Genomic DNA, 1153433 nt, shown 5'->3' with positions numbered 1-1153433 from the left:
TCCTAGGTGCCCAGCACAGGGTTCCACAGCCAGCACCTGTTCAGCTAACATCTGTGGAATTTTATGAACTTGAGCTCATCTATCACAGAATCTGATTATAAAATCACAGAATCTGAAATGTTGGAAGAGGCCTCAGGGCTCACCCAGCCCAGCCACCTACCAAGGCTCTGCCGGCACCCAGCTGCTCTGGGTTTCTCCCACTCCAGGTCAGGTGCTCGGCTAAAGCTGGGGAGTTCACCACCTCATCCGTCACTTGGCAAATATCAATGCAGCACGTGTGCCAGGCACTCCAGCGGGGGCTGGGGTACATCAGCGAACCAAACAGGCCAGGATGCTTGCTCTGGGGGAGCCAACAATCCAGTTCAGGGAGAGACCCAATAAACAGTAAATAAAATCAGTACGTATTAACCACAAGAAGACACAAGACAAACCCAAATTGGAGGACAGTCTACAAAAAGAACTAAGCAGGGCTCTTCACAAATGTCAAAGTCACAAAAGATGAAGTCATGTCACAGATTGGAGGAGACTCAGGGAGAGGCAAAGTGGGATCCTGGATCAGACCCTGCAAAGGGAAAAGGGTGTGAGTGGACAAACTGGTGACATTCGAAGAAGGTCTGTAGTTCAGAGAGTAGCATTATACCAACGTTCAGTGCTTGGTTTCCAGCCTTGCTCCGTTCTGTGGTCTTTAAGATGTGAACATCAGGGGAAACTGGGTGAAGGGTAGACAGGAGCTCTCTGTATGAACTTGCAATTTTTCAGTACATTTTGGATGGTGAATCCAGTTCAGAAAGAGAGGTCAAAGCATGGGGGTGCAAGTCACATGCTGGAACAGCAGGGTTCCTGTAGGCCTCATCTAGAAGGTGACATGGGAGCAAGACCTGGAAGCAGTGAAGGGTTCAACTAAGGGGTGAATGAATAATGAATATGAGGCCAGACTCAGCTTTGCCAGAGCCTCTTCCCTCTGGTCCCTATTCTATCTAAAGCAAGCCTGACTGCCCTCTGAATACTTAAAGCATCCCTCCGTCTTCTCTCCAGAAGGGGCCTCCCCATCCTGCAGCTATGCCTCCTGCCAGCGCCCTGGTAGCTGGTGCCCCCCAGGGAGGGCAGACAGAGAGTCACGAGGAGTGTGGGGTCTGCTAAGGACCACAGTCAGGAGCAGGGGCACCTCTGCCTGCCTTGCTCTGGAATTGCCCTGGTCTCCTTTCCTTGCTGGCAAACCACTTCAGTTCCTATCCCTTCTCTCTCGGACCCTATGCCCAGCTCTCTCAGCATCTGAGCCTGTCCTCAGAGCACTGTCCAAATTCGCCCAGAACCTCAAGCAGTGGAGCTCCGAGTGGGGTCAGTGTGAGCAAGCAGACATGAGTCAGAGCAGCAACTCCACCTCATGACTAAGGATAAATATCCCACCCAAAGCTCCTGGTTTCTAGCCTCTTCAGAAAGTACAGGGTATCGTTAACCCAAAAAAAGCAAAACAGCCCACTCTGTAGCACTGAAAAGTCTGAGTCTCGGGCTCCAGGGACCTCAGACAAGTCCCTCCCCTCCACAGATGTTTCACCACATACAAAGTGATAAGGCTGGACTAGTTAATCCCCAAGATTCTTTCCAGTACTAACATTCCATGATCATTAAGTATCAAAAGAAATTGCACATGGTAATTGCAGCTTTGAAGTACAATGTGGGGCAGTAACGGTAAAAATGATGAGAGTTCTGACCCCAAATGAATCACCACGATTGCAAATGACAGTTGTTACTAATAATATAATACCTTATATTGCAGCGTGCTTTTCCATTTACAAAGCACTTTTATACGCATTATCTCATGTGATCCTCATAAGAACCAGTGAGAATGATGGGAAAGATGCTATTTCTTTTGCACAGAGGAGAAAACCAAGTTCGGTGGTTTTCTAGTCCCATTCAACTAGGCCTGACAGTGCCAAGCCCTGCACAGTGGCCTCCTGACCCCTCATCTTCTTTCTGTAGCTTGGTGCTGCCTTTGCTACCTCGATGATCCATGCCTCCACCTATGATTCTGTCCCTATAGGCTTTGACCAGGTCAGTTCAAGGTCCTTCACTCTACAAGGAAACCCAGGAGTCCACCCTGGAGAAGAAAGCATCCAAAGTGTGCTCAGTCCACCCAGTGGACCCTTGGAGGCACAGTCCTTACTCAAAGGGAAGGTGACGGCATCATCCCACATTTGCTTCCCTGCTGCTCAAAACAGAACAGATGAGATATCACAGCTCACATGCTGATCTCACTGCAGCATCAGAGGTTGCAAAATAATTACATAAAAGGAAATGGGAGTGTGAAGAGGAGAGCCCCAATTTCCAGGCTACTGTCCCAGGCAAATGATAAGAAAGGGACGGTGGACAACGTCAAGGTGAGGGGCAGCTCCCCTGCAGGTGCCAGGTTTACTGCGGTTCTGTCCTACGTGGGCCACCTTGGCCAAGCCTTCCTACCAGCAGCAGTGCTGTCACCCCTCGCCATTTGGCTGCTATGTCCAAAGGGTAAGAGACACCTTCCCCTCTCACCACACACCAGGGTAGAGGATACGCTTGGGCCAGCCTCCACTGTCCCCTTGACAAACGGCCCCGTTCTCCCACGCACAAATGTTGGCTCAGGCATGCCCACAGTAGGTGACTGCTTGGTGTCATGTCAGAAAGGGCCAGCCAGGTGAGAGCTTTGTTCCTGAGCCCACTCTCCCTGCACCTGTGTCCAGACTTAAATGCCCCACCTTGTGTAGGATACCAACCTCCCTGGGCTGTGGCCTCCTCGGCTCTGAATAAGGGTTAAAAACATCCATTTTACCTCTCCCTTACAGAACTGTCAAAGGATGGAGTGAGATCACACTTGAGAAGACACTTTGGAAACTTTCAAGTCCCACACGGCGCTCAGAGATCATGGCACACCAGGCACCTGGGGTCAGGACTGACCACCTGGGGCACACACCGGCCTCCACTGCCCAGCCTCCCTCTGGTTAATCAGGACACAAGACTGAGTTCTGGCCAGTGGCGCGTGGGCAGAGCATCTGACCCATGAAACCTTCCCACACACAATCCTCTTCTCTCTTTTCCCCTCTGGCAGCTGGGGACCCAGAGGCAGCCTCTGGGGACCTAGAAAGGGCAAAGCCATGGACAGAAGGAGTCTGGATCCTTGACCGGACACTTGGGGGGTTGCCCCATCAGGAACACTCACAAGGTGTTAATAATAAATATCATAGAGGTGGAAGATGCTCTTGATTGTGTTAAGTTATTGAAGTTGGGGTCGTTGGCGATAGCAGGTAAGCCACCTGGACTGGCATAGTGACCCAGTGAAGTCACTGCTTCAAAAACTCCAGCAAGGGAGTTACTTGTAAATTCAAGCAAGTGGAGAAAAAAGTCATAGTAACAAACAACCAAGTTTCCTCAGAGTTCCTCAAACCTGTGATAGGATAAAAATGAGACCACATGAAACACGTTCCCAGGCTGATGGACGCCAGGGTCAAAGAGTTCTCTGTTATGTCTGGGTTAAGCTATTTGAGGAACAGTCAGTACACACACTTGTCCAAAGGCGACCATGATTGAGTTTGTTGTTGAGACGTACCTCCTTTTCTCCAACACCTAGGTTTTCACTCCTGACGATAAAGGCGATGTGGATAGACCTCTAACTAGTCAGACAGATGAGGTTATCTAATCAGAAGGTTACATGTCCGCATAATGTGGACAGACCGTGCTGGAAGGGGCCAGATAAGGGACTAAGAATCCACCAGGAAAATAAGAAGGACAAAGGATCTGAAAGACGGTTCACAAACATAAAACAGAAATATCTCTTGACTGTCTGATGAAATGTTTGTCCTGACTCCTGAGAAATAGATACAAAATGAAACGGCAATGAGATACATCTCACACATCAGATTGGCAAAATCAAAACGTGTAACAAGACCCCACGTGGCCGACGGCACTCTCGGATGGGGACACCGGTCCCTCTCCAGAGGAAAGTCAATTTCGTAATATCTATCAACACATCAGCAGCAAATCCCTTTTGATTCAGCAGTTCTATTTCTAGAAATCTACCCAACAGATATCCTCATCCACGTGCCAAAAGACTCATGCACAAGATTATTCATTGTTTGAATTGCAACAGACAGGAAACGGCCTGAATGTCCAACAGTACAAATCATCCAAGTACATACAGCTATAAAGCAGATGAGAAGTCGGCTTCAACGTTTACGAGATCCCACTGGGAATGCTGGGGGGCATGGGGGCGGGGGGCAAGCACACGCCCACCGCCATTCTACCAGCATTCACAGGCGCACGAGATGGGACACTAGGAAGAAGCCTTACCCTTAAGATGCAACAGGAACAGGAGTCGGTATCCCATGACAAGGTGTGAATCTGTGGCCATGCTGTTCCTCACTGTTATGCTTATTTTCAGCAAGTGGAAAATTAGCCATAATGCAAACAACACAGCAACAGCTGTGTTTTCATCTTCTCGGCTATCCTGACGTCACAACCATCAAATACAAGCTCCCCAGAGGAGCAAATGATATTATTCCCAGCAGCACACTCCAATAGGCCACACACCTTCCCACCAGAGGAAGGATTCCAGGGCTGTCCTTTTTTTTCTAGGTGTGATTTCCCCTCTTTTCAGAGTAGCTATTTAGCAACTTGTGTACAAAGCGAGCCATCTGAGACTTAGGAACAGTTCTATCATAGAAAGCAGTTACAGCCTTTCTGGAGAGAAATCTAACACTATCTATTAAAATTAAATATACACGTGCCCCTGACCTAGAAATCCCACACTCCCAACATGTAGAATAAAAGCACCAGAATGGAAGGCAACATGTACGAAGATATTTATTACAGCACTGCCCTAGTGGGGAAAGAAACAACCTGAAAGCCCATTAAAAGAGAACGGCTGACAGTGGGGAGAGGGAAGAGGGGAGAGGCAAGACAGGGGTAGGGGATTAAGAGGTACAAAATACTATGGATAAAATAAATAAGCTACAAAGATACATTGTACAACGCAGGAAATATAGCCAATATTTTATAATAACTTTAAATGGAGTATAAGTTATAAAAGTTTTGAATCTATGTTGTACACCTAAATCTAATATAATATTGTAAATCAACTATACCTTAATAAAAAGATAAAATAAAAATTAGGGGCTTTCCTGGTGGCACAGTGGTTGAGAATCTGCCTGCCAATGCAGGGGACACGGGTTCGAGCCCTGGTCTGGGAAGATCCCACATGCCGCGGAGCAACTAGGCCCGTGAGCCACAACTACTGAGCCTGCGCATCTGGAGCCTGTGCTCCGCAACAAGAGAGGCCGCGATGGTGAGAGGCCCACGCACCGCGATGAAGAGTGGCCCCCGCTCGCCGCAACCAGAGAAAGCCCTCGCACAGAAACGAAGACCCAACACAGCCAAAAATAATTAATTAATTAATTGATTGATTAATTTAAAAAAATAAATAAAAATTAGTAAAAAAAAATTTTTAAGAGAATGGCTGAATCGATTATGGTACATGAATATTTGGCAATTGTTTCTAAAAATGAGATCTTTATCTGTGGACCTGGAGGGATGTCTGTGATGCATTATTAAATAAGAAAAGCAAGTTGTGAGGGAAAATAGCGTAATAAGATGCCCTTTTTGCCCACAAGGCCCTGCCCAGTCTTCCCTCCTCCAATTCCTACCCCCTCTCCCTGTGACTTCATTTCCTACCTCTTTTCCTGTCACACACTCTGCTCCAGTTGACAGAGTGTGTTACCAGGCACAAACCGGTCACAGGGCTTTTGCACTTACCCTCAGCCTCACTGTTCCTCCCCAGAGATCTTCATGTCTCCCACACGTCCTTTAGGTCTCTGTACAAAATTTGCCTTCTCAGTAAATTCTACCCTGACCTCTTCATTCAAAATTACAAGGTAGGGTGGGGGTTTTTTTTCAGCTTTATTCTTCTCCACAGAACTTACCATCGGCTGACACTTTAGACATTTCACTATTAGCTATTTCCACCTTCTAGACGGTAAACTCCATGAGGGCAGGGATTTTTGTCTCTTGCTCACTATAGTATCCCCAGCATCTAGCACAGCGCCTGCCAATTCCCACTGAAGGAATGGAAAACCTGTTTGCACCAGGAGAAATGACTGGGAGAATGTATATGAGGCTTTTACCACCCAGTGGGTGAAGCTGCAGCAGAGAGCTGTCAAAGAAGAAACAGGACTACCTTTTCTCCTGTTATTATTCCACCAGTTGCAGTGAACGTACGTTATTGTTATAATTGTTGAAGAGGCATTTAAGGAAATAAGAAAGCAAAGATGTAAATCGGACTAAGAGGAAACAGTGGAAAGCAGGCAAGTCAAAATGGAGACAGACGGAACCCAGAGAACACCCAACAACTGCTGGCCTCTCTCCTCCCTCCTCCCATCTCAGGCCAGGCACCCTCAAAGCCAACCCCACCCAGCATCTCACCCATAAGCACATTAGAAAGGACAAGCTGTTGCTCATAAAAGAAATCACAGAGTACATTCTAACCCGAGTATAAACGCTTCTGGGCCATCGCCCCCGCCCAGCTCTGCCTCTATTGGAGATGGACAACGGAGGACGAGACCAACTGGTAGAGAAGATGAGGTCTCAAGAGGGTGGTGGAGAGTCGCACAGGGGAAGGAGCGCTGATCTCCCTGCGAAGCCGGGTCCCAGCACTGCCTCCTGTGCACAGAGGGACCTTGGGCAAGGTCACTTGAACCTCTCAGGGCCACAGGTTCCTCCCCTGTGAAAATCAAAATAAAGGTATCTGTCTTTTATCGCACTGTACACAGACAAGTAAGGAGACAATCGCCACCATGGATGCCATGTGGACAGTGTCAAAACCCCTTACTACACAGAGCCCTGGCTTCCTCTACTCTGTTTTCCAGCTACTTGCCGTTGGTCTACGAGAAAGGCATGCGTTTTCATACTTGACCTTTGGCCACCTGGCTGAACTCTGTTGCTCCTAATAATTTATAGATTCAGAGTCTAGGATTTCCTCTAGCCAGATGATCAGATCACCAGCAAATAATAACACTTTTATCTCCTCCTGTCCATGGCTCGTGTCTCTCTTGTCTTTCTCTTGTCTTACTGCACTGGCTCGAACCTACAGTCCAACCTCAAACAGAGGTAATAGTGGGCGTTCCCGTCTTATTCTTAACTTGAAGGAAATTTGTCCCACGTTTATCTATTAAGAATAACAGTGGCTACAGATTCTAGTAGCTATCCATCACCAAATTAAGAAAGTTCTTTTCTGTGCCGAATTTGCGATGTTTTCTCATGAAGTGTCAACTGGATTATATTGGAATGCTTTTTCAGCAATTAAAGAGATCATCACATGGTTGTCTCCCCCTTAATGTGTTTTTTTGTTTTTTGCTTTAACTGATGTATAGTTGATTTACAATATCATGTTAGTTTCAGGTGTACAGCACAGTGATTCAGTTAGATAGATAGATAGATAGATAGATAGATAGGTAGGTGATAGATAGATATTCTTCTTCACATTCTCTTCCTATAAAGCTTATTACAAAATATTGAGTATAGTTCCCTGTGCTATACAATAGGTCCTTAATGTGTTTTAACAGAGGCCTGCACAGCACTGGACACCCCAACCCAATGCTGATTTTTCATGGTCAAGTGCAAGCCTGTGACCCTAGTCATAATGATGTCATCCTACCTCGGCTCCAGTGCTCTCCTGATGGCCGCCTTCTCTCTTCAACCCTACAACTCCTAAGCTAATCTCCTCCACCTCCACCCCGAACACTCACCAGTCCCTAAAATGCCCCGGGCCTTCACCTGTTATGAAGGAGACATCAAGTCAAGACAAACTGGACTGTCAACCCATCTCTACGTCATGAAAAATCATCCCACACTTGTGGGAAGGGGGCCAATCATATCATTTTCTCAAGATGAACAGCCCATTATTTTTTTTTTTTTTTAAATATTTCAGCTTACTTTTTTTTTTTTAAACTTTGGGTTTATTTATTTTATTTATTTATTTATTTATGGCTGTGTTGGGTCTTCGTTTCTGTGCTAGGGCTTTCTCTAGTTGCGGCAAGTGGGGGCCACTCTTCATCGCGGTGCGCGGGCCTCTCACTATCGCGGCCTCTCTTGTTGCGGAGCACAGGCTCCAGACGCGCAGGCTCAGTAATTGCGGCTCACGGGCCTAGTTGCTCCGCGGCATGTGGGATCTTCCCAGACCAGGGCTCGAACCCGTGTGCCCTGCATTGGCAGGCAGAGTCTCAACCACTGCGCCACCAGGGAAGCCCCAAACAGCCCATTATTTTAATGTAAACACTTCACCATCCACCTCGGCATAATCCAAGATTCACATGAAGCTGTTCCCAACTGGAACAGGATGCCGCGGTGGGTAGTAAGCTCCCCATTCCCGGGGGTATTTAAACAGAGGTGGGAATGCCCCCCCCCACGATATTGTTACACAAGATGAAGAGTGGCCCAGGGTCTCCCCACCTGTGAAATGAGGGTAACAGATGAATCAAAAGGAAGAGGAGGAGCCGGAAGCAGGATTTATTGAGCATTTCCAAGCACTTTATACACATTTCCTCAGTCCTCACAATAGCCCTTTTAGGTATTAGGATACATAGAGAAGTTGCTACCATACACACACACACACACACACACACACACACACACACACACCCGTGTTCAAGGTGACAGAGCCAGGTATGCACAAGGGCCTCTGCTCCAGCCCTTACGCCCCCTCCGTACCACCACTCTGCCTCCTGCTACAGGGCATGAAACTGCTTGTTAAGTTGCCTAACACAGCGATAGCCACCTAATGGGCACTTAATGATTCTCCCCAGACTGAGATGGTCAAAGGTCCCTCGCGCTGAGCAAAGGCAATTTCCTCCTCTGCCAAGCAAAGGAGAGACTTCATCCTGGCCCTTCATGCACAGGAGGTCTGCCCACGTGGCTTTACGGCCAGCCCTTTCCACCTTTCCAAAATATATTCAGAAACATGATCTCATCTGAGCTTCACAGCTCTTGACAGAGAGGCTCACTGAGGCTCACATATGAAGGGTCTGCCCAAGTTCCCATGGCTGCACCAACACATTCACGTCCCAGGACACCAGGGACCATCCTGATCTTCATCCCCACCAAGGCCTTGTGGGTATAAAGAAAGGACAATCGCAAACATTTCATCAAAAAGCAGCAACAATTAAACCTATGTTCAAAGCCAAGTGTGTGGCATGGATGAGTGGGTGACAGGCACTCTGTAACTATTTGGTGACATGGGTAAGGAAGCAGCCAGCCCATGGTTTGGCCAATCAAGCACAAATGATGCCATCACCTTACACTCGGACATTTAAACCCTTGGAGTGCACATTTGCACCTCTTATATAATCTAGGAACCAAAGTATCTATTGGTAGCTCATTCCCACCAGCCCCAGGATGAAGCAGCTCCTGCATTTGGAGGCCAGAGTCTAGTTCCAAAGGTATGTTTATTGTCAGAGGTCATCACCATGGTGCCTCCCCTCCCCACAGGCCCTGGTAAGCATCAAGGCCGCTTTATTGGCCAGTGCCTCAACCAGAAACCATGTGGACCTCAAGGCAATTCCTTGGCCTTCAAGGACATGGCCAAAGTCAAGCTGGTCAAGAGATGTAGCCAATTATTTGGACCAAGAGCCACAGCAGATGGCACACACCAGGCTAATGTTTACATCCAGGCAGCACTGAGTTCCGAGCAATGAATAGTAGATGCCCAGCCCTTGCTCCTTTGTTTGCAAGATGATCCATGCCACCTAAGGAACTAACCTTGCTTCTCACCAAAACTATACCACACTAAGGGGCACTGAGAATGGGACCATCCTTTATACGTTTCACCATTCCAGTTGGCTGATGGCCTTCTGAATTTATTCCAACTTGCGAGGCACGTGAAACTCACCAATGCATGACAGCAAAATCTGATGGCATCTCCCATCTCCACCAGGGCACTAAAGCCTGGGGTAGGAGAGAAAGATGTCCTTGTGATACTAACTTTTCAGGTTCTGATGACTCCCGTGTCTACTGTAGACAGAAGTGCTCAGAGAAAAGGACGTGAGGCTCACTCTTGCAGCATGACACGGAGATCAGAGAGGTCACACACTGTATGATCCCATTTATATGAAATGGCCAGAACTGGCAAATTATAGAGACCAAAAGCAGTCTAGCGGCTGCCAGGCTGGGGAAAGGGGGGGAATGGGGAATGACTGCCCAGGGATAAGGGGTTTCTTTTGGTGGGGGGATAAAAATGGTCTGGAATTAGATACTAGTGATGGATGCAGAGCTCTGTGAATAAACTAAAAACCATTTTAAATGGGTAAACTTTATGGTATATAAATGATGTCTCAATAAAGCTGTTTTTTTTTTTTTTTTTAATGTTGATGGTGGAGAGGGAAAAAATGAGTGTACTAAGTTAGGAAGTGCTTCCCTGCTTCACATCCTACCATTGCACTGGGTCCCCATCTCCTGAGCACTCCGAGCAGTCCTAAAGCTGTGGGACCAGCACCCCACATGCTGTCCTTCACTTGTCCAGCCCTCAGCAGGCCCCTCCTGCCAAACGACAGCCCTCATCCCTGCCACGGACTCAAGGGTTCTAAGCAACCAAGGCAGGCATGGGAAGATTCTCAGAGCAGTCCCAGGAAACACCTCTGGGAATATTCTTTCATCTGGTAGAAAAGTTGGCTGCTTTTGCTGGAGCCCAGGATGGGGAAGAGCATGAAATCAGAGAGACGGCCACCTTCCTCCTAGGAGAAGCGGGAGCTGGTAGGAAGGGAGACCTCAAGCCCGAAGGGTGACATCATCATTCGTGCTCCTCCAAGCTGTGTCGAAGGAAAAATACAGTGTGGGGCTGCAGGCAGGACAGACTTCAGAGCAAAACAAACCAGGCATAAAAACTGCTAGAGGTTCCATTAGCAAGACAGAGCAAAAAATAGGATTCCCCCATCCCCCTGTTACCCTCAGGGCCCCTCCAACTGCTAAAAATAAAGCAACAGGCCCTGGTATTTGTGATGCCGGAGTTCTCAGTAGTCCCTGCAGGGCCAGCCTCCCTCTGGGCTTCCTTCGATCATGCTTGCCTCCCTTTCTCCACCACTTCAGCATGGATTTCCACAGCACCAGGAGGGCAGCCAGGGGTCCAGGACTGAGAAACACGTTTCCACTGATCAGGAGGCTGGGACAGATGTCCCACTGCAAGGATGTGGTCCAGAGCTTGAGACTCAAACATGTAGATGCTCAACCGAGCATCTATATTAGTGGGGCTGGGGGTGGGGGGTGGGATGCAGATCCATTCAGTGATTGGACGTCCCACCCCTACCCTCTGGGGTCCTGGCCATTGCTTAGGGGAAGGAGTCAAAAGTGGGCGGGTGGAGAACAGCTGGGGCAATATGTAGGCCTGAGCTCACACCCACCGTGTCCCGTTACACAGCAGGAAGGGCCACCTCTTGCCCCTTCCCCAGACCCCCACTCCCAGGGCTACCCGATACTCATGCAGAACCGTAGTCTCTTGGAGAGAGAACAGCCTCAGAGCAATACAGCTTAGCGACAGGAGTGCAAACCTTGCGTCGGACTGCCTGGCTTCCAATCCCAGCTCTACCCCTTCCTAGCAGGGTGACCTTGGACGAGGTACTGAACCTCAGTTCTCCATCTCTAAAAGGAGGATAAAACGCTTCCTACTTCACAGGGTTAATCTGAAGCTCTTAGTAAAGTGCCCGACACATAAAAGTGTGCAACAAACGCCAGATGTTACTGGGGACCCGCTAACAGTGTCTCTCTAAGGAAGCTGCCAGCCCTGGGGGCTGGGCAATTCTTGTTTGTCCGGGGCTACCCAACACATGGCAGGACATTGACTCTTCCTGGCCCCTAGGAAGTAATTGCTCACAGCCAAGTAAATGCTCCTCTAGGCCGGGTGACAGTCAAAGCAGTTGTTGAGCGGGAAGGACAGGGTTCAAACCACAATTTGCCTGACCCTAAACCCATGCCTTTAACCCTCCACCAAACTGCCCCCTGTAAAACCACAGTGGACACACAAAAAAGCCTTTCTTGTCAAGGACAGTGAGGAACAGAGAAACAGGAATTGAAAAAAATAAAATAAAATAAGCCTCTTCAAAAAAACAATTGGCAGGCATGGCATTTATTAGTTTTTAAAAGTTATCAAATTCTCCCCTTCAGGGCCTTTGAGTTTACCTGATGTCAGAGCACACAAATCATGCCCTTCCTAAAGATTAGCAGATGGCTCTCATCAGAGGTGGGTGCCTGGAAATCCAACGCTTTTCTCTGAGGGCCTCACGGTGACTGGAAACCCTAGGTCCTGGCTTTATGGCCTTGGTCCTCCCCCAGCCCCTTCCTTTCACGGGCAGCTCGGGGTGGCCACCATATGCCACTGCGGCCCGTGCAGGCTCTGGGACACCCCAGAGGACTGGCCCCACCTGAGGTGTGGCTCTAAGAACACAGTGACCCATAAAACAGCCTGGAGGCTGAACACAAGGAAACAGCCATAAAAACGGGCAGTTCTAACTGCAGCCACCCCAGCATCTGCAGCAAGGAAGCCACAGAGGGATGTTCCCTCCCCAGGACCCCACCCAGCTGCTGCCAGGGACACGGGATTGCAAGGTCCTCTGAGGTCGCCTGGAAGAAGAGGCCCCTCACTGGGTGCTCACTGGCTGCCACGTGCTGCACGGGAGGCCCCCCTGCAAGGAGGGCAAGCAGGTAACGAGGAAAGAGCTGGCACCCTGCCTGCTGCCAGGAAGGACTCCGTGAATGGCACCCTCATCTTTCCTAAGCCTAAAAGCACCCCAGCAAGTTGGGCATGATTCCCACCTTACAGATGGGGAAACTGAGGCTCGGAGAAGTTACAGAACTAGGAAGGGACTGCACTGGGCTCCAAGCCAGATCCGTCTCCAAACATGGGCTTTGCCCACGTCCCTCTTTCTTGACGGCCCCTGGAGAGGCCAGGTGATGGGGCTTGGCAGTCTGTCAGCCCTCTGCTAAGTGCCCCCCACACACAGGGCATGTGGGCTTCTGGGGCAACGTCTGGCTTCTGCTGGGATAGTCCCCAGCAGTGTCTCAGGGGAGTGAGCCCAAGCAGCCTCTCCATACTCTGCCATGGCTGGGGGAGGGGGTGGGCACCATCTCCCACTCCCCTTTCTGGAGGCCAGAAAGGCCTGCAGGCCATGGGGCCACAGAAACATGACAACGTTAATAGAAGCAGCTCATACTTAGGGTGCTTCCTAAATGCCACCTGCTTCCCCGGTGTTAGCTCACTGCATGGGCGCACACTCTACGAGGGAGAGGCCCATCTTACAGAAAACCAACATGTACAGATACACAGCTTGTCCAAGGTCATGCAGCTGCCAAGTGGCAGGGCCAGGGCTGAATCCACGCTCCCCGCAACACCACCCCACCTCTGGGGACACAGCCACAGATGTGTCTACTTGTACCATTTTCCAGCCACAGAGCAACAGCTGTGGCCTGGGTCTCCTCCTCAGGTTCCACCCTCCACCCTTCCCCAGACCCCCTGGCCTCCCCTGCCCTCATCCCTTTGCAGCTAAAACTGCTAAAAGGCCAGACTGGCTCTAACTTTAGGGTCACCCTGCCCTGTGTCCCACCCCCACTGTCAGTAAAGAAAAGATGAGACAGTCAGGTACCAGCCCCTCCTCCAGAGAAACGCCCAGACCCCAAAGGTCCTTGACATGGCACCCCCTCCTTAGAGTCAAGAAAGACATGTCTGCTCTGGCAGTTCCCTTCTTTCTAAGTCTTTTCTGGAGCCCCAAGTCGAGAGGAAATGAGCAGACAGCACCACTCCATCACTGGGCCCCCTTGGTGACCTGAAGCACCTCCTTTTCTAAAGCAGGCAGAGCCATCCGTGATTTACCATGTTCAGCCAACAAACTCTTGCAAAGAGCCATCTTGGTGGTCCCGGTGCCACCTTGGGCACACTGACCAAGGGGAAGACCCTATGAGAACTTTGGGGATGCTGACCTTCCCAAGGACCCTCGCTCCCACCCGCAGCCGGCCATGGCAGTGGCCTTGCCCCATTCTCCCTCCCTGTGACTGTTTGTCTCCAATAAATCACCCTGGCCAGCTTGGAGTCGGACTCACCTGACTCGACAGGGCATGCGACACTGTACTTAGGACACCTCCAGGGCGAGATCTTTAGGCAACCTTTTGCAAATACTTACAGGGATTTATCAGATAGAAAGGGAAATGAGACAGGAAGAAGAACTGTGGAGTCGGGAAGGAGCTGAATGTCAGGACAGGGTGTGAGTGGGGTGCTTCTGAGACTGAAGAAGCAACCTGGTCTCACTCAGCAGTGAGAAGGGGGAGAGGCGGGGCAGCCCAGGAGGAGGAAGGCAGTGCTGCAGCCAAGGGGAGGACTGGTCTCCTCACCTCTGTCTTCAAGGTGCTGCTCGGTCCTCGGAGGACCTTGCAATCCCATGTCCCTGGGCTGTAGCTGGGTGGGGTCCTGGAGAGGGAATATCCCCCTGCTGCACGCGCTTCCTGGAGTCCCCTACCCTCTCCTTCCCTTAAAAACATCATTCCTTTACACGCTGTGGTCGGCATGCCCCGCCGCCGTGTCCACGTCCTAATCCCCAGAACGTGAGAAGGCTCCTTCCATGGCAAAGGGGGCTCTGCAGGTGTGATGAACTGGAGGCTGTTGAGATGGGGAGAGTAGCCTGGATGATCCCTAAATGTGCTCACAAGGGTCCTGACGAGAGGGAGGCAGAGGAAGGTTTGACTACAGAAGAGAACGTGGGAGATACGATGGGAAGAACAGAGACCGCAGTGATGCGCTTGGAAACTGGAGGAAGGAGCCACAGGGCAAGGAACACAGGAGGCTGATGGAAGCTGCAAACGGCAAAGAAAGGATGCTCCCCTCGGAGCCTCCAGGAGGAAGCAGCCCTGCAGATGCCTTGGCTTCAGCCAGTGAAACCGATTACAGACTTCTCATCTCCAGAACTGGAGGAGAATAATTCGTGGTGTCTAAAGCCACTAAGCATATGGTCATTTGTCATCACAGTGATAGGAAACTAATACACAAACTCAGTCCACCTGAGGAGGGAGGGCGCTTTCTCCAGGCTCAGCACCATACTAGCCACTGGAGGTAAAGCCGTGAGCAACAGAGACCCGTCCCTGCCCTCCTAGAGCTTCTGGTTTTTCTCACCCCTCCTCCATCTCCCCTCCTAGGGTCCCTGAGGCCTGGAATACGCTGTCATCTGCCTCGCTAAGTCCTCCCCATCCTTGCAGCTTCCAGCCCATGCACGCACATGTCTGTATAAGAGGGAGATTACCTGTTCCATCAGGCCCTGACAACGGGATTACTTGAGCCTGAAGCCAGGGATGTCTCGTCCACTCCTGAATCCACTACCACCCGTGGTAGGCACTTTCCTGATGCCCCCTGCCCGGAACTGCTTTATTTCCCATCTCTGCCAGAACAAGCCATCCCAGGACTGCTGGGGTATGGGCTCTATGCTGTGTGCCAGGTCCTTCCTCCCAACTATACAGACTCCCTAAAGGCAGGAAGTTCATCTTCCCCTCTGTCTCCACTCACCGACAGAGCGGACTCAAGACATTAGCCTAGAGAGCTCCCAGGGGCGCGTGACATCGGGTGTTCGTCTAGACTAGGCCGACAGTCCCTGGAATTTGGACAACAACACATTTAAAGAGAAAGAGCATGAAAGTCTTCGATCACATTTTTCTTTAAGACACAAATAAATAAATAAATAAACAGCTGATCGGCACCCTCGGGTCTGAGTCAGAAACAGGAGGAAGTCTGGGCTCGAGTCTCAGAACACATAGAGATAAAGTCCCAAACAGACGCCAAAGCCTTCAGGGAGGAATCTCACCATGACCTTCAGGCAGTGGTCAAACCCTTTCAGAACAGAAGATGCAGGTAAGAGAAGGCCCCAATGAGGGAGGCACCACTTGGGAAAAGCGGAAACAAGGTAGCAGCGTCACCGTCACCTCCACCAGGTCCCCACCCTCGGGGCCCACACCGGCCGCTCCTCGACCTGGAGCACGTGCCGCCCCCCAATTCTGCCCGGCCACCTCCATCCTCAAGCAGGTCTCAGCTCAATGACACCTCCTCAGAAAGGCCTTCCCTGGCCACCCACCAAGGTAGCCCCTCAAGCACCCTGATCCCATCCCCCAGTTTCCTCCGTTGTGCCACTGGAAATTATCTCACCCATTTATTGACGGATTGTTGATTATGTGACCCCTACCCCACCCCTGCTCCCACCCCCCCAGCCCTTTTCCTTACTGTTCTCCCAGGGCTTCAAACAGTGCCTGGCATATGGGGGTGCTCGAGAAAGCAGAATGATCCCTCACTGTGTACCTCTGGAAGATACTGGGGTACAGAGAGCCCCTCTCACAGAGCCCCAGCCTAGTGCCTCCCCAAAAATAAATAGAGAGCCCATCTGTGGAGCCTGTCTTCCTCTCTCTGTCTCTCTGTCTCTCTCTAGCACAGAATCTCTTTCTTCCCCAGCCCACCAGCAGCACAGTCCGTTTCACAATGGGTAAGATGGGAACGAAGAATCCTGAGGTCAGGCACAGCAGATTCCAGTCAAAAACAGCTTGCTGGCTAAGTGAAAGGAGGCAGACACAAAAGGCCACATATTATGTGACTCCATTTATATGAAAAGTCCAGGTTAGGCCCATCCACAGAGATAGAAAGTAGATTAGCCAGAGGCTGGGAGGAGGGGCAATGGGGAGTGACGGCCTAATGGGTACAGGGCTTCCTTTTGGAGTGATGAAACTGGAATTAGATGATGGTGATGGTTGCACAACTTTGCAAATACACTAAGAACTACTGAAATTGTGCACGTTAGAAGGCTGAATTTTATCTCGGTTAAAAAAAGAAAAGAAAAATGCCATGAAGCGGTCAGAATTGCAGGCTCAACTCCTGGCTCAAGCCACGAGCTGTGTGAACTCAGGCAAATTACTTGCCTCACTGTACCTCAGTTTCCCTATCTGTAAACGGGAGTAGTAACTGTGCCCACCTCGAGAGAGTGCTGTGAAGATTAAATTCGACCCTGATGTGTAGGGGACTTTGGTTGACTGCTTTCCAAATGTCCATCTTCCCCCATTCCTTGCAGACCCTATTTTCCATTCAGGGATCTTTAATGTTCTGAAGATTCTGACCATACCCCCTGGCCTCAGCCTATCTAATTAGAGTGACCCTCAGGACCTGCGCAAGGTATGCTGGAATAAAGGTGCTTTATTTCCTGCCATGCACGAACATAACAACACGTACCCTCCGGAGCTGTGGCAGCCATATTGGAACCCAGAGGCAAAGCAGCCTCAAGATGAGGCCACCTTTAAGGAAAGTAGATTGGAGAGACAGAAAGAAACTGGGTCCTTGGAGACATCATTGAACCTCTGGATCAAGCCTCACATGAAGTCACCCACCGTTTTAATTATATGAGCCAATGAAGTCCTTTAAATGTTTAAGCCAATTAAAGTCATCATTTCTGCTACTTGCAATCAAAAGCATCATAACTGATTCAGCTACATAAACTCCTTCTTCATTCTGGGCCTGGTACATAGCAATTTCTCAAAAGTGTGAGCTCTTGCGATTTTTTTTTCTAAATTTGTCCTATGTTCCTCACCAGGGTCAATGTTCACCCAGATGTCTAGGGCTGAATACTATTGGCTTGTAACTAGATATCGGCTTATCACCTTATAATCCAATTCCATGTCCCTGTGATGGCAAACCACAGACAACTTCACCAAAGACACTAAAATCAGTGCACACAACAAGCACTCATGGGGTGATTTACTGTGTGCTCAGACAGGACCAGGAGAGCAGGGGGAGGAATATGAGAGAAGAACAAGGCATGTGATCATAACCCAGCAGAGGAGATCAAGGTCTGCAAAACAGTCAAGCATATAGTTGCCTCCTTACATGATTTAAGTGATTCTACATTGAAAGCTAAAAGGGTTCAAGGAAGAAAGAGATGGGAGTCCTGGTGGCTTTCTGGTTTCTCCTGGTTGGTTCCCTCTGGTCCCACTCATGGGCCAGATCCAAACACACTCCTTCTGAGAACGTATGGAGGAAACAGCACATCAGGCTCAGTACCAGGTCTCGATCACACAAACCCCAAAGACAACGTACACATTCCATGTATGTGGCCAGACACCAGCACATCCTTAGACGTGTGCACAAAGCTGACTAAACTATTCAAGGAGTCCAGTCAATTTCTCTTCCCCTAATTTCTTTTCTTCTCCCCTTTTCCTCCCAATGCAGGAAGAATGTGATGCGTGAAACAATTATTCTTCAGAACCCAGGGGCAGGTGGGGAGCCTCAAATCCAGAGAAAGCAAAATGTAAATGATACAGAAAGAGATCAAGATCCATGAATATTCATCTTCCTTTCCCTTATGATGGAAACCAGATTTGTGGAGGATCATCGAGCTCCATTTCCTCTGAATTCCTCAGAGGAATTCACGGTCGGCATCTCATCATTCTGCCTGAACACATAACGCAATGCGGGGTTCTTGCCTCCAAGAACTGGAGGTTACACAGGTACATACATACCTGAAAATTCACTCACCTCAATACTTAAGATCTGTGCATGCCCTGTGTGAATTTAGACCTCAATTTTAAAAACGAAAGTCGAAAGACTGGCAGATTCCTTCTCATCCTTCAAGGCATGTTTCAAATGTGACATTCTAAGAAGGAGTTTTCCTCTCTCACCACTGAGAATGAGTCCCTACCTCCTCGCCTTGCCCCGCACACATCCCTGACACAGCTCCCGGTCCCAAACGAAACAATGGAAGTGAAGATTCCTCTAGAGGCTGTTTGATCCCAGGAAGACAAAGCTGGGGCTGATTCATTTCTGGATCCCCTGCACCAGGCAGAGGCATACAATAACTGTTTATTGTGGGAATAAACTACAAACGGTCTGGAACTCTTTCCCACACAATAGGGCTGGAAGTTCTCAAGGTCTCTCTTCCACCTCCTGGGACGTCTGTGTGACCCTGGAGTGATGACTTAACCTCTCTGAGTCTAAGCTCCTGAACAGCACCTGCCCTTCAGTGTTGCTGTGAAAATTTTACCAGCTAAGCTGCAAGGCTGCCAGCTGGGAAGACGACATATTTTAAGCTCTCAAGAAATGCCAACTCCCCTGCCCCAACCTTCCCCCAGTCACAGTACAGGGTTTAAAACTTCCCAGGAGCCCAATAAACCCTGGTTGACCGGAACTGAGTGGGGCCCCACCCAGGGTGCTCTGTGCCTCTCTTCAATACACACTGTGCCTCCTTAAAGAACTCAAAACCAATCAGGCCCAAAACAATGCTTTTGTCTAAAATCAGACCCGGGACTTCCCTGGTGGCGCAGTGGTTAAGAATCCGCCTGCCAATGCAGGGGACACGGGTTTGAGCCCTGGTCCGGGAAGATCCCACATGCTGCGGAGCAACTAAGCCCGTGCACCACAACTACTGAGCCCGTGCTCTAGAGCCCACGAGCCACAACTACTGAGCCCACGTGCCACAACTACTGAAGCCCGCGTGCCACAACTACTGAAGCCCACGTGCCTAGAGCCCGTGCTCCGCAACAAGAGAAGCCACCGCATTGAGAAGCCCGCGCACCGCAACAAAGTATAGCCCCCGCTCACCACAACTAGAGAAAGCCCGCGCACAGCTACAAAGACCCAACGCAGCCAAATAATTTTTTAAAAAAACTCTTACAATCAGACCCAATGGGGGTAACAGTAAATCAGGAAGCCCATGGAGGCATTTGGGCCGAGTTTGGGTTCCAAGGGACCTTCCTTAGGGGAGGTGGCTCAGGCTGCAGGCTGGCTTGGCTCACGCAGCATAAGTGCACACCTAGGGGTTAATCAGCATAAACAGATGCCTTGATTCTCCTCTGCGTGGTCATCCCCACCCCTGCAAAACAAAAATGATAATCGCTCTGTCCTCTGACAGGATGTTTGCATTCGAGCTAAAATTGCCTTCTCCGTCCCATTTGCGGTAATTCTGTTCAGCACAGCGTGATGAGGAACTCGGCTCCCCTCACCAGAGCTGGTGGCTGGCCTGACAGAGGCCCTTTCACGCGGGGAATGAAACAAGGAGGTGGTGGAGCAGGGGCAGAAAAGAACGAATTTGTCATTTTAGCAAACACAGGCAGAGGCTGTCTGTGCAAGGGAAGCTGCTGTCTGACACACACACAGAGCACACAAAATACCCTTTCTTCTGGGGAAGCCGGGCGTGAGACACTTCAGGACCCCGGGCCAAGCGACGGGCAAGTGGGGTGGGGAGAGGCTACCTTGGAAGGCTCACCCCAGGCGCCCACCCCCTGCCACCACCCGGGCCTGGACAAACGCCTGTCTCCTCTTGGTGGAGGTGTCCTGAAAGGTTCAACCTCAGCTTCAAGAGGGAATTAAATACCCTCAGTGCTCACGAAGCCACAGACAAGAAAGAGACTCAGTGCCCAAAATATAAAGGTAACCAGTGTGTACTATTGGTCAACTCATTAGGAGTTTGCTGAATGCCCATTTGTTCATTCATTCGCCAATTTCCACCAAGGGCCCGCCTTGTGTCAGGCTGCGTGCTTGCTTCTGGGGATACGGAGGTAAATGAAGCCCACAGGCCAGCGTGTGCCAAATCCCAAAGGATCCAGAGTTAGGACCTTAAAATCTAGCCAGAGGGCTGGGCAAGTGAAGCAGTGTGGCATTCTCTGGGGCTGGTCTCCATCCCCCACCTAACACAGTGCTTTGTATAAGGTGACTCATGGTGGCTTGAATACATTTGCTTCTGTTAAGTGACATCATTACACCTGGATCCATAATCAACGTGGCCACTATCTATTGACTAGTTCTCATGTGCTAGGTAGAACTTCCTCTGTGGTCTTCATCTTACAAGCAAAGGAAGCTGAGGCTTGGGGAAAGCAGACAACTTGCCCGAGACCACACAGCCCATCAGTGGGGAAGGCAAGAGCTGAGCCCAGGTTCTGGCGCCCAAATCCCACACCCTTCCCACCTCACTGCAGAGGCAGAAGAAAGATCACCCATTTCTGTCCCCCGCTCAGCCTCAAATCAACTGTGGGCTCCCCCAAGGAAGCACCACCATGAGTGATGTCCGGGGGATCCTCTTCAGAGCCCGCCCCAGTGTAGGACAAGTTGCCAAAAAACAAACTACTTGCTTAACTGAGTGACTGTGGCAGAATACTCTTGAGATAAGAGGGCATGGGAGGGGAAAGAAAGATGATCCGGAAGTCTTCCTGGAGGAGCTCGGTGTACAGAAAGATGTTTCTGGTGCCTCAGAACACATAATCCCCAATGGAGGAAAAAGTCTGAGGACAAATACTAGAGGTCAGGTAAACCTTAAATCAGGCACCTGGCCTGCCTCAGTGCAGCAGTAACACGTGTTCCTCAATGGGGGAAACTCAAATAACAAGTAACCCCGGCAGGAAGGCTGAGGCTGGAAAAGGGCCTTCTTCTTGGCCCTTAGAGCCCCAAAGGTTCCCTGGTCCATTCACAGCTCACTGGGCCCCTATGGGCATTCACAGGATGGAAAGGTTGCCCAGGAGAGAAGACAGATGAGCCCACCAGACTCAAAAGCCTCTTCGCAGACCCTCAGCCTTCTGGTAGAAACACCTTCCGGGCCCTCCAACACTTTCCATCCCTTTTATCCCTCTGCTATTATCTCCATCCGCTGAGGTTGAGGAAAGAGGTGGTGCAGGGCAGAACACGTAGAGGCAAAATCAAAATCCTTACAAAAACACCGGGCACCCTCGGAATTGCCTCATCCAACCCTCATTTGGTACTCACTGCTGGCCCCTGGCTACCATGCTCCCTCAAATGGTCTCTTCCTCCTCATCTCAGTGGCATCTTCATCCATGGCTACGGATCGCGGAGAGGGGTCAAAATAACATTCCATCTTATCATAATAGGAGCCATCTATTAAGCACCTAAGAGGCACTAAGTGCCCGAGGTGATCATCTCATTTAACCTGCACAAAAAACCCTACGTGGCAGGTATTTTCAATACTCACATTTTACTGATGAAGAGAGTGAGCTTGCCAAGGTTAATTGTCCACAGCTACCAAGCTAGTAGTGCAAGGTGGAGCTGGGATTCAAGCCCACCTTTGTCCAACTCCAAGGCTAGGCTATAAAGTTCACAAGCCTGAACTTAAAGAGGCCAAAGTTAACATTCAAAACGAGTGCTGCCCCTCTGCAGTGGGGAGGGGGGAGGGGCAATGACACATTTGCTCCAATGCTGCCAAACCTCAAAGCATTTCCAGAACTTTTCTTTGGAAATCACCTACAGAGGTAATTTACACACCACCCAGAACTTTCAGATTCTTATGTGCAATCATAATTACACATTTGAGAGACCGGAAATACCTTACCCACACTAGCTTCCTCTCTTGTTCATTATACTTGCCTGCAAACTCCCTTGGACAGTTTTCTAAAATCAAATTGACTTTCAAATGCTGAGAGATGTCACCCCAGCAACATTCAAAAGAACGCAACGATGCTATCACCAACCTGTTCCCAAGGAGAGACCTTCATTTTCCAAGTAAGGATGAAACCATTTGTTTGTTCAGTCCTACATTTATTCAAGAAGAATTTTGTGATGCTGGATACTGCTGTGGGTTGCTAATGAAACGGAGATAAACATAAAAAGGTCCCTGTCATCTTGGAGCCCTCAACATGCGGACAATACTTCAGGCAACTTTTGCATAGGACCTCCAATCCCAAGCACCACAGATGCAAAGATGGACAGCATAGAGTCCCAGACTTCAGGAAGGCTACATCCCAGCAGGGGGACAGACATGCCAGCCATCCCTCTGGAAAACAGAGTGACCACCTAGGAGGTGACTGTCACGGTCCATGTTAGGGAGAGTCAGTCTCCCAAAGGCGACCAAAGTGAAATAACAATAATAACTAACACTTATCTAGCACTTGTGAAGTACCAGATGCTACTCTAAGTAATTAACACACACTGTCCTCCCAACAACCCCATGAAGTGATTACTAATACTAGTCCCACTTTCCAGGTGAGTAAACTGAGGCTCTGAGAGTTTAGGCAATTCATAAAAGGTCTAAAAGTCAGCAACTAGCGAACTATGATTTAAGCCCACAAAGTCTGGCTCCAGAGGGCATGCTCTTGCTAACTACATCGAGCTAACTGGAATGAGAGATGCTGTCCATTTGGACACGTACATTCCGGTCCATTGGGTTTTTTTGTGTTTTTTTTTAACATCTTCATTGGAGTTTAATTGCTTTACAATGGTGTGTTACTTTCTGCTTTATAACAAAGTCAATCAGTTATACATATACATATATCCCCATATCTCTTCTCTCTTGGGTCTCCCTCCCTCCCACCCTCCCTATCCCACCCCTCTAGGTGGTCACAAAGCACCGAGCTGATCTCCCTGTGCTATGCGGCTGCTTCCCACTAGCTATCTATTTTACATTTGGTAGTGTATATATGTCCATGCCACTCTCTCACTTTGTCCCAGCTTACCCTTCCCCCTCCCCATATCCTCAAGTCTATTCTCTAGTAGGTCTGCATCTTTATTCCCGTCTTGCCCTTAGGTTCTTCATGACCTTTTTTTTTTTTTAAGATTCCACATATATGTGTTAGCATACGGTATTTGTTTTTCTCTTTCTGACTTACGTCACTCTGTATGACAGACTCTAGGTCCATCCACCTCACTACAAATAACTCAATTTCATTTCTTTTTATGGCTGAGTAATATTCCATTGTATATATGTGCCACATCTTTATCCATTCATCTCTCAATGGACACAGGTTGCTTCCATGTCCTGGCTATTGTAAATAGAGCTGCAATGAACATTGTGGTACATGACTCTTTTTGAATTATGGTTTTCTCAGGGTATATGCCCAGTAGTGGGATTGCTGGGTCGTATGGTAGTTCTATTTTTAGTTCTTTAAGGAACCTCCATACTGTTCTCCATAGTGGCTGTATCAATTTACATTCCCACCAACAGTGCAAGAGGGTTCCCTCCACTGGGTTTTAAAAGAGCTGCCACGTCACTCACGTTATTACTCACATTCGATATCCCCTGTTGTCTCAGCAGTGAACTCCTGAACTCACTCTGCTAAAACATGACATCTGAACTGGATGGAATGGGCTAAAGGGAAGTGACATGTCCAAGGGTGAAGCACTTCACCACGGTGGGTGAAGCACTTCACCACGGTGGGTGAAGGCAAGGGACCTGGGAACCAGCCTCTGCCGTTCATCCCCCTTCTGCTTTTGATGTTCCAGGCAAAGAGCCCCTCAAGGTAAGACTCAAAGCGGGAGACAGCTGAGGGGAGGACAATCCTTTCACATCACAGGGAGGATGTCAATTCACACCACCCCTTACCCTGGTGGAGAACAAGGGCCAATGCCACCTGGTGACAGCCAAGACGCCTTTCTCTTTGTTCTCCTTGGGATGTGGAGGGAGGAGGCATTTAAGCCCCTTGGTCCCTTTGTTTCTGAAGGTGTTTAGGAAGCAGAATAGCTTACAAGCTGAAGGCAGGGACAAGAATGGGGAGAGTTGAGGGAACCCCAGAGCAGCTAGGAAGTGGCTAAGAGTTAACACTCTGAAGCCAGAAAATTCTGAGTTTGAATGGAGTCCTGCCACTTACTAAGTGACATCCCTTGGACACATGCTATACCCACTGCAAGCCACAGCGTTTGCTCAGCTATAAAATGAGGATAATGGAAATAATATCTACGACACAGGCTTTTTGAGAGGATTACATGAGATAAAGCATGTAGAGTGCTCAAGAGCGTTGTGTGATGCCTTATAGCACCCCATGTTAATATTCGGTATTCTATCCTGAATATTCCATTTTAACACTGAATATTAATATTCAGTATTAACATCCAGAGTTACTACTGGGCCATGGTCATCTGGTCATCGTTCATTATGGCAGAGCCAGCTACGGACAGCAAAAGCCCTCACCCAGTGGCACTCTGGAGCCCCTTCTGCCGTCTGGGTGTTCTCTAAATCCATTTCCTACTCCTCCTGGGCGCACTACATTCCCCAGGATGCCTTGTAGTTAAGGTACCATGTGAGAGTTCTGACCACTGGACTGTGTGGGCAGAAGTGATGTGAATGACTTCCAGGACTACTTTCACAGAACCATACCTCATGATCCTTACTTGTCATTCCGCATCTGTCAGATGGATGCGGGGGATTCAGCAGAGACCTTCAGGGCCCCCTAGAAATGGCAGGTCCACAGGTATAAGGAGCCAACCCTGAATGACTGCTTGGAGCAAGTCCCTACCCCATCCTCCCAAACCTCCACATACTCTATCAATGGTACTTTCTAAGAGCAATACACAAACTTCTGTATTAAGTCCTTGACAGGTTGGGGTTGCTTATTACAGCAGCTGGCCTAGCCTAATACACATAATTAATCAAGCCTCAAAGTAGACTCATAGGCCCCTCTTAGCTCACTGCTTCCATGACTACTGCATGCACCAGAGAAGAATCTAGATACCATAATATGGTCCAAGAGAGCAATTAGCATCTGTGACTGGTTAGGTGTGGAAAGCACGAGGAAGAGCCAGCAGCAACTCAAGAGAAGCAATGGAAGGACCACTAGTCTAGAAGAAACGGGACAGCCCAGCAGTGGTGTCACCTGTGCTCATGGTGGGCTCCAGGCCCTTCATGAGAACAAAGGAGGAGAGTGGAAAGAGCATGGTCTTTGAGGCCAAGCAGACCAGAATCCGTACCTGCCCATGATTTACAGAAGAAAGTAAACCTCTGTGAGCTTCAGCCTCCACATCAACGTGGATAACATACCTGACTCCATGTTCTGTGCCATCATGCTGATATCTTGAAATCAGCCACGGTGAGAGTATTTACACCATGGGAACTGACGAATGCTACAAATTGGGGCTTCCCTCCTAGAGATTAAACACTTACCAGCACATCACTGGATAAACAGGAGTCAGCTAAGTGGTACAGGAGACAGAGGATAAGGAAAGAGAATTCCAGCTCGAGTGGACGGCATGTGTGAAGGCCCAGAGGTATAGAAACAAAACGTTTAATGAAGTGAAGAAAGTCCTATATGGCTGGGTGCAGGGAGCTTGGGAAGAAAGTCTAAGAGGAACCCAGAGAGAGGGCAAGAGCCAGATCTTGTGGAAGGACCACCCTTTAATAGTAGTTATTTGTTCTAATCATCTACTGCTGCATAACACATCACCTCAAAATGCAGTGGCTTAAAACAATCATTTTAGTTTGTTAATGCTTTTTAGGAATTCAGGGAGGGATGCGCTGGCTGGCTCAGCTCTGATTCATGTCAGCTGGGGTTGGACAATTCACTTTCAAGATGGACTCTTCCCACCACGTCCGGTGCCTTGGTGCTCCTTAGAGAGTGTCCCTCTCCCCCCACAAGGCAGCACATCCTCCAGGCCTCTCCAAGTGACCTGGACTTCTCACAACATGGTGCTCTCAGGGGAGTCAGACTTCTTTATATGGCGGCTGGCTTCTCCTAAGCCAGTGTTCCAAGAGGCCAAGAGGGAAGCTGCAAGGGTTCTTCTGACCTAGTCTTGGAAGTTGCAGGATCACTGCCGCCACATTCTACTGATTACGAGCAAGTCACGGAGCCAGCCCTGATTCAAAAGGCAGCACTACCCAAGAGCACGAATAGCAGGGCTCATGGGTCACTGGGGGCCTTCTCTGAAGACAAGAGAAGGCCACACTGTTACTGATCAGCCAACACCCACTGCCCACTCCCCAGGACTACCTGGAGGAGGCACCGGAGCTCAAAAAAGGAAAACCACCAGCTCTGTCCACAGAGAGCATTTGATGGACAATGCTCACACCTATGGAGAGGACAAGGTGGGCGTATCAGAGGAAAGGGTGAGCCCTGACTCAGGTGAGCAGAGAGGGCTTCCCGGGAAGCTAACCTTCGCAGCACATGAGCCAGCCTTGAAGGACGTGGGAGGCAGAGTGCAGAGTTGGGAGGGAAGGAGCGGGCCACCCGTGAGGTCGTTACCAGCCTTCTACCACATCTGGACCAGCCGCGGAACAGGCTAGACCATCTCCACATTTCCCAGTCCAGGCATGTCGCCCAGGCCTGGGCACCCTGCAACCATGGTCGGGCAGCTCCAGAGCAGAAGAAGCTCCCGCCCGTGCCAGCCCATCACCAGGCCCGTGAGTCTGTCCAACGCACCAGGGTTCGGGAAGGAGCGGTGAACTGTGGACCTGGTTACTCCGCCTCAGCCTCCTCACCCAGAACCAGCAGCAGCGACGGGCAGAAAGGCCAGCTGTGCAACCACCCCTGCAGCAGCCTGCCAGCCTCCGAGACCCAGCCCGGCCACTAGGCCTGGTAGCTGGACTGCTGCAGCCTAGCAGGCCGGCCCGGGCTCCCACTACCATTCTCTGGGCAGGCACAGGATGCTCTGCTGACAAACACCTGGGGACAGCAGGGGCCGTGGGAAGGAGCTAAAAATAGCACGGCTAGCAACAGAGGAATTCTCCAAATCCTCGGGGTCTTGTTATTCTTTGTCCACGGACCTTAGGAACACTCACGGGCTGGCACCTGAGCTTTCACCCTTCTCAAAGGCTCAGGCTAAGAACAAGCATAGGGGTCAGGGAGGCCTCCTATGTCACAGTGCTCAGAAGTCATGGAAACAGCCTGTCCTGGGGGCTGGGCCTAGGGATGGGCAGGCTGGGTCCACTTTCACACACCCCCCACCCGCATTGGGCTCTCTCTGGCCACCCCACTCGGACCAGTTCTCAGTGTTCTCCAACTTTCCTGAATCTCAGGTTCTTGATGTTTCTCTTACTTGTTTGGCCGTTAAGAATTACGGGCCTCGCACTGTATTTTTAATTTCTTGTGTGAGTGTATTATACCCCCCCAACCAGATGTCTAGAAAAGTCACATGTGTGGACATGCGAGCTGCACACTGCACAATTCCAGGGGCATCATTCATGGCTGTGATGTGAATGGTGCCCCTGGAATCATGCAATGTGGCTACTGGTGTTGCCAAGGAGGGAATGATCTCTTACACAACCCTGTGTGCGTGGACAAAGGACAGCCACGCAAATAAAGATTCGTGGACCGACCCATTCGTCTCTGCTACCAAATAGTCTGTGCAGGCGGTTTGGCAGGCACAAGGCCGCAATGCCCAATGGTCTAGAAAGAAATCCATAATGTGATACAATAATGTATTTTCAGGCCGTGGAGGTGGAGAGGGGCAAAGAATCGATCTTTCTAAGGGAAAGATTCATAACCACTGAATAAGCTACCACTACCTCCTTCTCAGTGTGCAGATTAAATTCTCTGTCCCACCGACATTCAAAATGCACTTTATTTATAGCAGACCAGGGAATTCAGAGATATTTATTTGCTTTTCATAGAATTTCCATTCTTTTAATAACACAGTTTTGGAGCTTGAGATATGAGCAAATAGCATGTGGGAATAATAAGGCATCATTCCACATTAGGATGCTTGGTTCAGAGTTTACTGATAAGCCTTTGCTGGCGGGTGTAAAACTATTTCACTACTCTGCGCTCTTCTGTGTATGAGTGTCCCCATAACCCCACAAACACCTCTCAAGGTTTTTAAAATACGCTTGAATTCTGCATCCTACTCTCCTAATATCTTCCATATATGTGTTAACATTAAAACTATGTTGGGCTTCCCTGGTGGCGCAGTCGTTGAAAATCTGCCTGCCAATGGAGGGGACACGGGTTCGGGCCCTGGTCTGGGAAGATCCCACATGCCGCGGAGCAACTAGGCCCGTGAGCCACAACTACTGAGCCTGCACGTCTGGAGCCTGTGCTCCGCAACAAGAGAGGCCGCGATAGTGAGAGGCCCGTGCACCACGATGAAGAGTGGCCCCCACTTGCCGCACCTAGAGAAAGCCCTCGCACAGAAACGAAGACCCAACACAGCCATAGATAAATAAATAATTAATTTTTTTTAAAAAAACTATGTTTTTATCCAAAACTTCTAGGAAGGCTGATACTCAGAAAAATACCCCAATATGTGTTCTGTGCCTCCACCTACCCCCCCACCCCAGCACAGGGATATAGTATATGTGCCCTGGTTCATAAAATGCAATCATGTATTATTTGATGTGAATCTCATAGCAGCCCTACAGTTGTGCAGTGAGCAACCTGCACAACTGCACACAGCACACCTGCCTACCAGGTAGAGAAAAGGTGAATTAACCTACTTTCCAGCAACGGAAACCAAGGCATAGAGAAAGTAAAAGGACTAGATAACCTTTAAGGTTTGTTTCTATCTGGATAGTATAGAACTCTCTGAACCTGTCCAAGGGATCTCACATCTCACCTAAGGATGGATGCCTGAGTCTCCACACAATGACTCCTCTCCTCAGTCCTATGTCTTCAGTTTCCTTCACTCCGTGGCAGGGATGAGCTGAGCACAGCCCACCTACCACTACAGGAGGTATGACGTATGATTGTAGGTGAACAGTGCAGTGGTTAGACACATGAGCTCCACTGCCCACGTGCCTGGATTTACACATGGCTCTGCCCTCACTAGTGTGTGACCCTAGGCAAGTCACTCAACTTCTCCACACCTCTGTCCTGTAAAGGGAGGATGATGATACCACCTATTTCACTGGGTTGTTGTGAGGATTATATAATATAAAGAGCTTAGGAACTACAAGACACACAGTAAACACTCAAAGTTTGTTATCCAAAAAAAAAAAAGTATTATGTATGCCTCAGTCTTCTAATCTGTAAACTGGGAATCATAAAGGTGTTCACGCCACAGGACTGTGTTGAGGTTTAAACACCATAATAAACATAAGGAGTTTTAAAAGAGTGCTTCATGCATAGTAACTACTTTCAAGAGTTTATTAATTTTTTTCCCTAAAAAGCCAGTTACTCCAGTTCACACATAGAAAGACTTAGCAAAACAAAAGTGCCAGTAAGTGTGGAGATCAAGGCAATGTCTGAAGAGGGAGAGAAAAGGCCAAGAGAGAATGTTTGAGAATCAGGTGCTGTTTTCTAAAACAGGTGGTAGGGACTTCCCTGGTGGTCCAGTGGCTAAGACTCTGTGCTCCCAATGCAGGGGCCCAGGTTCTATCCCTGGTCAGGGAACTAGATTCCGCATGCTGCAACTAAAGATCCCGCACGCAGCAAAGAAGATACTGCATCTTAGCCGCATCTAAGACCCAGCGCAGCCAAATAAATAAATACTTTTTAAAAATAAAATAAAACAGGTGGTAGACAGGCTGTACTAGCAATTACAGCTCTCTTTTTTATATAAATTTATTTATTTTACTTATTTTTGACTGCGTTGGGTCTTCGCTGCTGCACGCGGGCTTTCTCTAGTTGCGGCGAGTGGGGGCTACTCTTCGTTGCGGCGCGTGGGCTTCTCATTGCAGTGGCTTCTCTTGTTGTGGAACACGGGCTCTAGGGCGCGTGGGCTTCAGTAGTTGTGGTGCGTGGACTCAGTACTTGTGGTCTGTGGGCTCTAGAGCGTGGGCTTAGTTGCTCCGCAGCATGTGGGATCTTCCCGGACCAGGGCTCGAACCTGTGTCCCCTGCATTGACAGGCGGATTCTTAACCACTGCACCACCAGGGAAGCCCTACTGGTCTCTGTTTTAAGCGAATTCTTTCAGAGGTCAGGAAGCAAAGAGAAGCAGGGATGAAAAGTCACTGGTGGGGCAGGGAGGAAAGAACGGAAGCGCTCACTTGCTGGCTTCTCTTTTCACCATTAAAATTGCCGTCAAGCCTTGCCTAGCATTTAAACAGCATCATCCCTGGAGATAGCTGTTTCAGTTTCATTACAGTCTGTGTTCATAGAGTACAAATAGAAATCTTCGTGATTTTATTAGTTTCCATGCAACTCAGGAGAGATTTGCATGATGACATTTCAGCTCCTGACTTAAAGAAGGGACCAATTAAGAACAGAGTGCTTGCATTGCCTGTCGCTGGAAAATGAAAAGCTTCCCAGAGTTTTCAAAAATCTCTGTCCTATCTGGTTCATGGCCATAAATCAACTGTTCGGTCCTGCAGATACAAAAACTACGTTCTTAAATTTTTAGTTCATTTTGTAAGGAATACTTGCAGGATGTCTGCACCCTCCAATAAGAGTTAAACTACAATACAGAAAATCTAAGGAAGTATTTTTTGTCTGGGCCTCGTCAAGTCCGACCATCATCACCAATTTGCTCAGTAACACCCAAAAACTACCTGGCACTCTGTGGATCTGTGAAGTGTTAATGTAATGTAGCTGTGACAAGTTGAAATTTAATATATGGCCCCAGTAGCATAATCTGATTAATGTTATATAACCTAAGAGACTATTCAGCAGGTCTGATGTGCTAGCTGCTTACGACTTGCGGGAGAGATAGGTATTTCAGAAGTTACTGACCCCATCAGATACCCTCTCCTTTGCCACAGAAACTGTGGTCATCTTATTGCTGATTTTGGCAGCTGGAGTGCTTCGTGGAACAGGGCTGTGATGAACGTTCTCGCTCTGGGGTTGCCTTTTGGGGCGAGTTAAGGAAAAACACAAAAGTAAGTGGATTTGCATGACCTCCTCTTTAATCAGATGTTTCTTTTTATTCCCAACCTCAACAAAGCCAACCTATCATAGTGTACTGTTTATAGTCTAGTCTATAATCCAAGACCTTTTCAACCTTTCCCCCACACCAGAAATTAAAATTAAAACCTCAATAGTGGTGCGGCCATGTCATTAGAAGTAATAGCACAGGGACTTCCCTGGTGGCGCAGTGGTTAAGAATCCGCCTGCCAATGCAGGGGACACGGGTTCGAGCCCTGGTCCGGGAAGATCCCACATGCTGCGGAGCAACTAAGCCCGTGCGCCACAACTACTGAGCCTACTCTCTAGAGCCTGTGAGCCACAACTACGGAGCTCACGTACCACAACTACTGAGGCCCGCGTGCCTAGAGCCCACGCTCCATAACGAGAAGCTACCGCAATGAGAAGCCCGCACACCGCAACGAAGAGTAGCCCCCGCTCACTGCAACTACAGAAAGCCCGCGCACAGCAACGAAGACCAAACGCAGCCAAATAAATAAATAAATAAATAAATGTATTAAAAAAAAAAAAAGTAGTAGCACAGTCACAGAAAACTATTTGAGTTGTTTTTTTTTTAATGACAAGTTTGACTGTATCTCCAATGGGGTCCATGTCCCCAGACTGTAATTCTTAAATATGCCACCTCATTGAAGTCAATATGGAAGTTCTGGGGACATGTCAATCAAATTTCACTCTTGGGATTCACAGAGGCACCAGAACTACTCCCTGGGCCCACTGCCTTGAGTAAGTTAGTCTTGGGTTCTTTATCAGGTAAAAATGATAGCTTTGAAATCTGACTGAAGAAATGGCTGTATATTGAAATCACTGAATCAGAGAGCATGTTACATATGAGAAAACTGGAGCCCAGAGACAATCACTTGCCTAAGATACCGTAACTACTCATATGTCAAAATCAAAAATCCAGTGGTCCTTTAACTTCACACACCATCAAACCAGACTTGATGGGCAGAAACACTGTTCAGTCTGTTCTTCTTCTCTCACTGTGGGTACCATCTAAATCAAACAAGGCCAGCTGGGGGGCACTTCTCCTGGGACTGCCATTTACCAATCCTCAGAGGAAAGAAATCAGCTGCCCCACCAACAAACACAAGCACCATGGTGAAGAATGTGTCTGAAGATAATGATAGTCATCTCCAGGAAGTGGGTTTTAGAGGGATTTTTTTTCCTTTTTTAAAAAATTTTAATTGTGGTAAAATAGACATACCATAAAACTTACCATCTTAACCATTTTAAGTGTACAGTTCAGTAGTATTAAGTGTATTCATATTATTGTGCAGAACCTTCTCGTCTTGGAAAACTGAAATTCTATATCCATTAAACAACAACCCCCCGTCTCCCCCAGCCCCTGGTAACCACCATTCTACTTCTGTGTCTGTGCAACTAGGTGCCTCATATAAGTATTGTAGGATCACACAGTATTTGTCCTTTTGTGACTGGTTTATTTCACCTAGCAAAATGTCCTCGAGGTGCATCCGTGTTGTAGCACACATCGGAATTTCCTTCCTTTTTCCAAATGAATAATATTCCACTGCAGGTAAATACCACATTTGTTTATCCATTTATCCATCGATGGACATTTGGGTTGCTTCCACCTTTTGGCTATTACGAATAATGCTGCTATGAACAGGGATGTGCAAGTATCTTCTTTTGGATATGTACCCAGCCGTGGAATTGCTGGGTCATATGGTAGTTCTATTTTCAATTTTTTTGAGAAACCACCATACTGTTTCCCACAGTAGCTGCATCATGGTGCATTCCCACACACAGTGCACCAGGGTTCCAATTCCTCCACATCCTCATCAACACTTGCTGTTTTCTGGGTTTTGATGTAGTAGCCATCCTGGTGGGTGTGAGGTGTCCTTTTTTTCTTTAAACACCTCTCTGTCTTGCCTACATTTTCTACAGTGAATATATATACACTTAGGATTAAGGACAAAAGTGTAAAACGCAAATTGAAAAAGAAATCTTACGGGGAAAATAGGGTTGCACATGAACGTAAGAAATGGATTTCTTTTTTAAGACAGGCGAATTATTGACTTCTCTTATGGGTTCAGCTGGAGACACCATTCCTATACTCTTCAAGAGTCTTACCACCTGCTCAGCTGTGGCTGCCACAATCTATGAGGGAAACGGCCGTAAGTTATGGGTAGCTAAAGCAATTCCTCTAAGCACTAGGAGGAAAGTGCTCCCAGATGCACAAAGAAGAAAAACAATGTATTAAGCGGTGGCCAGCTAATGTTGGTCGTGAAAATCCCCAGCCCTCAGATAAACCCTCTCATCTTCCAGATCTTTCCTCCGAGCCTTAAGGGCCCTTGTCTCAGTTCTCCATTCGCTAATCATTGTGCATCTACTTTTTCCCCTTCCAGAGCCACAAAAAGTCTACTTTCCAAAGTCACGTAAAGGGAAAACAAACTCATGCAGCAATTTCTCCCAAAGAGAAGAATTCTGCTCCTGCATAAACAGGTATACGAAGAGGAAGAGCCCCCAGAAACCTTATAACCCCTGGTGTCTGGGCCACAGGGCCACACAGGCCCCACGCTAGCAGTTCATTAGAGGGAACTCACTTGAAAAGCTAAACTCTTCCAAAAGGGAAAGCACTCTTTCCACTGGTCTTTATATAATGCTGCACACCTTAAGCATGAGGTCACTTGTCATGATTTATTCATTAAGACAAAGGGGAAGGGACTAAAAACAAAATCCATCCAATTATGTATTTATCCAACCTCCAGCTCCCAGACGAGAAATTCTACTTTTCTTTGTGTGAACATCTCCCTCTCCCCGCTGCCCTCCCTCACCCTCCCCTCTTGTATTTTCTCTTTCTTTTCTGGTTTCTTTCTGCTCAGCAAAATAGGAGAAATGGCAGCAGTAGTGTATAGAAGCCCAGAGGAGAAGAGATAAGATGAGCAGTTGAAGAGGAATAATCTTCAACTCTCGGAGCAGCTGTATTTAAATGATCCAAAAAGAAGCTCAAGATCACTGTCTGTTTTCTCTCCTTTGGGAAGAGCCAACACCTAGAAAGCAGAGTCCAATGCGGGCTTCTTAACAAAGGATCTACACTCTACATCTGGATCCCTGGTATTGCCCCCAAATCACATCTGCTCTCAGCCAAGCCCAGCACTAAACTCTGAAAGAAGCTGAACTTTGGAATCACTGGGCACATTCCAGTGACAAAGAGGCGACCCAATGGCTCAGGGATGGCCAAATCCTCACCCACAGCTTCGGACAAGACCTGACACATTGCACAGGACAAACGACCAGAACCAACAGCCAGGATGGGCTGCTGTGTAAACCCTGGGGAAGAGGGCACGGGGAAACCTCACCGCCTCTGGAGAAGAAGGACATCGGGCAGTCACGAGAGAGAAAAAGAAGGTGGTTTGCACGGTAGCAACAAAAGTTAAGGGCATTCTACATCTCAAGAACATTGCTGACACTTAAACCCCACCCAGCTCTGGGCCTTCTTGGGCCGGATTTAGAATTTGAAATCTATCACCTACCAAGACATGTTCTGTGTGTCCTAGAAACAGCCGAGAAGCAAAGAGGGGCTAGTGCAAGGAGAAAGACCTTTCCATTCATGCTTAGGTGGGTTTGTGCCCCATGGAATGGTGGCCTCAGAAGACCATGAACAGCCCTGTCCCTTCTGGAGATGGGGCCGAGGGCTTCCAGCACTGGCGCTGGGGAGGAGGTAGGACCCCGACCCCAAAGCACCTTTCTGCCCCTATGACGTCACAATTCCACGTGCTTCTCATCTCGCGAGATCAAGCCTCTATTTGTTGTCCGCTAACCTGCAAACTTCAGTCCCTCTGCTCCTGGACTTGGCAGGAATCACCAGGAAAGAAAGGAAATCAAGGAAAGGATGAAGAACAGAAGGAAGGAACACAGGCGTTCCTGTTAATTACCTTCGAAATACCCAGCGTCAACTGGATCTGGCCCCCGGGAAAACCTGGTAGGGAGGCCAATGAAACAGCATAAAGAATACCAAGTAAATGAGATGTTTTAAATAATTTCGCTTTTGGCCATGTAAAGAAGCATTAGTCATACAGGTAATGAGATCTTATGGGGAGATGATTCGGAGGCTCGGCTTGACAACGTGAAGTATATCCCTTCCGGACCTGGAGTGCCAATTACATTTCCAAATTGGCAATTAGACATAATGCCCCAAATAATGCCAAAAACAAAGCAAATTCCATCTTCGAGCAGCCATTCTTTTGAAGCTATCCTTCTGCCCCCCCGCCTGACTCATCCACCTCATGAACAAGTGCTCATCGTGAACAAATTCTTGTTACCCACCGGTCAGGGGAGACTGGTGTGGTATGAATAATTAAAATCCAGAAATGACTCAAGCCCATCCCCTTCACCCAGAGTTTCTCCATAGCTTCTAACAAATTACCCAAAAGAGCAGCAAAATGTATTTGCACCTACAACATTCCCACGCAGCCTCCCACAGACCACTGTGAAAGGGCCCTCCCAACATATATCTGTGCTTGTATTTGTATGACTCAGTTACTGCCCTCAGGGGGTTTGAGGCAACTTGGAGACCAGACATGTGCATACCCCATGAGAAGATAACTGAATTTTTCCGTCCCTTCCATCAAACAAACTGGGTCTTATTTTTATCCCTAGCACCTAGCTTGGTTCCTGGAACAGAGGATGCACTCCCTATGTAATAAAAGCCAAAACAACAACACTAATAACCACAAGATTTATTGGGGACCTACTGTGTGCCAGGCATCATGCTAAGGCCTTCATTTAAGCTGACGATGCTCATGATAAATGTTTATTCCAGGTTCTCCCCTTTGACGATGGAACAACCCAAAAAGCACATCTCCAGGAAAAAGCCCCTGACAGTATGAGCTGTGAAAACCCTGACAGTATGTTGAGAAAAGGAGCTACTTCCAGTTTCATCTGCTGGAATTCTCGAGAAGTACCACTGGAGGGTGGCACAGCACAGTGCCGCACGTCTCTTCCCAGTCCGTGATCAGTTCTTGAGCCCAATCCTTTCACACTGCACCCTCCGTTTGGAAAAGCCCACCGAGGTCCCTATGGAAAATCAGGCTGGCAGTTTTACTGCCTGCTGACTTCAAACAGTCCGGAGGGAGCGGCCAACAGCTGGCTTCCCGGAGCATCGCCACAGTGCAGCCCTGGCTCCACCACGAGCCTCTAATTCTGCAAGAAGGTGGTTTGGCTGAGTTGCCATCCGGGACTGCGGAAAGTCCCCTTGCGGCGTGACCCATTGGCGCGAGGGAGAGCCCACAGGCTGATGGGCGACGTACAGACCACACCCCCATAGATCTGCAGGATGCTGCTCTGGTCACCACAACCCAAACCCAAACCAACAGCGCTGTGGGTTCCTAGGGAGCAGACACCCGCGCAATCAGCTTCAGCAGGGAGCACCCAGACTGAACTGCAGCAGCGCGGAGAGGCCTGAGCCGAGTTTTCTCCACCTGGCTGTCCTGGCACAGGGAACCTTCCTCTTCTCATCCCTCCCAACTGCTGAAGAGCTGAGAATTTCCATATTTAAAAATAGCCCTGTCTTCAGAGAGGGACGGCCTGTAGACCGAGGCAGGGACCAGATCCTTGCTTCTCAAAGCACGGTCGCTCAGCATCGGCATCACCTGTGTCTTGTCAGAAATGCAGAGTCTCAGGCCCCACCCTGGACCTTCTGAATCAGAATCTGCATTTTAATGGCTCTCCAGGTGATTCGTGTGCATGTAAAGGTGCGAGAGGCCCCAGGAGTAGACGGACTAGATGCTCTCTGGCCATGGGAGGGAGAGATGTAATACCCCAACTGAACATCCCTTGAGCCTTCTCCCCGGAGTGCTGGGACACCCCTGCCTCTCAGGCTGGAGCCCCCGAGCTTCCTTCTCCATGTGCCCAGGGCCAGGGTTCCACCCACTCAGAAGCATCTCAAAAAAGGGCACTCTCTTGATCTGCTCCCTGCTGTGCACAGAAAGGCTGTGTGATTTCAGAGGTCCTGCGGGACGCTGACCTTGCCTGACCCCCCAGCAGGTCTCATGGAGACCAGTGCTCCCCGCAGGGCTCCAGGAGCTGCGGCGTCACGGCACCAACACAGCCCTTCTCACCGGAACCACAGAGGCGTCCTTGCAGGGGCTCCACAGCTCTGAAGTCGCAGGAAGGTGGAGCTGGCTGCTGTGATTCGCAGGCTAGCACGGCCACGGTCACGGTGAGCTGGGACACCGCTGCTGCCCACATTGGGAAGGAGGCCCTGGCATTGGAGTCTAATGCCAACCTGACTGCCTCAGCACCAGGCTCCTCTTGCCCTGGTCAGAAAGAGATACCCAAAGCAAGCACTCTCTGTACCAGGCACACAGTGAATGTCCCCATCCAGGGAAGAAGATAATGGTGAGCCTTGCCCTTGGAATCCTTTCTCCCCCAGGCCAAACACAAGGGCAGCTCTTGCTTTCCTCCTGATGCATGTCTGGACAAGGCCCCTGGGCACCCGGAAACAGGGCCAGCGCATAGCTTGCGGTCACCAGTGTCCTCCTAGGAAATGCTATAAAGTGGGGTCCCTGAGAGTACCTACCCCAAAGGGCTGAGCTCTACTAGGACCCCCGTTTACAGATGAGGAGACTGAGGCACAAAGCGGTGAAGCCCTTGCCCAAGGTCCCAGGCTGACCTTTGGGTGCTACACGGCGAGCGTGACATCTAGGCCCTGCTGCTCAAAGTGAGCACGGCCAAGAGCAGTTTAACCAATTCCTCTCCCTTGGGGCTTCTCCCAGCGCATGAACTGCAAGGGCAAGTGCTCCACAGAACCCACTTGGGGAAATACTACTCTGGAGGCCGTCAGGGTAAAGCTGGTCTGAGTAGAGAGCACCCTGGCGGGGAAACTGTTACATCGTCCGGGGAACAGGTCTGTGGGCTCTGGACTGGGGAGAACAGGGGTGGAATTCATCCTTTCTCAAGGGACATTAGACAGCCACACCTGCCCACCGAACCTTCCACTTCTGCTAGGTCTGCAGCTCCTGCAGCCCCACGATGACAATGCTCACCCACTGACTTGCCCGCCATCAGAGCACTAGCCATCCTGCCAAGCCCTCGGCCATGGAGCCTTCCCAGGCTGCCCTTCCCCGACCTGCCAGCCTTGCAACAGCCAAGAGCTAGGAGCCCAAATCTCAATCTGACCCTAACTGGTTGTTTGACCCAAGGACAACTGACTCCAGGGTCTAGAGGTCCCTTTTGGTCCAAAAGTTCTATTTGTCGTAGTCTGTGCCCTTCCAGGGCCAGAAGTTCAAGGAATCAAGGAGAAAATTTAAAACCTGCCACTTTGTGGAGCTATGATAGCTCCCATTTACAGGCCTGCTAAGTGCCAGGCATTTCCTGGGTGCTGTATACCCAACATTGTCACTCCTTATAAGAATACTACAGGGGTGGGATAGGGAGGGTGGGAGGGAGGGAGACGCAAGAGAGAAGAGATATGGGGACATATGTATATGTATAACTGATTCACTTTGTTATAAAGCAGAAACTAACACACCATTGTAAAGCAATTATACTCCAATAAAGATGTTAAAAAAAAAAAAAGAATTCTACAAAGTAAGCATCATTACGCTCTTCTTACATGTGAAGAAACCATGCTTAACAGGGCTGCCAGCCACAGATGCCCAGCTAACAACTGTGGAATCCATGATTTGCACTTGGGTCTGTCTCACTGCAGCATCTCTACAAAAGTGTGCATTTCCACAGGGAGAGCCAGGAACAAGAAGCAAAAGTTCTCAGGACAAGGGAAGGTCACCTGGAACTCCCCTGTGCCTGGGACCTGAGCACTTCTCCAAGGCCCCCCTAAGTGATCCGAAGGAGCATCTGAAGGTCGTCCGATGCAGACTATCTCCAGGATGAGATGAGGCACCAGGGCCAATCTGGAATCAAGAATTCTGAGGCACTGAAGTTCCAGCCCTGATTGGATGATGTGTCAGGCCAGACCCTGGGTAATTACCAAGCCGTAATGGGATCTGATGTTTATATTAGTCACGAGTCTAACAGAGAAAACGTGTTGTTTTCTCAGACACAGCCATGGAGACAAACCTCCGTAATTCATTATATGCAGACCAACCTTAATCAAGCCCAAACTTCTACAGGGAGGACAGCTCCAGCTGAGACCAGGATGAGTCTATGACCCCCAGTAAACCACAGCTCCATAGGAAGCTGGCCTCAGTTTCCCCAGGCATTTAAAGAAAAGCAGACTGTGGGCTGGAGGAAGAGCAGAAGATGGGAATAAAGACACAGAAGCACTCCGAGGCTGGAGAGTTACAGAACATGTTCTGAGCTAGAAACTTTACCCACAGATCACCGACTCCTTCTACTGTCTTCCACTGAGTCCCAGAGCAGCAAGGGACATGAGCACTCACAGAATTCAATCCCACATTTTACACACCAGGAAAGAGACCAGAGAGGTTAAACTACTTCTTCAAGGTCACAACCTTATTCAGGCTGCCAGAGCTGCTCCTTGTTCACCACAGTCTACGACTGGCTTAGACCTTGAAATGTCACGGCCAAGTAAAGAGAGGGCTCTGATGAAACCCAACAGAGAAAGAAACAATGATGTGAAAAAGTACAGCAAAGAATACAGTACTGGAATGACTGTGCCCAAATTCTCAACTGGGGGAAAATGAGATTCTCTTTCTTCTTTATTTCCTAAAGAAATCCACATAACTATTCTTTTCAGAATAGTAAAGTCATTCACGATATGAGATTCGGAGGCCAGAGGAACTAAGGATGAGATGCCTCATGATGTACATCCAGTTTCAGGTTCCTTTGATCAAAAAGGATGGTGCAGTCCCAGAGGCCAAATGCTTGTGATTCTGGAGCTCCTGCTGAAACTTATACCCCTAGAATTTCAGATGCTAAAAAGACCAGCCTTCCTCTGGACCCTAGCTCCGGGTCAAACCATCTTGGGGCTGAACCAGGATCAGGGTGAACATATCTGAGGCCTGGTAGAATACTAAGGAAAAGCAGCCTTAGTTTGCTTGAGAAACCCAACGCTAAAATAATTATTCCAAACTGAAGCCAAATGAATTCTTCTGAACAGCGTCTTGATGACTACCAAATACTTGGAAAGCAAAAAGAATGAAGGACAAAAAAAAAAAAAAAAGAATGATTGCAGTAAAAATACAGACCTCAAGAGTAGAAAGAAAAGCTTGGGCTTCCCTGGTGGCGCAGTGGTTGAGAATCCGCCTGCTAATGCAGGGGACACGGGTTCGAGCCCTGGTCTGGGAAGATCCCACATGCCACGGAGCAGCTGGGCCCGTGAGCCACAACTACTGAGCCTGCGCGTCTGGAGCCTGTGCCCCGCGACGGGAGGGGCCGCGATAGTGAAAGGCCCGCGCACCGCGATGAAGAGCGGTCCCCGCACCGCGATGAAGAGTGGCCCCCACTTGCCTCAACTAGAGAAAGCCCTTGCATGAACCGAAGACCCAACACAGCCAAAAATAAAATAAAATAAATAAATAAAGTAGGAAAAAAAAAAAAAAAAAGTGCTCCAATAAATATCCTTGAGTATATATATATATATATATTTAAAAAAAAAAAAAAAAAAAAAGAAAAGCTTATAAAAGGCCTAAGTAACTACTACTGGGCAAAATGAGATGGCTACACACACTGTTTAACTGAGCAAATCAAGGGGCAAGTATTACGAGATTCTGGGCATGTTTTAAAGGGGACTCTAATGGTACCAAAAGTGACATGATCTCATTCTCTACTGGCCTCACATCTTCCCAACCAACCGCAAGCATCTCTTGTCCCAGATGATTCTTTGTAGAAAGTTCCAGTTTAGTCAACTCGGCATGTCTTGGAGCTACAAAATATAGCCTAATATATAGGCATTGTTTTTTTTCTAATGATCATTGCCAAAAATGTATTTTCTTGAGAAAACCTACAGAGGTTATGCTTGGTCATCATTTAAGAAAGAGACTCTTTATGTGAACGATCCAATCAGCATTTCATCAGAAGCACTGCAATAGCACTGATGTACCCCCTAGAGTAAAAAGACTTTAGAAGCTGTGTTTAAAACCCCAGGATCACAAAAGCACTGAAACTTATTTTGACTCACTGAAAAAAAAGTTTTCATTATGATCAAGCCTACCCAGTTCCTGAAGGATAAGGAGGTCGTTAAAAAGTTCCCCAAAATCACTCAGTCTAGAAAACGTTTGAGATGCATGCAACTACAAGTTCTCTTTCCTCTAAGGGTAGCACGGAATCTCAGTAAAGGAAAAACACTCGCAGACTAAAGACTGGTGGGGAGGCAGAGGAGAGGGAATGCGTGACTAAGAAGACTATATGAATAAGCACTGGTCAGGAGGGCTAGGCAAGGGGCTGGGTCTAGGGGGTCTCAGGGTTAGGATTTTGCTTAACCTAATGGCTTCTCTGGAATGTGGGTGGTTTTCCACCTTGACAAGTAAGGAGAAACTGCTAAGGCCAAGAAGGTAACTCCAGAGGAAACTGACTGACTAACATCTGGAGGTCTCCGGAGAAGTAGGAGGAGGAGGAAGCGAATGATGGCTTTTATTTTTCTCCCTTATTTCCAACACACCAGTATTTTCCAAAACACAAATGTGCTACCACAAAACACAGCTGAGCTCCAGCACCCAACACAATGTATAATTAATGATCAGGAGAAAGAGAGAAAGCTTCCCTTCACCCTTGTGTGTCACCCATAGCCCCCATCTTACCTCCTCCCTCCCCGTAGCAATTAAGGAGGCTGCTACAAGTTGCTGTGCCCCGTGGAAGTTTGAGGTGTCCTCGGATTAACTTTATTAGAAAAGGTGTGAGCATTCCCACCGAGATGTGCCACGGCCTTGCACTGTTCCCTATCCCCCTCTGAGCTCCCCTCCCTCTGAAAATGCTGGCGCTGGTTAGTCCCCTAGGTTAAAAATCAGTCAAACAGAAAACAGCTTGGTCACTCTTTTTTCCAGTCCTTTCTTTTTTATCCTGCAGTTTTCTATGAAAAACTGCCCGCCACCTCACACCTTCAGCCAGTGGGGTGAGGGGCAGGGGGTGGAAGAAGACATCTCTAGGGCCACGACGGCGACAGACCAGGCAGTCAGCCTAGCAACCAAACATAAGGTGTAGTGAGCCTCGGTGCTGGTGGGCGTCTCTGCGCCAGGAATAGCTTAAGCCGACATCCAGCCACCTCAAAAGCGTCGGGGACAAGGCTCGCGTGAAAACCTCGGCCTCGGCGGGCTCTCGGGCGGACCTCCCGCTCTAGCTCCACGCTGCCGGGGGCACTTCCGGGGACCTGAAGGCGGTGGCAGGGGGGTGAGAATACAGATGCCGAAGAACTTGCGGTGGGGGTGGGAATCTGTTCCAAGAGTCGGAGAAGGAGGGGACATCAGTTTTGCGACCTCGCCACATTCCTAAAGTGGCAGCATCCGCGGGTTGCCTCCAAAACTGGCATGCATCTCCCCAACTTTCTCTCGCCCCTCCAGGTCCCCCGCCCGTCCTCTGGTCATGTTCCTCCCCTGGGATTCCCTAGTCCAAAAGATGTCCTCCCTTTCCCAAAGGATTTTCCTGCCCTTCTGATTTTACGAACTCATCTCCCCAACAGGTTTCTAAAGTGCGGGCTGACGTGCTCCCCCTCGCCCACCACAAGGAGCCGAGCCCGGGCAGGTGAGCCCCGCGGAACGCGCACCGAGCGGCCCCTAGCTTGCTCGGTGCCCGCCGGGTCGGCTCTCCCTACCTCCCACCCCGGCCCCAGCCGCAGCCACAAACAACCCTACAATAAACAAGGGGACGGGATTGGGCGTCCGCGTCCCGGAGCGCACCGGTTGGGGGCAACTCCTCACCCCCGGCGCGCCGCCCGAAGCCCCAATAGGCGGGCGCCAGGAGAGCGGAGGGAAAGGGAAGGCGGCGAGGGGAAGGCAGGCAGGGATGGAGGGAGGCACGGCGCTGTGAGAAGCGAGGAGGTGGGCTGCAGGGGACGCCGAGAAGCGGCGGGGCTGGCGCAGGGGGGAGGCGCCGGGGCGCGCGTTACCTTCGTCTTGCCCCCGCAGTGGCAGCAAACGGTCCACAGGTACTTGAGCGTCCGCCAAAGCAAGATGATGAAGAGGCCCCCGAAGAAAGTCACCATGGAGGAGGCCAGGAAAGCCCACCACATGCGCTGGCCCCGGCTGTCGCACGGCACCTCCATGGTCACCGGGATGATGAGCGCATCCATCTTGGGCTCGTGGACCGAGGACGAGGAGGAAGAGGAGGAGGAGGAAGAAGAGGAGGAGGAAGAGGAGGAGGAGGAGGACGCGTCTAGGCTGAGATGGTTCGCGTGTATATTGCTACTCATTCTAAGAGCGCTGCCTCCGCCGCCACCGCCGCCGCCGCTGCTGCCGCCGCTGCCGCCACCATTTGCCATAGCTAGCAACGGGCAGCCGGCGCAGGGGCTCGGGGGAGCTCCTCCCGCCGCCAGCGCCACCCCGAACACCCATCAACAGCCATATTGCTGCTATTGCTGCCGCCGCCGCCGCCGCGGAGCACGGGGAGGGGGCGGGGAGGCGCCTGGGCTCGGGGAGCTGTGCGCGACCTGGCGGGGTGCGCGGAGATATATACAGCGGGCCGCCGCCGCCGCCCGCCCTCCCCCCGGCCGCCGGCCCGCCCGCCCAGGGGGGAGGGGGACGGAGCGCGCGGGCAGCTCCCCTCCCCGGCCCGAGCCCCGCTAGCCCCGGGCTGCGCGGGCCCAGAGCGCCGAGAACGAGGGGGCGCCGCGGGCCGCCCCCTGGCCCGCCCCGGCTCTGCGCGCCGGCTCGGTTGCCCTCCGCGCCGCGCCGCGCCGCCCGCCCGCGGTGCGCCACGCGTTTGCGCCGCGCGCTCCGGCCCGGGACCCCTCCCCGCACGCAGCCCGCGCCGCTACGCCGCCGCTCTGGGCTTATTAGGCGGCGACTCGTTAATAATGTCTCATCAGCCCCCTGCCGGGCGCCCCCGCGCCAGCCCTCCTCTCTCGGCTGCGCTCGGCTCCCGCTCGCCGCCCCGGTGTGCGCCGGGCCGCTGCAGGTTCACCGCGCCCGGCCCGGCCCGCCTACGCCGCCGCCGCCGCCACCGCCGCTAGCCCATGTTCCCGGGATCCCCGAGCCGCGCCGCCACGCCGTTGAGCCTCCTCGGCCTTCGCTCGATCTTCCTCCCCGCTTCCTCAGGCTCCTCCTCGTCCCCGTCCTCGCCGCCCGAGCCTCTCCTGCGCGCGCCCCGCGCTCCCCGCAGCCGCCAGCAACAGCAGCTGCAGCAACTGGAGCGGGCGCGGGCTCAGGCCGCCCGAACGGGAGGGGAGGAGGCTCGCCGCGCTGGCTCGCCTCGGCTCCGAGCTGGGCAGGGTGCCGGCAGACCCCTTGGCGACAGCCTGGCACGCACCCCTGAGCCGCAGTGCGAAAGGTAGAGAGCCCCAAATCCAGGCGCGGGACCCGACATCTCTCTCCAAGGTGCTGCGCCCCCAGCCGAGCGCCCTGGGGGACCCGAGGAGGATGGCCGGGCGACGTTGGCGGGCCATTTTTCCCACAGGAGCCCCCAGTGGGGAGGGGAGAAGTGACCAGCTGTTGATTGCACAGGCCGGACGCCCCAAGCTCCTCGGGCTTCGGGAGTGAGGAGGACCCTTCTCCAGGATACACACCCTCGTTCGACCCCTACCAACCCCTGTCGCTCTTCCCTGTCGCCTTCCTAGGTGCCCCAGTGCCCCCTGTGTTCTGGAAAGCAGGGCCATGCAGGGGCCTGGCAGGTGGTCTGTGGCCTTTGACAGCAGCAGGTGGTTTTTCTGCCTTTTCCTTATTAAGTGACAGAGGCTGCCTAAGACAGTAGGCAAAGATGGGCAGGGCAGACCTGACCTCAGGGACAGTGAAAACTCCTATAGACAACAGAGTTCCCTAATGTCACTCCCCTTTTATTCAGCCTCAGACTCCATCGTGTGAGAAGGGCAGCTCCAAGCTCCATTAAAGCCCACCTTTCCCCATTTAGGGTCTTCTGTCCTCCCCACTTAGAGGTGAAGAAGGTGTCTGGGTTTGTTCAGCAGCCTCTCCCTAACCACCAGGGGAAATCCCCCTTCTGATTCTCTCAACCTCTGCTCCCTCTGGACACTGCCCTTCCTTATGCTACCAGCTGGACCACAAGTTTTTCCAGCACTAATTAAAAGGAAGATGATCACATTCTCCCCTCATTGCCCACAGTGGTTTCCCCAAAGTTTCCAGCTCATTAGTTTAAGCCTAATTGGAATTCTCGGGTTGCTTTCAGGCCTTTCTGTGGTGAAGGCCAACTTAGCATCCTCACTGTATAGGCCTGTGCTGTTTCTGCCTGAGCCAGAGTTCAGCCCCTCCCCTTGCCCTTGGAGGCCGTAGGATGCAGGGGAGGATGGGGCAAGGGAGGCCAAGCTGGGCAGAGAAGCTCAAGGGGATGTCTGAAGCTTCCTTCTCCTGCTTGATTCAGAGTACATTCACTGGGCTCAGGACACACATCCATTAGTACAGTCAAGGACAAAGTCAAAGGGGAAATGGAATGAGGTAAGAGTGCTTAAGTGTTTGGTCCTCAAAAGCAGTATGTAAAAGGGAGCTCCAGACAATATTTTCCAGAAAGTGAAATTGTCTGTCACCCACATGGTACCTGCAGCCCGGTCCTCCACGTTCAGAAACCACTCTGGGCACATCCCTGCCTCATCAGCCCCATGCATGCAGAGGCCCTGGGTCCTTTCCAGCCCTGGGTTGGGAGGATCAGCCCCAGAAGTGCTCGGGGGATGTGCAAGAAGGTGGCTGAGGCCCTGTGGTCCCTTGATTTATTAGCCTTCTAGATGGCTGTACTTTGCTGCCTTTGGGCCTCAGCATATGCCAGGAAAGTTAAGGACTTTCCTTACATTTTAGATTTGAAATTTAAAAACAAAACACCCGTAACACGAAAAGAGCAGCAAAGGATAGGACTGTCTCCCCAGTGGGATATGAAACCCCCAGAATGGATTCCCTCCCCCCATATAACTGAGCTTCCACAAACCAATGAATGCCCTCCAGGCTTTCCTGGACTTTCCCCACAGCCTGGGCTCCCTTCAGACACCAGTCCGGGGGCTAGTAGCAAGAGGCCGCTGACTGCTGTGACTTCTATCGCCCCAACTGCCGAATCCCCAGCTGTGTTTCTCCTCCATCATCACCTTCATCATCTCATCATTCTTGCAGAGGTTCTGGGAGGCCCCTGAGACATCATCTCCTCTGCTCTCTTCATCACTCGTCCCTGTGCCGACTGAAGCTTGTAGCAACTTCCGTGTTACACAAAAATGAGGCTTAGTCAGGATTCTCAGAGACCCTCACCATCAAAGTCAAGAAACTACTACTCCTACAATCCCCAGTTCTCACCACCTCCTGACTGGTGGGCACCAAATGAGAGAGTGGCCACCATTCACCACCACGCACCAGAAGTAGACCTCATCAGGCCATGGCCCAGCTCTCCCGCTACCTCCTTACCAACCACAGACTTCAGAAAACCTGGCACCTGACCTCACCAATTTAGGCCTCAAACTTAAAGGGAACCTTAGGTAACCCTTCATTCATTGTGCTTCCTCATTTGTAAATTGGAATAAAAATAAGAACTGCCCTGCCTACCTCAAAGGATTGTTTCTAAGGTTGAAAAAGAAAACACACAGATCTTCTTTGTAATTACCGTGACCCAAAAACAAACAGCCAAACATAGATCAGAGCTTCTGACCACCCCCCCCCAAGCCAGTCCCTGTGTTTGTGTAGCGGGGGAGATGGGTACAGGCAAGATTGTCGCTCCCTGACCCACACTGCTGTCCTGCACCCCATGAGGCCCCTCAGTTGGGATGAGAACTGAAGCACAGTGCCTCTGCCTTCTGCTGCAGCCGTTACACAGCAGCCCACATGGACCCACAGACAGCTGGGTATGGACAGACTCCAGGGCGTTACACAGCCGCTCCAGGCTGGTGGGCCCTCAGAACCCTGACACGCACGCCCGCTCCCCACTTTCCCACTCTCTGGGATGGCCTTGGGAATGTGAAGGCTATAGAGAAGCACCTACAAATTGCCCCGGTGCATTTCACCTCTTGTAGGTGTGTCTGCAGGCTGGGAATTGAGAGCCATTGCACAAGAACTGAAAGTCTTTATGAAAGTAGAAATTCCAACCTCCCCCGTTCTGAAAACAATACAAGCCACTTATTTATTTCTAGTCACATTTATAAGCTTCTCAGCAAGGAGGGCAGCCTCTTTATCATGTCAACATGTGCCCGTGGCAGGCATCAGAGCAAACTGGGGTTTCACGTTTCTAAATTATTCTACTCTGAACAATCCCAACCGATTTAAAAGAAATAAATAAAAGTGCATAAACACACAAACTAAAAAGGCAGAGAGACTGAAGTAATAGCCAAGGAGAACAAAGAAGCTTATTTACTTAAATGTCAGCCCAACATCACAATTAACGTACATAGATTCCATTTTTTTCAGGCCTGGATCTACTTCCCATACTCTTGACATAAATCTGGGTGATTCCGCTCTAAAGAAGCCAGGTGAACTCTGTAAGTGATTTAGCGCCCTCTGGTGGTTCTTCTTGGCACATGACATTATTTTGTGAATGTTCAAAAAAGGAGCTTATTAAAACAGAAATTTGAGATATGAGAATTCCAAAGAGAAAACTCTGCTGTAAAGATCTACAACCACAATAATATTAATTATCCAGTTGTCAGTCCTACTAGCATATACACTGTTGTGATAAAGGCGCTAACGGGGTTCACGTTGTCACCATGATTTGATGTCAGATCTTCTAAGCTATAACTACTATTGGTAACCTAACACTACTTAAATTACCACTGTGTTATCTTCTGAACGGCTAATAGTACTCTCACTTTCCTTACCCTAGTCTTTATAATCTCTTTATAGTGTCAGAAAGGGCAGTAGCTATTCTCCCATTTACTGGCAAGGAAACTGAGGCTTAGATCTGTCGAGTTATCACGAGAGACTGTACCTTTGGAGAAATTTCTCTCTTTGTGATTTATAACAAAAGAAGAAGACCACTGCAGCACATCCCTTGAAACCATGCTCAAGGGCCTCTGAGTACCAGAAGGGAGCACTGGTCCCCAGGATGGAGAGAGGGACTCAGAGAGCAAGCTTTGAGGGGTTTGTTTACTATAAATACCTTTTTCTACTTATAAGAATAATTCAGACGCATAAAGTTTCATAAAAGAGTATAAAAATCACCTAGATATATACAAATATAATTGTCTTTTATATGTTGACCTTATACCCTTATCAACCCATCTTTAATTTGAAAAAAAAAAACCCTATATTTCTCAGTTTCCCTTGCAGTGGGTGTGGACCATGCGACTAAGTTTTAGCCAGTGGAATCTGAACAGACACTACATGCACTCTATAGGTTGTACGGTTAAAAAGAAGAGACATTCCCTCTATTTCCCATCTCTTCTCCCCACTGGCTGGAATATGGATGTGATCTTAGTTCATGAGGTTGAATAACTGCCTCTTTAGCACGCAACAAATAGAAGGAGTCTGGTCCCCCAAACACCAAAGAGCTAGGACATCAGCCCATGGTTGTTTAGCTCACCCTATTAAGTGAGAGGGGGAAAAACTCTCACTTTGTCCCTGTTATCTTGTGGTTTGGAACAGCAGCCAAAGTATATTTCTTAATAAAGGAACTTATTATTTTCAGTTGTTAAAAAAAAAAGTCACCTAGAATCTCACCATTAACAGATAACCATTATTAATATTTTTAAATAAATTTATTTATTTATTTATTTTTGGCTGCATTGGGTCTTCGTTGCTGCACATGGGCTTTCTCTAGTTGCGGCGAGCAAGGGCTACTCTTCGTTGCGGTGGGAGGGCTTGTCATTAGGGTGGCTTCTCCTGTTGTGGAGCACGGGCTCTAGAGCCCAGGCTCCGTAGTTGTGGCACACAGGCATGTGGGATCTTCCTGGACCAGGCATCGAACCTGTGTCCCCTGCATTGGCAGGTGGATTCTTAACCACTGAGCCACCAGGGAAGTCCCACCATTATTGATATTTTTATATATTTCTTTCATGTGTTTTCTTGAGTGTGTATTTTTGCAAAATTAGGGTTAGGTTGAACATCTAATTTTTATTCTATTGTCCCTTAACATTACACTGTAAGCATTTTCCTCCATGTCATTAAATATCATAGATACTTTTTTTTTAATAATTGAATAATATTCTATTAGATGGCATACTGCTGACACTTAGGTTATTCCAAAACTTAACATCTTTTAAAATAAGTCCCAAACCTGTGTCAGTGATTCATACTAGTCAAAAAGATGCCCTGAAGATTTCCACAGACATTCTTACTCCTAGCCCCAGCACCTGTCTTCTAGAGAGGGTGCATGTCCAAGCCAACCTGCCTGTGGGCTACTTCCCAGCCTTGCCCTATATCAGGGACCTCATATCAGCCAGTTCCAAGTGAAGAATTTGGGAGCCAGGACATGGCACCCAGAGAAAATTCTCCCCTTTTCTCACACATGAAAGCCAACGGTTCTGGGGAAAATAGTGTCTGTGGTCCCACCATATCTTTCTCAGTCATTGTTCCCAATACCAGCCAAGATACAAACTGAAAGAATGTAGCCTTCATTTCCCTAAACTATTGATACATCCATGGCTGGGTCAAAGTAGGCCCAACTCATGGACCATGCCCTGCTTAGAATTCGTCCTCCACTTCCATCCCATCAGACTTCTGGAAATTCCCGCCTCCCTTTCATCTCTGTGAGCAATGTCACCCCATCAGGACATCAGTACTGTGGAACTTGCCTCTGGGAGGTAGGCAGGGCAAAAATTCATCCACCCATTTTCACGGTGGGAAAAGAAGGCACCAAAGGAAAGAGGTTCTCCTCGGTACTCCTCACTTGTTCTTCTGACTCCCAGACCAATAGACTTTCTCATCCTTTTCTTAGAAGGTCCCTGATTTGATCTTTGCGAAAGCTCTGGTTCAAGATCTGGGCAGTCTAGAACTCAACTCCTCATCCCTCGTGCTCCAAGGTACTCGACTGACTACATTATAAAAGGGATGGAGGGACTTCCCTGGCGGTCCTGTAGTTAAGACTGTGCTTCCACTGGAGGGGACACGGGTTCGATCCCTGGTCGAGGAACTAGGATCCCGCGTGCTGTGCGGTGTAGCCAAAAGAAAAAAATAAGAAAAGAAAAAAAATATAAAAATAAACGGGATGGACTGTGCAGATGAATCAAGGGGTTTAATCCTGCCTCTGCCTAGAAGCTCTTGCCACTTGTGCAAAAAAGGACAATGCTGAGGCCATCCTTCCCACTTACAAACCCTCTTGAGAATAAGGAGAGATGAGTCAAAAGTCAGACGTCTCTGTGGGTTTCACTGACTTCTAATTTTGACTTACACTGTTGGTGTCTGCTTTTGGCGTAACATTATCCAGAGCAGGATCACTTTGTTTCACACTGACAATTGGCCCCCCTTGAAGTCACATCCCTTCTTTAACTCTAGTATCTATCCCACAGTTGCCAAGCTTCCTGCTTCCCAAAGATGAGATCATAATTTAATGGCTTAACAAATTATAAACCATGGTATTTTAATGAGAGTTAAGGCTACCTGTGTGAAACCAAGAAATTCTGCTTTTGCAATATTTTTGCAAAAACAAACAAAATAAGACAAAATCCCAATCCAGCAATATCCTGGGAGTCACAGAAGAATAAGCCATTAAGAAAACACAGCTCCAAAAACTGGTGGCTGAGTTCAAGAGGAAAATTCATTACAAGTCTTTATGGAAGGAGCTTGCCACGTTTCAAGCTGAGTCCTTGAGTCTGCCACCAAGGGGAATTCTGCACAGTTGTCCTACTAATCCAGAGAGAGTGCTGTGCCAGTGCCTACAAGTCCAAACACAGAGAGCAGTGACCTCTGGCTTCTCCGGGTGCTGAAGCTGTTTGGCGGCATCTGCTGAGTGCCCCACCAGCACTTCCGCCCTGGGGACCTCTGACATAGGCTTATATGAGCACCAACTTTGGATACTTTAGATACTTCTAGAAAGTATGCACTATGCAAAAAGTATGCATCCCTTGCACTATGCAGCTGGGACAGAGCAGACTGTTAGAGGCAGATACCCCCGGGGCACATGGCTGAGTCTTTGCATTCAGAAAGCCCCGGGGACCCCCGGGATGCTGTGCTAAATGCATTCCCTGCGAGTCGCTGTGCTGGATTGCAGGCTTACGGAAACATCCCTTTGCTTATCTGTAAATCTCATTTTGTTCTTCCCTCCTTGCAACAAAATTGAAAGCTGTGAGTTGAACAAAGTAACGCACAAGTTGTCCTAACCATTCTGGGAACTCCCTGGGTGATGGACAGTCGTGGACTTAACAGCTTTTGATTTCACTTGCTCCTGACTCTTCTGTCAAGATCTGTCTTGGTGACACTATACTGAGACATACTGGCTGATATGCATAAGTGGCATTTACTTCAGAGGGTAATACATGTTCTGGTTAAAGTACAATGGCTCAAATGGGAATTCCAACCCCTTTACCATTAGTGTAGAAATTCAATGGTTCATAATCTGGTGACCCATTGAAATGACTTCCCATTAAACTCAGTGGGAGAGACCATTTGAATCAGAACCAATCTAAAGACTGAACAGGATTTATCCCCACACTGCAACGCCCAGAAGGCTCACTCTGGGGAGATGGTGTCATCAGCACTACCTGGGAGCTGAGATGACAGGCAGAGAAATGGCATGTGGCAGTACATGCCCTTCCTTCAAGGGCAGGAATAGTCATAATTACCCACTAAAGAGGTCAGGGACCACAGGAAGCACTTGACATGTCCCCAGATTTAATGCAAACATTTCCCCCAATTCTTACATCGCCTTCACAACTTTTACCATATCATCATGCTGCCTGAACTATTACTTAATATTTGTCTCCAACTGATTGCTTTTACTTACTCAAATTTACATCAAAAGGATATTCTATAACACTGCCTTCGTGGAAAACCAGCATTGCTATGCACAGAAGGTAAATAAATAATAAGAAATAAAATTAAAATAAATAAGATAAAATACAAACATAGAAATAAATAATAAATAGAAGGAAAGTGTAAAAACAGACATAATAAATAAAAACGATGCTATCAAGTCAGAACTTGATGTTGTCAACAGCCAGGCCTTACCCTGAGGCCTGGACTCCCTTTGCTAAACGGAGAAACTGGCGAGTGATATCGATGTGTTGCAGTCACTCCAACTGTCTCCGTGACAACTGGGTTTGAGACAGGATTGAGCAGGGCCTGACTTTGTCATTGAGTGCCAGGATGGAGGATGAGCTAAAGTCAGCCTGTATACCACCTGGGGCCACACAGCTTATCCTTCGAGAAATGCTGTGTTTTCTTTCTTGGTTTAATAATTCTAACAGGATCCCATAAGTAGGTATTACCCTCACTATACAGATGTAGAAACTGAGGCTCAAATAGGTTATGTACTCGCCTCACCCAGAGTCACACACAGAGCTGGTATTTGTTCCAAAGCCTTCCTGGGGTCAGTGGACAACGTCAGCCTCATGGTCAACCAGCCCTCAGCCCCCTCCTGGGACCATCCTAACTCTAGAGCTGGAAGGACTCTAGAGATCATTTTCTCTGACTTTTTCTTTTGAAAGGGAGGAAAATGAGGCTTGGAAATATTATATAACCTGCCCAAATCTTCGCTCACCAGGGACTGAGCTGAAGTTGGAGTCCAACTCTCCCCCGTTCTTATCTGTGCCTTTCCTGCCCTCTCAAATGCCACCTGGGCAGCAGATGGGCCTGCTGGGGGCCTGGGGCCCTGGCCATCATCCCCTCTGTTCCCAGCAGGTCTCAGAAATCCCTTCTGGCTGACCTTTCTTTAAAATGCTGATCTGGGTCTCTGAGCCCCATGGGGCCCTTTGCTCCATTGGGAGCCCACTGCCAAGGGAGCCCCCGAGGTGGGTCAGCACAGAGGGCCTCGGAAGTCCCCCGGGCTGATAGCAGGCACCCAGGGAGTTCGTCCCCACAGTATCGGGGCCTCTGGGCACCCTGCAGGGGCCAGGCATCCAAGGTAGCCCAGGAAACGCTCCCCAGTGGGGGACTTTAAACTCAGCAGGTGCATCTGGCAGCCCAGCTCCTTGGCCTCTCCCTGGAGCCCAGATGCAGCCTGAAGCCGAGAAGGGAGCTTTGAAGGACCTCTGTGGTATGAGCCCTGGGGCTTCAGGCAAGCCAGGACCTTCTCAGGGCATGGTGGGGCGAGGAAGGAGGGAGGACTTGGTGCCATGCTGTGCCTTTGGAGAGAAAGAAGGTGTTGGGAGGTGGATGGAGCGATGGAAAAGTTCACAGAAAGCAAAGTGTGAGGCATGGGAGAGGGACTGGGAGAGCAGAGAAGGAGAGGGAGAGACAACAGGAAGAGTTAAAGGAAGGAGAGGGAGAGAGATGGGAACAGAGAGAGAGAAAGACACAAAGAGGGAGGGAGGGAGGGAGGGGGGAAGGAAGGAAGGACAATAAGGAGACCAGAGATACAAGGAAGACAAAGGGACACACAGTTGCCCAGTTGGTGGCCTCTTCTGGGTGCTCCGCTTCCCTGGCAAAGCAGACAGCTTGCAGCTGTAGTATAAGGGGGCTCCGAAGCTTCTGCAGTAAGAAACAAATCGTTTCCCTTCTAAAGGAAAGACACAGAATCCCGGTGGCAAATTCCTGGCAGTGCACCTTCCCACTATCCCCCACCCTCCTAACTCCCATCACTCTGGGTTTTCTCCTTTCCCAGGAGAATAAATACTTGAGATGCTGGGCCTACCTGCAAAGCACAGGTCTGGGGAGACCCTACAGCTTGGACATTCCAACCCGAAAGACTCGGGGTCTGCACTGGTTGGGGGTGACCCTGGGCTGTGTGTGAAGGAGATGGGGACAAGGGAGGAATCCCTTCATTATGTGGTCTCCTCTCGTCACCAAGATGGAGACTGATAATCATAGGACTCAGCACGATCGATATCTAGAAACTGTCACCCAGCCGAGAGAGTGTCCAAACGGCAAGGCAGCAGTTCCTCATCACCGTGTCAGCTGCAGTATGACATGCTTCTCAAAAATCCCATCCAGCCCAGCCTCCTCACCAGGAAAAATGACCAGGACACTGGTCTCTCCAGGTGACTGAAGAGGACTTTAAAGCCAAGGGAGGGGAGGGGGAAGGGTAAGATGTGACAAAGTGAGAGAGTGGCATGGACATATATACACTACCAAACGTAAAATAGATAGCTAGTGGGAAGCAGCCGCATAGCACAGGGAGATCAGCTCTGTGCTTTGTGACCACCTAGAGGGGTGGGAGGGAGGGAGACGCAAGACGGAAGAGACATGGGAACATATGTATATGTATAACTGATTCACTTTGTTATAAAGCAGAAACTAACACACCATTGTAAAGCAATTATACTCCAATAAAGATGTTAAAAAAAAAAAAAGAACGTAGATAGAAAAAATAATAATAATAATAAAGCCAAGGGAGGAGCCGGGGAGGAAAGTATCTCAACCTAACACATCCTATTCCACTGCTCCAGGACTCAGCCCCTCAGTTCTACAAAGGAAAAAACCTGGTTGTTTATTAGGCAAATATTTATTAAGCACCCACCACGTGCCATGTGCTTTGTGCTCTTGACAATTTCCATAAATGGGGTCTCCCCGCCCTCAGCAGCTCTCTCTACCACCGCGTGTGGGTTCCCTGGAGGAGCTACCACCTATATTAAAGTATTCTGAATCATAACCCAGTGCAAGTGCCAGCTCAGCCCTGAAGTGCCTACATGTTCCTGCTCTGGAGTTGGACAGAGCTGGGTTCAAATTTCAGCTCTGCTCCTCTCTCTGGCTGTGGGGTGTGGGTTACGCTTCTTAGCTTCTTGAATTTCAGTGTCCTCATCTGTGTATTAGGGAGAATAGAAGTGCCTCCTCAATGAGTTGTTATGAGGATCAAAGGAAAGAATCCAGATAACGCTCTTAGCACAGTCCCTGGCACATGGTTAACTCTTGGCTTTTCGCTGTGCTCTGCTATCATTAATAAAAGCAGAAACATGGGTATATACCTCTTCCCACTTTCTCCAAGTTCTTATCCTCCACACAGTGAGATACCTGCCCCCCTCTTTGGTCCCTTGCCATGTTACCCTTGTCTTTTTTTTTTTCTTAACGGCTTTACTGGAGTATAATTGCTTTACAATGTTGTGTTAGTTTCTGCTGTATAACAAAGTGAATCAGCTATATGTATACATACATCCCCATACCCCCTCTCTTTTGCATCTCTCTCCCACCTTCCCTATCCCACCCCTCTAGGTGGTCACAAAGCACGGAGCTGATCTCCCTGTGCTATGCGGCTGCTTCCCACTAGCTATCTATTTTACATTTGGTAGTGTATATATGTCAATGCTACTCTCTCACTTCGTCCCAGCTTCCCCTTTCCCCCGTGTCCTCAAGTCCATTCTCTACATCTGCGTCTTTATTCCTGTCCTGCCCCTAGGTTCATCAGAACCATTCTTTTTTAGATTCCATATATATGTGTTAGCATACTACCCTTGCCTTTGCTCCCCTCTCTCAACCCAGAGATGACGGTAGTCTTGTTTACTCCTCTTTGTTTCCTGCTCAATGTTTTCTCTCTTCCTGCGACTGAAGGATTGTTCCATCCTCTTTTCCCCCTTTCCAGAACTTTTGCTCATTTCTCTTCTCCTGAGGCCAGCCACATTCTCTTGTCCCACGAATGTATGTCTCAACAACAGTGAAAATCTCAGATTCATAAGCAAAAATGCTTAGAGAGAATGTGGAAGAGAAACCGGTCCGCTCCCAGTAAAAGGAGGGGGGCGGTAAGGAGATTTATTTATCTTTTTGTAAGTTGTCCATATCATCAACAAAGACAAGACTTTGTTGGGCATCTGGTATACACATTAAAGCTTACTAATTGACCAGAATTTTAAAAATTTGTAAAAGAAGATACACATCCTCAACTCACAATGAGAAGGATTCTCAAAGATAAGGCTTCATTGAATAGGAATTCACAATCCAAAATTTCAAAACCCATGAAAAAACAATCACATCAGGGGCAAATGTCAATAGATAAAAGGAAAGCAAGATCAGCTAGGGCTGTCAAGAACTTCTGGTAAATGAATAATAAGAGAGAACATAAAATTAGTTATTTTAAATTATTAAAGGTATAAATGGTACAGATGAACTTATGTGCAAAGCAGAAATAGAGACAAAGACGTAGAGAACAAATGTATGGATACCGAGGGAGGAAGTGGTGGTGGAATGAATTGGGAGATTGGGATTGACATATATACACTACTATGTATAAAATAGATAACTAATGAGAATCTACCGTATAGCACAGGGAAATCTACTCTATGCTCTGTGGTGACCTAAATGGGAAGGAAATCCAAAAACAAGCAGATATATGTATACATATAGCCGATTCAGTTTGCTGTACAGCAGAAACTAATACAACATTGAAAAGCAACAATACTCCAATAAAAATTAATTTTAAAAATTATTAAAGGTATAAAAGAAGGAAATAAACTGAAAAAATGCAATGGAACAAAAAACAAGCAGATTTGGAAAAGAACCAAAAAGAATTTATGGAAAAAGAATTTAAGAGCCACTGAAATTTTAAAACTCAGTGATTAGGATAAATAGCAAATTAGACTCGGTTGGACTATAAGAATTAGGCAAACAAAAATAGATCTGAGAAACACACCCAGAATGTAGTACACAAAAAGAAAAAGATAGAAATAAGAGCACTGACTTGGCGGGCAGAGCAGATAGAAGGAGAATGTCTATCATATGGTATCTAGTGAGAGTTCCAGAAAATGATCATGGAGAATAAGGAGAGATAATATTCAAAGAGATAATGGTGGAGAACTGATGAAAAACAAGACTTCATAAATTCAGGAAGCACAAGTTCTGGGCAGGATAAATAAAAAAACCAAACCCTATAGATGCTTTGTAGAGAAACCATAATTCACCAACGTCAAAGAGTAAAATATGAAAAGCAACAAGAGAGAAAAGAGAAATTACCTATGGAGGAATGACGATTAGCAGACTTCTCAACAGCAAAACTGAACCCAGGGACAGCAGAACAGTATCTTCAAAGGACTGAATGAAAATAACTGTCAACCTAGAACTCTATGCACAACTACGTTGTGACTCAACCGTGAGGCTGAAATAAAATGTTTTTAGACAAATGAAAACCGAAAGCATCTGTCACCAACAGACTCTCCCTGAAAGAATTTCTGAAGGATGAACTTCAGGGGGCAAGAAACGGAACACAGAAGGGAGGAATGAAGAAGAAACGCTGATGAGCAAAGATATTGACTACCACATGGGTAATAGTCTGCACGCACTAATTTCTAAAACAACCACAGCAATATTAATGACCAATTTGGGCAGGACCAAACAAGATGGAACCAAAATACCAGACCCAATAACATGTTAGAGAGTGTGCAACAGGGTTGACCATATCAAGATACTTAGATTTGTCTGTAAGAGGGTTAGAGGTATGAATCAAGTTGAGATTAAGTCAAGTGAACATGTTAAAATTTTAGGAGTAACCACTGAAAGAATAAAAATGGAATGGATCGCTCCCAAATCAAAGAGGGATGAAAGGCAAATAAAGAAAGCAGAAAAGGGAGCAGAGGGGAAGAGCAGCATAAAGTAGGATAAACAGAAATAATAAAAGAAAATGATAGAATGTATTCAAACAGATCTGAAATTTCAGTAAGTGTAAATAGATTCAACCCACCAATTAAAAGAAACAATCACCTGAGTGGGTTTAAATGATTTAGGAATGTGCTATTTCCCAGAAACACATCTATAATTTGAAGATCCAGAAAAGCTGAAAGTAAAGGACTGGGGAAAGACGCAACAGACAAATTCTAACCAAAAGAAAGCAGTTTGGCTGTTTTATTATCCGGCAAAATAGACTTTAAGATAAGAATAAGTAGAACTGACGTTAAGTGTCTTGGTGGGCGAAGAGGGGCTGCCATTGCAAGCAGAGAACACTGCGTGAGCAAAGACACAAAAGAAGGGTGTACCTAACACATTTCAGGAGCCCAAATTCAAACATGGGGTAAATAGAGATCCTTCTTAATTGTAACATTATTTTTTTAAATGTATATTTTTAGTATCTAGATGCTAGGCACCTTGTTAACTATTCTATATATATTATTTCTATTTCTTTGATAAACCTCACAATGTAGGTACTTTGTTACAGAAAACCACCTCAATTTAAATCAGTCTAAGTGGAAAGTAAGGACCGAGATGGAGCTCCCACTGGAAAAAAAACCCATGGAAGGGCTCTGCCTGGCTAAGTTTGAGTCACAGTCCCACTCCCAGCCCACGAGTGAGCTCAGGAGGACAGGCCACTGTGATGTGACAGCACCGGTCAAGTGTCTACCTAGCCTGGGATGTGGGGTATTACAATCAAGACCCTCAATTAAAACCTCATGACCGATGTAGGGAAGGGGCATATCTCTGATAGAAGGGGACTGACACAAGAATGGGTTCCACAAGACTAGATTTTATTATCATCATTTTACAAATGAAATTCTGAGACTCAGAGGCGAAGTATTTGTCCAAAGCCCCAAGCTCCCACATGGCAGAGCCAATGGGAAACCAAGCTTTTTTTCCTCTAAAAAAGCTGTACTTTTTCTCCAAGTAATAGACACAGAACTTTGTATACAGCAGGTTCTCCAGATATATATGAATTGATGTTAAAGAAGCGATCACAAATAATGATAATTAACCACTTTTCTTCCTAGTCACTAAAAGTTTTGGAACAAAGAACCTGAAAGCCAACAACCCTACAGCATATGGCCTTCCCAGTGTCTTCCACAGACACCATTGAACTTGGCATCATAATTGATCCTCCTGTCTAGAACCCCTTTGCACTGATAATCTGTACTGTGCAGTTCAGCCCTGAAATCATCTTTCATTGTTTCATAGCTAGTCTGAGTCTAGGGCGTCCCTGTGTCTCCCACAGCCCTCAGCTGAGCCAGTAGTAGGTATTTAGACTGTTAGCTCTAGGTTCTTTGGCTAAAGCAATTATTTGTAACAGGTTTTTTTGTGTAACAGTTTTTAACTCATGGATAAATCTGGAAGATTGATGAAAACTATGGGATCCCACCCTCAGGGGGGAAAAAAAATCAATGCCTGTTTGCACTTATACACAAAACTTTCAGTGGCTCTGCAGGCCCCCTGAAGTACATTCATGAACAATGCACTTCATGAATTAACGGGGTTAAGAACTGCCTCGGCAAGAGTAGAAGAGAACTTTATTACCCCCAAGAAATAGTACTGTATGCTATTTAATCAACTTCAAAAGCATGGGGCCAATTCATATGTGACCGTCTTAAGTGACCAGGATGTGCCAACCCTCAAGTTACACCCCATAGTCTGCGGTCGGCTACATGGCTCCTGCTCAGCTGAGTGCCTGCTATGTGCCAAGGACTCCGCTGGCCACGGGGGCTACAAACTAGACTAGGGACCCTGTCCTGGATCCCTAGGAGCTCAGACAGATGCGTAAGCAATCACCACTCTAACACGGTCAAAGCTACCATAGAAACGTGCAGAGGTCCTGTGTGAACGCTGGCAGGAGTGGGAGGTAAGGGAAGGATTCCTGGGAGAGAAAGTTTCAGTGGAAAGAGGATCAGGTGGCTTCTTCTCTGGGGAGGAGAGAAGCATCCCTGATGGTAGGAACATGAGCAAAGATCCAAACACAGGTGGAGTGACCTGTGCTGGGAACCCTGAGCAGGTATCACTAGAGCTGTGGTTCTCAACCAGGGTGATTTCTCCACCCCACTCCCAACCCCCCACCAGGGACATTTAGCAATGTCTGGAGACATTTGTGGTTGTCACACCTAGTGGGGAGGGGTGTTGTTACTGGTACCTCGTTGGTAGAACCCAGGACAGCTGCTAAACATACCTCAATGCACACAACAGCCTCCAACAACAAAGAATTATCTGGTCCACAATGCCAATAGTGTTGAGAAGCCTGCTTTGGAGGATGGAGTGTGAATAGGAGAGCGGCCACCTGTGGGAAACCAATATTCCTGTATCTGGGGAGCTGCTGCCATCAGACCTGCCTTCCCTAAAGCAGAGATACAAGACCTGCACCACATCAGCAGAAGAAACGAGTGGGAGAGGTCTATTCTGGAGAGTGAAAGTATAAATAAATTCTTGGATCCAGTTTGACGTCTGCACTCATACCGCAGTTGTGTTTGTTGAACAAGACTCTGCTGTACCAACAGAAAGTAACCTGGGGGCCATGATGGAGACGATTTGTACGCCCATCCCAGGGAGCAGCAGGTCACCCAGTTTATCCACGGGATTTGGTTCGCCTGGTTAGCCCACAGTGGGACACAAGAAGGAGAACTGGAGCTGTTCCCAAGGGCCATCTGGGATCAGACATGATCACCAAGGACTGCGGAATTCCCTCTGCAAACCCGGGAACATTTCCTTTGGGAGAAAGAAGATCCCGGTGTAACTGTCTCTACAGTGAGTTCCCAACTCTAGGAATATGGGAACACTTTCCTTAAAAGAGCTGTCAGGAAATGCAAATCAAAACCACAATGAGGTATCACCTCACACTGGTCAGAATGTCCACCATCAAAAAGTCTACAAATAATAAATGCTGGAGAGGGTGTGTACAAAAGGGAACCCTCGTTCACTGTTAGTGGGAATGTAAATTGGTGCAGCCACTATGGAAAACAGTATGGAGGTTCCTTAACAAACTAAAAGTAGAATTACCATATGATCCAGCGATCCCACTCCTGGGCATAGATCTGGAAAAAAAACCCCAAAAACTCTAATTCAAAAAGATACATGCACCCCAATGTTCATAGCAGCACTATTTACAAGAGCCAAGACACGGAAGCAACCTAAGTGCCCATCAACAGACAACTGGCTTAAGAAGATGTGGGGTGTGTATATATATATGGAATATTATCCATAAAAAAGAATGAAATACTGCCATTTGCAGCAACATGGATGGACCTGTAGAATATTATACTTAGTTAAGTCAGGCAGAGAAAGGCAAATACTATATCACTTATATGTAGAATCTACAAAATAGTACAAACGAATCTATATACAAAACAGAAACAGACTCACAGACATAGAAAATAAACTTATGGTCACCAAAGGGGAAAAGGAGGGGGGAAGGGGTAAATTAGGAGTATGGGATTAACAGATTCAAACTACTCTACGTAAAATAGATAAGCAACAAGGATTTACTGTATAGCACAGGGAATTGTATTCAATATCTTGTAATAACCTATAATGGAACATAATCTGAAAAAAAATAACTCAGTCACTATGCTGTAAACCTGGAACGAGCACAATATTGTAAATCAACTATACTTCAATTCAAGAAAAGAGCTGCCAGGAAGCAGGCTGGGAACTCTATGAAAGATCCACAAAATTGCAGAAGCAGCATCTCACTGAGGTGTTTACTGAAAGTTGCTACAGGAAAGAGAAACTCCTCCCAGCATAGGCCAATGGGAGCGACCACTACGAACTGTCACCAACCAGGGGAGACCTCCAGGCCTCACTAACAGCCCACAGCTGTGCCCGAGAGCGACACAGGAGCCAGTGCTTCCGAAGTTTCTGATGCAACCCCCCACCGAGATGGTCAGACAGAGTATCTACTTTCAGGGACTTGTTTATCAGAGTTCTCTCTCCCCATCCAAGCACGGGCCACCCTAGACATCTTTGTAGGAAGTATCATGGGCTTTCAACATACCCATCACTGAGAGGAAAAGTCAGGCCACCACCAACAAACTTTACCAGGAAGAGGTCTAGAAACGCTGGTTTAGCCAGGAAGACTTGAACTGTCACCCTGTGCTCGGATCCTGGGTGGACGAGATGGCCTGAGGGGAGATGATATTCTGAGATACCTTGGCTGACAGTTGTGGCCAAAAACAAAACAAAACAAAACACTACTTTTTCTTTTTCCTACCCCAATGCTACGCCCAAACCTGCTAGTCTGGCTGTGGGAAATCAGCTGAGACAAGAAAAAGAGAACACAATAAGGCCATTTATCCTGAAACAAACTGGTCCTTCAGTTTCCACAAGACATCACATAACTCACCCCTCCAGGGAAGCACTTGCACGTCAGTTGCCTCGCTCTCTGGGCACAGAGCACCTTAACTTAAAAAATGTATGAACTGTTGTGGCAGAGACAGGTCATCAAGCATGGTGCTGGGGAAAGGGTGGTTTGGGGTCCATTTATGGAAACACAGCAGGCATTCGCAGGCTGCAAACTTCCTCGATGGAATCTTTAGAAAAGGCTTCTCCTTCCCTCTGGCAATCCCACCAGCAGCAGACATGTGCCCTGGGAAATGTAGCCTGAAATTTCCATCTGCCAAACACCAGGGCTTTTGCATCTCAACTTGGGGTCCCTTCCGTGAAGTCATTTGAGGATGCAGCCTGCTGCTTTACCGCTGGACCCTATTTTTAAATGTCCTGTGATCTAATTATTTTTACAACCAAATTTTCATTTGACTGTTCGGCCTCCTCTGGGACTATGTAATTACTCAGCCCTATTTGCAGGTTTAAGTGCACGGCTCTGAGGTTGTCTGAACACAGGAAAAGGTTTTGTTGTGCGTATGTGTGCATAATGCCTTCATTGCTAAGTCATTCCTAAATCGTTAACCGCTTTAAAGACGTGTTCCATAAAAACCTTCTTCCGGGCTCCATCCTAGGCGGTGGAGCCAGCATGGTCCTGAATGGATATTTCAGGAAGGTGAGGAGCAACCGCGAAGAACTGTTGTGCCCAATCGTGTCCGGATACAGTAGGAAAATTGCAACCAAAAATACCTCCTGAAGACAGAATGACTACATGGCCTGGGGCCGACTGGCAGCGTCAAGGTGTTGGGTTTTTCCAAGAATGGCACATAGAAGAAGACTACTAAGGGTTGAGCTTTACTTGGAAAATGGCCCTGTCAATGCCAGGAGAAGCACTGGCAGTGTGGAAAATAAAGAAAGCTCTCGTGTAAGAAAATCTACCATGGGGCAATGGCATGATGGGAAGTATGGCACAGTCAAGAGCCATGTGTGGCAGCAGACAGATCTGGGTTCAAATCCCAGCTCTGCACCTTTCTAGAAGTGTGGCCTTGGACAATCTAACTCCTGTGATTGCCAGTTTCCCATCTATAAAAATGAAGATCATTGCGTAAGGAACAAAGAAGATCATAAAGTATTTAGCATAGCACCTAGAAATAGTAGCTGTTAAAGCATTATTATCATAACTATTTTCTCATATTAACTTCTTATATCTCTAGAGTGTTTTAGAGTTTGCAAAGGGCCTTCCTAATCATCCTTTCTTTTTTTAGAAAAACTAACTAGGTCATTTATTCATGCAATTAAAAATTCAAAACAATATACAAATACACAATGAGAGTCTAGTGCCCACCTGTGTCTGTACACCCACTCCCTTCCTCACCGCTGTTCCTTCAGGCAGCCACTTTCTTTAGCTTCTTATGTATCCTCCAGTGTTCCTTTTTTTGTTTTGTTTTGTTTTGTTTTGTCTTTTAAACCCGGGCCTTTGGCAGTGAAAGTGCAAGAGTCCTAACCACTGGACCGCTGGGGAATTCCCTCCAATGTATTCAGATAGTTTCCCTTCTCTTACACAAAGGTAGCATTCTATTTACACTATTCTATTCTTTGATGTTTTTACCTTACGATAAATCTTTACTATGGACAGATCCTACAACTAAATTGTATTCCATGGTGTGGCTCTATCCTAGTTTCTTTAACCAGCCCCTTCTGGGTGGACACATGGGCTGTTCCCAAGGCCAGCCTTCCATTACTCCTGACACTGCTACAGTGGAGACCCTTGTCCACTGTCATTTTGTACAAGAGCAGGCACGCTCTTAGAATAAATAGAATAAATAGCAGTGAGATCAAAGGGCACGAGCATCTGTGATTCTGATCAATGTTGCCAATTGCTCCCCATCAGGACTGTACCATTTTGCACCCCCTCCAGCAATGGACAAGATTTTGACAAAGAAACAATCCCTTTGAACGCTTCCACTGTTTTTTCTGCTAGCTACCCACCCCATGTCTCCAAATGTTATGACTAGCTGCTGTTTCTTTACTTTTACCATTTTAACCATTTTAAATGTACAATTCAGTGGCATTAAGTACATTCAAAATGTCGTGCAACCAACACTCCTATCCATCTCCATAATTCGTTCATCATCACACACTGAAGCGCTGTACCCATTAAACAATAACTCCCCATTCCTCCTTCTATCCATCCTTATCCTGTCCTGGCACTTATCCATGTAGCATGGTTTGAAGGGAACCAAGCCCCCTGCCAAGCCCCCTGAAATACTCCCATTTGCTCTCAGAACCGTAACATTCTTTCAGTAATAAGGGAACAGAGATTTTCATCGTATTAAGAGAAATCAGCTTGGTAGAAAAAAATTGCCCTGGAAGAGGAAACCATAATCTTAAAATTACACATAAACTGGTGCATAACTCATTTCTATGTGCAGCTTTCCATGCAGGTTGGGGTGGAGGATGCTGGAAAGGGGAGTGATGATGGTATATCTCATGGCATGTGCAGCTAAGAGGATCAAAAAGGGAAGGCTGGGGCTTCCCTGGTGGCGCAGTGGTTGAGAATCTGCCTGCTAATGCAGGGGACACGGGTTCGAGCCCTGGTCTGGGAAGATCCCACATGCCGCGGAGCAACTGGGCCCATGAGCCACAATTACTGAGCCTGCGCGTCTGGAGCCTGTGCTCCGTAACAAGAGAGGTCGCGATAGTGAGAGGCCCGCGCACCGCGATGAAGAGGGGCCCCCGCTTGCCACAACTAGAGAAAGCCCTCGCACAGAAACGAAGACCCAACACAGCCAAAAATAAATAAATTAATTAATTAATTTAAAAAAATCTCTCCGATTCATCTTGTTGTTTACACCCTATCGAACCCATCACAGCCGCTCCAAACCCTCTCCAAAAAAAAAAACGGGAAGCCTGAGCCAAAGGACACATTTATCTGCTCACTCCACTAAGGACAAGGCCTGGTTATCAGATACAGAAGGGTGAATCTATTTTTGCAACAGGCAAATACTTTGTTTCCTAAGCCCTACAGTTCTGTAAGCACCTCCCTACCAGGACCAATCTCTCCCCAGACTCTCCAGCCTTGTCCAGATTCCTTGTTCCAATCTCCAAACCTCTCCAAAACTACAAGCCAGAGGGGTCAGGGGATAGGGAGAGAAAAGGAGGTGACAGTACATAGAAGGGACGCTAACTGAGATCATGCAGGTGAAGTGCTTAGCAGAGGGTCTGGCGCCCAGTACGTGCTCAGTAAATGGTGATGATGATACAGATGATGAAGACGATGATAATGTAAATAATGGACAAGCTTCCTCCAGTATCAGCTGCTTGAACGATGGCTCAGCTCCTATCTATTGTAGCTGCTAACTTCCTTATTCTGACCTGCAACCTGTCCCCCTCCAGCTCCCACCCATGGATCTTAGTTCTACCTCTTGAGCCACCCAAAATCTGATTACCCTTCCAGGTATACACACCACCTACCAGTGGGTTGAAGAGAGTGATGATGGTTCTTTCTGGCATCTCCTCTTCTCCAGTTGGAACATGCCCTCATTCTTCACACATCCTTCATAAAACTTGGTTTCTAGAGCCTCATCAAGTGTTTTGACAGATTGGAACAACGGAGGCAAGGAGGGAGTGGTTCCTGTCCTGTGAAACATAGAGATGGAACACAGCTGAGGAGCAGGTAGAACTTGATGGACACAGAGGCTGAGGGAACAGGATGAAAAGTGAGGGACCCCCTGGCTCAGAGGCTTAAAGAAATGGTTCCTGACGTCTCACTCCAGAGTGGAGACCCGTGAGGGCACCAACACTGGACTCTTGGCTGGGTCAGCCCTGGACCAGGGCTTGATAGGGTTCCATGACCGAATCCCCGGAGATTCTGTTATTTAAGTGTGCTAATTCTGAGGTTCACCTCATCTGAGCCCATCTAAGTGGGATATTAGGGAGACACCCTCTCAAAGCCACCCTCTCTATCTTTAGGTAGAGAATTAAGCTGGGGTATGATAACTTTGAATTTCACGTTCCAGGGGCCAAGTCCCACTTTGACCAGAAGAGATCTCTCTCTCTTTCCTGTGATAACCTGTTAGCAGGACAGGTCAGAGTAGAGGAACAAAGTGCTGTAGAACAGGGAGGAGACACTGAGTACAGCTTTCCTCTCTTCCCCTGGAAATCCCTGCAGACTCCACTGCCTGTGGGCGAGTGACAGCATCAGCATCAAGATCTACTAATCAATAGTGGTTAATAGGTTGGCAGATTCCTGGTGCTGAACTCCAATTAGATTATATGTCTACACACATTTTTTTTTTTTGTCCCATGTGATTTTGCAGCTCAAATTATCCAAGTATGTGTTCACTACTGCAACTCAGCAGCTTAATTTCCTAAACCTTCATTCATTCCTTCCCATGGAGAAAATCTCCTCCATCCATTATCCTCCCTCCTCACATCACTCTTCTAAAAACCTCCCTAGAGCAAATGCCCACAAACACCCCCTTCTCTATTAAGCCCAGCAACAATTTCAAGAATGAAGGCACAAGTGGTCTTTGATACACAGAACACAGCACCAAGAAAGAAAGTTCATGGCCACTGGTGTCTCCTCTAAGGGTGTCACCAAACAACTGTGAGCAGAATAGCCATCATTGGCTCCCTGCTTCTCCCAGTTCACTAACCACAGGGTCGTGCAGCCAGTTGCAAGACACTTGGTCGGTGTGAACAGTCCCCATGACATCACCAGCTGGGTTACTTGTGCATGCCAGGACAGATCCAGGTGGCTCGGCATTGGGGCCTGGAGGATTCTCCTACACAGTGTATGGATGTGGAAGTCAAGTTCAGGTTCCCTGGCCCCAGGTGGAGGATAGGTGTTGCTGCACATAGCCAGCCTTGCCCTCCCCAGGCTGTGGCCGTAAGTTCTTCCCAGCAATGTACCATCTTTATTGATTCTGCCTAATTTTTCTCCCCATCCACCTTCTCTTTTCTTTTTTGGATGGTAGTGACTGCCTGAGTTAGCCCTTATGAGTCAATTCCACCTACTTTTGGTCAAACTCCACTCCTGGCTTGGTGATCTTCCAAGACAAATGTAGAAACCACAGGAGGCTGGAGAGGTGCCCTGGCAGAGAGTTGCCTAACAGAACTTCAATTAATTTCTCAAGTTGCCATCAGGATCTCCAACATGGGAGCAGAGCTCAGCGTCCAAGCCTGGCAGGTCACCTGGCTGGCATACTAGGTAGACATTTAGGATATCGGGGCCTCTTTACCTCTGCCTTTCAATACTAGAACCAATTCCTGATTCCAACACTCATACACACAAACAAGAGGGAGGAAGCTTTTGAATTCCACATACTTCCTAAGTCAAGAGGCAGAATGAAAGGAAGGCGAGAGAGGCAGTGAGGAAGGCAGACACAGAAGCAGAGAGAACATCACTTCAAGTTTGGCTCTGGTCTATCTCTCACACTTAGACCCTTAACTGTGCTCACTCCACACTTCAGACTTACAGCCCTCCTGTTCCCCAGCACCCACGGTGGCTCTAGAATTTTTATATAAGAAATTGAGAATCTGATTGGAAGAGGAACTAGGGGACTTGTTTTGAGGCCACAGTGGCTTATTAAGCACAGTATCTTGACGTTGAATAAATACTTCTTGGGGGTGACTGATAGGCATGATCAGGGTATTCCCACTGCCCAGCAATCGCCACTCCAGTTGGTTGAGTCATTCTCTTTCCTCTCAACTCATGATGTCCATGCGATGGACTTAGCTTTGCTCCTCTCCCTTCCTTCCCCTTACCCAGAAGAACACTGCACAGACCCTCCCATGCTCAGCTTCTCAATGAGACCCAATTAAACACATTCAGTGAATATTGCTTATTTACTTGGCAGCTGGGTATGGTACCTGGATGGATGTCAGGCACTGCCTAACAAGCCCTGAATCTATGCAAGACTTTACAGTTTGCAAAGCTTCCACATTCAGCATCTTCTTCAACTCTCACAACTATTTAGAAGAGAAACGGTCCTTATCCCACCTTAAAGATGAGGACAAAACCAAGCATGGCCACACAAATTTTAGACACAGAGACCTGAACTGAAATTTCACCTCTAATAGCTATTGCTCTGTGTGAGCGGGGACAGGTGTGAGTCTCAGTTTTCCCATCTATATAATGGGACTGTAACTACCCCCCTTGCAAGATTATTGTTAGATCTAGAGATAACATATTTAAGGTGCCTCACAAAGTATGTGGCATGGAGTATAAGCTCTTAAATGGTAACAACTTTGATGAAAAGGAAGATGATGGTGGTGGTGGTACTGGTGATGACGATGACTATACTAACCAAGATGTTGGTAGTGGTTTTGTTGTTTATCTATATTTTCTAATTTTTCTACAGACTACTATCATCTAAGAAAAAAAAAATGATTCAAGTCCTTTCACATCCTCCTGATGAGAGCCTGATTCTTCTACTCTAGGGCATCACGTTAATTCTGAGAAAACCCACTAGGAAGCCAGCAGCTTTGGGCAGGTGCCATCTTAATGCCTGGCCAAGGCCTCCTTCCCCTTGCTCGGTCTCACTCACCACATATTCAAGTCCAGGTAATTGTTCCCAGCAGCCACGGGCCCCGTGTAATTGTCCCTAAATTGCTCCAGGAGCCTTTCTAGGCGAGAGAGTTCTTCACAATTAGTCCTCACATCACGATGTTGAAAGACAAGTGATTATTTGGGGGAATTACTTGTCAGCAAGAAGACCCGGCTCTGATAGGACATAATAGAGGCCGTGTGTTAATTACAAGCTGCGAGATGCTATCACATCATTTCTTAATCCTCAGCTCATTAGGCATTCCAGCCTCAGCCCCCTGTCGTTACTGTGAGCTTGTTACACATGCAAAGAAAAGCATCTCAAATGAGGACAGTTTCAGGTCTGTGAGGATGCATCCATAGGCAGGTGGTCAGCAAGCATCTTCTTAATGAGCCTAATTTTGCCTTGGATCCAAAGTACCACATGCATATCTTTGAGGGCAAGCACGCCCACACGTACACAGAGGCAGGCATTCTTAGAACATCTTGTGAAAAATATCCAAACACTTCCTGATTACATTCCTTCTATTTTGCCTTCTCTGGGTTTTGTGTTTTTTTTTTTTTTAAGCAACTAGTTATGAGTTTTTGAGATAGGAAACCAAAATTCTCAATCAAGTATTCAGTATATCAAGTATTCTCAATCAAGTGTTCAAAATTCTCAATCAAGTGTTCAAAATTCTCAATCAAGTGCCAAGCCTGACGTAGGCACAGGGGGATAACAGAGAAGGAGAACACACGTCCTCGTGGAGTCTGTAACTGAGTTAGAGAGAAGTGCTCAGTGCCCACAGAACAAGGAGCAAAAGAGTGGCAGCAGCAGGAGAGCAGGAGGGTAAAATCATATTCCAAATGTTCCTGGCATTCTGAGAACAGAAGGGAGAGTGCATCGGGGGAGACCTAGGGGAGAAGTAGACATTGGGTTTAGCCTAGAGGAATGGGTCAGGCAGGGGGTAGAAGCAGGGAGGATGGTCTTCTGTGAGCAGAGGGAAAGAGAAGGGATGAGAGAGAGAGAGAGGACGCGTGTGTAAATCTTGATGAGAAACGCGACAGGTCTCCATGGCGCTAATCTGACGCCCTTGTTCTCCGGGGTAGATTAAAGAGTTGGGGGTAAAACAGACAGGGGTTAGGAAGCTAATGAGGCCCTTGCCCTCAGGAAAGTTTAAGGGGAACTGGCTCCTGCAATCTTGTTTTATAGCTTAGAACCCCATCTTCCAATTTGGCAGGACTCTTCTGTGTCAATTTCATCCTTGACTGGGCGTTCTTCATGCTTGCTGAGGGTGTCCGTATTTGGGGATCACTTGTTCCCTACAGTTTAAGGAGAGCCAAATTCCTAAGGACAGTGGCCTCAGATTTCAGCCCTCTTTGTCCATCCCATAAGTATGAGCCTCCACTTTCATTCTGCCCCACCTCCCAAGCCAAGTCATTTTAGGATCTAGCCGCAGGGGGCCAGTGCTGGGTCAGCTCTCAGCCATGGGCAGGAGGCTTACAGGGATTAAGGCGAGGCGGGGGACACCAGATTTGGTTTCAAAGCAATCTTCACCAGGATATTGGATGGCGTTTAAGGAGCCACTAATGGAGATGGGGGAGGGAGGTGGCCAGCCCTTTGGAAAATAATAACCCCTGAAGATTTTCCATCCTGATAGTGAAATCGAGTCGCCCAACGGCGGGCCACCGCTCGGGATCGCTGCTCCACTTTGCTTGGTTAGAGGGGAGTCAGTGACACCAGGAGGACTTGTACCAGGCCAGGGAAGGAAAAAGCCACCAGCAGTGCTGTCTCCAAGTCAGCACCGGGGCAGGACAAAGGCCTCCTGGGATCAGAAGCCAGTCTGGGCTCAGGAAGGGGATGAAAAAGTAGTTAATTACCATTTTGCCAAGGTCGGCATTCAGGGAACATGGCCTTCAGGATTGCTGACTCAGAAATCACCCTCTAACACAGAGCCTGGGCTTAATCCCTCTCAGCTCTCCTTCCTGCCAGACCAAACTGTTTACCCATCCTGCTCAGAGCCTGCTGCAGCCTCCTTTCTGCCTTTCCCCAGGGCCATGCATGTTCCTCCAGTTCGCCTTCTGGACAAACCTCCCTGATTCCGTCCCCTGGTGGGACCCAGCGCTGCCACCCTGGATTTCTCTGTCTGCATTAGCGAACTCAGCAAGGTGCAACGAAAGAGCACGGGCGCTGCAGACGCAGGGCTGGAATTCCAGCTCTGACACTCATGTGCGGGGGGAGCTTGTAACCCTCACTCTCTGAGACTCTGTTCATGGACATCCTTACAGCTCACTCTTTTTTTTTAAATTAATTAATTAATTTATTTTATGGCTGTGTTAGGTCTTCGTTTCTGTGTGAGGGCTTTCTCTAGTTGTGGCAAGCGGGGGCCACTCTTCATCGTGGTGCGCGGGCCTCTCACTATCGCGGCCTCTCTCGTTGCGGAGCACAGGCTCCAGACGCGCAGGCTCAGTAATTGTGGCTCACGGGCCTAGTTGCTCCGCGGCATGTGGGATCTTCCCAGACCAGGGCCCGAACCCGCGTCCCCTGCATTGGCAGGCAGATTCTCAACCACTGCGCCACCAGGGAAGCCCGACAGCTCACTCTTGATTTGTGGCGAGGACTAAGTGAAATGTGATGGAAGTGAGCTGGCCAGCCTCTGGCCGGGCACATAGTAGGCGCTACATTATTTCTCTCTCTTCAGAACATGGGCCCCTGAGAGTAAGGACTGGGTGCACTTCCTCTCTCCTTTGTGCCATCCCAACGGGGCTAGAACAGGACTGTGTGTGCAGGGTGGGCTGGTGGCCAGCACCCAGAGGTCTGCATTACCCTCCATAGAACCACCAAGCCAAGGGGCCAATGTAGCATCGCTGTCCAGGCTCCAAGACATGGCAGCTCACCTGGGTAATGAGTTGAGAACTGCCCAGGCTGCCACCCCTCTCACCCACCAGCCCCACCACCCCCAGCCCTACCCCACATTCCCAGACACCCACACAAACCTACCCTTTGCTGGCAGGGGCAAAATCAGCAGCAACTTCTGGGGGGGCACAACTTCCCTCATTCACTCCCTTCTTCCCCCTGTGCTGACAGCTTTTCTAAAAGTCACGTTTCATTATCAAGACGGAAGATCTCCAGAGCTGCTTCCCAAGGGACGGTCAACTAAGCAGCAGAACAGCTCAATGGAAAGAAACAGAAGGCTATGACAGGATCCTGCTCTGCCATTTATTAGCTGAGCAACCTTGAGCCAGTCGCTTAACTTCTCTGAGCCTCTTTTTCCATATCTGCAAAAAAGAGAATTAAGAAGGAAAAATTGGCAGGGTTTTCAGTGAGAGGATAAAGCAAGATAATGTATATGAAAGGGCTTTGATACCAGAAAGGGCTGTAAAAAATGGGAGGGGTGGTTGTTAGGAAGGACATTTTTTACAAGAGACAGCCTAAGGCTATCTGCTTATGAAACGTGTCGTTTCATTGACCACGTACAGATTATGTGCTTCCTATGTGACAGGCAGGGCACTAGGCTGGAGGAAAACAGAAGGACCTGTTTCTGCCCTGGAAGAGCTTCCATTCTCATGGAGGAGAGAGACAGTGAATATGTCCTATGCCATGGGAGCAGGGCTATGAGGGGTGGAGCAGGTGGGGGTTAGGAAGCTGAGGAGGCTGGGGTTACTGGTGTATAGGGCGTGGTCAGGGAGGGCCTTTCCAGCAGGACTGCCTGTCCGCAGAGGCCTCCCATTGCGAACTCCCTTCCCCTGAGAGAGTTTGATGGCAGCCAAGGGAGGACAAAAGACCCCCTCCTATTGGTTGGCAGATTCTTGCCACCAACATCATTGTTGAACATCGTCCCAGAAGTACAAGCCAGTGCACTTAGATAAGGAGAAAAATAAGAGGCACATATATGAGAAAGGAGAAAGCAGATGTAATATGATTTGCAGATGATATGATTATATATCCAATTAAACTGAAAAACTTTAAAAAGAAAAAGAGAATTGAGGGCATCCCTGGTGGCACAGTGGTTAAGAATCCGCCTGCCAATGCAGGGGACATGGGTTCGAGCCCTGATCCGGGAAGATCCCATATGCCGCGGAGCAACTAAACCTGTGCACCACAACTACTGAGCCTGTGCTCTAGAGCCCGTGAGCCACAACTACTGAAGCCCGTGCACCTAGAACCCGTGCTCCGCAACAAGAGAAGCCGCTACAGTGAGAAGCCCGCACACCGCAACGAAGAGTAGCCCCACTTGCCGCAACTAGAGAAAAGCCCACGTGGAGCAACGAAGACCCAACACAGCCAAAAATATAATTAAAAAAATTTTTTAAAAAAGAGAGAGAATTGACTTGGGTGGTTTCTTCTTATACAAACAACAGCCAGTTACAGAATATACTGGAAGAAAAGATACCATTTACAATCAGAAGAAAAATGATAAAACACCTAAGAATAAATTTCACAAGAACTGTGCAGGAGCTATATGAAAAAAACTTTAACCCTCCATGGAGGAATTTTAATAATATTTGAATAAATTAAAAGACATAAATTCTTGAATACAGAATCTTGGTATTATAAAAATTTCAGTTTTCCTCATTCAAAGCAATTCCAGTTAAAGTATCAACATAATTTCTTTTGATGAGACAAACTTAGTCTAAAGTTTACCTGCAAAAACAAATATAAGAGACTTGTCAGGAGAGTGATGGGGGAAAATGAAGATGGACTTCCTTACCAGATATTTAAAAGTACTCACTGTAAATCTACAATAACTAAAACACTTTGGGACAGTACATTAAAAGACAAATCACTGAACAGAAGAGAGTCCATATATAAACCCAAATGCATACTGGAATTTGGTATAAATAAAATGTAATTCAAATCAGAATTAAAAATTAGATTAGTCGATCAAATGGGATGGGAAAAACTGCCTAATCATTGGGGGGTAGGCGCAGAGAAACTAAGCTACTTAACACCTTACATTGAAATAAATTACAGGTGGAGCAAAATTTTAAAGAAAAATGTAAACCTTAAAAGTTCTAGAAAGATACATATTGACTTAAAAAATAATCTTGGGGTAGGGAGATTCTCTTCTCCTGGCATTACACAAAACCCAACAATCACTGGGAAAAAAAAAAAGACCATGTAAGAAAAACTCTAAATCTGTATGGTTAAAAAATAAATAGCATGGAAAAGGTCAAATAGCAAACACCACACATATTTATTACAATGTTAGAATAGGCTATTTGCTAGGTATTTTGTATACCAGTTAGCAGAGATTAACTACTATTTTTTTAAAAGATAGACCCTAAAATGCATAATGGTTTAAGCTCAGTGGTTTCAATGAACAGCACAGAACAAGGCAGCTTTCCTTCTCTAAATCATCCAGAGGCCAGGCTGACAGGGGCCTTGCCAGCTTTGACCCTTGGCATCATGGAGGAGGGTTGGTGGGAAATTCTAATGGGCTAGGCCCCCGCCGTAGTGTATGTCATCCCTGCTTGCAGCCTGTTGGCTAGAGGTCAGTCACATGGCCCCACCTACCCTAAAAGGGGCTAGAAAATAGAGCCTTAGCTGGCAACCTCTTCCCAGGAGAATTCCACACATCAGAAGAGAGAGCACACTTTTTTTTTTTTTTAATTAATTAGATAATTTATTTATTTTTGGTTGTGTTGGGTCTTCGTTTCTGTGTGCGGGCTTTCTCCAGTTGCGGCGAGCGGGGGCCACTCTTCACCGCGGTGCGCGGGCCTCTCACTGTCGCGGCCTCTCTTCTTGCGGAGCACAGGCTCCAGACGCGCAGGCTCAGTAGTTGTGGCTCACGGGCTTAGTTGCTACACGGCATGTGGGATCTTCCCAGACCAGGGCTCGAACCCGTGTCCCCTGCATTGGCAGGCAGGTTCTTAACCACTGCGCCACCAGGGAAGCCCGAGAGAGCACACTTTCCTTTGATGAATACTCAACTATCTTAGCCTCATTGTGAATTTATGTCACGCATAGAAAAGTAAAAGGCAAATATTGCTAACTTAGAGTTTTACAAATCTATTTAAAAAAGACAAGCAGAGCAAAGGATATGAACTCAGTGTTCATAGAAAAATAAGTGACAATACCCATTACAACGGAAAATGAATGATGAAATGATGAAAAATGCTGAAGCTCACTCAAAATTAAAAAAGTTAAAATAAAAACAATAATAAGATACCACTTTTTATTTATCAGACTGGTAAAGACAGAAAAGTGTGGCATGGGTTCTAGCCCTGGTCCGGGAAGATCCCACATGCCGCAGAGCAACTAAGCCCGTGCGCCACAACTACTGAGCCTGCGCGCCTAGAGCCCGTGCTCCACAACAAGAGAAGCCACTGCAATGAGAAGCCCGTGCACAGCAACTAGAGAAAGCCCGCGCCCAGCAACAAAGACCCAACGCAACCAAAAATAAAATAAATTTTAAAATAAATAAATAAATTTTTAAAATGCTGCTTCCTTGGGGTAAGAGGATGCAAGGCCATCATCTTTCTTGGAAGGAGACGTTGGTTTGCAGGTGGGAGAACAAAAGGGAACCAGCCGTTGCCAAGTCCCTACTATCTGCCATGCTGTGAACCTGAGATCCTTTTCATCACACATATTCCATCCTCTCTACAATGCTGGGAGGTAGGGATTCTTATCCACTGACTTTTAGATGTGAATGGGAACTAGTCAGTCACACGTGGTGGGACTAGAATCAGACCCCAAGACCTCGTAGATGCCTGGCTTTTGCTATGGGGCTGCAGGCGCCAGGACCGGGGGTAGTCCGCAATTCAGGCAGTGGGAGCTCTGCCAACCCCTCTGCTGGGCTGAGCACTTGTCTAGTGTACCTGGGTCCACCTATATTTTTTTTCCATTTCTATTTAGAAAGCTTCCATCATCTGCTTTCTTTTAAGCAACAACCAGGACCATGGGCAATAATACATTTTAGGAATGTTGAAGAAGTAAAACTGAAACATGTGAAGAGGCCTGTTCACAGTGCCTGGTCTTTAGTAGGTCTTTAATAAGTCATAGCTGTTAACATAATTGTCACTATTCTCTTTTTCCCCCACTCCTTCTCTCCTTCCCCTCCTCCCATGAAAGCATTTCAAACTGTAAAGGTTAAATAGCTCTTCCTGCCTCCCAACTATCCAATTTGGGCTGCTAATGAGCAGATGTCCTTGGAGATCAGAGGGAGTTGGGGGGAGGAGAGGCAGGGGCTGTGTGCACGGGCTTCCTCTGGGAGATGCACCCCGCAGGCTCCAGTCACCTGGGGCCGTGGAAAGAGCACCTCTTCTCAAGTGCGCAGCCAGAGGCCTGGCCTGCATCTCAGCTTCTCCCATTTGTTGGCTGTAAATGTTGGCTTAGCTGGGCCACATCCCTCTGCTGGGCGTTTCCTGCCCGTAAAATAAAAGGGTTGGACTAGATAGCATTTACTTTCCTTTTCAGCCCTTTCATTCAAGAGGTATTCCCTGAGTGCCTACTGGGTGCCGGCCCTGCCTAGGCAGTGGGGCACAGCCATGAACAAGACTCGGAAGGCACTACCCACCTGCTGCTTAGCAGAAAGCTCTCCCAGCCTGGGTTCTTGGAGTCTGAGGGTCCTGGGCATACTTCTCCATCCTCTGACTTCTGCTCAGAGGCACTTCTACTGTCTGTTCTGAAATGACAGAAGGAAAGGTATTGAGACCCGCCGTTGATGGGCCACCCACACTCTACAACGAGAAACCCGGAGGACATTCACAGTTCACCCCAGTCAGGGAGAAAATGTCACCAAACCCGTTAGTTGCCTGCTCCCTGCCCAGGGAGAGTTGGGGTTAAATCCCAGGTGTGCATTAGGGAAACACAAGTCAAAGCCACAAGGAATACAACAGCCCACTCACTAGGATGACTAAAACAAAAAGACAGACAATGACAAGTGTTGGCGAGGATATTGGGAAGCTGGAACTCTCATACATTGCTCACGGGAATGTAAAATGGTGCAGCTGCTGTGGAAAACAGTCTGTCCCTTCCTCCAAAAGTTAAATATAGAATTATCATATGACTCAGCAATTCTACTCCTAGGTATATACCCAAGGGAAATGAAAACATATGTCCACACAGAAACTTGTACACAAATGTCCATAGCAGCATTATTCACAATAGCCAAAACGTGGAAACAATCCAAATATTGATCCACTGATGAATGGATGAATAAAACTTGGTATACCCACACAATGGAATATTATTATTCAGCCATAAAAAGGAATGAAGTTCTGATACATGCTACAATATGGATGGACCTTGAAAACATTATGCTAAGTTAAAGAAATCAGACACAGAGGACCACATGGCATATGATTCCATTTTTGTGAAATGCCCAGAATAGGCAAATCCATAGACACAGAAAGGAGATAAGTGGTTTCCAGGAGGAAATCCATCCCTGAAATGCATCTGGTTGAAACCTGGTCTTCTTATTAAGTCCTTATCACACCCTGGGAAGAAACAGAACTGTATTTAAAAGTCACCAGGGATTAAAGGATTCCTTTTAGAAACCCTTCCTGAGTGAAGTGCATAATCACCTACTGATTTACCTCTCCTTCCTCTAGCCAAGTTTTCACATCGTGAGCTTGCTTCAAGCCAGGTGTTGCTGTATTTCCGCATAGGTGCTGTGCTAAGCAGGGCATCCCCCTGCTGACCGCGTGCTGGAGAAAATATTTCAAAGCACTTTTCCAGGTTATAAACAAGGCCCCAGATGAAATCTGTTTCTCTGACTGTCTCACTCTCCGTGATAAATTGGCTCCCTCCGCTACCACCCCTTCTTTTGAAAGTGCCCCTGGACCAAATCAAACAAGGACAGGCTCCATCTCAGAGGCCTGAGTAAGGAAGCAGACAATCATCTTTTAATGGAATCCTGTTTTTCAAACCAACATTTAGCTTACGTGAAGCTCCCGATGCAGCCAGACTTGGGAGTGGGGAGGCTGGGGCTGGGGTCTGGGGGCTGGGGGCTGGGGGTGGGGGGGAAGGAGAGGCTCTGGCGAGTTTGGAGATGGAAGCCCAGCGGCAGAGCAGGCTTCTCCTGCAGGGCCAGCAGGTACCTATGGTGGAGCCCATCTCCTCCCCTGGACAATGGCTGTTGAAAGCCCACCCTGAGAAACCATACAGGAGTTGAAGAATCCTGTACGAGTGAAGGTGGAAGGAATGTCAGAGCTGCAAGGGACCCTGGCAATGGTTGTCCAGCCAAGCACCTCCTTTTATAGATGGCGGGACAGGGGTGAGGGGCATCTTCCCCGGGCCATGTCAGGCTGCAGGGGAAGGAAACAACCAAGGGCAACTGGTCTGGATTGATGCCTGAGCAAGTGGGCATTGGATGGAACTGCTCAGGGAGCAGCCTGCTTGCTTTTCAATTCATCCCCAATCTTTCTAATGATCTTAAGGAAAAGCCTTTTGGGGAGCGGATCTCTCTTTAGCAATTAACTTGTTATCTCCATTTTGACCTAGACAACAAGGCAGGTGATAGTACACAGCTAGGATTTGATAACACTGTTTTAGTTTGTGGTGGTGGTGGTGATGGTGATTTTAACCGTTATCCTCTTTTTATACCACACGATTCTGGTTTTCTTTAAAGAAATATTTGTGTCCAAAAGAGTGAATTATTTAAAGAAAAAATTATATATAAATAATTAAATGGGTCCCAGATATGTCAAAAATCCAGAAGATGGTACATGGATGAGAAACATTAATCTAGTGCAAGCCTACAATAGTTGTGTGAATCGCATTCTTCCTCTGACACACACACACACACACACACACACACACACACGATCCCTGCCAGATGTTTATCCAGTCTCAGCCTGGATATGACCAGTGATGGAGCATTTACTAGCTTTCTAGTGAGATTCTACAGTCTACGGTTGAGAGCTCCTGCTCAAAATAAAGTGTTTATTTAATGCTTCTCAGCAGCAACCCCCCCCCCAAACACACTGGCCCTATTCCCGCCCCTTGTTGAATGGGTAGGATTTGGCCATCTGCCTGGCACGTCTAGAGCTGAGCTCCATGGGTCACTGGTGCCCAATACAGGGCAAACCTGAGTTTGGCGACAAGTGCTTGATAATAACTCTGAGGTCCCAGCTGGAGAGAAAGAGCTTTCTCTCTCTCTCTGAGTTTGCGTTTGGGCTGGGGGGAGGGGAAAGGCCAGGAGGGCCACGTGGCCTCCTGCCTAGGCTGGCCTTACAGGTGCAAGCTGGCTGCGTGCTGCGAGTTCCGGGGCCGCAGAGGGGCTGTGACTGCCCTGAACACAGACCTCTCGGACTTCCTCCGTTTTTGTGGACGCCTCTGATACAGAGGAACCTTGAAGCTCCTCGGTCAGCCCCCAAAGTTCTCACTGCCACACACACATGCACGCATACACACACACACACACACACACATACACACTCACTCAAGAGGCTCCGCAACAGGGAGCAAAAAAGGTCTCCCTTTCCACATCTGACTCATCATTTTCTAGCCTGGCCACCATGCCTTTCAGGGATACCTGCGGTCCTCCTGCGGCCAGGTGAGTCCTCCGACCCCTCCCCTCCTGGGCCCGCTTCCTTGCCATCAGCTTCAGGAATCTTCCGACTCCGGGAACTCCTCAGGGCAGCTCCCAGCTGCACCTTCCTGACTTCCTTCCTCCCTGGCCCCAGTGTCCTCGCTGCCCTCTCTTCCCCTCCTGTGAGTCAGGTCACGGAGGCTCTTTTCTTTCATCCTGGCCTAGCTGCCAATCAGTACACACCCAACAGAGCACGACCAACAGGACCAACAGACCGCAGGAGGTAATAGTTCCCAGGCTTTGCATAGAGGTCCTGCCCGCTGGGTGCTGGAGCCATCCCCCACTCCCTCTGATGGCCCAGGAAGGCTCCAACTCTGTGCTGTGACATTCATCCCTGCACCCTCCTCCCCCCTCCCCCGCTGTGGGCTGCTTCCCGTGCCCAGGAAAAGTCGATTGAGGTCAGTCATGTCATTCTGCGCTGCTCAGGAGTCCCTGGAATCACAGCTCCTATCCTCCCAGCTGGCTTTCAGCACATGGACGCCTTCTCTGGCCACCCCACCCCGGGGATGGCAGGCACCAGGAGAGGCTGGCCCGGGGACAGGCTCTGAACAGCTGGGAATTTTCCAAGCCTTGGGGGTAATATCCATGCAAAGAGTTGGATTTGGTTTTTCCTTCTTGAGCCTTTTTTCAATTGATCTGAAACAAAAAGGGAAAATGTGGTTCCTTACCCCTTACTCAGAATTTTAAGCCAAAAGTAATTTATAGCTCCTGCTTTCCAGCTCAAACTTGATTCACATCTCCTGTCCCCCCCCACTATAGGATCAGAGCCATCAGCGACCAACCAGCTGGTGTGACCTGGAGCAATGTCCTCTGGGTCAACTCCCTCTCTGACAGTCCTTAGAAGGTGAGAGCCGCTGACCTCCTTGCCTGTTCCCATCCACCTGGCAATCCTGCAAATGGTGCCAGAAAGCCTGCACTGGGGATGCCAATCAGATGCTCCTATAAAGGGACACAGCGGGAAATATGTCCAGCCCAGTCCCAGAGGCAGGCAGAATGGTATAGGCTCCCTGAAGGCAGGCCATTTTCAAATTCCCAAAGACCCGCTCGACTCTGTGTTGCTTGTCAGATGTAGGGAAGCTGAGAAGTGAGGAGGAGAGAAGATGGAAATCGTTAGTCCCAAGACTCTCTTGCTCTCCTGAGGGGAGTGAAGAATGGTGCAATCTTTCAGGGGACCCTTGGCAATGCCAATCGAAGTCTTTCACAAACAGGCAAGACTAATTTATGGTTAAAATAAGTGATCAAAACAGCAGTTACGGGACTTCCCTGGTGGTGCAGTGGTTAAGAATCCGCCTGCCAACGCAGGGGACACGGGTTCGAGCCCTGGTCTCGGAAGATCCCACATACCGCGGAGCAACTAAGCCTGTGCACCACAACTACTGAACCTGCACTCTAGAGCCCGCGAGCCACAACTACTGAATCCCACGAGCCGAGAGCCTGTGCTCCACAACAAGAAGCCACCACAACGAGAAGCCCGTGCACCGCAACAAAGAGTAGCCCCCCCTCGCCGCAACTAGAGAAAGCCCACGCACAGCAATGAAAACCCAACGCAGCCAAAAATAAAATTAATTAAAAAAAAAAAAAAAAAAAACAGCAGTTACCTCTGGGGTTGGGGGTGGAGTGACTGTGATGGGACATGAGGGAACGTTCTGGAGTGATAAGGTTCAATGTATGCAAATTTTAACTCAAAAGAAAAAAAAACTGTAAACAAATATTAAACTCGGAAGCAGCGCTGTCCAACAGAACATTCTCAGTGAAGGAAATTGTTCTGCGTCTGTGCTGTCGTCAGTCACTGCGGCTACAGGGCTCCTGACATCGGGTGACTGAATCAGGTTCTGTGACACACAGGCTCTCCCAGATCCTCCCAACCCTGTGGCCGGCGGGGCAGGGCGACCTTCACATCAGAGACAAAGGTGGTTTTGGACAGAATGGATAAGGAACTCACCCAAGGTCACACAGAGCAGCGAGACGACCAAGGGCAGAAAGTTCTGAATCTCCCCATTCTGAGGTGTAGGCTCACTTCCCTCACATCCCAGAGGGAGAGAAAAGCCTTAGAGCTGGGGGTAAGGACAGACCTGGAAGATGGAAAAGCTCCGGGAGTCTCCGCAAGATGCCAGAGATGCTGAAGGCTCAACTTAGAGAGGACAAACTTCTTTCTGAAGGGGACAAACTCTGGTCTAACAATGACAATATTCTAGTCCATTCTGACACTTGAAACATGTAAACGCAGTTTCACACAGAGAGTCTTTCATTCCATCCTCGCAACTCGCAGGCTCCTTAGTTGTGGCAGGCGAACTCTTAGTTGAGGCATGCGTGTGGGATCTAGTTCCCTGACCAGGGATCGAACCCGGGCCCCCTGCATTGAGAGCTCGGAGTCTTATCCACTGCGCCACCAGGGAAGTCCCTGTGACACAGCTCTGTAAATGACAAGGCTAGAAGCTGGAGTTTGGTTAGGGACAGAAGCCCAGAGGACAGCAGAGTCCTGACGAATCAGAGCTGAGCTACAGCTGTCCAGACCCCACAGGAGTGGGAGGATGGAGTCACGAGCAGGACCTTCTTTCTCACAGCAAGCACCTGAGCTGCATTCTGCATTTGCCTCTGAGGTGTCTGCCCTTAGAGAGGGATTACCTCTAGCTCATGAATCTCCCACGTTCCTGACATCACCCTACTGGGGTGATCAATCACTAGGATCATCACCACCATATTTAATGATCCATCTCCTTTCGCCCAGCAAGCAGCATGCCGACCCCTTCTTTCTGGAGGCTGCGGTCAAGAGGGAAGCTTTACAGGATCGAATTAACATAGTGAAAAGGGACTTCTGGGCTCTCCTATCTTCCCACCAGCCTGCCAGGATGGAAGATGGAAAATTCATTGCTAGTAAACCGTGTGCAAGAGAGACAGAGAGAGAGACAGAGAGAGAAACAGAGACAGAGAGAGACAGAGAGAAACAGAGAGAGACAGAGAGAGAGAGAGAGAGAAACAGAGAGAGACAGAGATAGAGAGACAGAGAGAGAGAAACAGAGACAGAGAGAGAAAGAGACAGAGAGACAGAGAAACAGAGAGAGAGAGAGACAGAGAGAGAGAGAGAAACAGAGAGAGAGAGAGACAGAGAGAAACAGAGAGAGAGAGAAAGAGAGAGACAGAGAGAGAAAGAGACAGAGAGAGAGAAACAGAGAGAGACAGAGAGAGAGAGAAACAGAGAGAGAGAGAGACAGAGAGAGAGACAGAAACAGAGAGAGACAGAGAGAGAGAGAGAGAGAAACAGAGAGAGAAACAGAGAGAGATAGAGACAGAGACAGAGACAGAGAGAGAGTCTTTACAAAACCTTAAAGGGGTGGGTATTTTTTATTCCTATTTTTTTGAGATGAGAACTGAGTCAGAAGGGACTAAATGACCTACCCATGTCAGCTGTATTAAGTCTTGCTGTGTGCTATTAGCATCCCATCAATTATGGGACATGCCTGGAAAGTTCCCTGAAAGCACCACTTGTAATCAGAACAGGGCATTGCTGAAGTCACAGCCAGGTGTCTGTCTGACAGGGTTCTCCTTGGCTTCATTTTCCTTGGCCCCAGACTCAGGCATTGCCATTGTGCCGGTCCTCTGGAACACCTCCCCCAGTTGATGGATGGCATACTCAGCTCTAGAGAGCAGGCATTATGGAGACCCCCACTGTGCTAAGCACTGGGCCTGGGGCAGGGTGGGAGGGGGTGGAGACTGGGGGATATAAAGATACACAAGAGGCAGGGGCTGGGTTCCAGAAGGTAATAGGCATCTAGGAGCTTAGACACCAGGGCTCCAGACTGAGCTATCAGTCATGTCCACAACCGGAGAGAACAATTTGTTGATACTTGGCCTGCAAAGATAATACCTTATAAGTTTAAGTGAGATTCTGTGTCTTAAATATGGTAATAGCTATCATTATGGAGCAGCTCCTGTTTGCCAGGCCCTGTGCTAACTGCATTATACAGCACAGCCTCAATTAAGCCTCGTCTGAATTGAAGAGCCTTGTGAAACAGACGTTGCTATCATCACCGTCTTACACATGAGGAGGTTGATGCCTGCCAGAAAGCCGCCCAGCTTGGCTCGTAGGTGGTGGAGCCAGGATTTGAACCCAGGCAGTGCGATTCCAGAGCCACACGCTGAACTGTCAGTGTAGGTCTCACCCTATAAAAGACTTTTTCCTGAGCCTGTGTGCATCTAACACACATATGGAAATTCAAGGAACATCTCATTTAAAACCTGTATGATTAGCTTTAGCCACGAAGGTGCAAAGTCCCTCTTCATTAGTTTACTAATCCCCTGCCCACACCCAAATGAATGCTTTGGCCACATTTTTGTCCACAAACAAGACAAATCCTTGTCTATCTGAGAATACAGGAGTCCCAGGCTGCCCTCTGGGTCCTGAACTTCATTGTCTCATTTTGTGGTCAGTTCAGAGGACCCCTAGGCTGGACATCACCTCATACCTGGAACATATTACCTAGTGTAGGAGGCACTGGGGCTTGAAGATAGGGCTCTGTCCTTTAGCAGCCTGTGTCCTGGGGTAACCTGTCAAATAAGCTCTAGAGCCCTGCCCCGCCCTCAGTACAGCAGAGATGACACTGCTGATAACAGTGATCTGATAACAGATAAGTCTATCACTGATTGATCACCTGCTAAGTGCCAGGCACTTCCTGCCTTATCTGATTTGGTCCACACAGCCACCCTGGAAGGGAGGTACTATAACAAACTGCATTTTACAGATGGGGAAGCTGAGGCCCAGAAGGATAAATGATTTGTGCAGAGTCAGATAACTAGTAAGTGGCATGCCCATGTTCATGCTATACAAGGCCTTGCTCTTGAACCACTGGCAGGTCTGTGGGCGCCCTGCAGAGCTCTGCAGAAGATAAGGGCCCAGCAGGTGAATGGAAACACATCCCACCTCCCAGCACCTGGTCTTACTGGGCAGCCTGGGCTCCTGCCTAATCCCGTCCTCTTGGTCTTAGGCTGACTCATTCAGAGGTATAGAAGAATCCATCTCTTCCTGCCTTTTTTTCAAATTTACTTTTTATTTTTGGTTGCGTTGGGTCTTCGTTGCTGCGCGCGGGCTTTCTCTAGTTGCGGCGAGCGGGGGCTACTCTTCGTTGCGGTGTGCGGGCTTTTCATTGCAGTGGCTTCTCTTGTTGTGGAGCACGGGCTCTAGGTGCGTGGGCTTCAGTAGTTGTGTCTCGTGCGCTCAGTAGTTGTAGCTCGCAGGCTCAGTAGTTGTGGCTCATGAGCTCAATAGTTGTGGCTCACAGCTCTAGAGCCCAGGCTTAGTAGCTGTGGCACACAGGCTTAGTTGCTCTGCGGCATGTGGGATCTTCCCGGACCAGGGATTGAACCCTGCATTGCCAGGCAGATTCTTAACCACTGTGCCACCAGGGAAGTCCCTCTTCCAGCTTTAAGAGACCACTTCTGCCTGATGGTACCCATCTCTGGAAACGATACATACTCCTTGATTCGGCAGCCAGCTTAGTGCAGCTCTCAACACAGGATAGGTATCTGATGAATGTTGATACAGACACCCATTAACGTTCCACTCCTCTGGAGGTGGAATCCTGCCTCTGGTGGTGCGTGGCAGCCTCATCAGACGCTGCTTCTTCAGGCGCCAGGGCAGACTGTTTCCGCGTTTCCCCAGCTGGCCCCTGCAAGTCTGTGCAACCACCTGAAACCAAGCCAAGTCCTGAAACACATCAGACAGATCAACTGTGGAGCTGCCACCGGTAGGAGCTCATTAAGGATTTGCTTCCTCTGGGACCCAGAGAGCCCTTAGTCCCCAGCCCTCAGCCCATTCTCAACCTCCTTTAACCATCCTCACCCCAAACATCCTTCTAAGTGCACAGATGTAGTGCCAGGCCCCGTTCTAAATGCTTGACATGTATTAACTCATTCATCCTCACAATCACCATTAGGCTAGGTTTGCTAGGAAAAGCCCTGGTTTATGTTATTGTATTATATTATCACATAGTATCACATCATATCCCATCATATTATTCAATTTCATGGTGAAAAATACAAAAGAGATAAAAGGATATGTCAGCCCATATCCAGGATGAGCTACCCTGCAACAGCTTTTAAATGGGGACCAGAATGGGCCCCTGCTTTCTCCCCGCAGCCCAGCCAGCTCCACACTGAGTCCTGGCTGTGACCCAGACCAGAGCCGGAGACTTGTAGCCCTTGGGACAGGATGGTGGAGCCTGGGCTAAGCTTATGTTTCCCAAACTTGGATCTTCCCAGGACTTCTGTCTCAATTTTTGCCCTATTCAACTAGTACCTCTACTTTTTAACTCTTTACTTAAGAATTAATACTTAAATTGGTTCACTTTAATTTGAAGAATTTTTAAAGGAAACAGCATCACTGTCCCACAGGAGATGGTATGGAGTAGCTGCTAAGAACAAGGGTTCTGGATTGAATTCAAGCTCAGCCCTTTCCTCCCTGTGACTGTCTGGGTATTTACTAAAATTCTCTGAACTGCAGTTTCTGTAACTGAAAAATGGGGGCCAAGAACCTCTCTCATAGGGTTGTTGGTGAGGATCAATTCACAACAATGCTTGTAACTTGGTGTTAGCTGCTACTTAGAAGATAACTGCAAAAACAAACACAAAGAAAAGCAAACAGTTTATTAAATATTAACCAGACACTGCCTGCCTGAAGCCCAGTTTTCTCTTTGTCAGAGACAGAGATGAACAAAGGTTAGAGCAGTTTTGAAAACTTATAAACACCAAACGAGACTTTCTTCTTACTGTGTTCAGAAGTATTGAGGAGAGTGGAAAGGGGAATAACTATCTCGCGCTGTGAGACGCTATTATCATAGCCATGCCTGTGTCCCATCTAGAACCGTCTTGTGTACTATCTGCGTCACTCAGTCCACACTCTGGGAAAGGCTGGGTCAAGCAGTGATTTCCTAGGGGTGGGGAGGGGTGGGGAGGGAGGCACCCGTCTCTAGCAGAGAGATCTGCTTATCCTTCCAGCCCGTCCTCCTCCCCCACCCCTGCTGGGCTGTGCCTGTCTTCCCCAGGTGAGAATTACTATGTCTCACGAGAGTTGTCATTTGTGGGGGAGTGTCACTCGTGGAAACGGTCTAGAGGCAAGAAAAGAGGCCGAGACCAGACCAGCGTGTGAAGGGGCACCTTAGCCAATTTAGGCAATTGGTATTAAGGTGGAGCCTTAGGGGTCGTTTGCACCCACTGCAGCCCTTTCTTACTGAGTTCACCAACCGAGTGAAAAGTTCAGGCAGATGATGATAAAACCAAGACAAAACACAATTAGCGGGGCTTCCCTGGTGGCGCAGTGGTTGAGAATCTGCCTGCCAATGCAGGGGACACAGGTTCGAGCCCTGGTCTGGGAAGATCCCACATGCCGCGGAGCAGCTAGGCCCATGAGCCACAATTACTGAGCCTGCGCGTCTGGAGCCTGTGCTCCGCAACAAGAGAGGCCGCGATAGTGAGAGGCCCGCGCACCGCGATGAAGAGTGGCCCCCGCTTGCCGCAACTAGAGAAAGCCCTCGCACAGAAACGAAGACCCAACACAGCCAAAAATAAATAAATAAATAAATAAAATTTAAAAAAAAAAAAAACAGTGTCTGGCAAATAACAGGGGCATAATATTTGTTAAAAAAAAAACAAAAAACAAACAAACAAACAAAAAACACAATTAGCTTACATTGGACAAGGTAGTAGATGACAATAAGGAACTAGTGTTAATATAGCTGGGTAGGATGATTTCACAGCTATGCTATTTTTAAAAGTCCATATCTATTAGAGAAATACAGTAATGTCTCTGTCATTTTTTCCCTTTTTGTCAATTTTTAATTTATTTATTTGAGGCTATGTTATTAAGTGCAAATAAATTTGAACTGCTTCAGTCTTCTGGTTCATTTGCCTTCTACGTAGAGTTTAACTAACCATTTAAAAAGAAATAACCCTGGGGAATTCCCTGGTGGTCCAGTGGTTAGGACTCCGCGCTTTCACCACCGAGGGCCCAGGTTCCATCCCTGGTCAGGGAACTAAGATCCCACAAGCTGCATGGCGTGGCCAATAAATAAATAAATAAACAACAACAACAAAATAAAATTTTTAAAAAAGAAAGAAATAACACTGATCTTTACAAATTTTTCCAGATATTAGAAAAAAAAGAAACACAATCCAACTCATATTATGAGGCCTATAAAATATTGATACCAAAACTGACCAAAAACCAGTATGAGAAAGGAAAACTACAGGCCAAATCTTGTTCTTGAGATTTAATATTATATTAATGCAAAATTCATTAATAAAATATTAGCAAGTTAATTTCAACAGTGTATAAAAAGGATAATATACCATGACCACATTGAGTTTATTCCAAGAATACGAAGATGATTTAATATTGTGCCATATACTACATTAAGAAAACAAAGGATAAAAATCATGTTATCATCTCAAAAGATTCATAAAAAGTATTTGAGAAAATTCAACATCGATTCACACATTAAAAAAAAAAAAACTCAGCCAAAAAGAAATAGAAGGAAACTCCCTTATCTGATAAAGGCAAACTACATAACAATGTACAGTAAACTTCAATTGCTCTGGACACCCAGCAGAAAGCAAACGGCACCCTCACATGGGGTGGCTTGAAGAGTTGGTTTTTTTTTTTTGTTTTGGCCACACCTCGAGGCATGCAGGATCTCAGTTCCCCGACCAGGGACTGAACCCGTGTCCCCTGCAGTGGAAGCACAGAATCTTAAACACTGGACCACCAGGGAAGTCCTGAAGAGAGTTTGATACAGTAACTGTTTACATAGGTGGCAAAGAATTTAAAGAAACTAACAATGGATAATGTATCATCCTGGGCTAGTAAATGGGTGAAAGGACCTGAGGAGGGAAGAGAAGAGAGCAATTACTATAAAATGGAAAAAGTGGCTGTAGGGAGAAGGCTACAGGACATAAGCTGTGGCCTTTGGTAGAAGGACACACCTAATCTACATGACTTGGAAGTGAGGTAGTATGGGGTATAAATACCACAATTCAGTTCTCCTCCCTCCCTACCGTATCTCACATCAGTGTCCTTAGATTGGCCACAACCAATCTAAAGCGAAAGGGCAATGGAGCCCCTTGATTCTCTGTAAGTTGCCTCCCAGGGCACAATGCAGAGGGAAAAGTGTGGAGAATGAATCTGGGGAAGTAAACAAAAAGTATACAACATAATGTAATTTACTAGTAAAATATGGAAAGTTGGCCTTTTGAGATTTGGAACAAGACAAATATTTCTATTTCTATTCAACACCGTACAGGAAGTAGCCAGTGCAATAAGGCAAGAAGAAGAAATAAAAGGCATAATGATTAAAAGAGAAGAAATAAAAAAACCAGGAACAGATTATTTGATTGTATACAGAGAAAATCCAAAATAATGTGCAAATAAATGGTCAGAATTAATAATGAGTTTTTAGCAAAGTTGCTCAATAAAAGATCAATATACAAGAATCAATTGCATTTGTATATACTAGCAACAAAGAGGGGAAAAATCAAACATCTAGGAATTAATCTAACAAACTAAAAGACCTTGCAGAACATGATGAAACACTATGAAGATAAATATAAGAAGATGCAAATAAACAAAGCTGTATACCAGGTTCATGAATTGGTAGACCTATATTTTAAAGATAATTCTTCCCAAACTGATCCGTGGATTTAATGTAATCTTGATCAAATCTTAATAGGGAAACTTATAGGACCTGTTTTCTAAACCTGTCTGGAGAAGTAGATCTGCCCACCACAAGGGTAGACTGTGTTAGCCATGACTGTATCTTAGAGACGTCCAACTATAGGGAGAGTAATTGACCAAAGGCCCCAGCTACTGTTTGGAGATTCATCACCAAGTTTGTGCTGAGGCCACACCACTCGTGGGCTGCTCCCAGCCAATCAGTGAATGCATTCAGGGATACCAAAGCAGACCTATTCTTGGGAGACACAGGACCCTTCTGATGCACAGCTTTGGCTCTAGGAATCCCCAATAATCTGGTCAAGACTTTCTTTGACTGCACAGTAGCCTAGAAAGATTCCTCCCAATCTTCTCTTCACTTTACTTGGAATCAGACTTGTGTTACAGCCTGACAGTTCTCCCAGCCTTAGCAAGCTCCCTCCCTATTTTCTCTCATATAAACATTTCCCTTAATAAAATTTATTTATTAATTTTTAATACCATCTTGGTGTCTGCTTCTTGGAGAACCTAAATTAACACAATAGCCAAGATGTTCAAGAAGAAGCTGGGGGAACACACTCTACATAACATCAAGATTTGTTATAAAAGCACAGTAATTAAAACAGTGTTTTGACACAGGTTTGGACAAATAGATCCAAAGAATAGAACAGAGAATCCATATACCTTGCAATGTGCACACACACACACATACACACAGAGACACACACACACAATTAAACAAATGTGGCTCTATGAAAGAGTGGGAAAGGGACAATATTTTGATAAATAAAACTGGAATATTGGCTATCTGTACAGGAGGGGGGTATTAAACAACACTTACTTCACACTTCATACAAAAATCAACTCCAGGTGTATTCTAAACCTGAATGTAAAAGAAAACAATAAAGCTTCTAGAAGATAATATGGGAGACTGTCTTCATGGATCCATTGTAGGAGAAAATTTCCTTATCGGGACACGAAAAGCAGTAACAAATAAGGAAAAGATCGCTATTCAGACCCCGTTAAATTAAGAACATTTTCACCAAAAACGACCATTTAAAAGTTGGAAAGGCAAACCACCGAGAGGGAGAAGATCTTTGCAACACATACGACTGATGATGGGATCATATCCAAAATACATAAAGAACTCCTACAAAACGGCAAGAAACAAACATTCCAGTAGAAAAATGGCAAGAGTCTTGAACAAGCAATTCACAGGAGGAGCTCAGCCCCATTCAATATCAGAGAAATGCAAATTAAAATCACTGTGCAATATCACTATATACCCACCAGAATGTACAAGAAGTACAGAAGTACGAAGAATGACAAATATACAAGAGATACAAAAATGTACGAATGTGTACCGTTTGAACTGATGAATCCAAGTGTGGGTGAGGATGTGAAGCAACAGGAACTCTCATAATGAGAGTAGGGGTATAATTTTGGTGTGACCACTTTGGAAAACAGGTTGGCACTACACACTATAATTGAAGATAGGCATACGCTAGAACTCAGCAATTCTACTTCTAGGTGGAACAAAATGCCTATTCATAGAAACATGATTCTCATAATCCCCAAATGGAAATTACTCAAATGTTCATTAATAGCAGAATGGATAAATATATTGTGGTAACTTCGTACAATGGACAACTATACCAAAATGAAAATGTAGCAGACTACCATTGCATATAAATATATGCATGAATTTCTCAAGCATAATGTTAAGACACACATTTTTTAAAAACATACAGTAAGGTTCTATTTATAAAAAATCAGAATTAAGCAATACTGTATTGTTCAAGGGTGAGTATGTACATGGAAAAATTATAAAAAAGAAAAGCATGATTACCATAAAGTCAGGATAGTGGAATCCTCTAGGACAAAGGGAGGGCAGTGTGAGTCGGAAGAAGCATGAGGTGGGCAAAAATTAAACACAAAGAAAAATTATTGAAAGCATCAAGGGAAAAATGACGAATAACATACAAGGGAACTCCCATAAGGTTAACAGCTGATTTCTCAGCAGAAACTCTACAAGCCAGAAGGGAGTGGCATGATATACTTAAAGTGATGAAAGGGAAGAACCTACAACCAAGATTACTCTACCTGGCAAGGATCTCATTTAGATTTGATGGAGAAATCAAAAGCTTTGCAGACAAGCAAAAGCTAAGAGAATTCAGCACCACCAAACCAGCTCTACAACAAATGCTAAAGGAACTTCTCTAAGTGGGAAACACAAGAGAAGGAAAGGACCTACAAACACAATCCCAAAACAATTAAGAAAATGGTCATAGGAACATACATATCGATAATTACCTTAAACGTGAATGCATTAAATGCTCCAACCAAAAGACACAAGCTTGCTGAATGGATACAAAAACAAGACCCATATACATGCTGTCTACAAGAGACCCACTTCAGACCTAGGGACACATACAGACTGAAAGTAAGGGGATGGAAAAAGATATTCCATGCAAATGGAAATCAAAAGAAAGCTGGAGTAGCTATATTCATATCAGATAAAATAGACTTTAAAATAAAGAATGTTACAAGAGACAAGGAAGGACACTACATAATGATCAAGGGATCAATCCAAGAAGAAGATATAACAATTATAAATATATATGCACCCAACATAGGAGCACCTCAATACATAAGGCAACTGCTAACAGCTATAAAAGAGGAAATCGACAGTAATACAATAATAGTGGGGGACTTTAACACCTCACTTACACCTATGGACAGATCATCCAAAATGAAAATAAATAAGGAGACAGAAGCTTTAAATGACACAATAGACCAGATAGATTTAATTGATATTTATAGGACAGTCCATCCAAAAACAGCAGATTACACTTTCTTCTCAAGTGCGCACGGAACATTCTCCAGGATAGATCACATCTTGGGTCACAAATCAACCCTCAGTAAATTTAAGAAAATTTAAATCATATCAAGCATCTTTTCTGACCACAACGCTATGAGATTAGAAATGAATTACAGGGGAAAAGATGTGAAAAGCACAAACACATGGAGGCTAAACAATACGTTACTAAATAACCAAGAGATCACTGAAGAAATCAAAGAGGAAATCAAAAAATACCTAGAGACAAATGACAATGAAAACACGACGATCTAAAACCTATGGGATGCAGCAAAAGCAGTTCTAAGAGGGACGTTTATAGCTATATAAGCTTACCTAAAGAAACAAGAAAAATCTCAAGTAAACAATCTAACCTTACACCTAAAGGAACTAGAGAAAGAAGAACAAACAAAACCCAAAGTTAGCAGAAGGAAAGAAATCATAAAGATCAGAGCAGAAATAAATGAAATAGAAACAAAGAAAACAATAGCAAAGATCAATAAAACTAAAAGCTGGTTCTTTGAGAAAATAAACAAAATTGATAAGCCATTAGCCAGACTCATCAAGAAAAAGAGGGAGAGGACTCAAATCAATAAACTTCAAAATGAAAAAGGAGAAGTTGCAACAGACACCGCAGAAATACAAAGCATCCTAAGAGACTACTACAAGCAACTCTATGCCAATAAAATGGACAACCTGGAAGAAATGGACAAATTCTTAGAGAGGTATAACCTTCCAAGACTGAACCAGGAAGAAACAGAAAATGTGAACAGACCAATCACAAACACTGAAATTGAAACTGTGATTAAAAATCTTCCAACAAACAAAAGTCCAGGACCAGGTGGCTTCACAGGTGAATTCTACCAAACATTTAGAAAAGAGCTAACACCCATCCTTCTCAAACTCTTCCAAAGAATTGCAGAGGAAGGAACACTCCCAAACTCATTCTATGAGGCCACCATCACCCTGATACCAAAACCAGACAAAGATACTACAAAAAAAGAAAATTACAGACCAATATCACTGATGAACATAGATGCAAAAATCCTCAACAAAATACTAGCAAACAGAATCCAACAACACATTAAAAGGATCATACACCAAGATCAAGTGGGATTTATCCCAGGGATGCAAGGATTCTTCAATATATGCAAATCAATCAATGTGATACACCATATTAACAAATTGAAGAATAAAAACCATATGATCATCTCAATAGATGCAGAAAAAGCTTTTGACAAAATTCAACACCCATTTCTGATAAAAACTCTCCAGAAAGTGGTCATAGAGGGAACCTACCTCAACATAATAAAGGCCATATATGACAAACCCACAGCAAACATCATTCTCAATGGTGAAGAAATGAAAGCATTTCCTCTAAGATCAGGAACAAGACAAGGATGTCCACTCTCGCCACTATTATTCAACATAGTTTTGGAAGTCCTAGCCATGGCACTCAGAGAAGAAGAAAAAGAAATAAAAGGAATACAAATTGGAAAAGAAGAAGTAAAACTGTCACTGTTTGCAGATGACATGATTCCATACATAGAGAATCCTAAAAATGCCTCCAGAAAACTACTAGAGCTAATCAATGAATTTGGTAAAGTTGCAGGATACAAAATTAATGCACAGAAATCTCTTGCATTTCTATACACTAATGATGAAAAATCTGAAAGAGAAATTATGGAAACACTCCCATTTACCATTGCAACAAAAAGAATAAAATACCTAGGAATAAACCTACCTAGGGAGACAAAAGACCTGTATGCAGAAAACTATAAGACACTGATGAAAGAAGTTAAAGATGATACCAACAGATGGAGAGATATACCATGTTCTTGGATTGGAAGAATCAATATTGTGAAAATGACTATACTACCCAAAGCAATCTACAGATTCAATGCAATCCCTATCAAATTACCAATGGCATTTTTTACAGAACTAGAACAAATCACCTTAAAATTTGTATGGAGACACAAAAGACCCCGAATAGCCAAAGCAGTCTTGAGGGGAAAAAACAGAGCCGGAGGAATCAGACTCCCTGACTTCAGACTATACTACAAAGCTACAGTAACCAAGGCCATATGGTACTGGCACAAAAACAGAAACATAGATCAATGGAACAAGATAGAAAGCCCAGAGATAAACCCACGCACCTATGGTCAACTAATCTATGACAAAGGAGGCAAAGATATACAATGGAGAAAAGACAGCCTCTTCAATAAGTGGTGCTGGGAAAACTGGACAGCTACATGTAAAAGAATGAAATTAGAATACTCCCTAACACCATACACAAAAATAAACTCAAAATGGATTAGAGATCTAAATGTAAGACCGGACACTATAAAACTCTTAGAGGAAAACATAGGAAGAACACTCTTTGACATAAATCACTGCAAGATCTTTTTTGATCCACCTCCTAGAGTAATGGAAATAAAAACAAAAATAAACAAATGGGACCTAATGAAACGTCAAAGCTTTTGCACAGCAAAGGAAACCATAAACAAGACAAAAAGACAACCCTCAGAATGGGAGAAAATATTTGCAAACGAATCAACGGACAAAGGATTAATCTCCAAAATATATAAACAGCTCATTCAGCTCAATATTAAAGAAACAAACAACCCAATCCAAAAATGGGCAGAAGACCTAAATAGACATTTCTCCAAAGAAGACATACAAATGGCCAAGAAGCACATGAAAAGCTGCTCAACATCACTAATTATTAGAGAAATGCAAATCAAAACTACAATGAGGTATCACCTCACACCAGTTAGAATGGGCATCATCAGAAAATCTACAAACAACAAATGCTGGAGAGGGTGTGGAGAAAAGGGAACCCTCTTGCACTGTTGGTGGGAATGTAAATTGATACAGCCTCTATGGAGAAGAGTATGGAGGTTCCTTAAAAAACTAAAAATAGAATTACCATATGATCCAGCAATCCCACTACTGGGCATATACCCAGAGAAAACAGTAATTCAAAAAGACACATGCACCCCAATGTTCATTGCAGCACTATTTACAATAGCCAGGTCATGGAAGCAACCTAAATGCCCATCAACAGACGAATGGATAAAGAAGTTGTGGTACATATATACAATGGAATATTACTCAGCCATAAAAAGGAACGAAATTGAGTCATTTGTTGAGACGTGGATGGATCTAGAGACTGTCATACAGAGTGAAGTAAGTCAGAAAGAGAAAAACAAATATCGTATATTAATGCATGTATGTGGAACCTAGAAAAATGGTACAGATGAACCAGTTTGCAGGGCAGAAGTTGAGACACAGATGTAGAGAACAAACGTATGGACACCAAGGGGGGAAAACCACGGTTGGGTGGGGATGGTGGTGTGCTGAATTGGGTGATTGGGATTGACATGTATACACTGATGTGTATAAAATTGATGACTAATTTAAAAAAAATAAAAAAATAAAATAAATAAAAAATAAAAAACTTGAGGACTTAGTCAAACTATTAGCTGATGTAATGTTAAAAATGTTTTTTGATGATATATCAAGTGATTTTAAGCATGTAGCTCATTCAAAGTTCAAAGAATTATATATATGACAACTTTATAATAAAATATGTCCATTCCTGTTTACTTGTTTATGTGAGCAAAGTTTCCTAGTGCTTACCTCTTTTTTTTTAAGATTTATTTATTATTTATTTATTTAATTTATTTACTTTTGGCTGCATCAGGTCTTACTTGCGGCACATGGGATCTTTGTTGAGGCATGCAGGATCTTTTTTGCAACACATGGGCTTCTCTCTAGTTGTGGCATGCGGGTTCTCTCTCTGGCTGTGGTGTGCAGTCTCCAGGGCGCATGGGCTCTGTAGTTTGTGGCACACAGGCTCTCTAGTTGGGGCACGCAAGCTCAGTAGTTGTGGCGCGCGGGCTTAGTTGCTCCGCAGCACGTGGGAGCTTCCCAGACCAGGGATCAAACTCGTGTCCCCTGCATTGGCAGGCGGATTCTTAACCACTGCGCCACCAGGGAAGTCCCACTAATATTGTTTTATTCAATTGTATAGTCATTAAAATTGTAATAACAACTACTGAAGCCCACGCGTCTAGAGCCCGTGCTCCGCAACAAGAGAAGCCACCGCAATGAGAAGCCCACGCACCACAACGATGAGTAGCCCCCCGCTCACTGCAGCTAGAGAAAGCCCGTACGCAGCAATGAAGACCCAACACAGCCATAAATTAATTAATTAATTTTAAAAATTATAATATGGCTCAATCCAGGACACATATTCAATCTTTGGAGATATATGATCACAAGAAATAAAAAAACATTTTAATTCGTGTGTGTGCTTAATTTTATTGCAGAGACACAAGATGTAATCTATAAAAGACTTTCAAGCATAAAAATATGTTAGAAAGAAATTCTGTAAGATACATAGAATAGACTGTTACAGATTTTGTTCATGTATTTTTAAATAGATGATGATATCAGATTACTATGAAATTTAATGTCTTTAAATACATTTTAAAGTGATGTGACCGTTTTAGAATGTTAACAGTTTCAATAAGTCAGAATTACATTCTTTGCAACTATTTAAACTTACCAAAAATTTTGGATGTCAACTTAAAAATGTGCACAGGGGTACGTAGTTTTTTAAGCCCAGTGGCTTAAATAGACTAATGGTTTATTCTTCTACATAAAAGAAGTCAGAGACAGACAGCCCAAGCTGTTGTGGCAGTTCCTTGAAATGATCAGCGGCTCAGGCTCCTTCAGTCCTTCTGTTCTGCCATCCTTGGAAGGTGGCTTCTACCCTCAAGGCCACAATATGCCTACTGGAGCTTCAGCCATGACCTGGGAATCCCAGGGAAGGGCACAGCAGCTTTCCGGAAGCAGGTCTGCTATGTTCTTACACTAGGTTATAGCCTCCAAGAATACAGGACTAAAGGTAGTATTTTACTCTTTTGGTTTTTTTGTTTGTTTGTTCTTTAATTTTTTTTTTAAGAAGGATATTTATTTATTTATTTATTTAGTTAGTTAGTTAGTTAGTTAGTTATGGCTGCATTGGGTCTTCATTGCTGCAAGCAGGCTTTCTCTAGTTACGTTGAGCGGGGGCTACTCTTCGTTGCGGTGCTTGGGCTTCTCATTGCAGTGGCTTCTCTTGTTACGGAGCAGGGCTCTAGGCGTGTGGGCTTCAGTAGTTGTGGCACATATGCTCAGTAGTTGTGGCTCACGGGCTCTAGAGCGCAGGTTCAGTAGTTGTGGCGCACGGGCTTAGATGCTCCGCAGCATGTGGGATCTTCCTGGACCAGGGCTCGAACCCGTGTCCCCTGCATTGGCAGGCGGATTCTTAACCACTGCGCCACCACGGAAGTCCCACTTTTTTGTTTTATATATCAAAATTTGAATGACTCAGATGGAGATAAGGAGTGCTACTTGCTGGGGGGCCTCCCCAGAGACCATTACAGACACATGACCCCATTCAGACCTGGGATCTACAAGGGCAGGTGGTGGATGACTTGGGGAAACTTTTCCCTCCTCAAGGATCTCTTTTTCTCTTTTTCTGTGGCTGTAGTGAGAACAAGGCTTCCTGCAGCCACCTCAGTCCAAGCCTCAGGATGAAGCCAGCACCAGGGGGAGGACAGAGCTGAGAGAAACACAGAGAAGCCATGGTGCCAACACCTGCCCAGTCTTTGGACTTTCCAATTATAGGAGCCAATATATCTCCTTTATTATGTAAGCCAGTTTGAATTTTGCTTTCTTTTACTTGGTCGGTGAAAGCATTCTAGCCAACATAAGCCCTATTCAGTTTGAAAGTACTTTTACTTTTATTATCTCATTTGATTCTCTCAAAGTGGGTCAAGAGGAGAAATTGAGAGCCCAAAATGTAAAACAACTTGCTCAAGATCACATGATAGAAAGATGGTGGACAGGGATGGGACTCAAGCCCAGGTTTCCTTACTCTGAGTTCAGTGCTCTTTCCACTGGAGCACACTGCCTGTGTGGATGGCTAAGCAGAAGGTGTTCTGATGACCTGGAGGTGTGGCCCGTACTACAGACAACATACTAGGGATGCAACCAAGGCTTTGGGGCTGACATCAGAAAGGGAAGTGGAGGGCTTCCCTGGTGGCGCAGTGGTTAAGAATCTGCCTGCCAATGCAGGGGACACGGGTTCGAGCCCTGGTCCGGGAAGATCCCACATACCGCGGAGCAACTAAGCCCGTGAGCCACAACTACTGAGCCTGCGCGTCTGGAGCTTGTGCTCCGCAACGGGAGAGGCCATGACAGTGAGAGGCCTGCGCACCGTGATGAAGAGTGGCCCCCACTCGCCGCAACTGGAGAAAGCCCTCGCACAGAAACGAAGACCCAACACAGCCAAAAATAAATTAATTAATTAAAAAAAAGAAAAAGAAAAAAAGAAAGGGCAGTGGTCGTGGTCTCCCCAAGTCACACCCCTCTGTCCCCATTGGGCCTGGGATCTCAGACTGGGTGGCCCCCAGAACCAAGCCCCCAACAATGGAGATTTGGATGGGGATCCTACTTGCTAATGGAGACGCCCGGGGAGGAGCCAGGGAGGGGTTTCCAGAGCACAGGGATACCAGAAGTCAGTGATCAAGGAGATTGGGAGAGTCTGGTGAGAATCCATTGAGTCTGGGCCTGAAGGTAGGCATTTGTAAATTAAACCTAAAAGCTAAATAAACATATTTTGAGAACATCGGCAGCATCCGCATTCAGCCTCAGAATAACCCTCCCCCAAGCCACTCACTGACACTTGATATTCCACCCATGGAGGCCATTCCCCTAACTTTAGAGTTGAAATGCAACTCCCACCTTGCCCCTCACCACCCCTGGGGAGCAGCGAGCTGTTAGGCATTGACTGCCATTTGTTCTGTATTGTGAATGGGTTATCACTCCTTTCCTAAAAGACAGGGAGAGTGAGTCTTGAGCAAGATAGGAAGGATCCCCAAAAGGAAGGTAACGACTCCTCCATGGCACCAGGAACACCTGCTCCCTGGGTGTCGCTGGGCCTCTCTCTTGTCTGACAGGCACAGGGCCATCATTATGGGCCTGGAGAAGACACAGACAAGCTCGCTGAGCTAGTCTGATGCTCGGAGGACCCGCTCCTTCCCCTCCTACCTTTCCTCCTCAGTCCTCCCCAACACCCAGGGAGCAATGCCAACAGGAAGAAACACGTCCATTTCCACCCACTGTCCTCAGTCTCCTTCATCCCAAAGTCTGAGTCCCGCTGTGCCTGGGAGGGGCTGGCCCTGAGCCAAAAGTGGAGGCCACAAGCATTTGACTTGCCTGTGGTTCTCTTGGGGACATTTGGGTTCCCCCAGCTTTATTAGGCAGAAGGGCAGGAGCAGGAGGAACAAAATGTGGACCGTCCAGTCTCCTGGGGAAGACATCACCACCAACCTTAAGTCAGAAGCAGAACACTGGCCATGTCAGATCAACACAAGGGACAGTAAGAGCCAAAAAAAATTCTCTCCAATAGAGTCTTACAGCCCTGGCTTTGCATCTGGGCTCTGCCACTCCTTAAGCGTGACCTCAGACCAGCTACTTAAACTTCCTGTGCCTCAGATTACTGTGATGATGATGACACAGCCTCACAGAGCCCTTCAATGAGACGATGCACACTTAACACGGTGACTGGCGCACAGTGGGTGCTTGTTAAATGAAGGCTCTTATTTTTACTTGCCTTGGGTCGGGGAGAAGGGCAGGAGATGGGAAATATTGCAAAGAGAAGGAAGATGAAATTGTGGGTGGGGAGGATTGCGGGGCATTTTGTGAATATTAATAACATTGCAAACAGTGAACAATGGTCACCAGACCTAGGTTTGGGCAGGCAAGGTGTTCAGTAAGGTTTTCGATTAGATTTAAGGGTCCTTCCAGGACTTTCACAGAGCCTGCGGCCAGAGTCCACCTTTACTGTTTGTGATACCTGCGGCCGACCCCCCAAGAAGAAGCATCCCCACCATCGAGTGGCGGAGAGTGTGCTTGTTTGCAAAAGGCCCTCAGTGATTTTGAGTCACTGCCACTAAGGACCACACTCTCCTTGGGGCTGAGAATCATTGCTGAAGAGGATCAGTGGGATTTGGGTCCCTTAGGGTGTCAGATTTTGGACCAGGTCCCCATCTTCCCCTGTCATCACTAACCTTGCTCTCCTCCTTTTTTTCTCTGCCCTCTGCATCTCTGCAGACTGTTTCGCTGGATGGACCCTTAGGAGTGGTCTGGCCCAGCCTCCTCACTGACAAACACTGAGGACCACAGAGGACATGAACTCAGTCCAGGTTTGCACAGGAGGCCTGAGGTTGCTTTGGGGCTCACCTAGGTCTGGGGAGCCCATGACAGCGTTCGTCCCCTCCCCTCAGTAGCCACGTGCTCTTCCATATGTAGATGGCTCTCAAAGGCTCACACATATAACCCACGTGCATGGTTCATGTATGGAAAGTCCTGAGTATGGAAGCTGGCATGGCGAGCATTGATAAGTGGTAGCTATCGTTATTACTGGTAGCTATTGTTATTACTGGCAGCTATTGTTATTACTGGTAGCTATTATTATCTCCTACCTTCATAGCGTCCCCAAGTCATGGTGAATATTAGCATTTTGTTATACAAGGGGAAACTAAGGTTCATACGGTGCTTGAAGGACTTTTTCCAAACCCAGCGGATAGTAGCAGCATAGCAAGGCCAGCACCACAGCCTTCTCACGCTGAGCCCTGAGACTTCTGCTCCGAGGTGCTGCCTCTCTCTGCCCTCTGGTCTGGGACACAGAGCCTCAGAGGATGAGATGCTGGCCTGGTGTGATGACCGTGAATCTCTGCTATTAAGACCCGTCGTCATCCTCAGCACTCTGCCAGGACTTGCTGCAGGGCCCTTGAACAAACAGCAGGACAAAAGAGAGCAAGCCCCAGCCCACAGTGGCCCGGAGATGTGAGCGCGGAACCTGTCCTGCTGAGTCCCCAGATGAAGAAGCAGGGAGGCGGCCCAGCCAGGCACAGCTCACCCAGTCATGCCAGCCCCGGTGGGGCCCATTGCATTTGGCAAATAGTGTTTCACCAGGCATCCTGTGGGCGCTTACTGGGGGCCAAGAAGGGGGCCTGTCTTCACCAAAAACATGTGAATCCCTGGGGAGGAGGCCCACCCAGCAGAGCCGTGCCAGGGCAGCAAGGAGAGAAGCCAGGCACCTCCACCCCCTCCCCACCCTGTCCATACAAGGGAGGCAGCAGAAAGGACCCTCGGTGTCAGAGTCACTGGAGCCGGTAGGCGGGCGGCTCAGAATGGGAGGCGCTTCCCAAAGTGGAGCGCGAGGCCCCACCTCTTCGGCCTCTATCCGCGGGTCCTCTCCAGGCTTTTCTGTGCGCTGAGGAACCCTGCAGTGTGCGCCGAGTTGGCGGTGGACTCATACGGATGTATTTTTCCTGTGGAGAGGGCTGACAGCTTTTATAAGATTCTTGACCCTTCCGCAGAAGACACTGCAGTGACATGGACAGATGGAAATAGACTTCCTGCCACCCCAGGTCATGGGTCCCTGCAATGAGAGTGGCCAAGAAGGGAGGAGAAAGAGGCAGGCCTTGCCCCAGCTAAACAAGGAGGCTCTGAAGTCCTGTGTCCAACTCCACCCCTCACTTCTCAAGCCTGGCTCATTTCCCCTCACCTTAGGTGCCTCTTCCTCCAGGAAGCTCTCCTTGATATTCCATGTGTACTTCCCCCATTGGAGCACTTCTCATACCGTGTGGCGATTGCCTTCTCAATTGTCTGTTTCCCCCACTAAACCTCAGATCCCACTGAAGCAGTATCTGTCGGGTTCAGCCCCTGACAGGGGGCCTGGCACATGGCAGTGACCAGTCAGTCCCGAATGAGTGAATGGATGAATAGTAGTTGTAACTTAGGTGACTCTCAGAAGCCCCACATCTCTGAGAAGGGTTCTGCATTTTATTTTTTAAGGAAATAGAGATACAGGGGACCTTGGAGTTACATAGTTCCCTCCTGCCATGTGAGGGAAGACCAATCGGGCAAGGGCCCAGGGCCTCAGGTTCGCCTGTGCAGAACGAAGGCGGGGCAGGGGACACTGAGCGCCCTGGGCTCTGAGAGGCGGGTGGAGGCCCAGGCCTCTTCCATTCTGAGGCCCCTGGCATGCACAAACATGAGGACATGTGATAACTGCCTTACAAAAATGATGGTCCATCGTAAGTGTTCATATTTAACAACTGGACTTGTTTTGGCCTGTCATGTACCCTGTCAGGGGAGCTCCCTCATCGTACACATGCTCTGATTTGGAGATTATGTCTCAAGCCTAATCTGTGGCCCTTTGTGACTGGGGGCCTGGGTCCAAGGGTCCTCTCCCCATCCCACCCCCTGCACATCCCCAGCCCCGGGCTGGGATATGCCTCGGTTACTACTTCTTACTATCCGCGTTCAGGGTGCAGGCTGTGCTCAGAGCGTCTCAGGCTTAGAAAAGTCCTGACGCCCAGGCCAGAGTGGCCCAGCTCCCCGAGTACTGCAGGCCTGGGGCTGCACAGCCATCCTGGCTGCCCCCAAGAAAGCAGGAGCCCTGAGCCGTCGCTGCACTTCAGGGCGGGGCTCACGAATGGTCGCACTCCATGCTACTGTCTTGCTGCTCCCCTGGGTCTCTCTCCTTGCCGCTCATCCCACAGATAATGCCAATAACTGGTGCTTCTCCAGATGGGGGCCCTGAGGAGGCTTGGGGCTGTGCTACCGGCTCCAAGCCAGGGACAGCGGCTCCGGGACCAGGCCTGGCCTGCAGACTGGCGCCATCGCCTGGAGGGGAGCGGGACCGACACGCTCCTTTTCATCTGCCTCCTCCACCCAAGTCTCCAGAGTCAGGGGGCTTTTTCAGAGCCCTTGCCATGTCCCCTGACCTCTGGGAGGGATGTGAGGGGGATGGAGATTGGAGGCACAACGTACGGCACGCAAAGTCTATCATCTAGTTGGGGAAAGCTGTCAGGCCAAAGGAGCGCAAAGGTGAACAAGACGAAACCCCAGCCAGCAGAGGATCAGCTTATGTGCAAACAAGGACTGAGACTCAGAGTAGATGGGAGGGCCTGGCTCAGCCTCCAGCACAAGGTGCCTCTAAGACAGGAGGTGAACATACGTGTGGACAAGGAGGTTTGAATCTCAGCTTCTCCATAAGCCAGACGTGTGACCTCTAGCAAGTTACTGTTCTTCTCTGAGGTGCACTTTCTGAATCTGTAAAAGCGGGTTAAGAACACTTGCCTTGCTGTGTTGTTGTGACAATTAAATTAAATAACGGATGTGGAGCACTTGACACAGCGCTCAGAATCCATCCTTAAAAGCAATCCATTAATAACAGGGAACCAAGGCTCAAGAATGATTACTTTTAAAATGTAAATTAGGAGAGATTCAAATTTATTCCTGTAAGAACATCTCAGTTCTTACTCATGTTCTTGAGTAGCAGAGAAAGGAGTAGAGTGGCAACCAGCGGAGCAGAGGATGGCTCACCAGTCACCGTCTATTCTCTACTTAAGCAGCAGCCATGGAGAGACCCTGCAAAAATGTCATCAAGAGCTAGGGAGGGAGGCAGCAAGGAACAGATGGCAGCACTGATGGCTTGGGAGATGCACTCATTACTCTACATTCTTTAGGTGCATGAACTCATTTAATCCTCAAACACCCCCATGAGTAAGTGCTATTATTGTCCCTATTTAGAGATGAGGAAACTAGGGCACCCAGAGGTTGAGGGACCAGCCCAAGGTCACACTGCTTCTAAGTAGGAAAACTAGGATTGGAGCAGGGCAGTCTGGCCCCAGAGCCTCTCTACTCCCAACTACTAGGCGATAACTGCCTCTGATCTGGGAACTGTGTTCATCCCCATTTCTCAGATGAGAAAACTGCTGTTCAGAGAGGCAAAGTAAATTTTGCAAGGTCACACAGTAGTCATTGGCAGAGCTAGGACAGTCATGATTTTAAGCTATGATTTTTAGTCAATTGAGTTTCCTATTTAATTCAACTTGGGATCCAGAAAGTAAAAGCCAGCCCCCCTCCAGCAGTGGAAACTACAAAAGATGAGCCAAGGGCCCTGTTGGCAGCCATATTTCCCATGCACAAGGTGGCAGAGGCTAGTCAGTGTTGAGAGACAGTGAAACCATCACACAGAGAAAAGCAAAGATGAGACTGCCAGCAGATTCAAGCCCTGGTTCCAGCCATTCCTGAAGTCTAGCTGCATATTCCCCTTTGGAAGATTTGGTTGTTCAAATTTAGGACTTGATTCCAAGAGCCAATAAAGCCTCTCTGTGTCCCCAAGTTGTTATGATTGGGTGGCAGTCATTTGCAACCAAAATGGGTTCTTGCAGAGAAGGCAGCATGCAGAAACAAGAAGCTGAAACCAGAAGACTGGGAGACCAGGAAGAATGACAGAGAGGCAAAGAGAAGGTGAGAGAGGCAGACAGAGCACCAAAGGGCACAAAGATAGGAGAGCTGTTAGCCCATCCTTCCAAACCCCAGTGCTGTCAGGTTCCTGACTTTGGTTGGTTCTCCAGCCCCCAGACGGCCCCCAAACAGCCATGAAAACATCGTGAACTGGCGCTTTTGAACACTTCCAGTTCCAAATGTATGTGAGTTTCACAACCCTTCTGAATTCCACGTGTAGACACTCCTTTATCCAATTTCTCCTTAGAAAAGTCTCACTTCCAATAAATTTTCACACCAGCTACAAGAACTCCCCATCCTTCAGAACCCCTGTGTGCTCCCCCTACATATCTATTCCTCCTGCCCACGCTAAACCGCACCACCCCAGCAGGGCGCTTCTGGGAAGGCAGATGGTACTAGCTCGGAGCTGACCCCAGCCCAGCCCTCGGGAAGGCAGGGCTGTTGATGAGTCAGTAGGGTCTGCGCTGAAGCATCTGGCCCCAGTTACCAAGATGGAGACTCTGCTCCGTCAAATCGCTCACAGCCCAACAGGCAGCAGCCACGTGGGCCTCCCCAAGGCTGCTCCTAGTCACTAAGGCATTTTAATTTAGCTACAGAAGAGGGATGAGCAAAGAGCACAGAATAATCCTCTCCTTCAGAGAGAGAAAAATGGGACCTAGGGAGGTTACACGACTTTCCTAAGGTCACCGGCCAGTCAGCAAAGCAGCTGTCGCTGGGGCAGGTTTCCCAGTGCTTGTTCGAAAATCCTGGTCTAGGCAAGACGCTTCTGATTCTGGCTGGAATCTGTACTGAGTCACACTCTTAATCTTCTTTTTTTTTTTTTCTCCCTGCCCTAATTTTACTTTCTCTTGGAGCTCAGACTAGAGGAGATCTGGTTCAATTCCATCAATCTGCCATTTATTGACTCATTCATTCAACATGTGCCAGTCTGGAAGGGACCCATGAGTCATCTGACCAAATCTTTCCCATCCAGTGTCAGTGGGGTCTTTGATTTTAAGAAACAGAAATTGACTCTAGCTAACTGAAGCAAATTTTTTTTTAAAAAGAAAGAAATTAAAGAACTTACTTGGAGGGGCTTCCCAGGTGGCGCAGTGGCTGAGAGTCTGCCTGCTAATGCAGGGGACACGGGTTCGAGCCCTGGTCTGGGAGGATCCCACATGCCGCGGAGCAACTAAGCCCGTGTGCCACAACTACTGAGCCTGCGCGTCTGGAGCCTCTGCTCCGCAGCGAGAGGCCACGATAGTGAGAGGCCCGCGCACCGCGATGAAGAGTGGCCCCCGCTTGCTGCAACTAGAGGAAGCCCTCGCACAGAAACGAAGACCCAGCACAGCCAAAAATAAATAAATAAATAAATAAATAAATAAATAAATAAATAAATAAATAAATAAATAAAAGAACTTACTTGGAGATGGGAAGCTCATAGAATTGAAGAAAATCTGAAGACTTGGGTCCCTGACAGGTCAGGTTCCAGAGATCTTAGGAGCAAAAACCCCTGGGCAGTGTCTGTTTTTAAATTTATCTTTTATACAGCAGGTTCTTATTAGTCATCCATTTCATCCACATCAGTGTATGTATGTCAATCCCAATCTCCCAGTTCATCCCACTACCACCACCCCCCACCGCTTTCCCCCCTTGGTGTCCATACGTTTGTCCTCCACATCTGGGTCTCTATCTCTGCCTTTGGGCAGTGTCTTGAGGGTCACACCCCCCGAGGCCCTACACCCCACTCCCCACCAGTGGAAAACGTGGTGCCAACTGATTTCAGTGTTTGGGTGGAATCAAGAGTCAACCCTCAGATAACGATAAGACCCACTTTAACATCAGAACGCCCTGCAGGGCTTGCTAAAACACAGATTGCTGGGCTCTGCACCCAAAGTGTCTGATTCTGAGGTAGGAATCCAGAATTTTGCATGTCTAATAAGCTCCTAAGCAGGGCTGGGGCTGCTGGTCCGGAATCCATGCTGTGAGAGCCACCGCTCTGCAAAAACCTAGCCCGAGTTGTGTGTCACTCTGAGACGGGGAGCCCAGGGCTCCTTGAGAAATGGTCCCACCAAGGTTGTACTCAACGGAATCAACAAGTCCCATAGGGTTCTCCTCAATGGGATTCCCAACATAAAGTCAGGATACTGTGACTAAAAGGGGGAATGGATGTTAGCTAGGCAGGAGAAAACACAGATGTGCATTATTCGGATATTTGGGGAAGATTCTCAGGGTTTGCTGTGTAGGTGGGTTAGATATCCACGAATTACCTTCTGCTGCTTTTCATGAGGTCAACAACCCTCCTTGCAATCTTGAAGGAGAACAAGATCTCCCTCTGTCCGGCAGGTAACAGATTTATTGCAGGCCTGGTATCTGACAGGTGCAATGTTCTTATTGGCAATACAGTAGCAAAAAAGCCAAGGACCAGCTCTCATGGAGCCTTAGTGGGTAATCAAAATGAAACTTAGTTCGACAGATAAGGTCTCTACAGCATGCAACAGTGAGGTTACCACCTCCCTCATTCTGCTAAACATGCTTCTATTAATGCGGCCTGAGATGACATTAGGTTTCTCAGCAGCCACAACCTACCACTGGCTTATTACCATTATTCAAAAATATTTAGTGAACATTTACAGTGCATCCAGCCCTGTGCTATACATCTGAGCAGCGCACGTCAAGCAAGAGGCCAGTCTCAGTCTCTTATGGGCTGCCATCAGTTGCCAGTTAAGCAACATTAGTCTTGCTGAAATGCTGCTTAACTGGCAACTGGACAAGATCCCCCAATCCCACACTGGACACCCAAGGAGTGATCATCACCTAACCCATTAGGAACCCTTGGATCCTCTGCATCAGCAGAACCCAGATTGGGAGGCAGGACCCACAGGCTGAGCATCTGGCATCACATCTCTATGGTGTGATGTGGAGCCTGGCGCTCTTGAGGCGCCCTCAGCCGCAGCAGATGGGGGCTCCCCCTGCCATTCTCTTTAAGGGGTTGATGAATGGTCAGCTCCGAGGCAGCAGTCGGGGGAAGAGCTGAAGCATCAAAGAATCCCAAGCTGGAAGGTCCTTAGCAATCACCTTAGTCCAACCATCTCGTTTAACAGAAGACCCTGAGCCCCAAGAGATGAAAGAACTGCTCAAGTTCACACAGTTGATAGACGACAATCAGGATCCAGGGCTCAGGTCCCCTCCTGTCTTAAAACCCAAAGCACTCTCAACTACACCACGAGAAGCAAAGGTGGTGAGGCAAGGGATAGACAGAGAAAAGGGGGCACATTTACCCATGAACTAGTCCACTCAGGGGACAGATCTGATCTCATGGTGCCCCGTTTTCAGAAAAACAGCTCTGAGCTTCCTGGGTTGGCAGTAATAAGAGCTAACATGTGTGTAGCGCTTACTACTTGCCAGACATTTTTCTGAGAACTTTGTAGATATTAACACCTCACAATAACACTATGAGGGGTGCTATTATTATCCCCATTTTATAGCTAAGTAAATTGTCACAGAGAGGCTGAGGACGTTGTCCAAAGTCACACAGCCAGTGCAACAAAGCTTGGATTGAAGCCAGGTAGTCTGGTTAGCAGAATTGCTGGGTTGCTGTGGGCACCCCAGCATGCCCAGAGAAATCCTCAGAGTACCCCAGGGCTCTGGCTTCTCACTGCCATCTGGGACCTGCCTAAGCTTTCCAACTTGAACTGTTGCTGATATCACCACAAAGTACCTCAATAAATTCTGGCAATGATAAATTTTTTGTTTGTTTTGCTTGTTGACTAGAGAGCTCTTATATAGACCAAACTGCAATGTTTTAGGTTTCTTAAAAGATATAGAATTGGCACATCAATATAGTATATAAGGGTCATTTATTTTCTTCCCATCCCTTTCATACTACTCATGATGCACTGAAGAGTTGCATTTGACCCTAAACTCAGGGAGTGGCCACCTCTGTATCCTAAATGAGCCCAAGGATGATGTGTCCCACTCATCAACACTTCCCAGCCTGGTGCCGTGGCAGCCACTGAGGGACACCAGCAGACCAGATATGATCTCTGCCATCAATGAATTCACAGGCTCCTGGAACCACTGAGTGCAAACAACAGTTAAAATATAACACAGTGAGTGGTACTGTAGAAGGCTCCAAATGCTTTGGTTGCAGAAAGAAAGAGAACCTGCTCTTGGGAGAGTAGCAGGAAAAGAAGCTGAGGAGACTGGGGTTTGATTGCACACAGTTCAACAGTCTGGACAGTCTCAGAGGAGGTGAGGAGACACTGGAAGCCTCGAGAGGGGGTACAGTTTAGAAAGACCACCCTTCTAGATGTGTGGAGGGGGAGAAGGACCAGGAGGAGGAAAACCAGTTAGGAGATGACTATAGAGTCCAGGTGAGAGATGAGGGTTACACTAAGGCAGAAGCACTGAAGATGGAAAAGAAACAATGGATCAAGGGAAAAAAATCAGAGGTGATATAAACGGGGCTTTTTTTATTCTGTGTGGTTCACTTCAGCTTCAGGTTCATTTGCCATTAAAATAGCTTTGGATGTGACTCCAATCATGCCTGAAGAATCACAGACCTGGCTTTTAGGTTAGTTAATTTCAAGCTTCCAGGAAATACAAGTCAGATCAGAGGACCAGAGTTCAAATCATGTCCATCAAATCATGCGACATGCTCTTGAGCAAGTCGCTTTCATTCTCTGAAAGTCAGCTGCATCATCTGCGAAGTGAGAATCAAGGCTTCTGCCTCTGAGCTTGTTATGGCGTCAGCTCACTTGGGCACTAGTATCGTCTCATCTCTTTTTATCTTTCCTAACAACAATATCATCAGCCTGCACAACTTCCTGAGCACTCACTATGTGCCAGGCACTATTCTAGCATGCATCAACTCATTTAACCCTCACAACAACCTCAGGAGATAGGTACTATTATTATCCTCATTCCACAGATAAAGAAACTGTGGCAGAAAGAGATGCAGTAACTTGCCAACTCCTCACAGAGGCAGAACTAGGATGTGAACCCAGTATACCACCTGCCATAACTGCCTAAGCACCCGCCTACCCTTCTCTACAGGAAGTCCAGGCTCTCCCTCTGGAGCCCTCCCTCCTCCCCTGCACTAAGAATCCTACTCCTTGGGTCCTGCTTCCTGGCACTAGGTGAACAAGGAAAAAGCTCAGCTCTCTGCTGCCATTGCTAGAGGGCGCCACAAGGTGTCGCTATTGAAAGTCAATCCTACAAGGTTGGTTCAGGCGGTCTGCTGGTGGCATGATGTTCTTACTGGCTCTGAGACTTCACTCCTGTAGTTCTCATCCACGCACTTAGCTATCATTCATCAAACCACTCTGGGGGTGGGGGCCTCTGAATCCAACAGGGCTTCCAGACTCCCCTTTCCTTTCTGGCTGGTCTCTTTTTGGATCCCTTGGGGTTCTTCCCTACCAGAATGCTGTGGGCAGGGCCGTGTCATTTGACCTCACCAGGTCCCCCTAACTTCAAGTTTCAGGGAGCCACTGAACTTAAGGTCTAAATACCCTACACACAGGAGCCCCACCACCCCCCCCCGCCTACCCCGGGGCAGCTTGTACAATTTGGTCCACCCCCTCCGCGATTTACTACTAGAGGGAGAAGGAGCATTTTCTAAACACACACACACACACACACACACACTCAAAAACAAAACAAAACAAACAACATGCCCTGTTGTACCCTTTTCCTGGGGTAATGGGCATCAGCTCCCCTTACCTACTCATAGCTAACGGGTTCTGGGGACTGCTGTCTGAACAAAAGCCTACTCTATAGCACATGTTCTGTTCACTGGCAGGCAGAAGTGCTAGAAGATTCCTTCTCTATGTCTAAAGAGGCGATTGCATACCTTATGGCCGTTAGGAACCCTCTCCTACACCAAGTAAAAGCTTCCCACAACAGACATTAGGACAAGCCAAGGGGCCACCAAGACCTCATGGAGTGTGTTGAAAGTTTCTTTGTGGACTGATTCCAGAAGGCTGGTGAATGTAGTTTTCTGTCCTGGGCAGACAGAATCTGAAGCTGAAACTTATTATAAACACAAACCTCTTCATAAAACAAAGAGTCCCAACACCAGTCCTCGGCAAGAGCAGCAGAATGCCACAGAAAATCAGGTTGTATCCTGAAGTATAACTATGATAAGCGCAGCCAGATTTAGCAAATAAAAACACAAAATATCCAGTTAAATTTGATTTTCAGATAAACAACCAATAATTTTTAGGCTAAGCATGTCACCTGCAATACATGGGACTTAACTTTCTCTAAAAAATTATTGGCTGTTTATCTGAAATTCAAATTGAACTGAGCATCTTGTATTTTATCCATCAACCTTAGTTTTGAAGTATAACCATGATCAGAAGTAAATCCAAGTCCTAAGAAAGCAAAGATCAAAGGTACTTAACAGGTCAACAGTTAAAATTCATTTGGCTACTAGACACTGACCAAACATTTTAAAATTTTAAAATAGTGGTCCTTTAAGCCTGGCTACACACTGGAATTAGCTGAGAATTTTTTAAAATATAGATATATAGATGCCCATGACTGTCCCTGAGGAGTCATATTAAACTGAATTCATATTAATTCACATTAAAACATTCATGTATTAAGAATTAATAATATTCCTATGAAATAGGCAATGCTAATGTGCAAAGGGAGCTGAGGACCATTGTCTTAAAGTGTTGTCTGTACCTGCCTACTCAGTTGAAGACTTTTCTGAAGTGGTAAAGGAAATAAGACTGATACACTTAATTTGCAATTATAAGCTTCCTTAAACTTATAACTCACAGTGAGTTCAGACTGACATTAGCCCTGACTGTACTAAGGAAAAACTGGCAAAGAGATAGATCAGCTTACTAGTAGTTCCTGTTGTTGTAAAATAACATTTCTAATCATATTCTTTGTCCTTAGTAATTCCACTTTAGAGTATAAATCCTAGGAAAATATTCAGCAGTCCAGACAAATAACTATATGCAAAGATGCTAATCATACTATAATAATGAGGAAAAATTGTGCTTCCTGTAAAAATCATTTCCCTTTAGCCTGAGAACTTCATGATTTCTTGTAATAAAAGTCTACTAGAGCCAAGCTCTCTCAGCTTTTTTAATGTGGGAAAATGTCTTTAATTTTTTTTTCATTTTTGAAGTATGCATTTTGAATGATTATTTTTCTTTCAGCATTTTAAAGAAGCCATTCCAATGTCTTCTGGATTCTACTGGGTTTTTTTTATTAGATGTCAGCCATCATTCTTATTATTGTATTCTTTTTTTTTTTTAATTTATTATTTTTGGCTGTGTTGGGTCTTCGTTGCTGCGTGCAGGCTTTCTCTAGTTGCGGCAGCGGGGGCCACTCTTCCTTGTGGTGCTCGGGCTTCTCATTGCGGTGGCCTCTCCTGTTCCGGAGCATGGGCTCTAGGCGCAAGGGCTTCATTAGTTGTGGCACGCGGGCTCAAGCTGCTCCGTGGCATGTGGGATCTTCCAGGTGCAGGGCTCGAACCCGTGTCCCCCGCACTGGCAGGCGGATTCTTAACCACCGCGCCACCAGGGAAGCCCCTTATTATTGTATTCTTAAATGTATGTGTCCTTTTTCTCTGACTGTGCTTAAGATATTCTCTTTAATTTTGGTTTTCAGCAGTTTGACTATGATGAGCCTTGGTGTGGTTTTCCTTATACTTATTATTTTTTTAAATTAATTAATTAATTAATTTTATTTTTGGCTGCATTGGGTCTTCGTTGCTGCACGTGGGCTTTCTCTAGTTGCGGCTGAGCGGGGGCTACTCTTCGTTGCCATGCACGGGTTTCTCCTTGCGGTGGCTTCTCTTGTTGTGGAGCACGGGTTCTAGGCGCGTGGGCTCAGTAGTTGTGGCGCGAGGGCTCAGTAGCTGTGGCTCGTGGGCTCTAGAGCGCAGGTTCAGTAGTTGTGGTGCACACGCTTAGTTGCTCCGCGGCATGTGGGATCTTCCTGGACCAGGGCTCGAACCCGTGTCCCCTGCATTGGCAGGCAGATTGTTAACCACTGAGCCACCGGGGAAGTCCCTCCTTATATTTATTCTACTTGGGTTTTCATGGGCTTCTAAGATCTGCAAATTAATATATTAGTATTTCTCATTAATTTTTAAAAATTCTCAAGCACAATCCCTTCAGATATTCCCTCTGCCCCATTTTCTCTCTTCTCTCTTTGAAGGACTCCAAATATGTATATACTATAGTGTTTTATGTTGTCCTACTGTTCTATGAAACTCTGCTATAACTTTTAAAATTTAATTTAAATTCAATTTACTTTTTCTCTCCTTATGCATTAGTTTGGATAAATTTTATTAACCTCTCTTCAAGTTTCTGATCTTTTCTTCTGCTGTATCTAGTCTGCTGGTAAGACCTTCAATTAAAATTTTCATTTCAGTTCTAGAATTTCCATTTCATTCTTTTATAGGGCTTCAGATTCTCTGTGGAAACTTCCCATTTTTTCATTCATTTTGCCCATCTTTTCCAGTAAATACTTCAACACAGTTATAATACTTAAAGATTTTGTCTGCTGATTCCAACATCTGGGTCATTCCTGGTTCTGTTGCAATTGGCTATTTTTTCCTCTTGATTATGGGTCACATCTTCCTGCTTTTTCACACGTCTTCTACCTTTGACTGTGTGCTCACTGGTAAAGAATTGGTGGGCATGTGTGCCTTGAGGGGTTCTCCCCCTATCTTCCTTCCTGTTCTTGCTGTTGTTTTGTACTCAGTGAAGACTTAGAAGGAAACAATAGGTGAGTGCTCCAAAAGAAATCTCTGTCCACCCTCATTTCCTGGCCTGCACCTTCACCAGGCCACGGTCATGCAGTTAGTGAAGCCCTACAGACAAGAATTGGCAGATAGATGCCATTTAGCATTTAAGTTTGGGGGTGGGATTTTAATACATCATGACAGCTCATGGAAATTTTAGCTTGTTCAGCTAGTTTCTCAATGCACATTCAAAAATCCCCTGTCTACGGTGGGTCTGCTCTTCTATCCGTCATACCGCTTTGATGAAAGCAGCCTCATGTCTCACTCTCCTAGCAATGGCTCTTTCCACTCTGGAATTTAGTTCATTTTAAATTCTGGTGGATTTTTAACAACTAAGATTTTGCAGTTCATCCAGATTACTTGCATTGTCACAAAGAGAGTAATGATCTCTTGCAAATTTCTATATCCTGGAAATGGAAGTCCAAACGTTTTTCAAAAAGACTTATAAACTGAAAATACAGAGAGAAAGGGTGAGAAGGAAGCCTCTGACATCTGTAGATTATAAGATTATCCATTTCCTCTCCATATTTAATTGCTAAATTGACTCAGGGGAAACATCCCCAGGTCACTTGGCGAGGTTTGTATCCCTTCTGAGAAAGTCCAGGAAGGCTAATGTATCAAATGCCCATTGCCACAAAAACATCTGTCTTTAAAAGGCCACCTGTTTTAAAATGGGATGTGGGGGAAATGGAGTAGAAACTAATTTGCCCTTATTTCACCAAATAGGATTTCTGATATCATTTAAAATGCCCTTTATCCTCATTTCAATACATTTCCACTTCTTAATCCTGCTGAATTGGAACCAAATCCAGAAGCCCATTTCTCTAACAAAACTGATGAGTATGAAGAGATAGTTTCCTTAATGCACACCAAAAAAACTTGGGTACAGCTAGAGTTTATGCTATTTCACATGAAGGAAACTAGAAGAGAAAAAGGAGGCTGACATGAGAGGCCCTGTTTAGCAACAACTTTTCTGACACAGGAGAGAGAAGACAAAATCTGAAACACAAAGCTTCTTCCTCCAGAACACTCAGCCAACTGCTCTAGGTCTTATTATGTAGAAGGATACAATTGGTAGATTCAGTAAGAAATTACCTAAAAATCCACACTTAATTGGTTTTAAATAGTCCAAAACTTTAAGGTCACAAAACCCTTTGTAACATCTGATGAAGAGACACAATGGAGGGGGGTACAGCTGCTCAGGTTTTGAAATTCCTCAGTGCCCTCCCAGGAACAGACACAAGTAGGACTGTAAAAGAAAAAGAAATTGTAGAATAGGTGAAGCAGTGTTTAGAAGGAAGAAGGTCTAAAAGCAACCATCTAAGCTTCCACAGTAAGAAAGTAGAAAGAAAAGAGCAGCTTAAGCCCAAAATAAATAAAGTAGAAAATGAAGGCAAGAATAATAATGAAATAGAAAATTCACAATCAGCAGCATGAACCAATTAAACCAAAAGCTGTCTTTAAAAAATGTGATAAAATTGATAAACCTCTAGACTTACCAAGGAAAAACCCAAAATCAGAAGTTAAAGAGGAGTCAAAACTACAGGTCCTACAAACATTAGCATGATAAAAAGGAATAATATAAACAAATTTATGCCCCCAAAATTCATCAACATAATGAAATTACCTATTCCTTCAAAGGGGCAAATTATAAAAACTGACTTAAGAGATATCATCTAGGGCTTCCCTGGTGGCGCAGTGGTTGAGAATCTGCCTGCTAATGCAGGGGACACATGTTCGTGCCCTGGTCTGGGAAGATCCCACATGCCGCGGAGCAACTGGGCCCGTGAGCCACAACTACTGAGCCTGCGCGTCTGGAGCCTGTGCTCCGCAACAAGAGAGGCCACGATAGTGAGAGGCCCGCGCACCGCGATGAAGAGTGGCCCCCGCTTGCCGCAGCTAGAGAAAACCCTAGCACAGAAACGAAGACCCAACATAGCAATCAATCAATCAATCAATCAATCTTTTAAAAAAAAAAAAAGAGATATTATCTAAATGATACTATGTCTACGAAAAAATTGAACTCTTTTGAAAAAGAAAAAGAAAAAATAGCCCAGATGGCTTCCCTGGTGAAATCTACCAAACATTTAAGGAAATAACACCAATCTTACACTATCACTTTCATAAAAGAGGTGAAGGGAACACTTCCCACATCCATTTTATGATGCCAACTTTATCCTGATAAGAAAAAAAGTTATTATAAGAAAAGTAAACTCCAGGCTAATATCTCTCATGACCATAAATCCTTAACAAAACGTTAGCAAATTGAATCCAGCAAAATATAACAAGGATACTACATGTGACTTAGTGGGGTTTATCCCAGGAATCCAGAGTTGGCTTAACATTTGAAAAAAATCAGTGTAATTCATGACATTAACAGAATAAAAGAGAAAAACAGAGACACAGAAAAAGCTTAACAAAATTAAACAACTGTTTATGATTTAAAAAAACACTCTCAGCAAAATACTGGAAGAGAAGGAAACTTTCTCAATCTATTAAAAAAAAAAAAAACAAACCCTATAGCTCCTGCATGTCAACAGAAAAATAAGCTGAGGGAGGAGAAAGAGTTGCCTAAAAAAGAATAGAACATTCCCCCCAAAAGTATTTCTATTCCCACAGGAGACAAAAAAAATTCATGATCACAAGCCACTTATGATACTAAATGCTCAAGTGAAGAGACAAAATCTGTAGATAAAAATCCTTATAAGGATCATGAGAAACACATCTTAGAAGCAAGGAACAAAAAAGAATCAAGTAGCAATACATTACATGATACATATTCTTAACCCACCAGACACAGATTGAAAATGTGCAGATTAATGGGCAAATTGGCAGGAATGCTATCCAGCCTAAACCCCAGCTAAGCCACTCCTCTTGACCTTCCTCCGACTTAACTAGAGAAACTGATGAAGCTGCTATTGAACCAGACTATAATGAAGGTGATAGCGAAAGTAACATATCTGTAAGAGAAGAGGAAACTTGTCTAAGGAACCGAACAATAAAGTGATGGAGGAAGCAAAAGAGCCTGGACACGGCGGCAGTCGGCCAGGAGCCAGAGTCAAAGCAGCCCCAGCATTAGTGCAAGTAGAAGTCATAGCCCTTCTGGAAGCCCAGCCCGAAGCCACAGTAGCATCACAAACCATACAATAATTAGGAATGAATTTAACAGAATGCATGCACAAGACCTGTATACCAAAAAACTGCAAAACATTGCTAAGAGAAAGTAAAGAAGACAAATAAATAGAGGGCTATGCCATGTGCATGGGTTGGAAGACTCAGTATTGTTAAGATGTCGGTTCGCTCAAAATTCACCTACAGATTCAACATAATCCCATTCAAATCCCAGCAGGGTTTTTTTGGTAGAAATTGACAAGCTTATTTTAAAAGTTATAAGAAAATGCAAAGAATCTAGAATAGCCAGAAAACTATTTAAGGGAAGAACAAAGTAGGAGGACTTACACTACCTGATTTTCAAGTCTTCCTATAAAGCTACGGTAATCGAGACGATGAGGTAGACCAGTGACTTCCATGAACGTGATCTCAATGCTGTACTTCATTGGCTGTAAAATGAGTTCCTCGGTCACAAGTAATGTAAGGTGGAATAACATCTTGGTGAATAAGGTATTTTGTCAGTGCATGGATACTAGTTTGGGAAAAAAAATATTGCAGGCAGGAAAAGCAAATCTATATCAAAAGTAGGTGTCTGCAGACCCACTAAAGAATGGACTTGAGGATATGGGGAGGGGGAGGGGTGAGATGTGACAGGGTGAGAGAGTGTCATGGACATATATACACTACCAAATGTAAAATAGATAGCTAGTGGGAAGCAGCCGCATAGCACAGGGAGATCAGCTCGGTGCTTTGTGACCGCCTGGGGGGGGTGGGATGGGGAGGGTGGGAGGGAGGGAGATGCGGGAGGGAGGAGATATGGGAACGTGTGTATATGTGTAGCTGATTCACTTTGTTATAAAGCAGAAACTAACACACACACACACACACACACACACACATACACACACACAAAGTAGGTGTCTGTGTCAGTGAGATTAAAATACCACCCCTTACATGGAGGAGGTGGCTCACTGACTCTCCCGAAGAATGGTGCTACGTTGGGGGCTCAGTGTTGGTCTTTGCTGTTGGCGGGTAGGCCTCTCAGCGGTGACTGTAGACAGAGACTTTAGGAGGTGGACAGTCCATGTTGTGAAGCCTGTGCACAGTCTCCATCATTGCTGCCTTGGCCACTTTGATCATGAGGCCTTTGTAAGGACAGAGGTTGCTGGGCAAAGAAACTAACTAACATCCAGAGAACCGATGATTTTATCCACCTGATTATCAAAATATTTCTCTTGTATAATTACTCTTAGGTGACTATTGGGACACAGATCTTCACATTCTGTGGTCATTCAAAGGTATCTGTTCACACACCTTTTCCCCAGAACCTCCCCACTGTGATCATTTAACTGTGTCCTTTCCAAGTCCCTGACCAGCCAGCCAAACCATTAGCCACTGCCCATGAATCAAAGTAGATCCATACCTCTGGTCACCTCTAATTTCAGGCAAATGAATAGCCAGTTGCACTGGGTGAAGTTCTGCTCAGTGGGAGTATTTTCCTCCACTGCCGTCCTGTATGACCGCATCAGAATGGCTTCTTATTCAGATCTCAGTACAAATAAACCAACTGCAAAAAGACATTCATGAGAGATTGTAAATGGAATGTGCATTGATACTAGATTTTATTGACAATATTATTAATTCACTAGATGTGATAATGAAGTGGTAGCATGTCCTGTTTTTAAAAAATCCTTTATCTGTTGGAAATATGTTCTGAAGTATTTGAAGGTAAAAAGATAAGAGGGATGGGAGATTTTACTTAAAATTTTTCATGGGAAAAAAGTAGAAGGAGAGCTCAATGGAAGAAGGATAATTGTCGAAGCCAGGTGATGAGTAAGTACATGGGGGTTCATTAAACTGTTTTCTCTGCTTTTATATGTGTTTAAAATGTCACATAATAAAAAGCCTAAAAAATATTCTAATGAAAAGTATAGACAACCTCCCCTTATAAATGTACCTAAGAATGTAATCTGAATGTCACCTAGCCTCACCAGCCTGTGCCCTCAAAATAAGGTTAAATTTCCACTTGGACCCAATTTATGATAACTGTAAGCCCACTCACCCATCCCTGTGCACCAGGAGCATATTCTCACCTTCTCCAGAAGAACTCCACTATTCCAAGGAGTCCTCAAAAGGGTTCCACATATTAGGCCACAAACTAGGCTGAAGCGGACAGCCACCCCTCAGGCTCTGCTATTCTAGCTCCCACTTGCCTACATCTAGACAATGTCTCAGCATTCCTGAGAAGCTGCTTAAAGAGGCTTAATCACTGCTGCTGTTGACAAAAAAGAATGCCATAGGAAGCATTCCAAATTAAAGGAAACTAAAATACACATTAAAGGAAATTAAATGCAACATATGCTCCTGAGTTGAGTCTTAGACTCGGGAAAAAATGGCTATTAAGTCATTATTGAGACAGCTGAAATTACCAAAATATGGACTGTGGATTGGATGATAGTATATTAATGCTAAATTTCCAGATTTTTATCATTGCATGGTGGTTACGTAAGAGAAGTTCTCACACTTAGCAAATACACACTGAAGGATTTAGGGTGTAAAAATAAAGCAGATGCATTGAAAATTCTCCCCCTCCACCCAGCCTCTCAGCCACACAATTTCCCCCTGCCCCAACAGGCAATAAATGTTTCTTCATTCTTGTATCCATCCACCCAGAGGTATTTCATGCTTTTGCAAGCTAACACATGTTCTAACATCTCCTTCACACCAAAAATGGGAGCATTCTCTATACTCTGTTCTGTGCTTGGCTCTTTCTGAATATATCTTGGAGATCATTCTGTATCAGAACATGAACCATCCCCTCACTATTTTCTACAAATATGTAGTATTCCACTGGGAGATGTACCATAATTTATTTAGGCTCCATAAAATTGGTTTCCAACCTTTTGCTGTCCTTTATTAAGATCTGCAGAATAGCAACCTTCAAGGGACCCAGGAAGATTTGGGAACACAAGCATATAACAAAAGTATGAAATTAATATGGTGATAATTTTGTCAGGGATTATATTTTAAATGGTTACTAATGAATGCAATGTTTCATGTTATTAACCAGGGAAATAGACTTCAGAATGAATGATTGGTGGGTACGAAAAAACAAGAATGTGTGTGGGGAAGTCAATGTTAACAGCCCTCCGTCTTAGCCATTAAACCTGTCTGAAAGAGCATTTTAACACAATGGAATTTTTTTTTCAGAACTCTAACAGACACTGAATGCAATAAGCGACGATCAAGAATAGTAGTAGAGCCACCCATGATGTTGTTGTTATTGTGTCATTAATGAAAGTACCGACAGAAAAAGAGTAGTACTTTGGGTTCATTAATAAAAGACCTGAAAAAATGTAATGGCTTAGAGTCACAACAGCAAATAAAGTTGCCTTTCACTTCACTCTGCCAAATGAGGCTGTCCGGAAGGGGAGGAAGTTAACAATGAACTTCGAGAGCAGGGTGAAGTGTGTACACCCATATCTATAGATACACTGAGTTTGGGGTTGTAGGGACTTTCTGTTGTTGTTAATAAATATAATTTCTGTGCCCATTTTTATCTTCAATATTTTCCCTTAGGTTCTTAAATTACAGAAATAGTGACTTAATTTGACACAGATTTAGACAATATCCCAGAAACCCAAGAGCACATACGTCACTCATCCTGACCTAAAAGCTTCTCTCTCTGCAGGAATCAGAGCCCAGCATCTCTCTTCTCTCACAGACTCACCGCCTCCTTTTCTGTTACAGTGGCCTTTTATGAGTTCTCACTCCTCCAGCTGGACAGTTAGTTAGCCCTTTGAGGGCAGGACTACCACATCATAATCATCTAGGCTGTGCAGACTCCACTACTTGAGCAGGTGGGGGGCAGCCCCCGCTCTCCAGACGCGGCCCAGCAGAGGCTCCATCCACAGGGTCCACTGGCTGATGTCACAGTGACGGTCATGTTAAGTCAGTGTATCTACGCTGGCAGCGGTAGCATTGATATCTCCACGGCAGCAGCTTTGGAATATGATTTAGGGCATTGTGTCTGAGGATGAAGGCACCAAGCCTACTTTTCTAGCTTTATTGGTCAGAATAGGCTAGGTCATTCCAGAAAACAAACCCCGACCTCTCAGCAGCTCACGCAGTGAGTTTATTTCCCAATCACACGCAGGTCCATGGAGGCTGGGCAGCTCACGGGACAGCACTCGTCCCAGCGGTGACTCAGGGCCCAGCTGCTTCTACAGCGTGTCTCCCCTGTCCCAGACTCCCTCTCACAGGAGAGTGAAAGCCAAGGATGTGGCGAGAACTTTTAGGGCCAGGCCTGGAAGTGCTGTACATTATTTCCCCCCATGTTCCACTGGCCTAACTGAAAGGTAGGCTGACAAGCATTGTCTTGACGAGTGCTTAGGGGCAGAAATGGGGTCAGGAGCATCCAGCCAGAATCCACCCTCCCAGAGATTTCACGAGCCCCACTTAGCCTTCAGAAATCCGTTTGATGATTATCCCAGCCAGGCTTGGTTTCTGTATCTGCACCTAATCTCCCTGACTGACATACAAATTGGAGGCACAGTAGAAGGTGGGGGTCAAGAGCACAGGCCTGAGCTAGACTCCAGGCTCCTGCCCTACTGTGTGCTTTGGTAGGCAGGCGGGGCTCCTCTGAAAATTCCAGATTAAGTGGAGTGTCTGTCTCAGGAAGTTGTCGTGAGGGTTGAGTTAATGCGAGGTAGGCACCTAGAACAGTGTCACCTGCACTCAGCACTCAATAGCGTCGTTTATTATTTATTTCCCCCCGAAGTCTCCAGCCCTCAGAGACTTCCTGGAGGAGGCAGTCAGGAAGACTCGAACGAGTGAAACAATGGATTGTAGAGGATTGAACAAAGGAAGGGACCTTAAAGGAAAATGAGTTTCTCCAGGCAGGACGCTGTGTTCTCTTTGAATTAATGTAACTGCTGAGCCCCAAAGAAAGGGCCCCCCGGGACCTGAGTCTGTCCGTCATGTGCTCCAGGGAGCCTCCTTGCCTGAGTCCAGACAAGCTTCTCCTTTTATTTTTTCTGGCCACGCCACGCAGCTTGTGGGATCTTAGTTCCCCAACCAGGGACTGAATCCAGGGCCATGGCAGTGAAAGTGCCGAGTCCTAACTACTGGACCATCAGGGAACTCCCCAAACTTCTCCTTTTAAAGTCCTACCTGTGGGAGCTGGACTTACGGCCAGCAGGGCCGGTTATCTTGCCCAGGATGTCCTCTGGCTCCGGGGTTGGGGTGGAGGTGGGCAAGCCTATGGGAGCCACGCCTGCATGGAAAGAGCAAGGCCGCTGGCCCCTTACCAGGCAGGTCCAGGCCTGGGCTTAGGGCGTCCAGAGGGAAAATGGTCATTCTGAAATCCCAGGCGCAGGCTGAAGACCTTCTTCTAAGTATAAGGCATCTGGGCTCACTGTGGGGACAGGTACAGGGTCTTTGCTGCACAGCAGAGGTGACCAGGCCTGCCTTCACTCCCGTGTTTGCCAAGTTGCTTGCTGACGCTGTGAAAACCCCATCCCTAGTTTTTCCACCAACATCTCCTCTGTTAGTGCAGAGACAACACTATGAAAGAGGCAGTTTCCTGTGCCAGAGCCCAACAGGCCCAGCCCCCCACCCTCAGTACGCTCCCATGGAGGACATGGTGACAGTGGGGAAGGTCTCTCCTCGGGGCAGCTGTAAGATATCCCTGCGGGATAAGGCTTCCCCTGGAATGTGGCCTTTTTCTAGCCAAGAACAGTTCCAGGTAATGAGCACGCTTCAGGCTGAATCCTCTTTCTCTGGAGAAAAATTTTCCAGATATGAAAGGATCGAGGTTCCTACTTTGAGAATCTCTTCCTAGAGGGTGACAGCCCAAATTCTCCCTAAAATAATAGTAGCACGCAGCAGAAAACAGAGCAGGGGAAGCGCGGAGGAAGTAGAGGTATGGATGTGGGGGACTCGATGACACCGCCAGGGAAATGAATAAAGACTCTCAGCATCAGGCGTTCATTCAACAGGCTGGGCCAAGGGCATTCGGGGTGCCCACCCACTGCTGGGTGCCAGGGTGCTGACGCAGCAAATGGCCAACTCTGGACTCTACAGCTGTCATTTACTAGTCATGAGCCTTGGACAATGTCAACTGTCTGAGCCTTAGTTTCTTCATTTGTCAACTAGAGATAAAATTCCTTGCCCAGACCGCTTCACAAGGTTCTCCTGATGAACTCAAAAGAAAAAGGCCACGAGAAAACTTTATAAACCAGAAAGGGTTGTCTTAAAACAAAGCACTGTTATCATTGCAGTTGTTAAGACAAATCTTAGCTCTCCAGGGACCTACAATCTAGTTGCAGAAATAAATTAAGATACCTGGAACAGTAAAGTGGTAAGTCATGGCAGTACGCACTCAGCACAAAATAGCGTTAGCAAAATTATATGCAGTAAGTTTTCTGAAAGAGAGTCAGGTGTAGAATGAATTAGACAGAACAAATTTCATGAAAGTCGTGGTAAGAATTGAAATGAGTCCTGGAAAAAGAGAAAGTTGTAGAGAAATTGGAAGAAGTAAGGCATTAACTGTGTGTGTGTGTGTGTGTGTGTGTGTGTGTGTGTGTGTGTGTGTGTATGTGTGTTGTAGTAGTAGTAGTAGTAGTAGTAGTAAAAAAGTGCAGCAAGGACATGTACCATTCTAGGCTATAGACATACTCAGGAAGTGAATGGTGGGAAACGGGTCTAAAGCAGAGGTTGGCAAACTATAGCTCCACAAGCCAGTTTTTGTATAGTGTGCAAGCTAAGAATGGTTTTACAGTTTTAAAACGTTATACACTTATTAGAATGGCCAAAATCAAGAACACTGACAACACCAAATATTGGTGAGGATGTGGAGCAACAGGAACTCTCATTCATTGCTGTTGGGAATGTAGAATGATGATACAGACACTTTGGCAGTTTCTAACAAAACTAATTATACTTTTACCATATGATCCAGCAATTATATTCCTACTTAAAGGAACTGAATACTTGTGTCCACACAAAAACCTGCACACAGATGTTTATAGAAACTTTATTCATAATTGCTAAAACCTGGAAGCAACCAAGTTACCCCTGAGTAACTGGACAAATAAACTGTATGGTATATCTGAAAACTGAATGTTACTCAGAGCCAAAAAGAAATGGACTATCAAGCTGTGAAAAGACAAAGACGTATCTTAAACATATATTACCAAATGAAAGAAGCCAATCTGAAAAGGCTACATACTATATGATTCTAACTATATGACATTCTGGAAGAAGCAATGCTATGGAGACAATAAAAATATTCATGGTTGCCAGGGTTGAGGGGAGGGAGCGAAGAGTAGGTAGAGCACAGAGGATTTTTAGGGCAGTGAAACTACTCTGTATCATACTATAATACATGTCATTATACATTTGTCCAAGCCCATAGAATATACAAAACCAAGACTGAAACCTCATGTAAACTATGAACTCTGGATGATAATGATGTGCCAGTGTAGGTCCACCAATTGTAGCAAATGTACCAGTCTGGTCAGGGATGTTGATAATGTGGGGGCAGGAAGTATATGGGAATCTCTGTATCCTTCTCTCAACTTTGCTGTGAGCCTAAAACTGCTCTAAAAAATAAGTTTTTTTTTTTAATGTTATAAGGAAAAAAAAAGACGAGTAGGAGTGACATAGATCATAGTCCCACAAACCCTAAGGTATTTACTATCTGTCCCTATACTGAGGTTTACTGACCCTTGGCCCAAAGGATGAACACTAGACTGAATGACAGTGGAAATACAATATAACCCAAATTTGTGTGATGCAGCTAAAGTAGTGCTGATAGGAAAATTTATAGCCCTAAATAAAATGTTTACATTTAGGAAAAGCCTCAAATCAATAGTTTAATGTCCCACAATAAGAAACTAAAAATATAAGAGCAAACTAAACCAAAAGCAAGCAGAAAGAAGAAAATAATAATAATAATAGCAGAAATAAATGAAATTGAAAACAGAAAAAACATAGAAAATCAATGACACAAAAACTGGCTCTTTGAAAAGCTCAATAAAATCAACAAACTTCTAGCAATACTGACAAAGAAAAAAAGAGAGAAGACATATATTATCCATATCAGGAATGAAACAGACGATATCACTACAGACCCAGCAGACATCAAAAAATAATAAGGAAATACTACAAACAACTCTACACACATGAATTTGACAACTTAGATGAAATGGACCAATTCCTTGAAAAGCACAAACTACCACAAGTCACCCAATACAGTATAGATAATTTGAATAGCCCTGTAACTATTAAGGAAATTGAACTCATAATTTTAAAACTCCCAAAAACAAATTTCCAGGCACAGATGGCTTCACCACTGAATTCCGCCAAACATTTAAGAATTAACACCAGTTCTACACAATCTCTTCCAGAAAAGATAAGATGAGGAAACTTGCCAATTCATTTTTTCCAGCTTTACTAAGGTATAATTGACAAATAAAAATTGTATATATTCGAAGTATACAACATGATAATTTGATACATGTATACATTGTGAAATGATTACCATAATCAATTTAATTAACACACCCATCACCTTACATAGTTACCTTTTGTGTGTGTGTGTGTGTGTGTGGTAAGAACACTTAAGATCTACTCTTTTACCATATTTCAAGTATACAATAGAGTATTGTTAACTATGGTCACCATGCTGTACATTAGATCCTCAGAACTTATTTCATCTCATAACTGAAAGTTTGTATCCTCTGACCAACATCTCCCCATTTCCTTCAGCCCCCAGTCCCTGGCAACTATCATTCTACGTTCTGCTTCTATTAGTTCTACCTTCTTAAAATCCACATATAAATGAGATCATGCAATATTTGTCTTTTTGTGTCTGGATGATTTCACTTAGCATAACATCCTCCAGGCTGATCCATGTTGTTGCAAATGGCAGGATTTCTTTCTTTTTTATAGCTGAATAATATTCCATTGTATATATAAATATAATTTTTTTATCCATTCACCCATCAATGGACATTTAGTTTGTTTCCATATCTTGGCTATTGTGAATAATATTACAATGAATAGTGAGGTGCATATAGCTCTTCAAGATCCAACTTCATTTTATCAAGCTAGTATTATTCTGATGCCAAAACAAAACAAACACTTTGCCAAAAAAAAGATCAATATCCTTCAAAAATCCTTAACAAAATATTAACAAAGGGAATTCAATAATATGTTAAAAAAAATTATACACCATGACCAAGTAGGGTTTATTCCAGGGATGCAAAGCTGGCTCAATATTTGAAAGTCAATGCAATCTACCATACTGACAGGCTAAAGAAGAAAAACTATATGATCAGAGCTACTGATACAGAAAAAGCATTTGACAAAATTCAATACTCATTCATGATAAAAACTCTCAGAATACTAAGAATAGAGGGGGACTTCTTTTTTTAAAAACTAGTAACAGCTAACATTTATTGAGCCCTTTCTTTTTTTTCTGGCCATGCCCCACGGCATGTAGGATCTTAGTTCCCCAACCAGGGATCGAACCCATGCCCGCTGCACGGGAGTCTTAACCACTGGAGCGCCAGGGAAGTCCAAGGGGGAACTTCTTAATAAAGAACTGGGGTGCTGCTTTTTTTTTGGAAATGATAAAATTGACAAATCTTTAGCTAGACTAAGAAAAAAGAGAGAAAAGATGCACATAAATAAAATCAGAAATGAAAGAGGAGACATTACAACTGATACCATGGAAATACTAATGATCCTAAGACTACTATGAACAATTATAGACCAATGAATTGGAAAACCTAGAAAGGTGGAATACTTTCCAGAAATTTGCAACCTTCTAAGGGTGAATAATGAAGAAACAGAATATATGAACAGACCAATAATGAGTTAGAAGATCTAATCAGTAATCACAAACCTCCCAACAAAGAAAAGCCCAGGACCAGATGGTTTCATTGGCAAATTCTACCAAACATTTGAAGACAAATTAATGCCAATCCTTCTCAAACTCTTCCAAGAAAACTGAATAGAAGGGAACACTCCCAAACTCATTTTATGAAGCCAGAATGAAATCTGATACCAAGCCATATAAGGATACTACAAGGAAAAAAAAAAAAAACTAGAGACCAACATCCCTGATAAATATAGGTACAAAAGTTCTCAACAAAATATTGACAAATCAAATTCAATAGCACATTAAAAGGATCATACGCCATGATCAAGCTGGATTTATCCCTGGGATGCAAGGATGGCTCAACACATGCAAATCAATACATGTGATACACCAACTAATAAAATGATATGTAAAAATCACATGATCATCTCAATAGATGCAGAAAAAGCATTTGACAATATTCAATATCCTTGCATTATAAAAACCCTCAACAAATTGGGTATGGAAGGAACATACCTGAACATAATAAAGGCCATATATCACAAGTCCACAGCTAACATCATACTCAATGGTGAAAAGTTGAAAGATTTTCCTCCAAGATCAGGAACAAGACAAGGATGCCTACTATCACCACTTCAACATAATACTGGAAGTCTTAGTCAGAACAATTAGGCAAGAAAAAGAAATAAAATGTATCCAAATCAGAAAGGAGGAGGTAAAATTGTCTCTGTTTGCAGATGATATGAACTTATTTGTAAAAAACCCTAAAGACCCCACCAAAAAAGTCATAGAACTAATTTACGAATCCAGTAAAGTTGCAGGATACAAAATCAACCTACAGAAATCAGCTTCATTTCTGTACACTAACAATGAAATATCTGAGAAGGAAATAAAGAAAGCAATCCCATTCATAGTCGTATCAAAAGCAATAAGATAGGAATAAATTCATCCAAGGAGGTAAAAGATCTGTACACTGAAAACAACAAGACATTGGTGAAAGAAATTGAAGACACAAACAAATGGAAAGATATCCCATGTCCATTAATCAGAAAAATTAATATTGTTAAAATGTCCCTACTACCTAAAGCCATCTATAGATTTATGTAACCCCTATCAAAATTTCAATGGCATTTTTCACAGAAATGGAAAAAAATCCAAAAATTTGTGTGGAATCACAAAAGACCACAAATAACCAAATTATCTTGAGGAAAAAGAACAACACACTTTCTAATTTCAAACTATATTACAAAGCTATAGTAATCAAAACAGTGTGGCACTGGCATCACAATAGATACAAAGACAAATGGAACAAAATCAAGAGCTCAGAAATAAACCCTCACATATATGGTCAACTAATATTTGACAAGGGAGCCAAGAATACTCAATGGGGAAAGGAGAAGCTCTTCAATAAATGACATTGGGAAAACTGGATAACCACATGCCGAAGAATAAAATTGGACCCCTATCTTACATCACTCACAAGAATTAATTCACAATGGATTAAAGATTTAAACATAATACTGAAACCACAAAACTAGAAGAAAACATAAGGACAAAGCTCCTTGACAATGGTCTTGGCAATGATATTTTGGATATCACACCAAAAGCATGAGCAATAAAAGCAAAAATAAACAAGTGGGACTACATCAAGCTAAAATGCTTCTTCACAGCAAAGGAAACCATCAACAAAATGAAAAGGCAACTTACTGAATGGGAGAAAATATGTGCAAATCATATATCTGATACGAGGCTAATATCTAAAATATATAAAGAACTCATACAATTCAGTCGTAAAAAACAAACAATCTGATTTTAAAATGGGCAGAAGATCTGAATAGACTTTCTTCCAAAAAAGACACAGATGGCCAACAAAAACATGAAAAGATGCTCAACAACATTAATCATGAGGGAAATCAAAACCACAGTGAGATATCACCTCACCCCTGTCAGAACGGTTATCATCAAAAAGACATGAAATAAGTGTTGGTGAGGATGTGGAGAAAAGGGAACCCTGAGCATTGTTGGTAGGAAGGTAAACTGCTGCAGCCACTATGAAAAACAGTACGGAGTTTCCTCAAAAAATTTAAAATAGAATTACTACCATATAATCCAGCAATTCCACTTCTGGGTATTTATCCAAAGAGAAAAAAACACTAACTTGAAAAGATGTACGTGCCCCATGTTCTTTGCAGCATTATTTACAATAGCCAAGACATACAAACAACCTAAGTGTCCATCGATGGATAAGTGAATAAAGAAATTGTGGTATAACATATACAATGGAAAATTACTCAGCCATAAAAAAGAATGAAATATTGCCATTTGCGGCAACATGGATGAACCTCAATGGCACTATGCCAAGTGAAATAAGTAAGACAGAGAAAGACAAATACCATGTGATTTCTCTTATATGTGAAAACTTTAAAAAAAAGTTTCACTCATATAAACATAGTAGAATAGTGGTTACCAGGGGCAGATGGCAAGATGCTGGTCAAAGGATACAAGCCTGCCATTATACGATGAATAAACTCTAGGGATCTGAGCATGGTACAGCATGGTGAATATAGTTAACAACACTACATTGTGTACTTAAAATCTGCTAAGAGAGTAAACTTTTAGCATTCTCACAACAGCGACAAAGGTAACTATATGAGGTAATGGTTGTGTTGACTTGATTGTGGTAACCATTTCACAAAGTATAAGTATGTCAAATCATCACATCATGTACTTTAAATATATACAATTTTAATTTGAGATTATACCCTAATAAAGCTGAAAAACAGAACATCTATTAAAAAACCCTATAGCTAACATCATACTTAATGGTGACAGATCAAACGTTTCCCCCCTAAGATCAGGAACAAGACAAGGATGTCTGCTCTGATCACTGCTAGTCAACATGGTGCTGAAAGTTCTAGCCAGTGCTTAAATAACATACGATAAGGAAATAAAAGGCATAAAGATCAGAAAGGAAAACATAAGATTGTGCCATCTGCAGATGACATAATAATCTACATAGAAAACCTAGGGAATATACCAAAACAAAACCAAGAAAAAACAACACCCATCTCCTAGAGCTAATAGTAAGATTGTAAGATACAAGTTCAACTTATAAAAATCAACTGTATTACTATATAGCTATGGAAGCTGAGATAAAAAAATGCCATACCATTTACAATTGCTTAAAAAATTTTTAAATACTTAAGTGTAAATATAACAAACATACAGGACTGAATATAAAACAGAAAATGCTGATGAAAAAAATTAAGAATGTTCTAAATAAATAGACATAGCATGTTCATGGATTAGCACACTCAACACAGTGTTGAGATAGATAGATAGATAGAAAGAAAGAAAGAAATTCCTATCCAGATCTCAGGAAGATTTTTTTCCAGATATAGACAAGTTATTCTAAAATGTATATGGAAAGGCCAAGGAATTAGAATGGCTAAAACAGTTTCGGAAATGATGAATAAAGTGGGAGAAATAACTCTGTCCAATTTCAAGACTGATTACATAGCTCAGTAATCAAGACTGTGTGATACTGGTGGAGTAACAGACACAAAGATCAATGGAACAGAATAGAGCCCCCAGAAATAACCCCATACAAGTACAGCCAAATGATTTTTTTCAATGTCAAAGCAATCCAATGCAGGAAGGATGGTCTTTTCAACAAACGGTGCTGCAGCAACTAAAAGACACCCATAGAAAAAAAAAATGAACCTTGACCTAAACCTCACAACTTATGCGAAAAGTAACTCAAAATGGGTCATAGATTCAAATGTAAGACTATAAGTCTTCTAGAAGAAAACAGAAGAAAATCTTCAGCACTTGGAGTTTGGTGAAGACTTCTTAGACATAACACCAAAAAAGAGTCCTTAGACATGACAATCCACAAAAGAAAAAAATTGATAAACAGGACTTATAAAAATGAAAAACTTTTGTTAAAGGGATGAAAAGACAAGCTATAGACCGGGAGAAATTTTTGTAAATCACATATCTGACAAAGGATGCATCTCTAAATATATAAAGAATGCTCAAAGTTCAACAATAAAAAATCCAAATAATCCCATTAGAAAATGGGCAAAAGACATGAAGAAATGTTGCAGCAAAGAACATATAAAGATGACAAATAAGCACATAAAAAGATGTTGAACATCATTAGCCATCAAAGAAATGCAAATTAAGACCATAATGAGCTTTTACTACATGGAGAGGCTGAAGCAGTTAGAATTTGCATGGCAGAGTCCTGGAGAGGAGAGAGCTTTGCAGAGAAAGAGCTCCAAAAACCTGCAGAGGAGTCTAAATCTTTGGCTGAATATAAATCTGAGCATGCATAGGGTAAAACTCAATGAGATTGGTAGAAAACAACTAACAAGGAAAGACAATTTTCCAGGGAGCTCTAAACCAAACAATTCTCAGAGCTCACACAAAGCTGGGAATCATTTGAGCTCCTACAACAGGTGGAGGAACTTTGTTGAATACATAGGGGATTTAGTAGAAATCACATAAGTGTCATGTCCTAATAGTGTGGCTAAAATAACCCTACAGTACAGGAAAATCTAGACCTGCCCTTTAAAACTTAAAGAATAAGCTTGAAAAGGATTGATATGAACCATGAGTATCTTAACTGCCTGCTACAACAAATCCAAACACTCTTTAAAGTAATGCAACAAAATAAAGCACTACTAAACACAAGATTTTAAATGTTATACACAATAAAAAATTAGGCATATGAAGAAGAAAGAAAGTGCTACCCATAACCGGGGGAAAATCAGTTAGTGAAAAAAAAAATCCAAATCACATATATGATGGGAGCATGTCAAGTTGTCAGGAGCCAAATTAAAGGAGCACCCAAAGGCCAGGTCAGGGATATTTTAAATAAGAAAATATAATAGTAGTAATGGATTATAACCCATAGAATGAAATAAATATCCATGAGTCCACACTGTTATAATGAATAAATGAAGGAGAAGGGATAGCTCTTCCTTTCAGTAAAATTCCAATTTATACATGTAGAAGAACTGAAAATAGAAAATCATTTGGGAAATACCATGGTAGTAATTATTGATGGCAAAACCTTTCAATGGATGCTAAAAGTATGATAAAAAGGAGATATTTCATTGGTCTCAAAATATGTCCCCATGGAAGCAACCCAAGTTTCCATCAACAGATGAATGGATAAGGAAGATGTGGCACATATATACAATGGAATATTACTCAGCCATAAAAAGAAACGAAATTGAGTTATTTGTAGTGAGGTGGACGGACCTACAGTCTGTCATACAGAGTGAAGTAAGTCAGAAAGAGAAAAACAAATACCGTATGCTAACACATATATATGGAATCTAAAAAAAAAAAAAAGGATATGAAGAACCTAGGGGCAGGACAGGAATAAAGACGCAGACGTAGAGAATGGTCTTGAGGACACGGGGAGGGGGAAGGGTAAGCTGGGACGAAGTGAGAGAGTGGCATGGACATTATATACACTACCAAATGTAAAATAGATAGCTAGTGGGAAGCAGCCACATAGCACAGGGAGATCAGCTCGGTGCTTTGTGACCACCTAGAGGGGTGGGATAGGGAGGGTGGGAGGGAGACACAAGAGGGAGGAGATGTGGGGATATATGTATATGTATAGCTGATTCCCTTTGTTATAAAGCAGAAACTAACACACCATTGTAAGCAATTATACTCCAATAAAGATGTTTAAAAAAATTAAATAAAATAAAAAATAAAAATTCCAAAAAAAAAAAATGTCCCCAGAAGATATTTATTAATTGTAAAAGGGAAATGGCAACTTTACAGTGGACAAACCAGGCAGACAACACTTTAAGCAAATGCTAAAAGTTAACAACACGAGTAATAACATATACTGACACCTTGTACCTCCTGATAAAATGCACTGAGAGGCACAACATGACTTCTGCAGTGTTCTTGCCAAAACTGAATAACCTCAACCTAGTCAGGAGAAAATATCAGACAAAACCAATTGAGGAACACCGAGCAAAATAACACTTTACAAAAGTACCAAGGTCATGAGCTGTCTCAAACTGGAGGAGACAAAGGAAACATGACAGTGAAATGCAAAGTGGGGTCCTGGATTGGATTTGGGCTAGAAAAACAACATTAGAGGGGCAATTGGTGAAATCTGAATAAGGTACATAGATTCACTAATGGTATTGAATCTATGTCAATTTCCTGGTTCAGATTATTGTACTGTGGTTATGTGAGATGTTACAAAAATCCCACAGCCACCATCACACAGGATGATGAAAGATAAAATGCTTTCTCCCCTAAGATCAGGAGAATGTCCTTACCAGTTTTATTCATTATTTTACTGAGGACCCTATCCATTACAATAAAGCAAGAAGAGAGAAATAAGAAGATATACAGATTGGAAAGGAAGAAGTAAAATTGTCCTTATTCATCGACATGATCGTAAATGTAGAAAATCCTTAAGAACATATCACAAAGCTACTGGAACTAATAAGGGTTTAGCAAGGTTGCAGGATACAAGGTCAATAAAGAAAAATCAATAGTATTTCCATATACTATATACCAGCAACAAACAACTGGAAAATGATATAAGAACAGCCAAAACTATACATGCAAGATCTGCACACTGAAAACCTACAAAGCAATCCTAAAATTTAAAAAGACTTGAATAAATAGATATACCATATTTATGGATTAAAAGACTTGGTATCACCAAATGTCAATTTTCCCCAAATTGATCTACAGATTCAATGTAATCCCTATCAACATCTCAGCAGCCTTTTTGTAGAAACTGATAAACTGACTCTAAAATTTACATGGGAATGCAAAGAACCTAAAATAGAATTTGAAGGACTCACAGTACCTGATTTTAAGTTTTATTATAAAGCTACAGTAATCAACAATGTGTGTGGGGGGGGGTGGACTTCCCTGGTGGTGCAGTGGTTAAGAATCCGCCTGCCAATGCAGGGGACACGGGTTCGATCCCTGGTCTGGGAAGATCCCACATGCCATGGAGCAACTGAGCCCACGTGCCACAACTACTGAGCCCACGCGCCTAGAGCCCGCACTCCGCAACAAGAGAAACCACCACCATGAGAAGCCCGCGCACCGCAACGAAGAGTAGCCCCCGCTCGCCGCAACTAGAGAAAGCCCACGCGCAGCAATCAAGACCCAACGCAGCCAAAAATAAATAAATTATTAAAAAAAAAAACAACAATGTGGGGGATTGGCTTAAGGGTAAGCCATGTGATTGACGGAACATAAAGTTCAGAAATGGACTCCATTCAAATACGGTCAATTGATTTTCAATGCGGGAAAGGAGAGTCTTTTCAATAAATGGTGCAGGAACAACTGTACACCTTTACTAGTTGAGGGGAAAAAAAGGGAAACTCAATCCTTTCCTCATACCATACACAAAAATTAACTTTGGATGGATTGCAGAATGGTTATAACAACTTTATTCATAATAGCCAATATTTGGAAACAACCCAAACCAAATCAAGTGAATGTATAAACAGAGTCTTGTATATCCAAACAATGGACTATCACTCAGCCATAAAAAGGAACAAACTATTGATAAATTCAACAACATGAATGAATCTCAAAAACATCATGCTAAGCAAAGAAGTCAGACACAAAAGAGGACACACTGCATAATTCTATTTATATGAAGCTCTAGAAAGGTAAAGCTAATTTGTTGGACCGGAAAGCAGATCAGTGGGTCTAGGGCTGGGGGTGAATGCTGGGGAATGACTGAATGAGGGAAAAGTCCTTTATCTGGATTGTGATGATGGTTACAAAAGTGTAAACATCTGTCAAAGCCCTTCAAACTGTACATTTTAAACAGTCATATTTTATTGTAGGTAAATTATACCTCAATAAAGTTGATCTTTAAAAATTAACTGTAAATATTATAATCTTCTACTCATCCCTGCATATCTATATATGCAGATATATCATCCCCCATATCTGTGGTCCCCAAAACAGCAGTCACTTGGGAGGCTTGTTTAAAAACTCATCTTCCCAGGCCCATCCCCAGGAGTAGGTAGGGGGCCTGGGACTTGACATTTGAAACAAGCATTCTAGATAATTCTGACTCGGGCATCCTCAAGTCCACACTTTGGAAGACTTGCCCTAAGTGGACTGTGGCATTAGATTTTTCTCCTGGATCAGAATAAGGCCCTGTTTGGCCATCTGGTAAGCGCATCTCTGAGATTTACTCAGGCCTGGCATTTCCAATTTACAGCAGGAGGTGATACTGGAGCTCTCATGGCAGACAGTGTGATACCCTCTCTTCATTTTAATCCCAGCTTGAATGACTCTGATCAAGCCACACCCCTCATCTGTGAAATGCAGTTAGAGTTGCTGCCCTGGCAACCTTTCTAACTGGTGCGGACCAACTGAAAGTTTTTGAATAACTCTCATCCATTGGTAGGCTTAGCCCACCCATGTTGCCAGGGCAACCAGGCCTGCTGAGACTGGCCCCGCCTCCCAGGCCCAAGTCACCAGTAGCGAGAGGAAGGCAAGGAAGAAGAGCTTACAAAGAAGCCCTCACGGTGCTGTTCTCCTCCCCAAGGCAGGAAAGAGGCTGGGAGATGGGGAGAAAGGGAAACAGGCAGTCCTTTCAAGGGTTTAGAGAGCCAGGGCCTAACATGGGTCCCACAAACGCAAAAGCCTCCTAAAGCTGTTTTTCAGAAGCTGGGTCGGAAGGAGGCCTCAGAGCTGCTGTGTCAGGCATGGAAGGAGCCACCGTGAGAAGCCACTGCTGAGGAGAAAACCCTTCTCAGTCCTGAAGGGAAGAAAGCTATGCCACCATGGGTCCCCAGCTGGGGGTGGGCCCAGGTTTCTCATAAAGGGAGTAGATGAAAAGGCATGGGGAATGGTGAAATGAGGATTCAGCAAAAGCTTCAAACTGACCTACATAAATCTATTGAAATATAACAGAACCAAAGCTTGTTAGCACAAAATGGGGGGCAGTGCGGGGGGAGCCAGGTGGTAGAGAGGGAGTAGAGAAATAAAATCCCAAAGAATTAGCCTCAGGAGACTGGAGTTAACTAACTGCGCACAAAATGCAGCTCTGAGCTTCTTGGCAGTGAAAGCAGAGAAAGGAGCAGATGGGTGACATTAGACTCTTCGACTTCCCTAGTAGAAGGCAGCATAAGTACCAATTTTTCAGGAAAGGAAATTGATTTCCTGACTCCCAAGCAAGACAGCAAGCCACAGCTTCTCCTTATATTTCTTTCCACTTGAAATGGGGATTCAGCATCTGTAGCAAAGGGAATTCTTCAAAGAGATGATAGTGAGGGGTTTCAAATCAAGGAAAATGAGGAACAGTTTAGCTCAAGAGGAAGAACGAGGTTGACTAGAGGCTATAGCCTTGAAGCTAATGAAGCTTAACTTCAAAACCCCACACACCTAGGGCCTCTCCCCAAGTTCTCTCCCCTTTTTCTGTCTGTCCAATGAAAACTGTAGAGATCTGGTGTTTTGCTTTCACTGATTTTACAAACTCAAATCGATTCATGGACACAGAACAGGATTTAGAAACAAAAGCAAAAGCAGTAAGTGCTTTCCTAAAAGCCCGGCACATTGGCAAGCTAGCCTGGGAAACACTTTGACCTTGGACCACGAGTTGCTGGGGAAGCCAGGAAGGAGCTGGCTGGCAAGGCCAGGGACACAGGGCCTCATGAGCTACTGTGGAGGGGTCCAGGGTTGGAGGGTGGTGGGTCCAGCACAGGAAGAAGCTCAGCCTCCCCCCACTACCTTACTGTCAGTCTGGAGGCCTGGCTGCTGATCTGCCCCCTCCCAACATATCCAGGATGCCCTGCTGGGATGTGGGGATACTGTGGGTACAACACCAGGCCCAGGAGCGCACTATGTGTAGTTCTCTTATGGTACTTACCTTCCCTCCTCCTTTCATAATCATGTGTACTTAATCTTCCCAACAATATGTCCCTTGTTGCCAAGGGCAAAATCGTCCATGTCTCTGCTCCATCCAGGAGCTCTTAAATTTTGCACAAAATACATGTCAAAACACTCTTGGGGCTTTGATCCAAACGGAAGTAAAAGAAATTGGAGACTGTGAGCTCTGAGCTTCCAGAAGTTCCAGTCCTATTGTAATAAGACACTTGTAAGCAAACTCAGCCCCACAGTTACTCATTTGCTGTGTAACTGTGTGATCAGTTACACAGCAAATGAGTTTCCAATGGCCAGGAGCAGAGATGGGTGTGGGTTTGGTGGAGGTTGGAAGTTTATAAAATTGGGAGATCTTCTCTAAGAAAAGTAACGTAAGATTACAAATATAAAATAAGGCCCAGAGCTTGGGAGTGTGGGGTCCTGAAGGTTAAGCTTCAAAAACTTCAAGGGTAAATAGCCTGTGGTCTTTGCAAGTGGCTGGCGCTAAAGGGGTTAAAGAGATGGGACCTGAACTTGCTGAGCCTTGACCGGGCAGCCTTTGAAAAGACCAAAATGGGCTGTGTGGCAGGATGAGATGTAAGAAAGAGATGTAAGAATGCCAGAGACCTGCTGGGGGAGCCAGTGAGCAAACCAGTCCAGCCAGACAGGAACTTTGCAAAGTACAGGTAGAGAGTGGGAGGCTAGGAACCAGCTAGTCAGACTGGGGAGGCCTGGAGTGCAGGCTAAGGCATCTGAATGGTATTTCGCTGGTTACGGGAGCCATCAATGTTTTTATTTTTTAAATGTGGTTGAGTGACTTGAATAAAGAAATGTTTTAGGAAGATTAGCCCAGCTGAATTGTACAAGGCAATGAAGCAGAAACCTTTTTACAAGAGTCCAGGCTTGGGTGATAAGAGCCTGAACCTAGGCTGTGGCTGTATGGAAGCAAAAGAAAATAGCCAACTCACGCTTTGGTGATTTAGGTACCAAGAGAGGAAGGATTCCAAAATTATTGAGGATTCTTCTGGGAAAGTCAGGAAGGAGGGCAGATTCGAAGGAGAAAAACAGTAAGAGGAGAATTTGAGACATCCCGGATTTGAGGTGATTGAAAAAAAAAACTATGGATGTTGAGATGGTCACCTAATGACGCCTGGGAATTGAGGAATAGAGGTCTTCGTTGGTACTCAGAGCTCTCATTCATTCATTAATTGATTCATTCATTCAACATGCATTTGTTGGTAACCTCTGGCACACCCAACCCTGTGTTAGGTATCAAAGGAATGTAAAAGGTGAAAGTGTTCCCTCCCTCCGAAGAATTAAATTTAGGATCTCAAGAGAGAAGAGACAGAGGTGAAACTAGTTGAGTAAGGCAGGGTCTGCTGTGTCTACAGATGAGCAACCTGGAGGTGCGGGTGGGAGGCTGGCTGTGACATTTGTCACTGTGTTGTTCTCTAGAAAGTATTCTGCTCGAGTGACTTGCTGTCATGTGGATATCCCCTTACTTCTCCTCCACTCCACTCATGTTCCTCCCCAAATGGCAGACTTGTCTGAAGACAACAGTGTTCCCAGAGGCCACAACTGTCCTCCGGTCAAGGGTCCCTTGAGTAAAATGAGTGGTGCAGACAATAAAAGCGATGCCCCTTCTCAGAACGGTGAAATCCCTATGAGAGGAGGCACAGCTGGGGCAACGCTCCTGGACCCTGGAGAAGGTGGGACTGGATCTGAGTCCTAAGTGATTGAGGGGCTGGCTTAAGGGGAATGGAAGGAGGGGGAGGGCAGACCTGGCCCTAAGAGATAACTGCCAACTGCCATCTGCTAGAAAGCAACCTGATATTTGGGAAATCCTCTTCAACCCCCAAACCTTAGCTACTAGGAGGAGGAAACAGCCTTCCCAACGGCAGCTGTGTTAAAATACAGAAGACGTCCCCTAGGAAGGTGACGGGAGACCACGGGGAAGCTCTCCTGACTTTCCACGTGCTGCTCCCTCTGTCTGGAAAGGCTTCACCAAGAAGAAAACATGGGAAACGAAGAAGGGGAAATGAGGACCAGAGGTGGGCAGCCAGGAGCAACAGGGTCCCGGGAGGAATGGGCAACAATTCCAGGATATTTAAGTGAATTGAAACTCCCAAATTCAACCTTGAAGATGTTTTCTTAGCAGCGAGCTCACCAGAGCTGTTTTTGCAGTAATTTAAAATGAAGAGAGATGATCTCCTCCATGGGTTTTTTTTTAACTTCTATCACTGAAGTTATGTGTTTCAATTTCCTTGGTTCATGATACCCTTTCCTGAACTTTTTATGTGAATGTGTATAACACATACATTTAAAAGTAGCCACTTTAATAGCTAGTGGGAAGCAGCCGCATAGCACAGGGAGATCAGCTCAGTGCTTTGTGACCACCTAGAGGTGTGGGATAGGGAGGGTGGGAGGGAGGGAGATGCAAGAGGGAAGAGATATGGGAACATATGTATATGTACAACTTATTCACTTTGTTATAAAGCAGAAACTAACACACCATTGTAAAGCAATTATAGTCCATTAAAAAATAAATAAATAAATAAAAGTAGCCACTTTAGAGGGCAATCTGTAATCGACAGGGCTTGATTTTCCTCTTAATTGCTAGTCAAGCAGTGTGTCCTCACACTTTTAAGAAAAAAACCGATTCACTGCAGAATTCACTGCAGACCTCCCAAACATACCTGAGAGATGGCAGTACTCCCGGAGATGCCACATCTAACTATTCTGACTCTGTGTCTCCTTGGATGCCTTTAGTCTCTTTAGGAGTTTTATTTACCTGCCCTGAATAAAGTGAAGACAGGAAGGATCAGAAGAAGGAAGGAAGTAGCAATCAAATTAATTTTGCCACTTAATCCCACCTGGCCACCAGGGTACAATCTGAGGCTGAGGCTGCGAGTAAGATGAGGGTTTGCAGACATCTCCCCAAATGGTCACACCCCATATTGATGGAGAGATGCCCCATCTGACAAGAAGAGCTGGTTACTTCTTGGACAGTTGAATGTATACCCGGTGATGCGTGCTGAATCAGCTCCTACTCCTTCAGCCAGAGATAAGGGGCTAAGGTCCCAAGGACTTCGCCTGTAACTTCTACTGCCCTGTATCCACAAAGCCAAGCTTCTTGTCCTGAGCCTTGAAACATTTCTCACACCAAAGAATCCTACCCTTCCTGCTGCAGGGGGAAACTTGCTCACAGACTTCAAGCTCTTCCTAACTGGAAACAGAAAAGGGCCTTTGATATGTAGTAGGATCCCTTTATTTATGGAGTAGAAAATATTTTAACAAACTGAAAAATACTGAGTATGAATGCCCACACACCCCTACCTAACTCTAGCAAACCCAACTATTTTACTCTTATGGTTCAGATCTTTTTTTTTTTTTTAAAGTAAGATGCCGGTGCCCATGAGGCTTCTATTCTGGCATGAGGGCAAACAGGATAACCAGAAGAGCTTTCTGTAACAAAACACCTAGAAAATGTTGGGTATGATTTAGAAAACTTAATTTTAATGCATAGCTGAGCTTGCAAGAAGGTAAGGGAAACACCCCCAGGGGCTGGAGCACCAAGGGAACAGAAGTCCAGGGCACTGACCATAAGCAGCTGCCGTACGTAGCTGCCTAAGGTGGGAGAATGTGGTAGGAAGGGCTATGTTTTAGGAAGCTTGACCTTCAGTGCCCATGCAGGGAGAGGAGACAGAGCCTCTGGCCTTGCCAGGGGGTGCTGGGACCAAGACCCTCCGCACACAGACACAGAAAATTGGGACTCTCTAAAAGCAATACTTACTCTCAGATAAAGGGGAAATTAGAAAAGTTCACATGGGAAGACAGTCCCCAGAGAATTCTTAACCAAGGTCTAGGACTCAGAGGCTTTGGAGTTGAAATACACACTCCCCTCATATCTGGGGAACTCAAAAAATTGACACTGAGTCGACGATGCCCCTAGGTTACCCGGCAGAAGCAAATGAAACATCTCTGTACAGGACACACCCACAAGCCAGGCCTCACAAGGATCCCACAGATAAAGCCCTGTTAAAGATGAGCTCAGAGGCCAGGCGGTAATACACTGAAAGAAACAATCTACCCCTTGGCTTATACCTTCCCCCACTTTTTTCAGCTACAAGATGCCCCTGCTGTGGGATACCAACTGCTCCTGTTATGCAGCAGAATTAGGCCCTAAGAACTGTGTGCCCCTCCCCTGGTCTCTTCCCTCCCTCCCTGAGAGTAACCACTGAATCCTTGCTAATTCCCATGCATCATTTTAAACAACACTGAGTGATTCCATAAATAGCATATACATTTGTTTGCAATCTCAAGCTTACAGAAGATGACAGTGATGCTCAGGAAAAGGCCTGTTTTCGCTGGGAGCTCGTCTCTAAATGAAGTGCACGTTCCGGTCTCGACAGAGGCTGAGCGTTCCCCATGACTCTCTGTGTGAGGGTGATGAACCCTCCTGGCATCGGGATCATCAGGGAGCTGTCAGCATCTCAAGGGCAGGGCCCATGTCTGATTCAATACCCTTGTATCTTGAGCTCTTAGAAAAGACCCTGGCACACTGTCAGCGCTCCATCAGAAAGCCAACTGGAGGATGCAAGACCTGGGCGACAACACAGCAGGGTCCGTCCAGAGGCAATGGAGCGACAGCCGCTCCCCCGGCCCAGCATAAACCTACAAATCCCCGACTCTGCAAGTCCACGTTCAAGGCAGGCATGTGGGAGGAGGAGAAGAGACAGCCCTGAGACGGGGCAGGCTCTGAACCCTCTACCCACAGCCACCAGGGCTGGCAGTCTAGGTGGAGACCCTGAAATGGGCATGGCACTGATGGCAGTGCCCCTTCTCAGGGCTCACAGGTCCCCACCCCTTGGCTTATGTTTTCTCCCCACACTTGTCAGCTACAAGTTTCCCTACGATACCAACTGCTCTTCTCGTGCAGCTTTTTCCCACCCTGATCCACTGTGGTTTCCATGAAGGTTTTTGCCGTGACTGAGCTGTTGCTGTGTGCTTGGAGAGCTGAGCACAGGGCCTCTAGAAGGTGACAGCCTGCAGGAGCTGAAATGCAGCTAGGCGGCACCCGCTTGGGTTCAAGGCCTCTTCCCACTCCAAATGCTAATGGCAGAGAGACTGCCCCGGCTGCCGCCCCAACCTTGAAGGGGCACCACGGCCCCCCGTCTCTTCTGTTATTATCATACCTTGTCTGCTGGGGAATCTCTCTGAAGTGATGTTCCTCCTGCCGCTGGACTTGGCCCCTTGAGCCCAAACAGCACGCTGTGCGTAGCCTTTCAAAACAATGTTTACAGATATGGAGGCCAGGAAGAGAAGGGAGAAAGCAGGGAGTTCCAGGACGGAGCACTTTTAGTACCGAAAGAGATGACCATCATAGCTAACCTCACATGAGCTTTTCTGAAACACAAATGTGATTGTATAAGTCCCCTCACTCATTGCTGTGAAATTCTTTAGACTCCGAGGGAAAACACCACATTTCTGTCTGTCACCATTAATTATCCCACTTTCTCCCTTCTACATGCTTTTGTCCCACCATCCTTAAAGCTGGGCTCTTTCCTGACCCCATCCACGTCCTGGCCCTCCTGGCCTTTCTACCTGCACTGCCCTCCCCTCACTACCCCTCCCGCCCAGCCTCACTGCTGGTGCAGCAAACCCTTCTCACTTGTCTCATTTGTCATCCAGGAGGTTTTAGCGTCCCTGTGAAAACCTCTAAAACTGGCTCAGACAGATGGAAGTAATTTTCTGTCATCATGGTCAGTGTCCCCTTTTGATGGTCCTTGTCCTTTGGGGTCCCAAAAGTGACTTTAAAAAAGAGAAGAAAAGACACAAACCAGTAAGGCTGGTGAGCCCTTGGGAGACAACTCCCCACCCCTGACTAGGGCATCACAGCAGAATGACCTGTCTCAAAGGGGTGTCTTTGACCAAAGTTCACCCAACTCACGGGAATCCCTTTCCCCAGACAAGCAATTCACCACCCTGCCCCATTTCTACCTTCTTTCAACTACCATGGCCCCCACCACCACAAATGATGCTGGCAAGGAGGGGCTCTCTCTGCAGAGATGGGCTACAACACTTGCCCACTGCCTATCTCCTGCTTGTCACTCATCTTGTGACAGAACCTCTGCCCAGAAGCACTCAGGGATCCTGCCTGTAGGAGCCATCGTGGCCCTAGGGCCTGCCCTTGCCCCATATCCAGCATAAACAGGACAGCTGGAAAATCCCTGAATTGGAACAATCCTCAACAGAGCTCTACCACGTTGCCCAGGCGTCCACGCATAGTTGCGTGGCAGGCCTGTCTCCCCACAAGGCTGTGAGCTCCTCAGGACAGGGACCATGTCTTATTCACCTTTGTTCCCCTGTGCCCAGCACATGCAGGTGTTCAATGAATAAGAGCAACGACTGGCACTTGGAAGGGCCAGTTAGGAACCAGGGAGGGTGGGACATGACAAGGAAGGGTTCTCTAATCCAAATCTGCACCATCAACCAGGACTGAGTGGGTCTCTGGATGAAAGAGGCAATGCGGATTTAGGCGATAAATAACAACCTGGTCCACCCAGCCCAGCGTGAAGACAGGCTGTCTAAGAGATGGAACAGTCTAAAGAGCTGGGCTTCTGATAGTCACCCCCAGAGACTTCTTCTCATTTCCTGTCATTTTACTAGACGATATGCACATAGGTCAAGGCCTATTTCAAACACACTTCTGCCTGGAAGGGTTTGGGATTTTTTAATGCAGTGTCATGAAGTTTAGTGCATGGGCTTTGTGGCATCTGTTTTCACTGCTTTTTTCCTTTTCCTTTTTTTGACTGTTTCAGACAACTGAGGTTGCTAGGTAAAAGAATCTTTATACAAATGAGGTGTTGCTAAATATTCTCAACTATGATATAAACTAGGGATCCTAAGCTTTTTTAAAAAAATTAAAGTAATGGTATAGAAAAGTTCAAACAGATTTGAACCGTCACTAGCCATCACAGAGATAAGGGGTGAGGTGCTCTGGAAACAGTGTGAAGGGACAGGTGTTCCAAGCAGGGTCCAGGCCATCAGAGAATGAGACCTGGAGGTTCTGCACTTAACCAGCAGGGCGTACAGAGGAGACATCAAGAGGGATGGTAAGAACATCACATAGCGCTTTAGGACATGGAATGGCAATGTCGCAAAAACCCCATTAAATGACAATTTCTCCTTTTTTCTATATCAGAGGCACATATAATTTTTATATCGGCGTTCTGATAAAAGCTTTTTTTTAATATACTAATTTGAAGGAAGATAAATATATTAAGTAAAAAAAAAATCAAGGAATTCAGTTTTTATCTATCAAAACTTTAAACTGTGTACCATTCAACCCAGAAATTCCACTCTGGGCATCTATTCTAGGGAAACATTCATGGTAGATAAAGTAGCTTGCACCATTTTTATAACATTTTATGGCAAAAATGTCTGTATCAGTACGGGAATAATGAACTAGATTAGGACACACCCAAACTATTAGACTACTAGGCAGCAATGAAAAAGCAAATCCTTCTGAACTCCAGATCCTAGGCTTATATCAAGCACACATCTGTTACCACCAGGAGAGCAGCAGGAAACTCTTTTCCGCCCATGACCAACTGCGGATACAAGGCAGAGTTTGGCTGCCTTGAGGAAGAGAAGCGGGAATGCTGAAAAAACCCCAGTCCCCAATCCACACACACAGAGCCTGTCTAAGACTAAGGATGACCAGGGAAACAGAAATCCCCCTACCACTCCCAACATGAACCTGGCACCAAGTAATAAGTAACATCAGTCTACCACTGAAGGAGAGGCAATGCATGGAGAAACCCCCTCTCTGTGTCATGGGTATGCAGGGACTTCTCAAACCTGATGGTACAGCAGGAACACTGAGAAAAACCTTCTGGCACCCCAGAAACCATTCTCAGCAGAAGGTAACAGCAGACCACTGCTAAAGGAATCTGAAGTCTGTGATACACCGGGGGAATGACATCACTAAAGAAATCAAAACCTAGCCCATCTCATGATTAGATTGACTCCACGCACCATACTAATAACCTGACAGAAGAGGCATGCCCATTTCTGGGCACAAATACTGTTTATCTAGTCTCTTCTAGTCTTCTAAAATGATGTTTAGCATTAAATTAAAAATGTCAAGACACATTTTAAAAGGAAGATAAAGTAACTTGTTATCAAAAGAGTAAAGTCATCATCAGATCTGTGCTCAGAGATTGCCCAGATCTTGCAACTATCAGAGAATTTAAAATAACTACAATTAATATGTTAAATGATCCAATGGAAAAGGTGGAAACCTGCAGGAGCAGATGGGGAACTTCAGCAGAGACACAAAACTATAAAATAGTCAAATGGAAATGCTAGATATAAGAAACTAATGTCAAAAATGAAGAATTGCTTTGACAGGCTCATAGCAGACTATACATAGCTGAGGAAAGCATCACTGCACTCAAAGAACAGGTCAATAGAAATGATCTAAGTTGAAACACAAAGAGAAAAGAGAATGGGAAAAAATAATACCCAGGAGAGAACATTCAAAAGTTGTGGAATAACATCAGTCTAGCATAATAGAAATTGAAAAGAAAAAGAACATATAAAATATCTGAACTAATGGTCAAAATTTTTCTAAAATTAATGGCAACAAATCATATACCCAATAAACCCAGACAACTCAGAACACAACAGAATGGCATCTTTAAAGCAGAAGGCGAAAAAATCCCGAAACTATCAACCTAGAATTTTATAACAATGAAAACATCTTTCAAAAATGAAGATGAGGGACTTTGCTGGTGGTCCAGTGGCTAAGACTCCAAGCTCCCAATGCAGGGGGCCTGGGTTCGATCCCTGTTCAGGGAACTAGATCCCACATGCTGCAACTAAGAGTTCGCACGCCGCAACCAAAGATCCCACGTGCCGCAACGAAGATCTCACACATGGCAACGAAGGTCCCACCAGCCACAACTAAGACACGATGCAGCCAAATAAATAAATATTATAAAAAAAAGGAAGATGATGCCTGCCAATGCAGGGGACGCGGGTTCGAGCCCTGGTCTGGGAAGATCCCACATGCCGCGGAGCAACTGGGCCCATGAGCCACAATTACTGAGCCTGCGCGTCTGGAGCGTGTGCTCCGCAACAAGAGAGGCCGCGACAGTGAGAGGCCCGCGCACCGCGATGAAGAGTGGCCCCCGCTCGCCGCAACTAGAGAAAGCCCTCGCACAGAAACGAAGACCCAACACAGCCAAAAAAAAAGGAAGATGAGAACGTACTCAACCATGAAGAGCCACATTCTCCCAGCATCAACAAAACAACTCCTTAAAAGATAACATTCCTTCTTGATCTTGTAAGGGGCCAAGATGACGCTTAAATCTGGGGTGTGTAAACTGTCAATAATACATTATTTAATGTACAGCCCTCTGTCTCAAAAAACTTATATGACTGTACCTTGACTTCTAACGGTGGAACAGTTCTCAGAGCTTTCTGAGATGCTGTTCCTGGGTTATAATCCTCAATTTGACTCAAATAAAATTTTGCATTTCTTTCTTTAAAAAAATAAAGGTTCATCAAAAAGTTAAACACAGAATTATCATATGACCAGAAACTTCACTCTTAGATATATACCCAGAAGAATGGAAAACAGGTATTCAAACAGATATCTGTAAAAGAATGTTCATGGCAGCACTATTCATAATAGCCAAAAAGTGGAAACAACCCAAATGTCCATCAATGGATGAATGGATAAATAAAATGTGGTATATCCATACAATAGAATATTATTCAGCCATAAAAGGAATAAAGTACGATAGATGCTACAATGTGGATGAACCTCAAAAACATTATGCTAAATGAAAGAAATCAGAAATGCTGTGTGTTGTATGATTCCATTTATATGAAATATCCAGAATAGGTAAATCCATAGAGATAGAAAGCAGATTAGTGGTTGCCAGGGGCTGGAGGGAGGGAGAACGGGGAGTGACTGCCTGCGGATGATGAAAATGTTTTGGAACTAGACAGAGGCGATGGTTGTACACACTGTGAATATAGTAAATGCCACTGAATTGTAACTCTAAAAATGGTAAGTTTTATGTTATGTGAATTTCACCTCAGTTTTTTAAAAGACAGAGAAAATCAGAGACAAAAAAATAATTCCTTGCTTTGAAATAACTAAGTACAGGTACTTAAGCTTTATAGTACGGAACACTGTGAAAAGACATATCTATGTCATTAATAGATAAATACCTTCAGAAGTAGCTTCACAAACACTGACTGGCTTTAAAATTACCACAAAGAAAACATTACAATAAAATTCACTTGAATTTTTTTTAAAGAAGATGAAAGACTTTTACATGCCACCAAAAATTAAGAGAAGTCATTGTCATCAGACCTATACTACAGAAATGTTAAAGGAAATTCTTCAGGCAGAAGGAGTATGATACCAGATGGAAACTTGGATCTACACAAAGAAACAAAAAGTGCCCGAAATGGTGAAAAGAAAGAAAAATTCGTACAAGTCAATTTATTCAAGTCAGTTGCAAACTAATTTACAATTTATTTATCAAGACTCATTTCAAGACTCTCTCCTCACTGTTACCAATCCTAAACTATTGTCCCATGAACTGGGCCAATCTGAGTTTCCAGTCTGTCTTAAACAACTTGAGCCTAGAGCCAAAACTTTACAATTACCCAACTTCTGACTTTCCCCTTCTGAGACACTGCTAAGATTGTCAAAGTGATGGTCTCTCTTACTGCAGTGAGTTCACATAAATTTCGTTTGCTTTATTTAAAAAAAAAGAGCAAGTAATACAGTAAAGTATGATCCCACATAAGTGTAAAAAGACCATACGCATGTAAAAGCACTGGGACAATCTGGGCAGGTACCCACCAAACTCTTATAGCAGTCACAGGAAAGGAGCATCCTGGAAGGTTCTGGAAACAAAGGGAGACTTTGCTTCTTCACACTGTACTCTTTTGTGTTATTTGAATGCTCCACAGTAAGCATATGTTATCTCTGTGATTTAAAAAAATCCAATTTCAAAAAGAATCAGAAATTGAAGCTCACTCAGGCCATATTGTTATAAGTTCAGAGGGGTATGTTTAACTCAAAATGTATCATGGATCAGGAATAATTTTTTGCCGGTCAGTATAACTTGAGCAGGGAAGTGCTTTTATCTTCACAAAATTGTGTCTTAAGTCGTGAAAAAGTGTAGGAATCATAATCAGATTCTCATTCAGCCCACTGGACCTTAGGAGGAAATTAGCCAGTGAAGTGGAAGACTCGACCCTACTGCAATAAGGCCTTGGGGAGGGAGAGAGTGGAGTGCCAGCTCTGCTCTAAGGCTCTGGAGCCAAGCACAGGGGATGCAGGAGGGAGGCCCAGCCCTAGTCAGAGTGCAGCTGCTACAGGCAGACCCTATTCTGAGACCCAGCTCAACCCTGAACGACTTTCCCCATGACCCCAACTCAAGCCATCCCAGTCCGGGCCAAGAGGCATCACTACCATCACACAGAGTGCCAGCCACCCTATCCGAAGGGCGAGCAGCCCCTGACCACGTGGGCAATCGGCATCAGTTTGGCGATGGGCTCCTCCCCAGACTCCACACCGTCAAGGACTCCTCACGAGGCTGACTGCTCACCTAGGGGGAGTCTTCCGTGTTCCCTTTCCCCAAACCCTATGTTTACAGATGGGAAAACCAAGACCCAAAGAACTGGGGTGACTTTATCAAGGTCACAGTGATTCAGAGGCAGAACCCTTTTTTAACACCAACTCCCTTGGCTTGAAAGAAAGAATAAGTTCTGGCATCTAGAAGGGATTTCTGTTTTCAGCAATATTTCAATGCTTCATACAAAAGAGAAAATTCAAATGGTTTACTCAATATACATACCTTAAGCCAGGTCAGAATTCCCACTAATTGCATACAAGTAGTTTAGTCAGGCTTATTAAGGAAGCCAGGACAGCAGGTGTCAGTCATTCTTTGAGTCTCTCGCTAGAAGGCAGCCTCAGGTGGAAACATACCAACAATCCTCTTCGCTGTTGTTTCTCTTACTTCCAAGGAATGTCATTAAGACTTTATTAAGAAGTCATTTTTAAGAAGTAGGCACTAATTGGTCATCCTAGGCTGTGTTCTCAGCCTCTCCCAACAGGGCTTATCTTCAGGGACCCAAACATGCATTCCCAAGAGTCAATGCAGGAGAGAATTTGAAGTCTGCCTCATCTTGCGTTCCCTTTGATGGAAGCAGTCCTGCCCTGGGGACTGGGGAGCCCAGAGAGCAGACAGAAGGGTCCCATGTCATCCTGGACATGGGGTCCTTCCACCTGAAAGGAGCCATGGAGGAACATCTGGGGAATGGGGTCTGGAGCTGTTGTGACTCCCCAGACTAGTTTTGTGTATAGGTTGGGAGTGGCAACCTGAAAACTCAGCCAGAAATGGGCCCAGGGTGAGGTGGGCAGTATCGGGAACACGTGGCCTAGCTCATTCACGGGCCAGCCATCACCTGGCCTGGGGTCTCAGCGCTGCGTTGCACCACGAAAACAGGTGCGGTGGCCGGGAAGCTCTTCCCCACACTGAGCAGAAATCTCCTCTCCCTCTGGGAACTTCTCTCCTTGGGCCTGGTTCTAATGGTCCTTCAGATGTTTGAAGCCCAGCATCATGCCTCCCTAAAAAGTCTTAGGATTCATCATCAGGGTTTGCTGTAGGGCTGAACTGTGCAAAGTCTTCAGAGGATAGCCCAGGGACTCGGGGAACCTGGCTGTCTATCTCCTACCTCTGTGTGAGCATTTGGCCTGCTCTATGAAATCAGGGTGGCAGTACATTTTATTGTAGCATTTTTATGTAGACCTACGCCTGACCTTCTGCTTTCCAGATTAGTAGGCCTGCCCAGGATCTCTTCCAACTATCACCCTAAAGTTGCCCAAGAATCCCGAGGTTGCTCAGCCTGTTTTCCCCAGCCTCCTGGGGGCGAGAATCAGGAATCAGCTGCCATTTTTAGCTTCCATGACTTCTGTTGCTTCTATACAATGTTGCCTCTGACCACTGACCCCGAACAGTAAGACACACTCTTGCCCACAAATAGGATGGTGTTCCTGACGGTTCAGATCCCCACCGAGGTCACAAGCAGATACCAAGATCCCATGTACCCTCAGCGGCTCTGTCGTGTCCTCAGCTTGTCCTTGGGGCCAGCCAGAGCCCTCACCATGACATCATCTCCCTGGAGAGCCTTTCTTCACAGCGGCTTTCTGCTGCAGAGGCTTAAGGCTAAGGGCAAATCCAAGTAACTTGCCTCCCCAGAGGAATGCACATTGAACCACCTGGTCCCTGGAAGCTTGGAAGTTTTGTTAGAGACCTTTTACACACACGGAGGCAAGGCTGCCACTGATCTCACATGGATACAGCTAAGAGGGGCTTCTTGGGAGGTTTTCCCCCAAGCAAAGATCCTGACTTGGGCTCCTACCTACACACAGCAGTAGCAGGACACCTGAAAATTGCGGCTTTGTTGATAAAACATTTGAAAAATACATATACTCCACTAGGCAACTGACGGGATATTTCTAGCAGTCCCTTCTAGTTAAATTCTAAAAAAAAAAATTTCTTGAAAATAATTCCTTAAAAGGATTTTTAAAGAGCCTACCTCTTTCACAGTCAATGGTGTCCACTCTGGAAGTGGATCACCTCTACTTCCTAATTGTCCATGGGGGGCGAGGGCCAGAGGAGTGGGAGGGAAGAGGCCATCAAACTTGGCAAGTTTCAAAAGCTGAGGGCCTCTCGTGAGATGACATTTTAAGTACTGGTGTCACTGTCCTAACTGAACAGATACTTCTGTCTGCAGATTGGGCCACAATGACCAGGGCATGGGGTCACAGCCTCTCTGGCCCTTCCCTAATGACCAATGCCGAGCCTGCTTCCATGTTGGAAGTGGACATTGGCAAGGCTGGCTATCTCAGGCCTCCAGCCATGGCATCAGCCAGCCAGCAGAGAACTGCCCCGAGGGATCACATGCCCCACAGCTAAGCATGACTTTGGAGCAGGACCAGCTGAGTTTGAGCATAGCCTCCTGCTTCTGCTTGGTTGCCCTTTCCTCCGGCTCCCACTTCCCTTGGCCAAGCTTTGTCCTTTGCTGGATTAGCACAACCACCTACTTCTCTGGACCTCCTCCCGGGCCTGGCCCAGGCACCCAGGTCTGGGTTGGGAAGGACCCCCTTCTCAACTGCCTGGCAGGTGTTCCAAAAGAGGAGTTAAGAACACAGACTCTGGCATTGCCACTGATTAGTGTATGACCTTAAGCAAGTTTCTCAGCTTCTCTGTGCCTCAGTTCCCTCGTCTGTAAATGGGGATAATAGTACCTACCAAATAGGGTTGGAAGTGAATACATATGAACTACTTAGGGAAGTACCTGGCACACAATAAGGCCCACATAACTGCCTTCATTGCTATTATTACTGCTTCCTCAGGACATCTTAGCTCTTCGTCCCTCTAGTTGCCCATGGCTGTGCCGTACAACTATGAGAGCTTCTGACTGGATACCTAGAGATCAGAGAGACTCACTTGCCCTTACCAAGGATCTCACCTCTCCTACACTTCTTTTTGTCTCGGGGTGGAAGCACTGACAAGGGATAGGGAGCCCGCACCTGGCCTCAAAAGGAGCACAGCCAACCCCACTAACCCTGCGGTCACACTGATGTCAGGAAGGCCAGGAGGCCACGTCTCCTAGGAAGCAGCAGAAGCCTTCGAGGGCTGAGACCTCGGGCAAGTCCACAAGTCTCTCCAGTCCAGAAGTCTTCTCCCTTACTCCTGATTTGTGAGGCTGGGACCAGATAATCTCCAGTTTCCTTTAAGTGCTGACATTTTAGGATCTGGTTTATTCTAAAGGGTCCCCGAGTTACCTCTGGATCTTTATAATCCACAGAACCTAAACTCAGGGACGGTGGGATCTGCCTGATAGAAGAAGAAACCCTCAGAAGACATGAGGGTTTGAAATCTGAGTTAATTAAAATCAGAATCACAAAATGAGGTCCTCCATACAAATGGTCCAGTTTTCCAGATGACTGACCCTCACTTGTCCAAAGCACCAAGACGTATAGCTCAAAGCTAAAGAACGGGAGAAAAGAAAACAGCTTTAGTGTTTTCAGAAACCTCCTCAATCTCTTTTAAGGCAAATTTTCAGAAAAACCAAATTACAAACTGAATTTTAAAAAGTGGTACATGGGGAAAGAGAGCAAACGCAGGTGGTAAAGCTATTAAGGAAGCACAGAAGCAACTGCTCTACCTCCCGGGGCCGTCCCTGTGTCCACGGCAGGGGACCGCTTGGGCTCCGGGGACGGGGCTGGCAGTGCTCTGCTCTCCACCCGACGCTGGTTACACGGATGCTTGCCAGGTGACTGTTGTCCACACACTTGTAATCTATGTACACTGTGCACACGCGTGGTATTTCCCAGCAATAAGGGGTTCAAAAGAGTAGCTAATGGGTTACTCAGGCAGTTGTAATAACCGTCGTTTGCTACGTGGTATTTCTTGTGTGCAAAGCACAGCTCAGAAGTCACCCTCATTTTATCAGCGTGTCGTGGTGGCCAGGGAGGTGTGCCTCTCACTCTCCTTCAAGAGAGCCTGCTATGGGCACACAGTCCCCCAGACTGACAGCTTCCAGCTGTAGCCCCGTGACCCTGAGGCCACGCTTCCCCTGGGCTGCCCCCAGGCAGTGACTGGGCGTGACATAGGTCGGTCGTAGTGCTGGCCCATTCCTGCCACACACGGGACTCTTCTGAAGAGCAGCTTTTGCTCAGGGCCTTTGGCCTGGCTGAGATTTTCTCTGAACTGCACTGCGGTTTGAGGCTTTTCCTACTCAGCCCTTCCTTCCTCTTTCCTTTCACGGGAGGCAGACTTGCCTCCAGTCTGAAGGCTTTTCTGCGTGCCCAACTCCCTCCCCCTCATCCTTCACATCCCCCTCTTGTATGTCTAATCCCATGTTGGCACCTGCTTCTCAGGGGACTCAAATAGACACAAGGCTTTTACCCTATGCATTCTTTTAAAAATTGAGACCATCCTCGACGTATGGTTTTGCACATCTTTCCGTAAAACATTTTGAGCATTTTCACATGCTGTTAAATGTTCTTCAAAATATGTTATAAAATGGCCACATGATATTGCATGTTATGAATGCACCATTATTTATTTAAAGACATTTAGATTCATCGTATAGATTTGTTATGTTTGAAGCTGCTCCACTTGTGAATATCTCTCCTCTATTTGGGAAAGTCCTCACATTAGTGGGTCCTGCCTCTCCAAGCCAGACATCCAAATTTGCTTTCTCAGGCTCCCTTGCAGCTAGAGGCAGGCAGATGCCTCTGCCAGACACACTTGCAAGAAACCTGAATCAGAATGAGAGCAGTGCACTGTGTGGGGCGAAGTCTCTACTGGTGGCAGTGGTCTCTGCTTGTTCTTCATCATTCAAAGATATCATCTTATTGGCTGTAAGGAAGTAGCAGCCCCATTCACAGAAAAGGAAACCAAAAATCAGAGATAATTGTTTAAAGTAACTCAACCATTGTTAGATACAAAACAGTAGTTGAGGTTTTTCGACTCTAGATCAAGTAAGTGCCCCAAAATTATACACCAGGCGACAGATCAGTCTCTCAGAGGCCAAAGATAAATCAGTCCCCAAAGGGGGTTGCCAGAGAAAGCCCTAGTTTTTTTTTTTTTGTTTTTTTTTTTTTTTTAAATTTTTATTTATTTGTTCATTTATTTATGGCTTGTGTTGGGTCTTCGTTTCTGTGCGAGGGCTTTCTCTAGTTGCGGCAAGCAGGGGCCACTCTTCATCGCGGTGCGCAGGCCTCTCACTGTCGTGGCCTCTCTTGTTGCGGAGCACAGGCTCCAGACGCGCAGGCTCAGTAATTGTGGCTCACAGGCCTAGCTGCTCCGTGGCACGTGGGATCTTCCCAGACCAGAGCTCGAACCCGTGTCCCCTGCATTGGCAGGCAGACTCTCAACCACTGCGCCACCAGGGAAGCCCAAGCCCTAGTTTTATAAGCCCCATTTCTAGAGCTCTGGAAACAACACGAACGTAGCTTCAGAGCCTGGTTCTCTCTTACTTGGTTGTGCATCTTTGGTCAAGCAACCAGCCTGTTTCCATTAACACCTCCTTCACAGTTTCTTTGACAGTAGAATAAGACAATGCTTTTAACAGGAAAACTACAAAAAAACTAAGTCTATGTTTTTAAATTAAATCTATGGTTTAAAAAAACAAGTTTACTCATCCAAATAAATACTGTGTGTAGTCATAAAAGAAAAACAGATTCACATATTCTGATATGGAAAAAACCCCATGGCATTGGGTGGGGGAAAACCCCAGGTAGTTAGGTTATGATTTTGTCTAGGTAAAAATATGAAACACAGATCTATTTTTCACTTGTGTAGGCATAAACTGTAATGGTGGTTGCATGAAGTAAATAGAACTAATAAGGCTAGATCAAAACAGACTCCAGGGCTTCTCCGGTGGCGCAGTGGTTGAGAGTCTGCCTGCTAGTGCAGGGGACACGGGTTTGAGCCCTGGTCTGGGAAGATCCCACATGCCGCGGAGCAACTGGGCCCGTGAGCCACAACTGCTGAGCCTGCGCGTTTGGAGCCTGTGCTCCGCAACGGGAGAGGCCGCGATACTGAGAGGCCCGCGCACCGTGATGAAGAGTGGCCCCCGCTTGCCGCAACTAGAGAAAGCCCTCGCACAGAAACGAAGACCCAACACAGCCAAAAATAAATTAAAAAAAAAAAAAAACAGACTCCATTCTAAGCATTACTGTAAGTTCAAACACAGACTAGTTTGCTTTTCTGCAATGAAAACCCATGAATTCACCATCTAGATCTAAAACTACAACATTTTGCCATGTTGCATCATCTACATTTTCCTGAACCATTTCAAGGGAAATCAGACACTGCACCTCCAAAGAGTTAAGCTTGCATCGCCACACATAACCCCTACACAATGCCACTGGCACCCTAACATCATAAACAATTCCCTAATGTCTTTTAACTCTGAATCCATATTCAAATCTCAATTGTTTCCCAAATGTCTCTTACAAATTTTTTTCTTGTATTTGACTATAAAAGTCTCTTAAGATTCTTTTAATCTAAAACAGGCCCTCCACCCATCTATCCCAACAAACACCTTTTCTTCATACGTTGCATCCAAGGGACTGGGTCATTGTCTCGAAGAATATTCCTGATGTTTCTTCATTCCCTAACTTCCTGTAAGCCAGCAGCTGGATTTAATGGCTAATTCCGGAAGCCAAACAACACTTCTAACACTTGGTCCCAAATGGCCACAACTTGATCAATATCTGCCAGCTTCCCTAATTTTTGCCCAGCTTCCAGCTTAGTAGGACCAACCAGAGAAAGCCAAATATGCACTCCTAACCAAACACATAGGATGCCCCATTGCTAGTCAACCCACCTAACGGCTTTCCCAGGCTAACAGACTCTGATCAGGGCATACCTGAAGACCTTCCTTTTCCACTATAAAGCTTTCTCACTCTGCCACCTGCCTTTGAGTGTCTGCCAAAGGCAAGTGATGGCGGCTGACTCCTTTGCTATAGCAAGCTGGGAATAAATAGCTTTTGCTTGTTCTAATTTGAGCGGTCTCTATTTCTTTCCACAATTACTACTGATGCTAAGTGCGATCACACTTAAGGTGGTTAATAGCCACCTTATAGTGGCTTATAACCTCTTATATTGTCAGAGAGAATGGAATCTGATTTTTCAATTCATGTCTTGCTATAACATTTGCCTGTTTTGCCATGTGTCTTCATTAATATTTGCAAGAAAAAGATGGTTTAATTTTGCACCTAGAATTTATTTTAATCTTAAGTAAATGCTTCCCAAGTATGCAATTTTTCGTCAACCTTTACACTTCTGGCTCAATGCATCGAAATAATGGTTTGTTGTTTTAAAATGACAGGGTTTGGCCCTCTTTTCATTAAACATGTAGTCAGTTAAACTGATCTCACAAAAATGAGTTTAATCTTAATCTAATTTGAATAAAAGAATGCTACAATCAAACACCAACCACCAAAAATAATAATAAAGAACTTTAACCCTGGGAAGATGTATAGTATAGAGCGTATGAAAGTCAGTTAGTATGATATACGGCACACAGAGGGTGCTCTGCAAATATCAGGGCCCATCCCCCACAGTGGGGCACCCGGCGCAGGACCACTGAAGGGCAGCCCTTTTCCTTTCAGGTTATGCTCAGTCATGACCCGCAGTGCATCCTTAGGGACAGCCCTGCCATCCCCACACAGAGCGGCACTGCCAGAGGACCAACAACCCCCCGTAGTGCTTCGAGGAAACAGCACCGCCGTTTTCATGTGTGGGTGGCCATTACACACTCTTCCACTCACGTCCCAAGACCCCTGAAGAAGGTCACTTGGTGTCCCTCTCTCCAAGCTCCTCCCTTCGTGCCTCAAGGTTTCAGCCAGTGCACCAGGCTCAGGAAGTTATGTGAGGATCAAGGACGTGAGGCAAGGTGGGCACGCTTACTTCTCGAATCCCAGCAGAAAATCTCCACTTCCTGTAACCCCAGGGTACGCACAGAAATGACTACCCACAAACCCCAAAGCAGGGCTTGCGCCCTACCCCACAGTGTGGGCACAAAGCAGGGCTTCCGCCCTACCCCACAGTGTGGGCACAAAGCAGGGCTTCCAGTCTGGCCCGACATAAAACATCTTTAAAACCTTTCTGTTTCCTTTTTTTTAAAAACTACATTCCCTGTTCTCAACTGCCTAAGAAAACCAGAAAATGATAGCAGCTCACAGAGCCCCAGGGATGCCCCCTGTACCCCCCAGCGAACACCTATCCCAATCTCCGACCTTGTCTGAGGGGCTGTGTAGAATTTTAGCAGCGCCTCCTGTCAGAGAAACAAGCTCCACATGATGGGACTGAATCTCTGTGCTCACCTGACGTGGGCTTGTATTTCCCTGCGTCTAGGCTATTCGCCTGCCTGGCGGTCCTTTGCATTTTTGGTCTCAACTATAATAGCTCCATTTGCCACCGCAGTAGTGGCTGCAATATAGGGCAAAAGGCTACACTAGCATCTCGGGTTACGTAAAGAAAACTAAGAAACAGAGCTCTGTGCTTATTCCTCCTGGGTGAGAAAGGGGAGAGTTTGATTTAGCTGGTATCTGCATCAAGAAGCAGTAGAGAGAAACACAAAAAATGTGTTATCTTTCTGGGACGAGGAGTGGAATTAGACATCTCAGTGTATACATTTTTATGTCTTTTCTGCTTTTGAAGCAAAAAGAGAAAAAAAAAAAAAAAAAAACAGAAAACTCCAAGCTCTGATCACCAAATCCTTCCAGAGGGAGGTCTTCTAAGCCAAGGAGGCACTTTCAGTCCCACCCACTGGAATTCTGAAACCCTTTATCCACCCATCCCCTAGCCCATCACTGATGTGTTTCACGCCATGTTCTTTAATGCCATAGGGAAGACAGGCCTCCACCTGGTCCTACAGGGTCATCTGAGGCCTGCAGGGGCAAAACCACAACAAAGAATCCAAGAATCCTTGGATGGAGGGTGCTCAGGACAGGGGGACATGCAACTCCCCCACTGTGGGCTTCTGGCTTCTTTTCATCCCTGCATTTTTTTCCCCCCCAAAGATTGGTTCAGCTGTTATATCCAACTATCTGAACCGGCCTGAGGGCACTGACTGCCTCCTGGGGGTGTCTTCACCCCTAATTAGAGCCCACGTGCTCAATCCTGCCAGCAGAGGCAGTGACAAGCCCGGGTGCTGTGGCTGTAGCTCCTGGTGTCCTTCCAGGGCTTTGAACCTAGCACGTGATGGTCAGTGCTTCTTGTCTCACCAGTTGGTTGCCGTAGGGAGATCAGGAAACCTTTTGGGTGAGAGTTTAATCCCTGTGGGGTAGCTGATAGTGCCTACTTATGGGCCTCAACCTCCTCTTCTGCGGCCAAGAGTGGCTGAATCTCTGCTGCGTGGGGGGCTGCAACCGTCCCATCCCTACAGTGGTCTTGGTACCCCCTACCTGCGTTAGCTGCTGTTGTCTGGGCGATGCAGCCACATCTTGACTTGCCCAGCTAGTAACTTCCCCGGGGACTGGAGTGACTTCACGATGGCGGCCACTACGAGGATGACTCAGGGCTGCAGGCTGACCCAATCGATATTTGGGGCAGAGCTGTAAGTGATCAGATTGCTGACTTGGTCAAGAGTCCTGCTTGTGGACAGACACCATAAAGGCCTTCACGCTCTTGGAAGGTGATCAGTACTGGCAATGATCTTCTCTGCAGATCCGACAACAATACCGAAGGATGTATCAGAAACACATGTACATATCAATGCAACTTCAACTGCCCGTCATCCTGAGCTCCCGTCCTGTGCGGGATGGCTGTCGCTCCGCCTCTTGCTGACTGGGTCATCGGATGGCAAGCAGTAATGCCTGACCTCTTGGGGATACCAGCAGCATCAAGAGCATCACAGAACCCATATAACCCACAGGAGGTCAAGCCTGCTCTTACAGGACTGAAGGATGAAGCACTGCTTTGGCTCGGAGGCCAATAGTCTCGAGTTCCCCAATCCCTGGGCCCTCAACCTTGGACTGTTGGGGAAACGAGTGTGCAGCCTGCGAGGGACCCAGAGAAGCTCTTCTGATGGGCTTCCATCCCACGTTCTTCTGCATTTTTAAGGGCCAATTACCTGGGCTGTGACCTGAAACAAGGACCTTCTTGTACAGACACACGCCTTTCAGATTCAACTCTGAGATTTTTGGTTTTAAACAAACAATTGTACTTCCCATAAATGAAGATGACCTCAAGCTGCAGCATCCTAGAGAATCACCCGCTTAGTCTTAGACCCTGCAACACACAGAAACGAGAGATGACACAGGAGGTCACAAAAGCTAACTTTAAAAAAATACGCTGGTTTTTAGGAACAAGCGAGTTGTTTAGAAATTATAAAATGTTATCAGAAGTATTTAACATATTTCAAACACAAAAGTGTAAAAACAACTTACTGTACTTCAAGGAAAATGTAAACTTGTAAAATGCACAAATTAAACATATACTATCTTCACTCTAATTATTAGCAGATAATCTTAATAAAGATAAGCTGTTAGTCAAAAATAGCCACTGTCATTTCTAGCAAAATGTCTTGCAAGTTTAGATTTATCATTTTTATTTCCATGGAGAACCAACACCAGCACACACCGTTGCTGGGCTCAAAGCAGGTTTTGTTTGATTCTGTTCATTATCATTGTGTGTCCTGAGATGCATGGCAGATGCCAGCCACACCCCATGATGTGCTCAGGGACAGCCTGGCCCCACAGAACCCTCCGGTGGGCATCTGGGCCGGCCAGCCCCTCTTCTTAGTCCCACAGCCGCTTGGTCCTCAGGGCATCTCTGTCCATCTTTGACGTAAGTAGGCATAAAGCAGCTTCTTAGATGGTTAACTTCCTCAGAGCAGGTAGCCTCTGTGAGAAGCTAAGATCACCTCCAAACTAAGCACAAGTCTGCTTTTATCCCAAAGGCAACGTGGCAAAAAGAAAGGGCTGAGGCAATTTCCTGTAAATGCCCAAAGCCTTCATGTCCTATCTGTAAGCCATAAACCCAACACAGAAGCTTCTATCAAGTTAAGTGAGTCTATATACAAACACAACAACAGTAAACTTAATCCGAATGCCCATTTGTTGGGAACTGGTTAGGTAAGTTATTGGTAAACCCACTGTGACAGTTCTTTCGATGTGTCAGTTTGACTAGGCCACAGTCCTGTTATTCAGTTAAACACTGAGCTGGGTGTTACTGTGAAAGCATTTTGCAGACGTGATTAAAGCCCTGATCAGTCAACATTAAGAGTAAGGGATGGGCTTCCCTGGTGGCGCAGTGATTAAGAATCCGCCTGGCAATGCAGGGGACACGGGTTCGAGCCCTGGTCCGGGAAGATCCCACATGCCGCAGAGCAACTAAGCCTGTGTGCCACAACTACTGAGCCTGCACTCTAGAGCTGGAGACCCACAACTACTGAGCTCACGTGCCACAACTACTGAGGCCCGTGCGCCTAGAGCCTGTGCTCTGCAACAAGAGAAGCCACCGCAATGAGAAGCCCGCGCACTGCAACAATGAGTAGCCCCCCCTCGCCACAACTAGAGAAAGCCCATGTGCACAGCAACGAAGACCCAACACAGCCAAAAATAAATAAATAAATAAAATAAAATAAAAAAGAGTAAGGGAGCACCCTGGATAATCTGGGCAGGCATGATTCAATCCAAGCTACAGGGCTACCGCATTGCCCTCAACGCTGAAGAAGCCGGGAGGTTTTTTTGCGTGGAGAATGTAAGAGAGGATTCCTGGACTAGGGACACCAGGCACAGATCAGAGAACTGGTACCATACTGAAGAGAAAAGGACTAAGGGACTGGATGCTGCCGTACTGAATCCTGAATGCAAAGAGTCCCCGCCTTCTCCCCCAGTGGGCTCAGAGATGCTGCCAGGCCGACCCATCCCATCAGGAGTGGAAGGACTCCTTTGGGGAATCTGAAGACAGACCTAAGGAGACCATCATTAAGATTCCCCAGTGAGCAGCCCAACCAGGCCACTCTACAGAGAAACTCAGACTACACACCTCCCCATTTGTTCTGGACCATTAAATTAAATGCCCATGATTAATCACTAGCTGACACAAAAGGATTACCTGATACCTGAGGTTAAAGCGCTAATATACAAGACAAGGTATCCTCAGTCCTGGTATCCCCCAGACCACAGAATAAATAAATAAATAAATAAATAAGCCACAAGCAAATAAAAAAACCTTAAACCTTGGAGGAATTAGAATTACGTGAGAAGAAAAAAAATCTATCTTCAGATGTGGGAAGATATTATATCCAAGAAACAAGCATAGAATGATATAAAAAAATGACATTCAGAAAGAGTTCTTGGAAATTAAAAACCGGATAGCAAAGCTGAAAAACTCAACAGAAGGGCTCGAAAGATAAAGCTGAGTGAATCCCCTCAAAAGAAGAGCAAAATGACAAAACGAGGCCGATAGGAGATCAGAAATTGAGGGACTCCGTCCAGGGTGTGCAACATATAAATAATGGAAGCTCCAAAAAGGAGGGAGGACGAGGAGGAAACCCGACAGCAAGTTATTTGTTATTTTATTTTGACCCTCAGGCCTCCCAACCCAGATGCACCAATCAGCAGACCATGGTGAATACAGACCTTGCCTTTTTCTTAATCCAGAACTTTTCTAGAAAACAATCCTAGGAGAAGGTAAATGGAGTCATCTTCCTCTGAAGAAAGAATTCGGATCAGGGGTTAATCCTTTCTCCTCACAAGCAGCACAAGAAACAGGAGATCCATCAAAAGAGAGGAACGTCAAAGAAAGAAATCAAGAAAACTCCCAGGAAATTCTCAGGAAAGTAGAGGAGGTACCAGGATGAGGGCTGGCACCAGATCAAGAAGACAATAAGTCTGGTCTGGAGCAGGGACTCAAGACAGAAATGTCCAGAGGTGTTAGCACCAAAGTCTCTGCTCGTTTCATAGGGCTCAGCTAAGAACAGAATGTTAAGGTGATGCCGGCCCCGGGTCTTATTTCTCCTAGGATTTTATCGACATGAGCTGGAGACCTTCCTGCTCTCCAGATCAGCAAGAGAAACCAGCATTTCCTCCCACAGACGTGCTCAGCTTTGGCTTACTGCTGAAATCCAGAGGACGGCTGTGGTGAGCCTGAAAACTGCAGTCAGCGGTCCACGCCCTCTGACCATATTTCTGCCAGACAATGAGGAGCCGGTCTGTGCACAGCACGGCCACACGCCCTGAGTGTGGCGGCCCCGGGATCCCCAGGACTCATTCAAGTCCCTGCTCACTGACTTCCCCAAGGGGAAAGGGCTCTTCAAAGTTCCCAGGGAAGCGGAGGCTCGCCCTTCCCCCGAGAGCCCATTACATTGTCTGGCCAAGGTCATCGAACAGTGGCAGCGCTGCCCCGTGCCCTCACAGCTCAGTGTGTGCTTGAGGCCCAGTGTTTTCAAAACCACACATGACATTGTTTCAAAACACCTCCACTGGGGGTGAAAATAGAAAAGCAAGGAAATCATTAAACCACAAGTCAGTACAGTGCTCACTCTGGGGTAAAAGGTGGAGAATTCAGCTACTGTTGGGTGTTAAGAGGGCTTCTACGGTAGTGGTAGTGTTCCTTAACAGTGGACGCACTGTCCATTTTATTATTCTTTAGACCGTATATTTATACTGTATATGCTCTTCCGTATGTATGACACATTTCACAGTTGAAAAAAAAAGATACAAACTCATAATAGCAAGGAGAACTGAAGGGGAAACCATCAAGAAGCCAGAGACTACATTCTGGAAGGTACGAGCACATGAAAGAAAGAGTATGCATGATTGAAATAAGGTCCAGGAAAGCCACAGGGAGAACAGCAGCAGGAGGGAGCCGGGGAGAAAGCCCGGCTGTCCAGGCTCGGGCCTCGGAGCCCCATCCCCCGCAAGAAGGTGATGGTCCCCATGCCAGCCACACTCCCAACTGTGAGACCATGCTTGCTCTGAACCACACCCGGCAATTCCTCGTATTTCTCTCCGTCCGTCCTTGGTATCCGTGACCTGGGTGGCCCTCTGCCTTGTCAACCCCGAGAGGGGCGGCAGCTCAGCTTCCCAGACCCAAACTCCAGTTGTTCAGCCACTTTGGTCAGCCTCAGAGCCTTGTTCCGGCCAGAGAGGCCCAGGACTTTGGGCCAGTGCTTGGCTCCTGGTCCAGACCCCTTCAGTTTCTGCTCCTGCGCATTAGGCGTCAAGGACTCCTCCAGTCTCAGAAAGTCACGTGTGCCAAGGCTCCCAGAGCTGGGGTTTTGCTCAGGCTCTGCAAGGCCAGGAGGGAAGTCCCACTCCCCACCCCCCCCATAACTCAGATGTCAGCATGGGAGGGGGCCTCAGAGGTCATCTCGTCTGCACTGTCTTTGGAGGCCCAGGCGAGATCTGTCCAAGGCCTCAAGGCTGGAGTTGAAAGTCAGCTCTGCCTTTCCAGAAGGATCTGAGCCTGCGTGAGACAGACACCAACTGGGGGCAAAGGCTGCGCACCTCCAGCCCCTGCCTGGGCTCTGCATGGTTTAGAGACAAACACAACTGCACACCCCCCGCCCCAACCCAGTGCCACTCAGCGGTGTCCCAGGGGCTGCCCTGTAAGGCCTCAGCGCATCCAGAAACAAGCAGTCTATGAGCTCAGCGACCTAACTGCCCTCCGTTTAAAGAGGCGTAGCGGTTTTAGCCTGCAATTGTAAAAGAAAACCAAGTTTCCTGTAGAAAACTTGGAAAGTACAGAAAAGTCTAAAGAAGAAAATAAAAATCACTCATAATGCAACAAGTGTGAGCTGCTATGGATGGCTTTGGCATCGTCATGGACCTCTTTTACAAGAAACCATTTCCTAAAACAAGCCATTTGTTGGCTGGGTCACAGGATCCAGGCCGCGGCGCACCCCCTCCCCCAAGGTCGGTGCTGAGTCTGTCAAGAAGATGTGTGTGACCCTGAGGCTGGCCTCACGCAGGCCGAGGAGCGGCGGGCTTGGGACCCGGCCAGCTGCACGGGCCCTCCCCTCCTCTCCACGGCCACAGTCCGACGCAGCTCGGCGATTCCTGTGGCTGCAGGCGAGGCCAGCGGGACCTGCAGGTGAGACTGCAGGGTCCACAGTGGAGCTGCCCCCGTGGGCCATGAGCAGGGAGGCACTGGCGCCGAGTGTGCCCCTGCTGGCCCAGCCTCTGGCGCAGTGTGAGGCTTTTCCACGAGAGTCTGCCCTCCAGCCCCTCCAAGCAAACAGAGCAGAGGAGGAGGACTCTGCTCTGACCTGGGCCTCGGGGCGCTAGTGAGGCAGCCCCGGCCTCCTGGCCACTTCTCCCAGCCTTCCTGCCACCCTGGAACAGACTTTCACGCCCAAAGTGGCTACCCAGGAGAGCCGCGGGTGGTCTCGCACTACAGCCCCTGGGCCAGGCTCGGCCTTCTTCACCCCGGGGGCCCGGTCTGGGCCTCACCCCCTGGCAGACAGGGACTCGACTGAGAACATGAGGGGATACTGGTGTCCTTCAAACCCCCTTTGCTTTTCTCGGCCCAGCCCAAACCTGCAGATCTCAACAGGAGCCCCCACGGCAGGATCTGAATCTTGCACGAATCAGCTGCCTGGCTGCAAGCACCACCCACAGCTCTGCTGGACAGAGGGACACGTGGGAGGGAAGGAGGGAGTCAGAGGGGCTGAGGCCACAGGTAAGAGGGGCTCCTGACCATCATGAGAGCTGGCGAGAACCTCACGCGGCGGCCAATTCCAGCCACCTGCCGCAGGGGAGGAAGACTGCCTCAAATTTAGGAACAAAGAGAGGGCAGGAAGCAGGGAAAGGTGGAAACTAAATGAATGCAGGTCTCTTCACCACAACAAGTTACAGAAATTGACCTTTATTTATTGTACTAAAGTCTGTTTAACTTTCGATACAAAGGAAGGTTTTAGTACAGAAAATCCCAGTCTGTCCGAACAGTACCTGTGCACACTGTACCATCACCGTCCCACCCCCGCCGCCCAGAGCAGCAGCCCCGCAGGGCGCCAGTGAGACCCCTCGACAGCCTGCAGGGGGTCCTAGTTGTCTGAGCCAGAACGCGTGTACCTGTGAAACGAAGGGCAGCACTGAGGACTGAAACGTGTCTCTTTTCGAACAACTGTGCAAGAAAATATATCCCTTTTTAAAGAAATGTCACTATGGCTAAACTATAATCTAGTGTCTAGAATTACAAAGAATAAAATGAAATCAGAGATTTCTTGCTAGTAAAATGAAATGTTAGGAACAGTATTAAAATAGAGGTCCTACCCCAGTGACACTTACCCGGAGCCCCGTACAGTACCTATTATTAAGAGGACGCACAGTTTAAGGAGGAACCAGATCAAACCTTCAGCCAGAAACATCCAGCGTCAGAAGCGTTAAAAAAAAAAACAAAAAAAACAAAAAAAACACACAAACCCCAAACAAAGCCACCCTCGTGGAGCACTGCTCATGCTGTAAGCGCTGGAGCCAAGACTAGATAGATCCCAGTTTCTCTTTTTTTGAGTTTTGACAGTGACTGCACTAATCCTTAAGCTTCCGTAAGAGTTCTCTGCTCAAAGTCTGAAACACGAATGTTTTTATATCAAGTAGAGCTGATGTGCCTGCCCCACTCTAGAGCGCTTAGGAATTACCCTGCAAAATCTGCACTGGTAAAGGCTGTCACTATTCACAGAACCTAAAGAGGACCCAGTGGCATGCATCAGCCCCAGCCTAACACCCTGCCTGGAACTGGCTGTGTCACAGTGAACCCATGAAGCTCCGAGGACCAGAGAGAACGCTGGAATAATGAACGCAGGTGGACGAGAAGAGGACGCAGAGGGCAGGAGACAAAGTCTGAGGGACGCGTCCGCGAGACGGCCCAAGTCACCCTCCTCTGTGCAGGAGGGGAATACACTGCCGCTGGAGAGTCTGCCCCACAAAGGCACTGGTTCCGCGCCCGCCGATGGTCGAAGCATCCGCAGTCGCAGGTCCTTCCAGGAGAGGTGCCACCAAGGAGCATGAAGTTTGTCAAAGCTCTGGTCCCACTGACAAGAACCTCCCAAAGCAAAGCGGCCCCCAGCGAGGTTCCAGAGTCGTCCCGCTGAAAACAGGCACAAAACCAACACCAAAGCGACAGTGAGGAAAGGGCAGGGGCTGGGCAGCGACAACATGGAGCCGTTCAAGTAAACATAAACAACCGAATACTTAGAAAAGGCTTGTAAACTTGTGATCTGAAAGGTTCTCTTTGCAGCATCTCTGACGAGCTGGCTACGAGAAAGGTTGGTGTCGAGCCCCTCTACAGAGTCTTCTGTCTTACAGCGCACGAGTGAGAGGAATAGAGTCTGCGGCCCTCTGTCTACAAAGGAGGTGCTTCTGGAGTCCTGCTTCATGGATCCTTCCCCTTCACGTTTATATACAGAGACGTCTATCTTTAGTCGCTAAAAGGAGCTGAGCCAGGCAGTCACGCCGGCGGCCAAGCTGCAGCTGTCCCCAGCACCGAGTTCTAGAGAGGGCTGGCTGGGATCCACAGGACTTTATTTTGCTCTTGATTGACCATTGCCAAGATCTGAGCGCAAATGCTTGACAGGGCTCCTCCCTGGACGACCCCTGCAAGAGAGCCCCCAAACACACACGTCATTGGCTCAGAGGAAGACCCCAGGGTGAAGGCAAATAAACACATCTTTTACTCTTCCTGGCGCTCCGCCTGTTTTGAGCTACTTGGCCCTCCTGCCCCACTCCCGCCTCACTCTCTTCCATCAGTGAGAAATTGGAAAAGAAAAAGTAAAGAGTTGAGTGCAAATCACTTCGGCTTTTTACCTATCCCTCTCGGCAACTGTTCCATAGGATGTTAACATTTTACGCTCAAATGAAGGCTGGTGTCCCATTTTGCCAGGCTGCCCTGGTCCCTGTAACAGGGGTGACAGGATCTGACCACACACATGAATCGCCAGGCCCCACTGCAATGATGCTCTGGGCTGCTTTGCCTAGTCATGCAATGGGGAGTCCCAGCACGCTGGAAGGCAGTCTGGGCTGTGTTGTGATGGTCCAATCGGCAGCAGGATTCTACAGGTGACAAGGTTGGGTCTCGGAAGCTGGGCATCCCATGGCCCAGAGAAGATTTCCAGCAAAGATGATGGAATGTCTCCAGCTCTGGCTCAGGCCTGCTCTGCAGGCTTTCAGCACCACAGCCCGGCAGACACTAGACCAGGGCTCTCTGCGTGCTCCACGGAACAGCGCCGAGCGCTGGATGCTTGCCACAGAAATGGACAGCGAGGGTTTAGAAACTGCTACGGAAATGTGACAGAGTAATTTTACATCTGTTGACTCTAACAGAAAGTCAAGGCTTGTATCTTGTTAAGTTTTGGAGTTTTTAATGTTCTTTTCTCTAGTAATTGTCAATGTATCTGACTGAAATACTGGTCTGTAATGGACTGGAAATTAAAACACAAACACACATAACACATACATAGACAGAAGCACCAAGGCTGGGTTTTGAGGCCAAATGTTGCATGAGAAGCGCCAAACTAGATCACAACACTCTCTACAAGTTCATTACAATCACTGTCTCCACCTCTCTGTGGCCACAGTGTTATTATGCCCCCTACAAATGACTGATTTTATGGAAGAAGTTGAAAGTCACAAAGTAAAATGGCAGTTGGTAAACTGGAACCCTGCTTCTTCTGGTTTGCTTTGTTTCAAAGACCAGAGATAGTAAAGGTGCAGCTTATCTTCAGACTTCACTGCAAAACTGGCCTGCCCTGGAAGGTGCTGGGGACAGATGGCCACAGCCACCACCGCCGTGCTACCCGCCCAGGGAACGCTGGAGCTGTGCTACATGGCGCCTGGGCAGCTGCCACACAAGGCCAGACTGTGACCCAAGGCCAGAACTAGTGAACTTTACCTTCGGACCTGCAACTTCCTGACGCTGCCCTGTGCCTGCCATCAGATCATCTGTGATGGAAGTGCTCACTGTGACGGCATCCACCAGGCACCCCGGAAGTGCGGGCCGTAACCACTTCTAAGAAGGATGTCCTTGGGAAGCCTGCATCCGTCCCCACCGCCTGCTCCTCCTCTCCAGGCCTGACGCACACCTACCTGTGAAGTACCTGCTGTACTCCTGTTCAATCTTCTGAGCCGTCTCAAACTGCTCTTTGGAATGCCTCTGAGTCACCTTGTCCTTCAGGTAGATGGGGTCTCTCTGCTCCCTGTTGGGACATCCAGGGAACCAGGCTGAGCTTCTCACCTCCCCCCAGGCCCTCCTCTTTGCTTCTTTGTCCAGAGTTAACAGGGGTCTCCACCACCACAGGGCCCCCATGTGCTCCCCTGGTAAAGCACAGCCTGCAGGCTCCATGGGGAGCTCCGGGCAGAGAGGGGGAAGGTGGGAACCCCAGTGTGTGCACACGGAGACCAGACACCTCAGCTGGCCCCCGAGGGCAGGTACCAGAAGCCTGGAAGCACAGAAAGGCAAAGTGGAGGAGGGCCTTGGCAAGCCGTTAGCCCAACCAGCGCAGAAACTCAAGCTCGGCGGGAGCACAGGCCCATCCACGTCACAAGCCAGCTCCTGGCAGAGCTGGACCCAGGCCAGGCCACCCAGCTCCTGTGTTGTTGTGGGTGCCCAGCTGAGAGGCAGGAGAAGGGGAAAGGGCCTGGGAGTCAGGAGGGGAGCTATGCAGACAAAGCTGGACATACTCAGGGAGCGGTGGCAGCATCCAAACAGCACGGAGAGGGGTGTGGAGGGAGGGCTGTGCTGGGTCCACATGCCTGGCTCAGTGTGAGCTGGGGGCTCGAGGCGGGAGGCCGCTCCTACATGGGGTGCCTATTTCAAGGCCAAGGGGCCCCCTGCCCCACGGCTTTGAGCCAGCAGCGCATCCCCAGCAAGGCCCCAAGCCAAGCCCCCGAGGAGCCTGTCACCTACTTGATGTGTTTGGCGCTCTTGTAGTGGATGAAGATGACGATGGGGTAGATGTGCATGTGGTGCAGCCGCTCAATGGCGTGGGGGGCGACGTCCAGGAGACAGTGCCGGTTCTGCGGGGAGGGAGAGAGTGAACACCTGGGCAGGTGCGGGGCCGGGGCCTCGGGGGCACTGGACACTCCAGTCTGTCTCTGCCACCGATGGGCCCCACCCCTCCCCTGACACTGCCCTGCCTTGCCCTGTAAGTGAACATACAAGGTTCTACCAACGAACAAGGCAGCAAAACCAGTGTTTCGTTAAGACTACACATGATACACGGAGGGGAAACCTCATCTGGGAAAATCTCTCCCCACAAGCCGTCAGCTGTGATGATGGTCCAGGCTGGGAACCAGGGCCAAGCAGGGTCTGGACAACCCCACACTCCAAACTCCCTTTCCTGCGTTTACCCAGATATAGGAACTTCCTAAAGCGCTACCCCACCTGGCCTCAGAAACCCTACTTCTGCCAGTCTGGGCAAAAGAAGATGTAGAGACTCGGCGGGGGGCTGAAGCAGGGGAGGGGAGAGTGTGGGTCTTTGCGTGGCTGTGATTGAAACGCATCCCATGGATCCCCTGAGCCTCCAGGCAGAGTATGAGCCAAAGGCAGGCCACGGGCACCCTGCCTGTGGTTCTCCCTGACCCCTGAAAGCTCCACTGAGGGGGTCCACCCTTTGGCACGGGGCACCCCTGACTGGAGCTCGTCCACTTCAACTGGGCAGTCTGCACTGACAGCTGTAAGAAGTCAACTCCCTCACGTAACAGGAGGGATCCAAAGCCTGGCGAGGTAAACTGACCACCCAGGAAGGATGGGGCCCAAAAAGCACCCACATCCTCAGACTTGTGAGGGATGCTTTTCCAAAAGATTGCCCCACTTCCCCTCATACTATCTGGCAAACAGACCCCAGCATGTTCACAAACCTAAAGGCACATGGCAACGGCTCTTATCCTTTCAGGGTCGTGGCCCTGATGGAAGCCGTGCCCCTGTCCCTAGAATAAGGCACATCAGCTCAGCACACAAGCTCAGCAGATGCATTCTGGGACCCTGTTGCAGAAACCCCCGTGAGGGGCCTTTCCTAGAGTTCAAAGCTCTCGTCAGAGCCCCTCAGAGAGGGAGAGGTGACACACGCACAGGGCGACTTTTGCCCAGGACTAGCTTCCTACTCACGAAAGCGGAAGCACAAGAAGCAACGGGGGCCAGCCCCCAGTAGGTTAACTCAGACTAACGGGACACAGGCGAGCTCACGAAGGCCCGAGAGACATGCAGGGCAGATGTGCAAAGGTACAGAGCCCGGACACACACACACTGGGGTCCAAACCCCGGACTCAGAGAGGCGCCCCCATCCCTTGGTCTGAAGCAACAGGTACCTTTTCTGTGATCTCCTTTATGGAAGCCACTGTGGTCACATCAAAGTGGCCACTCCTCCGCTTATAGTCTACAAACAGGCAGTCTTTGACGCCCCGCTCGATGGCCTGCTGGGAGGCCTTCATCACCTCTGCAAAGCACAGACACAGGAATCAGGATGCCCTGGCACCATGAGCCGTCACTGCACGTGCCAGGAAGAACGCCGCACAGAAGAGACTTTAGGAACCCAGCCCTGCTGTCCTCGCTCCCGGACAAAGAACCAGAGGCTGCACACTGATCTGAGCCAAGTCCAGAGGACTCTGAAACATCATGGGATCCATCCCCGGGCACAGGGGGCTGAACCCAAACACAGGGACAGACACAGCCCAGCAGGCCCGAGGGCATCCCTTACCAAGGGGGCATCTGCAGAACTTGCCGGGCACCTCGTTCACGAGCATTTCCTTCACCACATCCAGTAAAGGCCCCAGGATCAAGACGGGCCTCAGGGAGGTGCAGTCCACCTTCTGGACCCGCTGATAGGCAAGGCTCACCGAATCTGAGGGAGAGAGGGGAGCAGTGTCATGGACACCCACCTGGAGCAGAGGGAGGAAGGGGAGGGGCTGGGGACCCACTGCTCCCCTGACCTTGCTGACCCCAGGGAGGCCCAGCTCCTTCACTCCACACGTCCAGAGCCAGGTACCCAGCTCACCCTGGTTCGTCTGGGACTTGCCCAGTTGTAGCACTGAGAGTCCCATACCCCGGGCACACCAGGGCACGGCCGCTCCTGGAGTCCAGCACAGTGTCCTTGCTCCACGGACACCCAAGACACTGCAGCACTTCATCCTGCTCAAGTTCTTCCGTGCGTGTCCAGTGCGTGCTCCCCTCACCCCTAGTATATATTCTCTGCTCTCTAGAGAGGCAACCTCCCCTGAGGTGGGTGTGGTCATGTGACCCAGACCTGCCCCATGGGGTGAGCAAACTCTCCCCCTTCCCATGAGCTGAAAAGGACAGGACCGGGTGCAGTGAGCCAGCTCTGATCCTGCAGATGAGAACAACCCTCAGGAAATGACAGAGCCACAGGACAGAAGGGACCTGGCTCCCTTATGATCCCCAGAACAGAGCTGCCTCCCAGGGATCCCCCCACCAGCTCAGACTTTTATGTGGCAGGGGAATAAGCTTCTTATCATGCTTCAGCCATTGTTGTCTGGTCTCAGTTACAGCAGTCAAACCAATATCCTAGTTGATACATGTAGTAAAAACCTCCCCTTCCACCAAATGAATAAAAAATCCTTGTAGGAAGTGACCGCCTAAAAACCAGCATGCAAGTATCTTCTTGGCACCTCCCTTGTACCAATCACTGTGCTGGCATCTCGGAAACACTTTTTAAAAGAGTAGAAAGCACAGTCCCTGCCACTGCAGAGCTCATGCTCTAACCAGGCTCACAGACGGCAACAGGTAAGAAACAAGACCACCATACAAGAGTTGCCTGCCAGCTCCAGGCACCAGGACAAGAAGCCTCACCCTCGGGGGGTGGGAGTGGCGACGAGGAGAGGCAGAGCTGAGGTGAGGGTCGCCTGAGGTGGGCTTGTGAGGAAGGGTCAATGAGAGGTCCGGCCTGGAAGGCCCGTGACTAGGAGATGAAGAAAGAGGGACCAGAAGGCAGAGCGTTAGAGGTGAACACACAGGGCGGTGCTTGGTGCAGCCTCAGCTCCACAAACGCCGAGCTCACAGGCAGAACCGCGTGCGTTTTTTCGGTCTGATGATTATCCAGGTTCATCTATATGGCTTTCTATACAGCATTTCTCAACCTGGTGACCAGGTGATCTGTTATTAAGGCAGGGGGAGGGTTTGGTGGTCACATTCACTGCCCAAGACCCCCGCACACTTCTGACTGAAGGCTCTGTGGAGTCCCAGGGCAAAGAACTTCCTCCAGGAAGACGTAAAAACACCCCCTCTTTTAAAACTTTGAACATTACAGATCAAGCCAGGCATCCTCTCCAACACCTCTTCTCCAGTCCTGGTCCCCAACGGTTTCCTCACAACCACCGTCAGAGTTGGTTATGAGGATATAAAAGTACATCCTTCCAGATGTCATTCTTACATGTTGACTTTTACAGGCTCAAAATACCTAGAAAATATGTTATGTATGTCCATGTGCTCAACAAAAATGACAAGACACACTTCTGTATCATGATACATGCAAAAATACATGATACATGCGATGTTCCGCAACTCCCTCTTCTACTCAGTCTTATGTTTCTGAACCGCATCCCTGGCGATCCACATTGATCTCCGTAACTCCTTCTGAACATCCTACGGGATGGATGCTCTGCGCCTATTTATCCATCTCCCTGTGTATGGACACTAAGTCACTATGTCTTCAACTTAACTTGAACGGAATCATCTTCTCCCCTAATGATTATTAACATTCCACACTGAGGGGCACCCATTTAGAAGATTCCTTTTCCTCCCCGAATAATCCGCTTTGTCGGAAGTCCTCATAGTTACAGAATCATAGGGGGGCTACAGAGCATCTCGCAAGCACTGAATCCAACAAGAGTCAGAGGTCCAGAGAAAATAAAAAACTCCCTGGGAAGGGTAAATATACAGACAAATAGACAATCTGGAAGTAACCGAATGTAGTTATGTAAACTGCTTTTAAAACTGGTATAGATATTAAAACCAAAAGCATAAAGGTAATAATAAATCTACGCTAATGTTCACATAATATAAAAAGGATGTAATTGGTATCATCCATAACGTAAAGGGGGCGGGGGGGGGGGGGGGGTGGATCCCAGAGATGTAGAATTTTTATATAGGATTGAAATTAAGCTACCATCAGTTCAAAATGAACTGTTATAACCTTAAGATGTTTTATGTAACTGCAATGGTAACCAAAAAGAAAATATCTATAAAATATACACAAAGGGAAATGAGAAGGGAATCAAAACATGTCACTATAAAAAAAAAAAAAGAAAATCAATGAAATACAAAAGAAGGCAGCAAAGGAGGAAAAGATAGACAAAAAAGCAACAAGACATACAGAAAACAGCTAATAAAATGGCAATAGTAAGTCCTTCCATATCAGTAATTACTTTAAATGTAAATGGATTAAATGCCCCAATTAAATGACGTAGATTGGCTGAATGCATAAATAAAAAAAGATCCAACTATATGCTGTCTACAAGAGACTCACCTTAGCTCTAAGGTCACTCATAGGCTAAAAGTGAAAGGATAGGAAAAAAAATAATTCATGCAAACGGGCACCTAAAGAGAGCAGGGGTGACCACAGTTGTATCAGACAAAATAGATTTTAAGACAAAAACTGCCACAAGAGACAAAGAAGGACATTATAGCATGATAAAAGGGTCACTTCTCCAGACAGATAAAACAATCATAAACATATATGCACCCAACATTAGAATTCCCAAATAAGTGACGTGAACACTGATGAAACTGAAGGGAGAAACAGACACCAACACAGTATTAGTAGGGGACTTCAATACCCCACTTTCAGTTACGGATAGTACAACCAGACAGAAGATCAATAAGGAAACAGCACTTGAACAACACTATAGACCAATGGACCTAACAGATTCCCCCCTAGAGCCTCCAAGGGAGTGTGGACCTGCCAGCACCTTGATCTTGGCCCAATGGTACTGATTTTGGACTTCTGGCTTCCAGAACTGTGAGAGAATAAATGTATGCTGTGCTGACCACAAAGCTTGTGACATTTTTTATAGCAGCCCCAGGAAAGGAGTACACAATGAAAGCCAGAAGACAATGAATTATATCTTTAAAATGCATAAGTAAAATATCTACCAATCTAAAATTCTATATCCAGTGAAAAATCTCCAAAATGATGGGAAAATAGACCCAAAAAAAATAGAGAATTTAAATTACAAGAAACCTGCATTACAAGAAATGCTGAAGGTCACCATAACATCAAGGAAATGGTAATTATAAGAAGTAAAGGATGTGTTAACTAACCTTATTGTGGTAAACCGTTTGCAACACATACACCTATCAAATTATCATCCTGTACACCTTAAACTCACACAATATTATATGCCAGTTATATCTCAATTAAGATGGAAAAAAAGAAATGCTGAAGGGAGCGTTCAACTGAAAAAAAGATCAGAAGGAAAGAGAATTGCAGGAAGGAATGAAGAATAATGGAAAGGATAAATATAAGTGAATAACTGATGTGCAAATCAGTAACACTGTTGGATTTAAAATAAATGTAAAATGAAAATGATAATGCAAAAGGTGGGAGGGAGGTAAAGAAGTCACAGTGCTCCAATGTTTTAGAATTATTAGAGAAGTGATCAAAGTAATGATTCATGTTAGCAGTAAGTCAGAGACATATATCATGAGGGTTGCTGTAATCCACCCCTCACCACCAAAGAGTAAAACAAGATGATTAATTAAAAACTAACAGATGGGGGGACAGAATAATAAAAATGCTTGATTAATCCAAAAGGAAGAAAAGTGAAGTGAAGGGAACATAAAACAGGCAGGAGAACAGAAAACAAACTGCAAGATGGTAAATGTATCAGTCATGATTTAATCAGTAATTAAATACTCTGATTAAATGATAAAGATTGTCACAGGTGTGTTCAAATTGTGAAAACGCCTCAGGATGTACACTTTTCTGTAGATGTATGTGCACTTTTCTATACATATATTATATCTCAAAAAAATGAAAAAAGATGAAGTATCACAGTGGGTTGAAAAAACCCTACATGCTGCCCACAGAGCCACGTAAATATAAAGCTATAGAAAAGTATAAAAGGATGGAAAAAGACAAACTATGCAAACATTTAACCAAAAGAAAACTGGTGTGATAATAATACTTAAACAAAATAGACTTTAAGGCCAGAAACATTTCTAGACATAAAGAAGGACATAATGATAAAAGAGTCAATTCAACAATAAGATATAACAATTTAGAAATAACAATTTAAAGACCACTTCAAAGTACATAATGAAAGAAAGAAAAAAAAAACCCACTGAAGAACTGAAAGGAAGACTAGACATATGGCTGTTTTCCAAAGACATCCACTAGACATACACCAAATACACCAGAGGTGGTGTCTACAGAAGAAAAGGGAAGGGAGAATCAAGCAACTATTATTGCCAAAAGGTGAATAGTCTATTTTACATTTAAAAATGTAAAAACCCATTCTTAGCTCGAAGGTCATATAAAAACAGCCAGACTTGGCCCATTGGCTATGGCTTGCCAACCCCTGTCCTCACTGACAGTTACCTGTGGGCCATGAACAAAGGTGGGACTCACTCAACTCACTGTGATTAAGGCCCTAACTGAAACAATAAATAAGGAAGGAGAGGAGGAGGAGGAAACCAGCTGTCCCACCTTCTGATGCCCACTGCCACCTCCACACCCTGCTACCAGGGAGGGCACACCTTCTAGGACAGTGGACACACACGGGGGTCCTCGGAGCAGCCTTCACAGGAGGCTCCTGCTTCACAGGACAAATGCACCCTTCCACGGGGCACTCTGCCAAAGGATGTCTGATGCTGCCTAATACGCAACTCCAGGACTGGGTCGGCGCCTGGCCCTGGGAGGATCTTGGAAGAATGGACACAGGAGGGGACTTCCTTCGTGGCGCAGTGGTTAAGTATCCGCCTGCCAATGCAGGGGACGTGGGTTGGGTCCCTGGACCGGGAAGATCCCACATGCCGTGGAGCAACTAAGCCCGTGTGCCACAACTACTGAGCCTGTGCTCTAGAGCCCGTAAGCCACAACTACTGAGCCCACACGCCACAGCTACTGAAGCCCGCACACCTAGAGCCTGAGCTCTGCAACAAGAGAAGCCACTGCAATGAGAAGCCCGCGCGCAGCAATGAAGACCCAACACAACCAAAAAAAATTTAAAAAAAAAGAATGGACACACACAGGAGTAAGGCCAAAAATGGCCAAAGATCTGCACAGTGGCCCTTGGTCACCACCAAGCAGCCAGGAATAACCCAAAAACAAACTAGAAGCAATGCATTGGGCAGAGACTGCTTTTTGCCCACCCAATACCCATCTTTCCTTTATTCCTTACTAACAGAACCTGCATTACTGAAGCCAGCAGGTCACCAGTGAAAATCCTGCCTTCTCAGCCTCCCTCACAGACTGAGTGGCCAATGAGGAATAAGTGGGAGACCAAGGGTGGAGCTTCCAGGTAAGCTGTTTAAAGAGGCACACTTTTGCCGTGCCCCTTCCTCCTCCCTGCTGCCTGAACGTGGACGTGATGGCAGAAGCTGCAATGACCACGGGGAGACCTTGAGGATGGAAGCCACACCCTACAGGTGGTAGACTCTGAAGACAGTAGCACCACCATCCCAACCCAGACACACATCCCTAGATCAGTTATGTGCGAAAGCAAAGCAAACTTCTATGTCGTTTAAGTCACTGTGGTGAGGCTTCTGTGGTCAACAGCACACCTCATCCTGCGAGCCTGCTGGAGAAAGCCAGCCCAGCCACTTGCCTTCAAAGAGTGGAATGGAGTCGTTGGAAAAGGTGTCCAAGGCAAGGAGGTCTTTCCCATCTTTGGACCCGCTGCGTTTATGCTTATGTTTCCTTCGGAAGAAGGATCTGCGTGCAGCTGCCGAGAGCGTCTTTGCGGTGTTGTTGTCATCTTTGACTTCAGACATGCTGAGCCTCCGCGAGAATTCTTGGTCCATCCTGTGGACAAGAGTACAGCAGTGCTGCGAAGGGCCCAGGGAGCATCACCTCCCCGCATGCCCAGCCGCGAGGAGAGCCAGAGCTGGGACTCCAGGCTCCTCCCACATTCTCTACAGGTTTCCTGGCCGCTTCACCACCCACGCTACTGAGGACGCCATGGTGCCACTGCTGTGAGTGTGATACACACACACCAGTGCTGGGCAAGCTCTCAGCATACAGGGCCACCTCCCATAGTCAGACGAGGGTCAGAAGGAGCTGCTAAGACAGCCTTCACTCGTGACCACTACAAGTTATGCTTCCTGCCACCAAGAATAACAAAGCACAGATATACCCTATAACACAGAAGAACCCTGAAAAAAATCATGCCAAGTATAAGAAGCCAGTCACAAAAGACCACGTGCTATATGACTCCATTCACGCGAAAGTCCAGACAGGGAAGTCTATAGAGAGAGAAAGATCAGTGGTCGCTCAGGGTTGACGGGAGGGGGCAGGGCAGACAGAAAGACAAGGGGGGGTGTAGCTAAAGGGTATGGGGCTTCTTTCTGAGGTGACGAAAATGTTCTCAAATTGACTACGGTGATGGTTGCACATCTGTGAAAATACTAAAAGCCGGTGAACTGTACACTTTGGGTAAATTGTATGGTATGTGAATTATGTCTCAACAAATCTGTTAAAAACAAAAAAGTGCTGTCTCCTAAGTTGCCCCTGTGCTTCTGTATAGCACTGACTTAAGTACAGCACTGACCTACACTAGGACCAAAATTGCTTTTCGGACAAGCAATTGTGGCAAAATGTACAGACCAGAAGCTGATACGAGCATCAGAATAAACCCCCACGAGCTCCAGCCCACATCCCATGGGGCATCCCCACAGGTGCCGCCCGCCCCAGCCCCAGGCCCAGACTCGAGAACACTCACACGTATTTGCTGGGGATCTGCCCACGCTGGATCTTCTGGGCATTCTCGTCCAGCTGCCAGGCCATCCAGGACCCAAATGAGCCCTGGGGCAAGGTGTCATCCACGTAGAGGATGTCATCTTTCTTAAAGCTCAGCTCATGCTCCACCTCTGCCAGCCGCTCATAGAGGGCCCTGGACCGGGCGATGGAGAGGACAGGTCAGGCCGCTGGCTGCCCTTTGCAGCCATTCTCCTAGAGCCGCTCTCCTTCTCTGAACTTTCCCCAGACCCCAGAGGCTGATCAGGACCAGCCTCTCCCCAGCCTAGCAGTGGTTCTCAAAGAGGGGAGCCCGGGCTCTACATGACAGGACAGAGACTTCCCTTTCCTCCCCTGAGACCGGGCTCCCTGGAGACAAGGGCTGCCTCATGCCCATCACATAAAAGACTTTTTGCCAAGGACCAAGGCCATTATCTCCGTTTCAGATGGGCCTTTCCCATTTGCATCCCTCCCCCGAGTCAAGGCTGATGGTTCCTACAGACTAGAAACTTCCCAGAAGGGAAACATGCCATCCTCAACTGAGGAGAGGTTCCCTAGAGACAGGGACCCCCCACCTCACGGTACACGGTCGATCAGTGCTTTCCATTCTCGTGTGGCCTCACATCTTAGGGGACATGAAGAAAGCTGAGCACCTCCCGGAAAACGCCCGATGCCTGCCTCAGACACACATTGCATATAGTACTTCGGGGTACCGTGGATGCCTTGACATCCACACACACTGCAGAGGGATCTGCAGACCTGGGTCAGAGGAGACCCGGAGAGGAGCGTAGCCCACAGGAAAATGAGGCTCTGTGGTCTCAAACTTCCCCACCAGGCCCTAAACCCTAAAGAGGGAGCCCATCTGGCCCTGGGAGCTTTCGAGGGTTTTTCTAAGTCACAAGCATCTTGTCGTGAGCTTCCAATTTGGGGCCCACCCTTTTGGGGGCAAGAAACATGGGGACATTCACAGGGAACAGCCTCCACCGAAAGCCCCTCCCCTAGCCCCAAGTCCCCGGCAACCCTGGCCACTGGTACCTGATATAGAAGCTGTCGCCAGGCAGGCCCTTGACCTTGGTGAACTCCTCAGGGCGGTACTGCACCTTCAGGCGGACGCTGTCCTTGGGCTTCAGCATCTCCACGTAGACCTCCTCCACCGTCTTGTTGCGCACGTCCAGACCACCGTACTACCCAGAGACGGAGAACTGGGGTCAGAGGGCAGAAGCTGGGCATCTTGGGCACCCGTGAGAGGCCGGGTGTAGGGTTAGGGTGAGACTCAGCATCCCCTTCACTGGGCATCCATCTGCCCCACCTCCGCAGGTAAGGCTGAGTCCTCTGTTGAGTGTCTGCTCTACCCTCGACAGCTGCTCCCAGGAGAAACCCTGTTCTAGTCCCCCAGCAAGTAAGGCCTACTGGAAACACAGCACTTCACCTTGCTTATGCTCCTTGTATCTTTCAGTACCTACGACCCACCTCCCCCATCCAACAGGAGACCCAGTGAGTGGGAGATGGCCCTCGCCATCAGACCAGTCCTGAGGCCTGCCACTGACAACGGCAGAGCATCTCCCCTTCAGACACCAGTGCCCAAGCCAGGGCCCTGCCCGCTTCCCCATGATCTACCCAGAGGGGGTCTGGGCGGCATTCAACACCCACCCATAGCGGTCGCCAGCAGAGGCTGCGCTCCTCCACCTCCTGTGCCAACTGAGACGGCAGGAAGCCCGACGGGCGGGCGGAGAGCAGCCCAGCTGCTGCTCAGAGGGCTCAGAGCTCACCTCAAGGACGAGGTCCCCGGGCACGAGGCCGTCGGGGCCCTTGGCAGGACTGTCGTCCTCCACCTCGGCCACGAACACCCCATGCAGGTTCCCACCACATAAGTGCACGCCAAGCTCCAGCTGGGACTTCTTGATGAAGACAACTCGTGGTTCTGGGGTCTTCTTGGTGGCATCTCCCACCATCCTTAAGGGAAGGAAAATGAAGCTCTTCAATTGTGCACAGGGAGGGAGGAAGACATGAGAAAGATGAAACAGTGGTGACACCCTAACCGTTTTCTGCTGCCCCGCCACGGTCTCATGAGCTCTCAGAACCACAGGAGCCGGGAGGCGGGCCGACCCAGCCTCTAGTTCTAGTGACCCGGTTTACAGGCAGGATGCTGAGGTTTGGTAGAGGTGAACACGTGACCCTGGGTCACAAAGCCACTTGGGAACAGAGTGGAAATCAACGTCCCTGCTTTCCAGCCCAGCTGTCCATCACACACCATGGGCTATGTCTTGCCCACCTGGACTGCACTTGTTTTCCTAACTCTATTCTCCTAAGAAATGCAGAGCCAGGCTCACCATCCAGGGCACAACTCATCCAGCAAATGTTTACTGAGTAGTTTCTATGGCTCAGGTGGCACTAAACCAAGAAGCAGGGCCCGCCCCCTGCCATCAAGGAACTCACAGCACAGGGACACTGAAAGGCTGGCAAACAAACTGAGTGAAGGAGACGGGACAGCAACGGAACCCAATGAGCAGGACCTCAGCGGGGGAGCCAGCCAGTGACGAAAATTTTGCTGCAGGTAAGTGTAGCCATAATGGGCACAGTGAACGGTCACAAGCAGGAAAGCCCTGAAGATGTCCCAGCTTCCAGCCTCAAACTTCTGTGAACAGTCCATTAAAGTCGTACCCGAGAAAGGGCTCTGTCCAAGACTGCAGAGTGAGTGCCTCACGACCCAGCCTATGTGACCCTCTCCCCACCTCCCCGCCAGCTTCTGCCAAGAGCCCTGCCTGCTCCTGCCCACACTAATGCCGGTCCCTCCTCCAGACATCTCTTCACGCCCGCCCGTTGCACGGCTAACCCCTGCTCATCCTGAACACTGTGACTTAGCTGTCACTGCCCTGCCATGCTCCTCATGACTGTTCCATCGTGGCCCCTGGTGCCCCTCCCAGCACTTCGGCTGTGCTGCACATGCCTGGACACTGGTCTGCCACCCTCAAACCTAGAGCTCCCTGGGGGCAACACTGCTGTTGACGGCCAGAGCCCGGGGCCTGGCTGGGGGATGACTGTGGGGTTCTGTCTAAGGACAGAACCGGAAAACAAGTGAGTGAGAAAAGGAGGAGAGAAAGAAAAAAGGCAGAGCTAAGAATGAGTCAGTGAGAAAACTAGAGAAAAAAAGGGAGAGAGGGCAGGACGGAAGAAGGAAAAAAGGACTGGCGTGCTCCCCACCCCAAATCCTGACAAGCCGGTGTGCCGTCTGCAGCGCAGGGCGGCGCTGGGACCCACGTCCCTCAGAGGATGTGCTTGGGCCCCAACAATGACCGCCCCGGACCCACCCCACTCAGCCAAGGTGCACGGATGGAAGGCTCATGGCACGCATTTGCTGACCTGGAGCTGGGGGCGCTCTGCTTGGCCGGGGGGGTGCCAGGGCCCTCGTCCTGCTCCATCAGTGGGTCAATGACAGAGGGATGCTCCGGGGTGGTGGCACCGCTGCCCTGGAGAGTGGAGTGGGGACTGACAGGGTCCAGGTGGGAGCTGGGGACAGAGGATAGGAAGAGTAAGGAGTGGCATGCAGCCGGCCAGAGCCACCCCCTCTCTGTTGGTGACCAGGTCTGGGATGTGAAGAAGGACCAGGTCACGCAGCTCTGTGACCCAAACCCTGAGAAGAGCAGGTGCCTCAGGAGCTTGGACTCGGTCATCCGGCTGCAGGATCTGCCTGCCCTCAACTCGGGGATCCTCTGCAAAGGGGTCAGCCTGGGGACCCATGAATTCACTGTTCTCTTTTCCCCTGCATGTGCCTTTCAGCCCTTCCCTTCACAGGCGCTGCACTGCAGGGTTAAGTCTCACCCTTTCCTCACCTGTCCTGCCACCCACAGCACAGAGGCAGATGGGGGCAGGTGTCCAGTGTCTGCTCGTGGAATGGGGCCAGACCACTCTGTGTGAGCGTCCGCCCCGAGCCGCAGCTCCTGGCTACCACATACCCATGCCGGGGCTTCGGGCTACACAGGGGACCCAGCCACCTGTTTCCACACCCTATTTCAGGAGGGAAAACCATCCCTCCATATGTCCCTTCCCCAAAACCCAGGGCTGGTCAACTCTTCTCTCATGGCAGCAGAATCCCCAGAACTTGCAGCTGGCACGTAGGTCTCCCCACAGCGAGCCACACATCTGCCGCACCCATCTCTCTTCCTGCGGCCCACATGCCCCCTAGGAGGCCAGGCCCTCACCTGGACCGGGAGTGGCTGCTGAGCTGGTGCATGTGTGGGTTGTACTGGGCCAGGATGGTGATGGTGTCGCACTGCTGCCCGATGATGAGCCGGGCCTGCTGCTCCGTGGCGCTCCGCAGGTTTATGCCATTGAACTAGGAAACACCGAGAGCGGGCTCAGTGATGGGAGAGGAGGGCACGGAGGAGGTCCTGGGGACTTAGGAAGGGAGGAGAGGAGGGAGAAGACGGCAGCTCCCGCTCACCTCAAGTAACTGGTCCCCATACTCAAGGCCGGCCTGGTGAGCGATGCTCCCCCCGGTCACCTTGGATACGTAGACACCGCCCTTCTCCCCGCTCACGATGGAGATGCCCAGCGGCTCCGAGCCCTTCTGCAGCTTCACATGGCGTGGCTCCTCCACGTAGGGCCTTGGAAGAGAGACAACAGTTTTGGGGACTCAGACTCAAAGGAAAGGTCTGGGGAAGATCTGAGGTCAGGCGTGCAATCACTATGCAGAAAGGGCCAGGGAGCACAGATGCTCCTATGATGACACAGCTGGATGGGAACACGATGAAGTCCACCTTTGTACGATGGTGATACACAACCTCATGCAATCCAGACACGACCCCCCACCCACAGATGGACACAGAAGCACCCAGTCCCAGAGACACCAAGAAGGGTCTGTGTGAACTATAAACACTGATATACGCAGGGAAAAGGCACACAGGTTTCCCTAACAGGAGAGGAGTGGCCTCACAATGTGCAATGTACAAACCTCCAATGGGGTCTCAAGACGCCCTTGGGGAAAAAGGACTGCTTTCTGGGATGATATTCACCCAAGAAGGGACAACATAAAATATCAGTTTTTATATTTACCAGTACACAGGAGGATGCAAAATGATCATGAGATTAAGCTGCTGCAAACCCGAGGCATTAAAAAGGGAGCGGGGAGGCTGGGAGCAAGGCGGCACCATGCACCCACTGGCCCCGGGGAGCCGCCCACCGCACCGCGGGGGACAAGGGGCGCAGGGGGCTGGGGTGGGGACCTCCTGTCGGGCCAACCTCACGCTCCTCAGGGAGGAGGACCTGGGCCTGGCAGCCACAGGCAGTCTCAGGAGGGATCTGTGGTGGTGGAGGCATCTGGAAGGTGCAAAGGGTTAGAAAGCAGAGCGGGGTGATCGGAGGAGGAAGACAACCACAGACGCCTGGAACGTGACAGACAGACAGACAGTTAAGTGACCCCGAGCCGCCAGGACCGCGCTGCATGCTGCCCGAGCTCCTCCTCAGGACAAGACTGCAGCCAAAGGCCAGGGGAGGGGACAAGCAGAGCGCCACCCCCGAGGGCTCCCTCCTCCAGAGCACATGTCGGGGGGGTGGTCCACGTGCTGAAGGGAGGGCAGGCAGGCAGGCAGGCAGGCAGGGGGGGCCCTTTTGGAGGGAATCCTTACTTTTTAATCTCCTGAAGGATTTAAATTTTTTATAATATGCACAAGAGTTTTGTCAGAACAATAAGGCTGCTTTGTAAAAGAAGTTCATAAAGTATACTTAACATTACAAACAGCTTAAAACATAACATTAAGGAGGAAGTGTTTATGTATGTAAAATAATATAAATAAAGCATGTATTTAAACTGTATATATACATACACACACACCTCAGAAGGTGAAATAACAGCAACTGAATCTCGGGTTGACGAGATTATATGACTTTTTTTCTTTCTACTTTTCTAGTTTTCCCAATTTTCTATAATGATAGTTAACTTGAGACTGAGAAAAGAGGGACTATTTTTAGTAAGTAACCCATTCTTCAGTCAGGTCACACATGTTAAAGTTTATGTCACCTAAGCGCTGTGAAGGCAGGAATCACCGACACTGACACACACACTCGCTCACACACACCGGTTCTCTGTGCACCGCAGAGGAAGCTAAGGGGATGTCTGAACCGCATGTGATAAGGCCCCTTCTGCTTCTAAGGAGCCCCCTTCAGTGGGGGGAAGGTCTTGTTCTCTCAGTGACCTGAGCTGGGGGGTTCAGTAAAACCTCCCACCCCCCACCCCCCCAGGGCCGGTTTGTGCTCCTGTCTGCACGACGCAGGTGAGGCCGCCATGAACACGTCCACGTGAACTGCGCTGACTCCCCTGGGGGCCCAGGCGCCTTGGTGGTCATGGGTACACTCTGTTCTCCAGTTTACACGTGCTAGGTGTGCTGTCTTACTGGTTCAGATCGTAAATGAGATTTTCTTAATGATGGGCCCACCCAGCAGCATCTCTTCCATGGCTTGCAGCTACAAGGGGCCCTCAGCTTTCTGGATGTAAGTGGAGGAGAGTAGCTCTAGTTCCTCTAAGTGATTATATAAAGGTAAGTTCAAGTTTAATCCAATCTCCCACTAGGATCTAGACAGAACCCTTTAAATATAGATACGATCTGGTAGATCCCACTCTGAAGAACAACAGCGGTGGATGAGGAACGTGCAGAGCCTGTGCAGGGAGGGACCAGCCCTGAGAGGAGGCACGTCTGGACTGACAGCTGAGATCGGCCTGCATTTCAAAATGAACCAATAAATGGCTAAGCTGTACATGTATGCTTCACATACTCTTTTCCTATGTGTATTTTATCTCACAACAAAAAGCTTGGGGGGCGAGGGGAGGGAGCAAGCGATACAGCTGTGTTCTGGGGCCAAAAAGCAAAGGATAAGAATGAGTCCTGGGACTTCCCTGGTGGTCCAGTGGTTAAGACTCCGCTCTTCCACTGCAGGGGGCACGGGTTTGATTCCTGGTTGGGAAACTAAGATCCTGCATGCCGCGCGGCGCAGCCAAAAGTTAAAAAAAAAAAAAGAGTCCTGATTCTAATTAGGGTAGGCCAGTCACTAACCACGTGACCACAGACAGACCACTCCAACTTTCTGGCCTCAGTTTCCTCATCTTTAAAATGGGGCCGATGATGATGCCGCTGATCACGGGGTTATGCAAGGATTTCACGACTTATTACGTGGAACGTGCTTAAACAAGGGTCTGGGAAGCAGTGAATGGCATCACTCCGTCACGGTCACTGTCAGGTCGTCCCCAGCATCACGTGCTGGAGCCCCCCTCCTCCCGTGGGCACTCAGTGGAAGGAGCTCACCCTGCTCCTCCAACTGGCCATCCACGTGCGCCCCTCCTCCTGCATCACGTGTCCACAGGACTTCCTCGTGACGTCCTGGAGCAAGACACCAGGGGATGCTAGGCGGCCCAAACACCGGCGGCCTCGCCGGAGGTCAACTGTCGGTACTCCCCAAACCGCACCACACCCCGGGCCGAGGGCTGGCCCGCTGCAGCAGCGCGCCATCCTCCCCTGTGCCCGCTCACCTGTCCTTTCTGCGCTCCCCGAGGGCCGCGGGGTTGACGGCAATCCTCGGCAAAGTGGCGGCTGAGGTCTGGGATGGGCTACAGGAGGACAGGCCTTCGACATTCAGAGGAGACTGCGGGGGAGTGCTGCACTCCGAGTGGGATAGCGAGCCTGCCGAGAGGGGCGGGTGAGGGCCGGGCCTGCACCTCCGCTCCCGCGGCCCAGACGCACGGCCGTGCGTGCAGGCGCCTCGCACTCCCCTGCATCGCCCGCCAGGGCCCGGGGCCTGGCCCCGCCAGCATGACTGATGGCTGAGACAGTGAGCGAACTGTGAGCGGTGCCCAGACACCCCACCCTGAGGACGGAGGGGGTCAGCAGGGGGAGGGGAGCACCGAGAAGTTCTCACCTCTGTCAGAGCCCACGACAGACCGCGGATATCTTGGCGTTGATGGGATTTTAATGCGTTCTGCCTTAAACTGCAAGTTGCTCGAAGACCCTGTGGTTCCACAAGGGGACAAAACTTTAGGCCTGCGATTAAACAGCGCCCCTCACTCCCTCACCACCATCCTAGTAGTCAGGAAACATACACGGTTATGACAGAATGAAAGTAGGCCCTGCCATTTATCCCCGAGGGGGTCTCAACGTGGAACAGTCAGGGAAAGCAGATGCCTAGCCCCAGTATGTGCATAAACCGTGCAGGGCCAGGCCGCTCCCGAACAGCATCACACAAGTCTCGCTTTCAGCCCCGAACAGAGACAGTACCCCACGTGACGGGGGTGACTGCCGGCCTTGTGCCCACAACGCCGGAAGCAGCTCCACCAGAGTCTCTTTGAGATAACTGCTAGCCTCGACTCTGGGTTGCGTTTTCCGTAAGTGATCGGCAACACGACATCCCCCAGAATGACCTCAGGGTCAGGGAGCAAGGCTCCTGGGCCAGGGGTCACCAGAACAACTACACAGTCACTGTGGGAAGCTGCAGGAAGGCCACAGGAAAAGGCTCTGGGTGCAGCGTGGAGCCGGCCTCGGCCCCCAGATGGGAGAGGGGCTGTGTGTGGGGGGCGCCAGGAGGTCTGGGCACGAGGATGTGGGTGGAGATGAAGAAAGGCTGGTGCCTGCTCTGGCGAGAAGGCGCCAGTGGCTCAGTTACCGAGGCGGGCGCTGGAGGGCAGGGAGTTGCACCCGTGGGAGGCTCTCATCTCAGAGCAGTCGCTGCAGGCCCTGGGGCTCAGATCCAGGCTCAGGCGGCCCTGGTGCTGGACACTGTCGAAAAGCAGACAGGTGAGGGGCTCGGGAGGAGGACCAGGTCAGGATACAAGTGGCTGGCCTCCCTGAGGCCCTCTGCCAGCTCAGGGAGGCCCAGAAGCGGCTCCCAGTCAGCCGAGGACGGCGACTGCCCGCAGCCACGCTCAGAGGGCCCTGCAAGCGCCGGGCCAGGACCAGGCTCACTGGGACAGAGGGCTTTCTACAGGGACCAACAGAGGTTCTGCATCCTGGGCGGGCAGGGAGGGGCAGGACGGCACCGAGGACCTGGCAGAGTCCTGCGCCCCCCTCAGGAGAGCCCGTCCCAGGAAACGGGAGAGCTGAGGGCAGGGAGCCCGCGTTGCCCACGTCAGGCTGGCCTGCAGTCAGGCCCAATGATGACCTCTTCTAGCTGTGAGACTACATCTCTTGCCTGCTTAGAGCCTTCCAGTGGTCTTCACTGTACTCAAAATAAAACCCAAACTCTGGGTTTGTGCCCTATGACGTGGGCCTTCCTCCTGACTCACCGTCTCTTTGCCAAGCTCCCCTACTCTGTCCCTCGAGCCCACTGCACCATTCTCAGACGCCCGGGCTGTAGCATCTACAGCCCTCCTTCCTGGAGGCTCCTCCCCAAGTCGTGTACAACTGGCCTCTTCTCAGCCTTCGAGTCATGGCAGCATGCCCCTGCACGGGGCCCTCTCCACCGCCCAATACAACTTGCCACCCTCTTCCAAGTCACAGCCTAGCTTGTCAACATTTTAGGGTCTTTAGGGCCATTCAGCACCATCTGGTATCACTCTGTTCTTTTTTTTGTCCCCCCCCCCCCACCCCGGCCACTTGAACACAAATGCCACAGGAGAGGAAGTTTGTCTACTTAATTTTTCACTGTAGCCCTCTCGAACTATAGCAGTCCATGGCATGTAGTCTGTGCTCTATTAAAACTTGTCAAGTAATCGAATGAATGAGTGACCTTGAGCCAATCCATTCATTTTTTTAAGGCTCAGTTCCTCATCTATCAACCTGAGATAGTAAGGTTGCTCTGGTGACCAAGTGAGATGATGCTTATAAAGGTCTGAGTACAGTGCCTGGCATGTGAGCGCTCAGGTATCAGCTGCCATCTCTACCATCGTCCTATAAATACCTTTTCAAGCTCCACGTTGGTAAATAAAGAGAGCGACCTTAAAGTTTACTTTCCCTGGGGTCCCAGTGCTGCTCTACCTGGCCTCTTCCCAGCTAGGCAAGGGAACCCCTCTATACACAGTGGCTTTATGCCCAGGTGGGCTTGGATGGCTGGGGTACAGGGAAGCACAGGTGGCTGCACATACCTGGGATGCAAACCCTGGGGGCCAGCCTCTCTGGGGACAGGAGGAGAGCTGCAAGGGCCGACCCTGTGGCTGCGCACGGTGTAGATGGGGTTCCTTAGGACGGAGCTCACAGTGGTGCTCGGGGTCATACTGCGGGGAACAGTGCCTGCAAATGGGCAGGGTGAGACAGTGGCCCCAAAGCATCCAGCCAGCCCCAGATCTATGCTAGCTTCTGGCCCTGCTCCACTGGTAAGGCAGGAGAACCCTCTTTAATGCTTCCCATTTCCCAGGCTGCTATGGGGAGAAAGCACTCTGAAAAGCTAAAAAACGTCACTAGAAGAAGATAGAAGACTGAACACTCCAGATAGGTCAGCAATGGCTAGATCTTTGGACCACCGGGTTGAGGACACACAGCAGCCCCCTGAAATGACAGTCTCCACTCTCCCTGGGACGGGGCGGCCCTGTGAGCCCGCATTGACCCTCCTCCCCGGCCCGGCCCGGCCAGCTCACCCACAGACGCCCTGCTGGAGTAGATGGGGGGGTTGCTGTGCCGGCTGGAATGCCCTGGCGAGTAAGGGGACCACTCCTGGAGATCTGGGGAGAGTTCTCCACTGGCTGGGACGCTCTTCTGCTCCTGCAGAACCAAAGGCAAGAGGCAGTGGCTGGAAACAGGGAAACACACAGGCATTTGCAAGCGATTTCTGTCCCTTACGACCTAGCTTCTCCCACTCAGACACATGAAGTGACATTTGGGAGAGATCGTAACTCGTTTATTCATTCATGTTGCCTTACACATCTGGAGGAGAACAACTTCCTTCAAAAATACTTTGGAAGAAAACCACACAGAAAGAATCTGTTCTTTCAAATAAACAGCTTTTGTGTGTAGAGGGTGGAACACGTGGGTGCATCGGGCACATGTAGGTAGCAACTCCACACAACTTGCCCAGCTGTGTGAAGCTCCGTGTCTGCTGAGAGTAGCATGGATTTGTTCTCCCGCTCACAGCAATCTCTCCCTTCTGGAAATGACCACCGCACCCCCAAAAACAAGCTGGCCTGTCCTGCTGCCGGCTAACAGATTCACGTGTGCTGTCTTGACTCCCTAAACCCTTTGAGGTGGGTCCTTGCCACTTGGGTTTATTGCAATACAAGTTCAAAAGCTTCTTGCTGAATAAGCAAATCAAACCCCACGCCCAAGAAAGCGTTCCCCTCTTGGCGTCATATTACCGCTATCATGCACACCCATGCTACTTTCTAATCTCCTAAAGGGAGACTGCTTCCTGCTGGCATTCACCTGCCATCCCCTCCCCTTCCCCCGGGCAGGTGCTGAGAGCAGAGGCAAAGGAGCCAGGGCTAAGCCTGAGCTGGAGGATGCCAGTTGCGGGCGGGCGCAGGTCCCTGCGTGGCCCGCCCCACCTCCACCTCACCCTGACCCACTCCAGGGCTGAGCTCTACCTCCAGGAACTGAGCAGAGATCACTACTGGCGCGAGCTTGGGCCGAAAGCTGGGAGCAGACTTTGGCCGGCGGCGCTTCTGCCCCAGCTCGTCCATCTTCTGGGAGGTGAGGTCCTCGTCACAGGACTTCTTGGCCGGCAGGTAGGAGGAGTCCCCGTCCCCTTCAGGGTAGTAGCTAGAAGCAATGCGGACCCTGGCCTTGCGAGGGGGCGAGGCGTGCATGGGCTCCCCGGGGTCCATGTTGGGGGGCAGGGCGCTCGGGGGGCTGGTGGATGGGGAGCTGCCCACTAGAGTGGCCTCTGACTCAGAACTGGTTTCCAGTTTGTGCTGGAACTTAATGGAGTCACCCCTCCTGGGAGGTTTTGGGGGCGTCAGAGGTCCTACCCTCTTGGAGGGCAGGGGGGAGTAAGCAGACCCAGGGCCTGGGAGCAGGTAGTCTATTTTGGGGGGCGTCTGGGGGCGTTTGAAAGTGTTTGGGTCAAAGATAGACTTTCTTTGCTTTGGCTTCTTGTAAACGGAGAGCTTCTCGGGTCCTGCCGTGGAGCTGAGCACAGCCTTGGGCCAGGTCCCGCCGCTGTTGGCATTCTCGGGCTCTGCCTTGTCCAGGCGGGCCTCTGCCTCCCCACAGGGGCCCACCTCCGTCTCAAAGGGCAGCAGTGGCCGCCGGCTACGCACGTCCACCGGCCCAGAGCCACGCTCCCCCGAAGCGTCCGAGCGGAAGGAGCTCAGGCTACGCTCGGAGGCGCTGGGACAGGCCTGGGGGGAGACGGGGAAGGTTCCCCCGGGGAACGGCTTGTGCAGGAAGGAGCTGCTGCCTCCTGGGGGGCCCGACTCCTTCCTGTCCTCCAGCCTGTCGGCGTAGAAGATGTCCGTCTGCGTGGAGTTGTTGTGCTGCAGCAAATTCCGTTTATTCTGAGCCTGGACCTCCGGGCCATGGGCTCGGAAGCTCAGCATCTTATCAGAGTCCTTGATGTTTTCAAAGATGTTCTGGCCGCTCCACGAGGCGCTCTGAGGGAACACCTAAGCAGGGGTTGCACAGGAGTGAGGAAGAGAGGCGGTGAGACCGCACGACCTGGAGCTGCCACCGAAAAACATCCCTGGAGGTAGAGCGATGGTTGGGAATGGGCCACACACACCCCAGCGTTGGACAGATGGGCAGACAGACAGATGGACAGGCATGTACACCTCGCCAACAGGTGAGGCTTGCTCACAGCCAGGCCACTGGGAACCCACAGGAAAGACACAAAGTTCCCTTGACTTTGAGCACTTTCTGAAATCACCTGCACTGTGTCCTGCCTATTTTTTAAAATTATTAAATGTAAATATAAAAAATTCATTATTAAAGACATCTTACAGTACACCTAGACAGTGGAATATTATTTAGTGATAAAAAGAAACAACCTATCAAGCCATGAAAAGACATGCAGGAACCTTAAATGCATAGTACCAAGTGAAAGAAGTCAATCTGAAAATGCTACATACTATATGAGTTCAGCTATATGACATTCTGGAAAAGGCAAAACTACAGAGATAGTCAAAAGATCAGTGGTTGCCAGGGGTTGAGGGGGAGGAAGGGATGAACAGGTGAAGCCCAGAGGATCTTTAGGGCACTGAAATTACTCTGCAGGATACTGTAATGGTGGAAACATGTCATTATACATTTGTCTAAACCCGTAGAATGTACAACACCAAGAGTGAATCCTCACATTAACTACAGACTTTAGTTAATACTAATGTATTAGTATTGGCTCATCAATATTATAGAGCGGAAAATATGAGAACTCTCTGTACTAACTCAACTTTTCTGTAAACCTGAATCTGTTCCCCAAAAAGTCTATTAATTTTAAAATAATTTTTAAAAATATCTCTTAATGAAGTAGATGAGCCTTTTTCCAACCTTCTTAGAAAAGCTGATAAAAAGTACAATAAACGCCCTTAAACCCATTTAGATTCAACAATATTTTGCCCAATTGTCTATATCTATTTATACTGCAGAACATTCGAAAATAAGTTACAAATATTATGACATTTCACCCTAACAGCTTTAGCATGCATTTCTCCCAAATAAGGCCATTCTCCTATATAACCCCAATACCATCATTATACCCAGGAAAAGTAACAATTCCCTAAGATCATCTAATTATCCAGTCCAGATCCAAATGTACCCCCCATCTCCAAAATGTCCTTCATAGCTAGGTTTTTTTGTTTCTGGGTTTTTGGTTTTGGTTTTGGTTTTTAAACCAGGATCCAGTCAGGGTTCATGCATACCTTGCACTTATAAATCAAGACCTTTTTTCCAAGGATCCCAGTGATGTGGAGAAGTGGCTTGGGTACAAGGAGCTGGGGTTCTGCCTGCCCCAAAGAGGGCGAGAGCAGAGCCAGTGCAGGGCGGGGGCCCTTACCTTCAGGAGGGAGAGGGTCAGGGAGTCCTGGCAGCTCCGCAGCAGAGATTCACACTCATTCAGAGACTTGTTGTCCAGGGCAATGCCATTGATCTAGGGCCAAGAGAGAGCCCGTCAGGCCCACCACCAGGATAGGGGTTGTGCCTAGCTGCTGACCCACGCTGGACAGTGGGCCTTGTTCTGTAAGGTGCCCCCGTCTGGAGCTGGCAAAAGGAGAGAAATCCCCTCCCCAGTTAAGGCCCTCAAAGTCCAGTTATGGGGCTTCTGAGGCAAATGGACCACACAGCCTTAAAAGCACTCTGGGGAAGGGACTTGTCTGACTGGGACCAGGGCACCACGGGTCCCAGAGGGACATCCCGGAACTGCCGCTTCCTGCTGCGTGATGCTGGACCACGGCTCAGAATTCCTTCGAGAGCAAAAAGGAAAACAAACACAGACGCCCCCCCCAGGGGCGCGAGGAGACTGAAAACGAGATCATGATGTGGGAGGCTGGACCCACGTGACGTGAAGTATCATCGCAAAGACTCCTAGAGCCCCTCACGCCTGAGTCTCTGTCCGCACCCCTCTCAGACACGTTCCAGTCCTTTTTAAAAGTGTATGTGCAATAGGTGAACAGTGAGACTGGGGTGCATCCATACCATGGAGTCCTACCCGGCTTCGAGAAGGACCACCGCACCAGCACATCCAACCACGTGATGGAGCTCCCAGCACGAAGCCAAGTGGAAAAGGCCATCTCAAACGGGCAAGTACTATGGATTCTACTTATACAATATCCTCCAAATGACAGAATTACAGAGCTGGAGAACAAATTAGTTGCCAGGGCTTATGATGGCGGGGAGGGGGCATGCTTAGGACTGCGGGGGTTAATAGAAAGGGGTGACACGAGGGAGATCTTTGTGGTGGTGGACAGCTCTGTATCTTGATTTTTTTTTTATCCTAAAATGTGATAACAGGTTTCATAGTTACGTAAGATGTAACCGTTAGATGTTAACTGGATGATAAGTACGTAGGACCTTTCTGTACTATCTTTGCCACTTTATTTTTTAACATTGTTTAACATTATAACTGAATTATAATTATTTCTGTAATTATTTCAAAATTGAAAGTTAAAAATATATATATATTCAGAGTAATTATCTTGGGGTGGTAGATTAATTTGGTTGGTTTTGTTTTTCTTTATAACTTCCCCACATCTTAGAGTTTTTCGTAATGGCCATATTGCTTTCAAACTCTAGCTCGCCCCCAAATCTGAAAAACACTGGCAAAGATGTGAAGTAATGAGCCCCCCCCCCAAACACGGCAGGTGGGACTTCTTTGAAGCACAAGGAGGGAAATCACATCACATGTTAAATGCTTATGCCCTCTGATCCAGCAATTCCCCCACCCAGGACTCTATCCCGTGGCGGGACACAGCAGTGGCCATGAAGCACTATCACAAAGGCAAAAATGGACAGTCCTGACTGTCCATCAGGAGACCGGCTCAAAGGCCACTAAGGAACAAGCAGTTACTGAAATGACCCAGACAGATCTAAAGATGTGAATCTGGAAGAACCTCAAGGCACGCTGTTAAAAACAAAAAGCAAGGTTAGCAGCAGCACAGTATATTATGATCACATCTAAGTTTAAAAAAAAAAAAAAGTGGGAGATATAAGTTTTGAACGTTTGGGGGAGAAAACACAATGAATTGTTGAAAGTAGTTGCCGTCAGGATGGGAACTGGGAGGCGGGGAGTCTAGAACCAGAGGAAGGGTTCCCTGAGACTTACAGCCACAATCCTGTCTCCCACGGCGAGGGACCCCTCTTTGGCAGCCGGGCTTCCGGGCACCACGGCGGCAGCATACACTCCATTCTCCAGGCTGATGCCGCTGTCTGCAAACCAGAGGTCCCCGGTTAACCCCCGCCCGGGTTGCACGGCCCTCTGGTTGTCTCATCTTGTCTTTACGAGATAAACTTTTAAAAAGGATGTTGGCAGACTACGACCTGTCCATCCCAGCACCCCGCCCAGGTCACACCACCCAGGGACCCGGTCAAGTCTAGTCTGGTGAATCAAACAATCAGAGACAAGCAAGACCCAGGACCCAGACGGCCCCCTAGCGGGAAGCACATGGGCTGCACTGAAACCACATCAACGCCTAGTTCTGGGAATGAGGGGTGCCCGAAAACACATGCAATCTCTCTGTACGAGAAAAGGGTGCCCTGCCCACCTCCCCAGCCCCGACCTTTATGCCCGCTCAGGTTGATGTGCAGCGGTGTGACCACCTTCCCGCCCAGGGACTTCCTCCGACGCACAACCATGTTGATGGCCCCCTCCCCATTGAGGAGCGCCTTGATGGCCTGCTTCTTGTCCTTATTGATGAGGTCCACGTCGTTGATTCTCAGCAGCCAGTCATTGACCCTGAGGAGGGAGACAGCCAGGTCACTGCCAGCGGAGGCCTTGGGACCAGGGGGCCGGCCCCTGTTGCTCCCATTCGGGGAGCAGAACACCAGAAAGCACAAAGTACCCCACAAACACATTCAGAAAGGTTTCCTCGGGGTTTCCCTGGTGGCACGGTGGTTAAGAATCCGCCTGCCAATGCAGGGGACACGGGTTCGAGCCCCGGTCTGGGAAGATCCCACATGCCGCGGAGCAGCTAAGCCCGTGCGCCACAACTACTGAGCCCACGTGCCACAACTAATGAAGCCCGCGCGCCTAGAGCCCGTGCTCCGCAACAAGAGAAGCCACGACAATGACGAGCCCGTGCACTGCAACAAAGAGTAGCCCCCCCTCGCGGCAACTAGAGCAAGCCCGTGCACAGCAACAAAGACCCAGCACAGCCAAAAATAAAAACAAATAAATTTATTGACAAAAAAAAAAGAAAGAAAGAAAAAAAAGAGAAGGGTTTCCTCTTCTAGGAAGGTGGAGTGGTTAACCTGGCAAGGGTTGGAGCCTGGTTTCGAATCCTAGCTCTACCACTTACTAGCGGTATGATGTAGTCCCTCTGGGCCTCAGTGTCCTCATTTGTAAAATGGGGGCAATACAAGCACCTACCTCATGGGATTGTAAAGATTAATGAATTATATAAAGTACTTAAACTTAGCAAATACCAAGCACTATGTAGGTGCTAATTATTATCATCACTATTTCATGGGATGAGCAGGCAATGCACATTCCAGACTCTCACACACTTCACCTGAGCCCCTTACTACACAGAGAAGCAAAAGGCAGCACCTGGTGATGGGAGAAAGATCAGATTCAGAGGCAATTTGGAGTCCGAGCATCCTTTAAGAACAATGTTAGCGGTTAAGCCTGAAAGCCTCAACAGCCTCTGTGAGGCCCCCAGATCCCGGGATGCGTTCATTTAAATGCCACCTGGCTCTCCAGGTCCTCTGCATTAGGTCAGAGGGAAACTGCCACCTTCCCTCCAGAGCCTGGAGCCCTCTACACTTACCGTAAGCGGCCATCAGCAATGCTTCCTTTGTCCACTTTAGTGACAAATATGCCACAGTCCCCCGGCAAACAAGGCTCATTCACACCCTCTGCCATATCGAAACCAAGTGCCTTCAAGTCAATATCCTCCTGGCAAAAGAAGAGCGGCAACAGCTCACTTTACAGCAGTGATGAGAAACATTTGGCTCTTACACCCCCCAAGACACTCACTCCGATGCGGGTGCTGTCCCTTCACCCCGACGGGACACCTGGTCCCCAGGATAAAACCTCTGAGCGGCTGTGATCCCCTTTCCACCACTGGAAACACACACACACACACACACACAGCCCCCTGGCGCTCTGCTCTTGCCTCTGTTTTCCATGCACTGCCAGCATCCGCCGGGTAACACAGGAGAGCAAGCTGCTACTGCATCGGGCTTGGACAAGTGCAGGGAAAGGATGCATCCACACCCTGGGAGAAAAAGCTGACCTCCCAACTAGCAGCCATGAAACTGGGGGGCCCTGCAAGAGGGCCATCCTCTCCCTTCCCCATCCAAAGCCGTCACGTTGAGGAGAGCTGGGGAGAGAAGACGCAAGGGCGGTTTACCGTCTCCCTTTCAAACTCCACGACTTCTGTTTCCCACTCCATGGAGTCTGTGTCAATGGCCGAGTCGTGGGAGCTGTGGGCCATCAGCTGCCGGAACCGGGCCTCCTTTTCCAACTGGGATTCCATCTGTTCCCTGTGAACAAAGAGAGAGCCATGGCAACGGCCCTCTGGGAGGCAAAGCATCCCACCAAAGTCCACTCGGAAATGAGGTGGACCGTTCCCTTCCCCCTCATACTTCACACCAGCTGCCTCATAAACCCAAGGCTTCTTGGGTATCAGTGAGTTTTCATAGTTTTTTTTTTTCAGTCTCAGAAGATTGCCCCAAATTTATCTAGGGGTTTAATGCAATTCCTACAGAAATGCCAGCAAGACTTTCTGTAGATAGAGACAAGACTATTCTAAAATATACACAGAAAGGTAAAGGAATTAGAACAGCTAAACCCATTCTGAAAATGAAGAATAAAATGGGAGGAATCACTCTCCTTGATTTCAAGACTTATTATACGTCTACAGAAATCAGGACGGTGTGGAACTGCCAGGAAGACAGACAATGGATCTGTGGATCAGTGGAACAGAACAGAGGACCCAGAAATAGCCCCACAAAGTACAAAAGGTGCAGAAGTAGTTCAGTAGAGGAAGGACGGTCTTCAACGAATGATGTTGGAGCAAGCGGACATCCTGGCAACAGACTCTCAACCTAAACCCCATACCTTATATAAAAATTAACGCAAGACCTATCACAGATTTAAATATAAAACATAAAACTATAAAACTTCTAGAAGGCAAGTATAGGAGAAAAATCTTTGAGATCTAGGACTGGATTAAGGGTTCTTAGACATAACACAATCCATTAAAAGTAAAAAAATAAAAAGCAGCAAATCGGATTCGATCAAAATAAAAAGCTTTAGTTCTCAGAAAGACCCAGTGAAGAGGATGAAAAAAGAGTCAGAAACCTTGTAACATCCCCCAGTAACATCCTTCTTCCTAGAACCTGGGCCCAGATGACCTCTCCAATTCCTCAGCACCACCCAGTGGGTTCCTGGCACACCCTTAACTACTGTCCTTTCCTGCTCGACTGGACACGCCCCCACATCCACACCTTTGCCTGAACCGTGCTCAAGCATGTGAGGCCGGCTCTAGGAGGCCGCTCAGCCCACGGGTAGTCTTCTCCAAGCTTTCTTCCCCGACAGAGAAGCAGCTCTGCACTTCGTGCTCACTGCACGCAGCCCACCTCTCACCCACTAGGCACATACATCTGTTGCTTCTGCAGACGGGGGGCTTCCTGGGCAGCGGCAAGGACTCCCTCACCTGCATCCCACTGGTTACAGAACTTAGCTCAGAGAAGGTGCAAATACAAACGTGCTGAATGAGCAAACGGAACTTGACATTTCTTAGAAGTTCCAGGCAACTCCAGCTCAATTAACGCGCAAAATCTCCTCCAGTGCTCAAGCCCCCGAGGCTCCAGGCTTTGCCTTAATTTGATTCCACCACCTGCTAGACCCTAACTGGGTACCTGGAGAGAGTCTGTCCCTTTGCCGCTTAACCCCGGGATTTTCTTAAGAGTGCTCAAGCCCCAGGGCTTCTGGGTTTTCACTGAGGAAATGAAGCTGTTTGCCTTACGTTAGGAGGTTCTGTTGAACGGGGAAAAAGGGGACGCTGTCACCCACTTCCGGAAGGCGTCCCTCGAGTGTGCGAGGCTTGCACGCTCACCAGCTTCCAACCACCCTATGGGTTCAGGAAGCCTCACGAGCAGGCGGACAGCCACTGGTTCTCAACTACCCGGTCTGGCTCTGGACTGCACTGACGATTGGCATCTGCCGATTTCTCTTCTTCAACTTGGATCTCTGTGTTTTCAGTACACTGCTAGGGGCCACCAAGTCTGAAGTAACACCCCTGGGAGCAGCGCTGTAACTGAGGGGACGCTCTCTGACACCCCAAACAGCACAGGCAGAACAGACTGCTGAGCGGTAGTCACAACCGCCTTCAAAAATGCTGCATCAGAATCTTGTCATCATTCTGTTCGACTGCGTGCTGGTCTCTCGGATGGCCCTGCCTTTGGTCTGTCTCCGTGTACTGTGAGCCCCACAGGGCAGGGACCCGGCGGCTTGTGCCTCCCCCGGGGCCTGGCCCCCACGCAGCAGGCACCTGGCAAATCCTTGTTGAGTTGCCGAATGAATGAGGGAGGGAGGGAGGGAGGGAGGAAAGGAGGGAATGAATAGACAACACATGCCTGCCTGTCCCCCAGTGGACCGCCCGGGGCAGGGACCTTCCTTCCGATGAGCCTTGGCACACAGTGCCTGCCCACCCCGACTCGCTCACCAAAGGGCCGCTGCCACGCTCTGTGCTGCCCTAAGGATTTCTAATTAACTCTCAACAGAGAGGCAACACTCGGACACATTGTACGGACTGACCGAGTAAGGCAGAGTGAAGGGACAGACTGCCAGGCCTGCTCACGGGGCTGCCGTGACCTGACGGAAGCGGACACCGCGCCCCCCGGCGCCAGCTCACCCCAGCAGGCGCCCACCCCAGCGTACTTGAGCTCCTTCAGCTCCCGGCTGACATCGTTCTTCTGCTTGCGAGTGTCATCCAGGCTGCGCAGGGCCTCAGCCAGTTCGCTCACCGCCCGGTCCCGCTCCCGCCTCAGGTTGTCACAGAGCGTCCTGGCAGAGGGGGCAGAGGGCAAGGTCACTGTGAGGGGCAGGGGACGGAGGACTCACGGCTTGCAGTGAGGCCTGCAGCCCATGCTCCCGAACACCCCAGGTGCTTGCCTCACTCCCAGATGCATAGATGGAGTGCTTGAGAGTCTGGAGGCAAGACCACCCAGGCCAATCCCATACACGGACAGAGGGGACACTGAGGACCCGGCAGAGGAGACACCCCCATGGTTACCAGGCAACGAGCATCTGGTTCTGAACGTCCAGTGTCCGTCCCAGAGGTTCCGCCTCAGTGTGCCTGGGCTTAACGACCATGCTCCAACCCGCAGCCCACCTGGCAAGCCCCTGTGCTCCAGCACCAACCAGACACTGCACAACTACCCACGTGCAGGCTTTTCTAGAGATGCCCTCCACCCCACAACTAGACTGAGCCCCCCACTTGGACAGAAATCATGTCTTATGCATCTCTGCAGCCCGGAGCTCTGTGCAGGCGGCAAGTGCAGGCTTAACAGCTCTCTACTAACGGACGTGTGGTCTCTGGGCTCCCAGGATCAGCTCAGTCACTCAGAGAGGTGGTGGGGACAGGTGACCAGGCAGCAGGAGAGTCTGTGCTGTGCTCTGTGCCACCTCTAGAACGGCATCCTGCCACTCGATGGACCCTGAGGGCTGGTCCCCACTTCTCCATGGCCCCAAATCCCCTCCAATCCTGAACCTTCATCTCCTGACCAGCCCAGGTGGACATCAGTCTCTCCAAATGGCCACAAGGGATCTTGCAGAAACTCTCAATGACCAAGTCCTCACTTATCGCCGCCATCATCATCATCATCATCACCACCACCACCACCACCACCACCAGGGCCTCTCCTGGCTTTATTCCAGGCCAAGGGCCAAGTCTACACTCCTGGGCTTCCCTCCCAGGCCCTCACCACCTGCCCTCAGGAGCCCTGTCAGCCGCTTCTCCTGTGACTCACCAAGTGCGCACCCCACTCATGCCACAACCAGTCCCAGCTCTGCCCTGAGTTCACCATACACCTTTGTTCATGATGGTCCCTCAGGCTGCAACACCCATCCCCCCTTCTCCACCTGGAAAAATGCCACTCGAGCTTTAGTTCTAGCACGAACGCCATGTTTTCTGGGGAGATCTCCCTACCCGCCCCCACGAATTCACTGTTCACGCACCTCCCTCCCCCCGGCCACCCTGTCCCACGAAGCTGCCTGTAGCCCCCGCGGTGCCGGCCCCTCACGGGCATCACACGTGCCCAGGAGCCTCAAAGGCTGTTACTCTCCCAGGGTCTCCTTGCTCAAGGGACCTAAGATCCTGGCACACAGTAGGCGCCCAATGAATACTGGCTGAAAGAATGCATTTTTGAAATGTTAGTTGCAACAGAAACCCCCTAAGAAAAAAGCCTGGCCTTATACCACTTCACAGGGGTCCACGCTGTGGACAGAGCATGTGCTCGGACCTCTAGGGTGAAGGGAAATGGGAAGTCGAGACATGATGGAAAATTCTAAAATTCTCACTATGAGGGGAGTCCGGGGCATCACCTAGGGTGAGGAGGGACGACCCAGGTCACGCCCACCTTACCTGGAAGGAAGTGGTTACGACTCCGACCCTCCCACAGACCCAGTGCCCCATGGGGAGAGCCGAGCCCACACGGCCCCGGGGCGCCCCATACCGGATGCTGTCCCGCTCTGCCACGATCTTGTCCCGCTCCTGGAAGGCCCAGTCCCGCCGGCACTTGGCCACATCCGCCTCCTGGAGGGCTTCCTTCAGCTCCTGGCACAGAGCCTTGCACTGCTTTCGAAGGATTTCAGCCTCCTTATTGGCTCTCCCCGCGTCCATTGTCACCGTGTCTTTGATCTGGTGGGGGTGAGGGGCAAGCAGAGGGGGAGGTTACCAGGCCTTCTGGCCCAGAAGTGCCCTCCGACTGGGATAGGAGCTGGGGCTGGACTCTCGGGAGCTGGATGGAGGGAAACACCGGGATCTCAGCCAGAGCCCATTCCGACACCGCCCCCCCGCCCCCCATGACTACATGCTCCACAGCCACGTTCAGACCCCCAGTGATGCTATATTAGGGTCCACCCAAACCCTCACAGCGCCACACAGAGCCAGGACCGGAAGCCCAGCCCCTCTATGGCCCGGTCTCAGGGGCCCAGGTGGAATGGCCCCTGGAGGGCTCCTGCCAGACCCTGCCCTGCCACTTACGTGGTACGTTTTGCTGAGAGCCCACTGCATCTCCCTAAAGAGCTCTCGTGACAAACGTGACACGAGGCCCCGCTGCAGTGAAGGGTGCAGCACTGGTCATCATGTTCCCCACCCGCTGTGTCTACAATACAGTTTTTATACTCTAGCATATGGAGTTATTTCTAAATCTGAAAACACACCACTATGTTTGCTGGTGAAGTCCTATGTGTTTCAGTTCCTTTAAAAAGCTGAGCTCTAAAGGATTTGCATCTGGACCCCTCCTTAAAGCGTTACATGCTCCATTAAAATTTCAAATCAAACTCTTTGAAGCACTCATACAGAAAGCTCCCTCTGTGCCTCTATAATCCTCAGAAAAATGAAGAATGTGACAAATGACAAAGTGAGCATCTCTTGCAAGAGTAACTCCTAGTCCAGCTCCAAGGCTTTCTGAAGAAGCAAAATACACGCAACACAAGAATGCGCCTCTGCTCGTCCTCCACCTCCCCAAGTGCCTCCCCTCCTGCCCCTCTGCTCATCCTCCACCTCTCACGGCACTTCCTCCCTCATACAGTGCTCCCCCACTTTCTAGCAAATTCAATTCCCCAAGCAGGACTGGACACAGGAGATGCAGTGCATTCAGCGGCAGCAGAAAGCACCGCCAGCCCAAGTGACCAAGCTGGGCTTTCTAGGGGACAGCGGCTCTGCCAGAGGGCCTGTCTTGGGAAGCGACCTAGTATCTGGAAGGACCTCTGTGACATGCAGCAGCACCCCACAGCTTCCCCGTGGCAGGGACCAGCTGCCCCAGACGGTAACCACATCCTCCTGAAGCCGGCGAACCTTCGGTGGACTTGGCCTGCCCATGGTCAGAGTCTGGACACCCGCCCTTGTGAAGGAAGCCTCTAGATGTGCCCACTCGGAAAGGTGGGAAGCAGGGGAGAGAGGGGTCAGAGCTGACCTGGTGTCCAGAGTGAGGCAAAGACCCTGACAGGCCCCCCCGACTGCCCTCTCTTTGCACAACCCACTCTGGAGAAGACAGTAGAGAGAGGGAGGGCAGTGGCAGAGAAAAGAGAGTAAATAAAGAGTGAGGTACAGAGAGAAGGGAGGAGAGTGTAGGAAACCATCAGGTGTCAGAGGGAAAAAGAACCACTGCCCCGGCTGAGCGGAACGAGGACAGTTCTGAGACCAGGAAGCTAGCCTGGCTGAAGGCCCACCTCAGCCGAACCGCCCCCCCCAAGAAGTGGCTGCTGGAGAGGGGCAGGATCAATCCCCAGGGGTCTCGCAGGCCACAGGGAGATAAGACCCTCCTGCCCACACCTCAGAGCCAGGATGGCCCAGGTCACAGACCTGGTCTACTCTGGCCAGGCGGGGAGTGGTCGTGTCCCAGAAGCCAGACAAACTCAAGAAGGAGCCGAGGGTTTCAGTTCTGGAAGCTGCAGGGGTGGGAGGGCTGGGGCTGTCCTCTCCTGCCTGCTGACTGGGATGGGTGCCCAGAGAAGACTCCTGCCTCAGCTGACAGGCAGACTTCACACGCTGCCAGGGCCCCCCTGCCAAGGCCCGGGAACCGGGCTCCAGGCTGGAGGCACACATGAGCAATGGGAGGGGGGTGACACAGGCCACCAGACCTAGCACCACGGGGCAGTCGGGGGTCTTCCTCCTCCTCTGTGCTTCCACATTCCTACAAAGAGCACGACTGCTCTTTGCCCCCCTTGCTCCCTGGGGGGCATCCATCATCTCAGCCCCCTCCAGGGGGCTGCTGGCCTATCACAGGCTCACCTTCTACGGGTTTAACACACTGTCCTCGACTTTTTAGCTTACTGACTGACCTAGGCACTTTTAATGTTTTATTCTTCATCATTTTGTTTTCCTTATTTGGTATCAACATTTTTCGCAACAATTAAGATCTCAAACCAGAATGTGAAAGTGAGGTGACATTTTCTCCAGGGCAATTACCAAGTCCTAACGCATTATATTTGCTCATTAAGAATTTCTTCATTCCAGTCTTTTAAAAATTTCATCAAAGAAAATATTCCTTTTCACAATGGCTTTCACCTTGATGGTCTGGAGAAGCCTCACTCCCTTTGTATGAAACTGTCGCTATTTGGCCCATTCTTGCCTATGAAAACAATTTTATAGGATGCACCCTAATCCTAACAGGGTAGTAAGGTTCAGATGGGCATAAAAATAATCCTAATAGTAAAGACTCATATCATTCCTACTTTATGCCGATATTATCCTAAGTGTGTTTTCAATGTTAAACCATCTGATCATCATGACCACACTGTGAAGCAGATGCTGTCCTCATTTCCAGTGTGCAGGTAAGGAGACTGAGGCCCAGAGAGCTAGGAGAGCTAAGAGGTCACATGGCTGAGGAGGTCCACTCTCCAAACACAGTCCCCAGCACCGCCTGGGCATCAGGCAGCATCACAGTCTGCAGAGGGGCCCACGAGGCCCTGGCCGCCCCTCGGGCCTCAGCCCTGCCTCATGCTTGGCCCAGAGGGCCCTAGCTTCAACAACCCACACACACACCGTCCCCTATGAAGCTACCCGACCTTTAACACCTTGCTTTTCACTTCTCACAGGCCAGTTTTAAAGCCTTCACTCTAACTGACCTGCACAGAGTCAGAATGGAGAGGTATGAACAGAGAACTATTCCAATGGGAAGAAAGTCTGCTCTGATCAAGTTCAGCAGCCCTAAACAGAGCCACACACAAACTAACCGAATGGGAAGGCAGTCTCAAAGAGGGGGAGTCCACAGGCCTGTCCAAGCCCCAGCAGGGCACACCTGGTCTTGGGGGTAAGCAGTGTCAGCGACGAGGCCTGGGTGGTCAGGTAGGAAAGATGCAGAGAGTCCCCACTGACCACTCGGGAGTCGAGCTCAGTGCCTCAATTCCGATGCTGCTGAGCGCCACTCCCCTGACCCTGGAGGCGTGCCCCCCAGGGAGCGAGGCCTGAGAAGAGTATTGGGCTCAAGCTAGTAGAACAGCTTCCCAGAAGGAGCCCAGACCACCCCTCTAAAGAGAAGACTCCTCAGATGTTGGGGTGAAGGAACACTGAGGGCACCCTTCTGGTCTCACAAGGCCAAAGGTACCTATGGCTTTGGGAACGTGGCCCTGGGATCTTGCTTCTTAATGAGCAAGCCCCTTGAGCTGACTTCCAGCAAAAGACTGATCTACCACCACATCACGACAGGCGTGCGTGAGTGTCCGTGCGTGTCATCCAATCTTCTTCCTACGCTGTCAGCTCCGGACACCCAGGACCACAGCGGAACCTCACCTGTGTCCCCTGCAGCCCGAATAGAGCTGGGCACCGAGCGTGAGCTCAGCAGTTACCCAGGAGGCATCCAATAACCCAGGCGGCAGCAGGTTGAAGGCTGCTCCCTGCTACTCCGGACACCTGTGCATCACAGCCCATTTTCCCTCGCCACCTTCCTACCTGTCGCAGCGCCTCCATCTCCTCGCTGGCCGCCTTCTTCTCAGACGTGCTGCTCTTGAGCTTGGACTCGGCCAGCTCCACCTCGGTCTGCAGCTTGTCCAGCTCGGAGATGACCTGGTCGCGCTCGCTCATGATGAGCTTGTACTCGCTGTACACCGCATCCCGCTCCTCCTTGTACTTCTCTGACTCCTTGGCGGTCTTCGCCTGTGTGGTCCTCAACTCCGTCAGCTCCGACTGCAGCAGCTCCATCTCCCACTGCAGGTCCTTGTTCTGGGCCGTGGCCTTGTTCAGCTCGTGGTGGATGGCCTCGAACCTGGCGGAGAGAGGCAGCCAGGACGAGGGCGTGGGGACCTGCCCAGCCAGCTCTGCTGCGCCGGACAGTCAAGCATGAAGTTTCGAACGCGGCCATTCTCCACACCCCCAAGACAGAAAAGCCATGAAGGACCAGTGCCCCTGGACCAGGAATTTTTCTCCGCCTTTTACAAATACTGGAAGATGGACTGAGAACTTCATGCCCTCTGCTCTACTGGAAATAACAGTGTTATTTCTTCCACAGTCAAGCTACGTTATCTTTAAAAATAAGAACAAAACAATGCTAGAATCACAGCCTATGAAAGACAAAAGTGGCATGAACAATCGTTGAGTCTGAGCACCTCATTTTACAGATACAGGGGATAAGGCCTCGAGACACAGGTGACTGGCCCAAAGCCTCCAGGTTAGCGTGAGAGCACCGCTCGGTCCTTCCAGGCCAGGAAGCACCTTCCATGCAGGCGGCCCTGCAAGTTACAGCCTGCAGCTCTAGAGCAGCATTTCTTTTTTTTTTTTTTTTTTTTTTTCCAGTTTTATTGAGATACAGTTGGCAGACTGCATTAGTTTAAGGCGTACAGTGGTTTGATATATGCATATATTGTGAAATGATCACCACAATAAGTTAACATCCATAATCTCACATAGTTAGACTTTTTTTTCTTGCAATGAGAACTTTTAAGATCTACTCTTTTAGCAACTTTCAAATATGCAACATGGTTAAGTATAGTCAGTATGCCCGACGTTGCATCCCCAGGACCAATTTATCTTATAACTGGACGTTTGTCCCTTCTGACCATCTTCACATCCCTCACCCCCCACCTCTGGCAACCACCAATCTGCTCTCTGTATCTGAGTTTGTTTTTTTAAGATTCCACATGTAAGAGATATCATAACAGTATTTGTCTTTCTCTGACTCTCTCATTATTCACTTAACATAATGCCCTCAAGGTCCATCCATGTTGTCCCAAATGGCAGGATTTCCTTCTTTTATGGCTGAATAATATCCCATTGTATATAAATACTATATTTTCTTATCCATTCGTCGGAAAGGGGACACTTAGGTTGTCTTGGCTGTCGTGAATAATGCTGCAGTGAACATAGGGGTGCAGAAACCTCTTCAAGGTCAAGTGCCGTTTTGGCTTTTGTCCCTTTCCTGTCTTCTCCTACTTACAGATCTTTCCTAGGCTCACATCCCAAGCAAACTGTGTCTGGGGGAATCCAAACTAAGAACCCATTGACAGAGTTTAAACTCAGTATTGAAGACACTGGGGAGCCACTGAAGGACTTTTCCACGTCTGGAGGGACAGGGCCAGATTTGCAAGGTCACCGTGACAATGGCCCCCTGACCAGTCCTGAGGCTGAATTAGTGAGGACCAGATGGGAGGGCCACCTTACTCCCCAGGCCCTTGCTGCTGTTGCTAACTGCTGTTGAGCACCTTCTGTGATCCTCATGCTGGTCTGAACATTTGGTGTGAGGTTTCCCATTGAATCTAACAAAAGCTTTAGGATGTATAAGTTCCATTTTACATGTGAAAGAACTGAGGCACAGAGAGGGTGAGACACCTTTCCATGACCACACAGCACAGCTGGAAGTGATGGCCCGGGGATTCGAGCCCAGGTGTGACAGATCTGGAATGTGAGCCTTTGGGCTTGTAGAGCAGCATTTCTGAATGTGGGTTCCTTAGAAACCAACCCTGCACGGAGCTCCATTTAAAAAAAGTGTGCTCTCTGATGACTGATGTTTGGGAAAAACACTGCATTCTGTCCCCTCTTGGGAGATTCTAGCGCACAGTATCGGAGTAAAGGTTCTGAGAAGTCCTGCAGCGCAGACACTTGTTTGTGTGCAACCCGGCAATTCCCAAACCCTTTTAAAGCCAGAGAACACTTTTCATATAAACCTGATAAGCACCCCGGAGAACAGGTATTCTGCAGGAATGTACCTTAAGAAACACTGTTGGAGGGCAGGGGTCACATCCCTACAGATTATCTGCCTTAATAGAAAGGGCAATTTTAGAAGAACAATGCCTAGGACAATTAACTTTCCTATCTGCCAGGTGGGTGACTGACACAGAGGGGAGAGGCTTGTGTGGTGACCTCAGAAACAGGACGGTCAGAACACACCAGAGTCGTTCAGATGGAAGAAAGGAGCACAACTGCCAAGACAGCGTCAGGAAAATGTTTCCCGGACATAAGTAATTTTTGATTGAAAAAGTTCAATTGCTTATGTTTTTTTTTTTTTTAACCCCCAGAAAGTGGCGGAGAGCCTTGAAGATAACCACAAGCCCACAAAGGAGAGTGGCCCCTGGCAGAGAGGATGCTTTGGCCCTCTGGCCATTCTCTGAGTGCAAGAGACAGGCCAGCTCGCTCCCTTCCTTGACGGCCTAGGTTCCTACCTCCTCAGGGAGAGGGCACACTGGTGCTGCAGCTGGATGGCCGTGTCCCTCTGCTGCGTCAGCATCTCCGTCTGCTTCAGAAGGCGCTGGTTCTCCTCCTCCAGCTGCTCCAGGCGGCTCAGGTCCGAGTTGTGGATGGCGACTTTCTCGCTATACCTCTTCCGCAGGGCGTCATAGTCCTTCTTAACCACCTCCAGCTTGTCCATGGCCGTGTCGTACAGCTTGTTGAGAATTTCTGATGACCCGTTGTGCTTCAACACCTGGGGACCAGAGAGTCACGATTACCAAAGGTCTGAGGGCAGGAGGAAGGACAAACTCGCCTCCGTCTGTCTGGGGGAAGGATTGTTGACAAGGGAGGGGAGGTCACACCCTCTGGCCTTCAGGAGTCTTGAGGTCTGATTCCACAGGCCCTGAAGTCACACTGCGTTGATTCATTCGTTCACAAACATTCCTTAAGTAGTGTACAGGAAAGAGTCACCATAGCAGGCCTGAGACTTCCATCCTTAGAAAGGCCTGCTTGCAAGGTGACCCTTAGCTGGCGTCTGGGAACGTGAACAGTAAGCAGTTCCCTGCACTGATATAAACCTTTCCCGAGCGATAGGAAGGGCTCCCCACGCCTGGGCTGGATGAACAGTGTGTTTTAGGCTCAGCACCTGCTTTCTTCTGGGAGCCTGGAATTTCAGAGCATGCGAAGCAGGGGGTTCCTACGTGGCCGGCTCCCAGTAAAAACCCCGGGCAGAGAGTATCTCATGGGCTTCCCTGGCTACATGTCACACGTGTTGTCACGATTTGGTACTGGGGGAACTAAGTCTGTCCTGTGAGACTCCACAGCGGGAGGACTCTTGGAACCTAGCACCTGATTTCCTCTGGACTTCACACCATGCACCTCTTCCCTTTGCTGATTTTGCTTTGTGTCCTTTCGCTGAAATAAATTTTAGCTGTGAGTAGGATTATATGCTAAGTCCTGTGAGTCCTTCTAGCAAATCACCAAGCCTGCGGGTGACGCCGAGGAGCCCCGACACAAGTACCTAATATATCCTAGCCCTGTTCTAATGCTGGTGATGCTGGACAGACACAATGACTGTGGCCTGCGGACCTCTTATCCTGATGGGACGATACAAACACACAGAGACAGAGATCGGTAGATAGAGAAATAGACCAAATAAAATAACTTGGGAGCATAATAAGGGCTGTCAAGGAAATAAAAAATAAAACAGGATAACAAGCTGGAGAGAGACTTCTGGACAGCAGAGTAGCTTGTGAGAGAGTCCATAGCCTGAGGAGGCCTTTCTAAGAAGGTGACTTCTGAGCTTGGGTGCAAATGAAGACCAGCAGTCAACAGCACATCTGGCAGAGGAGTGAGCAAGTGCAAAGGCCTCGAGGCGGGAATCACCAGCCATGTTCTAGGCACAAACAGGAAGACAGGGAGGAGTGACTGGAACCCAGTGAACAAGGAGAAGTGGATTCAAAACAATGGCCAGAAAGCAGTGGTTAAGGCTCCGCGCTCCCAATGCAGGGGGCCCGGGTTCGATGGCTGGTCAGGGAATTAGATCCCACACGCATGCCGCAGCTAAGGAGCCCACGGCCGCAACTAAGGAGCCCGCCTGCCGCAACTAAGACCTGGCACAACCAAATTAATAAATAAATATATATATTTTTAAAAGTGTAAGGTTAAGAGTGCAGATTTAAAAAAAAAAAAAAAAAAAGGCCAGAGAAGTGGGCACAGTTTCAAGGCTCACAGCACAGACTGTATCCTGAGTGAGATGGGAACCATGGGAGGGTTTAAGCAAGAGAGCTTTCTACTCTGAATTACAGGTGGTACTAACGCTCACTCAGGGTGCTGCTCTACAGAACAAAATACAAGATGTGTTAAGAGGTAGTCAGGGCCTGCTGACTTCTGCTAAGCACCTCAGGGGATCTGAGCCCTTGGGCTGAGGGCTCACATCTCCTGCCGGCCCCCCCTCCGCCATGACACGACTGAGCCAGAAAGGCCTGCTTAACCGTTCCAGGTTCAACAGTCCAGGAATCACCTGGCTCATCCAACATGGACCCTGAGTTATCAGAAGATCTTTGCAGCCCAAAGAACCAGAACCTGGAACTACTGAATATTCCCTGTGGAGGGAGGGTGAGCTCTCAATAAATACGATTAACAGGAAAGAGCTAATTCAAATGTCAGAATCTTTTAGAGACAATGAAAGTGAGTTCGTTCCTCTAAGACATTAGCTCCTAGGACTATAGATTAATGGGGAAAAAGGGAATCTCAGAAATCAGCTCATTCAGGGCTTTTAGTCTTTTTCCTTTTCTTTTTCTTTTCTTTTTTTTTTTTTAAAGCAAAACTCTTTCCTTCAAAGGAAATCTTACGAGGACACCAAACTACAAAACTCACTTTAAAAAGTGGTACACAGGTTCCTCGGGCGGTTAAAATCTTCACCATTTTATAAAAATGCGTCACTGTTGCAGATCAGGACTGCATGCTGAGAAATAGTCAGAAAACCACTGACTTAGCCTCACTCGATCATTTAAAGTCTTCTTAAAGACACAATGCAGGGACTTCCCTGGTGGCGCAGTGGTTAAGAATCTGCCTGCCAATGCAGGGGACATGGGTTCGAGCCCTGGTCCGGGAAGATCCCACATGCCATGGAGCGACTAAGCCCGTGCGCCACAACTACTGAGCCCGCGTGCCTAGAGCCCGTGCTCTGCAACAAGAGAAGCCACCGCAATGAGAAGCCCGTGCACCGCAACGAAGAGTAGCCACCGCTCACTGCAACTAGAGAAAGCCCGCACTCAGCAACAAAGACCCAACGCAGCCAAAAATAAATTAAAAAAAAAAAAAAAAAAAAAAAAGACACAATGCAATATCTTCCAAACATACAGCAAAGCACAGCAAATAAGGTAACAGAATTTTAAGTACCCACCACTTAGCTCTCATCTTAAGGACTGGTTCCAGGACTCCCCATGGATACCAAAATCCATGAATGCTCACATCCCTCATATAATATGGTGTAGTATTTGCATACGAACTACGCACATCCTCCCTACACTTTAAATCATCTCTAGATTACTTATAATACCCAACACAACAAAAACGCTATGTAAATAGCTGTCAGCAAGGCAAATTCAAGGTTTGCTCTTTCAAACTTTCTGGAATTTTTTTTTTTCCCCAATCCCTGGTTGGTTGACTCCTCAGATGTAGAACCCACGGATATAGAGGGCCGACTCTACCTTGTCACATGTCTCAAATTGCTTTCCAAAGATATAAAATAGTATAGGTGCTTAGCCAAAGCCCCCAATACACCCTTCTCTTATCTAGTACCCCTCTCTTCCCCTCCAGAATTGCTCTCCTAAATTTGCTGTCAACCATCACCATGCACAATATTTTACTTATACTATTTATGTACTTATGAAAATTCCTAATGGTGGTACATGTGCTTCCTTCTACTCAATGCTGCTTTTGAGGTTTAGTCAGTGGTGCCGGTAGTGTTTCACTGTAGGAGTACATCACACATTTTTTTTGTTTAGATTTTTTTAAAAATTTTATTAAAATATATTTGATTTACAATGTTGTATTAGTTTCAGGTGTACAGCAAAGTGATTCAGTTTTATATATATATATATATATATATATATATATATATATTTTTTTTTTTTTTTTAAGATTCTTCCCCATTATAGGTTATTATAAGATATTGAGTATAGTTCCCTGTGCTATACAGTAGATCTTTGTTGGTTATCTATTTTGTACTGTGGATAGATTTTTTTAAATTGAAGTATAGCTGATTTACAACATTCTGTTAATTTCTGCTGTACAACAGAGTGATCCAGCTATACATATATATTTTTTTATATTATTTTCCTTTACGGTTTATCACAGGATATTGAATATAGTTCCCTGTGCTATACAGTAGGATCTTGTTGTTTATCCATTCTATATATAATAGTTTGCATCTGCTAGTCCCAAACTCCCAATCCACCCCTCCCACACCCCCCTCCCCCTTAGCAACCACAAGTCTGTTCTCTATGCCTGCATCACACATTCTCATTCTGGTGGATGGATGTTTATTTTACATCGTCTCCATTTTTTTGCTGTTACAAATGATACTCTTGTGAACCCTGTACACGTCTCCTCTCCCACACCAGTGAGATTCTCCTCTAGGGTGGACACCTTGAAGTAGAGCTAAGGGTCAGAATACGGACTTTTCCCCGCTGATTGGACGATAGCAAATTGCTCTCCAGGGTGGGTATCCCAATTTATATCTCATCACCTATGGGCAGGAGTTCTGAAAGTTACTGTCGTCAACACATCCTCACCAAGGTTTCATATGGTCAGGTTTTTCTTTTAGTTTTTACTTGTGATAAAATACACATAACACAAAACTGTCTTAGCCTTCTTTAACCTTTGAAGTATACATTTCTGTAGCGTTATGTATATTCACATTGTTGTGCAACCAACCTCTAGAACTTTTTCATCTTGCAAAACTGAAACTCTGTCTCCACTAAACAATTAGCTGTTCCCCCTCCCCCAGGCCCTGGCAGCCACCCTCCTACTTTGTTTTCTATGAATCCAACTACTCTAGAGGTATATACAGTATTTATAAATAGAATCATATAAATGGAATCTTACAGTATTTATCTTTTTGTGACTGACTGACTTCATTTAGCATAATTTCCTCAAGGTTCATCCAGGCTGCAGTATGTGACAGAATTTCCTTCCTTTTTAAAGATGAAAAATATTCCATTGTACATATGTACTGCATTTTGCTTATCCATTCATTCGTCAAAGGATACTTGGGATGTTTCCACCTCTTGGCTATCGTGAAACAATCAGATTTCTTTTTTAAGTACTGCCCATCTCATGGACAAAAAATAAGATCTTTTTTAAAAACTTGCTTTCCTGATTACTAGAAAGACAGAGCAACTCTCCTTATGTTTATTGACTATACACACTTTCTCTTCTATGAATTGCCTGTCCATATCCTTTATTTTCCTTTCCTCCTTCCTTCCCCACCTGCCCCTCCCTCCCTCCCCACCCCCTTCCTCTCCTTTCCTTTCTTTCTGCAGGACTTATTTTTAAATTCCAGGTACTGACCCTTTTCCAGTTATATTCATTACAAATATCTTTTCCCAATATGTGGCTTTTAAATTTTCTTGAGTGCCCTTTGTTACTAAAATTTCATGTTTTAATGTGGTAAAATCTATCAGTCATTTCCTTTATGGTCTGCAGTTTGGTTATTTTACTTAAGAAATTCTTTCCTTCCTACCTTGAGATCATGAGGATACTCTCTCTCATTAGTTTTTCTAAAAAGTGTTAGTTTTACTTTTCACATTTAAATCTTTAAACTATTTATTTAAACTACTGGAATATATTTTTGTATATGTTGCAAGATAGATATATAACATGATTCTTCTCCATAAATTACTAGACAAAGGAGAACTGGGTCCCCAAGTGCAAGACAAACTGAGGACCCCTGAATTTGTCCAGGTGCAGACAATGAGGGTTGGAGGACAGCAAGGACATCAGCTGACACAGTGCCCACCACTGAGAGATGAGAAGGGCATTCCACAAGGATGTGCCCACACATGCCCAGGACACACAGCGCCAGTGGAGAGCTCTCCTGCCTTCAGGGTCACATCTGGAAAAGAACCAGCTTCTAGACCAGACTACCCTGTCTTGTGGGCAGTACCTCAAACATTCCAATTAAAAATCACTCCAAATGTTTTATTCTCTAAACATCTCCAAGCCAGGTGAGAAGCCCAGGGCTCCAAAAGAGCCCCATGTGGTTTACTACAGAACAAAAGCACTGCTACCATTCCCAGAGTTTCCCACAAGGTGGCAGGCCTGAGTAGACAGCCAAATGCACTCCCACAGTTGTCCAGCCTTCCAAGCTTCATTCAAGAAACAAACTAGGGGCTTCCCTGGTGGTGCAGTGGTTGAGAATCCGCCTGCCCATTCGGGGGACACGGGTTCGATCCCTGGTCTGGGAGGATCCCACATGCCATGGAGCAACTAAGCCTGTGCTCTGGAGCCCGTGAGCCACAACTACTGAGTCTGCGTGCTGCAACTACTGAAGCCCGCATGCCTAGAGCCCGTGCTCCACAACAAGAGAAGCCACCGCAATGAGAGGCCTGCGCACCGCGACGAGGGGTGGCCCTTGCTCACCGCAACTAGAGAAAAGCCCGCGTGCAGCAGCGAAGACCCAACATGGCCAAAAATAAATAAGTAAAATAAATAAATTAAAAAAAAAAAAAAAAGAAACAAACTAGCTCTGGGACTTCCCTGGTGGTCCAAGGGTTAAGACTCCGTGCTCCCAGTTCAGGGGGGCCTGGGTTTGATCCCACATGCCGCAACTAAGACCCGGCCCAGCGCAGCCAAATAAATAAATAAATATTATAAAAAAGAAGAAGAAGAAGAAGAAAGAAAAGAAAGAAACAAACTAGCTCTCATCACAAGAAAAAAAAAGTGTAACTATATAAGTTGATGTATGTTAACTGGACTTACTGTGGTGATCATTTCTCAATGTATACAAATATCAAATCGTTATGTAGTACACCTGAAACTAATACAATGTTACATGTCAGTTATAATTCAATTTTTTTAAAAAATTTAATAAATAAAATTTAAATTAAATATCACCCGACATATTAATAAAATAAAACCTAATTTTAAAGGCTGCCTTGAAACGATGCAAAGAAAAACCCTGTTCTGGGCACTGGCCCCGCAGAGCCCACCTGCACTGGTCCACAACAGAATCTGGAGTCAACACTGTGGTTTGGCCTCTCTTCACTGGGAAATAGCCCCCAAATGCCCCAACCGTGAGGTGCTTGTATGGGGTCTGTATGACAATCCAGAGGCAACTGAGGGCAGAGTGAATCTGCTGCCAGGATGGGTCACAATTTTCCAGTGAGACAGGGTCAATCAGAGAAAATCCCAGAACAAACCCAGAAACAAAATCAGAAAGGTTGGGATCCTTTCTGATGCCCAACCCAGCCCTGTTAACGCAGTAGGATCCAGGATCAGAAGGGACGACCCTGGGGAGATCAGACTGATACCCTGTGCTGTCTCAGCTGCCCATTCCACAGGTGAAAGCTCTGCATGAGAAGGTCTTGCTTATTATGAGCTGAAATCCATCTTCCTCAACTCCTAACCTCTCGTCCTACCCCTGGAGTCACAAGAACAGTCTCTTTCCCACACTACAGCACCCGGATACTCAAAGGCTCATGGGGCCCCTAACACTTCTCAACTTTTCTCTACAAGCAGGGCTGAGAATCACGCCTGTGCTAATGTAATCAAAAGCCTCTGAAGAAATTTGGGAAAACCACAGTCACAGTTAACTCCAGAGGATTTGAAAAACTATCCTATCAGTCTAGAATTTTTCCTTTTTACTGTTACAAGATTATGTTCTTGGTAGACAGGCACACACACACTAACAGTCAAATGTTTAGCTTCCCAGCTAAGGCTAACAGTAGTCTGAGAGACAGAATATTTAAATCTGGCTCAGAATTCTAAAATGAAAAAGGTGATAAACTTCTCAGCTTATACAGGCAGCAGTCTTTAGAGATGACTCTCCTCCGGCCTGTGAGGAGGGGGTGAAAGTGACCCAGGGGAGGCACAAACCCAGGGTCTGGTCCCATCCACACACCAAGACAGCCACAGCCTGAGCTGCTCCCCTCAGGGAGGCCAAGAACAGAGCCGTCCTTATATCCTGCTCCACACAGGTCAGAAACACTCTGGACTTCTCTGAGAGCCATGCTCTTTGAAGACTAAGAAACCCCTTTCTTGGGTTATCTGAGAAAAGAAGTTAACTTTCATGAATCACCAAAGAAAAAAGTATATTTAAAGACAGGTGACAGGGCCAGAAGGAGGAGAGGGAACTTTCCTGGAGCCTTAAGTTTCCCAAATAAGTTGGCAGAACCTATTTAAAAAAAAAAAAAGAAAAGCACTGCTTTGAACCTGGCAATTGTACCTTTAAGAATCAAACTTCAGAAAAACATGCACAAAGGAACATAAGGACATATGTAAGGGTGCCCATCAAAAAATTATTTGTAACAGGAAAAAGTGCAGACTACCAAGATTCCCAACACACACAGAATGGGGTTAATAAATTACTGACAACTAAACTATGAAATATCTCGTTGTATGCTCCAAATTTACAGAAAATACAAGGAGACCCATGATATAGTGCACAGTTTAAAAAAAAAGAAAAAAAAAAGGCAGGTGGCAGAAAATAAAAACAAAACTTTGTGTGTTAAGTATGACATAGCAAATGTCCACAAGGAAATATCCCAAGTGGTTCAGAGAGGCCAGTCACCTCCAGGGAGTGACACCAGGGTGGAGGTGTGGGTGGGTGACTTCACTGTTGTTGAAGTTTTTTGTTTTTTAACCAAAAAATATGCATTATTGTAAAGACAGGAGATGCAAAACTACCCTCTACGTGGCTCCCCCACCAAGGCTTGGCCATCTCCGCCCCGGAACACTTGGGCATCCAGATGGTGCATTCTGACTGCGGTCCCCTGGAGATGGAACTGCCATACCGTGCTCCCCCCGGCCACACACACACACACACGCACGCACGCACACATGCTCGCACACATGCAAACACATGAGAAAAACCACCTGTCTGCGGCTCTCGAGAGGGAGAGGTCCCAGGCCCCAGGCCCACAGTGCCCTCCCACACGGCTGCCTCATTTCCTCTGAGATAAATCATGTAGAAGGCTGGGAGCCCACAAATCCCTCAAGCAAACATGCAAGTCAAACAGCACCATTTACCCCCGCAAGGGCCTCTTCAAGTTAACAAGGCGTGGGAGGAACCAGGCAACAAAACCGGCCTTGTCCAGCGAGGTCAACCTTTGGCCCCAGGGCCTGCAGGGAGGAGACCTGTGGCCACCGCCATGTGCCCTGCTTTCTTGGCTGTTGGCCTACCCAAGACCTGAGCTTTTCACAGCCCAGCACCCGTCCCAGACCTGGTGAAAATGCTAAGGCGCTGGCTGGGGAGAGCTGGTGGCCTGGTAGCTCAGACACACCCCTCACCCCTCACCCCCACCCGAGGCACTGGGCCCTCCCCTCCTGGGGGGGCCCTGAGGTGGCCCCAAGGCCACTTGCTAAGGGGCACTGGTCCAGCTGAAGAGAACCGCAGAAAGTCACTGACCAGTGTAATCAACTACCCACCCACCAAGGGTCAGCGCTACAGGAAAAGGAGAAGAGGAGTGAGATGGAAGCATCGGGGAGAAAGCCTTCCCTGGTCACTTGTGGGGGGGACAGGAAGAGGGGGACAGGAGGCGATCATCTTGGCCTGGATGTGCGTACAAGCTGTTTGGGTCCTGAGGGAAGTCAGAGAATGGGAGGCAATAAAACATCATGCCTCAAGAGGGCAGGTTTTTGGTTTTTTATGACAAAGTGGTAACTGGAGTCTTTTATTTTGAGATATAAATCACATACCATATAATTCACCCTTTAACGTGCACAATTCAATGGTTTTTGGAATATTCACAAGGTTGTGAATCCACAAAGCTGTGCAGCAACTGCCACTGTCTAACTGCAGAACATTTCCACCACCCCCAGAAGAAATGCGGGTCCAGCACTTTCTCCTTGGTGCTTCACTTCATCCTTCAAGCAATGCTCCCAGAGCACCGCCCTCGCCCTGCCCCCTCCAGGGCTGGAAGGTTAAAGGGCGGAGGAGAGGAAGGTGGAGAGTGTGAGTTGCTTCTCTGAGATGGTGCAGCAGGTAGGCTGCGGACGCCCCGGACGCCCCTGCTGTGCTGCGGGGCTTTCTGCCCCAGCGGGACTCCTGATGCCCTGGCCTGCACTCACCTCCCCTTCCAGGAACCTTCCCATTACCACCGCTGGGCCAGGCCTACCCACGCCCACCACCAGACTTCCCCCACACAACCAAGCCCCCTAATCAGAGGGATCGTGGATAAGACGCCAGGTATCCCCAAGTATATCCAGCTTAGCGGCCTGCACGGAGCCTGGACTGTGTACTCCACAGAAGGCTCCAACAAATATCAGAGAAACAAAATAAGGCGCAGACACAAATTTTTCAATAGAACATAGTTTATAATGGGAAAATACTGAAACTAGTCCAAGGGTCAGTCAGTAGGAGACTGGCTAAATCAATGATGATGCTCCTATGTAACTCAATACTCTGCAGCAGTTAGAAACAAGGAAGGAGAATCTGTACTGAAATAGAAAGATGCATGTGACATATTCCGCAAAAAAACAATGTTAGCAACAAAAGGAACGGTGCGATTCCATTTTCTCAAATACGTTAACAAGATATAAAGGGCTCTATGTGTACAGATATAAATCTCAAACCTTTCAAAGTAACATAGCTATGGTTAGTTATTTCTGTGGAGACTACACGAAGAATTCTTTTATTTTTTAAATTTCCGTATTGTTTGATTCTTTTATTGTTACAAAATGCATATTTTTTTTGAATTTTTGAATTTTATTTATTTTTTTATACAGCAGGTTCTTATTAGTCATCCATTTTATACACATCAGTGTATACATGTCAATCCCAATCTCCCAATTCATCACACCACCACTCCCACCTGCTGCCGCTTTCCCCCCTTGGTGTCCATACGTTTGTTCTCTACATCTGTGTCTCGATTTCTGCCAAACACTGTGATGAACAAGTTCATCTGTACCATGTTTCTAGTTTCCACATATATGCGTTAATATACGATATTTGTTTTTCTCTTTCTGACTTACTTCACTCTGTATGACAGTCTCTAGATCCATCCACGTCTCTACAAATGACCCAATTTCGTTCCTTTTTATGGCTGAGTAATAGTCCATTGTATATATGTGCCACATCTTCTTTATCCATTCGTCTGTCGATGGGCATTTAGGTTGCTTCCATGACCTGGCTATTGTAAATAGTGCTGCAATGAACATTGGGGTGCATGTGTCTTTTTGAATTATGCTTTTCTCTGGGTATATATCCAATAGTGGGATTACTGGATCATATGGTAATTCCATTTTTAGTTTTTTAAGGAACCTCCATACTGTTCTCCATAGGGGCTGTATCAATTTACATTCCCACCAACAGTGCAAGAGGGTTCCCTTTTCTCCACACCCTCTCCAGCATTTGTTGTTTGTAGATTTTTTGATGATGGCCATTCTGACCAGTGTGAGGTGGTACCTCATTGTAGTTTTGATTTGCATTTCTCTAATAATTAGTGATGTTGAGCAGCTTTTCATGTGCTTCTTGGCCATCTGTATGTCTTCTTTGGAGAAATGTCTATTTAGGTCTTCTGCCCATTTTTGGAATGGGTTGTTGGTTTTTTTAATATTGACCTGCATGAGCTGTTTATATATATTTTGGAGATTAATCCCTTGTCCATTGATTCATTTACAAATAGTTTCTCCCATTCTGAGGGGTGTCTTTTCGTCTTGTTTATGGTTTCCTTTGCTGTGCAAAAGCTTTGAAGTTTCATTTGGTCCCATTTGTTTATTTTTGTTATTATTTCCATTACTCTAGGAGGTGGATCAAAAAAGACATTGCTGTGATTTATGTCAAAGAGTGTTCTTCCTATGTTTTCCTCTAAGAGTTTTATAGTGTCCGGTCTTACATTTAGGTCTCTAATCCATTTTGAGTTTATTTTTGTGTATGGTGTTAGTGAGTGTTCTAATTCCATTCTTTTACATGTAGCTGTCCAGTTTTCCCAGCACCACTTATTGAAGAGACTGTCTTTTCTCCATTGTATATCCTTGCCTCCTCTGTCATAGATTAGTTGACCATAGGTGCGTGGGTTTACCTCTGGGCTTTCTATCCTGTTCCATTGATCTATATTTCTGTTTTTGTGCCAGTACCATATTGTCTTGATTACTGTAGCTTTGTAGTTTAGTCTGAAGTCAGGGAGTCTGATTCCTCCTGCTCCACTTTTTTCCCTCAAGACTGCTTTAGCTATTCGGGGTCTTTTGTGTCTCCATACAAATTTTAAGATTTTTTATTCTACTTCTGTTAAAATGCCACTGGTAATTTGATAGGGATTGCACTGAATCTGTAGATTGCTTTGGGTAGTATGGTCATTTTCACAATATTGATTCTTCCAATCCAAGAATGCAGTATATCTCTCCATCTGTTGGTATCATCTTTAATTTCTTTCATCAGTGTCTCACAGTTTTCTGCATAAAGGTTTTTTGCCTCCCTAAGTAGGTTTATTCCTAGGTATTTTATTCTTTTTGTTGCAATGGTAAATGGGAGTGTTTCTTTAATTTCTCTTTCAGATTTCTCATCATTAGTATATAGGAATGCAAGAGACTTCTGTGCATTAATTTTGTATCCTGCTACTTTACCAAATTCATTGATTAGCTCTAGTAGTTTTCTGGTGGCATCTTTAGGATTCTCTATGTATAGTATCATGTCATCTGCAAACAGTGACAGTTTTACTTCTTCTTTTCCCATTTGTATTCCTTTTATTTCTTTTTCTTCTTCTCTGAGTGCCGTGGCTAGGACTTCCAAAACTATGTTGAATAATAGTGGCGAGAGTGGACATCCTTGTTGTTCCTGATCTTGAGGAAATGGTTTCAGTTTTTCACCACTGAGGATGATGTTGGCTGTGGGTTTGTCATATATGGCCTTTATTATGTTGAGGTAGGTTCCCTCTATGCCCACTTTCTGGACAGCTTTTATCATAAAATGGGTGTTGAATTTTGTCAAAAGCTTTTTCTGCATCTAGTGAGATGATCATATGGTTCTTATCCTTCAATTTGTTAATATGGTGTATCACATTGATTGATTTGCATATACTGAAGAATCCTGCATCCCTGGGGTAAATCCCACTTGATCATGGTGTATGATCCTTTTAATGCGCTGTAGGATTCTGTTTGCTAGTAGTTTGTTGAGGATTTTTGCATCTATGTTCATCAGTGATATTGGTCTGTAATTTTCTTTTTTTGTAGTACCTTTGTCTGGTTTTGGTATCAGGGTGATGGTGGCCTCATAGAATGAGTTTGGGAGTGTTCCTTCCTCTGCAATTCTTTGGAAGAGTTTGAGAAGGATGGGTGTTAGCTCTTCTCTAAATGTTTGAGAGAATTCACCTATGAAGCCACCTGGTCCTGGACTTTTGTTTGTTGGAAGATTTTTAATCACAGTTTCAATTTCATTACTTGTGATTGGTCTGTTCATATTTTCTATTTCTTCTCGGTTCAGTCGTGGAAGGTTATACCTTTCTAAGAATTTGTCCATTTCTTCCAGGTTGTCCACTTTATTGGCATAGAGTTGCTCGTAGTAGTCTCTTAGGATGCTTTGTATTTCTGCGGTGTCTGTTGTAACTTCTCCTTTTTCATTTCTAATTTTATTGATTTGAGTCCTCTCTCTCTGTTTCTTGATGAGTCTGGCTAATGGTTTATCAATATTGTTTACCTTCTCAAAGAACCAGCTTTTAGTTTTATTGATCTTTGCTATTGTTTTCTTTGTTTCTGTTTCATTTATTTCTGCTCTGACCTTTATGATTTCTTGCCTTCTGCTAACTTTGGGTTTTGTTTGTTCTTCTTTCTCTAGTTCCTTTAGGTGTAATGTTAGATCATTTGAGATTTTTCTTGTTTCTTGAGGTAGGCTTGTATAGCTATAAACTTCCCTCTTAGAACTGTTTTTGCTGCATCCCATAGGTTCTGGATCGTCGTGTTTTCATTGTCATTTGTCTCTAGGTATTTTTGACTTCCTCTTTGATTTCTTCAGTGATCTCTTGGTTATTTAGTAACGTATTGTTTAGCCTCCATGTGTTTGTGTTTCTTTACAGTTTTTCCCCTGTAATTCATTTCTAATCTCATAGCATTGTGGTCAGAAAAGATGCTTGATATGATTTCAATTTTCCTAAATTTACTCAGGCTTGATTTGTGACCCAAGATGTGATGTACCCTGGAGAATGTACTGTGCACACTTGAGAAGAAAGTGTAATCTGCTGTTTTTGGATGGAATGTCCTATAAATATTAAATCTCTCTGGTCTATTGTGTCATTTAAAGCTTGTGTTTCCTTATTAATTTTCTGTTTGGATGATCTGTCCATTGGTGTAAGTGAGGTGTTAAAAGTCCCCCACTATTATTGTGTTACTGTCGATTTCCTCTTTTAGAGCTGTTAGCAGTTGCCTTATGTATTGAGGTGCTCCTATGTTGAGTGCATATATACTTATAATTGTTGTATCTTCTTCTTGGATTGATCCCTTGATCATTATTGTAGTGTCCTTCCTTGTCTCTTGTAACATCCTTTATTTTAAAGTCTATTTTATCTGATATGAGTATTGCTACTCCAGCTTTCTTCTGATTTCCATTTGCATGGAATATCTTTTTCCATCCCCTCACTTTCAGTCTGTATGTGTCCCTAGGTCTGAAGTGGGTCTCTTGTAGACAGCATATATATGGGTCTTGTTTTTGTATCCATTCAGCAAGCCTGTGTCTTTTGGTGGGAGCATTTAATCCATTGATGTTTAAGGTAATTATTGATATGTTATGTTCCTATGACCATTTTCTTAATTGTTTTGGGTTTGTTTTTGTAGGTCCTTTTCTTCTCTTGTGTTTCCCACTTAGAGAAGTTCCTTTAGCATTTGTTGTAGAGCTGGTCTGGTGGTGCTGAATTCTCTTAGCTTTTGCTTGTCTGTAAAGCTTTTGATTTCTCCATCAAATCTGAATGAGATCCTTGCTGGGTTTGAGTAATCTTGGTTGTAGGTTCTTCCCTTTCATCACTTTAAGTATATCATGCCACTCCCTTCTGGCTTGTAGAGTTTCTGCTGAGAAATCAGCTGTTAACCTTATAGGAGTTCCCTTGTATGTTATTTGTCGTTTCTGCCTTGCTGCTTTCAATAATTTTTCTTTGTCTTTAATTTTTGCCAATTTGATTACTATGTGTCTTGGCGTGTTTCTCCTTGGGTTTATCCTGTATGGGACTCTCTGCGCTTCCTGGCCTTGGGTGGCTATTTCCTTTCCCATGTTAGGGAAGTTTTCGACTATAATCTCTTCAAATATTTTCTCGGGTCCTTTCTCTCTCTCTTCTCCTGCTGGGATCCCTATAATGCGAATGTTGGTACGTTTAATGTTGTCCCAGAGGTCTCTTAGGCTGTCTTCATTTCTTTACATTCTTTTTTCTTTATTCTCTTCCACAGCAGTGAATTCCACCATTCTGTCTTCCAGGTCACTTATCCGTTCTTCTGCCTCAGTTATTCTGCTATTGATTCCTTCTAGTGTAGTTTTCATTTCAGTTATTGTATTGTTCATCTCTGTTTGTTTGTTCTTTAATTCTTCTAGGTCTTTGTTAAACATTTCTTGCATCTTCTCGATCTTTGCCTCCATTCTTTTTCTGAGGTCCTGGATCAACTTCACTATCATTATTCTGAATTCTTTTTCTGGAAGGATGCTTATCTCCATCCACTTCATTCAGTTGTTTTTCTGGAGTTTTATCGTGTTCCTTCATCTGGTACATAGCTCTCTGCCTTTTCAGCTTGTCTATCTCCCTGTGAATGTGGTTTTTGTTCCACAGGCTGCAGGATTGTAGCTCCTCTTGCTTCTGCTGTCTGCCCTCTGGTGGATGAGGCTATCTAAGAGGCTTGTACAAGTTTCCTGATGGGAGGGACTGGTGGTGGGCAGAGCTGGGTATGGCTCTGGTGGACAGAGCTCAGTAAAACTTTAATCCACTTGACTGCTGATGGGTGGGGCTGGGTTCCCTCCCTGTTGGTTGTTTGGCCTGAGGCGACCCAACACTGGCGCCTACCTGGGCTCTTTGGTGGGGCTAATGGCGGACTCTGGGAGGGCTCAGGCCAAGGAGAACGTCCCAGAAGTTCTGCTGCCAGTGTCCTTGTCCTCACAGTGAGACAGAGCCACTCCCCCTGCCTCTGCAGGAGACCCTCCAACACTAGCAGGTAGGTCTGGTTCAGTCTCCCCTGGGGTCACTGCTCCTTCCCCTGGGTCCCGATGCGCACACTACTTTGTGTGTGCCCTCTGAGAGTGGAGTCTCTGTTTCCCCCAGTCCTGTCAAACTCCTGCAATCAAATCCCGCAAGCCTTCAAAGTCTGATTCTCTAGGAATTCCTCCTCCCATTGCTGGACCCCCAGGTTCGGAAGCCTGACGTGGGGCTCAGAACCTTCACTCCAGTGGGTGGACTTCTGTGCTACAAGTGTTCTCCAGTTTGTGAGTCACCCACCCAGCAGTTACGGGATCTGATTTTATTGTGACTGGGCCCCTCCTACCGTCTCACTGTGGCTTCTCCTTTGTCTTTGGATGTGGGGTATCTTTTTTGGTGAGTTCCAGTGTCCTTCTGTCGATGACTGTTCAGCAGTTAGTTGTGATTCTGGTGTTCTCACAAGAGGGAGTGAGAGCACGTCCTTCTACTCCACCATCTTCACAAAATGCATATTAATTTTGCAATTTAAAAAATAGTATAAAAACATGAAGATAGCACTGCCCTTCCCCTTTTTGAACTATTTAACCTTACAGCCATCTGGTAAGGCAGAGTAGGGCAGGAGGCTCCATTGGGCAAGGGGTGCCCCAGAGTGGCCATCGGAGCCTGCGTGGGATGAGGAGGGGCCCTGCAGAGGCGCATGGGGGTCCCACAATGGGTCAGAAGGGGGGACGGCGGCGGCAGAGGGGAAGGCAGGCAGGTACTCCCGGGAGACCGACCAAGTAAAGAGATTAAGAATAATCAGAACCAGGTTTCTCACTACTAGGAAATGGAGTTACAAAAATGGAAAGGAAGAAAACAAGAATGAACCCTGTTATATTGTAGTACTGGACTGGAACTGGAAATGTCCAATATACATATTACATATTGAAGGTATAAATATATTAGGAAGAGGGAGAGAGACACATGGAAATAGGTATGAGTGAGTGTGTGTGGTGGCGGGGGGCTGGGGGGGGGTGCGGCGGTGTACTCAGATATTCCTTCTTCTGTCCACTGAGAGGGCCTGGAGCCATTACACCCCAGGAGCAATGAGTACATCAAGTACACCCAGCACTCAGATCATGCTTCTAAATACCATTTTCCACTAAAAGGAATGAGGACTCGTAGGAGGAATGTTTGATTTCCAGGACTAGGGCAGGGAAATTAGAAAATGAACCTGGAACATCTTCTTGTGCCAGAAATCAAGAAAGTGCTCAAAGAATGAGGGGACATGTCAAAAAGACAGACAAGCAAGCTTGAAGGGGGCTCCCCGTGGCCACAGTGGTATACAACCCACTGAGTAAAACAGGAAACCGTGAGAGTGTGTGTGTGTATGTATGGGGGTGTATAAAGGGAAAACAAGTATCACTACAGTGGAGAAGAAGCCTAGAGACACCACCTGAGTCAAATGATCAAAGTGAACAGCATTAGTAATAAGTCGTTTCCAGCCAAGTCTCAATCAACAGGATGCAATGAGAAAAAGGCAGCATCACTTCTGTGACATTCCTGCCTAAGATGCAAAAACTCACCCAACCATGGGGATCCAACAAATGCAGGTTGAGGGACAACCTAGAAAATAACTAGCTTGTGGGGGCTTCCCTGGTGGCGCAGTGGTTGAGAATCTGCCTGCCAATGCAGGGGACACGGGTTCGAGCCCTGGTCTGGGAAGATCCCACATGCCGCAGAGCAGCTGGGCCCGTGAGCCACAATTACTGAGCCTGCGCCTCTGGAGCCTGTGCTCCCCAACAGGAGAGGCCGCGATAGTGAGAGGCCCGCGCACCGCGATGAAGAGTGGCCCCCGCTTGCTGCAACTGGAGAAAGCCCTCGCACAGAAACGAAGACCCAACACAGCCATAAATAAATAAATAAATAAATAAATAAAAATTTAAAAAATTAAAATAATAAAAAATAACTAGCTTGTAATCTTCCAAAACATCAAGGTCATGAAGGTCAAAGCCTGAGGAACTGTTCCAGACTGAAGGAGACCAAAGAGACAGGACAACTAAATGCAGTGCGTTATTCTGAATGGGATCCTTTTCCTACTAAAGACATTATTGAGACCAACTGGCAAAACTTGACCGGGGTCTGACGATTAGACAGTAGTAAATATCAACGTTAATTCCTGATGTGTCACTGTTATACAGGAGAATATCCCTGTTTGCAAGAAGTACACATTTACATGTTCAGGGGTGACGGGGCATCAGGTTGGCAACTTATTCTTGAATGATACAGGAGAAAAATTCTTTGTACTGTATTTGCAACTCTTCTGTAAGTTTGCAATAATCTCACAATTAAAAAAATTTTAACTGTAAATGAAAACAAAAGCAACGAAGGCAACATCATGCTAAATTACCAGGTGAGTTCAGATTGTTATATACTGGCTTTGTGTCAGTCAAGCCCCAACGGTCCTGCTTTAACTGGGGAACCATAAATGTTTCTGATGGGGAAGGGGCTCTGCTTAACCGGACCTATGCTGCAATGCTAGGAGGACACCCTGCCTCTGCCTGGGACTGTCTTCCAACCCCAAACGTCCAACCATCTATGGACACAGAGCATCATCAGTCCCTGCCACGTCCCTGGGCAGCCCAGGAAGCTCCAGACCATAAGCTACGAGAGGAGAGGCACTGGCCTACATCTTTCACAGGAAGCGGCGTTCTGACCGGCCTGCTCCTCACGCACTGCTGTCAATGTGAAACAAGAGTTGAGCAAAGTGAAGCAACTAACTTCGAACGCAGAGAGCAGCAAGGGCAGCAGGACATACTCTCACCCCAAAATAACGATGGTAACTGTTACTAGCTTGTATTTGCACAGGATTTTAATATTTGCAAGTTTCTTTCCACCTGTAATCTCACACAATCCATACAAAGGAAAGAAGCTATAGATGCCCAAAGCTCCCAGACTACGTCGAATTCCTGTGACACAGCACACATACCGCACAGAACCTCCTCCTTGGTAGCCCTTGTGATATTCATAACGATACAGAATGTGTGTGGTTATCTGATCAACATTTGTATCCCCCCGTGGATTGTAGAGTCCAGGAAAACAAGGGTTGAGTGTTTGCTCACAGATGGCCCGATGCCTCACAGAAGGCTGACACCAAAAATACTTGCTAAGTAATCACGTGGACACACGGGTGGGTGGATAAGATGGGTGTGTGTAGGTCAGCAGGTAGACGGACCGTGGGTGGGGGAATGGATGGGTGGCAGATGAGTAGGTGGATAAGGGGACAGATGCATGAACGGATGGTGGGTGGTAGGTGGGTAGATGACTATGTGGATGGTGGGTGGTAGGCGGGTAGACGGTAGGTAGGTAGGTAGGTGGGTGGGTAGGTGGGTAGATGAGATGGTAGGTGTGTTGGGGGGAGCGGGCGGGGGGTTGGTAAATGGATGGTGAGTGGGTGAATGCCTGACCTGGGTCCGCCGCCCAGCCCGGTTCTACCTGCTGCTGCTGGGCCCGGAGGTCACCGATCTCCTTCTGGTCCTCCTCGTGGAGCCGCTTCATGTCCTCCCACGACTGCTGGAGCAGGTTACGTTCCCGGAGCAGCTGTCCGTTCTCCCGCCTCAGCATGTCCACATCATCCTTCAGCTGGGTCTGGTCGCTCAGGAGCCGGCTGTGGAGCGTGCTGAAATCCCACATGACACAGTGAGCCCACCCAGCCTCCAACTCCCACCCAAGGTGCCACCACCCCCTCCAGGTCCTAATACCCCCAACACACCAGACAGGTCAGCAGCATGCAGAGGCAGGCCAAAGCCTGGTGTCAGCCAGATGCCAGAAAGACCCAAACTATTTTTTTAAGAGCCTGACACCACAATGGCCACATGTGGCCAAGAAAGGGAGATAAGCCCCTACCTGGTATGGATCTGGCACCTCCAAGTGCTGAAGCCTGGGCAAATGTCAGCAGGTGGGCAGGCAAATGCCCTCAGAGGGGCACTAGGAGACCAAAGGGGAAGATGCCTCATCTGCCTCTCCTGTGGCAGCAGAGCCCCAGCAGGGACCCAGAGGTCCACAGTGATCTGCCTGGCCTACTGTCTCGCACATTCGACCACTTTCCTACCAACCGTGCTTCTGAAGCTGGCAATGGATGGTATGGAAAACTGAGGCCCAAAGCCACAAACCCACGTGCTTAAGGCCCACCGCTTGCTATGTGGCAGAGGCAGGATGGGACCAGAACCCCAGGCTCCAGGTCCAGAAATGAAGACTGGCAAGTGGCAGCGGTTCCTTGGACGCTGGGAACCCTGGCCAGGCAGGCCCCACTCACTGGTAGAAGTCGGTCTCCTTGGCCACCTCCTCGCACCTCTTCAGGGCGTTGGTGTGCTGGTTCTGCAGGCTCTGCAGGTCTGACATGGCCCGCACACACTGGATCTTCAGCCTCTCGTAGTCCGGATTCAGCCTGTGGTAGGGCCTGGCCCAGACGGCAAACAGCCCAGTGAACACCGGCCCCCGGATCACAATGACAAGAATGTCTTTCCCTGGGAAGCCACGTCCTAGGTCACTCCAGCCCAGCGGTTCCCGAACACTGGTCTCCTGCATACCACCACCACCGTCCGCCCCTTCCGCCCCCCCACCCCCGGTGCCTGCTAAGCCCAGGTGTCCTGGCCGTAGCCAGACCAACAGAATCCAAATCCCCAGGACAGAGGGCCTCGATTGCTGAACTCCCTGCGTGGGCCTGGAGAGCTGGGAAGGTGCTCCTGTTCTCTGGGAGCCCCCGGGAGGCCACACGCCAGGCCTGCACGCACAGTGGGCCCAACAGTCCCTGTGATGAAGCTCCTCCTCTCCTTAGAGCAGTGATTCTCAATCTTGGGTACATAATGAAGAGACCAAGGCCCAGACCAATTACATCAGCATCCCTGAGGGTAGGACTCAGACATGGGGATTTTTCAGCTCCCCAGGGGATTCCAATGTGCAGCCAAGATTGAGAAAAGTGGCCAGGAGCAGGAGTTCCCAGACCTGCAGCATTGTAATCACCTGGGAACTTGTTAGAAATGCAAATTCTCAGGCCAGCCCCAAACCTCCGAAATCAGACACGCAGGAGGGAGGGAGGAATGGCCAGCCATCTGTGCTTTAGCAAGCCCTGCAGGTGACCCTGGTGCGAGCTCAAGCCTGGGAACCCCTGCTCTAGAGCGGGCATCAGCAACCTTTTCCTGCAAAGGGCCAGTCTCTGTGCAGCCACTACTCTGCCTCGGTGGCATGAAAGCAGATGTGGACGGCACACACTCGCACACTGTCTTCACTTGCCCTGCCCTCGAGCTGTCTGTCCGAGAGACACATCCTCATAAAAGCGACCTCTAGGAGCGGGCTTTGAGCCCCGACATCACCCCAGAAAAATCCTCCTCAGGATGAGGCACACACCCCTGATGCTCTTGAAGGAAAGAGCTTAAACCAACCCTGCTCCTGCTCCCCTCAGGACCCCTGCCAGCATCTCCCCAACCCTTCCCTGGTATCTACCTTTCAGTCCCAACAAAAGAAGTGGTCAAAGGTTTTCTTCAAAATAACAAAAAAGCCAGGTGGGACCAACCCTTTTTAAAACACACACGTGGCAGGAAACAACTAACGTGTTTACAAACCACATAAAGATCCACTCAACAATTAAGTAGGCTGGGGTATCCAGGAGACAGCAGTGCCCTTGCCCACGGACAGACCAGTCAAAGGCTCGGCAACAGGGTGACTATCTCTATTAGGGCAGGGGCTGCACACAGCAGCAAACAGGGGACAGAGAGAGAAGCATATTGTCTCCAGGGCTGGAAGGCAGAGAGGCCTGGGAAAGGGCTGGTGACAAGGCCAAGGCCATCCAACCAACCAGGGAGGAGGCACCAAAGTGGGACCAGGAGCCTCCAGCTGCTGCCCAGACCACCCACCAAATGATCATCTGCAAGGCCAGTAGAAAGGCGGTGAGGCCGGTCCACACATGCACACGCACACGAAAGCAAGAGCACACCGCTGCCAGGAGCCAAGTATAGGATGGACACACCCACCCACACTTCTCAATCCCCAAGTTGTATGATTCAGGCCACAGACTCCGATTTTGATCTGGAGGAAGCATAACAAGCCTCCGCCCCGCGCCCCGCGCCCCCCATCCAGGCCTACACGGGCGGGTGGCGGGAAGGACACTCGGGCAAGCAGCAGGGCTCTCAGGAGCTAAGGGTACGCCTTGGGGCAGGGGGGTGCCATGGCATCAGGGTGGTGACCCTGTCCATCGGGCCGGCGGGGGAGGGGCACGGTCGCCACCTCTTGTCAAAGGTGGTCCCGTGGGTGGCGAAGGCCAGGCGCTTCCGCAGCTCATTCCTCTCCCGGGTCACCAGCCGCAGCTGAATGGAGAGGTTCTCCACCTTCTCATTCACTTGCCGGTCAGTGAGCAGCGGCGGTGGGGATGGCGCCTTCCCGGTGGTGCCTGCAGGAGGAAGGTGACAAAGAGAACTCGTGTTCACACGGCCCCCACCAGCAGCCAGGCACTGTTCTGGGCTCTCAGCTTGCATTCGCTCCTCACAACCACCCTACCAGGTGGGTCCTGTTACATCCCCCTTTCCCAGATGACACCACCAAGTCAGAGTGTAAGAGGCACAGCTGGGACCAAAGCCCAGGCAGTCTGGCTCCAGAATCCACTACCTTGGCCCTGGCTGAGGACCCTGAGGTCCCCCTCTCTCCCTCCAACCTAGCTTTGGCACCTCCAGGATGGAACTGTTTTGGCCCTGATCTTTGCATCCTTGCCTGCTCTGCTAACACCAGCTGTCACCCACCCCTGGGCATGGAGAGGCCAGCCTGAGCAAGGTGGAAGGCATGGCCTGAAGAGGAAGACACAGTTACAGCTTCCCAGAGAAGCTGGCAGAGGACAGAGGCAGCCAGCTCCAAAGCTGGGCCCAAGGGCCGTGTCCCGTCTTCCCCTGATCAGGGCTGGACACTCCACACAGTTCCCTCTTCCAAGCTGCCCAACTGCCTAAAGGACCTGCTCAACCAGCCCAGGTGTGCAGCTTGGAGGAGCTACAGGGAGAGCCGCCCACGGCCAAGGTAAGTGTGATGGGGTGCAGCTAAGTCCCAGGACCTCTGACTGCCCAGCCCACACCAGGCCCTCATCACTTGTCCCTAGGACTAGACATGTCCTGAAGGGAATCCCATGCCTTATGCTATTACTAAGGAACAGTGGCCACCACCAGCACCTCTGGGGAGATCCCAGTCTGCTTCTAGGAAGTATGCACCTCACTCAAATGTTCCAGAAAAAGAGACAAATCCATGGTGCTTTTATATTTAACTCTGTCCATGTGTTCCCCTGAGCCCTCTAACCCTCAGAGAGCCTCAGTGGGGCCAGAGTAACCCACAGAAGTCATCCCAGTTTATGGATGTGATCCAGAGGCTGACTCACCCCAGGGACACAGTATCTGTCCTCCCAGTAGCCCTGTAATGTGTAAAAGGCAAGACGAATGTCTTCTGACTCTGTGTCATCCTGACCGCTGCCCCCCGGTGGACCATTGTTGGTTGATTTGCCTGTGCAAATCAAGTGTCCCCCAAGACAGGCACTCAGGTGTGGCCTCGCATCTTCCAGGAGTGGCAGGGAGGATGGAGAATTCGACACTGTGAGTGACAAGCTAGACCATGGTCTGAGGCAGGAGACTTGAGCTCCCAGCTCACTGTTATCCAATGTTGGTACGCCAACCACTGAATCTAGTACCCCTCAAAATGCATGTTATCTTAAAGCCAGCACCTCCGTAACAACCGGGATTCCTGTGCTCAGGCCACATCTCTGCGGCCAAAATGTTCTTTAAGGTGGGGCCCAGGATCACCATTTCCCACAAGCATCTCCCTCCCTCCATGGGTTCTAGTCCACAGCCTGAGAAGCCTTCCCTCGCCTTTCCCCGAAGACCCTGGATCCTCACCCCTGCCCCCAGGAGTTTTGGAAAACAGGCTGGTTACAGCTCTGTGCGGCTGTGTAACGTCTTCCTCTTTGGCAAATGAAGGCACTTCTATGAGCTCTAGTTCTACGACGGCCATCTGATTTGCACTAACTTACCCGGCTGTCTGACATGTGGGGCTTCCTCTGGACACGTGCCTGACACCCCCTTCTGGAGAGGCCTACAACTAACTCGGCATCTAACCAGCCCCCGGGGGGCGGGGGAACATGATCTGTGGAGGACTGACAAACCCAAGACAGTGGGATGAACAGACCCAACAAGCACCCGGAAAAGAAGGATTTCAATGTAAACAGTCACAACCAACCACACAACAGCACACAACACAGAAGCCCCAGGCATTAATTTAACCTTCCCAACAATCCCAGAGGTGGTAAGAATATAATCATCTCCATTTTACAGGTGAGAAAACTGAGGCCCAGCAAGGTTAAGGAATCAACTTAAACTTCCACAGACAGCAAGCGGTGCCCTGGATGAGAGCCCAGGCACCTGGATTCGGAGCACGTGCTCTCTGCTGCTGTGCCTTGCGGCCTCCCAAAGACAACCGTGAGTAGCACTCACTCCATGCCTGGCAGTTTATGAGATGCTTTTCATACATTATCCCATTCCATCCCCTTAAGGAAGATACTGCTGTTATTCCCATTTTACAGATCAGGAAACAAAACCTGATCAAGCTTAAATAATGGGTCCAGGTCACCAAGCCAGTAAATGACAGCATGGCATATGGAGTGCCCTCCGCCTGACCCCAGTGCCCGAGGCCTCAACCTAAAAGTTCTCAAATGGTTTGATTTTAGGGTCTCTTGACCCTCTTAAAAATGAGGGAGGACTCCGAAGAGCTTTTGCTTACAGGGGTTATATATCTAACAGTATCTACCAGATTAGAAGTTAAAACTAAAAAGGTATTTTAAAATATTTCCTAATTTTAAAACAACCAAACCCGTTACATATTCACATTAAGATTTTTCGTGAAAAATTAACTACACTTTCTACCACGAAACAAAAAACACGGTGAAAAGAATGGCATGGCTTTGCATCTGCGTAATGCTGTTTGACATCTGGCTTAATAAAGACAGCCAGAGTCTCACATCTGTGCAACATCACACACCGTGGATGGAACCTGTAGAAAACTCCACTCTACAGTAGAGTCTGTGTGAGGACGAGAACGCAAAAAGCAAGTGACATCTCAGTATCATCATGAAAACAGTTCTGACCTCACTTGGTCCATGAAAGGACCTCAGGGACACCAGACCATGCTTTGAGAATGACCTGACCTGCGGTCAAGTTCAGTAAGTATCAGAGAAACATCAGATCTCAATTTCAGAACTGAAAAGCACCACCAGGCCCAGCAACCTGCCTCCAGGGAGATAAAGAATTTCCACCCCATTTTAAAAATGAAGCAACAGAAAGATGTAGCCCTTGGCTTTTGCGGAGGCTGGAGAGAGAAGCAGCAGCAGGACAGAAGAAGGGGTCATCAGACCTGTCACCACACACAGCCACCGCCTCCTGTCTGTCTCCAGCAGGATGAGGCCACTGGCTCTGCAGCTGGTAGGACCTGGGGGCAGCCGATCACACACACAGGGACGTGAGCGCTGTCATTTGCTGAGCACAGCCTACGCGCTGGGCTCTGTGCTAAACGCACCTGGGTCCTCACTTCATTAATACCCACAGTACCCCCCCAGATACGTGCTGTGAACACCGAGTGAGAAACTGACGTCTAGCAAAACTGCACAGCTGGGAAACCGGCGGATACCCACGCAAATCCGGCTTCACCTCCAGACCCAGGGCCTCTTCCACTATCCTGCGTGGCCTCCCGAAGGGAGTGGCCTCCTGTTTCCCTTCCCCTGCCCCAAAGGCTTGAGCATACATGAAACACACAAAAAGTGAGGCCATCCGGGCCTGTGAATCCATCAAATAGCAGGTTGACTTAGGGAAATTGCTGCCTGGATACCCCTGTCCTTTCACAATAAGGAGGGCAGAGGGCAGAGGAGGGCCACAGGGAGCCTCAAGAAAAATCCCAAGATGTGCTAAGCCAGGAAGTTCCAAAATAACAGCAAGTGTTGCAGAAAACCCTTTCCATATCCATTCAATTAAAAATAAAGTTTTTCTCTTTTACTTGCATCTCAGGGTTGAAAAACATTTTGAAGATGATGCAGTCCTTTCAAGAAAATGGTTGCCAGAATCCCCTAAATAGCTACCAAGATTGTTGGAACTCCTGCACAGTGAGGGAGCTCACTACTTAACAGCAAAGCCTATCTAATCTCTCCCCAGATAATTATTCTATGCACTGAGTTAAAATCTGTATTTCTCCCTCTGACCCTAGATCTAGCTACCCCCTCCCAAGGCCAAGAGGTAGGGACTTCCCTGTTGGTGCAGTGGTTATGAATCCGCCTGCCGAGGCAGAGGACACAGGTTCAATCCCTGGTCCCAGAACCTCCCACAGTCTGCAGAGCACCTAAGCCCGTGCACCACAAGTACTGAGCCTGCAAGCCACAACTACTGAGCCCGCGGGCTGCAACTAGTGAAGCCCACGTGCCTAGAGCCCATGCTCCACAATGAGAAGCCACCGCAATGAGAAGCCCACACACTGCAATGAGAAGTAGCCCCCGCTCGCTGCAACTAGAGAAAGCCCGAGCGCAGCAACGAAGACCCAACGCAGCCAAAAAAAAAAAAAACCCAAAGGCCAAGAGGTACAACTGTAATTCTTCTTCTAAACAACAGACATGCAAATATTTGAAGACAACTGCCAAGTCCCTTTATCACTACCAGAAGAGCTAAAATAAAAAAAAGTGACAACACCAAATGCTGGCGAGGATGCAGAGAAACTGGAATTCTCAAACACTGCTGGTGGGAATATGAGATCATACAGCCACGGCAGAAAACACTTTGACAGTCTTTTATAAAGTTAAACATGCACTTACCATACTATCCAGTAATCCCACTCCTGGGTATTTACACAAAAGAAATGAAAATTTATGTTCACACAAAAGCTAGCGCACAACTGTTTTTAGCAGCTGTTGAATGGATAAACGACAGTGTTATATATTCATACAACGGAATACTTCTCAGCAACAAAAAGGCACTATCATCCAATCTACCGGTACACACGAGGGCAAGGGGAACAGGGACTCGCGAATGCACTATGTTGAATGGAAGAAACCAGACTCAAAAGGCCACACGCCATATGATTCCATTTACACGACATTTGGGAAAAGGCAAAACTACAGAGGCAGAAGAGAGATCCGTGGTTGCCAGGGGCTAGGGGTGGAGGGAAGAAAGGTTGACTACAAAGTCACAGAAGGGAATTCTTCAGGGTGGAGGATTTGTTCTGTATCTTAATTGCAGAAGTGGTTAAATAACCCATGTGTTCGTCAAAACTCATCAAACTATACACCAAAAAGGATAAAGTTTACTGTACGTAATTCATACCTCAAGGAACATGACTTTTAAAAAAATTGGAAGTTAAAAAAAAAAAAACACCACCACTGTGGTGCCCTAAACTGAAGTGACCATCCCAGGAGAGGTGTGACCGATGAAGAGGTGTGGCTTGTCACCCGCGACCAGTCACTGTGTTTATAGTAAACCTTTTCAAGAACAAGCAAAATCAAAACTAACGTCAAGTGAGTTGTCCACAGAAGCCTCAAATTCTATCTTTGTGCAGTTGTTCTTTGGGACTCAAATGCAAAACTGTCCACTCTCCTCCCACTTCACTCCTTCCTCTTCCCAAATCTGGAACCCACTTGAAAAGAAGGCAGGGGAGTTCCCTGGTGGTCTAGTGGTTAGGATTCGGCACTTTCACTGCTGTGGCCTGGGTTCAATCCCTAGTCCGGGAACTGAAATCCCGCAAGCCATGCAGCACAGCCATAAATAAATAAATAAACTAATTAATTAATTAATAATAATAAAAAGAAAAACTTAAGAAAAGAAAAGAAAGATTTTTTTTCATTTTTATGTTCAGGATGGGATTCCGGGGTTAAGAGATTTGGACTGGACTAAAATGGCCCCAAAACGAGTGCTGGAAGATGCCAGGAGAGCCGGCACAGGCCCTGGAGTTTGGACAAAGAGCTCTCACTCCTCTGGGCCTTGGTGTGAGAGGAAATGCAGTCAAGGGGAGCAGAGCCCCTTCGCCATCACGAGTCCTGGTTCCTCCTCCCGGTCACCCTGGCCAATGCAAGTGCAGCCTCCTCTGTAGACCACTGAGCCTCAGCCAGAGCCTGGCAGCTGGGTAGGCTTCTTGGCTATAAGGCCCTTTGTCCATAGCCCCCTTGTCACACCACACTCCAGCTGACCCTGAAGGCCACTCCCCCACCTAGTCTTATTTACAGCTAGAGAGGTCACAGCTCTGCTTCAGAGCCCTGTGGGCCTGTGGTACCAGAGGCCCAGGAGAAAATGGGCACTGGCCCAAAGTGGTCAGGTGGAGCAGGGATGCCCAGGTAAACTTCCCGGCCTCCTCCAGGCCCTGGCTGTCAGGAGAGAAGCAAAGCAGCAGAACATGGTCATCACAGGCCGCAGCAAGCAACACCAAGCCATCCTCGCCTCCAGCCCTGGAGAGCCAGAGCCGTCGGAGGGAGACACAGTCCCACGTCCTGAACCAGTGCTTCCAAAAGCACCTCAGCTTCACTGGAGAACTTGTTAGAAATGCACAGGTCAGGCCCCACCCAGATCTACCGAATCAGGAGCCCTGGGGGAGAAGCCAGCACTCCCCTCCAGGTGAGTCTGATGCCTGATAAAGTTTGAGAACCTCTGGTCTGGACCAAAGTTGCACTGTCTGGCCAGAGTGGCTTATCAATCCCTTGTTTTTTCGGCTGTCCAACAGCCACTACATTTAAAAGCATCGCCCACTGATGCCCACGGGATGCCCTCCTTGGTCAGCACAGGACTGCAGCTGGGCTCCTCCTGGACTTGGACTGGAAGGAGGTTAGGCTCCAGCGCAGCAGCTGCAGCCTTGCCCAGCTCCCAGATCTCCCTCCGGGTGAGCTACTTGCTCTCGAATCCTTGACTCAGGGTCAGTTTGCCGAAACCCAAACCAAGACAGGTGACGATGGCCTGTTGCTTCCAGGCTGCTCCTACATCTGGAGCGCCATTCCTGGAAGACCCCACTCGAGGGCCAGCTCCTCCCTGAAGCTTCCTGTGACACCCCTCATTAGAAAGAGCTGCCCCTTCCCCTCTGTCTCCTTGTTTTACACAAGGCAAAATGGCCAGTCGCTTCTCTCCCTGGTGCTCTGGTCTGAATGTTGGTGTACCCCACCAAATTCCTATGTTGAGGTCCTACCCCCACCACCCCGTGTGGTATTAGGAGGTGGGGCCTCTGGGAGGTGATCAGGTCATGAAGGTGGAGCCCATGTGAATGGGATCAGTGGCCTTATAACAGGGACCCTAGAGAGCTTTTCCCTCTCCTGCCATGTGAGGTTACAATGGGAAGGCACCATCTATGAACCAGGAAGTGGGTCCCCCAAGACACCGACTCTGCCTTGATCTTGGACTTCCAAGCTTCCAGAACTGTGAGAAATAAATGTGTGTTGTTTCTGAGCTGCCAAGTCTGTGGTGTTCTGTGACAGCAGCCTGGACAGACTAAGACACCTGGCTAGCCTGTAAGGCCTGGAGCCAGGCCCCCCTGTGATCCCTATGAGTGCCAAGCACGGGCTCCAAGAGGACAAGGTGCTCCCGTCCATCTGATGCACTGAGAGAAAACAGGCCCCGGATCCAAAAGGATCAGAGAAGGAAGGGTCAGAGGGCAAGGGGTCAGGGTGCAGCCTTGCCTGCATGCTCATTCACCCCACCATCCTCTATCAACTAGAAGCTGCACTTTCAAGGAATCTTTGCTGGGATAGGAAAGAAGCCCTCCAGATCCTTCTCCTGCCAACAAAACCAGATCTCTCTCCTTAATAAGAAAGCTCTCCTGTTACTTCAATCTGCATGAAATTTAAGGTTCATTTTATAAATGCTGCCCAAGAATGTCTCCTCTTCTTAAAACTTTCCCAGTTATCCAAGTTGAGAAAAAAAAAAAGGTACCTGAGAAATTAGATCAGGATGAATGGGGAGGAAAAAAACATCGATTGCCTGAAATGAGTGTGCATCCCCTGGGCAGATCCATGGGGCCTACCCACAGGCAGGTGACTTAAGTAACAGGCCACACGGGGTCGGGGGAAGCCTCAAAGAAGCCACGCGTGCTTGGCTGATGAAAATTGCCTGGAAAGACACAGCAAGCTTTAAGGCTGTTGGTCTGTTGTTAGGAGGGTCAGGCTGAAGAGGTGAAATGGGCGGGCCACCTGAGGACCTAATGCCGGCCGGGAAGAGGGCAGGGGCAGCCAGGTACCAGCTGTCGCAGAGAAAATAGCATACCCAAGGCTCCACCTACCAATTTTCTCTTATGCTAAATACAACTTGCTGTTCTTTGCCCAAACGTTCTTGGTTAGGGAGATGTAAGTGGGAAAGTGGAGGTGATGTTTTTATCGTAAGACCTTGCCTTTCCTTAGGTTCATGGAGAAAGACCTAACAAACACAAACAGCCAGTCTCCATCTGACTCACCAGCCCCTCGGTCGGGGGTGTGCCTGAGATGGCCAGGAAAGGAAGTGCTCTGCCCGTCATTAGGTGAGGCTGAGCCAGGAGGGATTCCTCCAGGAGGTGCTGCAGTGGGCCACGGATGACCCTCCGTTCATTCCACTCCAAGGGGCTGGTCCAAGCCAGCCACAGACATTCCAGTGCTTTTGCCAGGGGCTAGGTTAGATCAACTCATCTCCAACCAGGAGGGCTGTTAAAATGGATGCTGAGCCCCATCCTCAGAGCTTCTGGAGCCTGGAAACCTACATTTCTATCAAGTACCTGGGTGCTGCTGGTCCAGGGACCGCACTGCATGAGCCATGGTTTGGGCACAGACTAGTGACAGGGGACTGGGGACTGTGCTGAGGACCTTCTGGGGAAGGCTTCTTTGCTCGTCAGGAGACACGAGAGGAGATGGCCTCCTTCATCCTCTGGACCATTTGTGATGATGGAGATGTTCTTTTATCTGATCTGTCCAATACGGTAGCCACTAGCCACAGGTGCTACAGAACCGTGGTCCCCAACCTTTTTGGCACCAGGGACCGGTTTCGTGGAGGACAATTTTTCCACGGACCGGTGGCGGCAGGGGGCGGGAGATGGTTTCGGGGATGATTCAAGCGCATTACATTTATTGTGCACTTTATTTCTATTATTATTACACTGTAATATATAATGAAATAATTATATAACTCACCATAATGCAGAATCAGTGGGAGCCCTGAGCCTGTTTTCACTCGCCACTCACTGAGAGGGTTTTTTTGTTTTGTTTTGTTTTGTTTGTTTATTTTTGGCTGCGTTGGGTCTTTGTTGCTGTGCGCGGGCTTTCTCTAGTTGCGGCGAGCAGGGGCTACTCTTCGTTGTGGTGCGCGGGCTTCTCACTGCAGTGGCTTCTCTTGTTGCGGAGCACGGGTTCTAGGCGTGCGGGCTTCAGTAGTTGTGGCGCACAGACTAGGTAGTTGTGGCACACGGGCTTAGTTGCTCCGTGGCATGTGGGATCTTCCCGGACCAGGGCTCGAACCCCTGTCCCCTGCACTGGCAGGTGGATTCTTAACCATTGCGCCACCAGGGAAGACCCACTGATAGGGTTTTGATATGAGTCTGCAAGCAACTGATTTATTATGGTCTCTGTGAGGTCAAACCTCTCTGCTGATGATAATCTGTATTTGCAGCCACTCCCCAGTGCTAGCAGCACCGCCTCAGCTCCATCTCAGACCATCAGGCATTAGATTCTCACAAGGAGCGCACAACCTAGATCCCGCACCGGCGCAGTTCACAGTAGGGTTCGCGCTCCTATGAGAATCTAATGCCGCCGCTGATCTGACAGAAGGCGGAGCTCAGGCGGTAATGCAAGCGATGGGGAGTAGCTGTAAATACAGATGAAACTTCACTTGCCTTGCCCACCGCTCACCTCCTGCTGTGCGGCCCGGTTCCTAACAGGCCGCGGACTGGTATCGGTCCGTGGCCTGGGCGTTGGGGACCCCTGCTATAGAACACTTGAAATGTGGCTAGTGTAACTACTGAAACTAGTGATTTAAATTTTATTTCACGTTAATTCACTGGAATTTAAATAGCCACGTGTGGCTAGAGGCTCCCACCATGAACACTGTAGCCCTGGACACTGTCAGGTCTAGATGTGATGGCTGACCCCTGCCATCAGCCCAAGGGAAGACACCACACAGAGGCCCGCAAAGCCACACCCGATGTACTCAGCCCACCCTCAGCACAGTTACCACGTGAGATCACACATTTCTCTGCTGTCTAAGGCAGTATGAGTAGGTATTCCCTACTGCTGCAGCCAAAGGCCTTCTGGCCAATACAGCCACGGGGACATTCAAGTCAGCCTGCAGAAAAATGGGGTTACTCACCCCAAGGTCAACGTCAACTCTACACAGAAAAGCAAGAGAAGGAAAACTTGGCTACCAGTGAACTGGAGAGGTTTTGACCTGAAGGGATGCAACCAGGTCTTTGAGCATCCAAGATAGGGGCCCAGACAGTGAAGTACAGTAGAGCTCTGCTCGCAGCCTGCCTGCCAACAAGTATCCGGGGACACTGGTGACCCCTCCATCCCAAGGGCCAAAGGGTGGGTCACTGACACAATGCTCTTCCAAAGTATACGAAGGTCCAGCTGCACAAAAAAATACCTTCTTACTCAGGCCTGAAATTCCACCATTAACAATACCTGCTGTGGTTTAAACAATATCTTTCTCTAGAATCTCCTTTTAAAATGCAAATGCTCCTAGGAAAGGTAACACTTTAAGCCTTGAAGGGTCAATGTGAATGAGTTTGTCAGATATCAGATCATTGTACCTTGCTCCCAAGCGGAATATGGAGCCGGAAAAGGGTGAGGCCAAGAGAGGTGCCCTCAGAGCTCAACCAGCTCAGTTTTACAAAACCCCACATTACCGTTCCACACATCTTGACTGCCTGCCTGGCCCATGCACTTCCTGAAAGCCAGCCCCGTGTTCAAAATCCCAGCAGCCCCATCGTTCAATCCCTGTGTCTCACCAACCCAAAGCAGGCAGGACAAAGTGAACTGTGGTCCCAGCAGAGTCCTCCCTGAACCCTAGACAGGACGAGGCGACATGTGAGGGGCTGAATTGTGCCCCACAAACAGATGATGAAGTCCTAATCCCCGGTAAATGTGAATGTGACCTTATTTGGAAATTCGGTCTTTAGAGATGATCAAGTTAAGATGAGGTCATACTGGAGTAGGGCGGGCCCCTAAACCAATGTGAATGGTGTCCTGTTTAAAAAAGGAAATTTGGAGACACACATAGAGAGAACACCATGTGAAAATGAAGGCAGAGACTGGGGTGATGCATCTACAAGCCAAGGAACATCAGAGATTGCCGGCACACAACCAGAAGGAGAAGAGGCCTGGAAAAGACCCGTTCCTGGTGCCTTCAGAGCACACCGATCTTAGACTCTGGCCTCCAGAATTGTGAGAGAATAAATCGCTATTGCGTAAGTCACTCAGTTTATGGCACTTTGCTAGGGCAGCCCTAGAAAACAAATACAGTGCCCCCTACTGGTACCCCTCTCATCACTCTGACCTCACTTACTGTATCTACTCATCTGACTGTCTCCCCAGTAGACCCTAAGATCCATGAGCACAGGGACCAGGTCTGCCTATTCACCACTATATCGCAAGCCCACTTCTGGCCTCCTGGAGGTGTTCTGTATGAGTCAAATTAACACATAAGAGGCCTGCCCCTGGCAGGTTCTAGAATCTCAGGCACGAGACTTACCGTCTCGGAGTGTCCATTTCCCCATCTGTCTATTGGAGGAAACGGAAAGAATTGGACCAGATGACCTCTGTGAGCCCTTCAAACTCAAAAACTCCAGGACTCACCACTGAAGGTGTACCCATCCATCAAGGTCAAACCAGGACACAGAGCTACACTAGGGCATTAAATAGAGGGCATGTGACACAGAAGATAGGCCACAGAGGCACAGGAAGACTGGGAGACTATGACAACCTTCCTCTGGGATGTCTTCAGTGAAGTGACAGCAGGGCCGGCCTCCCTCCATGGGCTCCTGGGACCCATGTCCAGAGATACACCGAATTCGGCATGGACTGGCGACTCCTGCCCCAAGACAACACTCCCAGTGGGCCATTCCTGCTCACAAACGACAGTCCCCAAAGGGGCCAGTCTCTTGGATAGTGGTCACTGTGTACTACAAGGCCTGGGGGTGGGAGGCAATGGGCTCTCTGAGAAGTGCTATGCCCTGACAAAGTGAAGAAATGGTGACACAGGTGCCTATGTGTCATGCACCTGTGCATGCACCTCCCTCCTAACACCAGGAACAGCGTTCTGCCCTCCTCCATTAAGAGGACGTGCTGATGAGAGAAAATGTGAATGGAACCAACGGAAGATGACTCCATGAATGATCTGACAGGTGCGGGCCAACTTTCCCACCCCATGCACCCAGCGCCGCCCCAGCTCATACCCAGACCCCCGACCGGCCGGTGTCCTCCAGGAAGGAGGGGTGCCCAGGAAGGTGGTACTCACCCACACTGCTGAGGGAGCTGCTGCTCTCTGAGTCTGAGGGCATGATGGACAAGACACTGTAGGTGGAGCCTGGAGACAGAAAGAGAGGCCATTTGTTACTAACCCCAAAGGGATTTCTCATCTTATACCCCAAACCACTGTCAGACCAAATGACTTCAGTCAGCACCAGGCTGAGAACCAGCACCACATGGGGTACCAGACATCAGAACCACAGGCTGGGCAGGGGAGGTGCGGTCAGCAGGACCTAGCCTTTGGTGCTTCTGCCTCACTTTCGGCCACCCTCCGACTGATCTATGCACGGGCAGAGGGGAGCTTGGAGTCAGCCAGCTGGCTTCTTATTGGGACATGTGGAGAAGGGCTCAGCAAGGGAGCAACATGCCCCAGGGCAACAAGGGGTCTGGGGATTTCCTACAGATTTGTTTCAGTGTGATTCTGGCTTCCGTACAGAGGGTAACAGAGCCTAAGGTAAACATCTCTGAATTCTCTGTTCTTTGTACCTGGCTGTTCTGCTCTTAGGTTCTAACTGTATTTAAGCTCAGTCCTTGATAATTTAGTCAGTGGCTGCCCCCCCTTATTAAAAGTTACTGATAAAATTATAAGCAATCACACTGTCACCAAAGCTAGGGAGTAACATGCTTTGTTTTTGTTTTTCGTTTTTAATATTTATTTATTTATTTATTTTTGGCTGCATTGGGTCTTCGTTGCTGCGCGTGGGCTTTTCTCTAGCTGCGATGAGCGGGGGCTACTCTTCGTTGCGGTGCGCGGGCTTCTCATTGCGGTGGCTTCTCTTGCTGCAGAGCACGGGCTCTAGGCGCACAGGCTCCAGTAGTTGTGGCATGCGGGCTCAGTAGTTGCGGCACACGGGCTCTGTTGCTCCGTGGCATGTGGGATCTTCCCGGACCAGGGATCGAATCCGTGTTCCCTGCATTGGCAGGAGGATTCTTAACCACTGCGCCACCAGGGAAGCCCCATGTTTTGTTTTGTTTTGTTTTGGGGGGGCGGCAGGTGTTGACACTTGTTATTAACTCCTGGTGGCAGCCACACAACCACCACGGTTTGGTTTGCATTCAAATATCTTCAAAGCCAGGATGTTACCTGCCCGGCATCAGGAAAAACCTCTGGGTCAAGAAACCCAGCTCTGAGTGCAGTTCTCGTCCACGTGCAAGTAGCTGGCCAGTGGCCTCAGTTTTCTGGATCTGTGTTTCTCAGTCTGTAACATGAAGGGGTTCAACCACATGGCTCACAAGGTCCTTTCCCCTGTCCCATTTCAGAGATTACATTTTCCATGATTAATGGAAACAAAGGTGTGCTTTGCTTATCAAGACTACAGATGACACAAAAGTTAAGAGGGCAGGCGAACCCCAACCCAGAGGCTGAATGGGAGTTGAAAAAAGCACAACATGCAGAGATGGTGGGTCAAATAAAACAAGACAATGGGAAGAATGCAATGTTTTGCTCTTAGAACCGAAAGAACTGTACAATGAAGGTGTGTGTGTACTGGGCAGAGTGAGTGAGCCAGAGATGAGATTTTTGCAATAAAGCCTTTGAATGAGGCTTAGGGCTTTGGTGTCAGAAAGAAGCCGAGAACTAATGAGACCTTGGGCTCCAGGACCAGAAATGTGGGGTCAAATTTAAGGGGTTCTCTCTGATCTCAACTCTTGACTAGCTACCCTACACCTGCACACCCTCAGAAAGAAGGAAAGAAAGAAAAGAGATAAAGAGATGGGGTAAGCAGGGGAGAGGGAGAGGAGGAGGGAAACTCATGGACGGGGGGAGGGAGCAGTGCACCAGGGGACAGGGGAGACCCCGAAGGGAAGGGGAAGATGTGGGGGGAAAGATGAAGACCACATAGAGGGCAGGGGAACAGACAGCCCTGGCATAAGAGTCAGCATGCAGGGGAGCTAGCTGGTGTACCCACCAGAGAGGCAGAGAGATGAAAGGAGAGAGGAAAAAAAAAGAAAACCAGAAAAAGGGACTTTGGTAATGGCAAGAAGTGGGACAGTGGCCAGGAATGGCCAGTGGCCTCATTATCACATTTTCCAAGAACCTCTTAAGAACCTCTGGGTATCTGGCGTGGATGGAAGAGGAAGGCTCGGGGAGTGGGCAGGACTGTCCAAAGGGATGCAACTTGTTCGACTGGCCTACGGCAGCAGCCCTGACACAGCTGGTGGGCGCAGGTCAGGAAGGGGGCCTAAGGGTCAGTGCTGCCTCAGTCTGAGAAGACCTGGATGGTGGGGGGCTCCCACAACACATGCATTCACTCCACGCACACCTGGCAGAGACATCAGAGGTGGCACCTGCACATCATCTGAAGGGAGACGGAACCAGAAAACCCCGTACAGCCCTGAAAGTCCTTGATCCTACTAAAAAATAAGTAAGCAGTGTTCAGTGAGATATCGCCTGTATTTAAGTTCAATCAACGCTACTCATCTTGCTGCCCCTTCCCCATCTCTGCGTTTTTGTCTCAACAATGAGCATCACGAACTTCTCAAAGCATCTCTCTTCCCGTATCATAAACATTAAGCATTGCATAAAGATCCATGAAATAAAGTCAGGTGCAATTCAGCCAATCCATCGGTATCTCCAAAAAACAAGAATGTTAACACGAAGCCTATGTTCTAAACTCAACTGCCATTTTCTTAATAATTTTTCGTTGTTGTTATGTGAGGGCAAGGAAGGCTAGCCAGCTGGTGTGTTGGTGGATTGTTTTTGAAAGACGCCTGCTCAGAAAAGCGGGCACGAATACACTGTCCCACTCACACCTCTGAGATGTGAGCTCAGCCCAGCCCCGCTTGCGACACCACAGCCAGCACTCTGGCGGATGCTCCCTGCACAACGCCTCGCCTCTTTCTCACTATTGGCATCAGCAGCGCCCCATCTTCCAGTAAACCGCCCCTCCCCTTCAAATCATCTCTCTCCTCCCCCGTGGCAAATTTCCACTGCTAATTAAACTTGGCAGACACCCTTCTCTCTCTCCTCCCACCTCCCCCCTGGCGGGGAGGAGTCAACTGGCCAACCAACACACTCTGTTCCTCTTCCCTGTCCCCTACATCCTGACAGGGCTCTGGGGCCTGACCCGGGGGCAGTGTGACATCTTTATCGGCATCTCTAGGCATCACCTCCCCCGAGTCGGCTGGCAGGGCTCCTGGGAGCTGGGGTGGGGGGGGGTGGTGACAGGGAACGGTTAAAATTGGACAAGGCCCAGTTTCTACGATGTTCCCAGGGCCTTAGACGTCATTCAGGGGAAAAAAAGGCCCGAAGACGACGCTGTCTTGGTTATGCTTTGTCTCTGCAGCTACTGTCTTAAAAAGCCTGTGTGGTCAGGACTGTCGGGAAAAGGCAAAAGGAGTCGCTTTCCTCCGAAGTCACGCAGTATCCTTTCAAAGCGATGGCTTCTGAGAGGTGGGACGGTCGTCATCTACCCCTAGGATTTCACAATCCAATCTGGAGCCTGACAGAGGTCCCATCTCAATGCGCACACTCTCCTGCCCCGCACAGCCCCTCACCCTTGACCATGTGGGAGCTCCCCTGAAGGCACCTGCACCCCGACCCGGGCCCTAAGGCACACCCTGCACATCACACACACAGAGGCCTGGATGAACGAGGGCCGGCCTCCTCTGCCCCCACTGCCTCCCCCCGAGCCCCACAGGGCAGCAGGACCGTCACCACAAACTCAGACAAGCCTATGCAGAGGTCCAGAGAGGACCCAGAGAAAGTCATGTGATTGGGAAACGTTTCCAGAAAAGGAGAGCAGAGGGACTTCCCTGGTGGTCCAGTGGTTAAGACTCCACACTCCTGATGCAGGGAGCCCGGGTTCGATCCCTGGTCAGGGAACTAGGTGCCGCATGCCTCAACAAAAAGATCCCACATGCTGCAACTAAGACCCAGCGCAGCCAAATAAATAAATATAAAAAAAAAAAAAAAGAAAAGAAAAAGAAAAAGAGAGCAGAGCAGGAGCCCAGGTTTTCATGGTCATGTGAAGCAGAGTGATAATACAGGGGGTTCTCTACCATAGCAATAACCTGCGGCCCCGGTCAAGGTGCAGGTTCTGACTGGGCAGATTAGGGTGGGGCCTGAGACTCTGCATTTCCAACAAGCCCACAGTGGGTACTGAAAGCAAGGTACCAAGGCTGACCCAAGCCAGCAGGCGGCATGTACATGGAAGCCATGGCAGAAGCCCTGGGAGAGAGCTGGCAGACTCCCTGGGACTGGCCTGGGCCACAAGCATTGTCTGCGTTGTTCCCAAAAGGCCGCCCCCTGCTAATTGTGTTTACTCGGTGACTCAGCCCCACTGGGTCATGGAGACCACTTCAAAGAACTTCCAGTAAAATCACCCAAGCGATAACAGAACGCCCAGCCCTCCAAGGCCCCATCCCGTGGCTGCGGGGCCCCTAACACACCCCTCCATTCACCTGGGGCTTGTAAAGGCCCCAGTGACTCACACTTCCTCCCCATGAAACCGCCACGCTGAAGGGGCTTGTTCCAGCCTCAAGCCAGCACGCAGAGTCCTCTCTGTGCTCCAGCCTGTGGCGCTGCCCTGAGACAGCTCTGGGCGCTGGGAGGACATGCACTTCCCGCGAGCACCGGGGAAGGAGGGAGAAGCAAGCCGCTCTTCCCCAGGGGCTGTGCGACAGGGCGGGGAGGTGCTGCCTGGGCGGGGGCGGGGGCGGGGGGGGGGGGGGGGGCGGCAGTCACCACCAGGCCACCTGTCCCACCCCGGAACCATCCTCCAGCTCAGAACTGACCCCCCTCGGACGGCTGAGGGTGCCCAGTCACTCTAGTACCCACACGTGTCCATTGGGGTCCTGGCACGTGGCTGAGCCCTGCGAGCTCAGGAGGCTACTCACCTGCTGTGAGACTCTGTGCAAGTCCCTTCCCCTCTCTGAGCCTGTGGCCCTCGTCTGCAAATCGAGGCAGCAGTGACTAGAATACTGACAGGTTGCCAGCCTGCTTGGGTTCAACCCTCAACTCTGCCACTTAGCAGCTGTGTACCCTCGGGTAAGTCACTCAGCCTCTCCCCGCCTCCATGTGCTTATCTGCAAAATGGGATAACAGGAGTACTAACCCCACAGAGGATCAACTGAGTTAATACGAAAAGGGCTTGACACAGCACCAGGCACGGCCAGTGCTCGAAGTGTTAGCTGCTGCTCCTACGGTCAAACCAGACCTTCCGACCCTGCCGTCCTCAATCCTTTGGTTACCCAAATGGAAAGCTGTCTTTCAGAAAGCTGTCCACCGGAGTGACGAGGCTGCACAGTCCACGATGACAAACCGCTGGACCGTATGGCACTAACAACAATAATACCAGAAATAATAATAGCAGCAGCTAATAGGCACTAAGCCCTACTGAGTGCCAGGACGTACTAGACTCTGCATGTGTTGTCTCAGTTAATTCCCACACCAACACTGAGGTTGTCATTACGCCGGTTGTGCAGAGGAGGAAACTAAGGGTTAGAAAAATTAAGTAACTTGCTTAAGGTCATGGTAGAGCCACTAAGGGGGCGAATAGGATACAAACCCAGGCAGTCTAGCCCAAAGCCTGTGCTCCTGATCCCTATACACAACACTGCTGCCCAGCTCTAAAGGTCTAGCAGTCCAGGGGGACTTCACGGAGGAAGGGGCCTGGAGCTGGCCCTGGAGGACGGTGGACTTGGACAAGCACCAAGAAGCCAGATCAGCCTGGAGGAGATGTAGGCAGAACCCATCCACCTGTGCAAGTGAGAAGTATTAGAGCAGGGCCACTCCTGCCCAGAGCCTCCCAACCTGGAGCCCCCAGCATAGGCTTGTCCCCTCCCTGTTCTCCTCCCCACACCGAGACACTCAACAGACACTGTGAGCTGAGTGGGGCTTGGGGACTAAAAGTGGGAAGAAAGAAAGAGGGGTGAGCCATGGCTTTATGGCCCTGACACATGCTGCTACTTCCTGCCCACCCCAACACCCATGACCATGCTGGGTACAGAGGCACTCGACTCCGTGAGCCACAGACATGAGAAGGAGGCAAGAGGGTGAAAACTGCTATGTGCTGAGCTCACCTCCCCGGCTTCTACGGGATCTCGGGAGGTGCTGGGAGGGTGGCTCCTTTGGCTATGGGAAGCCCTCTTGCAGAATCACGGTTCAGCGCAGCCATGCCCCTCCCTAGGGCCTCAGCTTCCTCCCCTTTAACAACATGGCCCCAGACGGTGGACACTGAGACCCACAGTTGGAGGTTGACAGGCCCCGATACTTCAGGAGGCAGGGGGTGAAATTCCGTGGCCCTGGAATGGAGCAGCCACGAAGCCTGCCGCATCAATCAAGAGAGTCCTGCTTCAAGCAGCTGACACGCCCACCTCAGGGTGGGAAAGCATCCTCCCCCAGACATGCACAGGGAGGCTGATGCCTCCTGGCCAGGCTGGAGGACAGTTGTCACCTGACCTAGAAGGCCCAGGAGGTGGCCCAAAGCAGGGTCTGTAGGGCTCCACGGGAGGGAGGCTGGGCGGCCGTCATTTATGCCCTAGAGGGTGGGGAGGAGACTGGGGCAGACTTCAAGGGTCTCCTACTAAAATGCAATGATGTAGGGGGGCATGTTCATCATCAATGAACACGGCCACACCTGACAGGCACCCCCAAAACAGATGACAGTGCAGGAGGGACCGGCCACAGTGTCACTGCCCTGCTACCCTCACGAGAGCTCATGACGCTAGCATAGCAGCAAATAGGACACACAGAGATGGGACAGGAAACAGGGCAGCACAGGCAGCCAAGCTTCCATTAATCCTGCAGCCAGACATCCCCCGGTGGGCGCATGTGCCCTGGAATAAACTTCTGACCAGCACCAGGAGTCACGACAGACTGGCTCCCTCCTGCTCTCCATCTGGACTCCCTCTCCACGACTCAGTAAAGGGAGTAAAGGCTACCTCCTCCTGCACGGACTGTGACCAAGCAGCATGTGCTGCCCTCCACCATCACAGGTGTTGGTACAAGTGCAGGCTCTGGGCCACACCACCTGGGCTCAGGCCTGCCACCAACAGCTGCGTGACCTTGAGCAAGTTGCTTCCACTTTCTGCGCCTCACTTCCTGGTTTATGAAATAGGAAGAATGATGGGCTATGAGGACCGAATGAGGACCGAGCCAGGCACACAGACAAGCGCTCCATAAACGTTAGCTCTTGTTCTTGTTATCTGACCCTCAATCATGAGTGTCCCTGCCCAATATCTGAATCCAGCCCTGCTTTGCCTTTGTTTTCTTCCCCTCAGGATAAGGAGGGCTCCCCTCCCCACCTTCCACCATTCTGCCTGGCCACGGCCAATTCCAAGCCAGCCCACTTCTCTTCCGGGTCTCTTGTTCTCTGATTCAAACAGAACAAGCCAGAGTGCTCACTGTGTGCTGGGATAACACCAGGCCACGCCCCGACCTTCTCATGACCCTCACCGCAACCTGCAAATAACATGGGCATGGGTCAGCCCTTCAAGAAAGATGAAGTTGACGGCGCTCTGCACAAGACACCACCCCTTGGTAGGCATGTCTGCCCTGGGAACACAAAGCCCATTCCTCCACCAAATGCTTAGTGAACAAACTAGGGATGCAGCAGAGAACAAGACAGAGTCCCTGCCCTCATGGAGCTCACAGGAGTGCGGGTGGGAGAGAAATAAACCAATACACAAATGCAAAATGCATCAGGTAGTAAGTGCTGTGAAGAAGAATACAGCAGAGTAAAATGGAGGGTGAGTGGGGCGGGGTGGAGAGGTGGCTACTGTGCTACAAGGGTCAGGGGAGGTCTCTCTGGTGGGCCACATCTGAACAGAGACCTGAAGGAGTCTGGAGGAAGCAAAGTGCTGGAGGAAGACTGTTCCAGGTAGAAAAACAGCAAGTGCAAAGGCCCCAGGGTCAGACCGGAAAGTAGGCAAGGACGTGACACCCCAGGCTGGGCAGGTCGGGGACATTCAGTCCACAAAGGCCAAAGAGGGCCACTGCAAAGGAAAGGTCTTGTCTTCATCAGCAATGAGCTGCTGTTCTGCCCCCTCTTCCCTCAACAGCAGCAGCACCGCTACCTTACATGGTCTGTGTGGTGTCTTGACTATTACTCACCACCAAGGCAACTCAGTCTGTGTCCCCAGGACTCTGAGGTCACAGAGAACCGCTTACCTCCCCCGCCCCAATATCCGTGCTGAGTTTAAACCTACTAAGACCCCTGCCAAGGGGTGGGAGGTACAAAGTGGCTGTACAGTGAAAGGGCATGGGATCAGAAACTGGATGGGCCCGGGCTCTCCCTCATCTGGCCACATACTAAGGAACTCCAAATAGCCAAAACAATCTTGGAAAAGAAGAATAAAGCTGGAGGACTCATACTTCCTGATTGGTGACAAAGCTGCAGTAATCAAAATAGTGTGGTACTGGCTTAAAGGCAGACATACAGACCAATGGAACAGAACAGAGAGCCCAGAAACAAACCTTTGCATAATGGCCAAATAATTTTTGACAAGTGCTAAGACTATCCAATGAGGAAAGAACAGTCTTTTCAAGAAATTATGCTGGGAAAACCAGATATCCACATGCAAAAGGATGAATCTGGACACTTATCTAACACCACATACAAACATTAACTCAAAAGGAATCAAAGTCTTAAAGATAAAAGCTAAAACAACAGAACTGGACTTTCCTGGTGGCGCAGTGGTTAAGAATCCGCCTGCCAACGCAGGGGACACGGGTTGGATCCCTGGTCCGGGAAGATCCCACATGCTGCGGAGCAACTAAGCCCGTGCGCCACAGCTACTGAGCCTGCGCTCTAGAGCCCGCAAGCCACAACTACTGAAGCCCGCGCGCCTAGAGCCCGTGCTCTGCAACAAGAGAAGCCACCGCAATGAGAAGCCCGCGCACCGCAACAAAGAGTAGCCCCTGCGCGCCGCAACTAGAGAAAGCCCGGGCACAGCAACGAAGACCCAACGCAGCCCAAAATGAATGAATGAATTAATTTAAAAAATAAAACTATAGAACTCTTAGAAGAAAATACAGGGCAAAGCTTCAAGACATTGAATTTGGCAATGATTTCTTGGATACGACACCAGAGACACAGCAACCAAAGAAAAAACAGACATACAGGACTTCATGAAAACTGTTAAATTTGTGAATGGAAAGACACTGTCAACAGAGTAAAAAAAGGCAACCCACAGAATCAGAGAAAATATTTGCAAATCGCATATCTGATAAGAAATTAACATCAGTATAGAGAACTCCTAAAACTCAACAACGAAAAAAAACTGATTCACAAATAGGCATGACTTGAGAGACTTCTCCAAAGAAGATATACAAAGAGCCAATAAGCACCTGAAAAGATGCTCAGTATCACTAGTCATTAGGGAAATACAAATCAAAACCACAATAAGATGCTACCTCATACTACTCAGGATGGCTACTGTCAAAAAGCCAGAAAATAGTTAAGTGTTGGTGAGGATGTAGAAAAACTGGAACCCTTGGGCACTACTGGTGGGAATGTAAAATGGTACAGCCACTGTGGAAACTAGTATGGCAGTTTCTCAAAAAATCAAAAACAGTATTACTATACGATCCAATACATCCACTTCTGGGCATATACCCCAAGAAACTGAAAGGAGGGTCTCAAAGAGATAATCCTATACCCATGTTCTTAGCAGCATCATTCACAATATCTAAAATGTATAAGTGGGCTTCCCTGGTGGCGCAGTGGTTGAGAATCTGCCTGCCAATGCAGGGGACACGGGTTCGAGCCCTGGTCTGGGAAGATCCCACATGCCGGGGAGCAACTGGGCCCGTGAGCCGCAACTACTGAGCCTGCACGTCTGGAGCCTGTGCCCCGCAACGGGAGGGGCCGCGATAGTGAGAGGCCCTCGCACCGCGATGAAGAGTGGCCCCTGCTTGCCGCAACTAGAGGAAGACCTCGCACAGAAACGAAGACCCAACACAGCCAAAAATAAATAAATAAATAAATAATAATTAAAGGTGCTAATAATTTTTTAAAAAGACTTTAAAATGTATAAGTAACAGCTGTCCATTGATAGATGAAAAGATAAGCAAAATGTGATATATACATACAATAAAATATTATTCAGCCTTAAAAAGGTAGGAAATTTGGATATGCATCTATAATGTGGATGAATTTTGAAGACATTATGTTAAGTGAAATAAGCCAGTCACAGAGACACAAAAACTGTTTGATTCCATTTACATGAAGTACTTAGAGCACACAAAATCCTAGAGACAGAAAGCAGAAGAGTGGTTGCCAGAAGCTGGGGTGGGGAGGGGGACATGGGGAGTTACCATTTAATGGGTATAGTTTCAGTTTTGCAAGATGAAGAGTTCTGGAGATAGATGGTGGTGATGGTAGCACACTATGAATGTTTTTAAAACCACTGAACTGTATACTCAAAATGGTTAAGATGGGAACTTCCCTGGCAGTCCAGCGGTTAGGACTCAGCTCTTTCACTGCCAGGTCCCGGGTTCGATCCCTGGTCGGGGAACTAAGATCCCACAAGCCATGTGGCAGGACCAAAAAAAAAAAAAGGTTAACATGGTAAATTTTATGTTTATTTTACCACAAAAAAAAATTGGGAGGAAAAAAAAAACCCAACACGGGGTGGGGGGGGCGGGGGGAGAGGCAAGGCCTTTATCTCCCTCCCTCTCGCCATTAAAGTAATCCAAAATCTTTGGGCCTTCAGAGTGATCCAAACCTCACCAAGCTTCACACAATCCTACAACGACTTTGAGCAAGTAAAGCCCCAGCTCCTCAGCCCTGGGACTCAAAAATGCCTGGGATTTTTGAGCACAGGAGTAAGAGAGCAGCCATGAGCTTCAGGAAACTGTCTCCAGCATGTGAACAGGAAAGGTGGAAAGAGGGAAGACCTGGAAGTAAAGAAAACAGTTGGGATGCTCCCACAAGGGCTCCCCTGAACCAGTGGTCAGGGGTGCAAGCTGAGCGGTGACACAAGAGACTGCAGGGGTGGGGAGGATGGGAGGAGGATGCTGGGTTGGGGTGTGCGGGAAGGCACTGCAGTTAACGGAGGCGCAAAACTGAAGAAGGCTGGTGAAGAGAAATGAGGAGACACTGCTGAGGCTCAGGCTGAAGGTGCTAAAGGAAATCTCTGGGCAGGTGGCCTGCTGACGGTCGGAAACTGGAGTCTGGAGCTAGGGAGCAAGGTTCAGGCTAACCCAGTCCACTTGGGAGTCACCCCACAGAGCCTGGAGGATGTGAGTGACAAGCCCAGAGCGGCTCACTGGCAATGTGAAGCCCTTGGGTAAGAAAAAGGTGAGGGGAAGGGGAGGGCCAGATCTAGGACTTCCTGAACAGCACCCACGCAGTAAGTACTGCTCTAAGCATATACAGGACAAAATCCTAGGACGTGCGACCTGTGAGGACAGGAGAAGGAATACGAATTTCAGGAAGAGACACACAAAGTCCACTCAGGGAGACAGGAGGAATAAGAGAAGTCTTCTAGAAGGCAATGGGGTAGAAAGTGGTCAGAGGGGCTGTTCTGCCACACCAAATGCTGCAATAGGACACAGAAGGCAAAGACACATTTGATTTGCACACCAAATGCTGCAACAGGACACAGAAGGCAAAGACACATTTGATTTGCACACCAAATGCTGCAACAGGACACAGAAGGCAAAGACACATTTGATTTGCACACCAAATGCTGCAACAGGACACAGAAGGCAAAGACACATTTGATTTGCACACCAAATGCTGCAACAGGACACAGAAGGCAAAGACACATTTGATTTGCACACCAAATGCTGCAACAGGACACAGAAGGCAAACACACATTTGATTTGCACACCAAATGCTGCAACAGGACACAGAAGGCAAAGACACATTTGATTTGCACACCAAATGCTGCAACAGGACACAGAAGGCAAAGACACATTTGATTTGCACACCAAATGCTGCAACAGGACACAGAAGGCAAAGACACATTTGATTTGCACACCAAATGCTGCAATAGGACACAGAAGGCAAAGGTCAGTGATGCTCTGCTAATTAAGTAAGGCCATTGATTAGGCCATTGATAAGGCTGTGGTTTCTCCACCAGAATTGCAGGGCTTGGATTAGACCAGGAAAGGAAAGAGGTTCAACATGAATGGACTGCTATGTCTAGTGACAACGGCCTGCTGTGTTTAAGGAGTGTGAGGCCACACCTGTGCTCACTAGGAAGGGAGCCCAGGATGGAGTAGTGATGTGTGCCGAGGGCAAGACGAGGAGGCATGCATCACTCCTGGTCTGGGTGGCTCCTGAGGGCCAGCCCACCGACAGAAGCACTATTTCACGGCGCCCAGCCCTTGGCAAGCTTCCTGTAACTGATTACTGATCAGAACTAACTCTAAAACCCAACCGGTTTCTCTAACATTCTTTAAACAGGCAGGACCGGAAGTGCCCTCATGAAAAATAAAAGGACAGTGATCTCTTCCCATCTATTCTTTTTCTGAGGCCCTGAGAAAGAGAGTGTAAAGAAGAGTTTGGCCCTTCAGGGAGGCTCGCAGAGGCCCAGCCCCAAGCAGATGATTTTCCCATCCAAGAAGAGCCCTGGGACACTTTTATGCACCCTTCCTCTTGGATAAGGTGACATCACCAGAAGGGTTCAACCTTATTTACACAATGCTTTTGTGGATTTTTGAAAAGGTGACCTTCAGAAGCCGGTGAAAAAGAGTCCATTCCTGAGACCACAGGCACCTTTTACAGTGTTTTACAGAAAGGACAGCTGCACGCACTCACCTGCAGAAATCCACTCAGGTATCAAATGCTGTCACACCCAGAGCAGGGGGGAGGGCCTTGGGCAACAGACCCACTGCACCAACACACTCAAGCAGTGAGTGTTCCTTTTGCCAGCCACCCTACCCCACCAAATAAAGATGAAACACCGCCAGCATCCTTCTCACTAAACCCCCCACAACAAAGCCATCCACCATGTTCCAGTTTCACACCTATTCTTTCAGCAAATCCAGTGCTCACACTTACCTTAAGCTTGAGTGCATAACCAGTCGTCTACTCCACCGCTCAGAAAACGGGCCCATGGCCACTCTTTCCTCAAATGCAGAAAGAAGAGCCCCCCCTCACACCCCATCTCAGGCAAAATCTGGTCACACACTGTCTTCAAATTGTCCCCAGTCAGCCCCGGGAAATGCGGGAGACGATCAGAGAAGTTATTTCAAATGCACAAATGTGGGTTATCTTTCACACACAGGCATTCCTCAGGAGAGAAAGTTGATCTTGATAACAAGAGAAGATATTTCACTATTTTGTGCAAGGAGAAAAAAAAATAAAATCCACATCCCTAACCACAGAGCGTAGCAAACGAAAGCAAAGCGCACCGGCTCCTGGAGCGCTGGCCATCTGCAGGTGGCCCTGACAGCGCACACGCCCAGTGTCCTCCCGTCGACAGGAAACCCCGGCGCCGGCATCACTGTACCTGTCGTGCACAAGGCCCATGCTTAGTTAAAGCTTGAAGAGTAAGTACTGGATTCCCATTTTCAGTTACACTCCAGACTCCTCAGAGCTTACGGGGCCCCTATACCGCCCAGCCTTGATGTTCTGCAGATGTCCAGAGGAGACATGCCGAGCCAGGTCACATGGCAAGCTGAAGACGGTGCCAAGGCCAGCTTCAGGGCCCCTCATCACTACAGAACCGTGCATAATAGAGATAATTGCTGTGAAGGGCTGAACTGTCCTCTCCAAAATTCACATGTCAAAGTCCTAACCCCCCAGAGTCTCAGCATGTGACTGTATTTGGAGAAAGGGTCTTCAAAGAGGTAATTAATAAATTAATACGAGGTCAGTAGGGTGGGCCCTAATCCTTCTAAGAAGAGCAAATTTGGACACAGACAGGCACACACACACACAGAGACCCTGTGAGGACACAGAGAGAAGACAGCCATCTACAAACCAAGGAGAGAGACAGGTCTCAGGAGAAACCAACCCTGCCGACACCTTGATCAGGGACTTCTAGCCTCCAGGACTGTGAGACAATAGATGGCTGTCATTTGAGCCCCCACAGTCTGTGGTACTTTGTTACGGCAGCCCTAGCACACTAATCCAGTTGCTACCGTGCCAGGCTCTGTACAGCCCTTTCCAATACAGACATCATCCACAGTGAGAGCCGTGGAAAACCGTCAAATGCATATGCTATCCCACTTAAAATTCACAGCACTCCAGGAAAGAGGTACTGCTATCAGTCTCAATTTACAGACAAGGACCCTGAAGCTCAGAAAGACGAAGGAACTAGCCCTAGATTATTCAGCTAGACTTGGAACCAGATCTACTGACCTCTGAGCCCTGCACCTTTAACTACCCCTGAGCTGCCTCTTAAGCCAAACCCTGTTCCCTCTGCCTGTCCCCCACCCACTCAGCAGCCCCAGTATGATCCGAGTGGCCCTGCCCCTCTGGAGGACCACTGTATGAGACCACTGCCTTCCTCCCCACCCTCAGGCCTCCAGCATATACTTAAGGGAACTCCACGTTCTACCATGAATAGTTTTGGAATCTTTTCTTTCTTTTTCTTTTTTAAATGAGTATTGCTTTGATATTCAGAAAAAAAATTCTTAAAAAGTTAATGAATTCTATAGAATTTTCAGCCTGTGTGCAAATAAATAGATGATCAAAAGGGGTATCTTTGGAAACACAATTAAGAATAAAAAGGAAAAAAAAAAAAATGCAAGCAGCCCTTGCCAGCGTCCCATCAGCCAAGATGAGATAAGGGACTCATGGGGCAGAAATAAGACCGCCACGGCCAATAATCCCAGTCAGGCCATCTCAAGAAAATATCTATTTTTAAAAGCATGTTCCATTTCATCACATTTCAGAAAAACAAAGAGGAGACCTTGAGGGGCAGACAAGCAGGCTCCGAAGCGACACGCAGCACGCACGCTTACAGCAGCAGCGAGGTCGCCTGTGGCCAGCCAGCGATTTTCATCTGAAAAATGCGAATCTCCAGTGACAGATGGAGCTCAGATACAGAGCTACCATCAGCATGCAGCCCAACAAAGTGCCAATTTTCATATTTCCAAGGGCCTGCTGGGCCCCCAACTTCTTAGTTTAAATGGAAACTGTCAGACAGGATTTTGTGCAAACATGCGCTTTCCTTGGGGGCAAACATTCTGAGTCTACAACCTGTTCTTTCATTTTCCAAGCTTTTTGTCCATGGCAACAACATCAAAGATGAGAGAGGCGGGTGGGGAGGGCTGTCGGGAGCACCAGAGAACAGAGCAAATACAAAGTGCAGGAAGAGCCAACTGAATTACCAGGAGGTGAAATGCAGCAGGAGCCTCTTTGCTCTGCCCCTGGCTGTCCATCACAGACAAATGACAGGGCTGGGTCCACGTGGGAAGAGAACTCTCCCCCCTTCTGCAGCTCCTGTGTGGGTGTCCCAGTCTGTGTTAGCAGTTTCCCTCCAGATGATCTACAAGGTCGTGGAGAGGGCAATGACACGACAGAATATGCAAAAGAAAAAAAAAAAATTTGCAGTGGAGGGCCCCTATGCCAACAGTGAAAGCACAATTCCCATATTCCCATATGAATAGGATCAGATGAGTGGGTTAAAAGTATTACTAATACTCACGGGCAAAGCTGTTGGACACAGTTTTAGTTAACAATACCGATTCTTCTGGAACGACTTTAAAGAGCCAGTAGCTTTTTCATTCTAAGATCATTCACTGGAGCCTCTTTAAATACTCTCAAATGACAGGCTTGTGCCCAAATCCACCTTTACACCATCGGTGTGCTTCAAGCAGATGAAATTCTGAGGCAAGGACATCTGTAAGGACCATTCCAGCCCCTGTTACTAAGTCATCTTCCTCTCAAGTTTGATGCACTAAACCCCATTAAACCGAGTCACCTAATACTGATCAAGTTCCTTTGAGATGTGTGTTTGGGGTTTGTGTTTGGTGGGGAGTGATGGAGAGATTCCCTCAAGATAACTGAGGAAGAACTGCCAAAACTGAAGTATTTCAATCTTCCAAAGTCTCGTTTCCCCTCTGTGTTTGCATCTCAAGGAGACATGATGAAAACCTAGCCAAGAAGAAGGATCACAACCCCTCAAGGATCATAACCTCCTGGGCCTGGGCCAGGCGGAAGAATCAGTGAAGTCTCTTGATACAGGCACGATAACAACACCAGGAAACACTGCCTTTAACAGCAACCAAAAAGGGAGAGAAGCAGTCCCTGCAACTCCGTCCCCTGCACCATCAAGAAAACTGGAGCCTGTTGCAGGCCTCCCAGCTCAGGGCCCCGCCCCAGGGCCCCAGCCAGCCTGGTAGCCTGCGTGTGCAGCCACCTCACCCACGCTGATGGCCACTCTGTCCACTAGCTCACCACAAAGGCCACTTGTTTCCCATGAGTGCCCAGAACAGTGGCTCAACCAGTTGGCCCAGTCGGGGACTGTGGTTCTGGTGGATGGGTGATGACAAGGGCTGCTCTGACCTCAGCAGACAATTAGCAAGGTAGTGTTGAGTTACTAAGTTCTGGCAGGTCACCTACCAGGCTGGGAGACTGTGTAGGATTTGGCTTGCAGACCCAGGAAGGGGTCAGGCAAGGTCAGCTGCAGGCTAATTCATCTCCGTTTCTGTCCCTCTAGAAAAATGGAGGGACAGAAACTAAGCATTATTTCCTCTGACCCTGGGGGGGGGGGGGGCAGGAGAAGAAAGGTGGGTCACAAGGAATTTAGCACTTGTCACATGAGACCTTGTCACATGAGGTCTTAGAGCACAGGATATAGGAGGACAGCCCTCCAAGGAGGTGTTTGTAAATCTGGGAACATGGCTCAGTGGACATACGACGGGGAGGGGCACTACTGACCGCCAGTGGGTGGGGGCCAAAGATAATGAACATCTTAAAAGTGCAGAAAAATCCAAAACCCAATAGCATCCACTAGACACGCTGAAAGTTGGTTCCATCTATCTTGGCTGTTCTAACCATACCTGAACCACGGTATTTGGCAGAAAACCACAACAAATGTGGGAGGTGGGAAAGAACCAAGAGTTGCAAGAAGGAAACTGTACAAGGTCTGGAGGAACAGACTACCATCTTTACATGGCCAAATGGTGATGATGAGAAAAAGGGAAAACTCAGAGACAGTTTAGGGCCAAAACACCAAAAGGTAAAAAGTGGCTGGATTTACCCATAGAAAAGGCAAGCAGCTTCTTAGAGTGGGGTGCTCCCATCACTGCTGACACTGAGCTGCAGCAGGATGGCCACCCACCAGGACTACAGATGTCTTTGGCTGGTGGACACTCTTGACTATGAGACCCACTGAGGTGTCCACGTCCACCTGACCTACCTCCACAACCCCTCACCAGTCACTTCTTGCTACTGCCACCATCCTGGGGACACCTCTCCCAGCTCAACTGCTTCTTCCACCTCCCAACTCACCTCGAGTCTCCAGGGTCCCAGCTCTGCCACCTGCCACTATGGAGGAGATACATAATACCTCTCTGTACCTCGCTTCCTCACCCACCATGGTTCGGGAGGATTGAGTGACAAATGTCAAGTGTCTTAACATCAGAGTCATTCCGAGCTACTGGAAAACCAGCGAGCACCACCTCCCAAGAACGTTTCCCAGGGCCCAGCTCTGCACCATCTCCAAGCTCCCAGGAATCCCTGGCTACAGAAGAAAGCCTGCCTTGAGGCTGGCAATTCAAGGATCTTCCTCAAGGGCTAGGCCCAGCCTGTCTGCAGCCCCCTCCCATTGCTCTCCCCACCACGCAGGCCTCCGGCCAGGCTAACTGGCCATGTGCTCATCACTCCCTGCCTATGCCCCAATGTTCCCACCTCCACCATCACCACCACCTCTACCAAGGTCCTAGCCATCCCTCCAGGCCCAGCTTTAAGTGGGACCTCTCCAAGGAGCCTTCCCAGATCCCTCCATCTGGAAATTACCTGTTCTGCTATCAGCCTGCTTATACCTCCTTATGGTTCTAACCAACATCTAGCAGGCCTGGCTGTACCTGTGAGACTGGGGCCCAGGGCCGGCCATCACAGGTGCATGGCTTGCGCAGTCACGAGGCCCTGAGCGTGGCTTCATGCTCTGCTGTTGTCGTCTTAAAACTGTTAATGATTTACGAGCCAGGGGTCCTGCATTTTCACTTTGCACTGGGCTGCACATTAAGTATCCAGTCCTGCTGAGAACTCCCCAAGGAAGAGGCTTTTATTTATCTCTGCATTCCCTGCAGCAGTGTGCAGTGGGGCCTGTTACACAGCAGGGACTCACAGGAGGAGGAAAGGAAGTGAGAGTCTAGGGGTGTCTGCCACCTCGGGCGATTCGTCCGTATGTGAGGGGCTCGCCTTTCTCCCTTCCTTCCTTCCCCACCACTACACTCACACACAGGACAGAGCACGGAGCCGCAATTCACCTCAGATCATGCCCGACACCCACACTCCCCTCCCGTCCCCACTACACAGCACTCCACAGGACACCATGAAAAAAGTCCTTAAAATGCAGCATCTTAATGACACACTGGTTTGCTGAACAGCTCACTCCCTGCAGAGCTTTAAGATGCAGGACACTGATTCACGAGTCACCCCGGCTCTGCCACTTACTGACTGTACAACCTTGCCCATGAGGCCCGGAAAGGGGGACTCGTGGACAGGCCCTCTCCAGCCTTCCCCACCCCCTCCCCGCCCCTCCTTCAGACCTGGTTCCCGCCCTACCCCTTTCTGCAGCCTGGCTGGGTGGCTAGGGCCCACCGTGACCACCTCACCCCACTCTCACAGTCCATATTTGTGCTGCCCACAAGCACCAGACTCAGGAAGACAGACACACCCGCAGGCCAGACGTGGCCTTAGGAAACAGGGATGGCGGCCACTTCCCCAGGGAAGGGACACCCCCCCCCCCACCTCCGCCAAGCTAATGGATTCACACTCAATACTGGCTCAGATCTGCAGGAGCACATCTGACACGTGCCCTCAATTCCCCCCCCCCACCCCGTGACCCATAAGAAGCCTGCTGGCACTGGCACACAGCCATAAGCCAAGCCAACTTGTGAGAAAAGCACTCCCAGGCCATACAAATGTATTTGACACATCAGAGAATGAATAATCATTTGTGAAAAGACAGATATAGAACACAATAGACTCCTCCCTCTCCGTCTGACCTGGGACCACTTTAAACATAATATTTCGGTTGACACTAGGTGTGTTTTAGCCTTCAAGATAATATTGTTTTCATGAAGAATCACAGACTGTAAAAGACAGAAGGCAGATAAACAATAAGGTGCTACTATATAACACAGGGAACTATATTCAGTATCTTGTATTAACCTATAATGAAAAAGAACACGAAAAATATATACATGTATAATCAAATCACTGCTGTACACCAGAAACTAACAACACTGTAAATCAACTATACTTCAATTTAAAAAAAAAAAGACAGAAGGGAAGCCCAAAGATCAAGTAATCCAACGCACCCATTTGACAGATGAGGAAACTGAGGCTCCAGCAGGGTCAGGACTGTCTACCTCCGAGCTCGTAGAGGCCCACCATGCTCCACTTGGACACTGCACCTGTGCACTGTATTAGCACTAGCTGTTTACAAGCCACCTCCCACACCCCACGGTGAGTTCCCTGAGACCACGGTGTTACCTCTTTCACCTCTGTAATTCCAGCATCTCTCACAGGGCCTGGCAACCGTAGGTACTCAATAAACAACTGTTGAACAAACAAACGACCCACAGAGACATCCTGAAGCCACACAGTCAGGGCAAACAAAGCTGAATCTGGAGCCCTAGCTTCCTGTGTCACCACCTTCCTGCTCTTTTCTCAGAGTGAATGCAGTTGGTGCTGCATAACTGGGTGAAGGAACACGAGAATGGCAAGACCCGTATGCTGTATACTGCCGGGTTAGGATAGTGGCCTGGGGGTCAGACCTGTTTTCAGCCCTGCCTCTGACACAGGCGTGCAGGCCACGTGACCACATAAGCTGCCCTCTCTGAACCTCGGTTTCTGCCCTTATCAGCTGGAGAATAAAGAAACCTCACCTTGCCTACCTGCCAGTATCTGAGCAAGGAGAGATTGAATACAACACACGAGTGGAACAGAGATCCCCAATAACCCACATCTCCCTCATCCACCAGCCCACTTATTCTCCCCTAACCCTAACACTTATTCTCCCCAGCGAGAACAGACACCATCAGCCCCACTGTACAGATGGGAAAACAAGGTCCCGAGAGGCCGTGCCAGCTCTTGCAGTGCCCCCTGAAAACCCAGGTGCTTGCTAGGGCTCTGATAACTGCCCCAGCCAGGGCGGGGGCAAGAAAGGGTTCCAGGAGTGCCTGCCCCTCAGACAGCAACACCCGCCGATCCCATATCTAGCTGGGCAGCAACTCCTGGCTGTGACCTGCTAAGTCCACAGCCAGTCCCTGAATGCCACAGGGAAGCATCAGCTGTAGACTGTTTCATGCCTTGGACAGAAGTCCAAGGCAGCTCAGATGACCAAGTAAAAAATAACCAAAAAAATACCCATACCCTATGGCCTAGAAGTCACTACAGACACCATTACCTAGTTTTCCAATTCTCCCTGGAGGAAACATTGTTAATGGCAGATGGAGGGAGTGGGAGGGCAGTTTCAGGCCCCACCTGCCCCCCTGGATCTGAGCTGGGACATCCCCTTCTCCACTCCCCACTGTCTCCTCTTCCCAACATGGCTATCTTGGGTCCCTCCCACAGATGGGCTGACCTCTCTATCCCTCAGGTAACCAGAGCAAGTAGACAAAACCTGTTTCTAAACCCCAGGCCACTGACTACGGCTTTCATACAGGGAGCTGTGGGGAAGAAGATGTGCAGGACCGCTATGGCTATCCGTACCAACTGCACGGCGGCTGGGGTCTCTACCACCCACTCAGAGGCTGAATCCTAGCCTCTGTGTGTATACAGACGCGTCAGGTATCTGCAAGGGCGATCGGTATCCCAGAGGCATTACCCGTATGAGCTGTGTAGCCCGCCTGCCTGCTGGGAATCCGAGCTCATGCACATTCTGTGTGATTCAGGGCACCTTCCTTAACCTCTCTGTGTCTCACTTGCCTCACCCATAAAAGAACGATAAAAAAAGTACCCACCTCCCAGGTTTTTTGTGAGGATGAAATGAGATAACATTTGGCACAATACTTGGCATACAATAAAAGCTCCATCTTCCCCCAGCACAATGTTAATAGGGTTGCCTCTGGGATTTTTTGTGTGCTTTTCTTTTTTTCTTCTTCATTAACTGAATTTTCTACATGAATGTACATGCTTTACTATCAGCAAAGAATAAAGTTTTTGTTTTTGTTTTTTTGAGATAGGGTAGGCAGAACAACTCAGTATCCTAAGTCACGCTTTCCTCCAAACACGCAGAACTGAAGCAGCCCTCTCACCGCCGGTCTGTTACGGGAGATCCCCTTTGGGGCAGGGAGCCCTACTGCCCAGAGCGGCCCCAGACTCTTCTGCTCCCTGACCCGTGCTATACCTGTTCTCCACCCTGCCCATCCAGTAGGACTCAAGCCTGACCTCATCCAAGAAGCCCTCCCTGTGGGCCCACATTGTAACCTTCCTCCTTGGCAACATCCCCTTTCCTTTCACCCTCCCCATCCGGAGCTTGCCCACCCCAGAGCAAGCCTGCCCCGTGCCAATCTGACAGTCCCAGTGGTGAGAAGCCTGCCAACCCCCCAGACGGACGACCTTGAGGGCTGGGCCACCTGCTTCCTCTACAATTTCAAAGCACTCGCCAGACTTTTCTTGGTTCCTCACTCCAACCCCGCGAGTGGGCGAGGGGTTCAGGGACGGGAAGAGATGAGCCAGGCCTGCAGCTGGATGAAAGCCAGTCTGACCAGCTCCATTCCAGGGCTCATTCCCAATATGGTACTGCTTCCCACGGGAGGTACAGGCAGGCCCTCAGCCAACAGACCCCAGGGCCAACTGAGCGGCCCGGCTCCACGGGGCAGAACTGCACTGGCCACGGCGGCACCTCCCCCTGCCCTTCGCCTCCCACTGCTCACATCTCTCCTCCTTCCTCTCCGCTGGCTGGGCTTTGGTCCTCAGCAGCCCCACTGCAGCAGTCAGCCCTTCTGAGGGTGTCCAGAGCTAAGGACGCCAGCGACCCCACGGGGGGTTTTGAGCTCTGTACAAGATGCCTCTGGTTTTTCTGTTTTATGTCAAATTACCTACAACACCCCAGGCAACGGTACATTTGAGCCCTGGGTACTTAGAAGAATTTAGCAGGACAGTTTAAAATGTCCAGACTTGGAGGTGTCAGATTTCACAAACCAAAAAACTTCAGAACACATATGCAGACCTCCACATTGGGACACTGGAAAGGTCTCTCAGACTGTACAGACCACAGATTCTGTAAAGAGAAAAGAGCAGATCTCCCAAGCCCCTCCCAAGATAAAAGAACTCTAAGATTGCCTAACGGATATCAATCAGTAGTGTGCGTACACACGTCTATATTATAACTATGTAACAAAGGTTTGTCAGTCGCTGATAATCAAGCTTATAAACCAAGTTTTTTTAAAATAGCATTAGTATAACAACCAAACACAACATGTTTATTAGAATTTAAAAATCTATAAAAAGTATATGTAGGACAATCAGGGAGATTGAAATGCACTGCCTCCTAGATAATGTTACTGTATCAGCGCTGAATTCTTGGGTGCGATAATGGTGGTGAGTTATGTAGGGGCATGTTCTGGTTCACAGGTGATGCACGCTTCAGTGTTGAGGGGTGAAGTATTCCAATATCCACCACTTTTTCCAAATGAATCAGGAAAAAAATTTTGTGAATAAATATGGAGTGACAATGAAAAAGAAACAAATATGCCAGGCTGTTACTCAGTGGTGAAACTAGGTGAAGACTACACAAATGTTTACTGTACTAATCTTTCAACTTCTTTGTGTACCTGAACATTTACAAAACAGAGTATCAGAAAAAAAAAAAAAAAAAGGTACCATTTGAAATTTGTTTAAAACAGAAAAACTTGAAGAAAAATAAAATGGCTCATAATCCCACTGCCTAAATAATTTTTCTAAATTATTGCTATTTAGCTGACTTAAAAATAGGTGAGTAATGCTGTATGTGTGCATATATAATGCTGTAATTCTACCCAAGGGGGAAAATACTCTAAAAGGATTATTTTTCCCTTAATAAACTAATAGTTCAGGCAAATAAAGAATAATAAAGAAGAAAGTCTACTGTACCATTTCTTAATAGTAGAAGGAACTTTTTTTTTTTTTTTTTTAAAGTATGTGATTCCCAAAACGAGGGCCTGTCCAAAGATAAGGAGACATGGGGACGAAGTCTGAGAAATATTCTACCAAAATATTCTGAATCCCTTGCCTCTGGGTCAGCTGATGGTGGCAGAACTTCCAGGCAGGTCTCTCCCCCCATCTCCACTACCCACAGATAGTACAGCCCTCTGGGGCTCCCCAGAGGTCCTCGAGAGTCCTGTGATTGCCTACGCAGGTCCAGGAGTGTGGGACCGCCCCCCCCCGCCCCCCAAAACACCCATGACCCCGCCAGCTTCAAAGCAGCACCTTCTTCCCGGGACTCGTGTCTCCTCGAGGCACCAGAACGGCCCCTCCATCAGTTCTAAAAGACACACGGCTCACAGCCAGCCCCCACGCTTCGGCCAAGATGGCCCTGCACTCCCCACATCCACCTGACCTCCCCAAAAGCCTGGGCTCGGTCTCCTGATCTCCCCCTGCCCCACCACACTTCCATGCCGGGGACTGACCTGTTGTCAGAGACGGGGAAGAAAAGGCAAAGCAAACCCTGCTGAATTGTTCGTTAAGATCCTGAAACCTGTCCACAGAGGGGAGGCTGGCGACAAAGTGAGGGAGACAGAGGTGCAGGCGCATGTGAGGAGGGCTGTCCCGGCAGGGGGAGAAAGAGGACCGGAGGGGAGCAAGAGGAGAGGCAGAGGCACCCAGGAGCGGGGGCTAGGAGACCTGCACAGAGCCCACCACCGGCCTGCTTACTAAAGCCAGGAAAGGGCCGCTCTTCCTGCCAACAGAGTTACCTTTTAATCCAACCCCCGGATGACACCATCTGGCACCAGCACAGGAGCAGCTTCTGAGGGCACACGAGTCATGAGGCTGGCCCCGGTCTGTCCCTTCAGGCTGGGACTTGCCCTGTGATCCCCAGGAAGCGCGGGCCCCTGCCCCGCCGAGGCCTGGCTCCCGACAGGCCAGTGCACGCCTAGGAGGGCGAGGCAGCAGCTGAGGAAGTGGAGAAAGCTGCCGTGCCAGGCAGAATCACCAAATGCAAAGACCCGAGAAGGGAAGTCACTGGCCCCAAGTCACCAGGCAGGCTGGCACTATGCCAGGAAGAGGCAGCAACCCTAGGCTCTTCCTTCTACCCAGATGTGGCAAAGAGATTTGCAGCTCAGGAACAGCTCAACTGGCTGTGGCAGGCTGCCTGGAATTCTGGGCGAGAGGAATTCTGTGGCCCTGGGCAAGCACCGCAGGCAAGAGCATGCTGACAGATGAGCGGGGCAAGTGAGCGAGTGAGCGCCGGCCTGCTCCACTCCACGCGCCCTGACGACGCGTGGACCAGCCTGCAGTTATGTGCCCACCTCCAGGGCTGATTTCCGAGGCCCCTGCAGTCACCCAGGATACAGAAGCAACATTCTCTAAGACGCAATGGCCTTGTCCCCGCCTCCATGCCAGGGGCTGTCTCGGCAACTGCCTCTGCGAACATCCAAATCCCACCCACACCTCCAGCCCCAGTTCAAAACCCCAGCTCCCGGGGGTGTGAAGGAAGAAGATGTGGGGAGCTGGGCATCAACCAAGAAGTCTCGAGGCTGGCAGGGACGGGTGGCACGTAGCGCATCTCCTCCAGCTCTGGCAGCACCTGACAGGTAGCCCTGCAGGCCCTCCCAGCCTCGGGCGCACCACCTCCTAAGGCAGCCGTCCCATCGCTGACCGCCTCTCCGTGCGCAGTGCTCTTCCTTGTGGACAACTGAAATCTGCCACCAGGAACTGGCAGCCAAAACGCCAAACAAATCTAGCGGCCCCGAGGGCTGCTCCCATTTCCCGCCACAGCTCAAGTGGGTGTGCCCTCTGGATCCCAACCATCAGAAGTGAAATCCTGACTCATCAGCTGGGACTCTGGGCAAGTAGCTTGCCCTCTCTGTGCCTCAGTCCCCTCATCTGTAAAATGGGGAAAATAAAAACCCCTCACCTTCGGGTTGCTGGGACGACCCATGAGACATCCATGTAAGCTCCCTGGCACACACTGCAAGTGGCCAATAAACATCTACAATCCCTACCATCTACCACACCGCTGTATCAGGCCTGTTTCCACAAGCTCTGTCCTGGTCCAGCCTCTGTCCCTCTCCTGACAGTCATCCCACTTTCTCAAGACCAGACTTGCGCTTGGCAAATGTCCAGTTCTACAGCCTCCCTTAGGGGTAGCTGTCTCTGGGGACACATTTCAAACCCTAGCCCCTCCCCCAAAATCTCTGCCCAGAGCTCAGGCAGGCCATCCTAGCAGCCCAGTGGAGCTAGCACACAAGAAATGCAGCAGGAAACAGACCATGACAGGGAGGATTCTTCTCACCCCTCCTGGTCTTGGCTCAAGTCTCTAGCCTCACCACCACAGACCCCCAAAAGTATCCCCACCAGATCACCAAAGTTGCCTTAAAAACACACAAACACCTGAGCAAACAGATATAATCTTGTCAATTCCATGCTCTACAACCTTCCATGGCTCCCTTTGGCCTATTAGGATAAAGTCAAAAAGCCTCACCCCAGCATTGAAAAGAAGGCAATCAGGCACTCAACGCTTGTTGAGTACCCGATTCCGGGCCGAGTTCTCGGCTACATCCTTTATATGTATTACTCCTCTTAAAAACTCCCTCTAAGGCTGGTCTTATTACTGCATCTCACGGGGGAGGGAGGCGAGGTTCCAAAACATTAAGCCTCGCCTAAGCCACATGGCTCAGAAGCATCAAAAGCAGACCTGGAAAAAAAAAAAAAAAAAAAAAAGCAGACCTGGAGGCCAGGTCCATGGCCCAGCTCCTGCTCTGCTCTCCAGCTCGTCTGCTCCAGTCCCTCCCTGACCAGACCACCATCCAGCCACCACAGGGCCCACAGTCACCCAGCACGCTTGGCTCCTGCCTCGCTGCTCTTCCTCAGGCTTCTCTCCCCCTGCCTGGAACTTACCTACCCATCACCTGACGACTTCTACTCAATCCTCAAAGCCCTCAAGTTTCCTCCTCTGTGAGACCAACCCTCAGCCCAACTCCCCCTTCCATGAGACAAAACCAATCCCTTCCTTGGACGTGCTCCCCAGGCACTTTGTCTCCACCCACATTAGAGCATGACTTACCAGTCCCCAGGCCAGCAGCGCTGCTGTCTGCTCGCTAACGTACATCACTCATCTTGATACCACCACGGCTCAGTGTGTTTGCTTGAATACGTGAATGAATGATCTCCCTTCTAGACTTACAGACCAGGAAACAGAGGACAGTCAGAGCCTTGACCTTTGCAGGGACCACTGGTAAACAGCCCATCTAGAGTAGCCTCCTGGAGGTTACACCTGGCAAAGAGCTCGTCTTCGGGTGGGTACACCTGAGCAAGCTCGTCAGGACCACCAACTCCACCGTTAGGAAGCAGCGCATCCAAACGTGAAGCTCTGGCAAAAGGCAGCATCGGTGACTCCCGGGAGCCACAGTGCTAAGGAGGGACATCTGGGCCTTCTCCATGCCCCCGCACTGGCAGGGAGCCCCACACGGGGCTCACTCCTACACACAGGAAGCAGCAATCCGGGGGCAGAAGCAGCTCCTCTTGCTGCCCTGGACAGAAAGACGCCTGGGCCTGGAGGGGGACTCGGCCAACAGCACCCTGCTCCAACAGTTTATCAGCCCTGGGTCGCCGTGGGGAAGAGACAGAAAGATGAGCTCTCCGTCCTGACCCACTTTTCCCAGAGCTCCCTTCCCAGACCCGGCCAGGCCCTTCGAGTTCCTTCTCACCTTGTGACGTCAGTGAGAGAAACACTCACATACGTAGTCATAGACAGAAGACTTTCAGCTCATCAAAACCACTGAGACGGGACTTCCCTGGTGGTGCAATGGTTAAGAATCCGCCTGCCAATGCAGGGGACATGGGTTCGAGCCCTGGTCTGGGAAGATCCTACACGCCGCGGAGCAACTAAGCCCATGCGCCACAACTACTGAGGCTGCGCTCTGAAGCCCGCGAGCCACAACTACTGAAGCCCACGTGCTGCAACTACTGAAGCCTGCATGACTAGAAGCCCGTGCTCCACAACGGGAGAAGCCACCGCAATGGGGGGTCCGCACACCACAACGAAGAGTAGCCCCCGCTCGCCACAACTAGAGAAAGCCCGCACGCAGCATCGAAGACCCAACACAGCCAAAAGATAAATTAAAAAAAAAAAAAAAACCACTGAGACTCCCACTTCACAGACAAGGAAAACGGCACCTAGAGGTAGGTCCCTAAACAGCGCTCTCCCCACTCTGCTGCGCCCCCCCGACCCGCAAGTACGTCACAGCTCTCCCTCAAGTGAGACAGAACAGACAAGCTCCTCTGCTTCCCTTCCCTGGGCAGGCTCGGACCCTGAGGAAGCACCAGGCACCGAGTAGAAGGCTCTTCCGGCTGCTGGTAAAACTGCAGATGAGACCAGCCCACACCCAGGTTCTGTTCCAGGAGACCTAGGGAGGGGCTGGGGAGTCTTCACTTTTCAGAAGCTTCCCAGGGGATTCTGAAGACAAGGATCCAAAAACTGCACCTGGAGAGACCTAGGAGTGACTCAGAATCAAAGCCATCTGCCTGCCAATTTGTAACACCAGCCTTAAAATCGTTCATACCCTTTGACCCAGTAGCCCCACTTCCAGGTATTTATCCCGAGGAAATGAACAAGTACACAGATCCTCACAGCGACATGACTTATACTGAAAAGTGGGACATTTCTAAATCTCCAATCAAGGGGAACTGGTGACATACATCTTGATATGGCAATACTGTACACACATAGAAAGTGATTCCTTTGTTCACTCTTTAACAAAAAGCTTTATAGTAGTTACTGCCCGTTAGTAAAAGCACCTGCAACTTATTCTTTTGATTGCCTGCATTTTTTAAATTCTCTACCATAAGCATGGCGAATTACGTATTTTAAAACCAAGCAATTATTTTGTTTTAATTACTAGCATCAGACCTAAAGCATGAAGCCCAGTTCAACTGGAGGAGGAAGGACTGCAGATGGCATCTAGTTCAACCATGAACGTGACAGAAGGAACACCTTCCCTGCCACGCCCGAGGTTCTGCTTGAATACTTCCAGCAGTCAGGAGCTCATTTCCTTTCCTAGAGCAGTGGTTGCTGGCAATTAAAAAGTTGCTCCTTAGTCTGAGCAGGGCTCTACCTTCCTGAAGCTAAAATCCCCATCTCTCTTGCAGCACATGACATCAAAAGTTCAATAAATACACAGAACAGAGCTATTTTTCTAATCAACTGACTTAAAGGGTGACTACCCATATCTTCCCACTACAGCCAAGATGTAAATGTGGGTTTTTGCAAGCACTGCTGACGCATATTCCCAATGCCGTGTTTAAACAGGGTGCTGGTCACCCCCCCCACAATCACCTAGATGAGTATTATAAACATCCATGTCCCTACTGAGTCAGTTGTTCCACGCACTACAGCTGGCCCTCCCCCGCTGGTGACTGCGACAGCCCCGCCATGGCATGGGCAACTCTTCACCAAGACCATTTTTGGCAGGTGAGCAATCCGCCTGAGGTTGCTAGCTCAGCCAAGACACACAGACGCCACACCACCAGAAGCCGGGCCATCAGGAGCAGGCAAAAGCCCCTTCCCTCAAGGACAGCAGCCCACAGAAGAGTGATGCTTCTTTCCTCCCTCTCTTATTTATTTCCTTTTATTCCCATTTCCCTTCCCATTCTACTCCCCCAGGCACTTAGGCGACCATTGTTTTGTCTATCTTTTTTTGTGTGTTCTTGAAAAATGGGCATTGTTTTGTATTGTTAATTTACATAATAGCACTGCAGTATCCATCTCACTCTACTTCTCACTTTTTCAAGGAGCACTATGCTTTAAGCTCCATCCCATTGCCATGTGTGTGTCTCATCAGTCACTTGGAACCACTGCACTGTCAGCTCTCCCAGGGATGGATGCCACCCACGGAGCACTGCAGCGAACCTTCACCTCTGGGAACTTGTGAGGGAGCCTGGGGCATTCACACTCAGGAGAGGGGCTGCAGGGTCAGGGCTTGGCGGCTGCCCAGCCAGAGGCTCCAGGACGGCTGCACCAGCAGGGGTGAGTTCCCACATCCCCACACCCCGCTGTCCACTGACATCATCTAGCTTTCTAGTTTCTGCCAGCCTAGGAGGTGGGGAAGGAGAGGGTTCACTGTGGATTCTTACCAAACCTGCCAGAACCATGCCTCCCAGGAGAGCAGCAAGAAAGGCATTTGCCACGGTAAGCGTCAGTGGCGCTGATGGAAACAATTGCTCATTAATAAAAATCTCCACCGGGAAACCTCACTCTCTGGAGTTGTCACAGACTGCTAGAGCACAAACACCATGCACCGCCTTGCAAAATGCCCTGGATCCCGCCTGCTGAGGTCAGTGGAGGAGCCTCCCAAGGAAGCCGACCGTTCAGGAATGGGCAGCGATGGGCTCTCAGCCTACTTCACTTCTTTATTTGCAATCACACGGTACCACCACCGAGGACTATTATGCACAGCTCATACCACATGTGACACCCCATGTGATCTGACAGCACCTGAAGCAGTCTTTACCTGTTCAATGCGTCCCAGCAAGGTCAAATTGCTCTAAAGATTGCTAAACGCTGATTCCAATCTCTGTGCTAACTTCATCACGGATCAGGAGCCAAGAGTTTGCAGACCAGCACTGGTTTGTAGACCACATCCTGAGTGTGGGACAGAGGGGGGAACAAACCAACCAACCTGCCCTGGAAGTCACAGTGTAAGGTGGCACTTAAAAGCCCTGGGGGCTTCCCTGGTGGCGCAGTGGTTGAGAATCTGCCTGCCAATGCAGGGGACACGGGTTCGAACCCTGGTCTGGGAAGATCCCACATGCCGTGGAGCAACTAGGCCCCTGAGCCACAATTACTGAGCCTGCGCATCTGGAGCCTGTGCTCCGCAACAAGAGAGGCCGTGATAATGAGAGGCCCCGTGCACCGCGATGAAGAGTGGCCCCCACTTGCCACAACTAGAGAAAGCCCTCGCACAGAAACGAAGACCCAACACAGCCATAAATAAATAAAATAAATAAAATAGTGTTTAAAAGCCCTGGGACTGGGGCACCAATAACAATACAAATAACAGCTGATGCTCACACAGTGCTCACTGGGTGCCAGGGACTGCTCTCAACACTTCAAAAATAGTAACTCCTTTAATCCTTACAAGACAAGGTCCTCTTATTATTCTCATTTCACAGATGAAGAAACCAAGGCACAGAGAGGGAGAGTGACTTGCCCAAGGTCACAGTAAGTAGCAGATCCAAGATTTGAACCCAACTCTTGACTCAGACACAGGCTCTTAACCACTCGACTAAGCTGATTCCTGAGTGACCTGACCCCTCCCACCTGTTCCCTCACTGTAAGGTGGAGTAAGGACCCCCAAAGGGTTGCTGAGGTCAAATGAGGAAATACAAAAATAATAGACAAAGTATCCTGTGCAATAAAAACACCTACCATCTGCACAGTGCACAACGACCTATGTACATGGGACCATCTCCCTGCACCATCCACCTACTTTCACACCAGCTCGGAAGGCAGTGGCGTCACAGGTCCCATCAGAGAGAGAAGGATAAGGCTTGGTGAGGCTATGTGAGGTGGTCATGGGGACACAGCTAGAGGGCAATGGTCACTTATTTCTCCTCAGCCACCTCACTCCTCAACCGCTCCCTTCTCCTCCCCAAAGAGAAGGCCAGCAGATGGGAACGGGTTTCAAGTTCCCTGGAGGACTCAGGGACTCTGCTTTCTAAACACCCCAGCTGTAATTCTCAGACTTGAAACTTAGGAGGAAAAAGAAGGCCTTCCAATCCATCTAACGGCTCACAGAAAGCCAACGAGGCACCTCTGGGGATTCCGAGAAGGCTAGTCGGTCTACACCCACTTACCCCACCCTCCTCTGGCCACAGTGCCCTCTCCCACATTCTACCGACCACCCTCTAGCCCATGCCAACCCCGCCTATTCCTCTAGGCAGGCTCGGGCTCAGGCAGCCTCACAGAGAACGAATGCAGGGAGAAGGACTGGACGCAACAGGCAGGCCTGCCCTGTGCCTTCCGGGGGCTGGCTAGCCTGACCCTATTTTCCCAGGGCCTGCTGCGTACATGCCCTAAACAGAAGCCCAAAATTCCTGTGAAGACCCACTATTCACAGAATGGATTTTCTCCCAAGCCTCCTGCCCCTGCTCTGCACGCTGTCTCATCAGGCCAGCCTTCCTCCTTGTCCCTCTCCAGCGCCCACCCAGCTGCCAGCCACCCACCCTCACCCAGCTCATAGTACACTGATCTTTAGGCGGCCTCCTCTGTGCTGCATGACCTGTTCTGCTGGATACCTGCTCCCTCGGGCTTGGGCTTTCCAATGAGACAATAAACTCCTGGTGGGCAGGAACCATCTCCTTTGTCACCCTTTTGAGAATCTTACAGATTTTTGCAAATACACTTGTCATCTGCTATAAGCCACAAAATGGAAGGTGAGGGGCTTCCCTGGTGGCGCAGTAGTTGAGAGTCTGCCTGCCAATGCGGGGGACACAGGTTCGAGCCCTGGTCTGGGAAGATCCCATATGCCGCGGAGCGACTAGGCCCGTGAGCCACAATTGCTGAGCCTGCGCGTCTGGAGCCTGTGCTCCGCAACAAGAGAGGCCGCGACAGTGAGAGGCCCGCGCACCACGATGAAGAGTGGCCCCCGCTTGCCGCAACTAGAGAAAGCCCTAGCACAGAAACGAAGACCCAACACAGCCATAAATAAATAAATAAATAAATAAATAAATAAATAATATCCTTTTAAAAAAAATGGAAGGTGAGGAGTAGGAAGTCAATAAGCTAAGCTGATTACTTTCCAGCATTTCTAAAAGCTCCAGAATAGACAGTGCAACCAAAAGTGAAAACCTTTGAGGAAGAATAGGATATACCTTCCATCTAAAAGAGCAAATCCAAGTCGGGGCGTCCAGTATGGGACTGTGGCGTCGTTCATGAGCGAGGCTAATGTCTTTCTCACCTCTGCAGGCTCAGCACTCAGCAGCACCTGGCCAGAGCACTGACCAGGTACACACTGGATGGATGATGGGTGGGCAGACGGACAGGCAGTTGGACAGATAAAACCTGGATCCGACTCAGCCTGGTCTCCACCCTAAAGGCTGAGTGATCTCATGCAAGAAGACAGTGACCACCTCTGCTGAATTTTCACATGGGAAGTCTTAATGTTGGATTGGCCAAAAAGCTCGTTCGGGTTTTTCCCTAACATCTTACGGAAGAGACAGTCATATGTAATAAACTCTCACACACGGGCCCGAAATTCTAAGCTGCTTCAGGTTCAGCTATATTTTTTTCCAGGAGAAGGACCCAGAGCCAGCACATTCTTGTATTGTTATTTTCTTGCTTTTTCCTGGATCCAGTTCCCACTGAGGCTGGCCATGGGGGTGGCCGGCTCAGTGTCCACAGGGCCTTTACCCTCTTATCTTTATTAAAGGTTTTTTCCTCTGGGGCAAGAGGCTCAGTGGCGTCATTTTGCTTTTTGAACTCTGTCCTGTGACTAAGCAATAAGAAACCACATCAGTCAGCCCTAGAAGTTTTTGCTGTGTCATAAAAAGAATGAGACAAGGAGGTACCTCCTGCCAACATCAGACCCATTCTCTGACTCAGCACTAAATTTAGATGTCACGTCCTATGTTTGCATTCAAATAGTACCCCCTGTGTGACAGGTGCTCAGAACATGTCTGCTGAATGAATGAACCCTGTCACGGAGAAGAGGAGGGGTGTCCAAGGCTCAGGACACAGAAATATCACTGGGGACCTTTCACAGGATGGCCCAGAATACAGAACAAATGCAGATTCTATAAAGAAACTGACAAAGACTCCAAAGCCTGCCCAGCCTCTCAGCAGCTGGAGGCCCTGAGCAAGCTGACAAACCTCTCTTGGCCTAGTCTGCCCATTTGCGGAACATAAACACCAACTGCATGGTCTGATAAAAGATTTTTCTCAATGGTCAGGAAGGAGAGCTGCAGCACAACTCCATGAACTGCGATGCCCTGTTACATGCTGGAAAGGCTGGTGCCTGCAAAGCCAGGCCTGCATCAGGAAAAACCAGTCAACAGTCAAGGCTCCTGAGACTCCCTGCCCAGCCTGTGGCTGGCGGAGATGCCTTGGAAGGAGCCCCGGCCTGGGAAGAAACCTGGATCCTGTGTCCAGCTGCACCGAGGCATGCTATGAGAGCCTGGTGGCGTCCCTTTGTGTCTTTGGACTGCTACTTCTCATTTGTAAAATCAGCAGTTTGGGCAAACTGGTCTCTAAGATCCCTTCCAGCCACGATACTCGACAATCTTAAGCTGCTTAAGAAACATAAAACAGTAAATGAAAATTCTGGCCAGATGAGAAGAAAAAGAGGTTACCCTGAGCAAGACGAATAGAGGTTATCGTGAGCATTGAAAAGGTCATTATACTTCTTTAAAGTATGACTTCTTACATCAAAATATAAAAATACAATTAAGTTTCTTCCCATGTGTTTGTTATCCCATCACTCACTATTGGCTGGACAGATTTTTCACCACATTTGGACAGCAGATTTACAGTGGTCAAAATGATATACAAGAATATTCGTTTGGGGGTCCCAGGCCATCTTAAGGAGTCTGGCAGTTACCATCCAGACAAGTAACCTGAAGTTGACTCAGAAAGAGGCCTGAGAGCCACCTGGGAGAGACAGGCCATACCTAGAAAAACACTGTGGGTAGAGAAAACACGCCCTGGCTTGAGATGGCCACCAAGGCTGCAGCTCAGAGTCACAAGCGATTATCTCTGCTGGCTTCCACACAGGCAGCTCCACAAATCCCACCTGCAGGCTGCATATCGGAAGGGGCTTATTTATGCATCAACAACTAACAATTCTCTTATGCAATGTAGGGGTAGGGCCAGTCAGGGATAGTATCAAAAAAAAAAAAAAAGGAAGTTTTCAAAAAAGGTAACCACTTCCCACCTGACCCCATCTGATGGGATTTCACTCTGCTCCTTCCCAATCACTGCAGAGAGTGTTTTTTTTAAATTAGCTGCACTGTGGTCACTTGTCATTTTTGACAGCATGGTTCATCCTGAAAGGAAACCTACAAAGGTAAACAGAGGAAGCAGACAAAGACAAGAATATCTGGTGGAAGCACAGCTGCCACTGGCAGCAGCCTCTGGGTCCAGCTGTGACTCACCAACCCAGCTCAGCTCAGGCAAAGGAAGGTGAGGCTTTGGGTAGCTCTTCACCTCCCTCTTCATGGAGAGCATCTTGAAACAAAAGCATCCATGCACACTGGTTTTCAAACCCTGTTCCACAGAACTCTGGAGAACCCGAGGGAACCGTGCGGAGGCACCTCAGGGAGTCCACGGGGAAAAGGGGCAAGCCCCAGGCCTCCATACCTGTTCACCACAGCACCTGTCTATCTTATATATCTGGCTTTCATGTAAGAGTCCAGTTAATGAAAAGAATCCCACAGCTTTAAAATAAAAAAAATAAAAAAAATAAAAAAAATAAGGCAAAAGTAAAAAAATTTAACTCATAAAGAACAGTTACATTTCACATATATTATTTCATTTAATTGTTCCCAACAGCCCTGTGAGAAAACTGAGGCTAAAGGGGTTTACGATCAGACGCCACAACCCATTCTCTAACGTAACCATCCCATGCTCACCCACCATCTATGTGGACTCTCGGGGAAGGGACGTCACCACCTACAACAGTCCACTCCATAGCTGGATGGCACAGACCATTAAAACAAGTTCTACCTTAAACAAAAGGCCCAGGGCAGGGGGGCTGCTGGGGATTCTAAAAGAGACTCAGAAAGCAGCATCAACTAAAGGCAACGTGTGGACCTCATGAAAATCCTGATTTGAACAAACCATCTATAAAGAGGCATTTCTGCAACAAGGAAAACTGAGTATCAACTGGATATGAGATGATATTAAGAAATTATTAATATTGTTGGTTGTTGGGATAGGGAGGGTGGGAGAGAGAGGCAAGAGGGAGGGAATATGGGGATATATATATATGTATAGCTGATTCACTTTGTTATACACCAGACACTAACACAACACTGCAAAGTAATTATACTCCAATAAAGATGTTAAAAAAAAAAAAAAAAGATTGTTGGGTGTAAAAATGGTCTTCTGGCTATACTTTTTTTCTAAAGGCCTTATCAGAGATACCTCCTCAAGTATTTATGGAGGAAGTGATATGCTGTCTGGGATTTGTTTTAAAATATTACAGCAAATGGGACTTCCCTGGGGGTGCAGTGGTTAAGAATCTGCCTGCTAACGCAGGGGACACGGGTTCGAGCTGTGGTCTGGGAAGATCCCACATGCCACGGAGCAACTAAACCTGTGTGCCACAACTACTGAGCCTGCACTCTAGAGCCTGCGAGCCATAAGTACTGAGCCTGCGTGCCACAACTACTGAAGCCCGTGTGCCTAGAGCCCGTGCTCCGCAACAAGAGAAGCCACCGCAATGAGAAGCCCCTGCACCACAACAAAGACTAGGCCCCGCTCGCCGCAACTAGAGAAAGCTCGCGCAGCAACGAAGACCCAACGCAGCCAAAAATAAACAAATAAATAAATTTTTAAAAAAAATTACAGAAAACAGAAGTTATTAGGAGAGCTGGGTATTCATTATATTATCCTCTCCATCTCTGCATATGTTTGAAGTTTTTATAATATATAGTATAAAATTAAGGCAGGAAGGGAGAAAGGTTCTTCCTTACCTTTTTTTTTTTAAATAAAATTTATTTATTATTTATTTTTGGCTGCGTAGGGTCTTTGTTGCTGCGCGCGGCTTTCTCCAGTTGCAGCGAGCAGGAGCTACTCTTTGTTGCAGTGCGTGGGCTCCTCATTGCGGTGGCCTCTCCTGTTGCGGAGCACGGGCTCTAGGCGCGCGGGCTTCGGTAGTTGTGGCACGCGGGCTCTAGAGCGCAGGCTCAGTAGTGGTGGTGCACGGGCTTAGTTGCTCCGTGGCATGTGGGAACTTCCCGGACCAGGGCTCGAACCCATGTCCCCTGCAGTGGCAGGCGGATTCTTAACCACTGTGCCACCAGGGAAGCCCTCTTCCTTATCCTGAGATCAATTCTACCTCCCAGTATCTTCTACCAGTCATCTCCCTGGGGTCAGAAAGAATCGGGTCTCATCACCCACCCATGTCCATCTGAAAACAAGCATCCAAGCCCCTCTAAGTCTCCTTTCCTTTAAAATAACTCTTCCCAAGGTCCTTTTGCAGCTGAACTCCTCATAGCTCATGGCAGTGCCCTCCTTAATGGCAGGCTCCAGGACCAGAACACTGTGAAAGTGTGTTCTGAGCAGCCCCACGAATGTGGGCTTCCGGGTCCACGCACACTCTCAACTCTCCCTTGAGCATCTCTCTGTACCCAGTGACACCTCTTGATTCCAAGGACAAGAAGGGGATTGGCTCTCCGCTCAAGGGCAGGCTACCCCCAAGAGCAGAAGCAGCAGCAACAGCCTGCCCTCGCCTCACATAAACCACCTCGATCCTCACCAAAGCCCTAGGAGGAGAATATCAGCCCTCTTATAGATAACGAAAAAGAAAACCCAGAGAGCTTAAGTGCCTTGTTAAAGTCACACAGACTAAGATGAAAGAGCCAAGATTTAAACTTGTGGGGGTCCCCAAGTCTGGGTTCATGACACTCAGCTCTCTCTCTGTGTCCTTACTCCTGGGCTCCAAACACACCAATGATGCTCAGGCCACCTGGGTCATTCATCTGTATCACCTATCTTCCCAGAAATAACTTACCACTCTCCAGGCCATCTTCCAGCTCTCCAGCCCAACAACTCCCCAGGGCTCAGAAAAGATCTGCCCAAGAGCTAACCTGTCCTGGACCCACAGTCACCAAACCCCTGAACAGGTCTCTACAGATCCTTCCAAGGTGCCCCTGGAAACTCCAACTATGGACCAAAGCCCAGCTCTAGAGAAGATCGCAAGAGGTTTAACCATCTCAAAGAATAACCATCACGAACAAGACTTCATTCTTGTTAAGCCACACTGAGGAAACTGAGGCCCAGAGAGGTCAGACATCTTGTGCAAGATCACACACCGAAAAAATCTACTGGTCCCAGAATCCACTACACATCTGAATTGTCAACATATCCAAAAAAATCTACTAGCCCCAGAATCACATATGCCCATTTCAGCTGGTATCAGAATTCAAAAGAATGGGAACGTTTAACGTTTTGGTTCCTTGAATGAAAGAGCTGGGGGAAAATTCGAGAAACGATGGTATAACATTGATGTTCCAGTTCCCTGCACTAATGCTGAAGTTTCCCAAGAACGCACCTCTCAGAACACTGATGTTGCAAGATGCTCAGTGAAAAAGGGTTTTGTGGTCAAATCAGTTTGGGAAACGCTACGTAGTGAACCCACTCCAGTGAAGTCCCAAAGCACACTGGCTTACTGGTGCTTGGGCGGCTCCCAGTAAAGGAGCCTGCATGACCTGCTCAAGCCAACACTGCTCAAATGTACTTGACCAGAGAACCCTTTTACAAATAATACCATTGACATCCCACCAAACTACTGTTTAGAAGATATTTCCTTGGGAAATGCTGATCTAGGTTTTTCTAAAGAAAATCTTGATAGCCAGTTACCCTGGATTCAAGTCTATGTAACCAAACCAAACCAGCCCTGAATGGGGTAAGGAGCAAGTGTCTACAAAGCAGAAATAACTAACATACTTCGAGTCCTTTGGGGATGGAGATATTAGTACTACTGCAAACACGAAGAAAATGTGTGAACATCCCCCTGGCTGCCAGATATGAATGCTGCTGGGATTCTATGGTCAACAACTTCTGCCCTCAAAAGAGTCACAGATGACTACTGAAACTAAAATCTTTATTTCTGGTCCAAAGGAATTGTCCTAAGGCTTTCCAAAATGAGTCTGGGGGGAAAAATACACAATTTTTAGAAGAAAACAATAAAATGTTGAACTAGGACTTCAGCCAGGCCACTCATCTCTGAGTCAAGGTGCTGTGGACAGTTGGGATTTCCTTAATTAAAACTCAAAGCAAACAATACGGAAATTCCTCAAAAAATAAACACAGAATTACCACATGATCCATAATTCTACTCCTGGATATATAATCAAAAGAACTGAAAGTAGGGCCTCAAAGAGATATTTCTGCACCAATGTTCATAGCAGTTTTATTCACAATAGCCAAGAGATGAAAGGAACCCAAGAGTACACTGGTGGATGAGTGGATAAACAAAATGTGGTACATACATACAATGGAATATTATTCAGCCTTAAAAAGGAAAGAAATCCTGTCACATGCTACAACATGGATAAACCTTGAGGACATTACCCTAAGTGAAATAAGCCAGTCACAAAAAGACAACTACTGTGTGATTCCACTTTTACGGGATATCTAAAGTAAACAAATTCATAGAAACAGAAAGTAGAATGGTGGTTCCCAGAGGTGGGGGAGGGAGGAATGAGGAGTTATTGTTTAATGGATACAGAGTTTTGGTTTTGCAAGATGAAAAAGTTCTGGAGATCTCTTACACAACAATGTGAATATTCTTAGCACTACTGAACTGTACACTTAAAATGGTTAAGATGGTGAGTTTTATATTTTGTGTTCTTTACTACAATTAAAAATTTTTAAATAAAGGAAGGAAGTTTTGACACATGCTGTAACATGGATGAACCATAAAGACCTTATGCCGAGTGAAGACAAGCCAGTCACAAAATGACAAATACTATATGACTCCATTTTTATATGCGATACCTAGAGCAGTCAAATTCACAGAGACAGAAAGTAGAATGGTGGTTGCTAGGGGCTGGGGGGAGGGGAGAAGGGAGAGTTATTGTTTAATTGGTAGAGTTTCAGGTTTGAAAGATGAAAAAGTTCTAGAGGGACTTCCCTGGTGGTCCAGTGGTTAAGAATCCGCCTGCCAATGCAGGGGACACGGGTTCGATCCCTGGTCCGGGAATATCCCACATGCCACAGAACAACTAAGCCCATGTGCGCCACAACTACTGAGCCTGCGCTCTAGAGACTGCGAGCCACAACTACTGAAGCCCGTGCGCTCTGGGGCCTGTGCTCCCCAACAATAGAGGCCACCGCAATGAGAAGCCCGCACGCCGCAACGAAGAGTAGCCCCTGCTCACTGCAACTAGAGAAAGCCTGAGTGCAGCAACAAAGACCCAGCGTAGCCAAAAAAAAGAAAAGAAAAGAAAAGAAAAAGTTCTAGAAATGGATGGATAGTAGGGATGGTTGCACAACAATGTGAATGTACTTAATACCACTGAACTGTACACTTAAAAATGAATAAAACAGTAATTTTAATGTTATGTATATTTTACCACAATTACAAAAATAGAAAAAAATGGTTCAAATGGTAAATGTTACGCTATATATATTTTACCACAGTATTTAAAACAAAAAAAACGTACAAAGCAAACGGGTTATGACCCTTAGTGTGAAACGAACATCAAGGTCAATAGTCACCTCACAATTACCCACCAAGGGTTTTGAATTGGATGGCCAACATGGAACACTTCAAACATCTGTTTAATTTTAAATATTTCTGTAGCACTTTCGTGGAACTCTGTCTCAAAAAGATCAATAGACACACACAATTCAGAGATATGCAATCTGCCCCAGGGAAAAGGTAAAAAAAAATGCAATATGTCCCCAACTCAATCCCATTTAAAATTCTTCTCTACTGAACATGTTCGGCATGCCTACTGCACAGACTGATAGGGAGTTCAGCCCTCTTGCTCTATGCCCACTATTTCTGTGGCTCACATCTTCCCAAGGTTACAGGAAATTAATAAAGAACCCCCTCAAGATGGCCTGCAGAATGTATAGGTGGTTGGAATGAGGTGGAACAAAAAAATTAAGACAAAATAACTCTCCTACATTGCTTACTTTTTCAGGAAATAGAAAGCCAGAGTACAAAAATCACTCAACACTAACACTAAATCAAAAAATAGTAATCAGGACTTCCCCGGTGGCGCAGTGGTTAAGAATCCGCCTGCCGACGCAGGGGACACGGGTTCGAGCCCTGCTCTGGGAAGATCCCACATGCCGCAGAGCAACTAAACCCGTGCGCCACAACTACTGAGCCTGCACTCTAGAGCCCACGAGCCACAACTACTGAGCCCGCGCGCCTAGAGCCCGTGCTCCGCAACAAGAGAAGCCACCACAATGAGAAGCCCACGCACCGCAACGAAGAGTAGCCCCCACTCGCCGCAGCTAGAGAAAGCCCACACGTAGCAACGAAGACCCAACGCAGCCCAAAATAAATAAATTAATTAGTTAATTAATTTAAAAAAATAGTAATCATGGTAGAGACCTGGAAGAAAGGTCTTAGAAATCTACTCCAACCCCATCACCAAGCTTCCTTGGACCTAAGGCCACCCTGCAAGTACTGAGAACCCTACAGGACTGAGGAAGTCCTCAGTCAACACTGAACTTCTTCCAGCCTTCTACTTGGAAGAAAACAAGCCCCACGTAGTTAAGAGGCTCATCCAAGGTCAAGATGTTGTACAGTTAGGAGCAGATCCCCATCCAAAACTCTTTCGAGGACACCAAGCTGACTTTCAAATTCTAAGTGCAAAACGTGAAGGGCTCTCCAATCCTGCACAGGCAGTGTGGTCACTCCGCATGGCTCCTGGCAGCCAGTCCCACAGTGCTGATACCTGAGGGGTGACCTTGGAGACTTCAGACACCAGTGTCACACCACCTGCTTCCATCACAGACACACTGTGGGTGGGGACATCCGTGTGTGCCTGTGGAACTCACCCTAGCCTTCCTGCACTCCCACAGCCTTCTGTCACTGTGAAGTCACCACTTAAGAATCTGCACTTATTTCTGAAGAGAATCTGCACTTATGCAGGGACACACCACTCATTCGCCACACAGCTGACTAGTCATCCATCCAACAGAAATTTACTGAACGCCCATCTTGGGCCAGGCTCTATTCTAGGCATCGGGAATACAACAGTGAATTTGGCTCATGGAGATTACATTCTACTCTTGATGACCCACAGCCACAGTAAAAGCAACCCTGACATCTGTTCAGCACAGTTTACCAGGAGCTCTCACATAACCCTCAGATATATCAGGAGAATCCCAGGCTTCTGGTCCTAAGGTTGGTTCCAGGCTGCATTACTCACCACACTAATAAATGCTCCTTTTTTCCTACCATGCATTGTCAAATAGCAGAGTGAAGTAGTTATTGTTTTAATTATTTTGTAGAGAGGGAGATAAGTTCAGAAAGGTTAACTGCCTTGCTCAAGGTCTAAAACCTAGTGAAATCTGACAACCTCCAACCACCCCATTCCAGCAATGACCTCATCTGCTAATTGCATCATCACACAAAGATGAGACCACATCTTGGACATTCACCTGCTGCTTTACCTGCACAACATCCTTTCTGCTCTTCTTTTTTTGGAGAACTGTTTCTCCCCATTCTAAAGAACCACATGGTACTGGTACGAGATGCCAATCACCCTACCCTATTTGTTGGGTCCACTGCTGGGCCAATCTTAGTCCTCTAGCGCCAGCCACAGTGACTGGGGCTCACATGGACATGTGACCCTAGTCAGGCCAATCAGAATCCTTCCATGAGATTTTTCTGCCTGGTTTACTGGATACAGCTCCCTTTATTCTCTGGTCAGGGGCTGTGAAGATGAAGCCAAGAGGGGCCTGAGGTCATGTTCCAGGCCCACGGGAAAAGCCCGTGGCATTCAGGATCAATCATCCAAAGGCCAGTTACTCCAATTCATCCCAAGGTTTTGGAATATTATACAATAAATTTCTCTTTTCTGCCTAATACAGTTTGAGCTAAGTTTCTGTCACCTGCAATAAGGGTGCCTGAACTAATACACAGAGGGATAAATAAAATCTGCCTTTCTCTTAGAAACCTCTTTTCAACCATCACTTTCAAGTTCCTCCACTACTTCCTCTCAACACAATTAACAGAACCAAAAGAAAAACCACAATGGTTGGAGCTTTTACTTATGACCATCCAGGACAGAGTGGATGAAGAAAAGGTGGCTGGTACCTGAAGAGAGTAGGGAAAGAACAAAAGGCCCAGGTAACCTCTAATGAATAATAGATAATCCACACCTGACAATCAGCAGCCAACTGCACTCGTCCCACTGGAAACGCCTGGGGTTATTCTTTTTTAAAAATTCCTCCAGCTTCAACTTCTGACAAGTGTACAATGCCTAAATTCCACGTGGTGTACAAACGCCTTGCTCCGCCTAGCCATCATGGTCCTTCAGATTACCTCTGCATCCCCACCCTCCCAGAGCCAGTGCCCTGCTCACTCAGGCTGGTCTAATTTCTGCAACCTGGAAACACACTGCTCCTCTCACAGCTAGGAGTTTGTTCTATGCATCTCCCACCCAGACATCCTCCTTTTCCTCTGCACATTCAGAGTACCCCTTCAACACCCAGCTCAAGCCCCAGTCCCTCCTCGAAGCCTTCCCTGGCTTCTCCAGCAAACACTACTGTCTCCATCCTCTTAACTGTAGCGAAGCCAAGTCAGCCAGCTCTCCGGGAAACTAAAGAGGAGGCACGGAGGGGACGAGGAGGAGAAATTCAGCTCTGAGCACACAGTAGAGAGTGCCACCGGCAGTCACCATGTTCTGCCACTTCTGCTCCACGAGACAGGCCTGTTGTGAAAATGGTTTGGGGAGCCCTCCACACTTAGATGGTAATTAGAGCCACTAGGGGTGGATGAGAGTATTTGGGGAAAGCATGTAGTAGACTTTTAAAAGGAGGAAAAAGCCTGTTTGTATTTGTATCACTCAATTGATCTGGCTCATAATGTCACTCTCCTGAGTGTCCCATTCCCCCAACGAGGCAGCAAGCTGCAGGCTGGAATTACATCCTCTGCACCCCGGCCCCACCTGCACCAAGAACAGGAGGACCAGGCACCTCAGTCCTCCCCAATCTCATTTTGCCTCCCAGTGGCTGAGACAGGCCACGCAGCACCCCCAGCCCCATCTCACAGATGAGGACACTGAGGCTCGGCGCCAGGAAGGGGCCCCTCACTCCAGGGGCAGGCGGTTGAGGAGCTTCAAGTGAGAAAACCCAGATGTTAGCAACTGAATCAAAGAGAAAAAACAAAGGACCTCGTGGGTTCTGAGTGAACAAACAAGATCCTGGTACTACTATGGAAAAAACTCGAGAGACCTGAGCCAGTCAGAGGAGAACAGTTCTCCCCTCTCTCTACCACGAGCGGGGACAAAGGGGCTCACTCCTTCCTTACAGATGCATGTATTGGGACAAGGAAAGGCTACAAAATTCCAGAGTTCCCCAATGCAGGAAACGGTCTAAAACTGTAATGGGAGGGCCTAACCAGGTAACAGGAAAAACCACCCCCAACATGGAATCAGGAGCACTGCACTTAGCCTGACTCCAGCTCCTTTCTGCCCTGCAACTCCTGGCCTGTCCTCAGACCTCACAGATGGGGGGCATGGAACCCAGTGTCACGCAGAAAAGGCACTAGATGCCACAGAACTAAGTGAGATATTAAAGTATGCAATAAGATTGAAAATGCTCAATAGCAATGTACTATCAATTCTGGTAGAGAAGTCCCCCTGCCCCCAAAATAAAACAACTCTGTGTCTTCTTACTCACCTGCATACCCCAGGCCTGAGCATGGTGGGTTATAAATGTCTGGGGCTCTAACTGAGCATGAGCAGAACAGATGAGTTTGGTTTGCTTACCTGCCCCGTACCACCTAGAACAGTTTCCTCCCAGTTCCAGGCCCCATGTGGGGAGCAGCCAGACATCATCTGCCTGCAGCACAACAAACTCCCACAGCACACAAGTGCCAGCCATGGGACGGGCATTCTAGACCAGGGGCCCACATGGGATGTGGAATACACCAAAGGAGCCCCTAACTGGGTGATGGCAGCACCTCCGATGTATAAACAGTGACAAAGGGGCCTCCCCTTGAGACTATGGATCTTTAGGAAGCCAACTGGTTCCTCTCTGGGGCTCCCACAAGATGCTTGCACTAAGGCTGACTTACAGGCAGAGGTGTGCACCTGTGTGCAGAGTGGAACCTGCTGGGAGAGCAAAGACCAGGACACAGGGCTGAGTTTCCCTGACTTCGGCTCCTCAGGGATGAAACGGGTGCTTCCATTCCTTCAACCTGAGCAGTCCTTTTAGTCACTGAGCTTTGTGCCATAAGAGGGGCTCCCTGGCTAACCGAAAAAAAGCTGGCAACCACTGCACAGTAATTCATCCTTTAAAAGATCCCAACGCTCTGTGGTTTCCTTGCACACCGTGTCACCCCTCATCCCCAGAAGCTCTACATGGCATCTTGCCAGACCAAATGCTATCCTAATTTTTTTCTGAAGTATCAACTAAAATGAACTTAACTTCCCTTGAAAAGCTACACAGCTCTGCATTGTGGTAAAACTAGGGTTTGAAATCCTGTCCTTGAGGATAAAATCCAAACCCTATTTCATCCTTTCCTTAGATGTCAGGACCAGCTTCCAGAACTTCAGCCCTGTGAGGCCCCACCTTCTCTACCAGGCATGGAAAAGGGAGGGACCTAATTAATGGCAATTCATCTGTCTATTCCAGAGATTAAAGCTAGCGCTGATTCAAACACATCCCAATGAGGACTTAAGTCTGCACTCCAACTTCTGCGCTTCCTTGATCAACCTCCTCCTTCAAACACAGACAGCTAGGTAGACAAAAAGGCAACTAAAAAGAAAACAAAGTTACCCCGAAGAGATTTCCCTCTGACCTTATCCTCAAGGCCACATCTGACAGCTCTTCTTAGCATCATCCCAGGAGAGGACTGGGTTGCCCAGCAACTCAGACACGATCATAACTGGGGGACAGCGTAGGTTTGAGGAACAGAGATGCTGAAGAGTCAGAAACCCAAAGTGGAGACAGAAGGGCCATCAATGAAATGATACGCTGTGTGGCCAGCAGTTTAGTCTCTCTGTATGCCAGTTGTCTTCACTACCAAAAAAAAGGTGGCCAATATCCAATGGAGCTGTTACCAGGAACAGCTTATAAAATCATCTCCTTAATAAGTGAGGCTTTTAACAGCCAAATAAACACGTTTCATCAGCCTGTGGCCTACAAGTTGTTAAAGGCAGTTCATCAGCCCTCTCTGTTCACTTTTAAAACACGGACAAGACACAGAAAAGCAGCACTTGTTGCTTCCTGGTTCCAAATGGGTTAAATAAAACAATGGGTCATAATTGAAAACTCCTGGTGCCCAATACTTTGAGCAATTTAACCACTCCAAGCTGGAGTTTTCTCTCTGGCAAAGTAGGAATAATAGCTCAGAGAGTGGTAAACGAACGTGATACAACAGAGTGCCTGCCACAACAGTAGGTGCCCAATAAATGTTGGCTCTTCCTTCCTCAGTGCTATGCCTTCTTCCTCAGCTTCCTTGTCTAAAAGCCTGGCTTTCCACACTCCCCAACTAGGCCACACCAAGCCTACCACTTGCCACAAACTCCCAGCAGTACCCCCCACCCCCCCCCCCAACACACGAATACTCACAAATCCGTCACCACCACCCAAGGGAACCAGTCACCAGCCTTCCCTCCTCAAGGCAGCTCGGCACCCTTAGGGAGGGAACTGAGCCCCAGCAGCTACAACCAGGATTTTCCCATGGTGCAATGCAACTTCCCCAACTTTTCCCGGCCCACAGTTTCCAAAGAAACCTAGCAGGCATTGTGCATAATCAACCACAAGCCTGGGCGAACAAACAGACTGAGCTCTGGGCAGAGAGAGCTGAGAAAATCAAAAAGTGAAAAGGCACCAGTGGTCCTGAAACGGGGTGCCAGGGACCAAAATTCAGAAGTACCGGCCCTGGCCCAGGTTCTATTCTTCTAGACCTCATCATTGATTGAAGGCTAGCAGAGGCTCTAAAAGGACTGTTGGATGGTGAACAATCTTAGAAAAGGGACTGACGGACATCCCTCCGAGATCGCCCCGCGGCTGGACCTGGTGGTCTCGGGAGGACCCCGCTGCCGCGGCACCTGGAGGATCACGGCCTGCAGTGCGGGGCATTGTTCGCAGCAAGGGTGGGATTGGGGGAGGAGGTGTGAAGTGGGGGTCCACGCATCGGGCCCTCCCCAGGCAGGCTGAAGGAGGGAAGGTTCTCCCCGCGGCAGGCGCCAGGTAGATGAATGGCCCTCACGACTTCCCCCTCGGAGAACCGGAGAGAGAAGTCGTGGAAGGCGGGTCCGAGAGGCCGGGCGGGGGTCTCACACTCACCGGCGCCCTCGGCGGGCTGCGGCGGCCCGACGACGCCGTTCAGGTAGAGAATGGGCAGCAGGTGAGGCTGCGTCTTCTCCAGCGCCGCCCGCAGGTCCTGGAAGTGGTCCCGCTCCTTGGCCAGGAGCAGCTTGAGCAGCAGCTCCGCCTTGGCGCCTCCCGCCTCCTCGTCCAGCTGCCGCCGCTCGCCGGGGCTCAGCGCTCCTGCGGCCTCGAGCAGCCCGAGCACCGCCTCCACCTCCGTCATGGCCTGGGCCAGGCTCTGCTGACACTGGGCGAGCAGCTCCCGGCGCTGGGGCTCCATGGTGGCGGCCGCCCCGCCCCGCCGGACGGCTACCGGACTCCCGGAGGCCGGCGGGCGCGCGGGCGGGCGGGCAAGCAGGCTGGTGGCGACGGGCCCCGGGCGCCTCGGGGCGGCGAGCGGTGGCGGCAGCCCTAGAGCACCGGGGGCCGCCAGGCCGCGGGGGCCATGGGCCGGGGCCTGGGCGGGCTGGGGGCCCGGGCGGCGAGCGGCGCTCAGCAGCGGCCGCCTCCCGGGCTCAGGAGCGCAGCCATGTTGGCTGCGGCGGCGGCGGGACTGGAAGAGGAGGAGGAGGAGGAGACGGAGGAGGAGAAGGAGGAGGCGGAGGTGGGGACGGCGGCCGGGGCGCGCCCCGAGGCCCGGCTCCAGCCGGGCATGCTCCCCCTCCCCTCCCCCTCGGCGCGCGCCGCTCCCCCGCCCGCCCCGCGAGAAAACTCTCCCCGGAACGCCGGCCCCGGCGCCACCCCCCGAACACGATCACAACTCGGAAAGGAAAGTGGCCCGGCCGTCTTCGCCAGGCCCCCCGACGGCTCGGGAGCCGCCTCCCCCCGGCCCGGTCCGTGCGCCCCGGCCCGGCTCACTGGGGCCCCGCGGCCGCTGCCCGCTCCGCCTTGCCCGCGCCCCGGCGTCGCCGCCGCCGGTCTGTCCCTCCGCCCTCCTCTCCTCTCCTCTCCTCTCTATCCCCTCCCCTCCCTTCCCCCGGCCGGCCTTTCAAGCGCCCGGGCGGCCAGCCCCGAGGGGATGGGCGAAGGGGAGGGGTCCCCACCTCCCCGCCCCGGGCCCGCCTCGGAGGCGGGGACATCGCGCGCGCTGGCTCTCCGGGTCTCCGAGGCCCAGGCGCAACCGGCGGTGGGGGACGCGGAGTCAGGGGCCCCGCGGGAAGCAGCCCGCACCCCCAGCCCCCTCGGCCAGGCACACGGCCAGACCCCAAGCTATTGGAGACCCTCTCAAACAAAACCCTGCCCCGCCCCCATCCAGGGTCTTCTAATCTGAGAACTCCAAAATCAGGCCTGGAGACAATAGAGACGACGTCCCCTAAACTTGGCCATCTCCAAATTTAGACCTCCCCCAAATCTGTGAGATTTCCCCGCTCCGAGGAGCTCTTATATAGAAAATGTCCCAGTATAATCCCGAGACTCGATTAATCAGGATCTTTCCCCTCACCCCCATTTTAGATGGGTTGGTCCCCAGTGTCTAAAGAGGCTTGGATGTTGGGGAGGGGATGTGTAACTGGAGGAGGAAGAGAGCGGCGGGGTCTGTAGTGGAGCCAGTTCATCTTTTTGGCAAGAGAAGTGCTCTCCTCCCTAGATGTCATCCCAGATTCTAGTCTCAGGAGAAGGTAAATCAATGGGCTGCAGAAACCTTGCTCCCCTGATACCCTCAATGAGGATCTACAGTTGGGCTCCAAGTCCAAGAATGCCTCCTGCCTTCCATTGTAGCCCTTTGTGGACACATAACCACTTACCTCCTGACTGCAGGAGGAGGTCCTTAAAAGCTGGAATCCCAGCTGATGACTCCCAATAACCCCACCTCGCCAGTGTGGAGTGGAAATCCCAAGGCCATTGCAAATGTCTGTGTTCCATTGAATGATGCTCATTTACGAACACTGGGGACCACAGGTGCTTTTTCTGCTGTCACTCCCACCCCACAACTTCAGTCCTCCCCCCAAAAGCAGTTTTCTTCGAGTCTGCTTCTGTAAGGGGAGGAGTCTTTTTTATTTAGTGGAAACAAACTCTATATATAGTGGTTAGAACAAAAGTAGCAGTTTGCACTTCAGTTTGGATTTCCCTTTAAATAGCTACATGATGTGGGAGCAAATCAATTACCCGGGCTGTTCTCAGTTTTCTCCTCAGGAAAACGGGGTGGGGAGAGTGTATTCCATCAGGGGTTATGAATAAGCTCGAGGGTGTCAGTGAAGCTTTTGAAATTATCTGCACTTTTTTGTAGACATGTATGTATTTTTCTGGGATGGAAGTCCATAGCTTTCATCAAATTCTTTAAGGCCTCCATGACCCAAAATGGACTCCAAAATGGTGGAACTCAACTCTTTTCAGAGATCTCCCTGCTTAGGTAGTCTGGGCTTCTATGGCTGAGCGAGGTTCTAGGGAAGGGGAAGGCTGGCTATTGCACAGTGCCAGGAATCTAGATAGGCTCCCTAGCTGTCCCTCCCACTCCTGCCCCTGAGAGATGGTTCCCCCTTCTGGCCACCTGTTCCCCTACATCCTAAATCATCTGCAAAGGCATCCACTCTTCAGTGCGCACTTGGACCTCTGTTCTTAACTGGATTAACTAGAAATCTAGGGGTGGGAGGAAGGTGCAACGGAAGAGAAGTTGGAGACTAATTTGGTTTGTAGTTAGAACAAATTGTGACTAACTCCTAGGTCCAAATGGTGCCTGAGATAGGAGAGGGCAGGAGGAACGCGTCATCTCCCAGTAACCCCTAAAAGAGTGGTGGGGAGCATGGATGTTTTGCCCAGGGAAGCCTTCCTGGGAAGCAGTGAGGAAGTCCATTTGCTAAGAGTGCTTTCTCTCAGCGGCTGCAGATTGACAGATGACTACTTTCAGCAAACCCTTTATTGGAAACTCTGGGGTTTTATGGAAAACATAAATTCTGGAGGAAATTGTTTACTTTATAAACATATTCGACCTTAAGTGCCCTTTAGCCAGTGACCTTGATATGACCTTGTATTTCTGTACCATTTTATATCCTTCAGGGCACCTTTTCTCATACTATCTCCTTTGTGCCCTGTTCTACGTTGAATTGTGTCCCCGCCAAAAGATATGTTCAAGCCCCAACTCCCAGCACCTGTGAACGTGACCTGATTTGGAAATAAGTTCTTTGCAGATGCAATCAAATTAAAACGAGGTCATATTGGATTAGGTGGGCGCTAATCCAACATCTGGTGTTCTTACAGAAGGGGGGAATTTGGACACAGACACACACACAGGGGAGACTACCATGTGAAGACAGGCACAGAAGTTGGAATGATGCATCTACAAGCCAAGAAACGCCAAGGATTGCCAGCAACCTCCAGAAGCTGGGGAAAGAGGCCTGGAACAGACTCTCCCTCAGAGCCTCCCAGAAGGAACCAATTCTGCCAACACCCTAATTTCTGACCTCCAGCCTCCAGAACTGTGAGCTAGTAGGTTTCTGTCATTTTAAGCTGCCCAGTTTGTGGTAATTTGTTATGGCAGCCCCAGGAAACTAATAAGAGTCTCATCACAGTGGACAAAGACGGGTGTCCCCATTTTACGAATCACCCTGTCACCTCACTCTTCTACTGCCTAAGAATTTCTCTGTAGATTTACGTACCTTTCCTCCTTCTGATCTTAGAGAAAGAGCACCTCTCCACCTTCGGAACAGCCCTCCGTCCTATGGATAGAATCTTTGCACCCCCTCCATGCACACAGCCACACACACACACACACACACACACACACACACACACACACGGTCTCCCTCTGTGCTATGGCTCAGGCCTCCCTCCCCTTTGCCAAAAAACAGGCCTGCATCTCCCCATTCTCAAAGGCCCCCTTCCCCTCTCTCACGTCCTCAGCGAAGAACCAGTGCCTGGCCACCAGAACCTCCAGATGCTCGTGGACCTCATATCCCGTGGTTGGTGCTTTGCAATCTGACTTCTGAAAACAACTCCCCCTAGAAAACTGCTTTCCCCTCCCTTAAACCTCCTGTTGCCACCCCAAGGCCTTTCCTTCACACCTCCTCCAGCGTCCTCCACCCTGCTCTGCTTCACCCCACCCTGAGAACATCTCCTCTCTCCCCCACTGGCTCCTTCCTCTCCACATTGGCTCTTCATCCCTCTTCTCCGCCCACACTCCCTCCCTTTCAAAGGGTAATCACTTCGGAGCAGGGCAGACATGAGCTCAGATCCCAATGCTGACACTCACTCCCTAGGTATCCCTGGGCTAGTTACTTAACTTTTCTGAGCCTCCATTTCTGCATCTCAACACTGGGAATAAACATCACCCTTTGGTGGGGTTACTAGGAGAATTCAGTGATAGGATTTATACAAAGCCCTCGCTCAATGCCCAGTATGTGGCAGGCATATAAACCCCATAATGTAGTGCTTGAGCAGGCAACTGCTGCAGTCAGAATGCCTGATTTAAATAACAGCTTTAGGGCTTCCCTGGTGGCGCAGTGGTTAAGAATCTGCCTGCCAATGCAGGGGACACGGGTTCGAGCCCTGGTCTGGGAAGATCCCACATGCCGCGGAACAGCTGGGCCTGTGAGCCACAATTACTGAGCCTGCGCGTCTGGAGCCTGTGCTCCACAACAAGAGAGGCCGCGATAGTGAGAGGCCCGCGCACCGCGATGAAGAGTGGCCCCTGCTTGCCACAACTAGAGAAAGCCCTTGCACAGAAACAAAGACCCAACACAGCCATAAATTAATTAATTAATTAATTAATTTAAAAAAAACCAACTAGCTGTTTATCCTCAAGCAACCACTTTAAAAAAAAAAAAAAAACCCACAGCATGTTATACTAGATATATCATTCACATTATAAACACATCTTTAAAAAAAAAAAAAAAAAAAAAGAATCTGCCTGCCAATGCAGGGGACACGGGTTCGAGCCCTGGTCCGGGAAGATCCCACATGCCGCGGAGCAACTAAGCCCGTGCGCCACAACTACTGAGCCTGCGCTCTAGAGCCTGTGAGCCACAACTACTGAGCCTGCGTGCCACAACTACTGAAGCCCGCATGCCTAGAGCCCGTGCTCCGCAACAAGAGAAGCCACCGCAATGAGAAGCCCACACACCGCAACGAAGAGTAGCCCCTGCTTGCCGCAACTAGAGAAAGTCCGTGCGCAGCAACGAAAACCCAATGCAGCCAAAAATATAAAATAAAATAAATAAATAAATAAATTTTAAATAAATAAATAACAGCTTTGCCCCTTATTAGCTGGGTAATGTTGGGTAAACCTTTCTGTGTCTGTTTCCTTGTCTGTAAAATAGAGGTATTATCATCAAGAATAATATCAAAGGAGATAGTGCTCTATCAATGGCAGGTGTCACTGTTCTTTTGGCTTCCACTGTCTCATCCATCTGAGAGGAAAGACTCCCCGTAGCATGTAGCAACTGGTTTTCAACAGATGTTTCTAGGCTCCTGAAAGAATGGTGCGGGCTCCAGCTGAAAGACTTCTATTTCACTTGTATTCAGACGACAGGTAAGGGCAGGGGCCCCTTCTATGTTGTTCTCTGTATTCCCCTCCCACAATGCCTGGCATGTGGTAGGCGCGCAACAGAAACTTTTTAATTAATAAGCGAACATAATGAATGAATGAACAAAAGAGTTTTGCACTGAAGCCCTGCTTCACAAAAATAATATCTGCTAAAAATGGAAAGATGGGGAAGGAGAGCATCTGAAAAAGGAACAGCATCAGAAGCAACATGAGAGAGGTTCACACCTGCACATGGGGGACAGGCTGGGAGCTCCAGGCAAAGCCTCTATCCCTGGGGGGCTAAGCAGCAGGACCCCCACCCTTTCCTGCCTTGCCCTGCCCTGCTACAAGCTTGGCCCACCAGACCCTACTAAGATGCCTCTGCTCAGAAATACATTCCCCAGCTTAGTGTAGTCTTGAGGGAGGTCATGGCCCCCTCCCAGTTTCTGCAAGCACAGTCCTGCCGGGAGCCTTAACCCTTTGATTCAGAGCCCATTCTTCACATTTCAACTTAAAATGTTACCTGCTTTAGGAAGCCAGACATGCCTTCCTGACCTCCTCTCAAAAGGGCTAGATATCTCTGCTCCTAGCTATCACTGCAAAGTTTTACCTCCCCTTTATTAACATTTATCAACATGTATTCTTAAAATTGCCAGTTTACTTCTCTCTATCCCCTTGGTACACAGAATGCACCCTCGCAAAGATGTCCATGCCCTAGTCCCCAGAAGCTCTGAATATGAAATGTGTTATGTTACACGGCTAAAGGGACTGTGCAGATGTGATTAGAGTTACAGACTTTGAAATGGGGATCGCAGCCTGGATTATCCAGGTGGGCCCAATCTAATCACACAAACCGTTCAAAGCAGGGAATTTTCTCAATCTGCAGGCAACAGAAGGGTAAGTCGGAGAGATTCCAAGCACAGGAAGGATTTGACATGCCGTTGTCAGCTGAGATGTAGGAGTCCACATGCAAAGGGGGCAGAGAGAAGGTCTAAGGAGCAAAAGGCAGTCCCCAGCCAACAGCTAGCAAAGTAAAAGGGACCGCAGTCCTGCAACAGCAAGGAACTGGATTCTGCCAACAATCTGAACGAGCCTGGATTCTTCCCACAGCCTCCCAATTAGAGCCCAGATGGTCGACACCTTGATTTTACCCTGGCAAGACCCTGAGTGGGGAAAACCAGTCCAGCCATCTGGACCTCGGACATACAGAGCTGTTAGATCTTAAATGCAGGTTGTTTTAAAGCTCTAAGTTTGTGGAAATGTTATTATGGCAGCAGTAGAAGACTAACGATCCCCAAAGACTATGAGCTCTTCAGGGACAGAAACAATATCAACTGTTCATTGTTGAACCCCCAGTTCCTGCCAGAGTGCCTGCCCCGTGATAGGCACCCAAAAAACCCTGTTGTGTGAACCGATGGAAACCTACTCGTCCGCCAGGACTTGCTTTGGGAGTAATTATTTATGGTATCTTTGGAAAACAGAACCCAGTTCTCCACCAGCAATTGGAGGGAAAGCTTTCAAAGGAAAATACCTAGAAACTGGGCCTCCTCTGCAGGCTGAGTGAGCTGGAGCCCCAGGGGCCTCTTGACCCTGGGCTTTATGTCCCATTGAATAAGCAGCAGCTGCTCCCTGGAGAAGAAACAGATCCTGGTGTCTGCTTCCCTTGTGTGGCTCCTTTGGCGGCAAACAAGGCTGCCTTCAAGAGTGAGTGCGTGCACGTGAGAGCTTGCGTGTGCGCACATGCACAAGGGTGAGGGCGTTGTGGGCAGGAGTAGGGCTGTTTCAGCATGAGTGTGGGTGTCTGTGAGGACAAACTGCACTAGTACCAACACTTGGATGTGTGTGAGTGGAGAAGCAAGCCTTCCTAGGATCCTTTCGCTGTTGCACCCTGGAAATTGCAGGTGGCCCAACATCCAAGATGTGACATTTGAAAGGATTTCCTTAGAGAGTTCCTTAAAAGAATGAACTCCCCCAGGATGCTGAAAATGGAATTGTTTATGAAAACGCCACTTTTCACACAACTCTTTAGGACGCTATGACAATGAAATGATCTACACCTGTTTAGAAAAAAATCGGCTTAAGCTTGGCTCTTGGTAGCTTCTCGAATAATGAAGACATTTTTCATCCAGACTGTTTTTGTTCTTAGTTCAGGAATAGCTCAGAGGCAAGTGCCCTAAGATTTTTTTTTTAAATAAATTTATTTATTTATTTTTATTTTTGGCTGTGTTGGGTCTTCGTTGCTGCATGCAGGCTTTCTCTAGTTGCCGTGAGCAGGGGCTACTCTTCGTTGCGGTGCGTGGGATTTTCATTGCGGTGGCTTCTCTTGTTGCGGAGCACAGACTCCAGGCGTGCGGGCTTCAGTAGTCGTGGCACGTGGGCTCAGTAGTTGTGGCACACGGGCTCAGTAGTTGTGGCACATGGGCTCAGTAATTGTGGCTTGCGGGCTCTAGAGCACAGGCTCAGTAGTTGTGGTGCACGGGCTTACTTGCTCCGCGGCATGTGGGATCTTCCTGGACCAGGGCTCGAACCCATGTCCCCTGCATTGGCAGGCGGATTCTTAACCACTGCGCCACCAGGGAAGTCCCATGCCCTAAGATTTTAAAACAAGAAATCTGAGAGAGGCTCATACTTAGTGATAAAGCTTGCCCAGAGTACCAGGAGAGGGCAAAATTCTGAGTGAGATCAGAGATTCAGAGCATTTAAGAACCTTAGAAAGGAGCCCACCTGCTCCTGGTGCCCATCGGCACACTCAGGAACTCCCTAACGGAGCACCTCCATCTTTCTGGTCTAGACCAGAGACTCTAGTCAGAGAGGCCCAGTGTCTCTGGGGTTACTACAACCCCAGTCAAAGAGAAAACTATGACTGATCCCCTTTCCTGAGTGCTAAGTACACACCAGGAACTGTACTGAAGGCTTCTCCTGCAGTCCCCAATTCCTCTCCACTACGCCTATGGGCAGTGAGTACTACGATCAGCTCTGTGTTACAGATGAGGGACCTAAGGCCCCTCCTAGCCCTCCTAGCTGTGTTTGTCTTCCATCTTGCAGGAGAGAGAATCCCTAGGGTCAGAGAGTGGCTGAGAAGCCTCAGAAGAGCTTTTGACAGTGCATCAAAACCACCCCTGCCAGAATGTAAATTGGTATAGCCACTATGAAAAACAGTATAGAGGGTCCTCAAAAAACTGAAAATAGAGTTGCCATATGATCCTGCAATCCCACTCCTGGGCATATACCCAGACAAAAGTATAATTCAAAAAGATACATGCACCCCTATGTTCATAGCAGCACTATTTACAATAGCCAAGACATGGAAACAACCTAAATGTCCATTGACAGATGAATGGATAAAGAAGACGTAGTACATATATACAATGGAATATTACTCAGCCATAAAAAAGAATGAAATGATGCCATTCGCAGCAACATGGGTAGACCTAGAGATTATCATACTAAGTGAAGTAAGTCAGAAAGAGAAAGACAAATACCATCACTTATATGTGGAACCTAAAATACAATACAGATGAACATATCTATGAAACAGAAACAGACTCACAGACAGAGAGAACAGACTTGTGGTTGCCAAGGGGAGGGAAGGATTGGGAGTTTGGGATTAGCAGATGCAAACTATTATATATAGGATGGACAAACAACAAGGTCCTACTGTATAGAACAGGGAAGTATATTCAATATCCTGTGATAGGGACTTCCCTGGTAGCGCAGTGGTTAAGAATCCACCTGCCAATGCAGGGGACACGGGTTCGAACCCTGCTCCAGGAAGATTCCACATGCCGCAGAGCAACTAAGCCCGTGCGCCACAAATACTGAGCCTGCGCTCTAGAGCCCGCGAGCCACAACTACTGAAGCCAGTGCACCCAGAGCCCATGCTCTGCAACAAGAGAAGCCACCGCAATGAGAGGCCCACTCACTGCAACGAAGAGTAGCCCCCTCTCACCGCAACTAGAGAAAGCCGGCGCGCAGCAACAAAGACCCAACGCAGCCAAAAATAATTTGTTAAAAAACAAAGAAAACAAAATCCTGTGATAAACCATAATGGAGAAGAACATGAAAAAGAATATATGTAACTGAATCACTTTGCTGTACAGAGGAAATTAAACACAACATAATCAACTATACTTCAATAAAATTATTTTAAAAAAAACTACCCTGCCTTCAGAGGAATGAAATCCAGCTGCTGCAGAATAAGCTAGAAATCAACAGCTGTCCTGTCTGCAGACACATGTAAATAAGATGCAAATGGATCCATGGCCCGGTAAGACTCGAGGTGGTGAGAATGAACCCATGCCAGAAACAGCATGTTAGAAGGCATGGAACACTGGCCTTCAGTTTCCAGCTGGGAACCACCAGCTCTGTGCAGTTTTACTGGAGTTGTTCCTTGGTGGGAAAGCCCTCCGTAGGGGGCCTTGTTTAGGCAGGCATAGTCACACAAGGTGTTCCTGCACTGGTGGCAACAGGTCACGGCACAGGTAGCTGCCTAAGTGCAAGGCCATGGAGACCTCTGAGAGACTGAGTATACAAATGGACAATGGCCAAACCATATATAAAAATAGAACTCTGACCCACAATCTGAAGCAACCAGTTTAGAAAACCAGCCAATCTGTCTGCAGAAACTAAACAACCCCTGTAGCAATGAGCCTCAAACAGCCAGGACTTAATAACTGACAGCTTCCCTAATTCTGCATCTAGTTACAACTTAGGACCAACTGGAGCAAGCCAAATATGCCCCCCTAACCAATCACGTAGGATGTCTACTTCTAGTTAATCCACCCCATGCCAACAGCCTCCAATCAGAGCATACCTGAAGTCTTCCCCCTTTTTCCACTATAAAATTTTACCCCTTCTCTACACACCAAAAGCAAGCAATGGTGGCCGACTCACTTGTTACATCAAACTCAGAGTAGATAGCATTTGCTTATTCTCATTTGAGTTATCTTCATGTGTTTCCACAACTCCTAATTATTGAATTGCTTTGTGACTCAGTTTTCTTACTTGTAAAAATAGGATACTAATTTGGGGCATGAATCTTTTGGGAGGAAACTGCCTTGGATAGTGGGGGAGCCTACTGATAGGGCCCCCACTCCCTGGGTCACCTCTCATCTCAATTCAGCAGCCGCATAACCCACTCCCCTCTTGTTCTGTGCCTGTGTGTGCGCATCGACACGTCCAGTTCCTTCATTGTTCTTAAGGGAAGAACCCGAAGCCCAGGTGGGAAAAGTGCCTACTCACCCAAAGTCCTCTCCTCTGGAGGTCTCTGAGAAACCAGTCTCGGTCTTCAGTTTCTCCCCTCTGACTTCCAGACTCCAACAGCAAGCACGTGAGCCCGTTCAGGAACCCCACAGGTGTCAGCTTATACCTATGGTGAAACTGAAGCTGGCTAAAGAGGGCAAAAAGCCACCCAGCAGTGAGTTACCAGGAGCCAGAAGCTTCCCAACTAGGGAAGACCAGTCGTGACCTGTACACAGAGCTCTGCCCTCTGCAGGGAGTTTTTCCTCCTAGGTTTCAGGGTGCCCCACCCAGCCTCTCAGAGCCTGTTTTATTCCGGGAGGCCAGCTGGCTCCAGATGAATTCCTTCTTTCCTGAGGTTGGCTCCACCCAAGAGGCTAGCCCCACCTTCTCACCGCAAGACAAAAGCCAGAAAAACACAATAGTAATAGTTACCATTCTTTTTGGCACGGTGCCATGTATGGACTGTATTAATCCTCAGAACAACCCTCTGAAGTGTGTACCACAAATGGGGAAACTGAGTCATGGGGCAGTCAAATGATGTGCCCAAGGTCTCACAAGTAGCAAGTAGGAGAACAGCAATGAGGGCCCAGGTCTGGAGGTAAACTCTGCACCACCTTGCTGTACTGCCTCTGAATGTTTTCAGATGGACACAGATGCCAGCAGAAGAATCTTTGGGGTGTTCCAAAGTTGGGAGCAAGATTCACTTACATTTCAGAGAAATGCTGGCTTCTCTCTTGTTTATTAATTTTGGCTTCATAAACATTTGTTAACCCAAGAGAAATACCAGGAGGACAGAAATGAAGACCCTGTCCACCTCAGGTCTAGCACTTTTCTGGGAATGGGAAAGCTGCCCTGCTAATCACCCCACCAATCACTTCAGGGCCTCCCAAATGGGGAAACACATCTTACATTCAAAAGAGAGAAGAATGTACATTTCACTAGCCAATACCAGAGAAGTGAGTTTGACATCCAGTTTCCTGGGACCCCACCCAGAACCTGCAAGACCAGGCCCTCCAGGGCAGAGGTGCTGAATTTTTAACCCCACCCCAGCTGAATCTCGTCTGTAGTCTGGTAAACAGTGAACCCAGACCCGGGACTCTCTGAAGTCCCTTCCTAGGGGTAGTCGACGCCACTTGTGTTACCCGCTGACTAGCATGCCGGCCCCAGCCGACACCCCCTGAGCACCTCGCTGCTGTGCTGGGCGGGCAGAGAGCCTGCAGAGCTGCAGGCAGGCCCCTCTGGCCCTCGGATAGTCACCCCCCTCAGCTCCAGTGCTGCCACTTCTATCAGAACCCAGACCCCGAAGGCACAGGACCAAATGAGGCCACGCTGTTGGAGATTTGTCTGTATCCCTGAAAAGTCTCCAAGTTGCGGGGAGGAAAGAAGCCGGGTTTGCTCATCTTTATTGGTTAACTCCCTCCTGTCACCCCTCCCTCCTGCTGACACTTTGGAGACTTTAGTAATTGTCAACTGAATGAATAAATTAATGACAGAGGGAGACAGACGTGTTAACAGCTAACAGTAATTCAAGCAGAATGGAGTAAGTGCTAAATGGTGGTGGAATGAGTCATTATTGCTGACGGGGAAGGAAGAGGGGGAAAGGCATTCATCCTCTCTCCCCTGCACTGTCAAAACAGAGTCTTAACTCTTCCTCCCTTCCTGTCTCTCCCGCATTCAGAAGACAGCAGAACACGCATTGTGTACAGTTTTAATAATTCCAAAGCAAACACCCGCATCGTCACCCCCTCTCCAGCTCCCCAGGGTAATTATGAAATAGAACTTTGCCAGAAGCCCAGGAGCCTCCTGTGTTCCCCGCCATCACCCCCCCACCGCACCGCGTCTTCCCCTCCTCCAACCTCTGTCCCGAATCTGGTGTGAACCAGTTTCTTGCTTTTCTTTATAGTTGAGCCACGAATGCATATACCACTGGACAACACATTGTCTAGAGTTACCTGGTTTTGAGTTTTCTACACCTGCACATTTTCTTCTGTGGCGTGCTCCTTTTGTGCAACATGATTTTTTGGAGTTTTGCCTATGCTGATGCTTGCGGTGGTAGTTCATTCCTTCTCACTGCTCTGTGGTCCATTCTAGTGCATAAACAACCTCCCTCCCCATTTACTTGGCTATTCTCGTGTTGATGGTCAGTAGGATTGTGTCCAGTCTTTGGTGACATTAACAACGCTGCTGTATGTAACTCCTACAGTATTATGGCATGCGTGCGCAAATCTCTTTAATATATTTAAGAGGAATTGCTGAGTCATAGGGTATGTGATTTTTAACGTTACCAGGTGATGCCTGTTTTCTGAAATGGTTGCACCTAAGTCTAGGCATTCCCATCTGGAGCTCATTCCACTCAGTGGGCCAGGGTAGTCTCTTTAAAACAGATCTGTGACGCCAACTGAACTTCCCTGGCTTCATCAGGCTGAGAGTTTGGGGGAAGCTGAAGGCAAAAAATGGTTCAGAGGCCACCGAAGGGAATAAACCCAAGGTTTATTGGCTACTATGACACTTACGATTATGCTTTGCTGTGAGTGACGGAAACCCCAAAATAACAGTGGATTAAACAGGATAGAAGTACATTCCTCTCCCACATAAATGAAGACCCCTAGTCAGCTACCCAGGCTGGTGTAGTGCTCCACGGTGTAGGTTCCTGCCATTGTGTTTCACTCTCCTCTGCACAGGGCTTGAGCTGCTTAAACTCCCAGACGGCTGCTTGAGTTCCAGCCATTACATCTAGATTCTAGCCAACAAAAAGGAGGAAAGAAAAAGAAAGTTTCACCCCTTTGCTTTGAATACACTTTCAGAAATTCACACAGTCCACTTCCTCTTATTTCCCAGTGGCCAGACTTAATCTCATACACACAATTAACTGCAAGTGATACTAGGAAATATAGTCTTTATTCTTGGTGCCCATATGCCCAGCTGAAAGCTGTGGGTTCCATCATTAAGGAAGAAGAGAGAATGGATTTGTAGGACCATGAACAATCTCTGCCATAGATTGGCCTTGCTCAGAAGAGCACTTCTAAGCAGATCTGCCTAATTCCCTCGCCACACAAACATACACACATGGACATAACCCCCGACACAAAATATTGGAGAGTAAAATACATATTTAACAAGGCCACTTTCTTAAATACTGCAAGTTATACTGTCTGTTCACTTAGGAAACTGTAATGCCCACATGGTCAGTTTCAAAGTAAGTTTTTTTCTCTAGTTATAATTTTGCCATTCTCCTCTCTGGGTCCTCTCCTCCTGATTTTTTTAAGGCCAGAGCTTTTCTCCCAGATGTCTCCTAATTAACTGGTACTTAAAGCCCCTTGATACGTAAACAGTGCGTTGAAACCCAGATGGGATGGCCTAGAAGCCCACACATCCAGCCTAGGTAAATAAGGTAAATATATAAACTTAACTGCAAGCAAATCCATTTTTAACATCCCAAAAATTCTCTGCCTCGAAAGTCTTCCAAGGCTTCTAATGGATAGAAAAATATGACCAAACTTTTGGCTCTTCCCAGACCCTTCATAATCTGACCCTGACCTACCTTTTTAGCATTAGCTTACAACCATTGTCCAACATGGGCCAAAATATAATAATGGCAATAATGATGATAATAACAATAAAAACAGTGATACTGGAGGTTACCATTAAATGAGTGTGCATTATGTGCCAGTTACCGTTAGTCTATTGACATACATTCTCTCATTTAATCCTCACTGCACCCTTACCGTGTTGGTATTTTTGCCTTTTTACACATGAGGAAACTGAGGCTCAAAGGGAATTTCCCCAGTCCTAAAACTGATGTGATAACCAGAATTCTCTGGTCTGGTCAAACCCAGTATTTGAGAATGCAGCTCAAATGTCCTTTCCTCCATAACCCACCCCTCTCCACCCCAAGCAAAATGAAATGCTGCTTCCTGTGAGCTTCCCTATAATAAGTTCATTCTTGTTTACAGCACTTTCTACCAAGTATTCAACAAATTGTCTCTGGGCGCCTGTTACGTGCCAGGTGTTATATTGTGTGGCTGTGCTCCTGTCCCTCTACCCAGCTAGATCTGGGTATGTTAGTGGAGGAATTGTGTCTCTTTTCTAAAATAAAAAATTAAAATTATTATTATTTTAATTGTGCTTAAAACATTCATAACAAAAATTATCATCTTAATCATTTTTACATATACAGTTCCGTAGTGTTAAGTATATTCACATTGGTGTGCAGTCAATCTCCAGAACTCTTTTCATCTTGCAAAACTGAAACTGCACCCATTAAAGAACAGCTTCCCAATCCCCTCTTCCCTCAGCCTCCCGCAACCACCATTCTACGTTCTGTCTCTGTGAATTTGACTACTCCACGTACACTACATCATATAGGTGGAATCATACAATATTTGTCCCTTTGTAATTGGCTTATTTCACTTAGTGTAATGTCCTCATGGTTCATCCATGGTGTAGCATGTGACAGGATTGCCTTCCTTTATACAGCTGGATAATATTCTGCTGTATGTATTTACCACATTTTGTTTATCCTGTCGTCTGTCGATGGACACTTGGGTTGTTTCCACCTCTTGGTTATTGTGAATAATGTTGCTTTGAACATGGGGGTACAAATATCTCTTTGAGATCCTGCTTTCAATTCTTTTGGGCGTATACCCAGAAGCAGAATTGCTGGATCATAGGGTAATTCTCTGTGTAATATTTTGAGGAACCCTGATACTGTTTTCCACAGTGGCTGCATCATTTTGCATTCCCACCAACAGTGAACGAGGGTTCCCACATTTCCACATCCTTGCCAACACGTGCTATTTTCTGGGTTTTTCTTTTTATAATTTTTAATTGAAGTAGAATGACTCTTGAACAACACAGGCTTAATCCTTGTGTAATTTATAGTCAGCCCTCCATACCCCAGGTTCCTCTGCATCCTCGGATTCAACCAACCATGGACCGTGTAGTAACTGTAGTATTTACGATTGAAAATTTTTGCATATAAGTGGACCTGCGCCGTTCAAACCCACATTGTTCAAGGGTCAATTGTACAGTTGACATTTTTTTAAACAGGAGCCATTCTAATGGGTGTGATATGGTTTCTTTTTTAAATTCTTGCTAAATGAGCACAGACTCTGGCATATCAGAGTGTTTGTGGAGTGAATGAATGAGTGACTTCACCACAAACTAATGGGGTCGTCTTGGCTACCAAGGTTTGTTTGATGAAGAAATAGTCTCCAGTATACTGGTGTCTTGATGAAGGTCAAGAACCTGAATTTGAATTGACTTCGAGACACGTGAACTCTCTACAGAACACTCCCTGGGGCTTTCCTCTGAGCCCCAAGGAGATGGTTCCTGCCTACCAAGCCCCAAAGGCCCACCCTTGGTCCCCTTGGTGGGCAGCTCCTTGAGGGTGGGGGAGATGCAGCCCCTCCGTAGGGTCACCTCTACAACCTGGCTCCATTCTGCATAAAGCAAACAAATCCAGGAGAAAGAAGCTCGCAGGCATGCAGCATGCAAAATCCAAGGACCCCCAAGCCCATCCCCATCCCACCCCTTCCCCTGCTCTGGGGGTGGAGGAAGGGAGCAGGAGCCCAGCCAACTTTCCCCTCCCACCCTCAGTGCTCAGTGGGGCAGGGAGAGTCACATTTCAGCAACACTCCCAGGCCGACTGCAAGGCTGAAGCAAGCGGCCACACTGCCTTGTGAGAGCTCTCCGGATGCCTGCAGGCTTATGCTGGGCTGAGTCACTTCCTCACCTTAATTCTCCCCTAATACCTTCCCTTTCTCTGCAGGTTCACTCCCGGCACCACCGTCTGGGTGAGGAATGTCTGGGGAAGCTGCACAGGTGGGTCAGCTGAGCTGTCTGCCTAGATACTGCAAACATGACCATGACTGGGGACAGAGGATGGTGGGGGGCGGGAGTGGGGCACAAAAGCAAAGCCAGGTTTGTCTGCTGGCTCTGAGGAGCACCCTAATCCCTTCAGCCAGTTTGATCTCTGCAAGTCTGAGCACAAAGTTGTCACCTCCAGGCAGGATTCCTGAGGGGCCTGAGCAGGGGCCGGTGGAGGAAGGAGGAGAGGATGAAGAGGAGCAGAGGAAAGGGTGGGGACATGGCTGCTTTGCGTTCCAGGGACCTCCATCCCGTGCTACCTGCCCTGGAGAACACGGCTGCCTCCTGGAAGGTCAAGTTCAAAGGTCATCTTCTGTGTGCCAGTTTCCTGGATGAGTCTACAGAGGTCACAATATTAGCCAGAGCCTGCCTGTTTCTGGAAGTACAGCTGTTCCTTTTACCTGTATGTACTCTTTCCTTCCCTGTCTACAACTAAAGTTTTCTTTTAGGATCCCGGATTCTTCGTCTGTATCTCTTTACCGTTGCTTCCTGTGTCTGCCTGCCTCAGCTTGTACATCCTAAGATAGAAATCAGGGCACAGTTTTAATTTTTATTAAAGTTATTCATTCACATAGCTCAGAGAGTCAAATAGTGGTGTAAAATTTATGAAAAAGCTCTCTCCCTCATCAGAGCTCTCCCCCTTCAATTTTTATGGCTCATTCTTTTGGCATCTGCCATAATTTCCTAAATAATATTGTTTTATTACTACTTCACGATTTTTCAGTTTCAGGGAGTATTTATTATCGTCTTCCCCACTCCAACAATCCACTCACCCTCCTGGCCCCCATCCTCCCAATATAACCATATAATAATTTGGTTAGAGCAACAGTCGGTGTTTACATTATCACCACCAGGTAAACACTATTCCCATGTGTTTACACTATAAGCTATGGGATGTACTATGATTTCTTTTCATGCATAAATTTTAATTTTCCCTGGAGTTAATAATCATCCTCCCTCACCCCAATTCACTTAGTATTCTTTGTACTCAATGCCAAACTCTTCCAGTTGTTGAAATCTCCCCTCAATACCTTTAGATGATGTTCTACCAATTTCATTTTCTTGAAGCAATCTTTCCTGGAGCTTCCTGACCTAACTGGATTTAGGCTGGGTGCCCTCTAGGCCTGTTGTGTTTAATCTAGCAATCTCTCCTCACCAACATCCTGGGGCATTCTCTACAACTCTCTCCTGAGTCAGATTCCTCTTTCCTGTTGTCAGCCTTTTGCTTGGTTTACAAACTTATTTTGGTGAAACACATCCTCCAGTAGCCTGTAAAGTACATGAAAAAAATTTTTTGATCAAAGATCATTTAAGTGACAGAAACTTTTTTTTTTTTTTAACTTTCAAACTTGATTGATAGTTTGGTTGGATATAAAATTTTAAGTTGTGGGTAATTTTCTTTTTCTTTTTTTTTCTTTTGGCCTTGCCACTCAGCATGTGGGATCCTAGTTCCCCGACCAGGGATCAAACCTGTGCCCCCTGCAGTAGAAGCGCAGAGTTTCAACCAATGGATCGCCAGGGAAGTCCCAAGTTGTGGGTAATATTCCTGCAGAATTTTGAAAGCATTGCTTAAGTGTCCTCTCACTTCCTCTGCTTCTGTTGAGACATTCAAGCCATTTTAATTCCTGACCTAATCCCTCTCCCTTTGGTGAGATCTCTTTGTCTTCCGTGTTCTGAATTATAATGATTTGTCTTGATATGGGTCGTTTATTTTCATCCATTATGTCAGGTGCTCAATGGGCCCTTTTAATTTGGAAGTGCGTGTCCCTCAGTTTTGGAAAAGTTTCTTCAAGTATTTATTTGATCATTTCCTCCACTCCATTTTCTCTGTTTTCTGTTTTTGTTTTTTCCTAGAACTTGGTTTTTTCATTTATGAAACAGCGAGAGTGATACCAACCTCAGACGACCATTGTAAGAGTTAACAGACATAGCATTTAACAGGTTCAGCAGGGTGCTCCCTACATGGCAAAGCCCAAGAAAATGGTGACCACTGACCATTATTTTTATGGACATGAAGATGCTTTGTATCCTGTTAAGTACTTGGTGGGCATCACCTTTTGGACAGCCCAGCATCTAAATCCCCCCTTCCTCCACTGAGTGAAGGCCTCTCCTTGCTATCCCTGTCCCCTGGTCCCTGGTGGCTGTCATGACCAACTGCATGCTCCTGCATGCCCTCCTTATTTTGGCAGCAGGGACTAAGGCAGCACCAGACCCACTGGCACAGTGCCTCGGCTCCTAATCAGACCCAACTGGCTCTCTGCTGCCATTCGCCCTTGGGCTTTGCCCATTTTCTCATTGTGGGTTTCCAGCCTTCCTGATGATTCTGTGAGCTGCCTGATATGTTTCCAAAAACAAAACAAAACAAAACTTTTCCATGTCATTAGCAGGATTTGGTTTCTATTTCTTGTTACCAGGAACTCTGCTGAATAAACCTGATGCCAAAGGCAAAGCAAGTTATCAAAACAAGGGTAATGAAGTTTGAAACACCAATGGGACTAGGAAACAAAGTGGTCCCACCTGCTCTCCTGGTTAATCTCATGTGTTAAGAACAGGCAACTTGTGAAAAGTGAAAACAAACGGTCAACAAAAAGTTGAGCCTCAGGAGAAGACAAAGAACTCCGAATTAAAATAGGTATCATTTTCTCCTGTCCTACTAGCAAATGCACCTACATACAGGGGTGTGTGTGTGTGTGTGTGTGTGTGTGTGTGTGTGTGTGTGTGTGTAATTAAAGTGTAATAGGGACTTCCCTGGTGGTGCAGTGGATAAGAATCCGCCTGCCAATGCAGAAGACACGGGTTCAATCCCTGGTCCGGGAAGATCCCACATGCCGCGGAGAAACTAAGCCCGTGCACCACAACTACTGAAGCCCGCGCACCTACAGCCCATGCTCTGAGACAAGAGAAGCCACCACAATGAGAAGCCCGTGCACTGCAATGTGGAGTAGCCCCTGCTTGCTGCAACTAGAGAAAGCCCACGCGCAGCAACGAAGACCCAATGCAGCCAAAAATAAACAAAATTAAATCTTTAAAAAAAACCCCAAAAACAAAACAAAAATAAAAGTGTAATAGCGGCTGTGGGCAGGGGAGCAAAGTGTCCCACCCACGTCACAGACAGTGCTAGCCCGCCAGTCCCAAGGGAGTCTAAACAAGGGTCGTGACCTCACCAGTGGAGAAACACTTTAAAGATCACTTCCCACTGCCTTGAACAGTTTTGCTATAGGACAAGATGGGGAACAGTAATCACTACCATGTGCATGGATTTGTTGGGAAGTACGACTTGGCTATGCCTTTAAAAATATTGTGATAAAATATACATAACATAAATTTACCATTTTAACCATCTTTAAGGGTACGGTTCAGTGGCATTCCGTACATTGACGTTGTTGTGCAGCCGATCTCCAGAACCCTTTCAATCTTGCAAAACTGAAACTCTGCATCCATTAGACAATAATTCCTCATTTTCCCCTCCCCTCAAGCCCTGACTACCATAATTGTACTTTCTGTCTCTATGAATTTGACTGCTCTAGGTACATCCTATAAGCAGAAATCATACAGTATTTGTCTTATTGCGACTGGCTTATTTCACTTAGCATAATGTTCTCAGTGTTCATCCCCGTTGAGGCATATGTCAGAATTTCCTTTCTCTTTTTTTTTCTCCAGTTTTATTGATTTAATGGACACACAGCACTGTATAAGATTAAGGTGTACAGAATAATGATTTGACTTACATACATGATGAAATGATTTCCTCTATAAGTTTAGTAAACGTCCATCATCTCATATAGACACAAAATTAAAGAAATAGAAATTATTTTCCTTGTGATGAGAACTCAGGATTTACTCTTAACAACTTCCATATATAACATACAGCAGTGTTAATTATCTTTATCATGTTGTACATGACATCCCTAGTACTTAGTTATCTTATAACTGGAAGTTTGTAACTTTTGACCACCTTTATCCAATTCTCTTTCCCCCCACCCTCTGCCTCTGATAACCACAAGTCTGATCTCTTTCTCTATGAGTTTGTTTGTTTGTTCTTGAAGCATAATTGACCTACAACACTATGTTAGTTCTTGGTATACAATATAGTGATTCCATATTTCGATGCATTTCAAAATAATCACCATGATGTCTAGTTGTCCTGTGTCACTATACAAAGTTATAACATTGTTATCGACTATATTCCCTACATTGTACACTTCATACCCATGACTCATTTATTTTGTAACTGGAAATTTGTACCTCTTCATTTCCCTCACCTTTTTCTCTCCTCCCCCAACCCCCCTCTCCTCTGACAACCACCTATTTGTTTTCTGTATCTATGACTCCATTTCTGTTTTGTTACATTTGTTCATTTGTTTCTGTTTTTATTTTTTTAATATTTATTTATTTATTTAGCTGCACCTGGTCTTAGTTGCAGCACGCGGGACCTTCGTTGCAGCTTGCCGGATCTTTAGTTGCGGCATTCGGGAACTAGTTCCCTGACCGGGGATCAAACTCGGGTCCCCTGCATTGGGAGCACCGAGTCTTAACCACTGGACCACCAAGGAAGTCCCTGTTTTTAGTTTCCACATATAAGTGAAATCATACAGTATCTGTCTTTCTTTGACTTATTTCACTTAGCATAATACCCTCTGGGTCCATCTATGTTGTTGCAAATGGCAAGATTTCGTTCTTTTTATGGATGAGCAGTATTCCATTGTATCTGATACACCACATCTTTATCCATTCATCCATCAGTGGGCACTTGGGTTCCTTCCACCTTTTGGCTATTGTGAATAAAGCTGCTATGAATGTGATCATACAAATATCTGTTAATTCATAGCCTGGGTGTCAACTCAGGTCATCTTCCTTTGAGACTTCAATAAAATCAACTTGAGGTACGCCTACAGCCCTTCACCCCTAAAAGAAAAAAGAATGGACGCCTTCCTTGATGTTGTCACGGTACCTAGGAGCCCCCTCCTGCCTTCCAGAGACCACAATGACGCTATTTTTGGAGTGCGAGGTGCTGTACTAGGTGCTAGGTGCTTCACAGCTCTTACCTCTTTTTAGTACTGACGGCAGCCCCACGAGGTGGACGAGGACCACTTCTGACCCATTTGGGCCTTTTTACAAATTAGGTCTAGATGCTCATTCTTCCTGGCAGATCCATAGCTCAGCAAGCAGAGCAGGATCTAGATGGAAGCGTCCACTTGGGTCTTCGGCATGGCCCCCTTGTGCCAACCACAGCCAATTATATATACAACACAACTATATATGAGGGCCCTGAGGCAGGTACAGTGGGTAACTGGGTAACCTGGGTTTATGGATGAGGAAAGTGAAGCATGGAGGTGAAGGAGTTTGCCTGAGGTCATAGGGAGCCAAGGCAAGCTTAGAGCAGAGTGAGGCCTGCTTTAAAATGTAGACTTTATTTAGGTATGATGAGGCCAGCAGATCAGGAGACGATTGTCATTGAAAAGATAGTATATGTACAGCATGGTGACTATTCTTCATAACAGTGCATTGCATACTTAAAAGTTGCTAAGAGGGAATTCCCTGGTGGTCCAGTGGTTAGGACTCCACGATTCCATTGCTGGGGGTTCAGGTTTGATCCCTGGTCAGGGAATTAAGATCTCACAAGCTGCGTGGCGTGGCCAAAAAGAAAAAAAGTTGCTAAGGGAGTAGACCTTAAGAGTCCTCATCACGAGAAAAAAAATTTTTTTGGTAACTATGTATGGTGACAGATGTTAACCAGACTTATTGTGGTGATCATTTTGCATACACAGTCATCCCTCGATATTTCCTGGGGATTGGTTCCAGGACCCCTGAGGATACCTAAATCCACGGATGCTCAAGTCCCTTATATAAAATGGCGTAGCATTTGCATATAACCTACACATATCCTCCCGTATACTTTATTTTTTATTTATTTATTTATTTATTTATTTGGGCTGCGTTGCGTCTTCGTTGCTGTGCACGGGCTTTCTCTAGTTGTGGTGAGAGGGGGCTACTCTTCGTTGCCGTGCACAGACTTCTCATTGCGGTGGCTTCTCTTGTTGCGGAGCGTGGGCTCTAGGCGGGCAGGCTTCAGTAGTTGTGGCATGTAGCTCAGTAGTTGTGGCTCGCGGGCTCTAGAGCGCAGGCTCAGGAGTTGTGGTGCATGGGCTTAGTTGCTCCTCGGCATGTGGGATCTTCCGGGACCGGGGCTCGAATCTGTGTCCCCTGCATTGGCAGGCGGATTCTTAACCACTGGGCCATCAGGGAAGCCCCTACCGTATACTTTAAATCATCTGTAGATTACTTATAATACCTAATACAATGTAAATGTCATGTAAATAGTCGTAAATACAATGTAAATGCAATGTAAATAATTGCTGGTGCAGCAAATTCAAGTTCTGCTCTTTGGACCTTTCTGGAATTGTTTTGTGTGTGAATATTTTTGATCCACGGTTGGTTGAATCCATGGTTGCTGAACCCTTGGATACAGAGGGCAGACTGCATACAAGTATTGAATCATTATGTTGTACACCTGAAACTAATATAATGTTACACGTCAGTTAAACCTCAATTAAAAAAAAAAAGAAAGAAAAGATAGTATATTACTCACAGTTCCCAAGAGGAGGGGGCACACCATGCAGGGTCACGCCAGGAAGCACCAGGGTCAGTCAGTCAGGAGGCAGGAGGGGAGAGGGAACATGGGCAAGAGCCTTTATTGTGGTTTCTGCAGGAAACAGGTGAGACAAGTATGCAGCCATAGGACTGACTAGTTTGAATAATTTCAGTGGGCTCTGGGGCATAGGGCTGCCCCTAGTTGTCTGATACCTGGTTCTGGGATGACTAGGACAGGGAAATAGTCACCCAGAGTGTGAGAGTTTGTAAGGTCTTGATAAAGAGGATGGTTGGTGTATGGGCTCTGTCTGAATTGACTAGTTTGCATATAGAAGGTGTACTCACTGGAGAGCCCTTTACTATCTTTCGGAATTGGCTACTCCTGAGAAGCACAGTCTCTTCAGGGTCAGCATAGGCCCCAAGATGTCAAAGCATCAGAATAAGAAGAGATGCTTCCTACAAGGCTGATGCCCAGGTTCTTAATCACTTTGCCTTCCCTCCTTAATACCTTCTCTCATCGATGACTTTGAAATTTTACCTTTTTTTCCTTTTGGCTGTGGAACTCTTTCTCCAAATGAAATCTTGAGGCTGTCCAGTTTATTAAAGACTGCTACTCTGATGCTGACAGATGGTAATTAGACTTATTGTGATCATTTCATAATGTATAAAAATATCGAATCATTAGGTTGTACACCTGAAACAAATACATTGTAAGTCAATTATATTTCAATAAAAAAAAAAAGAATGCTGCTGTGGCTGGTGGGCAGGGGTAGGAGGGCACAATATGAAGCCCCCGGTAGTTTGCACCTGCTCATTTCGGAGGCAGCTTTAGAGGCCCTGCTGGCCCCTCTTATACAGAGCAGAAGGGGTGAGAGGAGGCTGGCCAGGAGGCAGGTCCTAGGGTGGCCACTAAGGCTGTGTGACCTTGGGGTAGTAATTTCCCTCTCACTCTCTTTTATTTATTTATTTATTTATTTATTAATTATTTAGCTGTGCCACACAGCTTGCCGGATCTTAGTTCCCCGACCAGGGATTGAACCCGGGGCCATGGCAGTGAAAGCGCCGAGTCCTAACCACTGGACTGCCAGGGAAGTCCATCTCACTCTCTTTTTTAAAACAGCTTTATTGAGATATCATTCACACACCTTACAATTTACCCATTTAAAGTATACAATTAAGTGGCTTTTAGAATATTTAAGAGTTGTGCATCTATCACCACAATCGATTTTAGAACATTTTCACCACCCCATAAAGAAACCTCATACCCATTAGCAGTCACCATCCAACCTTCCTATCCCCCCAGCCCTAGGCAACCACTGATTTACTTTCTGTCTTTATAGACTTCCCTATTCTGGACATTTCATATAAATAGAATCACTTAATATGCAGTCGTGTGTGATCCTTTGTGAGAGGCTTCTTTCACGTAGTGTAATGTGTTTGAGGATCATCCACATTGTACCATGTGTCAGTACTTCATTCCTTTTTGTGGCAGAATAATCCTCCACTATGAGTATGGCACATTTTGTTTATCTGTTCATCCACTGATGGACATCTGGGTTCTTCCCACTTTTTGTCTATTACAGATAATGCTGCCATGAACGTTCATGTACAAGTTTTTGTGTTAAAATGTTTTTGAATTCTCTTGGGGATATACCTAGGCATGGAATTGCTGGGTCATGTGGTAAACCTATGTTTAACCTTTTGAGCAACTACCAGACTTGTTTTCCAAAGTGGCTTATTATGGACTGAATGTTTGCCTGCCCCCCACAATTCATATGTCGAAGCCTTAACATATTAGAAGGTGGAGCCTTTGGGACACAATTAGGTTTAGATGAGGTCCTGAGGGTGGTGCCCCCATGATGGGATTAGTGTCCTTTTAAGAAGAGGAATAGATACCAGAGCTTCCTCTCTCTACCATGTGAGGACTCAGCAAGAAGGTGGTTGTCTGCAAATCAGCATGACGACCCTTATGAGGAACTGAATATGCTAGCACCTTGATCTAGGACTTCCCAGTGTCCAGAACTGTGAGAAACGAATGTCTGTTGCCTAAGCCATACAGCCTGTGGGTTTTTGTTGTAGCAGCTCAAGCTAAGACACAGCTGAACCATTTTACAGCTGTGTATGAAGTTTCCAATTTCCCCACCAGCAGTGTATGAAGGTTCCAATTTCTCAGCTTCACAAACACTTGTTACCCTTCGTCTTTTTGACTGTAGTCATCTTAATGGGTGTGCGGAGGGATCTCACAGTTTGGGTTTGCATTTCCCTGGTGGCTCGCCTTCCGTCTCATGAGCCACACCCTCCTCCTTTGCTAAGACAGGATCTAGAGGTTCTTCAAAAGTCCTTCTGGGGACTTCCCTGGCGGTCCAGTGGTTAAGACACTGTGCTTCCACGGTAGGGGGTGTGGGTTCAATCCCTGGTCGGGGAACTAAGATCCCCTATGCTGTGCAGCACGGCCAAAAAAAGGTAAATAAATTTTAAAAAATTAAAAAAAACCCAAGTCCTTCTGGCTTGACATTCTGAGTTCTTTATGTGTTTCCTTTAGAACCCTGAAGATCCACTGCTGTGGGTGGGATTAGAGAGTGGGGTGAGGGAGAGAAAAGGAAGAGACAGGCTGGGATAAGAGCGCTTAGAAATCCTTCTAAAGAGCCATGGTCACAGGATGCCAGAGGTAGCAGCACGTTTGCCTTCATCCAGTCCAAAGTGCCAAGCTATTTTATAGGTGAAGAAAGTGAGGTCCAGAGGGGTGACAGTTACCTAAAGGTGCTCAGCATGTCAGTGGCAGATCAGAGAATCCAGACTTGCTTAGGGGTGCTGGAGAGCCCTGGGTTTGATTCCCACTGATCTGCGTGACTGTGGGCCACTTTCTGAACCACAGTTTCCCCATCTGTGTAATGGGGATAATACCTACTTTATGGAGTTGTTTTGAGGATATAATATATTTAACATAGTAAATGCTCTGTAAATAACTTATTTAATTTTGGAATTTTTTTTTTTTTAAAGTAAGTTTCGTTAACATCCATCACCTTACATCATTACAATTTTTTTCTTGTGATGAGAACTTTTATTTTTTTTTGAGATTAACTTTATTATACAACATTACCAAACTGTTATTATTTTTTGTTAATTAATAAATTTGTTTTTGGCTGCGTTGGGTCTTTGTTGCTGCGCGCAGGCTTTCTCTCTAGTTGCGGCGAGCGGGGGCTACTCTTCGTTGCGGAGCATGGGCTTCTCACTGCAGTGGCTTCTTTTTGTTGTGGAGCATGGGCTCTAGGCGCACGGGCTCAGTAATTGTGGCTCATGGGCTCTAGAGTGCAGGCTCAGTAGTTGTGGTGCACGGGCTTAATTGCTCTGCGGCATGTGGGATCTTCCAGGACGAGGGCTTGAACCCCTGTCCCCTGAATTGGCAGGCAGATTCTTAACCAGTGCGCCACCAGGGAAGTCCCTAATTTTGGAATATTTAATATCTACATACCTATAATAAAAGAAATTCAAACAGTATACAAAAGAACATACAGTGAAAAATCTCTCTCCTTCACCCCCTCCTTGGGAGCCACCACTTTTACTAGTTTCCTGTCTTTTCTTTCAGATATATTCTGTGCATACAATAGAAGTTATTTACCACACGGGTCCCTTAGAGTCGGTGGAGATCATTAACTTGCTGCCTTTTTAAGCTGGTCTTTCCCATCCTGGCCCTTCACCCCCACCCCCTTCTCCTGCCAGCACGCAGAACTGTGGGGCTCCCTTATTTGTCCAGCTCCCCTTTCCCAAGCCCCATCCACCTGGTAATGATTTCCTAGAGAGTCTCCCAGGGGTCTCCATGGGGACGTTTCCTGCTCCAATCTCCATGGCAACTCTTCAGGTTGCCATGGTGACACTTAAGTGATTATTTGGAGACCCTTAAATAAATCACCCACGGTGGTATATGCTAGAAGCATTTGGCTCCGGCTCTTATGTTTGGGGCCAGGCTTGGGGCCCAGGCCTGCAGGCAGAAATGGGAGGAGGGGAGGAGGCGGTGGTCCGGGCCCCTCGTCCTTGGTTCTAGCACTACGAGGGGGCCTCCCTCGGCAAAGGTGGACTTGAGCCTTTGGGAAGTGGTGCAAGGACAAGCAGCAGTCAGGCTCCTGCAGTCCCTGAATAGATCCTGCAGCAAGCAGGAGATGCTTAACGGGACTGGGGGCTCAGGATGAGGGGCAGCTGCGAGGAAGCTGGAAAGTGACGGAGCAGGGATTCAAGTCCACGCCTGCTGGGCTCCAAGGCCCTCACTCCCTGACTCTACTGAGAGGGAATTTCAGATTGAATCCACCCCACTTATTCAAAGAATATTTTTAGGGAATTCCCTGGTGGTCCAGTGGTTAGGACTCTGTACTTCCACTACTGGGGGCACAGGTTCTATCCCTGGTTGGGGAACTAAGATCCCACATGCTGAGCGGCACGGCCAAACAACAACAACAACAACAACAAACCACAATATTTTTAAAGCACCTACTACATGCCAGGTACTGTGCTAAGCATTGAGGTTACAGCAGCGAATAAAACAAACAAAAATACCTGTCCTTCTGGAGCTTACATTCTACTGGGGGAGATATAATTAGCTAAATTAGTTAAATAATTAACTCTGTAGACTAAACGGTGGTTTAAGCGCAGGGTTAGGAAAGGGGGCTAGAGAGTGCCAGGATAAGCGGTGGCATGCACCTCCACAAGGGCTGGGGCTCCTGGGGCCCAGCTCTTGGGACAGCGGTCTTGGGACAATTCCCCCAAGCGACTAAGAGTGAGGTGTGAGAAGAACTGGTGAAGACTGGAGGATCCATTAGTTGTGACCGGCTCCTTCCATGTGTTCTGGCAGCACAGCTAACAGTTTAGTCTTCCAGTTTCCTGGATGCCTCAGAAGATGCATTAAAGCAGACAGGCATGGCTGAGGGTTTAATGTCCATTTTACAGACTGGGACACTGAGACCAAAAGGAGGAAGCAGTGTGCCTAAGGCAGTGCTGCTAATGGCAGGCAGAGTGAGGACTACAGCTTGAGTCTTGGATAGCCCAGGAGTATTTCTGCTGGACCAATGGATGTATCGGCAAACCTGCAAATTCGTACCTACCCTGAGTACTGTTTTACAGAAAACTGAAAAAACCGCGTGTCTTGAGCGCCTGGGAGACTGGTGGAGTCTATCTGGGGAGTCCGGTTTATTTTATTTCTAATGTCAACCTCAAGTGGTATGTGATGGCCCGTTCTTCAGCGGTGGTGCAGACGGAAGGGCGCAGTGGCGTGATTCTTCTCACTCCTGGCTTCCCCTCCTCAAGGAAATGGAGAAGTTTGGAAGCACAGGTCCAAGGCACACAGTGTACAGAGTGCATACCAAGTGTTACTCTGTGCCAACAAGCTTCCTAAGGAGGCGGTGAGACGAGTCCTTCTGCACTAGCCTCTCTCTGACTTCTCTGAGTGTAGATTATCCACCTTTAAATAGGCCTTGGGAACAATTCCCTGGCGGTCCAGTCGTTAGGACTCTGTGCTTTCAATGCTGAGGGCACGGGTTCAATGCCTGGTCGGGGAACTAAGATCCCATAAGCTGTGTGGTGCGGCAAAAAAAAAAAAAAAAAAAAAAAAAAAAAAGGTCTTGGGTTTGGGGCCAGGTTCAGAGGCAACAGAAAATGATTTCAGGCCAGTTTAAGCCTCAAGAGGTATTCACTGCAAGTTCCTCGGGCAGTGAGTAGAGGAGCCGAGTGGGCAGCTTCAGGAGGGACAGGAGGCCGTGGGCACTCTCTGGGGCCTGGCCTCAGCTCAGACCCCAGGTCAGAGCTCCTGGAGATGATGTGGCTGGTCTCCCACTGGCGGCCCTTGGAGGGCCAGGCTCCCTCCTTCCACAGGCCTTCCTGCGCACTGGCCCCTCTGCCTGGGAACGCTCATACCCTTGCTCTGCTCATCCTTCAGGAATCAGCTTTGTCACTGCTCGCAGAGGCCTCCTCTTCCTTCTCCATCACTGCAGCTGTCTCCTTGATTCTTAGCGCGGTTTGTAATTGTCCATTTGTTTACTGTCTTGTCCAGACTGCTTTTCAATCTGAATACAGTATCCCCTAACCTCATGTGGGCTCTGAGAACTTGAAACTTGAGATGTGCTGTTAAGAGTAAAACATACACTGGATTTTGAAAACTTAGTATGAAGAGTGTAAAATACCTCATTCATAATTTTTATATCGATTGCATGTTGAAATATTGTGGATATGTTGAATTATGTAGATTATTAAAATTAAGTTCACAATTTAAAAAATGTGGATACTAGAAAATTTTAACTTACATATGTGGCTTCTAGTATATTTCTGTTGGATAGTGATGTGACTACATTAATTCCGTAAGCAAAGGAGCCATGGAAGTGTCCACCACTTAATACCCTGCACCTGGTACTGGGGCCAGGACATAGTAGGCGAGCAATAAACAGTGTTATTTATTGAATGAACGCTTGACCGTTACATTTTCCATCTGTCTAGAGACATCTTGAACAGTCTACTAAGGAATGTGATCTAATTTAAATGTCAGATTTTTTAAAAAAAATATTTATTTATTTGGTTGCCTTGGTTCTTAGTTGCAGCACACGGGATCTTTGTTGCCGCGTGCAGGATCTTTAGTTGCGGCATGTGAACTCTTAGTTGCGGCATGTGGGACTAGTTCCCTGACCAAGGATCTGAACCTAGGCCCCCTGCTACTGGACCACCAGGGAAGTCCCTTAAATGTCAGATTATTAAACAACAACAAAAACTCAGGCATAAAATTTGCAAGAAAGGGAAAAGAAAGGGGAGAGTGAAGGGCCGGCGGGGGGGTGGGGGGGGCTGTCTCAGTCCCTTTTGAAGAGGAAGAGGTTCCATGGTTGCACCCCCCAGCAACATTCCAGTTCTGAGGGGTTTAGGGAAATTTCCCAACTTTTGTCAAGCAAAAAAAAAAAAAAAAAACAAAAAGTCCTGATACTCCACAGGCAGACACAATTGTTGCCCACTTCTGCTCCTCTCCATGCTTTTTGCTAACAGAAGCCCCTACATGGCCACCCAAAACCCAAAGACCATCTTCCAGCCTCCTTGGGAACTCGGTTTGGCTAGTTCCAGCTGAGGGGATGTAAACAGAAATGCCAAGTTAACTTCTGGGAACTTTCCTTCAAGGGAAGTGCTACGCTTCTTCCCCCTTTTCTTCTGGCTCTAACGCCTGGTGCTCAAGCAGCCACCTTGGACCATGAGGAATGAGGGCTGGGCCGTATCCTAGGGCTGGTGGAAGGGGAGGTTGGGAGGGGCCTGGGTCCCCCACAGCTTTGTGAAACTGCTATATCAATCCTGGAATGCCCTCTGTGGTCTTTTTATGTCAGAAAAGAAAATCCTAGGTATTTAAGGCAGTGTTAACTTTTTTTTTTTGGCCGCGCCGTGCGGCATGTGGGATCTCAGTTCCCTGACCAAGGATGGAACCCGCACCCCCTGCAGTGGAAATGCAGAGTCTTAACCACCGGACTGCCAGGGAAGTCCCAAGGCTGTGTTAACTTAGATTTCTTGTCAACTTATCCTGATAACGATGTCCTCCTCCCTGAATATCTGGTGCCTACTTGATTTATGTTTATATAACTGGAAGGGATCACTCAGCTATTTTCAGGACAGGACACTCATCACTTTCCAGAACAAAGTCTGCTCCGAGATGACTTGATTCCTTTACCATCAGATATTGATTTAAAAAGAAAAAAAAGGGCAATACCTAAGTACTTAAGTACCTAAGTACAACATTAGAAAGGAGTGGAAAGTAAGTCACCTCATGCCTCTACCCTTCAGTCTTCCAGTTTCTATCCCCAGAGGTGGCCATTATTACCAATTTCTTAATATATTCTTTGCTGATGATTTTTCAATGGCAACCTCTCTTTTAAAGAGAGGGACACCCTGTTATACAATACACCTATGTAAATAAATATGTCAATATCCACATCTCTGTATAAAAAGTCTGAGTTATTTTGGACTTACTACCCACAACCCTTCAAATGAGATCACATTTACTTCATGGCCTAAATGAAAATGTTCAAGCCCTCAGCCACATGACTGCTAAATGTCTGTTCCCTTCCCTAGCCTTCTTTGTCCCTCGTGTGAAATACTTCCCAGGAACTGACTGAGCAGAGAGTGAGTCAGGAGTTAGGTCTAGGGAGACCCTATTTCCAAGGCCGCAAAAGACAGCTCCATCTGAGTGAATTAAAAAGGGTCAGAGGACTGGGTTTTACTTGTGAATTCGCAAATCATATTTTTCAGTAAAAATAGTGGTAGTCACCATAATTGCAAACATACTTAATGAGCATGTACTCTGTGCCAGGCACTGTACTAAGACCTTATATGCATAATCATGTTGAAACTCACAATGACCCTATAAGTTAGGTACCAATAAACGGCATTCCTATCTTATAAATGAGTGAGGCAAAGAGGTTAAGTCATTAGCTCAAGGCCACCAGATAAAAAGGGGAAATTTTGATTTGAATTCCGACAGTCTGAACCCAGGCTCTTAACCACAAGACGACCCGGACGACCTGATCAGATGGTAAACCCCATGCATGCAGGGACTTTCTCTGAGGGCTCAGGACACCACCTGGCACAGAACGAAAGCGTAATATCCACTTATTAACTTTATGTTGGTGGTGGGATAAGGATAGCTGCATCCTTTCCCAGTTAACTACAGGCTCACGTCCTCTGCTCAGGGAACACCCTCCAGAATCCAGGCCCAAGGGAAGGCCAAATGGGGCATGGAGGGCCTATATAAAAGGGTTGGAACCTGGGGGCTGTGCTGGCTCAGAGGGACCATTCTCTGCCCTGGTGAGGCCTGAGGTACTGAGCCTGCCCAAAGGAGCCAGGCCCTCAATTCTGCATTTTTTTTTTTTTAAATTGGAGTATAGTTGCTTTACACTGTTGTGTCAGCTTCTGCTGTACAGCAAAGTGAATCAGCCATATATATATATCTCCTCTTTTTTGTATTTCCTTCCCATTTAGGTCACCACAGAGCACCGAGTAGAGTTGCCTGTGTTATACAGTAGATTCTCATTAGTTATCTATTTTAGAGTTCCCTGTGTTATACAGTAGATTCTCATTAGTTATCTATTTTATATGTAGTTAGCAATAGTGTATATAGTTATCAATAGTGTATATATGTCAATCCCAATCTCCCAATTCATCCCACACCCCCTTCTCTACATCTGTTTCTGCTTTGCAAATAAGATCTTAACCATTTTTCTAGATTCCACATATATGCATTAATATACGATAATTTTCTCTTACTTCACTCTGTATGACAGTCTCTAGGTCCATCCACGTCTCTGCAAATTGCACAATTTCATTCATTTTTATGGCTGAGTAATATTCCGTTGTGTATAGGCACCCCATTTTCTTTATCCATTCATCTGTTGATGGACATTTAGGTTGTTTCCATGTCCTGGCTATTGTAAATACTGCTGCAATGGACATTGGGGAGCATATATCATTTTGAACTATGGTTTTCTCTAGATATATGTCCACTAGTGGGGTTGCTAGGTCATACGGAATTTTGCAGCTTTAACCCTACCCTGTGCTGGACACATTTTTATCAAGTTTGCTCCACCCCCTTCTGCTGAAGAATTCTTTTTAGATGCATTAGTATCAGATTTACCTGTTTTGTCTACTGCTGTACTTTTAGTACCTATGACAAGACTCTGGACATAGCAGGCCTTTACTAGTCGAATGAATGAAAGAACAGTTAAGCTAGACACCTGATCCTGGCCAGGTGGCATCTCCAGGGCACGGGTGTGGGGGTCACTTTGCTGCATCCCACTGGGTTTGAATTAGCTACACTGGGGCGGGGGGAGCGCTGGGTGCTCACTGCTTACCTCTAGAGGTGGGCTTGTGGCGGGAATATTATCTTGGGAGTTACAGCTCACATGTATCCCAATCACCCTGTTTCACAACCCACAGGGATGAACTGCTACACTTTTTTGTATAACAAGTTTTCTTCTTTTGAGTTTTGGTAGAAAAAGAGAGTTCTGCCAAGAGACAACAAAAATTCAAGAAAAATCATCATTCCACATAGTGTCAGATTCAATCAGACATGAATCAATGTGAATACAAATGGATAAACCCTGAAATAGAAACACAGCACTGTAATTTATTTAACTCTGACACAGACTCTGAAAGACTCCAGCATGTCTCTTCCGCCCCCAAAGTCCTGAACAAAGTGGGGAGAATTGGGGGGGTAGAGGGTGGGGACCGTAACTGAGTCAGTCGCTCTTTTGAGCCCCTGGTACGAAGGATGGAAAAAGGGTCAAGAACTGGACAGATCACCAGTCAGAAACATGTGTCTGCTAATGGATGAGACGGAATTTAAATGTGTTTTTCTTATTTCTTCCAAACAGGCCACAATAAAATCCTAACCTTCTATTGAGCTCACTCTTGAGAATACACTGCTATCTGGTGTTTGAGTTCGGTGCTTGCACAAAACCCGAGGCCAGGGCAGGGCGGATGATCACATTAGGGAGAATTTTAACTCCCACCCCTGGGACGCACAGTGGGGAACCTGGAGTAGGGTTTACTGGCCAGCGCCGCCTATGGGCCCAGCAGGGCTGGCAGCACCAGGAGGAGGGTATCTCACTCCTCACTGGGGGTGTGCCCCTTACCGGAACCGCGTGCTGCTCTGAACCCGAGCCCGGGCCTGCAGCCACTGCAATTACAGGTCTCACGCAGGGAGTCAGGGAGTGCTCGCCGAGGCAGGAGGAGGCTCCTGGCAGTGCTGCCTTTATTTTTTTATTTAAAAACATTTTTTTGGCCACCCACAACGGGTGGCATGCGGGATCTTAGTTCCCCGACCAGGGATGGAACCCGTGCCCCCTGCAATGGAAAGCACAGAGTCCTAACTACTGGACTGCCAGGGAAGTCCCAGTGCCGCCTTTATTACTCACAGCAGCACATGGATGCCACGGTCCCTCCCCCCCACTTCACGTATGTGTCACACAGAGCAAGGTGGGCGCTGGTGTTCCCTCCCGCCACCCAATTCCACCCTCCCTGGCCCTTGCGTGGATTCCAGCAGTCCTGGATCTGATCAGCTGTGGCTTACTTCCCAGGAAGCCAGCCGTGTGGCTCTGTGGCTCTTGGCAGGTTGGGTGAGAGAAGCAGAATCCGTGGTGAGGCTTCATGGGGCAACCCTGAGTAAGCGTGTTAATGCACTCAACACTTTGTCTTCAACCAGGCCACCTTAGTTCAGAGATGTGGGGGGGCCTGAATGTGAAAAATGGCCTTTTTTTCACATCACTGGCACCCTAAATCTGTCGGTTAACCTCATGGGCGTGGGGATCAAACAAATTTTAACAGAATTTAAGCCTGAGCATTGACGAAAAGTCACTCAGGTCAGGAATTCCTAACTCAAAATCACGTCAGTATGGGAGGGAAAGCACTCATCCCAAACACAGACCCAAGAACCAAGGGTTAACGCTAAATGCCTTAGTGGCACTAACTCAGAACCTGGGGAGTCAACTAGGGAATGACCAAAGAAGGTAAGTACATTCTACTGCTTGAATTCTCTGACTCTCCCCTACTTTTTCTTTTACCACATCCATCTCTTTAATCATCCAGACCATCTTCTTGCTCAACAGATGCCCATCTCTTTGGTTTGTGTTGTTTCTTCCAGTGGCTTGATACACTGAGATGAACAGGCTGTCATTTCAGAAGTAGACCTTCCTTCTCAAGTGCACGGAGCCAGAAAGCAGGGTCAAAGCCCCACTTTTCACTGTTGTCTCACTTCCAACCAAGCAGCCTTGGTTTTCCAAGGCCTCATGGGAGGGAAGGAAGAGCCAGAGCGATAAACTTGGCTCTGGGCAGGGAAGGAAGGAGGACAGGATCCATGGAGCGTTCTCCAGAGGGAGTAGATCTGCAGCTGCCACAGTTCCTTCTCCGTGGCCCTGGGCCAATCCCCAGGAGCAAATTCAGCACGAAGAACCACCGTCTCCAGAAGCAAACCCCTGTGCTCTCTGGAAGACAAGCTACACACATTTCTTTCCTGTGTCGCACAAAACCCCCTCATAAGCCTTGAAAAACCCACCAGTCATGGTGCAGTCACTGGCAGAAGCCCAAGCAGGCAGTTAAACACAGGTTTTCCTGGGATGCCCTGTTGGTTCTCTCCTCATAGCCCGACGTGTGCTTTCTATTGTCACAGATCTCCTCTTTGAGGAGCCTGCTGTGCCAGCTGGGGCACGTCCCCAACCCTAGCTGGCACCCACCCCTGTGCAGGCCTTCGCCCTTCCTGTCTGGGTGACCGCTTCAGCCCCGAGAGCTGGTGTCTGCTTGCACCCTCCGGGAGGACCCTCTCCCGCCACTCCCCTGGGACACCTTCTAGGCCCCCGGCTCTGCAACTGCCCCGCGTGCTCTTCGGCCGCAGGTGGCAGGGCACACAAGCAGATTCCGCAGGAGGGTGTGGGTGCCGCCCAGGCGCTGTGGGGGCCTGGACCAGCCTCACTCCTCCTCTCTGCGTACACGACAGTCCCCACCTCAGCAGGCCCCGCACTCCAGCGAGGCGTCTCCAGGCCACGAAGGATGGGTGTGCCTCTTGTCACGAGGTTCAGCCCCGACTATGGGGGTCGGAAGCAGACAAAAAGAGGGTAGCTGGGAGGTCTGCAAAAGATGTTTCAGAGCAGCGCGGCCTCACGACAGTTTCAGCTCAGTTACAAATCCTACACAGTCCCATTTGCTTAACCAGTTTTTCCAGTGACGCTTCAAAGCTGGCTTTCTTGATTTCTATAGCTTCTTGGTTTCAAAAGGAAAACCAAAATAACAATAAAAACTCCAAATTCTTCAAAGTGGACAAATAAATAATAGTAACAATATTTACATTAGTATGTCACACTTGGAGATGGCAGCATGACTGGGGAACGGAAGAACTGAGGATGTGCCCTGGCCCTGGGGCTTAGACCTGGCTCCCGATCAGGGTGGGACACCTCTCTGAGTGGATGGAGGGACAGGTGAGGTGGGAACGAGCAAAGATGCTGGGCTGGGGGCTCCTCGCAAGTCCAGGGAGGTGGAGTGGGCAGGAGGTGCTGAGCTGTCCCTAGATTAATTAGGTTTCAAACAAACAGACAAATCCCGGTTCTCCCCAGCAAGCACTGTGCTGTGGTCTGGGTCACTGGGTGAGTGGCTCCTACGATGCCGGGGGCCTTCTCTGACTGCCAGCATGGTGGGGACGGCAGGGCCTCGGTCCTGGGGAGCACAAAGCTCACGAGTCAGCTGCTGGCCTCCAGCCCCTTTCCAGACGACAAGGAGCCGAGGTCAGGAACGGTCCCCTCTTCCCTGGACTATGTGACAAGGGGGATGTGGAATTCGCTGGTGTCGAAGATCAGGGGCCTCCTGGGAGGGCTTGGGTCCCTGTCAGCCTTGTGGAGCAGCTTGAAGAGCCCGGTTCCAATGTTCATGGGGATCCCCATGATGATGCATTCAGACACCCCTGAAACCAACCAGAAAGGAGGTTAGAGAGCTTCTCGACACACGGGTAGGTTTTCAGGACAGAGAGACTACTGACTTGGGAGTAGTTAACTGGGCTCGGAGTCCCAGCCCCACTACACATCGACGGACTGAATCCGGGCTGCTCGCTTCACGCCTCATCTATAGATGCTGAAGGCGTGGCATGGCGCTCCTGGACGGGTTGGGGGAATTCCAGCGAAGGGCAGTGCCCGCCCACAGCCCCGCTGCTGGCTCAGAGGTTTCTCCATCTGAGCCAAAGGCACCGTGTGGGCCTCACCTTCATGAGCACTACACTCAGACAGCAGGGATATACTGAATGACATTCAGGAAACCCCAAGTTTGCCACCCAGCGCTTCCTTAACTTAGGGCCCAGGAGACAAGCAAATGGGATCATAGTAAGCAGATGCCAATCCCCCTGGAGACAGCAGCAGAGACTTGTTCCCTGGGCCCAGGGGTCAGCGCGGCTTAACAGAACCCCAACCTCGGAGTCCACAGCCTGAATCAGAAACACTCAGAAGGCAGGGCCCTCGTAGAGTGACAGGAGTAAGGTGACAGTGCAGATTCTCCAAGCTCCTTTTCAGATTTTTAATACCTAAATGTTGGGCTCTGCGTCAGGCTTCTGGTTTTACAACAAGCAAGTGTGTACCTGCTATGTTCTGGGCTTTGTGCTATCAGGGCACCAGAGAGGCAAACAACCAAACTAAAAACCAGCACGTAGTAAGGGCTGACACTGAGTTACAACATTTAAAGGACCAGGAGATTTCAAAGTTGGGGTAGGGTGACCACACTAGATGCCCAGAGGGGTCAGTGGTAGAGAAGGGGTGGTGGGCGGGGCCACAGCAGGGCAGCAGCAAAGACCAGGCCCAGCGTGCTGGTGGTAGAGCTGGGGAGCTGGGTCTTAGCCCTGCTGTCAAGCAGACTCGCTCTTACTTTTGCCTTGGCCTTGCCCTTCTCCTGCCCCAATCTCTGCTCCCTTTTCTTTCCTTTTACCTTTCATTATCTTAAAGAATCATGTAATTTCTCTTTCCCTCTATTTGCAACCTGTGACCCTTGGGAAAGAAAGAGTTTATCTCAGGAGCAAAAAATAGGCATATACCGACTGGGGCCCCACCTGACCGTCATCTTGGGTGGCCAATCCACACAAGGAGGTGAGAGGGGAAATGGCCACTAGGAAGCAGAGCTCTGGCGGCGGGGGTGAAGGCCAGGCCTGGAGTCGCTGTTGGAGCCCCAGGCCCTCACAAACTCCCACCTCAGGCCACAGGGTCTTGCTGCGGCATGAGAAAGTCTAGAGCAAAGTGGGCACTCCGGGTGGGTGGGGATCTGCTGTGACAGCCGCCCCTCGTACTCCCTCTCCCCCAGGCCCGTCAGAGAGGCACTGTGTGGTGGGAGAGGAGGCTAGGGCAGGGCAAGACGCTAACAACAAGCGAGTCAGTTCCCTCGGTCTTCTCACCGAGAAAGGGTTCGATACCTGCGCCTCACTGATGTGCCGAGACGCCATACAAGGTGCCTGGCGCAGGCATGCTGGCTGCCTTGCTCAGGAAGTCAGGACAGCGGGTGCCTGGTGCAGGGTCAGAGTGGCCGACTGTAATTCTGAGGACTAGAAAATTCCTACATGCCCAGCGGCGATCTTTTCTCTGTACTGACAGAGAAGCCTTCTACAAATGTGAGGGATGCAGGGTGCCACAGTCAGGCTTTGGAGATAAAAGATAGGTCAGTTCCAATTCCATGATCTGTGACTTTATTCTTAAGTAAAAGCTCTGCCTGCTCAGTTTCTCCACCTCCTGAGAAGCCCCGGCCACGATCTAAGCTGCATCAACAAAGGCCTCTGGGGAGGCTGCTACGAACACCAAACTTACCACACACGGAGTCCTTCTGCCCGAAGTAGGCGGCGTCAAAGAGGTGGTCGGCTGTCTTCTCGAAGGAGGCCAGCATCAGCACGCTCTCCTTCATCTTGGCCAGGCCAAACCTAGTAATGCCCAGGACTTCACCCTGCGCCACGGGAGAGAGAGCCAGAGTGGTACTCATGCCACGTACAAAACGCATGCCCCGCCTTCCCTCAACAGAAGCAGCAAAAATCAGCAGAGCCGCAAGTCACAACCTCAGGTTTAAACAGGATCCTAACAGCTATCTGTCCCACCTGTGTCCCTCTGAGGCCATCAGCCACTGACAACACAGATCCTTACACTCACAGCCAGGTGCCATTGGAACAAAGACTCAAGAACTGAGAAGTAAAGAGTGGAAATATGTATATGTATAACTGACTCACTTTGCTGTACAGCAGAAACTAACAAAACATTGTAAATCAACTATACTCCAATAAAAATTAATTAAAAAAAGAACTGAAAAGTAGGGAATTCCCTGGCGGTCCAGTGGTTAGGACTCTGCGCTTTCACTGCTGAGGGTCTGGGTTCAATCCCTGGTTGGAGAACTAAGATCCTGCAAGCTGCACAGCACAGTCAAAAAAAAAAATCCCTGAAAAGTAGAATTAAGAATCTAACTTTTAAAAAGGCAGTACTTCTGAAGATGTTTCTTATGGTTCAAAGAACTCAAAACTCAAATAATTTAAAAGCCTCAAAGTAGAAAAAGAGTTATGTAAATTTAGGTGCTTTCATTTAAAGGTATGTTGTGCCATCATTAAAAAAGTTTATTTATAAAACTATGTAACAACATGGAAAACATTTATAATGTTAGAAAAAAGCCAGAATAAAAATGACATGCTTGGGACCTCCCTGGTGGTGCAGTGGTTAAGAATCTGCCTGCCAATGCAGGGGACACAGGTTCAAGCCCTGGTCCGGGAAGATCCCACATGCCGCGGAGCAACTAAGCCCGTGCGCCACAACTACTGAGCCTGTGCTCTAGAGCCCGTGAGCCACAATTACTGAGCCCACGTGCCACAACTACTGAAGGCCGCATGCCTAGAGCCCGTGCTCCCCAACGAGAGAAGCCACCGCAATGAGAAGCGCGCACACCACAATGAAGAGTAGCCCACACTCGCCGCAACTAGAGAAAGCCGCGCGCAGCAACGAAGACCCAGCACGGCCAAAAATACCAACCTCAGTTCCCCCCTCAGATTATGTTAACTTGTTCTTTAACCTGGAAATGGCTACAGAAGAAGAGTGATGAATGGGTTTAACAGGGAATAAACCTCAGTTTGCCATGGAATCCTTGGGCTTTTGGCAATGGCTAGTTTTCTTTTAGGATAAAATTTCTAAAAAGGACAAAAACCATGCTCTGCCTCCTGCCATGAGGTTGTAATTTTCACGCTGGAATTTCACCAGTACACCCAAACCTGACCACTATACTTTGGTCTTGGGGTAACGGTGGTCATCACAGTTGGGCACGCTATGTGTCCTACAAGCTTCGTGCTCCCGAGACTGGGTTTGCGACGCCTGGCTGCCAGGCCCCCACGAACCTTGTAGGTCATGAGGTCGGAGAGCAGCATCACGTGCCGCCGGTCGATGCTCATGCCGTGGTTGACCATCGTGTACTGGATTTCGTTGATGATAGTCGTCCGGGCAGCTTCGATGCCCAGGGTTTTCTCCACCTGCGGAGGGCTAGGGTGAGCAGAGGCAGCCGCGTCCTCCTCTACCCTGCAGCTCCCGGCACCCCGTGCGCTTCCCCAGAGATGGGAGTGCAGACCGAGAGCAAACGGCAGGGTCGGAGGAGCATGCCAGGAGGGAGACGGGACGACGGCAAGGTGCCCCTGGCCGGAAGCAGTACCTCATATGTGTTGTTAGAGGTGGTTCGGGTGCCCTTCACACCGTGGGTGGCCATGACTGCCCGCAGGTTATCACCCTCCACCAGGAGCTTGTACTTCTCCTTTCCGCTCTGCTCGTCGATGTGGATGACAGCTCGGGACACCTCCGGGATGCCCTGCACCACCACCTGGACTCACAGACAGATAAGTCTCCAGACCCCACAGTGCCTGCGGCCCCCACCCACCCGGGAGCCTGGGAAACCACAGCGGCTGTGAGAACTGGGAACGTCAGGGCCTGGGTCTGTGACTTTGATCACCCCATTTTCAGTGGTGATTGTCAGCAACATGCCAAACTTGGGAGTGCCTGTGTGCTGTTCTAGTGGTTGGGGGGAAGCAGAAGCTCAGGGGACCATGCCCCCTTCCACCACCAGTTTTATGAAAGAACAAAGAGAAAACGAACAGGCAGAGTTGGTGTGGCAGTTCTAAGAAGGAAACCGGAACCTGCCTGACTCCTTAGGGGTGCAGCAAAGAAAAGAAGAAACAGGGCGCCACCTTCAGTCTCAGCAGTGACAACGCCCTTGTGGCTTCCTGACACCTGGCTCTTCAAGTCAGAGGTGAGCGTGGTCCCTCCCTTTATGCCTCTCCAGGTATTAGGCTAGACGCGGTCCTGGAGAGGTGACCTGTGTCTCACCTTGGGGAGATCCTCTTTCAGAAACTGCAGCACGTAGTACATGGAGCTTTTGCTGTTCTCTCGGGGGGTGACACACACCACAGCCTCACCATGCACGGCCACGTCGCCAGGCTTCACGCGGAGCTTGGACATGCAGATGGAATACCTCACCGTCTCAGCGTTCACCTGTGAGGGATTGCACGCCCAGGACATTACTAGCAGGGTGTGGAGGCTGCGGTTCCAGTGTTTCTTGGTCTTTTTGCATCGTTGCCCCTCTATGAAGCCTTTTCTGTCATTTTCCCCCGATCTCTCTCCACATCACAATATTTTAATACCAGAGATATACTGTGCATTTATGTACTGTAATGTATACCTCTGTCTTATTCATTAAAGAGTAGATCCCCACCCTAACCCTTTTTTGCCATTGCTACCTGTACATAAACACCCATGATAATTAAGCCAGGTCAATCCACGCATCCAAAAACATCTCCTGAGCCAGCCAGGTACTGTGCTGGGGGCCCACAGGTGAGTAAGACACAGCTGGCACAACGGTCCTTCCAGATGCTGTAATGCTGTTATCACAGCAAATGGGTATTATGGCCTGCACAAAACCTCCACTGATTTCCTGTGTGCCCCTGGGTGGCAATGTCTGTGCTGGGGTCAGGTGTAGAGAGAAAATGTGAAGGTACAACAGACTCACAGAACAGACACTGAGTGAAAGCCTCTGCAGGGTTTCCTGTGCCTTGCGTAGCTCTTGCCCTAGTTTATCAGCGCCTATCTTGGGTCTAAAAGAGGATGACTTCCTCCACGCATTTAATTACGTGACTCACTTCCAGCCTCAGAAGTCTGATCCGTTCCAGGGAGAGCTTGACGAGAATAAAGCAATCGTCAGGAAGAAACACTTCTTCAATATACTCTGAAATCTGTGGTGTCAAAAGATCAGAATGTTCATCAGTCACTTTCCCTTCCCTCAGAGCATACAAGGCTCACTCTGTTTTTTTAAGGATACAGAGCAGTGTGGACACACTGACTAGCAAATGCACTACAAGTGGTTCTTACGCTTACTGGCAACACTGCTGGTTTGGTTTTCTTATTATTAAGAGGGATTTCTTCTTACCTCTCCCAAGAGGGTCTTCTCAATTCTCCCTTTCACGAGGCGAGCGTAATCTGCATCGTCGTCCTTGTCCAGCTGTGCTGTGATGATTGGAGTGCTGTGGGAAGGAAGGGCAAATGATGACAGCACAAGGAATGAGGCTGTTTGAAGACCACCGCTTTGTTAAGCCCGGGTACCACTTGCAGTCGTCATGTTAACAGCAACTGCAATTTACTGAGCGCTTACTGGAGTCAGGCATGCCACTGAGGGCTTCACATACACGTGCTCATGAGGCAGCCCACTCGATCAGTCACTGAGTGACTTTCACAACATTCTTCCTGGCCAAGCGAACCTACCTTTTCCTCTTTGGTCCTAATGAGTAGCTATTTCAGTTCTGTTCCCTGAGTAAACTGACCCTTCGTGTACTGCAGCTTCCTCCACTTCCACTGCCACCCCTACCATCTCCTCTTCAGGACACCTCCAGCTCCTCCAGCCACCAGCTAGGAGCTTCCATCCTCGCTGTCCTGGACGGCATCCCCCGAATGCACATTCCTGGGAGATCTGACCAACCTAGAGGAGGTAGGCAGAACTCCTGCCACCCTGGACGTCTACAGGTGCTGTCCTAGAACCAAGTACAGCTTTCTTTCATTTAATGTTATACTGTCATTTCGTTAGACTCGGATCAGAGGTGAAACGTGATTTTGTCACTGAATGCGCTATAAGGTATTTCTATCCTTCCTAGTCTCACATCACCCACAAATCCTATCATGAAATCACCGGGGTGGGGGTGTGGGTGGACAGGGAGTGTGTCACAGCATATGACCATAGCTCAAGTGGTAGACACGTCAGTCAGGCCTAGTGAGGCTGGGAATAATGATATCAAAAGGATGAAATCTACACTGACACATGCTTCCAATTTTTCCAGGCATTATTTTTAGGTTTCTCTCTTTCATGTGACTTGTGGCCATAAAGAACCATTGCATCAGTTTTGACTCTATCCAGTTTGGACTTATTTTTTTCCAGTTTGGGTTTTTTAAAAGGCAAGATATGATTAACACAAGCACGCATCACTCCAGAGTTTGAGAAACTGCCTGCTAGCATCTCTCTCTCTCTCTCTCTCACACACACACACACACACACACCCCACCAAGAGAAACACTGTTTCTCAAGGATCATGACAGGTGAGTGTGAGAACAAGAGGGACACGGATGCGGGTACCTGATGGCTTTGGAAGCGTTGATGATCTCTTTGATGCGGGGCACACCCAGGGTGATGTTCATGGAGGCCACGCCCGCGAAGTGGAAAGTCTTCAGGGTCATCTGGGTGCCTGGCTCGCCAATGCTCTGGGCACAGAGTGCGCCCACCGCAGAACCTGGCTCCATCTGTGCCCTGAAAGGACAAGGTAGGGATGAAAAGTCCAGTAAAACTGCTAAGGAGACGGGGATGAAATGTACAGCATGGGAAATACAGACAATAATGATATAATATCTTTGTATGGTGGCAGATGGTAAAGTAAGCTTATCATGGTGATCCTTTTGCAATATATAGAAATATCGAATCGCTATGTTGTGCACCTGGAACTTGCACAGTGTTGTAGATCAACTATACTTCAATTAAAAAGACAAAACCAGGAATTCCCTGGCAGTCCAGTGGTTAGGACTCCGAACTTTCACTGCCAGGGCCCGAGTGGGCCCAGGTTCAATCCGCGGTTGGGGAACTGGAAGTAAGATCCTGCAAGCCTCACGATGTGAGGGGGAAAAAGAAAAAGGGGCCAAAAAAGACAAAACCAAAAACTGCTGGGGAGGCTACTGATTATCTCCTTTCAACAGAAAAAATACAGATGCCATCAGGGCCAGGAAGGAATTGGCAAGGACCCAGGCTAGGCTTGTGATCGGGGAAGCACCCGGCACAAATCAGTTACAGGTGCAGATGCGGGGACGTGATGCTCAGAGGGGTCCGATGACGACAGTGAATACCGCGTGGCTACCGGTGGTCAGCGTGGGATGACTGGAGAGGATCTAAGAGCTCTGCTAACAAATGGTACTGAAGGTGGACAGGGCAGCTGGCAATTGCCAAATATATCGGTAGTTTCTCTGCGGGGAGAGGGCAGTAGGAAATTTCTTTGCAATTATTTCTTGGAGCACCCAGCCTGTCTAGCCACTGGAGTCCCTAGGGAAGAGGTGACAGAACCTGCTCAATGCTGGCAGTCAGTAAGCGGAGTGGGCGCAGGATTTTGTTTCCTGGGGAAACAGGAAGCATACAAGAGACCCACGTGACTGCCGGGCAGTCTAAGACAGTTAGCATCCTTACCTCATGTACTTGTCCCTACACGTCTCCAGAAACTTTTCTATTTGGGTGGGGGTGATCCGGTCCAACTGGTACAGCACCCGGGGCTGGAAGGAAAAAAGCCAAGTATGAGTCAGGGCTGGCAGCAATGGAAAATACCTCCATGTCCTGACACATCTGGGAGGGCCGTTACCTCTGTTGTGCCGTTATCGTTGATGCCATATTTATCTCGGGTTTTCTTGATCTTCTCAGAAACCTCCTTAATAAATTTTTTTATCTCCTAAAAGATTACACAACAAACATCAGATACATATTTCTCAGCAATCTGGATGACATGATTCGTTCTGTAAACTTCAGTAACGTGACGGGTCCATCCTATTTTAGTGGCAGCTAAATATGACACTGTAAAGGGTACGAAATGGATACAGGTTCTATTACAAAATGTTTTTCCAAGGAACACGACACACCATCCACACCCCGGACACATCATTCATTGGTTTAGTGTTTCTAAGGCCTTTTTACTCTGATGATGCTTCATATGTATAGAGTGACGGCAGGACAGCCCTTCCCACTTGCCGCCTTCTCTTCTCTCCCCTGGCACACCCTGCTGCCCACATTCACGCAGCCCAGAGTAAGTACAATTGAACCACTTGTACTTTTAGTCTCTAGACTGATAACTTTTTGAGGTTTCTTCTGCAGTTGTGCTGGTCAATTTAAATACTACGAAGTATGGTTTTGTAGACACTATGTACATTTCAAACACTTGCCTTCATTTCAAAGGAAACACTCCCAAGTCCCAGCTTTGTCTCTGACCCTCAGCTCTGCACTGGTCCCCCATCATGCTCCCTTCCCCCACACAGTCAGAACTTTGTAAGGTCTCCAGGAAACCACTCTCCAAGCTGGAAATGAAACATTGGCGTATCTGCTGTTCCCACTGTACTTAAGAACAGCACTCTACGCCCCGGGACGATGACAAAATGGAGCAAGAAAAAGGGGGAAAAGCACACCATGTGGAGGATCCATAGGGCACGGCTAGAGACGACAGGCCTAAGTTTTCTGGAAACTGCTCTGAGGGGAAAACCCATCTGCTTTACAATTTATAGTGTGTGGGTGAAATAAACCCAGCCTCAAGGTCACTCCTAGAACCAGGATCAGCTAGCATCTCCTCTCGGGGAGTTCTCACGGAGGGTATGGTACGCTTTCACGAAGCACACCCATCCACGTCCTGCTGCCAGGGGGCCAGCAGCGTGGGACTGACTGTTTTTTAAATTTTTTTTTAGACGTTACTTTTTTTTTTTTAATATTTATTTATTTATTTACTTATTTATTTTTGGTTGTGTTGGGTCTTCGTTTCTGTGTGAGGGCTTTCTCTAGTTGCGGCAAGCGGGGGCCACTCTTCATCGCGGTGCGCGGGCCTCTCACTATCGCGGCCTCTGTTGTTGCAGAGCACAGGCTCCAGACGCGCAGGCTCAGTAGTTGTGGCTCACGGGCCTAGTTGCTCCGCGGCATGTGGGATCTTCCCAGACCAGGGCTCGAACCCGTGTCCCCTGCATTGGCAGGCAGATTCTCAACCACTGCGCCATCAGGGAAGCCCTGGGACTGACTCTTAGAGCACTTCTCCGGTGAGCTGAGGGCACACCCGGTGCAGTAGCAGTGTCCTTCACAGGCTGCTCATCGGCCGCTCTGGTTTGATCCAGGGGCGTTGTTGAGAGTATGGGAAAGGGTGGAGAGACTGCACTTCCCCTCAGCAGCCCTCAGGGGAATATAATTCCCCTCAGTGGTTTCGGACAAATTGTGCGGGCACTCTGGCCAACTACAGGCGCCCAGCTGCTCCGCGCGGCAGTCTGAGGGCGGATCCACACACCCGGACGGACCAGTGGGCGGGCCCGAGGACTGGATGCATGCTGTAGTGGCTGCAAAGCCTCATGAGGTCTTGATTCTTGATTCCGAGGCCGGCTGAGGGGCCCCAGGAAGACCAGCATGCCTGCCCAGAGTCTGCTCAATCTATATCACATAGTTGAAAACATCACAAGTTTTGTCTGAAACAAATGTTTCAAAAAGCAGACTGAACAGAAGCCCACTTTTGCAAAAACAAAATCCTCTAACGCAGGGGTCCCCGACCCTTGGGCCACGGACCGCTACCAGTGCGCGGCCTGTTAGGAACCGGGCCGCCCAGCAGGAGGTGAGCGGCGGGCGGGTGGGCGAGCAAGCGATGCTTCATCTGCTGCCCCCCGTCGCTCGCATTACTGCCTGAACCTCCCCACCCCCGTCCATGGAAAAACTGTCTTCCACGAAACTGCTCCCTGGTGCTGAAGAAGTTGGGGACTGCTTGCTGCCATAAGGCACCTACAGAGAGCCTAACACTTAACTAGCCAGGTTTTATCCTAACACTGCAAAAATAAATCTCTTTAGCCTCCCATAGACTAACGAGCAATTTCTAGTTACTATCTTTGCTGAAAGCAAACCACTAAAACTTCTGAGGTCCACATGGTCCATGTTCACAAGCTCTTCTTCGTCAGCTGCTGCCCAGCCTGGCAAGCTCTCCCTGTTGGGCGGCAGGGCACTGGCCCCATCGCTCTAGAGCAGAGGCCACTCGGGCTGACTAAGGTCAGGGGCTTGGCCAAGACAAGAGGCCCCTCTACAAAGTCAAATGCCTTCTCCACAGTCTGCTCTCAGGGCAGGGGTTTTCTGCAATGTCATCTTTGCCCACTGGGCATTTCAGTCTGTCTCCTAGGAGCCCAGGTGATCAGGGGGCTACGTGGGTGGAATCCACCACATCTTGGCTGCCCCTTGCTCATGAACACAGGTTTCCCATGACTGTCCTTTTTGGTCAACTCTCCTCATTGACAAAGCGTGGAAATACGTGGAGGGTTACCATGCCGCTCAGCCATCATTCTATGCAGAAAAGACTTTTATTTAAGAAAGGACTTTTACTAATTTACAAGAACTTGAAAATTCTCAAGAGACTCTTTAAAGAGAAACTCTCCAGGCTTACTTATTAATTACAGGTTTGAGGCCACGTTTTCAGATACAGTTAGTTATTACAAACCACAGGTGGAAATTAGAGCTGGAGAGGGCAGTGGGACAATCTCTCCTGGTGTGGCTCTGCCTAAAACTGTGAATCTTCAAAAGCGATAATACCCACTTCCACTTAATTTTTCCCCTGTATTATTCAGTATTAAGAGCCTCCTTTACATGGGTGACGTCCTCCCTGAGCCTACTTGTCTAGCTGTGGTTGTGTCCTTTAGGGCGAACTTCTGAAAGCCCTCTTGAACCAGATGTTGCCATTCGATTGCCAGGTGTTCAAGGCACAGGCTAACCAGATGTTGCCGTTCGATTGCCAGAGCCCAAGGCCAAGCAGACCAGGGGGTTTTCATCTGTGAGAAATTCCGCACACATGAGCAGTCAAGAACACACACCTCAAACCATTCCCCAGCTCAGGTGCTGGAAAGGACAGTTTTCAGCTGCCACCCACGTGGACATGCTTCTGGTGGCTTTGCTGAAAGGAATGACTTCCCTTACACAAGAGTTAGGGCAGATATTCTGGAAGTTAGGTTAAAAGGAAAAAAGCTCACTTTTTGGAAATGAAAACTGAAATAAGCTACTAAGAATTCAGCTGGACCAACCCATGCATACTACAGGAACTCAGAACACGGCAGCTGGCAGGCAGTTAATCACACAACTGACCAGCAGCTAACTCTCACACTCAGTCCACAGTGCGTCTGTGAGCACAGCTGTCGGCCTCTGGCAGGGCCAGGGCTCAGCACCACCCAGGAGCTGCTTCTGTCTCCTCAGCTCTGACACGGGCCATGGCCGGACAACATTTCAGCAGCTCAGAAAAATCTGCTCTGGCCAGTGGATTTCGGACCCTCTTGGCAAATCAATCTGAGCCCAGATTGTGAGCCACTGGAGGGCGAGGACATGTTCAATCACCTCTGTGTCCCTGTGATCTGTGGGGCGTACAGTACGAGGGGACGGCTGAACAAGTGCTCACTGAACCCACAAGTGCTGCTGGTCAGGGGTTACCGTCAAACCGCGTCTAAGACAAGAAAGGACCAGTCCAAGGTGATGAACAGGGAAGTCCTGTTTGCCAGAACCGGGACAGAAATCTGTGGTCCCCGGGCCTGGCAGACAGCTGGGGTGCAGCAGAACTACTCCTCCACGCTCGGCGGCCACAGCACGTTAAGCACATTACCTCGTTATATTTCTCATAGCCTGTCTCAGTTAAGGTCTTCAAGGAGAAACAGAAACATAAATAAGTAAATATAATCGTGAAGAAAAATGAAATCACACTTCTCATTTGTTACTTAAGAAAAAAAAAAAAAAGAAAAAAAAAGCTATGAAAAAACCAAACCAAAACCAAAACAAAGGCACTCAGCCTAGTCAGACTCTTAATTTTAAATATATTAAGGTCTGGAAGAGTCTCTTTTTCACCTTTCACATCTTGTCACGTGAAAGAACGGAGTGAAGCGCTTGTAACTAAAACATTCTTATTTACATTTTTTACTATTTTTATTTTTTATATACTTCAAGGGATACATTTGTGCTTTATTTGAATCAGCAATCAGTACACAAAGGGAACCAGGTACTGATTCCTGTATCCTTTTGCTTTTTGTTTTGGCCACGCTGCTTTTGATCATAACCATGATTATAAACAGGAAGGAGCAGGTCAGTGAAATAAAAATGAACCAAAAAAACCTAAAGAGGATGTCAAGGTAACAGGTCCCTGGAAGAAAATGGAAGGCTGACTCTGTGCATTTCTAACCCATGTTACAGTAAGAAAAAAAACAATTTAAAATGATAATGGTATTAAGTAAATGCTATGACATCATTTACTGTACAAGACACAATAAATGGCATTAAAACAATGCTACTACTATTACAAATGATTGGGATTCAGAACAACCGAGGAAGGAGATGGCCCACAGGGTGAAAAAGTGGGTTGTAGGGTGTTGACAGGGACAGGGTTAAAAAAAAATCAGTTCTCTAACTAAAGCATTTTTCTTCTACCAGGGAAACACTTGTGCAAAAGACAAACTAAGAAAGACATGAGATAAATTCTTTATGTTGACTGCTGAGATTCTGCCTGGGCCAGTCTTAAATTTTTTAACAAGAAACACTCTTACATAAACACCCACCCAGCTTATAAACTGCACTGCTGGCACTTGGTGAACAATTCCTTGGTGACAGCAGAGCCGGGTGCATGGCCCCCGCGGAGCTCACCTGCAGGAAGCTGTCCTGGCAGCAGAGAAACTCATTCTTCTTCGTGATGGACTCAGCAGTCAGGAGCAGCTCATTCTTACTGAGAGCAGGCTCGCTCTGGCACGGGAAGACGGCCTCGGGTATCAAAAGGAAACAGAGTGATGTGGGGGGCAGTATTGGAGGAAGGAATTTACAAGAGACAAAACAACCTCACTCAGAGTGAGCTTTTAGCAACCTGTGATGTTTTTTTTTTCTTTCAAAACAAATTGTAGACTCTACCTTTAATATGAAGGTGAAAACGGGATAAACTGATACTCCATCTTAATACAAAGGCTTGTGGGCCATTCAGTGGGTATCATGCCATTTCTCCCCAACCTTCACCCCACCCCAGATTTGCACTAAAATCACAAATTGTTGTTTTTTAAAAAGAGCCCAAAATTTCGAGAGTGAAAATATTCCCCCACCTCCAAGCTCATGGGGTTTCCCCTAAAGTTTTAATGGTTGCACATCACCCTAATGGACGGACCAGTCTGTATTTGACCTGTCCTCCACTGATGGTCTGTGTCTGCTATAAACAATTCTGGAAGAACATTCTTGGCACATTTAGATCATTTTTGTAGGGCAAATTCCTGTAAGTGGAACTTAAATATTGGTCAAAGGCACCCACATTTAAATTCAGATCAGTGTTGTCCAGCTACCTCTCAAAAAGATTGTTCTAAATTATACCCCCAGTTAAAGCGTGTGAAATGTACCTGCTTCTCCACACCCATGGCTTTAACACCGTCTCTATTACACTTTACTAGATACAGACAAGAAGACAAAGCCCTCTTCTATTGGCATTTGATTACTACCAATAACTAGACTTTGAAATTGAGAAACTATTTTTCCTTTAATACTTGGGGGAAATTATGCAAAGGAACACAAAAAAGAAAAATACTAACTCAGTGGTTGGGTAGATATGACAGCATTAACTGTGTGCTATGCCAAAGGGCACCTCCATTCTAAAGAACTGGCCTTGAAAACACTGACAGATATAATGCTAAATCTTACTTTGATGTTGTCCAGAACTCTTTTAAACTCCAAGGGTTCATCTTTTCCCTCCATGGCTGCAGGATCTAAGCCATCTCCCCCGTAAATGAACTGGATGATATCGCCTGTAGAGCTTCGGACTGTCAAATCATACTGTGAGCAAAGATCTTCAAGGGACTTTACGAGCCTCCTCTAAAGTAAAAGGAGGAGAGGAGACAAAAGCTCAGCTGCTTTGAGAAGACTACTCACGCATAAAGAGGTTGAGATTTGCAACTCTGAGTTTCAAGGTTACCAGCGTTTTAATCACATAAAAACAATTTATTAGAAATCCCTTAAAAAGAGTCCCCTGACTGCAAGAACAGGCCCACAAGGGCCTCACTAGCCTGTGCGGTGGGATTTAGAATATGCTCCAGCCTCCAGTGTATTAGAATACATGCAATTTAAACCCCAACACCCCCGAAGGACTCTGCAAACACTGTTTTCCTAGGCTGCTTCGCCTTCCCTCTCTGTCTCCCTAAGGTATAAATTAATGCAATTGCTTTGCATTTCTAAACACAACTTAATCCAGGACCCCTGTAGACTTCAATATGAATTACAGAGGATCAGGTGCAGGCCACCTTCTGGGACAGAGTGGGAAGAAGAGAGAACAGGAATGGCATTGCGTTTGAACCAGCAGGCAGCAGCGATTTCTCAAGTCTGCTTAGGGAGAACCTCCCACCAGCAGAACACTCCAGCCAGCAATGTGATGGGGGCTCAGGGAGTTAAAAAGAAAGAAATCTTCCTCCAGGCAACTTCAAAACAAAAATCACTCATGCCACAACTAATTTGTTCTAGGCTAACACACTGCTCTGGGAAAGCCATACTCTCCACTTCAAAAAAGGTGAAGACAAAAAATAAAGTCAACAGACATTTGGGCAAGAGTGGTAAAAGCAGTTCACAGGCTGTTAGGTTTCTGACAAAAGCAGCACACTCCAAAGCTAAAGGGCAATTTCCCATGAAAAGATGATTAAAAGGGAAGCAGTTATCAGTAATGCTACAGGAGGTCCAGACGAGGTTATGGAAATAGGTGTGTACTGACTCGGGTCCATTTCGCCCTCATCATTGTGTGCTCTGGCTCACTCATTCGCATCTCTGGTTTATCAGTCCTGGTTTCCCAGTAATGCAAAGGGCCGTGTTTCTCAATCCACGGTGGGGAGAAAAGGGACACAAAGCCACAGCAGTTCATGGCCTAGCAACTTGGATTGTTAACTTCATCATGTGTTGTAAGTAGATAAATACATCAAAAAATTAAAAACAAACAAACAGAGATTATGGAGTACAGAGTAGAAATGAGAATTAGACACTGGTGAGAAATCCTTTCCTTGTGGTCTTATGGAAGAACAAGGTAGGATGTGTTTTCACCCCTCTGCCATCAGGGGTACTTCTGCGGCAGTCTGAGAAGCACAGGCATAGAGGAGTGTCTAGCTCAGCCCTGTCCCCGGAGACTACTATCTTACACCTGTACATACAATGGAGAAAAAGCCAGCCCTCCAAGTGTGTCCAAGCCCTCCTGCGGGCACTGGAATAGGTTCTTGGAGTCTCTTAGAGTGGTATTAATAATGGGTTATATAAATAGTTGCACAGTGAGAAGCAGAGTCCTCTCAATTTGTAATCACGAGGTAGGTACTGTCACCCCACCTCCGTGTATTAGGAATCAGAGGCTCAGTGAGGTTCGATGACGTGCTCTGGGATGCATTTGGGTCCATGCTCTCCTCCAGCAATGCTTTGGTACATGTGGTTCCGGCCTGGTCTTCATCATTCGAAGGACATTGTGTGATTTGGAACATACTACCTTTGTATGTTGTTTATTTCTAGGGTACCCTACATCTCTCAATTTTTCCTTTTAAATACCAAGACTGGATAAATTAGAGCTCAGGTACAAAATAAGCAAACACTCAGCAGTCAAGATCTGCAGACCCTATCCTGCTTCATTGCTAATGGCCTACATTTCTTCAGGTTACCTGCATGTATCCTGTTTCAGCTGTCTTCACGGCTGTGTCAACCAGACCTTCCCGGCCAGCCATCGTGTGGAAGAAAAACTCGGTTGGTGTCAAACCTGAATAAAAGCTGTTAGCCACAAAGCCTTTGGCAGCTGGGAGCTAAAGAGAGGTAGGAAAAAAAGAAAAATCTAACAAAAAAGTTCAAGGTCCACAATTCCAAAGCCCATTCAAATCAGAAAATGCCTCAACTTCAGACTATAAATACCCAGCCAATGCACTCTCATGTTTTATGCCCTTTCCTAAAGGAGAAACAATTTAGCCCAGACCATCCTTACCAGAGACAAGGAGGGTGAGGCCCCAGCCAGGGTTGGTGCTGGTGCCACTGGCAGCCAGGTGGCTCGTGACAGAGAAACCAAAGCTTGGGCTGCTACCCCTAGACCAGGGAGGCAGTTACCAACCTCGGTTCAGAGGGCACCCTGCTGACTGTGACAGCTTGCCCCTGCCCTGGGAAACGACTCCTCCCAAGACACCCTTCCTGTGGGCCAGACCTGTCCAACTCCAAAACATAACCGTGTGCTGCTAATGTTTATGGGGATTCATTTTTGGGCTGTTGAAAATATTCTAAAATTAGACTGTGATGATGATCATACAACTCTGTGAACATACTAAGCTGCTGAACTCTACACTTTAAATGGGTGAATATTATGATAAATGAAATGTATCTCAAAAAAAAAAAACCTGTAAAAAGAAACAAACATATATAAAACACCATATGAAATGCCAAATGGCCTTTGATCTGGATAGGTCTGTGTTCCTTGGAGGACAACTCAGATGAACAGGCTAACCTCCTGCTTCCCTGTTTCATTTAAGGGGCAGCTGGCATTTCTAGGCAGGCACCATCTACTCCGAAGTCTAGCACTGGATATCCCTGGCATCTCTTCTAAATTGGTCAGGCTTTGACTCTGAGCCAGATAAGCATAGTCAGGTACCTCTCCAGTGACCAGCTGGCTGCCTGACCTCTAGTGATTTCTGATCTTGGGCAGAGAACCTGAGTTGTTCCTGAGGCCGCCTGATACAGAGAATATCTGTCCATTCTCAGTACAGTAGTCCTATCTCCCCAGGAGGGGCTGGACAGAAATCCTACAGTTCCACCGGGCAGGAGCAGCTGGGGCATCTCTGCTTCAGTGCGAATAGCAGCTGACTCCATCCAGAATTTACTAAGTGACCAAATCTGCTCTAAGTTGTGCTCTGCTGACACTAGTGTCTAGACCACGAGGGCCAATGGAACCCAGGAGTCATTTACAAGCAGAGTTTAAGAATTCCAGAGAGGAAAACTTGGAATTTCCCGGTCGTTTTACATGTTCACAGTTTAAAAATCCTTATACTTTTATGTAAGTGCCCCCCAAGTAAGCATACAGATTGAATGCACATGTTATGATAACTACACATTTTGAACACTTAAGGTAAGTTGGATGGGAATCTGAAATCCTCCCTCTTGGTCCAAACTCAAGTTATACAGCTCTGAGTTTAACAAGGCTCCTTCTACAGGACTCAGGTTTGGGTTGCAGAGGGAATAACCCTGAGCGGCCGCCACCCTTATACACCAGCTCCAGGAGCCCCTTGGTTGGCAGCCCCAGAGCTTCCGTGACTCTCTTCTGCACTGCTGAAGGTTGTCCTTCAAAGTTCTGCCTCATCCGCTACTGCTTACCTTTGAGTGTTTTTCAAAGTGAGGCAAGGACCTGTTTTCAAAGCCATCTGGCACTCGAGAGCCACTGATGGCTTGCTGTCCCACACAGGCAATCATCTGTGATATGTTAATGAAGGAACCTGGGGAAGCAGGTCAGGAATGTAACATTCATTTACCAAAATGACATTAAATGAAGTGCAAGCAGATCTGTGGGATAAAACAGGAATACATGGCACAGCCCCCTATCCTCAACAAGTTCATAGTCTAGGGACAGTAAAAGTCAGAACTAGAGTAACACAGGGTAGAGCTGTCAGTAACACAAGAAAGGCCGAGCAGGGCTAGAGCTGCTCAGGGGTGAACGAGCACTTTGCGGCTGGAGGAAAGACTTCCAGGGGAGTCTTCCAGAAGGCAGCGGCAACCAGCTGGACATCTGGAGGACATTATGACTTAGACATAGAAGACGTGGGGGAGGAATTCCAAAGTGGGTGGGAGAGTGGGAAGCAAAGACATAGGATAGGAGTGTGGGGTACGTACCAGGAGCAGGGAGTAGGAGAATATGGGGTGAAAGGCAGCAAGATTAAAGAGACTGGACTTTATTCTGGCAAAAATTTACAGAAACAGGAAAAGCAGGAGGTTCGGAATTTGAGTGCAGTATCATGAAACCTAATGCTTTTAGGTTCTGGCTAACTATGACATTTAAGTGTTCTTAATTATCATCAAACACATTATTTTAAAAATCCGCAGGTTTTCTTTCTTTTCTTTAAAAAATAACGTCAAGTTTACTCAAAGCACCCTCAAACTCAGAAACCCACACACATGACCAGTAAGTTTCTCCAAAGGGGTGAGACTTCTAAAAATGCAAATAATTAAGTCTCTTTCTCTATGTATTATTCAAAAAACTTCAGGCCTGGGCTTCCCTGGTGGCGCAGTGGTTGAGAATCCGCCTGCCAATGCGGGGGACACGGGTTTGAGCCCTGGTCTGGGAAGATCCCACATGCCGCGGAGCGACTAGGCCCGTGAGCCACAATTGCTGAGCCTGTGCGTCTGGAGCCTGTGCTCCACAACAAGAGAGGCCGCGATAGCGAGAGGCCTGCGCACCGTGATGAAGAGCGGCCGCCACTTGCCGCAACTAGAGAAAGCCCTCGCACAGAAACGAAGACCCAACACAGCCATAAATAAATAAAATTAAAAAAAAAAGAACAAAAAAACAAAACAAAAAACCCAAAACTTAAAAAAAAAAACAAACAAAAAACTTCAGGCCCTTATAAACAAAAAGCCTGAAGTTCTTTTTTTTTTTGAAGCGCAGCTTGTGGGATTTTAGTTCCCTGACCAGGGATTGAACCTGGGCCCTGGCAGTGAAAGCCTAGAGTCCTAACCACTGGACCACCAGGGAATTGCCAGGCCTGAAGCTCTGACTCGCATTTTCTAGAACACAACCAGCCAGCCCACATGCAGCGCAGTGACAGCAGCGGCCGGAGGGGGGCACTCACCTTTAGAGCCGCACAGAGCCATGGTGAGGGGGCTGTTGCTCTTATCCAGCTCCCGGAGGCAGGCGCTGCCCGCGTGGTCGCGGATCACGGACAGCTCCTTCAGGATCAAAGCCTGGCAGGAGAAAGGGAGATGCGTGGTGGCTCTGTGATTACCAAAGTTCAATGAGACGTTTAAGGAAATGTGAAGAATTTCAGCAAGATGTCAGATTTCAGCAAGACGTCAGCAGATAAAAGGTTTCAGAGCCTTAGAAGACCAAGATAGCCTGTCTCTACAGACTGACATCTTCCACAGGCTGCCATAATCGGTGTGTAAGGAAAAAATGATCAGTAACAAAACCTTGGGAAATTCTTTAAACGGCCAATAAATGTGCTTGCTTGGCTTTGTGTACGGTACCCTACACGGCAATATATCCGTATATATGTGACTGTACATACTCATGCATGTGTATACTGTGTGTAAACAAATATAATATCTTATACTTTATAACAAATTATGTAATATGTAGTAAAAGAGAGTTGCTTGTGCTATTGTAAAATTTGTCTCTCTGCTAAGAACACATTTGAATTACCACCAGTTAAGCATGTTATGGGGTGACTCTATAGGAATATTCTAGTCCATGAGCTCATCCAGATTGTGATCTCTCAACTCACAACTTACAATGCTGAAGCAGTTAGGAGTCATGCTTCCCTTAAAAATGAGTGCAGCTGAGGCCTCAAGTAATTTTCTATGTGAGAAACACCCATTTCTCTCTCTCTCTGTTTTTCTTTAAGAGTTAGTGAGATTAAGAATGAGCTAAATGCCATCCACCAGAGGGCAGACAGCAGAAACAAGAAGAACTACAATCCTGCAGCCTGTGGAACAAAAACCACATTCACAGAAAGAGAGACAAAACGAAAAGGCAAAGGACTATGTACCAGATGAAGAACAAGATAAAACCCCAGAAAAACAACTAAATGAAGTGGAGATAGGCAACCTACCAGAAAAAGAATTCAGAATAATGATAGTGAAGATGATCCAGGACCTCGGAAAAAGAATGGAGGCAAAGATCGAGAAGATGCAAGAAATGTTTAACAAAGACCTAGAAGAATTAAAGAACAAACACCTGGAAAAATTAAAGAACAAACAAACAGAGATGAACAATACAATAACTGAAATGAGAAATACACTAGAAGGAATCAATAGCAGAATAACTGAGACAGAAGAACGAATAAATGAACTGAAAGACAAAATTGTGGAAATAATTGCCGAGGAGCAGAATAAAGAATGAAAAGAAATGAAGACAGCCTAAGAGACCTCTGGGACAACATTAAATGCACCAACATTCGCATTATAGGGGTCCCAGAAGGAGAAGAGAGAAAGAAAGGACCCGAGAAAATATTTGAAGAGATTACAGTTGAAAAATTCCCTAACACGGGAAAGGAAATAGCCACCCAAGTCCAGGAAGCGCAGAGAGTCCCAGGCAGGATAAACCCAAGGAGAAACACGCCGAGACACATAGGAATCAAACTGACAAAAATTAAAGACAAAGAAAAATTACTGAAAGCAACAAGGGAAAAATGACAAATATACAAGGGAACTCCTATAAGGTTAACAGCTGATTTCTCAGCAGAAACTCTACAAGCCAGAAGGGACTGGCACAATATATGTAAAGTGATGAAAGGGAAGACCCTACAACCAAGACTACTCTAGCCGGCAAGGATCTCATTCAGATTCAACTGAGAAATCAAAAGTTTTACAGACAAGCAAAAGCTAAGAGAATTCAGCACCACCAACCAGCTCTACAACAAATGCTAAAGGAACTTCTCTAAGTGGGAAACACAAGAGAAGAAAAGGACCTACAAAAACAAACCCAAAACAATTAAGAAAACGGTAATAGGAACATACATATTGATAATTACCTTAAATGTGAATGGATTAAATGCTCCCACCAAAAGACATAGGCTCGCTGAATGGACACAAAAACTCGCTGAAAGTAAGGGGATGGAAAAAGAGATTCCATGGAAATGGAAATCAAAAGAAAGCTGGAGTAGCAATACTCATATCAGATAAAATAGACTTTAAAATGAAGAATGTTACAAGAGACAAGGAAGGACACTACATAATGATCAAGGGATCAATCCAAAAAGAAGATATAACAATTATAAATATATATGCACCCAACAGAGGAGCACCTCAATACATAAGGCAAATGCTAACAGCTATCAAAGAGGAAATTGACAGTAACACAATAATTCAGGGGGACTTTTAACAGCTCACTTGCACCAATGGACAGAAAATTAATAAGGAAACACAAGCTTTAAATGATACAAGAGACCAGACAGATTTAACTGATATTTATAGGAAATTCCATCTGAAAACAGCAGATTACACTTTCTTCTCAAGTGCACACAGAACGTTCTCCAGGATAGATCACATCTTGGGTCACAAATCAAGCCTTGGCAATTTTAAGAAAATTGAAATCATATCAAGCATCTTTTCCGACCGCAACGCTATGAGATTAGAAATAAATTACAGGGAAAAACACAAACACATGGAGGCTAAACAATACGTTACTAAATGACCAAGAGATCACTGACAAAATCATAGAGGAATTCAAAAAACACCTAGAGACAAATGACAAGGAAAACATGACGACCCAAAACCTATGGGATGCAGCAAAAGCAGTTCTAAGAGGGAAGTTTATAGCAATACAATCCTACCTCAAGAAACAAGAATCTCAAACAAACAATCTAACCTTACACCTAAAGGAACTAGAGAAAGAAGAACAAACAAAATCCAAAGTTAGTAGAAGGAAAGAAATCATAAAGATCGGAGCAGAAATAAATGAAATAGAAACAAAGAAAACAAGAGCAAAGATCAGTAAAACTAAAAGCTGGTTCTTTGAGAAGATAAACAAAATTGATAAACCTTTAGCCAGCCTCATGAAAAAAAAGAGGGAGAGGACTCAAATCAATAAAATTAGAAATGAAAAAGGAGACGTTACAGCAGACACCGCAGAAATACAAAGCATCCTAAGAGACTACTACAAGCAACTCTATGCCAATAAAATGGACAACCTGGAAGAAATGGACAAATTCTTAGAAAGGTATAACCTTCCAAGACTGAGCCAGCAAGAAATAGAAAATATGAACAGACCAATCACAAGTAATGAAATTGAAACTGTGATTAAAAATCTTCCAACAAACAGAAGTCCAGGACCAGATGGCTTCACAGGTGAATTCTATCAAACATTTAGAGAAGAGCTAACACCCATCCTTCTCAAACTCTTCCAAAAAAGTGCAGAGGAAGGAACACTCCCAAACTCATTCTATGAGGCCACCATCACCCTGATACCAAAACCAGACAAAGATACTACAAAAAAAGAAAATTACAGACCAATATCACTGATGAATATAGATGCAAAAATCCTCAACAAAATACTAGCAAACAGAATCCAACAACACATTAAAAGGATCATACACCATGATCAAGTGGGATTTACTCCAGGGATGCAAGGATTCTTCAATATATGCAAATCAATCAATGTGATACACCATATTAACAAACTGAAGGATAAAAACCATATGATCATCTCAATAGATGCAGACAAAGCTTTTGACAAAAATTCAACACCCATTTATGATAAAAACTCTCCAGGGCACAGAGGGAACCTACCTTAACATAATAAAGGCCATGTGTGACAAACCCACAGCAGACATCATTCTCAATGGCGAAAAACTGAAACCATTTCCTCTAAGATCAGGAACAAGACAAGGATGTCCACTCTTGCCACTATCAGTCAACATAGTTTTGGAAGTCCTAGCCATGGCAATCGGAGTAGAAAAAGAAATAAAAGGAATACAAATTGGAAAAGAAGAAATAAAACTGTCACTGTTTGCAGATGACATGATACTATACATAGAGAATCCTAAAGATGCCACGGGAAAACGGCTAGAGCTAATCAGTGAATTTGGTAAAGTTGCAGGATACAAAATTAATGCACAGAAATCTCTTGCATTCCTATACACTAAGAACAAAAGATCAGAAAGAGAAATTAAGGAAACAATCCCATTCACCGTTGCAACAAAAAGAATAAAATACCTAGGAATAAACCTACCTAAGGAGGAAAAAGACCTGTACTCAGAAAACTATAAGACACTGATGAAAGAAATCAAAGATGACACAAACAGATGGAGAGATATACCATGTTCTTGGATTGGAAGAATCAATATTGTGAAAATTACTATACTACCCAAAGCAATCTATAGATTCAATGCAATCCCTATCAAATTACCAATGGCACTTTTTACAGAACTAGAACAAAAAATCTTAAAATTTGCATGGAGATACAAAAGATCCTGAAGAGCCAAAGCAATCTTGAGGGAAAAAAACGGAGCTGGAGGAATCCGACTCTCTGACCTCAGACTATACTACAAAGTTACAGTAATCAAGACGATATGGTACTGGCACAAAAACAGAAATATAGATCAATGGAACAGAATAGAAAACCTAGAGATAAACCCACTCACCTATGGTCAACTAATCTATGACAAAGGAGGCAAGGATATACAATGGAGAAAAGACAGTCTCTTCAATAAGTGGTGCTGGGAAAACTGGACAGCTACATGTAAAAGAATGACATCAGAACACTCCCTAGGACTTCTCTGGTGGTGCAGTGGTTAAGAATTTGCCTGCCAATGCAGTGGACACCGGGTTAATCTCTGGTCTGGGAAGATCCCACATGCCGCGGAGCAACTAAGCCTGCGCGCCACAACTACTGAGCCTGCGCTCTAGAGCCCGCGAGCCACAACTGAGCCCGTGTGCCACAACTACTGAGCCTGTGCTGTAGAGCCTGAAAGCCACAACTACTTTGCCACAACTACTGAAGCCCGTGTGCCTAGAGTCTGTGCTCCGCACAAGAGAAGCCACTGCAATGAGAAGCCCATGCACCGCAACAAAGAGTAGCCACTACTTGATGCAACTCAAGAAAGTGTGCGTGCAGCAACAAAGACCCAATGCAGCCAAAAATAAATAAATAAAATAAATAAATTTAAAAAAAAAAGAACACTCCCTAACAGCATACACAAAAATAAACTCAGAATGGATTAAAGACCTAAATGTAGGACCGAACACTATAAAACTCTGAGAGGAACATATAGGAAGAACACTCTATGACATAAATCACAGCAAGATCTTTTTTGACCCACCCCCTAGAGTGATGGAAATAAAAACAAAAACAAACAAATGGGACCTAATGAAACTTAAAAGCTTCTGCACAGCAAAGGAAACTATAAACAAGACGAAAAGACAACCCTCAGAATGGGAGAAAACATTTGCAAACAAAGCAGCTGACAAAGGATTAATCTCCAAAATATATAAGCAGCTCATGCAGCTCAATATTAAAAAAACAAACAACCCAATCAAAAAATGGGCAGAAGACCTAAATAGACATTTCTCCAAAGAAGACATACAGATGGTCAAGAGGCACATGAAAAGCTGCTCAACATCACTAATTATTAGAGAAATGCAAATCAAAACTACAATGAGGTATCACCTCACACTGGTCAGAATGGCCATCATCAAAAAATCTACAAACAGCAAATGCTGGAGAGGGTGTGGAGAAAAGGCAACCCTCTCGCACTGTTGGTGGGAATGTAAATTGATACAGCCCCTATGAAGAACAGTATGGAGGTTCCTTAAAAAACTAAAAATAGAATTTCCATATGACCCAGCAATCCCACTACTGGGCATATACCCAGAGAAAACCATAATTCAAAAAGACACATGCACCCCAATGTTCCTTGCAGCACTACTTAGCCAGGTCATGGAAGCAACCTAAATGTCCACTGAGAGACGAATGGATAAAGAAGATATGGTACATATATACAATGGAATATTACTCATCCATAAAAAGGAAAGAAATTGGGTCATTTGTAGAGACGTGGATGGACCTAGAGACTGTCATACAGAGTGAAGTAAGTCAGAAAGAGAAAAACACATATCGTATGCTAACACATATATATGGAATCTAAAAAAAAGAAAAAAAAGGTCATGAAGGACCTAGGGGCAGGACAGGAATAAAGATGCAGACCTACTCGAGAATGGACTTGAGGACACAGGGAGGGGGAAGGGTAAGCTGGGACAAAGTGAGAGAGTGGCATGTATATATATACACACTACCAAATGTAAAACCGATAGCTAGTGGAAAGCAGCTGCATAGCACAGGGAGGTCAGCTTGGGGCTTTGTGACCACCTACAGGGGTGGGATAGGGAGGGTGGGAGAGAGATGCAAGAGGGAGGAGATATGGGGATATATGTATACATATAGCTGATTCACTTTGTTATAAAGCAGAAACTAACACACCATTGTAAAGCAATAATACTCTAATAAAGATGTTAAAAAAAAAAGATGTGGTACATATATACAATGGAATATTACTCAGCCATAAAAAAGGAACAAAATTGGGTCATTTGCAGAGACATGGATGGACCCAGAGACTGTAATACAGTGTGAAGTAAGTCAGAAAGAGAAAAATATCATATGTTAACGCATATATGTGGAATCTAGAAAAATGGTACAGATGAATCAGTTTGCAAGACAGAAATAGAGACACAGATGTAGAGAACAAACGTATGGACACCAAGGGAGGAAAGCAGTGTGGGGAGCGGTGGAGGTGGGATGAATTGTGAGATTGGGATTGACATGTATACACTAATTTGTATAAAACAGATAACTAATAAAATGAATTTAAAAGAAAAAAAAAGAATAAGCTAAATGTATGTATAAAATAGATAACTAATAGGGATCTACTGTATAGCACAGGGAACTACTCAATACTCTGTAGTGGCCTATATGAGAGAATAATCTAAAGAAAAGTGGAGATATATATATACACACATATATATATATATAACTGATTCACTTTGCTGTACACTTGAAACTGACACAACATTGTAAATCAACTATACTCTAATAAAAATTTTTTAAAAAACTAAAAAGAATGAGTTAACTGTGAACACCTGACACAACGCTGCTTTCTGTCTGCTTTAAAAAGTTCATTTCATCAGAAAATTTCTTACTGTTCAAAAAACCTTTCTTCTCTGCTTAGGTGAGTTAAAGCTCTGAGCCCCAGGCTACTGGGGAGGCAGAAGGGAGCCAGGCAAAACCCTGGTGCAGGCGGACTGCTGAGCCAGGCTGCTTCAGGGAATATGCAGGACTCTCAGGCAACTCTGACTCTGCCATGTGCTGGCCCAGTTCGCAGCTGACCTAGCTCCACATGTGAGAGGGCAGCAGACTGGTATGTGACTCTCAGATAGGAATTAGCCATGTCTCTTTCAAAGACCATCCATTCAGAGAGCTGTGGTGTCAGTCTCTAGTCACAGGATGCTGGAAGTAGGAAGGGCAGAAGCGCTGAAGTACCAGGTACGGAGGGGGCCCAAGCGTGATGCTGGAAGAAGAGCAGCCCCATGTGGTCAAATGAACAGATGGCCGTGTTTTCACCACCTAGAACAGGAAAGCTGGAAGAGATGTAACAGATCTAACGGGAGGCCCTCCCCGCTTTAGAACACACACAAGCTGCACAGCACGGAGATGGGCTAAAGCCACTGCCTTTCCTTCCCACTCACCTCTGCTCCTTCTCTTCAGGGCCTACAGCGCCACCCAGTGATGAACTGGCTAAACTGACCCGAAGAGCCAGACTCACCTCCAGGGTCTCCTCAGCAGTGCAGCCTGGCTGCTGCTGCAGCTTGCCTGTGTTCAGGGCTTCAATGTACTCATCACATTTTTTGTAGCCAGCATTCAGCAACTCATACTTGGCCTTCAGCAGTCCTTGGCCAGGCGTGACGTCACCAATCCCAATTGAGAATCCACGGTTAGCTGCAGAATAGTTGCCCGGGAGAGCAGGAAGAGAGAGCCACGGATGTTAGTCAACCTGCTGCACAGAAAGAAGTTTATACCTTCAGAGAACTTGTTACAACCCAATTAAACAAAATGTTCCTGTATCAGTCTGTAGGTAGTTATGCAAAAATGACTAAGACTCACTAACTCCTCTGAGACCTCACAACCCACAGTGATGTCCCAACTAACTACACTATAAAGCAGACAGCCACTAAATAGTAAGGAGCGCCTGAGAAAGCCAGCTATGGAAAGTGGGCCACCTGACTGCTGGTTCTCAGCGTCGCAGAGACCTCTCTGCCCCGATTCTCTTTTTCAGAAATTATTATTCCGAAATACAGAGACTAAGAAACAAATGTAAACTGCACCGTTGATGGAACTATACAGTAATCCTAACCCTAATATCTGCCTACGAGAGGCTACTGGCTTAGTAGGGTGGGGAAGGGGATGCCTAAAAGTGGCTGCAGAAAGGAGGGCCACGAGTCTGGAAAGTCTCAGAAACAAAATCCTCAGGTTCTGTGGGAGGTAATGTAGGTGCTGGAAACGGGGAAACCCGGTGGAAAGTTTGGACAGGCATACCTTGTTTTATTGTGCTTCACAGATATAGTGGTTTTTAAAAAATTGAAGGTTTGTGGCAACCTTGTGTTGAACAAGTCTAAAAGCACAATTTTTCCAACAGCATCTGCTTACTTTGTGTCTCTGTGTCAAATTTCGGTAATGTTCATAATATTTCAAACGTTTTCATTATTATTATATTTTTTATGGTGATCTGTACTGTGACTACTATGACTCACTGAAGGCTCAAATGATTAGCATTTTTTAGCAATAAAGTATTTTTAATTAAGGTATGTACATTGTTTTTTAAGACACAAGGCTATTGCATACTTAACAGACTACAGTATAGTGTAAACAACTTTTGTAACCACTGGGAAACCAAACAGTTCATGTGACTTGCTTGATCGTGGTATTTGCTTTATCGTGGTGGTCTGGAACTGAACCTGCAATGTCTCTGAGGTCTCCCTACAAGAAACAGGCCCCAGATCCTTACCCCTGTGGGAGACAGAGTGCTAGAGAAGATGAATTTGGGGATCAAGAATAGGAAGCCTTAAAAAAAAAAAAAAAAATTAAAAGAAGGAAAGGAAAAGAAAGAACTACCAGCAAGGGACTTCCCTGGTGGCGCAGTGGTTAAGAATCCACCTGCCAATGCAGGGGACACAGGTTCAAGCCCTGGTCCGGGAAGATCCCACATGCTGCGGAGCAACTAAGCCTGTGCACCACAACTACTGAGCCTGTGCTCTACAGCCTGTGAGCCACAACTACTGAGCCCCCGTGCTACAACTACTGAAGCCCATGAGCCTAGAGCCCGTGCTCCACTACAAGAGAAGCCACTGCAATGAGAAGCCCGTGCACTGCAACGAAGAGTAGCCCCTGCTCGCCACAACTAGAGAAAGTCCATGTGCAGCAATGAAGACCCAATGTAGCCAAAAAAAAAAAAAAAAAAAAGAACTACTGGCAAAAAAGAACAATGGTTGGAAATTAAATATATGATAGTGAAAAAACTTTTAAAAATCAATGAAGTTGTTAAAAGAAAACTGAATCCAGAAACAAAGAAATGGACAACAGGGAAAATCAGAGAATCAATCCAAAAACTCTACTAGACAATGAACAGAAATTCAAAAAAGAAAGAACAGAGAAAGTAAAAGGGAGAAAATGATCAGAAAAAGTGCAAGAAAATAACCAGAACTGAAGGACACATGTTGCAGATTAAGAGAGCTTATACAGTGCTCAGCGCAATGAGTGACAACAGACCCATCGCAAGGTTGTGTCACTGTGAACTTTCAGAATGCCAGAAACAAAGAGGAGTCTCAAAGCTTCCAGAATAAAAAGACAATTCAGGATAAACAACAAGGTCCTAATGTGTCTAGCACAGGGAACTATATTTAATATCCTGTGATAAATCATAATGAAAAAGAATGTTAAAAAAATAGATGTATGTGTAGAACTGAGTCACTGTGCTGCACAGCAGAGACTGGCGCAATGTTGTAAATCCACTATTGCTTCAATTAAAAAAAAAAAGACAATTCAAATACAAAAATTTGGGAATAAGAACGGAAATACACTTTACAGCAACCGTTAAAGCTAGAACAGAGTAGAGCAATCCCTTCAAAATTCTCAGGGAAAATAATCTTCAGTCTAGAATTCTACACCCAGCCAAAGAGTCAAGTATAAGAGTAGACTAAAGATGTTTTTGGGCATGCAAAAAATCTACTGGCCTGTGGTACGTTCAAAGCATGAGCAAGCAAAGGTAACAGAATAGTGCAAGGATGGTAGAGAAATACTGAGTAACACGGTAGGGCTGAACCGTGGAAGACCCAGAGGGTGACAGTCTTGCACAGGTACCTTGGAAGCAGCCCATGAAGGACCCTTTATGTAACAACCCTACCTGATGGGCATTAGGGAGCTACTGTAGCTTTTGAGAAGAGAACTGAAAAGCAAATTCAAATCTGCAGCCAAACTAGTCAGTATCAAGTTAATTTCATTAAGAAGAGCATAAATAGTTTAGCCTGGAATAAGTATCCTTTTCTTTGTGTGTGTGTATGTGTGTGGGGCAGGGGGATGAAACAGTAAAAGAAACCCCTGAAACACCAATAACTAGCAATAAAACAAGGATGCTGAGATACTCACACAGGTAGACGGGGGCCAGTCTGGCGAGCCGTGACATCGCATCGGCAGCTTCGTTCTGCCCCCAGTCTCGCAGCAAAATGTAAAAAATATTGTTCTTGGATCCTGATCCCAGCGTTCCTTTGTCCATGCTGCCAGTCATCAGCTCGCTGTTCTGGATAGTGACGTCTGGAAGGAAACAATGATTATGGACTTACACAATTATTTATTACTTTGCCTCATTCCAAAATGAATTTGAGGCAGTTGAGAAAATTTCTTCTCGTATTAAAAGTTAAAGCAGAACAAACAGATATGCTCTTAAAAAAAATTTTTTTTTGAGGGGGAAAAAAAGAGAAATCTAGGAACTTTTGAAGAGCATGAAAGGTCTAGTTAGTTACCCTATAGCCCTAACTCTGAAAGGTACTAGTTGACACTCATTGTCCTTATCTGTGAACTGTGGATGACAGTATCAAGCTCTTGCCATCTTGATGTCATGGGGATGTTTTGAGCATCAATTCAATCATGTACAACGAAGTGTTGTTTATAAAGCACTTTGTTATTTACCTAAGACACTGAAGACTAACAGTGGCACCATCATGAAAAGCCTAAACAACAAAATGAAATTTGTATCTAGAAACAAACAAAACACAATCTAAAACAAGAAGCCAAAATACGTTAAAGACCAGAGAGTATATTTTCAAAAGAATGGTTATAAATCTGGGGAAGAAAAATCAGTGCTCTTCAAAACATTTATTCTTCATCATGAGACAGCAGAAAACCCTTGACCTTCAGAGAGACTCTGCGGTTCAGTTCTTTAGTACAGAGCCCGCAGATCCACTTCTTGTCACTAGGCCTTGTTAGCAAAGCCCATTCTAAATCAGTGCTACTCAAACCAGCCTGCTGGGGAACTGCCTGTTAGCAGCCTGGGACCCAGAAAGTAAATGCTGCCTGAACGGCATTGGTGTGTGGACCACACTTTGGGCTGAATTAGTCTAGGGTACTCAGATGGCTCGCATTTAAATCCTCTCACTGTGAGAGTAGCATTGACATATATACACTACCAAATGTAAAATGGATAGCTAGTGGGAAGATGTTGCACAGCACAGGGAGATCAGCTCGGTGCTTTGTGAGGACCTAGAGAGGTGGGATAGGGAATGTGGGAGGGAGGCTCAAGAGGGAGGAGCTATGGGGATATATGTATACATTCAGCTGATTCACTTTGTTGTACAGTAGAAACTAACACACTGTAAAGCAATTATACTCCAATAAAGATATTAAAAAATAAACAAGTAAATAAATAAATAAATCCTCACTGTTACACCTGATCTTCATGTTATCAAAACATCCATTGACCAGGTGAGGCAGCTTAAAACAATTAGCCTCTTCAGTTATACTTTTTAGTCACACTTTTAGACAATGAACATGTTTTTGGACATAAAATAGTAAATTAAATGCCTTAAATAACGAGACCTTTGTACGGCCAAAAAAAACAACAAAAAAAGGAAGAAAAAAGAATTTGCATTAATTGGTAGAAACGAGTCTCATCTGAGACAAAACACGAGCAGAACATTCTAATCATTGGGTTGGTCATGTGTCTACACAATCTCTACCTTTTAGAGAAACACCACCTGCATCTCCCTGAAGAACAAACTTCCTGCCTAAGGCTACAGAGAAAATTGGGATTTGCTGGCTAAGCGAAGGTAACTGTTGGTCGCTTGCTTTCCTGACCCCCGGCCCCACCCCACTGCTTTAACTCACAGGAGTCATTGACACAGAGGTCTTCTCCTTTGCCACAGTACTGCTTGCCCTTGGTTCGGAGGTTGGCCCTCACTGGGTTGTCATCGCTGGGTCTGAGGATGACGCTGAAGATCTGCTTTCCCGTCCACAGGGTGACAGGCTGAAGGAGGAAAGAAGCCAGAGCATCGGAGGGCTGAGCCTGGTCTCAACCACCCTTCATGCAAGTGAGGCAAGATGGTACAGTGGTCACACACCAACCGGGCAGCAGCGTGCGTACACTAAGGCCACTGGTGTGTCCATACAGTCACACACACACACACACACACACACACCTGTGTGCGTACACACACAGCTCCTGCACAAACCTTTAATATTGTAGGGGGTGGGAGGCGAACTTTAATTTTCTCATCCTTGCCCACCAATATGGAAGCAATGATCTGGCAAGCCTTGGCTCGGTCAAAGAAAGTGTCCTTAAGAGTGAGGAGATAGGCACCTGAGGAAAGAAAAGGAATGAAATTGTGAGAAAAATCACAAGGTTTCAATTTTAAATAAACGTGGACTATTACTAAAAGAGTGAGGTAAAAGTAAAACACAGCTGCTTCTTGGCTTTCTCCTCCAACTAGAATCCAGCCTCCACAGGGAAAGCGACTTTGTTTTACTCGCCGCCATAGCCCCAGCACTTAGAAAATAAAAATGTCTTGTGTATGGCAGGAGATCACTAAATAACCAACCAATGCAAAATATCTCAAGTAGGTTCACAATCACACTTAGTAAATAAACAACAGAATTAAACACAGGCAATTAAACAGCTTTTCAAGCGGACACATGAACACGGTGAATGAGAATCCTCGTGTTCCAAAGTCTCCTTTCAAGTGAATTCCACAAACCCACCTGTCAGAAAATCCTGAATAGCAGCAATTAGTGGTTCTCCATTCCTTGGGGTTACAAGATTTGCTTTAGTCTGAAGGAAAAAGGAACACAGTAAGTTAGCCATCCTTGGATGCATGATGCAGCCCCAAAGACCTACACCACAAAGACTCTGAATTGTTATGAATAAATGAAGAGTAGCAGGAAGATGAGGCTGAGAACTGGAAGCTAGGGTCCTTAACTGCAGCTTTGTCACCAACTTCCATCCCTTAATCTGTCAAGGGGAGAGAAAAATTACCAGCGAGACTGACCTCAGAGGTTCCTGCACTCAAATACTGCATGAAGTAGTTTTGAGTTTCTATGAAGAACACTTCGGGTATAAGATGTTATTGTAATTAACAAATGCTCCCCTCCAAAGAAAATTTACTTCTGTGAATGAATGATGAGTAGCACTGTGTTATCTCTGAAGTCAATCAATTCCACACTCTCTACAACGATGGCAGAATTGTCGAATTTCTCTTGCGTCAGACATTAAGTTTGAACAACAGGATTTTAATTAAAATGTAATGAGTGCCTACAGCGGCAAAAATGGGTGCTACTTGTTCAGTGCATTATTAACCAATTTAAAGAAGGTTCTGTGCATCAAAGTGCATTTGCTCAAATCTTTTAACTGAGGTGTAATTGACCATGATAGCCAACAGTCAAGTTTCTGCTATACCCTTGTCTTACCCTTTCATAACTGGCGCTCAAGTATATCTACTCTCCTAGGAACCCACATTACAGGTCAGAAGACACCCACTCCGCTCAACTCCCCACCTATCAGAGAAACTAACTCCCTTACATACTGCAGGGTGTTTGCAAACAGGACAGGCTCCCCTTTCCCTCCTTTAAAGGCGCTTTTCCTCAGAAGCTGGGCTGCACCACCCTACATACCCCCATGAGAACAAGGGCTTCTGCTTTAGCTTCTTCTGTTTGAGGAAGATGAAGGTTCATTTCATCACCATCAAAATCTGCGTTGTAGGGTGTACAGACACACTCATTAAATCTGAAGGTGCGGTGGGGTTTGACCCTGGCCTGTGGAATACAAAACAAAACAAACCAGGAGAAGGACTTAAGTCATTTATCTAAAACCTTCTTGGTGCCCATATGTTTGTTCTCTACATCTGTGTCTCTATTTCTGCCCTGCAAACCGGTTCATCTGTACCATTTTTCTAGGTTCCACATATATGTGTTAATATATGGTATTTGTTTTTCTCTTTCTGACTTATGGACACTGTATGGACACCAAGGGGGGAAAGCGGCAGGGGTGGGTGGGTGGTGTGATGAACTGGGAGATTGGGATTGACATGTATACACTAATATGTATAAAATGGATAACTAATAAGAACCTGCTGTATAAAACAATAAATAAAATAAAATTAAATAAAATAAAAAATAAAAATAAAAGCTTCCTAGTTTCAACATAAAAAAAATGGCTTCCTGGAGAACTGGACACTTTACATTAAGGAAGTAAATTTCTAGTATGTTCTGGCAAGTAACATGTCACTTGTGGTCTCATTCAAGTAGCTTTATTAGATCAAAACAACACAATGAATTTGCTTTAATACTATGAGGCAAACATCAACACAGAAGCCATGAGAAAGGGGTTCCCACTGGCCAATGATGTCACAATTTGCTATTAAAAGGTTAATGGCAGAAATTGAACAAAACACACTGACTAAATAAAAACTCGTGATGACACTGAAAAAAGGGAAAGCCAAAACAAACAAAAACCCCAAACCAACCTACTTGGGAGAAACTGAGCACCAAAGTTTTATGCCCTAAACTGACAAAAAAGGAAAAAGAATTAGACGCTTATTCTTCCTTTCCTTTATGAATTCTATTTTTTGGGTAAGTAAATAGCCATAATTAACAAGGGAAAATTATTAATTACAAGAGTGGTAGGTATTAAATGTGAAAAGAATGTTAAATTAGAAAATCACCATTTTGTGACCCCAATGAAATAATGTAGGCAATGATCATAAATGGAAGAGATCATTAGAGAAAAGGCTAATAAGGCACCAGGCTGAAGCATCTGAATCCCTAACCTTCTCAGCATAACTAAAGTGGGCCAGCCAGACAACGTGTGCCTCCTGAAATATGGCAAGAGGAAGTAGCCAGCACCACCTATGAGTTATTTTGGCCAAAAAGTTGAACCTGAATCTGATCATCCTTTGAGAGCTAATTTCCAGTTTACAGGAATAAAATGAAGCATGAAGGAACCCTTACACCACACACAAGCAGACAAACAGAGAACATGCGACATTCTTCAGGACAAATGACCTGGTTTTTTTCAACAATGACACTGAAATTAAAAGAAGGAGGTGGGACATTACCAGATCATTAAAGGCTTCAGACATGTGTCAACTAAACGTAATGTGTAGACTTTGCATCTTGATTTGAACAAACTAGTTGCAAAAAGATTTTGAGACACTTGGGGAAATCTGACTATGGACAGGGTACTAGACAATACCAAGGAATGACTTCATTTTGTGAGGTGTGACACTGGCACTGTAATTACGTGTGTCTTGCAGAAGTAAACTGAATACACATGGAAAAAAGACATGGCATCTGGGTTCACAAAGAAAAAAGAGAGAGAAAACTAGTGTGGTGAAATCTTGAAAATTACTGACTATAGAGGATGAGACTGTGAGTTCATCATAGTACTCTTTCTATTTTTGTATATATTTGAAAATTTTCAAACAAAAATATTTCTATGTTAAAATGCCCCAAAGCCAAGCAAAAGTGTCCAGAAAGGGAAGGCTTCTGTTTGCCTCCTAGATCTCCATAATCATAATTCCATAATCATAAACTGCATCTTTGGTATTTCCACCACTGAGCAAAAAGAATGATGTAATGTTTTCACAAACTACTAAAAAAAGGAATCTAGAAAAACACTACCTTAGGAGCCTGTTTAAACACTGTTTGCAAATGTTCAGGGATTTAATGGCTTTGCAGACGGGAGAATTTATGAATATTTAACAAATTAAAGTTGCATCTTGTTTCCATTTTAAATCTCCAAAAAAGGAACTGCTGCTGTTGCAAAAAGTAAACCATCCCATAAAATATGGTTCAAGGTCTTAGTTGGAGGACTATTGCAAAGAGAAATCCTGCAAACATTTTAGTTCCTTAGTTAATATGTTATTTTAAATCAGGTCAATTTTCTGCCATATCTATTTTACATAACTTTGTGTACACACATGTATGTATATATGTTGTTTGCAAGTGAAATCACGGTAGTCACTTTCACACTAATTTTCAATTAGTTCCTGTTTTACTGTTGTATGAATAGTATGTTACAAATATTAAAAACATTGAAGGGAAGTTTGAAATTTAAGAGTTTCACTCAAACTAAAAAATGAGAGAAGAGGAAAGCCGAAAGTTATGAAAATTTGAGATTACTGGCAATTTAAATTTTAGAAGTCTGGAATTTAGCATGGCACACACAGCAAAGTTCCACCCAACAGAAATAAAAACCAGTCTCGTGCTCACCAGATGTGACATAATGCTCAATTTGTGCAGCGAAGGCTGCCGATTGAACAGAACCACGTCTCCATCTATGAGGTGTCTCTCCACAATGTCCCCATACTTGAGCTCCTGAGCCATCTTCTCTCTGTTCCCGTATTTCAAAAACCTTAACATACAATAATAGACATAATCTGTGAGAACAAAGTTTGCCCCTCTTCATATCAGGATTCAGTCTCTAAAATGATCACATTTCATTATATTTAAGGTGCCTCCATACGCCATTAATTAAACTACAACAACAACAAAATTTTATTTTATTTTATTTTTTGGCTGAGCCGCATGGCTTGTGGGATCTTAGTTCCCCGACCAGGGATCAAACCCTGGCTCCCAGTAGGGAAAGCGCCAAGCCCTAACCACTGGACGCCCAGGGAATTCCCTAAACTACAACAAACTGCTTGTAAGATCTATCTTAATTTTAGAAATGTCAAGATATGATAAAAGCATGTCTTGGAATCACAGAAATAGAGTAATAAACCAGCTTCTCCCACACGGCCCTGGTGATATGTTTGAATCTCGTGAGATAAAAAGGCACTGGTGATCAGCTCATCTCGCTGTGAAAAGCCAGAACTGGCAAAATGCATGTCTCCTGGGTCATGAGCACACTGAGGTAACCCCAGAGCGCCCAGGTGACATAGAAAATGATCCGCTTTCATATCCCAATGCCTTCTGTCTTTCTAGATCCAATAACATTAAATGCTATGGAATAAATGAACACTGTACGTACATTCAACAAGCCAAGCAGAGCAAATGAGCAATGTACCTAGGCTCACTGCAATTTAAATAGATATGTTCCACGTGCTACAATATCACAACAATTGTACTTTGGAGTGCATTCTGTGCTAAGTATGGTGACAGTAAACTTGGTCATGAGAAGATAGTTACATCCAACCAGATTGGGAAAGCATTACCTTTTCATCTGCGTGTGTCTCTGCTGAATGAAATTGGCTCCTGGGTGAACTTCAGGGCCATTTCGAACCAGTTTCCTCAAAAAGTTGATGTTTGCCTTGTTCACCTGGAGGACCACAATATAAAGCAGAATGAGATACTGTTAAGGTTTCTATAAGCTAGTACACTATACTGAACTGGATCTCAGTCTTTACTTTCCTTATGTTGTCGTAGGAGAAAGAGAGGCACTTGCAGGCACCCTGCTGCCAGGGTCTTGAGTGTAAGGACAACAACGGGATGGCACCAGGTTCAAGTCTGAACTTGGTCACTCACTTGCTGGGTGACAGGGCCAAGGCCTTTACTGGCCTTTGGTTTCCCTAGTGGTACAACGAGTGGACTGGAATGATCTATAGGGACCTTCCAGCATTCTGTAATCCTAAAAACAGGTGGCAACTTCATCTGCAATGATTTTCCATGGGCTTCTAAGGTTTAAAAGTTGTGACACCAGCACCATAGGCCCTGGTCTGTACCGCCACGTCCTGTAGCCTCTTGGACAACAGTCTCATGGGGCACCACTTCAGAGAAGGAAACTCTGGATCATTAGTAACTCAACCGAGGACACTTTCTACACAAGCTTAACCAGAAGCCTCTGTGGTTTGGGCTAATTATGACTCTCAAGGGCAAAGCCAAGGCCAATCAATATCCTCCTGTTATCAGGCCTTTCGATTATCTACACCTCAGTTAAAAAAAAAATACTGTAGATACCAATTTACACTCATGATGAATATGAATTGAGTGTAAAGCAGTACAGCCTTTCTGGCTATGCATCAATAGCCTTAAAATATTCAAAGTCTTTGATACACTGATTCTAATGTTTTAAAAATAATAACTTATCCCAAGAAAATTAACTGGGTGTTGTGTTTATCATAAGTTACTTTAACATGTGAGGTATGAACTAACACAGACAGATGTCAAAGATGATATTATTTGGAAAAAAAAAGTTGCAGACTTGTCTGTTCAATGTATATCTGAGTATATATACATAAAGGCAGACACAGCTGTGGCTGTACGTGTTGTAGATATTACACATGGTGACATACGTATGAAGCAAACTGGAAAGATAAACACACATGCCAAACTGGGGGTTGGGAGGGTTACCGGGGATTTTCCACTGTCTGTTGTTTGGAATCTCAGAACATGACACAAAAGACTGGATTCGGACAAAATATTGAGCAGCTCAAGGTACTTACCTTCTCAGGAAAAGTTAGAATTTTGGCCACGTGAACTGGCACAGCTACCTCATCAATTCGGAGGTTGGGGTCAGGTGAGATGACTGTTCTGCCGGAAAAATCCACTCTCTTTCCTGAGAGATTGCCTCTAAATCGACCTAAACAAATAACAATATATCACAGGCCTCCAAGCTACAACGTGTGCTGTTGGGGGCAATGTGACCAGAAGGCCCAAGGAGAGTCCGTGACCTCCAACCAGATAAGCTGGACATAGGTTCCCCAAAATGAAACAAAGGCAGTAGACGGTCTCCTGCACACATCTTTGGACACGTACCCTGTTTTCCCTTCAGGCGCTGGACGAACCCTCTGGTCCATTTCTTGGGCGCCATGTTGAGGGGAATGCCTGAGAGCTCGCTGTTAATGTAGAGGGCACACTGCAGCTGCAGGAAATCCCAGTCTTCCATGATCATCTGGGTCTTAGCTCCTGATATCCGATGCTAAGAATAAGCAGAGGATAAACAGAAACAAGCCTGGTCTGTTTGACTTTCTCCATCAGACACTTCTGTTTTCATAAATATATTCCAGAAGTTGGGGCTTGGAAATGCTAATGGGAAGCACTCACCTTTTTAATGACATCATTTAGGAAAATGATTTCTGTCAATTTCATCGTCAGATCATCTTCATTGGTGCCAGACTTCAAATCGCTCACGACAGAGGGTCTAATACACAGAGGGGGCACTAAAAGTCGTGTGAGAATCAAATCGGAGGGCTTTCCAGCTTCTGGATTCATCAGAAGTAGAGGGACATCTTCAGCTGGGATTCGTTTAAATAAATTCAGAACTACTAAGGGATTCAAGTTTTCCTATGGAAAGGAGGGAAGGAAGGAGTGGAGATACACGTTAGTTTTCCACAGCTTAGGCAAAGGTTTACTTCTGCATGTTCTCTAACCTATCTGCCACTTAACTGATAATACGCACAAGTGATGACAGAGACTTCTGATAACATGCTACGTTGCAAGGGCCCTAAAAATGTTCATGCCTTTTATTCCAATAATTTAAGCCAACAATTCCACTCCTCGTAATTATTCCAAAGGGTATGATTTTAGAAATTAACACAAAGATTCAGCTACAAGGATGTTCACTAAAGCTGTTCTTAATGGTGAAAAGCTGGAAACAGCCTGACAGGTGACTGAGTCAATAAAATCATGGTACATCCATACATGGAAAACTATGAAGCTATTAAAAACAAACAAAAAAGAAGCTACGGAAATGTGGTTACTGCCACGAAAGGTGTTCACAAAATATTGGTAAATGAGATAAGTATGTTTATGATGTGATCTAATTTTGGGGAAAATGTACATCTATACAGAAAAGAGGAAATGGAAGAGTTTACCAAGGTGTGAACAGGGCTGTCCTTAGATGAGTGGAATTATCATCTTTTTGCTTCTTTTTTTACATTTAAACTTTCTGTAGTGAACTTATATTGTCTTTGTATTAACTTCACTTAATAGAAGTGCTAGGCTCTAACAACTTACTCATAAGAACTATGTAAATTATCATAGATATTCAAACATCACAGCTAAGAATGGTCAGATTGTGTCGTTGCTGGTTATTAAATTTTCTTGGGATCAAAGATTGTGACTGAGACTATATGCTATAAGCAGCATTTGCTATGCAATAACTTAATGAGAAGGGGAACAAAGTTAAGAAAGAAACGTTTGAACAGCCAGCTACTGCTCTTAGAACACTGCCAATGAAAAGTTTCTGTGGTCCCGCCCTGGAGGAGATGGCAGTGCAGCTGGGTTCTTCTAGGAATCCCTCTAGAGGTTTTCCGGTCTGGGTCCCTGTCCAGAGAATGCCCCTCCTCAGCACCCCTGTCTCCCAGCGATGGGCACCTCGCGGCCACCAGAAGCAGTCAGGGAGGAGGTCTAAAACTAATAGAATTCTACAATGGCATGAAGGCCAGATGTCACCTGCAGTACCACAGTCAGTCCTAGATGAGAACATCATGGAGCTGAAGGCCGTCCAGGAGGGCAAGGAAGGCAGGAGGACTGGCAAGAGCCTGGAAACCAGTTCTCAGCAAGAGCAGTTACTCAAGACTGATAGAACAACTGCATCCCAAGAGGCACGTGGAAGAGGCTGCTGACTTATTGTTACGTGCCAGGAAACATCAGTCAGGGACTGAGGGACAGTAGAGCAGGGCTCAGCTTTGTACATGGCGGAATACCCTAACAGCTTGAGTTCTCTAGCAACGCAGCGTGGCTGCCTCGGGTGGTGGTGAGACGACACGGCTAGAAGGACGTCAGCCAGGGCAGCCTAACACTCAGTCTGCAGGGATGATGCCATCTATGGAGAGACTCTTATCTGCAGGTCCACCACCCCCTGGATTTGTATTAAAATTGGGAATGGATATATGTTAGTCTTCTGGGGATAGAGTCCAGAGTTTTTGTCAAGTCCAGGTTGGGTCACGTGTCTAAGGTCACAGAATAAATAAGCGGCAGAGCTGGGCTCTAATCTCAGGTCTGTCTGGCCCCAAAGCCAAAGCTCTTAACCACCACCCTAAACCACGTCTAGGGTGTCGCCTGGGTCAGGTGGGCTGGGGTGGACAAGGAGATGGTGGCAGTGGGGGACACCCTGAGAGGCGAGCTAGACGCACTAGACAAGTGACTCCTAAGTGGGAGGGGGTCACCGCCTGGGCCCAGTCATTTAGGCCTAGTCACTTGGAGACTTTTCCAAACAAGATGCCTCCCAGGTCCCAGAGGAGAATTCTATTGCAGAGAGTGTGTGGAGCAGAGAAGCGGTCCTCAGCAAGTAAGGACAGTGGCCACAGGGGTCCAGGCAGAGAGCTGGCAGGGGAAAGTGGTAGTGGATGTCAGGCAGGTTGATCTCGGAGCAGCAGGGGAGGCTGCAAGTAAGGCCACACCCAAGAGAGCTGGGGTACCCCTCAGGCTCACTGACAAGGCTGCCAGCCAGGCTTCTGACTGCTTTCTACACAGCCATCAGCCTGGAGGGTAGAATTCTTCTACACTCATGGCAGTAAAAGGACAAGATCAACTTTCTCAGCCTGCACCTTCACTTCCTCTGCAGGAGCTTAGTTCTAACTGCCTTGAAGACATCTCCACTGGAACGCACTGCTGATGCCCTCCCCTATTTCCAGGAGAACTACCATGCTTCCAGATGCTTGCGCACGGGCACCCGCTCGCCTCTGACCGCCCTCTCACACCCAGCGCTACAGTGGCTGGTCATCAATTCCTGTCCATTCTGACTGCATACGATGACTCTGCCCCTGGCTCCACTATCACTACCCAGGTTCAGGATCCGTTTTCTTTTTGCATCCCCATCCCCCAAATCAAGGCATAATTTAAATATAGAAAATTGCACAAATCTTAAAGAGACTGATAAATTTTTACATGTATACACTGGTACACATATACCACCATTCAAATCAAATAAAGAATATGTCCCTCTCTCCAGAAAATACCCTGATACCCCCTTTCCCAGTCAGTACTAAGCCCTCACCCCAGATCAGTCTTGCCTGTTCTTGGACTTGATCTAAATGGAATCATACGCTTCGTACTCTCTTGTATAAAGCTGCCTCCTCTCAGCAGGATCCTGAGATCCAGCCAGGCTGTGTGTGTCGGCTCCTTTCTTTCATTTCGGGATACTATCCCATTGTGTAGATCTGTGACAAATTCTACATTCTCTTGTTGACAGGCATCGGGGCTGTTTCTAATTCTGGCTTTTATTAATAAAGCTGCAATGAACATACCTGTACAAATATTTCTGTGGACATATGCACTCATCTCTCTTGGGTATACACCTAAGAGTAAAGCACCTGGATCACAGGGTGAGTGTGGGTCTTATTTTATAAGGAACTGCCAAACTGTTGTTTGGAGTGGTGGAAATGTTTCACACGGCCACCATCAATGCAGGAGGGCCAGCTGCTTCAGATCCTTGCCAGCACTCGGTTTTCAGTTGTTTTACATTTTAATTTTTCTGAGAGGGTATGTGTGTGTGTAGTTTTAATTAGTATTTCCCTGATGACTGATAACATTGAGCAACTTTTCATCCATTGATTGGCCATTTGAATATAACCTTTTGTGAAGCGCCAATTCAAGTCTTGCTTCTGCTTTCAAAAATCGGGGTTTTCTGGGACTTCCCTGGCGGTCCAGTGGTTAAGACTCCGCCCTTCCACTGCAGGGAGAACGGGTTTGATCCCTGGTCGGGGAACTAAGATCCTGTATGTCGCGTGGTGCAGCCAAAAATAAATAAAATTAAATAAAAAAAAAAAATTCCGGTTTCCCCCCTTACTGATTTATAAGAACTGTGTCCTATATTCTGGACATGAGAGTCCTTTATCAGACAAATGAAGTGTGACTATTTGCTCCCACTCTGTGACCTGCTTTTTCATTTTTGTAATGGTGTCTTCTTTTTTTTTTTTTTTTTTTTTAATTTTATTTATTTATTTATTTATGGCTGTCTTGGGTCTTCGTTTCTGTGCGAGGGCTTTCTCCATTTGTGGCAAGTGGGGGCCACTCTTCATCGCAGTGCGCAGGCCTCTCACCATCGCGGCCTCTCTTGTCGCGGAGCACAGGCTCCAGACGCGCAGGCTCAGTGACTGTGGCTCACGGGCCCAGCCGCTCCGCGGCATGTGGGATCCTCCCAGACCAGGGCTCGAACCGGTGTCCCCTGCACTGGCAGGCGGACTCCCAACCACTGCGCCACCAGGGAAGCCCTGTAATGGTGTCTTCTGATGAGCAGTCAGGCTCTTCTAAAATTTCGTTATTTATTCATGTCCCTTCCCTGCTCAAAACCTCAATGGCTCCACATTCCCCAGAGTGGGATGCCCTCTGGAAAGCAGACTCAGCTGTTCGTCCCTCCTACAGCACAGGCTATGCTCCGAGGGCCTTGGCTAGGACTCTCCCTCCACTGCTCACTGTTATCTTGGGCGACGCTGCTGCACGGTTGCTGTGAGGATTAAATACAAGGCAATCCACAGAAAGAACTTGGAACGGTGTTGGAAGGCAAAAGCAGTCACTACCTGCAAGGTGCTTTTATTAGCGCCGTCAGAACTTTGCAACAGAACCTCAGCTTCAGAACGAGCCTGAACACTGCCACCTGGACGTGCTGAGCTCGTTGCCCTTGACTCTCTAAACCCTACTCAAGTTTAAGGACCAGAACAAACCACACCTTTCTTCACAGTCCTCCCCAGCCAAGTCCAAAGTGACATATTCCTCCTGATTTCCCACTGAACTCACTGTCCTTGCCATTCCTGTGACATTCACTGTGCCCCATGGTATTGGCTATGTTTTCACAGATTAGTGACCTACGACACATCTAAACCATGGGATCCCTGAGCACAGACCCACTGCCTTGCAGTTCCTGACGCTCCCCCGCAGGTCTGACAGTTTGGTACTCAGCAGCCACTCAACTAATTTCTTAGTTTGGTATACTATCAATTCCAGAAGGTACCAAGTGACTTAAGTGCTAATCAAATTCAGAACAAGACACTTCAAAAAATTCTACTAATTAAGTTTGTGCCAGGTAAAGTACCTACAAATTCTTCTATGTCATTATGCATGTGAGAAACAGGATCGTTCAGTGTATGCCCTACAGAGCTATAATTTAACAATCTTCTACAATGAAAATGTAACGCGTGTTACCTGTACAATTAAAAACGTGCTAATTATGAGGCTGGTGCACATTGAACTCAGTGCCGGATGAACGTCTGTCATGTGGAGTACTCCCGGAGATCCAGCTCCAGGGGACCTCTCATTCTGGAGGAAGCTGTGTACCCAGAAGGGGAGGGAGAGGACATTCAATGCACAGAGAGGCAGGCTTGCGTTCCAGGCTCACCTGTGCCCTCCCCAGCAGAGGCTCTACTTCTTTGTTATGCTCGATGGCAGTTTCGAAGGACTGAAGGAAATTTGACACGATAGGATCCACCACTTTCTTGTTGGTCTTGTATTTCTCATGGATTATCTTCAGTAACCCACATTTCTTTACAGTACCTGTAAGAGTTAACTTATTTTACCACGGTTGGAAAAATCAGGTTCTTGGTTAGGCTGGCCTGAGGTTGCGGCCTAGGAAATGCAGTTACAGAAACTGCCACCACGATGAAAGGTGAGAGGTGCATTCCACTCACCATTAAAGGCGCCACAATGATGGCACGTGTTCTTCTTCCGGCATTTATCAGAGATTTTCTTCTTCAGCCCTCGCTTCTGGAGGTAAGTCAGGCCGGGCCTCTTTAGATAATCCAGAAACTGCTTCTTCTCCTCCTGGGACAGCATGATGTGGCAGCAGGTTTTACAGATCATCTTTTAAAAATTAAACAAAACAGGTAAAAGGATAAGAGAGGATGACAAAGTCTTTTCTTTTTCTTATTTTTTTTTTATAATTAAGCATTTATCTTAGAAAATTTTAACACTTTCAGAAATGGATTCTCTCACAATAAGGCTTTTATAAGGTCTCCTCTCCCCATCCAACAACAATCCCCACGATGACTCCAAGTCTTATAAGGAACTATTATCTTAGACTAAGCTGCTCAGAATAGTATTCTTATTTCCTTTCCACTATACTCCACAGTTCAATGCAAAATGGAGAATTTGCTGTCCAAACCGAAATAATATGGCATTCAAGCAGCTCAAGCTTTAAGAATCAGGCCAGAACGTTCGAAGCCTGATGAAAAAAGACACAAGATGGAGGCATAACTACTATACAAACACAAAACTTTGGCCATTAATGGATCAAAAGTAATGGCCGATGCTCCTACTTTAAGCTCATCAATGTCACACTAAAAAAAAAAAAAGATATTTGGCAAAAATCTTCTAAATTATTTATCCCAAATTCTCAAATGGAAAGTTATTTTTAATGCATCTCTCTTAAATTTTACACTTCAATCACTCATGTTTTCCTTTTAAGACTATTCAGAAGAAATAGTTTTATTTAAACCTAACCTAATAAGTTTTTCCTCTCACACATTTTTACATAAAAGCTTACTAAAATCACAATTCTGAGGAATTTCTTTTTAATCATACAAACAGTATATGCTTAAAATTCAGGAAAGAAATTAAATCCTTTCTTATTCTATCTAGAATGATCTGTTACCAAATTTGTAAGAACTCTTTTCCCATAGCATTTACTTATAACAATCATAACTTATGAAAATTGTATCTCAACTCCATGGTGAACTAGCATCCGTGCTTATTGCACATAGGTACTGCCAGTGGTCCCTGCGGGTCCTTTCAACAATGACAAACTCATCAGGGTTGCCAAATGCTTCACAGAAAGCTAATAAATCTTGTAGTGCACGCTCCTCAGTCTGAACGAAAGCCACGAGTTTTTTTCGACTTCTGATAAGAGCTGCTTCCTGCTGTAGTTCTTCTTCTACAATAGATGCAAAAGTGACTGGGGCCACCACGGAAGGAGCAGGCAATGAAGAACATAGCCAGGGATTGGGACTATCTAGAAGCGGTACATCTGAAATATGGTTGCCTTCTGGTCCTGGGGAACCATGAGTAGAACATCTTAGAACTTGTGGAACCTGGGAACTTTCAATTCCTTTAAAACAAACTTTTCTGATATGATCTCTTGAGCTTTGGCCAGTAATAGATTTTTTTCTAAGTCTCTTCTTTTTTAAAAAAAGCTACCATCACCCCTTGCCCAGGACACTTAACTACAATGTACAGATCTACATGAAGACACGCAAAGGCAGCTCATGTTCACCAGAATGCTGGCCATAGTCATAGTCAGCTGGTGGCGTTTTTGTTAACTTTTTTTTCTTTTTTGTGCTGTTCTGTACTGCTTGAATTACTAATATCTTTTACAATGCACATCTACCACCTACTCAAGGAAAACCAAAGAAAAAGAATCTTTAAGCAATTTAACTTATTGCAAGATGAAATATTATGTGTTTAGTATAAAAATGTTCCCTACATGTATCTCCCACCACTCATCATTCCCAAGCTCACTCCAATATCCCTAGATCAATAACTCCCAGGTTTATACCTTGGAGATGAACACATACATGCTTACCTGTAAGATGCCTATGACTGCTCGGAAGTACCCCACATGAAAACATGGCAATTCCAAGTCAATGTACCCGTAGTGGCCCAGACAGTCAGCCAAGTTCTTCCCACAGGTTTCACAAGGACGGTCCTTCTCACTCGTACCCTGTGGATAAAAGCACACCATGATCAATGGAGACCAGTGGACAGGAAAGTGGGACCAGTCCTCACAGGTGACCAGGGGACTCAGAGTCAGAATCACCTGGGAAACTGCAGGGTATTCACATCCGCCTGACCAAAGGAGGCTGGAGTCCCTGAGAGGCGCAGGGGAATGGGGGAGGTGGAAGGAAGCCCTTGCTTCTTCCTCTTTGGTAAGTCACCAGTTTCATCAGCAAGTCAAAACACATGGAACCGAGGGCTTCCCTGGTGGCGCAGTGGTTGAGAATCTGCCTGCCGGTGCGGGGGACGCGGGTTCGGGCCCTGGTCTGGGAAGATCCCACATGCCAGGGAGCAACTGGGCCCGTGAGCCATAACTGCTGAGCCTGCACGTCTGGAGCCTGTGCTCCGCAACAAGAGAGGCCGCGATGGTGAGCGGCCCGCGCACCGCAATGAAGAGTGGCCCCCGCTCCCCACAACTGGAGAAAGCCCTCGCACAGAAATGAAGACCCAACACAGCTAAAATAAATAAATAAATAAATTTATAAAAAAAAAAAACAAAAAAAAAAAACACATGGAACCGGGAAGGGCAGGGGTCTTACCATCCTGTGGTCCAGCACCCCGTACAGCAGCGGGGCATGGTTGTTGTCCTGGCTATACAGGTTCTTGCTCACAACCTGGATGTGAGCCTGCTGGCGCATCTCCTCAGCTGACTTCATTCCAAAACAGATGTGGCTTCTGCAATGGAAAGAGACAGGGGAACAGTTACATCAGAACCACTTACCAAAAATAGCATGTATGCATATGACCCACCAGAAGCAACCTTACCCTTCCAACTCCCTCATACAGGCTCTGCTCTCTCATTATTAAATGTCACTTCATCCTGCCGACTCGTTCCCTCTTCAGTTTCTTTTGTGGTCTCTTCTACCGCCTTCTCTTAAATATCGGCATCTCCCCCTACCTAGGGTTACAACCCTCAAACTTTTATCATTCTACACATTCTTTCTGAGTGGTGTCTGTCTAATCTCTATCTGCAGGCCAGCTACCTCTGCTCAGCTGGAGACCATACAGATACTTCTTCTGGACAGTTAACAGGCACCTCAAACTCAGCACATCTAAAACAAAACCCAGAACTTTCTCTCCCAAATCTGTTCCTTGTTCATTTTCCAAAAAAACTGGGGGTTTACGTATGATGTGCCAGGCACCATCCTGAGGGGTTGAGGATACAGATTAGATAAGACAGGGAATTCCCTGCCAACATGGGGCTCAATTTCAGGGAGGGTAAGACAGAGAATAAACAAATAGATACACAAAAGTGAATAGACGCAGGGAAGGAAAATGATGTGAAGCGGTAGAGGAGAGTCTGAGGAGACTATGTCGTGTGGTCAGAAAGTCTGGAAAGTTGACATTCCTGCTAAAATCTGAATAAAAGGGAGCCAGCTGTAAGATTGCCCAAGCAAGAAATTCTGTGTGTCAATCTCATTTCTCCCTACCCATCCCTACCAATCCTGTCAATTTCACACCCCTCAAACTGAGAGAATGGCCATCATCAAAAAGTCTACAAATAATAAATGCCGGAGAGGGTATGGAGAAAAAGGAACCCTCCTACACCGTTGGTGGGAATGTAAATTGGTACAGCCACTATAGAGAACAGTATGGAGGTTCCTTAAAAAACTAAAAATAGAGCTACATATGATCCTGCCATCCCACTCCTGGGCATATATCCGGAGAAAACTATAATTTGAAAAGCTACATGCACCCCGATGTTCACTGCAGCACTACTTACAATAGCCAAGACATAGAAGCAACCTAAATGTCCATCAACAGATGAATGGATAAAGATGTGCTGCAGATATATATAGATATATGCATACATATATCTATATTTATATCTATATCTGTATCTATATATATATATATATACACACACACATACACACCCACCCACCCACACACACAGTGAAATATTAGCCATAAAAAAGAAAGAAATAATGCCATTTGCAGCAACACGGATGGATCTAGAGATTATCCTAACTGAAGTAAGCCAGAGAGAGAAAGACAAATATCACATGATATTGCTTATATGTGGGGAAAAAAAAAGATACAAATAAACTTATTTACCAAATAGAAATAGGACTTCCCTGGTGGTGCATTGGTTAAGAATCCGCCTGCCAAGGCAGGGGACACGGGTTCAAGCCCTGGTCTCAGAAGATCCCACATGCCGCAGAGCAACTAAGCCCGTGCGCCACAACTACTGAGCCTGTGCTCTAGAGCCCGCGAGCCACAACTACTGAAGCCTGCGCGCCTAGAGCCCCTGAGCCACAGCAACTGAGCCTGCGCTCTAGAGCCCATGAGCCACAACTACTGAGCCCACGTGCTGCAACCACTGAAGCTTGTGCGCCTCGAGCCCGTGCTCCGCAACAAGAGAAGCCACAGCAATGAGAAGCCCACACACCACAACGAAGAGAAGCCCCTGCTGAACGTAACTAGAGAAAGCCCGTGTGCAGCAACAAAGACCCAATGCAGCCAAAAATAAATAAATAAATAAATAAATAAATAAATAAATTTATTAAAAAACAAAACAGAAATAGACCCACAGACATGGAAAACAAACTTATGGTTCCCAAAGGGAAAGGTGGGGGGAGGAGGGATAAATTAGGAGTTTGAGATTAAAGTATACACATACTATATATAAAATAGATAACCAACAAGAATCTACTGTATAGCACAGGGAACTATACTCAACATTTTGTAATAGCCAATAAGAGAAAAGAATCTAAAAAAGAATATATATATATATATATATATATATATATATATATATAAAAAATTGAATCACTGTGCTGTACACCTGAAACTAACACAACATTGTAAATCAACTATACCTCAATTAAAGAAAAAAAAAAGATTCCTCACTGCCTGCAAGATGGCTCTGGAACAAAGCTTCAAATCTGCTTCCTTCTCATCACTGTACTTTCTCCCTCCTGTAAGCTCCTGGAAGAAGGCTGTTCTGCCTGAACCCCTTGCCCACCTGTGCTGTCAGAACCCCCTATGCCTACCCTTGTCCTCGCACTTGTCCTATCCAACGTTTACTTGTCTACCTTCTCCAGCTAGACTAGGCAGTAAGGTCTTACTCATGTCATATTTTCACGTCTATCATCGGGCTCAGCACACAGTACCTTCCTCACTAAGCATCTACTGCAAGAATGATTGATTTGTTTCTCTACTGGAAGGTCTAAGGAGAGGCTGTGGCCTACTAAATTAGCTCTGAAGAAGGTCCAGAATAACAGCCTCATTTCTGAGACTGCTATCCATCTGCCTGTGATACAGCTTTCTAGCTGGCAACTCCATTCTTTTGGTCAGCAAATACTACCTCCGTGTCATGTGCTGTGCAGCAAAATGAGTCCCCGCCCCAGGATGCTCCCATTCACTGCAATGACCAAAGATTCGCTGAAAGGGGTCATCGTCTCACCTCAGTAGAACTCGAGCTTCGGCCCATGGTGCACGGATCGCCAAAGTTTCCACCACATCCCCCAGGTTCCCACCACATTCCCGCTTCTCCGCCCAAGGAACCACCCCTGGCCTGGGTTCCCCAGGTCCTGAAAGCCCTCTGCCCGATCAATATCCATTAATCTAACCTGATACTCCTGAACTGTGCCAACACCTCCCACTGATTCCTGGCCCTTCCCTTCCAACCGACCTCACCTCTGACCCTTCCCTAACCTCGGACGCCTCTGCCCCTAACTTCTCTGCCCTTTGGGGAGTTTTGCTCCATCTTACATTTTCTTGGCCACATCCGTCTCCCGAAACTGCTCCTTCACCATGGTGACGGCTGCCGGGGCTCCCTCCTCGAGACTCGCGGAGCTAGATTAGAAATACGACGCTCTCCGCACCCCGCCCCGGGACTAATTTTTGACTGGTTGCTAACACATCCCCAGCATTTTTTCGGCCACCGTAGCTCGCCCCACGTGCCCGCCTCCACTTCCGCTACTCGCCGGCGCCGAAGTTAAGAGAGGCTTCGAACACGCCGCTTTTCGCCTTCTTTCTACACTGCCATCTGGCGGCACCTCCTTGAAACTGTACCGAAACCTGCATGGTATTTTCAAAGTCCCGTTTCCGGTCCATTTCTTCTTGTCACCTAACACCTGCAAAGAAACTACAAGCCCCTGCCTCAAAACTTTTAGAAAACCAGAGAGCCAAAAATTGCATACAATGGAAAATCGTCTTACCAACATCAATACCATCTTAATTAAGAGCCTCTAATTATTTAAGGAAAGGTGGAGGTTAAATGAACCTGCCCAAGGAACAGAGGACTTCATCTAGATTATCAACAAAGGAAGTAAACAGGGCAGAAAACACAGCCATGCATGCACCTCCAGTTCACAAAGTTATTTTGAAAAAGAAGAAGAATCAAACTTATATTATTGATTACAAAAACAGAAGATGAAAATCTGTGAGTTTACTGTGAAAAGTGAGCCATGCTGAGCTAGGGAAACAAGATGAAGGGAGAATAGGAAGTGATTATTCATGTACTGAGGAAATAAATTTCTTGTCTCACACCTCACACCCTGTGGGAGGTGATCCTAGTGTGACATCTTAGCGCATGATACTAGAAAGAAAACCATTCCACCATAGGACTCAGTGCTACAGAACCTGAAACTTACTTCTTTACTATTTGTGAGAAACTCTAAACAGAACCCAATAAAGTGGTTCAACACCTTTGAATTTTAAGGGATGCTGTCTTCAGACTTTATGGATCCCCACTAGTAAAACACATATGTCACAGACAGAAAGCAAAGCAAACCAGATTTTCCTAACCTATTTCAGCAGTTAATCAATATGTCTTTGAAGATTTGGTGAGTGACTTTCATTATCTAGAAGTTAAAAACAAAGGTTCTGGAACCACAGTATCCATGGGTGTTTAGACACTATTGCTTAAAAGTTGAGCGACCTTGGGAAAGTTCCTTAACCTCGTGCTGTCATAGTTTCCCCATCTATAAAAGGGATAAGTAATATGTACCCTAATTCTTAGAGTTGGTGGGAAGGTTAAATGGCAAAATAAAGGTAAAAGTAATCAGAAAGTAACAGACACATAGCAGCCATTCAATGAATATTAACTATTCTTATTATTCTGAAGAATATAGCAAAGCTGCTCTCAAAAGCCTGCAACCTGATTTGTCGGTCTCTGAACCTGCATGCTTATGTTCTTTATTGTTACACGTATGTCTCACTGTAAACTAACAAATTTCTGTATCAAGCAGATACTTATTAAAAGCTCACTTTTGTAGGGATTAAGATTTTTCAGAAAAAGACAAATTAAAGAATTTTTTATTTTTAATTAGAAAATCATTCTCTAAGCTCAGAAAAAATAATAGCAATAAATTAAAACGGTCAGTTTTGCGTACTTGAAATAAAAGTTTGAGTCCGCGTTTCTACAGTTTCCCTAGCAGTAAAATGAGGAGACTGGTCGAGAGGACCTCCAAGGATGCCTTCGAGCTTTACCAACCTCTAACGCGGGTGGGGAGGATTTAACTTTAATCCGGTTTACCGGAATTTTAAGTAGAGACAGTTCAAGATAATGAATTGAAGTGGAACACGTGCTTGCGTAAACCTGGTCGGCCCAAACTGTTCCCCCTCCGGATTGGCCGTTCACGTTCCGGGGGTGTGGCGAAAGAGCAAAGAAACCAGGTCTTAGACACTTTCAATCAGGCATTGGCGCGGTCGGCCTCGCGGTCTGGCCACGCCCCCACGCTGGCGTCTCCCGGGGTCCTTCCGTGAGCGTTGATATGATTGGCCGGCGGAAGATAGTTCTCTTTTCCTTCCTGGCTGCTTGAAGATCAGCCGCCATTATGGTGAGTCTCCGCGGATCCAAGGATCATCCGACGCATATCTGGGCCATCCTCCGTCACCTGGTCCCGCCGTTAGCACTACGGCCGCCCGAAGCCCGATTGCTCTTCCCTGGCCGTGTCTGACGGAGGCCGGTTGCTGAGAGCCGGGGAGCCGCCGGCGGGGAGTCCGGGCTGCGCTGTCGACCCAGACATGCCGGGCTTCGGAGTCCAGGGAATGGGGACTGCGGGAGCGGCTGCTGCGTTTTTCGGCTTCGTGGAGTCTAGTGGGTGGGGTGGGGTGGGGTAGGGTGAGGAGAGACACATCGCACTTGAACGCTTAATTTGGGGTAGGCGGTTCGCCGGTGAAGGCAGCCTAGGAGGAGAAGAGGGTGTCGGCAGCGCCCGGGCGAGTTGCGACGACTGAAACCGTTCCCACGTGTAAGCTAGAATATTGTCAGCCGAATGGATCCTCTTGTTTCACAGGGAGGAAACTGAGGCCCCGGGAAGAGGAGCCACTTTAAGGCTTGCCCTGTCATGATTAGTTCATTAGAAGGTTCACCTGTTTTTAACCCCATTCTATTTGCGAGCTGTTTTTCTCTTGACCCTTACTTTCAAGAATTGAATATTGTTGAAGTGAACTTAGTGTGGTGTGGTTTTTCAGACTGCAGTCGAAAACTAGCAACCAATCTACTATGAGAGCTCCTCTTCTCCTTTTTGGTGAATTTTTTTAGTCAGTGTAAGCACGCTGAATGCCCACATTCCTTGGTAGTCACTCATAGTGTAAAAGAGCAACGGAGCCATTGAGAAGGGGGTACAGTTTTTTTTGTGGGGTGTAGCGTTGGTCATTCAAGAAGGGTAGTTTACAAGTAGGTGGTGCAGTGCTTGTCACATCTGTGCAGGATGCAATAAACAGGATGCCGTGACAATAACATTTATAGAATCACAGCTTTACTCCAGAGAAGTGGGATTTAACTGGGGGTGATTTTTGCCTCTGAGGGGACAGTTGGCAAAATCTGGAGACATTCTTGGTCACAACTGGGAAGCGCGGGTGCTACCGGCATCAAGTGGTTAGAGGTCAAAGATGCTACTAAACAGTCTACAATGCACAGGACAGTCCCACAGCACAGAAGTAGCTGGACCAAAATATCGGAGGTTTGAGAAATCTTGCTGCAGAGTGATTTCTGTAATGAAGTGAAGTAAGACGTTTCCAGATTTAAAATCTTGACAGCTTCGGAATGTGGCTGTTGAGCGTGCTTTCTTGATGCAGTTTTTGTGATGGGGTGACCTGTGAGTTAGGCACTGTGCTAAGTGGGTTAGGAGGAGATGGGAATTCGTGCTTTTTTTTTTTTTTTTTCTTTTATTGAAGCTTTCTTGCCACTAACCCATGTGGCTCCTGAATATTTGAAATGTGGTTCCTGCAGGTGAGGAATTGCGTTTTAAATTTTGTTTATTTTTAATTAATTATCCACAGATGGATAGCCACAGGGTCTACTGATTTGGACATTGCAGTTCTAGCTCTTGGAAAATCACAGCGGGTCAAGAAAAGGTTGAATAGTTTTATTAACGAGTGTTGTTATGTTTTCAGAACGACACGGTAACTATCCGGACAAGGAAGTTCATGACCAACCGACTACTTCAGCGGAAACAAATGGTAAGGAAGGGTACGTCAAAGGTTGGTTGTTATTCAGTTTTGAAGATGTATTTCATTATAATAAACACTAAACTTGACAATCTTTTTAGGTCATTGATGTCCTTCATCCTGGGAAGGCAACAGTACCTAAGACAGAAATTCGGGAAAAACTAGCCAAAATGTACAAGACCACACCAGATGTCATCTTTGTGTTCGGATTCCGAACCCATTTTGGTGGTGGCAAGACAACTGGCTTTGGCATGATTTACGATTCCTTGGATTATGCAAAGAAGAATGAGCCCAAACACAGGCTTGCAAGAGTAGGTGTCCTCTCTCTTCAACAGCTGCAGAAGACATTTTTTCAGTAACATTGTGTTGTGGGTACAGTGGAATGAGCAAAAGCAAGCAGTCTGCGGGGGAACAACATACTAAAAAACTCTTAAGGGGTTGAGAGAAAAGGTTCTTTGATAAATGCACAGATAGAGTACAGGAGTTCAGAATGGGGTCTGCAGGATTTGAGGAGGTGACATTTGAGCTGGGTCTAGAAGAGCAGGTAAAGCAGTGCTCCTGGAGGTAGGAACTGGAAGTAGGTAGGGGGATGAGTTTAGAAAGGTAGGTTGGCACCAAATTAAGTGAAATCTTTATTCCCAAACGTCTGAGTTTGGGCTTAACTTCATAGGTTGCCAGGAGCCATGAAAGCTTTTGAATCACTTCCTGAGTACCAAGCACTACACAATGACCTACAGTTGACTGTTGAACAACACGGGTTAGAATTATGAAGGTCCACTTAACGCGCAGATTTTTTTCAGTAGTAAAATCTGTAGTACAGCGATCCGAGGTTGGTTGACTACACAGATGCGAAGGGAAGTGTGGATGTGGAGGGCCAGCTGTAAGGTATACTCAGATATTCAACTGTGTTGAGGGTTGGCACCCATATTCGCGCAGTTGTTCAGGGCCAACTGTACAGCAGTAGACCGGGCAAACTCCCTAGCTTACATACTAAATTGTGAAAGAGCAAATGGATTGTTACTTTGAAATAGTTCTTGTTTCTGCCCCCTTTTAACTTTTTTTCTCCTTGCTATTAGATACAATCTTTCCATTGAATAGATATGTGGTAGGTAGATGCTGCACTCTTAATTGGGTGGTCTGGGAGACCTGGCTGAGGTGAAGTGAAGCCGAGATCCTTGTAAAGATTGGGGAGCATTCCTGTAGGCAGCAGGAAGAGCAAATGCAGAAGTGGGCGGAGTGAAGATGAGTAGCTGGATGTGGTCTCCGTGGGGGGTGTAGAGTTCTTGGGAAAGATTCCTCTGTCAGCTATGAGTAGTAAACAGGGAGTTGAAATGGAAGAGACCCTGAAAATGTGGAGACCTAGCGAACTGTAGGCTCAGAACCATAACAGCATGCACGGAGCGTTGAGTGCACACTTTTCCTGTGCTGTTTTCTGTTCGTGCTATCTCTCAATTTGATGACCGTTTCTGTTCTAGCACAAACAAGTATTGTTAAATGTACTTGAAGAGTTTTGACTTCTGAAGCTGTATTTCTTGAGCTCCAGCCTGGTCACTTTCCCTACCAAATTAGTATGTAACGATAAGTTGATGTTTGCAAGTCACCTACATATATATATATATATATATATTCCTTTCTTTTTCAGCATGGCCTGTATGAGAAGAAAAAGACCTCGAGAAAACAGCGAAAGGAACGCAAGAACAGAATGAAGAAAGTCAGGGGAACTGCAAAGGCCAATGTTGGTGCTGGCAAAAAGGTATAGTTTATCAAGGGAAATACAGAAATGTCAATTCCAGGTTTTTAGTTTGTAGTAAGGTGGGGTTTTGTTTTCTTAATAACCTTTCTTAATGTTTCTTCTTTTCTCACTTCTTCTGGATTACAGAAGGTAACCTGTTTTGAGAAGCCACGTAACGTAGTATCTTAACACCTCAGTAGAGTAGCTTTGCCCACCCCTTGTCAGCTCACAGATTAGCACAACATGGGGCCACATCGGTTCAGTGATCGGTAGAGTGATCCTGGTGGGTGCCTTGCAAGTCCTATCAGGAAAGTTTTCATTTTACTGCTAATTACAAAGATTGTTAAAGGGGGAGCCGATCTAGTTTCCCAAGACTTATTTTCTTAAAATTGACAGCTGATTGAAGAAGCAGGTGAATCAATGTGGCCCGTGTTTTCCTGGCATGCTGGAGAGGTAGCACAGTCCTCCATTGCTTTCCTCTCCAGTTAGTCAGGACTTAAGTGATTTTAATGATCAGCTTTTTACCAGCTTTGCTAGCTAATTGTAAATAGTTGAACGGAATTAAGGTGTTGGGTTGTTAAATTAACAAATAATCAAGTGTTCTGTGAACTTTTTTTTTTTTTTTTTGCCTTTTCCCTCTACTTTCTTGGAATTCTTGTTCATCAGAAATGAAGTGCCTAGCAGGTACTGAGATTGTGAGCACGGTGTGGGGATGCATCACCTTCACTAAGTTTGCTTTGATGCTTTGCATGTTGGCTTTTGGAAGAGAGTTTTGTAGTGTAGTCTATTATAACACCACTGCTATGGTTTAAAATAGTATATTGTGGGCAAAGGAGAAAAACTTTAAATGACGTTTATTTTGGAAACTCAAAAATGCATGTTAAGTTGTGAAGTGCCCCCGTGGAGGAAGGTAGCCGCTTTTAACTGGCACTTGGGAAATGCTGTGTTCCAGAGCGCCACATACCCAGGAAATGGCTTTACTTAACACAGGGCTTGGGAAGGGTTCTCTCATCCAGTCATGAGCAGTTTTTCCCTTGGGGACTCTGGAGATTGGTTGATTCTCTGGCAGCTTTGGTGATAAACTGGTCCAGAAAATCTGGCAAAGCCTCTGTCCGGGAGCACATACCCAACGCTGCCTTTTACTGTCTCCTTTACTGTCCCATTGCTTTTTATTAGTTGATCTCCAGCTTTCCACCTGATGCCCTTTTTTTTTTAATTGGAAAATTTCCAAGATAATTGAATATTCACATTAAAGCCTTTGATAAGTACGCTTTTCCCACAGGTACTTAAATAATTTTGCACATCTGAGCAGCCTAAACCAGTAACATGTAAAGTGGGCTGAGAGTGGGTTGGGGCTGGTAAGGTTTTGAAACAGTGGTGGTCTCCACTCCACGTGCTTCCTCTCACCGTGACTCCCCGCCAGACCAGGCAGTAAACCTGGTGTGCCTGCTCCGGGCTGTAATCGCATTGACTTCCAGGTGCCACGGAGTTGTGGTAATGGATTGCCTGAGGAACTGCTTGCTGCTTAGTTAGAAGAACCGCTCCCTGTTTGCGAGGCTTAGAATACCTGTTGACAGAAGTTCCAGAAGTTGAAAAACAGTCAATATTTGTGTTCTGATCTAGATCTGAAGAACTTTTTTACACATTGTTTTCTTCATTCGGCCTTTGAGTCCCGTGTGTTAGTGCTCAGCGGTGACGTGCAGAGTTTAGCCCTGTGGGGACCTGAGCTATCACTATTCCTGCTTCAGGTTGCACTAGTGCATTTCGCTAGCACTGCTCTGAAAAGCGGCTGGAAAAGGAATGCATAAATGAGCACGTGTATTCTTTGGCTCAAATAAAAAAAGGCATAGTAATGTCGTTTGAACTTAGATGTTGGAATTCAGACGTTGGAGTTGCACCTTTCGGGTATAATAGAGTTGTTTTAAATTAAGGAATAGTCTCATGTTTGAAGAGCAATTGAATTTTTTTTACATCAGCTGAGTTCTGCCTTTTTAAATACTAATTCACACTACTTGTGTTGATTGTGAATGGTGGCTTTTAAAGTACTGAACTGAGACAGGTTTTAAAAGACTTGCTTGATCATTTAGAGCTCTCCCCTTGTGGTTAAATTAGACTTCAGTCTGCGATGATTCTCAGGTCTGTTGATGGTGCTAGCGTGCCCAGCACGGTGTTGCTGAGCAAAGCAGAGGCGCCTTCATTTGTAAGTAGGCAGTGGCAGCCTACGAACCATAGTGATCAGGCAGGCTGTTCTCAAAATTGGGTGGAATAAAATCAGTGAGTGTGTCTAGGGAGTGCTCTATATACAATTGCAAAGAACAAAGTAGTCATTAAGGTATCTGATTGCATGCAGATTATTTAGGAGTTTGAAAAGGGACTATTAATGAAATATTTCTCTTCCCTCTTCCCTCCTTTCCCCCTTCCCTGCCACTGATTCAGTGAGCTGGAGATTGGACAACAGGTATAATTCAAGCTTTTCGTTTAGATTGCTAGACTCCTTGGTTGACAGTCATTAAAAATAGAGCATGTGAAATGATTTAGAAGTATATTTACAAATGCTCTCAAGAGTTGTGCCTCTTAAAAACTAGCAGTGACATGGTTTTGTTGTCAAAACTTTTGTCTCATCCCTAACTTGAATGTTTGTGAGTTTTATATCTTGATGCTTACATTGTATTAAGATCACACAAACTTAATATGGTCTAGGTTACTAATGTTCGTTCTGCATGAGTGTCATTAATTTTGGGGTTTGTTGAAGACTTTGAACTTTAATTTTAAAGGCAGTTGCTAACTAAATTTTTCTTTTTCTTTAATTCACAGAAGGAATAAAGACTCTGCAGTGACTGTGTCTGTGGTGATTGTGCAGATTTTTCATGAGAGAGTTAATAAACTAAGACTTTTTACATATCTGGTTGTTTGGAATGTATTTGAAGTTTACTGGGAGTGCTGTAAAATTTGTTTGCTGTTCAACAGATTTAGAGTGCTGCCCAAGTTCACATGTTCCATTAAGCATTCAGTGAAAACTTGCTATGTTGGGGTGGTGTTTGTCCTTCCCTTTAAGGGCACAAAGATGTCAGGGTGTAGAGTATTGGCAGCGTGGGAGCATGTAGGGCCAGTCTGGTGTGCTCATGTTAATACTTGGTATTATAGTTGGTCAGTCTCTGAAAGAGACTCTTGAAACCTGAATTCCTTTTTGGTCTTACTAGAACCCCACTTAGTCTTTGTTACGGAAAAAAAATTTGCTGGCCTTGATAGAAATTAAGTTACTAGATTGCATTCTCATCATTTATCCTGAAGTAAACAGGATCTGTCAAAATGGTTATTTGTCTATTGCGGGCTTGTGCTTATGTGATAAATGAGTGGTTTATTGTGGGTGGGGAATTTGAAAAAGGCTCTAGAGTGGTGAATATTTGTGTGTAATGTGTAATTGCTTGGTAAATCTGATTGTGCATGGGTTTTATGAAGCATTGAGGGTTATCTAGTGCTACTTTTTCTTTGCCAGATGCTTATTCTCACACTGGCTTTTTTAGGCGTCAAGGTTGAGAACCTGAAATGTGGGTTATTGGTCAGTTGTGTGGGGTTGGGGGATTTGAGGAGGGGGTTGTTTGAAGGTTGCTGGGGGGGTTGGGGTGCCCTTTGAGAGGATAGGAAACATGAGTAGGAGAGCTTGGGTGTTTGGGAGGGGACAGAAGAGGCATTAATGGTTTATGGGTTTTGGGTGTCATTCTTCCCTGAGGTTGGTGTGTTATTGGTTTCTCCCTTAAGTGGGTCCATGTAGGAGTCAAGCTTATGAATGCTATTAAGAACTATGTCAGTGGATGAAAAGCTTCAGAGAAAACTCAGGAAGCAGTAGAGGACTGCTTGGCTGGTTGGGTTGAAAGGGGAACCAGGAAAAAGCAAGAATCATGGTAGCAGAAGGCATGTGAGTGTTGCAGGAAGGAATGGTTGAATATTTTGGAGAGAGCCTGGTGAGAGGCCTTGACTTGAAGAAGGAGCTATAGCCTGGGAGGGCAGGGATGTGACCAGGTAAGTGAGGAGCCTGAACCTGCTGGCCCAGGGTGCAGAGGGCGGGGTGGGTGTAGTTCCATGTGTGGCTCTGCTGAGGTTGCATACTTGGGTTTGTGGAAAGCATGGCCTTGTGGGTTCCATTGCTAGGGAATCTGCTTTGTGCTCCCTTAATAGGACCAGGAAATAAGATCAGATGGTCCACTTGTATAGGAAGAGTTTGGAGGAGTGGGGGATTTAGGTCTGCACACTTCCGTTTTCACCAAAATGGCTAATGGGTGGTGTGGAATCCCTAAGGGATTTGAGGTGAGTGGCATTTTTAAATGGGCAGTGCATGGAGGCCAGAGATCATCCATGCCTGGTGGAGATGCAGTTCCCCAGGACTGATCTAGGGTGTAGGAGCAGAGATGGGCTGGTGAGCAGCATGTAGGGGCAAGAAGCAGAAGATGCTGGGAGAGGTTATATTTGGGATGGCTCAGGACAGGGCAGGAGATGAAGCCGAGCAGTGGTGGGCGGGGGTGGGGGGTGACCCCAGGGCCCTGTGGTCACAAAGTTCAGGAGCAGGGCTAGAAGAAGCAATGGAGCAAGAACCGAAGGGTAGGAGGTGGTTTTCAGAGTGAGGTACTAGGGGTTGGTGTGAAGACAGGGCACAGCTGCAGGGAGCCTGATGAGGTGGAGTTTGGCAACCAAGTCACAAGATGTGTAGGCTTTTCCATTGGGATATGCCCGGGGAGGGCGAAGTTTGCAGTCGTTCAGCCAGTAGTCTCTTTGAAGGGAATCGTGATTAACTCTGGTTGAGCCTGTTTTTCTAGGGGAACTGCCTGGGCTAGGATATTACAAACGTCACGAACTGGCAGTCTTGTCAGTAAGCTTTATGGACAGGCAAAGCATTTCAAAATAGGACAAACCGTACATGAAGATCCAGGTTCCTAGCCTCTTGAGTTATCAGAAGAATCAACAGCAGGCCCACCTTCCTGCATGGTGACAGTGGGCAAGGTTAGAGGGTGGGCTGTGCCTCAGGGTAGGTGTTTGTTCTGTCGTCCCCTGTGGCCTCTGCTCCTGCAAGCTAGCCTGCGCCCTTGTCCACCTGCCCGCTGGTCTTTTGTCCCCTCTGCATGCCGCTTAACTTCCATCTAGTCCAGCTGGGTGTCTGAGCAAGTTGCTTGGTCCCCTGATTGGGTTAACTTCTCTTTAAATTGGGGCCCCCAAGGGTACCTTCTCTGCCGACCTGACTCACAGGGCTATTTTGAGCCTCAGATGATAAAGCACCTGTGAGAATAGTTTGGAAACTGAAGTGCTGAGCAACTGTGTGACAGGAAGCAAGGACTAGCATTCAGTTGTGCACAGTTGTGCTGTGGAACTCTAGGATTGGAGATTCAGCACTTTGTTGGCCCTGACATTAACCAGACCATACAGCTGTCAACAGGCTTTGAAAGAGCCTCCGTGAAAATGCAAAGTTGACTTTACTCATCAACAGTCAGGGAGGGCACATCCCTTCCCTCAACTTGGCACTTGTGAGAGGCTGTTGCTTCATGAGGATAGCAAGGAAGAGTCTGGCAAGAAGTTTAGAACTGTACCCCTTTGTTCCACTTGTAGCTGCATGTGCCCAGGTAGTCAGCCAGCATTTAATTGCTCTGCTCTCTTCCCTCCAAAGAAGAGGTTAAATGGCAAGTTGGTTATTCTGGGCTCTCCTTAAAGGTAGCATCTTGACAAATACACCATACTCTTGTAGCTGAGGCAGTTACTGTATAAACAATTATTTCCTTTAATCTGTACAATAATCCTAAGAGGCAGGTCTCATTGGACCCATGTTGGAGAGGGTTTAGAGCACTTAAGCAACTTAACTAAGTAGTGGGGTGGGATTAGAATGCAGTTGTCTGACTGCAATCTTTGTTGTCATGCATTTACCCATTGTGAAACAAATGTTAATTGAGCAGCTTTCCTCCACAGGGTGTATAATGGTGTGCAAGACTATACCTACTACGTACTGTATTTGTCTAACTAGTAGTTAGGGTGCCTGTTGCCAGTAGTGTTACTGAACAAGTCATAGATGACCATCTGAATTCCCCATTTACTGAACGGCTGTGCGCACTAGTCCCTGTTCTGGTAGCTGGGGAGATGGGTGAAGAAGCTGTCCCTGCCCCCAATGCTCAGAGGGGCTTAAGCACCTTGTCTGGGGTCTCATGGCCTGGTTTCTGCTCCTTAGCATGAAGCAGCAGACTGTAATTATGTTAAGTTAGGTGGTGGGATTCCAGAGGCGAGAAAGTCTTCCAAGAGTAACACTAACTGGGATAAGATGTGATCTGATCAGGGCACACGGGAGCAGGTGTCTCACTGGGGCTATGAAAGTAGAGAAAGGTCACACGGAGATGCACCAGTCATCCTGCAGGGGAAGAGTGGGGATGAGGTGGGAGCGTGCGGGAGCAGAGTGCAGGTAGGCTTTGTCATCCTCAGTGAGGTGCAAGGCGCTGTGGTGACTGGTGGCTTCCAGCAGAGTTTTGCCCAATACATTACTGGTAAGAGAAATCCTATTTCAAAAATAGACTTCAGGTTGGCTGCAAGAGCACAGAGGTGTAACGATTGATTGATTTTTTTAACATCTTTATTGGAGTATAATTGCTTTACACTCGTGTGTTAGTTTCTGCTGTGTAACAAAGTGAATCAGCTATACATATACATATATCCCCATATCTCCTCCCTCTTGCGTCTCCCTCCCACCCTCCCTATCCCACCCCTCTAGGTGGTCACAAAGCCCTGAGCTGATCTCTCTGTGCTATGCGGCTGCTTCCCACTAGCTATTTTATATTTGGTAGTGTATATGTGTCCATGCCACTCTCTCACTTCGTTCCAGCTTACCCTTCCCCCTCCCTGTGTCCTCAGGTCCATTCTCTATGTCTGCGTCTTTATTCCTTTCCTGCCCCTAGGTTCTTCAGAACCATTTTTTCTTTTCTTTAAGATTCCATATATATGTGTTAGTATACGGTATTTGTTTTTCTCTTTCTGACTTACTTCACTTTGTATGACAGACTCTTGGTTTATCCACCTCAGTACAAATAACTCAATTTCGTTTCTTTTTATGGCTGAGTAATATTCCATTGTATATATGTGCCACATCTTCTTTATCCATTCATCTCTTGATGGACACTTAGGTTGCTTCCATGTCCTGGCTATTGTAAATAGTGCTGCATTGAACATTGTGGTACATGACTCTGAATTACGGTTTTCTCAGGGTGTATGCCCAGTAGTGGGATTGCTGGGTGTATGGTAGTTCTATTTTTAGTTTTTTAAGGAACCTCCGTACTGTTCTCCATAGTGGCTATATCAATTTACCTTCCCACCAACAGTGCAAGAGGGTTCCCTTTTCTCCACACCCTCTCCAGCATTTATTGTTTGTAGATTTTTTTTTTTGAAATAATATTATTGGGATCTCAGAATTCTTACTGAAATATAGAACTGTACTTCTTTTTAACAGGACACAGAAAGAATGAGGGATTATCTCTAATGCTGAGGACTGAATTGTTTCAGATTTTCCTAAAGATTATAAGAAAAAGTATTAATCATATCATTGGTTCCAACCGGTGTGAGGTGATCCTCATTGTAGTTTTTTTTTTTTTTTTAATAAATTTACTTATTTTTGGCTGCATTGGTTCTTTGTTGCTGCATGTGGGCTTTCTCTAGTTACAGTGAGTGGGGGCTACTCTGTTGCGCTGCACGGTCTTCTCATTGTGGTGGCTTCTCTTGTTATGGAGCACGGGCTCTAGGTGTGTGGGCTTCGGTAGTTGTGGCACATGGGCTCAGTAGTTGTGGCACATGGGCTCAGTAGTTGTGGCTTGCGGGCTCTAGAGCACAGGCTCAGTAGTTGTAGCGCACAGGCTTAGCTGCTCCATGGCATGTGGGATCTTCCCGGACCAGGGCTTGAACCCGTGTCGCCTGCATTGGCAGATGGATTCTTAACCACTGCGCCACCAGGGAAACCCCTCATTGTAGGTTTGATTTGCATTTCTCTAATGATTAGTGATGTTGAGCATCTTTTCATGTGTTTGTTGGCAATCTGTGTATCTTCTTTGGAGAAATGTCTGTCTAGGTCTTTTGCCCATTTTTGGATTTGGTTGGTGGTTTTGATATTGAGCTGCATGAGTGCTTGTATAATTTGGAGATTAATCCTTTGTTTGTTGCTTTGTTTGCAAATATTTTCTCCCATTCTGAGGGTTGTCTTTTCGTCTTGTTTATGGTTTCCTTTGCTGTGCCAACGCTTTTAAGTTTCATTAGGTCCCATTTGTTTATTTTTATTTCCATTTCTCTAGGAGCTGGGTCAAAAAGGATCTTGCTGTGATTTATGTCATAGAGTGTTCTGCCTGTGTTTTCCTCTAAGAGTTTTATAGTGTCTGGCCTTACATTTAGGTCTTTAATCCATTTTGAGTTTATTTTTGTGTATGGTGTTAGGGAGTGTTCCTAATTTCATTCTTTTACATGTAGCTGTCCAGTTTTCCCAGCACCACTTATTGAAGAGGCTGCCTTTTCTCCATTGTATATTCTTGCCTCCTTTATCAAAGATAAGCTGACCATATGTACGTGGGTTTATCTCTGGGCTTTCTATCCTGTTCCATTGATCTGTATTTCTGTTTTTGTGCCTGTACCATACTGCCTTGATTACTGTAGCTTTGTAGTATAGTCTGAAGTCAGGGAGTCTGATTCCTCCAGGTCCGTCTTTTTTTCTCAAGATTGCTTTGGCTGTTCAGGGTCTTTTGTGTTTCTATATAAATTGTGAAGTTTTTTGTTCTAGTTCTGTGAAAAATGACATTGGTAGTTTGATAAGGATTGCTTTGGGTAGTATAGTGATTTTCACAATGTTGATTCTTCCAATCCAAGAACATGGTATATCTCTCCATCTGTTTGTATCATCTTTAATTTCTTTCATCAGTGACACTTGATTTATTTATGCTGGCAAAGCAGAGGCTTTCCTGAGTTCTGGAGCCCTATAGTGTGAGCCTAGGGAGTAAAGACACCTCACTTTCATTTGTCCTTCCCCTTCCACTCACCCTTGAACCTCCTTTCCTGTATGCTAGACATTGTGGAAGTGAGACCCCCCAGAACAACAGTGTCCACGGTCTGGTTGGGAGTTAGGGACAAGTGAGGTTCTGGTGGGAAATGAGGCTGGAGGGGTCAGCAGGGAACAGGTCAGGGAGGAACCTTGTATGCTGGGCTAAGGATGTATCTTGTTCAGTATTTTGGTTGAATAAAAGAAAACTTTAGAGATAAGATGTTCAGCAGTGGATTGACTGTCTTTGTCATGGTGAATTCCTTTGCATGGAGGGTACTTAAGCCCTTGGACTGCTCATGTATGTTGGAGAGGGGATTTGTGCAGGAGGTTAGGGGTTGTTGAGATGGCATCCAAGCAGTCTAGCTTAGTGGGAAAAGGACTAGACTGGGAATCGGGAGACCTGGTTTCTGATCCCTAGTCAGCTGACAGCTGGCTGGGGCCCTGGATGGGCAAGGGGCTTCCCTTTCCTGGGCCTCCATTTCCCTGTGTTTAGGTGAGGTACAAGGGCCGGATGCGTGGGTCCCAAGCGTGGTACCTGGGGGCTTGTTAAAAATGCAAATGCCCATGTCTCTTGTCCCAGTTTCCAGAGTTACTAGTTCTGGGTGGCACCGAAGCATCTGACGTTTTAACAGCTTCCAGGTGATGCTACTGACGAGCTAGGTTAGGGAAACTGGACTAAAAAGTCTCTAATGTCCCTTTTGCCTCTGAGAATTCTGTGTCTCTGAGGGAGATGTGGTCTCTGTCCTTAAGAAGCTGGCAAGTAAACAGTAATACTACTGTTACTACTGCTAATAAAAGTAATACAGAATAGCTAACATTTATTGAGTGCTTTCTATGTGCCAGGTATTGAACTCATTTCTCTCATTTACCTTTTATAACCACTATCAGGGAGGTATTCTTATCCCTGTTTTACAGATGAAGAGATTGAGGCTCAAAGAGATTAGTGCATTTGGTCAAAGTTATGCAGGTTTGACTGCCTGTGGTACAGCTGGGGACATTTGTGGAACTTCCCAGTAAGGAGCTAGAATTTGCACTGAGTCTTGATGGGTGCAGAGAGATTAGCTAAGGCAGTAGTTCTCCAAATGTAGTCCGACACTGGCAGCATCTGCATCCCCCTGGAACTTGTTAGAAATGCAAATTCTCAGGCCCTACCCCAGACCCACCGATTCGGAAACTGGGGGACCAGCAAGCTGTGTTTTAACATGTCCCCTAGGAGGTACTGATGCAGGTTGAAGTTTGAGAACCACTGAGTTGGGGGGAGAGAAGGACATTACAGGAGGCACAGTCGTGGAGACCAGGAAGGGCAGTGTTGCAGACTGGCCCATCACTGGCCTTCCCTTTGGTGGAATCAAGAGGTCACGTGAGCCACGCAGACTCCCACGAGGGGGCACTGTGGGCACAGGCTTGGATGCTGCCTGTTACGCTGTCATGGCCGCTACCCTGGTGGAAGCGTGAAAAAAGCCTGGTGCCACATCAACTGGAGAGGTCATTCTTTCTTCTCAGAAAAGGTCTAATGGGGGTGGTAATCTTGTTTATAGGATTGGTCCCTTGTAGGGAAGCTGAACCTACAGGGCCTTCTGCTGTTCACACATGCATGGGAATGTCTACCCGTCCGTGCTGCAGTGTCTCTGCAGATCCTGTGCAAATAGCATTCCTCTTGTAGCTCCCCAGCCAAGGCGCTTGCAGTTTCTTTGGAAGAAAGAATGCTTGAACCCCAGCGGCCCGATTCTAGTTCATTGTGCTCCCTATAGGCGACACCTCTGTCTGGTTCTTTCACAGTTTGGGAGTAGGGTGGAGTGCTGGGTCACAAGACCTGTCTTCAAGCCTTAGCTCTGCCCCAGCCATGCTTTGTGATCTCAGGCAAGTCCCCTTTCTTTGGGCCTCATTTTTCTTTTGTGTTAGATAAGGGAGTGGTATGGAGAAGGTGGCTTTCAGCATCTTTCTCTCCACATATAAAATGCTTCCCTGGGGGGTTGAGGAGGAGATAGGCTTGTCCTACTCGAGGAGCTGGCATTGCAGGGCAGCTGTAAGCCCTGCTGCATGACATCCATCTCCTGTATCCATTTAAGTAAGCCTTGTCGGGTACTTGGTACAAGGCAGAAGGTGGAACCTATCAAGTTGGATTTTTTAAAAAAAGTCCAGATCTTTAGGCAAGGATCTGCCTCTATAGATTTCTGTTCTGCATATGCTTGGAAGAATGAGAGATTTACACCTTATTGTCCTCTCAGCTGCAGCGTGTATTTCTTCTGAAAGTACATTGCCTCTGAAGGAGGGGCTGTGACAGTGTTGGGGGCTCTGGCATTCACCTCATTAATCAAGGGATTGGCGTCCAACACCTCATGGTGACTGCTCACCCAGCTGAGCTACTCTGCCTGGGCACTTAGTTTCTGGAATTGTGTTTTCAGAGAGCTGTAGATGTGCTCATCTCAGAGCCAGAGGGGATTAAAGAGAGGGTCTGGTTCAGCTCTCTTGCTGGCTCCCCCTTTATATGATGATGTTCAGAGAGCTTGGTTAGAAATTGCCCAGCCCAATAGGCAAACGCTGTCAAGCTGCAGCTCTCCTTGGTGGAGGAAGCTCGTTAAACAAGATGCCTCTTTCCATCAGGCCCCCTTGGAGAAGGAAAGAAAGCTCTTCAGTTGATCTGGCATCTCTGTTTTGCATGCACATAATGCTCCATTTTCTTCTGTTTTTGGATGAGGCCACTGAGGCATAGGTCAGGTGGCTTTTCCCAAGTCCCGTAGCTCATCAGTGTGGGGGAGGACTGAGCTTCAGGCCTCTTCACCTTGAGCTGGCTCCCCTCCTGACTGCAGGTGAGCCATTTGCTACTCAGGTACCATGTTCTCCTCCTCTTTTTTTAAGAAAATATTCCACCCTTAGGTGTTTGGGTTTTTTTCCATTTTATTGAGATGTAGTTGACATATAGCATAGTATTAGTGTCAGGTATACAGCATAATGGTTTGATATGTCTATATATTGTGAAATGATCACCACAATAAGTCTATTTAACGTCCATCATCTCACATAGTTAACAAATTTTTTTTCTTGTGATGAGAACTTTTAAGATTTACTCTCTTAGCAACTTTTTTTTTCAATATATGTATATATATATATATATTTTTTTTTTTAAGAGCTCCTGACTTATTTATTTATTTTATTTTTTTGGCTGTGTTGGGTCTTCGTTTCTATGCGAGGGCTTTCTCTACTTGTGGCAAGCGGGGGCCACTCTTCATCGCCGTGCGCGGGCTTTTCACTGTCGTGGCCTCTCTTGTTGGGGGGCACAGGCTCCAGACGCGCAGGCTCAGTAGTTGTGGCTCACGGGCCTAGTTGCTCCGCGGCATGTGGGATCTTCCCAGACCAGGGCTCGAACCCGTGTCCCCTGCATTGGCAGGCAGATTCTCAACCACTGTGCCACCAGGGAAGCCCAGCAACTTTCAAATATATAATACAGTATCGTTAGCTATAGTCACCATGCTGTACATTACATCCCCAGAACTTACAGCTGGAAGTTTGTACCTTTTGACCACCTTCACCCATTTTCACCCACCCCCTGCTTCTGGCAACCACCAACCTGTTCTGTTTCTGTGAGTTTGGTTTGTTTTAGATGCCACATATAAGTGAGATCATACAGTGTTTGTCTTTCTGTCTGGCCTATTTTACTTAGCATATTACCCCCAAGTCCATCTGTATTGTCACAAATGGCAGGATTTCCGTTTTTATGGCTGAATAATATTCCGTTTGTGTGTGTCACATTTTTAATCATTCATCCAGTCGTGGACACTTAAGTTGTTTCTATGTCTTGACTATCGTAAATAATGCCGCAGTGAACATGGGAGGGCAGATACCTCTTTGAGATAGCGATTTCATTTCCTTTGGATATATACCCATGTTTGGAATTGCTGGATCATATGGTAGTTATATTTTTAATTTTTTGAGGAACGTCCATACTATTTTCTGTAGCGGTTGCACCAATTTACAGTCCCACCAACAATGCACAAGGGTTCCCGTTTCTCCGCATTTTTGCCAACACGTGTTATCTCCTGTCGTTTTGATGACAGCCATTCTAACAGGTGTGAGGTGATACCTCATTGTGGTTTTTGATTTGCATTTTCCTGATGACTAGTGATGCTGAGCGCCTTTTCATGTACCTTTGGTTATTCGTGTGTCGTCTTTCAGAAAAATGTTCAGTTCCTCTGCCCATTTTTTAATTGGATTGCCTTTTTTTTTTTTTTGGCTATTTAGTTATATGAGTTTTTTATATACTTTGGATATTAACCCCTTATCTAATATTTGGTTTGCAAATATTTTCTCCTTTTCGGTAGGTTGCCTTTTCATTTTGTTGATGGTTTCCTTTGCTGTGGAGAAGCTTTTTTATTTGATATAGTCCCACTTGTTCATTTTTGCTTTTGTTGCCTTTGCTTTTGGTGTCAAATCCAAAAAAATCATTGCCAAGACTGATGTCAAGGAGCTTACAGCCTGTATTTTCTTCTAGGAGATTTATGGTTTTAGGTCTTCTGTTCAAGTGTTTAATCCATTTTGAGTTGATTTTTGGGTAGGGTGTAAGATAGAGGTCCACATTCTTTTGCATGTGGCTGTCCAGTTTTCCCAGTACCATTTTCCTTCTGTTTTTAAGGTTACAGAGCACTGTAGTATTGTCTGGGTGCTTCTCCACGCTGTCCAGCTCATTGCCCTTTGCTGTCTCACAGAGAGTCGCTGGTACAGAAGTGTTCCCTCAGAGGCCGAGAATTTAAGTTTTTTAAATTTATTTATTTATTTTTGGCTGCATTGGATCTTCATTGCTGTGCGCGTGCTTTCTCTAGTTGCGGCGAGCTGGGGCTACTCTTTGTTGCGGTGCGCGGGCTTCTCTTTGCAATGGCTTCTCGTGTTGCGGAGCACGGGCTTTGGGTGTGCGGGCTTCAGGAGTTGTGGCTCGCGTGCTCTAGAGCGCAGGCTCAGTAGTTGAGGCGCACGGGCTTAGTTGCTCCGCGGCACGTGGGATCTTCCCGGACCATGGGTCGAACCCGTGTCCCCTGCATTGGCAGGCAGATTCTTAACCACTGCGCCACCAGGGAAATCCCGAGGCCGAGAATTTAAATGTCTCCTCCTGGTGCTCCCTGAGCCAGCTTTGTCTTTGGTTTAGATGGTATACTAGGTAGGTGGCCTTCAGCTGCAGGTAACTGAGAACTCAGACTGCCGTGAACAGTTACGACATTTATTTGCTTACATAAGAAGCCATCTAGATGCAGCGGGGCCTTCAAGGTTGCAGGCCCCTTTGCATCTAGATGGCTTCTTATGTAGATGCAGCAGTTCAACAGTGTCATCAGGACCTAAACATTTCTCTCTGCTTTGCTACTCACTGTGTTGGCTCCATTCTGCAAGGTGGTTGCCAAGTACCACTGGGGCTAACAGGGCTGGGACTAGGGTGGCGTGGTGAGACACTTGGGACGTGAAACTTAAGGAGGTGTTCACTCGGGGTGGGCACAGTGCAGGGTTAACGCTTTTATGACTCCAGGAGTACTTCACCCTGGTTCTGGCCCTTGGGGCTAACCCTGCCCTCCTTCATGTTCCTGGGAGAGAGACTGCCACTGCCCGCCGCCAACCCCTGCCGCCTCATTTCACTTAGAGTAGGCTAAACTGCTGCAACAAATAGGCCCCCAAAATGTGATTGGCATAAACACAATACAGACGTATTCCTAATTCTAGAAGTCCAAGGCAGGGTATTCCTGGTCAGCAGGAAGCTTTCCTTTGCGTGTGGTAATTCAAGAACACAGCTTCCTTCTGTCCTGTGCCTTTGCCATCTTTAGGACCTCACGGTCACCTGCATCCGCCTGGCAGAGTGGGAAAAAGAGGTAGAGGAGAGACACCCATTCTCCACAAAGGCCTGACTAGAAGTCACCCACATCATTCTATTCCTACTCTGTTGGCTGGGACTTAGTCTCCTGACACACCTAACTGCAAGGGGGCTGGGGAATGTAGCCTAGCTCTAGCCCAGGCAGAGGCGAGGAGAGTGGTTTGGGGGGACATCTACTAGTCTTTGCCGTGGCAGGAAGAAGAAAATGGATGCTTTATGGGGACCCTTTGAGCAGAAGCCTCTCAAGGAAATGGGGGAATTTATTGGAAAGCTGGAGGTGTCTTAACAACCAGAATGTAGGCGGTGCTGGTGGCCCCCATGGGAGTGGGACTGGAAAGTGTTCCAGTACAAATCAGCTCTTCCCCCCTTCCCCCTCTATGAGTCTACTCCACTCCTTTGCAGGCCTGCTTCTTTTGCTCTCCTTTCTTTCCCATGGCTACCATTCCAGCTTCCCATTCCCTCCCATTCCAAGCATCCAACAACATTAATTTGACCCTGCATCCCACTTGTCACTTCCCAAGAATCAGACGCTGACTGGCCTGGCCTGGGAGAAGGGTCCCTTCCTGGTCCTGCTAGCTCATGGAGCCCACTTTCCACTTAACCAGGGCCGAGGGAGCACTTGCTGAGAAGGAATGAAGACAGAGGGGGCTGCTGATGTGTCCACAGCAGCCGCCCCTCGTGTTGCTAAGACTTGCTTTCCTTGTCACTCCCAGACCACCATGTTACCATTAAAAAAAAAAAAAAAAACCAAACCTTTATTTTTAAAAACTTTATTTAAAAAAATAGCTTTATTGAGATATAATTCATATACCAAAATATCCTTTTTTTTTTTTTTTAATTTTATTTTTGGCTGCATCGGGTCTTTGTTGCTTCACGTGGGCTTTCTCTAGTTGCGGTGAGAAACTGCTCTTCGTTGTGGTGCGCGGGCTTCTCATTGTGGTGGCTTCTCTTGTTGTGGAGCACGGGCTCTAGGTGTGCGGGCTTCAGTAGTTGTGGCTCGCGGGCTCTAGAGCTCAGGCTCGGTAGTTGTGGCGCATGGGCTTAGTTGCTCCGCGGCATGTGGGATCTTCCCGGACCAGGGCAAACCTGTGTCCCCTGCGTTGGCAGGGGGATTCTTAACCACTGTGCCACCAGGGAAGCCCTATTTATCCTTTTAAAGTGTACAATTCAGTGGGCTTCAAGATTTTTGCAGAGGTGTGCAACTATCATCACCACCTAACTTTTAAACATTCTCATCATGCTAGAGAGAAACCCTGTGCCTATTAGCAGTCACTCCCCATTTACTCCAGCCTCTACCCCTAACCCTGGGCAACCACTAAGCTATTTCCTGTCTCTATAGATTTACTGATTTGGGACATACTCATTTCATATAAATGGAATTATACAGAATGTGGTCTTCTTGTGATTGTATTCTTTCACTTAATGTTTTTAAGCTTCATCCATATTTTAGCATGTATCATTACGTCATTCCTTTAAAAAAATATAGCTTTATTGAGTTATAATTCATAGACCATGAAATTCACCATTTAAAGTATGCAACTCAGTTGTGTTTTGTTTATTCACAGAGTTGTGCAACACTCACCACTATCTAATTTTAGAACATTTTCATCACTTCAGAAAAGAAACCTCTTAACCATTAGCAGTCTCTCCTATTCCTCCCTTCCTGGCCCCTGAAAACCACTAATCTGCTTTAAAGTCTCTGTGGATTAGCCTATTCTGGACATTTTATGTAAATGAAATCATACCATGTATATGATTGTGTCTGGCTTCTTTCACTTAGTATAATGTTTTTAAGGTTCATCCATGTAGTGACAGACAGCAGTACAGTTAATACCTTTTAATTGTCAAATAATATTCAGTTGTATGGATATACCATATATTGTTTATCCATTCATCAGTTGATGGACATTTGAATTGTTTCTATTTTTCTGCTTTATGAATAATTCTGCTATGACCATTCATGTGCAAGTTTCTGTGTGGACATATCTTTTTCTTTCTCTTGGATTATATATAATACCTAGGAGTAGAATCCTAGGTCATATGGCAACTCTGTGTTTTAACATTTCGAGGTGCTGCCAAACCATCTTCCACAGAGGCAGCACCATTTTATGTTCCCACCAGCAGTGTATGAGGATCCTCATTTCTTCACATCCTTGTCAGCACTTGTTATTATCTGTACTTTCGACTTTAGCCATCAAGTGGGTATGAAGTAGTTTCTCATTATGGTTTTGATTTGCATCTGGTAATAATCAGTGGTGGGACTTCCTTTTCGGTCCATTGGTTGAGACTTCACCTTCCAATGCAGGGGGTGAGGGTTCGATCCCTGGTCAGGGAGCTGAGATCCCATGTGCATCTGGTCAGAAAGCCAAGACATAGAACAGAAGCAACATTGTAACAAATTGAATAAACACTTTAAAAGTGGTCCGCATTAAAAAAAAAAAAAAAAAAAAAAATCAGTGGCACTGAGCATCTTTTCATGTGCTTGTTGGCTGTTTGTATGTCTTATTTAGAAAAGTGTTTAGTCTTGCTCATTTTAGAATTAGGTTATTTGTCCTTTTTTTTAAAATTGAAATATAATCGATTTACAGTACTGTGTTAGGTGTACAGCAGAGTGATTCGGTTATATATATATATATCTTTCAGGCTATTTTCCATTATAGGTTATTATAAAATATTGAATATAGTCCCTGTGCTGTACAGTGAATCCTTGTTACTTATCTGTTTTATGCGTAGTTTATTATATCTGTTAATCCCATAGTCCTAATTTGTCACTGCACACCCCCCCCCCCCCAGCTTTGGTAGCCGTAGTTTTTTTTCTGTCTCTTTGAGTCTGTTTTGTATATGGATTCATTTGAATTATGTTTTAGATTACATATGTAAGTCATGCTGTATAATATTTGTCTTTCTCTGTCTAACTTTACGTAGTATGATATTCTCTAGATCCATCCATTTTGCTGCAATTTGTTGAGTTATAAGTATTCTTCATATATTCTAGATATAAGTCTCTTATTAGGTATATGGTTTGCAGGTATTCCATTCTTTGGGTTGTCTTTTCACTTTCTTGATTGTGTTCTTTAAAAGGCAAAAGTTTTACATTTTGATGAATTCGAAACTTTTTTTTCTTCTTTTACTTGTGTTTTTGATGTTATAGCTAAGAAACCATTGCCTAACCCAAAGTCACAAAGATGGATATGTTTTCTTTTATAAGTTTTATAGTTTTAGCTCTAACATTTAGGTTTATGATCCATTTTGAGTTAATTTTTGTAGCTGGTGTTAGGATGGGTCTGACTTCATTCTTTTGGCATGTGGCTTCTCAGTTGTCCTAGCACCACTTGTTGAAAAGACTGTGCTTTCCCACTGAACTGTATTGACACCTTTGTGGAAAATCAGTGTTCTTTGTAGCCACTTCCTGGATTTTCTGTCCTTTGAAACTGCTGTCAGGGTTCCCATGAGACTTTGAATATAAACAATGATGTCTTTCTTGTATTGAACACCTACTATTTACAGTGCTAGGCACATTATATATATTCTCTCTTGTCCTCACGATAATTCTTCAAGGTGAGTAGTATTATCCTTATCTCAGAGATAAGCAAATTGGAATTTAGGATTTCAGCCATTTGCTGAGGGTCCTTTAGTAATGTGGTGGAGCTGGGCCTTGAACTTAGATCAGTGTGGCTCCAAGGGCTGAGCCCAGCCATGTGCTGTGGTTATCTGTTCCCAGGAGGTCCCACCCAGCTTGGGTGTCATTTCTGGAGTTCTTTGGGGCCATGACTAGCCAGATATATGTATGGCAAGGATGATGGCCTGAAACCTGAATAAGATTATATGATTTCACAGTGTGCTTTGGATGTTAAAAAAAAAAAACAAAAAAAACCAATTGTTGCCTCCAGCTGCCTCTGTAAGAAGTGGGCACCTAGACTGAAGGAATGGTGGGTGAGTCCTGTTCTGCCCTGTCCTGTTGGACCACTCCTGGAGTTATGTTATTTTTGGAAGCCATGAAGTAGAGCCCCTTGAAAAAAGAGTATCAGGATGGTGGCCTGCCTTCAAATAATGGCCTGTGAGGCCCAATTGAAAGGTCTGGTGGTATTTAAGTTGGAAATGAGCCGAGAGTGGTGCTGTTGGTGAAGGGCTATCACGCAGAGAAAGGGTGAGATTTGTGCCAGAGTGTGGAAAATGTGGCAAAATGGTTTGGCTGGTCAGGAGGAAGTTTTTAAAACTCAGAGCTAATGGGAGGTGACAGGGGTTGCCTTGGGGAGTCGTGAGCTTCTTGTCACTGGTTTTATACAAACAGAGTCTAGCTCCATACTTTGTGGATTGTCCTAGAGGCTCTTTGGGTGAAGGCCTATGGGATTTTTTTAAGATTTCCTTTGACCCCCAAAGCTTATATGTCATGGCTTCTGGTTTTACAGGACTTCCTATCCTTGCAGCTGGGATTGCTCCCAGCTCAGATCTGTCATGCCTCACTCATCCCGAGGGCTAAATTTGGAGTTTAATAACAACACTTTGGCCTGTTTCCTTGGAGGCACTTCATCTGTTATCCCATTAATCCTCATAACATCCCTGGGCAGAAAGGGAGGGAGGGCCAGAGAGGGGAAGGAATCTGTCTCTGACTTCTTCACATCCTGAAGGTGAGAGGAGACGGCTGGTTTAGGAGCTAGCCCGGGGCTGGGGGCGTGGCCTGGATCACAGACCCTCAGGCTCCCCACCCCCCCCCCACTCCCACATACAGCCAGGTTGCACACTGGGTAAAGGGTGTGTCTCCCCAGCAGGAAGCTCAGGTCTTGGGAATAGTATATTGGTGATCTGATTACGCACCCATGGTGCATATGGCTCCAGGTCAACTCAGTCAGGAGTGGGAATGGGTGGGCATGGAGGTGAGCAGATGAAGTTTGAGCCCCAAGGTGAGAGGGGGGAAGACCAATGTGTCCACCACTAACTTCTAGCAGAGGGGAGGGGCCAGAGGCAGCAGGAGGGCTTCCTCAGGGAGGGGATTTGAGCAAAGTTTGGAGAGTCTTGGCGAGGACTCTGGATTTACATTCTGGAGCTCAGAGTTTGAGTGGTTTTCCTACCAACTAGCCATGCGACGTGGGTCAAGTTCTTGCCCCCCACCCCCGGCTCACTCTCCCCAGGAGAGGGCTTGCCTAGGGTGCTCTTTGAGATTCTGAGCCTGTGAGCTGAGTGCTGTTGCATGGATGGCTAAAGAGCCTGGGCATGCAGAGGAGAGACTGTGGACTAGCTCAGGGAAGAGGTTTGCTGGAACCGCTGTGAAGGATGAGCAGGGATGAAGGGAAGAGGACCCCAGGTGAAGGGCTCTGCTTGGGCAAAGGCATATTGGCTTTGGGGTTCTTGTCTACTCCAGACCATGCTGTTTGTCACTCCTACCTCTGTTCAGAGTCTCACAGGCATCTGTCTGGCTTCTCCATCCCTCCCAAGCTCTTTCCCTTTAAGCCTTGGCATTTTTGTTTCAGGCTGGCCCTCGGCGAGTGGCCCAGTGTGCAGTGGGGACACTCTTGTCTGGACTCTGAGTGCTGCTAGTCTTCCCTGGCACCAGGCAAGGAGGGCACAGAAACCCAAGGCTACAGACTGGAGACCACTGCAGCTGGAAGGTCCCTTGAAAATCATCTGATACTATACTCCCTGTCACCTTTTTGCAGATGAGGGAATTGGGGCTTGGAGTCACAAGCCTGGTGAGAGAAGAGCAGGTGCTAAGACCTAGAGGCAAGAGAAAGCAGATGGGTTTGTGAAAGGTAGAAGAGCCGGGACTGGGGAGTGTATGGAAATGAGGCCGGAGGGGTGGGCAGGACCGGGTAGTGACGGAGCTCTAGTAAGCCACAGGAAGATGTTAAGCAGAGGAATGGTTCCTTTTACAAAGGACACTGGCTAGAAACCGAGCCCCCGGTTTTCCCAGCGTCCCCTGTGCCTTGCTGGCCTTCCCCACCTGTGGATGGCACCTTCGTCTTCTGCTTGCTATGGCTGAAAACCTGGTAAAAGGCCTCGACTCGTTCTCTCACCCTCCACATCTCCAGTCCCTCCACAAGGCTTTTGGCTCTTCCTTCAGAATATATCCAGGATCTGACTGCTTTTCACCACCTCCACGGCTCCTCTGGTTCAAGCTCCCACATTTCTTACCTTTTTACTGCCTTGATCCACTTATTGCACTCTGATTACACCTTGGTCCCTTCAGTTTATTCTCCATGCAGCAGCTGGAGTACAGGGTGAAATTCAGAGTCAGATGAGGTCACCCTTCTGTTCAGAGAACCCTCTAGGGGCTGCACATGTCATTCAGGGAGATGCCAAAAGGCTCTCCATGATCCACATGGCCCAAAACCTGGTCTCCCATTCCCCTCCCAGCTGCTGGTTCTGCTCTTCCAGCTTGTCAGCCTTGCTCCTGTGCCGGGGCCTTTGCATGTGTTCCCTCTGCCTGGCCCACTCTTCCCCCAGCAAACTTCATAGGTCATGCTCTCCCTTCCTTTTGGTCTTTGCTCAAGACTACTCTGACCTCCTTATCAAAGATTGTAACCTTCCTCAAATTTCCTTCCTGGCTTTAATATTTTCTTCTCAGCATTTACTTTTTTTTTTTTTATAGATTTATTTTTATTTATTTTTGGCTGCGTTGGGTCTTAGTTGCTGCCTGCAGGCTTTCTTTAGTTATGGCGAGCGGGGGATATTCTTCGTTGCAGTTTGTAGGCTTCTCATTGCGATGGCTTCTCTTGTTGCGGAGCAAGGGCTCTAGGCACGCGAGCTTCAGTAGTTGTGGCTCACGGGCTCTAGAGTGCAGGCTCAGTAGTTGTGGTGCATGGGCTTAGTTGCTCCATGGCATGTGGGATCTTCCCGGACCAGGGCTTGAACCCGTGTCCCCTGCATTGACAGGCGGATTCTTTTTTTTTTTAAATTAATTAATTAATTAATTTATGGCTGCGTGGGGTCTTCTCATTGCGGTGGCCTCTCTTGTTGTGGAGCACGGGTTCTAGGTGCGCGGGCTTCAGTAACTGTGGCTCGAAGGCTCTAGAGCGCAGGCTCAGTAGTTGTGGCGCACGGGCTTAGTTGCTCGGCGGCATGTGGGATCTTCCCAGACCAGGGCTTGAACCCGTGTCCCCTGCATTGGCAGGCGGATTCTTAACCACTGCGCCACCAGGGAAGCCCTCAGAATTTACTTCTAATTTGTTTTTTTGTTTATTGATTGCCTACTAGAAAGGAAGCTTCATGAAGGCAGGGATCTTTTTTTAAATATGTGTGTCTAATTTGTTCATTGCTGCTTTATCCTGGCACCTAGAGCAGTACCTGGAGCTCAGCAGGATAAATAAATACTTTCAGAATGATTGACTGACCTCATGGTGGCTGTGTGGGAGTGCATTGGGCTGGGGAGCAGGACTGGGGTGGAGTGGGGAGACCAGCTGGGAGGCTGTGGCAGAATCTCAGACAGGAGATGGTCAGGGTTCTTGGGTCTACCAAATGGCAAGGTTTAGCAGCTCTCCCCTTGCTGTGATGCATGAACTGTCAACTGAGAAGAACTTTAGGTTTAAGTTTGTCTAATCCCCTCTTTGATCATTTGGGGAAATTGCCGCCCACGAAAGAATTCCCCGCTAAGTTAGGGGCAGAATGCAGCCTTCCTGTTCCCCAACGGCATCTTATTAAAGAACTTTGGTCTCTGGGGGGGAGAGGAGAAGCCTCAGGGGCTGTGTGGCAGTGACTTGAGAGCAGCTGCTTTTGTACTCGATGGCAGGTTGAGGGCCTGCCATGGTGACTGAGTTCGTGTACGAAACGCTTTTCTTAGTGGTCACCTTGGGGTTGATGAGTAGAAGGACATAAGATGGCTCCTGCCCCAGGCACTGCCAGTTAGGTTGAAAGTTGAGATGCCTGCTTAGCAGTTCATGAAAAGACAGATCTTGGAGGGTCTTCCAGTTGCCTCTCCAGGCATCCATTCTATCCCCCTACCACTCTCCCCACTTGTTTTTCTTGGTTGCAGGGGGTATGGGGTCTTGACTGGCTTAAGCCAATAAAAGTATGGCATCCATTTCTGCCATAGTGATAGCTTGGCGATGGGCAGTGACCCAGATCTAAGCCAATCAGTGTATGGAATCACCCCCAAAGTGACTGATTGAGGTTGGGCCACTCGGAGTTGGCTGGAAAGCTTCTGTTTGATGGCTGGAAGGAGATCTCTCCTGCTCCACGTGGTGTGATATGCAAATATGAGGCTTGGAACTGCTGCAGACATTTTGCTGTCCTGACGGAAGCCAGCCTGAGGACAGAGTTGAGATTTATAGCAGGGCGAGCCAAGAGCCTAGCAGGGAAACAGCCAGAGCCCTGCTCAGACCTACGTGGAGCACCTGTTGTCCCAGTTATGGGGGCTAGCACACGCTGTCTACAGTGTAGGGTAGTTTGAGTTGACTTTTGTCCTCGTCGTTGAAGAAAGCCTAACTGTTAATTGGTTGCTAGACAGTGATGAGGAGGCATGAGTGAACATGATGAGAGCCAGGTGTGGCTTTTGCTGGAAGCATGCTCCACAGCCCTGCCTGAGTCCCTCTGAGAAGCTTTCTATCCCACCAGGCCTTGAGGATAAGTACCCAGGAGACACTCTGAGCTCTTTTCTCCTGAAAGTGGGCCAGCTGGGGCTGTCTGTATGGTTTCTAGCAGTATTGGGACCATGGAGAGATATCTATCTTTTTAGAGTCACTGGCTTTTTAACCCCCTTCCCCTGTGGATACGGGCCCTCTTGGTGGGGGTGTGTTGCTCAGAGGGGAAGGCCCCAGTCCTGCCTCTGCTAGTGGGCCATGCACACATCCATGTGGGTTGCTGGGAGTGCTTGCTTGCTGGACCACAGGTGACTCCATGCCATCCCCGCATTCGGGGCCTTTACCTTTTCTTTGCTCCTGGGTAGGCTGGTGACCAATGGCTCCTTCCTGGAATATTTATAAATGCATAAAAAACATGAACTTACAAAGAAAACCAATTCTGTTCAAATACACATAGCAAAATATTAAAAAATTGTGATGAAGTGCCATAAATGCTTCTTTTTTAAAAAATTTATTTGGCTGCGCCACGCAGTATGTGGAATCTTAGTTCCCTGACCAGGGATCGAATCCGCACCCCTTGCAGTGGAAGTGCAGAGTCTTAACCACTGGACTACCAGGGAAGTCCCATATATGCTTCTTTGTTAATGTAATAATAAGAGTATCTTGTGGTAGGTCCAATAACTACTATATAATTCAGAGTTGTCATGGTGAGCATAAAGGACATAACAAGATACCTGTAATAGCTGTGATGTTCTATGAAAATATTTGTGCTTTCTGTTGGCAGCAAAGTCACTGGATCTGATCAGACTACTGGGGGGTGTTGTCTACATTCATAATTTAAAAAAGAGATAGTGAAATAAAGATGTAATTTTTTCTCATCCAAGTTTACGGTCCCCTGCGTTCTATCCATGGACCCTATGGGGGATGTCTGTGGGCCCCAAGTTAAGAACCCTTGAGTAAAACAAAACACACACACACACACACACACACACACACACACACACACACACACACACACACACACACACACACACACATATACACACATTATGAGGATGTGTGCATGTGGGTGCATACGAAGATGTAGACACCTGGGATCCTCATACCTGCACAAAGAGCTATGGAGGACACCTCCTACCTCCCAGGTGAACCTGTTGTGCGTGCACACACATACCCAGCTGCCGACACACCCAGAGAGACACTGTATATATGTGCGCATGGACACTTGCAGGTCAGACACTTGGGACCATGTGTACACATCCCCCCACAGAAGTGCACACACATGCTCACACTTACACATGCTCACATGCACAAGTGTGTGGACACACACATCCAGCTTTGTACCCAGAGCCTTCTGTATAAACGTGCACAATCCTTAGCCTCAGGGCCTAGCATGGCCACTGCAAGGGCAGAAGAGGCCAGGTTCATGCCATCTGGATACTGCTACCCAGCCCCCAGGAGGCCCAGTCCAGGAGGACCAGAATTCTGTCTAACCCACTTTCCCAAGGCGTAAACCGAGGGGCCAGGAGGCCTCCAGAACCTTCCTTTGCTTGATGAAGTTCTGATCTGTCCCCTGATGGGTTGGGTGATGGGTATTTGGTTGATGTTGCTGTACCACCACTAGTGGGCTGCCAGGGAGCGCTCAGCTTTGGCTCTCTGAGCCCACGGGGGCAGCAGGGCGTGGGGCCAGCACAGTGCAGGGACGTCCCCAAAGGAAAGAATTCTTCACTGGTGATGCACATTGTGTCTGCAGAAGCTAATAGCCCAACCTCCTATTCAGTTTATGTAAAATAAAACAGGCCATATGCTGCTGCTTTCAGAGTTTGGGTGTTTAAATTAAATGTTGTTTAATGAATATTCAAACCCATTTGTTCTAAAGTTGTGCTCAGTGTGGTGGCGGCTTTCATCCCCCCTCCTTCCTTGCAGCCCCCTCCGTGCTCCCGTACCCAGGGTATTAAACCATTAGAACGGGGTGTGAACATCTAGGCAGCTGTCTTCCAACGGAAATTTGGATATTAAAATGCCGGAGCAGATGACAGTGTAAATAAAGACATACAGTGAGAGGCTTGTCTGGTTATTTTTTGTTTGGTAATTAAGACGGAGGAGGTTTTGACTTAAGTTCTGTCTTACTGAGAAACAGAGGTGGGGGCCGAGAACTCTCCACGTCTTCCCTCTTTCCTTTGCCCGTCAGCTCAGAGAGGGGCTTTTCACGCTGGCCTCCGTGTAACTGGTATATTGACAAGTGTCAACTTGGTGGCATAGAGAAGTGAAATGAGTTTATTTTTCTCCAGACACTGCTTTCTGCTGAACTCTGTCAAATTACCCTTAACATCAGCTCGAGTGGAGTCCATAGCTTTATGGTCATTTATGGTCCAGGCTGGTTCAAAACTACTGCCTCATCTCTGAATTGAACCCCTCCCCTTGGCCTGCAGTAGGCCAGACACTTCTCAGATGATTGAAGTGGGGAGGGGGTGGTGGTGGCTCTCTCATTTCCCCTCCAGCTCCAGAGCCTTGGGTCTCACTCCTTCAAATTCACAGGCAGGGACCATGGGCTGTGGAGGCAGGGTGTCCTAGGGAAGCAGTCCCCAGGGTTGTGGGAGGCATCTCTATTTTGGCTTGCTGCCATGGCTGACCTGGTGGTCTGTGTGTAGATGGGGGGCTGACATCCTTGGGGCAGAGTCCATCTCATGCCAGCACCATCCATCACTGAAGATGCCCCCAGAGAGAGGCAGCAGGCCTCCTTTCAGCCCCATGAATGGTGCATGCCCCATCTCCTTTCTGGGTGGGGCACTGCTTCTTGGGATGTCCTTGGGCTCCAGCTCATCTCTCCTTTGCATCTCCACGTGGCTTCACAGGAGCAGCTGAGGCCCTGACATCCTGTTGCACACATTTAGAGTGAGGGTTTATGTGTGACTGGAACCATTTTAGGAACATCATGAGGGTTCCCATCCTTCTCTCTTACCCTGTAAGACACCTCCCAACCCAAAGAGCTCAAATGCTTCAATGCCTCTGATTATCACCTCCATGTGGGAGACCTCCAAGCCTCTGTCAGCAGCCCTGAGCTCTCTGTGACTCTGTCTCCACTTGGACATCCCCTCAGATTTCATTATGCTTGTATCTAACTTCCTCATCTCTCCTTCCTTTCTCACCTCCACAATCCAAACCAGCGTTTTCTCTGTCATGAGAACTTGCTCAACAAGCACTTAATCAAGCAGCTACTATACACCAAGTCCTGTGATAAGTACTGAGGATCCAAGGATGACTAAAAATGGTGCCTGCCCAATGGTGCCTGCCCTCAAGGAGCTCTTGGTCCAGTGGGGGCCATAGACCTAAGGGAGAGAGTCTCGGTATGAAAAGGTAAGATCTAAGGGATGTGGGTGGAGAGGTCTTAGAGGTTACTTCACTAACCTCTAAGCACTTGGGCACTCAGGAAAGGCTTCCTGGAGGGAATGATCTTTGAGCTCAGTCTTGAATTGTAATAACTAGCAGGGTAAGAAATGTAAGAAGGGCATCCTGGGGAAAGGGAATAGCAAGAACAAAGGCATGGAGGCATGGAATAGCATGGAATATGCTGAGAACTTGTAACAGTTCTGTGTTCCTGGGGTCTAATATGCAGGGTAGGCAGTGGTAAGAGACGGGTTGGTTCCTGTCTCTGTCCTGGCCTCTTCCTCCTCCCGGTCCTCCTCCAAAGAGTTGTGGCTGACACCTCTTCAAATGCCTTCACCCACTGCCATCCATCCCACCATAGGATGAATGATGGAGTGGGGTGGCTGATCACACGGTATCTTCCTACTTTGACATTATGCCACCAATAGGTAAGTATGGTTATGTCTTCTCCTGGGGGAGGTGGCCTGGAGGAACCATTTGAGGATGGGAAGCTATTTGGGATAAGGCAGCCATCCCAAGGCCCTCACCCTGACCTTCTTTTCAGCTCAGTTCTTGGTCTGAATTCCGAATCTCCTTGATTCGTGACTTCCCTTTGCTTTCTTTTTGGCTTCTGAGTTTGTTTCAGAATCTGGTTTCCAGATTCCATCTGATTCCTTGAATAGGCAGCCTAGGTAGATCCATCTCTGCTGGCATTGACATTTTGCACATGGTCGGACACACCCTCAGAGAAGAGGACCCACCTATGGGCCCCAAGTTACCCTTATAGATCCGTGCCTGACCCAACTCCCACAACCCCTGGCCTCTACCCAACTGTCCAGGAGGATTGGGATCTTCTAGGTGAGGTCAGCTTGGAAACTTTCTTCCCTGGCCTGATTGTGTATGCGTGTGCATATGAATGAGTGTTTGTGTCTGTCTGTGTTGAGAGAGATTGGCAGGAAGCCAGTGTCCCAGCTGAGAATCTGTTCCTGGGGCTCAGAGGAAGCTGGGCGTCCCTGCCCACTTGCCCTGGCTCCAGTCTTCTACATGTGCGTTATCTACGAAGGGAGTATTACATTTTGTTTGGATAGAAGTCCTAGTCCCAAGCCCACGCATAGGCCCCTGACTTTCCCAGGTGACAGGTGTGGACTCACAGAATGCATTTTCATGAAAACCAGAGACAAACAATTTGAGAGCTGAAGGTGCTATAAGGAACCCATTCATTTGTTTCTTCTTTCTTACAATTTGTATCAGAGCTTGTGCTGGGAATTGGGGGATAGCAGGACAAATAAGATACAGCTCCTGCTCCCAAGGGGTTCATAGTCTGGTGCAGGCTGGGAGAGTGGGTTATGTGATGCGCATGTTTAATGGCACTTGGTGTCACAGATAGCCACCTCTATAGGATGAGGGGGGGCCGATGTTTGTCGGGCCCTTACCATGCACCTGCCTCAGGGCTAAACTCTCTTGAATAATCCTCACAACTGCCTCATCAGATCAGTACTATTCCAGTGGAGGAAATATGCTTAGGGAGGATAAGCAAAGTGTCTAAGGTCACACAGGGGCAGGCTTTGAATTTGGACAGCCAATTTCTAGAGATGCCACTCTTTTTTAAAACATTTTTTTATTTCTACTTTTTTTTTTTAACAGCTTTATTGGAGTATAACTGCTTTACAATGGTCTGTTATTTTCTGCTTTATTACAGAGTGAATCAGCTATACATATACATACATCCCCATATCTCCTCCTCCTTGTGTCTCCCTCCCACCCTCCCTATCCCACCCCTCTAGGTGGTCACAAAGCACCAAGCTGATCTCCCTGTGCTATGCGGCTGCTTCCCACTAGCTAGCTATTTTACATTTGGTAGTGTATATATGTCCAGGCCACTCTCTCACTTCGTCCCAGCTTACCCTTCCCCCTCCCCGTGTCCTCAAGTCCATTCTCTACGTCTGTGTGTTTTTTTTCCTTTCCTGCCCCTAGGTTCTTCAGAACCATTTTTTCTTTTTAGATTCCATATATATGTGTTAGCATATGGTATTTGTTTTTCTCTTTCTGACTTACTTCACTCTGTATGACAGACTCTTGGTCCATCCACCTCAGTACAAATAACTCAATTTCGTTTCTTTTTATGGCTGAGTAATATTCCATTGCATATATGTGCCACATCTTCTTTATCCATTCATCTCTCGATGGACACTTAGGTTGCTTCCATGTCCTGGCTATTGTAAATAGAGCTGCGATGAACATTGTGGTACATGTCTCTTTGAATTATGGTTTTCTCAGGGTGTATGCCCAGTAGTGGGATTGCTGGGTCGTATGGTAGTTCTATTTTTAGTTTTTTAAGGAACCTTCATACTGTTCTCCATAGTGGCTGTATCAGTTTACATTCCCACCAACAGTGCAGGAGGGTTCCCTTTTCTCCACACCCTCTCCAGCATTTATTGTTTGTAGATTTTTTGTAGAGATCCCACTCTTAATTCCTGGTGGCTTCCAATCTACTTGTGGGGAAAGGTGCTGAACTGCGTCCACCTAAGCGTGGTTCTGTAGTTGGCAGAAGTGATCTGTTGTTCCATTGGGCAGAGGCTTCCCAGCCTGGCTTTTGGAGATCCACAGAGCCAGGGGTCCCTCTGAATGCCCAGGGACAAAAGGAAGCAGCTCCACGGAACTCCCTGGCGGTACAGTGGTTAGGACTCCGCGCTTCTACTGCATGGGGCACGGGTTCTATCCCTGGCCAGGGAACTAAGATCCCACAAGGCATGGCATGGCCAAAAAAAACCAAAAACAATAAAACAGCTCCCCAGTCCTCTCGGACATCCCTGTAGTCTTGAATCTGGAAAAGAGACAGTGCTCAAGACAGGGACAGCTGGTCTCCCTGAGTCTACTCACGGTTCCCTCTGGGCACAAAGCAGAATTGGGTCACCCTGGTGAGGGATGGAAAAGGCAGTGCGGAAGTCAGATGCTTTCTGTGAGTTGAGGATAGTAGTTCTGCCTCCCTTTGTATCCCAGAGTGGTTGTGAGACGGTATTTTAAAAGATCAACTCCTACAAAAATGTAAAACGTTATTCACACTTCTACCTGAGTTTCTACCGTTTCAGCGGGTTTTTCTGTGTCATTAATGGGTTTATTAAAACCAGTCAACCAAGCAGCTGCCCCTGTCCAGACAATACCTACATGTTGCCAGTCACTTACAAAGAAAGGCAGACAGATAGACAACCTCTTACAATATTTTTAATTAGATACCTTATTTTGCTGAATCCTCTCCGAACCATACCAGTCAGATACTATCTCCCAGGAGATGAGAAATTTGAGCGACAGAGAGGTTAAGTTATTTGCTCCAAGTCACAGAGTTAGTAAGTAGCGGAGCCAGAATTTGAATCCAAGTTTTTGACTCCAAGTGGCTTGCTCGGCTAATGATGCAGTGGCCTTGAAGGGTTATATTTTTATTTGGTGGAGGAGACTCTTTCAGTTCCAGGAGACCAAAACAAACAATCCATCATGTTGTGGCTGCACTGAAGCTTTCTCAGCGAAGGGCAGTAACTCCAGGAATTTTTTTGTAGATATCTCCTCTTATCTCTAAACACAGCTCAGCTGTAACACCCTGAATTCTGTGGCTGCCTAATCTGCATACTGCCCAGGAACTTGGGAATGTCTTTACAGGCATGTGAGACTTGGGCCCATGGGAAGGGTGGAGAGAAGGACATTCAGACAGCCATGGAGTCTGATCCCTTACACCAGGGCCAAGAGGCTCCTGAAAGATGCACCCCTTCTCCTTGGCGGATGCCCTTTGGCATCATTGTTGTAGGTGGGGATCATTGGGTTGCATGGAACGCAATCCTTGTGAGCCAGCTCACACACTGGGAGTAGTAGGGCAGGGCATGGTTATTGGAGCAGTACGGAGTTCTTAGGTGGAAAGTGAGGCCAGCCAGCCCATGGGAATCAGATCTGGGACGCCCCCCGAGAGTGAGGCAGCTTGTCTCTGTCTCAAGTTTTCCATCTCTCTTGGGCTTTGCTCTTTGCCTCTCTCTTGTTTTCCTCTCTGCAGGCAGGATTCCTCTGCTTACTCATGGTTTCTCTGCTTGGCACACCCCTCTCCTCCAGCCTTCTTGCTTGGTTTTGCTGTAGGGCCAACATGACTCTACACAACCCCAAATGCCCATCACTGTCTAACGTGGTCCAAATTCTTGAGAGAAAAAAATCTGATTGGTCACTGATTAGCCAGTGAACTTAGATGTCCTTAGGTATCTATCTCTCGTCCATTCAGAACAGAACATGTGGTGCAAACATGGCCACTTGGGGCTGCCTCTTCAGCTGGGGATGTGGGCAGGGCAGGTATGCCTGAACCCATCTGCTATGGAGGGCCAAGCTGAAGCCATTTGTCTCACTCAGACCATGGGCAGGAGAGCAGAACCAGGTTCAGTTTTTTTGTGGTCTTGATTTCTCCACGTGGGCAGTTGCCTTCTGTAGGCTCTGAGCAGGGGAGGCCCACAAGACTACAGTTCACTGGTGGGTTTCTCTCTGAGTTCACATCATTTTGAGCCCATGAGGGAGGGAGGGCACGGTGAGAGACACGTATCCGCATTAGTCAAGAATCTCATAATACTATTTCCCGAACAGCTCCCATATACTTGGCACTGTGCTCAACACTTTACCCATGGAATCTCATTTAATTCCCATAACTCGGCTGGAAAAATGGGCCTGATTACTACCATCACACAAGTAAAGAAGAAACACGCATTTGTTCATCAAGTATTTATTGAGTGCTTAACAGTGCTAGGGCTGTGCTGGGTACCATTCCTGAAAGCTAACTGTAGACCAGAGACCATGTGAAGGGGGTGGTATATATTTTATCCCTTTCAATCCTCAGAACAATCCTATGAGAGAATTTCTGTTTTTAATCCATTTTACAGATAAGGAAATTGAAGTCCAGAGAGGTTGAGGTTAAGTTCCTTGTAGAAGGTCACACAGCCAGTAAGTGGCACAATCTGAATTTGAACCCAGGCTTAATGCCCTCTTATGTAATTTGGAAATTCTGAAAAACAGATTTCGCTGTTCAAGGGGTGCCTGGGAATTAATGTTCTCGTGACCTTTGCTTCAGCTGCTTACTTCAGTTCCTGAAGGAGGGGTGGGGAGTGGGGTTCCTGGATATGCCCCTTCCACCTTCCTCTTTCATACCCAGGGCTTCATTTCTGCTTCCTGGCCCCCTTCCTGCTCCTCCCTGCGTGGTGTTCCCCATTCTAGGTCACAAAGACTCTTGGCCCATTTGTAGGCTGCGTTGTTGTACCGTGTGCAACAGTCTGAAGGTGTGTGTCTGCCAACAACCCCCCTCCCCCCACCCACCCATTCATATGTTGAAATCCCCAAGGTGATGCTTTTAGAAGGTGCTCGGCCTTTGGGTAGTGTCTAGGTCATGAGGGCGGAGCCCTTATGGACGGGATTAACATCCTTATAGAAGAGAAGGAGAGAGCTCCCTCACCCCTTCTGTCATGTGAGGACAGAATGAGAAGCCTGCAGCCGGGAAAACGGCCCTCATTCAACTGCCAGTGCCATGATCTTGGACTTCCAGCCTCCAGAACTTCGAGGAAAAATTTCTGTGGTTTATAAGCCACCCAGTCTGTGGTATTTTGTCATAGTAGCTCGAATGGACTAGGACCCTGTGTTCATGTCTGGGAGCTCTGGTGGCCCAGCTGGCTGTGCAGGGCCATGTTTGTCTGTGGCTGCCCCTGCCGACCTTTTCTCCCATGCTCCTGTGGACCTCTCCTGTGTCAGGGTCATGTCTTCGCTGGAGAAACAAGCCCTGTGTGTGCGTGTGTGTGTGTGTGTGTGTGTGTGTGTGTGTGTGAGAGAGAGAGAGAGAGAGAGAGAGAGAGAGAGAGAGTTAGACATCAAAGAAGGCCTTAGTATCAGGGCATTTAATGGGCACAGTGACAAGGTGACTGTCCTTAATTGGCTATCACAACAGCCAGCCAGGTCCTACTGCATCTATACAGGACTCCTGCTTCCTTGAAGGAGGTGAGCCAGAATCGGGCGGGGCTGGGGAGCAAGGGACAGCTTTCCCTCTGGCCCTGGGAATCCAGGAGACTTAAACCCAAGAGGGACTAACAGGCTCGGCCAGCTTTCTGGAAAGGGTCGAGGGCCTTCTCCCTCTGCCTGATTGCCTTCATCACTACATAGAGAAGGAGCTTCTGGCTGGGAGTTTTTAACTCCTAGGCTGTTATAACTAACTCCTTTATGTTATAACGAGCCCAGAAGCCATCAGGGAGAGCACTGATGAAAGAATGGTCCTATTTTGGATGAGTTGGGAGAATGAAAGCAGACCTGTGGTCTCTGTTGGCTGAGGAGAGAAGACGTGGCGGTGTCAGAGAGCTGACCTGGCAGAAGGACGTGCTTTGATGTCATGGAAAGAGCATGAATATAGGGGTTAGGAGGCTTGGAGCCAAGTTCTAAAAAGACAGTAGCTGATAATAACATAGCGCTTATTGTGGGCTGGGTACTTTTCTAAGCATCCTACGTGTTTTAAATTCATTTGAGGTTCACAACAACCCTATGGAATAGGTACATCCTTGTCTCTGTTTTATAGTTGATAAAATCGAGGCACAGAGAGGGTAAGTGACTTGCGCAAGGTCACATTGCCTATTAGTGGCTTATCAGACAGTCATGAGATGTGCAAGTCTGCTGCTTGACCTGGGGCAGGGCTTTGGCCTCTTTCTGTGTTGTATGTGTTGCAGTGCCCTGCCTGTTGTTGGCTGTTGTGTTTGGCCCTGGGACTCTCTGCAAGGGTGTGAGATGGTGAGGGGTGGAGCTTCTCTTTCTAGGGACAGAGGAGCTGTCCAGATGACGTCATCAACAAGCTGTGAGAGCCAGCTTGCACAGCTTTCCTGGTTGATCACACTAGTCATTAATCCCCATGTAAAACACAGCTTGGGACCAGGCTCCAGACCCCGTAGTCACAGCCATGTTTTCACATGCCTGATAGATGATTCTGCTGGAAGAGGCTTGAAGCGTATCTGTGGAGAGTGGTTCTCAGCAAGATTCTTTAAGACGTTTTTACACATTCCCATCCATTCTGAGGCTGCCCTGGGACCGAGAAATGAGAATGCAGTGTTGGGAAGCTGCTCTCCAAAGGCCTTTGGTCTGGAGTCAGAGGATGTCTGTACAGTCTTCTCCCAGGAAATCAGGGAAGAAGGGCCTTGGAGAGCCACGTAGTCTGTCTTTTTCACTGCACTTGGGGGAGACTTGGGTCCAGACAGGAGAACGCAGTGGCTCAAGGTTGACCAGCATTAGTCCTTGTGCTGAGACTCTTAGGACAACGCTTGGCCTTTCTCCTTGCCCAGCTAACATATATGGAGCACTAGTGCTTTGCATGCATTATCTCTGTTTAATCACACCAACCGCAGGAGAGGAGTGCTATTAAGCCAGTTTTACAGATGAGGAAATTGAGGTCAAAGTGGCAGAACCAGGATTCGGCCCCAGATGCTTCCTTAGTATTCCTTGTGCTTCCTTTCAGTATATTAGGCTCTCTTTATATTTTCCAGAGCACGTTCTCTTCCATGCACAGGCTATCTGGTGACCATAATTTCTGAACCAACAATCTGGATGGCCAGTCCGACTTCAGACAGCCCAGGTTCAAATCCCAGCTCCACCATTTACTGACTGTGGCCTTGACCAAGTCAAACAGTTGTTGAAGCCTCAGTTTCTGTTGTAAATTGAGGATAATAATGTCTAAACCGGGCTTCCCTGGTGGCACAGTGGTTAAGAATCCACGTGCCAATGCAGGGGACATGGGTTCAAGCCCTTGTCTGGGAAGATCCCACATGCCGCAGAGCAACTAAGCCCGTGCACCTCAACTACTGAGCTTGTGCTCTAGAGCCCGTGAGCCACAACTACTGAGCCCACGTGCCACAAGTACTGAAGGCTGTGCACCTAGAGCCTGTGCTCTGCAACGAGAGAAGCCACCGCAGTGAGAAGCCTGTGCACCACAATAAAGAGTAGCACCCGCTCACTGCAACTAGCGAAAGCTGCGCGCAGCAACGAAGACCCAATGCAGCCATAAATAAATAAATAAATAAATAAAATTAAATTAAATAATGTCTAAATCACAGGGCATTTTTTAGGGTGAAATGAGACAATTCTTGGAAGTCACTTATAATACCAAATAATGAAAGTGGTAGCCACTAAATTATTATTATTGATTAGGAATGCCAATATTTGATATTGAGTCTCGTCCTGGAAATCTGGAATTAAGTTTGTTGTAACCATATGCTAAAGCTTTTGGCTAATTTCTAAAGAAGGAATGGCTCTTATGATTTCTTTTATTAAAGTCTATGGTAGGCTGAATAAAGAACCTCCCAAAATGTCCACATCCTAAATCCAGACTCTGTGAATATGTTACCTTATGTGGGAAGAGAGACTTTGTAGAAGTGGGTAAATTAAGGATCTTGAGGTGGGGATGTTATCTAATAGATTATCTGGGTGGGCCCAATGTCAGTACAGGGTCTTTATAAGAAGGAAGCAAGAGGGACAGAGTTAGAGAAGCAGATATGATGATGGAAGCAAAATTCAGAGAGACAGAAAGAGATTTGAAGATGATTTGCTGCTAGCTCTGAAGATGGAGAGAGGAGCCATGAGCCAAGGAATGTGGGCAGCCTCTAGAAGCTGGAGAAGGCCAGGAAACAAGATTCTCCTCTAGGGCCTCCACAAGGTATTACATGCAGCCCTGCCAACACATTCTGGACTTGTGACCCATAGAACTGTAAGGTAATAAATTGGTATTGTTTAAGCCACTAAGTTTGTGGTAATTTGTTACAGCAGCAGTAGGAAATCAGTAAAAGATCCTTATTTAATATTTTCTACTCAAATTTCACAGGCAATGATAAGCACCTCCTCCAGGCCAGGCACTGTGCTAGGTACTTCCACCTAAATGGATTTCTGTAAGCAGTGTGATGAGTGCGTGTGGAGAGTGTGGGCTTTGATGTAGAAGATGCGAGCAAGGATACCAGTTTTACTGCTCATTAGCAGTGTGATCTTGGGCCAGTCACCTGACCTCTCTGAGCCTCAGTTTCCATATCTATAGAGTAGGGTTCAACACATGAGAAATACTTGACATGGGCCCAGCACTCAGTAGATTCTAACCCAATTACTGTTGCTGCCTACTTCTGCCTGACTTGGATGCACCATATCCTTCTTCCCCAGGAGAACCCTCTTGTCTGGTGGGGGTCGTGTTCAGTGCCTCATGTTTTTTTGGTTCTCCTGAGGAGAGGTGGCCTGTCCCATGGACAGAGTTAGGGCCAGGCAGTGGGGAAGAATTCACTTTTAGCCAGGACTTTCCAGAGGTAGAACCAGCTCCTTGCTACCTTCCTTGTTTGTGGGAGGACCCAGGTGTTTTGACTGCCTTCCCCCAGGCCCTGTCCCACAGGGGCCTGGGAGAGACATTGGCTCAGGCCAAATTGTGAAGGGCTTAAGATGTGGACTTTGGATGTCATTACCCCATAGGGTCACGTATACAGTCGCAGAGCCCACTGGTGGGACTGAAGGAAAAAAACAAAAAGATGTGCATCTTGTAGTCTTGAACTTGTGTCTCTGTTCTGGCCTTCACTACTTGTCGTTCTCTGTACTTCTCAAGTATACCGGCTTCGTCGTGGTATTGGCACAAAAACATATATAGATCAGTGGAACAAAATAGCCCAGAAATGAACTCACACGCTTATGGTCAGTTAATATATGACAAAGGAAGCAAGAGTGTATTGGGTTGGCCAAAAAGTCATTCGGGTTTTTCTGTAACATCTTATGTATAATGGAGAAAAGACAGTTTCTTCAGCAAGTGGTGTTGGGAAAGCTGGACAGCTCCATGTAAGTCAGTGAAAGCAGAACACTCTTTCACACCATATACAAAAATAAACTCAAGATGGCTCAAAGACCTAAATGTAAGACATGATACCATAAAACTCGAAAACATAGGCAAAACGTTCTCAGACATAAATCATAGTAGTATTTTCTTAGATCAGTTTCCCAAGGCAAAAGAAATAAAAGCAAAAATAAACAAATGTGACCTAATCAGACTTAAAAGCTTTTGCACAGCAAAGGAAACCATTAACAAAACAAAAAGACAACCTATGGGAGAAAATATTTGCTTATGATGTGACTGACAAGGGGTTAATAGCCAAAATACACAAACAGCTCAGACAACTCAATATTAAAAAACTGAACAACCGAATCAAAAAATGGGCAGAAGACCTAAATAGACATTTCAACAAAGAAGACATACAGATGGCCAAACAGGCAAATGAAAAGATGCTCAGCATCGCTAATTATTAGAGAAATGTAAACCCAAACCACAGTGAGGCATCGCCTCACACTGGTCAGAATGGTCATCATCAAAAAGTCCACAAATAATAGATGCTGGAAAGGATATGGAGAAAATGGAACCCTCCTACACTGTTGGTGGGAATGTAAATTGGTGCACCCACTATGGAAAACAGTATGGAGGTTCCTTACAAAACTAAAAATAGAGCTACATATGATCCAGCAATCCCACTCTTGGGCATATATCCAGAAAAGATGAAAACTCTAATTCGAAAAAATCCATGCACCCCAGTGTTCATCCCACTATTTACAACAGCCAAGACATGGAAGCAACCTAAATGTTCATCAACAGATGAATGGATAAAGAAGATGTGAGATATATATATATATACATACATACACACACACACACACACACACAAACACACACACACATATATATATATATATACACACACACACAATGTTGTACTACTCAGCCATGAAAAAGAATGAAATATTGCCATTTGTAGCAACATGGATGGACCTAGAGAATATCATACTAAGTGAAGTAAGTCAGACGAAGACAAATATATATCATTTATATGTGGAATCTAAAAAATAATGCAAATGAATTTATATACAAAACAGAAACAGACTCACAGACATAGAAAACAAGCTTATGGTTACCAAAGGGGTGGGGGGGGAGGGATAAACTATAAGTATGGGATTAACAAACTCCTATACATAAAACATAAGCAGCAAGGATATACTGTATAATGCAGGGAACTATATTCAATATCTTGTAGTAACCTATAATGGAAAATCTGAAAAATATATATATAACGGAATCACTTTGCTGTACACCTGAAACTAGCACAGTATTGTAAATCAGCTATACTTCAATTAAAAAAATTCATTTTATGACTTCAAAAAGGCTTCATTTTATGACTAGCAAAATCACATTGCATTGCATTTTGTTTTGGATTGGTGGGTGAAAACAATATTTTGGTAAATGTACATGTTAAAAATTCCCTAATTTTTTTTTTTTTTTTTAATTCTGGCTTTGGCAATTCTTCATTTTTTACTCAGAGCTTCAAAAAATGGAAGTAGCCTAAGTTGATCTTAACTTCTCGAAGGCTTTGTCTCCGGCCAGTGTCTGAAAAAGAAGGAAAAAATATAAAAGTATTCGAATCTCCAGTATTTGAATAGAGTCTTCCTCCTTTGAAGCCCTGTCCCATTCATTATCTCCTGTAATGCTTTCAACAGCCTTCTGAGAGAGGTATTCTTATTCTGCTGCTCTGATGTTCAACCAGGGTGAACAGGTGAGGGTACGGGGCATGCAGACCATACCACTGTGCTCACAGTCCTGATCCTTTGCTGCCAGCATCCATTCTGATTGGTAATGTCTCGTGCTGCACTGATGTTTACCTGTTTGAATAGTACCCCTGGTTATCCCCACTTTACAGAGGAAAACTCAGGTGAAGGATGTATGCCAGGCTGCACAGCTGAACCCAGGGCCCCTGACTCTGAGAACCTGTGAGCTTTTCCTGCTTCCCAAGCTGCCCCTCTTTATGGCAGGTTAAATCATGCTGGCTTTAAAGACCCCATTGTAATACCTTGGTTTCTTTTCTTTTTACCACCTTGGAAGCAGCAGTAAAAATATTAAAACCAATTGCTGTCACCTTTCAGACCGCTGCGTTGATGAGACATAGATTTCAAGTGAATGAAAATAATCAGAAACTCCCTCCCCGTTCCATTCTATGGGGACATTTCAGATTTATACAATATTTCTGAAAGCTCTTATAATAGGGCATATGCACTTTAGGGCATTAATGAAGTCGGCTCAGTGCTGGCTGGTCTCATTTCATGGAGCTAATTGTTAAGTGTTTTGCATACTTACAATTGAACTAAATTATTCCAAGCTAGCTGGTTTCAGGAAGTGTTAATTATATTTCAGTAAAGGAAAATCAAGGCTAAAAAATCATCCACTTAGAGCTTATCTATTTATGAACATCTCATTCTGGAGATCTCAAACATATATTTTAACACCATGTGAATATTGAGATTAATATTTCTTCACCAAAGAAACCTTTATTCCTTTTTCGAATAGGCCCCCTCTTCCCCCATCCCACCCTTCCAGCTTTATTCAGCAGCCTAGTCTGGAAGTTGAAAGAGGCCTTCCTTTGTATTTCTGGCCTTGAATCTTTAAGTTTGGTGCCAAGAACAGCATTAGCTCCGTTCATCTTGAGACCAACTGGCCTTCTGTAAATGATATTAAGTAAGTAATTTATGGGTCCTGCACAGGTCATTTAGGACCAAGTGCTCCCTTGCTTCTGGGGTTCTTTTTTGAGGAAGTTGTTTGGACAGGAGTTTTCACCTGGGAACATGGGTTGGAGAGGCTGAGTGGCCAAGCCTTGCCACTCAGATGTCAGTACAACAGGGATGGGAATGAAGAGATAGAAGGTCTGAGGGGGAGTCTGCAACACCTGCATTGTCCTTTCACACTTATCTTTCTACTCACTGGATCAGAAGTTCTGAATGGATACCTAACAAGTTCTCTTAGTTTCTTTTGCATTTGTTGCTCAATTTCTTTTCTATTTGTTTTTAACTTTCTGTTCATTATCTTATACATGCATTCATTTGTTCATTCAGTGCACACATATCGAGCTATGGAAGGCCCATCACTCTAGAGCACTGGACCAAGGGCTGGGCTTGGAGAACTGAGGATGGCAGAGCTCCTACCTTCAGGAGCTCTCCTAATACATAAATAGACCAGAACCACCTGGAAGGCTTGTTAAAACACAAGGTGCTGGGCCCCACCCCAGAGTTTCTGACTGAGCAGGTCTAAGGAGGGCTGATAATTTGCATATCTAACAAGTTCCCAGATGATGCTGATGCTCTGGTCCAGGGATTACCCTCTGAGAACCACTGCAGGAGACTCATGGGATTTAGGAGGTTAAGTCCCGAGACCATCTTGATTTGTATCTAAATATATATATATACCACTATCGTAGAGCTTTTTTTGGCTGGCAGATGAGAGGGGCATTTTTCTTCATGAATAAGGGGTTTTTTCCATTAAAAAAATCACTTTGCCTTATAAATAATAGAGTATAACCAGTATGCGTTGAGAAATGAATGTCAACTGGCTAGTTGGGCTCATGAAATTCCCCCTGCACACTAGCCTTCCAGAATGAGATTCAAACACACTTGTGCAAAATGACAAACACTCCTTTGCAGAGGCCTCCAGGGATGCTCGCATGTATATGGGACCTTGAGAGGAATTGATATTTAAATAGCAATGCTATGGATATCATCTCAGTGTTAAATCTACACAGGTCCAGGTCTACCCAAAGCTTATGTAGGCCTGGGCTTGGGATCTGGGCACTGAAGAGGGCATGGTTAGGCTGGAGAGAGGAGAAGAGGGTCAGGGCAGGTCACAGGGGAGCTGCTGAGGGGACAGTGCACCTGGGGCTTGAAGGGTCAGTAGGAGTTGCTAGCACTGTAGTGAGTGCAGGGTAGAGAATCGCTTTGGGCAGAGGGAACAAAGAGTCTTTGCAAGGCACAGAGGTGAGAAAGGCAAGGATTGTTCAAGAGCATAGTGCAGACATTGCTGTGTGACTGTGTGCAATGAGTGGGAAGGAAGAGGGAGAGATGAAGCAGGATTAAAAAAACTGTTAGGCTGAAAAGCTAGACTTTGTTCTGAAATACAGATGATAGAGGTCACTTGGTATTTTATAGTCGAGGGAGTGACTCGAGACTGCTGTTGAGTGGAGAGTGATTAGAAAAGAAGCCAGGCAGGGCTGGGAGACTAGTTGGGAGGTAAAATTAATTAAAATAAAACAAGCTTCAGTTCCTTAGCTGTAGTAGCCATGTTTCCAGGGCTTCTTTGCCACATGTAGCTCGTGGCTACCATTGGCCAGCGCCTATGTAACATTCCTGTGGAATGTTCTGTTGGACAGTGCTAGTCCGGAAGGGAACCCCAATGTCTGGGTAGGCACATCTCCTTGGATCCATGGACTCCTCACCACAGGGAGAGAGGGGTGTGGCAGAGGAGGGCCAGAGTGGAGCCCTCTCGAAGTGCTAGATGCCAATTTCAAGGGTAGAACATAGGTGGAGTGGAATCCATGCCCAGATGCCACTAGCAGAGTGTAGAAACAATGGGAGTGGCTGGAGAGGGATAGTCAGGAGTCAGAGGAAAGATGGCTCAAGCTCAGTCCTAGAAGCCAAGAAGGACAGTTTCAAGAAGTAGAAGCCATTGGTGAGCCTAGCAAGAACAGAGGTGGTCAGGAGACTTAACCTGGGCGAGTTGGTTCCTTTCTCCTGGATATTTGAGTTGAGACACAGTGACTGAGCCCATTAACTGCAGGAGCTGAGTTGGAAGGTCATTAGCTTAGGGGATGGAGCTGAGGCTGCCATGTTTGGGATGCTACAAGGAAGACTGCGTGCCGGAAGATGAGAAGCCAGTCTATGGTGAGAGAGGAGCATAGCAGGTGTGTAGAGAGGAAGGGAGAGGCCCACTCCCCTGAAAGTAACAGAGCCTGAGAGAGTATGAGTCTGATCCCCCGTCACTTCCCACAAGGCCCTCTCCCCGCCCTGTGACACCTGGGCGTCTTCACAACCAAGGGAGTTTCAGTGGGTTTCCCTTTCTTACAACCCAGTGATCTCTAAGCACATAGACTCCCCATCACCCAGCCCAGGAAGTGGCACATACCAGGTGCTCAGTCAAAGCTTGTTGAGGTGTTGAATGAGCATGGGATTTGAACCACGGACAAGATGAGGGAAGCAGAGGCAAAGAGGAGGCCACGGGTTTCCTCTTCATCTTTCCTCCCGCCCCCTTGAATGCAGATGGAAATGTTGCGGGCAACTGAAAGACATTCCCTCCTTCCCTCACCCCTTTGGCACCTGAAATGTTGTGCCTCCTCCTTCCTTCTTCCAGAAGCTACACGTGTAGTTGGCACTGTTTCTGATTTTTTTTTTTTAAACTAACTATTATTTATTTATTTATTTTTGGCTGCATTGGTTCTTTGTTGCTGCACGCGGGCTTTCTCTAGTTGCAGCGAGCGGGGTCTACTCTTCGTTGCGGTGCGTGGGCTTCCCATTGCGATGGCTTCTCTTGTTGCGGAGCACGGGCTCTAGGCGTGTGGGCTTCAGTAGTTGTGGCGCACGGGCTCAGTAGTTGTGGCTCGTGGGCTCTAGAGCACAGGCTCAGTAGTTGTGGCGCACGAGCTTAGTTGCTTCGCGGCATGTGGGATCTTCCCGGACCAGAGCTTGAACCCGTGTCCCCTGCCTTGGCAGGCGGATTCTTAACCACTGCGCCACCAGGGAAGCCCCTGTTGTCTTTTCTTGCGTCACCACACTCTAGCATCAATTCAGGTGGTGGTTTAGAGCCAATTAAAATTTATAAGCCATAGGTAGTGAGGGAAATCCCAAGGATTAATTTGCTCAGTGGAGTATTAATCTGTGTAATGACATAGGTGCTCCTTCAGCAAACTTGGCAAGATGGAGACGGAGGTACATCCCCTCCCTTGTTTTACTGTAAATGCTCTAGTTGGCCTCACTGGGCTGAGGGTGGGGTGTGGCTCCACTTACTCTGAGCACCATGAAAGGCCGAGGCAGCTATTTGGGCCCCCAACTGAGCTGCCTGGAACCCAGGCCCCCTCCTCTGTACCAAGCAGTGCCTGCCACCCCGTCCCTCAGCTGGCAGAGATGTGCCCTCTCCGGCCAGCAGTCCCATGCTCTGTGCCACCTTTCCACACTGCCCCCGGGGCAAGGCAAGGCAAGGCGGGGCAAGGCAAGGCAAGGCAAGGCAAGGGAAGGAGCTTAATGGGCCCATCCCACCAGCCACCAGGACTTGCCACTTTCCAAGCTTTGTAATTAGAATCCTTCTCAATTAGGAGGCCGAATGAATCAGCATCCAAGTTAATATGGCCGCACCCATCTGTCCAGCTAGCTACCTTGCCTTTAAGACAGCCCAAAGAGCAGGAGAGAGGATTTACTAATGCTGAGGCTGCAAAATCAGGGCTGTATGGTTGGCTGGATATGAACCTGTCCAGTAAGCTTAGGTGCTGGGTTTCAGGACATCTGGCTTCTAATTAAATTCCTTCCCCCACCAGAGCTTGGCTCATGAGAACCTTGTCTCAAGAACACTCAGTTTCCTCCTGGAGAATCTAAACTTCATTGTTGCAGTTACCATAGCTGGTGACCCTGGAGTCCAGAGGGGCTTAGATGGCTTGTCCAGGGACAGTGGCAGGACAGTGGGAAGCCATTCAATATAATGACTGAGAATTCTGGCTTTGGAGCTCGACAGATCTGGATTCAAGTCCAAGTTCTGTAGTTAGCAGCTGGATGCCCTTAGGCAGATTACCTAACCTCGCTGAGCTTATTTTCTTATCCCCAGAATGCGTAGCACAATATCTAACTTACAGGGTTGCATGACGTATATGAAGTGTTTAGCACAGTGCTTGCACATAGCCAGCTCTTCAGAACGGCAGTTTTTATTATTATCGTTAATAGTAGTGCTAATAGAATAGAATGTCCTCATGTGCCCTAAGTCCCAGTCTCTCTGCTTTCCTATCCTTTGTCCTCCTTCAACCTCACCTGCCAATAACAAAGACCTGCCATGTCTACCTCAACCCGTGCATCGTGATAGTGAGGCAGGATAGTGGACGGCACAGCTTTGAAGAGGATATAATTGGTGCTTAAGCATAGGGATTATTGTTGCCAATAAGCTAAGTAGACGCCCCAGAATCCTCCAGGGATGGCTAGCTTGTTCTGATGACATGGAAGTTCAGGACAGATGTTCCTCTTGGCTTCAGAGGATTCTGACATTGGGGTGAGCATTAGTCCAAGTTCACTGTTGCCAGCAACAGAAATGGACTCTGGCTGGTTTAAGTAGGAAAGGAATTTTCTTGGAAAGAGAATATGGTATCTCAGAGAAAGCTGGGGAACCAGGGTAAGGGTGGCTGGCACCAGGACCACAGTCAGAACTGTGCTGCAGGGAAGGCTTGGTGTGGAGCTGCGCGACCTCTGACCTCACTGGGTATGTGCCTGGGGCCACACACTGACACCTTGGGGACACAGGAGCTGCCTCTGCTTCTGGCAGGTGTTCTCTCCTGACCCTGCCTCTCCGTGCCTCTACACGTCCTGGGTATCAGATCCACTCTTCCTTGGTGATATACTGGACTTCAGCTGCACAAATGAGTAGGGAAATATTAAACGACTGTCAGGCCTTCATTGTTTTCTGAACTGGGAGGAGGGCTCTGCCTCCTGAAGACTCACACAGCTGGATATTATATAGTAAGAAGACTTGGTTTTGGGGCAGCCATAAAGTGGTGTATGTCAACGGCAAATGCTAGAGGTCTTCAAAATCTCCATGCAGTGGACCATGGTGATGCTGAAACCTTACCTGGCACATTTCTGGTGTATTTCTGCGTTGACTGCTGCTTTTGTCCTCCTGTTTTGTTGAGAAAGGGGAAGTCCTGGAAGTCCAGGCCCAGATCTTCAGATGACGGGCTGCTTGGGAGCTTGGGGTGGGTGAGGGAGCAGGGAATCGGTGATGGCTGGATCTATCCCTGCCTTTAAGGCAGCTGGTCAACAAGTTCAGGCCATGGGCAGAGTCCAGCTGTCTAGGGGGACAGTGAGTCAGAGCCAAGGTTGCAGGGCAGCGGGAGAGCCGGCAATGCAACCATGGTGGGAGCTGCCATGCTGCGTTTGTGGGGAGACACTTGGGTGTGACACCCGTCCTCACCGGGCCCTACTCTGTATGATGTAGGGTGTCCACTAGGGAGGAGACTGGCTGAAAATGTTCTTTTCCTGCTCTGACAGCATCGCTTATGTCCTGGGGCTTCACCCCCGACCCCCAACCCCATCCCACGCAGTGGGTGACCACCATGCTCCAGGGAAATGACAGGTAACTTCCCGTCACCAAATGATAAGGCCTCTCCATGATATATTCTGGTTGTTTCCACAGAACAGCGTTTAAGCAGTCAAACACCAATTAAAAAAAGGAAGCGAGTCTTATCCACACCACAAAAAAGTAGCATTCGGAAACTCCCTGGCGGTCCAGTGGTTAGGACTCTGCGTTTTTACTGCTGAGGGCGCAGGTTCAATCCCTGGTTGGGGAACTAAGATCCCACAAGCCACGTGGCACAGCCAAAAAAAAAAAAAAAAAGAAGTAACGTTGGTCTGTTCAAATCCGGGGTAGGTGGATGCTTGGGTGGGGGGCTGGAACATAGCCTTCCCTGCATCACCTGAAACAACACCATGAACCCTTAGGAAAGTGGTCCTTAAGGTGTTGCCTCTGTGTCAACAGCTTCAGCATCACCTGGAAACATGTTAAAAACACAGATTCTCAAACCCCACGCCAAAGTCGCTGAATCAGAAACTCTGGGGGTGGGGCCCAGCACCGTTGTAGCAAACCCTCCAGGGGATGCTGATGCTTGAGCTTGAGAACCACTGCCTTAGGATTTTGAGGAGATGTTCTCCTTCCCGAAGGGCCTCAGTTTCCCCATCAGTAAAGTGGAGAATTTGGATGATTTTTTAAACTGCAAAATCAAATAATTCCTGGAGTGGAAAAACCTGGGTTCCTCACTCTGTTATCAGCTGAGCATCATTGGGTAAGTCACAGAATCTCTCTGGGCACAATTTACTTATCCATCAAAGGAAAGGTATTCGATGGCTCCATGGAGGAGGTGGTACCTGGGGCATGGACTGGATAGATGACTTCTGTTGGCCGACTGTGGACCTGGTGTGTGCCATGATGTGTTTGGCTCTGACTCCCTGCCTCCCTAGACAGCTGGACTCTGCCCATGGCCTGAACTTGTTGACCAGCTGCCTTAAAGGCAGGGATTGATCCAGCCATCACCGATTCCCTGCTCCGTCACCCACCCCAAGCTCCCAAGCAGCCTGTCATCTAAAGATCTAGGCCTGGACTTCCAGGAGTCCAAGCCCCTTTCTCAACACAACAGGAGGACAAAAGCAGCAGTCAACGCAGAAATACACCAGAAATGTGCCAGGTAAGGTTTCAGCATCACCATGGTCCACTGCATGGAGATTTTGAAGACCTCTAGCATTTGCCGTTGACATACACCACTTTATGGCTGCCCCACAACCAAGTCTTCTTACTATGTAATATCCACCTGTGTGAGCCAATCTCTCAGATACAGTAAGTGAAAAAAACAAGGTAGAGAACTGTATATATATAATATGCTAAAATTTGTGTGAAGAAGATATAAATATGTTTGAATATATGTAAGATATCTCTGGCTATAGGAGATGCCTCTTGGAAAGGGCATTTTAGGGACTGGTGTTGAAGGTGGATGGGAGTGAGACTTACTGGTCACTGTATCCCCTTTGGTACCATTTGAGCTTTTAAAGCATATGTATGTACTACTCAAAAAATGAAAACACAACAAAAAGGAGCAACAACAGAGGACCACAGGCCTGTCTAGCCCTCTGGTGTTTTGGTCCTTGGAGTACTGGCAGCCAAGGCTGCAAGTCAAAGACGAGCAAGGCTTGTGTGGTGCCCAGAGAGAGAGAGGAGGAGGGGGAATGTGGCAGCAGGTGTTGGCGGAGCTCACCGTTACATGCTCACAAATGGCCTAGCTCTCCAGGCCTCCGTCTGCACCTTGCAAAGGAGAGGGAGACGTGGAGGCCCAGAGGGCCGCTGCTCGTAGGCTGTGGAGTGAACTGAGCAGGGAAGCTCTGGAGGACAGAGCGGTGCTTGCCAGGCCGTCAGGGCACTGGCCTCACCGTGGACTCCAGCCAGGCCCTTCCATGCCAGAGCCCAGGACCCCAGAGGTGCCAGGGGCGTGAGGCTATGCTGGAGCACAGGGCTCTGGGTTCACCGTGCCCTCCTTGCTGCGTGATCTTCATGCCTGTGATGGGGGAGTATTGCTAACCCCTATCTGCACATGAAGAATTGGGGGCTTGTTTGTTCCAAGGCCCTGCCCAAGATCGCATCACAGGTAAATGGCTGAGCTGGGATTGGAACTCAGTTTACTGGCTCCATATCCCATGTAGTGAATGGTGGAAAGAGGTTGCCGCTTACTTGGGCAGGGAATGAGTGTCACCCTCTTCTGGCCCAGGCTGATAGACCTCAGGGTCCCAGATTCAAGAAGCAGATTTGGTAAAGCAGACAATTCACAGGCAGCTGCTGACCTTGAGGAACTTCCTCATGCTGGGACCATCGCTGCTGCTTCATAGAGAGGAGGAAGATACCTTTGGGACCCTGCGAGAGGTTCTGCCACGGCCTGTTCCCATTTCCCTCTTCTCATTGCCAAGTGCCAATCAGGACAGATAAATGAATAAAATGAAAATTCTCTGCCTATTGAAATCCTACTATTTCTCCAAGGTCCAGCCCAAATGCTGATCCTCCACGAAGATTCTCTGATCACCCCCCGTACACTAGATCTCTTTATTCTTACAGAGCAGGAACCCCAGGCAGAGTGAGACAGTCAATTCCCTCCTCAGAGTAGGGGGGCAGGATTGGGTTCCTTGAGAGCACCCACCCTATGGCAAACTAGGTGCACAGTAAGGTTTTGTGAAGGCGGAAAGGTCTCCTGACCTCATGTCTTCTCTCTGCAGACAGAAGTCATTTATGATGACGAACCTCATATGGCTAGAACAGAGGGTGTATGGCAGTGAGTGACTCAGAGTTGAGGCTGGTTTTGAAGGCTGTGGGAGACTTTATCCTGGAGCCAGTAGAGGTGAATTAACCTGAATTAACCTGTGGTCTCAGGCAGCGGTAAGGTGGGAAACCCGGGGGTACAGGGAGAGCCTGGACGTGGACAACCAGGCCACTCAGCAGGTCTGGGATGCTGGCTAGGTCTGAATTAGGCAGTGGGGGAGGCATCGTGGGAGAGGGGCAGCCAGAGCTGGAATCAGCAGTTAGGGCAGAGGAGGATGAGGAGGAGGAGGAGGAGGAGGAGAAGAAAGGAAGGGCAGGAGAGGACCTATATTGTCTGGTAGCTTCTGATGGGCCAGGCAGTGGGTAATACATAATTTCAAATGAAAAGAGGGATCAAAGGAAGTCTCAAAAACTGAGGGGCACACCCTTTTAAAACGAAGGGGTGATGGCCAACTTCACAGGCTTCAGAGGAGGTCAGTCTGTGCAGGGCTGGGGGGAGGTGGCTGGAGCGGACAGTTTAGAGGCCACTGCAGCCTGGTGTGATGGCTTTCTGGGCATGATGGTGGCAAAGCTGGACAGCAGTGGAAGGCAGGCAGCCGAGGCATTGCTTGTGGGCTGGGAGTGGGCGCCCAGCACAGGCTTGCTGCTTGATTGATTCTGTTGCTTGAACAACACAAATAGCTGGAAATGTAAACACTGCCCGATCCTGGCACAGCTCTTGGCATTGCTAATTAGCCCTGAGATTATTCCTTGCAAGGGAGCAACTACATCACACCTCAGTTACGGCTGAACTACCTGAGAGGGAGGCAGGTCTGGTCAGCGGCTGCCCATTGACACCTTTCCCCCAGTTCTCCTTAAGAAATGCCCAAAACAATCGTCCAACCCCTGCCTCCTGGTCCTACCTTTCCAAGGTGCCATTGGTTAGGTATTATTAGTTAGGAGAGGGACTAATTTGTGTAATTATTGGTTAGGAGAGAGAGAATGTGGTGTAAATGTTAATTGTTTTTTTAACTTCACATTATGTGATCCATTAACACTAATATTTAATTTAATGCAGTCAAAAGATTAATGCTTGTGTTTATTTCTAAAAAAAGGCAAGGATGCTTCAGGCTGCTTTTCAGCTTGGTTGAGCTTTGGGGAAAAAAAAAAAACCCACCCAGAACAGAAGAAATGTATTCATGCTGTAATAATACAAATACCCTCTCCCCCACCCCCTCTCCCTCCTCAACTCCTAAAAATAAGCCACGGGGTTCTAATGGGGACACTGATTAAATATTCGGCTCTGTAATTTATGCCCAAGTGAATCCCAACAGGAACCAGGGGCTCTGGAAATCTGTTGTGAAATAATTATCCTGAATGACATTGTGGAGATGGTCTGCAAGGGTGCTGTCAATAATGCATTAGCCCAAATCTGTTTGAAATACAGCAAGGAAATTACACGATATTCATGGGAACCTGAAAGAATTATCAGTAAACAAATTTAATCAACTTGATGTTATGCATACCACTCAACCTCTTATTATCTGATCATCTAGGTTTAGAACACGCAGGGGAATTGAATGACGTGGGATGCGAGGCTGAGTGTGTGTGTGTGTGTATGTGTGTGTGTACTTGGTGGAACCAGCCTCAGGTTTCTACATTTCTCCTCCTTGACTGCATTTCATTTGCATTTTTCTCTAGGCCTGATTGTTGGCTGCCAGCTCTCGTCCCAGCCTGGCCCTTGAACTTTCATTTTTTTTCCTCAGTGTCAGAGCCCTGCTTAGAAAAGTCAGCTGACTGCCCACCTGTCCTCCAGATGCCACTTACTCCCCTTCTGCCTTCCAAAGAAGGGATGCCTGCCCCTGCTTTTGAGCTCAGAAGTAAAGAGGAAGTGAGTGCTGTAATCTGGGGGATACTTCCTGGCATATCAGAAAGAGCCCTAAGTGAGGATCTGCCACTAATTTGCTGGGTAATCTTACATCAGTCCCTTCCCATCTCTGGGCCTTAGTTTTCCCATTTGAAAAGTGGGTCTTGGGCTGAGCTTGGTAGAAGCTCAGCAGCATCTCATTTGCTTGGATTCTTCTCCTTGTCCTCTTGAACCTGATGGGGACCCCAGAGGGAAGGGGCTTTCTCAAGATTACATGGGGAGTCAGAGGCAGAGTCAAGATGAGAACTTTCAGACCCACTTCTCATGACCCCTCTGCCTCCTAAGCCAGAATTTTTTATTTTTGTCTGCACTAAAATTCATGGGGAGCGTCTCTTTTTCCCTCCCTCCCTCTCTCCATCTCTCTCTTTCTTTCTTTCTTCCTTCCTTCCTTCCTTTCTTTCTTTTCTTTATTTTGGCCACACTGCATGACATGTGGAACTTCCCTGAGCAGGGATCGAACCCTCGCCCCCTGCAGTGGAAGCATGGAGTCTTAACCACTGGACCACCAGGGAAGTCCCATGGGGAGCATTTCTGAGTCTTTATTTCCGATCTGAGCCCTAGGTTCTGGGTCAGGGGACTTGGGTTGCCTCCCTGGATGTGCAAGTGCCTTTCTATTTCCAAGTCTCACCTTTCCAACCTATACAACAGAGCAGTTGGGTGAGGTGACGTTTCAGATGCCACTTATTTTAGCTTTGACAGTCCTCACTGTCATCTACTTTCTAAGTTCCTCACTTGGCTATGGCTTCATACCTTGAGGAAGATGGTCTAACTTCCATATCCAGATTGTAACACTGCCTTCTAACTTCTCTGTGAAGTGAAAGTGCATTCTTGTTGAGCACCCTCTGTGGTCAGTGCCCTGTGTACACGTGAGGCGGGTAATGCTCAGTGAGTCCTACTTTGTGATTGGCCCTGAGCCTGGTATTGGTATAACTTGGTGGATGTTGGAAAGGGGACTATGTAAAAGCCAATTCATTCATCAGCTTCTTTTTTGGGCACCTACTGTGTATCTGTCCTTACACTTGGCATTACATAGGATAATAGTAACATATATGAATATAGACTATGTACTAAGCACTGAACTAAACACTTCACATGTTTAAGAGCATGGTGAATTGCGTGGGAATGGGCCATGATGAAGTAAAGGTAGGGGTGAGAGGCAGAAAACACCTGTATTATAAAGAACACCAAAAGCAGAGAGGTACAGACCCCCCCCTCCAGAAGCTACTAAGTGGACTCTTCTATCTCCATCCATCACTGTAGCCTGGCCCCTGGCCCCACTTTGTCCCAAACTATACAAACGAAAGTCTAGATCTGGCGCTGTTCAATATGGTAGCCGCTAGCCCCAGGTGGCAATTATTCAGCATTTAAAATGTGGCCAGTCCAGATTGAGAAGTGCTGTAAGTGTATACTACACACTGGATTGCAAAGATTTAATACAATAGGAGGATGTAAAGTATCTCATTAATAATTTTTATATGATTTGATGTTGAAATAATATTTTGGATATATTGAGTTAAATGAAATATTATATTACAATTAATTTCACCTGTTTCTTTTTTCTTATTTTAATGTGACTAGTAGGAAATCTAAAAAATATATGTCTCACATTTTATTTCTATTGGAAATAGAAATATTTAGATATGCAAATAATTTATCTCATGGGAGTAGGGAGTACTAGGAGGGTGGTGACGTGGCTCTCCCCTCCCATTTCTTATGGGGGAGGCTAGAAGGGAGTTTGTAAGAGGTTCTAAGAGCATCGCTAAGAGAGATGAAGGGGTGCTGGATGAAGGAAGATTGGAATCTTATTTCTTGGCTTAACTTCTCCTTAGCAGGAGAATTGCTAACCTGCTCCCTCTGCTGATTTGAACAGGGGGAAAAGATAATTGGAGAGTGTGGTAGACAGAAAAGTCCACCCCCCACAAAGATGTCTATGTCCTAATTCCAGCAACCTGTGAAAATGTTACCTTACATGGCCAAAGGGACTTTGCAGATTTGATTAAGATTAAAGACCTTGAGATAGCGAGATTATCCTGGATTATCCATCTGGGCCTAATCTAATCATAAGAATCCTTGAAAGTGGAGAACCTTTCCCTGTCCTCAGAGAGAGAGAGGATGACTGGGATGATGGAAAAAGAGGCAAGAAAATTAGAGGTATGAAAGGGACTTGACTTGCCATTGCTAGCTTTAAAGTTGGAGAAAGAGGACCATGATCCAAGCAATGAAGATGGCTTTTAGAAGCTGGGAATGAAAGGAAACATTCTCCCCTAGAGCCTCCAGAAAGGAACACAGCCCTGCTGACACCTGCATTTTAGCACAGTGAAATCTGTGCTGGACTTCTGACCTACAGAACTGTGAGGTTTTTGTGTTGTTTTAAGTCACTGTTTGTGTAATTTGTTATGACAGCAATAGGAAATGAATACAGAGAGAGACATGGGGTTGGAGAGAGGGTACAGCATTTTGGCACAGTAAAATTGCATGAGTTGTTCGTGAGTTGAGTGGACATCTTGGAATACAGCCAGGCTTGAGCCATTCTGCCAAGACACATCCAAGAGACTAGATGCAGGGGAAAGGAGCTTAGCAGCAAGAGGCTTTGGGGTAGACCACCAAGGGTGACAGTTGAGAAAGATCAGATGAGATCAGGTTGGAGCAGCTCTTGGGGATGTGTAGCGGAGAGCCCTCCTTCCTGTAGGGTTTCCTGAAGAGCTCATGCATGCATTCCAAGATCAGTTTAGGACCTGCCACATATAGATTATTACCAGAACAGTGAAGATTGGACCGTGAAAGAGCCACTAGCCACTTGTATCAGTTAGATAGGCTAGGTTATGCTAAGTAACAAACAGCCCAAATCTTAGCACTTTATGACAATGTAGTATATTCCCTGTCCATTCTCCATGTCCATCTCTACTCATCCTAGGGGGATCCATGCTCACATGTCGTTTGCTAAAGGGAGCCACGTGGGGACAGGAAAGTGTAATCCTACCATGTGCCTGGGGTTAGAACTGGGGATATTTATCCACCAGCACAAATGTCCATCAATCCCCCTTTTCCTTTCTATCCTTTCGTGGCCCAGAAGCTCCGGAGGAGAAAGGGCACCAGGACAGGAAGGGGAGATGGGTGAAAGAGCAGAGCATGTGCCCTCCCTCATGGCATGACTCTCAGGTTGATGCCTGGCAGTATGGGAGGAAGGAGAGGGCGTGAGAGCTAAATTAGATTTGCAACTGAGAATATAAATCACACTGGACTTTCCATTTAGATTTTGAAAATGAAAGGAGATGGGGAGGGGTTCTTCCTGAGATGTCATTACAAAATAGGAAATTTAGATTCATCAGGGCATGGATGAAGGCAGTACTTAGAAAATAAAGTGATTTTTTTATGTGACCCACTAATTCAGACTCTACTAAACCGACTACCCATGCATTTAATCCTCAAAATGATCCTTTGAAGTAGTAACTCTTATTTACCTTCATTTTACATATCACCAAACTGAGGCTCAGAGAGGTTAAGTAACATGTCTGGTGGCACACAGCTCAAGTGGCTAGCCAAAACTCAAACTGAGATTTGTCTGATTCCAAGTATACTTTTAAAAGCCACTCTTGCTTCCTTGTGCCATAGTATTCTGATGTAAGTGACCCTTCTAAAGTAGGCAAGGAGAGACGCACTTACACTGTGAGTTATCCCTTTGTGGGTAGGAGGGTAAAATTAAAAGGAGCTTCAGGATGTAGCAAAAGGGACCTGCCGTTTCTGGGACACCTGCCGTGTGCCACATACTGGGCAAGCATTATCTTATTTAACTCACTGGGCAACTCTATAAGGTAAGCAATTCCATTCCAATTTTGCAGGTGAGCCAAATGGAGGTATCAAGACATAATGTGACTTGCCCAACGTCAAGCAACTAACAGGCAAGATTTGAATCTAGTTCTGTCAGTTTTGCAGAACTCTCTCCACCCAGCAGCAGTTCTCCATGAATGGGTTTTGGGGGAGTTAGAGGAGGGTGGGGGGCAGTCTCAGGTGCAACAGTTGAGGAGAGCCTGCGGGAGGAGAGGGTGTAATGGAGCAAGGAGCGTGGCAAGTGAAGGTGCAGAGATGTGAGAGCTTGGGGACCAAGAGTAGGCAGGTCTGGTTGTCACCCAGAGTGTGTAAGAACAGTGAGGGTGAGAGGAAAGGCAGCGCGGATCCAGAAGGGGCCTAGTTTGGGATGTCAGGCTGAGGAGTTTGGCTTTGTTCCTGCAGACCCTGGGAGACCGTTTGCAGTGAGGTCTGGCGTGCTGCTGGGGAGGACTAGGAAGCCTGGAGGCTGCGGTTTCTGGGGCTGCCCCCGAGCCTTAGTGCAGGGGCTTTGTGCCCATAGAGCCACGGTCCTCTAGACAGGTGGAAAACAGGAAGGGGCTACTTTAGGCAGGAACATCCCTTAGGACAAAGGCATGGCTGGGGTTGGGGGAGATGATGGGGGGGAAGATTCCAGACACAGCAGGACAGACTGGAAGGCACCAAAGCAGGGAGGGTGCATAAAGCAGCAGAAAGAATGTGTCTTTGGCACATGACAGACCTCTTTCAGGTCTCAGCTGTGTCTTTTACTATCTATGTGACACTGGGCACATAATTTTGCTTTTATGATGCTGAAATTCAATGAGGTCTGTGTGGTAGAACCTGCAGCTTTTCTTACTTTACTTTGGCATGCTCCAAAAGGTAGCCGCTTTCATTTACCTGACCTTCTTGCCGAGCTCCTTTCCTGCAGGGGAAAAGGAAAACCCAACATGCAGGTGACAGTCTCCCCCAGTCTGTTCAGTCTCCTCTCAGTGCAGATGTCCCCACTCTTCATTTTATTTTGCTCTCAGAGCTGATTTAATAGTCCCTGTGGGTTTCTGAATAGCTCTTCAAGTCAATGCTTGGTTTTTCCGTTTCATTCCTTCCCTTCTCTCCAGGATGACACCCGGGTATTTGAGGGCTTTAGTGCACTCCCGTGGCAGTGGGGAGAGGTGTCCTCCATATCCAAGAGCTGGTCTGCTCTTCCCCTGGACTGCTAGCCACTAGGATATGACTGGTCACTTCTAGCCTTCTGGGTGATGTACTGGTGGAGTCTACGGTTTTGGCCATTTGTCCTCGAGTCACAGAGTTCCTGTCCATGGTGCCCTCTTTTTCTTGATCCTGTGCCTCTGCCCTCTCAGTACTTTTGTGTGCCCTCTTTGGCTCCCCTCCTGGATGGAGAGTCAGGGGTGCTGCCTCAGGCTCATTCCTCTGGCCATTTCTTGCAGACCCTGCTGTGCTACCACCCTCTGCCATGCCGGAATGCTCTTATGAGGGGCTTTTCCTAGAGGTTTACAGACTCCTGCCAGTAGACGTGGGAAGTGGGTCTTCACTTCTTTGGACGGTCTTGGCTTTCCCTTCAACCTATCTAATTTATCTGTTCAAGGTGAGACTGCAGTTAGAAGGGAAAGGTAGAACGCAATGGCCTGAATGCCAGCTTCCCCTCAATTCCTCTCTCCCTTCCTCCATCCATCTTTTATTTCTCACCACCTCTTGAATGTGAAGGGATGAACACCCTGACTTTTACTCGGGAAATACAACACCCCAGGCCATGTGGTTCGGGGTGCTGGCTCCATGCCTAAACTCCAGGGTTGGACAGGTTACTCAGGCCTGGATGACCAGGTTAGTCCCTTCCCCTGGCTGGGGACTAGTTCAGGGATGGACATGTGACCACATTTGTGCACTGAGACGCAGCTCTGGGAACTTACTAGAACTTAGAATAGAGAAGCTCTCTCTTAAATTTTTTAACATTGAGATATAATTTATACAGAGTGAACTGCACAGATCTTCAGTGTTTGGTTTGAAGAATTTTGACAAATGTACAGTTGACCCTTGAACAACATGTTGACCCTTGAACAACATGGGTTTGAACTACACAGGTCCACTTAATACAAGGATTTTTTTCAGTAAATATGTACCACAGTACTACACCATCTGCGGTTTGTTGAATCTGTGGATGTGGAACTGTGGATACAGAGGGCTGTAAAGTTATCGAGGATTTTTTACTGTGTGGGGTGTCCCTAACCCCTGCATTGTTCAAGGGTCAACTGTATACACATTTGTGTAACTAACACCCAAATAAAGGTATAGATCATTTCCGTCACCCTAAGAGGGTCCCTCAGGCTCTTTTCCAGTCAATCCCAGAAAGTGTCCTCTTGTCCCTTTCTAGTCAATACCACTCGCTCCCCAGTGCTCACAGCAGAGGTGATCACTAGTCTGACTTTTATCACAATAGGTTACTTTTCCTGTTCTAGAACTTTTCATTTTGGACTTTTCATTCTGTTCCACTTATCTGTCTATTCTTTATTTGATATCACACTGCCTTGACATACTGCCTTGAAGTTAGGCAGTATGAGTTTTCTAATTTTGTTCTTTTGCAATATATATATATATATATATATATATATTGCTATTTAGGTCCTTTGAATTTTCATGTGAATTTTAGAATAACACTTCCAATTCTTCAAAAAACAACATGCTGGGATTTTGATTGGGACCTAATTAAATCTATAGATCCATTTGGAAAAAGTTGACATCTTATCCATATTGAATCTTCCAATCCAAGAATATGATATCTCTCTCCATGTTTTTAGTTCTTCTTTCATTTCTCTCAACAATGTTGTATTATTCTCAGTGTAGAGCTCTTTCATTATGTTCATCCCCAAGTATTTTATATTTTGTGATGCTACTGTAAAAGGTTTTTAAATTTTTCATTTTCCACTTGTTTGTTGCTCCTATAAAATTTCTCTTTTTAGTGTTTGCTAAGCTGGTGGGAGGTAAAGCATGCAAAGGTTACCATGGGGAGACGGTCTCCCTGAGGGTAAATTCAAAAGAGGGGAGTAGAGATGAGAGCTAAAGAGAGATGGGGAAAGGGAGAGGGGGAGAGACAGAGAGCGAGAGTGAGTGAGAGAGAGGAGATATCCTGGACTTCACTGAAGACAATAAATTTATTTGTTTTTGATGAAGCCATTTTGAGCTGGATTCCTGTCGCTTGCAATTGAAAGAGTCCTGACTAATCCAATGTCTGACTTGGCGCAAACTTGCAGACTAGTGTGTATGCCTATGAAGACTAGTTCCATGCCTATGAAGAAAAGAAAAAACATGGCTCACCACTTCTTATTCCATCTTCCCATGAGTGAGAGCTGTGAGACTGCTGGTTTCCTCACTAGATGACCTATTAAGTGAGCCTTTTGCTAAATTCTTTTCTCCCCCTCCCTCTCTTCCCCTCCCCTCCCTTACTATTAAGTTAGTAGAATAGAACTACAGCCTATAATGGCTTCACAGGAAAATGCCAGTGAATATTATTGGGTAGTGTTTGAATAATCTAACATTGGGATGTCCTAGCAAGGCTGACAGCACTAAGGAAGTACTTGAGTTCCAAAACTTGTTATTTCTTGGAACACCCCTCATAGGATTTATTAAAGTACACTATGCATAAAAACTTTTTTATTTTATTTGCAAGAATAACTCACCATCATTAGCAAAACGGGCCTCAAACAAACACTGATAACACGACAACAGCTATGAGCAAGACCGACTCATGTGAACCCTGACCTTCAACTCTATATATCAGCATTTCCTGCTCTTGGTTCTGACTTGACATTGGTGGATTCCTTTGAACAAGTAAAGTCTCTATATTGATACACTTTAATTTTCACAGGAGAATTATGCTGTTTTTTTTCTTGTTTTCTTGCTTGATTTTTCTTGGAGTTGAGATTTGAAAAAGCATTTAAATTCCCTGAGAAGTAACAGGAAGGAATTTCTGAATGGATATGCTAGTCTCGAGGGAGGTGCAGATATAAGCTAGAGGATTTGGGGGAGATAAATACGATGGGCAGCCATAGAACTCACAGTAGACTACCTACAGGAGCCGCCATGTGAGCTGGGCTGTGAAGGGTGCCCAGGATTTAGAGATTGGAGGTGGGGTAGGAGTAGGAAGGAAGGCATTCCAGGTGGAAGGCACAGCTTTTGCAAAGAAAAACTGAGAAGTTGAAGTTTGGGGATGCACCAGGAAGCTAGATTCACCCTGAGCAGAGAGCTTATGAAGGGTGTGGTTGACAGTAAGGTTAGAAGGGTAGAGAGGGACTAACTCCTGGAGCAAAGTGGGGCTTGTATACCATTTGCATCTCCAGTGTTGTTTCCATGTTATGATGAGGAAACTGAGGCACATGAATTAAGGGATTTGCTTACAGTCACACAGGTAATAAATGGTAGAAGTTGGGGAACATGAGCCCCCCCAGAGCCCAAAGTCTAATGTCTTGCCCATCACAGAAAAACTTTGGAAGTTTGTGGAGTGAAAGAGTCACTGGGGCTTTCTTAAATGTCTGTTGAGTTGAATTGATAGGTAGAAATTAGAGAGAAATCAGATTTTGGTTCAGGATGAGCAAACACTTTGAGGAAAAACAGGCTTCTATAACAAGTTCTTTTAACAACCAATTTTTGAGGTCTCTCTCTCTCACTGATGTAAATTTGTAACTGATAATGGTTCCCTCTTCCTTTTGGCCACAAAGAAGCTTAATGTCAAATTTGTGGCTCTCTAGAATGGCTGGTCTGCCTTCTGTAGAATGGCTGGTCTGCCTTTCTGCATGTTAATCTTACCCCTTGCTTTATTTTTTTCCTGCCCTTTTGTCCCTTTGCTGTTTATTTTAACCCTTTGCATTGGACATATTCATTCAAGCTGCCTCAAATTTGCATGTAATTATCTAATTAATGGGGGCACAGGTTGAGAAATTCTAACAGATGTGCTGCCTTGTGAGGTCATGAGCTCACCACCATCAGAGGTATGTAAGAAGAGACTGAAGGACCTTTTGGCTCTAAGATCCATTCAGTTCCAAGATACTTTGATTATAAGAGTTGGAAGTAGGTCATTGTTTCTTTCACAGCACACACAGCCATCCCCGCAACAAGCGGCACCCCAGCGCCCATAATAAAGTCCTCTTCCTCTCACAGGCCTGAGGTCCTCTGGCTACAAAGGCTAATGAGACTCTGGGGGTTGGGGATGCAGGCTGCCTGATACTGGGGCAACAGTGCAGATGACATTAATAGCATGTGACTAGCCATGGATTGATTGAATAAGCAGAAGTTAAGGTTTGGGCTGATAATGATTCATTACTATTTGGGAAAAACCTGATAGGGATGCTCTCACTCTAAGAATTAATTAGATTATGCTTCATCAGTTGTATTGAGCAGAGTGTAAATGGCCCTCTGGGTACAGAACTCTCCAGTTAGAGGAATTAGCATTCCTTCCACCCAGCAAGACATGGGAACAGGGAGCTTCCTTCTATTGAAGAGCAGGCAAGACGGGGAGGGGAGGAACAGGGAGACAGAGGCATGCAAACTTGATGTTTGCCTTCCCAGCATCCATCTCCCTTCCTCCTCTGCTTTATCATTTGCAGATGCTCCCCTTTGTCATTCTCAATCCAAGCAAGGGTGGGGCTCCTCTCCAGCTCAAGTTGGGAGGGAGAGCATGTAGCCAAAGCTGGACCAATCACTGTCCTGCATTGCCTGGGCCACAGTGATAGGTTCAGGGATGTACATTTGTGACCCAGTCAGATTCCATGAGACTTGATGAGACATTTGCTGGGAATCTAGGGAAAGCCATTCTCTTACTTTTCCCAAAGGATGTGAGGTAGGAGCTGCGGCAGCCATTTTGTGATTCCAGCCCCCAAGCTACCGGGTCACTTCCAGCATTTGAGTCTCCCCAGCTGATGCCACATGGAGCAGAGACTACTGTCCCCACTGAGACCTGTCCAAATTACAGATTTGCCAGCAAATATTGTTATTGTTTTAAGCCACTGAGTTTGGGGCTATTTGTTACACAGCCATTGATATCTAGAATAGTTCATCTCCCATATTTTGGACTCTAGGCTAGTCTTTCCTTACTGCAAACCTGATCATCTTGCCGTTCTGCTTAAGAAGTCCTCAAAAGTCTGCAGGTTAAAGACCAAACTTCCCTGTGTGGTATTTAAGGCTTTTCAGGTTCTACCTCTGAGATCTCATCTCCCTGCCTTTCCTCTTGGATATTCTATCCTCTGTCACACAGAACTGCTTGCAGCTCCATAAACAGCTCATACTCTCAGACCTCTGTGTTTTGTGTGTACTGTTCCCTGTGCCTGGGATGCCTGTTGGGTCCCTATCAGAAGACTCCTCTGTGGAGAAGTCCTTCTCTCGTTTTTCTTTCTCCAACTCCTATTGGCCAAATATTGGACCTCTTAGATTAATCACTGTATTCTCTCCTTCTCCTGTCTTTTTTTTTTTTTTTAATTAATTAATTAATTAATTAATTTTTGGCTGCATTGGGTCTTCGTTGCTGCCCGCGGGTTTTCTCTAGTTGCGGTGAGTGGGGGCTACTCTTTGTTGTGGTGCGCAGGCTTCTCACTGTGGTGGCTTCTCTTGCTGCGGAGCACAGGCTCTAGTTGCGCGGGCTTCTCATTGCAATGGCTTCTCTTATTGCGGAGCACGGGTTCTAGGCACGCAGGCTTTAGTAGTCGTGTCAGGCGGGCTTCAGTAGTTGTGGCATGTGAGCTCAGTAGTTGTGGCTTGAAGGCTCTAGAGTGCAGGCTCAGTAGTTGTGGCACACGGGCTTAATTGCTCCGCGGCATGTGGGATCTTCCCGGACCAGGGCTCGAACCCGTGTCCCCTGCATTGGCAGGCGAATTCTTAACCACTGCGCCACCAGGGAAGTCCCTCTCGTTCTCCTGTTTTTGTACATAGTCTCTGTTTTTCTATATGGAGAATTTCCTTGACTTTACCTTTCCACCCTTCCTATGGAAAATTCTGCTTTGGTAATCTCATTTTAAATTTCCAGCAGCCCTTTCTCATTCTGATTTTCACTGTATCTTGTACTTGTTTCATGTTTTATGTTTCTTGCTTCATGAATGAAGTAGCTTCTTGAATCTCTCTGCTCTTCTCTATGCTGAATTATCATAGCTTCCTTGTGGGTCTGTTTTTCTGTATTTCTTAGTTTCTTGCTTTCATGTTGGCAGCTTGCCTCAAATGTCTGGCAATTCTGAGTTGTCCATTCATGTTTAAGAAGGAGCAGCTCGGGAGCTCTGAGGACGTAGGGCTTGCAGGGTTCCCCTGTGGTGGGTGAACAGGAAGCTATTACGCTGGAAGAGCCCGAGTGCCATAGGTGTAGGCTGCAGCACCCCCATGAGCTGTCTTTGGTGGTCCCAGATAGTTCATTCCAGCCCCCGAGAGTGCGTTCTTCCTTGTCACTGGGTGATGCACGCTTTGATGTAGGGCCCCACTGCACATGGAGTGGTATAGGAGGGGTGATGAGCCTTATAAAGACTTCGGATTCACCCCCTCTATTCATTCCCTGATCTACCTTCTCACCCTCCTTCTTACTTGGTAACTTTGAATCTTGAACCTCTCTGTGGTTGGACACCGGCAGGACAGCCTCCTCATTGTCTGTAACCACATTCTCATGTGTTCCGGACTGCTGCTTCCTCTGTCCGACTCCATCCGTTTCCAGCCAGTTTCTGTATTCTAGAAGTACATGAAGTTCCTTTTCCATTGATGTCCCACCCCTGTTCTCTTTGTCGTATTGGGTTTATGCCTTTTAAATTCTCTCACTGTCATTTTACAGGGATCTCATCAGGCAGGGGAGATGAGGGCTGGTCTACCATTAAGAACAGTAAGTTCAGACTATGTGCTTCTGCCTTCCTGCCCTGGGAAGGACTTGAGAGAACACTGACTCAGTTTGAAATGAGGAAACCAAAATTAGAATAGGTATAGCAGCTGGCCAAGGATGAATGGCCTAGTAGGGAAGTGGTAGAGTATATTAGTTTAGAGCATAGACTCTGAGACCAGTTGGCCTGGGTTTGAACCCTGGCTCCATCACTTACTAGCCATGGGACCTTGAGAAAGATATTTAACTTCACTGTGTCTCTGTTTTCTCATCTATAATATGGGGATAAAAATACTGACCTTGTAGAGTTGTGAGAATTAAGTGAGTTACTATATATGAGGTGCTTAGAATAGGGCCCATCACGATGAGTTGTCTATTAGTGGAGAAACTTAAACAGTGAGTTTCAGATCTTAGCCAACTCAGGCCCTGCACCAGTATGTCTTATGAGCTTCTATCACATGAAGTTTCTAAACAAATAGAAACACAGCCATTGCTAAATTAAGTGCAAAGTCATCATCCTGGTAGCTCAAACCCCCCGCAGTGTCTTTCACCTAGCCTTTTCTCCTGTTACCGCAGACTCCTCCCCCTCTTGCCCTATCCAAGCCATGCCTTCTAGGCTGATCCCCTTGGTCCTGCTTCTTCATGGCTGATTGGAATAGCTTTTAAATGCAGTCCCTAGGGCCCAACATTGATAACTGTGTTATAGCTAATGGCACCGTCAACTGCCTGGAGAATCCCTCTCTTGTCTCTTTTGCTGCTGCCTTTGCTGAGCTTTAAATCTGTTTAACAGAAAAGACTTTTGTCCTATTTGCCTCTTGGCTCCCATCAAAATTTCCTGGAAGGTAAGGACTGTGGCATAGTCATCTTGGTTTCCTCCAGAAGGCTGATGAATTACTTCACATCTGCTAATAAGCAGAATGGAACAACTCAGAGATGGGTAGACCTAATGGGGGTCTCAACTACACCAACTGTGCATCCTTGGGTAACTAAATTAACTTCTGTTGTCCACCACTACCTCATGTACATTTTAAGACTCAAATAAGGTGCCAAACCTTGTACAAACCTGAGGAACTGTGAGAGGAGGATTTTGAGAACATGCTGATAATGAGACAAGCTGAGCAGTGGTGACAAGGATTCCCTGCAAGTAGGGGGGGTTAAGAGAGATGAAACCCCAAGGATCTATTGGAGAGGACTTGGCAGAGGCAGGTAGTGTTGGCCAAGGGGAACTGTCACCTATGGGAGGTAGTAGGCAGGTGACCAAGAGGACAGGAGTCTTGGATGTCTCCTGTGTTGAGCTGATGGTTGGTACCCTAGGAAAGGATGAGATGCCTGAGAGAATGTGGAGACAGATCAGAGTGCTGAGGACAGGATTTTAGGGAAGAGCAACAACTTTTGAAGTTTTAGGCTAGAATTGTAGCCCATGGAAAGAGGAGAGCACTCTGTGATATAGCAGGAGACCAGGAGAGCACTGTCTAGGAGCCTGTGAGGTGAGAATTTCAAGAATGAATGCTGATTACTGATTGGGTATTTGTTGATATTAAGAGATTATGTGACCTTTTTTTTAGATGTGATGATATTGTGTCTGGTTTTGTTTTTTAAAGTCCTAATCCTTTAGAGATACATAGTGAAGGATTTACAGATGAAATGATATGGTGTTTGGTATTTGCTTTAAGACTTTTTTTTGATGTGGGCCATTTTTAAAGTCTTTATTGAATTTTTTACAATATTGCTTGTGTGTTATGTTTTGGTTTTTTGTCCGTGAGGCATGTGGGATCTTAGCTCCCGGACCAGAAATCGAACCCGCACTCCCTGCATTGGAAGGCAAAGTCTTAACCACTGGACCACCAGAGAAGTCCCGGTATTTACTTTAAAATAAACTTGTGGGATATCTAAAAGGGACACACTTAAGATTCAAAGATACAAATAGGTTGAAAGTTAAGGATGGAAAATATATACCATGCAAACAATAAACAAAAGAGAGCTGGTGTGGCTATACTATTATCAGACAAAATAGACTTTAAGACAACTTGTTATTAGAGACAAAGAAGGACATTTTATAATGATTAAAAAGGTCAATCCATCAGGAAGACATAACAATTATAAAAATATATGCATCTAACAACAGAACTTTGAAAACATGAAGGAAAAAAAAAAAACCCCTGGCAGAATTGGAGTGAGAAATAGATAATTCAACAATAATAGTTGGGGGTCTTCAGTACTCCACTTTCAATAATGGATAATATGAGGCAGAAGATCAACAAAATTAAGTTTGAACAATACTCTAAACCAACTTGGCCTAACAGATATCTATAGAACACTCCATCCAACAAAAACAAGATACGTGTTCTTTTCAAGTACACATGGAACATCTTCCAGTTCAGACTATATGCTGGACCATGAAACAAGTCTTAGTAAACTTAATATAGAGAATAGAAAAACAATAAAGTCAATGAAACTGAAAGTTGGTTCTTTGAAAAGATCAACAAAATTGACAAACCTTTGACTAGACTGACCAAGAAAGAAAGAGAGAAGAATCAGGTGACTAAAATCAGGAATGGAAAAGAGAACATCAATATGGATCTTACAGAAATAAACTGGATTGTCAGGGAATACTATGAACAACTGTATACCAACAAATTAGATAATCTAGATGAAGTGGACAAATTCCTAGAAAGACACAAACTACCAAAACTGACTCAAGAGAAATAGAAAATCTGAATAGACCTATAACAAGTGGAAATTGAATTGGTGATTAAATTTCTGACAAAGAAAATACCAGGACCAGATGGCGTCACTGGTGACTTCTACCAAATCTTTAAAGAGAAACTAATACCAGTCACAAACTCCTCCAAAGAGCAGAAGGGAGGGAACACTTCTCAACACAGTCCATGACGCCAGATACCTTATTACCTAGGTACCAAAACCAGAAAAAGACAACACAAGAAAATAAAACTACAGATCAGTATCCTTTGTGAATATAGATGCAAACAAGATACTGGTAAATCAAATCCAGCAGCCTATAAAAAGGATTATACACCATGATCAAGTGGGATTTATCCCAGATTGCAAGATTGGTTGACATCTGAAAATCAATCAGTGTAATATATCAATACATAGAATAAAAGACAAAAACCATGTGATCATCTCTGTAGACACAGAAAAAGCACTTGACAAAATCCAGCACTTTTTCATACTAGGAATTTGAAACACAATTTCAGATTAGGAATAGAAGATGTAGTGGTTGACTGGTCCTCCCACCCCACAAATGTCCAGATCCCAGAGTCTGTGAATGTCACCTGATTTGGAAAAAGTGTCTTTGCAGATGTAATTAAGTTGAGGATCTAGAGATGAGATGATTCTGGATTACCCAAGTGGACCCTAAATCCGATGATGAGTATCTTTCTAAGAGACAGAAAAGACACAGAGGCACAGGGAAGAAGTCCCTCTGAAGTTGGAGGCAGAAATTGGAGTGATGCAGACACAAGCCTAGGAATGCCTGCAGTCATCAAACGCTTGAAGAGGCAACAAAGGATTCTCCTCTAGAGCCTTTGGAAGAAGCATGGCCCTGTGACACTTTCATTTCAGACTTCTGGCCTCCAGAACTGTGAGAGAATACATTTTTTTCTTTTTAAAAAAAAATTTATTTATTTATTTATTTATTTGGTTCCGCCAGGTCTTAGTTGCGGCAGGCAGCCTCCTTAGTTGTGGCATGTGAACTCTTAGTTGTGGCCTGTATGTGGGATCTAGTTCCCTGACCAGGGGTCAAACCCGGACCCCCTGCACTGGGAGCGCGGAGTCTTAACCACTGGACCACCAGGGAAGTCCCCCATTTCTTTTGTTTTAAGCCACCAAGTTTGTGGGAATTTGTTTTGGCAGCTATATTCAGAAGGGGACTCTCTCAACCTAATAAACCGCATTCGTGAAAAACCCACCGCTAGCATCATACCTAATGGTGAAAGACTGAACACTTTCCCTCTAAGATCAGGAACAACATAAGGATGTCTGCTCTCATCACTTGTATTTCAGCCAGGACAGTTAGGCAAGAAAAAGAAATAAAAGGAAATATAGCTTGTAAAGGAAGAAGTAAAACTATGTCTATTTGCAGATCACATGATTTTATATATAGAAAAATTTAAAGAATTAAAAAAAACTATTAGAACTAATAAACCAGTTTATCAAGATTACAGGATACGAGATCAAAATACTAGCAATGAACAATCTGAAAATGAAATTAAGAAAACAATTCTATTTATAATAGCATCAGAACAAACAAAATATTTATATGGTTACCATATTGTACAGTAGGGGTGATTGCAGAAAGTTCTTTTGGCAGCACTGCTGCTGTAGAATGGCAGCTCTAGAGAGCCAGGGCAGGCATTACAAACATGCTCTCCTGGACATCCACTTGCAATGACTGCAAGTAACATATTCGTGCAGTGGTTACTTCTTGTGATGAAGCTGTTGAAAATATCCAGTTCTTTATTGCACCTTGTAGGATGCAGTACTTGACTGGTTCAGAATTTGCATGTAAGCAGGATAAAATGTACGTGGAAAAGAGATGAAACAAATATACTAAAACATCAAGTATGATTATTTTGAGTAATGGGAATATGAGCCATCATTTTGCTTCTGGCTCTTTGTAGTGGACTGTGCAGCCAGAGTTCTTGTTTTTCCCCACTTTTCCCACCCCAAACCCTGAAACATATGACTCAGGTGACATTATTTGAATTCCTAAAAACAGCCATGCCTGAAACTATTGCACTCTGGATTTACTCATTCCATAAACTAGTTAAGTTGATTTGAGCTGGGTTTTTATTATTTACAACCAAAAGAATACTTACTGGGATAGTGAAGCAGGCTCTGAGAGGCCAAGCTCTGTGCCCAGGGGTCACCCAGCAGGAGATTCCGCAGGGAATCCTGCTTTTGACCGTCATGCTACTCAGGGCCCTCCACTGGGCACAGTGGTTGCAGGTATCCTGGGCTAAAAAAAATAAATAAAGAATTCTTATCTAATTGTGCTACTTTTCTGAATTTCTATGTTTTCCACAATGTGCATCTATTCCTCATCAAATTGGAAAAAAATTTTTTCAGAAAACTTGAGAAAATGTGATGTATGTAATGTAACGTAAAAAAAAAAAACAGGTGGGAGAAGTGAGTGGGATATAGATGAAACAAGACTGGCCGAGAGTTGATAATGGTCAACGCTGGGGGATGGATTCATGGGAGTTCATTATACTATTATCACCACTTAAAAATTTTCCATTAAAACAGTGAATGGTGATCAACAGTATTATCTGATGCAGAGGATCAGAAATGTGCCAGTTGACTTGGCAATGTTCCAGAGGGGCTCTTTAGAAGAATGTTGTGGAGAAAAGTCCGAAAACAAAAGGGGAGGAGTGATGGGGTTATGGGTGAGGAAAGTGGAGGCGGTCAGTATAGAGGTCTTTAAAAAAATATTTGGAGGTTAGACAACAGAAAGGATGGTTATTAAAAATAGTTTTAATTAAGTAGTCAATTTTCTATAGTCTCACGTGATTTTCTGTATTTTTAAAAAATATTTTTTCACTTAAAAGTCATACTTACAAGTTGAAAACTAGAAAAATAAAAAGGAGTAGAAAAACACAAACAAATGATCACCCATTGTCCTACTGGGAAAGGACACGTGCCAGTCTTTTCATGCATTTCCTGCCAGTCGTTATCATTTACCTGTTGATCTCTCTGTATTCACATATCAGATTCTGCTTCACACACAACTTTGTATTCCACTTTTTACACTGAATACTAGTATTTCCTTTTGCTGCTATAACACCTTGATAGCATCATGTAAATTAGTTACAGAGTATCTCATCATGCTGTGGTACTCTAATATACCAAGTCATTTTTCCATTTTGGGACAATTAAACTGAAGGAGTCAGCTCCCAGGGAATGGGGCAGTAGAGGGTCAAGGACACCTGTCCATGGTTAGCCCTGGAACCGAGGAGTGCCTGGCCTTACTCTAAGAGTTGTGTTGGAGGAGTGAATACCTGAAAAGAAATTTTGAGTTGAGAAGGATGCTGTTGAAGAAAATCACATCAAAGGGAATCTAAAGTAAGAGAGAAACTTCAGAAGAGCTGAGGTGGGGCATTTGATTGGGAGTTGACGAGTTGGGAATTTGGTTGGGACTTGAAAGGGTTTTCTGATCCTGGGATTACTTGAGGCCAATTTTTCCTTAATTAATCAGCCACTGAAATTCTTCCTGATTAAGGGTAGGATAGGGCACAGTGTTTGGGCTAGGAGACTGCTGCATTGTTTAGAGTTCTTAATTATACTTATAGAATTGGATAGCTTTGTGCTTAAGAAGATGGGTTTGGGGCAATGGTCTGGATCCAAATCCTGGGTCTGCCATTTACTGGTTCTGAGGACTGTAGCAAATTACTTAACCTCTTTGCGCCTTGATTTTTTTCAACTATAGAATAAACAATGATATTAATATTGATATCTTAATATTTATTAGGATTACATTTAAAAATCTATGTTAAGCATATACAACAGTGCATGGAACCTAATAAACATTAAAAAATATTAGCTATTATTATGACTGACTTGGTTACAGATAACAGAAATTCAACACAACTAGATTAGGGAAAAGGGAGGGATTTAGTGACTCTTGTAACTGAAAAGTATAAGAAACCAAGCATTTCTAGATCCATTTTATTATCAGGAATATCTTGAGGCTTTGCTTTCTTCTGTGTTGGTTTACTTCTCAGGCAGGTTTTCCAAAAGATGGCCAACAGCTTCTCTGTGTTTACATCCTACTTTCTGAGCAATGCCAGCAGAAGTCAGAGCTCCTTTTTCTTGAAGCTTCAGCAAAGACTTTGGAGTTGGGTCTTACTGACCTGGCTGGTATTCCCAGCCCATGAGTTATCTGATTACTTTGGCCAGGGGAATTCAATGCTGTTGGCTAGGCCCAAGTCCCACTTAACCTTTAGAGCTGAACCACATGGTCTGAGGGTGGGGGGGGAGGGATAGTCCCAGAAGAAAATGAGTTGTTTTTTAAAAAAAATTAATTAATTAACTTTTTTGGCTGCGTTGGGTCTTCGTTGCTGCGCACGGGCTTTCTCTAGTTGCGGCGAGCAGGGGCTACTCTTCATTGCGGTGCACGGGCTCCTCATTGTGGTGGCTTCTCTTGTTGTGGAGCACGGGCTCTAGGCGCACAGGCTTAGTTGCTCCGCGGCATGTGGGATCTTCCTGGACCAGATATCGGACCCACGTCCCCTGCAATGGCAGGTGGATTCTCAACCACTGCGCCACCAGGGAAGTCCAAGGTATTTTTATCAGAAGAAGAATAAAGGATATTGAGCAAGTAGAAAGTCATTTCTACTACACCTGAAGAAGCGGCAAAGTGGGGAAGGGCTGTGGAGGAAGGGAGGCAAGCAGAAGGAGAATCTGTGCCAGGTGGTGAGGCTACTAGGAGAGTGAGAGAGTGTCACATAGGCTGGTAGAATATTTCCCAAAGTGTGTTCCACTGAGTTCCAATTCAAGCAAATGTTAATAGGCGTTCTTGTGACAAAGGTTCTGTGGAGGAGGAAGTTTGGGAAATGCCAGGTATCTTTACTACGAAATTCTAGTTTTTAACACACCTCTGTATCTGGTGAATCTGCAGGATGGAGGTATAGGATTTGTGATTCCCAAACATATGGGACTATGGAACCTCTAGTCAGTGAAGCATTTTGTAGGATTAGTATCTGTGGAACACAATTTGGGAAACATGGTAGATGGTAATGAGGTTGGGGAATGCCAGGAGCAAGAGACTTTCCTGAAAGTTTGTAGGGGGACAGCGGTCTGCAGGTGGCTGTGGGCACTGAGGGGTAGACCTCTCCTTCTCAAGCATGGAGTCAGAGGATTCTCTCTTAGTCCAAAGGAGAAACCAAGATCAGATCCTTTTTCCTCTAACCAAGTTGGCCCTCACCCAGAGAACATACCCTCCCCAGATGTCAGTAAAGCAAACACAGAGGACTGCTGCAGATTCTAGCCCCTTTAGATGTAGCCGAGGAAGATGGGGAGGAGCCCCATCCCCGGGGAGAGCAAAGAATTACTAGGCCTACTCCTCCAGGCAGGGTGTGTCACACAATGATGGTGGGGCCTGATCTTGGAAGGTCTCTGCAGAGAAAGTTCTGTGTCCACCATGTGTGCTCAGGGGCAGGAGGGAAGTTCCATCACTGGGTGTAATAGCAGGATCTCAGACAGCACTGTGTGCCCTGGAGAGGTGTCGCTTTTATGGGGCTGCCTGGGAGTAGCCATGCTCTTATGGAGATAACCAAGTCTTCACAAGCTTGAGTACCTAGGAGTCAACCCCCTAGAATCCTTTTGAATTATGTCACTGTAATCCTAATGTGCTCTTATAATCCCATGGTAGCTTTTGCATGGGAATTAATCCCACTGTACTCTAACAGAGTTGTGTGTTCTTCTGTATGACTTGAGACTAGAGGCTTCACCCTATACAGGGGATAGGCTGGTGACCAAAAGGGAAACATCTCATTGAAGGTGGCATTTGTCTGGAGGGCCAGTCCCCACAGAAAGGGACCCTACCACTACACTACCCTGAAGTGCAGTGCTGTTGTGAAGGTCAATAGCTACTGTTAATCAGTACGGTTTTAGGGACATCTATGTGCTAGGCACCAAGTTTTCAGTGTGCTTTTGTCGTTTCTGTGGATTCATGACGATTTATTTACAGTTGAGGAAATGGAGGTTCAGAGGTTAGAAAACTTTCCCGAGGTCACACAGATGGTAAGAGCTAGGGTTCAAATGCAGGTCTGTCTGATGCCAGAGACTATGCGCTTACATTAGGCAGGTAACAGAGGTGCTCAGAAAGCATGAAATGATGATACTCTTATGATTTACACAACAGGCTGGATTGGGCTTGATACTCATCCTGGGGAGGAGCCGTCACTGCTGCTCTTCTAAAAGAGGCGGCGTACGTCCTGGGGCATGGGTCCTGGGAGCCTCTTCATATCCTCTCTGTAGATGCCCTCTGGGAACCAGGGGCCATGGGTTTGAAGCTGCTTCTGCCAGTTCAGCTGTTCCTCGCAAGTGGGCATCAGCTGTAAAATGGCAGAATGTCCTGTCTTTGGCTCTGAGCAGCAAATGAGATAATTGTGTCTTGCAAAGCTGGCCACCCTGTCATCTCGTTTCCATGTTTGATGGGGTTCCTAAAAATTGGTACCATTTGTTGAATACTCCCTTGTGCTCCTTTTCAAGGAGTTTTGCTCTAAACGGAAGGAGAGAAATTAGGTAGTACCTGGAGGGAAAAGTGAGGTTAGGAGAGGCTGTTTTTTTTTTTTTTTTTTTTAATAAATAAACCAATGAATGAATGAATAAACAAATAAATAATAAGAGCATGTTTGTATGCTGAAAGGAATGATCAGTATTGAGGAGGCATATGATGAATGGGAGAGAGGGGAAAGATGGCTAAAGCTATGTCCTCAAGTAGGTGAGAGGGGAATAGATTTAAAGCACAGATTGAAGGAATGGCTGTAATCAGACATTTGGCTGAAATCTGGATATCCCATACTTACAGAACCCTCCAGGCCCTACCCCATAGGAGGGACATTGTGGGTCTTGGGGAAGAGCCTTGGACTTAGCCAGGGGGACTGGATCTCCAATGGCCCTGTGCTTCCTCTGGAGGGGCCTGGAACAGGCTGGATAACTTCTATGAGCTTTGGTTTTGGTCTTCTTGTAGAATGAAGATGATTTTACCTATTCCACAGAGTTGCAGCAAGTATTAAACAAGATAATGTAAGCAGAACACTTGGCATGGAAAATAAAAGTGATTTCAATTCCATCATCGAGAGATAACCATGTTTACCATTTTGATATATTTTTGCACCAGTCTTTTTCCAACTTAATATAAATACATACTTAAAAACACTATCGTTCTTTACATACTGTTCTGTAACATGCTTTTAGCACTTAAATATATTGAGGACAATTTTCCATGTCGTTAAATATTTTTCTATAACATCATTTTTTAAATGTATGCAGATCATTACAGTAGGTGGACTTACCATACTCTCTTTTAACCAATTCCTGTTGTAGACATCGTAGAAGTTGTTCCTTACTATCTTCTATTATAAATAGCATTGTTACAAACTTCCTTTTGGCTGTATTTTCTCATACATCCATGGTTATTTCCCTATGGAAGTTTTTGGGAAATGGAATTTCAGCTGAACTGTGGACAAGCTCTTTACCTTGTTACAGATAGAGGAAGAAGAGGATTTGGGGGATAGCACAGACGGTAGAGTGAAGTGTGGTACCCAAAGGGTGTTGATGAATGGGTTGCTGTTGTTCTGGAAGCAGGGCTCTGGGGGTCTGAGATAAATCTCTAGATGTGGCCTTTCTCCTTTAACAATTTAATTGCTGCTCTGGTTTAAGACATGAAGACAAACTTACCAAATATGAGGGAGCTGTGAAGCTGACAAGGATATGTTGAATAATGGAATCAAGATGCAAGGGAGACCCTTAGTGGCAGGAAGAATGGACTGAAGCAAACAGGAGAGACTGAATAGGGAAAACTGTACTGTCTTAACAATGATAAATCTAGACTATACATGTTGGGGCTAGAGGAGAGCTGGATGAATGTCAGGTCATGCCAAAAAGACACAGGGGTTGATGTGATGTGGTTGCCCCCCAAACTCATGCAAAACAACCCAATAAACCTCAGGTGGTATCAGTTTGAGTACAGTGTCTAGACCACGTATCAGTGGAATGTTGGTAAGATGGAGCTCAGCCAAGAAAAAAGTGGTCAGGCTGGCGAATGATTTAGACCATGGCTGTGCAACAGAAATACAATGCAAGCCATGTCTATCTGTCTGTCTATCTATATATCTATCTGTCTAAAATTAAAAATTTTCTAGTAGCCAGTATTATATTTTAGATAACCCAATCTATCCAAAACGTTATCATTTCAGCATGTAATCAATATAAACAAATTATTAATGAGATATTATTCTTTTTTTCCCCTTAAGTGCTAAGTCTTTGAAATCCAGTGTGTATCTTACACTTCCAGCACATCTCAGTTCAGACTCTAAATTTTCAGTGGTCAAAGTGAAACCAAAACAAAAGTGTGTATTTAGTGGGAAAGTATTTCATACTGCTTTTGTTTTTAAATTTAAAATTTAAATAATTAAAATTAAGTGTAATAAAAATTGAGATCCTCAGTTGCACTAGCAACACTTCAAGTGCTCAGTAGCCCCATGTGGCCAGTGGCTGTCAATATTGGACAGTGCAGGTCTATGCCCTGTGGATGCTACTCAAAGTGCAGTCCATGGGCCAACAGCATCTGCATCCCCTGGGAGGTGGTTAGAGATGCGGATGTTCAGGCCCCACCCAGAACTCCTGAGTCAGAATTTGCACTTCAGCAAATTCTCTAGATGCTTCCTGTGCTCACTATCATTTGAGAAGTAGTGATCTAGATGTCAGGTGATGATTTGGGGAATTTCTGAAGAAACTGAGTGTGTTTTGCATGGGAAAAGGAAGCCTCAGGAGACTGTGATAACAATCTTCAAATATTTAAAGGCCTGTATGTGGGAGGTGGGAAAGATGTGGTCTCAGGTGGAAGAACTAAGACCACAGGTGGAGGTAGGGCTGGGGTGGGAGAAAGGGAACTGAACTTTTTAGAGCTTCCGTAGTTAGTCTCACTTAATCCTTGTTACAAAATAACTGGACTTGGAGTTAGGTCAGACAATCTGAGTTTGAATCTCACCACTGCTAATCACTGTGTATCTTGAAGGAAGAATTGCTTAGCCACTCTGAGCCTCAGTTTACTGTCTGTAAAATGGGGAAAATAATAATCCACCTGCCAGGGCTAATGTAAAGACTGTGTAGGCAAGGACCATATTCACTGTATTTACCACACCCTTTCTGAGCTCGGCACAGACCTGGCATAGATTCAGCCCGCAATAACGATTTCTTTGTAAACCAGGCAAAGCTCTGATGTGTGAAGGATGGCTATTACTGCTATTAGCAGCAGGCTTGTGGTTTGGGTGACAGGTTGCGTTTTTCAGTAGACACAAATGAACCCTGCCCCTGCGTGCCTTCATCCCACTGAAAGCCCATTTTTTATTTACAGCCCCAATTGATCTGGATCGATCTATCCTCAAACCTTTTCATCAGGAGGGTGAAAATAGAAAAGCAGGGAGGGGAGATTGGGGCTCCTCCACCTTCCCTTGCTCAGCAGGTGGTGCTGGGTCTCTGGCCACTTTCCCACAGTTGGGGTAAAATATCTCCAAAGCATGGTACTGGGTCATTCCAAAAGGGGGAGGAACCTGGCCCATCAGAGCATTTCTCTGCTAAAGATCTCATTGCAGACTCGCCAAGCCACATCTGTGCTCTGTCAAGTAAACAAAGAATATCTACAGCTCTCAGGCAGGCACTAACATTAGCCAAGTGAGGGCTCTTTGGGGACCAGGGAAAGGAGGCTCACATTTGAAAATGAACTACTGTACGTGGATTTATTGCACTGCTTTTCCGATGGAGAGGGGGAAATATTTTTCTCTGGGAGATTAGAATTTACTAGTGGATTCAAGTGTAACTTTGGAGAGTGGCGGAGGTATTAGATGTGGCAGTATCACAGTATTATTCTATTGGCAATTAGATTTCAAACTGGCATGTGTGTATGAAAATAAGTCTCAATTATGGACCTGCGAATTTTCTCCACCATCTGTCAGCAGTTTGCTCCTTATGCCACAACATGTGTACCTTTGGAGGGAAAATGATTTAATAGCCCAAGTCAAGAGGTACAGCTCACCATATTATACTGGAGTTTATAGCCAAGGACTGCATTTGTGATTTATGATGCAGAGAAAGCAAATAGAAACTTCCGTGCATGTGTGCATGCATGCACGCACACGCGCGCACACACACACACACACACACACACACTTCAGGGTCTCACAGACGTCAGAGATGGAGGATACCTTCAAAAGGAGTGAGCTTAACTTCTTCACTTTACAATTGGGAAAAATCAAGTCCCAGAGAGGGCCAGGGACTTGTCCCAATGACACTGTGACAGGGGGCAGAGCTGGAACTATAACCAATAGGAAACTTAGGGTTGGGGCAGTGGTGTGTTAGTAAATGTGTAACAACCTCTGGGAAAATGAAAGCCCTGATGTGTAGTGCTTGTCTATTCCTATGATGTAAATACTTTCCTGGTGGTGATTTCACACCAATGCGATGCCACTGAATATGGAGTTTGGAAGGGATGTACAGTTGTCTCTCACAAGCCAATTTCTGTGGTTCCGGTGTACCATTGTTAAGGGGAATGAAATTGCTTAGGGAAATTTGTGGTTTGCCTATACAGCATCTGTTTCCCCTTCTAGAAAGAGTGCCCTAAGTTTTCCTGAGGGCATCCACCCCTACCATGTTCTTGACCTACATAATTTGGGTAGGGTGATCCCATCCAGGTCCAGGAGTGGCACGTGACCCAGGCCTGGGCCAATAAATGTATTTTAATCTCCCTGGACATTGATTGGTTCAGGGATGGGCTTGTGGCCCAATTTGGCTCTGGGAGTCAGGCCCAGGACCTTTGTTTGAATTGGTGGTCTTAGAGCTATGAAGGGGTGCCCTGGATCTAGTGGTGGCCAGTTTGCCACCACGAGAGAAGAGGCTGTCTGAGAGTGAAGACAAACACAGAGGAAAACAGAGCTGAGAGACAGAGAGAATAGAAAGAATGGGCCCTGAGTATATTATTTGCTTCTGGATCTATCCCAGCTTCAAGTGTAATTTCTGGACTTTCTGAGAATCAGTGAACATGTTTCTTTATCAAGCATGTCGCTTCTGGTGGAAAGAGTCCTAACTAATGAGTTTGTCCCTGAGAGTTATACTAGGAAATCTCTAGAGCCTTTGGGACCTGATGCTTATTGGTAGAGTTTGAACTCCATGAGGCCACGAACGTTGTCTCTCTCGGGCATCATTGCTTTCACAGAACCCAGCACGTGCCTGACATATGGGAAATGCTCAGTAAATATTAGTGGAACATCTTGTATCAGTCAGGTTTTGCTGTATTATGATGCAGTAACAAACAGCCCCCAAACTCAATGGCTTATAACAACAAAGTTTTATTTCTGACTCAAAATCTTTTGTCATTTATGTTGGTTGCAGCTCTGCTCCATGCATCTTCATCTTAGGATCCAGAATGATGGAAGAGTTCCCATCTGGGACATGAGAATCTCATGGCAGAGGGAAAAAGAGCAAAGGCGGAACCTTGTGATGGCTCTTAGAGTTCCTGCTTAGATAAGGTACTTGGCACTTCTTCTCATGTTCCATTAGTCAATGCAAGTCAGTTGGCAGGGAGGTGTCCTCTATAGCAAGACACTGCATGCCACAGATATGAGGAGAGATTTATAATCAATCCCCTTATGGGTTGGGGAGTGAGTAACGGGAAATAATAATACAGGTAACCACACACTTAAAGGGAGAATGTGGGAACGCAATTAGACCTTATCTTGTGAAACTGAACATTTGAATACACACTGACCCAGCAATGCCCAGAGAGCTTCTTGCATGTGGGCACCATGAGATGCATGCGGGAATGTTTCTAGGAGCATGTTTGGTACAGCATAAAACCCCCAATAACTCAAACATCTTAAATGTCTGTAGACTGGTGAATGGTTATATAAATTAGAAGACATTTACACAAAGGAATATAAGGCAGCAATGAAAACGAACAAACCTCAGCTATTTGGAAAAACATGAATACATCTTAGAAACATATTAAGTGAAGTAAGCAAGTCTCCAGAAGACTACACAGAGTTTGATTCCAATTTTATAAATCATTCTCATGTGAAAAAAATTATGCAAAACATAAATGAATGATAAACACAAAAATCGAGATTTGGCTGCTTTGGGTGGGGGAGAGTATGGGGATGGGATAGGTGGTTACACCTTACTGGTGATGGTCTAGCTTCTAAGTTGGGTGGTGAGGTGGGGGGGTCATTTTCATACTATACATTTTAACACATTTGTTAGATTCTTTCATCTCTATCAAATATTATGTTCAAAATGGAATTAGAAAGAGTGCAAAAATAACAACTAGGAAAATAAATAATTATAAAAAATGTTAAGAGTGATTATGGAAAAGAGCTGTCTTAAAAAGTGGGCTTTCTAGAAGCAAATTTGGCAAATACACTTTGGGGCAGAGTTCAGGGGCCTGGAACAGAAGGTGAGGCATTGAGGGTTCTGGCCTCTCAGCACAGACCCTGTGCAGGGGGCAGTTCACACCGTCAGGCCTCCCCACGCCTGGGGGAGGATCAGCGTTCTCACTGGCCCCAACATCATGCTCATTAGGCCACTTCGGGGACTGAGATGCCTGGAGGCACCCTGCATATGGGCCTGGACATTTCAGGTCTACAAAGGAAGGTCCACCACCGTGGATGAACACACCTGGCCACTGGGTTTGTCCAACAGGTGTCTTGATTTAACTGCCCCTGAGTTTGGTCCTCTCTGGGTGTATAGAGAAGGCTCCATTCTGGCCCTGTGAAGTTGAAGACATCCCACCCAGATGGCTGGTAAAGTTGGCCGCTGCTCTTGGTCACCCCCATGCAACGCTGACCACCCCAGTGAGGCTGCATTCTGCTGGAAGAGTCTCTGACCTGCTTTCCAAACTCAGGGCAGGAGAAGGAAGCTTCAGATTGCATATTATGGATCCCTAGTAAAATAACCCAAGAGCACCTGCCCGCAGATGTTTCACCACCTTCCTGGGCACAGCAAGTTATATTACTGAGGGAGGGCTGCCTGCTGTGGTCACTCCGGGGGCCCAAGTGGTGTCTGAGTCTACTCCCTCAGAGAGAGCGAGAGAGAAGGGCGCTGTGGGGAGCCTGGAACCAGAGCATAGGTGAGACCTCCCGAACCTCCGAGTGAGGGGAAGCCTACCCACACCAGCGCTCGCTGAGCTTCCTTGCCCACCTGTGGAGCACGTGCCACATCTGCCGTCTGCCTCCTGCTGGGGGGCATGCTTGGAGATCTCTACACATTCAGGCTCATTCAGCTCATTCATTTTAGTTTGGTTGCTTCTGGTTACAAGTAATGGAAACCCATAAAAAATGGAATTTTTGTCCATTTGCATTTATATAGGAGTAGGTATAGCTTTAGGTGAAACTTGGTCCAGGAGTCAAAAAAATATCACAGAGCCCTCCCCTCTCTCGTCTCTTCTTGGCTCAGCTTCCCAGTGTTAGCTTTATTTCAGAGAGACTTCTCACCACTCCCAGTACCCAGGGTTCTCCCAGAGCTTCTGAGGCTCCATTAAAGTCCAGCAGGAAAGAAGAAACTTCTCAGTTCCTGTTCCTATTAGAAGCCCTGAGGTTCATCCTGTTGGGGCTGGCTTGGTCACATGCCCCTTCCAAGCCAATCACAGTGGCTGGGGAATGGGATGCGTTGATTGGTGTAGCCAGGTCACAAGATCTCCTCAGGGCTGGGGATGGAGTCAGCATACCCAGAACCTGTGGATTTTCAATAGAAATCCAGGACTGTGAGGAAGAAGGAAGGGGGATTGGATGCTCAGAGGGTGATCCACAAACAATCACCTCCTGTCTGCTGATGCTTATGTTAGTCATTTTGGAAGAGCACTTCACACCTTAAAGATGTTTATATGCCATACGGGTGGTAAAGGTATTTTTCCCTATGGTTGTTTGCCTTTTAAATTTATGTTTTTAAAAAACTTTTCTTTTTAACTATGGTCATTTTCAAGCATACACAAAAGCAGAGTGAAAAGAATAATGAACACCTCCCTGTACACATCATCCAGCTGCAGCCATTGTCTTATGTTGATTTTTGTCTTTCAGAAGTTTCAGATTTGTACATAGTTCAATCTTGTTCTTTTCTAGTGTGGCTCCTCCCAATATTTGTAGTTGTGTTTAGAGAGAAGTTAGATAAATATTCAGTTATATTTCTTTCTAGGTTTGCTTTTTTGAATATATGCTGTGAAGTGAGACTCTTAACAGGATTTTCCTCCAGGTATCCAGTTTCCCCAGGTCTGTTTATTGAATCATCCATCCTGTTCTCACTGGTTTGTGAAGCATCCTTGATTTGATATTAAGTTCTCGCATGTACCAATATCTGTTTCCGGCTACATATACTGTTTTATTGACCTGTGTGTTCTTGCACTAATACCGACGTTTTAAATTTTATAGATGTATAAATAAGTTTTCATATCCAGTATGCCTAGTTCTATCACTGTTTCTTTTTTCAATATTTTCTTGCCCAACTTTATTCATTCTTCCATATGAAGCTTAGACTCATTTTTCTGAGTTCAAAAAAAATTCCCTTAGGATTTTGATTAGAGTTGGTTAAAGTTCTGTGTAAAGTTGGAAAAATGAACATTTTCTTCATAGTCAGTCTTCAAATTTAGAAATACGGCATATCTTCCCATTTATTCAGGTCTTGTAAGTCCTTCTGTAAAAATGTATAGTGTTATTTCCTGCGAGGGCCATTCCTGGGTTGTTTATGTATTTTGCTTTGTTTATGGATGAGAAATTTAAAACTTCTCATTTTATTTTCTTTATCCATTCTCTATGACTTTTTATTTTCATCAAGTTTGAGTCACTCTGAGGGGTTTAGACCATGCTTGCTAGGAACCCACCACCCAATCTGCCAGAGATTATATTTGCTCTAAAAGTGAAGTTGCTTGAGCACTTATGTACAGAGGAAAGAGCATGAAATTTGACACCAAGACAAGCCTGAGCTCAAGTCCCTGCTCTGCCCTTTATCCAGCTGTGTGTCCTTGGGCAAATTTTCATTTTGCTTCTCCGAGTGTCATTTTCCTTATGTGCAAATGGATGTGGGTTGTTTTCTTCATTTTTCATCTATTTCCTTTTATTGTATTTGCTTCCAAACTTCTCTTTCTTCTCTAGGGGAAGCTAAGCTTTCTGGGAACAGAGGCTATTCCTCCTCCAGGGCTGCATGTGGGGAACATAATCAGGTAACAGTGGATGTTCAATACCGTCAGGCAGTACTGATTGAAGAGTCTAGCCCATGGACACCATTTTGGTTCATTCAAAATAGAAGATACTTTGAAATAACCTGGAGCCCTCACCTGGATTACGGTTCTTTAATAAAGCTTTGAAACATGGACAATAGTTAATGAGAGTAAAATAGTCAAGGTTTATTGAGTTCTTAGCGTGTGCCAGGCGCCAGGTGGTCGCAGTCCAGGTGTGATCTCGTGAGACTGCGCAGCACCCTGGTGAGGAAGATGTGACCCCCATCTTAGCTCAGAGATCCTAAGAAGCCAAGATCATGCAGCCAGGGTGTGGTACAGCCAAGACTCAAACCAGCTCAGTGCCCTGAGCCTGCGTACCCTATCATCTTCCGTACGACAGTCAAGTAGTGTGTTAACAGTGCCTCAGGCCCTGGAGGTAGCTGGAAATACTGATCTTGTCCCCTCCTTCCCTCTTTGATTGTTAGTTGCCTTCTCTTTCTCCCTCCATTTTAAGCATTCCCAGAACAAGACTGTGATCAATACTTCTCGCCATGGTGTTAAACTCTTACCCATCAAGTCTTTGCCACCCCTTGCTTTCTTGACAAGAGTGGCAGTCTGGCGTGGCCTTGAAGGACTGCTGGGTGGTTGAAAGGGGTATGGAGTGTGAAGGGGGCACAGAGAATGGAGGCAGAGGACTCAAAGCCTGGCAGCTTGACAATGGGGAAAGAGCTCTGGATGTATTTGTGCACGGGTGTGTGGGTGCATGTGAGAGAGAATGTAGGCATGTGGGAGTATGTGATTATGTGAAGTCTGTGCATGCATGTTTGACTACATATGGGTGTTAGTTTAAGCACATGTGTGCATATGGTTATGTTTATCTCTGTGCCTGGGTGTATGCACGGGTATGAGTATATGACTACATATAGGTGGGTATGCATGTTTGTGTATGTGTGTGCAGTTGCCATTTGTGCACATTTATGTGTGCATATGTGGGAGAGGATGTGTGTGAGTGTATCTTTGTGTGTGTAGGATTCTGTGGGTATGTGTGCGTGGGTGGATGTCTATATGTGTGTGCGTATAGTTGTGTATGTATGTGTGTGTGGGTATGTACATGTGTGAGTGTATGTATAGTAGGGCCCTGGCCTGCAGAGCTGGCTGCCTTTCCTTCACTCAGGACAGATGGTCCAGCAAATGAGGCCCTCTCTGCCACCTGCCTGCATGCACCCCTCAGGGCCTTGCTTCCTCCCTCCAGTCCTACTGCTGCCCTGTGGCTTCTTCTTCCCTCCCTGGCCCCCTCCCTGACATTTGTACCTTTTTGGCTTGTGTGTGGGGAAGGTGGGGTTAGGACAGAGCTGACAGGCAAGGCTGGCCTGGCCTGAGCCCACTGTGGCAGGGCCAGGAGGCAGGCAGGGCTGGGAGTGTGTGTGTGTGTGTGTGTGTGTGTGTGTGTGTGTGTGTGTGCGTGTGTGTGCGGTTACCATGGCAGGGAGGCAAAGCCCAGGCAGCCCTCGCCAGCGCCTGGCCTCATCCACAGGGTGGGCAGGCAGCCCAGGGTACAAGAGCCTGTGCTTTGCAGACAAAAATGCCAGATGGTGGGGGATGTGGGGGGGCCCTCCATGGCCTGGCTGCCAAGGGCAGGGAGGTTTTCTGGGGCTCTGGAGAATGAGCTGGGGAGTTGCTTGTGTGCTGCTGTGAGTTTTGTGTGTGTGTGTGTGTGTGTGTGTGTGTGCGCGTGTGTGTGTGTGTGTAGGCTTGTTTTCGCATGTTTCAGAATATATTTCCCTTTTGGATTTCTATCAGTTTGCTAAAGAATTTAATCATTAAGCTTTAGTTTTTTTGGTGTAAGGAGAGTACACGTTCCTGCAAGGAAGTCAAAACATCTTTTTCAAACAGAAAATATTTATTGACAAGCTATAAACGCGGCTCCAAATAAGACAGACATCTAGACTGGGTGTTTCAGTTGTGAGTGAGCCATAGGCGCGTGGCGAGTGGCTGGGTTCTGTTGATGTTATGAATGGGTTTTGCCTCCTGCTGGTTGGTTTTCTAACTCTGTCTTTAGTGCAAGGAGTTTTCCTGAGTGGATCCACTCATTCCCGACGATGTGCTCTACCTTGTCCTGTTGGGAAATGCAGAGCTTGCCCAGGTGTGGGTTCAGACAGGTGTAGGGACGGCTCTGCCCCTCTACCCTGCACTAACACGGCATCTACGTGGAGACCACCCCAGCTCACTGGTCTCACTAGGATGGCCACACGTGAGTGACACAACCGTGGGTAGAGACAAGAGGCTTTTGTTTCTTATTGGAAAAGGGAAACAATGAGGAGAAGGATGATTTTTTATGAGTGAAGTGTTTCCTGGCCCTCACACAGCCCAAACGCTAATGTCTGCGCCGGAGGGCGGTGCCCTGGGAACAATGGGTGGACTATGGAGCTTACCTTGGAAACAGGTCTTCCCAGCCTCAAAGAAATGGCCAGCTCCCTGACTCTGACCTCCGTTCCCTTCTCACCAAGCTTAGAAACCCTCCATGGATTCATGCTGAATAAAGTCCAGATTCCTTAACAGGGCACTGCAGGCAGTAAGCATAGCCACCTCCCCAGGGCACCCCCTTTTTGTGGTTCATCTCTCGCTACAACTTTTGTATCTTGCTCCAGGCTCTAAATGCCATTTGCTTTTTATTTTTTAATTTTATTTATTTATTTATTTATTTATTTATGGCTGTGTTGGGTCTTCGTTTCTGTGCGAGGGCTTTCTCCAGTTGCGGCAAGTGGGGGCCACTCTTCATCGCGGTGTGCAGGCCTCTCACTATTGCAGCCTCTCTTGTTGCAGAGCACAGGCTCCAGATGCGCAGGCTCAGCAATTGTGGCTCACGGGCCCAGTCGCTCCACGGCATGTGGGATCCTCCCAGACCAGGGCTCGAACCCATGTCCCCTGCATTGGCAGGCAGATTCTCAACCACTGTGCCACCAGGGAAGCCCCTGCTTTTTATTTTTAAGCATAAAAATATTTATTAACAAGTTATAAAAGCAGTACCAAATACAAGGAAAAACAGGCGATCACTCGTGATCCTGCTCTGCCCAAGACTCCCTTCCTGCTTCCTTTCCTGCCCAGATCCCACCCTCCTTCCAGGTTCAGCTAGTTGACAATTCCTCCTTTCCTTCTCTGTGCTCCTATGACATGTCTCAAACGAGAAAAATCTCATGTGACTCCTGTATGAAGTCACTGCTCTCTTTCCTTGATGTTAAGGGACTGTATTTCATCCTGGCACCTAGCACAGCTGCTGGCACCTAGGAGGTGCTCTGTTGGCTGAATGAATAAACAAAAATGCAAGTACTGGCTTCCTTTTGAAACTTGTACCACTAAGCTCAAATATTACGATTCTGACCTTGGAAACAAACGCTGATCTACTCATATCATCATCCTCATTATTGTTATCGGTTTGTGTGTGTGTCTGTGGGTGTGTGTAACTGCATGTGTGATGACACTGGTCCATTCAGTGGACATGAGGTCTACATGGAAACAGAGCATTTACAAGTTTCACTCAGGAAATAAGAGAGAATGAACCAGAAATTGTTAGCCAACCACCCAACAGCCACAGTTTCATCTTCTGGAACTTTCTATCTTGAGCATAGCCTTCATCAGCATCATCTTACTTATGGACTCTCCCTCACCATGATTATTATCAGCCTCTCTTTCACCTTCCAGCACTGTCCTACTTGAATACATTTATATCCTAGTGGGAAAGACAGGCCAGTGATTCTGGGCCGGGCATGTACTGGGTGCTGAGGATACAGGGATGAAAGAAACAGGACCCCTCCAACAAGGAACTCACATCCTAAAGGGAAAGATGTGTATAGATAGTGCCAAAGCTTTGCTAATACTTCAGTAGAAATAGGAACAGATTTGCTTCTGAAGCATAGGGGAGAGAGCCCTTCACACCAGAAAACTCCTACTCATCCTTTAAGGTCAGGCTCATATGCCCCCTACTCTAGAAAGCCTTCCTGTCCAGAAATGTAGGAGATCAGATGTAGAATTCAGCCTCTTCCCCTATACCCCTCCCACGCCTGCTACATCACACACAGACACACAGACACACAGACAGACACACCATTCTCTCAAGGTATTTGTGTGGGCAGAAGCCTTCATTGAAGGGTTATGAAGCAGTGATTTATATTGCAAAAACACAGACAACTTAAGATTTAAGATTAGGTGTTTCTTTCTCTTATTTACTGTCCCTTGACTGTTTTCATGACTTGGCTTCTAGCCTTCCATTGTGTTACCTGATCCTCTTTCCTCTTTGTTCACTCTTTCTCTCTCTCTGGATCAACACCCCAACCTTCTTCATTTCTTGGGAAGAATGAATGCTCTGTCCACAGCTGATAGCCCCTGGGGTGTGCCTGGCTGGCCTTATGGTGGTTCATGGTGGGCGTCTGCCCTGATTGGTCAGTGCTCGTGCCATACTTTGTTGTTAGCTGTTTTGAATGTTGCCCTGGCTTAGCTCCAGACTCAGCTCTGGGACCTCCACTACACATCAAGGACTTGGCTCGGAAAAACCTGCCTGTTGGGGCCCCTCCTCTGTCTGCCCGTTGAGGGAGGTGGGTCTCTTGTGTTTTGTTAGGTGCGGGTGTATTGAGTTTGAGAAGCCCCTAGAACCTACATCGACCTACTTCCCCTCACCCAACTACTCCCAGGAGTAATCTGCCCACAGTGCTGAGAGGTGACACCCTCCCTCTGGAACCACACTCACAGCTGCTGAACGAAGTAGCTGGGAGCAAGTGTAGGGGTAGCTCAGACAGTGTAGGGGTAGGGGGAGCACCACAAATCTTCCCATGGAAAATAAAAAGGTCAAACAGTATTAATTCATCTGTACAACTCACTGGGCTTAAAAAGCACAGCCTGAAATGTCTTTCTGATTGAGAGACGATGCTTCATTAATCTTGGCTCTCTTATTTAAGAGTGTGGAGAATGGAGACTAATGGCTGACATTTCAGTCTCATGGGTGGGATGCAGACCTACAGATACTGGGCTGTAATTGCAGAGAAATCACGAGAAGAGGAGTGAGCGGGCCAGAGGGAGACTCAATGTCCTGATGGATGGTGGTGGTCGGGGGTGGGTGTGTGGGTGGAGTCCCTTGTTGGATATATTACCTATTAGTTCAGTATCCTAGATCATTCCGGAGACAGTCCTCCAGGTCCTCAGTGCGAGAGCTGTAGCCTGGGAGTCAAGAGTCCTGGGTATGAGTCTGGATCCTCCACTTCCTGACTGGGTGACTGAAACAGGTTGGTGCCCCTCGCTGTAAAATGCAGGGAGAGATGATTTCTCAGTTCCCACTCAGTGTTAGGATGCTTGACTCTTTACTGAGTGCCTGTGACAGATACCACTTGGGCTAGGCATTGTAGCCTAGGGTTTAAGGCAATGCCTCTGCCTGTGTGGGGTAGCCATATCTGCTCATGAGATCAAATGCGCAAAGAGACTTACACAAAGAAGGTGTCAGGAGGTTAATATACCAAAGGAGTGTCACACTGAGGTAGTACTCTAGGGAAGGAGGCAGACCTCTTGCAGCTGGGTGTGGGAAGGATCGTAAAAGGCTTCCTGGAAGAAGAGGGCCTTATGGCACAGGCCAAGCTCTGGCAGGCAGAGAGGACAGAGGTGAAAAGATTCTACTTCCAAATATCAGGCATTTATCTTGGGGCCCAAGGAGAACCATGTATTTTCTGTAGATTTCTGGGATGAGGGAAGAGAAAGGACTGGCCATGGCCTGATCATCTAGAAGTCACCCCCAGTGGCCTTTGAGCCACACCACACCTTGCTTCACACTGCCCAGGATTCCACCATCAGGCAACCATTCCTGGAGACATAAAAGATTTTTCTTGGTTGCTTACCCATGTAGTGACTTTGGACCAGCAGCATGGCTATTCTGAACCTTGTTTCCACATCGGTAAAATGAGGATAATAGCATAGGTAGGTATGTAGGTAGATAGTTGGGATTATATGATTTAATACATATAAAGTGTTTAGCACAGTGTCTGGCATGGGATAAGAGCTCAGAAACATTAGCTGCTATCATATGGCTGTCTTAATGACATCATTCCTGAGTACTTACTGTCCCCAGGCACCGTGCATTACATTCTAGTAATAACTAACACATTGTAATAATAATTCTATGTGGGAAGTATTGTTATCATTCCTTTTAGAGAAACCTGAGGCACAGAGACATTAAGTAACTTCCTCAAGGCCACACAAGTATTAAGTAGTAGAGGTACAATTTGACTCCGGGCACCTATGCTCTTAACCACCCTGCTACCACCTCTCTTGGAATAAGTATTGTTATTTGGTTTTCAAAAATCAGGCTGGAGGTCCAGCCGGCCAGTGGGAGGAGAGGGGTGAGTAGAGGGGGCACTCTAAAATAGTTTCCCTGTTTCCAGCCAACCTAAGGAACCCAGGAGGAGATGGTGACTCCTGGGGGTAGGGATATGATAAGCCTGCATATAGTAGCAGGAGCTTACTATATGGGTGTGTGGTCAGGCGGGGATGGTCCAGACTAGGACCCAGGTCAGGGGGCAGGGTCTCAGAAATTGGGTTGAATGTTCTGAAGGATGAACTGGGAGCAGATCAGAGGCAAACTTGTCTCATGTCTGTGAGGATTCATCTGTCCAGCTTTTGGGAGGTGGTGAGCAAATATGACTCTTTGGTCATTATAAGGTTATTGCCTCAGACTTGTAGAGCGGCCCACCCCTTGGAGAGCTCCTAGCTTGATATTTCCATGGACGCTTCCACAGAACACGAGTCTTGGGAACTGTTCTCCTCAGAGTTTTGTGACTGAACCAGCCTTGGGAACTGCAGCTCTCTCCCCCATAGTAGCTGCTGTCAGGGCCCCAAAAGTCTCTCCCAGGTTCTGCCAAGCCAGGGCACTGGGCTGGACTTCCAGCTGCCAGCATCTGCAGCCCTGTCTAAGGTCTTTCTTCTTGTGCCTGGGAAACAAGAGGAAGTACTGGACATTTAACGGCAATTAATGACACCCCTCCCCAGCCCAGCAGGAGCAGCCCTGAACCAATGACTGGCCACAGTTGATGTGTAAATACCCCAGCTCCCTTGCTCTTGGTGGGATAACTCTGAGGCATTTGTCCCACACCATCTCCCAGAGATCCCCAGTGGGATGAAGCCCCTGTTGCCCATGGAGGTAACTTGCTTGGTAACTCCTCCTTCATGGCTGCCTTCCTTTCTCTGTCTGTCTTTATTTCCCTGCCAGGGTTCCCTGGGATCACCTCCCAAACAAACTGCTTGCACTCAAATCCTGGTATATTCAGCTTGCTTCTGGGGGAACCCAAGCCAAGATAGCTGCTCTGGGAGATTGCTACAGCATATTAAAGCATTCAAGGGTCTGAGAAATCTTGCAGTGAGACCTATCCAACTTAAACACAGTGTTTCCCAAACTTGTTTGACCAGAGAATTCTTTTTTTACCCAGCACCCAGTAACCTCCCATGGAACACTGCTCTGCAGCACACACTATGGGAAATCATGATCTAACCCTACCTGGCAGCTTATAGCTGAGTTATCTGAGGCCCAAAGAGGGAAGTGAGTAGCTGAGCCTGTTGTTGGCAGAGCTGGGGTTCGGACTCATGCCCCCTCCTCTCTTGGTGCAGGTGCATTTTCTAACTGCCATACTTCCCTCCTCATCTGTGATATGCAGAAAATAGTATTTCCTCCATAAGAGCTAGCGTAACATGTGTGAAAATCCTGAGTGAGCTGAAGAGGATTATACAAATCTGCGGAATGATTATTCTGAGGGTGGAAGTGGGGTGGGGGTGCCTAGATATAAGAACCAGGTTAGTTCAGCGTCTTGGGGCATCTGAGTCGTTCCTGGAGGAGACAAGGTGACTGGAATTCTTTCACACCCACCAAGTTTCCCACAAGGGCACTCCCCCACACTCCAGCCCATCAAACCCAGAGCTGATCTGAAACATTAGCTTAGAGAAAAGTCAGAAAATGGCTTGGAGAGGGCCAGCATCCATCTTGGAATGCACTTATCTCATTTTCACAGTCACCGGAGACAGCCAGGGAGGAGAACCAGATGTTCAAGCATCTCTTTCTTGCTCTCGCTCACTTGCTCGCTCGCTCTATCTTTTCTGTAAATTGAATTTAAAGGGCCTGTTTCTTAGCAACAGCAGCAGTCAGTGATTACAGAGTCCTCCTCGGCCATTTCAACGCCCAAGGTTTTCAGGAGGCAAATGAACCTGTCAGTACAGGCTGGGGATTGGGGACAGATAGCAGGGCCACAGTGGAAGCCAGCACATCCAGTGCTGTGTTTAGAGGGGTTCCCAGAGGACCCAAGGTGAGGGCAGGAGGGCCTGCAGAACCCTCTGTGGCTCCCAAGTACACGTGGCATATGATGCTGGCTGGTCGTCCCTGGGCTGGAGGGCTGAATGTGGCTGCTCCAGCTCTGTTCATGGTGTGCCTTTGTAAAAAGAGCTCTAGATGAAATCTCAGGAAACTCAGGCAACATTGTTGAGTTACCTTGGGCAAGCCATTGAATTTTTCTGAGCCTTGGCTTCTGCACCTGTCAGATAGGTAGTAACACCCACCTTGCCAAGCTGAGGGATAAAAGAGATCAGAGCACGCAGATGTCCAGAAGGCATGAGGAATGATGACAATGTCAGGGGTTAGGAATCTTTCCTTCTTTGGCCTCTAATGCCCTTCCGCCTGTCCCTGGAGAAAGCAAACTAGATTCGGGAAGCTGTGAGAAAACCTCCCCTCCTCCCCAAAGCCTTGAGGATGTCTCCAGGCTTGTGGACATGAAAATTGTGGGGTAGGAGGAGGTCCTGTCTGGGGCAGGGGAGGAGAAGGCCTCTTGGTACAGTCCTGATGATCAGAGCAATGAAGGACCTTTGGGGCCCCTTTGCTTATTTCGTACCTTCCTAGTCCTTGTAGGCACTTGCATTTGAGATCTTTGTTTTACTGGCAACCCGCTGAACATCTGTAAGATGGGGATGTTAATCTATCTAAAAGAATTATTATTATTTTTCTTTTAATCAACTTTAGTGATGGATAATTTACATATAATAAAATAGACCTATTTTAAGTGTACAGATTGATGAGATTTGACAAATGTAACCCATGTGACCACCACCCACATAACCACCAGCATAATCAAAGTCTAGAACATTTTCATCACCCCAGAGTTTCCTTGTGCCCCCTTTGCAGTCAATCCCCTCCTCCCACCCCCAGCCCCAGGCAAGCACTGATTTGCTTTGCCATTATAAGTCAATTTTTTAGGAAAGAATTATTATTAAGATGAAATAATGCAATGCATGTAAAGTGCCCAGCACATGGCAGGGGTTCAAAAATATTGGTTTTTGTCCCCCTAAAGCTTTCAAAACTTGGAGTCATTTGTATCAGTGGGTCAGTCATAGGAACCGAGAATGGTTTTTTTCTAGAGGGCATTTGTTTAAGCATGAATTCCTTCTGCCATTCATTCATTCAGGTACTACTGTGCCAGAGTTCGGCCTCAAAAAATCAAGATGAAGTTCAGGTTCAAATCAGGTTCAAGGCTTGGCTGCTTATGATGTGGGTGACATTGGCCAAGCATTTGACTTCTGAGCTGCCCCAGTTCCATTCATTCATGCATGCATTTATTTTTTGCTAGGCATAATGATACTGGGTGATGAGGCTTCAATGATGCATAAGACACAGACAAAAGAAAGTCTTGGTCTTGTTTCCTAGAAGCAGAGCCTGAAACAGTGGTTCAGGTCCATGTGATTTATAAGGGAGTGTTCTTAGGAAATACTTTAATGGAGGGAGTGAAAAAGTTGAGGTCAAATCTTCTCTAGGTCTGATCCACAAGGTGGTGATGGGGCCCTGAAGTGTAAACCATACTGCAAAGTGTCCCCGCTTCAGGCAAGAGGAGCAACCTTTTATACTCCTGATCCAATCAGGCTTTGGCTATGGACTGCATTCTGGGGTTGTGTAATCTCTGGGCAAAGCAGCTCCCACCAGCCAACGACAATTCTATGGAGAAGGGGGGCAGCTGTGACTGTTAGTAGCTAACATTCACAGCAGTTGGGAGATGGGTATCCTGGCCAGGTAAAGGGCATCTGTGCTGGGCACTGACAATGTCTACCACAGCCCACCACTTGCACCACTTAGATCCTCTTGATTCTCACATTCAGTACAGTCCACCTGGTCCCAGCTTCTCTAGAATTCTATGGTCACAATTCCTGGGGAAACTTATAAGAGGAGGGTTAGTGGGACAAGCTACAGTCCCTATTGCTGTAGCTGGTCTCAAGGCCACAATTGATCATCATTATCTTCCTCCTCTTCTATCTACTTTAGCTTTTTCTTATCTTGGGTAGCACTTTTGCTTGTCTGGGTGGCTTGCCAGGTGGGGTGACCCAGTCACTCTTCTCTAAGGGGTCTGAGCACCTGGTTACCATGCCTTCCTCAGGCTGTGGTTGGTATACCTGCTACTTATAGATAACAGTAGGCATGGAAATGCCAAGAGACAATCCAGTGGATCACGTGAGTTCCAAGCACATTTCTCCATGCTCCCATTATATGGAAGCAAGCCACACTTCCTTATGATGATCAGGGCCAGCGACCCCAGACAGTATAGAAACTCTTCCTGTGCCTGCTGATCTAGTAACCCAGGAAACAGTGATAGTAGCTAGATCAACCTGGGTGAGAAGAAGCCTATGCTGTTGCATTCATACATAACTCAGTCTGTGCCACCATGGTTACTTTGTTTACGAGCACGTTGTACAAACTGGTGGTGGTCAAGAACCGAGGCTAGCTAACATTGCCTGGCTAAGTCATCCTGTCTCGTCCTTCACAGGGGCTGATCCCTGGTGTGTGTTAACATATGACACAAGGATCTTCACACCTTGTGTCCACTCCGATAAGCCCATTCACTTGCCTCTACCTCAGACTTCCTTGTCCCTGAACTTCAATCTTGTTCCTTCCAGACTCCTGACTAACAAGCCATGCTGTTCACCATTTCCCATCAGTCTACATAGGTCCTTACCTCAGACCACTTCTTTGTCCACACAAAGTGGATGACCAGATGCCCTGCCTGAAGCTTTGTGCATTGGGAGGATCTCTCCTCACTATTGTCTGTTAGGGTCCCCTGAGTGGGTCTGTAGTGCAACAGTGTCCATTTTCTGCTTGTACCAACATCTATGAACCAAACTTGGGCTCCTTATTCCTCCATCACCTGGCCTTTGGGAACCTCTCATAGGACCATAGGTGTGAGCTGAGGGAGAGACATTGGTGCAAATATGTTTGGTGACATGGAGTATGGGCCTCCTGTTTGTTCAGTTACTTCTGTCCTTGGACCTGTTTGAACCTGATCCTGGATGTACCACTTCCAACTTCTGATGGATTGCTGACATTCCCAGATCACAATGTGTAGTTCTGGACTCCTGGCCCCTTGGTGTCCCATGATCGAAAACTCTTGTGTCTACCAGGACCAATTAGTATGCTAGGAGTTGTTCTGGAATGGTATATAGTTCTCTGCTGCAGATTGCAAGCTTTTGCTGCAAAATCCCGTAAGTCTGCCTGTGACTATCCTGTTAGGACTTGCCAGAGATTCCTCAAGATGTCCTTCCCACCACACATACCTCTGGTTGCTTGAGGTATGCTATATCATATGGCCCAAGTAGAAGTGCTGTTTGTATCACAGCCTGAACCTACTGCAGGGGACTTTCGTATTCTGGGCTTTACTCAAAACTAGTAGCCTCCTGTATCACGTGACAAATGGGTTGGAGCATTATTCCCAAGTGTGAAATATGTTGCCTCCAAAGCATTGTGCTTCTTTCTGGGTGGTAGAAGGTGCAAGGTACAATAACTCGCTCTTTATATCGGAATGGGTGTCCCAGCATCCCCAAGACCATGAAATTCCAGAAACAACGACTGGAAGGTTTCTGATTCTTTGTAGGGTTTATTTTGCACCCACCTCGGGCACTTGTATCTGACTTGTTATCATACTTGTTACTGCTTACTCATAAAGGTTTGATTTACATGATGTCATAAATATAGTGGACCAATGATGTTCTGTGGAATATCTAGATGTTTCAGGCCCCCTTGGATATATTATAACAGAATGAAGGAGAATGAGCAGAGTCCTGTGAGAGGATGAACAGAGAACTGTGGATGGATACTGCTATTCATCCCATGTGAATGTGAACTGTTTTGGGTCCTCCTTTCTGCTGGGTATGGGAAAGAAAGCATTTGTCAGATCAAAAGCTGCCTACCACTTACCTGCAGCTATGCTAATTTGCTCTAGTTCAGATACCACATCCAGCTTAGAAGCTGCAAATGGGGCTACTATTTGGTTAAGCTTGGAGTAGTTCACTGTTATCTGCCACGACAGAGGCCAGACTAGTGTATTAAATGGGAGCTATGATAGGGACCATCTCTTCTGCATTTTTAAGTCTTTGAGGATGACATTAATCTCTGCCATTCCCCTGGGAAGTGATAATGTTTTTGATTTGCCATCTTGGTCCAGGGATGTGGGCAGCATTAGATGCTTCCACTTGGCCTTTTGTACTAAAAGAGCTTTTACTCTACTTGTCAAGGAATCATTGCTATGTAGATATGTTCCAATTATATGTTTGGGAACTGAGAAATGACCGGTGATCCTGGGCCATGACTCCATTTTTTACCTGACCCCCAAATGCTTCTACTAAAATGAAGGAACCATAATGGGACTTTGGGTCTCAAGATACCCATGGTAGCTTAGATCCTGTATCTAACATCCCCCAAATGGTATGGATATTCCATTTCCCCATTGTAATTCTCCTTTCTCTTGAGTAAATGATCATAGTTCCAGTGGGGAATGACTACCATATATATTTACTATAATGTTTCAAGATCTGTCTTATGGGGACCAGTTAATGAGTTCTGGGTCTGAGAACTGGCTCAAGTGTGGAAACTGGGCAAGGGAATGTAGATCTCCACTGGAGTATCTAATCTTGGCTTTGGGCTCATCCATTCTTCATCTAGTTCGATTCTACATATTAAACAATAACCTTGTTAGCTCTTGGGAACATTCTGTTATAATTATTAGCCAACCCCATGCATTAGAGGTCAGCAATTTTTTTCTATAAAGGCCAGAGAGTAAATGGTTTAGGTTTTAAGGGCCATATGTCCTCCATTGCTGGTCGAATAGTAGTCCCATTTGAGTCTTTGGACCCCTTCCCCTACAGTGTGTGACAGCAGCTTCCAAGAGCCATACCAGCAGCACGTCAGAACCACCCTCTAGGGCTCTTTGCCAGGGTGTTAAATCCTGTGATATAGGAGTACCTCCATGGCAATAATAAACTTTTAAATCCAGCTTTACATTCAGCTTTCCTCCTTCAGCATCCTACTTCCAGATATACTCTTCAGGTTTCTGCTGGTTCTTGTTAGCTGGGTCTTATAGCTCCTTTGGTGTATAATCTCTCTCTCTCTCTCAGCAGGCTGAGCACTTGCCCAGTGAGCCATGCTGCAGTTTGGTCCTAGTTATGGCTCTGGTGGCCAGGGAAGGAGGTGGGGGCACATCCTGAGGAGCGCTAGCATTGTCTCCTAAGCCACCTGCCTCATCTGAGGCTTCTGTACAGACTTAAAGCAGAGGGGAGTAGGCCTTTTCAGCAGACCCAGGGTTCAGGGGAAATGGGGAGTCAGGGTGTTCAAGTGAATCTACTTAAATGTCTCCATCCCAAATTTCAGGGTCCCACTTCTTCCTCTCAGGGCCTTGACTTGGTGTATGAGAATTGCTTGGCCTGAGAAAGCAACTTTCTCCAAAGTTCTGCTACTCTTACAGTTGTGTCTTGGGTCTAGTCTTAGCTCTGTTGTCCAACTGCAGGAGGTGAGGGTCTCTCTAACTCTTTAAATGCCATTGAAGAAGGTGTCTGCCTCTCATAATTGCTTTAAATTAATGATTGATTGTCCCAAGCTTGTCACTTTCTCTCTTCAAAGCATTGAGTGTTCGGCAGCAGCCACTTGGATGGCCCATATACTTACCCTTTCTTCTGTATCACTGAAACTCCACAGGTGTTTCATGAGCCTGTGCTTCCTCCTCCACCTGTGTCCCATCCCAGTCGCCACAGGCGAAAGTCAGCAAGTGCATGGCTATCCCATGCTCTGGACTCCCAGCTCTTACCTGCCACCTGGCTGTGAGTGATCCACCCCAGAATTCCATCCTTAGATCTGCTTCCTAGGTCCACCCCTGGCACCACCTGTCTTTGGCTGGGTTCCCAGAGCCTGAGAAGGGATTCAGGTTTCTGTGCTTTATTCAGGGAGTGCTTTTCAGTACAACCTGTGGTGGGGTGGGGAGTAAATTAGGATAGGAAAGAAGAAGCTGAGCAAGGCTGTGGTTGCAGATAGTCTAGCTTTGGCCTGACGCGTGGTGGTGGGGCTCTGCAGCAGGAATCATCTGCTCTTGGAGCAAGGGGGCTAGACTTTTGTATCCCTATATTAAGTAGTCATTGGCTGTCGGTGTCCCTGGGTTGGAGCTGTAACCTCCCTGGCAAGGTGACGTGGCTCAGCCAAGAGCAAGTCTCTGGAAGAGGGGCAGCTGTGAATTGTCATCAGCCAATCAGCAGAGTAGCCAGTGGTGGGTTGGTGGATCTGTGAGCAGGAACCACAGCATCTGCCACAGAGAGGATAGAATATTCTGGTACAGGAGAAATTTCAGCAGGGCTGGGGCGTACAGAGTGAGGCATCCAGGTGGCTGTAGCCTTTGGATCAGAGTGGCTAGCAGTGGAGGTGGCGAGAAATGGTTGGATTTTGGATATTAAAAAAACAAAACAGAACTGAAAACCCTAAAAAAAAACAGCTTTATTGAGATATATTTGACATACAATAAACTGCATGTATAGGGTACAGTTTGATGTCTTAACATATGTATATATTCATGAAGCCATCACAGTAATCAAGATAATGGATGAATTTATAATTAAAAAACTTTCATTGTGCCCTTTGTATCCCCCCACCCCCTGCTCATTCTCACCGTATCTTGCCCACCACCAGTCAAGTCCCAGACAACTACTGAACTTTCTGTCACTATCGGTTAGTTTGCATTTTCTAGAATTTTGTGTCTATGAAATCATACAAAAGGTGTATACTCTTTTTTTTGTTCTACTTCTTTTACTCAGCATTATTATTATTATTCTTTTATTGAAGTATAGTTGATTTACAGTATTGTGTTAGTTTCAGGTGTACAGCAAAGTTATTCAGTTATACAGATACATACACACACACATACACACATACCTAGATTCTTTTTCATTATAGGTTATTACAAGATATTGAATATATCAATAGTTCCCTGTGCTATACAGTAGGACCTTGTTGTTTATCTATTTTGTATATAGTAGTGTGTATCTGTTAATCCCATACTCCTAATTTATCCCTCCCCTTTCCCCTTTGGTAACCGTAAGTTTGTTTTCTATGTCTGTGAGTCTGTTTCCATTTTGTAAATAAGTGCATTTGTATTATTTTTTTAGATTCCACGTATAAGTGATATCATGTGGTATTTGTCTTTGTCTGACTTATTTCACTTAGTATGATAATCTCTAGGTCCATCCATGTTGCTGCAAATGGCAATATTTCATTTGTTTTTATGGCTGAGTAATATTCCACTGTGATATATATATCACATCTTCTTTGTCCATTTGATTTGCATTTCTCTAATAATTAGTGGTGTTGTTAGCATTATTATTTCGAGTTGCAACCATGTTGTTGCATGCATCATTCCTTCTGTTGTTGTTACATGTTCATTCCTTTTTATTCCTGAGTAGCATTCCGTTGTATGGATACACCACAGTTTGTTTACCCATTCTCCTGCCGATGAACATTTGGGTGGTTTTCAGTTTTTGGCTATCACAAATAAAGCTGCTATGAACATTTGTGTACAAGTCTTTGTGTGGACCTGTGCTTTCTTTTCTCTTGGGTAAATAGCTGTGGACTGACTGGATCATACGGTAAGTATATGTTTAACTTTGTAAGAAACTGCCAGACCGTTTTCCAAAGTGATTGTACTGTTTTACCTTCCCACTAGCACCATATGAGAGTTTCAATTCCCCATATCCCCACCAACACTTGGTGTGGTCAGTCTTTTTAATTCAGCCACTCTAATAAATGTTCTGGATGTTTTTTGGAGGTCGAGCCTATGGGAATTTTAATGGATTGGATCTGATATGAGAGAAAGAAGAGTTATTTATTCAGCAAATATTGAATGCCTTCTCTATTCTGGCATTATTCTAGAGGCTGAGGGGATAGTAGAGAATAAAATAGATGTGATCTCTTCCCTCATGGAGCTTACAGCCTACATCTCTTCTATGCCTGTTTGGGGAAGGCTGGGGTGGTGTGGGGCTCTAGTAGGAGTGGGATGAGAAGGTGAAGGGGTGGCAGGTGCAATTGATGGAGGCAGTGAAGAGAGAGGAGGCAGAGGGTGAAGACAGGCTGTGGGGTGTAAAAATCAGCGGGTCTGGCCAAGGAAGATGCAATGATGTTCCAACTCTATACTCTTTTTTTTTTTTTTTTAAACTAACATTTTATTTATTTATTTATTTATGGCTGTGTTGGGTCTTCGTTTCTGTGCGAGGGCTTTCTCTAGTTGCGGCAAGTGGGGGCCACTCTTCATCGCGGTGTGCGGGCCAATCATTATCACGGCCTCTCTTGTTGCGGAGCACAGGCTCCAGACGTGCAGGCTCAGTAATTGTGGCTCACGGGCCTAGTTGTTCCGCGGCATGTGGGATCTTCCCAGACCAGGGCTCGAACCCGTGTCCCCTGCATTGGCAGGCAGATTCTCAACCACTGCGCCACCAGGGAAGCCCCCAACTCTACTCTTTACTGTTAGTGTGACTTGGCCAAGTCATGTCTCCCCTCTGAGCAGCCTCAGTTTCTTCATCTGTAAAATGGGAATAATGAATCCAGATGCTTAGTGAACTTAGTGAAGTCACTGACATTGATTCATTCACCTGTTTAGCTCTTTAGACAGGTGTCCTTTAGACAGGTTCCAGGTGTCCTCAGGAGGGTCCCAGGGACCACGAAGTCTGCCCATGGTCCACTGCCTCATTTCCACTCTCTCTGCCAACCCCTCAGGTGCAGATGCCAACTTGTGGGCCCTGAGCAGCCCAGGGGAGTGCTAGGCCTGTTTGCAGCTTTATTTTTAGAGCCACCCCTGGAAGGTGGCTCTGGCTCCCACTCTGTGGGAGCTGAAGTCAGGCTATATTTAGGAGGCACAGCTGCGTCTTACTGTCCCTCCCACGTCTCTGGGTTTTAACCATCATGGTGTTCGAGGGCACACATCACTCTGCCTAAGCTGTGTTTGTTGTCTGCGGGCCCCCCGGGAGTGGCAGGCCCTCCTGACTCACCCTCTGGCTCCAGCTCTCTGAGCTGGGGGTGGCAGCAGGGGACAGTCTGCCTCCCTCTGAGCCCTAGTGGTTTCTGCTGGGACGTGGCTCCCCTCGGTGCCCTGTGGGTAGCCATGGCAACTGTGATGATCCATTTTGGTTCAGTGTTTCTGTTTACCCAGTGTGTCTACAGCTGTCACCTGTGGTGTCTTCCAGGTGGGTGTGGGATGAGGCATCACTGTCACCATCCTTTCTGCTGGATCGCGAGCTCCTTTAGGGCAGGGATCATGACCCATCATTTCCATGTTCTCCATTTCCGCATTCACCTAGTGTAGACTGCATGAGCACACAGTAGGAGCCCAAGAAGTTCTGACTGAATTTAATCCCAGTCAAATTCTGTAACTGGGCATTCCCCAAAGATCACCTAGATCCTTGAGCTCATAGCCTGGCTCTGCCATTTGCTAGCTAGATGACCTCGGCTGTTCTCATAACAAACCCTAGAGCTCAGTTTGCTCAACCTGTAATGTAGGAATAATCATAGGAATAATATCTCATAGGAATTATAATCAGAGGAATAATCAGAATGTAGGAATCGTATACCTCATGAGGTTGTTGTGAGGCTCAAGAGCGCTAATGCAAATAAAGACCATGTGTGTTACACAGCCTGGTGCATAATGAATGCTGAAAAATATTTATCGCAGGAGATTCTTGTTCTTTTCTCAGAAATCTTGTCCAATTCTGTTGGCAGGACCAAGGATCTGCTGACATGTTACATCAGCCAGCACTACGAAAAATAAATGAATGGATATTCATTAAGCACCTATCATGTAACATTCTTTCATTCATTGTCTCGTTCTCTTACCCATTCAGAGTTGATATGACTCACTTGGGGGCATTGGAAAAAGGTGGGAGCTACCCCATGTCTTCTCTGTCTCATGGTCAAATCTGTCTTCTGGCCATAGAAGGGGGGACTTCTCTGCTTTGTTGATAGAGAGGTCAGTCATTTCCCTTCAGCCTCTTTTTATTGTGAACTTGATGAATGTGGCCTCCTGATGGACCAGGAAGTAAGAGGAATAAGAACATACTATATGAAAAAAATCCCCCGAAGGACTGATGGGCTGTGAATGGGCCCCTCTCTCCTGCTGTTCCCTATCCCACCAGGACTGTGCGCTGAGGACCGGGGACTAAACAAGAGGGAGGGCTTTGGTAGCCTGGGAGGAGGATCTGCCATGGGAGGCTGCCATCTGAGGCAGGGGGATGGCCAGTGTGTGCTGGGAGGCACAGGGCCTCCCAGTGGGCAGAGACTGGCAACTGGCAGGGATAGTAGGAGCTAGAGGCAGGGGTCTGGCTGGGACAGCCCTTTGTAGTGGTGGGTGTAGTCATTGGGTGACTTGGTTGGCCCAGAGGTAGAGAAGACCCAGGTGGTATGCAGCTGGGGACCAGTCCTGTTGGCCCCATGGCAGTGGGGGTTGGGTTGCTCTGAAGTCTGGGGATGGCTGGGTTGACTTAGTTTGGAAGTGGCACCAACCAGGCACGTTTTGCCATCGAAGAGGGTTTTGTTGAACTAATGGCAAGCGCTGGTGACATTAGCCCTGTGGTTGGGGACACTGATACCCCGTTGGCTTTCTTATGGAGAACAATCTTATGGAGGACAGTCTGGCTTTACTCTAAGGAGACGGAGGAGTGACTTAGTTGACTCTGTAGATGGGGGGCACAGGAGTGGGGAGCGTCCTTGGATGTGGCAGAGACTGAGGTGATCACATCACTGATAGTCCATCTGCTTCTCTAGAACCATGTGACTACTCTGGCCATGGGCTATGAACAGAAGTGAGGGGGATCCCTTCTGGGATGAAGCATGGAAGATCTTACAGCTGTCTCTCCCTCTGCTGCAGTGGTGGAGGAGGCTAAGACATTGAGGTAGTGCAGCTCTAACATGGAGGAGACTGTCAGCCACGGTTCCTGAGTGACTCTGTGGAGCAGAGCTCTCCTGAGACTTAAGTTGGCTCTAGGAGCAGCAATAAACCTTTGTTTCATTGAGCCACAGAGATTTTGGAGTTGTTTCCACAGCAAAGTGAGCGCTCGGGATGACTGATCGTTGGTGGCCATAATGTGCAAGGATACTGATGTTTCATAGACTCAGCCAAATATTTTTGGTCAAGTACCATTTATACTGTGTTCTAGGGATAAATTCCTACCCTAGACCTCAGCTGCCTTACCAACCCTCTTGATCTCACTCAACAGATGGGGAAGTTGAGGCCCAGAGAGGTGAAGTCCTAAGCATAAGTTTACATGACCGATTTAGCGGCATAGTCCTCCTTTACAACCTCTGCTTTAACAAGCTGTGTGTAAACGATGTGCTTTTGCAAAGAGAATTTCATTTTCCTGTTGGCCTTACTCAATCCTCTCAGAGGTGATTCATCATCATTTTGATTATGCTCAAGTGAAGTTTAAAGAACCACAGCCAATGGAAGCTTCCTTACCCTTGTAGTCAAGCAGTTAATGTTAATGAACAAACTCTCAGATGTGGTGGGAGAGCCCACTCTGAAGGGGACACCAGAATGACTCCTTAAGTGAAACGAGAACTCTTTAAGAAGGTGAATAGTGGCTTTCTCGCTGATATGTTTTGCAAACAAGAATTTTTGTATGTTGGAGATTAAAAAAAATAGTGATGCCCCATCTACTTGTGTGTATGTATGTATGTACGTGTATTCTGAATACCTTGTGTGTGCCGACTCCAAGGGAAGAGAATGAATGTGCAGAGGATATGTTCTTGATCAATACATACCCGATGAATTGAGCTTTTTAATAAGGTTTAATCATTTTATGAGAATGAAGAAAATAATGAAAAGCAGGAATTTGTTTTTGAAAACTAAAAAATTTTTAGTATTATGGAGGTCTTAAATTTTGATTGATCCCAGGCTCCTAAACTTTCAGATTACAGTGAAAATGAATGTTCATTTTTGTAAAAAATTGAACTATATTCAATAGAGTTCAATACAAATTGAATATTGTACATCAGCTATATCTATAGTTGATGTACAATATTATATTAGTTTCAGGTGTGCAGAAAAAAAAAGAATGAATGTTCATTTAATGAAAAGTTATTGTGCACCTACTGTATCCCAAACCCTGTGTCGCTAGCATTGGGGCTTCCAAGGCAAGGCCCTGACAGTGACCTACAGGAGCCTGGAGCTTCCTAGGGGAGAGAAGATAAGAATGTGGTAAGTGCTTTATAAGAGGAGTCTTTGAGGGGTAGGAAAAATCAGGAGGGAAAGTTTCCCCACCTAAGGCTAGGAATTTAAGAAAGCCTTATGGAGGAGACAGCTTTCAAATTGACTCAGGGCAGGAAGGACAGGTAGGATTTTGATAGAGGATGGAGGGGTAGGGGAGGCCATTCTCAACAAAGATGCTGGCTGGAGCTCAGGCATGAGGGTAGGGGTGAAATTAGACTAATGTACTTCCACGAGGAGAGTGAAATAAAGAAGCGATAGCAGGTTTACCTCTAATTAACTGGAAAATGCCAATAACTGGAACCACTTATGGAAGGTTGTTCCATTAATTAAGATTTTCCTGTGTGTGTGCGTAGCAGGTGTGAGACTACACAGTTACAGATACATGCACCCACCTGTTCCGTCCCCAACTCCCCTGAGGATCTTCCTTCCGCATCCTGAGGGTGCTGGTCTCCACGGCAGGGAGGGGTGCTGCCTATCAGCTGGGAAGACACATTCTCGGCTCGGCACGCCACGCTGCGGCCCCACGAAGGCCCCATTCCGAGAGGATTGGAAATGTAATCACAACAGTTTTTATTAGCAAAAGAACAGCAGGAGCCCTTCTGCTGTCCATATGGACAGATCCCGATGGGTATTCATGAAACAGTTTACTGCGGGAATAGCCGTGCTTAAAACCCCTCGTCCAGTTACCTTTGGACTTGCCTTTCTTGCTGCAGTGGCTGTTATTGCTGCATGTGAAACATCTCACATACTCAGTTCTTTATGGGAGGGAGGGGTCTGCCTTACCCCTTTTGGGGTTCCTTTGCCCCGGAGGCTGGGCAGTGGTGGGCCAGGGAAGACCTAGGAGTTTGGGGCCTGGTCCCTTATCCTGGCTGTCCTGGAGATTCACTCGGTCTCATCTGTCCTGTGTAAAATTGTCCAGTTAATTGGAGGCAACAGTAGCTTTTGGAGAAGCCCCTTGGACCTTTTGGGACCTGGGATAAGGCATGATTCTGCAGGGGCACCTGGCGAGGGATAAAGAGCTGCCAACCCAAGCATTGCTTCCTGGCTTCCTGCACATGCTACTCGGTAGAGGACAGTGGGTACAGTGACCATTCAGTTTAGGTGTTGGGGACATTTCTAGTTCCAAATGCCCTCCTCATTGTCCCTAATGGTGCATATCACAATACAGGCCCAGATTCTGGGAGAGAACATACAATTTCTGTGTACGGAGGGCAGGAGTGTATAAATCTGAAATAGGATCACTGTTAAAGTAGAAAGAAGCCCATGCCTTCTGAAAGTTGTAGGTGCCAAACCTTGGGCTTCATTGGCTGGAAGAGGACAAGGAAGGAGGATCCAGCAGCTGGATGCAGACACATGTTTTTGTGAAGATCAATACCAGAAGGAGAGCCCAGCAAAGCAAACACAATGTTATCGGTTGATGCCTTGTGGGCTGGGCGGGACTGCTGTGGATGTCTGAGTCGGGGGGGAAGTCAGAGTGCACATCTGTTGTTCTGCCTGCAGAGCTGACCATATTCTGGCATGGTACCTCTGCTTTCCTTCAGGGATTTTCCACTCTCCTGCTCTCTGGCAGGGCAGTCTGACTGAGCTGGCTCCCATCCTCTGACTCAGGACTGTCATGGAACTCAGAACTGGTTCAGTAGTGTCTCATGGATGGGTTCTAAATGAGTCTACTTGAGTCAGTAAGAGTCTGACTTGGAATTTTTGCTGGAACTCTTTAAGAGAGGTTTCTGAGCAGGGGAAATGAACCCTAGAGGTGTGGGTGGCCACACGGCTGCCACCTGGAAAGAACCGGCTGAGAATGATTCCCACTGTGTCCAAAGCTACAGCACCTCTGCTTGCCTGATACCATGAATCCTCTTTTGTGCTTAAGTCAGTTTGAGAAGCCTCCAGGGGTGAAGATTCTGCCAGATGACCCTCTTCCCAAAGAGACTGGTACCCCCAGGTCTTTCCTTTCTGTTTTCAAATCCGTCACTGAAGGCCTTCCCTCTCTGGTCAGGGTGTGACTTCCCAAGTTGGCTAGAGGAGAGTCAGTCATCTTCCCTGTGTGCTGTGTCACATATGGTCATGTCAGATGGTCCTGAGTACAACCCTGGCTCATAGTAGCAGCTCATTAAATCATGCTAATCTGACTGCACACATTTATGAGGCTTTTCCATTCCTCATCCCTAAAGGCAGAATCATCCTGGGGTTCAGTCTAGAGTGTGGGCTTTGGAATCAGACAGACCTGGATTCTTGTTCTGGTTCTGTTACTTGCAAGCAATGACTTAGGCAAGTTATTCAACCTCTGCATGTCTTGATTCATCTGGAAAATAGATGTAATTATACTCCTCTCTCACTGGATGCTTTTGAGGACTGAATGAGAAAACTATGGAGAGCAAAGCTTAGCACAGAGCATAGCATATTCTATGTAGTAGCTATTATTATTTCTAGAAAACTCCCCAAACAGCCTTTATAGCTACTAAAGCAATGCCCAGCAATTGTTATTCCTTTGGATTTCCCAGCGTACATACCCATTTCCTTTTCTTACTGTCTTTCCCCCTTGACGTCCACTGAGGGCTCATTTTTTTTCTGTTCTGGACTCTGTGGTTACCCAGATGTAGAAGCATACAGCCTGGGAGCTCCTCAGGGCCAGAAGCTACACCAAACAACCAGGAAAGACCAGAGCAGAAGAGAGAGTGTTCCAGTGGAGGAATAAGAGGCAATGCCCTGTGCCCAGAGGGAGGGGCCAGGCTGTGGAGGGCTCACGCGTCCATCACCTTTGACCATGGGATGCTTTGTTTGAAGCACAAAACCACCCTTGTTCTGTCTTGGTGACGGGGAGAGCATTCCTTCCATTCAGTTCAGTCTTCCTGAGTCCTCGCTTTGTTCAGAGTTTCGGCACCAACCCCCAGCTCAGATTTTCCCTATTTGTTTTCTTGTCAAATGGTCCAAGTACAAAGAGGGGGTGGGCAGCAGCATGGAAATTGTAAAAATTGGCAAGCTGATTCTACAATTCATATGGAAATGAAAAGGACTTAGAATAACCAAAACAATTTTGAAAATGAACAAAGTTGGAGGACTAACACTGCCTGATTTTAAGGCGTATTATTAAGCTATAGTAATCAAGACAGCGTGCTATTGGCATCAAGACCGACAAATAGATCAGTGGAACGGAATTGGGAGTGCAGAAGTGGTTCCACATATGTATGGACAACTGATTGGTGACAAAGGTGCAAAGACAATTCAGTGGAGAAAGAATAGTCTTTTTTTTTTTTTTTTAAACAAATGGTGCTGGTACAATTGGATATCCACATGCAAAAAAATGAACTTTGACCCATAACTTGCACCATACACAAAAATTAGCTCAAAATGGATGATAAATGTAAAACCTAAAACTATAGAACTTCTAGAAGAAAGCAGAAGAAAATCTTTGTGACCTTTGTTTAGGCAGACGTCTTAAACATGACACTGAAAGCACAATCCATGAAAGAAAAACAATAATAAATAGGACTTCATCAAAAATAAAAACTTCTGTTCTTTGAGTGATACTGTTAAGAAAATTAAAAAGGCAAGCCCCAGACAGAGAAAATAAATACAAATCATATATCTGATGAAGGACTTGTGTCCATAACATATAAAGAGCTTTCAATTATAATAAGACAGACAAACCAATTAAAAACAGACAAAAGATTTAAGTAGACATTTCACTGAAGAAGATAATGCAAATGGCTAAGAAGCACATGAAAAGATGCTCAACCTCATTAGTCATTAGGAATGGCAAATTAAAACCACAGTGAGGTCCTACTACACATCCTATTAGAGGGGCTAAAATTAAAAAGACTGATCACACCAGGTGTTGGTGATGTGAAGGACCTGGAACTCTCATATGCTGCTGGTGGGAAATAAAATGCTGCAACATTTTGGAAAACAGTTTGACGGTTTCTTATAAAGTTAGATGGACACTTACTATGTGATCCAGTCAGTCCAAAGCTAGCTATTTACCCAAGAGAAAAGAAAGCACATGTCCACACAAAGACTTGTACACAAATGTTCATAGCAGCTTTGTTTGTAATGGCCCCAAACTGGAAACAACCCAAATATCCTTCAGCAGATGAATGGATATCCATTCATGAGTGGTGTATCCATACAATGGAATACTACTCAGTAATAAAAAGGAATGAACTATTGATACATGCTATATAACATGGATGAATTTCAAAATAGTTATGCTGAGTGAAAGAAGCCAGGAAAAAAGTGTAATACTATATGATTCCATTTAAATAAAATCCTAAAAATGCAAATGAATTGATAGTGACGGGAAGCAGATCAGTAGTTGCTGGGGGATGAGGGCAGGGGGCTGGCAGGGAGAGGCAGGAGGAAATTTCTGGAGGGGATGGATACGCTCATTATCTTGATTGCAGTGATGGTTTCCTGGGTGTCTATACATGTCAAAACTTATTAAAGTGTGTACTTTAATTACATGCAGTGTACATTGTATGTCGGTTGTATCTTAACCATGCTGTTTTAAAAAGAAAGGGAGGGTGTATCTCTACCGGCAACCCCTGGACCAGGTAAGGCAACCCGAGAAAGCTGTTCTGTCCAGGGGAAGGGGACGAGATGGAATGGACTACTGGCTCTGACGTCTCCCTATTTTGCATTTGCCCATCTGTCTTCCACTGCCCCCTCTGTCAGGTCATGCCTTCCCAATCCGCCTCACCTATTTAGAATCTACTTGTCCTTCTAGATCTAGGGGAGAAATTGTCTGCTCCATGAACCCTTCTAGGACCACAGCAGACTAGTGTTTTTTCATCTTATATGCTCATGTAACATCTATTTTGTATGTTACTACTCAGGTCTTTGACTGTGCGTCTTGTGATTAGGAAACAAATAAGAAGTGTTCAGTCCAGCATCAGTACCAACTCTCTCGGGCTCTCCTGATGCTTCACAAGGCTTCCACCACTCTTGTCCTGGCAGTTTTTCCACCTCCCCTCACATGTACTAGTATGTGTACATACCAGCATCTCTTTAGTCAGCAGCAACTCCACCTACCCAAGGGCAGTGCCCATGAAAGCATCCCTCTCTCCCCCATACCTAGTCAATCACAACATACTCTTGGCTCTCTCCAAATCTTGAGTCAAGCTTTTCCTCTGTGGTCATGACCCTAGTCTCAGGCACCACCATTGCTCACCTGGGTCACTGCAATAGCCTTGTCACTGGTTTCCCTGTATCAACCTTTCCCACCACCCCCAATGGGTCTGTTCTCAATCCAGTGCCCAGAGGGTACATCTAAGACCTACATCAGCATACGTCACTTTTCTGCATAAAACTTTTATCTAAGTTCTCCCAGTTGCACTCAGATTAAAATCAAAACCCCTTGCCATGGCTTATTCAGCTCTGCCTGATCTGGCTTCTGCCGACCTCTCTGATCTGGTTCCGTGCTACGTACGCTTCCTTCCCACACTCTGCTCTCCCTGGACTAACCTTCTTTCAGTACTGTGTGCACACCAGACTCCACCACAAGGCATCCCCTCGCCTTTCCCTCTCCCTGGAGCACCCTTCCTCCACCCTCCCTGATGACCTGTTTCAGTGGGTCCTTCCTGTTTAACTTCTCTCACAGCATCCAGCACTTTCTTAGAGTGTATTTCTATTTATAAGTGCAATAAAAATTTTTTTAAAAATAATTAATTTATTTTTATTATTTATTTACTTATTCATTTTTGGCTGAGTTGGGTCTTTGTTGCTGCACGCGGGTTTTCTCTAGTTGCAGCAAGCGGGGGCTACTCTCCGTAGTGGTGTGCGGACTTCTCATTGCGATGCCTTCTCTTGTTGTGGAGCACGGGCTCTAGGCGCACGGGCTTCAGTAGTTGTGGCTCGCGGGCTCTAGAGCGCAGGCTTAGTAGTTGTGGCACATGGGCTTAGTTGCTCCACGGCATGTGGGATCTTCCCAGACCAGGGCTCGAACCCGTGTCCCCTGCATTGGCCCGCGGATCCTTAACCACTGCGCCACCAGGGAAGTCCCTATAAGTGCGTTTTTATGTGCTTGTTTTACTATGTGATGACTGTCTCCTCCACTTGGCTGGGAGGTCTTGCAGGGAGCAAGTCTGCATTTACTGCTCTGTGTGGTGTCCCCAGCACTGGGCTCTCCATAAATATTTGTCAAATGGCTGAATGACTGAACCTCAAGGGGAGCTTTGAGGGGGACTGACTCTTTGCTGTATGTATCCTTTATCCTAGTGACCTTGGAGCATGAGAATATATTTTTCTATCTTACAATGTTGCATTTCCAAAATCAGGGTGGCTCTTATAATTGTCACATATGTTTAATGCAGCAGTATTTTTCCTTCAGAAAACTGCTAACTTGGTGATTCAGTCATACAATGGTACACATTATGTCTGAGAGTTGAAGTAATAGAAAAATCTTTGTGTTGTCCAATAGATGACATGTCTAACAGATGAGGGCATCTGGCCCTCGGTTTCTGGAAGCTTTCCTGTTGTCTCTCAGCCGTAACATGGGTTTTGTGACCTCGCCTGTGCTGTGTTCATCAAATATTTAGTATTTATATTGCTCATATATATGAGCGGCTTCTCCTTAGCTCAGAGTGTAAGCTTCCTGAAGGCAGTCATGGCATTTTATACTTCACTGTTCAAGGACTCAGATTGGGTGCAGAAGGGAAGGGGAGGAAGGGAAAGGAGAGCGGAGGGGAGGGAAGAGAAGGGGAGCAGAGGGAGGAGTGTCTAGTGGCTCGGCTGTGAGGCCTCTTGAACCACCCTGGCCTCACAGGCAAGTCTTGTCATGAGACCTCAGGAGTTCTAGGCTGGATCGCTGTGCTCTCACCCCAAGAACACCCTCGCTAGTGGGCCCTCTCTGGTGCGCCATGTGATTCTAATAATTAGGGTTTGCCTTGTTCATGAGACAAGCCCCACTGTTTTACTCACTTGGTCCCTCTGAGTCCAGGGCCCTATGCAGCTAACCTGGACAGAGGCCTCACCTTGCCCTATTTGTCTCCCAGGGCTTAGAGCCCAGCCTGGGCTACCAGCCTCCAGACCTCCATGCAGAAATGGCATGGTCTTGTGGTTGGGAACTCTGACTGGGCTCAGGCAAACTTAGGCTTCATCTCAGCTCTGCTTTGTGCTAGCCGTGTGATTCTGGGTGAGTTGGGTTTTTTTCCTCAGGGCCTCAGTTTCCTCATCTATAGAATGGGGATGATAATAATACCTAACTTATAGGTTAGTTATAAACAAAGGTTATGGTAAAAATACTGCCAACTTGTAGTGCATGAACACTGGCCATCAGCCAGTGCTAGAGCAGGCTCAGGCACTAACCTTTAGTGGCATTGGGGTAGGGGCTGATGGCTAGGATGGAAGGAAGACACACAGGGGCCTTGGGACAGCAGCTATTTACCAGCCAAAATGAAGTTTATTTGATATGGTAACAACTCATGTGCCATATAGGTGTGTGCTGCCCAGGTTGTCATGTAACAAACGTGAGGTGTCTAGCATGGTGCCAGGTAGGAAGGAAGTGCTTGATTTAGGGTTGGAAATACCAGCAGTGTGCTGGTAAATGCTAGCGCGCACAGGCTTTTCAGGAAAAGAAAAAGAGCCCACACTTTTATTATTTGCCAAATTCCATGGTGTAAGTACCACCAACATGGTTCATTTCAAGAGAAGCACAGCAGCCACTGTGATAGAGAATTTCCATCATACAGATACAATAAATATAAATAAATGCAACAGTAGAGATAATAGTAAGATGTAGTAAAATAATTAGGAAGTAATAAGTTTTGAGTACTTTTTACCTTTGTTCTTAATATAATTTATTTAATTATACTTTATATAATTTGATTTTTACTAATGACTGTGTTTAGCAACTACTGGTAGACTTCCTGAAAATTTAACAGCTGCCTTTTGACAACAGGATAAGCCATATCAGCACCCCTTTGAAAGAGAATGGCTATTATGCCTACCTGTCTATCTGCCAGAGCTCTTCCTATTTCCCTACCTGAGACTTCTGGTCACCCTCTTGCCCATTACCTGTAGCTGGCCCTATCTGCTGCTCAGTGCTGGCCATCCTTACCTACTGCCACACTGGTAGCCCGGCTAAGTATGTGCCCCACCCTAGGGGACATGCCTGGTCCCTGGTACCTTCCTCTTTCCCTCTGGCCACCCCACCACTTCCTTGATGCCCAGCTTCCCTCCTGGGCCGGACCCTGATGGGACAGTGTTAACTGGGGGACAAGAAGACAGTGTGTTCTGGGGTGGAAAGCAGAGAAATGCTGTATTTCTTCTCAGGGTTAGAGTGAACCAGCTATGAAAGAGGGTTTGGCTCACGGTTGCCAGTTTGCCTGCTCCCCTCAACATCTGACGGCTATCCTTGGTGCTTGGCAAATGAATCTCCCAAATGCACAGAAATCTTTCCTGCCAAATTCAATCCTCCAGCCGGCGATAAGTGCTCACCACTGGTTTGTGCAAGCAAAAGCAGAGCACAAACCCAGCAGCACGAGCTGTGGTATCAGGATGGGGAATTTACAGCTCCTTGAAACCCTGCAGGTCTGCACTTCACAACATTATCAAATGAATTAAAGGAGAAATAGATGCTGCCGAGGAAGTGTGCCCTGCTTGGTTCCAGACTTTGTCAATAGGCAGATCTGTCATCAGTCCTTTATCTCAGGGAAAGCTGCTTGAAAGAGTCAGTTGTCTGAGAGGCTGGTTCAGGGAGAAGGAACATTGTCAGCAGACAGGCCTGTCCCTTGTTTTATGTCTCCAGGATGGGGAGGAAGAGGGTGAGAAGAGGAAAGCTAGACTTGGAAGACAGTGGAAAGAACCAAGACTTTGGCGGCAAACTGACTTTGTTCAAATTTAGGCTCCGTCAGTTTCTAATTGTGTGACCTTGACCAAGTAGGTCCCATTTCTGAGCCTCAGTTTCCTCATCTATTAAAATAGGAATAGTGGTATTGTAACGGATGCTGCTGGTGTTTTGTTCGTATCTCTTGGCAGTGACCACCCCTCTGCACTCTGACCTGGCTGCATCTGATGCAAGCATCTGGGAGTATATGTCTAAGGAGTTGATTTGAGTGTACACCTGGCACAGGCCAGATGTAGTGGGAGTTAATTTGCTGGTTGCAGCCCTCACCCATGGCTGGTGGGAGTTGAGGATAAATCCCCTAGCTCCCTGGCCCCTCAGTGGGACGACTGTGGTGTGCTCTGTCGAATGCAGCCTCGCTTGCCCACAGGAATGGTGTGCCTCACAGCATGCCCTCTGTTGACTTCTGTCCCTTCTTTGTTTCTCTTTCCCTCTCCCAAACTGGTGCTTCCTGAGATCACATCCCAAAGAAACTGCTTGGACTTGAATCCTTGTCTCAGGGACTCCTGAGGGGAGTCCAACCTGACAGATATCTCTATCACAGGATCATTTTGAGTGTTGAATGAGCAGACACTAAATATGCTGGGTGAAAAATAAAGTGCACAGTGAGAGTACCTAGTAGGGGCTGAGCTGAATAGATGCCGGTCTCCTGTCCCTCTCTTCATCTTCCTGTCTCTTCCCCAGGAAGCATCTGACCCAGTGAATACCTCTTTTCTCAGGCTCTCTTGCTGTTTGCCTGGCAGCCGTTTGAGTCACCAGCAAGCGAGGGGCGGGCGAGTGGCTATCTGCAAGGTTGTCTCCCCGACGCTGGGTATCCTGAGCCTTGGAGGGTGTGAAGCTCCCCATCCATGGGGTACAAGTGGAGCCTCTGGGATTTCTTTTGGGGCTAAACAGACTCAAGGATTAATTAGCTAATGCCTGTGGAGTGCCTCGGAAATGTCAAGTGCTGAGTGTGAAGTGGCATCACTTGAGACGGTTTCCCCTCCTGAGCCCTCCATGAAAGATGTCGATTACCACACGTGGAAGAGCTGTTGCTGGGTCTCCAGTTGGGGCTCTTAACCAGGCGAGTACTGACTGTCTCCATCAGGCACTCAGGGCCTTGCAGGTCCCCAGAGACTGGAGCTCACGTCCTGGCTCCAGGCCCAGTGGACAGGGGTACGGGGAGTGTTGGTGGGATGATGGCTCCCCCATGGTGCCCCCTTGGGAGTTCCGCTGCCCAGTATCCCCCAGCTCCAGACCCCTTCTTCTGGGACCCTCCAACTGACACAGCCAAGCCCTGAGATTGCTCATTGGTCTTTGACTAATCCTCTGTCCAGAGCATGCGTCTGAAACCATCCTCTTCTCCCCCAAACCTGTTCTTCCTCCTCTTTCTGAGGGTGGCACCATCATCCTCCCGGATACTGCAGGCATCTTTGATCATTATTCCCAAGGTCCAACCACTACCAAGCTGTTTGGATTCTTTCTTTACAGCATTTATGACATCTGTCTCCTCTTCTCCATCCCATCATCCATGTCCTGGCTCAGGCTGTCATCCTCTTCCCTGGCCTGTTGTTTTCATCTTCTGGCCACTCTCCTAGACCCCAGTCTGCTCTCCATGTAGCTAGTGGAGACTCGTTCTGAAACCCAGTTCTGATGGAATCTTTCCTTTGATGAACAATCACTGGCTCCCGATTGCTTACAGAATAAAATGCAAACCCTTCTGTTTGCCTAGGGTACATCCTGATTGGGCCCTAATCGACCTCTCTCACTTATTTTTTGAACTCTCCTTCCGGGTTCTCACTGCTCCAGCCAGCCTGAGCGACCCTGGGGTTGGAGACCACTCACCCAATGGACTGTCCAAGCCCTTCCACTTTCTGCATACCACCCCCCATCTTGGCTCCCCCTGGTGCCTTTCTTTTTTTTTTTTGGTGTGGAGGGGCACTCTTCCTCTACCTCCACATGTCTGTTTAGAGAACAGATCAAATATCACCCCCTTCTCCTCTCACCTCCCATGGCAGTCAGATCCTTGTCCTACAGAGGCTTTTTGATTTTGTATTTCAGTGGTGAGTAGGGAGTCGGCCTCATGCCTCATATTAATGCTGTGTCTGGTGAAGACGTTACTGACGGCATGTCTGGTGCTGTAATATAGTGTTCCCACTATCAACAGAGAGGATGGTTGCTTTTAGCCCCAGATTGCCTGCTCCCTGGTTTCTATCTAACTGAACATGTGTATGAGTCTGTCTTTTCTCCTGACCCTCAAGGAGCACCTTGTACCTAATATTTTTCCTCACTGCCAGCAAATATTAGTTGTTCAATACTTGTTGAAATAATATGAACCTGTGGCTTCAGAGACCACCAGGTATGTTATTAAGATGTGGCATCTCTACCTCAGGATGTATTTTTATATGCTGAGTTGATGGGATATCACAGCCAGTTTGGGATTCCCTGAGCAGAGGTCTGCTTGAAATTCTCCTACAGTCCCTTCCAGGTCCTGGGGTCCTCATGTGGCGTTGCTTGGAGGTGCCCCCTGTTGGGAGGGGGGCTTGCATCAGGAAGGCGGGATTCAGAGACTAAGGCCCTGAAGTGCAGGGGCCCAGTGTCTGGATGGGCAGGAAGGAGTGCAGGTGGTGGAATCATTTCCTTGGCTACACAGAGGTGTGGGTGCTGGGAATCTAGGTGCATCGTCTGGTCCTACTGGGGTGGGTGGCAGGGGCAATGACGTGGTGAGATCTAGCAGGCTCCATAGGAGTATTTCTCTCACTTCTGGGAAGGGGCCAGTCTGGAGTTAGCTTGGATGTTAGATGGCAGGAGATCTGAAGGTATTGGGCCCATTTGGGTTTCTCTTCTCCACTCTTCTCTTTTTTCTTAAAACATAAAGGGGTATCCTTGCCCAGTATAATTCGTCCAGTCCCAGGAATACCGCATTTCACAACTCCAGGGTTCTATATGATGCTGGCCCTGGAGTTCAGATACCCAGTAGCCCTGTCAGGTCCTGACTTTACAATGTGAAAGCCTGTCAAGCAGATAAGTCCCTGATGGGGACTTTGTTTGAGCTTCTAGTGTTTGCAAGAAGTGGAGCTAACATTGAAAAATTGTGAGACTTTGCATAAAAGTTTACATTTCTGGTTTCTTTTAAAAAAATTGGAAGACCTCATAAGACTGGGCTTTTTTCCCTATAAGGCAGCTTCAAGCTAAAGCCAAGCAGTGACTGCTGCTCTAGACAGGGCAGGTGGGCACCCGTGTGCCATGGGTGTCACCTGACTTGCTTCACTCATTGACTGCCCTGGCCTGTGGCCTGGCCTTAAGGTCACAGTGCAGGAGAATATCATTGATAAAGTGGAAGACCCTTTGTTATCAATAAATGAGGGCAGAACGAAGCCATCTAGCTGTGTGAATCTGAATCATAGAATGTCGGAGGTGGAAAAGCCCTTCTGGAGCTTTGTTCCCATTTCTCTTATTTGCAGACACAGACCTGGAACTCAGAGCTGGGAAGGGACTTGCCAAGACCACCCAGTGAGTTGATGGCAAAACTGAGACCAAATTCCAGATCTCCTTACCCACAACCAGGAGTCTTTCCCAGTTCGAGAGTGCTCTTGTCTCCCCTTTTCTTTGTGCCCCTCATTTCATGGCTATCAGCTCCATTGCAGACCTGTGTAGGAACCAAGGGAAGCTTGTGATGGGGAGGGCTGGGGAATAAAGGGTAGGGAGGCCCCAGGCTGCTGGGGATAAAGGCTGAATGCAGGGGTGTTCAAAAGCCACTGGGCACTGAGCGAGTTAAGCCATGCCTGTCTCCGTTGCCCGGGTACTCTTTATGTATCGCATAATGCCACTGTTCAGCCAGAGCCAAGGGCCAGAATGAGCACTGTCTTTGCAGGTAGGCAGCCAGTGCCGGCTTGGCAGAAAGAGAGGGAGCAGGAGAGGCTGGAATATTCCAGCTTGAAAACAGCAGCTGTGTAATAAAGCCAGGCTGGTTCATCTCTGCGCCCTGCTGTCCCTTCTCCCCGCCTCAGAGTAGCAGCATGAATCAGTTCACTGCGGCAATGGTCCAGGCGATGTGACTTGCATCCCCATAAGCTACCTGATTGCGGTCCCTGGATGCACGAGGCGCCGGATGTGCCTGGAATACCAAACTGCCTGGCTCAGCGCCACAGCTGCCAGTAACGAAGATCACCGGCCCCGCCTGGCCCCATGGACAGAGCCAGGAATCCTTCAAGGCCACTACTGGCCTTTTATCTTGCCCAAGGCTCTGGGACAGTCACTGAGATGCTGGGGCTGCTTTTGACGGGGGGCCACCAGCCTGTCTCAAAGATGCCCTGACAAGCCCCTTCGGCCCCGGGCAGACAAAGGCTTGAAAGGAGAAGAATTGCACGTGGTCCAGACGCTGCTGTTTCTAATACGTTATTTTGACACACAATTAACTGCAAATTTGCTCTAAGCAAGAGCTCGGGCCCTCGCAGGGTCTGCACTGCACAGTTCAGGCAGAATTTGGTCTAGTGCAAACCTTGCCCTTCCCTACGGGCCAGGGGTCGCCTGCTACCCACGATGATGCCACCCCTCTCAGGGCTGGGTGTGGGCACCCCGTCAGAAAGCATGCGCCAGCTTCCCCAGGCCCTCACACGGGGCAGGGAAACCACAGCACAGGGGAGGTGGGGGAGAGCCTGCATGAACCCTTCCAGCAGAGCAGCTGAACAACAACCCTTCCTAAAACGGTGGCGCTTATCGTCCGCTGACAAAAGGCTGATTTGAGCTTTCCCCGGATGTGGGATGAAGCCAATGCATTGCCTTTTATCTCTCTGTCGCTTTGAGAGGGGAGACAACCGGCACCCAGCGTGGTGGGAAGCCCCAGAGAAGGCGCTCTCGAATGAAAGGCATAATCTCTGGCTCCCTAAACCAGGAGGCTTTTATCCACCCCCACCCGGCTCCCCCCACTCCAATCCTGGAGGCATCTGAATGGGAGCGGGAGCTCGAAGGAGAGGCTCCTGCCACTGTACGATGCCACACAATATTACTTCTCCCCAGGAGCCCAGAGGAGGCCACGGGCATACGGCATCTTACTTTGAAACCAATCCTCCAATCAGCTATTTAAATAAGAAATATAATCTCATTGAACACCGCGAGCTGTCGGCCTTAGACGCTTCCATTTACAAAGCACTTGAAAAAAGTCCCCAAGCCCCCAGTTTATCAGGACAGTCAGCTTAGGACTATTTACTGGGGGAAAGAGAGGTGCCAGAGAGGGAAATAGGAGAATTGAAGTTGGCTGTTAGAAATCAGCTGCTCAAGGGGTGGACCCACACCCCCGCACAGGGGGCCTCCATGGAGCGGGTGGGAGAGTCTTTGGGTTCTCAGAAGACCACCTTAGGGCCAGGGCGATGCTCGGTTAGGTTGTTGTGGGTGGAGGAGAAGGGAGTGTGCAGTGGTGACCACCGTGCCATGGGGGGCTTCCTGGCAGCCCGAAGCCTTGCCCGTAGCTCTTTTGGAAACATCTTTTCGAGCCCTGCTAAGTTCGTTGCTCCAGCAGTATTCGTTAGAGGCGGAGTGGTTGTTAAGACCCAGTGGAAAAAATTTCCCTCATAAAAACGGGCCCAAGCAAGGAGGGCGGGCATGGTTTGACCAAGCCCTGTGCTTAAGCTCACCCTTCTGCCTCCAGGACCAGCTGTGTTTCTGAGCTTCCCGCCTTGGCTCCTCATGGATTCTGGGGGGGAGGCTGGAGAGCCTGTGACTGTGGTTAGCCGTGTGGGCCCCGGACTTGATGGCCTCAGTGGGAACCCTGGTTCTGCCACTTACTAACTTTCTAATCCACATGCGACTTACTACCCCAGAGCCTCAGGTTTCTTCCTCTGCCCATTAACCCATCCACGTGGGTTGTAAGGGCTGGCTGAGATAGTGCCTGGTGGGGCAACTGTGCCCCACGCAGGACGGCTATTACTATATTGTAATGGATTGCCCCATCTCCACGCACGGCTTGTCAGACACTACCCACTGCTCTAGTTCTGGTGTGTCACTTCTGGTCGGTAGGTCCAGCCCACCTTGCCTCACTCTGTTCTGCCCTGTCCTGCCCCACTTCATCTGTCCTGGGAGGGGCCAGGAAGGGGAGTGTCAGTTTGAGCTAGAAGACTGCCTGGAGGAGGTGTGGGTTGAACTGGGCCTGAAGGGTGGGAAGGACTTGGGGATGAGAGGAACAAGGAGCATAGAGAAAAGGCTTGGGGGTCAGAATGAGTGAGAGGGAGGGTCAGGAAGCCAGCCTTCGGGGAGGGTAGGGGGACGTGCTGGGAAAAGGGGGAGAGAAGGGTCAGAGGTGATGGAAGGCAGCCCCTCCTTTCTTCGTTGCTTTTCACCATGTGGGCATCATTGCTCATCAAAGGATGAGTTCGCCTTAGAGGGGACCAGAATTGAGAGAGTTCTCTGGGTGGGCCACACTGAGCCCAGGTGCGTGAGTCCCTGTCGGTCATTGGCAGGCATGGCCCTGACTGTGTGCAGAGAGGAGCCTTAAAGCCCTGGAGGGACCCTGGGGGGGCCAACACCCCCAGTCTAGAGTGAGGAAACCCAGGCCCAGAGAGGGCAAGGCACTTATTCAGGGTCACACAGCAAGTCAACAATAGGGCAGGATAGAGGCCTAGCGTGCCTCATACCTGTTTCTTTCCCATTGCTTTTTATAAATTTATAAATTTATTTATTTATTTTTGGCTGCGTTGGGTCTTCGTTGCTGCATGCGGGCTTTCTCTAGTTGCGGCGAGCGGGGGCTACTCTTCATTGCGGTGCATGGGCTTCTCATTGCTGTGGCTTCCCTTGTTGCGGAGCACAGGCTCTAGGGACGGGGGTTTCAGTAGTTGCAGCACGTGGGCTCAGTAGTTGTAGCTCGCAGGCTCTAGAGCGCAGGCTCAGTAGTTGTGGTGCACTGGCTTAGTTGCTCTGCGGCATGTGGGATCTTCCCAGACCAGGGATCGAACCCGTGTTCCCTGCATTGGCAGGCGGATTCTCAACCACTGTGCCACCAGGGAAGTCCTCTTTCCCGTTACTGAAGCTAGCTTTGATTGAGCACCTACCGTGTGTCAGGTACTGTTCTAGTTCTTTGTGTGTATTTCCACATTTAACCCTACCACAGCCTTATCAAGTAGGGATTATTATTATTATCATCCCTATTTTAGAGATGAAGAAGCCGAGGTCACCTAGCCAGGAAGAGGGGCCCAGGTGTCTGGCATCGGAGCTCCTTTCTGCCTTCTTGCCTTTGAGGGCACCTGGCCCAGCTCCCTTCTCCTTTACTGAAGGAAAGCGTCCTTGTTGGAGCCAGAGCAGAGGAAAGGAGGTCTCAGCTTCATTTGGTATTCCCTCCCTCCTCAGCAAAGCAGCTAAGTGCCTTCTGCGCTCCCGGAACATCAGGGAACATCAGCGAGGAAGGCGAGGAAGCCCCCAGACCCGCATCCCACCCTGCGGGAAGGGCTGGCTCACTCCGCTGACTTCCATTAAACATTTGACACATCGCCGAGCTGCTGAAAGCCATCCATCACAGCCATCCCCCTCTGCCTGCCTTCCCCACCTGCTCCCAGAGAGGGGCCTCAGCCTGTACCGCCGGCGTGTGGGAAGTGGAGCGAGGGAGAGGGGACACGGCCATGGCCAGGTGCCCGTGGCCACCCCTCCCCCTGTACAGGGGCCCGAGGAGGAGCTTCAGGGTTGGCTGAGCCGTGATAATAACAAGAGCACCATTTGTTGAATGCTCAATGTGCCGGGCAGACCTGAGCGCCTTACGTAGTTTATCTCCCTGAACTCCCCCATCACCAACAGGTACAGTTATTATTGCCCTTTGATAGATGCGGAGCCTGACATTGGAAGGTTTGGTCACTGTGAGGGTGCTGGAGCCACACTCGGTCCAGGTGTGCGCGCCCGGGACCTCCCCTCCCCCGTTCTCTACTTGGGGATGGGCTGGGAGGACAGGTGCTCAGCAGGGAGGTGGAGGATGAGCGTGAGGCTCGGAGTGCACGTGGTGGTCAGTGCCCAGCAGAGGACCAGCCACGGCAGGTCTGAGGACACCGGCATGGGATGATCCCGTCCCTCCCTCCACCCAGTTACCCCAGTCAGAACCGGGCTCGCCCTCGGTCCCCAGTGCAGTCAGTCCCCAGTCTCTCAGCTCCCCCTGCTAACTGTTCTTAAATCCATAACCCAGCCCCCTTTCCCAAGTCACCGCTGCTCATGGGGACTGCTCCAGCTCCTGCTTTTCCCTGGCCTCGTCTTGCCAGGTTCTGTTTCTTCTCCCCACTGTAGCCAGGGGGACTGTTCTGGACCCCACGTCTGCTCACTCACTCCTCGGCTTAAAAACCCAAACCCGCCTTGGGGTAGAGCCCACACGTCTTACTTGGCCTGACTTGCAGGGCTGCTCAGCTCTCTAGGCCCCTCCTGCCCCTCGCCCCTGCCTGTACCTCCGGCTCATGCTGAGGTCTCTGCTCTTGCTTTGCTTTCAGTCGGTGCACCATCTCATGCCTCACTGCATGGCTAATTCCTACTTATCATTCAGACCCCAGCTTAGATGGAATTTCTTCCAGGGAGCCTTCCCTGATATGCCAGACTGGGCTAAAGAGGCCCTTTTATGTTCTTCCCTCCATCATGGCACAAACCACACTATCCCCAATTGCTTCCCTGCTTGTTTGTCACCCTCTATTGACCGTCACATACAGGGAGGTAGTGAGTGTGCCCCACCACCGGTGTTCCCCTGGGGTTTAGCACTGGGCCTGCTCTGCAACAGGCACTGCGTGAATGAACGACTGATGTGATGAATGTATGAATGAAGGATGACTGATAAGGCTAAGATGGGGCCCTGAAGGTGTGGCAAGGGTCAGGGGCTCAGACCCAGGGGGCATCCCAGCAGGAGGAAGCAGTGTGGTGTTTTGGAGTTTGAATACTGAGATTTAAAACCAGACCCCACTGCTTACAAGCTGTGTGTCCTTGGGCTTAGCCTCTCCAAGCCTCAGTTTGTTCACGTGCAACACAGAAATAATAATAACTCCTTTGCTGGGAACTTGTCGGGAGAGACCCTGGACACAATGCCTGTGCAGCGCTGAACTCCGTGCTGGGCCTGGCAGAGGATAAAAGATGGGTCCCTCTGGGTCTGAGCAGGGAACCCAGGCATCCCCCGTGGGCACGAGACCAGGGCCAAGCTGGAAGCTTCTCTGAGACCTGGAGGTGGGGCTGGCGGGTCTAGGCTATGCAATCAGGAGGGCGTTGAGGCCTGGACTGAGAGGGAGCGTGAAAGAGGGGGCAGCACAAGGCCTGGCAGTTTCCCACACTGCCCGCAGGCTGCCTCGCTGCTCATCCCTCCTTTGGATTTAGCCAGAGTTAGAACTGGCAGACTGAGGTTTTACGATGTGGTGAAGCGGAGGCCCAGGGAGTGAGGGGTCTCACTCAGAGAGGGTTTGGAACGTTGCCATGTGGAGATGAGGGAGGTGGGACGTGGGGAGGGGAGCAGACCACCGTTTGCTAGTTATCACTATTGTATGCAGGCACTTTTAATTTTACTTTACTCTTCAATGATTAAGAGCACTGGCTTTAACGTCAGGAAGGCACCTCCAGTTCTGGGTGTGTGACTGTGCACACGCTGTATAGAATGGGAATAAAATAGCACCCCCTTGGTCATTGCGGTGAGCTTTGGTGACAGTGCAGAGGAGATACCCAGCGCCCCTAAATGTGAGCCCACGATGGAATCTTTGCAAAGGCATGCTGGTAGATATTATTGTCATCTCCGGACGAGGACGTTAGGCGCAGGAAGGTGAAGTGAGGAGCCCACTAGGGGCCAGAGGAACAAGTGACCTGGCCTGAGCCCCATGCAGAGGAATTTGGCCTCTGGAGCCACAGGGGGGCTGCATATGGCGGGTTGTATTTTTCTCATTGCCTTCACGTTGCATTTCTTAATTTAAAGTGGGAAATTCCATAGTCGGCGCCTCATCAATCATTTTTGTGAGCTCAGCTCCGTGGAAAGCACGGAAAACATTTATATTTGCAGCTCAAACTGTCGAAAATGTAAAACAATTTAAATAATATTAACATTTTAACAGCCTCCACTCATGGCTCTGTGAAATTAACCATTACCTCTTGGAGTGTTTGTCAAAATTCAGCCGTTGCTAAGTGGTGAGGCCCTAGGTTCGGCCTGGGTTTGAGAGGCTGGATGGGGAGGCGGCCCATGTGACCTCTCCAGGGGCCAGTCCTGCCCACACCCTTGCCTAGGGGGCAGCCCCCTGCAGTGGAAACTGTGGATCCTGGGGTCTTGGCATGAAGACCTCCCAGCTGGGCTGGGTGCTGGAGGCAGAGAGATGAACATGACACAGACTCTGCCCTCATGGGCCTCCAGTGGTGGGGCAGATGACTGGAAAAATGTACACTAAGATGGGATATGTGCTACATATGAGAAGGGAGTACTGCTGTCCTAGGAGCACTGAAGAGGCAATCAGGAGCACTTCCTGGAGGAGGAGGCGTCTGTGCTGATCTTTGTACCAGTTTGTCACTGAATGAGGGAACAGATAGATCATCTCTGAGGCCTGGCCTTGCTTTAACCTTCAAGAGCCAAAGAGTGTCTGCAGTTTATCCCTGGCAGTGAGGAAGAAGGGGCTCCAGAGGGGTGGTGCTTCTGTCTGGTTCTGTCCAGGCCTTGTGCACTTCTCTGGGAGGGGGATGTAGGTCAGAGGATGGTCGGAGTAGACAATTGCTGGGCAGTTGGATAGCCTAAGGGTGATAAGCCTAGAAGAGCCAAGACTTAGGGGCAGAATGATGTTATTTTCAAATAATGGGAATGAGGAATGGACTTTTTTGATGATTTCAATAGGAAAAACTGGGCTTTGTGGGCACGTGTTATCTTTTTTAAGCTGTTATCTCCTTATCTATTCTTTCCTGTGCTTTACCGCAGAGTCATGATAGAGTTGGCAAGAATGAAATGGTGAGCTTCCCATCCGGGGAGTGTCAAGCAGATGCTGGGTGACGTGTCAGGCACTTGTAAACAGGGACTCCTGCATGGGACATGTGTCCAGCCCTCATGTGGGTCAGGCCCTGGCTAGACACTGTCTCCTTGAAAGAGAGCCAGACCTGGTTGTTATAAAGTGAATTAAGTCGCCCCTCTCACCCCCAATCCATATGTTGAAGCTTTAACCCCCAGTGTGACAATATCTGGAGATGGGGCCTTTAAGATGGTAGTTAAGGTTAACTGAGGTTATAAGAGTGGGGCCCTAATCCCATAAGACTGGTGTTTTTATAGGAAGAGGAAGACACACCAGAGATCTCCCTCCCCAAGAGCACACAGAGAAGAGGCCCTGTGAGAAGCGAGAAATGGCAGCTATAAGCCAGGAAGAGAGCTCTCACCAGAAACCAACCCCGACTGCACCTTGATCTTGGACTTCCAGCCTCCAGAATTATGAGAAAATAAGTTTCTATTGTTTAGGCCACCCAGTCTGTGGTACTTTGTAATGTCAGCCTGAGCGAACTAATGCAGGGGGGCTCACAGTTTGGTAAGAGAGACTGAGGTCGCTGATGATGATACAGCACTCTACAGGTGTGCGCAGGGAGGCGGCACCTGGGTCAGCCAGGTGGGCATCAGGGCAAGCTCCCTGGAGGAGACTGTGGTGCGGGGGCTAGGTGCAGAAAGATGAGGAGGAGCTGGTCATAAGGACAGGGAAGAGGAAGCAGGGAGGGTGTGCCCAGTGGAGGGAACAAAATGTGTAAAGACACAGAAGTATTAAAAGGATGACAGGTTTGGAGGCACTGAAAGGAATTCTGTGTAACTTGAGAGCAGGGTAGGGAGGGAATGTGAGGGAGAGAGGAGGTGTGGGTGGGACAGATGGGGCCCACCGGCCAGCAAAGGCCCTCTTGAGTCTTCCAGGGAAGACCATGTAGAATTCAGTGCTGTCCAGGCTCCCTGCCTGCGAGGACTCCGTGATTAGCGACTAACTTGCCGTGTGACCTTAGGCAAGTCACTTAACCTCTCTGCACAGCAATTTTCTCATTTGTAAACTGGCAGAAGGATCCCTGCCCTGCCCGCCTCCCTCATGCTTTGTGGGCTCAGTAAGCTAATGCCTGTGAAAGCACTCTGGCGAAAGCCCCACAATAGCGCCATAGACATGGAAGGTGTTATTGTTATGTAACCACACTGATTCCCATCAGAGAGAAGCATGGAGTCAATTGGAGTCTAGAGGGATGTCAGGGAATTGGCTGCTCTCTGAAGCTTGTCACAGAGACCCGTCTTTTCATTGTACTGCTTTCATATCACTGTTGGCTCGATGAAAGAAGGGGAAAGAATCTTTGATATGTCTAAATATTCCGCTCCCACCAAGACGGGAGGAATTCCGAGGAAGAGCTATTATTAGAGGCTGAGCTGGAAGCGGGTGCCTTTGCAGATCAGAGCTGTCAGTTCACATAAGCAGCCTCCTGCGCTGCAGAGCCAGCCGGGCGGCTGGGGCCCTGGCATAGAGCAGGCGTGCCAGCGCTGCTGGTTGAATTGTGGTGGCGCTGATCTGGGAGGCAGGAGGACCCACTTCGGGTCCTGATTCTGCGTCTACTCTGCTGGGCAACCCAGGGCAAGTTGCTTACCCTTTCTGAGCCAAGTAATGACACTATATATAACCCTTACTAAGGGAAAGGGCTTTTATGTGCAGAGAAAATAAGACGCTGCACAGTGCAGAGGTCTGGGCAGGCTGAGAGGTGCCCAAGCACAGGCTGCCAACACCCTGGGTGTGTTGAAGCCAGAAAATTTCCTCTTGGAGAAGGGTGCGTGGAGATCTTGTATCAGAACCCTCTGAGGGTTTGAAAAATCAGATTCCCAGGCACCATTCCAGGCCAATAGGATCAGAATCTCTTTGTAAGCTCCCAGGTGGTATGGATGCAAGAGGCCTGGCCTAGCATCTGGTGCTCCATGCTCCTGCATTTACAAACCCCCAGACTGGGTCATCTGTCGGGCTCTGAGACACAGTGATTCCATGAGAACAGGGGCAGGGCACCACTCAGTGAATCCAGCCCTTCCTCCTTTGGCCTCCAGCCTACACTTAGCCCTCCAGGAGCCTGTGGGTCCTGGGACCCTTAGTCCATGAACTGGGCAGATGGTGGCGTCATGCTGGCCCCTGGCTAGGGACATTGTCTCCCATACCAGTCTCATTTAGATTGTCGCCTGCTGGCAAGCCGTGGAGAGACCAAATGGGGAGGACTTCTGGAAGCTGAAGAATGGGCCACATAGGACTCATTTTTAGTGACTAGTCACTTACAGAGAGCCTCAGAGGGACAGGCCCAGAAAAGACTGAGATGGCACCTAAATCTAGCCCCTGTTTCAAAGGTGAGGATGTGGGCTCAGCAGAGCCAAGACGGTTACTTTAACTAGAACAGCTGATCCGTTGGGTTAACTCTGGTTCATCTGGGACCTGGTTTAACTGAGAGAAAGCAGAGCCCTGTGGCCGTCCACAGTCTGAGAATGTGTAATGTTCTGATGTAGGCTGACATCCTGGGGGTGAATTAGAGCCTGTCCCTGCCCTGGCTCTAAGGGGTACATTTGAGCAGCCCTGTTGTGGAGACAGTTGACTTTGAGACCGTTGGGTCTCTCTCAGTGGGTCCTGTGGAACTTCCTGGGAGTGGCTGTAAAATGCCACGAGTCCTTCCGCTTCCCCTCGAGAGAACATATCAGAATGGGAGTGAGAGTGACATTTGTGAAAGAGGTGAATTGTTACAAATGTTGACATTTATTATAAAAGGACTCGTGACACACCTCCCACCTGAGTGGGACACCTGGTATGATGTGACATCAGGGCTTGTAGCATAAGACATTGCCATACATCGTGTTTGGTTCGACCTCTCACTGGTGTTTTGGGGGAAGTTGAAGCTCAGTGCGGGCTCCACCCCAACCATCTAGGGGAAGGTAGACCTAGCCTACGAGGTGAAGCTTCCACAGACGGGACTTAGCTGCCTGTGCTTTCACAGCACCCTCGTGCCCTGAAAACACTTGACGCCTTTACTGGAAGGAGATTTCTCAGGTTGAGGCTGTCTATTTTTTTTTAGTCCCAGTTATATATATTTTTCACTCTCCCCAAATCAGGCAGTAGCACCTGGCTTTCTGCCCTTACGGGTAGCTGTGGCCAGAAGGAAAGTGTTGTCTGGAAGATAATTCCATCCCTGGCTTTTCTTTCTAAAGCTATCTTGAGGCAATGATGCTGGGAGGTGGAGGATGGGAGAGCCCTGAGGGAAACAGGAGAAGAGAGAAAAGAAGCTGTCCCCCTCCCCTAAACCCCGAAGTCTCCAGACCAGAGCAAAGAGTGCCTGCCAGCAGTAGGAATGTGCCTCTCTCTGCAGAGGCCCCAGGGGGAATGGCTGGGTGGTTTTCAGCCTCTCTGAAGGTTTCTAACCCCCGTGTGGGACAGAAGCAGAGTGTGGGACACCTGAAGGGACTGAGATTGGGGACAGTGCTTGTGTCTGCAGCATGCAGAACTGCTGAGGCCTGGAGGTGTTCCCCAAGCCTACACCTTGTTTAAGACCAAGGGACCTTTGCATAATTTTTGCCTGGGAGGAAGGCCTCCTGGCCATGAGTGACTGGGGTTACATTTCTAGACCAGGATCAGGCCTCCAGAATTCAAAATTAAAATGATTTATAGAAAAGGCTAAATGTGATTCTTCCTGTAAGCTTGAGTTTGGGGACTGAGATTCTGGTCCTCAGAATAGACAGTAAAGCAGGTCAGTGCCAGAATCACATCTCAGGTGGTCACAGATGGCTAATGTTTATCACCTAGAGAGCCAACTCAGATTAATTGGGAGAGGCTATCTAGGGCTCTGTGTTGAGAAGGATTCCGAGGTGGAGTCTTTGATCAAGGAGAAAGCAGGCTTTCATTGATTAGTGAGCTGTAGCATATAGGCAATTTTAAATCCTGTTTGACTCTTTCATTTTATAAGCAAGGACACTGAGGCCCAGAGGGTTAAGCCTTTGTCAAAGGTTGGGGCGGAGCTAGAGCCAAGGACTTGTGATGCCAAGTGCTCTTTAACTGACAATGATTCACCAGGAATTTTTTGTTTCCTTACTTATTCCAGGTTCTGTGTTAGGTGATAGGGCAGTTAGAAAGAGTAGCAGTGATACCAAAAACTTACTATTAACTGCCTGCCTAACCATAATCTTTCTAATCCTCATGAGAATACTATGTGACTCGTATTTCTATTAGTGGGGGTATGGTAACTGTGTTTGTGAGCAACCTCAACCTTTCCTGTACTAGTATAATGCAATGTTCCACACGTGGGGCCTCCTTGCAGTCACTCAGGGGCTCTTGTAGCTCTGCCACCTGCCAGGGCCTCACCATTCTCTGCTGGCAGATGGGGACACAAGCGCCAGTGTGGAGGACTGTGTGAAGCAGGTCAGCTGGGGCCTATCACTTCCACCCACTGTCCACTGGCCGGGACTCAGCCACCTGGCCACACCTACCAGCAAGGGACGCTGGGAATGTTGGTTGGATGTATGAAGATGGGAAAAGAGAAAGGGGTTTGCGGTAGTTTTGCTGTTCCCATTTTAAAGAGAAAGAGACTGAGACTCAGGGACTTACGTAGATTGCCTTAAGGTCAACCAGTCAGTAAGAGGCAGAGTCAGAATTTGTATTAGTTTGCTAGGGCTGCCATAGCCAAGTACCACAAACTGGGTGGCTTAAACCACAGAAATTTATTATCTCACATGTCCAAAATCAAGGCCAGACTCCAGAATGGTGAGACATACCTTTTTTTTTTTTGTCACAGGGTTGGCTCCTTCTGAGGGCCGTGGGAGAAAATCTGATCCATGCTTCTCCCCTAGCTCCTGGTAGCCTCAGGTGCTCCTTGGCTTGTGGATAACATTCTTTTTGGATCTTCACATCATCTTCCCTCTGTGCATGTCTGTCTCTGTGTCCAAATTTCCTCTTTTTGTAAGGACACCAGTCATATGGGGTTAGAACCCACTCCAATGACCTCATCTTTAATTACATATATATTTTTTGGCATGATACATATATATATATAATTTTAATTGAAAAATAGTTGATTTACAATATTGTGTTAGTTTCAGGTGTACAGCACAGTAATTCAGTTATATGAATATTATGTATATATATCTTTTTTTAGATTCTTTCCCATCACAGGTTATTACATGATGTTGAGTATAGTTCCCTGTGCTGTACAGTAGGTCCTTGCTGGTTATCTATTTTATATATAATAGTGTGTATATTTTGCCAATGATCTCATCTTCACTTGATCATCTGCAAAGATCCTGTTTCCAAATAAGGTCACATCCGCAGGTACTGGGGGCTAGGACTCCAACATTTTTTGAGGGGTTGTAATTCAACGCATAACAGAGTTCAAACCCAGGTGTGTCTGGAAGTCATGAGAAGGGCATGATGAGTCTGCCTAGAGGATTCAGGGGGGCTTCTGGAGAGGGTAATGTTCAAACTGGGCATTGAGGACAGATCAGGAATTCTCCAGGTGGAGGAGCGGGAAGGGAATTCTAGACAGAGGCCTGATGTACAGGAATAACCTGCATTTTTTTTTTTAGACATCCTGGAATTCAGCTGTGGCATTCAGACAGCCTTCCCCCTTTGAATCTAAATTACCAAGGCATGACTGCCCAGTTAGAGGCAAACAACAAATACATACTGAGAACCGCTTTGTGATAAGCTATCTGCTATCCCCTAGGGACTCAGAGACTAGTAAAACAGAGCCCCTGCTCCCTAGGAGCTCATAGCTCAGGTAAGCACACGATCAACCTCCATGTAAAGATAACTAATGAAAGCAGAATAAGAAACTTATAAGTGTGAAGTGGGTGGGAGAGATAGGAACCTTACAGCCATTTATAGGAGAGAGCTGGCTTGGGTTGGGTCGGGGGGCTGCAGCAATCATGGAAAGCTTCTTGGTGGAGGAGGACTCTGGGGTGGGATTTGCCAGAGGGCTTGGATATATATAGAGAAGGGAAGGGAATGGGATTTTAGACAATGGGAACAGAGTAGCCAGGATTGCTGGAAGCCAGCCTGGGGTTGGAGAATGATAGAGCCTTGAGTGCCAGTCTGGAGGTTGGAGTTTGTGCCGTCTGAGGGCCTGGCTGCTGACATTCTCCCGCCAGTGGGCAGATTGCATGTGAGTCCCTACAGCTGGAGGTGCACAGGGTTTGGCCAGTATTGCGACATGTCCTAATGATGCATACTCTGGGGACTGCAGGGACCAGCAGGGGTTGGTGCAAATGCATCCCCCCCATCCTCCGAACTCCAAGACAGATGCCGTGAGATGACTGTTAGGACCTCGGCTTGATGACTAGATAAGAGCAGACAGCACAAGCAGGCAATTGTTGTTCTTGCCACAAAGGGCATTCTGGGGCGGGGGCGGCCCTGCTAAGATCTCAGCCCAGCGGTCTCCCTGCGGGGGCCCAGGCACAATGGCAGCGCTAGCTGCAGTCCCAAATTCACAGTTATTAAGTGAAATGACTGCCTCCACAGAGTGCGGCATGGCACCGACTCTCCGTCAACTCTCAGAGCTCACTGGGAGCCCGGCTTTTATCCCCTGGCGCCACCTCGCCTTCCTCCCTGGCCTTCAGAAAGTGTAAAGGATGCCCTCCCCCATCTGCTGGAGGGGGGGAGAAGACACACCTGTTGGTGGGGGGGAGTCGAGAGGTTGTTTAAGGTTGTTTAAGGTGCGTGCTCACAACAAGGGTAACCCCCCTCCCCCCCCGGGGCCCAGGAGTGAGCCCTGGAGGTGGTGGGTGGAATCCTGGCCTGGGCCGCGGGAGCCCCAATTCTGCTCCTGGCTCAGCCCTGATTCACAGAGGGTCCTTGGGTCCAGCATTTCTCTCTGGGCCTCAGTATCCTCTCTAACAAACGGAGAAAATGACTTCTACTGGGGCGACCAAATGTTTTCATATTGCATAAGAAAGAGCTTTCAAGACACATGTTCTGTCTTTTGAATGTTTTGGAAAATTTAGAGGCAGTATAATTTTAGTCTTAACAAACGTAGTAAGGAGGGGATGATTGAGGCCAGCAGCCTTCCTTCCCACATCAAGGAGTCCCTGAAATGGACCCTGTGATCCCACCCCATTTGTGTGCTGGTTCACAGGTCTTTAATTACATGACCAAGAACTGGGAACAACAACAGCCTTTGCCAATTAAAGAAGTCGTCATAAATCAGGATTTAGGACCTGTAGGCTGACGTAGATGCCAGCAGGAATGCTAATCCCCGTGACCTTTCCCAGGAATACACTTACTAAGCGAATGTTTCCCCTCGGCCAAGAGGGTGGTTCCTGTAAGGCCCAGCTTCTCTAGGAAGGCCCCCGATTTCTCCATCTGCCATGCTTCTGCTTAAACCTCTGCACAGGAGGTTTATTCTGGCTTGTCTGTGTCCTTCCCAGGCTGTGGGTGCCTCTGGCATGGGGAACACATCATTGCTGTCCACAGAACATGGAACAGGGCCTGGCAGGAACAGATGCAGATGCTCAGTGAACAAGCAGTTAAGTGGAAATCCTTGCTGAGCCCCTAGTGTGTGCCCAGCAGTGTCAGGCACTGTGTGGGATGCTGAGGACTGGTCTGCTCATTGCCCCAAACGTGTGCCCAGGAGGAGAATTGGTTGGCTGACAGGGTTGAGCAGTGTGGACAGAGGGTGAAGGGCGGTGGGGGGGGTTCTTGGGGAGGGGCACTTGGCCTGTGCCTTGGGGATGGACAGGGGTTAGGCAGGCAGCAGGGAAGAATGGGGACATTCCAGGGGAATGACCAACATTCCCCAGTGCCTGGGGAGTACAGGATCTCTAGGAAGCATGTCCCATTCTATCCTCCCAACAGAGTTTGTAGACGTTATTATCCCCGTTTTACAGACGAGGGAACTCGGGCTTCGCCAGGTTAGCTGATTTTCCAGGCTCATTCACAGAGCTGCGTTTGAGCTCAGGTGTGTCTAAGGCCTAGGGTTGTGCTCCTCTGCAGGCCAGGGGGACCACAGGTCCTGGGTGGAGGTCCTGGGTAGGCATGGTCAGCAGGCAGCTGGGAGGCAGGGAAGGAACGGGCCAGGGACATCCCGGGGCCTTGCCCTTCCAGAGGTCGTTTCCCAGTCCCTGCTCAGCCCTGGGGCTTCCTGGCCCGTGGGCCGGATCTTGCTTCCCATTGGGCTGATGAGAAGATTGAGACTCAGAAAGAGAGAGTGCTTTGCTCCCCTCCTGGAAATCGCTTAGGCTAGGCACTGACAGAATGGGGGTGTCAGCTCAGAGAGGGTAGAGATGGGCCAGCTTGCTCTCCACCATACCTCTGAGGCCAGAACGATGCCTGGCTCACAGCAAGTGCTCAGTAATGTTTGCAGAATGAATGAATGGACAAATGAATGAATGTGGGAGTCGTCCAAGCATTATGTATGTGTATGTGTGTGTGAAGTTGGCAGTGCTGACTTTAGATTAAGATGTAGATGGCCTTAGGAATTCTAGGACGGGTATTTCCTTCACCCACAACAAAGAGAGCTACTCGGAGGGAATTTGTAAGGCCTTGCTCTGTCTTAGGACCCGTGCAAGACTCTGGGATAAACATTCACTTATCCGACGAATGTTGGTGGGATTGGGGCGGCAGCATCCTAAGTCTTTGGGGATACAGATGGGGATACAGCAGCGAATGAAACAGTCAAGGTTCCTGTCCTCAGTAGCTTACTAGGTGGGTAGCACAGAGAATAAATCAGAAAGCAGAAAAGCCCCCTGAAACCAGAGGTGTGAGATGATTTTAGTGATAATTGCTATGAAGACAATAAAGGAGGGTAAGATTGATCGGTCTGGAAGATGTTCTAGACAGGGGGGTTAAGGGAAGATCTCTCCTGACAGATGCCACTTGAACTAATCCTGCTTGGTGCAAATGGGCCAGATGGGGAAGATCTGGAGGAAGAGCATTTCAGGTGGAGCAGACTGCATGTGCAGAGGCCCTGAGGCAGGCAGGGGCTTGCATTCTGGAGGAACAGGAGGAGGCTGCTATGGCTGGACAGTGAGTGATCAGGGAGGCAGTGGGAGGAAAGGATACAGGCAGGTGGGACCTATCATGCAGGGCTGTGTGAGGACAAGGTGGTGTGAGTTTCTGTAACTGCTATAGTAGGGTTTTGGGCAGGCCCGTCAACATTCTCCTATTCAAGTATTGGAAAGCTAAGCAAATCCACTAACGAATGACTTAAGTGTGATGAATGTTATGAAGGAGAAGTAAACGATGTCTGGTGGTGATTGTGGGGGACTTGACTGTATCAGAAGAGGTGACATTGAGGTGAGATCTCAAGGCATCCAGGTAGGGACACTGGGGTGCAGCATTCCTACTGGGCAGTGGCACATTGCGGCCAAAACTGACCCAGTAAAGGATGCGCCCTGTGAGTATGGTTGGCAGGATGGTCAGAAGGCAGACCTGGCAGGCCCTCTTGGCTGTGATAAGGAGAGTTATTGGCCCTGGGGAGACTTGGAGGGCCAAGAGGAGGAGTGACAGGGTCAGGTGGGCTCTTTAGAGGGGCTGCTCCGGCAGATGGTGGGGAACCCACTCTAGGGGTAGACATGGCAGCAGGGAACCAGCGAGGAGGCCAGCTGGAGTCCTGAGCCAGGGGATGGCAGTGAGAGGGCACAGATGTGGACAGATCAGAGAGCTTCCTAGGATCTGATAGGATCTGCGGGTCTGGTTGGTCCCACGACCTTCCTAAGAACAGAGGGAGTACTCTGGGAGACGGAAGGAGAACTGCAGTGGGTTGAATGGTGTCCCCACCACAAAAGATGTGTCTGCCTGGAACCACAGGATGTGATCTTATTTGGAATAAGGGTCTTTGCAGATGTAGTTAAGGTAAGGATCTCAAGCTGAGATCATTCTGAATTGGACTGGGCCCTAAATCCAAAGACAAGTGTCCTCATAAGAGACAGAAGAAATCCAGAAACACAAGGAAGAAGGTGATGTGAAGACGGAGGCAGAGATGGGAGTGATGCAGCCACAAGTCAAGGAACTCCAGGAGCCACCAGAAACTGGAAGACGCCAAGGGAGTTTCCCTTTAGAGCAGTCGGAGGGAGTGTGGCCCTGACACCTTGGCTCCAAACTTCTGGCCTCCGGAACTGTGGGACAATGCATTTCTGTTGTTTTAAGCCATCAAGTTTGTGGCCATTAGCTGCAGCAGCCCTAGGAAACTAATACAGTGCCCAGTGAGGGACTCCTCCTGATGCTGCTCCGATGGTTACAACCCTCAGCTTGGGTCCCTTTGAAGAGTTCTGCTCTGTTCCTATTTTGCTGTGCTCCCCCTGTCCACCCCCCCCCCCCCCCCCCGCCCCAGCTATATTAGAATAAGATTGAATTTTCTAGCTTGGGTTACTAAGCTTTCAGATCTGGAAACTGTGGCCATTAATCAGCTGTCACGGGATGTCGTAAACAAGGGGCTTTAAAAACCATGTTTGCTTTTTAGGCTGATAATACTTGGAGGTGAAGCCGGGAGAGTTATACATAATGCATGCATTTTAATGGGCCACGCACTGCAGCCGTCTTTAGTCGGAATGATTCGTTTTAATGTCCAAAATAAATATCAGAGACAATTTGCCAACAAAGCTGATTTTCTCTGCCCACCATTAACTTAATCTTTATACCTCAGCCTAACGACAGAGGGGCTGGGGGCAGGGGGTGGTGCTTTGTATTGCAAGTAACGGGGAGAAGCAGTCAGTGTGGTCCTGAGCCATGGGTGACCGCTTGCCCCAGTTTGCTCAGAACAGCCCTGCTTTATGCCCAGTGTCCTGGAGTAATTATTCTGAGATTGGATCCTGTGGGGTTGCCAATATCCAACTGTTTTTGATCTATAAGATAGCAATTTTGTATGGTTTAATCAAAACATAGAGAAGTTGCCTGGTTTGTATGATATCTCTTGCTAAATATGCCCTTGGGGAAACTGAGGCCCAGGGAACTGAGAAGCATTGCCTGGGGCCACTGAGCTTCACAGAGGCTGAGTTCCAGGTTCCCTGGGTGCCCCATGCTCCTGTTCCCGAGCCAGGTGTTTTTCTCTTGGAGGACATCCAAACCATACCTGCCTCCTCTGTGCCTTCAGCCCTGAGGGCTTCTTGCTGTCCCTTTGAAAGGCAAACCTCAGAGCCACACCTAGTTTCTGTCCCTGCTTTCCTGAGCTGATACTTTCTGGGGTGCTACCCTGGCCATAGCACCACCGTCCACCGCCTATCAGTCCTGATCACCCAAAACACGTAAGCATGGGAATGAGGACCACATACTGACCATTCATTTGTCTTGACAACTGATACGTAATTGGAGTAAGATAGGATCACTGCCTTCTTGACAGGAGAGATAGGATGAATGTCCCTCAAGTTGTAGAGGCTGATTCTTTTAATTCCCTTATTTATGTCCTTGTGCAGTTGCTGGTGGGTGGGGAAGGAATTCAGAAGGGGAGGAGGTCAGGGTGTGGGATTTGCTGAACAAGGCTGATTTTAAACCCAAAGTGACCTTGCCAAACAGGGAAGTGTCTTCTTCCCCTGCAGCCCCCAGGAAAACACATACCTACTTGATGGTGGGTATGTGTGTGTTGGGGTGAGGGGGGAATGGCTTCCGGAGAGCCCTGTGCTGGGAGCTGCTGCTGCTGGGGACACAGATGGCAGGAAGCTTAGGCCTTGCCCTGCCCACCTGTAAAGAGTAAGTACAGGGCTTTGCATCTCTTACTGGAGAGGTGGGTCCCTCTACCAGACTGAGCTGCAGAGGGAAGAACATGGGCTTCAGGGTCATTCATTCTTTCCTTTATTCATTAAATAAATATGGAGTCCTCAAGTGCCAGCTGTTCTGCTGTGTATCAGGATAAATTCACCTAAAAATCCAGGTTTCTGGCTTTCTGTAAAAATCGTAGATCTGGCCCACGACCCAGCATTCCTGCCAGGTGTCCGGCGCTGGTGCTGAGCTGTGGCTGCTCGCCCTAGCATCACCTTCATCTAGCGCATGTCACTCCTCTACGCAGCCTGCCTGGCCCCTGCAGGCACTTGATTTTGAGAACCCGGGTTTAATCAGTCTCTGCTTCCTGTACCAAAGGAAGGTGCCAAAGAAATTCTTGCTGTTTGTTACATGAAACTGACGGTTCCCTAAAGAGGTCCTGGACTTCTTTCAAACCTTTCCACAGCTCGGTCCAAGTGCTCTGGGGTTCCAGAGGAGAACAAGTCCCTCCCCCCGGGGAGCTCAGATCAGGAAGGGACCCTGACGGACCAACCCTCCCCTTCGTATCCTAGGAGAAGTGGGTACACAGCACTATGGGTACAACAGCCTTGGTGAGAATGCAAACTTGCCCAAGCACTTGAAGGGCGGTTTGGCCACATCTCTCAAAATTTGAAAAGCCCATGACATTTGGCCCAGCTGTTCCAGGGCCACATTCCACAGATGTGTTTGGAAAAGTTCACTGAGATATAGATGCAAGCCTGAGTGTTAATAAATGTTTGTAACAGCAACTAGAAGCCACCAAAATGTCCATCAGGGGTCTGAGTATATAAGATGTGATGCTTCCGTGCCAAGTGGCTGCAGGAGAGACTGTAGCTGTTTTTGTGCTGACATGGAGAGATTCAGAGTTGCATTTTCAGCAAAATAAAGCCAGAAGCAGAGCAGTGTATATATGAACACATTTGTGTTATAAAAAAGGACTGTTGAAAGCGTGGCCTTTGACACAGCCTACCGGGGTGTGAGTTCCTGCTCTGCCGCTTACCAGCTGTGTGACTTTGGGAAAGTCACTTAACCTCTCTAGGTTTAATCACCTTGGCTGTGCAACAGAGCTAATAATAGCCTCTAATCATAGGGCTGTTGTGAGGGTTCAGTGTGTTTCATACACATAAAGCATGACCTGGGCGGGGACCAGAGTAAGTCCTCATCAGCTATTTTTGTTACTGTATATACTTATATAATTTCTTTTTTCCCTGAAAGTAACACAAAACGTTAGCAGGGGCTAGTTTGGGTATTGAAGGCAGGGGATCCATGTGTTAAGGTGAGACTTCCTTTTTACTTTATACCTTTAGAAAAAAGTTCAAAATTTTTATCAAAGGCATTTTTAACTTTTATTTCAAAATCAGTTAAATACACACACATGCATGCACACACACATATATTGCAGAGGAGGAAGCTATTTCTGTCTGGAGTGAAGTGGGAGCTGGGAAGGTTAACTGAAGTGGTTATAGTGGAGCTGGACCTTAAAGAATCACCCAGGCAAAGAAATGGGCCAGGGGATGGTTTACTGGGTGGAAGAACCAGCATGTGCAAATGTCCTGAGTCAGGAAAGATCATGGGGAACAGTGCGGGGTCAGGTTTCAGAGTCACAGAGGAGGAGCTAGGGATGAGGCTGGAGGGGTGAGGGTTCTCAAATGTGCTTGTGGATGGGGCCCAGGCCTCATGTACTCAAACTCATACATGTTCTCAGGGGATGGAGAATAGATGATATATTTTTTAGTGCATATGAGAACACAGTGTCCCCATTTCTCAGATTAAAAATCCAAGGCACAGAGAAGTGAAGTGACTTGCCCAAGATCACACATCAAGTTTGGGGTACAGAGTTCCTCTTGACTTCTGGTGCCATCTTGTTCTGCTATGTAGTACAAGCTTGATCAGTCCCACCCGATAGTATCTCAGTATAAGGTTTGGGAAATTAAAGTTTGGAGGGCAGATTACTTGTTAATTTCTTTATAGTCTCTCTCCCCACTCCCATGAGCTCTAGTAAGGCAGAAACTGCGACTGTTCTGTGGGCTAATGCATGCCCCAGGGCCTAGGACATTGTCAGGTACATGGTTAGGCACGCAGTAAATGTTTGTTGAATGCATGAATAAATGAGGTCACCTGGGAAGTCAGGGACAACCAGAACAGGAACCCAGGGCTCTGCCCCCTTCCCCCACCCAGGCTGGGCTCTATCCATTGCACCAGGGCACCTAGACTCCAGGGAGGGAGGCTGAGCATTGTTGTTTGTTGAATTGTTTTCCCCCACCCCTTCCCAAAAAGATATGTTGAAGTCCTAATGCCAGTACCTGACGATGTAGAAATAGGGTCTTTACAGATTTAATCAAGTTCGGATGAGTTCCTAGTGGATTAGAGTGAGGCCATATGGAATAGGATGGACCCTAAGTCCAGTGCCTGGTGCTTTATAAAGAGAGAGAGGTTTGAAGACACAGAGGAGACACAGGGAAGAATTCCATATGAAGACGGAGGCAGAGATTGGAGTTATGCTGCCGCAAGCCAAGGAATGCCAAGGATTGTTGGCAACTACCAGAAGCTGGAAGAGGCAAAGAAGGATTCTACCTTAGAGCCTTTGAGGGGAGCAGAGCTCTGCTGACGCTTTGATTTCAGACTTCTGGCCTTCAGAACTGTGAGAGAATAAATTTCTTTAGTTTTAAACCACTCAGTTTGTAATACTTTGTCATGGCAGCCCTAGAAAACTAAAACAGGCATCTGAGAGCAGGGTCTGGGTCTTGTGGTCTGTATTGCCCTTGGGGAATGTATGAATGGGTGGATGCATACGTTAATGAGATAATCTGGCCCAGTCCTTTCATGAATACCAGAGAGGGCAAGGGCTTAGACTAGGCTGCATAGCTGGTGGGCCCAGCCCAGCAAAGAGCAGAGCCTCAGGAAATGTCAGCTGGACGAACAATATAGTCACCCTGCCTGACATGGGACTCTGGGCCAGCCTACCTCTGTGGGACCCCCTTCCCTCCCTACCAGACCAAGTGGTGCTGGCTGGAGTGGGGCGGGGGGCTGAGGGTGTGGCAGACTCTCACATTTGCAGGAATGAGATCATCTTTCCAAGCCACTGCCTGGCTTGGTTCCATCACTCACCGTGGCCCCCATGTACGGTACTAACGGTGTTCTTAGCTGTTGCAGCCAGCCTGCTCCGCACACCTTCACCGAACCCTCAAACAGGCATGTGGGCCGCAACAGGGCCTCTAGGACCCCCTCTGCCTTCTTCCCGAGGTGAGAGGCCCTGAGAGAAGGGAACTCAAGGGAGACGAGGGTGTGAGTCCCAGTGCTACACACGTTGGCTGTGTGCCCTTGCGCCGGTCCCTTCCCTTTTCTGTGCCCCGGTTTCTGCCTCTTTAACCTCTGTGCCTGAATGCTGCTTTTGGAGTGGGAGGTGGGACAGTGGGACGGTACAGAGAGCCCTTGACCAGCGGCGTGAGCTGGGGCAGCCTGCTCACCTCTGTGAACCTCGGGCTCCTCGCCTGTCAGGTGGGGCAGGTAATCTCATCTTCTTCTCATCTACCGTGAGGACTACATGATGTCAGGTACCCGGCACAGTGCCTAGTGTATAAATGTTCTGGAAGTGTGGCCATTGCTTTTATTACCTTTCTAGCATCATTGCTCCCATCCTGGCACCAGGAGCTCCAAAGAGTAAAGCGTTTTGTGCAGCTGGACCATCCCGTCTCCAAGCCTTTGCACGTGCTGTTCCTTTTGCCCCGCAATGTCCCCCTGCAGCCCCTGTGCATCAGAGTCCCACCTGCTCACGCTTCGAGGCTCAGCCCTGCTGGTTTGCCTTGCTTCTCAGAATCCCTCCGGACTGGATACTTTTTCCTCTGGGTGCCCCCTGAGGGCCTCATGCCCTATGTTGCAGGCCCTCTCTGCTGGCTCCCGTGTGCTCTCTCCCACCAGTCCAGGGGCCTTGCCCTCTCTCTTTGTGCCCCCTGCGTGTCTCTCCCCCGCTTCACTTCCCCTGAGGCCAGTGAGTGCCTAGACCAGGCCCCTTGCCTCTCCAGCCCCAGGAGGTGACCGGCCCCATTCTTCAGGGACAGAGAACTGAGGCCAAGAGAGGGTTCAATTCCCAGCTCTGCCACTCCCCACCTCTGTGGCCTGGGGCAAGAAACCTTGTGTCTCTGAGCCTCAGTGTCCTCATCTGTGCAATGGGGATGCTAATGGCACCTGCCTGGCACGTTGTCATAGAGGTCATGGGAGCTGCTGTCAGAAGGCGGCTTCTCCTAAGGGCTAAGAGTGAGCTGCTGTTATTATTATTGTTGTCGCTGTGGTTATCAAGTCTCCCAAGGCCACGTAGCAAATAGGGAAGTGGGGTATCCTGGCTAGACTGGGTCACCTGGTGCCCAAGTCCAGCCAGTTTGCCCCCACCTATCTCCCTCCCACCTATGAGGCTGGCTCAGCAGCCAGATTTTAAGAATAGAGCATGTGCTGGGATTTCTCCAGGGGAGTTGGCAATGCCCTTCTCTCCTCCGGGGGGTGGCTCTGGAGAAGGGGGCAGGTGAGTGGCCAGTTATGTTGAAACAACAGTCTCCTGTTTGCTGTGAGGGACCTTAATGTTGTGACTTGCTTGTGTGCTGCCTCCCTGTGTCTTACTCATCAGATATGCTCCCTGGGGACAGAGCAGGACTCTTGGCTCCCTTGAGTTCCCTTCTCTCAGGGGAGCTCCTGGGAGTGGCACCTCTGCTCCCTCCAGAGGCCTTCTCTCTACTTTCTGCATGGTAATGCCTGGCTGGGGAAAGCACAGCTCAAGTCACAGATATCGATGGCAGAGAGGAGCTGGCCTGGGAATCTGGGGAGCCTCTGACCCTCCGTCCCACCCCCAGCTTGCTGTGTGACCTTGGGTGCAGCACCTTACCTCTCTGAGCTCCAGTTTCCTTACCTGGGGAATAAAAAGCTTGAACTCTCTCTCCAAGAAACTATGAAAATTCTTTCTCTTAGGAAAAGAAAACTGACTTTTTTATTCAAAGTTGTTGCTGTTGTTATTGTGTGTATGTGTTTGCCTGGAATGCCACTCTCCCTCCTTTGCTCAGGAAGGGCTCACTTCAGGCATACCTTCTTCCTCTGGGACGCCTTCCCTGACCACCCTCCCTGGCTGGGTTAGGGCCCCTCCTCTGGCTACCCATAACCTTGGGCTTCCTTCTACAAGGCACCCGTCTCTCTGTGGGGCAACTTGTTCTGCCCTTGGATTGGGAGCATCCTGAGGGCAGGTGTGGGGTGTCCTGCATCTTGGAATTTCCATCCTTAGCAGAGAGGCTGATCCGAGAGGACCTCACTCAGTATTAGTGAAGTGCCATAACATCAGACAATGGGAGGAGATTCTGGACTTTCTGATCAGGGCAGTTTCCTGGGGGCCAGGGGGAATGGAAGGCCCTGCTTTCAGAGTCTGTGAGGCCCCTTCCTGAAGCATCTTTGAATGACAGAGGTGGGTGGGTGTCCGGGAGGAGAGAGGTGAGGCCCTCCCCCTCTGAGGGTAGTGAGATTTTAACTTGCGTTTCCCAGGCCTGATTTTGTTCGTGGGCTTTGCCGGAGCCCTTGGTTTTCCCAAATGAACCCTGCTGTGTCCCTCGGGGGGGCCCACAGAGAGCGGCTCAGCCAGGCTGGGGCAGCTGGCACGTACTCTCTGATCCTCCCTTTCATTTTGGGCCTCTCTGAACATCCAGCCCTACGCCCTTGGTCCTCCGCGCTCAAAGCTTCACAGAAGCAGCTCAGCGGGAAGTGAGAGTCGCTCTGACCCCTCTAGTCTCTTAAAACTCTTGTAAAGGAGTAATACCCTGACGAGAGAGTCTCCTGTCAGATTTACATTTTTTTAATGCCAACTACCGCTCCACGGGTTTCAAAATGGGAAAGCTGGGCTCCATGGTGAGGATCAAGGCACAGGGAGAGATCCAGGGGCGACTTCTTTCCTCACTCCCTGCTCTGGGCCGAGGGCCGTTGCCTGCCCGGCTGCCCAGGGAGAGTAGCCACCAGGCCAGCCACGGGCCAGGCTCCCCGTCCCCTGTCCCCACCCGCTCTGGCTCCTCTGTGGTCCTCCTCACCTCGCACCAAGCACGTTCCTGCCTCTGGATTCCTGGGTGCCCTGCCTCCCACTGAGAATCCCCCTCCTCTCCGAGCTCCCGAGCTGAGTTTGTGTCCCTGGAGGAGCCTTCCCCGGAACAGCAGGGATATTATCCTTCTGCTTCACCCTTTAAGTCCACCTTTGGAGCCCAGCATCAGGAAAGACAAAGGCTTGGAGTGTGAGAGATCTGGGTGTAAAGCTTTGCTCTCTAGCCATTAGCTTTTGGAATCTGGTGACTCACTAACCATCCCTGGGCCTCAGCTTCCCCCTCTGGAAAGTAGGTATGAAAGCACCCGTCTCTGAGAGTGGCCTGGAGGACAGGCGGTTAACGTGTGTGACTTGCCCAGTGCTGAGCCTGAGGGCAGCTCTGCTCCAAGCCTGGCCCTGGGACCAGCACCATCTCCACACTGTTTATTACAGAAACTGAGAGTAAGAATTAGACACTGGTACAGCAACTTGGCATTACCATGATAACTTATTTTACGGAAGTATCTTTAACAGATTGGAGAATGAATTGATTGCAAATGAAATGTGGTCCTTTCACACTGAGAATTTGAGGAGACTTACCTTAGCTTGGAAGTCTCAAGAAACTATTTTCACTCGTTCATCTATCTATCCATCCATCCATCCATCCATCTATTCATCATGAGTTAAGCCCTTACTACGATGCTCAGAGGAGCTAAATTGACTTCTGGCTGTGACTCCTCATTTATTGAGTCTCTTGGGGCAGGGAGGAAAGTAGGCATGTCTCCCCATTTCCTCCAGGGGGTGGGCAGAGGCAAACTTGCTTAACAAAGCTCAGGTAATTAGACACACATTACATTATCTTTGGGGGTGGGGTGGGGTGGACCAGGAGAATCCCCGTCCCCAATTCCCATCACTTGTTCTGGCTTGGCACTTGTCTTCCTTTTTTTTTTTTTTAATTTATGGCCGTGTTGGGTCTTCGTTTCTGTGCGAGGGCTTTCTCCAGTTGTGGCAAGCGGGAGCCACTCTTCATCGTGGTGCGCGGCCTCTCTTCTTGCGGAGCACTGGCTCCAGACGCGCAGGCTCAGTAATTGTGGCTCACAGGCCCAGTTGCTCCGCGGCATGTGGGATCTTCCCAGACCAGGGCTCGAACCCGTGTCCCCTGCATTGGCAGGCAGATTCTCAACCACTGCGCCACCAGGGAAGCCCTTGTCTTCCTTTTTGATGGGAAAACTCTGGGCAGAATTTACTTTATGTCTGTCCTTCATCTTCCCCAAAGTCAAAGGCAGAGTTTGCCACTCCCTGCATTTCCTTTTATTATGGAAACTGGGAAAATGACAAGTAATTGTTTGAAGATGTTAGAAAGATTGCATTTTGTTTTGCAACTATCAGCTTAAAAATAATGTTTAAGAGATTATGAATGGGTGATTAACTATTTCTTCCATTACTTCCTTCTCAGAATAGAAACTGCAATGATTGTGATACGCACAGTAAAACGGAGGCCCCGCTATCTAAAACCAGGAGAGAAAACAAGTAGCCAGTGTCCCTTTTGGGGTGAAATTCTACCTCTCAGACCTTGGAGAAGGCTGGGCTAGGCAAGGTGGTGAATGCTGCTAAAACAAACATGGTCTCCATGTGCTAATTTCTCTCCATCGCCCCGTCCCTCCCCACTCCTTGTATCAACAGCTGTTATGGGACTGCAGTCAAATTCAGTATTCACTGCCTTTCCTGAGTCAGTTTTGGGTGAAAACTGTTTTTGATGCGGCTCTATTGCGCCATTTCAGTGGGTGTTTATCATTTAAAAGGAACAATTTTAATACCTACATTTGCCTTACAGTATGAGCCATAAATGTGATTTAGGCTTCCCTTTCTAATAGACTCTTACAAGCGATTTCCTAGGCTCCAGAAGAACCATTCCTCCAAGCGGTGGCCATGAAAATGAACAGGCTTTTGCTTCTTTTACAAAAGTTTTCCGTTTTAAATACCTTTTGAAATTACTGAACGAAACTGAGTAAACGGGCTGATTTGTGTGCCTTCCTTGCTGGGAATCTGGAGCTCCTGGAAATGTCTTGGGGTAGGACTGTTCTCCCACAGTAGGAGGTGAGGCCCAGGAGGTGTGGTGCTGATGTGTTGATGTCCAGGGGCTGTTTGCCCTCCCTCTTGCATCTTCTCTGGCCTCCAGCTTCCGCATCTGTAACAGGGCGGAGGCGGTGGCAGTACTACAAATCCCCTGGATCAGTGCTACTCAGGGTGAGGTTTTCGGGCAGGCAGCATCAGCATCACCTGGAAGCTTGCTAGAAATGCAGTTTCTCTGGCTGTGCCCAGACTTGCTGTATTGGAATCTGGGGGCGGGGCCCAGTGATCAGCGATCAGTTTTATCAGCCCTCCAGGTGATTCTGATGCATGCTAAAATATGCTCTGACTTCTTGGGAGCAGAGCTGGGAGCCTGTGAAACATCAGGGCGAGCCACTGAAAGAGTTCACAAGTTCCTTTAGCGAAAAGGTTTCCCAATCCTGGGAAGGTGTAGGCCCCCCTGTGTGCTTAGGACCCAAGTTGGCTTATGACAAAAATAGTGGGTTCAGGGTTGGACACCACAAGTCAAGGTTGGATATTTGAAAGACTGGAGTGTGTGTCTTGAGATGACAAGGGGGATGGTGAAAAATCTGGAAGATGAGACTTTGTCCTGTTTGTTCAGAATTACCCAATAGATACCCACTGGCCCCCAAGGTGCTCCCACACACCACATTGCTGTGGGCATGGGCACGGGTATGTTTAACCTGGAGAATAAAAGAAGCCACGCAGGAGAGGCAGAGACCTGGAGACTGTCTTCCATATACTGGAGGTCTGGACCATGGATAATGGAGTTGACATCTCCGCAGCTTCAGAGATGCCCCAGGGAGAAAAGAGGTAAATAAGAGAGCGTGTTCTCCATCACTGGAGGTGTGTAGGCAGAAGCGGCTGACCGTGGTGCTGCTTACCATCAAGGGCGCTCCTACTTTTTGTTCCAGCCCACAGCTGACCTTCTTGTGGCCTCTCTTCTCCAGGGTGGGAAGGCCATTAACCTCATGAATGAGGAAAGCCCTCCTGCCTGGATATGCCACTTCCTGCTGAGAAATGCCTCCATTCGGGGGAAAAATGGGATTAATTTTTAGCGGAAGCAGCAGTGGCTGAACGTGCAGTTTTCAAATTGTTGACTATGATATTAAGTAACAAGCAGACTCCTGTCCAATGGATGTTATTAAAATTAACTGTTTTAGCACTACATTTAGAATCAAAACCAATCTGTCACTCCTAAATTGGTTTCTTTCAACTGCTCTTTGCCGGTAAAATGAACAGTTTTAACAATTACATCTCCAGTGCAAATCATAAACTTGATTTACAGGAAAACACTTAATTTACTGCCTTTGACTATGCACCAGAGCTGCCAATTATCTGACTGTAAATTTCCCCCCTTGGTTATTTGCTTCTTAAACAGCAGCCTTGGTCCTGTTACCTCACTTGCGTTTGGGCCCAAGGCCCTACCTGGGATTGTAGACTCTGATTTGTGGTTTTGTCTGTGAAGACTTGGGTGCTCAAAAGTAGATGGGGATCTATACAGAGCTGGATCCCTGAGGGCCCTCTGTTCTGTGCTGTTTCATGTTGTAAAATATTGAGTGGAGTAGCACCGCTATTTAACGAATCTGGGTGAGCCATTATGGGGGGAAAATCAGTGTGTTTGAGCAGGAAGGCCCTTGGAGAAAACTAATAAATGATTCATTTGTTCATCAAACAGTTGATTAAACAGCCGTTTTTCCCAAGCGAGGAACTGTAGGCTATGCTGTGATGGATGCATGCCCCACGGTCCCTGCCCTCAACGAGTTCACAGTCTAATAGGAAAGACGTGCTAAATACCATCACTTTGTGATACAGTCAATCACTCCTTTAATGGTTGGCTGTTAATGAGCTGAAGTGCTGGGGCCCACTGAGAGGCAATAGTTCTGCTCAGCGGTGCTGGGTGGGGGAAAATGATAGGCAGAAGCTTTGTACAAGTTCCGTTTGAACTGGGCCTTGAAGGGTCAGTAGGAATTTTTCAGGTAGAGGAGGAGAGGAGAGGGCATTCCAGGCAGAGAGAGCCAACTCTTGCACAGAGGAGCAGGGCATTTTCAGTGAGGGGTGCTGTTGTCAGGCCTGGCAGGAGGGGTGGGCGGCATGACTGCTTGGAGGTAGGGTGGAGCCAGGATGCCTTTTTTAAGGAATTTAGGTTCTGCCTGGTTTACGGTTGAACTCCTTTTCTAGCTAAGCAAATGCAAGTCCACAGCTCTGAAATGGCCCTCGTCAGTCAGGAGGGACTGTGAACGCCAAGAAGTTATAGGATGGAGGAGGGTTTCCTGGTATTTTGAGAAGTCAGGACGCATATGCAAACCACATGCAAATGAGATGCAAGCCAGCACCTGCTCTGTATTGTGTTGTCAGCTGGCTTTCTGCAGCAGGGAGGGTCCTGTGCATTTCAACAAAGGTGAACAAAAGTAGCTGAGCTACAGGACACTTCATGAGGCTGCATAAGAAATAGAATTGCCCCAAGACTTTCCCTGCCACGGGTCCTTCTGTAGAGGGGAGTGTCTCACTGGGAGAGTGAAGGACCAGAGTTTAGGCCCCAGAGGGGCAGGATGAAGTCCCCACAGTTGCCACTGGGAGGGAGCCCAGGACTCAGGATTTCTGGGATGTGGTTTCCTTCTGGGAGGCCCATGGGCTGGGAGGCTGGCGTGGGAGCCCGGGGTTCTCATCCCCACGGCACCCCCCACTCCTCTGCTCTCAGTGTCCCCCTCAGGAAGGGCGAAGGAGGATCTGCGGTGAGTGAGTCGGGGGTCTGTGGTTTTCTGCTGATTGTCCAGCGCTGACTGCCCCCTGAGCCCCAGTGGGGTGATCACTGAGACGGTGATGGTATTGCAGGCTGTTTCTCCTCACAGGGCACTTGAGGGTAACCCCCTGCCCTCGTATGCCTGTGAGCTGTGCTGGAGAGCCGTTGTGGGCTGGGGTCCCCAAGACCACTGAGGGAAAACTGGGAGCAACTCAGAGGAGGTTTCGATCCCAAGCTCCCTCTTTCTGCAGGGATTCGATCAAGAAACAAGAGGGCAAGGACCCCTGCAGCCCCCCGGCCTCCTATGACAAGGGGGTGGGGTAGCACCCAGGCCCTGGAAGCTTACAAGGCCGACTTTTCTTACTCTGCTGTGTGGCCTTGGGCGAGTCCCCCTGCAGTATTTTTGTGCCTCTCAGAAGCCAGGCCAGATACTTCACATAAGAAATTTTCCCTGTTGAGAGTCACCCCATCCTGACCTGAGACCCTTTGGGGCAGGGGCTGCTGCACAAACATTTTGGAGAGCCGGGGGTGGCATGGGTGTCCAGGCCTCCAGGACAGACGGCGGCCTCAGGTCCCTGCCACCCCATGGAGGGAGGCTCGCTGCATCTGTGGGTCCTGGGGGTGGCTCGCAGCCTGCCCTGCACATCCTGATGCCCTGCCCCTCTATCTTCTTCCGTCTCCTTTTTCTCTCTCCCTGTCTCTCCTGCCTGCCCCCTGTCTACTTTCCCTGCGTGCCTGACTTGTCCTCCGGGTGTGGCTCTTTCTGTGCTCTCTCTCACGTTCTCGGGGTCTGGCTCTCCTCCTACCTGCTCTACCTGCCTCTGTCTCTCTTGGGACCCCTCCCTCCATCTCCCTCTTCTTGCCTGGCTTCTGAAGCCCAGTTCCCTCTCCCCTCCTCCATGTTCTCCCGTCTCCGCACCTCCTGTCTTCTCCCATCTGCATCCACCCCACCTTCCCCCACCCAGCTCCCAAGTCATGAGCACTTTGGGGGAAACTGAGGAAGGATCTCTGATGAGGGTGGGAGGGACAAGAAGGGAGAGGACGAGAACTGCTGGCCTTCAGCAGGTGGCACTGTTGGGCGACTTTTGCTTGTGAAACCTTTCAGAACTGAAAAACATACTGGAATCTAATTGGTATTTGAGAGCCCTTTTTTTAAAAAAAAAATAAAAATAATGACTCTCATTTCCCGGGCATCATTAAACAAGGTGCAGTGTTTGTGTGTGTGTGTGTGTGTGTGTGCGTGCGTGTGTGTATGTGTGAATGCAGATGTCTGCATATGAGCCTATGGGGCTGGAAGTGTAGCGGGTGTGTGAGCACATGCCATGTGTGCCTGAGTCCATGTGTACATGTGTAGTAGAGATGTGTGTGTAGGAGTGTTTGTGTGCAGCTATGTGAATGTGGGTTTTCATGGCTCAGTGTGTACCAGTGTGAGGGGCGTCTCTACATGCGCAGCTGTCAGTGTTGGGCCCACAGGTCTGTGCCTATGCGTATGTGTAGTTGCGAGTGTGTGAGCATGTAGGTGCACCAGTGGGGTTGTGTGGGGAGCACAGATGAGGTATTTGTGTCTTCACACATGCCCGCTGGTGGCGGTTTAGCGTAGTGGATAAGAGGGAGAGCCGTGGACTCAGGCCTCCAGGTTTAAATTCTGGCTTCACATTTATAGCTGTGTGATTTTGACCTAGTCCCCTAACATCTCTGAGCCTCAGATTCTTCATCTGAAAAATGAGATAATAGTAATATCTATCTCTCTGGCTGATGTGAGGATGAAATAGAATCATCTGTGTCAAGGGCCTGGCAGGGCACCGTCAAAGGCTCAGAGCCACAGTGCGTCAGTGTGCGAGTCAGTAGGGCACAGCCTCCTGCTGTCCAGCTCCACTGGCTGGCTGGGCTGGACTTGCTGGGCCCAGAGGCTTGAAGTGCTACTCTCTCCAGGGGCTTAGAGGCCCAGGGTGGCTGGGGGTACATCCCAAGGGCCTCTGGGTCTGCAGGACAGAACCAGGGCTGGAATGACCCCCATGGTGGAGATCCAAAATGCAAGAGCTGGAGGGGACCTCAGGGGTCATGATTTCCGCTCCTCATGTAAGGAGGGGAGAAGGCAGCCTAGAGGGGCCAGGACCAAGTCAGGACCAGGCCAGTGTCTGAGGGCACTAAGCCAGGCCGACTCCCGGCCTGGGGCCTGAGGGCAGAGCAGCTCCTTGTAACCCTGACTCCCTCCCCTTGTCTCTCTTCCTCCTCTTCCTCATCTCTGTGGTGACCTTCTCTCTTACAGCTGAAAGCGGTGGGGGGGAGACATCTGTTCTGGTTATCTACTGGGGTGTAACCTCTTCCCCAAACTTAGTGTCTGGGAACAATTGGTTGTTATTGTGCCCAATTCCATGGGTTGACTGGGCTAAGCTGGGGTCTCATGTAGTGGCCAGGCTGGAGGTCACCTGAGGAATGGCCACTTGCCTCCTATGCCCGGCTCCTCAGGGTCCCTGGCCTCTCTGTCTGGGCAGTGTCCCCTCCTCCAGGACCCTCCACATGACTTGCGCCACTCCCAGTAGGGTGGGCTCAGGGTAGTTGCACTTTTAACATGGAGGCTGGCTCCAGGGTACAGAAAGTGGAGGCAGCTGGGCTAGTCAAGGGCTGTGTCTTGAACTGGCCATGCCATTTTCCGTATTCTACTGGACAAAGCAGTCGTGGCCCACCCAGGTTCAAGAGGGTAGAGAAATAGAACCCTCTTCTTCATGGAGGAGAGCAAGGTGGTATTGCCAGTGAGCCTGGCGGGGCTGGTGATGGTGGCATGGGCATCTTTGAAAATGCAACATCCTAGTGATGCCACAGCATCCTAGTGACGTTGTAAGGGGACGACAGTGCCGGTCTCCAGAGCGTTCCTCTCTGTCACCGCATCCAGGTCTTGGAGCTGCCTTCCGCGGCAGGGCTCTCCCCACCTCCTCACTCACCGTGTGACCTCGGGCAGCTCCCTTCGCTCCCCAGCATCTCAGTTTGCACATCTGTAAAATAGGAGGATAATACTAGAGCCCGCCCCATCCAGCATGCAGAACACGGCCTGGCACACAGCAAGGCCTCGGAGGTGTCCTTGTCACTGTCGTCATCCTTGTCTGCCCTTCAGCTGAGAAAACGGAGGCTCAGAGAAGTTAAGGGATTGCCCAGGGCTGCACAGATTGGAGATGCCAGAGCCGGGCCTGGAACGCCAGCGTTCCCCCTCTAAACGCCACACTGTTCCCTCGGAGGCTTTGTGTTGTCAGGAGAAGGATCAGAGGGGCTGGGGAGCAGGAAACAATAGGAAGATGAGGAGTCGAGGGAAACATTGTCCCATCTCAAGTTCTAGGTTGTGTCTCCCGGGACGTCCAGACTCATGTACTGTCTCCTGATTCATCACTGGTCCTTCCGTCCCAAGCCCCCACTTTGATTACAGCCCCTATTCCTGGAGTGGTGTTGGGACCAGCTCCAGACTTCTCTGGGCCGGGAGTCATTTCACAGCTTCCCATACTGTCCCAGCCACCCAGGCCCCCGTGTCCTCCCAGCCACCCAGGGAGGGGCTGCTTCCCCTTCCACAGGAGAGGAAACTGAGGCTGGGAGAAGTCACGCGGCTCCTCCAGGTCCCCCAGGGCTGGCCTCACTGCAGCTCTGACTCCTCTAGGCATGGCCTGCTGCCCCCCACTCTCTTCCCTCCCTCCAGCAGGCCTGCACATGCTTCCAGACCCGCACCCCAAAATGACGGTCCCCTTACACTCCTGGCTTTCCAAGCCCTGCCGCGTTTCCCAACTACTTACTGGAGCTCTAGTCCCACGAGAAGCTCGGTGATGAAAGGGTTCTGTGGTCAAATGATCTGGGAAACATGGCTTCCTTCACCCCTCCCTTCTCAGGACCCATGCTGTGTGTCATAAATGGAAGGCCCTGAGGATCCTTGGTAAACAGATGGGTTCACTCGGGTTTAAGCCAAAGTTTGCCAAATTTAATCATAGCATCCCACCCTGCAACACACACACACACACACACACACACACACACACAGCACACACCTTCTTTTGTTTCACAAAATCACTTTTTAACACCTGTTTTTGGAATATTCTTTAAGAAATGTGGCCTAAGCGGTAAAGTCCAAATCTCTACCCTTGGTATTCAAAGGAAGGGCTGCATAGCTGGGATGCAACCCTGTTTTCAGTTTTCTCTCTCTCGGATCCCAAAGAATCCTTCTCCTCGGCATTCCCTGGTCTACACAGGACCCGTGGCCTCTCCCATCCCAGTTTTTACTCAGACGTCTCCACTCACTCCTCCAGGGACACCCCCAGCCAGGGCTCACCTCCCTGGGTGGGCTGTGACGGCCGTGCCTCCCTCTGTGATGGGTTACATACCGTGTTAGTCGCTTTTTCATGCGTTAGTCTTGCGCCCTGAACTAAACCTGAGCTCTTTGCAGACACAGGCGCCTGTCAGGCCGCAGTGTCTCCTGATGCCCTCCCAGGCCCAGCACGGATGAATGCACTGTTCATCCTCGTGGCTGGGTTGGTGGGCAGCGGGCACTGGGAAAGCTGAGGAGGGAAAGGCATTTTGATACCTCGTAACTGGCTGACATGGCTGGAGTTTCACGCTGAGGTGCAGAGGGACTGGTGACTCACTCTTGGCCTTGGTGTCGGAGTCCCAGGCACTTGGGACAGTACACATCCCCGGTCCATACACCTGTCCCAGTTTCAGTTTGAGCTGAACTTGGAAACAGCACTTCCCTCCTTATGTATCCCTAGGAGAGATAGGAACAAGAGGAAGTGGCTTCAGCTGAGCAGCAGAGACCCCAGATGGACTCGGGAATAGCTTTCCAGCTCGTGGAGACTGAGGGCCATTTGACAGATTAGAGTTCAGGGACAAGTCTTAGGCTTAGGGGACCTTCTGTGTCATCCTTAGGGACTTTAGGGGTGGCTGCACCCCTCCTGGTGGGGAAACAGATGACCTCTTTGGGGGTTTTCATCCCTGTGATTTCCCGGCTGCCAGCTCCCAGGGTCCCTGGCGTCATAGGGGAGGAAGGAGTTGTGGGTCTGGGGAGTGAGGGTGGGTCTGGGGAGTGAGGGTGGGAGAGGAGAGGGTCGTGGGGAGGGGTCTGTGCAGCGGGGGGCCTGCCCAGATGAAGGGAGCTGTCATGCTAAGCCAGCCCCAATGGCTCGTGGAGCCACTCTGGGGCCGCCCCCCACCCCTTCATGTGCTGCAGTTATTTTTAGCGCTGGGATGTGCAGAACATGCTACAGAGAAATAGAGTGGAAAATCTGACACTCATAGCCCCACTTTGAGGGAGACACAGTTCCTCCACCCGGGCATCGCTCACGTGTCTGATTTGCATCCTTCACATTTCTCCAGGCAGCCTGACTTCGAATTCTGTGGACTCCCCGAAACTGGCCCACAGTCTCCTCGGCAGGGTCCAGGGTCCTGGGACTTGGCGGTCATGGCTCCGGTCAGGTCATTCTTCCTTCTGCCAACCATTGGAATGGTGACCTGCATACAAAGACAGGGTTCTAAACGAGAAGAGCCCAGCTCTCATCTTCTGGGCTGCAGTGTGGAGAAGGCAGGGTGGGTCTTAGGACTCCTGTTAGGTAGGGGATGAAACAGAGGCTCAGAGAGGGCGTCGTGGGACCCAAGGTTGCACAGAGAGGGAAGAACAGAGCTGGCCCTTAGGAGAACCTGCACCTCAGTCCTTTGGGTGTCAGCACAGAATGTAATGTCTAGGAACCCTGGAATCGAAGTCCAAAATGGCTTGGGAGGGGTGCAAGCAAAGAAGAAGACACAAAACTTGCTCAGAGGCGGGGACAGCTCTCCCCTCCGGAGGCTGGTGTAGTAGGTATTTAATTAAACATTACTTCAGGTTTTTTTCCTCTTATTACAAAAGCATGCATGTTCTTTGTAGAAAATTTAAAAATACAGATAAGCAAACAGAAGAAAATTAAAAACACCCCTAATCCTAGCGCTCAGAGATAAACCCTGTAAATATTTTGGTATTTTGGTGGATATACTGCCAGGCTTTCCCTTTTTCTTCTTTAAAACGTTTTCATTTATTTTTAATTACACATAAAATATAGGAATGCATTCTTGTTAGAAATGTTCACACAATACAGGCCAAACTAGCCATCTCCCTTCCCTTCCCGCAGAGGTAACCACAGTTATAATTTTGATGTGTATCGTTCCTGATCTTTCTCTAAGTATACACACGCATTTATATCTGTACATATAGAGATACATGGTTTTATTTTTAGTGTGTTCAGATGTTTTTTCTTCAACAGAAATGGTATCATGCTGTATGTATTGTTCTGCACTTTGATTTTGTCACCTAACTATTAGTCTTGGAGTTTTCTCCATGTCAGTACTTATAGCTCTAACTCGTTCGTTCTAACTGCTGGGTAGAATTCCTTAGCACAGATACATCAGAGTTTATTTAGCCATCCCCCTGGTGATGGGCTTTTAGACTGCTTCCAGTTTTTTTTTTTTTTTTGCTATTGCAATGCTGCCTTCCATGCTCTTGAACATGCCTCCTTAGGTGAGAATACTTTTCTAGGATCAAAGCTGAGAAGAGAAATTGCTGGTCACTCTCTTTTCACACCCATTAAGAAAATGGGAGCATCTTGGACCAACTGCCATAGGAACTTGCCTTCTTCACTTCTCCATGTTAATAAAAAGGCAGCTGTGACAGCATTTCCCAAAGTCTGCTCTAGACAGCACTAAAGTCCAGTGAGACATTAATAGGTGTGTCTGGGGAGGAAAAAAATCAGGGCAGGTGTATAGTTGAGCTCTTGGAAATTCACTAATGCACATTAGTATGTCAAGAGATGTCCTGAAGTAAAGAAACAAGTTTGTCTTCATTTGGCATGGCTTCTCTCAATTTGAGGGCTGCGGTGTAAGGAACACAGATTGTAGCCGACAGTGGCAGTGCCCTCCCCACATCCCCTTGGCCCTGCCACTTCAGTGCACGGCTGGCCCTCCTTCCACCTGCTGGCACCTGCATTTTGTGGCCTGAGGACTTCCTCTTGCTGCAGGGGCCTGCTCAGCTGCCCTGTGGTGGGCAGGAATCCATGCTTTAGTCTCCAACAGCCCTCGATCAATGACTGCAGGGAGTCGGTATATCAATACTCCAGCTCCCTCACCCTTTGGGTAGGACAACTCTGAGGTCAGTGTTTTAAGTTGGTCCCAGAGTTTACCCAGAGGAATTAGACTCCCACCACCCACCGTGGTGGCTGGTTTGGAAACACACCCCTCATTACTGCCCTCCATGTCTCACCTCCCCACTTCTCTACCTTCGCCTCCCACTCATTCAGGTGTACCTGCATTCGAGTCCTGGATCTGCTCCAGGGAGACCCCTAACTAAGACTCTGATAATTGATTACTTCTTAATGGCATCATGTGAATGGCCCGAGTATTTTTCTCAACCCAACCCATCCTGCACTGTTGGACGTTAAAGGTTGTTTCCATCTTTTTCTTTTTTGCTATTGTAAACAATCCTGTGGTGGACATCCTTGAAGCTCAATTCTTAATTATTTCTTTAGGGACTATTCCTTGACATAAAGACACTGGTTCAAAGGCGTGCAGTTTTCTAAGGCTTTGGGAAGTATTTGTGGCATCTGCATTGTCGCCTTCTTGTCTTGCTCTATTACCACCTTGCAGCCCACAAAGGGCCCAGAGGGGCCAGCAATGGGTGTGCTCAGGGGATCTGGAGGTCGATGAGGATCTCTTGTAGGGACTGGGAAAGGCAGATTAGAGGAGGTGCCTGGCAGGATCCAGGGAGACAGACAAATATTGACCTGGGAGTTCACAGTAAGGGGTTTGGAGCTTGGTGGTTAGGGTGCCTCTTCCCAGGTTCTTGTTCCAAACCGTTCTCATCCTACAAGGCCTATCTGAAACTCCACGTCCTCCAGGAAGCCTTTCTTGTCTTTTCTAGCCCTTGTGAGCCTCCCCTGGAGGCTGCACACGATTCAGTACTAATCCTGTATGGTCCAAGCCACATCCTGTGGGTAGAGGTTCTGTCTGTGAGAGTCAGTGTTATGCACAGGACAGATTTACGTGCTTGGGGTTTAATAAATGCTTGCGGTAAGAGCTCTGGCTTGGGAACCATGGAGCCTGGATTCAAATCCCACCTTTGCCTGTTGACCCCTGGGGGTGGGCCCGTGGGCCTCAGGGCAGAGGCCCTGAGATGGGCTTGAATGGGAATGAGCACAACGTGGGCCCGCTCTCTCCCTCCCCAGCCTCTGGTTTCACTCCCTTTCCAGGGAGTCTGTATGCTATGAGCCCCAGAGGCTGGGCTGTCTGCATTCTGCATGGGCTGCGAATATCAGTGTGCCTTTCTTTTTATCCTTCCAGGTGCACGTTTCCGGAGACAAATATACCCTCCATTCCCAGCCCCTCGATCTGTCTAAACACAATTTGACATGCGTTGCTATTAGCTTAGCACCTTATCAAATAATGCGGCTTGATCGAGATAAAAGGTTTTACAACCCTTGCTGCCTTTGTTTCTGCCTGCATTCACCCGCCGAGACAGCTAATAATTACTACCAAAGACAAAGAGAAATCTATACGCTCAGTGTTGAGGTTCCCGTGTGCATGTTAAGCAGCAGCTTGAGGAGAAAGAGCAGGGAGGAGACGGCCCCAAGTGCAGCCTGTGCACCCAGATGGGGCCTTGCTCTCTGCTGGGTTCCAGGGCTGCAGGTGGAGAGAGAGGTGGCAGTGGGCCCCAGTGCCCTGCCTTGAACATGTCAAGGCCTGGTTAGGGAGGATGGGAACGAAGTGAAGGGTGAGGCAGGGGGCACTGACGTAGAGGGCATGGCCCCACTCAGGGATGCTGGGGACCTAGGACCCTGGCTCTGCTACTGGGTCATGCCGTGAACTTGGGTATATCTCTTGCCCTTTGTGGGCCTCAGTCTCTGCTTCTGTAAATGGGACTCCTCAGGCAGTGTGGTGGGGAGTCTGGAAACCTTGGTTCTTGAGTTTGCTTGGATGTCAACAGGCAGTACATGCTGTTCTGGGTCTCAGTTTCTCTATTTGGAAAATGAGAGTCTAATTGGGATGAGGGCTATGGGCATTTCAGGCCTTGGTCTTAGGCAGGGGATGACGCAGCTGGTGTCTCCCTGGGCGTCTGTTCCATGGCCAGACCAACATGGGGCATTGACTGTGGGTGCTGAAGGAGGAGGAGACATAGGCTTTGAACCCAGAAGCTTTTCCAGAGAGGTAGTTTTCATCCCAGAACTAACAAACACAGAAAGTGAAATGAGAGCTTGCAGTGGGGGGTTCACTGCAAACTAAAGTAGTCTGAGAAGGCTTCCTGGAAGAGGAGAGCCTGGATGCTCTCAAGGGAGATGGGGTGGACCCTTGAATGGGGGTGTGTGCAGCAAGAGCAGTGCTATGGACTGAATGTTTGTGGGGCCTTTGGGAGTTGACTAGGTCATGGGACCAGACCCCTTATGAACGGGATTAATACCTTATAACAGAGACCCCAGAGAGCTCTCTCACCCATTCCACCATGCAAGGACACAGGGAGAAGACCGCTGTCTGTGAACCTGAAAGCAGGCGCTCACCAGACACTGAATGTGCTGGTGCCTTGATCTTGGACTTCCCACGCCTCCCAACTGTGAGAAATAAATGTTATTTATAAGCCACTAAGCCTGCGGTATTCTGTTATAGCAGCTCCAGTGGACTGAGACAAGCAGTAACAAGGATCATGAATAAGGTGGCTTGTGGGGCTTGTGAGTCTCTGATAGAATGGTCTGGACTTTAGCACTTGGAGGTACCAGTCACTCGCCAGTGGAAAAGGGTTATCCGCGGCTCTCAGGACTGAAGGGACTGCCTGGATTTTCTTTTCCCCACAGCTGCCCAGGGCTGTGGGGAGGGATAGAGCCAGTGGTGTGCTAATAAATGTTTAGCAACAAGTCCTCTGGGGGTAAAAACACTTTGATTTGTATAATTTGCCAATTTCCACGGTGTAAATACTCCCATCCTGGCTGATTTCATGTTAGCAATGTGATGTCACTGAATGTGGAGTTGGGAAGAGATACACAATTGGCCCTTATGATTGGGTATGAGCTAGCTCCGGCACATCACAGGTTGGAGCCCCGTTTAAGCCCAGTTTAAGTCAGATCAGAGACTCGCGGTATGTCAAGGCTTAAGAGGCAAGGGATGGAAAGTAGCACACATGCCGCCTCCACTCCTATCTGTGCTTACGGCAGACATCACTAATCAATCATGCCTCTGCTTAAACCCCAGATCCTTCTCATCAGAGTGCTCCAGGCAGCCACTACCAGTTGATTAGGGTTGGTATGTAAAATGACAGCTCCTTGCCATTGCTGATCTAGACTAACATCCTTAATGTACAGACGAAGAAACTGAGGCCCAGATAGGGGAGGCCACCTAAACAGTTTAGAAAAGCTGAGGCTGGAAGCCCAGTGGTCTGCCTCCCAAGCCTGCACTCTCCTGTTCTCCCACACTCTCATCTCTCCCTTTAAGAGAAGCAACAAGGGCAAAACGAACCTTGTTGCTGAGAGAGGTGGCTTTGGGCCTGGACTGGGCAGGTCTCTTCCCTGAAGCTCCTACCTTGAAGACAGGGATGAATCCCCTTCTGTTCATGACTTCTTATTACAGAGACCCATTGGCAGCGAATTGCCATTTTGCTCTGTGCTCTTTTTTGGAGAACATGTGTGTGCGTGTGTGTGCGTGAAGACTTACGTATCTCTGCACACACAAACGGACATGTTTGCATTTCCTATTAGCTGGTGACAAAGTTGGGGTCCTCCCCAGAGAGCAGCAGCCCTCCAGAGTGCGCCTGTCTCCCAGATTTATAGTAGGAGCCAGGCACTGAGTCATGATTTATCCCGAGACTGGCTCTAGGCCAGCCTGCTCACGGCTTGGCTGCGATGCGTCTGGCTTGCTCTCTCTTTTTCCTTCCCCCTTCTTCTTGGCCTTTTCACATAGCCACCCTCAGACATCATTCTTCTGGGAAGCCCTTCCTCGTCCCAGGCACCTGCTGTCTCCTGTGCCTCCTGCTTACCTCCGGCTTCCCGCTCATCACCCTAAATTGGGATTCTTTGCTTTCATGCCTGTTTCCCTCCTGGACTGGGTTCCAGGGCTGCAGGTGGAGAGAGAGGTGGGAGTGGACCCCAGTGCCCTGCCTTGAACATGTCAAGGCCTGGTTAGGTAGGATGGGAGCGAAGTGAAGGGTGAGGCAGAGGGCACTGGCGTAGAGGGCATGGCCCCACTCAGGGATGCTGGGGACCTAGGACCCTGGCTCTGCTACTAGGTCACGCCATGAACTTGTGTATATCTCTTGCCCTGTGTGGGCTGTGTTTCTTTCAATAGAGCAGGTCCTGCATCACTGTTGAATGAACCCCAGCACCCCGTTTCACTGTGCCTTCTCCGTGCCTCTCTCCATAGTTGTCCTCATTTTCCTGTGATTTGGAATGCAGGATTTGTCAGGAAGAGGTCTGGGGGCCTTGCAGTCATTCTTGCTCATTGTTAGGTGGTGCACACTCTTCTGGCCAAGTGTGTGTTTTTTTGGGCATTGCTCAGAAGAGTGGGCTGTGCTGTGTCACTGTCACAGCACTGCCCTTCCTAACTGCTGATGCAGCTCTGCCTTGGACCCTCCTTTGTCCTTTACCTGGCCTGAGAACGTGCTGCATCCCAGTCGGCTCCCCCACTGCAGGAGTCCTGCCTCTGGGGGCAGGGATGTCACCTCCGTCCTGGCCAGCATCAAAGCAGGCCCTGCAGCTGCCCATAGGCCAGCTGCCCTTCTCCATGGGGAGAAGGGGGGAGCTGTGCCCTTGCCTGTGGGCAGAAAATGGGCACTTACTGAGTACCAGCTGTGTGCTTTGTATACTGTGTCAGATCCTTTAATGCCTTATTTCATTTCATCCTCCCAATAGTGGGATAATGGGATATTATATTCCCATTTCAAAGATGAGAAACCAAAGTTACCTTTGTTTTACATAGACTTGCCCAGGATTATACAGCCAGGAAGGGTTGGGGCCAGGGACCTTAATCTGGGTCCTTCTGTGTCTGTGCTGCCTTCCTAAGAGAGAGAGTGATGAAGTTGAAGAGTGAACCTGACCACCTTAAAACTTATCTTCCTGGGTGAGTCTTGGAGACCATTTGTGAGTACAAAGGATTGACAAAGCCCAGGGGGACCCCACGATTTTCCACTCCCCGGAGTGTGCTCTTAGAAGCCAGGGAAGTACTCACCCTCTCCCAAGGTCTGGGACCATATGGCTACCCTGTGTAGACCTCTGGCATCCTTCACTGCAGAACCGGAAATGACCTTAGGAACTTCTTGTTTACACCCCCATTTTACAGAGGAGAAGACTGAGGCTGGAATAGAGAATTGCCTCAGATTCCTCCTGAGGAGTAGCCAAGGTGAAGATGACTGCTCTCTACCCCTGAGCAGCCCTCACAAGCCTGAAGACCAGACAGGGTTGGGAGGGCTTGCTAGCCAGTAGATGGATTTCTCTGGAAACCCTGCAGGCTGGTGTTTAAATGGTAAGCCCCTTGAGGTTCGAGCTTATTCTTGTACTTTGTTGTACCAGCAGAAAGCCACGCCTGGCACTCTGCCCAGATGGGTACTCAGTAAGGCAACATGAAGAGGTCTGGAAACCCTGAGCCAGGGAGTGTCAGAGTGGCAAATCCCAGATTGCTGGACTCCTGGTCAAGTGCTCCTTCTGTGGCCTTCCTCTAGAATAAGCAGGAAACACACAGGCTGCAAGGTCTCTATGACTTTGGAGAGAGTTTGGACATGGGACATGGACAGAATTCTAGAATGCTAAAATCCCTGTCTCTTGGAGACCCTCCTACTCCTGGCACAAATCCTTACCCAGCCTTCATTTGAATACTTCTGGCAATGGGGAGCTCACCCCTCCCCATTATTGGCCATACCAGTTAATACCAAGTTCTTTTTCCTTCCTCCTTGTAACTGATGGCCATCACTCTGGACTCAGGGCCACTTGGGCCCCTGCTGGCTGAGCTCCCTGACCATTTCTCGGCTGGTGGTGGCTGGTTCTCTGGCCATGACTTTCCTCCCTGTTGCAGACCCCCAGCCTGCCTAGCTGAGAGTGAGGGAGATCAAGTATGACTTGTAGCTTTCCGTCTCATCTTGTGACCTTGGACATGATACTTAGCTTCTCTGAGCCTTTGATTTCCTCCTTTGTAAAATGATGATAGTTTTATTGGATTGTTGAGAAGATTAAGTGAGAAAAGGTCTGGAAAGTGCCTACCCTGGTGGTTGGCACAGAGTAAGAACTCAATACATGCTAGGTAGTATTATTATGACCTCCTAATTTGTGGGCTTGGGGTGGTAGCACCTGCCTTGCCGAGTCATCTTGAGGATTAAATGAGATGAACTACATAAGTACTGAGCCCAGATTTTGACTCATAGCAAAACTGCCCTCATAGTGACAATAGTACTTTGTCACTCATGTTACCATCACAAAGGGAGGGTCCTGCCAGTGAAGTGCATGAGACACAAACTCCCAGGTACCACTTTCTTGATAAACATATCAGAGACTTATCCTGGCCCCTTTAATTTAAAATTTTGGGATTCTCTCTTTCTTTTTTTCTCCTCATCCCAATGAGGTGTAGCAATTAGGATACTTTCAGCTGCATTTAACAGGAGAACCAAGTAAGATGGCTTAAAGGATAGAGAGATTTATTTTTGTACATTACAAGAATAGTAGAGTGGTAGCAGCATCTACTGTAACCAGAAAGAGTTCAGAGCCCAAGGCCAGACTGCATAAGGAGGAATAATTGCTAGCTTTATGACCTTGAACTAGTTACTTAATCTTTCTGGGCCTCAGTTTTCACTTCTGTAAATGACGCTACCAGTAGTCCCTTCCTCAGTGGGCTGTTGTGAGGATTAAATGGATTAATAAATGCAAAGTGATTAGAACAGCTCCTGGCTCGTGATAAGTGGTACATAAGCATTGATTGTTATTTATGGCAGAGCTAGGATGGTTCTGAGGCTCATCAATATGGGGACTCAGTGACATGAGCAGGCATCGAATTTTTCCATTATCTGCTCTGCCATTGTCATTCGGTCATTTTTCCCATTGTCCCTCTGCCTCTGACTTTGTCCTCAGGTTTGTACCCTCATGGTGCGAGATGGCTGCAGCTGCATCAAGCATCACTCCTCATACAACACTATCCAGAGCCAGAAGAGAGACTATCTTTTTTTTTTTTTAGAGAAAAGAAAGTTTTCCCAAATGACTTTATTGGTATCTCATTGGCTAGAAATGGATCAAATATGTAAACTAACCACTTGGGGGAGAGGAGAATGGAATTACTGTGATTGGCTGAGCCTAACCCAGGTTCTGCTTTCTGAACCACTCATTCTTGGGCCAACTGGGGGTGTATAGGGATAAAGGAGGGAGTGGAATGATGAATTAGCCAACAGTGTCTGACTTAGGGTAACAGACGTGGGGACCCAGCAGTGTGGCAAAGGATCTGCCATCATGCCAGGTTCGGCTTTGCAGGCCCTGAGATAGGTCTTTGGCTAGTCCTGAAAGCCTCTCTGAGTTGGTGCTGGCTGCCACCTAGGCTGCCAAGGGCAGTTCAGATGGAGGCCTGGAGAAAGCACGCCAGGACCGAGCAAAAGCCTTGTCCGCAGTCGCTCACGATAATAGCAACTTGTGTTTATTCAGTAGTAACTTCCATTTATCCAACCTCACCTTTTCTCCCCCATAATCTAAGTGGTAAGTACTATTTTGATTTTCACTGGCAGATGAGAAAGCTGAGGCAGAGAGAGGACAAGTAACTTGTTTTAGCAGATACTCTTGAGGCCTGTCCACAGCCCTTTGGTCCTTCCTGGAGGTTGCCTGCCGCCTTGGTGGACAGTGGCTGTACACGCCAGTAGCTTCCTGCGTCAGGTTACCTATGTGCAGGGCAGCCTGGGAGTGCCTGGAAGTTAATGTGCCTGGTGACAACCCTCAAGAGTTGGTGGATAAACACCCCAGCTTCCTTGGCCCTCAGGGGACAATTCTGAGGTGTCTTCTATCGTCTCTCAAGGTGTGCATGACAGTAGGAACAAATGCACACGCATATGGCTTTTCCCTCTTTGCTGTCACACTTTCCCACTCCCTCACCTGGACTTCCTGGGATGACCTCGCCCAAATCCTGAGCTCAGGGGCTGCTTCGCATAACCTGAACTAGGACCCTTGTCTCAAGTTGCAGAGTGAGTCAGTGATGAGCTGGGAGACACACCAGGCTACCAGCCTAAGTCTGAGCTCACGACCACTAACCATCTTGCCTGTCAGCAGAAGAATCAAAAGAGAAACAGGAGACCTCAGCCTCAAACCCCAAACCCAAACCCCACCGGTCTTCAGCCTGGCCTGTGCTTGTGGTGGAGCGATCGGCTGGTGCAGTAGCTGAGCACAGTCCTTCCGGCGGGTGCAGGCCTGCTGGGCTCCGACAGCTGGCCTCGGGGGCGCATAAATTGCCTGATGGGAGGGGACCAGTGACCTGTGAACTGAATCCCAGGAACAGTTCAGCCTTCCACAGCCGGCTTCAAAGAAGCGATTACGGACCATCCAGGAAATAATACCTTTCGTGGAAAAGACCGTAATTATGGAGCATTGAGTAAATAATACGTGCGCTTAAAAAGTCTGCAATTATGTATTTATCCTATCTGTAATTAGGGAATTTTTAACGGGTGCATTATAGGTAATTTAAAAATAAAATAATGACACCACTCAAAACAAACAGCCCCAAACAAAGACAATTCAGGCTACCCCAAACTCAGCTGACTGATGGTTTCAGGGAGAGCCACTGTCCTTGGCTTCACGGAAACCAGATGGCCCATGTTCGGCTTGGGTGTGTGAGGTGAGCTTGACCCCAGCCTTGGTTTGACGTCTAGAACTTCACTGATGCTCACATTCTCTCCTTGACTGGGCTTTTCCTTGACAGCCTCAATTCTCAGAGATTTCTTCTTTTTGTGACACAGCCAACAAGTGACTAGTGGGCACCAGCAGCTTTTCTTGCCTTGATTCTTCTGGAAACTTCAAAACCTCGATGTTCAATATGGTAGCCACTAGCCATTAAATAGCGTGGCTATTTACATTTAAATGAATTAAAACTTAAAAAACGTAAACCTCAGTTCCTCAGGTGTACTAGCCACATTTCAAGTGCTCTAGAGCTGCACACAGCTAGTGGCTACCATGCTAGGCTGCACCGATACAGAACATCTTCACTGCATAAACAGTGGACAGTGTTGCTTCTCTGGTGCAGACCTGGTCTGGACAATCACAGTGAAAGGAAGCGCGTTTCCTTTGTCTGGAAGTTTCCTCCCCACTGTTCTGCCTGGTGAATGCACCTCTATTCGTCCTTCCTTCAGGAAGATCCCCCTGACATCCCCAGTGGTCACCATTCCCTTGCTCTTCTCTTGTACTTATGACACTCTTTTGCCTGTATCGTTTTCACTCCAGTCTCCCCTAGCCCTGGGGAGCCCCGTTTCATTCATCTCACGACCCCCAATCACAGGCCAGGATCTAGAACGTTGGTGGAGAAGTCCCAGCTCAAAACTTCTGTGAAAGCCTTTCTCCCTTCTCATCTGCCTTGTTCCCCAGCTCAACGTCTGTCTTATCACACTTGGGCACGTCAAAGACAGACTCAAGGGAGTTGCCTGGAGGTTCAGTGGTTAGGACTCGACGCTTTCACTGTCGTGGGCCCGGGTTCAATCTCTGGTGGGGAACAGAGGTCCCGCAAGCCATGTGGCACGGCCAAAAAAAAATTACAGACTCAAAGGCATTGTGTCCCCAGAGGGAGTGACCCCTGCCCTGCCCATACTGCCCACACGTAACTCCTGTTAGTTAGCACTTGTCACCGCCTGGCATTAGGGGGTGGGTGGGTGTGGGCCTATGAGGGAAAGGCACAGCCAGGCAGGACCCCAGACCCTGATCGGTGCGTTTTTCCTGGAGATGAGGCTCAGAAGCCTGACCTGGGAGCAGGGAGTCAGGGCAGTTCCTGGCGGGTGGGCTGGCGAGGACGCCAGGTGGCAGTCAGGACATGGCCAAGGTGGACAGGCCAGCAGGCATGCGGATGGGATACCTGGAAACAAGTTCCCAGTAGCAGAACCTCTCTCTCCTGGTCTCGGTGCCCTTCATGCCCTCAGTGGAGCTTTTTGGGGAGTTACGTTGGTCTCGCCGGCGCTAAGCGAGGCCGAGGTGTCTCCTGGGGAGGCAGTGGGAGCCGAGGTCAGACCTCCCCCCAGAAGCTGGGTCTCAAGGTGACGGTGTCTCTGTGCCCTGGCCCAGCCTCCCTTCCTACCGAGGGCCCTTCTGGCCAAACCTTGCAGGCTCTGAGGTTTAGCTCTTTTTCCTTTGCGCTTTTTTAGGGGAGCAAATTACTTTACCATGGCCTCCCACCTGATGTCCTGTGGGGAGGGATGACGTCTTCCTTACTGAGAGCTACTCTGTGCCTGGCCCCCCTGGGCACTGCACTAAGACCAGGTGCTTGTGGAATGAGGGGCTGGATGGGCTCTCTAGGCCCTGGCTCCCCTGCTGACCAGCTGCGTGACCCACAGTCCAACCTGTCTGAGCTTCAGGCTCCTTTGCTGTGAATGCCCCCATCACGGTCCTGTTGTGGACGTTACATGAAAGGATGCTTAACCTTTTTAGTTAAAAACTCTATTTAAAAGTTTGTGTAGCTGGTATATTTGTGTATTCGAAAATAAAAAAATAAAACGAAAGGGTGGTAGAGTAAAACCTCCTCCGGCCCCCCTGCCCCCATCTGTGCATCCCTTCTTCCCAGCTAGACACCACTGCCAATTTCTCATGTCCCAGAGGGTTTCTTTCTAATGTGTTTACATTAAAGCAGACACAAACGTATATTCATTCATACTGTACACCGACAGTAGCATAGTGAGCATGTGGCTGTGAGCGTTGTTTTCTGAGCTGTGCTTCAAGCTACAGGATGCTGTGCGCATGGGAGATTCTCACTCTTTTGAAAGACAGTCGCCCTGGATGAACCCACAAGGTCTCTGAGAGCAGGGGCTGTGCCTCCTTCTTCTGCGGCTCCCCTCAGGGCATGGCCCAGGGCTGAACACAGCGTGACACAGCACAGACCTTTGGAATCAGTGGAGTTGTCTTCTTGGTGAATTTGGTGGCCTCTGTTTCTACATCGTAAAATGGGCTCAGTAAGAATCCCTTTCTGAGAGGGTTGCTGTTGTCATGACGCAACAGAGTGCCGAGTGTACAGTGCCCGGCACACAGTAGGTGCTCAATAAATGGCAGAAATAAGAGCGGTGAGTCGTATCAGTGTGGCCATGACAGAGTTGGGCTGGGAGGGCGGCTCGGAGGACCTGGCGTCTCCCCTTTAGCTGGTGGGGCGGGCAGGTCTGGGGGTGTAGCTCACTCCAGTCCTTGTTTACAGCAGAGCTGGGAGCTCTCGCCTCCTCATCTGTGTCCTGTCCGAGGCCAGACTATGGGTAAATCCTGCCGGAGTAGCGGTGTGACAGTTGGAAGGAGCCTGTCAGGCCCCATCTGGATCCGGAGACAGGTTGTCACAGCAGAGGCTTGTGAAGGCAGCGTGTGTCGCTCCCCAGCATGCCTGCCCCCACTCCTACCTCCAGGGCTTCTAGGAAGGCTAAGGACCCCCTTGGCACAGCGTCATTTGGGTGCACTTACACGTGTCCACTAGAGCCCCTCAGAGCCCACCAAAGCTGTTCTCAGTGCTGGTGAAGAGGCAGGGGGAGGACCTTAAGGCCTGAACGTTTTCTTGCCCTCCTCCGGCATGACAAGAGTGGAGGCCCAGACAGGATGCGCCCAGATGGACCCCACCTCCAGGCCACCACCTCTGGCCTCTGCCACCGTAGCAGGCCCTCACTGCTCCTTCTGTCCTCTCTGACCTGTCTTCCTCGCTGTCCCTGGAATCACTGACTCACAGATCAGCGCCAACTGCCTTTCTCCTGGGCTTACTGGAGTGCATGTCTGGCCTGATTCCTCTCTGCTAGCTCCAGACAGGCTGGGTCGCTTCATCTGCCCCGAAGTTGCTGGTTTGGGCAGCTCTCAGAGCCAGGTAGAAACGACCTCCAGCCCCTCTTACAATTTAGGTAGATGCTTCCTGTCTTTTACTCCCCAGCACTAGTCTCACCTCCTTCAGCTCCACTCCTGACCACCTCTCCTTCCTCCAAGCTCCTCTATGCTGTTGGACACCAAGCATCAGGCAGTCTGCCCTGGACTGTTTCCCCAGTGTCACTTTCTTCAAAGGCAACAGGATACTATAGTACAGAATATGGCCTTCAGAGTCATAGCGTCTAGGTTCAAATCCCTTACTAGCTGTGTGTCCTTTGGCAAGGCGCTTCACTTCTCTGAGCCTCAGTTTCCTTGTCTGTAAATAGGAGTAACTGTACCCACCTTACGGGTGCTGATTGAATGAGCAGATGCATGTAAATTACACGTGGTAGCTGGCACAGAGTGAACAGTTGATAGGTGTTAGCTGGCATTATGATACCATTGATGTCTGATTACTACCACAGGAAGAAATACTCTGACCATCATCCCACCCACCCCCATAGGAGAGAGGCTGGCCTGGTGGGGGACAGAGGAGAGAATAGTGGCAGTTTATTTTGGGAATATAGGAGAGATCTCATCTATTTCATTGTACTCCCCCCCAGGCCTCCCTACTCCCCCTCTGGACCAAATCGCCTAATTCCTTTCCCCCAAAGGGATTCCCAGGCTCCCAGAACCCTGATCCATAAACCTGGGGCCCTGCAGGCAGGTGTCGGCCACAGGAGTAGTGGGTTTACAAGGTAAGAGCGTATAAGATGTGACAGGCCGGAATTAGCAATGCAATTCCTCTGTCATTTTTATCATTGGCCCCTGCAGGGAGGAGCTGATTAAATGGATATTCAACTCTTTGCATTAATGTGCATCCAACTTCAATTTGCATTTCATTAGCTGCACAAAAAGCATAATTTTATTATTTGCCGTTGGAAAGCAGATCTCTGCTAACAAGCAGCTACACGCTGTTACTGAAATATGATGTGACTGACTTGCTGTGCTGTCTTGCTGGTTCTGTCATCCTCTGCCCCTCCGCAGACTTCTGGCTCTGTTGAGGGGGACAGTCTTAGCCTCATCATGGCAGGCTGTGTTCTCCTTCTAGCCCTGATCCCTTAGAAGGCTTCCCTGCCTTCCTGTGGCCACCAGATGGGGACCCACTGGCGCCGTTTTCTAATGCAGCCAGGGAGGCAAGGGTTGACTGTTATCTTTTTGGACAGTCGAGGCATCACTAATAACAACAGTGCCATCACTGCCCAAACAGTATATCCACCATCATAACACCACTGCCATTATTGCCATTATTATTACCACCACCACCTCCACTACCACCATCATCACTTCTGTCACCACCACTCTCATCACCTCTGCTACCTCCACCATGTTGGTACTACCATGGCCACAACCATGATTATCATCACCTCCATCATCACCCCTACCACTATGCCACCACCATTACTAACCACTGCACTAACACCAACACCATCCCATTGCTCTCACCACCTCTACTGCCCCACCCCAATACCTCTACTCCCACAGCCAGTATTATCACCATCAGAATTATCACTATTTTCATCATTACCACTGCCATCATCTCTGCCATCAACACTGCTATCTCCATTTCTTCCCTTTCCATGAGTACCTTGACCCTTGGTGATGTTGATGGAATAAGCAAACTGAATGCAGCCCTGAAGGAGAGCAGGGCCAAGGTGACCAATGCCATGAGGGATCTGGAGGATGAAGCAAAGGGAAAGGAGAGTAAAATCAATACAGTGAGAGCCTGACTTTGGAGGTAGATAGAGATGACCTCCTGAGTGAGTTACTTTTCTGAGTCTTAGTGTCCTCATCTGTTAAGTGGGGTAATAATATCCTCCTCATTGAGTTGAGTGTTTATTAAAGGAGAACATGTATACTGAGGATCTGTACAGTGGACACTATCAGTTCTCTGCTTTGGATCCCCTTGGATCTCCGTTATGAGTTCTGTGTGTCCATCCTGGCTTCTGTTGGCTTCTCTCCTAACATCTCGACGTTGCAAGCTTCTTGAGAGGACCACTTTTAGGCTATTGCAGTAACTTCACCCAAGAGGTGCTGAGAGCAGGAAGTGTCCTCAGAGTGGCCTATAAGCAATGATCAACAGAGGCAGGAGTATGGAAACCTAACTCCTTTGATTCAAGGTCGAGCAAACTTGGCAGTATAACCTACCCTCTAGAGCTCCCTGCAGGATCAGGCCATGCTGAGACTTCACCTGTAATTGTATCAGTGTGTGGCTTCTTCCCCTTCCCTGTCTTGCTTCCCCCACTCCCTTAGTGGGTTCTCCCAGGAGAAATTTTGTAACACATCACTTGCACAGGAATCTTCATCTCAGGATCTGCTTGTGACGTGGTACATAGCAGGATTTCAGTGTGCACTGGTTCCCTTTGCGCCCCGCTCCATTTGTCAAGTGTATTAGTTAATAGCGGGCTTTCACATAGGTTGTTCATTGGAAGTGTATGCTAACCCTGGCAGGTTTTTTAGAGTGGGAATTATTATCCCCATTTTACAGATGGAAAACAGAGGCTAAAGTCATAGATCTTGTAAGTGGAAAATGTGGGACATGAACCGTATCTTCTGAGATTCAAGTCTTCCTGCTTTACCAGCCTGCAGAATTTTGAAACTAAGGGTGAGCTCAAGCCTGGGCCAGCATCTATGAATAGTGATTATAGGTCAGTTGCCAGCTAGAGAGTTCTAACTCCAATCTTTTTCTCCCTCACCTTGAGCTCCTCCTTCTTAATCCCTCACCTTGAGCACCAATAGCAACACAATGGGACCACTGTGGAAGAAGGGATGACCTTGCTGGTTTAAAAGGAAAATCATGCAGTGAAAGGGACCCTGCTCCCCTGCTCTTGTGCAGTGTGACCTTGGGCAAATTGCTTAATCGCTCTGAGCCCTAGTTTCCCATTTAGTCCTCCCAACCACTCGTTGAGGCAGGGGCTATAATCATTCCAATTTTTCAGATGACTGAAAGTGGTAATAGATGTTCTGAGAAGGGGAAGATAGATCAGAACAGAGAACAAGTCACTCTCGCCCCCTTCTCCCAGCTCGAGAATCTTCTGAGCTACATTCCTGACAAAGTATGCCTGGCTTTAGCTCAAAGATTTCTCCACTCCAGGGACCTTGCACTCTTGCAAAGCGACCCCTCCCAGCTCAGCTCTTTTCCCACACAGCCAGCTGGCCTTCCTGTGATTTCTGCCCACTGGGTCAGGTTGAATTTTGGCGGTTGCTTAGAATGACCATGCCCATCAGGGATTTGAAGACAAATTCCTACACCCTCGAGTCTACTCTTTCTCAGGTCAGTCCCAGCAAGGAAAGGGTAGGGCAGCCCCTTACTCATCACTGTCACCCCCAGGTCATTCTCTGGACCTGTGCTCACCAGCCCTCTAATAAGGAGAACCCTGTATCATGTTGGAAATGTTTATGTGCCTGACTCCCCCATGAGATGTGCTTTTTGAGGGTGGGGACCTCATCTTAATTCTCTTTGAATCTCTAGGACCCAGCCCTGGGTCTGGCCCAGAGGATGTCCTCGAGAGTAGCATAATAAAGTGGCCCTTGGAGTCAGACAGACTTGCATTCAAATCCCAACTCTACTGCCTCTTAGCTGTGGGGTCTTAGGCAAAGCACTGTGCTCCTTTGAACCTCAGTTTCTTCATCTGTGAAATGGGTCTAATAGTATCACCTACTACACAGGGCTGCTATTAGGATCAAATGGCATCATGAATGGAGAATGCCAAGTCCTATACCCGGTCTGCAGTGAGAAGCATGTGGAACTGAGAAGTGACCAGCATGTGTTCCCTGCTGCACCTGGGTGGCTGGAGCTGGACATGATCCTCGGGGAGTATCTGAGCAGCCTGAGAATTCTGAGCCTTTCACCTGCCTAGTCTTGGCACCATTCTCACTCTGCCTGGTGCCCCGCAGATGGCTGTCTCCCAGTGGAGTCGCTGGGTTGGAGAGGTCTGTAGGCAGCAGATGCAGACAGAATGGAGCAGACTTGAGCCCCGGCACTGATCACTGTGGTTTGACTGCATACACATCTCTAGACTTCAAGGCAAGCATCTCTGGCCAAACCCACTGTGGAGATCCTAAATTGGCACCCTGTGGAGTGAGCTGTCTGATTATACAAAGGCAGTATTTCTGGTTTTCAAAAGAACTGCATAATTTAAAATGCATAAGACAAAAAGTGGGATTAAGGTGATCTGATAGGCTCTCCAGGCTGGGGTATCAATTATGCACACTCAACTCGTAAAGCCTTATTTGTGAGATTCAGAATTTATTATCTGTCTGAAGCGCTAATTACCAGGTTTCTCCTTTTTAGTCTTACAGGTCTCTTTTCAAATTTATTTTCTTGTTTTTTTTCCCCCAACTGGGGCCAAATAACTCCTGTTCCTGAAAGGGAAACTGCCTACTTGGGAATGAACAGAGGGTGGTATTTGAGTTTGGCTTGGCCCATTCTGGGCACTTTGGGGAAGCAGGAAGGAGGGGAAGAGGATTCGGATGTGTACATTTGAATAAGTGGGCTGTTTCCATTTTTAAATTTTGTCAAATTCATGTATGTTTATTGTTTAAGGAGGCAACTACTTCTGTGTAGTATACTTTACTTTTCTTTTTGTTTTCCCCAGAGCTAATAACTATCTTGTTCTTTTGCTTGCTTGCCTATATATGTGATGATCACTAATTCACCTCCAAAGTCTTTGCTGCCTGTGCCTTCTCCCAGGCTTTCACATGCATCAGACACTCTATCAATTTCATTGTCCTGAAATAGTGTCACCCAGACTCTCTGACCTGAGCCTTCAGAACTGGCAGTGCCCTATGCCTGGCCATTGCCTCATCTTGCGGTCTTCCTTTACTACCATCCTAGGGATGCCCTTCCTATCTCTCCTTTGTCAGAGTTTCCTATATCTTCAGTATCCCTCTATTTTAGTTTACAACTTTGCTTTGTCAGAGCACATCCTCCAATAGCTTTTAAGAAAAAATCCACGAGAGGCAAAATTTTTGCCTTTTGGAAAATCACACTTGTTAGGTATTGAGAGTTGGCTCCTTTTTTAAAATGTGAAAATTTTCGCTATTATCTTTTGGTTTCCAGTGATGTGAAGAAGTCAATGTCATTCTGCTTCACAATTCTGAGTATATTACCTGCTTTTTTTTTCCTTGTGAAAGCTTGAGAAAGCTTGTGGGCCCTTCTTGTCGCCAGAAGTCTAAAAGTTGACCTTCAGACTGTGCTGAAGTTCTATTTTTATCCATTGTGTTGAGCACTTAATGGAACTTTTAGTTTACAAACTCATGCCCTCTATTTCTGGGAAATTTTCCCAAATTATTTCTTGGATGACTTCCTTCCCTCTGTTTCTTTGGTTCTATCTTTCTGGGAACTCTTATAATTATATATATTAGACTTCCTGGATTGGTCCTCTAGCTTTATCATTTTTTCTTCCTTTTCCCTTTGTATTTTTGACCTCTTTTTTGAAATCTTTCTTCAGCTTTCAATCATTTTATTGAGTTTTACCACTCTTATACATTTAATTTTTAAAAAAATTTTATTGAAGTATAATTGATTTACAGTGTTGTGTTAATTTCTGCTGTCCAGCAAAGTGATTCAGTTATGCACATATATATTCCTTTTCATATTATTTTCCATTATGGTTTATCACAGGATATTGCATATAGTTCTCTGTGCTATACAGTAGGACCTTGTTGTTTATTTATACACTTAATTTTCAAATTATTCTGCATATTGCCCCTGAATGATTGTGCTAAAACATAGATTCATCGTATTGAAGCCTTCCATGGGTCTATATTGCCTCAAGAAGTCCCTTATTTTTGGTGACCTACAGGCCCAGCCTGTTTCTCAAGTCTTATCACATTAAGCCTCTCTGGGTAGCCAAAGCTGCAGCTGTTCCAGCCAACTCATCACACTGCACACACGAAGCAACCTCTGGCCTCTGTGCCTTTGCTCTGCTTCTGCCTAGGATTTTCTCGCTTTGGCTGCTACCACCGTTGACCTTGGCTTGCCTTTCCCACTGGATTGTGAGGCCCCTGAGGTCAGGGGTTAAGGCATAGTCACATCTATTTGCCCAGCACCTACCAAGCCCCTGACCCGTGGTAGGTGTGTGTTCAATCAATACTTGAAGATTCTTGATAAACACATGTGCCTGTTGAGTGTGCTCATGTGTAAACCTCTGGACTAGTCTCATGGAAATCCAGGGATGATTCCAACACAATCCCTGCACTAAGGTGGTTACATAAGGTGGGGTGAGGACCCACCAGGGTGCTCATGTGCGCTCCTGGGTGGGCATGTGCTCACACAAACACACACACACACACACATCGTGTCTGTGCATGCAGACTGTGGTCAGTGTACTAGGATAGAGACACAGTGTGCAAGGAGAATTTCTGAGAAAAAAACCTTCCATCAAATCTAGTTAAATGAAACACCAAAGCCTTCGTAAGAGGTGTTGGAGTATTGCCTCTTTGGACAAGCATGTGGGCTTGGATGTTTCTGCCTGAGCCTCTGCCTCCCTAGGTGGGCCTCACCGTTTCGTCCTTGCTGCTGCCTCTCCAGGCTGCTCTGTCGTCCTCTCAAGGACAGGCTGAAACCATTTTCCATTTGCTTCAATACTGAGCAGCAGGCTGGAGTTTCAAAAAGTCCTTCTCTGTAACAAATTGGGAAGAGCTGAATTCTCCCAGCTCAGGTTAACCTTGCCATGGTGGGGTCCATGCTGTCCAAACGGAGCCATATTTTAATAGTATTTATTTATTTATTTACTTATTGAACGTGTTCTCTGTGCCAGGCACTGTGCTAAGTGCTCCAAGTATGTGATCTCATATGTGAGATCATGCCCTCGCAACAGAGCTATGGGCTAGGTATTGTTGTCATAATTTTGTGCATGAGGAAACTGAAGTTCAGAGAAGTTAAGTGATCGGGTCAAGGTCACACAGGCTGAAAAGTCAGCCAGGACTCAGATGCAGGTCTGATGACTCCATTCTTTAACACAATAGGAAGAAAACAAGAGAGAAGGTGGGCACAAAGGTTCTCTTTTGGGACTCCTATCTAGGGGCTCCTGGCAGTAGGCACCTCAGGGAACCGGGGTAGAGTGATGGGGCTATGGGGGTCCCTGCAGCTTTCATCCCTGAGCCAAGGCAAGACAGAGGTGTGACCCTGGGAAATCACCATCTCTTCCTACTGCACAACTTGCAGGATGTATTGGGGTGAGGGCATTGGTGAGGAATGCGGTTGCCCCCAGCGGTTGCCTCATTTATGGCTGATGTTGTCAGGCAGGTGCAAAGGCAGCAGGAAGATTTAGTCATGCAGCTTGAAGGTGGAAGGGGCCTCAGAGGCTGTCCAGCCCGATCCCCTTGCCTCACTCCCCAGGAAGAAGTGACCTGCCCAGGACCACCTGGTGAGTGGGGGCAGGGACTGGCCCACCCCAGGGCTCCTGTCAGGGCACTTCAGAGATGCTTATCTGGCTCTGGAGGGCGAAGGACTCCACCAAGAACATGGCTCAGATTGCCCAGAGAGGACCAAGAACAACTGAAGATGGGTTGGGAGAGCAGGACGTGATCGCCACTTGTGTTTTTAAGAAAGAGGTGCCATTTGATCACTTTTTGTTCCTAAGAGCAACTCCAGCAGCCAAAGAAGATGTGCCTGAGGAGGGCTTCATGGTGGAGACAGTCCTCATTTCTGAACCTTCTAAATAGACCCCAGTCTTGTCACTTAAATACTGCTGGGGGGTGGGGGGAGAGTGAATTGGCCCATCATTATGGGAAACAACTAGACATCATCCATAAAAGTCAGAGATGCTCACACCCTGTGTCCCACAAGTCTGTTCCTCGGAGTAGAACCTAGAAAATCTTGTGGCCATGTGTTCCGCGAGATGTGGATGAGAATGTCAACACAACATTACCAGTGATAGTAAAATAGAAAGACGTGACCCAGATGCCCATCACAGTAGAATGGATTAGTAACTCACCTGTGTTCATACCACGGAGAATGAGTGAATCACAGCTTCAAACAACCTGTCTATATCTCAGGAACAGAATGTTGAGTGAAAAGAGCAAGTCTCAGAGGAATACACAGTGTGTGATTTTATTTATGGGAAATTAAATCAAATGCAAAATTACTGTTTAGGGGTACAAACATATACTATAGTAAAATTACAAAGAAGAGCAAAGGAATGAGAAGAGCCAAGTTTTGGGTGGTGCTGTGTGGTTACTGCTGTGAGGAGGGAAGGGACAGGGATCATGAGGGATACAGGGGCCTGAAAGTGTGGTCGGTTCAGTGCATTCAGCTGGTGGTGGGTACGTGGGTGAGTCTATGAGTGAGTCATAGGGTGATGGGTATATGCTTGGGTTATGGGTGTTCTTGTTTTAAACTTACACATATTTTATAATTGTTATTCTGTATTCCAATAAATAACAGATTTAAAGGGACAGTTTTATGAAATCTAGGTAAACAAACGAAAATTATAAATCACTCATTCTTTTCACCCCAAGGCAATGAACACAGGTAACCTTTTGCTGTAGGTAACATTCTGGGCTTTTATTTACTTATCTTTGTTTGTTCATGCATTTGTCTCTACTTGTACCTGTGTCCATCCTGAGACAGAGCTGGGACCAGCCTGTTTCTTCTAGGGGGTAGACCTGCTGATTCCCCTTCCCCACCCCCAGAAATTGTTTATGCAGAAGGGAATTTACTTCTTTGTAGTTGAATGGAGGAGATTTTGGAGATTTTTTTTCGGAGGGGTGGCACGTGGGTGGGACAAGAAGGGAGACCCCTGTCTGGCCTGAAGAATTGGGTTTTGGCCCAGATGGGAGAGGGGATGGGGCAGAAGCTGACTGAGAGGCATTAATAAAAGTCGTGGTGAGACTCAGAGCTCAAGGAGGCCCGCTTCGGGGTCAGGTCCAACACAGTGTCAGTGTGGTGCTAGAACTGAGTGGCAGTGTGGGATGGCGCCAGGGAGCAGTTCCCGAGGTGGGCAGTCTCTGCAGGAGAGCGGGTCAGGTTTGCTCCTGAGGACAGGTGAGGCACCTGCAGTGTCTCCCAGAAACACCTGGGGGAGGTTTGCGGAGGGAGGTGATAACACTTTGAAGTTATGCAGGTGGTAGCTCAGAGCCACCAGGATTTGAATATTAATGCTAATACAACTACATTTATATGCACAGGGGTCGTTAAATAATATTTGATTGAATAATTTTTAATGGTTGCCATAGTATTCTATTGTTTGGATGTATTGTGGCAAATTTATCTGTTCCCTTAATTGTTTCTCTTTACAAGCAACCCTGCAATAAATATTTGTGAACATTTGTGATTATTTCCTAAGGAGACATTCCTGGAAATAGACTTACTGGGGCAATGGCTTTGCAAAATTTTAAGGCTTTTGATACAAATTGCTAAACTGTCCTCCACGATTGTGTGAATTTACACTCCCACCAGCCGTAAATCAAAGTACCTGTTTTCTTACACTCTTGCCAATATGAGATATTATTATATAAAAATAGATTTTGCAAATTGAAGGGCCAAAAATCATAGTGTCTCATTTTCATTTGCATTTCTTTGGTTTCCAGAGAAGGTAAACTTTTTCATGTTTGTTGGACATTTATTTTTTTGGGCATTATTTGTTCATCTTTTGTCATTTTTCTTCCGTCTGAGCATTCATATTTTTTCTAATGCAATTTGAAGGATTGTTTTTATGTTGAGGATATGTCTTTTTCTACCATATGATTTGCATTTTTCCAGTTTGTCTTTTACATTTTTATATTTTTTTTGTTTTTTACTTTTATTTTGAAATACTCTCAGGCTTGTCGAAAAGTTGCAAGTACAGTACAAAGAACTTTTTTTTCCCAGACCCTTTTGAGGGTAAGTTGTTGACCTGATGCCCATCATCCCTGGGTACTTTAGTGCGTACTTCCTACCAACAAGGACATTCTTCTACATGACCATAATACAACCATCAAAATCAGTAAGCTGACCTTGTACATGGGTACAAGCTATTCTTCAGACATCATTCAACCTTTGCTGATTGTCCCAGTGTCGTTTGTAGCAGAAAGATCCAGTTCAGAATCATGTATTGCACTTAGTTGTCATGTCTCTTTATTCTTCTCAGTCTGCAACAGTTCCTTAGGCTTTCATGACCTTCACACTGTAGAAAAACACAGGCCGGTTGTTTTGTTGAATATCCATCGAAGTGCGTTTTCTCATGTTTCCTCTTGTTTGCTCTGGCTTATCCATATTGGGCAGGACATCAGAAGTGATGCGGAGTTCTCACTGCATCTCATCGGCTCACATATGATTTGGATTGGTCTCATTACAGAGTGAAGCTTTGATCACTTGATTAAGGTGGTGTCTGCCAGGTTTCCCCATTGTAAAATTACCTTTCCCCTTTGTAATTAGTACATATTTTGTGGGGAGATATTTTGAGACTATGTAAATATCTTGTTCTTCAAACTTTCAATTTATTCATTTGTATATTTTTATTTTTATTTATTTATTTATTTTTTAAAAATTTATGTATTTATTTTTGGCTGTGTTGGGTCTTCGTTTCTGTGCGAGGGCTTTCTCCAGTTGCAGCGAGCGGGGGCCACTCTTCATCGCGGTGCGTGGGCCTCTCACTGTCGCGGCCTCTCCCGTCGCGGAGCACAGGCTCCAGACGCGCAGGCTCAGTAGTTGTGGCTCACGGGCCTAGTTGCTCCGCGGCATGTGGGATCCTCCCAGACCAGGGCTTGAACCCGCGTCCCCTGCATTGGCAGGCAGACTCTCAACCACTGCGCCACCAGGGAAGCCCTCATTTGTATATTTTTATCATGTAAACTCATGGACTTCTGTTTTATGCAGTGGTCTGTAATCCATTCATGTCATTGTTTATTCTGATGCTCCAGTTGTCCTCGACTTGGCCAGTAGGTGCCCCTTCAAGTGGGTTCTGTGTCTTTTTGATTTTGTCCCCATCATTCTTTGAGTACTTCCTTGTTTTCTGGCAAGCCAAGGTGTTCCTCCTCAGCCCTGGAATCAGCCATTTCTTGAAGGAACCCTGGCACCTTTTAGTGGAGAATCGTATTTAGAAGCCAAAACCTGGGTCCTAGGTGTGCTCATTACCATTGGGGTGTCACTTCTCCCAGTTTTCTTTCATGGACATAAACATGTAAGCATACATTCACACCTTTACATCTACATTTATTATGTCTATATTTATATCTATATATCTACATATGTTAAAAACATATATATGTTCCTAAAACCATGAGTTTAAGGTCTCAGATTCCAACCATACACCATGGGGTACGTTCTAGCTTTCTCTCTTTCCATTGTTGTAACTGTCTTCTATGACGTGAGAAACCTGGCTCCCATCCCATCATCTACAATATGTTTTGTTGTTTTATCAATACGTTGTATGTAATCAATTTCCCATCACTGTCACTGCCTAGCACCCCCCCCTCCCTCTCAGTGCGGATGCCCTTCTCATCCTGTTGAGGCTCCAGCACCACATGCTGGCCCACCCCTCTGCATGGCTATCTCCTCACTCTCCTCAGACTGTGATAACCCATTCTGGCCTGTCCCCCACTCCTCAGATGCTCTCCTCACCCCACGTGGGCTCTGACATCCCACATAGGCCACCTGCCCTCACATATGCCCCCTTCACTGCATGTGAGCTCTGACACCCCCACTGGTCCACATCCCACTCTCAGGTGTGCCCCCTTTGCCCTGTTCAGACTTTGAGACCCCTTGTTGCCCCCTGACACCCCATCATTGCCCACCTTGTATGGATGCCTACCTTGCTTGACCCCACTAATGGTTTTGGCCTATGTTGTTCTGGAAGAGAAGGGAAGCATGTACATGGTATATTTTGACGTACAAAAGTTAAACGTTTTAAAGAAAGTGAATCTCTGGACATGTTTCTTTATGTTTTCTCCATTTAGTGCTGTGCTTAGGCCTTACCCAGTCATCTTGGCCTGGGTCGCCCAAAAGCAGAACTTGTGACAGGGTTCACATGCAGTTTATTTTGATAAATGATCCCAGGGAAGAGGAGTGGGAGGCTGGAAAGAGTGAAACAGGGAAGGAGGGGAAGCCAAAACAAGGGAAGTGGAGGTTCAGTCCTGCTGGTTCACTATAGGAACTGAGTGCAACGTGCCCCAAAATTGTCTCCCTGAGGCTTTTATCTCCCAAAGCCAAGTGTTGCCCTAGGGGGTGTTAAATCCCTTGCACTTCCAGGTTTGTGCAACACCAGAATGGCTGAGTGGGCTAATGCCAGTGCCCCCCAGGGCTGTGTCAGAGAAGCTGAGGAGAGAAAGAGAGAGCGAGAGCAAGAGAGTGAGAGAGCAAGAGAGTGAGAGAGAGAGATGGTGTAGCTGAGGCGAGGGGTTGGCAGACCGCACCTAGTATAGTGGCTGCTACAGCTATAGCCAGAGCAAAAGTGGGCTGAGAGGATGTGAGAAGGGGCATAAAAGATGTCTGGCACACAATCCAAAGATAATATAAGCATTAATCTGCATTTTCTCTTAATATGGTTGATTTTTTATTTTAATGTTTAACCTATCTGGAATTTATTGTGAAGTATGGTGTGAGGTAGGGATAGAATTTAAATTTGTTCCCTGATGGGTTGATCAATATCCCAAACCATAATTCACTGGATATTCCATATTTTTCCACAACCATATGGAATTCTGTCTTAAAAGTATATTAAAATTTCAAATCTGCTGAGTCTGTTTCATTGCTCTGTCTGCCAGTTTCTTTGCTGGTACCACACTGTTTTAATTATTGTAGGTTTAGCATTCATTTTAATATCTATGGTGCAAATATCCCTTTAATGATGTTCTTTTTCAGAAATTTATAAATGACTGGCTTAGAGGAACTTTTAAATTATTGCATTTTCAATTCCTTTTCACCTTCCCCTGGGGGAAAAGCCCCCTACTTGTACATTCTTCAGCTAAGTAGCAAACCCTTGTTTCACAGATGGCCAGAAGACATAAAAGCAGGAGAAATGAAGACACAGATGGTGTATTTGCACTCACGATGCTGCCTGCCTGTTAAATATACCTTCACAGCAGTCCTGTGACTTTAGGAATAGGTGGTCATTACATAGACCACAAGTACAGGCTTACAAAGGTTTTGCCCAAGGTCACACAGTAAGTATCAGAACAGTACAACAATGCAGTTTTGTATTCAGAAGGGTCTCTAGAAAGAGCATCAATCTAGGAATCAGGACTGAAGTCTGTGCTTCTAATGGGAAATCTTTGGTCCTGATATGTATGTTTAAATTGAAGCACGATTTTAACTGAGGCTCCAGAAAGGCCTTCATAGGAATAAGGGGTGTGAGATATTAGAACAAAAAATAGTGGGGCATCTTCTGTGAGGGTCTTCAAATAGAGAATCTGGTTCTAAAGACCGTGTCCCTGGGACTTCCCTGGTGGTCCAGTGGTAAAGAATCTGCCTTCCAATGCAGGGGATGCGGGTTTGATCCCTGGTTGGGGAACTAAGATCCCACGTGCGGCGGGGCAACTAAGCCCACGCGCCACAACTACTGAGCTTGTGCACCTCAACGAGAGAGCCTGTGTGCCGCAAACTACAGAGCCCATGCACTCTGGAACCTGCATGCCACAACTACAGAGACCAGGCGCCCTGGAGCCCGTGCGCCACAACTAGAGAGGAGCCCATGCTCCGCAACGAAAGATCCCACATGCCGCAACTAAGACCCAATGCAGCCAAAAAAAAAAATAAAAAAAAAAAATAAATATAAAAAATAAAATAAAATAAAGACCATGTCCCAGACACAAAGAGCCAGTCCCCCTCCCCATTCTTTTAGCCCCCCACCTCCGGCCCTGCTGATGGCTGATGCTTTGGTTGGCAGCCACCGCTGGCATCCACAGTGCTGTCCACCACTGGCCTGCCTGGACCTCAGTGCTTACAGTCTCTTTGGCCCATTTACATCCTCTCAGGCTTGTAGCTCCTTCTCCAGTACGGCCTGAGTTGGTCCTTCTGTCCTGCCTATCCAGATCCTTCCCAGCCTGGGCCATCTCATCTCTGCAAAAGCACCCTGGGAACAAAGATATACAAATAGAAAAGAGATGGTTTCCTTTGGTGAAGTTGTTCCTGCTCCCTGAGACACTGCTCTGGTTTTTTGTAAATTTCACTGTCCTAAAGAAACAGGATGCTACTTGTTTCTTGGTGGTGAGAAGAAAACATGACTGAATTCCTCCTCTGTGCCAGGCATTTGATGGGTCACCACATATAATCTTCCCAGCAATTCTATCTCCACTTTACAGATGAGCAGACTGAGGCCTCAGGGCTTATGGAACTTGTACTAAGTCATGTGGAACATTAACGGTGAAGCCAGGGCAAAAACCCAGGTCTATCTGACTCCAAGTCCACAAATGTGGGTGTTGGCATCCTACTGTGTGCCAGGCACTGTGCTTTCAGTCCATAGCTGCCTCTTTTTTGCCAAAGATATGAGCGGATCAGCTGAGGACATTTTTTGGTAGTTCTCCATTGTTCTTTGAGCCATTCTCGTTTGAAGCACATTGTGTGTAGACTTTCAGAGTCTGATCTCTTGAGCTGGGCATGTTTGGAAAGTTGCAGAACAGTGGATATACAAAGGCCATGTGTGATGGAGTCCTATCTGTTGGGCCAGTCGAACCTCCTGTATTTGCTGCTTTCATTTTCCTTTGGCTCCGGAAAGGATGGTTTGGTTTTGCAAACCAAGACTGAGGACTTTTGCCAGCTTGCTAACTGCCTTGCCCTCATCAAATGTGTCAGACTCACAGAACATGGCTCCCCAGCTGTGGGCCCATGGTTGTGAGAGTGCCTGAATAGAAAACCACTCATTTCCTTTCGCAAGAGAGGCGCCCAAAGCAGGTATTTCACTATATTCCAGTTTAGCCAAGGGAAGCCAGAACATGGATGCTGTTGCCAAGGAAACCACCTCCTTCCTCCCCGTATGCTGTGCATACGTGTATCACTTCATCTCTCCCCTCTCCAAGGTAATATCATAGCCCCATGCTTGGGGAAGGGTTTTTAAAAAGGCATATAAAACCTCTTAGCATCGAGAAGATTCATTAAATGATCTCACTCCAGAGGAGCTTAAATTATTCTTTTTAGACCCTTTCATGCCGAGGATGGGGAAATGGCTGAGTCAATGCTATCTCTCGTAGCCCAGCTTGGTGTCTTGGTGGAAACAGTTTTCAGAAATAAACAAATCAGGGTGCAGAAGCTTAGACAGGGAGAGTGTGTGTGTAATAATAACGAGGCTGTCATGTAGCTGTAATGTCACTGGCTAATCCCTCCGAGTAGATCTGCCGAGACCGCCTTGATCCGCAGGCCTCCTGGGCGCGAGGCTGCATTTCATGGGGCAGGCTTCAAAGTGCAGACAAGAGAGGGTCTCTGTTGCAAGGCCACCTGTCAAAGGTCCCTGTGTTGGGAACTGCGTAGGGATTTCTTGTGCCCAGTCTGTTCTCGGGCCCAAGCTGGGGACTGTTTCTGTCCTCACTCCAGTGTCTGGTCTCCGTCCTCCTCCTCCTGATCACCCTCCTCATCCCCACCTGCCCCAATTCTGTATGCTCAAATCGGTGCAAGTCACCCCCGTGCCTCACAAATGAAAAGGCCAACTGGGCTCTGTTCTTGCTAATCATCTGGGAGTTCCATGTGTTGCCATGATTTCACGCCACCTTCTCTCAGCTCTTTCTGGCTCCTGGTACTCAGATCCCCTCCTGCCCATTGGATGAGTAGATTCAGTTTGGCTTCCTTTGTTCAATTAATGGCACTAGCCAAGGATATTGGCTTATATTAGTGGTTCCCAATATGGGGCAACCTTTTCCTCCATGAGACATCGGCAATGTGTGAAGGCATTTTTAGTTGTTACGTCTGGGAGCAGATACCACTGGCGTGTAGTGGTTTGAGGCCAGGGATACTGCTAAACATCCTACAATGCACAGGACAGCCCCCTACAACAAGAATTATCCAGCCTCAAATATCAGTAGTGCTGAGGTTGAGAAACACCGACTTATACTTATTCTCTTTGCTCATTCATTTAATAAATATATATTCATTGAATACCTACTGTGCACCAGGCTCTAAGCCAAGGACCTGGGGACATGAGTTAAACAAGATGGACGTACATCTGTTTACTTTCTCACTTAGAGCCAGCTGGGTGAAGTTAAACAAATAATTATACAACCAAATTATTTAAGTGCAGCTGGGATGCTGACAGCAGAACAGGCTTGGATCGCCTGCCCCAGTTCTGAGCCCGGCCTGGTGCCCCAGCCCATCCTGCCCTGGCTCCTGTGCGGTATGGAAGTCCGTTTCATCCCCCAACGGCCACCCCACCAGCTGGCCCCACGGCTTCTTTCCTGGACAAGCCACGGGCTTTTGTAGTTTAACTGCATTGTTGCTGATCACTGCAGAACAGTTAGGGGACAAGGGAGAGAACAACTCTGAGATGTCACAAAAGTTCCAGGACTTGGTCATCTTCTGAAACCCCAGTCCCTGACCTGCCTCTCCTGAGTGACGTCTAGGACGGCAAACAGAAGCCTCCTCCAACTTCACCCTCTGCTTTCTTTCTAGGTGGGGCTTATCGACGCCTACCTCTCAGGCTTCCTCTCACCAGCCCCCTTCGCTGATAGGCTTATTTAGTACCATGCAGTCCTTTGGGGTTAGGAGCATGGACTTTGGAACTAGATGACCTGGGTTTGAATCCCACCTCCACCACTTACTAGCTGTGTGACCTTGGACAAGTTGCTTAACCTCTCTGTGCCTCAGTTTATTTTTCTGTAAAATGGAGATAATAGTAATATATATCTTGTAAGGTTTTCAGGAGGGTTAAATGAGATAGTATATGTGGAGTACTTGATTAACAGTAAGTGCCATTTATGTTTTGCTGTCATTATTACTATTTCCCCAGCATGTTGGCCTGATGATGCAAACAAAGGCAGATGTTTCTTTTTTCTTTTTTTAAAAAAATTTATTTATTTTATTATTTATTTATTTTTGGCAGTGTTGGGTTTTCGTTGCTGCGTGCGGGCTTTCTCTAGTTATGGCAAGCGAGGGCTACTCTTCGTTGCAATGCACAGGCTTCTCATTGCGGTGGCTTCTCTCATTGTGAAGCACGGGCTCTAGGTGCGTGGGCTTCAGTAGTTGTAGCGCATGGGCTCAGTAGTTGTGGCTCGCGGGCTCTAGAGCGCAGGCTCAGTAGTTGTGGCACACGGGCTTAGTTGCTCCGCGGCATGTGGGATCTTCCCGGACCAGGGCTCGAACCCGTGTCCCCTGCATTGGCAGGCGGATTCTTAACCACTGCACCACCAGGGAAGTCCCCAGGCAGATGTTTCTGACTGGGCTGAGAGGCTTATGTGTGTCGTCCCATTGAACCCTCCAATAATGCTGAAGAAGTTGGAGCGTATCAAGTCACCTGCTCAGAGTCCCACACCGGGAGGTGACAGCGCCAGGGCTGGTAGCCGTGCTCTGTCTGCCTTTAAAGTGCACGCCATGTCTCCCTTTGTATAGTTGCTCCTGGCCTGTTGGGGAAACTCCACAGTATAGTATCCAAGAAATGCCAACACATGCTCCCACCTGGGTGACCAGTGCCAGCAGAGGGGCTTTGCCGGCTGGGAGGAACCTACACTGCCTCTGTCTGGGTGGGCTGGGGTGGGCCTGGGTCATCTGCTACAGGGTGGTGGGGCTCCAGGTACCCTGGGGGCTGCCAGCTGCCCCCGTGCCCATGAGGCACCTCCTGGGAGGCTGGTGATGGTGTGGGGGCCACAGTCCTGCACAGACAGTTCTTTCTGCTCTGCCTTTTCCTCCCCTACCCACCTGCTAATCTCGTTTCGACACACAAGCCTCCCCCTGCACTCCCCGCTCCCCTCCTCAATCCCTTCTCGGCGTTTGTACTTTATGATGCGGGACTTTGGTGAGGAAACTCGTTAGAGTCATTATTCTGTGTGTAGAAATGTGTCTTTCATCCCATTCATATTTCATGTTCCTCCCACTTGATCTTTTGACGCTCTTTGATTCCTGATATTACACGACACACACACACAGCTCTTGTTGGGGTTCGTTCTTTCTGTGGAGTTGTCATTATTGCTCTCTGTGTGAGGAGTGCTCCTTGTTATGTATTTATTAATTTCTTAAAAAGATTTTGGGATTGACACTGTCTGATGCTCTTGACTTTGATTGCAAGGGTAGGTAGCATTGTGATAGGAGGAGATGTGAGGACAGAGGACAAAGGCCTAGAGTCTTGTCCCCATGTTCCCTTTCCTTTCTAGAGGCCAGGCGTCCATCTGTGAAATGGGCAGATCCATACCCCATCGCCTAGTCCAACCCCCGCATGTGGCATCAAGTGGGCTTTTTTGGGTATTAGCATATGGCTTAAACGCCGTCTAACTTCTGGTAAAAGGAATATTTGGGAGGAGTCAGGGCCACCCACAGAACCACAGAAAAGGCTGAAGAATCAGCCCTGATGGGGCAGAGCAGGGCAGCTCTGGGGACCTGGGAGCAGGGTCCCAGCCTGTCTCTTTGGGCTCCATGGGTGGGTGGAAGGAGATCTAAAGGCTGTCAGTGGTCCTCCTCTCAGCTCAAGGTTCAAATTGCAGGGAGAGAGCATGGGTTCGGCTCAGCTTGGGTCACATGCCCAAGGAGAAGGTAGGGTGTTTTGACTGACGGTTGTATTAATATTTCATCCAGTCAGGGCAAGGGGTTCCCCAAAGTAAGAGGTTGTTTCCAGAAGGAGGTAATGGATTCTGAGTATGTAGAACAACAGAAGCCCACTGCACAGTCCAAACAGTGGAGGTGGCATGACCACTAGACAAAGAGAGGAAGAAGCAGGCCTTTCTGTCTCTAAATCTGTGACCAAGAGACATATTTCTGGAGCTCAGAGATTGCCTTCTAATTCAGGGGCTGGCAGACTTTCCCCAGAAAGGGCTAGACAGTGACTATTTTTGGCTTTCTGGGCCATATGGTTTCTGCCACAAGGACTCAACTCTGCCAAGACCTGAAAGCAGCCATAGGCAAGATGTGAATGAATGGTTCTGGCCATGTTTCAATAAAGTTTTATTTACAAGAACACGCAGCATGTCCTGGACTGGGCCTTCAGATCAAAGTTGTTCTAGTAGGTTGCTCTCATTTCTTGGAGGAGAAACTCCCTCTCAGCTTTAGCAACCCTTGTATTTCTGACTGTGGTTCTCCAACTCAGCTCTGCTTCAGGATTCCCCAAGGAGCCTGTTGAGAACACAGATGCCTGGGACCCCCTCAGACTTCCAAATCAGAATCTTCGAGATAGACCTGGAGTCTGCATTTTTTAACATGTGCCCTAGGTGATTCTGACCTATGTATGCAGTGTTGTGAACTGGTATAAGATGCAGTCGAGGAGACAAGATCATCTTCCATGAACCACAGGAGCAGTAGATGAGATAGGGTGGGCTTAGGAGCTGAGAGGAGGGAGGCTCCCGAGAGCTGGGGGAGAGTGTGTGTGCAGGGCAGGCTTCGTGGAGGAGGGCCCTTGCTGGCCCCGAGGGAAGTCTGAGCTGTCACAGCACTAACCTGGCTTTTTCTAGCTGTCAGTCTCTTTCCCCATCCTGTACTCTGCTATTAATTAGCCAGGAAGGAAGTTTATTAAAAGTCAGGGGCTAAACCCGAGACATGTGGTTCCCTCCTCTGCAGCAGTGAGGTCTATGAACAGTTTTCTGTTTTCATCATTCTGAAAGGGCCACAGCCGTAGCCCAGCCTCACTTCTCTGTCTTCCTCCAAGGTTCCTCTTTCCCTTCCATTTGTGTCCTGCTCCCTACAGACCTGCTTTCTCACAACCCCCTTTCTCCTTTGCCCCAGAACACCCACCTGTGGCTCTTTCTGATTGTGACCACGTCTGGCAAACTCAGCTCCTTCTTGCTATAACTGTTAATAGGACTAAGAGCCCTGGGAGTGGCTCTCTCCCATCTTTCTCCTCTTTCCATGTTTTCTTCTCCCCAAAACAGCAACCCCTAAAACCTTTGGGGGTCTCTTCTGTTGGCGGGGAGAGTGCACCCTGCAGGTGCTAGCAAAGCAGCTTCAGCCATAAGAAGGAGAATGGGCTATTGCTCCTGGGGTGTGGCCTGGACCCAGAAGGCCTCTGGTCCTCACTGCCTCCCCTTGGTCCAGACAGGGAGCTCTGCTCATTACAATAGTAGGCATCTGTTGTCTGCCCAGTATTCATCTCCTTCTGGCAATAGAACACTCTTTTCCTTGGAAATCTACTCCATCCCCACTCTGAGTCCATGTGGATGGATGTGATAACTCCAGAGTGTGCATGTGACCCAGGCCTGGCAAATCAGTGCATCAGGTTCTCCCTGGCACTGTAATTGGTCCAGGGCAAAGTTAGTCCAATGCTGGCACTCCTGTGGAGTTGTGGAGAGGAGAGCTCTCTCTTTCTGGATTTGGGGCTGTGATGCTGTCAACCTGGAGCTTTTGGAATCCCGCATGTAGAGAGAGTGTGCCTGAGAGTGAACACAGCTCAGAGGAAAACCAAGCCTAGAGACAGACCAGAGAGAGAACCAAAGAGCGAGAGAGCAGAGGTCCAGAGGGTGTGGCTTGAGCTTCTGGATCCAGCTGGATCTGAAGCCAGAACACTGTTTGTAGACTTTTCTGCTATCTGAGTCTCACATTCTCTTTTTGGATTAAGCTGATTTATGCTGAAACTCAGAGTCTTGATTGATAGTTTACTTGATACTGGCAGGGTGGGTCCCTCAACAGGGATGTCTGAGCTGCAGGCAGACTACCTAGTCAGCTGTGAGCTCCTTATGGTCCTAGAAGAACAGCCCAGATGAATGCTCACCAGAACAGGTACAAAACAGGTAATTATAACAGGGTTAATCATAAGCCTGTTATAGTCTGAAAGCTTTGTCAGAACGGGCACACGTCCATTCCTGTCCCCATCCACGCCCCTCTTGCAGCACCTAGCAAGGTCCTCGGGAAATGTGTTGATTGTCCAGCTGACCCAGGGGCAGCACAGCCCTCCTCACTACCACCCAGTCACCTGAACACCCTCCTACCATCCGTCTCCTTAGTATCACTCCACCCGCCTGGTCTCCAAGCTAGAAGCCTGGCCTCCTTGCTCTCCTCAGTATGGCTCCAGCCTCTCCCCACTTGGCTGTCTCCACTACCACCAAGCTCAACCTTTCCCAGGAGGAAGCCATGTGGCCTCGATGTGGCTGGCTGGATTTGACACCTACCTCGGGTGGCCTCAGTTCCCTTACCTGTGAAGGGGGATGAGGCAGTACCCTAAAAATGTGAAGTGTTCCCAAGAATTTGAATGTGGGGGGATACAATGGCCCTCTGACCACTCAACCAAGACATTAACCCATAAAATGGAGCAAAGCAAAGACACAGATTCCCTTTCAAGAGGCAGTGGGCCAAGAAAGCTTGGAAATTACTGACTGCATGTGTGTGAAGGTGGTGCTTCCAGAAAGGAGCCTTATCAACCCACAGGAACAGAGGAAATAGGGTGTCCCCGGGGCACATGTTGGAGGGCCCAGGATGGCTGCACCGGACCTCTGTCATGAAGAAGGACTTAGCAGAGCCTGGTGCCACTGGCTCCCCTCTGTTGCCGGTCCTTGGGGAGAGAATGTGCTGGTCAGACAGCAGAGCCATCTGCAAATGAATACACTGGCGCTTGGGTTTTGGTCATCATCCTTGGGAGCTGTGAGTCAGCATCCTGGAGTCTGTCGAGCCTGGGTGCTGATGACTCTGCGTTTCCGGTTTGCAGGTCTGGGTCAGGCCCTGGCCCAGGGTTCTCAAGGTTGGGAGGTTATCAGTGTAACCGATGGGCTCCACACCAGCGATTCTGATAGATGAGTTTGGGGTGGGGCAGGCCTTTCCATTAAACAGCTCCTTAGGAGGCTCTGAGCATAAGGAAGGGGAGACCGGCTGCCAGACTCAGTGACCACACTGCTCCAGGCCGCATGGAACCCACTGGAACCTCCAGCCTCCATGGAACCCCTACACTGGTGCTGCTGATCGGCTAATGGGTTCACTTGAGTGATTTCCACAGAGCCATTTTAATTCGCCTAAGGTCCTGTGCAGGCTTTGCTGAAATTAACCATGCAGCCCCGGGCACTCTAGAAGGAAAAAGTGAGCTCTCTATTTGGAAGTTGTGAACAGAGTGGGAAAGGATGTGCCAGAAGTTGCTTCTCCTCCGAATCTTCCACCTCTGGACCCGTAGTTGGGTGTTGTACCATCTGGGCTTTTCTCCCCACAACGGGCGTGACTTACCGTAGATGCCATTGCCATGATCCTCTGCGCATCAGGATTTGGCTGGGATGATCCCCGTTTGCAGTGACTTGGCTTTCTGGAACTGCGGAGGTTGTGAGTTGTCTCTCTGAAGCATTTCTGAGTGACTAGGGCTGAGCACAGAAGCAGCACCCCTACTCCTATGCTCCGGAGCGGCGAGTCCTCCTCTGGCCGCTCTCTTAAGACTGCTGGATCAGGGGTGGTGTCACTCATCCGGCCCCTCCTAGGAGCTAACCGGAGAAGCAAAAGTCTATTCACTGTGGGCTCTATTACTTTATGTGACTTAGAAGCTCACAAGTATGGTGATTGTAGAAGGTAGAACATTTCCCTGGCTAGGCTCTATTGATCTGGACAAAATCATCTCAACTGCATAATACATTTTAAGCCGAAGTATACTCACTATCAGAACCGTGGACATCATTAGTATTGCCTCGCTTCTATTGCTTTTTTCTCTCCACAAATCTCTGCTATCACCTCCACCTCACTCTCTCTTTGCAGTTAATCCCATGTCCTGCTTTGCAGAGAAAATAGAAGATGTCAGTTGGCAGTGCCAATTAAATTTTCAGACACTGTCCACCATCCTGTCTTTGTTCTCCAGACCTTTTTCAACCAAGGCTAATGCCACCACTTGCTGCTGTCTTAAGGGCCCCTCATTGCTCTGTCTTCATGCTCTCCCTTTACTGAACTATTCCATCACTGTTTAGGTATGTTTGTGTCTTCTCCATATTCACAATGGGGTTCTTCTGCTTCATCCACCCCTCCCCACTCTCAGCTCTGTCTTCTCCTCCTGGTCTCTATTCACAGCCAAACTTAATGAGAGAATAGCCTACACTCCACACATTTTGATTTTGTACTTTTCATGCAGGCTCAGGAATCTGCATTTTGCAAACCCTCCTGGCCATCTGATGCATGTGGTGTTTGGACTACATTTTGCAATCATTGGTGGTCCTTGGCTTGAGCCTGTTCACTCTTCACCATTTGCATTTCTTTTGAAATCTCATCTGGCTCAAGGCATCGGCTACCACCTGGGGTCCACCTTCTGTCTCCAGCCCAGTCATTGCTCTTGAGTTTCAGAACCACATTATCCAACTACCTCTGTGAGGATTTTCCAAAGGTACTTGAAACGTTCAAAGCAGGACCTCTCATCTTCTCCAAGCCTGTCTGTCCCCATGCTCCCCATCTCTGTCCCTGGCACCATTAGCCACCCAGTTACCCAAGTGAGAAACCTCAGCTCCCCTTTCCTCATGGCCCCTTGCCAAAGACCCAATCGATTTCCAAGTCCCGTACACGAATTCCTAAATAGGTCTTAAATTCACCAGTTGCTCTTCATTCCCATTGCCACTGACCTGTCCAAGGCCCTGTGATTTTTCTCCTGGCTGAGCCCCTTATCTGGGCTCTCTGCCCCCAAGCTTGCTTCCTCCCATGCGGTGTCTGCAGTGACCGAGGGGCCTTTCCAGAGTTTGAGTCTGACCTTGTCATTCCCCTACATTCAGGCCTTCAGTAGTGTCTTGCTGCCTCTGTTTGGACAAAATGCCACTTTAGCCTGGCATAGAAAGCCTTTCATGGCTTCTCTCCCGTCCCCAGGTGCTCATTCCTTGGCAAGATCAAATAGTCACTTCTCAAGCCTGGCTCAGTCCTGGGGCTGGGCAGAAAATTCAAAAGATCATGGCCAAGTTTAGCAAGTTTCTGTCCTTGAGACAAAATACAATGGGTCAGACTGAAAAATCAGCTTCCTAAGAACCAGAGTTCTTACCCAGTATTAAGCTCTACTAATAATTGCAAGGATACAAATAATTGTGAGGCACAGGTAAAGCATGAGGTCTAGAACCACCAGTACTGCTCCCCAGGACCTTTTTTTTTTTTGCCACATTCGGAAGTGCCCTGGCTCGGATTTATCAAAAGGGGTCTATCTGTGATACATGTGAGGTATCCCTTACTAAAAAGGGAGATATCTTGGTCACGCAGTATCTCCATTTTATTCTCTGATAGTTACATAGTTCGCACATTTCCCAGGAGCCATACCCCATAAATCCATAAGGTCCAGGTTTGTTTACCATAAGCAGTGCTAGACAGATAGGGTACATCTTGCTAAAAGCATTCCATAGATAAGAACTCTTCTGCTAGCCAATATCATTAGTGTGTTTGCCAGGGGCTCTGTCATTAGTGATTATGAGGGCATATGACCGGGTCATCTTTTTTTCTTCCCCAGTCAAGGTTGAGAATGGCCTGCTGCTAACTCTTTCCTCCCCAGTCCTGCTCTGCCTACCTCACACATGTCTGTGTTCCCAGGGCTCTGTCCTTGACTTCCTTCCGTGACACATGGGCCATGGAAGACCTCCTCCATTCCTGTGGCTTTGTTTCTCTAAACAGAGGCTCCCAAATCCATATCTCACACCCTTGACCTTCAGACCCACACATTCCACTGCCCGCCAGACACCAGCACCTTGATGTCCTCCAGGTCCTCAAACTACATGCCATCGCTGACCCCTTGTTGCCTCTCCAGATCCATTCCTCCTCCTCTGGTGCCCCTCTCAGGGCAAAAGCACCCACATCCACCTGGTTGCCCCCAAACCTTGAATCATCCTGGTCCTCCTACTTGCTAGCTCTTTGACTTAGGGTAAGTCAGAGAGGATAATCTCCCCAAGCCTCAGTTTCCACAGGTGTAAAATGGGGATAATAGCAGTATCTGCTTCACAGAGCTGTTGTAGGATGAGATGAGATGGTAATGATTAGGTGATGAGGGCTTATCACAGTGGCTGGCACAGTACGTGCTCAGAAACTATCAGCAAGCGTCTCTGACTCCTCTTTTCTGCCATTCTTCTCTTTTCTGCCAATCAAGACCACATGCTATAGGTTCTACCTTCTCAGGGCCCCTTCTCTGTGTTCACCATCCTCTCCTCCGTGCTCCCATCTCTGCCTCCACCTGTGACAACACCTTAGACCTGATCTGGCCCCCTCTGTGTGGCCCTGCTAATCTCTGCTCTCCTCCACCACCAGAGAAGTGCCCCTCAATTACACATCTGATTCTGCCTTTGCCTTGGAAGACTCTACGCTGCTCTTGGGATAAATTCCAAACTCCTTAGAGTGGCTTAGGAGGCTGGATATCTTAGCTGGCTGCCACCTGTTCCCCGTGACTCCCACCTCCAATGCTAACCACCGGGCACACCAAACTTTCAGCTCCTCTGACCATCAGGATCTGGCCGATGCCCTCCCCTCTGCCTGGAAGACTCTTCTCCCTTCTCCCACCTCCACCTGAGGCACCCTCCTTCTGTCTCCTGCACACTTGCAGTGCTCTGCCTTTCCCTCATCAGAGCACTTTACCGCTGTGTGGTCACTGCCAGGTCCCATATTGGGAACCCTCGTGGGACTGGGAGCATCAGGGGGCAGGGGCCATTCTGGCTTGGGTAGTATATCCAACACTGAGAACAGCGCCCAGCCGAGTAGGTTCCCGATATTAAATGAGTGGACGTGTTAAATGGGGGGTGGGTGAGGGGTGAGCAGGAGGGAGGAGCCCCTGAGTCAGGGGTTTCTGGTTTGGATGGAGTTGAGATGGGCGATATTAAGGGAGGTCAGCTTACATTGGAATTTTTGTATTAATGCGCTATTGGGACCAGGAGGGCCCAGATGAGTTTGGCAGCGGGCACTGGAGATCAGGGCCCTGGAAACAGACCTAAGCCTCCCTGCCCCTCCTCTGCTGCCCTCCACAGTCTGTGCAGGGTTGGGGCACAGCGCTGGCTCTGCCTCTGGGGGTGGCGGTGGAGTGGTACGTTTTCACAAGGTTTCTTCCCTCCAACGTTGCCTTGACCTAGATCTGCTAATTCTGCAGCAGACTAGTGCTGGAACCCATGAGGTCGGTCCATGTCGCTCCTGTTTCATGTGGCTCGTCTCTAAGGGCCTCTGGAGGGGGTGGAGTTTGGGCTAGGGGTGGGGGTGTTATTCCTAGTTGTCTGCAGGAAGCGCTCACCATCACCCAGTATCTCCCACCGAGGTGGCTTCAGTCCCCATGAGGGAGAGGTGGCAGCGAAAAGTCACCCCTTCCTGCCCCGAATCCAACCTCTGCCACCATGCCCAAATAAAGTACGACTTCTGACGGGGATGACAGTTTGATGGGCTCTGGACTGAAGGGTGTCGGGAAGAAGGGTGTAGGAGAGGGTGGAGCAGTGTTCCCTTGATCTGCACATGGCATGTGGATGCTCCCAAGTCTTTGTGGGGGGGCAGTCCCCTGTCACTCCTCCCTCCTCTCCTCCTACCCCTGCATTTTGCTGTCTCTTCCATCCCCCGACCGTGGTGGCTTTCTCTCTGCCCATTTTTTGCTGGCTCTGCAGAGGGAGGGCTGAGCCCTGCTCTGAGGAGGGGTAAGGGGAAGAGGAGCGTGGGAAGGAGCGGGGAGGCTCTCACCCCAGGCTGGGGCTGGTTTCCTCTGAACCAGCAGCAATCAAACACGCCTCACCACTGTGAGAATTAATTCTCTTCTCAAGCTCCCCTTCAGATAGGTGAGAAATGTGTGTGCCTCCTATTAACATGAGCGTGACCCCGTATCTTGTGAAACGACAGCCCTGGTCTGATTATGCTCAGGGAGCATCCCCACCTGCCTGCCCTGGGCTGCGTGACAAAAGCTCCCTCGTATTAACTGGCAAATGAACATTGCGCATCCATACCTTCCGTGTGATCCACAGACAACGCCCGCTTCCTCCCAGCCATAGGACAGGGTCAGGAAGACAGTCTAGTTTCCCTCACCGTGTACCCAGCAGCTCTGGGGGTGAGAGGGGGAAGCTGTTCACAGGCGTGGCTGGAGGAGTGCGAGGCTGGGAGCAGGGTGGCCCGGTCACGTCTGTCTGCTGGCTGTGTATTTGGGATTGAGTCCCCTCCCTTCATGAGAGCAAATGGCTGGCCCATTAGACCTGGAAGGGCTTTTGAGTCTGATACTTGCTGATTCCAGGCTCTCACTGAGTATAGCCTTATAACCTCATAAAAACAAGGCTCCCGTTTTCAATGTTGGAGGAAGAGTCTAGAAAGTTCTCTAGGAGACAGAGTTAAGAAGCCAGGTCGGCGGTTGGTAAAAGGCCCTCCCTCAAGATACGATGCTGCTCAAGGCACCAGAAGAGCTTCTCTTCCTGGAGACTCAAAGCCCAGCGTGGCCTGTGTGTCTAGGGGGAGGCAGAGGAGGGTATTGGGACTGGGGAGGGGACAGGGCAGATGTTCCTTTGTTCAGACACTCGCTCACCCATCAGATATTTGTTGAGTGCTTCCTGGGATCAGGGAGCATGGGAGAGTGGAAGAAGGTCCGCAGTCAGTCGGAGCTCCGTTTGCCCTTAGCTCAGCCTCTTACTCAAGTGTGACATGGACAGATGGCTGCCGGCCGCTGCGCCGTGGCCGTGTACTTGCCTGTCCTGTGCTGCCGGCGTGAGGGTGAGCTGAGACGGTGTTCCTGGTGGGGTGTGGGCCTCCCTGCACGCTGTCCCCTTCTCCCTCCTCTGCATGCACTGTCCTAAGCGTGTGTGGACCCGGGGCGGGGGAGCCGGGTGCGTGTTCACAAATAGCTTTGCTACAGAGGAGGGACCAGTGCACCGTAGTCTGGGGACTCAGAGGAGCGAGAGGCGTGACCAGAGCAGTTTCATGGGATGGCGCTGAGTTGAGCCTGGAGTGGGCCGGCATTTGGAGAAGGGAGGAAGGTCAGTGCAGGGCAGGGAACAGCTTGAGTAAAGGCACAGATGCACAGAGCTTGGGAGGGATGAGGAGGAGGAGAAAGAAGCCTGTATGGAGGGTGCATGAGGGCGAGCATGCCGGGCAGGATGGTGCTTCTGTGCACGCTCTGGGGGAGGCCTGTTCGGACCACTATGTTGTGAGAGCTGGAGGTGCCCTATCCTGGGGTCTCCATGTACAGAACAGCAGTCTTGGGGTGATATTTCCTTCTCCCTTACTCTCCAGGACTGGACACTGTTAACACAGGTCTCTGGTCCTTATTATTTTACTTTTTCTCAACTCTTAAGTATGGGGGAAACTGCCATTTGCTTGTTCTTGGAATAATCTGCCCTTTCTTCTTGCAAAATAAGAAAGCCTTCCTGTTGCCTTCTCTGCCTTTTTGTTCTCCAGAGCACATCTCTCTGTCTTCCCCACGTTGACTAGTACTTTGTTTTTGGCTCCCCACACTACAGTCCTAGCTCTGTGAGGGCACGGACCAGCTGTTTGTTTTGCTCCTGTACCCCCAGCCCTTTAAGGACTGCTGTAACTGTTAGACTTTCAATGCATATTTGAAGAATCATTGAATGAGTGGCAGTTGGGTTGATGATTCTTGAATCACTTGACATGGGGCACGTTGAAGTGGCAAGATGTTGAGTGAATCAGCCAAGCCCAAATTCATCTGAGATCTTGTGATGCTCATGGTTGAGTGGTGAATATTATAGGATGCTCAAAGCTTCCAAGGAGACGATAGATCCTGAAGTTATGCTAAGGGCTACACTGGCAGGCTGACTCCTCTCATCTCCCCCGGTGACCCTGGCTTGTCATGGGGTGCTGACTGTTATGGTGATGGCATGGCTGAACTGAATGGCACAAAGGGAGAAGGGGTTTTTGACTAATCCACAGGCTTGGTTCAAATGAAATCCTTCGAAATAGCGTTGAAAAGGGGTATATCGTTTTCCCACAGTGTTGGTAGGTATCATGACGTCAGTAACATTTCCTAATCTTCAGTGAGCAGCCAGACTGGTTTCTGTCTTCTCTCTGTTACTCGGGTCCCCATGAGACCAGGGATAGTAAAGGAAGGAAGGTCCTGATAGAACATGTAGTGGAACATCAGTGGTTATGAATGGACATCCACTGCCCTAGCCCAGTTCCTGCTCCTGCCATGCCTGTGGGCACTCTCAGGGGATTGCCTTGCCCATCTTTCCCCAAATGCCAGACCTGGAGGTGGTGCAGCTGATATGGACGGGACCAGGTACAGACCACGTGGAGAAGCAGGACAGGGGCAGCAGGAGGGGCTGGCATCGGGGTGGGGACAGCACAGGGGAATCTTCAGATCTGAGGTGACTCCTGAAGGTGATTCCAAAGACTCAAGATTTGGAATAGGATTTTAAAGATTCCTAATTTGGTGAGCTTCCTCCCAGGGTGGGGGAAGGAGAGAATTCCAGGCACAGAGAGCAGCAAGTGTAAATAGGTCGTGTGTGTGTGTGTGTGTGTGTGTGTGTGTGTGTGTGTGTGTGTGAGAGAGAGGGAGAGAGAGAGAGAGAGAGAACCTGCAGGTGGTTTCCTGGAGGGTCATCTGAGGGAGAAGGGAAGGAGGGGGGAGGGGAGGGGCGAGGGAGCCAGGCTGTGAAGGCCTTGAATCCCCTGGACGTGGCGGGAAGTGATGCGTTTAGGTAAGGGAGTGACATGACCAGCTCTATTTCGGAAAAGACAGTCCTGGCAGCATGTAAAGAATAGATTAGGGGTGAGGCTGGAGGCAGGGACCCTAGTTAGGAGGCCGATGGAGGAAGCCAGCGGAGGGAATGGCAGGAGACTGATCAAGGCTGTGGCACTGAGGACAGGATCGAGGACAGGTAGACTGGCCAGGGCCTGGAGACTGACCAGTGTGCAAGGAGGAGCCCTAGGGAGAGAAGTGAGGCTCGGAGCCCCGCCCCCCCCGACCCCGCCCGTCTCCGTGCCACCCCCAGGGGTGTAGTTGGCTAGCTGCTGGAGGTGCTAGCGCGTGGTGTCGTTCACCAGGATAGGGGTCCCTGGAGTAAGGCATCATCCCCAGGCCGGGGAGGGGGATGCTTGCACCGCTGGGTGGATGTGAGGGCAAGTTACGTATTGTAGAGTACATGTCCCCCTCCGGCCCTGACCCAGGCTCACTGGGAAAGGCTGGTTCCTGGCTCCTGCCCCTCCCTTTCCTTCTTCCTCCCTGCCATATTCTTTCAATCTCCTCCTTTCCCCGTTCTCAGACATCTTAGGATGAGCAGCTGGGGAAGAGGAGCCATGGAATAACATCCAGTCAGGGAAAGGTTATTAACCCAGGATTATAATCATGGTGGCTTCCCATGTCTCTTATAGGGGAAGAAGGCGGACTCGATGGCTTAGCTGAAAGCAAGCTCGGGACTCCCCTCAAGCAGCCTGTGGATCACAGGTTCCTGCCAGGCCCTCCGGAGCATGTACCCCACGCCCTGGCCCAAGGTCTCTTCCCAAAGAGGAGTGATCTCTCTGCCCTCAACGCTTTCTCCGAAAAGGTAAGACCCATGTTGCCTGAGCCTGTGATTGGCAGCAAAGTGCACTCAACACTGAGTCTCTGGTTTCAGGGGCTGACAGTCAGCTGTTGAGTGGCTGCATTTTATTTGCCTGCCTCACCTACACTATGACCTCTTCTGGGGAGCCCTGGGCTGTGGCTGTGCTCTCACCTCTGGTGTGGAGAGAGGAGCCCTGGCCCAGGTGACTTTCTCTGAGCACCTGTTCTGTGCAAGGCTCTGGGCTCAGTGCTTGGGACATGCCATGGATCAGACAGAGGCTAAGGGATCTCAGCCATTTCATTGGCACATAGATCACTGTAGCTTGGAGGAGGGTGCCACTGACCTTGACTGCGTGTGGCTGTGTGAGTGGAGTGGGGAAGGTGAGAAAAGGCTTCTTGCTGATTTCTAGGCTGCTTCAACAGCCCCTGTTTGGCATTTCAGCTCTTCCATCACCTGTGGAATATTAAATTCCCTCTGTTTGAAATACCAAGAATGGTCTTGTCTTTCTGACTGGATGCTGACTGATACAGGTGTTTGAGGAGGGTAGAACACGGGTGGCACTAGGGGAAAGAGTAGACGGTGAGATGGTATGGTATACAGACTAATATACCCCCAAAAATGTCCACGTCCTAATCTCTGGAACCTATGACTATGTTACCTCACATAGCAAAAGGGACTCTATTATCCAGGATTATTCAGGAAATTATCTTGGATTATTTCAGTGGGCCTCATGTAAACACAGGGTCTTTATAAGAGAGGGGCAGAAGAAGAGAGTCGGAGAGGGAGATGTGGTGACGGAAGCAGAGGTTGGAGTGACTGGATTGTTGGCTTCGACTGGGAGGAAGAAGCCATTAACCAAGGAATGCAAGCAGCCTCTAGATGCTGAAAAAGGCAAGAGTACAGATTCTCCCGTAAGAGCCTCCAGAAGGAATGTAGTCTCACCAACACTTTGACTTTAACACAGTGAAAATCATTACAGACTTCTGACCTCCAGGACTGCAAGATAGTAGATTTATGTTGTGTTAAGCCAGTAGGTATGTGGTACTTTGTTATAGCAGCAATAGGAAACTAATACAGAGGGCCAGAGTTCAAGATGCTGTAAATCATGCAAAGGAGTTTGGATCTTGTTCTATAGGGTTGAGGGCTTCTTGCTGCTCAGGAGCCCACGTGTGCTAAGTGTATGAGCTCTGAAGTCAGGCTGCCTGGGGTTGAACACCCGCTTTGCCAATGACCAGCCTTGTTAGGGAGTGCTCTAACTTCTCAAAGCTGCAGTACTTACATCTCCAAAGCAGCGGTATAGTCGTTCTTCTATCAGACATGTAAGGATCAAATGAGATGATGCGTGTAGGGTGTTTGGCACAGCATAGGTCACAAAAGCGATTGTTACTCTCACTTGCTTTGCCACTTCGGACAAGATGGTGTCTCACTTGGAGTGAGCCTTGATCCCTACATCTGCCAAGAGGAGGTAATAGTAGGCCCCCTAGCCTCCACACCCCGCAGGAATAAGTGGATTTTGTGATATGATGAATTGGAGAGGGAGGTTACCTCTGTACACCCCTGCTGGCCTGGCTGGAGCTCTCTACCTGCCCATGGAGGGAGCAGGTGCCAGCTCGCCCTGTCCACCCAGTCCCTTCTGCCCCCAACTCTGCAGGCTTTCCTGGATCCCTGTGCCCCTTAAGGGCTGTCCTGGTTTCTGCTCCCCTGCACTGTGCTCTAGGCGTAAGCTATTTTAGTTACAAATTCCTTGAAATGCTACACCTTCCCTGCCCACCTGGACCGACCTCCCCAGGCCCAGCTGCCAGGTATTGATTTCTCCTTTAAATATTACTGCAGCCCAGGAGCATGTATGGATTAATTGACGAGGCTAGGCTTGTACCTGCACACTTCATTAACAGCTGCTACTAATTAGCAGAGTAGTCATTAAGAGACCTGCTGGGGTTTTGAGGATAATAGTATTATTTTTTTCCCATGACTCTTAGGCACACAATAAATTTTGGAGTGAAAGTCCATGATCCCAGGTTGGGATGGAAGTCATGGGGTGGTGTGTGCTCAGGGCTTGCCCCTAAGAACACAACAGAAATTAGAAAATCACCATGGTGGGACCAGAGTCAGGACGGCCTTAGAGTCATCTGGTCTACCACATATGACTACTGTGCCTGGGAGAGGGGCCTCACTATCAAGGTCACACAGAGACAGGGAGGCAGAGCTGGGACAGGCAACCAAGGCTGCTGACTTTGCTCCAGGCCAGGGCTCTGTTTACTAACTGGGGACTCTGCTGCATGCATTTGGATAGCTTGATGGGGGAGGTTGGACCATGCACATAGCCATGTCCCCTACTCCCCCTGCCCCAAACCCGATGCGCTTTCCCCAAGATGGTACTGCATTTCCTTTCCCAGTTCTGGGCCTCCTCGCATTTTGTCCACATCACTCTACCTTCCATCTCCTTGCTCCTGGAACCCCTTTCTCTGTCTTTAGCAGGCTTATCTCCAAATGGGCAGGACTCAGCAGTTGGCCTGCAGTGGACCCTTTGGGGTATCCATGCTGATGGAAATACATAGTGAGTGGAATTAAGCCTGAAGTGTGTGCATTTGGACAACTTATTGACCCTCTTGGAATGTCATCCAGCAAGTGGGCTAATGTGTGTAGAGGGCCGAGCACAGGATGGGCATAGAGTGAGTGAGTCAGTCCTCAGTAGACGGCAGCCATGTACCCTGGGCTCCTTAGGAAGGTGCACCTGTGGCCCAGTCATTGTGCTTTTCTCAAGCTGACTTGAATCATTCACTGAGCAAACATTGAGATGTTTTACAGCAAAGGAATAGAGCCTTGACTTACTATTTCCTTCTTGTTTTAGAGATAATGTTAATAATAATTCCAATCACTCACCTTCCCTGTAAGCTCACTGTGTGTCAGGAGGTACTGTTCTAAGTGCTTTACATGGATTAATTTATTTTATCCTCTTGACAACCCTATGAGGCAGGTGATTTAGTTATGTTTCCTATTTCGTAGAAGCGAAAATGAATGTGCTAAACTTGCTCATGGTCGCCTAAGAAGGAGGTGGAGCTGAACCCGGCGTCCTAGCCCCAGGTCCAAGCCCTTAGTCATGGAACTCCTCAGCCCCTTAGAGGGGTCGATTTCCTGGCTAAGGGAACCCTCTGTCCCCCAGTGCATGCTGCGTGGGTAGCAGCTGTGTTTATGTCACGTGTCTGTATCCTCCAGACCTCAGCTGGTTGATCCAAGGTTGGCACTTGAAGCAAAGGCTTCCCCACACTATATGCTTTTGGGTTTTATGGCTCAAAAGCCTAAGATGGGCCCATTTGACTCCTAACTGGCGGAGGTGTCAGAAAGAGGCTGAGCCTGGGAAGGGGAAGGGCTGATGAGCTACAGTTAGGACGGGGGACCAATCATGGTCACCAGCTGTGAGTGGCTGGAGGGAGCTGGCCAGCCAAGAAGGAGGGCAGAGAGTTGCGTGGATGCGATGAGAGAGACCCCTGGTCTTGGAGGGGTGACTCACAATGCTGGTTCCCATGGAGCTTGGTTGCTCCTGGCCTTCTGTTTTGGGATCCTGCTGAGGACCTGCTTTATACTGAACTAGTCTCTCTCCTTGAGTCTCTCTTATTGAGCTAGTGCCCCTCTTTTCCTTGTAAGCAGGAGAACTCTAAGATGAACAATTCTCTTATCAGGTTTACAGGGTACTGATGATTCGAGGAGGGGCGCAACCCCATCTATGGTGTGCATCTCCTCCTGCACAAGGACAATATCCTAAAATGACATGACTGGGACTTTTAAGTAAAGGTCTCTGGAGACAGTGCTCAGCTGGAGATAAACATCCGTACTGGTCAGGGTGAGGATGGGCTGCTCTATCATGATAATGCAGCGGCATAAAGAGGATTGAAGTTCCTTCCTTTCTCACCTTACAGTGTAAGGTGAACGGCCCAGGTTGGCAGGGCAGCTCTGACCCAGTCATTCAGGGACGGGGGTGCTCCGACCCACTGGCCCACCATCCCTGAGAGCCTTCTTGTGGTCTCGGTGGCAGGGGCTGCCATGCCTGGCTCTAGCCAGAGGTGGAAGAGAGCATGGAGGGGGCACCCCGATATCTTACATCACTTCCATTCCACTTCCACTGGTGACAGCTTAGCACATGGGCCCACCCAGCTGCAAGGGAGGCTGGGAAATGGAATCCTGATCTGGGGTCAGCAAATGTTTTCTGTAAAGGGCCAGATAGGAAATGTTTTCAGCTTTGAGAGCCGTATTCTCTGTGTTGCAAGTACCCGACTCTGCCCTTGTATCTTGAAAGCAGCCATAGGCAATATGCAAGTGGATGGGCATGGCTATATCCCAATAAAACTTTATTCATGGACACTAAAATTTGAATTTCATGTAATTTTCATGTGTCATGAATATTTTTTCTTTTTTCAACCATTTAGAAATGTAAAAACCATTTTTAGATCATGGGCCATTCAAAAATAGGCAGTGGTCTGATCTGGCCCGTGGGGCATAGTGTGCAGACACACCTGGTCTGGATGGTGACCTGGCTGTTTTTCTGTCAGGGGAGATTGAATTTTGGTGGCGAGTGAGTGGTCCCCATTACAGTATCCACTCCAGGCTTTGCTAAGAGAGGGGCATTTCAGAAGGAGCAGAAGCAGCCATGCCCTGGGAGGTTCCTGATGTCAGAGGTTGTGGAGAGGGTTACAGCGTCACATAAGGAGCTGGCAGCGGGTCTCCCCCAGTGCTGGAGGCCAGCTGGGGTGAGGACACCAGTGGCCAGAGTTACACAGGATACTGCAGGTAGTATCCAGTTCCCCACCAAGGGGCAGCCAGTCACTCACAAGCAGGGCACTCCCATTCTTGCTGCTGGGGCTCGTGGAAGCTATGCAGGAGGTGGCTTTGAACTGGACAATGATACTCTTTAATCATTAGAAAGTGACTGCTACAAATATTAAATGGGACCAGGAAAATCATCAGCAAGGATGAAGATACTATTATTTGACAAGTTTGTTTGACGTCAACTGCCAATTATTCTTTCTGTGCTGCAGAATAATCAGAACCAAAGACAGAAACATTCACCCAAGGGTGTTAGATGTGGACTCAGACCAGCCCGGGTTTGAGTCCTGGTTCTGTCAGATCCCATGTGACCTCCACTAGCCCTGTAACCCCTCTGGGCCTCAGCCCCCTCATCTGTTAAATGGTGGAGAATAACACCTGTTGGAAGAAACCCATTTCTAATGCAAAGGGTGCATTTGTTCAAATGAAAAGGATGATTTTTTCTTCTCTCTCTGGGCCTCAGGTTCCTCATTTATAAAATGCATGGGTGGACCGTGGTCCATTCTTGTCCTGACAATCAGTAATTATGTTGCCAGTGGACTTATGAGAAGGAGAAAGCTGTCCTTCAGAGGTGCTTCCTCCTGGTGAGAGGTTTTGAAGCTGAAGGAAGCAGTGGCTTGATCAGGAACCTCCTGCTCTCAGACCCTCCCTATCCTTCCTGGCACAGCTCAAGCCTGCCTCCTCCAGGAAGCCCTCCTGGATTCCTCCAGGCACAGACCATCTCACCCTTTCTGAAGGACCCAAGTATTTGACCTTGACCTCCACCCCAGTCTTTTTCCCCTACTTGCTGATTTGATGGTCGCAGACTCCCTATAACCACTTCTGTAACCCTGACCCTAACCCTAACCCTAACCCTGAAACCCTAACCCTACCGCTGAGCTCTGTGAATGGGTCCAGTGTGGAATTGTGAGCTGGAGGTGCTCTGTTGTGGGGCCAGCCTGGCAGGACTCAGCTAGCTCACATTCCTACCAGGCAAAGGGGAGCTAAAGCACCCAAATCCCCCAGCCAGGAGCCCCTGTTGGTAGCCATGTCCTCTTGGGGCCTGGGGCAATATGGAGAGGACAGAAACCAGCTGGCTCACAGACCATGCAGACAGTCTATAGGCCTCATGACCCCCACTGGCTTCATGGAAGCAGGCGATGCAGCATCTCAGGTGGAGGTCCACCCCCTCCTTCCATCACACTACCAATACCCATCCTGGGAGAGTGACCTTATCTGGGGACATGTGAGGATGCAAACTGGCCAGTGAGATGTATGTTGAAGATGCTGTTCCTTGTTGGTCTCATTGAACATCTAAACTTCTAGTAAGGATATAGCACACTGTGTTCTGTGACATCATTCGATTCATCTATTAATTCATTCAGCAATATGGTCGGTCCACCAGGTGCTGGGAAAACAGGGGCCAACAAGGCAGAAATAGTTCCTGGGATTGTGGAGTATCTACACAATTCAGCAAACAATTGCAGAAGTATTTGATGAGATCACAGTCTGGGCTGTGGAGTTGAAGGTGGCCAGACCATGGTAAGGTGGGGTGATGCAGGGCAGAGCATCTGGAATGTTCCAGGCTGAGGGACCACGGGTGTGAAAGAAGACGGATGAGAGGAGCAACATTAGTCTGGGAGCTGAAGGGAGACCCCTGTGTCTGGAGAGCAAAGCATGGAGGGAGCAGGGGACAACGTGGTGCTACGGGGTAGGGAGACACTAGACTCCAGGAGCCCTTGATGAGCATCGTAACAGGGTTTGGACTTTAGTCTGAGGGCATGGGAAGCTCTGGAAGCATTTTGGACAGCGGTACATGTGATGGGCTTTCATTTTAGAAGGATTCCTCTGGCTGTTGGGTGCAGGGTGCACTGATAAGAGGAGGATCGGGGAGAGGGGGACAGTTGTAGTCACCTAGGTAAGGCGTGTGGGTGGCTAGGATAGGTAGAATGGAGTGCAATGGAAAAAGGAAGAAGATGTGCTCAAGAGTTATAAGGAGGAAGAGCCAACAGGACTCGGATATGGGGGAGAGGGAGTATCAAGACGATTCCTAGGTCTCTGTTTTGAGCAATTGGATGGATGGTGGCGTCTTTAACTGAGACGGGGGCACAGAGGGAAAAGCTGACTTTAGGAGGGTGGATGTGTTATGAGATATCTGAGAGACACCCAAGTGGATCTGGGGTTTAGGAGTGAGTTCTGGGGCATCCATAAAAACAGGGAGTCATTGGCATGGAGACGGCCACTGACTCCCCTGGAGCGGTCAGATCCCTCCACAGGAGAGTGTAAAGGCCTGGAATGAGGCCTGGGAAACAGTTATCAACGCTCCATGGCCTCTGTCTATAGAGGAGACCAGTCCTCATTTATATACCAATTTCACAGCCCCTTTGGTCAACCAGAGGGAAAGCAAAGACAGAACCGAGAGAGCGGTAGCAGCTGTAGACGGGGCGAGGGCGGTCCTGGCGCCTCCTCCTCCTCCCCCTCGGCCTCAGGGCCTTTGCAACTGCTGAACTGATCCCTGGACCACCTTTGCCCCACCTTTGGCCTGGCTGGCTCCTGATTCTTCAGGTCTACTTCAGATGACACCTCCTCAGAGAGGCCTTCCCCCACCGCCCCACCCCAAACTCTGCTCCCCCAGGAGTCCCACCACGGCACCGGGCTCCATTTTCCTCACCTGCTGGCACTCTCTGAAATCCTTTCTGCATCCCTGTGTGCATCCTTTTCCCGTTTCTCCTGACCAGAACCTAAGACCCCTGCGGGCAGGGACCTAGCCCTTGTTCTGTGGATGGCTGCTTCCCCAGCATTCTCCTCCGCTCCCCTGTCCCCTCTCTCCTGCAGGATCCCCAGGAGCAAATCCTGTGGGCTCCAGCTTTGAGGTCTCCCTGGGGATAGGTCTGTTTCCTACCTCAGCCACCTCCCTCTCAACTCAATGCATCAGCATGTCTTGCTTGGGTGATCTTTTTTTCCGGAAAATAGTTATTTTTCATGAAAATGTAATTTATGAGGTAATAGTTTTTCGTGATACGTTGGTGTGTTCTCCTCTTTTTACTGAAGTATAGTTGATGTACTATATTATGTAAGTTACAGGTGTACAATATAGTATGATTCACAATTTTTAAAGGTTATACTCCATTTATAGTTATTATAAAATATTGGCTATATTCCTTGTGCTGTACAATATATCCTTGTAGCTTACTTTATACATAGTAGTCTGTACCTCTTACTCCCCTGCCCCTATATTGCCCCTCCCTGCTTCCCTCTCCCCACTGGTAACTACTAGTTGTTCTCTATATCTGCGAGTCTGCTGCTTTTTTGTTATATTCCCTGGTTTGTTGCATTTTTTAGATTTCACATGTAAGTGATATCATACAGTATGTGTCTTTCTCTGTCTGACTTACTTTGGGTGACTTCTTTTTCTTCCCTCCACCCTTCCAGTGCAGTAGCCACTTGCATCTACCTAAAATGGAAATCTGAGCCTGTGTCTCTTATACTTGAAACCCTTCAAACGGCATCTGAAAATAACTCCAAATGCGGTTGATATTTTCCAGAGGCCTCTATAGTCTAGTCCCTGCCTACCTTTCCAGTCTTCTCGACTGCTTTGCCCTGGACTCTTTGGTCCAGACCTATGGGGCTCTCAGCATCTCCAAGGAACCACTCACTCTCTCTCACCTTGGTGCCTTTGCCTGGGCTCATCGCTCTGCCTGGAACACGTAGTAGGAGCTCTATAAATACTTACTGAACGAATGAATGATAAATCCAGGAGAACAAAGGGAGAAAGAATACTCAGGAGGAGTATTTCTCTCCCCTTAAGGGGAAGCCTGGCAGCATCTTTCATTTTCCTTGTGTCTCTCTCTCTTAAGCCTCAGACACTTCCCCTCTTCCTAGCTTTTGATGCCTGAACCTCAACCCAGTACCTCCAGTTGCCTCCAAGGCCGCAGCTACCCCAGGCAGCCTTAATTAATTGTAAAATTGATTAAGCAGCCTCCTTTGTTAGGCTGGACTGGTGTTTATTTGTATTTTCATATTATTATCCTTTTATACTTCTCTGGGCCCCCTCAGCTCTCTACTGACACCTTTTATTGGGGAAATGTTAATTTAAAAATCATCTATAATGCAGGTGTCACAAATCAAAGCTGTTCGGTAATGAGTTGCTCTTATGTCGTATAAAAACAATTAATTAAAACCCTTTCTGAGAGAGCCGTGCCAGCAGATTTATGTTTCCCAGTGTCTCCCCTCGACCTTCCTTTTTAAGGACCCTCATGCAGTTGGCTGGCTTCTCTAGCAGGATGGTTTCCTCCCGTCTCTGCTCAGGAAATCGAGTCCCGGCCTGGTGGAGTGGGGAAGGCTCCAGGAGGGTGTCTGGTCCTTCCTCCTTGCATTTAGAGTGCCGAGAGCGATTTTGCTGTGGTCATACAGCAGTTGAGTGGCAGCGCCAGGCTCAGAACAGCCTCTGCCGCCCGGGTCCTGTCCTGGTCATCCCTGCTGGCATTTCTCCTGCCGTCCTCCTGACAAGGCTCACTGACCAGGGGACCACGAGCAGCTACGCTGCTGTTTTGCCAGCGCTGGTCCAGTAAATGCCACTCGTTTCCCCACTGACAGACACGGTTACTTCGCAAATGCTTTCCGCTCTTTGCTAATCAATTCAGCGCGTAGGAAATATAATCCAGTGTGTCTCAGTTCTGGTCTTGCCTCTGTTCTTGTTCCGTCGTGTAACCATGGGTAAATCACTTCTCCTTGGTTGGGCCTCAGTTTCTCTCTCTGCACAATGGGAACATTGATTTAGAACAGGAGTTGCACAGTGAAGTACCTCCAGATGCCATGAACAAATAAGGCAGGGCTGATGGAATTTGTGAAAGACTGGAGAAGAGGATGCTCCTTCTGAAGGGGACAGCCTCTGTCCCCCCCAGATGTTTGCTGCATCTGGGAACTTGGGAACACAGACCCGATGTTGCTCTTTTTCACGAGACGCTGGAAATCCAGCTCAAGATTTAAAAATGTTGGCAAGGGTGCCAGCCATTGGTTAATTTGCCCTCAGGTCCCCTCCTCGCCATTCTCCTGTTCTGCTCTGTATCCTGGGGGACTGGCCCCTTCAGGCTCCTGGGTGGGTTGCGTGGAGTCAGTGAGAGGCTCTGGTTGGAGATGGGCAGGTGAGAGGGTGGGAGGTAGGAGAAGCCAGGGTGTCTCCCCCATCTCTCTGCCTCAGGCACCATCTCTGGCAATGCTCATGTCTCTGTGACCTACCGGGGTTCCAGGTCGGCCAGGTCATCGTGGCCTCTGGGCCCTGGTTACCCTACCTCCTGCCTTCCTTCCTTCCTCCAGAGCTGCTGCTAATCTCTGGGTTGTCTTATTCATCTTTCATCTCCTGTGTAACCGGTCCTTGAGTTAAGTTCCCTCTGCTTTAAATACCTAGAGTGGTTGATTGGTTCTTGGCTGGACCCTGACTGAAACAGTTAAAAATTATTATTATTATTATCATTATCATGATTTAACACAGTGAAGGCTCGTCTGTGGGCTGGAGGGAGTATGGGGAGCCCCAGTTTGGATAAACTGAATTTCCAGGTCATTACTTGGTTCAGGATTGACCCGAGAAATCAGACAATACTGGTCCCTGCACTTTAGAAGCTTCCAGTCTTAAGAGTGAGCAAAGTCTCCGGGGCATCTGGCTTCTGGCCCTTCCGCCTCCACTAAAAAGCCGGCCTCTCCCTCTCCATGCTGGGGCCTCCTCTGGCTCTGCCCTGCCCAGCCTCTCCCTGGTTGGCGCCCCCTCCTGGCAACAGGTGGCACTGCTCTAGGTTGGCCTGCGAGGGCCTCTGGTGGGCTTGGAGCAGGCAGATGACTTTCTCACACACTTGCCTCTCCTGCCTTCTCCAAAATCCAGGCCAAAGGGAGGGAGTGTGAGTCAGGACTAGAACCCGGGGCTCCTTCCAGCAGGAGGTGCACATCCCATGCCTACCATGTGCCACCCTCAGTGCCAGGGCTGGAGACAGCCTCACTGAGAAGACTCAGCCCTGCCTTCGAGGAGCTGGGCACCCAGGATGGCAGGTGAGAAGTATCCTGCCAGGCAGGTGGGGTGGGCTACCCCGGGGAGCCCCGGGAGGGAGAGCTACCAGGCTCAGGAGCTTAGCCCCTGACTTCTGGATTGCTGCACCTTGGTGTGGAATATGCTTCCTTCCCACCTAACATTGTGTGACTTGGGGACTGTCCAACTCAAAATGAAAAGAAGCCAACCACGTGGCGAGCTGTCCCCTCCCCCTGCTGGGGGCGCCCCTCCTGCTGGCCCTCCCGCCCTCCCGTGATCTCCCCCTCCCCTCCGAGTGGGGCTGTGAAGTGTCTAATCCAGGCTTTTATCTGGCATCCACAATTATAATGTCAAGATTGAATAATCTGCCTTTATCTCCCGGGTGACAGCCATGTAGAAACTTCAAAAGAAACAGTTTTGCTGGCATTTAACGGCTTTTGTTAATTACTATATCCCAAAGAAAATGAAATAAAGGAGGAAGAAAAATGATATTTCTCTGTGACAACTTTGTAAAAATAGCAGTGATGAAGCGGCACAGTTTAAGGGCTTTAACTATTCATGCAGCCGAGATGGGCCTCTAGCCGTCCGTGAGGGCTCCCAAGGGTGTCTGAGGATGCCCTGTGCACAGACCCCTTCACACGCCACCCGCACTGTCCATGCCACTCTCATGACCCGCCTCACAAAGCCCCCCCCCCACACAAGCACCCCATCCCCTCTACCCTCATACACACTCACACGCAGCACACACTCCACACGTCGCCCCATAGCATCATCACGTATGTTCACACTCAGTGCCCATGACGCACCCCTCAAACTCAGCCCCATTCGTAGCCTCACATTCGCATTCTTTCACAGGCTCCCACCCACGCACACCCTCTTGTATACCTGTCTCTCACATGCGCACACAGACACACACACAGACACACACACACAGGTGAGTATTCCTTCTTTCATTTGATTGTTCAGAAGCCTTCCATACCCCACCTTGCTCCAGGCTCTGTGCCGGGTGCTGGGAAACAGGCATGCAAGAGGTTCTGCGCTGGGTAGCAGGGAAGACAGGTGGGGTGGACCATAGCCCGTCTTCTGCTTGTGCTCATGTCGCACTGCACTGATGTCCCATGTGATGTGGGTGTGTGGGGACAGTGTGCTGGAGGGCGTAAGAGCTCAGGCTCTGGGGCCAGACTGGCTGGTTTGAATCCTGGCACTCTTGTGTTATAGCTGTGTGATCTCGGGCAAGTCATTCAACCTCTATGTGCTGCAGTGTCCTTACCTGTAAACTGGGGATGAGAATAGGACATCTTGTTCAGGGCCCTGTGAGGACGGAATGCAGTAATACAGGTAAAGTGTTGCCCAAATGCTAGCTGTCATTTAGGGTCAGGCAGAGCGGTTGACTCTACCTGCAGGGAAGTGGCCTGGCATTTAGGGGAGGCTTCATGGAGGAGGTGATATTTGAGGTTAGGGCCTTGAAGGTTGGACGAAAAGAGGGAGAACGCATCCCAGGCAGAGAAGACAGCATGGGAACAGGTTTAGAGGCACGGTGGGCATGCGCATCCCATGAATGCTGCATGTTTGGTGTGATTGGATACTGCATGTTTAGTGTGAGGCTTGGGTGGGAGAAGATTCTGGAAAGGTAGGCAGGTCCTGATGGTGACAGACCCTGTGTGTTTCATTCTCAGGGGTGGGTTTCCCTGTAGAAGCTGAGGCTGCAGCTGAGTCATGTCATCAGAAGAGAGGAAGGCCAGGGACAAGCAGGGTGCAGGGTGGGCCGGCCTGCGTGGGCCTGAGGGCAGGGGAACCAGAGAGGAGGCTGGTCTCCCACCACACACGCGCTCCCACACACGACACACTCACACTCACTCATACACAGTCACGCGTGAACACACCTGCACACATACTTAGTTACACACACACACACACACACACACACACACACACACACTTTCTTTTACTCTTGTCTCCCAAACCGAATATGTAAATGGATATTTTTAAGTCCAGTTTCATTTCTCTGCAGTGGCTCTTTTTTTTTTTTAATTTTAATTTTTTTTTGCAGTGGCTCTTTACTCCTTAATTACCTGGCAGTGGGTTGGCAGAGATGTGACTAATGGCAGAAACTGCCAAAATAAACCTCCAAGGGCTTTGCTCTGTGATGTGTGCTCCTGTGTGATCCTGAGGGGGCGCCTTGGAGGCAGAGGGCTGGGCTGGTCATGGCCCTAGGCAGGTAGGGTCGGGAGACCTGGCATCTGGTTCTGGCCTTAGTCTCTCCAGCTGTAAAATGGGAGAGCTGAACATATTCTCCAAGGGTCTGTCTAGTGATATTATTCTAGGATCTTCTCGAGGGTAAACCAACACTTCGTGCACTAGAGAGATGCCCACAGACTCATTTCAAGGCAAAAAGAGGAAATGTTTTCGGAGGAAAGTCTACTGAGTGCCAAACCCAGTGCCAGGAGCCTCAGGGTATTTAAACCTGAGTCAGAAGACAGACCAGGAAGTCGGCATCCTGCTCGCTCCTGACCTTGGCCCTCCAAGGAGAGTAGGGGGCCCTGGAGTGCAGAGATTGTCTCAGAAGAGATGCTGGGGTCTCCAAGCACCAGGCAAGGCGGAGGTGGCATTCTGTATGGGAAGGGGGCAGTGTGTGAGGACTGGCTGGGCCTTTGGGGGCAGGGACGGTAGGTGTTCCAGGCAGGGGGCACAGCCAGAGCCCAAGAGGAGGCTTAGGGTGGGCTGGGGATGGGTGTCACTGTCACAGAGAAATGGGGGACCTGGAGCAGATATTTGGAGGCCTCCATCTTGGTTTTCTTTAGCTTCAAGGAACAGAGACACATCCCAAGTGGCCTCATTGGAGGCAGGGAGGTCCAGGAAGGCTCCATGGGTTGTCTTCGGGGCCCCAGGGAGGGAGGGGCAGTGGGCCGTCTTGCGGCACTGGCCAGTCTTGCGCTAAGGCTCACCTCTGGATTGCTCTGGACGAGTCCCACCTGTCACCTCTGGTTTGCTCTCCTTCCTTCCTGATGCTGGAAGTGGCACCCACCTCAGCTTGCCGCCACCTGGACCAAGCGCCCAGAGCTCTCTGGCCCCAGCCCTGGGTTCTCTGGGGAGAGAGCCTGATGGGGCCTGCCTGGTCTAATCGGGTCTGACTAAGCGGTGGGGTCCCAGCCCTCACAGGACTGTGGTGCCGAGCAGGGCTCAGAGGAGGGGGCATGGCTGGCAGCCGCCTCTCCGTTGCTCGGGCCTTGAGGGCTGGGGAAGGCAGTACTCCTGTTGGAAGGCCACGGGGAGGGGGCCCAGGGCAGGTGGAATCCGCGGTGTTTTAGGAAGGCCGCCCTGCTCTAGAATCGTAAGCAGGCTGGCCAGGAGTGGGAATGCAAGGAGGACTTCCCAGACTTGTGAGATGGAAAACAGAACCTGTTCCCTTAGGCCTGATGCAGTCCCTGGGGGAGGTCCTCTCCAGTGAGGAGAAGCAGGCGGTGTTTCCTGGCACTCGTGGGTCAGGTTTTGGCTCACAGAGGCAGGTGGACGGACAAAGACGGTGACTTTCCACGCCCGGAGGGTGGGAGCCTGGGACAGGAAGGTTGATAGTTAGACTAGGAGGTGACCCTGTTGGCATGGGGAGGGGCTGGGCAGGCACATGGAAACCCACCATGTCTGTCTACCTGCCTGCCCAGGAACTGGGCTTTGCCCCGCTGGGGATGTTTTGGAAGCGTGGAACCTAGAATCGAAGGAGCCAGAGGGGAGAGGCGCCTGTCTAATGAGAGAGGTGACTTGAATTCTGCTGGTTTTCAAACATTCCTAAGCAGCAGGAGCCTTCAGTCAAATGAGCCCTGCGTGGAGCTTCGACATATAAAGCAGAAAGCAGAAAGCCCTGGCGTTGCTTGGGGTGGGGTCCTGGAGGCCTATTCAGGACCATAGCAGAGGCTAGGAAGGGTGCCCTCTGGAGTTGTGCAGGGCACAATCTGCACTGTCACACATGCTGGCCCGAGTGCCACTCCTGGTCCCTCCTTTGTCCCCAGGCCACCTCCTAACAGCTTACTGAAACTGCTCTTCAGGAGGAGGCAAAGAGAAGGACACCAGCTTGGCCACGGGAATCCCAAGATGTTGGTGGGCAAATCGGGATCCACCCAAGACAGAGCTAGATTGAAGTGACTGACTTTGAAGTCTGGACAGAGGCACAGGCTTTGGATTACGTTGCACTGACGTATAGAGGAGGTGTGGTGTGACACTGATGGGTCTGGGACACAGCATCACAGCGAGGGGCTCCCCCTGCCCTCTCTGTACCCCTGGACATTTCCAGTGTGGACAGCCCCCTCTCCAGGTTGCTGATCCCAGGGTTTGGGAGTCCTCAAAGCCCTGAGTCTCCTGGACGTTCTAGCCATCATCTTCCTCCTGCCCTAGCCAAGCCCCCTCCTCCCCAGGGCCCTGTGCAAGGTGGGGGGGGGGGAGCTGGGGCTGTTCACTCCCCGCAGTGAACACTGCCAGGCCTGAGGGGGAGCACTGGCCCTGGATCTAATCTCAGCCAGGTCTGGGCGCCCCCCTCCGCCGCCCCTCCCACCCACTAGTCATTAGTCTCCCCTGCTGCAGGTAGAGTGACAGGCCAGAATGGAGCTCCTGAAAAGGCCTTTGTTTTATCGCCTTCAGTTCAGATGCTTCAGAGCACTAGCAGGCCATATTTTAATCTCAGGTCTTTGCAAACAAAATCGTTAAAAGCAGATGGCTGTGAAGACTGCCATGAATATTAATAGATATTGAAAAAAAAGGCCCCTTAATCTTTCCATAAATCTTCTCCGAGGAGGTGGGGGAGGATTCAGACGAGATGAGGGCTGCAGCATAGCTGTAGGTACCCCAGCCCTTCCTATCCCGGCTTGATCCTAATGGCTGGGCAATTAGCATGAGGGTTAGTGTGTCTAGCCCAGCGCTGGGCACAGAGATGGCCCTGGAGCAGCAGCCCTGGGCTCGTCATCTCCTATCTTCCCTTCCCCTTCCCCTGTGGAGCTGGGGGGTGAGGACCAGCTCCACCCAGCACCCTGATTCCTGTGGAGGCCAACTGGGATGGGTCCCATTCCTCTGACCCTCCATGTAAGGCTGCCAATCTTTGCTGACCTCCCACTATGTGCCAATTTCTATGCATGCCAGTCTCACATCACCCTTTTGAGGTGGGATTATCATCCCCATTTCACAGATTAGGAAAGAGACTCAGAAAATGGAAACTGCTGGTTCCAGATCACTGGGTTAGTGAATGGAATGTAAGAGATTGGAACCCAGATCTGTTTGACCCTGAAAGCCTGTGTGTTGAGAATCTTCTGGGACCACCTCGTCCCTCCGGCCCCAGTGTCAGTCTTTCCTGTACACATGCTTTTGTACAGGACATTTTACTATTCACAGTTCATTCATTTGGATTATACATTTTCCTCTCTTTTTAGTTCTCTTTTAAAATGCAAACACCCTTGGGAAAGGTAACTTATTAAACTGCTGAGAACCATTAAAAGCTGCTCAGCCACATAATCCAGGACCTGAGTTGAAGTCTTCTTAGTTCAGCCATTTCCTGGCTCTGTGACCTTGAGCCAGCATTTAATTCCATGGAGACCATTCTCTCTGGAAAAAATGGGAATAATGAAACAGCCTGTGAGATAGACTGGACTGGCAAGAATTTGAGGAGATCAAAGATAGGGAGACACTTTGAAAACCACATACCATGGTACACCTGCAGAAGAGTATTGTTTTCATTGCTGTCCAAACACCTTATTCCTTTCTGGGACCACTTTCATGACAGGAGGGAATAAATAATCGTGGGTAGCAGGGCTGATGAGACCTGGGGAGGGGGCCTGTGCCCTGCTGGGGAGTGGCGGAGGGTGGCAGGAAGGGAAACAGCTGCTCCACAGAGCCCGTGACATTGATCTCAACATTTCTTTTTTTGGCCAGTGGCTTGCTTTGCTTTATGCTTCTAATCTAATTCAGTCAGCCTTTCTTCTTCCTTTCCCCTCGTTCACTCCTTCCCCCCACTTCCTTCCTCTTCCCTCTTCTGCTCTCTTCTTCCTTCCCTTCCTCTCTCTCTCCCTCTGCCAAGAAATATTTTCTATCTACAAACAATAAATGCTGGAGAGGGTGTGGAGAAAAGGGAACCCTCTTGCACTGTTGGTGGGCATGTAAATTGATACAGCCACTATGGAGAACAGTATGGAGTTTCCTTAAAAAACTAAAAATAGAACTACCATATGACCCAGCAATCCCACTCCTGGGCATATACCCTGAGAAAACCATAATTCAAAAAGAGTCATGGACCACAGTGTTCATTGCAGCTCTATTTACAAGAGCCAGGACACGGAAGCAACCTAAGTGTCCATTGATAGACGAATGGATAAAGAAGATGTGGCACATATATACAATGGAATATTACTCAGCCATTAAAAAGGAACAAAATTGAGTTATTTGTAGTGAGGTGGATGGACCTAGAGTCTGTCATACAGAATGAAGTAAGTCAGAAAGAGAAAAACAAATATGATATTCTAACACATATATATGGAATCTAAAAAAAAAAAAAGGTTCTGATAAACCTAGGGACAGGACAGGAATAAAGACGCAGACATAGAGAATGGACTTGAGGACACGGGGAAGGGGAAGGATAAGCTGGGACGAAGTGAGAGAGTGGCATGGACATATATACACCACCAAACGTAAAATAGCTAGCTAGTGGGAAGCAGCCACATAGCACAGGGAGATCAGCTCGGTGCTTTGTGACCACCTAGAGGAGTGGGATAGGGAGGGTGGGAGAGAGATGCAAGACGGAGGAGATATGGGGATATATGTATACATATAGCTGATTCACTTTGTTACACAGCAGAAACTAACACACCATTGTAAAGCAGTTATACTCCAATAAAGATGTTAAAAAAAATTTTTTTTTCTGACCACTTGTTAATGTTCTAGGGGTGGGGATTCAATAGTGAACACAGTGGTATGGTCCCTGCCCTAAAGAAATAAACAGCTAAATGAAATACTTATAAACTGGATCAGCACTCTGTGGAAACAGACACAGGACTAAGCTAGGAAATTATCAAGGATACCCATTTTAAATAGGACGAGGCCTCTCTGTTCTCCTAAACTGGCTTCAACAAAGCTTGAGGAAGTATGTTGGCCTGGCAGCCCTTTTGACCAACGCTGGAAAGTCAGCTCTCACCTGTGCTCCTTCCCCAACCAAGTAATAGCCAAGACTCCACCCACCAGACCACTCCCCTCTCCTGGCCACGCCCCTCTCCTGGCCCCTCCCCAGGCCTGGCACCGCCCCTAGCTGGGTCCTGCCCACAGATGCCCTCTTTTTACGGGATAGTCTGGCTGAGTCTCTGCTCCGAGGGGCGGTTTTAATCAAATCCTGCGGGCTGAGGCGAGGAGAGTGGTGTTGCGGGGGTATGAGGGACTCACTGCGCGCTCTGGCTCCAAGTTTTCATGCACAGGATTTTTTTAGGGCGGAAGCCCAGCGTCTAGTTTTGAGAGAAACCTCAGATATGGAAGAAGAAATCCATCACTCCAGTTCCGTTAAACTGTTGCCATTCCAAATGCAAGGAGTCCTTGGAGCCTGAGTACAAAGAGGCAGAAGCTTGTCATGTTTCAACAAACATACTTTATTATACTGTATAATTTAAGGTATCATTTTATTCAAGTGACATTCAAACGTGTGAAAAAACGGTTGCATATGCCATAGCCATTAATGAAATCATTACGTACGAATGGTTACACTTTACCAAGTCATTCATTAAAAGTAAATTAATGAGGGGGACAGCATTAAAATTTTTTGCAATCTTTACCAAGTCCAGCCTAACCCACTTTTATAAATATTCATCAACAAAAACGTGCCTCAAGAACTCACCCAGTAAATTAAATTCTCATCTTGAAGTGTTTTGCTTCTATTAATGGCATTGGCCCGTGGTACTTTCTTTGATTTGTTTTCCGGAACTTTGGGATATATTGTACGGAAATAATGACAAACTCTGAGTAATCGCTGATAATTAGGCCAAATCTATTATTCCCATGGTATTTACATTTTGATTACTATTTTCCCCCCAAAGGCAACATCTTGAATCTATTCTAATACAAAGACAAAATAGTATCTGAGATTTTCAGGGCTGGAAGAAAACTCAGAGATTAACTAGTCCAGCTCTTACCTGATGTTTGAATCTCCTGTCAACATCTCTGCCAGATGGCCCTTGGCTTCTGCTTAAATACCTCCAGTGCTGGGGAACTCATTACCACTTCAGTGTCCCATTCCATTCTTGGTAGATCAGAAATCCATTCCTTGGATTTCTGGCTCATGGCCGCCTTCCTCCAACTTCAGAGCTAGCAAAATTGGGCTGATTCCTCCCAGATTAGATTTACAATGTTATCCCCTAAAGCGGTCAGACTAGTGGCCTCAAAGCAATCTCAAAGGGAAATGATCATCCAAAATTTCTTCTGCCCCCTTACCAGCCCACAGTGCTTGTAGTGCACTACGAAATCACATTATTTTTCCAGGTAATGTAACTATCTGGGAAAGAGTCTAATTTTTATTGCATCGTACTTCGAGGACTAAAAGCATTAATTTGTGAGATGTAAACAGTTAAAACCATCCACAGTTTTGGTAACCCTGTTTTGACTATTTAAGACATTGTATTAGGAGAACCAAAACGTGAGGATAGCAAGGTCCTCCCTTTATCCCCAAGAAGTCCTGACAGGTGCCTGCACCCCACCCTGTGAATTTACTGGCTCAGTTTTCTGCTGTACCTTCTAGTCTGTATTTACTCCACAGTAGGTGAGAGCACAGACTCCGGAACCAGACTGCCTGGGTTCAAGTCTAGCTGGGTGACTGGGTGGCTCTGGGCCAGTTTCTTACCCTTGCTGTGCCTCCTCTTCTCCATCTGTAAAACGGGGGCTAATACAAACACTCACGTCATTAGAGGTTGTGAGCACTAACGAAGCATCCTAGGTCAAGTGCCTGGTATCAGGCTGTGCTCTAAAGCTTTCCCTGTCATGGGTGGGGGCAGGGACCTTGTCTGTCTTTGGCTTCAGTGCAGCCCCTGGTCCAGAGCATGGTGTCCGCAAATGCCTGCTACAGCTCTGCTGACCAAGTAGCCCAGGCCCCCTCGTCCAGAAAGCCTGCCCACGCAGACTACGTGCATCCCCCTCCACGGCCTCTCCTGGATGCTGGGGGCATCTGTGGGGATGTCTGTAAACAAGTAGAGGCCTATTACCAGCTGGCATTTTCCTCCCTCTGCAGACACAAACCATCAGATAAGGCTGCTCCCATTTTGCTCCTGCCCTTGGAAAGGCATGGCATCAGGGTGATCAAATAAGATTTTCCCACTGTCAGTGTGCTATCTGTGGCTCTATTTAGTTTTATTTTTCACAGAGCAACAGCTTCTTAAGGAAGAAGTCTTTCTCTCTTGTTTAGCAAAGAGCTGAAAGACAGCCAGGCTCTTCTCCAGGTAAAGTGGTTGATCCCACTCCTGATACAGAGAGCGCTATTACTGCCCCAGTGCAGAGATTCCTCTTGGGGAGGGGAGAGGAGATCACACACTGGCAAATTTAGGTTTTCGTCCTTTAATGAAGAGGCCTTCCAAGGGTAATTAGTGCTAATTATCCTCTACATGAGGAGTCAGTTGAGAAGGCAGCATGATGCTGTGTGGAGAACCTCTGTGGGGGGTGGGGGGGGCGTGGCACAGAGAGGTTAAGTAACTTGCTCAAGGTCACACAGCTGAGGTGTGTGGGAGCAGCATCTGAGGCTGGTTGAGAGCAGTAGAATTAGCACGTTGACTGTGAGGAGTGTGGAGGGGGGTGACTTGCCGTGCAGAGTCAGTGTCTCCCAGGCGTTTTGCTGGTACAAAGCTTAGGGAAGCAGGTGTGTGTTGGTGGGGCTGGAGGGCCAGATGGGCAGGCAGGGAAGTGACTTTTACAGTCTGACTGGCTCATTCCAAAGACAGCCCTTCACTCAAATGCAGGTGCTTTGAGACCTGGAGAGAGGCACCTCCCACTCCCCCGCCCCAGGTAGGTGACAGAGAGACTCACTCAGCCACACAAAGAAAGAGATAAACACAGAGACAAGAAAGCACAAAAAGGAAAGCGGAGGGCAATCCAAAATGCACAGAGAGCCACCAGGGACAACCGAGAGGGTCGTTCCCAGACATCCACTGAGATGCAAGCCAGAGACAAACACCCCGAGACAGACAGAGCCCGAGAGATCTGCCCGGACTTAGAGAGACAGGCCAGAGAGGTACATTCAGAGACCCAAGGAGGCAGAGACACAGAGGGGACATTAACACATGGCTATGGAGGAGTGAAGACCAGGGATTGGGAGAGAGACAGAGCCAGCTGCACACACCTGAGAGTCTCTCCCCTAGTCCCAGGCATCGGGCCAAAGAGCAGAGGAAGTCAGATGCAGACCTGGCAGGCTCTCAGCTAGAGTCGCCTGATGCTCAGTGGCCACACGGCTCGCTCAGGGCCAGTGAGTCTTGGCTGCCGAGAGGGTGCTGTGGTGAAGATGTACCTTTTCTCTGCATGCCCGGCAGGTGCTCAGAGCCCAGCCCAAGGTGGGCAGTGCAGACCTGTATCTGCCTGCCCAGGGCCATTTAATGGAGCCCCAGAAGTATAAGGGGAGGTGGTGATGCTCGCCATCAGGGAGTTCCCAGCCACCCCCCGTCTGCTCGCTTGAGTTTGGCTTGCAGGGAACAGACAGCCTAGCCGGTTGTGCCAGCTTCTGGCTGCACAGCCTGCTGTTGCTCTGGCCTGTCCCTAAATCTGCCCCAAGGAAGCCTCTGAGGGAGAGGGAATGAGTGGGGAGCTGTATATTTAAGAGATACCACACAGGTGTACCAGATATACCAGGGAGGGCACAATTCCCTGCAGAAGTGAACTGGGCTCAGGTAATAGGCTCCAGGTAACTGTTCATCTGAAGGTATAACCTGTTTAAAAATGAACCTTAGCTGGCCTGGACCTCAGTTTGCTCACCTGTAAACGGGAGAGCTTGACCAGGTGAGCTTGGCAGCTCAGTCAGAGATTCAAAATCAGTTTCAACCCTGATAAATCTGTTATGGCTCTGGAAATTCCTCTTGGACCAGGAGTTCCCACAGGGCAGGTGCTGTGTGATTTTATTCCCCACCATATCCCCCATGCCTAGCACTGAACAGGGACTGAATGCATATCGATGAGTGAGTAAGTTCTAGCTTTTTTTTTTTTTTTCCTTCATATTTATAACTGACTTATCGAGTTCTTGCTACAGGTCAGGCATTTGGCTGAGGAGATGCACCGTTGAATCCAAACCTGGCAGTGGCTCTAGCAGGTAGGGACTCTTATGATCCATTTTACAGTTAGCAAACTGAGACCCACTGGGGCAAAGTATTCCCCCAAGATGGTATAACTGGGAAGTGATGCAGCTGCTGTTTGTACCCAGGTTGCCTGGATCTAGATTTGGAGATTTTGCTGTTTCATCGTGCAACTTTTCATAAAACATTTTATAAAATGGCTCAAAAATTTTTCATACTTATTACCTTATTTGCTTTGGAAAACTGTCAAATCCAAGCCGCCGCCATCTCTCTCCTGGCTATTAGCAGCCTCCTCTCTGGTCTCCCTGCCTCTGCTCCTGCCCCCTCCAATGGACTCCCATGAAGCACCCAGGGAGACCTTTCCAAAATGGAAGTCTCATTGGGTTGCCCCGCAGAAGAGAACTGGGGCTTCCCATTGCTTGTGGGGTAAAGATACAGCTCCTGAACGCAGCACCCAAGGCCCCGCAAAGCACAGTGTCTCTTAACCTAAAGCCGTGGCCCATTAGGGGGCTGGGAAATCAATGTAGTGGTTGGTGACCTGCGATTTCTTAAGTCAAAGAAGTAGAACAGGAGAATAGAAATAGAAACTCTCAGAGTGGATCACATTTAATGTGGCAAAAGAAACTTTGTTGTACCAATTTTTAAAAATTGATATATGCAGGTAATATATGTGTGCACCCGTGTGTGTTCTGTGGTCTGGGTCACCACGCAAAATGTTTTCCTTATGGCAATGTCAACGACTCGGGAAGCCAAGCTTGGGTTAGGAGCTCCTGGTCTAGCCTCATCTTGCCCACACCCCTAGCTCTCCGCCCCTAGCCACAGCGGTCAGCTGTAAGTGTGTTCAGCTTTCAGTCAAAGACACAGGGCTTTTTCCTGGAATGTTCCTCCTGCCTCTTCATTGAGCTCACTCTACCTCATCCTTTGCATTTCAACTCAAGCGTGGCTTCCTCAGGGAGCCCCCCAGTTATCTGCCTCCATGGCACCATGGACCTCCTCTTCCAGCTTTTATCCTCCCTGTTGCAATTTGACATTGGTTCATGTGCTATTGAATCAATGTCAGTCGCCCCCACCATTAGTCTATGTGCTCCATGGGGGGAGTCACCCAGGGGAGGACAGCCTGTCTAGAGCACCCCATGAGGGCCGGAACAGGTTCGTTTTGGCTTGCCATTGTTCCTTACACCCAGCACGTGCCTGAGATATGGAGGCGTTCCATAAGCACTTGCCGAATGAATAAATCATGAAGGGCAGAGTATTGCTGTGATCTGTACAGATGAGGAAACTGAGGCCCAGAGGGGCCCTAGAGTGGTTTTCCTGAGGTTCCAGCCAATGACTCACTAGGACCCCTTCTGCTCGGCACTCCCACCATGGCCACCGTGGGCGCGGCGTGGTTGGTCCACGAGGTCTGGCTCGGGATGTCAGTCCTGACCCTCCCCACGACACCGCCCTTCTCACCTTCCTGTGCTCCAGCTCCCTCCCTCGGCTGTGTACTCTCCCTCTCCAGCTGGCTGAGCACAGCGCATGGGGTGGCTGGAGGAGGCACAGCTCAGAAAATGACAGTGACAATATTAGGAGTGAAAAAGATCAATTAAGTCCATCGAGCTGATTTGTGAAGCTGATTAAATTAGGAGCCTCCCCGGAGGCAGATTCTCGCTCAGGCTGACAGGCCAGCTGCCAGCGGACACTGTGTGGGTACTTGCTAGCCCCCAGGGTGGGGTGGGCCCACTTTGAAGGCTCTGTGCGTGGAGAGGGGGACAAGGGGAAGAGACACTTAGAAAGCACAGCCCCTAGTCTCTTTTTTCCTATGCTTTCTCTTGGAATCACCCCAACAAGCCTGGGTCACTGGGTGGGTTGGCCTGACTTTAGAATAAGACACTGGGCCTCAGAGAGGTTAGGTGACCTGTGCAGGGTCACCAAGTTGGCAGGTAGAGGTAGGTGGTGGAGCTGGGATTGGAACCCAGGACCATTTGTTCCTTCTGCGTTCTCTTCTGTCCTCTTGTTTTTCGGCTCCCACTTCTGGCTTCAGCATCCTGGTTTGTCTTTTTATCCATTTTTCTAGGCTCAAGGATCTCCCCCACCCCCATTCCCCTCCTCCCTTGACTAGATATAATCAGATTATCTCTCCAGTAACCTGACCCCTCTGCCTTGGCCTCAGGACTCTCTTTCACAGCCTGTCCCCAGGGCAGCTCTGGCCAGAATATCCTTTATTTCAGAATTCACCTTCCCCCCCCCCCCCCCCCCCCCCCCCCCCGTCTCCTGGCCCCTGGGTGTGGGCTGGGGGGAGCACAGTTTGGACAAAGGCTCTTGTGTGTGCAGGGAAAATGCAGCCTGGAGAGGTTACCAAAATGAGGTCAGCATTCCAGAGTGCAGGGGTAGGGAAGGTCTTGAATGCCAGGCTGAAGACCTTGGTCTTCCTCAAACACCACTTTTAGTGGCAACAGGGAAGGGAGAACCCCCAAGGACCAAGTAGCCACGGTCTGCATTTCTGGGTGGAAAAGGGGGCCACGCAGGTGGGAACACCTGAAGCCACAGAGGCCCAGGAAGGAGCACCGATGCACAGGCAAAAGGAGTGGGAATAGGAGGGCTTCTCAGCAGGACGTGGCCTTGGTGCTGGGTCAGGAAAACGAGAGAAGCCTGGAGGGGAGAGCGTTTCAAGGAGTCCTGAGCATCCCTTAGCCCCAGGCTGGAGATGGGGCTGCAGAGGAGGGGAGAGGAACTGACCCTCAGACAGGGCCTGGTATCTTGTACCCAGGCCTGCTTTCTTCCTTAGAGCAAATCTGTGCCAAATCTATAACCAATTTAAAAACATACCCAAGCGAAAACAGGCTCAGTCACGCAGCCACCAGCGGTAGAGTTCGGATTCACACCCAAGTCTGTGGGATGTCAGAGTCTGGGATCCTTTTATGGGCTAACTGCCAAAACCCCCTCAGCTCTGGAAGTCTGGGGCAGAGTTAAGGAGACTAACGAGCCTTGAAAGGCAGGATGGTATGATGGTTAGGGGCACAGGTTTGAAAGTCAGACTGGGTTCACTATCCTGGCTCTGCAACAGGCTTGCTCTGTGGCCTTGGCCAAGTCGGTTGGCCTCTTTGTGCCTCGCTTTCTTCCTCTGTAAAATGGGAATAACAGTAGTACCTACCTCTTAGGGTTGTCGTGAGGATTAAATGAGTGGACACAGATAGAAAATTTAGAACAGTGCCCATCACTCAATAAGTGTCAGCCTTTGCTACTTGGAGTGGAGGCGGATACAGGAACGAGGCCAGACTGGGGAAGGCCGCGGCGAGGCGTAGATCTCTAAGCCAGTGCTCTCGGCTCTCTCCTCACCTCCTCACGATCCAGCTCTGTGGGCCTGAGCTGGTGGGCCCAGACTGTCTGGCTGCAAAAAGCATCTCACACGGAGGAGAAATGACTGTCCAGCTCCAGAGTTGAGTCCTGCAGCCTCTTTCCATTTAACAGACTTGGAAACTGAGGCTCAGACAGGTTGTGGCAAAGCTGCCCTGTGACTTGGGGCAAGTCAATCCTAGAGCCTTACTCTAGACCCAGATTCCTGAATCCTGGTCCAGGGTCTCCACTTGGCCCCTAAAATGAGTTTAATTTTTTCCAGGCAGACACCATCCTCATGGCAGAAACATTTTCCCCGTAATCTTATTTGCAATTGCTAGTGAGAAGCAGGGCTAAACCTTGTCTTCATCTCTAATTTGTTTCACCAGAGGCTGGGGCTGAGGTTTCTGCCATCTCTGTGAAATATTAGCAATTATTCTCAATTACTTCCCAACTGGAAAGCAATTCTTGGGGATGGGGCTCTGGAAGCTGGAAGAAGCCCCATCCCCAAGAATTCCTTATGGAAGAAGCCATAAGTATGACTTTTTTGATCTGGCGTGAACCTTGAAAGGCACATATGCCCCATCCTCCCCAATCCAACCTGAGGGCTACTGTGGATGGCATAATGACTCTGTCCTCTTCTCCTTCCACACATGGCCTCCAGCCCAACTCGGCTTCCAAGCACAGGGGCTGCTTCAGCTCTCAGATACCACAGAGGAGTGGGGAGGGCGGGCAGGAGAAGAACCTTCGTTGGAATTGCAGTAAATGGTAACTCCATCCCTATAGCTCAGATCACAGGCCTTAGGGTCACCCTTGGCTCTTTCTCTCACACCACAAATCTGACCCATTAACAAATCCTTTTGGCTCTGCCTTCAGAACACACCCAGAATCTTGACATTTCTCACCACCTCCAGTGCTTCCATCCTTGTCCAAGCCAACATTATCACTTTCCTGGATTATGTCAATGACTTCCTAACTGGTCTCCCTGATCTCACCCTTCTCCCCTGCAGTCCACCCAGGAGTCAGAGTGACTGTTTCAAAATTCCATTTTAATATGATTATTTGACTTTTTAGCTATAGTGCTTTGCATTTTTATTTTTAATTTAATTTATTTTTAGATTTAATGGAATATCATTTATTTTCACTATTGCCAACCTTCTTTTTTTTTTTTCAATTGAAGTATAGTTGATTTACAAGGTTGTGTTAGTTTCTGGTACACAGCAAAGTGATTCAGTTTTATATATATATTTTTTATATGTATAGTATATATATACTATGTATATATATTATATATATATATCCTTTTTCAGATTCTTTTCCATTATAGGTTATTACAAGGCATCGAATATAGTTAGTTCCCTGTGCTATACAGTAGGACCTTGTTGGTTATCTATTTTATATATAGTAGTGTGTATCTGTTAATCCCAAACTCCTAATTTATCCCTCCCCTCTTTCCTCTTTGGTAACCATAAGTTTGTTTTCTATGTTTGTGAGTCTGTTTCTGTTTTGTAAATAAGTTCACTGGTGTCATTTTTTTAGATTCCACATATAAGTGATATCATGTGATATTTGTCTTTGACTTACTTCACTTAGTGTGATAATCTCTAGGTCCATCCATGTTGCTGTAAATGGCATTATTTTACTTTTTTATGGTTGAGTAATATTCCATTGTGATATATATATATATATATATATATATATATATATATATATATATATATACACACCGCATCTTCTTTATCCATTCATCTGTCGATGGACATTCAGGTTGCTTCCATGTCTTTGCTATTGTAAATAGTGCTGCTCTGAACATTGGGGTGCATGTCTTTTCGAATTAGAGTTTTTGTCTTTTCTGGATATATGCCCAGGAGTGGGATTGCTGGATCATATGGTAACTCTATTTTTAGTTTTTTAAGGAACCTCTGTACTGTTCTCCATAGTGGCTGCACCAATTTACAGTCCTATTAACAGGGTAGGAGTGTTCCCTTTTCTCCACACCCTCTCCAGCATTTATCATTTGCAGACTTTTTGATGATGGCCATTCTGACCGATATGAGGTGCTACTTCATTACAATTTTGCTTTGCATTTCTCTAATAATTAGCACTGTTGAGCATCTTTTTATGTGCCTCTTGGCCATCTGTATGTCTTCTTTGGAAAAATGTCTGTTTAGGTCTTCTTCCCATTTCTTGACCTAAGAGGAGCTTTGGTGCAAGGTTCTAATGATGGTGTCTCTTTATGGTGTGACTGGGTGTTACTTGTTTTCTTCTTTTGGCTTATCTATATCTTCTGCAATGGACAAGAATTACTTTTATAATGAAGAAAAAAGAAAGAAACCAAACCAAAACTACTCTACTAGTTGTCTGGCTTTTTAACTCACAGAGTTCAGCTAGTCTGATCCCAACTGATCAGAAATGGAGGCCTCTTCCCTATCACTGTTTCTGGGGTTTCTTGTTCCCAAGGGAAAGAAATGGCTCCACAAATCAACCATCCTTCCCATCCAGTCACTGCTCCTTTGACTGAGGGAGACCAGGTGACTCTAAGACAAGGGCTGAGGTAGTGCTGGCACCTCCTCCAGGCAGCCTCTCCTGACTCGTTTGTCATTGCCCCTCACCTGCCCTGTTCATGGGGCTGAGGATCCCATACCTCTTCTCAAGCAGGCTGCTTTCCCATCAGGGAACACCACAGTAGCCACAATGACACTGCTGCACTTGTCCAGCTTAACCTATGTCAGGTACTCTGTTGAGTGCCTTTACTGGTAACTTCAGCGAGTCACCATGACAATGCCAGGAACTTGGTACTGATATTATCTTGGTTTTAAATGGGGAAACTGTGGCTCAGAAAGGTTCACTATTTTGCTGGAGGTCACACAGCCAGGATTCCCCAGTCTGTCTGGCTCGAATGACATCCTCACCTTATGGCAATATCTCCAGAGATCATGGGTCAGCCTCTTCTTGCTAGAGGGCCGTGTGTGTGTGTGTGTGTGTGTGTGTGCACGTGTACACTCACACACACATGTACTGGGTGAGTGCAGAAGGGGAGGGGGAGGGCAGCAGTTGGCGGGTGCCCACGTGCCAGGCACCATGCTAGAACCCATGCTCTCCTTCTAGCAAACCTGCATGGTCGGTTCTAATGACATTCCCATTTACCCCTGAGGCTTGGCCAGTGAAGGGATTCACTCAAGGAGTAAAAACTGGGATTCCAGTTTGGGTTGGTTTGGCCCTGATCCTGACCCAAGCATTCTGCCATGCTACCACGCTTCCCTGGCAACTGATATTCTGCAGGGCTAGGACAGCTGCGGCAAACTATCGCAAAACTAGGGCCAACTCCAGCCTGCAGCCTGTTTTGGTAGGACCTCAGAACTCAGAATGCAGCCTGTTTTGGTAGGGCTTCGGAGCTCAGAATGATTTTTACATAAGGAAAAATAAGTGACAGAGAAAGAGTGGCTGGCAAAGTCTTAACGTAATTACCTTCTGGCCCTTTACGGAAGAAGTTTGAGCACCTCTGGCCTAGGATCCTGAGGTCCAAGGAGGATTCTCTGGGCCTGCATCCTCATCCTCCACGCTTGGCTACCCCAATGTCAGCAGTGAGCAGAGGCTGTGTACCAAAAGCCGTGACTGTGGCAGTGGTGGGCATTTAAAAATGATCCCCCAAAATTCTGCCACCGCTTAGGCCCCTGCTGCAAAGGAGGTAGCCTCACGCCACCACTTTAATTTCGAGGGGTATCTGTGCCCAGGGAAAAGCTCAGTGATTCCCTGGTTGGATTTCTGGGGTGAAGGGTCTAGTGCACCAATGCGTGGATGGCAGTGATCTTCAACATCTTGCATGATTCCCCTGCAAATTAGAAGGCACCAAATGTCACTCTAGGCACTCAGCCCTGAGTGCCAGGCGCTGTGCCAGACACAGGGGAAGAAAGGATAGTCTGTGCTGACCTCACAGAGCCAGTCTGGGAGCACAGGGCTGGCCCCAAGACTGGTATCTAAGTTGGGGCGGGGGTGAGAGAGGGCTGTGAGAACTAGAGAGGGGCAGTCCAGGAAATGCTTCCTGGAGGAGGTGACACCTGTCCTGCCATCGTGAAAAATGAGGCGTAAAGCAGACAACGGGAGGGGACGTGGAGAAGGTGGTTGGTGGTAAGGCAAAGAGCCAAGGGGTTCGGCAGCGGCAGCCCGGCGTCGCAGAGCGCAGAGGGGCAGGCCGAGGGTGGTCACGGGGCTGTAGGTGTCAGCAGAGCCGCGGCTTTGGGGTCGGTCGGGGGCCGGCTCGGCCCGCCCCTCGTCCCGCGAGGCCATTGTCTGCGCCCGGCGCCGCCTTGGCAGCAGAAGGTGACATCTGGTGACTAATGGCCGCGGCTGCGCGCTGCGCTCCTCCCTCCCGCAGCGCCTGGGGCGCAGCTGTCATGCCGCCCCTTCCCTCCTCCCAGCCGGCCGGCGCGGGACACCCAAGCGGGGTAGGAGGGAGGCTCTGCTTTCCGCAAGGCCAAGGCCGCCGCCCCCGCCGCGGGAGCGCGCACGTGCGTCCCCGAGCGCGCTCCTGTGGCCACCCGTGTGCTCGCAGCTCCCCTCTGGGGTAGTGGCTCTTTCACGTGTGCAAACACGGGCCCACTCTGGAGTGCACGTGCAAGTGCATTAACACACATGTGCGCACTCACACGAACACACGAGCTCATGGTCACACGTGCTGTCACACATTTTAAGCCTGTGCTTGTTCATGCGGTTCACAGATGCGCACGTGAGAACCGAGCACACGTGCTCACTCACGGGCTTACCTATAACACATCTCTGCGTGTGATGACAGACACACGCATCACTGTGGACTCTGTGGCCATGCCCTGCTCACATGCTCATATGTAGGAACACACATGGCCGTGTCCGTGCACACTCAGAGGCACGGCCAGGTGCCATCCTTGTCCTTGCCAAAGGCTGAGGTGACGTAATACCTAATTCAAATCCTAGACATGATCTAGACTAGACTAGCCACCCCAATGTTTACACTATTTATAAATTAGTTGTCTACATTTAAAAACCTGGTGATTCACATAAAGATTTGAATTTCTGCATTTCCTTGCAAAACCAGAAGCTCTGGAAATTTGAGGCCTGTTTCAGGCGGCTGTAATGGGCTGGGGCTGAACCGCAGGGGCCCCTTCAGGCTGTGCTCTCCCCCCTCAGCTGTCCCGCCCCCCTCAATGAATATTTGAGGCTGCCAGCCCAGGTGAGAGGCAGGGGCTCCCTGGGGAGCCCTTGTCAGCTAGCCAGGAGTCCCAGCCTGGACGCCCAGCCACTGGGGCCTGAGCTGGGAGTGCGAGGGCCTTGGTTCTCCTGGCTAGCTTTGGCCCTGATACCCACAGTGAAGAGACCTTCCTCACTGCGGGGTGTTGGGGGTACTGCCAGCGATGTGGAAACTCCCTGCAATCTGTCTAGTACCTTCTTTGTGGAGGGACCATTTGGTCCTACTGAGAGGAGGGTGTCACAGCCTTTGTCTTACAGTTGAGAAGATGGTGGTCTGGAGGTGGTATTACTACCTAGTCAGAAAGTACAGAAAGGGTTTGCTGTCAGCACAGCTGGGGTGGGGTGGGTGGGGGCAGAGTGCCACTATAGTGGAATCCCTGCGGTGGGAGGTGGGAGGTGGGAGGTGAAGGGCCTGTGAAGTATTATGTCCGCTTTCTGACCCCTGAAGCCCGTCTCCTGCTTGGCTCTGGCTCGTCTGTCTCCCTTCTTTGATAAGGATCTCCTGCTCTCCCTAGTCTCTGCCCTGGGTCCCAGAAGGAGAGGCTGGTTCCTAAGTTTCCTGGGTTATCTGCCTAATGCTGGGCTCTGGCTAAGCCAGCAAATGGCTGCACAAGGGGCACTGAGAAGCCTTGTGGTTGTGGAGCCCCACCCACTGTCACCAACCCTAGCACGCCCGCATCCACTTCCTGCATCGTCCTGTCCATCCACTCAAGGGCTCTGGCAACCTTTATGGGTTGACACCCTACCGGATGGCCCACCTGAGCTGCTGTCCCTCTCATCCTTCTCCCGCTGCAAGTCTGCAGGCCCTTAGCTCCCAGCACGTCAGCAGCCAGTCCACAAAGTAGGGTGACAAAGTGGTCATGGCCCCATCTCAGATCCCAGCTCCGCTACTTCTTGCTGTGTGATTCTGGACAAATAATTTAACTTCTCTGTGTCTGTTTCCTCCTCAGTAAACTGAGGACAGTAATAGTCCCTGCTGTGGGGAAATCCATGCAAAGTACTGATTTTCGTGCTCAACACTGGACCAGTAAATACCGGCACTTATTAACTTCGCTCCCATGCTGGTTCTTTCTCCTATTGCCCCTGCCTTGGTTGGTTTTTACTTTCATGAACACAAACCTGTGTCATGAGAATTATACCTGCTCCTTTCTTTGCATCATTCCCACATCCATCCCTACCACTTGATCTCTCAAATCTTTCTGGAATCTGTTTTCTCCTCTCCACCCAAATTGCCTCTGCCTGAGTTTGGTTTGGTGTCACCCCTGGCCTGCACAGCTGTGATCCCTAATCAGGTTCCCCGTTGAAGACACCTCACACTCAAATCCAGCAAATTGTGCCTTTGAAATGCAAACTGTTTTATTTGGCAGGGATTTAATAGTGCATGCCTAAGCTCCTTGGCCTGGCAGTTGAGGAAGTGGTACCTCCCCGCCCCCAGCCGTGGGTAGTTGAAGGGATGGGCCATGAGTTTAGGGTGGAGTGTTAGGAAGTGAAGCTGGAGTGTGCTTTTTCTCTCAGGAGTCTGTGTTAGGACCTTGCACTTAGCACCCAATGGTTCCTGCATTCCCAATCCAGCATACACACTTCCCTCCCTCCATGCCTTTGCACAAGCTGTGTCCTCTGCCTGGAAGACCCCTCTCGCCAACTCCAACTTGCTTTTCCGTCCTGAGCTCACCTCTCCAGCCCCTCCCTCTCTCCCTCCCTCCCTCCATGTTCAGTGAGTTTTCTCTCCCGATGTTCTCGGAACACCCTCTGCATTGCTCTAAGGTTACACTTACCTCGTTTATTGTGTTTATTGTATTTCTCTGTTTACATGTCACCTGGATCAGTGCTTCTCAACTTTATTTTGCACCTGAATCACTTGGGGATCTTGTCCAAATGCAGATTGCCTTCAGCAGGTCTAGGATGGGGCCTGAGTCTCTGGTTTCTAACTTCTAACGAGCTCCCTGGTATGCTGATTCCAGACCATATTCTGAATGACAATAACTGAGATAGTGAATTCCGAGATGGCAGTGACGTGTTCTCAATTCATCTTGGTATCTGTGGTACCGAGCTGGCAAGTGGGGAACCAAATAAATGCCTGCTGAAATGAGGAAATAAATGAATGAGTGAAAGCATCTCATGCAGATGAGGGTGTCAGGAAGTCTGGAGGAGCTGATGTCTGAATTGAAACCTTAGGGAGAGGTAGGAGGTAGTCGGGTAAAGAGGGTCATGGTGGGTTAGGATATTCCAGGTGAAGGCTGGGGCTAAGGCACAGGGATGTGCAAATGCATGGGTGCAGGATAGCGTGGGAATGGAAGACTTGAAGTTCAAGAAGGTGGGAGGGGCCAGGTCGCTAATGGCCAGGGGATGCCAAGCTGGCAGGAAGGGATGGTGGTCTCTATATTATCCTGGAACCTCTGGCAGATGGCGTGATCGAAACTGTGGGCCACTCCTGCAGCAGGATAGGAATGGATACCAGAGAGGAGACGCAAGACCAAGTGGTCACTTAGTGGGCTCCCCAGTCATTTGCGAGGAGCTCAGGTCATGGCAGTGAGGATGGAGGTAAGGGCACAGGCTGAAGAGGAATTGAGGAGGAAGAATAGACAGGACTTGGCGACTGATTGGAAAAGAGGGTGAAGGAAAGCCTCCCCTTTCTGCTGGGAGACAACTGGGGGAATGCTGGTACCATTGACTGAGGCTAGAGTAAAAGAGGAGGAACTGGTTTGGGGAGAAGGATGAGAAGTTTACTTTCACCATTGGCTGGGTGTGAAGTACTCAGGGTGCATCCACAGCATATGTGTCAGGAGCTCCTGAGAGTGACCAGGGCTGGAGATGACAGAACGAGAGGCATCGGCTGCCAGATGCTCACTGAAGTTTTGGGAGAGAATGAGACCATCCAGGGAAGTCTTTTAGTAAGAAGAGAAGAAGTTCGAGAAGGGACCCTGGAGGAAAACCATTCATTTAAAGAGCAGGAATTAATGACAACCCGTTAGAGACAAGATGGGAATTGAAAACATTGACAATAGCAACAAAAAAAGAAGATTTAAAAATCCTAGGAATAAACATAACAAGAATGTGCAAAATCTAAGTGGAGAAAGCATTAAAATGCTTCCAAGGGACAAAAAAGCATTTGAATGTTTTTGGATAGGAAAAACTCACATCATAAAATTGTCCTTTCTCCCTCAGATAATTTTAGAATTCAATAGGATTCTCCATAAAAACGAAGCCTTTGTTGTTTTTAGACAAACTGATCCTCAAGTTCATATGGAAAAATAAACAAGTGTTGAAAAGACAATTCTCCATGGGCTTCTCATGTTTCTGGGTGAGCAGAAGCAGTGACTACCTCTGTTCCAGACTGTCTCTTCAGGGATGTTTGTGTACTGAACACACTTGGAAAGTAGAGATAGTGTCTCCCTCTGGAGAACTGGGCAAATTTGCTTGCTGGCCAGTAGAATAAAGATAAGGTCTCCCTCTGGAGCAAAACCCAGGCAGGCTTACTGCCCATTATAGAAGATTTGGGTTCCCTAAACTCAAGTTTCTTCTCCTATAACACAACCCGCTGCATGTGCAGGCATCACCCAGACTTTGTTATGACACCCTGTGAGAACTGGGGCTCGTGGGACTGTCACAAACGCTGATACTCTGGCTGTTGCTATTGTCGTGAGTAATAAAGTCCTCTGTCTCTGACCCAGAAGTCTCATGTCTTCTGCCAGCATCCAGGAAACAGGGCAGGCTAACTTGTTGGCTTGCAAGCAGAGTAAAAGCTCCCTCAGACTCTCCATGTTCCTTGACAGCAATAATGGCCACAAAATTTCTGGAAAAGAATAGTAAAGAGGGATAACTAGCCCTATCAGAAATTAAATTGTATTATAAAGCTATATTGAGTAAACCATAGTACTGGACAACTCAGTGGAACAAAATATAATTCCAGAAATTATACAGGAGAATATTGTCTAAGGTAAATATGACATTTCAAATTGAGTGGGAAAATGCGTTATTCAATAAATGGGGTTGGGGCAACTGGAGTACCATCTGGAAAAAAAGTTGGATCCATACCTCATACTTTATAGTAGAATAAATTCCATATGAAACAAAGATGTAAATGTAACAAAATGAAACCTTAAATGTACCAGAAACATGAGAGAGTTTTAAAGCTTTCTAAACACAACACACAACTCAGAAGCCATAAAACTAAAGACTGATAATTTTAACTATTAAAACAAAACTTCCGTACAGCAAAACCCAACATACACAAAGTCAAAAGACAAACTTGGGAAGTATTTACAACTCCACTGACAGAATTTATTTCCCTGTTATATAAAGAATTTCCACAAATCAATATAAAACAGATCAACAACACAGAAGAAAGATGGACAAGGTGTACAGAGTTACTGACACCTAAGAAAAGATGCCCCATTATTCATAATAGGAGAAATATAATTAAAGTTTCACTAAGACATCATTTCATCTCTCAGTTTGGCCAAGATCAAAACGTTTGATAGCACACTGTATGGGGAAGCAGATGCTCATGCATTGGTGATGCGAGTGGAAATGGTACAGCTCAATGGAGGGAAATTTGGCAATATCTTCTGACATTGCAAATGCTTTTGACCTAACCACTTCTAAGAATTTATCCTATGGAAAGATTCTCACACGTGAAAAATGATGCATATGAGATTAGTTATTACAACATTGCTTGAAATAGCAAAAGATGGAGGGGCTTCCTTGGTGGCGCAGTGGTTGAGAATCTGCCTTTCAATGCAGGGGACACGGGTTTGAGCCCTGGTCTGGGAAGATCCCACATGCCGCGGAGCAACTAGGCCCGTGAGCCACAACTACTGAGCCTGCGCGTCTGGAGCCTGCGCTCCGCAACAAGAGAGGCCACGATAGTGGGAGGCCCGCGCACTGCAATGAAGAGTGTCCCCCGCCTTGCCGCAACTAGAAAGAAAAGACCTCGCACAGAAACGAAGACCCAACACAGCCAAAAATAAATAAATAAATAATTAATTAAAAAAAAAAAAAGCTCAAAGTTAAAAAAAATGGAAAGCACCCCAAACAGGCACAAAAAGAGGGATGATGAGATAAATCAGGTACATGCATAGAAAAGTATACTATGTAGGTATAATAGACAGGATGAAGACATTTGTGACGTACTGATATGGAAAGACCTCTAAGATATATTGTTGTGAAGAAAGCAAGGTGTATTTTATTGTATATAGAATGCTGCCAGTCTTGTGGGGAAAAAAGGTGTGTGTGTGTAGTGGGGGGAGAATTTGTAGATATATGCATGTTTATACCTAATATGTCTGTGGACAAATATTTGAAAAAGATTGCCTCCAGGGAGAAGAATCTTGTGGTTGAGAGATAGGAGTGAGAAAGAAAACTTTTCACTGTACACACTTTTACATCTTTTGAATGTTCAAAACATATTACTTCTATATGCTCCCCCACAAAAATAACAAAGAGAGTGGCAGACGATAAGGAGGCCATGATGGAGACTAAGAACAAGCAGTCAGATTCTTAGAAAGCTAGAAGAGAATGGCACTGGAGGAGCCAGGCAAGGAGAACATTTCAAGAAAGGGGGAGTGGCTCACGGCATGGAATACTACAGAGAGATTAAGGATTTAGATAAAGGCTTGGAGACTTGGCAGCAGAAGATGGCTGGGGCTGTGTGGGACCTCAGTCCTCTATGTGTAAGATGGCTTCTTTACTCACATGTCTGACCTCTTGGCTGGGGTGGCTGGAACAGCCAGGAATCTGGCCAGCATCACTCATTCTCCATGTGGCCTCTTCACGTAGCTAACTTGGGCTTCCTAACAGCGTGGTGGTCTCAGAGTAGTAGAATTCTTACATGGTGGCTCAGGGTTCCCAAGATCAAGTGTCCCAAGAGCTCAGGGCAAAAGTCACAAGGTTCTTATGACCTAGCCTTGGAAGTCATGTAGAGTTACTTTCATTGCATTCTTTTAGTTATATGTGGCCAGGACAAATTTAGTGTGGCAGGGGCTACATAAGGGTCTGAATACCAGAGGAATAGTTCATTGGTGGTGGAACGTGTCTTTGAAGTCTGGCTACTACAAGGGATCATCAAGAAAGTGGGTTTTTTTTGGTGAAGGCCAACAAGGTTGGAATCCAGAACATAGGGGTGGGAATAGTTTTGGGCAGGAATGAGCACCTCTCTTATTGGAAGAGGGAGGAAAAAGGCAAGGGTGGGTTCAGGTGGGAATGAATGGGGCCTGAAAGGAAATGTCTGATGCTTCTGATTTTCAAGGAAATATGGTCTTCTGCTTACACAAGAGGGCTCATGGTGGAGTTTATAGAGAGTTGCAGGGAGAGGGAGAAATAAATGACTAGAACCAGGATAATGAGGCTCACTCAAAGTTAGAGCCCCAAAATTTACAATGACACTCACAGTCATGGTTGTATATGATTTTTTTCTGGTTATGCTCTGTGTCCCCAAGTGTTGAAGTGAAAAATATCAGAGAATGAAATATATATGGGGTTGGGGTTTTATTAGGAATGAGAAGAGTCAAAAAGTAAACAATATTGACAAGAGAATGGATAAAATAATGAACCTTGGGGCCTTCAATGGAGAGAGAAAAGTATAAGGCCAAAAGGGGGATAGTTTGGGAGAATGTAGATGGATCAAGAGAAAATAGGCTTCTATGAGGTTAAAAATTTTCCTAGAGCATTTGTGAGGGAGAGATGCAGAAGAATTGGAGATGCTCATTAAAGAATGTGCTGGTATCCTTATGAACACTGCAGCAAAAATCCTTGATAAAATACTAAGAAACTAAATTCAGCAGAATATTAAAAGGATTATAGACCATGACCAAGTGGGATTTATTCCTGGAATGCAAGGATGGTTCTATATATGTAAACGGATCAATGTAATACACCACACAGAATGAAGGGTAAAAAACCCTACATGATCATCTCGATTGACGCAGAAAAAACATTTGATAAAATTCAACACCCTTTTATGATAAAAACACTCAACAAACCAGAATAGAGGAAAACTACCTCAACATTCTAAAAGCCTTATATGAAAAACCCACAGTGAGCATATACTCAATAGTGTAAAACTGAAAGCATTTCCTCTAAGATTAGCAACAAGGTAAGGAGGCTCACTTTTACCATTTTTCTTCAACACAGTACTAGAAGTTCTAGTCACTGCAATTAGGCAAGAAAAATAAAGACAACCAAATCAGCAAGGAAGAAGTAAAATCATCTCTTTTCACAGATGATATGAATTATATGTAGAAAACACTAAATATCCCACAAAAATTTGTTAGAACTAGTACACAAATTCAATAAAGTCAACACACAAAAATCAGTTGTAGTTCTATACACTAACAATGAACAATTAGAAAAGGAAATTAAAAAAAAATTTTATTTATAATAGCATAAAAATACTTAAGAATGAAAACTCTTACATGGAAAGACATATCATGTTCATGGATTGGAAAGCTTAATATTGTTAAGATGTTCACAGTACCAAAATGATCCACAGATTCAAGTCAATCCGTATCAAAATTCCAATGAATGTTTTTTGCAGAAATGGAATAATCCATCCTAAAATTCATATGGAATTTCAAGGGACCCCAAATAGACAAAACAATCTTGAAAAAGGAGAACAAAGCTGGAGCACTCACTAACTCTTTCTTCTAAGAGTTTTCATCTAAAACTCTTAGAAGAAAACATAGGGCAAGAGCTTCATCATGTTGGGTTTGTCAGTAATTTCTTGGACATGACACCAGAGGCACCCACAACACAACAATAAACATGTTGGACTTCATGAAAATTAAAAAACTGTGCATCAAAAGATACTAGTGATAGAATAAAAAGGCAACACACAGAATGTGAGAAAATATTTGCAAATCATATATCTGGTAAGGGATTAGTATCCAGAGCATATAGAGAACTCCTAAAACTCAACAACAACAAAAACCCATACAGTCTTATTCAAAAATGGGCAAAGGACTTGAATAGGCATTTCTTCAAAGGAGATATGCAAATGGCTAATAAACACATGAAATGATGCGCAATATTATTAACCATTAGGGAAATGCAAATCAAAACCATAATAAGATACTACCCTACACCCATATGATGACTGTTATCTTAAAAAAAAAAAGAACCAGAAAAACCCCAGAAAATAACAAGTGTTACAGAGGATGGTTGTATAACAATATGAATATATATATAATACCACTGAACTGTACACTTAAAAATCATTAAGATGGTAAATTTTATGTTATGTGTATTTTATCATAACAAAAAATTGCAAAACAGAAAGAATGGGCTGGGCTGAATTTATGATTTCAGAGTAGTAGAAGTAGGCCAGTTTGAGGTGATGACAAAGCCCAGCGTATGGCCAAATATGTGGTGGCTGGCTGGAGTGGAGAGAGGGAGAAGGTCATCATGGATGAGATTAAGGAACTGAGCATCCGAGGTATTGGATGGGACATTCATGTGGGAACTGAAGTCACCAGGGTAAGGTCTGGGTGGAGATGGGGGCTGCATCCCAGTGCCAAAGCCTTCAGTGATCTTGGTGACGGACTGGAAGGATGGTGGATGACTCACATAGGATGTGTGCAGTGTGGTACTGTCGCCAGGTGGCACAAGCCTCAAGGAGCAGGAGGCTTTCACATGTGGTGGTGAGTCATGGTGTGGAGTGAGAGACAGGATGGACCTGTTCCCAGCCTGCGATTTGGGGAGCATGGGAATGAGTGGTCTTTGCTGCCCAGGGCTCTGGGGAACAGCATCTCCTCCCATATGGAGTGACCACGTCTGGCTGTATCTCCAAGTCACCCCCTTTTCTCTTAGCGTGGCCATGCAGCATGGCTCAGGTAGTGAGGACAGTTTGCAGGTGGAGAGTTGGAGAAACCTAGTACAATTCTGTCCACCCTTGATGCCATTTTGGTGGCAACCAGCCCATCTCCATTCACATTCTAAATGGGCTCTGTCAGCTAAGAAAACACAGCTTCAGCTCACCTGGGGTGGGGGCATGGTGAGGAGAAGGGGGGATATTCTGCAAGCCAGGGCTTCTGATTCTCCTAGAAACCAATATGGAGCATTCACTGGTCAAGGATGGGCACTGTCTCTACCCATAAACCCTTCCTCAGCCCAGAGAGTGGACTTGGGAGAAATTAAGTAGAAGTAGGTTGCTTGTGTGTGTATGTATCAGAGTTGGGGTGAGTGGAGATTGGAAGGGACCTGTGACTCCCTACCTCAACATCCTGGAAGAAGGGCAACTTTGCAACAGCCAGAAACATGATAGAAAGATCAAAAGTACATGAAGTCAGCCACAGGAATCCAAAAACATAAGTCACAGTTCTCTTTATTTAAAAATGGCAAATTTCTAATCAGGAAGGAAATTGAAAACAAAAAAAATGTTAGGAGCCCTTTAGCATGCTTTTCTGAGGATGACCTGTCAGTGGTGGGTGTCAGTTGCAGTCTGCCATGACCACATCTGACTGGTTGGGCCTCCCCAAATCCTCCTCTCATGTTCCACCTCTGAGTGTAAATCCCAGCAGTCGCCAAAGGTATGGCCTTTCTGAGGTCAAGTGAGGGCATGTCTCAGTCAAGGTCTATTGTTGCAAGTTATGTAAACTGACCTGGGTTAACTTCAGCAGGGAAGAAAATTCATTGGAAAGAATCTGGTTTATCTCATGAAGACAAGTGCAGCCAGGCCTCTGGAGGGATAGGAACCCGGAATCAGTGTCTGCTAAAATGTGTTCCATGGGTCCCTAGTCCTGGCAGATGCCTGAGGAAATGAAGAGCACTGTGGTCCAATGAGTTTAGGAAATGCTACATATCTTTTGTTTAAGGTGCACTGGCATATTAAAGCCTCTGGTAAGTCCTGCAGCAAGAAAGATTTTTTAATTAGCTAAGCACTTCCCCCAGATATTTGTAGAGTAGGGTATACAGTTGGCCCTCCATATCCACGGGCTCCGCAGTCTGTTATTCGATCTGCCGTTGGTTGAATCAGCAGATGTGAAGCCCATGGATATGGAAGCTGACTGTACTTGTTAACAATGTGACCAAAGAAGACGGGATTCCATGTCACCCCGGCCCTCACCCTGTCATGATGGAGATGACTTTACTGTGAAGGGGATACACTATAGAGGCCGTATGTCTAGTGGTCGAGGGTGTGGACCGCCTGACTTGGAGTGAGCACTGGGCTAGCCTGGTGAGGGAGGGTGTGGGGAGATCCCACTGCACAGCATTGAGCCAACACATCCAGGTCCTCTGTCCCTTCCTTTTATTCTTAAGCCTGGAGAAGTACAGGCATACAGGTGAAATCTTCTTATCTCCACAGGGATCACCCAGGGTTGGAGCCCACGGATGGGTTTAAATGAGGATTAAATGAGCTAATAATGCCTGTGTGATCCCAAATGGAGAACTAGTGTCTGATTTCACCACATGCTAGCTGAATGATTTGGGCAAGTTATTTAACCTCTTTAAATCTCAGTTTTTTTATCTACAAATCAGGATAATAACAGTAATATCTCTTGAGGTTGCGAGGAGGATTAAATGCGCTAATAAGGCCTGTAAACTCTCCGGTCCAAAGTAAGTGCTAAAGATATTTATCTATTACTATTGTTATTATGTTATGATGGATTGAACACACTCTCTGCCGTGCACTTTACAGCCTCTGGCGGAGCTCATGGATCTGTTTAACAATCATTTACAGGTGTCCTCTCCCAATGGGGACTGAGATATAAAGATGAATCTGGCGGTATGGCCTCAGCCTTCATGGAGTTTCCAATCTTGTGGGGTAGATACAGTTAATAGGTAATTACAAAGAGGGATGTTAAGAGCATGGTACTGTGACAGCCCACAGGAAGAGCACCGAGCCTGGACAGAGGGGCATGGAGGTAGAGTGTTGCAGACTAAAGGCATGAAGGTGCTTGACAGCTTTGGGTCTCCCAGACAGTTAAGTGTGGCTGGGGGATAACGTGAGATTGATAGTGTTGAAGATGTTGGCAGGGATCAGCACAGGGAAGGCCTTGAATGCCAGACCAAGAAGTTGGGATATTATTCTATAGGTCACAGGTTGCTAATAAAGTGTTTCAATCTAGAAAGTGTCATGGCAGATGTGTGATTGGGAAGCTCCCTCTGGCAGCTGTGGGACTCTTTGGTTGAGGAGACACAAGACTGGAGACCAAGAGACCAGGCAGGGAGCTGGTTATGGAAATCAAACTAGGAGATGGGGAAATTCTTGGTTTGGGTGACTTGGTGATGCCACCAACTGAATTGGTGGTGATTGGTGCTGGGTTAGAGAGAAGGACCTCCACAGGGTGGAGGACCCTGTGGGCAGTCCAAGTAGCAGTAGTCAACAGGCGGTTGGATGTATGGGCTTGGAGACTGAGATCAGGGAGCCATCAGTATTTCAATGGAAATTGAATCCATAGGAGTGAATGGGATTGTTCAAAGAGGGTCAAGACCAAGGCAACCTGGGGAGCTTGACCCCTGAGGGGAGGCAGGAAAGAGAATCCTCCTGCTAGAGCAGAGATTCTGCAGGCACTTCAAATTTCAAATTCTCATAAATTCAAATTCTCAGAGGAACTGGTTTCCGTGGAGGAAACCCTCAACTCCTTCCTCTCTGTCTGTTTCAAACATGGGCTGTTATAATTAGGCCCCAGCATAACTTAATGACTTAGAGGTAGAGAGAGAAAACCCAGGGTCCCAAGCTCTTTACTCTTACCTTGTCATCGCTGTGCTTTGTCAATGCTCCTGGACCAGTTTTCCCATCTCTACAATAGGGAGAAGTGGATTTTGTCACCTTCATCCATCCCAAAGTTGCTGATGTAGACACAAGAAGAATGGAGTCATCAGAGTGGTAGTTGGGGAAGTTGAGGATTGTCTTCATTACAGAAGGGACTTATCCTTCTGTAATTTCAGGTACCTGAACATTCAGCCATTCCTTCATTGCAGACCTTAAATGAGGATGAAATGAGCCAATAATGCCTGTGTGATGCCAAAGGTAGAACCAGTGCCAATGGGGAGCAGTGGAAAAAGAAGTCCTTCCTGATATTAAGTATCTTCAGAAGCAATGTCTTAGGCAGAGTAGACCCCTGTGCTTTTGGCAAGCTAGTTTCACTTTTCTGCTTCCATACTCTCTTTTCTATACTAGGGGATGGAAGCCTGAGAACTACATTTCTGAGAACATTTACCAAACAGTTTCCAGGTTCTTGCAATGAGAGGTAATTGAGATTCAGAAGGAAAGAAGCAGAAGCCATATCATTGTCCTCTAACTGTGGTGGGTAGATTGGTGGTCTTTGGCAGATGTGAGGTTTTAAAACAACCTCAGAATTTTCCTATGAGTCAACAATGTTGGGAGCATCTGTGAGCACTGTAGTACTTCCAGCAGATCCTGCAACTTCATTACTTCTGAAAGCTCTCACAGAAACTTCACTCTTTAAGTATCCAATAACCTTCATTTTTTAGCTGTTCCAGAAGTTTTGTAAGTATTGTATCAGTTGGCTTTTGCTGAATAACAAGTATCCCCCAAAGTTAGTCATTTAAAGCAACAATGATATATTTAGCTCACAAAGTTGTGGATCAGGATTTGAGCTAGCTCAGCTGGGCGGTTCTTCTGGTCTTGGTTGGGCTCTGTCATGCATCTGAAGTCAGGTGCAAGGTGGTCTACAGGCTGGTTGGTCCAGAGTGACCTTAACTGGGATGACTAGTCTGTACTCCACGTGGTCTCTCATTCTTGTATGCATGGTGACTGTGCAGGGTTCTAAGAAAGCAGGTACAAGAATGCAAGATTTCTTGAAGGTTAGGCTTGAAAGTGGAGCAACATCACTTCTGCCATATTCTGTTGACCAAACTAAGCTACAAGACCAGCCCAAATTCAAAGCCACATCATTTGGATACAGGGAGGAGAATAATCATGGCCAGTGTTGCAAACAGTCTTCCATGGCATCTATTTCTTGAACTAAATCCCTTTCTGCTTGAAAGATCTGGAGAGTTTCTGTTTCCCGGAGTAAACTGTGACAGTTATAGCATCATTCTGCACTTCAGAAGGCGATTAGAAAGCAGAGGCCGGTATTAAGATTTGGATTAATGTGGATGTGGAGTTAAGGATTTGGCTTTAAGTCTTGGACTGCACCATTTACTGTAGTCAACCTTGGGCCACTTTCTTCACCTTTCAGAGCCTTGAACCCTTTTCTCTTAAATGGAGATGGATAAACTTATGTGCAGTGATCAAATAAAATGCTGGTTGTAAGAGAAGTTTGAATAAGTTAATGGTCATCATTTGCATTTGAATAACACTATAGTATAAAACCTTCCACTCTAGGGGCTGGTGGAGCAGGGGCACTCCTGATGAGACAGAAGTCAGAAGGATGTTGGGTTGCTGCTTCTCTACCCTCTCAAGTACGCTGGTACATTTTGGGACTTAGGAGTCAAGAATGACTGCAAGCCAGATCTTCCATCTGGGACCTCTGTGTTGGAATTAAGCCAGAGTTTGGAAAAGCCCTACAATTGCTGGAGCCAGAACAAACCCCAGGGCTGGCACAAGCCATCTTCCATCCCCTGCTTCCATCTGCCCTCTTGGCTCTTGGCACAGTGAGGCCCTACTTGTCCTGGCCCATCCCCTCCCCAGGCTGCATGGGCACAGCTGTTTGAAGGACCACCCCTTAGCTCCTTGTTAAGCCCCGACTCAAACTGGACATGATTCACAGGGATAATGAGCTTGTAAATAAATTCCTGCTGCATCAGCTCATGGAGCTGAAGGTTAGGCTGGGGATGTAGACAAGGGCAGGCAGAGGCAGTCAGGCCCAGAGGTTCAAATGTTCCCTGTGCTCTCTCTAGGGGCCATGTGAGGAGCATGATGAGAACATAACAGATTGTGTGAACCCACTCCTGGCATGCCCTGCTCTCCTGCTGGGCTGATCATACTCTCAGTGCAGAGATCCTGGATCCATAAGCCCATACTCTTATCTCCGCTTTCAGAATCCAGTTCTTCTACAAACTTCGGGAGGCCAGTGTCCAGGGGCTGTGTGTTCAGCAGAGCATGACCAGGGCAGCAAGCTCTGAGGGGACCTCTGAGGAATGGGAAGTGTGTTCACACTTGTTGGGGTTTACCAGGAGAGAGAGGCTACAGGAAAATGAAAAAGGTCAGGGAAGTCCCAGAATAAAATGAGCATCCTAGAAGGAAGTGCATTTCCTGTCAATGAAAATATGCAAGAAGAGGCCAGGTATCTCCTTAAGAGCATCAAAGTGGGGGAGTGTGTGACAGTGGCTGAGGGTTGATTAGATGTCTTTTGAGACGCCTTCACCAACCTCAAGCTCCTCATTCCTACAAGCTGTGGGAAAGGCAGTCTGCCCCAGCGTTTGGCTATGTCAGTTTCTGTTTAAAGCCCTCCAGTGCATTTTCATCACACTTAGAATAAAATCATGAAAAACTTCTCATATTATTAATAACTTCAATGTTATTTCAGACCATTCTCCCCACCTATTCTCCTCTTTCCAGTATTCATTATGCTTCATGCCACCTGCCTTTTTTAATCTGATCTTCAAACTTGCTGTAATAGTTAGGATAGACTGGGCTGTGCTTCAGTAACAAATAAACCCCGAAATCTCAGTGGCTCAGCTCCTATGCACTTGTTTCTTCTTTATGCAATATCTGACGTGGGCTAGCAGGGCTTTTCTTCATCTGGTGACCCAGGGATCCAGGCTCCCTCCATTTCATCATGCTGCTGTCTCAACTGGTAGCTTCCAAAGTGGCCATGGTGGTAAATATATTAGACCCCGAAATGACACTTGTCACCGGTGCTCACAGTCTGTTGGCTAGAACTAATCACATGGTCCCAACATAAACAGAAGGGAGGCTGGGCAATGGAAGGGAGCACATGGATATTCAGTGGGCACTACTGTCTCTGCCATACTTGCCTGTATCAGTCACGGCTCTGAGTAGCAAGCAACAGAAAGTGACTTCCAGTGTTGTAAGCAGAAAAGAAATTTAATAAAACAATATTATGGAGTGCAGTGAATTTCCTGGAGGGCCAGAAAACTAAGATCAGAGGGTATGCAACTAGAAATCACGCCCCAAATCATGCTGCAGGGCACCTCTGAGAGGCTGCTTCCGGGCACAGGCCCCACGGCCATCCCAACCAACAGTGCTGGCACTGGATGTGGATTCTGCCACTGGAGCCATAACCACAGCTACCCTCCTAGAGACAGGCTGACCACTGTACTGGGGACACCCTTGCCAGCCTGCATTCTGCCCAGCCCCCATTTCTGTGTGTCACTCACTTCTGACTGAAAGTCTGGGGTCAGTATATCTGACTGAGGAGCCTACAGGAGCCATGTGCTGGCTGCAAGGGAGGCTGATGAGCAAATATCTGACACTTTACGTCCTCTGGAAGGAAGTGGGCCCTGGGACCCCAGATAGAGTATTGAGTATTCACCATGTTGTCTCAGGGCCTTTGCACTTGCTGCGCCCTCTGTCTGCAGATGTCCTCAAAGCTGGCTCCTTCTCTGCTCAAACGTCATCTCTGATGATCAAATCTAACGTACTCTCTGCCGCACAACCACGTCCACATGTCTTGTTTCCTTCACAGAACTCATCCCTACCTGAAACTGCCTTGTCCATTCAGGAGTTTATTTATTTGATTTCTGTCTGCTCTGTAGGTGGCTGAAAGCACAGGACTTTGTTTGGGGTGCTGCCAGTGCTTCGAGTGGTTTCATGCACCAGCCCCCTTCCAGCTCTGGGCCAGTGTGTTTTGTGGAGTAGAGGTCTGTTTCTTTACTTGATGAGATTATAAAATAAGCCCCCTCCAGGTCATTCCTGATGTAATGGGTTGGGATGCCGTTACTTTCTTTCCCTTTCTTTCTTTCTTTCTTCCTTCCTTCCTTCCTTCCTTCCTTCCTTCCTTCCTCCCTTCCTCCCTTCCTCCCTTCCTCCCTTCCTCCCTTCCTCCCTTCCTCTCCTTTCTTTCTTTCCTTTTTTTTTTTTTAATTGGAGTATAGTTCCTTTACACTTCTGTGTCAGTTTCTGCTGTACAGCAAAGTGAATCAGCTATACGTATACATATAGCCCCTTTTTTTGGGTTTCCTTCCCATTTAGGTCGTCACAGAGCACCGAGTAGAGTTCCCTGTTGGGATGCCCTTTCTCACCTCTTTGTCTCTCTGGCTGCAGTTTTATCCCAGAGAGAATGGGTGTGGCACATGGGACTAAGGCAGCGTGAGATCTCAGGTGACAGGAAGGTGGTTGAGTTGTCAGGTATGGGCAGACCTTAAGATTTAAGGTGCCAAAGGAAGGGCAAAGGGCCTGCAGCAGGAGGGCAGGCGTCTGGGTTCCAGGAATACAATTTGGAGCAAGATAGTACCCCCCGCTGCCTCCTTGTCCCCTGGCTGTGGTGCCACATGGCAGAGGACTCAGGTCCCCAGGTCCACAGAGGAAGCCTGAGGGCTGTGCAGAAGTGGCCACCTAGGAGTTAGGAGGAGCTGTGTGTTCTTTGATGATGTAGGTCTTGTTAACTTTTCTTGATTCCATAAAGCTTCAACGTGAAGGCTTTAATGGGGTAAAAACAGGAGAGCAGGAGACTGGCCCATGGGAGCGGAAGTTGTGGTGCCAGAATGGCAGCTGCACCCAGGGAGCTTCTCAGGGAGCCCATGAGCCAAAGCGACCGATGCTCAGCATGACCCAGGGCTCGGCTTTGGGACTGGGCTGCATTTCCTGGGGCCCTGGCAGCCCAGCACGAGGGCAGCCAGGCCTCTCGAAGAAGGAGTGTGGAGACCTGCGAGTCTCTGGGCAGGATTGGGAAGAGGGATCGCTAAGCAAACTTGGCTCCCTGGGAGAGGACTGTGGTTCTCAAGTTCCAGGGCCTGTCTGTGCACATGCACCCTCAACCCTGGGGCTCGCTGCTTAGTTTCTGTGGGCCACCTTTGGTCCTCTGGGGTGAGCTGGTGCTTTGGGAGGAGGTGGAGTTGGATGAATCATATAACACCAGACTAGAGCAGGGCCAGCAAACTTTTTCTATAAAGAAAATGATTTTGGCTTTGTGAGCCATACGATTTCTCTTGCAAGTCTTCAGTTCTGCTGTGGCAGCGAGACAGGCAGCCACAGACGATAGGTAAATGAATGAGCATGGCACTGGAATTTGAATTTCATACAATTTTCATGTGTCATGAAACATTCCTTTTTTCCCTCAACCATTTAAAAATGTGAAAACCATATTTAGCTTCCAGTCTGTACAAAACAGATGGAAGGCTAGATTTGGCCAGAGGACTGTATTTTGCTGACCCTTGAATTAGATCATCTCTAAAGACTGTTCCAACCCTAATTCTTCACCTTGTTAGGTGGGTTTTCCGCAGGTCAGCAAACATGTCCGGAAGAAAGTAGGGACAGGCTTAATTCATTTCTGACCTCTTATGCGGAGAACTTAGAACCTGGTACAGAGCAGGTGCTCAGAGAACCTTTGTTGAATGAGTAAATGAATGAATGCACGAATGAATGAATGAGTGAATGATGACTGTAGGACTTGTATGACCAGAAGATGGCGGGGATTATGTACTTTGGTTCCTTGTTGGGGCATCAGAAAACCTGTCAGAAGAGCAGAGTCAGACCGTGAGGGGAGACAGAAGAAACTCAGGCACCCTGGGCTGTTCATTGTGGAGCAAACAGCAATTACTTGCTCCACAAGGACATTCTTGTCTTCATGAGAGAAACAGGAAAGGATGATAATGTGGTGACTTGGTCATCAGAAGGAGATGCAAGGATGCTGAGTGTATCACATTGTAAGACGTGTTACCCATGTCCTGTGTGCCGAAGCTTACTTCTCAAATCACAGTTTTTATTTTAAAAAGTGGGCATCTTTAATGTTGTGTGGGCAATTCACACCCCTGTGGGCATTGTTCTCACAACCGAGGGTAACTCCAAGAAGTATCAAGACTGATGGAGGTGGCATCTGACTTCCTCCTGGTGAGGTTTCCAGGCAGGACAAGAATGGCTGCTCCCGGTGTCTTGTACCCATCAGGTGCTCAATCAAAGTCTGACAAATGAAAGGTTTCCTCCCTATACCTAGTATAGCATCCTGAATGATAGCAGAGTATTTCAGGAACATGTGACTGTATGTATCCATTCGCCTCCTGGTTGCTGTGAAATTTATTTGGCAGGCTTACAGTTAATGGTGAGAGAGAAAACTTCAAGAGTGGGTCCAGGTCCATGGCTGGGCTCCACACAGTGTGTGTGTGACTCTATTGTGCTGTGGTTTTCAGAAATGAGCTGGGGAGACAGAGCAGGGGTGGGCAGCAGAGGGGAACAGTGCTGTGTCCCAAGAAGTGACTGGGGGCTGGAAAGCAAGTTTTACTGCTTCACAGTTTCTCACACAGGAGATCTCAGGGGTATCTTATTTGCTCCTTCTCTTGCCCCAAAAGGGCCAGTGGCAGAGTCAACCTGATGTTCTAACCAACCTGGACTGGCCATGACTGATGCAGCCAGAAACTGAGGGCAGAAGTAGGTCATTGTGGCAGAGCAAGACCGTTCTCATGGTGGTCATTGGTGGACTCTTGAGTAAAGACATAGCCCCTCTACCAGCCTGAAAAGGCAGCCTGCATGCAGTTCCCATTGACATGGAGGGCTCCTTACTTCCTGCAGGCTGCATGGACCCTGAACTGTGTGCAGACCTCCTGAGAAATAGGTGGCACTGGGGGGGCGGTGGCCATGTCTACCCCCTGCAGTGTCTTGTAGTGTCCAGCCCTGGCAATGCTTGTCCTTTGGCTCCATGGTTCCCAAAGGAGTGCTTCCCTGAGCCCCGTCTGAAGCATGGTGCTCACCAGCCTTTCAGCCAACCCTTGGGGAACTGGCCCAGTTCAAACTCATTTCTGGAAAATCCAGAATCAGCTCTTGGCAGCCATGTTTTTGAAAGAGCAGCTTTCCACGAAAAAGGTGACAATGATTATTTTGTTAACACTTTAAAAGATGTATGAAGGTCCATGACTTTCTGAAGTATATGTTGGGTTTAATCCAACATATTTCTGACGCTGCAGAAATGCAAAGGATTATAAGAGACTACTACAAACAACTGGATGCCAATAAATGGACAACCACGAAGAAATGGACAAATTCTTGGAAAGATACAATTTTCCAAGACTGAACCAGGAAGAATTAGAAAACATAAACAGACCTACCACAAGTAATGAAATTGAAACCATAATTAAAAATCTTCCAACAAACAAAAGTCCAGGACCAGATGGCTTCACAGGTGAATTCTATCAAACATTTAGAGAAGACCTAACACCGATCCTCCTCAAACTCTTCCAAAAAATTGCAGAGGGAGAAACACTCCCAAATTCATTCTATGAAGCCACCATCACCCTGATACCAAAACCAGAAAAAGATATCACAAAAAAAGAAAATTATAGACCAATATCACTGATAAACATAGATGCAAAAATCCTGAACAAAATACTAGCAAACAGAATCCAACAACACATTAAAAGGATCATACACCATGATCAAGTGAGATTTATCCCAGGGATGCAAGCATTCTTCAATACACGCAAATCAATCAATGTGATACGCGACATTAACAAATTAAGAAATAAAAACCATATGATCATCTCAATAGATGTAGAAAAAGCTTTTGACAACATTCAAAACCCATTTATGATAAATCTCTCCAGAAAATGGGCCTAGAGGGAACCTACCTCAACATAATAAAGGCCATATATGACAAACCCACAGCAAACATCATACTCAATGGTGAAAAACAGAAAGCATTTCCACTAAGATCAGGAACAAGACAAGGATGTCCACTCTCACCACTCTTATTCAACATAGTTTTGGAAGTCCTAGCCACGGCAATCAGAGAAGAAAAAGAAATAAAAGGAAAACAAATTGGAAAAGAAGAAGTAAAACTGTCACTGTTTGCAGATGACATGCATGATACTATACATAGAGAATCCTAAAGATGCCACCAGAAAACTACTAGAACTAATCAATGAATTTGATAAGGTTGCAGGATACAAAATTAATGCACAGAAATCTCTGGCATTCCTATACACCAACAATAGAAAAATCAGAAAGAGAAATTAACGAAACACTCCCATTTACCATTGCAACAAAAAGAATAAAATACCTAGGAATAAACCTGCCTAAGGAGGTGAAAGACTTGTACTCAGAAAACTATAAAATACTGATGGAAGAAATCAAAGGTAACATAAACAGATGGAGAAATATACTATGTTCTTGGATTGGAAGAATCAATATTGTGAAAATGACTGTACTACCCAAAGCAATCTACAAATTCGATGTAATCCCTATCAAACTACCAATGGCATTCTTCACAAAATTAGAACAGAAAAATCCTGCAATTTGTATGGAAACACAAAAGACCCCAAATAGCCAAAGCAATCTTGAGAAAGAAAAATGGAGTTGGAGGAATCAGGTTCCCTGACTTCAAACTATACCACAAAGCTACAGTAATCAAGACAGTATAGTACTGGCACAAAAACAGAAATATAGATCAATGGTACAGGATAGAATGCCCAGAGATAAACCCACGCACATATGGTCACCTTATCTTTGATAAAGGAGGAAAGAATATACAATGGAGAAAAGACGGCCTCTTCAATAAGTGGTGCTGGGAAAACTGGACAGCTACATGTAAAAGAATGAAATTAGAACAATCCCTAACACCATACACAAAAATAAACTCCAAATGGATTAAAGACCTAAATGTAAGACCAGACACCATAAAACTCTTAGAGGAAAACATAGGAAAAACACTCTTTGACATAAACCACAGCAAGATCTTTTTTGACCCACCTCCTAGAGTAACGGAAATAAAAACAAAAATAAACAAATGGGACTTAATTAAACTTAAAAGCATTTGCACAACAAAGGAAACCATAAACAAGACAAAAAGACAACCCTCAGAATGGAAGAAAATATTTGCAAATGAAACAACAGACAAAGGATTAATCTCCAAAATATACAAACAGCTCATGGAGCTCAATATCAAAAAAACAAACAATCCAATTAAAAAATGGGTGGAAGATCTAAATAAACATTTCACCAAGAAAGACATACAGATGGCCAAGAGGCACATGAAAAGCTGCTCAACATCACTAATTATTAGAGAAATGCAAACCAAAACTACAATGAGGTATCACCTCACGCAGGTCAGAATGGCCATTATCAAAAAATCTAGAAACAATAAATGCTGGAAAGGGTGTGGTGAAAAGGGAACCCTCCTGCACTGTTGGTGGGAATGTAAATTGATACAACCACTATGGAAAACTGTATGGAGTTTCCTTAAAAAACTAAAAATAGAACTACCGTATGACCCAGCAATCCCACTACTGGGCATATACCCTGAGAAAACCATAATTCAAAAAGAGACATGTACCACAATGTTCATTGCAGCACTATTTACAATAGCCAGGACATGGAAGCAACTTAAATGTCCATCGACAGATGAATGGATAAAGAAGATGTGGCACATATATACAATGGAATATTACTCAGCCATAAAAAGGAACAAAATTAAGTTATTTGTAGTGAGGTGGATGGACCTAGAGTCTGTCATACAGAGTGAAGTAAGTCAGAAAGAGGAAAACAAATACTGTATGCTAACGCATATATATGGAATCTAAAAAAAAAAAAAGGTACTGATGAACCTAGTTGCAGGGCAGGAATAAAGAGGTAGACATAGAGAATGGACTTGAGGACATGGGGTGTGAGGGGGAAGCTGGAGCAAAGCGAGAGTAGCATCGACGTATATACACTACCGAATGTAAAATATCTGGCTGGTGGGAAGCAGCAGCATAGCACAGGGAGATCAGCTCGGTGCTTTGTGATGACCTAGAGGGGTGGGATAGGGAGGATGAGAGGGAGTCTCAAGAGGGAGGGGATATGGGGACATGTGTATGCTTATGGCTGATTCACTTTGGTGTACAACAGAAACTAACACAGTATTGTGAAGCAATTATACTCCAATAAAGATCTATTAAAAAAACAAACAAAAACAAAACAAAACAAAAACAAAAAAAGATGTATGACGATCCATGACTTTCTGAAGTATATGTTGGGTTTAATCCCAGCTCTGCCCCAACTAGTTGTGTGACCTTGGGTCACGTCATACCTCAATATCAGAGCAGTTAGTGCTGGAAGCATGGGCTATGGAGGGAACAGACCCGAATTTGAATTCTGCCCTTCCGTCTCCTAGATACGGTGCCTTGAGCAGGTTTTTGGGTTTTGTTGTTGGTGTGTGTGTGTGTGTGTTAAATTCTTCAATCCTCTTAATTTCCTTAAGTGTGACATGGGGGTGGTGATAGTGCTTATAGTAACAACAGCAAACATTTATTGCATATTTACTGTGTCCTCAGCTGTATTTTGCTTGTGCTGCTTCTTTTGATCCTGAAAAGAGGCTGGTACTGTCATTTCCCCCATTTTACAGATAAAAAACCTAAAGGAAAGTGTGGGAGAGGGAAGTAGCTTTCCCAAAGCCACGAGGCACTCCTGAGCAGTGGATTTGGGACTAGGGGTGAAGGCCGCCCTGCAGAGGGCCGTGTCCTGAGGAATTCTCAGTAGCAGCTTCCTCCTGTGGGGAAGGAAGGGGTTGGGAGTGATGAGCACGGAAAGGTGTAGATCTTCATAGCCTTCCATCCTCTTTCTCACACACACACACACACACACACACACACACACACACCCACACACACACACACACTGTGTGTGTTCTCTGCAGGCCAGTCCTGTGATGAACATAGAAAACGGTGAAGAACTAGCCTGCCTTGTTCCAAAATGCTTTAAAATATATAACCAACCAATCTTTAAAATACATGTTTTATTGTTTTTTTTATTATATAGTTATACACATTGACTATTGAAAATACAAGTAAGAAGAAGAAATAAAAATTACTTATAATCCCACTACCCAAGTGAAAAAAAACCGTGATCAGCATTTTGTGGTAGAACCTTTCAGATTCTTTTCCTGTGCAAGCGTATATCGGAAACAAAAATGGGCACTCCGTGTGCATCTGGTTTTGCAACCCTTTTCCCCCAAGATTAATGTATAATCATTATCTTTTCATATCAGTCTTTCTTCCCACCACTTATTTTTAGTGGTTACTTAGTCATCTATTATGTGGATATTCTGTAATTTACTTAAACAGTCCCCCATTGTTGGTTACTTAGGTTTATTCTAAGAGGTTACAATGTTGTTGAGAAGACGATTAGGCCTATAAAAAATAGTTAGATGAAAGTGCAGTTTGGAACGTGCCTGTGGCAGAGTGACAGAGATGAAACAGAATTTCTGGAGGGACGGAGTTGCCCTTGAAAGAGCCAGTGGAGGGAGGCTTTCAGGAGGAGGGGGGGTGGGAACTAGGCCTGAGCAGGGAGGGGCTGGATTAACCTGTTAAGAGAGTATATTCACAGGAGGAAGACTGGCCATAGCAAAAGTGCAGAGCCTGGAGGTGGGGCTAGGTGTTTAGTTCAGGGAAGAAGAGCTCTGGGGAGGGCTGTAGAGGACGAAGAGGCCAGACTCTAGAGAAGGCCTTAAGTGCAAGTCCAGTGAGAGTGAATTTTATCTTTTAGGGCAATGGGGAGCCATGGAAGGTTCTTGAGCATGGTGGTGACCTGAGTAGGTCTGGTTTCAGACAGTCACCGTGCAAGCAGCTGGGGAGGGGACAGACCTGCTCTCAGAGGCAGGGAGACCTGTTAGAAAGTGGGAACAAGTCAAGAGAGGTGATGAGGCCGGATCTGGGCAGTGGCAGGAGGTGAGGGGGATGGGGTGGATGTGTGTGGCTGCAGAGGGAGGAGCCTCTGAAGGTGCCAGGCTCCAGGCTCATGAAGAGAGGTGCCTGCTGCCTGATACCCGGGGTCCAGGGGAGAGTTCATGGGTACATGTGGGTGAGCTAATTGGGCCTCTAGCAAGGCTGACTCATGCAGGCATCGGAGCCAGTTATTACTCATAGTGGAGGAGAGAGAGAAAGAAAAAAACAGCACTGGAGCAGTGGGAATTCTCTCTGAGAAGTTCCAGGGCTGGCCTCCCATTTCAGACAGGCAACATTGGGGAAAAGGGACCTGCCGTGTGGGGGTGAGCAGGAGGGGCACAGCTGGCGGAAGGGACATTTCCATGACGCCTGCTCTGACTTGTCCACATCTGCCCCACGGGGTGCAGCTGGGGAGGGCTGGCTCTTTTCCAAAACAGCCCAGGTTTTCCAGTGCCAGCCACGGCACACTCAGGGCAAGAGAGCTGGGCTTGAGATGCCGTCACCAGGGAAGAGGGAAACAGTGCAGGCCAAGATGCAAGGTCTGGTTCTGTTTATTTAAGCACGGGCCAAAGTCTGGATCTCTTTGTTGTTTCCTTGGATTTTTAGATTCTTAACATGCGGTGGTCACCTTCATTTGCTGGAAGAGAGGAGCACCGGGGGCAGCCTTCAGAGCACGGGGAAGTGGGCTTGTCGGGTTAGAGGAGGTGGGGACCCTTTCCAGGGAGGCAGCACAGGTGTGACCAAGGTGCTACCTGTTCCTCTGCTTGTCCTGCCTCCTCCTTGGTGTGGGATCCCGGTGCCTTTTCCTGCAGGAGCAGGGGGCCAATTAGCCCAGGGCTCGCCAGACCTGGTTCTCAGCCTGCCTTGCTGGGAAGCTTGGCCAAGATGATTCCCCAGTTGAGGTGTCAGGAGTCTCAGGAGTATCCCTCGCTTACCTGCAGGCAGGTAGCTGCGTCTAATGTTGCTACCTGTGTTTTCCAGCTCGTGGTTTCTAGCAGGCATTTTCCTTTCATGCCTTGAGTTTGGGTGATCACACCCCTAGGTTCTTCCTAGTCATCAGAGTGCAGGCCTTTCCCCCAGGAATGTAGAACTCGGCCCAGGCCAGGCCCTGCTGGTCTAACCTGGATCATAAAAGACAGAGTCTGTCCTCAGGGATAGGCGCTTCTTTGCCTTCTCTCCTTAGGGTTCTAGCTGGCGGTTCCCATGAGCTCTTGTGTTGTGCGGCGGCCAAATCAGCGACATCAATCGAGTGTAATGCTGGGTGCAGGGGAGGCGAGGCTGTCCTGTGCTGCGTGCGGGCGGGTCACACTGTAACGTGGCCCCCACGCCTTGGCTGCGTGGGCCTCGGGCACCTCCCACTCATCTTCATGTTGAGGGCCAACCCTACGGCTAACTTCATGATTCGGATCCAGGGCTTCTAACCACGAATCCTATACATCAGCAATGGGAGGCCAGCCTGAGATAAGTGCCAGGCCAGCCAGGGGTGGTGGCTCAGGTTGAGGCATCCCGCATCCTTGACAGCCTGGAATGCCTCCCCTTGCGGTCTTAGACCTGGAGGTAGAACCTGAGGAGGGGCTTGGATGAGATGGAGCAGTGGAGAGGGGGCTGAGGCCTCGACCCTGATGCATGGGGCCACCTTGCTGGGGAAAGAGGAGACCCACGTGGAGGACCGTGAGAGCCAGTATCACCTGAGGGAAAGGAGGAGATGGGCAGAGGCATGCGGGCTCCGTGTGATGCGGAGGTCAAGCTTAGAGCCGTGTGGAGGCCACAGGGAGGTGGAGCTTTATAACAAGGGAGTGTTAATGGCCTCCAGATGGAGGATCTATTTTGTCAGGAGGAGAAGCTCCTCTCTCTTTGATCTGAACTCTCTCCTTGCACAATTAGATGGTTCTGAAGAGGTAACCTCATTATTGATTTAGTCAACATGTATTTATTGAGCACCTGCTAGGTGCAGACCTTGTGCTGAGTCCTGGGGATACAAAGGCAGATGAAACACATCTTGTCAGTGCCCACGCGGGGCTTGCAGTGGGGAGCAAGTCAGGACACAAGTAATCAGACGATGAAATAAATATATACTGTTCTCAGTGCTTTGGAGGGGAAGAGCAGGGCGCTGCAAGAGAGACTAGCACGAGGGGTCAGGAAGGCTTCAGGATGGGGGGCTGATGGTGAAAATGAGACCCAAGTGTGATTGGAATTACCCAGGCAAAGGGTCCCAGAGACAGAGAGCATGAATGAGGGCGCAGAGGCAGACAGCCTTAGTGCATTCCGGCACCCGAGGAGGGTCACTGACTGAGGAAGGTCGGGGATGGGTGGCAGGGAACAAAGGGCGGGCTGGGGTGAGCCCAGCCAGGGTGGCAGGGCCAGAGAGCAGGATTTTGTTCTGCGTGCAGCAGGAAGCAGGCGGCAGGTGGACATCCTTCAGGATGGGTTTCCTTCTCCAAAGTGCCAGCGCTCAGTGCTTGCTTTCTGAGCAACTAGGAGCCAGGATGGTTGGTGTAGGGCAAATGGTATCAGGGAGAATCTTCTTTCCTTTCCTAGGAGTTGGCTTCTTCAGCCTCAGGTGAGCAGCAGGAGAAGCAGCTGCTTCCTGGACCTGCCCTGGGCAGCCACGCCCAGCCCTGCGCAGCAGACAGCAGCTCGAGTGTCCTGAGCTGAACTATGTCCCTGCCGCTCCCACTCACAGCCACCCAAAACCTGCAGATGTGACCTTATTTGCACATATGGTCTTCGCAGATGTGGTCAGGTTAAGATGAGGTCACACTGGAGTAGGGTGGACCCTAATCCAATGACTAGCATCTTTAAAGAAAAGGGGAATTTGAATACAGACACACACACAGAGGGGAAGGCCACGTGAAGAGGGACACAGAGACTGAAATTATGCTGCCACAAGCCAAGGAATGCCAAGGATTGCCAACAACCGCCAGAGGCTAAGAGAGAGGCTTGTAATAAATCTTTCTCTAGAGCCTTCGGTGAGAGCATGACCCTGCCAGTACCTTGATTTTGGACTTCTAGCTTCCAAATTGTAAAAGAATGAATTTCTCTTGTTTTAAGGCACCCAGTTTGTGGTACTTTGTTGTGGCACCCTTAGGAAATGAATATGTTGGGCCTAGGTAGGGGAACCCAGCGTTCTGAGCCCATCCCATTTCCTGGCCACCAACAGTCATTATCTCATTTAGATGACAAGTCACTGAAGTTCCAATTACAATCTCCATTTTACAGAAGAGTTGGATGGTCATAGAGGTCCACAGAGACACAGTAACAAGGCTGGGATTTGAGCCCAGGTCTGATTTGGCCCCTGCCCTGTCTACCCTGCCTTTCAAGAAAGAGCCCAGCCTTTTGAATTGTTCATTGTCCTTTACGAAGTGTAATCAAGGTGGTCAAGTGATGATGAGGAATAAGGGCTCTGCAGATGTTCACTCAGCTATTTACTGATGAAATCCCATGCCTGGCATTTGTTTTAAAATTCTCCAGAAGAAAAAAAACAAGTTGTGGGGTTAGGGATAGGTGAACCAGAAACAGCAGGATGTTGATAATTGTTGAAACTGGGTGATGGGCAATGGGGCTCCATTGTATTACTCTTTTTACTTTTGTGTATATTTGAAAATTTCCATACTTAAAAATTAAAAAGGAAAGCCACAGAGATCCAAAATTTAAAAAATAATAATAAATGAAAAAATAAAGCATGAGAGCTCTAGGATCAGAGATTCCAGGGTTCGAATCTCAGCTTTATTCTTTTTAGCTATGTAACCTTGGATGAGTTACTTAACCACACTGAGCCTTGGTTTCCCCTGTCCAATGGAGGTATCACTACATGAAACCTCATAGGATGGCAGAGGAATGACATGGTAGAATCAAAGTGCTTAGCCCAGGGCTGGGCACACAGGAGGCTTTCCGGAAATGTTTGCATTATTTTGTTTATTGCATGTGCACCTTACACCAGCTTCAGAGTCAGGACTTCCTTCCTTAGCAGTGACATGGGGATGAGGACAAGGCTCGGAAGTGGAGGGACTTGCTCTGGATCCCAAGGCTGATAGTGACAGAGACCCGCCTGACCCAGAAATCTCTTCCCGAAGTAACTGTTTCCTTTACTCCAAGAGTTGCTCAGATACCTGCTTTCCTGGAAGTGTTTCGGGCCTTTCTCACAAGGAGACCAGCTTTCTGTTGCCTTGGTTTAGGGATCAGCCGTGGAGGGAGAGGAAGACAAAGCCACCCCTGGCTGACCCTGGCCAGTTCTGGTCACTCCGTGTTTGCTCAGCTGCAGGGTGCAGGTGGCCAGGGCAGATGCTGCCGGCCTGGCGATGTTTTCAAAGGTGACAGCCCTGTGGTAATTGATGGTCACTGGGGGCCATTGCTCCATGAGCGCTGTTGGTTTAAGGGTGACAAGGATCTGACACACTTGCCACAGCAGAAACCGGAGTGAAACAAAGGAAGCCCAAACTGGAGAAGGGCTGGGCGCCCCGGCCCTGGGCTGTCTTGGCTCTGAGGGTTCCCATAAATCTGCATCCACAGGTCCTTCTCAGCCTGCCACCGCCGGGCCGGGATCCTGGCACCCCGGAGCACCAAGGTCAGCCAGAGTGGAGGAAGCGCCCCACGGCACCTTGCCAGTCTGGGCGTGGGCCAGGAAGGGAGCCAGGAGGAGCAACTCAGCGGGGGTTCACGGAGCAGAGGCTGTGCCCCGGGCTGCTGCTGGGCCTCCTCCTTCCGCATTTGACATGCCTGGGGAGCGGGGTGGAGGTGAGGGGCCTCCAGACTGCCATGTGCAGAAGAGGGGGTGCAGGGAGGTGTCGGTGACAAGGGGAGGCATAGGGGCTCTGAGAGGTGTGGTGGGGTCATAGGAGAGTCAGGGCCTGGCGTTAGAGGCCTGGGTGTGAATTCATGGCTCTGTCAGGAAACAGATTTCACCCCAGGTGGTTCCAGTGAAGAGAGAACTGCGCTGTCAGCAGCGTTAGGGGAACACACGAGAGATCATGATGCTCTCAGCGACCAGTGCCAGCGGACGTCATGACCGTCCCCGAGGCTGAAGGGACCGGGGGTTGGGAGACGGTGCCGGCAGAGGGCTGTGAGGGCTGGACTCAAAGAGGAGGGCTGCCTGGAGTGACGGCCGGGAGGCGGCCTGAGCGAGAAGGGAGTGGGGGAGAGACACCCACCCTCTCTCCTCTCCCTCCAGACTCCTGCCAGCTGGCACAGGGCGGCTGGTGCACTCAGTAGGGCCCGCCTCCCAGGCCAGAGCAGGGCAGTGGAGGATGGCGAATGGATGGGGCAGGCGGGGCAAACAATCACTAGTGCACTCCTCTTTCCCTGCAGTGGGACCACCACACGCTCGGAAGGAGGGTTATTGATAAGGAGTGTGGAAGTCCCAGCACAGGCGCTGGAATGTGACAGCCTGACAGTCGGTAGCTCCAACTCTGAGTCTCTCTCTGTCTCTGTCTGTCTCTCTGTCTCTGTCTCTGTCTCTCTCTCACACACACACACACACACACACACACACACACACACACACACGCACCCCACATTTCTCAATTCTCTGAATGGCTGTCAGAAGGAAGACAGAGCAAGCATGTTCTGGGAGGGCTGAGGGGAAGCCTGAGGACACACTGTGTAGCTGGCAGAATTCCACAGATCCTGGAGTTGGCTTGCTCCAGAGGCACTGAGTTCTGTCCTGGGAGGCGCTGAGCTCTTCTAATGCGCACCTACCGTGCATGAGGGCCTGCTACATGCATCTGTGTGCTCCCCCTCCTCTCATCCTCACCAGCGTCCCAGGGAGGTTGGTGGTTACTGCCCAGTTTTGCAGGTGAGGATGCTGGCCTCAGAGCGGGGAGGCCACTTGTCCAGGGTTGCCTGGAGCCAAGCTGTAGCGATCAGGATAGGCTAGGTTTTGCCGCTGTAACACCCCGCTGTGGCTCCAGACAACAAAGGTTTAGTTCATGCTTATGTTACAAAGCCATCTGGGGTCGGCTGGAACTCTGCTTTGTTGTCACCCTCGCTCTGGGACCTAGACTATCAAAGCAGCCATCATCTGATGCATTACTGGTTCCCACGGCAGAGGGAAGAGAGACCTTCCATGGGGGCTCACACTGGAGAGGAAGTGCTTGGCCTGGAAGTTGCACATCTTATTTCTGCTCACAACTCATTGACTCAGTTGGTTACATGACCCTAGCCACGCTGAGGGGCCAGGGTGGGCGATCTTAGTGTGTGTCCGGAAGGTGGAGAGCTGGAAGTGTTTGATGAACAACATCGTTGGCTACAATACATGAGCCATGGGTTTATTTCAGGCCAAGGAAACTCCAGGTTGAGAGGTCTTCCCACTGCTCCGGGGGTGCCCTATTCCAGCAGAGGCTGAAGAAGCATCAGGATAGAATGGGAGAAGCCTGGAACAGCAGCTGTCTCAGATTTCCTGAAGGTCTTGTTCTGAGACCACCTAAGTAGGATGCCAGGGAAGCCAGCTGTTCTCGAGAAAGACGCCCCTGGGTGGTATGAGCCAATTTAGAAGATGAGGCAGAGAGTGCTGAGGGCAGGAGAGGGGTCTGGTGCCCCACTGGCCTTCAGGACCCTGGCTTTCTGTCCTTCACTTTCCCCAACCCACTTTCCCACACATGGAAAACCCTTCACTGTTTTGTAGGAGGGATCCTTTTCCGATGCTGTCTTCCCAGCTGCGAGTGCTCTTGGAAGGCTGGGAAGCGTGTCCTGAAGGGCCAGATGAAGTCACTTACTCAGGCTGCTGGAAAACTGGCAGCGCAGCCCCTTTTCCTTCCATGACCCCCGATTGCATCCCGATGGAATTGCTGCCCTATGATCCCGATTCAGTGGCACAATTTCAGGAAACAGAGGAGTGTGCTTTTACGTAGGAACTCAGCAGAGGGAGAAAGCCAGTCCCTTTTCCTGGGGCCCAGCTCTGTGCCTGGCCCTGGGAGGCACACAGCCCTTGCTGGTTGCTTGCACGTGCATTATCTCCTGTTACTCACACCTGCCCAACCACCCCATCTCACACACTTCCGATCTTGAGAGAGTTTCTTCCCTTCCCCACCGACGCCACTTCCTCCCCTAAGCCACCAGTGGCTTCATCTTACGTGACCTTGCAGAAGCATTGGACACCGTTTCCTCTTCCTGGAATGATCTTCCCCTGGGGCTTCTTTGCTGCCACACTCTCCTCTGGCCTCTCTGAATCCTCCTTTTCAGCCTCCTTCATCTTCGTCCTCTTTCTCCAGCTGGTCCCTCTGTGCTTGTGGTTTCCGGGCTCTGGGCACAGCTCACTTTTCTCTCCTCTTAGGCCATGTCATCCCTCATATTTACTGTAACCAATCTTTTGATGAATTCCAAAGCTAGACCTTTTTTGAATTCCAGCTGCTTTCATCCATTTGCCTAGTTGACACATCCACTTGGATGTTTCATAAACTCCTACAACTTAACGTGGGATTTTTCCCCAAATTTGCATTTTCTCCAGTTATTCCTGTCCTGGTGAATGGCGTACCCATCCACTAACCATCAAAGCCAGAAGCCTGGGAGTCGTCTTAGCTTCTTTCCTCTGCCTCCCCGACACAGTGGGTCCTGAAGTCTGACGCCTCCATCACCACCGTTTCTAACCTGGACTATTACAACAGGCTCTTTTGTGCCTGTTCCCTCCAATCCATCTTGCTGCTGCCACGGGGATTTCTAAATATCTGGCCATATGAATTCCTTCATTCTTAAAACCTTTAAGGCTCCCTTCACCCCAGTTTAAAATCCAAACTCGTAAGCAGGGAACAGAGCACCTTTTTGATCAGCCCCTGCCTCTTCTCCCCCACCTCAGCACCCCACCCTCACCTCTACCTTTGTACGCACTCTTTCTTTTACCTGGAAGGCCTTTCTCTGTCTCCTTATCTGAATGGCTAATTCCTACTCATCTTTTATGACTCAGCTCAAGTATCATTTCTTTTGGGAAATCTTCTCTGACTAGTCCTAAAAGCAGGTGCCCCTCCTCTGTGCTTCTATAGAATCCTGTGTATAAACACAGCGTGGTAAGGTACAGGCGAGTGATGCTTACTTATACCTGTCTGCCTCCCACCTGGGTGTTCATAGAAAACAGTGTCAGGTCCACAGCCCAGCCCAAGGCTTGGCATCCATCTAGCAGTCCATCATTCTTGTGAAGAAATAGAGAGGTGAGCTGCCATGTCCCCAAAGTCCCTTGACTGTGGTCTCAAATTGTAGAGGGACCTTGGAAATGATGCAGCTCAACCATTCATTACATAGATAAGGACTGTAACGTTCAGGGAGTGAAAGCCCTCATTGGTCCACACAGAATCATCAACAGAGTGAAGATGGGGATATAGGTGGGGGAACTTCTAAAGGCCAGTGTTCTTTACATCATACCGTGTCATACGGAGTTTATTGCTTTTATTGATTTTATATAGAAGCCCTGAACGTTCAGTTGAAATCATTCACAAAATATAGACAAGCAAACAGAAACAGATGGAATTCACTAGCAATTACACCACCCACCCAGAGATGACCATTGCTGATTGCATGGTCTATCACCTTCCCACCTTTTCCCTGGGCAGATTAAATGTATGTCCATTTTAAAAAACAATATTATGATTATACTAAAATATATTTCATCCGTGCTTTTTAAATTTGTTTTTGAATGCCTATTCATATTTGTCAAAGACTGCATATTTGTAATGCAATGTTCTTAGGTGCACCATAATATAATTCAGTAATCACATATGAGTGTTGGACCTTAAGGTTGGTTCCTTTTTTTTTTTTAGCAACAACATTGCTATTATAAACAGTACTATGAAGAACATGATTATAGTTGAAGTTTTGGCCAATTTTTTTTTAAAAAATTGATGTATAGTTTATTTACAGTGTTGTGTTAGTTTCTGGTATAAGCAAAGTGATTCAGTTATACATATATGCGTGTATATATATATATATGTATTTCTTTTTCGTATTCTTTTCCATTGTAGTTTATTACAAGATATTGAATGTAGTTCCCTGTGCTATACAGTAGTAGTACCTTGTTGTTTGGCAATTCTTAATTATTTCTTTAGGATGAATTCTTAGAAGTAGAACTGGTAGGTTGAAGGATTTACTCTTTCTTCACATCTTGCCAAATTGCCCTCTCCAAAGCCTGACTAATCAGATTTTATATTCACTAGTTCACCATCTAGGCAAGGTGAGAGCAAAGTGTTTCCACTGAAGCTAAAGGACCTGGATTTGGTGGCAACTTTCCCTCAAGCTACATGTCTCAGTCTGGAGGTGGCAATCTGGCAGCCCCCAGATCATCTTCTTTTGAATCCATGATGTTTAAAATTATTTGAATTAGGAACCAACTTGATAAATCAGTAAGTTTCACATAAAAATCTGAACTTCTGGCTCCTATTTCTGATGGGCAACTGTGGTTCTTCCTCTAGATGGGACTTGGGCTCTCACAGTTTGCTGCAGTCCCCACCTCTCCCTATTGCCACCCAGCCGGCCTCATTCATCTACTTGCCAGACCCCTGTAGGCATTACTATTTGCAACCCCTATCTCAGTTCCTTTTCCCCATTAAAGTAGGCCCACCAACAAAGAACTCCATGCTTTTCATTCTGATTAACTACAGAATTAATTTTTTAAAAAACAAATCCTATTTGTCATAATAATATTCAGGTTAATCATTTAGGAAGCTGCTTTAGAGAAACCTTGAACATCTTTAACCAATATAAAATACGATGAATCACTTTGGACTCCACAGTGCATTATGTATTTAAAAACAGAAAATTAGACACAGGAGGATTCATCTTAACTTCATTATATATGAAATATTAATTCTCTTCTGGCTTTCATATTATTTACATATTTAATAACATGTTAGCTACAGTCTTTGAGAGCAATTAGAGGCCAGGGGCTATCTCCTGTCTTAATCTAAAAGATGCCAAAATGTTTTGATGATGTGGGAGAAGGGATTGCTAAGGAGAGTTGGATACTGTTGTTTCCATTCCCTTTTTCACATGTCATAATTTGTCAACCATATTTCCCTCTTAAACAGGATATTGATGACTTTGACTGCCCCAGTGAGAATTCCGTTCTTCCATTCCCACCCCTTTCCCTACTCTAGTGGAGAAGAGGAGATTGTGACCATTTTGTTTTTCCAAAAAACAGAGGCAAATATTGATCTAAACCACTATCCCCTTTGGTCTCTGTTAGGTCTTCTTAGGATCTCAGTCTTCTCAATAAGTAAAATGGGAGTCACGGAACAGATGCTGTTGTGAGGGTGAAGGGGGCTCACATAGATGATCATACAGACCCGTGTCTCACACCGGGAAGCTGCCTGATGGGAGTTTGGTGCCCCTTTCTCTTCCTTGCCACAGTGACGGGCAGCACCTCGGGCCTCAGTGCCATCTTTGTGCATGCCCCAGCACGTGGTCCCTGCCGTCACATTGCTGGCAGTCCACACAAGTGCTATCAGAAGGCTTCAGTGATGAATCAGCCCCTGGAGGCCACATCTGCAGGGGCACAGCTGTGTGGAACAGGAAAGGGAAAGGCTACTCTGGCCATGGGAGGTCAATAGGACAAGGTCAGCCTTGACCAGGGACTGGGAGGGTGGGAGGGTTTGGAGAGAGATGGTAGAGAGAAGGGGTGTGGACAACGTGTGCAAAAACAGAGTTGGTGGCAAGCTTGGCGCAGAGGGTCATGGTGAAAAAGTCAGCCTGTGGCAGGGGAGTGAGGGAGGGAGTGAGGCAGGAGGTGGGGGGAGGCTCGTGGGATAGATTGTTTTTAACACCATAGAGCACCAATGTTTTAAGGGACCTTGGGAAATGTCTAGAGTGGGGGTCACCAACTGGTTGGTGGTCCTGGGCCAGATAATGTACATTGCAGATATTTTGTTTGGTCCATTGAGTGTTAATTATTATTATTTTGTTAATTTTCAAAATCTTTTAGATACAGCCTGCATTTCCCAGTTTCCCCAGTCCCCTCTACTCTACTCGTTACGTTGCTTACCTGGTCCGTGCTCTCAATCAAGCGTCTATTTCAGTTTTCAGAATGAGGGAATTGGGGTCCCGAGAGTGGAAATAATTTGCTCCAACTACACACAGGGTTAGAGGTGCAGCATGATTCCATTCCAGGTGGGTGTTGCCTGGTCCGGGGCTCCTGGAGGAGCTTGGACAGGGCCGTGTGGATAATGGGGAGCCCCTGCAAACCCCAGAGCAGGGCAGTGAGGCCTTGGGGGCCTGGGCGTCATACAGGCAGGATGCTGTGGGTCCTGCAGCCCACACTGTGGCTTAAGTACAGGCTGGTGTCTGGTCACCAGAGCGCTGCAGCTCCCCAGTATGCACAGGCTTCCCAGACTGTGGCCGGCTCACTGCAGCCAGCGTTGGCTTCCCACCCACACCTAGGGGTCCTAAGCCTCTCTCCTCCACTCTGTCCCTAGTGGGACACTGAGACACTAGCATCTTTCCAATCACATCCCCAGCCCCTGACGAAGAATTCTGGGAGGCTCTTAGAAAAGGGTGTCCCAGCTAGTCCAGAATGAAACTCAACAGCCTGAGATGTTCAGGGGAACTGGGCATGCGTAGTGCTCTCACCTCATACCCCAAATGAGTCCATCAGGATTAATGTCACACTAATGAACGCTAGCGGAATTAAGCATGATTTGTCGCTGGTTGCAAAGTGCTTCCAGTCATCACCAATCCATCACAGCCATTCTCCAGAAGCAGTAACCCAGAGAGTCTGTGAGATGCTGATGGAAAGACCCAGGCTCTGGGCTTTCATCCTGGGGCTTAGCAGAGCCAGGACAGAGGCCCAGGCTAATGGGGGCCATCAGACTCACCAGAGATAAGAATGACATCTCCAAACATGCTACAGGGAGCAGTGTTCCTCCTCCCCTGGAATTCCTGAACCATTATGCACATCCTCTCCTCTTATGCACTAGGGCCGGGGTTTGGGGAATAAGGGATGAGGGGGAGCTCCCAGGCTGAGAATGAAAAAACTGAGTCAGAGGCTTAGTGCAGCCTCCAATCTGTGGCAGTTGGAGCACAGCTCTAGTTCTGGCCCTCTCACTTACGTGCTCTGTGACGGTTAACACCCCTTTCTGGGCCAGAGTGTCTACATTTGTAAAATGAGAGAGTTACAGTGGAGGATGTCTTTTATTTTTTTCTTCCCTCCCTCCCTCCCTCCCTCCCTTTCTTTTTTTTCCTGCATTGGGTCTTCATTGCCGCGCACGGGCTTTCTCTAGTTGCGGCGAGCGTGGGCTACTCTTCATTGCTGTGCGTGGGCTTTTCATTGCCGTGGCTCCTCTTGTTGTGGAGCACGGGCTCGAGGCGTGTGGGCTTCAGTAGTTGTGGCACGTGGGCCCAGTCGTTGTGGCTCACGGGCTCTAGAGTGCAGGCTCAGTAATTGTGGCGCACGGGCTTAGTTGCTCCGCGGCATGTGGGGTCTTCCTGGACCAGGGATTGAACCCGTGTCCTCTGCATTGGCAGGCGGAGTCTTAACCCCTGCACCACCAGGGAAGTCCCTCTTTCTTTGTTTTTGTTTATTTTATTTTATTTTATTTTTTATTTTCAATTGCACTATAGTTGATTTACAATGTCATGTTAGTTTCAGGTGTACAGCAAAGTGACTCAGTTATACATATACATATATCTATTCTTTTTCAAATTCTTTTCCCATTTAGGTTATTACAGATTATTGAGCAGAGTTCCCTGTGCTATACAGTAGGTCCCTGTTGGTTATCTATTTGAAATATAGTAGTGTGTATACGTCAATCCCAAACTCCCAATTTATCCCTCCCCCCCACCTTTTCCCTTTTGTAATCATAAGTTTGTTTTCTATGTCTGTAAGTCTGTTTCTGTTTTGTAAATAAGTTCATTTTTATCATTTTTTTTAAAGATTCTGCATATAAGTACTATCATATGATATTTGTCTCTCTCTGTCTGACTTACTTCACTTAGTATGATAATCTACAGGTCCTGGATGATGGCTTTTCTAAAATTCTAACCAATTCAATGTTTTAGAGGACATATAGGGTTTTTTTTAAGATTTAAAAAAAAACCCACTTTGAGACTTCAATGGTTTTGGTATACTCACAAATATGTGCAACCATCACCATAGTCAATTTTAGAAAATCTTCATCACCTCAAAAAGAAACCCCATACTTTTTAGCTATCACACCCCTGGCCTTCACCCCCAGCCCTAATAAACCACTAATCTACTTTCTCTCTGTACAGATTTGCCTATTCTGGACTTGCATGTGAATGAAATCCTATAGAATGTGGTCTTTTGTGACTATCTTCTTTCACTTAGCATAATGATTTCAAGGTTCAACCATGTTGTACCTTGTGTCAATACTTCTTTATTCCATTTTATGGCTGAATAGCATTCTACTGTATGTATATATCACATTTTGTTTAGCTGTTTAGCTGTTGATGGACATTTGAGTTGTTTCCACCTTTTGGCTTTTATGAATAATGATGTTATAAACATTTCTGTACATGTTTCTGTGTGGATATAGGTTTTCATTTCTCTTGGGTATATACCTAGAAGTGGAACTTCTGGGACATATAGTAACTCTATGTTTAAGCTTTTGAGGAACTGCCAGACCGTTTCTCAAAGTGGCTGTACCATTTTATAGTCCCACCAGCAGTGTATGAAGCCTTCAATTATGCCACATCCTTGTCAACACTTGTTGTTATCTGACTTTGATTTTAGCCATCCTAGTGGGTATGAAGTTGTATCTCACTGTGGTTTGGATTTGCATTTCCTTGATGACTAATGATACTCTGCATCTTTTCATGTGCCAGTAGGCCAATAGGCCATTTGTATTATCTCTTTGGAGAAATGTCTATTCAGATCCTTCACTCATTTTTCAACTGAGCTATTTGTTTTTTAAAAAATTATTATTATTATTGAGTGGTAAGACTTCTTTGTATGTTCTAGATAAAAACCCTTATCATATATATGATTTTCAAATATTCCCTCCCATTGTATGGGCTGTCCTTTCACTTTCTTAATGGTGTCCTTTGAAGCACAAAAATTTTTAATTTTGATAAAGTCTAATTCTACTATATTTCTTCTGTTGATGTGCTTTGGGTGTCATATCTAAGAATTCTTTGCTAAATCCAAGGTTATGAAGATTTACCCCTATGTTTTCTTCTAAGAGTTTTCTAGTTTTTTCTCTTACATAGGTATTTGATCAATTTTGAGTTAATTTTTGTATATGGTATGATGTAGGGGTACAACTACATTCTTTTGCGTATAGTTAACCACTTGTTCACACATAATTTGTGGAAAAGACTGTCTTTTCCCCATTAAATGGTCTTGGCACCCTTGTTTAAAATCAGTGACCGTAGACATATGAGTTTCTTTCTGGCTTCTCCATTTCATTGATCTATACCTCTGTCCTTGTGCCAATACCACACTGTCTTGATTACTGTTGTTTTGTAGTAAGATTTGAAATTGAGAAATATGAGTCCTCCAACTTTTTCTTTTTCAAGATTGTTCTAGCTATTCTGAGTCTCATGCAATTCTATATGAGTTTTAGAATCAGCTTGTCAAGCTCTACAAAGAAGTCAGCTGGGATTCTGATCAGGATTATGCTGTATCTGTAGATCAGTTTGAAGGAAATTGCCATCTTAACAAAATTAAGAACATGAGATTTTTTTCCCCTGTTTATCTTCTCTCAACAGTATTTTATAGTTTCAGAGTATAAATTTTGTACTTCTTTTGTTAAATTTATTTCTAAGTATTTTATGCTTTTTGATACTATTGTGAGTGGAGTTTTCTTAATTTCATTTTTGGATTGTCCATTGTGAGTATAGAAAGAATTGACTTTTGTATATTGACCTTGTATCCTACAACCTTGCTGAACTTGTTTATTAGTTTTAACAGCTTTTTAGTGAATTCATTAGGATTTTTTAAGATACAAGGTTATTTCATCTGCAAATAGAAATAGTTTTACTCTTTCCTTTCCAATCCAGATGGTGAGTTTGGAGATCTTTGTCTTGTTCCTGATCTTATGGGGAAGATAAGTCTTTCACTGTTAGGTATGATGTTAGCTTTTGTATTTTTCATAGGTGCCCTATATCAGGTTGAGGAAGTTTTCTTCTATTTCTCGTTTGTTGACTGGAAAAGCTGCTGGATTTTATCAAATGCTTTTTCTGCATCTACTGAGATAATCATGTGATTTTCATCTTTATTCTATTGATATGATGATCAATTGACTTTTGAATGTTAAACCAACCTTGCCTCTCTGGGATAAGTCTCACTTGATCATGGTGTATAATTCTTTTTATATGTTGCAGGATATATGTTTTATATCTTTCTGGATTCAGTTTGCTAGTATTTTGTTGAGGATTATTGTGCCCATATTCGTAAGAGATATTAACCTGTAATTTTCTTTTCTTGTAATGTCTTTGTCTGGTTTTGGTATCAGGGTAATACCAGTTTTATAAAATGAGTTGAGAAGTATTCTCACCTCTTTTAGTTTTTGGAAGAATTTATGAAGAATTAGTATTAATTCTTAGAATATAGCAGTGAAGGTATCAGGGACTGAGGTTTTCTTTGTAAAATAGTTTCAAAATTACTGATTCAAACTCTTCATTTGTTATAGGTCTATTCAGATTGTCCATAGAGGGAATATAGTTTTGGGTGTGGGCCCTTCCACAGCCAAAGGCATCTCAGGGACCCAAGTCTCCATGGGTGATTGCGGTCACTGGTGAGTCCCTGGTGCCACAGCAGGGAACTTCTGGTTGGGTATCCACATGGGTTAGGCTGAGGGCAAGCTGTGATGTGGGCAGATTAGTCCACCAGAGGCTGGAGAAGACTCTGCAGGTGGGTGTGCATGGTGAGCACAGCAGGCAGGGTTGGGAGAAGTGCTGGGACAGCAGTGTGCAGCCTGGGCTTTTAGGGAGCTTAAGTGAGAGGGATGAGCATGTACACCAATTCTGTGCAAAAGGACTGTTACTCAGTAGCTAGGCTGGTACCCCCTTGGCCCTTCTTCCATCCACCCTCTCTCCCAAATGGTGGCTGTGCCGCCTAGGGCTCTGGGTCTTGTTTAGCTCCATGAGGGAAAGAAATCCCTCTGTCTTGTTATCATTTACCCCCAGTGCCCTTTAGAGCAAGGATGTGTATGGCCAGGGTTGAGGTGGCCTGGGAGTTCTCAGGATTATTTGTTGAATGAAAGAATGGTCAGAACTGCCTCTTGGTTTTTGTCTCCCAGCAACCAGCAGGCAGACCTGGTCTGAAGTGAGAGAACTAAAGGGAGCAAACTGTTTTATTTGAAAGTCCACTTTTCTAAGTCAATGTGCATCGGTTATCTTAACCATCAGCCACAAATGCACAATAGTTATTGCACTCTGCACCATATGCAAGGCATTGTGGAGGATAATGGAACATAAGGCCCTTGGTCCCTGCCCTTGAAACACTTAACAAGGTAGTCAGTGGAAAAAACCCAGCAGATTCAGTTGAGCGAGTCCTCAAATGTCCTCTCTGTCTCAGCCCCATAATGATGACTATCGTTGTTCTTATATTCTTGGTCCAGTAAGAGTGTCCAGCATGCTGATGCCAGTTGGTGCAGGGACTATGTATGAAAGCCCCTTAGCCCTCTAGACTTCTCTTGTTCTCCACTTTTCTTGGTGGGTGGTCCAATTTCCAAAATGCTCCAGCTTCATTCTACCTTGTATATCTGCAGTTGTCTGTCTTGGCCAAGTCATAACTGTTTCCCTGCACGCATCTCCCATCAAGACCTATGGGACATTGTCCTGGTTGCCTTCACCAGCCTCTGGTCTCAATCTTCTAATCCCCTGGGGAAGGTAGATGGGACACACACACACACACACACAATCACAATTCTCCCACCAGTGAAAAACCTCCAGGTCACGTCCTTGTTACCCACTGTGGCGTAGGGATTGGAGAATTTGATAGCCTCTTCATGAGACTACATTTCCACGCTGGTCTCAGACGGATGCCGTTGTGGAAAAAGGCCAAGAGATTTGGCCTGGTTTAACTGAGCTCACGCAGGAACTGGGTGTTGCCTTCGGCACTGTTGGATAAGTAGGCTCCACGGAGAGGTTGTGAGGGATGGTTTATTCTCTATTCAAGAGCTGGAATCCAGTTCCTGTTAGGTACATGGGTGCTGAGCACTTGGGGCAGGAAGTGACATCCTTAACATCCCAGGCCCAGGATGGGAGGATGTTAAAGACGGCTTCTGCCTGCAGGGGGAAAGCAGTGAGCCCAGAGTCCACAGCCTATCCTGTTGCAGTGCTGCCCACTGATCCTGCAGGTGGGGGACTGAAGTCCTGCCCTCACACTCTTCTGGCATTTCACCCCTGACCCAAGAGTCAATGCACCTGGGCTGACAGTCATCCTGGGCAAGCCAGAGGTAGCTGCAAGGCTGAGGAAGGCCAGCTAGTTAGTCATCAATACTAGTTAGTGCTGACCCTGTGCCAAGCATCCTCTATGGTTCTCAACCGGGGGCTCCTTTGCCCTCCAGGGGACATTTGGCAATGTTGGAGACATTTTTGATTGTCACAACTGGGAGGCGGGGCCTGCTATTGGCATCAAGTGTGTAGAGGCTGGAGATGCTGCTAAATATTCTGCAGGGTACAAAATGGCCCCCATGGCAAAGAATTATCTGCCCCAAGTGGCAGTAGTGCTGAGGCTGAGAAACCTTGCTCAGGACTCTGGGCTCCCAGTGGTGTGCAATCCAGACCAAGTCCCTACCCTCCAGGAGGCTAGATCCTAGTGGGGGAGGTGGACAATCAGCGAGGCAGGTCCCGTCCTCCAAGTTGTGTCCCAGAGACAGCTCATTTGTTAGTTCATTCATTCAATGGATTCATTCACTCATTCAGCGTTCACGTGTTGAGATTTTACTGTGTACATACAGGCATGCATAAATACATGTACACACAAACATACAATAACATACCCACAAACACACAACACACACAAACACATGCATATGTAGACACATACACACATGTAGAAACACACACACACACACACACACACACACACACACACACACACACTCCTGGTACCAAGCCATAAGGGCTGAGATAGAGGGATTATATGGGATTGTGGAGAGAAGGTGTTTATAGCTTAGTCTTGAGGGAGCTCAAGGGGGCTTCCTGGGGGAGGTGAGCTGAGTCTTAAAGGACAGAGAGACTTAGAAGAGGGAAAAGCTAGTCCCCTAAGAAGGAACTCTCTCTAGAAACCAGCAGAGTGTTCATATTCCCACAGGCCCCCTGGGGAGCCCCACGCTTGGCTGGGGAAGCCTGCCACCAGCCCTCAACAGCTCTCCACACGAATCTCTCCCTCCTCCTGCAACCATGATGTCTCCTCTCCTCTCTGCCCCCCACCACCCCCCATATCGCGTCTTCAACTCCTCTGTGAAATTGCATTTCTAACCTTGGCTGCCTCCAGCCCCTCCATCACTGCCAGGAGAGGCCATCAGTTCCCTGACCCAGCCTCAGCCCCTCAGCTGGGAGTCAGATGGCAGCCTCAGTTATTTTCCTAACAATCAGAGGGGTTTGGTGGAGAGGCAGAGAGGGGAGAGAAGGGCACTGTGGCCCCCAGGGCTTTAAATTTGACTGGGTGCCCTTTTATACCTTCTGACTGCCCATGTGTCTTATCTCTCTCTCATATGTAAACAGCTTTAAAAATAATGAAAGGTCAGGCCCTGGAAGGTCTTGCCGTAGAGTCCACTGGGGAGAGAATCAAAAGATGTTCACAGCTGGCTGCCCTGAGAAGGGTGCAGTGGAAGATGCCAGGGGTCTGGGGTCAGCAAAAATGGATCCTTGTTATGGCTATTTCATTATCTTGCTGGGTGACATCAGGTAAATTGCTTCACCTTTCTGAGCCTCATCTGTGAAATTCGGAGAGAGCCCCATCCCCAGGATATCTCATCGTGTAATAATAACATCTGGTGACACCATTGGCCTTTAACTGATAGGAGCAAAGCAGGAAATTAGAAAGAAAATATGTCTGTGTTTCCTCCCTGTCCCCTACCACCCACGTGCCCCAGAGGTATTAGTGGCCACGGCTGATAGCTGATGAGACCAGCTAAGGTCAGTAGGAAAAGAAACATCAGCATCCTCCAAATGAGCTAGATGCATTCATGGTCCTGTGCCCTTACCTTATGCCATTCCCACCTTCTCCCCACCCTTCCTACAAGCGGACATTCCATCAAGGTCCATCTCCGCGGCATCCCCTCCGGGAAGCCACCTTGACTCCCCTGTCTGATATCTCTTCTGGCTACCAATAAACTCTGCTTGCCCCTCTGTTCCATCTTCAATGTTGTTTGCCTTTGCATCCCTGGCCTGTAACAAAAATTCAATAGCACAGCGTATGTCCACCATGATGCAGCAACTAGCATCTCACCATCAGGGGAGTTTGACTCGAGTTAGTTGTAACTGTCGAGAAAACACTGCAGCGAATGACTTTAGGAGTGGATCTGGACACAGGCCCCAGAGGAGAGGGCTGTCCATTGGAGGGTTGATGCTCATGTGCATCTGGGAGGAAGAAAGGATGAAAACTGTGCGTTGACAAGGGCTGGTAGGGGAGATGGTCACCGACGCCTTCAGTTGGGTCCATTTAATTGCCAAGAATAGAGGCCTGCTCAAGCAGTTCTTAAAAAGGGCTTATTGAAGGATACAGGCTTTCATGGAGCTCCAGAAACAGGACTTGTACCCCGGTGGGGCCTCATGGGAATTGAGCCCAAAGAGTGATTATATTTAATATGGAGCTGCAGGGAGCAGCCTCTTTCTATGGTGTTCCTGCTTCTCCCCACACGTTGGCTCTGCCTTCCTCTTTCTTTCCTCATACTCCCTGTCACTCCACACCCTCACCTCTTCCTCTTGTTAAATCTTAGGTACTAAAATGATGTAATCAAAACATATGTTTCCCCTTGAATTTTTACTTATGGTCATGAAATATCTAAGATATGACTTCCAGATGTGGCTGTGTGACTTTTCTTATCTCCTTTGGAGCTAGGCACACATTCCAGCTCGGTCTAGCCTGGTGTAGGAAGAGGCTGCTACTGGGGTATATGTATGAGCAACGGACTGGAGTCTGAATACCTACCTGGTTCTACCCTGACTGACCAGCACCCTGAGTCCTGGGCTTCACCTCTTCTGGCCTCTGTTTGCCCTGACATAGGATGGAGATGGTCATTGTGTCTTGCTGACCCCACTGGATAGGCCCGGTGCTTGAATCATTCCACCTAGCCTCAAAAATAATCTAATCCCTAATCTGTTAATTCTAAGCTCTTTTCTTCTTTGGCCTCTGGGGCCCTTGGTTCCCTCCTCTGTAAAACAGAAGTTTTTTTCCGCTAACTGGGTCTGTGGGCAGTGGGAACTGCGGCTGGGTGTGGATTGCCCGGGCTCTTCTTCCAATGACCGCCTTTAGAAAGCAGTTATCCCAGCCCCTCGTTGGCACTATCTTGGCCTGACTCCCAAACCGCTGGATACGAAACCTCTAGCTTCTTATCCAGATGTGCCATTCTGGTGCCAAACAGCTGGATGTTTGGGAACATCTGCGTGAGCGCTTTCCCAAACTGGGGTCACCATCACCCCACCCTCCAACCAGAGGTTTATGCTCACTGACCAAGATGTAATGAAATTGTCACCCTATGACTAATTCATTGGCAGCCAGGGTCAGCTTAAGGTTTTTCAGAGGAACATTTGGGAGTAATTTGGACACATTTGCTCCTTTCTCTTTGCTTTGCAAGTGGTAAAACCAGAGGGGAGAAGCCCGAGAACCATCCCTCCCACACAGCTATGAAGGTAAAGCGGACACCATCGCCTCTGGCCTCTTCCTGGCAGAATTTACAGTCTGCTGCTTGCAAATGACTGGAGGGAATATAGAAATGTGGGTCATGATAGGGGAGAACATTTCCTGCACTGTCGTGGGTTTCCCTGCACCAGAGAACCAGAGATTGGGTAGTTGAAGCTCATGCTCTGAATGGTTATAGCAAAGGTAATTTCCATGACGGTGTTTGAAATATCCCCACTGCACTGGGAAGACTGCAGGGCTGGGGAAGCCAGACTTGGATGAGGGACAGAACCAGGGAGCCCTTGGCTTGGACTCATACAAGGCCCTTGGGTCTCAAGGAACTCAGAACTAAGGCAGGGCTTGCCCCCATTGGGCCCTTTCCCACACAATGGAGTCCTGGCTGGGTGGGTAGAAGTTGGGTGCAAGCTAGTCTGAAAACTCCTTGAGAGTAGGGACTGTGTCTTTTCACCACCATACCCTTAGCTCCAAGCATGGGCCTTCATGCTTAGGAGTTCCTTAAAATTTCTTGTTCAATGAATGAATGCACACATGCATGAATGAGTGATGAGTGACTACATGAATGGTTCTGGAATAAGTGATGTGACAGCTCCACTATATTGCACCCATGTTCATCTCATGGCTTGTGCCTTGGTTTGCCCAAAAGATAGCTACCAGAATTGTGAGGTCATATACAACTATGTTGTATAGGAAACAGTAGAAAGAACGAGGGGGTCTCTATCTGTGAGCATAAAGTACCCCCGACTTCAGGTTTCTGAAGGCAGGATGGGGAGCAGGCTGTTATCCCTGGCACTGGAGGGTTAGAACCAGAGTGATATCTTAAGATCCTTAATTTCATTACATCTGGGAAGACCTTTAGTCCAAATAAGGTCACATTCACACGTTCTGGGTAGACATACCATTTGGGGGGTATTATGGACTGAATATTTGTGTCTCCCCCAAATCCCTATGTTAAAAGTCCTAACCCCTAAAGTGATGGTATTTGGAAATGGGACCTTTGGAGCGGAAATAGGGCTAAATGAGGTCATGAGAGTGGGGCCCTCATGAGGGGATTTGTGCCCTTATAAGAAGACACACCGGAGCTCGCTGTCTCTCTCACTCTCTCTCTCGCTGTCTCTCTCACTCTCTCTCTCTCTGCCCACACAAAGAAGAGGTCATGTGTGCACACAGTGAGATGGTGGGTGCCTATAAGCCGTAAGAAGAGGTCTCAGAATGAAACCTACCTTGCTGGCACCTTGATCTTCGACTTCCCAGCCTCCTAACTGGGAGGGATCAATTTCTGTTGTTTAAGCTACCCTGTCAGTGGTATGCAGCCTATGAGAGCCTTTGAAAGGCTTTGTCACTATTAGCATGGAAGGTACTTCGCTAGGAGGTAGTGAGTTCTTACCGTAGGGATTCAACTGGCTCTGTTGATCTCGGAAAATGTCCTTTGAGTCCTGGGATTTCCTCATGGTGCCTGGAGCATGCTCTTTGCCTTCTGTCCACTGGCAGTGATCTCAGAAGTACCAGGCAAAGTCACCTGGTGAATGGCATTTAAGATGTTTGTCCAATATTTACAGAGGACAGTACTGTCAACAGGAGCCTGACTCATGCCCTCTGGGGGTGGGCGGGTATTTCCACTGGAAGAAAGGGCTGGTTTGCCATGCTGCCTGGTTATCACTCTTCCAGGATTAGAGGGTCAAGACAGAGGTGCTTATAAATCATCCACTGGCTGACTCACACCCCAGGATGGGCTGCTGGGGAGTCACAGGGACCTTCCAGATATATCTCTCTGGCCCTTTTGCAAGACTGAGCCCTGGGGAAGACCTGTTTCATGCTGGGGGTGGGTGGGGGAGGTTTCTTAGAACCACAGGCCTGGCCCAAAGTGAAATCAGCAGCCCCCTTCCACCTTCCCTGCGTGCAGCCTGCGCCTCCCCCAGCCTCCCCCAACATCTGTAATTCCGTTTGTTGTGCTCGCAAACACCGTGTTGGAAGATTTCATGCTAATGAAAGGGTTTCTTGATTAGGTTACGCTGTTACTGTAAATGTTCCCTCATTATCTATGTTATGGTAGGAATTTGAAAAAGTATAAATTGAGTGTCTTGCATAATTTATAAAACCTGAATGTTTCCTAATTAGTTCGGTTAGGTTAATGATGGTGCAGTGTCCCTTCTTCCTGGTCTCTGCTAATGACCTTTCCCCTCTTGATTTTGAACACTTTCTGTAATTTCCAAAAACCTCCATCAAATCCAACCAGCTTCCAGAGGGGCCCCATCTAGCCCCAGACGGGAGGATGAAGTGCTTTGCAAAATGTGAATAGCTCCTTTTTTCTAAACGTGTCCCCCACTCTCCTTTGAGGCCAAGAAGCAGTCTGCTTAAGGTTGGCCAGCACGAAATTTGGCTCTGGCCGATCCCCTGAAGAATGCCGGTGAAGTGCATTCCTTCGGCGTTTGCACAGAGACTGGTCCTGACCTCCATTAGCAGCCAGAGAAGTGAAAATTCTGGAAGAGGTGGGGGAGGGAAAAAAACCCTCTCAAAAGGATTCTAAAATAACATTTTGCATCCTCAAGTAATTCCCAGTTCTCCCTGGCAACCATTCATTTCTTCCGAACAGCAGAAATTTGCAATATGAAAGTGGATTGGCTTCTCCCTCCCTCGGGGCCCCTGTATCTCTTCATCCAGCGCCTTGGGTAAAAAGCAATGCATACGTTTACAATATAAATGTGATTTAATCGACCTCCCTGTCAGGGAGAAATGGCAAGCATATCAAACAAGACCAAGATGTTAGAAAGAAAAATCATAAATTATTCCAGTGACGAGTTTCTGAGCCGCCTCCTGGACTACTAGATGATGCTATATAAGGCTGTTCCTTGAAACAATAATTAAGATAATTCTGTATGACAAGGAGAAAAATGTCCAGCTTTGTATGAAATGTGCTTCATGTTAGCAAGCTGAATGCTTGGTATTGATTACACTCCCCCCACAATCCCCCCCCCATCCCTACCCAGCCACTGTGATTCAAGGCTGAAATTAATTGAATGATGCAACATTTCTTTTCTTGAATCCTTATTTACCATACAAGCCTCCTAGAAGCCATGCAAAGTGAGCTGGCCTCTAATTCTCTAAATTGATCTCTTCCTTTGAGATGTCTGGGAGAACGCTCACATGTACACACACACACCCGCAGCTGGGTGTCCATTGTTCTCTGCTCTGGAAGGCACAATGTCTCCCCTCAGGGGCAGATTTGATGGACATATCAGCACAGCAGAGCCCTAACTTTTCCATCATGAGGCCACTATGGGGCTCCCCTACAGAAATATGACCAATGTCATGGGGAAAATACGGTCCCCACTCAGATGGGACTGCCCCCCTCCCGCAATAGAACAGCACCTGGCCTCTGTCTAGCAGAACATCCTTTTTCCCCTCCTGGCTTGGCTTCCAACCTCCCAGGGTGCAACGTGGACCTAGAAGTGACCCCCTCACCCTCCCCTCTTCCATCCTAGCTGCCATATCTGGAGACCGTTGTCCCCCCCTTCCCGTGAGAGGCACTGGGCCATTCCTGGCAGAGAGAGATGGTTTATGGCCGAGGCTCTGCTGGTTTTTCTGCAGCTCTATTTCATCCTGACTGCAGTTGCCGCAGTGGCGGCTGGTAGAGAGCGAGGCACGACCTCAGGTAGTTAATCCACCGCGAGGTCCCCGGGCGCCTGCAGCAGGGCTGATGTGTTCCCCCGCCTGGAGGGGCCGGGAGCAGCAGCAGAGGCAGCCACTGCAGGCAGAGTGACCAGGGCCCTGGACCTGGAGCCAGGGGGGCTGGGTTCCAGAGTGCCCTAACTTGCTGGGTGCCCTGAACGAGTCCCTTCCCTTCTCTGAGCCCAGCTTCCTCCCTGTAGGGGGTGGTGGTGGGGGTTTGAGGCAGAAGCAAGGGTTGGCATGTTGCACACAATCGATGATTAAAAAAAAAAACCAAAACAACAGAGGCACTTAGGAGATTATGGGATGAATAAATGGCTCTCAGTTTGACAATCCTGTTTGTGACAACCCAGAGCCTTGCTCCCAGGGGGCCATTCTTTCCAGAATGATGACAAAGGAGGGTTCTTCTCTTCTGTGCTGAATGCCAAGGAGAGGTTGTTATTCCACTGAGCCCCTCAGAACTGTCCTTTGGGGACCAGCATCACAGGCGCCCACGGACCTCCTGCCTTAGTTGTCCCCAGGAGATGTGGGAACATCACTCGGCCGTAGCTACAGCTCATGGAGCCCGAGGAGGACAACCAAAATCGTGTGCGAGGGGCCTGGTAGGAGAAAAGGCAGCGCTGGTACCCAGAGCAGAGTGCTGTGGGAGGAGAGCCCCGTAGATGGGCTCAGAGGGCGGGACAGGCCGGAACCCATTCACAGGGAGATGTCAGAGAGAGCAGACAGCTAGCAGGAGCTGGACCCACGACGCCATCATCACCCATTAACACCTACCCTTAAATCCGCCTATCACTGGGGCAGGGCGGGAATGAGAGTCAGGACAAGTTATCTGGCCACAACTAGAGGATAAACTCTACCTGGTCAAGGAGCACGTACATTGTGTCTACTCTCCCTCTGTAGAGCATGTGCCCACCACACAGTAAGTTCTCAGAATCCCTGTTGAGGGGAGTAGTGCCCAAGCATCAGTCTGGAGCACTCCCAGGCCATGCTGTCTTGTGACCAGGTTGTGGAAAGGCAGCTTAGGGAGGCCATTTGCAGCCCGGGTGTCTCCCCCTGCCTTCCCTCTCCAGCTAGTGGAGCTCCTGGATGACTTGGCTCTCCCTTTTGTTGGAGGCCTAACATCTGGCGTGAGGCCCAGCCCAGGCAGCTGTCCTCTTCTGACCCTGGATGATCCATCAAATCCTCAGACATCTGTGAATCCCTTGCACAGCCTGGTACCCCGTAGGAGCTCAACAAGGACTTGCTGAGTGGTTGGCTGTTTGACGAAGAAGCAGCCCTTCTCCGCTGATGAAAGAGCAATTAAGACTTTTGGAGTCTGCAGTCTAGACAGGGAGCTGTTAAGTCTCACATAAGTGGGTCTGGGAGCTGGTAATAGGAGATTAGGGGGCTCCTAGAGAGGAGGAGGGCTTTAGACAGGGCAGGAAGGAGCTGGGGGCGGTCCAGGTGGGGAGGGCTGGGCCTGTTTATTGCCTGGGGGAGAGAGCCTGTGGAAAGCACCGACCCTTCAGCCAGCCTGCTCTCTATGACTTACAGGCTTGTTTTTACCCTGTTTTCTTTAATGACTTTTCACCACAGTGAAAACAACTCTCTTGTCAACTTATTACCTTAAAATTGGCTGAAAAGATGACATCTGGGGAGAAAGCGCTTAGAAAGAACAGCTACTTTTCCTGCCTGTTCCTCTGGCTCTGTGTCTGGGAAGAGCCTTGTGTTTGCAGGCCTGGGTTTCAATCAGTTTATTGTGTGACCTTGGCCGAGTCACTGCACCTCTCTGAGCCCCAGATTCCTAATGTGTAAAATAGAGTTAAGGCTCACTTGTCATGGGAACAGATCATTCCTGCCGTGTAGCTCCACACCTGTGTGCTCAGCCCATCTCCTCACACAGGAGCCTGGGAGGGCTTCCTGGAGGAGGAGGTACAGAAGGGGGTTGCTGGATAAAAGATGAAGCTGGGAGTTCAACCACTGCAGGCTGAGCTTCTGTGTGTCTCTCAGCAGCAGCAAGCTGCGACGAAGGAGGGGGGTGGGGTAGGGGAAGGTTGCGGGGTATGGGTGAGTCCATTCCCAGCCTTGGTTCCCTGGGTTCTCTCATTGTCCCCTTCTCACCATCCAGGATGCACCCCTCCCTGTACACTTCCCTCTGCTCTGCATCTTGGCTCCTCAGCACAGAACCGCTGCCACCTGCGCACTCCTCCTGCAGTCCATCTAGCTGGGGGAGGGGCACAGCCTTGGTTTCTGGAATTTGGGAGACTTTTAATTGTTCTCTTTTGTCCGTGGGCGATTAGAGTGACTCAAGCTTGGAGACAATTAGTAAATTATTATTATTAGTTTCCATTTGTGTGGTGCTGTCCTTTGAGGAGCCCAGCTGATTTAATCAGGACTGGTTAATGGGAGCACAAGCAGCTCCCCTCACTCCCCACATGCCTGGGAAACCAAGAGTGAGTAAATAGATGGTGCTCTGGGGAGCTCAGCATTTTGTGCTGTAGTGAGCCCCTCTGGGGTGCATGGCGCCTAGTGCCCATGTGTCTCCTGGGAGCTGAAGAGCTGGGGAGGAGGGACGTGGCCTGGATGGGATGTCAGGGTCCTGGCTGCTGGCTGCAGAGGCCCTTACCGCTCCCACCCCCATGTTCTCTTTACCTCTCAGTCCGTCTACCACCTCCTCCTCCCTCACCCTCTCTTCAGATATATTCTAGTCCAGTGGGTCTCAACATTGACCGGGCTTAGACTCACCTGGAGTGCTTGTCAACACATCACTGGGCCCCATTTCCAGGGTGTCTGATTCCATGGGTAAGGGGTAGGGCCTGAAAATCTGCATTCCTACCAATTCCCAGGTGCTGCCGCTGCTGCTGGTCCAAAGACCACCTTTTGAGAACTTCCTTGTCCACTGGTTCCCATCCCTGGCTGCACATGAGAATCACCTGGGGAGCTTTAAAAACCGTCAGTTTCCAGCCTATTCCCCAAGCGAGGGTCCCCTGGTCTGGAGAAGGTTATGTGGTGGATATTTAGAAAAGACTCTGCTGGTGATTTGGACATGCAGCTGGGGGTGAGAACACCAGCCAGGCCCTTTCCTGGCACGCAAGGACCCACTTTCTAGGGATCAGAGGAGCCCTTGTCCAGTCTCTGAGAAGCTCAGCTTGAATAGGAGTAAGAAGGCCGGCGGGATGGGGACGCCTCGGTACCAGCTTCCTGGTCTTGGCTTCTGATGCCAAGTCTGCCTGTCCTTCTTCTCTCCTTTTCCTTTCCTGGGACTCCCCTCTCCCCTCCCTCCCTCCCTTTCTGTCTCCTGCAACTAGTTCAGTGAAGGACCCCGGCTGTGTGGACTGGAGTCATTCCACGGCTTTCTTTTTCTCCTACCCCTCTCCTCTGCTGCATCTCACTCTTTGTCACTTACAATGTCATGGGCAGTCTGATGACCTCTGGCCACTTTCAGTTGTTAGAACCTCCTCTGGCCTGGTCGGAAACATCAGTCTCGCAGCTGTGTCAAAGCTCTCTCCTTGAGCGGGAGGGAGGAATGACCTTCTCATCTGCAACATTTCGTCCTCCTCCTGTGTCTCCCGGAAGGGAGGTGTGAGACGTCCCTGCTTCATTCATCTCCTGTCAGTGAGATGGACTGGCTTTACTTTGGCTCCGTAAACTCCGCCTCCCTGCTGTGTGTCGGCACCTCCCAGTGGCGGCCTCCTCCCTAGAGGTGGTCTCAGGGTAGAAGGTGAATCAGAATGCCTCAGGGGCAGTGTCCAGATTACCCTGGCCCCCTCCATCCCTGAGATGCTCCCAAGGAAGGGCCGGGGAGCCTCCTTTCCAGCCACCAGGGGTCCACACTCTGTCTCCCTGGCTGGGCAGGTGTGGCCACATCTGGGTGGCAGCCACCCGGGGAAGCCCATGACCCTGCCCTGTCCTTGAACCTCTGTGCTCACGTGTGTGGAGCCCTGAGGTCCTCTTCTGTGCTCTTTAGGACTTGGGAAAGCCTGGATGGGGTCAGTGGTCCCCCATCTTTCTCCCAACCCTCTAAGCCCTGGCCCCTTTTCCCTTGGCAAGTACAGGGCTCTGCGGCCACCCCCAGACAAGTAAGATACCACTTCCTGTATTCACGCTTCCCTTGAATTCCAAGGGACATATTTTAAGCCCTCCAAGGACTGCCCTCATCCCTGGCTGCATTCAGCCAGCATCCAGCTGGGGGGAAATGCTAGTCTCCTCTTCTTGCAGGCATCCCTGTCTCTCGGAATGATTCTCCTGGGGACTTTTCTTCCCCTTGGCTTGGCAGAGGAGAGGATTCTGCTCTTCCACAGGCCAAGGGTCTCAGCAGTCCCCACCCCCCTCCCTGAGGCTCCTAGATGGAAGACAGGGTGAGAAGAAGGGGAGGATGATTGGTGGCAGTCCTGTGGGGACCTGGCTAGCTTGTCAGCAGCTTTCTCTGTGTGTTGTCGTTGGTCCTCCTGTATCACCTCCATGGATGAGCCCGAGCGGCCACCCCAGACCCATGGGCAAGTCCCAACCAGCATCCTGTTATTAACTCACCCCTTATCCTTCTCTGCTTTCTGTCGTCTCTTCCTTCCTACCCTGGACATTCAGTGAGCCTGACTGTCTCCCAGGCCCACTTCTAGATACTGGGAGGTATAGACCTGTCTTTAAGGAATTGGGGCTGGACAGCTCCCCCTATCCCCCTGGACTCACTGAGAGATGGCAGAACTATCCTACTGTCACCAACACCATCCTCTGCCCTCCAGGTGCTCCTGGTCTGACAAGTGACCAGGCTGTGACAATGACATGGTCAGCCTGTAGTGGAGGCAAGCCTAGGGGTGAGGGAACACAGGACAAGTCCACCTTACCAACTTTGCGGGCTTATGGAAGGCTTTCTGGCTTGGAAGAGGTGGTATCTGAGTGGGATCTTAAAGGATGAATAGAAAAACCCTTTATATTGAGGGAATAAACAGAAAAGGGAAGCTGATTGTTTGGGGACCTGTGTGGATGTTTGGTGTGACTGGAGCATCGAGGAGATGGCAGGAAGGAGTGAGGGACAGGCAGGGACCAGGTCATGAAGGGCCTTGTATGTTGACCATGCTAGGGGCCAGGACCACTTCTCAGAAGCACCTTCAGGGGATCTGGTTAAACACCCCTCCCTCCACCCCAAGGCTTCTGTTCTGAAGGGTCTGGTTGCCCACTTTCTTCACACAGTGGCAGCTCTAAAGCCCCACTCCTGAGCTTGGGCCACCTTGAGTGGCCACCGTTCCTGAGAGGAGTCTTCCATCTTGATTGCAGCAGGGCTGAGGGATGGTGGACGGCGGAGACCGGGCAGGGCCCAGGAAGAAACAGCTCCCTTTCCATCCTAATTCAGATGGGCTCGCACGGGAGGAGGCCCAAGCATCTGGACAATCACCGGCTCAGTTTGGGGAGTCTTTGGCTGAAATCTGAGCGGCAGAAAACTTGGCTGGGAGGTGAGGAATTCATAAGACTCAAATGATTTACCTAAAAGAAAAAGCAGAAAAGCAATTATTTTTGCAGAGGTGGGACTTAAGTGTGACATTTTGAAAACGAGTTTCCCTTTCTCATGTGTTCTATGAGCATACGCTGCTTTTCAACGGGGAAAAAGCCCACATTCATTCCACAGCTATTTATTCAGTGCCAGGTCTTTCAAAACCCCGTGGATCCCGTGGTACATGTGACAAGTTGGCCCTTACATCCCAAAGGGTGATACCGTCTCCCAGTTAGTGGGCATGGCTGTGGTCTGGCCGCACTTTGTACACAGTCTCATTAGTCTTGACAATGACTCTTGGAGACGCGCATTATTAACACCAACTTATGGATGAAGAACCGGAGGCTCAGAGCAGTTAAATCACTCAGCTAAGGTCACACAGTTAAGGAAGCAGCTATACTGGGATTCAAGCCCAGATGTGTTTGGCTCCAAAAGCTGGGCCCTCCGATGCTGATTCTTTTGGTCTATTGGGCAGCTCTGCAGACGATGTGCCGGGCCTGACCCCTTCCTCGCTGGGTGACCCTGGCGAAGTCACACTGCTTGTCTGAGCCGCAGTATCCTCCCCCTGTAAAAAGAGGGTAATTACACGTCCTTTGCAGGTTTGTAGTGAGGAGTGGGGAGGATGAACCTAAATTACTCAGGCCTGGCACTAGTGGGTGCTTGGCCAGTAAGAGCTTCTAATCGTAGTAAGTGGTGATGTGAGTTGGTGCTAGGTTTCTGCTTCCTATTCTTACAAAGAATCCATTTCTCTTACCGGCTTCCAATTCCCAGCTTTAGAAAATACAGGTCGTGGCTTATGCTTCTGTACTCAGACCCAGGGAATGGAATCCATATGGGAAATGCAGCACCAACCCAGTCCTTGCTCCCCTGCCCCTGTCCCCCAGCTCCCCGTGGCTGTTCCCTCTCCGGCTCAGGCTCAGCTTAGCCTAGACATGGGCTGCCAGCAGAGAAGCAGCCTCCACCTGATTCACGGTGGTCTTAGGATTAGTCACAAGGCCCAAGTCCAGGGCGGGCCACGGGCAGCCAGGCTTGTAAATACTTCTTCTGCTGTTAATAATGTTTGCTGTTTTGGACCCCCATTATGTGCCAGGTGCTTTATACAGGTAGTTCATACTCTCTGCTTGGTGATGTCAGAAGGTACGGCTCCACCCTTCATTGGCACACAGGATATTTGCCCTGTTGGCTCTTCTCAGAGAGGACGATTGTGAGCCCTTTGCAGTCTGGAGAAGATACTGTTTCTGGAGAGTTGTAGAAGGTTGTGCTTCCATTTGTCCCCCAGAGGCATCTGTGCTCCACCTTCATTGCAGACCATTCCCTGTCCCACTGCCTGTGTCATTTCCAATAGAACTGCCTTGTTGAGCTCCACACTGGTGTTTGGCTGTTGGCTTGTGCTGAAGGCAGAGTGTTAGGAGAACCAGCCCTAAGAAGCTAGTTATTGTGCTTCTCTAGGAGGGGTCCTGCCAAGGAAGTTGTTGGGAGGCATTTCTCTTGCTCTTAGAACCTGGAAAAGGAGGGTGGATCACGGGGAGTTTCTTATTGTCTAGTGGAATGAGTCTGGACTTGATTGTTTCTTCGTCCTTGCTTTGTCTTCAGGGAAGCACAGAGCGGTGCAGCCCTCTCTAGGAGGTGCCCAGAACTATAGCATCAACACTTCTGTGTGCCGACCTCACCCTTGCCTAGGGCTTGAAGGGAGCGTGCTGGTCCCTTTGGGTGACACTTTGGGCAGTCCTTTGGGGGTCTGCCTGCTCATGTGACCTCGTTCTCCCCATCCCTGCCAAGCAAGCTTGGGAGCAGGTCTTCCTTGGGTCCTGGCTGCCTCTCCTCCCCGCAGACCTCTGCCTTCCCAGCATCCCAACAGACGTGGCTGACATTTCATGTTTCCATGGGAACAGAGTCCAGCTGTAGCCAGAGAACTAACTATAGAGGCTGAGGAGTGAATGTGAGTGTGTGAGTATGTGTGTGTGAGTGTGTAATGCTCAGGAGCCCAGGGTTCCCGTGCAGGTTCCCTCTGTCTCGCACCAGTGGCGGCAGTCTCTTCTTGGTGGTAATTGTGCCCTGACTGCAGCTCCTACATCTCCATTGCTGACATAATATTGCACTGGGGTCCATCTATCTGCATAATCATCTTAACCTGCTCCCACAAGAGAGTAAAGGTCTGGGCTGTTGGAAAATGACCATAAAGGCTGCACGCAGATACCTTTAGCAGCAATGCCAACGTCTATCACAGGGTAATTACAAGCAGGGAGTGAGGACACCGGCCCGAGTCTGGGAACTGTTTGGGGCTGCTCCTGGGGTCCATCAGCCTCCTGGGCTGATGGGGGAGCCCAGCTGCAGATTCTCTGCTGTTGACCTCTTGCTCTTGGCCACTTGAAGGCTCCTGGCCATTTGTCTCTCTCTGATCCCACTGCCATCTCCCTGTATTCCTCTGGGGTGGGGGCCCCAGGCCCTCATGATGACAAGACTCACCATCTCCTCCACCTAAATTGCAGGGCATTTCAGATTCCGGGGCTCCCTTAATTCCCAGCTTTGGAATCTTTGAAACTTCCCTCGAGCCCCCTGCTTGGCTGGATTTCTGTCCCTGGTCTCTGCTGCACTCTCCTGTTCTCCTTGGCAGCAGCTCCCGGCAAGCCCTGCGGCTGCGCAGCTGTTTCTGACCAGGCCAAAGGCTCTGGATGTGGCAAAGAAGGAGTGACAGTACCTCTCTTCCCAGGACACACTGCCACCTCTCATAAAGAGCTCCTTAGAGCTCACGTGTCACCTGTAACGAGCGCCTGTTGTCCTAGGTTCTTCTCAAAACTGCCTTGGGTCAGTGGATGGTTCGGAAGCTGAGGGCGCCCCTGGTGAGAGGCTGTTGGGGAACCCTTTGCCCATGTGAAGTTCCTCCCACGGAGCCACAGTGTAGCCTCTTAAAGAGTCTGCCTCCTTGGGGACGAGAGGTGGGACGTGTGTTGGGACAGGGGAGTGTCACGCATTTATTTAGTAGTGGAATCCCTTTTCTAAGGACTCTAAGCAGAGGCCCCAGATGTAAGACGTTTGAAAGCAGAGCTGCTTTGGGTGAAAGCAGCGGGGTGGGATTCTGGGTTCCTTTCTTATGATGCACTCCCTTTCCCCCCAACACACACACACACACACACACACACACATTCCCTTCCCACTTGAGAAAACCAGGCTTCTAAGGTCCTGGAGGCCCAGAAAGGGAAAGAGCCAGAGGTGGTGCTGGAACCCAGGTCTCTGATTCTCCGTGCAGTTCTCATCAGCCCAGCTAAGCTGCGTGCCCTTGGCAGTTGTTATATTGGCTGGTTGTGGCTGTGGAGGTCAAAGTCACGTGGAGGCACAAGCACTCTCCTGTGAGGTACTGAGGGTGCTAGAAGGAGTCACTTCCTGGGCAGCCAGAGCCTGGGCTTGCGGTGTCAGATCTGCTAAGCCACTGTGTGATGACGAGTGAGAAGCTTGCCCTCTCCTCTCAACCACAGTGCTGTAGTTGTGCAGCGAGTGGTCTGACTCTGGGATCTCTCAAGGTCTCTTCAGGGACCCCTGCTCTAGGTAATGTCAGGCTCTTTCCCGAGGGACAAGGGAGAAGCTTCCGGTAGAGAGTGTGAGGACATGGAGGAATTCCTCCCTGCCTCCCTGTCTTGGGGGCCCTGGAGGGAGCATGGCATGTGGGTCTGCCCATTGCCCCCAGCTGGCTCAGTGAGCAACATCTTGCCCTGTGTCTTTGTCCCACTGTTCTTCCTGGGAATCTGCCGGTGACACCTACTCATGGGCTCTTCTTGATGGGAAGTGGGCATGAACCATCTCCCAAAGTGCAAGGGAGCCGGCACTTTGGATGAGGCAGAGTCCCACTGTTCTTGTTGGGCACCAGGCTGCACAGGTATGACGTGACAGGGAGGAAGGAACTCGGCTCCTGCCCCCAGAGATGCCTAGTTTGGTGGGGGAGCTGGCAGTACTGTCACCGTGGTTATGAGTCTTCATCCACACTTAGCCGGCTTAGGCAAATCACCTGTCCCTGTTCCCTAGAGCTCATGGCTTCCTCTTCCGCTCATCCTGTGGGCCTAGCAGAAACGCTTCACCTCAGCTCTTCTGGGTTTCTCCTGCCTCCCAGGTGAGGGCACCATCCAGTGTGCCCAGACATCAGAGGGAGGGCCCTCTGGTCATCACCCCCAGGCACCTAGGACCTGCCCCTTGCCCTGCCTGCATGGTCACTTCAGGGCACAACCTGCTCTCTGCCACCTTCTAGTAGAAGTCGTGTCTAGGTCAAGGGCTTCTTTTTGGGGCTGCCATGGTCCTGACCCCCATGGAGCCGCTGCCCTGGGCTCTTTCTTGCTCCCTGGGGGCAGCACCAGGAAGCAGCGTGCAGGTCCCCTCCCCTGGAGGAACAACTTTCATTGCCCTCCTCCCTCCAGCTTGGAGAAATCTCCATGGATTTGGGGAGAAACCCTTCCCCTTTCATGATTCTTCCAAGATCTCTTGCTGAGAATGTGATTCTCCCTCTTTTTTTCTCTGCAAACCCTCCACATTCTTCTAATGGATTTATGCTTTGGGAAGCAAAAGTCTGGACGTCCGGAGGCAGCTTCTGCTTTCTGCTGTACAGCAATCCTCTTGTGAAGTAAGGATGTACAGAGACCAGGGGCAGGGAAAGGAAAGCAGAAAATTCAGGAAGGAAAAGATTCCATGAGTTGGTGTTTTAAAATAGCAGCCAGGCACACCATTTGGTGGAAACATATGGGAACATGAGTGCCTGTGACTGGGCTCATGACTAAGGTCCCCGTGAAACAAGAGGAGCTCAGACATGGGCTGGATTCTGCTGTTCTGGCCCAGGCCCTGGAGTGGACACAGGGCAGCACAGGTCCTTGGCTGCATAACTGGGAGCTGTCCATTAAGGCACAACATCATGAAGCCACACTCAGACCAAGCGGGATGTCCACCAGAAGCCGCAGTCTCAAGGTGCCCTGCAGAGAGGGGGCAGCCAGGTCCTGGGCAGCAGCCTGAGATTCAGGAGAGAAGGGAAGAGGTGGGGCTTGGGGAGTGGCCCCATGATGGGGCATGGTTTTGCAGTTCAGGTTGAGGAGTTCACACCTGGTCCTTAGGTCATAGGGAGCCATGGAAGGTTTTTGAGCAGAGGAGTGGGTGCTGAGAGAACTGGAAATATCCTGGTCTGCTTGAAGAATAGAGAGGAATAGATAAACACTGAGATGGAGGGTGTCTGGAAGGCTTCTTGAAGGACTCATTCATTCATTCATTCATTCACTCAACAAATACTTATCTCAAACCTTCCAAGAGCCAGACACAATTGCACAGCGATGAAGAAAATAAAGTGTCTGTCTTTACAGGTGGCTGGGGGAGAGGACAGAAATTAACCAACATATAAACATATCTACCAGGTGGTGAAACAGGCTCAGAAGAAAAATTCAGTAGAGTAAGGAGACTGAGAATGGGAGGGATGCTCTTTTTGCTTGGGGGTCCAGTGTTAAAGAAAAATTTATTCATGACACTTGTTAAAGAAGGTAAGGCAGACTTTATTCGGGGATGTGGCTACCACAAAGGGGTTTTGTAGTAGGGGACAGAGATCGGGCTTAATGCCAAATACAACAAGGAAAAGTGGGGATTTATGGGCAAGGAGCAGGGTGGGGGTCAATGGATGGAAAATTACTGAGAGGAAACATCAGGGACGAGGGGATCTGACTAAACTAACCTACAGCAGGATTCTTTTTTTTTTTTTTTTTTTTAAATGTGTAGTGATAGCAAGTTTTTTAAATTTATTTTATTTATTTATTTATTTATTTATTTGGCTGTGTTGGGTCTTCATTTCTGTGCGAGGGTTCTCTCCAGTTGCGGCGAGCGGGGGCCACTCTTCACCACGGCGCGCGGGCCCCTCACCACCGCGGCCCCTCCCGCTGCGGAGCACAGGCTCCAGACACGCAGGCTCAGCAGCCGTGGCCCACGGGCCCAGTCGCTCCGCGGCATGCGGGATCCTCCCAGACCAGGGCTCGAACCCGTGCCCCCCGCATTGGCAGGCAGACTCCCAACCACTGCGCCACCAGGGAAGCCCCTACAGCAGGATTCTTGTTGTAGGCAGGCCAGGGTGGTCAGACATCACCGGGGCGGGGGGGGGAATGATGGAGGATGAGGAACCTGATCAGATATGCAGGGTGATCAGATATCAAGGATGGGGGATTCTTTTTTTTTTTTTTTTTAATTTATTTAATTTATTTATTTTTGGCTGTGTTGGGTCTTCGTTGCTGCGCGCAGGCTTTCTCTCGTTGTGGCGAGTGGGGGCTACTCTTCGTTGCGTTGCACAGGCTTCTTATTGTGGTGGCTTCTCTTGTTGCGGAGCTCGGGCTCTGGGTGCGCGGGCTTCAGTAGTTGTGGCTTGCGGGCTCTAGAGCGCAGGCTCAGTAGTTGTGGCCCACGGGCTTAGCTGCTCCATGGCATGTGGGATCTTCCCGGACCAGGGCTCGAACCCGTGTACCCTGCATTGGCAGGCGGATTCTTAACCACTGTGCCACCAGGGAAGCCCAAGGATGGGGGATTCTGGTTAAACTGACTTAGCAGGATTCTTGCTAAAATTGGACGATGCAGAGATGAACACGAAAGCCCAAAAGCTGAGGTCTAGTTGGGAAGAAGATTCAGAAGAGCCTGACTAGAATCTGGCCAAGGAGAGAATCTTGGTCTGTGCCCTCTCTTGCTCAAGTACCGGTGGCACCGGAGTAAAGAATGAAGAGAATGTGGGGTTGCGTTATCCTGAAGAAAGCATCGACTTCAGACAGCTGAAATGGATGAGGGGCGCATTCCAGGCGAGAGGAACGGTGTGAGCCAAGCCTCTGGGGGGAGTTGACAGGAGCTGCAACCCGCCAGCCTGGCTGGCACGGAGGGTCTATAGGGTGAGCTTTGAGTACTGAGGTTGGGAGGGAGGTGGTGTCATTTGGGATGAGAGTTAAAGGCCAGGCTGAGGACCTCAGTTTTGCATTCTGAGCCACAGAAGGTTACTGAGCAGGAGGGAAGGGATGGAATGAAAGGTCCTTGGGTCCCTGCAGAATGCTACCTTCCAAAAATATGGTGGGGGTGGTCTGGGCGGGAGCCTGGAGCTGACTGAACACGCTCAGAGGGCCCCCTCCTCTGCAATTACAAGCCCGGTCTCAGGGCAGGGCCAGATCAGATGAGGATCTTCTCCATATCAAAGGGGAGATTAGCTCAGAGCCCCTAACAATGTTACACGTGCAGTCCTCACTCAGTGGCGACGCCTCTGAGACTGTCAGCTTTATATCTGCTTCTTTTTATCAATATGGGCAAATAATTCTCTAGACATTTATCATTTTAAACTGTCACAGTCCAGTGCCTTTCCGGAGGACCGAAATCAATACTGATCTTGGTTTGAATACTTTTCTGACAAGGTTCCTATTTGTAGATTCACAGGTAGAACTAATGTGTGTTAAAGCTATTCAGTTTGGCATTTTGCAGCTCCATTGACACATTAAATATAGGCGTTCACCACAACGATTAACCTTACAACTATTAAGTAATAAAAATCCTGCATACATATTTATTAGCTGAACATCCTACTCTGTGTGATGCCTTCCCCAATGAGAGGGAAACCGGAGCTGGAAGTCGCTGCCGAGAGTTGAGCTTTCTCTTTGGGGAGGCTCTCAGGAGGGACTCAGGGATCTCCAGGCCCTCATGGAAGAAGGGGAGCTGCTTTGGGGATGAAGGCCCGGATGGATCTGGAGTGGACAAGGAGCTGGGATTGGTAGGAGCAGAGTTGAGGTGCCCTACTGAGTTGGGATGGTGGACCCAGTGGCAGCCCTGGCATGAGAACCCAGAAGAGAGATTCTCTCCTTGGCCAGATTCTAGCCAGGCTCTTCTGAATCTTCCTCCCAGCTAGACCTCAGCTTTTGGGCTTTCATGTTCATCTCTGCATTGTCCAATTTTAGCAAGAATCCTGCCAAGTCAGTTTAACCAGAATCCTCATTCTTGGTGCCTCTGAGGAAGTGCCATTTCTCTTCTTGGGCCTTAGTTTTCTCATCTGTGTATTAGGATTGGACTAGAATTAGTGCCTCCTGACCTTTTGGTAATTAATGTCATGGTACACATAGAGAAGAATAAACTTTGTGCAGTATATAGGGTCAACAGGCAAGGCTGTTTACAGCTAGGAGAGGCCAGCTTGGGGGCTGTGGATGCCCCAGGAACGCTCTGGCCCTCAAGAGGGTAAGGAGATCGACGTTCTCAGAACGGTAGTAACTCGCTCACCCTTGGCACAGCAGCAGGGAGTGTCAAGTAGATGAGCCAGACATGCCTGTTAGAGTGATGCCTGGTGACTCTAAGTGTCTCCCGGCTCATTGAGGGGAATGCCTGCTTCCTGGATGCTGTCTTTACTGAGCCAGCATTAAGAAAGGTCCCGAGTACCTGTTTATGTCCTGGCACATGAGTGCATGGACCCCAGCCTCCTGGATTTGGGCTCAGGCAGAGGCAGGGCAAATGCCTACCGATGTCTAGTGCCATTCTGGCTGGCTGGTACCTATGCTCTTCCTGTTACTAATCATTTGCATATCTCCCTGAGCAGGGGGATTCACACTGGGGCAGCTGAGGGGTTCTGGAATCAACACTTCCAAATTCAAATTCTCTTGCTAGCCCCTGGGCCATTTATCCGTTCTCAGCAATATTCACAAGTTCTGGCATAGTCTCCGGCCCAGGGGGAAGGGGCAGAGATCTGAGAAGCCTGCCTGGAGGAAGGGACCTCTACTGCAAGACTCACTGGACAAGCTGAGATTGGTCAGGCCATGAGGAGACGAGAGTATTGCAGGCAGAGGGGGACAGTGCATGGGAAGAGGGCTGTGAGAGTGGCAAGGAGAAGCCTTGCACACCTCCCATTGCGGGGGCAGAACCACCCTGGGCCCCGGGGTCTGCGCTCTGACCTCCATGGCTGTGTCTGCGGCTGAGCACGGCAGTGGCGCCCAGGAGGCAACCTTCTTCCGCCTGCGTGGTGCCCTCCTTCTCTCCTTTGCTCATGGTCAGACCTGCGCTGTGATCTGAGGGCTCGCCCAGCTTTCCTGTCTCCCTCTGCATTTTTTCTCATGAGGAGGAGGGTTCCCTAATAAATCCCTGGCACGTTGAATCCCATGTGGTGTTTGCGTTCGCAAGCCCGCGATTATCACAAGCAGGAAGTGCTTCGGGAACTGAGGGTTCATTTCAGTTTCGTGGGAAAGCGTGAGAGTGGAACTGTCATCTTGTAGAGTTCTAGATGTAAAACGCTTTTCCAATTGCCGCATGGTGTTCAGAGACGGGGCCGTGTCGACTGCTGTTGCAGGGGTTAGGGATTAGGCCAAGCCCTTGCTGGGAACCGGAGTACGCATTTGCTACCTCCCGAAACCCACCCAGTGGATCCGGAAGGTACTGCGCTCTTGTCTTCGCGAACATTCGAGGAAATTGGGCTGGGAGATGTCAAGTGCTTTGGCCAAGGGCACACCGACTCTAGGTCTGGGATTCGAACCCAGGTCTGTCCGACTGTAAAGCGCATCTCAGCGTTTGCTCTGAGGTGTTTCTTCACTGTCCGTGTGCTGACGCACAGCCAACATCTGTCACCTCCTGCAGGCTCTGAGAGGAGGATGCTTCCACCCAAACCCTGGTTACAACCCCAGGAATGCTGCTGGTCAGCCTGGGATGTGAAGGTTTTTAGAGAAAAGAGGATTCCAAAGCCCCACACTAGGAGGCCAAGGGACCTGCCAGTGGTGACTGTCATAGCACCATGGGTTCCACCAAGACCCTGCCTCACCCTCCTCCGCACTCCCAGGGGCCCACTGGCTTTCTCATGACCCCAAAAGGGAAAAGCAAGGAGGCCTGAGTTCATGGCTGGCTTTTCCACTGCAGGCAGCCAGGCTGACATGTGACCCAGTTACTGTCTGGGATTCTCCGAACCTGAGAGGCCTGTCATTGGAGGACGGCTACTAGCTGGAGGTGGGGCGACAGGGAGGAGCTGTCAGGGCCGCGGGGAGGAACCAGTTCTACTTACTCAGAAGGAGGGGAACAGGGGACGGAAGGCAGTGTGGCTTTTCCCTGGGGTTAGGGCTGGGGAGCTTGGATCACTTGTTTCTGTGCCTGGGGATCTCTGGTCATGACGGCAGGTTGCACTTGCCACTGTCAGCTGGTGTATGCTAAAGTGTTCCTGGTTTTTCTCTGTTTCTATTTTCTATCTTGACAGAAAAATTGTGATTTTCACACTGTCATGAAACCAATAGGTCCCTGACATATGTTTTTGTAATCTGTGTAGCTGATTTCCCTGTACTTCTGACAGTTCTATTGCATCTCTGACAGTTTTATAAAATTTTTCCTCTGGGAAGTTGAGAAGGGGGCGTGTGCCTTCCCCCTGCCCGTCCCCCCCATTAGTCCCCGGTTTCCCATGCTAACTTGTATTTGGATAGGAAAGAACAATAAGGTTGCTTTTCTTGTCCTCCCCCCATGTTAGCTGCCAGCCACACCCTGGGAGGGAGGAGGGTGAAGTACACAACCTACAGATACGTGAAGGAGCCCTGAACATTGGAGAGTGGAGAGGACCACCGGGCCAAGGCCTGTACACTCAGGAATCCGTAGGGGTCAAGATGCTTCATCCATGGGCTCCAAATTGGTCTGATTCCCTCTGAGCATCCCATCTCTTCCCTTTGTGAACCTCAAAGCACTGTGCTCAGGGAGGGACAAGGGGTACACTGCTTTATGCTGACGCCTTGTGAAGTATGGGCATGACACTAATGGGCAGGGGCAGCAGCGTGTGTGTGTTTGTGGAGTTCAAGGTGTCACATCCATGCATGTCCACCCCTTGTAAGACACTGTGCCAGGTCCTGGGGTGATGGAGCTGTGGCCCCTGAGCTTAAGGTCTCCCCAGGGTGTATTTGGGTACATATGACCTGTGCTGTGGCCCGTCCCTGTGCTCGGAGAGCTCACACTGGGAGCACGTGTGTCCATGGGCATGCATGAGTGAGATGCTGGGGGCATGTTTTCATCGAACTCAGCTGGTGCCAAGGGGCAATGACTGTCTTCAGGGCAACAGAGGAAAGTTCTGCTGAGCCAGTGGTCGAAGGGGACACTGGTGGGAGGGAGGGTGGAGGCTAGTGTCCCCTCGCTGTGAGCATTGCCTGCCTGAGGAGGCAGGGGCCTGGTCATCCTGGCCCTGTCACCACCTTGCCTGGTGGCCTTAGGCAACCTCTTCTATAATCTCCAAGCCCCCAACAAAAGAGGAGGAGGCGCTCAGCATTATCCTGGGGATTCTCCATGAAGCATATATAAGGTGGCCGTGAGACCGCCAAATAGCACCCCAGACGCCATGAAAGCCTGCACCACATCTCAGCCTGCTCTCAAGGCATTATTTGGGGCCTCTCAATCGACTTAGCCACTCTGATTTTCCTGTCTATGGGAAACGAGGCGTTGCCATGGCAACTGCCACATTACATGGTTCTGTACTGGCGATGCCTCTGAGATACAGAGCAGCTTCTCAAAGAGATACACTTTTCAACATGTCATGTAGAATTCTGTACTTGTTAGGGAAAATCGCATTTCCAGCAAAATGACATGCTTCTCCCGGGCTTGCCGACGTGTGGCTCATGCCTTTCTTAAACAAAGAATTTCATTCACTGCCTCTCTCCTGCCTCTCTGGCCTGCCACTGGCTACTCACCCCTCCCAAGTCCCAGTCTCCTTTACATAAAACATGAAGCTGGAGACCAGGAGCTGCGGGGAGGGCAGGGCTCAACTGGCCAGGGTGGAAGTGTGCAGAGCTGGCTTTCCCCTACAGCAGAGGGACTAGGAGGCCAGGTCAGGGGTGGGTGCCTTGGCCTCTGACTGAGAAGTCAGCCAGCAGGGAGGGTGGCTGGTCTGTCCTCTGATGTTCCTTGGCTTGCTTCCCAGTCACTGACCTGGTTTCTCAGGGTAGCGTTTAGAAGTCAAGATCATGGACATTCCAGCCCTCCTCCTTGGTCAGTGCTACCAAAGGGCCTCAGCGAGGGGTTGGTGTCCCCTTTGGATCACCCCATGTGTTCAGCACAACTGTGTGGGCTTCTTCCCTGTGTAGCACTGTTCTGGGCATTGAGGGGGAGCCAGTGCATGAAGATGCGAAGTTTGTTGGGGACAATACCTGGCCTCAGACGTGCCATCCTTGGAGTCACCTTGGGTTCTACTTGTCACCTTGTGCTACTTCCCCTTCTTGGCCTCAGATATGCCATCTGTCCAATGAGCAGGTCAGGCTGGATGCTCTTGGAAGATCCTGCTCTGAGAATCTGTCCCTTACACTCTGGTGGGGTTCCATACCCCACCTCTCCTTGGAGTCCTGCTTAGAGGTTCCAGAGCCCCTCTCCCAGGTACCTTGACTGATACATTGGCGGCCAGGATATTGCAGGGAAGTCTGTGCTGACATGAGGATGAATCTCTACACGAGGACCTGGTTGCCTTTAGTCTAGGCTCGTGGGTTGGCATTGAACACTGGAGCAATTAAGAATTAGTATGGTTTGTGTGTGACACAGAGAAACCAGTCTTTTCCCTGGTCGAGGAGGGCAGCCTTACATGAAGAATTCAGGGTCCTCTCGCCTGAAACCAGTGATGTTCGAAGTGTGGTCTGGTTGCAGAGATCAGTGCTGGTCTGCAAAGTGTTAATGGTTCACAAAGAAGGAAGGAGCTTGCACCAGAGTGTAAAGCAAATACAGCACAAAGCACACGTATATCAAATATTTGTGAAATATTTGAAGTAAGACTTTCTCAATGAAGGAAGCAGTGTGTTGACTTATGTTCTAGTGCAAGGTGGGAATCTCACTGCAGACAAGCCCTCTGAGCAGCACTCTTGACACCATCCCTCATCTGCCTCCCAGTGTGAGACAGGACCTGCCCCAGTGCTGTTTCAAGCCAATATCACCTGCATATTGGCCTCCAGGAGCCTCCCAGTGGGTCTCCTGCCTCTAGATTTACCCTCCTCCACCCGCATGCATCCTCCACCCTGAAGCTAGAATGAGTTTTCCAAAGTGCAAAGCCTTGGTCACGTCACTTTCCTGCCAAATACTTTCCAGTGGGTCTCTGTTACCCTTAGGGTCAAGCCCAAGTTCCCCCATGTAGGAAAAGGCTCCTGCACAACTTGGTCCCCTGCTTCCTCTCCCTCCTTGCCTCTCACCCACCTTGATTTTATCATCGAGTGATGGGATTTCTTTCAGTTCTCCAAATGTACTAAGTTTTCTCTCACTTCTTGGCCTCTGCCCCAACTGTTGCTCCCATCTGGAACCCTCTTCTCCCTACCTTTGGCCTGGCTAACTCCCAAGTCCTCTTCCTTCCTCATCAGAGAAGGATCTCTGAGCCCTTCCTCACCCAAGTGTCAGCCAACCACCTGGATTAATTAGTTGGCGTTGGCTGGATGGCAGGGACTGTTTACTGCTCCCAAATATCCTTCCTTTGTTGCTCACCAGTGGAATCTCTCATTTTGGTTAAGCTGATGGTTACCTAGAATAAACATGGTCCCCAACCTCAGATGTAGCCGTGTCACTAAATTCTAGCCAATGGGATATAAACAGAAGAGCTCTGGGAAGTGTTTTTTAAAGGATGGGTGCACCCCCTTCTTCCACCTCTCCTCTTCCTTCCTGCTAGCTGGAATGCAAATGTGATGCCTGGAGCTTGGGCAGCTATCTTTGATCCACGTGAGTTGTAGTCACAGGCTAAGAATGTCAGGGGAACAAGAGAAAAGTTGCTTGACTCTCGGATAACTTTAATGCTTGTCTATCACTCTGGACTGCTTATCTTCAGATTTCTTTTACATGAAAGAGAAAAGCTTCTATCAGAGCTCATTCTAATTGATGCAGGTGCAAGTAACTGAATACCTGAAAGTGAGGAAGCCTTTTTAGTTATCTCCTTTAACAAGAAATCTGGAGGGAGGAGCTTCCATGGTTGCTTCTGCAGCCTGGATCACTGTCTCTGCGATTCTCTTGGTCACAGGATGGCTTCAGCAGCTCCAAACCTGGTGTCCTCACACAGCAGCAACGTCCCAGGCAGAAGTATGAGGTTGGGTTAAAAGGTGATAGGAGTGCTCCTCATACACCTGTCCCGTTACCTTGGAGGAAAACCCTTCCCAGAAGCACCCAAGCTGACTTCCCATGGTATCTCATTGGCCAGAACCCTAGATGCAAGGGAAGCTGGGACAGGGAGTCTGGAGTTTCAGCCTCTATAGTGGGAGGCAGGTGGAAATGGCTGACGGCTGGACAACCCACAGTGCCACATTACCCCTCTGGGCACTGCTTTTCTGACACTGGGATCAACTGTCTGTTGGCTTCTCTCCAAAGCCGGAGCTCTGTGAAGACAGCGAGTGATACCAGGAGATATTACAGCAGAGCTGTTAGGATGGCAGCGCCTGGAACCCAACTACTGGGTTCAAATTCTGGCTCTTCTCCTCTGCCATGGCTGAATTAGTATCTCTGTGCTCCGTCGTTAAACAGGGGATGGTAATTCTTACCTGCCTCAGAAGGTTGTTTGAGGATTGAATGAGTTCCTGTGTGTGGAATGCTTAGAACGCTGGTTCTCAAATTTGGCTGTGCACTGGAGTCACGTGGTCAGTTTTAAAAATTACTGATGCCTGGGCCCACCTGCAGAGACTCAAATCTAACTGGTCTGGGGTGTGGCTCGGGTATTGGGATTTTTAAAAGCCCTCTAGTTGATTTTAATGTATAGCAGAGGACAGTGCCTGGCACAGAGTAACTTCTAATAAATGTCATTACCTCTGATTACTTTGTTTATCATTGTGACTCTAGTCCCTAGCGTGAGGCGCAGCACACAGTGGGCCCTCACTAATTGTTTGTTGAGTGAATGAATGAAAGTTTGGGGGAAGAGGAGGTGGTTGAGGTCATTTGGCCCAACCCACTGGCAGTGGGGTGGCTACTCTGTTCATTCGGTACGGCCTCACTTGTAACGTCTCCCGAGGGCTCCAGGACGTCCCCTTTCCTCCTTCTCTAGCTCAGGCCCCCAAGCCTCCTCTCTCCTTCACAGTCCACAAAGGAAGACTTGCGGACACACAGCAGCTTTGTGCCTGGGCTGCCTGGCCCTCCCACCCCTCATCTGGCCACCACCTTTGGTCACAGCTGCGGTGCCCCTGGGCATGCGCCGTGGGTCTTAACGGGGGCGCTGCCCTTTTCTGGGGTGCCATCCTGGCTGGGTGGTATGGATTTCTGCCGTAAACATGGCCCATCTGGGAGAAGCCCAGGTGCCACGTTTTGAACAGCTCTGTAACTTAAAGCTCAGAAGGCTTTGAAATGCAAATATTTTGAAGGAAACATAAGGTAAACATGAGTGCTTATTTCCCCCTGATGAAAACAATATGCTGTTTGCTCTGAAATGTAAATAGGGCCTAGATCGCTTTTAAAGAAAGCCATGTCTCATATTTTTAGGTCCAGGGTAATATCATTCCTAAAAACACATGCATCCGGCAGCCTTCCCACCCCGCCTGAATCCGCACTCCCTTTTTGGTCCTGGATGCCCCTCATTCCAGGCATTGCTATCTTCTCCCATAACTCTTCTAAATCACCTCCCCTCCTCCCCATCTGGAATGCCACACTCCCCCTCCTCAGCCCTCATCGAATTTTTCCAGTACTCTCTGAGTGCTTGGGAGTTTCTTTTGGATAGAATTGGGGGAAAAAAAATCTGTAGCCAAAGGCATTTCACTGACTTGAAAGAGATTTTATGGTGCATTGAGTTCTAATCAACTTTAATAAGTATTTAATGCAGGAAGAAGACTTTGCCCCTAGCCCTGAGGCAGCCGTGCGTGCTCACAGCCCCCTGTTGGCCACGGGAGAAAGGACCTTTGCTGGGGCCTCATGGTTTGGGTGGGTGCGGCCAGTGACAGCTGCAGAGAAACGAATAATTAGCAATTTCAGTCCCTGATAATGAGTAGCTCCATGATCCTTCTTGGAGCCATTAGGAGCATCTATCTTATTAATGATCCCTCCAGACAGCCGCGGGCCCAGGCGCCCAGCTCCACTCCAATGGGGCTCTCGCATCTCATCTGTTTACTGATGAGCAGAGACGGAAGATGGCCATTTCTCATCCCTCTTAGTAGGTGGACTGGGGCTTTCTGGGCCGGCAGCACCCCTGGGGCTGATCTGGAGAACCCCCACCCATGCCCCTGTTCCATTAATACTGAGCAACCCTGCTCCACCCAGTAAAGGAAAACAGGGAGCACACCCTTCGTTGGGTACCCTCCCTGTACCACATGTGCCAGGAGGTGCCTTTACCTACCGTGTTCTCTGTTCTTCCCTCCCTACCACTTGCCTTGGTTGCTATTATCATCACATTTGCGCAGAAACCTGCTAAAGTTCCAGGACCTTATCCAAGTTCACACAGCCATAAGGGCCAGTGCCAGGACTGTAATTTCTGTCTTTTTGGTGTGTCTTCTTGCTGCCCCATAATGTCAGGAATGAACTCAAGGAAATAGCAACTCTTCCTGGCTGGCTTTTCTCAAAGACAATGCCCAAGCCAAGAGTTGCAGTCTTACTGTCCACTGGCCTTATGTGGTTCACAGCTATGAATCTGTTTGGCCCACACATGTCTTAATAACTATAAAATATCCACATAAAATTTCACATTTACTGAAAATTTGAAGAACCTGGACACACTAAATTTGTTGCCCCACACGGCTAGATCTCAGGGCCACTTGCTTTTTTTAGATAGTTTGCCACAAGCCTCACTGCTCTCTATTGTCCCACGCTTTGCCTAATTTGCTAATTTATATTATCTGTCTGTCCCCATAAGTGTTTGAGTTTGTCATTTAGATTTGTGATTTTCAAATCTTATTTTATCAGCAGATCCTTTTTCTCAAACTATAAAGCAGGTGATAGGGAATCTCATGGTTAAGGTTGGTGTGGACTTGGGATTCCCCTCACTTGGACTCTACCTTCCATCCCAGTAGTCCTTTGAAATTTGTGGAAAGCCCACAGAACATGGTTTACAAATGGTTTTCACGGAGAACAAATAAGTGGCAACATCCTATGGACCCCAGAAATTCAACAGAAGATGCCTTGCCTGGAACCAACACCTTGGAGGTCAAGACCAGCAAAGTTTGAGAAGCCCTTAGAGACTCCAGGGGAAGCCTAGAGAGGACAACTGACTTGCTCATGCTCACATAGAAAATGAGTATCTGAGTCAGTGCTTAAGCCTGTGGTTTGCATCTTCTCATCCCTTCTACATTTTTTCCTAGAAGAACCCAAAGTGTGAAGCTTCTGATGTGTGTCCAGGCAACACCCTGAGCCTCAGCCTCACTCAGCCCTCTATCTCCCATCTTGGAATCACAAACTTTTTGGAAATTGAAGACTGACTCCCACTCACCAAGCAAACAGAGCTTGTTGCTGTGGATGGTGCCTCCTAAACTGTGGTTTGACCCAAATTTGGAGCATCTTTAAAATGTGGAGCATCTTCCTGGCATGTTTATATACCTGGTGGTAATTAAAAAATTACTTTCATGTGAAATGTGTACACATAGACATATAAAACAGAAAGAATGCAACATTAACCCGAGTCTTCACCATAAAACATGAGACTTGAAAGGGATTTGGGGGTTATAATGTTGGCTTGGATAACATCTCCTGGTGTTCTGGGTCAGGGGTCATCAAACTTTTTCTATAAAGGAAGAGGTAGCTATTTCAGGCTCAGCAGGCTGTCTAGTCTCTGTTGCAACTGCTCAACACTGCTTTTGTAACTTGAAAGCAGCCATAGACACCATGGAAAGGAATGGGTATGGCTGTGTTCCAATAAAACTTTTTTTTACAAAAATAGGAGGTGGGCTGGACTTGGTTCAGGGGCCAGAGTTGCTGAGCCCTGCTCTCAGTCTGTGTGGGCACTCTGCTTTGTCTTAGAGGTTCCTTAGTAAACAAGTCTGAGAGCAGTGTGTGGGGGGTGAAGGTGGAACTTTCCAACACCAACTCTCTGACGCCAACTGGGTATATCATAATTCAATTTTGATACAAACTATCTAGAGTTAGCACAGACTGCAGAAGTTAAAGGCTTACAGTCTCACAAGACTGCCCCCCCCCCACCCCGTTCAAGTTTGCTAGAATGATTCAGAGAACTCAGGAGAGCCCTATACTTATAATTTTATTATAAAGGATATAAATGAACAGCGAGATAAAGAGTCACAGGAGCAAGGTCTTCGGTGGGGGGTTTGCAGGCTTTTATACCCTCTCTTCCAGGAATCCCAGTGTACCACCCTCCCAGCACATCGATGTGTTCACCAATCTGGAAGCTCCCTGAGCCTTGTTGTTTTTGTTTTTTTATTTTTATTTTATTTTTAAATTAATTAATTTATTTATATTTTGCCTGCGTTGGCTCTTCATAGTTGCGTGCGGGCTTTCTCTAGTTGTGGTGAGCGGGGACTACTCTTCGTTGTGGTGCACAGGCTTCTCATTGCGGTGGCTTCTCTTGTTATGGAGCACGGGCTCTAGGTGCGTGGGCTTCAGTAGTTGCGGCACGTGGGCTCAGTAGCTGTGGCTCGCGGGCTTAGTTGCTCCGTGGCATGTGGGATCTTCCGGGACCAGGGATTGAACCCGTGTCCCCTGCATTGGCAGGAGGATTCTTAACCACTGCGCCACCAGGGAAGTGCCTGTTTTTGTTTCTTTAAATTTTCATTTCCATAAACGTTTGTTTGTTTATTTATTTAATTTATTTAAAAAATATTTATTGAAGTATAGTTGATTTACAATGTTGTGTTAGTTTCAGGTGTACAGCAGAGTGAATCAGTTATACATATACATATATCCACTCTTTTTTAGATTCTTTTCCCATATAGGCCATTACAGAGTATTGAGTAGAGTTCCCTGTGCTATACAGTAGGTCCTTATTAGTTACCTATTTTATGTATAGTAGTGTGTATATGTCAATCCCAATCTCCCAATTTATCCCTCCTGCTGCTTATCCCCTGGTAACTATAAGTTTGTTTTCTATGTCTGTTGAGTCTGTTTTGTAAATAAGTTCATTTGCCATATCATATGATATTTGTCTTTCTCTGTCTGACTTACTTCACTCAGTATGACAATCTAGGTCTATCCATGTTGCTGCAAATGGCATTATTTCATTCTTTTTTTTATGGCTGAGTAATATTCCATTGTATATATGTACCACATCTTCTTTATCCATTCTACTGTCAGTGGAGATTTAGGTTGCTTCCATGTCCTGACTATTGTAAATAGTGCTGCAATGAACGTTGGGGTGCACGTATCTTTTCGAATTACGGTTTTCTCCAAGTATATGCCCAGGAATGGGGTTGCTGGATCATATGGTAACTCTATTTTTAGTTTTTTAAGAAACCTCCATATTGTTCTCCATAGTGGCTATACCAATTTACATTCCCACCAACAGTGTAGGAGGGTTCCCTTTTCTCCACACCCTCTCTAGTATTTACTGTTTGTAGATTTTTTTGATGATGGCCATTCTGACTGGTGTGAGGTGATACCTCACTGTAGTTTTGACTTGCATTTATCTAACAGTTAGTGATGTTGAGCATCTTTTCATGTGCTTTTTGGCCATCTGTATGTCTTCTGTTGTTTTTGTTTTTATCTGGGGTTTTATTAGGTCACCATGATTGATTCCATCATTGGCTAGGTGATTGAACACAATGTCCAGCCCCCCCCTCTCCCCTCCCTGGAGGTTGGGCTGTAGGGCTGAAAGTTCCATCCCTGTAGTTACATGCTTGGTATTTCTGGTGTGGCCAGTCCCTCCTTGGAAATGATCTAGGAGCCCACAAGGAGTCATCTCATTCACATAAACTCAGGTATCACCAAAAGGTGCTCATCGTGAGTAACAAAAGATACTCCTCTCATTCAGAAAATCTAAGAGCTTTTGAAGCTCTGAGTCAAGAATGGGGGACAAAGACCAAATATATATATATATATATATATATATATATTTTTTTTTTTTTTTTTTTTTTTTTAATTATACAACAATTGGCAAATGAGTTTCAATTCATTTCCCAAATCCCATTGATTGGTCATACCTACTCTGAGAGTAATGTTATAGATACTGAGGCTGGGTCCGAGTTCACTGGAAAAGACATCCATTGGTGATGTCTGCTGCAGGTGATATAGGAGGCCTCAGTAGCATGTGTGCTACGTACTGGCGATTCCTAAGGAAGGGAGATCTCTTTATCTGGCATCTGTTTTCCAATTAGGATCTTCTTATCTTTTTGAATTTTGCCCTCTAACCTGTGATCAAGGTACATAACTTCTCCAAGGGTCTATGCTAAGATCAGCTTACACTAACTGCTGGAGGAGAAGGTGGAAGAAAAGGATCCAGTAAGAAGAAACTTATTTTCCTGGCCAGATTTTAAGTTTCAGGAGAGTAGGTATTCTAGTCACTGTGTGTAAGAACTCAGAGGTGAGGACTCTCAGGAGCATGGCCCAGTCTAGCCTTTAATTACGTGCAGAGTTCAGGAGGAAAGAAGGTGGGGCATCAGAAGGCAGCGAGAGCGTGCAGTGAGCAGCTTCCTGAGGTGGGGAGGGCCCATCAGGTGCCTGGGGGATAGGCAGGATGGGGCGGGTGGAGGGCAGAGGGGAGGGCATATCAGGAAGCAGAGTGTCGAGTGGGGCATAAGCGTGTGATTGAGGAGAGTGAGGACGTGGAGCTGAGTGCCGAGTCTGGTACCTGACCCTGGAGGGCCTGGGAATCTGGGTAGAGCCGGTAGCAGTGGGAGCCATTGTTGTCCCCGAGCAGGAGAATGACATGGGAAAATCTGTATTTTAGTCAGCCAAGTTGAGCAGGACAAAGGAGGCAGTGTTGCTATCTGTGGCAGCCTGGTAACTGCAAGAAAGGGGACCCTCTCCAGGTGCACACCCTGGCCCAGTGGGTAGGGGAAGCTGATCACTTACCTTCCTACTCCCACTTACCAAGCAGTCATTCAAGTCCAGAGCAATGGAGTCCCTGAAAAACCTGGAAGCATCTGCAGGAGTCTAGTGGTGGGAGCAAGGAGAACAAAGACTTCTGGGAGCTGGAGGACGCTTAGGAGAAGGGGGATGGATGTCCCAGATGCAGTGAGCAGAGGGTTCCCAGGTTTCCTTGTTGGGGCTGATACGTGTAGCTCCGTGGAGCTAAACTGAACTAGGAGCCTTGGAGTCCATGTGGCTGACCCGGAACTGAGGTTCTGATTGGGGTCTTTCACCACCATTGATGAGGGAAGCAGCTGCTGATAACATTCTTGCACATGACCCACATGAACCTGTACTTGTTTAACGGATGAGGACATCAAGGTGGAGAGAAGTTAAGTGACCTGCCCTAGCTAGTAAGTGGCAGAGTTCTGTTTTAAGCTTAGTTCTTTGGCTCTAGGTTCAATGAACTTTTTAACGTAACCAGCTAATTCTGTTATTAGATACTGGAGACCGGGAGACTGCAAGGGAGGTGAATGGCTGTGCAAGTGACTCCCTAGAAATCTTTTCTCTGATTCAGCTTCTGGACTACAGTGGACAACTACTGCGTCATCCACCAGTGTCTGCTCCCTTTATTTGGGACACCTCCCTTCTTGTAAGCATTCTCCAACTTCTGGAAGTTTCTATTCTCTTTGCTCCTGCCACTAGACTCCTGTAGATGCTGCTGTGTTTTTAGAGGACTCAGTTTCTCTGGCGTGGGCATTGCACCCACACTGGGCCTATCAGAGTCTCTGCCTGGGATTTTTCAGGATGGAAATGGAAAGAAGTCTCCAGTGAAGTCTCTTGGATGGTAAAAGCCAGGAGCACTCAGCCTTGGGGTTTTGAGCCATGTTGAGGAGAACGAATGAAGCCTTGTGCAGAGAGAGGTAGAGGTGAGAGATGGAGAGAGAAGGTTCTGGTCCAGTTTGGGTTCCCGTTGTTCTGAGGTCCGGCTGGGTCCTGCCTTTTCTCAATTTTGTCATCAGTCTTCTTTTGGATTCCGTGAGAGAGTTAATTCCCCTTCTGGCTTCAGCTGGTTCAGGTTGGGTTTCTGTCACTGGCAGCACGAGTCCTGACTGACATGTGGTTCATGAGGGAGCATTTGCCATCATACAGGAATGAAATATTTACAGGGCTTGCTCTGTGTTCCTGGCATTCCTCACAGCTGCAAGGGCATGGGGCAGGGGGGCAGGGAGGCTCTGTTCAGAGATTTGGGGTGCAGACAGGAGCCATCTGGAGACGATAGGTTTGTACGAGCTTATCATAGACTCTCAGAGATGTGAAGGGACCCCCAGATGTCACCTAGCTCTGTGTCTGGGGTTGGACCCCAAAAGCTGATTCTGATTCCAACATCTCTGTCTTTACCTTGGAGGGTGAGCAGGAGTATCTCCAGATCTCAGGGAAGGGAGTTTCTGACCCCCTCAGCCAGAGCAGGGTCAACTGACTCCATGTTCATGGATTAGTCCCAAGTACTGAGTACAGTGCCTGGCACACAGGAGACACTATAATGTGAGCTGAATGCGTGAATGCTTGAATCCTCTGAGCTCACTCTTGGCTCAAAGCTGTGGGGAAGGATGCCGCCTCTCACAGGCGTCCTAGCGATCTTGGCTTCGGTGCTGTGTTTCTTCCCAAAGCTTTCTCAACCCCCTCTCCCCCAACCCCCCCACCTACACACACACACACACACACACACACACACACACTCAGGAGGAGACACATAGGAGGAGGGTCAAGACCCCAAGTCCCAAGGGTGACTCCTCCCTACCACTGAGCCAAGTCCATGGTTCAAGTGAAGTTTCTGCTGGTATCTTAATCCTGCCCTTTAGTCTGTTTGTCTGTCTGTTTCCCTCTCTCCAGCAGTGAATGTACTCCATCCTCCCACCCCCAAAGTATATGCAAAACCAATACTGTCTTCCAGGCTCTCAGCAAATGTTTGCTGAGTGAATGTGGAGTGAATGAGATTAAATGGATACGCTTATCTTGCTCTAGTTTCAGTGAGATGATTCACTTTTAAAGAGCTCAGCAACTCATAGGGGAGACGACAGCTCAGGGACTGGAATGAAGGATGTATCAAAGCGCTGGAATAGATGGAGGCTCAGGGTGCCGTGGGCACTCCAGGGAGGGACTCCACTCAGAGGCTGGAAGAGACTTTCCAGAAGGAGAAGTACCTTTGTACTGGGCTTGGAGGGGGTGAATAAGAGGACATCTGGTCAAGAAGCAGGTATATCTGTCAGGATGCTTTTAGGTTTACAAGCGACAGAAAAGAAATTTGTTATCTTAAACAGAGGCAGTTCAGGCTTCAGGGCTGGTTGATTCAGCATCTCTGTCGTGTCACCTGGGACTCAGGTTATTTCTCTCTCTCCACACTGTCATCCACTGTGTTGGTTTCAGTCCATAGTCAAAAGATGGCTGTGAGCAACTTTGGAGGCTGTGTGTGTTCTTGTTCTGGTCTAGTGGGAGAGGGAGAAATAACTCCCCCAAGCGTGGGCTGTAACTCAATTGGGGCAACTTCAGAGATGAACCTGCCCTGGACCAGTGAGTCACCATGGCGATCCCCTGTGTTAACTGGCTTAGACTACTAGGAACCATGCCTGGGGAGAATGAGCTCCACGTCCCTTGAGCCACTGGACTTTGTGAAAAGGACAGGATACCAGCACCAAATTGAGGCTAGGAGGAATGGGAGATGGGCAGGCAATGAAGAGAGCCCACACAGGGGTGGGGGGTTGGGAGGGTAAGATGCATGGGCAGGCCTTTTTGGCTGGGGAAACCATCGATGCCAAGTTGTGGTGTTGGGAATGGGCATCGTGTGTTTGGGGGTGGCAGGAGCCAGGTGGGTGGGGGGCTGAGCGGCAGCCGCCCAATGGTGGCAGAGTCTGAACGCCCTGGCCCTGTGGGGAGTGGGCTCTCCCCGGGACGGTGGGTTTCTGTTACCAGGAGAAGGGGAAACGGGAAGCGTGCGGGGCAGGCCCACACCACCCCACCTCCATTAACTCCATAATGCTATTCCTGGAATCGCCATCTGTGCTGGGTTGGGTTCTGCCGGCTTGGCCAAGGAGGGGACCTGCATTTCCCAGAATCCCCTTCTCTGTGGGGTTCTGAGTTAGGATTGGCCAAAAGTAGAATTGTGTGAGATTTGGAAGGTGGAAGCGAAGAAGAATTCATCCTTCTCAGCAGGTTGTGGTGATCAGATATGATGACAGACAGACCCAGATACGTCAAATTCCAGTTCATTTGTCTGACACCCTTCCTTGCCAGTGGGATCATTGGCGGCCCCAAGCCCCCCACCAAGTGCTGGACAGAAGATCCCCCAGAGGCGGCAGCCTCTCTGTGAGCTCCCCGTTCAGTAGCCAGATGCTCTGTGGTTTCCCGCCAGCACCCACTTGTGCCAGTGCTTTGGGCTGCGGAAGCCTCCCTCAGGTCCTCTCCCAGATTTTCACGTGTCCAGCTGCACCCACGACTGGGTAAGCCCCTCTATGAATGGGGCTAAAAATAGGACTTGGCCCTGAGTGTTGGAGGAGCTCATGGGTTAACAAGGCAGCTCACTTAGGACCCTGCCCAGCATAGAGTGGGAGCCACGAAGTGTGAGTGGTTGCTGTGAGCACCTCCTTTTCTGGTCCAGGCACTGGCCAGGTGTACGCACAGGTGTTAATTCATTTCATCCCTCCATCAATCCTATGAGAGTGGTACTGCAATTAACCCCACTTACAGAGTCACAGAGAGGCTATTAGGTTGGAAAACATGAAATTGCTACTTTTGTAGGCCAAACATTGTTCTGTATCAGCAAATGTATGTGGCTCCCAGCTAGTACGACTGTGGGTCTCACAGCTGGGCAACCTGCCTGAGCTGTGCAGCCTACACATTTACTGAGCGCCTACTGTGTGCTGGAGAGACTGCACCTCCGTTACAGCACTTACAGCATCACAGCGGGGCTGTTCATACTATAGGTGCTGTGTGCACGTGGAAGAGGGAGCCACGGGCTATTTTAAATACCTTTCCCCCAAACCTTAGCTCACTCCTTCAGTATCTAGTTTAGATACCCCTCCTCCATGAAGCCTTCCTTGACTTCCCCAACAGAGGCATCCACCCGTGTAAGGGCGCAGAGGCAGGAAAGGGCCCTGCTCATTGGGAGACAGTAGGAGGTTTGTGTGGCCAGGGTGTCGAATGCACTATGGGGAGAGGCTGGAAAGGGAGCTGAGTGGTGGGGGATAGGCCTCAGAGGCTCGGCAAGTTTGGCTCCATCGTTGTGGTGAGAACGAGGTGCCAGGGCCAGCCCTGCTTACCCCTGCAATGGCCCCGAATCTGCTCCCTTTATCTTTGTCTGCTCATGGTCCTGCGGGGAGGCTGCTCTTTGTGGAGGGCACGTCACAGGCACCTGAAATGGCGCAGGAGATGGGAGAGTTTCTGAACCTGGTTGGCATCATGGCAGGACCCTCCTGTTCATGACCACAGGCCCCAGAAAAGTGACTGAGGCCCTTGGCCTCTGCTCTGGGAGTCTCAGGCAGCCCCAACTCCCACTCCCTGCTTTCCTGAATGCGCACCCACGGCTTCATTCCAGCAAGTGACATCTCAGCCCAGGCCTGATGCTGCTTGACTCAGCTTCCTTTTTTCCTCTGGTCCTCAAGACACCCTCGCTGCCCTTGGCGTGTCCTGCCCATCCCTGTGTCTGTCCTGCGCTCCTTGTCTGGGGTGGGGGAGTCAGACAGCCTGGATCAGAAGCAGGCTCTCCCTGGGCCTTGCCTGGGACTATCTGGGATGCCCCTTCCCCTTCCGTGTGCTTCAGAGCTCAGACTCTGAGCCTAGGCTGCCTGGTAGGAGTCCTGCTCTGCCCCCACCCCCAACCAGTTTCTCGTCTGTAAAGTGGGCTTACAGATAGCACCTACCTCGGAGGCACTGTGTGCCGGTAAACACTTAACAGCCGACTCTCCAGGTGTAGTTCCAGCCCGAAAGTTGGTTGGCACTTTTGTTTACAGTAATGGGTAAGGTGAAAGTGAAACAGTGAAAGGTATATACAAACTTCACTCATCCTTCAAAGACCTGAGGGACCTCTTTGATGAATCGGATGATCGTTTTTGAATATAGAAAAATATTTCTCTTTTTTTGGGTGCTAGTCACAAAGCAACAGCTGCAGAGTCAGGTACACCTTTAAGTTTCATTTGCATGATTAATATTTTCTCTATCACTTTCTTAAGTCTAGGAAATCAACAAAGAAAATAATCAAGTCCTGATTTGCAGCCCTTAACGATTTCCGTGTGACATCACCTAAAGCAGAATTGGGAAGAGAGACTTGATAGCCACCATTATATAGTACTTCCACCCCACAGATGTAATACAATAACCTCGAAAAGCATAGATAACAATAAAATGTAGTAAGATAATTGGGAAATGATGGGTTTTGAATTTGTGTAATTTAATTTTTAAATAATAGCTGTATTTAATACACATCCTGTAGAATTCCTGGAAATGTAACAACTGGCTCTTAGGAGCTGATATGAGTTGGCTCTAGTATACCACCCCAGGGTTATTGTGGGGAAGAAATAATCTAGTATTTTGAAAATGCTCAGAATACCCTGGGATACTCCTGTCCTTAGACCTGGACAAGCTTGGCTCCTGCCCAGGCCCCATGCTCTGCAGTGTCTTCCTTGAAGTTTTCAGGAAATGTACAGTGACCCTGGTCCCAATTTCTCCACTTGGGACTCTCCCCACGTCAGGTAGGTTAGATAGGCTGCAGGACTCAGGCCTATGAGGCTGACCAGAGCCTAATTCTGGGAGGGCCATCTGTCGAGTGGATTACTTACATTGGCCAGTATGGTATTTCTTTTCTATTTTAATTTTTTAATAGCAGTATTATTAAGATATAGTTCACATACCATATAGTCACCCATTTAAAGTGTGTAATTCAATGGTTTTTAGTATTAATTCAGAGTTGTGCAACCATCACCAGAATAAATTTTAGGACGTTTCCATCGCCCCAAATGAAATCCTGTACCATTTAGCTGTTATCCTCCAATTTCTCCTATCTCCCCCAGCCCTAAGCAAACACTAATCTATGTTCTGTCTGTAGAGTTGCCTGTTCTGGACATTTCATATGAATGGAATCATATAACATGGGGTCTTTTGTGACTTACTTGTCACTTAGCATAATATTTTCAAGGTTCATCCGTGTGGTAGTATGTATCAGTACTCCATTCTTTTTTATGGCTAAATAATATTCCATTGTGGGGAAATGTCACATTTTGTTTACCCATTCCTCCATAGATGGACCTTTGTGTTGTTTTCACCTTTTGGCTATTATGAACAATATTTCTATGAACACTTGTGTGCATATGTCTATGGACATATATTTTTATTTCTCTTGTGTATATACCTAGGAATGGAATTGTTGGGTCATATGGTAACTCTATGTTTAATTGTTTGAGGAACTGTCAGACTCTTTTCCGAAGTGGCCATTTGGAAAATGTCCCATTTTCCTTTCTTGCCAGTAGTGTGTTAGGGTTCTAATTTTCTACATACTCACCAACACTTGTTATTATCTGACTTTTTGATTCTAGCCATCCTAGTGGGTGTGAAGATCTCTTTCATTGTGGTTTTGATCTACATTTCCCTAATGGCTAATGATATTGAGTATCTCTTCATATGTTTCTTGGCCATTTTATGCCTTCTTTGGAGGAATGTCTATTCAGATCCTTTGCTCATTTTTAATTATTTTTCATTTTATTATTGAATTATAAGAGTTCTTTATGTATTCTACATACAAGTCCATTATCAGATATATGATTTGCAAATACTTCCTCCTATTGGGTGGGTTGTCTTTTCGGTTTCTTGATGGTATCATTTAAAGCAGAAAAGTTTTCAACTTTGATGAAGTCCAATTTTTAATTTTTTCTATTGTCATTTGTGCTTTTAGGGTCACATCTAAGAAACCATTGTCCAATCCAAGATCACAAAAATTTATCCATATGTTTTCTTCTAAGAGTTTTATAGTATTAGCTCTTACATTTGGGATTTTGGTCCACTTTTAGTTAATTTTTGTTTATGGTGTGAGGTAGGGATCCAATTCCATTCTTCTGCATGTTGTCCCAGCACCATTTTGTTGAAAAGACTGTTCTTTCTCCTTTGAGTTATTTTGGCATGCTTGTTAAAAATGAGTTAACTATAAATGTGAGGGTTTATTTCTGGATTCTCAATTCTAATCCACTAATTTATATAATTATCCTATAGCAGTACCATACTATCTTGATTATTGTAATTTTGAAGTAAGTTTTGAAATTGGGAAGAATGATTCCTCCAACTTTCTTCTTCTTTTTCAAGATTGTTTTCGCTATGCTGGGTCCCTTGAATTTCCAAATTTTCTTGAATTTGAGAATCAGCTTATCCATTTCTGCAAAGGAGCCAGTTTGAATTTCGATAGGAATCTCCTTGAATCTGTAGATCAATTTGAGGAATGTTTCCACGTTAACAATATTAAGTGTTCTGATCTATGAACATGTGATGTCTTTCCATTTATTTAGAGCTTTAATTTCCTTCAACAATGTTTTGTAGTTTGGGGAGTATAAGTTTTGTATTTCTTTTGTTAAATGTATTCCTAAGTATTCCTTTTGACACTATTGCAGAATAGTGTCACATGGAATTGTTTTCTTAGTTTCATCTTCAGATTCGTCATTACACGGTATTTCTTTTGTGGGATTACATGATGATTGGGTCATCAGAATGGTGCTGACACACTGATTTTGAATGACTCAAATTATTTATATAGACAAGGACTTCCTGAAAAAGATTTACCTTGAACACACGAGAGGCATCCTAGCTCTTTCTAATTCTGAGTTGTTATTTTATTACAACAGTTCATTTATTCATTCACTGATTTATTAGTTAAGGGCCCCCATGGGCAAGACACTGTATTAAGAGCGAGGGGTATATCAGTGGACAAAGCATCTGTTTGCCCTTATGGAGCTTGTATTCTAATGGGGAAGGCAGATAATAAACCAAGTAGCTAAGTATTTAATATAATCTCAGGCGATCACAAGTGCTTTGAAAGAAAATGAATTAGCCTTAGGTTAGGGAGTTGAAGGGCACGAAGGCAGATGAAATGGGGTGCTGGGGAAGGCCTCTCTAATGAGGTGGCTTGGGGACAGAGTGAAGTGTGGGATGGGCTGAGTGGAGAGCCAGAGGAGGACGACAACAGGTGCAAGGCCATGGGTGGGAAGAGTCTCCAGGGTTTGGGGAACTGCAGGCAGGCCAGTGTGGCTGGAACAGGAGATGGACGCAGAGAGGGGTGGGAAAGCTGCAGAGTTGGAAAGAGCCCAGGCCATGGGGTTCAGTGGCCACAGGAAGAACCATGGCTTTTATCCTGAGTGTGATGCAAGTCGCTGGAGGGCTTAGAGAGTGGAAATAAAAAGGTTATTGAGAGCTGGAGGAGACACAGAAGGTGTCTTGAGAGTCCAGGAATTGAGTGGAATCCTGCAGGGAGAATCTGCATAAACTGAGACCGTAGAGGGAAGCAAGCCGCGTGGGAGCAGCAGCCGGAAAAAGGCACCAGCGTCGGGGCTGGCTCTACAGAGCAAATGGGTGTGTTGTGGAGCAAGACAGAAGAGAGGGAGCCGATTCCAGGGATGGGCTGGTTTGCTCTCTGGTTATATCACAGTCCATCTAAAAGGCATCTTGGGTTTTAGCCCAGAATGGAAATCAAGGCTTGAGAACCCTAAGATTGAGCCTGGCTCTGACATCAATGTGCTATGTGATCTTGGTCATGTCACTTTCCTTGAGGCTCAATGCTGTAGTTGTACAATGGATAACTTAGAGCAAAAACAGCTCCAAGTATGTAGGCCCTTTGATGGTATCCTTGGGGATTGCTTAATGTACCAAACCCTGGGAGAGAACCCTTGATGGGAGAGAGGTACCCTCTTCTGGTGACCAACCTGCTCTACAGCTGCCCTAAGTCGAGATGCTTCCTGCCCAGAGGTTTGGTATGGATGAACTAGAGCGTTGCTATATCCCTCCCTTTCCCCACTGCCTTGGTAATGTCCTTGCCTGTGGCTCGTCTGTCAGTGGCCCAACTTGTAAGGGGCTAATTGGCTGGAATTAAGTGTGGCTGAGTTGACATGTGGGGATGAAGTGAGATGGAGAGGGGTTAAAAGTGGCAATGCCAGGCCCAGCTATGCCACGTTCTTCCAGAAAGAGCCGGAAGGGCCTCTAACACTGAATGGTTCAACTCCATTGGTTTGCAGAGGAAGTAGGTACGGCCCAGAGAGGGTGTGACTCCTGTCTTAGGATACATAGTAAATTGGAGGCTCCTGGATCCTCTACCCGTAGTCTTTCCACTATACCCCACTGCCTCTGATGAATTGGGACCAATGAGGACCAGGAGAAAGAATTAACATGAAGCAGAGAGAAGAATTTGTGTGAATGTTGGGTGGATGGTAGGAGAAGCAAGAAGTGAGCATGCTAGTGGCAATCACATTTCTATCTGATAAGGACCCATCAGCACAGAGGCACAGACCCGTGGCGGGGCTGGGATCCGGCTCTGCTTGCCTGGGGCCAGCAGCAGAGAATGCTGAAAAATCCTGGGGAGCTAGCCTGAGAGTACTTGCTGTGTCCTGCCTCTGCACCTGCCATTCCCTCTGCCTGCATGATCCCCAGAGTGTCCTTGTTGGCCAGAAATCTTTCTTTTGCTCATTTGCAGGGCTGAGGGCAGCCTCTCCCCTGGGCTGCTCTGTTCAGATCCTGGGGGGACCTTATAGATGCTGAAATTGAGAAAATGAGTTACCCTCATATTGGTCACCACTTTGGGAATATAATATTGGGGACACTTGAGAGAGGAGGTGAATTGCACCCTCTAACGGACTGGCCCAGCGCTTAAAAGACAGTAGACTCCTCCAGGCCAAGTGTGGCACCTGCTGGCACAGCCTGCTGGCATCTGAGCAGCATTTGCCACTTTTCAGAGTATTTCCTCCTTCCTTACCCTCTTTAGCCTCCTTTGCCGATTGGGGTACGGTGGCTACTGCCTTTGCCCTGGCCCCTAACCTTGCCTTCTCCTGGTCACTGCCCGTCTACTCCTCCTGGGCTCTGTGGTGGCTGTGTGCTACAAGCCAGGCCAATCAGAGCCCTTCCCCAGGATTTTTGCTACTCGAGCTGGCCTAGAAGAATGTTTAATCCTTTTTTGATACCAGTTTGCTTAGATATAAGCCAGAGATGCCTGTGGCCAGTATTTCATCCTCCTGAAAACCTGAAAATGGGAGAATAAAGTGAATACTCAGAGAAGCACAGAGGATGGAGATGGAGAAAGGAGAGAGAGTATCCTGGGGCATTTGAGTGCCTGGATCCCACTGTTCCTGTGGCCAGCCAGATCTCTCCTCTTTTTGAAAAAGTAGGTTCTCTTGAGTTTTTATAGCAGCTGAAGGGGCTCTGACTAAGCGATGGGGCTGATAATCCTTGCTTGGCCTCCTTCTGGGTTGTGAGAATCCAGTGACCTGCTGTGGTCCACAGTCAGCCAGGGCTAGACCTTCGAGAAGGCTCCCCCCAACTCTGACTCCTGTCTGGAAGCCTTTCCACCCACCATGTGGAAAAATAGGTAACCCAGAAAGGACAGGAAGCTTAGGAACACATAACTGGTGGAGCCTGACAGGCACAGTAACTCTGTTTTATGATAAAACAAAGAAATAAAACTCTATTTTACAGATTAGAACATCAAGGCCATGTTAACTTGGCTCCTTAAGGCTCTGGGGGGGGGGGGGCAGCGTATAAGCCCGAATGGCCAGCTGGATGAGATGAGTCCCATCCCTGGCTGGCACCTGGACCAGCCTCCAGCACTTGAACTCCTTTCTTGGTCAGGCCCAGAAATGCCCCACCCTGATCTCTGGGCCAAACTGATGCCCTGGGGTCCAGCTCACAGTCTCTTTTCTGGACATCTCTCTGGAGATTTAGGGTTGACCAGGGCTATGTGATAAGAATCATTGAATGTTAGTGTCTAGAGGAATCTTTGAGACCTAGAGTGGAGATGAGTGTATGAGATGAAGACACTTGGCCATGATCTCACAGCCATGTAGCTGCTGTGTCCTGGCCATGGTAACACTCAGGAAATCCAGGCTCAGGAGCTCCCACAGCTGCTCCTAGCAGTCACACTGCTTCCTGCTGGTTCATCAGTGTCCTCGGCAAGTGACCTTGGACAGCGTCCCAGGAGCTAAATGGTGTCCCAGGGTCAGACCTATATGACAGGGGGGATCCATAGGTCTGATGGATATTCCTCTGTGGCATCTTATCCAAGTGTATTTAAAAATATAAAAGGGTTAGATTTGGTGACATGCATCTTTGGAGGAGATTCTGGAACTTGCTTCTTGCATTTTTGAATACTTATACTCTGCTTCACGAGCTCAGCTATAAAATCCAGGTCTGTCTTCTCTCCTAGACCTCCTTTGTTGTAGATACAGAACTCGCTTCAAAGAAAAAAATATATGAATGGTCCATGCAGTAAATTCCCCCCAGGGCCAAAGGAATAAACTAGAGGCTTTTTAATAGACCCTCTGCTGGGCCACGCTTTGTGAGGTTCTGATCACTCTTGCAGGTAGCTGGTCAAGGATGAAAAAGTCCTCCCCTTCCCTCCCTCCATCACTCCTCCATTCTGCTGACCTCAGAATGGAAGGACGCTCTGACCCGCCCAGGCATTCTCTGCTCACCAACCCCAGGCACTGTGCCTGTACCTTCCCCTTTTGAGCCTTTCTCTGCAGTACATCCTCCTCCATTCCCGCATGCCCATGGCCTGGCCCTCTGTGAGAGCTTCAGCCAGAAGCGGTGTCTTTCTAGAGGTGTATAATAAGACATGGTTCATGTGAAGGTCCCACACCACGAGAAAGAAAGGGGCGAGGGGGACAGGGCACTGCACTTGGAGTCAGAAGACGGGTTGGAAATCCTGATTTGGCCATGTATTCACTGAGCCAGGTTGCTTCACCTCCTTGGCTTCTCTGACCTGTTGCATGGAGCCAATTATACCTCTCTCACCCTGGCTTGTTGGGAAGCTAGATGTAAGGTGCAAGGCAGTGTGCAAAGGCTCCGGGCACAGAGCAGGTGATGAGGCCTGATGGTCTGGGGCCCACTGGCACTTCTTGCAAGAAGGAGGACAGAAGAGCCGGAGCCAGAGAGCTGAGCGGTTGCTGGAGCCCTGATGGGGCGGGACAGCCACTGAGGATTTCATGAGACGACCAGTCAGGTGCCTCCAATTCCCGGTGCCAGTGAGAGCCCGTCTCTGTACCCAGACAGTGCTAAGTATTTGTGAAGTGCAATTTGTCCCCACTGAGCATCTGTTTTGCTTCCCTCAGCACCAGCCCCTCAGGAAATTCCCAGCAGACCCTCTGTGTGTGCCGCAGAGTGAAGCCTCCCCGGCGCGGCTGCAAACAGCCTTCCAGCAGGGGACTCTTTCTAAGCCTAAAATGGGCTTCATTTCAGTGCTTTTGTTAGCATTCTCCACAGGGGACGGGAGGGGACAGAGGTGGGTGGGGGGGATGGAGGAGGGGGCCAGGGCTCCCTGTGGAGGAGGTGCCGCTTGGTTCTGGGGTCCCTGGATGCTGCAGCAGACAGTGCAAAACGAGCCCACATCTGTCTGCCCGGGTCTCCGAGGGGCCTTGCCTGTCAGTCTGCAGGCCGGCTCAGCATCCTATTTCTCAATCAGCATCTCCGGTGCCCAGTGGACTGGGCTGGTGGTGGGTGTGATGGTCATGTTGCCTCATGAACGGAAGGCTGGTAATCCTTGCGATATGGAGATTCAGAATGGGCTGTGGGGTTCCTTCCTTTCACTTATTCTGTGTCCATGTAGTCATCGAGCACCTATTCCCTGCCAGGCTCTGGGCCAGCCCCGGGGGCTCAGTGGTAGGCAGGAAACACCTGCCCTGCCCCTTCCATCCCCTTTGCTGAGGCCCTGCTGTGTTTCTCACCTGGATTATGGGAAAGCAGAGCAAGCCCGTGTTGAAACAGACCCCGGGGCAGACCCCGGAGCCAGACACCTGGGTTAGCTCTCAGCTCTGCCGCTTCCCTGCCTGGTGACTTTGGGCAGGAAACTTTCCCTCTCTGTGCCTCAGTGTTCTCATCTGTAAGATGGGGATTATCGTATTACCTAGATTATGCAGTTGTCATGAAGTTTGTTAGACTAGTGAGTATAAAGAGCTTGGAGCAGGGCCTGGAACCTGGTAATTAAATAATCGAATAGTAAGTAACATCATCGTGCTACTTTTTGTGTCACTCTCTTCTAATCCATTCTATGCAACATATCCTTTTGAACTTTCTAGAAGATAGGTCTCATTATGATAAAGTCATTCATGGATTTCCCCTTGGTTTAAAGTCTAAACTTTTGCATGACCATCAGACCCCTGCTTTTCTATCCCCACCCCCATCACATTTCCCAACTGCATCCCCACACCCACTCCTCTCCCCTCCCTGCGTTACAGCCATCCAGGTGGCCTGCCACTTGCTAAACCTGCTATACTTTCTCATACCCTGCTCCATCTGGGGACCTTTCCTCTTCCCTCCTTACCTCCTGGGAGACCTGCATGGGTCTGTCACGAAGAGGTTCAGGTCTGTGTTTGAAGGTAGGAGCCCTCCCCGATTTCTCCTTCCCCAACCAAAGCCAGCCTTTCTCTTGCCTGCACCCCATCAACTCTGTCCACCCTGGCTCTGCTGCGTTGAGCAGTGTTTTGTAGTTGTCTGAGCAAGCGCGTGTCTTCCATCGAACCCTGGCCATGCTGGCTTCCTTTCTGGGCTGGTACAAGTCGACCCTCAGCAAATGGTTGTTGAATGAATGAATAAACAAGGCACTTGATGAACACCTGTTAGACTAGAACGAAGAAGCAGGAGATCTCATTTCATCTTTACAACCACCCCTAACCCAGATGGGGAAACACTCGAAGCTAGCTGGGACAGACCTGCTGCCTTGGCAGTGTGAGTGACAGCTGGCTGGCCTCTGGGGGGACTGCAAGTAAGGCCCAGCTCCCTCTGACCCCTGGGACAGTGCTGATTCTCCTCCCCCATTAGCACAAGTTCCTTTGCTGGGGCGCAACAACTGTATTTTCCAGAGATGGCCATCACACTATCTCCATGCCACATGCTCTTCTGCTGTGTGACCTTGCCCATCCCCCATCAGGAGGTGGACTCCTATCCTGCTTGCTTTGAATCTGGGCTGGGCTTGGCCTGCTTGACCAATAGGATGTGACGAAAGTGATGTACCAAGACTTCCAAGAATAGGCAACAAGAAGCCTTGCAGCTTCTGCCTGGCTTCCTCGGATGTGATGCACCCTCTGGGAAGCCAGTTGCCATGCTATGAGATGGCCAAGCCACATGGAGAGGCCACGTGCGGGTGCTTTGGCAGACAGCCTCAGCTGAGCTCCCAGATGACAGCCCGGCCATGTGAGGGAGCCTTCTGGGACGTCCAAGCAGTCAAACCTTCAGATGACTTCAGCCCCAGAGGACATCTGACTGCAGTCCCATCTGGGACCTGGGGTGGGAACTGCCCAGCTGAGCCCAGTCAATCCACAGGAACATGAGAGGTGATGATACATGCTTGTTTTCAGTCACCGAGCTTTGGGGTGGCGGTTAGATTAACGGAACGTTGGACTCGGTGCTGACTGGAGGAGGACGAGGACATGACTGCTGAGCCCTGTCTCTGGGGACGACTCCAGAGGGCCTCTGGCCTTTGAGTTTTCAGGATGTGGAAGAAGGGACTAGGGGTGGGACACCTTTGATCTCCAAGGCCCCCTTAGCCTCTGCAGACTGCCCTGGGGCAGAAGGTAGAGGGAGGGTTGGGATTACCTTAGGCTGTAGGAAATAACCACGATTCAAGTGCACAGATACAATGCTTTTGCCCACATCCTGCCCCAGCCTGTTCTCTGTCCACTGCTCCAGGAAAATGGCCTAGATGCTTGAAACGTGGCAGGAGGAAGGAGAATGGTGATGGAGTGCCCACTCTGTGCCAGGGGGCTGACCTCATTATTTTCTTGCCCTTCACAACAATTTGATAAAAGTGGGAGCGTTACCCCCATTGTACAGATGAGGAAACTGGGTCAGAAATGTTCAGTGATGGGTCCACACAGCAAGCAAATAGTAAAGCTGACAAAGCCCAGGCCTGCGTCTGTCCTGCTGATAATGTTGGAATGGTCTCGCGCGTGCTGGGAGGGTTCCCAGGTCCTCTCTTCAGTCCCGATCTGTTGGCCAGAGCCTGAAATCCCCTCACTGTTGCTTTGCTGCTTTGGGTTAAATCCTGGATCCTGCCAATGCTAATCCCTCTGGAAGGAAGATGCATTAAGATGTTATTAACCGCTCACCCTGGTTGCAGTGAGGTCCAGTTTCTCCCCTGGGAGTCTGTTTTGATAGGAGGAAGTGTGGGGCGAGGCACTGCCTGCAGGTGCGAAGAGAAGAGGTGGGACCAGAAGAGGGCTGTAGCCTGGGTCCCTCTCCATTCTTTCCAGATGGAGCCAATGGTGGGGTTGGAAAACAGTGAAGACAGATCCTTAGCCCTGGCATGGGACAAGCCCCAACCCCTGCCTGAGGTCGAGCTTCCCCACACCCAGGGGCAGCTCTAGAGAACATCTAAATCCCCAGCCGATGGCGTCCGCCCCTGGCACGGATGTGGGTGCGTTCATTCTCCTCATCAGCTTCCCCACGTTTGTCCAGCTTCCCTCCGGGGCTCCTGGGAGAGCTGTGTTTAGTTCTGGACTCCAAACTCAAGCAGTGGCGTTAACCAACTGGCGCGAGGCCAGAGCGGGCATCCAGGGTGTGTGGGGAGGGGCGCTGACCATGGCAAAGCAGAGGCCCGGGTCTGTGGGGCGAGGAGGCCAGGGGGCTGGAGAGCCGGCCTCTACCGTGAGAGTGCCGGTCAGCTTGAGCGCGTCACTGCCCTTTGCCCAGTGATCTTAATAACCCTCAGCATGGGCCGTCCTGATGGGTAGTGAGCACGCTGCCACTGGAGGTGTCTGAGCAGAAGACCTGACTGCCCATGTGGCTCTGTGGAGTGGCCTGTCACAGAAGGAGAAGGGACCAGGAAACTGCAGGGGCCCCTTATAATGCTTGGTTCACAGGCTCTGAGAAGGAACAAGCCCAGCCTGGCCCAGCACAGTTTGCCACCTGGGTTAAAATGAGGGGATTAAGATATTCTGGCTGACCTGGTGCTCATGCCAACCTCCCAGCTTTCCTCTACTCTGCCCCTTCGGTGTCTGACTTCTCTTGGGCAAGAGGCCTTGCTGCTCTTCCCTCCCTCCCTTTCCTTCTTTCTTCCATTCAGTCAACAAATGTTTATTGAGTACCTACTATGCTGGGCAATGTGCTAAGTCTTGGAGGACCCGGGGGTGAGCAAAATAAATGCAGTGGGGAGCCCCCGCAGGGTGGAAGAGGGGAGGGATGGATGGATTGTAGGGGGTGGGAGGAAACGCTGGGAAGTCAGGGCAGTGTCCAGGTTGGAGATGATGGGGGGGTGGGCAAGGAAGGTGGCAATGGGGCCAGGAAAAGTAGACGGATCCAAAGAGCAGGTAGTAGGAAATGTCGGCAAGCTTGGCTGTGGCAAGTAGGCGAGGGAGAGGAAGGTGACAAAGGTGGACCCCTAGGTGGCTGGTTCGAGCACTGGGTGAGGGTGCCAGTCCTGGAGCACCTCACAGCAGGGCTGGCAAAGCTGCCCCCATACTTGAGTGAAGCCTTCTGCACCCGTGTGTCTTCCCGGGCAGGCCTAGGACCTGGGTCCAGCTGCTCTTCTGCTCCTCCCAACAGCTCCCAGAAGCCTTTTTCCTGCAAAGCTTCCCAGGTGCCTGCCCTCCTTCCTGTGGCTCCTCTTCACCTCCTTGCAGAGCAGTGATGATCGACACACCCGCAGGCCAATGAGCTGCTTAGCTCCGCCTGCCACCCTAGGTTTTCTGCATCCCTACCCAGCTCTCTACTGCTCCCCTCCCCCATGGCCTCTCAGAGTGTCACAATATAAGAACCAACTAGGGGCAATAGCGGGCCTGATTTCTACCTAGAGAGGGCCTGGGCCCAGCTGGGTCTTCTCACCGCATCCCGCCGCCCTGGGTCCACCCCACCTGGCCGCCGGATGCCTTGAGGAGGCAGGGGAGTTTCAGGCTTCTGGGCCAGGGCCTTTGGCCTGTAAACATTCCGGCCCCATTTAGGGGATTGCCAGATGGGCTTGAGCCACAGGGGGTGGGGGGAGGGGCTTTGGCTGGGCCTGCCTGTGCCACGTGGGGGATTGGGTGGTTCTCTGTCTCCAACTTAGCTCATTGTGAAGCTGCTCTGAAAAGCTCCTCTCCCCTGCAACCAGTCTACCTGAAGCCAGTGCACCCCTGGATCCCCCTCCCTGTCTGCACAGGGCCAGTGCACCCCTGGGTCCCCTCCCCTGTGTGCACGGGGCCAGTGCACCCCTGGGTCCCCTTCCCTGTGTGCATGGGGCCAGTGTGACCCTGGGTCCCCTTCCCTGTGTGCATGGGGCCAGTGTACCCCAGGTCTCCCTGTCTTGTATGAAGTCGGTGCACTCCTCTCACCTGAGACAAGGGAATCCTAGTCTCCGGGCTTGCTTAGTCATCCCCCAGAGTTTGGGCCTCAATCTTCAATTTTGGAGACTGAGGAAGCTGAAGATGATCGGGTTCATCTACCTGCCTCACAGGGTGGGAATTGGGTGGCCTTGGCCTAGGACAACCTTTTAAATATTAAACTCAGTGTCACAAGATGTTTGTTATATTCACAGCCTCAAGAAGTCAAATGGGGCTACTGAGCTATCTCAAATGGGATAATATTGATGCTAATAGCTCCCCTTCTTGAGGCTGTTTTATACGTGCTCTTTAATCATAAGTGACCTTCTGAGTGTTATTGTCTCCATTTACAAAACTGATGTCCAGAAAGGTGAGTGGCTGGGCTCATCATCTCCTGCTGAGGCAGTGGAGAGCTTGCCTGTGTTTTTATGGCTTAGGCCCCAGCTGGCTCTGGCTGGGAGGTCCTGCCTCTCTTTAGGATCACGGAACATGAAAGAGTGATTTTGGCCAAGACTGTTCTATGCCTGGGCTCCTTCACTCTCCACCACAGCCTCGTCTGTGTGGCCGGTCCCAAGTATCGTTCTCCTATGATAGATGACGAGACGGATCAGAGAGGTAAATAAACTTTCCCGGGGCCACACAGCAGCTGGGTGGTAGAACCAGGATTGGAAGCCAGGTTCTCTGAGTCCATTTCAGGTGCTCATTCCACTCTGTGCCACTTCTAGCTAATCGCATAAAGGTTTCCATGTGGCCTTAACACCTGGTCCAGAGAACTAGTGTGGATGGACCGCGGGAGAAGAGGGCAGTGAGGGGTGAGGCAGGAGGCTGAGCTTCGTGGCCCGTCCTGTTACTGTGAACTTGGGCAATTCACCTCCACCCTCTGAGCCTCTACTTCCTTAGGTGTCAGTTGGGGACAGGAATCTGTGACCAGCTCTCCTTGAGGACAAAGATGTAGTGTGGGACCAGCTCTGCAGATGGGCAGGGGCAGATTTTCTTTCCTGCTATGAAGCCCCTGTGCGGAGGTCAGCCTCGGCCAGTGCCCCAGGGCCAAAGCCCTGCGTGGCCTGCAAGCTGCTAGGACTTGGGGACGGGCAGGGAGCCGGGCTTGTGCCAGGTGGCAGGAGCGCTGTTCCCCTGGGGGGCTCTGGCACAGCCACTCTCAGGCCTGGATGTGCCACTCACAGCACCCTGTCTCCCAGGCCTGCAGCTCGGGAAAGCAGTCTGGCCCTCGCAGAAGACCCCAGTCTCCAGTTTCTGGGAATCGGCTGCTATCTGCAGCTTTCTTTCCCAGGAGCTGGTGCCAAGCAGGCTCCGCCTCAGCCTCTGGAGGGCCTCCAGGCGCTCTGTGTTGAGCACTTCTCAGCAGCAGCCGGAAGACCGACTTCATGGGGGCTGGAAGAGACCCAGCAACCGGCCTCTGTCTGCTTTGCCCCAGCTGTGAAACGGGGTGCGTGGTTGGTGCTTCCAGATCCGCACACAGGACTGGCTGCTCCACGTCCTGTGGGACAGGCCAGAACTCCTCTCCACCGATGCCCAGCTAGCTGCCCCCAGGGCGGGAACCTGCACAGAGCTTTTAACTTTTAGGAGGCACTCCTGTGTGTTCGCTCGGTTCATGCTATGCGGACACAGGAGGGGATGCCCAGGAACCAAGGTCACCTGCCTGCCTGGTACTGTGCAAGGCCTTGAGGAGGAACCCTTGAGTGACCACGGGATTCCCGCTGCTGCGGCAGACCTGCGGCTGGAGCGCTGTCTGACCTGCCTTGCTCACATCACATCACAGCATGGAGGCCAGGGCGAGCCCTGGGCGGCTCCCAGGCGGGAGCGCTGGTTCCCACGAGGCCCTCCCTAGGTTATCCCTCAACTGGGCCCATTTAGGGAAGCATGCCCTTCTCCTTTGCCCTGGATCATGGGGTGGTGACATTTTAAAATACTGTTAATAGCTGACATTTATCCAGTGGCACATGCAGGCAGTGCAGTGCACACTTAGGCAAATTATCTAATCTTGTCTGCACACCAGCCCTTTGAGAGAGGCACGGCGGTCACCCTCCCTGTCTTACGGGGGAAACCTCATTTGTCTCCACGTCTGGCTCCCTCACTGGGGGCTTGGAGCTGCCTGGGCAGGCAGGGACCATGCCTGGTTCCACTCTGTACTGTGGCCCCTGGTGGGTGCTCTATGCTGGTCGACCGAACAAAGGGAGGATGAGGGAGTCTCTGGGACTCTGACACTTCGCATCGGCCTAATTTGAGGACACTTGCTCTACTGTTATAATCTTAAATGAGAAAGTAGAACCTAAAGTGTGTGTGTGTGTGTGTGTGTGTGTGTGTGTGCACGTGTGTCTGTGCAGGGGAGTCATGGACACAGTGACATGTTGGTCATGAGTGTGAGCTCTGGGTCCTGCTATTTTGGGGGGAATCCTAGTTCTGCATCTTTCCAGCTGTGTGATTTGGGGTGAGATGCCTAAATTCTCGAGGGCTAAGTTTCCTTTCCTGTAACAGAGGGATAATAACAATATCTGTTTGACAGGGTGGTTGTGGGGATGAAATGAGTTAGTACACATAAAGTACGTAGTACAGCACCTGCCCTAGTGAGCACTAGATAAGTGTTTGCTGTTGTAATTAGTAAACAGAGATGGAGGGAGCTGGATAGATGGATAGGTATGTCGTTAAGGGTACGTGACGAATTGGCCTTGTAAAGCAAGGAGCAGTGCATTGTCTTCTTTCTGTGCACCTCGGCTCCATGGCCTCTCCCACAGCCCAGTGGGACACCCAAGGGCCGCTGAATTTTCCTGTTCCTTCGAGCAAGGTGTGTAGTGTGTATTCGTTGAGAGGTGACACGAGGAGAAGGAGGCAGCAGCCATGAAGGGGACTTGTGACTGAGCTGAGGGACCAAGTGGCCCGGGTCAGAGGGGACGTGTGGATGGCCTCATGGATGTCCACAGCCGAGCACCAGTGCAGGACAGCTGACCAGGTGCCTTCTCTGGACCCCTGTCCAAAGCCCCCATCCTAGCCTCATGGGTACCTTAGACCAGCCTTTTAGGAATGGTGAGACGGAGGGAGAAAAGTTCTGAGCTGACTGCATTGAAATCTGCATTTACTGAGGAGAAAACCTGAAGTGACTGAATTCACCCAGGACTGACTGGGTTATCACTTCTGCTGTCATGGAAAATGGGACTCAAGGAAGAAATGAACTGCACATGTAGAAAAATATCATGAAAATGATATTTTTTGCATGCATGCCTATGTGCTTATGAAATTCTTACCACGGCATGCATCTACATGTTTTCCTTCCTGTCTATAATTTCAAAATATGTGTACTTATGCGTTTATATATATAAAAATTGAAAGAAAAAATAGATCAGTTTATTGGTTATCTCTGGGTGAAGGGGCTATGAGCTATTTAAAAAATTTTCCTTAATATACTCTACTGTATCTTTCTAATTTTCTCAAGTGAAGATGATCAAAAAGATAAAATAATTATATATCTGTATTCTTTCTTAGCTATGAACTATGTTCTTCATGTCAGGGAAATTGGGCCAGTAGGTGATGTGTGCTGGGTAACAGCAAGGCTTTAGGCCAGGGTCTGTGTGGCCAGAGAGTCCCCTCCATTCTCTGAGCATGCTTGATTGGGGTCATCTCATTGCCATATGTGTCCACGTGCCGCCAGAACCCCATGAACCGTTTGTGTCAAATGTGAGAATCGCCCCAGGGAAGCAGAGAGCCCTCACACCCCGCCCACAATGCCAGCTGTGCAGGATCCTTGTCTCCACTTTACAGGTTAGAACCGGAGACTTGGGGAGCCTGGGCATCTCTGCAGGGCCACACGGTCAGGAGCAGCAGAACCTGGGCTCAAGCCCAGGTCCTCGGACCTCCAGCCCCAGCGTGCCTCATGCCATGCCGCCTCTGGAGGTCAGCAGAAGGTGCTCTGGGACGCACACCCGCGGGACCTGGTGGGGATTTACGGCTCAGAGGGAATAAGAGTTTAGAGGGTTTTGTGATTCGCTCAAGGTCACACAGCAAGGAGCAGAGCTGGAAGTAGAACGGTGGTGCTTCACACCAGAATATAGAAAGATGCTCAGAGTAGAGCTGGGATATGGGAGAAAGGGCAAAAGAAAGCAAAGCAATGCGAAGAAAGGAAAGAGACTACCAGTGCTTCCCAAAACAAAGAACATAGTCCAGTGAGAGAGAGTGTGAGTGTGTGTGTGTGTGTGTGAGTGTGTGAGAGTGTGTGTGTGAGTGTGTGTTGTGTTAGGGGTGAATGGGAATGGCGTTGCTGGGCCTGCGGGGCCAGGAGGTGAGAATGAGAGTTAGGGAGTGGGGCAGAGGGAAGGAAAAAAAGAAACAGATGGGAAATAGTCCATGAAAGCCAAAAACCTCAAGTCAGACAAATGTTTATTTTATATAGTGTTGATAACAGGGGAAAAAATGCTGACGGAAACTCACAACTAGCACAGGCTAGCGCCAGCTCTTCAGACCCCAGTGGAAAGAGCTAGAAAGTGCCTCCCCCCAGCAGGCCAGGCCCAAACTTGGGTGCTTGAGGCCTGCCAGGATAGCCTACCTGAGGAGCCTGCTGAAAGTGCCCTGAAATTAGAGCCCAGGGCTAGAGTCCATAGCAAGTTAGAGCTGGCAGGCTGGTCCGCTTCTCAGAGCCCCGGGGTCCCGGTCTGTGAAATGGACATGGTCCTTCCTGCTCTGTCCACCTGTCGAAGCTGTTGGGAGGACTTCATTTCTGGCCCACATGGAATAACAGGCACTGGATCTAGCCTCCTGTCTGAAGAAAGAATAGAACATAAGAACCACGGTTTTCAAGACGGTGGGCATCAGGAAGCAAAGTGCTGTGATCTACGAGAGATGGGAGACAAGTGAGGTGAGCCCTATGACTGTCCCCGGTTACCTGCCTGGAGTGAATCCCAGCCTGCAGCACAGGGAGGGGGGCCCAAGGAGCCTGGTGGACTCCCTGATTGGAGGGGATGGAGCCGAGGGTGCAGGGAGACTGCAGTTGATAGAGCTGCACCAGGTCCCCCTCCAGTACTGGCAGAGTTCTCATCAGCATATGCATGTGAGGCAATTACCTGGGGGGGTGAGAGGGAACACCCAGAGGATTATCGGGAATAGAGCATGGAGCTTGCACAGGGATGACTATAGTTTCTGTTCCCACCAGCCAGCCTGGAAAACTCACAGCTCAGAAGGCACTGAGTTTACTACTCTAATGTCCCATCCGTATTCAAATATTTCTGCTAAGTCCAGAAAATATGTCCTTGTTTTCAGTCAGTTTGTCTGACTCCTGTCCAAACTCAACCCTCTCTTTGTATTTGGTTTTCATGGCTCTAAACAGAGCAGCTTCTCTGCCCCCTTCTCCCACCCCCTTATTTCTCCTGCTTTTGGCTTGATGAAGAATAGAATGTCCCACATTTAGGATTTGGTTGCCTTCTTTCTTGTGGTGGCAGAACTGGTTCCTCTCTCCTTGGTATCTGTTACACTAGAGGCTAGATCTAAAGGCTTCTCCAGATTCAGGTTCATTTCTTTTGCCAAGAACGCTTCACGAGTGGTGCTTCCTTTCTTATTTTCAAGGTAGTAACGGTCTGTAGTGATTTCCCAACCGGCTCATATCAGGATCGGCTGCTCACTTCAGCTGCTGATAAAGCAGCGCTTTGGCACGCTAACTACCCAGAGTTTTGCTTCTTTTCATCCCATACAAGAAAGCATGTTAGGATGCGTGTAGGTTAGAATGGTGTTCGTCTATGAACAACCTTGAATCCACTCATTAAAAAAAAATCTTTGCAAACTTTGATCCTTTTTTCAACCTTAGCATGCATAACAAATGATGGTGACGCATGGCACGTCACAACCTTGAACCACTGAATTACCCGGTCCTAAAGGATTAAATGTGAGTTTCAAGGCTGTCACCTATGGGGCCTACAAAGTAGGGTGATCAGTTGTCTCAGTTTGCCTGGGACTAAGGGTTTTCAGTACTAAAGTTGGGAATGTTCTGGGCAAACTGAGTCAAACTAACCACCCTATGACAATGTGCAGACTTGTCAGGTAACCGGGATTGTGAATAAGCCCCTTAGTACGTCAGAATTGCCAGGGCATTAGCTTCGCTCCTGTCTGACCCCTTTTTATACCAGCTGAGAAACTGGTGGTTGTCTGGGCTTTCCAGTGATAGAGACCACAGTCTTTTCCTTGAGGTGGCACATTTCATTGGTAAGTTTGACTGTTAGAAAATTGGGCCTCCCTGTAAATCCCATGAACCACTTGTCAGTTGGAATTTTACCCTGCGGAGCCAAGCATATGATATTGATCAGCTAATCAGACCACTGAAGCCTGACCACGTACCCTCAAAGCAACCTCCCAGGTCGTCGCTGGTCATGACTTCACGTCCTCTCACCCTCCTTTCCCACCTGTGACCTCAGGACATAGTCCAGGTGCTGGTAGAGGAGGGTCATTGGCTCCAGAACAGAAGCTTAACTTGAGGTATGAGAGACTCCTGTGCAGAGGAGATGGGCCTGCTCCCTCTTGCCTTCCAGAATCCAGGTCCTCAAGCATTTCCCCTCCCTGCCTACAAGCCCTAGTGCAATGTGACCCCCATGCAGGGGAGAAATGTGCTATCAAAAGGGAGACCTTGTGTGTCTTCACACCCTCTTGAGTGGCTGGTAGGGGAAGGGAGTGCCTAGCTCCATCCATTAAGGATGAGCCAGCTATTCTAACCCACTTGAGAGGGTTTAAAAGTAGAGCCAAGAGTTTAACTTCAAGATGTGCTTTACCACCCGAAATCAAATCATCTCATTTTCAGCACAGTTGTTGAACAGACATTCTCGTGGGGTTAATGCTGCAGCTTTTCCAGAAGCTCCTTGTGTGGGATGGAGGTCAGGATTTTATAGGCTCAGAGGCATTTCCATCACCAGCTGGGTGATTGTCCTGATCCCTGCTCAATGCCATCCTCTCTGTCTTCATTTCCCCTCTCCAGGATTCCCAGAAGAGCCCTTTAAATGTCCCTTGCTTCTAATCCTTCCCTAGGAAGCCTCTCCTTCCCTTGATGCCTATTTCATACTAATTGCCCACCCCCTCCCAATCCAGTTCCCCAGGCTGTTCCTCAAGGGCCTCTCTTTGGCCCCAAAGGTTTGACCAAACTCCCTCTCTCCAGGGCCTCCACCTTCCTTCTTCTGAGACTAGTGAAACATTCTATCTGTTCCCACCTTGGTGTTGAATAAATACTTCTTTCTAGGTCAACCTCCTGCAGGAAGCCTTCCTTGATTATCTTTATCCTCTTCATGGACTTCTCTCTTCTCTGGCCTCCAGTGTCACACAAACCCATGGACCAGTTTCTCTTCCCCAGAAGACGTTTCTTTTCTCCCTGGCCAATTTGTAAGCCCCTGGAGGAGTGAGGCCAAAATGTCTGTGTCAGAGACAGTGAGTGTTCATCAAAGATCCCATGTCATCCCTTACATTTCCAGCCTCCCTGGCTGGAAAGTGGGGCCATGTGACTAGTTCTAGACTGTGAGCAGAAGTGACATGTGTCACTTCCTGGCGGAGGCAGTTAAGAGCTGGCAGGAGTCCTCCATCCCTTTCTTCCCCTTCTGCAGCAACCACAGATGCTGTGTGATCCAGGTGGCACAGCTACATGATGACAGATCCTCTGGCAGCCTGGTTCCCTGCATGACTGCATGGATCAGAGCTTCCTACTGCCCTGCATTAGACATGTAATATGATCAAGAAACAGACTTTATCCTGTTAAGTCTCTGAGATTTGGGGATTTTTCTGATGCAGCAGCTAACATTGTTTAACATTAACACTACATCTCCTTTGTTGTTCCGCTTCCCAACCATCTTCACGTCCCTCTTCCTGGAAGCTCTGAGCACACACGTCACCTAGCATAGATTCAGTCAGTGAGGGTTTTTAGTCTAAATGATGAATTTCATGGGATGGTAACTGAGACATGGAACTCATAAATGGAACAACTTAAGAGGATGCTCTCAGCAGCACCATGCCCAGTAAAAACCACCCTTGAACTTAGCCTCCTGGAAAGGCCACCATCCACTGACCTCACTGACCAAAGCCTGGAACCCTGTAGCATGCTGACCTAGATGTAAAACCAGAGGTGGGATCCCCGTAGCTGTATGACTTTGGAATAATCACATGTCCTCTCAAAGCCTTGAGTTAATCACCCACAAAATGACCAAATTATGTCTGCTCCAGGGACCTGGAACTCCCCAGTTCTGCCCTTCTAGGAAGACCAGCATGTTCCCCAGAAGACGGGGGCTTCTGGGGCCAAACGCTACTGTGGCTGTGTGGGTGTGATACCCAGCTTCCCCCAGCTCCTGGATATTAGATGTAAAGAAGGTAACATTGTGATGTAGCAGGGAGAGGCCCTTCTTGGCGCCATGAAGCTTCAGACTGTGGCCTGCCATATGTCTAGTCACTGTCTTTTCTGGGATTGGAGGACATGCTGGAAAGGTGGGGCAGGACCCCCGAAGGGAGAGTATACCAGCAATCCCTACCCTCACAATGATATTGGTTAGAAATTTCCATTTGACTGTAAGCCCTTTGGGGGCATGGCTGTAACTTTTTCACAATCTCATCCCAGTGTCCTATTCAGAGCCTGACCCAGAGGAAGTATTGGAAGGGTACTCGGCTTCCCCTGGGGGTGGTGAGTGTTCTGTTGGTGGTTGTGTAAGCTGAGGGTGGTTGGTCACTAGGCAGGGATGCAGGAGAGGGTGTTCTGAACTCTGAGAAGGGCAGATGAGATAACCAAGAAGATTTGTCCCAGGCTGAGATTCCCCTGGGGGCTCCTGGGTGAGGCTGCACGGGGCACCGGGGAAACCAGATTTCCAGGCTGCGGGCTCAGGGATGGCCCTGATGAGGTGTGGATCCCTCTTGCTTCCACGTTGAGGTGGGATGCCTGCAGCACATATTCTTAACATATGTTAACCCTGGCACTCTGCTCCTGCCAAGAAGCTGTCACAGAGGTATTTAGCAGAGGAAACAGTGTAGGAAGCGTTCCCGTTGTACTTTGGGGCACTGTGCAACTAATGGGGCATGTACAATGAGGGGCTGCTGGGCGGGGTTGACCCTGCCAAAGCCTGTTTGGTCCAGCACAAGAGGAGCGGGCATTAATGATGCCTGGCAGCCAAAGCGCAGGCCCCTTAGCTGTCAGAATGAAGTACAGGTGACGTGGGCTGAGCACCTACTATGTGCCAGGTGCTGGCCTTGGGCCTCACACATCTGCTACCCCACTTCACCCTCACAACACCCCCACCAGGCAGGCACCATCCATCCAGTTTGCAGATGAAGAAGCTGCCTCTGGATCAGCCTGACTGTAAGGAAATCTACCTCTAATAAAACTCTAAGGAGACCGCATTATGATTTCCTTGGTACCCTGAATCTAATGAACCCATCCAGGAAGTGGGAGCCTGCATGTGACATTAGCTGATGCTACTTGTCTGATCTTTGGGGTCATGTGGGAATCGTAAGTTAGCCTAAATGAGGATGATTTTATTTGACAGAGGTCTTGGGAAAAGCCATCGACACTTGTCATTGGGATCAGGCTATGTGGTTTTCATCTCTGGAAGCATGTGCGTTTTATGGCCTTTTATTCTCCTCAATCCAAAATACAACATATTTGTGTAACACAGCACACACACGCATACACCTACGTGGGTACACATATTCGTACTTGTACATCTGAAATACACAGTCACAATGCTGCTCACACAATGACACGCCCACATGCACCCGCTGGTGTACTCACACGCACACACGTGTACCCATGTGACTTGATTTCATGCACACAACCCACATCAAATTGCCTTCACACACACACATTCCCTCTCGTGGACACGCTCACCCGCATACACATCAAGCATAGATGGAAAACTCACATTTGCACATGCTTTTTCTCTGAGCAAAGAAATCTTATCTTTTAAAGGAGGGGATGAGGAAAGTGAGCCAACAGTTCTCAGCTGCTTTCTGCCCTCCCCACAACTCTCAGAGACAATGAGTAGTTTTATGCAGGGAAACAAAAGAAAAAGGGCAGGTGGGAGGGGCCTGAGGGCCTGGTTGGACCTCTCCAGGGATGAATTGGTCCTCGCCTTTACCTCCCTGGATTTCAGTTTCCACATCACTCAAGTGGGGATGAAGCACTTCCAACCCCTTTATTCGGCCCCTCTAAGTGCAGGCATGTGGCGGCCATTTAGAAAGGCCCAGTTCTTCCTGATGGGCCACAAAGCTTTTCCCCTGCTGGCCCAGGTGATGGAATGCAGCAGTCACACCCTCAAGGGGCAGTAAGTAGAGGTCAGATTTTCCTGGCTGCACAGGCCCCTAGCTATTTAGATTCCCCCTTATTTCACAGGTGGGGGAACTGAGGCTGGGAAGGGAAGGGCTGGGCGCTTAGCACCATGACTGGCACTTCCTAGTTGCTCAGTGGACACTTGGTGAAGGACTGTCAGATGCTGCTGTTTTACCACTTTCGAATCAGCTCTTGAGGCATCTGAGAACTTGGAATGTGAAGGCCTGGATGAGGCAATATTACATTTTGTGCAAGTGATTGTGGGAAATTTGGATGCTGACCTGCTCCTCTGATCCCAGGTGAGGACAGTCGCTCTTCCTCCCTTGTACAGACGCCTCAGTCAGGAGGTGAGAGTTCCTCTTCACCCAGCTCGTCCGGACTCTCCATGTGCATGTTTGTGCACCCACCCCAGGTACACACACATGCACACATACTCCCGCATACTCTCTTGCACACGCATTCACACTCACACAGGAAACACTCTCCAGTTGATGAGACCTGCAGGGAAAAGAGGATACAGGGAGGGGCAGTAAGAGTTTTCCAGGCTGAGTGCTGCTGGGGTCCCAAATAGCATGTCCAGGTTGATCAGTGTTAAAATGAACTTTGATCCCATGATTCCAGCCAAGCACTAGATTCCACCAATGTGAGCCTGAGCATGGTCTGGTCCTTCCCCTTGCAGAGCTAAAGTCCACTGGAGGGTTGCCACGGGGTCACCGACACTGAGGGCCACATCTGGGAGGAGGGTGAGGACAGTCCCGTGGGTGCTCTGAGGAGGGAATGATAGACTCCCAAGGGGCTCTGGTGAAGAGAAGGGAATAGGGAAGGACATGTAGAATTTTGCCACATAAAGGAGCGGTGGGCTGGAGCTGTGTGTGTGCGCTGGCCTGAGGGGCAAAGTGTGCAGCATATTCTGGTGGGCAAGTGGTCCCGTGCCACCAGAGCCAGGGATAGGAGGGGCCAGAGAGGCAGCGTGGGGACAGATGGGAAGGGGCTTCAATGTTTGCTGGGGTTGGTGCTATTTCGTGGGTGGAGGAGTGGGTCCCGTAATTGGTTTATAGATAGAAGGGATGAGAAAGGTGACCTTGGTGGCCATGAGGAGCCCGACTAAGGCGGGAAAGTGGCATCTAACTAAAGGCACCAGAGACTGAAGTAAGAGATCAGGGGTCCCTGCCCTCTGGATCTTGCAGGCCAGACAGGAGTTTGATGCAGTAGCTGCGGCAGGTGTGTTAGGATGAGGTCACACCAGCAGAGGCTGTGAGAAGTGAGAGGAGGACGGACTGGCAAAGGGTTTCTGAGTCAGACCCTAGAAGGGGTCACTAAGCGCGAGGTGTCAAGGACAAAGGCGAAGGTTTGGCTGGGGAGGGAGGTGGGCTTGCCATCCCTGAGGTGGGCTGGACAGCGATGTAACATCCCTCCCCAGGCCACCTCGGGAGGGAACCGGCCATTGTTTGTCAGCCTGTGCTGTTGTGGGAGCAGCAGCCCAGAATATTAAAATCGTTCTCAGGTTTATCTCCTCCCCCTCTTTGCTTGTTTGAAATCCTCGCAATTCAGGGGAGAAAGTTACTTTAATCCTCTGGTTCCTATCAGCCTAATTATAGTTTCAATAGACGACGGGCAGGGCTCTAAATGAGATCGGAGGACATGGGAACACATTATGTTGGCGCTAATAATGATCTGTCTTTGTTTTATCATTTCATGTTGTTGCTTCTCGTTTTGGCTGCCTGAATTCTTAATGCCTTTGAGTGTCTCAGGGAGATTGCTTCTTCTTGCTGCCAGGCCGGGACACAGTTGCAGACTTGCATATGAAGATACCCAGCCTGGTGCCTGCAGCTAACAAGCCAGCCGCCATTTAAATTTCAATCAGCCCTTCTGTTTGTGTGTGAGTTCCTTGGATGGATGGAATTAGCAATTTTGAAAAATTGATTAAAATTGCTGGTTTCACGAAGCCTCAAAACATCAAAAAAAAATCAATCCTTTTTTTTTTTTTTTCGATACACCAAAATTTTTGTTAGACTCACCATGTCTGCAGTATGAGAAACTGCCAAGCCTGCTGGTGGGGTGGTGAGGAACCGGGAGCTGGGTGGGCTGGGGCTTGTCTTGGCTCTAGACCAACTTCTGTGTGACCTTCTTAAGTGTTTGAACCTCTCTGTTTTTTTTCTCCATCTGTGGCATAAATGGGTTTGACTAGATGGGGGATCTCTAGATGGCTCTTCCAGTCCTGACACTATATAATTATGTGCTCAGAGTCAGGTGAAAAATGAATGGATCTTTGAAGGTAGAATCTGCATTTAGATGAGGTGAGAATACTAACAACAGATAGCATATGGAAAAATACAGTTATCCCCATTTTCAGTTGTAGAAATGGAGGCTTATGCCCTTCCATGGTGCCATAATTCCCAGTCCACAGACTTTCCCTCCTTTCCGGGTGAATAACTCCAGGTAAGGCTGCCCTGACCTGCCCAGCCCAGGGTTCTCCCAGGGCCCTCACTGGTTCTGGAAGAGTCACACGCTACCACATGGCTCCCTGGCCCGACCAGGGGACCAGGGTGTGGAAGTTGGCAGCAGACATTTAAGGCATTCCTGGGCTTTCTTTTCTCTGAGCTTTGAGCTGATGTCTTGAAGGCTCTGTTCATCAGCTTTGCAGCAGAGGTGACTTGGAGAGTGAAATAGTAATAAAAAATGCAAATGTCTTATTTTCCTGAATAGTGTGAGCCGCTCAACAGTCCCATACCCATGGTCCTGGCTGGAGTCTCAGTACAGATAAAAACCCTCTAAAACCCTCAGGGTTGGAGGAGAAAAAAACCACTCTGTTCGCTGTCACGGGCAGGAGTAAAATTCCTTGATTTCTGGTCCCGCCCTCACTTGCCCCCAGTTGCACTCACCTTGGTCGGTAACTAGGCACTGCTACTCCCTCCACTTCAATCTGAGTAAGAGGAGTGTCACAGCCACTTTCTGTCTGTCCTTTCTGTCTGTCATAGCTCCCCATGGCACAGCTGTCAACAGTGCTTAATCACAAGAACCACCTAGGACTCTCGTTAAAAAAGTAGGGATGCTCAGTACCTGCTCCAGACTTACTGAAAAGAAGCCCAGACAGTTCGGGAAGCCCTGTTTCTCTAAACACGCTCTCTGTATGTGGACAACATCTGTGTGGTCTCATCTCCCAATTCACTGGCCAGAGGGTCAGTGTGCAGACAATTGAAATTCTGTTCACAGCCCTATACGTGCTTATTGAACCCCTACTAAAGTTAGTGGGAAAAGATAGAGGACTTACGGGAAAAGCATGTTTTCTAGACCTAGAAATGAATACCAGCTCCATCACAAATGCTTCGTGACCTTGGGAAGTCACTTACCTCTCTGGCCCTGCGTTCCCTCAATTGTCCCATGAGGACAGTGGTCCCTCTCTCCAGACTGTCTTGAGGAGACATACATGGTGTGTACGTGGAACACTTGGTACAATGCCTGGCACAGAAGTAGGTGCTCAACCAGCAGTAGCCTGTTCCTGCCAGAGGAAACCCACAGCAGCCCTACGGGGACAGTTCCTGGGCTTCTGTGAGTCCCCAAGCAGCTGGCCATTCCCAGAGCGTGTAATTTCCCCTTCAGGAGACGTGGATGTAAGCGGTAGGCTAGGCTCACTCCCCAGGGAAGTGACTTGCTCCTTTCACCAGCTATTATTGTATTTAAAACAAATTGGGCTTCAGCATAGTATAAACTAGTATCTGTTATGGGCCTTCAGGGAATTCACAAATTATTGAAATTATAATACCTTCCAGCATCAAGGTTTTGCTTTCCTGTAAAGCACAGTGGTGGGCACACACAGGCCATTCTCGTAGGCAGTGCAGACAACAGGCTGGAAGGAGGCAAGGGACAATGATGGAGAGAATTTGACCTGGCTTTTTTGCGGGTCCTTGTCCATTCAAAACAGTCTTCTTTACCACCTTGGTGAACACCTGGTGCATGACACAGGCGCAGCCACTGAGCTCGGGAATCAGGGGTTCCCAGCGAATGGAGAACTCTTTGATTGTGTAGCAGTCAGCACTCGCTTTTTGTCGGGGAGGGAGAGAAATCCAGCTCAGCCTGGCTTAAGCAGAAGGGGAGGTGATTGACTCACAGGCCAGGAGTCAGGCATGACTGGGCCCAGGTTTTGTATGGAATTGTCAGCTCCATCTCTCAGCCTTTGTTCCTCTGTGTCGACTTCATCCTCAGGCTAGCTGTCCCCACAGGGTGGCACAAATGGCCCCAGCAGCTCCAGGCTCACATCCTGCCTGATAGGCAGTAAACCTCTCTTCCCCAGTGGCAACCAAAGCCTAGTACTGACTCTCCTTGGTTCACCAGGGTCGTTGCTCCTCCCTGAACAAATGCCTGTGGTCTGGGGAGTGGGGAACCCCGACTGTCCAGGCCTGGCTCACTTGCCCACCCCAGGGCCAGGAGTAGAGAGTCAGGGAGAGGTGGTTTCTGTAGGAAGGGGGCTCAGAAGCTGAGTGGGCAAAACCAAGACATGTCCAGACCCACTGGTCAAGGAGCCCAGACCCAGTGACAGAACTTAGGGTGGCTTCTTATCTTCCCTGACCGCACCCCTGCCCCCTCCAAACCCCACATTGCTTAGGCTCTTGGTTTTGACCTATTGAAAACACAGGATGATTAAGACGATTGGAAAACTTGAACATTGTCTTAGTTTGGGGTCCCTAAAAGTGGATGCTGAGGCTAGGATCAGGGTGTGAGATGTTTACCTGGGAAGTTACCCCACGAAGCACAGTAAGGGCTGCAGAGTGACACAGGGAAGCTCCGGAGGAAAACTAGTGCAGGCTGAGCTAGTGGGTGGGTTCCTGCTGTGGGCCATGGGAATTCAGTTGCTTTGGGACCCCCTTAGTGACTGCACACTCAGAAGGGTTCCTCCAAGGGGCAAGGAAGCTTGGCTATCTAATGACCAAGTCCTGTCCCTCCTGGGGTTTAACTGCCTAGCACTCTGAGCCTGCCGCGTTATGGTGAAAAGTCGTGCAGCGCTAGCTTGCCCTCAGATGGACATGCAGGTGCTTGAGCTGGAAGTGTCAGTGTGTAAGGGTGCACCCCACTGCAGCAGCAGCTGCCTTCCAGAGAGGAAGGCCGGGAGAGGTGGGATGGACACCAGCAGGATCTGCTACAAATTGGGACTGGGTATTATTAAGGAATTTAAAACAATTTTGCTAGGCACCTTAATGACATTGTAATTAACATAGGAATATGCTCTTATTTTTTAAAGAAATGGGTTATGAAGAATTTAAGCGTGAAAGGTAGTGATATTTGTAATGTAAAATATTTTAGCAAAAAAAAAAAAAAGGATGAAGCAAATAGTACAAAATGTTAGCAGTTGTTCAATCTAGATGACAGATATATATCTGTGGGTGTTAATTATGTTATTTCTAGCTTTTGGTAAGTTTGAAAATGTTCATAATCAAAAAGAAGACCCAGGGTGATGCTGGGATCTGTTTGTGTTTGGTGACTGGGTGGTGGCTACTTCTCTCTGTCCCTGGCTGGAGCTTTGGCCTTGCCTCCAAATTGTGTGTGACTTTGCAAAACTGTCAGGGCCTCAGTTTCTCTGCTTGTAAATGAAAGACAGCCTTGTTTCAGATTTCTGAGATCTGCCACACTCAGAGGCTCTGGGTCAGTGAACAGTTTCTGAAGTGCACTGGAAATTCTAGAATATCAATAGAAAGAGCTTTGGAACTCCCAGTCTGCTCTTCCCACCCCGGAGCCTTAGGTTAGGGCCTGTTGGGCCACTTCTGAGCTGTTCTAAGACTCAGCCTCTGACTCGGAAAATGATCCCAGTTAAGCGTTCAACTGCCCTTTTTTCCCCCCCAGGGCTGACATTGGACTGCTGGGCCTCAGCATGACTGAAACCTGGGGAGAAGGGCCAGTTCAGCGAGGAAAGCAAGGTCCTGGGCCTCATGCAAAGACAAGTGTCCTGCAAGTGAATGCATATATTCCTGCTATATGGTGAGTTTTTACCATAAATGATGTTGAATTGTGTCAAATGAGTTTAAAAAATTTTATTTTGAGATAATCATATGATTTCACAGATATTGGAATATTAAACTAACTTTTTGTTCCTAGGATAAATCCCTGTGAGTCATGGTATATTATCCTTTTTATATATCATTGAATGCAGTTTGCTCATATTTTAAAAGTATTTTTGTCCCATGAAGAGTATTGGTCTGTAGTTTTCTATTTTAATAATTTTTTTTTTCTGGTTTTGGCATCAAGATAAGTTGGCTTCATAAAATGAATTGTAAAGGGTTTTCTCTTTCTCTGTTTTCTGAAAGCGTTTGACAGAGTTGGTATTTTTTTTCCAATTTAAAAATTTCTAATTTTTAAAAATAGAATCTACCAGTGAAGCTATTGGAACTGATACTTTCTTTGAAGGAAAATTATAACTATAAATTCAGTTTACTTTGTAGATATAGGATTATTCAGTCCTTCTGTTTCTTCTTGAGTGAATTTTGGTAGTTTGTACCCTTCAAGGAATTTGTGTATTTTTCTCTAAGCTCTTGAATTTATGGTGTAAAATTGTTTATACTGTTTATCTTCACCATACCCCTTATCATTATGTAATGTTCCTTTTTACCCCTTTTTATGAAGTCTATTTTACTTGATATCAATATAGTCAATAGAACTTCCTTTATAAAAATTAAAACAATTATTTTGTTATTTTATTAAGCTATATTGACAATAGAACTTTTTTTTTGCTGCTACTTTAAACAAATTTAAGTATAATTTACCTATGTCAGTTCCAGGTGTACAACACAGTGATTTGGTATTTATGTACATTACAAAATGGTCATCATGATAAGCCTAGTTACCACCTGTCACCATACAGAGTTATTACAGTATTATTGACTATATACCCCATGCTGAATAGAACTTTCTTATAATTAGTGTTTGGGTGGTATATTTTATTCCATCCTTTATTTTTAATCTATCTGTGTCTGTGTATTTAAAGTGTATATCTTGTAGACAGCATGTATTTTGGTCTTGAATTTTATCTAGTCTATCAATCTTGGACCTTTGAATTGGAATGGTCATTGGTAGATTGGGTTCAAATATATCATCTTGCTATTTATTTTCTATTTTTTCCATCTGTTCCTTGTTTCACTTTTTCCCTGCCTTATTGTGTATGAGTTCAGTACTTTTTAGAATTCCATTCTATCTTCTCTGTAAGTTTAGTAGCTGTACCTCTTCGTTTTATGTTTTCAGTGATTGCTCTAGTGTTTGTAATATACATTTAACTTACCAAGTCTACTTTCCATTAATATTATACAAATTTATGTTTGATGTGAGAATCTTACGACAGTATAATTCCTCTTCCCTTCCTGTCCTTTGTGCCAGTGTTGTTATATATTTTACTTATACATACATTATAAACCCCACAGTATACTGTTATTTTTATATTTAGTCAGCTACCTTTAAAAAAATGAGAAATGAGAAAACATGTACATTTTTATCTACCCACATATTTAGAATTTCCAAGACTCTTCATTTGCTTGTGTAGACCTGATTTCCATCTGATATTTTCCTTTAGCCAGAAGAGCTTTAGTTAATAATTCTTATAATGCAGGTCTGCTAGTGGTAATGAATTCTCTCAGTGTGTTTTTTAATCTGAAAATTCTTTATTTTGCCTTTACTTTTTTATTTTAAATTTATTTACTTATTTATTTATTTTTTGGCTGTGTTGTGTCTTCGTTTCTGTGCGAGGGCTTTCTCTACTTGCGACAAGCGGGGGCCACTCTTCATTGCGGTGCGCGGGCCTCTCACTATCGCAGCCTCTCTTGTTGTGGAGCACAGGCTCCAGACGCGCAGGCTCAGTAATTGTGGCTCACGGGCCTAGTTGCTGTGCGGCATGTGGGATCTTCCCAGACCAGGGCTCGAACCTGTGTCCCCTGCACTGGCAGGCAGACTCTCAACCACTGCGCCACCAGGGAAGCCCCTTGCCTTTACTTTTGAAGGATTCTGTCACTTGATATAGAATTCTAGGTTGATAGTCATTTTTCCTTCCTCTTTATACATTTTTAAAAATATTTATTTATTTATTTATGGCTGCATTGGGTCTTCGTTGCTGTGCGTGGGCTTTCTCTAGTTGAGGTGAGTGGGGTCTACTCTTTGATGCAGTGCACAGGCTTCTCATTGAGGTGGCTTCTCTTGTTGCGGAGCACGGACTCTAGGCACACGGGCTTCAGTAGTTGTGGCACGTGGGCTCAGTAGTTGTGGCTCATGGGCTCTAGAGCACAGGCTCAGTGGTGGCGCACGGGCTTAGTTGCTCTGCGGCATGTGGGATCTTCCTGGACCAGGGCTTGAAACCATGTGCCCTGCATTGGCAGGCGGATTCTCAACCACTGAACCACCAGGGAAGTCCCTTTGCTCTTTATACATTAGAAATGTCATTCCATTGTCTTCTGGCTTGCATAGTTTCATTTGAGTAGTCTTTGTAATTTTTAGTTATGTTTCCCTGTAAACAATGAGTATTTTTTCTCTGAAGATTTTCTCTTTAACATTGGTGTTCTTAAATTTGATTATGATACGCCTTGATGTGATTTTCTTTGTACTTATCCTACCTTGGGGTTTGTTGAAGTTTTTGGATATGTCAATTTATATTTTTAATGAAATTTAGAAAACTTTCAGCTATTACTTCTTCAAATAATTTTTGTGTGCTTTTTCTTTGGGGACTCCAAATTACACATTTGGTAGAAAACTTAATACTGGAGTGTGACCCACTCCAAATATTCTGACTTAATTGGTCAGAGTAGGAGCATTAGTATTTAAAAAATTTTCCCAGTTAGTTCTAATGTGCACACAGGGTTGAAAGCCACTGACCTCATCCAACCTTCCCAAGTTAGAGCTGAGGCCACTGAAGCAAAGAATGGTTAGAAGCAAATGTAGATGAGATCACAGTCTGTTGCAAAGCCCACCTAAAACGGAGTACAGGATATGTATAATACCTTATATCCTCCCAGGAGACTGTCTCTTGACATCCAGGTATTTGCAATTGTGTCAGGAGGTCTGCAGTGCATTTGAATTCAAGATGTACATCCTCCAAACATAGTAGCTAAGGCCAACCCATTAGCTATACAAAACTATGGATTTCTGCAGTCCCCAAATCATTTAAATCAGCCTATTACCACTACAGTGCCCACATATAGACCTGGTATGAGTCATTGATTGGTTTTGATCAAGTTGATGAGAATTCTGCTATTTAACAGACTTCAGCACTCTGGAGAACCCCAGGGCATATTCTGCCAGTGTTCCTATCAATTCCTTCTCCAGGTTTACATCAGCAAAGATGTTCTCAGCTTGGTTTCAGTCATTCTATGCATTAAAAAAATAGTGCTTTCACTGAACCAGCAGGAGGCAAATATTATCTAGATTTTGATACTGAGTAGCATTCTGAGATTTATTGATTCATGTTCAAAATTTCAGGGATTCTATATAGGATTCTTTGGTGAGATCCTTAGGTGAGAATTTTTTCTTTCCCTTTTTCCCTCCTTCTTCCCCTCCTCTCCCCTACTTTCCCCCATTTTTCTCTTTCTCTCTCCGCTTCCCTCTCTTTCTTCTTTCTCTTTTTAAAGTTAACCCTAGGTTGGTCACACCTGGAGTGGTGAGACGCCTCTGCCTGGGGACCACATGCAAGTTAGTAGGGAACTGGATTATTCCAGTGCTCCTTTCCTGCCTTGACATTTTTTCTAATTCCATAATGCCCCTAGATGATTCTTGGCTGATACCCAGTTTCAGATTTTAGGCTGATAATAGCAGCCAGATGACTCCCCTCTCTGCTCCTCTCTCCACAGCACACTCTTAGCTTTTGCTTGGGCTTTGACTCACTGTTTGGCTTAGACAAACCCACTCATCAAGCTGGCATTTTACAGGTGGCTGAAGACAGATGCAGAGAGTGAAAACAAAAAGTGATGGTTAACACTTATGAAGTGTGTATAACTGTTTTAAATGCTTGACCCTCAGAGCCAGGCTATAGACAGGCACTAAACATTACCCTCATTTTATACAGGAGGAGACTCAGGCACAGAGGGATTAAGTAACTTTTGAAAGAACATGACAGATAAGTAGCAGACCTGGGATTTGTACCGAAACAGTTCTTAACTAAAGCTTAGAGACTTGATCTAAACCACTACCTGACTGTCAGAGGACAGCCCTGTGTTTGGATTAAGTAGGTGGCATCTGAATGCCATGTTTCGAAGGACCAAAAGGCATTGTCCCTGATGCCCTGTCATATGTCTACAACCTCCTCTATGAGCTCCTGCGTTTGAATAAGGCATCACTTATAGTTTCTGCATTCAGATGGACTCTGAATGCAGAAGTCCTCTACTTTCTAATTTGTGGCCTTGGACCTCAGCTTCCTTATCTGTAAAATGGGGCTGCTAATACCTCCTTCAGAGGATCATCGTAAGGATTCAGTGAAATTGTGTATGTAAAACACCTGGCACAGAGGACCCACCATTTATTAAGGGATGGAACCACGGGAGGAAACACTGTGATCTGCTGATTGGCATCAGTGAAGAGCCCCAGAGAATGGAATATGGGCAGATGTTTTATTTTTAACTTTTTATTTGAAATACAAATTTGCAAATATAGTACAGAAAGTTTCTGTGTACCCTCCTAGCTTTTCCCAATGTTAGCATCTTACATAATTTATAATTACTAAAACCAATAAATTAGTATTGGGAAACACTAATACTAAACTATAGATTTCTTTCAGATATCACTGTTTTTTTTCATTCATGTCCTTTCCCTATTCCAGGATTCAGTCCAAGACCCCATGTTGTATTTAGTTGTCATGTCTCCTTAGTTCCTTCCAATCTGTGACAGTGCCTCAGTGTGCCCTTGCTGTTCATGACCTTGACCTTTTAGAAGGGTACTGAGCAGTTATTTTATAGGATGCCCCTCAATTTGCATTTGTCTGATTTTCCCCTCATGATTAGATTGAGGTTATATTTTTTTGGCAAGAATACCACATATGCGATGCACCTTTCTTAGTGCATCATATCAGGGGCCAGGTGGTGTCTATATGTCCCATTACTGGTGATGTTAACCTTGATCATCATGGTAAAAGTGGGGTCAGCTGGGTTTCTCCACTGCAGATTACTGTATGTGTTTTGGCCTTTGTATTGATAAATATCTTGGAGGAGATACTTTGAGATAATTCAAATATTCTATTTCTCCTTAAATTTTCACCCATTAATTTTAGCACCTTGTCTGTAATAATTATTACTGTGGTGTTGCAATGGTGAATACTTAACTTTCCCTCATCCATTCTACATTTATTAATTGGAATTCTTCCATAAGAAAGAGCTGCCCCCATTTACTTATCAATTCAGTTATTTATTTATAACCATATGGACTTGTGGGTATTTAGTTGATGAATGAGTTGTAATTTGGTATTCTCATTATTTATTTTATTGCTCACATTGTCCCAGCCTTGGCCTTTCAGGTTGTTTTCTCTGTCCTTTGGACCTGTGGCCAGGGTTTATGAAATCCCAGAGTTCACCTCGGGGCAGCAAGGGCCAGGCTGTGAGAGGGGGCAACTTGAAGGGGAGTGGAAGTGAGAGGGGAGATGGTGGCACCCGAGACCCCTTCCCCATATAGAATCTGCTTCTCTAAGACCCATTCAATTCTGGAATTTCACTGGACAGCCCTATTTCCCTGCTCCATTCTACAGCTGAGCAAATCAAGGCCTCAGGAAGGGAAGGGGCTGTTGGGGGCCACTGAGCAAAAAGCTGGGTGGGTGGTGAGGTGGGAGGGGTGACCTGAGCCGGAACCCTGTCCCTGCCATCCTAGCCTGGCCCTGGGCCCCCACGCGGTACCTGTTTGCAGGGCAGCCTGTTTCAGGAGCCGGGCAGCTAAGGTCTGAGGGAAGTGAGCTCCATCAGCAGAAACTCAGGAAACAGGAGGCTTCTGGTGCAGTCTCTTCAGGAAGCCCTGGGGCTATTGGCGCTGCTTCCCTCTCCTTTCTGCCCAGCTGAAAGGGAGGGGTTTTCGTTGCCAAATCCCCAGCTCCGGCTCAGTGGGGGCCTCTAATCCCCTCCTGGCTCAGGAACGTGGTTCAGCCCAGGCCTACTGGAGGTGCCCCCAGAGAGGATTTGTGCAGGCCTGGGAACAGAGCTCCATGCGGCCCCAGGCCCACCCAAGCCAGAGCTGGAATGCTAGCAGCAGAGCATGGGAAACAGGCATAGGGTTGGAGCTGACAATAAGTTCTGTGAGAGTCAGGGGCTACATTAATAGAGGTACAGTGGGCAGAAGGAGGGATAGGCTGGTGTGACACACGAGACCAGCCTATAGCAACTTCAGTATCTGAGCTCTTCTGGCCCTGACTGTTTGTACAAGCACTAGGCCCTGGGCTGAGTGGAGACATACCACACCCAATGAAAATAGAAAAGCCTCCTTTCAGTCCTGGAAGCACACGCAGAAAGCAGAGATTGTGAGTTCTGCTGGTCCTTTCTAGTCTACAAGGAGTTTCCTTTCTACAGAGGAGGGGAGAATAGGGGTTGGGGGGAGGTCTCCATTTTACAGATGCTGCAGCTGAGGCCTGAAAGAGAAAGGGGTTATGGCCTTCTCTGGGGAGTGCAAATGATTCCAGAAAGAATCAGGCTTTCCCACTCCTGAGTTCTGGGCTGTTCCATGACACCATCCTGTCTTTGGGGCCTGTCCTCCCATATCTGACTCATCTCCAGCCATGGTGAACAGTGCCTAAGACTCAGTAGGTATTCTGGAAAGCCCTCGCGCATTCCCCATGCTCCTGCAGGGTGGACCATGATCTTGGGTGGGTTGGGCAGAGGAGGGGCCCTCCCCCAGACCCATCAGTGTCGAACAGCTAGATGACCGAGTGGCGTGTGTGCACGCGTGTGTGTGCACGTCTGCAGGGCGAGGAAGTGGCATGTGCTTGGAGGAGCCTGCAGAGAGGCACTTGGCTGGATCCCCACCCTCGTCTGGCTCTGGTTTCATACTTCCTTCCCCTGCAGGCCTGGGGAGGCCAAGCTGCACAGATGGCCATCTGGCTGGCACTTTAGGACACGGCCCAGTGCTCACTCCCAACCTTCTCTTCCCCTCCTTCTCTGCTTCACTGGCTCTATGGACTCTGAAAGGAGTGCTGGGCCAGGATGGAGAAGCATTAGGGGTGACAGGCAGGGGCCTCAGGCACAGGACTGGGCCATGGTAGAGCTTTGCCCCCTCACCACGATCAGACTCATTGAAGAGAACTCATGTCTGTGCTGCCCAGGTCCTAAGGCCTGGGAGGCAGGAGGGTCACAGGATGGGGGAGGCTGATGCTGTGCCTAGTGAGAAGATTCCACTGATGTGAGCATCCTCCTTGGCTCTATAAACTCCATTCCCAAGAGCCAGTCAGAGGTACTGCAACTCAGCCCCTCCCTCTGTCCATACATCCCCCTCATTCATTCCATAAACCTCTCTTGATGCTTATAGCATCCTAGAACCTGTTCTAGGCCCTGGCAGGGCCCCATCATTTATTCAAGATGAATAAAGAGCCATTGGATTTGTTCAGAACCCAATTCTGGCTCCAGAGTTTTAAGAATTGACTGCTGGGGAGGATGGGGACGATTCCTCCCAAGCATCATTATAGTGACCTGCTCCCTGCAGAGCTTTGGGGGCAGAGGCTATAAGAAGAGAGGGGGTGGGAGGTGCTGGGGAAAGAGGTAGGAGCTGGGGGTGGGGCCTGAGTTCTGGCCCCAGGTCTGGTGCCTACACACTCTATGTCCCGGTAGGTTGCCAGATTTGGCAAAAACAGAACAAAAACGGGACTCCCAAGTAAATTTATGTGTCAGATAAACAGTGAAAATTATTGAGAATAAGTTTGTCCCTTGCAATATTTGGGACATACTTATACTAAAAAATTATTTGTTCTGTATCTGAAATTAAGACTTAACTGGGCACCCCGTGTTTTGTCTGGCAATCCTATGGTCTGAGCAAGTGTATGGCAGACCCTCTCTGGGAGTCTGTTGCTTCATCAGCACCACTAAGGTGAGGAGGGGGGCCAGTGAGAGCCAAGGACCCTCCACCTCCATGGAGGGCAGACTGCCTGTTTCATACTAGCCCCTGGCTCAGTACCACCTGATGGGCAGGATTGATGCCTTCAAAGTGTATGGAGAAAAGTCTGGGTGTTCGATGAGTCAGACCTGCTCTTGTGAGACCCCCATTTTTGTCTCTCCCCGATGGAACAGGTCAGCCTGAGTGAGCCACTGGCTGTTATTACATGAGAGAGCCTGCACAGGGATAGTCCTAGGTCACCAGAGGTCCCCCTACAAAGAAATCCTGGGCTGTCTGTCCCTCTCAATGTTTTCCCTGCTTCTAGTTCAGCCTTGCCCTTGACTGCCGCAGAAGGAGGCCAGAGAGGGAAAGAGTATTGCCATGGTCACACAGCATGCAGTGGGGAGCCAGAAGCAGCCCTCCAGCCACCCAGTGCCCTGCCGTGTGCCCCCTGGGAAAACACGCTCCCGGCCCTGCACAGTCTTCTCTGAGGGTTCTGTTTGTGGCTATGGGGGTTCCTGCCCAAGAAGGCCTAACAGGGTCTGAGGGCCTCTGCCCAAAGGTGAGTGACACATTGGTCTGAAGCCATTCTGGCCTGGGGTGTTGAGAACCGCTTTGAGCATGAACAATCCCATATGTCCAACGGCTGATTAGCCGCACAGAGATGGGGAGGGGGAAAGATCATGAATAAAGAATCTGTATTAACCAAAGAGCCAGCGACAGAGGCCCAGCTGAAAGAAATTAAAAAGATGGTGTTTTCAAACACTGCCCTCCGACTAGGGAATTTTTCTAGCTGCGAGCGAGTGTGTTACAAATTTCAGACGCTAACATATTGACAAAAACAAACAAATAAACAAAAGTTGAAATGCAGGAGGCCTCCTGGGTCTGATGGAAATCTCAGTGATGTCCCCCCCCCACCCCCTGCTTCGTCCTGTTGTAAAAAAAAATGCAGCTAACAATAATATCTGACAGCAAATTCTTCCCCGGTCTGGATGCTTTTCACCCCTTGTTCCTTTGGAAAAAAGTTGTCTCTTTAAGCGTCTGCATGTTGGTGATCATTAGGAGGAAAGAACTAAGCAGAGTTTCCTTTATTTATTTACGTCCCTTTTTCTGAATTCTGATGAAGCACAGGCAGGCAGGCAGGCAGAGGAGCATCTGGCTTCTCAGAAAGATGGCTGCGTGGAGAATTGGGGCCCTGGCTCCAGACTCAGGGAGCACGTGCAGGCTCTCAGAGCAGACGGAGGGTCCCTCTTCCCAGCAGCTGGGGCTGCAGTGGAGCCCCCCAGCTTCTCCCCGGTCCTGCTCAGGGCACCCCTGCCCTCTCCTCGGCCCTGGGCAGGCTGTGCGTGGAGCAGGGCGTCACGGATGAGAGCCTCATGCACACTGGGGGCGCAGGGTGGAGGGGGTATGTGATGTGAAGTCCAAAAGAAGGTGCTCAGGCTGGTGCAGGTCCTAAAAACCACATGTTCAGAAGGTGGATGGTAGGATCCAGGGGCGCTTAGCCTGAGGCAGTGCGTGGGGGAGTACTGACACAGGGGGAGCCAAGCCCTGCCTCATCTTGGCACATTTGCAGGGTCGTCGTGGAGCAGGGGGGAAAGAGTGTCCTTAAGGAGTGTATGTTGTACCAAAGATGGAAAAGAGAGGCCTCTTTCTATGCTCAGTTGACGTCACTATCCATCAGAATCAGGCGAAAAGTTGGAAGGGTGGCCCTGTAAATGGAACGAGTTCCCCGTCATTGGACAGGTGGCAGGGAGTGTGCGAGTGTGTGTTTATGGTGCACCCGCCGAATGTGTTCTGGGTTCTGGGCCTGTCCTTGGCATGGCTGGACCCTCCTGTAAGCCTCCAGTTCATCCACATGGGTTTTCGCGTGTTTGTATTCTAGACGGGAGGCTGAGGTAGAGGTCAGGCTGGGTAAACCTTGAACGACTGGCAGAGCCAGAATGCAAATCATCGCTCTTTGTGGGACAAGCTGCTGCCTGGGCAGAGCCTGCTCCGTGGAGATGATGTGGGGGATTTGAGCACTCTGTAGGAGATGGGGCAGGGGTGCACTTCCCGGTCCTAGAGGTGTGACGCAGAGGACCCCTGTAGAGAAAGCCTGGGGGTTTCCTGTCCCCAGGTGATGGGCGAGGCATATGCCCACCTGCCCCCTCTTCCCTCCCCATCCAGCCCACAGCCGATGGGGCTTTGTCTCTGACACGAGGCAGCCTGGCCATTGGAAGGCTTTGGAGTCTGACAGCCTAGGGCTCGGGGGCTGGTTACTCTACTTCTCAGCTGGGGGACATGGAGTGAGGAGCCCAGCCTTGCCAGCCTCGGCACCTGCCTCTCCAACCGGCATCAAAGGGCTCACTAGGCTGGGAGTGGGCCCTGCTGACTCTGACCTCATTTGCTCTGCTTCTCCGCCCCAGTGGGATGGAGTCCCCGCCCCCACCTGTAACTATCCAGGGTACCATGCTGGGGGAGCTTCCCCAGGACAGGGACAGGGACAGGGTATCTCTAACTCCTGACAAAGCCAGGTACCTAGAACCCAAGTGGCAGCATAAAATGTACTTGCTGAATGTCTTCCGATGGCCTGGGCAGGGCATGTTACCAGGAAGAGGCTCCTGAGAGTTGGGGGTGCCGGGTGTTTTGTTCCAGGCGTCTGTGGCTCACTTGCCTGGGCCTGAGCGCCTGTCACTTAGCAGTCTGGAGAGGGAGTGCAGCACTATCAGCCTGGGCCAGGCGCACGCAAACTCTCTGGTCTTGGGGAGAAGCTTCAGGGTGACTCGCTCTGCTCCGCGGTGTCCTACAGCAGCAGCAGCAACAGCCACGGGGCCCTCTGCCACGGCGGCTGCCATGTGGTGGCCGATTTGCTGCGGACCTTGTGTGCACATATGAAGGATGGGGTGGCGTGGGGCACAATCCCCGAGTCCACTTCCCCCGACTCTGCACTGTGCAGGCGCTAGAAAGGTCTTCCTTCCGTGGAGCAGAGCATCTGCCTCCTTTTAGCTTCTGCACATTTATCTTGTTTGTGGCCTGTGGGTCCCCCTGCTTGGGGATGGGCCACCAGAGGTTTGAAGACAGGCCCAGCGTTCTTCCTGCCCTGGTCCTGCTGCCCTGCTCCCTCGTGGCCCTTGTTGGAGGGTCTGTATGTGCCTCTCCCCATTTCCTTACCTGTCTCTGGCTTCTGTTCCAGGACTCAGCACATGACAAAGGACCCCCTTCCTTGGTGGGAAACCCATGCTGAAGCCCAGCCATGCCCCAGGATTGCCCAATCCAGGAGAAGACACACAAACAATGTCATTTCCCTGACCCCACTTCCCCATTCCCAGACTACTGTGGAGCAACTGTATTTTTTAAAGTAGGAAGGTACATATATTTCCTCTCCAGTAAAACCAGGAAATGATCTTGGAGACACAGAGTGTTCAAGTAACATGTGTAAGGTCACACAGCACTTGGTAGTCAGGCCAGTCTTGGAAATCCAGACTCCGGCCTCTGGCCCTAATTCCTTCCCTGAGAACCTCTGTGGTGACCAGCTGGCTCATCAGGTGGGGAAAGGGCCCGTGGCTGACATGATTGATGACTTAGTGCTGTGTCCATTGTGGGGTGTCCTTGTTGAGAACACAGAAATTGCAGCAGGACCACTGGGGCTTCCCTGGGCCACAGACACACTGGGCCTTTGTCCACCTGGCCAGGATCTAAAGCGGATATGAAAATCGGCTTACAGCAGCCCCTGAAGGCCCTGCAGCCCAGCAAAGCATGTCTGAGAAGGAGAGCAGAAGCAGACACAGCTCAGCAATCCCCCTACCCACAGAGGAAGCCCAGATCACTCAGCAAAGCAGATGCGGAGACCATCTGAATTGCCAGCAATGTTTCCAAAATTATATCAGTCTGGCCTAGTGGCCTGGGGACTGGCAGAGGTGCCTGCGGGAGGGGCCAACTGTCCCTTCTGGGTTCAAGTGAGGAACGTGGCCCAGTGAGCTCCATGTCCTCTTTCATTATAGCCCCTCGTGGAAGTACTTTTTTTTTTTTTTTTTTTTTTTTAAGAAAACTCTTCAGAGCTCTGCCTTTGCGAGAAGCTCTATAAATAACTTGCTGGGAAACATTTCTGCCTGATACTTGCCACCTACAGAGAAAATAGTCCATACGTCAGGCAGTTTGGCATCCGGAGAAGCTCAAAGAGGGCAGCGTGGCGTGCAGGATGCGGGGATGCCTAGGAGTTGGTAGCAGACACAGACGGCGGCAGTCAGAGCTCACGGGTGCCGTCCCCGGATCTGGGTTCAAACTCTGGCTCTGCCACCTACTGCCGTATGACCTTAGGAAAGCTGCGTCCCCCCTGGGCTTTGAGGTCCTTGTTGGCAAATGGGGCTGGTCATGTATGACCTTGTCCTCAAGAAGGTATAGTTGAGTGGGTAGGAACAAAGCACAGCTGGTTCTTGGATCTTAGGCAGAGTGAAGGAATGGCCCTGGGAAAAGAAAAGAGAGTGGAGTGTCAAGGGGCTGGTAGGGGCAGATTCTTCTCATTTCCTCCTGCTGCCAATCCACTGTGTTCTCCTGGACTTGGGGGTCTGGTATCAGGAGGGGAAGCCAGTGATGCACGAAGTCAAGCTAGCACCCTTATTGCTAAGATCGGGAGACCAAGGCCCACCGTGCAGGGGGCGAGGTGGGGGGGGGGGGGGTTGGTACGCGTCTGTTCAAGGCCACAGAAAGGGAAGTGGCCGAGTCAGGCCTGACCTGCCGGTTTCCTGGACTCCGCCTGTGAGGGCACTTGGCCTACAGATGGCTGTAGGAGTCCAGAATGTTTTGCCCCCTTGGCCTGTCCTCTGCATTTCCCTATAAAAGTGACCACAGGCACTGGGGTCAACTGGACAGCGGAGAGGGGGCTCCCAGATTACCTGGGAGAGGAGGAAGAGACCCAGCTTCTCCTGTCTAGGCTGTGGCGTGGCTCATGTGGCTTTACTTCCTGGGCTTTACCTGCCTCATCTGTGAAATGGGAGCATGACTCTGACCTCTTAGGGCTGTTGTGTGCATCAGACATTCATCGAACAGAGATTGGAGAGGTATCGTCTAGTGCCAGGTGCTGCTCCAGAAAGGGGAACTGGTGTGATCTAGATCGGGGATCCATCCTCACGAGGCTCCCTCTCTAGTAGAGCAGGCAGCCAAAAGACAAGCAAAAAAGGAATAAAGAGGATCCCTTCACACTGAGATTATGATATAACAGAGCAATGTGAACACAAGCGAATTTCCTGGGTGGGTTAGGAGTCATTTTGGGATGAGAGGGAGGCAGGGATGTATAGTGCATCCCAGGTTGTGGAAATTGCAAGTGTCAAGATCCTGGGGCAGGAACGAGGCCAGCAGCTGGTGTGCACTGGGGGTGGGGAGGGATGAGGTGGAGAAGTATTGGGGCCAGTTATGAGGGCTGAGCCGGGCCCGGCCAGTAGTGGATGCTCAAATGTGCTCAGGCTCGATCTGACATAGGAGGAGGCTAAGGGGAGCCACCGTGGGTACCCCACACTTCGCAAGCTCAGGCAGGAGTGTGGGCAGCACAGGCTGGTGTGTAGCCTCTGTCAGAGCACAGGGGTCCGGTCCAGGCCTGGAGGGAAGATGGGAGCTGGTGTTTGAGCATGTCTGGGGGGCTGTGAGGTCTCAGTCTGCCTCTGGTGGATGGAGGGAAGGATTAAGGAGGCTAGAGCAGAGCTGGTGAGGCTGAAGGATGGAGGGATGAGAATTGCTGCAGTCAGCTGCCCCTGGAGCTCCCAACACATCACAGGCATTCTTGGGGTGGCGGGGAACACCAAGTCCCAGGAGTGACATTGCAGAGGGAAGAGAGAAACCTACAGAACAGAGTTGCTTGCTTGGATCAGCAATTCTGAAAGTGTGCTCTGCTGAACACCAGTTCCCTGCACGGGGCAGGAACAATGCCCTAGCTTAGTAGCCCTTGGCGGTTGCATTCCTAACACATACCCCTCCTCTTTCTTTATGAGGGTTTGCGTGGATATAAACCTTTCATGGGTTTCAGGTGAGGCAGGTTTGAGCCCCAGCCCCGTCACAAGGAATAAACCATGATAAGTTTAAGCTGTAAGTTCCCAAACTTTGTTCATTGGTCCTTTGTCTCGGTGATTTTTTTTTCACAGTGTGCCTGCTTAGCTAGGCTCAAACAACTTAATATTTATGCTGGAACAACTTATTAGCCAACTGAAAAAACAAAGTACATGAATGGAAAGAAAAAGTAATCATTTAAATTTATTTTTTAAACTACAGTTACGTGCTAAGGGAATGGGTGCACCTGTTGGGCACTGCACAACGTCTCAAACTTTGGATTTGGATTGGACATCACCACCATTTTCCGTTCCACATTGGTTTTCATACAGGGCTTGATTTTTATCACAGCAACCACCAAAAACTGCTTCTCAAGGCTATAGTATCATCAGAGGAATGCAGCGTGAGCTAACGTGGAAACTATGAAGTAACGTGAACTAGTAGCTCACGTGGTGGCCAGTATTGCTGTGTTTCCCTTGAAAATTTTAAATACCCTGCAGCACCCCTGAGTTTTTTGTGGTGGTCTGGGGTGCCTCAGCCCACAGTTTGGGAACGATGGCTCTAAAGCAATCAGCCATTGGTTTGGGCAGGAGCATGTGTCACGACTCTGGCCAATGAAATGGGAAGGAAGGTCTTGGGAGGTTTGTGGGGAAAGGCTTACCTCACTCATAAACGCATTTGGGAAGGAGACATCTCCCTCTACTGCTGGTGGTTATAGTGTCCACGCGGTGGGAGTTCTGGACTTGCAGCTGCCATCTTGGTCCCGTGAGGGTAACCACCCCAAGGAGAACGCTCTGAGGGTGGCGGAGGGGGAAGATGCAGGGGCTCTGGCTTTGGGGATATTGTTTGGTGCCTGCCTCAGATTTCCTGTTGCACGAACGAATACCTTCCCGGAGAGTTTAACCTGTTTAGAACTGGATTTCCTATTACCTGCAGCCAGAAAGCATCCTACCTGATACCCCAGCAGAAGATGCTTGGGAAACACTGTACTTTCTCTCCTCTGCTTAGGGTCACCTATCAGTCTCTGAGAAATCCCACAATTCTCTGCTTACTTTTGTTCAATGCAGAGTTTGCCAAATTTACTTGCCCGAGGAAACCTTTTTTCCATAGTACCTAATTAACATCTGGCAGGACACTTGTGTGCCAAAACCCACACTTTTGAAAGGGATGCCTTGGATCCCTCCTCATAGCTCCACCGCCCCGCCTACCCCGGGAGCCCTGACACACAGACTCCCCTCAGAGGCGCGCCAGGACCCACATGTGTTTCTGTTCGATGGGGGAGACTAAATGAAGCCAGATGTACCTGGCCAGCCCACAGGCCGAAGAAGCAATGATTTAACGTCCCAGCTATGTGGGGATTAGCTTGCCAGAAATCTCCCAAGGAGGGGTGGGGACTTGCCGCCAGTCTGCTAATGGATTCTGCAGAAGTGCCCCTGTGGGCTGTGCATGACTGCCGTGTGCATGACTGCAGTGTGCATGAGTGAGTGCAGTGCCCACGACCGCTGTTTGCAAGACCGCTGTGCCCCTGACCTCTGTGTGCATGACTTCTGCGTCCGTGACTGCTGTGTGCACGAAAACTGTGCCCATGACCACTGTGGCCATGACCTCTGGCCCATGGCCTCTGTGTCCATGACTGCTGTGTGCATGACCTCTGTGTCCATGACTGCTGTGTGCATGACCACTGTGTCCATGACTGCTGTCCCATGACCCCTGTGCTCTTGACTGCAGTGACCATGAACCCAGTGTCCATGACTGCTCTGTCCATAACCACTGTGTCAGTGACCCCTGTACCCATGACCACTGTGTCCATGACTGTTGTGCCAGTGACTGCTATGTCTGTGTCCATGACCACTGTACCCATGACCGCTGTGTACAGAGGCTCAGACCCTCTGGACTCCCCAGAACAAGGTCCCACCCTCGCTCTAGTTCCCCTGCTCAGCCCTCTGGGGCCCCACCCCTATCAACTTGCCTTGGCCTCCTGTTCCCACTCCTGCTGCAGCCTTGGTCTCCCTGGCCCAGAAGTAGGAGGACTCTGCTGGCCACTAGGTGTGAGACTTAGACCATTCCCTCCCCACTCTGGGGCCCAGAGATTATCCAGCGCAGTGGTTTTCAAAAAGTGTCCCTTAGGGCCTTTGGGGTTCTGAGGGAGCCCCTTAGGGAGTGTGCCCCTGATTCAACCAGGACAGCTCTCTTATTTACTCTTTTTATCCACTGGGTTCCCACATAGGAATTCACTGGGAGAAAAGGCTTTGTGGCAGGAAGAAAAGTCTAAAACCACTGATGTTGTCCAGCCGTGCATTTTGCAGAGGAGGGGACTGGGACCTCTCCTCCCAACACTGCTCTGGGATCATTGGAGGGAGAACTGGACCGGAGCAGGAGGGGCTGGGTCAGGGTTGGGGAGTGCAAGGGCAGCCTGCCGAGAGAGGCAGCGGTTCATTCTCCCTGTTGGCTTTGCCTGCTGTGACCCGGGAGAAAAAGTCCTGGAAACAGTCAACAATGCGGCCAGGAGCCACACAAAGTGTGCTTCTCTAACTCTGGGTCAGCTCACTGGCGAGGAACCAGGAGGCAGGCAGCCTGCCTGGGAGGTGGAACGTGTTCTGTGCGCTCTGCCTAGGCGCAGGCCCGGCTCCGGCCACCCGCACTGGGCCACCTTCGCGCAAGAGCTCAGTTCTCTCTCCTCCTAGCTGCCCGAGCTGGGCCTCAGCCCAGCCAGTGGTATGGATTTAGCACCAGGCGCTTCAAAGAGGGCTGTGCAGGACCACTGCTCCAACAGGCAAGTGGGCACGGTGCTTGGGGCCCATGGTACTCTCAGGTGCTCACAAAAATGCTTAAATTTCTTTTAAAATCAGAAGAAAAGAAAAACTTTTAGGCTGAAGAAAATCTTTCAGTATATCGTATTAATATATGAAATCTTTATAGCAATGCATTGCAAAATAATGATATAATATCAATATTTATTATTAATACATTAATATTAATTATATATAAGTATATAATCAGTATTATAATTAATATTTATATATATACACATATGAAGGGGCCCATGAAGAGAAAAAATGCCCACCAAAGTTATGATGACGTCATGGTGTGTTCCTGGGTAAGTGATAGTGGTCTTCAGATCTTGCTTAGTTGCTAGGGCTGCCATAACAGATACCACTGACTGGGTGGCTTAAATAACAGAAACTTATTTTCTCCCAGTTCTGGAAGCTGGAAGTCTGAGATCAAGGTGTGGGCAGGGTGGGTTCTTCTGATGCCCCTCTCCTTGTCTTGCACGTGTCTGCCTTCTCCCTGTGTTTTCACATGGTCTTCCCTCTGTACCAGTCTCTGTCCTAATCATCTCTTCTTGTAAGGGCATCAGTTATACTGGTTAGGATTAGGGCCCACCCTAATGACCACATTTTAACTAACTTACCTCTTTAAATATCCTATGTACAAATACGGTCTGTTATGAAGTACTGGGGATTAGGACTTCACCTATAAACTTGGGGGGGACACAATTCAGTCCTTAACAATCTTCTCACTTGAGTTCATGCTCTTTTCCTTGCAACTGCCTGTCTTCCTTCCCTCCCTCCCTCCCTTCCTGCCTCCCTCCCTCCTCCTTCCCTCCCTCCCTCTTCCCTCCCTCCCTCCTTCTTCCCTCCCTCCCTCCTTTCTTTCCTCACTCTCACTCTCTTTGAAAAAGAGAAGGGCTCTAAATGGAACATGCCCTGCTTAAGAGACACCTGCTCTCACGTGGAGCCCTTCCTAGTCCTCTGTTCCCTCTGCAGAGCTGTGGTACTGGTGCTGTCCAGTGCTGGGCTCTGGGCAGGTTTAAGCTGCTAGAAGGAATACAAAGGGCACTAGTGCTATAGAGTGGACACTGGTGCTTCCTCTACCTTTGGATGCCAGGGTTTGATCCAACTACATTCAAGGTGGGAAGTATTGGAATTCTGGGATTATTGGGAGATGATCATGTATGTATAATATCCACATATGTGGGCTTCCTCTTCCACAACAAGACCCAGATATTAGAGAACTCTTCCCCACCAGCTCCAGCGCTCTCCACCCCATCCCAGCCACTTTCAACTATATGGGGTAGACCAGAATGGGGGTCTTGATATTAAAATGGCTCCATTTCCTTAGGATTGAAAAAGTAGCAGATCCAAGCAGGTCTTAGTCTCCCAAATGCTGGGAATCCTTGATGTTTTACTAGGATTTTATCATGAAAGGGGAATTAGAGACTCAGGGCGAGAGCGCCCAGCCACTCCTGTTTCAGTGTCACCGGAGAGCTATTCTGCTGCCCTTGAAAATTAAGTGCTACTTTCAAGTGTGGGTATTTATGTGAACTTTGTAAAATTGGCCTTCATTTTAAATGGGTCTTCCTGAAGTTAATCTAAAAATGAGGAAGAGGAGTAAGAGAAGGAGGAGGAGGAGGAAGAGGAGGGAGAGGAGGAGGAAGTGGAGAAGGGAGAGGAGGAGGAGGAAGGGGGGAGGAGGAGGGGAAGGGGAGGTAGCAGTGGGGGCAGGACAAGGCAAGGCTGGATCTCTGAGTTAGATTCCCTTTTGTCCTGCCCTGTGGTGTGGTGGCTTTGCCTCCTCTGGGGTCTCCAATCCTGACACGAGCCTTGGCATGTCTCAGTGATTTTGCCCCCATGGATGTGCTCCAGCACCTTGGTGGGTCTTATGATCTTGCCGTCAGATTTAGGACATAGGCTGTTATCATTCCAGAGCTAGAATCAGCCCAGCCTTGGCCAGACGGGGCCTGATGACTCAACCGGAGAGCAAGCGGTGCAGGAGGAAAGGGGCTAATGGGCTTCTATCAGTCAACCCCCTCAGCTTGGTTTCTGTCAGTGGAAGAAGAGCCTAGGCTGGGGGACTTAAGGTCTGGGGTTCAGCCCCTCCTCAGAGACTCATTTCACACGTGGCTTTGGGTGAATCTCTTCTTTCTCTGGACCTCAGACTCCCCATCGTCTAAATGAGGGAGGTGGACCAGATGAGTTCATCAGTGCCCACTAGGTACCAGCCACTAAGGGAGGTGCTGAGGGTCAAAGACAGGAAGATGAGCCCACAGCCTTCCTGCAGGCAGGTAACCTGCTGCAAGCCAGGCACATTCACTTACTAATTTTACCCCCTGAAATATATTTCTTTTATATTTTTCTCGTTATGAAAGCAGTTCATGCTTATTATCTTAAAAATATATACAGAAGACTCAGCTAAGGAAAACAAAGGCAGAAATGATCCCCATAAATCTCATCCACCCAGAGACAACCAAGTTTCGTGTTATGGTATATACTCTTCCAGACCATTTCCTGTGACTACAGTTATGCATACTTAAACATAGAACTAAAACAGGATCGTATATACTATTTATCTTTCTCAGTCTTCGCAACCACTCTATGAGGTAGTTAGTGTCATTATTTTCACCTTAGAGATGGAAAAATAGAGACTCAAAAGAGGTGGGGTAACTTTCTCAAGGTCGTAGGACTGTGATGCAACACCAAGCCAAGTTGATAGCAAGTCCAGAGCTCTTTCTCAACGTTGATGTCTAAGAGGGAGCCGGGCGGGGAAGCAAGGGATTGTTCCAGCACTTAACCACACCCGACAGGGGCCAGACCAGTGCACTCACTTCAGGGCAGCTGAGTCAAGGGTCACAAAGAAGCTCATCCTTCAATGGTGTCCTTAGGAACAATGTGGACTGTGCCAGGTGGAGAAGCAGTGGGAAAGATACTTCAGGCAGAGGGAAGGAAGGAGCAAAGTCAGAAGGGCAGAGGTCCACCAAATCCATGTTCCCTCAGCAAAGGGAGGCGGCTGGGGTGATGGGACACGCATAGTGTATGCAGGGGAAGGGGCAGGAGGGGAGCCGGCAGGAGGAGGGCTGTGAACCATCCTTCTAAGCAGTTCGGGGAGGGGAACTGCTTAAGGTGAGGGGAGCTCTTTAGGGTGCTTAATGGGATATGAATGGATCTTTAGGGGAATGCTCTGGAGGCATCTGGAGGATGGATCAGGGCAAGAAGGGTCAGTAGTCACTCATCTGTTTGATCCCCTGACCCCAGTTATCACCCCCAGGAAAGGGTGGCAAAAAAGAGGGGATCCAGGTCCCAAGGGCCTTGGAAAGGTGGCTGGATTCCCAAATACTCACCCTACGAAAACTCACCTCACAGGCTGATGAAGGGCACAGAGCCTGTGATGTGTGTGGCGGGGCCATAGATATCTATCACTTGGAGGGAGGAAGGGGTCGGGGAATGAGGGGATGATTTAATGGCAGTAATTGCTGCTGTGTCTCATTTCCAAATCTCGGCTCAGCTGTCTGCGCCGACATCTGCTTGCTCCATCTCCAACATGAGGCAAGGTCCCTTCGCTGCTTGGGATGGGGTTGACATGGTTTAAGTTTTCTCATGGGTGGTTATGTCTAGGAGGATTGATGTCCTGTGCTCCACTCAGTGGAGTCAAGCACTGGCTTCACCCTGACCATGTCCCATAGACGTTAGAAAGGGCTGGGAGTGGGGCAGACAGAGGGCTCACATTTATCAGGAACCTGGGCTACCACTGGAGCCTCCACACCAAGAGCCAGAGCTGCACCCATGACAGATGCATGTGGATGTGAGAGGGGAGTCAGTGAACGGGGAGGGGGCGGGGGGTTGGGTGGAGCTGGGAAACGCCAGCTGAGGAGTGTAGACTGAGTGGCTGGAGGAGAGAACGAGGAGTGAGTAAGGCTATATCATGCCGCAGTGACAAAGAGTGAGGGTTAGTTCTCGCTTGTGCTACGTGTCCTTTGTGAGCTTGGGTGCCTGTTTCGGTTGGAACTCCAGGATGGGACTGGATAGGACTTTACTGAGGGTCGTGCCTATGGAAGATGAAGGTGGAGGGGGCAGGAGAAGGCGGAGAGAACCGGCAACTATGATGCAGGTCTGAGACCTGTGAAAGGAGAGGTAAGGAAAGATTGGGCAGGAAGAGCCTGACTACGGGGCAGGACCAAGAAAGTCTGGAGCAGGCTGATGGGGAGCCCCAAACCCCAAGGTGCCCATCAGTGGAATCCCACATTGGGCAGGAATGGCCCAGTTCTAGTATCCCAGACATGGATACTAGCAAGTATCCATGCACTCCACACTCTGAACCCAGGCTCTTTGGAGAAGCCACTGTCTGGAGTGTCGTTGGTCACTGGGACAGAGTTAAAAAGATACCCTGGGGCAGGGGGGCCTTCCACTGGCAACTGAAGGCTCTAGTTCAGAGGAGATGCATGTCAACTCCCCTGGTAACCCATCGGCCAGAGCTGATCATCTACCATAAGGGACCCAGCAAGTGAAAGTCCACTGCCTGTCTGGAAGTGGGAGAGCTGGGCATATCTGAATGTAGTAATGCCCATCATAGGATATGAAGAAGAGGGATGGGAAGAAGAGATGGGTCAAGGGCACGATTGAAGGAAGGGAGGGGAGAATGAGGAGAGGGCGATCAAGGAGTGAAAGGAGAAATGAAGGAGTGAATGAACCAGTGACTGAATGAGTGAATGAAGGACTAATAATGGATGAGTGTGGCCTAAAGGATGGAGCCAAGAGTGGGTGAGGGGTGAATGGATGAGCAGAAGTGAGAATGGAGAAGCAGAGAAGGGAGGGCATTGGTCCTCATTTGCTTTGGAAGGGCAGCAAGCAAAGTTTCTCTCCTTTTCTTCCCCTCACCACCTCCAATCAGGCTACATTTATCCCAAGAATTGCACCGAGCAGCCGCTGGGTGGTTGCTGCAGGAGCGTCCTCTCCAGGGCCACTGGGGCCTGGAGCACAGGCTGGGGAGGGACTGCCTTTCCTTCCCTCGGACAGCAGCCTGCAGTGTTGAACAACCTTGCAAATCATAGTCTGGGGCTGATCATGTCTGTGCCTGCCTCTTGCAGGGAGGGATGAAGGCTGCCAGCCTGCTGTGGGCCCCCTTAGATGCCCCGGAAATGCCCTTTCCCCACCACTATCTCCCCGATGCCTGGAATCCACCCAGTGAGGTTCCCTTTGTGGCTTAAGCCTCGCCCTCTAAGAAGTCTTCTTTTAAAAGAAGGAAGCCTCTAACTAACCCCACTCCCAATCACTGAAGGGCAATCATATGCGGGGCACGTGGCGGCTGCTAGGGTGAGAGACCCAGTCTGAGCCCTTGACGAGGACGCTGGACATGCCTGCAGAAGAGTTACAGGATGACCTTGGGCAAGCTCCTTTCTCCCTCTTTGCCTTAGTTTCCCCACCTGTAATAGGGAAGGAGTTTGGACAGATCGTATTTTATACAAGAGTGGGCATGAGATACTGAGTGATTAATATAGTTAATTGGTTTGATAGTTAGAGGGGAGCTGAGTGGCATGACTTTTGTCCTCATACACAGGAAACGGTCCTGCCTTTGAGATTTTGAGGTTGGCCTGCTGGTGATCTAAGCCAGGCTGCCGGGTCTAGATGAAAAGATTGGTGAGAATCACTTGGACTCTGTTCCTGGATGCTCTCACCTGGGTTTGCTGCTGAACAGCAAGCAAGCAGTGCCGAGGCTGGACCCAGAGCAGGCTGCAGAGGTGAGCATGGGTCCCTGTGCATCCTTACTTTGGAAGTGTGCCCAAAGTACAGAACTCAGCACATCCTGCACGAAGTAGGGGATCTGCCAGGCCCTAGGAGCCCAGAAATGCAGGTTCACTGCCTTTTCTATAGACTTATTACTCAAGTACAGTATATACTTCCAGAACAGGTCATGAATAGCAAATGTCCACCTTGATGGAATTTCACAGAGTGAATGCACCCGTGTAACCGGTACTGAGATCCAGAACGCGAAACAGAACGGAAACAGATTGCGGCCAGCATCCCAGGGATCGCGGTGCTCCTTTGTGTCTGGCTTCTGTCTCAATATTGTGAGATGTCTCTAGGTTGTTGAGTCTGGTTGTACTTGACTCCTTCTCACTGTTGTTGGTGCTCCCTTGTGTGTCACTGCCTTTTATACCTTAGGCTGATATCAGTGGTCCAAGGTCTACCTATCACCTGTAAGGCAATGCATTGTTGCCCTGTAGTTACGCTCTTCTGCATCCTACCTCTAACTGGATCCTCAAGCTCACAGGAGGCCTGAGCATGATCTATCACAGGCAGCAAAACTATTAGAGGGAGGAGGCGAAGGCCAGAGCCATGAGCTTGATGCGCTAAAACCAAATTAGTAACACCCTTTGGGGGTGGGGAATGGAGCAGAGGGTTGGAGGAGAATGTGGCCCCCCTCAGGTCTGGAATAAGCTGATCTGGGCTCCATCACTGCCACAGAGGTTGGTGGCTAGGGCTCCTTGGAGTGCCTATGATCGTGTAAGGGGAGACATCACCTGGATGTCAGACTTCTGGCCACCCTGCAAAGGAAGGTGTGTGTGGGCCAGGATGAGTAGAGAGGAGGGCGAGGTGGGCTCTCATACTGTGGCCCTGAGTGTGCAGATGGCTGCAGGATACTGAAGCAGTCAGATGGTTAGGACCAGTGTGGGGACAGGATGGGAAAACAAAGAGAAGAATGAGAAAGGGCGTAGCGGAGGTGCAGCCATCTACAGAAACGGGGGCTCCCGGTGGGGGTCTCCCAATCAGGGCCCCCTCTCCTTCCCTCTTAGCCCTTCCGTGCCTGGCACAGGGCAGTCCCACTGGCAGTGTTCATGAAAACAGGTGACATCCCTCCCAGGTGGAATTTCCATGGCAGGGCCTGCAGAGCAGGTGGGGACAGTGTCTCTCCCACCTGCCCACTGATGGGGCCTCTGGGTCGTACAAGCTGCCAGGCAGCTGCAGGGTCTGGGCTGTTGCTTGGCAGGGCATGGGGAAGGAGGCAGACTTGAGCCCATTAGCTCAGAGCTGGTCTCTGGAGGGCAGGCGGGGGGATTAGCTGGCTGCATTGCCACCTGCTGACTTCCCAAGACCACCCCTTTGGGACCCGATCCAAGGAAGTGAGTGATGCCGTCATTAGATGTGAGGCGTCAGCAGTCCTTCCCTCCTTCTCCTCCGTGAGCCCGGGTGAAAGGCGGTGGGCTGGGCCTGCAGCTCTGGCTTCCAGCCCGGGCTCTGCTTTTGCCCCGAGTGTGGCCAGGGACACGCCCTGCGTCCTCCTGGCTGCCTTCCCATCTGTAGAACCAGTGTGAGCGCCCTTCTATCCGGGGGTCCTTCCAGGTCCCATCCTCCAACAGGTGACAGTGAGGGACCAGAGGCGACCGGTTCTGCCCCCAAATGGGCCAGCTGGGGCTCGCTTCCACATCCGCTCAGGTCCCCTCTCCCTCCCTGCCGACAGGTGCTGTGGATGGGGGCTGTGATGGCCATGACTTGTCCTCAGTGGAAAATGACAGCCAGGAGAGAAGAGAAACGTTAGCAATCACCCACCAAGCACAAATTGAACCGACTAGTGGTGGCCCATTTTCGGAGGGTGGGGTGGGGAGGTGAGCAAAATGCCAAGGAGAGGGAGAGGCACAGGGGTATCTTCTGTGATCATAAGAACAATAGGCACCGCTGACCAAGGGCCTCTTAATCTGCACCAGGCACAGTACTAAGGACTTAACATTACACAGCATCTCGTTTCATCCACAACACCAAGGACCTGTGACCCAAGGCTCAGAGAGTCAGAAGCTGGAGTGAGGCTGCAGTGCAAGGCCCTGAAGAAACCGGCCGCTGCTCTTCTCCAGGCCCCCAGGAGGTAGACAGTGTTGGAGAGAGTGCTCCGTGCTCCCAGCTAGCCCCCGGCCCATCCCCTTCTGGATCTGTGTGTCTTTGATGGTCATGGGGGGATGGTTCTGAAACCGGAGCAGGTTCAGTGGCTGGGAACGTCAGTCAAATGCTCAGGTGTGCCAGAAATGGAATTTCCTCAAATTTCCTGTAACAATTCAATTTCTGTGTCTGGTTCCCATTCCACCAAGGGGATACACACAGGGCCCTATGCATTTGCGGCCCTTTCCTTCCTTGGGATGTGTGAGTCCTGGGAGCCTATGAAGGTGATGGGGTGGGTGGGACGCCTGGCTTCCTGGACATGTCCTTCAGGCAACGGGGCCTCAGGTGTGTTCGCTGTAGGTGGTGCTGAGATGTGGCTGCATGGTCTGTAAGCCGCCTGCAGCCTGGCCGTGTCCTCTGCCGCTTTCTCACCAGGCTTGGGCACTCACAGAACCAATGTGCTCTTTCTGATATCCATTGGGGCATGAAAACCTGTGAGGCTGCCTGACACCCCATCTGCCTACACATATCCTATAGCCATTTATTTTCCAGAACCTTTCCTCCTCCCCAGGTCTTTCTGGCCATGGGGCCCAGGCTTTCGTCTTCTTGATCCCATGAATCGATGTGGGAATTTTGCTGCCTTCCTGGTGGGGGAATGGGGGTGTGTAGGGCTCATCTCTCTGGGACCTAGTGACGACTCTTTTGATATCACTCGCTACAGTTTCCCCTTCCCCTCTGTGTCCAGGGAGACCCAGACATGGGACCCGGGAACTCTGGCTCTGATTCACTGTGTATCCTCCACAGCCTTTATCAGAGACCATTAGTCTTCCTGGTTTCTGATGGGATGGCTCTCTGGAGTTCCACACTAGAAAGAGATGTCCAGTCTCTGTTTCCTCCAGCTCCATCCTCTCCCTGAGGCAGTTAGACAGACCTCCAGGGCTTAGGTGAAAGAGCTTCTACCTGGAGAACACTGTGTATGTAGACAGAGGCAGAGGCTCGAGGGAGGAACCATGCCGGGCCCATGGAGACAGAGATGCCGAGCCAACGTCTTCTCTAGATCTGCATCCCAGGGCCATGGCCCCCTCATCCAGGGCTCAGATGTGCTCCCATGGCACCTCTGATCTGTTCCATTCCAGCGGGCCTGGCAAGCAGAAGGAGCTCCCCACAACGTCACCAGGGCCCCAAATCAGCTCTGGAGCCACCAAATCTGTTACTAATTTAAGTGAGACTCTAAGGGGAGTGTATTGAAGACCCAAATGTACACCCTGTGTGTCAGCAAAAGGGAGTCTGCCAGCAGACAGGATCCAGAATCACAGCATGTTGTGGGCCCCACCTCCCCCCTGTGCCAGACTTGGTGCCCATTCCCACCTGTAGAGTATCTTGGTAGACCTCATGCTGACCTGGTGCAGCTGGTGTGACAGTGGTTCTTTTACAGATCAGGAAACTGAGGCTCAGAGGGGTGAAGTAATTTGTCCAAATGAGAAGAGCAGGGTCTGGTCTGTGTGGTCCCAGAGCCCATGGTTTTCCCACTACACCTCATCATCTGAGAGGTTTTATGTGGTTACTAAAAACTGGCCACCTTTTGGCGAAGTTCAGTGTCCTTCTGATTGTGGAGAAGAGAGGGGACACATGACAAGGTACTGTGGAGTGGGCTTAAAAGGCAAAAGGGGAGCCCATGCCTTCTTTCTACCTCAGTACCCAAGCTAACATCTCCCTGTGTCTGCTTGCTGCATGGGTGCAGGGCATGGTGTCAGGAGAAAGGCCGATCAGACACGGGGCATGGATTCATACCCCTGGACCCCACTGCCTTCAGGGACCTGCCAGGGGAGGGTGGGCTGTGCTGTACCACAGACCCTCATGTGGCTCTTCTGAAAGTGGGGTCTGTGACATACCACATGCCACACCTGGGGGCCTTTGGTAGACGTTATGGGAACAGAGGTTTCCATGATCAGAGAGCCTGGGAAGGGACTTCCCTGGTGGCACTGTGGTTAAGAGTCTGCCTGCCAATGCTGGGGACACAGGTTTGATCCCTGGTCCAGGAAGATCCCACATGCCGCGGAGCAACTAAGCCCATGCGCCCCAACTGCTGAGCCTGCGCTCTAGAGCCCGCGAGCCACATCTACTGAGCCCGTGTGCCACGACTACTGAAGCCCATGTGCCTAGAGCCCGTGCTCTGCAACAAGAGGAGCCCCCGCTCGCCTCAACTAGAGAAAGCCAGCGCCCAGCAGTGAAGACCCAATGCAGCCAAAAATAAATAAATTAATAAATAAATTAAAAAAAAAAAAAAAAAAGAACCTGGGAAATACTGACTCAAATGGGGTTAAGTGTGTTTCCTATGCAAGACTCTTTAGAGGCTTCAATATGCATTGTGCTTTGTTACTCTCCCGAGGGGGCTGTAGAATCTGGGCTCTCTACTTCACTTCCTCCTAACTGCCCCCTCCCCTCTGCAATGCAAAGGGCATTCTGTGTCTGCAGCAGTACCCTTTTGGGAAACAAGGCTCTGATGGCCAGTAAAAAAGACTCCCTAGGAAGGACAACAGATAAAGATGCTGGGTCTGCACAGGAGATGGGGTCTTGGGTCCAGGGAGGCAGCTTCTGGCTGTGTGAGTCCTGGGCTTGGAGGGAGGCTTAGAGTTGGAGGTGGGGACCTGGGTGGGAGAAGGGTCTTGCAGAAAAGCTAGAGCCAACTGTAGAGGGTGGGGCCTTCAAGGACAGTGGGTGTGAAAAGGACATGGCCCATTTGGCTGAATCTGCCTAGCAGGCTTAAAAGGGAGAACAGACATCGGGTTGAAAAAAGAGGCTAGATCAGTTCTTCCGGCTTGGGTCTGATCACAGCAGAATTCGGGGGCTTAGCCTGGGAGCCTCCATTTAGAGACACCTTGCCATTGATTTCCTGTGACCCACTGAATTCAGACATGAAGGTGAGCGCCTGGCTGAGAACCTCTCTGCGAAACCTCAGGCCTCCTCTTCGTAGGGTAGTTCCCTCTAAACACTCCTTCCTAACGGATGAGTGGTACCCTTCTATTCTCTCCAACGTTCTAAGATCCCCAAAGAGCCTCTGCTTTGCTCGAAAGCCAGGAGACAAGAGGAGGCAGAAGCACATCTTTTCGATCCGAAGAAACCTGGATGCATGCAGCTGAGAAAGCAAAACTGTTAATTAAAATCAATCTGGGTTCTTGCCAAGTGGGAGAAAGAGACTCAGGGCCGGGAGACTCGGTGGTCGGAAAGAACGAAGTGGTAGTGGGTTATTTATAATCCACTTCTGGCACTGTCTGTGTGCTCTTTCAGCTCAAGGAAATGCTCCCATCCCCGAGACAGACATCTGATCGTTATAATTTTGTGTTTGAAGACAGTTTTAGCCTGCTGCAGACACACATAAAATCTGCATCCGCCGCCCAGGATGGGGGACATAAAAGTTCTTTAAGAGGGTCGTAGACCTTCCTGGGATGGAATCCAGGCCGTCTCCAGCTCTGGCACAGGGGCTGGCTCCTGGGCCTCTGCTCACACGGGTCCTGCCCTCACCTGTCTCTCTGCCCACGGGGCAGAATCTACCCCATCTTTGAAGGCTCATCCAGACCTGTCTCTTGCAAGGACCCACACCGAGTCTTTCTTCCTTATCTTAGTACTTTTTCTCTGTGCATTTTTTAATCCACACTTGATTTAATTCACTTGGTGTTATATTGTGCTGCCTTGGTCCCTAGTCGCCTCTTGTATATATAACCATATATTGAATGGGCTGAACTCGATGGGGTACGAACAGGAAATGGCTTTATTTTTCTCCCTTCAGTGCTTTCCAGCATGCCAGGCTGGATCTCCTTACATCCCCTTGATATATGGCAGGCACATACTGGAGCATCCCAATCATTTTCAGGCACAGAACAAATTTTACTCTCACGTATTAAAAAGGTCCAGCCCAGCCCATGCATAGCCTCCCTCTCCATCCAGCTCATAGTTTCTCTCTCCCTGCAGCTCAGGCCTGACCATGTGGATGGGTGGAGCCCTGCAGTGGCCTGGGGATGGGTTGTCCATTCTTTCTTTCTTCTTCCTTGTTTGCTGTTATGGGTTGAATTGTAGCCTCCCCCTGCTGGCCCCCCCCAAATGATATGTTGAAACCCTAATAGCTACTCCCTGAAAGTGTGACCTTGTTTGAAAATGGAGTCTTTACAGAGGTAAGCAAGTTAAAATGAGGTCATTAGGATGGGCCCTAATCCAATATGACTTGTTTCCTTATAAAATGGGGAAAGTTGGACTCAGAAACATATACACAGAGGGAAGATGACCTGAAGGCACACAGGGAGAAGATGACTGTGTGACTGGAGTGATGTGTTTACAAGCCAAAGAACACCAAGGATTGCCACTCACCGCCAGAAGCTGGAAGAGCCAAGGGAGGATTATCCCTGAGAGCCATCAGAGGGAACACAGCCCCACTGATACCTTGATCTCGTACTTCTAGCCTTCAGAGCTGTGAGACAATTGATTTCTTTTTTTTTAAGCCACCAAGTTTGTGGTATTTTTTTATGGAAGCTCTAGGAAACGATTACACCCATCTTTCTGCTTCTGGTTTCTCCAGGGCCCAGGCAAAATGAGGGGGGAATGGAGGAGAGGGGGCCCTATCTTTTCAGATGGCCAGGGCTGCCTAAATTCTTGCCTGGCTTTCAAGGTGTCTGTCAATGCTGGGTATTCTGTGGGGTGCAGGTGTTCCCTTGGTGGTCCTCTGCTGTCTCTGGGGTGGTCCCCATCACACTGTTAGAACTGGGTTACCTTCTGCAGCCTTTTCTTGGTCCTGGAGAAACTTACATTCTCATTCCACAGGCCAAGGGGGGCCTGCAGGCTGTGCAGCTTGCCCTTGACCTTACCGTCCTCCAGACAAGCTCTTGTCCTGGGCGCTCTCAGCAGGACAGGCTCAGTCCCTACTCAGAGAGGTGCCCTCCACGCCAACCTGGGGGGCTGTGTGATAAACTCTCTGGGAAGTATCTGTGCCCGGGGCTGGGGCTGGGGTTTCCTCAGCGCCGTGGGCCTCCAACTGGGGAATGCACTTGTGTCTCCTCATCTCTACAAGAGGTTCTCCAGAGCCCCTGCTGAAAGCTACGGAGGTGCGGGGAGCAGTAATGTCGTGGCACCTTACCTAACATAGAATTGCCCTCACATGCTCACACCAGTTCCCTTTTTTCCCTTAAATAGGCTGTATGTGGGCTGAGGAAGTGAGGAGGAAAACATGGTAGACACTTCTCAACAAACATGGGGGCGGGACTCTGGCAACTTCCGTTTGGAATATGGGGGTATTTGTCATCGGCCCCTGGCTTTGAGGTTTCAGCTGAAGGACTGCTCTTACCACCCTTTACATAGTTGAGCAAGTACTGTGTGTGCATGAGATTAGCTCCTTCCTGAGCACAAGGGCCCCAATCTCTACTTTTTTCTACTTTCACCTACAGCCACTGGGAGAGAGGGAGGCAGTGAAGCCAAGGGGCTAGGAGCCCAGGCTCTGGAATCATAGGGGCACAAGTTCAAGTCCCTGCTCACACTTTAGTCAGCTTTGGGTCTCCGGTAAGCAACCCAGCCTTTCCAAACCTCTGTTTCCTCAGCTTTCATGTGGGAATGGAGGGTAATGAAGAAAGGTCTGTGGTGGAGTCAGGCAAGGGGAGCCCAGCCACTGCCCTCTGTGTTTGGGGTTGGTCACCAACCTCCAAGGATGTTGGAAGTGTGGACCTGACACTGGCGAGTGCTGTGGACCTTCTCCTCCAGCAAAGTGCATGTATGCAAAGTTTGTCATATATGATTCAGGTTATGAGTTTCTGGGCACTCTACAGCTGATCACCAAATTGCATGGAATTGCTCCGAACTGTTTAGGAAAGGAACAGCAGAAAGAGGCCAAAAAGATATCAGTAGCCTATTAGGATCCTTGAGCCATCTGAGATGAGGACTAACTTGCTTAGCACTTTGAAAAGCTCACGTCTAAATTCCTGAGGAATTTTTGCCCCACACCCCCATCCCACAATGCATTGGGCCAAATCCAATTTCACCCAGGACTTTTTTTTTTTAATAAATTTATTTATTGATTGATTCATTTTTGGCTGCGTTGGGTTCTTCGTTGCTGCGCGTGGGCTTTTCTCTGGTTGCGGTGAGCGGGGGCTACTCTTCATTGCAGTGTGTGGGCTTCTCACTGTGGTGGCTTCTCTTGTTGTGGAGCACGGGCTCTAGGCACACGGGCTTCAGTAGTTGTGGCCCATGGGCTCAGTAGTTGTGGCGCACGGGCTCTAGAGCGCAGGCTCAGTAGTTCTGGCTCACGGGCTCTAGAGCGCAGGATCAGTAGTTGTGGTGCACAGGCTTAGCTGCTCCGCGGCATGTGGGATCTTTCCGGACCAGGGCTCGAACCCGTGTCCCCTGCGTTGACAGGTGGATTCCTAACCACTGCGCTACCAGGGAAGTCACTCACCCATGACTTTTTAAATTAAATCGTTCTTGTGCATTTAGCAGTGTGCTATGGTGCAGGCTCAATAATTCTTAAAATTGACTAATATATGCATTTTAAAGGGAAAACATTATCACAGACCCCCAGTGTTGACTAAAATTATTTTGATCATATTGTTAGTTAAATATATATAAACATAAAAGTAAGTATAAATTCCTTATGCTTTTAGCTCTTACCCAGCTATAAAACCAAAACACAATTACAGATTTAATGCAAACAAAACCACAAAACTATTAAAATTCAAATTAATGGCATTAATTTAATGTGACAGATGATGTTTTGCTGAGAGTAAAATAACCAATGTTGGGTTTAATAATAGAAGGAGGATGTCTTCCCATTTTAAGTTCTGCTTGTTATCAACTAGATTGTCTTATGTTTGAACATGCTGGGCTGTCATTAGAGTGATTGTCAATATTATTAGTATTTTAATATAGAAATTTTATCAATATTATTATTTCTCATATGTTACAGTGGAGAAACTTTTAACCACAGACCTAGGATTTTGGTGGGCCCATCAATTTAATAGAGCACCCGAAAATATAACAACTTAAAAATATTAAATATATCCCATTTAGCAAGACAGTTTCAGTTGTGTACCTTTACTGCTAGTGCTGTCTTGCAGGTCATTATAAACTAAGATGGCATTCGCTCCAGCACCTGCTTGCAAAGTGGTGACTATGATTCTGCCCCCTTCAGCACACAGAGCTGATTGCACGTGGCCTGTCAGCGTCCCCTCTACTGTTTGATGACTCAATCCTCCCTCTACTTGTCTCTATTTGAACAATCTCTAAACCTTTGTTTGCACGGCAGCCCTTGAAGTTATTTGGCCTTCATTTTGCAAAAACGTGATCGTAAACCCAAATGTAAACTTGAGCTCTGAATTCCCAAGGCTTTATTTGGTTACATGATCATCCACATCAACCCCAATAAGGTCACACTAACATTGTTCCATTTTTGAAATGAAAACATCAAATTAAAAAAATTTCTCATACCACCGAGAAACCTCTAATGGTATATTTGTGGATCCCACTTTGAAATCCCTGGTACATTTAAAAGAGCTCTGTTCTGAGAATCCAAGGGTAGATTTCAATCGTAGGTCCTTTGTTGACCAACTGTGTTCTGTGGGTCAGTGCCTCCCTCTAGACTTCATCTGATCATCACCACTAATTGTCTTGCATTTTGGTCATTTTCACACTGACTTCACCTGACCATTCCACGAGGTCAGTATGACTGTCCTCAATGGACAGATGGGGATACTGAGACCCAGGTACACAGCTAGTGAGTGAGGAGATGGGCCTAGAAGGCAGGCGGTCTGATCCCACAGGCACCACATGGCAGTGATTCACAGGACTGAGGCTTTTCCTGGAGCGCCACAGTTCCCTGAGGGACCCAGGTCTTGGGACCCGCACCTCCTCTCCCCACCCTCACCCACACACATACCCGGCAACAGAGCAGAGTCCTGGGGAAAGTAGAACAGCCTTGATTCATCCTTGCCATGCCTCCAGTGACCCACATCAGCCCTCTGCTCAGCTCTAGACGACACCCCTCCCACAAAATGACAAGTGGTATTTTCCCAAGTAAAAGCTGAACAAGGATCCTGACAACTGAATTTTCCCGATGGATCAATTCATGTTTACTTATTTATTTGTTTGGTGAAAAGACAGGTATAAGTCTATAACTCAAATCATTTTATGCACACACATGTATACATGTGTCTGTATATACAAGTATATCCCTATATATGCATGTATATATTTGTATGTATATAATAGACTTCCCTTGGTGAAAGAGGATGGTACCCATATATGCACACATATATGCATATATGTGTATCAAATGCATACATGTATGTATGTGCAACATATATACTTTCATTGATTAAAGAGAATGAAATTTCCTGGAATTGGAACTGTGTTAGAAACACAGGATTTGTGGTTGTATTTTTTTGTAGCTGAGGCACAGATCATTAGGGAAGGGTCTTCAGAGAACAGCTGTCTCCCTGGGCCCTTGACCGCTGACCTCTCCAATTCTTGGTTCCAGGGAGATTGTAGCTGGGCTTCCTCCCTTTGGAAACCATAAAGACTCCTTGTCTTATCTCAGAAACCCCTGTGGACACCATCACTCTTGAGATCCTCCCTCCTCCAGGCTTGATGTGTGTCTGTGTCTGCAGCTTTGATAAATAGAGAGATGTCCAGGGCTCTCTGGGGTTTGGGCTCCAGAGGGGAATTCCAGTTCAGACCTAGGGAACTCTGCCCTTGGATTTGTTCTATTCAAATGCAAGGAAATAATCTTTAGGAAGGGCCCCCTTTAACAACCCTCCCTCCTACTACTCATGGATCTTAAGTTTTTAAAAGATTTTTTCTTCGAGAGAGAGTTTAAGTAATAATGAACTCATTCTTTCATTTTTATGAAACAAAGACATTTATACTTAACCATCAGAGTTTCTAACTGGCATGTGGCTCATGCTTATGAGACCTGCAGAGTTGATAGAATAGCAGCTACAACAAAGACATGTGACATTTTAGTTATTCATGCAGCCTTGCTCAGGGCACATGTACAACTATCATTAAGCTGTTTGAAATAGCGCTATTCCAGCATTTGTGCATAGAATATACGAGTGCCCACCAGTCCAACATTGTGTCTCTGGAGAACTCGGGAACAAGCAGGTGAATGCAAGCCCGGCTATGCTTGTTCAACTGCAAGAGAACCCTGCTAGTTGCTGGAGCTACAAAGGGGGAGATACTTCTTTGCTTTTGAGGGGTTCCTGGTCCATGAATCGAGCCAATTATTGGGTCCTATAGCCTACTGGATGCTTTCATTTTTTAAAATGGGCTACTATATGTAGAGGGTGGATGAGGGGGAAAGATCGCACAGGGATTCCCTAAGGTGGCACCCTAAGGATGCCGTAGTACTCCTGGGGACTCTGTGTCACTCCTCGTTTGATAGCCAAAGCCCAGAGTATCTGTCCTGTCCGGGGCCGCCCAGGGCTTGTATTCAGTTGTTCTTGGTCCTGAGTGACAGGGGCCTTGTATCACTGGGCATAGGGTCCCCAGGGGCCTGGGCTTTCAAGAACAGCAGGCCTGCCTCACTCAGCATTCCGGCCCCAGCTCTCTTGCTCTTTGTGTTTTATAGGTTGTGCTCAGCTCCGCTCTGGGAATTGGCCATGGTTTCTGGAATCCCAGCCCCCTGCCCTGCTCTTTGCAGAGGTACCTTTATCCCCACTCCCCCCAGCAGTTCCCCCATGAGCAGCTGCTGGCCCAGGGTAGATGGCCAGTGAATATCTGTGAGTTAACTCACTGAGGCCTCCCCTCCCTGGCCTAGCTGCCCATTGCCCCTAGACTATGGCCCTTTGGTCTCATGGAAGTCCTCTCTGTGGACTGCAAGGCTGGTAGAAAGTCACCATCTGCCCAGCAAGGGCCCTGTCTAACTTCTTCTGTCTTTAGTTCTTTCTTCAACACAAGCCTGTGCTGTCTCCTGAGAAAGTCTAGAAGACTGGACAGATTCCCAGATGCAATTACTCACTCGGATTGGTCTTAGCAGACCCTTTTACTGGCAATCCCAGTGTAAGCTTCTCCTCCAGCAGGAGGGGAGCACTCGTTAGAAATGTAAATTCATTGCGATCTCCAGGTCCTGCTTGGCCATGCTGCAGTCTGGCCTCCTGCACTTCTGTGGGTCAGATGATACCCTTTGTCAAGGCAAAAGGCAGCAACAGTCTCTGCTGGAGGAAGAGGGGCTGCCTGGGGCTTGGGCCAGTTGTTCTTGGGGCACAGTGACAGGGAACCTCTTATCTCTGGGCCCTCAGTGTCCATAGGCCTTGGGCATCATGGCCCCTGAAATTTAGTTGATAATGACAAAAGCCAAGGTGGTAGGTTTTAAGAGTCTTTACTGATCATTGCTTCCAAAGCCTTCAGCATATGTGGGCCTCTGGTAAAAGGAGGGGGTCAGAGCCAGGAGTCAACTGTGTGGGTGTCAGGGCCTGGCTGGCCCATGTGCTGGGGCCAGGGAGAAAGGCCCACTGCCCCTTTGCTTTGTCCAGGAGGATTTGTGAATTGGATCTGGTGGGGGGTGGGTGACGTAGGTTGGGTTCCCCAGGAAGCAGTCTCCGAGAAGGGATTTACTGTGTGGAATGCATCTCAGAGGGTACTTGTCACAAATTCCTGTGGGAGGGAAAGCAGGTGGCAGGCCAGGGCAGGGGAGAAGCTGAGCTGTGATGCAGGCTTGGTGACAGTCCTGACAGTCCCAGAATCATCTGAGCTCAGATGCCCACCAGAGTCTTCCGCGTGGGCTCAAACAGCCAGCTTTCTGCACCTTACCTCTATCAGTCATTGGTACAGGGCATCCCGGAGAGGTGGTGACCTTGGGCAAGGCAGCTCTCTGAAGCTCAGGCAGCCCCGAGGGGGCTGACAGCTGAGGACTGCACTCCCAACAGCTGGAACAGAGTCCTTCCTTGCAGGGAGATGTAGGTGGCACACCTTCACGTGTAATGAATATCATCACAAGATTGGAAACCGGGTCCTGATTCTGAAATGAAATTGAGAGGGGTGGGGCTTTCCTTAAGTTCAAACAAGATTCCAAACAGCAATCAGAGGGCCAAGGATAGGGTCAGCTCTCCAGGGAAGGGCAAGGAGTAGCGAAGACTAAGTGGGGTTCCAGGTGAGCTGGATGGGATTCTGGGGAGGGCTGGGGAGGAGCAAGGAGAACTAACATTTACTGTTCCCTCTACGTGGCTGGTCCAAGGGCTGCAAACCAAGGAACAGGACAAAGACTGGGCAGAAGGCCAGTGTTGGGGAGCCCAGGATGACTCCAGACCCCTCTCTCTGGGGGAGGATGGGATTGGGTGGTGGTTCAGATTCTCCCCGCTACTGGCCTAGGTTATGATAGAGATTTGTTGTGAAGACTCAAAAAGCATGGAAAGTCCTTAGCCCTCAGTAAGCATCTCGGTGCTGGTGGTTACAATTATCACCATTATTCCATGAGGTGGAGTGGACTGGGCAGGGCAGGGATTGACACCTCAGCAGGAGTATTCATCGGTTATCTTACTGAAGATGCTGATTGAGCTCCCAAGACATTTTGGGGGAAGGTACACCCTACAGGTAGAGCAAAGATAGCTGTGATCTTTTTTTCAGTGGTGAAAAGGCCTCTGACTCCTCTTCCTTCCTCCCTTACCATTCCAAGCATTCACTCATTTATTTATTCAACAAAATTTATCAAGCACACTCTATGTGCCAGTGACTCTTCTGGTGCAAGAGAAAACAGCAGGGACAAAATAGACCTGCCTCCACTGGGCTTATGTTTTAATAGGGGGAGAGACAACTAACAAACCTCCAGTATATAAACTGGTATTAAATGCCATCAAGAAAAAGAAAGCAGAGAAGGGGAGTAGGGAATACTGTGTGGGGCTGGGTTTGTAATTTTCTGTAGTGTGGACAGGGAAGGACACTGGATGAAAATGATATTTGAGAAACAACATGAAGGCAGGGAGGGAGGAAGCCCTGCAGATGTCTGGGAGGAAAGCATTATAGGCAGATAAAAGGACAGGTGCAATGACCTTGGGTTGGGCGTGAGTCTGGCCCGTCCATGTCCGAGGAATGGGGAGGGGTGGGGGAGGGAGCCAGGCGAGGCTTTGGTTCTTGGTCTGAGAGAGCTGAGGAAGCCACTGGGGGTCTGGGTGGAGGAAGCACAGCATCTGACTTCTCTAAAATGATCCTCTGGCTCAGGGTGGGGGATGGACCACAGGCTGAGAAGAAAGCTGGGGGATGAGGCTGGAGGCTATTGCAGTAAACCTGGGAACGATGGTGGGAGCGTGGACAAAGGAGAGGAGGAGGGAAGGCATCGAGGCTTAGATTCCAGGTCTGTTTTTAAGGTGGAGCCCACAGGATTTGGATGGAATGTGGGCTTGGAGAGAACCAGAGGAGTCAGAGTGGTTCAAAAGTCTTTCGAAGAGTTCTATGGGGATCCTTCGTGTTTGAAATGTCTTTGAGGCACCCAAGTGGATCCAAGAATCTGGAGCTTGAGGGAGAGGTCCAGACTGGTGAAAAAAAAAATCCTTGAGTCCTGGTAGTACCAATGGCATTCATGCTATGAGGATGGAGCAGATCCCCTAGGGCTGCGCTGTCCATTATGGTGGCTCCTGGCCACACCTGGCCGTTGAGCCCATGAAACATAGTTGGTCCTAATGGAGATGTGCTGAAAGGTTGCATACACACCAGATTTGGAAGACTTAGAACAAAAAATGTAAAATATCTCATTGATAATAACTAGATTGCTAACATGTGGAACTGCCAATATTTTGACTATATTGGATTAGATGAAGTCTATTATCACGATTAATCTCACCTGTTCCTTGTTACTCCTTTAGCGTAGCTACTAGACAATTTCAAATCGCATCTGTGGCTTGTACTGTATTTCCACTGGACAGTGCTGACCCAGGCAGTGAAGTCACAGCACTGAGCCCTTGTGGCATCTGACGTTTAGAGGTTTGAGGAGGAGACTGACCCCCCCACCGTGTCAGGTAACTGCTGCAGGTCTGAACGGAGGGGACTTGCACGTGAGCCTGGGGTTCATTGGGCAAGGTGAAGGTCACCAGGATGTGAGGAGAAGTGCTCTGGAGCTGTGGTGGAGGTGGGAAGCCTGATCAGAGTGGCTTCAAGAGGGAACGAGGGGAGCGCAGCTGGGCACAGGCATACAGATGTCTCTTTCTAGGAGTTTTGCTATGAATAGATAGCAGGAAAGTTGGAGTGATAGCTGGAGGGGAAGGTGGGGTAAAGAGCAGTTTTATTTTTGACATAATGTGGATGGTAAACATTTATGGACCACTTTCTATGGACGAACATTGCCTTAAGTACCTCGTACATATTAACTCACTTAATCCACCACCAACACCATGAGGTAGTTACTATTTCTTCTCATCAATTTGCTGATGAGGAAACCGAGGTACAGAGAGGTTAAGTAACTTGCCTAAGGTCACATGACAGTTTAGTGGCAGAGCCAGGATTTGAACCTGGGCATATGACTCTGTGGCTGTACCTTAACCACCTTGCTACGTGCATCTTTCCAACTGATAGGAATTCAAGGAGAGAGGGGAAAATTGATGACACAGGCTAGCGAGGGGAGGCTTGCTGGAATGTCGTCCTTGAGAAACGCAAGATGGATGGGGCTGGGTGGGCAAATGGAGGAGTTGTCCTAGCTGGGAGCACAGGCCGGCAGGCACAGGGCAGGATGCTGTAGGCTGGTGTGCCAGTTCCTAAGATCAGCACAGCCCTCCCCTGAGTGAGGGGGTGGAGGGGTTGCTGGCAGTTTGCAGGGGAGATGCTCCATGACCAGGAGGGAAACACTGGGGCATTGCCTGGCAGCGCAGGGCCCACTTAAGACTCGAGGCCATGAGTTCAAAGTCTAGATTGCTTTTCCTTTGCCTCTCCTTAGTGTCTCCAGGCCTGTCCTGCGCCCCAGGGCTCACTCGTGGCACATGCTGGCCACCGAGGGTGCCCGGCAGGCTGGATGATGCAGAGGCAGGGCTGCACTGTGGGCCATGGGAGTCCACGACGCAGGGCGGTCTGTGGCCAGCTGAGCATGCTCGGCTGGGGAAGAGCCTGGCAGCCTGACCTCCTGACAGATTGAGGGCTGCTGGGGCTGAGTGGGCTGCAGAGGGAGGCGGGGTGGGAGCCAGCATCAATGAGCAGGGCCTCCCCAGGCTTTGAAGGGGCCCACGGTGGGCCTTTGAATTGCTCCATCTGGGGCCTGAGCTCTGAGTGGCTGGGCCAGGCGCTCGCCAGTAAACTGTGGGGGACGGCCTTCAATTACAGAAGCGTAGCCAACCAAATCAGCTTTCAGATAAATTATTTATGCCAGGCCTGAAAGGGAGGGAGTTGGGCTGCAGAAACAACGTGTTCATTTTAATAACACGCCTGCAAAGTTGCAGTGCCCTGGGAGGGGGGAGTATTGGGTGGAGGGGGAGAGAAGAAAGATGATTAGATTAGAAGCAGCCCTGCTGTAAATAACACACAAGAAGGGCATTTTGTTTCTTTTTAGAATGTCTTTTGTATCATGTTTTATACAAGGGAAAAAAGCATAATACAACATCTACGAAATGTTAATGAGGGTTATTTGCTGTTTACCTAGGTTGGGGGTTTGAAGAAAGGACTGGGTTGGGAGGGAGGGGGTGTGGAAGATTGGATTCCATGTAAATGCAGACATCAGGGAGTCTGGAAGGCTCTGGAACACGAGCTGGACTGGAGGCATGCTGTGTCCCGATGGAGGGGGAAGGAAAGGAACAAATCCCAGGGACTGGAATGGTGTTTTCTGTCTTGCCCGGAAGCAAGCTGGTGAGCCTGGATGGGAGGGAGGGGGTCCCAGGGGGAATGCAGGTTGGGTGACTGGGGGAGTCCCTCTACCCTGAAACCTGGGGGAGAATGACAAGCCAGATGTGACATCTCTGCCCCCCACAGGTCACCTCCCTCCCCCAACCATGGAAAAAACAGGCAAAAATGAGAAGAATGCAGGCTGGTGCCCTGGGGAATTAGCTCCTGTCTGGGTGGCGAGTACAGGCACTGCCGCCAGAGTTGATGAGTGCTTGGGTTTTGGTGGCACAGGTGACAGAGAGGCCTCCCTGTCACTCTGGAGGTGTAGACAAGAGCACAGCTGTCCTTCCCTAACTCAAGGCAGCGCTCTGGGGTGTCGGGAGGCACTATGCAAATCACCCCATGAGAGAGCTCAGAACCTGTTCCTCCTACCTCCACCCCGCTGTGAGAAAATACTAAGAAAAATAGGCTGCATTAGCTGGGCTCGGATTTCAGCTTCCCAGGCCATTTCTTCATTCTTGATGTACTTTTCCTCCCCTCTGTTTTCCTCCACAGTCACCACTTTGTGATCAGTGAGGCAATCGGGCAAGGCTTCTTGGAGGAGGTGGCAGTCGTGTTGGGCTTTGAAGAGTGGGAAGGATTCCACAGGGAGAGGAGGAAGATTGTTGTCATTCAGAGAGTGGCAGGGACAGTGGGTGTGAGTGAGACATGGACCCTTCTGGGTTGTGGGCTGATGTATATCTTCTTGTATCCCGCAGACCCTAGGTTGCTGCACTGTGTCACCCGAGGGTGCTGCCATGTGAAAGGGAACCACTTGAGGAGTTGTGTAGTGCACAAGCTGAAGGGCTGTACATGGCAGCCTTACCTGTACAGCTTACATGTACGTGATATATGCCTAGTATATCTTCTTCTGAATGACTAAATGAAAAACATGCATGAAGAATAATTTGTTTAATAGCAAAAGAATCTGTACAGGTTTCAACTATTGTTAGTTCTGTGAATTGCAAGTGACAAAATCCTAATTCAAATTGGCTTCAGAAACAAGGTAATTTATTATTGCCTGTAACTAAAAAGTCCAGGCCCCAGAGGTACAGTCAAACTTCAGGTGTGGCTGGGAGCAGGGACCCATAGGATGTTGATAGAAATCCATTTCACTCCATCTCTAGGCTCTGTTTGCCTTTATGATGGTTTCATTTTCAGGCAAGCTCTCCCTAAGAGGTGGCAGAGACGGCCTCCAGCAGCTCCCGGTTTAGGAACTTGGGCAATAAGCGAACCTCTTTCCTAATAATCCCAGCAGAAGTCCTGGCTTGGGTCTCATTGGACCACTGATCATCTGCCCACCTGTAAGCCAATCACCGAGGTGGGTGTCAGATGGTGTTAAACGATGTAATACGTTGACTGGCAGCGCCAGAAGCTTGGGGCTTGGAATACCCCCGAACCACATGTGCTGGGAGCAGAAGAGGGTGCATTCCCCAAAGAAAATGGAAGTTCTATTACCAGAAGCAGGGAGAATGGATGTTGGGCAGGAAAAACAACAGATGTCCCCTTCTGCCGCAGAACCCTTTGGTCAAGTAAAATCTTACTGGGAATCCAGGCATGCAAACCAAATAACAAGTGCGGCTGCTCTGGGGATGCCAGCTTGTAGGAGGGTATGTTCGGAGGAACCCTTACTGCCTGAACGCAGCCTGTGCATTTTCAATGCTGCATTTTTGCAAACACCAAACCCCCATTTGGTAATGTATGACCTCCTCTTAGTCACCTGTCCCAGCACCATCAATTAAGTAGAGACTTTAAAGGCCACCTTCCCACGTAGCTAGTCCTGCTTTATTCCTCCTCAGAGGACCCACGGCATAGTGTTTTCTAAAGGGAATTCCACATTGTTCTTTTGAAATCTTCTGGAAAACTGCACGTTCAGAAAATATTGCACATTATCCTTGTCTTGGAGAGCTGTGAGGCATATTAGCATTTTAAAGGCTCTGAAAAGTTCTGCAGTCACCTGTTTAGCTTTATTCAGCTCGGGGTTTCCCTAAACCAACTGTCCACAGAATCTGCATTTCATCTGCATTTCCCTTTACCTAGCACTGGAGGACTGGATATTTCCACTGCATGCACTCTTGGCGATGCTGTCGGGGGACCTCGCACCTGACTTGCCGTTCCATGCTTGCTGGTTCTGTGACTCTCTGACACAGCATTTCCTCCATCCAGGCTGGGTTTTCCCCTGGGCATCCAGATCCTTACTGGGCCTTGGTGAACAGGCTTTCAGTTGGACAAATGATCGCTGAGTGTGGTAGCTGACACTGCGCCCCTCCGAGATGAAGGGAGGGCTTCTGATGGGGGTTCACGCCTCTTCAGCCCCCACTAGTGCCTTGCCGTGGCTGGCCAGGAGTATTTTCCCGGTTGATAGAAGAGCCAGTTCACAGGTGACTCCGAGGAGAGGCTCTTTTCCAAACAGGGGAAGATTGTTGTGAAACCTGTGACATTCTCAGCAGAATAAGGCGCAGAGGGTCTGGGACGGTACCCAACGTCCGGCCCACCGTTCCTACAGTGGGCTACGGGGCTGGCACCAGGGCTCGTGGTGGGAACACCCATATCTCTCAGGGAGAGGTCCCTGCTTGGAAAGGGCAGCTCACATTCCATAGGCTCGTGGGCCATGGCTGCCGTCAGGGGTAACTCTGTAGGGTGGGGTAGAAGAAGTATGTTGGCATGGTTCTTCTCCCTGAGAAGGAAGGTCAGAGGGGGCCATATGATCCAGGGAGGACCCCCCAAAGAGGTGGACAGGGCAGTGGATTGAAATGGGAGAAGGATGTGAATGGGTTTAGAGAAGCCCAGCTTCACTTATCACTTCCCAGCTGTGCACATGACTTAACCTCTCTGGTCTTGGCAGCCTCAACTGTGAAATGGAGTTATGGCTTCTGTCACCTGGCTCTCTGAGGGTTAAATGAGAATGTGTGTGCAAGTGGTTTGCACCTATGAAGAGTTACACAAACAGGAGCTACGGTTACAGAGCTCTGAGCTCTGTTTTCTGGGAGGCGAGGGTGAGGGAAGGAACAGAGGTAGGGACCCATCAGAGATTGTGTGCCCTGAGGAAGGGGAAGCCTTGGCGAACAGTTCCTGGGGGAGAGGATTCCCCAGGAATGGGCTTGGCAGGTCACTGCCTTGGTTCTACATGGACCGGAGGTACGTGTTACTGATACTGCTGCGGGCAGGAGAGGGTGGTGAGCGTTGGGGGCACACTGTTCAGCCTGTCGGGGTCTCAGCTTTGACTGCTGGCTCCAGAAGGAGTTGTCTCCCATTCTGTTGTGCCTCAGTTTTCTCATCTGTGCAGTGAGTAGAGACCCTTATCAGATCTGGTACAAGGAAGCTCATGGCATTCTTCACGGCAATATGATCTATAAAGCTCAGATGGAGGGGGCCAGTGTCTCTCTTACAGAATGTGGGGATTTCTGTCAAGTGGGAAGAGTATGGGTTTGCAATCGACAGGCCTGGTTTTACATCCCTCCTTATCCAGTGACCAGCTGTGTAACTTCAGGTAGCTTACTGACCCACTCTGAATTGTATTTGTTCTCATCTTTAAAACCAGGGTAATAATGTGTACCTCCCAGAGTTATTGTCAGAGTTGAAGGAGAGCCAGCAAGTAACACGGCTAATGGATCCCTGGACACATGCCAGGCACGAATAGGTGTAGTCATTGGATCGCATGCCCATGCACTGTTGTTTTCCCACCAGCCTGTCTGCCTTGAGTAAGCCCAGCCCACCAAGGGAAATTGTAATTGACCACTGGTTCAGTCCAGGTCAAACGCTTTGATAACACACTCTTATACGAAGCTACCCATGGGCAAAGAGCCTTCTGAGTGGGGACCACAGCGGCCAGCTTCTAGCCGCATCCTCTGTAAAACCACACAGCTGTAGCCAAACACAGGCACTTCCTTAGTCCCCTGCAGGCTGCATCGGGATCTGGCTCCACAAGATTGCAGAAGGGTGGGCAGGCCATCGGGAGGGCTTGGGCATGGCTCTTGCCCTGTCTGGGCCTTAGTTTCTCCATCTGCAAACCTGAGGCGTTGAACACGATGACCTACTGCTTCCTTTTCACTTCTAGAATCTGCTGTTGCTTCTAGAGGAGAGGGCAGGGAGGAGCAGCTTGATGGACACTGGCCATCTGCAGGCCTGGGGCTCTTATCCTAGCTCTGTGACTTTGGGTGTGTAGTCATTAATTCACTGCTGTGCTAGTACTGGGGATATTAAAGAGGCCAAGACAGGATCCATTGCTCCGGCATCTCCTAATCCAGTGGGGGGACCAGATGTGCAAATGACCGTCCTGCCGTGTGAGGGCACTGTTAGAAGGTGAGGAAGGGCCACGTGGGCACACAGGCTGAGTCTGGGATGTCAAGGAAGGCTTTGCAGAGGGGACGTCAGGTGAGCTGGGTCCTGGAGGAGGAGGTGGAGGGCTGGGCGCCAGAGGAAGGCACTCCAGGCAGAGGGCCTTGGTCTTGTGCTCTGTGGCAGAAACACCGCGGAGGAGAATTGGGCAGAGGCGGGAAGCTGCTCCCCGGCCTTGTGCTGACAGAGGGTGTGGTGTGGTGGTGAAGATGGGGGGTCTGGGACCAGGGTGCCTGGGCCCAGGCTGGATCCCAGCCCTGTAAGTTACTAACTGCCAGACCCTGAGCACGTCACTTCACCTTGCTGTGCCTTAGTTTCCTCCCCTGTCCAATAGGAATGACTGGCATCCAGTTTATGGCATTAAATGAGGTAATTCATAGAACATGTAGGGCAGTATCTGGCTCAGTAAACTCCAGCTCTCATTTTAAAGATGAAAAAAAAAAAAATGAAGGTCAGAGGGAATAAGTGAGCTGTCTCAAGTCATATAGTCCACAAGACTGAAAGTCCAGCCTCTTCATCCCTCCTCTCCCCTCTTTCCTTTTCTTCTCCCCCTTCTTTCCCTCCCCTCTGCCTTCCTTTCCTCCTCTTTTCTTCCTCCTTCCTTCTTTTCTTCCCTCCCTCTTTTCCTCCCTGTCTCCTAGCACTGATAACCTCTTCCCACGCCTGAGCCGACCCCAGGAAGCCCTCCTGCTGCCTGGGCCTGAGTGCAATTCTCATTGCTCTGATCTGACTCACGGCATCACTGGGGCCCTGGCAGCCTGAGTAAACCTGCTGGATTCTGAGCCTCTTGGCCTGTGCCAAGGTCTGAGGCTGAGTTTGGGCCTCCCATATGTCCTTCTCTCCTCCCATCACCTTCTCCCTTCCCCCACACTCAGAGCCACCTCTGGCTCATTCAAGAGGGAAAGCAGGGCCTGGGATCTGTCTTCTGAGACAAGCAACTTCCAGGCCTTCATACAGGGCAGCCTGAGACCTCTCCCCTCCCACTGACGTCCATCACCAAAACAAATGGCTCTTGAATAGCCAAGAGTCACCCCAGCGCCCCAGGGACCATGAGCTTACTGCCCATCCATCGGAGGCCACTCAGGGCCAGTTTCTGAGCCCAGTAATGACCAGTCTCCTCTACCTCTTGCATGGAGAGCAGAGAACAATAGTCCACTCTGAGCCTTGGAGCCAGACTTGGATGCCTGCGCTAATGAGCGGGCAGGTTTTGCAGCCCTTGGAAATCAGGCGCTGGCTTCTGGGCCCGCAGCAGCGGGATGATTGAAAACCAAGCAGGGATCCCAGCCCTCCCCTCAGCCCCCACTCTGTTTTTTGGGGGGTGATGTCTCTCCACCACTGCCCAGACCAATCTATCTCTTCATGCTGAATTTTTCTAAAGCCAAATTGGAAAAAAATGAAAGTCACCTGCATGCTATTCCTCTTGGGCTCCAAATAGTTTTCACAGTTAGGGGAACAAAATATGCTGTTTTAATTTATTATAATAATAATAATTATTATTATTATCATTAGCCACAACAATAACAATACCAATAATCCCGCACACGGGAGGCTGGTTTACAGTGGGTGCACAAAGTGTTTTTCCAGCTGTGCTTTCATTTGAGTCCTTGTCTGTAATCCGAGGAGGTCAAAGGCCCGGTGACTCCCAGCTGGGGTGGAGGGGCCAGCCCGGGACTCCCAGGTTCTGCTTTTCCCATGTCCTCAAGAAGGGGTAACATTAGCAACACATTTTTTCCAGCAGATGTGGCCAGGCACCTTCTGGGGACAGGCTCTGGGCATGTCAGAGGGAGAAGATGGGCTCTTCACATTCACCTGGCTCCAAGTCAGAGGGTGAAGACAGGCCCTTAGCCAACTCATTTCATCCCCAGGCAGTGCGGGTTGGGAGGCCCTCAGCTTGAAAGTTGAGGTTAGTTTGGGGAAGGTCTGAAATGCCATTTTGATGAGTTTGGATTTCATCGCAGATATCACAATCTCTTTCAACTGTGCGTTGAAGTGTGTGCATATAAGGTGTAAGGACACCTTATATAAGCTGTGTAAGGACACAGCTCGATGAATTTTCTCAAACTGAACGCAGCCATGTAAACAGCCCCCAGATTAAGAAACAAAAGGCCCCCTGTACCTCCTTCCCCCTCAGTGACCACTACCTTGACTTCTAACAACATGGACTAGTGCTGCCTCTTTTGTATTTTATGGGAATGGAATCATATACAGTTTTGTGTCTGGCTCCTTTCACTCAGTATTATGCCTGATATTTATCAATATCATGTATGCGATTGCTGATTGTTTGTTTTCACTAGTGCATGATATTCCATTGCATGGAGATACTGCAGTTCATGAGTCCATTCATCATAGATGAGCATTTGGCCAGTTTCAAGTTGTGGGCTTTCATGAATAAAGCTGCTATGGATATTCTTGTACATGTTGTTTTTGTGCCTATGTACACATTTCTGATGGCTATAAACCTTGGAGTGGAAACATCACATCTGTGTATGTCCAGCTTTAGGAGCTATTGATAGACAGTTTTCCAAAGTGGTTGCACTAATTTCTATCACTAGTTTTTGGGAGACTCAGGTCTCTGTAGGAGTGCCTTCAATTCTGTGAATCTCTGTCAGTGGTCCTGGGCTTTTTGATGTTATAGACTCTTCGATAATCTGATGGAAGCTGAAGAATTTTCTCCCAGAAATAAACTCAGAATTTTGCATCTGATTTCAGTAGCTTCATAGAGCCTGTGAAACTCACCCAGGCCCAAGAATCCTAATAAGAACTCCTGTTCTGAGCGCTAAATTCTAAGATACGTTGTGCACATTTTGATTCTGTTTTAAACTCTTTGACTGAATAGAAGACTTAGAACTTAACAGGGCCTCAGCAAAGCAGGGGCACCAAAACCAAAAGAAACAAATTTAGAAAAATACGAAGCCATTTTGGGAAGAATTTGATGTTTGTTAATTTCACAAAAAACACTGAAGTAGTCTTTAAATTAAAAATCATAACACTGTTGGACATCCTTGCATATACTTCACAGATTAGAACTAACTTCATGTTACGTTATGTAGGGGAGAACCATAATCTTTTCAGGGCACAGGGCTTTTTAACTGCCTTCAACCTGCCCTGGTGGGATCAGTGATGTAGCAATGACTTCTCACCAGGCAGCTCAGCCTTGTCTGCTGCATGGACCTCGCTGGTCTTGAAGTAGGCTCCCGAGCTGCAGGGTTTACGAGGAGTGTCCAGTTCCTGGACCTTATGAGAAGGGGCTCTGAAGTCCAGGAGTCCAGGGAGCCGCTTAGAGCACACCCCCTCTCTCCCAGTTCAGGCTCAGCTGCCAAGTCCTGGTAACACTAAGTCCTTACCTGGGATCCCCAGGTGAGTCAGGTGCACATTACATTGAGAAGCACCAGGCTGTACCATGCTTTGCAACATGCACTATTGCATTCAATGCCAACTCTTCCAGAAGAGTCTTCCCAGCCCTACAAAATTCCTGTGTTAGAGCCATCCCGTCAGCCCCGAGGCTCTGCATGGAGACATCTTCTATAGAGATATTGCACAGACCAATTTTTATTTCTTTCAGGTTGTATATACCTAAGGTCAAAACTAGCAGGACCCTTGGAGCTAATCTAGTCCCAACTGCTCATCTTGTAGATGGAGGAACTGAAGCCCAGAGGAGGAAAGCAGCTTATCCGAGATCATATAGAGGTGTCAGAGATAAATCAACACGACATGGCAGGGCGTTTCAGCTACATATGCTACTTGGCATTGAGAAAAGCACAAAGCTAGTGTGGGAGGAGGACCTGGGGCTGATGTCTCACCTTTGCCAAATATGATGAGTCTCTATGATTATCCCAACCCTGTCCGAGGAACTGATACAGGTCACCATGGTTACTGTTTATTGGGTATTCACTGTGTACCAGGCACTTTTCTAAGTGTTTGCATCTGTTATTTCATTGGGTCTTTACAGCAATTCTGTGATGTAGGCACTGTTGCTAATTGCCTGCCTAACCATTGAATCATTCTTCCAAGAAATAGTTAGTGAGCAACTACTTTGTAGAAGGTAATAGATGAGGTCAGGGCAGCAACAGAGGTTGCAGGCGGATGGTGTCCCTACATCATCTTTTGTGCTTTTATTAAGACTTTGTTCTGAGTGAAATGAGGAACCACTGCAGGGGTCTGAGCAAAGGAAGGAGCTGCTCTTGCAGTTCTGGATCTGCCTGGATGCTAGCATGATAATGGATTGTGAGGGACATAAGGGTGGAAGCAGATGGACCAATTAGGAAGCTATTGCTTCCTATATCCTGGGTAGGCTACTTGGAAGGGGGGTAACATGATTATAGGGTTATAGATTATTATTATGGAATATCAAGTAGGCAGTGGGTATGGAGGTCTGGAATTCAGGAGAAAATTCCAGGGTGTAGATATGAATTTGGGAATCATCAACCTATTGATGGAATTTAAAACCCTGAGATGAGGGTTTTAAAACCCTGAGATGAGGCTTTCTTCAATTCCATCTCTGAGATTTCTAAGGTAGTGAGAGTAGACTGAAAACAAAAGAGAAGAGACTGAGTCCTGGAGGATTTCATTCAGCCTTTTGCACCACTTTGTCAAGGTCACCAGTGCCCTTGCTAAATCCAAAGGTCCTTTCCTAAGCCCCGTAGTATTTGATCTTTGTTTGAGTTATGTTTCTTTCACATGCAATCCAGAGAGTCAAGATTAGTACACCCCTTCTTTGGAATTCCTAGAGATATCAAGAAGGTTGCAGGGAACCCTATATGTGGAAAGGAGTTTCAGCCAAATTTATTTGTATCTCAAAGGATATAAGACAACTTTATCTGATTTCTGGGATGCCAAAAAAATCAAACACGTAGAATATACAGTGCTGGGATATTTAAAATGTAGCATTATGGAGTATTAAAACTAAAAGATGCAAAGAGATTCTTGAGCCTGCTGTGTTTTTAAAATTTTCAATTCCAGTCACTCAGTACTGGTATACAAGAGCAATTGACTTTGTCCATTGACCTTGAGTCCTGTGACTTTTCTTTACCACTTATTTTTTCCAGGAGTTTTTTGGTAGATCCATTGGGGTTTTCTACCTAGACAATCATGTCATCTGGTAATAAAGACAACTTGATTTCTTCCTTTTCAATACATACATTTTTTTCCCTTGTCTTATTGAACCAGCAAGAACTTCCAGTACAGTGTTGAATAGTAGTGCTGAGAAAGGACATTCTTGCTTGTTCCAAATTTAAGGGAGAAAGCATCTAGTTTCTCACCATAGAGTGTGATGTTTGCTATAGGTTTTTTGTAGATGTTCTTTATTAAGTTGTGAAATTTTGCCAATGTTCCTAGTTGGCTGAGAGTTTTTTTTTTTTTTTCTTCTTAAATCATGAATGGGTGTTGAGTTTTGCAAAATGTTTTGGCATCAATTGGTATGATATGAATTTTTTTCTTTAGCCTGTTGATGTAGTGGAGTACATGATTGATTTTCAAATGTTGAATCAGCCTTGCATATCTTGAGTAAGTCCCACTTGGTAGTGGTGTATACTTCTTTTTATACATTGTTGGAATCAATTTGCTAATATTTTGTTGAGGCTTTTCCACTTATGTTCATCTAACATATTGATGGGTCTGTAGCTTTCTTTTCTTGTAATGTATAATCTGCTTTTATTGTTGGAAAAGGTTCTGGATAATTAATATTATATTTTCCTTAATGGTTTGGAAGCACGCATCAGTGAAACCCTTTGGAGCTTTCTTTTTAGAAAGATTAAAATTTTTAAATAGATATAGGACTCTTCAGGTAATCTATTTCTCTTTGTGTGGGTTTTGGTAATTTATGTCTTTCAAGGAGTTGGCTTATTTCATCTGAGTTATCAAATGTTGTCAACATCTGCGTTATCATCGGTAGCATCGTTTGCAAATATTTTCCCCTATTCCGTAGGTTGTCGTTTCATTTTGTTGATGATTTCCTTTGCTGTGCAAAAGCTTTTAAGTTTGATTAGGTCCCATTTGTTTATTTTTGCTTTTATTTCTTTTGTCTTGGGAGACTGATCCAAGAAAATATTGCTACGATTTATGTCTGAGAATGTTTTGTCTATGTTCTCCTCTAGAAGCTTTATGGTGTCATATCTGTTCAGTCCTTTTTTTAAATAGTCAAGAGCACTGATATTCCATTACTCATTTCCAAAAGAATAGATGACCCATGAGCACTTTCTAACCTTGTCTCAGTTCATGCCCTCATCCCTTGTACCATATATATCACTCAGCATATATGAACTGGAATTCTAGATTCTCCAGTGTGAAACTCTAACAGGTGAGATGGATTGACAATTCTTAAGTGCATGTATGATATAAATTTTATTAAAAAAAACTATTCATCTCTGACACGGAGACAATTAGAGAAGGAAAGTATGCAAATAATTCTTTGGCGGTTGCTAAGACAAAAGATTTGAGAGTAATTCCTATTCACATACATTTTCTCAGTTGTTTTGCCAGATGCAGAAATATTGGGAAAAAAATGAAGTAGGTAGCAAAAGGGGTCGCTCAGATTAGAATAAGATGCAGGCTTCTCGAATTCAAGCGAATGGCAGACAGCACACAGTTCTATATCTTCGTGTAGCTGGTGATGAATTTTGCACCAACGGGGAGAACTTATGGGGTATGCAGACTTTCACTTTCACCCATTGTGGATCTCTTATCTCTTTCTCTCTCCCTCTTGATACTGATACAGATATAGATATATCACATACATAGAGAGATAGATACAGTACACGCACATTCATTATACTTAATATATACACTAATATGTTAATAATATATATTCTAATCTCTCATTGAAAGAGTAATTCAAATAGTCCCAAAGTATATACAATTAAAAGTAGGTCTCCCTTTTATACCCGATCCCCAGACCTTTCTCCCCACAGGCAACAATGCCAATAAACTTCTTAGGGTATACTTTCAGACACAGTCTATACATGTGCTTACAAAAATAAATAGCACAACTTACTCTAATAAATAATGTTCTCCTACAATCACCGGTTATAAAATATTATAATTTTCACTATAACAATAATAACTATAAAATATTTAGAATTTGGCCTCAAAATGTTGTACAAGGGCTTAATGGAGAAAAAAGTGTAAAAATTCTATTAGAAGGTGTAAATGAAAACATGCACAATTATATATGTGAACCCTATTCATAGATTGGACAGCTTTATAATTATGTCAGTGTTCTTCAAATAAATCTGTACATTCAATACAATTCCAAATAAAAATACTCATCACAGATTTTAAGGAACTGATAACCTTCTTCAAAAATTTATGTGTAAGAGTATAGGTATACAAAGAACTAAGTCAATTTTGAACACTGAAATCAAAGAGAAGGGATTTCCCCTACCATAGATTAGGCATGTCACAATGCTGTAGTAACAAGTGGAAAGAAGGTATATTAGTGACAATAATCACAAAGCATTGGAACAGAACCCAGAGCTCAGAAACCAGACCCATGTATGTGGAAATGATACATGACAAAGGTGCCTACAAATTAGGGGAAAGATTTTTGTTTCTTAGGTGACTGTGGGAAAAATTATTTATTACGTGGAGAAAAATAAAATTGAATTTCTATCTCACAACATAAACAAAGGTGAATTCAAAATAGATTAAAGACCTTAATGTGAAAGATAAAATATAAATAAAAATATAGACAAATATCTTCATATATTTTGAGATGGGGAAGGATGTATTAAACAAGACCAGAAAATCACAACCACAAGGGAAAAAAATGCACGGGTGTGACAAGATCAAAATTAAGGATTTCTGTTCAATAAAGGTCACCATAGACAAAATTAACAACACCTGACAAGTAATCAATATCAAGGCTGTACAAGAAAATCCTTGTATATCATTGCGAAAAAGATAGGAAATCCAAGAAGAATAAATGGGCACAGACTATGAGTAGGCAATTCACAAAAGGAGAAATCCAGGAGGCAAAGAAGGAGACAAAGAAGTGTGTATCACTCCTAACAGCACAATGCACATTAGAACATGGTGTGACTTCATCCACGTGAGCTGGCCAAAATGTCAAAAGTTGGCCATCATTAAGTTTGACCAAAGACACAGGAAACTGAGACCTCTAATCCACTGTTCTGGGAAATGTGACTGGAGAGCAGTCTGGTAGTAGGGAAATTCAATGTTCAGATACTTCACGATCTAGAATCCTCTCCAGAGCTCCCACTCGTCCTGGAAGCTGTTCATTGCTGTATGTTTGTGGGAGTGGGGTGGTGGAGGCTCCTTAGGGATCCACCAGGGAAATGAATAGATTTACTAAGAAATGCTATGCAGCTGTTAGAAACAATGAACCAAATGTACGTAGAGCAACATGGATAGATCCTAAAAAAATAGCGTTGAGCGAATAAAAATTAAAGAGGAATGAGGTATCTAGCATGCTAACTTTTATGTACAGTTAAAACACATACAATCACAAAATTCACTACCTACTGGAGAGTGATACATCAAACATGTTAGAAGCACTCCTACTGTGGAAAAGGTAATGGGAAGGGAACCCATTATGGATGGAAAACAAAACAAGAGAAGCTCGATGGCCAGGCAAATGGGGAGAGTCTGCCCTGATCTGAGGAGTGTGATAAACTCAAACCTCTGCCCCTGAGGAGCGAGAAATCAATCAGTAGATGAATAATTCATTTTGTTCTTTGATTTAAACGTCATTACATTTATATATGAGTTGAGTTAAACTTGATTTGTTTGTTGCCATGTTTCATAAACAACTGAACCTTTAATTTTGAGTTTGCAGTTTTCTTTGTACATTTAAAAAACCTTCCCCCCCCCCCCCCCCCCAGGTCTCAGACATTTTCTTATGCCTTTGGAAGACTTCCCAAGGCACTGAGCCTGTATCATTGGATAGCATTACATGTACATAGTATTAGATTTTACAGTTATATCATAGTATATTTAGTAGTCAGATTTTGGTGGGTATTTAGATTGTTCACTATGTCCTTTTTTCTTATAAACAATAGTGCAGTGGATATTCTTGTATATTTATCATTGCACAATGTATATCAGTAGGTTAAATTCCTAAAAGTAGCATTGCTAGAGTGATATGTATATATATATTTAAAGAGAAATTGTCAAATTACACCTGCATCAATTTATACTCACATTCTTGCCAACATTGTATATTATTAAAATTTAAAATTTTTTCTATGCTGGTAGATGAAAAATTTTATTCATGATTTAAATTTTTATTTACTTAATTATAAGTAGCTTTGCATATTTTTTCCATGTGATCATAAGCCATTCATATTACTGTTGATGGTTGGCCTTTTTCTTATTAATTTGCAAGTAATCTTTACTTATTAAGAATGTTAGTTCTTTTCCATATGTTCTATAAGTCTAAAGCTAGCTAGATATATCTCTATCTCTATCTTTTTATACTGTGTCTATATCTAGATCACTTGTGTTTTATCAACAATATAATGTTTATATACAATTTTCATGGTTTTATTTTTAAGTTTAAATTAAATCTATCTGGAATTTGCTTTGGGTTAAGAAGTAGAGATCCAGAAACTTTATGTTTTCTTATATTTAGTCAATTGTCCCAAAATTATTTATTGTATTACTCTTTTTCCTGCTGATTTAGAATGTCACATTTACTATATACTAAACTATTTGGGAGCTTTCTAAAAACTAGAATTTTTATTCTTTTATCATTGATCTGTCTCTTTGTTAATGTACCAGTATCTAATACTTAATCATCCTAGCTTTATGGTATAATTAGATTAGTTCCTTCTTAGCACTCCTAGTTTCATAATTTTTGTGGTTCTTCTTGAAAGTTTATTTTCCCATATATTTTCAAATCATATTGTTTAGCTCAAGGAATGTGAGGAGGACGTCCATGCAGGAGGCTGGCCTGCCATGGGGGAGCACTGCTCAAGCTGGGCGAGGAAGGTGCTCATGCAGGGAGGAGGTGGTGGCCAAAGTAAGAGATCGGTTACACACAGGAGGATTGGTCAAAGAAGTGAAATTGTTAGGATAACGGAAGCCAGGCTTCTGTCTGTTGGAGCAGGGAGTTGCAAATACAGAAAGGGAGAAAACTAGAATGGATCTTGTGGTGTTGGACAGAATTGAAGGTATCGCTGTGAATTCATGGTTTTTTAGATCTCGATCTATAGAAATAAACATACATGAAAATGTGTGTATAGGGACTGTACTCTAGCTCTGTTTACTGAAAGGGCCCGGGAGCAGTGACACTCCAATAGCCATGAGTACATCCATTGGTATTAGTGCCCTACTGCTGCTATAACAAATTACCACACACTTAGTGGCTTTAAACTGTTGTTTATCATTTTACGATTGTGGAGGTTAGAAATCTGAAATAGCTCTCATAGAACTAAAAACCAAGATGTCGGCAGGGCTAGAGGACATCAGTTCACTCTGGAAGCTCTAGGGAAGAATCCGTTTCCTTGCTTGTCCTGCTTCCAGAGGCTGCCTGCCTTCCTTGGCTCACGACCCCTTCCATCTTTCATGCCAGCAATCGCATCACTCTGACCTCTGCTTTCATCTTCACTCCTCTTTCTCTGACTCTGAATTTCTTGCTTTCTTCTTTCACTTATAAGCGTTCTTATGATGACAATTAGGGCCTGCCTAGATAGTCCAGAATAAACTCCCCATTTCATTATCCTTAATCACATCTGCAAAGTCCCTTTGCCATGTAAGGTAACATAGTCACAGGCTCTGGGGATTAGGATGTGGACATCTTTAGGCCCTGTATTCTGCCTACCACACCATTCTCCACTAAAGGAATTAGGGTCCTTGGAGAAATGATTGATTGAAGGGTCAGAGCATCTTGTGCCAGAAAATAAGAAAGGATTCAAAGAATAATGGGGGCTTTTCTAAAGGACACATAGGCCAGCTTGAAGGGACTCCCAAAGGCCAAAATAAATAACGACAGTTACAGATTATAATGCATTAAATAAAATAGGAATATATACTGATATAAATGCTTGAATAAATATAAGCTTTGATGAGGAATGAAATATTTATATAGTTTCAAAGTATCTTCCCTCAAAATATGTATTAATTACAAAGAGGAAAAAAGTAGTTTCATGGTGGGAAAGCCTGGAGACACCACCTTAATCAAGTGATCAACGTGAATATCTTCAATAATGGGGCAAATTGAAATTAAATGCCATGTGATAAGATGCAATAAGAAAACAGCATTACATCTGGAAGATTCATATAAAAGATACATAATCTAAATCTAATTATGAGGAAAAGCAGCCAAACCAAAGTTGAGAAATATTCTAAAAAAATTAATGGCCTGTAATCTTTTAGAGTTTAAGATCATCAAACTCAGGGAAAGACTAAGGAACAATGCTTTATTGAAAGAGACTAACAAAACATGACAATTAAATGCAACATGCTATTCTGAACTATATCCTCTTGCTGTAAAGAATATTATTGAGACAAGTGGTAAAGCTTGAATGGGATCTGAGGGTTTGATGGTAGTAATGAAAAATGTTCATTTCCTGATTAGAGTGACACTATTGTGGTTTTTACAAGAATACATACACACAAAACACACCAAAGTATTCAAGAGTGGTACGTCATAAGTTCAGCAGTTTATTTCCAAATGGTTGAGATAAGAGTTCTTTGCAGGGCACTTTTCACTTTTTGAAAATTTGAGATTGTTTCAAAAATAAAAAATACAAAATAAAAGCCACACTGTCTAGTCAGGAAAAAAATCACATGGTCATTTTTATTAGAATTGTGTTAAATTTATAGGTTATAGGAGGATTGACATGTTTACAATACTGCATTTTTGATGAACTGAAAAGATATATATTCCCATTTGTTAAGCATTCTTTCATGTCTTCTGCTATTTTAAAGCTTCCTTTATATGGATCTTCAAAATTTTTTGTTATCTATATTCCTTTAAATGTTCATTTTTCCTGTTTGGTAAATGGGATCTATTATCCCATTATATTTTCTAAGTGTTTGTTGATTATATATAGGAAACCTACTCATTTGACATATTAACTTTGTAACCAGCCATTTTGCAGATTCTCTTATTCTTTCTAATAGTTTTTCAGTTCATTCTTTTGAGATCTCCAGATAAAAAATTATAGCATCTACAAAAAGGCTAATTTTTTTTTTTTTTAATTTATTTTATTTTATTTTTGGCTGTGTTAGGTCTTCGGTTCATGCGAGGGCTTTCTCTAGTTGAGGCAAGTGGGGGCCACTCTTCATCGCGGTGCAGGGACCGCTCTTCATCGCGGTGCGCGGGCCTTTCACTATCGCGGCCCCTCCCGTCGCGGGGCACAGGCTCCAGACGCGCAGGCTCAGTAGTTGTGGCTCACGGGCCCAGCCGCTCCGCGGCATGTGAGATCTTCCCAGACCAGGGCTCGAACCCGTGTCCCCTGCACCAGCAGGCAGACTCTCAACCACTGCGCCACCAGGGAAGCCCAAAAAAGGCTAATTTTTAAACCTCTTCTTTCTGATTTTTATATTTTATATATCTCTCTAACAAAATTTCAATGCATAATTACTTCTGGTAGAATAGTAAATAATATCATGATCCTGGGAATATTTCTTTTTCACAACTTTATACATTAAGTACAATGCTGACTTTTGGTTTATTATATAAAGGAAGTGTTAAAATATTCCTATTTTACTGAGTTTTTTCATGCTTGGATGCTGCCTTTGTAATAATCATTATTATTTCATCTGTATGGATAAACATATGTTTTTTTCCTCTCCCTTAACTTACTTATTATAACGGTAAATTTGAACCACCTTTGCGTTCCTGCCATTATTCTTGTTTTGCCATGTTGTGTTGTACTTTTAATGTGCTGCTAGATTTTATTTGAAAATATTAGTAGTAGTTTTACATCAAAATTCATAAATAAGTTTTACCTGGTATTTGTTTTGTGCCGCTTTAGTTATGTCCTATTATAATGAATGAAGAATTTTGGAGCAGTTGAAATAGCAATGGGATTATCTTCCAGGTGGGATGAAATAACTTGTGGCAAACTAGAACATGTTCTTGTCTCACCAAGAACATCAATAATGGCTGAAAAATATGGACATAATTTCTTTGAAAGGTGTCAGAGGACATTGAGGCAACAAAAGTAGAGAAGCCGAAGCTCTGGAGAAGGGATGGTTTTGGAAAAGTGAGCTGACTCTTTTCATCCTTTTTACAGCAGGGGCATTTGCTAATTCTGGGTATGGACAGGAGGCTGGTAATCTAGGCTGGTAATCTAGGTAGAGGGATGCTGCTGAAAGCAAAGAAAGTTTGACAGAGACTTTGGAGGAGGTTTAAGCTAGTAAAAACTAGGTTAAGAACCTAAGTAGAAAGGCTATACAGAGCAGCAGAGCTTTGCCAGTCTTGCAACACAAAGATGAGCGTTTGAGATCCATCAGGCAGCTCTTAGTTGGGAACCATGGTGTGGTGTGTTAAAAATATATATATATATTTTGTTTTTGTCCCCAGTTCCTGACACAGAGCTCCTACTACCTTTGGAACTTCCTGAGTGATATTAGTGTCTTTTATGTCTAAAGAGATGACTGGTGGCTGAGAACCCCTAAAAAGCTTCAGAATGGGGGTTGGTCAAGAAAGATCGAGCCTTGATTAGAGGGTTGGAACTTTCAGCTCCACCCACCCACAGACCTCTATCCGGCCAGGTGGCACATATTGAGGAGCTGAGAGGGTGACATGCCTGGGGAGGACACGGAAGCTCCACACCACTGCCCTCACCCCCATACTATGCCCTATGCATCTCTTCCATTTGGCTGTTCCTGAGATATATCTTTTATAATAAACAGGAAAATGTAAGTAAAGCATTTTCCTGAGTTCGGTGCGTTGTTCAAGCGAGTTATTGAACCTTAAGGAGTAGGTTGTGGAAATCCCCACACTTACAGGCATTTGGTCAGAAGTACTGGGACTTGCTACTGGCTTCTGTAGTGACGGCAGTCTGTGCAACTGAACCCTTGACCTCTGGGGCCTGCGCCAAGTCCAGATAGCGTCAGAATTGAGTTGAGTCATTGGATACCCAGTTGGTGTTGGAGAATCAGAGAACTGATGGTGGAAAAGACAACACGTATTTGGTGTCAGGGAGAAAAGCCTCTCATACAGAGAGCTAACTATTCCCAAGGAGCAAGGGCAGACTAGAGGCAGACTGAGCCACACCAGAGCTGATATCCAGCCTTCACCCTGGACTGAAATAAATAATCAGTCACTATTCTATTGCTTATTAGAAGAAAGGATGAGAGCTCTCAGGCAAAACTAATCTATGAGAAGTCAAGAGAGAAGTTAGCTTTGGGGAAGAGTAGTGATTAATAGGGACAGAAAATGAACTTCGGAGGGTGCGGTCATGCTCTGTTATTTGAACTGGCTGTTAGTTACCCAGATGTGTTCAGTGTGCAAAATATCATCCAGCTGGACAGTTATGATTTGTACCTTTTTCCATAAGTAGATTATTCTTCAAAACAAAGTCCACATTTAAAAAAAAAATCCCTTAGTTCCAGTTCTGTCAAGATAGAGTAGTTCTGTTCTTCCCAGGTCCTCCCTCTTACAACTAAAATCTGTTGCCCTAACATAGCAAAAAAGCACAGAAAGACTCTGGAAGGTGGAAGGAAGATGGATCCTTGGGACTTGAGGAACAACATGGCAGAGAGTTTGTTGGGTTTCCTTGTTGCCTCTCATGTATCACCATCAGGGTGCCACAGAAGCCTCCAACCCTGAACCACCAACAGACATAGGCCAAAAAAAAAAAGCTCCAAGAAAAACTGTTATCCCTAGCCAAAGGACTCAGGGAGGGGAGGGAGAGAATGGAAGTGCCACGTAGCCCCGCCCGGGATAGGGATGACCTAACAACAGGAAACCCTTTTGGCAATACTTGTCTTATTCCAGCTAAACACCAGTGAAAAAACCTTACCCACCCACAGCTGTGGTTTTTGCAGGGCTGAGCCAGGAATTGAACTTCCGCACACACCCACGCATCCCCTCCACTTCACTGAAGCAGATGGCACGCGATCCCTCCTCCTCGTGGTGCCGAGTAGACAGGTAATCTTCCACTTCTCCCCAGTAGAACCAGGTGGGACTCCCATGCTCCCGTGCTGGCTGGGCAGAGCAGGGAGCTGGTCTTCTATCCCCTGCCTGGTAGAAGCAGTCAGTGCTCTGAAACTCCCACCAGGAGGGTGTCAGTGGGGTCTGGTGAGGAGGTGAGCCTCCATGGCCACTCAGCATCATTAGGGAGAATGAGGTAGTGGTAGGCGGGGCTACGTGGCACTTCCATTCTCTCCCTCCCCTCCCTGATGTCATCGTGTCAGGAGGGCCCAGCCCGAGGGGGTAACTAAGCTTCCTCCCCCAGCCTGCAGCAACAACACAGTATGAGTCAGCCCTGCGCTTTCCTGCTCCTTGGTGACTGTGGGGCACAGGAGGAAGCTGAACTAGACACCCACCCATCCCTCTGCTGCACCTTAACAGAGGGATTGCCTGCTGAACAAAGAAGATTAATAGGATAAAGAGACTCATAACATAATGTCCAAAATATTCAGGATACAATGAAAAGATCATTCATATACCAAGAACCAGGAAAACCACACTATGAATGAGAATAGACTGTCAACACTGAGATGATCAGGTGTTGGAATTATCTGACAAGGATTCTGAAGCAGCCGTCATAAACATGCTTCAACAAGCAATTAAGAATTCTCTTAAAGCAAATGAAAAAATAGAAAATTGCATTAAAGAAATAGAACATATAAAAAAGAATTAAGTGGAAATTATAGAAGTGAAAAATACAATAACAAGTAAAAACTCACTAGTTGGGCTCAGTAGTAGAGTCGAGATGACACAAGATAGAATCAGAGGACTTGAGAACAGATCAATAGAATTTACCCAATGTAATCAACAGAGAGAAAATAGACTGGAGAAAAAAAGTAACAGTCTGGTTTGAGGGACTTGGGTGACAATAACAGAAGAACTAATATTTGTTTCATTGGAGTCCCAGAAAAGAGAGAGAGATAAGACCTGAAAAAAAAAAGAAAAACCAAACTCAAAGAAGTAAAGAGCCAAATACTTCCTAAATTTGGTGAAAAACAGAAATGTATAGATTCAAGAAGCAGAGTGGATCCCAAATAGAAGCTGAAAGAAATATATAACACGATACATGATAATTAAACTTTTGAAAACTAAAGACAAAGAAACAAAATCTCAGAAATATCCAGAGAGAAACAATGTATAAGAGAACACCAATATGAACAACAGAGAATTTCTCATCTGAATCATGGAGGCCAGAAGAGCACAGCATTTTTCAAGTATTGAAAGAAAAGAATGGTCATCAGCAACTTCTGTATCTACAGAAAATATCCTTTAGAAATGAAGGGGCAAATAAAGATTCTCAGATGTAGGAAAACTAAGAATTTTTGGTAGCAAGCCTACCCATAAAGAATGACTAGAGGAATTTTTCTAAACAGAAAGGAAGTAATAATGGAAGTTTTGGAACTTCAGAAAAGAAACAAGAACGTTGGATAGGTAAAAATAGGCTATACTACTTCTCATGAGTTTCTTAAGTCATGTTTGACATTTGAAGCAAAAAATATGATTCCATCTGATGTGGGGATCAATGTATGCAGAAGAAATACAAAAATATAGTTAAAAATGGGGATGGTAAATAGGCCTAATTGTAAGTTCATTCCAAGTAGTATATGATAAGCTATACATGTATATTGTAATCCCTAGAGCAGCCACTAAAATAACTACACAAAGTGACACTAAAAAAATTATAAATAAATCAAGATAGAATTTAAAAAATGTTTAAATAATCTACAAGAAGGTGATAAAAGTAAAACAGAGACATGAGAAGCAGGAAACAAGTTAGTAAAATGGAAGACTTGGACTCTAATGTATTAATAATTACTTTAAATATAAATGGTCTAAATATACCAATTAAAGACAGAGATTGGCAAGTGGATTAAAAAACATGATCAAATAATATCCTGCCTAGAAGAAACTGACCACAAATACAAAAACACTGATAGCCTGGAAATAAAGAATTGAAAAGTTATGCCATACAAATATTAATTTAAAAAAGCAGGAGGGCTTCCCTGGTGGCGCAGTGGTTGAGAGTCTGCCTGCCAATGCGGGGGACGCGAGTTCGAGCCCTGGTCTGGGAGGATCCCACGTGCCGCGGAGCGGCTGGGCCCGTGAGCCACAATTACTGAGCCTGTGCGTCTGGAGCCTGTGCTCCGCAACAAGAGAGGCCGCGATAGTGAGAGGCCCGCGCACCGCGATGAAGAGTGGCCCCCGCTTGCCACAACTAGAGAAAGCCCTTGCACAGAAATGAAGACCCAACACAGCCATAAAAATAAATAAATAAACAAATACTTTAAAAAAAAAAAGAAAAGCAGGACTAGCTATTGATATATTAATATCAGATAAAGGAGGCTCCAGAGCATTGGAAATTATTACAGGCAAAGAGGGACCAGGGTTGACATCAATCTCTATGGTTTGTTTACATTTCTTTGTACCTGTGGTTATGTCTCCATTTTCATTTCTACTTTTGTGTATTTGTGATTTCACTCCTTTTTTCCCCTTATTAGTCTGGCTAGCTTTTATTTTTTAAAAAACTAGATTTTGCTTTTTTAAGGACCTACTTTTGTCTGTGCTATTTACTCTGTGTCTTATTTTATAATTGATTAATTTGTGCTTTTATCTTTACTAATTTCTTCCTTCGGCTTTTCTCATGCCCAATATTTTGTTCTTTGCATAACTTTTACATTGACTTATTTTCATTTGTTCTTATTTAGTAAAATAACTTCATTAAGGCTGTAAAGTTTCTTATGGGCACTGTTTGAGCTGTACCCATGCGTAATGATTGGCAATGTGTATACTATTGCTATTTCCTAGATATTCATTTTAATTTTTTTGCTTGGACTATAGGTGTTCAGAAGTGGATCAGTCACCTCCTTGGTTTATTACACACTCCGTTATTGGTCCATGCATAGCTCTCTTCTATTCTGTATTTCTTTGTTGGATATTTGTTTGTTTGCTTTTAATAATAAAGATCTGTGGATCTATTACATAGTGAAAAACTAGAATTTTATAACTTGTATCCACTTTTGCGGTCCTGTCATAGACATCCTCCTTCTTCTTTTCACCTCAGTTATCCATCATTATAAATCTCGTGCAGATGTTTTCTTGCTTCCCCACCTGTTTTTTTTTTTTTTTAAAAGCTTTATTGAGATATAATTCACATACCATACAATTCACCAGTTTAAAGTGTACAAATCAATACTTTTTGTATATTCAGGATTGTGCAACCATACTCAAATCTAATTTTAGAATATTTTTGTCACCCTAGAAAGAACACCCATACCCATTATCAGTCACTCCCAGTTCTCCCCTCCTTTCACTAGTTGGCAACAACTAGTCTACTTTCTGTCTCTAAGGATTTGCCTATTTTGAACATTTCATGTAAATGGAATAATACAAAATGTGCCCTATTATAACTGGCTTCTTTGACTTAGCATAATGTTTTGAAGGTTCAGTCATATTGTAGCATGTATCAGAAGTTCATTTCTTCTTATGGATGGATAATACTCCATTGTGTGGATATATAACATTTTATTCATTCATGAGTTGATGGACATTTGAGTTGCTTTCATTTTTGCATCTATGAATAATGCTGTCATGGACATTCATATACAAATTTTTGTGGGGACATGTTTTCATTTTGCTTGAATATACATCTAGGAGTGGAATTGCTGGGTCATACAGTAACCCAATGTTTAACATTTTGAGGAACTGCCAAACTGTGTCCCCAAGTGGCAGCACTGTTTTACATTCCCTTTAGCAATGTATGAGGGTTCCGATTTTTCCATGTCCTTGTCAGCACTTATTATTCTCTATCTATTATATTTTAGCCATCTTAGTGGCTGTAAAGTATTTTATTGTGCTTTTGATTTTCATTTCCTTCATGACTAATGATATTGAGCATCTTTTCGTGTGCTTATTGGTCATTTGTGTATCTTCTTTAGAGAAAAGTCTATTAAGACCCTTTGCCCAATTTTAGTTGGGTTATTATTATTTTTTTATTGTTGAGTTGTGAGAGTTCTTTGTTTTCTGGATACAAGTCCTTTATCAAGTATATGATTTGAAAATATTTCTTCCCATCCCGTGGGTTGTCTTTTTACTTTCTTGATGTTATCATTGGTATCACAAAAGCTTATCTATTTTTTCTTTTGTTGCTTGTGCTTTTGGTAGTATATCTAAGAAACCATTGCCTAACCCAGGATCATAAAGATTTACTCCTATGTTTTATTCTAAGAGGTTAATAGTTTTAGCTCTTACGTTTAGGTCTGTGATCCATTTTGAGTTAATGTTTGTGTATGGTGTCAGCAAGTGGCTTAATTTCATTCTTTTACATTTGCGTATCCAATTGTCCCAGTGCCATTTGTTGAAAAGACTATTTTTTTCCCACTTTACTGTCTTGGTAAACTTGTTGGGAATCAATTGAAAAGTTGATCTTAAAATTCATATGGAAATGCAAGAGACTGAAAATAGTCAAAGCAATCTTGATCAGTGGAACAGAATTGAGAGTCCAGAAATAAATTGTTGATCAAGATTGCTTTGACTATTCTTAGTCCCTTACCAAAAAAAAGCTAGGATTTTTATAAGGATTGTGTTGATTCTGTAGATCAATTTGGGGAATATTGCCATCTTATCTATATTAAATCTTACAATCCGTGAACATAAAATATCTCTCCATTTATTTAGATCTTTAATTTCTTTCAACAGTATTTTGAAGTTTCATTGTACAAGTCTTACAGTCTTCTGTTTAATTTATTCTTAAGTATTTTGTTCTTTTTGATGCTCTTGCAAATGGAATTATTTTCCTAATTTCATTTTTGTATCATTTGTTGCTAGTTTATAGAAATATAATAGATTTTTATATTGGTCATGTATCCTGCAACATTTCTGAACTCATTTATTAATTCGAATAGGTTTTTAGTGAATTCCTTATGACTTTCTAAATACAAGATGATGTCATAGGCAAATAGAAATTATTTTACTTTTTCCTTTCCAATATGCTGTCATTTATTTCCTTTTCTTGCTTAATTGCTCTGGCTGGAACCTTCAGTACAATGTTGAATGAAGTGTTGAAAGGAGAATCCTTGTCTTGTCCCTGATTTTAAGGAAAAGCATCCAGTCTTTCACCATTAAGTATAATTTTAGCTGTCCAGACCTATTTCAATGTAGTTCTGTTGTATCTATATTCTTCTAAAACTTATATTGTTCAGTATTTGCTTTTAGTAACTTTATAAAACGGGTATCAGGCAGTATATCACCTCTGGTACCTACTTTTCTTGATATGCTATTTTGTAGATATGGCCATATTGCTGCATGTGGCTGTGGTTCATTCATTTTGGCTGCTATATACTATTTCATTGTGTAAATATGACACAACTTATTTAACCATTATCCCATCTATGGATAACTTGATTGTTTCCATGGTTTTGCTATTATGAAGATCGTTGCCATGATTATACTTATCAATATCTCTTAGGGTAAATTTGAAAGAATTTCTCTTGGGAATACACCTAGGCATGGACTTGCTATGGGAATATTCAATTTTATAAGATAATGTCAAGTTGTTTTCTAATGTGGTTCTACAAATGTACATATCCATTAGTAACATATAAAAGGCTTTGTTGCTGTATATTCTCTCCATCCCTTTGCACTGATGGACTATGATTTTTGCCCCTAAAATGAGTATAAAATGATATCACATCTTGGGTGGGGCTTACTTTTCATTTCCCTGATGGCTTAATGGGGCTGAACACCTTTTCACAAATGGGCTTCATTTAAAATTGGGTGGGTGCTTCCCTAAGGTGTTGATTTTCCTGCACTTTCAAGCTTCACATATGTGTGGACCCAGAGAGCTCCCACTTACACTGGAGGAGCTCAGGGTCAGAGGAAAAAGATGCACATGCCAGCTACATCCAGATTCTGTCAGCTTGAAGTCAGCCCAAGCCCCATAGAACTGTCTACCCTGGCATGGCTGAAATCAGGCGAGACGCTGAGAAGATATCAGTTGGGGAATCAGAGGTATCTTCAACAAGCTTATATTTGTTGTTTCACTCTTTGATCCAAAAATGAGAGTTTTTAAAATAAATAATAGATGAGTTTATCCCATTATATTTAATGATATTATAGGGTACATTTGGTCTCAGTTCTGTCATATTATTTTATATCATGCTTTCTGATTTTAATGCTTCCTTTAAAAGTCTTTTACTTCATGGTCTGTATTTCCATGGTTTGCTTTGCGTATTAGTTTTCCCTCTAATAATTTGGAAGGTTTGTGGAGTATTTTTATTTCCTTCAGTGGTTACTTTGTAGCTATATACAATATTCTTTTATGTCTTACTTCTCGAATTATATAACTTAAGAGGTTTTCCCACCATAAAAAACAAGCAAGTTAGTTTCCTTCCTCTACTTCACTTTCTCCCATTTCTCTTTGGGTATATTACTATTATTATTAGTTCTTTTATACTTTACGTAATATCCTTCTACAGTACATCAATTGCTTGGTTTATCAGCTTCAGATGTGTTGACCCTTTTCTTCATACGTGAGTATGTGTTCATATTTATCCTGCTTGGAACTTACTCTACATTTTTGACCTACGACCTAATAGATATCTTCAATTCTCGAGGACCATCGGCTCTCTCCTCAAATACTGTCTCTCCCCACCCTCTTTACTCCTCCTGTTACTCCTGTTTGACCAGGTGGGAGATGCTGGTCATGGGCTCCACTTTCTTCACCTGCTTTGTTGTGTTTTATTCCGAGTTCATCTCCAGAAAGTGCTGTTTCCCATATGGGAATTTCTGGTTTCACAGTTGCCTCCACCCCAGCCTAGGGATTTCCCTGGGCCTGGGCAAGCTTTGATGTAAATATTTTCCTCAGGGTCTTGTACCTGGTGAGTGGTGCAGCTTTGGGACCCTACACTGCACATGGAGCAGGTTTAGAGTTCTGACTTGCCTCAGGTGTCTCCTTTCTCATTCATGGCCTGGGGAGGTGGGCCCACTTTTGTGAGTGGATGGGTGGTGGTTTTCTTGTTTTCGTTTTACTGAAGGGACGGCTCTCCCAGGCTCCTGGCTCTAAGCAGAAAGATCATTCCTAGCCTCTTTTGTGCACAGGGCCTGGTGCCTCACCTCCTCATCCCTCCTGGGTATTAAAACATGAGCAATTCCGTCCAGTTCTTACGCCCCTGTGGGCTATTTCGTGTTAGCTCCTGCTCACTGTTCTGGCTTTGAATTTTCTTTTGTTTCTGGCATGGGAGGATTTTCCCTTCTTGCATTCGAGTTCATCGATGTGGTTGTAAATTTGGTCGTGTTATATTTTAGCCAGCATCTCTTCATGTTTGTAGGGGGTGTGATGGTTTTGGTGAAGGTGGTGAGGATGCTTTCCGCAGCAGCTTCGTGCTCCGTAGAGAGCAGAAGGTGGTGGTGATTCTGGCTCTAGGGGCTGGTCCTCGGGCCTGCGCAGCTAGCAAGGGTGCTAAATGCAGACGTCCTGGAGGAGCCTGAGAAGGGGAACCTGGGAGAAGACTCCAAGGGATAGGGATGAGTGACATAGTGGACATGAGAACTTCTGCACAGTGGGTCGATTTGGGGACGGCTAACACACAAACCCCAGTCATCCGTGCAACTGGGCTGTGGTTACCATGAACCTCCAGGAACTGATGTGCTCAACTGCCTTCTTTGAGTGGTATTTTGAGGAAATTAAGGAAAAGGGTCCATCTTTCTCATTAGAGGCCACCCGAAATGCAAAGACAAAAGTAACAACGTCAATAATATTTCAGAAACAGAAAACTGGAGCAGGAAACTGAATGTCGACTCCCAAGAATTTTCTGAAATCTTGGGGAGGACGTTGAAGCTCCCACAGGGCATGAGGTAAGGTTTGAGCTAACTTTATTTACTACTCTAGGGGTGAAGTGACCTCTAGTTCACACACAGCTAGTCACATCTCTTGCCTTGTTTAATCTACGTGACAGAGCTCTGAACAAATAAAACTGTCCTCATCTCTGGAACAGCGGTTCTCAGTCAGGGGTGATTTTGACCTCCAGAGGATGTAAGCTGATGTGCGGAGGCATTTGTGACCGTCACAACCTGGGTGGGGGAGGGTGTTACTGGTGTCTAGTGTGTAGAGGCCAAGGACGCTGCTAAACGTCCTGTGATGCTCAGAACAGGCCCCAGAGCAAAGAGTTATTCAGCCCCAAATGTTAGTAGTACCAGGGTTGAGAAACCCTGATCTAGGGTAGGTAACTGAGGCTTAGAGACTTCAAATTATCTGTGTTACTTTGCAGAGCTGGACAATTAGGAATAACAATGATAATTCACATTGATTAATAGCTGTATTACACTGCTTGAGCTGCCATAACAAAATTCCACAGGCTGGGTGGTTTAAACAACAGAAAATTACTTTCTCATTGTCTGGAGCCTAGAAGTCCAAGATCAAGGTACCAACATGGCCAGTTTCTGGTGAGGACTCTTCCTGGCTCGCAGACAGCCACCTTCTCACCGTGTCCTCACATGGCCTTTCTTCTGTGTGTGCTTGTTGGGGGGAGGAGGGAGAGAGAGAGATGGTGAGCATGAGCATGAATGTGAGAGCTCTGGTGTCTCCTCTTACAAGGACACTCATCCTATGGACCAGGGCCCCACACTTATGACCTTGTTTTACCTTAATTACTTCCTAAAGCCCCCATCTCCAAATTCAGTTGCATTAGGGGTTAGGGCTTCGACATATGGATTTTGGGGAGACAAAATCCATCCATATCAATTGCTCTCTCAGTGCCGGACATTGTTCTGAGGACTTTATGGGTGCTGTTATTATCACCCCATGACAGACATGGAAATCAAGATGAAGGGAAGGGCCAGTGACTTACCTGGGATGACAAGGGTATGGGGGTGCAACCAGGGTGTACACCAAGCAAGAGTCTCCAGCTCCTGCGCTCTCCACCACTAGGCTGCACTTCTCTGAGGGGCTCGGGTGTGAATCCAGGTTTCCGGCTCTGTCCTAAGCTCTCTCCTAAGCTCTGCCCTGTACCTCATCTCCTTTTACAAGTTTACAGCCCAAGATACAGCCTGAGAATAAATAAAAGAAAGCCCGGCACCATAGCTTGAACCTAGGTAGAGCAAAGAGATTTGTTTAACGTAGCAAAAGGGATGAGCCTTTTCTAGAGGAAGCTGCCGTGAGCTCCTGGGACAGATGTCACAGATGGGCTCATGTACCTCTGTCCCAGGCCCCCCAGCCTTGGGCTCTGAGGCAGTGCAGTCCTGGAGCAGACACGTGGGACGGTGGCCTGTGATCTCCAGGTCACAGCAGAGAGAGTGTGGTTCACTGAGACAGCAGTTGGGGCCTCCAGCTTTCTGATTATGGCGTGGGGCGCAGCTCCTCTGTCAGTGGTGGCGTCTGAAACTCGTTCCTGGGAGCTGAGCCTGCAGCCTCTCCTCCAGCCCTTCCAGGATGTTGTAAGCACCAATCCCTGTGTTAAATCCCTCTCTGCTTAACCCAGCCAGAGTGGTGTCTATGATCTGTTGCGGCATGCTGATTGATACATGCCCGGCAAGGAAGGGGAGCAAGGGGGTGGGGGGGAAGCAGCTGGGGGAGGTTCCTTCCCAGCCCAGGGGCAGGTTGTGGGCAGGGATCTTGGGTCCTGCGGGGTGGAGGGCAGTGAGAACTCCGCCAGTATTTCTCTTGAGAGCCACGATGGGATACAGAAAAGATACTGAGCTGGAAGGTAGAAGATTTGAGTCCCTAGCTGCCTCTCTCCTCTTTGCTCGATGTGTGAACTTTGGTGAGTCTGTTACTCTTTCTTGAACTCAGGCGTCTCCATTGGTCTTACTCTTAACCCTGACATTCTGTGGCATTGGGTCTGAAATAACCGAGGGAGCTTGTACGGGGTGGGACGCAGGCTGGGATTTTCAGCAGAGCCCTCTTTAAATGTCACGGTGCAAGGCTTTACCATTTAAAGGGAGATTGACAGCCACAAGCAACCTAACAAGATTGCCGCTCTGCTCCTCCTCTTAGCAGACAGAGCATCTCACAAGCTGGAAATCAAGAGGTGCCTTGGGAAAGGGAGGCAGGAGCAAACTGCACCATTTACCAACTAGTCACAGGTCTGGGCTCTGACAAGAAGCAGTTTTTCAAGACAAGGCTCCTGAAGAAAGGGGCAGCTGGGCTCAGGGCCCCAGTGGAGCTTTCTCCTGGGCTCCCCACAAGGAGGGGGGTGGATGTCTGTGGTGTCCCCTGCAGGCTGCCTCCCCTTAGCTCTGGGCAATGAGGCTCTGAGAAAACAACCCGAGGAGAGGGAGGCTGCTGGAAGTGATAGAAAGTTCTCTGGTTCTAATCTCTGCTCTGTTGCTAGCTTGCTGTGTGACTCTGGGTAGTCTATTCATCTCTCTGGGCCTCTGTTGCCTTTATAAAATAAGGAAAATGGGTTTTCCTTCTGTAAGGGAAGGGACTGTCTGCTCTGTTTAGCCCTTAATCCCAGCCCTGAAGCAGTGCCTGGCATGTAACAGGTTTTGATCAAGGTTATTATTAATTGAAAGAATGAAATGGATCCTATGGCAGGACCTGGGAATGGTTTTAAGCACAAAAGGTCAGGTTCTGGTGGTGCTTTAGATGAACCACCTGGCTGCCATGTGGAGGATGAGACGGAGGGAAGACTAGAGTCGGGAGAGCTAGTAAGGAGGCTGCTGCAATGAAATGATGAAGGTAAAATGAAAGACCAATGAGCTGAGGGCCATGAGAAGTGGCAACTTAGAGCTTTACATCTTGCAAATATTGCAGTGCACTTTGGTATACAGGTACATTATCTGATGCCATCTTTACAAAGGCCTGGGGATGGGGGCAGGGCAGGGATAGTACTCAGCTTTTCCAGACTCAGAAATTAAGATCCAGAGAGGTGAATGCAGTGCCTTATGCAAGAGTGGAGTTGGCAAGTGGCAGACTCAGGACTCAAATCAGGATGTGAGAAGACACTTAACATAACTAGTTATCAGGGAAATGCAAATCAAACCTACAGTGAAATACACCCAATAGAATGGCTAGAACTAAAAAGACTGATCATAACAAGTGTTGGCAAGAATGTGGAGGAAAGGGAACTCTCCTACGCTGCTAGTGGGTATGTAAAATGGCACAGTCACTTGGAAAACAGCATGGCAGTTACCATATGCTCCAGAAATCCACTCCTAAGTATTTACCCAAGAGGAATTAAAATGTGTTTGCACAAAATTTTGTTCATGAATGTTCATAGCTGCTTGATTCATAAAAGCCAAAAAAACTATAAACAACCCAAGTGTCTCTCAATGAAAAGGAGTGAGTAACTGATACAGGCAAAAAGGATGGATCTCAAAAACAGAATACTGAGTGTAAGAAGCCAGATACAAAAGGACAGAAACTATAGCATATTTTGCCATTTATATGAAACTCTAGAAAAGTCTAATCTATAATGACAGAAAGCAGAACATGGTTGCCTGGAGCTGGAGGTGTAGAGAGAGAGCAAATGCAAAGGGAGAGGAGGAAGCTTTAGGGGGTGATGGAGATGCTCTGAATCCTAATTGTGCTAGTGGTTGCATTTATCCAAACTTGTCACAGTATACCTTTGGGTGGCTGTGGTTTATTATACTAAAAGTACATCTCCCCATCACATCAATGTAAGAGATCAACGGATTCCTCCTCCAGGCCACCTGCATCTCATCCTGGCTCCCTGTGGCCCCCAGAACCAGGGAGATGAGTGGGGCCCATGGCCACTCACCTAACTGGGAGTGGGAAGCCCTGACCCAGAGCACCTCTAGGGCTTTGCTTGTGTATGAGGATCTCAGAGCCAGGGAGGCACTGAGGCTGTATCTGTGGCTGCCTTCCCAGCCTGTTCCCACTTGTACTTCCACGTCCCCGTGTCCACCCCGGTGAGGAGGCCTTGCAGAAAGCAACAGCTTTTCCTGTCACCTGCTTTGAGACTACTCTGGCTCCAGGCTCAGAGGTGGCTGCCCATGCCCTGCATAATCTGGGCTCTTAGGTAGAGCTGCTCCCTGCTCCAGAGGGCCCCAGCAACACAGGGGCAGGCAGAGCCCTCCATCAGCCTTGGCTCCTAGAGGTTTGAGGGCAAAGTCAAGGGTCAGCCTTAGGGTCTGCTTCCCTGCAAGGCTGGCTTTGTGCCCCTGGCGGTGGCAGCCTTTGTGGATTCTGAGCATCCTTCCCTCTCTCCCGCCTCCAGCAACTGGCCCTGCAAGGAAGGTCGCAGTTACCCACATTCACACTGAGTGGTGTTTGCTGTCTGGAGAAAACGTTCTACACTCGATGGGAAGGAAAATCCCAGGAAGAGAGAAGAGAGGGGCAGGGCAGCCATCAGTAGGGAGTGAGATCACTGGGAGGTGGAAAAGACTCAGGTATGGGGTGGCACGACGGTCCAAAGTGAGGGCAAGGCCGCTTGATAGGCTGTCTGGATCTTGCAGTGCCTTCTCTTAAAACTCTGCTTTGCTTCCTCTGACCCTGGCGTGAAGGACAAAGGTGTCCCCTGCTCTGGGATCCAAGGTCAGTCGGGGTCTGGCTCCAGCTGACCTTCCCGCCACTCTTGTTTACATTGCCTTTGCTCATGCTGTCCCTGCCACCTGGAGGGCCCTACCTCACTTTTCAATGTGGTGTATTCTAATTTTCATTCTAGTCTCAACTCTAGAGATTTCTTAAAAGCCTTCCTTGATCCTCCCAGCAGAAGTAATTGTTCCCTTCTCTGAGCTCAGAGAAAACTTGGCTTGTTCTGCTATTTATTTCTGGGTTTGTTTTCATGACCAGCTCCTTCCAAACTGGAATCTTCACAAGGGAAGTGCTTGCGTCTTTGTAAGCCCCTAGCCTGGGCTCATCATGTGCCTGATGCAGACCAGGCACCCAGGAAATGCTGGTTGAGGCAGTGAGTGCCCTTGGTCTGTGCTTGGGCACAGCAGCTCTGTGGATGCTGGCATGCTGCACAGACAGGTCCTGTCTGTGTATGGGCAGCTGAACCCTGGCATTTGGAGCAGGACCCCGGGGCTTGGTCCCATAAGCCAGGCTGGGCAGCCAAAAGGAGGGCAGGCTTGGAAGCTGGAACCAGCTTGCTAAGCCCGTGATATTTACCAGGCTGACAGTTTCCCAGACAAAGCAGCCTGGAGACAGGGGATAGCTGGGGAAAGTGGGTCATCTTGACTCTTATTCAAGGCACCAGGGAGAGCCCTGGGGTTTAGCCATGGCAGTGATGGAGACTGATCCTGTCATTTGCTTGGATCCAAATGAAAGGGATTAGTGACTGCAGCAATATACTAATTTTCCATGCAGCACAGGGCAAGAAGAGGCAGTACAAATTAAAAAAAAATTGTGTACATGTATGTTGCCTGTGCCTGTGTGTGCCTAGGTGTGTGTGCATATACTACACATACATACACACCATCCACGCCCACATCATGTGGCAGTGTTCAAGTGCAAGTATCTACATACGTCTGACAGGATGGAGAAAAAGGATCAGCTTTAGAGCTTGGAGACTCTGGTTTGGGCCTCAGCATTTAATCAGGACCCCTGCCCTCCTTGAGCCTCAGTTTCCTCATCGGGGATGCAGACATGTTGACTATCCTCACAGACCAAAGTGGCAGTGAGAGTGGTAGCAAAGGGGGCCTGCCGTGGGCGTGAGAGATGGTCTTCAGAAGCTGCTCTTCTCCTGCGATTGGATTTCCCAGCCTCTCCTGTGCATGGATGACGTACAGGTCACCAGCTCACGCTCGGGATCCACCTGCGGGCTGCACACCTCCAACCCCCCAGGGAAGCCAGGAGTGGACGGGTGCACATGGGCGTTGCAGAGCCAGGAGCCCTGACTCAGTTCCAGCAGATGCCGTGACCTTCGGCGAGCACCTTCCCCACCTTGCCCTCAGTTTCCCCACTTGCACAGTGGCAGCTGGATATCTTCAGTCTCACAGCACTCTGAGGGTGTGACTGAGCTGGGAAAGGCGTGGCAGGGTGGCCTAATGACCCCAAAGTGAGTGTCAACTCCAGTTGCCAAAGGCACCACTTTATTTCATTCTCCACTAATATTCTGTCCCCTGGCCTCACAGCCGCTACCGCCTCTGCCCCATTACAGAAGAAATTGCATTAAATAAGGTTCTGCTCTTAGAAACTCAGCCCCCGTGTGTGGTCCACCACAACCTCCCTTATGAGTACAACTAGCTCGTTGTGACGCCCTTTCCCAGCACTGAGAGCCAGGCAGACGCCTTCCCCCTTCTGCTCGGCCGACAGACAGCGCTGTCCACATGACCTCTTCCTCCAGTTCCCCTTCTCCACAGAAGGCAGGGGAAAGGGAAGGGTCATCTTCCCAATTTCACAGAAGGACAAAGCCTTCCAGCATCGGAGGATCGCCCATGCCGCTGTTTCAGGAAACTCTTAATGCAGGATGGACTTTGATTCCCTTCCCAGTGCAGTGTCGCCTTCCGCATATCCCCGCGCTCCTCCTGCGCTTAGGCTGGAGCATGCCCTTTGCTCCCAGACACACCCTCTAGGGCATCCTCCCTCCTCCTTAGCCCAGGAAGCTCTAAGTTATTCCAGGCGCAGCTCCACCTTTGCCTCTCCAGTGAGCAGAGTTGCTGGACCCACGGTCCTCCCCTCTGGGTGCCCCTTGGCAGCAGGGTGCAGAACTGTGTAGTAGCTTATTTAACCCTTTACCTGCGTGCGTGGAGCTCCATCAGAGCAGCCTCCCTGCCTCAGTCCTCCTTTTCCCCAGCCCCAGCCCCAAGAACATTTGCTGCAGGGAAGATCCTTGTGACATCAGTGAGAAGTGAGTGCTGGGCTTCCCTTGCCGCCCTGGAAGACGGCGCAGGGCCCTGGCCTCATTCTGTGAGGATGTCTAAAAGACCCAAGGCCCCATATTCCTTCCAACTCAAGTTCAGTCTGCTCCCGGGACCCCAACCCCCCTCCTGCCTGAGTTTCGAATGGGAGGGAATGAGATCCCTGCTCAATTTTGTCTGGGATTCCTCTCGAGCCCTGCCCCATCTCCTCTCCCTGACCCTTTACTCCAGAGACAGAGGGATAGATAGAGAGATGGAGAGAGGCCAAGAAACAAAGAAGAGAAAAATGCCAAAAAGAGACATAGGATGAGACAGAGACAGACAGACATGGAGAGACAAAGAAAGACAGAGAAAAGGAACAAAATAAAACAGAGTGAGGAGATACAGGCAGAGAGGCAAAGCAAGAGCCGGTCAGGGGAGGGGAGGGAAAACAAGCTGGAGGTGGCAGGCGGGGTCCAGGCAGCCTCGCAGCTGCAGAGGGGAGCCTGCCAGCCTGGCCGCGAGGGACTGGCCCAGCGTAGGGCCCCAGCATGGGGCGGTGGCAGCTGGGCTGTGCATTTGGCTGTCTCTGCTGAGCCCAAACCCCTGCACCTAACCCAAGCTCAGCTGCTCCAGCCCTCTTGTTCTGTCGCCTGCCGCCCCCAGTCCCCCTTCAGGCGCTGAGAAAGGGAGCTGGGGGAGCGAGTGGCAAAGCCGGGCCTCCGGAGGTCATCTCTGCCGGAGAGGGAGGCAACCCTTCATATTCCACCGGTGGGACCCATGCAGAAACCCATTCCATTTGGCTTGGGGATGAGACGTGGTTTTCGTGACAGTGGATCTCCTTTCTAATTAGAGATTTACTGAGACGTGTGTCAAAATCAGCAGCATTTTCTGAGCTCCACAAATAAGAACAGCGCTTCACTTTGGGGCAGTGTCTTCTGGATTTGAGGCACCTCCCCAATGATGCTTTCCTTTGATGCACTTTCCATAGCATCCCTGCTCCCTGGGTGTCAGCCCAGCAGAAAGCGGGGGCCCAGGAGGTAAGGGAGGTGTCCAGGCACAGTCAACTTCTAAGTGTCAGCGCCAGGAGCTGAATCCCATTAGCAGGTACAGAGCCCCACGCTGGCCCCTGGAACTCTATAGTCCCATCATGGCTGACCAGTTAGGGGGGCCAGACTGTGGGTGGGCTGCAGAGCGAGGCTGGGTACAAGGTCAGGAGTTCTCTTTCTCCTATTTTGTGGAGCCTGCAGTCATACATTTAGGGATGCGGGGTGAGTCAGCCCACATAATTTTTCAAGCAATGAAGGTGTTTTAAATTTTGTCCCTTGAAGCCCTACTCATTCTTTGTGCTCTACTGCACTTAACTGGGATCAGAGCCCAGATGCTTGCTGGGTGGCTGGGGAAAGAAAGAGCCCTGGGACCTAAAATTGAGTCAGAAATGATTAACATGCAATGAGATGGGGGTACATTCTCCTACATTCCTCTTGAGGCAAAAGCTTAGATCCCTATGGGTCCCAGTGGAGGCAGAAGGACCCAACAAGAGGTACAGGGCAGGGCTGTGTGTGGGGAGGCGGGGGACGAGGAGGAAGGAAGGGAGCAGGTGGGGGGCCAGGCATCAGGGCATCGTGCGGACTGTGAGGTTTGTGATGTGAGCCGCCCCGCCCCCTGATGGCTTCATCAAAGTCACTAACTTCTTACTCATCGGTTGTGTATGTGTGGGCACCAGGTTGGTTCACAGATGTCTGCATGAAGTTGTTGAGAGAGCAGAAAAAGCCAAGGGCAGGGATCTGTGTGCTCACAGATGCTGGAGTTGGGGGTTCCACCCAAGCGTGCCTCAATATTCAGGGCTCGGAGGCCCTAGCTGACATCTGGGTTATGGATACGCAAAAAATATGGCCCAGGATGCAGAGCTGGAGGCTGGGGAATGTATTGGATAGTGAATCAGGATCTAAGAGATCCTGCCAGGGTGAAGTGAGACTGAGCCTGGGAAGCTGAAGTTTATTTGCACAGGAGATTTCTTGTCAAGATGGATGACGAGGCTGATGCGAGATCATCCCTCCCTTTCCAGATGCTTGATGGAGTAGGAGGAAGAGCAGAAGGAGGGGAAGGGGGAGACAGAGGGGAAGCCACAGAAGATTGGGTACCGGAGCAGATCTGCGCTTTAGGAGCTGGATTCAAACTGGGGTTGAGAGGGTCATGGGCCCTGGAACTGGGCTCCCTGGGGAGAGTCAGTAGCCAGGAAGGAATTAGGTCATCTGCATTTGGAAGCCAGAATCCTGTGGGAGGTGGGATGATTGGCCCCAATTATGAACCCCTCTCTGCAGCCAGACGCCTGCCATGGCCTCATCGTGGGAAGAGTATTTTTTCATGCCCCTTAACTTTGGGCTCAGCTGTGAAACTTGTTTTGGCCAATGTACCAGATGCCTGAATAAAGATTCAGAAAGATGGTGACGGCCTGGAGTGAGGCTAAATCTAATAGGAGGAAGTTTAATTGGGACTGGAGACTTCTGTCCAACATGGTGGACAAAGCTGACACATGATGGAAAGTGACAGCATGCCAGTCTGGGCCTGAGTCTCCCTTGTTTCTGCTGGCTGTCTTGAGTCTCTGCCGAAGTCTTGAAAGGTACCTGCCCCAGTTATTCTGCTGGTCTGAGGAGGATGAGAGAATGGAGAGCAGGGCTACCCAAGCTGACCACAGATAGGATGTCCAACGGTCCCAGTTTTCCCAGGACTGTGAGGTATGCTGGAATGTGGGACTTTCAGCACCAAAATTGAGACAGTCCTGGGAAAACCAGTACGAGCCAGTCACCCTACCCACACACTTGCCAAGAGAAGCATGGCCAACCCAGCTGCAATCTGAAGAGGGCCACCATGCCACTACAGCCTTGATTGGGCAATGCATAGGCAGGCAGAGCTGTCTCAGCTGACCCACAGATGTGTCATCTACATGAGTGTTTCTTATTGCATCCTCTCTGACTTTGTGATTATTTGTTACACAACAGTATTGTGGCAATAGCTAACAGATACATTGCCATGAACTCAGAGTCACTGTGGGAGGTGAGCTGCCCACACCAATGGACCCTAGAGCCTCAAGTTGACCAAAAAAATCCAGTCCTTACTCTATGTATTAAACCAGTGGCTCTCTATCCTGACTGCATATTAGAATTTCCTAGGGAGCATAACAAAGCTAGACACCCAGAACTCTCCCCAGAGGGTCTATTCGATTCTTCTGCCATGTGGTCTTGGCATCAGCATTTTTTAAAAAGCCCACCAGGTGATCCTGATGTGCAGGCAAGTTTGAAAACTCGTGGATTAAGTAGCAGACCAGACACAGCTGAAAGAACAATGATTAAGTTGGCTAAATGGAAGTTTCTGTCCCTGAATTGGCACACACCAGCTCCTTCCCACTCTGGGAGATGTGGCTTGAGAGAAGTTCCTGTGAAGGAGACTCAGGGATCTGAGTGGACCCAGGATACTTTGTGTTATCAGGGTCTTCGAGATGTAAAGAAGCCTTAGGAGGAGAAAGGTGGGAGTCCTGTCCTACACACCTGAGTTCTGAGTCCTCTCCTCTAAGAGGTATGTGGAGAGTGTGAGGTATGTCTAGGCCTGAGCTTCCCAAACTTAAAGTGCCCAGGAAGCATCTGCAGATCTTGTTAAAATGCAGGTGCCAACTCATTTGGAACTCTCACAGGTCTGGGGTGGAACCGATTCTCTGCATTTCTCAGGTGATGTCCACGTGCTGGAGCACACTTTGAGTAGTAAGGGAGTGGGAGGTGAGGGGATAGGACCACAAGCTCCATGATTGCCTTGGACTGTCCGTACCAGAGAGAAGAGGATTCACAGGGGAACTTCCCATTGTAGAGGGCTACCGTGGGATAGGGAGGTTCAGCATGGCCCCACAGGGCAGGTCTGGGGTAGAAGGAGACGTACCATCAAGTACTGAGACAAAGTTGGAGATGAAAAACGATTGCCGTAGGAGGTGGTGTGCCGCCCATCCCAGCATCACAACGGGGCTCTCACCAGGGGCCGGATGATCCCTCAGGGAGAGGGCCTGGGTGTGGTCATCCATCCACAGCCTTCAAGGCCCCTCCCTGCCCCAGACTCTTGGATCCTTGGGGTCTTTCATTTCTGCACTTGGGTCAGGGTCAGAGCCTGGGTGGAGACTGATGGGAGGGGAGGGCCGTGGACCTGCCAGGAGGCCTCCCTTCTGCACACACGGAAATCTCACCCCCTGCTGGATACCCAGGCAGGCACAGCCACGCAGGCAGCCCCTCTGGGTCCTCTGTCTGTCTAGGAGGAATCTTTGGTCTCTGGGAATGAACATCCCTGATCGGTGGAGGCTGCCTCCTTGGCCAGACTGCTTAGCTGGGGCCAGGGGACATTAGATTCGAGAAGAGTCAGATGTGATGACCTGTGTGCTCAGTATCTAAGCTGATGGCAGGATTCTGTTTCACCGCTGTCACTGCCTCGCTGTACTGCTGTGCAAGACTGGTCCTCGTTTCCTGCTCTGTACAATGAAGTTGGTATGCATGGTCCTTCTAGCTCTGACTTTCTACAACCCTATGGAAATGTTTGCCTGTTTTAGCTTCCAGATTCTCATTCCAGAGGCCTGAAAATCTGGCCGAGTCAGAGGAAACCCAATGTTAGGGTGCCCTTTCTCCGAATCTCCTTGGAAAGGAGTTTAGGGCCATGGAGCTGGGGGAGTGGGCAGGGGGGCTGCAGCTACAGCCAGTCTGTGTGGGGCACCTCTGCTGCCCTGGGCTTTGAGTCAAAGCAGGCCACCTTGGCCCCCAAGGGGGCAGATCCATCTGGAGCTCCAGACAGCTCTCTCCCTCCCTGGCTTTTCCTACTGCCCCCACCCTGGTCTGGGCCACAGTCCTCAGCACTGTGGGCCAGAGGGATGGGAGGCAGTGGGGTTGGGGGCGGCTGAAGGCTGCCGTTCACTGCCAGGAGCGGGAGAGAGAAGGTGCAGGGCATCCCAAATCCAAACCCCATGTCCGAAATGGAGAATGAAGACCTTAGGCCTGGTGCTGATGCAGGGGCGGGGAGAGTTGGATGGTGTATTTGTCAAGATGCACTGAGTTATACTGAGGTCACCAGTCTTGGTGGCTTAACACAATATAGGTTTGTTTCTGGCTCACACGTCAGGCACTGCAGGGGCTGGTGGAGGGCTCTGCTCCACACATTCTCTCAGAGACCCAGGCTGGTGAAGGCCCCATCATCTAGCGAAGCTGCCATTGCAACAGGAGCCTTCAGGGCTCACCAAAGAAGGGGAGAGACTGTTAAAAGCAAGCCTGTCCTTACCTGTCCTACACTTCTGCTCACTGCCAGTTGGCCAATAGTCACTGACGGTAAGAGGCAGAAATGTCCTCCTTGTGCCTACAAAAAGGAGAACCACATCTAGGACCATGAAGGGATACCCACAACAACTGCCGTATATGGACGTGTGCAGTATGCTCTACGTGAACAATCTCGTTTACTTCTCGGGTAGGGATTATCATTATTATACCCATTTTCCAGATAGGCAAACTAAAGCACATAGAGGTAGACTGATTTTCTGATGTCACATGGCTAGGATGTGCCAGAGATGAATTTGAACACTATTCTGCCTTACTCCACTCTGTTCAAGCCTGCATTCTCCAATACTAAATCCCAGGCAGATGGGAAGCATCGGGTTCCTGACCGTTTGTGATAGTCCCTGAGCCTGCAACAGTGAATGTTGGAGACACAGCCACTCCCTCAGGTTGGGTTCAAGATGAGACCTCACTCCACAGCCCAGAGGTAGAGAATTAAGGGCGGGAGAAACCCCACCACTTTGGGGCAGGACTGACCGAGGGTGGAAAGTCGGACTCAAAAGTCCCAGCTTATTTTTGCCAGGCTCTCAGGTTGGAGGCCAAGGCCCCCTGGAGCAGAGCTGTGGATGCACTTCCTGCCCTGGCCCAGGGAAGGGGGCCTGGTGGGAATTCTGGCTGGGAGGGCCTGGCAGCAAGCAGGAAGCTGACAGTTCGATATGGCAGGAAAGCATCAGACAGAGGTTGGAGGCTCCTGTGTCCCATAGGAGAGGTTTCCATGCGTCCCTTCCTGGCACATTACAATCTGGGCACTGCAGCCACCAGAAGGACTCCTGAGGCTTCCTGGGCCCTGTGCCCACCTTCTTCTGGAGTTTTCTTCTGGAGTTCCACAGCTGAGCCTGATGGAAAAGCAAGGGAAGGCCAGTTTCTGCATTTTGGACTGTTGATATCAAAATAAAAGGAGCTGGGGGAAAGTGAATACTGTTGAAGCCCAGGCAGAGATGGAGAAAACTGTGCCTTTTATGGCTGAAGCTATTAAAAGTCCACTTAAGAACACGATGGCTGGCCGTGACTTGCTTTCCTGCCAGGATTCCTCCCGGCCTTCCCTTGGCTCTTGGACCTTCCTGACTTCACCTCGGTGCCTGTTAGAGTTTTCGGGGGCTCCTGACAACTTTATGCTTGCAGTTTGGCTAGCACCCATCTGCATGGATCTCAGAGTGCATCAGGGGTCATTTCCAAGGACCAGTCATATTTCATGGTTTGCGTGGACTTCGCCGTATTGGAAACTGCTGGCTGTGGAGGCACTGCTAAAAACAAACGTTCTGTGTTTTCAGTCTCTCTCACCTGCCAAGAAGTTTCCTTGATGGCGCTGGCCCAGAAAACCATGGAAGATGAAGATTAGATTAGAATAAATTGATTTAGAAGTGACACGAGGCTCCTCGGGAGAGGCTTGAATACTTCATACGTGTGTATGACATAGATTTCACCTGGGCCCTGCAGGAAGCGGGCAGGGAATGGGAATCTTATACCCAGAATCAGCGTAGCCTTGGAATGTGGCAGATGGAGGCCAGAGGATGGGCTGATTCTACATGCTGCTGCATAACCTTCTCTGCCTCAGCTTCCTTAGCTGTAAAATGGAAAAAAGGGTGTTTATGACTAGTCTCCTAGAATTTTTTGGAAGTCCCCCCAAATCAGCCTGGATTGGGGTCCCCTTCCCAGATTCCCAGGAGCTCTGGGCAGTGTTTGGGGCCTGAGGGTGGGGGGTGGGGGGGGCTCCCAGTCGGGGGGCTCCCAGTGGGACTGGGATACATAAACCAAAGTCTCTGAGACTCAATTTCTCCAAGCCTTAATCCCACCAGGACGAGGAGGTGCCCCTCTCCCACCCCACCTCCTTTGTACCCTCACCGGACTGCCATCTAGCACTTTCTTCCCCTTCCAGCTGCTCTGGCTTTGCTCTGAGTGATGATATTCCTGGAGCATGGAGGATGGCGCATTTTCCCAGGGCCTGCACCCCACAGACCTATCCCTGCCCCAGCAAACTCTCAATGAAGTTACCCATCTGGAGAAACCAGAGCGATTTGCTTATTGAGCTTAAAAACCATAGGTTCCCAGGGGCTATTCCTTGGCCTTGATTTACATTGGTGACCGGACTAGATGGTGATGGAACAAGGAATTAGGGATTGTCACCAGTGCCTAGGATAACTGGGTAGAGCCTCTTCTGAAAGGGGTGGGGGCTTCTACCCGGCATGCCAATAAATGTTTCTCTGGGGCCAGTGAGACCTTCCTGGGGCCAAGGCATGAAGAGCAGAGAGGGGTTCCTGCAGCCTGGGGAGCCAGCAAGACTTCTTGGAAAAAAGAGAATGTGAAGGCATGAGCTCTGGCCTCAGTTGGATCCATGTGTCTAATTTGTAGGGAGGACACAGCCAGAGAAAAGAAGAACGTGGTTTCTTATTGCCTAGGAGAAAATTCATCTCCAGGAACAAGTCTCTTAGAGCGTGTGAGGGCTTTTTGGGAAGCTTTGCTCCTTCAGGGCAAAGAATTTTAATGTGGTATTTGAATGTCTGGCAAATGAAGTAATCCAAAGGGACGGACAGAGAATAACCCTTGGGACAACTTGTGGGGCTGCACAACTCTCTGGACCTTTCAGCAGTGACCCTGATCTTGCTGACGATCGTCCTGGGCAGGTTCTCATCACCCCTGCAGTCTTCTTCCCTCCCAGCCCTTCCTTCCCACCTCCCAGGAGGTGGATGGGATCTCGGCAGCTGCCCACCCCCTCACCGCTGGCGCACAGGTTAGGTGAGCCCCATGCTGAGAGCCGAAGGGGCTTGCAGGATGGCATATGTTCATTGTTTGAAAATGCAAACACCGGCATGGGGAGTTAGGGCCCTGTGCAAGCACCAGCAGTTAGGAGCATGTTGGAGATGAGCCAGGATTTCATTTTTCCAACATATTTTGAGGACTTACAATGTGCCAGGCAGTCCCAGGCCCTGACGATGCAGCAGGGAACAAGATGGGGCTTTCACTTTGGGGATGGGGAAGGGGAGAGATAAAAACAAACAAGTGAATACACGAAGGTTATTTCCAGCATCCTAAGCGCTGTAAGGGAAGTAAAATAAGGTGATGAGATGGAGGATGAGTGGGAGAGGGCAGCTTTTATTCAGTGGGCAAAAGTACACTTTGAGGGAGTAAATGGAACAGAGGAGGGATGAGAGAAGTTGCAGAAAGGCCAGGAGGTTGTTGTCCCTGACCAGTGCCTTGGACTAGGAAGGTGACAGTGGAGGTGGGGGAAGCGGACAGATGTGGGACATATTTTAGAAGCATCACTGACAAGATTTGTTGATAGATTGGATACAGTGGGTACAGGGTGGGGAGAAGTCAAAGGTGAACTCAGAAAAGGATTTCACTGAGTGCACGTATTTATTTACTCTATGCTGCTGCCACCAATGATTTGCGACTTCTTACAAAAGAACACCAACAGTACAATCAAATATTTTATTTGAAGAATCAGAACCAAAGGGAAAAAAAAAGCATGCAAAGCCCCACCCTAGGGACCAACAGAGTTATCATAGTTGAGTTTCTTAGCAGGTAGGGAAAAAGGAAAATAATATACAGTTAAGATAATATTCATGATTTTTAGAGTAAAAAACCGAAGCATACCATTATCTCAAAGGAAAGCAAAGATTCTCTTAGCACTAGAGTCCAAACAGTTTTTTCCCAGGAGGCATTTTTTACAAAGATCTTTGCTTGCAGCGCAGGGTGGCATCTTAGACGTGGCTATGGCACCTGCACCAAGAAATTGTACCTGACTTTCCTGAGAGTCGTTCCCTGAAGACCAAGGGCATCCCATTAAAATGCAGCTGAGTGGGGAGAGCATGACGGCAGCCTTCTAATGGTTCATGGAAGATGGAATGTTAAACTGTGCTTAGAAACCGGAGGGGAGAAACATAGCAAAACAAAGAAGGGCTAAAAATGTGTCCTTGTGTGAGTCAAAAAGTAACGTGCATTTTTCTTACATTTGCTTTTAATGTTCTACATACAGTGTTTATTTTTTAGGATTATAAAATTAGTATCTCCACATTAGAGACAAAATTGAAAAATACTGAAAAGAATAGATAAAATAAAAATTAAAATCTCCCCTCAGAGATAACCAGTATTAATGTTTAATTCACTTCTTGGTCTGATACGCATGTGTGTGCGTGCACACACACACACACACGACATTTGTGTGTTAAATTTATGTCACATTTCCTTTCTTCTTGGATACACATTTTTCATCTTTAATGTTTCTGAAATCAATGTGCTTCTTATAGTTAATGTTTCCTTTTTTTGAGATATTTTTAAGTCAGTGGTGCATCTTAAAATCACTACAATTGTAGAGGAAATACTGTAGTATAAAGCTAGAATATTAGGGTTCTTTGTGCATGAATAATCGATCTCCTGCAACTTTCATTTAACATTACATTATGAATATTGCCACATGCCTTGAAATATGCTCTGAAGATATGAGGTTTACTGGCTACATAATATTCCATCCTAAGGATGTCTCCATTTGGACTCAATCCTTTCCATACTGAAGAACAAGATTTCTCAACCACACATGTGAGAGAAGTGACTCACATAACTTGGGGTGAAACCATACAGCAGATGAACTCTGAAACGTGTGTGTCCTGGTGGCATTTGATATAGCAGTGGCCCAAATGTCCCAGAGGTCTAAGTTCTTGTCACTGTCATTGCTCCAGCTGTGACCCAGCATGTGCTGTTTAATATCACCGGGCATCAGTTTCCTCCTTTCTAAGACAAGAAGGCTTGCTGAAGTTCTTTCTCTTTGGAGGACGCTGGTAGCTAAACCTGGCTTCCCAACCAGGCTACAGGAGGAGGTGCCTCTGTGGCGTGAGCTGTGTTATTGTGAGGAATTCAGTGCACCTATGTTGACACTCCCAAGTCCTGGGGGATGCTGTGTTCCCAGGCTGAACCCGTGACAGGTCTGTCGGATCCCATCTCCTCCTCTCTAAAACTCCGATAGCTGTGACACAGCTGCACCCTCGTCCCTATGTGCGGTTTGGCATCTTAGGCCACGGGGGATTTCTTGTCAAAATATCCTCCCTGGAAAATGGGAGCTTGACAAGAGACAGAACAACATACCTGCTGGGAGTCCCGTGTTGTGCCTGGTTGCCAAGGGCAGGTTGCCATGTCCAGTGGGATTTCCACCTCAGAATCGGAGGTGGGAAGGGATTTGGAGGTCAAAGATGTGATAGTGCTTAACTCGCTGCTTTGTATAAAATAAGCAGTCCTCATCGTTGAATGATGAGAGGCTGAATATATTGGGTGTGGCGGCCAAGAAAAGTACCCGTGGAAACGCAAGGGTTCAAAGGCTGTTGGGGGCGGATGTGCTCTCCTTGGGTCTGTTTGTACCCTGTGATTCTACAAAGTGAGTGCGGGAGACAGGAGGGAGCGGGGAGCAGTTCATCCCAGCCCTTGCCCCTGGTACCGGCGTTCTTGGGAAAGTCAGCTCACCCTTAGGACTAGTTCATTCGTTCAGAAAACACAACAGTCAAAACAACAGTCCAAGGTCCCTGCCTTGTGGTGTGAGAGAAAAAGGGGGAAATAGGACGACCCGAAGCTTCCTTATCTGGAAATAGGACCGGGGCTGGAGGTCTCCCGGGCAAATTCAAGATTGCTGGGTTCACAGGAAACGCACCGCACAGACCTCCCCTTCTCCACCTTCAGGATGGCATCTCCTGAGACAGGCCACCAGGCGAATAGTGATGAGTGGCCAGTGGAGGCTGCAAGGGTGGCTTTGTTCCCTTGGATTTCATATATATATATATATATATATACATATACACACACATATTTTAAATCAGCATTTTAGTGGCTTCTAATTTCATCTCCCAGAACTTCCTTCCAGGTCCTTCAAATGAGTATTGTAGGAGGCGGGTGACAGGGAGAGCAGTATTGGGCGCTGTGAGAGGACCCGGCCTCACCTTCCACTTACTGGCGGTGTGTCCTCTGACACGTCCCCTCCTCCCTTAGGGCTCACGCTTCTGAGACACCTACAGGGACTGGGGTCTAGGCTGGGTCTCGAGGGGCCCATTTTCGAGGATTCCAGAACCATGGCCCAGTCATTTCTCAGGTGTCTGACCCCTTTTGTTTAGGAAATCCCCAGGAAGTCTCCGGCTGCTGCACCACTGGTCGGATCCCATCACATGTCCTAGAGCATTCTAGAGAAGCTTTGCCCTTTCCCTGCACCAAATAGGATGAATACGATGTATTAGTAGTACTAGCGGTACCCTGACAAATTAGCGTCTTCCTGTGCAGGCCTTTGGTTTCCAAGACACGTTGCCGTCCACTGTCTCATTGAGCTCCACAAGCACCCTTGGGGGTGGGGTGCACAGGGTGTATTATGTCTATTTTACAGGTGAGGAACTTCAGGATCAGAAAGGTGAAGTGACACGTCGTATGGGTAATAAATCGTAAAACGAGGTCTCTCATCCCTGAGCCTGAACCCCCATTCCAGACACGCTTCTGCTCATCTAGCCAGGGTGAGCTAATTATGGTGATGGCAAAGGGGGCTGTGAGCCAGGCCTAGAGGGGAGGCCAGGAGGTGATAGCTGGAGAGAGAGGAAGCGGGTCTTCTGGGCAGGTGGGGACGCAGACAAGCCGGTGTCGCAGAGTCAGGCAGAGCTGGGGAGATTTCTCCCAGGGAAGCACTGTCCCCTCGTCCCCTTTGCAGTTGTTCTCCTAGACTTCTGTAAGACATTTGACATTACCTTTCATGATTACTGGGTGGGTAAGACAGAGGACTGTGTCCAAATCCCAGTTAAACAAAGCAGATTTGTAACGGGTTGAACAACTCCAACTGCTGGTAATGGATCAGAAACAACACGGAAGGAGGTGTCTAGTGGCCGGCCACCAGGCTCCATCCTCAGCTGTGTCCTGCCACACCACCTCCTGGGAATGTGGACTGCAGTGCAGGAGCAGGAGGGCTGGCTGTCATTTGCAGGTGACATTTAGCTGGGAGAAGCTGAGGCTGTTTTGTATGACAGGTGTGGATCCCAATGATTGAGTGACAGGCTGACTCAACCAAGAATAAAGGCCGAGTTCTATTCAGGGAAATCTCCCAAACCTATACCTGCATAGGAAGGCAGCTATGAGTATATGAGTTTATAGCAACATTTTTGGAGGGAAAAAAGGAGGCATTCAAGTTTTAATTTGTAGTTCAAAATGAATGACTTGTGAAACTGTCAGAAAAAGTTATCAGCAGTATGGATTCTGCTAATAGAGGTAGATATTCCATCAGAGGGAAGTGATGACGTTAGTTTATTTTGCATATTCATAGAAGTGGGATTGCTGAGTTAAAGATTATGAATGTGTTTATAATTCTCTGCCTGTATTACCAGATTGATTTCCAGCTGGTGTGTCCCCGACCCAGTTACATGCCCACCAGCAATATGCAAAGACTGTCCTTCTCACTGCACTCACACCAGCATTAAGTATTATCCTTTTAAAACATAAGTAAAAATGTGTCACATTGCAATTTGCATTTGTTTATTACCAGTAAAGATAAATTTCATTTTTAGTTTAGTGGCCATTGGTGGTTATTTTATGAATGATTGGTTCGTGTCATTTTCCGATTTTCTTTTGGGGTTTTCACCTTTTTCTTAAATGATTCAAATGAGCTTTGTACATTACAGAAATTAACTCTTCTCTGTCACATTTGTTGTAAATATTTCAGAGGAAAATATTTTCTGCAGTTTCTCTTTTTCTCTCTGGATCCGGGTTCCTGAATGCCTCAGTCTCAACTTGCATGAAATGTCCCGTGAAATTCCTGGAGAGTCTTCCAGGCCATATGCTCACAGCTCTGGTGCTCACATGTCAGAAGCGATGGAGCTCATTCTCCCTGCCTTTGCCACCATATGCGCACACCCCTAATCTGACGGGCAGATCGGCAGCTGTGGGGGCGGAGGATGTGCCCATGGCTGGCAGAGGGCTGCCTGGCAAATCTTGACATCTTGGAAGGGAGAAGATGGGCAACGGAGATTCCATTCTAAAACTGCATCCCTCTATTCTGAAAGAAAGGATTTGGGGTTTTCTGGAGATTAGGGCATTTAAACACACCTCTAAATCAAGCTAAGATTCTGTTTGTTTCCCACACTGTGGAGCAAGATGAAAGTGTCCCTTGCTAGAACTATGGTGACATGCGGTAGAGAGCTCTGGTTCAAGTGCCGGTCTGTCACTGACCTTCCTTCCCGTGTCACTGTGGACAGGCCATCTCACCTGCCTTTCTTCCATTTCTTTATTTGGCTACTGTCCCCAGATGCCAGTGTGGTGGGCTGTGTCACTGTGCTTCAATACTGCTCTTGCAGGGGAGGTTTGATGACTTTGTCAACCCCCCTACTGCTTAGATGCCGGAAAGGACAGGCTCAGTGTATCCCCGTAGGACAGCCAGCTTTCTGAGCAGATATTCCTGGTCTGCTGGTCAGGGAAATGGCAATGCTGGTCATCTTGACAGTTCTAAAGTCCATGGTGACCGGGCAGGAATGGCCTCGCCCTAGTCTCCCACGCATCTCTACCCAGCTCTCTAGATCAGGGCCAGCAAACAACAGCCAGTGAGCCAAATCCGGCCACCATGGGTTCTGTAAATAAAATTACCTTGGCACACAGCCGTGCTTATTCATTTATGTGCTGTCCGTGGCTGCTCTCATGCTGTAACTGTAGAGTTGAGCAGCAACAGCAGAGAATGTAATGGCCTGCAAAACCTAGAATCTTTCCTGTCTGGTCCTTTGTAAAAAATTGTACCAACCCCTGCTCTAGGTTGATGCTTACAAAGTCTGGTGCAGGGAAAAGTGTCCACTGGTCCAGAGCAAAGCAGGAAAATCAAGGACCAGAAGTTGAGCTTCTAAAAAAGCTCAATTTATAAATATAGAGACTGCCCTTTATACCAAGATTATATCCTTCCTTTCTTTTTTTTTCTGTTAAAATGCCTTAACTTTTACAAAATAATGGTGATGGTAAACTGCAGTTATTTTTCCAAATGTTTTTACTTGACCAAATAAAAAGTTGGCCATTCTATGTGGGTTCCCAAAATGGTTTGAAAATTTTATCCACCTGTGAAATGCTCAAATCAAGAACAACTAACTCTCCTACCTTGGTTGACCCTTTGGAAGGGTCATCAACCCACCTCTTTCCTTTACACCGTTCATAACCATAATTTTTTGCCAGCAACATCCTCATTCATTCATTCATTTGTACATTCATTCATTTATTTTCTTATTAAGACGTTTATTAAAGACTTTGTGTTAGACCAGAGGATCTCAAACTTTTGGATCTCAGAATCCATTTTCATTCCTAAAAATTACCAAGGAACCTAAAGAGCTTTTGCTTATGTAGGTTATATCTATTGATATGGAAAATGAATACTGAGAAATGTTAATAATACTTATCTAAGAATGCATTTAACAATAGCAATAAAAAAATCTATCGCATGTTAACATAAACATTTTTTTCTTAAAAGCAACTATTTTCCAAAACAGAAAAAAAAAATTAGTGAGAAGAATGGCATTGATGGGCTTCCCTGGTGGCACAGTGGTTAAGAATCTGCCTGCCAATGCAGGGGACGCGGGTTCGAGCCCTGGTCCGGGAAGATCCCACATGCCACGGAGTAACTAAGCCCGTGCGCCACAACTACTGAGCCCGCGCTCTAGAGCCCGCGAGCCACAACTACTGCAGCCCGCGCACCTAGAGTCTGTGCTCTGCAACAAAGAGAAGCCACCGCAATGAGAAGCCCGCGCACCGCAATGAAGAGTAGCCCCCGCTCACTGCAACTAGAGGAAGCTCACGTGCAGCAACGAAGACCCAACGCAGCCAAAAATAAATAAAGTAAATAAATTTTTTTAAAAAACTGAGAAAAAAAAGAATGGCATTGATGCCTTTGTAAATCTCTTTGATATTTGGCTTAATAGAAGACAGCTGGATTCTTATACTGGCTTACCTTGGAGATATTGTGGGTTTGGTTCCAGACCACAGCAATAAAGCAAATTTTGCAATAGAGCAAGTCACACATATTTTTTGGTTTCCCAGTGCATATAAAAGTTGATGTTTACATTATACTGTAGTCTATTAAGTGTGCAATAGCACTATGTCTAAAAAACCAATTTACATACCTTAATTAAAAAATACTTTATTGCCCAGAAGTGCTAACCATCATTTGACAATGCAGGGTTGCCACAAACCTTCAGTTTATAAAAAATGCAATATCTGCCAAATGCAATAAGACAAAGTATCCTTGTATCTGCTTCTGCATTCAGTCTGTTGTGATATGTTGCTTTGGTTGAAGTGTGTGGAGAAACTCGTGCCTCACTCAGAGTTGTAGTTGGAAAAGAGAAGAGCCTTTTCGGATAATTGTGGGTAGTCTTCTTTGATCCTACACCAAAACTCAACAAGTGGAAGTTTCTTAAAGTTTAGTTGTGATGTGGAATCTGAAACCATATTAGTGAACTTTTGGTACCTGGCTACATTAAAATTCATTGATCTGTCTTGGGCTTTAAATAGATCTTTTACCTACATGTGATTTTGGAGTATGATGTATTGGTAAGCCGTTAAGTATTTGGAAACGCTCGAGCTCAAAGTGGTGGAGATGCGTTGTCCAAATTCCTAAGTTTAATTCGACAGCTTGGATTTTAGATTTGGCAACCATATGGTCAGTTGTTTTCCTTGAAGTGACGGGCTTGCTTCATTCATTTTTGAGGAAATGTCTACCAGATACCCCCATCTGAATAACCTTTGTTTGTCTGTCAGTTGTGCTTTCAAGTAAGAATGATGTTCCATGAAAAAAAAGCGGCTATTTCTGCTTGACACACAAACCATCACACAAGTGCTTTTCCTTGATGTGGGCACTGTACTTCAGTATGTAACAGATGTGCTTTTTAAAGACTTCCCATTTTGTCATACAAAATGTTAAAAATATGTATGTTCAAGGGTTGAGCTTTAATTAAATTAATAATTTGTACTGCTTCATCAAGGGCATTCGTAAGCACAGTTTCTTTTTTAATTGTGAGTGCATCAGAATAACATGACTGCTGGTCCAGTTTGGTGCCACTGCCTTGGTTCGTGAAGGCACCAGAAATTTTACCCACCATTACTTTTGTAGCATCAGTGCAAACTGTAACACCATCATAGCAAACAGCAAACCATGGCTTAGTAACATTATGAAAAGCATTTGACTTTGTGGACATCCTGAAAGGGTCCTGGAGACCCCCAGTGGCCCACAGACTGCATTTTGAGAACCACTGTATTAGATGCAGTGGGGGATTCATAGATAAGGCAGATCCAGTTCTTGACATCAAATTATTCATCATCTATTGTTGGAGCTTGAAATGCTGGCAACTGAAATCCAAGTCCGAACGGGACAAATATTAAAAGATGTTAATTTTTTTATTGTGGGAGAATGTGCATATCATAAAATTTACCGTTTTAACCATTTAAATTGTATAGTTTAGTGGCATAAGTATATTCCCAGTGTTGTGCAACCATCACCACCATCCATCCACAGAAATTTTTCATTTTCCCAAGCTGAAACTCTGTCTCCATTAAACAATAACTCCTTACTTCTCCCACCCCCAGCCCCTGGTAACCACCATTCTACTTTCTGTCTCTCTGAATTCGATGATTCTAAGTACTTCATATAAGTAGAATCATATAATAAATGGCCTTTTGTAACTGACTTATTTCACTTAGCACTGTTTTCAAGGGTCACCCATGTTGTAGCATGAGTGAGAATTTCCTTCCTTTTTAGGGCTGAATAATAGTCCAGTGTATGACTATACCACCTCTTGTTTGTTTATCCATTCATCCATCCACAGACACCTAGCTTGCTTCCACCTTTTGGCTGTTGTGAATTAAGATTTTTTTTCAGCTCTTTCCTAGACTTTATTTAAAAAAAAATTTTTTTGAAGCATAGTTGATTTACAATGTGTGTTAGTTTCAGCTATACAGCAAAGTGATTCAGTTATATATACACATATATATATATATATATTCTTTTTTTTTTTTTTTGGAGATCTCTCTCTTTGGCTTACAGACAACCCCCTTCTCTCCGTGTCCTCATGTTCCTATTTTTTATTTTATTTATTTGTTTTTATTTTTGGCTGTGTTGGGTCTTCGTTGCTGTGCATGGGCTTTTCTCTAGTTGCAGCAAGCGGGGGCTACTCTTCGTTGTGGTGCACGGGCTTCTCATTGAGGTGGCTTTTCCTGTTGCGGAGCACAGGCTCCAGGCGCTCGGGCTTCTGTAGCTGTGGCTCGCGGGCTCTAGAGCACAGACTCAGTAGTTGCGGTGCATGGGCTTCGTTGCTCAACGGCATGTGGGATCTTCCCAGACCAGGGCTCGAACCCATGTCCCCTGCATTGGCAGGCGGATTCTTAACCACTGCGCCACCAGGGGAGCCCTATATTCTTTTTTGATTCTTTTCTATTATGGAGTATTACAAGATATTGAATATAGTTCCCTGTGCTATACAGTAGGTCCTTATTGTTTATCTGTTTTATATATAGTAGTGTGTACCTGCTAACCCCAAACTCCTAATTTACTCCTCCCCTCCCCTTTCCCCTTTGGTAACCATAAATTTGCTTTCTATGTCTGTGAGTCTATTTCTGTTTTGTAAGTAAGTTCAATTGTATCATTTTATAAGATTCCACATATAAGAGATATCATATTATATGAATTAAGATGTTAATTTCTGCAAAGCCTGGCCTTGCTCTCTTGGCACTTCCTGATCATCTTTCTTTCCTTGGTAGTAAGACCCCGGGTGCCTCCAGGTAGGGCCTTCTTCTAGTACAGCCTACCCACTCAGTCCAGGTGGCCCACATTGGTCAAGAACACCAGCATGATCTTTCTAAAACATGCTGCTTAGGCCTCCCCCATCCCATCCCCACCCCCACCCACACTGTCTTTTCCTCCTTCAGTTTGCATCCTCTCTAGCCCAGACTAGATGTTCAGGGACAGCTGCTCTCATTCATTTCATCTCGACAAGTCTTTATTGATGACGCATTATTTGCTCATCAAACAGATCTGCCTTTTCAAACACTTACAGTCCTGGGCTTGGCTGCACGTTTGCCTGTTAAATCTGTATTTGCACACGTTGGAGTTGTCAGCTCCGCTCAATAGAGACAAAAAGCTCTGTGCGTTGGATGTTGGTGTCTGGGGGAGGGTTTCTGAAGCACAGGGATTTCGTTAGACTAGCCGTGTGCCACCTTACCTACCCAAGCCTCTCTAAACCATATTTATAAATCATTTAGATATTTTATTACTAGATTTACCATTTCACCTGGCATTTGCTGCAGCATCCAATAAATCAAGCGCTAAATGAGAAATGGGCAAATTGGAGCTTCAGTGAGGAGAGACGTATGTCATGTGAAACACACAGGAAAAGAAATCGCATTGCCTTCTGTCCTCCTTGTATTTCTCACCAAGGTTCCAGGAAAGAAGCTTACAACTGGCGCTCACCTTTTGTTTTTGAGACGGCCTAACTCCATGTCACTTGTCACTTTCTGCTCTATGTGCTTGATCTTCTGGTTGGAAAAGCCACTCCTATTTTCACAATAGAAAACAAACTCTTGAGACTCCCTGATCATGGTGAAAATGAAGTGTCTGCCTCATGTTTCACTGTTTGTAAAGCCCTTCCAAGTATGTTATTTCACGTCATTTTCCAATAGACCTGACGTTCATGATGGACTCTATGTGAAGTGCTCAGTACGTTGCCTGGCATCCAGGAGAGATTCTCTGAGTGGAGTGGATGGTAATCAAGGAGGTGTTATCCTCATCCTTGTTTACAGATGGGAGGCTCAGAGAGGTTAAGCCAATTAACTAAAGCCACACAGCCTATAAAGAGTTGCTTCCTACAATCTCAATTCATCTCTGCGGGGACCACCGTGGAGTTCTTTTCTCTGTAAACAATTGATACGTAATCATGCCTTCCCCCAGACCTGCCCAGATACCAAAATAATCTGATGAACTGCTTTTCTGCTCCTGTTTTAAGAGGAACTTAATACCAATAAGGGGTCAAGGGAGGAAGAGGGAGAGGATTGGAAAGCAGAAATGAATCGAGCGTTTTCTAGGTGTCATATAATACGTAGTTAATGCTTAGAACTAACTACTGGGGGATATTATCTCACTGTTTTGTAAACAAAGAAAATAGACTCAGAAAGTTTAGAAAACTTGCTCAGTATCTCACAGCTGATGAGAGAAGGAGCTGGGATTCCAAGCCAAATGTGTTTAGAATTCATGTCTGTCTTAGCATGAAACTAACCGTGGGCTTGGGCTACTGCAAAGTAGGGTCAAGAAAGGGCTGGCTCCTTAAGGACCATCTGGTCTGATGGCCTCACCCTGGACTTCATGGCTGTGGAGGACTCCAAGAACCTTCATACATTTTATGAAATGATGTGTCTATGGGAGTGTGGCCAAGGGTCTATTCTTGGGGGTGGGCTCAGATTAACAAAGAGAAACCAAAATAAGCTTGTGACTCACTGATCTATTCCAACACCAGTTCGTAAATGGGGAAACTGATACCAAGGCGGGAAAAAAGGGTTCCCAAGCTTCATGTGAGTGGTGGAGCTGGAAGCCTTCTCCAGTTTCTGGACTCCCAGTTTACACTAAATCTTGTCCCCCACATTAGCCTGAGCTGTTCCTCCAGTGCTGGTAAAGCACGGAGCTCAAAGATCAGCATATTAAGTGTTACCTGTTTGGAGCTGGACCGGCCAGGCTGTCCTTGGCAGACCTGTGCTCTAGTGGTCTCAGAAAGCATGGAGGTGAGCAGACCTTGCCCGAGAAGGGAGGAACAAAATGTCAGTTGACGTTTTATCAAAGCTCAAAGAGGTTTCAATTTGAAGTGTGAGAAAGGGTCGGAGCTTGGTTTTGTTTGAAAGGGCAGCTTCTGAGCCTTCATATCTCCAAGGTTTATAATTTCACCTTGTTTTGCCTCCCACCCCGGCCATGCTAGTCATTATAGCAAAAAGAGCACTTGATGGAAGAAAGACAGGTCTGTCCCTGCAAGAACAATTTCTCTGTTGTCTGTAGAATGCCACCCAATATGATAAGTGAAATGTCGATACTTCAGACTCGACTGGTCAGGATATTTATTCACTTTCTTTAGTTATCATCAAATTCAGCCAGCTGGCCAAGGAGCAGGTTTTAACTTCTTTGACAAGTAAAGACCCACTGTGAGGTGGTAACGTATCTTCCAACGTCATCTTTTGTGCAGCTCTTTGGATTTCTTCAAGCTTATGCTGGTGCTGGGCTGTGGACCTGGGAGGAGGACAGTGCAAGGGGCTCAGGGCCAGATAAATCCCAGACCCTCTGACTTCTGACTCAATGCCTCATCGAACTGGTTCTCAACCACTAAATCAGTTTACAGCAGTGGTTTTACCTCCCAGGGACAGTATTGCTGTATTTGGAGACATGTGTCACAACCAGGGGCTGTAATTGGCATCTCGTGGCTAGAGGCCAGGGATGCTGATAAACATCCTACAGTGCCCAGGACAGTGCCCATGACAAAGAGCTATCCAGTCTAAAATATCAGTAGTGCTGAGGTTGAGAAACCCAGGGTAGAGGCTTAGGCTGCATTAGGATACCAATGTGACCCACCGTCCACTGGATATCTGCCACATTGGCTCCCAACAAGATGCCTACAGCAAAGAAGTACCCAGTCCCAAGTGTCCATCATGTCGAGGTTGAGAAAACCTGATTAGAGTGCTGGGGTTCCAAGCAAAAGAAACCACCCCAGCCAACCTAAATATAAAAGGGAACTTACTGGAAGGGGAAGGGTTAGTAGACAGAATAGAGGGAAGTGGTGATGTACTAGATCTTGCAAAGAGTAGGGATGAGGCCTCTCCAGTGTGGAACAGGAAGGGACTTCAGGCCAGTCTCCTCCAAGTGCCACTGAAGGTTCACCAGTTCCTGGCCTTTCATCACTAGCAAGGGGATGTAGATGCCTGGGAGAGAGAGTCTGATTGGCTGCCCTGGGCTGGGCCCACGCTGGCCAAAGGTCAGGTGCTTCCAGACCTACATGTGAGGGGCAGGGGGCCAGCCTCAGAGAGGAAAACAGAGGTGCTCTGAGCAGAAGGGGGCTGTGCTCTGGGTGGGCAGAGCCAACATGTGTCCTCCCACAATCATTACGTGCTGTTAACGGCAGATTCAGAAATGCCTTGCCCTCTGTCTCACAGGACTCCTCTTGGAAGAGCCAGGCTGGCGGACATTGTCACCAACCACTTGGGGAATAGAAGCAAAGACCTCGAAATCTGCAAAACGCAGCGAAATTGATCTCGAAAAGAATATCCCGGCGTCTGGTAAGGTAGACTTCTGTATCCTATTTTTCAACAACACCGTGCTTTTCGTTTCATGTATTGATCTGACCGACATTTACTGGGTTCCTAGTGCGTCCAGGCACTATGCCAGGGTCCCGAGTATAATCAGGTGTGGACCTCACCTGGGAAGAGCTTACAGTCTGACGAGGGTGAGAGAGAGGAAGAAGCAGGCAGAAAGAAGAGGAGGGGGCAGAAATGGGACAGAGATAAAAGATATCAAAGGGGGTGTAAGGGGAAAAAGGAGTTAGTCATGGAATATCGGAATTCCACTCGGGCCATGGTGATTCTTCTGTGGACCTGCTCCCCCATCAGCAAGGGAGGAGGACAGGTCAGGAGCATACAGGAAGGAAGTGTTGCCACTGGCCAAAGGTGCGTTGGTGTCCCCAGAGCAGCGTTCTGGGGCGGTTGCTGTGCCGCTGTTCCCCATGTGTGTTTGTTAGCGTGGGAATGATGCTCTCCCAGGGACCCTGGTCAGGCCCGCACGAGGCCACTGCGGTGTTGGCACGGAAGGCCCTGCGTCTGTTCCTTTTACTTGTTCTGTTAAAGAAAAAGGCCCACTGAGGGTGTGCCGGGGGATCCAAACCGCTGGTCCTAGGGCAATTACTTATTACGAGCCTTGAATACCTTCCTGATTGTATAACGTTTCATTGTGTTTTTACGCGGAGGGCAGACTTGGGGAGTCAATTTGGCAGCCGAGACAGGGAGGAAAAAAGAGCTTTCAGGGATCATTCTGGGAGTTAAAAGTTCACCTCGAGGCAGAGGTTCAGGGATATAGTGCAATTCAGGGGACTCCACCAGAAGCCTCTCGAATCCGCATTAGCGCTTAACCCTCCGTGGGAAGTCATAAGGAAAGATATTTCCCCCTTTCTCCTAACAATAATGTGACTTCCCCTCTAAGTAGCTCAACTGCTGGGCTCTAGGAGACCTGAGGGTGAAGGGGAATCAGCTTCCCAAATGCGGAGCTGTTCCTCCAGCATCAAGGCCAAGGCCGTCTGCAGCCCGTGGGCCCTGGGATGAGCTGGAGGAAGCGGGCCGAGGGCTGGCTGGGGGAGACGATGCCACTTGGGGCGAAGTCTCACGTTGTCCATCTGTGACAAGCAGGGGTCTGACCAGACTAGCACTGAGAGCCTCGGTCCTCCCAGCTTGGAAACACTGTGATTCCTTGATCTCATGGACCAACTGCCATGACCTTCCTAAAACATTGCTGAGGGTGACAGAATGGTTCCTTCTTGGGTTGTGTTTGGGCAACAACAGGGACTCAACTCAGAGAAGAGCCTCTCGTTCCTGAGGCACAAGCTCACATGTGTGCCACAAACTTGAATTCCATCCAGGTCTGCCCCTGCTCATGAAGCCTGTAATCACCACCACTAGCTCCTCCTCCTTCATTACCACTATTTATTGAGTGCAAACGGCGTGGCAGGCAATAGGTGAAGTACCTTAAAGACATTTTCTCAGTTAATCCCCACAAAAATCTTATCACCTGCACGTTATGGAGGAAAGTTCTAGGGCTCAGAGAGGTTTCGCAACTCATCTAGGATCATACCCGTAAGCAAGTAATAGAGAGAAACCTCAGATTCAGGTTAGAGCAATGCAAATGCCATCTCTTAACATGCCCCTACGCGGGTTCACCTTCCCTGCCATTCCTCAGGACGCTTCACACACTGGGTACTGCTGGTGGCCATGTCGTCCTTTGGGTCGGCTATTGGCCCAGTGGAAAGAACATGGGGATCCCAGAATCTTCCTCTAGCTCTGGGGTTACTTTAGTTCTGGGATTATTTAGCTCTGGGATTACCTTATCGTGGCCTTGGGCAAATTATGCTCTACTTCAGTTTTCTGTACTGAAAAATAGAAAGAAAAATACTTACCTTGCAGGATTTCTGTGATGCTCAATGACCTATATTACATGTGGAAGTTCTTGATAAACAAGAGTTAAAATATTGTTATTTTTTACTATGTGCTATCTCCAATGCCTCTAAGTAGGGTCACAAGCTCCTTGGGGTCAGGCTCGGTGTGTACACCTCATTATTCTCATAAAGTTTCTAGCCAGTGCTAAAAATATAACTGACACTCAGAAGGAAGTGGTTGACTTAATACAAGAATCTTGTTCATGAATGTGCTTGCTCTATAATACTGCCAAATTGCCCTCCACAGGGCCTGAGCCATTCTCCATCCCAACAGCGGGAGCAGGTGAACACGACCATTTCTGCAACTTTCACCAATACAGTGTGTTAGCCAACATTTGGATTTTTGCCAGTCTGAGAGCTAAAAATTAGTATCTCAACATAATTTAAATTTGCACTTATTATGAATTAGGCTAAGCACAGTCTTCTATGTTTAACAGCCATTTGTATATCTTTCTATGTAAATGGTTATAGATGGTATTGAGCTGGTGGTCTTTTTTCTTCATTGATTTGTAGGGTATATATTTGGGAGACCAAGGCAATATAATTTGCAAAACTTTTTCCCCCAGTGTGTCATTTGTTTTTAACTTTGCTTATGATGCAATTCATTTTAAAAACAAAAGCAAAGAGGAGCCAGGTCATAAGGCCTGTAGACATTTAGAAGAGTCCACGTGAGCTGGAAATGTACTTCCCTCCCTGTGGATCCCCAGGAGTGTACATTTGTGTGCCAAGGGAAATACAGAGATGCAGGATCAACAAGGTGGAAACTTAAAATATATATATATACATGTATATACTAAGTAACCTACACCATTACTTAATAGTAAAACAAACATGGATATGAAATGGCATAGACGTCACAATTTGTATGAATTTTTAAAGTAAAGCATTGGAAAGTCAAAGAAATGTCACATCTGTATTTGGCTGCTTTGGGCTCTGCCTCCAGACACCCTATGGGGGTCTCTTTAATGGGAAAGCTTGAGAAGCACTGCTCTCATGGGAGCTGGCAAACCCATTCTTGTCTCAGGTCTGCCACTGGTTAACTGTGTGACCTGGCTGCCATAAACTTCAGATCCGCCAGCATATGAGCTCTAATTGGACAGGGTTACTATTTACTGATGAATTGTCAGTGCCTAGGACAAATACCTGGTACATAGTAGGGGCTCCTAAATGGGTATTGAATATAACAGAACAACATGCTCAAAATTCACTCTATTCATCACTCTCCCCAAAGATACAGCTGTCAGTTCTGTTCACATCTAAGTTACCAGCCTACTGCATGTGGGATTCTGGGATATAAAGATGCCCGAAGGAGCCCCCCCTACCCTCCCGCCGTTGAGCAGGGCCAGAAACGTGTGCTCTGATTGGATGATGCTGAAATATCGTTCTGGCTCCGTGCCCCTCCTCACTCGGTTCTTGCCTGGGTCTTGTAGAACATCAAGGTCAAGAATAAACACTTAGTCACGGGCCTCTAGAGGTCACCTTATCCACTCCTCTGCCACCTCAAAACACTACCCCCATTTTGGGGGGGACCCTTGGGTGGTCCAGGCCCCATGAGACTGTCAGCACAGGTGGTCCTTCCATGCCATGGTGGTCCCAGGCCCATCTCACACACCCTGTTCTAAAGAAAGATGATCTGGGCTGTTTATGGGGTGTGGGCTCTGATATGTGGGTGGCAGGCTGCTGGGCCACCGGCAGGCAGTAAACTCTTATACATAGGCCTGTTTTCCAGCTACAGCTGCCACATCAAAAGAGCAAACTCCCTACAAACTTTGCCTTAATTAAAAAAGTTATAGTAACCCTCAGGATGGAGGCAGGTCAGACACCCCTGGAGACAAAAGTTCTCTCTGTGGCCACAGACCAGGCCTTTCCTTCCACCCCAGGCACTATTAAAAGTGGGGCGATTCTGTAAGCTGTAGGCGTCACAGGCTGGGGTAAAATAGGAACGGAAATGCATTCTCTCTTCATACTCATAATTTGCTTCGGAGGGATCTAGGGCCAAACATTTGAAAAAGGGCCCTGGCTTCTTGGACAGATTTCTGTTTTTCATATGTTCCCATATTCTTTGGGGTCTTTCCCAGCTGTGCTTTCAAATGCCTCAAGCCCACGGGGGCACATGTTAGAGAACCATGGGGTGTGGAACACCCAAGCTCTATCCCCCATCTATAGCCAAGGTGGTAGTTAATAACTTTGTTCTCTGATGGGAAAACTGAGTCCTGGCAACGGGATGGGGGTTGCCTGCAGGACCCAGGCCAGCACCAGAGCCTGAGGACAGCACCTTGTCTAAGATCCCAGCCAGATCAGCCACAGTTATCAGTCACAGAGACGGCAATGCTCCCTGGAGTGGCCATCTGCTCCCCGACATTTCCTGGACCCCTTGTAAGTGGCAAGGTCATGTGACTGGCCAAGGAAAAGTCCACTGGAGGGAAAGGTGCCCCTTGCTGGCTGTAGTAGGGAAAGGCCCGTGCAGGACTCCCCAGGCTCTCTCCCACGGCCACGACTGGGAACGGTGGCCCACAGAGTGAAAACTCCCTGCGTGTGGGTCTTGCATAGGCTCCCCCACCTCTGCACCACACACACACATCATAGACTCAACAGTGTGGGATAGAAATATATTTTTGCTGTGTTAGCCCCAAAGATTTTTTTTCTGCAGCATAATACAGCCTAACCTAACCTAAACAGTACACTAAATTAGCCCAGTGAGCCCACGATATTTACTGATTCATTTGTTCTTTAGTGCCCCAAAGACCACCATGGAGAAAAGTTACATGAAAACAGATTTCAGCTCAAACATAAGAAAGTACTTTTTCCCCCGCATAGGTACACAATTCTGACTATCAGAGGGCAAGTCCCCACTCCCCTGCTATGCCAAGTATCAGTTTATTGCCTCTCAGCACCAAATGGAGGTAGACTCTTTTTTTAAATAGTTGAATATTTTTAAAATTAAAAGTTATTATTTTAAATTGTGATAAAATACACATAATTTAAAATTTACCAACTTAAGCATTTTTAAATGTTGTGTAACCATTACCACCATCTACCTCCAGAACTCTTTTTATCTTGCAAAACTGAAACTCTAAGATAATACTTTTTTAACGGAGACATCTGAAGATGAGCTGGGCTGTTTCAGGACGTGGTGCTAAGTCTGCTTTTGCACAGATTTGTAGCTGAGGCTGGATGGGTTTTGGCAGGAGGATGGTGGAGCAGAAACCAACGGAGTGGAGTGGAGATTCAGGGACCGCTCTCTCCACATTGCACTTTCGTGTAAATTACAAAGAAGCTCTCTATCTGGGGGTGAATCATCCACAAGTTCTCTGGGTGGATGAATTTTTTTCAAAGAACCCTGTATGAGTGACCAGCAGGTTTAAAAAGTGAGGCGGGATGTCAGCTCCACATGCCCCTCGGCTGGGCATCTTTGGGCAGGGTAGAAACCATGCGACTGTATGTAGCATACCCATGTGCCGAGCACTATCTCAGACCTTTCCATGTGCCATCTCTTTCTTTTAGTTGCTGCAGTAATCCAGTGGGCTGGTTATTATTCCTGCTTGACAAAATGAGAAAACTAAGGCTCATAAAATTTCAGTAAATTGCCTTAAAGTCACAGCTAGTAAACAGCAGAGTTGTGGTTCAAATCCAGTCTGTCCACTTCCAAGTCCAGTGCTCTTTCTACTGCCTCCAGCTGTCCCCACTTGACCCAGGAGTCTATGATGGAGGTCATACCACGAACAGAGCCAGGACTCAAGCCGACAGTACTGGGTTACTGGGGTGAGGCATCCTGCTTTCACAATCCCAACAAGACAAGTGAAATTTTCACATGTGTGATAAAAAGGGACTATTTACAATGCTCTGAGTCTTACCTGAATGGAAATATTTAAGGTAGTGTCACAACAAAATGGATTATTTCATCTGCAAAGACATTCATAGGGGTTGAAGGATGCTGTGAAATACTTGCCTCTATAACCAACCAACATTCTCCCATTTCAATCCCCAGCTCTGTCTGAGGACCTGGGCCCTGAATATCAAGCACAACATACTCAATTTTCTCAAATACCACTAGTTAGGAAAAAAAGCAAAGAAAGACAGAATGATTTCCTTTCTCATCTCCTGTGCAGGTGATTGGATTGCAGGACTGGACGAAGGGAGAGTGATTTTGTTTCTTGGATAATGGAATTAAATGGGTGCCTCTCGATTTATTCCTAAAAACACAGAGAAGTGGCGTTTATGTTCCTGAAACATGAAATCAGTAGAAACACAACTGGGGAAAGAAAGGGAAATTAGAAAGAAAATCACCAATCATTTGATTATATGACAGCTCATGAACATTCACGTAATTCATTGTCCTCTGCAAATCTGTAGGAAGGATGACTGCTTTTTTTAAAAAAATTGCTGGCTTCAGCATGTTTTTGTGAGAATGGGCAGCTGGAAAGGAAAGTGTTCTGGAACAGACGATGGCCCACACATCAGAGTTCCCAAAGCACTTTCATCTGTGTTATCTTTGTCCTGTGTTTTGGCTGGTGCCAGGCTCTCGGGCTCCCTCTCTCCCTCCCCACTCCTGCTTCACGTACTTGGGACACCACACTGCGGTTGTCTCGTACCCTAGCTCTGCCCTGCACACACGCAGACAGATGCATACATGCGAATCCACCTTCCTGTTACTCAGCCCCGCGCCCGCAATGCCTCCCGTGGCCTCCGGCTCCTCCTCCTCCTCCTTTCAGACTGCCTTCATCTCTGGTGCCGCCACCTCCTGACACACTCCTTGAGGGCTCCTGCCTTGGCTGGCTGTCCCTCTTCCCTGTTCTCTGGTGTCCTCTGGACCTCTAGTCAATGCCCCCACTGTCTCCTTGCAGAGGGTCTGATGACAGACCTTCTCCTGTCAAGGTTGAGAGGCCCTTGGAGCGCAGGGAAGTGTCCCCCTGCCCCAGGCAGATGCTGGACCTCGCACAGAGCAGGGCCCAGAGTCTGCACCCAAGAAATACTGGGTGAACAAATCCCAAGAGGGTGGTGTCATTGTCCCTAGCACACAGACAAAGAAATGGAGGGTGACGGAGGCCAGGCGATGTGTCCTGTGTCCCCAGTGAGTTAGAGATGGTGCCTGGGCCAAAGCCCAAGGTGGGTGACTCCTGGCATTCCGCTTGCTGGGGAGCATGTGGTCCTGCGTTTGAGGCCACAGCTCTTGGAGCTCCGACTTCCTCTCTGAGAAGCACAGTTGTCTTGAGGTGAAGAAGCCACGTGACGTGGTGCCTCCACGGGGTGTTCTCTGCATCTAGGGCAAGTATGGGGGAGGTGGCACAAGGATGTGGGAGTAAGAGTCTCCACCTTTGATCGACTTCACATGAAGGGATTAACCGGGGCCAGGTTGAGACCCCAAACTGAAGGAGTAAAGTTGTGTCAACTGCTTTAATGAATGTGTGCATTTACGGTCTCAATTATACGGGCACTTGCTGTCTCCATTTAAAAGATAAGGTTGAAAGGGGAGACGAAATTATGAGAAGAGATAAAATAAAAGCAAATCGAAGATATTATTCAAAAAGGAACTGGATGAAATAGCAAGAACTGTCTGTGGTGGTAAAAGGAACACATGAGAGTGAAAAACATCCCCCTAATTATCGCTGCCGTAGGCTGCAAGCGAATATTCAAGTCAGCAGAAGAGCAACCTTCCTTCCCTCCTGGGCGTTTTTACCTAAGGCCAAGAAAGCCATTCAGTTAATGCGTTTCTCCCGAATGCCTACTATGTGCGTGTTCCTGGGGATATAAATGCTCTTGCAGACCCAGAAAAATGACAGTAAAATATGATTAAAAAAAAACAACAACAGGACAATCTTCAATGCGTGGTAGGAGCCCCGAAGAGGGGGTGATTATCTACCTAGAGGAACTGGGGGTGGAGCAAAAGAGGCACCTGAGTAAGCCTGATGGGTGAGGGTGACAGGTGGAGAGACGCAGGAAAGAGTCTCCAGCAGAAGCAGCCACAGAAAGTCTGGGAGGAGGGGCTGGAAAAGCGGTGAGGGTGTTTAGTCCTGGTTATTGAAAGCTTAGTAAATACTAGGCCCTGGGCTAATTGCACTACCCCTGATAACTGATCTGTTCATCACAGCATTTTGAGGTAGGTACTGTTATCACCTCCATGTTAGGGATGGAAATGCTATCACTGAGGTTAAGTAACTTGACCAAGATCGTAAGGTTGGTGTGGACTCAGACCCAGGTCTCTTCTCTCTCTAGAGAGAGAATATTAGGCTCTCTCATGAAATTGCCGTCACAATGTCAGCCGAGGCTGCAGTCATTTAAAAGCTGGATTGGGCTCACTCAGGCGGCTTTTGTCGGCAGGCTCTGTTCCTCCTGATGTCGACTCTCTCTAGGACTGCTTGTGATGTGGCTGCTTCCCCCAGGACAAGTGATCCAAGACAGAGAGAGATGCCAAGTGTCTTTTATAACCTACTTTGGAAGTGACATGCCTTCACTTCCACTGGATGCAATTGGTCACATAGACCAACCCTGGTACAATGTGGAGGGGACGACACACAGGTGTGAATACATGAAACGGGGATCAGAGAGGCCATCTCAGAGGCTGCCTACCCCGCATGACCTCCTAAATTATTGGGAATTTTTGTTCCAGCAAGAAATGGGGAAGGGGGATGGGAATCTGATGTGTAGGTTCCTTTGGTGGGAACTCCAGGGCAGAATTTATTATAAATGCACGTAGAGAAGCCCAGTTTGACCCCCACTAAGAGGATGAGCTGGTCATCCCTTCCAAAAGGCACGCACTGCAGAATGGCCCTTTCCTCTCCCCCAGTGCTCCCTGGCTCCGCACCCGTATGTTGAAAGGTCTCTGCACACAGTAGGTACTCTCTGCCATGCTGGCGGAGTTGAACTGGCTGCAGCTGTAGCTCTGGGGACCCTGAGCTGTGCAGTTGTGTTCAGAACTCCTTCAACCCCATGTGCCCACTTCCTCAGGCTGGCTCATATTCCATCCCCTCTGAAATTGTCACCCACACTTCCCAGTCAGACTTCTCGCAGACCTGCAGCAATCCAGGCAGGCTCTGAAAGGCTTGGCTTCTCTTTCTGAGGATTCTATGAGCACGCGAAAATAAACAGAGCTCGAGGGGTCCTTGATGTCTTAGGATTGCATTTTAATTACTGCTTCTTTCCGAGAAAACGAGCTGGCCCCGCTTCCTGGTCAACATCCACACTCATATGAGCATAGCTAGACCTGGGGTCTTGGGACCCAGAGCATTCCAAAGTGTGACTGACCAGTTTGCAATTAGCACTTCATTAGAGGGACACCCTTTGTCCACAGAACCAAGACTGGCTCCCAGGGACCAGCATCTCCCACCAACTCCCAGAGAGATCTTTCTAGAACCTGCCTCTGAGCACACCACTCCTTGTTCAAAACTCTCCTTACACCTCCCTGCCTTGGGGATCCAGCTCCTCAGCATGGCTCACAAGGACCATCACAGTCGGCCTCTGCCTGCTCCCTTGCCTCTGCTACCCGCTGCCCCTCCCCTCTCCTCCAGCCCTGCTCCCTTCATTTTCTACCGCAGTCAGATCCAACTGTTTGTCGTCGGTGAATGATCGATGCCGTCTTTCACCTCATCTCTGCCTTGAATGCCCTTCCCGTCCTGAATAACATCTATGCCCGCTTCAGAATTAATCTTCACCCTCCCATCATCTGGGAAGCCTTCCATTAACCACCCCCAAGTTGAATTACATTCTCCTTTCCTTCCTCCCGTGGGAGCAAGGTGGTGGTGCTGTGTCTTGACTCTCGGTGGCTTCCCGGATATCCTAGGCAGTGTCCCCACCTTTGACGAGACCCTCTCACCCCCTCAGCCATTCAGGAGAGCTGGCTTGTGAAACTAGTCGTATGGAATGTCACCATGGGAGGGAGGAGAGGCCTGCCCAGCATGGCCCTCAGCAGCTCAGGCAAGCGCAGTGTGCCCTCATGTCCTGCATCCCTGTGGTCCCTAGGGCTCTGGGAGCACATGGCGATAGCTCCCAAAATCCTTGCTAAAAAGCAGAGGTGGTCCAGCCAGCATAGCCATGGTGCCTTGATATCTGAGAAGACCCTGCCCTTGTGTCAGGGCAGGACTCCTGGGTTTAGTTGACACTTGGCTTCATTGGTTAAGGCTCTTTGCTGCCCACACTTCACAGCCTACGTTCCTGCCTCTGGACAGCTTGACGAGAGAGTGCAAGGAACAGCAAGGACTTTGAGTAGATGTGGCATCAAATCCCAGCATCACAACAAGCCCTGTGGTCTTCAGCCAGTGACATAAACTCATGGGGCATCAGTGTCCTAACTGGCCAAGCAGAGGCAACATTCCCCATGGGCTGGCATGGCAGTCACATGAGATAACATAAATGAGAGACTTAATGCAGCCTTAATTCCGCCCCGCCTCTTTTTCGTCCTCAATTCAAAATGTACCAAATGCCAACTGTATGCTGGGCTCCATGAGGGAGAAAACAGGAAGAAAACACAGCCTGCTCTCGAAAGCTCCCAGTCTAGTATAAGAAGTGACACTTGGACATGCAAACTTATGATACAAAGTGGTAAATGACCAGTCGTGCAGAGGGGCGCCACTGGGGCTTTGGGAGAGTTTTCTGAGGGCGAGCTCCTGGAAGGCTTCTAGTCTGGGGGATTTGAATCTGGCAGGCATGGTGTGGACTTGGAGCAGCACGAATCCTGCAGAGTACCAGGATCCCACCCCCTCGCCGTGGACCAGAACCCTGCTCGCGGGAGATAAACATACAGCTGCTAGGGCTGAAAGGCGGGGCTGGGATTGCAGGAACAGCCAGCCGCTCCTGGGGACCACTGCCTTCTCCGGGCCCTTTCTGCCAGGATCTGAGGAGGCCTGTTTACGTGGGTCCCCCCTGCGGTCTGTGCTGCTTAATATGCCTTTTGAAAATGATGCTCAGTGGGACGTGTGCACATTTGTCATTACAAAGTCAGGGCTGGTTTTTCACAATCTGCCTGCTAATTTCTCAGGCGCAGGAAGGGAAATAGCAAAAAGTCCAAAATAGTCCTTGAGTGGGTTCCCTGATAGCACTCTGTAGTGCTTCCTGTTTACAAAGCACTTTTATTCCTCCCCATGAGGAAGGCAGACCAGATACTCTTAGCCCAGAGGGGAAACCGAGACCCACAGAGGAGAAATGACTTGTCCAAGGTTGCATGGCAAGTAGGAAGGGTAGGCAGGGCTGCACCCCAGTTCCTCTGATGGCACATCTGGTGCGCTTTCCTATCAACCTGTGGCACAGAAAGAAGGAGGAATGAGGCAAGAAATTCCCAGAACCAAGGCTGCTTCCCCTACGAGGTGGGCATCCTGCCACGAGAAATGGCTCATCAGGAGCCACTGGGTGAAAACCCACATTCAGGGAAAGCCTTCCCAGTAACTGAGATCCAGCCTGAGGCTTCCAGGAGCAAGCCTCACACGGAATGAGGGCGGGCTAAGATTTCAGCCAACCCTTTGAAACCGAGCCTGCGGTTGAAGTCAGGTCAACACATTCACAGGCGTTTTGGGCCCTATCGACGTCTGGGGTGGGAAACCCACCCGAAAGCTGTTGAAATGCAGGGGCCAGCACTGGTTTTGCAGAACAGTGGCTCTTTGAGTGGAAGGTGTTCGAGAATTAAGTTTCCCCAGTGTTCCCAGGGCTCAGACTTAAAGCCAAGGGGGGTTGGGGCCTCCAGCGCCTGATGGAGCCACTGATAGGTCCCTGCTGGCTAAAAGTGATGACATTGGCAAGAAACTGATCTTTCTGGGGAGCAGAAACTCAAGAGCACTCAAGTGCAGAACACAAGGCAAGTTGTGTTACCTGCCACAAAGCTTCAACTTTCATGCCTAGGGGAGGGGGGTAAGAGGGACCATTGGTATTGGGTATCAAGGGTCCCAGACCAGACTCCGGAGGAGGAAACTGCTGGAGTGGGACCTCTTATCTTGTCTCGTACTGTCGTTCTCCACATAGAATTAGGACATGCTCAGGCTAGGGGTGGAGACTGGGTAACCCACTTGCTCCCTGTTTCATGGACAGGAAAATCGAGACGCTGCAGCATCAGGAGACTTACCTCTGGGCATCAGAGAGTGTCACACATGAGGCTTGGAACCAGGTCTCCAGATTCTCAGTCCACTGCTCATGGGGACTGAGAAAAGAGACACAAATCAAAGTTCCCAGCTCGTTGTCACCATGTCGCAGGCCAAGCCACAGCCCACCTACCTCTGGCCTCCTTCACACTCCTTGTGATCCTGCTGAGTGCCGTTTCTTCCTGTAAGCTGATGCTCACACACACGTCCGGCCAAAGCAGGTTTCAGCCACTGGGCGATATTTGTTGAAAAGCGAAGTCAGTTTGTATGAAGCAGCCCCTGCTTGGCCTGGCTCTCTTAACGCCAGTCAGTCATACATTCTCCTATTAGTCAGCGCATGGTTGAATGGTGAAGACCAAGGATATCCAGTGGAGTGTCACGTGTGCACAGCCCGAGATAATCCTGGGGGACAGCTGCTGACTGGGCTCTAGCATCTGCATCTAAAAGTCAAGTCCAACAGGGCTGGCTCTAGATAAAAAAGTGGCCATCCTGAAGTATGGTGGTCCATGGGTAGATTCTCGAGTTGGCTTAGGGTGGGTATAAAGCTTCTGAAATTGCAGGGAACACCTTACCCATGTTTATGCATGGGCTTTTATCTAGGAACAAGTCCCTATCTTTCATTAAATTTTCAACTCTGAATAATCGGAAGTTTAAGAAGCCATAATGTAGCTATCTAAAGGCATCATCCTACCTCTGTCTTTATCCTCCTCAGGTGTCTCACAGTGTCCTTGTTCCGTATAACACAGTCTGAGCTGGAGTGTCTCTTCTGACTTCAAAAACTGAAGTGTTGAAAGCCTTGGTCATGGCTGGGTGACCTTGGCTGCTGAAAGTTCTTTGTCATTTTTTTCTAGTAACTGTGCTCTTTCTGTAGGACAGTCACTCTCATTTGTGCTGGGGATGAGGGGCTGCAGTGGAAATATGAAGGCAGAGGGCTGAAGAAAGGAGGTTTAAACCCTCTGTGGTGTTGACACAAAGAAGCCTTTCTTCTTAAGTGCAACCTGAAAAATAATCCCCCATTGGGGAGTGCCATGCCACTTCCTGTGTAACATATTCAAACATCCCCCGGCAACTGTGGCCGGTGGGAACCCAATAGGGCCTGAGCCAAAGATGGGCATAGAGGTGGTGGGAGTAGCAATATCTGCCTTCTCTTCAAACTTCTTTCAATTAAGAAAGGACTTAGAATTTAAAAGTAAAATAAGAATTATGATGGAGTCATTGAAGACCAACTCTAAGAAGAACTTTAGTTTTCTCAGCTGTGAAAATGCGACTCGGATGAGAATGGTCTCAGTGACCTAGAAAGGGGACAGGACTTGCCCACAGAGGTAATGCCCAAGCCCTTTGACCGCCTGTCTGAGAATTGAGCCTTGAGAATTGTATCTCCTCGTATTCTTGCTGGGATGGTCACCACTTGGGAATGGTATCCTGGCATCAGTCCTGTAAATGAAATATGAAAACTTCCCATTTTCTTGGGTACCTGTTGTCATTACCTCACCAGTTGGAGAGAACAGTACCCAATGCAGTTCCTTTGAGTGAATGTCCTCCCCAACGAGCAGGATAAAGGTGTTTTCCTAAAGTACCTGGTTGCAAAAAACCTTAGAGTCACAGAGAATCAACACCTGGGAGTACCTGGAAGACCACCTAGTCAAGTCCTGTCACCTTGTTGCAGGTGTTTCCGAGGCCCAGAGAAGAAAAGAGACTCAAACAGATGAGGTGTGCCCATCAGATTCTCTCTTTCAGAAAGGAAACAAGGAGTAGAGAGGAAAGTTTCCAGCTATGACGGGCACTGGGTTTTGAAGGTCACACAGCCTTGAGAACTTGGGTGGCAGATTTTGTTTGTTTGTTTGCTTTTGCTGGGATGAGTAAACTGATGAGTACATAAGTCTTTAGAGAGCCGGGAGTAGGGCAGGTGAGCAGAGATGCCTTTCGTGCCCTGGCTTCCCTGCAGTCCCTTAAACCCTGCTTTAGTGGAATGAGCTGAGTTGATTTGTTGAAACATAGAAAAGCCCTGACCAGAACAAGGGGGCTCAGCTGTGCACAGGAGCTGGACTGTAGGACCTCTGAGAACCCTTTAACCAGAGGTAGTCTGATTTCAGGGGTCTTGGGGTTCAGGGCCTATTAGAGCTAGTGAGCCATAAGCACAGGTAACTCATGCCAGTTTCACTGAAAATGCAGGTGGTCTCTGGGAAAGGGTCTTTGGGCAGCTTGATGCTCATAATATGGTCCTTGGACCAGCAGCATCAATATCTGGGGGTCGTTGGAGGTGTAGAGCCTTGGCCACACCCAGACCTCCTGAATCAGAATTTGCATTTTCACAAGTTCCCCAGCGATTCCTATGTACATTAGGTTTGAGAAGCAGTGATTTAAGAAATAGCCTTAAAACAAAAAGAAATAGCCTTAAAAAAAAAAATAAAGCAAGGACACAACAGAGAAAAGGCTGTGAGCAGAAACATGAGGATCTGGTGGTAATCTCATCTCCAGGACAAACTCGCCGTGCAGCCTTGGGAAAACCACAGCCATGCTCAGAACGGCTGTTCTCTCATCTGAAAATGAGGGGGTTGGACTGGATGATCTTTATTCTCTAGCCTCGCAGGCATCTCAGATATGAGGTAGGAGGGGGGAGCCCCACTCAGCTGAAGATCAGAGAGCTTCTTGCTGTGTAAAACACTCCCTAATCAGCCTATGTCAAGTCCCCCACCCCCCGACTAACCACAGTGACAAGTCCCAGGAGTGCACCTTGTCAGGCTGTGAATAAAGTTCAGGCAGCTTGGTTAATTACCCTGACACCAACTAGAGTTAGCTACCCAGCAGCTCGGAAACTCATCTTAATGATTAGAGGAATGCACACGCCACAGCTTCAGTCACAGCCACCACCTTTGCAGGCTACAGCTTTGTTTCAGGGCCTCAAATTCAGGCAGAGGATCCCCAAGGGCATCAGGGGTCCAGGTAGGTGTCAGGAGGTTCCCCCTTGCCCATTCCAAATGAGGGTGAGGTCATTCTCCAAATGTGTCATTAGTGAAGCTTTGTAACAATCATAACAAAGAACCCATTTCTTTCTGTCCTGCCTCTACATGTAACCTGCTCCAAGTTCTCCACTGCTGTCAGAAAAGGCCATGCGGGATGTACTCCTCCTTATTCTCTAGCCACAAGTCCATTAATTTCTACCCCAAACCCTCTGCCCTGACCTCAGAGGGCTACACTCTGTTCCCTGTGTGAGCCATGATATTTCTTCTATTTGCACACATTGCTTCTGCCTAAAACACTCTTCTCTGCTCTTGACCATAGTCCTTACTCAGTCTTCAGATTTAGTGTCTCTGTCATTTCCCCAGAAAGATATTGTGTCTATATCTGTCCCCCATGTCCAGGTTGGATGTCTACATTTCTATAGAGTCCTGTGCTACATCAATTGTACTAGACATCACACTGTATTTTGAGAGTTTCTCTACAAAACAATGAGCTCTGGGTTGTCAGAGACCATACCTGACTTACTTAAGATCTAAGCTCCGTGAGGACAGGGATTGTTTTCTCTGTCATTGACAGCTGTATTCAGAGTGCCATGTACATTGCCAGGCACATAGAAGATTCTCAATAAATGTCCTTTAAATGAATGAGTGACTGTGGGACCGAGGGTGAGAGGTCCAGAGAGGGTACTTCCGTAAGAGGATTACTTTGAATGAATGACCATGGGGAAGTGTGAGGCTCCGCTCCCTCAGCCCAGAGCACACACATCCCCTCTCTCCTGCAGGCTGTCTGAAGGCCTAGAGGGCTTGTCCCAGGCCCAACCTTTCATGTGGACCAAGAGGTAGAGGCAAAGAAGGGATTTCTCTAGGCAGGCCCTTTAGATAGGAGAAAACATTCTCAAATCTTAGAGCCAGTGAATGACATTACTGATATTGGAAGCCACATCTTTATGGGCCTTAAGTGCAGGGCTCCTTTTTTTTTTAATATATTTTAAAAAATTTTATTTCATTATTGGCTGCATTGGGTCTTTGTTGCTGCGTGCGGGCTTTCTCTAGTTGTGGCGAGTAGGGGCTACTCTTTGTTGTGGCACGTGGGCTTCTCATTGTGGTGGCTTCTCTTGTTGTGGAGCATGGGCTCTAGGCATGCAGGCTTCAGTAGTTGTGGCACATGGGCTCAGTAGTTGTGGCTCATGGGCTCTAGAGCGCAGGCTCAGTAGTGGTGGTGCACGGGCTTAGTTGCTCCGCGGCATGTGGGATCTTCCTGGACCAAGGATCAAACCCGTGTCCCCTGCACTGGCAGGCGGATTCTTAACCACTGCGCCACCAGGGAAGTCCCCCAGGGCTCTTTCTAAGCATTATGTTTTAATAAAGATTTGGGACTTTCATTTTTCTATAAAGCAAAGCCCATTTTAAAATACCTATTTCTTTACATGTGGTGGCAGCAGTGGGATAAAAGTCCAATGTCCACAAGCCAAAAGAAGTTGGGGAAAAGAATTGGAGCATTTCTGGAAGATTCTCCTCTTTTGTATGTTGATTCAGGTTGCTTAGCTTTTCCATTGAGGACTGGGGTTGGAGAGGAAAGGTTATATTCTATTTACTTTGTAAAAGGAAATTTCTCTCTCCCTGTTTCCTTCTTCTTCCCTAGTAATCCCTCAACCTAACAAATTAGCTTCCCAGAGACCTCTATCGGAAGGTTTCTTCTCATGTGACCAGGGGCACAGAGCAAAGGAGACAGGATAGGATAATAATTAAGAATCTAGGTTTAAAAATCAGACAAATCTGAGCTTAAACCCAGCCTTGCCATTTATGAGTTCTTTGACCTCTACCAAATGACTTAATGTCTCTGAGTCTCCATTTTCTCATCTGTACAATGGGGATAATACTAATATTAATCATCTGGCAGTTTTATAAGATAGTGAGATCAGTACAAGCAAGTATTTAGTATGAAACCACAAACTCCATCCACAATGCCAAACTTAGAAAGTTCTGAGAACTGAAAGCATTTTTCATAACTCATTTGGTAGTAAAATCTGATCTCACTTGAACTCACTTGGCAACAAAAATCTGACCTGAACTTAAGTAAAACTATTTAGAGTTGTTATTGTGACTATTCATGTATTTTGCTGTAGAAATATTGATGCGTTTGATCGCAGGGTAATACCTCAGTATCCACTGGGAGTGTTAGGTAACATAAGCTACCTGCTATATGTACCATAAAATCTATAATGGTTATAGATTTTAAAATCTATAACCTTTCTAAAAATCTATAATGGTTTGATTTCCAAAATGCATATAGCTCTAAAGATTTCATGCAAAGGATTGTGGACCTGTAGAGGATCTGGCTGTGTTAACTGCTCAGTACTTGAGAGCCATCATCAGTTCTGCTTCAGGGATTTGCCCAAGGACACACAGAGACTTGTTTGCATATGACACTGTCCTCAGGTATTATTTATTCTATAACCATGACCTTGACCAAAAATCTCTCTTTGACTATTCAACTTGAACTTCCTCAAAAGAAATCCATTTCTTTAGATATTTCAAGCTCTTTGGTTCTTGAGAGACTACTTGTAAAGATGAAAATTGAAAATTGGTTGATTGAATGTTGAGAGTGAGAGGTACTCATATACCAGAACCAGAGAAGGATGGGGGCAAGACAAGGAATCACAGAGGTGAAAATGTGACCCACTGGGCAACAGCACTAGTTCTGTACCCAGGGCCAGCTCTGGAAATTAAATAGAACTTTGACACATAGGAGGTTTTAAATATATAGAAAGGGTGGAGGAAGCAGTAAAATTCCCAACATCCTCCCATTTCTTTATCAAAAGACTGTGGGAGAGTTTTATAATAAAAGATACAAATCTAATCTAATTAACATAGGGTTAAAATATCAAATGTTATATACATAAAGCAAGAGGTAGGGATAAGTTAAGGGTGATTGCTACAGTTGAGTCAGAAGTCTAGCTCTGAACTTCCTGGCAGCCAAGGAAAAAAGGAAAACATGATGGTTACCTTTTCTCATAGCATATGTTTTGGGTATCCATTGTTGCATAACAAACTGCCTCAAAACTTAGTGGCCTAAAATAATCATTTTACTTTGCTCAAAATTTTATGGGTTAGGAATTGGGGGAGCATCTCGCTGGGCAGTTCATCTCTGAGATGCACAGCAGCAGGTGGGGTGGCTGGAACTGTAGGATTGACTTCCAAGAATGGCTTCTTTAGTCCTGTGTTGCTGCATCATTGCTCCTTGGCTTCTCTCTCCATGCATCTCATCCTCCAGGGCCTCTCCATGGGGTTTGGGCTTCTCACCTCATGATGGTCTCAGAGTAGTTACACTTTTAACACGGCAACTGGTTTCTCAGAGATAGGAAGAAGAAGCTGCAAGACCAGTTAAGGGCCATGACCAGAACTGGCACGACATCACTTCTACCAGATTCTCTTGGTCAAAGCAGCCAGAGAACCTGCCCAGATTCAAGAAGTGGACTCCATGTCCTGACTGAGCTGGAGGAGCAGGTCACATTGCCGAAGAGCATGTGGAGTGGGAGATATTTTTGTGACCATCTTTGGAAAAATAATCTGCCACAGCAGGATAAAAGGAAGCATATACATTTGTCAGGAGGAATGACATTTTTCTAGAACTGAACTTGTAAGATGAATTATGTGGCATCCCTTCTAGAGAACAGTCATTGCACGTTGACTGAAACGGACAATGTCATCAAGAGCCAGTTGGAAGAAGATGCAGAAACAGCTCAGGATTTTATATACTGAGCTGAAAACCTGGTTTCCAGAGGCTCTGGCCCCTGAAATTAGTGGCAGTCCTTGGGACCAAATGTTACCTTTCAACTGACTGATGACCATATAATGTACATGCTGTGAAAACCATGTAGCCGTGGACCTGATTCCTGCCCTCCTGGCATTCCATCTTGCAGAGAAGGCAACTCATATCACAGTACAAAGTGTAGGTGTGGACCTGATGTTTTCAGATGTGGGCACAGAGAGCTGCCTACATCAGACTCGTGTGAAACATGAGGTGTCTAGACACGTAGACACAGGTGTTTGTTAAAAATCCAGATGCTTGACCCCATTGTTCCCTTGCAGAGACCCAGGGAGCTCTGCTTTGAAATGCTCTCCAGGTGATTCTGAGCATGCTGATGTTCAGAGCTCACGTAAGGGCTAGAGCAGCGCCGCTCTAGCAGTCAGCGGTGATTGAGGACTTCCTCTCACTCAGGAACTGTTCTGAGCGTCTTACAAATTATATCAGTGAATCTTCGCAACAGCTCAGTGAACTATTTTTCTCCATTTTTTAGTTAAGAAATTGAAGACTCAGAGACAGTCCACAACCTGTCCAAGGTCACACAGTTTCTAAATGGGTGATGCCAGGACTCACCCCAGGGGTCTGGTTCCAAAGCCCTCATTGATGGGTCTTGTGACTCCAGATGACCAACTTAAAAAAACTTTCTATCCAGTGCTAGGATGCTACCAACTCCCTGGGGCATAAGACTGTCACCTTCTCCTAGGTGTCTGTCCTGGAAATTCCAAGGCAAATTCGGAAAAACTCAACACAATGAGTCTTGTTAACATGCTCTCTTTTGAAGATAGTAGGTAAGAGAAAAGACACTGGCCACATATTTTGGTGCTGATATCGCTAGGCGTGTGACCCCCAGGCCAGAGGTTCCACTTCACATAGCCACAGTTTGCTGGTCTGTGAAAGGGAAACTGCCTTGGGCCACTTCTAGATCTTCTTTCAGCTCAAAATTTGTCCCAAATCCTGGATGATTTGATATGACAGCACCATGCCTAGTACTGCTTGTGGATTCACTGATTCAATGATTGTTTCATTCATTCAATTCATCCAACAAATAGCTTCTCTGTGTCTGCTATTGTACTCCATTCTCAGAGAAGTAAATGTTTAAAGTACCCACTTAATAACTTGGAAACTGATTTGACCAATTTCATTTCACTGCGCAGCCTCCCAAAGGACTCCCTGAGTTAGTGTGCGCCCCTGCTGCCACCAGCGCACAGGCCCACAGAACCAACTCGGTTGTTTGAAAGGAAACCCAGAAGTCAGTCACCCAGCACTTTCTAATTCAAATCGGCTGACAGTCAGTGGCTCTCTGCCCTGGGGCAAACCCTCCACCTTCAGTCCTGCTTTGATCCTCTAGCCCAGGCTGCTTTCATTTCACCGTTGGAGTAACAAAGGTTAAAACAGATGACAACTCTTTCTAGAGAGTGGGGTCCTTTGCCCCCGAGACGCACTGTGGTGAGACACAGAGGAGGCTCTTCAGAAGAAGGGCAAGGTGAAGCTGTGGAGACTGAAGAACCGTCTAGTTCTAACACTCTAGCAGCAGATTTCCCCCAACCAAGTGCAGAAGCCCAGTATTTACAATGCAAGGCCTGGGAGCTGGGGCAGGGACGTGCCCGCACTATGGGGCCAGGACCATGAGGCTCCAATTCCGTCACCCTGCAGGTGGGGACACTAAAGGACCAAGAGAGGGGAGCTCTTTGTCCAGAGTCACTGCAAGTTCATGGGCAGGAGGGAAGGTAAGGGGTGAGGGGAAGGGCAGCAAAGGAAAAGCAAAATAAAATCCAGTAAAACAGAATATGGCCCTGTGTTCGCAGGGGAGCAGTTCTTTGAAGAACCCCTGGGACCTAAGAGGCCTGCTTCACCTGGTCTTTTCATTGCCTCTGAGGATCATTCTCCCAGACACGGGTCTGCCCACTGGGCCACCCTCCCTCGACCACCCCACTTGGCCGTTGGGGAGCAGGGGAGCTGCAGACGTGCTCTTGGGGTCCCTAGGTGGATGGCATTGAGTTTTTATCGGCAGAAGAGGAGGCTGCCCAGCCCAGATGTGAGATCCCTCCCTCTCCTCCAAGCCCAGCCATGCCCTGTGCCCCGGCAGCTTCCTTCCCAGCATCAGGTCTTCTGGGGAGTGCTTAACGAGTGGCTCAGCTTCCGGACCAAGGCCTGCTGTTCTCGGCCCCGGGGAAATGTTTTCAGCAGAGAACGCTCAGCAAGGGCGGGCGAGGGTGGGTGAGGGCAGATCTCTCCACTCAGAATTCAGATGTGACTTCCCCACTCTGTGCCCTCAGTGACTTGACATGCTCTAGGGCAGCCTTCAGAATGCCTCCTGCCTTGCTCCTTGCAGTTGCGGGTAGCGGGGAGCAGTGTGGGGACTATATGTAGAATTTGTTGAGATCAGGCAGAACGAAGCAAGACACCCTCTTCTGATTCATAACATGTGAGAACGTGCTTTTGACAGAAGCAGCTCCCAGTAATAGTAACAGCTCCCAGGTCTGCAACAGGTCCCAGAACCTACAGCACCCTGCCAAGCTCAGCAGCATCCCTAGGCGGGAGGGAGCGGAGGGTGGGGAGGCAGAGGCTGCCTGGGGATGGGGGCTAAAGACAGACACAGAGAGAGACAGAGTTAGAAGGTGCAGAGAGCAGAGACAGGGGCACGGGGCAGAGAGAGATGTGGATAGCAAGGCACAGGGACACAGGAAGTCAGAGGGGGTGGCAGATGGACACAGGTGGACATGGACATGCCAAGCAATTTGTCCTCTGTCACTTTCACCCTCCCTTGGGCCCTCCCGATGTCCTGTAGACAGCCCTCCTGCCTGGAAGCCCAGCTGCTGGCCCAGCGGGGGAGAAGGGAGAGAGGTGCCTCATGCCAGGCCGGTGGCCACAATAAATTCCTGGACCTCTGGAACCTACAGAGATTTTGGGACCCGTATCCCTTGTCTCTAGCTCTGGGAAGTTGCCTTCATCCTGATGTCAAGATTTGGGGGCTCTGGATGGTGCTATTTATTTCAAAAAGAATATCTCTTTAAAAATAAAATGTTGTGACTTCCCTGGCTGTCCAGTGGTTAAGACTTTGCCTTCCAATGCAGGGGGTGTGGGTTCAATCCCTGGTTGGGGAGCTAAGATCCCACATGCCTCATGGCCAAAAACCTAAAAAACATAAAACAGAAGCAATATTGTAACAAATTCAATAAAGACTTTTTTTTTAAATGGTCCACATCAAAAAAATCTTAAAAAAAAATTTTTTTTAAATGTTACTTTTCCTCTTTTAAAAATCTTTTCCCACCCCTGCTACTTCATTACAAAAGAAAACAATGCAAGCTCATCATGGAGAGCTTGGAAAATATGAAAAGATACAAGAAAAAAATAAAACGAATTGTAATCCCATCACCTAATGATAACCACCGCTAGTAGTTGGATTGCTTTCCTCTCAGTCTTTTGTCAATACATAGAGCTATATAATTAGCAATAATATTCCACAGGCATCTTATTAAATATTATTTGACATCACCATTTTGTTAGTGTATGTATTCTAATATATGGATGAGGCTTTTTCTTCTTGAGGTAATCTATAGTTCAAGATTTAGGTTCCATCTAACTTTGCTACTATATATAACACTTTAATAAACATCTTCCTGCCTACATATTTGCCTGAGTGATTATTCCTTTAGGATATATTTAAGTAAGGAAACTTACTGTATCAAAGGCCATGAACATTTTTAATGCATGTGTAAGAGACAATATAAAGTAAATAAATAAAGAGATGATAGATAGATAAATATATTTGTCTACCTATCTATCATCTGTCTCCAAATTGCCCCCCAAGAAGATTGTACAATTACACTTCTAGTGCAATGTAGACTCAGATGCTGATCACAAGGCATCATTTGATAGTTGACAGTCTTTGTGGTTTGTGAGTTCTTTTTTTTTTTTTTGCATGGCTCAAACCACAGGAATTTATTTTCTCACAGTTCTGGGTGAGTTCTCGTGGATGGAAGGTAAGTCTAATTAGCTCCATTTTCTCAGGAGGGGACTGAGGCTCAGAGAGGTTGAGTGACTTGCCCAAGATCTTAAACTTAATCTAACCTCCCTACTGGCTCCCCATTCTAGTCACACCATCAGCACCCAGGATCTGGCTTGGATCGCCCTAGAAGCACCTTGTCCAACGTGGCAGCCACTAGGTACCTGTGGATATTTACATTTACATTTACTAAAATAAAACATTTAGCACCTCAGTCACTTCATTTCAAGTGCTTCAGAACTACGGGTGTTTACCGTATTGGACATCAGGGCATAGAGCATTTCCATCTTTGCAGAAAGTTCTGTTGGACGATGTTGCTCAAGAAAGCTGGTGTCCTCACTTCTGGTGTGGATCCCCCCACTCCCCATCCCCCAACTCTCCTCATCCTGTATACTGAGGTTGAATCAAACCTCCTGGAGATACATACTGATCACACCAGTCCCAAACCTTTACTGATTCTCTCTTACCTGTTATCTGCCACATAAATAAGCACAAATCTAAAACTACCTTTGCTCTTTATCTATATTTGCTTTTCTCTTCATTATTATATACCATCTCTGTCTGGACTGAGGCCCTATAGGCACAGAGGTAAACAAACTTTACCCTTAATGAGCATACGGTTGATGGGTTAAAATAATACACAGTCCCTGCTCTCCTGTCCTGCTTTATTTTTCTTTATGGCACTGACCACCACCAGTATTTCATTATTATATTATATTATATTATGTTATATTATATTATATTATTTATTGTCTGTTACCTTTATTGAAATGTAAGCCTCACAAGGGCAGTGGCTTTCTCTGTTTTGTTGACTTCTATGTCCACAAAAGACTGCTGTAGTGCCTAGCACTTGGCAGCTGCCTAACAAACATCTATGAATGAATAACTATATTCTGTGATATTGAACTTCCAGTTCTTTTTGATGAGCTAGAAAAATTAAAAATGAAGCAATCTTCAACCACAGCTGGGGTTGAAAGAAATGAAATAAGCAATTTTCTGCAACTCTTCTGTGGTATTAATTTCTGGGATGTTTATAACAACTGTGAGCCTTCAGTTTAAATAGAGTTCTTTCCTGGTTATCTGTTCACTTTTGACACTAATGGCAGCAGTAGGGCAAGGAACTATTGAAGAAACAGTACTGGCAAAAGTAGTGACAGGTTTTCGGGTCCCCAAATGTGCCATAGAGACTGCCCACACCTTTGTTCTGTTTTTGTTCATCTTTATCTTTATTCAAAGTCTTCCTGTCATATAGAAAGCTTTTTAATTTCCTCCTGTTGATTTTTGAAAACGAACTGGAGCGTCCCTATCTTTTATTTTTTATTTATTTATTTTAACATCTTTATTGGAGTATAATTGCTTTACACTCGTGTGTTAGTTTCTGCTCTATAACAAAGTGAATCAGTTATACATATACATATATCTCCATATCTCTTCCCTCTTGCGTCTCCCTCCCTATCCCACCCCTCTAGGTGGTCACAGAGCACCGAGCTGATCTCCCTGTGCTATGCGGCTGCTTCCCACTAGCTATCTATTTTACATTTGGTAGTGTATATATGTCCATGCCACTCTCTCACTTCGTCCCAGCTTACCCTTCCCCCTCCCCATATCTTCTTGGATTGATCCCTTGATCATTCTGTAGTGTCCTTCTTTGTCTCTTATAGTAGTCTTTGTTTCAAAGTCTATTTTGTCTGTTATGAGAATTGCTACTCCAGCTTTCTTTTGATTTCCATTTGCATGGAATATCTTTTTCCATCCCCTCACATTCAGTCTGTATGTGTCCCTAGGTCTGAAGTGGATCTCTTGTAGACAGCCTATATACGGGTCTTGTTTTTGTATCCATTCAGCCAGTCTATGTCTTTTGGTTGGAGCATTTAATCCATTTACATTTAAGGTAATTATCGATATGTATGTTCCTATTACCATTTTCTTAATTGTTTTGGGTTTGTTATTGTAGGTCTTTTCCTTCTCTTGTGTTTCTTGCCTAGAGAAGTTCCTTTAGCATTTGGTGTAAAGCTGGTCTGGTGGTGCTGAATTCTCTTAGCTTTTGCTTGTCTGTAAAGGTTTTAGTTTCTCTGTCAAATCTGAATGAGATCCTTGCTGGGTAGAGTAATCTTGGTTGTAGGTTTTTCCCTTTCGTCACTTTAAATATGTCCTGCCACTCCCTTCTGGCTTGCAGAGTTTCTGCTGAAAGATCAGCTGTTAACCTTATGGGGATTCCCTTGCATGTTATTTACTGTTTTTCCCTTGCTGCTTTTAATATTTTTTCTTTGTATTTAATTTTTGTTAGTTTGATTAATATGTGTCTTGGTGTGTTTCTCCTTGGATTTATCCTGTATGGGACTCTCTGTGCTTCCAGGACTTGATTAACTATTTCCTTTCCCATATTAGGGAAGTTTTCAACTATAATCTCTTCAAATATTTTCCCAGTCCCTTTCTTTTTCTCTTCTTCTTCTCGGACTCCTGTAATTCAAATGTTGGTGTGTTTAATGTTGCCCCAGAGGTCTCTGAGACTGTCCTCAATTATTTTCATTCTTTTTTCTTTATTCTGCTTTGCACTAGTTATTTCCACTATTTTATCTTCCAGGTCACTTATCCATTCTTCTGCCTCAGTTATTCTGTTATTGCTCCCTTCTAGAGAATTTTTAATTTCATTTATTGTGTTGTTCATCACTGTTTGTTTGCTCTTTAGTTCTTCTAGGTCCTTGTTAAACGTTTCTCGTAATTTCTCCATTCCATTTCCAAGATTTTGGATCATCTTTACTATCATTATTATGAATCCTTTTTCAGGTAGACTGCCTATTTACTCTTCATTTGTTAGGTCTGGTGGGTTTTTACCTTGCTCCTTCATCTACTGCATATTTCTCTGTCTTCTCATTTTGCTTAACTTACTGTGTTTGGGGTCTCCTTTTCTCAGGCTGCACGTTCGTAGTTCCTGTTTTTTTTGGTGTCTGTCCCCAGTGGCTAAGGTTGGTTCAGTGGGTTGTGTAGGCTTCCTGGTGGAGGGGACTGGTGCCTGTGTTCTGGTGGATGAGGCTGGATCTTGTCTTTCTGGTGGGCAGGTCCACGTCTGGTGGTGTGTTTTGGGGTGTCTGTGACCTTATTATGATTTTAGGCAGCCTCTCTGCTAATGGGTGGCATTGTGTTCCTGTCTTGCTAGTTGTTTGGCATAGGGTGTCCAGCACTGTAGCTTGCTGGTCATTGAGTGGAGCTGGGTCTTGGCGTTGAGATGGAGATCTCTGGGAGATTTTCGCCGTTTGATATTACATGGAGCTGGGACATCCCTGGTGCACCAATGTCCTGAACTTGGCTCTCCCACCTCAGAGGCACAGCCCTGATGCCTGGCTGGAACACTAAGAGCCTGTCATCCACATGGCTCAGAATAAAAGGGAGAAAAAAAGAAAGAAAGAAAAAGATAAAATAAAATAAAGTTATTAAAATAAAAAATAATTATGAAAAAAAATTTATAACTAATAAAAAAATAAGAAAGAAAGAAAGAAGAGAGCAACCATACCAAAAAACAAAGCCACCGATGATAACAAGGGCTAAAAACTATACTAAAAAAAAAAAACAAAAAAAAACAAAAAACGGACAGACAGAACCCTAGGACAAGTGGTAAAAGCAAAGCTATACAAAGTCACACACAGAAGCATACACATACACATTCACAAAAAGAGAAAAAGGGGAAAGAATACATATATCGTTGCTCCCAAAGTCCACCACCTCAATTTGGGATGATTCGTTGTCTATTCAGGTATTCCACAGATGCAGGTACATCAAGTTGTTTGTGGAGATTTAATCCGCTGCTCCTGAGGCTGCTGGGAGAGATTTCCCTTTCTCTTCTTTGTTCGCACAGCTCCCGGGGTTCAGCCTTGGATTTGGCCCCGCCTCTGCGTGTAGGTCACCTGAGGGTGTCTGTTCTTCACTCAGACAGGATGGGATTAAAGGAGCAGCTGATTCAGGGGCTCTGGCTCACTCAGGCCGGAGGGAGGGAGGGGTACGGAGGAGGCGGGGCAAGCCTGTGGCGGCAGAGGCCGGTGTGACGTTGCACCAGCCTGAGGTGCTCCGTGTGTTCTCCCGGGGAAGTTGTCCCTGGATCACGGAACCCTGGCAGTGGTGGGCTGCACAGCCTCCCGGGAGGGGAGGTGTGGTTAGTGACCTGTGCTTGCACACAGGCCTCTTGGTGGCTGCAGCAGCAGCCTTAGCATCTCATGCCCGTCTCTGGGGTCCGCGCTGATAGATGCGGCTTGCACCCGTCTCTGGAGCTCCTTTAAGCGACGCTCTTAATCCCCTCTCCTCGCGCACCAGGAAACAAAGAGGCAAGAAAAAGTCTCTTGCCTCTTTGACAGCTCCAGACATTTTCCCAGACTCCCTCCCAGCTAGCTGTGGCGCACTAGCCCCCTTCAGGCTGTGTTCACGCAGCCAACCCCAGTCCTCTCCCTGAGATCTGACCTCCGAAGCCCAAGCCTCAGCTCCCAGCCCCCACCTGCCCTGGCGGGTGAGCAGACAAGCCTCTCGGGCTGGTGAGTGCTGGTCGGCACTGATCCTCTGTGCGGGAATCTCTCCGCTTTGCCCTCCGCACCCCTGTTGCTGTGCTTTCCTCCGTGGCTCTGAAGCTTCCCCCCCACTCCGCCACCAGCTGTCTCCGCCAGTGAAGGGGCTTCCTAGTGTGTGGCAACCTTTCCTCCTTCACAGCTCTCTCCCACTGGTGCAGGTTCTGTCCCTATTCTTTTGTCTCTGTTTTTTCTTTTTTCTTTTGCCCTACCCAGGTACGTGGGGAGTTTCTTGCCTTTTGGGAGGTTCAAGGTCTTCTGCCAGCGTTCAGTAGGTGTTCTGTAGGAGTTGTTCCACATGTAGATGTATTTCTGATATATTTGTGGGGAGGAAGGTGATTTCCACGTCTTACTCTTCCGCCATCTTGAAGCTCCCCCCTACCTTTTAATAGGAAGATTTTGTCCATTCACATTTAGTGTAGCAACATTTTTACATAATTTTATTCTTACAGTTCACTTTATATTTACCACTTATTTTATTTTGTTTCTTCTTTTTCCTTTTTCTTATTTTTTTTCAGTTTTTGTGATTCTTCATTCTCCTTTCCCCTTTGTAATTTTGACTCAATTTTTCTATTCTACTAACAGTTTCCTTCTGTTTCCCCACACTCATAATTAAATACACACTTCTGTATTCTGTGAAAACAAAATGCCAAATATTACCCCTACTGCTTTTCTCCTCATTCCAATATTGTATGGCCTTTAAAACTCTTTTAATTCCCTCCTATTCCTACAGATGGGACCTTCAGAACCCTTTTTCTTGTACCATCTTTCCCTTTGCCCCCCTTCACCAAGTCCTAGTTTTTCCCAAGATAGTTTTATTATAATTAGTTCCAGATCGTTATTAGGTTTTTCCTCTAATATTGTGTCATTTCTGTTTTAAGATCTTTATTTAGCACTTTCATTACACATTCCAAGAAACTCTATAATTATCCATTTAAATTTAACTATATATAGGTTAATTCCTCACTGCTGTTTCTATCTCTCTCTCTCTCTGTCTCTGCCTTTTTGCAGTCTCCCACCAGTCTCTGTTTTGATTCATTTTTATGGTCTGAATTCTTCCTTAATTGTTGTCCTTAGATGATGTGGTAGTTTTAAAATAAGTCCAAAAATCCTTTGATACTCCTCCCTTAACGAGGTGGAGCTTCATTCCCTCCCTTTGTGTAGGGCTGGACTTGCTTCTAGTGAGTAGAATGTAAAAAGCAACACTGTGTGGCTTCTGAGATGTGGCCGTAACAAACACTGTGGCTTCCTTCTTGCTGTCTCTTTTGGATCACTGTTTTGGAAGAAGCCAGTTGCTGTATTTTGAGGACTCTGGAGCAGCCCTATGGAGACATCTGCATGGTGAGAAATGGAGTTCTCTTGCTCTCAGCCACGGGAGTGTGTCATCTTGGAAGCAGGCCCCCAGTCAGTCCCAGTCAAGTCTTCAGATCACTACAGCTGCCAAATTGCAGACCCCATGTTGAGGCACCCAGGAGAATTGTCTTCATCTTCCTGTTATCTCCTCAGCCACAGGATTGGTGAGACCCAGTCCACCTGTTCAGCACACCTATTCAGGTGGCCAGGAAGACCAGCAGATGTTCTCAGGAACACTCAGACTGGCCTATGAGGTTCTTCTTCTGGCATCTCCAATGTTTGAGGTCTCTCCAAGACCTGCTATTGCTCTGATCTTCTTCTCGGTGTTCTCGGCTGCTGAGACCCAAACTTTTGCCTGGACCAGAGAGGAAATGAAATTCTGTGCTCACTGTCAAACCTTGGGAATTTGCTCCCAGTTTGCAGATCCTGCTGCTTACTGACTCCAGCACTCATCACCTCTGGAGAAGGAGTTGTGGTTGGACTAGATGGAGAGGGAAGCCACTTCCTTTCTAGACTACCATCTATCTCTTGACATAACTCCTTGATCCCTGGTGAGAAGTGACTCCTCGTCCTCCAAATGTTCTGGAGGTCTCTGATCACAGCCTACCTTGACATGGATTATTTGGTTTTGGGGTGGCCTCCCTCACCACACTGTGTTCTCCCAGTGCCTAGAACTGCATAAATCTTCATTAGAGACTTGGGAAATGGAGCTCATCTTTTCTTCCTGCTGGTTTGAGTAAAACACTGGCCTTCCCCTTTCATAGGGAATGGTACTTGTGTTCTAACCTTGGGTCCTGAAGGCCTTTGTATTTGCAATAGGTGGAAGTTGAGATGGAGTTGTACCTAAACATCTCTACAGTTAAGAGTATTTGCTTCAGGGACTTGCAGAAGGTGTAAGTGTGATTCTTTGGGCTGGAGAAGAGAGGTAGAGTCTTTGTCTTGTGTAATCCATATTGGTTCTGACCCACTTCTAGGAGTCTATCTGGAAGACCATCTTAGTAGACCCAAAACGGTCAGCTTCGACTCTAGGCCTCCCATGGAAGGCCTCCAAGGCCTCCCCTACTGAGGATGGTGAGCGTCAGTCTGGGCCAGCGTTTTTCCAGGGGTCTTCTGGGGAACATTGTTCCCATGAGCTACTTTGTGCAAAAAAGACACCAAGGTCAAATATGTTTAGAAAACTTGCCAAACTATGTCAGTGTACATTCAGATGTTACATAAACAAACACAAAGCAGAAAGCCAGCCAAACAACCTTTTTAAATCTATTGAACCTAAATTTCTCAAACGTACTTGACTGCGGGTCTCATCCCCCTTTTCCCCGTATAATGCTGATCAGCAACCTGTGGGAGAATTTTCTGTGGATAACACTTCAGGAAAGACTGGGATCCAGGAGCCCCCAGAGACCATGAGGTTCACATGGAGTTCAGTTTCCCTTTAACTCTGAGGCAGCATGGCTTAAAGCAGTAGCTCGCAGAGTGTGGTCCCCAGACCAGCATCATCTAGGAATTTTTTGGAATTGCAAGTTCTCAGCAGAACCACTGACCTGTTGTGTAAGAAACAAACTCAAGCCACATTCCCTAGATTTAAATACCACCTCTGCTACTTAGCACCTTGGTGACCTTAGGTGCATTTCTTAAACTCTCTCTGTGAGATAGTACCCATCTCACAAGGTTGTCATAAGCATTAAGTGAATTTAAATATATAAAGCACTTGGAACAGTAATGCAGTGTGTTAATTGCCAGTGAGTGTTTACCATTATCTAGTAGTTTCTCTGAATTTCCACTAAAAGGGCAAAGTAGGGCAACAGTTACTGAGACCTACTATGTGACAAGGGCTGGGTCACATAGTTGCCAGGGGTGGGTATGTGAATTGGTGTCATAAAATTTTGCCATCTGATTCAAGACATTCCCGTGGGAGGAGATGTTTTGCGCTGTGACATTCCAGGAAACATCTTTTCATTACTGTTCATGGTGGTTAATTGAGAACCACCGGTCTTGTGAAGTGAGGAGGTCAGACGAAGTAGAATCATTCCAGCTGGATTTTCTGCATTGGCTTTAGGTAGTGAATGAAATCTCAGCTTCAGGTTCAGCAAATGCCCTCTGATTCTACAGACCAGGCCCTTCTCTGGCCCTTGCAGCGGTAATCTCAATTCCGTTTGTGTCACGACAATGACATAGGGGCCTCAGTAAATTAACAAAGATTCCCTGTGGCAGAGTTGGGATTCGAACCCAAGGCCTCAGTCTCTGCCTTGTTTTCCTAGCACATCATTAGCATGTGTTCCATCCAGAGGACTCTTGGAGAGCATCAAGTACAACCTGCTCAGTTTACGGAGAGGAGACTGCGGTCCGAGGGCCCTGTGGCTGGCTTAAGGTTGTCCAGCACTGACGTGGCTGAGGTATGGCTGGAAGCTGGGTCTCCTCCTCTAAGTTCAACCCCCCTTACTTCAAGATGAGGCTGGTCCCCAGCCTGACTCTTTCTGGTGCTAGATGCAGCATGGGGGTCGGATCTGGAGGGTCTTTCTGTTCTTATTTTCCAAGCATAATGCCGCGAGCAAGGCGGGCCTCTGCCTGCTGTGCAGTGGGCGTGGTTGTGCTGCCAGAGGCCTTGTCTTACCCAGAGGTCCCATCTGAGGCTCTGGGAAAGCCAAACAAAAGGTAACTAGAATGTGCCACAGGGGGCCCATTAGCTTCCTGGAGCCTCCCAGAGCATTCCCAGGAGGAATCTTTGCTGGGAGTGTGTGCTCAGCGGCAGGCACCGTCACAGGCAGCTGCTGGCATATTAGTATTCCAGATAAATGGCTTCTGGCTCAGGCAAAAGATCCTGCTTGGGAGCAGGTTTCTCTTTGAACCTCCTAAGAGGGGCAGCTTGCAGAAAAAGGCAGTTCTGCAAAATGATTCCATTTGAAACCCTCTGCTCCAATCCGTCTCAGTTTATTTTGTTGCTCTGTCTCTCCTGATTCATGGCAGGCTCAGAAGAAAGGAGGAGAGAGGCAGCTCAGCTGTACCCGTCCTCAGGGAGGAACTGTCCACGATTAGCTGGGACAGCAAAGCAGCAGTGCTGGCTTGAGGCAGGATACACAGCCCATCACTGCCCTGGGTTTGAATCTCAGCTCTGCTACTTCCCAGCTGTTTGACTTCGGAGAGATCACTTCACCTTGCTGAGCCTCAGTTTTCTGGGCTGTAAAATGAGAGTATACAACCACATGGTGGTCGAGGATTAAATACAGCTAATTATATAAAGTGCTTAACACAGTACCTGAGGACAGTTGAAGATAGATGTCATTATTACCAAGTGGGAGGCCCAGAGCAAGTAGAGACACCAATGGGGCCTGAGCAGGGCCGACAACATTAATTTCTCTGCAGTGACCCCTCCTTCTCGGGCTGGGGGAATGGGGAAAATGTCCAGATATTTCCAGCTTAGGGCAACTCCAGCCTACAGCCCTTCATACCCAAATTTTATAGGTGGGAAAACTGAGGCCCAGAGAGGGGAAGGAACTTGCTGAAGTTCACACAGCAAATTAGATGCTGGAGTGGAGCAAAGCCTTGTTTTTTCCCCATCTTCCTGAGCACCTAAGATGCATTCCCAGGAGGAGTTGTACCAGTCAGGGCCTTGCTCTCTTTGCCTCCAACTCTGCACTTTGGAAGGGGCATGTTTGTCATTGCAGGTCCATCCCCAGTGGACCAGGCCAGGTTAGACCAGCAGAGGGGGCGTGTGGTGTAGAAGTTCCCAGACCTCTGTTGCATCAGGGTCGCCTGGGCGGCAGTTTCCCCCACCCCAGTGTGACCTGGTGGGTAGGTCTGCATGGGGGTCCAGGCATCTGAGTGGCTCCAGGGCTCCCCTGTATGTTCAGTATGTGAACAGGCTGGAGGTCTCTTGGCCTGGGGGTCCGCACTCCGTACCCCTGGGAGGGGCATTGGTCACTGATCCCTGGGTGACCCTGATCAAGTTACTTGTCTGAATCTCAATTTCCTCATCCGTGAAATGGAGACCAACGCTCCTCTTTTCAGGGGTACTGGGGGCAAGCCGAGAACATGGCAGCATGCCTACCCCATCCTGGCTGTAAGGACTGCTCAGGCAAGTCCAAGAGTGCTCAGTGCAGCCCCCAGGCTGGTGTGGCTGGGTACAGGCTCACCCATGGAAGGACACCACCACATCGCCTGTGGAGACCAGGGACCAGCCTGAAGTGTGCATCCAGGCCGGGGCTGGGGACTCCGCAGCAGGCAGTGACCTGAGGGCCACACCCACGGTCATGCTGCAGTGCAGCAACCAGTCCCAGCAGCCCTGACGGTTCCCACCCAGCGGAGGAGGGAAGGGCTGCCCGCGTGTCTGAGAGGATGCTCCCCAGTGGAGTGGCCGGCTTCCGGGCCGCGGACTTAGTCAAGGCTTGGTGCCGGTCCAGGGTTCGAGTAGGGAAGTCTCACATCCTCCCAGCCACAGCTGTCTTCTTGACCAGAAGAGGACTGTGCTCCTGACCCTGGCTGCCACACGAGCCCTTCAGAAGGATGTGAACTTGACAGCCCTTGGGGAATGCCAGAGTCATTTTCAGTGGTAAGAAAGAAAAAAATAGCAAAATAGGAGGAGAGGGAGGAGAGAACCAAATTGCCCCACGTCCAAGAAAGTGATCATTATAAAACCCCAACCCTGAGCTCTTCTATAAGCCCGGCCTGTCCAAGGCTGGTGACACAATCCATTCCCTAACAACACCTTTCCCCTCCCTCCCCACTTCCCCTCCTCACCCTCGCACACCTTCAAGGTTCTGCCACTGTCCTTCAGTCCGGGGCCAGTACAATGCCTTGGGTACTGGGGCACCACCGCTCCCTGGCCATCAGGGGCCACAGTGTATCCCCTCACTGTTCCCTGGGTGCAGCTCAAATGGCATATCCTGTCTCCTGGGGGCAGAAGACTGATGCCTTGTTTCCATGAGACCTGCAGGAAATACTAAGAGGCTGGAGCATTAATAACAGTCTAAGCTTCCTGGAATTGTCAGGGAGGATGGACCCTCAAAAGGACCAAAGCGAGGTCAGGCAAGAGCATGTGCTACACCTAATGCTACATGGTCTTTCATGGTTTCATCCATGAGGTCATATTCCTGCGCCCCGAGTTTGCTAGATATCCTTCAATTCTGAGAGTCTGTGATCCTCAGGCATTCTCTCTCCACATCCATCCGATGCTTACCATCATTTACAGCATCCTTGGAAAGCGGACATCAGCCCTACCTGCACACATCTTATGATGAAGAACCATTATCCCCCATGTCTGCCCATTACCTCTCCCTATGGCTCTGGCCTTGTTAGACAGTGTTCCTCGTGTGAGCTACAACCTCTGCCTCCTTGGGGTTGCACCCACTCTCCCCACCCCACGACCACCCTTCAAAGGAGATCTTGGAGGTGAAGGCTTTCCCGCTCTCTGAGTCCTCATGAGACACGTGGTGACAGCAGACTTGAGATGCATCACCTTTTCCACACCTCTAGGGACCATAAAGCAAACTGCTGTTCACTCTCTTCCATGGAAATTTCTCATCTCTTAACAAAGGAAGGCAGGTCTGGCGCTTTCATCCTCGTTTTATTGATTAAAAGTACAGAGTGGAGAACTGACTGTCAAAAACCACATGACTGACAAGTTGAGGAAGCTGAGCTGAGATTTTAAGTGATCGTTCTCCAGTCCGAGGCTCTCTGATTCCGTGTGGGGCTCAGGGGTCAGTTGCAAGGGGTTCTGGGATGACCCATGGCAAGACATGGAACTTGGCCCCATCACACCTTTTCCAAATAGCACTCAGCCTCTACCTTGTGTGACCTTTGGAGGAGGGGACATTTTCTTCTTCAGAATAGGGCCAGACAGCCCAGGCTGCTGGCTTTCCTTCAGCAATTCTTGGGGCTACTTCAAGAAGAAATGTCTGGAAATGTGTGGAGTTCATGAGCAAATGGCTCCATGGAAGCACCTATTAAAATTTCCTCTGCTGAGACCGAAGTAGACAGAGCAAAAGCCAGTGGGCCTCCCACCGCCCCCCACGCTCCTCCTGGGTCTCATTCTCCCTCCCTCCCGGCCCAGCCCTGGAAAACACATACCCTTATCTAAACACCAGCACCAAGCAGACCCATGCAGAGGCCATATGTGTTAGATTATATTATTGTTTAAAGTATTTGCTGGTCTTTTCCATGGAAGATTATTCCTCCTTACCCCATTAGGCTTGGCCATTTGATTTGATTTAGCCAATGAAATATGAACAGAAGTGGATTGTGCCACTTCTGAACAGAAGCATTAAGAGCTATTGAGTTCTACTCTGTTCTCCCCCAGACCTGAGACTAACAATGCCCCAGATAGGGGCTGCTCTCTTAGCCTGGCACTAGGAGGAGGATGGCCTAGAACTTAGCTGCAGCTGATCTTAAAGGACATATAATGTGAGTGAGAAGTAAACCTTTGTTGCTGTAGGCCACTGAGAATTGGGAGATATTTGTTACTGCAGCATAACCTGGACTACGCTGACTCATGCACCAGACATGGCAGGAGATGATGTATGGCCCTGAGGTCCCTTCAGATCAAATATCCCAGGAGGTATGGGAAGAGAGAGAAAGTACCTGCAGGTAAACCCAGAGATGGGAGCTTTGTTCCTCCAACTTCCCTCTGCAGCCTTCACTGACTTAAAACAGGAAGGTAAAGTTGGCATTTGCCTCAATTTCCCCACATCTCCCCCAGCCATAAATTTGGAGCCTTTGATAGGGATGGTATAAGGCCCAATTTTTCCTCAAATACTGATTTTCATCCTCAGGAGAAAATCATTTGTGCTGTTTAAATAGAAAAGGGAAACAGCTTTGGAACTGATTCCTAAGTGATTCAATCACCTTTTGTTCAAACTCTTCAGAGCTAGCTCAAGGAGGATCTAAATATTGACTCATGTACTGAATTCCCAGCAATGTCCAAAGACAGAAGGGGCATAGGGAGCTTTATTGCCACTCCCCCCTCCCCTCCTTGGAGACGCATGAGACAGAAAGCTGCTTCTGGACCACAACACCTTCCAAATCACCCTGGACAACAGAGTGGGAGGCTCACTGATACCAACCCATGCCTATGAATATATGAGGAAAACTGATGCTCAGAAAAGGCACATACCAAAAATATCTTGAAGTGCTGGAGCACTTTATGTTTTATAAAGCATGTTCATATCTCTTATTTTAACTGATTTCCTCACCCACGTAAAGAAAATTGTCTGGCTGGAGGTCAGGAGAGTGGGGTCTGTGTACTGCTGCTACCACCAAATTGCAGGGATGTCTTGGGCAAGCCATGTCATGTCTTGGAGTCTCAGTTTTACTGTCAGAAGGCTGGTTTCACCTATTCATTCATTCATTCACTCAATAACCACTTAACTAAACACCTAGTAGCTACCAGACACAGTATGTAGATAAATAATACTAATGAAAGGAAAATAAAGTATGGGAGACTGGGAAAATGACCATATATTCTTTCCATCTCTGAATAGATTCTCTTTACATCAAGAGGTAGAGCGTTTCTAGGCTTGATCATGTGACTTCTTTGGCCAGTGGGACGATAGTAACTGTGACGTAAGCAGAGACTTGTAAAGCACTTGCCTGAACACTGGGACTTGCATTTTCTTTCTGTGCTTGGATTTCTGAGACCACTATGTGAATAAGCCCAGCCTAGCCTGCTGGAGGATGAGATTCATGTGGTCCAGTTATCCCTCTGACCCACGCTGACAGCCTGCCAACCACCAGCATGTGTGAACCATCCAGCCATCAGCCAACCCATCGACTGACCACAGTCACATGAGAAAGCCCAGCAGAGATCAGCTATATCAGCCCAGACCAGAAAAGTACCCAGCAAACCCATCTAATCATGAGCTACATAAAATAATTGTTATGTTGTATTAAGCCATTAATTTTGGGGATGATTTGTTACACAGCAAAAGCTAACCAATACAGAAAAGAAGACATTTATTGAGCCTCTCTCTATGAAGGGTACTACACAAGATCTTTTCTATAGATTTCCTTATTACATTATTACTATGACTCCAAGAGGTAGATAATATGCTCCCCACTTTACAGTTGAGGAAACTGAGGCTCAGAGAAGTTGCTCCACTGGCCAGTTCAGAGAATTAGTGGAGTCAGGAATAGAATCTGAAGCTAAGATGGACTTAACCTGCTAAGGGAAGGGTTTGGGCAGCAGGAGTGGATTCTGTCCTTTGAAGACTCAGAATTCTTGCTCTGCAGGCTGCACAACCCACCTTAATGCTTCACTCCTGGAGCCCTGGTGAGCTGTGTGCTGCATGGGGAAAGGAGCACACTGATCCAGAAAGCCTTAAAGAAGATGGGGTCATGATGAAAGGTATGAGAAGAAGGGGTCAAGGCTGTACTTTATGACCGAAATGCCTCATAAGACCAGCTTATGGGAGCCTGCTTCTAAATGATCAATTCCAATCTCATTATGACCGCAGCTGCCATTAACTCAGGAGCTAATTGCTCTTAGCTTATAGAAACTCAAGAGGGTTTAGCTTCAAAAATTCCACGACACGGGGCCATCTCACTGCTTAAATGGCCACATTGCTGTTATTAATTCCATTTGACTATTAGCTTATTACTGTTAAGTTATTATAACTTTGTATGAAGTCCTTGAACCGGATGCATGTCCTCCACACATATTTCATTACAGGGAGCAGAGTGCACCCAGAGGTTCAATATTTTAATTTCCATTTTTCTTTAAGGTATCGGCATATTAAGAGGCATCAGGAAGGTCCTTGATTTGGAAGACGGCTCTATAAGCAAAGGCCATAACAAAAACCAGACTTTGCTTCACATTTTTATGCAATTAAGGTCTTGGCAAATGTAGAGGGAGTCTGGGCAACAACAAAGCTTAGCACTGGAAGGGCCCTTGGAGGTTCTAGTCCATTCTCGTGTTACAGTTGGGGAAACTGAGGACAGGAGATGGGGCAGGACTCAGGTAAGATAAACTGCCGTGTCTGCATTGGGCAGATGACATTACCTGAAATAGCCAGGTCTCTGTTTTCGATAAATTAAAAGTCTGCCGAGGATGCCAACTATGCAAGATTACCAATGCTAGATGATTACAGCAGGGTCCCTCATATTCCCTGCGAAAGATCCCTAAGAGCTAAGAAATGGGCCAGGACGCAATCTTTTACTCCTTTTCAGCAGAGAACCAGCTGGATGGAGAGCTACATGACAGTGTGTGAAATTAGACATACTTAATGGGTGACGACAAGGTTCTCTCTGTCTACGTTCAGAAGCCTCCCTTAACGAGATCTAGTCGGTTTGTTAAGAAAATAAGAGTGTATGCAATTACTAAGTTCACCCTTTGTTTTTGTTTAGCTTTGTAGCTTCTTCCCAGGATGCTTCGGGGCATGTCTGGAAAAATGTCAGCACTTGTTGCTAAGCAGAGTCTGGTCCTGGGAGGTGTTCTCTTAGTGCTCTCTGGAGTCCCTCTGTGGCCAGGTCCAGGGGCAAGTTGATGGAGATGGTGCTTGGGGAGCCGCGGTTCTGACACTATACCTCTGTCTGACTGGCTACATGACGTGGAGCGTCGTGGTCCCTCTCGGAGCCTCAGTTTTCTCATCTATACAACTGAGGAAGAGAAGGTGGGATGCCTTCAGTCCTTTCCTCCTCCAGATGTCTATTCTACATCTCTTTTACTGCTCTTAAAGGCATGGAGGAGGGAGGTAAGACGGAGCAAAGGAAACCTGCAGCTTGAGTGCAGTGTTTACTCTGAGGTCAGGGTTTCTGAAAGGATCCTAATTAAAGCCAAGCAAGCTCTTTTGAGTGAAGATCTCCGCAGAGTTGCTTGTTGACCTTGGGAAGTAGGGACTGCTGAATGAGAGAGAAAGAGAAAGAAAAGAGAGAAGAGAGGAGAAAGAGGAGTCAGAAAAGGGCACAGGAGCCACAAAGGAAAACGGAGAGGAAGGAAAGGAGATGGAGTGGGGGCAGTGAGGAGGAGGAGACAGGCAGACTCAGGACAAGAGGAGAAATCTCTTGTTGGTAAAAATTAGAAAGGAGGAGAGGTGAGCAAAAGAGAATAAAAAGTAAGGAGGGGCACCAATGAAGATGGGGTAATGGACAGGCACGCATCTGTTGGTTAATTTCTAGACCATACAAAATAGAAATGAGCCTCCCTTGCAGCATGGATGGGAGGGTGAGATGGCAGAAGGTGTGTGAAAGCAGGAAGTGCTTTATTTTTTGTTGTAGACACCTGGACACGGTTCCGACACACTGCACACGCAGTAACAGGCAGTTTTTGCCCGGGCATTGTGAAACACGGCGCGGGATCTCCCGCTCAGGGTCAGCATTTCCGCAAAACTGTGATAATTCCACCATCGTGCCTGTTTCCACTCTCAGATTGTAACTGACATCGTAAGTCAATAGCTTTATGGAATCCTTGCAAATCCCTTTCCTCTTCCTGCCACCCTGGAGAGACACAGTTGTGTTTTACCTAGAAACAAAGCAGCTGCACCCCCAGGGTAAACATGTGAGGAGAGAGCTGGGAGATAATCTCTCTCTGAGCCCATTTTCCTGGTGACCCACGTCCCCGCTGGAGTGCCGTCTGCAGCCCTCGGTGGCTTAGCTGTGTGCGGTTCCCTGTCGTGGGAAGCAGGAGGACAGGAGCTCAGGGACACTGGGGGAGGCAGTCTGACGCGGCAGCTTTATCCCTTCCAGTTCTCTTGCTTCTGGGTCAGGTAATTTGGACACAGACACCACACAAAGATGAAACTTGTTGTTCCCTCACTGCTCAGTGGCTCATCCCCCAGGCTCCAGAGGTCTCTAAGCTATGAAAACAAAACAAAACAAAACAGAGCCCATCTCAGGGCTGCCGGGTCCTTTCAACCTCTTAGTTTGCCTTGATTTTGTCAGTTCCACCCAGAGGACAGGACCAGACGTGATGGTCCAAGTTGGGAAGGCAAAATGTAGTCTGTTTCTAAAGAAACAAGGTGGAAGCTGAGATGAAAACCAGTTGATAAAGTCCTAGAGGGGTTTGAACAGAGAACCCCAGCTTGTCAGTAAGTCCTGTGCTATGCTGTGCATCTACTTTTCATCCTTAGCACCCGGACTAACTGGGGGTGTATGGGTAAATGGGGACTCCAAGAAAACAAAGTTCTGAGTGTAGCGTTTGTGAGTTTCTATGGTGTAAATCCTCCCACTGTGGCCAGTTTCAAGGTGTCAGCGGTAGCGTCCCTGAAGGAGGAGTTGGGAAGAGATAGGCATATTCAGCACACCACCGAGGAATGTTTCCTTGCACCTCTCTTTCCTTGTTCTTAACCCTCTTCCATTCCTGAGAGTTCTTCTGAAACACAGGGATGACTGTAGTGCTTCCCTGGTTATAAACCATCAATGGCTCCCCATTGTTTTTAAGATAAAATTCAAAGACCTTTTTAATTTGGCCTCACTCTGTTTTTTTTTTCAATCAGATGTGTGACCCATGTAATATATATCAAACCTCCACCTGACAGTCCCTCTCCCTGGCCTATAAGTTCCTTATGGAGGGAGAGTCTGTGTCACTCATCTTGGCATCTGCAGTTCTTGGTCCGTTGTATGGGCTGTACAATGTGGAAGGAAGGAAAAAGGGATGGGATTGATGAATACTGGGCCTCTTGCCTTTCCCCAACAGGTCATGCTACCAGTTCCTCTGTGGTTTCCCGTTCTTGCCGCCCTAACACCTTCTCTGCCTGTCAAAATTTAGACCCGTTTCTCCTTGATCCAGAGTCAGCTGTGCGGGGCTTCCTTCGCCACTCCATCAACACATCCACCCAACAGCAGACATTAGCAGAGCTCCTGCTGTGTGCCAGGGACTGTTCTGTGCACCGAGGACACAGCTTTCGAAAAGACAGACAGCATCCCTGTCCTCCTGGAACAGGTTTCATTTGTCTGAAAAATATAGACCCTCAACATCCATAAACCAGGTAGGCTCAGAAACACCCCACCATACCAACAAACTACTTAGATATTCACCACCTATATAGACAGACATCTCCTTAGATCCATTAGCCACTTTATTCAAAATTTAGTACTAAATCTGACATAAAGCACATAAACCTCCTGGTGGAAAACAGTCATCAAATGAATATAAGTATAAATGCTATATAGCAAAAGTGATTGGAGAAAATTAAAGCAAGGAGGGGGTAACAGGGGTTTCAGCTTGATAGGAATGGCCAGGCAGTCATCCGGGGAGGTGCTCTGTGAGGGGTGGTACCCAGTTTTTGTATTCCCCATGGAGTCCGGCCCCTCCTTTCTCCTCCAAAGTTTGTCTTGTCGATGATCTCATGTCTGTCTTACATAGTCAACCCATCTCTTATGTGGGCTTCTTCCTCTTAATGCAATGGACATGCCAATGAACAAGTCCCATCCTGAGAAAAACAGCCTCTTCTTGACCTCCTGCCCTTCTTCAGATGGTACTCTCTTTTCGGCCTCCCCACAATGGTGAAAAAGAACTTGCAATGTGGGACTCCACTATCCTGCCTCCCGTATCTGCTGTCTCCCCTGCTCTGACATCTGCTCCCAACCCTTAGTAAATCCATTTGTGGCCTCAATCCAGTGACCCTGCAGTGCCAAGTCCAGCGGACACTTCCGGTCCTTACCTTGCAGCCTCTGTAGAATCGACCTGTTAACGTCCTCTCCTCCTGAAACTCTTCCCCTCGTCTCTCTCCTCCAGTCTAGCCCCCTTCCTGGGTTCTCTTTCTACAGACTTCCTCTTAAAAGCTAGTCTTCCGCAGGGTCTTCCCTTTCCTTTGGCTCCCCTTGTTGCTCTGCAACACGCCCAAGACATCAGCCTCTGCCTACAAGCTGGTGAGCCCCCAGTCCACACCTACAGCCAACTCCTTTCCCCAGGACCAGCCCCCCGCTCCACACCAAACATCCCCGACCTTGGATGGCTCCAGGACTCCAGGATCAGCGCGTCTGAAACTCACCACCTCATTGCCCAGATCAGCAGCTCTTCTTGGGTCCCAGCTCGTGAAGGTTCTGCCAGGACCCCCAGCAAGGAAGCTGGACACCATCCTAGACCCATTCCCCTCCGCAACTTCCCTCCCCTAATCTGGCAGTTCCTACTCGCTTTCACTGCCTTACTAATTTCCGAGCTGATTCCTCCATTTCTGTCACTGCTCGCAGATTTCCCACCTCTCACCTCCCGTCAGGTCTCCCTTACCCAGGCTGGTACCTGATCCACACAGAACTGCCAGAATAATCCTCGGAAATGCAAACGTGACCACATCCCTCCTTGCTTAAAACCTTCCTGCGGTTCCTTCTTGCCCGCAGCACGTGGTTGACACCCCCAGACCTGCCCTGCAGCCTCTCCACGGCTGGTGCCCGCCTGCATCTCCATCCACAGCATCCTCAGTCTCTGCCTGGCACTCTGTATTCCGGGCACACCTAGCTCCTTGTCATTCTGTGCACTCAGCAGGCTGTTTAATGGCTCAGTTCCTTTGCTTACTCAGGACCCTCTGCCTGGAATATCCTAACTTTGTCCCCCAAACCTGTCACCCAGCTCATCTCTCTTGGTTCTTCCCTCACAGATCAGGTATTACCTGCTGCAGGAACCTCCACCCCACTGCTGCATGCTGACCCCCCCAGTGTGGAGACAGCTCTCCCTGTTCTGTGCACACCTTCTCTTTCTCTCTCTCCACCTCTCTCTCTCATTCTGTCTTTCTCGCTCTCACACACACACACATATCCTATACAGACTCGTAATTACCCGTCTGTGCCCATCCCCCTCACTGTCAGGGGAATATACAGCCACATCACATTCATCTTCGCATCCTCTGTACTCGACTGAGACTGTGCACTTGAAAAATCGTTTATGCTCAGTAAGGACAGCGCTAGGCACCTGGTTAAGAGAAAAGCAAGAAATGCACACTGGGCAGGGAGGCAAAATAGCATTGTGGTTCCTGCCTTTCTACTTAAGGGCTGTGCACCCTTGGACAAGTCCCACACCTCTCTGTGCCTCTGTTTCATCACCTGTAAAATGGGGTGATAGCAAAACACCTCATCAGAGGGTTGCTGGAGGATTAACTGAGATAGCGCGCGCTGAGTGCTTCCGGGTCAGCTGGCTTGTTACTCAGGCACACGGTGGGACCCACCCCTTTACATACATTATTCCGTTTACTTGTCATAGCACTCTTGTGAAGTAGGTGTTATTATCCTGTTGTTCCCTGTTAAGGAAACTGTTGAAAGAGGTGGAGTGGTCTCCCCAGGGACACGCAGCCAGTCAGAGATGGAGCCACACTGCTCAGGGTACCTCTCCATTTCTCCTCAGCCGACCCGACTCCAGTGAGCTCGAGAGAAAGGGAGGCCCTTGATGGAATCCGAAAGAGACGGCTTCCAGCAAGCCAGAGAAAACTCTGTGGTAGAGGCGGGCTGGGGAAGGACGGGCACTCACTGTGCCATGGGTAACTCTTATTACGCTCGCAGAGCAGAGGGGGAATTTCTTGGGCCACGAGGGGTCAGAAAGGAAAGCTAGAGTGAGTGTATTTGGGGGGGAAATCTCTCCTCCTTTTGGGGGTGATGTCTGAGCTGATGACCTAGCCAGGTGCCTCTCCAACAGACCTGCTTCTTCCCATCAGAAAGGCTCTTGGGTGGGGATAGGGTCGTGGAGGGGCCCAGTGGGAAGGAGGGGGGGGTGGTCTGAGTGGGGCTGCCTGGGGCGTCTCACCTGCTTCTGCCTTATACCTGCTTGCATTTCTGCACCCCAGGCTCCTCCTCTGTTAAACGCACTCATTATCCCTGTCCTCAGAGTTCATGTGCGCGAAGAAAGCCCCTCTCTTTGGGATTTAGAGGCACATGGTAGAGATTCAGCCCCTGTTGGGGAAGCGGTCCTCCTGTCCTTCCAGGAGCTATTTCCATTGGAGACTCCAGCCTCGCACAATACTGGCCTCCCAGCTCGCCAGTCTCAGCACAGCCTGGACCCTAGAAACTGTTCCCACAGGACTTCAGATCAGGGGAGGCCCTAAGACCTTCGAGAAATCCACCAACTGGGGAGTCACTTTCCTTCACAAACAGCCAAGGTCAAATGAAGCATGTGTTTCTGATTTGGGGGGAGTGGACACATGAGGGGGAATCAAAGGGGCAGGGAGGTGGGAGGAAGCCTGTTGACAGGAGGGGGATATGGAGATCTTTTTCATTTCCTAAGCCATGGGGAGAAGAGATTTTCTAAGGGTGGCTCTGGTCCCAGCTGGGGCAGAGTAATTGGTGCCAAGGAGAGAGTTCCAGGCCAAGGTCCTGGTAACGTATTCCTGGCTTTGCTGTAATTCATTCCATGGCCTTAGGCCCGTCTTATTCCCTGCCATGAGCCTCTGTTCCTCTCATCAGTACAATGGGGAGACAGCACCCACTTCATCCATTTACCCATTCACTGTTTATGAGTGTCCTTGGGCCAAGCCAGGAGCTGGGTGCTAGGAATGCAGAAATGAAAGCCTCTGCCCACAGGGCAGCTCACCCCTGCTGCAGAACTAGGCCACAAATACCACTCCAAGTGAAGTGAAAGCCCGGGAGGCGTCTTGCTCAGGTACGGGGGGAATACAGAGGAGGGGAACTATAATGGGTTGAATAGTGGCCCCCAAAAGACAAGACCAGATCCTAATCCCCATACTAGGAATGTGATCTTATTTGGAAAGAGGGTGTTTGCAGATGTATTTAACTTTAAAGTCCCGAGATGAGATCACCCTGGATTATCTGGGTGCATCCTAAATCCCACGACACATATCCTTATGCGAGATAGAAGGAAAGAAGACACAGGCACAGAGAAGGAGGCCATGTGATAACAGAGGCAGAGATTGGAGTGATGGGTCTACAGGCCAAGGAACACCATGGATTGCTGGCAGCCACTAGAAACTAGAAGAGAGGAAGAGATTCTTCTTCAAAACCTCCAGCAGGAGCCAATTCTTACCACACCTTGGTTTTGGACTTCTGGCCTCCCAAACTGTGAAAGGAGACATTTCTGTTGTGTTAAGCCACCTGATTTGTGGCACTTTGTTACAGCAGCCCCAGGAAACTAATACAGGCACTTGACCATCTGCAGGAAGGTTGTCTGAGAAGGCTTCAGAAGGAGGTGGCATTGGAAATGAGTCCTGAAGTCTGAGTAGAAGGTAGCTGGGCTGGGAGGAGGGGAGAAGAGTGGCATTCAAGAAAAAGGCCCAGCACGGCACAGGCAAAGAGGCAAGAAGAGGCGAGACAGGGGCAGAGAATCCAAATGATCTAGTAGGCCCAGAGCTTAGGAACCAGCCAAAGACCATGCCAAAGGTGGGCCTGCTCATCGTAGGTTTGCTTGGATTTACCCCAAGAGTTTGGATGTTGCTCTGTGGGTAACAGGGACTCATCTAAGGACTTCAGCAGGGGAGTGACCTGCTCAGTGTATGCTTTGAAAAGACCACTCAGGGATCCAAAGGGAAGGGCCAATCAGGAGCTGAGCGCCCAAGCCAGAGGGCCTGCGTGACAGCAGTGCCAGCCTGGCATGGTGGGAGCTGGACTGGGGCGGAGGAAAGGCAGACACGGAGCCCAGAAATGGAAGACACATGGGGAGGAGGTACCATCTCCAGAGCCTGGGCTACCTATGTGGAATGCCTCCGGGCAGACACCCCGTTAGGGTTCTGGGTGATGGTGTAGCTCCACCAAGGGATGGAGGAAGATTGGCCTCGGGAGGCTGTGACGTTTGGATCGGGGACATGTTGCATCCTCGTAGCGTTGCTCAGAGGATTGACTGAGTATAATATATGCAAAGTGCCTATTGCAGTGACTGGCTGGGAAAAGACTGGAGAAATGGCCCCAAGGGAGGGAAGCAGAGCCTATTTTCCTTCCCATTCCTGGCATCATCCGTGGTGCTGGGCACAATAGGTGTTCAGTGAATGTTCATCCAGTGGAACTTTGCGCTTGACCCCAGTCACCATGTTCACGGCCCTCCTAAGCACAGCACGCTTTGCAGGACAGGATTCATCCTGCAGACCTCATCATCCATGCAGTCACAGGGAGATCAACTGGTCCGGCTCCAGCTGTTGAAACTAGAAGCACAGAGGAACCTTGGACAAATAGTCCTCAGCTCAGCACTTTCTCCGTCTGGGAAGAAAACCAGGTGTGGGAGGAGAGCACCAGACCATCAGGAGGTTATGAGGCCATAAATAAGAGATTTGTGGTAAATAAGCTGGCGAACATATCCGCTCACTGCTCTTTTTTATCACTCACCTACAGAGCAAAATTCCCCCGCATCTTTTCTGCAGGCCAATAAATATCCTTCAAGGAGCCTGTATTTACATAGAGCATAGGGGGTGCTGCCACCGCTCCCCAGGCCCCGTGTCAAGAAGGAACAATGTATAGCCCTAAAGAGAATGGCTATGCAGAGAATCGATGCAAATGCAGTTTCTTTTCCCAGGATGACGCTCCCAAGCAGGGTTCAGCCTGAGTTCAAGGATTGTACTCGGGCGGGTGGTGCAGGCCCTTCTCTAAGCTGTGGGGATGAGTCTTTCCCCTAGGCTGTGGGCCACACGGCCCTTCCTGCTCTGAGGCTCTGCGTGTGAAACTCTTTCTTCCAAATGAAGGAGACCTAAAGGAGATAATAAAGAACCTCTAGATCAGCCACCAGGCGTCACTCCACGGAAGGATGCACGAGGACCTACTGTGTGCCAGGAGTGATGGGGAAATGGAGGCAGGCAGGACAGACGTGGCTCCTGCCCTCCTGGTGTATAAGCTCTGCAGTCAGGCGCTCTCACCCAGTAGAGGAGAAAGCCTGGCATATAAGCTCGCAGCAGGGGAGCAGCCAGCACGGAGAGCCCAAAGTATAGGCACAGACAAGCATGGTGCCCGGAGGAGGTCATCAGGGGCCAGCTCGTGCGCAGTGCGGGAGAAAAAACCTGGCTCAAGGTAGGACTGGAGGAGAAAGCAGGTGATTTCCTCGAACTGGCTCCTGCTTCCATCTCCAGCCCTCAGGGACTTTGCCCTTGGGCAGTGAGAAGCCACTTCAGGGTCATAGGCAGAGGAATGACATTCCCAGGGAGCTCTTATTTCTGGAAAAAGAAACCAACAATTGTTCTCATGACCATGATGCTTGGATGGTGTCCCCTACATCTTAGAATAATGCCCAGTGCAAATAAGTGCCTAATAAATGTTTGCTGAACCACTGAATCAATGTATGGGATCCCCCACTGAGTAGACCTTTTGGGTATGATGTCCTTGGAATGACCCGGAAAGCCAGTGCTGTGGGCAGCGTTTTATTTTTACTTTGCAGACGAAAGACAGTCTGATGGTGGCCGGTGACTTGTCCAAGGTCACCCAGCTGCTTGATGGCTGAGCTGAGACTGAAACTCAAGTTACCTGTTTGTTGAAAAGATTCCCTATGATGCAGCTTGGGAAGACAGGCAGGGACAATATGGGGACCAAGATAGAGCAGGCAAGGGTTGAGGAGAGAAGAGTAAGTAGGAAAATGAAGTGCTAGTTGGGGAATGAAATTCCTCTTCCATCCTTTACCGCTTTGGGCTTTGTTTATGGTCCTGAGTGTAATCATATAGGATGTAACATCTTTTAAGCATTTATGGAACCAACAGCATAAGCTTTTAAACACACAGACAAGTTCACATCCGACCACAGTACATTGTTTTACTTTATAAAGAATGAGGAAAACTTCTTTCTGAACATCTGGCTATTATTTCTCCAAACCCAGATGTGATAAACAAGAAAGACAAGTCAATAGGCTGTACCTGCCAGGAGCAATTGCCCAGCATTTCCTAAACCGTGTGTGCCCTATTCCTCTGGACTCAGCTGAGGATACTGGCTCCTGCCCCCGGAAGCCCTCGATTCTCTAGACGGCGGTTTTTGCCATGAGTGTTTAATTGTATGTACTCTGGGGTCTCAGCTCTTCGAGAGGGGAACTTCTGCACTCACTTTCTTCTTTGAGCTTCTCACTGGCAGTGAGGGATGGGGAATGATGGTGGGTGGGAGGGTTGCTTTGATGATTGGCTACAGCCCATGACAGTCACTGGGCCATGTTTTCTAGTGGGCAGGGTCATGTGTATTAACAGTTAGGACCTTGTGGGGAACGTTGTCTTTTTCCTCTCTTGTCCCATAGAGTAGCTACTTTGCTCATTGACACAGCGTCAGCACAGAGCAGACCCAGTCACTCTCCTTGTTCTCTGTTCCTGCTTTCCAGCCCATGGGGAGGTCAGATGGCGTGATGAGCTGCAGACGTATCCATTTTTGGCTCAAGGGGAAGGAAGTAGGATGCCTCATGTTGGTCCTCTGCTCTAAGCACCATATTCCAGCCAGGTTGTTAGGGAAGAGTGACATGGAAGGCTGCTGGGTGGTGGAGAGGCGTGCTGGGTCAAATAAAGGAGACTGCCCCTCAGACCTGCTCCTGGTCCTCCTGTATCTTGCGTATGTACAGCCTGTCAGAGCCCCTGGGAAGGGGAGGAGTGAGTGGGAGGATTTGGGGGATAAGGCACATATCACATCAGCAAAGCAGAAAGCCTCATTACCAGCTGCTGTTTTCTCTCTTGGTGATCAAAAGTGGTTAGTTACGTTCAGAAGTAAATGCTTGCTGGATAGAGGGGCACCAGGGAGGCAACTGACCAAATCCAAACCGTGACCAGCAGGGGATACAGGATAAGACCTGGCTATTTGCACCCTGACTGTGACTGGCCAGGTCACTTACCCCAGTGGGAATTAGAGTCACTACACTGCTGCCTTCACAAGGCAATTGTGCAGCTCCAGAGAGAGTACACATGTAATATTTGGAACACTAGGAAGCATACTGTATGTGTGTGAAAGATAACTGGGGCAATATTAGGCCATTGACAAACTCTAACCTCTGCAAGAGGTCCGCAAACCTTTGCTCTCAGAGGTAGACTTCCCAAGGGGGCAGCACCGGTCAGCACCCCTAGCCCAACTCAGGCTCTAGGTTGGGCAGGGAGTCTGAGCAAGGAAGAGGGCATTAGACCATTCACTGGCACTAGGAGATTTGAGGGATGCTCATCTCCACACGGCTCTCAGCTCTTCCAGGGCCCAGAGGGCAGGGCCAGGTTGGATACAATCACTCCTCATCCCTCCACACACCCCCTGGGATTGTCCTGCTTCAGCCTGACTCTCGATGTCGTTTATCACTGGGCAGACCTTCGGTGGAAGGACAATTTGCAAAGAAAGTCTTCGATGTGGAAGTTCTGTTAGTTCTTCCAGTAACTCTGTGACCTTTGACACGTCATTTCTCTTTCTGCACCTTTGTTTTCTCATCCTCCGGTATGTAAAATCCATGCTCTGATTAACACACAGGGTTGCCTTCAGAATTAAAAGAGAACATGGGTGTGAAAATGGTTTGTAGTTTGAGACCTCCTAACACATGTAAAGGATTGCAATGTAATATTTAGTCCTATCCCATCGTAGTTCTTAAATATAGGTCTGGGACAAGACGTTAGAGGTGGTTTAACTTGGTTCCCAGATCCAACACGTGCCTTGTTAAATATCAGCCAAGGTGGTATATAATAAAGAATTTCATGTTGAACCCAATATAGGTTGATAGATAAACACTGACCCTCCAACCCAAAGCCGGAGCTCCCATTGCTGCAGACACTGATGCAAAAATCAATCTGCTCAGGTTCATAAAGAAACCAACAGCCTCTCGGCAGGGCGAAGACCTCTGTAGGTGGCCAGATAGGTTTGCTCTGGCTTTTCCAAATGAGGTCGGGATTTTTTAACAGGCACAGAGGTCTGAGTGGTCCTCCACCCGCTGTGCCCATTCATTTTGTAAGGCAACTGCATCCTCGCGTGCTCTGCAGTTTCTCTTCTCTGGCGGACATTCCCAGGGTCCTTCGGCGGGCTCCACTGTATTCAGCCCCTCATGTTGGATGGGGATGTGTCCCGTGAGGGGATTCATGTCATAACACTGTCACTGGCTGGTGGGCCCAGTCGCACCTCCACGGTAGGGCTGATCGTTGTGTACTCATTTGAGATTCGCTGCAGCAACGCTGTTTGTAAGGAGGAAGGGTGTTAATGAGGCTGTCACAAAACCTCCCTCTGGTAACACGCAGGCAGTTGGAAAATGCAAATGCTCCTGCTTGGGAACCTGCCTCTTCCCATTCAGTCCTTCTTCAGGGTTCCCGGTCCAGGGTCCAGGGTCCAGGGTCCAGGGTCCAGGACAAGGTGCTGGGGTAACAGATGAGGAGCCGTGGGAGCAGCCAGGTTGGGGCTTTGGTACTGCTGCTTCTCCCTGTGACCTTGGACAAGTTGCTTCCCTTTAGATGACTCGGCTTCAACGTCACACGAATGTCATTCTCAAGAACTGAGATGACGATGAACTAAGATAAAGGATGGGAGAGTGCTGGGAGAATGTTCATCGGCTGGGGTCGTAATGGGCGCCACTGCTGGCATCTGTGCAGGACGCTGCCCTGCGCACCTAGCCTGTGCTGACGGGTACAGTCCTCAGGACAACTCCTCACAGGGGTCGTCGTGTGTCCCCACGTTCCAGACGAGGAACCAGCTCTAATGGAACAGCGTGATCCCCCTTGACAAGCGATGCAGGATGTGCTGTGGGACTCCCGGGCTGGGATGCCCCCTGCAGGCTTCCCAGAGCAGGTCAAATACGAGGGGGGTTGTAAAGGGTGAGAAGGACGCCATCCATCTGAGAAAGGGGAGGGCACATGAGCATGGTGGAAGTGGCATCACATTCAAAGGCATCAAGTGGCAGTGTGGGTGGGGTGTGTAGTTGGAGCAGAGGAGAAGTGCGTGTGTGCATGCTGGGGAGAAGGGCGGTGATGAGGCCAGAAAGGTATTCTGCACCTTCACGTGGGCACTTTGTTGCTGGTTGCCAATATCCCCCAGTGTTCCAGAGAGGATCCAAAGCAGTTTTCTTGTACTATCTCATTTTGGTTGGAGAGAGTGGCAGGAAATGTATACATATCCAAGCTCGTCTTCATTTTTGGTAGCTGCAGGCCCCACATCCACAGGGAGAGGTAGCAGTTCTCTCATAAGGAAAACCCACCCAGGGACCTGGAAGCAGCTTCAACCCTTTCTCTGGCCAGGATATCAGAAGTCATGGCTGAGTAATATTCCACTGTATATATTACATATGTACCACAAACAATGGAATATTACCCAGCCATAAAAAAGAACAAAATAATGCCACTTGCAGCAACAGGGATGGATGTAGACATTGTCATACTGAGTGAAGTAAGTCAGACAGAGAAGGACAAATATCGTATGATATCGCTTATATGTGGAATCTAAAAATATGGTATAAATGAACTTATTTACAAAACAGAAATAGAGTTACAGATGTAGAAAACAATCTTATGGTTACCAGGGTTGGGGGGAGGAGGGGAGGGATAAATTGGGAGATTGGGATCGACATATACACACTACTATATATAAAATAGATAACTAATAGGGACCTACTGTATAGCACAGGGAATGCTACTCAATACTCTGTAATGACCTATATGGGAAAAGAACCTAAAAAAGAGTGGATATATGTATATGTATAACTGAGTCACTTTGCTGCACAGCAGGAGGTAACACAACATTGTAAATCAACTATACTCCAGTAAAAATTTAAAAAAGAAAAAGAAGTCACTGCTGCCGGAAAGGCACTGGTGCCCCCGGGGCATGGCTGTCTCAGGGCCGAGGCCCATGACAGAGAGGTAGCCTTGCTCTGGAAAAGGCTTTGCCTTGCTTCCTGGGGCCAACAGCTGGAGAGAACCATCCAGCACTGCTTCTTGAAGATGCTGGTGCCATCAGGTGGTTACGCCCCTGACCTGACTCTCTGAGAAGGTGGTAGAAAGAGGGTGTCTAAACTACTTCCCTGTTTATTTCTAAACTATTTGGATTGTCCTTCAATCAACAATAGAAGCTATCCACACTCCAGGCTCTTGCCAAAAAGCTCAGCCTGTAACCAACTCCTGGCTCAGAGCCCAGCTGAAACAATGGAGAACAATGGCCTGTACTTCTAATCGCTGTGCAGCTGAAAGGCCATTTTCACACATGGTATCTCAAGGGCAGTCTCTCCAACCACTCTTCTAAGTGGTTCTTGTCTACACTTCATAGATGCCTAGAGGGTAAATAGACTAATACCTGAGATCTAGGAGATCTGTGTACCACCCCATAGCTGTGTGCAAAATACAGCTATGGGTACCTTGGATGCAGGTACCTTTTGCTGGGGAGAGGGCCTTAGTTTTTTTGGTTTTTGTTTTGAATCAGATTCTTTAAGGGGGTATCAGACTCTAAGAATGCTTAAGTTTGGTTCCTATGTTAAGAAGACGGCCAAAGAAGCCGCCTCTCCCAACCTTACTTATTTAGGTCTTGCTCCAAATATACTTTAATATTGTGGTCCAGCTGTCAGCCAAGGTCAGATGAAGGACATTTCTGCATCCTTTGATTAACTGGGATGGAAGGCATGATCCATTAGAGTGCTTGGCAGTCTCAACCCAAGACCTATGCAATACATCCTTTTTAAAAATTGATGCAAGGAGTTAGTATCCACTAAAGATGAGATGTGGGTCTTTCCTTTTCTCAGTAGGTGAGAATTGTATGACTCAAGATGTTTCCCTTCTTGCCGTGGCTGCCAGGAAGTTCTGAGTCACAAGTGATGTTCATATATTCCACGCTTTTTTTTCGGCACCTGTGTTCTAACATCACGCTAAGCACTGGGGATAGAGACTGAGCCAGGCAGATGTGGTTCCTGCTGTAACAAAGTGGCTTTATGACCCCAGGTTTGTGTGTGTGTGTGTGTGTACTCTTTTTTTATCCTACTGCAGATTTTAAAGTGGTGATAGCAAACGCTTACATAGAGCTTGTTATGTCCAAGCATCATCTAACTGGTTTAGGTATATTAATTCATTTAATGACCCTCATGACCTTAAGAGGTAGGTACTATTATTATCTCAGTCCAAATATGAAAAAAACTGAGTGAAACAACTGGCTCAAGGTCAAAGTGCTGACCAACAGCCAAATAGCCAAAGCCCAGCCCTCTGACTCTAGGTGCTGTGCTCAGACCTGGTACCCACACTGCTGCCCTCTCAGTGGAACAATACCTTGTGTTTATATGGCACGTTCCACTCTATGGAGTATTTTACACCCATTGCTGCCAAGACCTTGGTTAATAAACACTGTTATTCCCATTGCTGAGATGACAACAGTGATCCTCAGAAAGTTGATGTGATTCTGTGCGTCACAGGCCAAGCTGGCACCCAAATCAAATCCTCTGAGCCTTAAAGGGCTTTTTCCCTTGTGTCGTGAATCCTTCCCTTCTAGCGCACGTTTGCCTGTCATTGTGAACGGCTCCAGGCCTGGGAGGGGAGTGGAAAGAATCAGTACTTGGTGCATTTCATTTGATTACTAATTGGCTAAGTGTCCAGTTGGCCTTTTTTGGATGTGTGGCTGGAGAGCCTCTAGAGCCGGTTAAATGTAAGATCAGACCTTGTTAATGCTGAGAGGAACCTTGAAGATTGTTGATCCAGGACTTTCTGACAGTTTGGGGTAGTGGGGTGGTGGTCGGAGTCTCTTCCGAGAATCTGGTGCATGTTATGGACACTGTCTTCCAAACCCAGGTCACCCTGATCCCCAGCCTCGTTCTTATCTGACCACCAAGGCATTTTAATGATAATTTCTCACTGTTTCCAGAACTGGCTCTCAGGCTCTCGAAAGGAGGCTCATTGCTTGCTTTCTGCAGATCTGAATACCTTTCTCCTAGTTGTTGAATAGAGGAACATTTTTCCTTTTCTTTTCTTTTCTTTTTTTTCTGCAAAGGGGAAGAAAGGGAAGTGTTATTTTCAACTCTGAGCATAACATGCCTTTGATTAATGTATATTGTAGTCATCACAGAATCCACGGCTGTCTATTAGCGATGGAACCAAATGAGTTGAATAGATTATCAAAGCCCAGCAGCCCCAGTCCCACTCTGAGGTGCACGCTTGTCTTTAGAACATTAATCTTGTTGCAGGTTGTAGTATGATTCCAGTTTCCCTGACGGTAGGCAGGAGGGGAGGAAGACTCATCAAATACACCAGGGGCGGCGAGCGCTCAGATCTCGATGGGGCTGAAGAAAGGAAGCAGCGTGGTTTTCTTAAAATGATTATTCCGAAGAGATGAGAAAGGCGGAGAAGGCGTGCGAGGCGCTTTGAGAGGGAGAAGCGGGGTCCAGGGGCGAGCGGGCAGGGGGATGGGAAAGCTGTTTCCAGCACAGGCTGAGGGGCTGCCTGCAGGGGTGAGTTTCTCTGTGGGTGCTAGTGACGAGGAGATGCCAAGCTGGTAGGAAGCGGGTGAAGGATGTGGGGAAATGTAGCAAAGTAACCGGAGCCCAACCTTCGAGGCTCATTGAGCCCTCAAAGTCACAGGCATGCAGCAGGGGGGATGGAGCTCCGAACCTGAATTAGCGGTGGCTCAATCCCACCCCTGAGAGAAACCCCAGGCCCTGCCTCGAAGCTGGCCTGGGCCTCCGGGGGCTGCAGACCTGGGGAAAGTCCTACTCTAATCCCCTCGAGAGCCAGCCTGAGGGCTTCGGCCTCATTGGTCCCATGGAGCAAGTTTCCATCCAAGCCACCAGGCAGAAGAACTCCCAGGGCTACCGTGTACAGCCCACGCTCCCTTTCCACGTGGTTCGCCACCCAGTTCTTCACACAGTCAGACTCTCTTACCGCCCTCAACAACGTCCCCACCATGTGCTCAGACACCCACATGTACACACAGCCACTGCCGAGTGTAAGTTTTAAAGAAGGAAGTTGCACAAGCCTTTACCTAATTCGTCAGCTCCTCCTTCATCTGTCTGGACACTCATCTTCATCCTCCTCCCCCAGACAGCCCACCTTTCATCGAAACCTGCCTACTCACTCTTCCTCAAAGCCAACAAAACTTTTCATGTCTGCACCCTTTTGCATGTGTTGGTCCCTACCTGGGACTCTGTTTCTCCTCGTCCATCTGAAAACCTCCCCCTTAAAGTTCAACCTCCAGCTCAGCAGTCACTCCAGCAAGGCAATGACCTTGATCAAACCCTCTAGTGACAGTGCGCCTCCTTTTCCAGCTGGAGCCCAGCTGGACACACATCTTGAAGCCCGCATCACGTAAGGTGAGAGTGAAAGCTCCGCCCGCCTGCCTCCCCTTCGTGTGGACATCTTGAGGACGAAGACTCTGGCTTCCTAACCTTGGGGCTCCCAGTGCCGGGCACAGGGCCTGGCTCACATCAAGGGTTACATCCAGCTTTAAAACCTTTCCAAGTTCCTCCCTCACCTGCCTCCACCGGCCAGATCCCATGCGGGGCATGTTCATTCGCTTGCCCTTGCTGGGAAGGGAAGGGTGGGTGTATATGCCACTAGACAGAGAGGCAACCGAAGCTCAGAAGGATCATCGTTCTGCCCAAATCCCAGAGCTCCTGCAGAGCTTTGAGCCTGGTCTTCCTGAGCCCAAACTCTCCCACAGTCCCACTCTGAGAGAGTCCACGTTCATGGACTAGAGGGTAGGAGTTTCAAGTTCTGTCGTAGGCAACAGGGCCGGGACTGGGGGAGGTGGGAGAGGTGCAAAATGTGACCAGGCTGACTCTCTGGTGCCAGTCCTGCACTTGCACACCCCCAAGGGTGAAGGCCTCCCTAAGCTTTGTGCCCTTGGCACCTCGCTCATCTCACCCCAGTCCCAGCCCTGCCCCCGACTCCCATCTGCTGAGTCAAGAGGGAAGGGCTTTTGTTTTGTCAAACATTTGCATTTCAGGGTTGGCTGTGGATGTGCTGATTCGTGGGATGCGGCTTTCTGAGCGCCAGCTCTGTGCCAGACACTGGAGGCAGAAGGGAGGAGGGAGCTGAGGGGAAATAGACGGTGAGCCTGATCAGGAGGTGGGGAGGCAGGAGGGGGCTCCAGACCCAGGACACAGCAGAAGGGAAGGCAGAGGTGGGACTGCAAGGGCTGTTCTGGGAGCTCCATTTTAGTGAGGTGGCTGGGGAAAAGATCAGGAGGCAGGCTGGCACATGCAATGTTGCCAGCCCCAGGCACTGGCATTGCATCCAGAGGATACAGTCAGTACCTCTGGAGCCACAAGGCTGGGTGTCCCGGATGAAGGGCTCTTGCTAAGGGCAGACAGTTCCAGCAAATCATGTCTCGAGCACACGCCGTCTTCAAAACTGTCACCCTAACCTCAGCCAGACCCAGTCCCTCAGAGTCAGAAGGGGCCTCAGAAGGCCCCGTGCTCATCCCCTCTAGTTTTTTGAACAAGCTGTGTCAGCCGGGCACCTTGTCCTCCTGCTGAGATTCCACAGAACATGCCAGGCAGTGGCAGAGGGTTCTGGTCCAGCACCACTGCTCATACTAGAGCAGGGCATGAACGGGCTTTGTAAGGCCATGGCTGGGAAAATCATCACGATGGGGTGGGGGACGGGATTGGCTGCGATTTCCCCCTTAAAGTACCTCTGCTCCATCCTCTGCTGTGACCCATAAATTCACCGAGATGAAGTCATTCCCCAGTCGTGGCTGTAAAAAGTCAGCCGCATAGCTAGGGAGTGTGCAGCCGAGTTAGACTATAAAATAAAATCAGGGGTTCTGGAGGAGGAGGGTCAATCCCGCAGAGCCCTGGGGGAAGGGAGAATGCTGTTCTGTTCTTTTTAACAAGGACCAGCAGGTTTTCAACTTTGAAAGATTCCTCACTCCACTCCCCCATGTGCCCCTAACTCCTTTTTGTAAGGGGTCATTCCTGCAACCGCCGTGGAGCTTCCTCAGTGCTAAAAAATGAAACCCAAATAAAAAATTTAAAAACCAGCCTGAAAGTTCTCTTTCCTGCTGTGTTTGAAACATGCCTCATTGTTCTGAAGTCTTCTGAAATGTGAACAGAATCTGAGGGCTAAGGGAAGACCCAGACCCAGCGATCAGCTAGGGAGAGTCAGAACAGAATTTGAACCCAGATCTTCGTTACTCCAAAGACAGGGTTCTCGCTTGCATTTGAGCTCTGAAATTTCTATACCACTGTGGAATATAGAGCTAGCAGGAACTTTGAGAGACCTTATCACCTGCAGCCCACGTCCCAAGCCCATGTCCCAAGTCTTCTGTCTTCACAAAGTAGGGAAGATTTTTTTTTTTCTTTGAGTTTCCCTGGAATTCTTAGAATAATGGGTTAACTTCAATGGTGTGCTAGTAAATGTTTAACATTGCTATCAAAAAAAAAAAAAAAAAAAAAAAAGAACCCAAACCCCCAAAGCCTTGATCTGTAACATTTGTAGCATTTGCTGATTTCCATAGTGTCATACTCTAACCATAGCCAATTTCAAGTTACCAAGGCAAAAAGAGTTAGGCAGTCTTTCCACTGTACAGATACAACAGATGTTACAGAGTTGTATAGTATTTTCACCATATAAATAAAATAGATGCTCTACAGTTATATAGCATTTCCACCATATAGAGACAATAGATGTTATAGAGTTATATGGTATTTCTGCCACACAGATGCAAGGGTGAAGACATATCCTCAGCTTCTAGGTGCCTTACCTTTGCATGTGGTAGGAGCTCTGTAATGCTTCCTTACTGATAGATCACAGTTCTCACTGGGTGTCCCCAGATGTCTTAGAATAAGCTCATGTTTTGGAATTGCTTCAGGGAGCCTGGGTATTGGAGCTGGAAGAAGCCTGCATTAGGTACCCATTGCTGTGTAACAAATTACCCCAAACTTGAGTGGCTTAAAACAATGAACATAAGATGTCCCAGAGTTTCTGTGGATCAGGAATCCCGGCATGGCTGTGCCACATCCTCTGCTCAGGGCCTCTCACTGGCTGTACTCAGGGTGAGGCTAGGGCCACCGTCATTTCAAGGCATGATTGAGGAGGCCCGTCTTCTGGAAGCTCTCAAGTGGGTGTTGGAAGAGTCTGTTTCCTTGAGACTTGTTGGACTGGAGAACTCAGTCCCTCACTGGCCGTGGGCTCGCGGCTGCCCTCAGTGTCTTGCCGCATGGGCTTTGCCACAGGGAGGCCTTTCAGAGGGAATGAGTGAGAGAGCAAGAGAGGATGCGCAAGACGGAAAATGTAGTCTTTTTATAACCTAGTCTTGGGTGTGACATCCTTTTACTTCTGCTGTCTTCTCTTCATTAAGAGAAATTTGCAAAGTCCAGCCCACGCTCAAGGGGCCAGCATTACACAAGGGTGTGACTACCAGGAGGCAAGGATCACTGTGGACCATTTTAGAGGCTCCCTGCCACAGAAGCTAAGTGAGAACAATAATAACTACTATGGGACTTCCCTCGCAGTCCAGTGGTTAAGACTCTGCGCTTCAACTGCAGGGGGCACAGGTTTGATCCCTGGTCAGGGAACTAAGATCCTGAATGCCACGTGGCCAATAAATAAATAAATAAATAAATGTTAAAAAACAAACAAACCAGTAATAACTACTAATATTTGTTGGCTCTTATTATGCTCTGGGAACTGTTTTGAGTTCTTTCCATAAAAGTCTTATCTGATCTTCATACAACTCAGGAGGTTCATTGTATGAACCCCATCTTGTAGATGAAGAAACTGAGACTTCAAGAGGTTACATAGTATGGAAACACAAAAGACCCCAAATAGCCAAAGCAATCTTGAGAAAGAAAAACGGAGCTGGAGGAATCAGGCTCCCTGACTTCAGACTATACTACAAAGCTACAGTAATCAAGACAGTATGGTACTGGCACAAAAACTGAAATATAGATCAATGGAACAGGATAGAAAGCCCAGAGATAAACCCACGCACATATGGTCACCTTATCTTTGATAAAGGAGGCAAGAATATACAGTGGAGAAAAGACAGCCTCTTCAATAAGTGGTGCTGGGAAAACTGGACAGCTACATGTAAAAGAATGAAATTAGAATACTCCCTAACACCATACACAAAAATAAACTCAAAATGGATTAAAGACCTAAATGTAAGGCCAGACACTATCAAACTCTTAGAGGAAAACATAGGCAGAGCACTCTATGACATAAATCACAGCAAGATCCTTTTTGACCCACCTCCTAGAGAAATGGAAATAAAAACAAAAATAAACAAATGGGACCTAATGAAACTTAAAAGCTTTTGCACAGCAAAGGAAACCATAAACAAGACCAAAAGACAACCCTCAGAATGGGAGAAAATATTTGCAAATGAAGCAACTGACAAAAGATTAATCTCCAAAACATACAAGCAACTCATGCAGCTCAATATCAAAAAAACAAACAACCTAATCCAAAAATGGGCAGAAGACCTAAATAGACGTCTCCAAAGAAGATATACAGATTGCCAACAAACATGTGAAAGAATGCTCAACATCATTAATCATTAGAGAAATGCAATCAAAACTACAATGAGATATCATCTCACACCAGTCAGAATGGCCATTATCAAAAAATCTACAAACAATAAATGCTGGAGAGGATGTGGAGAAAAGGGAACCCTCTTGCACTGTTGGTGGGAATGTAAATTGATACAGCCACTATGGAGAACAGTATGGAGGTTCCTTTAAAAATCTAAAAATAGAACTACCATACAACCCAGCAATCCCACTACTGGGCATATACCCTGAGAAAACGGTAATTCAAAAAGAGTCATGTACCACAATGTTCATTGCAGCTCTATTTACAATAGCCAGGACATGGAAGCCACCTAAGTGTCCATCAACAGATGAATAGATAAAGAAGATGTGGCACATATATACAATGGAATATTACTCAGCTGTAAAAAGAACGAAACTGAGTTATTTGTAGTGAGGTGGATGGACCTAGAGACTGTCATACAGAGTGAAGTAAGTCAGAAAGGGAAACAAATACCATATGCTAACACATATATATGGAATCTAAAAAAAAAAAAAAAGAAAAAAAAATGGTCAGAAGAACCTAGGGGCAAGACAAGAATAAAGATGCAGACCTACTAGAGAATGGACTTGAGGATATGGGGAGGGGGAAGGGTAAGCTAGGACGAAGTGAGAGAGTGGCATGGACATATATACACCACCAAACGTAAAATAGATAGCTAGTGGGAAGCAGCCGCATAGCACAGGGAGATCAGCTCGGTGCTTTGTGACCACCTAGAGGGGTGGGATAGGGAGAGTGGGAGGGAGGGAGATGCAAGAGGGAACAGATATGGGGACATATGTATATGTATAACTGATTCACTTTGTTATAAAGCAGAAACTAACACACCATTGTAAAGCACTTATACTCTAATAAAGATGTTAAAAAAAAAAAAAACAGAAGAGGTTACATAATTCCCCCCAAACCACCCAGCTAGGAGCTGGGAGAGCTGTGGACCTGGCAGCCTGCCTCGGTCACTCAGTGACTTGGACTACGTCTCCCCAAAGACCATTCAGGGACACAGATACGCTTCCCTTTTTGTGGATGAAAAGCCTGAGATCCAGAGAGTTTAAGTAACTGTCTAAGGTTGCACAGCAAGTTAGGAGCAGGGGTAAAATTCAAGTCTTACTGTCCCCTGTGTGTCCTGGTTGCTGAAGAAAGACTAAAGAGGTGGGCATCCAATCCATAAGACAGTATTAAATGCTCTCCTCTCCCTTCTGGCTCTCTAGAAGCTTGAAGATGACTGACATGTGGCCCAATTCTGAGCGTCAGCTGACAGTCAAGCTCCCCTGCCCCTCAGGTTCTGACATGAAGGTGATGGCCCTTATTTGTACCTATGGTTAATCCGTGTCCCTTTTCTAGGATACTTAAGCTTGCCTTGGCTGGGAAAAAACCAACCAGTCCGTCAGAGTCACGGACTGGTTTTAAGTTCTCCTGGGGGCTTAATAAAAGGTGGTGGTTTGGGTAACGTTTCTGTGATCGGCCCTTCTGTTAATACTTATCTAGCTAATGTATCTTCCAAATGGCCTAAGCACAGCGTTCAGGGCATTACAGAGCTTTCGTGATATTGTTCTACATATGGTATTTCTGCACCAGATTTTTTTTCCCTTTCTACTTGCATAAATTATTTTACGATGAAGGTCGTGCTGCCGAGGGAATAGAGGCGGGAGGAAAGGTTAGGATTTCACAGGACCCAGCCTGAGGCATTTTTGGAGCCCAGAGGGAGCCAGGCCTCACATTCTTGAACACGGCGGGGTGGGAACGGGGCGGGGAACAGGAGGATTGAAGTTGAGTGAGCCGGAGAGGCCTGTGGCTGACAAACACCAGCTGCGCTGAGTACATATCACATCCTGGCCTGGCAGACGTCTTCTCCTTCAAAACGACACAGGCCATTAGCAAACTCACCCCAAAAGGATATGCCAGGAGTGGATGCATGAAATTCCTGCTGATACCCAGGAAGCCCCAGATCGAAGCAGTCCTCACTGCCCTTATCGGAACAGCTGAGATAACCGTACTCAGGGTGGAATCTGAACACCAGGAAGAAGTTCTGCCTTACAAATACCAGGAACCAGATCCAGGCCCTGTGTTTTATGAATTTCCTCATTCCACATAGCTGAATGCTTGCTCTGTGCCAGGAATAGTGCTAGGTGCTATAGACACAGGATGAATAAAATACAGTCAGCACCGGGAGGGAACTCCCAGCCTAATGGAAGATGCAGATGGCACCTAAGCAACTGCAAATATACAATGTGGTGAGTGTGTAGACAGAGTGCAGCCAAAAGTGGGATGGAAGCTTGGGGGAAGGGCCCAGGATCCATCACGGCAGTGGAGAAAGCTTTTGGAGGATCAAGCTTGAGCTACATCTTACAGGATGAGTGAGGGTAAGCCAAGCAGAGAGAGGTGGCGTGCAAAGTCACAGGACATGTTTCTTCGTGGATATGTATGAGGCTTTCTCTGAGATGTATACCCAGGAGCAGAATTGCAGGGCCATAGGGTATAAATACCTTAATTTCACTCAGAATATCTATATGACTCTCCCAAACAACAAAATTCCTACAGCTGTGCATGAGGGTATCCCCCCACATCTGCACAAGAGTTAATATTTTCCAACTTACTAATGTTTGCCAGTCAGGTGGGGTATAAAGTGGTACCTCACTCCAATGTGCATTTCTGTGCTTTCTTGATGTTTTGAGTGCTTCCTAAGAAATTTATTAGCCATTTGGGTTTCTCTTGTGAATTCCTGTTCACGGTTTTTGCTCATTTTCTATTTTGTTTTCCTTTCTTTTTCTTGCTGACTTATAAGAATTACTTGAATAATCTACTTATTAGTCATTTGCTAGGTTTTAGATTTTGCCAAAGTCTTTCCCCCGAATTGTCATGCATCTGTTAAGGTTTTTAATGGTGTACGTCAATGAGTGCGATCCTGATATAAATCCATTTGTTTCTCTCCTTACGGTTTGGGCTTTTGGGGTCTTACTTAAGAAATAATTCATGACACCAAACTAAAAACAGCAACAGCAACAACAACAAAACGTTAGTTTTTAGTCTTAATTTTCAAACCTAGGTCTTTAAATCATTGGAATTTATTTTTATAGAAAGAATGAGGTAAGGACTCTATTTTTTTCTGCGTAGGAAGTTACTATTTCTAACGTAATTTACTAAATAATTCATCCCGTTCCCCAATGATTTGTGATGCTGACTCTACCATATACCTGTTGGGAGACAATTCTTCATGTGGCTCCTGCATTTCTGCACACCTTGTGATCAGAAGCTATGGCAGATTTGTTTGCAGTTATCTTTTCGAGGATATTTATACAGCGATCATTAGAAATCAAGATGGTATCTCCATGCAGAGCAAAGAATAGATTTGTTTTTTATATATATACTGCCCAGTATAATAAAGATAATATCACCCTCTGGGGCAAAAGACAGTAATCTTACAGACCATTATGAAGATCTGGGTTCCTTAAGCTAGGAGTTCCTCTCTTGTCACTTAACCCACTGTGCGTGTGCAGGCATCACCCGGATCTCTGCATGTCAGCCTATAGGAATTGGGACCCAGGGAACCAGTCCCAACAAGTGCTGATACTCTGGCTACTGCTGTCTTTAAAGTGTTCCTTACCTTTGATCCAGGGATCTCAAGTTCGCCAACAACCCTGAAATTGTGGCAGGCTAACTTGTGATCTTGCAAGTAGCATAAAATCTCACTCTTAACAGTTCTTAACAATACCAAGTTCTCATATACTTGGAACTCTGTGTACTTTTTAAATTAGTGTATTTGTCTTTTTTTTTTTTTTCTTTTACACCAGTACCAACTATTTTAACTACCATGACTTTGTAATGAGTCTTGATGTCTGGTAGGCCAAGCTACTTAATCATGATATATATTTTTTAAAAATATATACCATTATATTCAGTTGTCTAAAAATATATTTAGGAGTTTTGCATCCATCTGGACCACTGTGTAGATTTTGGTGTTTTCTCTGAATGGGATGGAGAGTCACCATAGGCTTTCCAGTGGAGGGATGACAAGATCTGATTAATATTTTTAGAAGGGTCATTCTGTCTGCAGTTTTGAAACTAGAGGATAGCACACAAGGATGGAAGCAGGGAGAAAAGTTAATTAGCCTACTGTCTTTTCAAATCTAGAGACAAAATGATGCTTTGGAGAAGGGTGGCAACACTGAAGGGGCTGAGGAGGCTGGGTGCTGGGTCTATATTAAAGATCAGGCCTTTAAACAGGAAGTTCTGCTAGATTGAGTGTTGCATATGAGAGGAATAAAAGGAATCAGGCTGTTGATTTTAGCAAGTCGAAGGACACAGTCGCCATTAAATGCCATGGAGGACCATGCAGGTATAGCAGAAGGTGGGGAGAAAGGTGTGGGGAGTGGTGGTTATTGAAATGAGTCTACTCTGGGCCACAGTGCGCATACTGGGGAGTTAATGAACTTATTGTAAGGACTTGAGGACCTGTCTTGAGGTTAAGCTTCTATAAACACTGCCTGAAACCTGGCTCCAGAAATGGTCTGATAAGGGACCTGCCATGCCGCTGATGCTCCGTCATCACTATATCCTAGATATAATAGGATTTCCTATTTGCCGCCATCACAAATGCTATCAGCTCCATGCCACTTCTGTACCCAAATGCAACTGTGCAGTCACTGCTGCTACTACAGCCTACTGAGAACTTTCAGCCTCCACCCTCACCAGCAAACACAGATTCTGTTCTGAGTTTCTTTTTTTTTTTTTTTTTTTTTTTTTTTTTTGTTTTTTTTTTGTTTTTTTTTTTGTTTTTTAAACATCTTTATTGAAGTATAATTGCCTTACAATGGTGTGTTAGCTTCTGCTTTATAACAAAGTGAATCAGTTATACATATACAATATGTTCCCATATCTCTTCCCTCTTGCATCTCCCTCCCTCCCACCCTCCCCATCCCACCCCTCTAGGTGGTCACAAAGCACCGAGCTGATCTCCCTGTGCTATGCGGCTGCTTCCCACTAGCTATCTATTTTACATTTGGTAGTGTATATATGTCCATGACACTCTCTCACCCTGTCACATCTCACCCCACCCCCTCCCCATATCCTCAAGTCCATTCTCTAGTAAGTCTGTGTCTTTATTCCCGTCTTGCCACTAGGTTCTTCATGGCTTTTTTTTTCCCTTAGATTCCGTATATATGTGTTAGCATACTGTATTTGTTTTTCTCTTTCTGACTTACTTCACTCTGTATGACAGACTCTAACTCCATCCACCTCATTACAAATACCTCCATTTCATTTCTTTTTATGGCTGAGTAATATTCCATTGTATATATGTGCCACATCTTCTTTATCCATTCATCTGTCGATGGACATTTAGGTTGCTTCCATGTCCTGGCTATTGTAAATAGAGCTGCAATGAACATTTTGGTACATGACTCTTTTTGACCTATGGTTTTCTCAGGGTATATGCCCAGTAGTGGGATTGCTGGATCGTATGGTAGTTCTATTTGTAGTTTTTTAAGGAACCTCCATACTGTTCTCCATAGTGGCTGTATCAATTTACATTCCCACCAACAGTGCAAGAGAGTTCCCTTTCCTCCACACCCTCTCCAGCATTTATTGTTTCTAGATTTTTTGATGATGGCCATTCTGACTGGTGTGAGATGATATCTCATTGTAGTTTTGATTTGCATTTCTCTAATGATTAATGATGTTGAGCATTCTTTCATGTGTCTGTTGGCCATCTGTATATCTTCTTTGGAGAAATGTCTATTTAGGTCTTCTGCCCATTTTTGGATTGGGTTGTTCGTTTTTTTGTTATTGAGCTGCATGAGCTGCTTGTAAATCTTGGAGATTAATCCTTTGTCAGTTGCTTCATTTGCAAATATTTTCTCCCATTCTGATGGTTGTCTTTTGGTCTTGTTTATGGTTTCCTTTGCTGTGCAAAAGCTTTTAAGTTTCATTAGGTCCCATTTGTTTATTTGTGTTCTTATTTCCATTTCTCTGGGAGCTGGGTCAAAAAGAATCTTGCTGTGATGTATGTCATAGAATGTTCTGCCTATGTTTTCCTCTAAGAGTTTGATAGTGTCTGGTCTTACACTTAGGTCTTTAATCCATTTTGAGTTTATTTTTGTGCATGGTGTCAGGGAGTGTTCTAATTTCATACTTTTACATGTATCTGTCCAATTTTCCCAGCACCACTTATTGAAGAGGCTGTCTTTTCTCCACTGTATATGCTTGCCTCCTTTATCAAAGATAAGGTGACCATATGTGCGTGGGTTTATCTCTGGGCTTTCTATCCTGTTCCATTGATCTATATTTCTGTTTTTGTGCCAGTACCAAACTGTCTTGATTACTGTAGCTTTGTAATATAGTCTGAAGTCAGGGAGCCTGATTCCCCCAGCTCCATTTTTCGTTCTCAAGATTGCTTTGGCTATTCGGGGTCTTTTGTGTTTCCATACAAATTGTGAAAGTTTTTGTTCTAGTTCTGTGAAAAATGCCAGTGGTAGTTTGATAGGGATTGCATTGAATCTGTAGATTGCTTTGGGTAGTAGAGTCATTTTCACAATGTTGATTCTTCCAATCCAGGAACATGGTATATCTTTCCACCTATTTGTATCATCTTTAATTTCTTTCATCAGTGTCTTATAATTTTCTGCATACAGGTCTTTTGTCTCCTTAGGTAGGTTTATTCCTAGATATTTTATTCTTTTTGTTGCAATGGTAAACGGGAGTGTTTTCTTAATTTCACTTTCAGATTTTTCGTCATTAGTGTATAGAAATGCAAGAGATTTCTGTGCATTAATTTTGTATCCTGCTACTTTACCAAATTCATTGATTAGCTCTAGGAGTTTTCTGGTAGCATCTTTAGGATTCTCTATGTATAGTATCATGTCATCTGCAAACAGTGACAGCTTTACTTCTTCTTTTCCGATTTGGATTCCTTTTATTTCTTTGTCTTCTCTGATTGCTGTGGCTAACACTTCCAAAACTATGTTGAATAATAGTGGTGAGAGTGGGCAACCTTGTCTTGTTCCTGATCTTAGTGGAAATGGTTTCAGTTTTTCACCATTGAGGACAATGTTGGCTGTGGGTTTGTCATATATGGCCTTTATTATGTTGAGGAAAGTTCCCTCTATGCCTACTTTCTGCAGGACTTTTATCATAAATGGGTGTTGAATTTTGTCGAAAGCTTTCTCTGCATCTATTGAGATGATCATATGGTTTTTCTCCTTCAATTTGTTAATATGGTGTATCACATTGATTGATTTACGTATATTGAAGAATCCTTGCATTCCTGGGATAAACCCCACTTGATCATGGTGTATGATCCTTTTAATGTGCTGTTGGATTCTGTTTGCGAGTATTTTGTTGAGGATTTTTGCATCTATGTTCATCAGTGATATTGGCCTGTAGTTTTCTTTCTTTGTGACATCTTTGTCTGGTTTTGGTATCAGGGTGATGGTGGCCTCGTAGAATGAGTTTGGGAGTGTTCCTCCCTCTGCAATATTTTGGAAGAGTTTGAGAAGGATAGGTGTTAGCTCTTCTCTAAATGTTTGATAGAATTCACCTGTGAAGCCATCTGGTCCTGGGCTTTTGTTTGTTGGAAGATTTTTAATCACAGTTTCAATTTCAGTGCTTGTGATTGGTCTGTTCATATTTTCTATTTCTTCCTGGTTCAGTCTCGGCAGTTTGTGCATTTCTAAGAATCTGTCCATTTCTTCCAGGTTGTCCATTTTATTGGCGTAGAGTTGCTTGTAGTAATCTCTCATGATCTTTTGTATTTCTGCAGTGTCAGTGGTTACTTCTCCTTTTTCATTTCTAATTCTATTGATTTGAGTCTTCTCCCTTTTTCTCTTGATGAGTCTGGCTAATGGTTTATCAATTTTGTTTATCTTCTCAAAGAACCAGCTTTTAGTTTTATTGATTTTTGCTATTGTTTCCTTCATTTCTTTTTCATTTATTTCTGACCTGATCTTTATGATTTCTTTCCTTCTGCTAGCTTTGGGGTTTTTTTGTTCTTCTTTCTCTAATTGCTTTAGGTGCAAGGTTAGGTTGTTTATTCGAGATGTTTCCTGTTTCTTGAGGTAGGCTTGTATTGCTATAAACTTCCCTCTTAGCACTGCTTTTGCTGTGTCCCATAGGTTTTGGGTCGTCGTATCTCCATTGTCATTTGTTTCTAGGTATTTTTTGATTTCCCCTTTGATTTCTTCAGTGATCACTTCATTATTAAGTAGTGTATTGTGTAGCCTCCATGTGTTTGTATTTTTTACAGATCTTTTCCTGTAATTGATATCTAGTTTCATAGCGTTGTGGTCGGAAAAGATACTTGATACGATTTCAATTTTCTTAAATTTACCAAGGCTTGATTTGTGACCCAAGATATGATCTATCCTGGAGAATGTTCCATGCGCACTTGAGAAAAATGTGTATTCTGTTGTTTTTGGGTGGAATGTCCTATAAATATCAATTAAGTCCATCTTGTTTAATGTATCATTTAAAGCTTGTGTTTCCTTATTTATTTTCATTTTGGATGATCTGTCCATTGATGAAAGTGGGGTGTTAAAGTCCCCTACTATGATTGTGTTGCTGTCAATTTCCCCTTTTATGGCTGTTAGTGTTTGCCTTATGTATTGAGGTGCTCCTATGTTGGGTGCATAAATATTTACAATTGTTATACCTTCCTCTTGGATCGATCCCTTGATCATTATATAGTGTCCTTCTTTGTCTCTTATAATATTCTTTATTTTAAAGTCTATTTTGTCTGATATGAGAATTGCTACTCCAGCTTTCTTTTGATTTCCATTTGCATGGAATATCTTTTTCCATCCCCTCACTTTCAGTCTGTATGTGTCTCTAGGTCTGAAGTGGGTCTCTTGTAGACAGCATATATATGGGTCTTGTTTTTGTATCCATTCAGCCAGTCTGTGTCTTTTGGTGGGAGCATTTAATCCATTTACATTCAAGGTAATTATCGATATGTATGTTCCCATTCCCATTTTCTTAAATGTTTTGGGTTTGTTATTGTAGGTGTTTTCCTTCTCTTGTGTTTCTTGCCTAGAGAAGTTCCTTTAGCATTTGTTGTAAAGCTGGTTTGGTGGTGCTGAACTCTCTCAGCTTTTGCTTGTCTGTAAAGGTTTTAATTTCTCCATCAAATCTGAATGAGATCCTTGCTGGGTAGAGTAACCTTGGTTGTAGGTTTTTCTCCTTCATCACTTTAAGTATATCCTGCCACTCCCTTCTGGCTTGCAGAGTTTCTGCTGAAAGATCAGATGTTAACCTTATGGGGATTCCCTTGTGTGTTATTTGTTGTTTTTCCCTTGCTGCTTTTAATATGTTTTCTTTATATTTAATTTTTGACAGTTTGATTAATATGTGTCTTGGCGTGTTTCTCCTTGGGTTTATCCTGTATGGGACTCTCTGTGCTTCCTGGACTTGATTAACTATTTCCTTTCCCATATTAGGGAAGTTTTCAACTATAATCTCTTCAAATATTTTCTCAGTCCCTTTCTTTTTCTCTTCTTCTTCTGGGACCCCTATAATTCGAATGTTGGTGCGTTTAATGTTGTCCCAGAGGTCTCTGAGACTGTCCTCAGTTCTTTTCATTCTTTTTTCTTTATCCTGCTCTGCAGTAGTTATTTCCACCATTTTATCTTCCAGGTCACTTATCCTTTCTTCTGCCTCAGTTATTCTGCTATTGATCCCATCTAGAGTATTTTTAATTTCATTTATTGTGTTTTTCATCGTTGCTTGGTTCCTCTTTAGTTCTTCTACGTCCTTGTTAAATGTTTCTTGCATTTTGTCTATTCTATTTCCAAGATTTTGGATCATCCTTACTATCATTATTCTGAATTCTTTTTCAGGTAGACTACCTATTTCCTCTTCATTTGTTAGGTCTGGTGTGTTTTGACCCTGCTCCTTCATCTGCTGTGTGTTTTTCTGTCGTCTCATTTTGCTTATCTTACTGTGTTTGGGGTCTCCTTTTCACAGGCTGCAGGTTCGTAGTTCCCGTTGTTTTTGGTATCTGTCCCCAGTGGGTAAGGTTGGTTCAGTGGGTTGTGTAGGCTTCCTGGTGGAGGGGACTATTGCCTGTGTTCTGGTGGATGAGGTTGAATCTTGTCTTTCTGGTGGGCACGTCCACGTCTGGTGGTGTGTTTTGGGGTGTCTGTGGCCTTATGATTTTAGGCAGCCTCCCTGCTAATGGATGGGGCTGTGTTCCTGTCTTGCTAGTTGTTTGGCATAGGGTGTCCAGCCCTGTAGCTTGCTGGTCGTTGAGTGAAGCTGGGTCTTGATGTTGAGATGGAGATCTCTGAGAGATTTTTGCCGTTTGGTATTACGTGGAGCTGGTAGGTCTCATGTGGACCAGTGTCCTGAGGTTGGCTCTCCCACCTCAGAGGCACAGCCCTGATGCCTGGCTGGAGCACCAAGAGCCTTTCATCCACACAGCTCAGAATATAAGGGAGAAAAAAATAGAAAGATAAAAAGAGGATAAAATAAAATAAAATAAAGCTATTATAATAAAAAATAAGAAAAAAATTATTAAGAGTAAATGTATTCAGAAAAATTTTTTTTTAATTTTTAAAAATAGATTTATTAATTTTTTTATAGTAAAAAATAAGAAAAAGATTTTTAAGAAAAAAATTTATTAAAAAAATTTTTTTAATTTTTTAAAATAAAAAATATGAAAAAACTTATTAAAAAAATTTTTAATTTCTAAAAATAGAAAATACGGAAAAACTTATTAAGAAAGCATATATTAGGAAAAAAAATTTTTTTAAGTAAAAAAAAAAAAAAAAAAAAAAAAAAATGGACGGACCTAACCCTAGGACTGATGGTGAAAGCAAAGGTATACAGACAAAATCTCACCCAGAAGCATACACATATACACTCACAAAAAAAGGAAAAGGGGAAATTAATATATCCTGCTCCTAAAGTCCACCTTTTGAATTTGGGATGATTCGTTGTCTATTCAGGTATTCAACAGATGCAGGCACATCAAGTTGTTTGTGGAGCTTTAATCAGCTGCTTCTGAGGCTGCTGGGGGAGATTTCCCTTTCTCTTCTTTGTTCTTACAGCTCCCAGCGTTCAGCTTTGGATTTGGACCCGCCTCTGCATGTACGTTGCCTGAGGGCGTCCGTTCCCCGCCCAGACAGAACGGGGTTAAAGGAGCAGCTGCTTCGGGGGCTCTGGCTCACTCAGGCCAGGGGAGGGAGCGGTACGGAGGAGGCGGGGCGAGCCTGCGGCGTCAGAGGCGTCGTGACGTTGCAGCAGCCTGAGGCGCGCCGTGTGTTCTCCCGGGGAAGTTGTCCCTGGATCACGGGAGCCTGGCAGTGGCGAGCTGCACCGGCTCCCGGGAGGGGCGGTGTGGAGAGTGACCTGGGCTCGCACACAGGCTTCTTGGTGGCGGCAGCAGCAGCCTTAGCGTTTCCTACCAGTCTCTGGGGTCCGCGCTGTTAGCCGCGGCTCGCGCCCGCCTCTGGAGTTCGTCTAGGCGGCGCTCTGAATCCCCTCTCCTTGCGCGCCACGAAACAAAGAGGCAAGAAAAAGTCTCTTGCCTCTTCGGCGGCTGCAGACCTCCTCTCCGGCTCCCTCCCGGCTCGCCGCGGCACGCCAACCCCTTCAGGCTGTGTTCACACCGCCAACCCCAGTCCTCTCCCTGCGATCCGACCGAAGCCCGCACCTCAGCTCCCAGCCCCGCCTGCCCCGGCGGGTGAGCAGACAAGCCTCTCGGGCTGGTGAGCGCTGCTCGGCGCCGAGCCTCTGTGCGGGAATCTCTCCGTTTTTCCCTCTGCGCCCCTGTTGCTGTGGGATCCGCGCTGATAGCCGCGCGGCTCGCACCCGTCTCTGGATTTCGTTTAGGCAGCGCTCTGAATCCCCTCTCCTTGCGCGCCGCGAAACAAAGAGGCAAGAAAAAGTCTCTTGCCTCTTCGGCAGCTGCAGACTTTTTCCCGGACTCCCTCCCGGCTAGCACCAAAGCCCGAGCCTCAGCTCCCAGGCCCCGCCCGCCCTGGCGAGTGAGCAGACAAGCCTCTCGGGCTGGTGAGTCCTGGTTGGCGCCGAGCCTCTGTGCGGGAGTCTCTCCGCTTTGCCCTCCGCACCCCTGTGGCTGCGCTCTCCTCCGCGGCTCCGAAGCTTCCCCCCTCTGCCACCCGCAGTCTCTGCCCGCAAAGGGGCTTCCTAGTGCCTGGAAACCTTTCCTCCTTCACGACTCCCTCCCACTGGCGCAGGTCCCGTCCCTATTCTTTTGTCTCTGTTATTTCTTTTTTCTTTTTACCCTACCCAAGTACGTGGGGATTTTCTTGCCTTTTGGGAGGTCTGACGTCTTCTGCCAGCGTTCAGTGGGTGTTCTGTAGGAGCAGTTCCACGTGTAGATGTATTTCTGCTGTATCTGTGGGAAGGAAGGTGATCTCCGCGTCTTACTCTTCCGCCATCTTGCCCCCTCTCCCTGTTCTGAGTTTCTTTCCTCCAGTTGCTCATCTCTAAATCTAACTCTCCAGCAGGTACCTCTGATTGGAGGGGTCACATGCTTGTGCCAGCTGCAAAGGAGGCTGGGTAAGCAAGTATTCTGACTCTCCCTTGAGAAGACCGAACTCATAATGCAATATACTTAGGAAGCAAAACAAGGGTATTCAGAAGGTTCTGGGCCACTAGAAAATGTGACAAGTAACTGTTAGAGTTCTTGGATCACCTTTATTTCTCCAGTTTTGCTGCTTTTATCTCTTCTTTTGTTTTTTTTTTTTTTTTTTTGCTCAAATGATGGGTTTTTAAAATTCATCCATATTTTTTATGTACCTGTGGATTATCTTTTTTATTGCTGAGTATGATTCCATTGTATGAATATACCATAATTGTTTTTTGGTTTTTGGCTTTTTTTTTAGGTTGATGGGCATTTGGGTTTTTTCAGTTTGAGGGCAATTATGCATAAAGCTGCTTTAAACATCCTTGTAGAAGGATTTGTGTAAACATGTTTTTATTTCTCTTAGGTAAACGCCTAAGAGTGGAAATACTGGGTTATTGGATAGGGGTGTGTTTAGCTTTGTAAGGAACTGCCAGATCTTTTTCCAAGCCGGCTGGACCATTTTATATGAGAGTCCCAGTTGTACTGCATCCTCACAAACACTTGATATTCCCAGGATTCAAACCCGGCTCTGTATCATTCTGGAACACATCTGCCTGGAGCTCTTTCCTGCCCTTTGGCAGCAGGATCTGTGTGCCCTTTGCCATCAGAACACCTGTTTATTTCTGAACGAGAGGAAGTTTACTGTAATACTTATTCTTGGGCTGACCTCGGTCAAGTCCCTTCCCTTCCCTGGACTTCAGTTTCCTTTTAATGACTAGAAGCTTTGGAGAAGGTGATTGTTTATCTTCCTTCCAGTGGTGACATTTTCCTGTGAGCCTTTCCAATCTCTGTTCTTTCTTGGTTTCCTTTTCCATCTGTCACTTGACACCGTACGATTGATTACATTTCTTTAACTGCCTTGGAAAACAGCTTGTATTTTTTTTTTTTAAAAAAAAGGCTTTAAATAAAATAAAGCTTCATTTTGCTAACAAATTTGAGAAGAAAAGTGGAAGGGAATGTGACAGTCCTTGAACACCTACTCTGAGCCACACCCTTATGGAGCCAGTTGCGCGTTTAATTGCTGAGAGCATCGTATGGTGCAGCTCTTCTGAGTGACGTGTTGACCTGAGCTCCAGTGTCCTGTCCGCCTGGACCACTCTTCCCCCAGCCAGCCTTGTGGCCCTCTCTCTTGCCTCACGCCTGTCTTGTTTCGTTACCACCTCCCCAGGGAGGCCCAGGCCAGCCTACTTAAAACGGCAGCTCCTCCTCCTTCCCCCACCAGTGATTCTCTTTGGCATCCTCTCCTGCTTCACTTTTTTCTGTATTATCACCATCGAACTACCATCAGTGTTTCTCATATATTTTTTCCTTCCCTTCTCCACTCTCAGCTATAGTTTAAGCTCCATGAGGTTAGGAATATTTGTCCCTTTTGGTCAGTGCTGTATCTCCTTTCCTAGACACACAGCAAGTAATCAATCGATGCTGAGTGCATGAATGAATAAATGAAGGACTGAGAAGAAGAAACAGAAGTTCTGAGAGGGATTATCTTGTCCAAGATGACCCTGGTAGTAAGCCACAGGCCTGGGGACACAGAGGTGAATGAGACCTGGTCACCGCCCATCTAAGCTGACAGAACAGCCTGGTGGGCAAGATGGTGACCAGCTGTGATGACATCTGAAGGCTTTTGGTCTCCCTCTCTGACTGAAGCCATGCCAGTGCCCTGGATTATTTCAGTATCCATGGGAATTCACAGCACACAATTACTGTTTAAGGTACAAATCACAGCATGCTACCTTTGCCTAAAATATTTTGTGGGGTGCAGTGCAGCATAGGTGCCACGCATAGACTCAGAGGCCCTGGGTGACCAGCCCTTCCGACCTGACTTCACTCTCCCAGGCCCTCGCAGTGCGGCCCCAGTGGGAGAGGATGAGCCTCATCCTCAAACACTCTAGATTTGAGACTCCTTGAAGGGCTCAGAAAGGGGCATGTGACCCCAGCCACTAAGCCCACAGCCCTGTCCACTGCTCCATTGTCTCCCTTCAGCCCCTGATACATGACGAACAAGAAGATGCGGTTTGGGTCTAGAGAAAGCCTTTGCTCTGACCTCCCCCTGCCCCTGGCAGCCTCAGGCAGCTCTCTTCCCATCACTGGGCCTGTTTCCCCGTCTGTAATATTAGGGACTGCACTGTTTCTTTGATTCCCTGAAGGATTCGTGCTAGAGTAGACAGACCCCTGATTTTCAAGTCCTATACAATTGTTCTTGTGTTTTCTCACTCTCTCTGGCTCTACAATCTTGGGACAGTTATTTTCATCTTCTCTGGGTCTCACGTTGCCCATTCATAAAATTGGAGGTGAACGCTAAGAATTCCTACCTCGGCACCTAGGTGGGCTGCCCTGGGAGCACAGGATAAGATATGCAAAGGACACAGAGATGAGAGCAAGCTGCAGACCCGAGGTGTTTGTTTGAGGCAAGGCTGAGTCCACAGAAATTCCATCTGCTGGGCAGCGGCCCAGAACGCAGCCCATGGCATCTGTCTGGGAGACATGCTGGCCCTGCAATGCGAGAAGCACATCTGCTTGTGCGGGTCCAGGGTCTGGGGCAGGGCCCCCGCGGCCGGCCTCCCCAAACGCAAAGACTGCGCTCAGCCAGGCCTCTCTCTGGCCGCCAGAACCCATCCCGGGCACTGCAGGACCAGTGGCTAATGGCATGGCCGAGGGGGCCGAGAGGAGGGGGAGAAGATCCTGGAGCCCTGAGCTTGCTGTCAATTAAGGCATCTCCCTGCCACGGGGACCCGGCCGCCCAGGAGGGATGTGTGGTGTGTTCCTGGTACAGGAAGTGAGCCGCCCAGGGCCATCTGGGATGTGTTTTCAAGGAAATCTTGAAAACGGCAGCTCCAGCCAGAGGTAAACAGGATTTCATTAAATCAGGCCTGGCCCGAGGGACAGGGAGCGGGTCTGATTTCGCAAAAGCAGCCATGTCCCCGTGTGATGCTCCTGGCAGCCGTTTTGGCCAAAGACATGCCTTCTCGGAGAAGATAAACAGAGACAGTCTGTGTGGCCCCCTCCCTCTGCCTTGGCCTCTGTGTGTGCGGGCACCGGGGGTGCCTCCCGCCTCCCAACACCCACCATTTGTCCAGGTGACATTTTCCAAACCCCTATGACCAGCTGCACTTCACCAGCTGGACTGAAGTTAATCTCGGGATCTCTCTGTTGGGTGAGATATTAACATGCCCTTTTCACTCTTGAAAATCAGGAAACCGAAACTGGGGGCGATTCAGTATGTTGTCTAGTGTGGTGCAGCTAGGAGGGGCCGGCCTGAGATGCCAATCCAGGTCTCGTCACCCGGTGTCTAGCCCCCGGAGCGGCCCCTCAGGACCTGAACCTCTTGGTTGTTCCCCCTAATTCTCTCATTCTGCCCGCTTGAGATGAAGATTCATCACCTGACACCCTGGCTCTTGTGATGGCCCTGGGAGACCCCCAGAACAGGGATTAAACCCATTCTGCTGATGCAGAAACAGGGGTCAGTGAAGCTGGTTACCAGCCCAGGTCACTTCACCAGTTTGGGATGAATCTGGTTGCTGATCTGAGAACTCTTCCTTCTCCTGGACAGTGTCAGGCTAAGAGAGCCACACGCTTGTCAGGGAAAAGCTCCAACTAATTTTCTAGATATTAGTTCCTGGGTAAAGCTTTCGTGTCCAAGCTTGCCGTCAAACCCTTGGAACAAGTTTTCTCTCTCAGCCCTTCCTTTTGCAGCTGGGCCTGTGTGCCCTCTAGGTGGGGTTCAGAAAAGGTTTCCTGCTTTAGGTGGTGTGGTTCCTCTGGTCTCTGGAGCTGTGGACCTGGGTCAGAGCACCTGAGCTTTGAGCAGTGTGGTTCCTCATAGCCGACTGATCCTAAATGATTCTCCGTACTTCCTGCGGGCAGCCCCTGCACCAGACATTTCTTCTGCAGGGTTCTGCCTGCTTGTGGTGCTGCTAGCTGGTGAAGCACCCCCAGGGCAGCCACAAAAGCCCAAAGTCTGTGGAATGGGCAACCACTCCCATCCAGAAAGGGAAGCACTCACTGTATGGTCTCCTGGGTTTGGCACATTATGTGACATGCATTACCTTGCTGACCCTCAAATAACCTCAGGATGAAGATGCTAGTTTCCCTATTTCAGAGACAGAAGCTCTGGTTGAGAGAGGTTAAGTAACTTGGACGGGTCACGTGACTTGGAAGGGGCACAGGTGGACTTTGAACTCAGGCGTGGCATCAGTATCCACAAGCGCTTTCCTGCTCCAGTGACCGCTGGAGAGAAGTGATCTGGCCCTTCATCCCGTGAACACAGAGCCAGGGGAGGGGCCCAGGAACCATGTCTTCAGCCCTAGGAATTCAGCTCTGGGAGGCTTGGGTGCCGTTACAGAGTCCCACCTCTTCTCTTGGGGATGGAGGCCTGAAGCCAAGTAATGGGGAAGGGTTGTTCAGTGTCACAGCCAGGTTGGCTCTCTAAGGGCCAACACGCTCTCTAAAAGCCCACTGGAAGCTGAGTCCCCTCCAAGGCACAGCTGTGGGAGGCTGCAGACAGCAGGAAGCTTGTGCCCTGCCCTCCAGGGCTCCAGAGAAGCAGATTCACAGGAGAGCAGGGGTGGGTCTGTGCTGGGGCCATTCGGTCCCACTCCTGTGCGGTGCCTCCACCTAACCTTCCCCACGAGTGAGTGCTCGTCTTCCAGCTGTGTGTCCAAGCTTCCTGAACCTTTCATCCCTGTCCTTCCGGTGATGTATGGTCTAGTCCTCACTTCCTCTTCTCTACATGCCATAAAGAGAGAAGCAGTTTAAGAAGTCCCAGGGGAGGCAAGTTAGCTGATAATTGAAAGAGGCATCTGATTTTAAACACTGAGAGGTTGGCCTCAGCTCTGCCACTTAAGTGGTGGTGGGCCTTTCCCAGCCAACCCATCCCAACTCCAGGCCCCTTCCTCAGCCACCCTATGCGTGCGGGGACTTAGAACAGGAACACTGAGCTCCAGGAAGAAAGCTTCATGAGGATATCTGAGCATCTTGGGATCCCTTGTAGCATATTATTCTCCTGCTAAATACCACCTAAGACTCCTCAAGCACTAGGATGAAGCACTGAAAGTCCCAAGCACGTTTCCAGTCTCTTTCCGCGTGGATTCCTTCCCACCACACTGGGAGGCTCAGTGGGCTATTGTTGCCCCATTGTGTGAGTCTCTGATGGAAAGAGGAAAAAATCAATCAAAAGCACTGTGAGCAACAGCTGCTTCTAAGGGGTGTGAGTGTCTATGAGCATGTGTGCAAATGTGAGATCTTGAAAATGGCTGGAGGTGACCAAAGGTAGCTGCTAGCTGCACAGGAGCACGGGTAGAACACAGGGAAAGACATCCTCTCTGGCGGGGGATTGGGGGTGGGAGGGGGAGTCGTTAATTCATTCAATAACATCTTCACTGAGTTCCTACCGTGTTCCAGGCAGTGCCAGGGGCTGGGCTAAATGATGAGCAAAGCAGAAACATCCTTGCTTTCTCAACTCTTACAGCCTGGTTGGGAGGCAGACAACTGCACACATGTCTATATAATAACAAGATGAGAAAATGCTAGAAAGACAATACAGGCTAATGTGAGATAAACATGAAGGAGAAACTAAACTAATCTGGAGAAGAGGATTCCACGAGAAAGTGATCTCTGAACTAAACCCTAAAGGATGAGAAGAAGGTAAATAGGAGAAGGAGTAAGAACGTTCTTGGCAGAGGACACGGCTTGTACAAAGGCCCTGTGGCAGGGCGGAGCATGGCACAATGGGTGGGCTGAAAGAAGGCCAAGATCACTGAAGCTCAGTGAGTGGGGGAATGAGTGAGACAAACTGAGAGTATGGAGGACACTGTAGGACAGGTTAGGGGTGGTCCTTCCTCATAAAAGCAACTTGAAGCCATCAAATAGTGTGAAGCAGGGAGCAATCCTCAGACCTGTGTTTAAGAAGGTCCTGCTGAGAGCTTTGGTGGATGAGGGGTGGGAAACAGGGACAGGCAGATGAGAAGAGATGACAACTGTTTAGGAGGACTTCGCATTATCTATGCAGAAGAGAGATGGCAGTCACTTGGTCAAGAGTGATGATGAGAGAGTTGGGGAGAAATGGATGGATTCAAGACACGCTTAAAGGGTCAGGTCAACATGACCTGGTGAAGGATTTTTTTCCTTTTTTTTTTTTAATTGAAATATAGTTGATTTACAATGTTGTGTTAATTACTGCTGTATAGCAAAGTGACTCAGTTATACATGTATACATTCTTTTTCATATTCTTTTCCATTATGGTTTATCACAGGATATTGAATAGTTTCTTGTGCTCTACAGTAGGACCTTGTTGTTTATCCATTCTATATATACCAGTTTGCATCTACGAATTCCAAACTCCCAAGCTATCCCTCCCCTGCCCCTCCTCCCCCTTGGCAACCACCAGTCTATTTTCTATGTCCATGATTTTGTGTCTGTTTCATAGATAGGTTCATTTGTGTCATATTTTAGATTCCACATACAAGTGATATCATATGGTACTTGTCTTTCTCTCTCTGATTTACTTCACTTAGCATGATAATCTCTAGTTGCATCGACCTGGTGAAGGATTTTATTGGGAGGGGTGAGGGAATAGGAAATATCTAGGCTGAATGGACCCCAGTGCCATTAATGGGAATAAGAAATAGTGGTCATGGTCACCCTTGTTCTGTTTTTCTAAATGTGGATGCTACCTCCCAGGAGATTATAGGAGGACAAAAGTTCACATCTGGCTAAGAGATGAAACCAGAATAATATCCAGGTATGGGCAAGGGTTGGAGCCACGGGCAAAATGGCATTGAAATATAAGCAAAGCTGTAGCCATCTGGTCCGCACTCCTTCTGTCTTCCTGCTCTGGCACTGGTCCTGCATGGCGATGCCCACAGAGAGGGGAGGGGGTTGACTGCACACTCTTGGCCTCAGTTTGGGCATTGTCCCTCTTCCCTCACCCCTCAGTCCCTTCCTGCTTCTCCCTGCACTGCATTGTGGGCCATTCCTATGGGGGTCCCGTCCGCCACTCCCCACCGTGGCAGCTAACTAGTTATATTGACCATCCCACTTAATCCTCCCAGCAGCTCCTGGAGGAAAGTACTAGTCATACGTATATCCATTTTGCAAATGAAGAAAGTGGAAGCTCAGAGAGATGACTTAATTTTCCCAAGGTCATGCCACTGGCAATGGATCTCTGGCTGAGCTTCACCACTAATCCCTGCCTGCTTGTCCCTGCTGGTTTCTCAGCCCAATAGCCAGTCTGGGTCTCAGCTGGGGGCATGAGACTGTTCCCCATGGCCTCACCTTCCCCAGACCTCTTCCCTGTGGCCGAGGGTCCCTGGTGCCTTTTGCCTCTCACAGTAGGGCTGTGGTGTCCAGCACAGGAAATACCTGGCAGGCACCAGGATCTCACTTCAGCTCATTTGCTCTAAGCCACTGTTAGGACTCCGACCAATGTCACCCTAACCCATTCCCTTCCTGCCCCATGTCCCTTTAGTCCTAAACAGCAAGAGACCTGGGACGGAGTGGTGGGAGCACTCTCACCACTGAAGAGCCTCCTGGTTGTCTCAGCAAGCCCCCAACTCACGGCACCATGGGGGTCCCCAACATTGGGTCCCAGAAAACCCCATTCCCAGAGCCCCACCAATCCGTGGTCCATGTGGACCTCATCCCCAGCCCAAGACCCACACGGACTGGAGCCCTGGGCGTGCATCACCCCAACTTGGATGTCAGTTTGGACCCAGCACCTCCTCTCTCTAAACTTAAGTTCCCAGACTGGAGAAATCATGACTTTAGACTAGAGAAATGCAAAGGTCCTTTCCATCTCTAAAATTCTGTGATTATGTCTAGAAAATGACCAGAAAATAGCACAGCACGTCCCATTCCAAATAAATCAAGAAGGCTACGGGCACCATCTAAACTCCTCATCACACCTTTTTGACAGATTCCTTGTTCCCTCTGAACAATAATTCAATGAAAATGTCACAGGGACAGAAACTTTCAGCTGTTTGGGTTCCTTCTCTATCCGCAGTGCCCAGGCCAGTGCCTGACACGTGTTTCAATAAATATTTATTGGTCAACTGGATGCATTAGTTTATTAGGGACACTGTAACAAAATACAACAAATTAGGTGACTTAAAACAACAAAAATTCATTCTCTCACAGTTCTGGAGGTGAGAAGTCCAAAATCCAGATGTCGGCAGGACCATGCTCCCTCTGACACCTGTAGGGGAGAATCTTTCCTTGCCTCTTGTTAACTTCCGGAGGTGGTGGCTGTCAGTCGTTGGGGTTCCTTGGATTGTAGACGCATCACTCCAATTTCTGCCTCTGCCGTCACATGGTCATCTTCTCCCTGTGTCTCTGTCTTTTCTTTTCTTATAAGGACACAAACCATACTGGATTTGGGCCCCACCCTAATAACCTTACCTTGACTTGATTATCTCTGCAAAGACCCTTTTTCCAAATAAGGTCACATTCACAGATACTAGGGCTTAGTACTCCATTACATATTTGGAGGGACATGATGCAACCTGTAACACTGAATAGATACCAAGAATGTCCTGGGATATTCCATTCCTGACTTCTGTTTCGGAAGGGCTCCTGCTGGAGTGGGATCCTTGCCACTTCACGGCTGAGCCAGTGTTTCCTTTTCAGGAGCCAACACAGACTGGTAGTGGTGATGGTGGGGGTGGGGTGTCTTCTATTTCTAGATCCCTAAGTCTGGGAGGAATTTGGGGCCCATCTGGGCCTCCCCCTCATGTTCCAGCAGAGGAAAACTGAACCAGGGAAGGGACCGGGCTGGCTCCTGGTGCCAGAGGAAGTAGGTTAGGCCTGCCCCACTTCTCCTTGGTCATCATTTACAATCTGCCTGCATTCAAGAAGGGACTTAAAGGAGACTGACAGGGAGCTTGTGTGGTTGCCTCAGTTTGAAGCTGTGAACCACGCTGTATCTGGGGCGGGCTTGTGAAGGAGGAGCTAGAATGTATGTGTTCAAATTAAAGAATTCTGGGGCTCTGTGAGGGTCCCTTTGTGGCTGATTCAGTGAGGTGTCTGTCAGCCCCCCTTATGTGCTGGGGACAGAGGCTGCTGGAAGAGGAGATGAAGCACAGAGAAGAGACAGCAGACACTACAGAGGGCCTCCAGGTTGACTCCAGGACCCTGCGCTCGTCATGTCGGGTGTGTTGGAAGGGCCTGCCAGGGGTTTATTTGCATGATGACTGCAGTTGTTTTCTATCGCTGTCATAAGAATGATCACAAGCTTAGGGGCTCGAAACAACACGAGTTTATTAGCTCACAGTTCTGTGTGTCAGATGTCTGGGTGAGCTGGGCTGGTTTCTCTGCTCCAGGTCTCATAAGGCCAAGGTCAAAGTGTCGAACGGCCAGGGCTCTTCTCTGGAGATGCTGGGGGAGACTCTACTCCCAGGCTTATCCAGGTCGTTGGCAGAGTTCTGTCCTTTGTGGCTGCACCACTGAGCTCCTGTTCCCTCCTGGGGGTGTGGGAACCTCTCTCAGCCTGTTAAGACCCCCTGCATTCCTCGTCCCGTTGCCCTCGCCGTCTTCAAAGCCAGCAATGGTACAGCGAGTCCTTCTCATGCTCCAATCCCTTTGACTTCTTCTGTCTCAATTCTTCTGTCTCCACTCGAGAAAGTTTCCTGCTTTTCAGGGTTCATGTGATTAGATCGGGCCCACCCAACTAATTCAGATACTTTCCCTGCTTTAAGTCCATAACCTTAATTATGCCTGCAAAGTCCTTTTTGCTGTGTAATGTAACCCATTCACAAGTTCCAGTGATTAGGGCATGCATGGCTTTGGGGGACCCTCTGTCTTCTGGGATCCCACTCACCCTAAGGGAAGAGGCAGCCTCAGGTGCTAGAGGGAGATCTGAGTCTGAGTACCACTTGGGGTCTCCCACTCAGCTCAGCCCAGCATCTTGAGGAAGGGGGTGAAAAAAATGGGGATAGGGGATCAGCTGTGAGTGGAAGTAAAAATGCATGAGCTATTTCTACAAAAATTTTCGTAAGTTGGGAGCACTTTGCAACATCTCTATGAAAGTGTGATTCAGAAAATGGGATAGATATCTTTTTCCCTTTAGCACAAAATAATACATTTTCTCCTGCTGCACAGGGGCTTAAGAAGGGCATAGCCCAATGTGGCGCCTCGGTACTGGCCGACTTGCCTGGTGGCTGGGTGCTTGGCAGTGCAGGTGGCAGTGCCGAGGGCAGAAGGTAGTGCCAGATTCCAGGCCAGCACAGGAAGACTTCCCCATGGGCAGCTTTGTTAGGTGGGCATCGGGAACAGTGGCTGTGCTGAGAGGTCTTCGTGGAGCCTTTGGGACATGGAGTCTTTTGGAAGGAGACCTTGGAAGGGCTGGATAAAAATGGAGCTAATGTGACCATCATAGACTGGTGGAGGATACTGCTGTGTGTGTGTGTGTGTGTGTGTGTGTGTGTGTGTGTGTGTGTGTGAATATAGTTATATGAGTATAGATGTATGTAACCACCACCACAATTAAGATACAGAACAGTTCTATCATTCCCCCCACCAAATTCCTTGTGCTGCTGCTTTTTTCAGTGCTCCCACCACCTGTATCCCATGTGACCACTAATCTGTTCACCATCCCTATAGTCTGCCTTTTCCAGAATGTCATATAAGTGGAATCAGACAATATGTAGCCTTATGAGGTGGCTTTTCACTCAGCATAATGCCTTTGAAATGCACTCATGTTGTGACCTGCATTAAAAGCCCCTTCTTTTTTTTTATTGCTGAGTAGTTAGTATTCCAGTGTTTGAATGGACCACAGTTCGTTTATCCATTCACCCACTGAAGGACATTTAGGTTGTTTCCAGTTTGGGCAATTATAAATGGAGCGCTATTTGCATGAACACGTTTTTATGTCTCTTGAGTAAACGCCCAGGAATGGGATTGATTGTTGGGTTATATGGTATGTGTATGTTTAACTTTATAAGAAACTGCCAAACTGTTTTCCAGAATGACTATTCCTTTTTGCATTCTCTCCAGCAATTATAGAGTTCCAGTTGCTCCATATACTCACCAGCATTTGTGGGACTTTGTTTGCTTTTCGTTGTTGCCATTCTAACAGATTCTAATGGTTTCTTGGGTTTTTATTTTATTTTGAATTTCATGGAGTTATTTGCCATCTGTGTGTCTTCTTTGGGGAAGTGTCTGTCTCAATTGCTTGCCCAATTTTTTATGGGGTTGTTTATGTTCCTTCTGTTGAGCTTTGAGAGTTATTTGTATATTCTGGATACAAGTCCTTTGTCAGATATGTGGTTTATGAATATTTTCTCCCAGTCTTTTCATTTTCTTTCTTTCTTTTTTTGGCCGCACCATGTGGCATGTGGAACTTCCCTGACCAGGGATCGAACCTGTGCCCCTTGCAGTGGAAGCAGGGAGTCTTAACCACTGGACCACCAGGGAAGTCCATCTTTTCATTTTCTTAACAGTGTCTTTCATAGGGAAAAAGGTTTTAATTTTGATGAAAGCCAATTTATCAATTTGTTTCTTTTATCAATGATACTTTTGATGTCATAGCTAAGAACCCTTTGCCTGACTCGAGGTCATGAAGATTTTCTCTTCTGTTATCTTCTAAAAGTTTAACCATTTTGCATTTAGATCTATGATCCATTTTATATAAAGAATGTGTGAGGTTGTTTTTTTGTTTTGTTTTGTGTTTTGCAATGGATGTCCCATTGTTCCATTGCTATTTCTTGAAAAGATAATGCTTTCTCTATTGAATTTATAAAAAATCAGTTGGTCATATTTGTGTCTATTTCTGCATTATTTATTCTGTTTTATTGATCTACATGTCTGTCCCTTCACCAATGTCCCGCAGTTTTGATTACTAGAGCTTTAAAATTGAGTAGTGTCAGTTCTCCAAATTTATTTATTTTTTCAAAACTGTTATGGCTATTCTAATTCTGGTTCCTTTTTCTATAAATTTTAAAATCAGCTTGTCCATTGCTATAAAAAATTCTGCTGGGATTTTGATTGGAAGTACACTAAATCTATAGAACAATTTGGGGGAGAATTGACATCTTAACTATACTGAGTCTTCCAATCCAGGAATACAGTAAGTCTCTCTACTTTCTTAAGTGTTATTGCTTTCATAAGCATTTTGGAGTTTTTATCATGCAAGTCCTGAACATGTGTTCTTAGATTCATAGCTAAGTATTTAATCTGGGGGAACTTTTTGTACATCATATTGGTTTTTAAAATTTTAGCTTCCAAGTGTTTATCGCCAGCAAATAAAAATATGATGGATTTTTTTTCATGTTGACTTTATGTCCTGCAACCTTGCTAAGCTCAATAATAAGGTTTGTTTTTGTTTTTGTTTTTAGATCTTTTGGGATTTTCTGTGGTCATATTGCCTGTGAATAGGGATAGTTTTATTTCTTCCTTTATAATCCATATGTGTTTTATTTCTTTTTCTTGCCGTATTGCACTGGGACTTCTAGTATGATGTTGAATAGCAGCTGTGAGAGTGAATAACTTTGCCTTGTTCTATGTTTTAAGGGGAAAGCATTCAGTCCTTCATTACTAAGTGTGATGTTAGCCATGAAATTGTTGTAGATACTCTAAATCAAGTTAAGGAAGCTCTCCTCTAATCTTAGTTTGCTGAAATTTTTATCACAAATATACATTGAATTTTGCTAATTTTTTTCCTGCATCAATTGATATGATTGTGTGCCTTTAATTACTTAATCTATTAATACTATAGCTTGTGTTGACTAGTTTTCAAATATTGAACTAATCTTGCATTCCTGAGGTACACCCCATTTGGTTGTGGTATATTATTTTTTAATATATATTGCTAGATTTGATTTGCTAATATTTTGTTGATTATATTTGCATGTTCATGAGGGATATTGGTGTATAGGTTTCTCTTCATGCACCTAACCCTAACCCTAACCCTAACCACCCTTCTGCTCCCTGCCCTCAAGCCCTTCATCTGAACATGGCAGGCACAAGACTTCAGACCTTGGAGATCTCCCCTTGTTGGGATTTAGAAACAAAACCATATAATTTCATAGAATTATTTTCCCTCAATAGAATAAAAGTTCCAGGAGAGAAAAGTATTTCCTTTGGACCCTGCACTCTCTTTAAGTCAAATAAACATCTGTCAAGGAGGAACAAGACAGAATTCCTTGTGATCAGATGCTCCTGGTTCTACAGCAATTTATCAAAGCCCTTCTCATCAATTAGAGAAATATTTGAAAAATCATCACAGCTCTTGCAAGCGCCTCATGTATAATTCAAAGCAATGGCTCCAGATGGAATGAGGAAGCCACAGAAGCCAGCGTTGCCTTTTGAAGGTAAACCTGCCTATCGTCCCTTTCATCCCAAACCTAGGAACAAACTCCGGGCCCTCGAAAATTACGTTTCTACTGAAGTGTAGAAATCTTAAGCCTGAAGTATGGACACTTCCTCTGCCTCCCAGTGGGCCTCCTCTAGGGGAGACCATTTCTCAGTTCTTGGAAACTGGGGGTTCCTATGAGATTAAGGCAGTGAGAAGTGACCCCTCTCATGTGTGCAACATTCTGTTTTTTTTTTTTTTTTTTTTACACTATACTAGGTGTGCTTTATTTATTTATTAATGGCTGTGTTGGATCTTCGTTTCTGTGCGAGGGCTTTCTCTAGCTGTGGCAAGCGGGGGCCAATCTTCATCGCGGTGCGCGGGCCTCTCACTATCGCGGCCTCTCTTGTTGCCGAGCACAGGCTCCAGACGCGCAGGCTCAGTAGTTGTGGCTCACGGGCCTAGTTGCTCCGTGGCATGTGGGATCTTCCCAGACCAGGGCTCAAAACCGTGTCTCCTGCATTGGCAGGCAGATTCTCAACCACTGCGCCACCAGGGAAGCCCCATTCTGCTTTTTTTAATCCCAGCCTTCAGTACTGAGTGATTCAAAGAGGGCTTCAAATAAAAAAAAAACCAAACAAGTGATCAAGTGATAACCATGTGAAAACCACCCTCACTTTTCTTATTTCATTTGCCATTCTCATGAGTCAGGTAATATCTTGAGTTTATAGATGAGGAGACTAGAGCAGAGAGGTGAAGTGACCTGCTCAGGGTCACACAGCAAATTCACAGTGAGTAGTATTTGTACCTCGACCACCAGACACTGCCTCTGTGGGTATAAAACCCAAATTTTCATTTTGATTCTGCTGTTCGATTGAACAATGTGGAGACTAAGTGGGAAATTGATCATTTTTTTTCATTGAAATTTGGTTTGGAATAAAAAATCTGAATTTAAAAATATCAAATACATTTTGCTAAGTACAGTGGCCATATTGCTTATATTATTTAAACCACTCCACCCCTGAACTGTATTTAACAGTTTCAATTGATTTCACTTCTGAATTGCACGAATGGCATGTAGAGCCCACGTGATTTAAGACCCCAGCACCACCAGCTCAGGGCACTTTAACAAGAGGTGACACAGGGAGGACTGTAGGAGACATATCTCTGTACTGTGGAGGAAACGCTTCCTTTGGATTTGACCTAGAAGTTACTCTTCTTGCTCACACCTGGTCTCCACCTGCCCTTGCAACAGGGCAGCAACAGAGGTGGCTGAGTGGGACACGGTGGGCTCTGTAGGATTCCTTGTGCAGTGGGTCAGTGGGGACTAACCCTCTGCAGGGCATGTGCAGAGGCAGGTAGACGGTCCTCCTCAGCTCTGTGCTCTACGAGGTATCTAGAACCCTGTATTCTAGAACACCAGAAATATAGTAGGTGAAGACCAGAATTCTAAGTGGTTCTAAGGGCAGAAAATGGGCATCCTCCTCCATGGGTAAGGAGGCCTTTTGAAGGCAGATGAGACAGTCCATCCCAGACACACAAGGGGTGCAGAGAGGAGGGACCAGGAGCTACAAAATGCAAACAGAAATATCCACCTGGGACCAGGTGATCAAGGCCAGCCCCCTAGGAGGAGAGGTGTATGCGGGAGGGGTCTGGCCTGTCCTCACCACTCTGCACCCAGCCCCCAGCCCAGCGTCTAGAACACGGCAGCTGCTCAGCAAGGTGACAGAAGGAGCTCCATCATCACTTCCTGCAGAAGCTGGCCAGGATGCTCCAGTGTGAGTTGGGGGCCCCTCTTCTGAGCTCCCATAACACCCCGGGCTTGCTCATCACCAAAGCACTGTCACGTCACTTTATAACGATCTGATTTCTAGTCTGCTTCCTTCCTAGAACCACTTTTGCATTCCCAGCATCTTCTCTAGCATATGGTGCATATTAAGCCCTGAAGGAAGGAGGGAAGGACAGGAGGGAGGAAGGGTTTCATCAGCTACTTAGGGTTAAGGGTTTCACCAACAACTGAGAGAGGAGAAGAAATTGGAAGTTAATAGCAGGTCTCACTGTACGTCATCTTGAGGTTGCTGAATATAGTTATGCGGCTGTAAACTCTATAAGGAACCACACATAGCTCTCCTCCTGTAGTGGAAGCTCAGTCATGCTGTTATTCTATGAGGGTACGAGTCTCAAGACATCAGGGTCTCTCTTGGTCATCACTGTTTCACTAGCCCCTGGCATACAACTTATTATAACAACTTAATACCAATTGGTTGGATGAATGAATAACTCAGCGAGTGAATTGGGTCCTTAGTGTTCTTTATAAAGTCCTGGTTTACTGAGCCTATCTGTGCGTGGTTCTCATGGTCCTCCAGGTCAGCTGCATCCATGATGATAGGAGTCCATAGCCTGAGGCCTACGGGAGATGCTCAGGCCAGCTGCTCATTGCCACATACTGGCTCTTCCCTTGAAATGTTCATCTTCACAGTTAAACCACGTGGGGCCTCCAGGTGGAGGAGGGACCTCTGCTGAATCTAGTGGCCTGCATTATTTTACTAATCTTATTCTAACTTTAGAACAGGTGTGAATGTGGGAATGGTCCTTCCCTTTTCTGGGCCTTATCTTCCCCTCTATGAAAGGAAAAGGCTACCCCAGATGATCCCAAAGCTTTCCCAGCATTTCAGGCAAAGATGAGGAGGGAGGCGGATGTGGCAACGGCATCCTGGTGTCCTCCTGTGGCAGCTCCACCCCGAGTTCCCAGGGTTCCCAGGGAGCAGTGCGGTTGTGTGGGATGAGCTTCGAGGAAGATGTGTGAGTAAGCATGAGTTAGCACCCCTGCTTGGGGCCCGCGAAAACGTGTCAGAGACACGGAGGGGGACCTGCCGTCACTGTGAAGACAGCAGACTTCCAGACTAAAGATAGGACCTGCCTCCCGACGGGGAGGGGCTCCCTGCCCCCGGGCGGAGGGATGGAAACGAGCTGAACACAGCAGTGTGCGCCCGCTGTTACTTTTGGGGTATGAAGATACAAACCATCAGAAAACCCAGCAAAAGCTGCGGGTCCTCTCTCCAGAAAAATGCACAGACATCTGACATTTTGCATCTGATGGAAGGGAGGAGGATGGATTCCTTGAAGTCCATCGCTGAGCTCTGGGACCCCACTAACAAACCCGTCCAGAGCAGAGAGATGGGGGAGGGAGGGGTCCTCGTTCCTAGCTCTCATCTGGGCTCTGCTCCACCTGGCTGTGCCTTCGCTGCTCTGGATGCCTCAGTCTTGCCATCTGTGAAATGGATGGCCTGGAAGAGGACCATAGCGTGGTCCCTTCCTGGATTCCACCCTAGAATTTGGTTATCACAAGCACACACTCTGAGAGCAGCTGCTGGGTGCTGGGGCCGCTCTCCTAATGGCTAAGCTGAGAAGCAAGTGCGTGGGAGCTGAGCGTGGGGGGAGCACTGCTCATGGGGCCTTCAGAACCCACTTTTTCTCTAGCTTTAAACCCAGCCTCCTTCTGACAGAGGACCCACCAGTCAGGTGGAGCCTGAAACGGCTCTCCTACGTGGAGACGAGAAGTGTTCAGACTCCTTCCTTTTCTTTCCCCGGCTCTGTCTAAAACGGCTGGATAATGGGAGTTGGGGTCTCCCTTGGCAGTGTCAGGTAGGCCTGACAGAAAGCCGGGAGCAGGTCACAGCCAAATTTTCAAGAGTAGGAACTAAGGCCTAGATAGCTATGACCTGGCTCAATCCCACCCGGCCGGGCCTGGGGCCAGACGCCCTGTACCTGGTCTGAAGAGCTCGGGGGCACCCACCGCTCCATCTGAGTAAGAACAAGGAGGTTTCACCTCCCTCCCTGAGCCTGGTCTCCTTCTTCCCTCATTGCCACCCCACTTTTCTCCTCCTAGTAACTTCTAGGCTGGGGGAAAGGGGCCTTTGCCCAGAAGGCCAGCCTGAGCAGGAGCCAGACTCCCGTGCCCAAGTGCTGTGCCCAGGAGAGGATGGCTGTCTAGTCCACGTACTGCCCTGTGGTCAGCCCGCCAGGGGCCTTCCCTCTCCCCCCACCCCGCCCTCCCAGCCCTCTATCCCAGCCCCACTCAGAGCTCCTAACCTTGGTGCTTCCTGGGCAGAAGCCTCATGGTAGCTTTCAGTGGGGTTTGCTTCTTGAGTCAGATTATGGGAATCTGACTTCTTTAGATAGAAGCCATTACTCCCACTGCAAATGACGATGGATTTCCAAGGGTGATCAGCAAAACCCCTGGAGCACTGGCTGTCGCATTGCCCTTCCCTGCTGCCTGGGGTCCCCATACGCCCTCCCTCCCTCCTCCTCTTTCCCTCGGGGCCCCATATGCCCTCCGTCCCTCGTCCCTCCGCCTCTGTTCCCTCGCCCTTCTCCACCCCTCAGAGCTCCTCTCACCCTTCAAGAAAGTTCCCTACCACCTCCTCTATGAAGCCTTTCCAGACTACTCGAACTGGAGTGAGGTTTCCTTTCTCCGTAAGCCCAGCTGTGTGTCAGGAATGGGCGAGAATATGGCACTGAGCCCTGTGCAGCTGCTTCAACAGGCAGGACCTCGGTCAGTCCCCACAGCAAGGCTTTGGGATAAATATTAACATCCCCGCTTAACAGATCAGGAACTGCATGGGTGCAGGTGGAGTGGGTAGGTTAACTGACTTGCCCAGGATCACATAGCTGCGAGATGAAAGGGTCTGCACTCAGAGATTGTGTTTTGTCCCACTGTCCTGCTTCGCCTCCTGTCTCTGCACCCAGGCTTGCTTTCTTCCTGACTTTCTGTCCTGGCTTGTTTGTGTAGCTCTCCCCCTGCTCTGGGTCCCCCTGTGAACAGAGGCTACTGTGTTCTCCCCTGCTCCCTCCCAGTGCCATGCAGAGGTCCTGCTCCGTCAGTGTTTGAAGGATTGGATGAAATCTCCCCACTAGTGCTTGGCATTTTCCCCGCACCTAGAGTTGCAGTAATGAAATTTCCACCCTGTGCCCTAAAGGATTGAAGTCGAAAATATCACAACCTGGAGGAGACCAGAGCTCTTGAAATTTATAAATAAAACAATGGCTTCTATTTATGGAGCATCTGCTGTGGGACGTGTTTCGAGCGTTTCTCTCTTGACTCTTGACAATCGATTTAGGTGACTCTGGGGTAAGGGCACCTGTGTTTGTGACTGGCCCAGTTCTGATTGGTCAGTGCCCCTGTGTACTCCTTGTTAGATATTATAATACCACACCTGCCTATAAGTCGTGTGCTGTTATGGATGCCCATTTTGCAGATGAGGAAAGTGAGGCTCAGAAGGGAGAAGTAAATTACCCAGAGCCACACAGCCAGACCTCAGCAGAGCTGGGCATTGAAGCCTGGAGTGTTTGTGGCACACACACTTAATCAGCACACCATTCAGCTTCAAAGCCCAGCTCCCTCCCTTTCCTAGGCTAGGTCAGGCCTTCCCGCTCTCAACAGGCCTGGGGTCAGTATTTGCATGGGGGTAGGTGGGGGACCCGACCTCCAGGCAGTGCAGCCCAGCTATTCATGAGAAAAACACTCCTGCTGGGCCCCAGTGCTGCCCTCAGAGGGCAGACACCTGCATCAGTGCTGGTGTGCAGGAGGGCCCAGGGCCTCCTCCGGTGCCAGAGGGATCAGTGGTCCCTCTGTTCACATGGAAGAGGAGTGAAGAAGAGACCGACCACTTGGAGAAAGGGATTGCAAATGCTGATCTTTAGTCAGTTGTATTTTGTTAAGTCCACAGGGACAAACCATGGATTTGGGGCCAGGAGGCCCGGCTCCCCATTACTGTGTGATGCTGGTCAGGGTGCTTGCACTGCCCAACCTTACTTCCCCAGCTGTCAAGTCACTTGGGCTGGATGCAGCCCAAGGTCCCCTCCAGCTCTTCCTGGGCGAGGATTGAGAGTGGGCCCTGGGGTCCGATAGCCTGTATTCAAATGTCAGCTCTGGGATGGGGATGGGGGGCAGAAAGCGTCCACTTAACTCTTCTGTGCCTGGGTTTCCACACCTGTGAAATGGGGATAACAATAGCAGTAGCTGCCTCAGCTGGGCATTACACATAAAGTGCTTAGAAAAGTCACACGGTGCATGCTCAGTAACCCTTCATTTTTAGTACTTTATGGCAGAAGTGGTCATTTTAGCTCTGAGTCTTGCCCAGCAAGTATTATCTCCCTGATGCAAATGAGAAATGGAAGCCCAGAGAGTAACTTACTCAAGGTCAAACGGCTAAAAGAGAGACTGGGTCAGTTCTCAGTCTCCCCCATGTCACTGAGCTGTGCTTCCCTCCTCCTGCACACCCACCTGTTCAAAGAAGGGAACTGGCAGGCAGTTTGGATAGCAGGTGAGAGCAGGCTCTTCTCCAAGGTGGAAGAAGGGTCGGCCTCTGTGCTTCTCCATGGCTCTTCCAGCACTGGCAGCTGTGAAGGGGTGGGAAGAATCTGGAGCCTATGCTCAGTAGCCTTGGTCATCAGTCCTGCTTCCTTTGCTTACAAGCTGTGTGACTTTGAGAAGGGTGGGCAACCTCTCTGGGCCTTGGTATCTTTATGAGAAAACTGGGGAGAGCAGCCCTGACCTCTCCGCTTATACGGTTGCTAGGAGCATTAACTAAAATGCTGGTGCTAAATGCTGGTGCTAAAATGAAAAGTGCTTCCTCAGTGGCAAAGGTCTACCGAGGGTTTCGTGTCCACCAGGGTCCCCACAGGAGACCTTTGGCTGACTCACCAGTGGTGAACTGAGGAGGAGTTGATAAGAGACTGTTGACAAAAGTGTGGCCAGAGTGGAGGAAATGCACGGACACAGTGAAGCATGCAGCAGCTAGTAGGACTGCGGTACCCTAAGCACCCCAGGTCTGAAGGCACAGGACGAGGGAGCAGTTACGAGAACAGGGAGGCAGCGAGGGCTGGGGCAGGAGCCCCTGTGCCCCCAAAGGGAGGAAGCCAGAGGTCTAATACCCCGACTTCTTTTTCTTCCCTCCCTGGGGTCTCCTGCTGGACGGAGCTGCCCACTGGCTGAACTCAGTGGGGAGCCCGAGAACATGCGGTCAACCTGGGCAGCCGCAGTGCAGACGGGGAGGGCACAACGGGAGATGTCCCGGGCCTCTCTGAGGTTGGTCCCCTCCTCCCCGTTCTGCCTCTGCATCCTGTGAGCTGGCTAGACAATAATGGGACCCACACTGGAGATAGCGCCATATTCACCTGTCAGGGGGTTTACTGTCAAAAGAGATTTAGTCTCCTTTTTGTGAGTAAAACAATGAAACCTCCATAATTGTTCCAGGAGAAATAAACATGCCAAAATATTTAAGTACTAATAAAAGTTAAGAATTATCCCAGCATATTTAAATATAGATGTATTTTTACAGCAGGCAATGAAGGCAATTGCCAGCAGAATGCATTTCATCCAGGCCATTTAATACTAAACTGCCCGCCCCCTCCTTTGAGGCTTGGATGGGGAGGGAGCACCGAGGAAGCGGGAGTTTGGGGCCTTCACAGTGATGGGAAGAGGGTCCCCTTTCTCAGGAGCTGACCCCATGCAGGACACCAGGCACTGCGCTCCACCCTTTCCATTGCCCACTTGCTCCCCAGTCCTCACCGCAACCCCAGGCAGTACTAGTGTCATCTCTGTTTGAGAGCAGAAGAATCCAAGGCACAGAAAGATGAAATAAGTGCCCCGGCTGCACAAGCTGGTGGCTGCTGGAGACGGGATGAGGCAGCCTGACTCAGGAACACACCCTCCGCTCTGGACCATCTCTCGGGGCTACCTGGCCCTGTGCTGGGAACCTGGGATGCAGATTCACAGCACGCTGAGTTCTGGACCAGCTCAGCTCTTGCCAAGACTATTCACTAGCCTCTGAACAAGCGCCTCAGACTCTATTCCCGCATGGCTGCCCACCACTACCCCCAGCCTCAGTGCTGCAACTGGAGGCTTCTCTCAATCTGAGTGTGTGCATGAGTGTGGGTGCAAACCTGACCCTGGGTCTCCTGGCTTTTAACCTTTCCATAGTTCCCTATTACCCACAGGATACAGCCTAAGCCCCTGGGCCATACCCAAGGCTCTGCCCATTTCTCCAGCTCTGTTTTCTGCCCCTCCTTGAGCTCCGAGCTGTAGGTGGACCAGTCATCTTTTGTTTCTTCAAACACAGTGTGCTGTTCTGTGCCTCCTTGTGGTCGCTCATGCATGGACCTCTGTCTGGAATGCCTTTCTATCCTTCCTCGCCTGGCCAAATCTTAGGCACCCTTCCTAGCCCAGCTCGTGCACAGGTTTTCCAGCAATCCCTCCCAGAACCTCTGAGTTCCAGTACACATCCCTTGTTCTGGGACCCTGAATGCTCAGCACTCACCATAGTACACTGGCATTATTTATTGCTGAGACTCACTCCCCCAAATGCAGGACTGTATCTTCTTCATGTTTGCATGCAGCACCCGGCATCCATTACTGGCCTGAAGACATCTTGAGGAAAGACACGTGGCTCAGTGACTGTGAAGGAGGCCGACCTGCCTTAGCATCTTTGCTCCATGGCTCAGTACCTCTGTGACTCTGAGCACATTTCTTAACCCCTCCGAGGCTTACCTGGAAAACAGGGCTAGACATACCCCCCTTACCAGCCTGTGTGAGGAGTAAGTAGAATATCCCTTGTAAACACAGTCGCCAGAAAGCCAGGCACGTGTTCCATAAATGCTGGCTGAACGTGAGTCTTTAACTGTGCTTGTGAAACTGCCCCAGCCTCAGGCCCCTCCTCCCTCTGGTGAGTGGGCAGGCGCCCCTTACGTACACACAGGCTTTGTCACTCACACAGGCCTTTGCGTCCACTCCTAGTCTTTGAGAACAACCTCCTGAGAGGTACAGGTGCAGAGAGAAGCCAGTGGCCCAGAGAGGTTAGTGCTTTACCCCAGGTCACACAGGAAGGTATAGATGGAGCTAAGACCGCTAACCAGGTCTGGAGCATCCAGGCCACTGCTGTTTCCCAGATTCCCCAGTTCAGTCAGGAGCAATCTTCTGTAAGGAACTGATGACTCCCTTGGAGAAACCACACCCCCTCCACACCACTCCTTGGCCCACATCTGGTGGGGGACTGGGCTGGCAGAGGTCAGCTGCTTCTGGTTAGGGCTCCTCCAGCCTACTGGGAGCTGCCAGGCCTCACGCCTCATGAAAAGCCCAGATAACCCCACCCAAAGGAGACATGCCTTGAGTGGACAAGAGTCTCCCTGCTCCCCTGCTCTGCCCACATACACGGCCATTAGCCCACGTCCCTCCAGCTGGGCTCATGGTTCTGGCTGCACCAAGCAAACAGCAGGGTGACCTTGGGGTCCTCACCTTGGAGTGAGCCCTTTGGGAGCCTTGATTGCTTGATCTATTAAAATAAGGGTGTTTCCGCTATGAGCAGGAAATGAGATCGTATCCGGTGGTTCACAAAACTGTAAAATAGTTATGGTTACGATCATCACCACTAATCATCATCATCATAGAGAATAAAGATAATTCGGGGAATGTTGAAGTCCCTTTGGAAATTAAAACCCTGGAGGAACTTGATTTCTCTGTTAGAAATAATATCATAACTCATGTCCTATTTTTTAAGAATTTTTTAGTATAGTAAAATATTTATAACATAAAACTCACCATTTTGATTATTTTCAAGGGCCCAGTTCAGTGGCATTAAGTGCATTCACATTGTTGTACAACCGTCACCACCATCCACCTCCAGAACTTCTTCATCGTCCTAAACTGAAACTCTGTCCCCATTAAACGCTTAATACCCTGTTTCTCCCCTCCCCCAACCCCTGGCAGTCACTGCTCTACTTTCTATCTTTATGAATTTGACTTCTCTAAATACTTCATATGAGTGGAATCATACAGTATTTGTCCTTTTCTTACTGGTTTATTTCACTTAGCATAATGTCTTTAAGTTTTATCCCTGTTATAGCATGTGTCAGGACTTTCTTTTTTATAAAGACTGAATAATATGCCAGTGTATGTGTGTACTACCTTTTGTTTATCCATTCATCTGTCAATGGACACTTGGGTTATTTGTACCTTTTAGCTATTTTTAATAGTGCTGCTGTGAACATAGATGTATGAATAGCTATTAGAATCTCTGCTTTTACTTATTTTGGATATATAACCATAAATGGACTTGCTGGATCATGTGGTAATTCTGTTTAATGTTTTTTGAGGAACCACCATATTCAAAGCAGCTGCACCATTTTACATTCCCATAAGCAGCCCACAAGTGTTCCCGTCTTTCCACATCCTCACCAACACTTATTATTTCTGTTTTGTTTTGTTTTTCAGTACCTAATGGGTGTGAAGTGATATCTCATTGGGGTTTCGATTTGCATTTCCCTAAAGATTAGTGAAGTCCATTTGTATATCTTCTTTGCAGAAATGTCTATTCAAGTCCTTTGCCTGTTCTGTAATGGGTTTGGTTTTGTTGTTGTTGTTGAGTTGTAACTCACTTCCTATTTTAACATCAAATGAACTGCTGGACTGTCTTTCCATTGGTAGCAGAAATATGTGTGAGTGAATGTGAATATCAATGGACAGAACACCAGCATTTATGGAATACTTCTTTTGTTTAGTCCTCACCATAACTGTGTGAAGTAAGTGATATGACCTTTATGTATGAGGAAACTAAGGTTTCAGAGAGATTAGATGACTCGCCCAAGATCATACAGCTGGTGCAAGATAGATAGATAGAGAGAGAGAGAGAGAGAGAGAGATAGGGATTGAGGGTTTGGAACTCATCTTGGCACTCATCCCAGTCTATCTCCAAAGTGATGCCCACACTGCCTCCCTGCAGAGGCTGAGGCTCCTAAAACAGCAGGAGGATGGCCGCAGTGACGACCAATCCATCATTGTTATCTGCATTGAAGAGACAGCCCCAGGTGAATGATGTAACCAGAAGGTTCAGAGCAAGGCCCGCCATTAATCTCGTGGTTACAAACAATATAGGAAGATTATGCTGGCTTCCAGCCCAGTTAAGTGGACATTTGGATATTTTCCAAAACAAATGTGGATCCTGTAAATACAGGTCAGCTGGTTTGCAGGAAATCAGCGTCCAGATGAAGCCGCATCTAGAGAGATTTTCCAAAAGTCCTACTGCAAAGAACTTGGGGGTAGCCCACTTGGAGCATGTCTCCCCCTTGTAAAATGTTTTTCATTCATTCAAGACTTCCTTGCTGAGGGACTCTGGGTGCCCAGCTCTCTGCTGGACTTGGGCTCATGTGTGAGATGCTGGAGGTGGAGAGGGGCGGTGAATTATGACTCTGGCAACCATCTACCTTCTAGTGTCCAGAACAGTGCACCTTCAGACAGGAACTCTGACCAGAGATGGGGGGATGCTTGCCCATGGTCACACAGTAAGTTCTCAAGTAGTAAAGCTGGGAAGATGTCCCAAGTCTCCATTAAGTCACTCGACTTTCCCAAATACCCCAAATTTTGGTATTTATACTACTGAATTTTCCAGATTGCTTCTCAGCAAGGGAATTCCCAGAAGGGGTGCAATAATCCTTTGCCAGAATTTATGCCCTAATTTTGGTTTCAAAAGAAAGCGAATGTAGATAGGTCTCTATTTCTTTCCTCTGGGAGCACATATACAGAGGTTAAGACTTCTTCCCAGGAAAAATTCGAAAACGACATGGAAATGAAAGTGAGTGCTCAGGGCACTAGGTGATTAAGTGCCGAACGAGTGGAACAGACAGTGAGTCCTTTTAATCTAATCCTTATCCAGGGTGTATGTGCACGGTCGTCCTCCTTTGTTAACACAAAACCCTGATGGGCTGATACTTCACTCCATGCACTTTCCAGGAGGTGCGTCCAGTGGCTCTTGGTGTGGTTCCCCAGGTTTTATCTTCTCTTTGGGGTGGAATGGTGTTGCCACACCAGGCTGGCTCTAGGGATGCTCCTCTCCAAATTAAGTGCTGTCTGCGGATGGATTCCACATCTACTTGCTGGTTTCCCTCAGCGGAGTTGAGATACGATCCTTTTGTCTGAACATCACGGGTGGACAACGGGGGGTCGGGGGACAGACAAAGATGGAATGAGACGTATGAACTCAGCCCAAGGCTCTGACCCGCCATTGTTGGCTCACCCCCAAGGCTCCTGTTCAGACCTCATGCTGGAACAGCTGGTTGCTGGCAGCACCAAGGGCTCCTTGACTGGGCTTTGGGCTTCCTCTTGGTGGGGGGTGCCATGTTGTCACTATGAGCATATAAGTTCCTTGGTCCTTTAGCACAGAAACCAAATCTTAAGTCTACATTAAGTATGATTGTTTAAGTATAATCCTTTTGTGGAAGGAAGGAGGAAAGAAGAAAAGGAAGAAAGGAAGAAGTGAAGGATAAATAGAAATTTTTCTTTTTAACAAAAATCCATGAGGTGCATCTGGTCGAACTACATTTGTTGGGAGTGGCAGGTGTTTTTGTCAGTGGAGCCTAGAAGATAGATAGATAGATAAATAGATAAAATAAGTGGTCACTTAATGTTTGCTGAGTGAATGAATGATTGAATATTGTGGAGATTTGTGATTTGCTTACTGAAAAGGAGATTTCCTTGTGGAACCATATTGGTCACTATTAGTAAGATGGAGGGGAATATGTAGACTAAGGCTTTGGTTTTAAGTCACGGGAAATGCACAAACCTGTGATGACATTTCCACAATAGGAGGCCAGTTTGCATTAAATGTAGTGAAGTTATTCACTATGCGTGATTTCTAGGTCCCGGCCTGCCCAAGATCGGCTCTCCCAGTCAAGCCTTTAAATTGCCAGTGAAAGGGGTCTTGTCTGAACACAGTCCATGATTCCCCTCTTAACTTTCAAGCCAGAAGCACCGAGGGTCTCTTTCTTCTAAGTGATGTATTCACCGCTTCCTGAACAATTTCCCTTCCAAGAAATCCAGACCCTCCTCCACTTTCCCTCCATCTCCTAGTCCCTGATTCAGAAAATGAAGCTTGAAGAAGGTGCTTGCAAATTGGAGTGAGTAGCTCTGCAGGGTGAGGCCCGACATCTCGCCACATTAACCCTGGGAACTTGGGCCAGGAAATGAGGCTGGAGCCATTAATGCCTAATGATGTTGCATTGTCTTCCAATAACAAACCATCTCACCAGTTGGTTTTATAGGGGACCAGCTGTTGTTAATTGGGGAAGATGAGCATGAAATGGCAGCTTTCACACCTGACCAAGAGAAAGCTGCCGCGTCCTGGGGCAAGATGGGAACCGCCTGCTGCAGGCAGGGGGCCCCTAAGCTCTGTCTCAGCAAAGGAGAGGCCTGGGGACGGCCCGGGGCTCCCATTCCTCTCACATCTTTAGCAGGCAGAAAAACAGAAAAGAGTGTTAGGTTCATTTAACATCCCACGCCTCCTCCTGCAGCCCGACAACATCACCTCGCCATGCTGTGTCATTTGATTTGCTTGTGCGCGTGTCTCTGTAGCAAGGTGAGGGGGGCGTAAAGTTGCACAGCCTAGCATCTGGCGTATTCCAGGCTCTGCAGAGGAGGCACGGCCAGGTCCTCTACCACTGATCCTGGCTGCTGCTCCTCGGCCACAGGTGCCCGGACCAGGGATCAGGCTGCCGGCAACTAGTGACACAAGGGCTCAATCGCATTTTCTCCCTTAGCATTTCATCAAAGAGACACAGAAAGCAGTTGTCCCCCAGCAGTGGGTATGAAGCAAAGGGAGGAGGGAGAAGTGCTGTGACACAGAGCGGGTGGGGCGGCTGTTTGGTCCAGGAGCAAACCAACACGGGGAGGGGGCTGATGCACAGGGATAGGAGACTGGTGCAGGAGCCGGGAAATCTTACATACGGAATACCTACCACATGCATCTTAACTTTATAGCCTCGGATGGTCCTCCCAGGACCATCCCAGGATACCTGGAAGCATGTTACATTATCCCCATTTCACAGATGGGACACTGAAGCTCCGTGATGTCAGGCAACCTGCTGATCTTTAGCGATCAAGAGCAGGGACTTGAGCCCCATCAGGTGAGTGCCCTCCTGTGCACTGCTGCTGTTGGCATTTGAAGACCACTGCAGGTTCTCTACTGGCCGGCAGAGGCGGAGAGCTCCGTTTCAGGGCGCTCAGTCAGGCTGCCTCGAGTCCCGCAGACTGAGAAAAGCACAGACCTCTCTCTCTGCCTATATTTGCCTTTATTTGCAGTGTCGCTGCAAAAGACGGGAATGCGGAGCATTAAAACATGTACTGTAAATAAACCAAATTAAAGTTAGATTGACTCATTTAGCAACCAGCCTCCGATCTTGCATTAGAGGCAATTGAAGAGATTTCACAGATTTTAGTAACCAGATAAGATTATTATATAAACAGACTTCTGCATTGAATGATGAGCCATATCTTGAGGAGAATATTTGAAATCAATAGCAATACAGGCTGAGAATTAAGTAATGTGGTTAAGCACCTTTGAATGATGCCGTTTTTAAGAGCTGATTAGGAATAAATATGCCAATTGCAGCAGAGCTGATAGCTGAAATAAAGTGATGATTAATCAATTTGGGCCTGAGAGCCATGGAGGCCATCTTGGTGTTGAGAAAGCTCGGGGGCCTGATGGTGGCCCAGAGAAGGGACGAGAAAGGAGATCTCAGAGTCCTCATGCAGAACCACAGCTCTACCCACCAAGGGCTTGACCGTGGCGGTGTGGCGAGGAGGGCCTGGGGGCCGACAGAGGATTAGCTGTAAGCTGCTTAAGCTGCTCACGCAGGGCGAGCCAGCATCGCAGGGAGGAAATTATGGCGGGGGACACTGACGCCCCTAGGATTGTGTTTGGAATGCCCGATTACCATTCAACTGGGAAATGATTGGTCTTTTGGCCGCCCTGTAATCATCTCTCACCTGGACAATTGCACCAGCTTCCCAACGGGTTCCCACGTGAGCTGGCGGATTCATTCTGTCCACTGTTAGTCACTAGAGTGATCTTTCCAAAGCACTGCTGTGATGCTGGCACTCACCTCGGAGAAACCTCCACTGCCTCAGGGCCAAGTCCAGGCCCCTTAGCTTAGGGTTCAAGGCCCTTCATGGTCCATCTGTCCCTACTTGCCTCAGTTCCTCCTACTCCCCCTTCCTGCCCTATGATGGCTCCACAAGAAGGTTTAGTGGGGCCGGATGTAGTCTGTTCTTTGTGGTGTTGTACAGAGGTGGACCCTCCTCACCTCCCCTGTCTGCTGAAACCCTATCCTTTCTCTGGCCTAATTCAAAGCCCACCTTGACTGTTCCTCCCCGCAACCCAAGCAGAACTAGCTGCTCTCTCTGTTACCGTCATATCCTGAACATTCCTTTCCCTGTTTCATATCAGTGTCATCCACTCTTTCTTTTGTATTCCTTAAATACTTATTGGCACCTTTGCAGTGCTACTCACTGTGGTTGGCCCTGAAGAGAACACAGAAGTGGTCCCCACCCTCCTGGAACTCAGAGTTTCACACCAAGCATTTAATGCTCTATGCAGCTGTCCCTGCTCTGAGAGGCAAGTCACACTTGTTTAACTCACCTGGCACAAGGCAAGTGATCAAGAAGTGTTTGAATGAATGAATGAATGAATGAGAGATCAAACAAATGAATGAGTGGCAAAAGTGGATCAATGGGAGGGGTTACAGTGAAACAGATTTTTTTCTGGGTAGAAGAAATGTAGGGCTGAGCTCCCAGGAACTAGAGGCATCCATGCAGAGGAAGACCATCCGTCAAGGAGGTTCCAGAAAAGACTGAGGATTAGCTGTGAGATTGAAGTTACAGTGATATGGATTCCAGGGCCAGCCCCACCACTGACTCACTGTGTGACCTCAGGTAGAGCATGTCCTCTCTTTGAGCCTCAGTTTCCCCATCTGTAAAATGAAGACATCAGACTACAAATGGCCAATCGTGAGCCTTTGCTAACATGAAGAAAACAGGGGGTACTTCTTAAATGTTGGTGGCTTCCAATGCGCCCCTTCTGCAGTGGACTATAATTAGTATTGGGCTACAGCCCATGTTAGGTGCAGAGAAAAATGGAGCAAGCGTAAGATGATAGGAGGAAGATTGAGTGCAAGATTAACAGGAGTTTGATTAAGTGTGAGCAACACTCCTGTGAGCTAGTGTAGGCCAGGAAGGCTTCCTGGAGGAGGTACGACATTGACCTAAAGGGTGAATAGGACTTAAATATTGAGGAAAGGAGGGGTGAATTCAGGCTAATGTGCAAGCAGCTCTGAGTCAGCAAGGCATTGTCCCAAAGGCCCCCTGTGGGTGCGTTCCCGTGCCACGTCCTCCTCCCTGTCCTAGAAGGAGGCTGGGAAGGAGACCCTGGTTAGAAGGCTGAGCTTCTTGCTCAAAGGGGGCAGATGTGGGTTCTTCTCTGCTGTGTTTTTATCCTGGCTTCCTGCCTTCAGCAGGCCTGAATCCTCCTGAGGCGCTGGGCAGCGACCCCGCCATGGGCGGGCTGAATGTGAGGGCTGAAGCTGGGCTCTCTGGGAAGGACCCTGGCTCTGTCCTCGTGGCTCTGCAGGCTGTGGGCTCTGCTGCTTAGGAGAAAGGGGCTCTGAATTATCTGACGCTCCCTAGCAGGGGGGCTGCTACAACCAGGTTAGCCAGGAACAGGCAGAGGATCCCACTCCCCAGGTTATCAAGCAGGACCTGGGTTTCCCTGGGGGGAGCCTGGGGCTGCGGGGTGGACATGGCCGTCTGCTTGAGCTGCTCATCTTGTGAGGCCATCTGTCTGCCAGCCTGCCCCTCACTCTTCTGCCTGACTGTCCATTGCCAGCGTTCACAGCTCTGCAAGCCCTGGCGAGGGGCTCTGGGTGATAGGACACTTGCAGGGGCCCTTCCTGTTGGCTGCCAGCTGTAGCAAAGGTCAGAGGAGAAGGCAAGGTGTGCTGGTGTGAGGCTCCAGGCTCCTTACAACCTGCTTCCCCTCTCTGCTTCCTTTCTTCCTTTTCAGGACAGCAGAAGGACTCCTAAAGATTCCTAAGAGCTTATCATAGATGGGGGAAACTGAGGCTCAGAGAGGGCAAGAGACTTACCAAAGATCCCAGGACGAATCAGCCAAAGAGCAGAGACCAGAGTCCCCTGACACCCCGTCCTGTTTGCTGTCCTGCACAGCACGGTGTCCTGGCCTTTCCCCCCGCTGCACAGTGGAGCCCGGGGGCAGGGTCCACACTCCCTGCGGTGCTCATGGGAGTCACACCTTTCTCCTCCTGCCCTTTCTTCCACCTCTGCCCTCCCCGCTCCGTGTGTCCTGGGCCCTCTGAGGCTCTGCTGTCTGGCCTGGCCCGGCTCTCCCTGTCCATCTCATTTAGCACCTGCAACCCTGAAGCTCTGACCCTTGGCCAAGGGTTGCGTTGTCACCAAGTTATAAACTTGGTCACGTACTTCTGTCTGGTTCTCTTCAGGTGGAGCCAAAACACGGCCATGCCCAAGTGTTTGAGTGAAACACACGCGCTTCCCTGTTCCCTCCCACCACCCCTTGGCACAAAGGGTGCGGGGAGGAGGCCAGGGCACGCCCGATCCCATGCATCCTGCGGGGCCTGCAGAGGCAGCAGGACCTCGGCTGGAATTGCAGGGCAGCTGCTTCTGGTCCAGGGAGAGCACAGGCTCTATGAGGGGCCCAGCAGCAGCAGAGCTGGCGGACTTCCTGCGTGCCCAAGAGAGGAGACAGGAGGTTCCTCTTTTTATGAGCTAACCAGACTGAATGCAGCTGCAGTGTCTATCAGCCGCCGCCGAACATACCCGGTGGCTGCTCTCTCACTTCTTCGCAAGGAATCATACTTGTTCAAGTTCAAGCCAAGAAGTCTGTTACCATAACACAAAGTTGTTCGAGTAATAGGTCTAGAAAGTTCTATGAATAATACTGATGGCGGGTGCCCATTGGAAGGGATTCCTCTTTCGTGACACAGTGATCTTGCAATCCCTGACCCAATCAGGTGAGCTCTGGGCTCTTCTGCCGCTGACAACCATTCAAAGGTCAACTCCTACACCAGGGCTTGGCTCCAACATGCTATATAGACTGAAGACAGTGATTGAAAATTGCTTGCAGAGCAATGTACTGGGAAGGTGCTTGGTGCCTCCTTTTTTGCTGTTGGTGGTTACAGACTTGCCAGGGAGGGTGCAAGTGTTTCTTCCCCTGTCTCCATTCTCACCTAGGAGAAAACAGCAGGGTGTTTCTCAAAGCTTGGCATCCTTTGTCCTCAGGGAATTTTTTTTTTTTTTTTTAATTTTTGATGTTTTAGAGTATGATGGTGAAATTTTCCAGTCCCTGGAGGAGGCTTTTTGAGTTTGAAGAGGAAGGGCTGTAAGAATATGTAGTCTGGTGATCTGAGAGAAGATAAATGTGGAGCCTTTGAGGATGAAGAGAGGGGTAACATGGACCTGGGGCTGGGAGGAGCCTCGGGAAGGGCAGCCGGAGGGGATGTCGCCCCAGGAGCACCAACATCTGAGGTCGTCAGCACACCTCACACCCAGCGGATACTCAGCCACACACACACACACACACACACACACACACACACACATGCCTTGTGAGGGGGCGTGTTTATTTAGAGGTCAAGGAAGGGTCAGTGTTTCCAATCTGGGTGGACATAGATGGGACAGGCATGGTGACCATGGGATGGGGTGGACGATGGGGGACTGAACTGCTTCTGCTTCTGAGCAGAGACCAAGCTGAGGGCCCCTAGGCACCACGGCTCTGGACTCTGGTCGCCCTGCTGATGTTCACACAAATCTAGGTGGGCTGCACTGGGGGTCGAACATTCCATTCAGGGCTCTCTGGCTTCTTTTCCTTTTTCTTTTTTTTTAATTCAACAAACCATTACTTACCATTGACTCTGTTTTGGGCCATGTGCTTGGCACTTGGGGTATTGAGATGAATCAGACATTGACCTAATTACAGGCCCTGAAAGAGCTGGGGCCCTAGTGAGGAGCGTTCCAGAAACCAAAGTAAGAAAAAGGACAACAGAGTAAGATAAAGCTGGTGTCAGGACCAAGGGAGCACCCCTCGGGGGTGCTGGAAAGGATTTCAGAAAAGGTGTGCCCCCAGATAATGGGTGTCTCTCACCAGACCGGCGAGGTAGGTAACTTAGACACACCCCACGTTCCTAGCCCTTGACTTAAAGGAGCTTCCCGTCTACTTTCCCAAACGAGTCTCTCAATAACTGTGGTTTCTGATCTTATTCTCCAGCACTCTTATCTTTCCCAGCTGTATAAACATTTGGGTGAAGCGACCGGGTATAGGTAATTATTCTGGGAACTTAGCAGGCCCGCAGAGGGACATGCGTCCGCGCTTGAGCGATGTCTCGCACCTCCGGTGAGAATGGCCCCAGCCAGCAGCCCCGTACTCCTCAGGGCCCGTCGCTCAGGAGCAGCATCAGCCACGCAAACAAACAGAATCACTCTGAGTGATCCCTCCAGCGCACCCCTCCTCTCAATGCAGTCGCACCGTAAATAAGCACGTCCAGGCCAGGGACAGGGTGGGGACGGGTTTAGCAGGGAAGAAGGCTGCTGAGAAGAGAGCGTTTTCCTCCTTTTGAGAAGCGGCTGTCATCTCCTGCTGGTCGTCCCTGATGCCTCCAGTGTGGGGCTGCTGGGAGTGGGATGAGAGAGGGGCTAGCCAGGACGGAGATGGCAGGCTGGGGGCTCCTGGGGACTGGTTCAAAGCCCCAAGGCCCTGTGTCCCCTTTCAGGGCCTCAAGCATGGGCTGTTGATGGTCTCTTGTTTCTGGAAAGTGGGAATGAGGACTTGAAGTGAAGGGAAACCAGTGTTCCCGGAGCGCGTGTGTTAGGCCTGTTTGCACGTGTTGTCATTGAACGTGAGCTGGATTGATTACGGCCCATCTGTAGAAGAGGAGACTGAGCCTCAGAGAGGGTGGAGGCCCTTGATGCCACCAGCTGGGAGGAATCAGAGTTGGAAATTGAGCTTGAGTGTGTTGGAACCCTCAGCCGGGCTTCCCTCCACGGGTCCGCACTTCCTGACTATCACTATTGAGTTTGGTCAGAGGTGAGGCAGGGGTGGTGGCCTGAGGGTGCAAACATGAAGAAGGCACTCCCTCACAGGGTCCTACAAGCGTAGGGCAGCACCTCAGAGTGGGGACCCATGGCTTGTGGTGCCCTCGGGCTCCCCTCGCCTCGGCCTGGGAAGCAGCTCCAGGCCTCCCTCTCCTCGCGCTTTACCTTCACGGGTTTTCTGGACTCTTTTCCAGGGACGCGAAAAGGGATTATGAATGCAACCATGACACTGAGGACACAGGGCAATGCATCTGTATTTTCTCTCCATCAGATTAATCCACGGGGGCCATGAGGAGTCCCATGTCTGTCCCTATAGAGGCCTTTCCCCAGTGCACTGATTCACCTGAGACCCTCATGGCTGTGCAAATAAAAACAGATGGGTGCAGTGCTAACTCCTCGTCTGTATGAGTTTATTGTTGTCTCTGTGGTGGACGCTCCCACGCCCACGTGGTCCTCTCAGAAAGGCCAGACCTGCTGGCAACCCCCTTCTCACACACCCTCCATCTCCCGACTTCCTGGGTGAAACAGATATTGAAGAGCCTTCCCTTGCATCTCTGGTTCTATGTTTCTAGGCCAGATCCCTGAAACTGGCCCCTAGTCAGCGAGGAGGAATAATGGCGCTATGGTTTTCTTGCAGGTGACATGACTCCTTTCTGGGTCACTAAAGATGTGACGTCACTGATGGTGGCCAGTGATAATAACTGCCACCCACTGAGCGCACACTATCTGCTGGCCCCTTGCAGACACTATTCCACCCTGCAGAGGCAGTGCCAAAGCTCAGGCCTGGCAAGAGATTCCATGGTAAAAGGCATCCTCCTTCTAAGCACCCGCCCACCTGCCTTGCTTGAATGACATTCGTTGGTTCTTCGCAATTCCAGGGGACAGGTATGGCGTCCTGGTGAGTGAGAAAAACAAGTTGCAGAATAGTACACAAAATAGAACATCATGATGTTAAACACGCATGCAATAATACCACATTTTTTTCTGGCTACGTATGTAAAAGAAGGAGGACACACCCCACCAGTAACGATACTCAATGACCTCTCACAGGAGGTCACTGGATAGGAGGGCTGGTGGTCAAATGATATTTTAATCTTATCTATAATATTTTTAATTTTCTACAAGGAGCAGGTATCCTGATATCATTTACATAATTAAAATTAATTTTAAAATGAGAGGAACTGGCAAAAAATAAAATGGGTTCTGTGGCAATATTAGGGATGGCAAGTCTGAGAGTAAAACCTCTCTCTTCTGGCTTGTGAGCAACCTTGGTTACTGCTGAGCCGCTGGGACAATTAACTGGTAGTTTTGGTAGTAATTTCTCTGGAGAGCTGAGGCTCCCCAGCATGGGGACTAGAGGACTTTTTTAAAGTATATATTTGTTTACTACCGACAAGAGTAACATATATTCGCTGTAGACCATTTGCAAGCTATAGAAGAGTATAAAAAGGGAAACGAAAATCCCTTGTAATCTGCCCACAGAGTCATAATCACGGTTAACATTTCAACACAGGAGCTGATGTGGATTTAGACACGCCTGGCGTCACACCCCGCCTCTGCCACTCACTTGCTCTGTGTAAAACTTAGTTCTTAGAACTGTGAAAAGGGGAAGATAATACCTACATGGCAGGGTGAGGGCTAATTAACTGACAGGGCTCTGCTGCACGTTTCAAGGAGCGCTCAGTAAACATAAATACTCACTACCTGGTAGTTGGCAGCATAATGCCTATATATATTTTTTTCTTTTTCACCAAATTGGAATCATACAATATATACAGTCTTGTATTTTTTTTCCTTTTTATTGACACTTTAAGATGTGCACTTTTAACACGAGCATTCTTGCATCCTTGGGGGACCTTCTAAGGGGACTCTTGCTATGCTAGGCGGACTTGCAGATCTGGTGGTAAGAACAAGCGCAGTGTCCTGTCCTGCCCCTGCTCTAAAGCCTCCCATGGCTCCCTGCTGCCACTAGAGTAAATCGAATCCCCTCTTGATGTCTGGGTCCTTCAGAGTCTGGCCCTAGTCTGGCTGCCCTGCCTTCTCCTGTCTGCTTAGCCTTCTCCACTCTGCATCTGTGGGGCCCCTGAGTCATCCTGACACCTCCAAGCGTCCTCCCCTTACCCAGGACACTCGTCTTTCTCTTGGCGTTCATCCATCCCCAGTCTCTCCCTAGAGGCCCTGGTCCTCACTGTTCTGGTCACAATGACCACCCCCCTCACGCTCTCACTTCCCAGAGTACTGGTGTGAATCAAATGCTTTAGACCTTCATTCACTGTTTTGTGATAATTGTTGTCTCCCAGTTGCATTGCATGTCTCTAATGACTGGATCTCATAATCTACCTCTTTTTTTATTGTAAAAGTTACCTAGCACAGTGCTGAGCACGTAGAGCCACCCACCTGCATGTGGTGGGTGTTTTTGCAGATGAGTGACGCGGTGTTTCTTTGTTGGTTGGTTTTCCTACCTCAGGAATGTCTCCTGGCTAGGTTAGCTGTCAGCTGTAAACACGGAGACCTTGTTCCATGGCATGCATACCTGTTGTTTTTGTCTTTCCAGCATACATTCCCCCTTCTTTTCATAACCTTTTCCCATTCTCTGTCCATGTATTTATAAGTGAGGCCCCATCCCAGGTCATAGTGATTGAGACAGGGATGGACCCAGAACTTAACCCAGCCGATGAAGTGTTGATACATTCCTGGAACTTGTGTCAGAAGGAAGAAAGGGAGAAACAGTGCTCTTTCTCGGCTGATCTTTTGTTTTTAGGAGATGAGGGATTCTGGATGGGCAACAGCTGCCAAATGGAGGAATCCTGCCTGTAAATGGAGCCATTATAGGAAAAAACAGACTTAAGACATTCAGGGAGTGTTGGATGTGTTAGTATTAGATGGTGGTGTGAGAACCTTGGACCCAACCAAGCCTGCAACTAAATCCCACTCCTGTGCTTTTAGTTATATGAGCAAAATGCTTTTTTTCCTTAAGCCAGTTTGGCTTAGGTTTTCTGCCACTTATAATTCAAAGACTCTAGACTCAAACACTCCAGTCTCCTGTTCTAAAACTCCTCCCATCTAAGCTCGTTTTCTATAGAAACTGAACGTTTAGAAGCTGTAAGGGGTCCTGGAGTCCAAGTCCCCCCTCCTGACTCTTGCTTCTGTTCCATGATTGCAATTTAGAGGTGAGGATCCCGAGACTTAGAGAGGCCTGACAATTGTCATAAGACCACACAGGGAGCTGAGGATGGAGCTGGGCCCCAGGGTCTCCCAGGACTGGGCTGTGCTTGCCTCCCACGCTGAGAGGATGGTGTGCACAGCCATGCCCCATGGTGGCCACAGGGCTCACGAAGGCACAGAGGTCAGTGTTATCACGGGGGCTCCATGGGCAGCCACAGGGGACCTGAAGTGAGCAAATACGCACAGCCTGCTTCCCATATGCCTTCTGAGGAGCCCGAGGGAACACATTCTTATTGCTTCAAAGTGTCAGAGGATCTGCTCCTGGTGGAGCCTGGCAGAAAGCTCGCAGTGCCAGGAGCATCCAACAGCGTCTGCTTTGGCTCCTCACGCCTGCCTGTCGAACCGGTAGCCCGTAAGCATTATTGTCACATACCACTGCACACACCTCTCCTGGGTTGGAGCAGTTACCTCAGCAGTGGCAAATCACAAAGTCACCACTTCCTAACTTCCAAGGGCATCAGCCACGGAACTCGTTCTCGCTGAACTTGGATGCAGCCTAAGTCTCTTTCTCAAAGGAGCTCGAGGCAGCCACCACCAATGCCTTGAGCGTTTAAAGTGAGGCCAAACGCTTGGACGTGCTGTTGGAAAGGAATTCTGATTAGGAACATTACTCTACCTAGCACGGATGCTCGACACACTATGGACTCTGATATTAGAGCTGGGCAGAGAGTTAAATCAGGAGGTGTTTATATGACCACCACATTTCATAGATCATGAAACGAAGCAGAGTTCAATAGAGGGGCATGATCAGTCAAAGGTCACCCAGAGAATTAGTGGCAGATATGGACCTAGAACTCCTTCTTTGCCTGTTGATTCAGAGGCATGAGGAACCCAAAATGGCTGGGATGGCCGTCTTCACTCCCAGTTCAATGGAATCATTGTTGTGTCTCCTGATGGAAGCATTCTTCCCTTTGGCAATAAGCCTTCTAAGCGAACAGCACATAATGTCATGGCACCAGGAAGAAAAATTTTTGCTAGAAAATCACTAGTTGTGACAGTGAGTGGTACCCTTCCCATTTCCATGCTTTGACTCCTAGACCCGAGAATCCGGGCAATGAAGAGAAACAGGACCACGTATTGGATGCTGATTTAGAGCATAGACAGCATCCTGGAGGGCATTGCCCCACCCTGCAAGGATTTGTCTCCAAATCATTCTGCTGCTCTATCAAGCCAGCTGCTTCAGGTAGAAGAGGAACATGGGAAGACCAATGAATTCCACGAGCACAGGCCCACTGCTGTACTTTACTTGCTGAGAGGTGAGTTTCTTGATCGAAACGACTCTGTAGAACGCCATGATGGTGGTCAAGGCCTTTTGTTAAGTCCTTGAATGGGAACTTTGCCAGAGGCAATGCGTGCAGGAAAGGCAAATCCTTACCCAGTGTAACTGACCATCATAGATTCCAATCCCACCCATCCTTCAGTGCCCAGTTCATGTTCATCTCTACCAGTAAGACTTTAAGAACCTCTCAGACCAATCTGACACTCGTTCATTCCACCAACACTTATTTAGCACCTTCTGGATGCCAGATGCTCTTCTTGGTGCTGGGAAAAGATGTGGTCCCTGCTATGACAGAACTTAGGAAACAGTCAGATGGAATCAATGGGCCCATTTCCTGTGTCCTCACAGCCCAGTGGGCATTGGTTTGACCTCATTGCTGGCAGTTTTCTCTCTGCCACGTGGCAGCATCTACCTGTCCATCCCCACGGCAGCTTGCATGATGCTAAGGACATGAGATGTGCTGGGGAACCACTGGGAAAGCTGAAGAGAATGGTTTCGCAGCAGCCACTTCTCTGGATGTGGCCCTTGGGGATTCGGCTTCTCTAGGGAGGGAGCAATGTGAGCGGGGCTGCAGAGAGGACCTTCCCTGTCGTCTGCTTGCTCGGCCAGTCATCCTTGCCACACTCAGTTCGGCAGAGTCCTTCCACTTGGGCAGGATCTTCCTCCTTGTCTCCAGGACCTGGCCAGCGCCCCCAACTTGAGCGAGTGTGAAAGAGGGCAAAGGAAGCTGTGTGCACTACTGGCCACCACCAAACCTATTCCCCCATCCCAGCTCCTGGCAAAAGCCTTTCTAATGCCCACCTTGGTTCCTATTCCCCCTACCAACCCTGCACTCCTGTCTCTGAGTGTCCAAGGTACATTATTGATTAATATTGGCACTGTCCATCAGATATTGCATACCTACTGTGTGCCAGGCATTGCCAATTTGTCACCTGATTGAATTCTCACAGCAGTTGTAATGGTGGGTCTGCATTGGGTTTGCATTCACATTTGGCCCCTGCAGCTTAACCTCAGAGTACAGCAAGCCCACCTGAGCCCTGGCAATGCAGGGGAGGAAGAGGAACGCTAGACTGAGAGCTGGCTCCGAGCTGGATGAGCTTGGGCAAGTCACTTCCCCTTTCTGGCTCTGGGATTTCCAGTCTGAGAAGTGAGATGTTTGGGCTGGACGATGCCTGGGTCCCTTCTGTTGTAGCTCATAGATATTTAGGTGCAGCATAAACGCCAAAGCCCTGACTCTCTGCCCAGAAGGCTTTGCATGATCAAGAATTTTTGCCTTCTGCCAAGAGCACCGATTTCCTTGTGAATCTGCTTTTGGAACAACTCTGTTTGCTAGGAAGCTTCTCACTGATTCACTCAATGTCTGCACACCTACTTTGTGTGTGTCCACCAAAACTGGCATACTGCCTACTGCAGTAGACTGCACTATTGGCCCCTATTCTTCTCTGCTCCCCATATCCACGAACAGGACATACTGATACTCATCACCTTGGATTCAGCCATTTGACTTGCTTTGGGCAGCAGAGTGATGGCTCCTGGACCTGGGCTTCCAGAGGCCTGCTTGTATTTTGGCTCCTCTGCCATCATGATGAGACAAATAAGCCCAGGTAGCCCAATGGTCGCAGGAGGAAGATGAGAATCAAGTGACATAGAACTACTCCCAGCCACCCCAGTCTGGATCACCTGCTTCCAGCCAGACACCGGAGCTAAGTCAGAGTTTTGTTATCAGCTTCTGAGACTCCCCGACTGTGTGCCACTCTGCATTTTATGTGGCCATGGCTAACGGAAACAGACTCTTAGAAAGGTGTTAATAATCCAGACCTCATCTCTGGATGGGCTTGAGTGGTGATCTCGCCAGTACCTCCCCACGGTCACCAAACCAAGACGTGACGCTGTCTTCTCACTTTACGCACTATCGGGGATGGGGGACTCAGTCCTTCCTGCGGCAGAGCCTGTGTCACATTTAGAAATACACAGTGGCTGAACTTCTCTATCATGAGTCAAACCCTCTCTTTTAACTTCCACCCGTTGACCCTCAGGACCACACAGGATAGATACATCCTCTTTCTTCCCAACAGCCGCTCAGAGGTGTGAAAAGTGCTCTCACGTGTTCCCCAATCTTTGCTTCTTCAGGTTAAACATCCCCCCCCCCCCCGCCCACCGTCTTCTGCTGCCTCTTGCCCCTGTTCGACAGCCCAGCCCTCTGCCACTCCTGCATCTTCACCAACCTGGGGCGGCTCTGCCTTTCTCCCTTGATCCACATGCCCAGAGAGAAACACAGTAGCTGGAAGGACCTGATTGCAGCAGAGAAGCCCAGGGCCATCACTGCCCTCCTCCCGACACTGCCGACACCCCTGAAAGCGGGAGAAGTGGCAGCCACAGAACACGGACGCAGCCCCAGCCCCAGCCAGCCCTGGACAAGCCCAAGCCATTCGCACATGTGCCGTGGCCACACTAGGCCCCTGCCCTCCTGAAACCGTGGATTCCCAAGTGTCCGAAGGCATTTGAAACAAAGGAGCCGATGCTCCTCTGAGCACGCTTGCTGCCTGTGTTGCCAGGAGCAGGGAAGGCTTGCAAGCCGGCCCTGCGGCAGGCAGCGGTGACTGAGGGGTGTCGCACGAGCCCCCCGCTCCTGAGAAGTGCGAGGCAGGCCAGGGTCTCTCAGGTCAGTAATACCCAGTTCATCTCAGAGTCTCTCCACTCCTGAACTGGTGGAGAAGCACCCTCTTAGGACCTGCTGGGGCTAGAGAGTTAGGCTGCAATGAGCTGGAACCCGTTTCAAAAAGTTTTCTTCGGGTCAGTGCCTGACATCCGCAGCCTCATCATCGATTACTCGGGCACTTGGCCGGAGCACGGCAGTACTGTGAACACGTGCAGGCCCTGGGTGCCTGGAGGTCCGCGCGACGCAGGGCACAGACCATTTGGGCCACAAGTGGAGCCCAGCCTTGTTTACAGAAAACATTTTTCAGCATCCTGGGTGAGTCCGAGGCCCTGTTCCAGGGGGCTGGTAGAACCAGGAACCTGGGTGACTGCCTGGGCTGAAGCAGGCCTGCCTGCCCTAGAAACACATCTTAGGTGATCTCATGCATCTTTGTGGTGGCTGTTTTATTATCCACTATCCAGCTTGGGGGGTGGTGGTGGCTTCTTCTGTACCCGGGCTGTGTCTGGTTAGATGTCACAGAATCCAGGTCTGGAAAGGATGTGAAAGATCATCCGTCCAAGACAGGCTGAATTTTTTCTATAGCTTGTGTGTCTTACACTCCTCTGATCAAAGGAAGTCCATTGCCTGCCCCAATTGGCTTACAGTGACCTGAAATTGACTCCCTGTGGCTTCCACCCACTGAGCCCGGCTCTGTCCCCTGCAGTCACATAAAGCAAGTCCCTCCTTCATAACGAGCCCATCAGTGAAGACACCAACCACAGCCCTCCTTTACCCTCTTCTTCAAGGCAAGTGGCCCCGTTCCCTCTGTTCCGTCTGCACAGTGCTTGTACGCCGAGTTTCTGGCCCGTCACACCCTGGACTCCCTTTTATGGATGTTTCAAGAGGAAATAACCTCTATCTGGTGTCCTACCAAGCCTGGTGTGGCAGGTAGACCATTAGACAAGGAAGCGGACCAGCTGGATTGGTGCTGATGGTCTCTCTTATAACATCCATTCTCTTAAGCCTGTCCACTCACCTGGAAAATGGGATGATGCAGGTGATGTAAGAGACATAAATGTGGAACTCCAGTGCTATTACTGGCATGGGGCTGAGTGTAGGCCCTCACTGTGACTGTACATTGATACCAGTGTTCCATTACTGGTGTTGACAAAGAAGGGCCATCCTTTTGGTAACATTGCCGGGGCAGTGGGGCTGGGGTCAGTCTTGTTATCTGCTCCTTCTAAGAGTCAGCTGTGATTCACCCTGTAGATAGATGCAATTGAGGGAGCCAAGACCCAGAGGAAGGGCCTTTACCTAGTGTAGTAGTCAGGGTTCTCCAGAGAAACAGAACCAATAGGAGACAGATGTATATAGAAACAAGTATAGGTAGAGAGATAGATATGTAGATAGCTACATAGATATTGATTTATTACAAGGAATTGGCACATATGATTGTAGAGAATTGGCAAGTCCAAAATCTGATGGGGGGTACTTCCCTAGTGGCTCAGTGATTAAGAATCCACCTGCCAATGCAGAGGACATGGGTTCAATCCCTGGTCCGGGAAGATCCCACATGCTGCGGAGCAACTAAGCCCGTGCACCACCACTACTGAACCTGTGCTCTAGAGCCCTTGAGCCACAACTACTGAAGCCCATGCGCCTAGAGCCCATGCTCCACAACAAGAGAAGCCACCGCAATGAGAAGCCTGCTCACTGCAATGAAGAGTAGCCCCACTCGCCGCAACTAGAGAAAGCCCGCGCACAGCAATGAAGGCCCAATGCAGCCTTTAAAAATAAATAATAAATTAATTAATTAATTTAAAAAAATCTGATGGGGGAGGCCTGCGGACACAGGAAAGAGTTGCAGTTGGGGTCCAAAGGCAGCCTGCTGGAGAATTCCTTCTTGCATGGAGGAGGTCAGTTTTTCGTTCCATTGAGGCCTTCACCTGATTGGATAAGTTCCTCCCACATTATAGAGGGCAATCTACTTTACTCAAAGTCAGCCTCTTTCAATGTACATCTCATTCAAAAATACCCTCACAGAAACATCCAGAATAATGTTTGACCACATATCTGGGCACCCTGGCCCGGCCAAGTTGACACATAAAACTAACCATCCCATCCAGCTAGCTTTCCATCCAAGGATAGGGCACACAGAATGCAGGAGGGACTTGGGATGCGGTCATACTTGGCTGGGATTTTTTTTAAAGGACAAAAAAAAAAAATCCTTCCTCGGACCTCAAGGAGTTTCTCACATTTACATGAACTAAAGACAATGCCTGATGTTCACTGCAGCATTGACTACAATGAAAATGGTTACAAAATAGAGCACAGCCACCCAGCCGTCAAAACTGATGTCCTGTGTATGAATACTTAGCTGGGAAGATGTTCATAATATACGTATTTTTCAAAAGTTACAGTGTATTTTGTATAATGTGATAATCATTTCTAGTAAAGATATAGATTATATTCAGTAAGATGTTAACAGCATTCATCTCTAGATATTGGAATTATGGGTCTTTTGCCTTCCTTTCACTGGCATGTACTGTATAACTTTCCCATTAAGAGCTGGTGCCAAAGAAAATCTTGCGCCAAAGATCTTGTGCTAAAGAAAACAATAAATAAATAAAAGATCTTCAGGTAAACAAAATGATTTTTATATAGTCATTTCTGTCATCTAAAAATTTAGAAATCTCCAAAATATATATGGCAGTACCTCCTTTGTCTGAGTTATGTTCCAGCTAAATTTAACTAAACTTTTACCTGCCAGAGCCTGTGGGTTTTGTTGGTGGTGGTGTTATTTTGGTTAAAAAAGTGCTTTTTAATATTTTTGATAAGATTTAAGAAAGCATGTCATAAAAACTAGTAAGTATTGTGCACCTATTATTTCTAGAAGATATTCTATCCTTAGACACTGGCCCCAATTAATTCCTTCTCAGTCCTGTTTACAAATAACCATTACTTTTTTTGCTCTCAGCTGTCACTTCTGCTGAAGCCTCTGGGCTCTTATCTTTGGTTATTTCACAATAATTATGTGTCTGAGGCTCCCTGAAGGAATAAGCATCTCTCCTCTTCCCTGGAGTCACATGCATAGGCTTTGTAACAGTTGCTTCTCACCTGGTTAATGGAGCCTCATTGTGTGTCAGTGCTTCTCAGCCTCGCCACTGCCGCCGTTCGAGGCTGGATAATTCCTTTTGTGGTTGCAGCTCTGTGCACCGTATGAAGTCTAGCATCATCTGTGGCCTCTAACCACTAGATCCCAGTAGCAAACTCCAAATCGTGACAACCAAAAATATCTCCAGACATTGCCAAACGTCCCCCGGGGGGCAAAATCGCACCTGGTTGGAAACCACCGCTGTACATCATTAACTATCCACATACTCCAGAACAGTAAGGGTTAGAAGGGATGATCAGATAAGCATCTGGAGGGACAGAAAAAGGCCTTGGCTCGTGTGGTCCTGCCCACGCCTCCTCCCCGTGCCAGTCTGATGGGATCTGATTGACCCTGTGTCTCTGGCATCCAGCTAGGTGCCCCCCTGCACAGACCCATACTGCCGTGAGCACAGCACCTACCTCCTAGGGGCATCATTCTGAGACAGGCAGCAACCGCACAGAAGCCAGTGGAGAGAGTCTGCTGGAAAGAGGAAGCTACAGGAAGGTGGGGAAGAGGGGAAGATGTGTACACGTTTGAAGGGCATTTAAAAAGCCAGAGGAAAATAAAACTGGACAAACAGGTGATGAGGGATGGGGGATGCCTCATGTTGGGCACAGGCCTCAGCTGGGTCTGGTCCCCTCACAGTTAGCCCATAGGACTCTCATAGGACCTTCCTTCACCCCCGTTCCCTGAGAGCGGGGCCTGCTATCAGGGAGGTCATTTTAGCCGTAGAGGGACTGGGGCAAAAGGAAAGGAAAATGCCCTTCCTGATCGCTTTTAAGTCTGCCTCTGTAACTTTGTGCTGCTTTTAGCCTTGGTGTGAGAAGACTACAGCAGACCCCCATCTGGGGCTGGGGAGATGAGGAAGGGGGTCATGCTTGGAATGTAATCAGTAAAGCTTCATGGCTCTGAGAGGTGTCCTAGAACCCAGGCTCCAGTTTTTCCCGATCTGTTCAGGTCCTGAGAGTAGCCCATCCTACATATACCATCAGAATATTCTTCCACCAACTTGGAGTTCCCACACCTTCAATGGCTCCCTGCTTTCCAAAAGAATATCTCAGTAGCACAGAATGGTCTTTGTACTTGTTTCCTAGGCCTGCCGTAACACATCCCCACAAACTTGGTGGCTTAAAACAACATATACGTATTATCTCACCGTTCTGGAGGCTAGAAGTCTGAAATCAAGGTGTCAGCAGGGTTAGTTCCTTCTGAAAGTTCTGAGGGAGAATCGTTCCATGCCTCTCTCCCAGTTTCTGGTGGCTGCTGGCCGTCCTTGGTGTTCCTTGGCTTGTAGCTGCATTGCTCCAGTCTCTGCCTCTGTCTTCACTTGGCCTTCTCTGTGTCTGGATTCTTCCCATCTCTTTTCTTACAAGAAAACTTGTCATCGGACTTAGAATCCTACCTGATAATCCGGGATGGTCTCATCTCAAGATTGTTACTTAATTACATCCGCCAAGATGCTTATTCCAAATAAGGTCACATGCACAGGCTCTGGGTGGACATATCTTTGGGGAGCCCACCATCCATGTCAGTGCAGTCTTCAAGGGCCTCCAGAGTTGGGTTTGCTCAATTTCATTCATTTGCTCACTTACTGACTCGTTCATTTGGTCAGTTATTTGGTGAGTTAGTTAATGAGCAATGCTTGGCACTTGAGGAGGGAGAGGGACAGGGTGACCTCTTCTTGGATCTGTCAGCCCTCTCCTGCACATCCCCATCTGGACCAGCCTCCTGCCTGTTTTCCCTGGATACTATTCCTTCCCCACTTCCATCCATGCTCCAGTGCTCAGAGTTCTGAATCCTTGCTACTCTAATAGAGAATGGTATCTTAACATGTCTTTAATTTGCATTTCCCTAGTGCTAACAAAGATGAACAACTTTTCATGTGCCCACTTTCCATCCATATATCTTCTTTCATAAAACATCTGCTCAAATACTTTGCCCACTTTTTATAGGGTTGTTTTCTTTTCTTTGTTTTTAATAAATTTATTTTTGGCTGCGTTGGGTCTTTGTTGCTGCACACGGGCTTTCTCTAGTTGCGGCGAGCGGGGGCTACTCTTCGCTGTGGTGCACGGGCTTTTCATTGCGGTGGCTTCTCTTGCTGTGGAGCGTGGGCTCTAGGCGCGTGGGCTTCAGTAGTTGTGGCACACGGGCTCAGTAATGTGGCTCGTGGGCTCTAGACCGCAGGCTCAGTAGTTGTGGCACACAGGCTTAGTTGCTCTGCGGCACGTGGGATCTTCCCACACCAGGGCTCGAACCCGTGTCCCCTGCATTGGCAAGCGGATTCTTAACCACTGCACCACCAGGGAAGTCCTAGGGTTGTTTTCTTATTACTGGTTTTTGAAATTCTTTAAATATTCAGCTACAAGACCTTTATATTCTCTCAATCTGTGGCTTATTTTTCACTCTATTAACAGTGCCTTTCAAAAAGCAGAAGTTTTTAATTTTGATGAAGTCCGGTTTATCAATTTGTTATTTCATGATCATAAAATTATTCATTTAAAACAAGGAAAGCTGAGTGGTTTACAAGATCCAATCGTTTAACACTTACGTAGAGCCTACTATGTGCCAAGAACTGTTTGGCCCCATGGGGAAAAGAGTAAAAGACATGATCCCTGGTTTCCAAGTACTCAGAGCATAGTAGGTGAGGGGAAGTGAGTGCTTATTATATTGGATAGGCATTATCAGCGCCGTAGAGAAGAACAAAGAGGATAATGGAGTTCATAGGAGAAAAGAGAAGGAAAAAAAGATACAGGAGAGTGGAGTCGGCATTTTGAACTAGGTCATGCCCTGAACGACATAGAGAAAATATTTTTTGCTTTTGTTTCTGAAAAGGCCATCTTGACTATTTGTTTTCCCTTTGAGCGGAGGATGAAATATTGGGCAATATTTAAAATATTTAAGACTTAACTTAAAACAGGAGAGGTTTGTGTCAAATGTGGAGAAGAGCTTGACCAGAGAGAATGTCAAGAGGAGGGAAACAAGACAGAGAAAGAAGAAGAAGAAAAAAAAGGTTAGTAGCAAAGAAATATCAAGGGAAGTCTCTACTCGTAAAATAGAAATTAATGGATTACAGAGCAAGGACATTAAGAAAGATCTTTAAGAGGTTGCAGGAAATGGGAGAATTAGGGCAAAGCTGAGCTGTCATGTGGAACGTTTTACATAACAAACTACTGGTTAAAGCTAATATAAGCTTTATATTGTAAAGGTAAGGGACAGCATGTGCCCAAGAGAGATGAAATGATAGAGGATATAACACTTGGGATCCAAGCCATGACTCAGTTCATCTCGCTTCGCTAAGTACCCTGTGCTGCTCTAGGCCAGGCATCCTCTGGAGCTTGTATGTGGACTTGGAGTGGAAGCCTCCAGTCCATCATGATTTGGGGGATGGAGAGTGTGCATTTTTTTACTGCAGTGCCTCAGGGAGCCCTTTTCATGTTGTATTTACTCTGGAAGCTGCTTCATTCAAAACATTAAAAATCAAGGGCTACGAAAATCTTTTCTTCCACTGTGATGTAGCTCAGAAGCGCAATAGAGTGGGAACGGTGAGAATGACAGAGCAGATTGGTACTCAGAGAAGTCGCCCCTCGGAGGCTCAGTGGAATGTGTTCCAGCATCTTGATGGTCAACATGCTGACAGGAGGGTTGAGGACAGCCAGGGTGAGAGATGCCGAGTTGGTGGAGAATTTCCACCTAAAGTGTAAAATGTGTGTGATCACAGATGAAGACATCGTCTGCATTTGGAATCAAAGCCCAGCCACAACCACTCCAACACGAAGCAGCAGGGACCACAGGACAGCGAGGGGTACAGGGGAAGAGAAAATGACACCAAATCAAGATGAGAAGCAGACAGTGCCATGGCCACCTGAGGTCTTTTGTTTTCCATCTCCGTAGAGTGAGCACCAAAGCTGAGCGGTGTCTCTGTGTTTCATCTGTGTAATTGAGCGTAAGGTGACAGGTACTTTGTCTCAAGCAGCAACCTCAGTTGTGGCAACAATCTTATTTAGGATTAAACTGCAACTAAACAAAAAGTAAAGTGTAACAGTGACTTACACAAGATAGAAGCTTGTTTATTTTTTATATAAAAGTCTGGGTAGGAAGGCCAATATAGCACCCCACTAGGTCAGGGGCCCAGGAACCTTCTAAATGACCACCTTGCCATCCTTGCAGTGTGGCCCTTGCCCTCCTAGTCCAAGGGTGCATTTATGTTCCAGGAGAGAGAAAATGATGGAGAAGAAGGGATGAAGTATTCACACTGGCTCTCCTTAGCAAAGGTCCTGGAAGCTATTACACAACTTTGCTGCTAACATCCCATTGGTCAGGACTTAGTCACATGGCCGTGCAAGGGAGGCTGGGAGATGTGGTCCTGGTTCAGGGCAGCCATGCAGTGCACCCTGGTAAACATTCATTCCTATGGGAGAAGGGGACGTGGTTTTGGGTGACAATATCTACCACATTGACCAATTCTTCACAAAGTTGTAAATTAGGGGAAAAGCGGAGGCATTGTAACATATTGAACTGCAGGCTAATGGGCAATTGTGGATTCTGGTCCCCAGAGTGGGCACATCAAGTACACAATTCTCCAGTAGAGGCATCCCAGGAAGGCAAACGGAGAAGTCATAGGACTTAAAAGAGTCACAGGACAGTGTTAAAAAAGGAAAAGGGAGAGCAAGTGAAGAATCACGTTCAGGGGCACACGTTTTCTCCTGGAACTCGGGAGCATAATGGGGAAAAAAGCAGCAGTTTGAGAGTCTGCATTGAAAGAAAAAGGAAATAAGTCAAGAGAGAGGAATGACTGGAGTGGGGGATGGCATTTGAGGAGCCGAAGGATCGATCAGTGATGGTTGGGTTTTTTTGTCTTTTGGTGGTTGGAAAAGACCGCAAATGGAACAAGCTTTTCCTGAATATCTGCTGTGTGCAGGCCTCCTATTGGGACTTTGAGGTGAAGGAAGAGAAACAAAACAGAAACCCCTACCCTCAGGGAGCTTCCAGTCTCAGAATGTAAACTCACACACCCACAATGCTTGATAACACTCGAACTCACCCCTGCAAAAATGTCATCTCAGCTTGTAAACAAGGTAGCTGAAATCTTTACCAAGCAAGCGTTGAGTATGTTTAATAGCTCAAGTTCTGGCATCAGACACTGGCTTTCAACCCTACATCTGTCACTTATGAGATGATTCACTCATCCTGGTTTGCCTGGGACCTCCCCAGTTTAGCACTGAAAGTCTCACATCCTGGGCACCCTAGCTACTTACAAACTTTGTGTCCTTGGACAAGTTACTTGATCTCTTTGAACTTCAGTTTCTTTAACTGTAAAATGTAAATAATAATAATTCTGACCTATTATACCTGTTGTGATGATTAAATGGGGACGTGTTTAGAGAGTTTAGCAGAGCACTTGGTTCCACAAGTGTTACTGTTATGATTTATTATTACTGTTATTATAACAGTCATGGATTTGATGGATTCACATACATTCTACCTGCCTTCTCCTGGATGGCAACTACATGCTGTACTCGAACAAGTGAAACTGAGTATTTATGACGGTTTCATAATATATTTCTATGAATGGCAAGGAGCTACTGTTATTGAGGAATTTTCTTTTCAAATTTAATATAGATTTCTAATTTGCCTTCTTTCACCTTCTCTGTATACTAATCCTTTTTTTTTTTCGTTGTCATGGGATCTGAAATGAGAATATCCTGTGAACAGTCATGTAAAGCAATTGTCTGAAATGTTATAATAAATTTACTTCTAAAAGGCAAATTCAGGAAGGTTATAGGAACGATAGGGAAAATTTTCTTAGCATTCCTATTTTTATTCATTCCTTCTTTCAACAGATATTTAATTGCGCTATTATTAGTTGTCAAACAACATGCCAGGTGCTGGGTACACAGACTGAAGAGCCCAAGTTCCAGCCCTTAAGGATCTCATGTGGGGAGACAGGCATATAAGAAATGTCCATCACTATGCAATAAAGACAGAGATGGAAGTACTCCCCAGGTTGATGAGAAACCCTCCCCGTACTTGGTGGAGTCAGATGGAGTCTCTAAAAGAAGCGAAGGATGAGCTAACCCCTGCATCCCAGGTGGAAGGAGAGGGGAGCAGATCTAGGTAAAAAGCCCCAGAGCCACCCAGGTTCTCTTGGGTTCTGATGACTTGGAAAGTGATGGAGACCTTGTTTGCAAATCCATCTACCAAATATTTGCTAAGCACCTAATACATGGATGGTACTATTAAATACCATTTATACACAAGACCCAGACTCTGTCCTTGGAAAGCTTAGGGCTGAGAAGGGGAAATAAGATGTGCACACAAACAACCAATGCAAGTTATCTGTTACGGACTGAAAGTTTGTGACCTCTCAAAATTCATATGTTGCAGCATTAACCCCAGTGTGTCTGTATTCAGAGAGGGAGCCTCTAAGGAAGTAATTAACGTTAAATGAGATCATAATAGTGGGGCTCTGATCCTCTAGGACTAGTGTCCTTATAAGAAGGGATGGCAGAGAGCTCTATCTCTTTCTTGCTCCGTCTCTCTCTCTGCATGTATGCACCAGAAAGGAGGAAAGGCCACGTGAGGACAGAATGAGAATGTAGCATCCGTAAGCCAGAATGCAGGCCTTTACGAGAAACCAAATTGGCCTGAACCTTTATCTTGGGCTTCTAGCCACTCAAACCGGGAGAAAATACATTTCTGTTGTTTAAGCCACTGAGTCTATGGTATTTTTTTTTTTTTTTATGGTATTTTCATTATGGCAGCCCAAGCAGTCTAAGACAAGCCCCATGGTGTGCCATAAGGGGGAGGAACAAAGTAGCATTGAACTGGGGAGGAGGGGAGATAAGTGCTGACTGGGGGAGTAAGACTTGCTGGAGGATGCGACCTTGAACTGAGGCTCAAACACTTGGAAGCACTTGGATTTAGGTGAAATTGATAGTGGAAGAACATTCCAGCTAAAGGAAATATTGCAGGCTCAGCCGGCAGTAGGAAAACAAAGACCTTCCATTTGCCTGGAGAGTCTGGTGTGTGTGATATGGAAGAGTGTGGGACACGCTGGGTCACGTCTTAAAGGGCTTTGAAAGTCAGAATGAAGACTGTGGGCTTCCTTTAGGGAGCACGGAGGACTCATTGCCGATTTGGACAAGGGGAGTTTCGTTTGGCACTGTGTCTTCAGAGGACTAATCTGGAGATCTCAGAGAGGCTCAGACCTAGAAGCTCTGGCAGGTGAGAGTTAATGAGGGTGCAGCCCAGGGCAACAGCCACGGGAAGGTAGACGAGAGAGAGCCAGGAGGTGGCATCGACCACATTTTGCATCTGTTGGATATGGATGAGAGGAGGGTGAGAAAAATATTCATTATCACCAAGAGTTGAAAACAAAGTATGTTCCCAAAATCATCTTGCTGACTTATCAATTTCCAGATTGCTTACTCCTAGAATGTCTAGAGGATGAGAAAATTTAACATCAGGACACAGGACACTGGCTCTTCCTTTTGTGCCCAGCTGCCACCCAGTTTCGAGCCTGAATGATGAGGCCACTAAAAGTGATCGCGTGACTAAGACTAGAATGAGCTTTGGGACAATGTAATGTTTTCCTTCTAGTCATTGGGGCCTGAGGGCGCACCAAGCCATTGGGAAGGTACCACCATCTCTCCGAGAGGTCGAAGCTGAGAGAGCGGATGCAGAGGTCCACGGAACTTAGAGGAACACCCTTGTAGAGGCAGCAGAAGACGTAACCCTGTGGACAGCCCACATTTAGAAGGTTAGGGAAGGAAGGAGAAAAACAAGAGAAGACTTGAGAATAATCAGGAAGCAAACTGGTATGATGTCAGATCAGCAGCCATCTGGAGGAGGGAATTTCAGGAAAGAACTTAGTCAATGGCTGTCAATTCTAGAAAATGTGGACTTTAAAATATACATTTATCATGAGATCGAGCTGTCCCATTCCCTGGAGAAGAGAACAGACAGCCATCTGCCCTGGATGGCTTAACTGTTCCCTGCCTGAGGGAGGCTTTTGGACCAATGCACACAGGGCCCTTAGGATGAGCCCACACACTTTGGTCTCCTGTCCTCCTAGTGGACCATTCTTCTCCTGGAGGATGTAACAAGAGGTGAGCACAGTAGGCACAGCCAGCAAATCTATACTCGGGGAAGGTGCTGGAGAATGTCCCAGTTAAGGAAAGTTAGACAGCAGATTTCAAAGACCTCGAAAATCCAATGCATTGCTTCCCAAGCTTAATGTACTAATGGATCACGGGTTTATAATGCAGGAATTCTGGGGCGAGGCCTGAAATTGTTCATTTCCAAGAGCTTCCAGGTGATGCTGATGTGCCTGGTTATCTGACCACATTTGGAGCTGCAAAGGTCTAGAGCAGAAGGTGCAAACTGGTGGCCCTGGGACCACACATCATGTGCAAGTGTGCCTTTCTTGATCAGCATAAGGTTCTAAAAAATTGGAATTAGTTGAAAACATTAAAAAATCTGAAGAGTTCATTTAAAAAAATCCAGGTTCTGTCTTCTCTTGAAACCCTCAAGAACGCTGGCAGTACTGGGCCTACATAGCAATGTGGCAGCAAATGTCGAGCTGATCTGCAGCTGCCCACTTTAGCAGGGCATCCACCCTCCAATCGCCCAAGGCCTCACCACCGGCCTGCTTCACACCCTCATGGTTCTCCATTCCTGATCTAGAGCAAGACCCGCATTCGACAGAGGGGAAACTGAGGCCAGGGAGGGACAGGAGTTGATGGATGTTCTCCTTGGAACCAGCAGCATCTTGTTTCTGCATCTCTGGATCTGTGAGCTCTGAGAGGGGCCCAGTCCCTGCTGTGGAATGACCAAACATCCTTGCCCAACATCATGCCAGGGCCCAATAACAGAGGCTGGAATCTCCCCCGCAGGACCGCTTGCCCAGGGTCCCCGACCACAGCGCGCTGCCCTTCATTAGTGAACAGTCCAGGTGAGACAGCATGGGCGGAAATCACACATCTCTTTGTGCCCTTCTCCAGATCTGTCCTCTTTTGTTTCTTGGGGAGAGGCTGGGGCAAGTCAACTCACAAAAATGTGCTTCAACCGAATGAGATCCTGGAGTTTATCTAATAGGTAGGTTGGGAAAAATGAAAACGCTAATTACTTGAGGGAAAGCGTGGAGAATGAGTCAGCTGATTGGGTCACCAGGCAGCCAGTAGGAGATGATTTTTTTTTTTTTAAAAGAAGATAATGACTTATTCTAGGGGATTTCAGCCGTGCACACACAACAAAAATAATTCCAATTGTCTGCTAGCAAAATCCCACGCTGCTGAACATCACATCTGAAAATTAACGTGACAAGCTGGAGGCCCATTTTGCCCCACGATCAGGAGACAGTAAAAGCTTCCTCCCCAGGAAGTTTCTCAGGGTGGAACCAGAAAACCCCACTGGAGAACCCAGAGGAGCAACGCCTTCCCCGGGGGCAGTGGACAGGAATCGCACTGCCCTCCTTTGTCTGGGCGGAAGGGCCCAGCCTCCGAAGTTACTGAGGATCATGTGGAGGCTGGTGGGGCGGCACGTTAATTGCCTCGTTCATCCCATCATGAAAATGACAGGTCTTGCCCTTGGGAGTGGTGCTGCCTGGCTGAGTCGGGCGCACCTCCTGGATTGAGACTTCCCGACTGGGTCCCGCACACTGCTCTTTCTGAAGAGCCCAGCGGTTGTTTGGGGTTCATGCGGCTATATTCGACTCCAGACTCCTGGAGCTGGGAACCCCAGGGCCCTTGTTCCCACTCCCTGGCCAGCGATGGAATTAATGAAGCCCGGCGGCCCTGTATGCGGGACACACTCTGGTCCTTTACAGCTCTTTGTCTGCAGCCAGGCTCTTGTCTTTCATTGCGGGCTGCCGCCCCGTCTCTGGGGCTGATGCAGCGCCAGATAATGAACAGTGTATCAGCGCGGGCGGGGAGGAGGGGGGGCGCGGGGGAGGGAGCGAGCGCCGGAGCCGAGCCGGCCTGACTTATTATTCCTTCACTCTCAAACAAAACAAAATCATTGGCCTGCCAGGGTCATTAAGGACCCCGAGGTTGTCATAGAAACGACCTTTGGGGCCCGGTGGTTGTTAATGCATGAGTGACTGCCTGCATTGTGTGCTTGGGGAGAGGTCAGAGTTTTGTTGGTGGCTTAAGAAAAGAAAGAAAGAGAGTAAAGAAGAAAGAGAGGCAGCACAAAGCCCAGGATTGGGCGGCTGACATTCAGAAAGAAGGTTGTACCCCGCCCAGAGTGTTGATTAGATGTCTGGGATCGTGAGCATCCAGTGCCCGGCACATAGTAGGCCCTCGATAAATGTCTGCAAAGGTAAATGGACGTGTTACTCGGGGTTAAAAATCTTCTCCAGTCTCCACTACCAGTTCCACATCCCTGCCCGCCAGGGGCCTCTTGGGCAGTGCACTCCCTGAGAAGTATTGAGACAAGTCATTGCTCCAGCCAAGGTGAGCAAACTTGTGTACAAGTTTTAGGGGGAACTCACATGTCTTCATCTTGCATGGGGTCGTTTTTGTGGCTCCGAGGGACCCAGGAGGGTCTGATTGTGAGTGGGTGGGCAGGGGCTGTGACAGAGCAGAAGCAGGAGGGCAGGGCCTACACAGTAAGACCTGGTCTTTACAAATGAGCCTTCAATCCACTTTCTTTCCCGGATGATGTGAATCTCCTGCCAGGGCGTGCTCTGAACACCACCCACGTGATGTAAGCTCACCCTCCCGGCTGACAGAGCTCAGCCCCAGGGCCTCCCCGGTTTGCTTCCAGGGTCAGGAGAGGGGGGTTCAGAACCAGCCCTGCCCCTAGCTACTGGGTATATCCTCTGGCAAATCCTCCCTGTCTCAGTTTCCTGAGCTGTCACATTAGAGGTGGGCCTGGTGAAGTCTAGAACTCTACCCTGTTCTTTGCCTTGCTAAGAGTCTACTCTGATTTAGGATTTTACTATCCAGGTGGGAAGAAAACACTCTAGGAGCATTCTTTGGATGACTTTAGGACTGTTTGATCTCTCTGAGGAGACTAAACCTGGTTGCCTTCTCTGCTCCCTTCCAGTTCTGTTTCCAACAAGGAATTAGGGCCTTTCCAAGATCCTCTAGTGGGCTGGGGTCCATCTAGAACAAGCATGTTGGGATTAGTCTGATTTCCAATCTCATGAGGTCTTGCTCCCACTTTCTGGGCACCCTCTGCCCTATCCTGAGTTAGCTACAATATACTGCCTGAACCCCATGTCACACTTGGAGATTGGACCCATAACTTACCAACAGGGAGACGCATCCACTGAGCATAAAGTGACCGGGTGCCTTCTTTTTAAAATTGGCTTCAGGGATCTGCCTGCTGTGCTTCCTACTTCCCCGGCAGATTCTCAGATTTTGCTCAAACAGACCAGACTATCACTCACAGAATCCCTTCATCAGCTCCGGGGTTCAAGACCACAACGGCTGCAAAAGCCATGTCTCTGATGTGGGCCAGGAATAAGCAAATACATCATCTTGGTGAATCACAAAGGTCTGCCTTGTACTTCCTTGCTGTTTTGTGGGCACTCCATAAGGATTCTTTATGAGAGTGCCTGTCACAGAATCTGGGGTGAAACTGCCCCAGGAGAAGGGGACCCTGGAGGGCAAAGGACAGTCTTATTCCTTCTACAGCACAGAGTGCGGTGCCTGTCCTTAAGTAGCAATAAGGCATTGGTGTGGATGTTTGATTTCAGCCTTTCATTTAGTTCTTATAAAAAGGCAAATAGCTCTCATCCCCAGAGGACAGATGAGGGATCAGACAGGAAAGAGCATGCCTTGTCCAAGGTCACCAGGCAGTGAGTGGAAGGAGCAGCATTAGAACCCAGACCCACAAGCTCCATGCCTGTCCCTGTTCCATCTGCATCGCCGCCCAAGCCATCAGCTGGGTGAGGACCAGAGAGCAGAAATCAGTACTTTTGTTATTTACACTGGCATTGCATAAGATGTTATGTTCAGGGATATTCAGTTTACCTTTTTTTTTGTTTTTAAAATTTGGACAACTGATTTGCCTAACTGTCAGGGCTGCAGCCTGGCACTTGCTCCTCTGTGTGTACATCAGAAAGGAGGCTTTCCACTGGAACACTTTTTCCCAGTTGGTGGAAGAGAGAGGTCTCTGTCCAGCTTGGACTCTAGCTCAAACCCTGCTAAAACCTGCTGAATTCTCTGTTCAGCCCAAAACACCAAACTCTGCGGGTGGAAGATTTTCTCTTTTCAACAAACTGCATCTTCCCGCCTCAGGAAGGAAACAGAAATCCCTTGAAGTTTCCTGGGTTTACAAAGGTAAAGAGCAAACAGTTCACCTTAAGTTTCCAAGAAAATAAATGAGGAGTTGTTGATTTGGAGAAAAGGCCCAGGCTAGACATTACTAGCTCACTGGAGCTAAGATTGTTTCTAGATCAGGCAGTGACCTTGGGCCAGTCACTTCCCCTCATGGAGTCTATTTCTACTTTTCTAAAATGTAAGGGAGCCCAATTTTTGAAATGCTCTAATTCTGAAGCATAGGTTCTTATAAAGGTTGATAAACTCCAAAGTATGTGTATTTAATGAAGTTTAACACTAGGTTATAAAGTAGAAGCACTTTTGGGAAGAACGAGGCATCGTCTAAACCAACAGAACTGAACAGAGTATTTTACTTTGTGTTAATATGTTCCCTCAGTGACGAGGATAAAACCCAACATTATTCTTTGTAAAAGTCTTGAATATTTGCATGTTGCATTTAGGATTTTTGTATATAGCATTTATGTAAAGCATGATGCTTATTTCTCGTGGTGGGAATGGAGGGAGAGATGATAACTTACTGAGTGCCTCCCCTGTACCAGCTGCTGTACATACAACATTGACTTTTCAACAACCGAAGGATGCATCATTTTCATTCAACACTTAAAGAAACTGAGGTCCAGAGCAGTTGCCCAAAGTTACATGGTAACATGCAGAGGTTTTCTTATCCCTTTATAGCACTTCTCCCTCCTGCAACTTAATAGGATGGGCATCCATAGTATAGGAGAAATGCATATAATAATGTCAGAGAAATGGATTTAGATCAGTGGTTTTTACTTATATTCCTCTGTAAAGTTGGAGGTTTGGACAAGGATGTCTCTAAGACCCATTTCACTTTTAAAGCCTAAATCTGAGTTACTTATTTAAACAGCATTTACCAAAATGCATTCTGAATCACAACACCCACAAGAAACAGTCCCCAGAAGCACATTTCATGGTCAAATATGTTTGGAAAATATTACTAACTGTATCCTCAGTGAGAGACTTACTATGTACATTATGATGTCAAAGGCTCTGATAAGTCCTGCAACAAAAGCCTGCATAACTATTTAATTTATTTTCTGGACATACTTGATTATGGGCCCTTTTTTCTCCCCATATTAACATTTGGTGAAACTACTTTGCTATTTAACATACTTCGGAAAAACTGGAATAACTATAAAGTTCACTAATCCTCACTTCTTCCATGCCCTGCCTTCCATTCTTCTCTCTGTAGGTATAAAAGCAGTGGGCCTCAGGAAGGGTAATGGGCAGGGAGTGGGAGTGGGAGGAGAGAGTTCATTTAAGGCTAACCAGAGGCCTTGTTCAGCTTCTGCGTGGAAGAGCAACTCACCCACAGCTCTTAAAGTGCCCAGAAAGTTCACTCATGAAAAGCAAGAACGTGAACTCAAATCTAAGCTCTCCCACAAGAAATGGATGTTGTTACAGCAGTTTCTGAAACTTTGGTACAAGAAATACTTTGATACTCTCTCTATACTTATGTATATATAAACCCATTTATAGACAAAGACGATGTGATAGCCATTCTGTTTTGATCAGCCCTCCTAAGGAATCTCCCTCCTGCTCCCCCCTTTAATGTCCATATAAAATGGCATCACCAAAGTGCCTGTCATTTATGGAAATTGTTCCCTCGACTTCCCCTAGCTAGTTCCTTTGTATGTTTTATATCACAGCTTAAATGTCACTTCCTCCAGGATGGCTTCCCTGACTGCAGACTGATCTGGTCCGCTTTTTCTGCTTCTATGACTACTCTGTGCAGTTCTCTGGGCTGATAAATACATATTTAAGTGATTCTTTTCTTAGTGACTGCTTCTCTCACTAGACTGTAAACCTCATGAGGACAGAGGGCATGCCTGTCTTGCTCCTATGGCACACTCGGCATCCAGCACAGACTGGCAAACAGTAGGAGCTAAAGAAATATTTGTTGGGTGGGTGAATGAATGAACGAATTTCCACATGAAAAAGTAGGCCTCGTCTACCTGGGCTCTACATCAATCCCTTGAGCTCCTTTGCTATCAACTTTGATGTCATTTTTCTATTTCAACACTATCTCCCCCTTCAAGTTTGATGCATGCTCTGGTGTCTCTCATCTCCTGACCTCAGCTCCCTGCCACCACTCTTGGCCACATCACTCACAAACCACTAGTTAACGCCCACCCATCACAACTACCGTGACCCATCCTCCATCCACCCCGTTGGGCCTGACCCCAATCATATTTCCTGTGGATGAGAAGACCACCAGAGGGGTTTATGATTTGTTACCTATAACTAGAATCATTGACTTTTAAACATCAAAGCTACCTTTAAGGCCATTTGTTCAACTTTATCTTTTGTCCAGTGAAGAAAGTAGCAATCAGATAAGATAGGTGAATTGTCCTTGGGCAGACAGAAGGATGAAAAGATGTCTCTGGGTATGGGTATCCCTCCAGGAATCCATTCTGTGTTAGCATTAATTGCAAAGCTGTGTCTGCTTGTTTTTTGGTTTTTGTTTTAGTAAAAATTCTGATGCATGCCTGACATTTGAAGAGTAAAAATGGATTCTGAAGTGCTACTTAGAGGGTGTTATAACACTACATGTTTGTAGTGTTACCCCCATTTTACAGATAAAGAAACTGAACATTATAATGATCATGAAATTACTTAAGTGGTGCTGCTGGGCCTGTCTGCCTCCAAGTCCTTTGTCCTTCGCTCTTTTGAGCCCCAGACACATGGAACCATTTCAGACTATACCTTCTCTGTCCTTTACTCAACCATGAGCTGCTTAAAAACAGAGATCACGTCTTATTTATCTTTGGCAACACCAGTTCCTAGCTTAATATGTTGGCATATAATAGATCCTAAATAAACGTTTAAAGAATGAATAAATGATTGAGAAAGTGAGTGAATAATTAAAAGCTTGAAGCAGCAGTTACTTCAATATTATTTCCAGGTAGGGTAGGTAGGGAAGGGAAGAGAATACTATTAACATTTATCTAAAAAATGGGTAGAAGCTGGAGATAGACATTTACCTCCTTAAGCTGAGTGAACTTACAGAGAATAATTTGTTTTATTGCGAATGGTTTGGATATAAAAATCTGGATATATCTTATTGAAACAACCTGAATATCAGTATAATTGCAGTGATGTGTTACTCTCCAAATTTAGAATCTAGAGATGGCGGTGGAAGGAAGCACTGAGGGGGACATGTCTTCTTCTTACCATCAAATGTGATATAACCAACGCACACACATACGTGTGCTTATATATGTATAGTATTAGCTAAATGATTTGAGGTAGTTGTTTGAAAGCATAGGCTGTTGGGAATCCGCATACATGAATTTGAATATATGGGAAGAGGTGTGATTTTAATGCTTTTGAATACATATAATAACCCTCCCTTAGTGGTTCTCAAGAAGTAGTTTCAATAAATGTAATTTTATTGACTAGTAATTAATGCATTGAGTGCTTCTAAAGTGCCCTCTTTGTCCTTTTTTTAATAGCGTTAAGCCATTCTTTGTCATGACATTTGTTACTTGACTGAACATGCCCTGTCATCCATTTATGTCGCAAAGGTGAGCCTCACCTAAGCCCCAGCCTGGGAAACCCAGAAACTCCAGAAGGAGAGGGTATTTCAAGCTTAGGTGTGTGATGTATGAAATAGTAGTCCCTGCCTCCCAGGATTGTGAGGAATAAAGATGTCGAAGCATGGTATAATGTTAGCACATTGCTTGGCACACGGCACCTGCTCAAAACCCGGCAACTATTTATTAAAGCCAAGTGGAGTGGCGGTGAATCTGGGCTGCACATGGGTAAGGCAGGGCGGAAGAACGGCCTGTCGACCAGATAATGCTCATTTTCTCCAGGTCTCCTGGGATTGTTTTGGTAATTACTCCAGCTTCTTCAACAGCTTGTGATTTGTCCAGTGCCAGGGAACCTGGATTTGCATTGCATGATGCATAATTCATATGGCATGGACAGCAATTATGAGCTAATTGAGGGGTGTAATGTTTAAAGAAAGGATCCATTATGAGGAACATAAGGGACGTTGGGAGGGAAGAAGCTCTTGAGTCCATGGAGGCTCGTTCTCTCTAATTCCGCTTCCTTTAAGATGACTGTAATTGTCTCTTGAAGGGCACGGAAGTTCCCCTCTCCTGCAAGAGGTCCTGGGGGCTGGGCGGCCGGAGCTGCTCTTTCTGCAGGAAGAGAGTTCAAGGTGGGCTGGAGTGGGCTCCTCTTTCTTGTGCTCTTGTGTGGTTAGCCTTCCAGGTTCATCTTACATACTGACATAGTCATCTGGGTTAACACGATTAGAGGGGTGTGATGTTACCATAACCATAATTTCTGAATCAAAGTCAGGATCACTTCCTGGGGGGAGACACAGTGTGGGAAATACAGTTGGGTGCAGAATTCCTAGAATTGCCAATATGAAATCATATTTTGGAAGGATTATAGAACAGCCTATTTAAATGGGAACTTCACTAAAAAATCCAGGAGCGGGGCTATCAAATTATAAGGAGCGCTGGCCTGGGTAGCAATAAGCCATAAGTCTGTCCTTGACCAGATTGGCCTCTTGCTGAAAAGACCTTGGGACATCACCACCCCTCTTTGAGCCTCACCTTCTGCATCTGTACAATGAGAAAACTGGGTAAGATGGCCTTCTGGGACCCTTCCAACTCTGATGTGCTGTGTTTCTGTGCATCAGACCTCATCCTTCTAACCTGAGGTTTTAAACTGTCTTGACGGATCTGCCTTTGCTCTCTGGGGACCAACTATATGTGCCTTAAAACTCAGAGGATTCCCATAGTGTGACTGTCACATGCAATAGAAAACTTTTTAATTGGCTGTGGGGAGATGACAAAACAAATCACTTTTCCATTGACTTCCATTACAAAGTTAGTATCTCAAAATACTGAAAGATATTTTGTAAAGGAAGGGTTTGGGCCAGCATCTGCTCCCTCTGGAGTACAGGAGGTTGTGGTCGTTGAGTGCTGTTTGTTTTGTACTCCACGGACGGAAGACTCCTTAGCCTACCTCTCATTTGAGGATCGTTCCGTAATCTTCATCTAAGCCTGTGTTTTTCTCAACCAAGGATTTCCACATAAATATTTGATACAGGAAGCACTTCCTAAACATGCTGACTCCCATTACCATGCCTACTTGAGCTGGGCTGCAATATCACACCTCACCAGTAGAGGCCGCTTTCTGATGCATGGTATACGCACTACCTGAAGATTCAAAAAAAATCATGGAATACTAAAAGTAGAAGAGGTCTTAGAGATCATTTTGTCCAAATAGGCGTCATACATCGTTCCCTCCTTTATCATATCTGGACGTTAGACGTTCGGTAGAACTAATCTGCTTAAACTGAAGAGTGCCTGTCATTGAGTCTTGTGCAGCTGGCTTACATGCTGTCCCTTCATTTAAAAAGAGCACCTGGCCAGATTGCATGCCTTTTGAGTAATGAGGACATTTCGCATATTCAAGGTGGAGATTGTGTTATTCTCTGCCTGGAGTGCTAATGCAGCTATTTATACCAGGAGCCAAAGCAGATCTTTCACCTGCAAGTTGGGCTGTCATGTCTGTTTAAGCATTCAGACCAGCTCTGCAGCTTATTTGAGAAGACTTTCAAATGGGTTTTGCCCAGAGTAACTGATCACCTGTGGGCCAAGGGCTTCTTTCTTTTCTTTTCTTTTTTTTTCTTCATATAGCTTTTACAACAATTAAGAAATCCTTCCCCAAACCTCAAGAGAATGAGAGAGACAACCTTAAGAAAGGATGTGTCTATTTACACAGTCTTGTTTCAGGAGAGTCAGGGTCACCATCAGGATACAGCAGACAAAGGAAACTCTTATTTGCCTCGAAGAACCAGCAGCAATAAGTACACAGTTGACTTGTCTTTTTTTTTTTTTTTCATTTTTTCCATTTTTCCTTTTTTAAACTATAACCATCGACGAAGACTCCAGAAAGCAAACTCATTCCCTTTACGCATCTAATTCTCTGCATTGGACGTGTCAGAGCAGAAATGTTCTGCTAGCCCCTGGTGCTCCTCTGGGCTTAAGGATTGATGGCCTCTTCGAGTTACATCCTGGTGAGAATAACCACTCACAGATACCCCATATTTAATCTTTATTTTTGAGTCTTCCTAAGCGAGAAGTCGCAGCAAAACAAAATTGCCATGTTGCTCCAAGGGTTAATTAGACGTGGCCTAGAAAAAGCGCTTTCCTTCTTTCTGCCTTAAATTTGGGGCTTTTCATTCTGAGTGACTGCTGCCTTCTGCCAAATGGAATAAGCTAAATGCGAGCTCCTAATCTGAACTCCCCTCATTCTCTTCCCAGCTGCTATTTTTCAGTTTTCCGAAAGAGAGAAAGCTCTTTGGATCTGCTGTTGTTCATAAACCTAAAACTTGATTCTCTTCCCTCTGGTTTGGAGTCCAGGTATCTTTGGAAGGAGATGATCCAGGCTCCTCTCTCAGTGGATTTCTCTTGCAGATATTAAAATAATTTCCATCTCCTTTCTCCCCTCCCCAGTCAGACTGAGCATCTCAATTGTGAAGTCTTCCATTATATTCTGACTTTTTCACTGAGTCTAAAGCGACACCAAGATCTTTTCCTTTTTTTTCTCAAAGGTTACAGCTAATTCCAAATCCATCAGCTGGTGCAAACACTTTAAATTGTTCCCTTAAATGAAATTCATCTGCTGTCATGTTACTCAATTACTTGGTTTTCCAAGATCCTTCTCGGTTTCCTCATAAAATGACCTCCTCTTTGCTATCTTACAAATGTTGAAGCATCAGCACATTTTTGAGCTCTGTGCTATTCAGGCATGTCTTTAAAACCTCTTACTTGTTTCATTCAGGTGTTCATTCAACTGACGTTGAGCATCAGTTATACATAGGGCAGATAATGAAGAGGAGCTAGTTGTAATGGTTTCCTTGACTGTAAATGCCAGGATATTGAACAGGTCCCATTGTATGGACCACCCACCAGCAACCATCTTTGGGATTCAGATAATTTTGTCAGCTTTGCAAACATAAGGGGCTTCTCAACAAACTCCTAGTAGGGTCCCCTTTAGGAAAACCACTCTGAACACGGACAGAAGAGATGGACTAGTGTGGCCTTTGTAAACTGTTTCACAAGTGTCCCCCAAAACCTTTGAAGTGTGGTTTTTTTTAAAAAAAAAAATTATTTATTTATTTATTTTTGGCTGTGTTGGGTCTTCGTTTCTGTGCGAGGACTTTCTCTAGTTGCGGCGAGCGGGGGCCACTCTTCATCGCGGTGCACGGGCCTCTCACTGTCGCGGCCTCTCTTTTTGCGGAGCACAGGCTCCAGACGCGCAGGCTTAGTAGTTGTGGCTCACGGGCATAGTTGCTCCGCGGCATGTGGGATCTTTCCAGACCAGGGCTCAAACCCATGTCCCCTGCATTAGCGGGCAGATTCTCAACCACTGCGCCACCAGGGAAGCCCTGAAGTGTGTTTTAATTTACAAAATAAGCCATTCAGTGCTTTGCAATTTAAAAAGTTCCTCCCTGTACATTTGAGCCTCATAACAAACCTGTCAGCTATTCTTGGTCCTTTGCTCATCTCAACGGTGCTGATAAGCACCTTGGCCAAGGTCACACAGCCAGCAAACCGCAGAGATCACCAGAACATGAGTCTTCTCCCCACCTAACAAAGCCTGACTTCTGAGCAGCGCCTTGGTGAATTCTCCAAGCCGTTTTCTCTTTCTTTTTAAAGAAAAACATCTCCTTCCTCTTTCCCCCTCCCCTCACTCCTGGCAGCCACCTTTCTACTTTCTGTCTCTATGAATTTGACTATTCTTGGTACCTCGTATAAGTGGACTCACACGGTATTTGTCATTTTGTGACTGGCTTATTTCACCCAGCATAGTTTTCCTGAGGTTCATCCAGGTTGTAGTTTGTGTCAGAACATCATTCTTTTTTAAGGCTGAATAATATTCCATGGTATGTAGAGACCACTTTTTGTTTATCCATTCGTCTGTCGATGGCCACTGCATTGCTTATACCTTTTGGCTGCTGTGAACATGGGTGTACAAATATCTCTTCAAGGTCCTGCTTTTAATTCTTTGGGTATATATCCAGATGTGCAATTGCTAGATCATATGGTATTCTACTTTTAATTGTTTAATGAACCATAGCAGCTGCACCATTTTACATTCCTACTAACAGCACACACGCGTTCTAATTCTTGTTCTTATTCCAATTATTCTTATTTTCTTATTCTTATTCCAGTGTTATTTTCTGCTTTAAAAAAATAGTATCCATCCTAATGGGTGTGAGGTGGTATCTCACTGAAGTTTTGATTTGTATTTCTCTAATGATTAGTGATGTTGAGCATCCAAGCCACTCTCTGAGATGGACATTATTCCCATAGACTGGGACTCAGAGAGGTGAGTGATTTACCTGATTAAGTGGTACAGGAGTAGAGGTAGGATTTGAGCCCTGCTTTTTGAATTCCAAGTCCAATGCTGGGTCCACTACATGGATATTTCACAAATGGTTTCTCACATGCACTCTCTGGGACTCATATGAGTTCTTGGTGCAAATGCTTTAATTCTAGATAATCCAGAACAAGTGAATATAAGCTTATTCAGATCATTGAAGTTGTTGGTTCTTAAAATGTGGTCCCCTGACCAGCAACATCATTATCATCTGGGAACAGGTCAGAAATGCTAGTTCCTCTGCCCCACCCCAGAAATACTGAATTAGAAACTCTAGGGATGGGACCAAGCAATGGGGATTTTAGCAGGTTCTCCACGTCATTCTGATGCACGCTCAAGTTTGAGAACCCGATCTAGATCGTTGGTTCTCAACTTGGCTGCTTATTGGAATTACCCAGAGGGCATATAAAAGGTTCCAATTGGTCTGATTCAGCCTGGGCATTAGAATGTTTACAGTCTCCCCAGTCAACTCCAACGTGCAGCCAAGGTAAAGAACCTCTAATCTAGAAAACTGCCTTACACCAAAGTGCCCCTTACATTTGCAGATGTCCTAAATGTGGTACAATCATGATGGCACCATATTAAATGCTGCAGACTAATGAGGAAAGGTCAAAGGCAGCCCCAGCGATGCCTCCCTCACCAGATGACAGCCAAGTAGCACCGTGGCTGCATTGTATGAACGGATGCTTCGCAGAGGTTCTGGTGGAGAGAGGTGGTGGGGAATTGCCTCATCTCATGTCACCCAGCAATAGGACCATGGAAATCTCACAGGATTTGGCCCTGCTGTGGCGGTGTCATCGGATGCAGGTCTCAGGTGTGAATTCAGGTATGACAGAGGCAGCATGATCTTTCACACTAAATTGATGTTGTTAATTCACTTTTGCTGGTTTTATACCATGTTTTCATCTGTAATGATGTTTTTGTTTATCATTGTATACAAACTACAAGCAAAGGAAGTTTATTCCTAGCTTTGGTTTGTACAGATTTAAGTGACATTCAAATACAATAATTTAAGTCAATATTGGGGGTTAGTGGGAATCTGCTCTGCTTTTCTTAGGGGTCCTAGGCTATTCTAAGTTTGGGGAATTATAGCATTCTGCTTTCCATAGAGGCTGGTTTTGTGTGCCCAGACTTGGGTCCACAGAACACCTCGGTACATGGGGGCTTGAGGGTCCCCTGTTGGGGGTTCCCAGCAGGCCCAAGGCTAGGCAGTCCCTCTTGGGGGTGCCTAGCTGACTCTAGCCTGTTCTCTGGCCCTTGGATTGAAGCAGAAGTTATCTTTGAAAATTTCCAGGCATTGATTCACTATAATTTCAGGGGAAGGAAATTTGGTCAGTTTCTATGCAGAGCAAATTGGCCTCCCCTGTCTTGGAGGGAGCTTTGTATTGGACTTTGTTATCGGGCTCTTTCCTGGAAGCATTGTTTCCCATTTCAATATAATTGCTTCAAAATAATGTGAAGAGATCAATTGCCGCTTGTCAGCTGTAATTTTCTGCCACTGGAAAAAAGTAATGTAAGGAGGAGAGCAAATATGGGGTGGCTTATTAGCCAGCATGGAGGGAGGGGGCAGAGCTGCCTCTGCCTGGGAGGGGGTATATCTGGGAGGAGGGGGCCTTGCTCATCCCCATCTCTGTGCCCTGTGCCGTCCTAGCCTTCTCATCCTCGTCTAATCCTCCCCATCCTTCCAGAGCCGGCTCTAATCTCAGGCCTGAAAGATCATAGGGACCTCTTCTTCCCCTAAAATTATTGGTTTACCCAATCCTTAATGCATTTATTCAACAGATATTGATTGAGCAGCTAAGTATATGTAGGAAGGCTTTGGGCTGCAAGGAACCCAATACCTCACTTACAGGGGTTTAAACAAATTGGTGTGAATTTTCCTCATATAATAAAAAGGTATTGGATTGGCCAAAAAGTTCGTTCGGGTTTTTCCCTAAGATGTTACAGAAAAACCCGAATGAATCTTTGGCCAGCCCAATACCTCTGGACGGGTTTGGCGTCACCCTCTCAGGAACTCTCTTGGCTTTCCCAGCATACTGGTCACTCCTGGTTATCAGATGGCCAACCCGGGCTTCAGGCATTCAATGAGCATTCGAAGCAGGAAGAGGGGAGAGTAGAGGCTTTTTCCATGAAGATCCTTCTGATTAGGGAAGCCAATCTTTCCCAGAACCCCAGCAGAGATTTTTAAAAACAGCTTTATTGAAGTATGATTGACATACTCCAATACTCCAACATACTCCAACAAACTCCACGTATGTAAAGTGTACAATTTGATCAGTTTTTGAAAAAATGAGATATAATTGACATATAACATTATATTAAGTTTTAAGTGTGCAACATAATGATTTGATATATGTATATACTGCAAAATGATCACTACAATAAGTTTAAACACTCATCACTACCCATAGTTACAATCTTTTTTCTTGATGAGAACTTTCAGATCTACTTTCTCAGCAATTTTCAAACATACAATACAGTATTGTTAACTGTGATCACTTCTGATACACGAAACCATCACCACAATCAGGATGGTGAATGTACCCTTTACCTCCACAGAATCTTTTATGGAGGCAAACTGCCCACTCTGAAGATTTTTCAATTTCTTATTTCTGTTTTCTTGGCCAATCCTAACTGGAAGGGCGACTGGGAAAGGCACTACTTTGATTTCCAGCAGACAAGGGAAAAGGGGATTGAGTGTGAACATTGGGCCAGCTAATGAATAGCGTTTGCCCAGCGACTGCTCGGGATCTGGGGAAAGAGGGTGAGCACAACAGCCCCGCCCCTCTCATTGTGCAGTGGTGGTCAGCCTTCTTGGCCACTTAGTTGGCATGACCTGGTTATGTCAGTGTTCCAATGCTATCAATCAGTAAGTTGGCTGCTCTGTTTTTCTTTCCCTGCACTTGAGCTTATAAGAACTGACTCCCTGGGCTTCCCTGGTGGCGCAGTGGTTAGGAATCCATCTGCCAATGCAGGGGACACGTGTGCGAGCCCTGGTCCGGGAAGATCCCACATGCTGCGGAGCAACTAAGCCCGTGCGCCACAACTACTGAGCCTGCGCTCTAAAGCCTACGAGCCACAACTACTGAGCCCACATGCCGCAACTACTGAAGCCCGCGCACCTAGAGCCCGTGCTCCTCAACAGGAGAAGCCACTGCAGTGAGAAGACTGAGCACCGCAACGAAGAGTAGCTCCTGCTCGCCGCAACTAGAGAAAGCCTGTGCGCAGCAACGAAGACCCAATGCAGCCAAAAATAAATAAATAAGAACTGACTCCCTCCTCTGCCACAGCTGCCTAGAAGCTCAGATAAAGGAAGAGAGCTATTGATACATCCACATTTATTGTGCATCTCCCCTGTGCTAGGCGCTGGGTGCCTCCTGTGAATCCCATCCTTTTAATGACCCTGTGTATACAGTATGTGAAGTGTGCGTTCTTTCTCCTTTTTCCAAATGTGGACACTGAGACCCACAGGGGTGGCGAGTCTTGCCTGAAATGGCATAGCTTGGAAATCAGCAAGCCAGGATTCAAGGCCAGCCTGAGGCCATCCCCTGTATTCTTTCTTTTAAAAGAAATCTCCACACCAGGCTTGGAATCATGTATAAGATGTGGATTCATGCTCTGACTCCCACACAGGTGAAGTGACCTGCCCAAGGATGGGGAAATCTTGGACAAGAATTCTTATCTGCTGGTCTCCTGATCATTGTTTGTTCTACTGTGCCCAGGCCTGGTCACTCTTGGGTGTGTGATGGGGGAGAATGGAGGGGAGGGGGCAGGAAGTAGTAGAAAATCCTGGGGAAAGAAGACTCCAGTGTTCGGTGTAACTTGGAGCTATGAACTGGCTGCAGGACCTTGGGGGCCCTTCAGCACTCTGACCCTGCGGAGCCTTCCTCAGTCTCTGACTCAGGGATCCCTCAGCACCTCTCCGTGGCCCGTTGGTGCTGAAATGATTCCTGACACTTCTTCTACAGTGGCAACAGTGCGACGTTAAGAATGGGAGTGGATTTCCTGAATTGGAATCCTGACTAGCTTTGTGACCTCGAGCAAGGCAAACAGCCTCTCTGTGCCCACTTTCTCCATCAGTGAGATGGGGATAATCTTCTTGCTACCTCCTGAGTCTGCTATCTCATTGAAGGTAGTAACGTGTTCCTGGTGTGTCACTCATGGTCAGTACAGATGAGCCACTGCAGTGAACGTGGAGAGGGAGTACTCCCCAGGTGAGCCGAAGAGCAGTTCATTCACAGCTGGACCTCACTGGGGGATAAGCCACCACTCAGCTCTGCTGGAAGCCAGGTCCACACTTCCAGGCATCCTCACATGACCCTCCTGGGGCTCTCCCCATCTTGCAGCTGCAAAACCCTGTTTTCACACCTGCCCAGGAAGTCCCACCCCACTTAAGTCTTCCGGTCACCATCAGCCAGCACCCTGCTGCCCTCTCGCTTTGGCCTGAGTCTGGACAGTGGCCTGGGCCCTGAGGCTTTGGGGCATTACAGTCAGAAGAATGGCAGCACCCCATGAGCTTGGTACAGGGGTTTATGGCTGGCGAATATGCTCACCCATCCACTGGGGTCTTTTTCAGAGAGTCCAGGATTCTCAAAGAAAATAGGGTCCCGTGAGAGAGGCAGTAGTAAGACTCTCACCTAAGTCTTCAAACTGCCTGTCGAGGTGAAAAATTATCCATGATGGGAGCAGTCAAGATATCCCAGATGGGGGAAACCTTCCCGACTGGTAATCCTGCACTTCCCACAAACGTACACAGAATGTTGGTTCCTTGGAACAAGAGCAGGTATTGAGAGATAGAGAGAAAAGGTCCAAAGTCAAAATCATTTTGCAGAGGTGCATGCTTCCTCAGAGCCTGAGCTGTGCTCATTTGCCTGTGACTTTCCAGCACTGTGGAAGTGGGGTGGCATCAGAGGTAGCAGCCCCCTCGGGGGACCGTCTCTGGACTAGAGCGTGGGGGACGCTGATCTCATCAGCCTCAGGTCATCAGCTGGCTGGTTGCTGGGCGAGACTAATCAAGGCGTGCTCGTTCTCTGCCTTCCTTTTCCCCTCTGGATAATGGGGGTGGTCTTCATGGTGGCCAAATTGAGCCCAGGAGCCTGGAGCAGAGCCCTTAATGAGGGCTGCTTGGTGATGAAAGGCCCCGTTAAGCTCCAGCCACCATTATTGCGTGGTGGAATAAATGTGGCCAGCCTAGGAGATGTGCACGAATAAATTTGAATAGCAAGACACAAATGCGGCCCTTAACTCCGACGAGCAAATAGAGTTTAATAAAGAGGTAAACTGAGACCGCTTTTATTTATTGCTGTGTAAATGTATTTAAAAAGGTATTGGCTTTCTGCAGCTGCAGAGGCCAGTTCCTCCGCAGCCTGGTGCTTTAATGCCTGCCGCTGTTATTAGAGCTGTAATGAATGAGCCGCTGTGAGTGCGTTCTTCAGAAGGACTGCAGAGGTGCAAGATTAATGAGATGAGAGCATTGAAAGGTACAGACGGCCCCTGTTTCCCAGCCGCGTGCAATGTCTGCAGTGGCACCTCTGGCTTTGTTTGCTCCGCGGTGGCTGAGAGGCTGTGGCAGGGAAATGTCCCCAGGATGGGGGCTGCAAAGGCAGGCACCTCCCGCCAGCTTGCATCCTTGCGCCCTGAGCCGCGTCCCAGCCCCCCAGGCCGCCTGTCCCCGCGGCTGCCTCTGTCCTTCCCACGCTGGCCTTGAATGGGCTCTGGGTACCCCTCCTCTGTTTGGGTTTTTTCCCACATCACCTGCACACCCCTCTTTTGAGAATTGGGAGCTGGGGAGTTGGGCAGCTTCTAGGAAAAGGCGTGGCACTTTTGGTTGCCTGCTAACCCCCGTGGGTGCCCAGGGCAGGGTGGCTGCCCAGTAAAGCAAAAGTGATCTTGGGTGATGACAAATGCGTCATTGGTGAGTGGACGTCCCTGAGTCAGGAATTCTCAAGTTATTTATTGAAAGATTATTTGGAGGCTGGAACAAGTCTAAACTTACTAAGGTCCTTCTATATACATCAACTGTGCCATTTCATGACTACCCTGGAGGCATGTATAGACCCATTTTATGAATATGGACACAGAGACTCAAAGAATAAAAAATATGCCTGAGGTCACGTGGCCAGGAAGTGCCAGATTAGAGACCTTCAAAAGGAACCCATTCTTCAGTGGGAACAAATTCTCTCCTTGGGTCTCCGGTGTGGCCATGCTCTCTTGGCTGAAAAATAGGGTCTTCTTCCTGTGGTTCATCCTTCAGACATGGCCTAGATCGATTATGGAGATCTGACTGCTAACTAAGGTACAGAGATCACTGCCCACCAGGGAGAGGGGGTATAAATAGTGCTGGTGGTGGGGTCTAGCAGAAAGAGCACAGGAAGGTGGAAGCTGTGTGACATGGGCAAGTCACTTCACCTGTGTGAGCCTCAGTTTGCTCATCTGTCAAATGGGTATAATAAAGACCACCTACTTCATTTGCATTTGTGAATTGCAAATCAGATAATACATGTAAAATTGCTTAAAAACAGATGACAAACTCTCAGTATATTTTCAATTGAAAAAGCATGAGTCTGTGATCTGTGTCAATACACAGTGAGAACCCTGAACACAGGTATAGAGTACCCTGAACGCAAGTATAGAGTAAAATGCTTAAAAACAGATAACAAACTCTCAATATATTTTCAATTGAAAAAGTATGAGTCTGTGATCTGGGTTAATACACAGCGAGAACCCTGAACACAGGTATAGAGTACAGAGAAAGAAAAGTTCAGCACCTCTTGCCAGCCTAACACGAATCCAGAACAGGCCATCTTGAAGATGGGCTGGTAAGGCCGGGTAGACACTGATGACTGGACGGGCTTCATCATTAATTTTTTCAACAGTCCACTGTGGATCGGCTAAGTACCTGCTCCTGTGCTGGGTGCAAATATATAGTAGTAACCAAAACAGTCAGATCGTGTGCCTTCCAAAAGCTTCCTTTCTAGTAGCACAGAGTGTGTCAAGTGGCAAGGGCTGCAGGGGAAAGCAGGAGGAAGCAGAGGAGGGGGTACAGACGACTAGACTGGGTGGAGGGTCACCCGCTTCAAACTGGGTGACCAGGCACGGCCTCACGGAGGTGACATTCCAGAAATGACCTAGCAGGAGGAGAGTGAGCGTGTGCAAGTCTGGGTGGACACCTTCCAGCAAAAAGAGCCGTGCAAAGGCCCTGCAGTGGGGGTGAGCCCCAGCATTAGAGTGTGGCCGGCGTGCTGGGGCTGAGTGGGCCAAGGGGAATGTAACGGGGCAGCCTGGCTGCTGCAGGGAGCCAGATGCTCTAGGCCTTGCAGAGCCCCCAGCTCACCCCAGGAAGCTGAGCTCTTCTCTCACTGAGATGGCAACGAACGGAGGGAGTGAGTCCAGTTGACTGGTAGAGTTGGCCAAGGTGTAGGACCAGGGCAAGTTCAGGGAACAATGAGCAGTGCTGTCTGTCTACCCAAGGGGGCAGGGGTGGAGAACTAGCAGAAGATGAGCTAGACAGGGTGGCTGGTCCCGAGAAGCAGCCTTAAGAGGCTGAGAAAATCTGGCTGAATTCGGTAGGCCCTAAGTTGTCTAAGAGCTTTTGCCCAAGGCAGGTTTGGGTGTGGCCAGAGGCTGGCACGCAGCTTGAGCTCAACACAGACTCTCAAGAGTGCCCAGGGAGAGCACATGGGGGTGGCATTGGGCCGGTCCGGCAGGAGAGCAGGATGGGAAGGGGGGAGCCAGGGATCCCAGAGGCAGGAATGGGAGCCGGCCCAGGTCGGAGCACGCCCACCCCAGCCCTCCTGGCCCCTCATTAGTACTCATTAGCATATCCTCTAATGTAACAAGAAATTCAATTTCCTACGAAATAACCAGCCGAGTCCCAAGGGAGCCAGAAGCCCTGTTCACCACAGCCAGGCTTTCTGGGGACCGTGCTGCTGTCCACCTTGGGTTTCCTTCTCTGGGATGCTGGCCCACCACGTGAAGAGAGACTTAATAGCACCTCTATAGGTTGGGGTGTTTTTTCCACCAGATCTGCAGTTTCTGGGTAAACAGGCATCAAATCAGCAGTTGGCATGAGCTGAAGGAAAGTTTGCAAACTCGCCATGCAGCTCAAATTAGTGAGTGGTGCCGTCACTAAAGCACGTGCACCAAAAAATAAACATTCTGAATGTCAGGGTGGAGGATATTCTTTTAGGGAAGGCAGATGTCCATTTCTTTTCTTTTTAATTCCAAATGAAAATGTCACTGGCAATGTTTCTGATTCCACTTCACAGTGGTCAGCAGTGGTGTATGTACTTGTGTGTTTGTGCGCAGATCCGTATGAGGGTGTGTGTGTGAGCATGTAAGAGAACGGAAGGTGTACATGGACACATGTATGGCCATGGGTAAGACTGAATTTGTGTAAATGTGTACACATGTGAACATGAGTTTGTGGGCATTTGAGTGCATGTGTGTGATCGCACATGTGAGCCTGTGTGTGTGAATGTGTGTGTGCGTGTCTGAAGGTGTGGATGTGCGAGTGTGTGTATGCCTTGCGTTTCTGTGTGTATGTATGTGTGTGTATGAATGGGGGGAGTGTGGGTGTGTGCATGTGCATATATTGTGTGTGAGTGTGAGTTTGTGCACATGCACAGGTGTATCATGTGTGGACGGGTGCACGCCATGAAGGTGTGTGCATGCGCGTGTGTGTGTGCCGTGCACAGACCGTGGGCACTGTCTCCTAGCTGCCTGCCTGTCATCTTCCTCCCGCGTTCTTCAGCGGCAGCCCAAGGCTGCACCAAGAAAGCAATCAGGCTCTCATTTGTATCCCGCCTGTCATCTGCGGGCCCGGCGGGCAGGCGGGGGTGAGGGTATGCTGGCCTTTCTCCTCCGTGCCGAGGCCTCCCCTAAAATAGAGGAGGACTTGGCCGTCTTGGGGCGGTGGAGCAGCCCCAGGCTTCCACTGTGCTCCCAATTACTGGCACCTCCCGAGCGGCTTATGGAAAGTGCGTCGGTTGCCATGAGGAAGATATTCCACTGGAGCATTCCTGTTCCCCACAAAGAGAACCTTCTGCATATTATACACATTTTTCAATGTAATTATCCCCAGCCCACACACACAGCTTGGAGGATTAAAACATAAAATACAGGCTGCTCCCCACGCATGAGACCGACACTGCAACTAGCATCATAATAAATAAACGAAGTGGCCTCTTCTCTCCTTCCTCCCCCTCTTCCCCTTCCTCCCTCCTCCTTCCCTCTCCTTTCCCTCCTCCACTTCTTCTCCCCCTCCTCCTGCACCCCGATTCCTCCTCCTCTAATCCCCTCAACCCCTTCTTCCCCCCGCTTGTCCTCTCCCCCTCCACCTCTGCCTGGAGCTGGGCTTGTTTTGCTTCTGTCTCTGAATCCCCTCCATCCCCTCCTGCCCACCCCCCCAGCACAGCCCACAATGGGCAGCATCACCGAAAGGGGGGGTAACCCCCATGCTGCTGCCACTCTGGAACAAGGGCTTTGTTCAACAAGCCACCCGGGGCTCCTGTTCACTGCATCTGCCGCAGAGGGTTCACTGCACTAAAAGCTTGGTGGAAGGGCGGGGGGGGGGCGGGAGGAGGAGGGAGGGAGATTTTATAAGCAAATGGCTTCGTGGATCATTGAAGGAACATTAGGAAGCGTTCTGGAGCACCAAAAACCAAACGCCTCGGTGCAAATGGATGGAAGGGCGTCAGCTGTGGAACTGCAGGCTGCAGCAGCTTGGGTTGCTAGGGAACGCCGAGAACGTTTTGTCTTCAGACTGCAGATCCTGGATCCACCTGGGATTTCCAGTTCTAGAGCCACTGCCAGCCGGAGGTAGTGCCAGCACCTCGGGTGGGAGATGGGAGCAGGAAAGCTGTGCAGCCCCAGGCGGCAGCCCGGGCATGAGGGCCGAGGGTGGCCCTCCGTGAGACCAAGTACGCCTTGAGGGGTAGGTTTGGCGAGCAGCCCATGCTGGTGATTTACTTTCCACAAAAATGCCAGTGCCCAGCTTGGCACACAAAGCTGGGACCACGGGGGTTTCAACGTGCTAGTGACAACGTTCCAGTTTACAACCTGCAGCTGGTTCGTTCTGAGCTCGGCACCCCCTGCCCTGCCCCCACATTCTTCTCTCTCTGTGCCCCCCATCTGTCTCTTGCACATGTGTACTCCTTGGAAAGCAGGGACCATGGATTTCTCCTCTGAGCCCAGCACGGCACCTTTAATCATACTTAAGCTCCAGTTAAGTAATAAAAGATGTGGGGTGGTCCTGGTCTGCACAGATGAATTAGGTGTTTGGGGTGAGTGACAAGGGAGCTGATTCTGTTCCCCTTGAGTTTTACTACAGATGGATTGCTCTAGGTTTTGGCTCAGGGTCCAGTTTTTGTTAAGGTGGTGATGAAATATTCCCCAGTGGTCCAGGTCAGTCTTGAGTAGCACAAAGGGTCAGTCGATTTGCGTTCTCATCACATCTCTGTCACTTAAGGTGATGTCACACAAGGCATTGACTCCAGATGATCCTCAGTTTCCTTATCTGTAAGATGGGTTCATTGAGGATTGGATAAAATAATGTGTAGAAAGTGCTGATCACAGTGATCCACTGCTCAAAGACTGTGCCCCAGTGCTGTTTAGAAACCCTATGAGTTGGGCTGAATTTTCTCTGCCCTGCGTCCTTGCTACCCTTCCTTCTGCCCCACCAGGCCCTACCCTCAAACCCTCAAGCCCTCAAGTCCTAGAACTTGCTTGGACTTTCCATTCTGAACCTGCATTCTGACCTTAACCTGATGATGAAATGTTGGCTGAGGGTTGACTTTCAAGGAATTTGCAGCTGTTTTCCCTGCCTTTATTGCTGCCTGGTGGCTGGCCCACAAGCCTGCTTGCCCAGGGTTCTCACTGTGCAGGCTGAGAGTGGAGGCCTGGGCCACCCAAAGGAGTCCTCCTTCACCTGGCAGCGCAGGCCCTGTGACCCCCAGAGACAGAGACCTTGCCCTCCACACTTGTTCTTGGGGCAGTGGCACCGAAGCTATGCCCGACATCATTTCCCTCCAGCACAGCCCAGAAGAGAAGAAGATAGGGTCATGGTACCAGTTCCTTCCTGCAGGGTCTGCAGTCCATCTGGATGAAGGGAAAGAATGATCAGTTAAGCATCTGCTGTGCTTCTGGCTCAGGGCCTGGCACATCGTGCGGCCCCCAAATATTTGTTGAATGAAAGAGTAGATGTCTTTGGGCTATAATCTCATTAAAGGCTCTTGGTAAACTTAAGAGATGGATTATCAACCCCATTTTGCAGATGGGGAAACGAAGGCTCAGGGAGCCTTGAGTCTGGTAGGAACTCCCTCTCCAATGAACTTCTGGGTTCCTACTGAGTGCCCATTGTTCACAGTGCCACTTTCTGTGTCACTCCTTACTGGCCTGTTCACACCACCAGTGCCTATAGACATTGATGCTGCTACCCTAATTCCTCCTGGTCACTGGCCTTTTAGCATCATTAGGTTTAGCAGAGGGAAGGCTGTGTTTACGGCTTGGCATGAAAGAGGAACAGGCAGATCTCTGTTGCCAGGTTACAAATGACTCTTTTTCCCCCCTAGAAGAGAGTAATACTGATTAAAAAATACTTAGTTGCTTCGCAGGCTTCTGGGTGGCTTCTCTGTGAATATTCCAGGGCCTTTCACAGACCCTGCTGCCTCTCCAGATTCTCTTGGTTTTGGATCTTTACTTCATCCATCTCCTGAAGAAAATGAAGGTGATGACCTGTGAGCAATGAAAAAAATCAGCATCCTTCTTTTCCAGAAAGACACAAGCCCTTGATTATTTGATTCGTCTCCTCGAATGGAGTGGGCAGAGTTCCCAAAAGAACCAGAGACAGCAGTAATCTAAGGGGCATGTCTAAGATCAAGTAGAGGGAAGGAAGGGTAAATTCAAGGTGAGAAGGCAGAGGGTCATAAATGGATGAGAACAACCACTGCTCAAGAAGTGGGGGTCCAGGCAGCAGTAAGGAAGACCCTTCAAACTGAAGACTGGGAACCCAGCTAAGACACCCGCACCTATTCTGATTGTCACCTCCTCCTTGGGGCCAGGCATAGCTGTCTAGTGCAAAAGCTGACTGACTACACACCACTTTGGCCCTGCTAAAGACTGCAGGCTGGCTCATTTATATTTGCAAACACAGACCTGAGAGCCCATGGCCATGATGCTGGAAGAGTACCGGTCCATATGGGCAGGGCAGCCCTACATGTCCTGGGTTTCTGAATTTTTTTGGTAATTCTATTATTTTTGGTAAAAATAACATGTTCAATGTGAGTTAATTTGTATACCTCTGTAAGACTTTTCCTGCAAATGTATTTATAGAAAAAAATTTAATAGCCTTTGTCAGACTACGTATACCTTTTGCTACTGCTGTTTTGGTTTGAACCATGGGGAAAGACCCTAACATTCATTGAAAGCCCACTAGGAGATATAGGCATTGTTCTGTAGTATGTTATTCTACAAAACCCTGGGAGTTGGGGGTAGTTGGTTTTTTCCCCCTTTAAGAAATTAGATACTTTGTATAAAATAAATAACTAATGAGAACCTACTATATAGCACAGGGAACTCAAATGATCCGTGGTGACCTAAATGGGAAGGAAATCTAAAAAAGAGCGATATATGTATACATATAACTGATTCACTTTGCTGTACAGCAGAAACGAACACAATATTTTAAAGCAACTATACTCCAATTAAAAAAAAAAGAGAAAACCAAAGCTGAAAACATACAACTCATCCAGGTTACACAGCTAGTAAGTGGTAAAAATGGTGTCAAACCTGAGTCTAAAAGACCCCAATAGTTATGCATCTGCCCTACATAAAATTACTTTGAATAGAGAAATACAGTGGCCTTTCCATGGCTTTCCCAATCCCTGAGAAATGGAAGAATCAATCCTTCAGCCTTTCTTTCTCATCTTTTTTGTGAGCCATTTTCTTCTCACGAAGTTTGTGTCTCAGCACCAAGAAGCCTGGGCTTCCCAAGAGCTGCCTCCGCTTTTTGAAGAGCTTACCTGCATTGACATCAGAGTTCAGGACAATTCTATTCAAGGCAGATTTCTCTCCTTGAGAAATTCTGACTCACAGACTGGAGCAGCCTGATTAATCAGGAGGGATTTTGTGGCAAATGCCATCAGACACCCTGCCATCCCCTTTCAGTAGGGGAGAAGCCCTGCCCCGGCTGGCGTCACCCAGCAATCAGGACTACCTGTGAGGATGCAAAGGTGAGGTGAGTAATCAGCTTCATCATTTCATCCCATACAAAAGCTCCCCCATCGGGTTTTCAGATCTGCCAGCTCCATCAGTACCACGTCACACAAATCACAAAGCCTCTGAGTCAGAAGAAACCCAGCACATCCGTGTGTTTTAGTCAGAACACCATGCAAACCTCTCATGCCATCACCTATGAGTTGATCGAAGTGGCCGTTGATTGGTTAATTTGCTCTCAGCCTTGGAGAACTTGTGTAAATCGATGATCTTAGCCATTATTTTAAAATGTGTATTATTTCATTCTCATGACACCGGGTCTTATGAAAGGAAGGTTCAGCCAGACAGGTAGAAGAATTGTTGGGTGCGTTGGATTCTTTGTTGGAATGCATTTTCAAAGAGATAAGTTGACTTTGATATTAAAGTTGAATTTCCCTTGAGTCAAGGGTTTATTCACTCATCCTTTGAACAAATATTTAACAGGTTCCATGTGGTCTATGAGAGCATTGCTAGACATCGGAGATGCAGCGATGAAGATGTAGCTGCCACCCCCAGGGAACTGACATTCGAGCTCTGTGCTAGGGTAGAAAGAGTCTGTTTACTCCCCCTTTTACCTTCTCATTTTAAGGTCTGTCCATGGCTGAGTAGATTCACTCATGTTGCCCATGAAGACAACTCACATGCCTCCAACCTTCTTCCAAAAGAGCCTGGAAGACTCTAAAGAGGAGCTGCTTCCTTTAGCCTGAGTGACAATAAACATTTTCCTCCAATCTGGGTCAATTTTGAGAGTGAAAGGAGGTACTGTTAATAATAACATCCCCAAAACAGGAATAAGCCAGGACTGTCTAAGCCAATGGGGACATATGGTCACCCTTCCACTACTGGTTTTGTCAGCTATGGATTGGTATAGAACAGACAGCAAAGTGGCTTCTTTATGGAATTCTAACTTCATAGCATGGCCCAATAAGACTGCTTTATAACCCTCTGGTGGGCAGAATTGTAAGATGCCCACCTCCCCCACCCCCAGTGCACAGATCCTGTATAATCTCCTTATTTTGCGTCTGGGTGGGACCTGTGAGTATGATGAGATCTCACTCTCATGCATAGGCTACATTTGGCAAAGGTGACAGTATTTTGCAGATATAAAGTCTCAAGCCAGCTGACTTTGGGTTATTCAAAAGGGAGATTCCTGTGTAGGCCTGACTTGATCAGGTGAAAGCACTTACTAGAAGGATTTGGCCCTTCCTGAAGAGGAAGTGAGCAAGAAGTAAGGAAGGAGTAAGCTATGTTATGAGAAGGGGCATGTGATTAGAACCTAATGGCAGCTTCTAGGAGCTGAGAGAGACCCCCAGCCAGCAAGAAAATGGCAACATCTTTTCAGAATTGCAAGGGAAAATCTTCCAACAACCTGAGGGAGCAAATCCTTCCCCAGTCTAGCCTCCAGATGAGAACACAGCCCTGTGGACACCTTGATTTCAGCTTTGTGAGACCCTGAGCAGAGAACTCAGTTAAATTGTGTGTGGACATCTGACCTACAGTGTGAGATAACAAATGGATGTTGTCTTAACCCACTAAGTTTCTGTTAGTTTGTTACACAGCATTAGAAGACTAATGCAAACTCCAAACTCACATGACCTCTTTCACCTTCCACTTATGTGCTCATTCTGGTCCACCCACTCAAGATACCTTCCCTCCTGCTTTTCCAAAGCCCCACTCCAGCCCCTTCTTCTCTAGGGCATACTGCTCCCCTCTGCTCGAGGTTCCTGACAATTCTTTGAATACACACCAACTCTGTCAATGCCCGTGTTCCCACCCACATTTTTCTGTTTAACCAACTTTTACTGGATGCTTCCGTGTGTGCTGAACTTTGTAAAGGTTGTTCCTTACACCTATAAGGAAAGTGCTAATGGCTCTCTTTTGTAGTTGAGGACATGAAGGCTGAGAGCAAAGTGCATCACCCAGGGTCAATCAGATGCTGAATGGTAGAACCAGAATTTGAATCAGGACCTTCTGACTCCAAAGGCTGCATTCCTTCTACCATGCCTGCTGCCTGCTGTCCCGTTCAACTGTTGGGGTGCCCCAGACCCCAAAGGGCTGCATTGTTGTGTTAACTCAACACTTTAAAGCATGCTTTCATATAGTTTATCTCACGTACTCTTCCTAGAAACCATGTAAAGTATTTTTACCCACAATTTACAGATGAGAAAGAACACCGAGACACCCAGAACATTTGTTCATTCATTTACTCATTCCTCATCATTTATTGTGCTTTGAAGAGGTGCCTTAGAGTCCTACACCCTGGGATACAGAGCAGGAACAACTCTGCAGCCCAGAGTGGGGAGCAGATGTATAGACAGAGCCTGTGCCAATTCAGGATCGAATCTATAGTCCTGCTATAAATGCAGGCTCAGAGAGAGGCGCTCAACCCAGGCGTGGAATGGGAGTCAGAATCAGAGGGCTTCTGGGAGGAAGTGGCAGGCAGAGCAGGATGAGGAAGAGTTACCCTTGTAGCCATCAGGGGTCGGGGAACAGGAGGTCTTGCCTGAGATGTCCAGCTTGCACGAGGCGGACCCAGGACTCGGTTTGGGTGGACCCTCCCTTGCTCTCCACTGCTTCTCAAGTAGGTTGAGGTCTCTGGTTGACGGGACATCTGCAAATGTGTCTCTGCATCTCCTGAAGCTTTAATGCCTCCGGATGTCTCTGGGACCCCTACTGAGTACCCTATGGAAACAGAAACAAACACATACACACACATAAACACATTCAGATAAATGCACTCACATACACACACTTGTGCCCAAAACATAACATATTCACACACACGTACCCATCCATTCACACACACAGACATGTACATATGTCCCCTACACACACACAAATACATATCCATACACATAAATACACTCACACCCTCATACATACATACATACACACAGGCACATACATATACTCCATATACACATTCATACACAGAGACACATAAGTGTGCACGCACACATAACACACACACACCTGTACAGGGAACCAAACAATGTGAATCTCAGCAGAGCCAATGAGATGCCCCAAGAACTGGTTTTTATTATGCAGAACAGAAAGACAGTTGACGGACTGTCACACGCAATCTTGTCCCCAGTCACCTATTGAGAACCAAGCAGACAGCACTGTGGTTTCCAAGCAAATTCCAGCTGCTTCCCCGGCACCCTGAGTACATAAACCCAAGAAGCCAAATGATGATTTTCCCCTTCAGAAGAATAACATTGCCCAGCCTTCCCTCCCTGGGCTAGAAAGGTTTCTGTATCGCGCAGTCCTCGCACAGGCCAGGCAGTCCCGTCAGGATGAAATACCATCCAAGGAGCCGGGCAGCTTCATCAATTTCTCCTGGAAAGCCCAGAAGAAATTTGGTTGTAGAAAATCCCTTCCCTCTTTGCTAATAAAACTTATCAGTGCAGGGCAGGAGTCTGGGAGGAGAGGGACCGCAGACACTCGCCTTGCTAAATTACTTGGAGAAATGGTCCTGATCAGCCATCCAGGGGGAGAAAGGCAGGAAGTAATATAACATTTATTGAGCCTGATTTCTTTCACCTAGAGATTCTCCCACTCGGCTCTCTCAGCTGCCCTGTGGTACGGCATTAACTCCATCCCATAGATGAGGAAACTGAGGCCCAGCTATGCATCAGAAAGAGTGTGGGTTTCAGAGGAAAACCAGTGTGGGTCTGAGCGCCCACCCTGTTGCCTTGCTTGCTGCCTGGCTCAGGCTGGTGACTTCACCTCTTGCACCACAGTCTTCCTGTTAGGACCCCCAGCCTGGGTAGGCTGGTTCAAGATCAAATAGATAATGCGGGCAAAGCAGTGACACAGACCCTGAGTACACAAAGCTGGTTCCAAGTCCTTGTTCTTTCCGGCTTCTCTCTCTCATCTGAGCCTCCAGAATCCCTCTATTCTTCCTCCAGAGTGACGAGTGAGCCCCCGTGGCCTTGGGGGCCAGCTCTCCTGTGAGCTTACCAAGCAGGCACTTGGCTGGCTCCCAACGCCCCATCCTTTTTGCAGGGGAAGTAGAGTCCCAGCTCCATACAACAAAAGAGGGAGCCAGAGAAGTGAGCCATCCTTCCCCAGACTGCAGCAAGGGCTTCCCCAGTTCTTGACGAGGAGGACCTTCATTCCTTGGTGTCCTTGAATTGGCCGTGGTTGCTCTTGGCTTCAAGGGGGCCTGGTGTCAGCCCTCACTAGGGGCCTCCTTCCTGAACCCTCGTCTGTAAAACCTAGAGTTTACCCAACAACAGGGAAAGAATATGGGCTCTGAGGCTGTGAGACATGGGAATCCCAAGTAGGCAAATCCGTCTGCAGTGGCATGGTCCTGAGGAGGCAATGGACGAAAACGAAAAAGGAAATGTGGGCTAAGTAACAGGAGAAATTCCCTGTAGGAAGATCTATTAGACTGTGAAATAGTATTCCACAGGAAATAGGGGAGGGGTGCCCAGAGGTATTTAAAGCCTTTCTGGCCTAAGTAATAGAAGCTGCGTGGTATATGGAGTGGCCGAGAACTGGCCTCCGGGGAGAAGCTGCCTTGCTCTAATAGGCCATCTCCGTGTATATGTAATTTCCCAGCCTGCCTTAATTCCATGGAGCTGCACTTCTCTTGCCAGGAAAAGATGCATTCACTTACAGCTCGGAATAAGCCATAGCATTTGAAGTGGTCACAGCCATCATTTTGTCAATGGGGAGGCAACCCCTGTGAACAGATCTACAGATTCAACACAATCCCTATTAAAATCCCAGTTGTTTTTTTTTTCTGTAGAAATTGACAAGCCAATTCTAAAGTTCATATGGAGTTGCAAGTGTCTCAAAATAGCCAAAATGATCTTTAAAAAGAACAAAGTTGGAGAACTCTTGCTTCCCAGTTTCAAAACTTCAATTACAAAGCTGTAGTAATCAAGACAGCGTGGTCCTGGCATAAGGACAGACATGTAGATAAGTAGGATAGAATCAAGAGTCCAGAAATAAAATTCCTACATTTATAGGTAATTGATTTTTGACAGGTGTGTCAAGACAATTCAATAGGGAAAGAAGAGTTGTTTCAACAAAGGGTTCTAGGACAACTGATATCCACATGCAAAAGAATGAAGTTGGACTCTTACCTCACAACATACACAAATGGACTATAGCTCTAAATGCAAGATCTAAAACTGTTAAACTCTTAGAAGAAAACATACAAGTAAATCTGCATGACCTTGGATTAGGCGCAGATGACGAAAGAAAATATACAGAATTTGGACTTCCTTAAAATTCAAAATTTTTGTTTTGTCAACAATATCATCAAGAAAGTGAGAAGACAACCTAACAAATAGGAGAAAGTATTTGTAAATCATATACTTATAGGGGACTAGTATCCAGAATATATAAAGAACTCTTACAACTCAATAACAAAATGACAAAGAACTCAATTAAAAAATTGGCAAAGAATTTCAATAGACATTTCTCCAAAGGAGATATAAACACATTAAAAGATGATCAACATGGCTAGTCATTAGGAAATATAAATAAAAACCATAAGGATATACTTCTTTTTTTAAATTTATTTATTTATTTTATATTTATTTTTGGCTGTGTTGGGTCTTCGTTTCTGTGCGAGGGCTTTCTCCAGTTCCGGCGAGCGGGGGCCACTCTTCATCGCGGTGTGCGGGCCTCTCACAGTCGCGGCCTCTCTTGTTGCGGAGCACAGGCTCCAGACGCGCAGGCTCAGTAGCTGTGGCTCACGGGCTTAGTTGCTCCGCGGCATGTGGGATCTTGCCAGACCAGGGCTCGAAGCCGTGTCCCCTGCATTGGCAGGCAGATTCTTAACCACTGCGCCACCAGGGAAGCCCAGGATATACTTCTTTACACCCCCTAGTATGGTTAAAATTAAAACGACAGATAACAACATGCATTTGCAGTGATGTGGAAAAGTTAGAACCTTCAGTCATTGCTGGTGGTGCTGGTGGGAATGTAGAATGGTGCGGCCACCTTGGAAAACAGTTTGGCAGTTCCTCAAAATGTTAAGCATGGAATTACCAGCCATTCCATTTCTCAGTACATACCCAAGAGAATTGAAAACATATTGTATATCGCTGTTTATATCAGCAAAAGTCATAATAGCCAAACCATAGAAACAATCCAAATGTCTATCAAGTTATGAATGAACAAATTGTGATATATGCATACAATGGAATATTATTCAGCCTTGAAAAGGAATGAAGTACCAATAAATGCTACAGCATGAATGAACCTTGAAAACATTATGCTAAGTGAAAGAAGCTAGTCACAAATGATCCCATATTGTATGATTCCATTTATATATGAAATGTCCAGAATTAGCAAATTTATAGAGGCAGAAAATATATTGGTCTCTGGCAGGGGCTTGGGAGGGTAGGGGTAATGGGGGTACAGTTAATGGGTATGGGTAATGAAATTTTTCTAAAATTAAAGACAGTGGTAATGGTTGTACAACTCTGTGAATACACTAATACCCATAAATATTACACATTTAAAAGGGGGAATTTTTTTGGTATGTGAATTATATCTCAATTAAGCTGTTATTTAATAAAAATAAAGTCACTCCTTAACTTCCCACACACAATTTTGGTCTATATCTCTCTTTCCATAAATATTATTTTACCTAAATGAGCTCTTACTGTATACATCGTTTTGTATTTTGCCTCACTCCCAATTGGGTTTTAAGGCTTTTCCTATGTTATTAAAAAATCTTCATTAATATCATTTTTCATGGTTGCCTAGTATTCTATCATATGGCTATAACCATGCTTCCTTCTCTATTATTGTGTTATTGGGTGTTTGCATTCTTTCCCCAGGTTTTGTTCTTATAAAGAACATCTTTGTTGGATATATTTGTGCATAAACTCTTATCTGCAGTTTTTAGATTGTCTTTTTTTTAGGATAAATTTCTGAAATTGAGATTACTGGGTGATAGTCATCAGTTTTAAGATCCTGCATCTGGGAGCTCCCCTCATTTGCCCTAAATATTTTGAGATATTTGATGCAGATACACTCAGTTTGCTGAACTAAGGAGTCACATCCATCAGGATAATTTCTCGGTGTGAGGGAGAGATTGTTGTCCTTGAGGTCAGACTTACCCAGGGTCACACTCCAGCTCTGCCACTTAACACTGAGTGATCCTGATAAACCTCGACTGACCCTCCATTGAGTCTCAATTTTCTCTCCTATGAAATGGGCACAATAATAAGGTAATGGACATCAAGTGTGCAGTGTTCCCCCCCTCAAAACTAGACACTTGTTTTATGTCCTTTTCTTCATTCTTCTCCTCAGAACCCCTAACTCTGTCATGAAATGTTCTTTGGGATCCTGAGTCTTGTCCACATCCGAGCCCTGGGAGGTGGCATCACTCCTCCAGCAGTAGGACTAGGCAGTGCTCTGGTGGGATTGACAGGGATGAGCCTGAAGCCTGAAGCTCAGGATTTGGGCCTGGGTCTACCACTCATTGGCCTGTAATCTTAGGCAGGTCCTCAACATTATTTGAATCTGGCCGGTCATTAAAAGTGGAGGCAAGGAGGCAATTGCACATCAGCCTTGCCATGGGGTCAGGTAAGAAGCTGGATGTAACAATGTTTGCTGTGCCCTCCACAGTGCCTATAAACAGCCATTAAGTTTATCATCACAGCTCTCTCCAAATATGCCGGGTTTGCTTGAGTGTACCAAGCGCGATTCATTTCCTGCCACTAGATTATAGGCCCATAGACTGACTGGGTAAGCACCGCACCACTACATACTATAGTAATTACTAATTACATGTTTCTGCATTCTGTAGCTTATTAGTAAATTGCATGTAGAGAGATCTAAAAGTAATTGCACTTCTCCTGTAACTTCAGCAGCCGGCAGAAATCACAAAGAATTACCTTATTTACTTCCTAAGTGATTCCCAGTGGCCATTTATCAAATACATAGAAGAAAAAAATCATACAATAACCAAATATTCTTCTGCTTACAAATGATATGTGAGGGTCACGAGAAATCTTGAGTGGAAAAGGCTGTTAAACAGCTGCCGACTAACTGTATGTAAATATCCCCCTGTGGGTAATAGCTTAATTTTGATCATTGTTCAAAAGAGCAGGCATTTTAAATTATTAATAGGTGTCAGCTACAAAAGAATGTTTAACTGGAAACTTACAAGAAGAGAGCCTGATCTGTACAAATGACACCGTGTCTTTAACCACCCTGGTGTGTGGGAAAGAAAGGAGGGAGGAAAGGAAAGAATAAAAGGCACAATTGGCAAAACGTCAGCCTTATTTCTCCCTCGGACTGGGGTTTTGTGGCTTGTGGGTGGTGTTACTTTACCACCGTAGAAGCTGGCCTGGGCTTCATTCATTCCTTATTAAGCTTGGTTATATGCAGGTTTCTTTTCTTTATAAGGAAAGTCGATTCCAACCAAGCAGAAAGCTCAAGGCTGCAGGAAGTGCCAGGCTGAAATGCAAGCTTTATACCTTTGCTGTGATGAAAATTGTTCATGTCCAAACACAGAGCCTAGACACCTTTCATTTCGAGCAGCCCTGACATGGTTCTGCTCAAGTAAACTGAAGATCCCGTTTCAAATGATTCATTTGATAGAAACATCAGGGTCGCTGAGGCACGGTTTGGCCTCTATGAGCCCTCTTCTAAAAACACAGACCGTGGATCATGAGATTGTTGAGTTAACAAGAAAGAAGAAATGGCCAGTTTTTCTGTTTCCTTTCCTTGGCTTTTCTGGCAGCGCTGGCTTCTGGCATTTTGGGTAACCCGCGAGTATTAGAGATTGAAATAAAGGAAAAGATAGGATGTAAAGTATTACGGGAAAGCTCAGGTGGGTATACTGCTATGATGTGCCAGGATAAGAAACTCGGTCCTGGTATTTCTGCCCTCTGTGCCCCTCCTTCCCTCTCCATACCTGTAGGATGAAGAGTTAATATGCCCACATAACTAACTGCTACCAAGTGATGTATGACAAGATCATAAGGAAGCTGACAATCAGAGATGGCAAAATACTGCCCTAGGCTACCCAGCTAGTGGACGGCAGAGCCAGCGCTTAAATCCAGTGAACAAATTCCCATGGTGATTTTAAGTAGGACTTGGGCCCCATCCACCAACAATGGAGTCACAGGATAGCTGCCCCGAATACCCTGGGGCTGGGACAGAGCCTGGAGCAGCCTCACCAGATGCAGAGGGCTGAGGCCCTCAATGTCCCTTGGGTCCCCTGCCTCCTACTCCGGGGCTCTCCTCTCTTCCTGACTGGCCTCCTGTCCCCTCCTTCTCTATAAATCCGTTCATCCTGTGACTGACTCCTCTGACCACCCAGACCTCCTCTGTCATTCACGGAGCGTGATGACAGGATTGATGGGCCCTTGAGCCCAGGCTGTCATAAGCACCACACCACTTAAAGCTCACTGGGTTGTTTTCTGGCTCAGTAGAGCCTCCCTCAAAGAGCCGAAGGGCTCCCCAGAGAAGGAGGGACACCACCAACTTTGCCCCCCACTTTTGTCAGGCACTGGGCTAGGCTCAAGGCACTCCTACACTCCTGCTGAAGACACATACGCCAACAACTAAGCATTGCACAGTGGGGACGAGGCCAGAGTAGGAGTAAGAATGAGGGACAGAGGTGACATCGAAGCTGGGTGACCACTCTAGGCGCAAGGACAAAGAACACCTGGATTACATTAGGGGATGGAAAAGAGTTTGCCGCACAGGCAGCTAGGTGGGGGGGACGTTCCTCTAGAGCCGTGTCTTCATTTCTGATGAATTGTTGCCCTCTCCTCCCCAGCACACGTGGAGATTGCCTAGAACAAATTTGGATGCACGTAACAATTTCTTGGTGAATTCAGGTCCAATCGGCCATGTCAGGCACTTTAGTAGCCTTAGGCCAAGTTATATGAGCCCCTTAGCATCCTGTGCTGGATTCTCTCCTATGAACAAGGCCACTGAAGCAAACATTAATCAAGCTGGTATACTTGTTTGGTTGCAATATTTGAATGATTGTCATAAGATAATAATGAGAGCTGGCATTAATGGAACCCTGCAATGTGCCAAGCATGGTGCGTAGTGCCTTAGGTGTCTCAACTCATGTTATGTTAATAATAATAATTTTGGTGCTATAATATTCCCGTTTTACAGATGAGGACAGTGAGGCTTTGAAAGCTTAGATAATTTGCTTATGATCACGGAGCCAGGATCAAACATTGTTTCATCTGATGTTTGCATTGGAGCTCTTGGCTTTGTGCTTCCTGGCATGGCATTAGGTGTGCAGTGACCTCTCAGATGTCTTATTGTTTAGCCATTGTTTATATAGGGCCTTCTGTGCTCAGCAGGGTGAAGGCTACATGGATGATAGATGTTATTCTTGCCTGGGGAACCTCATTCATTTAACTAATCTTCAGTGTGGGCCAGCCTAGTGCTGAGCACTGGATTATCAGGAGAAGAGACAGGCTTTTGCCCTCCAGAAGCTGAGTACAAGGCAGGGAGACACACCGTGGTCCTGCAGTAGGTGGCTTGTCCATTAAGGACTTCACAGGAGAGGGAAGAGGATGATTGAATGGACCGCACGGGCAAGAGCGCTAGGAAAGGAATAAGTCCGTGAAAGATCATGGTTGCACGTGGTCAGTGAGAACACTCATGCCAGGAGTGGGGCTGGAGCTGGAAGACAAGCTATGGCCAAGAAAGCCCTTATCGGGAGGGTTGGGTTTTATGTTACAAACGTGGGAGGGCTTTGGCTGAGCTTCTACTTTGGTCAAGACATACCGACACCATCCAATCTGGGCTTTTCTGTTTGTTGTCCATTTGATTGTCTTCTGCAGCAGAGGTTCTCAGACTTTACCTGCATCTTGTACTGGAGTGATCTCTCTAGAATGCGGCTCTTAAAACATGGTCCCTGCACTGGCCAGCAACTTGTGTCGAAAGGAAACCTCAAGATGTTTCTGAGCAGCAAGCAGAAGTTTGAGACCCATTAGTCTAGATCAATCAGGTTGTGTCCCAAACATCATCTTCCCTGAGGTATGGAGTCCTCAGCCAAATCAAGTTTTATTCACAAGGGAGAAAGGGAGAGTGGTTGTTATGTAGACAACCACAAGGATCAGCTTGCCATTGGTGAGGACATCAGAGAGAGATGGACGTGCAAGAGTATAATGGATGCCATGGTTTTTAAAGTCATTCAACAAAAATTTACTGAGTAGGTACTCTGTGCCAGGCACCTTATAAGAATGGAGGAACTCTTCTCAGTATTTTTTTTTATAATTCAGCGTTTATTCCCCTTTCTTTCAATAACAGTACCCAAATGTTCCTCTGGCAACCTGCCCAGACTCAGTTCAAGTGTCAGGTGGAGCTGGCTGTAACCTCAGCGCCACAAGTGGACATGTGACTCTTCCTGACCAGAGCACAACATGGTCTTACAATGGTGATTGGTCAGGGTGGGCATGTGACTCAAGCCAAGGTCCAATCACTGCTAAGTCCAGTGCTTTTAATTACATGATGAGAAGGACACTCTTCTCTTTGTGCTCTACAGCAGTGAAGATAAAGCCTAGAGCTTCTGGGGGGCCAAACATGTCCTTTGAGAATGAAGTCAAAGAGAATTGAGAGACAGAGAGAGTGATCGGGTGCTGATGATGTTGCTTGCAACCCTGGACACGACACTTCCTGAAGCATGGTCTGTCCTCAGACTTTTCAATTATGTGAGCTGATGTATTACTTGTTTTGCTTTAGCTGGTTTGCATTTGGTTCTCGATCGTTGCAAATAAAAGAGTCCTAATACTCTAGTGTCAGAAGGGCCACAGCCCAGAGGAAACTGATATCTTGGGGAAATGAGCTTTTAAATTCATACTCAGAGGAAGAAAGATGAGGAAGAAATTAACCTGCTGCTCGGGCCCAATAAGATAATGCGGCTGTGATGATGGAAATGGACCCTGTCTTTCTAGCTCAGGATGATGTGCTTTGGGCTGAAAGGGAGAGCTGAGGGTTCTGGAGAGAGAAGAAAAACCCAAGACCTCTGGCCATTGGGCCAAAAGAGAACCTGAACATGGGGTCACTCATCCTTGGCCAGAGATACGGAAGGAGTTGAGAAATAAGGGAGAAGGGAAGATTCTGACTCTCTTGATGCAGGACCTTGAACTTCCCGTACTCTGAGCCCTGGCCGCTAGCCCAGTGCCAGACAGAGAGCAGGGCCTTGACAAAGTCTGACAGATGAGTAAAGATGGGCAACGCTATTTCAGTTTTCAACAATAACGCGAGGGCAATATTTAAAGGCCCATGCCGCATGTTGTTCCTGCGCAGCCATCCAGCAATAAAAAGCACGGTTTTCGTGAAAAGATGGTCTGGGAACAAATGTTGATTCATAACAGTCAGGGTGTCCGTTTAAAAATGAATCCTGTCAAAGCAATCTGATTTTCTTCTCCTCCCTCCCTCCCTTCCTTCCTTTTTTCTGAGGGTGTTTGTAATTATGAGATAGTTAGATCAGGGAAATGCAGTTGGGCAAAGTGTATTTGGGTTTCCAAATGGTATATAATAAAGTTTTTATGATATCCTTTTGGGTAACATGAAAAACTCTAGCTAAGGTAATAACACAGTTAGGAAGGTGGACTTGTAACCACTTCAAGAACCATGCCCAGAGCTTGCTGATTAATTCATGCCTGTTCAGCTTGTCACTTCAGGAGCTCTCCAGGGCGCCGAGATAAGACTTTGTCCTTGGCTCTCTCCTGCTAAAACAAATTTTGTGAATACTTGAATGAAGGCATAGAAAGCTCCTTATCACATCTGTAGACGCCATTGAACTGGGAGGGGATGACAAATGAGGTAGATGGGAGAATTCCGATCCAAGAAGCTCTCAGTGGGTTATGGTGATGCAACGCAACTTACAAGGCAAAAAACACAAAGGAGAAAAGTAAGCTTCTGCAGTTGTCCCCAAGAAGCTCCACTGTGCAAGCACAGGGTGAGAGAGCTGTCTTGGAAGCAGCCTGAGTGAGACAGGAGAGGTCCTCAGCCACTCCATAGGCATCGGCATTGTGCTCTAACTCTCACTGGAGAGAAGCAATTTGGAGTTGCATTAATAGGAGTAGACCGTGTAGAATGAAGAAGTTCAAAGTCTCATATACAGGGCTTTCCTAATCAGGCCTCGTCTGAGTCCTGTATTCAGTTCTCAATGCCAAGATTGAGGAGGAAAACTGACAATCTTGAACATGCTCAAACCTCATCATAAGAGTACAAGGAAGTATAAATAATCAGCCTGAAAAAAATTCAGAGGGTGTATATTCCCTATTTCAACTCCTTAAGGGGCTGCCAACTGAAAGAGATTAGACGCAGTGTCTGCTGTACAAGTGTTAGAATTAGCACCAAGAAGCAGAGGCCCTCCATATATTGGGTCCTTCCATACTCTGAATGAAAGAACAACAGTATAGCTGCCCAAAATTGAAAATACTGTATTGTTAGGAAGTGAGCAGATGCTGGACGCCAGCCTAGCAGGAGTCTGGGGGAGGAGGCTTCAGAATTAGCTGAGCCATGGGAAGCGATGACTCTACCAAGACCTCCTTCACCTCCGCACATCTGGATCTCCATGATGATAGGAGGACCCACGGTGGGAGGACAGCCATAGTGCCTCCTGTGCAGCAAAGCGGAGGAGGAAGCAGAGTGAGGGCATCCCCCGCTCTGGGGTCTCAGCGGTCACTGATGACCTTTGAGAGAGCAGCAGGATGCCTTTCTTTCCATTTCAAGGGGTGCTTCTCCAATTATCGCTCAAGTCTCCACGATGATATGGAAAAGCACTTCCAAAATTAAACCTCCATTGAGAGCACACATTAATAACACACCAAAGGACACGTAAATTACACCTGCGAGTCATATCCCACTGCAGACGAGTACACTGATTAATGTCACATTCCAACAATATCAAGAGCACGCCGTAATTAAGCTACCACTGGCGGCTTGAAAAGCTGCGTTAGATCACCATGGACACACACAGCAATCTAGATGACTAAAGCCTGAAAAATCTCTCAGTTTGGAGTCGTATCATTGTAGTGGAGGATTAAAAGTGTGCGTTCTATGAGTCAGGGTTCTCTGGATTTTAATCCTGGTCCTACCATACACCCGCTATGAAACCTTGAGCAAGTTACCTAACTTCACTGAGCCTCAGTTTCCTGATCAGTAAAATGGTAAATTTATGCGGGGGTTCTTGGCAGTATTAATTCAAAGAATATACGCAAAACGCTTTGCACAGAGCAAGCACCCAGCACATAGCTCTCAGGGACATGAGTTCCTTGTGTCTGACCACAGGTTTATGTCAACAATCATCCACTGGTCCCACCCATTAGCCTCATGCTTGTCACATACTTAGTTCAAGTGAGCATTTCCAGTTATTTTTAAACTGCAATGTGATTGCTGCTTTGACATCTTGATTACAGCGCTCGTGGTCGACCGGTTGCAAATCTCCCACCTAAAGTGAGAGGATTGTCATTTGTTTTGATTCACGCTCATAGCCTGAGAGAATGACTAATAATCAATGTCCCACATTCAACAAGTCAATCACTGGAATATGTCTGGTTCATAATGATTTGGTGAGGCGGTTGTGGGGTGATGGAAAAACACTGGGCTGGGTTTTCGCAGACTGTCAGGTCTTGGCGCTCCTCTGAAGATGTAGCTTTGGACGGTTCTCTCATCTTTACATGTGATGAAATCATCTGACCCCCAGGACAGCGCTCTAGACGGCATCAGCATCCTGTTGAGACGAGTCACATTTGATTGAAAATCTTTCCATCCACTCCTCTGTGCATATATGCATGCAGATATCCTAGCAGACAAGCTGGTTAGCTTATGGACACCTTCATTCACTTTTTCCTCTTTGACTTACCATTTTCTTCCCCACTCCTCTGCTTTTCTCCCTTCTCCTGATTTCACCTTTCAATCCATCTCCCTAAACCCCAGGCATCCAGTGTTAATAATTTGAAGGGTGTCCCTGACGCACCTTCCTCAACGCTCACATAATCATATGTAAATATTCCTCTTGATTTTACACATTGGGATCATATTCTATACACTTCTCTGCATTTGAAGCCCCTCCCAGTCAACTGGTACCTGCTTTTTTGAAAGGCTGCCCCACATTCCACCCTGGGGGCAGCGGCATAGCAGAGTTCACACCCACTCCCCTCCTGCTGGGCACTCACCTTGCTCTCTTGGGTCCAGATTCACTAGAGACCATGGTGCTGTAAGCATCCCTGAATGCACACCCACCCTTCCTTTCTCGTGCTTTGATTTCAACAGGCTGGATTTCTACATCTCTTGATTCAGGGAAGAAAACCAAGATATATAGATGGAGGGGTTTTTGTCTGGAATCCCATAGCCAGTAAGTGTCAGAAACGGTTCAAAGCAAGTCCACTGGACACCATAGCGAATACTCTTTATTCTACCAGACACTCTACCCTTCTTCTAACGTCTTACTGCTAGAAGTGGTTCTTTCCATCAAATTCAGTCAAGGCTTGCCTTGAATCCCCACCCACGCACCCCCCCATCCCCTGAGACAGAGGTGGTCCAGCGCCTGGCTGTCACAGAGTATCCCAGTGGCCCTGGGTCGGGGGAATTCAGTGCTAGTGCCGGCACGTAGAAAGCACTTAGGGAAGTCATGCTAAAAATACTATATCTGCTCAATAAATGAGTACCAAACCCCGACAGTACTCCAGGCTGGCAGGCGGCAGACTTTGTCCAACCCTCTCTGAAGGTGGCATGAACAGCCTCGGGCCTCGTTCATTTCCATCTTGGAGGTCTTGACAGGTGGGCCCGGAGTCCCTGGGCATGTTGGGGCTTTAAGGCCCCCGTGACTGGTTGCACCCGATTGGCCACAAAATTCTGTGGCCCTGCTTCCTGAGCCACACTGTCCTCGTCTGTGGACTGGGAAGAGAAGAGGCTTACAGAATTGGGCCTGAGGGATCTTGCACTTCAAACCTGCCATCTCATCAGTGAGGAGAGTAAGGTGCAGCGCAGCAAAGGGATGTTTCCAAAGTGTCCCAGGGAGCTGGTGATGGGATTAGGGAGCAAGTCCTTACTCGGGGGGGGGGGGGGCTCCTGGCCTTATTGTTTTTTGTTCTATGCTGCTGTCATTGCAACCTTGTGCATGCATGTGCCTGCTTTCTTTTCCTTTCCACAAACCTGGATAACATGCACACAGATGAAAATCACTGGCTATTAGGTCCAAGCAAGCCTGAGTTTGAGTCTTAGCCCTCCTACCCATTCAGTGACCTTGGGAGGATTATTTAACCTCTGTGAGTTAATAACAATAGCCAGTCCCCTGGGGTTCTGGGGATTCCGTGAAACAGTGACTTGCAAAGGCCTAACAGGAAGCTGACCGCATAGTACGCACTCAGTAAATGTTGGCTGTGTCTTTTAGTTCCCATTTGCTTCTTTGAATTCTTGCAAAACCTCCTTGCAATTCCCAAAGTCTCCAATACAGCCTGTTTTCCCCAAACAATAACCCTCTTGACGTATGTGGAGACATGGGCCGCTCTGTGAAGCGCTTCCAAACCCTCTTTTGCAGGCTTTTTATGCACTGAACCTCTGAGGAATTGTCGGCCTGCACTTAACTTCTCCAGAAGCAAGACTCTGCTGATCGCTTTCTGGTGAACAGCAATGAACTTGTCAAGAAACGAGCGAGGAGGGAGGTGGTGAAAGGCCGAGAGCAGGGCAGGCAGGTGTGCAGCAGGCCAGGAGGGCTGGGGCCATCCATCTTCATTCTTTTCTCCGTGTCCAAGTGTAAAGGGATTTGTGTCTACAAGGCTGTCTTCGCTCACCTCAGGGAAGAACAGAAGTCATTTAATTTGAAATTTTTACTTCTACCACAGGGGAAGATTCTGGGGCAATGAGGGATATTGTAATTTCTTATTAAGATCAAAAAGAAATTATAGATAGAGCCCATGAGTCACCTTCCGACACAGTAAAAAATGGAATTTCTGGGTGACTTGGTGTGGGTGAACCTGTGTGCCCCCACCCTTAACGATTTGGGTGGGGGGAAGGGAGCAAGCCACCTCCTTCCTGCCTCTGAAATGCTCACCTTTTTGGAAACCCAATAAAATTAATTCCAAGCTCAGATTACTAATTCATCCTGGTGCGTGAATAATTCATTGTGGCAGTAGCCGTGTCACATTTTCACATTTTGGAGTGCATGCCCTCTCCTGCTCTTGCCTTGGGAGAGATGGCTTCACCCCTCAACCTGCCCAAGTGTGGGAGGGACCAAGCACTCAGCAGTCCACTACCCAAGGATGCCAGAGCCCTGGTCACTGCCTGACGCCTACTTCGAATCCAGCAGGCAGAGTGTAGGCAGCTGCAGTGACCCGAGGCGACCTGCTGAAGTCAGGATGCTTCTTAAGGAACAGGGGGACTTGCTCGCCAGGCTCATGGCTACACTGGGAGGTAAAAGGAATTTCTGTCATGGCCGAGCGCTACTGCTGATTACAATTCAGTCCTCCGGGAGGGCCTCCACTGGACTGCCCATCAATTATGCATTTCCCCAACACACCTCGCAGGCTGGCTTCTCATGTTAGGGACATTTCCTGACTGGTCCCCTCTGCGCAGGTGTCCCCACACCACTCCTGGGGAAGAGATAAAAGATGAGGCACTGCCGGGTCGATAGCCTCTAGGGAGCCCAGTACCAAGGCCAAAGTGGGACAAGGGAAGGGGTGAGCTGGTTCGGAAACTTCTCTCTCAAACACAAATAAAGGACGTGAACCATCCTCTGTTAAACCAGTGTGGCTCTGGGGCTCAACAGTGCTTTCCACGCACATTCTTACTGAACTGTGCATTTACAAAGGACCCTGGGATGCAGACGGGCAAGCAGAGCTGCTCTTGCGATAGATGAGGAATCTGTGACTTGAAGAGGCACAGGGAATGGGTAGGTTTGCCTGGCGGGTTCTGGCTGGGCTTGAAATAGTCCCTAATCTGGTGGGCAAATAATTCCCTTATCTATTATTTCACCAAGGAAGATGCTCACCCCAACTCTGCTTGTTCGTTAATCGTGGTCTGATTCAAAGCCAGACCCCATGCCCAAGATGGGGGTCCTGGAGATGACTCAGACCCAGTTCTTGTGCTAAAGGAGCTTCTGCTCTTGAGCTGGAGGAGGACACCCAATAAGGTCTCCATCGTGGCAGGGTTGTGCCGAGGGATGAAGAAGACCCTTGAGAAGCCAGGGGAGAGCAGTGTGCAGGTCAGCCTCTGCACCCCTCTCTGTTTATTGCTCCATCCCTCTCTCTCTCTATCCCTAAGCTTCAGCCACAACAGCAGTTGGGTTCCTGCCCCGAGGACCGTCTGCCCAGCATGTCCCCTCCCACAACTGTGCACATGGGTGGCTCTTTGACTTCTTTCCTCCAGAGCACCAATCACAATTTGTAATAGATTCTTATTCATGCTCTCTCTCTACCACCAGACTACAAGTTCCAGGAGGAACTTTAACCACTTCTGATTCATGCGCCATTGTAGCCTATCGCGTATGTCGATGAAAACAATCAATGAACAGTCTATAACAGGGATAGAAAAGAGTTTTATTTGAGCCAAACTGTGGACTATAGCCTGGAAGACAGCCTTTCAGATAACTCTGAGGAACTGCTCCAGAGAAGCATGGTTTTCAGCACAGTTTTATGTCTTGTCAGAACAAAGAACGTCAAACAAGTCAGGGATACATTCCTTCAAGGTTTCAGAAAAACAGATCAGCATGTACATGGCGAGTCAGGATGGCCTTGGCACCTGGGAAGGGAGTCTTATCATTGAAGGAGGACCAGCATCGGCATCCCAGGAAGGGAGGCTGATCTTTATTTTTAACTTGGACATTCTTTACTTCTGGTCAATGCACTTTTTTTTTTTTTTTAAATAATTAAAGCAGATGTACAATGCATGTTTGATAGGCCACAAGTAGGCTGTTTTAGTTAGCATAAAACTCAAGTGAGCTCATGTATAAGCCAGAATGACTTTCCCATACCTTAATATGTAAAGATTTCTTTTATCACGTGGCACAGTTGTATTTTAATAAAAGCTGAAAGAAAGAATAAATAAATGAACGCAAGACAGGCACTGAGGAGAGTCAACAGAAAGGTAAAACCAAGCAGCCCTAGGAGGCCTGAGGAGAGAGCACTACCTCCACCTGGGGGATCTGGGATGGCTTTGTGGAGGAGGCAGCATTGGAGCTTTGGGGATTCTCTGGCTGTGAATTATAGGGTGTCCTCCTGCCTCATGTAGAAGCTCAAAGACCACTTAACAATTGGGGACAGAGTTCTGCAACCAGACTATTTGCACATTAGCTGAGTGTCAAAAAACTTGGGAAACACAGTAGTGATTGCTCGGTTTCCAGCTGTGCCTAGAATCAGAGTGTGAGTTGTTGGGGGGGAGTGTTTGGGAAAGGGGGGTAGACGGGCTCAGGCTACAGCAGAGCTTGTATCGTACCCCTCTCTCTTCCTTTCAGAGAACATCTTTCCAGAGACCATAATGTTCTATCTTGCCAAATATTTGGTCAACCTCTTTTCTCTGGGCAGTGCTGATGGGGAACAACATATGCTTGGCCTTTTGCCTTCTCATATACACACCCCTATACACACCCATTCATCTCTTGACAGCCAGGGGAGAGAGGGGGGCCTGATGCTTCTGGGCCTCAATATACAGATGTATAGGTTAGGGACTTGGCAGTTCTGGCCCTGCAGCCTCACAGAGAAGGGCTGGAATGATTGCAGAGACCATGCATGGGGAAGGGAGGGCTTTGGGCTTGCTTATGCCCCTCAGAGATGAAGGGTCATTGCCCTGTGTACCCTACTGCTGGCTGTTTCCTGGTGGCATATGTGTGTGTTAGAAGAGGCTGGTCATTTCACCCCCAAACACCCTCAGCATTTGTCAAGGATGAGCAGTGATCTGGGGAAGAAGGGCCGGCTTTGTATCCAATCCCAGCTCTACCACTTTCCTTGTCTTGTGAGTTCTCTGAACCTCAGTATCTTCATCTATAAAATCACAACTCTGTAAAAGGTCTGCTGGGACTTCCAGAAATTGGCGTAAAAGATCTATCAACTGTCCCATCTTAGAAACCAACCAAATGAGATTGGTCAAAACCACAGGTAGGGGTAAGAGGAGTGGAGAACTTGGAAACCAACAAAATAGGGAAACAACTAGACAGTCTAATTAAGAGAAACAGTAGAGATAAAACAATACTCAAACTTAGGATTGGGAAAGGGAATGTGACCCTTGGTATTGTATGGAGGGCATAATAAAACTAATACGAGGATATATGTACTAACTATGTAAAATATGTTGAAGTCAAGATCAAATGCATGTTTTTCTGTGAAAATATAAAATTAACTTTAAAAACAAAAATTTCATCAAAGCAAAACCCTGGGAAAAATTGAGGGGAAAAAAGTCAATGAATTACATCTCTAACCAATTTGCATTTTTTTGTAAGAAAAGTAACAGACTAAAATAGTTTCACAGACTGTTTTTTTTTTCTCTTCAAAATTTCAAGGAATAAATCATTACCAATCTATATAAAGTATTCTAGAATGCTAAAAAAAAAATGAAGCAGTACCCAGTTCATTTTACAAGTTAGAATATTCTTAATAACCATGTTTGACAAAGATAATATACAAAAAATACTAAATCTACAAGATAATATCACCAGTGAATTTACATGTAAAGATTCTAAATAAAGTATGCATGTGTATCAAGTTTCAGAAGGAAACTTGCACTTTGATTAGGTAGGGTATAATGTGGGTATGGTAGGTTTAAAAGTCAATCAGCATAATTTATCAAGTTCAAAATAATAAAACGTGATAGTAAATATCCTATTAAAATACATTTCTATAAAAATTCTGAAAATAAAAATTACTAAACTGAATTTCATTGAAACAAACAAAAAAACTATTACTCTTTAAAAAACACCCCTGAGAAAATGAAAAGATGAACCACAGATTGGGAGAAAACATTTGCAAGTCCTACATCTGATAAGAATGCATGTACAGAATATATATATATTTTTTTTAAATTTTTATTTATTATTTATTTATTATTTATTTTTCGCTGTGTTGGGTCTTCGTTTCTGTTTGAGGGCTTTCTCTAGCTGTGGCAAGCGGGGGCCACTCTTCATCGCAATGCGCAGGCCCCTCAAAAATTCTTAAAACTCAATAAGAATGTAAACAATGCAGTTAAAAAAATGGTGAAATAGTTGAACAGACCTCTCACCAAAGAAGATACATGAATGGCTGCTAAGCACATAAAAGCAGGCTTACCCCTCATTAGTATTAAGGAAATGCAATTTAAAATCAAAGTGAGATATTGCTTCACATCTACTAGAATGGCTCTAATCAGAAAGACTGACAATGCCAAGTGTTAGAAAGAATATGGAGAAACTGGAAGCTTCTTAGATTGTTGTTGGAATGTAAAATGGTACAGCTACTTTGGAAAACAGTTTAACAGTTTCCTAATCAAGTCAAACAGACACCTACCACACAGACCAACAATTCTACTCCTGGATATCTACCTAAATAAAATGAAAACATAAGTCCCCACAAAGACTTGTACAAGACTGTTCATAGCAACATGACTTATAATAGCTCAAAACTGGAAACAGCTTAAAAGGACACGTGTATGCCTATGGCTGATTTGCTTTGTTGTGCAACAGAAACGAACACAGTATTGTGAAGCAATTATACTCCAATAAAGATCTATTAAAAAAAAAATAATAAATAAAAACCCATCTAGCTAGTCCAACTAGTGAATGGATAAACACACTGGTACATTCATACAGAAGAATACGCTAAACAATAAAAAAGAATGAACGCCTGACACGCGTGACGACATGGTGAGCCTCAGAAGCATTATGCTAAGTGAAAGACATCAGACACCAGATACAGAAGACTATATGTCTTTTATATGAAATTTCTAGAAAAGGGACAGAAAGCAGATCAGTGTTTGCCTGGAACTGGGGGTAAGAGCAGAGATTGACTACAAATGGACACCAAGAGGGATTTGGGGGGTGATGGAAGTGTTCTCAAACTTGATTGTGGCGATACATTCCCAGCCGTAAAAATTTCCTAAAACTCATCAAACTATACACTTAAAATGAGAGGGTTTTATGGCATGTAAATTATATTCTAACAATGCTGTTTTAAAAGTTTCTGAAAGGACAGAGAGCAAACTGATGAGTTGTCATCTCTGAGTGATAAAATCAAAGGCGTTGTGTGTGTTTCGTTCTTGGGCGGCTTCTACTTTTTCCTCTAATTAAGCATATATTACATTCATAATATCAGAAATTTCCCCACTGAGAATATCGTTCCTTGCACAGCTGCTCACATGGAGTGGGTGCTTGACAAATAGAATGTTCCTTCTTTGTTCAGAAATCCCTCTTCTTAGGGCCATGCACCATCTAGCCCTCACTCTGACCCTTCCAACATATTCCAGGGCAGTGTCAGAGTCTCAGGTGAACCTGGCTGACTGATGGATGCCTGAGCCAGTGCCCGTCAGAGGGCAGCTCCCCCTCACCATTTAGTCTGCAGGAAGCTTTATCACCACTCTTAACAGGCTCGCCTGCCACCCGGCTTTCTTTCCCAGTGATTCCTGGGCTTCCACTGCTCTTTCCCTAGCCGGAGTCATAACAGTGCTGCTGGGAGAGCAGAATTGTTTGCCCCAAAATAACTATAATGTCACAACAAATAGAGGCTTATGGAATTGGCAGGTAGAGTGCAGTGTGTGCAGCTGCAAACCAGGAGAAGACAGTGCCGGCATCTTTGGTTGGGGTGGAGGACGAGAACCACGGGCATTTAAATTTTGCTGGTGGCAAATCCCAAAGTGTGGGCTCTGGGGTCAGGCAGCCCTGCCGCTTGCGTGAGCAGGGCCTGAGCACCTCTGAGCCTCTGTGTCTTAGGGGCCTTGCCACGTTTTTGTGAAGATAATTTTAGAAAAGGGAAAGTGCTTTGTCTATTGCAACATGCCACACCAATTGTGAGTGAGTGTTGCTGTAACTATTCCTGGCACTGCAGGAAGCCCTGCGAGTCAGATTGTAGCTCAGGTTGGGCATAACCTACCACAAATGGGAATTGTCCCGGAAAAAGGATCTCCCGTTATACAGTATATTTGAAGTCACTGGGGAGCAGGATGGGAGAGTCCAATAGGAGGGTTCTCTAGCTGGAGGAAATATCATCAAAATCCTAAAATTGAGACAAGATGGAATATTATGGACTGGACGTATCTTCCTGCCGTGTGCAAGTAGGAAAATGGAACAAATACATGAAATAGTTCTTTCCAAACATGAGGCAACAGGTAGCACAGGACTGTGATCCCTGAGAGAAGGGCAACATATTAGGGGAGGCTTCTGCCTGCGTCACCCCAGCTTTCTGCCCAGAGGCAAGTTCTGGACCATGACACAGGAAGGGGAGGTCCAATGGGACTCACAGCCTTGCTGTGAGTGGAGATGGAAGTTTGGGAAGGCTGAAATGGCTGGAAGTCACAGGACATATTTCTGGAGTAATGGAGTAAAAGAGCTCCAAAAATCTACAAAAGAGTCTCCTTGGGTCTTAATAAGTACGGGACCTTGCTTCATAGCATGAAATTCCACAAAATCAGGTAAACAATGAATAGTGGATTGTAAGATGGACAATTTCCAGTATTTACACAGGGCAGGGAGATGTTTGAACACTGACAACAAGAATGATGAGTCCTCAGCAGTCACGTGGGCATTCAGTGGGACCTCAGAGGGGTCACATCTGAATATTCAGGCTGAACTATCCCTATAGTGAAGGCTACCTCAGATCTGCCCTAGCGAATCTTAGAAATAGGCTGAACAGGATCAAATCATCTGTAAGTAGCTTAACTGCTTTCCAGAACAAAATCCTACTCCCTTTAAAGGGAGACGACAAGATCCAGACACTCCACAACATAAAATTCACGGAGTCCATCTTCCACTAAAAACCACCAGATGTACCAAGAAGCAGGAAGAGAAGCAGACAATGAGGAAGAAAAGCCTGTCAATACAAAGGGGTGAGAAATTGCAGAGATGGTGAAACTTGCTGACCAGGATGTTAAAACGATTATCATGTTCAAATGTTTAAAGGAAAATAGGAACAGAACAAGGAGGGAAGCAGAAGATATAAAGAAGGAGCAAATGGAACGTCTAGAGATTAAAACCATACAATATCTGAAACGAATATTCCATCTGATGAGACTGACAACGGATTAGATGCTGGAGGGAAAGAGATCAGTGAACTTGAAGACTAGCAAATGAATTTATCCACAGTGAAGCACAGATATTGAAAAATAGCAGAGCCTCAGTGTGCTGTGGGATAATATCAGACAGCCAAACACAAGCATAAAAGGTAGGGAGGCAAAACAGTATTTGGCAAAAAAAAAAAAAAATGGCTGAACACTTCCAAATTTGATGAAATTTATAAACCCACAGACCCCAAAAATCTCAACAAACCCCAGGCAGGAAAAACACAAAGCAAACCAAATCACAATACATCATAATCAAATTGCTGACAAAGATAAAGGAAAAACTGCAAAGCAGCCAGGGGTGGCAGAGGCGGGGGGGATGTCATACACAGAGGAACAAAATTTGCAATCATTCTGGAGGAGTAGGTAGAGAGAGGCTGGAGAGGTGAGCAAGACCAGATCAGACCAGCCCAGAGGGGCTGGAACCTGGTTCAAGGGGCAGCAGGGAGCCAGGGAGGGGTTTCCATGGGGAATGACGCCTTCAGATCTGGGTTCAGGGAGGAACACTGTGGCTCAGCGTGAGAACTGTCAGAAAACCTAGATGAATGGGGAGTGACAGTGAGGACAGGCACAGGGGCACCTGCACAAGAGGTATTTAGAGTGTGAGGTCTCCCTGGCTTGGGTATGGTCCTGGGTTATGGGAGGTGGAGCCTTGGAAATAAGAACACAGAGGCGGAGCAAGTCTAGGGGAGGATTCGAGTTCGGTGTTGGGCCGAACCCACTGGAGGTGCTGTGATGACATCCCTGTGGCAGTGAGAAGAGGAAGTCCAGATGTGGGCTTTGCTGAGATGGCAGAGACCGGGGCTTCTCCAACTGAAGTGCGTTCACCTCACCCTGTCACCTGGAGACCTTGTTAAAGTACAGATTCTGACTTAGTAGGTGTCTTGTAGGGTCCAGGAATCTGCATTTCTAAAGAATGCTCATGATGGTGATCGTTGGGAGACCGCACCTGAAGTAGCAAGGATGTAGAGCACAGCCACATATAAGAATTTTTTTAGTTGTTAATTTTTCTCATTTTTACCCCAAGTCTGTATTTGCAGAAGCAGTGATACTCCCTCTAAGGAAAGCAAATAGGAAAAAGAAAAAAGAAAAACCTCCGTATTCTCTACTGGCCACCACCACCCCCTGGAAGACACAGATCAGGGAACTGGCTGCCTTCCAAATTTCCCTGCCTGGCTCACTCGCTCTTAAAATACTCTCAGTCACAGATGCTTCTAGAATGTGAGCTGACCTGGAACACTCTTCGTCAAGGGCAGCAAAGCTTTCAAGTGGTTTCCTGGAACAGGAAAAAGAAAGAGAGAGAGGAAGGTTTCTGAAAATGAGACTTAGCAGATCACACAAGTGGCACCAAACAGAGAGGTTGCGTTCCTTGGAAAGAACGCCGACTGCCTGCCTCAGGCACCTCTCTGAACCTCAGTCTTTTCACCTGTAAAATGGGGGCTGCAGCAGCCCCCTTGCAGAGGCTTCTGAGGAGGAAAGGGGTTCCATAGGTAAACTGGTGGGCCGGGGCATGGGTACAGAGAGCACGCAGTAGACGCAGCCCCTTCCACGTGCCTGATCCTGGGATCAGTTGCACCCCAGCTTCACTCTGGTCCCTTCACTTAGTACAGATTACTCACCACAGATGACCCTCGAACACCTTTCTTAACCTCTCTGGACTATTTATTGAACGAAGATAATACAAGTCACCACACAGGCGTGTGATGAGGACTAAATGAGTTCGTGTTTGCAAAGCACCGAGCGCAGCATCCACATGTAATAGGGGCGCAATTCGCCTTGGCGGCTTTCTCCAGCTTCCTCTACTGGAGACGTTGCGTTGAAAATTCACGGTGACCCCTGTGTAGTCCTCCAGTTATTTTTAACATAGCATAAGTGGCTTGCCATTCTCTCTTCTTACATCTCTCCCATTCCCCCTTTGACAGGTCTCCCACAAGCCCACCTACACAGGGGCTGTGAAATTCAAAAGGGAAAATAACCCTCTGTGTAGATTAGCAGACGACAACACAAAGCAGAGACATTTTCTCACCAGGAGTCCCCGACGGCATCACTGCTGTGTCTGGCTGCCGTCTGCCCATCTCCCTTCTCTGTGTCTGTGCACGCCCACCTCCCGCCCTGGTGCCTAATAAACTATCCAGTTTCCAGAGCCCACCCGTTGTGACCCTCGGAGCCCAAAGCAAAGGAAGTTGCCCAGTTTGTGAAAAAGGAAATAAAGGTGTGTTTACAAGACACTGGATGGTCTCTGGCACCAAAGCTGACTCCCAGACTCTGGGCGCAGAGCCAAATTAATCCCTGGTTCCGCAGACAGGAAGGTCAAGCTCTAAAAGACCTCAAGTGCACAAGACCTGAGCTGGGAGCTACATGCCTTGGTGGCTTTGTCACTGCAGAATGAGCTCTGGTTTCCCACACAGGCCCCAGTCCAGATAGAAGTCTTCCCCGTGCACAGCTTGTCTGGTTGACTCAGATCAACCAGGGAGGGCGGAGAGGAGAAAGTCAACTCCAGAGACACCTGGGGAGCCCATGCCCCGAATACTGGCTGCTGCCCCAACCGCATGGAGAGCAGGGAGAGGGGTGACAAGCCCTGGGATGGGCTGTCCCATGCGTGGCAGAGAGGCTGCAAACACCTCTTATGGAAGGAATAAGTCATCTGGATTTGGATGCCCATGGGGGACGCATATGAGGGGCAAGTTTAAGACAAGACACTGAGTTGCTCTGGACCTTGGATATTTCTTCGGATAAAGTGACCAGCCACCATCCTGAGTAGTACTGAACTAAACTGTAGACAGACAGAGGTCCCTGCGGGGAGCAGTAATTGGAGAGTCTTTGTGATGCTGCCGCACTTGAAGGCCACAGAGGACCCAGAGAAGGTGGCGACTCACACCCGTCATCTTTCCTGGACCTCCTGACCAAGACGTCCAACTCCTTCCCACAGGCCAACATGACACCGGTCCCCCCAAAGTCAGCCCCTGACCAGCACTGCAACCTACACATCAGGACAAGGGAGGGGCTAATGACACTCAATCGAGACACTCAGTTTCCTTGTCCTGGGAGAGAGTCGTGACTTCCTCCTGGGTTTTAGCACCTTGTGACCTCAGCCTGTAAGGACTGGAAGGAGGGCTTTATTGAAGAGCTGGGCCTTGGGTTCTTCTCTGATGCCCAGCACGAACAGGTATAAATAGGTAGAATTGTATGCATCGTGCAAATGGCCCCAGGGAAAGAGAAGTGGCTTCTGTGGTCTTTCGGCATCTAGCGATCCCTCATACCCTGATTTTCTTTTATTTCAGAATAAAACCCATGCAGAAAAGTGAGCAGAGCCGTGAATGAGCACAGGTGTCACACTCACACAAGAGACTCAGGCCTCCATTCATTTTTAAACAGCTTGATTGAGATATAATTCACCAGCCAGACAATTCACCCACTTCAAGTGTACAACTCAATGGTTTCTGGTACATTTAGAGGTCTGCAACATCACTATAATCCGTTTTAGAAACTTTTAATCACCCCCAAAAAGAAACCCTGAACCCTTTAGCTGTGACGCCTTCAATCTCAACATCCCTTTTAGCCCTTGGAAACCACTAATCTACTTTCTATCTCTATAGATTTGCCCATTCTGGGCTTTCATATGAATGGAATCATATGGCACATGGTATTTTGTGTCTGGCTTCCTTTGCTTAGCATATTTTCAAGGTTCATCCATATTGTAACATGTATCAGTACTTCATTCCTTTTTATGGCCAACTAATATTCCTTGGTATGAATATATCCCATTTTATTTATCCACTTATCAGTTAATGACCATTTAGGTTGTTTCCACTTTTCGGCTATTGTGAATAATGCTGCTATGATCACTTGTATACAAGTTTCTTTGTGTATATACGCCTACATTTCTCTTGGGTATATACCTAGGAGTGGAATTGCTGGGTCATATAGTAACTTTATGTTTAACTTTTTGCCAATTTCCTTTTGAGGAACTAGTTCTTTTCTACAATCTAGAATCTCATGAGATAGTAACTAAGTCTCTACTCATTCAACCATTGAGCAGGTACTGACCCAAACCAAGTTCACCTTTCTTGGTTCTGGCACATTTTCAGCTTTCCCAGTGATTCTGAGTCCTCGAGATCCTTCCAGCAAATCCACTGTTGGCTGGGTTAGCCTGAGCTGTTTTCTGCTGCTTGTTTCCAAAGCTGTCTGTCTGATGGCCCTTCTCAAACTCAGAGCATGCAGGCAGCTTTGATTAGAGAGTGGCGTGGCATAGCAGACAGGCCCCAACATCATGCAATGCCGGGGTGTCTGTGACACCAGATTGCCAAAGTTTAGGTAAGGAACCCAGAACGATCCACCACGTCCAACTAGAGAGACCCCTAGTAAAAATTCTTGCATGGGCTGTGAAGCTCGTATCTGACCCCAGGCACGCAACAGACACCAGGGGCCTGCATCACATCCCGCAGACCCAGCTTTGATTTCAGCCCCATGAGCAGTCCTGTGCACGCTCAGACTCACCCTCCACTGCCAGCGTCTCCCCTCGAGGACAGCCAAGCAACTCTCTATATTCTGTCCCTCTGTCCAGCATTGTCAGGGATCACTCAACCTGCACACAGAGAAGAGCAGGGAATTCCTGTCCCCAGGGGCAACACTCAAATCAACAGGGCTTGTAGCCAGTGGATAAACACCCCAGCTTCTCAACTTTCCTTTGGATAGTTCACAGGCATCCTCTATGCTTCTCAGAAGTCTTGGAGAAACTGGGCCCTGCTGCCGATGGCAGTGACCTCACTAAATCCCCTGAACCATGGCTTTTCCCCTTCTTAACCTCATTCTCCCTGCTCCATCATGTCTGCTTCCCAAGATCACCTCCCTGATAAACCACTGGCATCCATGTCCTTGAATCAGCATCCACTTTTGGGACAATGCAACCTAAAACAATCTGCAAAATCTCTTTAAGAACAGTCCTTGGCCTCACAATATATGGTGTCTACAGGAGACAGAAGAGTGGACCAGGAGTCAGGATGGGTGCCCAAACCCCGGCCCTGTGAGGTTCAGGTAGAGTCTCAGTACCTGTGTCTATGAAACAGAATCTTTGGGAGGATGCTCTCAAAGGCTCCTGCCACCCATAGAGGTCTGGGTGTTAAGAACTGGTTTCTTCTTTTTTTTTTTTTTGGCCACGCTGCGTGACTTGCGGGATCTTAGTTCCCCAACCAGGGATTGAGCCCATGCCCTCGGCAGTGAAAGTGTGGAGTCCTAACCACTGGACCGCCAGGGAATTCCCAAGAACTGGTGTCTTCTGTCACTGCCCTGGGCACTGAAGTCTCTTCTTGGGTCTTAAGTGTCAGCTCTCGCTCTGCAGCCAGGCATCTCTCCGATTTGCGGCCGACTCTGCTGCCTAACTCACGTGCAGGACCTGTGCCTGCAGAGACACAGCTAAAGCTGAGCATCTGATGTGCAGCCTACACTGTGGCCATGTCAAGTCTTCATGGAGGTCAAGCTTTGCAAAGGCCAGGTGTGGCCCTGGGCAGCGGCTGTGCTCTGGAAATCAGCCTCCCGGACATTGATGTCACCCACCAAGCTAACCTCCCGTCCGGACTGGCTCATTCTCAGGCTGATACTACTGGGACACGGCTTGCGGTGCACATGAGACACTGGCTTCATCACAGCCCCAGAAGTTGTAAGAGAGCTGGGTTCCAGGCCTGCCTCTGACTCATTCATTCATTCACCCATTCACTTATTCACCTAACATTTATTGAAAGACCTAAGTTTCTTCCAACCACTCTCTGGGCTCTGGGTATATAGCAAAGAAGAATAGATTCTGCTCACAGGAGTCACAATCTCCCAGGGGGCAAGGCAGACAAATGGAGGATTGTAGTACATGGGGGTGAATGGAGGGGCGGGGTAAGCGGGGTAGGGGAGGGATGGGGAGTGGAGGAGACTGAAGAGGCACATGTATCATGTGTGTTCATGCCCCGTCCCACACCTTGGCCCACCTATCACTCTGGCCACTGCTACAACAATTGGCTGCCTTTAGATGTGACCTGACAACACCAAACCTCAGCTGCTTTAAGGCCCCCTGCATTCTGTCCCAGAGCCTGTGCCACCACCCAGTGGGGCACCTGTGAGCTGCTCAGCCATGCAGGCACACGTAAGTGAGGGGTCAACACCCCCTGGGGCAACCCAACCAATGGGGGACACAAGCTGCCGGAGAAACACTCCTGTGTTCTATCAAGGGCGCAGAATTCTCAGGCACTTTTCTGAAGGTTGCTCAGAGCTGTAACCAGCTCAATGACACACCCATGGCTTCTCGTTTCCTGTTCCACTCTTTCCAGTCCCCCCACCCTGAGATCATTTCCCCCAGTAAATACCTGCCTACAAACCCTTGACCTAGGAGCTAGTTGGGGAGATGAGGGGCAAGGGTACAAGCTAAGAAAGGCAATTAACCCTATCTTGGGAGGGCAGGAGGAAGTCCTGGAGGAAGTGACTCCTGAAACCTGAGTAGGGGTAGGCTGGGTAAGGAAGGAGATGAAAGGGGCTCTGAAATGCTGGCCGGGGGGCAGACACCAAGAGCAGGGCTGCGGCTGGAAGAGAGAACTCAGTGCCTCCCATGAGCTGTGAGTGGTTCACCTGGGGGATAAGGGCTGGTGAGAGAGGACCCTGGAGAGGGGGGACAAGGACTAGATCGTGAAGATGGAGACCCTGATCCCGAGGCACAGAGTATAAGAATACAAGGCACAGGCCTCGCTAGGAGAGATGCTCATCTACGTCTAACCTGGTACAGTGCTCACCAAGCAGCCCCCACTATCACAGAGCTTGCTGGGGCCACGACCAGGCTTTCCCCACGTCTAGATGAAGAAACCGAGGCACAGAGAGATTCAGTCACTTTATGGGCACACAGCAATGGACACACACACAGCTAATGTGTGGTGGAGACAGGCTGTGGACGAGGGCAGAGAGCTCCAAAGACCATGCTCTTCACCACCAGACTACACGTCCTCCTTCAGCTGAAAAGGAGGGGGTGAGGTTTGGGTTGGTCTCACCTCCTCTTGCTCTGTTTTCTCTCCCTTGATCAGGGGTTCTCAACCCCAGGCAGTTTTGCCTCCAGGGGATGGATGTTGGGCAAAGTCTAGAGACATTTTTGGTCACAGCTAGGGGAGGAGAGTGCTGCAGGCCTCTAGTGGGCAGAGGCCAGGGGTGCTGCCAAACACCCCACAATGCACAGGACAGCCACCCCTACCCAAGAGCCAAGAATCCTCTAGGTCAATAGGTCGATCTTGTGGAGGAAGCTGAGAAACCTGGCTTCGCTCGCTGTCTCCTCTCCTCCCAGCTGGGTGACAGCTGAATGATGCTGGGAGGTCAGGACCGTGGGAAGAGGAGGGAGCCGACCAGCCAGTGGACATTGTGCTGCTTGATGCTTTCACACCCCTGATGGTGGTTGGAGGGGGTGGCTCCCCGCTATTCAGTTAGCCACATCCAGTGACTCAACAAGAGGAACACGCCGATGGAAAAAAGAGACCTGCGCTGATCCTGTGTGTCCGCAGCAAGCAGGAGAGCGCTCCAGGACACCCAAACATTGAGTGCAATGGGATTTTTGAATTAGGAGATCAGAACTGCCCTGGAAATTCCACTATGGGGTCGTCAGAGCAGTAAAACCCAGATCTGGAGGGTTAGATGCTGGTGCCGTCTTCCAGCTCTAGAGGTCAAAAAAACCTCCAACTGACTTTTTATGAAACTGACATTTTTGACCTTTACAGCAAAGTAAAGAAAAACAGAGCCTGGAGTGGGATTTGCGGAGTGTTAGACCAGACAGAGCAAACAGGGGCCGGGGGATGGGGGTCACGCCCTTAGCGGGAAGGAGCTGCGGGGGTCACGCCATCTCTCCTTCGAGAAACCTCCCCTCTGGCAGCGGGACAATACCCAGCCAGCAGTTCAGCCTTTCACCTTCCTGGAGTGGCACTATCACGGCACACGGTGTGACAAATGTGAGTGTGCCAGGCCTTCCTAGAAAACCCATCCTCAGGGCCAAGTCCCTGCTCTGTGACCACACCTGGGAGTGTCTGGACTCTGCAGGGAGCCAGCCAAAGCCTGCCACACCCACCTCACCACCACACGCACAGCCGTGGCCCAGCGGCTACACCAACACTCACTGGGCATGCAGAGCCAGCGCCCAGAGTCCCAGGTCTGACAGACGAACCCATGGTCCTCTAGTCTCTGTTTGGCACTATTAAAGATAAGCAGAGCCAGACACTAGTTCATGTGGTCAGGACAGATTTTAATCAGTGATAACTACTGCAAGAGGGAGAAAAGTCCAGGGTGAACGGAGCTCAGTTTTGTACAGAGGTGACTGGGCATTTTAAAGGGAGAACCAGGAAATAGGGAGGAGGGGTGAGCAGGGGGCTCAGGAGAGGCAGAGAAGTAAAGAGTTACAAAAAGCAGGAAGGAGGTGTTGGTCCACATGAAACCCTCAGGGTTGGCTTACTGGCCTTATGGAGATTAGGCTCCTCCCCTCCCGTGGAGGCTGGGAGGTGGACCCTCTCTTCAGGTGACGGCTGGAACAGTCAGTTCTTTCAGCAGCCTTGAGTTTTCCCATTCAGACACTTTAAGAGGGGCCAGCATCATCCTAGGGATGTGGCCCTGAGCTGTTAGAAACCATGTTAGTGTCTGTTCAGGTCTTTATAGTCCAAGGTTAAGGCGTACTCCACAAGAGGACTCAGGGGAGCCTGGCTGAGATTTGGTCAAAGAGAGAATCCTTGTCAGTACCCACAAGCTACCAAAATAGCTGAACATCCCACCATGGTAGCATGATATCTCAGACTTCCGTGTACTCAGTGTACTTCCATGTACTCACCATGATAAAGGATCCACATCTCCACCTGGCCTCTTGTGCACCTCTTGCTGCACAGGGACTGAGGAAGGCTGTGGTCCCTCGAGACCAGCCATCCCTCCATCCTGGGCACCCCATACCCTGTGTCCTTGGGGATGGCATGAATTGGTATGTGCCTTTCCTCCCTGGGTAGCTGTGTAGTTTTGCTGATTAAGCAAGGCTATTATTAGATACAGTATTAGCCCCTTCATAACATAGTTGGTTATTTCTCTTTTGAGTCAGAGTTGGGTTGCGGGAAGTCTGGAGTTCCTGCCGCGGATTTCTTTTCATCAGTGCTCCTCCCATCCTGTTGCTCTACCATGTGTGGTCTCCACTCCTAAGACCACTTCAAGGTCCCAGAAGGCTGGTACCATGCCAGCCAACATGCCCAGACACCAGCTTATGGGAAGGGAGAAGAGAATGCCAGGTCGAAGAGGAAGCGAAGGGCCGGGAGCTCACTGTCTTTTCAGGAAGCTCCTGGAAGTGGCCACACCACACTTCCACTTACATCTCGTTGACGAGATCTTCATTAAGCATCAAGGGAGGCTGGAGAATGTGGCCTTTCATGTGGTGGCCAGGTGCCCAGATAAAAGTTGGGGGTCGTATTACCAAGTAAAGAAGGGGGAGAGGGTATTAGGAGACAAACCATGGCCTCTGCTATGGTGAGTGGTTTGAGCCAGGGTCTGCCCCCACCGAGCCTGCTAACTTTCTCTCTCCCTGGGCACAGTGGAGCAAATATCCATACCAAATTTTGGTTGTCAGGGTGACCGAAATAGGAGGTCCCACTCAGACCTCCATGTCTCAGCCACACGCCCCCAGCCAGCCTCTCCACAGAGGCCAGTGCAGGGTGGTGGGCGATTTCTCACCAGCTATCGCTAACACAGCTCTCTGGGCCCCGTGCTCCCCTGGCCCTCGGTGGTGGCTTCCCTGGGCATTCATTCCGGGAGCGCAACTCTGATACCAGTCCAGCCCTCTGGGCCCTCTGCCTGGAATTCTTCCCCCAAACCTTTCCAGCTCAGCATTCTTTTTTTTTTTTTTTTTTTTTAATTTTATTTATTTATTTATGGCTGTGCTGGGTCTTCGTTTCTGTGCGAGGGCTTTCTCTAGTTGCGGCAAGCGGGGGCCACTCTTCATCGCGGTGCGCGGGCCTCTCACTATCGCGGCCTTTCCTGTTGCGGAGCACAGGCTCCAGACGCGCAGGCTCAGTAGTTGTGGCTCACGGGCCCAGCTGCTCCGCGGCATGTGGGATCCTCCCAGACCAGGGCTCGAACCCGTGTCCCCTGCATTAGCAAGCAGACTCTCAACCACTGCGCCACCAGGGTAGCCCCAGCAGCTCAGCATTCTTATCTCCTTGAGACTTCCCTGGCCCTGTCTACATTTAGTCACCCTAGCCTATACAACATTTAGTCTTTTCCCTTTCGCTGGTCTCCCCCTGCTGTCATTTGGCTCATGTAATTTGTTTTCTGTCTCCCCACTCTGTAACATACACTCCAGGATATAGAGATCCTGCCTGCTTTGTTCCCCATGGCATCGAGAATAGTGCCTAGTACCTAAAAGGCAATCGAAAAATGTGTTTGAATGACTGGATGATGGATGAATAAGTGAAAGAGTGAGTGGGTGAGTGAATGGAACCATTCAAACACTTTCCCTTACGCTCACCAGCACGTGTGCTATTTTCCTTGCTGCAGCCAGCTGCCCCTCCCATTCTACTAACAGGACCCTCTCCCACCCAGCTGGCTCTGGAGTGAGTCTCTCTGGCTGCCCCTGTAATGCCCCAGGGAGCCGGGGGAACCTGAAGGAGGGGGGGCTCTTGGCCTCCAAATCCAAGGTTCCAGGCTCTGGTCCACAAAGTACCAGCTGGTTGATTGGGAAGGTGACTTACAGCTCCTAGCCCCAATTTCCACACCTGCATCAGAGCAGTAAGCTACTATCTTCCCTTGGTCATTGGGAGGGGCTCAGAGGTCATGCATGTCTGACCCCAGGACGTTCGGCATGTTCGTGATGATTCCCTCCTCCTCCTCAGTGGCCCTGAAACCAGCCTTCGGCCTCTTCCTGATAACATTTCATGAGTGTTCATCCAAGGGGAAGGACTAGGGCATGTTCTAGTCCTATCTATGGGTTAGAGTCTTAAGAAGGGACATTGGGACTTTTAGGCTTGATTTCTGTGGAAATTGCCCAGCCTTTGGGATTAGTGCAACAAATCACAGGTCACCCCATTCACTGTATGACTTTGTACAGGTAAATGCCCACATAAAGGCCCCCACCCACCCTGGAGACTCCCACCCACCCACTGAGATTCAGCACAAATGTCTTCCCCCTCCCCTCTCCCTTACCTAAATGAGCTAGAACCCCCTCTTCTTCCCATAGCACTTTGTACATTCATCTATTGCAATGCTTACCTCACTGACTATGGCCAGCTCTTCAGTGCATTTATCCACTCACTCATCTGTTTATCTATCTATCCATCCATCCCTCCATGCAGTCAGCAAGCATTTTCTAAGTACCAGTTACTACTGAAGAGAAAGAAACAAACAAGGGCATGGTCTTGACTCCCGTGGACCTCAGTGCATAAAAAGCAATACCCATGAAGTGGGGCAAGTGGGATTAAGCAAGAATGGGCTGGCTAAGGAGGCACTGACCTCAGCCTCTGTGAACACTGGGAAGATCGAGACAGGTGGGCTCAGGGTTCCGAGAGCCTAGGCATCAGGCAAGGAGGGGAGATGGACCTCTAGGGAAAGAGTGGGAGGAGGGGACATTGGGGAGGCTGTAGCAGTGGAACAAAGCAGCTGCTTCAAAAATGGTCATCATGAAGTGACAGGGTGAATTAAATGAAGAGTGACAACAAAAATATTATGCATTACAGGTGTTCCCCGCTTTTCAAAAGTTTGCTTTACATCACTTCACTTTGCGAAAGACCTACATTAGTACCTATTTTCACAAAAGAAATTCAAAGAGGATTTTAGCTTTTATGAGAAAAGGCGAAAAGCACAAATAGCGTTCAGCAATTGTATTGCAGGGAGCTGAGCCATTACAGAGGCAGCAGGCACCCTGGGCAGAAAGAGTGGCACCGCCCTACTCCTTCCCCAAAACTACACTCAGCATCTCAGCATCAAGCTGCCAGAGCTTTGAACTGTGTCTGTGAGCATCTGTGCTTCATCTCCATCTATTTTGTGCATCCGTTAGCAAGAGGTGTCCTAAGGTAACTGCTTCTTTACTTTACGCCATTTCGGCTTATGAAAGGTTTCACAGGATACAGGAGCACTCTACGTTTGGATAGTGGGAGACACCTGTATAGAGAATTGTGCTACGTGTCATACACACGTTATTTCACCAAATTCTCTAGTCCTGTGTGAGGGTGAGGAAACAGGTGAGCACCTTCTAGGAGCGTGTCAGGGCCACACAGCTAGTGAAAGGCAATATCCGATCTCAGCCCAGGAACGACTGACTCCACAGCCCTTGCTCTCGCTTCTAGGCTGCACCACCAGCCAAGTGGTCCAGCACAGAGGGAGGAGGAGCAGGAGAGGAGGGGCAGGGGGCTCTGCGTCGCATGGTGCCCAAGGCAAAGGGCAGCCACTGACTCGCCACTGTTGAGCAGAGAAGAGTCACACCTACACTGGGGGCTCTTGGGAAGCATAAGGCTAGGTTTCATTCATCTCTAGACTCTCAACACCCAGCACACTGCCCAGCACAGAGAATGTTTGCTGAGTGACTAAAAAAATACCTCAGAGAATTAGTAAATGAATAAAGCAATGTGGTGTTGTCAGACTTTGGAGTCAAAGTGTATCTGTTAAGATTAGATTTAGCAGTATGTGACAGAAAACCCATCATAGTGCTTTAAGCAAAATGGTAGCTTATTAGATTTTCTATAAAGAAGTCCATAGGCAGGCAGTCTGGGGTTGGTATAGTGTTTCCTAAGAGTGAAGGACTAAATCTTCAATATTGCTGACCCATGATAGGAGCCTAGCACCTGGCTCCTATTGTGTAGGTCACCTTGAGACCCAAAAAAGGTGCTGGAGCTCCAGGCATCACATCCCCATTCTAGAAAAGGAAGGAGTAGGATGTGCCCTATGCTTTTTAAGAGACTTCCCACAGTTACCATACAACTTCTGCTTACACCCCACTGGTCAGAACCTAGTTAATACATAGTCCCCTTCAGCCCCAAGGAAAGCTGGAAATAGTAGTACTTCAGCTGGAGCCATTGCTGCCCTGAACACATGTTGTTATCAAGGAGAGGGAGAATGGATGTTGTGGAAATCAACCAGCAACCTCTGTCACTGGAAGTGAGTGGCTTCGTGCAAACCTGCATGCAGATGGCATCTCTTCCTGGGAAAGGAAATACCCCTTCACCTCCTGGGGAAGCAGTTACCATAAGGAACTCCGGGAAGAGCAGGGCTGGCAGCTATTTGAGGAGATTACATCTACCTGATAAATGGAAGCCACTGAACTCCACTGAATGTCGTGAGGACAGAAAATAGGAGCTGTTGGCTGGTTCCCGGTGCTGTCCCCAGCAGCGAGGCCTTCCTTATCACCACTGCATCACGGCCTGCTCGACAAGACCCATTAAAGGCACGGGGTTAGGATTCCATCAGTTCCCCGGAGCTGGGTGTTTAGAACCACCTGTTTTCTGACAGAGAAGATAACAAGGCCTGGGCCAGAGGATTCCTCCCTGGGCTGACCTGGGCACACTGAGCTCAGAAGCTTGCACTGAACATGGGTTCCGAAGCCCCCTGCCACCTGCAGAACTCCCCAACCGTGGCCCACGTGGGCTAGCCAGATTCAAAGGCACCTTCCACAGGGAGATGAAGACACTATGCAGAGGTCACGGGGAGGTAAAGACGCGCCCACTCCTTGAGCCCAAAGCTGATGGGGCCTGTGGAGCGGTGCCAGGAAGCCCCGGGAGACAGCAGGCTGTGCCAGAAGCAGGAGGTGCACGCAGAGAACACGAACTCTCGGTGGTGATGGTCTCAGTGGGATGGAGCGGTGGGACCAGGGTTTGGACCTGGCTCCCTGACAGTGCCGATTCTGAGTTTCTCTTGAGTAAAGCCAAGACTGCCATCCATGAGTTTGGGGGTGGTGTCACTGTTGGATCCTTCACCCTGGGCCCCCGGGTCCCCTTCAATTTCAGCCAGAAGACATCTCCGGTCAGTCCCATGGTAAAACCCCTGTACAATTAAACAGAGTTTTAAATAGTCCTTCATTTGTTTCCATCGGGGAGGCAAAGTGGGCCTTGTTATCATGCCCACTTTGCAGATAAGCAAATTGGGGTGCAAAGAGGGTTCAGACATCTGTCCAAGCTCTCTGTCAGGGTATAAGAGAGTAAAGTGGAAACTGGGATCTGCCTGTCTAACATACAAGGAGGCTGTCACTAAGACAAGGGGACTTCAGGGGGAGAGTTCCTCTCCTAACGGCGCCTACACCCATGCGCCTCGGTCCCTTGAAGTCCAGATTCAGTTGAGATGATTAATGAGATGCGGCCAGCACATGCTAGCACTCTCCTCCGGGTAGGCCACGGCTTCCTGGTCTCAGGCACCTACACCAGCCCGCCGGCCGAGGGCCGGTGTGGTGACCCACAGAGATGGGCATCGGTGGAATCCTGAGGCTGGACCACCTTTGTGCTCAGCTGGTGTGAGCCAGTGCCAGCCTCTGTTCCTGGTCTCTCTGCTGGTGCCCAGGGGAATGACGGCGTGTCATCCATCTCTGTCCCACCCCAGCAGACAAGGAGGAGAGGCAGTTGACAATAAAGTCCTGTTCCAGGCTCCACGTGCCTGCCACAGGATTGAGGAAGACAGGACCTCCCCAGGACCCTGCAGTCCCCTAACCAGCAATAACACAGACATAGCAGCTGAAGGTCCATCTCGGTTCCCTGGGGCTCTTGAGAGCTTCCTTTTCAAAGGCAAACATTTCTGTAACATGGGCCAAAGGCCTCCGTTTCCCCGGCTGGTATGAAAATAGGTATGAAAATCCTCCCCACTCAGGGTAAAGAGACTGTGGGAAATTATAGGAGAAATCGCTGGCATATTGGCTGGACAGCGTTTACTACCCCAAGATGTTTGGGATCGTGCATCTGAGAGATAAGCATGGCAGCCTTTGGGTCCAGCAAAGGAAGGACATTCGAGGTGGGAGAGCTGCCTGTCTCCCCTACAGGGCCATCCTGCTCCCCATGGCCACCTCTAGTGCCCACCCAGCCTGTTCATCCATCCCTGGAGGGTTCTGCAGTGGGGGCCTCATCTGGGGGGCTGTGATGGGGGTGGAGTGGGAGAGGGGCTGGCCTGAGAGCTGGAATTGGACTTGGGGAAGAAGAAGGAAGCTGCCCTGGAGTGGAGGCAGGAAGTGAGCCCCGGGTGGCCTGCGGCAGAGCCCAGCTCCACCCTCCCCAGGCACTAGCCATTGCCACCATCACTATTCACTCATTCTTTGAACAACGTGCTTTATATTTTATAAAAGCAATTGCATATCTTTGCTCTTATTTGACTTACTCTAAGGCATATGTGATAACCCATTTTATAGATGAGAAAAATGAGGTTCGGTGGAGACTCCATAGTTCACGAGGGACAAACAGAATCCAGGTTCCCCCATTGCCTTGTGTTCTGTACATGCAAGTTACAATATCTGGTCCCAGGAAACCACAGACCACATCTGTCAAGGGATTGTAAAGAAAAGAGAGAAAGTTTACCAAAGGAGCTGAACCCCATTTGTGTGTGTGTGTGTGTGTGTGTGTGTGTGTGTGTGTGTGTTTGTAGAGAGAGAACCAGTGATTAGATGCAGCCAGAGATTTTGTTAACAATTTTATTTTGTGCTTCTGAGTGTTTTCCACATTTCTTACAATGTTACTTTTGTAATTAGATATAAAAAAGAAACAATAAATGCTATTAAAATCATTTTAAATAATGAGAGAGGGCAACTGGGTAATGGGGAAACCAGCATGGATTTGGAGTCAGGAAGCTTGGCTCCTCGTTCTGAATCTTTCCCTTCCCAGCTGTGTGACCTTGGCTGTGCAACATCACTCTCTGAGCTTCAATTCCTTCATCGAGAGCTTGAGCATTGGGCCAGAAGCTCCTGCAGAACCTTTCCCCAGTGGTCTCTCTGGGTCATGAATAGTCACTTCTAAGGAGAAAGCAGATCAGGGATTCCCAGTCTGAAGCCCTATACTCCAGACTTCCAAACCCACCCCTTTGCTCTTGGGGATCTGGACTCAGGGCATGGCCACGTCCACTCCCTGCCATGAGGGAAAGAGTGAGAAGAGGCAATTCCCTGTGAATCTGACAAGTTGTTTCCAGCTGCTGCTAACATGTCATTAGCAGGATTTTCCTAAACCTCACATCCATTTTCCAAAGTCACACCAGGCACAGTGGCCTTCTTGTCCTCCTTGGCCCGCAGAGCCTGAAGAGGAAAGAATGCACGCTCGAATTTCTGATCAGAGCACTGCCTGCCTCTCCTAGCTGGCTCCTCGCAGGTTACAGTTTAGAAGCTTCATCGAGACGTCTGGACACACTGATCCCTGCTTTTGCTCTGGGGCTGTGTCTCTACTACTTCCAGATGTTTACACAGCTGGCTGCATTACTTAACTGCCTTGACATCATACACCTTGATATTTCCTCTGCACAAAAACAGTTCAGATGGGAAAGAAACTGGCTATTGAGAATCTGTGCTCCGCAGAACTAACCAATTGATAATGACTTGTAGAGCACCTACAATGGGCCAAGTATCGGGGTAAGTCTAGATGGACACAAAGATGGAAACACAATCATGCTAACGAGTGTACCCAGTGACTCCTGTGCGTCAGGCTCTGTGCTGAGCCCTTTGTGGCTAGTGTCTCTTTTTTAGCCTCCTAACAGCTCCAGGAGATCTATATGTTTTGCTCGGTTTTATAGATAAAGGGACAGACACTTAGAGATGTTAATTCACCCAAGGTCACAAAATCTGGTGCATCCAAGGATATCAACCCACATGTGATTGATTCCAGAAGTCACACCACTAAGCATCAGTATGTACCGCTCCCCGAATATTTCCTACCCACACGCACCCACTAGTCCAAAAAGAGACACAAGCCAAGTAAAGAATAAACATTTGCACTACCAGAAGTTGGCAAGTGCCACAATCAAGACATGCATCAAGTGCTAGGAGGGCTCTGGCTGTTTGGGAAAGGCTGCCTGGATAAAGGGCCATTTGGGCTGGGCTTTGAAGGCTGAGTAAGAGTCTACCTGACAGAGGCAACTCGGGAGAGGACACTGCCACTAGCTGATGACGTTGCCAGGCCCTGACACAGTTCAATGCTTCCTGCACACTGCCGCTTTCACAGCCTTCTCATTTTAGGAACCGTCCAGAGGATTCTGGGTCTAGATGTCACTTTGTGGCCAACAGTGGCTTCTTAGCACAGTCTCTCCCTGCCTGTCAGCTCTGTAAAGCCAGGGTCAGGGCCCATCTGGGGTTTTGCCCTGGCACCTGGCACCAAGCAGAGCACAGTCTGTACTGGCTGGATAAATAAACGTTTCATTTTGCAGGACCCACTTCCCAAGCAGCAGCAGCAGCAGCGTTAACAACTAAATTTGTTGAAGGTGGTGTGCCAGGCATCCTGCTAAGTCCTTTTCATGCATCATCTTATTTAATCCACCCAAAGCCACGCTCTGAGTAAAGAACGATTATTTTCCCTACTTGACACATGAGGTTAAATAACTCATCCAAGGTCACACAGTGAGCAAGTGGTGGAGCCAGGCTCATGCCCAGCCTGCGAGGCTTCAAAGCCCATGGCTTTAACCCCTCTGCCACCGGTTTCTCTTTGTCGTGCCCTCGCCGCCCTCTTCGTTCCCCAGGGAGAAGGGCTTTTGCAAGCAGGCCTGATGTGCCACAAACCTCCCAGCACATCCTGCCCCTTTGTCCTCTGACATCTGTTTATCATTTCCCTGCTCCGGAGCCGGCCGGGCCCTGCCTCCTGCCTTGCCGTGATTCAGATGTCAGGGAGGATGGAAGCCAGAGCCTGGTGTCTGAGCATCTGAACTGGCAGAGAGTAGGACAGCCGGTACGCACTTGCGTTTGTTTTGTCAGCCTGCAGCACGGTGTTTGTCAGAGACGGGGACTCATGGATGCCACCCAAGCCTCCCCAGGCTTCTCGCCGTGGCCCGCCAGGCAGCCTCTCACGGTCACCCCCAGCTCTGGGAAAGGTGACAGAGGGGGCACCCTGCTTCCTGCCCCCCTTGCCCGCCCCCCTCTCCTCCACTCGCTGATACCACTGCCTCCCCCACCCCCAGTTCTGCTGCGAGCCTCCACCGGGATGGAATTCCTCTTTCCCTTCTGAGTAAGAACAGGAGCAGCTCTGGAAGTTTCTGGAAGGCAGCATTTTTTCAAAACATGTTCTCTACAACATTGGCCGTGAGAGATGTCCTGCAAAAAAAAAAAAAAAAAAAATGGAAAAGAAGAAGAAGTTTGGGGAGATGCTTCATGCTCTGCCCTGCTCTCGTGGTTCCCAGTGCACACTGGAGTGATCCAGGCACTGAGAAGCCCTGCAGCATTTCCCAGATGACGCTTTATCCTCAGAGCACTTGCTCGGAATGGGAGAACACACTGCAAGGCTGGAGGGGAAACCAGGCTCAGGCGGGAGACGCAGCGCACACGCACACCAGCAGGAGACACTCTTCTCTGTGGACCTGTGCAGCCTGGAGTCCCTCCCTCCTGCTGTGTGCGCTGGGCATCTCCTACCCTGCCAGGAAGCCCCTGATTCACTCAGCATCCCCAGAACGGAATTTTCCTGGAAGTCCTCAGGGCGAGAGCAAAACCAGCGTGGGGAGGCAGGGACAGACTCTGCATAAGCACATTGCACTTGTGCAGAGCTGCTCCGGACCGCGGAAGCTCCTGTCACTGAAGATGCGTGTGCGAGGCCAGGCAGGCTGACTATGGGGGCGGGGGCGGGGGGAGTCGAGCCTCAGAGGGAGGCTAGCCTCTTCCTACCTTCCAATTCTAGGACACTGGGAATGCGCTCGGGGAAACTCGAGTGGCCCTGGATAGACCCTCCAGGAGCAAACCCCTGTGACGGCACCCAGCACACTTTACACTAAGATGTGCTTACCTGTCTGGTTCCCCAGATGGAGAGCCCACGGACGGGAGCCCACACAAGATGTTCCAGCTGTACACCTGTCCCCGGTGCCCGCGTATGTCTGGTCCATGACAGGACTAGATGCAGATTTACTGAATATGTGTTACCTGTAGGTCAGTGACTGTTGCATGTTGGGGTCCCTGGGAAGCAGGCTCTGAGCAGAAGATTAGGGTGGGATGTTCTTAGGATCCACACCTGTGAAAGAAGGGCAGAAAGCAGGCCTGGGCCAAGGGAGAATCAGGCTGCGATGAAGTCACGGCAAGCCCTCAGCTGGCCCCATGGGAGAGCGCTGAAGCTGGTGGCTTTCCACAGCGGTCCTGCGTTTAGGCATAAGGGCTGCGCCTCTCCACCTCCACGTGGCAGTCAGTGGACGTGGGCTGCCGGGGGTGGGGTGTGACCTTGACAGTGCAACTCTCTTTAGTCGGCCAACTCCTAAAGAGGGCTGACCATGGAGCGCTCCCAGCTGAGAACCTTCCCAGCAGCTGGAGGAGAAAGTCCTCCTCTCCTGCGGGGGAGACCTGGACACCCAGGACAGATCACGAGAGTCCCATACTGCTGACCCCGCCCCCGGCTTTGCCATCCATTGATCTGGGTCTTCCTTCTCCTCCTGGCCCCTCTGCCCAGGCCAGCTCTGCCCTTCCCTCCTTCAGCTTTACTTAGTGCAGGAGAGGGGCTCCTCCAACGGGCTGCCCCCTTGCATGGGGGGCTGGAGCAGGACATGGTCATGCTCCGTGTTCAACCTGGTACTCCAGGAACCTGGAGCAAAGAAGGGCTCCTTGGGCTGTCCCTGGTGGGTCACCCACCTGGGCACCCCTCAGCCGTGTGGCATTTGAGACACCGCCGCCAGGTCCTGATCTCTGGGCTGTGGACCTGTTCTGGACAGAGCCCAGCAGCCCTGCCGTGAACCAGGAGGGCCAGCACCCAGCCCCACCGCAGCAGCTGTCACTAAAGAGCATCCCTGAGTGGGGAAGACGTGGGGCTTTGTAGACCGTAGCTCACGTTTCAGGACATGAATAATTGTGTGCGTTTCTGTAGGAGCTCATGTCTCCCAGCATCAGTTTCTTCTGTAAATGAGATCGACGAGAGGCACAGAGGAGACACTGGATAACTGTTTGTAGGGCAAATGGGGGACAGCATGGTGTGGACCACGCTGCTGGGCGACCCCGGCAGGCGAGTGTCCGACCAGGGCCGGGATCAGAGCGAGCCGACAGCATCGCGGTTAAGGACGAGGGCCCAGCCCACCAGCTCCTCCATCCACCCGCTAGCTGGGTGACTTCCACAGTTTGCCACACCTTCTGCTGTTCATTTCCTCTTCGTGAAGCAGGGGTGATGGGGCTCAGCTCAAGGGGTGCTGCACCCCGAGGCTGGGAAGAGAGTATAAATAGCCCCATCCACACTCAGCACACGCGTGATTTTGTTCTCACTGTTACGCTCAGTCCTGCTTGACTCCAGGTCCACAGAGCTCTTCATCGCCCCACACAGCCTGCCCCCTCCCCTCCAGCATGAATATTCTCTGCGTCATTTCATGAATAAACTCAGGATCCAGACCTATCGGGGCAGCCTGCTGCTTTCGCTTGGAGTCTGAGCTGGTCCCTCCTGCATCGAGCCCTCAGAGAAGCTAGTGAGGTTCCCAGGAGGAAGAAATGGATTGCTCGGCCAGGGGCTTTCCCCTGCTGTTCTCTGAGCTGGCTGGGGGTCCCATTAGTGAACCAGCCCAGCCTTCCCCCAGCAGGAGAGGACACTGGCATGTAGGATGGCCTGGAGCTGCGAGAGTGCCCAGCTCTTAATGGAAGGGGATGGCAACCCCAAACACTGTCCATTAGCAGCCTCTGCTGTGACCCCAGCCCCTCCCCGCAGAGTGCATCTTACTATCTCCCAGCGTCCCGTCTTTGCGGATGGCAGATGTTTTCCTGGCCCAGGATTCCTTGTTAGCACTGATGGAAATGCTCATGCCTCAGAAGGACTTAGCTGCAGGGCATGAGGGGGCTTTCTCAGCAGGCTGGTGAGAAGAAAGGGAGGGGCGTTGAGTGGGCAGTGGCTGGTCTTCCAAAGGGGTAGCTGTTGTTTAATACACAGTGGCCCCAGCCAAGGGTGGCCATGCAGTAGCACGAATCTTCAGCTAGTGGTGATTTGGGGAGTTTGGGGGGCCACAGCTCCATGGTTTTGGGGTTGGCAGCGGTTGAGAGGAGTCTTTTCAGTTCCACATTGGGCTCCCATCAGCGAGGGAGGTGGAATAAAGACAGCTCTCAGATGGGGTGTGTTTGGGAACTAGGGTATTAGGAATGCTGACGCAGGGGCTGGCTGAGGGGCAGGGCTGCAGGCACAGTGCAGAAGTGGGGTAGAATATGGGTGGTGGGGGGCTCTCTTTCCAACCACAGTCCAGGGAAGGGCCCGGTTGTAGTGCCTGGGCAGGCCCACAGGGGTGAGGGAGGGAGGAGGTCACACCCCAGCACTAGGCTTAGGAAAACAGCAATGAGATTTTTTAGAATCACTAATCAAATTTCATCATTCCACTGCTTAAACCTTCCAGTGATTGCCTGTGCCATGTGCCCTGGCCAGTTCTTCACCCCACCTTGCATCACCTTCCTCTCCTCCCAATGGTCTAGCCACTGCTGATTCCTCACAATTCCTCTTGAACACTCTAAAAGTCTTTCCCTACCCCAGGCCCTTTGCACATGCTGCTCTATCTGGCAGGAAAGCTCTGACTGCCTTGGGCTTTGGTACCAGCCCCTACGCCGATCTTCTCAAAGTCTTTACTTAAGTATCAACTCCAGGGAAGGACCATCTCTGCCCACCTTATCTAAATTATCCCCACCATCCTAGTATCCTCTATTTTAACATCCTGTTTCGTTTCCTTTAGGCTTCTTATCAGAATTCATAGTTATCTTGTTTATTTGGTAATTCACTTGTTTATTGTCCGTCTCTCCCTCAAGTTGAAAGACTCCAGGAGGGTAGGGACCACCTCTCTCTCTCTCTCTCTTGCCATTATTGCCAGCCCCAGACATTTAGGAAGCTCTCAGTAAGTGTCAGCTGTTATTTCTACTATTTTATTACTGCCGTGGTGGTTGTTACTGTAGGCGCGCAATAAATATCGCCTGAACGTTGAATGAATATCAAGAGTCACTCTAGGCCCCACTAGCTGGGGGGTTGTGACACCAGACGTGCTGCAGACCCTGGGCGGCAGGAAAGACCTCACTGCTCACTTCTGCCCCCGGTCCTTACTGGGGGCCATCTCGGAGGGGCATGCCAGCCCCCAGCCCAGGATCACTCGGGCTCCATCCTACCTCTTGCAGGCTTGCCCAGCTGCTGGAGTCATCCCGGTGTTTCCCCAGCACACATACTATCATCTCTTCACCGTGAACTGTATTTAAAATGTAAATAAAAAAAGGCTTTTAGGAGATTTAACTGTTTCCCTTGGTATTTAAATTATTCAATTATAACTAAAGCTATTAAAATACAGTTAATTAAAATTGTTAGATTGTTTTCCTTTGCACTGATCACAGCGTTGCCCGACTTCTCCCTCTAGCTGTTGAATTCCTATTAAAAATGATAATGCCTCGCTTTATTCATAAATGCAGCAACCTTCCCGCACATTCTTCAAGTGATCTCCTCAGTACAAACCGCGCTGTTTTCTTTTCTTCTAGCAGCGAAGCGGAAATTCTGCTGTAGTCTTTAGAGGTTTAATCAGCAGTAAAAGGACTCAAAATTTAAACATTAGCATTACCGAGTCACAACAAATAATACAAACCCCTGTAAAAAACTGTCTAATTCTGATGCAACGTAATGTCATTAGAGACCAAAGGAGAACCCGGAGGTTTAATAAAAGGTGGGACCTAAATAAAGGTTTCATAACTCACAACATAAAATTACCAGATCCACACGTTAAATATTTTATTTGAAAGGTTTCACGGCATTTCTAGTGGGAATAGGTCTGTCGTGGAAGTACGGATGGGTAAGTGCTGCCAGAACAAGAAAAAGAAAAAATGCAGGAAGGAGGAAAGAAGGCTTCTAGGACCAGCTCACATCTCGAGTTTGGCGTGTTTAAGGTGATGCAGCCCGAGAAACTAATTGGTTTTAGTGTTTAAACTCCTGGGCCATGTGTTCACACAGCGATAATGGCTGTTCCAGGTAATGGTGGGCAAGGTGGCAAAGGCACTTAACTTTTCAGAATGTGGCGGGTGCCACTTCCGGCATTTGGAGTGATTTGTGAGCCACGTGAGGTGGTGGCAGTGACAAGTCCTAGTTCCCACATGCACGAGGGGAAGGTGTAGTACAGAGATGCGCTGGATTCCGCCGGGAACTAGCTGACTAGGAACCTTCCATGCTAAGACGGGGGGTGTGCAATAGCATCCTACCCTTCAGGAGCTCACAGCCCCCCGAAGCCCCCGTAAACTGCGTACGGATGCAAGTTCAGACAATGCTGACCCCGATAAAGCCTTCCTGTGAGGATGAGGAGGGCTACAAGGGAGGCTTGGTGTTGCGGCTGGCTGAGAAAGTCTCCATCGGCCCAGAGAGGGAGAGCACATGGGAAGATTAAGGCAGGGAGGCAGGAAGGAGCTGGCAAGTCTGGGACACTGGGACGTTTGTTAGATCTGGAGCACGGGCTGGGTGGACGTGGAAGGATGGGGTGGGGGAAACTAAATTTAGGAACTTGATCAAGAAGGGCCTCGAAGATCATCCTTAAAGAGCTTTGACGTTTTGGCAACTACTCCGGAAGTTGCCAACAACCAGAGCCCATCAAAGACTTATGCTGGTCACAGAACTGAACACTGGGGAGGAACTTAGATTGTTGAGCAAACAAATCAAGTCTGAGTGTTAGGACCTGATGCATCCTACGTACTGAATACCTATGGAAAAGCTCCAGGATTGGCTGCTGAGCAAGTGGATACCTTATCCAAAGGGTGGTCTCTGCCAGTCGGAGCCACAGGACCCATACCTTGGTCTGCAAGTGCTCTGGGCCCTCACATGGCCCTCCAGTGTTCATCCTGGGCTTATCCACTTGCACATTCTCTGTTGGGGACTTGAGCATCGCCTCTAAGCTGCAGGGGGGCAGTCCCTGAGCTTCCCAGGCTCACTGCATATGCGTCTTCACCCAGAAGGGCACAGTGCCCCAGAGAAGCAGGAAAGGGAACGGCAGGGTGGTAACATCAACACTGCTGGTCATTAGGAAAATGCCAGTGAAAAGCACAATGAGACATCACTGCAAGTCCATTGGAAGGGCTCTAATCAAAAAGACTGGAAATGCCAAGTCAGTCCATGGAGAAACTGGAACCCTCTCACGCTTCTGGGGGTAGAGCCACTTTGGAAAACAGTTGGGCAGTTTCTTAAACAGTTAACACATACCTACCATATGATCTAGGCATTCTGCTGAAATGAAAGCAATGTCCACACAAAGACCTGTACTCAAATCATGGAAGCTTGATTCATGACTGCCCAAAACTGGAAACAACCTGAGTGTCCATCAACATGGGAATGTATAAACAAACTGTAGTATATTCATCAGATGAAATACTACTCAGCCCTAAAAAGGAATGAACTATCAATGCATGCTATAACATGGATGAATCTCAAAGCAAATATGAGTGAGAGAAGCCAGGCAAAAAAGAGTACATACTACTACTAATATTTATATAAAATTCTAGGAAATGCAAACCAACCTATAGTAAACTGTTCCCTGGGGCTGGGCTGGGGGTGAGAAGGGCTGGTAGGGAATTGTGACACAGGAACAGGAGGGGACTTTTCAGGGTGATTGGTATGTTCATTTGCTTGGTGGTGGTGATGGCTTCATGGGTGTGTGCATATGTCAAGCTTATCAGCGCACTTTAAATGCAGGCAGTTCATCATATGGAAAATATACCTCAATAGGGCAGCTTTAACAAAATTTAAAAAGCCAGGACTTTGGAGTTTTCTGTTTTAGAATTTTAATTTTGACATAGCTTTAAATGCATAGAGTGGCAAGAACAGTCAAGGATCCCCTGCACATCCTTCACCAGGTTCTCCAGTTGCCACGTTTGTCTCATTCCCTTTATTATTCTCTCTCTCCCTCCCCACCCCACCCCCATCTATTTAAGACTACATTGGGGACATTGTTCCCTGTTATTCTTAAACACTAAGTGTGTATTTCTTAGGAACAAAAACTTCTCCTACATTTCCATAGTATAGTTAGGAAAATCAGGAAATTTAACATCCATACAAAACTATTATCTGATCTGGATTCCATATTCAAATGTCACCAGTTGTCCCCATAACATCCTTTATAGCTATTTCTCCTGCCCCCCAGGATCCTCTCCATACTGCCTTTGGCAGCCGCGTGTCTAGCCCTCTCTGACTAAGCTCAAATCCTGACTCCATCACTTACATATCCTGTGACCTTGGGCGTTCACACCTGTGGTCTCTGAGCTGTACAACTCAACCCCGACACCCACTCCTGGGGCCTGGGGGAGAGAGAATGAGAGGACTTCTGGACTGTGTCTTCAGCACAGCGCTGCACACAGGAAGCATTCAGGGAGTAGGATTATAGTAAAACAGCGCAACGCACTAGAGCCATCATCGCAGACCCTCTGCAAACACCCAGGGCATACTGGCTGACCCCCAGCTGGGCCAGGGCCCTGGCAGCCCTCTCCTCCCACCCAGCCTCTCCCTGCCCACCCCTTCCATCACCAGCTGCTGCCACACGGACCCAGAGCACTGAGCTCCTCTGAGCAGCGCATCCTCCAGTGAGGGAGGCAAGAGGGTTGCAATGTTGACTTTTCAAAAGTTTCCGTTGATGACACTTTCCTTCTTACATCTGAAAAAAGTGCCTCTTCCCTTTCCTCTCCCTATTGCATATTATTCAGTTCTATAGGAAGTTCAGTCTCAGCAGTGAAGGTGCCACCAACCTGTCTCCAGTCATCTGTCCTGCCCTCCTGGAGCCTCCCTACGCAGATGGGAACACATGGCCGGCCTCCCTGGCCACAGCTGGAGGAGCAGGGCAGAGGGCCGCTGCCTGTGAGGTGGCCTGGGGTGAAAGTTTTGCCCTTTGGAGCTCATGTGGTGAGCTAAACCACTAGATCACCTCTCTTGGATAGTTTGAATGTAGTGAGAGAGTTGGCTGGTCCGTATATGTAAAACATGGAAAGACCAACAAGCAGACAAATGCAGCTCAGGCTGCAGAGAGCCTCCAGCAAAGCAAAGCCCCTGCGTGTGGGCCTGAGATGGAGGTACACAGAGGAGGGGGAAATGATGGGCTGGTGGCAGCTAGAAGTCAGAGCAGAGAGACCGAGGAGCTGAGAGCTGCCAGGGTGAGAAGGAGAGTGGCGAACCCCCACATGATGGTAAGGAGCAAGGGCCGCCTGACCTCCTGGTCCCTATGGCCTTGGTGGGCTTCCCCTGTATTCTTACACTGTACAGTTGTATTCACTTCCTAGGGCTGCCTAGGTAACAAATGACAACAGTCGGGTGGCTTGAAGTAAGAGAAATTTATTCTCTGACAGTTCTAGAGGCCAGAAGTGTCAGCAGGATTGGTTCCCTCTGGAAGCTCTGAGAGAAAATCCATTCTAGGTCCCTCTCCTAGCTTCTGTGATTGTCAGCAATCCCTGGCATTCTTTGGCTTATAGACCCATCACTCCAACCTCTGCCTTTGTCTTCGCGGGAATCTTCACATGGCCTTCTCTCATGCGTCTCTGTACGTCTTCTCCTTTCTGTCTCTGGTAAGGACACTTGCCATTAGATTGAGGGTCCACCCTCCTCCAGGATAAGCTCGTCTCAAGATTCTTACAATCATTACGTCTGCCAAGATCCTTATTCCAAGTAATGTCCCAGCTTGTGGGAATAAAGATTCTGGTCTTCACTATGGCTCCCTGGATCCTTACTGTAAAACTTGAAACCTTTGAGAACCTCATTTTTGGAAGAATGATGAATCTCCTGGGAAGGAAGTCATGGGTTTTTCCATGAATGGAAGTGTCTCCGGTGGTCTGTGAGCCTCATTCTTCCAGGCCTTGGCTTTCCAATGGCCCTGCTGGTCCAAGGCTGTTGGGCAGCTGGTGGAGAAAACATGAGGAAGGAAGGGAGGGTTTGGCAGAGGAAAGACAGGTGTAGCCCTAGAAACAGAGAGGTGGTGAGTGGGCTGTAGATGGTGCGGGGATGCCACAGGAAGCAGAGAGGCAGGGAGGGGTAATGACAGGAGAGGGACACCAGCTGGACTGCTTCCCAGGCCAGTGGCATTTGACCCATCTGACCACTCTGAGCCTCAGCGTTCTCACCTGTAAACTCGATTTCACCAATGCCAGTTGAGCCCCTACAAGGTGCCAGAACCACGCTGGGTGGAGGGCATAAGGCAGTGAGGGGGCATGACTCATAGGCTTGACGAGCTCCCAACGTGGTGGAGGAGGCTGGTGCAGGAAGGACCAAGGGAACCATCAGGTGGTGAGAAATACAACAGCCTTCGGTATAAGCCCTATGGGAACACTGGCAGCCAGGTGCACAGGGGACCCCTGAAGTAGGTGATGCTGAACTGGTGTTAAAGAAGCATAAGAGCTGGTGAGCAAGGTGAGAGAGGCCAGAGGTCCAGCCTGAGCTCATGACACAAGCAGAGGCACGGCCCCTGGAAGAACTTGGTGTATTCAGAAAGCACAGCATCACCTCCAAAGACTGGACGGTGGGGCTATGGTGGAAACTCCAAAGAAAGGGGCTTGTAGAGAGAGGTAGCAGTCCTTGAATGCACGGGAGTTGGGACTTCAGTCTATAGCTTGTGGGGCTGTTGGAGGCTACGACACCAACCGCAGGATGAAAAAATTTGCGGTACAAAAAGATCACTCAGACAGCAAGAGGGGACGAGAGGGCACGGCCTGGGAGCACGAGACCATGAGAGGCTATTGCAATATCCCCAAGAGATATAAAAAGCGCAGTGGCGGAGCAACGGAGAAGGAATGGACACGAGAGGCATTTGAGGGGCCGCACGCGCGGGGCTTGGTGACCTCACATCAGCCTGCTTCTCGAGCCTGTCTGCAGGTCACGAGAGATAATGGATGCAATGCACTCTGAAAACTGCAGAGCACCTCGTCAGGGTGCTGCAGCTGGTTTCTGCTGGATGCTGTTCAGCTTTTCATGAAGTGAAGCCTCTCTCCTCCTCCCTGGCTCATCTCCGATGATGCTTTCTTTTGCCTGTAAGCAAGGGGGAGGGGGGCGGGTGAAAAACAGAGACATTAAGTGCCAAAGCTTATGTTAATACAGCATTAAGGTTGAAAATGTAATCTCCTAGGAGTCAGGAAATTCTGAACCCGGGGTTTCCATGGTAACCCAGCCACACTGCTCCTCTGTCCATTCGGGCCCTGTTTTCCTTGTTAAATATGATCCTGTCGTATATTATATTTTACCGAGCTAAATGTGTTACCCACAGCATGCAGAGCCCCAGTCAGCAGCAGCGCGGAGCTGCAGGAAATGTGGTGTGTGTGTGTGTGTGTGAGTGTGTGGTGTGTGTGTGGCGGGGGTGGACCTTCCGAATTCACCTGATATAACACAGCCACATCTTAGGTCCTCGTATCTAATAAATGGAATGTAATTCTATTAAGAGCAGCTCCTGTGAAAATAAATTGAGCAACAGTGCTGCAGTCCTGTGCTCTGAGGGGGGTCTATCAGGGTGCCAACTCCTCCTGGAGGGACCCAGCCAGGGTCTCACAGCCCTCTCTCAGCACCCTCTCAGCCTCAGGGGCAGGGGCCACACTGCCACCCCGGGATCCCTCCTGGATTGAGTGCTGAGGAGGTGGATTGGAATTACCTGGTCCAGTGGTTCTTCCCGTGCGCCAGCCAACTGAAGCTCATCTGTCACTGTTCGTTAGCATCCCAGGGTGCACCAGGCTCCGCAAACAGATGCAGAAAGGAAATTCGATTCTCCTCCGAACCCCCTCTCCCACTAAGGCAGCACAATGGACAAAAGGCTTCCTTGGTGGCAGCAGAGATGTTAGGAAGGAGGAGGGAAATGGCTTGTCAGGGAAGACAGCTCAGTGGTGGAATGTGTGACAGAGAAACATCTGTAGGTTAATGTGGTGGAAAGACCATGGAATGTTAGAATCAGGCTGCCCGGGACTCGGCTATCTCCCAGCCATGTGGTCTTCAGCAAGTCTCTTTATTTCCCTTTGTCTTAGTTTTTTCATCTGCAAAACTGGGATAAAATTACCATTAACCTCACACAGGCTTGTTGAAGGATTAAATGGGATAATTGATGCAGAAGCTCACTGTAAACGTCTAAATCCCTACACAAATGTTACTCTTACAGGGAGCTCTAGAAAACCATGCTGGAGTCTAGACTTATGGGTTCCAGAATTATTGGATAGATCTAGAAGAGAAGTTGGCAAATTTTTTCTGTAAGGGCTCAGATGGTAAATATTTTAGGCTTTGAGGGCCATGCTGTGACCAGTCAACTCTGCCACTGTTGCTCAAAAGCAGCCAGGGATAATACATAAATGAATGACCATGGCTGTGTGCCAATAAAACTTTATTAACAAAAACAGGAAGTAAGCTGGAATTGGCCTATTAGCTGTAGTTTGCCAGCCCCTGGCCTAATATTGCCTTTGTAGAAAGCTGTTTTCTTTTTTTGAATGCTGCTTTTCTGCTCAGAATTTAAATCTGCTTCCTCTCCATCCTCCACCCCTTGCCCTGCCCACCTCCCACCCACTCAAACACATACCTACTTCTTTTTTTTTTTTTTTTTTTCACACACACACACTGTATTTTATTTTTACAAGACATACCTACTTCTTTATCTGGCCAACTGGTTAATCTTCTAGAGTCAGTAGAGTCCCCTCCTCCAAAAGCAAATAGCAATAATCCCTTGGCCTTTGTCTGCTTCCCTCATAGCCTATGAGATCCTTAGGGCAGCCAACTCTGTCACCCCAGGCCCTAGGTCCTGGTAGAAGTTCAGTGGATCTTTGCAGAATGGATATAAGGAAAAACACAGCATCCAAGGGAACTGGGACATTGCCGTTCTCTCACGAGGTCTGTGAACTGGGGTCGTTTCAAAACTCTTAGGTCTGGCATCTTTCATCATGAGCTGCTCCATCAGAGCTTCTAGAACAATCAGAAGGCAGAATCGCCTTTGCAGACCCAGGCCAACATACATGCCTACCTCATGAGCCAAGGGGCTAATGTTCTCTCTTTGGAGGCATGCTGGAGCCCTGGGCAGCAGGCTGGATGAGCAGGAGTGGGTCAGTGGGGAGGGTCTGGCTCTGAGGTCATGACAGTGTACTAGCTCCTCACTCTGCCCTCAGGGAGCCTCTGCCTCCACTAGCCTGGACAAGTGACATGACATGTGGAAGCTTCCAGAAGTGCAGCAGCCCTTTCAGAGTTCACATTTGCAAGCCTTCCTCCTCCTCCCCCTCCTGGGCAGAGCACACAGGCAGAATGGAGTTGTGTAACTCACCTCTGAGTCACACTTCCCCCAGCACAGTATTTGCTTTCTGCCTGACAAAGCCCAGTTTCCCCAGGACAGCCAGACAGGCGACTATTGTTCCAAAGTCAGGGCCCGGTGATGGGCTCTTCTGCCCCCAATACACCAGCTAAGACATCATTTTTCATTGCCACGTTGGGGGGGTAGACATGTGGGTGGGTGAGAATACAGGGTGGGAGTTCACGGGTACATGCAGTGTTCATGCATGCGTTCACACATGGCATCCATGTGTCCTCAACACAGTTTTGTGTGCTGCATAGGTGTGTGACCAGGGCCCATGTGTCTACGTGTGAGTATTTAGGCATATGCTTTCTTGTATATGCGAGGCTGTGTTGTTCCGACACGTGCCTGGGAATGTCTGCTGGTCGGGCATGTGCGTTTGTCTGGGTCTGTGCATGTCTTTAATTTAGGACTCTGCTTCTCCTGGAAGAAACGATCAGTTCCGTCCTCTGGCCTCAGCAGATGAATATTTTATTACCTTGCTTTTGCCATGGCATTAGGCAGTTTTCCTGTGAAAAGCCAGAGCATGACACACTTCAGGGAGGTGGAGATGTGGACTCTGATATTGGAGCACCAGCAAGGCAATCACCCCCCTCCTCCTGAGACGAAGCCCCAGGAGGGCTCACAGATGCTGCCTGCTAGTGTCATTAGGAACTGATGAGTCAGCCGCTTTTCCCCGGTCCCTTGACAGCGTTCTCTCTAAATACAAAGCCGGCACACCCATTTCACAGGAGGCGTGGGAGAACCCCCTCCTGCCCCTCCTGAAGCCAGCCCAAAGCAGTTTCATTTTTTCCCACCTGCCTGGTTCTCCCATGGAGGAACATGCTATGTCCTGGGAGCCGAAGGTCACTGTACGATCCAGACGGCCAGCAGAAGGTCCTGACTTCTCCCACACCTTGGCATGGGGGCGAGGCAGCCACGTTGACGAAGAGCCAGGCGACGCTGGAGCCAGGAGGCCATGGAGACAGCATCTCCCAGCCACAGGGCCCTCCCAGCCCCCAGCCACGGAGTGACCCAGCCACACATTTCTCTGTAGCTGGGCTCCCAGAAGCAGTCCCTAAGACTAGGATTTGGGTGCAAGTAGTTTATCTGGGAAGTGACCCCAACCTAGGAGCGCGGTGGGTACACAGGGAACAAGATAGTAAATACAGACAAGCAAATTAAGCACGTATTAATGAAGAGGTATCTAGCTCATTCCCCCGGGGGCTGTCTGTGAGGCTGAGGGGCTGAGGCGTATGCCCACCAACTCTTACCTCACCGGTCCAGGCTTGGCTGCCCCATAGGCAAAACTAGCACCCTCTGCTGTAGAGCCTGGGCAGGCCAGGGGCGTAGGACTCTGCTGTTCCCCAGAGGGGCAAGTAGCCTGGCCCACATCTCCAGGTGGCAGGTGCTAACCCAGGCCCCCGGACCTCTCTCGGTTGCCCTCTGTGTCCTCCCTGGTCCTCGGATGGTGGTGGAAGGTCTCCAGGCTGCCCTCTCCAGAAGGGAGCAGGGATTCCCCTCTGGGCCTGGGGGGGGGCGGGGAATGCTCAGCCCCCGTTGGCTGTGAGTACCCCATGGAAGCTCTCGGAGCCAGACGTTCTGGAACTTCTACTTTGTGTCAGGCCTTGTGCTTAGCACACATTATCTTATGTAATCTCCACAGCAATGCAATAAATTAGGTACAACTACCTGTGTTATACAGAGAAAGAGACTGAGGTTCTGAGATGCCCTCTCACCTCAGGTCACTCTGCCCAGAAGGGACAGAGATTTGTCTGCGCCGGTGCCAGTGCAGTGGGTCTTAACACATTTGCATCTACTTCCTACTGATCTGTGAGCTCCTGGAGCGCAGGGCCTGACCCATTCCCTCCAAGCTTCTCCAGAGCCTGGGGCCTTGTCCACTGTGGGTGGTTATCAACTGGAGGGCCCTTACATCTCTTCGATTATCTATCTATCCAACCAGGAGTTACTGTGCCTTGGCCAACATCCAGTGGAAGGGCCTGTGAGCAGCTCCACCCTCGGGCTTCAAGCCAGCCGCAATGGCCTTCCACACCACTCCTCCCAAAGAGGTGAGTGTGGGTCTGCCCCGGTGGAAACAGGCAGGCAGTGGCGTCACACGGACTTGGGTTTAAAATTCACTCCCCCATGACCCAGCTGTGTGGTCCTAAGCAGGTTGCCTAGTGTCTCTGAACCTCTGTGTGCTCCAGTGGGGGATTCTGCCTCCCTCGCAGGGTGCTATGAGGCTGGAATTTGAGAGAAGCGTGTCAGACCCCTAGGCTGACTTTCAGGAAGCTCTTAGTACATGTGGGTTCCACCCTGACCAGATTGTGAGCTTTCACAGGGCAGGGAAAGGGGTTTATTTGTCTCTGTCTTGGCCACACCCATCCCAGGACCTAGCCCTGCATGGACGTGTGGTAAGTGGCGGTGCCGTCGAGCTGTCCTCAGTTCAGTGGTGTTTATAAGGACTTGCCCTAACGCACAGGCTTCAACCAGAGGACGGACAACTGAGTGTTTTGCAGCCAGGACTCCAGCCTGTGTGTGCAGCTCTTTGAAAGCATAGTGGTTCCCTTCTTCCCGTTTGTTTTTCTTTGGCCACCCTCCTCCGTTCCACACCTGCAGTCAAAGGCTGCCAGAACAAAGTCCCCAGCCTGCGCTGAGTGAGAGCTCAGGGCAGGGGAAAGAGGCTGGAGGGCCTGCAGACGTAAGAATGAGGCAGGCCAGCTGTCAAGATGTTAGGCTTGTCTCCAGCTCCCTGGCCACTGCAGGGCCACACCCTGCCGCCCAGCCCTGACCTCTCTTGCTAGCCTAGCTCTGCTGGGGTGATGGTGCCATTTTCCAGCTGCCAGAACCCCGAGCTGGGGCCTCCATGGCAGCCTCTGCCTGCTCCTCCCCTCACGTGGCTTTCTTCCTGACCCATCTCCCAAGTGTGTCCAGGGGTGGTCCCTCAGCCGCCCTTCACTCCTCTCCTTCCCCGTCCTCTGTGTTTGGAGTTGCTCACCCCTGCTCTAAGTTTTTTGGTGCCACAATGCTTGTCTCTTTGCCCATTCCCCTTTGATAAAGTCCTTGTTTCTAGCTTTATTCTGTGCCTTCCTGACTGTGGATGGTGACGCTGCTCTGACGGGTCTGGCTCATCCGTGGGCTGTGGAGAAATTCCCACGTGGTACACACCATCCGTCCATCAGGACCCATCCTGCCAAGTGATTGCTCCGTGTGCAGCCGGATCTCCGCTTGTCTCCTTGCTCCTTCTCCCAGGGCCGGATGCCTCTTCCTCCTCCACCACATCTGGGTGGGGTGGGGAGCCGCTGAGCCCAGTTCTGCCCACTCCTCCTACAGCTAGGGGCTCACGTGCCAAGCCTGGCACCGGCGGCAGGCGCCACGGAGGGCAGACGACTAGCTGGGGGATGAAAACCTCTATTCAGGACAATATCAAATCCCTGGCTCCGGACAGAGAGACAGGTTTGCTCCCGGTCCGAGACATCGCCTGCAAAGCGAAAGCCGATACCAAGAGAGGAGCGTCTCGTTAATACGGGCTCTGTTCTTTTCACCTGGCAGGCCAAGCACAGCGGCTCACTTGTGCCTCTGAAATCCTAACTGGCTCCTGGCTGGGAGCTTTGGGAACTGCTTGGGAGATATTAGGCAGAGTGTGCCAGGTGTACACCCAGCCAAGTCCCAGTTCAGCCAGGGCATGGACTAGAGAGAAAGACCCCTGGACGGCGGACCACACCCGCGCCACGCGGTCACTGTCAGGACGAGGCTGGAGCCACGTGCTCCAACCTCCCCAGTGTCCTTCAGTTGCCTTTTTCCCCCCCAGACTCCTTTCCAAGCGTATGCCGTAAGGTGGGTACAAAGGAATCATACAATATGGGTATGGAGGGCCATGAGTAATTCTTTCACTCTGTTTCTCAACTCTTTAGGGTCACAAAACCTCTCATAAACCTTGAATGCCATAGTCACTCTCCCAGGAAAAATGTATACCCCCAAATTGAGCATATAATTATATGGTATTCACAGACCCCAAAAGCCCCCCTCGGCTAGCCCCATGGGGTCCATGTTAAGAGTATTTTCCAACGTCTCCTTCAATGGTTGGGAAAACGAAGGCCAAATAGGGCAACCTCACTTTCCCAGGAAAACAACATGTTGCTGGCAGAGATTTGATCATATTTAAATTTTATTTGGTTAAAAATAAGTATGACAATTCACAGAATGTATTTTGCAAATAAGAAATATCAAACTAAGAGAAGCCAGTGGGCTTGCACAGCATCACTAGTTTTTCTTCCGTAGATCCCTTCTCTCGTTCCTCCACAGTGGGAGAAATTTTAGCTGGGCACATGGAAGCCTACAATTCTCAGCATCCCTTACAATTGTATGATCTTGCCTCTAAGTTTGGCCAATGGCATGTTATCAGATTTCTAAGTCATACCTTTGAAACGAACGGGTGCACCCCCTTCCTCCTTTCCCTTATCCCACCGGTTGGAATGCAGATGTGTCAGAGGGAGTTGGAGCAGCCATTCTGGGCCACATGATCAAGGCTGGGTATTAAAGATAGCAGAGAAACAAGATAGAAGGAGTCTGGGTCTCTGACTATTGTGGAACCACCATAGCAGCCTGGGACTGCCTACCCGGTCTTTTATCTTCTTTCGGCCACTGATTTGAGTTTCTCTGCCATAGCATTAGAATCCAAATTTTAACTTACAATCTAAGAGACCAGAACATCCACAGATCCCACTTCCCACCTCATCCTGGTGGTCCCCAAGTCCCATCAGCAATGAGCATCACTATCTCTCTTTCCTCTTCTTCTCCACCCATTGCCACTACTCTGCTCCAGGCCATATCCCTCTTGCCCCTGAACCACTCCAGGGATCTCCTGGTTGGTCTCTGTGTTATAGTCGTTCTGCCATCCAGTCTAAAGCACCTTTCCTGAAATGGACACCCAGACCGGACACTCTACTGTTCAGCCCTTCAGTGGCTCCTTGTTCCCAGCAGAGTGAACCTCACTCCCCCGCAGTCTGGCCCCTCAGCCTGCCTCACCAGCCCCATCTATTGCCACTTACTTTACGTACCCTCTGCTCACAAAACAGGGAATTGCCCGTCCTTTTCCAAGCACCCTGCAGCCTCAAAAGCCTTTCCACCATCTCCTGGACAGCCTGGTGTGTTCGTCCTTCAAGGCTGACCTCCTTGGCCAGCCCGCCCAGCACTTCCTCCTGCGTGCCCCACGCTACCCTGTCCACACCTCCATTACAGCCTGTAACCGTGTCATTGTTATGTCGATCCCCCGTGCATGACTTTCACTGCCAGAGAACTAGAATGGCTCCCCTAGGTGCCCACCACACAGCCGGGAATAGAGGCTCTGCTCAAGAAAGCTGTTGAATAGAAATGTATTGCTGGAATAGGAAATAGAACTCAGCTTTCTTGATGCCTCTCTCAGGGCCCATTCTGCTTTGTTGGGCTCTATCACCCTAGTGAGGAATTTACTCCCTCCTTCCTGCCCTCTTTCCCTCCTTTATTTCCTCTTTCTGTGAGCATAACCCCAGTGCCCCCATGATGCTGGTAGAAAGAGCAGAAGAACTGCTGAGTATTTGTAGAATTCATGAACACATGCATTTAGTGAGTGAGTATTTTATTTTATTTTACATTTTTGCTGGTCTCTGAGCTGGGCACTGAGAACACAGAGGTGGAGAAGGCCCCAACCTGCCCTCCAGGCCTTCCCAGCTTGAGAGCTCAGAGGAAGCCCCGGCTGTGGAGGAAGTGGAGGCATCAGCTCCCCAGCACCTCATGGGTGGGCCTCTGTAACATTTACTTTTGCCTGAGAGATGCAACAGGACTCGAGGAACTGGTCTTTCCCGATCCCATGGGCGGGCTGGAAGAGGTGAGAGGTGGAGTGATCGAGCCTTCTGGCAACGTGATGAAGTCATTTGCAGAAAGACAGGTTTATTCTGACTTGAGTGTTTTTCCACATGACTTCATCCCCCAGCTGGCTATGCTTGGGCCTTAGTTTGCGATGGGCCCCAGCCCCGGCCACCTAGAGAGAATGGGCCCGATCCCTTCCCTGGGCAGCTGTGCCAGGACAAGCAGGGCCCAGCTGAGTCTCCTGCCACCCTGTGAATGGCCCAATCGTGGGCAGCACCCACCACGGCAGGAAGAGGCTACAAGGAGGCTGAACTAAGTACTGCAGGGGCTCCAATGAGTGGGCGCTCAACCCTGTGGTCAGGATGGGGTGAAAACGTCTCAAAAAGGGACTCTTGAGTTGGGTCTTAAAAGAAGAGAAGTAGTTTTCAAAACAAAACCAGAGGAAAGGGCATTCCAGGCAGGGGGATGAAAGAGGCTGACTCAGACATCTATTAAAATGCATCCAGGAGCTGGAGGAATCAGGCTCCTGGACTTCAGACTATACTACAAAGCTACAGTAATCAAGACAGTATGGTACTGGCACAAAAACAGAAATATAGATCAATGGAACAGGATAGAAAGCCCAGAGATAAACCCACGCACATATGGTCACCTTATCTTTGATAAAGGAGGCAAGAATATACAATGGAGAAAAGACAGCCTCTTCAATAAGTGGTGCTGGGAAAACTGGACAGCTACATGTAAAAGAATGAAATTAGAACACTCCCTTACACCATACACAAAAATAAACTCAAAATGGATTAGAGACCTAAATGTAAGGCCAGACACTATCAAACTCTTAGAGGAAAACATAGGCAGAACACTCTATGACATAAACCACATCAAGATCCTTTTTGAACCAGCTCCTAGAGAAATGGAAATAAAAACACAAATAAACAAATGGGACCTAATGAAACTTAAAAGCTTTTGCACAGCAAAGGAAACCATAAACAAGATGAAAAGACAACCCTAAGAATGGGAGAAAATATTTGCAAATGAAGCAACTGACAAAGGATTAATCTCCAAAATGTACAAGCAGCTCATGCAGCTCAATATCAAAAAAACAAACAACCCAATCCAAAAATGGGCAGAAGACCTAAATAGACATTTCTCCAAAGAAGATATACAGATTGCCAACAAAAACATTAAAGAATGCTCAACATCATTAATCATTAGAGAAATGCAAATCAAAACTACAATGCGATATCTCACACCGGTCAGAATGGCCATCATCAAAAAATGTACAAACAATAAATGCTGGAGAGGGTGTGGAGAAAAGGGAACCCTCATACACTGTTGGTGGGAATGTAAATTGATACAGCCACTATGGAGAACAGTATGGAGGTTCCTTAAAAAACTAAAAATAGAACTACCGTACGACCCAGCAATCCCACTACTGGGCATATACCCTGAGAAAACCATAATTCAAAAAGAGTCATGTACCACAATGTTCATTGCAGCTCTATTTACAATAGCCAGGACATGGAAGCCACCTAAGTGTCCATCAACAGATGAATGGATAAAGAAGATGTGGCACATATATACAGTGGAATATTACTCAGCCATAAAAAGAAACGAAATTGAGTTATTTGTAATGAGGTGGATGGACCTAGAGTCTGTCATACAGAGTGAAGTAAGTCAGAAAGAGAAAAACAAATACCATATGCTAACACATATATATGGAATCTAAAAAAACAAACAAAAAAAATGGTCATGAAGAACCTAGGGGCAAGACAGGAATAAAGACGCAGACCTACTAGAGAATGGACTTGAGGACACGGGGAGGGGGAAGGGTAAGCTGAGACAAAGTGAGAGGTGGTAGTGTATATATGGACATATATACACTACCAAATGTAAAATAGATAGCTAGTGGGAAGCAGTCGCATAGCACAGGGAGATCAGGTCGGTGCTTTGTGACCAGCTAGAAGGGTAGGATAGGGAGGGTAGGAGGGAGGCAGATGCAAGAGGGAAGAGATATGGGGATATATGTATATGTATATCTATAACTGATTCACTTTGTTATAAAGCAGAAACTAACACACCACTGTAAAGCAATTATACTCCAATAAAAATGTTTAAAAAATTCTAATCACAATAAGAAAAGGAGGTAGTGAAAATTAAATACAAGTTAAAAAAAAAAAAAGATGCATCCAGTGCAAACCAGGGAGACCCCAAGAGTAGTGGTATCTGCGGAGGGGCATGTCATCGCTACCTAAGAGCAGCATGGTCCCGGGGTTATATGGAGGCCCAACAATGCCCGCAAAGACCCAGACTCACCCGCGTTTCTGCTCAGCCTTCCTTAGTGTACTGGCTTTTTGTTCTTTGTGTGTTATCACATGATCAAAAGATGGCTGCTGAGGCTCCAAACATCACGTCCGCTCACAACCATGTCCCAGTGGGGAAGAAGAGGATGGGGAGACTTAAGGGAATGCTTCCACCTTCTGTCCTGAAGCTCTCTGGCATATATCCCTGTCTAAGCCTGTTCGGGCTGGTATAACAAAGTATCATAGACTGGGTGGCTTATAACTACAGAAATTTCTTTCTCACATTTCTGAAGGCTGGAAGTCTGAGATCAGGGTGCCAACACGGTCAGGTTCTGATGAGAGCCCTCTTCCGGTTGCAGATGGCCAACTTCTTATTATATCCTCATGTGGCGGAAAGAGGGAGAGAGAGCTCTCTGGGGTCCCATTCATGGGGGCTCCACCCTCATGACCTAATCACCTCCCAAAGACCCCCACCTCCTAATACCATCAGGGGTATTAGGTTAGGGATTCAACATATGAATTTGAGGGGGTCACAAACATTCGGTCCATAGCAATCCCCTATTCTCACTGACTTTGTCATTGGGCTGGTCACCACCATCTGTGAGGAAGACTGGGGAAGCGCCTGGCAAAGGGGATTAAGATAACCATGCTTCGTTTACACTGGGGCTGCTGAGGGACTGGGTACCAGAGTGTCTGCCCACCACTCCCACAGCATCAGAGCTCTGCTAGCAGGGAACACAGCTGGTTGGAAGAGAGGAATGGCCGTCGGGTCGGCAACGAGCAGGGCTGTCACATGTGTCACGTGTTGGTAAGCGTGAGGTTCCGTGGGGCTCAATGTAGTGAAGATGGCAGGAGAGGAGGCTGGCCAGACAAGAATTTGAATAGAAAGGTTAGGGTCTGGGGCTTTAAACTAAGAGCAGCCCATCCAAGAGCTCTGAGGTTGGTTCGTGTTTTAGAACTAGCGCTCTGCCAGCAGCGAGCACTACCTGGGGGGACAGAGATACCCCAAGGATGGTCGTGTCATTGTCACTTTCCATCTGGGCAAGTCTGTGGGTCCCTGAGGGTAAGGGCGGCATTCATGTCACTGTCCTTAGTGCCTTCCACAGCGCTGCTCCTACCAAAAAGGATGGCTGACTGAGTGAATGAATGAATGAGTGATTGAGTGAAATTCACAGCCTCTCCTAGCATCAGCTCCCTCCTCTGTATCCTGGGATCAATAATAGCAGTTCTTGTCTCGCAGGGCTGCTGGGAGAATCAGATGAGCTGATGGCTGCCACAATGTTTAATAAACGGGAAGGCAGAGGGCAGAGAGGAGGAGGCAGATAGGGAATGCGGGTCGCCTTGAACCCACACGATGCCAAGCACAGGCCCCTGCCTGCTGGAACCACTCACCGCCTGACCACATGGAACTGCCTGGAGGGGCCTGGATGGCCGTCCGGGATTTTCAGAAAAGAAGGCAAGGAAACACCTGGAGCGGCCCAGTGGGTCCTGCCAAAGACAGCGATGGGAGAGTGATGAGGATAAACAGCTGTCTGTCTCTGGTAACGCAATTAGGAGCTAAAATATTAAACGCTTTATGGCAGGACATATATCTCCCACGTAACGAGCTGCCTCTTGCAAAAGCAAGCATTGTCCGGGCGGGAAGCAGGCAGGCAGGCAGGCCCACATCTCAGACCCAGCAGCCTCTGAAAAGGGCAACAACTTCACATTCCATCATCATTTGGGGAGCTCCTCTTACTTCCTCATCACCATCATTGCAGTCACCATTTACTGAGTTACTACTGTGTGCCTGGAGCACTGTCAGAGACTAGCTTGTAGGCTGAACCACTTTTTTTTTCGAGGGAAAAATGTCGGGTAAGGGAGGTATGCAGAAACCAAACTCAAAGATAGTAAGTAACTTGCTTACCGTCAGCCACCTCGCGAGAGGCAAAGCTCCTTGGCAAGTACTGTCCTTTGCAGGAAGCCAGCACAGAAGATGGAGATGGAGTGACTTAGTAAGTGGGGAGGATGAGATTTGGCTTGTCCTGGGATGTCCCACAGAGCAGGTGCCCTGCTGTGCCCCTGGTGTCTCAGGTGCTGGGATAGATGGACGTGAGACTGATTTGGATGTGAAACACACAGATTTCCTGGCTGTCTGTGTCTCAGGGAAAGGTCTGTCTCGCCACCTCTTTACTTTGATGGTGAAATGACTGATTACTCTAATGGACTTTGAGTTGACACAGATTTGTGGTAAGAATGGTGGAATTTCAGGCATCAGCAAAAAGTCAGGGCACCTCATAGCACTTCTGAAAGCATACTTCTTAGACAGCCAAACACTTCTGGGCACGTGTTTCCAGAGCCCTGTCTATGTCTAAATCAGGGTCACTGCTGATTCTTGTTGGGGGGTTAAGGAGGAAAATCATGCAGCCCTCACACGAGGTTAGAGGATGTTTGCCAAAGTCCATTTGCATTCATCATCTCATTTTCTTCTCACAAGAACCTTGTGAGAGAAATGCAATTTCAACCCATTTTATAGATATGGAAACTGAGGCCATAGGCTTTTAAAATGGCATGTGTGGCCCAAGAGACAGAACCCATATTTGCTGAGCACTTGCTATGCACTAAGCTTTGGCTGTAACAGACAGAAGGATGCGTGTGTGCAAAGGCCCTGAGGTAGGAAGGATCTGCCATGTTTCTGGAGCTGAGAAGTGGCCGGTGTGTCTGTGGGAAGGTGAGCCAGGGCCCCGTACACTTGTAAGGGCCCCTAGGATGGGCTGTGCCTTCCGGTGGGTATCTGACTTTGGTCTAGAGCCCTCTGCATGCATCCGGAGGACGTGGTCAGCCCCGGCTTTGAGCAGCAGCCCCATCTTGCTGCAAGTAAGCCCCCCTCTCTGCCTGCCCCCCTCATCTGTCAGAATCCCCCAGTGTGCACAGAGCTCCACCACTGTGGCCCCGTGCTCCCTGCCGGGTGTGGTCCCTTCACCTCTCCTGGCCCCCCTCCTTGTGTCTGCCTGCATCTCTAACTGGCAGCATTCCTAGAAGTCAGTGGGTGGGTGCTGAGGGGCCAGCCAAGGGAGGGCTGTGCAGGTTTCCACGAGCGTTACATCTGGAGAGGGAGACCGGAATGTTTGTGTCTGAAATTTAGCTAATATCCCAGGAATTTCTCCTGGCGTTTCAGAGGGTTCCTAGGGGGACTGCAAAGCTGGGATGTCTGGGTTCTGGGGGCGGGCTGGCCTTGCTCAAAGCCTCTTTGTCTACATGGCTCTGCCTGTGTCGATCTGGCTCTGCATCTGTGTGTCTTTGTGTGTGTATCTTTCTGTTTAGAGTGGATGTGTGCATCTCTGTGCATGCCAGTGTGTGTCTGGGTGTGGATGTGTGTCTGTGTGTGCCTGTGTATGTGTGTTGTATCTGTGTGTGTCTCTGTGTGGGTCAGTGTGTGTTTGTCTGCGTCACAGTGTCTCTCGGTTTCTTGGTGTGTTGGTGGGTCACCACAGGCCTGCCTATGTACCCGTCCCACTCTGAGCTTTGCGTTTGCAAGGAGGTAACTCTCTCTGGGACTCTGGACTTCTGCTTTTGTCTCTCCCTCACCACGCTTGGGCTGGGGCTGGACCTTGCCCTCCCTGTGAGTAGCGAGTGGACAATAGGGAGAAAAGAGAAAGGGTAAGTAGGAGGCAGGGGTGGGAAGGAAGGAGAGAGTCAGAGAACCAGGCTCCTCTGTGAGCCTGTGTGGGTCTGAGTGTGTCTGTGTGTGCACACATGTGTGTATGCATGTGTGTGTGCGTGGCCACCTGGCCGGGAAAGAGTCCTCGCAGGCCAGGCCTTGCCTTCAGCACCACCACAGAGACCTGAGATGCCCTCAAGCTACATTTCGGTTCTTTGGGCTCTGTGGCCGGAGTCATGGCCCACCCTCCTGCCCTCGCCCCTCCACCCATTTGGTCACAAGGCGTTTCAGCATACGTTCTCCAGCTGAGTCGGCCTCTCCCCTCGGCCCCCGCAATACCTTTGCCTCTCCCCCATAGCCCACCGCTCTGCCCTGGCCCCCCCCCCCGCCCAGTCCTGTACACACCCACGGCCACATCACACTCGCTGGAGCATCTCACGGCTCCCTGCTCAAAGACCATGCAGACACCGCCACTGGATGGAACCAAACCTACCGCTTCTGCCAGGAAGTCCCCCTGGACACCCCAGCCCAGGGAGAAGCCTCTTTCACCTGATCCCCTTGCATTTTGCCTGCATGCCTCTGTGACTGTCACCCTTTGGGCTCTAGGTGTCCAACTCACCGACTCCTCTCTCCCTGTAGACAGGAAGGGACAGGGCAGGATTCAGCTCTGGTTTCCCACCACATGGTCCACTGCCTGGAACTCAGTAATCTCCACTCTACTGGCCCCTGGACCAGTAGATCACTCCCAGGGCCTTCTAAGGTAGATAAAGAAGCTGGGAGACTTGATTTCCCACAATTCCCTGACAGCCACTGTGTTTTGTGTCTCCTTTAATGTATCACCACCTCCCAGAAACACAGCACTCCAGTGCCCACCTCCAAAGCCCCATGTGGGCCGAGGCACCCTGGCTCCTCACGGGCGCTCAGCATCCTTAAAGCCCAGGTGCAGGCCGCCTCCCAGCAGCACTGCTCACAGCCTGGCCTGCTGGCCTCGCAGCCCCCCAGAGCCTCCACTGAACAGTGAGACACCCCTCAGGGCCCTCCCACTCCATCAGGGGACCTCATCACCCCACCACTCTGAAAACACCTCAAACACATGGGTAGTCTCTTTATCTTAAATTTTTTATTTTTCATGGGGTGTATTAGTCTCCTAGGGCTGTGGTAACAAATTACCACCAATTGGGTGGCTTAAGCAGAAATGTATTCTCATACGGTTCCAAAAGCCAGAAGTCTAAAGCCAAGGTATCGGCGGGGCTTCAATTCTTCCAGAGGCTCCAGGGAGAACCCTTCCTTGCCTCTTCCAGCTTCTGGTGGTCACTAGCAATCCTTGACGTTCCTGGGCTTGTAGACGCATCACTCCAATCTCTGCCTCTATCGTCACCAGGCTTTCTCCCTGGGGCTCTCTGTGTCTCAGATCTCTAGCTCCTTATAAGGACACCAGTCAGTGGATTTAGGGCCCACCCTAAATCCAGATGATCTCATCTCAAGATTCTTAACTTAATTACATCTGCAAAGGCCCTATTCCCCAATAAGGGAATATTCCACATTCACAGGTACTGGGGGTTAGGACTTGGGCATATCTTTTGGGGAGACACAATTCCACCCACTTCATGGAGTTATCATGCTAGAAACTCAAAAATACCTCTTTGGCCTGAACAGCTGATGATAACACATAACAGAGACCGCAGGATTGTCTGGGTTGGAGGTGACCTAACACACTTGGTGATAGATACCGCACATGATCTGCGTGTCGGCTGAAACATCTGCAGGGACAGGTAGCACGTCACCCGCTGGGCACGCCAGCTGGCGAGGGAGCCTGGGTCAGTGGTGAGGCTGTCAGGGAGCCTCGGAAGGAAGGATGATCGTGAGCTCAAGACTCCTCCCCCTTTCCTGAATACATGCGGCTCCTGCACTTTTTGACATCAAATCAAAGAGTAGATCCTGGCAAAATGAAGAAAAATAGCTCAGGAGGTAAAAGGCAGCAAGCACTTCCAGGCCTTCTGAAGCAAGGCTCTCCCCAGGACGTGACCGTGAACAGTGTGGTGGCAGAGTCCTGCTTGCAGATCTCTGTGCTAATCCACACTTACAGAACGGCCTTGAGGGAGGCCAGCCTTCTGGGCGTCACCTATGTGGTAGAATCACCAACGCTGGCCCTACATGTCTCAAGGTCACTGCAAGGCCCACGTAACCTGTGGACCTGAGCCACTGTGTGCCTGTGAAGGCCAAGGCTATGTTCATGGTAAAGGAAATTGCAACATCTGGGGCCCAGCAGGAAAACAGCAGGCAGCTTGCTTTTTATGAGTTCCTTAACCCCCAGGAGCTCTGAAAGGCAGGAAAATAGGCAGGCTCGTGGCATTATTGTGTACCTACTATGTGCCAGGCATTCTGCGAGGCCGTGGCCTGCAGGATCTCATTTAACTGTGCCAAGCGTTCTGCCTGGCACAGGGGTGAGGAAACGCATGTTTTTTCACAAGAGGAAAGTGGAGCATAAAAACTGACCAAGGTCATGTCACCAGAAGACTTGAGTGTCTACAAAGAAGTCACCAAAAAGTGGCTTGAGGTGAGAGCCAGTGTGATAAGGGTCAGGTTTAGAAGCTCAAGTTCATTCTGAGACCTGTATAGAAGTCCTGGAGTCAAAAATAAATAAATAAGCCACTGATTTCCCTGGAGGGGACTCAGGGCACCTTACATTATTTCATTGGCTCAGGAGCCATAACAGCTGCATTTTATCATTCCTCAGAAATCCATAAAAGGGTTGGAAAATGCTGGTGCTTGTGGGAAAAATGGATGAGCATTTCAATTTAACTGTGGGCCCCCACTGCTCTGTGATGGGGCCTTGAGATATCACTTATGGGGCCTTGGGGTCCCCTGTAGAGCAGCGGAGAGAAATGTTTCGCCTCCAGGGCTCCAGTCCGCATGAGCGATCTCTTCTGCCCAGCCTTTGGCCCCAGGCCCACCCTGACCACACCTTCCTCTGGCCTCCTGCCCCAGCCAGGGAGCTCCTTGCAGGAGGCTGAGTTCTCCCAGCCATCCCGGGCCTGCCAACGGCCACTCCTGCAGGAGCTGTCCCTTCCCTCCCAATAAGGGCCTTGCTGGGTATTCCCAACTCATCCTTCTTATCTAGAACATCCAGGCTGAGCTTCAAACTTCAAGGTTAGGCTTTGGCCTGGCCTCAGGTACTGACTGTGAATTGCAGAATGCCCAAGTCGTTGAGTGTGCAAGAGACTCAGGAACTCACGAGAGCTTCACTGTCCTACAACCTCCGTGAGCATGTAAATCACCCGGGGCCCTGGAAAAGCACAGATTTTGATCCAGGAGCCTGAGATTCAGCCCTTCCAGCAGGGCTCCTGATGCTGACACTTGGTGGACCCCACCTTGAGTCACAAGGCTCTTGGTCATAGATTAGGTGAACTGAGGCCCAGAAAGGGGCAGAGAGTTGCCCGAGGTTGCACCATGAACGAGAGGGGCTAAGAGGGACCCCACCCGCTGTTCTGCCCCCTGTTCTAGGGTTCACACTCTCAAATGCCTCAGGGATTGGAAAAGCAGAGAGACAGGTGCCAGCAATCCTCTCTAGGGCTGCCTGCCTTGCACACTTCATGTGGCAGGGGACCCAACCTTCCTGCTCCCGAATGCTGGGGCCAGAGCAGGTCACTTCCAGTCCCAGCCCCGTTCAGGAGAGGGGTCCAAGGCACCAGACGGTGCTCTCTGGAAGGCAGCCTGGAGAATGTGGGCTTTACGATCTGGCAAACTTGGGTACCAACACCAGCTCCGTGCACTCTTGACTGTAACCTCTCCCAGTCTCAGTTTCCTTACATGTAAAGTGGAGATATTAATGGCACAGACCCCACAGAAATGTTGTGCTCCTGGAATGAGATGCAGGGGCCAGTCCCTGGTCCAGGGCAGTGGCTCAGCCAAGTGGGGCCCCTCTCCTGGCGCCTGTCCTCCCGATTGCTGCTCTGCACCCCTGCCCACTGCCAGGGGCTCTTAAGTGCTGCTGACACTGCGTGGTCCATTTGGTACCAAGAGCCCTTTACCCTGGCTGGGTCTCCTTTCCTACCTTCTCCTGATTTCCTGCTTCATTTTTTACTGAAGCTCTGGCTTTTCCTGCGGACATCTGGCTCCAGAGCAGCAGCTTCTCAGCAGACCATGTAAGGATGGAAGCTCAAATTCGGGCTTCACTAGACCGGAAGTGGCTTCCTGGGGCACTACGGCCTGAGAGGAGCTCTGAGACAAGTCCACATCCAGGGGAAGAGAGTGCTGTGATCAGTTAGCGATGTCTGCCCTGGGCTCAGAAGTGGGGAGTGATGGCATGAGTGCATGCCACCCCTTGCAGAGCGGACAGGCCTTTCAGGCAGCTCTTCACGTCCACTTTCTTATTCAAGGACCCCTCAAAGGCACACTGTGACGTCACCGGTGGTACCCCCATATGATAGGTGAGAGAATCTGAGACATAGGGAGGTGATGTGACTTGCCCAAAGTCCCCAGCAAGCACCAAACGTAGGACTACAGCCCAGTTGTGCCTGAGCCCCCTCCTCATATTTTGCCTGCTGGCCTCATTTCTCCCCATTCTAGAATGGCCAAGGTCTGGGGTCAGGGGGATATAGGTTGGCAGTTCTGAACTTGCCCCAGTGCAATGTTTGGGTCCTCTCTAAGCCTGTGCAAACATATCTCAGAGAGAACACAGGCTTTGACATCTCCAGACCAGCCTGCCCCTCCCTGGGAAGTGCCTCTCCATTTCCAGGCCTCAGTCTCCCCATTTATATAGTGTGGAGAGTGGTGCTCCCTCCAGAATGAATGGCCAGATGGAGAATGAGCCTGAAGTGCTGGCTTCCCAGGAGATAGCTCGCAGCTCTCCCCTCTTTCCTTTTCTTCCCTTCCCCTGTCCAGCAGACCTGACCCCTTCCAGCTCTCAGAGAAGGACCTCTGACCCCTCTCCAGCCTCCCCCATAGCCGTGGCTCATTTACAGGCCTGTAAACAGCCCCAGGAGCAGTGTCCCGGCAGCCTGCAGAAGGGGAGGCAAACAGGAACCTCCCACAGGCCTACGCCCACCCCCTTGGGATGCTGCCAAGGCCGCCACCAGCAGGAAAACATTTCTGCCCCTCAGGCCACCCAGCGAGGCCAGGCTGGGCCCCTGCTGCTGTTGTGCGCCAGGGTCCGGGGTCAGCGCCCTCTCCTGCATGCCCGGTGACAAACCGCAGCTTCTGCCTGGTAAGCCACGGTTGCTGGTGGCACCTGCCCTGCGCCCCATCACCTGGCGGGAGAGAGCGGGATGAGATAACGTCTGGACTGGGATCCGGCCATGGTGAAAGAAAAGCTCTTTGCACATGTGGCTGAGCCTGCACTTATTTATTTATTTTTGTTTGCGGCTCTCAGCCCAGCTCGGCAAACCGAGTCGTGACAGGGGGAAACTCAATTCTCTCCTGCAGCCTGACTTCCCAGGAGAAGGCCCCAGGGTTACAGTTCTTGGGGTTCCCAGCTAAGAATAGCACTCCGGTTAGAAGCTCGTGAGGACCAGGAAAGGCGATAAACCACCCAAGAACACGAGGGTATTTTGGGGGGTGGGGGAGGAAGTGAGGGGGTCCTAGGGACAAGGTTGAGATGAGCATTAAAAAATAGAGCATTAATTTAGCCCCTACTGTGTCCTAGGTATTTTGCTGAAGATTTCATCTCAGCTCTTTTATCCTGAAAATGATCAATCTGAGTCAGTGTTCTCAATCCCATCTGAGAGCTTTTAAACACCATCAATAGTTCTGATTTATTTAGAGGGGGTGGGTATTTTTTAAAGCCCTGCAGAGCCTTCTAACATGCAGCCTGGGGTGAGAACTGTAGCCCAAGGCAGTGCTTCTCAAACTTCAACCATCTTGGGAATGAATCTCATGGATCTTGTTGAAACACAGATCCCATTTCAGCAGCGCTGGGGCAGGGCTGAGTGTCTGTATTTCTATCCAGCTCCAGGGGATGCTTGAGCTTCTGGTCTTTGGACCACACTTTGAGTAGCAAGTGTGCAGCCTGTCAACTGCACAGCAAGACTCTCACTAGTTCATCGTTGGATCCCAAGCAGCACTAACAGCACTGGGACAAAGTAGACGCAGAATAAATATTTGTCAAAGGCAGAAAGAAACGAACAAGTCCTGAAGGCATGTGTTGCATGGTTGCCGTTTTATGCACAAGGAAGTTGAGGTCGATACAAGGCCATGAGGAAAGTAGGCTCGGGGAGGGGCTGACTTGCGTGTGAGGTTGCCAGCTGAGTGACCCGGGGCTCTGGGGCTCAGGGATGACAGTGGGGAAGGAAGGGCTCAGGCTCTGGGATTTGACTGCCTGAGTCCAAATCACGCCTCCAGCTCCCACTAGGCGACTGGATCCAGGAGATGGACCCACAAGCCGGGTTATGGTGCACGCGAGGATTAATGTCTCATTCACTCCGTTTGTCATCTGAAGGGTGGGAGAAATCGCATTTGTAATTCCAAAGGGTTATTTTGAGGATTAAATGAGATAACTCACAGACTGGATATTAGATGATATTAAGAATGGTTGTTTACTTTTTTAGGTGTGATCATAGTTTTTGCTTTCTTTTTTAAAATTTTGTATCCTGTAGCAATACACACTGAGGTATTTACAGGCGAAAGGATACGATGTCTAGGATTTGCTTTAGACATTCCAGCAGAGAGGGAGGGAGGTGACAGAAAAGGAGGAGGAGGAAGAGGAGGAGAAGATAAAAGTTAGAAGGGATGGATAAAAAAAGAATGACAAACATCAATCATTTTTGAAGCTGGGTGATGGGCCCCAGGGGCTTCATGACTATCCTGTCTGTCTTTGTCTATCCTTGAACATTTCCACCATCAAAGGTTCACAATAATAAATTAGAAAGTGATGAAGCAGGTAACATGCTTGGCTTGGCTCCCGATTCATAGTAAGTGCTCAGCGAACGTCAGCTCCTGTTCCTTCAAGATGAGCCAGGCTCTGGCCATGAAGGAGATGCTCAGGGGCCAACCAGGTGTGTCCCCCAACCCTGAGTGATGTGCCCAGGGTCCCACTGTCGGTAGGAGCAAGGCAGAGATTTGAAACTAGGCTTCCGGAGTGCTCATCCCACAGGACCACAAGGCTGGAGGAGTAGAGTTAGTTTGCCTTCTAGAACAATCAGCAGTAGGGGTGGTGCTAAAAATAATAACCACTATTGAGGACGGAGTATGCCAGGCCTTTTGTGGATGTTACATTATTTAATCGGCACCCCCCCCCCCCAAAACTCTATGAGGCAGAGGTCATCCTTCCCACCTCCGAAATGACTCAAATTGCTGAAGTGCCTGGGCTGGGGACACACTGTCTGCTGCTGGACATCCCCAGTCCACAGGGGGCAGCCGCTCTGTCCACCCTTTCTGTCCTCTGCATTATTTAACGTCTGGCCTGCTTTGGTTTGGGGCTCTCAGGCTGGTCTCAGCTCCTGGGGGTACGTCCTGCCTGCCCTGCTCTGAGTCACCCCCAGCGCCTGCACACCCAGGGTGGACACACGGTCAATGGCTCTTGCCTGCCCGCTGGGCTCTGGCAAGGGTGCTCAGGCACTCTGAGGGGACAAGCCCTCCCGCCCTCCCCTCCCTGTCGGAGCCCAGCGGGGTGGGATTTCCGTCCCTGGCCTGGCCGTTATAGGAACGCGGCCGCCCGCTCCCCTGGGCGGCACACCAAGTCCTGCTGCAAACCCCACCATGAATGGCAGCCATTCTTTACCCCAACTCCAGCTCGCCGCCTCCCCGCAGCCTGGGAAGGGAGACCTCAGCCTTCCCCAGGCCTGTAAACACCAAGCCACACACGCAGCAGGGCCCCAGCAGCCAATAAATCTTGGTCCCAGGGTTCTCTTAAAGGGGCAGAGCCAGGACAGACACCAACCAGGCCCTAGGTAGCTGCAGCGACATTGTGTAACCCGCACTCCACCCAGGCTCTCCACTGCCCGCCCCGTATGAAGAGAGACAAAGCACACATTTAGCAGGCGCTCCCAGTAAGCTTTTGCTCTTGCTTACAACATCTAACTTTTCTTCTTTTTTTTTTCCCTCTGCTTCTCACCCTGGGGATAGGGGAACAAGGAGACCCGCTGGTGGGAATGAGCACACGATTCATCTTCTGGAAGCTGAGCCCCTGGGCTCATGGCAGGAGTGGAGTGGGGAGGCAGAGGTCTCTGGACTTTGCACCCAGGCAAGCCTCAGGGCAGCCAGGGAACAGTCGGGGTCAGATGGGAAGCAAGCCCAGCCCAGACGCACGTTCTCTAGAAGCAGAGTCTGTCCCGATTAGGCACAGTGGCCTCTGGGAGGACTTTGAGGCCCACAGTGCTGGGAGAGGAGAGCCTTAGGGATGACATTCTTTCATTCCACCCCAGGGAAGAGCCAGGTCCCTTGCCAGGGGGTCCACGACAGAGCCATGGTTAGACTCTTCTCCATTAGAGGTGTTTTGGTTTGTTTGTTCTTTGAATATGGATGTACCCTCACGTGAGGAGTCTGACGATTGCATTCTCCTACAAATAGTGTGTCCAGTTATTTCCGGAATCAAATTCCCATATGTTCACAAACCCACCAGACAAACTACACGGCACCCCTACAGTGTGCGTCCTGACAACCACCTGGTGCCGTTAAGTGTCAGGTGCTGGGGGAGACGTGGCTCCCGCCCTAAGGAAGCACACAATTTGGTTGCAAGTCGAGGACTCTCCTGCCAGCTCCAACCCAGTGCCCTTTGATCACCCATACCGAGCACCCCGGATAGACCTTCGCTGTTACCCACGATCAAAATCAGAAGATAGGGGCTTCCCTGGTGGCGCAGTGGTTGAGAATCTGCCTGCTAATGCAGGGGACATGGGTTCGAGCCCTGGTCTGGGAAGATCCCACATGCCATGGAGCAACTAGGCCCGTGAGCTACAACTACTGAGCCTGCGCGTCTGGAGCCTGTGCTCCGCAACAAGAGAGGCCGCGACAGTGAGAGGCCCGTGCACCGCGATGAAGAGTGGCCCCCGCTTGCTGCAACTAGAGAAAGCCCTAGCACAGAAACAAAGACCCAACATAGCAATCAATCAATCAATCAATCAATCAATCTAAAAAAAAAAAAATCAGAAGATAGAAGGGCTGGGTGAGAGAGTGAGGGCACAGAAGGCTTCCCTTCCCGAGAGGAGGAATGTGGGCCAGGTGGGAGGATGGGATCAATTGGATTCCAAGGGTAAGAGCTGGAGGGCAAGCAGGCTGGGTACATGGGCTCCTGTGCAGCACAGCAGAAGGAAAGCCCTGGGCACGTGCATTCTGGGGAAAGTGTGTGAGAAGACTGTGCCAGAAAGGGAAGAAGTGACACTTGAGGTCGCCGGGTTCCAGACCACTTTCCAACCTTCGAATCCATCAAGAAACAGTGCCCTCTGCAACTACCTCTGAATCCCAAACTCTTATTTCACAGATGAGCAAGCCGAGGCCACGGTGGAGAAGGTAACTGCCCAAGGTCACCCGGCTAATTGGGGTCAATCCAGATCAGAAGAGGTGCCCCTGAACCTTGCCCTGGCTGTGTGATTTTTATTATCCCCAAGTATGTGGAAATGGGGTGTTTGCTTGTGTTTTGAAGAAATGATTAACTTCTGACATGCTGACCTTGATTACCTGGTTGCCAGAGTGCTAATTAACCACTTGGCTGGTCACCTGGGCCAAAGAGGGCTTGGGAAAGGGCCACAGCCCTCTGCCCCAGGCCAGACCAGCTGCACCGGCTGTCCTCTGCATCCTGGCACCACAGGATGTTCCAACCGGGAAGGCTGAGAGAACTTATATTCCCTGCTTGGAGAGAACATTCAGGCCCAGAGAGGGAAAGGGATCAACCTGAAGTCACGTAGCTGAGGAAGACGGGCACAGATGCCCCCAGACAACATACAGGCATACAACACGTTCTTGAGGACAGGAGAAACGATCCGTCCACCAAGCAGCACTGGCTCAGAGCTGGCTCTGCCCAGCCTGGCCCCAGCCTGATGTGGCGGGGAGGGGTTGGCGGGCACAGGAGGCTGTAGATGCACTGAGGACTCACCATCCCAGGCTTCAGCAGTGGATTTTATGCCTGGTCCTTTTCATTCCTCTCTACAGCCCTGTGAGACAGGCATCGTCGTGCCCATTTTATAGATGGGGAAGCCAAGGCTCAAAATTATAGAGAAGGATCACACATTTTAAAAATGGCACAGCCGGGGTTCCAACATGGTCAATCTGACTCAGGAGTTTGTGTTTCCTCTTTCTCCCTCCCCAGGTAGTCCCTGCCCCTGAGGGTGAATGTTCTAGCAAGAATGCCCCCAACTCTAAGGACAGGGTGAAGCCCTCTCCTTGCCCCATGCTGTGCACTCTTAGAGATGACGGTGTGGAGGATCAGGAAGCCCGAGGCCGGGGCTGTCAGGTGCACCTCGAGGGTGGGGGCTCTTTGAGGATTTGGAGAAGCCGAATGAGGAAGGCACATGGCAACATCTGTCCACCCTGCCCACCCGTGTGCTCAGAGGCTCAAGGGGAAAGTTGACAATTTGGTTGGAAATTTGTCACTTGTCTGGCTTTGGGCTATCTCCCAGGTCTCAAGAAGCCAGGGCCCTGTGATCTGAATCCCTCTCTCCCTCCTCAGACACGCCCCCCTCACCCTCACCCCCACCCCGAGTCCTGAAAGTCTGTGATAACATGTAGGGACTAGCTCTGGGGTAGAGAATGGAGCTGGGAGATTTGCCACCAGGATCAAGACCTGCCTTGACACCCAGAGGCCAAGTCAGCTTGGAGAGATCACTGACCCTCTTGGGTCTTGGTGTCCTTATTGATGAAATAGACATTGGTCTCCACTTCGCAGGGCTGTGGAGAAAGTAGTCCAAGCCATAGAAACGGGCTACCCGACCCTCACGCCTATGTATACGGGAAATCTCAGAGCTGATACCTGGAGTCGCTCTGCCTGCTTTGCTAAATTGCCCCCATCTCGGGCAGCGTCTGCGGCTTACTCCCTCGGGCGGCAGGGGCCTGGCGCATGGCAGGCGCTCAGGCAAGTTCTGGGCAACCACGCTGAAGACCACTGAGTTGCACAGCATCCCCGGGTGCCCTTATCCCGGGATTGCCAGCAGAGCACCGGGCAGGGCTGGGCCACCACACCTCGGTCCTCTGAGGAGGGTCCCCAAGACTGAAAAAAATGCAGGAAATCCCCATCCTGAGTGTTCCCTGCTTGGGCCTGCACTGTCACATGGTGAAGGTGACAGGCCTGGAAGAGCCCCCGGAGGCCATCAGACAAGCAGCCGGACATCACACACTCCTGGTCAGTGGCGAGGATGGGGACTCTTTTCAGATTAGTTATAGGAATTGGCACCAACCATGACAACAGTGACAGTGACAATAATCATAGCTCTTATTTACTGAGATCGGACCCGGGACCAGGCACAAACCCTGTACACACAGACAGCTTCTAATTCCCATTCCAGGGTCAGAGGGGAGTGCTGGCACAGCCCCTTTATAGGTGAGGACCCTGAGCCACCATGCGGGTAAGCAGCTCGTCAGGCTCTCACAGTCCATCGCGGGACAGCCCTGCAGCCCGGACGCCCGGCGCCAGCAGGCACTCTTGTCCAGCACACGGGCCTGACACCTGTGTGACATTGCTCAATGAGTGTATCAGTACCTCGTCACTGCTACCCACCCTGCTGCCAGCGCACAGGCCCCCGAGGCCCCAGGGCGACATTCCTGAGGCTTTTGAATGGTCTTCAGGGAGCCTGACCCTCTGCCCACCCAAGGCCTCCACACGAATGCAGGGCCCGAGGTCCGGCCAGCTCTCAAGGACGCAGGTCCTACAGTGAGGGATAAGGGGGAAGGAAGGCAGAGTCGGGGGATGGGCAGGGATGGGACAGGCTTGCTCCTACCGGCGCCCCTTCCCCTGCCCTGACGGAGGGGAACCAGGTCACTATTGAGCTCCATTTTCTAAAGGTCTGTGTTTTACAAACTGTGTAGACAGGAAGGCATCCTGTGGGGCCGGGAGGCTGGCGGGCACGGGAGGGGAGCAAAGTGCCTGGGAGAAAGGAAGCCTTGAGAGCGAGTCAGACGTGGGCCGCCTGAAGGACGGCCTTTGGGTTCTTACATAAAAAGAAGGGGCCCCAGGACTTTCTCTCTCTCATCCTGTTGCCTTTGTACCTGCTCTTACGGTGAGATGGAAGCATCTGGAAAGGAGAAAACAATGTCTTTTGACATGTAGGAGCCCCGTGTCCAGAGAGTTTTCAGCTGTGACAACAGACCCCTGCCCCCATCCAGGGCCTTGCCAACCCTGACAGACTCTCCTCAATCCACCCGGTGGACCAAGGAGCCCTTGAGCCCACAGTTTCCCAAACCTCCATCATCCTGCAGGCCCTCTTGTCTCACCCTCACGTTTTACCACCTAGACTGTTATTGGCTGATTCATTTTCATTAGGTCAACTTATTTTTAAGCTTCTACAAGTGCATTTTCCAAGACCATTTCGTATCACTCTCATAAAAGGGAAATGGGTATTTTTCTAAAGCATTAAAATACCTCTCTATGAAGATGTATGAAACAGTTTCCTGTGTACCAGCCCAAATCACCTCGCTCACCACGGGATGCTGCTTCAGCTCTTCCCTCCCCTGCTCACCCAACCCTCTGCCGTGTTTGCCGCTTCGTGGCTCAGACACCTTCACAACTGGCACCGGCTCACACAGCTTGAGGCCCCACCGTCCCCTTTCAGACCTGCCAATCCTGGGTCAGATCCTCCTGTGTCCTCTGCCCCACTCCACGGGAACGACCTCTGCACCAGCCAAGTTCAACTGTGGAGGGCACGCCATTGCTTACCACGTGGGGAGCTCCGGGGCCATAGCCTGTGAGGGATGGGAGGAAGCCCCCGGCCACGTACTGCCCACAGCTCCACACACTGCCTCACTCTGTCATTGGGATGCATTCAGGAGTTCATCCTCTACAAACTTTCTCAAGAATCCAGTTTCACCGCTTAGTTCCAAATGAAATGTGTTCTCCCTAAAGCAATTCAAACACTAGCTCCAGAATTTTCTCCACCAACTAGATTCCTCCAAGGTAATTCTTGGCAAGCTTTTATTACTTGTTTCTCTTTGAGAAGCAAAATCCCCCAAGTGTCTCTTCCCCCGTTTACCTCCTTCTCTGCCTTCCCTCTGGTCAAGGAGGGTCCCCTGTCCTGCTTTCCTGAAGCACCAACACCTGTTGTAAGCCATGCCGCCATCTTATTTCCAATCCCTTGGCACTTGGCAAGGGAACATCGGGTGAGTCGCCTGAATGCATGAGGATGCCCTCGGGTGAGACACTTAGCCCCATGTTTTCCTCCTCCCTAGCGGCAAACACCACTGGTCAGATGACTGGGGAGAGTGGCCCTACCTTAACGGAGCACCTACTGCGCTCTAGGCACTGAGCTGGGGCTTTCCCACGTTGTTCCACAATTTCCCACAGCAACTGGGTCAGCTAGGCTTTCAAAAGGTGCACGGATCCCTCCCCGTTCCCACCACCTCCTCCGCTCCCTCCTGGTCCAAGCTGTCGTTACGGCTCCCCCAGAGTCTGGCAACAGCCCCCTGAGAGGTTTCCCTGCTTCCACCCTTGCCTCCCACACCCTGTGCCCCACCAATTCCTGGTCTACCCAAATGGCCTCTTAATGGCTCCTTCTTTGGACATCTTACCGGAAACGGTACCCCAACCCAGACATTTCCTTCTCCCCTGCCCAGATGGAGTTTTCTTCTGAGTACTTCCCGCCTTCTGATTTTAACGTGTATATTAACTAGTTTATTGTCCATCTTTCCCTCCCAGCCTGCCCCTTGCCATTAAAATATCAGCTTCCCAAGGGCAGGGACTATTGCCTGTTTTGTTCTCTGGGGTATTCCTTGCACACAGTGACTGACTGATTCCAGGGGTACAGGGACTATGCTACCATTTTATTGAGCAGTCTGACACTCAGAGAAACTAAGAGTGCTGCCCAAGATCCCACAGCTGTTAAGTCATAAAGCAGTTACCGACACTCTGCTTTATCTGTCCTCCATACCATGCTGCCTCCTACACCCATGACAATGGTTCTGCCAACCATGGTTTTGTGTGTTTCAGTCCCTGTGCAAAGCAGTAGAAGCAGTTGCAACCAGATTCCCCCAGGACGTATTGGTCTCCCAGCATCACGGGTTTCCCAGATGAGAGACCCCTTAGTGACAGCAGCTGACAAGGGCCAATAATTCAGTGCCAGTTGCTGGGAAAGTGAGACTTTTTTTTTTTGCTCGTTTTGCAGGAAAGGAAAAATGCCATTTGGCCTCAGAAAGATGTTCTTGCTGCCAAACACATGATTTTTGCACATGGTGAGGATGTGTGATTTTTACATATGTATTTTTTTCCTTTTTTCTCTTCTAGTAAAAACAGATTCATCTTTGGCAAGGGGGTGAAAGAAAGCGAGTATAAGAAGATTACTATAGAAAACCGTTACTTTGCTATTACAGAGACCAAGAGCCAAAAGTTTGGAATCTCCATGGATAAAAGGAAATTTTTAAAAATGCAGGGTTGGGGGGGCAGAAGTGAGGCAAAAGATCACCAGAGTTTATGAAACAAGAGGTAGATTTGGGAGCCGGCTCCCATGTGTCCATTCTAAAGCATCCCAGGTCTTCAAGGGTACTTAGATATTCCTTAACTCTGAGATGGCAAAGGAAGGGCAGAAGTGATGCCACTCCTCTAATCTATACCCAGGGCAGACATTAGTAATCAATCAGCATTCTTTCTCACCAAGCAGGGATGCAGACTCAAGACTTTAAGAAACCTTCACGAATTGATGAGAGTTGGCAGGTAAGATGAAATAAGGTTGCTCTTCTATCCTAATTAACTCCTTCATTTTACATATGAAGTGACTGAGACACAGAGAGAAGAAGCAACCTGACAGAGGTTACATGGAATATTCTGCTGCCTCCCAGATTAAGACTTATTTCACTAAACTCCCCATTTCCTGGGTGTCTCCCAAGTCCCTTCACAGAGGCGAGAAATTCTGAGGTGCCTGAATACCTAAAAGAGGATTCAGAGAATAAATCTGGGAGCTTAGATTTCCTGCCTCCACAGACTTTCCGTCAGTATCTATACAGAATCACATCAGGACAAAATGGCTGCCAAAAAGAAATAAAAATCTCCATTCCAGCAACATGGCCTTTCACATGTTTATGAAGATCACTCTTAAAAGGGAAGAACTATTAACTAGGAAAGGTCGGCATTCCCACAGGAAATTGTTACCATCTAGAAATGGTTCTCGCATATTTTTCCTGCATTGAAGAATGAAGTTTTCCACTAGATTAGCATTTCCAAAGTGTTTTTGGAGAAGCACATTCCGAAGATGTTCTAGAAGATCTTCCACAAGATAACATAAAATAAAAACACAAATAAAATAAAGTGGAAAAGATTTATGGCCAAATATGGAGGAACTAAGCATATCATACCTCTCTTATGGAAACACATATTACATCTTCAGATATTAAAGGTGCTGAGAAGTCCTGCAGTAAAGTCCTGTATGTTATACTTTTCAAGATGCATTTGTCTACAGAAATCTGTTTGCATGTAGCATTTATTAAAATTCTGCTGGACCTTCTTTCAAAAACACCAGTTTAACTGCAGCACATTAGAGGGGAAAGAATGCAGGAGTCAGATTTGGAAGAACTAAATTTGAATCCTGGTTACGTGTCTTTGACATTTTGTTCTAAGGCGTTTATACTTCAGTTTCTAGGTAATAGAAAATCATCTAGATTTAGTTTAGGTTTTTTAAATATATTTATTTGTTGGAGATAATATAGGTTCATTATAAAGAATTCGGAGAATATAAAAAATGTATAGAAGAAAATTAAAATTACTCATAATTGCATCATCTAGAGATAATCACTGTTAAAAGTTTGATATATTCTTTCAATCTCTTTAGTCTATTAAAAGACTCTGTAGACACATACTTTAAAAAAAAAAGCAAAACACATTAAAATGCTCATAGTTTTATATTCTACTATATTTTTTGGGTTTTAACAATAAGAAAAAGTGTGATTAACTAAAATATCCAACAATACTCTCTGCGAATGTCAATTTAAATGATGCTGTAGGATTACATCATATGAATATGATCTGAAGCCCCTCAGGCCAAATGTTTCAGAAATCAGAATTATTTAGATTTGAGAAAGGTAAGACCTGGTAAAAATGGTATCTTATGAAGCCCCTGCAATAGAACATTAGCAGCAGCCTAGAATCAAATACAGTATCTGAGCAAGAAAACATCTGAAGAATCACACGAAGGGAGATAGATAATGGCTGTGAGAAAGCCTCCTTTCAGTTTAGGTCAGATTTTTGCCACCAGTGAACTTGCAGCAAACTTAACAAAAATCTGTCAGTTCAAAGAGTTTGGTGGATTTTGGAACTGCACATACTGAATTGTAGGCCTACGCTCTGATTGCCAACTGAGCCAAGCCTTCATTGTTGACTACTGGGGTTGTTTCTTAATTTTCATTATTATAAGTAAGGCTGTAAAAAGCATACTTGCCCATAAATTTTTTGCACATCCATGGTTACTTCCTCAGAATATATTCCTAGAAATTGAACTGCTGGGTCACAAAGAATTAACATTTTCAAGGTTCTCAATATATCTGCCAAACTGCTCTCGAGAAAACTGAACAATTTACACTGCCAGCATCACTGTGTGAGAGAGGGGCTATTTCCCACCCAGGAGCAACACTGGGTATGATCAGTGTTTGAAGAATGAATTCCAATTTGAAGAGCAAAAATTTCCATCTCTCTCTGAGTCACATTCCCTTTATTACTAGTGATAGTCAAGCTTTTTTTAATATGCTAACTGAATGATTATATTTCTTTTTAAGTGTCTTTATATTTCCCATGCAAATCCTTTTATTAAGATGTTCATATTTTTCCTCTTGACTTGTAAGAGCTCTAATAGATTAAGTATATTAAAACACTTTGGGTATATGTTGTAATATGTTCCTATTTTTGTCATTTGACTTAATGTTATTGATGATGTTTTAATGGTTCCCTAAATTTTAAAAGTGAAATATGTAATACATGTGGAATATGAAACACTAAAAAACACAGAAGAATGTCAAACAAAAGAGCTTACTCGTTAACTCAGTCACCCAGAAATAACCACACTAATATTTTAGCATAGAATGCCTAATATTTTCTGCTTCTTTCAAACAAAGGTATGTCATTTTGTATATGAATTCATATACATATGAAAAGCATATACATATGCTTTGCCTTCCCTTATTCTTGTGAAGTTTTTTTCCATTTCAACAAATATTCTTCTATGACTCGATTTTTAAGATTGTGTAGCATTCCATTATAACCAACCATCATTTACTTAAATATTCCCTGGTTTTGAATATTCAGGTTGTTTCCGATTTTTATCATTATTTTTAGTGCTGTGTTGAGTACCTTCTTACCACCATCCATTCTCACATCTCTAATTATTTCTTTATAATGAATTCCTATAATTTCTGGGACAAAGGGCAGGTACATTTTCAATTTTTCATTGTTTTTTCCAGTAATTGATATGTAATTGATATTTATTAAGCAAATTTAAAAATATAAAGTGATTTTAAAGGAAATAAGAATCATCCTTAATTTTCCCACCCAGAAACAGCTACTATTGAAAACAGACTTTCATCTATACCTTTTCATCTGTGCATTATGTTTGTATAAACAGAACAAGGATTGCCTTGGACATACTGTCTTCTAAATGCAATTATTTGCTATATTATAAACATCTTTTCCAGTACAAATGTAATTTAAACCAAAATACTTTTACTGGTGACATAATATTATGCTGTTTGGATGCCCCATAATATGTTTAATCAGCCTTTCTTTACAAGGAATTTCGGGGTTTTGTTTTCCATTTCAATACAGTGCTGAAGTTATCTACAGCACTGTAATGAACAATATTGTGATAGCTTTAATTACTTCCTTGGTATACATTCTTCGACATGAAATCAGTGTGTCAATGATGTGTACATTTTTTGAGGATTTTGATATATACTGGTGGTTTATGCTGTGGAGTTTGATGTAATTTACACTCCCTCCCATGGTGTTCAAGACTGTTTCCTAGAACGCTGATTAGTTTGGGGGTGGGGTTATCTTTTAATTAAAAATATTTGGTGAAACGTGGCATCTTATTGTTGCTTTAATGTGCTTTAAAAAAAAAAAAACAGCCACATTAAATATTCTTCCGTATATTTACTGACCATTTTTTTCCTCTTCTGTTAATTACTTATCCCTATTAGCTTATTGGAGTGTTTATCTTATTGTTTTGTAAGCTTTCTTTATAAGTTAAGCTTATTAACACTTTCAATTTGCCATTTTTTGGATGTATTTTTCCAAGTTTTACACTTGCTTCTGATTTTTAAGATGTCTTTAGCATATAGCAGCAATCATTTTATATAGTCTAACCTATTGGATTTGTCTCTATAATATCGTCTTTCAAAATCTTCCTTAGAAAGACCTTCCCCAGCCCCATATTTTATAGAGTGACCTACATTTTTTTCTAGTACTTTGTGACTTTATTTTTATATACATATCTTTAATTCCCTAGGGGTTTATTTTAGTTTATGACTGAGCTAAGCATCGGAGTTAATTTTTTCCAACATCATTTATTGAATAATCTATCCTTCCCACAAGGATTTGAAATGTCACCATTATCACATACTAAATATTTATACATACTCCCTTCTGTCCCTGGGCCTGTGGTTCTGTCCCATCGATCTCTCTGTCTATTCTGGGGCTGAGGGGTGAGAGATTTCTGGGGTAGAACAGGCAGGACTTGATAACTGATTAGACATAGGGGGAGTCAAAGATGACTTCAAAGTTTGAGACTGAATAACTGGATGGATGGTGATACCATTAATCAAGAAAATGGATTGGGGGAGGGCTTGCTCTATCCTGAATCTCGCCTCTCTTCAATCCATCACTCACATTTCAGGCAGAATAAAAATTTTAATACATATTTATTTAATATATTGGAAAAATAATGCATGCACATGGTAAAAAAATATTCCATCAGTACAAAATGTTTGCAATTTAAAGCAAGTCTCCCTCACAACTCCTACTCCCAATTCTCCTCCATAGAAGCAGCACTGTTAATAGTTTTCTGTGTATTTTTATAGAATTGTTTTAGTAGTATACAAGCATAGATAGATAGATAGATGCCTTCATGCATGCACCTTCACACACATCTTTCAAACAAATAAAACCGTACTATAGACACCATACAGCACCTTGATTATTTTAACCTCAACGATTTATCTTGGAAATGGTGCCATATGAGCACATATAGATCCACCTTGTTGTTTTTAATGGCTATTTGAGGTTCCACTGAATGATGTACCATCACTTTTTACCCAACTTCTATAGGGGAACATTTTGGGAATTTGTTCCAATTAATTTTTCTTCTTAAGCACAGAGCTGACCGTGTTTCTCTTCTGTTTAAAATTCTCCCTGGCTCCTCACTACTCACAAAACACACTGAAAGCCCTGGTTCTGACTAGTGGAGTCTTCACACATAGCTGCCTTTCCCTCTGAATGTCATCTCAAGCCATTTCTCAGCTTGGCGCTCTGACCCACCACCTCAGACTTCTTGGAAGTCCCTCCGTACCCCTATGTGGCTTTTAGATACAGTCCCTGTTGCCTTAAACCTCTGCTGCATCTTGTCCAACCAACCGGGGAACTCTTACTTTTCCTTCAAAACTCTGCTCAATAGTCACCTCCTCTGTGAAGCCTTCCCGTAACCCCCTTCACCTCCTTAAAAATATGCACTTCACACACACACACACACACACACACACACACACACACACACACAGCCAGACCAAATGAGCTCGTTCATCCTCAGTGCTCCTAACACCCACACCTTACGCCATTGTACCTACTACTATCCTTCCTAATGTAGCTCAAGGGCAACCTCCTCTGCACAGCCTTTCTTGAGCCTTCAGGTAAAACTGACCACTCCATCCCTCATCTCACTATCCTATACATATCACAGGACCCACAGGTCTTCATTCCTAGTATTTCCATGGCCCTTTTCTTTCCTGGAGAGGAGAGGCTGTAAGCTCCCTGAGAGCAGCCGTTATCTCCTTGGCCACGGCAGTTCCCACAGTCCGACACTGCTTCTGACAGCTGGACATGACATAGAGTTGGGTGGCCACACTGTTTTGATGCCTGTGGTGGGCGGGGGGAGGTCCTAGCTCTTTTCCCAGTTGCCTGTGCCGATGCCATCACTGAATACCACCTTAGTGCTTGATAAACATTGTTGATTGAAGGCCAACCATTGTTTACATGTCTATAATTCTCATTAGACTACCTCTGACACAAAACAGAGTGTCATATTTATTTTTGAATCCTCAAGGACCCAAGGCAGTGCCTGACATGTCAGAGATACTCAGTGAAGGCAGCTGGAAGGACTGAGCAGATGAATACATAAAGAAACAATTTGCTTTCGAGCCTGTGCTAGGCAAGGCTTCCCACCCCCTTCAGTTACTGTTTCCCACGCTCTTAGGCTGAGAACAAAGTTCTTAATGGGGCCTACCAAACCCTGCACATTCTGGCTTCTGCCTTTCTGTATGAGTTAGGCTTACGCTCAGCTGTGAATGATAGAAACTCCCAAATAGCTGTAGCTTAGATATGAGAGAAGGGTATTCCTCTCTCCTGAACACAAAGAGACAAATGGTGGAGGGCAGGGAATGCAGTTCCTTGGTCATCAGAGACCCAGACTTCTTCCCTTTTGTCATTCTGCCATCCCTAACACATAATTCTACAGCATGATCCACAGTGACAGCTCGGCTATAGATATGATATTTGGGTTTCACCCACTCAGAAAGAGTAATGGACAAAGAAGCCTGTGCCCTTCCCTTTAAGAACATTTCCCAAAAGGCACACATAGCACATTCCATTGGCCAGAACTTAGTCACATGTCCATGCCTAGCTGCAAGGGAGGCTGAGAAATGTAGTCTTTGTTCTAGGCTGTCTTAGACTCATTTAAAATAAAAGGCTCTCTAGGCAGAAATAAAGAGGAAACTATATCTTGGGGGACAAAATTCAGTCTTTTCCATACTTTCTCTCCACCCTGATTACAACCATGCTCCCTTCAGTTTCTCCTCTGCTCACCACCTTCTTCCTGCCACGCTCCCTGGTAACATGAGATGCCTGTCCATGTTGTTACCTCTCTCCCCTCCCACTTCTCCTAATTCACTCCTGGTCAGTCACTCCCATCAGAACTCAGCATACCCTTTACCTCCATAGGAAACATCCTCACTAAGTCAAAGAATCCATTATTGGAATTCAAAGAATCATGTATCTCTCCTTTCAAACATTTGTCAAAATCCCAGGTGTACATTTGCAAGATTATTTGCTTAACTAGACTATAAGCCCCACCAGGCAGAGAGTATGTCTGCATTTGTTCACTCTTTGTCTCTAGCACCAAGCCCAGGGCCTTGTTCATAGTAGGTTCTCAATAAATCAGTGTAGAACAAGTTGATTAATTCCTTGTACATATACTGGGTAGTTTGAGATAAAGCTCCAGGGCTGGGGGAGGCTGTTAGACTAAAGGTCTTCATTTGGAGTTCCTGCACAGAAGTGAATGAAATTGTGGGAGTAGCTAAGATTCCTTAGAGGACAAGAGAAAGAGAGAAAAGAAAACAATACCATTTGTATTTGCTGCATTGATGTATAAGGCAGAAAGGTAATAAGAAAAAAGAAAATATAAAATAAAAAGAGGAAAGAAGAGGAGGCAGGTTTGTCAGGCCCTGTGCCGAACTCCTTGTTTGGATTATCTCATTTGTCCTCGAAACAGCCCTGAGACCTAGCTCTTGGTGCCCCAAGGAAGAGACACAGACTGAGGCTTAGTTAAGAGACCATGTGACCTGTTCAGGAGACAGATCACGTTGACTCTTGGCCCATGCCTCTCGATGGGGATTCTCTACTGAGAATGTGCTCCTGAGGAGGGAGGAGAGGATAAGGAGAGGGCAGGATCCAAAAAACTATGGACACAAGTCCTAAAGGTCAAGAAGAGTCAGAAGGGCCTCGAACAGAGAAGTGACTGTTGGCTCTGCCCACGGGAGGTCACTGTGGATGAGCAGGCCCAGCAGAGGCATGGCAGTCCGCAGGACGATGATCTGGGGTCTGTATATTCTATAAGTACTTAACAGTAAAGAAAACAGACAGGGCTCCAAGGAGAGGGTAACCAGTGCTAGCTCTTGCAGTAGAGGAACCCCCAAATCTCAGCGGCTCAACCCAACAGAGGTTCATCTTGCTCCCTTCATAGAATGGTGACAGCTCTGGCAGCTGTCCTGCATGGTCCTCCTACAGTTGGTGACTCAGGGACCCAGGCTACTTCTACTTTGCAACCCCTGAATCTTGGAGACCTTAACTTCCAGCTATAAAAAAGAAAAGAAAAGTGAAAAACAAAGAAAAGAACGTGGGTGGAGAAGGCTCGCCTGCTCTTAACTGCCTTGGACCACAGGTGGCACCTCACTTCTGCTCACTTTCCATCTGCAGGAATTAGGGCTATGACTTCTCCTAGATGCATGGGACCTGGGGAAATGTCAGGTGCCCTGGAAAAAGAAGTGGCTCCATAAAAACACAGCATTGCCTCTGCCACACAAATGTTTTCTGGACTGTAGGAGGATTTGACTCACTTATAAACAGAGGAAAAGGAACTGGCGGAGAGGGAGGTATGAAGACAGAAGAGGGCAGATGAGGCCTGGTGAAGGGCTCTGGCTGGAAGAGAGCAAGGTCCCCTCTGAGACTGGAAGATGAGAGAAGGGCTAGGACCATTTCAGCAGCATACATGCATGGAGATTAAGAGCTCAGACTCTATAACCAGACTTCCCAGATGAAAATGCTCCCTTCGCTATTTGCCAGCTAAGTGACCTTGGGTGAGTTACTTAACTTCTCTGCGCCTCCGTCTTGGCATCTGTAAGATGAGAACAGGACTACAATCTGTACCACAGCTGTATGGATTAAATACCTTAAAGAGGGCTGGATAGAGTCCTAGACATATAATAATAATTCAAGAAATATCCTAGACTCTTACAAACATTTATTTGTAATATATGTACATATATGTTTTTACACAAATGAGTGTACACACCACAAGTTCCCTGAAACTACTGTTTCCACCCAGGCCACACGCAGTCCCTTATCAGAATGCTTGTGTAGCATTCCATTGCACACAAGCAGCATCATTTATTCAAGCAGTCCCCTACTACTGAGTACATAGTGATTTCCAGTCCCTTACTGCTATTTTTTTTTTAATTTTTGTTTTCAAGATGTTAGCTAAGAGTTTTTCTTTTTTTTTTTTTTTAATTAATTAATTAATTAATTTTTGGCTGTGTTTGGTCTTCGTTTCTGTGCTAGGGCTTTCTCTAGTTGCGGCAAGTGGGGGCCACTCTTCCTCATGGTGCGCGGGCCTCTCACTATCGTGGCCTCTCTTGTTGCGGAGCACAGGCTCCAGACGCGCAGGCTCAGTAGTTGTGGCTCACAGGCCTAGTTGCTCCGCGGCATGTGGGATCTTCCCAGACCAGGGCTCGAACCCGTGTTCCCTGCATTAGTGGGCAGATTCTCAACCACTGAACCACCAGGGAATCCCCCTTACTGCTATTGATAATATAAACAACACTGCAGTGAACATACTCTCGTCTTTGAGCACACGTGAAAGTCTATCTGTTCTAGAAGTGGTCCGTTGTGCTCAAAAGCACACGTGTTTTCATTTAGGGACCCACTCCTCCAAACTGTCCTCCATGATGTGGAGGGCAATTGTGTGTCCTCCCTAACTCCTCCTGGGAGCCTGGAACGAGGGTGCCAGCTTCCTACGTGATAGATGTCTGTTTAAGGAGTAAGCAGGACTGTTTTATACATCTGGCACCATAAAGTCTATGAAAATCTTAAGAGACGTGGAAACATACACACACACACACACACACACACACACACACACACACACACTCCAAATTAAGGAAAGAATACTGCAAACTCAAAATGAATAAATATTTAATTCAATGGCCCCCAAACAGAGAGGCAGTCCTGCAGGGAGATAAAGAGTAAAGGCTGTGACAGGCAGGGACTGCCTTGCTGTCCTCTGCCCCACACTGTGTGACCTGGGGAAGCTGCTTAGGCTGTGTGAACCTGAACTGCTTCCTCTGTAAGATGGAAACACAGGCAATTCCTACCACGTGGACTCCTTCTAAGGATTAAAAGATAACACATATACATATAAGCACCTAGGAACATGCCTGATACATAAGAGGTCCCCTTGATTATGTATCATGATTATGATACATAATCATGTCATTTACTGATGCCCTATGTCAAGAAGGCACCCACAATTCATCTCATTATTATTTATAAAATATATATATGTGAACTGCGGGGTGCAGATGCATTGAATGTCATGAGATGATGAGGTGGAGATCCCCAAGCAGGAAGAGAGCCCAGGGCCCTGAAATGGCCATGTGAGTGAGAAAGAAACAAGCTCGTGAAGATGGAGAGAAGGAGTTGACGGGGAAGTGAGAAAACTCATGTCCTGTGGCTCTTGCTGAATGTTCTCATTTAAAATAAGGGTGGGAACCAAAGCAACAAGGGCTTGGAGAGAGGCTCCCATCTGCGGAGACATACATGTAGGGAGCTCAAGGGCATGGCTGGTACTTCCAGTGACACTGAGTCCCACGTTGAGAAAGGCACTGCCTTTCAGTCTCCATCAGCTCTTCTATAACTCCGTGTTGTCTGTGTGTCACTGACTCACGTTTGATTCCTACTGCTCTGTGCCTGTCCCTCTAAAAACAAGCTCCTTGAGGGCAGCGATTTCTGCTCGTTTAATTCACTGGCGTGTCCTGGGTCTTAGGAGCGCTTGGCACGTAGAAGGCTCTTAATAAACGTTCGTTAAATGTGATTGAATGAAACAGGAAGTTTCATTTGGGGGCTAATATGTCTCTAACAACCTCTAACACTTGCTAATCTCCCTTTTGAAACAAGAGACAGGAGTTCTCAGGCTCAGAATCTTCCGTGGCAAGAACTTAATAGCACCTTGCTTTGGTTTCTTTGTATTGACGATGGTCACCTGTCCTGGTGGCCACGGGGTTGCACACAACATAGCTGGTCAGGGTCCAGCTCTCCTCTCCCTCATGACGCTTGGTGTGATGGCAGCCCCAGCACATTTTGAAGGTAGCCAGGCCAGGTGACTTGCTTTGGCCAATGAGATGGGACCGGAGGTGACAGGTGTCCCTCGCAGGCAGGTCTTGAAGAGACAGTGTGTGGTTTACAACATGGCCTTCCTCGCCTCAGCGGTGGTGGGAGCAGACCATGGGGTTGGCTTCAGCCTGCATCTCTGGGTGACAGCGAGGGGCAGAGCTCCCTTGCTGACCACCTTTCCACGTGTATATAATGAGAGGAAGCGCCTTGTTGTAGTCAGCTACTGAATTTTGAGGTCTTTGTTGGCCCAGCATGACCCAACCTGATCTGTCTGGTATCAATTCTGCTGAAGGACAGGAAATGCCCGTGGAGTGGCCAGTTGGGAGGATGCAGGGATACAGGAGTCCCAGACTCCAGTTTCCTCCGTGGGCATGGCTCCTGCAGGGTCACCCTGTCTCTTCAGGTGCCCCAGGAGGGGTCTGGCCACCACATGAACTCAGAGGAGAGAAAAGAAGAAAGCCAGGGTGGCCCAGGTTGCCTCCTGACAGAGGATGGAGAAGGTCCAGCTGAGGGTGGAAAAACGGATCAGACTCCTAAGGGCAGGGACCCTGGCACAGTCAACCTCTGTAACCCTCCCTGAGTGTCTAAAGTGGAGCCTTGCCCATAACATCTTCCTGGTAAAGTTTGGGGGATAGATGGATTAATTTTAAGCAAGAAGGCTAATGGAATGTTTAACATTGGGGGCCCTGAAAATGGACAAACCTGGGCTCAAAACCTAGCTCCACAACGACCTGCACATGTGACCTCGAACATGTCCCTTCAGCAATCTGAGATGCAGTTTCCTCATCTCAAAAATGGGGATGCCCAATGTTCATAGCAACGCTATTTACAATAGCCAAGACATGGAAGCAACCTAAGTGCCCATCAACAGAGGAATGGATAAAGAAGATGTGGTACACACACACACAAACACACACACACACACACTGAAATATTACTCAGGCATAAAAAAGAATGAAATAATGCCATTTGCAGCAACCTGGATGCAACTAGAGATTATCACACTAAGTGAAGTAAGTCAGACAGAGCAAGACAAATATCATATGCTATCATTCATATGTGGAATCTAATTTTTAAAAAAAAGATACAAATGAACTTATTTACAAAACAGAAACAGACTTACAGATATCAAAAACAAACTTATGGTTATGAAGGGGGAAACGTGGTGGGGAGAGATAAATCAGGAGCTTGAGATGAACATACACATGCTACTATATATAAGATAGACAACCAAGAAAGACGTACTGTGTAGCACAGGGAACTCTACTCAATATTCTGTGATAACCTATATGAGAAAAGAATCTTAAAAAGAATGAATACACGTATATGTGTAACCGAATCACTTTGCTGTACACCCGAAACTAATACAACATTGTAAATCAACTATACTCCAATAATATTAAAATATTTAAAAAAGAAATATTTTTCAAAGCTATAGAGAAATAAATAGACATAGAGATAAAGATTTACTTGGCTGAAAAAAATGGGGATGATAGTAACATCTACTCATAAGATGGTAGTGAGAGTTACATGAAGGAACATGTGCAGATCGCTTCACTTAATACCAGATGCGGGTGAGCAAGGCCGGCTCTGCAGCCAGACACAGGTTTTAGTCCTAATCTGGTCACCCAGGTCAGTTATTTCTTCTCTGAAGCCCCTTCATTGCTAAATGGAAATAATGCTCTCAGGCTGGACATAAAGCACCTATCGCGGTGCCAGGGCGGTCAGCACTTTCCCCAGTCACTCTTCCCCGGGGAATCCCATGGCATCCCAGCGGTCTCAGAACCAGAATGCCTGCAACACCCACCAGGGCCCGGATTCCAGCTCCCACTTCTTCAAAGTAGCAGCTCGTTATGACAAATGAAGCCGTGCAGGGGTGTTAATAGGGGGTAATGGGTTAATTTGTTACCTTTCCTGGGGTCAAATTTAGAACCTCTCTGTCATTGAGCGGGTCTCTAATGGTTTTGCTAGGGTCCTGTCAAAAGGCTGGTGTGGTGGGACAGGGTAGTTAATGGTAATCCATCTCTTGGGGCTGTTGGGATGAGGCTGACCATGATCCTTTCTTTTTTGCAATGGCCCTCGGTGCAGCTGTCCTAGAGATGTTGGCACTCACAGCCGGACAGCAAGCTGAGGGCTGGAGAATTCAGAGTGGGTGTGAGAGGCTCTCAGGCCCAGAGAACTTACTCTTTGCTTCTACAGCTCTCCACCCCTAGCCCCAGCTGGAACCTCTTATCAACAGATCCTTTACAAGCTGCTATCAGTCTGATACCCAGATGTCCTGTCTTCCCCACATCTGGAAGTGGCTCTCTTTTCCAATAACATTTATCGAGCACCTACTATATACCCATGCACAGCACTTTCTCCAATGCCATTACATTCAGCCCTTCCAGGGACACTGTGAGTTATATATACGGCATCAACCCCATTTCCCAAACAAAGCATTGAGTTTTGGAGATAATAAATAAATTGCCCCAAATCAAGGGGACGATGATGTATGTTATCCAGGCTCAAAATCCAGTTCATCTTCCACCTCATTACCTTGCTGCCCTCGATGGTGCAGAAGATAAAGAAAACCTGCAAGGGTGACAAACTAAATGTTCAACAAGAGCTTCGGGAAGAGAGGGGGGCAGGCTGTGATGGATGGGATCTCGGACACTGTCTGATGGTGATGGGAAGGGCGGTGCCGCTGAACAGACCTCTCCAGGGTTGCTGCCCAGACTCGCCATGTGGAGGGGTTTGGAAGCTGCTCAGCAGGCCTGAACCACCACAGCATGAGAGCTCCTCTCCAGAAAAGGAAATATCTGTTGCCCTTGGCAAGTGCAAGTGACACCCTAGAAAATGGGATTACCAAGCCCTAGAGCCCAACCCAGTAATTTCACGGGAAGTCAGTAGTTTCCCCATGGACCTGGGTGAGCTGCTGGGTGAGGACCTGGCCACCCATCCTGGGCTGCAGTAGGCCGTGGAGGCTGAAAGGGATGGGCCCTGCTCTGTTGCTCTGCTCTCCTTCTGAGGGGCACGGGAGGGTTCCCTGAGCACACAGCACTGGGGGGTTGGGAGCGGGGGCCCCGTCACTGTTCACTGTGGTCACCCCAGCCTCCCCCTCTCCAGCCCAGTGCTGTGCCCGGCTCAGGGCCCCTTGGCAGCCCTCCTGGAAGGTTGCAGCTGTACACCTAGCTTCTCTCCCAGCCTCCTTTTCTCCCACCCTCCCCTGCAAAGTTAGAGGATGCAGAGCCATGCAATGTGAGAAAGTTTTGAAGAATGACCCTGGAGCCATTTGGCCTGCAAAAGAGAAGACTTGGGGGGTATAATGCCACTCTCAAATCTCTGACAAAGGGGCAAACAGACTCTATGTGATCCTGGGAGGCAACGCCAGCGTTGATGGGCCAAGTATCAGGGATGCGGTGGAGGATGTGCTGGAATGAGAGGTTTCAGGTCTCCCTGAGCAGCACTGAGGCTGCCCCACTGCACTGGGCTTCCTTTCCACCTGTGAAGATTCGCTGGCACAGGGATGGTGGTAACTTTCCTACTAGACCCAGCAGCTTGGAGGGAGGTGTCAGGGAAGAGGGAGGCCACATCAGGGTTTGGAGGAAAGGAGTGCTATGATCCGTTCACAAGGGCTGGGGATGTGAGGGGACCTGTGCTCGGCACTTGCTATCTCTGGGCCGGCACTGCTCTATGCACTGGAGAATTCTCCAAAATGGTGCATGAAATGGAATGGCTTTGCCTTGGATGTGCTGAGCTGCATCCGACCACGACAGTATGTCTTCTGACGCAAACTGCCAGGGCCCTGAGACCCCTCTCCTACAGGTGGGCTGGGAGCAAACTGGGAGCCTGCAGGGGGTCAAGTTACATGGTCTCCAGCCACGCAGGAGGATGTAAAACCCACATGCGTGCATATGACTGTCATCTATCTGGAGAGAAATGCTCACAGGCTCCCTGATAGAATCTGAACGCAGTTTATTCATGTCACTTGACTTCAGGTACAGGAAGTACAGAGTGCCTTTAGACAAGCCCAGAATAATTAGAAGACAGAGGAAGAACGTGGACTTTGGCATCTGCCTCACCTAATTTTAAGTCCCAGTTTTGCCATATCTTGGAAGTGTGGCCTCTGTCACCCTCAAGACTCTCGTCTGTCCATGGGGCCCAGTGAAAGAACCTCCTACACAGCTTGATGTGGTGATTACACGAGGTGACACAGGGAAATCACTTTGCCCAGGGCCTGGTTCATGTCAGGCTTAACAAATGGTCGCTATGCTAATTAATATAGTTTTAATAAAATGCAGTCCCCTGGGAGCCTGATTGAGTGGAAGGATGGTAATAATTTGTAATCAGCCTGTCAGCAGTGTCTATGCAAGTGGCTACCTTCTGAAGAGTTCCAAATCACCTATTTCACGGAGCCATTGAGACGTCCTTCCTACAAACGTGATGGTGCTCTTGGGCTTAACCAAACTTCTCTCCAGAGGGGGAAGCAGTACACATCTCCTGATCACCTGCTCTGGACCAGGCACTCTCCCTTCCAGCCTCTCGTTAAGCCTCTCGAGGGCTGAGACAGAAGTGTTATCATCTCTGTTTTGCTGGTGAGGACACAGTGCTTTCCCTGGGGCTCCAGAGCTGGTAAGGGGCATGGCAGGGGTGCAAACCCAGTTTGTTTGATTCTCCATCCAAATCACTTCCCATGACCCACAGTTGCTTCTAGAGAGAGCCAGGGTGCCCCTGAGTCCAGGCTGTGCCCCAGAATCACCCCAGAATCTTAATCCGGGTGGTTTCCCCACTAGTCTGAGTCCCATAGATGGGGCCGACAGGGGATCCCCATCCCTTGTACGTGGCGGCTTTTCTCGCTGAACACCAGAGCTGCTGGGAGTGGGTGAGCGGGGAAGGCAGCTTTGAAGTCTTCCCTCATGCTGAGCTGCAGAAAGCACTTGTTGTCTTATGCAGACAGCAGTTGAGGATATCAAAGGGAAGATGGGATGTTAAATTTTGAGTGATCAGTGTTTAATAGTCAGAGTTGTAAGCTGTCATGAGTGATGCTCCAGGAGGGATTCTGCGTGAATTACACGGTTTGCAATGCAATGTCTGGGGGAGGATCAGCCCTCCAGAGTCCCCGAGTGGAAGCTCTGGTGCAGGGCCCACACCCCACCATTCATGGACTTGTCTTGGGGGCTTGGCCAGAGCGTGGGCGTGATTAGGGAAGAAAGGGTGAGGATACAGCCTCCCTCTGCCCCAGGAGCACCCCTTCCTGCCCTGATCCATTCATCCAGCAGATGCTTTCAGGGTAACTAGGTACAGATGGAGGTCCACATGGCCAAAAGAACCTACAGATCTAGCACTTGCCAGGAAACATCTATTTGATTTTTCACCAAAACGTCTCTGGAAAATTCCAGCCTTGCCACAAGGCACCAAGGGAAGGGGTAAGTGTCACCTCTGTACTGAGGCAAGAGGCAATGTGGATTCCAGAGACAGTGATGCTGGGATGGAGGTGGTCTCTTACCCTGCAAGTAAGGCCAGGCAATGTACACTGGTTTTCCTTTCCCTTCTGGATATCCTAACATCAAGTGAGTTCTGTCATTTACTCAGATAGCTCAGAAGAGAGGAGAGAGAGACCATATCCCCTTGCCTTGTGACCAGCAGGCCCCAGCAGATCCAGAATAAGTCTTCCCAGGACCATGAGAAATGTACTGTCTACCATTGCAGACTGCCACCGCAGCAGAGAACATAGGCGTGAGTTCCAGGTCCAGGCCTGTTTCCTCTGGAGCTCACACTTTCTCAACAGGGAGGCTATGGACAAGGCCATGGGTGGGGAGGAGCTCTCCTTAAAAGCTTTTTTGGCTGGAGAGCAAGAGACAGGCAAAGGTGTCCCCCACTGGCAGTCTTCTTCTGTTGCCAAATTCGGGCATCACAGGAAAAACTAGAGAGGCTCAAGTGAGTACCAGGGGATCCAGCTGAGCCCAGGGTTGTGGAGGGAAGCAATTGGCACGAGGGCAAACCTGGAGCACCAGCCACCTGTGTCAGGCGGGGTTGCTGGACTGCCCGCGGGCACCCGCCATCTCCTCAGCAAAATGCAATTTCACAACTCTTTGGGGGATAAAAGATTTTATTTACTTCTTTTCCAAAGCTTTGGAATTCTTTCTGAACATCAAATAGCTTCTGGCAAACACATCCTGATGAGTAACACGGAGTGAAATAGAACCAGATGGGCACACACACTCCGGGCTGTGCACTGGAGGAGGAAGGGCAAATCCCATTTGGAATGAGGTCAGGCCCCGGGCCACAGGAAGCCCACTGGGAGGGGTTGCAGCCTTCCCCGGGGGCACTCAAGGTCCCCTGGACCTTGCCAGGAGACGGGGCCATGCCGCCTGCCGTCTGCCTTTGCTGGGAAGAGAAATGAGGAGAGGCCCCAGCAGCTGCAGCCTGGGAGTGCCCATCATGTCACCACTGGCAGCGATGGCCGTGAGGGGCCCTGGGGCAGGGACTGGGGCTGCGTGGTGGGGAGTTAGGATGCCTCGGTGTTGCATAGAATCCTATAAAACCTGGTGAGGTGGGCTCAGCTAGCTGCCTAAACAATATCCATCTCCCCTTTCTTTCTTGCAAATGGAACCCCTGAATTTGTTCAAATCAGCTGAAGCACTACATTTCCCAGGCTCACTTTCAACCAGGGAGACCCTGTGACTCATCTGGCCAATGAAAGCCGCAAACGTCTGAAAGGGATGTCTGGAAAGCTTGCTTTTCTCCTTTTCTCCTTTTCTGCCCCTTCCTCCTTGCCACTTCCTTGACCTTGGACATGACCCTACACACCAAACATGGTGAACAAGATGGAGAAGCCCAGACTTCAGTGGCTTCATGGAGCCCCCTTACCTTGGACTCTGGCCCTCTGGACAAAATGTTTAATGAGAAAAATAAATCACTCTTCGATTAAGCAGGTGTTCTTTGGATTCTCCATGACACACAATCCAAAGCAAATCCCACACCAGGATTGGCAGCTCCAGCACTGTACAGGCTCCCAGGATTTGCTACTCTTTCCTCCTGGAGCTCAAATTCCTCTCCAGCTGCCATGGTGTCTCCCACAAGATATCATACCTCTGCAACCACTGAGGCCTCAGGCCATCCCATTCCTATCCCATCTGAGACCTTCGGCCGTGATGTTCCGTCTCACCACTAGTACCTCTTCCATGCCAAGGTCCTGTCTCTTCAGGCAGAATCAGGATGTTAGATTCATGGATCTTGGATATAAGATGGCAGCCTTCTAGTTTGTTTGGTACTGAGGTGTTTCAACATGGGACTTTCTGAGTTACTATGGGGAACATCCAGGGCAAAGCAGAATGAGTTTGTCACCTTAAGATGTCAGAGCCTCACAGTAACTTGGGGAGCTGGTCCAGTAGTTTTACACACAGACTCTCAGTAGCAGAACCATTCGTAGGACGAAATCTTAGGTGCAACCCCAGTATATAAAACAGCCGGATGGGACTGCTCTGGGAAAGTCCTGGGGATTCCACCAGGCATTACTAGAAATCGTTGTAGCCTGGAAGGGAAGTGACATGTCCAGTCACCCAGCAAGCTGGAGGCAGAGGCAGAAGTGGCAGCTGCGGTGACTATTGCCCTAGGATCTTGCCTCTCCGAAACCAAGGCTCTGAGATTGAACCTGTGCCTACCCTTCTCCTTTCTTCTTGCACTGTCCCCTCCTCCCCTGTACCACCAACTCTTCGTCATTCATCCACCTGAGTAATCTTTCTCAAAGATGAATCTAATGATGTGTTCTCCCACTTAAAACACTTTTGCTAACTCCGTGTTTCACTCCATGTTACTTCACTTGACAGTCAAGGCCCTAGTCTTCTGGCTGCATCCTCACCCTCAGGCTCATCTTTCACCACTTCTGCCCTCCTGAGGACCCTTTGCCTCTCCATGCTCCACTCTCATGCCACATCCAGTCCCCTGAGGCCCTCTCCTTTCCCTGAGCACTGAGTGGGTGCCCCTTCATGATCCTGAGCCTATGCACGTGCTGTTTCCCCGCCCCTTTCCTCTGCCCTTGTCAGCCTGGCAACCCCTGCCCATCTTGCCTCTTTTTCAAGGCCTAGCTCTTTTGCCACCTCCTCTGTGAAGACTTCCCTGACTGCCTCCTCCCTAGGCCACAATGTCTGGGCCATCTGGTGTTGCAGCACTGGGCCCACTGCCTTTCCCTGTCTGTTTACTTAGCTGGTACCAGACCCAGGCTCTGAAAGGGCTGTCATCATTAGGTCCCCAGGGCCGACCCTGTCTACACATAGTTGGCTTGTAGTCAGTTTGTTGAATGAATGAATGACTCAATCAATGACTGAGTTTCCTCCAAGCGGGGTATGTATTATTTTAATTACACAACTGTTGGTGGGAATGTAAACTGGTGCAGCCACTATGGAAAACAGTATGGAAGTTCCTCAAAAAGCTAAAAATAGAGTTGCCGTATGATCCAGCAATCCCACTCCTGGGCATATACCTGGACAAAACTATAATTCAAAAAGATACATGCACCCCTATGTTCACAGCAGCACTAGTTATAATAGCCAAAACATGGAAGCAACCTAAATGTCCATTGACAGATGAATGGATAAAGAAGATGTGGTATACATATATATATCATATATATATATATATATATATATATATATATATGGTATATATATGTATGGTGTATATATATATACCATATATATACACCATATATATATAATGGAATACTACTCAGCCATCAAAAAGAATGAAATAATGCCATTTACAGTAACATGGATTGACCTAGAGATTATCGTACTAGGTGAAGTAAGCCAGAAAGAGAAAGACAAATATCGTATGATATAACTTATATGTGGACTCTAAAATATGACACAAATGAACTTATTTACAAAACAGAAACAGACTCACAGACATAGAGAACAACTTGTGGTTGCCAAGGGGGAAGGGGGTGGGGGAGGGAAGGATTAGGAGTTTGGGGTTAACAGATGCAAACTATTACATTTAGAATGGATAAACAACAAGGTCCTACTGTACAGCACAGGGAACTATATACAATATCCTCTAATAAACTATAATGAAAAAGAATATATGTATATACGTATAACTGAGTCACTTTGCTGTACACCAGAAACTAACACAACATTGTAAATCAACTATACTTTAATAAAATTTTTTTAAAAAAAGAACAAAAAACAAAACAAAACAAAAAAGAAAAACCAACAGTAATGCACATTTGTCATGTCTTGTTGGCTGACCCCCCCCACCCACCCGCCTGACACTCTCTCACTAACAGTGGCCTGATTTCCTTCTGGAACTTGCCTCTTCTGCATTGTGTGTGGTCTTGGTGGAGGGGAATTCTAGTCTTCTGCCTCCCATTACAAAAGCCAGCTTTTTACATCTCCTGGTCTACCCTAGGGAGCAGGCACATGTCCTGACGTCTCTTCTGGGACTTTGCATCTGGAATGAGTGACACAGGGTGTCAGCCGGGCTTATTGGTTGCTGGCAACAGAACCCAACCTGGTCAGATTGAAGCAGGAAGGGGGATTTATTCAAAAGGAGGTGAGGTGGCCCACAGACTCACTGGGAAGGATGGGAACCAGGCACAGAAACAGACAAAGAGGCTAGGCCACAGATGGACAAAGAGGCCAGACCACAGCTGGCCACAGCCAAACCATCCTCAAGAAGCCAGTGAAGTGAGGACAATGCTGTTGCACCGCAGCTTGCTCGGGCGCTGACCGGTGGTGCTCCCGGAAGTGAATTTTGCTGCTGCAGTTGCTGTCCCCAACCTCTTGCCACCAGCAGAGATGTGCCTTGCCCCTGTTCCGTGGCCTTGCTTGCTCCTGGCTCGCTGTATGGGCGGGGGGCTTGGCGGTTGACCAGTCTGGGCAGGAGCCCCCGTTCCCTAGCTGCAAGGGATGCTGGGACCACGCCAATCCATCACTCCCGGTCCACACTGGAAGGCTGACTCTGCCTCTTCCCCTGAAGACCTTTAAGATAGAGAATTTCTCGAGCCTGGGAAGGAGGGGTCATCAGATGATGGACAACCAAAAAGAATGGCAAAAGCCACCGAACCCAGAGACAGAGGAGAAGATTGGAGGTCATTCGTCTCAGCCGTGGCGGCATGTAGACCAGATGTTTCCCGCTACCAGGTGGTGGCTGTGGTTCTTAATCCAGGCCCTCGGGAGAGGCCTGGGCCCCCACCCCTCTCCAAGTCTGCTTCTCTGGGCTCCTGTCACTTCTGTGAGCTCCCGACATCCTGCCAATAAATTCCTTTTTGCTTAAGTTAACCAGTGTTAGTGTCTGCTGGCTGCAGCCAAGCAACGCTAAGTGAAACCACATGTAAACATGAGTCCAAACTGCTTGTAAAACACTAAGGCAGCCTTGATAAGGCCGTAGGCTTCCTGACACCCCCCTGGCCAGCATTCTTCCCCAAGGGAACCGCTGGTATGAGCTGGATGTGTGTGTCCCAGAGCTTACTGGTCATGCTTCTATACAAACGTGTGTAGCCCTAGTAAATATTTCCTGGAGATAATGTTCTATCTCATTGTGCCTAAGACATCTCCAATTGTAAGACATGCCATTGTTTTATGTGCTACCAAGAAGGAAGAAAAAGTTGCCAATGAAACCATGACTTGATGTTAAGATGTATCAATTATAAACCACATCTCAATTGCTGGTTTAAGATGTGGAAAAAAGATGTGTATGTTAGAATAGATGAAATATGGTCATAGCAACAACTAACTTATTTAGCCCTTACCATGGGCCAGGCATTCTCACAAGTACTTTGCTCATATTAACTCAGGTAATCACTTACTCCATTCAATAATTTCTTTCCTTTTTTTTTTTGGCTGCTTTGAGTCTTCGTTGCTGCGTGCAAGCTTTCTCTAGTTGCGGAGAGCAGGGGCTACTCTTCATTGCAGTGCACGGACTTCTCACTGCGGTGACTTCTCTTGTTGCAGAGCATGGGCTTTAGGCACGCAGGCTTCAGTAGCTGTGACATGTGGGCTCTAGAGCGCAGGCTCAGTAGTTGTGGTGCACGGGCTTAGTTGCTCCGCGGCATGTGGGATCTTCCTGGACCAGGGCTCAAACCCATGTCCCCTGCATTGGCAGGCGGATTCTTAACCACTGTGCCACCAGGGAAGTCCCAACTCCATTCAATAATTTCTTGAGGTGGAAATATAATTATCCATATTTTACAGATGAGCAAACTGAGGTACAAGAAAGTTAGACTATTGCCTAAGGTTACAAATTTAGGCAGTGACAGAATGATGATTCAGAGAAATTCTGGATTTAGAGATTGCTCTCCTCACCACCAATGCTCAGTGTTCTGTTTGTGAGTGCATGTGTGCATTGTGTCTGTGTATGACTATATATGCATATGTGTGTGTACGTCGTGTGTCTCTGTGTGTGCTTGTGTGCATTGTGCCTGTGTGTGCATATATGCATCATGTGCCTGTGTGTGTCTGTGTGTGTATGTGAGCCTGAGTGTATGTTTGCATGTGCACATGCACATGTATTTTTTCACTTCAGGAGGATCATATTATATGTGCATTCTGCACTGCGCTTTGTTCATTCAATACTATCCTGGAGACCCTTCTGTCTTGTACCTAAGTTTCTCTCCCATTCTTTCTAACTGCTGAAATATAGACCCTCCATAAGGCCTCTAGACATTCTCGCATTGATAGGCATTAAGGTTGTTGCCATTTCTGACTCTGCCTAACAAGCCTGCAATAAACATCCAGCAGGGCTCCATGAGCACACGTGTGAGTGTTTCTCTCGGGTAAACAGACAGAAGTAGAATCGGTGCATCAGGACACATGTGCATTCTCAGTGTTCAGAGATAAGCCACCCTCCCCCCGCCCCACCCCTCTTCCATATGCACCTTCCATAGCTCCGCTGGTGGAGCGGTAGATGCTAGACTGGACATAAGTGTGTATTCCTACCAGCGCCTGCATACGATTTCTACCCCAGACTCCTCCTCACCAAATCTGCAGGCCATCTCACACCTCACCTTCCTCGGCATCTGAGGCATTTGCACCACTCACCTCCTTCTTATCCTGGACATCCTCTCCCTCCCTTGAGTGGGAAAACCCACAGCCTTGATTCTGCCACTATACATTTCAATTCCTGGGCGCCAACTCCTCCCTCCTGGCCTGGCATTCACGTTGCCTAGAAATGAACTTCCCAAGGGGAGCGGCAAGGGATGTTAAAAGGCGTTCTCAGGTGACAAGGAAGGGCATCCATTGCCAAGGAAGTCTGGTAGACACTGGGAAAATTGAAGTTGCTGCAGGACTTCTCAGGGTCTTTACTGAGTGAAGCAAGATGCAATTGCAATCTCTGTTGAACTCAGGACACCCAAAGAGGGGCAGCCCCAATTGGCTCCATGACCAGCCAATAGGAGTGCACCCTGAGTCAGCCAGGAATATCAGCAGCTTGGGACCTTCCTCTCCTCCTGCTCCCCACTGTGGCCCTGGCACCCTGGTCCTCCCTGGGGCCCCTATCCTCTTTCTAGGTCTGCCTGTACCATGCCCCACCCTCCACAGTCCTCCCTGGGTTACTCAGAGGAAAGAGGGCTAGCTCGGGGCAGAAGATCTGCTCACCTGAAGCTAAAGGCCTTGGGCCAATTACTTAACCTCACTATGCCTCAGTTTCCTCACCTGTAAAATGGGGGAAAATTCGATAGCCACCTGGGATACTATTGTGCATTAGTATAGAGAGAGCAGACCGAAAAGTGCTTTGCATGGAGTAGGGCCTCAATGAACCTCTGCTAGAGGGAAGCAGTAGAACTGAGTTCCACACCCCTCCGCTGCCCACTGTCTGTTTGTCCCTGACCACATCACCCTCTTCCTCAGGATCTCTGCTTCTTCATTTGTTAATGGAGGCAACTGGACCACAGTGGAAGGCTAGGTGAGTCTCTACCTGCAGAGGATCCCAGCCTATGTCTTGGTCAACCTGGGTCTCCCAGAGCCTGGCATGGAAACTACCATGGAGCACTGCTCAGTGAAGTGGGGTGAGCTGGGCTGAACACAGGGGTCCCTGGAAGGAGAAGGAGGCACTGGCAATGCATCAACAGGACAGACAACAGCACTGGGACAGGCTCCAAGCAGGCAGCAGGGGCAGAGGTGTGCCAGGCAGGGAGCCTCCTTGCACTCCTGACACACTCAGGGGTGTCACTCAGATCACTAGGAATCTAGAAGAGTGGGGAGGAGTTCAGGAAAGGTTTCATGAAGAGGGAGCAACTCGAGATCAGCCTGGAATGCCGGGAAAGATTTTACTCGGCTCCAGGGAACAAAATTGAATATTGCAAGAGTGATATTCACAGAGCAGTCACAAGTGGAGAGAGCAGAGCAGGGGGTAGAGCCTTAGTGGTGATGATTCAGGCATCTGTGCAGATGTCTGGGGACCTTCACTCTGCTTCGGAGTGAGGCATATCCAACTTCCCTGCCCTGCCTGAGCAGAGATAAGATCTATCCCCCTGGCAAACAAAGCCAAGGTCTCCCGCCCGCTTCCCCAAGCTTGCCGTAGCCCGACGAGAGCAGCACCGTGGGCTTAACCATCCCCCAGAGAAAGAGGGAGTCTCTTCTCGACACAGACAAATGAGACGTGACATCCTCCTGGCTCCGCCGCCTGGGAGACCCAGGCACCCCTCACGCCCATTACGAGCTTCCTTCCTCTGCTTCCTCATTATCTCTGCTGGGGTGTCCTCGGGCCAAAATAGCGCACGCACCCAACCCCTGCCCCTACCTGGGTATCATTATGACGACTTCCACTTGAAATTATTTGTTTTTCTCTATTGATCTTGGTTCGACACTGGAAAAATGTATTCTTTGTAAGGCATTCCCAAGGGCTTAATTTGTCCGTGTTGGAAGCCTTTTTTAATAGGATTCTGCCCCATTGTTTATTCTGAACATTGAGTTCCGAGAGCTGAGATTCAGCTCTTTTAATAGAAACTCATTACTGGGGTCCCTCTGCATCAGAAAGCTGATACTGGCGCTGTGAGGAGGAAGCAAATTAGGAGGCTGCCAAGGGCCCGTCTGATCGGAAGGCCCCATGGGAGGCAGAGTCACCATCCAACCTCCACCCCCCTCCTCCTGTTAGAGGGACCTGAAGGGTGATAGCCACCAGGCTAGGCAGGGAGCCCCCAGGGCTGTGAGCCTGCCCCAGAGCTCACTGGTGACCCAGGAAGCCCTCCATCCCTGACTAGCTTTGGCTCTCAGAAGCCCTTCCTACCTGGAACAGACACTAGTCTGCTAGAGCAATGTTTCCCAAAGTATGACCCACAGTACCTCCGCATCAGAATCCCCTAGGGTGCTGGTGTAAATTCAGGCTCCCAGGTCTCCTCCAGACAGTACTCCCCTGCCACGTGGCTTATACCTCAGGGGGATCCCTGCTTTGGAGGGCCTTCCTTGTGCCCTGGCCAGGTCCATAGTGCCATCCATATGGTGTTCCCATGCCTGGACCTGGTCCCGTATGAATCCCAATCCCCACTTGTTTCTCTTCCTCAGAGACTGTGTACCCCCGCTACCACCACCCCACTGCCCCCATGGGTTGACCAGATGCCCTATAGAGCTCCTAGCACTCACATATATGGGGTCATCCCAGGGCCCCATGCTCGGGCCCCGTACCAGGCAGAAAGCTTGGCAAATGAATTGCTCCCACTAGCCAGCAAAGTATTTCTTTCACAGGATCACATGAGATTGGGCCAGCAGAATGGTGCTCACATGATTTTGAGCGACTCAGAGTGTTTTGCCTCGCCTGCAAAAAAAAAAAAAAAAAAAAGGTAGTGGCCTGGGGCCCTGTATGCCCTATGGGCAGGCCTGCCTCCAGACCCACTAAAATAGTATTATAGCATTGAGGAGGAAGCTCAGGAATCTGTATTTTTACAAATGCCCCAGGGAATCCTAATGCTTGCTGAAGTTCAGAATCTACTGGAAGTGTGGTGATGAAAGGGAGAGAGAGTGGTTTTTAGAGTTACTAAGGACTGCGCTCAAGCAGTGATTTGCAGCTAGCCAGTTGGGTGACTAAGAGCAAAGTACTAAACCTCTCTGAGTCTCACTTTGCGCTCATAAATATTTTCGGTCCATGGTGGCTTTAAGAGCCCTTTTAGGAGCAAAGTAGTCTGCAAATCTTGCATATATAAGGCTGAGACCACGCCCAGTTCCAAACCCAACATATGGCAGGAATCTAAGCAACAATGTCTGGTATCATTCGATCAGTCGACAAGTATTTATTGAAACCCTACTATGTGCAGGGCACTGTGCTCAGCGGTGGTGAGACAAAACAGGCTCAGTCCTTTGCCTTCATAGGGGAAGACTGATATGAACAGATGAAAGACATTTCATAAACATTTATTAAGTGGCAGTAGTGATTGGTCCCACATGGGACAGAGCATCGTGGCATGGAGAGCAGGGGACATGCTCATGTAACCAACTGAGGGTGAGGGAGGGAGGGCTTCTCTGAGGAAGTGAGATATCCCACTAGGACCTGGAGGTAAATCAGGACTTGCCAGGTGAAGAGAGAGACCATGTGTACTTTCTGGTCTGGTTTCTGCATTTCAGGGGCCCCTTCCTCTCCCGGAGACAGCTCTTTTTGGAAGTACAGATGATCGATTTGACAGCTGCTCTGCACAGAATCCAGATGAGCTCAGTGGGTTTGCAGAGGGCACGCGGGCAGACGCATGGCATCGCCGAGGTCTGAGGGTGTGCCAGCCACGGACCAAGTGCGTCCCACGTGCCATCTCGTCAGATACCCACAGTAGGTCTGCATGTGGGTTTTATGGTTATCCCCACTTAACAGATGAGGAAGTTGAGGCTCGAAGAGGATAAGTAACTTGTCACCTAAGTAGGGTCACAGAGCTAATAAACAGTAGAGCCAGGATCCAAGCCTGGGCGATGTGACCTCTCCTGCCCCTAGGCTAAGGACCCCATGCATCACCTGTGACGCTGTCTTCAGAACCCACTTGGTGGGGGGGGGGGTCACTTTTCCGTGTAGAGAGGGATCAAACACAGCTGAAAGTCACCTAAGAGAGAGTTGATTTGAATGATGTGAAACTGCACAAAATGTGCAACCAGCAAGAGGGTTGGAGAATAGTGGACCTGAGATCGCATCTTGACAGCTTCCAGGTCCCAGCGACCCCATTTACAAGATGAGGAGCTTGGAACAAGGCAGTGGTTCTCCAAATGTGTTCCTTAGAGCTCTGGACTTCCTCAGAGGTGCCTCAGGGCTGCCCTGGGTGGGTGCTGGGCTATCGCTCCCATCAGTCCCCCCAGATAAACACCACAGCTTCCCAGCAGGCAGTTTTGGAAGACAGCCTCTGAGGCTGTGACAGCACAGATGATCATTACAAGCTTTACTTCTTTACCATCACTCTTAAGTCAGTCTGCATTCATGGAGCATACATCACACTGTGAGCTGGGTGTGGAGGATCCAGACAGGTCCCTGCCCTTGAAGAGCGCCTAGGCCAGGGGAGGAGGTACCCAGATCCAGTGCCCAGGTAACCAAGTGCCATGAGCCACAGGGAGGGTCCTTCCCTGCTTGGGCAGAAGCTCAAAAAAAGGCAGAGGCCAAGTTGGTATTTAAACCCAGGATTCTTGGCACCAAGTGCCATGCTTTCCCCCCACCCTACCTGCATCAGGTAAATTGATCTGGGCATCAATAAAATGACCATTTAATGGAATAAAAAGATCTAGGTAGAGTCTCGGGGGAGAGTGGAGCTGCAGCGACAGAGGCAAAGGGGGAAGGCAAGAACCGAATCATCAGACAGAGGCAGAGGATCAGGGCAGAATCCATAGCCAAGCTGGGTTTGAACAAGAGCGCCTGATGGTCATGGTCAAGTGTCTGCTGCTGGGGAGGCAGGATTACCAGGGCATTCTACTCATCTATTACAGTAACAACCCTACCAATAATAATCGCTAATATTTTTTGAGCACCATATCAGTCAGGAGAGTCTGTGGATGCTGCAGCAATAAGTAGCTACAAAACCTCAGAGCCTTTACCACAACAAAGGTTTGTTTCCTGCTCACACAACATTCATTGCAGATCCTGGCAACTCTCCAGGATGGGTGATCTCCATGCAGTGACTCGGCCACACAGCTGACAGGTCCTTCACCATCCAAAGCTGCCCCATGTGACCTTCTCAGTCACGGCTGCGGCAGGAGACACTGGAGAATGGTGCACTGGCTTTTCATGATCCCAATTCAGAAGTGACATCTGTTACTGCTGCTCAAATTTCATTGTCCTGAACGTGGCACTTGGTCCACTCAACTTCAAGGGCATTGATTAAGCACCTTACATAGGTTATTTCTCTTTGCATATAACGAAACGGAGACACAGAGAGAATGAACAGAAAGAACCTAACCAAAGCCACACAGCTAGTAGTGGAAGACTAATAAATTAAACCCAGAAGGTCTGAGGGCTTAACCCTCATTCTACTTCCTCCCAGACTCTCAGAGGTCATTGGTACTTCAGAAATGGGCAATCCATTGTCAGAGTGCCGTCCTTCAATTAGCCCAATGAAGGCATCCATGTCCTCTTGGCATTAGATAAATTCAGAGAGGGATGCCATGCTCCCCTGTGGCTTGGGACCATCCCTAGCCTGCGTGGAAGAGAAGTCGACAGACTAAAGTGTTTCTCATGAGGAAGGGAGGCAGGTGCCACGAAATTGCAAATCTGCCATGAGCGGCTTCTGATGGCACGGTGGTGGGGGGAATGGGGGAAGGGGGTGATCCCTGGAAATCATGCAGCTTGCCGACCAACTCTTCAATCACAAATTCCAAGTGCAGGGGGTTATAAACAGATCATCACTGTGGTTCAATCCATGCACTGGGGTCTGAGATTTCCATTTCAGGACAGGGGAAATAATAAGTAACCACTGACTAGCATATCCAGGTTTATTGACTTGAAAGGTCATATATTGATGGACAAAAAGCCAAGGTCAATATTTGATTTTAAGGAGCAATAAATCTTGATATCCATGAAAAGAAGCGTTAATGCAGGTGCTGTTGGAGAGGACAGGGACGCCTTCGCGGCGAGGGACTCCTCCCTCCTCTGTGGTGGGTGAAGGGCACTCTTGTTTGGTTGGAATATTAGGAAGGAGGCCTGTGTGTGTTTAGCAGTTTTTAGGTAGCTCCGGGTGGGTGCATGTTTTGAAGAAAGCAAAAAAGAGAAGCATGCACTGTTTTCAGAGGACTGCCATTTCTGTCCCTGTTCACACAGATGGAAGAAAAATACCTGCCTTGCGCACTATCCCTGCTGCCTGCTCCCCCCACCTGCCAGTATCTGAGATTTACCTTCACTCTTGCTAAGTTGAGATGTGATGGAATTTCCCTTTATCTGCTTTCCAACTCTCTACCCACCAATCCTTCAGTGTCTTCATCTCCCCATGCAGATTTGGGTGCATTCCCGAAGAAAGGCATGACACTGAAACCACAGGTGATGCAAACCCATCAGTATCTGCCTTAAAGAGGCGACTCGCTCCCTTCTCCTCCCTATCCAGGCTCCACTCTGGGCCCCGACCCCACCTCATCCCTCTGCTTCACAGTAGGGCCACCCAGACCGCTTGCCAGCCCTGTCCAGTTGGGTATCTTGGACCCTCATGAGTTTGCTTGTGCTGTGGCCGCTGCCAGAAATCTCTTCTCCTTTTGCCCCACCCCGTACACCTCCTCCTGGGGGATACTTCGCTAATCCCAAAACTCCCTGTTTGACCCTGTCTCCTTGGTAAAGCCCTCTCTACCCCTGCCAGGCAGAGCGGCCTCCTCCTTCCATCTATCCCCCATCCCTCCATTTACCCCTGTATCCCTCCATCCCTATTCTAGCTCTTGCTTCCTTCCTTGAACAATTTTTGCTCACATGTCCATTGGTCTTCATTTTCCCTGGATTGAATGCTTGAAGGACAGGGCTGGTCCTTACTTAATTCTGAATCCCCATTGCCTGGCAGCGGTAAATACTCAGTATGTTTGCAGAATGGGTGGCTGGACAGTGGGAAGAACAAATAGACCAGGTAAGGGACTCTCAGCAGAGCCTGGGCAGGAGGAGGGAGTGGGGCGCAGGGCCTGGGGAGGGGCAGGGGAGGGGCAGGGGGCGCCCCAGGCAGCGAGCACAGGAGGCAGCTGAGCAGCGTCCCCTCTGGCTCCTCGTCCTCACCGGCAGCTGCCCTGACGGTATTCATCAAGGCCAGAGCGCGTAGAAATATCAGTCCACTGTGTTCTATTCAAGTTCCCTGGAACTAAATTATGTTGTCAGGATTGGACAGAGCAGGAATGGAAAAGACCAGGCTGGATGACATGGGGCTGTTAAAAGGAGATGAATGAGCCCAGTGGTTTCCATTCAATTTTTCAAGGTTTCCCAAGGCAAGTCTGACAAATACCACCTTATGATTCTCAGGCACCCTGCACAGTCCCTCCCATACTCTCATTTTTTTATTTCTGCCCGTCAGATTAGAAGGACAAGGGATTCTTCTTTCTGTCTCGCATATGGGGAAATGGAGGAACTGGGGTGAGGGGAGCACTTTGACCAGAGTGAAGGTCAGGCCAAGGTCAGGGCATAAATCAGTGACACAATCAGCGGGAGGATGCAGAACTCTGAGTTCACAGTGAAATGCCCTCTCCATTACCCCACCTGCTCAGCTTCCTCTGCAAAATGGAACTGGCCAGACCTGCCTCTCAGGGCTGCTGCAGAGTGTCAGGGAGAAAATGCACCTGAAAACACTTTTAACTGAAACAGTGCTGTTCATTCATTCAACCGGCATTTTTTGAGTACATACCACATACGAAGCCATGTTAGCATTTCTTATTTAAGAGTTTTCATAAGGATGTAGAAAGAGGCTGAGAACTAGAAATGGATACATATGGGTTTTATATCTGTCTCACCACTCGGTAGCTGTGTGATATGGGGTTGGATATAAAACCTCTCTGATCCTCTTCAGGTGATTGTCGGGACGGAATCAGTTAAAGACAGGACAGCATCCATCACGGCACCCGTCAACTTTCTTTCCTATAAGGAAGAAAGTTGTAAATAAGAACTTATTGAATCTGAATGTGTCCTCCCACAAAAAAAGCAAGTGTCTCTCTTTCCTCTCTGTAGGAGGAGCGTCTCTGCACAAGGGAGGCATGTGCCTGGCTTCCAGCTCTGCAGTGTGCTGCAGTGAACCATATCTCACAGCCCAGTGGTGAGTGAGCCTCAGTTGTAAACAAAGGACTAATTAAATTAGCATAAGTTATTTTATGTAAATTAAAGATCCACGTTATAGCTGTTTATTGGTAGCAGCGTCAGAGCTAGCCACTGCATAAGCTTGTTTAAAATTAATGTGCATAAATGCTCCAAATATCATATCATTAATAATGATAATAATGTTGACGAGGATGATAATAATAAACACATTCTCATAACAGTGCCTCCCGGCTGGCTCTAAAACCTCAGCAGGGAGTGTGCTGAGTGTCACAGCCCCTCAGGGAAACAGCCAGATTACACAGCTCCTTCTCAGCCTCCCAGCCCTCACTCATGGCACCATATTGGTTTCTACTACTGGGTTCTGCTAAATTCTGGCCTCTTCAAATCCTGTCCATCTTTCAAGGTCTTACTCAGGGCCACTTCTATGAATCAGCCCAGCCAACCTAAACTACACAGAGCTCTCTTCCTCCTTTCAATTTCTGAAACAACTTTTCCCCATCACTCTTTTCACCTATAATCTCCTCGAACTCAGATCTGTGAGGTAGGTAGCAGGTGTACTTATGATTCCCATTTTATAGACAAGCTAACAGAGATCAAAGAGTAGAAGCTACTCAAGGTAACATAGCTAGGAAGTTACAGAGCCAGGACTAAACTTTCCCCAGCTCATGTATACCAGAGAAGCACCTAGCTAAGAGACTGGCACATAGTAGATATTTAATGAGTGTTTGTTAGGAAGGAGGAAGGAAGGAACACATGAATGAAGCGATGAGTGAATGAAAATTTTGCCGAGTGTAGTCTTTAAAATCCCTTAATGTAACGATGACCTTCCCTCTCTATTACTATCTATCCAAGAGTCAATCCATCAATAGAACTGCGTTTGTTACTGACCACACATTGATAAGCGTCCCCTGAGTCTAAGCCCAAACATCAGAACATCCATGTTGTTCAAGAGAAGATGTACCCAGAAAACCTTTGTGAGACATTTAGAAAGGCATCCCACCCCAAGCAGGCTCGGTAACTGAGCCAGAGTTCACTTCACCCTCTTGGCCAGTGGCCAACCCCCACAATCACAAGTGGTGGCCCTGGATTCAGCAAGGGCTTCAGAAGGCTAGAAGATTGAGCACTGCTGCCTCCCTCAGAGTTCCATGTCACTCTCACTCCTCATGATAGCACCAGGCAGGGACTGCCTGCCTAGAGGGGTGTGTGTGTGTGCGTGTGCGTGTGCGTGTGTGTGTGTGTGTGTGTGTGTGTGTATTCCACTAGACTGTGAGATTCGTAAGTACCAGACATCAGGGGGTTGTAGGGCAAACGCTGGTTTCTGAACCACACCAACTTGGGTTTAAATTCTAACCCTCACCAGCATCATGGATAGAACTCTGGGGACCCATGAAGCTGGATGGGAAAAATGACATGTTTCAATTACAAATGGAGGCAACAAACCACAGTCATATTTGTAATAGCTGAGATTTTTGTCACCGTAGAAATCGCAATTTCTACGCGATTCAAGTTGTTGCAGTTATTTCAAAATATTGAACACAACAGGGGTCAGCAAACTTTTTTGTGAAGTCCAGATTGTAAATATTTTAGGCATTGTGGGCCATGCATTCTCTGTTGCAAGTACTCAGCTCTGCTGTGGTAGCTGTAAAGCAGCCATAGACAATAGGAAAATAAGCGGGGGTGGCTCTGTTCCAATAAAGCTTTACTTACAAGGGGCTTCCCTGGTGGTGCAGTGGATAGGGCACCACGGTCCCAATGCAGGGGGCCCGGTTTCGATCCCTGGTCAGGGAACAGATCCCACATGCATGCTGCAACTAAGAGTTCACATACCACAACTAAGGAGCCTGCCTCCACAACTAACACCCAGCACAACCAAATAAATAAATAAATATTTTTTAAAAATGGTGATCCAGATCGTAGTTTGCTGATTTCTGATATATCCAAGTCATTACTTTAAAATTAAAATAGTTATTAGAATCTTGTTATTTAGTGCCTTAACAAAGAAGCATATAAATTACTATAACAGGCTTTTTTGTTATTTTGAAAACTGTATTTCAGTATCATTGGTTGCCCTTGTGAGCCTATGTATTTTGTTTTCTGCATTTAAGAAAGTTATTCTGGGGCCTCCCTGGTGGCGCAGTGGTTGAGAATCTGCCTGCCAATGCAGGGCACACGGGTTCGAGCCTTGGTCTAGGAGGATCCCACATGCCGCAGAGCGACGAGGCCCGTGAGCCACAACTACTGAGCCTGCGCGTCTGGAGCCTGTGCTCCGCAACGGGAGAGGCCGCAATAGTGAGAGGCCCGCGCACCGCGATGAAGAGGGGCCCCGCTCGCCGCAACTGGAGAAAGTCCTGGAACAGAAACGAAGACCCAACACAGCCATAAATAAATAAATAAAATTAAAAAAAAAAAAAAAAGAAAGTTATTCTGAATTGCGGTCCATAGACTTCACCAGTCTAACCAAGGGGGTCCTTGACCCACTGAAAATAAAGAACCCCTGTTATTTAATCTCTCTCAGCTTTAGCTTCCTCACAGCAGTGGCAAAGCGAATAATAATAATATCTATGTCAGAGAGTTTTTGCAAGCATTCAATGTAACTGTGAATATAGAAGTTCTTTGTTAACTAGAAAGAACTATAGAAATTTAAGATATGAACATTTCCACTTCCCCAGCAGTGCCTACTACAGTCCTCTGTACACAGTAGGTACTGAGCAAATGCTTGTGGCAGTGAGATTAGTTGAGCCTAGAGCCTGGCATCCCTCCCCCAGGAGACTTCTTGTGCAATATGTGAGGAAGAGGGAGAGAGAAAGACTAGAGAATCCCGGAGGTTCTGAGGATTCTCTCACAATTGTCTCTGCAGAATTCCCAACCATCACATCTATTTAGACATCACACTGGGGAATGAAAAGAGGAAGGGAGAGATGGCCATGTTCTGAGCGGAGACTTCCTGCTGACGCGGCTGGTTTTAAGAGTGCGACTTTGCACAGTTTGTGAAAGCACGTGAACCTTGAAATAGAAATACGGACCTCTTAATTCATCTCTCCGTTATTTGATGAAGTATAAAGTAAATGAATGCAGAACATTTTTCCTTTAATTACACAAGGGGGAATGGGTGGGGGGTGTGAGGCGGGGGGAGCAGAAGATCGAGGGTGAGGGGCCACTGTGATGCATTGTGCTTCCAGAGCAATTGTACAGCATGGATGCCGCCTGCATGAGGGCTTCTCTGAGATTTCAGCGGTGGGGGAAGAGGCTGAAGCTATGGGTCACAGTGAGACCTACCCCAGAGCCCAGCAGCTTCCGATCAGGCTGCGTTCTGAGACAGCAATGGGACAGGGGGTCTCTGCCCTCAAAAGGCTTACAGTTCAGTTGAGAAGACAAGTCTGAAATGCATAAACCAGGCATCAATATTGCCGTGTGGTTAAGACCGTGTGGTTCAGCCCCACCTCCAGCCCTGGGCGGGGGACCTGGCCTCTCTGAGCCTCACTATGCTGTCACGACGGATGCCCACCAAATATTTCCAGTTCTGCCCTCATGGAGATGGACAATGCAAATAAAGCTCCGAGTAAATAATATGTCAGACATGGGACCTTGGGTCTAAACCCTTCCTCTCCTCTCTTTCTGGATTCTTCGACTAACCATCCCCTTCAAATGACTGCAGATAGATGGTCGCTCCAGGGAGTGTGGACCCGAGGCACAACCAATTTATGTGGCAGTAGTTCAGACTCATGGTGTCGCATTATTCAATTATTTAAAGCTGAAATAGTTCCTTCCAGGCTGCTAAGAGCTCATATTTTATTCAATTTGATTATGATTTGTTAAATTAAAAGTTGGTCTGGATAACAAGAGGATAACTTAAGTGTTAAAAGATGGCGGTTCATTATGGGTTGAATTGTGTCCTCCCAAATTTACACGTTGAAGTCTTAAGCCCCCAGAACCTTATTTGAAATAAGGTCATTTCAGATATAATTAGTTAAGTTGAGGTCATACTGGAGTAGGGTGGGCCCCTAAGCCAATATGACTGGGTGTCTTTTTTTTTTTTTAATTTTTAACGGAGTATCGTTGATTTACGATGTTATGTTAGTTTCAGGTGTGTAGCAAAGTGAATCATTTATACATATACATATATCCACTCTTTTTTAGACTCTTTTCCCATATAGGCCATTACAGACTACTGAGTAGACTTCCCTGTGCTATACAGTAGGTCTTTATTAGTTATCTATTTTATATATAGTAGGTGCCCTTTTTAAAAGGGGAAATTTAGATACTGACCTGGATACACGGAGAACTCCGTGTGAAGATGAAGACAGAAATTGGGGTGATGTGTCTTTGGACTTCCAAGGAAGGCCAAAAGTTGCCAGCCAACCACCAGAAGTTAGCAGAGAGGCATGGAACTGATTCTCCTTCACAGGCCTTAAAAGGAACCAACCCTGCCCACACCTTGATCTTGAACTTCTAACCTCCAGAACTGTGAGAGAATCCATTTCTGTTGTTTAAGCCATCCAGTTTGTGGTGTTCTGTTACGGCAGCCCTAGAAAATGAACAGAGGTTCTAATTTGGCTTTCTCCCGGCTGAATGACTTGAACAAGTTATTGGAGAGGCAGTGCAAGCAGTGGAGGGCAGGAGCTGGGAGCCCACCTGTTTGGCTTTGAATCCCACCTCTGCCACCACAAGCTGTGTGATCTTGGGCAAGGCTCTGAACCTCTCTGTACCTCCATCTCCTCCTCTATAAAAGGAGATGAAAGACTAGGTGGTCTCCAGGTGGCCTCGCAGCTCGAATACTCCACTAGTCAAACGTATACACCTATAAAATATAGCAAGGGACGCCTTTTGTGAGATACTAGGACCACCCTAACAGGATCCCGGGGGAGAAAGAGCCACATGGCAGAAGCTGCAAAATAAAGGGACATGCGGGACAGAGCCGGAAGATGTTCTTGCTGACATGGCTGATTTCTATCACAGGGAGGGTGTCTGCGATCTGCCCAGGTTACTGGACCCTTAATTGAGTAGAAAGCTCAGAGTGGGTGAGCACAGCCCCTGGTGCGGGGGCCGCTGGGACGCTGGGCAGGAGCCCAGCTGCCATTGTGTCATGATGCCAAGGACTGATGGTCTCTTAGCTGACCACGCGGTAATGGGCGTGGCCAGCACCTCTGAACCCAGAATGAGAGCAAAGGAAACCACAATTTGGTCACTGAAAACGGCTTCTTGCCCGATGAATTTAGGTCTTGACTAATAGTTCAAAATAAATATTTTGTTTTTGTTTCGTAAATATTTGTTCAGAGTCCGTCCTGAAATCAGAGTGGCTTAGATTCCAGACCTTTCAAAGGCCTAGGAGTGGCCCCCCTCTGCACTGCTCTCCAGGGCGGTCCCCAAAGGAGCCAGGTCCCCACTGTCGCTCCTTACAGGCTGGATGGCCCTGCATAATTAAAACCTCGGCGGATTTCTTGTAATGTTTTATTGCTAACTTGAAAAAGGGCTTGTGGAGACGGATTCTTCGTGTTGTGTCAGGAGCACAGCGTGTTCCTATTTCTCTGTCAAAAAAAAAAAAAAAAGAAAAAGAGAAAGAAACACATCCCAATGACAGCACAACCTGCCCAGCAAAAGGGCCAGCTGTTCTTTTCATGAAGCTGCAAGGTGCCCAGAGTCAGCTGTCTGGGCCCCAGCCTCGGCCCGGGTGCCGTGTGGGTGGCAGAAGAGACAGGGCAGCAACCAAGACCTGCTCAGAGAACAGTGCAGGCTTTCCCCGTGCATTCCTACCTGAGCAACGCTCAGGCTGTGATTTCAGCAAACAGCTGAAAGCTGACGGTACCGGGCGAGGCACGCATCCTGCAATGGACCAGCCAATTCACAAGCGTTAACCGCACTGGGGTGAGATCTTGGACAAGACATTTGGTATGGCTGACCCTCTGCACGTGGGTCACACACTGATCAAAGTCACACATTGATACAGGACTGTTGGGTTCACGACCAGGACCCGAGAGGTCATAAACTCATTTTTGGTGACTCAGTAGCAGGTTGAGTACCCATTCTGTGCCGGGCACTGTTCTAGGAGTTAGGACACAATAGTAAATCAGTAAATAAAATAGCCAATATTTCCTGCCTTCATGGAGCTTGTATTCTAACAGAGCGAGGGTGGAAAGTAGTAACGTCATCTGCAGCACTTACAGAATCGCTGCGAGGGTTCTGCCACAGATTACAATGTGACTTGAAATGTCATTGTCCCTCTTCTGGGCTTCAGTTGGCTCATCTGTAAACTGAGGCAGAGGCCGGTATTCTCTTGCAAAGACACTGGCAGTTTCCCATCTAGGCTGCATCCTTCAACTAGTTTTGTGACTGAGGGCAAGTTCCTTAACCTCTCGGTGTGACAGATGCTTCAGAGGAGTGTTGGAGAGACAACTGAGTTAGTACAGGTCGATGGCTTTGCAGGTACCCAGCACACCGGGGGCACTCAGTAAGGATTATTATTATCCAAAGAACATAGAACCAAGTGAATTTCATTCCTCCCTCCGCTGTCTTACCCTCGAGAGGCTTACTTCTCTCCAGGGAGAAGAGATGCTACGGGCACCTCTCCAGGCCTCAGCTTCTCTCTCACTTCCCCTCACCTGACCCAAGTCACCTGTCCCTCTGCACACTTCTTCACACTCCCCACAGCAGGAAACTGCCAGCCGTGGGACTCGCTTCCTGGAAGAGGCATGATGGCACAGTGGGGGACAACTTGCTCTGGGGTCAACGTAGCCAGGTGCAGATCCAGGCTCTGCCACCTCGTAGCTGTGTGACCTTGGGCCAGTTACTTAGCCTCTCTAGAAGGTTAATAACAGTGGCTACGTCACAGGGCTGCTGTGAGGATTAGGTGGGAGGATGAAGGAGGGTGCTTAGGATGGTGTCACAGAGAAAAGGGCCAACACATGTCAACAACGGTAATAATAAACTCCTACAAAGACCCACAGCAGAGAAGAGAACAGATGTGTGGTCTCCCGGCATGACTGAGCCGTCTGTCCCACTGCAGCAAGGACATAGCCAACACCTGCGAAGGCCTGGGAGAGCCTGTGAGCATTTCCATTAATGACCGGAATAAGGACATGGAAAGCCAGCTTATCAAATTTGAGTCTGACATGAATTTGAAAGGAAAGATAAATGAATCGAATGAAAGTCTGATCCGAAAATCTTTCCACAGGTAGGACTGATAAGTGGTAGTCAACCAGATGGAACTGAACAGAAGAATCTAAGTCCTGTGCTTGATCCCCCAATGCTGACTGCACATGCTTGATAAGGGACACAACATTTAACAGCAGCAAGGCTTCGAAAATATGTGGAGCTTTAACCAAGAGTGAGTTTAGAAAAGTCAACAGTGTGGTGTGGCTGCAAGAGTTTTTGCTAACTTGGATCATGTTAATAAATGTATAGAGTCTATAGTAAGGGAGGTGAGAGTCTCCTATTCTACCCTGAAAAATCAGAGCTCTGTTTCTATTTGGGGAGGCATTTGTCAAGAGGGATACTGGTATCCTAGAACATGGCAAGGAAACAGACACCAGGGATTTCAAAACCAAGCTGTTACAGGATAGGTTCACCAGGAAACAGATTCTAAGAGGGAGGGACTCGGCTGGGGACCATCAGTAAACAACACTCCTGGCAGCTGTGGGAGTGAGATCCTGGCAGATGCGTGAAGCCTGGGCATCACATCACAGTGTCCAATACAGTCCACCCCTGGCAGTGCATGGCTTCACCTATTTTATATAAGTTCTTGGAGCAGCTTATTCTGTCTCCAGTATTCTGGTTGTCTCTTTCCCCAGGGAAACGTATAAAAGGGGAGTTAGTGGGACAATCTGTAGACACCACTACTGCAGGAGATACTCATAATCTCCCTCCTCTGCTACCTGTTCTGGAGTCCCTTCACTAGGCACCTGGCACCTATGCTGGTTTCTGTGGCTCATCTGGTGTCATGACCCAGATCCTGATCCCTGAGGGGTCTGAATCCCTGGTTGCCATACTCTTCTTAGACCTCTCTGTGTAAACGGGACTTACTTCACAGGTTACTGTGTTTCTCAGTTTACCATCAAATTTGGGCAGGAAAGAACAAGAGACTCCCTCGTGCCTTGGTACCAAGCGTATTCTTCTCTGCCCTTTTTTTTGTGTGTGTGTAGCAATAACCTTACTTCCGCCTGACAATCAAGGTCCCTTAACCCTACTACGTTAGTGACTTTTTCCCTTGCCTACTGGTCTCTCAATATAAATAAGCAGCCCAAAGAGACTGGGTGACACTATACCCTAAAGTTTAACGAGACTCTTCCTGTGTCTCCTAGTGAAAACATTCCTCCTCTGAAAACCAGGACTTCCAGACCCACACAGCCTAGTGTTGTGGAGACAGGAAGCACAGATTCCCCAAGTGGGTCTCTGGCAGTGATGGTAAACAGACACCCTCCTGTTTCTACCTCTTGTTACCCACACCCATTCATTCTGTCTCCTGGAAATGTAGCACCATAAAGTGGTCATTGATGTAGAGTCCATTATGCATCCTGGAGAATGATATCCCATACTCATAGACATCATCTCCAAACTGGTGCCCCAGCAGTACACTCAAAGGCTGTTCCATCACTCTATCAGGTGGCAGTGTCTGGGGGTACAGTTTGTGATGGACCTAAAAGATCCTGTGCTCTTATGCCCACTGCCATACCTCCTGTGTCTTAAAGTGATTCTCTTGAATCATGTGATTTGATGTTACATGGGATCCAGAGTTGGTGGGTCAAATACTGCATAAGCCATCAGACTTGGTGCAGGCTGAGGCCCTGCAGGGCAGGAAAGGTAAACGTATACCCAGAATTTATGTCAGTTCAAATCAAAATGAATCAATTCCCCTTCCAGAGTGAAAGGGGGTCAAAGTAATCAATTTACCAGCAAGTGGCCAGTTGATCTCCTTGAAGGACGGTGCCATATTGGGGTATCAGCATTAGTCCATGTTGCTGGCAGCATAGACATTGGACAATGGCAGTATCTAGGCCAGCTTTGATGCGTCAGGAGCCCTTGCTGTTGGGATCATGTGTAGCCTCTATTCTGGCCCCAGGACATCCCTTTGTGCCAGCATGAGGGTGGCCAAATGGCAGAGGCTGGTTGGCATCATGGCATCAGAGTCATTCTGTCCACATGGTGCCTCTTCCAGGGTGGATGCTCTCTCGTGGATGGTAACATGTAATACAAAGATCTTCACACCACGTGACCACTCCCATAGTTTCATCCATGTGCCTCTTGCCTGGACCTTCTCATCACTTCTCATCTTTCTCCTTCCAAGACTGTGACCAAGAGCTCAGTTATTCATTGCGTCCCATGAGCCCATATGTGTTCTACCTCAGGGATTTCTCTTTATATACAAAACTGATGATAAGGTATACTGCTTGGGGCTCTGCCCACTGGGAGGATTTCCCCTTTCTGCTGGTTTTCAGGGCCACCCCTGAGTAGGACTGTAGCATAGCAGCAGTTCATTTCCAGCTTTTACCTATATATCAAGTCAACATATCCATGAACAGAACTTGACTTTTTTTCTACTCCAGCAGCTAGTCTTAAGGTACTCTACCCATGAAGGCTCAGGTGGGAGCTGAAAAACAGCGATAGGCATGACCTGGGGGTTTGGGTCTCTTTCATGGGCAGCTTCCTGGAGTCATCTGGCTCCATCATGCCTGATCCCAGATGTACTACCTCCACATTACACCAGTCTTATGACTTGGTGGCTTGGGATGAACCCCGTTTATGCTCAACACGTTTGGCTTCATGGTCACTTGATGTCTCATGGTCAAGGCTCCATCTGTACCAATGCCCAGTAGCATGTTAAGAGCTACAATTCTCCACTGCAGGTAGCATGGCCTTGTTCCAGAACCCTAGGGGCCTATGCAGTAATTTTCCTTTTGGAGCTTACCATAAACTCCACATAGCTTCTTTTCCCATCACAGACACCTGTAATACCATGGAGTCGACCCAGCCTTGTGGCTCACACAGCAGGGCTGCTTGCACAGCAACCTGGACCTGCTACAGGAATCTTTCCCACAGGGTTAGGGGTCTTCCATGTCACTTGATACATGGTTTGGAACAGTTTTCCCAAGTGTGGCATATACTGCCTCCAGAACCCAAATGGACCCACTAGGTGTTATACTTCCTTCTTACTGGTGGAAGATTTAAGATGTAATAATTTGTCCTTTACTTTGGAAGGGATGTCCTAGCATGCCCCAGCACACCAACCCATAAAAGCATCACTGAAGAGGTGGCTCCCTAAATCTTTGTAGTCTGATCTCCCATTCTCTGGAGCACATGTCTTACCAAGGCCTTCAACATCCTTGCAACTTCTTGTTTAGCCAGGTTTATTGACTTGATGTCATCAATTCCACAGACCAATGAGATGTTCTACAGATTGTCTAGGCAGTTCTAGACCTTTGGGACTCTATGATGATAGAGGATAAAAGAGTTAACTAACCCTGGCGAAAGACCATAAATGTGTCTGCTTTTCCACCTCCATGAGAATGTGAATTGCCTGGCCCTCCTTCCTGGTGTCATCAGTGAGCACACACCATATACCCGGAGCCGTTTTTATCTGCTCTAGCAGAATCACAGCAGCTGCAATCAGGGCTACTACCTGGTCTGACTGTGGTAGTCCACCCTCATCCTCCAAGATCCGTCTCATTTATGTAGGCTCCTGCTGGTGAATTAAATGATAAAATGATGGGGACCACCACCCCTGCATTCTGTAGGACCTTAAAGGTGGCACTAATCTCTGCCATTTCCCTTTCCATCTTAACTGGGGGTGGGGTGGAGAAGTTTCAGAGGCTTCCACTCAGCCTTTCCCACTAGGATACCTTGTACCCCATAATCCAAGGAACCAATGCAAGGGATCTGCCAGCTGCCAGGTATATCCATTATCACTATGCATTTAAGGACCGGGGAAACGTCCCCAGAGTGGCTCCGTGAACGCTGTAGATCCACATGAGTCAGATCTGTTCCAGGAGTGTATTTATAACCTGACCCCACGAGCACCCACTCCAGTGGTGGCCACGATGACTTTGAGTCACTGTTTATCAATGTCAGCTCTGAGTATTTGTCATTCCTCAGTATATAAACCCCCAAGGACTAGGATAGTCATTGCTGAACCCAGTCTCCATGGTGATGCAGAGTCCTTCCTTATGGACACCTAGCCTCTCCTTCAGTCAGTGGGTTCCCAGCCTGAAAATCGTCTCAGATCCAGAAACTGGGCAAGGGATCATAGGGTTTTTGTTTTTGTCTTTAACGGGGCCAGCTTTTAGCCTACTGAGCATTCATCTTTGAATTCTTCTGATTTTGTAGATTTGAGCAATGCCTCTGTTAGCTTCTTCTACCCCGAGGGGAGGGTGACGTACTCGTCTCAGTTTGAGTGGGATTTTCTTGGTTTTAGCACCGAAAGACCTATTCCCAGGAACACCCTCAGTCCTGAATACACCAGCACAGTTGGTCACCCTGCCTTAGGGACACCTTGTTCTCCAGCCACACCCATAAATCTGCAGGTTAGGCACACCCTCCGCCATTCTGACCTTAATGGTCACAGCAATCATTGTGCCCATCCTGCTTCCAACAGATAAGCCCCACCCCCTGGCCTCTGTTCTTTCCTGGGATCCCAGTTGTTGGTAGGGAGAGCAGGTCTGTAACAATATCTCCTATGGCCATGCCTGGTCTGCAGACCACACCCCCAGTGAACTCCTCCCTGACGCTGGACCTCCTCACCAGCACATCTCCCATTGCTTTGATGAATGGCGTATAATCCAGGCCATTCTGTGGAACAGTCAGTTGGTGGGGTTTCCAGCCTTAAGTATAATATCCTCTCCACACACTCACTCCTCAGAATTTTTTGATTCCCTCTCCTGCCATCTGCCATGGTAATTCTGGCATTTCTACTGCACGTAGTGTGGGCCATATCTTCTTCCAAGCTTCCAAGAGCTTCCCAAGCAGCATGTTAGCAACATTTCCCAGGGTCCTTGTCAGGGTGTGAAATCATGTATCAGGGGAGAGTCTTCCATATTGATAAACTCACTCATCCAACTTTACGTTCCATCCGGCCAATGCAGCAGCCTCAGTTTGCCATGTGTACACCCCTGGGCCTTGCCAGTACGCCTGGTGGGGTCCCACACATCCTTGGGTCCCACCTTCCTTTCCTCCCCTAGAAGGTCTCCCACTTTCCTGGGAGTTTATGTAGTGACTTGGTGGTTGGTCCAATGTCCAGGAGGGGAATGGGATACCTCCTGAGTGGACAGATGTTGTCATGTGAGGTGAAAGCCTCTGCATCATCTTCAAGCAAGGGAGGGGTGGCACTAGACTTTAATGGCGGGAAGTGGGCTCAGTGGGTCTGGGGTTTCAAAGTTCTCAAGTTCATTGACCCCAAGCCTCACAGCTCTGCTCCTTCCAAATCAGGGCCCTGATCTTGGTATCACCAACTTACCCTGGATGAGGATTCAGAATGTAGTCTTCTCTGAGCTCCACCCTTAGGATTAAGTCTGGGTCCTGAGCCTCAGCTTTCTCTTCTCTCCAGCTGCTGGAGAAGTGAATCTCTCTCTTTATATGCAGCCAAGGAAGCCCATTGGCTTTCACTCCTTGCCTTCAGTTGGTCATCTATCAACTATAGACTTTCATTGTTTGTTTGTTTTTTTCCAATCCATCAGCTGAACTCAGCAAGAGCCATACAATTCCACTGTCCTTAAAATTACTAATTTCCCCAATCCTCTCAACCTCCTGAAATAGGCACCCTGCCCTGCATTCCCTTCCACCAGCATCCCATCCCAGTTTCTCCAGCAGGAAATGTCTAACAATTGCACAGGCAGGAGCTCTCAGTCCTGCACCCACCCTTAACAATGGGGTCTTCATTGCCCGCTGGCCAGTGGGGGATCCAGTTCCACAATCCCATCTGGAGTCCACTTCCTCAGCCCACTCCCAGGTCCATTTGTCCCTGGTCAGGATCCCAGAGAGTCCGCCATGAAGCTTGGCATGCAGGAAGTTTCCTGGGGCGCGTCCTCGGATCAACTCCTGTGGGGACTGAGGAAGGCAGGACTGGGCAGAGGGGGGAGGTTGAACTGCAGTGCATTTGCAACGGGGCCTCAGCCACCCCACGGCAGTTCTAGAGTTGGGAATGACTTTTCAGAGGTGCCTCTACCAGTCATTGGCTGTGACTGCCCCCGGGGAGGGGCAAAATCTTAGGCCAGCCAATCCCTTCGGCCCAGGGCAATTCCTGAGAAGGAATTTTTTTTTTTTCTTTTCCAATAATTAACCTTAGCCTTCACTAGGTTAAGTATTTGACTTCATATCCTGTGAAGACAAAGGAATGGTCTCCTTAGTCCTGAGAAAGGAGACAGATGGAAAACTCACGGCGATTTTCTTTTTAGGTCAAAGGGAGCAGCACTTAACCTGGACTAATCCAGGCATTATTTAGGATTCTGGAACCATCAGCGGGACTTGCCTCTTGGACTGGGGGTCATCTGGGAAATTATTGCTCGTAGCTCCTCTGATGGGGGACCCACAGGGCCTTGGCTGGATGAGGGAGACCCAACATCTCCGGAAGGCAGTGTGAGCCATTGACAGGCAACACTCCTGGCAGCGGGAGAACCAGCAATTCGGTCCTGTGGAGAGTCTGGGCGGTGCTCCTCTGCACCCACCACGCAAGCCAGGAGAGGAGAAGCCAAAGGAACAAAGGCCAGGAGAGAGAAGGTTCCAGGGACCTGATGCCATACTCAGAGCTCTGAAGGGCTGTCACGTGCTCCGGGAAGCATACTTGTTCTGTAGGATCGCATGGGCCAGCCCAGCTACCGTGGGCAATAATTATAATACAAATTTCACCTCAATCAAGGGAGGACCTTTGAGCTTCGGACTCTTAGGAGACAGATCGAGGCAAACTCCAGAAAGATGGCGCTCCCTGTCTCTAAGGTATAGAAGCAGAGACTGTCCCCCCAACTTTGAAGCTGTTGTTGAAGATTTAATGATGATTTAAGCATCATTCATTCCCATCTTGAGCTTTGGAGATGTGGACAATTTCTGCCTGACTAGTCCAGCAGATGTAGCTCTGCTCTTAGGTACTTAGGGCAATGCCCCTACTCTGGGTCCTGTTTTCTTTTAGGGTTCCAAAGGAGATGCTGGATGGGTCTGAAGAGGGAGACAACAGGGTGGGCAGATTTAATGGCTGTGCAGCGAGCTGTGGAGTCCATGGTGACGTGGGCTGTCCTCCAGAAGGAACTCTGCGCGCCGAGCCTCCCTGCTGTCATTGCGTGCCCCTCCAGCTGGAACGTGCATCCGCCGATTCTGTGCCCAAACGGGTGCGCGTCCCTCTGTGTGTACACAGACATGCACACGAGGTCTTCCCAACACAAATATATATTTAAGATTTACTGTTCTGGAAAACCTAGTGAATAATGTAAATGATGAAAGCCCGCGTCTGGCAGAAAATATTGTTCAGGCTGCCTCATTGAAATTCAGCCTCTCATGCACACTTGGTAATACACACGCCGTATGAATTATGGATTCCGGGCTTTATCTCTCACACGACACATGAATGTTTGATAAAGATTGTTTCCAATATTATATTTTGTCAAAATGCTCATCTAAAATTCAGTCAAAAATGCTTTCCGGTAATTATGCACTGACTTCCTAGGGAGCAGAGAAGGGGAGGTAGAAAGTGCCCCTCCATGGGGTCATTGCTTTGTGTGTGTGTGTGTGTGTGTGTGTATGTGGCTTTTGTTACCCCGGGTATTTTTGCTGAAAGGGAAGGGGAGACTGACAGTGCTTGTGCTGAAATTCTTTATTCCTCCTGCACGCCCTCATTACAGAAGCAGCTACAATAAGGTCTACCCTTTGCCTTGCAGACACCTGGTAGTTCATTCGTTCCTCAGATATTTTTTAACTCGCTGCTGGCTCATTGGCACCGTGGCCTTAGTCCGGCCTCCCAGCAACTTGTGCTCCCCAGAGCTTCCAGCTGATTTTCACCAGTGCACATTCTTAGCCCTCACTCCTCAGCCCCACCCTTTACTTTCCTCCAGTGACTCTTCATCTCTTATGGCAGAGATGGCAAATCCCTACACTCAGACTGCCGGCTCCACTCCTGCAGCCAAGCAGTCCTCACTAGTAATCATGTCCTTCTTTCCCCCTGACTCCACCTCAGAATCCTTCTTAACACATGCTCCAGGCAACCACTATCAATCAGATGATGATGACGTACAAAAAGAAGCCTATTTATGCTTCAAGGATAAGTTCCACCTCTGAAGCGTGGCATTCTAGGCCCTTTAGGATGTTTCCACAGCCTGTGGTTTCAATTTCATCTCCAGCCATTCCCTTTCCAACTTCTCCATGTTCTCTAGTCCCCACTCCATGCCTCTACCTGCTTTTCACCCTCCTGGTATGCTCTTCATCTCCGATCTCCTTGGCAAACTCCTACTCATACATCAAGACCTCTATAAAGCCTTCCTCCTCTCCCCCAGGTCTGGATACGCTGTCCTCTGTGATCTCAGGGCACTCTCTCTGTGCACATCTCTCTGTGTATCACAGAGTGTGATACCCCCAGGGAAGTTTACTAATGGGGTGATTGAGAGTAAGGAGGCTGCCTAACCCAGTCACCAGGAGGGACTCAGTAGATGCACGCTGAGTCACAGTGCAAAGGAAATTTAGGTTCTGTGCTCGCAAATGGCCCTGGCCTCCATGGAAATACAGCATAGAAGATAGAACATTCATAACTCAGATATGGGAAAGATATCCCCTTTATCTTCCCCAGTATCTAGGAAAATCGCTAAATCACTATGCGTTTGGTAGCTGTGGCTTTAACAAAAAGAAAGGCAGGCAAGCATCCTTGGAGGTGCCCAGTGTTCTTCCGAAACATCTTCACTGAAGTGTTCCTTTTCTCTGTGGGGGCCAGTCCCCCACCCAAACCCCTTCCAGCGTCTGCCTTGATGCATTCCTCTCCCTCTCCCTCTGCACTCACTACCCACGAGCAATGGGAAGTCCATCCCAGACACCCTTTGAATCCACCCCCTTCTCCATTTCTGCAGGCCCACCATGCTGCGGGCCGCCAGTATCTTTCCTCGAGAAGACTGGAGCGTCTTCCCATGGTCTTCCTGCCTCCTTCATGCTTCCTCCGACCCATTCTCCATTGGCAGCCAGCGTGATCTTTCTAAACCCAAATCTGATCATCTTACTCCCTGCAAAGAACCTTTTGATGCTTCTCCATTTCTCTTAAGCTAAAGGCCAACTTGCCCTCTGTGGCTTGAAGGGAAGGAGCAGTACGCATAATACTGAGCGATCAGTAAGGCCTGGCCATCGCCCATCAGAAGAGATGCAGGGAGGGAGTTCCCTGGTGGCCTAGTGATTAGGATTCTGGGCTTTCACTGCCGTGGCCTGGGTTCAATACCTGGTCTGGGAACTGAGATCCTGCAAGTCATGTGGCACAGCCAAGAAAAAAAAAAAAAAAGGAAAAGAAGAAGAGATGCAGGGAAACAAGCATGAAGCCCAGGAGTTGAGGATTAGCTCAAGATGAGCGGTGCAGAAGGCCTGGGACCAGGTCCCGTCCTGACTGCTCTCTGAAGCCACATCAACCTCTTTCCCCATCCTTACTCTCTGTCCTCCAGCCCACTCCTCTCTCACTGCGATGTTTCTGTCGTCCCTTCGGCAGAGAGGACACCACATAACAGCAGAGAGCTGGGCGCAAAATAGGTGTTTTAAAGATATGTATTGGATTTAATGGCAGGCCAGGAAATGCAGCAGCCCCAGGGGTCCATCAGGAAAGTCTGCTAGCGCAGCAAGCAAGGCTCCCCACACATCAGCCAGGCATGTGAGCTGGAGCTGACAAATGCAGCATCGGAAACATGGAAGCATGTAAGCAGGGGTGCTGACAGCCCCTAAGCTAAGTGCTGAACAAACACTGTTCTCTAGACATTGAATATTTCAATATAACTGGTGTGAGAATTACAGCCCTGGATTTCAGCTGTTCCCAGGAGGGCTGGGAGCAGAGAGTATGCCAACAGGGAAAATCCCTGTGAGAATCCCCGGATGTGTTTGTTATATAGTTTGTGTGTATCTACAGCCTTCCTGTCTGTCTTCCACAAACGCTGCCTGCCTGCCGACTCTTTGCCAAGCCCTGTGCTGGGAACTGGGGATACAGTGATGGAGACTGCAGGCCTCTGCTTCCAGAGCTCTCACATTCTAGAGGGTAAGTCAGACGAGCAAGCAGACATGCTCAGGGATCAGGAGAGGTTGGCCAGACTGCGATGAGAACCCACAGGTGGAGGACCCTACCAAGATTGGGCATTGGAAGCCCAAGTTTCTAGGAGAAGGGGCCTCAGGGCTAAGTCCATAAGGATGAGTAGGAGTTTGCTGAGTGGGGTTGAGACAAAGGACAGAAAGGCGTTTCAGGCACCAGGAGCAGCACGTCCATAGGTCTGGAGGCCGTAGAAAGCACTAGAGTGTGGAGAAATCTTCAGGGAGTTCATCAAGGCCAAAGCCAAGGGCCAGATGAAAGGTCTGTGTGCTGAGATCAGGGGTCTGGACACTGCCCTGAGGTTTTAAGAGGGCAGTGTACACACAGGTCATAGAGGGAGTCAAAGCCACAACTGGATCTTGAACCTGTGTCTGCTTTGATATTGTGAAGAAACAAAATAGATAAATCACTAACTAAATGAATCAAGAAAAAAAGTGCAAATACATATATTTAGAAATGAAAATGGGGAAATAACCATATAGAGAGGAAATTAAAAGAATTACAGCATTACTCAATTTTGAAAATAGATTTGAACACATGGACAAATGGGTGATTTTCTAGAAATATAAATGATGAAAACTAACCTCAGGAAAGATAGGAAATCTAAATAGTCCAATTACCAGAGAAGAAACTGAGAATGTTGTCAAAGAGCCACTATTCATTAAAGTACTAGACCCAGACAGCTTCACAGGTGAAATCCATTACAAGTTCAAGAAGTAGATAACGGCAATGCTATTTAAAGTGCTCCTGAAGATTGTGGGAAGGGGGAAAAGGACTTTAAAATGAATCTAAGAATCCAGTATAATGGTGAACACAAAATCCAGAAAAAAAGAACACCATCACCAAAAAACTATAGTCCTATCTTTAAAACAACATAAATGTAAAATTCTAAATAAAATATGAGCAAGGAGAACACAAATATATTTTTAGAGGGGAATATGCTACCACTACATGGAGTTTATTCCATGATGCAAGGATGGTTTTCTATGAAGGAATCAATTAATATAATTCACAATATCAAATATCAATAAGAAAACCATGTAATTCTCCATATATCCTGGGAAAGTAGGTGATAAAAAAATTCAACTTTGAGTCCTGATTAAAAACTCTTCATTAAATAGAACAATACGGAACTTCCTTAATATGAATTTTTACACATATATACTTATATATATGTGTATGTATATATATCTCTCTCTACCTATATTAACCTATACCTGTAGTTATATATACATGTCGTATGTGTGTGTGTGTGTATATATATATGTATATATCACAACTCAAGCCAAAATTCACAGTCATTTCTGATGGCAAACCACTAGAATCCATTCCATTAGGGTCAGGAAGAAGCAAAGAACGCCACTGTAATTTGTTCATTGTGCAAGTCTTCATCCCTCCCTGTGTCCATGTCATTACCCATGTGATTTTGCAGTTTCTCCTCCTAAAGACAGGGTATCTTTCCCACCCCACTGAGGTTTGGATTGGTCATGTGACGTGTTTTGCCTGGTGGGAAGTGGGCAGAAATGACCGAGTGCCAAATCTGAGCACTGATGTAAGCAGCACCATGTGTTTCTATTCACCACTTTTGCATTTCCATCATCATCATAGAAAAGGATGCCATAGTTTGCTAGCTGGTCAAGGAAGATGAAAGATACAGAGTGGACCTGGACCCACTTGCAGTCTGGAGCCAAACCCAGTCAAGCCCAGCCTGGATCAGCCCCCCTCAGTTGACCTGCAGATATATGAACGAGGATAAATTATTATTTTCAACCACTGAACTTTGAGTGGTTTGTTATGCAGTTACTGTAAGCTGATATATCTATCGTCATGACTATTATTAAGCATTGTTTTTGACCTACTAGCCAATGCAAATAAATAGGAGAAAGAATTAGGAGGAAGAGCATTGAAAGGATCATGCAAAATGATCATCAGTTATTGGTCATCTGATTATACACTTTTAAAACAAGGAGAAAATCCCAGATTTTTTAAAAAGTGCGAAAAACACTAAAAGATTTTAGTAAGAATCAGTATATTAAAAAATCAATAGCTTTCCTATATAAAATAACTAATTAGAAAATTAAATGAAGAAAAGATCCCGTTTACAGTAATAAAAAGATTTTAAAAACCTAAAAATATGCTGTATACAAAATGAGCCTAATCTATAGGAAAAAAGAATTATCAAACTCTACTGAAAGACTTAAATTAGATTTCAATAAATGAAAACGCACCCTGTTCTCAGATTAGAAGAGACCTGTTGTAAAGATTCCACTTCCCCCTAAATTGATCTATATTAGTGTGATCCAAAAGTCCCAACAGCTAGCACCCAGGCAAATGACCTAGACTCTGCCAGCCAGGTGGTCCCACATGAGACCTGGATTAGGAGAGGGTAATAGGAAAGCAGGTGCCACACGTGATCTGAGTTGATGGGGGAGGTGGTGGAGACACCAGGCTTGTGGGTGGGAGAAGTAGGGGGTGGGGGCTCCTGATGACCACCCCCGCCCCCAAGTGCCATCAGGGAGGGCTTCAGATTTGTGCCCAGAGGTGGTAGCAGCAATGGTGACTTCCCCAGAACAGTCCTCCAGGGAGGCCAGCTTCCTGGCTGCACAACCACCAGGTCTGATTCTCTGGCCTCCCTGGAGAGTCCCCCAAGAGATTTTAATAAATGCCTTTTCTGCTCCAGTTGGCAGAGTAGGTTTCTTTGTTTGCAGTTTCAAATCCTGACCGGTACACAGACTAAATGAATAGAATAGAAGGTCCAGAAATAGACATATATATCTGTAGGGAATATCAGTAATGATAGCATTTATTGAGAACCTACTCTGTGCCAGGCACTGTTCTACATACTCATAATTATCTCATTAGCCCTTTCAACAACCCTAAATTATTATTTTCATTTACAAATCTGGTAACCAAGATACAGAGAAGTTCCTGCAACTCATATACTATAGTAAAGTTGACATTTTAGTTCATTAGAAGAAGCATCACTCAATAAATAATTTGAGGCTAGCCAGCTGGAAAAATAATGTGGATCTCTATCTCACTCCTTACACTAAAATTAACTCCACATTGATCAAATAGGAAAGAAAAAAAAATTAAGCGATAAAATAAGTAAAGGAAAATATAAGAGTACCTTTTATAACATTAAAGAAGGCTTTTCTAAGACACAAAATTCAGAAGCCATTAAAGTACTGATAACATTAGTCACATTAGCATGAAACAATTCTTCCTGGTAAGGAAGAGAAGTGGAGACAAACCCAGATTACAAGAATGGCAGGCCATCTGACAATGGGCTAATATATGTAAAGAGATCTTGTAAATCAATAAGAGAAACAACAACAATCCAATGTAAAGAAAGGGCAAGGGCATTTCAGAGAAAAAAATTCATATATAAATAACTTATAATCCCTCATACTTTTAAACATGGGAAGTAAAATAATAATGTGGTATAATGTTTCACCTATTAAATAGAAAATGGAAAAACTCAATAATGTGTGTTGTTGAAGAAGTCATGTGGAAATAGGTGTGTGTCCCGCTGTTATGGAGTAATTGTCATGTGAGGAAAATTTTCCAATAAATATTTTAAAAATTACGTACATTTTGAACCTGCAACTCTACTTGTAGAACTGTATCCTGTAGACACACTCGTGCATGGACATAAATACGTATATGCGTAAAGTCTGTGTTAAAGTTCTTTGTAACAGCAAAAGCCTGAAAACAACCTAAATGTCCATCGCTAGGGAACTTGGTTAAACAACTAATGATGTGCAATAATGATAAGGAATGAGGTGGAGGCATTATCTTTAAGATAAAATTCTTTTTTTTTTTTTTACAAAATCAAGGTGCACAGCACTGTATCAACTAGACGCCGTCCACTAGAACTTTCTGTGCTGTTGGAAATGTTCTAGATCTGCACTGTCCAGTAGGGTAGCCACAAGCCACATTCAGCTAGTGATGCTGGACATGCAGCCAGTGTGAATGAGGAACTGAATATCTAATTTTAATTTTAATTTATATCGATCTAAATTTAAATAGTCACGTGGCTCTGGTGCTCGATAATGCAGGCTGGAAACACGTCTGTGCATGTGAACAAAAGTAGCATTTCTGAAAAACTATAGAAGTGGTAATAGTCATTGCCCCTGCCAAGGAGAACTGGGGTGTCAGATATTTCTGAGGAGAAGAAGAGTTCTTTGTCTATTTGTATCTGTAATATCTGAATGGTTTACCATGTGTGCAGTGACCCATTTCATATTGAACTAATTCATCAAAGTCCAGAAAGAAAAGTTAGGAAGTTCTTGAGTGAGCTTGGGTTTTTTCCATGCAACAGCAGTCAGAGTGGTGTGGGAGAGTGCAGGGAGGGTTCGTGGGCAATCCAGCTCCTGAAGAGAGTCAGTTGTTTGGGTCAGAGGTTGAGAAAAGGGGCCGACTAACCCCAAATGAAGGAATCCTGAGCTGTGGGGAGCATCTTGCCGCCGTTGGAAGCCAGCATCCATGAGGAATGGAAGCCACGCAGAGGAATGATTGTTGCCAGCAGCCCACATGTAGACACTTGAGTCAAACAATTAAATTATTCCCAAGAGACATGTAAACAGAAGAGTTGAAGAGGAAGGGATAGATTGGATTTGGAGAGACAAAAAAGGCAGAATCGACAGAATCTGGCAGCCAATCTGATGTGGGCACTGAGAGACAGACACACGCTTAGGATAGCTCTCGACTCTTGGCTTGTATGATTGAATTGATATTGTGGCCATTGGGGAAATAAGGCTTCCAGGAGGAGCAGGATTGGGAGGAAGAGATCATACCTTCAGTGATGGCATGTTGATCCAGCTGGAAATTTCTAGAAGCCTTCAGATATTTAGGTCTGAAGCTCAGCAGGGAGAACTGTGCTAGAGAGAGCCATTGGGAAGATAACCAGACGTGAGTGATCATTGAGGCCAAGAGAACTGTCAGACTCACCCAGAGAGGATGTGTGCCAGGGGCAGAGCCCCTGAGAGCGTTAAGCTAATGCAAAAGGCTCGGGAAGGGGAACCAGCAAAAGACACTGAGGATGAGCATGGAGGGAGGGACGCAGGAGGGAGAAGTGGGGAGAAGGGCCAGGGAGGAGGTGGTCTCAAGAAACAGGAAATGCTGTGCAAGGTCAGATGCCACAGAGGGGTCAGGCAAGATGGGGCACTGAAAAGCCCATGGCACTTGGCAATTAGGAGGTCATGTGGCGACCTCAGTGGGAGCAATTTCAGGGGCGTACAGAGAGGGAACACATGATTTCAGCGGGTTGAAGGGTTAATGGGAGATGAGAGAGTGGAGATCATGAGGGGAGGCTCTTGTTATGTCTGGACACTGGCTGTGAAAGGAAGGAGACAAAAGGAGCAGTGTCTAGAGGGCAGGCTGAGGAGAGGGCTGGTTTTTTTTTATGTTTGTTTGTTGCTTTAAGATGAGGGAGACAGGGTAGGATTACAGACAGTGGCGAAGGACTTCTCAAGAAACCAGGCATAATTAACAAAGCAAGGTCCCTGAGGAGGCAGGGAAAGGTGGGCTCCGTGATGCACGGGAGGTTAAGACCTGATCAGGAGACCTCCTCTGAGAAGGGCAGGAAGGGGGTCCGACACAGAAACGAGAGGGAGGGGTGGGAGGCCGGAAGCCGAGTGGATATTTTTACATGGTGGCTTCCATGTCCTCAGTGACATCAGAGGTGTGATGACAGAGATAGGAGAGGGCAAAGGGTGGTCGTAAGTAGGGTACAGAGGGGTTGAGTCGAGTAAAGATGGCTGGCTTTGCAGAGGGTTCAGCTGAGACTGGGCCATGAACATGTAGGGGTCCAGAGGCTCAGGTGAACGTCCAGAGCGCCCATCAGTTCACAGCAGCCTAAGGACTTCTGCAGACCCTGTCACATCTGGCAGGAGGAGGCCACCCGTGGGGGAAGGAGCAGGGGAGAGTGTTGTCCTATGGTGGGGGTCTGGAGCGCACTCTCTACAGTGCAACTCTGAGCCCCATCAGGCAAATGGGATTAATGTTTTCCACCTCATAGATAAAGCAATTAGCCTAGAACTTGACACCCAGAATTCTCATTAAAGATCGGCTATATCACAATGAATAGTATGGGGGTAAAGATACCAAGGGGCCTGAAGAGAAGGGTGGAAGCAATATTCCAAGGAGTCTAGGTAAGATAGTCCAGTGAAGGCAGTGATGGGCAAGGATCAGAAAACTATGTCCTGAGGCCAAATCCAACCCACTGCCTGCTTGGTAAATAAAGTTTTATTAGACACAACCATGTCCATTCTTTATGCAGTGTCTCTGGCTGCTTTTGTGCTACAAGGGCAGAGTTGAGTAGTTACAACAGAGACTGTATAGCCCACAAAGCCTAAAATACTATCTGACCCTTTAAGAAAGAATTTGCAACTCTGGGCTAGAGGATAGGAGGGCTGGATAGAGTCAAGCTAACTAACTAATATAAAATAAAAACAGGAGTAGAGGGTGAAAAGATCTGCAGAGATGGGAGGATGAAGTCAGAGAATAAGACTAGGGATGAGGGGTCCGGATGTGGAGCCTGCCCTGTACTGGGCAAGGAGGAGCGGGTGCCTATGGCCAAGCCTGGATGAGGGCTTTGGAACTCAGGAGACTGACCCAGGAAGTATCAGGCTCTCATGATAAATTGAGAATCAATGGCTTGGTGGGTCATTAGATAGAATTACCCATGTGGATGCAGGTAAGATCAAGAACATCAAGGCTTTCAGTCACAAAACACGGTGCCCAGGAAGTCACCAGAAAACGCCTCCCCAAAAGCCATTTTCCACTTCTTTGCTATCAAAACTTCGATTTTGTTCAGAATGACAGTGTGCCCTACCCCTAGAGATGAATCATGGTTTGTCTGGACCAATCAAGTAATGATATTCCCTTCTGGCTGATGTTTACTTTCCCAGACTACCTTGCAACTAGAAGTGGTCACATGATGAGTTCTGGCCAACGGGACATCTCAGAAAGTCAGCTTGGGGCTTCTGGGAAAGCTTTCATTTTTTGACAACAGAGAGATTTGCTAGTGCTGCCCTTCTCCCTTTTTTGCCTTGAGTGCAGAGCTGATGCTTGGGGCTGTGGCAGCAATTTTGCGACCATGAAGCAATAAATATGAGGCCATACATGCAGCATGCTGAGGATGTTGGAGCAGAAAGGGAGCCTGGCCCTTGACTCCATCATTAAACGCCTGCCCACCTCCAGACTTTTTGAGTGAGATGAGGGAATGACTTTATTGCTGAAAAAAAAATGTTTTCTTTTTTAATTAAAAGAAGGAAGTTCAGAGGTAGTAGCTGGGAGCTGGAAGAATGGCATGTGGGGTTGGAGGGAGAGGAAGCAGGCAGGGGGCTGCTTTGAGCAGAGAATGTGTGAGTACAGATGGGACTGGGAAATGGGTGGTTAAGAACAGACAGGAAGAGGCTTTGGACGTTGGGTTGAGGAGTTTTGGTTTCTTCTGCAGGCCACGGGAAAAGATCACTAAAATTTCTTTAAAATCATATAGATCATAAGCTTGATGTAATTGATACTTGCCAAACTTTGTGCCTTCTTCAAATGTCCTTGAGACATTTACTTTTCTGCCTTTTCTTGAAAAGAAAAAAAATGGCAATGGATTTGCATTATTGTAACAGTTTTTTTTCTAATTATAAAAGTGAAATATATTTAGACACTTTACAAAGCAGATAAGAAAATAGAAGAAAACATTTTGGGTGTTTGATATGAGGGTGGATATTTCAGAAAGGGTGGATGGAGATTGAGACAGGAAACAAGAAGATTCATTGTAACTCACCTTCCCTGGGCCTCAGTTTTCCCACCTGGAAAATGAGCAGATAGGACTGCAGCTAGGGAATTCTCCACCCAGCCTGATAGCCCAGGGATGCTCGATGCTGTAGCGTGTTAACACACACACTACAGATGCCCTGGGTCATGGTGAGAGCCGTGGTTAATACGCAGGAAGCTTGTCCATCCATCTTCTATGGGTTCACACACAGTGGCCATTTAACCCTCACTTTACAGATGTAAACTGTCGGCTTGGAGGAGATAAAGTGATGACCACAGCCCTAGAGCTGTCCCGTCTCAGAGGTCAGAATCACGTCCAGTGCTCACTTCTACTCCCCACAACCAGCACCCTCTCTCCCGGACCTGGACCTCACTTCCTTCAATCGCTCAGCGGTCCATTCCCCACAAGCTCGGGAAAGGCAGTGGACTGGGATGAGGGCGGGTCTGGAGGGCTGGCACCTCAATCAGCAGGACCAGCTCAGAGAACACCAAGGTTCCTCCACCTCGTGGTGGCAAGGTGATGACCACCTGGTTCTGCTGTGTGTGTGTCTGAGGCCTGAAACAGCCAACTTTGTCCACCAGGGTACCGCCGGGGACCAAAGAATACAGGGAATAGCTTCGAGTTTATGTGTCTGGTGTTAAAAATCAATAATTTCCCTCCTCGGGAGGTACACTCAGGGGCAAAATAGAGCGAATCGCTTATTAGCTTCTGCGTGCACATGGGCAGATGATGGAGCAGCCAAGGAACCAGTCATACATCGTAATAAAACACCCTTCACCTGCTGTCTCTGCATCAGCGAGCGTGCACCCCACCCCACATCGACCAGGAGCCATTAACCTCCACAGTGCTGGGCCGTCACTCACCCCTAATCCCCAGGAGCAGCTTTGGCATGGAGGCTGCCGGGGCCTTCCCCAGAAGGAAGGAATTCAGAAATATAAGCATGAGCCTCCCAACGTCCTCCAAAGGTGGAGAAGTTTAGAGGCTCTGTCTGGCTTTCGAGGGAGGCGGAGTGTCAGTGGGCTAATGCCAAGTAAAAAGCTGCTGCAGTTTACCCCCCACTGTGACCCTCCCCTGGGCGCCGTATCCTGGCTCATCTATTCTAGGGCACTTTGCTCCCCCGCAAAACATTCCATCCCTACCCATAGAACAGAGCATGTCTGAAGAAGAAGAAATCTGTGGCAGCGACAAAACTGCTCAAGGGTTCGGCACTCACCACTGGAACCATCCTCAGCACTTGCCACATACTGGCTCTTTGGAGGCTTACAGTAACCTCGTGGGAGACGTGCTGTTATTATACCATTATAAAGATAAGGAAACTGAGGTCCAGGAGGGAGAAGGAGGAGGTCAAGCAATTTGCATGTCTCACATGTGGTGACACTGGAATTGGAACTCAGGCCTCAGCTCAGACCCTGAGCTCTTGACTACTCTATTGTTTCACCCATCCCTGTGGCCCCTCCACCTTTGCCTCATTTTACAGATGAGGAAACGGAGACCCAAGAATCAGCAGAGACTGGCCCAAGGCTCCATAGCCAGGAAGCCCGGGATGAGGCCCAGATCACAGGCTCCCATCTGAGGCTCTTCCATGGCTCCATGATGCCACTTGCTTTCCTCTAGGTTCTTGCCTTAGAGCAGCAAAACCATGCAGATTTGGAGTTAAAATCCAGGCCTTCTCAGAGCCCCAGGGCCTCCAAACTTCCATCAGTCTCAGAGGAGCTGGCATCCTTGGACCTCCAGCTTCACAAAATGTTAGTAACAAGTGTGCACGCACTTCACCATTTACAAAGCACTCTAATCACCATATACCACTTAATCCTCATGAAAAAACACTGTAAAATAAGTCTGACCATGGTCTTCACTTCACAGACAAGGAAACAGAGATCTTCTCTGTGGGACAAGGACTGGCATGTCCCCAGCATGGCCCAAAGGTGGGCCATGTGCCATCCCATGGACCTTCTGCCAGCAACTCTGTCCCCAGTCAGCCTTGAGAAATTGCCATCATTCTTCCTTACAACTTTATGAGGCCTTCTTATAGCTCAGACGTCCCTTGGCCTCAAGCAAGAGGATGAGGAGACCCAAGTCATTGTCTAAACCAGCAGAGCTTGCTCTTGGCACCCTCTGCTCACCCCTCCTGAATCCTGGGAGTCCTTGGATAGCTCCCTGAGCTCAGAGATCAGGTTTCATACTTACCTGTATCCCCAGAGCATTTATCATAGGGCTTGCTAGTTAACATAAACAGAAAGAAAGGGATGGAGGAAAGGAGGAAAAGTCCTTTCATGCAACATTCACTGATCCAGACCAGCCACCCCAAGCTGGTATACATGGATGGAATTTTTATTTATAATTATAATGTCACTAAGCAGCTGTGTGACCTTCTGCAGGTATATTAACCTCTCTGGGCCCCAACATCTCCACCCATAAAGGAAAGTAGGAAGATGGGATCTCAGATGGAGGCTATGTGGCATGTGCTTCCACCTCCCACTACAAGACCACAGATATCCCGAATCAATCCCAGCATGTTTCCCATGTGTTAAGAGGTGGGGATGGGGATGACGTTTCCTAGGAATCTGAACTAGACAAGTGTACTTTTTCTTTTTGGTTCCCAGCCTCCAAACCCGATTTCTGTTTGAGAGAGTCCCAAAGTATGTGGGGTGCAGGGGTTCAAAATCCCTCATATTGTCCAGGAAGTGGAAATTTCTTTTCTCAGCTTCCAGGACAGGAGAATGGGATTTAGAATTGGCCAACAGGATGGTCCCACTCAGGACTCTGAGTATAAAGCAGGTGACACAAAGACACAGGCATAGTTAAAGGTTTCTCAAGGGATGGCATGGTGACAGCAGTGGCCAGGCCATGGGCAGCATTCCAAACACCCTTCCTGCTGTGTGAGCTGACTGTGCTTTGGGCTGCCAGCTTGGTTCCCGTCTATTTTGCAACAATCAAGGGGAGGCCGTGTGGCCCAGTGGTTAAGGCTATATCTTTGAAGTCAGGTAGATATAGGTCTGAATTCTGTTTGTGCCATTTATGAGCAACATAGTTGTAGGTAAGTAATGTACCCTCAGGGAAAACTATTCTCTCTTCCATAAGGCAGACACAATATTAAGTACTTCGTAAGGGTTGTTGTAGGGCTCACATAAGGTAATGTGAGTGGTGTTCCTAGCCCGGCGCCTCAGAGGGGCTGAATAAGTAGAGACTACATTAACGATGAATGAGGAAGAGGAGAATTTTGAGGACCAGTTTCCAAAATGGGGGACTGAAGCCAGGGCAGGTGCACCTAGCTGTGAACAGCCTGAACAGCAGTCCTGTTGCAGAGCAGCTGGGGAGGGCCCATCATGATGGGTGCTCCAGGCAGGGAACTGGCCTTCTCGGGGAGAACCGACCTTTCTCTCTGATGCTACTTAAACCTGAATCATCGAGTGTTTTGCCCTTGGAGGAAGCTCAGAGGTGCAATAGGCTGGTGCCTGCATGAGCACAGAGGCGACCCCTCTGTGAGTTAGAGGACCAGCCTCCGCTAATGCCGATTCCCCCAGATGGAGCACAGGGCCGGCTCCTGATCCCAGGGTGTGCCAGCCTGGGCAAGCAGGCGTGCCAAGAGCCTGCTTCTCCGAGGTGTGTGCCAGCGTCGGGGGCCAGATGCTCCCTCCCAGACCTTCCATCAGCAATGGCATCTGCTCTTCTCCCAGGCTGGTCCAGCTGCCACCCAGGTGGGAGGCTCATTTTCCCAGACTCTTCTTTCTGCCACCACGCCCACCCCGGGCATTCCCTTGGAGTCCCAGATCGCTGTCCTTCCTTGGGTCAGCGTGGCCTCTAGCTGCAATGTCCACTTTCTGCCTGTCTCTGTTTCCGACTGTGATTTAATTGGGAGCCTGGAAAACCCTGATTGTTCGATAATTGTAAGGCAGAGAAATTACCAGGGCATCAAAGGTTGCTCCCAATTGCTATATTAATTGTCCTTTGTTATCTCTCCATATAAAAGACCACTTGATAGAGACAAAAGCCAGCTGGCTTTTATTCCACAGCCTTCTGACAAGAGGATGAGAGGCCATTGTTGGCTCCCATCCGTTTCTTCCCAGATAGAAACTTTTGCTACTCCCTGCCCAGCACGGCCCCAGCAGGCCATACCCTGACCCGAGACCAGGAGCAAGGCCCAACACCATCCAGCTACAACCGGGTCCAGACCCTGGTTGTCTCCTAGCCCAGTGGCTCACAGAGGGGGAAAGCCCCGATTCTTCGCTGCGTGTGTAGATGTGCTTTTTCTGGAGTGCTGGTGTGTAAGTGCACGTGGGGACACTGCAGGATGAATAGCTAGTGTTTATTGAGGACTTCCTACCTGCCAGGTGCCACGTTGACCACTTTACATGCCTTTCTTGGCAACAGGAGTTACGCATGGTATTTTTCTATTCATTTTGCAGACGGGGCTCAAAGGGGTTAAGTTACTTGCCCAGGGTCCCATAGCAATGGCGTGCTAGAACCAGGATCAAACTCCAGGCGCTCGAATGGAGCTCTTAGTCCCTCTGCAGCGCTGTTCTCTGAATACACTTGCGGGGTTTGTGTGGTTGTGTGTGAGCGGGGGTGAGAGAACGTGTTTGAGTGTCTATGAATGTGTTAGGGGGTGCAAGTAAAGGACAGTATCTAAGCAGTGGGTCCAGTAGAAGAGGACCATGCAAAAGGCATGAATGAGGAGATTGTCAAAGCGTATCGGCACATTTGATTTGTTTATTTTTAAAGGCCCAGCCACGCCTTGCTTAAAACCATTGGAATCTAGCAGTAAACAGACTCGTGTTTGAATGTTGAGCATCTACTTGTGCTGGGCCCCGTGCCCTCAGCTGTAAGTGGCCTGGAGAGGAGTCAACCACGTGTCTGCCCCTTGGGCTCTCTGCCCGGTTCCCAGCCACAGACATAGGGATGGGCTGAAGTCCTCTCTTCCACTGCCTCTGCTTCTGCTGGGAGGGCCTGGGAAGGCTGTCTGGAGTTGCCTTAAAGCCATTCATTTTTTCAAGCCATTTGCCAGCTAGCTACCTCAAACATCACCTGGCCGGCCAAGATCTAGACTTATTCAACAATTGATTATCCTTGGAACCAACAAGGCTGTCTATCACTAATTCACAATTTGGCTGTGGTTCTGCAACTGCAGCTACATTCGTGAATAAAAAGAATGGTGTGTAGAGCTCTGTCATGGCCAGGCCTGATGGGGCATTAGCTTTGATTTCACGACAGCCCTCCCAGAAGAGATCCCGATCCTGTGTGACAGACTGGGACACTGTAGCCCAGGAGGTTAACGTGATTTTCCCCAATCATACAGCTCATAAAGGGCAAACCATGGCAGGAGTCAGACTACCATCCAATGGCGACTCTGTACCATCATAAGTTGCTCCATTTTTACCAACAACCCATAGATTATTTACAAGTCGTGGGTTTCAAATAAGAAAACCCGAAGTAAGTAAACACCAGTGCCTGGAGCCAGGTTCAGTCCAGACCCTCTGGATAGTTACCAGGCCCTCTTACCAGCCCCTGACCAGGGCACAGACCATGGGAAATAAAGCTGAGGGCAGTAGCTCACTGGCAGCTATTCCAAATCTATAAGTAAGTCTGCAGTTTACAGCTAAGCCAGGAGTAGCCTGGGTCCTATTTCCATCTCCCCAGGTCGGTCCTAAACCAACCAGTGGCCAAAGATGATCAGGATGTCTCAGGAGCGTAGGAATGATGTAGAAAATAAGGGATAGGGCATCTAAGCCTTCAGTGGTAAATGCCTTTCTAAACTTAGGGCTAGAAATGGTCTCCCCTGTTGAGCTGGGTGATTCCTACCACTAGGTAACCTGTTCTGTTTTCATTCTGGTTTCCTGGAAACTGAAAAAGAAGAGCTACCTTCAGTTGTTGCAATTCATCTCAGCACATAACTCATGATCTAGTTTTATTCTTCTACTCTCTCCTCATTCATTATTCCAGCCTATGGAGGAGATATTATTATGCCCATTTTACAGATGAGAAAACTGAGGCTTCAAGAAGTGAAATGATAATGCCCTGGTTGTATCTGTCCCAGTCTCTCTGGTCATCAAGCCCTCCTAGGATTTTCCTTCCCACTGGAATCAAATCTGACCTCTCATCCTAGTCCATGAGACCCTCTGTGATTGGCACCCCCCAAGTTCTCCACACCATCTCCCACCTTGTTTGCGCCTCTCACTCACCATGCTTCAGCCACACCAGCCCTATTCTGATCCTGAACCTACCAGACTTGTCCTCGGTCCCAGCCTCTGCACCGCTCCTTTCTCCTCTGGAAACGCTCTCCCTCTGGAGCTTTGCATGGCTGGCTCTTATTTGTCATCCAAGTCTCAGCTTAAATGTCACTTCCTCAAAGAAGTTCTTGACCATGCTACCTACACTGGCCTCTGGTTGCTCCCTGTCATATTGTCATCCTAGATTTGCTCTCTCCTGTCCAGTAATAAACACCTCCCGTTTATTTGTGCAATGGGGTGTACCCACCACTAGAGTATAAGCTCCATGAGGGCAGACAGGGTGAGGCACCTAATAGGAGCTCAACCAAGTTTTGGTAAGTGAATTAATCAATGAATGAATAAGTCACTGGGATTCAAATTCCCTGCATGGAACTCTCTACCCCTCAGCCAATATGACACCAAGGCAGGGAATATGCTGCTTCTAATTTCACAAGGAACATGCAGGGGTCTGTGTCCAAACCTCCCAGCTCTGAACCAGGCAGCAGATAATGAGGGGGACTGGGATGTCTTCTGGGGGTCCCAGGACAGCTCCCAGCATTGGGTTTGTGCATGTCCAGCTCTGAGGAAGCAGCGCTCTGCCAGGAGAGCTGGTCCGGCCCAGTCCAGCAGGCACTGGTGTGGCTGGAGGTCCCCAGTGAAGGCTTGGTTAGCAGGCCTAGTGAGCAGCAGTGATGGTTGCATCAAAAAATGCAGGAAGGAACCGCACCCTTAGCAACTCCCAAAACACCAAGGAAGGGAAGTTTGCAGGACTATGAAGTTCCCACAGCAGCAGATGGACTCAGCATGTGAGACACAGGTGCTCACACCCGTGTGAGAACCAGCACAGGAAGACCAGGCCGCTCGGGGTCAGGCCTGACTCTGAGGCCCCAGCCGGTCCTGGGGGCATGCTCCCTTAGACACTTAATACGTGCGGTCACCATAAGCTGTCAAGGCTGAGACGGGAGTTCTGAAGCCAAAAGTAGCCCAACCGGAGTACAGAGGGCACCAGAGCCTGAGAGGGGAACTCGGGCCAGGCCAGAGCCCCATGCCTGGTCCAAGTCAGAGGAAATAGCCAATCAAGGTGAGAGCCAACTGAGGAGTCAGGGTCATGGGCAAATCCATGTGCAGTCAGGGAAGGAGGCCCAAGGCTCAAGGGCAGGCCAAGGCTGCCAGGTGGTTTGGGCTATTATCTGGTGAAGGTGGTCAGAGCCTCCTTGGAAGGTCCAGCCTCCAGGGGCCGTGGCCTCCACCAGGCCTCTGAGGTGGGCATCTGACAGGCCGATGGGGGTAGCAGGCATGGGCGGAAGTCCGTTTGAACTCCCTCAGCCCTGTATCTGAGGAGGGAATTAAACCGTTCTGTTCTACTACGGCGTTTCATTGACTTCTGGCAAAACACGATGTCCTGCTTCAAAGGAAAGGAAACACACAGGCTTAGGAGGCTCGTTGGACATCAAAGGGCTATTAGAGAACAGCATCCTGATGAGCTAATTGCAAATGCAGCCCGAGCAGACGGAGCACATTTGCCCAGGAACATATGGGCTCACACATCCAGGGAGAGGGTGCTGGGGACAAGATGTATGTGGGGCTTTGGTGAACCCAACGTGTTTGCAAAATAATTCAAGACATTGCCTCAGCCTGGGCTGTCCTCCCCTCTGCATTCCATCCAGCCGGGTGGGGGTGGGGAGCAGGATGCTTGGTGCCTCCGCAAAAGAAGGCCCCAGGGAGCAAGTAAGCAGGACTGGGCCCAAACAAACCAGAACATTCCCTCCAGAGCCAGGGAGACACGTGGGTGGAGAGAGCCTTCTCTTGGCTCCCAGAAGCGCCTCCAGACTGTGTGCCCCAGACCAAGTGCAGAGGGCCAGGGGCAGCAGTGGGGTTATTCTCGTCCTGGACCTCCCCGGCCTCACCCATCCAGTCGGGGTACAGAGCCCCATCACTTTCAGCCCTGAAATGGTTGCAGGAGTCTCCTCCAGCTCCATCATTACAACATGTCTGGAGACCACACGGTCCGGGTCATCTACCCCAGGGATCCCTTGGGTCAGACCAGTTGTGTGGGCAGTGCCCCAGACCCTCAGCCGTCACAAAAAGCTAAGTGACTTTGCTTCCATCTGGTTTATATCAATACATCAGGATAGGACATAGGATTTTCCTCGAAGAAAAGCGAGTTACAGATTATTAATAAAAACTACTTCTCTGGAACAACTATTTCATCTTACCAGTTGAGGAAACAGGCTGAGTGGGCCATGACTACCCAGGGCACACAGTGAATCAAGGATGAGACCAAAGCTAGAACCCAGGACCCTGGGTCCAGGCCAATTTTCTGGCCATCCCGCCAGGTGGCCCACACCCTGTCAGGTTCAGTGCTAGACAAGTGTCCAAGCCCACAGCCAGGCCCCAGCCTCCCTGGGCCCCCCGAACACATAAGCTCTCCTCAGCCCTCGGGGTGGGAGGAGCATTCCTCAGCAGGATCTGTGCCTCAGCAATCAGGAGGACACCTCAGTGTCACCCTCCCACCCTCCAGGCTGAGCTGATGAAGGGTAGAAGCAGCCGGGAGGCCAGAGGGAGCTTCCAAAGTAGAAGGCAGGGAGACAAGGGGGAGAAGCCGGCACGTGAAACTGACATTGACTCTGCTGCGTCTTCTAAGACAACGAGCTGGGGGCCAGCAGTGGGGAGGGGGAAAATTGGAGAGATTGTATGGGACCTTGGAGGTGGCCAGTTCATTGTACAGTTGTGAAATCCAAGACTTAGAGGCCGGGAGGGGGAGGTTGGGGGCTGGGGGGTGGGAGGCATGCCCAGCGTTCCCAGCAAGGTCGTGGCTGAGTCCTGCCCTGGGTAAAGCAGCACAAAGGCCTTGGGCACCTGGAAGAAAACCTAAACCTGTACGCATGGCTGAGTCTACGCAGCCTGGGTTTCCAGCCTCCTCTGCTCCCCCTCCCTCCTCACTCCCAGCTCTTAGTCACAGCATCCTCGCCTCTTTCTTCACTGCTCTTATTACACTCTTAAGTGATGAACTTGTTTGGGTGATTCTTTTATTAATTTTCGTCTCCCCCTGCCCCAGACGAAAAACTCCGTGAAGGCAGGAGTTGGTATGCTTTGCTCACATCTGAGTCCTCAGTGCTCAAAATATATTTGATGAATGAATGAATGAATATATCACGGCTCTTTCTGACTTCAAAGCCTGCCATGGCTCCTCCCCACCCGTATGATTTCACTGGTAAGCCCTTTACCCAGTACTGGGGCCATTTATGATCTGATCCAAGTTCCTTTCTGGTCTCATCTCCCACCATGATTCTCTTCATACATATCACCACCCCACGCACTACAACGGCTCTGGACAAAGCCCACTACTACTCCAGAAGACCCTGCCTTCACATGCCTTGATAGCTTCAGGCCTAAAATACTCCTCCTACTTGTCTTTATCTAGATGACAGGATCCTATTGATTCTTCTATACCCAGCTCAAACGTCCCCTTCTTTCTCCATGGTGAGCCATCTCCGTCCAGGCCCTAGGCAGCATAGGTGGCTCCCTCCTTTGCAGGCAGCCCTTGAATATGGTGCAACAACCAGGATACTACACAGGCATATAAGATAAGGATTGGTTTCCATCCGATTCTACCATAAGAGACTAGGCCTACCATAGGACAGGAAGTATGGCTTACCTACCTCTGTGTCCCAACACCTGGAGTTTAACCAATGGGAGGGCTCAGGGCCCTTGACCCCTAACCCAGTCGGTGCTCTGTCCACCACACATATATCAACTTCACATCATTCCATTCCCTTTCAATATCCTCCCTCCCTTCTCTTTCTCTCTCTCTCTCTCTCCCTCTCTCTCTCTCTCTTTCTCAAAACCCACATCATCTGGAACCTTCTCTTGGCTTCCCTCTTGCCTACCATCCTTCTGGTCATTGCTATTCCTCAGCAAGGAGGGTCCAGGAGGGAAGCTCAGGTGATGCCCAGAGTGGCAGGCTGGTGCCTTTGGGTTCAGACCGGTTCTCAGACCCTCCAATGCCCAGTGGCCTCACCTAGAGAAGAGGCCTCAAGTAGTCTAGACCAGTACATGAAAATTTTAAAAGCATCACACAACTCTATTTGTCCTGTGCAATGCTTTTTAAGATCAGTACATTTTATATACAAATATAGATTTCCAGTTCCTCCCGAAAAATTAAAAGATCAAGCCTTTCTGGCACTTTCTCACAAAGCATCAACGGGGAGGAAATAATAGCAGCTTCCCCTTTAGACAGAGTCTATGCTCCCTAGTTTGCCACAGACTCCACTACTTGCTGTTGCCCATCAAACCCCCCTTCTTCACTAATGACCAAAGCCTGCCTGGCCTCTTTAGGCATTTGGGTTTGTGGTCTAGAGGAAGTTTGGGAGACTTTCTTAGCTCCTAAATCAGAGATCACTCCTCCGGCCCATTGCCTCCCCTCTCATTTGTTCCCAGCTCTCTCTCACACACACACACACACACACACACGCACACACACACACTGACTCTAAACCCATAAGGGTGCAGTGGAACCCATAAGTCCAACTGCTGAACCTGTGGACACAAGTGTCTCACTAGGGAGTATGGGGAAGTAAAACACTCCAGGGAAGGGGAAGGGAAGAGCATAAACATGGGTGTGGAGACATATTACATTCCAAAGTGGCTGCCTGTTTTACGTTCCACCAGCAATGTAGAAGAGTTCCTATTTCTCCACATCCTCAACACTTGTTATTTTATCTGTCTTTTTGATTATCGCCATCCTAGTTGATGTGAAGTAGTATCTCATTAGGATTTTGATTTGCATTTCCCTAATGACTAAAAACGTTGAACATCTTCATGTGTTTATTGGCCGTTTGTATATCTTCTTTAAAGAAATGTCCATTAAGATTTTTTTTGCCCATTTTAAATTGAGTTATCTTATTATTGGGTTGTAAGACTTGTTTATATACTCTGATTACAAGTCCCTCATCAGATACATGATCCGCGAATGTCTTTCCCATTTTGTGAGTTGTCTTTTCACATTCTTGATGGTATCGTTGCAGCACAACAGTTTTAATTTTCATGAAATACAATTTATCTAATTGCGGGCAGCGTGGTCACTTATGCCTTTGGTGTCATATCTAAGAAACCATTGCCAAATCCAAGGTCATGAAGGTTTATACCTACCTTTTATTCTAAGACTTTTACAGTTTTAGCTCTTAGATTTGGTCTTTGATCTATTTTGACTTAATTTTTATATGTAGTATGAGGTAGGGGTCCAAATTCATTCTTTTGCTTGTGGATATCCAGTTGTCCCATCACCATTTGTTGAAAAGACTACGCTTTCCCCATCTTATTATCTTGGCACCCTAGTTGAAAATGGCACCCTTGACTATGAACACGAGGGTTTATTTCTGGACTCTCAGTTCTATCCCATTGATCTATATGTCTATCCTTGTGCCACTACCACATTGTTTTAATTACTATAGTTTTGTAGTAACTTTTGAAATCAGGAAGTGTGTGTCCTGTGACTTTGTTCTCTCTCAAGATTGCTTTGGCTCTTTTGGGTCTCTTGACCCAGATGAATTTAGGATCAGCTTGTCGATTTCTAGGTCTAGCCACTTTTTGCCACAGGAGAACATGAACCTTTTTTTCGTAAGTCTTTGTATTTTAATTTGGATTATTTTTAAATATGAAATTTCCTGGTTTAAAAGAACAATTCAAGCCAAACAAAACAACTGCTGCAGGCTAAATAAATCTCAGTGCCACTAGTTTGCAACCCCAGCTCAAATCCCAAGTCCAAATTTTACAAAGGGGGAACTGAGACCCAGAGAGAGAAGGTAAATCTCTCAAGGTCGTACAGCAAGTAAGGTGTGCAGATGGGGCTCAGACCTGGAAGTTGGGTTTCAAGACCAGAGCTTCGGGCATCCTCCTCTGCTTAGTTCCTCTCCAAGCAATGTCTCTGGAAGCATACACCACACCCAGCACATGTGCCCAGTGATGTCTTAGGCCAGAAGCACTCCTCCATCCCTTCCCGCCCAAAGATGCTGGGCTCCCGAGATGCTGGGGGCTCCCTTGGTCTCAAGGCTGAGGTCCAAATCCTGGTGTTGCCAATGATCCCAAAACATTCAGACACCATCGTAATTTTCACAAGCTCATGGCCCGGAAAGACAGGGTTCCCCTCTCCAACTCTCTCCTGCAACCTGGGGAGTAGACTCTAGGCAGAAGAATGAATTGCCTTCCTCTCCCCACCACTCTTTGGGTTTCCACAATGCCATTTTAGGAAAGAAAGAAAGAAAAAAAAAAAAAAAACAGCAAACAATCAGCAGTAGCCAGGAAACCTGTAGTCTCCAGAAAGTAATTTGGAGAGGGAGAGTGGGAGAAAAAAATTTGTCAGATGGAGAGCCAGGCATGTCATGTGGGCCGGAGCACGGGGGCTCGGGGGAGCCTGCTGGGTGCAGCCCTGCTCCTGCAATTAAGATGATAGCATCGAGACCGCCATAATCCTCAGGGTCGTAAACTGTGTCACAAGGTGCTTCCTCGGCAGGGTGAAGCCAGCAGGCAGCTGGTCATAATTTCTCTGAGGCTTCCTTTTTGTGTTTTTTAATTTTTTTAAGGACAATGATGCCAGCTCTAATTTTACTGCAAGGTGCCAGATTTTCATTTCATACTCTCTGCAAAGATGGATTCACTGGAGTGTAAAACAAGAAAAAAAAAAAAAAAAAAAACACAGACACACTCACACACACACACACACGCACCACCTTGAGGTGTCCCACATTCTCCCTTCCTGATCATTTCTGAGAAATCAAATCTTACAGCATAGTGATTTTCAGGGATACTTCTTTAAATAGTTTTTTTTTTCTAAGTCACTCACATTAGGATACATAGAATCCAAAAAAGGAACAGTGAGAAGTGTTCTTAAAGCTTATTGCACACACTTCCCCACCCACCCATCCACCCACCCCAGAACCTTAGAGTTCAGGACACTAAAGGCCAGAGAAGAGGGGACTTTCCTGACACCCACTGTTTGTGGCTGAACTGGGCTGAGAACGCACATTTATTTGTGTGCAGGGCGTCTTACACACGAACACCCATTTAGATATCATCAACCTCAGAGCATTTCATTTTATAAAGTGGGGCAGAGGCCCAGAGAGGGGAAGGGACATGCCGGCTCCACGGGGGAGCTGGGTGGCAGCTCTCACTGTAACACAGGTCAGTGGAAACCTAATCCACAGATCGCCCTGCTTGACCAGGGGGAGCTCACGGCCTCAGGAGAGGAGGGGGCATGGATGGGAAGAGGAGGAGGCCAGTTTGGGGTGGGCAGGAGCCGTAGCGTGAACAACAGACAGACCGGAACAGCCCAGCAGCCCTCCTCCCCTGTGCCCTCCCTTTGTCTCCTCTCCCAGATGTATCCCTTGGAAATGGACCAAGGTATCTGTCCCAAGGCCAGCATGTAACCAGTCTTCACAGAGGTGGGTGGCACATGAGATCAGCTCTAGGAGGAGCCCCACACCATGACCCACAGAAGGTAACAGGAGGCTCTGGGAGAGGAGAGCAAATCAACAGGACCCAAAGCTTTCCTGAGTGGTGTTGTCCTACTTAGCCCACCCTTTATTCTAGAAAAGGCAGAAAGATGTGAGCTCTGTTGCCACAGGGTTGGGCACAATTTATTATCCAATAATCTGTGAAACTCCAGAACTCTGCTGAACGTGGGTTCACAGCAACAAGTAGAAGAAAGTGTCTAGTGGAGGGCCACAGGGCTCTGTTCTCTGTACTCGGCTACTGAGAGTTTTTACTAGGTTCCTACATGGACTGTATGCTGACCCAATCAGATGGGCGGGAAAGCAAGTGTGAAGGATGGCAGCTTCAGGATTCCAAAGAGGGTTTCAACAAGCATTTATTAAGTGCCTACTGTGTGCAAAATGCTTCTGTCCCCTGGGCTCGTGAAGACTCTTTGCCCTGAGGAGACTGAGGAAAGAATGCAGTGGGGTAACTGAGGCAAGAAGAGCCCCTGGGTGATGCAGCAGCAGTCCAAGGGATTATGGGGACAGGGCAGCCCAACAGGACCCCAAGGGCTCCACACTGCCACCCAGACCCCTCGGGTGGGGGCCTCGCACGGGAGAAGGGCAGCAAGGCTGGGGGCGGCTGAGTGCTAGCAATAAACTGGCACCAGCCTCCCTGTCCTGTGAGCACCCTGCTACCCCAGCGTGACAGGGAAGCCACTCCGGGTGCCAGTTGCTAAGAGACAGCCCTGAAACCAGAATCTCTGCGGCTGCTAACCTAGGGGGTGAGAGGGAGGGGTGGCAAGGAGCTACCACCACCAGCAGCTGCTGCCCCTCCCTCCGCAGGCCTGGTGACCCTGTGGGATAAAGGCACCCAGGAGGTATCTCCTGGAGGCCAGTCCTGGGCACAATGAGGGGCTCTCAGCTACCCCACCCAGATGCTCCTCTTTAACGCAGGCCCCTCCCTCCAGCTTATCAATCAGTCCCAAGTAGCACCACCCACCCCCAGCCTTCAGCTCAGTCTGCTTCCTCCAGGAAGCCTGAAGAAACCCAATACTCTGCTCTCCTTAGACTTGGGTAGCCCCGATTCATCCGGCATGGGTCTTTCCTGTGCCTGGCGACCATGCTCAGAGTCCCCATAGAAGCTTAGAGAGCCCTGCCCCATCTCTCAGCAGGATTCATCACTGCCTTTCTTTAAACCTCTGCGTTGGATCTTAGCTGTCTACAGCCACAATGTGAGGCGGTGTGGGCTCTCTCTGCCCAGACTGGGTGCTCTGTGATTTGTTTATTCCATGGTAAGCCGTATGCCAAATGCATATGTACCTGAGCTAGGTGCTGGGGATGCCCCGGTGAACAAGACACCAGCCCTAACCTTGGAAACTTATTGTATAGTACAGGACAGAGATCAGTAAATGAACAGTGACAATCCAGGGGCCATCCTGTAGGACGGCAAATCCTGGGGCCTGCAGTAGCACCACATGGCGAGGGCACCTAACTCACATCAGGGGCATCTGAGAAGGCTTCCTGGAGGAAGGGACATGTATGCTGAGACCTAAAGGATTAGCAGGAATTAGCCGGGTGAAAAAGGGGAAAGAGTGTGTTTTTCCAATAAACAGCACCTATTTTTTGAATGTCTACTTTGGACCAGACACTGCTGTCTATTCCAGCAGTGAATAAGGCAAACACAGTCCTTGCCTTGATGGAGCTTAGAGCATGGTGTGGACACTGATGTGACATGAATAATTACAACACTGAATTACAGCTGTGTAAGAAGAAAAGGTCAAGACATTCAAAACGTAGAGTGGGAATACTTAGGCTGGGCTGTGGGTGGAGACAAAAGTCCCTGGGAAGGCTAATTTAGGCCAAAGCTTGAGGAAAGAGGAGGAGAGGTCTGACAGGCAAAGGGGATGCAGCAGGGAGGAACAGAATTACAGGCAGAATGACCTGTGCAAAGGCCCTGAGGCAGCAAGGAATTTACTATGTTAATAGATCTGAAAATAAGGACTAGGACAGAGAGTTTTGTGCATAGTGGCAATGCTTTAGTCACCCTTCATTACTGCAATTAACACTGTTGAAGGAATTTAGAGGTTCTAATGTTACCACATTTCTTTCCCACTATAGTCACCACAGATTATGGTGGAACATTCTCCTTACTTCACAGATGATGAAATTGAGGCTCAGAGAAATGAACATGTGCCTAAGGCCACAGAGCAAGAAGTGGTTTTGAGGATTCAAATCCAGACCCCTGTGACCCCAAGGGAGCCTCTTTTCTCCCCTCCCCATGGCCCCAGTATGCACCCAGCACCACTTCCTCACTTGGTATAGGTGTGAGGTTGTATAGCTCAGACCCAAGACCCAGGCCCACAGCATCCCCAGGCGGAGGAGGTGTCCTGGCCCCTCATCTCGCCAGCTGCACCCACGGACATGCTTACTGGCCTCAGATTCAAACACTAATTGCCCATAAAGTTTTTCATCTCAACAGATCCCAGCTGTGACCTGGAGGGAAGTGGGGGGCTTAGGAGAGGAGGTCGTTAAAATGAGGAATTTGGAAATGGCCATCTCCTTCAAAAACAAAAGCATGTTTTCGCTACAGGCATCTCAAGGGCCTCTTGTCTCCTCGGTCACCCGCCAGAGTATGCGTTGCTTGTCAAGTGATTCCATCTTAATCGAGAATTCAATTGGCCCAAATTACATTATGTATGTAAATTTCCATCTGCAAATCAGCACAGCTTGGACATCACTCTTGTCGGGCTGCTGTCTTGGTCTCCAGCTCCAGAGCCTGCCCTTGTGTCAGCCTCTGCCACCCAGGGAGGGGCGCTCTGGGAGCCAGGAGGTAGACGAGGGCTGACGCTTCATACCACAGAACTGAACTGTCCACAGGCAGAGGCTGGGGGGATAAACCAGGCTCCAGTTGCAAGTTGGGTTTCCACCATCAATTTCCAACGAGAGCAAACTGGGAAAGCATCTGCAGTGGAACCACCAGCCTCTGATTTTAAGTCCAGGCAGCATCTGAGGACACCAAACAAGGGCACTATGTCTCAGGGAGGCACTTGTGTATAAGAGATAGCATATGGGCTCTGGAGCTGGACTGTTTGGGTTTAGATCCCAGATCTGCCACGTATCTGCTGTGTGACCTTAGGTGGTTTGACTAACCTCTCTCAGCCTCACTTTTCTTTTCTGTAAAATGGAGATAAAATGGTATCTTCCGTACAGGTTAGTCAGGAAGCACTATGTAAGCATTTGCTGTCGTCATCTTCATCATCTTCTTCACGAGTACTACCACTACTTTGCTGCACACCAGGCTAGAGTATTATCCTTGTTAAGCATTAGAGCAAACCTGCTAAACTCCATAGGGTACAAGCTGGGAATACCCTTAATTTTCCTCCCCTCCAGGGCTGGGAGCAGGGTGAGGCAAGGGAGGCACTTGTGGCCTTGGGAACAAAATGTAGGAAGGCACCAAAGATCCCAGTAATCAAAATAAATCACATTTTAATGCAATATTTTTAAAAATCAAAAGTAATGCAGAAAAAGTCGTGAGGTACAAAATAATCAAAATTTAAACCTACTTGGTCAGCATGATTCTTTCCCTGAGTTGAACGAAATCTCAACAGGTTGGTCCCATACTTTTTCCTGTTACTCTTGGATAATAAAAAGTCATCTGGTCACTTGAGTAACCAAAAAGAATCTTATTTCACTAATTAGAATCTCCGGCCCAGTTAAGACCACACTCAAACCCCCTTTCCGGCCTGTCCCCTCCACCAGTGGGGTTGGATGCCGCTGGCCTTGAGGGAGGAGGTCCCCTCTCCCGTGACCTCTGCCCTCCTCCTCCAATGCATGACCTTGGATTCTGACCTCTTGGGGTGAGGCGCAGAGGAAAAGGGGATCAAAAACAGGCTGCCCAGCCTCCTGGAGCAGGGCACCTTGGACCTGGTGCTGTCCTCTCTGGGTGGGCAGGGAAAATCCAGCTCTTTCTCACAGGGGCTGTCACAGGTTCTCAGATGAGTCTCCTGGCGGGAGCTCTGCATCATCACCTCCAGATCCTTCCGTAGCCTTGGGCATCTGAGGGCCCTCTGGAGGCCATGGTGCCCTCTGGGCCTGCTTCTTTGGAGGAGTTCCACAGCCAGCCTAGAACACCGGTGCTCACCTGTTCCCTTGCCGGTGAGAGAAGGCAGCTTCCCTCCGTACAGGCCTCATTGCCCCTTCCGTTGCCTCACACCCAGCTGCTCCCTTGCAGATATTGCCTATCGTTACACTTCCCAAACTTTGGGGGCACCCTTGCCAAGCCCTCTGTGATGATTAATTTTATGTGTCAACTTGACTGGGTTAAGGAATGCACCGATAGCTGGTAAAACAATATTTCTGGGTGTGTCTGTGATGGTGTTTCCAGAAGAGATTAGCATTTGAATCAGTAGATTGAGTAAAGAAGATCCCTCCTCACCAGTGTGGGTGGGCATCACCCAATCCCTTGAGGACTGGAATAGAACAAAAAGGCAGAGGAAGGGCGAATTCCCTCTCTCTTCTTGAGCTGGGGCATCCCTCTTCTCCTGCCCTTGGACATCAGAGCTCCAAGTTGTTGGGCCTTTGGGCTCCAGGACTTACATCAGCACCCCTCCCCCCAATTCTCAGGTCTTCAGATTCTAACTAAATATACCACCAGCTTTCCTGGGTCTCCAGTTTGAAGACAGCATATCGTGGAATAGCTCAGACTCCATACTCACATGAGCCAATTCCCATATTAAATCTTTTTTTATATCTCTCTAGATAGATAGAGCTCTCTCTACATATATATGCATATATATAGATACATAGATGTATCTAGAGAGAGAGATAAAGATACAGGTAGACACGGATATAGATATCCTATTGGTTTTGTTTCTCTGCAGGACCCCGACTAACACACCCTCCTTGAAAGTCTCTCACTAGGCCAGAGGGGAGAGGGGGAGGACAAACACCCCAGCACTCCCACACTTCCCTCCAAGGGAACTCTTCTTTTGGCCCCTTCCTTAGCCCTTCTATATGTGAGTTGCTGTCACCTGGCTCCCTTGAAGCCCAGCCAGCTGGTCTAGCGCCCCCTTTGGAATGGGAGGGTACTTAGCGTCACTTGCTTGATCCTCAGCCTCAGGCAGCTCAGCCAAAACTGAGACACAGAGTTACACCTGCATTTCCTCCAGCCTTCACCATACCCTGAAGGGCACATCTGATTATTTCCATTCATAGCTGGGGCATCTGAGGACCCCAGAGGCAAAGTCCCACGGCCAGTCAGTGGCAGTGCTGAGACATGAGCCCTCGGCTTCCTGCCTTCCCCACTGGCCAGGCAGACTGGTGGCCGTCTAGGAAGGACACTGGTTCTAGTGGACAATGGATAAACCATCAGCCCTAAGGGGAAAATGCAGGTGGCTGTGTATGGGGGTTGACAATCTTCCAAAAGGACATGATGGAGCCACCTGTCTTTAGTAAGTACCTGCTGGGTGCCCAGGCCCACTCCCTGATCTCGACAACCCTGTAAGCCAGATGACCAAGACTGACCCACACACAGTTCATGCGGGGAGAGCAGCGTAAATTGGAGGCCCTGCCTGTGACTCAGTCCCCCAGAGCCAGAGAAGCCGCAAGAGAAGCACCACTCAAGGAGCACCCTGTGGGAGCTACAGCAGGGCCTGGGCGAGTCCACAGTCCCCCAGGTGGGGATGCTTTTAGTATTTAGAATGTGATGCGGGGTTTCTTCTGTCCCCTTTGGCCGGACACAGGCTCCTCCTTAACCAAACACACAGGCGAAGCCATCCGTCTTAGGACCATGCTAGACCTGTGTGACCTCTGGCCCATGTCTTGGCCTTTCTGAGCCACTGAGCCTCCGCTTTTACATGTTTGTCTAACAACGATGATAACAGAACCTCACATCACAGGGCTGTGGGAAGAATAAAATGAGATCACGCAAACCCAGGGCTGAGCAGTATCCATGCACACTCAGAAGCGCTCTGATGTTAGCAAAGCAGTGCCTTCTGCTATGTGCCGGGGCCCACCGAACAGGGCCAAGCCCTTCCATTCCCGGTCTGCACTTTCCATCAAGGAGAGAAGAATGTTCTCTCCAGTGCTGACAGGTCAGGCATTCACTCAACAAACATCCACCGAGCACATAGCCTTGGACCCAGTAGACGCTCCATAAGCCTGGAGCCCCCAAGTACAGCCGATGAGAACAGTAAGACTATGAGACCAGTGAGAACTGGTCTAAGGGAAAGCCTAGTTGGAAAGGGGGTGAAGGAGGACTTCCTAGAAGAGGTGCTGTTTGAGCCAGGCCTTGGAGAAGGAATGGGAGCTGCAGGAAGACAAGACAAGGGCAAGGAGGAGACGAGTGAGGGCCTCAGAAAGCCCCCCGGGGAGCCCCAGGCAGAGGATCATTGCCCAGCTACGGGGGCAGCTATAGGTTCTCCAGCCATGGGGGTGTGTAGGGCTGCGCTCCCCTTCTCTGTCTGCCTCCCCCTCTGTGCACTCCCCAGGGCCAGGACCGGATCCACACCAGTCACCAGGGTGGCCCTGGCCACCAGACTACCCCTGCCTCGTGGTAGGTGCTCAGGAAGTATTTATCTAACTGCTCATAGGCCTCTGGAGACTGGGTGCTGGCGGTTCCTGGGGCTCTAAACTATCCGCTCACGTGTCCAGCAGTATCTCTGGAGCACCTACTCTGTGCGGGGCACCTCTGCAGGGCTGAAATGCAGTGGTGGGCTCCGCTCTACCTGAGGGGCTGAGAGTCTCCAGCAAGCTGAGCCTTGCCATGACCCTAGGATCCGGGCAAATAAAAGGCCTGGGAACTATGGTTACAGGCCCTTGGGGCACAGCCACCTCCCAGGATCCTTAGCTCCTCTTGACCGAGGCCCAGGCAGTCCTGGGCTGCACTGGCCTCCCCCCAAGGCCCCAGTGAGGACCAGGCAGCACACGTAAGGGGAAGGGGCCCGAGTCCAGACCTCGATGGGGGACCGGGCCTTTGCGTCTGGCTATGAGTTGTGCTGAGGTGTTGGTGAAAATTCCAACCCAAGTGTGACCCCTGGAAGCTGCTCTCTGTGTCTCTGCCCCTCTACTCCCCTGGTGCTCCCTACCCTTCCTTCCAACCCTGCTCTCCAGGCTGTCAGCCCCAATACTAACCTGCCAGCCCTACGTCCTTCTACCAATCCATGCTCCTTCCACCTGGCGTGCCCTTCCCCACCTTCCTTACCTGGAAAATGCTCGTTCACTCATTCATCCAATGAACATCTACCGAGCACATTATCCCGTGGGCCAGGCACTGTTCTAGATGGTGAGATTCAAGGGTAGCTAAAACAAGGTTCCTTTTCTAAAGGGGTCCCCAGCCTTGCTGGGGACACAAACACATAAACGTATAAGCTTAGAACAACTTTCAGGTGTAGTGCAGGAGACAGGCACAGTATGATCTAGGTCTTGCTCAAGTGTCACCTCCTCTAGGATGCTTTCCTAACACCAGACAGTCAGGGGGCCCTTCCATGTGCCCCTGTAACACCCTAAATGAACCTCTAGGAGGGCACTTATCACACATTGTTTTATGGATACTTTTAAGTTGGAATGAGAAACAAAGATATATTCACTTCAATATCCCCAAGATTGAGCACAGGTGCTGGTGCTGGTCAGAATAGGTTGAATGAATGAAGGAAGGAAGGAATGCAGGAAGACAAACCCTTGTCAGCTTGTTCCCCTGTGGCTATTTCTATTTGCACACGCACTCGGTTTATGCACGTTTCTGTTAAGCTAACCATCTCTGTGGACACTACATGCCCGCCCTGTATGGGGCCTCTTGCCATGTCCTGGGGCCAGTGGACAAATGGGACATGGCTCCTGGCTACAGACGGCACGGGTGACAGGGCAGACAGACCCATAAACACACGGCCACATCCAACCAGGGGTGCACCTGACCTGTGTGGAAGTGCGTTTCCACTTGAGCCGGGCCCTTTGACTCTCATCCCCCGAACGATAATTGGAAACGCGGCTGGTGAGTCCATCGGACCCAGTCATCTGAGAGTGATTTTGATGATATGACAATCTGGCCTTGAACGAAAAAGCAATGAGGAGAAAGAAGGGAACTTCTGTCTGAGGAGCTGAAAGCTTGAGTGCAGCCCAGGAAACAGGGACAGCGGCTGAGGAAGGGGATGGTGGCAGAAGAGAGCAAATGGGCCGTGGCGTCTGCCCAACCTAACAGCTTTGGGACATGGAAGACCACGGACAGTGGTTGTAAAATGGAAGTAAGTTGGGAAATAAGAGGTGCCTGCAGCCAGGAGAAAAAACCAGCTCAGAGGCAGTGCTGGAGGAAGTCCTGCAAGGCAGAGCCCCCGCGGGCGGCTCGCCCACTCCCTCTTCTCTCCCCCGCCTTCTCCACTCGGTGTCACCTCCCAGAGGTGCAGGGACTCAAGGCCTTGCTCTCCCGGCAGGCAGCACGTGAACAGGAAGTGGCATTTGGTGGAGCCCTGATCAGGGGTGAGAACACCACCGCTTCCCCAAATTGGTTTTCCGACAGTAAATTATAATTGCTCTAAGTGTTCTAGAACTCGGGGACGGAGATTAATTGCAGCTCCGTATCCTAGGGCGCCCTGAACTTTAAGCACAGCGTGACGTGCAGGTTGTTAATAAGAAGGAGGATCTGGGAGGACTTTTCAGATGAGCAAATAAGAAAAGGAAAACAATTTGAATTGGCTTCTGCACCTGCCAAGGGGGAGCCTTTGGGCCTGGAAGGATGGAAGGATGCTTCCCATCTTTCCAACCTGACCGCGGATCGTGTTTATGATGGTCAGAGGCACAAAGTGGATCCCAGGGCGTGGGGACCTGTGGCAGACCCCCGTCCCCCTGGCCCAGAATGGAGCCAGCCCCCAGGGCTCAAAAGAACTGCAGTCACAACTCAGACGGCAGCCCAGTCAGGAAGGTGAAGGAAACTAGTAGCGCTTGCAGGCAGGGGACACAGCAGGGCAAGGTAGACACTGTGGGCCAGGGAGCCCGTTCCCTCAGGGGTAACCTCGGCTCGGCTCCAGCCGACCCTTGTTACCTGGGAAAGCAGCCCATGATGCTGGGTCTTCAAGAGCAGAATTCCAGGTTTCTGTACAAAATCTCTCTGTTTTTATAGTTGGAAGCTTATTATCATTTTAACATATTTTATGGGGCCAGATAAAATATATCCATGCTGGAATTTGGTCCGTGGGCCAACATCTTGAAACCTCTACATAGCAAGCAGTTACTTCCCCCTGGTGAGTGGGAGGTTTGGACCTGTCTCTTCCCTGAGAGAGGAGAGTTTCCCAACCTTCTGCCTCCTGGTTCCTTCCCTCCCACAGCGTTTCTCTCTGCCACCCTTGCCACAGGTGCTGTCCTTATCTTCTCATCTGTCTCCCTATTAAAACTTGAGCCCCTTGAGAAGCATGGATTATACACCCCTCTATCCAGAGCAACTAAGAAAAGGCCCCACAAGTGAGGGCTCAAACAATGTCTGCTGAGTGAATGAATAAACATCATGCACTTTCAAACCTCTCTGCATTTGCCCATTCTCTTCCTTCTACCTCCACAGTGCCTAATTTAAAACCTGACACATGCATCCAGTCCAAGCCTCCGTCCCCTCTGTTCCCTTCACCACATCTCCAGCTTCCCAAACTGAGATCAGGGCCAAAGAGGCTGAGAAGTAGAAGGGACATAGAGCCCATGGTGGCCATGATTCAGAGGCAGGAACCAATGTCTGACAGGAAGAAAGGATTTGCACGAGGCCAAACCACGGTCTGAGCTGAACCTCTTGTCTGGAGGGGGGCAATGTGGTGTGGACGTCGCTGATACCCCTGCCCTGGGCCCTCCTTCCCTCTCTTCCTCTCCCAGAGCACTGCCCGTGCTCTGGGGACCAACCCTCCCTCCTGCCCCCGTCCTGGGGACAGGGTTGGAGCAGCACAAGTTCCCCAAATCCCACTTCCCCAGCAGAAGGCCTGAGAGCCACCATCACCCCAACATGCACTCAGCTTGAGATGCACCTGGAAAGCCATTCATGTAAAACAAAACAGAAATTACTATTTAGAATACGAAATTAATGCATTTTATTAAAATGTCTTCTGGAGCCACGTTCCATGGCTGCTGTATCTCTGCTGTTGGGCCCACTCAGGGGACACTGACCCTGGCAGCCCTGGGCCTGGCTAAGGCCAGGGCTGTGACCCACCCCATCCCAGGGCAGCTGCTTGCTGAGATGGGGACATTCAGGCTGTTATCCGGATACAAGAAAGGGATTCAAAGGAAGAGCTCACTTGTGCTGGGAGCTGACTGGTTTCCCTTCTTCCTTCCTTCTCCCAGGTGGAAACGCAGTGGGAAATGGAGGCAGGCAAGGGTAGAGGTCAAGAATGCATTGAGTTCAGGCTCCAGTGTTTACTAATGTGGGACCTTATATCAGCTCTTTTATCTCTCTCTGCTTTGGCTTCCTTCTCTACAAAATGGAGATATGTGAAAAGAATACAAACCACTAAAGTTCCAGGTAGAAACATCTTCCATACTTTAGATCATTTAATCCTCCTAACAACCCTATGAGATAGGTACAGTAATAGACTATAGACTGTAATACTAATAGTCTCCATTTTACAGATATGGAAACTGAGTCACGGAGAGGCAAATTGGGTTCTGCAATGTGACACAGCCAGTAAACACTGGAACTGTGATTCAAACATAGCTACACATAACTCTAAAACCCATGTTCACCTTTTCTTAACTTTTAAGAAACTTAAGAAAACATAAACATGATTCAAAATGCAGAAAGCATCAAAGATAGACAGAGCAAAGCCTCCTTCTCATCATTATCCTGCATCTTCAACCATCCTTCTCTCCAAAACTATTCTTCTACATCTCTTATTTTAACTTCCAGAGTTTCTTTAGGTATATACAAGCAAACACGAACACAAATTTTACCCCTCCCTTTTACATGTTGCTCTGCACCTTGTTATTTTTATTTTTAAATGATTTAAGACCCACTTAGAAGTTCCAAAATAGTACAGAGAGTTCCAGTGTACCCTTCACCCAGCTTCCCCCAATGACAATATCTTAAATAACCATAGCACAACTATCAAACCAAGAAATTGGCAGTGGAACAATACAATTAAACTTATTTGGATCTTACCAGGTTTAGGTGCCATAAATTTTTATGTCTTGGTGAATAGCTCTATGAAGTTTTATCACATGTGTAGATTTGTGTGACCACCACCTCAATCAGGGTTCAGAACTGTTCCATTACCACAAACAAGTTCCACAAAATACCGCTTTATATTTATACACGTCTCCGAACCCTAACCGCTGGCAACCCCTGAGTTGTTCTCGACCACCATGTTTTGTCACTTCAATAATAATAAATAATGCACAGGGAATATAGCCAACATTTTATAATAACTATAAATGGAGTATAACCTTTAAAAATTGTGAATCACTATGCTGTATACCTGAAACTTACATCATATTGTAAATCAACTATACCTCAATAAAAATTGTTTAAAAAGAATAATAAATAATAAATGGAATCCATAGTATGTGACCCTTGAGTTTGGCTTTTTTAACTCAAGATAAAGCCCTTGAAATGCATCCAACATGCTGCATGTATCAATAGTTCACCTTTGTGCTTGCTGAGTAGCATTTCATTGGGTGAAAGCAGCACAGTTTATCCATTGACCTGGTGGAAGATCTTTGGCTTGTTTTTATTTGTAACTATTACAATTAAAGCTGTTTTCACATTTGTGTATAGGTTTCTGTATGAGCATAAGTTTTCATTTTTCTTGGGTGAATACCCAGGAGTAGAATGGCCAGGTCATAGGGTTTGTTCATGTTTAACTTTGTTTGTAAGAAACTGCCAAACTGTGTTCCAGATTGGCTGTTGCATTTTGCCTTCCTCATGACAGTTCTGTTGCTTTGCATCCTCACCAGCACTTAATATTGTCAGCATTTTTATTTTAGCCATTCTAACAGGTGTGTGGCAGTACCTCATAGTACACCTTACTTTTTTAACTTAGGAGAACTTGGCGCTTTTTCTATATCAGAATACAGAGCTACTCTTTTTTTTTTTTCTTCCTGCAGCTGCATCGTACTTCCTTGTACAGATATACACCAAAATTTATTTAACTGATCCCTTTTTGGTTGGCTTTTGGATATCTCCAGTCTTTGTTATTTCAGTTATTTGATCCCCAAACTCTCAACCACCACATTTAACTGCCTTTGCAAATATCTAAGGCCCTGGGCATGTACATCTTATGTCTTTCAGCAAAGGATTCTATTAGTGATTCTTTTGATTGTAAGTGAAAGAAACCTAACTTGAACTAGCTTAAATTGAAAGAAGCGGAAGTGATTGGCTCATAGATGGCAGAATTGAACGACCGAACTGCAGGAAAGGCGGGGTCAGGACACTCAGAACCAGATGGCACCTGATCTCTCTGCACCTCCCTTGTCTGTCTGTTCTTACGTCTGGGTCTTTCCCCCTCTCTTCACTGGGCAGCAAGCATGGCCACCAACAGCCCTCAATACTGTGGGGGAACTACCTCTCTTTGCCAGATCTAGATCAAAGGTGTCAGAGAAGGGTTCTGGCCCATTTGGGGAGGGGGTGCCATTTTAACACAATCCTGGCCATCTCTGGTAGGTAAGATAGTTCCTGATAGTCGCTCCTGTGTGTGCAGAGGAGGGGCTGGAAAATGAACCCCAAGATACAGAGATTTCTCCTGTCTTGGGATTGACCACATCAGATTCATTCCCATATTTCCCAACACAAATAGCCACTCTCAGCACACATTAGATGCTAAAGGCGTGCGGCCCATTCCGAACAAGGTATGTGTCAATCAATCACGCATTCTAGTAAATTGCCTCTTATTTCTTCACATGCTGGGGAACCCACCATTTAAAATAATGCCGTTAAATTCCTCCACAAAGCAGGCTTTCTTCACCTAAATGCTCACAGCAGGATTTGCTTAAAGTGGGGCATGCCTGTAATCTCAGCTCATGGGGGAAACCTTTGATTTTCCTGACAACCCACTGAGATAGGCGAGGATGTTACGAGGGCAAATGGTTAATGGATGTGAAAGCTTTCTGTGACCTGAAAGTAGTACAGAAATGTAGGACCTCACCATGACTATTATGATTATCCTTATTTCATCTCTTCTTTGAAGAGCTTTACACTGTAATTTTGGAAGTGGAATTGGAGACACCTCTCTAACAGTTCAACCTCATACTTCTCCTCTAAGTCTCAGTCCTGGGTCTCAGAGCATCAATTCCCACCAGCCTATTGCTTCTATTAAATGCAACATAAAGAGGTTTCCGCAGCCAGAGGCCTCCTTGGACGGGAATAAAGGGAGGCAATGAGGCACATTTAACCATCTCTAGACCACCCTATATCAGAACAGTCCTTTCTAGCCCAAATTTGGGGATTTGATTTCACAGTCTTCCTGGAGCCCCTAGCTCTATGCCAAGCCCTGTGCTGGATGCTGGAATCCCAGGCAGTCCACAGTCTGGGGGAGGCAGGTCATCTCTGTAACTGCTTCCACGCAGTGAAGGGAGACGCAGAGGCCCCCAGGACAGGGGATTGGGAAGGTGTTTTGGGAAGAGCCCCAGCTCTGACCTTGACAGAGAGGTGATGTACATTTGAATGACACCGCTGACCCTGGCAACCTCAATTCTTCCCCAGCTGCCCCTCTACTCCTAGGACCCTTATAGCTACACAAGAGTCCTTATAGTTTACCCCCAAATTCTTTCTTTCCTTCCCTACATTTTTTACTCCCTTTCTCCAGATTCCTTCTCCTTGTTTCTCAGTACCTTTCCCTCCCTTTAAAGTCCACCTCCATTCCCACCACTCTCCCAGGCTTGGTTTTGCAAAGAATCCCACCACCATCCCCTTCCTTCCCTTGCTCTGCTGGGACACAGTAAAATGTATGTAGCTCCTAGACCCTTGGTCATAAATCAGTCTCTCTGGACGCTCGATCATTTTTATTGCTCTTCTGTGAGCATCCTGTCATTACTCTCCCTGTTTCAGATATTGGCAAGCTTGGAACTCACGATCCTCTTCCCGGATACATCTCATTAGAGACCTGCCAATGGCTGTGCACCTTTGCAATGTGAGGCTTCCCTGGCCGATTATCTTGACTGCATCATGACTTTTGGCAGACACTCCAAAAAAGGCAGTGAGTGTCAAATCTCCATTTTTAACTGGGAGTCTCCCAGGACCTCACCACACTTGTCCTTCTTTCTTCCCTGTTCCCATGAGGCAGCACATCTCCAGGAGACCCAGAAATCATGGCTGAGACTAGACAATGATATTAACAACCATCCAGAGCCCCTCAGCCCAGAGAGAGGTTGAGGGGCTCAGCAAACATCGCAGTGCTGTCAAGAGGCTCTGTGATATTTATGGTGCATAGAAATGTTGATGAGTGGGCAATAGTGATCAAAAGGAAATGAATTCTACTGAAGGGGTAATATATCACAATGGTTAATAAACACAGACTGTCTGAAGTCAGTGAACTCGATGGAAAATATACAAGTCACTAGGACCTTGAGGAAGTACAGACAAAGCAAGGCGTGGAATTGCTGCAGACTGTTTACATCCTTGCCATCTCAAGAGTCAGGTGAGCTGAGAGCCTGCTGGAGTTTGACCAAATGAAGCAGGGGTTCCAACAGAGGCTGGTCTGTGCATGAGCTCCTCCCTGTCTTAGAAGAGAGTAACAGAAAGAGAAAAGCAACATGTATGTGCAGATATTGGTACTTGGACATGGACCGGCACATCATCCAATTAGTACTACCTTAAGAGCTTGGGAGAGGGCTGTGCTAGGGACAATGAAGTCCCTAGGTCTGTGCTAGGGACAAAGGGGGAGCATTTGAGAACTATGTCAGCTTAAATGGGTGTGTGCTCTTGAGAGGCCATGGTTTCTCCCACTGACTTGGAGTGAAATCAGCCTAAATTATATCATGTGACCACATGTCCACATAGTCCTAACCATTCTATTGATGGGCATAGCTGCCTGAAATAACTTTGGCCCAAGGGATGCTTGTCAGTCAGTTTGGTTGCAGAGCACTTGTATCAGTTTGATGCTTGGATGCTCTACCCTATTGCCCAAGAGAGCTGGACCCTCCTGGAGGGGGGTAGTTGGAATAAAACAAGGAATCAATAAATGGAATCAATTACTCTTTCGAATCTTAGTTACCGAGAATCTACTATTGCCAAGCACCATTCTCAGGACTAGGGATACAACAGTGAACAAAAGTGACCCCTCCCCGCCAAAATTTCTGCCTTCATGGTGTTTCTAACCTAGTTCCCTGAATATTTTCTAAAAATCAGATGACCCTGTGTGTGGGTGAAATTGAAAGTTTTTCTTTCTTAAATCTGTCCTCTTCCCCTTGCATTCTCAACCACAGAATGGTTGATACAATAAAAACACCTAAACCTTAAAGTATAGTTCAGAGAGAAAGAGAAATATGTTTCAGTTAAGGTGGGAACATTAAGCAAATCCACTCACAATTTCATAGTCAAGAACTGAACAGCAGTCTCTATGTTAGGTATAAACGGATTAAAATAATCAGTATGGAGACCATACAAACATTGTTCAAGAAAAAAAAAAAGGATCCAGTCTGGAAAATAAATTCCAAATAACAGAAGAACATTTCCTCATTATAACAAAGCTTAAATAAATAAATAAATGTATCAAAATAAGAAGGTAAAGAACAGATGGTAAAACAATAGAAAAACTTTCATTTGCAGCCAAAATGAAGAGACAAGCACTAGATTTACCCTATCCCCTGAAACAAGCAAGAAAATGGACAAAATATATGAAACAACAGTTTTCGAGATGGGGGACAGGCAACAAAGGATGGTGATCCCTTAAAGATGGGAAACAAGAGATGAGCCTTACAATTGCCCCACTGTGTGGCCTGGAGCTTCTAGGCATCAACACATGCAGGTGCTCATGCAGGGTGGGAAGAGTTCCTGTTCCCACCAGGCAGAATCCACAGGCATTAAACAGAGTACTTAAACATTTTCTTCAGGCACTGAAGCAAAATTGGCCCAAAGCTAAATGTTGCTGTGGTCAGACCTAACAAAGCTTAAAAGCAAACATGAAAGGATTAAGTTTTTAAGAAACTTAAGTACATTCCAGAACAAGGCGCAAAAAAAAAAAAGTATATATATATATATGGGAATATAAAACTAGCACCCAATAAGATAAATTTCAACATTTCTGATATACAATAACAAATTATCAGAGAAGCAGGAAAAGATAATCCATAATAAGGAGAAAATATGATCAATCAAAACTGACCTAGAAGTGACACAGATAATATAATTAGTACACAAAGACATTAAAACAGTAATTATTATTGCATTTCTTATGTTCAAGAAACTGAGGGAAAGCGATATGGAGACTGATGATATAAAGACCAAAATTAAAATCTTAGAGATGAATACTACAATGTCTAAGATGAAAAGTAAGCTAGATGAGATTAACAGCCAATAAATCATCACAGAAAAATAGGATTTATAAGCTTTGAATACAGCAGTAGAAACTATCTAAAATTAAACATGAAGAAATAAATTTAAAGATAAATGAAGAAAGCCTGCCTACTTGTTGGACAAACTCAAGTAACCTAATGGATGTGTAATTGGAGTCATAAGGAAATAGCAGGACAATATCTAAAAAAAATAATGGTTGAAAAATTTCCAAATTTGATAAAAGCTGTAAACACAAAGATCAAAGAAGTTCAACAAAACCCGAGCACAAAAAACATGAAGAACAGTACACCAAGCCATACAATAAAAAGATTGCTTTAAAGTGGTGATAAAGAGAAATTCTAAAAGCAGCCTGAGTTAGGACAAAGGCGCATCATGTATAAAGAAATACAGATAACAACAGATTTCTTGTCAGAACCAATGTGAGCCAGAAGACAAGGAGCAATATCTTTAAAGTACTGAAAGAAAAGACCCGCCAACCTGTAATTCTATACCCAGCAAAACTAGCCTTCCAAAAGGAAGGCAAAGGAAAGATTTTTTTCAGACAAGCAAAAGCTGAAGGGATTTATCACAACAAGCCCATCATACAAAATATGGGAAAGAAAAGCATTCAAGCAGAAAAGAAATGATACCATAAAGAAACTGAAATCTACACAGAGAAATAAATATTGCTGGAAATGATCACCGTGTGAACAAACATAAAATATTTTTTTTATTATTTAAATCTATTTAAAAGATCATTGACCATTTAAAACACATTTAATCACAATGCATAAAAGGGCTTATAACACATGTAGAAGTAAAATGTATAGCAACAATAGCTCCAAGGCCTGGTGAGGAGAAAGGAAGTATATGGTTGTAAGGTTCTTATACCATACATGAAGTGATAAAATATCAAATAAAGGTGTACTGTGTTAAGCTGAAGACATATACTACATACCCTAAAAGCAAGACTAGAATGACAAAATAACTAAACTAAGAGGTATAGTGTTAATAAGCTAACGAGGAGATAAAAAGATTACCAAGGGGTGCAAGGAAACTTTGGGGGTGGTGTATGTGTTCATTATGTTGATTTGTGTTAATTGCTTTCATGGTGTATTCATATGCCAAAACTTGCCACACTTTCGCTTTAAATACGTACAGCTTTCTGTATGCCAATTATATCTCTGTGAAGCTGTTTAAAAAAGCTCTAGAACAATAGGAAAAGGGAGCTGCAGAGCCAATGAGACAAAAGGAGAACCATCATAATGCAATTATAGAACTAATAAATAAAGCATAAGAATGAAGAACAGAATAAATGCAGAGGAAAAATTAATTCCTGATATCAAATAAAAAGTTGTGAATGTGCTGTCAAGTGGTGCAACTCCAGGGAGTTTTCATATCTTAGTCCATGATGTGAATGTACTGCAGGGGCCCCCCAGAGCCCTGCAGTCCATACCCCTGTGGCCCTATGCCACCCCTCCGCTTGAGATGATCACAGTGAATGCACAGGAAAAACACAAGAAGATCAAAGAGTATAGTGAGATTTTAGTGGATTTGGAGGACAAAGTTAATCTTATGTTAGAATAACTGATGCTTTCATAGTAGAAAACACCATAAATGAAATAATAGAAATAAAAAATCCCTGAAAAGAGAAATTATGGAAATTACTGATTAAAAAGCACACTGTTCCCAAGGGTCTTGGGGTAGGAGGCAGGGAGATGATACCAAAACATCAACATCCAGACATAACCTGGCAATCTGTTGAACTTTAAGGACAAAGAAAGAATGCTTCACGAGTCCAGGTAGAAAAGTAAGTCATTGATAAGCTGTATTGAAACAGATGGACCTTAGAATCTTTGGCAACAATATATAATTCCAGGAGACAAGGGAGGAATATATTCAAAATTCTGATGGAAAGAAAATGTAAGCCAGGATTATTATATCCAGCCAAGATGTTATTCAAGAATAAAGGCCACAGGAAGACATTTCCAACTAGGAAAGAATTGAAGGAATTATAGTATGCTTGATTCCTTGTTGAAAAGCTATTTGATTTTGAAATCCAGCTAGTAGTGGTAGAAACCCAGTGGTGGAGACTTATTATTACCTTCTAATGTCTACTTTTCTGCCTTCTTTGGTCATAAGAATCCTGATATTTCCCTGGGGACATTGTCACCCACCTACAAGACTACATTCTCTAACCTTCTTTGCAGCTAGTTATGGTCAAGTCATGAAGTTTAACCAATAGTATATAATCAGATGTGGTGTGTGCAACTTTCAGGAAGTCTAATTAAAGGGAAGGAGGACATCATCTTCAACCTTCATCCACCCTGCTGCCTAAAAGATAGATGTGATGGGTGGAGTCCTGGCAGCCATCTTAAACCATGAGGACAAAAGCTAAACCTAATGATGATAGAGAAATCAGCTAGAATGAGCTTGGCTGCCTAATAAATTTGTGGATCTGCCAAACCTCCTCTGGTCTGCTGCTTCAGGTTTACTTTATATGAAAAAGAAGTAAACTTTCATTTTGCTTCAACCACCGTTTTTGTTGTTGTTGTTCTGTGGATGTTATATGCGGTGGAACCAAATTCTGACTCATATACCAGTCGACTAACAGTTATATCTACATAAAGAACTTAGGTATGGAGAAGCTATTGTTCTACACACAGAGTTCATTAAATGTATTTCTAAGACTTAAAAACTGGTGTAATTATGCCTACAGAATAGAATAGAAATGTTGTAAAGTTTAAAATATTTTTTTAAAGTAATAAAACTAACAATATCAGGCACGAGAAGAGGGAGGTGAGGGAAGTATAAGAGTGCTCATCCCCTCATCTCTCTCAGCAGGAAGTCAATCAATACTGTGTAAATTTAAAAGATGTCGGTTTAAACTGACTCCCACCTCCTAATGCTTTCTATAATCCCTCAGAGGGGATCTGTTAGAAAAGAGTATCTCTTGTGCTGAAGAAATATTTGTCTAAATGGAGCAATTCCTTCCATTTTACTTTAGATTCTTTTTCTTCTTTTAAACTAAACTAAAATTAAATTTAATATTTTTTTATTAAAAAGTAGCTTTGTGGTGTGATCCCACCTTTACATTCCTGTCTATGTAGGCTTCTATCAGGATATATATTGATTTCTGAGGGTTACGTTTGGGAGGGGATTATTTTTTTTTTACTTAATGGTTTTCTTAATTTCTTGAGTTCTTTATAATGAGCATGTATTACTTTTTTAACATCAATGAATTGATAGTGTACTTTCTGTTGTATTCACTTAATAATTACCAAGGGCATGCCTCCAAGTCACTGATTACTATCCTATAGCATGAATGTACATTAATTTATTCAAACATTTCCTTATCCATGAACATTCAGGGTTTTTTTATATCTCACCTCACCTTCTTACATCATAATTTTTCTGTAGCTTCAACTTCCAAAACTGGGGGTTCTGATCAAAATAATATGCACATTTTAAACCTTAATAGTGAAAAGATTGTACCCTAATTACACTCCCACCAATTATGAGAGTGCCCGTTTTCCCGCTCCCGTAATGGATACTACCAACACTTTCAAATTGTGTCAATTTGGTTTAAAAACTGGTCTTTCGTTGTTACTTTCATTTTCATTTCTTTGATTCTTTGTTAGGGCAAGCCTTTTTTTTTTTCTATGTTATTGGTTATTTGCGGCTTTTTCTTCTTTATTTATCTATCAGGTTATTTGTCTTTTTCTTATCCACTTGTAAAAAGCTCCTTCTAGATAAAGGCTATTAATTTTTCGTAATACATCCTACAAATCTTTTCTTCCAACATTTATCATATGTCTTTTGATTTTGTTTCTGGTATCTATTTCCAGACATGTATGCTTAATTTTTATGTCGCATATATCACTTACACCATAACAGTGAGGGCATTTTTTTTAAACGCTCAAAACAGAACAATAGCAGAAGCAATGCTTCTGCCCATTGCATCACTCCCAACCCACACCCTCAGCCTTTGAAGTCCAAGTTCCCCCAGTGCAGCTTACAAAGCCCTCCATGAGGGTCCTGTTCACTGGTCAAGTGGGGCTGCCCCTTCTCTCTCAGGAGACTGTGTCCTCCATAAGCGCAAACTGCTCCTAGTTACTGCCTCACACACATCGAGGGGCCTCCTGTCGCTGAGCTGCCCCTCTGCTGTTCCCTGCTCTTCGCCAGAGCCCGCTGTCACTTAAGACTTTCTCCTTCTCTAGGGGGGTTTCCCTGAATCCCCCCTTCCTGTCCACCAGCCTAGAGAGCTCTCTTCTGGGCTCCCATCATGCCCTGAGCTCAGCCCGTGTCCATCTACTGCACCTCTGGATGCCCTCCTGAAGCCCACCTGCCAGCCATCATGCTGATTAGTCAGGGCTGAGGCCTTATGTGCTGTTACTTACTTTTAGTATCACCCCTTACCTGAGCATGTATCTACTGCCTTTATTAGAATATATTTTAAATATCCATTTATAGTCATGTCCCCTAGACCACCAGCTTCCCAAAGGCAGAGCTATGTCTTACTCATCCTTCTGTCTTCCACTCCTGCCTGGTGAGATGAATGGATGAATGAACGGAGGAAAGTCCCCAGAGGTTTGTCAACATCAGAGTGTCCGAATACGCCCAGCAGAGGGCAAAGGCTGGGACAAGGTGACGCCTAAACATTAGTGACATGTACAGCTGATATCTTAAAAAAAAACCTTCCTTTCCCTTCTCAGCATCTCCACTTCCAAGCATTCTATCACAAAAATAAATGAAATTAAACAACAAAATAAAGCACACATAGACCATAACTTCTCTTCCTAGCATCGCATACGTTCTCAGCTATTGCAATTTTCCAAGTCACTCAAATCTATCACATCCTTGGAATCCCTGAAGACCATCATGAGGGGATAATGTAACCATTTTACAGGAGAGAAGACTGAGCCTGGGAGAGGCCAAAAACGTGGCTTGACTCTTGAAATCTGGGATAATAAATCACAGGCTTGGTTCTGGAAATGACTCCAAGACACATTCTTGTCCAATGCTATGGCTTCAGATTGATAAAGTACGGTATCTCAAAGGGCCATCGCATCATAGCTTATCCATTTTCTGATTCGTTGTTTCAAGCACCTTGGGATACGAGACACCAGCAATCAGGTACGCTCCAGTAATCAGCAGCAAACTGTTCTGTCTCTGAACTTTTCGCAGTTTGCCAAATGCCTCCTAATCTGGTCACCTCAATATAAATTGCTCTAAAATATTATTTTATGAATATACAGGATCCAATAACAAATAGTATCTTTTTGTGAAATTAATTTCAATTTAGCCTTAACTAATACTAAATTGCTATGGAATTACATATTACATACACATTACTACAGAAAGAAGTTCATCATGATTAATGTTATTACAGTGAACACCAAAGGAATTAATAATGATTTGCAGTTATTATAAAGTGGTACTGGTGTAGGAAAAAAGGTTAAGTCTAATTAAATTCTGGCAACCACTTTAGGGCTCTGCAGCAATGAGGATGCTGGGGTTTATGTTAATTAATTCTATATGAAACATTGCTGAAGTGTTTTAATATTGTTCAAACAGCCACGATTTTACTAATAGTGTGTGTTTTGATTTTTTTTTCCCCACAGTGACCTGTCGGCATGGGTGAGGTGTTAAATTCTTGGGACTCACCAAGTGTTAGGAGGCTGAGGGTTTCTTATTCCGATCTCAGAGTAGCCATGCTTGGTGGTGAGACCAGTGTCTCCAGGGAATGGCACATGCTGGAAAATGGATGACCTTTCTTTGGAAATGGATCTTGGGTTTCCTGAGTAGCTTTCTGGTTTAGACGCAGCTCCACAGTTACCCCTACGCATGGATGGCGTGGGCAGCCTGGGCATCCTAGAAGGGTCCCACCTTGCCCAAAACAGGACTCGGGTAACACAGCGCCTGATCTCCTACTATTATGAATGGAAGTCAGCATGGTGAGTTCAGGGTTTGGGAGAATCTGAAGATTCCGTTTTCGTCATGGTTCTGTGGCTCATTTCCTTTGTAACTTGGGGCAAGTCACTTAAATTCTGAGTCTGAATTTCCTCAGAGTTCACAGTATTGTTTTCAGGATTAAATCAGAAAATGAATAAGAAGGAGAGGTGGGAAACTCTGAGAGCTAAACAATTAGTGAGCTTATTCGTGACCCTCCCCTGGATGACATTCCACCTGTCACACGTCTAATTCCTACACCCAACCTTCTGAGGTCCTCAAAGATGGGAACAGACCTTAAAGTTAAATATTGCTCCTGTTTCACGCCACACAGAAATATTTAATCTAATACTTCAGATAGTGACGTTTGGTGGGAACTTGTTTTCATTAAAGTGGATTTTCAAGAACTTAACTTTTTAAATTAACCAGAGGACACAAACTGTTGTCTCTGGTTGTCGCATTTCTGCAAGCCAAGGGCATAGCTGAATGCCTGGCACAGAATACAGTTCAAATAACTTTAATTCAAACAAATAAACTTTAGTTGGAAGAAAGGATGGATGATGGATGGATGGATGGATGGATGGATGAATGGATGAATGGACGGGCATCCTGAATTCTCTTACCAAATACAGACATAGCATTTGTGATCATTCAGTCAAGGTCAAATCTGAATCCTGACCATGGTCAGTGGTCACTCTTCCAGCCTTGTGGGCATTGGTGGGAGCAGGTCAGGCTTTTGGCAGATCAGCCTTCAGCATCCCTGCTCCAGAGCACTGTGCTGGCACCTGAATGCCTCCCCAGCACCCAGCAACTACTTGCCCTCCAGTGTCCATTTCTAATGCCTTCTTTGGAGGTGGTCCTTAAGCCCACATCCCCATCCACGACGATCTTTCCCTCCTCTGGGTCCATGGAAAACAAAAGTCTAGCCCAGAGGGTTTCAAACTTAGGGGGCATGAGAATTGCCTGGAGGGCTCGTTAAAATACAGATTGTTGGGCCTCACCCTCAGGATTTCTGATGGCACTTGAGAATTTGCATTTTAACAAGTTCCCAGATGAGGCCGCTGCTGCTGGTCTAGGGACCATACTTCGAGAACCTCAGGTTGGGTCCATTAGCCCTATAGAACTTAACACAATCGGTAACTTTTTCCTTAAAAGGGGGTTATTTTGAGCCAGTAGTTTGTTGAACACTGACATGGCGCCTCCTTTCTGCCTTCCAGCAGGGATCCAAAGACGGTGCCATTACCAGCACCCTTACCCTCCAGAAGAGGAAGCTGGCTCTTGGAGGGGGAACAGCACAATCAAGGTCATGGAGTCCAGATCGTCTCCCGTGACCTTGCGCTGGCAGTCAGGCTGGAAAGGCAATTGCCACGGGAAAAAAAAAAAGCGTGCCTTCCAGGAACAGTGGCTGACAGTGAAATACACACTCCGGGAGACCCACAGTGCCTCCCAAGTGGTGGGTGGGCACCGACGGTAGATTGATTAAGGGTCAAGTGTGGAAAGGACCCTGGGAAGAAGAGCCTAGCCCAGGGCACCTGACCAGCTCCGTGACCCTTGGCAGGTCAATTAACCTCTCTGAGCCTCCCAGGTCATCTTTCCCAAAGCTCTCACCCTCTTCTCACCTCTGACTTTCATGCACCTGCAGGTCTGAATCTGCAGTGCTGGGAGTGTCTAAGAGCCCAGTGAAGTGGGTTTTCCTCGGGGGCTTCATGCCTTCCACACCACCAGGACAGTGGGGAGGAGAGCCAGGGCTGCTGCTTTGGCCCTTTCCATCCCTCAGCATCAGGGGCATCTAATTGATCCTCCTGTGGCCTTTGTAGGGCCAGGGAGGAAGTTACTGGAAGCCAGAAATGCAGACAACAAGTTCCTGATTAAAAGGAAACCTATTGTGTGGAAGTCATTTAAAAAAAAAAAAAAAAAGGTCGCCATGGTTCCTCCAGCGAACTCCACATTTCAGGGCTGTGTCATCAGCCCTGAATCCATTCTGAGTCCATTAGCAGCCCAAGTGCTAGCACTAATGCCCCCAGACTCCTTGGAACCTCGAGAGTGAATCTTTGGGGAGCTGACTCAGCCCTTTACCCTCTCAGAGGTAAAGAAATTGGATTCCAAGCCACAGAGGATGGCAGGTCGGCATCCAGAAGGCCGGAGAGACCAAGGGCTTCTGCCAAAGATGACGGCAGCTCAAAGTTCCCGTCGAGAGCAAAGGTGGGACAGAGGAAAAGGAGGCAGGGAGGGAGGCAGGGAAGGAGCGAGGGATGGAGGAAGGGAGGAAGGGAAACAGGGGGTGAGGGAGGGGGAAGAATTGATTGATTGCCCAGGGTTCCACAGCAGGTACTGTGCATGCCACGTCATTAATACCAACAACAGCAAGCTTTCAAGGTAGGTATTATCACCCCCATTTTACAGTTGTCATAACTGAGGCTTAGACTGTGGAGTGACTTACGTAGCTCGGTGGATTCGGCAAGTGATACAGCATAAATTCAGAATCAGATGTGTTGAATCTCAAAAGCCACGCCCGTTTCGTTGCCCTACGCAGTGATTTGGGGTTGGCTGCCCGAAGGCTCTGTAAGGAGAGAGTGGTGCCATGGTGAACGGCCCTGGCAGCTACCTCCCAGACGCCCAGCTAAGGCTCGCCAGACCCCGAGCCCAGGAACACGTGGTCCCTGCAGAGGGATATAAACAACAGGCCTTACAAATGCCTCTGTGGCTGCTGAGAGTGGAGGACGGACGTGCTGCGTGTCTATTAGTGCTCACTGTTAACCCACTGGCAGGAATGTTACCCTAAGCTCAGGGGCACTGATGGGCCAGGCTCACCCTTAAGACAAGCACAAACGCAGACAGACCTCTAGTGGAAAAGTCCCTGCTCTCTGGGAAGCCTGGCTGGCTCTCCAGCTCAACAGGCTGACCCCCACCGTGCGGGTAGCTATAGGTGTGGACCTCTAGTCTAGTCCTTGGACCCATCTTTAACCAACTATATCGGGTGTGATCATTCTCCCACCTGACTGTGAGCATCTTAGGGGGAGGATTCTCTCTTCCTTGGCTCCACAGACGCCTCACCCTTGGGCTGATGAGCACAGGGTGTAACAGAAAGAGACTAGACCGCGGCTGTCCAGTAGAATTCTCTGCACCGTCCAATGCGGCAGCCACTAGCCACGTGTGGCACGTGGGCATCCGATATGTGGCCAGTGCAAATGAGGAGCTGACTTTTTCATTTTACTTTATTTCAACTAATTTAAATTTAAATAGCTCCAGGACTAGACACTCCATAAATATATGTTGGGTAGAAGAGAAGGAGGAGAAGAAAGAGAAAAGGGAGGAGAAGAAAGGGAAGAAGACAATGAGGATGAAGAAAAGGCATGCCAAACTCATAGGGAGGGTAGGAGGGAAGGAAGGAAGGAAAGAGGGAGGAATGGAAGGAAGGATGCAGGCTGGGAAGGAGGAGAAAATGTTGACTACAACTCCTAGCAGACAATATCAAGGAAAGCTGCAGGTTGGCGTCTGGATGACATTTGAGCGCTTCGCCATTTTGCCTTGGAATGACAGAGAAGCACAGACCAGCTGAGCCCACCCAAAGCTCTCTTTGTCCTTGGTAAGCATGGCTTCTGGAAAAGCATAAGTTCCAGGATCTGAAAGAACATCCAGTGCTGATCAAAGCCTCAAAACTTAGAACCAGAGACTCAACAGTGTCAGACAGAAAGGGCCCTCGGATCTCAGCTGGCCCACCCTCCTTGCTGCATGCAAAGGAACTGAACCCAGAGGCAGACGAGAGAGGGACTGGTGAGAGGTGAGGTGTCAGGTATGGGCCTGCAGCTCCTGCCCCGCCCTCCACACCCCTCCCCCTCCTCCTTCCCTCCCTCCCTCCCTCTGCCTCCATCTCGACGTTAGCAATATATTTCCAGGACACTCTAATGAAGTACATCTTGAGTCTCCTTTTCACGGCTAATGAGGAGACAACAAGAATTTGACTAATACCAGTACAATTACTGGAGCAGTGAAGCGAGGGCCTCTGATTAGACGTGATAATTTGCAAGGCTGGGCTCTTCACATTAAGTTTGCAAACAGTTTAAAAATCACTTCCTCTATTTATCCAGCTAATCCCTGTTTAATGACTCCAGACCCAAGAAAGAGAAAGGGGAAGTGTCTCTTTAAAAATTAATAAATAAATAAATTAAACACTAACAATCCCAACCTTATTTGCCCAGACGGGAGAGATGGCAGGAGTGTAACCCGACTGTCATCTTTTCAGGCAGACTCAGCCAAGATTTCATAGCTCTGAAGGACTTTGCAATCCCCCAAACCTTGGTCCTTGTGTTCCCTTCAGCCACTAACCCAGCCTGGGCTTGCCCTAACAGGACTGCTTGTCCAGCACAGAAAGAAAGGTCACCTCCCTGGTGATGGGTCTAATGGCCTGATTTCGGGACTGCTTTGGTGGCCACCCGTCTCCAAATACCGTTGAAAGGACGGACACAGGTGAAATTCCATGGTAGCAGAGGTCTCTTTGTAATCTTACCAAAGTGTGGTCCTGGGCCCAGCGGCAGGGGCAGCACCTGGGAGCTTGTGACAAATGCAGAACCTTGGGCCCCACCCAGACCTGCCACTTGGAATCTGCCTTTTCACAATCCCCCAGGTGACATGTGTGCACACTGACATTTGAGAAGCACTGCTTTATAACATATCATTTGCCTGACTGGGAGAGTGACCCAGGGCCACGTGGCTTTGTTGATTTCCATACTATTGATTCCGTTGGTCTGTGCTTGTCAGAGTGTATTCTGCAGAGATTTATAGCAGGGCTTATGCAAAAAGAAAAGTGCATTTGGGAAATGCTGGGTTAAACCAAATTAAAATTATTTGTTTACCGCGTCTTTTTACAGCATTTTAATAATACCAGTAAGCATGTTAACGCCTATGAGGGGGTCTGTTTGCGGTGTTTCCCAAACTCACTTGAAGCCAGAACCCCTCTTGGTGAGTGTGGAGTATTGCAGTTCCCAAGAGCTACCAGGGACAGAGGGACATTCTGTAAGACACGTGTGGTTCTCTGATCCCAGCCACGGGGATTCTCCTCTGCAACGAAGGTACATCCAGGAAAGGAAAGCAAGGTGCTCCGTGGGTCTATCCAAAAGCTTCCCTCTCCCATCAACCGCCTCTAGCACTCTCACCCTCAAGCAGAAAAACCCACCCCAAGTATCAAATACTTAAGACCATCAAATCCAGGCTTTTGGACAAGGCAAAAGATCAGAGGGTGGGAGGTGGAGGATATGATCCTCTTTTTTATAATAATTCGCCTTAGAGGTGATGGCACTGGTGCTACTTCTCCTCCAGTTCTTGGTGAACTAAGAACTGCTAATCTGATCTGCGAGCCTCCCATTGTGTCAAGAGCTTTCTGTGCATAGTCCATCAAATCTCCACGAGACTCTGGAAGTGGCCACTCTCATTGGCCCATTCACAGATGAAGCAGCTGAAGCCCACCCAGGTTATATGGCTTATTCAAGCCAAGCCAGCCAAGCGAGGGGTAGCAGTGGGATTCAAACCCAAACTGACCCACTAGGCCCGCTCTGCTCCATGCAGAGGGTACGCGATTGTAAGGAAATCCTAACTAACACACACAGGCACCCACACCCTCAAGTATATGACCCTAGTCCCCAAACACTCCTACGCAAAATTAAAATTCAGGTTTGCATTCATACGTGAGCATACATCTACAGATACAGGACAACATTGTAGTGAGATTTCTTTTGCCTGCAAAACTTGGAAATCACAGAATTGGGAAGAGCTTGGTACAGTTTCCAAAACAAGTAGTTCATCTCATCCTCACGATGCCCCTGGGGGTAAAACAAAACAGCCGTTATACCTCCACGTTATGGGAGGGAAAGCTGAGAGGAGAAGGAGGAAGTGATTTGTCTAAGATCACACGTTCACCAGAAGAGCCATACTAAACTCCCAGCAGGAGTTTAGTATGGATCTTAAGTTTCCCTGGGGCCTGAGCCTGCCCTCAGACCACCAGCAGACGTGGCCGCCCACCTCAGGCTGTTCCCCACCTCCAAGTGCCAAAGGAATCTCAAGGCCACCCAGGACCTATAGATCTTTCAAACTGCATCTCTTTGGAGAAAGAAAAAGGCTCAACACCAAGAGATCATGGAGTGAAGGCTGTGGGTCTATGTGTTTGAGCCTTGACTGCCACACACACATGCACATACACACATGCATACACACGTGTACCCAGCATACACATATACACACATGTGCACACACATATAGGCACACATACATAATACACATGCACACACACCTGCATGCACACACATATACAAGATATGCAATACACACACAAACATATATACACAACACACACATATACACACATACATATATAATACACATGTCCACACACATATGTGCACCATACACAATACACGCACGCACATGCATAAATGCACACAAGTTCAATACACATGCATACACATATGCAATACACCAGGACACATATGTACACACAATACACATATATACAAATAATACACATATGCACACATACACAATACATTCCTACACACATGCATGCACACACACAGTCAGCCCTTGAGTTTTACACTGACCAGGATGTTATTTCAGCTGCCGACTTTGCCAGGATTTCATGCACCAACCCCTCTGCTGGCAGAGACCGCCTTAGCCAATGAACACTAATGGAAATGGAGTTTCCTGACCCATGGGCAAGGACTGAGAGGAAGTGGTCATCTTGAAAGAAGCCAAGAGGAAGCTTGGAAGGGAGGCACACAGACACTGCCAGTTAAGGAGGGTGCTGGCTGGGGGCAAGCTGGGGCCTGGACGGATGCCCAGACTACCAGTCATGGGACCTGGAATCTACCCCGGTTCTGCTGCAGTTGGATTGTGTGACCTTTCCCCTTCTCCCTCCTGCCTCGGTATGTCCATCTGTGCAATGAAACTGTTAAATCATTTAGCGGCGAGCTTCTGTGAGTCTGACATTAAGCCTGGCAAGTGGGCAGAGAAGCCACCATGAGCTTGAAGCCTAGGAGTTCAGAGGAGAGGAGTCCTCCTGGGGAGCCCTCACTCACATACGGGAGAGCATCGGGTACCCGATGGAGACCAAGTGATGCTTCCCCTCTGGGAGTTGCTAGTGCGCAGCTCTCTGACCTTGACCAAGTCCCCGCCCCTCTCTGGGCTCAGGGGCTCCATCTGGCTCCTGAAGAGGGAGGACTAGGTAGCTCTATATTCCCCAGCGGTGTGACATCATAAAGAGGAAGGAGTCTAGACCCAGACTGCTTGGGATTCAAATCCCAGACTTCATCACTTACTGGTTATCCCTTTAGGTGTGTTACTTGATTTTTCAATTCCTCAGATTCCTCCCCTGCAAAGCGTGAACAGTAATATATCCACATGGGAAGGAGGGAAGAATCACAGGAGACCATGGCATTAGCAGGGCTGTACAGAGGAGGGAAGAATCGGGCACCTTTGGTTGGGGTCCTGGAAAAATTATAAAAAGCCCAGCTGGGGAATCAGCCCAGTATTTGTAGCCACCTGGGTTTTAAAACTCAAAAGCCTGGAATGATTATGCTCAGCCCCTCCAACAGAGGACTACGCAGGTCTCCACATTACCAGTGTGGAGGGATCTCCAGGTAAGACTGTTCAGTGGAAAAAAACAAGGTGCAAAGCAAGGCACACAGAATGCTTCTGCTGGAGTAAGAAATGTGGGAGATCCAAATGCAGCTATGTCGCCGCTTATTTTGCAAACAGAAACACTGGGTGAATAAACAAAAAACAGGGGCTGGGGGGGCTGTTATTTATAGGAGTCATGGGGGCATGGTCAGAAGCAGCAGGGTTGGAGGTGAGTATACCTTTTCATTTAGTAATCACTTCTGAGTCGTATTCAAAAATATTCAAAAATAAAATAAAACAAAGCTCAAGGTACCGTATAATAAGCAGACAGCTTGGGGGACTAGCCTGATCTAGCCAGCTCCTCTAAGCCAGATGGACAAGCAGACAGACAGATAAACAGCCCAGAGGCCAAAGTCACCGAGGGCTGAGGAACGGGCCAGCCAGGCAGCCAGCACTGCCCCATGCCTACCTCACCCCCACCCCAGCCCGCCCCAGCCCAGCAGGCAGCCCTGCGCCCTCTCACCCACACCCCTGCTGGCAGGGAGCATTCCACTCCCTGAGTCTTCCCGGAATGAATGCTTTCTCTAAGCTCATTGCAAAACATCCTGGCTGGAGCTGCAAGTGGGAATCCAGAAGTACCCCCAGGAGAGAGGTAACCCGTTTCCTGAGGACATTTCTGCCTGGTGCGAGGGCCTGTAGCGGGAAAGGGCAGAACAGGCCAGGCTGCCATTTGCATCTGGGTCCCACCTGGGTCCCATGGTGGGCGAGGCCATGTGCTGAGTGGGCGCTGCATCTGGACTGGACCGGCCACCCAGTTTCAGGCAATGTTGGGTGTTGGAGGGGCTTCCCCAAGCCCCACTCCATACTCACTCCTTGGAGCCCACCAAGCAGAGACCCACCCTCTGAACAGCTTTAGGGGCTGCGCAGGGCTAGCTGAGGGAGAAGAGAGAAAGGAGCCCCCGTGGCAAGTTCTCTCAGCCCCCACCCCCATCTCCCCAAGAGGATGGGGAGCAGCGTGTCAAACAACAGAGCCCAGGCTGCAGTCAGGGGCCTGAATCATCACCACTGCCACCATCATCAAATCATCACCACCACCAGCATGATTATCACCACCACTATCACCATCGCCATCATCATAACAACCATCACCCGCCATTTTCACCACCCTTATCGCTATCACCGTCAGTATCACCATTATCCTCCCCACCTCCCAGGTCTCTCATCCTCTCTATAGGCCTTTGCTGATCAACCCTCTACCTGGCATGGACGTTCTTCCTGAATAACAGATATAGTCATGACCATCCATCATGGTTTGTAACTGCTCACTGCCCCCAGAAAAATTCCAAATGCCTTAGCATTTGTCCATTTGCACTCTGACTCCAACCTAGTGTTCCAACCCCATCTCCCACCAAGCCCACCCTGTATCCCAACAACTCAAGGCTCAGCCCCACCAAACACTTTTGTGAGCATACCCCACCTTTCTACCTCTGTCTCGGTACGTGCACCTCCTTCTCCCCTTCTCTGACTCCTGAATCCTATGTATCCCTCAAGGTCCGGATCAAATTCCTGCCTCTAGGAGGAAAGGATCAGTCTTCCCACCTGGCTCTGAGTCTTTGCCCCAATTCTCACCTGAGTAACCAGTCATGTCGACAGCACCTGACAACTCTATGATTGTGGTCGCTCCCCTGCCAGATGGTGAGCCCCTTTGACCCTTAAACTGCATCTCTCTCTTTGGTATCAGCCTTGTCACCGTTCCATCCCAGCACTGGCCTGGCACAGGGCAGGAGCCTAAAGAAAATTTGATAAATAGGGGATGGGTAAGAAAGTTGGCAGGTATGCAGGCAGGAGAAATGAGGAAGGAATTCTAACCGTGTCAATTACAGACCCAGAGCCCAGCCCAGGTCCGAATCAGCCTCTTTCCCGGTACCAAACTCCGGAGGATGGGAGGCCACTCCATGGAGAAAAGAGGTCTCTTATCTCTCTGGGTCCCTCCTCAAACAGAACTATCCTACCACCCTCTCAAGTCATGCCTGGGGAGGGGCTGCAGGAAGCAGCAGAGGGTTCACAGCATCCACAAGCCTGCACCACGGGGCTGGTTCCAACCGCCCATGCTTCCGCCTTTTTGACACAGCAGACTCTCAGCGTGGTGGGTGAATTCATTCACTCATTCACAAATATTTATTGTGCACCTGCTAAATGTCCAGCCCAGTATGAGGGAGGGGAATTCAGCAGAGGTCGACTCAGGCTCATCATGCCTTTTTTGAGTTGGATTTGAGGCTGAAGACCTGTCACCATTTCCACCACCATCACCACCACCACCACCCCCTCCAAAACTGCTCCAAGGACTTGCTGCACCCACTTCCTCCATATATCATTCCTCAGGAAAGGCGTCCCATCTCGTTGAAGCAGACCCTGGGAACAGGCCATTGTCCCCAACATTCTCAAGTCAAAAGACCAGCATTTCTGCCCTGGTTCTAGAAAAGACTGCCTAGCACCATGCCCTTGGGCAAGAGATGTGACCTCCGTACCCTCTGTTAAAGAGGATGTCCTGTCTCAAAAGCCAAAAGTGTAACTTGACTCTTACCCCCAAAGGGGCCCCAGGTGGCTCCAGCCAGAGGTGGTGCTGGCTGCCACATCTGGGGGTCCTGGAACCTGGGCAGGGGTGGGTGAGACAGACTGGCCCATCCCTCCAGCCCTGCTCATGGGACTCTGGCCACAGCTCTGGGCAGAGAGGGGGCTCCAGCTGAGGGAATAGAGGGCACGGTGACTTTATCCTACTCTACTCCACCCAGACGCCCCTCTCCTGACCTTTGCCCAGAGTGCCAGCCCATTATGGATTCTTGATGTGGATTCTTCACTAAGCAGCTACCTCCCCTTTAAAAGGAAATGCTTTGTGTAGGTCTCCTAATGCTCCAAACTCCTCTCTCCGAAACCTCGGGGCCCGGATGACAGCCATTTAGCTGTCTTGGGCCTGGTCCAGCTCCTTACAATGTGATACTGCCCCTTGGGGGTCATCAGAGGCCCAGCCTTTCCTGGGACAAATATGGGGAAGAGACACCCAGTCAAGGGGCTGGAGGGGCCGGTGGACAAAGGCTATGTGCACGGAGAACAGGAACTGGAAAGACAGGTAAACTCGGCTTTAAAATACTCATCGCAAAGAGGAAAAAGTCTGTGGCTGCCCTCGTTCAAAGGGAGGGGGTGTGACGCCAGGCTGCCTGGGTCTCCGAACTCACAGGGCCCTGAGGGAGCACCATCTTGCAGAGGGGAAACTGAGGCCGGGAAAGGGGCGCTCTGCATAGGGAGCTCGGCGGGCGTGCTGCCGGGCCAGCCAGCACCCAGACTCCCGCTGCCCGACCCACCTCACAGCTCAGCGCTCCTCGCGGGGCCTCTTCAGGGCAGGATCTGGGTGTGCCCACTGGCCATGGTAGGCTCGGGGGCACCACAAGACTTCCTGGCCTGCAGGTAGCCTGGGGACACCTGGCTCCGTGCTCTGAGCACACTAACCAGGAGGGGCCCGGGCCAAAGGCTGCAGCGCCCAGTGAGGGAGTGAGGGACAGCCAGACCCTCAGTCCAGGCCCCTTTCCTGCCTTACCTCCTGCCCCCTCCCTGTATCCTCCGCCCTGCCCCTCTGTCCCCCGGCCCTGACCTCGCTCACCCACTTCTGCTCACTCACTCTTCTGCCCTCTTTTTCAACTCCTCGTGATTTCCCCAATTCCTGCTCTCTTCCTCACCCCATATCTCTTCTCTTAGTCTTTCTAACTTTCTCTGTTTCCTTCTCACTCCTTATTCCTCTTTTTTTTCTCTGTGTGTCGCTGTCTCAAGGTCTCTGTGGCTCTGTCTCTGTGCCTCTCTCCCTCTCTCCCTCTCTGTCTCTCTCGTGTGTGTGGGTGTGTGTGCGTGTTCACGTGCATATTGGGTCTGTTTACCTCTCACACAGTGTTGCAGTATAGTTGAGAACGCGCTTGTCCGTTTATTACCTTATTTGCTCTTGACAACGACTGTGAAGAAGCAGGGGGAAAAGGCAGAAGGGGTGATTACTTCTTTCTGTGCCCAGGGGAAGGCAGAGGCTCAGAGAGCTCACAAGGCTGTCTAAAGTCACACAGCTGCCAGGGCCATCTCCCGACAGGAGCATCAGCCAATATCGCTAAGAGCGTCTGTGCAGGGTGTGTTCTGGCCTCACCGAGTGCCCAGCGATGCCCAACCACCTCCTTACGTGGCTGCAATGAGCTGCCTGAGTCCTGAACTTCTCTGGGCTTGCTCTGACCCCTATTCTTCCAGATCAGCCAGCCTGACTCCAGAGGGACAGCTCCGCCGTCCCTAGTTGACTCCAGAGGTCCCTGGACATGCCAGTAACCGGCAGTGCCATGATTCCTGGAACCAAGTCTCCGGGGACCACGGCCTGGCCCTGCAGAGTGGCGTGAGGCAGCGGGTTCCAGGTGGGGACGAGTGGCCCCTCAGCTGTGCTGGAGAGGGGCCCCCGCAGAGAGCAGCCCTGTGCTGGAATGGAGGGGGATCCTTTGTCCTGGGCCTGGAGGATGGCCAGCTGCGGAGCAGCCCAGGAGGGAGCTGCACTCAGAGTCACAGGGGAGGCAGGCATGACCGCAATGCTTCTCCGCAGGGAGCTGCTGCCGGCCGGACCTCTCCTGGGGGTCTCCCAGGCACCTCCAATACACCACGTCACATCCGAGCTCAACATCCCGTCCGGACACCACTGCTGACCCACTCCTCCTGGACGCGCCTTCAGGACCCACCCCCTGAGGTTATCGACCGCTCCTCAGAATCTCTCACCCCCAAGCCACGCCCCATGAAAGCCACCTTCAAACTGGCTTCCTCTAGGCCTCTCTCTCTCCCCACTCCTGCCACGTGGCTCTGTTCTGGATTTCTGCACTTGCCTCCTACCTTGGCTTCTGCCTCTCATCCTTCCCTCCCTCCATGACACCCTCCCACCACAATCATCACTGAAGAACAGGAGCAAGAATAGGTGCTTGCGTTCCGCAGACAGACAGACCGGACTTGAGTTCTTGTGCCACTTCTACTAGTGTGACTTTGGGCCAATTACTTACTTTCTGAGCATCTTGACATCAGTGAGCTAACTCCCTTGACTCTGTTTTCGTGCTTACCAAGTGACCTACTAATTATAACTTGACTTCCTGCTAGAATCATCTACCAGAAGAGAGTATGCTGAACAAAGGGATGAGGCTATTCTACTGAACATGACAGGTGTAGCTCTTTTTGTAAATTTATTATTTGGTATTCTTGTTTGCCAAAAATAAAATAGAATAGGACAGGACAAAATGTCCAAGTTAGATGGACAAATCTGAGAACAGTCACATAACAACAACAACAAAAACAATGAAGGCAGGAAAAAAGGTGACAATGTGTGGACTATACTGCCTTCAAACACCTGGTAGGCTGTTATAGAATAAGGTTTATGTTTGTTTTTGCAGCCCTAAGCGCACATGTGGACAGATTTAAACTAAAGTGGGTAACTACTACCTTGCTAAACAATTAGGTAGTGAGCTGCCTGTAACTGGAGGTATGCAAGAAGAGGCTGTGCAAACCTTGGCAGGAATGTTGCAGAGAGCTGTCATTCTTGAGCCTTCCCTTTTCCTTTCAATTACTAACACATTCACTCAATCACGAAGCACTAAATGACTCTTAAAGCTGTCTGTTCCAGTCTATCCCCACAGCCACCACCCCGGCCCATGTCACCATTTTCTCCTTCCTAGATGAAACAGCAGCTCTGGGATGCTCCCCTGGCATCCAAGCTTGCCTTCTCCCCTTCATCACTTCCGGAGGTGATCTTCCTAAAGCAGCAATAAGTTCCTTTGGTTCACCTACCACAACCCCACCCCCAGGCCTCCACTGCCCTCTGTATAGAGTTGAAACTCCATAGCATGGCTACCAAGGGCTCCTTAACTGGTCCTGACCATCTCTCCAGTGCACTGTCTCCACCCACATCCCCACACGTGATGCCCAGCCAGGAGGAACTACCTGCTGCCTGCTGTTGCTGCCTCCTCCTCCTCCTCCTCCTCCTCCTCCTCCTCCTCCTCTTCTCTCCCCATAACCCACCCCGCAATTCTCTGGCTTTGCAGACACCAGTATGTTTGCCTGCAACACTGTCTATTACACGCTCCTTCCCCTGACTGGCTGACTCCTGTGTCCACCATGTCGGAGCTTCCACCTCTCCCCAGAAAGCCCTCCTAGGTACCCCATACACACACCCAGCCTGGGCTAGGCTCCTGTGGAAGCTGTTTGTCCCTGCTTGCAGCCCATATCACACCGCATCATCCATGGCTTGTACCTTTCCCCGCAAGAAGAAGAACTCAAGGCCAGGGGCCATGCCGGCTTTGCCACAATGGCCCCTCCCGTGCCTGCCATGCTGAATCGGTTCAGGAGTGGCTGGTTAAAGGCAGGGAAAGAGAGCAAGGTGGGCACAATGCAGAAGGCCAGGCAAAAGGGCTGGATGCTGCCCTTGATGTCCTGGCCCTACCTGCTTCTCTAGAGCTTAGTTATGAACACAGGGAAGGAGGGCTTGTCACTAGATTAGGGGCCCCCAGAATAAATTTCTGCACTGCCACTTGGGCCGCTGGCTGCCCAGTGAGTGCCACGGGACCACCTGGTAGAGACCTGGCAGGGAGGAGCCAGGAGAGTTCCTGGGGGTCTCAGGCCACGTTTCGTGTTGGCTCGAGTAACGGTCCCCAGGCCCGGGCAGGGCCACAGCTGCCCCAGCTGCTCCTGGGCACTGAAACCTTGGCACCATTTGGAATTCATCACAGGGCTCATTCAGCCAGGGCTGCACTGAGCTCCGGATCTGGCTAACATTATCTTGGAATTTTCAGGGTCTCACATGTATACCCCAGCTGGTTGCCGGGAACCAAGGACACAGAAATGCATGCTCCACTTCCCGCCCCTTGCTCTCCATGTACCCACCAGGGCAGCCAGACAGGAAAGAAGAGGACAGGCAGGACCCCCAGGCCACAGCTCCCCATCTGGGCCCCAGCCCTGGACATCATAGCAGGAGCCAAAAAAAGAGCCAGAATAATGGCCCAGTACCCTCCTCAGACCCAATGCACCCATTTCTACCACTGCTACCACTAATCAGTGCTTACTACCACTAATCACCAATAAGTTCTATGCATGTTACGCATATAAATGTATTTAATCCTCACAACAACCCGATGGAGTAGGTGCTACTATTAACCTTGTTGGCAGATGAAGAAACCAAGGCACAGAGCAGTTTACTTGCCTAGAGTCCCACAGTTATATGTACAGGGCCAGGATTTAAACCCAGAAAGGCAAGCAGGCTAGATTCAGAATCGACAGCTTCCAGAATATTCTGTGAACACTAGAGCTGGAATTAAAGGCCTCCCCCAACGTTGAGGCCTTCAAACTTGGGCAGTGAGTACTTTGGGGCCCTAGTCCTGGACGGTTTTCTCTGCAGCCCATCTTTGGGATCATCACCTTCCTAGGTGCTAAGAACTGAAAAAAAGGTATTTCAGACACGAGAGGTTGAAAAGGAGTTTACAGTCCAACAGAAACAAGTGGAAGCCATGCTGGCGCCCTCGTTTTTTAGCACGGTCAAACAGAACCAAAGGATTACGAGGAAATTACAGGAATGACAAGGAAAGAAAGCGGCAGATCTGGTCCCAGCCTCGGCTCCGTCTCCCACCACTTCACAGCCCAAGCAGCTCATTTCACCCCACTGAGCCTCAGGGTCTTCCCTTGTTACGTGGGCTGATGAATCCATCCTCACATTAAAAAGAGAGAAGGTAGGAAGCACTTGGCCTGGGACCTGGCACATAGTGGGACCTTGATTGATATGCTTAAATCTGGATCTGAAAGCGAAGTGAACACAGCCTGAGCCCTTCACCCCAAGGAGGGCTGGTGGCTTCAGGACAGACTAGAGCTGACTGGCGTCCACAGGGATGGAGAGCAACATGGGGCCCATGGAAAATGTGCAAGCTGTGGAAGGGAGAGAGGGGACATCCTTCAAGGGACGAAGGCCCACAAGTCCCCTCTTGGCTTTAAGCCACCTTCCAAGAGTCATACGAGAGCCCATTCAGCTGGGTGGTTTTATCCCGGGACAGCAATGAAAGGAGTTCCTGCTCCATTACCCTCCACCCACTTTTGATTCACAAAGAAAATACACTTTATCTGGATTGTAAATCAGGGGCTGGTGACCGGGAAGAGGGAAAGCCTGAATCACAATTCCCAAGGAACATTTTCCAAAGCCCATGGAGAAAAGTCATTCTCCCCAGCCCTGGACGGCAGGCCTGCAGGAGGAGGAGGGGCCAGAGCTGGAAGTGACAGTTGTAAATATAAAGCAGCCCAGCCCTCAACATGGGGCACACTGGGAAAGGGGACCACAATAGAGAGAAGAGCCTGGCCAGGCTCCCTGGGTGCCCTGGTGGCAGAACTGAGTCTAGAACCTCTCGCCTGGGTCGGGTGGAGGAAAGTCCAAGGGGTAGGACCCCGCAGTGGAGCTCAAGGAGCAAGTCTATGAGTTGAGAGAGTGCCCAGGGTCCCCTTCTCAAAGCTGGGAGCCATGGGGACCAGCAAGATGGAGACTATGCTCGGTGATGGAGAGATGAAGGGGGTGTCAAGGTACCCAGCTCAAAGCCTGCTTCCTCCCCTACCACTGACAGGGGTGAGCCAGAGCTGAATCCCTCTGCCCTCCACTTCCACACCTGGCAAAAGGAAGGAGGCTTTTTTGCTTTTGAAAGCTGCTGGGAAGATTCACTCAGATAACTTGTACCAAAGCACATCCCGTGCCGGGCACCCGGAAGGTTCTCAGCTGATGTTCATGAAGTCCCAAACAGCTGGGGGGAGGACCAGAGCATCCTATGGAATGTTTGGGCCAGCTGGACATCTGGGCCTGGCGTCTGCCGAGGCCTGACAGGGCACTTTCTCCTGAGGGTCAGAAGCCCCAGCCTGCCAAGGATGTCACCTGTCCTGGAGGATGGGACGGTATACAGTGGAATGGGCACTGAACCAGGAGTCAGGACACGGTTTCCATCGAGGGAGCCTGGGTCAGTGGCTTCCCCTCTGTGGGATTCTGTTCCCCCATCTGCGAAACCTGATCTTCGTCTTTCACCCTCTCAAAGTACCGTTGCTGCTCACATCGCAGTACAATCAGGAAACATCACTGCTCCTTCCTGAGCCGCAATTTCCTCCTCTATGAAATGGGGCAGCATCACCTCCCTCTCAGTTCTGGCCCTAACCTGCTGTTGATTCACTGGGGGGGTTATGGCACTGGCAGCACAAGTCTTGTTAGGAGCCCCTTTCCTTCCACGTGATGCCCTTAGACATTTCCTCAAAGATACAAGCAGAGAGAGGTGAGTCACACAGGGGAGGCTGCAAAAAATCAAGGCCTCCTCAAGCCATTAGACCCCAGTAATCTGGAAACCAGTGCTTTTCACTCCCATTTCTCAGGTGCTCCTAATACCGGGACGGGGTGGTGGCGGGGGGGCGAGGGGGGAAGCAACAGACCAGGACATGGCATGCTCAGTGCCGTGAGGAGGGAGGGAATGTATGATGGGAACCCAAAAGATGGAGCAGGCACTGCAATGACTCCTATCTGGGAGGACAGGAGACTCAGCCCAAGACTCCACTGTCACCTCCATACTCTGGTGCCCAGTGTCAATCTCAGCCCAGACTCTCCCTGAAGGGCAGAGCCCTCATCCAGCTACCAGTGGGGGTCTCTTTCTGCCTGTGCTGTGGGCAATTCAAACTCAGCTCAGCCAAAACCCACCTCCTCATCCTCGCATCTGTTCCTCAATCTTCCTCTCCCTCTACGGTCTCCCTCTTAGGGATAATCCTACCGTCCACACATCCGGAAACCTGGCCATCCCTCCGAGCTCCTCCCCTCCCTTATACTTCTCCTAACTGAACTATTCCCCAACTTGGGTCCACCCAAATTCCCTTAAGCCCTGTTTCCCCACACCCACTTAAACCCTCATTCAGGTCATGCAGTGGTGGTCTGTTTCCTCCACTAGACTGGCAATTCCTTGAGAGATGGGCAACTTCTCACTCAACATGTTACCTCCAGAGCCCAGAACATTGGTACCCAGTAGGTCCTTAATAAATGATTCTGAATAGAGAAAATAGATTAGGAAGCCTTCCCAATGGAGGAGACATCGAGGAAAGTCTGTATGCATGAGTAGAAGTTAATCTGATGGACCCGAAAGGAAAAAGTGTTTAAATGACCCCCTCCACTCCTGTCCCCCAGGCCGACGGCCCCTCCTAGCAGAGCCTTGGAAGGGTGATGGAATGCCGAGGCGCTGAGGCAGGAGAAGACATGGGGCCAGATCCTAAAAGGCATTGAATGCCACACTAAGGAACGTGGTTTGTGGAGGGCTGACTTTATTTACTTTTCTTTTAGATTTGTCTTTTAGGCAAAGAGCACTCTGACAGTACTTGAAGAAGACAAATTGTGAGGCCAGAGCAACACTTGGCTCTGAGAACCTTGCCCTGGCCTCTCATGAGATCAGATTTCCCTGCTTTTGGGCCAAACTCTTTAAAGCACTTTGGCATTGGGGGAAAGATGCTTGGGGCCAGAAGGCTGGCGGGGGGCAGCTTGGATGGCACCCGAGGTCACGCCGGTGCTTTGCCCTGCTCCTGCTGTTACTCCCCATCCTGATGGCTCTTCTGAAGCAAGGAAATGGGCCAGATGTGGCCCAACTGGGCACAAAGGGTGGGACGGAGACCTGGGCTTCCACGCTACCAAGGGCATCTGCTGCTACAGCTGCAGGTCGGTGGTCCCACAGGAGTTGGGTTGCTCCTTCCTTGATACCTCTGCACGGTGCCCGAGCCAGAGCTGCCCTCCTGTGCTCCAACTCCCATCTCCAGGAGGTCTCAGCAGTCCCCACCCATCCTGCCTCCTGGAGTATAGGCCTCCTTCTAGATGCAAGGCAGCCATTAACCACGTGGCACGAGAGGGCGTGGAGAGTGTGACTGGGCCCCTCGAGTGACCTCAATACCACTTCTCTCCCGCCTTTGCTCGATGCCACCCAGCCAGACCCTGCCCATGACACACACATATGGGCAGGGCCTTCCTGGAGGTCCTGGGTTGCACCCTCCCTGCACGCGTCCACTACCTCTACTGACGTCTCCCAAAGCACCAGAGCTCTGCTTGGAAATGCTGAAGGGCACACTGGCTGTGCCCTCCCCAGACTGAGTTTCTTCAGGGTGTGCCTCATTCATTTGGGTGCCCTGAACCCAGGACCAGGCAGCTACTCAGTAATGTTCCCTCAAGTCCAACAGCAGGAGCCAGGAAGGGAGGATGGGAATGGTGGTCCCAAGAAGAGGAGCCCAGCTGTAGGGGCGGAAATAGGGTCAGCAAGGCTTGGACGGAGAAGGGAGTGGACGTGGCCGTCTGGGCCTGTGGTCCTCAGACTTGCCTGTGCATTAGAATACCTGGAAACTGGTTAAAACAGAGAGCTGGGACTAACCCCGGAGCAGCAGGCCGGGGCTGGGGCCCAGGAACTGGTATTTCTAACAGGTTCCAGTGATGCCGGAGCTACTGGTCCCAGGACCACGCTTTGAAAAGTCCTTCTGGGTTGAGTGAAGGTGAAGCCAAGGGTACAGAAGAGGATGAAGAAACCAAAAAAGAGGAGGTAGGCTGGAGCCATGCCGTGCAGGGCCTTGCACGGTGGCTTGGGGGAGTCACAGCCTGGGCAAAGACAGGGGGCCCAGAGGAGCAAGGCAAGATGCCGGGGAGCCAGAGACCCCAACAGTGCTGAGTCTGAGTCCCCCTCTGCCCCCGACTCTGCCAGCTCCCCCCCAGGGGGCCTAAGTCCCTTCCTGTGTGAAAGGCACACAGCCCCCTGCCCGCCCACCTCCTCAAGGGGCAGGTGTGCCTCTCGGGGAGATGGCCATGAGACGGGGTTGCAAAGTGGAAGGCCCTCAGCAGATGTGAGAGTGATTATTATAATCCCCCTCCCCCAGATGGCACGATCCGGGCTGCCCCCTCCTTTGCCTGCCAGGCCCCCTTTCCGTGGTCCCCAGGGACTGAAGGGCCCGGCCGGTCCCTGGCTGCCTCCAGGTCCCCCAGCCCCGGCTCAGCGTGGGCCAGCCTCCAGCTCGCAGGGTCTTTCTTCAGGTACAAGGACCCAAGTAGCTGTCAGCGGGTGGCTCCTCGGCAGGGCACCTCGGGTGGGCGGGGGCGGGGGGGCAGGGGTGGCACTGTGCAGCCAGGGAACAAAGGCCGGCTGGGAGCTGGCAGGGCGCCATCAGGGTTCAATGCACAATGGCCCGGGGGCTGGCGGCTTCGCTCCTGGCCGACATTTGCATAATGTCTGGGGCAGGAACAGGTGCCCGGTCAATAGGCAATTGTGAGGCTGTTCTGTCAAAAGAGAAGAGGCCTGTATTGAAGGCTAGGCTCGCCTATTGCAATGCAAATAGGATTCAAAGCAGACCGGCCCAGCTCGGGCTCCCGGGAGCTCCAGCTTCATGAAAGCCACCGAGCAGACCCGGCTGCTGCCTCTGCTGGTGCCCGCTTTGTCTGAGGCCAAAGGGTGGCATCGGCACCGGGGGCTGGGAGCCCGCGGCAGGGAGAGGGAGCAGGTCAGCCCACCCATCCAGGAGGTCTTCCCGGAGGAGGAGCTGATGTCACTGAACTTTGGCCAAATATTTGAATGAAGCTCCGCAGCTTCTTAGAAGAGAAGCCCAGAGTAAGGCTGCTAGCCCAGCTGGAGTGCCGTCGTGAAACCTGCCAGGGCCCCCAAGCCAAGCCACCCCTCACTTCTCCCTGCATGGGCGCAGGCCCTGAGATTCCGGGTCCTTTCTGTCACAGCTATCGTTGACTGGCACTGTTGTAACTACACGTGAATTAACTCATTCCATCCTCACAGCAACCCTATGAGATAGGGGATGTTATTATTCTCATTTAATAGATGAGGAAACTGAGGCACAGAGAGGTGCAAGATGGCACAAGTAATACTGGTTAAAACCTCGGAAAGAGCCCAGGCAGGCTGGCTCCAGAAACCATCTCCTTACCCGCTGTGCTGGGTAGGGCTGCCAGTAGGAGCCCCTCACTGTTTACCAAAGGCACTGCAGTCCAGAGAGGGACCAGAACTGCCTGCTGGCTGGACCAGAACCCAACTTTCCTGGCTCCCTGCGCTGCCTGGTTTTTATCTCTGCCAATGCAAGCATGTCAAAGAGGGAAAGGCTCACGTCCGACTCGGGGTGGGGAGACACACGGATGGTGGCAGTGGACTGGACGATAATACCAAGATGATGTTTTTCCCCACATCAACGATGAGGAGACATTTCCTTCATAGAGATATTCCAAACTGTGGGGACTTTCACTTAGCAGGTTGTGTGGTTTCCCCTGAAAAAGTGGAGGGCTAGCAGCTGGGTTCAGGTCCCTGCTTTATCGCTTACAAGCCAGATGACCTTGGACAGCTCACTTCTGTTCTCTAGGTCCATTTCCTCATTTGTTACAATCATTCACATTCTAGGAATGTGAGACATCAGGATAATGCCTCCACAGAGTAGGTCCTACTAGTGTCAGCTCGCTTCCCCACGCTGTATGCTTTTTGGAAGCTAGTGCTTCAGAAATATTCTACCCCACCCAGTTTCATGTGGAGCTGAAGGAGCACACGCATTTGTGTGGGTGTGAATTAAGTCAGTTGCTCGCATACCATTGACTTTCCAAGAGTTATTCCTTTTTTTTTTTTTTTATTTCTTAAAAATTTGCAGGGAACTCCCCACTGGAAGCCATTATGTGCTACACAATACTTAAGATTCTTGAACCGGATAAAAGGAAACTCCCTATTAGATGGACATGCTGAGGGACTCTCTAAGCTTCTCTCCAGGGCCTGAAACCTGGGACTCGTCCCTCCAAGATGTCAGAGAACGTGAGAGCTCATCTGGTCATCAAAAGACTATAGGTTCCTTCTCCCAGCCATTCTGATAGATGGGAGGCTGTGTTGAGCAAGATTCTGAACCAGCCTCCAGGGACAGCAGGAGAGAACGCTGTGATCCACTAGTGAGGTCTGCCACAAGCACCGGACAGAAGAGGGGCAGTGTATGTGTTATACATTTGTCATCTTTGATCTAGTGGCTACATGGGGAAATCAAACCCAGAAAAGAGAAGTGGCTTCCCCCAAGTCACGTGGTGACAATGTTAAAGCTGGAAATCTTGATTTTTTTTTCCCCTTAAAAAAATGTTTTACCGTGAGTCTGTACTACTTTGGGAATTCGAAAAATAATAAGGTATTTTCAGTTGAAAAGTTAAACAAAATCAAGACGACCCTACTGTTAGATAAGAAAGAAAGGCACGGGGTGGTCGGGGTAAAGCTAGGGTGTTGAAGACGTTCTAATGGCGGGGATGGTTATGCTTTTGTCAGTGTCATTGCATGTACTGTACGATGCTTTACAATTTCCAAACTGCATCTCATCCATTTATCCAGCTGGTCTTCCCCAAAATGCTGTGGAGGTAGGAAAAGCAAGTACTATTTACTCCCATTTTGCATATGAAAAAATTTAAGGCTCAGACAGTGGATAGGACTTACCCAAGGTCACAGAGTGAGTGAGTGAATGAGTGACAGAACAGAGATTCAACCCCCGAGGTTAGGCTTTGGGAAAAGTCAGGAGGGAACCCCAGGCAGCCCAGAGGGAACCGGAGACCTTCTGTTCATAGCCAGGGAGGGTCTCAGCATCTGAGGAGGCAGCCGACCTAGTCAGACCCACTGCAGCGCGTCCACGCCAGCGTCCTGCGCGGACCTGCTCATGCTGGGAGTCTGGGCTGTCCCCAGAGGTAGACGGAGCAGACAGACCGTCCTCTGGTTCCCAGGCCCCTCCCAACCCCCCCTCGGCTGACCTCATCAGCTCCCTGGACACAATGCACCCTTCTTCCCCCAGCTCTTAATTAAACTAGCCAGTGGTAGTCGTCACAGCGGAGGCCCAACCAAGCAGCGCCTCGTTCCTGAGCCGCCCATTGTCTCCCCCGGCTGCCGGATCCAGCCTCCCGCGGGCACCCATTTTGCCCCAGGGCCCGGCATCTGATAGGCCCGGACACCTGGCCACAAACAGTGAAAATACCAGCCTCACAACAAGGGGCACCCGGATTTCTCTTTACTGAAAGTCTGCGAAAGTAATCACAAGCCATTTCTGGGTTCGTTTCATGAGACATCAAATAAACCCCTATTAATAGTAAAATAAAAAAAACAAAAAACGCATGCTGTGGTAGAAAGATCTGGTGTCCCAAGGCAAGGGTTTAAGACCTGATTCCACCGTTGACAAACCAGGTGACCTTAGGTGAATGTTTGCCTCTTTGAGTCTCAGTTTTCACATTTATAAAACGGGAGTCGTAGACAAATGCAAGCAAAGAAATGACAGGAAAATGCAAACCAAATGACCAGGAAATTTAGAAAGCTCAGCTTAATTGGAGCCAAATGCATCTCCCCCAGACCCTATCTGGAGGGAACCTCCTTCCAACCCTTCCTGTTACAGCTGTAAGAAGCCTGCCTTGACCTTCACTATGTCCGCAGAAGAAGAAAACAGATCGTTAAGAAAGGCGCTGCTTCTCTTCCCATGGATAAGACCGGGGACTTATGTCACCTGGACAGCAGCTCGGGGGTGGGAGAGGGAAGGATCAGTGAGTTGGTGGGAGCTTGATGATAAGATCTTGCCCTTGCATCCACTGACTTAATCAGCCACATACTTGGCCCTGATGCTTGGCCACCGATTCACAATTCTCACAGCCCTGTGAGCACACCCAGCACACGGAGCTGAAATCAGAGCTCAGGCTCCAGAGACACAAGAACCTGAGTTTGCATCCTGACTCTAAGCTGTGAGAATTTAGGAGTCAGTTATCCTGAGCCTCAGTCCCCATGTGCAATAGCGTTCACGCTGCTCACTTGTCAGAGTCACCGAAGATGAGCAAAGGCCGGAAAGGCAGGCAGAGAATCAGGCGCCTTCTCTCTCCCCAGACGGCTCCCCACCCTGCCTCCAGGAAGCTCTTCCCAAAATATTCAACATAACCCATGTCCGGCCCCTGTTAAATCCCTCAAGACCCCCTCACTGCAATAAATAATCCCTTGCATTTCTCGCCTGCCACGTTCTTACCTAGACTCCCCAAAACTGTGCTCCGACCACAGCCTGGTCCCCAGATTGTGCCACAATGTCTCCAGGCACCTGCCCTTGCAGGCCCTGCCTCTATTCTCCACCTGACCCACTCCCAGACCTCTGGCCCAGCTAAGAGACTTAGGAAGACGTCTCCTTCGCATCTCTCTTTGAAAAAGGTTAACGATAGCTACTTTTTTGAGTAGGGAATACATTCACAAGATTCAAAACCTAAAAGGCACAAAGGATATACAGTGAAAAGTTGCCCTCCGACCATGTCCCCCAGCCTCCCAGCTCTTGGCTCTGCTCCCCAGAAGCAGCCATTGTTCACAGGTCTTTGTCCTCCCAGAGGTAAATGTACAGAACCGTTTATGCATATATGTGCATATGAACATATAATGCACGTGCTACTCATATTGTGCTGTACATAACACAAATTATGCTACTGTTCATATTAAAATGAAGAAAATGAATATATATGTACATTATATACACATATGTATATTGTATACCTATGTGTGCATATATTTTCATTTTCTTCTCCTTAATACAAACAAAAGCATCATTTGTATTCCATTCCATTGCATGCCTTGCCCTTTTCACTTAAAAATGTATCTTGGAGCCCAATGCATATTAGTGCCTAAAGGCACTTCCTATTACCCTTTTTTTTTTCTCTTTTTCATGACTGCATAGCGTTCAGTTGTACAAATCCACCATAAATTATTTAGCCAATCCCCTAGTGAAGGACATTTGGGCCATTTCTAATCTTCGGTGATACAGAAAATGCTTCAGGGAACAATCTCATACGTGTAGAATCGTCTGTCCATGTAGAGGCGGGTTAACTTTCTGGAGGTTGACTTGCTGGGTAGAAGCAGTGCTGAAATATTGCCAGGTCACCCTCCAGATGCACAGGGTCAAAGTGATCTCCGCGGTATCTGTACCGCAGCACTCTGTCCCCACCACGCAGCAGTGAGTGCCCGCCACACACCCTCATCAACAGTCTCGAGCAATCTGGGGGTGGGGCTGGCATTGCAGTGACATTTCATGTACACATCTCTCATGATGAGTGAGAGTCAGCCTTTTTCACACGTCATTGGTCTTAGAGCCCTTTGTACTCCCTTTTTGTGAGCTGTTTGTTCATATCCTTTGCCCAGATTCCTGTTGGCTTGTTTATTTTCCTTAATGATTTGTAGGAGCTCTTTATTTACCAGGGAAATCAATCTTTTGCTATGACTTGAATTGCAAATATTTGGGATCCTTTGTGGGAAGGCTTCTTCTAAAAGGTCATACTCGAGGGGAATTGGGTATCTCTCATCCACGCTAGGTGACTGCCGAATGAATTGATGGATAGGAGATTGAATGAATAAATGAATGAGTGAATGAATAAATGAATGAATGAGGCTCCTTCCACCCAGCTTGTTGTCTGCCAGGAAGACCTGCCCCTGGCCTTGAGCAAGTTGATAAATGACTAAGATCCCACCTCACCTGAGCAGCTGCCCACCTGAACCCAAGGTGGGCCCAGGGGCCTCCTGGAGCTTCCTCTGCCTTCTCCCCCGACACAGTCCCCGCTTCCCTGGACAGACCTGAACATCAGCCAAAGCTCCACAGGGCAAGGGAGCAGGGCTGCCTCTCCCATTACAGGATTTATGTCTCTTGTTGGCCTGTCAGAAGCAGAGAATTTATTGCCTCATCCACTTTGAACAAAACCTGTTTCTGGAGATTTTTATGATGGAGGAGTAAGAAAAGGAGTCAAGTGAGGGAGGAAGTGTCGATGGGAGGGATGTGGCCTGGAATGTATAATCTCACGGAGAGAAGCGTTTCGGCAAGAGGCCAAACATAGGCTCCGGGCATCTCTGGTTTCTGGGCAACCTTGATCCTGGATGCACAAAGAGTTGCTCATCAATGTGCGCGTGGGAGAGACTAGTCTTCTTCGCACGGAAAAACAGGGCTCGGCATCTGCCCTGCACTCAGGTCGCCAGGCTCTGGTCCTCCCCCTGGCCCCGTTGTACTGCCCGCTCTCTGCTCAGCCCAGCTCCAGGGCTGCCCACTTTGCTCCCTCCTGGAGGCGCTCAACCAACTGTCACAGCCAGGCTCCTCCACGTGTGCTGGGCAGAGCACAAGGCCAGGAGGGCCCCTGGCCTCGCAGAGTCCCGCTTGAAGGAAAGACACAGCTGCTGTCAACGACGGATGTTCATAGTCATGAGCCCAGCTCTGGGCCGGCGCTCCACGTGGGTTAGTTCCAGGAGTCTCCGGGTACTCCAGGGGTTCAGGACTGTTATCACCCGCACTTCACAGAAGAAACGGCTGAGGAATGGCAGAAAAGACAGCCAGCTTGCCCAAGGTCACGGCTAGGATTCAAACGCAGGCAGTCAGATCCAAAAGCCGTCAGCTCAGCCGCTGCGCCCTGCTGCCCAGCAGGCGTTAACAGCTGCGAGGAGCCTTAGGCGGGGCAGAGCTGGGAGCTATGGGTGCTCGTCAGGGCAAGCTCCCTGGTCTGGAGGACGCTGAAGAGTACCTCTGAGAAGAGGCAGGGAGAGAAGTGAGGACAAGAGCCACCAAGGCAGTAGGAAGAGCAAGTCCAGGGTGGATGGAGGGCATGGTGGCGTGGGAGGATGCAGGGTGTGAGCAGGATGTGGGCGGGCTGGGTGTGGGCAGGGCTGGGCAGGAGTGGACAAGAGTGGGCAGGTGTGGGCTGACCGGGCATGGGCCTCCCCTCTCCTCTCCCTTGGGCAATGCCCCAACCCTCAAGATCTGCCTCTGCTGACCCTCTCCATAAAGCCCACCTTTCCTGATTCTCCATTGCCTGCAGCTCCCACTCGGCATTTCTTCCTTCCTTCATTCGCTCATCACGCCTGTCGTGAGCCTTGTTGTCTACCAGGCCTGCACCAGCCACTGGGAATAGGACCATTAATAAGGCACATGAATAAATCACGGTGTCTTCTAAAGAGAAGAGCAGTTCTAAGTGCTGTAATAAAGTGGTGTGTGAGTGCAGAGGAGGGAGCAATTAAAACTGTCTGGGAGAAGGAGGGCAAGGCTCGGGAAGGCACTTCTGAGGACCTGACACTCCAGCTGGGTCTGAAGGGCCGGCAGACAATGGCACGGAGGACGGTTCCACCGAGGGCCGGCTACCCTGGCAGACAGAAGGGGCTGTATTCCGGGAGCTGTGGGTCTGACGGAGGGACAAAGGTGGAGGGATCCAGAGTATAAAGGGCCTTGAGTATCCAGGAAGGAGCGGGGCTCCTTCAGCAAGACTGGGAGTTTTTGATGGAGACGAGGGTGTGCATGGTCAGTTGAAGACGCGAGAAAGACCTCTTTCCTGCAGGACAGGAGAAGCAATGCCTTCTAACTCTGGGCTCCCGAGCCCACCTTCTGACTTTATTTTTCTCCATAGCACTTCACACCATCTGTATATTTCACTCCTTCAGTTAAACTGTATGAAATGGCCATTTTTGTAGGTCAAAATTGTGGGATATTAGCAAGCTTAAAGAGTTCAACATATTATGTTATTTATTGTTCATCCCTCCACTTTCTCCCCACCCTTCTTCCATGAAGAAAAGGGTTTTAATCATTCTTTTGTTCATTGCTACATTCCCAGTGCCTAGAACAGCGCCTGGCGATGATGAACAGCAAGTATTTGCAGAATGAATGAATAAATGAATGAATGAATGAATGAACAAATGAACAGGGAGAGACTGGGGGGCTGGAATTCCTGTTTAGTCTCCCTTCCTCAACACGGAAGCTCCCAAAAGACAGAGCTCTTTCACTCAGCTGTAGGTAGTGATGGCTCTTCTTACTTTCCGAGGGACTCTGAGAAGGAACTGACTTTTTTTTAAGCTTTGGTTTCTTCATCAGGAAATGGGAACAAGGGCAGATGCCTCAAGTGTGTGTTAGTAAGATCATATCAGAAATTATGGGAGGGAATTCCCTGGTGGTCCAGTGGTTAGGACTCAGCTGCTAGAAAAAAGAAAAAAGAAAAAAAGAAATCATGGGAAACACAACACATAGCCCCAGGCGTGCAGCAGGCGCTCCATAAATGCTGTTTCCTCCTCCCTCTCTT

General features: G+C 47.9%; 4 protein-coding genes and 1 pseudogene across 26 annotated transcripts in view; 2 read left to right on the top strand and 3 right to left on the bottom strand.

Moving 5' to 3' along the window:
- Window positions 1-72347, bottom strand: part of KCNMA1 (potassium calcium-activated channel subfamily M alpha 1) — a 786057-nt gene extending 713710 nt beyond the window's left edge. For 3 of the 16 annotated variants that reach the window (XM_059899175.1, XM_059899174.1, XM_059899172.1), the window contains exon 1: window positions 43500-44183. In XM_059899175.1, coding sequence (XP_059755158.1) covers window positions 43500-43871 — 372 coding nt within the window. In that variant the 5' untranslated portion in view covers window positions 43872-44183. Of the gene's footprint in view, window positions 1-42376; window positions 42828-43499; window positions 44207-66015; window positions 66181-72071 lie in introns of those variants that run through there. The other 13 variants (XM_059899169.1, XM_059899170.1, XM_059899179.1 and 10 more) reach the window with 9 other exon arrangements.
- Window positions 72348-113116: 40769 nt separating this feature from the next.
- Window positions 113117-116522, top strand: LOC132350444 (E3 ubiquitin-protein ligase RBBP6-like; annotated as a pseudogene).
- Window positions 116523-163610: 47088 nt separating this feature from the next.
- Window positions 163611-286981, bottom strand: DLG5 (discs large MAGUK scaffold protein 5). Of its 2 annotated transcripts, XM_059899410.1 has the most exons (32): window positions 286302-286981; window positions 239863-239931; window positions 227639-227801; window positions 225672-225815; window positions 224852-225035; window positions 205544-205803; window positions 202842-203154; window positions 198901-199085; window positions 197105-197230; window positions 194571-194703; window positions 193986-194113; window positions 192777-192952; window positions 192323-192426; window positions 190559-190651; window positions 188157-189176; window positions 187215-187338; window positions 186726-186870; window positions 185309-185421; window positions 184568-184657; window positions 184182-184332; window positions 181104-181266; window positions 180862-180995; window positions 180023-180169; window positions 178432-178615; window positions 177698-177846; window positions 176649-176819; window positions 175536-175732; window positions 169451-169594; window positions 169062-169189; window positions 167662-167771; window positions 166842-166951; window positions 163611-165353 (listed from the first exon to the last, which is right to left on the bottom strand). In XM_059899410.1, the coding sequence occupies exons 1-32, from the start codon at window positions 286603-286605 to the stop codon at window positions 165250-165252; spliced, it is 5766 nt and encodes a 1921-aa protein (XP_059755393.1). In that variant the 5' UTR covers window positions 286606-286981; the 3' UTR covers window positions 163611-165249. The 2 variants fall into 2 exon arrangements, with proteins under 2 accessions (XP_059755393.1, XP_059755394.1); XM_059899411.1 differs by lacking the exons at window positions 225672-225815; window positions 227639-227801; window positions 239863-239931; window positions 286302-286981 and adding an exon at window positions 225263-225659.
- A 32603-nt stretch (window positions 286982-319584) lies between these two features.
- On the bottom strand, window positions 319585-373028 carry POLR3A (RNA polymerase III subunit A). Of its 2 annotated transcripts, XM_059899164.1 has the most exons (32): window positions 372842-373028; window positions 369664-369799; window positions 368934-369071; window positions 367045-367216; window positions 366756-366910; window positions 361523-361762; window positions 361235-361397; window positions 360922-361058; window positions 359695-359798; window positions 358751-358892; window positions 356153-356293; window positions 355244-355313; window positions 354718-354845; window positions 354374-354512; window positions 352640-352804; window positions 349764-349936; window positions 342081-342192; window positions 340612-340730; window positions 338925-339062; window positions 336946-337116; window positions 335917-336030; window positions 334889-334924; window positions 330887-330973; window positions 330718-330800; window positions 329626-329796; window positions 328432-328525; window positions 328145-328237; window positions 327336-327500; window positions 326668-326832; window positions 326360-326491; window positions 324804-324936; window positions 319585-322930 (listed from the first exon to the last, which is right to left on the bottom strand). In XM_059899164.1, the coding sequence occupies exons 1-32, from the start codon at window positions 372883-372885 to the stop codon at window positions 322782-322784; spliced, it is 4209 nt and encodes a 1402-aa protein (XP_059755147.1). In that variant the 5' UTR covers window positions 372886-373028; the 3' UTR covers window positions 319585-322781. The 2 variants fall into 2 exon arrangements, with proteins under 2 accessions (XP_059755147.1, XP_059755148.1); XM_059899165.1 differs by lacking the exon at window positions 334889-334924.
- A 1861-nt stretch (window positions 373029-374889) lies between these two features.
- RPS24 (ribosomal protein S24) lies at window positions 374890-816693 on the top strand. Of its 6 annotated transcripts, XM_059899905.1 has the most exons (7): window positions 374891-374913; window positions 376475-376540; window positions 376630-376839; window positions 378171-378281; window positions 378927-378944; window positions 380697-380718; window positions 381075-381161. In XM_059899905.1, exons 1-5 carry the CDS (start codon window positions 374911-374913, stop codon window positions 378930-378932), a joined length of 396 nt encoding a protein of 131 aa, XP_059755888.1. In that variant the 5' UTR covers window positions 374891-374910; the 3' UTR covers window positions 378933-378944; window positions 380697-380718; window positions 381075-381161. The 6 variants fall into 6 exon arrangements, with proteins under 6 accessions (XP_059755886.1, XP_059755888.1, XP_059755889.1 ...); XM_059899906.1 differs by lacking the exons at window positions 380697-380718; window positions 381075-381161 and adding an exon at window positions 816683-816693; XM_059899908.1 differs by lacking the exon at window positions 378927-378944.
- The last annotated feature ends 336740 nt before the right edge of the window (window positions 816694-1153433 follow it).

This window comes from Balaenoptera ricei, chromosome 16 (genome assembly GCF_028023285.1).
Source record: "Balaenoptera ricei isolate mBalRic1 chromosome 16, mBalRic1.hap2, whole genome shotgun sequence".
NCBI lineage: Eukaryota > Metazoa > Chordata > Mammalia > Artiodactyla > Balaenopteridae > Balaenoptera > Balaenoptera ricei.
Note: the sequence above shows the minus strand (reverse complement) of the source record. Positions and strands in the feature narration are given on the sequence as shown.

Excerpts from the sequence above, each read along its gene's own strand:
- DLG5 (XM_059899410.1), bottom strand. The coding sequence starts at position 286,605 with ATGGAGCCCCAGCGCCGGGAGCTGCTCGCCCAGTGTCAGCAGAGCCTG. Across the intron at positions 239,932-286,301 it reads GCAGCCCGCCGAGGGCGCCG|GCTCCACCTACAGTGTCTTG; the intron begins GTGAGTGTGAGA and ends TTCTGTCTCCAG. Across the intron at positions 180,996-181,103 it reads ATGGGGACCAGTTACTTGAG|TTCAATGGCATAAACCTGCG; the intron begins GTGAGCGGGAGC and ends GGTGTTTCCTAG.
- POLR3A (XM_059899164.1), bottom strand. The coding sequence starts at position 372,885 with ATGGTGAAGGAGCAGTTTCGGGAGACGGATGTGGCCAAGAAAAT. Across the intron at positions 359,799-360,921 it reads TTCTAACTTTTCCTGAGAAG|GTGAACAAGGCAAACATCAA; the intron begins GTAAGTACCTTG and ends GTGGTCCTCCAG. Across the intron at positions 334,925-335,916 it reads GCCAGGACAGCTTCCTGCAG|ACCTTAACTGAGACAGGCTA; the intron begins GTGAGCTCCGCG and ends TTCTCCTTGAAG.
- RPS24 (XM_059899903.1), top strand. Across the intron at positions 376,541-376,629 it reads TACTTCAGCGGAAACAAATG|GTCATTGATGTCCTTCATCC; the intron begins GTAAGGAAGGGT and ends CAATCTTTTTAG. Across the intron at positions 376,840-378,170 it reads CCAAACACAGGCTTGCAAGA|CATGGCCTGTATGAGAAGAA; the intron begins GTAGGTGTCCTC and ends TTTCTTTTTCAG.